Source organism: Phyllostomus discolor, chromosome 5, assembly GCF_004126475.2.
Source record: "Phyllostomus discolor isolate MPI-MPIP mPhyDis1 chromosome 5, mPhyDis1.pri.v3, whole genome shotgun sequence".
NCBI classification, from domain to species: domain Eukaryota; kingdom Metazoa; phylum Chordata; class Mammalia; order Chiroptera; family Phyllostomidae; genus Phyllostomus; species Phyllostomus discolor.
Genome location: NC_040907.2, coordinates 3,273,266 through 4,409,331, shown reverse-complemented (window position 1 = coordinate 4,409,331; position 1,136,066 = coordinate 3,273,266). Strand labels below are relative to the sequence as shown.

Genomic DNA, 1,136,066 nt, shown 5'->3' with positions numbered 1-1,136,066 from the left:
GGAACTAGAAAATATTGAGGAGGGTGACGTGACAGAACCGGCGGCAGTAAAGCCCCACTTGCCCTGTTGCTGAACTCCAATAAAATGGATTCAGGAAGTAATGAAGTATTCAGCTTGTGAGAAAGAAAATGGATTTCAGTGAACGAAATCTTGGGGTTTGGGAGGCCCTACAGAGAAAACGATTCCCGGTGTTGGAATGTCATATATGTAATGTTAACAGTCTTCATTTAAACAAACAGCTCAGAAAAACAAAAAGTAAAGGCCCCCAAGGGGTGCAGTGTGTGACCTTGTATTCAGTGAAGGGTGGTCTTGTCACTGTGTCAGGACTGCCCGGGCATCTGTGGGCTCCACACGTGGCTGGGAGCCCCTTGTTTCAGGCTGGGCTTTGGACCAATTTGTGACGGCCTTGATCTCTGTTTTCAAATTAGTCATTTCCAAATCTGTCTGTTATTTGTTACTGTTATTATTTTTGGTTAAGTAGAAAGCTTTCTGTTGCTTGATTGGTAAGTAGGATTTTGAATGAAGCTGCTTGGACAGATAGCAGCAAGCGTGTAGAGGCCCAGGCTATCCACCCCAGGGGCCCTTGCGTCGCCTCCGTGCTTCCGGGCCCAGCGCAAAGCCACTGCTTCCGGTGCTTCTAGCTGAAAGTAATTTGGAGAGATGCTTTGTAGCACGTGCAGAGAAAGCTTTTCTGGAGGGACTGTGCCTGATCTAAACTCTCGTTTCCTCTAGAAAGGAAGAGTCACTGCTTTGGGGTCAAGAGGCCTGTGAAGGCCACTTGCTTGGCGCAACTCTGTAGCATATAGCCTAGAACCAAAAGTAGGTCAGAGGGCCTCTCCCGTGGTGTAAGCTGCCAGATGGCTTGAGGCCTGGGGAGCAGGTCACCAGGGGGGTGCCCCTGGTCCTTCTCACAGTCCGTGGAGTTTGTTGTTGGTGTGGGAAGTGGAAACTGTTTCTCTGGGCTTGTGCATAATGCCCAGTGCCCTGATGCTGCTGCACACTTGCACCCGTCAGCTGCGCTTCTGACCTTGATTCGCCCGAAGGTTCTGCGGTCTCTGTAATTCTGGACGGTAGAGTAGTTCCAGCGAGAGGGGGTCAGGAATGCACGGGGCTCCTTTGTACTCTTCAGCCGCAACTATGTAGGGTCCAGGTAAGAGGTTAAAATGCTATTGCTCTGAATTCCATAGATAAAAGATAACTCAAAGGTGAGCCTCTGGCTTAGAAAAACATAGATGGCTATTTTCCCTTAGTTCATAGTGGAGTGGCTAAGATCCTAAGTCTCTGGAATCAGACCCCCAGGGCAGTTGCGTGAAGCCTTGTGAGCCTGGCCACATGACTTGACTCCCTGTGCCTCAGTTTTCTCCTTTGTAAAGCAGGGATCATGAAGATCTTTGTTCGGTGCCTGTGAAGACTAAATGTGTCCAGGTCTGGAAGCACACGGTCATAGTGCCTAGCTGTCATCATGGTAGATTTGGCAGCCCAGTAAGACGTGGCTTGTTGGTGTGTGAGGAAGCCGCGGCGCGGGGTTCTGGAGCCCGCCCTCCTGCCGGCCCCAGACGCGCCTTCAGAACAGCTGCTTTCGGGCTCCGGCACGGCTCGAGGGTCGTTTTCCCTGGCCCGTGGGAGGTGAAAAAGTGAGAACAATGTAGTCATTTTTCGTAACCCTGAATATCAAATCAAGGACCTCTTCTTATTTGGAGATTGTCTATCTTTTCTATTTTTTTAGAGCTAAAATGTCATTTCTTTGATGAAGTGTGGGTGAGATCAGGAGGCAGTTACTTTTAATGACCTTACCTGGCAAAATAAAAACTTGGTAATCTCATACCTATTTCTCAAGTTTTATCCTTTAGATTTAATTTCAGTGTTTTTTTTCTCACAAAATACTCATTTTGTCATGTTTAGTGAGTATTCATTATATTCAAGATGTTGTCCTGGAGCCCCTCTGCGCTACTCACAGACGAAGAGTCACAGGCCTGGGGATCCAGCCTGGCTCACTCAGGCCAACACTCTAAGGCAGAGCCTGTGCGTACAGGGGAGAGGCAGGATGGAGAGGCATTGAACGTGACCTCGGGATGGCCTCCAGGGGTTGAGGAGCAGAGTAAAGGAAGGCTCTGCAGAGATGAGGGCCCTGGGGCGACCTGCGTGGTGAGGAGGGCCTGAACTCAGACTCTGAGGCGACAGAGCGTGAGGGGTCCATAAGGCCGCAGCCACTCGCAGAAGGGAAGCGCGGAGGAGCGAACAGCAGACTGGCCGTCTTGTTCGGCGTGAGCCAAAGGCCTTGAGGGGTGGGGAAAGGAGAGATGGTCTGCTGGGTCAGAGAGAGATGCCTGGAAGAGGCTGCGATACAGCTGGGCCTTTGTTCTGTTAGTCTGGAGCCTTCAGTAATTTGGAGAGGCAAGTGACAAGGTCAGAGTTGGGCTTCGGGAAGACTGACCTAGTGTTTGTGGGGGTGGGGACAGGCCAGGACCTCAATTCTGGACATCCAAGTGGAGGTGGGGGACCAAAGATAGGGTCCTGCAGGTGGGTGAGGTCAGCCACTAAGGCAGTGTAGAGTTTAGGAAATCTCATTACAGTTTTGATGGAAAGAAAAACAACACACGAAGTCTGTTTGAGTTCCTTCACAATGTACAAATGTAGTGGTAATGAATGTAAAAAAAAATTGTTGTGTTAACCTGCCCAGCTGGGATTTTTGTTAATGGGGTTGGGGAAGTGCCTGATTCAGGAGCATCTTCACAAGCATCTTCAAGTGGCCTCATCATTACAGGTGAAACCCAGGAGACCTTCACGTACTTCCAGAGCCTTCCCTTCCCTGCCTTGCCTTCATTTTCCCCCAGGAGTGGAGCTGGAGGTGGGCAGGAGGGATTGCCCTCCCCAGAAGCCGGCTGTCCCCCCATCGGGCTCCCTCTTGGGCAGCATGTTATCAGGTGCCTTTACAGCCTCGTGCCTGCAGGAGGCTGTGATTCTGCTGTGTGCCTTCCAGCGGCTCACCATTCCACCAAGTGCACTCTGAGACCACAGAAGCGGTGTTTAACCATCAGCAGCAGAGCCGCTGACAGTGTCGGGGCTCCTTTAGGGATTAGGGGATTCGGTCGGTTAACAAAAGGAGGAGCCCAGGAGACCACTGCTTTAATTACCGCAGTGGCTGCTGGGAGGCAACCAGTTGCCTGGTGGGAAGAGATGTGTAAAAAGGCGGCTGCCCCTGACCGTGGCCGGCGGTTCTGCCCAGTGCCCGGCTTCTCGCCTCAGATGTTCTGAACAGTTGTCAGAACCAGCCCTTGAATCCTCAGGGAGTAAGGGGAAAGAGTGACTTGCATGGGAGTCTGTGCCAGGAAATTTTACTGACTTGCTGCACTACCCTTGAATTAATAGTTCTTACCAAGAAGCAGTGTGGCTGTGATTCCCAGGCGGGGTGGTTGTGGAAATCAGAAGGCCAAGCTTGGCTGCAGGGTCACGTACTCCTGTTGGAGCATCTCTGCCCAGGGGACATGTCTCATTCCCATGCAGGTGTCCCAGGACTGGCTCCCATAGCAGAGTCTGCTTTTGTCAGGGCCCGGGGCGGGGCGGGGGGGGGGGCGGCGGGGGTAAAGTCTGAGAAGCATCTCTGTGCCGTGTTTCCTTCTGCCTCCTGCCCCTGTTGGGTTTGCGCCCTTGTTTCATTGCTTCCTGGAACTTCTCCTTGGGAACAAATACCTTTAAAAAAAATTTTTTTTTATCTCCATTCTATCCAGAAAAAAAGTGATGGTTTTCTTTACCCTCTTTATCTGGACCACCAAGGAGGAGCCAGATGGTAACTGAAGTGCATTCTTCAAAACAAGGCATTGTATGGAGATCATTTAGCTGTGCTTTCTCTACATGTTAATGTTCAAGTATTTATTTGGCATCAAAACAGTTAATATATGTGTCTCAAAGTATTAAGAGAATGTCTTCTAAATGCTCACCTACTAACCCTGCAGTGGGGTGTGTCAGGTGTGTGTGGAGGTGCGTGTACCAGCCCTGCCACATGGGGGGTCCTGTCCCACTGCGTACTTGCAGTCCTTTCCACTGACAACGGCAGGTGGGCCTGAAGGTCCTGAAAAATACCTTCAGATAGATGTGTGTGTATTTATAATGCCATTCATTATCCATGTACAGCTTCCATTCCTCCTCCCATTTCCCATCTCCCATGCTGCCCTCTCTTCTTAGTAGGTGGTTCTAGGCCCAGAGCGGATGCCTTTTGAAAATTTGGCAGCAAAGAAGAAATCAGCTGAAGCTTTCCCTCACCAGCAGCGAGAGGCCTCTATTGGGTACCTCCTGAGCTGCCATCTTGGCACTCCCTCTGTGCAGGGATCTGGGTTAGATTGCTTCCTCCCAGCATCCCCATCCTTATTTGTATGAGGAGGAGGGCACTGGCTTTCCAGGGCCTTCCTTAGCGTAACTGTAAGGCCAGCGGTCATTGTTTTTCCTGCTGGCCACAGAACCATGTTGTGAGAATGGAAGGTGAAGGACTACTGTGTCTGTACACTGACTTGCAAGGGGCGGGGTGTACAGGGTTATTTCTGAAAGACGAGACCTTCCTTGGCTTGTAAAGAGAAGACTTGCTAGTAGATGGTAGGTGTGTAGGCTCCCTGGACTCTGTGCTGGGGCCTCTGGACCTCATCGTCTGCCGCGTACCACCCCCCAACCTTGGGTGTCCAGACTCCTGTGGGTGGTACGGCAATAATGTGTTATAATCACAAAACTTTGGACTCAATCTTGGGTGTACCCTTATGCTTCTAGTAAGGGACCGGAATCCAGAATAACTGACTTCCTTTCCTTGCCTCCACATCTGCTTCCCAGAAGGCCCTTATCTGAGAAGTTAGTGCTGGGCTAAAGCATAACAGCACCTGGGGCAGGGCAGCCTGCTGCAGTGCTCAACACTGCAGACACACAAGCTTGCTGAAAGTGAGCCTCGGGCGCTTGAAATGCCTATAGCACCTGCCCTCCTCAGCACTGTGTTCTGGGATATTAAAGAGCAGTTGTGCTTGTGCCTGCCACAGGCCTGCAGGTAAATGGACCTGCTTGTAGGCAGGAAGGAGGTCCCGTCAGGTTGTCTTCAGCTACAGGGCTGGCAACTCCCACCTCTAGTGCCCAACCTTTGCCACATCTGTTTGCCCACACTTGGGTCCTGGACGTGCCTGCAGTCTCTTGTTTACCTGAGCTAAAGCTGAACTGGGCCCAAGCCATACCAGCAGATCTTACCTGCAATGGGTTTATGCCTGAAAAGCTACCTGTAAGGATTGAGCGGCCCCAGCCCCTTTTGCTTTAGCCAAATCGCCCAGGCAGTGGGACCATAGAGGGAGCGTGCCCCCTCACTTCTGTGCTGACTGAACGTGATGCACTCACCGGCTGACATGGGGAAGCCCAAAGGAGAATGGTGCCTGAGGAAGAGCCATTCCTCCTAATGACTCCAGGAGTGGCCTGTGATTGAACTGTCTGCTGGTGCCTGGAGCCCTTGTCAACCTGAGTTCTCCGGGTCTCATTTCCTTCCTCTCCTCCCAGCCTTCAGGCCCCCCATATAGGGCGTGGAGCTGAGCATCTTATGTCTTCTTCCCGTATTTCTCTGCATGGCACCACCCACCCGTTTTTATTTCGATGGAGGATCTGAGAAACCTAACGGTGCCTAGTTCTCCAACCTCGGCTAAGAGGGTTGCCTGGAGACTGCAGAGGGCGAGTGGGCTGCTACCCAAATCCAGGAGCCAGTTCTTACTGCCAGTGGCTTTGTTCATATGACCTGTCAGTAAAATCCAGAGGACCCACCACCACCACAGAGAAAAGGCAGAGGAGTTGGGGAGAGAGATGGAGCATAGAGGGGGGAGAGGAAGAGAGAACTGGCTAAATATAGTCCAGTGGATTTGAGCACTTGTCTTGGCAAGAGCTGCAGCCCATAGTGCTGGCGAATGGGGATGGCTTTGCCCCCTTTCTTTTTCTTTTTGCCCAGGCACTAAACCGGTTCAGTTGCTCGTGCCGCATGCAGTTATAGTCCCGAGATGTGCGGTGTGTTGACTGTGAGGCCTTGTTGTGAGATGAGGTGAGAGTGCTGGGAACAAAACGGTCATTATAGGCCATTCATGTCGACAACATTTATACCTCTGTGTTTGCTTGCAAGCAAAAGCAGGAGCTAATTTGCAAGGCTGCCTTTGTGGAGCTGCCTTTTGATCAATGGTTGCCTGTGTTAGTGTTTCAGTAAGCTATTGATTTCCGCAGCAGCTTTTGTTCCCTGAATGTATGTGCCGTGGGTCTCTGCAGAGCACACTGTGCATGTCTGATTCAAGTTCAACTGACTTCATTCCTGGTGCAGCTCGAGCTACTTCCCTGCCTGTTTGTAGAACCAAAGCTTTCCCTGACGTGTTCTTTTGTTTGTGCTCCAGACCTAGCCACCCATGCAGTCACCGATATGCTGCCTCTAATCCTCCTGGATTTGCTCCGTTCCACCATTTAATCCCTCCATAGACATAGCAGTGGTTGAGCGGCAGCTCATAAAACCTGGTCTGGACTTTCTTGGTCAACTTTATTGACGTATGATTGGTATGCATATTATAGATATACCATCAAAATGTATCCGCTTTGAGTGCATAGTTGAGTCCGTTTTGACAACTGTATAAATCCATGTAAATGCCACAATTGATTTATAGAATATTCCCATCACCCCAGAAGGTTTCCTGGTGTCCTTTATAAGCAGTTTGCCTACTCCAGACTCCAGGCAACCACTGACTTCCTTTTGGGATCACACATTTGCCTCTTCTAGAATGGAGTCATACAGTGTGTGCCCTTCTGCACCTGGCTGCTCCCATTCAGCGCGGTACTTTTCAGGTTTACCCATGTGGTGGGTCAGCGGTTTGTTCCTTTTCACTGTCGAGTAGTATTCTGGTGAATGGGTGTGCCGCGGTGTTTACCCATTGTCCCGCTCGGGCCACCTGGGGTGTTTCTGTGAGCGTGTGTAAAAGTCCTTTCATGAGAGCACATTTCTGTTTCCATTGGGTAAATGCCCAGAAGCAGAATAATCACTGGGTCACGTGTAAATGTTTGTTTAGTTTTCTAAGAACTGCCAAACAGCTTTACAAAGTGGTTTAACCATTTTACATTTCTAGGATATGGCTTATCCCATCTTTCCTGAATTTTGAAATTTATATTTTTTCATTTTCTCATCAGCTAATTTTAGACTTACAGGGGAGTCTGTGGCTTGGTCGTTTTGATCCGTGGCACACAGGTGATGGAATCTCTTCTGGTCCTGATCTTTTTAAAAAGCCAGCACTTAAATGGTGACAGAAAGTTGATGCATGTTTCAACATTGGGTTTTTTTTTTCTATGTCCTGATTTTCTCACACACTAGAAGAGAACATGGGGGCACTGTGCAGGACTAAAGGTTTAGAGTTGTGAGTCTGGGCTTTTCCTGAGCCTTTTTTCTGTCTAATGTCTGGTGTTGGGCCAGCCTTATAGGTTTGCTGAAGTCTATTTTCCTCTTGTAATCTGCAAGTTAGGCCACCTTTTAAAACCATTTAAATTCCTTTAAAACATTCATATAAGGGAGACACACACACACACAAAGCAGAATTGTCTTCTGAAGGGTGGGCTCTTGTGGTACAGGCGTCTGCCACTGAGTGTTCTAGGAGCCCATTTGGGTCATTGTACCAACTGGCGTTGTGAGAGGCTGCATTTGGCTTCCGCGAATTTTTTTTTAGAAGATTCTTTCAACACATTTGCCCATTTCATAATGGGTGATTTCCTAGTGCACCTGCTCACACCACACTGAGTGTTCAGCAGTTTTTGACCATAAATGGCATGACCCCTGTGCCCCACCCTCCCTGTTCACCAGATCTCAACCCAAGCGACTATTTGCTGTTTCCCTGGATGAAAAAAGCCCTCAAAGGGAAAGGTTTTGCCGGTGTGGAAGAGGTAAAACAAAAGCAGCAGAAGCACTGAAAGGTATCAGAATTAAGTTCAAAAACTGTTTTGAGCAGTGGAAAATATGTCTCAATAGGTGTATTGCATCAAATGGAGAGTACTTTGAAAGTGACTGAAGTTTAAACATGTAAGGATAAATGCATAATTCCTAATAAATAAATTCTAGTTTTCGAGGGGGAGGGGCTCGTGTTCAAGAAGTAGAAATAATCCCTGGTCACTGTGTGAGGTGGTGTTGTGTTACAGACCAGTGCTGTCAGGGTGGCTGCTCTTTAACAGCCCTGAAGTAAGACTGAGGTTTGACAGAGAGAGACCCTTGTGGCGCCCTCCCACCCAGTTTTCTCTCCCACATTTATTTCCTTCCATCTCCTGTTGCTTCACATGTTCCCTTGGATTCCAGGCCTCTGTCGCCACTGGCCCCAAAACAACTTCCACTGCAGGAGGAGGTGAGAGGAATCACTTCGGGTCATCTTGTGCTTCTTTCAGCCTCGGGATTGGGCTCTGGTTTACTGTACCAGTTGCCCTTTTAAACTGAGCACCCTACCCTAACACAGCATTTGAGGGGCCACCATGACCTGCCTTGGCCTCTGTTCTGTATTTTTTCATCAGAAAACCAGAGCCAGATCAGTTTCGTGTCAGCACGTGTTTCTTAATTCCCTACTGGGTTTCTGAGCTTGTTCCCTCTGGCCAGCCAGCAGCAAAAGATCAGTATAGATAAGTGGCATTCCAGGTCAGGAAGGTAAGCAGTAAAGAGGCAGGCACCAGAGGTTCTGCATCATGGCCTTAGGGGTTCAGGAAGGTCTGATCAACCACAGGGACACACTTAGCCTACGTTTGTAGGATGACACAGCAGACAAGTCCGAAATTCAAGGGCAGCCCACATTTTCCCCTTTGTTCAGTTACCATCTCATGGTACCAGAAAGGGGCTGGGGTGGGCGTGCGCACGTGTGGACATTCGTGTGCTTGTCCTTGGTGGCGGGCTCCTGGCCTCGTCGGCCTGGGGTTGGGCTTCATCTGTTAAATGTTTGCAGTCACTAGCATTTAGTTAAGTGGTTTCTGGAAGGAAACACACCTACAGCTCCAGAGAGAGACGTGCTACGTACTCACGCTGACCCTTTAAGGCTCTGATGACAGCCGTGGCTCCCCCCCAGAGAATGCAGACGTAGACCCAGCTCCCGGGTCGTGAGTGCTCGGCGCACACGGTGCCTGCTTTGCAGAAGCCACTTTCCCGCCGAAAGTCTGCTCACTTCTCTACCAACCTGCTAATCACTGTGCTTCAAGCCTCGGGAGTGTTTCTGGTGAAACCTCGTCTGATTGGACACTGTCAGTTGCTCGAGTTTGTTGTGTGGTGTCTGCGCTTCTTTGTCTAGTTCAGGCCTCCCAACACTCAGATTTACAGCTGGGTCTCGGGTCACTGGAGAACAAAATCTTTTCTCTTTCTTGGCTCCTCCATTCACAAGGCAGCGAGCCTTTCGTGGGCTGCAGTACTCCGGCCAAGTAGCTCCCACCCTGGGATGCAGGGTCCCCCAGGGGGGCCTACTGGGGGGCTGTGGCCTGCCAATTGACTTTCCGCAATATTTGTTTAATTAGAGAAGATCAATGTGATCTCAGCTCTCTTGCTGCTCTAAGTGGTTTTTTAAAAGTTAAAGATATTTTATCTTGGGATGTTTGTTTTAAGAAGCCAGTCTTTTGTCAGCCAGGATTAGCCAAATGTTACTTAACCCATTTGTGTGCCCGCTGTCGCTGGAGGGTAAGGTGCTAAAAGTGCTGTATTTTCCTAGACGATTCCTTGCCTCGTGTCCTGCTGGGCGATGAACAGAGGAGGTCCTTTTGCCTTGAAGACTGACCTTGTGCCGTGTGCCTTCCATCTGCACGTCGGCACCACTGTCTGTCCTCTCTCTGCCTTTCTTTGCCAAACCCCAGTCATTGCCTTTTGGACTTGGTGCCAGCTTGTCCCAGGGTGGGCACTCAGATTGGAGCGGAGGCTGTTGAGCAGTTTTCCTGGGTTTGGGGTTTCTGTTCTGTTCTCCGTGACCGCCCGCCCGGCCCTAGTTTCCCACCACCTCAGTGGCATCCCAGGCTGTTTCTGGAGTCGTCCACCTGGCCAGCCCTTTCCTCATCACGTCCATGTGATGTCACCGGAAACCTGCGAAGAACACAGCCCGTGGGCACGGGTGCACATGTGCGCGCGCACAGCTGGAGGGCAGAGTTATCCCTGCACCCCCCGTGCTCAGGGCAGTGGTGGCGTCTGGCAGTAGTAGGCACCCGCGGGTGCTCGTTGAGTGAATGATATTCTTGATAGCTGCACGTTGTGTTCTGCTGGGCTGAGGCGACCAGCCCCATTTGTGCAGCTTTTGGGCAGCTCAGCGGTTGTGTCTTAAGCAGCCTCTCAGGACTCTGAAAGCAAACTGTTCTTTGTCCCGGTCACCAGTATAGCTGTTCCAAGCCCAGCTGCTTCTCCGACAGAGGGGACAGAGAAAGCCGAATCCCTCTGGACAGTCTCCTCACAGCCAGCTCTTCTCTCTTACAGGGGGAACTGATCACCTTCTATTACTACTGGAAGAAGACGCCAGAAGCAGCCAGCTCCCGGGCCCACCGCAGACACCGCAGGCAGGCTGTGTTCAGGAGGATTAAGACCCGCACTGCGTCCACACCCGTCAACACACCTTCCAGACCCCCCTCCAGTGAATTCTGTAAGTGGAGGACTTTTCACACGCACCCACACATGTGTCTCAGCTCTGGGCCTGCACACACAGGCTGGAGCTGGGGGCCTGAGGAACTGTGTGCACATGAGCGTGCAGCACAGCCCGAGTGTCGTGCCGACTAGGCAGTTGGTAGGAGAGCTTTACCAATTATTTGTTCATTCAAATTTTTCTAGAAAACTCAGTATCATTTTAATTTTTTACAAAATGTAAGTCTTGGTCTTGGCCCGAGGTGTCTGGATAACTTCAGAGGAAGCTTTCCACTTAGTTTTCATTGCACTTGTATTGTGGTAGCAGTAAGTTCAGATTAATTTAACATTCTTTATTTTTTGTCCTGCTCTACTGAGATCCTCTTCTTGTTCCCAGTGTGATGAGCTATAGGACGATGAAACCCATACCCACTAGCCCCTAAAGAGCAGGATGCAGCAGCGCTGCCTTCTAGTTCTGTCCTGGCCCGGGGCATGGACCTCCAAGGGTCGCTTACGTTGCACACGCAAATAAGAAGTGATCTAATCATCTAGGGCCGGTGGGGTGGCGCTAGGCGGAGAAGCGGGTCCTGGGGAAACCTGGGTGTGCCAGGAGGGCAATATGGGTGCTCTTCGCCCTGTTCAAATTCATGAGTTGTGGGTATCAGTGCCTGCCACCAGGTATCAGATGTGGCTCCAGCCCCAGCAATGTAGCAGAGCAGACCCCTGGGATCCCCCTGCCCCTCACACACAAGTTCTTTGTTCTGATGGCTGGCCCTGAGGAATTCAGAGTGTCCCACTTCAGCCTACTGGGTCGCTCTAACTGGCGGGTCAGAGCCTGGGGCAGGCCGAGCATGACGGTCTCCTCCACCCTGTTGTGTGCCTGCCGTGCCCAGTGGACTTGAGCTCAGCCAGCGAGGACGACTTCGACAGTGAGGACAGCGAGCAGGAGCTGAAGGGGTACGCCTGCCGCCACTGCTTCAGCACCAGTGAGTGGGGCTTCGACATTGGCTTTATGCTTCGGGGTCCCTGGAGAATTGGGAGATTTCAACTTACTTCACCCCGCTGTCAAGCGGTCATTACAGAGTGCCGATCAGCGCATAGGACAGACTTGCTCCAGGTTGGGCCTGGGGCGCCTGCTCTCAGCTCCTCCTGGGTATCCCAAGATCAGTGGGGAAGAAAGTTCCTGAACCCCGCTCCTCCCCTGGGAGAAAGTCGGGCAGCTGAGCTGTGGGAACGGTGGGGTCTGCTCGGGCCGGAGCGCAGGCTCTTGCGGCACCAGGGGTGGCCAGGCCCCCTGCCCAGGTGTTCCAGAGACACTGGGTTTGAGGCCCTCCCCACCCCCTTGCCCTGCGCAGCCTCCAAAGACTGGCACCACGGGGGCCGGGAGAACATCCTGCTGTGCACAGACTGCCGCATCCACTTCAAGAAATACGGCGAGCTCCCCCCCATCGAGAAGCCCGTGGACCCCCCGCCATTTATGTTCAAACCTGTCAAAGAGGAAGAGGATGGGCTCAGTGGGAAGCATAGCATGAGGACGCGGCGGAGTCGAGGCTCGGTGAGTCCCCAGGGCCAGGCGACCCCAGCTTCAAGGCTCCTGACCGCACCTCCAGGCTCCTGGGGTGCTGGGGGCTGTGCCCAGCGGGGGAGTGGGGGGGATAGGAAGTGTTTCATTTTAGGTAGAGAAGCAGACTTCTGAGGTTGAAATGGTTTGTCCAGCAGTGTCAGCTTTACCCGTGGGGCTGAGAGCAGCCCCTGTTCTCACCCTCCCTCTGCACTGGGGAGTCTCTTGAGTGGGGGGCCCTGGCCTTGGCTGTGCCCCTCCGGACAGGCTCTCCAAGGCCCTCAGACCTGCCTCTGGCCCTGGGCTGCGCATCTCCGTTGTGGCATATCTCTGGGATTTGAAACTTACAGGCTTCTTCTTAAATGTTTCATCCAGTTTTAGAAACTTTTGGGTACATTTTTTTTACTCACCACATAGCCTCCTCCTTCCATAAAGAGACTTTGTGTCTTCCATGGTGAAAAAGTGGCAGGGACCTTTGGGAGCAAGGGTTTCCCAGGTTGGGGACCGAGGGTACCGCCAGGGTCTTCCCTGTAGTGCTGGCCTCCCCAGTGACCCTTTCAGAGAAAGGTGGGTGGTACCATCCACCTTTCCCTGACCCTAGCATGCTGACCGCTCTGCCACTGCTTGCCCAGAGAGGAGCAGGTGGACCAGCGTGAACCAGAGCCCATAGCATTGCAAAACGTGCCGGAGCACTTGGTGGTTGTGGGAGCTGAGCTACGGTATAGGGCAGCTCACGTCTTTGGGTCACTCTCCGTCCCGTCAGATGGAATCAGCAAGCATTTGTTTCGCTTTGGTTGGGCAGCCGCATGGAATAAACACAAGGGGTGAGGCGACTTCAAGCCGACTGTGTGTGTAGCTGTCACTCTGGAGAACATGCCGAGTGGACGGTCCCCACTGGCGTCGGCCCCCCAGAAAGCCCTGCTCGCCCCCGGTGCACGTCAGTCAGGACAGTGCCGCAGAAGAGTGCTCTGGGCGCCGCCAGGGGTTGCTCTTTTCTGTGTGGACCCACTGCTCACCCTCCTCCCTTCACTCCTTATTGGCCCCGTGCATCAGGAGAGCCAGGGAGCCTATCGTTTGCAAGGGGCTGGGATTTGCTTTGAGGTTGACAGTAAGGTCTGCTCTTGATGCCCCTGTGTGTGGTTTGGGCTCAGGTGGCCTATGTGGGGACTGGGGTCCAGTGTCACCGGTGTTGGGTTTGGGTGGGTAGATGTCTACACTGCGCAGTGGTCGAAAGAAGCAGCCAGCCAGCCCTGATGGTCGCACCTCGCCCATCAATGAAGACATCCGCTCCAGTGGCCGGAACTCCCCCAGCGCTGCCAGCACCTCCAGCAACGACAGTAAAGCGGAGACCGTGAAGAAGCTGGCCAAGGTGAGGTGCTGGGGTGGGGAGTGGGGCTCCCTACCCTCCTGTGAAAACCCAGATTGCTGGAGCCGGTGTCCAGCTGCCTCAGACATGGGGCCGCAGGTCATCCGTGGAGCCTCCCAGGGCATCAGCATTGCCCTGGCCTGGCACTGCAGCCGGGGGCCTGGAGAAAAAGGGGTCCAGCTCAGCTTCCAGCACTGACCTTTGTGGGTACCCAAGGCCTCAGAGGCCGTCATCATGCTCTCAGAGGCTGATAGGACATCGTCTCTTGGCCTGATCCTCCTCGTGTGCTTTTTGACTACAGAAGGTGAAGGAAGAAGCCTCATCCCCTCTGAAGAGCACCAAGCGCCAGCGAGACAAGGTGGCCTCTGATACAGAGGAGGCTGACAGGACCAGCTCAAAGAAGACGAAAACCCAGGTGAAGTTTGTGGCTGGGCCTTGCTGGCTACAGCTGGCAGCTGATGCACTCGAGAGGCTCCCAGCTGCTTCTCCCTGGGAGGTGGCCGGGTCAGGGTGGGACCACTGGCCTTGGGGGCCAAGCTTGCTGCTCGCTCTGCACTTGCCAGACTGGCCACACAGGGCAGACTAGAGCTTCCCCCCTCTCCCCTCTCCGGCCTCAGGAAATCAGCCGGCCCAACTCACCGTCCGAAGGTGAGGGAGAGAGTTCCGACAGCCGTAGTGTCAACGATGAGGGCAGCAGTGACCCCAAAGACATCGACCAGGACAATCGCAGCACGTCCCCCAGCATCCCCAGCCCCCAGGACAATGAGAGTGACTCGGACTCCTCTGCCCAGCAGCAGACCCTACAGGCCCAGCCCCCAGCCCTGCAGGCTTCCAGTGGGGCTGCTCCAGCTCCTTCCACGGCCCCACCAGGAGCCCCCCAGCTACCCACACCAGGGCCCACGCCCTCCGCAGTTCCTCCACAGGGCTCCCCCTCGGCCTCCCAGCCCCCTAACCAGGCTCCACCGGGTCCTGCTTCCCATGCCCACATTCAGCAGGCACCTGCCCTGCACCCACAGCGGCTGCCCTCCCCTCATTCACCATTGCAGCCTCTGACCGGGCCAGCTGGCCAGACCTCCGCCCCGCCTCACACCCAGCCCCCACTGCATAGTCAGGGCCCGTCCGGCCCTCACAGCTTGCAGGCTGGGCCCCTGCTGCAGCACCCAGGCCCCCCGCAGCCATTTGGCCTCCCTCCCCCAGCCTCCCAGGCAGCAGCTCACCCTCACACCTCCCTGCAGCCCCCAGCCTCTCAGTCAGCACTGCAGCCCCAGCAGCCCCCACGGGAGCAACCCCTGCCACCGGCACCCCTGGCCATGCCGCACATCAAGCCCCCGCCCACCACGCCCATCCCCCAGCTGCCTGCGCCACAGGCTCACAAGCACCCACCTCATCTCTCAGGGCCCTCCCCCTTCTCCATGAATGCCAACCTCCCACCCCCTCCAGCACTGAAGCCCCTGAGCTCCCTCTCCACACACCATCCCCCTTCTGCCCACCCCCCACCCCTGCAGCTCATGCCTCAGAGCCAGCCCCTGCCCTCCTCCCCTGCCCAGCCCCCTGTGCTGACCCAGAGCCAGAGCCTGCCCCCTGCTGCTGCCTCTCACCCCCCCACAGGCCTCCATCAGGTGCCCCCTCAGCCCCCATTCACTCAGCACCCCTTTGTCCCTGGAGGCCCTCCTCCGATCACCCCTCCGTCCTGCCCCTCTACCTCCGCTCCACTTGCGGGACCTGGCCCCTCGGCCCAGCCAGCCTGCTCTGCTGCCGTTTCTTCAGGAGGCAGCACACCTGGCGGGGCAGCCTGCCCACTGCCCACTGTCCAGATCAAGGAAGAGGCTCTGGATGATGCTGAGGAGCCCGAGAGCCCCCCACCCCCTCCGAGGAGCCCGTCCCCCGAGCCCACTGTGGTGGACACGCCCAGCCATGCCAGCCAGTCAGCCAGGTACCGTGGCAAGAACCTGGGCCACTTGGGGAAGGACTCAGCCTGGGCAGGACCCCCCACAACCGATGTGGCCTTTTTCAGGTTCTATAAACACCTGGACCGGGGTTACAACTCGTGTGCACGGTCAGACCTGTACTTTATGCCTCTGGCGGGATCGAAGCTGGCCAAGAAGAGGGAGGAGGCCATCGAGAAGGCCAAGCGGGAGGCTGAGCAGAAAGCCCGAGAGGAGCGGGAGCGGGAGAAGGAGAAGGAGAAGGAACGCGAGCGGGAGCGGGAACGCGAGCGGGAGGCCGAGCGAGCAGCCGTGAGTGCTCAACTCAGGGCGGGGGGTGTGGCGGGGGCGCGGGCACTGGCCATCTCAGTCAGGGGACCCTGGGGCCACGCTGCTGTAGGTGAGGCTGTCTGGTTTGTTGTCACAGCAGGTGGGGGACTGGGTGTTGTCTGAGGCCCACCCCAGGCCTTTCTGAGGTGCAGCTCATCCCTGAGCCAGTCAGGGACCTCCCCCTGCCCAGAGGCTCACTGCGCGCCCCTCGTGGCCCCTGGCAGGCCCAGACCGATGGGCAGCCGCGTGGCAGGGAGGCCTGTAGACTTGCGTCTCGTGGAATTGGAGGGACCTGAGCAGAAATCAAAGGGGGGGAGTCGGGCAGCGGGCGCATTAACCTGCCACCGTGGCCCCTCTGGCAGCCCTGCCCTCTGGCACTCTCATAAGCCGGGCCACCCAGCACCTGACTTTGTGGTGGGGAACCCCCCTCCCGTGCAGTACCTTGTCTCACAGGTACACAGTCGCACCTGGGACATAAGGGAAGTTACAGGCACAGAGGAGACGATGATAGCCACATCGTCATCTGGATCTGGGTCTGGATCCTGTCCTCATCTCAGGCCATGGCTGGGGCCAGATGGCGCTCGGCGCTGGGGTGGAGGGACCGAGGTGGCTGGTCAGTTCAGGGTAGCCACAGAGCAGGATTCACCTCTGGCAGGTAAACACGAGGCAGCAGGCGCCTGTCCCTCACACCCACCTTTCCTTCAGCAGAAGGCCTCCAGCGCAGCACATGAAGGCCGCCTCAGCGACCCCCAGCTCGGGGGGCCCGGCCACATGCGGCCATCCTTTGAGCCACCGCCAACCACCATTGCTGCTGTGCCCCCGTACATCGGGCCTGACACCCCTGCGCTTCGGACTCTGAGCGAGTATGCTCGGCCCCATGTCATGTCGCCCACCAACCGCAACCACCCCTTCTACATGCCCCTCAACCCCACTGACCCACTGCTGGCCTACCACATGCCCGGCCTCTACAATGTCGACCCCACCATCCGGGAGCGGGAGCTCCGGGAGCGCGAGATCCGGGAGCGGGAGATCCGGGAGCGCGAGCTGCGGGAGAGGATGAAGCCGGGCTTCGAGGTGAAGCCTCCGGAGCTGGACCCCCTGCACCCAGCCACCAACCCCATGGAGCACTTCGCCCGGCACAGCGCCCTCACCATTCCCCCCGCTGCGGGTCCCCACCCCTTTGCCTCTTTCCACCCCGGTCTGAACCCCTTGGAGAGGGAGAGACTGGCCCTGGCGGGCCCCCAGCTGCGGCCCGAGATGAGCTACCCCGACAGACTGGCGGCCGAGCGGATCCACGCCGAGCGGATGGCGTCGCTGACCAGCGACCCTCTGGCCCGACTGCAGATGTTCAACGTGACTCCGCACCATCACCAGCACTCACACATCCACTCGCACCTCCACCTCCACCAGCAGGACCCCCTCCACCAAGGTGGGTGCCCGGGCGGGTTTAGAGAGCGCTGTGGGTCGAGCTGTGGTGTGGGGGAGGTGCGGACCGGAGACAGTCCTGGTTCCAGGCAGACCTTAGACTCTCCAGCTTGCACCAAGGGATCCTGTTGTCGCTGTACTTACAGCAGCCTTTGCCTCTGCTCAGCCCCTCGGCTCTCCAGAGCTGCAAGTCCCCAGAAAGCGGCATCTCCCTTAGACCTTCTGCTCGTTGCCTCCTGGAGAGAGCTTAGATTCTTGGCCCTGTGCCTAGGGTAGGCCAGGGAGCGAGGGAAGCAGCCTTTGCTCCCCGGGGCAGGCTTAAGGCAGGAGGCGGGGCCTTAGGAGCCAGGTGGAGGCGCCTCGGGCACCCAGAATGTCTAGGTTGTCATTGAATGAGACTTTAAAGGCAAAATCTTCCTTCCCGCTTGGGAATGAGGCTTGGGCTTCCGATTCACCTGCTCAGTTCAGGGTACAGATTGGTCTGAGGCAGAGATGGGCACAGCTGGAGCCCTGCGCCCCCTGAAGCTCTGCAGGCCGGGCAGGTGAGGAGGGCTCTGGCTCCTGCCCTGGCCCTGCCCTCAAGTCGACAAGTGTGCCTGCACCCTGGGACCAGGGCCTGCCATGGAGGGCCTGTGGTACAGCCCATGTTCATGACCTTTCCCTGGTCTGACCTATGTGCTTGGGAGCAGGACAGCTGATAGAGCAGGTCCCAGGGTGAGAGGGCAGCACCTGGCTTCTCACCTGTGTCTCCAGCCCTGACTGATGGTCCTAGGGAAGCCAAGTTGTTGTTAAATTTATCCCATGTTCCTGGCACCTGAAAGTCGCATGCCACCAGGTGTGGGCCTTTTCAGCCTCAGTGTAACCAACCAGCAGGCTGCCTTGGTGCCGTAAGAGGACAGGCAGGCCGTTGTTCTTTCATTTACAAGTGTTTGCTGAGCACTTGCGATGTGCATGCATAGTCGGGATTATGGGAGGCGGTCAGTATTCTGGAAGAAAGCTAAGCAGGGTGAGGGGCCAAGGGAGTTGGGGCGATGCTGCCATTATAAAAAGGGCTGTGGAAAAGCCTTTCCAAGAAGGTAAACTTTGAGCCAAGATATGAAGGGGGCAAAGGAGTGAGTCATGGGAAAGAGCAACTCTAGGCAGAGGGAGCGCGAGTGCAAAGGGCCTGAGGCGAGAACGCAGACTCGGGAGTCAGTGGGTGACGTGCAGGAGAGAGCCCGGGCATGCCGGGCCCCATCCCTGCCACAGCAGTCTGCTGGTCTCCTTCGGGTTCTGTGGCTGACGGGCCCTAGGAAGGCAGCCTGGACAGGAATGCGGGCTGGGGCAGGGCTGGCGTGGCCGTGAGCTTCACCCCGTGGATGTAACGGATGCAGGGTGGGCCTGGGCGGTGAGCCCAGTGGGCTGGCTCTGCTGATCCAGGGTCCAGAACATAATGGGATGGGGGACACTGCCTGTAGGGGGTGCTTGGGGTGGGAGGAGGAAATAGCTCTTCACTTGTGTTTCACTCTCTGGAGCTCCACTGCAGGAGTATGGGAAGGGGTTGGAGGAAAGCCACTTTGGGTCAGGTTCTTGGTGGTCCTGGTGACCAGGAGGCAACGTGCTGAGGAGGAAGTCACCAGTAGTTCATCCAGGAAGGGAGACGTTGAGAGAGCCCAGAGCCCTGCACCGCCTGTATCTGGACTTCTGCCCCACGTTTCAGGTTCAGCAGGCCCAGTTCACCCGCTGGTTGACCCCCTGACTGCTGGCCCTCACCTGGCTCGCTTTCCCTATCCCCCTGGCACTCTCCCCAACCCTCTGCTTGGACAGCCCCCCCATGAGCACGAGATGCTTCGTCACCCCGTTTTTGGTAAGAACCCACTTGGGGAAGGAGGGGTTCCATTGTGGGAGCTGGGTTAGCAGTGTGGTCTGACGACCTGTTCATTCACGTGTTCGACACATACCCCTGAGAGCTGGGGCGGGGTGGGAGATGTAGTCAGTGTATAACAAAAACCTAGATGAGAACAGTGGGCAATGAAGGAGTAACAGAGACTCCGAATGTACTTTGAGTGCTTGGAGAGGTCGGTCTCTCTGAAGAAGAAACAGACTGAGGCCTGGAGCCTGAGGAGGAGGGGATCCCTTCCCCCAGGGGAGGCTCTGAGGAGGAGACTTTTGTGTCTGCAGGCACCCCCTACCCCCGAGACCTGCCAGGGGCCATCCCGCCCCCCATGTCAGCTGCCCACCAGCTGCAGGCCATGCATGCCCAGTCGGCTGAGCTGCAGCGGCTGGCCATGGAGCAGCAGTGGCTGCACGCACACCCCCACATGCACGGCAGCCACCTGCCAAGCCAGGAAGATTATTACAGGTGAGGCGGTGGGGCCCGGTGGTGGGCGGGCTGGCTGGCTGGGCTCCCACCTACCCCACCCGTGGGCCACAGAGCCAGCCTGATGACAGCCCCTCCTGGCTGTACCTGCGGCACTCCTCCCCATCAGCAGGCACCAGGCCCCTGTGGTCCTAGAGGGGACCCCTGCAGCATCACCTTGGTGGGAGGGGGCAAGGAGGGCCAGCTGCATGGGAGGCATCTTGGGTCTGCGTGCCCAGGCCTCGTGCTAAGTCCTCTTTCCTTTATTTTTCTTTCCAGTCGACTGAAGAAAGAAGGTGACAAGCAGTTATAAGTTATTTATTTGTTAACGCTGGCTGTGGAAACCCTAGTTCTTGGGGGGATAAACAGGACTTTTTACATACCAATAGGATCTGCAAAAGCAAAAGAGTATCTTCTAAAGATTTCTTTATATATTTAAAAACCCCACAACTAAAAATGTATCAGCATAAGTAGTGTTTGTTTGTAGAGAGGGTTCCCTGAGACTAGTTTGGGTCCCCTGCATGACAGTCCCCAGAAACTTAGCGGGTCCTGGACTGGACTGAGCATTCAGAAAACTTCCCAGCGATCTCGGGGTTCAGCTTCGTCCCCTTCCCTTCTTCGGCTTCTCAGTAGGCGCGAGGGCCAGCCACACCCTTCACTGCGCGTGCCGACGCACTCGGTCACGTGCGTCCCACAGCCCACAAGGCGTGCACATGGGTGGCATATGAGTTTGGAATCCAAGAGCTATAATTTTTAAAGAATCTTTTATTTTGCTACATTGTTGGAAACCATAATTTGAAAAAGTTCTGCAGCACAGCTTTTTACGTCTGTAAATAATTTTAGAGCAGCTTTTTTTTCTTTTCACAAACTACTGTTGATCTATTTTTTCCAGCCATGTCACTAATGATGAATTCCTACCAGCTATTGACAGAATACAGAGTTGATTTTTTAATAAAAAGTTATATATAATTATCCCTTTAATTAAAGGGAGCAGATGGGCGTTACTAATTGCAAACAGGCAAAAGCTTGGGACTTGGTTTGGTCGCAGCAGTGAGCATCCAGGGGTTGGCAGGGACAGTGTTAAGAGACTTTCTGTCTTGCTCTGATTCTTCACTTCTGTCTGTCCCGAGCTGTGCTTCGCCAGCGGTGCAGACACCTGGTGAGGGCGCCTCTCGTCGCTTTGCACCCGGAGTGCAGGAGTTCAGTGTCCACCTGCTGTTCTGTTCTGCAGGATAGAAAACACGTGTTTCTGTGTGTCTGACTGTAGATTTCCTTATAGATTTCTATGCACACATAGTTGATTGTTCTGGATGGACTGTCTTTCTTAATATTCTGACAACTGCGTAAAAGTTGTAGGAAATTCAAGAAAATGATTCCCTACCAATAGCGCATATGCTTGCCAAAGGAGTCCGTCAGGAATTTGCCCTTCTGTGCATGTTGTCCTGGGCATCTGTGGTGAGGCCAGGCTATCCTCCCCATGGCCTGAGGCTGCTTTCTAGTGGGGAGACCCCAGAATGGTCATGGTTGTGGGTGGTGGCTTGTGGGACTACCCCCAGGAGCAAGGTGACCCATGTCAGACTGGGAAGCTATTTGAGTGCCACCCTTCATCCTGAAGCAGGAACAAGGGTGACAGCCACACCTGTGGAGTAGGGCTCGAGCTGTCCTGCAGAGAGCCCCCCTCAACTTCCGAGTTGCTGCAAGGATGGGGAGGTTCTGGGACTGTCTGCACCTATTTCTGCCCGGGTATGACCTTTCCTGTCCCTCCTCTCTCACACTGTTGAGGGCTGTTTCTGCTATTGTATGTGGCGGCCACGTCCAAGAATTGTCAGGTGACAGTAGGTCGTTTCTGTGGGTCAGTGGGTGTGGCGTGCGTCCAGGACCCGAGCCACGTGGGTAGGAGGGGGCTGGTGCTGTGAGCCAGGACCCGGCAGGTGTTGGCTCAGACGCGGGTTCGGGTTCACACCTGCATTGTCCGTTTCTACTAAAACCGTGTTTGGTTTCAGCTGGGACAGATAGAGGATTGTTTTGTTTGTTGGAAATGTTTGTAGTTTTTTTCTTTCATTCCATTTCTGCCTTAAATTTAGCTCCTTATAGAGGAGACAAGCTCAAATGAACCCTTTGTCACCATGCTTGTGGCTGCGTTGGCAGGGGGCATTCGTTTCCTCGGGGGCGGTGACCCGCCGTGGGAGCAGGCTGCTCTCCGCCGGGCCGCACCTCTGCGGTCCGCACCGCCGCCCCGTCCCGCACCGCCGCCCCACCCTCTCCCATTTCTTGTTTTCCTTCTCACGGAACACAGTACCTGCCATTCAGTTAAGACTCTTTATCTCCTCTCTCCGGCATCCATTTTCCAAAGAAGAGAGAGAGGGAAGTACTTTGAAGTCTGTATTGAAAGTTGTCTGAAGGCGTTTTCCTGTTAGGTTTTGGCCCCCCCACATCCCGAGGGGAAGCACTGAGACTCTTCCGTTCGGAAACCCTCACCTGGTCAGCTACGGTTTAGGAGGCCCCAGACCTTGCTTTGGTTTGAAGTTGGGTTTTGCTTTTCTGTGTTTTGTATGTATCTTGTTCGATGTTGTCAAGGTTGAGCTTCACGTTTCACTGCGGCAGCAGCAGCGGAGCAGAATGCACATTCTGACTCGCTACGTTTATATATATCTCGAAGCTAAATGTACATATGAGTAGTTTGCCATGAGACAACACAGTGTAAACAGAGTAGACACCCAGAAATCGTGACTTCTGTGTTCTCTCCATTTGAGTATTTTGTAATTTTTTGGAAATATTTGTGGACATAAATAAAACCAAGCTACACTACAACAGCTGGGTGCTGACCTGTGGCTGACCCGTGGACTGCGTCTCATTCCTGGGAGTGGGCGGGACGTTGGCTGCAGGCCCCGACCTGGGTCCCCAGAGCGGGAGCGGGCGGAGGGAGCATCTGGTGTTCTCCGCGGTTGCTGGCACAGTGCTTACCTTTCCAAGCAGCTTCTGGAGAGATCCGCGTCTGCTCGGTCAGAGAGGAAGGTGAGTACACTTGCTCTCAGGAGCCGCTCCGACCCGCTGACTTGGGGCAGTTGACTGGCAACAGGCTCCCCGCACTGCAGAGCAGGCCCCGGGGCGGGGGGCGCCGTGGGGCCGAGAACACTCTCCTCTGCCCAGACCCCTTTCTCCGCTCAGGAGAGGCCTGCAGAGTGGCCGCTCTTCCTGTCTCGGCCCTTCCGTGCCCGAGGCCTGCCCGTGCTCCCACCCACCCTCAGCCACAGCTGCCCCGCAGGCTGCGGGTGCGTCGGCCCAGCTGTGGGGGCACACGTGACGGTCTGTCTGGGTCACAGACGAGAAGGTGGGGCTGCGGAGGAAACGGTGGGCAGCAGCGACCCAGGTGCCCTCTTTGCTGGTCTCTCACGTGGCATGCTGCTGTTCATGAGACCAGCTTGTAATAGGCATAAATTTATCAAATGCTAAGACGTGTCTGAATGGATACATGGAGGTAGGCTGCAGAAAAGGCCCTCATCAAAACTGCATAGATTTTAAGTTTCTCAGGTGCAGACAATTGGCCATGCTCACTACCCTGCCGTGTACCCACTTTGAGGCAGGGGGTGTGCCCCATTGGACACTAGGATTTGTAAGGAGACAGAGTCTACATACTGCCTGCAGCTGCGCCCCTGCCAGGCCCTTGCCCCCCAGATGAACTGGCACCAGCGTGCCCCTCCACCCCTTGGTTTCTGTGAGTGCAGTGTGGGCGAAGGCGGGGTGCTGCAGGGCTAGTGTGTGGCCCGAAGCCTCGGCAGGATCCACAGTACGTTCAGGTGAATGGGGACAGGCCACTTGCCTGCAGGGTAAGCTGCACCGCAGGGAGATCAGCAGTGACCTCCCATGCACACACGGAGTTGTGAGCCCGTCAGACGCCAGGACCGCAGAGCTGTGCGGCTGTGGGAGCGAACATCCGGTGAGTGGTGGGCAGAGTGATGTGAGCAGGCGCCAGCACAGGTTGGGTGCTATGGAATAGGGTCAGGACCCAGACGCCTGGGGTCAAGCGAACCGTCCCCATGACCAGTGGAGGTCGGTCTGCATTGGAGCCCTGAGCAAGTCCTTCCCATTGGGCTGAGGGGCAAAGAATGAGGCTGCAGTAGGGGTGAGGGTCATCCAGGCTGCAGGGTGAAGCCAGTCCCCTGGATTCCTGGGGCTCCCATCGGGAGGCAGCGCCAGACCGGAGCTGCACTGTCCTCCGTGGTTGGGCCCCACAGCCCCTTCGAGGCCCAGGAGCGGCCTCCTGCTGCAGCACGGGCTTTACCCTGGAGCTCGGCATCCTCCCGGCTTCTCCAGTCTGCGTTTGTGGTCCTCGGAGGCCTCAGGACCCGAGGTCCTTGCTGGGTCCCCAGCCGCCCTACATAGCTCTGGCAGCTCAAGTTCTGGGCCCTGGGCATGGACTTTGCTCCAGCCTTAGGTGGCTTCTCCAGTGGCTGTCTTTGCCAGGAACAACTCTCGAGTCACCCGTACTTGTTCCCTTTTGACATGTCAGGGGCCCAGGCTGCAGAAGGGACCCAGATCTGCCTGCACTGGCACTTCAGCTTCCCCTCCCCAACGCTTCATGACGGGACCAGGTTCTGGTGGGTAGAAGGCCCTTGCTCCGAAAATACCCGCTGAGCAGTCCCTGCAGAAGGCTCCGGTGCGCTCCGAACGTGCGCTTGTGTCGGGAGTGTGGGCAGTCAGATGCTATGGCCCCGCCCACTGCCCTGGCACCTCAGTGACCTTTCTCCCACACGTGTCTGTGTCTCTCCCACGCAGTGCTGATGGAGTTCAAAATCTGAGCACAGGTCACGAGCATTACAGATCACGTGAGCAGTGTGCACGCACCCCTGGTGACGCTGTGCCACTAGGATAATTAGTGTGCACCGTGACGACTGAGGATGGACAGTGTTTCCTCCGCATCTTTCTCCTAACCTTGACCCCCAGACTAGCTGCGCCTGGTCTTGGATCTCAGCCCCGGCGCTGTCCTGGTTACGTGGTTCTTAGAATTCTGGTGGGGTCTGGTGAACTCCTAAGGTGTGGACACCCAGTGAAATGAATTAGATTAGAACTAGAATTTTAAGGCACTTCTTAGAAGACTCGTTCAGAGAGCATGTCACACCCAGGTCCTGACACACAACAGGTTTGAAACTTGGTTCTTGCTGCTGCTCCCAGTCTTGACCACCAGGTGGTAGTATGTACGGCCCAGGCTCCCCCTCTCTCAGACTGCCACCCCCCAAGGTGACACTTCTGGGTTAAGGTTCCTCCTTTGCCACCTCCCCCAGGTGCTCCAGGAGGGAGGTGTGGGTGTGATGAGTATTTTGTAAAAGAACTGATGTTTCCTGGAGGCAGGGAGCTGGCACACAGTGCGGGTGCGGGTGTTTTGGGCAAAGAGCAACTGGAACCGGCCGCAGCGGGGGTGAGAGGTGGCAGGGAAGAGGGCCCGGAGCTGCAGTGGGGTGGGCAGGGCCCAGGCCTGGGTGTCAGGACCACGGAAAGACTCTTTGTCTCAAGGACAGTGGCTTCTCCTTTGTTCCAGTGCTGGGACGTACACGGGGTGTGAGGTGCTCGGTGCATGTCCACGAGTGGAGGAGGACCCATGCGCGCCCTCGGTGGCAGGGGATGTCCGAGCACGATGGCCTCACTTGCCCCTGCAGAAGTCCCCCTGAGCTGCTGCCCTGGGGGCCCTGGGGGCCCCAAATGTGCCCCCAGCTCAGGACATTTCTCCCCCTAGTCTCCCAGGAGGAGGGTGCTCTTGGACAGGACGAGGCCCCAACGTGCACCGTGTGGGCCTGCAGGCAGGGCTCAGCGGGCCCAGCAGTGGTCGGTTCTGGTATATGCCAGGGGAGCTGCCTCCATTCCCTCAAAACCCGCAGCCCTGTGCGAAATTGGTGCCAGGTGCCACCTCCCTTGGTCGCTGTGCCCCACACCGTGGTCCGGGGTTTGTGCTGCAGCCTAGGAAGAGAGAAACCAAAGCCAGTGCCGGCTGTGGCTTCACCATCTGTCCCTCCACCACCACTGTGTCAGCCTAAGTGCCCTGACCACCATGGAGGCAGAAATCACGTCCACTGCCAAGAGCATCAAGGAACAGGAGTTGGTGTGCACATTTGCTGAGAGGGCAGGAGTGGCTTTAACACCTGTGGTACAGTCACAGGTTTGTTTTTGTTTCCGTGGTGGCGGGTGGAATCTCATCCCACACCATAGAGCAGGGCTTCCTCTCCCTTCCCTCGGAGTGGGACGGTGTCCCCTCCGAGCCGAGTCCCTGGGAGCCAGCCCAGAGCAGGACAGCAGTCAGGCCTCGGGAGGAGCTCAGCAGCTGACACTTGGGTCAGGGCTGGAGGCCGGTTCCCCTGGTGCAGACATGTGACCTGGGCCCAGGACTTGGTGTGCTTCTCAAGGTACAAGTGCCAAATGGAGTGGCGGTGCCACCCTCCTCACAGTGGGGAGGTAAATCACGTTGCAGGGCGCGTCAAAGGACTTAAGAGACCACCCGGCAGCAGCCCCTGCCACCACCGTGACCACAGTGCGACGTCTGAGTCGAGCGCGTGATGCTCTGAGATAGCAATGAGGCGCATGTGCATCTCGGTGAGTCCTGCCCCTCACGGTGGCTCCCAGGGCCATCTGGGAACAGACCTGGAGGTCAGGGGCACCTTTCTGGAGCTGGCCTGAGGGCCACCTGATACTCTCTTCAGTCACTGCCCCCAGACAGGAAACAGCACCTGGCTCAGAACAGATCCAAGGGAAGAGGGGCTGGCGACAGCCATTCCCACTTGTGAAGCCCTTTTTGTTTAGAAAGTTCAGGAAGAGGGCCCAGGGTCTGACAAGCCAGGAGCGAGCAGGAAGCCCTTCGTTCCTCATCCGTCTCACAGATTGGACGACTTGCTGGCAGCAACAGTCCGAACCAGGGGGCTGCCGCTCAACACCACAGTTTCTAGAAAACCCAAAGCTGTCTTCCTGAGCAGTGTAAATGCGCGGAGAATGACCTGGGAGTCCCAGAAAAGCATGGGACTCAACAGGCTCAAAGGAGCCGCGTGACTTCGGAAAGTCACTGAGCCTCTGTGTGCTTCACCTACACGTGGAGCGGGACGGGGGGACCTGCCTCACCTAGTCCATAGCCATGAGGGGTAAAACGACGTGACATGTAGGCACAGGGAGAGGACTCACTGATCCCAACCAAGGTGGGCTGCATGGAGGAGTCAGCATTTTAGATGAAAGTGGGTGGATCAGAAATTGACGGGCAGAGAAGAGGTGGGAGGACTGCACCTGAGAAGAGCATGAGCAGGGGCACAGAGCGTGTCAGTGGCTGGGCGGGGTTCTGCCGTCCAGGGGGCTGAGCCTCGCAGAGCCGGGGGGGCTCAGGAAGAAGGTGGGGTTCCTGTTGGGCATGAGGATGGTAGAGCCAGTTCCTTAGGCACTGGAGCCACCGAAGGTGTTAAAGGAAAGGAAGGACGCAGACCTACGGGGTGGAACGTGGGCGAGGAGGGTAGACAGCCGGCGAGGAGACAGGCAGAGGCCCTGGACCAGGGCAAGGGGCACAGAGAGGAAGCCAGGAGTCACCTACGCTCCCGGAGGCCAGCAGGCAGTGGCCCTGAGGGAGCCCAGGCAGGGAGGCCACGATGAGGTGAGAAGGCTGTGACCCAGGTGGGGAGGTGGCCAGGGTGCCCTGTACAAAGTCATGGTTTTTGCATTCAGGTGTCCCTAACTGGCCAGAGTTGAGATGTCAGCACACGCTAGCTACCCATAAACCCCAGAGTCTCCTCAGAAGCCGGAGGTGGGCCCAGGACACTTGCTTTTGGGACTTGTGGTATGTCCAATATGTCCCCGAAGCATAGGGACAATACAGTGAGGGTTCAGGGGCCAGCTCGAGGACAGCCACCAGGTGCACTGGGAGGGGCTTCAGCCCGCTCAGGTGGCATGTGGCGAAGGACCCTGGGGATTCATGCAGGTCTGTAAACAGGCACTGGGGGGTGGTGCGGACGCGGGGGGGCCAGGTCAAGGCAGAGGGCAGGCCGGTCGGTGTTCACCGAGTGCATCTGCTTCTCATCGAGCTTCCCACCTGACGGAGCTCTTACCTCTGAGCCTCTGTGGTGCCCAGGGCTCCTTGAACACACCGAGCACGATCCCACCTGGGGTCTCAGGCATCCTCCTCTCCTCACCAGGGCACTGCTCACGTGGCATCGCTCCAGACTGCCCGCCATTCTCCCTGGGACCGCCCTCTGCCTGGCCCCAGCACCCGTCCTCCCCACCCTCGGGGTAGTGCCTCCTCCTCTCTCGTCAGCGCCACGAGGGCGGGCACTGGTTGCTCACAGCTGGGTGTCCAGCGCTTACCATTCGCTGCCTGCCGTTCCCGGGGTTGGTGGCTCTCCGCAGGGTAGACAGACGGATGAGTGTGTGGGGAGGGGGAGGGAGGGGAGGCCTTCTGGCCCCGAAGCACTGTGTGCGCGCAGTGTGCGAGTGCACCGGGCTGTCTGAGGACCACTGACTTTTGGGGCTGGGGGTCTGTTCGTTGCTGTGGGGGGCTGATCTGTATTGCAGGAGGTTTACCGCATCCCAGAAAAGTAGCAGCCACCCAAACTGTGACAACCAAAAATACCTCCAGACGTCGCCAGATGTCTTCTGGGGTGGGAGCGACAGGCCAGAATCGCCACCAGTTGCTAGCCGCTGAGTTACACCTTACTTTGGATGGATGGATGGCCCTTAGAGCCCCGTCCCCAGGTCCCCAGGGAGAGTGGGCCGACCCCCAGGGGACCTCTCACCCCTCAGGAGACCCACAACGAGAAGCCAGAGGCTTTGCAGCTGCTATTTATTCTATCACGTATTTACAATCCAGCAGGAGACCTGTCCCTCCAAGGCCAAGGCCCTTAGGTTTCTCACTGGCTGCAGACCCCCGGACTGGGGCTCTGGGCGTCAGACGGTCAGCAGGAGGGGCTGGTGCTCCTCGTCGGCGGTGTCCCCAGGAGGGATTTCGTAAACGACACACAGGGAAGAGTACAGGCAGCCCAGGAAGGACACCAGGCTGGAGAAGTACATCACCCCGTTGGCGCTGCCCACGGCTGAGGTCAGGGGCCCCAGCACCAGCGAGACCAGAATCTGGGCCAGGAAGTACTGGCAGCTCAGCAGGGAGATGTCCACACCCATGCCACGCCGCGTGCCGTCTGCGCTGGACCCTGCAAACTGACCCAGAAGAGGAACCGTCAGCCGCAAGGGGCCAGGTGACCAGGCCCATGCACCCCTGCACCACGGACTCATGTTTTCCAGGGCCGATGTGCACAGGGAATGCAGCCGAGAACTTGATAATACTTGTGTTCAGAGAAATGAGGACCACGAAAAGAATCCCTGACTCATGGGGACAGCGGGCTACGTTCTCGAAGCCCGGGTGGGCGGCCCTTTCCCCACTTGGACAGCCTCGTCCTTTCTCCTCCACTCACCTGAAAGCAAACCACCTGCACGGCCAGCTGGTGTCCGCATTCTGGGCCATCCCCTTTCTCGGGCTCTGTCAGCCACATCACACGCTCTGAAATATCCTGTCCCCGAGCTTCCAGCCCAGTCACTCCACCAGCCTCCCTTCCCACCCACCGCAGCACCCTGGGCACGGCGGGGAACCGTGCCTCTGAGCAGGGCTGCAGGCGTGACGGTGGGAGGAGGCGGTGTGTGTCCCCTGATCTGTTCCCCAGCACAGGCCACCCTCACCCAGTAGCCACCTCTGGGATGCTGCCAAAGCCCTCCCCAGGGAAGTCTGTCCTCGCGGCCCCTGCAAGGTGCTTGGTGAATGGGCCCGTGTTGTGTCCTGGGGCCCTGCAGCTCCTAGCGACTGCACTGCCTCAAGGCCTGCGGGAATGCCACTGTGGCGGGAGGCCACGGGTTAGCCCTGAACCAACAGCCCGAGGAAGAGTGAGAGCAGTGTGAGCACCCAGAAGGCTCTACGGGCAAGAGGCCAAGCCTTCCAGTCAGCTCTGACCAAATCCAGTTAAGGTGGCCTGTGGCCCTGGGTGTCCCCCACCCGTGTGGCAGGGCAGCCCTTCCCCAAGAAGCCATATCTGCATAACCCCATGAAGGATCTCAGGGCTGCAGGGAGGTAACAAGGAGGACAGAGACCTGGGCACCACCGGTGAGCAGGGATGACAGCACAAGCCCCCTGGTCCCTCGGGTGCTGCTGGCACAGGCTGTGGCCACCTGGCAGTGCTGGCCAGAGGTGTGGGGAACGTACACGGCTCACTCGTGCAGTCACAAGCCAGCCCCGCCCAGGGGTACACGAACAGCACCCCCCCACAGCCTGAGTGGCTCGGGGTCTGCAGCAGCCAGAGAGCTAGGCTGGGAGAAGGCCACCACCCAGGCTGACCTGACTGCACAGAAAGTCTGTGCTGAACTCTGAACTCACCGAGACCCCAAACCCCTTAACGCAAACCAGAACGCCTCCAGGGCGGGGGCCGGGGGAGAGGACTGAGGCCCAGAACTAAAGGGAGTTCGAGAAGCTGCGTTAAGGAGGTGGCCTCTAGTGCACCCCTTTAAACCCTCGAGGACACTGCAAACCTGCGCCAGAGCGTCACCCAGCCCTGAGGAGAGAGGGCCTCGTGGGTGAGCCTCAGGGCGTCACACTGAGTGACAGCCACCAGACCCAACGGGCCGCACACTGTGTGATTCCTCTTACACGAAATGCCCAGGACAGGTGAATCCATAGTTGTCCGTAGGCTGGAGGGGCCCGAGGGGTGATGGCCACACACTTGTGAGCACAGGGTGGGCAAAAGTAGGTGTACAGTTGTGAGTGAGTGAGAGTTTATTCTTTATAGAATAATTATTATTTTTGCTTATTCATTAGTGTATCATTTCCCATACGGACAACTGTGCACCCACTGTGCCCGCCCAGTGCACTGACCCCCTCTGGGCTGCGCGCTGCAAGTGGGTGAGCTGCTCGGGGAGGCGGTTCTCAGGGAAGCTGTTTGAGGCCAACCCACGCTGAGCAAAGCGCCGGGCTTACACGCCCGGACAGGACCCTCGTCCCGAGGTTCCCTTTGCCGCGGTGCCCCGTGACCAGTCGTTAAAGCTCCGATGTTTTGTTCAGCGTGGGTTTGGGCATTACTTCTTGGTTTTAGAAACTCCGTGTTAACACATTATTGATCTCGATGGCAAGTTTTTTATGCCCAAGGGGAGTTCCCCGCTCGCCCCGCCCCAGGGCCTGTGCCTACATACAGGTGACCCCGAGGCCTGACAGAGGGGGCCCTGCATGTCCCTGGGGCACCAGCCTCAGATTGGGGTTGGGGAGGGCATTTCCCCGGGAGGCTCTCCCAGAAGCTGGGCGGGCGGAGGCCGCAGCCGGGGCTGGGGTGGGGGGGCACCTACCTCCTTGCTGTGGTAGTAGTCACACAACAGCGAGTAGGGCAGCGTGCACAGCGTGGAGAACAGGATCCCGTAGGTCATGCACAGGGACAGAACCACGTAGAGGTTCCTGGACAGGGTGGCGAGCCCGGTCCCCAGGCCGAAGGCCAGGTAGGCAACAAAGTACAGCGTGCGGGTGCTGAGGTGTTCTTCCAGCTTCTCCAGGATGGCTGCAGGCCAGACAGCAGGGCAGGGCTCAGTGTGCCTGGGCCGCCCCCTCCCCGCCCCCGGGGCTGACCCTCAGGGTGGCAGGCAGCGCGACCTGCGACCTGTGTGTGGGCCCAGGAGGGTGGAGCCAGAGGGAGGGCAGGGTGTGGGGTGGCCCCCAGGTGCTGCTGCAGGGGAAGGCGTCTATGGGTTGCCATCCCAGGGGCTGGGGAATGTAAGGTTTCTGGCTGGAGCCCAGGTCCCCATGCAGATCCACCCTCTCTCTCCTAAAATGAGGACACCAGCGGCCACAGCCCAGCTGGCGCCCAGGGACCCTGCAAGGACATGACACTTCAACAGCGGATGACACCACTCCCTAGAGTCAGGTAGCTCAGGCCACTTCCCCACACCCTGGTGTCACCAGCTGTGGGGAACCAGACACCCCATGTGCCACCAGGGGCCGGCAAGCAAGAGCCAAGGAACGTCCTAGCACAGTCCCTGGACCCCATGAAGTCACGCCCTGGCCCTGGGGCTGGAACCCGTGAGGATGGGGGGGGCGGGGAGAAGGCAAAACAGGCCCGCAAACGGTCCCGGCCAGCAGCCGTGCTTGCACCCTGCAGCTGAGACTGCTTTTTGTTTTGTTAACGGTTTTTAGAAGTCAAAATAAGATTCATGTTTTGTGCCACGTGGAAAGGATATGAAATTAAATCTTCCTGAATAGGTGAACTTTGCCCAGAGCTCAGCCACGTGCTCCTTTTGTCTCATCTGTTTGGCCTGCGGAGCCCACGTGGTCTGCTCTCTGCCCACGTGGAAAACACGGGTGGGCCCCTGAGACGTGTGGGTGGCACCCGCACCCACATAAATGCTCATGGTTTTCCTGGTCCCTGGGTCGCCCAGGCGCAGCCCCGGGGTCATCTCAGACTGTGGCCACGGCACCCCTCCACGTCCCTCCAGTGCACCTGCCCCTCCACCCGCTGCACCAGCCGCCACCTGCACGGTGTGGGGAGGGTTCAGGGGGCCGGCGGACAGCACACCTGCCTGGGGGTGCCGCCGGGCCCCACCTTCCCTCAGTGACAGGCCCGACCCTCTGCCCAACAGCGTGCTCGGGTCTGGACATGCACCCAGCTCCAGCCAGCCCCTCCCCGCCCCCCAGTACAGGGCAGGGCACCTCGGCAGGCTGCCGAAGGGGAGAGAGCACGGAGATCGGGGCCTGCGGTTGCGAGGACGCCCCCTGCCTTCGGTCCGTCACACACTCCAGTCACCCGCCCAGGGGCCCTGGAGCCGCCCAGAGGGAGGGGGGGGGGGAGGGGGGGAGGGGGGGAGGGAGGGGAGGGGGAGGGGCGCGGCCCGCGCCCGGCGCGCGCGGCACCTGAGTAGAAGGCGGCGCTGAAGGCGTAGATGCACAGGCCCCAGCAGCCGGCCGTGACGCCGCGGTTGTACTTCCGGTAGGCCTCCGACGCGCGCGGCGCTCGCGCGTCTCCCTGGAACACCGCCTCGCCCATGAAGTCCGTGTAGAAGAGCAGCATCCCCTCGAAGGACAGCCAGCCTGGGGGGGCGGGGGCGGGGGGCTGTGACCGGCGGTGCAGACGGCGGGGCCGGCCCCGCTCGCGCCGCCGGCCGCTTTGGGCCCATCCCCAAAGAGGCACGTGGGTTCGAAACTTAAAGAGCGGACCACCTAGCCTTGCCACCCGGAGACCGCTTGACCGCGCTTAAAATTGTGTAGCTTCCTAGCAGTGTTTTTTTTTTTTTTTTTAAGCAAATGCCTGTTTTCACACACACAGGCTTTGCTGCACGAAGGTTCTGTATTCTTTTCTTTCTCTGAGCGTTATTGCCGGGGAGAATGCTGGGCCCCGTCCTCCTTGTAAGACAAGAAAATGCCTGCGAGGCCCCAGCCACGGGAGGTGGGGGGGCATTAAATCGAGAAGATACACAGGGCTGCACAAGTGTAGCTACAGATCCGATGTGCCTCATTACCGACTGCGTGGTAGTGCCTCGTCCCTCTGAATTCCCTCCCCGTCAGTCTCCTCCAGCAGGGGGAAGGGCGTGGTGTGTATCGGCCCTCCGGAGCCCCAGGGATTTTCATGCCCGACTTCCTACGCCGTTCAACGTTCTGCAGGAACCCCGTGTTTCTAGCAGAATACCCCGCAGCGTGGGCTCACAGAGTCCACTTAGCCCCGCCCCCGTCTCTGGCTGCGGTAAACCACGCGTGATACACGCCTTGCACATACACGCCTGATACAATCTCTGGTGACGTCTTCGCAAAGAATACCGAACAGGACCACCATGGTAAATGTTAACGGACATTTTTAAGATTCTTGCTTGTTGGCAACATGCCTCCTAGAAAGCCATTCCGATTTATATCCCACAGCGTTTGAGAGCCCTGGATTATCTCAAGTTCTCAGTCGTCCATGCACGTCCCATAACCCAACGGCAGAGATACTGAATGGCACGCAGCTCCAGTTGGGGCTCGTCCACAGTAACTCAGGGGCCAGGCCTCGTGAACCCAAGACCAGCACTGGACATGCAGGCACACGTGTCTGTCCTGGCTGTACGTGAGGCCGGAGATGGCTTAGGACACCAGTCCCACCGGTGGGAAGGGGACATCTGTCACTTAACTGGGAGTTGCCCAAGAGGCTTTGGTAATGAGGTTTTGGGCTCTGGAGACCCTGGTGTCTAGCCTCTTGTCTGAACCCCTGCTTTTATCTGGGCCACCTGGTGCAGGCGCCGCCCCCGCCTTCCTAGGGAACGGCCCTCCAGCAGCCCCACGCCCCACCGGCCCTCGGAGGTGTCTGGGAGCTAAGTAAACAGTGGGGGCATCTCGGAAGGCCGCTAGTGGCAAGACTCCTGGTCCAACCACCCTGTCCCCACCCCGCAATGCGACCCCAGCCAGGACAGGGGCGCACAGGGGGGCTGTGCCAAGAGCTCACCCAGGAAGTGGTTGACACACAGGTTGCGCAGCGCCTTGGGCATGTGGCAGATGGTGGAGCAGAGGTGCCTCAGGGACAGGGGCTGCCCCGGGGGCTCGCTGGAGCCCATCAGCTCGCTCTCGTACTTCACGCCATTCAGTAAGATGTTCGCCACCTGTGAAGGGAGCCCCAGAGCCCCGCATCAGAGCCCCGAGCGCTGCTGACCCCGAAGCACAGACAGACGCAGGGCCGTGCAGGCCTGTGCCCCTGGACGGCGCTGGCCAAGCCCCGCACGCCACCCCGACGAGAAATGGCTTCAGGGGCTCGGAGCCGCTGGGAATGGGCTTGCATCTTGGGTGGGGCCGCTTCGGGGCCCCAGGACACAGGGTCTGTCTGCAGGGAGTAAGTTGGTAACTTGCGAAACGTGAAATAAATGGAACATGGGTCAGACTCTGTGTGAAGTCCCTTCTTTTCCATCAGAGGAGGGTATGAAAGACCGATCTCAGGTGACAGGGGAACCTGCCCACACCTCCCGCTGGACAGGCGGGACTCTTGTCCACACAGCAGTCCGGGGCCCAGGGAGCGTGTGCAGGGAGCGGTCTCACTTACCTGGGCCCCCGGCAAGGGCTTACAGGCACCCAGACACCCCACCGCCCACGGAACGGAAACGACCGAGCGGGCTACCCTGCTTTTGGGGCTCACATGCGACATTCTGCCAGCAGAGCGGCTCACAGACTCATGTGCCTCCATCTGTGGCGACTGCCTGGCTGGTGCGCAGACTCCAGCCAGGTGAGCTGACAGCAGGTGTCTCGGGCATAAAGAGGAGACACTGCTCTGGCTCTGGAGGGGCCCTGGGCTGTGTCAGCACCTGGGGACCCCAGGTGGAATGGAAAGAGGAAGGAAACTAGGAAACTGCCCCCAGCCTGGTTCAAGGTCAGCTGCTGTCAGGGAGAAAGGCTGCAACGTCACACCTGAGCCCGGAGGCAATTACAGTTAGCTCAGGGCTTTCACTTTCCTCCGAGAACTGACTCGCCAATCACACTATCGAGAATAAAAAATGCTAAAAGGAGATTGTTACCCATACATAAAAGTGTAGTTCAGACTTTCAAGGAATGACCGGTATGAGGAGCCAGTTTGAATTTGGGGGACCAGGACGGGATGATGACCCAGGGTTGACTGAAAGCCTCAGTGGCTGCTCTCCGGCCAACGAGAAGGAGGGGCCCCGGGCTCAGCACCTGCAGAAATCTCGGCTGTGACAAGAACAGGACTCCCTAACCCTCCAGAGATTTCCGGCTCTTCTGACCCTCCCCAGGTCCGAGCCCACGGGGTGCCCACAGGCAGCCCGGTACTTCCTGCGAGGACAGTCACACGCCCTCCCTGGGTGTGAGCTGACGATCAGGCTTCAGAGGTGGCGAGGATGGCGCTGGGCCGGGCAGGCCGCCGCGCCCCAGGGAGAAGCAACGGCCACGCTTAAGGATTTCACAGCGGGACTTCTGCCGAGATGGAGGCATAAGTAGGCACACGGCGCCTCCCCGCACGACCAAAATAAGGACAACAAATTTAAAAACAAAACCCAACCAGTACTGACAGAAACTTGAACTGTACGGAAGTCCGACAACCAAGGAGTTAAAGTAGACACTCATCCAGGCCGGCAGGAGGGGTGGAGTTGGGCGGCCAGGTGGAGAGGGGTTGCAGCAAAAAAAAAAGCAGTGCCTGGCAGACCCTGGGTACACAGGCGGTGGGTGGACCCCAAGCATGGGGTGGCAGCAGGCGGACCCAGTGAGGCAGTGGATTGTGGACGGCGCAGCTCGCAAGGCGGCTGGCTGACCAGGCAGTCCCACATTCACATGCAGATAAACCAGGTGAAACTGGGGAGCAAGAGAGACTGCGCAACCCAGGGTCCCAGCAGGGAAACAGAGCCTCAAAGCACCGATTGAAAACACCTGTGGGGGTTGAGGTGTCAGGAGAGACTCCCAGCCTCACAGGAGAGTGCGTTGGGGAGACCCATGGGGTCCTAGAACGTACACAAGCCCACCCACATGGGAACTAGCATCAGAAAGGCCCCGTTTGCTTGGGGGAAGCGGCGGAAGGGACTGAAATCCCACGGAGAGAGGAGCAAAAGCCATTGTTCCCTCTCAGACCCCGCCCCCACATACAGCGTCACAACCCTGCGACTGGGGTGCCCCACCCTGGAGAACACCTAAGGCTCCACCCCTTACTACATACAGGTGCATCAAGATGAAAAAAAATGGCCCAAACAAAAGAACAGATCAAAGCTCCAGAAAAAATACAACTAAGCAATGAAGAGATAGCCAACCTATCAGATGCACAGTTCAAAACACTGGTGATCAGGATGCTCACAGAACTGGTTGAATTTGGTTGCAAATTAGATGAAAAAATGAAGGCTATGATTAGAGAAATGAAGGAAAATGCAGAGGGAACCAATAGTGATGAGAAGGAAACTGGGACTCAAATCAATAGAGTGGATCAGAAGGAAGAAACAACCAAACAGAAAAGAATGAAGAAACAAGAATTCAAAAAAATTAGGAGAGGCTTAGGAACCTCCAGGACATCTTTAAACATTCCAACATCTGAATTTTAGGGGTACCAGAAGGAGAAGAGGAAGAGCAACACATGGAAAAGTTATTTGAACAAATAATAAAGGAAAACTTCCCAAATCTGGCAAAGGAAATACACTTCTGGGAAGCCCAGAGAGTCCCAAAGAAATTGGGCCCAAGCAGGAACTCACCAAGACACATCATCATTAAGTTACCCAAGATTACCTGGCTGGCGTAGCTCAGTGGATTGAGCGCAGGCTGGGAACCAAAGTGTCCCAGGTTCAATTCCCAGCCAGGGTACATTCCTGGGTTGCAGGCCAGAACCCCCAGCAGCCGCACATTGATGTCTCTCTCTCTCCCTCCTTCCCTTCCCTCTCTAAAAATAAATAAATAAAATCTTTTAAAAAAATCATTCCTTTCTTAAAAGAAAAAAAAAAAAAGTTACCCAAGATTAGAGATAAGGAAAGAATCTTAAAAGCAGCAAGAGAAGAGGAGACAGTTAACTACAAAGGAGTTCCTATAAGACTATCAGCTGATTTCTCAAAAGAGACCTTGTAGGCAAGAAGGAGCTGGAAAGAAGTATTCCAAGTCATGAAAGACAAGGACCTACATCCCAGATTGCTCTATCCAGCAAAGCTATCATTTAGAATGGAAGGGCAGATAAAGTGCTTCTCAGATAAGGTCAAGTTAAAAGAATTCATCATCATCAAGCCCCTATTTTATGAAATGTTAAAGAGACTTTTCTAAGAAAAAGAAGATAAAAAACATGTATAGTAAAATGACAGCGAACTCACAATTATTAACAACTACACCTAAAACAAAAACAAACTAAGCAAACAACTAGAACAGGAACAGAACCACAGAAATGGAGATCACATGGAGGGTTAGCAACAGGGGAGTGGGAGGAGGAGAGGGGGGGAAAGGTACAGAGAATAAGCAGCATAGATGGTAGGGAGAAAATAGACAGGGGGAGGGTAAGAATAGTACGGGAAATGTAGAAGCCAAAGAACTCGTAAGCATGACACATGGACATGAACAGGGTGGGGGAATGTGGGTGGGAGAGGGTGTGCAGGGTGGAGGGGAGCGAAGGGGGGAAATGGGACAACTGTAATAGCATAATCAATAAAATACATTAAAAAAAAGAATTTCACAACGAAGAGAAGATGAACAGCCCCCTCAGAGCGTCCCCAGTTAACTTCCCAGGAGACCAGGGGTCTTCCCAGGCACAGAGAGGGGACCTTCCCAGCCTGACCGAGGACCCAGCTGTCCAAGGGCCTGGGTGGGGGCGGTTTGGGCTTCATGGGGAGACACAGCCCAGCCGCGGGGTCACCGGCCCTCAGAACCCCTCCCTGGGGCCCATGGCGCTGGAACACAGTCTCAGGGGTTCCTCCTCTGGAGACTCTGAGCTCCCACTGAAATCCCCTCGTCCTGGGACCCGAGGGCAGGCGGGCCACAGAGCTGTGACGTCGACCATCCAGCCGAGGCCGCGGACCCTGCACACGACACAAGCAGGCTCCCGGAGGGTTCTCTGCCTTCCGGAACGTGCCGCACGCTGCCCTGGCCCATCCAGAGCTTGATGGCCCCCGGGACAGTCGGCTAAGGTGAGCCACGAGGGCAGGATGGAGGCGGGGGGCCCCGGGGAGCCGGCCAGGGTTCCCCCCATTCTGTCTCTCAGGACGAGGGTGGCACCGAGACCAACGTAGGCGGTGGACGTTACGGGAAAATGCTGAAACTACCGAAATGCGCAGTGTTGTGACAAACTCTCTCTGGGACCATCCAGCAAATGTAATTTGAAAGCGCCAGCCCCGGCTGGCGTAGCTCAGTGGATTGAGCGCGGACTGCGAACCAAAGTGTCGCAGGTTCGATTCCCAGTCAGGGCACATGCCTGGGTTGCAGGCCATGGCCCCCAGCAACCACACATTGATGTGTCTGTCTGTCTGTCTCTCTCTCTCCCCCTCCCTCTCTAAAAATAAAAATAAAATCTTAAAAAAAAAAAGAAAGAAAAGAAAGCACCCACCACACCCAGCTGCAGCTCTGGGCTCCCGCACCCCCATCCTGCTCTGGACCCCAAGGTCCCTGAGGCCAGTCTCCCGGGATCCGAGGGCCTCTGCCACCCCCCGGGATGGCCGGGAATTTCTTTCCAGATCAACAGTCCCCCTTGGTCATCTAACTGACGAGGGGGCAACACCACGTGGTGCCCTCTGACCCTTGCCCCCCCTCACTTCTTACCTGCTGGCTGAAGGTCACGTTCCTTCTCTTGCTGGTGTCGGGACCACCTGCTCCGGCCGCGTCTGGCAGGGCCAAGGTCTGGGGTCTCTTCAGGATGCCAGCCGATCGCGGCTTGGAAGTGTCCAGGGAGCCCACCCTCAGCACGTCCCCATCACCGCCGGCCATCAGGGCCGCCTCCCGCCGCTCCCCCAGGCCGCAGTCCTGGCGGTAGAAGCCGTCGGGGGCCCGGGGGAAGCTGACGCTGAGGGCCGGCCTCGGGACACCGCCCGGGAGGGCCAGGTAGCTGTCCTGGCCACCTGTGAAGCAGTCGATGAGGACGCTGTCGATGTTGGAGGTGGCGAAGGACGAGGCGAAGGCGCTGAGCCCCGTGGGGGAGCTGTCCCTGCTGAGGAAGCTGCCGTACTTGGGCGTGAGGGGGCTCAGCGGGGAGATGGGGCTGCAGAAGCTGGCGTACAGGCCGCTGTCCGAGGGACAGGGCCCCGCGGCGTCCCCGGCACCCTCCTGGCCCAGGACCGGGGGGGACGGTGGCAGCGGCAGGCTGGGGCTCTTCATGGCCGGCCTCTTCTCGCCCGGAGGCCGCAGGGGCCTCTCGGGGATGCTGACCAGGGTCAGCACGGTGGTGACGCTCAGGATGACCGCGGTGAACATGTAGATGACGCGCAGCTGCCCGCCCAGGGCTCTGCCGAAGCCGGTCCGGTCCCAGTGCACGCCCCCGACCACGTACCCGAAGCCGCCTCCGAGGCCTGGGGAGAGAGGCCGCGAGGGAGGTGGTTCCCGAGGCGCTACACCCCCTGCGAGGCCCCGGGTGTGTCATCGGTCCCAGCGAAACCCCAACAGAGTGAGGACGAGAGTGGGATTCCGAGGGGCCCCTGGGGGACCCCCACCAGGGCCACCTGCCGGAGTGTGAAGACCACCCGCCCACGTTTTACCCCACTCTCTATGTACCCTTTTAGGGACGCCCAGAGCGACCGTCTACACTGGGTCTCATGCCCACACCGCGGGCCACCCCTCCCCTTCAGTCCCCTGGACCCCAGCTTCACAGCCACACGAACACGGGTGATCTCATGTCCCACACACGTGTGCATGCCGGAATTCACGTGGCTGCCCCGCCCTGCTTGCCCAGTGACATCGTCCTCGAGCATGACCACCGTTCACAGAGCCACCCCTAACTGTGACCAAGGGTGGCCGGTGCTCTGGGCAGTCCAGCCTTTGGGCAACAGCAGGGCTGCACGAGTCGGGTCCTCCCTTCTGTCCCCACTCGCTGCCTTCTGCGGCCTCAGGGAACCGGCCAGTGCCAGCTGGCTCCCTGCCCCCCACTCCCCCGAAGCGCTCGCTGCCTCCTGCAGGCAGCCGGCTCTGTGCGGCCCCGGGGTGGGGCGGGGTGGGGCGGGGTGTCTCCACCCACCCAGTGCCCCGGCCTGCACCCTTCACACGTCCCTAAGGTGGGACACGACACCGAGTCAATTTGTTGACCAGTTTTACTGGAGAACTTCCTTCTTTCGTCCCAGCCTGTCCTTCTGGGTCTTTAAATTTCAGGTCCCCCTTTTACTCATTTTAACTTCTCCCATTCACGGTCCTGGTGGGTTCCCCTGCCCCTTCTGAAGACAATTGCTCTCTTGGACTCGAAATCAAGGTCAGGTTTGAGACACACCTTATTACTAAGTGAGTGAAGCAAATGCAGTCTCACTGTTAAGAAACCAAACATCAAGCCCTGGCCAGTGTGGCTTAGTTCATTGGAGTATCATCCCATCCACCAAAAGGTCACAGGTTCGATTCCCAGTCAAGGCACATATCTAGGTTGTAGGTTTGGTCCTTGGTTGGGGCTCATATGAGAGGCAACCAATGGGTGTTTCTCTCTCACATCGATGTTTCTCTCTTTCTCCCTCCCTCTCTCTCTAAAATCAATAAACAAATCCTTGGGTAAGGATTAAAAAATGGCTAAGACAGTAAACTTTTTTGCTATGTGTATGTTAACATACAAAAAAGAAAAGAAGCAGCACAGAAGGGTACACGGTCAAAGCTAAGCCCTTCCTGCCCTCCACCCCCAGCACCAGCCCGGCCGAGACCCCAGCAGCAGCGGGCCCGGAGTTAACAGCCACCCACGTGGGTAAACGCGGGGTGGACGGTGGTGTTTGCTAGAAGACGTGGCTGAGGCTTGGGAGGCCGAGCACGTGGCCAGTGTCCCAGCGTTGACAGGAGGAAGGCCCCACACCCACGCAGAGCCTGTGTCCCCACCGCTGGGCAGCCGGCCTCTTCGCCCAGGTCCACCGCATGACTGGCGACGTCTCGCCCTTGAGTTTTACAGCGGAAGCCCTTTCTCTCGCTGTTTCCCACAGGTTGTTTTCTTTCATTTTATTTTGTACGAAGTCAGGGTTTTTGTGTAGGAATGCTAGGGTTATTGTTTTTATATGACTTTTTTAATTTTTAAAGTTTATTTTATTCTCATTCAAGAGAGAGGGGAAGGGCGAGACAAACGATGCGAGAAACACTGACCAGCTGCCCCCCGTAGGTGCCCCAACGGTGGGTCGAGCCCACAAGCCAGGCACGTGCCCTGCCGGGAATTGAACTGGTGACCTTTTGGTTACGGGACAAGGCTCCAACCAACTAAGCCACACTGGCCAGGACTATAAGACTTTTACATCATCTTTTAAAAAATGTATATATTATTGATTATGCTATTACAGTTGTCCCATCCCCCCCCCTTTATTCCCCTGCGCCCTGCACCCTCCTCCCACCTGCATCCCCCTCCCCACCCATTAGTTCATGTCCACAGGACATCCATACAAGTTCTTTGGCTTCTACATTTCCTATATTATTCTTACCCTCCCCCTGTCTACTTTGTACCTACAAATTATGCTACTTACTCCCTGTGCCTTTTTCCCCATTCTCCCCCCTCCCCTTCCCTGCTGATAACCCTCCATGTGATCTGCATTTTGTGATTCTGTCCCTGTTCTAGTTGTTTGCTTTGTTTTTGTCTTTTTAGGTTTGGTTGTTGATAGTCGTGAGTTTGTTGACATTTTGCTGTTCATAGTTTTTGATCTTACTCTTTTCCTTAGATAAGTCACTTTAACATTTCATAAAATAAGGGCTTGGTGATGATGAACTCCTTTAACTTGACCTTATCTGAGAAGCACTTTACCTGCATATCCTTCCATTTTAAAGGATAGCTTTGCTGGATAGAGTAGTCTTGGGTGTAGATCCTTGCCTTTCATGACTTGGAATACTTCTTTTTAGCACCTTCTTGCCTGCAAGGTCTCTTTTGAAAAATCAGCTGATAGTCTTGTGAGAACTCCTTTGTAGGTAACTGTCTCCTTTTTTCTTGCTGCTTTTAAGATTCTCTCCTTATCTTTAATCTTGGGTAACTTGATGATGATGTGCCTTGGTGTGTTCCTCCTTGGGTCCAACTTCTTTGGGACTCTCTAGGCTTCCTGGACTTCCTGGAAGTCTATTTCCTTCACCAGATTGGAGAAGTTCTCCTTCGTTATGTTTTCAGGTAAGTTTTTAATTTCTTGCTCTTCCTCTTTTCTTTCTGGAACCCTTATGATCCGGATGTTGGAATGTTTAAAGTTCTCCAGGAGGTTCCTAAGCCTCTCCTCATAGTTTTGAATTCTCGTGTCTTCATTCTGTTCCAGTTGAATGTTTATTTCTCCCTTCTGGTCCAAACCATCTGTTTGAGTCCCGGTTTCCTTCCCATCACTGTTGGTTCCCTGTGCATTTTCCTTTAATTCACTTTTCATAGCCTTCACCTCTTTCCTCTACTTTGCAACCATATTTCACCAATTCTGTGAGCACCCTGATCACCAGTGTTTTGAACTGTGATCTAATTGGTTGGCTGTCTCCTCATCACTTAGTTGTATTTTTTCTGGAGTTGTATTTTTGATCCGTTTTTTCATTTGGGTCATTTTTTTTTTTTTTGTCTCGGTGTACCTGTTGTGTAGTAAGGGGTGGAGCCTTAGGTATTCGCCAGGGTGGGGCAATCCACTTGGCTGCGTTGTGTCGCTGTACGCAGGGGAGGGATCCGAGAGGCAATAATGCTGCTCACTGGGCTCTCGGCTGGCTTTCAGTCCCTTCCTTCACTACCCACAAACAAATTGGGCCCTTCTGGTGCTGATTCCTGGGTGGGTGGTTTGGGGTACATTCCAGGACCCTGTGGGTTTGTCCAATGAACTCTCCTATGGGGCTGGGAGTTTCCCCTGCCACCGCAACCCCCACAGATTTTTTCAGTCAGAGGTTTTGAGGCTTTATTTCCCCCGCACTGGAGCCCTGCATTGCGTGGTCTGTCTCGTTCCCCAGTTGTTCCTCCCGGTTTATCCGCACACAAATGTGGGACCACCTGGTCCTCCTTCCACCGCCTTGTCACATGTCCCCTCCTACCAGTCTGGCTGAATGTTTCTTCTTTAACTCCTTGATTGTTGGACTTCCCTACAGTTCGATTTCCTGGCAGTTCTGGTTGTTTTTTGTGTTTTTAAATTTGTTGTTGTCCTTCTCTTGGTTGTGTGAGGAGGCACAGTGTGTCTACCTACGCCTCCACCTTGGCCGGGAGTTTTTATATTGTCTTCATACATGATGTGTATATCGTACTGAATTCTCCCAGTGTTTTGCAGTCAGTTCCCTTGCGGCTCCCTGTGTACAGCAACAGAGGCGAGCGGAGGTAATCCTGACCCTCCACGCCCACGTTCATGGGTCCCGACCTTGACAGGGACGTTTCTCGTGTTTGCCAGTAGGCACAACACAGGCGTGTGGCACACATGTATACACACACACAGTTGATTCTCATTACTCTCGGATTCCGTATTTGTGAACTCACGTACGCACTAAAGCTGACTTGTAACCCAATCAATACACCGACCTCAGTCCGTTCAAGCCCCAGTCACTTGTGAGTGGCAGAGATTTTGAGCTGCCCTGCCCACACGGTCCCCGCTGAGGCTTGGAAGGCGATGCCCTGTGTTTTTGGGTCTGCTCTCCGACTGTAAATAACCATCCTTTCCAAAGCCTCCATTTTTGCATTGCTGTGCTTTTTTGTGGGTGACACCGCTGTTTTAAACAGCCTGAGTACAGCACCGATGGACTGCGTCTAGTCTTCCTAAGTGCGAGCAGTCGTGCTGGGCTCGCAGAGAAAATACGGCGCGAGAGGTGAACCGTGCGGTTGGCCCGGGTTCCATGCCCACGAACCCGCTGATTTCATACGCACGGGACAAGGCGTCTTTCAGCAGAAACATGTAAAACAGGGTTCTGTATTGATCGGTTGATGAAACTGTGACCCCAGGTCTGCAGGAACCTAACCCCGTGTCTGTCCCAGGGACAACGGTCCAGGACTGGCGCATTCAAGGGTCACGGAGACCTTGTTGACCATAGTCACTACAGAAACAAACGCATGAACTGCGGACACCACTGTGTCTGCATGCACATGGATTGTGGTTGGGACCTGAGGTCTGAGACGTGCATGTTCAATCACTTGGGTGTTCATCCACGTATTTGAGTGGCATCAGCTAACGCTGTGAATCAGGAGCTGGGGAAGGGACCAGCGGGGGGGCAGGCGGGGGCGCACGGGGCAATGTGCCGCCTGGGCGGGGACTCACCTGCCAGGAGCGCGTGGATGTTCAGGCCCCGGTCCTGGTCGACGGGGCCGCACACGTCCATCATGTAGGCGTGGCTGGGGTTGTCAGCCGAGTCGGCACTGAAGTCCATCAGCACCACGCCGCACACGGTGAGCACGATGCCCCACTTGTGGTCGGTGGCCGTGTCAGCCAGCGCCGAGCCGATGTCCCTGCCGTTGAGCAAGAGCGAGAGGCCCAGCAACGCCCCTGAGGACAGAGGAACACTGTCACCCCGGGGGAAATGGGGACCAGCAGCCCTCAACGTGCGACGGGAATCCTTAGGGCCCCAAGGTTTCCTTCCGAATCAAATTCCAAGCAGAGCCCATTGGAGGAGCCAGCTGCAGGCTCTCCCAACATGCTCATTTACGGGGACCGGGGCGTTCATGCAGTCAGGTGGAGCAGGAGGGCGTGAACGCAGCTACCTCACTTTTTAAAGACACCCAGGGCGATATAGCCTCAGGGGTAACTCAGGCCGGGGAAGGGGTTCTGCCTGCCACCGTGCCCGCGGAATTATCTGGATCACTGCTGCGGTCAACACTCTCTTAGGTTTTCCTAACAGGAAGCAGTGGGGCCTCTTTCTTTCCCCCACTGTACCTCAACTCCAAAGCAACAGACCTATAGCCAGGACAAGAATGAAAGGGCGTCTTCGTCCAAACCTTGAGGTACATCGGTCACTCCAAGCGCCCAAGAGTGGCTGCAGCAGGAATCCTGGAACAGAGCGGGCCGGCGGTCACTGCTGGGGGCCCCGCGGCACAGGGGACGGACGCACTCCAGAAATACCCGCACTCGGACGTCCCCGGGGCATCACAAATGTCAGGGGACGAGACTCGGGGTCGGCGATAAAACCCTGCGCTGGAGCACAGGGGGCAAACAGACCCCCGGGGGCATCCGGCTTCTCCCTGAATTCCCTACGTAGGCCCTTGGCGGCACTCGGCAGCCATGATCTTGGCATCCAAGAAACCTCAGGACCTCCCGGACCTGGCATCAAGCTTTAGGATCTTCCAGTGTTAGCACACAGGATGGAGGCCGTCTTTGGGGGCTGCTAACCCCCTGTTCTACAATCAGGTGTAGACAGAGTCACTCAAAACACGGGGCATGACCGGCCCTATTCTTGCTCCTCCCTTGTCCCCTGGGGCCCCACCCACGCGCTGCTTCACCTGTGGCTGCAGGGGGGCCCCTGGGGGCGTCCGGAGGCCTCCCCTCACCCCACCCCTACCCCGGGCCCGGCGGGGCTCACCGAGGACGGGGCTGATGAACCACACGAGGCTGTAGAGCTGGGCCGGCAGGCCCATCTGCAGGAGCACCGGGGTCACGTAGGCCGTCTCCATGGCGTAGCTGAACTCGATGCCAAAGAGAATGCAGCCGTTGAACAGCAGCTCCCGGAAGGACCTCTGCGGGTGCAGGTCCCCGAAGTCCACCAGCTCGATTGGACATGGGGTGTTGGGGGGCGGGGGCGGGGACGGGCGAATGCTCTTCCTCCTCTTGGGGTGGCGTTTGAAGTTGTTGGCCCGGTGGCTGATGTGCCGGGTCACAGACGCCCCGTAGCCCGAGGTCGGAGGCCTCCAGAAGTCCCGAGGAGCCAGGCCGGGGAGGAGGGCCTCTCCGGGCGGGGGGCAGCTCTCGGGGGGAATCATCGTGGCGGGGGACGGTGGGAGTTCCTGCAGGGAGAGCCCAGTGGGAGGCCAGCCGTCACGCACCCGACCCGGCCTCCACTTCCAGGTCACTTTCTGGGCGGCCTCCCCTCCCTTCTCCCACCTGGCACCCCCACCTGCCTCTTCCATTCAGGAAGAGTTGAGCCACGCTAGGGAAACTCGGAGCCCCCTGTGCCCCCCGGAGTGGAGCCCGCTGCTTGTGGGTGGCGTCACCCGGCCTCAGTGTCCAGTCAGAGCAGCCCAGAGGCCGAGCTGGGTGGTGGCCCGGGCCCCGCAGGTCCCTGCGCTCGAACTCAAGGGGACTGTTCCCCAAACAGGTGCCTTTGGGGGGGGGTGTCAGGCAAAAACACCCCTGAAGTGGGGGAGTCGCTGAGACCCCTTCAGACCCCACACCACCTCACAATGGGTGACCCATGGCCAGGCCCAGTAAGTAAGGGAATTTTCGGTCACGTCGGAACTGAGGGTCTTTCAGTGTCTGAAACCGCTCCCTTTAAAGAAGGAAGCCGGACTGCCCGAGCCCCGCGGGTCAGACGGCACGCTGGGCAGGGACGGCCAGGGAGGAGTGAGAGAGACCTGTCCCCCTCTGCGCGTTCTCCTTTGGGCGGGGTTCACGATGCCATCGGCCTGCGCGGTGACCGCTCCACTGGGCGAGTCCGCACAGCCTGCCCTCCGCCCTCCGCCCTCCGCCCCCCGCCCCCTGCCCCCCGCCCCGTCCCTGCCCCCGGGCCTGCAGTCGGCACAGAGGCCTGGGCGTCCAGCCGCCCCCTCATTCCTGTGAGATGAATCTAGGTCGCAGGCGTCACTGAGGGAGCGTGTTCTAGTGTGCTGGCCTGTGTGGGGGCCCCTGTCACCTTTGCGAAGCACAGCAGGAGGAAAGCTGCTGAGGTCAGGGGGCAAGGGGCGGGGGACAACAGAGGAGGGGCGGTCCAGTCACATAGAAGCCGTTGCCGAAACCCCTCTGGAGTCCTTCCCAAGACGTAGGCCCCGAACTCAAGACCTCCACCCACTCACCCTTCCTTCCATCCACATACTCGCCTGCCCATTGTCCAGTCTACCCGTCCACCTTTCCAAACATCCGTCTGTCTGTCTACCCATCATCTATCCATTTGTCCTTCTATGCACCCACCCATCCACCTACCCATCCACCCATCCATCCACCCACCCAACTATCCATCCATCCACCCATCTATCCATCCATCCGTCCATCCATCTGTCCATCCACCCATCCATCTGTCCATCCACCCATCCATCTGTCCGTCCATCCACCCACCCATCCATCCATCCATCCATCCACCCATCCATCCACCCATCTATCCATCCATCCGTCCATCCATCTGTCCATCCACCCATCCATCTGTCCGTCCATCCATCCACCCACCCATCCATCCATCCACCCACCCATCCACCCACCCATCCATCCATCTGTCCATCCATGCATCCATCTATCCATCCAGCCAGCCATTTGTCCTTCCATGAATCCATGCATCCCTCCACCCATCCGTCTGTCCATCCATCTATTTATACATCCGTCCCTCCATCCTCCCCTCCCTCATCTACCCACTCATCCTTCCACCCGCCACCCAGCCGTACTCCCACTCAGCCGAGTGCTGGGGACAGAGACACAGTCCGCAGAGAGAAGGCCAAGCGGAGGGAAGGCGCTCTGAGCAGCGGGAGCCGCCCGTGCAAACAAGGTCAAGTGCAACACCGGGGCACAGTGAGAGACGGAGGCACCGGGAAGGGATCAGCTGGTCATGGAAGGCCTTGAGGCTGTGCTGGGGGATGGGAATCACCGGGGTGACAGGGACTGACATGGCCCGAGACTCGGTCTGCTCCCCTCCTCTAAGTGGCTTGTCTCGTGGCCTTAGAAAAACCCCTGCTCTGCTCCGAAACAAGAACAGATGCGCCTGATGACTATGTAGACAAGGAATTAACACTTCATTCCTTCATTATATACTTCATTAGCAATATAATACACATAATACTTCATTAGAAATATAATTCATATGGGAAGATTAAACCGAGCTTTACAAAATTTTAAAGCTAAGCGCCTTATGTCCCCCAGGGTCTAGCTCAGGCCCTTACACCTGGTAAATACTTCCAAAAAAATCCACCCACTGGCTGGTTTGCCATCAAAAACCCAGCGCTGCTAGCATCCCAGGAGTGCCGTTCGTGGGCTCACAGGAGCACGGTGCCTGCGGGAGCCCTGCGTGGGTTCTCTCCTTGAGGTCAAAGGAGGGCTTGAGCACAGGTGCGGGGGTGTGGGGGGGTGGGGTGGGGAGCTTGGCCGGATTCACCGGCGCGTGCGCGCTGCCCCACGTGTGCCTCAGGGCGGATCCCCCGTCTGCCTCTCCCCCGGCCTCTCCTGCCTACGGGCGTTTTACCCCGTAAAGTGGACCGAGCGCACGCGCAGTAGAAACCATCCTTTTCATTTTGGAATGCAGACCCAAGAGCCCGCTTGGGAAGAACTTCAGCTTTAAGCAGCCTGTGCTGGAAACGTGTGTTTGAAAAGGGGAACCTTTTGGACTCCAGACGAGCTGTGTAGACAGCCCGCGTCACTCCCTGGGACGTGACAACGTCATCGTCACCTGTGCGCGCCCAGCTGCCCGCAGTGGGCGCGGCCTCCACCTGGGTTACACCTGAGCTTGGGAAAGTCTTCACTGAGGGTTCACCTTCACATGTGGGGTCGGCATCACCATGTTTTTATTTGCAAAACACATTTTGTTAAAAGCTGTCCATGAAGTTATTCTAAGGAAAATGTTTAAAATTAATTTTTGAACGCTATTAAAAAAATGAGGGTGAAAGTTAAAAGAAGGAAATAGAATTGTAATGCACTGATGTCAGTCTTCACCGGATCATATTAGACGACCATTTTGCTCAGTCCAAAACCAAAAATTTAGGGGAAATGCCTGGACCCCCACGATTATATGCCTCGCCCACTGTGCTTCTAGAATACGGCGGCTGTTTCAAGGAACAAGCCCCCTCCCCCGGATACGTCATGGTAAGACTCAGCAGCCAGTGATTAACACAAATAAACAATGTCTGTGTCATTTAAGTGCTTAAAAGTTTCCTACTATGAGCCAAGTTCATTCCCTCCTTCCTCTCCCTTCTACACGAAGCCAGCCTTCCCACCAGGGGGTCCCTTGGGGCCGAATCTCTTGCCCGCTTTCCCTCCCACCCATCCTCAGAGTTAATGCTTCAAGGAAGTCCCCCAGAGCAGCCAGGGCCCTGAGGGCTGGGGGGCAGGACGGGGACAGCCTGGTCACTGAACCCCTGGCCGCGGCCTGTTCCCAGGAGCCCCGGGCAGGGCGGGCGCACGTGGGACCTGGGCTCCCTCCGCACCTGACTCTACTTCCCTGGAAAGCGGAAACCCGCCCACGTGGAGGTAACCCCGGGATGACCTCAGAGTCATTTATTGTCGAGGACAGTGCCCTCAGTTGCTGTAAGCCTCCCGTTTCAAATCCAGCTCGTTACCCTTTGGCAAAAAGGCAGAATGACTGGGCCCTGGTGGTCAACTTCATCCTGAGAGGCTGAACAAGGTTCTAAACCTCCCTGAGCAACCCAGGGCTCGGCCTCCAGCGGGAAGTGAACCGGAAGCTGACGACACCTGCCCAGGTGACTCGGAACAGGCCTCCGGCACCAATAGGCAGGAGCCGGGGACAAACCCCAGTGTCTGTGCTCCTTCCTCGCGAGGAAGAAATGAATGTCACCCAACTGCTGCTACGGGGCCGGGGGGAGCCGGGGGGGTCCAGACGGGGTCCGCGTCTCCGATTTAATTAAGTAGACCCTGGAGAAGCACAAAGGTCTCCGTGCCAACCTCCAGCCCCTGTCTTGGCACTCGGACCGCCCTGGGGCCTGCGCCGCCTCCCTCCCAGCACCACGCCGGAAGCCGTGCGGAGCGCGCGGGAGGAAACGGGGTACCTGCGGTGCGAGCCAGGAGGCATCCCTTCCCGAGGTCGGGCTCCTGCCTGCCCCGTGCGCAGCTCCGCCCGGCCCGGCCGCCCCCAGCTCGCCGCCGCCGCCGCCGCCGCTGCAGCATCACCCGCGGGGCGGGGCCCTGACGTCACGGCTGCATCCTCGCGCCCGGGCCGGTACCCGCAGAGCATCCTTAAAGCGGCACCGCCGGCGCCGCGGAGACGCCGGACCTCGCGCTCGCCTCCCCGCCCCCTGGCCCCCCGCCCCGCCGGAGGGAAGGCCCAGAAACAGGCCTGCTGTGACTCCCCGTGGCCGGAGGCGCTCGCCCCAGCCACGGCAAGCCCCTCTCTCTATGAAAAAAAGACTAATTTACTTTACCGCCGCGTTGGTCTACAGATGAATTTTTAATACTATGTTAATCCCCGCCCCCCGGGCCTAAGAGGTCTCTTTTTTGTTTGTTTGTTCTGATTTTAAAATAAATGAACTCATTCCACGGGTCCCTGAAAGCACTGCAGGCTCTGAGCGCTGTGCCCGCGACCAGGATGCGCACGGGGGCTCTGCCCACACCTGCTGCACCTCACTCACTCACCCACCCACCCACCCACCCACTCACCCACCCGCCCACTCAACAGGGGTGTCAGACCCCGGTGTAGGGGCTGGGGACGAGGCGATGAAGGCCGTGAGCAACACAGACACAAGTTCCTGCTCGTGGCGTGACACTACAGGGAGGAAGAGACACATTAAAAAGACAAATGACAAATAAGTAAGGTGCCAGAAGGCAGCAACCCCCCAGAGGAGGGGCTCAGGAGTGCGGAGCTGGAGGAGGGGGCACCACGGCAGTTTTAAACCTAGGGCTGATGAGCCCTCACCTCGAAGGGGGCGTCTGAAGACAGACTTGCGGGAGGTACAGGGGGCTGAGCCATGCCGATGTCTGGGGACGGTCATCCCGGCAGCCGGAGGGCAAGTGCGGAGGCCCTGGGGTGGGGGTGAGGCGGGCTGAGCCGACACCACCCTGACTGACCAGCTGCTCCGCAGGGCAAGCACGGGGGGTGCTACCGAGGGGAAGCATGGGCTGAGGACGCTTCCTGTGGGAGTCTGAGCTCGGTGGGAGTGTCCTTCCGTCCTGGAGGACCAGTGAGGGTTGGGAAGGGCACCAGCGCCGGGAGGCAGGGAGGCCAGTTCCAGGTGCAGGGGTCAGCCGCGCTGCATCGGGGGAGGGGGAGGGACCAGTGAGCCCAGAGCTGAAGGGAGCCAGTGGGGCCGGAATGCAGAAGCCCAGGGGGAGTGGGGCTGAGCTTGGGAGGCAGACCGGGCCCAGCCCACAGGCCCCGTGAGCTGCTGCCATTTTGTAAGGACGAGATGAACCTTAGACGTTGGAGAGCAAGTGACAGTCATCACATGCACGTTGTGTGGAGTCACATGGGCGCTCAGGGCAGAACACGGGTCGGAGGGACGGGGAGGGCAGGTGGGTGTGCCGGGTGGGAGCTTGGGGGATGCCCGAGTGGGAGAGGATGGGGGCCACAGTGTGGGGGGCCGGAGGAGGGAAGCTCCCCGGGGATTGAGAAGGTAACACCAGCAGGACTTGGTGGTAGAGGAAGGTGAGGGGCGTGGGCAGGAGGGAGGGTGGTGCCAAGAAGTTTCCAGCTTGAGCACCTGGGCGAACCGGGGGAGGGGGTCGCAGGCTGGCTCTGGGACAGGACCGGTATGTCGGGCCTGTGAGGCATCCCGGCCACTACAGGCCTGGGTCTGGAGATCAGAGGCCTATGGTCTCAAACCGCCTGAAGCCGAACAGGACACGGATGGACGTCGTCAGCAGGACAGGGGTGGCAGAAGTCCCCAGATGAGGCCTTGAGGAACTCGACAGTCACTGGCTGGGTGCTGGAGGACGAGTCACCTGAGAACTGTGTCTATCTTATTTTTCCCCTAAACAAGAGTCATACAGACATTTGAAAAAATATCAACATGTTTTTCTGTTTTGTATTTACACACAAATGACCTGCTCTTTGGCTGATCCACTTCAACGTCTAAGATGCTGAACACAGTGGGTGCTTACTTTCAGCCCATGTGACACCCAAAGGGTGTCGCTGCTGGTAGAGGGACCTCCTTCGGCCCGCTCAGTCCCAGCCAGGCTCGCAAGAGGCCCGCGGTCCCCTCCCATTCCATTGTTGAGGTCTCAGTGACACGCCCCACACACCCAGGGTCCGGGAGGAAGTGGGCTGGTCCTCTGCCTCTTCCGTTTTTACCTGCTTGGGGTGCAGGGAAGGGGGAGGGGGGACAGATGATTTGGAAAGCTATGCAAGCAAAAGTTAACATTCAACATGGGATGTTGCAGAAAGTAAGGACGCTTGAAGTTCAGGCATTGCTGAGAAAGGACTTTAAAAAAGATTCCTCTGACTTTTTTCGAACCCTCCAAAGTGAGAACTTCCAGAGTCAGAACCCTCCTACCTGAACTCTCGGGCCAGCCCAGAGCAGAGGTGCCAGCCCTCCCCCCCCCCACCCCCGTGTGCACTGGCTTTCCTGGTGTCGTCCTTAGGTGGCCCGAGGAGGGGGCGGAAGGAGACCCGCAGGGTGTGGAGCGGACGAAAGGCAGTTGGGGGGGGGGGCAGGCGAAGGTGCGAGGGGGGAGGGGCGCCCAGCGGAAGGTGGCGCTGGGGCGACCCCGTGGACCGAGGCTCAGGCCTCCCTCCGTCCAGAAAGGAGCTTGTTTTGGGATGAGCTGCCCAGGGCTGATGTAGGGGCCGCAGCCCGGCTTGGGGGGCGGAGGGAAGCGTAGGCCTAGGTAGAGGCCATGGGGGTCGGAACTGAAATGGCCCGACGGCCCCTTGGGGAGATGACCCGGGGGGGGGGGGGCGCTACCCTTCGCCGGGGTGTGAAAGGCCAGGCAGGCCAGGAGGCGGGTGGACACCAGCGAAGGATCCCAGCAACAGGGCCTGGCAGGAACCCCCCAAACCGGACATTGGGGGCCCCTGCGGGGCGCACAGTACCAGGCGGCCCCAGGAGCCCGAGCCAGAGAGGATGGGGAGAAGGAAGACCAGGAAGGTCGTCGTTATCCTAAAGAGACCAGGTCAGCCCCAAAGGGACTGTCCGAGGATCCGACTGGACTCACTCAGCTGCACATCCGGCTTGACCTAGTTGGGGCGCCCCCCGCCCCACAGCCTCTGAGCCCGCAGTGGGGACGGCGGATGAGAAGGCGCCGCTGGGCCGCAGACACGGAGCCGAGGCGCGCCGGGCACTGCGGACCCCTGAGCGGGACCCTCTGAGCCAGCCTGCGGAGAGGGGAGCGCCCAGCGGAGAGCGTGGGCGCGGGCCTCCCGGGGCGAGGGCCGGCGGCGACCCACCTGCCTTCTCGGGGTGGCCACGAGGTGGCGGAAGAGCCCCACCTCTCCGGGCCTGAGCCGGGCGGGCTGGGGGCGGACCGGCGAGGACATCCCGAGCTCCTCCAGCACCGAAGGGGCAAGAGGCGACGCTTTTAAAGCCCTTTCTGGCTGGCGAGGACGCGTGGTTCTGAGGCAGAATTTTTATTTTTGCTCTGTGAGCACACTTCTCTTTTCTGCAAAGCACACGACCACGTGATTCTTTTTTTTTTTTTTTTTTTTTTTTTAGTCAATAACGTTATTTTTAGTATCGGATCTCGGGCCTGGCCCTGTGTTAAGGTTTTTATACACTTTCATCGTCCTAAGTGTATGAATGGCGTGTTTTCCCTGCCACGTGCGTTTGACCCAGAAGCCTGAGGGTGAGGCCACAGTCACCGTGGGGATGGGAGCAGGGACTCGAACCCAGGGCTGCGCGCCCCCAGGCTCCTGTCTCTGGCAGGGGGTGAGGGCTCACACACGCTTTCCACTCTACTGTGTGCACACTGATGAGCACACACTTGTGCAAGCTCACACACAGACACGATCTCCAAAGCCCCCTCCGGGCGAGCAGCAGCCGGCCTGAGACTCTGCACGGGCCCCGGGAGCTGGGCCCCTGCAGGGCAAGAGCCACGAGGCGCCAGCCCTTCCGCTGCACCGCGCCGCGGACTCCCGGGCGGGCGGGACAGCCCGGCTCCTGGTGGACAGGGTCCTCCCTTTGACCCGCGCGCAGTGGGGTGGGTTGGGAGGGGTCACGCTGCCCGCCTGCGTGCGCACACAGGTACGCTGCGGGCCCACACAGATGGACGAGGGCTGGCAGGGGACTCCGTCACCCCGGCTCTGCAGGAAGACGAGCTCCGATGTCCAAACGTGGGCCCTCCTCTCGGAGAGCCTGTGGGGCCCGAGCCCGCGCTCGGGACCGTGGGGACTGCCGTGGCCAAGAGGAAGGAGAGCGGGGGCGGGGGCGGAGCCCAGAGGAGCCAGGGCAGTGGGGACCCCACATCCCTTGACACCCCACATCCCGCGGGGCGCACTCATTGATGCTTGTTTAGGCCCTTTTAGCTTTTCTGTAGACACAGACGCGCTGTCAGAGAGTAAGGCCGGTCCCTCCCTTTCTTGTTCATCAATTTCTGCTTTTCTCAGTATCGCTTCCTCCCTTGAACTTTCTGAGTTCAGTTTGCTCGTGGTTCGCTAACTTCCCGGTGTGAACACTTGGGTTGTCGACATTTTGCTCGCCTCTCTCTCATAATATGAGCGTTAGAAGTTGTGTGTTTCTCTCTAAGCACGGCCTTCGATCGGGAATTTTCACCCGGCGTGCCGCAAGCAATTTTAAAACAGGCGACACCTGACTCTTTAGTCGGGCACTGACCTCCTTTCCCTTAGACTGTCAAATAAAGAAAATGACAACAGCCAACACAACAATAGCCGTCTGGTGTGAATGAATCAAAATGATACCTAATGTTTTTGGTCAGGTTGGCCAAAAATACATTTTCGGTGTGCCGCAGAATTTTAGTCATTAGTGTATGTGTGTCACAAGATGAAAGAGGTCGAAAATCACGGCTTTTGATGCATCCCAGATTCTGACACATTGTATTTTCTTTTTTAAAAAAAAAGATTTTATTTATTTTTAGAGAGGGGAAGGTAGGGAGAAAGAGAGAAACATCAATGTGTAGTTGCCTCTTGTGTGCCCCCTACTGGGGACCCGGCCTGAAACCCAGGCATGTGCCCTGACTGGGAATCGAACCTGTAACCCTTTGGTTTACAGCCTGCGCTCAATCCACTGAGCTACACCAGCCCGAGCCACATTGTATTTTCATTATCATTGAGTTAGCCGCTTTGGCGAGACACCCGCGTGAAGAAACATGGCTGAGAGTCGGAGATGAGGACCTGGGGCCTGTTCAAGTTTCGAGGTTTGGGGTTGGGTCTTCAGGGACGGAAAACGAATGAGAAAGCAGCCGTGCCGCAGGTCCCAGAGGAGAGGGCGGGGCCTGGGGGGTCCCAGAGGCACCCCTGCATCCCCTCCGCGGGGCTCTCCCGGCTCTCTGTGCTTTCCTGTGCAACTCACTGCCCGCTGCAGCTGTCCACTGAGATGTGTAACCGGCACTCAGACGCTCCCAGTGCAAAACCATGACCCCCCATTCCCTCCCCCAGCTCTGCTGTTGCTTGATGAGTTACCGAGGAGAACTCGGGCGGCACAAGGAGCCCACAGAGATACAGGGGCGCCCTCAGTGCAGAAGGTGGTCTGTTCTCTGCCGCACAGGTAGGCCGGCGCCCCCTCCCGTGTCTGCTTGCAAAGGCCCAGCGGCCATTTCCCTTCGTGAAGCCTGAACGTCCTGCCTCGTCTTCCGGACCCACGACCCCCTGCTTCCTCCTGTCCACTCCCACTTACTTCTCTCCCCGCCTGGCACAACCGGCTCTCCTAACCCCAGACCCACGCTCGTCCTCCAGGGCGTCCCGCTCGCCCCTCCGGGGCTGCAGGCTTCCCAGGGCCGTGTCCCGGTCCTACTGATTCATGAGGCCAGGCCTTCCCTCTCGTGTCTCCTCCCAGCCACGCGTACCAACGGCTTACTCTGCTCGAAGATGCTTCATCTGTGTGGGTCTTTTGTCCCCAAGCAAGTCTGTCGGTCCCCATGATGCTTAGCACATTCTTGGTGCTCAGTCATTGCTCCCCACCTGTTACCTGATAGGGACAGATTCGCAGCATCGGAAGCAGCTTTCTCTGGCTCCGGAGGCCCGCACCTCCTCCGCCTGGGAGGCCCCGCCCTCACCCTCTCCCTCACTGCTGTGAGGGTGCCACGGGTGGCCAAGGCCGGGAGGCCCCAGGGGCCTCCCTCCCCATCCTTTTGGCCTGAATGGCTCCTTTGCCACAGGGCGGCCGAAATAAGCCCCAGGGCACAAAGACGGCTTCTCTTCCGTTCTCGTAGACAATGGTCCCCCACTTTGGTGGGACTGAGGTCCGACTGGGGGTGCTCCTAGAAATGCTTGTCACTAGTCCCGCCAGAGACTCTGATTATGTCTGGGTGGCAGGGTGACCAAACATCCCGGTGCTTCCGGGCGGATGGCACTGTGGCCACGCCTCGGGGAGCCAGGCTCCTGAGAGAGAAACGGAACACCCCTCGGTTCCCAGAAATCTTTTCACCGGCGGCGCCTCTGTCTTCCCAGCCTCAGATGAAACTGGCGGACTGCTTCCTCCCAGGTTTCCCTCGGAAACCATCGACCGCTTGAGCCGGTCTGAACACTCCCCTCCGGGCCCACGGGCCGCCCCAGGGGCCAGGCCTCGTGGCCCCTTTCGGCAGCTGATGGGGCCCTGAGGTCCCAGCCCAGCGGGGCGCTTGGTTCCCTCGGGGCAGACTCCCAGCAGCTACGGGTTGAAACCGTGTGACCATGTGGTTCGACCTGAGCCCTCGGCAGGGCGCAGGGTCATCTCCCCCGAGAGGAAGGGTCCCGGTTTGGGTCACGGTGCAAAGCAGCGTGTGGTTATGCAGCAGCACTCGAGAGAAAGGAAGGTTTGCCTGTTGGCCTTGATTTTGGACCCAGGAACTCACACCCCTGTGAGGTCCATGTTTCCACAGTGCATCTGCGTGAAGGAAGGGCCCGGAAGGACACGCCTGGACCACGAGGGTGCCTCCCCTGGGCCACGGTGTCAGGGGGGACGCGTGACAGCGACCTTTGACCTCAGCCACTTCAGTACCCTTGTGAGGGTGGCTGCCAGTTTACAACCGTCGGGTGCTACTTTAGCAATAAAAAAAAATGGCTTCGAGAGCAGCCATGTCCACACAGTCTTTGAAAATAAAATATCCAGCACAAGCACCCCCTGTTCTCAGCGGCGAGGCCCAGCACGAACTCTCTCTCTCCCTCCGGTCACTGCTCTCACAGGCCGCTGGGATGTTTCAAAACACGGGGCCCCACGTCTCAGGACCAAGGGAGGGTCTTTGAAGTGATGGCGGGCTCGGAAGGGCCCTCTTAACTAAACGGATCTCGTTGTCCCAGAATGGACTGGCTCTCTAGTTCATACGGCAGTGGGACTGAAGGCTTTCTGGTGACTCTGGGCCCCTGCCTGAATTTTGTGCAACTGAAGCGTTGCCGCCCGGCATCTGATTTTCCCAGCCTCAGTTTGGGGCCTTTTGAACTTGACCGGAACAGAACATGCGGGTCTCTCGCACCCCTCGCTGCAGCCTGAGTCGACGACCAGACTTCGGCTGCAAAGGGCTTTGTGTCGGCTGCCACTGGGCCGACAAGGGGCCTTGGGGCCCCCCCCCCAACCTCCACTCTGCCCTCCCACCGGGCCTTCTCTCTGTCCGTGAGCCCCTCGCTCGCTATTAATTAAACGGCTTTGTTTTCTCCTTCAATGGCCGGCCTCTGCCAGTGCATCCACCCCCCTCACTTCCCGCCTGACAGCAGACGGGCACCTCATTATTGACCGGACTTGAATCGGGGACTGTTTCTCTGTGTCTTGGGAGCCCCCTCCGGAGCCCCACAGTGCACTCTCGGATGAGAAGTCGCTCCTGCCGCGAGGGACTCTGCCGACGGCCCCACGCGGCCTACGATGCTCTCTTCCTTCAAGAGATTTTTTTTTTTTACTCCATTTAACTTGTTTTCCAGCGAGGCTCCGTGGGTCAGACTCACTGGTGCAGCAGGCACCTGGACAGCCGCCTCCCCAAATGTGACTCGACTGCTCACTTGGGGGCCCCGGGGTTCGGAAGCTCAGCCGTGACCTTCAGCTGCACCTTCCCCGGGCTGGGGCGGGAGGGGCTGGAACCCGGGAGCACAGGGAGGCGAGGTCGAGGCCGGCTCTCAGGGCGGGAGGGCCGAGGGGCATCTCCGTTATGGAAGCCGCTGGAACCGCTGTCTCCACGAATTCTAGCGGTGTCACGGCCTGCAGACACCGTCATTTATAGAAGAGTTCTCTCTCGGACAACAGATAGCTACCACTCAGGGTGTCGGGGTGGGGGGGGGGGACTGAGAAAACTCTTTGTGTCCTGAGAGGATGAGGCGGCGGCTCTCCCTGCACCGCAGTGCCCACCTGCGGCTGCGGTGGCTGCACGTGCTGGGCCTTCTCCAGCGGTGCGGGCGGGGAGCCCACCGCGGCCTGTCCCGGGGGGCCCTCCCAGACCAGCGGCTCCTCTGGCAGCCCAGGGACTGCCGGGGAGACCTGGGTCCTCCCCACCGACCCCTGAGGCGCTCCCGTTCCGGAGGTGGCATCGTGGACACCCTGGCCATCTGACACAGCGCAGACTCCCGGGCACAGGGAGAGAGTCCGCGCTGCCGCACGGTCCCTGACAACGTTCCCAGGCCTTTGCGGGGGCCGTCTCCCCTCCCCGGAGTGGGCCGCACTGGGGCTGCGCCCCCGGGGCAGCTCAGCCCCTCCCCACCCCCACCCCCACCCCCACCCCAGCCCGGGTGTTCAGCCCTGCGGAGCTGCGTCCGTCCCCTGGCCCTTGTCCCCTGCCTGTCTGCCCGGGTCAGCGGGGAGCTCCCTGAACTTCGGGAGGGCACCTTGCCCGCCTCTGTGTCCTGAGGCTCAGACTGGAGCCCGGCACCCTGAGAGCGAGTCCGCTGGCTTTGAAGCAGCCCGGCTGCCTTGCTTTTCGTCCCGGTGTCCCTGCTGTGGGTGGCCAGTTCCAGGTTAGGACAGGGGGTCCCGCCACCCTCGCCACGCTCGGCCAGCGTCCTGGCGTCCTTGCTCCATGTCCCTGCTCGTGACCTCGATTCCATCTTACCGGCGTGGCCGGCCTTCCCCACGTCCTGTGATCACCCGGACGTTCCAACGTCAGATCTTTCCGGAAAGGGGCGACGCTGGGGACCGTCCGCTCTGGGAGCAGAGTAACCAAATCCTGACGCAGCTCAAGTCTGCCTGCCCCCTCGCGCCCCGTCCCCCGCCCCCAAGGCCGACTCCTGGCCTTGAACTTCACACCTTCCCCTGGAGGAGGCGCCGTTGCTGGGGAAGAGCACGCCGGGGTGAGATTTTACCTGTCAGTCCCGCCTGAACCCCAACCCCGGCCGAGCCAGCACAGCCCGGCGCTGCCCGTCCTCGTCCGTAAACAAACTTGTAAACGTCCTTCACCCCTCGGAGGGTCACGTTGCCAGCCCGACGCAGACTTTCCGACGCACTTTGAAGCCCCGCCGCTCTGCCAATTTTCCAGTTTCAAGTGAGGGAAACATCATAAAAGGCCTCATTTCCCCTGCCCTGTGGAGGTGGATGGAACAGGGGGCCCGTTGGAGGCCGTGAACAAAACAAGTTTATAAAAGTTCCAAATAAAGCGGCACCTCTGACATTAGCCAGACTCAGAGGCAAGGGTGCCAGCCCCGCGTGGGTTGCTGTGACGGCGCCCCCGGGGCCCGGGCCGGGCCGGCAGGGGACACCGGGGACACGGGCTCTCGGGAGAGGACACCTCGTGGGACAGGGTAACGGAGGCTCCAAAGGCGATGTCAGTCAGGCGGCTGGATGCTGGCAGGGAAGGAGCCCGGACACACCGCCCCCTAGCGCGCTGCGGGGACCTGTCACCTGGAGCTGCAGGCACCTGGAAAACGGCCCGTGTGGGGGGAGGCTTTCTCCGAACCCCCCGCCTGCACGGACACGGGGCCTCCGAGAGCGGCTGGCTTGGGGGCCATTGGCACCCCCCGCAGGAGCTCCATGACCCGGGGCAGGTGGACTCTGGTCACTGGAGAGGAGGCCGGAAGCCGACCCACGCCCAGACCCACGCTGCCACTGACCATCACTCCCCCATCGTCTCCTCTCCTAGGGGCCCGTCCGTCTCCCCGAAAACCGCCCCCTCCCCCTGTGCGTTTATTTCAGACAGTCGCCCCAGTGCCCCTTCCCCTACGTTAGCCCCGCGGGGCTCCCTGCGCCAGTTTTCTGCAAACCACCGTCTGAGTTCATCCCACGGGGTCCGTATCATGCCCAGCGATGCATGGCAGCCTGCACTCGGTCCGCTCTCCAGACATGCTCTACGTGTGCGGGAGGGAGGGCCTAGGCTGCACCGGTCACGGTGCAAACCACGGCCAAGGCGTGCGGGGGGGGGGGGCAGAGAGGGGTCCCTGGGGGCGGGGGAGGCCCCACCTGCCTGAGCCGGGGCTGCCCTCGCCCTCAGGAGCCCATGCGCCCCACAGCCCGCGCGGGGGGGCGCCTGCCGGCGTGACCTCACTTCTCACTTTTCTGGGGGCGGGTGTCCTCGGGCGCGTCCGACTCCTTCCTCGCGTGTGGAGCCTCCTCCCGAGGCCCCCACAGCAGGCACGGAGCGCGGAAGGACCAACCTCTCAGTGTGGCGTTCAGGGTCCAGGCGGCGTCCCAGAGAACAGGCCTCAGACCGGTGGCCGAGGGGGGTGCCCTGTCCGTGCGCGGCGCCCTCCAGGCCCAGGGCAGAGCCGGAGACCCCCAGCCCCACGAGGAGCGGAGCACGGTTGCCAGACTCAAGTGCGCAGGGGCAACCCACGGGTTTCTGAGCTGCAGCCCCAGAGCGGAGAAGGAGCGAAGACGGGGTCTCGCGTGGGAATATTTTAGCCTGTGACCTATCATAAAAAATCTTCAACACCAAAGCAACTAAATTTTACATTATCAGAAGAGAAAAAAAGACAGCCTTCCTACTCTACCTTAAACAGAAATGTTTTTTCTTTTTTAAAAATATTTTATTGATTATGCTATTACAGTTGTCCCATTACCCCCCCTCCATCCGCCTCCACCCTTCACACCCTCCCCCACCCACATTCTCCCCCTCTAGTTCATGTCCATGTGTCCTAAGTTCTTCGGCTTCTACATTTCCCATACTATTCTTACCTTCTCCCTGTCTATTTTCTACCTACCATCTATGCTACTTATTCTCTGTACCTTTTCCCCCTCTCTCCTCCTCCCACTCCCCTGTTGCTAACCCTCCATGTGATCTCCCTTTCTGTGGTTCTGCTCCTGTTCTAGTTGTTTGCTTAGTTTGTTTTTGTTTTTGTTTTAGGTGTGGTTGTTAATAATTGTGAGTTTGCTGTCCTTTTACTATACATGTCTTTTCTTTGTCTTCTTTTCTTAGATAAGTCCCTTTAGCATTTCATAAAATAAGGGCTTGGTGATGATGAACTCCTTTAACTTGACCTCATCTGAGAAGCACTGTATCTGCCCTTCCATTCTAAATGAGAGCTTTGCTGGATAGAGTAATCTGGGATGTAGGTCCTTGCCTTTCATGACTTGGAATACTTCTTTCCAGCCCCTTCTTGCCTGTAAGGTCTCTTTGGAGAAATCAGCTGACAGTCTGATGGGAACTCCTTTGTAGGTTACTGTCCCCTTATTTCTTGCTGCTTCTAGGATTCTCTCCTTCCTTTTTACCTTGGCTAATGTAATTATGATGTGCCTTGGTGTGTTTCTTCTTGGGTCCAACTTCTTTGGGACTCTCTGAGCTCCCTGGACTTCCTGGAAGTCTATTTCCTTTGCCAGAAAGGGGAAGTTCTCCTTTATTGTTTGTTCAAATGACTTTTCCACGAGTTGCTCTTCCTCTTCTACTTCTGGTACCCCTATAATTCGGATGTTGGAACGTTTAAAGATATCCTGGAGGTTCCTAAGCATCTTCTCATTTTTTTAATTCTTATTTCTTCATTCTTTTCTGTGTGGTTGTTTCTTTCTTCCTTCTGGTCCACTCCATTGATGTGAGACCCAGTTTTTTTCCATCACTATTGGTTCCCTGTGTAATTTTCTTCATTTCACTTAGTGTAGCCTTAATTTTTTCATCTAATTTGTGACCAAAATCAACCAATTCTGTGAGCTTCCTGATCACCAGTGTTTTGAACTGTGCATCTGATAGGTTGGCTATCTCTCAGTCACTTAAAAAGATGGGGCTTTCATTTGTTCTTCTGTTTGAGCCATCTCTCTCTTGCTCTCTTTTTTTTAACTGGTCACACCTGTTACGTATTAGGGGTGGAGCCTTAGGTGTTCCCCAGGGCGGGGCACCCCAGTCACTGGGTTGTGACACTGCATGTGGGGGCAGGGTCCGAGAGGGAACAATGGTGTTTGCTCTGCTCTCTGCCAATTTCAGTCCCTTCTGCCCATTCCCCCAAGCAAACTGGGCCTTTCTGGTGCTAATTCCCATGTGAGTGGGCTTGTGCACCCCGTGGGTCTTTGCAAAGACCTCTCCTGTGGGGCTGGGAGTCTCTCCCTGTGCCTCAATCCCCACAGGTGTTTTCAATCAGTGCCCCACGGCTCTATTCCCAGCGCTGGGATCCTGGGTTGCGCCCAGTGCTTGCTTCACAGTCGCTGCCTTGCTGGGTCTGTGGGTTGCCACCCCTCAGCTGGGGTCTGCCAGCCGCTGCTTGTGCGTCCAGGGTCTGCCCGCTGCTGTCTCACACGCCCGGTCCCAACGCTCTTTGTGCTGCGACCCCTCTCTGCCCGGCTGCCCGACTCCACCCCTCCTACCGGTCTGGATGAACGTGTCTATTTTAACTCCTTGGTTGTCCGACTTCCATACAGTTCAGTTTTCTGTCAGTTCTGGTTGTTACTATGTTTCTAAATTGTTGTTGTCCCTATCTTGGTTGTGCGAGGAGGCACAGTGTGTCATCCACCTATGCCCCCATATTGGCTGGAGGTCCAGAAAAAAATTTTTTGAAGTTTTAAAATAAATACATCAATATATCAAATGGACTAAATAATTAATGGTGAGACTTTGAGTAATATGATTATGAAAATCTAATATATATAATGTATTATATACACATATAACACATATATTGAATTTGATTACTGGACACTATACATCCTTTTCAAGTATATTTGGGACATTAGTAAAAGTTGACCAACTATTGGGCTATAAAGAGATCTCTGTAGCCCTGGCTGGTGTGGCTCAGTGGATTGAGCACCGGCCTTCGAACCAAACAGTTGCTGGTTTGATTCCCAGTCAGGGCACATGCCCGGGTTGTAGGCCAGGTCCCCAGTGGGGGGCCCACGAGAGGCAACCACACACTGACGTTTCTCTCCCTCTCTGTCTCCCTCCCTTTCCCTCTCTCTAAAAATAAATAAATAAAATTTTTAAAAAATATATCTGTAAAATATATGCAGTTTATATAACATAGACCATATTCTGTGACCGTAGGGTAAGGGATTTAGAAGGCTTTTGTTTTTAAGATTTTGTTTATGTAGTTTTAGAGAGGGGGGAAGGAAGGGAGGAAGAGAGGGGGAGGGCAATCGACGAGAGGGAGCAGCACCCATCAGCTGCTCTAGCACACGCCCCGACCAGGGATGGGACCTGCAGCCGAGGCGTGTGCCCTGACCGGTACCTGAAACGGGGACATTCTCCTTGTGGGACAACACCAACCAGCTGCGCCATACCAGTCAGGGCAGAAGTGATCTTTAAGATAGTTTAAAAAAAACAAATAAACCTTCTGCAATCCAAACAATATACGAGGAGAAAGGAATCTAGAAATTATTTTTTCTAGAAATTAATGGACTTTTTAAAAAAGACTTTATTTACTTATTTTTAGAGAGGGAAGGGAGAGAGAAAAAGAGAGAAACATCAATGTGTGGTTGCTGGGGGCCGTGGCCTGAAACCCAGGCATGTGCCCTGACTGGGAATTGAACCTGCGATGCCTGGTTCACAGCCCGCACTCAATCCGCTGAGCTATACCAGCCAGGGCCGGTGAGACTCCAGTTTTGGTGGTGGGATGTCTGGCAGAAGAACCTGGAATCCTCTGACATGGAGCTAGAAGCCTGCCTGTCCCACGCACTGCAGAGGCTGGAGAAGGAAACCGACCGCACCCGGCTGGCGCCCCGAGCCTGCAACGGGAGCCAGTGCGTGGATGGCGAGGCGTGTCAGCTGCAGCAGCCCCCGGGGACCCTCTGCGGCCTTCTGAACGGGAAGGAACAAGGACCACTAGTCTGTGTTTCTGCCTTCGGAGTCTGGCCGGGATGTCTCCCGTGACCCACCCTACTCCACGCTGCGCAGGGAAGGACGTTCTGGCAGTAGTTCCGGCGTGGCTGAGTGGGCGGAGTTGGCAGGGTAGACTTCACGTCAAGAATGGCTACAGATACGGAGAAACATTTCCTAATGAAAAAAAAAAAAGGACATTCCATCAGGAAGATTAAAAAATGCCAATTTTTAAAATTTATTTTTATTTATTTTTAAAGATTATTTATTTATTTTTAGAGAGAGGGGAAGGGAGGGAGAAAGAGAGGAAGAGAAACATCAATGCGTGGTTGCCTCTCACATGGCCCACACTGGGGACCTGGCCTGCAACCCAGGCATGTGCCCTGACTGGGAATCGAACCAGTGACCCAAATTTTTATAAAGGCATTAATACTACGGTCTCAAAATGGATGGGGGCAGAAATGGACAGAACTACAAGGAGAAGTAAACAAACCCATGTTTGTAGCGGGAGACTTTAACTTCTCTCAAAAACTAATAGAACAAGAAGATAAAACCAGCGTTAAGGATATAGAAGATTTTACTGATATAAATAACAAATTTGATTTAATTGATTGCAGGTTGACAAAAATTGCCTACGCCTTAAAACAAGTCTTAACACATTGCGAAGGATTCAGTTATACAGAGTATGTTCTCTAAAAATAGTAACATGAAACTAGAAACTAACAGCAAGGAATAAATAGAAAATCCCTCCCAAGTTTGGCAAATAAATAATATGCTTCTAATAACTTTGGTCAAAGAAGAAAACTTACTAGAAGCAAAGCAGAAACTACTTTGAGCTAAATGAAATGGATACACCACACATTAAAACGTACAGGATGCAGTTGCGAGAGAAAGAACTCACGGTCCACATTGCAGTGAAAAAAAATCACTATAAGGTTAAACATCGATGATCTAAATATTCAGCTAAAAAATTAGGAGAAGAATGGAAAATTAAGCCCAAGGAAAGTGAAAGGAGAGAAGTAATCGATAGAAGAGCCAACACGAATGAAGCAGACAACAAAAGTGAAAAAGAATGGGCAAAGCTCAAAGCTGGGGAGAGTTACCGGGGAAAAGGAGAGACCGTCCAAGTAACCAGGGCCCGAGGGGACCGGCAGGCCCCCCTGCACTTCCTGCGGATGTCAGAGGACGATACAACAGCGCTGACCAGTGTGGCCTGGGTGGCTGGGCATCACTCACAAAACCAAAGGTTGTGGGCTTACTCCAGGGCACATGCCTGGGCTGCGGGTCGACACCTGGGCTGCGGGTCTACCCCTGGGCTGCAGGTTCATCCCTGGGCTGCGGGTCCACCCCTGGGGTGGGATGTGAACAAGAGGCAACCCATCCAGGTCTCCCTCACATCAATGCTTCTCACTCTCTCTTTCTACCTCTCTCCCTCTCTCTCGGAAAATAAACAAATAAAATCTTTTTTAAAAAGATAAAATAAGCCCTGGCTGGCGTAGCTCAGTGGACTGAGTGCATGCGGGCTGCGAACCAAAGTGTCACAGGTTCGATTCCCAGTCAGGGCACATGCCTGGGTTGCAGGCCACGACCCCCAGCAAATGCACATTGATGTTTCTCTCTCTCTATCTCCCTCCCTTCCCTCTCTAAAAATAAATAAATAAAATATATTTTAAAATTCTTTAAAAAAGATAAAATATATATATAACTTTATGCTAATGAGCTAGAAAGTTATGATGAACTTCCAGGAAAAAATACAATACCCTAAATATATATTTAGACATATGGCTATTAAAGAAATTGGATTCATCATTTTAATCTTCCCACGAAGAGCTCCAGGCCCAGAGGCCTTCATCCGTGGATTCTCTGGAACTTGTAGAGGGAAAGAAATGCCGATAGAAAACAAAAAGAACAATTCCCAACTCAGTCTTGCAGTTATTTTTCATAAAATCACAAACTGGAACCGGTTTCAGTGATTATATGTAAAAATTAATGTATCACGACCAGGGTGGATTTATTTCAGGAATTTAGGGTTAGTTTGCTGTTCAAACTTACTACCTTCTCAGAATAAGAAAAAGCATGGTTCTCTCAATACATGCAGAAAAATCATTTGACAAAATTTACTAGCCATTCATGATGAACATTTTCAGCAAATTACCAGCAGGAGGGAACATCCTTAATATTATAAAGGGTGTGTGCGAAGACCCTGTAGCAAGTACTGGGGGTCCGAGCCAGTTCAGTGAATCAAGAAAAAAAAACACAAAGACTCAAAAGCAGGGAACTGACTGACTCTCTCTCCTCACAGACTTCATGATTGGTTGGATAGAAAAAAATTTTTTAAAATATACTGATGAACTATTGGAATTAATAAGTGAATTTAGCAAGGTTGCTGAATATAAGGTCCATGTAAAAAAATTCAATGTATTTTGATATTCTGGTAACAATTAGAAAATGAAATTTAAAAACAAGATTCCACTTACAAGGGTTTCAAAGATCCTAAGAAACACAGGAACAAATCTGACAAGAGACGTTCAAGAGCCCTGCATAGAGAACTACGAGACATTACTGAGATTAATTTTGGAACGCTTATTGAGTACTCAGGTTTGTAAAGTTGTCAGTTCCGCCCAAATTGATCTGCGGATTCAATGTAATCCCAAAACAAATACAAATCTCAGCAGGAGTGTGTGTGTGTGTGTGTGTGTGTGTGTATACGCATGCACACACAAGTTTAAAGTCTATAAAACACAAAACTCTGAGAATATCCGAGATAATCCTGGGGGGGAGTTGGAGGCCCGACTCCATCAGAGGTCAGGACCTTGTGCGTCCTCCCTCCGTCTCCGGGGTTTTGCTCTCGCACCTGGCCCCGGGGAGCTGCCGCACACACACCTACCTACATACCTTTTGGGCCTTTTTGTTCTTTGTTGTGGTGGGGGAGGGGGCGCTGGGAGGGGGCAGTGCACAGGAGTGTGCTGGAGCATGTTTTCATAGGGCTGCCAGCCATTGGCTTTTTTAGTTTGTAAATTGTGTGTTCATCTCTCTAGCCCATCCTTCTATGAGGATACTGTCCATTTTATTTTTAGAAGTTCCTTACATATTAGATATTAAGTCGAACCACATGAAATTGCTATCTTATTAGGTTAAAAATGATCAAAACGCCAGCAACTCCAGACGGCTAGGCCTAATGTATTAATCAGTTCTGTCTGCAAACACGTGTTAATGTTTTCCCCACTCTTTTGTTTGTGTTTTTAGTTAGCTGACGGCGCTTTTGGCCACACACATGTTATATTTTTATGCAATATGTGTTTACACAACCAATCCTTTTCCTTATTGCTTCTGGGATTTGAGGCATGCTTAGCAACATTTCCTGGCTATATAACTCCGAAGTCATAAAGGAATTTCCCCATGGATTTTCTTCATTTTGCATCAAAATCTGTGATCCATTTGGAATATATTCTGGTGTGATGTAAGAATGGGCTCCATGATATATTTTTATATGCCTTTCGGGTATCTCAATTTCACGTTACGTTTCTCCACTGATTTGAGGTGTCACCTCCATCAGTATTTAGTTGGTTCTCGTTCCGGCTTTCTAGTCTTCGATTCGACTGTCTGCATAGGCACGGGCTGATGCCACGTTGTTTGAGTCACAAGTGCTTTGCCGCGTGCTTCACTCCCTGAGTGTGCTCGTCAGCCCCCGCCAACACCGCACTTCCTCGGGGGGCGATTCTCCTGGCTATTCTGTGCTTGTTTATCCTTCTAGCTGACCTTTAAAATTAACATGTCCAATTCTAGAAACTAGCATGATGACATTCTCATTGGGATTGTGCTATACATCAGTTTAAGGGTGATTGATGTTTCTATTCTTCTCCAGTGCTTTTTTAAAGATTTTATTTCTTTTTTAGAGAGCGGGGAAGGGAGGGAAGAAGAGAAACATTGATCAGTTGCCCCTTGCACACACACAACCAGGACCTGGCCCACAACCCAGGCATGCGCCCTAGACTGGGAGTCGAACCGGCGATCCCCTGATTTGCAGGCCAGCACTCCACCGTTAAGCCACACCAGCCAGGGCTCATTGCCTGTTCTTTACCCCGAGACTCAGTGTGACCTGCCTAATGCTCCCCAAGAAATGAACAGCCGGGGGTTGTTCCTCCTTAATAAAAGGGCAAAAGCTCCATTTCCCCTTTCACCGTCTCCTCCGGCGCTGGCCGGAGTGTCCGCTCCTCTCCAACTGCCCGGTGCCGTTGTGACCCGCGCACGGTGGTGGGAAGACACTGCCGTGAACACCTCTCGGGGTGCTCGAGTGGGTTCCCAGGAGCGTCTGCTGCCCCGGGACAAGCAGAGAATCATTCTTGGGTTCAACTTGCACAATGCGGGTTCCACCATGTTTTGGAAGATGATGTTTCTGTTCGGAGCCTTTCTGGGAAAACTCCGTGCAGCAAAATACCAAATTTACCAAAATACCAAAATACAAAGAGGCGTAAATTCACAGATGCATGTGGGCTCCAGAATCCATTCAAAAGCAGGTGAGAGGCCTTCTTGTCCCTGGGTCATCTCCCTGTGCAAAGTGACCGAGGGCCCAACTAGGGACATCACTCCAAGGAAAAGTGTCCTTGCTTCTTATTACTAGTGGTAGTATTGTGATAATCTCTTGTCCAGAACGTGGGTCTCTGTGGAGACCGAGTGGGTAAATGAGATGCTCAGACGAGCAAATGAGAGTCCTCGGCCGCACCTGCCATGTGGCCGATGAACTTGGTCAAAACTGGGATGAGAAAAGGCCACGGCGAACCCCTGCCCCCTGTCCTGTCTCCAGTCACCCCGTTAGCTTCACGCTGAGGGTACACAGGAGCACAGCCAACCCCCACATGGCCCTGCAGGCGACTGTCCTGGAGGTGACGGGACGGCAGGGCCTCTTTAAGTCTCCGGGTGGCACTTGCTCGGTCACTCATAAGTGCCATCGTTCGCGTGAAGGAGACTTTCCTGGACTCGCTCAGATAGAGCGAAATTGCCGGGCAAGGAGAAGCAATTTGCATTTCCAGAAAACTACCATGGACCATAAACTCTTTCCCGTGACACTCACCAATCACCGAGGGACCCCAGCTGGCGGCCGCTTCCTTCCCGTGCGCCCCCACTCAGCCCCCCACGCGGCGGGCAGCCAGCCCCCCCCCCCCCCCCACAGAGCCAGCTCCGCTCTCACGGGCTCTGATGTCACACAGACTCTCTTTTTGCCACATCAATGAATGTTGCCTGCCATTCAGAAAAAATGCATGCATTCGTAGAAAAGGTCTAAATTTTTTTTTAGAAATTGAATTTTTAAAAAGATTTTATTTATTTATTTTTAGAGAGGGAAGAGAGAGAGAAAGAGAGAGAGAGAGAGAAACATCAATGTGCGGTTGCTGGGGGTCATGGCCTGCAACCCAGGCAGGTGCCCTGGCTGGGAATCGAACCTGCGACACTTTGGTCCGCAGCCCGAGTGCACTCAATCCATGGAGCTACACCAGCCAGGAAAAGTCTAAATTTTTTTAAAAATCAAAATTGGACTCTGCTGACGCGGACATGCTGGTTGTGGCCAGCACTCTCGCCCGAGCCTCGAACGGCAGAAACAAAGCATTTTATTCTCCTCTTCTACACCTCATCCTGGGAGACACACTGAAGTCACTACGCGGCCGCGCCAATAAAAACACCCTCATTTCTTACCTTGCACGGACTCGGAGAAACCCGACTGTCTGCTTTCTTATAACCGGCACCTGGTGTGCTCTGTGACCCTGACCGGAATCTCCCGGACACCAAGTTTGGGGTCTCTGCCATCCCCTCCCCATGGCACCCTGTTTGGCCCGGGCGACAGGACTCTTTCTAAGGGACGCCCCTCTCTCAAGCACCGGAAATCCCAGCCCCCAGAGCCCTGTGCAGCAGGCCACCAAGCGCCCAGCGCCCTGGACTTCCCCAGCCTCTCCTCCTCCCCTACAAACATGTCAAAGACGTGACCGAGATCAGAAAAAAATCCTGGCTCTAGAAGGAGAGAGAGAAGACGGAAAGTCAACACCAATCATACCGTCAAAAGCAAAATTGTAAAACGCTCTTCAGAACTTTAGTAGCAAAGCTCCACAATATGGGATGGGGACCCTTGAACGTGGCTGCCCTGCTGAAGGGATGGCCCCAGCAGGAAGGGGGCCAGAGCAGGTGACTCCAATGCGCCATGTGTGGCCCCCAGACCCAGCAGCCTTCCAAGCGTGTGTCCCCTTCTCACTTGACAGCAGGGGACCCCAAGGGCGGTTGCTGTCCTCCACCGTGGAGGGGTAGCCCCGGCACGGCCTGGACCACCAGACCCCCCCGGAATTTCACAGACACGTGCACCCTCATGGGACTTTGCTTTCCACCATCAGCCACGTGGGGGTGGGGAGGGGACGTTCTCACCTGTTCCCCATGACACCTGCTACCTCCAACAGTTACTGTCTGGGCCAGGACATTTTTGGTTACCCCTGTTCACTGCCCCCCAAACCATCCAGGAGTCCATATGGACGGTCCTTTGTAGCAGAGGGTACGAGGGCCGTGTTACAAGGCATATTGATGAAAAGAAAGAAACTGGAACCCCAGTGTGAGCAAGAAGAAAAATCACCTTCGTTACTCCACAGTCCCAGATCTGAAATACGCACGCCCTTGCTCGAGGGACTCTGGAGACCCCTTTTGTTCTGTCCCATTGACTCGAGTTAACGAGGGTAATGAACTTGGACACCGAAAAGGGTGACTGCCTGGGCAGCTCCTCCATGTTCCCGACTCCCTTTTCATGGGGCCCGTTTCCTGGTGGCCGTCACACTTGTTGACTCCGAATATGAGAGAAGACACTTTCGTGGCAGGACGTCGCCATGGTGCTCCGCCGGTCCTTGCCCGCGAGGCTCGGACACCCCCTTTCTCGGGGGGGGGGGAGGGCTGGGGAACGCCAGGAAAGCAGCTGACTCCCACAGAAGCAGCCGTCACTGAGAGAAAAGGGAAGGGGACAGATTTATTCCCGTCCCACTTGTCCTCCAGAACTCGGTTTCATCAGAATGCAGAGGGTACTCGCCCCAGAAGCGAAGCTGCTGCTGCGTTGAGTCCTTGGTCTGTGTTTCAAGTTTGGGAACATTAACTCCTATTATGCGATTCTGGCAGCTAATCATTGTTTTTTTTTCCCCCCATTTCTAATGTTTAACCTACGAAGTTATACTTCCTCCTTCTTGAAACAATTAAAGTTTTTGTGAATGATCACACGTTGAAGGTTTTCTAATTTCCACGGTGAGGCCATTCATGCCCTACAAGTCAAATGAGAAGTGTTCTCAGGGGAGCATGGGGGGCGAAAATTAAACACAGGCCCCACATTGAGGCCGTTGCACGAACACCACGCACCCCCAGCCCCGCCCACCCCAGTCCCCAGGGAAAGGTACAGTCACCTGCTGTACCCCCCTCCATCCTCATTTGCCCAGGGCCGGTCCTGACAGTCTGGTTTGGTTTCTGGTTTTACAAAACGTGTGGTGGAGGGGGCTTTACGACACTCATTTTTACGATGAATGTCTTTTTAGAGATTGTCATAAACACCAATAAACCTGTTCAGTTTCCTGCTTAAATCTTTGTTAAAAGGGCTTTTGCCAGAAGGCCCCAGGCTCCTTTAAAAGTCCCAAGGACTCTGGTTTCCAAAGCAGTTTTATATCTGAGGCGATAAATAACGTTTCCAGGGAGCGCACCGGGGCACGGACATAAATCTCACGCAGGGCCGGGCAGCGGGTGACGTTTGTGAGAAGCCAGACGCGCTGCTTCTCATTTGGGGAGAAAGCGGAAAATCCCTTCCTTCAGACTAGAAAAGCCCAACACGGAGACCTTCCCCGTTTTGTGGGGGAGGACATGCTATAACTCTTCCCGTTTTTTGGCTCCTCTCTCCCGTTGGAAAACAGTTCAGGAAGGCCAGAAAGGAAAATGGATGTCTTTTCGCTGATGAGTTGGGGACAACTTGAGAAGAACATTCTTACTGAGGAAGAAAAGCTACTGGCTGGTTAAAGAGGCCGCAGGCAGTGGGGGCTGGGAGCAACCAACCCCCCCAGGCATTCTCAGCAGGGCTAGGGCAGGCCCTCGCTGATGGAGACAACTCCCGGAGATAAAGTGGCAGAGAGTAAAATCTGTTGAAATAGTTTTAAAAATTTTTCTGGGAAAAATTGTGTAATTCTCACCAGAAGATATGTTCATTGATTTTAGAGAGAGAGGAAGGGAGAGGGAGGGAGAGAGAGAGAGACATCACTCGGTTGCCTCCCCCACACACTGCCCCCCCATCAAGGATCGAACCCACAACCTTTTGGTGTGTGGGATGATGCCCCAGCTAACTAACCGAGCCACCCAACCAGGGATGGGAAAAAAATGTTTTCAAGGCTTAAAAAGGTGTATAACAAAAGGTGACACATTTTTTAATGTGCACAAAACACTAATAGGAAGTTTATTTTAGCAGAAGATAAAAGCAACACATAAAACCCTCTCGCGCTATCGGCCACGGTATTTCACGCCCGTCCGGGTGCACTTGCCCTTGAGCCGCGACCCCGGCACGGAGCAGCACAACCGGGACAAACACCGTGGCTGCTCGCCTCGCCGCGCCCGGAGGGGGGCGCTGGCTCGCGTTTTGAATGAGCGTGGAGGGCTGCAGCTTTCGCACAAGTGAAGGGCACTCTGCCGAGAGATTTTTTTTTTTTTTCTTGATTTCTAGAGCACAGGAGTAGGTTTTCCTCCTTCGTTAGCTTGTGAAGTGTCTGCCCCCAACGGAACGGGCTCGCCCCCGGGAGCACCGGCCGCCTCTAGCCTCGGTGAGGCGCGCAGTGTTAATGCCGCGACCACGTCCTCAGTTACAATGACGCTCTCTTCTTCCCCTAACCTGCAGGCATCGGCGTTTTTAAACACAGTTTGTCCACAGTCGCGTCCCGTAGACAGCAGGCGGGATGAAATAAACACGTCTAGATGGTTCTCTACAAAAAGACGACAGAAGTGGGACATCACCCTTAGAGCAGTGAGAAGGACAGGCCGCTCGCCTTTGCACGTGCCGCAGCCCACGGCATGTGCAAACCTCGGGTGGGAAACACCCGAGGTTTGGGGGCGCCCTCCGGGTCGGGGCACACATCTGGGCTGCGTGCGGGTTTGGTCCCCGCTCGGGGAGGGCATGGGAGGCAACCCACTGGTGTTTCCTCTCTCTTTCCCCTCTCCTCTCTCTAAAAACAGTAAAAACAGCCTCTGGTGAGAATTTTTTAAAAAATATGTAAATTCAGCACACTTCCTTTAAGCACGCGTGGCTCTGTGTGTCTACCCCACGCTGTACAGGGAAGTCCGCAGAAGCAACCTCACGGGCTGTGTGTCCACGATTTGAGCACCGCAGGTGGGGCACCCCCACCGAGCACAGGGCGGGAGCTTCTCCCTTCAAACTGCTGGTCCAGGCGGCGCCGGGGCCTGGGGGAAGCCCTCCACCCACGGGGCAGCACAGACCTGGGTGGACAGCGTGTGAGCCTGAATCACGACTTTTCTTTCTTTTTTTTAAGCAGTTTTTTTTAAGATTTTATTTTTTTATTTTTAGAGAGGGAAGGGAGGGAGAAAGAGAGAGAGAGAGAGAAACATCAATGTGCAGTTGCTGGGGGTCATGGTCTGCAACCCAGGCATGTGCCCTGACTGGGAATCGAACCTGCAACACTGTGGTTTGCAGCCCGCACTCAATTGACTGAGCTACGCCAGCCAGGGCCACGACTTTTCTTAGGATGGAGCTGCCAAGGCCCTCGCTCCTCCTCGAAATTCCACGCAGCTGGAGGTTCAGCGGGGACGCCCCGTTTTCGCGGAAGCCGATGGTCTCCAGGGGGCGCAGCCTCAGCCTCAGCCTCAGCCTCACTCACCACCTGGGCTTTCTTGGAAAAGAGGCTGAATACCCTTTTCAAGTTCTGTTCTGCTGTGATTCTTGTTCCTGTAATATCTTCCTCTTCTCTTCCATTGATTTGTGTGTTTTCATTTTATAAGTTCTAGCACTTTATCATTTTTCGTGTTAATGTCGGCTGGAATAGCTGAAACACGTATTTCTTGTAAAGCTGAGAAAAGCATCCAGGTCTTTTTGATGACGTCACTCATGAAGTCACGCATCTGAATGATTTGTTTCCCAGGCTGTTTACCTCCTTCTCTCAGTCCATCAACACGGACGTGCAGGGCTGGCCACGATGTCCAAGGGCGTTTGCAGCGCTTTTGGGTCCAAATAGCCTTCCAGTTTTCGTTATTTCTACCCCTGCTTTTTCCAGATTCTTGGGTTCTCTTCGCTGGTCACTCAGTACATGGCAGAAAACACGCACAGGGAGGCCCTGGGTGGGCGTCCTGACCCCGAGTAACAGAAAACCGCGGCTGTTGAACAAGAACCTCTGCGTGTGTTTTCAAAAGTAGATTGTCTGAGACATCGGATCCGCACGTTCAAGTTCCACTGGGTAGATTCGAAAGAGTAATAAAAGGGGTGTGGCTAAAAAGTCTGCCTTTATAGTACCCTAGAAATTACCTCTCCACCTTCTAAAATCTAAGAGCAGGTATTTTAGGCGTCAGTTTGAAACTGGGAGGGGAACACAGTTTTATAAAACCCCGTTAAGGAACATACAAGCGAACATGCGGGAATCTGCGGCCGCATACTAACCCACACGGGACCTTGCGTGGCTTACCTTTTACCTGTCGGCGGGCTCTTGGGTTCTGTTTTTTTTTTTTTTTAAGATTTTATTTATTTATTTTTAGAGAGGGAAGGGAGAGAGGGAGAGAGAGAGAGAAACATCCATGTGCGGTTGCTGGGGGCCATGGCCTGCAACCCAGGCATGTGCCCTGACTGGGAATGGAACCTGCGATGCTTTGGTTCACAGCCCGCGCTCAATCCACTGAGCTATGCCAGCCAGGGCTGGGTTCTGTCTGGTTTTTCACACTCTTGGACGATGCTGCCAGCAGCATCCGTGGTGTCCACGGGCTTGGGGTGAGTTTCTCCAGGTGTCCCCCACAGAGGAATCGCAGGGTGAAGGGAAGGGGATTTTTAACTTGACTGGCTAGCTTGCCCTGCCCCCCACCCGGTGGTCCTGAGTACAGCCCCCCGCAGCATCCCCACTCTCCCGGCCCCACGTGACCTTGTGGGCACCAGGCCTGGCCATGCCTACATTTCTGCGCAGCTGGGAGCTCTGGGTTGGTGTGTGTGATTGGTGGGGTTTCCCTGGTTACCAGGTGCCGAGGTGCCCCGGGGAGGCCACCGGAGAGGGACACGCCCCTGCTCAGAGCTCACTGCCCAGCAAAGGGATGGCTTACTGGACGCTGGGTTGTGAGGGGGTCACTGCGTCCTCCCCTCGTCCAGCCCAAGACTCCTTCCCCCCGGGTGGGGGCGGAAGTTATGTGGAAGCCACCTTCTCCCTGTGTTCCACGATAGCCTGAGCTCACTGGGGAGGCAGAGCTGGCTGTCCCTTGTCGGGAAGAGTCCCCGAGACTCATAGGAGGACGCATATCAAGCTTCTATGAGGGGAGTGGCCCGGTGAGGGGGCTCAGGCACCGGGGGCCAAGTAGCCAGTGTCCAGGGCTGGCAGGAGCAGAGAGGGCTGGTCCAGGGTATCCCACATTTCCAGGTGTGGCCCTTGGATCGGAGGGGCTCCCTTCGATGCTCCAGTCTGGGGAGGGCGCTGCATTTGGGTGGGATGAAGGTCAGGAGCCTCAGCAACAAAGGGCATTCGCCTGCCACTTGCCTGGCAGGACGCAGGCCTGGAGTCAAACCTGACTGAACAGGGAAAGGAAACGGGTGTTTCCAAGCTGTGCGTGCGGGGAAGGCTCACGTGGCCACCCGGCGGTCTCGATGCGCTGGACCCTGAGCGCCCGGGGGGCCTGGCAGTCAGCTCAGCCCCCAGGTCCGGGGACTGAAGGGGGCGCTCTCTCTGAAGGGCAAGGAGGAACTGGCCGGGCAGACCGTGGAGTTAAGGAAGCTGGGCCCCACCCGGGGAGTCATAGGTGGGGAGCTCTCAAAGCATCGCTTTCGTTCTCTTAAGGATCACGACTCGCGTAGATCTGCTCCTGAACGAGGATCCAGGCTGCAGTGTGGACGACAGATTGGGGCACAGGAGCCCGGATGGGGCCGAGGAGACTTGGCACGGAAGCAGGTGACAAGCGACAGTGGCCCAGGCAGTGGGGCCTGGGTGCTTGTGAGAGGGTTAGGGAGGGAAGCGAGGAGCCTCCTGCTGCCCCGGCTGGGTGGGGGGGCGGGGGGGGGGGGCGGGGGGGGGGGGGGGGGGGGGGGGAGGAGTCGGGAGTCGGGCCAGTGGGAGGAACTCTGGGAAGGGCGGGTGTGGGAGGGCTGAGGAGGGTTCTGTCCTGGCACGCTCACTCCCGCGGCCTGTGACCGCAGGGGCCTCACCGGCAGTGGGGGGCCCTGTCCGAAGCTCGGGGGCAGGACCTGGCCGTGGCTGTGCAGCTTCTGGGGGGCAGCAGGCTATATATTAGGGTAATAAATAAGGCCCTGGCTGTAAAGGCTTTGCCCGAAGAGAGTGAGAAGAAAAGGGGGCCTGGGACAGACGTGGTTGCTCATGTGAGGGGTTTTTTTTAAGTTTTTTTTTATTATTTATGTATTTAGTTTTAGAGAGGGAAGGGAGGGAGAGAGAGAGAGAAACATCAATGTGCGGTTGCTGGGAGCCATGGCCTGCAACCCAGGCATGTGCCCTGACTGGGAATCGAACTTGTGACGCTTTGGTTTGCAGCCCTCGCTCAGTCCACTGAGCTACGCCAGCAGGGTGCTCATGGGAGTTTAAAATAGAAGAGTTTTGTGTTAAACTAGCTGCCTCCACCTCTTTATTGCCACACCAAACACCATACTCACAACCGTTTCCCCAGCTTTATCTGACACTTCGTATAAGAATGGCTACCACCAAGGCCGGGCCCTCGCTGCTATCAGCAACATCCTCACGCGTCTCAGAGCGGCCGAGTTGGGAGCTGGACCGGCCACCGGACCGGCCACTGGCACCACCGCAGTGGAGTTCCGGCTGCACATTGTTCTGATAATGAGGCTCTTAGCTCACGGTCAGCTTGTAAAGTTCCTAATTAAGCGAGAATGGGAAAACACGTGTATCATTCATTTCCAAGCACGCGGCCTTTGATAACGAAGCGAGGCATCCGCGGGGCCTGTGCCGACAGGAGCCTTCCCCGCCTGGGCCGTCAGGGCCGGCTAGAAAGACATGGATCCACTGTTCTCACAGACCTTGCACATTCAAAGGGTGTTTTCCTCTTCAAAGCCGAGGATTAGTCAATGATTATGCCCTTTGAAAAGACATAATTGAAACTGCTTTTTTGGGGGGCCATACGCTCCTATGAGTATCTGCCTCAGGGGTTCATGAATCTCCTCTGAGGAGGAGGGTGGGGAGGGTGAGGAGGGTGGGGAGGGCGGGGGGGCTTGAGTTTTGGAATCAGCCAAGTCACCCGGAGCCAAGTTTGATGAGTAAGAGGGAAGGCTCAGCGCAGTCATATCAGACCAACAAAGCATCCTGCTGTCCCCCGCCCCCCGGACCCCAGCCCGCTCCCCCTAGCACTCACTGGCTCGTGAGAGCGCCTCCGTCCCCCAGCCCAGAGACTGAGTTCATCCGTCATCATTTAAATGCATCGTCTTTCGCCTCCTTTTGCACACCCACCCCTAATCCGCCACCCAGGGGAGGCAGCTTTGTTCTCCAACACACACCCACTCAGAACCTTCCATCGCCTCCCTCTCCCTGCATCCTCCCGGGGCCACAGCCACGCCGGGCGTCCCAAGGAGGTGCCTGTCCCTGTCCCTTCATGCCCTCCAGGCCCGAGGCACCGCCTTCCGCCCACAGGGCAGGTGCCGCCGGTCTCCCGCCCAGTGCCCTCTGCAGCTCTCCTCACCCTGCGGCACCCCAACAGGGTCCCGGGAAGGTCCCCCCGGACCTCGTGCGCTTTCTTGAGGTCCCTTGAACGTGCCCAGGTTTTTGCCACCGTGGAGCCCCTGTCCTGGCTGCTTCTCAGCCCCGCACCCTCTTTGTGTGGCTGGCTCCTACGCCTGTTCCTTCCCTGCTCACAACAACCTCCCGCAAACTGGGCGGCTTGAAACAACAGAAAGGCATTCTCTCGCAGTCTGGAGGCCAGAGTTCAAAGTGAAGGCGTTGGCAGGGCCATGCTCCCTCTTGGGGAGGGTCCTGCCTGCCTCTCCCAGCCTTGGGGTTGCCGGCACTGCTGGGCCTGTGGCTGCATCACTCCGGGCTCTGCCTTCCTCCCCACGCGGCCCTCTCCTCTGTGACCTCTTCTTCTAAGGGCACCTACCAATCCTGCCGGATTTCCGCCTCACCCGAGTCCAGTGTGGCCTCTTCCTAACTAATTACATCTGCGATCATCTGATTTCCCAGTAAGGTCACGTTCACAGGTCCTAGGGGGCAGGTAGGACTGCAGCGTATCTCTAGGGGACGGGGCGGAGGGAGGAACACAACTCAACCTGTAGCAGCGGCCTTTGGCCCTTGGCCCCACAGACATCCCTTGCCCTGGGTGGGCGGAGCTCTCCAGGACGGGCTGCCGCCTTCAGCTCCGGCCCTAGCAGGTGTCCGTGGCCACGCTTCTCTCCTCCGAGATGAGCACGCGTGTTCAGTTGACTGGCCTTCGGGTCTGTCTCTCGCTTGACTGTGAGCTCCTTGAGCCCTGGGCTGCCATGCCCAGCACCTCTCCAGAGGCTGACAGCACAGAGCCCACCTGGGGATGTCCAGCACATGTTTATTAACTGACCTTCAGAACGGCTGGCAGGCTGGAGGAGGCCGCGGCGGCCTGGAGATCGGACGGCACAGAGGAACGAGACTGCAACCGACATCCATCTAACGCTTTCTAATTTGCAGTGCCTTCAAAGCCGTTATTATTCCATGGAATCTGCACAGCAGCCCAGCGAGACAGACCGGGCAAGGCTGAGCGCCCCCCTTTTTCAGAGAAGAGCTCCCCAGTCGAGCTTACAATGAAAGGAGAGGCTGGACCACCGGAGGGTGGAGCTGGGAGGAATCCAGCAGGACACGGGGTCTGATCTGTTCCTTGTACAGACGAGAGAGAGCGGGGCTGGAGGAGAGAAGCGATTCACTTACAGTGTCTCAGCGGCTGACTAGCAGAGCGGGCTTGGGTTCTGAGTCCTTCGGTTTCTAAGGAAACCCCAGACACGTTTGGGGAACAACGGGCTGGTTGCAGCAAATGGGTGTCTTCCCAAACCCATGCCCCGGCAGGAGAAGGCTCCTCCAGAACACACCTGCGATGCTCCAGACCGCCGGGATGGGGGTTCCTGACGCCCCGCCTCCGGGCCTGGTGCGCTTGAGGGATAAACTGATGGGGGGCCCTGAGTGGTCTGACCTTGAGGGATCATCGACCAATGAGGAGGGACCTCACGAACCGATTCATACCAAGGCATCTGTGATTGATGGGGAGCCTATCCCAGCTGAGCCTGTTTTTTAAGAGAGAATGCCCGGAAATCCTGAGCCCCAGGCACACACCCCTGCTGCTGGCGCCTCACGGAACACCCGTCCGCACTCAACGGACAGCACGTGAATGAACGCGGGTGGAACTCAGGCACAGCTGAACTTGAACGTGGTGGAGGCTCTGAGGCAGGAGGGACCCTCCCTGAATCCCGCGGTTTGTTCCTGAGACTTGACACATCACCTGTTCCCCTGCGTGCGGGGTTTGACAGCCCCGCAAACTCGCTCGGGGGTGGACAAGTGCGCGCTAAAGAATCCGGGAAACTTGTGGTTGTGTTACAGAACAAACAAGGGGGGCCTGGGACGATATAAAGAAGCCCCCAGGTCCGTTATGTCTGCCGCCAGAGGAAAGACGTCTCTCAATGCCAGAGATTCGTGAAAAGGAAAGGAAACGTTTATTTAATGCTATACAGACTTAAAGTAGGGACCTAATGTCTTCACCAAAAATCCTAAAGTCCCTTAAAGCACCCACAAACAGACACAGTCCTTCCTTCCTTCTCCCTTTGCCCAGTCCAGAGTACCGTATCTCCTAAAGCTGCGGGGGTCCCTACTCTGGCAAAGGCACGTGATCCTCTCTCCCCGGACCACGGGGGTCCCCACTCTGCCAGAGCCGGGTGGTTCTCTCCCTCAGGGCCGAGAGAGTCTTCACTCTGCTAAGGCTGTGTGGTTCTCCTCCCCAACTGGCTGCTGCGTCTCGGTTTAAATCCCGGCGCCAATCTCCCTCTGCAGCCCCATTTCCGGCTCCTCTCACAATTGGCTACAGCTGCCAGATTCTGGGCAGGTGTGCCCTGTGGTGTGGAGCCAATTATCTCCAGGCTCTTCTGGATCTTATTCCAGATCCCTGTTTGAGGCTCCCCTCTTGGCTGCACCCTGTTGCAGTTGTAATACACAAGGGAAGGACAGCACACCAGGCCCCGTGATACCAGTGTCCGGGGTTAGAGTGGACCCTTCTAATGAGCATGCTGGCTAGGAGACCGCTGTGGCTAAAAGCCCATAAACTATATCAAGAAGGATTTTGGAGCCCTGGCTGGCGTAGCTCAGTGGATGGAGCGCGGGCTGGGAACCCAAGTGTCCCAGGTTCGATTCCCAGCCAGGGTACATTCCTGGGTTGCAGGCCATAACCCCCAGCAACCACACATTGATGTTTCTCTCTCTCTCTCTCTCCCTTCTCTCCCTAAAAATAAAAATAAGTAAAAATTAAAAAAAAATAATAATCTTAAAAAAAAAAGATTTAAAAAAAAAAAGAAGAAGGATTTTGGAAGCAAAGCTGAAAATATATTCTTACTTTTCTATATGATCTAGAATGCCATATGCATTTTTAATGATTATATGTCAAGAAACTGTCTTGGAGCCCTGACTGGTGTGGCTCAGTGGACTGAGCACGGGCTGCGAACCAAAGGGTCATCAGTTCAATTCCCAGTCAGGGCACATGCCTGGATTGCGGGCCAGGTCCCCAGTAGGAAGCAACCACACATTGATGCTTCTCTCCCTCTCTCTCTCCCTCCCTTTTCCTCACTCTAAAAATAAGTAAATAATATCTTTAAAAAAAAAAGAAAGAAAAAGAAAATGTCCTGGACAACAGCCATTAAAACAATCACAAGAATAAGAAGATGACGCTGGAGTTAAAATAAAAAGGTTAGGGTTTTTGTTGTGGTTGTTTCCCTTTGGTTTTCATTTTTATTTTTTAGCCTGGAAAGAGGATGGTTCAGGGGAAAATAGAGACTAATTTTTGCATGGATTTTCCATCCACTAGACAAATATTCACCCTATGCCTCTTTGCTCAGCGAGGGGCAGGGGTCAGAATGCCTACGACAGGCCAACCTGCCCTTGCAGGGTCCTCGGGCGCTAATGCAAATTTACTCACTGAATTTGGGAAAATTGTCTCATGAGGCTCGGAAGGGCTACATTTAGAACACACAGAAAACTCCATGCAAAAAAACAGAAAAGGAAAAAAGAAACCCCCTGCACAGTGCCCAGGACCAGAGAGGCGCCCGAGAGACAGTCGGCGACTTCACAAGCGTCGGTATTCTTAACGCGACATTACAACGTCTACAGGAAAAGCCAGCAAAGGACAGCCAGCAATTCAGAGAGGAGAGCTGCCAATGGCCCACTGAGCTATATGCAAATTAAAATAGATGCAAAATCACATGCACATTAAAACAGAACAATGCAGAGTTGCCAGTAAGCCTTTCGAGTTAGAAGAGACTAGTGCATGGAGACTGAGGTGAGAAATAGATTCCAATAAACCCACGCAACGTGTGACATGCGTGATCGGTGGGAACCAGGATATTGGAGGGAAGGAAAACCAATGCTTGAAAGTGGTTTAGGGTCCGAGGGTCCCTGCCTATCAGCTCACTCAGTGCCCCCTGGGCTCCCCGGTCCGGAGGCCCACAGACCCGACTCCCCGGGACCCCCACGTAGGGGGTGGCAGAGAAATGCCGCACTGAATGCCGGGCATGCAGCCCAGCTGGGCCTTCTTATGTAACAATCGCCTGAGTGCGTTGGTGTGAGAACTTGCGAAATAAACGCGAAGAGCGGCCAAAACAAACATGTGGCCAGATGAAAGCTGACTCGGCCGACGCCGCTCCGTCGTTTGCGTTTCATAAACACAGCAAAGAGCCATAAAATAGAAAGCTGTGTTTTTTTGCCACCAGTCCTGTTTGGGATCATTGTTGGCCCCTGTCACCTTCACTGTCAAAAGCTCCACATTCCACGAAGCCCACGGAGGGCACTGGCGACCGTGAACCCAACCCAGCGGGAGTCAGGGGCCGGGGGCGGGCCGGGCGCTCTGGGTCTCTCCTGGGTGTGGCACCAGCGCTCCCTCTCATTGGCCCTTGTTGGGCCTTTCTAGCAAACACCTCGAACTCTGTCCCGCCTGGGAGTCAGGTGTGTGGGGGTCAGGGGGTGTGTTTGTTCAGCGCCCTGCGCTGTTATTCCCAGCAGAGAGGGAACGGGGACAGAACACTCTGTCAAATGAACAATTGCCCAAGGTCTTGGGCAAGAGAAATTGGGACAGGAAGCAGACAGCGGGCTCCTCGCCCCAGGTAACTGCCCGATAAGGTAAACACGCCGTGTACAATGAGTTCCTGTCCTCCCGTGATAAATATTTATATGCTGAGCCCTGTGTTTGAGAGCACTAAACCATTCCTCAGCCTGAACACTGACCTTTGGATACAAAACACGGGGCTAATGTTGCAGGTGATGTAATTAATTTTTGTGGCTCAGAGCTGTACGAGGAACAAGAGGAATCGTTGTTTTCGTGATTGTTTAAAAAGTGATTCAGCAGGTGTGTGTCGCTTTCAGGTGACCTTGTCAAGTCTACCCTCTGACACTTTCCTTAAGTCACACGTAGAATGTAAGTCACGCCAGCGATGTGGGGAAGACGGTGGCCTGGCCGTTTATCCAAAGCAGGCGCAGGTCCTCCTGACGGTAGCAGAAGCGGTACATTTAGCTGTGGGTTTATGCACCACCTTGCATTGTTTCTCGGAGGGTACCGGGGACCTCATTTCTAGGATACTGGGTTGGCATGGCCCAAAATTCCCGTGATCAGACCTACTGAACTTGAATGTAAATAAAATGTGCAGGCAAACCGAGCTCTTACAGCGAGCTACGTGAACCGCGCCCAAAGCAAAAGTAAAAGGCAAACGACAAACAAGGACAGATAATGTGTCACAAAACAGTACCACCCTCTTCCTAGGTGGTGCCCTGGGTCCTCCCTGTCCCTGCCCCCCTCTCACCCCTGGGGTTCGATGTGTCTAACACCTTATTGTTTCGCCCCTGACACAGCCCAGACCCACACCCTGCCCCCACAGCCCTCTGCCAGCTCTCCACCTTCCTCGGTATGCTCCTGTCCAGGTGCCTCCAGGCACCGGCTCACGGCCCAGCGCCAGGTGTGGCTTCACGGTTGGTGGGGGGCCGGTGGGGGGCCGGCTCCCAGGCTACCACTCTCACAACGCGGCGCCCTCTCACGACCGCGACCTGGACTGCAGCCCGGACCCCTTCCCCCATGACCCGCCTGCCCCTGGTCATAGACGGTCCTTCCCGAACACCTTGGAGCCTTCCGCCCACGTCGCTCCGTGTTCGCCGCTCCCCCCGCCCCCCGAAGTGTGCACTGAGCTGCACACCCAAACGCGGTTAAAATAGTCACCCCATTTCACCACGATTTTAAAACACAACAAATACATTTTTAATTAATTAATTAATTAATGTTTTTGAGAGAGGGAAAGGGAACGAGAGAGAAACGCCGATCAGCTGCCTCGCGGCCTCTCATCAGCGCCCCAACTCGGGGACCGAACCTGCAACCAGTCACACGCCCTGACCAGGAATCAGACCTGCGACCTTTCGCTTTGGGAGATGAGGCTCAGCCAACTGAGCCCTGGGGCAGGGCAAAAAGAACTAATATGTTTTTAAAAGGTATCCGTAGCTCCCACAACCTGTTACTACTGTCCAGGATCCTCCGTTCAGTGGCCTGTCCTCCTCGGAACCCCACAGGATGGGAAGGCGTCTTCCCATTCCCCCCCTCCCCCGGGAGGAACCGAAGGACTAGCTCAGACTGCCGCACTCACTCGGGCTCCGGCCAGCTGAGTCCTGGAGCGCTCCCGGGGCCGGGTCCTCACGGAGGGGCCCTGCTGTGCTCCCACCGCAGCTGCAGGCTGGGGGTGTTGCGGGGAGAACATCCAGTTCGAAAAGCCTAAAGGATTTACCGTCCAGCCCCAACCTGGCTCCAGGCCCTGCCGGGACAGGGTGGGTGCTCCGGAAACGCTTGGTGGTTGATTGAATGCCTGAGGGTCACTCGCTACCCGACCTCTGAGATCTCGTGATGCACCGAGTCATCCACGGGCCTGGATGTGTTAACCCCCCAGAGGGGTGGAGCTGATGACCTTGGACAAGACTTTCCACCTTTCTGAGCTTTGGTTTCCTTTCCTATGAAATCAACATGGAACCAGATGATTCCTGGCCGGGAGAGGGGGGGGGCCTTCCTAATTCTAAAATTCTCCAGCTACGTCAGAATCCCGGCGTCCTAAGGACCCCCATTTCTGTTGCACCCCCTTCCCGCTGGGCAGGGGGTAGAGGAGAATGCATTTGCACAGTGTTCAGAGAAAGGGCCCTTCCATCCTGACAAATACAAAATCCCATTTTCTCATTTTCAAGGGTTCTGCCTTCGGCACGTATGTCTTCATACTATAGCTTTTCATGTTTTGAAATGTAATCTGCAGCCCGGACCTGTTCCGAGAGGCCCCACAGCGCTTCTCGAAGTGGGGCTGTTTGGATGAAAAAAGAGGGGAAAAAAATACAGTAATAGTTAATAGCTTTAGGCTGGCATTGAAATAACTTGGAAACCCTACTCTAGGTGGAATTCTAAAGAGCGACCGTGCAGATTTCTGCCAGCGTTTCCGTCTAGACTCCTCCGCAGTGTCTGAAAGTGTGTGCGTAATCATTAACTTTTATTGTGGACACACCAGGCTCCGTTGCGGAAACCAGGCAATTACCCGCTAGCGCTTCCTCAGCGCCGCCCCAGCCGGCCGCAGGCTCTGCGCGGCGCACGTGCAGATTTGGGGCAGAGACATTCCCCGGCCCTTCCCAGGGGTTCCGCCCCGGGGAAAGGCCGTAAAACCGACATCCGGCACCCCGCGCTCTCACCGCTGTCACCGCTCTCACCGCCCGACTCCAGCGCGCTTGGCTGGGAGACTGCGCTCTCGGGCTCGGACTGGAACCAAACCACAGCAAGTCTCCGTGTCCTGTTTGCTGCCGGTGTTTTCATTTCTTGGCTCTTTTTATCGGTGGCGACGCCAGTCACCGGCATCAGAACTGTACGTGCTCTGCCCTCCGTCGCAGAGGACCGCTCCCGTGGGCTTCGGTGCCCAGGGCTCGCCACGACATCCGAGTCCCCCTCCCCCAGCCACCCCGGGGCACTCTGGGACCCCTTCCCTCCCTCCAGCGCCCAAATCCGTGTAACTGCAGAGGCTGTTGTCTCAGGTGGAGCGGAAGTGAAATGCCAACACAACAATGTTACCAATATAAGCCGCCCCTGATTTTTCTAGAAAGTTAACCGAGCTCTGGAGTTTAACTTTCTGGAGTCTGTGTCAGCTATGCTGCTGGTTGGTGGTCCCCAGAGAGAATGTTCACGGCTTGAATACAAGGTCATTGTATTTTTTTTTCTTTTTGGGGGAAATGGAAACTTTTTACCGTTCACAGCTTTATTGAGATAACGTAACTCACATACCGTAACGTCCAGCCATTTCAGGGGGACAATTGTATGGCGTTTAGTCTGTTCAGAGATGTGCAGCCGTGAGCACCATCGATTCTAGAATATTTTCCCTGGCCCAGAGAGAAACATGCCCCTCTTCACCTCCCTCCCTCCACCCTTCCCCCCTCCCCCAGCCCCCGGGGCAACCATGGGTCTGCTTTCCGTCTCTGTGGACCAGTCTGTCCCGGACACTCCATGTAAATGCAATCACACAATAGGTGGTCCTTGGTGTCTGGCTCCTTTCACTCAGCGTGAAGTTTTCAAGGGACGTTCACGCTGTATCAGAGCTTCATTCCTTCTCCGGCCAAATGACCAAATGATAATCGCTCGTGCGGACAGGCCACAGGCGGCTCGTCCATTCACCGACTGGCAGGCAGTTGAATTTTGGAACTGGAAACTGGAAGGGACATGGCAGATCCCCTAATGCCACCATCAATTTTACAAAGAAGAGAGAAGCCCAGAGAGGGGCAGCGACCTGTCTAAGGAGGCATAGCCAGGCTCGGAGACCTGGCCCCAGAGCTTTGGTTTTTTAAACCACGAAATGTTTGCAGCATAGCGAAAAGTCTAGAAAAAAATCTAATCAACATGCACAAACCCATCGCCCAGCTTGGAAGCCACCTTCTCATACTTGTATGTGATGCCGTTCAAAGAATAAAATATTAAAGATACTTTTGAGGGTCTCTGTGTACTCCCCTCCCTGGTCCCTGGTCCTGGCCCCTCTCCCCAGAGAAAAATACTTTGCCAAATGCATTCTTTCCGTGCACATTTTACTCCTATCATGGCAAACATCCGTGTCTGCATACACGCATGCTATTTTGTGCATGCACCCAAACTTTATATAAACAGCATCAAACGTATGTATGTATCCTTCTGTGATTTGCTTTTTGCAATGCTATGCTCTTGAGATTGAGCCACGGTCTACTCTATTCACTGCTTTATAATACTTTTCTTTTTTTTTAGTCTTCACCTGAGGACATTTTTTCATTGCTTTTAGAGAGAGAGGAAGGAGGGAGAGAGAGAGGGGGACAGAGAACTCGAGAAATATCGATCTTAGAAACATCATTGGTCGCCTTCTTGTACGCACCCCAGCCAGGGATGAAGGTCAAACCCGCAACCTGGGCGTGCGTCCTGACCAGAAATCAGACCTGTGACCTCTCGGTCCCCGTGACAACACTGCAAGCGACCGAGCCACACCGACCAGGGCTTTTGTATCTCTTTTAAAACCATACCAACATTCATTCATCTCTGCGGCCTGATGAGTGCTTAGATGTGGGGTCGACAAACGTGTCCTACAGACAATCAGATGACACGTACACTCTAGGCTCTGCCGGTCAAACACCCCCTGTCACTCAGCGGCCGCGGCTGGACAGCAGCCTCGGACGGTGTGACCACAAACGGGCGTGTCCCCACAACAGGAACAGGCAGGCATGGGCAGCCGACCTGGTTTCCATTCTCTCATTCACTGGTCTTTCGGGTTTCCCCTCGGGAACTCCCCGTCCCCAGCCTTTACCGGTTTCCCTTTCACTCAACAGTGTGTAGGAGCGCTCGGAAAATTCTAAACGCGCTTCGCTGGGTGGCCACGGACGCGGTCACTCGGTTTTCAGTCTGTTGCTCGCATCGGTTCTCGATTTGGGTCATTTGAGGCCCTGGAGTTTCTAGCTTTTATCTACTGTCAATCTGTTCATTTATAGGCTGTACTTTCCGAGCCTTGGCGAAGAAATCTTTTCTTAACATAACTTTCTCCTGACTTTCCAAATGTTTCCAATTTTGCTCCTTACAGTTAACTCGCCTGGAATTTACTCACGTGTTTGGTACGAAGTAAAATGAGTTTATTTTTTTTTTCTATAAGCACCACCAGTCACTCAGCTCTGAATTATGGACCGGTCTGTCCTTGTGTTGCTGATCTATAGAGGGGAGAAAAGACACGTCTTTCTCCGTGTACCCTCCAGGTTCTCCGCTGGGGCCCCGCAATGACAGCGCGACACGCAGAGATGCAGTAGAATGTGGATGCAAGTTTTATGTGACATGGGAGCCTCCCTAAGGACAGGAGGACCCGGAGAAGCAGTCACACCTCAGTGTTTTGCAGGAGGCCGTGGGAAAACACGAAAGACAAAGGGGTATGAGCTCAGGGCGGTAAACTGGGAGAAATAGCAGGGCCCACTCATTCTGACCCCTCTGCCTGTCCCTCCGTCCTCTGTCCCTCTGTCTTTGCAGAGGAGGCTGCTCCTCTCCTCCAGGGACCCGGACACACCTCTCACAGGAGGGTTTTATGACCTGCTACAGGGGCAGGTCTGAGAGTCCTTCCCGTACCAGACATTCTTCAAATGGCTTCAGCTTAAAACATTCCCTGTGCTGGGGTGCCTCACCCTGGGGAAGCACGTCCTGAACACTGTCCCGACGGCGCCACCGCTACCACGTAAATATCATCCTCCATCTGTGGGGTTCTTGTTGGACCCTGGTCCTGAGGTCTGTCTGTTTCTGGGCCGGCTCCAGGGGTTCCGATTCCCGCAAGTTCCTAACCAGTCCTGCTGTTTGGGAGGGCAACGCCCCTCCCCCTACTTTCCAGCTTGCCTTCTTTCTTCAGCATGGTCTTCACTACTTTCGGTTGTTTGCTCCTCTGTCTAAACTGCAGGGTAAGCTTGTCGATTCCTCAAAATTCCTTGTGGGGACTTCCGATTGGTTCTATGCTAAATGTAGGCGTCCGTTCCGGAGTGCACCAGCATCTTTATGAGACACTGACCATTTCCATAAAGATGGCGTATCGCCCTCCTCCTCTTGTTTCAATACACGCCCTTCAAATAACTTTTTAAACTGTGCAACTTGTTATAAATTTTATAAGTTTTATAATTTTCTCTATAAATGTCTTACACATCTTCTGTTGCATTTATTCCTCGGTTATATAAATCCTGTTGCTCTTGTAAGTGGTCATTTTAAAATTATAGCACTTCTGCTGTATAGGAATACACCTGGGTTTTATATATTAATCTGAAATCCAGCGGCCGTGATAAACTCTTAGTTCCAGAAAGTGTACTAGTTCTAAAATTCCCTTGGATTTTTATGTGGAGGTTCCTAATATCTGTGATCTATGAGAGTCCTGTTTTTTCTTTCCACCTGGCACCTTCTGCTAATGTTTTCTGTTCTTTTTTTTTAAAGATTTTATTTATTTATTTTTAGAGAGGGAAGTAAGGGGGAAAGAGAGAGAGAGAGAAACATCAATGTGCGGTTGCTGGGAGTCATGGCCTGCAACCCAAGCATGTACCCAGACTGGGAATCGAACCTGCGACACTTTGGTTCGCAGCCCGCACTCAATCCACTGAGCTATGCCAGCCAGGGCTAAAATTTTTTTATCTATTTCTTTTTTTAGAGAGAGAAGGGAAGGGAAGGAGAAAGAGAAGGAGAGAAACATCAATGTGTGGTTGCCTCTTACGCACCCCCAAATGGGGACCTGGCCTGCAACCCAGGTGTGTGCCCTGACTGGGAATCAAACCCGTGACCCTGTGGTTCACAGGCCGGCACTTAATCCATTGAGCCACACCAGCCAGGGCTATGTTTTCTGTTCTTAATGCACAAGCGAGGACGTGACTCTGTCACCTGCTCGGACAGAAGCGGTGACGGGGGGCACTGCCATTGAAGGAACGTTTCTCATGTAACTTCTCAGTGTAGTATTTGCCAGAGGCTCTCAGCAGATGCCCCTGCCCGCCAACTACCCAAGATCCCGCCTCCTTCCAGGGAGTGGCACGCCTTCACCCTGGTTTCTAACATACCTTTTATTAACGAAAGTTTTATTATAGGAGTAAGACCCACTCAGAGAAGCAGCAATGAATGGCTGAAAAGTAGAATGGCCTTTTCCAGCCCTGGCCCTTCTCCTCCTCAAAGTCACTGATGTCTTGCCTTTCCTCCCAAATGTTTCCAGCCCATGGAACAAGCGCGTATTTTTTTTTAAGATTTTATTTTATTTATTTTTAGAGAGGGAAGGGAGGGAGAAAGAGAGAGAGAAACATCAATGTGCGGTTGCTGGGGGTCATGGCCTGCAACCCAGGCATGTGCCCTGACTGGGAATCGAACCTGCGATGCTTTGGTTCACAGCCCACGCTGAATCCACTGAGCTACGCCAGCCAGGGCACAAGCACATATTTTATGCCCATGTTTTCCCACATAAGAGATCACACTGTACATACTGTCCTGTGGTCTGGTCTTTTCTAGTAAAACCTCTCAGGTGTTAGTCTAGGTCAGCCCACATTGGTCCACTCCATTCTTTTCTGTGGCTGCATAGTATTCCACTGCATGGATGCCCGTGATTGGTCTAGTCAATCCCCTATTAAGAAACATTAAGGCTGTTTCCTTATTTGTCTGTGAATCTTTGTTGGCTGCTGCACAGGGTGCCTCGGTGAACGCCCTCAGACATGTATCTTGGTGCATTTCTGCAGGCACATTGTAGGGTACACGGACAAGCTCCCCGTCTTACACTCCATTGCCGATCCCTCGAGCCCCTTTCCCTGAACACCGTGCCCTTCACTGCAGGAGACCCAGGAAGACCGTCCTTGCTCCAGCCAAGACCCTCTGGGACCCATGGGGACCCTGTGCATCTCCCTCTCTCCCCGGCAAGAAGACAGGCCAGGGCTCGGAGAGCAGACAGCCCGTCTTCGGCTCTTGTCCTGTGGACCCACCGGTTCCTCTCAGCCTGGCTTAGTCTCCGCAGACTTTGGACCTAATTGTACACCTAGACTCACAATATACACTGATCCTTCCTCCCCCGGGGCCTGCCTACTCGGGTGCCTGGTACCTGCGGGCTCCTCCCCACCTTCACCCCGATCTTGGACTTGGCTCTGACATCCACTGGCTCTTCCTCAGGCCAAAGAACTCTCAGCTTCCCACGCTGTGACTCCTGCATCTGTGATATTTATTTTCTTCTTATACTAACTGGCCTCCCCCTGCCCCTCCCTGGACCGGCCTGATCACGGTCCCCAGCCTTTGTAAGGGGCCAGAATATACCGCCCCAGAATGTGCCACACTTCATGCTAAGAATTGTTTTGGGCTGCAGGTAGGTGAGAAAAGGCAGGCCCAGGCTGGGCTCTCTGTCCTCCTTTTATCTGCCCGGAAGCGGGAGTGAACTCTCCGTTGAAGCTGTGCCCACTCCCCCATACTCGGGCGGGCGGCAACCCCATCACCAGAGATGGTACTGAGCTGAGCCTGCAGGACACACTCTCACCCAAACCCTAAGCAGCCCTTCCCTGCCGTTGGTCCCCCATATATTTACCTCCCCACAATTTCCTGCCCCTCGAAGCCCCCTTCCTTTCTCTGCACATTTGCCCACAATATAGTGCTTTTTGTTACAAGTCTGTAGGAGTCCCTGATTTCAAAAGGGGTCTCACGTCTTTTCTGTGAAGCTCCCAGGCACGTAAATAAAAATAAAAGCTCTATGCCTGTTCTCCTGTGAATCTGTCTCCAGTCAGTCTAATTTTAATGTGCATGCCCCAGATACAGAGCCTGACAGGGTGGAGGAAAACTGTTTTCTCCCCTACGCATCCCGCGCTCCCTCCTGCACCGCGGTCCGGGGGCGGGGCTGACCGAGCCCCGCGAAGGCCGCCCCCTCTAGGTTGCGCGCACACGTCACTAATGCTGTTCCCCCCAGCCGGGGCGGCCTTTCACAGTGAAAGTCAGATCACGCCACTTCCTTTTTAAGCCTCCTATGGCTTCTCAGCCCCTTCGAAAATACCCAGCACCACGGAGCACCCTGCCTCCTGTGCCTGCCCGCCAGCCCCCCCCCGCGTGCACCGTGGGGACCTCGCAGTTGTCCTTTCTCAGCTGCGGCTCTTTCTCACTTGATGGCTTTGAACCTTCAAGGCTCGCCTCACCCTCAACCCCTCACCACCCCGTGAGAAGTACGTGTTATTCTTTATCATCGCACCTCAAACCTCCTTCTTCTTCCCTTCGAGGAATTTGCCATGCCTCCCCCAGGAGAACGTAACTGACTTGCCTGGAAGGAGTGACCTGTCCCCATAACAGCATCCACCGATCTGCCCCACCTTCGCGGGGGGGGGGGGGAAGGTGGCGGAAGCTTGGCCAATCACACTGCCATCGGCTCTGGAATCTGACCCTTGGCCCCTTTGGCAAGGCCTTTGCATTTACAGTACAAAGCAGCTGGAGCCGATTTGTGTCCAAGGTGGTGCCTCGAAGAGAGCACAGCCTTTGGACGGCCTGTCCTTCCCTGCCCACCAGCCCGCCTCCCCTCGCTCCTGCCCCACGCCCGCCCTTCACCGGCCCTGCGTGTGCAGCTTGACCTTCTGTTTCGTGAGCTTCCTGTGTCCTTCCCCCCCCCCCCACCCCTTTTTTCATCGACGTAGCTGGCTGGGACTCTGCTCTTTGCACACAAACAGCCCTGGCTGACTCTCTCCACCCTCCCTGGCGGTCCCCCTCCTGTAGCCAGCCCCGCCCCACTCACCTGGCACCCAGCTCCGTGGGCACACACTAGCCCTCTGGACGCAGGGTTCGGCACAAATAACGCCCCTCTTTTATGAGCTGGTGATCTGTGCCACATCTTTGATCACAACATCACAAGCATGCAGTTCTGTAACGGAACAATGTCACGCTCCAGCACCCCATGGGACATCGCAGGTGAAGTGTTCACATTGCTGTCCACCTCGTGTGAGACATTCACGTCCCCCGCCGCCACACTCGACGGTGTTACTTCTGCCCACGGACCCTGTGCATTTGACGGAAGAGTAACAGAGGCTCTTCGTGGGGGGCAAGGGCATGCTGCAAGGACTGGGAGTGAGGCGCTGGGAGCAGGGTGCAAACCAGAGCTGGTAACGGAGTCCTCTGCCTTTGTTTCGTTTCTTCTGCTTCCTTCCACCCGGGCATGCGGCTTCCCCGGGGGGCGCGTCTGGGAGACAGGAGCGTGGCACCTGCACGGTGGATCACACGGGACCGCACGACCCCACCACCCCACCGTCGTGGGTTAGGCCGCTGGTGAGTGGGTGCAGTGCTTGTCTTTCTTCACGAATAGGCAGGGGGTGCTTGACGAGGGAGAGGAGCAGTCAGCATCCACTCAACGTCGGAATAGTTTTCTCAAGGCTGGCCACTCTGGGTCTCACCTCTTGCTGTGACCCGCCCCCCCCCCCCCCCCCCCCCCGTGCTTCCTCTTTTCAACAATGACCTTCTGCTTCCCTCCGGTGGAAACCGGGGTGGGGGAGGTCTTGCAGGGGGTGGGGTCACCGACTTGCCCCTTCTGGGTGGGAAATAGACACACACACATAAACGGGCAGGGAGCCTCCGTGAGGGTGGGCAGCTCCGCCCCGGCCTTCCCCGGCCCCGGCACCCAGCCCTCGGGGGAGCACAGTAAATACCTGCCCGGTGGCTGGGTTCGATGACTTCCATGTTCACAAAAAGGCTAACTTTGAAATAAAGCAAACTCCTTTCTTTTCTTGTCACAGGCATAACATCCTGGGGCTGCACCGTGCCCTCTGTCCAAACGCCCAGCAGCTGGACATCCTGTAGGACCCTGGCCGTCCGCACGGCTCTGGGTTGGGTCCGCTTTTCCTTCCATTAAAGCCGAAGACCACATTGCTGGTGTAGACAAAAGGAACCCACTCTCTCACACTCAGAGTTAGAAGCATCCTACCCTCTTCTCGGGGACAGCCGCCACCAGCACCAGGCCACACCCCAGTCTCATCTTTGATCTCACCCCCACCGACTCTCCTTGTTTCAACGGCCACTCTGGCCCCTCACCGAAGACCCTTCCCCCTATTCTCTTGAAAAGTGGGGGACCCAGGGCTCCACACTTGGAAGGTTTCAGGGAGCAGCTCGACGCTCTTCTCCCCCACCCCCGTCCCGGGTTTGGAGGGCTCAGACTGTGGGCCCGCTGGATGGCAGGGCTGGCTCCCTCCGAGAGGGGAGACTGGGGTCCAGATGTCTCTGCCGCTTCATCCCCACGTCCCTGGCACCTCGCAGGGTCCCTGCCGAGCCCAGGTGCTCCAGACCTTGGCTGAATGAATGAATGAATGATTTCTGGGAACTCTTCATCCTCTTTGAGGAGCCAAAACTGTCCCTGAGCTCGTTGTCTTCTCTCCGGACCCCGGAACCAGCTTGCACTGGCTGCTCCAAGGAGGCGCACGGCCGTTCCCCTTCCTGGGGACCGTCATCTTGGGGTCCCGGGTGGGAGTGGAACCCCGGGGGGAAGATTTGGTCCCCCTTGGCTGTGAGACGCTGAGGGGCCTGCTTTGGAGCTGCGCATGGCTCGCACAGGCAGGGACGATGACAATGGCCACAGTGAGGAGGAGGAGGAGGAGCGAGATGGCAGAGGTGCAGGTGGGGATGAAGGCGAGGAGGAGGACTCTCTCTGGCTACCTCTGAGCTGAAGCACTTCCTCCCCGGGCTCCAGTGCACCCCTACCCCCATCCCGAGGAAGCTCTAAGCCCCTTCCTCCCCCCCCCCACCACCACAGCCGCTCCCCTGAGGATCAGAAGCAAAGGCTGGGCTCCCTCCGCAGCCGCGGGCCCCGCCAGGAGAGCAGCCAGGCAGGGAATCACCTGGCGCTTGGGAAGAAAACCCCCCAAGGAAGGAGAGCATCCACACTCATTTCCTTTGCAGCTTGTAAATCTCTGCCGTCAGCGTCTCTTGTCTGTTTGCTCCCAGACTCAGGAAATGGGCGTTTCTGTGGGGTGCTGGGGAGGACGCAAACATTCCTTTATCATATAATAAAATCGTATAGGCCCGATTAAATCATAAGACTGCTCCTCTTAATCTAGTTAGATAATACTGTAGAAAGGAAAAAACTTTCCTCCTTTCCTCTCTTGAGTTATGCCCCGAGGCCTGTGAATTAGACTAACAAAAGACAGATGAACAGGAGAAAAGGCATATACATTTTATTTTAATTTTAGAAGGCTTTAAGAAAAAAAAATAAAGATCCAGCCCTGGCTGGTGCAGCTCAGTGGATTGAGTGCGGGCTGTGAACCAAAGTGTCACAGGTTCAATTCCCAGTCAGGGTACATGCTGGGGTTGCAGGCCATGGCCCCCAGCAACTGCACATTGATGTTTCTCTCTCTCTCTTTCTCCCTTTCTTCCCCCTCTAAAAATAAATAAATAAAATCTTAAAAAAAAAAGATCCAAAGAGACAGTTAAACTTGGGGGGAAGGGCTTACATGCCCATTTAACAAAGGGCCGTAAGTTTTTGAGAAGTAGCGAGATGAAAGAAAAGAGGTTTGGGCTTCTGGAGGTAGCCAGCTGCGGGAAGGTGAATACACGGAAGAGACCATGGACGACGGGGCTACTTATGAGGTTGGCTCAGGCGGACTCAGCTCCGCTCCAGCTCCGTCTCCCGCGATGCGGACTGACCTCTCTGGGCCTGCAGCGGGGACCCCTTCATCAGCGAATGCACGTCGACCTACTTGCAGGCGAAGGGCTCCAGGCTCTTTCCCTGTGTCTGGGCTTTCTCACCCGCCTTCGGCCCAGAGCCGTCCTTACGTCCACGTGGCATGTTTTGGGGTGACATGCTTTGATCCCCCTTCAATGTTTTAAAAGGCATGTAGTTAGAGCACCCTCAAAAACTGTACAGAGACCCCGAGGAGAGGAGAACAGGACCTTGCCCTCTGGGGACACTGGCTCCTTTATTTGGGGAACGGGGAAGAATCACTGAAATCAACACTGAGTACCTGATGTAGAAATGAGGGCTTCTAAAACCTTGACACACGTTTTACATACATCAGAGGTTTTCCCTTTGATCTTTCTTGCTCCGCAAAACTTCTTTCACAACGGGCCTGTAAATCATTACAGACTTCAAACTGGTGAAGCTGAAATCCATTGTGGTTCATTATTTATTAGCACATTCTTCCTCGTTTCAGAGGAAGAGTATCTTATTTCTAGGTTTCCTAAAAAGCCCAGTGGAAGAACGCCCGTGAATGGGTGGGGGACAGAGCTCCCTGACCTTCCGGTGCCTTCCGCCCATCTCCCCTCTGCTCTGCTCCGCCGGTCAGCTCGCCGGCGGGTCAGCCTCGGAACTCAGCCCCAGGGCCCGGGGCCTGGGCTCTCGCCAGCTCACTTCGGCACCGGTGCACAGGCCGACCGACTTGCCTCTTTTGAATGGTGCCCGACACACAGAAAAGAAAGGAGTGTGGCTCTGGGCAGAATGGGCTGAACTCCCCACCCGCCACCTTCTGCCCCGAGGTCCGCGCCTGCTCAGACCGACACCCCTTCCTGTCTAGGAACGCCACGGGAGAGGCTCACTGGGAAGGGTCCCTTCCCAAAGCCCCGGGGTTTTGCAAAATGACATTTTAAGCATGCCCTTCCCATCTTCCAAAGTACAACACCAAGAAAATGGAATTAGCCCTGGCTGGCGTAGCTCAGTGGATTGAGCACGGGCTGTGAACCAAAGTGTCGCAGGTTCGATTCCCAGTCAGGGTACATACCTGGGTTGCAGGCCATGACCCGCAGCAATCGCACATTAATGTTTCTCTCTCTCTCTCTCTCTCTCCCCCCCTTCCCTCTCTAAAAATAAATAAATAAAATCTTAAAAAAAAGAAAAAGGAAATGGAATTAATTAGGCCTCCGTGACAGAAGACCCTATAAAGTCGAGAGTTATACCTACTGTAATGCTAGAAGTGCTTTTTTGCTCTTAGGAGCTCTGTGATTTCTGTAACTCTTCTATAAATAACTTTAATAAAGCATAGAGGAGTGACATAAAAAGAAAGCATTCTTTTAGATGACCCAGAGCTCAAATCCAGTTCTAGAAGGAGTGTTCGCCTGCTCCCTTTAGGATGGGCGGGATCTTCCACCGAGACCAGGAGCCCACACAGACAGGGGGCTTTCGGTGAGCAGCCGGGGCGCAGATCAAGAAGAGAAGATCATACACGTGATGCTGGAGATCGGCCAGCCCCCTCGGTCTCCGGGCAGGGGCTGCGGAGCCCCAGAAGCATGAGGACATTAAAGGGTCCAGGACGAGGCTGGCCTCTGGCTGTAGCTGGAACTCCCCTGGGCCACACCCCTCCCGGCCACACCCCCCACTCCCGCCCCTCGCCCCAGCCTAGGAGGACCAATTTCAGCAGTAAGTCTTTCTGCCTCAGCTCTCTCTTTTAAGGGTTCTCCTGCCCTTTGCACGCCCATCCAGCAGGGCGCCCCCCAGCCGCTCATCGGAGAGCAGCACCCCCTCCCCCCAGTCACCCGGAGGTGCGGGCTCTCTGCCTCCGACGGCGGGTCTGTCTGCAACGCCTCCGCTCCCACCCACAGACTCATTTGCTGGAAACAGTAAAAGCAAAATCGAGCAAAAGGGCATTACATGCTGATCCTTTTTTTTTTTTTTTAAACACAGCTGCTGGGCAAATGGGGTTTTACGGACTGGAGCCTAATGGGGTGATTTCAGCCAAACCACGCTGTTTCAGAGTAAACGCATAATAAACACGTAATGACTCCAAACAGCCCTGACTCATGAGAGATAATGGACCATCCAGCTGCTCCCAGCGAAAGTGAAAGGTCCGAGGTGGGGTTTACTCCCCATGCACTGAGCTGGAGGCGGGGAGACAGCAGATTACCCTGCAGGGCCCGGCCAGGCCCCAACAAGCCAGTCACTAGGTAAGGGCATGGAGCACTCAAGTCCAAAGGCACGGTTTTGCCAGAAAGTGTCTTCCAGGCCTGGAAGCACACACCCTCCCTGGGCAACCCCTGGGAAATTTCTGTAAGTCACCCTGATTAATACCCGTGAGGGGGCAGCATGGGGCTGCCCAGAAATCCCCTGGGTTTGACACCCCCTCCCCCGTCCCGGCGCCCCCCCGCCCCGCCCCGTCTTTTCCACTTCTCCCAAGTGGCTCCTCCCTTAGCAGCGGGCACAGGCCACCCTGTATCAGGGCGCGGGAGAGGCGGCAGCTCCGCCGGCCCCCCCCACCCCACCCCCACCTTACTCGGGGTAATGGGGCGCCAGGAAGGAAGCTCAGTCGCTGTGAAGTGGGGCTCCAGGGCCCCCGCAAGTGAGCGGGCAGGAGCGGAGACAGGTTTCAGAGGATGTGTGTGTCTGAGCTTCAGGTGAATCTGATTCATCTTCGATGAATCAAAGGCTAAGTCACCTTCCTCAAAAGTGCGACATCGCGGTGACCTCACAGGGGAACCACGTAAGGGTTGGGGGGGAGGATCTGAATTTGCACCTGGGGTTGGGGGAGGGCTTGTGGAAGTGAAAGTGTCTGGCGGGAAGGATGGGTGGCCCACGTGGCTGTCTGCCTTCTCCGGGTGGGGTTTGGGGGGGGGGGCGTGCCTCTGGCCGCTCAGCTCTCTGGACTTGGCTGGTCCCTGGCCTGGGGCTCCCTCGGGCCACAGGCCGCTGGGGTCGCCCCGATGCAGTGCGGGGGCTTGTGACTGAGAGCCGAGACCCGGCCCGCTCCGCCGCTGCTGGGACCAGCCCTTGGCGAAGCTCAGGTTCGGGAGCGCAGCGGAAACAAGCCTGGGCTCCCAGCACGCCGGCGGAATTCTTCCAGGTAGCAGCGCTCACTCGAGAAATCCTACAGGCGGGAAAACCACTCGGATCGCTGTGATCACCGGACCGGCTCCTAGCCGAGGGCGGCCCCCGCGGAGCCCACTTCCTGCGCCCGCAGCCCCGCCACCCCCCAGCGCTGCTGCGCCCCCCCTGCGCCTGACTCACCGCGCGCGCGCGCGCCTTAAAGGGGCGACGCTTCCGGGGGCCACCCGGCGCGGGCCGTTGTCAGCGGGTGAGGGGCCCCAACCCTGTTCCACCTCGAGGCTGATCCCTGGGCTCGGTCCTGCATTTTCACCCCGGTCGGGCCGCCCTCCCTCTTCCTCCTCCCCCTCTGCCGCCTCCCCTCCAGGAGTGGTTTCAGCTTTAAAATAGTCTCCAGCGCCCACTCCTCCCGGTCTTCAGAAAATCCCACCCCTCTGTGCCCACACCCTCTCTTCCCTTCCCGCAAACCCTGGAGCTCGGTGTGCAGGGGCTCACCCACCACTGTCTGGCTTGCATCCTGCACTGGCCTCAAAAGCACCCGTTTTAAACAGGAGTTTGATGTCATCTCCAAGTTAAAGAAGGTGCTGCAAGATGATGACAAGGAAGTCCTCCAGCCCTTTGCCCAGAGTACCCGGCTGTGAACATTGTGCCACATTTGCTTCATCATTGAAATATGTGCATTTATGTATCTGTGTATATTTATTTGTATTTATGTGTGTATGTAATATACATACATATACACATAACACATTTTGTGTACTTTGTGTGTGCATATACATAGATACATTTTATATATGTGTGTGTGTGTGTGTGTACACATGTATTTGTTTCCCAAACCATCTGCAAGTCAGTGTCGGACTTCACATTTCTTTCTCTCTGCGTGTTTGGCCGTGTTTTCACTAACGACAAGGGCATGGACCTTCATGGCACCGTCAACAATAAAACAAAAGGCTCCCTTAAGGACGTCCAGGGGCCTCCGAGCTGCCCAGCGCAATGGTCTGCTTGCCCTTTCTGCCCCTGACCTCCCGTCACTCTGTCTCTCTCTCCCCTTTGACTCTCGGCTCCTCTCCTGCCCCCACTCACAGGCGGGACCCCAGGGCGTTGCCTTCTGTCTCCTGTCCCAGCCCCTCCGGGGAGGCGGCCATGACCGGCTGGGGCAGCCGCTACCACACCCCCGAACACGGACCTTCCATCCTCAGCCTCCTTCCCAGCCCCCTCCATCACCCACGGTGTTCTGGGAATCGCCACGTGAACCCCTTGACGTCCTTCCACTCATTGTTGTAAACCAGACGCCGAAAACCCGAGGTCACCGCCCCTGCACTCTCGCCTTTGAATTCCGCCCCACCCTGACCCTCGCCCACGTATCGGTGCCCCCTACCCCGCCCCCTGCACGCTGTCTCATCCGCCTCCTCTGCGCTGTGACGTCTACCCGGGTCAGGCCACGCCCCCCCCCCCCCCCCCCCGTGTTCCCTTGCCTGTCAGCTGGGCTTCCCAGCGAGAGCCCTTTGCCCGTGCAGGGGTTCAGAACAGGCCCCCCCAGAGTGTGCCGCCGTGGCTGCGAATGATACGTAAGTGGCACTTCCACGAGTGTGGATGGAACCAGATGTGGTTATGTCCCCATTGATCTGCCCCAGGTTTAACGATGGGACATTCTGTCCCCACACTGCTGTGACATGACAGGGTCCCTGTCTTCACTGAAATCACTGCCCCCAAAGACCTCCCCCTGGCTTCCAAGAGCAGACCCTTGGGTGCCTGGAAAAAATGTTCAGATGTTAGGAGAGGAGGGACCGTTTTCTGAGAAAAGGGTGATACTTCTCGTCCAGTTTCGAAAACACTGTGTGACCTCTCCCCCGAAAGAAAGGAAGCAAGGGGCCTGTGTGTTCAAGTTCAAGTTCCTTCAAGGAGCTGAGACCGTGTACTTCTGGCTCAGCCCAGCATTCCCCGGGCAGTTCCCCGAGCCCGCAGCCCGCAGGCCCGGCTCAGCAGTTCCTGGAATTGTCGGTCACAGGACTGACCCGAGGCACTGGGTAAACACTTAGATTCCTTGGCCCAGACCCCGTGGCTCCTGGTTCAGAAGACCTGAGTGGAGGTGCCCGGGGAGGAGTGGCAGGGGCCCTGGGAATCTGTACTCAACACGCGGGAGGTTCCAATGCAGAGATCCTGGGTTAGGGTGGGCCAAGGCCTTCCTCCCTCCAGACGCCTGAGCACACTGTGGCCCCTCTTCCCAGGATCTGAGCCCACCGCGCCATCGATACGTTCCTATGCATCCTCCAGCGTCCGAGTCAAACCTCAGCACCGTGGGGGGAGCCTTCCCCGGTAACAAAGAGCCCCAGACGCAAACGGCTCCCCTGAGAGAGTCCCTTCTCTCCCCCTTCCCTGTGGCAGCCAGTGGGTGGGCTGGCGAGCAGGCCCGCTCCCCTCGCTCACCCTTATTTCTGTCACGATCCAGGTCCCTGCACCCCTCACGGGGGGTAAACTAGGCCTGTGTGTCCAGAGTGGGGTCGTGCCTGCGGCCCTCTGGCCCTACCAGAAGTCACACACCTGACCACCGGACCGGAGCTCCCGCCAGCCAGAACTTGGTCACACGGCTCTGCCAGCTGCAAGGGAGGCTGGGAAATGCCATTTCTAGCAGGGTGGTCCTGGGCCCACTGCCCACAGTCACCTGTCCCAGTAGAAATACTTGCTGTGTGTTCTGTGAGGACACACAGTTACTGGGCACTTACTACATGCCAGGCATCACGGTGGCCATTTTCTGCCATCACCCTTTTAATCTTCTTGACTGTACTTGACTGATGCTGAGACAGCTGGGACAGGGGTCACGCCCCGTGGCTTCCCCAAGGCACGTGAGGTCCTCTTTCCTGGGCCACCAACTTAGGATTCCACACCTGCCTTCCCCACAGTGTATGTGCTTAACAAATGTCACGCTAAGTGGTGAATCCAAGTGGGATTATGCAATCAGACTGGGAGAGTCAGGCAACGTCACCTCACCGGGTCACCTCATTGGCTACGTTTGTCCATCTCCCTTTGCCCTGAGCAATCATTGGCTCTCAATCCCGGCAAGAGGTCTGGCAGAGTCTGGATGCCACGCCCCATCCCCAGGGATGGACGCTGGGATGGATACGATGAACCCCAGAAGCCTCGTGACCCTAAAATGCGGCACCTCTTCTCCCCCTCGGCCACGGTGATTTTCGTCGATGATGACCTTGCGTGTTCCTGCCTCCAGTCACGGCGTCCGTGCTATGTGCTCCCCTGTCTGGGTCCTCCGCACCTGCCGGGCACCTGGTCGCGCCCTCAGAAGGCCCCTGCTCTCGGGAATGAGTGTCCTGGGAGGAAGGGCCGGGTAACCACATCGACGAGAAACCAAACAGCAGCTCCCACAGAGCTGGAAGGAGGAAGAGGGTAAGATAGGACCAGATGAGAACTACGTCTGAGGCCCTAAGGAGCGACAACTAAGTGGGGCCCCGAATGAGAGACGGCAGACGGGTCGGCCGGGCAGAGCGTTCCCGGCGGCAGAGAGAACAGGCTTCCGAGGCCCCCAAGGGACGCCCGGCGGCCGGAGCAGAGCGGGCGAGGAGACAGATGGGAACCAGGACAGGCCGCCGGCACAGAGCGGGGTCGGCACCTGTCCCCACAGTCACACCAGCCACGAGCAGGGCAGCGGTGCGGTTCCGTCTGGATGGTTATCCCAGCTGCTGTGTTGAAGATGGATTTCGGGGGGCGGGGTTGGGGGCCGGAGTGGAAGTGGGGCACACGATGAGAAGCTGCTTGAATGGATCTCCATTTTGATGGCGGCGTGGGCCAGGGGGACAGCAGCGGAGACGGAGAAGCGGCCGGTGGGCGTTTCGCAGGCAGCCTACCGGGGCTGCGGAAAATGCTTCTCTCTGATCGCTCCCGCGTCCTCATCTCCCGTGGAAGGAGCACCCGCTCATTCCTTCCTCAGGCGGAAAGGAGTCACAGCACGGGCACTTTCTGGTGCCAGTGTGCTCCCACCCCCACCCCCACCCCGGGTGCCCCAAGGCTGCGTCTCATCCTCAGCTTCGAAGATTCTACGCCCGGCTGGCTCCTCCTGTGGGCCTCAGTCACTTCTGGGTAGTAGGTGTCCCCGAAGCTCATTGCGGACACTGTCCCCGCCTTCATCGGGCTAGGTCCCGCTGGGAAGACAGGGAAAGAAGAAATAGAGGCACAGATAAACCTGATGCCCGTGAGGGAGGTACAGGAGCGGGGCTCCGACCACACCCCCCAGGAGCAGTCAAGGCTGGCTCTGCGGAGCTCATCGGAAGGAAGAAGGGGCGGGGCAGGGTGCATGAGTGTGCACTGGCAGCACGTGCAAAGGCTCTGGGGCAGAGGGGTCAGGGTTCCTTCCAGGAATTTGTACCGAGCAGATAGCCAGAAAGGCAGGGTGGGGACGAGGATGGGTGTGTTGGTTTGTTTGCAGCCGGAGCCAGAGGCATTCTGTAGTGATCCCTGGGTCATCCGTGAGGACGAGGAAGCAGGTCAGAGGTGTGGAGAGCCCAGAGGGTTTGAAAGAGGCATTTAAAAAAAAATGCCCTGGCTGGAGTAGCTCAGTGGATTGAGCACAGGCTGCGAACCAAAGTGTCACAGGTTCGTTCCCAGTCAGGGCACATGCCTGGGTTGCAGGCCATGACCCCCAGCAACCGCACATTGATGTTTCTCTCCCTCTCTTTCTCCCTCTCTAAAATAAATATATAAATAAATGAAATCTTTAAAAAAAAAAAACCACCAGCATTTCCCAGACTACCCCTGGTGTGAGGAAAAGGGATGTCGTTGAAAATGCACGTTTTCACACAGAGGCGGTAAGTTTTATTTGGAGCCAGCGGTTGATCCGGATGACCCGACTTCTCCTGAAGTCTGTTCTCTGGCCCAGAGAAGAGCAAGTAAAATCAGTCTCGCGTTTGCAAGTCGCCGTGGCTCTGACATTCCTGGATACTCGCCGTGGCTCTGACATTCCTGGATACGATTCTTGGGTCCCACGTGAGCAGAGGGGAACCTCCAAGCCAAAACACGCAGGGGGAGGCTAAGGACAGTGTGGGAGATGGGGAAGCCGAAGAACTTCCCTGGGTGACCCACGGACAGGAACTAAGGGCAGGGAGGGGGTGGAATGCTGCTGGGGGGGAGGGGGGACAGTGCAGGGCGGGGGGGAGTACAGGGGAGGAAAGTGGGACAACTGTGGTGGCGGTCAGGACATTCAGGGGCACCTCCCTCCGTGTGAGTCCCGAACTCTCGCCTCCTCCCCTCTTCCTCACTTCTGCACCCGTTTGTTTCCATTTTAAAGAGTATTTAAAAGCAAAGATTTCTTCCCAAGCGGTCCATTTTTACTGTACAAAAAAACCCCCAAAACCCTAGAAAATGCAGATAATTAAAAAGAAAAATTAGCAGGCACCTCGGTTGGTTACACCACGGTCCCCGTACCAGTCCAGCACCCCCGTCAGGGCATGCGCAGGAAGCAGCCAATGAGTGCGCCCGGAGGTGAGCGGCAGATCGACCTCTCTCTCTCTCTCTCCCGCCCCCCACCGCCTGTCCCTCTCTAAAATCAGTAAGTCTTTAAAAATTAATTTAAAAGAGACAGATTAAAGTCACAAAGCATTTTAACATACATCCTTCCCACTCTGGCCTCCAAGGGCCGCTGCTCACCCGGCCGGGTGGCCTCCCCGTCACACTCAGTGCGGCCTCTTCCCACCAACACCCATCACAATCAAAATTAAATCAACATTTGCATTTGCACTTCTCTGAAAAGCTGAACTGTTTCGTGAATGCATCATATAAATGCATTTTTTGACAACATGAGACCAAATTGTTAGATAATGTTTTTATTTTACAGTTAAAGTTGAAACTTTTTTTTTAAGATTTTATTTATTTATTTGTAGGGAGGAAAGGAAGGGAGAGAGAGAGAGAGAGAGAGAGAGAGAGAGAGAGAAACATCAGTGTGCGGTTGCTGGGGGTTATGGCCTGCAACCCAGGAATGTACCCTGGCTGGGATCGAACCTGGGACACTTTGGTTCCCAGCCCTCGCTCAATCCACTGAGCTACGCCAGCCAGGGCCAGTTGAAACTTTTTAAAAAAAGATTTTATTTATTTTTAGAGAGAGGGGAAGAGAGGGAGAGAAACATTGTGAGAGATACGTCGATTGGTTGCCTCCTGCACGCCCCCAGCTGAGGACCTGGCCTGCCACCCAGGCATGTGCCCTGACTGGGAATCGACCCAGTGACCCTTCGGTTTGCAGGCCGGCACCCAATCCACGAGCCACACCAGCCAGCGCCAATTGGTAGATAAGGTTTCATAGTGTGTTTTCCTGGTGTGTCAGTACGTTGTGAACAATCCTTACACACCCATGTCAGCTGTATGGCCCCTCAGGAAGCCGCCGGGCACTGACCCCAAGGGCACGTCTGGGCCGAAAGGCGTCTCAGTCCTTCAGTGCTGGACACTGATGGTATCCGCAGGGTCTGCCTCAGGTGTCTTCCCACGTCTCCGCCCACTTGTTTGTCGTCTAAAAACGCAATTGCTGGGCCGAAGAACATGCCAGATTTTCAGCTTTGGATGGAGGCTGGAAAACTGTCTTCTGAAAGCCTACCGATTTACATTTCCATCCCTTTGCTCTGTTAAAAATGCGTTGTCCCGGCCTGGCTGGCGTAGCTCAGTGGATTGAGCACGGGCTTCAAACCAAAGCATCGCAGGTTCGATTCCCAGTCAGGGCACATGCCTGGGTTGCAGGCCACAACCCCCAGCAACTACACATTGATGTTTCTCTCTCTCTCTCTCTCTCTCTCTTTCTCCCTCCTTTCCCTCTCTAAAAATAAATAAATAAAAACCTTTTAAAAATTCTCTTAAAAAAAATGCGTTGCCCTGTTACAAAACCAGGGCACATTAATGCCTGACAGACTCGGGTAAGCTGGCAAATGCAGGAAGCATGAGGAGCCCACAGGTCCCCTCGGCAGCTTTGCACCACCTCTTGGGCGCATGCTCCTGCATCTGCCCAGGTGGGCACCTCTCAGTCAGACTTCGGTGTGACCCCCCCCAGTTGTGTGGCTTTAGGCAAGTTCCTTAATGTCTGCAGGAACCTGTGTCCTCACTTACAAACTGATGGTGGCAATAGCAGCATGTCACAGGCTGTCACGTGGTCATGAGGACAAGTGGCAAGCATCAACCCCGTGCCGCACGGGGCTCCTCAGGCTCTGCCCGTACCCACCCCCCACCCTGAGCTCACTGGTACAGGCAGCTTCCCCATCCACCTCGGCCTGCTGGTCCCCACCTCAGTCACTGTCATCTGTCCTCCGAGGCATCCAGGCAAGTAGAATGCCTCCCTCCCTCCCCCTCCCACCGTGAACTGGTTTCCAGTCGTTCTGTTTTCCACCGTACAGTGTGGCTGAAACCCCAGGCCTGCTGCTATACCCTGCATGGCCATGGGCCCTTGCCTCCCTTCTCTGAGCCTCAGTTTCTCCATCTGTAAGATGGGGCTGGGTGTAGCGTAAAGTGAGATGGCTCGCCTAGGCGCTCCATGGCATGCCCAGCACAGTGACCACCACCATCCATCCCGTACACGCCCGCCTTTGCCATGCTTCCAGCCCAGCCCCAGCCCCCTGCACAGCCACACCGGTCCTAACTGGTCCCTGCATCAGTCTCAGGCCAAATTTCAACCTGTGGCCACGGCACGTCTGCAGCTTGACTCTCGATGGCTCACAACCACCTGCAAACTAAAGCGTGCCCCGTCCGAGCATGTCAGCTGGTCACTCCTCCGCCTGCGTCCGGCCCACCGGCTTCCTCTGCCTCTCCCTCCCCACCCCTCTCTGTGCGGCCCCACCACCGACTGACCCTGTGTCTAGTGTCCCAGCCGGCTCCCAGCCCAGCTCCAGCTCCAGCTCCAGCGTCCCACCGAAGCCGGTCCTCCCAAATCCTCCCCAGGTGGTGACCCGAGCCCTGTAATTGGAGTGCGCGGTGCCGCAGGACGGGGTGGGGGGGTGGGGGGGGTGCCCAGCCCCCACCAGGACACCGGCCCTTCCAGACAGCAGACGCTCATTTTGTTCGCCCCTGCACCCCCCGCCCCAGCCCCCAGCTCCCCCCTGCAAACCCTCCACGTTGGTTCGCTAACTGCACTGTTCATAAGTAATGTCCTGCGGGGTGTAGACGTGCAAAAGCCTGCCCCCGGGGCCACAGGCTGGCAAGAAGGTCCGTCCCCCTTTCCCGACTCTGCTCCTGGGACAACGACAGACACTCTCAGGGCCTCGCAGCCCCGGGGCGCCTGCACACGCCTGGGACAGGGGCGGGTCCCTCCGACCGCAGCACCGCTTTTCCAGGGCGCGGAGGGGGCGTAGAAAGGGCAGGACGCGTGTCTCTCTTGTCCCCCGAAAGGCAAGAGGGCACTGCCCGCTGCCTGCCCGGCGCCCTCCCCGGAGAGGGGTGGGGCCCCGGCGCCGCCCGGCCTCTCTCTCTCCCCTCAAGGCACGTAAGTTTCAAATAAATCTGTTGGGTCCTGTTTGGAGAGATGATGCAACGTGAGTGCAGAGGAAGTGGGGAGTGGCCTTGCGACTACACGCTGAGGAATGTCCTGTCGCTGGGGCGCTCTGCACATTCCCAGAAACGTCTTGGCTGACGAGGCGGCGATGACTCAGTGCTCTCCGGGCGGCCCGGAGCGGCTGCGGGACCGAGCCCGGGCGGGCGGGCAGGCCGGCGGAAAGCGTGTCCCCCGCGTCTGGGGGCTGTGGGGGTGCTGGGCGTGGACACCCGTGAAGTGACCACGCTACAGTTTTCCTAAGGCTGGAAGAAGGGGGCCTTCACACGCACTCTGGGCTGTCCAGAGGGGCCCGCCCCGCCCCCGGATGTGGCTGTGGCTGTGGCTTGGGGTGCCCGCTCTGCAGAAGGTGGTGGGCGAGGGGTCCCTGTCCTCGGAGCACCTTCCTGGGGTGAAACTCCTCCCCACTGTTCAGAATCCTGGGAGCTTCAGTCGAACTAGGCTCTTCCTTCCTGGCCCTTATATTCCCGCCCCCACCCCCCACCCTCCACCCCGCTTCTCCAGATTAAGCCTTTTTCTAGTAGAAAAACCTGGAAAATTATGTCAAGGGCAAGAATTCCGCCAGTGGCTCTGAAGACAAAGCACATGGTTTGCGGCGGTTGCCCGGTGTTCCAGAGGGCAGCCACCTGTCTCTCCCCGCCCACCTCCGGGCGCCCGGCCATGGGGCTAATGAGCTGTGGCCAGCCAGAGCCGGACCCCAGCCTGCAGGGCCGCAGGGCTGGGCTTCCTGTCCCCCACAGTCCCCCCCCCTCCGTGTACCCACCCCCGCAGAGGGCCCCCTCCTGCCAGCCTGGCGGCAGTTACTTTTCCAAGACCAATAGCCCAGAGCCACCCTGACCTGTGGACACTCCCCAGCCTGTATTTCCAAACGCACATTCACTCACTTGGTAGAGAGAAAACTCAGACTCCCCAGGGTTGCTAAGAAGAACCTCATATCCGCCGGGGGGCAAGAGAGAGCCACGCCTGCTCAGCCCCCCCCCCCCCCCCCCCCCCCCCCCCCCCCCGCCCACAGCTTCTCCCCGAAAACAGATGGATGGGTTTGCGATGAGGAGCCTGGGGGAGGCAGGGGGGCGCCAGGGCTCCCCGCCCTGCGGCCTGCGTATCTCAACATCTCCTGAGCGCATTCTCACTGAAACTGTGCTCGTGACTCAGTGTTGTTTGGCAAACTGATACAGAGGCGGCTCCCCCCGTACCCCCTGCTGGGCCCCGGAGGGGAGGCAGTGGGGTGGGGGCCGCAGGCAGCTGGCTGTGAGCTCATGTGTTAACCCCTCTGGGCCTCAGCCTGCGCCCCCAAAGACCAGGAGCAACCACAGCGCCTGCCTCTTGGGGTTGGGGTTGGGGTCAGAGCGAAATCCCTCCCTGTGTTTGTGAAGAGCCTGGAGCCACACCCGGTGCATCCCGGCACCCCCCCCACCCCAGCCCCCAGGGCGCAGTCGTTGCCAGGTGGTGCTGTCAGGCAGGGCCTCACCATCACAGGGCCTCCTGGGGCTTCCGGGGGTTAAATCCCAGGGTGCCACCAGCACCGAGTGTCCCACGCCGCCAACAGAGCCCGGCAGAGAGTGGTCCCCGCGTCCAGGTGGGGCTCAGGAGGCACAGGAGGGGAGATCAGAGGACACCGCCTTCGGTGTTCCCAAGGGGAAGGCTCCGACGAACTCAGAAGAGTCTTCAGCCCTTTTCCACATCTCGAGGAAGATGACCCTCTGTGGATGAACTCGGTTTTGAGACACTATAACAGAATTCTTTTATTTTAATCGTCACCTGAGGACACATTTACGGATTTCAGAGAGACAGGAAGAGAAAGAAAGAAACATCGATCAGTTGCCTCCTGGATGACCCAACCAGGGATCGAACCCGCAACTTTTTGGTGCACAGGATGACGCTCCAGGCAACCGAGCCACCCGGCCAGGGCCTGGGAACTCTGTCCGACACCAGCCGGGACGGGGTCCACCCCGAGCCTTCCGGCTGCTGAAAGGTGAGGGTCGTGAGGGGCCAGACCGAAGGCTGTGGCTGAGGAAGGCCTACAGCCAAGTTGCATCCCCGCCTGGCCCGAGCCTCTGTCACCCTGGGGACACCGCAGAGGTGGGGACTGGACGCTTCCCTCCTGCCAGACCCTGGTCTCTTCTGGGCGGGCGACAGTGCAGACGCCCAGGACCCTCGCTGCCCCCAGGGTGTCATTGGAGAGGCTAGCCCGGCCCAGGCCTTCCAGCGCCTGTAGTTGGGGGTTTGGTGTGTGACCGAGCAGGACAAGGGGTGTCCCCACCCCCCATCCAGAGGCCGCGTGGGGTGGTGGGGTGAGCCCCCTGGGCCCCCACAGTCCTGGGGCTGGGCCACCAGAGCCCGCGGCCAGCGTCAGCACTGCCCCTCCAAGCCCGACTGCCCCACTGTGAATAGAGATCACGCCCCACGATTTTCAAGATCCTTTCTCTCTCCAAAAACACGGTTTCCGTGCGCACACGGAAAGGCCTGATCTCCGCTGCCGGAAGCTCAGCACAGCAGTTAACACAGGATCCTGCAATTTCCGGGCAACAGAAACGTCCTGCGGTTCCCTGTGCTGGGGAGTGACAGGCAAGGGCTCTGTGGCTGAGACGCCCCCGGCTCCGTGGCCCAGGCCCACTGTCGGGGGAAGCTCGCGGCACCTCAGATCCCAGGCGGCAAAGGACGAGGCCACTCAACATCTCCCTCCGCTGTTGGCCAGGGCAGAGCCAGAAAGGCGATGGACAGGTCAGGACTAGATAAAATCGCCGAGACCCTCTCCGCGACAACGTGCCTTCGTTTTTGCTCTTTCAGAAATTCCAATATGGGGGAATAGATGGAAAACAGGAGGCTGAATTTAGCTTCAGATCCTAGGACAGCTGGCACCGTGCTGACCCCACGGGGCCCACCGGGGGCTGCAGGAGGCTCGGGCGCCCTGGGAACAAAAGGCCGTGGGGACAGGTGTGGACGAGGTAGAAGAAAGTTCCGGGCTGGTGGCTGAAGCCTCCTCTTCCAGACCGTGACCTCTGTCCAAAGTCACCTGGAAGAGGAAATGCCCACCCTGCTCCACGAGCTGGGTGTCACCGAAATCCCCAGCGAGGACTTCCTCAGGACACCGCGGCCCTGCCGCCCCGGGCAGGTCCCTGCTGGGCTTGCAACAAGCCCCCGGGCCCGTCCAAACCAGGGTGGGGACGGTGACGCACGGCTGAGGACCGAGACCTCCTTCTCTTCCCAAATCTCCGACAGACGATGTCCACCCAGGAGGAGACTCACATTCCAAACCCCCTGACGTTGCTTTTGCTTTTCTCGAAAGTGCAACCCGGAGTCTAAGAAAACAGTGTTGTCCCCGTGTGGAATGTATCACTGAGTTTTGAAATCCAGGACAGAAAGTGGGCAGACGCGTGGGGCCCTGCAAGGCTTGCTCGTGAGACTCCCAGGCAGTGACCAGCCGTTCCTGCGCGTAGGGCTGGTTTTGGTGGTGTTCTCGGGTTCGGGCAGAGTGGGGGCTGCCTGTGTGTCCCTCTGTCCGCTGTCCCTCCAGTTTGCTGAGTTATCCTACATGTTTTAAAAGTTCTCACCCGAGGATATATTTTTTAAAGGTTTTATTTATTTATTTTTAGAGAGGAAAGGGAGGGAGAAAGAGAGAGAGAGAGAGAGAAACATCAGTGTGCGGTTGCTGGGAGCCATGGCCTGCAACCCAGGCATGTGCCCTGACTGGGAATTGAACCTGCGATGCCTGGTTCGCAGCCCGTGCTCAATCCACTAAGCTACGCCAGCCAGGGATTACCTGAGGATATTTTATTATTGATTTTGGAGAGAGAGACAGACAGACAGACAAACAGAGACGTCAATGTGAGAGAGAAACACTGACCAGTTGCCTCCTGTAGGTGCCCGGACCAGGAATCGAACCCGCAACCTCTCGGCGTACAGGACGATCCCCCAACCAGCGGAGCCACCCGGCCAGGGCATGAGTTACTCTGCATTGCCAGAGTGTTACAGTTCTTTGCTTTGTGACATGCCGGAGCCCGGTATTCTGAAAGCAATGCTCTGGGCACCGGGGAGCAAATCCATATTTGGGGCTAGAGCCCGGCTGGAGCTTCAGAAATGCTGTCGTTGCAGACCGCGGCTGGCCAGGAAGGGGGCCAGACAGCTGTGGGGCAAGAACGCAGGCACGGATAAGCATCGGGAAAATGAACAAAAGCCTTTAAAGATTGTGTCACAACGGCAGATGCTGAACGTGGTGCAACGCACACACGCCGTTATGACTTCTGGTCCAAGCCGTTGCCCAAGACCGTGACCTTAGTGCCCGAGGCATTTCCTCCCTCCCTCTCCACGAGGCTTTGGCTGCAGGTCCGAGGGGACTCGAAGCGAAGAGGAAAGACAGAGCCTCCTGTCTCAGCCCTCAGAAAGCGCTCCTTTTCGGCAGCTGCGGCCATTTGGGACCCATGAATTTGATGGGAAGTGAGAAGCAGCTCTCTTCTTTTCAAAGCTGGGACTGGTGAGACCCCAAGGCTTGCCGGGCTGGGGAGGGCCAGCCAGTCCCGGGTCCGAGACGCCCGCCTCCACTGACACATTCGGGAGGAGTGACCGACCCATCCGGGACATCAGTTTTCCTGAGTGCAAAGTCCGAAGAAGCCTTTGAGCCCCTGTTATGGAACCCCCGAGAAGAAAACCCACCCGTGGCGAGGCAGTGCCGGAGGGGGCACTTCACACGCAGCTAACTGTCACGTCACATCGGTGCCTAAGAGGGCCCGGCCCCTGGCTGCCTGCGTGGTGACGAGGGGCAGCCTCTAGGCCACCTCGCCTGATGGGACTCTGTGGCCGTGCTGTGTGTGTTCCTGTCTCTCGGGGGGACTTTGGGAGGTAAGAGCCCAAGGAAACAAGAACGCACCTCGCGCAGCGTGCAGGAGCTTGAACTTGGAAGGCATGGTGCTGAGTGGGGGGGCCAAGCTCCTCCGTCCTGTCCCTTAGCCTGTTACAGAAAATGTCTGTGCTTGATGCCACACACATTTCCCTCCTTCCGTGGTCACAGATCACCACCTTTCGCAGCCAGAAGGCGTCTTAGGGATATCCTAGTTGTTCCTCATTTTACCAACAGCGGGTCCTGGGACCAAGTTTTCTGACTCACAGCACGTCCAAGGGAGTCACCTAGTGCCACCCTGCCGCAGCCCGGGGCAGTGGCCTGACTCCTGCGGGAGAGCATTGTTCGGAGGACGAGGACAGGGTGCACATGCATCTTCTGTGCACGGCGCCCTCCGGGCCAGCAGCCGCAGAGCTGCGCTCTGGTTGGGGCTCTGCCAGTCGGGGAGGGAAGAGGCAGACGTCAGCCTCGTGCAGAGCGGGTGTGCTGGGGCCCGCACCGCAGTCTTCGACCTGCTGCCGTGAACAGCGCCTGTGAGAAGCCTGAGCCCCTGGTCCCGGGGGCAGGTGACCCAGGCTCCAAGCCCAGGTTCCAAGGCTCACCTTCTTGTCACTGCCCCCTCACCCGTGACCGGAGGAGACACGGTGTCCAGGGCAGGTGACCCAGGCGAGGACACAGCCTCAGTGGGGAGGGTCTGGGGTGGATGCCTGAAACTGCAGCTGAGCGCGAAGGAACAGGGCGGGAGGCCGTTCGCAGACCCCGGGGCAGCAGGCGGGCAGAGCGCACCGCATGCCCACGCTGGCGCCGCGGGCCCTGGCGCCCACGCGTCCCTTGCCCGCTGTCCTGAGCACGCCCAGCCCCGCTGCCTCGGCAACGGGTGGTGGTGGGAGTCAGGGACCTGGCAGCCCTGCCGACTTCTAACAGTGCGAGTCACGCTGGGTCAGCGGCCGTGTAGGCTCCTGTTAGCCACGACAGCTGGTCCCGGGTGAGGCGTGGAACCCCGGGGACCCCTCGTGATTGTAGCCACGTCACAGGACACAGTGGCTGCAAACAGAGTGGCCACACTGCCTGGCTTTCACTCACCAGCCCCGTCAGCTCGGATGGTTCGCAGGGGGTGGAGGGGAGGTCTGTGTGCCTCAGTTTCCCCAGCTGTAAAATGAAGGAACCAGGGGCCGTGTGAGCCCACAGCCCAGTGCTCAGAGCTGTGCCCAGCACTCGGCCAGCGCCCCCTAGTGGGCAGCTACCGCTGCTTTCTGCCCGCATCTGTCGCAGCTCCGGGCAGCGCTCCCCCGGAGGGACCTCACCGGGCCGGCCTCCAGGCCGGGGACACGCTGTCTTCTGAGTCAGGCCGTTCCATTTTCGGACGCTCTGACTAAGAAAATTCTCCCCTTGTGTTCAGCCAAGTCCACCTCCCTGCTCCTCCTCCTCGCCGGCCCCTGCTCTGCCAGGAGGCAAATGTCAAAAAAAAAAAAAAAAAAACAGCCTTGAGAGAGAGAAGCCCGGATGTGAACAGTGATGATGGAATCGGGGTCGGGAGTTACAGTCCCCTCACCGTGGCCATCCACAGCCCTCCGCCCACAGCCCCATGCAGACGGGGCCAAAGTCACAGCCCTTGGGGTCAAATCTGAACCCCGCAGAAGTTCTGGGTGCCTCTCTGCCTTCTCCAGAAAGGCATGAGACGGCTTCCTGCTTCCTCCATCCTTCTCAGACCAGAGCATGCTGCCAGGCCACCGTGAGGACGAGGGGAAAGCCACTCGTGCGTGCAAAGGTGACAGTCACAGGGCTGCAGAGCCGTGACGCCCCTCCCTCCCTCCCTCCGTACGTGCTGTCCAGCCCGTAATCACTGCCCGCAGGGAGGGTGCCCGCAGGGAGGGTGTCACAGGGAGGGTGCCCCAGAGGCCCCGGCACCCAGGGGCCTCCTGTGTACAGAGCCTCTCTGGCGTCAGGCACAGAGTCACGGCCCCTGGGTCCCTTCCCTGCCTCCGGGGACAGGAGAGGAACGTGCCCGGCTCCTTGGACCCAGAGGGGACAGCTCAGCACTCCGATGGCTCTCGCGGGAAAGTGTGTGAAACAGGCTCTTGTTTCAGCATCGGGAAGGAGAGCACACGCACGTCCACCCGCCTTCGCTGAAACGTTTACGAACCGGCGATAACAGAGGAGAGAGCCAAGACCCGGCAGTGGCCCGAGATTACCCCTGAGTGGGCAGCAGGCCATTTCTGCGTGCGTGTGACTTTTCGTAACAGAAAGAGAGAAGCGCATAAAGCACGGCCGGCGTCAGAGAGAACGGTTAGGCCCTGTTCAAGGACGAATCTGTTAAAACTCAGGACACGTGTGTGTGGCTCCTCCAGCAGCTTCAGGGTGGGAGTGAGTTCGGGCGGCAGCACTGGGCGCCTTGACCACCCACAGGGGCGGGGCCGGGTGGGGCAGCTCCGGCCACGTCGGGGCACTTCCGTTCCTTGTCCAGAAGCCCGAGCACAGAGCAGGGGCCCCGACTTTGGTCCGAGGCAGCCCAGGCCTCCCGCTCCCCATCTTTGCGGGCTGAGCCTCGCCACAGGCCCTGCGGGTCCCAGCTTGCACGGACTCTGCAAGGACTCGACTCCAGAGAGACCCTCACGCCCCTCTCACTGTCAAGGGCAACCCCCTCCTTCCCAGCAAGGGCCCTCTCTGTGCTCCCGGTCACCCCCCAGAGCCCTGCAGTGCCAGGGGCACACAGAAGCTTTCTGCCAAACTGCCCCTCCCTCCCCAAAGGGACAATCCACGTAATCTCCCTCCACAGCCTGAAAAAAAAAAAAAAAAGGCTTTGTACCTCCTCCCCTCCCTCCTTTTAGAAGCTCGGACCTCTCAAAGTCTGCAAGGGCTTTGGAATGAAATGGTCTGCACTTCCCCATGCCTCCACCAGGGTGGAGCCAAAACAGATAAACGCCCAGGAAGTGACCCCAGCTTTTCCTTAATCCCACCTCCACCCCAGCACCACACACAAGTCACATTGGTTAAGAGTGTCATGCTCAGAAGCCCACGTGATTCTTCCATCTCTGGGTCCCCAGTGACAGCCACGATCACCCGGTGTCAGGCCTGGGGTAGGTGCCCAGGTTAGGGCAGGTGACGGACGGCAGGGGCAGCTTGCCTGTGCAGCTTCACAGCTCGGGGAGAAAAATTTATGTATGAAATCCGATTTGCATTTCCCGTGATTTCAATGCTAACAAGTGCCACACCGCATCCTCCCCTGGCCAGTCCTGCGTCCCTTGAAATCCGGGAACCGAAACCACTGGAGTCGCCAACAGCCCCCTCCGAGCCGGTGCGGCCTTCCCTCCCAGCCCCCACGGCGTGCCTCCAGGACCGTCCTGGGGTGACCCCACCGCCTGGGAGCCCGGCAGCCTCTGGGTCACGGGCTGCTTCTCACCGCCTGCCACTCTCCCTCCTCCCTGCACCAGACCTGTCCAAAGGTCCTGGCCTCGGCCCTCCCTCCTGCCACCTCCCAGGTCAGTCACCACCACTCCTAGTTTACCCAGGGCTCGGACTCCCCCTGAATCAACAGGGGCCCTGACTCAGCGTGTATGAGGCCGTCCTGGGCACCCAGACACTCCGCCCTGGGGCCCTGGCCCCACCCCAGCCCCCAGCCCCCAGAGTGTTCCTGGGAGACACAGGCCTGCCCCCCCACCCCGCCATCATATTCACCTCTCACCTTTTTCCCTAGCAACCCCCCACCCAACGCCTACTACATAAGAGGCCTTTTATTCGGCCCCCAGCGCCCCTCCATTCTCTCAGAACACCCCAAATGGGACAGGGCCACTGCGCCCTGGAGTGGACGCCCAGAGTGGCCCTCCAGTGACCGGTGAGTCGCTGCTCCTCTGTCATCGCTTCTCGCTTCCAGTTTCACTTCACGGGACGGTGTTGCTCACTGCCCCTCCCTCCCGGCAGGCTCTGCCCTCACCTGCCCAGACCCTTTGCTGGGTCTCGGCTCTGCAGTCTCCTGCGGTGTGGCCTCCATCTCGCTGAGCAAGGGGGGAAGGAGGGCAGGGGGGGAGGGGGGAGGGAAGGAAGAGGGGAGGGAAGGAGAGAGGGGAAACCTGGGTCCTTCGAGCACTTTTACCCCGCAGTGCACTCAGCCATTCACCTGGCTTCAACTTTCCGTCTCTAGGGCAGTGACTTTGACCCCTGCTCTCCAGTTCGGTGACTCGGGCCGGTTGGGTGAAGATGCGCGGCACGGCCCACCTCATGGGTGCTGCTCCGTGAACCGTAATTCACGGCCCGAGTTAACCTTCCCCTTCCTCCCGGCCCGGGGCCCGCCCACCGGCCTCCCGAGGCTCCTGCTCTTCCCTCTGCGAGTCGTTGCCCTGTCTTATCCTTCTTCCTTGACTGCTCCTCTTCCTCTCCTTTTCCTAACCTTGCCTGGGGACTAGGACGGTGTCCTCCGGCCAGGGATCCTCATCCCCAATCTGCGTGCACACCTCAATTCGGCCACCCCTGTGGCCTGCCCAATCCTCTCCTAATGCTGCCGTTTCCCACAACGCAGGAAGACGCTCCAACCGGCTCACGGCTTTCTCCTCTCCGCTTTCCCTCCCGAGTATTTGTCTAACTTCAGGCTTTCCCCATGTCCTTGGAAGCAAGCTCGGATCCTGTTTTGAACCTGGAGCGGCCCACTCGGTGCCTGGCTGGGCGCACAGCAGTGACCGTGTAACAGACAGCGAACTGATGGATGGGTTTTTCCTGACGTCTGAGTTAATTCAGTTATACCAGAAGAAATGCTCGTGCCCACCTCACCTACTTGGAGTACAGGTCAAGGGACCAGCAGAGCAGGACCCCAGGGCCTGCCCGGGTCCCCCCCACCCCACCCCGGCGGAGGCCAGCGCTCCGCTGAAGCCCCAGAAGAACAGAAGGGCGGGCCTGGGTGGCCGTGCATTTCCCGTCGCTCACAGAAAGGGAAAGGATTTCAAACATTACGACGCTGCCTTGGGAATGTACATTCATTCCTGCAAATGTTCCAAAGCTTCGCCCTCATCAGAACAGCCCGGTAATCGTTTGCCGCCCCTTAGTTTTCTCTTTCCCAGCCCAGGAAGTGTGTTCTCGATATCACGGCCAAGGGCGACTGATTTTATTTCTAGTCGCTTCAAAAACAACGCGAGTGGCCCAGTCACTGTCCAAACAAGGGCAGGGCTGGGTGAATAAGCCTCCTTATGTCACCCCCTTACGTAATAAGGTCCCCGTAGCCCAACGTCTCCCAAACCCCAGGCCCCGAAACGTAACTCCTTCTTTCTCGATATTTCATCATTTCAGGCCGTAAAAGAGAGAATGAGGTCATGCCGGATACGTGCCAAGGCAGCCTCTGCGAGGAGCGACAGCAAACATGGGCAGGACGCCTGGGATCGGTTTGCTCGGGCAACTGTTCAGAGATCTGTCATCATCCAAGCCTTCATCAGCGACACTCGTTCACAAACAGGGTCCAGAGCGGCTCTGGAGCCCCTGGACGGCAGAGCACTGTGGCTGGAGCCCACGCGAGATGCGTGTGCTGGAGACGCCGTCTCCTGGGGCAACAGGTACCAAAGCACGTGGGACTGCCCGGAACCACAGCAGGTTAGCAGCTGATGCTCGGATGAGTGGAGTAAGGTCTACCGTACAGTGGAATATTGACCATGAACGGGATGAGGCGCTGACACACGCCACAACGCGGATGAATTTTGAAAACATCATGCTGAGTGGAAGCAGCAAAAAGAGACGAAAGGCCACGTGCAATCTGTCCAGAACGGCAAATCCAGGACAGGACACAGCCTAGCAGTGGCCCAGGCTGGGACAGGAGTGGTGGGGGAGAGGCAGGGCAGGAGCTGATGGGTGCCCTGGGTCCTTCGAGTTGATAAAAGCCCTAAAACGGATTGTGATCACAGCCGCACAACTCTGCAAATATACTGAAAACCACTGGATTGTGTACTTTGAGTGGGCGAATTCAATGGCATGTGAATGACATCTCAATAAAGCTGTTAAACATCTATTTATAGGTACTGAGGCTTAGGAAAATCTTTGGAATTTTTTAAATAAATTAAATAAACTTTTAAAAAAGATTTTATTTATTTATTTTTAGAGAGGGAAGGGGGGGAGAGAGAGAGAGAGAGAGAGAGAGAGAGAGAGAAACATCAATGTGCGGTTGCTGGGGGTCATGGCCTGCAACCCAGGCATGTACCCTGACTGGGAATCGAACCTGCAACATTTTGGTTCGCAGCCCACACTCAATCCACTGAGCTACACCAGCCAGGGCAATCTTTGGTATTTTTAATCGAAATGTTAATGGTGGCTGCCTGTCAGTGCGGGACTACCTTACCTCCCCATCTGTACGCCTTCCTGTGTCTTTGGTCTGCAAGCCGGCGCTCCGTCCACCGAGCCACACCAGCCAGGGCCGCCTCCTAGCGTGTTCAGAAGCACGCGAAGACTGGGCTTTTGTGTGTGGTCGGAGAGACAGGACGAGTCTCTTCCGTGTCCCAGGACTACTTTTAAACCCTTAGGTCTGAGGACGTCTATAGGCGGGGCCCCATCCCCGCCATGTCAGACGGATCCCCGAGTTCACTGTATGGTTTTCCATGAAAATACCAGAAACAACTTCGACAGTTTCGCCGTTGATGTGGTCAGTCCACAGAAGACTGATGTGGGGCTGTCTGTGCCCTTCCGGTGACCTTCCCGCAGCCCTGGAAATCTGTGCAGCGTGATGAGGTGTTCGTGAACTACCAACTAGTAGTGTTGATGTGATGTTACATTTCGTAGATACTTAAACATTAATTTTATTTTGGGGGACTTTTGGGGAGAGGGAGAGAAGCATCAATGTGTGGTTGCCTCTCACATGCCCCCTACTGGGGACCCGGCCTGCAACCCAGGCCTGTGCCCTGACTGGGAATCGAACTGGCGACCCCTTGGTTCACAGGCTCACACTCCATCCACTGAGCTATGCTAGCCAGGGCTAAAATGTTCCTAATAATTACTTCTGCACAGAAAATTAATATATCTCCCATTCATCCATTTCTGCACCATTTTTTTCTTGCAATAACAATTATGCACTTTTTTCCTCCAGCCGATTTTCAGGTAAAGAGCACATAGAAATACCTTCGTGGAGCATCAAAAAAAAACATGTGCACTTTGAAAGCGGATGCACCAGTATTAACACAACACCCTCATTACATTCCTGTTTGTAATCCGGACACGACATGAAGCTGGGTAGTTATGGCAGCAGCTTTTGCAATCACACACACAAGGTCAAGGGTGCCAGAAGTGGTGTTGATGCAAACATCTGGCTCCCCCTCCAAAGCCAAAGCCAAAAGCCGACTTTGGCCAAATTTTGGGGCCAAAGCTAAATTCTGGTGCAACTCTACAGTGTGGGGCAAGCGCCAGTTTATAGCTATGAGTCCATGAGTTTATTCTTGCATTATTATTTATTAACCACTGTATTATGTTCCATATGAACTACTGTAAACCTACTTTTGCCCCACTGTGTACACAGTCAAAGGTTACGAACTGTGGGCCCAGGCGGCCTGGGTTCGAATCCCGGTTCTGCCACCTCCCGGCCGTGGGACCTTGGATGCATCGCTCTCGGCACCTCAGTCTCCTCTCGCAGGATGGGGGTCCTGCCTCGCTGGGCTGTGGGGAGGATGCTGAGATCTTTGCCAGGTGATGACAGGCACGCCCCTCCTATAGGAAGTGTAAATGCACGAGTGTTTGCTGATGCAGTTGTTGTCACTAATTATTAATTGGTACCAACGAACCTTCCCTGACTGTTTCAGTGAACTCTATTCTAATGATAAAGAAAAGGAGAGAAATCAGACAACATCAAACAAGTTATTGGAGTACAAAGATCTTCCTATTATTTAGAAAATTTTATAAGAATAGAAATAACAGCCTGGCTGGCATAGCTCATTGGATTGAGCGTGGGCTGCGAACCAAAGTGTCTCAGGTTCGATTCCCAGTCAGGGCACATGCCTGGGTTGCAGGCCACGGCCCCCAGCAACCGCACATTGATGTTTCCCTCTCTCTCTCTCTCTCTCTCTCTCTCTTTCTCCCTCCCTTCCCTCTCTAAAAGTAAATAAATAAAATCTTTAAAAAAAAAGAAAGACTACTTAAAAAAAATAGAAATAACAACCTTAATCAAAATTCTGTATCATTCTTTATCCTGTATAAGGCCTTTTCATGACCTGAGCAAATGTCTGAAGACTCTGAAGTGGGGGAAGTATCAGACACGCACAAGAGGAGAAGACGAGTGTACGGAAGCAGACGTACCCGTCCCAACCGTCCACAGCCAGCAACATCCCGCTTGCTGTTCAGCCCGATTCCCCAAAGCCCCAGCGTCCCCCCGGCCACGTGACAGAGGGGGCAGCAACCAACCAGCTGTTGCACAAACTCGCACCTCTTAAGGCGTGACAACTGTTCATTTATCGGGGATGTTGAAGGAGAGAATAGGAATGAGCCCCCAGTACAAACATGTACGTTAAAGAGTCATTTTCCACATCTTTACTTCGAATTATTTCCCATCTCTTGATGGTAGCACAGGCACAAGGCCCTTCAGCTGCTCTCGGTCGTAGCTGTGCTCACAGGTGTCAAATACTTTCGCTGCCAAGAGGTCAAAGAAAAGCTCACAAACCTCCGATGTCAACAGACCAGGTAAGGGGCACCTGTGGTGGCCTTGTCTTGCTGCACTGGAGCCTTCATCTCCCGACACCCTCAGCCCCAACCCCAGGCCCAGCCCCAGCCCCAGCCCCAGCCCTGCCTTCCAGGGTTCCTCACATCCCAGCCCTCGAGGGAGACACCGCGAAGCAGATGCGGAAGCTCACAGCCAGGTGCCTGGGGCCAGTGGCCTGTCACCCACTGGAAAACCTGCATGTCAGCTGGAGAGCTCTAGGCTGCAACAAGAAAGCAAGACTCCCTGGATCCTTACGACTACCCCATAAAGAAGGTGTCACCATCCTCTGTTCATGGTTGAGGGGACGGAGACACAGAGAGGTGAGGCAGCTTGCCCGAGGGTACACAGCCAGAAAGCCGTCTCTGGAACATGGTCCTGCTCCCCACCAGCCTCTGTGGGAAACCTGTCCCGATGGTCCCACTTCCCACCTTAGCCGAACCATGCCACGCCCGGAAACCTGCAATGTATGGCCCAGTTTTCACATGTATTCTCATGCTTCCTCTGTCCAGTCTGTCCTTGGAGATTCCACACGAGACTCCAAACGGCCGAAGAGCATGAAAAAGACAAGTGCCGAGGACACAGCAGCACACAAATACCCCCGGCCAAGTGACCGATCACACAAAAACGATTTCAATCGAATCCCTGTGGATACACAAAATACTTGACTGATGATGAAAATGAGTAAAAAAGGGCAAGACATGATCTGTGGCAGATTATTACTCTGTTCTATCGGCATCTGATGGGTCCAAAGACCCCAGGGGAGGGACAGCCTCCAAGTCCCTCACTCACACAGGATTGAATGTCTGACTCTTCGCGTATGTTTCTACTCTGACACGCCAGGAACTTCTTCTTCATTCTGGCCCTGGGTCAGATCTGCGTGCTGATCTCCATGAATTCCTGAGAAAGCAATTGTATTACCTAAGCTGCACTCTAGCTGCCCTTAAAAAGTATGCAAACAAAAAGCCTCAGAGAGCTCTGCAGCTCCTTGAAATCCCTGCCAGGCCAGGGGGAACTGACATCAGGACCCACGGCGAAGCGGCTGTTGTTTCTTTTTTGTTATTTTTGCAAAGCCTTTGTCAACCAGGATAGCACACATCTGTCCTTAGGCGGAGATGAATTACTAAATCAGGACACAAGGCGGTTTTAAGAAGTCGTGATCACAAATCACAAAGACACACTTATTTGCAGTATCTACAAAACATTCTTGGCACCATCAAGGTCAGGAAGGAGAAGAGGAGCATGAATATGTGCTGCACACGGGCCATTCCTCGCTCGTGGGGAAAGTCTCAGGGAGGCAGGGGGACTGCGGGGGTTTAAGGGTTATCCGGCGTCCCGCCCCCCCAGCAGAGCCAGACAGGGCGGAGCAAGACCGGCATCAAAGCCCAGGCTCCTCCTCCTCGTCGGCACTCCGCTACCTCTTAATGTTGCCAGAGAAAAGCTCGAGGAATTGAGTGGCGTCATGAGGTTCCCACAGCTTCTGTTCCATCCCTGTACCTAAGCTGAAAAAAAAAACCCCAAAACCACCTTTTCTCAAGACGCAGTGGAGACACACGGAGGGAAAGTCAGAGGGCCAGTGCGCCCGAATCAGACTTGACCACTGGGGGCTCAAACCCCCCAAAGCCCCTCCTTAGGGAGGAAACTTACACATCCCATTCCTCACGATTCCCCCAACAGAAACGGGCTAACTCTATGAGCTAAAAGGCGGAGATGGACACGATGGTGCTGGGAGAAACCCCATGTGCAAACCACGTACGGCAAAAGGACTCGAAACAGTGGACAGCAAAGGGCAGAAAGAGACACATTCTTTGCATTAACCAGAGGAGAACCGGCGTCACTAGGCCAGTGTTGGAAAAAATAGATTCTAAGACAAAAAAAAAAAAAATGGTTACTACTACCTAATAACAAAAACATTTCAACTCAAAGACGCAGGCATTCCAAATACATGTACTCCTAATAAAAAACTCTCACACCGTGTAAATCAAAGGCAGATTAAGAGAAGCACAGGAAAAAAGGCACAAATCCACCAATATTTCTCTCTCAGTTATTGCTAAGTTAAGCAGCAAAAGATAGTCAACAAATATAGGTGGATAAGTTGATTCATAATCTGGACCTCATGGACTTACATACAACGCTGAATGCAATGAGCAGAGAGTATCCATTTTTCTTTAATCCACTAGCGCGTGCATTTTGAGTGGTCATTCACTGTCCAGGCCCTCGACAGGCGCCCTCAAAGGCTTGCTCTCCTGCTCTCCAAGACCGCCCCCCACCCCGCCCCGCCACAGTGCACACCAGCGCCACTCCAGTGGCGGCCCACACCGCAAGCTCGGCATCACCAGGGAATGTGCCCGAAACAGGAGTCCTCGGGCCCCGCCCAGACGCGCTGAGTCGGACTCTCCAGCGGTAGGGGCCACTGTGCATTTTATCGCAGCCCCCTCACGATTCCCATGCACGCCCACCTTTCAGAACCATTGTGTTCTGCGGCCGACCCTCCCTCCCTCGGAAAACAACAGGAGGCGACCCGCTTTCTTCCATTCCCCACGCACGACACACCAAGTTGTTCTCCTCGGATCCTTTTTCCTTCATCGCCAACGGCCAAGCCTCGATAGAGTCCTGTGCGTCCAAATTGCGCCCAAGCTACCCCCACAGTCCGGCTCCAGAACCACACCCAGTCGGAGCCCCCACACATGGGTGCGTCCTTGGGGGTTCCGCAGCCACCACGCCGCTGGCCTCGTGGCTTCCACACCCGCAACTGGGACTCCATTGTCCGCGAGGACTCGGGCTGCTCTCGGAGAGCGTAAATGCAATGCTGCCCGGCCGCGGTGGTGGCTCAGTTGGGCGGAGCGTGGTCCCACCAGGGCCGCGGGTTCCACGCCCGGTCAGGGTGCGAGCCTGGGTTGCGGTGGGGGCGCGTGCCAGAAGCTGCAGATCGATATTTCTCTCTTTCTTCCTCCCCTCCCCTCTCTACCTAACCAATAAACATGTCCTCGGGTGAGGATAAAAAAAGTATAAATCCAGTTCCACCGCTCCACTGCCCAAGCCCGCTCGTGGCTAGCCCACGTTGCTGGAGTGAAGGTTGGACCCCTTACCCAGGTTTCAGCCCCCTCCGTGCCCTGGCTCCGGCCCGCCTCCCCACCCGGCAGCATTCTGTCCCACCCGCTGGCTTTGTGCGGCCCCAGGGCCTTTGCACGAGCGGTTCCCGCTGGCTGGGAGGCTCCTCCTCAACCCTTTGCGCTCCAGCCCTTCTTGCCACTCAGATGGCAGTCTCACCATGGAGATCGTCCGCCCGCCTCGTGTGAAATCACTGGACTTGACCCGAGCTCGCTACTCGCCTTTCCGTCTGCCCCGCCCCCTACTAGGACACCCCAGCGGATCTGGGCAGGGCCCCGCTCACCATCCACTCTGGGTCCAGAGCAGAGCAGGGTGCACGGCAGGTGCTCAATAGCTGCTAACCGTGAGTGACCGCTGGAAGGAGGGGGAGCTTCGGGATTTCCGCTCGCCCTGCGTCTTGCAAAGCCTCTGCCGGCTGCCCGAAGCCCAGCCTTCGAAGGAGCTGACGTGCGTCTCTCCGGACAGCCTTGCAAGCCAGGGTGGCGCTGCTTTTTTGCGCATTGCGGCGCCAGGTGTGCGTGGCACCAACGTCACCTTTGCCTGGAGTCCCGGTAATCTAAGGAGCTGCTGCCCCCCGCCGGCGCCCGAGTGTCCACGAGCCCTTCACATTCGTACGATCGGTGCTTAGGGGTTCATTAGGAGGATTTCGTTTGCATGCTCAGCGGCCCGAGGTTATGTACGTTTCTAAAGCCTTATGTGTCCTTCCTCAGAGATTCCTGCTCTGTTCCCAGCTCCCTTCGCCCTGCGCGGTCTCAGCGAACCCTCAGGCCGCTTCCTGGGCATGCACAGCCCGGTGCGCTCCTTCCGCACCACTGCAGGCCCAGGGAGCCTCTGAACACGGGTCTCATCCAACCCACCCCTTGCTGGAAAGCTCCAGCGACATCTCTCTGCCTGGGGATCCAGCCCCGATGTCCTCCAGTCAGGCCAGCTGCTGTCACTGCCCCACCATGCCAGACGCTACAACTCCAGGGAGCTTCTCTCTGGGCTGGATCACCTCGGCTCTGTTCGCCGGGGCTGTCCATTTCTTGGGTGCAACCTGCAGCCCCATCCCCCACCCCCACCCATCCCACTGCCAAACTGGCCTGTCCTGGCTCGGTGGGGCTCCGGGGCGCGTGGTTAGGGCAGTCTCCCCAGGGGAGGAGCCCAGATCTGGTTCACCTGCATGGCGGGCCCCTGCGGTGCATCCGATGCTGGCCTGGGCCCTTAGCTCGCCCCACAGAGTCTCCCAAGGCGAAAACACCGTCCCAGTTCAGCCGCTGAGACCCCGGAGGCTAATGTCAGTAAGGTGTCCCCCTGCCACCGCTGGAGGGTGGTGGAGAAGGCTTCCGAGCCCCAGCCCCACAGCCCCGACCGTGGTCTCCCGCTGCCAACAGCAGAGCGCGGCCCCAGGGGACACCACGCCAGGCTCCTGCGGGGGCTGCCCAGCAGCCCGGTTCTGGGCCCCCTGGGGTCAGTGTCTTAGGACCACGGTGACCTGGACACCTGCTCGAGTGTACTCGGGATTCGCCGTGTGCGTGGGCCACTGCGTGCACTTCTTCCCGAGGGCGAGGGCGAGGGCAAGGGAAGGGTGGCCCGCGTCCCGGAGCTGCCCCAGGGCTGCCCGCTGCGGAGCCAGAGACAGGGTCAGGGGACAGACGCTGCAATTCAGTCACACCCCCTCCGAGGGGCAGCGCCTCCGCGTGGTTGATGAGGTGGAGTTTGAAGAGGATGAAACTCTGGCCTTTGTCCCTCCTTATTTATTTATTTATTTTAATTAAATTGCCCGGATCACTGACAACCTGCAGAGACGACAAAACACAGCACAGCGTCTTGTTCATGATGCACCATCTGTTTTGTCCGCGCTGTGACCACGTGGTCCTTGCTCCACAGAACATCCTGTCTCCCTGGCCCGAGCCAGCGGGGGGTGACAGGCTCAGGATGGTGCCAGGAAGTCAGCCTTCCTTCCTTCTTCCTTTTCTTTCTCTTTCTTTCTCTTTCCTCTCTCTCCTTCCTGCCTCCCTCCCACCACTCCTCCCCCCCTTTCTCTCACTTTCTTTCTCCTTCTCACTCACTCACTTTAAGATTGGTCATTGACCCCAAACAGTGGCAGAATTCGCTACTGCTTGCAGCACCTAACCACCCCATTCCCATCACACTCCTGAGCGGGAAGACCAGAAATGAGAACAGTTCAAACAGGGGAAAGCCCATAGGAGGTATGTGAGGGCAGGACCACCCTCCCCAGGCTCAGACCCCCCCGGGTAGTAGAGGCTGAAGCCTGAGACCCTCCAACCTCACCACTGGGTGTTGCTTTTATTTTTTAAGGTTTTATTCACTTGTTTTTAGAGAGAGGGGAAGGGAAGGAGAAAGAGAGGGAGACACACATTGATGTTGGAGAGAACATTAATCGGCTGCATCTTGCATGCACCCAGCCGGGACCTGGCCCACAACCCAGGCAGTACCCTGACTGGGAATCGAACCAGTGACCCTGCAGATCACAGGCCGGTGGTACTCAGTCCACTGAGCTACACCAGCCAGATGCTGATTTATTTTCTTTACCCCTAGCTTTCATGGTAATGGACCCAGCTCATGTGATGATTAGATGAAGTCCCTGAAAAGTGTTGCAATCTGGGTATTTTTAAGAGCTTTATATTGTGGTCATTTCCACGAAGACCACGCCCCCCACAAGGAAAAGCAATGGAGGCTTAGAATCTGGCGGAAAATCCCAGCCCTCACGGAACTCCCCTGTCTCAAGAGGCTGCCCTGTGCACACTGTCTGCGCGCAGGTGCGGTGGGGACCAAGGGACGAATGAGACTCCGGTGCTGACTTCCAGGGCCTCGGTATGGGTGATGGCAGATTACTCATCAGACATTCAGGTGCTCAACGCTCCGAAGTGTTGAGTCGCCCACCCTCAGAGAAGCCACGCCCCAGCCACTGTGTGACACTGTGTGACACTGTGTGACGGGGTGACAAGCCACAGCAGTGCAAGGGTTTGCCCTGGGAGTGCACTTGTGAAGGAAGGGACCAGGCGGCTGAGCCCCCGCAGGTAGAGGGTGGGGTGCAAAGAGATAGCCCCGCCCACTGGGATGCTCACGCACCTGGAATCTCAACAAGGCACCTGGCCCTCGGCCTCCTCCTCTCCTGGCAGATTTCACTTTCCGGCTCTCGTTGGTGAGGGCGGGAGGGATCCGCACATCACCCGTCTGATTCACCACTTCCTCGGGGGCCCCCATGACCAGGTTTAAGGTTTGCTGGTGTGCCGTGTGCAAGCGTGCGTGTGCGTGCGTGTGTGTTTACAACAACAGGCGGACTTCTTTGTGCAGAGCATCGCCCGTGTGCAGGTGACTCACCACGAGGCGTTTCGCACCGAGGGCTTAGGAAACACTTCTCCAAGCAGCGAGCAGAGGAGGGCCAATGGCCTGGAACTTTCCTTATCAGCGTCTGATAGGGTTTGCAGCCCATAAAAGCCGCTCGCACACACCCCGCAGAGGAAGGCTCTGCACCTGGGACTCCGGGCCCACAGGTGGTTATTAAGTCACTTCCTGAGCGTGGGGCAGCCATGGTCCCTCCCCTCCCCTCCCCTCCCTTTGTCGCTGAAGAAAATCAGCCCTGCCCCCCCCCCCCCACCCCCCCGGGGGGGGGGGCCCGGCCTGCAGGGGACCCTCTCTGGTGGTTTTCCGGGACAAGCCCTGAGCAAGGCTAATCACAGTTTGTGCTGATTGAAATCCAGCCAACACCTCTGTGCTGAAGCCCGGTTGGGTAGGTTAACTCTCACTGGTGCCAAAAAAACTGCATGTCCTTGTCCCCTAAACAGCGGGGCTCCTGGAGGGTGCGGCCACCAGTGTGAGCTGGGGCCGAAGCGGGCAAGGAAACTGGGGTGCTTTTCAAATGGCCGGTGTCAACTGTGATTTAAAAATAAAAAAATGAAAGGTACAAAGAGGAATGTGGTTCTGGTTACAACTACAATAAAATACATAAAAAGGAGAGTGGGGGGTGGAAAAAAGAATTCCACTTGGGCTTCACCAGGGAGCACTCGCTTTTATGCACAAAACGTGCCGGCTCCAGCCTCCCCCGTGGGGAGAGGCGTCAAGCACCCTGACCCTGGAGGCGTGCCGACGGACCTTTGCTCTGCCTGGGTCACTGTGGCTCCCAGAACCTTCCAGACCTCAGCAGACACATCATTTAGGACCTGGAGGTTGTAGGGCACTGTGGCCTGACCCAGGCCATCCTAACCTTTTTCTTTCCTCTGCCCTCCAAACAAAACATGCCACGGCCATTGTTTGCCAGGCCCTGGGTCAGTGGGTGAAAGGGAACAGTGGGAGAGAGTGCTCGGGGACATCCGGTCTGGGGTCCAGCTGAGGGCCGGTTTGTCCTCCAGGCAATGCGAGGAGCCATCCAGGCCTCCGCATGGAGGAAATGTGACCAGAGAGGCTTAGGAAAGGCCACCCAGGTGGCTGTCGCCACAGGGTGAGAGGGAGGACGAGAGACTGGGCTTGCGCACCAGCAGAGGGAGGGTCAGGGAAGGGCCGGCAGGGGTTGGGGTGGCACAATCAGCAGACCTGGGGGCTGGGTGGCGGGTGGTCAGTGTAAGGGAAGGAGAGGAGGCAAAGGTGCCCGCGGTTTCCGGATCAGGGGTCGATGCATCCTGACGCCTGAATCCTGCTGGATCCTGAGAGCACACCCTGTTCCAGGGTGCATCTGTTCGCACACCAACACCAGTGAGGGGCCCACTGGGTTCTGACAGCACCCAGAGTTGGCGTCAGACCCCACAGGCTCGGGCTGACCCCACACGGCCGCCCTCACTTCAGACACCACCTGTAGTCCGAGCCAGCTGGGCGTGAGTCGGGGGGTCCCAGGCACTCCTCCTCGGGGTTGGTAGCTTGCCAGACAACCTCCCAGAACGAGCACCGGTTTGTCACAGAGGACACGACTCAGGGACAGCCAGGTGGAAGAGACGCCCGGGGAAGTGCGTGTGGGAAGGGGTGGGTTTTTATGGAGGTTTCATGATGTAGGCATGATTGATGAACTCTGTGGCCATTGATTAGTAGCTCAAACTTCCAGCCCCTCTTCCCTCCTCGGAGGTGGGAGGGGGTGGGGGCGCGGAGAATTCCCACCGTGCCCAGGTCCCTCTGGTGACCAGCCCTGTCCCGAAGCTACCTAGGGCCCCCCCCCCCCAGCATCCTATTGGCGCACAAAAGACAATCTTATCACTCCAGAGATTCCGAGGGTTTTAGGGGCCGTGTGCCAGGAACCTGGGACAAAGACCGAGTGTCTGCTTCCCACTCTACCACGCGGGGCCTCCGAGTATTTGTGTCAGCCGGTCAGCACCTCCCCGGCCCCCAGCGAAACCTAACCCGGTCCTTAGGCCGCTGCCTGGTTCATAGGAGAAAAAAAGCACAGGGCTCGTAAAACAGCATCGTGGGGCTGGAACAACAGAGGGAACCTCCCTTCGTCAGAGATAAACCTGACCCCAGATAAGACTCCTCCCCCAGGAGCCCCCAGAGCTTGTTTACAACACAGTCGAAGTGTTTAAAACGAAATAAAGCTACACGGGTGGCGGCGGGCAGAGGCCGGGGCATGAAGGATGGGGGCGGCAGCGAGCCAAGCCAAGACGAAGACCAGGAGGAGCAGCTGCTCCAGCGCCCTTGCAGATGGAGGCCACCTGCCTGGAGGAGGCAAGAGGTGCGGGGAGAGGCCCCGCCCTTGGGGAGCTGGCCCGCACCCCTGCGCGGCCCCAGAGGCCTCCTCCCCGCACCCCTCCTCCTCCTCCAGACCGCATTCCCAGGGAGGCGGGGACTGAAACCAATTGTTCCTGGCAGCCAGGCCTTCCAGGAACCCCAGGGGCCTGGCAGGGAGCAGAACCCATGCAGAACAGAACGCAGAGCGAGCCTCTGGAGCTAATTTCGAGTAAATCTCAAGGCAGAGCCCAGGATGCCTGAAACACACGTCCAACCCCCTGACCCGAGGCAGCGCCCCCGGGGAAGGCCAGGTGGTCTCTTTGAGAAGATGGAATGAGGACCTTGTCAGTGACTTGGAGGTGAATGTCTCCAACCCTGGTCTTCCTAGGACGGCAGTCAGACAGGTGTGGGGGGTTTTCTTTCTTTCTTTTCTTAAAGATTTTATTTATTTATTTTTAGAGAGGGAAGGGAGGGAGATACAGAGGGAGAGAGAGAAACATCAATGTGCAGTTGCTGGGGGTCATGGCCTGCAACCCAGGCATGTGCCCTGACTAGGAATTGAACCTGTGATGCTTTGGTTCGCAGCCCATGCTCAATCCACTGAGCTACGCCAGCCAGGGCTGGGTTTTCTCTTTCTAATAATCAAGGACTATGTCAGTTCATTGCTTTTGCCCTTTCTAGTCTGTTTTCTTTTTATTACTTACTATTATTTCAAATGTATTTCCATTTTCCAATAAATTCGTAATTCTTAAAATTTTCTGACATAGTCCACCTCTTTCCCTTTAAGAAAACATGTCCTTTTCCAAGGTGTAATGCACACACACACACACACACACACACACACAATTCATCCTTCCTCTGTTCAACAGAAATGAGAGATTTTGGAGAGCAAAAGCATAATCACATCCATCTTTTTCTGTTTAGATAAAAATGCAGACCCCAGCTGGTGTGGCTCAGTTGGTCGGGTGTCGTCCTGCAAACCAAAGGGTCGTGGGTTCAATTCCCAGCAGGGAACATGCCTGGGTTGTGGTTTCAGTCCCTGGTGGGGGCGCAAATGAGGTTTCTCTCTCACATTGATGTTTTTCTCTCCTCTTTCTCCCTCCCTTCCCCTCTCTTTAAACTTTCTCTCCCTTCCTCTCTCTCTAAAAACAATGAAAAAAAATCCTTGGGTGAGGATTTTTTTTTTAAATGCAATTTAGATTTTTCACTTCTGACAATGGGAGTTTTAAAAATATTTTTTGCCCTGGCTGGTGTAGCTCAGTGGATTGATCACCGGCTACAAACCAAAGGGTTGCAGGTTCGATTCCCAGTCAGGGCACATGCCTGGGTTGCAGGCCATGGCCCCCAGCAACTGCACATTGATGTTTCTCTCTCTCTTTCTCCCTCCCTTCCCTCTCTAAAAATAAATTTAAAAAATATTTTTCCATTTATTTTTTAGAGGGCGGTGAAAGAGAGGGAGAGAAACGTGGATGGGCTACCCGTGGCCTCTCCCGCCCCCCACCGGGGGCCTGGCCCTAACCCAGGCGTGCGCCCGGCCGGGCAACCCATCCGCCAGGCGGCGCTCCACCCACCGGGTCACACCAGCTGGGGCGGACAGCCGGATTCTTGAATATTTAGCTTGGGTTTAGTTGTCCTAAGATGCTATCTGCATTTCCGTGGGGCACGCTCCCTGGGCCGCAGGTCCTAAAACAGAGCCAGGACTCCGAAACGCCCGGAGAAGGGAGTCCCGGTAATCAGGTGTGGAAACACTGCAGTGGCCTCCGGGAGCAGCCGCTCCTCCGTGACCCCTGAAGCTCGGCCCACGAGGATGCTCAAGAACTCGTCCTTTGTCCCGGGGGGATGAAGAGAAACCAGGCATTTGTTTACTCGAGCGCGGCGGTCAGAAAGGGGTCCCGGCGTCAGAGGCCGCTGCCTTCGCGTGAAAGTGCCCGCAAGTGACTGCTGGAGAAATCACAGCATGACGCTGATTCCTCAGCCCTAAAATTCCCCTTTGCCACCCAGCCCTTAGTTACATAAATGTTTTGAACCAACATCAAACCCAAAGCACCCCCCGAGTGGGGGCTGTGCTCAACCGGGCAAAATAAACACACCCACCGGCACCCTGGCCGGCCACAGAGCGTGAAGCCCCCAGTCCCGGCCCCTGGGTGGCGCTGGTGGCGAGGGCCCTACCCCGCACGCTCCTGACACCCCGCAGGCAGGCCAGAGGAAGTGTAGCAAGATTTTCCTTTGGGGCTGAATCAGAGAAAGCTGCGGTTTGGCTGGGGGTGGGAGTAGGGGGGTGGAGGGTGTGCATCAGAATTTCCTGATCCTTGTAATTAGTGATCTAGGTCCCGGCGCCCGTCTCTCCACTCCGAGGCCTGCGGGCGTTCTGCGAAGTGGGGCTTTCCCCGCAGCTGCTCAGAAACCTGCCCGGCGGAGTCTTCCCCAGACGCGCGGGCCGCTGGAGGAGGGTGCGCGGCGGTGCCGAGGGCAGTCCACAGTCTGCTTAAACCTACCACGCGGCCTCCTCCTCCTCCTCCTCTGGGGACTGTCCCCCCGCCCAGCATCATAATGACTGCCCCAAATTTGGCCTGACCCAGGGCGGTAATCTTATGTTCGAGGAAGGGTCAGGCCTGTCATTTAACTTGAACCTGCTCTGGTTAACTAGCTGTGTGCCGGTGAACGAATCATGCACATTGATCTGGTCCCCTTCGTCTGTAAACGAGGGGGACCCCAGCTCTTCAACGTCCCTTCAGTACTAATATCTATGGCAGCGTAGTGTCTCCGGCTAATGCAAGGAACGGAACTCGAGGATGATAGACTAGAGCTCTAAATCTGTAATAACAAGATCTCTGCTCATGCCTTGGTTTTCACAGCAGCCCTTAAAAAAAATTTTTTTTGAGCCGGTGAGGATGCAAGGTACACGTGGCCGAGTCCTGGCTCAGCGTGGACACTGAGGGACAGATCCATATTCGAACATCTGACCATGGTGGGCGGTCATCGGATGGAGGGTTTCCCTCCCTTCTGCCCTGCGGATCGACCCACCGCCTTTGTTCGCTACAAGGGAACATCAGGCCCGCCCCGAAATGGTAGCAGGCACAATGAAGTCATCACCCTTTATGTTCTCGGTCCCTTGGGAAGGAAAACTGGGGGACGGAATCTCCTCCGACGTGGCCTGTGTCTCCGGACCCACCCATCAGTTTCCTTTCTGTAGACAACGTGCTGCACGTGGTCCACCCCTCCCCGGTCCTGCCCGTCCGAGGACTCAGAGGAAGGGTCCCGGTTCGGCTGAGTGCTGTTCCTTACCCCAAGTTCTCCGGCGTCACTGCACCTGCCATATCATGCTTATTTTTATGGTCTCTGGGTTTACTGAGATACCAATTCTTTTTTTTTTAAGATTTTATTTATTTATTTTTAGAGAGGGAAGGGAGGGAGAAAGAGAGAGAGAGAGAAACATCAATGTGCGGTTGCTGGGGGCTGTGGCCTGCAACCCAGGCATGTGTCCTGACTGAGAATCGAACCTGCGACATTTGGTTCGCAGCCCGCGCTCAGTCCACTGAGCTATCCCAGCCAGGGCTGAGATACCGATTCTTGAAGTGAATTCATTCCTTCATTTGTTTCAGCAGTTTTAGGTTTACAGAAAAAAAAAAAAACTGAACTGAGAGTACAGAAATCCCATACACTCCCTCCCTGTACATGAGGGGGGACCCCCCAAAAAACCCTGGGATTATCTCCTGGAGGGTGGGCCCCTTGCAGTACAGGCTTCCCCCACTCTGCAAACGTTCTAGGACCCATTGGGGTCAGCGCACCAACTGGCGTTGTTGTGAGAGGCTGCATCCAGCTTGGGTGGATTTTGTCTGAAGTATTTGTCTGTTTCCTGACGGGCAACTGACGAGGGCACCTGCCCACATCGCGCTGAGCGTTCAGTAGTTTCTGATAAAACACGGCAGGGTCCCTGTGTCCCACCCTCCATACTCGAGTGCCCCAAGTGACCTTCTGTCTCCTCGATGAAAAAAGTCCTCAAGGGGAAGTGGCCTACCACTGGGGAAGAGGTGAAACAAAAAACCGGCAGAAGCACTAAAAGGCAACAAAATCAACAAGTTCAAAACCTGTTTTGAGCCTTGGGAAAAAAAGGCCTCGATAGAGGTACCAAATGGAGAGAGACTTTGAAGGTGACTGAAGTTTAAGCGTGGAAGAATAAATACACAATTTTTAATAAATAAATTCCGTTTTGGGGGGTCCCCCCTCACGCAGTCCCCTGCTAGGAACGTCTCAGTTAGGGAGGGGCCTTGCCGTGGCTGACGAGCCGGGACGGATACACCACCGTTAACGAAGGTTTGGCGCTCACGGCAGGGCTCGCTGCGTGTTCTGCACTCCGTGGGCCTTGGCAGACATCTAATGGCCTGTGTCCACACTGCCAAACAGTGTCACTGCCCTAAAAAGTCCCCTGAGTTCCACCTCTTCATCCCGCCCTGCCCCGTAACCCTTGGCAACCCCCCTGGTGTTTCTGCCGGGTCCTTCCTTGTGCCTTTTCCAAAACGCCGTACAGTTGCATGATACACACACACTAGGCAGCCTTTCCACACTGGCCTCTTCCCCTTAGAGATGTGTGTTGGAGGCTCCACCTTCTCTTTTTGTGTCCTGACAGCTCACTTCTTTTTATCACAGAATAACGTTCCCCTGTCTCATGTGCCTCGGTGTGTTAGCTCGTTCACTCAGCACATTCACACGGCATCGGGGTTGCTCTTCATTGTGGGCATTTATAAATAAAGCTGCTATTTCTCCTAAGTTTTGTTACTACCATTCTACTGTAAGCGGCCTCACAACCCTTTTGGAAGTAGGAGGAAGTACAAATGAGTAGTGAAAGAAGCTTAAAAGCACAGCACATCAGCTTTTAAAACCCTGTTAATTAGAATCGCGTGGGCCATGCACCTGGCTGAGAAGCTGCAGGTGCGCGGTGGGGCCCACCTAGCTCTGGGAGCCCCCGGGCATCCCGCGGGGGTTGGGTACAGACCCAGCGTTGCGGCAGGAGGCGAAGAACTCAGCAGGGCTCCACCTCACGGGGCTGTGAATGAGAGGCCAGAAGTCTCTTGCATTCCAGCTAGAACCCAGCGCGGATGTCTGTTTCTCAAGAAATAAGCAGGCGAGTGCCCCTTCTGCCTCGAAGGACACGACAAGATTCTTAGCATACAACCAATCAATTCTATTATGAGCAACGCATTCGAATGGTGCGCCTGGAGGGGGCCCCGCCTGGGGATACGCCAGGGGCAGAGAGCGGGCAGACAGTCTCCGTGGGGCAGAGACTGGGTGACGCTTCCCTTGTGCGAGGTCTGAACCAGAACTGGGAACTGACTATGAGCCCAAAGTGGTTTTTCTTTCCTTCTTTTTAATATTTTATTTATTTATTTTTAGAGAGGGAAGGAAAGGAGAAAGAGAGAGAGAGAGAAACATCAGTGTGCGGTTGCTGGGGGCTGTGGCCTGCAACCCAGGCATGTGCTCTGACTGGGAATCGAACCTGCGATGCTTCGGTTCGCAGCCCGAGCTCAATCCACTGAGCTACGCCAGCCAGGGCCCAAAGTGGTTTTTCAGTTTTTATGTTCGTCAAAATGAAATAGGAGTGTCCGGTTCTCCGGGGGAGGGTGGTTGCTCGCTGGCTCAGTCAAGCGGTGTGAGGAGGCTTGTTACAAAGCACAGATTGAACAGGCCATTTCTTGCTCCGCCAAATTTCATCAGATGCTTTCAATGCTGGTGGCCCTTCTGGTGGCCACGTCCATCTTTGTGAGTACGGTCCTGCCCTCGGCCTTAACTGGCCCGCTTCAGACGTCGCACGCCGTCTTCCTGCGAAGGCAGTTGGGGGTCTGCTGCCTTCTCGCCCAGGTGCGGTCACCGCGCTGCTTCGGGTTGGACCAGGGCGCACCGTGCACACGCTTAGGGCCCCGTAGACCTTGTTCACTGCTGCGTCAAGTAATAAACTGTGGTTGTTTATCTCCTCTCCTTGACAACCTTCTGTTTGCCCCAGAGTGAACGGCTGTTCTCTGTTTGCACTGACTTCATTTTACGTGAACCTGTGTGACCTCCTCGCACCCCTGACACCGCCCCCCCCCCCGTCCCACATGGCTAAGCCGCCCGACCAGCGGCCGGTTCCGTTTCTGGGTCCCGGAGACCCCTTCCGGGGCCCTGAGCCCCCTGATCCTGCCCCGACCCTGTCTCCTAGGCACCCGCGCACATCTGTGCTCGGACTTCTCATCGCTGTCTCCCTGGAGAGCCCACGAGCTCCTCGAAGCCCCCTGTCTGGGATTTCCTGCCTCCCTTGTTCTTGGCTATTCTTGGTTACGCCCTCCTCCTGACCGACCGTGCCTCCCCGCAGCTTCCTGCGGAGGTCCCGGGGCCAGCTGAGAGAGGGGTGCTGCAGTCAGGGAGATGGGGATCCAAACACCGGCCCTCCCTCCGCCCAGGCTGTCTGAGAAGGCGGCTCCTTGTCTGCTGGCCAAGGGAGCACCTCCCACTGCACCCTAGAATTAAGTGCGCCCACTCAGCCGTGCTGGGAAGTGGCAGCCGCCCCACGCGGGCGAGCCAGACGGGACATCTGCGGTCTGCAGGCCGGTGGAGCCCGAGGAGCAGAGGGGGCGGGCGCGGGGTGGAGTCCGGGTCCCTGTCCCCAGAGTCCCCAGTCACACACGCCACAGCCCTGGGGAGCACCCATGGGTGGAGGGGTGCGGGCCCACCTGGGCATCAGCATTTATAAAGCCCTGTAGGTGGCTCAGTGCAGCTAGACCAAGGCCCAGTTTCACGTGGGACTGAGTGTGTGTTTCGGTTTCTTGTTCTTTGTTTCCAGAGGAATTTCTGAGAGTTGACGGAGGGGGAAGAGAAAGCAAACTATTGAAAGCAAAACCACACTGAATGGCTACTCTGACTGAGAGTTTTGCTTCAGCTTTTTAGAAATGACCCAGACAGATACGAATGCATTTAGTTCTACGAAAACATTTGTTGTTTTGAAAAGAAGTTACAGATAAAGGTCAGGAGAGCCGGGGACGACAGCCCACACGCGACGAGGGACCCAGACTGGCACGCGCCGGCGCGGGGTCGAGGGGCACCACCAGGCACTCTCCCCTCTGGAGCCGCTTTCGGTTACAGGACGTGGTTCTCTGCATCCCAGCAAGTTCCCCAAATACCGCTTTTACCCAGCGCCTCGCAGCAGCAGCGCCACCATCGTCACCGCGTGAGCGGGCAGTTGCGATCCGGGCTGTCGCCAGCAGCTGCGTGACCTTGGCTGGCACATCGTCTAACCTGCACAAGCCTCCGCTCCACCATCTCCACGGCAGACACACTGTCGTCTGCGTCACTCGCCCCAAAGAGTTAACAGGAGGCACCGGGGTGACCACCCGTGGGAGGTGTCTGTGGCCAGAAGAGGCCTAGCCAGAGCCGCCACACCGCGATGACCTGCCCAGAAACAGGCAGCCTCCGCACGGCTCGCCGGGGGCCCCTCCCCCGGGGACACCCTTCTGCGTGACCAGATGATCGCCGTCTCTTCTCCACTTCCCATACGACCAGGAGAGGAGAGGACGACCCGTAGAGCCAGACACGAAACGCCCTGTACGTTTGCCCCGGTGGCGCAGCAGGGCTCTTGCCAAACACCTCGGGGAGGAAGACGGTGGGGAAGCTCGTGGCAGCTGCAGGAGAGAAATGAGCGGGAGCGAGCCCGCTGTGGTGGGCTGCTCGGGCCGCCTAACGCCACAGACACGACAGGGGTTTCTTTTCGCACGGTTCCGGGAGTCGGAGGTCCAAGACCAAGGTCCAGCAGGGGGGGTTCTGGTGAGCGCTCTCTCTCTCCCCGGCGTGCCCGTGGCCGGCTCCAAGCGCATAGGAAGGAGAGACTGAGCTCCAGCATCGCTTCTCTTTCTTTCGAGGGCACCGAACCCATCAGATTAGGGCCCCGCCTTCCTGACCTCATTTAACTCTCATGACCTCCCAAGAGTCTTGTCTCCAAATACAGCCACGTGGGGGATTCAGCATATGAATTTGGGGGGGGGGGTGTGGGAGAGCACAGCTCAGCCCCTGGTACACACCCTCCTTGCACACCCTCCCCTCACATGTGGGTGGGTTCCACCTCGTCTCCCTGGGCGAGTGGTGACGCAAGAGGGAAAGGTCCCACAGCCGAGACAGGAGGAGCCCAGTCCAGACCAGGAGCAGAAACAAACGATCTGGAATTCACGGGCTTACGGGGGTGGGTGGAGGCCAGGCTTGGGAGGCTGTCTGGACTTGGGGGTCTCCATAGAAACTGCCTCCAACAAGCCCCCACACCTGTTCTCTGCCCATGAACACCCTGGATCTAGTTTGAGCCCCGGGGAACCTTCGACCGCTAGTCTGAGGCATTTTCCTCTGACAACGCATAGGAGAAGGGCTGTGCAAACACGGCGTTTCTGAATCCGAAACCACAAGGCTATTTCAGTCTCCACGTGGTGGCGGTGAGGTCAGAGGACCTGCCACCACAGATTTCAAAGTTCCCTGTGGTTTCGCATAATAGCTACCCATTAAGTCTGCCTTCTGCCTGACCTGCGTGACCGCCACTTAGCAAGGGAGAGCTCTCATCCATCATGTGCCTTTATAAAGAACCTCTTCAAACTCGGGGAACTGTTTCCATAGTTACGGAGCTCCGCTCGGTTCCAGAACGCCGGACAAGACGCACAGGCAGACGAAAATTGCCAGTGTCCGGGATCAGGCCAGAAATTGCTTCCGTGTTTTTTTTTTTTCTTAAAAAGGACATACATCAAAATGAAGTAAGCCCAAATTCAAGATCTACTTACAAAACAAAACAAGCTTCCAAGTACGCTCTGCTATTAGTGGGGCCATTATTCAACACGCCCCTGGCCACACCCCTCCACCGGGATCGCCACACCCCTCCAAAGGGATCTCCACGCCCCCAAGGCCCCAGGAGAAGGCGTGGCACAGCCCTGTACCGCCATTCGCGGTGAGCGTGCCCTGGAATACAAAAAGGTGTATCAAAGCATCATATGATCTGAAGCTGAATAAGAACTGTGGCTCCACACAAACACCTCATGCTTCGTCGTTACAACGTGCATTGTCAAAGCAGGAGGACAGACTGTGCTTTGTTTGGCAGTTTATTCGTGTGCTTGATGATGTGTCAAACACAGACACACCGTGTGGGCCTCCGTTCCCGCTCTCGCCCAGGCCCTGCGAAGGCGAGGGCAGGCCTCTCCCACTGGACACGCCATTCCAGACTCCTCTCGTCTCCCTGCCTCCCCATCCTCAGCCGAGCTTTTGGCTTCATGTCTTTTTACCTCGTGGCCTCGAAATGACTGCTCCAGCTCCGGCCTCCTATCTGCAGTCCAGGCGGGGAAATGGAGACACAGGGGAGGAAGATAAGCTGGTACCGCCTCACAGAAGCAGAGACTTCCCGGGAGTCCCTGGTGGACCTCCCACACGATGCAGAACCATGTGCCCTGGCCACCCCCAGCTGCAAAGGCCTTAGGGAAGGTGGGTATTTTTGCAGGACCCGGGGCTGCCTTGAACAAAATCGGGCTTCTGGTCATTAGGAGGAAGGGGAGAGTCGTTACCAGGCAGGCAAGTGGCAGTGTCTGCCACATGCCAGCGCCAAAAGCAGTGACTTCTGGGAGCGTCTGGTCTCAGGGTCAAGGGGTCACCAAGGAGGTGGAGTGGATAAGGCCTGGCCATCATGCCTGGGGCTGTGTGCGCACCGGACCCTCCTGGAAGGTCAAGGTTCTGATGGCTCTGAACGTGGAGCCTGGGCCAAGGGCAGAGACCCTCAGGGAGTCCGCCCAGCTGGGAGCAGCTGCAGAAGAAACGGGCAAACGGACCAAGGCACGAGACTTCCAAACTGTTCTAGAAGGCCATTTGGCAACTTGAGAAAAGGAGAGCTTCTGCCTCCGAGGAGGCTGCCCACTCGCTGCCGGCCCCCAGTTCCACGAGCTGTTCTGACAGCAAGCTCGTCCCCAAGCCCCGTCGCACGCGCCTCACACACTGCGCCTGTTTCCAGGGTGGGTGTTAGTGGGCCCCGAGTTTCCACGTCACGGGTGGGAGGCAGCTTTGCGGTACAGAGTCAGGCAAAACCATAGCTAATGGAGCTCTGCGGGGTTCGCAGCCCTGGCATTTGCTGAGGATCATGGCTTATTCAGATTGTTTGGGGGGAGGGCGGTGGAAATTCCAGAAAGGGGGGGAGTGGGTGTCCGAAACTAAAGCCCTACCCCCACGCCATCCCTTACTCTTGCAGCTGCTGGATTCCCACGGCAACCCCCCAAACCTCGACTCAGATACAAATATTTATCCCAACCATATCACATGCAAGGTGAGACCTATCTAATTTGCTTTACATTAACCACATCAGGAAAAGTAGGATTTACCAACAAATTTTAAAGCGATATATTTTGTGAGGAATTTTGATTCAAAGTTAAGGATGTGTTATGGCGTCAAAAACCAGTCTGGTTCTAGGAACCGTCTGGAATTTTTGCAGAAATTTAATAATTTTTGCACTGGAGGTGTTTTATATACGGGTCACTTGCCCATTTTGCTTCTACATGACAAGTAAGAGAAGGTTCCAGACTGCAGGCTGTAAGGGCCACTCAGCAGAATCTCACGTGGGTGTGGAGGACCCTTATTCCTAACACATGGCAGCACCGTTGTCATTGCGTGTCAACCTTTACCTATGGGTCACAGTGCATGTCGATCCAATGAAAATGACCGGGAAATCTGGGGACACATGTGTCGGATTTGTACCATTCTGTTCTCCTTTACAGCATTCGCTGTCATCACCAGTGTGGCTCGGGCGTCCCCGGGCGTGACTGCTGAGCTGGAGGTAACGTCACGCTGCGTGCCAGCTGCCCCAGGGGTCAGCTCCCGCTCCAGCTGGAGGGCCCTGGCGTCAGCACGGTGAACCACTCAGAGGCGATCCAACCCGTCCATGCTGAAGATCAAGAGGAGTTTACGATTCGTTCCACTTTTTTTTAAAAAAAAGGAGGAAAGGGAAAGGAAAGAAAAGAAAAAAAAGAAATGCAAGCACTTGTCTGCCTAGAGTGACAGGAACCCTGTGGTCCACGGTGACAAACTTCATTTCCTCCGGGTTCTTCTCTGCTCAGGCCTCAGGTCTCCGGACAAGGGACCGTCCTCTGCAGCTGCCCGACTTTCCCTGGGCCCGGCCCCCGCGGAAGTCCCAGGCAGGGAGCGCCGTCCTTTCTGTGACCAGAGAGAATCGTTCATCCACGCCGACGACCCGGGGCCAAGAGGAGCTGAGCCTGCCGTCCCTGGAGAGCTGGGGCGGTGGGGGGGGGGGGGGGGGGGGGGGTGCAGCAGCTGTGGAGACGAGAGATCCTGGTGCAGAGTGCAGCTGAGCCCCGGCCAAGCCTGGGAGTTCTCCAAGACATTCCGGGCCAGTGACTCCCAAGCCCGCCCTCGGGATGAGGCAGATTGGGGAACTGAACGCAAGAACCCCCATCTGATGGCCTTCCTGCTGGCTTTCAGGGCACCACTGGCGGAGCGAGGTTTTGGAGAATGAACTCCTGCGTGCTCAGGGTTTACATGTACTTTTTGTCCTGGAGGCCTGGAAGCTGTGGGTGTTCTCAGGATCAAGGACGCTCACTGCCTGGGCCTCCCTGTCTCTGCATGAAGGAGACGCGGGTCCGTGTCAGGGGCTGGGGGCCCCCTGACCGTTGTCCCACGCGCGGGGCACCTGGACTGCCTTTTCTGGAATTGCCTCTTCCTCTTCCGGGCCAGTCCTGGCACCTGCCTCCCGCAGAGCAGGTAGAAGACCCCTGAGTGACCAGCTCTCTGGAATTCACTGTTTCCACTTCCAACGCCAGGCCCCCCCCACACCGCACATCTGTTCTGAGGGCCCCTGAGACCCTTCCCGGGAAGCCCCTTTTGCTACAACTGGCCTCTAGCTGATGACCCTTGGGACCCGATGGGAGCTTGCTGGTCTCTGCTTTGCTCCAGCTCCCCAGGGCAGAACCTGGTTGTATCTCAAAGCTCATGTGGGTCTGTGAGACGGAGACCGGAGCTTCCTAAACTGTGTGGAACGAATTAAGTCTTACTATCCCTGCTAACTGTGGGTAATTTATTGTAACACGTGTGAGCTGGTCTCGTCCTTACAAACCACGCTTAAAAAGAAAGAAAAAAAAAGTCTGTGACCTCAGACCTCTAAGATGTGAACAAGTTATCCAGTTTTTAAAAATGACGTTTGGGGGCCCTGCCCAGATGGCTCGGTTGATGGACATGTTCTTCCGTACCCCAAAAGGTTGTGGGTTCGATCCCCGGTCAGGGCACATGCCTGGGCAACCACGATGTTTCTCTCTCTCATCGATGTCCCTCTTTCTCTCCCTCCCCTACCCCGATTTCACTCCCTGTAAAATCAATAGACATATCCTCAGGGGGAGAGGATTAAAACATTGTTTGGGAGACAAGGTCTCAGGCATAAGTATGTACTTATTAAAAGGTACCCCCTAAAATGAACTGTAAACTATGGAATCAAGACATGAACTTGTTTTAGGCGTTGGGTGGTCACGCGTGGAGACGGCGGCGTGGGGCGAGAGCCAACCAAAGCAGAAGGCGGAGGATGGCAAGGGGCCGGCAGTTTCGTTCTTGAACATTCCTTCAAGGCCAAACTTCCTGGAAAGGGATTTATTCATTTCTCTCTCCCCTAGCGCCACGTTCGGGTCATTTCAGGATCTCAGCTGGTGGCCACAGCTTTTGAGGATTTTGAGCCAAAGCTCTTTCGTATAAAAAAAAAAGGGGAACAAAGTTATTAAAAAGTCTGTTGTTGGTTTTTTTTTTAAGTAGGAGGGTGGAAATATTTTATGTTGAAGAAATAAGTTATCAGTGTTTTTAAAATGTGTGAAGTCAGTAAATTCAGACGAAATGTGAACTTGATGGGGAAGCAAGGCCAAGAGGAAGCAGGCTGCATACGGCTGTAACCCAGATAAAAGCTACTTCCAGTGCCCCTGTCTCAGACAGAGAGGGAGAGGGAGGAAGTCGGGGGAGTCGGGGAGTCAGCTAACAGCTGGGCTAACGTGGAGGGGTCCCCAAGGGGAGAGAGAGGGAGGGGCGTGTGGAGAGAGCTTATTCTACACGCAAAATGCCAGCAAGCCCCTCCCCTCTCCAGAGGATGCGGGGGGGGGGGGGCTGGGGGGTGAGAATTCAAGCTTCAAGTCGTGGCTTGGTCTTTCTGGCGACCAGGAGTCCCCCCATTAGAACAAAAGCTGTTCCCATCACCCAGGAAGCTACAAGGGATTTAGGGGTTCTGTGTTGGGAACCAAGGTCAAGGACTAAATATGAGAAGCCAGACGGAGATCTCTGCATGTATAATGATTCCACACAGGGGCCTGGTCGCTGCTGAGCAACTGCTGGCGGAGTGAATGACAGAACAGCGTACAGTGACCCCAAAGAGGTCTTTCCCTGCAGTGTTGGAACAGAAGGTCAAGGGCAAGCGCTACGGCAGCAGGATTCATGTGCCCCTCGGTTCTGAGGGAGCCCTTGGCCCTCCTGCACGGGGCTGCGTGAGGTTTCGCCCTGGGGCCCTGGAGTCTCTCTCTGCAAAGGAGGCTTGGAGAGGCCCGGGGTGAGTCGCTGCCGCAGACCGGCCCGGCCTCACCGTCTGCAGCACTCTGGGCGGTGGAAGCCTAAAAAGGAAGAAACCCAGGGCGGCCAAGGCTCCCGAGCCACCGCGTGGAGAGCCGCAGCCCTGACCCCCGTGTGTCTGGCCTGAAAGGGTCATCGAGCGAGGCAGACACCCTCTCCCTCCCCGAGCCCCAGACCAGTGAGCCACGGGCCTTCAGAAGCAGCCAGAACGATTTCCTTAAAAGACTAAATTCTGAGTAGCCCTTGCAAATATCTGCGGACGGCCCGCAGAGCAAAGCTGGCTGGATGCTCTCTTTGCAAAGGCCGCCCCCGACAGGGCTGTCAGCTTTTGGGTGAGACTCTCGCCCCCGGAAAAGACTCCGTGTGAAAAGGAAAAGCAGCCCGTCCTCCCTCCACAATAGGGGCAGTTGTTCTGAGCCGCCGCATTCCAGCGCGCTGTTTACCTTTTTATTTCACAATCTCACAGGAAGTGAGGGGTCAAGGATTTTTGATCCCCTCTTTCCCTCTGACTAAAGGAGACCTGTTGCTCAAAAAGAAAAAAAAAAAGGTAACAGGTAGACAATTAGCACTCAGTCAAAGACTCCGGGTCACAACGTTGAATTCCCACGAAATTCCCCAGCGTTTGCGTGAGGCCTGGCGAGTGGGCCTGAGCGTTTCAACCGTCTTTCCGTTTGATCTGTGGAATGCGGCCAGTGGCCAGGATGGCGAGCTGGCTGGAGATGAGGCTCCTTACTGACCAAAGGCGGGCGGGGCTGTGGCGCACCTGGGAGGACGTGGGGGGTGGCCCCAGGGCTTCACAGCGCTCTCCTCGTCCCCTCTCAGGTTCAAGGTCGGACTCCTAGCCAGCTCTGGCTGCTCGCAGGCAGTGCTTGCGCACAGAGCCGTGCACAGAACGGTCCGACTGGAAGGGACGTCAGAGACGGGACATCAGAGACGCGGAGCCAGCCCTCCCCTGGGGCCACGTCTCCCAACCCGGGGGTTCAGGTCGCAGAGTCCAGCACCTGGCAGGGCACATCTACCTTTTCCATTGCCTTGGAAAACAGAAAGAGTGACTCCAAAACATTAAAAGTGTATGATGCAGTTTTATTTTTTTTTAAATAAATACTTTTTAGGAAACTTTTCTTATTTATTTATTTATTTTTAGAGAGGGAAGGGAGGGAGAAAGAGAGAGAGAGAGAGAGAAACATCAATGTGCGGTTGCTGGGGGCCGTGGCCTGCAACCCAGGCATGTACCCTGACTGGGAATCGAACTCGTGACACTTTGGTTCCCAGCCCGCGCTCAGTCCACTGAGCTACGCCAGCCAGGACTTTATGATGCAGTTTTCAACCAGACGATTGTCACTAAGTAAAATTGGTGGCTTTCAATCCTTACGCAAATGTCTGCACAAAAAGCTTACGCTCTGAATCTGGGGTGCTTGGGTTCGCATCCTGCCTCTCCCTGAGTAGCTCTGTGCCCGGGGCGGGGCAGGGGGGCGTGGGGAGATGCTTAACCTGTCGGCGCCTCCGTCTCCACGCCTGTAAGACGAGGGTAACAAGAGTACGTGCATGCCCTGTGGGGGTCCGTGAGGGCGAGGGGAGTTGACACAAGCAGAGTCCCGCCAGTGCCTGGCGCATGGTGGGCACTCATCATCACATGCTGGAACATCTTAAGTTCTGTATTCCAGAAAGAGCGTGACTGTGTTTTTTTAAAAAAATGAAAATGGACAAAGTCAGAGAGCAAAAATGTACACTTTCGAATTCCAAACCATTCCTTGTGAACTCTGACGTTCAACCCGCCTTTTCAGATGACGAAGGGGAGTTCGCTATTGCCTCCCTAGTAGTGATGGCGATGGTCTTTTTAAGACTCTTCTCAGCGTGAATGATAAAAACTGAACGCAAACCGGCTCAGGCAAGAAGAAGCCCGGGCGGGTCCAGGCGAGCGCCCTGCAGGAAAGGCAAGGGCAGGGTTTGCATCAGGAGGCAGACAACCCCCGCGGCTCCCTGTGCCCCGGAACGCCCCCTCCCTCCCACCCACCCACTGGGGAGGCACAACAGGCGTGGGACCCCCGAGTTCACGCGCTCAAACACGCCCCCCTCCGCCCGCCATCCCATCTAATTAATTACTCCCGGAGCACAGAGAAAACGGACTTTCTCTCTCTCTTGGATCCAGCTTGAAACATCCTGAGGGAGAAGTGCGGCTGGTGTCCTTCGGGTCACCCAGACCCCACGCCCGGGGTCACCACTGGCCGCGGAAACCGGGCCCAGCTCCGTGGGGCTTTGTGACGTGGAGCATCTGCGAACTCGGGGGGCTTCACGGAGAGACATCAGAGTCTCTGTCCGCGGCGTGTAGGAGGCGGCCACGACGGCCCATCTGGTGACCCTTTGCCAGGAGGCCCACCCCACAGCCAGGCGATGCGTCCGCCCGCCAGGCCCCCGGGCAGACGCCGGGCACAAACCGCCCGAGTCACACCCTCCCGGGAGTGACTTCCAAGAGTCAGGGACACGCCGGGGAGGCAGCCACCAGCCCGGTGCTCGGGCGTGACCCCGTTACCGAGCCGGGAATTAACGAGAACCAACGAGAGGGTCCCCTCGGACCGATGTTTACGGAGTTTCCACCCTCCCTAAATCAGTTGTAAAGCTGGGCTAAATATTTCTTTTTCTCGTGTCGTTTTTACTCTGACTTCCTCACACTTGCAAGTTCATTTCGCATCCCTCAGGCCCGTCTGCGAGTTCTAAGAAAGAGCTTTTTTATACATTTTGCTCGACGTGGTACGGAACGGCTTGTTTTCCCGGGCCCTGCACTGACACGGGCCGGCCTCCAGGCCCCTGGGGGAGCGCGCGAGGCGTTTCCAGAGTTATTCCCAGAATAAACAAGCCTCGCGAGGCTGGCCTGGCTTGACCACTGCCCACAGCTTCACGTCTCCCCGCTCCGGGCGTTGGGGAATGGGGGGGGGCTCCGTGACCTTCTGTAAATGTTGTAGCACAAGCAGTTCTCTAAGGAATTAGAACCTGTATTTTTTTTTTTTAGTCAACTCTGAAACAACCACAGAAAAGACACCCTTTTCCTTGCTGTGTGCACTTGGGTGATGTTGAAAAGTTTCAGCCTGCTATTTTTAGGGCTCTGAACAAGAGAATTTCCCATTCCAAGGCTCTCGGGCAAGGGGGCGCAGAGGAGAAAGCCGAGGAATCGGGCGGTGGGGGCCGCCTTCTCGGGGCCAGAGGAGCGGCAAGAGCTCAGAAACGCGATGCATGGCTGGGGCGTGTTTCTGGCCCCCCCCCCCCCCCCCCCGTGGGGCCGGCTGCCCTGGGAACACCACACACCCTGGAGATGAAACTGAAGGGGACGGAGACTCAAGGATGGAATGCACGCTGGAAGTATTTAAACTACTCGATTTGTCACCGAAACACATACCAGGGAAAGGCTGTCACCTGAGCTCACACAGGGATTCCGAGGCCTTCCTTTGGTCCCCTTTCTATCCACACACCTGGAGGGAGGAGGCCGTAACTTGACTACGGTGGGGAAGGAAAACCCGGCAGTCCATTCTGTGTGTTGCCAGAGGTAGGAATTGAACTCACCTTTGCCTTCCATGGTCCCCCGCTCGTGGGCACATGATGAGCCCCCAGTCACGCAAACAGGAAGGCCATTGGGCCATTGTTGGGAACTGCCCTGCCTGGTATCAGAAGCTGTAACCCCTGCCAAGGCTAAGGCTGAGGGAACAACCTTGGACCATAAGCCACTAAGGGAACAAAGCTTATCTCCCTGGCAGGAGCGCCGCTTCTGCTCCTTTTACTTCATCCATAACTGGCCCCCCATGCTTGGTTGGTTAGCCAATGACGGGCAAGGTTCCCCAAGGGGGGAACGACCTAAGACAGGCACGATCACAGGGAGCCCCCCAACAAAGGACTTTGAGGGCTACAGCAAAAGGGGGTGATGGACCCTCACCCCTTGGCTTTGACAAAGCCTGAGGCCTCACTGTCTGGGAGAAAATCTCCTTATCTCTTGGCTGCTTTACTTCCCTTGCTCCACCTAAGCCTGAAACAATGACAGGGTGGTGCAGCCCTGTGCTGGAAAGGGTGGGTTCCCCAGGTGATCAGGCCTAAGAAAGAATATGTAAAATCCTGTGAAACCTGCTTTGTTCAGAATGCTCTCAATTAACTGATAAGGGTCCAAAGAAGAAGTAAGTTTGTTCCTCAAAGTTTTACAGCTCTTTAGCTATCTGACCCTGACTCAAAATAGGCCCTCAGAGTTCCTTGTTATCTATTGTCTGATCCTCACTTCCTGGCAATGAGTAATGAGCTTTACCTGAATTCCTGTGTAAAGGAACCCAAAAAGAAAGCCTGCTCAGGCGGGAGAACAGGGTGCTCTCCCCTAGGGAGGGTGGCTGAGGTGCACCCCACTAGAAAGAGTGGCCGTTTCGTCCCTATTTCCCCACAGGACCTGGTTATCTCTGTGTATGTTTTTCTCTTGTTTCGACGAGCCATCCGCAGCGTTCCACGGTCACTGCAGGCCAGTGGTCATGTCAGGCCATGGTGTCGGGAAGGCTGTGGGGCATGGGGGGGGGGGGACTCTGGTGAGCTGGAGGGGACGCATGTGTCCCCATGGACAATCCTGCTCACCTCCAGGCCATTGGTGGTACCAGTGCATCATTATTGTGGTCCCTTCCACTTTTTAAAGAGGAACCAGAAATCTCCCAGTTTTTACTACTGAAAGCTAAGTCAAATGAAAACTAATGTAAAAGGCCATGAGCCAACTTTGAAAGGGCATCAAGATAACCACCCAAGTCCTGATCTTGCCGTGATGACTTTTCAGGCCCTCTTCTCTGACATCTCAAATGCGGAGTTTCCTCAGAGGATGCCCCGGTGCCCTGCCAGTGGCCACCTGGTCACCCCACACCGGGCTGGCCGTGGCATCCGCAGGGGCACCAGAAGGATGCCTGTGGTACAATCTGAGACAGGTGTGGTCCCCGTCCCGGTTCCTGGCACACGGGTCCTAGAATCCTTAGAATTCCCTGAGGGGTCAGAGCTGTCACCCACAAGGAGCCCCTGTGGAGCCTGCCTGTGTATGCTAATGAGGGCACTTGGGGTGGGGCCCTCGGCCACCTCTATGGAGCCGGCTGGTCACCAGGATGACCGAAAGGTTCGAGGGTTGGGACTTGCCCTGCTCACCAGCCCCCAGGAAAGTAGTGGGGCTGACGCTTAAACCCTGTGAAGACTCGTGAACAGCAAGACGTGATGAGCTTCTGAGCTGGCGAAGTCCCGGAGGTGCTGGGAGCGTGCTCCGCCCAAGAGGGAGGGCAGGTCCCCGAAAGCTCCAGTCCCTCCGACCTCCGGTCCTCCGGTCCCTTCACATCTGCTCTGGGCCTCCTCCGTGTGCCTGGCCTGCGCTGCATCCCGTCTAGTAAACTGGTAAGCATGAGAAAAGTGCCACGCTGGGTTCTGTGAGCCATTCCAGCAAGTGGCCAAACCTTCAGAGAAGGTCATGGGAACCCCCGATTTATAGCCGGTGCGTCAGAAGTGGGGGTGGCCCCAGACTCACGATGAGCATCTGGTCGGGGGGCCAGCCTTGTGGGACCGGGCTCGACCGCTGTGGGGCCCACACGAACTCGGGGCAGCTGGCATCGGAATTGAACTGAATTGCCAGAAACCCAGCTGGTGCGGGAGCATCAGAACATCGGTGATTAGTGTTAGAAAACTCCCCAGAACCTCCAGATCTCAGGGCCCGGGCCTCGGGCGCCCAGTTCTAAGTGCCGTAGTGTCATCTTCTGTTGGCCCAAAGCTCTCAGCAAAGCTTTATTGGCAGCAATGGTCCGGGCTCTGCTCAGGCTGCGAGGGATTGAAGGAAGGGTCTGGAAGGCCCCGGAGGCCCCTGCGGGCCCTAGCAGGAGAGGTCAGGGGTCACCGCGGGATGGCCGCGGGCTCACACGGCTTTGCAGACCAGTGTCTGAGTGTTTGGCACGTGACCCGGCGTTCGGGGCATGCTGTCCTGTGCCATCACACTCTCTTCAGGGCTGGAACTGCGGCCCTACCTGCGTGACTGCGGGAAGTCCTGTTTGTGACCAAGTGGCCTCAAGGCCACTTGTACCCCTGACAAAACTCCGGGTGCACACACCCCTTCTTCTAGTTTTTCAGAAGAGGCTTTGCAGATGTAACTGAGGCACCAAATTAGTTGGCCTTGAAATCGGAAAAACATCCAGGTGCAGAGAATTCTCTGCCTGGTCTCGGAAAAGGATGTCAGAGGGGGATTTAGCATGTTGCTGTGGGCGTGGAGCGGCCGGCTCCCAGTGCAGAGATCACGGGAAGCTGCCGGGTACTGAGAACAGCCCCAGACGACAGCGAGAAAAGGGGACCCCAGTCTTCCGGCCCCAGGAGCTGAATTTTGTCAACAAGAATGAGCTTAAGAGCAGTTTCCCATCCAGCCGCCGCCATGTAAGACCTCAGGCCAGGCCGAGTCTCGGTTCAGGCTTATGAGGTCCCGAGCTAATAATCTGCTACGTGGCAACAGAAAACAGATACTCCTTGCACCCGAATTGTTTTCCAGGGTATTCATGCCCACAGTGACTGTGCATAATTTCCTTTTATGAAATGAAATGTTATGGCACGTGCTATTTTATCATCAGCACATCCAAGATCCCGTTTGCCAAACTCCACCAAAACCAAGCAGGCACAACTTGTCGCAAGTCTCCCAGGGACAATGCTGAATCTACAGACCAGTTGGCGGAGAACTGACATTGAGGAGGCACAGCAGTGAGTCAGAGAAAGACAAGTGCTGTATGATACAATTTGTATGTAATATAGTATCACTAAAACTTACATGGTAGCCCTGGCTGGCATAGCTCAGTGGATTGAGCACGGGCTGCGAACCAAAGTGTCGCAGGTTCGATTCCCAGCCAGGGTACATGCCTAGTTTGCAGGCCATAACCCCCACCAACCACACATTGATGTCTCTCTCTCTATCTCCCTCCCTTCCCTCTCTAAAAATAAATAAAATCTTAAAAAAAAAAAAACTTACATGCTTTCACTCTCATAAAAACAGAGAGTGGTGGTTACCAGGGGCTGGGGTTGGGGAAAATGGGGACAAAGGTACAAACTTCCAGGTACGGGATGAAAACTTCTGGGAGTCCCACGCACTGCACTGGGACACTGTATAACAATACTGTACCACATACTCGGAAGTTGCTAAGGCAGTAGATCTTAGATGTTCTCACCACAAAAGGGAAGTGGTAAGTATGCGGCGTGATGGAGTGGGTAGCTGTCATTGCGGTGGTAACCAACCATGTTGCAATCTGTAAGTGCATCAGTGACACAACCTTGCACCCCAGTTACCTCACAATGAAGCTGGGGGAGAAAAAGGAAAGGTTCACTTTCAAAAGCATGATTTAACTCTCCATTTATGTAGGTCTTTCATCTATTAGGCAAATTCTATACAGTTCTCTATAAAAAAAAAGTCTTGCTCGTTTTTACTGTGTTTATTCCTCAGTACTATTGCAGAATAATATCGCATTTATTGCCCATGTCTCACTGATGGGTGCGGCAACACTGTATCGGTGTCGTTGATCTTCACGTTTTGATTTTTGCAGCAACTTTCCTAAAAACTCTTTATTAACCTACCTGTGTATTTCTTAGGGTAGTCTAAGAAGCCTGTTAAAGCACATCTCTGAATGGTTTCTGTGGTACTTTTCTCTCTCCAATTCTGGAACTTCCTTTCCTTATTTTGCTGCCCGATGTTGTTGACACCGTCTTTGTCCCCATGTGGATGAGAAAGGTTACAATGGTGGCTTTGGTTGTTCCTACTTTTTAAAACATTTATTGGGTTTTTAAGGACAATGTTTTTAATGTCTCATTAAGTTTAACATTTGGTGTAAATGTGTTTGTTTTTAAAATAAATTTTCTTCATTATGTTAAGGGTATTCTCTTCTAGTTATAGTTTGCTAAGTTTTTTTTATGGAAAAAAATGAATGTTCAATTTTATCATTTTCTTTTCTGTGCTGCCAGAGGCAGTCACATAGTTTTTGATGTTGAATGAATGGATTTTCCCAGGAAAAACATTTATCTTCCTTGTACGTTCCTTGATTCTGTTTCCAGATAGTCCCTTAGGAGTGTTACGGCTACACTCACGAGTGAAATTGGCCAGGAATGTTCCTTTCTGGTACCACTCCTGTCTGGGTTTGGTGCTGTGATTACCCAAATGGACGGGAGTTTCCGTGCATTAGTTAAGGGGGGTTTCTGTCGTCTTCATTACCTGGAAGAGTCTGTGCAATGCTGGAAATCTCTCTTCCACGAAGATCCTCGACTTAAGTCTTATCTGCAGCATCATCCGGGCTGCCTGTCTCCTCCAAGGAGACTTTATCTAGTGTTTTCCTTTCTTGAATGGGTTCAGAAGCGTCAGGTTGATTTCTTCCTGAGTCACGGTTGATAAGTTACATTTTTCTAGGAAGTTATCAATTGATAGTCTCAAAGATGTTTATAACGTCCTCTTATCTTATTAAGCCCTGTTCCATCTGTGCCCTGATTCTCGTCTTGATCAGTTTCCCTGCCCCAGGGTGGGGGTAGGGGGTATAGTGGCCGGGGGGCGGGGGGGGGGGGTGGAGGGGTGGGGGGGGAGGGCGTTGATTTGTCCTGTGGTCTTTTCAAGGAACCAGTTTTTGTCTTTATTCCTCCTTCCTGGCATATCTTTGTTTTCTGTTTCAGTAACCTTGTTCTTACTTTGTGTCTTCCCTCCTTCCTGCTTTCTTTGCATTTTCATTCTTCGGTTCTTAACCTCACTCGTCCCCCTGAATACTTGGTCCAAATATTAACAACATTTCTTCTTTTGTAATGTAAGTATCTAAAACCGAAAGGCTTACTCTTAACTATTGCTTCGGCAACATCCTTCCAGGTCTAATAGGTAGTATTTTTATCACACACTCCCGAGTAATTCCTAATTTCAGTGGAAGGGAAATTACATTTTATTTTAAATTATATACTAATTTTTTTTTACGAACAAGATTGTTTCCTTGTCACCATTAAAAGTCTGAATTTTAAGCCCTGGCTGGCGTAGCTCAGTGGATTGTGCGTGGGCTGCGAACCAGGGCATCGCGGGTTCGATTCCCAGTCAGGGCACATGCCTGGGTTGTAGGCCACGGCCCCCAGCAACCGCACATTGATGTTTCTCTCCCTCTCTCTCTCTCTCTCTCTTTCTCCCTCCCTTCCCTCTCTAGGAGTGGATAGATAAAATCTTAAAAAAAAATTCTGAATGTTAACCAGATCCGTGGCCCGGAAGCCCATTTCCATCGGCTTGCCCGACTCTAGCTTCCGTCTCCCCTGAGCAGCTGTCCCAGAGCTGCCCCCTCCGCCGGGAAGCTCCGAGAGTTCTCCCCGGTCAAACCTGGCCTTCGTCAGCGTCCTGGCTTTTCCAACAGAGACGTCACGGAGCAGAGGAACAGACTGGCAAGTCCCGCTTGCTCCGCATTCCTGGCAACACTTGGTATCTCGCGTTCTTAGACTCTAGCCATTCCGGGGAATGTGTACGGTTCTTGTCGGTCCTTCCCTGATGCCTGATGACGTTCGGCATTTTTTCGTGTGTTTATTGTAACACAAATACCGTCTGCGAGTCTGTGGCTTGTCTCTTCATTTTCTTAAGAGTGTCTGGCCAGCCCTGGCTGGCGTAGCTCAGTGGACTGAGCACGGCCTTCGAAATAAAGTGTCACAGGTTCGATTCCCAGTCAGGGTACATGCCTGGGTTGCAGGCCATGGCCCCCAGCAACTGCACATTGATGTTTCTCTCTCTCTCTCTCTCTCTCCCTCCCTTCCCTCTCTAAACATAAATAAATAAAATCTTTAAAAAAACAAAAGAGTGTCTGGCCAAAAGTAAAAGTTGTAAACTTTAACAAAGTCCAATTTTCAACTTTTTTATGGTCTTTTCAACTTTTTTATGAAACTTTTTTAGGGATCATGGCTGTTTGGTTTTTCTCTTTGTCCGGTTTAAAAATCTTTGCCTATCCCAAGGTTTCAAAGACTTTTCTCCTATGTGTTTATCTACAAGCTTTACATGGCAGGGTATGACCTATTTCGAGTTGATTTTGTGTAGGGTGAGCATCAAGGTCTCTTCTCCACGCAGCTGTCTCGTGCTTCCTGCACCATTTGTGGGGAAGAACTTCTCCCCCTTCTCCCCCAGCTGAGCCGTCCCGCACATACAGGCAGACGGGTCCGTGTCCAGTGCTGTCCATGTTGCCCATGGGCTCCCACGGCCGCCTCCGCGGTCACACCACTCTGTCTTGATTACCGCAGGTGAGCTCGGAGTCCTGACATCAGGTGATGTGAGTGTCCCCACCTCACTCTTCATTTTCAGAATCATTCGGCTTTTGTAGGCTCTTGGCATTCCCATCTAAATTTTAGGGTCACTTCCTCTATTTCCCCCAAAAAACCCGCTGGAATTTTAACTGGGATTGCATCGAATCTGCAAATCAATTTGGAGATAATCGATGTTTTAAAAAGCTATGGAGCCCTTGCTCCCAATGACAGGGCCCATCTACCTACCTTTACATCCCCTTCCTGTGTGGCATTCTTTCTGTGTATATAGTTATTTATATGACGTATAATTATTATTATATAAATACATATTTTGCTATATTGTTACTTAACACAGTTTGTTAATATGTCAAGCATTTTTGCTGCCAGATTAATAAGGGATACTGAGCTATCATTTTCTTTGTCTGTAATGATTTTGAGTGGGTGCACCCGCAGGGGGTGGGAGGCGTCCCGGCCGGGGCTGGAGCCGGTCCTGGGTGCGGAGGAGGAGGAGCCGCGCAGACCCCACCACCCCCGCCTCTGTCACCATAGCTGCCGCCGCCATCGCCCCCAACCCCAAGGCCGAGCGGAGCTGTCGGCACCCCGCTGTCTGCGCTCACCCTCCTCGGAGCAGCCCCGGGCCGCCCACCTGCCCACCCATGTCCAGGTTTTTAAACAATACGATGTCTAATGCTCACGAAGAGCCCGTGGCCAGAGACTGCAGGGACGACATTGCTAGAATGGATTTAGTCGTCCCCCACCCCCTTGGAACACGACCCAGGGTGTCCGACCGGCGGCTCTGGTGGGGTGGGATCTGCAAAACGTACTCGGGGTCCAGTCGCAGGGCACGGCCTGGGCTGTGTACGGCTTTGTGAGCCACGCGCCTGCGCAGCTCGGAGAGAGCAGCGAGCTCGCTGCTCAGCCCGCGGCTGGGGTCTGCTGTTCCGGCGTCTCGTGCTCGTCCGAGGTCAGGGGTCATCCAAATCCCAACTCGTGGGTCAGCGGGCTCCCCGGGAACATGGCCCAGCAGGACTTGGAGGACGTGTCCTCTCGGTTCGGCGGAAGCACTGACTCCCGGGTCCTTGTGGACCAGGCGACAGGTCTGTCCGGAGGGGCTGCGTTCATCCGGTTTGACAAACGCTCGGAAGCAGAAGAGGCCATTCCCAGGGTCGGTGGCCCTAAGCGCCCGGGCTGCTCCCAGCCCACTGCAGTGCAGCTCCCGGCCAGCAGGAACAGGACGGAAACGGGGCCGGGGGCTCCCAGCTGCACCGCGGGCCAGCGAGCGGGTTTGGAGGCTCCCCACCCCCACCCCCAGGGGCGGAGACTCAGGTCCTGCCCTGCGGGTGCAGACCGCGTGAGTGGGCTGTCACGTGTCAGCGTCGCAGGCCACGTGTCTTCGGGCTGGTGTACCTGCGCCCACAGCCCTGGTCAAGGGGCCAACGACGGGGAACCCCCTCGCAGGGGTCTGGCCCCCGTGTCACAGCCACCGACGTCAAAGTGACATGCGACTCCAGCACCAAGGAGTGTGCAGGCTCTGGTTTTGGGGCCGTGACAACCCGTGGAGAAGCTGCAGGGGCCACCTCAACGGGGGACAAACTGTCACAGGTTTCCTTCGAAACCAGCAAGTCCTACGGACAACTCACGCCCACTATTTTTTGCACGGAACAGACGTGCAGAGTGAAGGAGTTGAGACGTCTGTGTTAGGGTACCACTCGTTTCACGCCAGTTTTCACGAGTGTTTGTCTTAGTCTAGATAAGAAGTGGAAAGGTTTCTATTCTCTGAGATGCAACCGACGTGTTCAAAGGTTTGCACCGTGGTAGAACAACTTAAAGTTTCCTAAGTGTTTTCCTTTAAAACACACATCGAACAGCCCCTGCGCTGCCTCCCCGGGCCCCGGGACGAGGTGACACGGAAGTGTGCTTTCACTCCTGAGGCTGTCGCACACCCACTTCACTCGGGGTCTCCACACACTGGGTGGGAAAACATAAAAGAAAGAAACGGCCTTGTCGTTTTCATTTTTAACCTAAAGATATCAGGTGCTGAGTGTGCCTTTTCTCAGCCGCTTCAACGTTTTAAGCGATTGCTGCTTTGGCTCACACACCATTGCTCCCCCGAGAAGGTCCCGTGGCCACCTCCTCCTCACTCAGCCCGGAGCTGTCTGCTGAGTGGTCCTGGCATTGGCCTTGGGCCCATCTGGCGTGGGCTGCCACTGGGGAGGGAGGGCCACACACCAGGCCAGACCCCCCAGAGGACGACACAGTGCTTCCGATGGCCGGGCAGCAGTGGGGACGGGCCACAGGGCTTCGGGGAAACGCCGCGTGCCCCGGAGTCAGATCTGCGCCCCGGCCCGCGGGAAGAGTCCCTGCACGCACGCACCCATGCACAGCGCCCCCACATCGGGTGCTGTGGTTCACGGCCGTTTCTCCAGCCCCCAGGGACGTTCACCGTAGCTCGGGTGCCTGAGACAGCTCTGTTTTTCATGACACACACGTCTGAGCATCACACTCCTCACGTCCCTTCCCGTGGGCCCTAGACTTTGTTTCTCTTTCAGTCGGGTGTTGCTTTGAAACTTTGCTTTCATAGCAACCCTCGGCAGAAAAGTACCTGCTTTTGGCCAATTATCTATTAACAAAAAAACCCACTTTGATTTGTAGTTTTAAAGATTGACCCTCAGCCCTGGCTGGCGTAGTTCAGTGGATTGAGCACAGGCTGCGAACCAAAGCATCGCGGGTTCGATTCCCAGTCAGGGCACATGCCTGCGTTGCAGGCCACGGCCCCCAGCAACCGCACACTGATGTTTCTCTCTCTCTTTCTCCCTCCCTCCCTCTCTAAAAAAATAAAATAAAATAAAATCTTAAAAAAAATTGACCCTCAAAGTTCTCTTCATAATTGCTTTGACATTTTGGGTTGTATTGTTCTGTTAATTTTCTTTTGCTTTTTTGTGTTTTTTTTTTATTTTGTTTTTACTTTTGCATTTAAGACCACTAAATTTGATTTTGTTGTGTTAAAAAAAAATAATAATTTTGACCAATTTAGGTATCAGGGTAATACCTGCCTCATAAAATGAGTTTGAGAGTGTTCTCTCTCCTATTTTCCAAAACATCTGTGTAGGATGGGTATTATTTTGTTCTTAAATATCTTATAGAATTCTCCAATGCAGTTCTCTGAGCCTGGTATCTTCTTTGCCAGAAGTAAAATGACAAATTTAATTACCTTAATAGATATAAGACTATTAAGATTTTCTATTTCTTCCTGAGTCAATTTCAGCAATTTGTAACTTTCATAGAATTTATCCATCTCATTCCAAAGTTGTCAAATTTATTGGCATTAATTGTTCCAAATATTCCCTTGTCATCTTTTCAGTACGGCAATGTCTTTCTTTTATCCCTGATACTGGCCATTTGTGCTTTTCCCCTTTTTTCCCTTGATCACTCTGGAAAAGAGGTTTACCAATTTTATTAGCCTTCTCAAAGAACCAACTATTGGTTCCATTGATTTTTCTCTACTGTTTTACTGTAGTCTATTGTATTAGTGCCCACTCTTATCTTTACTTGTGCGTGCGTGTGGTTTAATTTGTCCCCCCACCACTCTCTTAAGGTGGAAACTTACCTCATTCATTGTAGACACTTTTTTTTCTAGTACATGTATTTGATACTATTCACTTTCCTTTAAGCACTGCTTTAGCTGCGAGCCACAAATCTTGATACATTATGTTTTCTTTCAGTTCAAAATATTTTCTAAGGCTTGGCTGGTGTAGCTCAGTGGATTGAGCATGGGCTGCAAACCAAAGTGTCGCAGGTTCAATTCCCAGTCAGGGCACATGCCTGGGTTGCAGGCCATGGCCCTCAACAACCACACATTGATGTTTCTCTCTCTCTCTCTCTCTCTCCCTCCCTTCCCTCTCTAAAAATAAATAAATAAAATCTTTAAAAAATATATATTTTCTAATTTTCACTGTGATTTCTTCTTTGACTCGTGGATTATTTAGAAATGTGTTCCTTTTACTAAAATGTGGAGGGTTTTTTCCCCGGTTTTCCTGTCCTTTGTTATTATTTATTTGCCTCATTTGGGCTGCGTTCCAGGCGGCCAGGGACCGAGAATGCTTGGTGCTGCCCCCACGCTGAAAGCCCCGCAGACACTGTAACTGTTTCCTTCACTGACAGATTTTCCTTTTGTGTCTGTTGCAAAGGTGAGTTCCAGACACATGTTCTGAATTAGTGAAATCTTCATACTCCCGTTGACATTTAATATGTTATGCTTTAAGCCACAATAGTAATGATTTAAAACTACCATTCATGTTAAGTTAAACCCTTGGGTCCTTGTGCACTTTTTTGAAGTTTTGGCTTTTAAATCATCTTGAGGTCATTTGATTTGAAACGAAAGCAAAATAAAACTGCCGACGAGGGGGAGCAGAGAGGATTTGGGGGCCGCCGCGCTGCTCTGCGTGAGACCCCCGGCGGCTCCGTGTCTTTTCACGGCTGCCCAGACCCACGGAACGTGAACACCAAGAGTGAACCCTGTCGTGAGCTCTGGACTTTGGGTGGTGACAGACAGTGTGTCATGTGGGTTCACTGACTGTGACCCAGGTGCCACTCCGGTGCGGGGGTTGATAGTGGGGAGGCTGGGCCTGTGGCGGGGGTGGGGGGGGTGGGGAGGACAGGGGGGCCTCTCGACACTCAGTGTTGCTGCAGACCTAGAAACATTCTAAAATAAAAATAAAGCCCATTTTTAAAGTAATAATAAGATCTCATGACCTTCCGCATGCTGGATTAATGTTTCATAGCATGTTCACATCTGTCACGGCTACTACATTGCTTCAGTGTCTCCCATCCCGTATGGTTTCAAAGCGTGACTTTTTAAAATCCCCCCTTAAACTTTAATAAGCTGTACCAGGTGACAGTCAAGTTACTCAGATTCGGCCCCCATTATTTTTCAAATGAAGCATTTTGAGGACTCTACCAAGTCCCTGAGATATGAGTCAGCTATTAAATTGGTTCCATCTTAAAGAAAAAAAAAATGCCCCTTCCCTCTTCCCGGCCCCTTCCCGGCCGCCTTCCCCACTGAGAGCGAGAGAGTAGCGTTCCATGTGCAGGACAGCTGCCTCTCCTGGGAGCCCGGCGGAGCCTGGTAAATACTATCAGAACTGAGTCATTTATGGTCGAATGACACAGAGTGAAGAAGGGATGCCTCTCGGGCAGTTCCTGTTGCCTAATATGGAGTGTGAGGGACACGCTCTCCCGTCGTGCCCCACCTGTGACCCAGAGGAGCCCTTCCCTGCAAGCGAGTCCATCGGATTTCCTGATATGGGGGGGGGGGGGGATCCAAAGCCGTGTGAGCCGCCTGCCTGGGGCTGAAGGCAGACCTCCCTCCCCTGCTCACTCAGAGGCCTTGTCAGCCAGCGTAGGTCTGCCCAGCTGCGTCCTTGACCAGTGGAGGCCGATCTGGTTTGTTTTGAAGAGTTCCAGGTCAGGTTGCCCTTTATCCCAGTGAAAGGCCACCCCCCAGCCCCACCCTGCCCCGCGCCCACAGTCCTACACTACAGGTGGCTGGAGTTCACTGCTTCAGGAGGCAGAAACCAGATCACTAGAAACGGAGGGTTCCTCCTGGGAACTTGGAAAATCAGGGCTGGCACTTTGTTTGTTAGGAGAGGGAGAGAGAAACATCACCTCGTTGTTCCTCTTGCTGCTGAGGCATCCACTGGTCGACTTCCTGCACGCGCCCTGGCCAGGGATCCGACACACACATGTGGGGTACCACGAATGTGGGGTACCGGGGTGATGCTCTCGCCCACCGAGCCACCTGGGCAGGACGAGGGCTGGTGCTTTCACAGCGCTTCTTCCAATAGAACTATCGAGTCTACTGTGGTGTGCAAGCCCAGGACAGTGGCACCGCAAACCATTTACCTTGCCAGCCCCTTAGAGTTCTTCCCCGGCAAGAAAGGTGAAATGAGCACATAACCCCCTCTTCCTTCGAGAAGTGGCATTCAACCTTAAAAAGCCACAAGGCAAGGGAACCCTTTCCAAGGAAGTGACAGCAGCTTCATAAACCGAGTGACTCACACACGGCTTTCAAATGGCAGAAGTGATGGTGATGAATCACTGAAGAAAAGCTTCAACGCTCACAAATCCTGAGTTCTCTTTTAGGGTTCGAGGCAGGCAGCCCCCGCTGTTCATTAGCATGCGCTTATTCACCGACCTGAAATAACCTTTCGAGCAACACTAAATCAGTCAGCTTCCCTAACAGACTGCCTCGGCGCTAGGTTTCCTCTGGGTGAATCATGAGTCCGGATGATATAAATAATTGGAAAATGTATGAGATACAGGCATTGGATTTTAAAAAATATATAGAAAGTTCTCGTAGGAATCTGTATTTCGGAACCCTTCTTTGGAAGGTGGTCCCTCGAAAGACGGCTGTTGAACACCAGCCTGGGGAAAGAGGGAGCGGCCTTGGCCGCACGTCTGCCAACGAAGGACGGAGTATCCAAAGGGAAGATCTGCAGGGTCGTTCACTGGTTGAAAACCATTGACCGGAGGTGGCGTTTTCTAGAGACCAGGGCCTCTGTTGGGCTGGTTAAGGATCTGTGGTCTGCTGTCCCAGGACCAGAAACTAATGGACGGCCCAACGAGGTTCCCAAGAAGGGATGGGTAGTGCGCCCCCTCCAGGATTTCAGTCGCTAGCTTCAGAACAAGCGAAGACCTCTGCGCGGCTTCAAGGACAAGGGACGAGGAACGGGAGCTGGGAAGCGTGGGGACGGGGCAGGTAGATAAAATTCACCTCTGAGTGTCGGCAGGCTTGCTTGCTTCCTTCCTTCCTTGCCCCCCCCCCCCCCCCACTTTGCAGAAGGGCAGTTTTACTGCTGGCACTTAGGGAATTGAGCTATAAATAAGCAATAAAAGTGCATCTAGACCATGTAACCATGCTAGCTGGATTGCCGCAGGGCAGCCTCGACGAACGTCACGCCCCAACATGGGAAGGGTGGGGGAGAAGGGGTGCTGACCCTTGTGAAGGGCATTCGACCCCCTTCACTGCAGGTTACAGGTTAATTTTTTTCCCCATAGGCCCAGAGATGGGTCTGCTTTAGGTACATGTTTTCACGGGACTACTTTGCAGAGCGGAAGGACAGGGAGTGTACAACCGAAACACACCTGGGTTGAAATCCCTGCTCTGCCTCGTCCTGGGACCAGGTTGGGGAAGTTATTCAGCCTCTCTGAGCCTCAGTTCCCCCCTCTGTAAAATGGGGGCGATCAAAAGGCCTCACAAGGTGGCCGCGGGATCAGTGCAGGCATATAAAAGCGTGACGTGGGTGCCGCGTGGATGTTGAGCCGCTGTGAGTCTTAGAGCTACCGGGGCTCATTCTTTTATGGTTGAAGCATTTCATGGTTAAAGTGTTTTAAAATTCACAGTGATTCAGAGAAAAAAAAATACTTCCCACATCATTATCAAGGGCACCGGTTTCGAAGGTTACATTTGGGAAGGCTGCATGGCACGTGAGTCAGCAGCTCTCAGCACTCACCTGCGGAGCCTTCCAATCGCCTTAGAAACTGTTACGTGTAAATAAACACGCGTGTTACATGCAAGGGGCAGGAACTGTGTCTCTGAAAACAATCTTCCAGGCGTCGTAAAAAAATCTCGTGGTGACGACTGTTTACAGGGACTTTAAGGGACTTTGATGTTCTCCCTCCCTCTCCACTCTGGCTCACTCCCCCGTGGAAAACGTCACTCGTCCCGACCGCAGGCTGAGCCGTGGGCCCCGCTGACTGACAGCCTTTTCCTGTGAGCGGCTGCACTCAGAGCCAGAGGCAGGAGGTCACGGCCATGTTTGCTTCGCTGCTCCCCTCTGGCCAGGCATCCGAACCAACTGAGATTAAGAAACCCAGATCTCCACGATGCCTTTTGGTCTTTGGTTGAAGTTCAGTGTGTCATGCATACTCCCTACCTGTGGGCCTTTGCCCTTCTCACCTCCAGGGGTGACGTGGAGACCAGCAAGTCTGGGGGCAGGGGGGGCGGGAGCGGGGGGTGGGGGGGATGTGGAAGAGACTCATGTTTGGGATGCCAATGTATCCCCCTCTGAGACGAAATGTGGCATCTACATTTTTGGATTCTTTTCAAAACAAAAAAACAAAACAAAACGCCCAACCCTCACTGAATCTCGGCCAAGATGAAAAAAGCGAAATGGACGAAGTGACTTCATGTTTGAAGGAACGAGGCAGCTTCATTGGGTGGAGCCAATGAGGGCAGAGGTGAGTCACGGCGGAGCCCCGGGGCTGCGAAGGTAATTACAGCTCATTCAGAAGTAAGCACGTAGATACGTGACCTTTACCCCCCCACCGGAGATGCTCGGACATCCGCTTGCGTGCTGACACAGAAACTAACGCCAGCGGCAGGAGCCAGACATCTGATCACGTTCTCAGAGATTAGACGGCTCCGAGCCGTCGGGGCAGAGGAGCTCGAGGCTCGGACGCGCTGCATAGCTCGAGTTCAAGGTGCCCCTCTGGCGGGAGGCTGGGCTGCACCACGCTGGGGGCTGCAGGCGGTAATGATTCGCCAGACTGAGGCTGCAACTTCCCTTTCCCCTGTCGCCACGGCCCGGCTTGCTGCCGATTCAACAACCCTTTAGAGAAATCTTGGCGGCCTCCTCCTTCCCCCTCAATAATCCCTGATAGGTGGATTGCCGCCCACAGTCCAGAGTCCCCAAGCCGGGTTAATTTTTTTCTTTAAAACTCATCCTTGCCTGTCTCTCCTGTTACGTTAGGTCCCCACCGCTCCTCCCTCCTCACCTCTGTGGACTGCTTCCTTCCTCCTTCCCTTCACCCTTCAGCGTACCCTACGCGCCACTGCCAGACTGGTGTCCCCAGAATGCCCTGCGCCACTGTCACCCACCGTCACGGCTCAGCTCGGGGACCTCCCACACCCCTCCACGGCCTGCAAACCCTCAGCCTAACCCTCAGATGGACCGTCTGGCCCAGATCTGCCTCGCCAGGCTTTTCCCCGGGACCTCCCCCATTGGGGCGCACTGATGGCCACTCCCTCCTTACTCCCCGCCGTCCTGTTTCAGGCCCAGCTCTAGGGCCGGGATGTCCTCCTCTTGTCCCATCTGTGCTGTGAAAGTCCCACCTGGCAGGTGTGCCCCCTCTGAGAAGCCTCCACTGACCACCGCTTGGTTTCTTTACCCCCTCAACTTGCACGCACCGCAGGCCCCCACTGGGATATCGGCTCCCATACCATGCACCCCTCCCCCACCCCTCCCAGCCGGGCTTCTCTCCCTTTGCAACCCCTGCAGCACCTTCCTGACCACTCATGACCCATATCATGAACTTGATCTTACAGCTGTGTCCCTGTTAGACTACAAGCTCCTGGGCGACAGGGGTGGTGCCATACTCAGCTTCTCACGCCGCACAGCTCCCAATGCAGCACATGCTCCAAAAAGGGCTGTTGACTATTCATTCGAAGCAGCTAAGGGGCCCCATGAGGGCGACAGGCAACTTGACCCCCATTGAGAGAGGCCGGGAGAGCCCTGCCCTTGGTCAACGTCACAGCAATCCTCCTGAATCTTTAAGGAAGGTCCGTGTGGGTTCGCCTTGTCACTCGTCAAAAGTTGTGCCAGCACATGAGAGATTTCAGGGTTTTGTTTGCTAAATCAAAGTGTAGGAGGAAAACAAGTGTCACGTATCTCAATGTGCCTGCCATTACCCCTTGCATTTGCGTTAGAGGTCAACCTTGCCAGCCTTTCCAACATGCTACTCAGAAATGCAAGATGTTCACCCCCCCGCCGGTGTGGCGCAGTGGGCTGGGTGTCATCCCGCAAACCGAAAGGTCACCAGTTCAATTCCCCGTCAATTCCCGGTCAGGGCCCATGCCTGGGTTGCGCATGCCTGGGTTGTGGGTTTGTCCCCTGTCAGGGGGCATACGGAAGGCAACCAATCAATGTTTTTCTCCCTCTCTTTCTCCCTCCCACTCCCTCCCTCTGAAATAAAATGCTAAAGAGGCAAGAGATTCGAGTTAAATACAACACGTGGATAAGACAAGAGGACGGTGTGCTGAGTGCCGGCCCCTGGGGTCAGGAGGTGACCGGCTCTAGCTCCCTCTCCTTCCCCCGCTCCCGCCACCCCCCACCCCCGCCCTGCTGACACGCCCACCCCGTCTGGGCAGCACTGCCTAATCCCCGCTTGAAAACAGGAACACATCCTGAAATTAAATGTCATCTTCTTGCCACTCATCCCCTTCCAACTTCACACCAGTCCCCTCCCGGCCGCCCACGGCTTTTCCTGTCCGTGAACCTTTTGGGTGCAAAAGTGCCATGTGTTTCTCGTAATGGTGACACTAATTGGTCACCCCCACAGTGGTATGTCATGTCTCTTCCAAAGGCACTCGGAGGACTTTATGACCACTGGATTATTAGCATGTCATTAATTGACATAATAATTCCATCATGTAATGAACGATTATGCTCTCCGTGGAGGAAACTGGAGTTAAAAAAAAAATGAAGTAACAGCTCTGGGACATTACAAGGTCAGCACCAGGCCCGAACTGGAAACAAGGTCTTCTGCTTCAGGGCTGCACTTGGAAGGCCATCTTCCTTATCCTCCCCTGCGTTGTGCCCAGAAAGACACGAGAAACCAGGAGCGTGGCATTAAAAAAAAACACGCAGTCTTCTAAAAGCAACGTCATACATGTAATCCCCAGCTGCTCAGGGACCCGAACCACCACCAGCCACTCGTTGTCTTCGTCTGGGGACCCCCGGCCTGTCTCTGAGGCCCGGGAATGGCCGTTTGTGTCCGCAGAACTCCCGTGCGGCCGTCTCCGGCTCGGCAGGGCCTCCACGCGGTCTCCACTTGGGGCGCCCAGACCCCGGTCAGCTCTATGTCCTTTCTCAGCCCAGACCCCTCTGATGGCTTCCCCACCCTTCAGGGTCAAAGTCGGTCCTCGCTGGGAGGTCTCCCTCTGATGCGGCCCCATTTCCCCCCATTCACTACCTCCCAGCTACAGTCTTGTGTGCTCGGGCACACTCCCGCCTCAGGGCCTCAGCACATGCTCTCCCCTCGGCCTGGAATGTTCTTTCCGTATGTCCATATGACTCACACGCTGTGGAGGTCTTTACTGGGATACTACCTCCTCAGTGACCCCCCCAACCCCCCCCACCCCTGCTCTAGCATTTTCACCGCAACCCTGCCTCCATCCTAGCATGTTCAGGATCCTATTCTGGCCTAATTTCCCCCCCTAGCATTTGACACTCCCCAGCGCAGCTTGGTTACTCTTCCTGTTTATTGTCACGACCCCGGGCGGCAGCTCAGTGAAAACAGTGGGACAGAAACACATCTGTGTGTGTGTGTTTGGGGGGGGGGGGGGGGGGGCCCCCGCGTGCAACTGTGACTCATGAGCTATGCTTGCTTGCCGCTTCTGCGGCTGCTAAGCACTATCACAAAGCCACTTGTGGTTTGAATTACTTTACAACTCAGAATACTACTAATTTCCGGTGAGTGATTCCAAGAAACATGGTGCTTGGGGAAGAATTAAGATGTTTTTGGAGGAGCAGAGAAAGCCGCCTGCTGCGGACCGAGGGGAAGGGGGCCGTCCTGCTGAAGCCGTTGTCCCGTCCCGTAAACCGCAGCAGACGCCCCGGCGGGCGCTCCGGGCCTCGCCACGCTCGGATTCAGTGACAGCGAGATTCCACGTGACGATGGGCTTCTTTAAAGTGTTTTGGGAGAAACTCATTTCCATTCCAGTTCCTTTTCATTTTTTTAAAAAGACATTTGTCATTTTCAAGTTTGGAAGTTACGGAAGTATATCGAAGAGTTTCTTACAAGTTACATGGTAAGATTTTTAAAAGCACGAGAGAGAGATTTAAAGGTAAACGCCGAGTCAACCGGGTGCAGCGCCCATCGAGTGCCCGCCTGGGCACCGCCCTGGACAAGCCCTTCAGCCATGCCCTGCCTGGCTGTGTGCACGAGCTCGAGGCGAAGGGGCCCGTTTCCTGGTTCAGGCACCCAGTGCGAGCCCCCGTCCGTCCCCATGAAATCAGGGAGTGGACGGCAGGCAGCTCTGGAGGGCAGGGTGGCCGGTTGGGCACCCGCCTCTGCCCCACTGGCACTCAGCAGCCGCCTCCAGGTGGCAGCGTTGGCGCCGAGCTGTCCGGAGACGCTTCCTGATGGCACCATCCGCCTGGCAGCTGAGCCTGGCCTGTGTCACCTCCCATCCTGTCCTGACTTCTCCCCTGCCCGTCTCTCCCCGCAGCCCCGCACTGCTTGCCCGGTGCACGGTTTTACTGTCGGAGCCACTGATCTTGCAGATCGCCTTATTTCTCACAAGACTTGCAGGCAGGAAAACCAGAGAGGGAGAGAGGATGATTGAGATGCTTCTCAGAAAATCCTCTCTCTGGTGGCGTCCTCATGGGTCCTGGATGCACGAAAACATCCTCTGACCGGGATTCTGCCTTCTTCCTGCCTGTATTCCCAAACGCCCGATGCAGTGGCTTGTATATAATAAATGTTCAAGACATCATTACTGCCCTGGCCGGTGTGGCTCCGTTGGTTGGAACATCATCCTGTGGACTGAAAGGTCTCAGGTTCAATCCCCAGTCAGGGCACATGCCCAGGTTGCGGGTTTGATCCCAGTCAGGGCATGTACGGGGAGACAAATGATCAACGTTTCTCTCTCACATCGATGCCTCTCTCTCTCTCTCCACACCCCTCTTCCTCTCTCTCTAAAAGCAGTGAGAAGTAAAAAAAGGAATAATTACTGAATTAAGGTTTTTGTGGGGTGGATTTCTCAACATTAAATATTTTAAAAACATTTATCTGTCTGTAAAGAGAGAGTCTAAGCCCTGGCTGGCATAGCTCAGTGGATTGAGCGCGGGCTGCGAACCAAAGTGTCGCAGGTTCGATTCCCAGTCAGGGCACATGCCTGGGTTGCAGGCCATGACCCCCAGCAACCGCACATTGATGCTTCTCTCCCTCTCTCTATCACCCTCCCTTCCCTCTCTAAAAATAAATAAATAAAATCTAAAAAAAATTTTTTTAAAAAGAGAGAGAGTCTAGTCATGTCTTAACACCAAGCTTGTGGAGAGTGTCGTGTGTCGGTGCGCGAGGCAACACACACAAAGCTGAGTTATTTGAAATCGTTTCACATGCATGTAGCACAGCCCTGGTAACACCAGGCGCAAACGATAAAATGAAGGCTAAACTGTACATACACCGGAACCCTTCACTTTTCGTCCCTGCGTTTCAAAAATGAATTACACTGTTCGTGCAATAGAAGGCGCAGGCTAGTGAGTCACACCCCAGCGTGGGTGCGGTTCAGAAACACGCAGCTGTGCTGAGTGAAGGGGGTTTCACCCGCACGGGAAAAACAAGGACGGGGTCCTGTGGGGGGTGGAGCAGGAGGTTGGTTGTTTAAAGGAGCGTGAGGGACTGTCATGGGGTTACGTGACGCTCTGTGTTTTGTGAGGGGCTCGCATCACACAAGGGCATACGCTTGTCCACACCTGCCCCATGGTACGAGTCACGCCTTTTATGGCACGTGAACTTTACCTCGGAAGAAATACACAGGAAAAAAGATACAAAAATTGAACTCTAGTTAATGACAGGCGGGCGGAGGTGTTCAGGAGCAGCGTGCTTTCCGACAGCAGCGACTCACTCTAAAGTGCATCAAAAACAAGGCGGGTCCACACGAGGAAGAAAGGGACATGCGGAAGGGTTCACGGGCCCGCCCAGCTGCGCGGAAGAAACAGGAGCCAGAAACCGGCGAGCTGGGCCCCGGGTGGGGCGTGCACGCGGGGACGGGCAACCCATCTGGGAGGACGCTTCTTCCCGGCTCTGACTTCAGAATCACGGCAGGTTCACATACCGCCCCCGCCACCAAAAACAGGAGATACAAATATGTAAAATCAAGCAAGACACAGAGGACACCTAAAATGAAACTCAGACAGCAACAGACGATCCCGGTCAGTCGCATGAGAAGTGAGAGACGCACCGCACTGGGGACAGCAGAACCGAGCAAGGAGCTTGGGGAAGCAGTCAGTGTTCTGGCTACGTGTGGGCTTTAGTGCCTGGAAACAAACCTTTATACGGCCATTGTATTCTAGCTAACACATTCGTTTCTTACAAGGGCGTGGATTAGCAATTTCCTTAAAGAGTCTCTTTATTTTTTGGGGGGGGGAGGAAGAAGGGGAGGGAGGGACAAACATTGATGTGAGAAGCATCAGTAGGTCGTGCACCCCCAACCAGGGACCTGGCCCGCAACCCAGGCAGGTGCCCTGACTGGGAATCAAACCGGCGACCTTTCCGTTTGCCGGATGACATCCAACCAACACGACATTCAGTGGCTCTAGCCCTGAGCCACTCCAGTCAGGGCTAGACTAGCAATTCTGAAAGGACTGCACGTGTGCACTGGGACTGAACGTGTAAGTAAATGTACTACGGCTAATGGCAGCCGTGTTGTCACTGCTGGAGGCAGAAGTGACTGATGAAGGGTGCCATGCAGCATGGACCTGTGGCGCTGAACTGGACTCCAGGCACCCCTGACTCCACGTAGACATGAACATGCATGTGCACACATGCACTCACACAGAGACGGACAAGTGTGGAAACACAGATGTGTGCACGGAGGTGCACGGGAGTCACGGACATGCATCTGTTGCCCGGCTTCCTCTGCTCAGATGTCTAAAGGCAACGCCACCCCCGCAGCCATGAGCACGCCGAGCGCCCAGATCTTGATGTCTACACACCACTCTCAGAACCAAAACAAAAACAGGGCTCCTTAGAGAACAGAAAATGCAAAATGAGCTCGCAACCGTCCGTGGTGTCAGAAAGTCAAACAGTGCTCAAAGAAGGGTGGGGCTTGTCCAGGGGGCGTGTCCAGAGGGCCTGCGCTGACCCGAGGAAAGTTCCCAGTGGGCCAAGGGAGACAACTGGAGTGACGAGGTAAATGACAGTAACACTGGACGACAACCCAAAGGGTAAAATACGTGTCCCTGGCTGCACCCTGACATGAACAAACAGTCGCATAGGTAAATAAAAGGGGAAAGGGGGGACCTCTGCCTGGCACCTGAATTCCAGCAAATCAATGTATGAAGAATGAGGGACGCAGGAAAGAGCCATCAGAGAGTCAGAAATAATTGTTGCAGACGAAACCCTCTAATGCTAAAACTGCTATTAAAAATTAGGCAAAACTACGAGGTGACAGTTTAAGGAGAAGCAGGATATTTGCCTGGTCTCAAAGTGTCTCCTCTCAAAACAAAGTAAAAAAACAAAACTAAACTAAACTAAACTAAATTTACAGTAGAGCTCCCTGGCCGCCACCTGTTGGCCACCGACAAACGACGGCATCAGTGGCAATTGCACACGATGAACTGAGGAGGCGCCATCTCGGCCCAACCATGAGACAACTTGAGACAAGCCCGCAATGAAGGACATCCAACAACAGCAATGGCCAGAACACTTCAAAGGGGTCAAGGCCATAAAAGACAAAAACCGAGGACCTTTCCTAGACAGGAGGAGACGGAGGAGGCGCAGCAGCTGAACGCAGGGTGGGATCCAGGACTGGGTCCTGCACGGAAGGAAGACTGTAGTGGGAAAATGGGTGAAACTCCCCTAAGATCGGTGGTGGATTCGTTAGTGGTGTTGCCGACACGTGGGTTTGCTGATTTTGCTCATCGTGTCAGTGGAATGAAGGGTTTGCGAGATGCTAACGTTAGGGGAGCAGGGGAAGGGCATTTGGGACTGCTCTGTGTTGTTTTTGTGACTTTCCTGTCAGTCTAAAACTATTTCAAAATGAAAAGTTAAAAAAAATAATATGGGCCGATGGATGGATAGAATGTCATGGCATAAATGCATATATGAAAATGCTCATTATAGATTCTAGGTGATGGGTGTGTCCTATATTGTCACGACCACCGACCGGCAGTGACCGAGGAACGCTGTGGGTGGCTCGTCGACACACGAGAAAAACATACACAGAGACAACCAGGTCCTGTGGGGAAGGAGGAACGGAATGGCCACCCTCCCTAGGGGAGAGCGCCCCTGTTCTCCCACCCGAGCGGGCTGGCTTTTATTGGGTTCGTTTGCATTGGAATTCAGGTAAAGCTCATTACTCATTGCCGGGAAGTAAGGATCAAATAACAAGAAACTCTGAGGGCCTATTTTGAGTCAGGGTCAGATAGCTAAAGAGCTGTAAAAAACTTGAAGGAACAAACTTACTTCTTCCTTGGTCCCTTATCATTCAATTGAGAGCATTCTAAACAAAGCAGCTTTCACAGGATCTTACATATTCTTTCTTAGGCCTGATCACCTGGGGAACCCGCCCTTTCCAGCACAGGGCTGCACCACCCTCTGTCATTGTTTCAGGTGTAGGTGGAGCAAGGGAACTAAGGCAACCAAGAGATTAGGAGATTTTCTCGCAGTGAGGACTCAGGCTATGTCAAAGCCGAGGGGCGAGGGTCCATCACCCCCTTTTGCTGTAGCTCCCAAAGTCCTTCCTTGGGGGCCTCCCATGTGATTGTGTCTGTCTTAGGTCGTTCCCCCCTTGGGGAATCTTACCCATCACTGGTTAACCGACCAAGCATTGGGGTTCAGTTATGAATGAAGCAGCAGAAGCGGTGCTCCTGCCAGGGAGATAAGCTTTTGTCTCCTTGGTGGCTTATGGTCCAAGGTCATTCCCTCAGCCTGAGCCTTGGCGGGGGTTACAGCTTCGGATACCAGGCAGGGCGGTCCCCAACAGACTATATGAGTCTTTCAACTTTTCTGTATAATTAAAACCTTTAAAATAAAATGTTGGAAACATCCCATTAATAAACTCACGTGAACTTTAACTCTGGTGGTGACTTATTCCTAACTGAGCACAAAGAGCCCGTGTCATCAGCAACCCGACACATGCAGTAAGTGGAATAAAACAACTGCGGCTGGTCCGGGGGACACGGGGAGGGAGAGCCACGTTCTAGAACAATCCGCACAACAAAGGATCAAGTAAACAAGAGCAAAAGAAGATGACTCCAAACCTTAAACATGAACAGGCTGAACTAACAAGCAAAACAGAGACAGACTTGCAGATGGAAAGCAGATGACAGCCAGTGGGGGGAGGGGGAGGGGGAGGGGGGGAGCAAAAAGGAAAAAGGACTGCTGGCCACGGACCCAGTGTGGTGATTGCCGGGGGTAGGGGGAGCACAAGGGGACTAAATGGTCATGGAAAATATACAATTAAGATTAAATAAAAAAATAAAAAGGACAATGAAGACACCAATTTGCAGACTTTGAAGGAACCAACAAACCTTCACCGTGAACACGGGATTGTTAGCAGGAGAAGACCGCCGACGTTTTCACGCACACGGAGCCCCCTGGTGCTCCGCTGTCTCTTGGGACAGACCAGCTGTAGCAAGAAGCTCAGGCTACGTCTCCAGGGCCTGTCCCCATGGGCGCAGACCAGCCTTATCAAGCTACTGATTAGAAGAGGGAGGAGGCGGTGTGACTTGGTACAGCTGCCTTATTTAATATTATTTAATTGCTAAATAAACTGATTTAGTGAATCAGCCCTACAGTAAAGTGATGTAACAAGCAATAAATCTGTACTGGTAACCTTTGGTGTTCTGTATGACTGCATGCACTGTAACCCACGCATGTGTCACTGGATGTGGGAAACGGTGGGATTGTAATGAGATACACACATGTCCCCGGGAGACTGGGGACCCGGGGATGATTAAGGGGATGAAAACTTGATCTTCACGCTCTGAAGATTCACAGATCAGGAAGTGCCGCATGAGCTAGGTCAGACGGCTTCTGGTTCTCAGCACAGAACAGGAAGCGCCAAAGGTCCGATTCAGCCCTAGGAGGAGAGACAGGGAGGCGAAAGTCCAAGCGCTGGGCCCTCCTGGGGACTCGGAGAGGAACCAGACCCAGAAGGCGAAGCCTGCGTGGGCTGCTGAGCTTACCTGCTCCCGCAAGCGCGCTGTGAGTGCCTGAAAACTTTGTAACAAGGAGCCGGTGTCAAAGCTGGAGGAGAACTGAAAAGCATTTCCCCGTCAGGAGCTGTCTCCTTTGAATGTGTCTAGTATGAACCCTGGATATTTCAGTCTAGCCCTGACAGACCATGTGTGGACAGAAGGCACTTTTGTCCGTAGTCATGACCCTGGGAGGGGCAAGTTGAATCCTAGGAACTCAATGATTCTAAATAACAATGATTAAAAAAAAAAACAAAAACAATAATAGCTGGCCCTGGCTGGTGTAGCTCAGTGGATTCAGCGTGGGCTGCAAACCAAAGTGTTGCCGGTTCGATTCCCAGTCAGGGCACATGCCTGGGTTGCAGGCCAGGTCCTCACTTGGGGGCACACAAGAGGCAACCACACATTGATGTTACTCTCCTTCCCTTCCTTGCTCTCTAAATATAAATAAAAATAAAATCTTAAAAAAACAATAATAGCTTATATTCATCAAACACTTCAATATGCCTGGCCTTGTGCCCAGCAATTAGATGTATTATGGCAATAATAATCTTTTCTTCCCAGATCCTAACCTCCACAGGACCCAGAGCTGACCGACTATTAAGTGGCAATTCTAAGACATACCATGATGGCTAATCTGAGCCTCCAACAGTTTTTTTCCTTTTCTTTTATTTTCTTCCTTTCTTCCTCCTTCCCTCCCTCTCTTTCTTCCTTTCTCTTTCTTTCTTTTCCTTCCTTCCTTCCCTCTCTCTCTCCCTCTCCCCCTCCCTCAAGTGTGCTTTCTTTCTCTCTTTCTTTTGTACACACTGAAGGTTTGCCAAGCAAGAGGTGGATCGCAAGTTATTCCAGCTGCATTTATTACAAAATTCTAAACTGCCGGGCAGGGCCAAGGCCCCCGGCAAGATCCCTCCATCCATTCCTAACACAACCCGGTGTGTTCAAAGCACACCGCTCCCCTGACCCTCAAAGGATAGGCACCTTACAGAGAAAAGTCATCCGGTGACAAACAGTCCTCGTGCCTGAAAAAGAACGGGATGTGCCACAAATCCGTCAATTCGCCCCGAGACTCTGCAATAAGCATCTGATGCGTTGTTGGAAAGGGTTGAAGTTTCAGCGCATGCTCCAGTCAAACAGGATTCCATAACCACGTTTTTAAAGGAGGGAGAGATGAGCATTAATCCCTTTAGATAACTTTTTAAAAGGTCAATTAACTGCATTTTTTTTTCTGAACTAGGACACTAAATGAACACATTTGACTCGACAAACCTGACACTCAGTTTTCCTCTGGGTCTTTCACGTTCAACTGGAAGACAAGCGCCTATTCTCGAAGACTGGCTGACCGCACCGGACCGCTACGGCCAGACTCAACTGTTAGCGTGGAACGCAAGCCATCGGAGCACAGCTCGGTGATCCAGGTCTCCTAGGTGAGAAGCAAGTCTCGGGCACGTGCATTCTCTTCCTCGCTCTGCGTAACCACCCAGCCAACACTGCTCAGCAAACCACCCCATGAATCCAGGAAAAATAAGATTTTTTTTAATTGCTTTTTGAGAGAGAGAAATGGAGAGAGGGAGGGAGAGAGAGAGGGAGAGAAATATCAGTCTGCCACTCCACCCATCCACGCATTCACTGGCTGATTCCTGCATTGCCCTGACTGGGGATCGAACCCACAACCTTCATGTAATGGGATGAGACTCCACCCAACCAAGCCAACCAGGCAGGGCAAAAGATTTCTTAGTAGAACTCAAGGTATCTGCTTTGACCTTTAGACATTTAAAACTCCCTGACTCCGTTTCCAGATATAAAACTGAGACGGGGACTTTGCAAAGCACAGTGAGGCCCGGGGAACGTGTGTGCCTTACACCAGCGGCCGCCGAGTCCCTGCTGTGCGCCATCCCTGCTTCCTGCTGCTCTCCCCGCCCCTGGAGCCTGGTGCTGCCCTGTGACTGGAGGGGCCACGGTCTCAGCCCAAAACACATTCGAGTCCCTCCTTGGGGGTCAAGGCTGCAAGCTTCAACCTGCCTACTTTCTTCTGGCCGATGCACCTCTGTAGTCACTGGTCCTTTCTTCTCACTCTAGAACTGAGGCAGGACCTGCTGGGTGCTACTTCTTCAAGGTCTCTCTCTCTCCATCGCTCTTTCCCTCGGCCTGCAAAGAAGCTCGAGTGTTCAGCACCGGAAGGAAAAACCTGACCTTCTGCAGGCCCGCCCCATGTCCTGGGCTCTCTCCCCTCCGCCGGCGCTGATGTCGGGGCCTACATGATTCTTACCTAAACCCACCCGCTCTCGTCTTCCGTGCTGCACGTGGTGGAAGCCATCACTGCCTCTCACCTGGGTGCTTCTGCTTTATTTCCTCGTTGATCTTAGACTCACACCTTGTCATCACTTATTAGAAGACTCAGCAGGGACCTGCTCTCTCCGCATTGGCTAGGCTTTGCACCCGCTTTGTCCGTTTGCCTGCCATGCTCTGCTGTCTGCCCCAACCCCAACCTTCTCCCTCCTCGTCACCCTCCAGGTCCGAGCCCCAATGTCACATCCGCAGGGACCCTTTGTGGACCCCAGGTTAGGTCACCTGGCAGGGCCGGGAACCACGTCCCCGCGCCACCCCAGGCACTGCCCCAGTCTGTGATGGAACGCTCACCGGGGGTCACTGCCTGATTGGCGCCTCCCCCTCCCCCAAGGCCTTCCGATTGGACAGCACCCCCACGGGCGCTACGGGGGATGCGCGCGTCCCCGCCCTCCTCGGGAGCTCGGGACTTGGTCGCTCTCGCCCAAGGTCCACGTTCCAGGAACACCCAGCAGGCCTCCCCGTTCCTGCTCCCTGGCCCCCAATCGTCAGCTGTCCCAACGCGCCTCTCCGGCACTCCGCCCTCCCGGAGGTCACCACGGCCTCCTCACGGTCAGTCCCCGGCATCCTTCAGCCCGCCCCGACTTCACGGCAGCGCGTAGCCCAGCTGGCTCCCCATCACCCTGTGCGTGCTCCAGACCTTGGGACGGGTCTCCGCCCACCTTGTCTCTTCGGCCTCTTTCCACGCGTGGACGAAAGGGGCCACGCGCTAAACATGACGAGAGCCTGGAGGCCTGCGCCACCACGGTACAAACCCGGAGACGGAAAGGAACCACGCGGGAGCGTCTGACATTAGAACCTGTCTATACAAAAGCAGGTCATGGCAGGCAGTCACGGCCTGGGCTGGAACCTTCCCCGACAAAAGTCAGTCTTCACCTCACCTGGGCCTGTTGTCTTTTTGCTTCTAGGAGAACGTAGCTTTGGGATGTCAGATTTCCCTTTCTCGGACCCCCCCAAAGCACAGGCAGGGCACCAGAGTGAGACCGCAAGGCCCCTCGTCCTTATTGTTATCCTGGTCATTGTTGCCCATCAGCCATCCTGCACCCACCAATGCAGAAGTGTGTGTGTCTATTCTTTCGCTTCTTATCCAATCCCAGAGCCCGCCCCCGTCACTTTCTCCCACCGCCCTAATCGATCACCCATGAATTTCACGTGACCCCCTCACGTCTTCTCCTGTGACTATAATCCGCAAAATAAGGTGCAAACGGCCACTCTCTGGGGCACTTCCTCCATCCCATGAGGCCTTGCTTCCCAGCCACTGTCGTCAGTCCGGCTCAAATACACTCACGAGAATTCTGGCAGGTTTGAGTGTTCCTTCCACTGACAAATGGCTCCTCTCACTTCCCCCAAGATGCTGGTCTCCCCTTGGGGTTCTGACCTTCCTCCTCCCCCTTTCCCGGTCTGCCTCACTCATTCCTGCACCTTCAGACACCTCCGAGCCTCTGACCGAAGCTGTGACACACTCCACCCAGTGTGCCACGCGGAGACTCACAGAAAATACTGCTCGTGTTATCACTTCTGGTGGGCATGCAGCCTGGGGCCGCGCAGCCTGGGGCCGCAGTCGCCTGAGCCGCGTGGCCCCCAGATAGGGAGCCCACAGCTCTCGCGTCTGCCAGTCTCGTCCCAGATGGCCCACCTGCACGGTCACCGAGGTCATGCCTGCATTTCCCCAGACCTGCTACTGTTCCCTGCTTCCTCTGTCACCAGACCTGCTGGGGATCTTTCTGACTGCAAAGAATTCCTGTGGCTCGTGCATGGCATCTGTGTATCGAGGTGTCTGGGTTCCATCCCAAGGAAAGAGAAGGATTTTCTCCATCCAGCATTCAAACCGTCTTTCCAAATGCACACAAACTCTCTCCCTAAGACAAACCAGCTCCAGGGCAAACTGAACTAACAAAGAAAAGGTACACACTCCACAAGGAGGGACAATGAAATCACAGCAGCAGCCTCGCCCGCCTGCCCTTCACTGCCACCACCACCACCATGGACGTGACAGATGTGCTGAGGGACCTACGAAGGTGACGGTGTCCTTGGCACGAGATGGGAAGGAAAATGCCGAGAACCCAGTCCACATGCCGACCACAGCCCCGGAGCCAGGCCCTCCTGTATCCGACTGCTCTCCAAAAACAACACCTGGGCCGGCCTCCTCCCTGCCTCCTTATCTCGTCAGACTGACACTCGCTCAGCCGGACTCGTCCCACCAACTGGCAGGCGTCCCCGCTCTGTTGTGAGTTTTCAGATTCTTCCTCAAGGCCCAGAACAAATGACTCATGGGCAGGCAGCATGTCCCCCCCCGCTGTCCAGGAGCAGGGCCCAAGTGGCAGCTTTTCAGCAGAGCTTTCCCAACTCGGTCACGTCAGCAGACGCTCGCAGGCCTGTGCTACGTGCAGCGTGCTGTGTCCCGTGTGGCAGGAATGTACTAGAACAGAGAGGATGCACACAGAGGAAAATAATGTGGTCTCTGACTCAACGTGTTTACAGTCCAGTGGAACAGTTTAGGAAAAAAAAGTACTAAGCCTAAGTAAAATGCTGGGCTGAGAGACACGGGCATCAGGGTACAAAGTGAGTACCTTCTCAGAAGCGGCAGCCCTGCTGGTACCCCGCGGCCCTATGATGGCCGAGGGCTCGCCTGCGCCCACAGCTGGGGCGGAAGCTTCCTTGGGCAGGAGCCGTGTCTGCCTGTCTCTAGTGAAGCCACGAGAACGGGCCGCTGAGTGGAGGAGAGGCTTGCAGACGTGGCAGGAGGCCACCCTGCTTAGGGGACACATTCTTCCAAAGGCAGCTCAGCCCCTACTTATCCTGAAATAGCAGCAGATATTAACCAAGCCTCAAATGAACCAAAACCTTTATTTTTCCAGCAATTCGTCATTTATGCACCCAAGTGCGTGCTGCGGAATTGTCCATTGTGTCGGCCTCCTAAAGTCTGACATTCAGAGGAAAGACTGAGTGTGTCCGCCCAGGTGCGGGGGTCAGGAGCAAGCGTCCCGAAACGTGCCACCCTGGCGCGCGGGTTCGAGCTGAAGTCCATTAAAGCCTGACAAACTCAGGAGCAGCCTTTCACTTCTGCTTTTTCTTAAAGAGGTTCGGGAAGGAAGACCTGCATGACCACCGGGAAAGTGTGCACCCCAGGAAGGGTTCGGTCAGGACGACCGGGGTCTGTCCGACCGGAGGGCTCCACGTCCCACCGTCTCTGACCAGTACCACCCTCCCTGCCAGGCGTGGGCCTCTCTTCGCCACCCACCCACCAATCACCCACCCTGCTTTGGAAACCTGATGCCCCTGCCCCTCCTTTCCCCTTCGTCCAAAGCGTCATATATGCCCAATGTTTCAAGCTTATGTGAATTCCCTGAGCACACGTATTAAAATATTCATTTTCTCCTGTCAATCTGCTTCTGTTGTTTGAATTGTTCAAGCAACCAGGAGACTAAAGGGCTGAGGGGAAAAGTTTCCCCAGCCCCAACAAAGGCCTTTTCGCAGCCAGTGAGAAGTGCGGTTTGGGGATAACGAGCGGCAGCACCTGTGTCTAAACCCCACCTGAGGGTCCCACCAAGGTGACAGCAACAGTCAAGGGCAAAGCGTGGAGGTCAAGTTCAGAAGCTGCCGCTGCAGCTGCTGCAGCTGCGGCCGGCCGTGGTCCGCGGCCAGCCCTTACAGTAGGTGGTTTGCTCGGGCCTGTGAGTCACCCACGAGGGAAGCGGCCGTCCTTGACCAGTACTGTAGGCGCTGAGATCCGGTGTTTGCTTGTCGACCGTGGGAGCAGAGGCTCACAAGGAAAAGAGAGCAGAACAGCTGGGAAACCATTTCCCTCCCGGCTGCACTCGAGCGCCCCTGCCAAGCCCTCCTCCGTCCGTCCTCGCTCAGGGGCGGCCCCCCCCCGCCACCGGAGCGTGCGCGCCTTCGCCCCGCCCACCCCACTCAGCACCCCGTGCCCCCGCCTACAGCGGGGCTCCGTTTTGCAGCTCGCGGCATGACGAAAACATGTCATTGCAGCTCCGGACATTTCATGGCGGCGGACGTCTGTCATCCTTCCCAGCGCCACTCGGGCAGCCACGCGGAGGTGCCGCGCGGACTGGGCCGGTGCCAGCTGCTGTCCTGTCCTTGCGCCTCGTCCTGCGACAGTTTCCCAACGTCCTGCAGCCGTCTGCGCGCAGCTCAAACGCAAATCCAGGCCTCGCCAAACACCGCTGGGCGGAGAGAGTTCTAGAAGCCTGAGAGAGAGCAAACTCACACTCGCCCCCTTTCTTGACTTGGCAAGAGCCTGAACAGCTTCGTCGGGAAAACGCCCGTCTTCTTGGGGAACCACCTGAACTCCAGCAAAACCCCTGGAATCGGCTGTCGGAAGAAAGCATGCACTTTAGGAACTATGGTTTATCGTTCAATGCTTAGCATTAAAAGGAATTTGTCGAGCAGGCCATGGTTCTTCACGTTAGCTCCGTGATAAATCCATCTTTCTGAGTACAAACGGCCAGCCCCGTGTCCAACTCGATCGGCGTGAACTGCCGGGGCGCAGCCTCCCCGCGTGCGCCCCTTCCTCCGCGCAGGCCCCTCCTGTGCTACCCAGTTATGGGCAGCTCGCCGTGGGCGTTCCTCCGCACAGCATGCTATCCTTGCAGAGAATGCAAGCGAGATTTATAATCCAGTTGAGGAAAAGTCTACCTAGTGTGGGCGCTAGGAAAGTAGTAACGTTCCTCCCACCTCCCAAGTGCTTCTAGCTGAGCTAATGATCCAATTCACAGAGACGGGCGAACAGGAGAAACTCAGGTTTCAGTACATGCGCACAGGGAAGTCTCACAGGCATGCAAATTCCAGACCGGGAGGCGAGGCTGGGTGTGTAAGACTTTCGGACAAAGGAGAGACTCCGGGAATGAGGTCGTGGATTTCAGAAGGGGGGGGGGGGCGTTCACAGGTGGGTGAGGAAGGCTGGCGCGCACCTGGCGGAGAAACCCCTGCTGGGCGACTCAGAGACAAGGGACACGGAGTGGCAGGGGGCGGCATCTGGCTAACAGGCCCCGCCTGAAGCCCTCTGTCCACCACACCGAATCCAAGTTAGACGATGGTCCTTCTGAAGCAGGTTTTCCTGTCTGAATCTCTTGGGCCAGAAAGGGAGGGAGGGAGGTCAAAGGTTCTTTCTGAGTCTTGTTTCTTAATGCACAGTTTAAAATCAGTATCCCGAAAAGGCTGGTGCAGGGTAGCAAAACGTGGGTCCCTTCACTAGTCATGCATAGAAATGAGTAATGGATATGCTGGGGGGGGGGGGGTTGTTTTTTCTTTTAAAGATTTTATTTATTTATTTTTAGAGAGGGAAGGGAGGGAGATAGAGAGAGAGAGAGAAAAACATCAATGTGCGGTTGCTGGGGGTCATGGCCTGCAACCCAGGCATGTGCCCTGACTGGGAATCGAACCTGCAACACGTTGGTTCACAGCCCGCGCTCAATCCACTGAGCTACGCCAGCCAGGGCTGGATATGCTGTTTTGATTATTTGTGTCCAGTCATGTCTGATCGACTCGGGACTCCTCAGCTTCCCCCCACCCCCAGCCCCGTGGCCTCCTTGGCCTGTATGTGTGCTGGGAAGAAGACCTAGACTTCTTTGTGCAAAGCCGAGACTTGCTGACGGCCACAGAGGGGAAAATGCAGGGATAGGAATGCCTCACTCGGGCAAGAATCACTCACAGGACAAGCTCAGCAAATTGGTTCTCCGCTGGGGAGAAGGGAAAGCCAAAGGATATTTCAAAAGTGACAACGGAAGTGACGAAGTGAAGAATGCACTGGATGTCACTTACGTGGGGGAGCAGACATGAGGAAAACACATGTGTAACTCTCCCCGAGAGGAAAGAAGGCTGCGAATGTGGAACACGCCAGTGCGGAGGCGAGAGACCTCAGGCCCCTGCCTCTGCACCTGCAGAGAAAAGCTCCCAGCACGTAGTAGGCCCTCAGCACGCAGTAGGCCCTCAGCACACATTCCCTGGCGACTGATGGACAAGAGCTGTTCTAAATGACGTCCCAACACCTCCGTGATAAGCTGTGTTCCGTGAACTTTTGCTCGGGTGTGGTGGAAGTAGAGTGTCTTTTTGCAATTTTTTTCCCCCGAAAAGCTCTCCCTAAAGTAAGCTCCTCAGGCAGCGGCACAAACATCGGGCCGGACTGCGGGTCTGTCGGTTCTGAAACGAAGGTCAGGTCATCCGCTGCCCCGAGAGGAACGGAGCCGGGCCAGCTCCAGCGGGCAGTGTCCGGGGAGGCTGCTGCCCGAAGGGCGATGTGAACGGTCACTCCTCGGGCGAGGTGTGGCATTCTTCACGGCGTGTGTAAATCACAGGGAGCTGCCCGCCTACATGCATTCGCTTAGAATTCAAAACCAGGCTGGATAACGAACGGTCACCTTGAGTGTGTGGGTGCTGAGCCCCTCACCTGCGGCCTCCCCACCTCCTCCCTGGCAACCCCTCCTCCTGGTCACCCAGGCCTGACCCTGGGGATCCTGGCTCTCCCCCCGCCCCCCCACCTCTGCACATCCAGTCCACAGCGCACCCTCCGGGCCCTCCCTTCCAGACAGTTCTAGAACATAACTGCTTCCCCACATCCTCGGTGCTCACACTCGGAGTCAGCACCCTCTTCTGCCGGCTCTGCGCCCGCCTCCCTTGCCTCAGTTCCCCACAGGGGGGTCTCCTGGGCCTCCCCCCTCTGCCCGGACCTTCCCCTGCTCCTGTGGATAAACCCCGAACTGCTCACTTCTCCCCCCTCGCTGCCCCCTCCCGCTGCCCCAGCCCACCAGCCTCCCTCCTGGCCCTGCTCAGCCCTGCTGTTCCCTTCGCCTGGAAAGTTCTTCCCCAAATACCCCTCCGGCTCGGCCCCTACGGAGGACTCTCCCCCGTGACCACTGAACACTCGCTCCAGCACAAACTCCCAATGTGGATGTGCTTTCCTGCCTGCCTCTTGCATTTTCTTTCCAAAATGATAACGACACAGCATTCGTGGGAAGAGCTCTAGGCAGGGGTGTCCAACCTTCTGGCGTCTCCGCGCCACGCTGGGAGAAGAAGAGTTGTCTTGGGCCGCACACTGAATGCACAGACACTAATAAAAAGAGGTTTTAAGTGGATTTATGATTTTGGGTTGGGCCACCTTCATAGCCATCCTGGGCTGCGGGTTGGAGACCCCTGCTAGGGCTCAGGAAGTGAGTTTGCACACACCACTCCTTTGGACACTCACAACCGTCCTGGGGAAACAGGCTGCACAGGGGTGACGATTCCCATGTGACAAGGCGTGAAAACGGGGGGCCGAGAGACGAGATGAAATCGTGCGGGTCAGACCCGGCAGCAGGCCGCGCTGGGAACCCCAGGGTGCTGACTTTCGGCCTCTGGCTGGTTCCGGGAAATCACAAATCTGTAGTTGATTCTATATCCCAGGTCTAACGGCCTCACGGCTGCCTCTCTCTCTGCTCCGGGACCACTGCCTTCTCTTGCCCCTCCTTCCCTTCAGGCCCCGGGTTCGGCCTGGGGGAATTCGGGGGGCCGTGCACTGGGGCGAGAACGTGTACAGAATGATAGATACACAGGTTTACACCAGTTCTGCCACCCTAAACGCAAGTCCCGAGTACACAATTTTGGGGTATTGATCTCCAAGCTAGTTATTAAGAAACAAAAGACTCAGAAAGAACCTTTGACCCACCCCTTTCCTTGCCTAAGAGGTCAGAGGGAAAGACCTACCCCTGGAAGGAAATCTTAGGGCGCTCCCCTTAGCAGCCTAATTTAAATTGATTACAGCGGATGGGAGGGGTCCAACAGGGACCTGTTTACTAGGTTACCCCCTGCGTCGCCTCCTTTCTGAGTTACCCAGCAACACGCTTCCCTGCCAGGTGTGTTCACCTCTGCCTCAGTTACCTGCCTGTCACCTGGTCTCACTTCCGGAACCTAAGACCCTCCCCCACCATCCTCCCTCCCTTTTCTCCTTTGTCCGAAATGCCATTTGTACCCAATGGTGCCTCACTGTCTTTGGAATTTTCATGCGCTTGCATTAAAATTGTATCCCCTCCTGCTCATCTGTCTCTGTTCATTTTGATTAGTAGCTTGGCCAGAAGAATGTAGAAGGTGGGAGGAAACGTCATTTTTTTTTTGTAGCCTGACAGTGCTTAGTAGGTAAATTCCTAAAGGAACCAATCAGTTTGATTCCAAAGGAACATTCCCTAGGCTCGCTCACTGCAGGCTAAGTAAGAACTTTCCCGCACAGCCGTGATGGTTCTGAGGGAGATGGGGGCGTGAAGAATGACAGGAATGAACAGGGCATTCACTCCTCTCCATCAGGCCTGGAACAGCGCGTCTGCTCTCCCGGCTTCTAGGAGTACATGCTGTTTTTGTTTAACCAATTAGTCACAGGTTAAATAAAGCAACTCAAGAAAAACACACACACACACACACACACACAAGAAGGAATCCACACACATAAGCTGATCTTCAGAGAAATAAGTGAATCCCAAAAACATGAAAAGTAGGAAAAGGAAATCATCTGAAAAGTACAAATGGCAACTTGAGTATGACTTCCACCGTCTGAACACCCAAACGTTTGTGAACAGATCCTGGCGTTTGTGATTCCCTCCTGGTGTGTGCGTGTGTGTGTGTGTGTGTGTGCGCGTGTGTGTGTGGGGGGGGGTGGCGTGTGGGGTCTCGGGGCTGGGTCTCACAGCCTCAGCTGTGTTCTGGGCTGTGTGATTCCCGAGACCTTAGGAATCCGGACATGCTGTTTTGGGGATTTGTGGGGTACAGTCTGCTCCAGGCACTGCACGGCCCCACCTTACTTTCTGGTGCGGGAAGGTCTGGGATCCATTTTCTAGCACAGCCAGATCTAAAGCACCCTTTCTCCTGAACAAAGGAGCAGCCATTCCTGAGCCCTGCCCAACCTGAAATACCAGATCTCCTAATGAGCACTCAGGCCCAGAGGCTCGCCCCAGCTCCCTCCCACCGTTTTAACCCCTTCCTGCCCTCCCTCCGGTCCCCAGATGCCACCTTCAAACACCATGAAGCATACTTGAATTTGTAAAATATAGATCTCTGGTGAGAATCCTCACATCAAACCACTTTTTAGGCAGGAGCATGCATAACACCCCTCCTTACACCCATGATCATTCCACAGAGCCCCCCGCAGGGAAACCATACGAGGTCACAGCACTGTCACCCATCATTACAGAGTCATACGCCGATCTTTCTAACCCATGCACCATCTCGGATGAAGAGAAACAAAATTAGTACACCTGGCCATTTCTCAAACTCTATCGCCACGAAACTTTGTCCACGAGCAGTAAGTATCGGCTGTCTCTTCAGTCTCCGTAAGTCGGTCACCAGCTGGGCTCCGCATGCAGCCACCCAGGAAATGAAAAGGTGATGCTTCGAGCTGGGTCTCTCCGATGTCACCTGGTGGCTTTTTCAGAGCCAGTCTGGGGATTCTGGAGGCTCGGGATTCTTCCAATTCCTGCTTAACACGGGCGATAGTCATTAAACAGGCTTCTTCTCCTCTTGTGCTGAAGGTATGTCGATTTTTTAAAAAATGCATTAGGTATGAGAAATTTTGGTTATTAAAAATCCTGCAATTAGAAAAACCGTGAAACCGGAGGCATAAGTCTTTTATTAGGAACGAACGAAGAGAACGCCAATGAGAATGAAGGGCTCCCTCCCCTTCCAGAAGGAGGCAATACCTTCTTCGTTTCTCCTCCCCGCTCCTCTCCCTTCTGCCTCTGAAGTCAGGAAAGACTGTTTTCAAGACCAAGGCTCCTCCACGGGCTGCGAACCAAAGCGTCGCAGGTTCGATTCCCAGTCAGGGCACATGCCTGGATTGGATTGCAAGGCCACGGCCCCCAGCAACCGCACATTGATGTTTCCCTCTCTCTCTCTCTCTCTCTCTCTCTTTCTCCTTCCCTTCCCTCTCTAAAAATAAATAAATAAAATCTTAAAAAAAAAAAAAAAGACCAAGGCTCCTCGATGCCCAGCGCTGCTGGTGAAGGTGCGAATGCACACAACCGTTGGGAAGGCAAAGTAGCGATCAATATCGAAGACTCATTGATTATTCACTTCATTCCGACCATCCTGCTTTGACAGGGAGAGCCTAAGGAAGCCATTGACGGCGCACAAAAGTTTGGGGCGCAGGGTGCTCATTTCAGCATCGTTTCTAAGGGTGGAACTTGGGATCAGCCACGAAACTACACCACTGGACAGAGTTCCCGGCGACGAAGGTCACGGAGCCGCCAGCGGAGGATGGGCTCCTCACTCGGGCTCAGCTGTGCACAGTGACCTTGCCCCGGGCACTTGCCTGAGCTCCGGTTCTCCAGGAACCGACGAAACTCGTTCAATGAATCACAGACAATGCCCCGGCAACTAAAATTACTAAAATTCAAGAATCACGTCAAACCCTTCTGCTCAAGAGCACAAAATTCCTTCAAGTTACTCATTTTCCTAAGAACTCTACCAGCAAATAACAATTTTGTTACCATTGATTTTAATTGCTCCAGTCTTTGCCTCACACATGAATGCAGCAATAATAAAAATAAAGTATTTTTAGAGTACTTTTTTTTTCAAATAAAATCAGTGGAATTCACATAACGGCTCCTTCATGGCGTGGACAAGCTGCTCATACACACCAACTCGGGGCAGCCAGGGCTCTGAGAGCCGTAGGCGCACAGGCCGCTGAACCTGCCCCGAAGTGGGCACCGCATGGTCCCCCCGTCACCAACGGGTGAACTGAAGCACAGACAGTTTAAGGAATGGCCCTGTCACCCCGGCTAAGGGTGGCAAGGCCAGACTTGGAATCCAGGCGGCCAGCACACCGAGCCCCAGGTCCCAGCCGCAGGGCCACGCCACTGCTAAAACACGATCATTAGATACAAATGGAATAAGGCAAACGTAAGTGCCCCAGATTAATACTGAAATGCACCAGGATTTTGGCTCAACAGAAGCAGAGGGAGGAGGGGGAGGTTGTTACAGAAGGCACAGGAAGGGGGTGAGGATGCCAAACCTTTACTGAGCCCCAGGGTGGGGAGGCAAGCTGGGGAAGGACATTCTAGGCCCAGTGCGTGACGTGAGCAGAAGGTCAGGGCTGGGAGTCATTGCTTGTCCCCGAGGCTAGGCCGGCGGCGAGGAGGAAGTGAGGGCAGGGAGGGATGCAAAGGAAAGGTCTCTGTGGTTTTTACCTTTTCTCTTCTTCCCATGAGAACTGCAGATGGAAGGATAGTAAGGGGCAAAATGACGTGACCAGGTTATGATTTAAAAAATGTCATCGCTCCGGCATCCAGGTGAAAGGTGGGTGGGAGACGGAGGGTCCCGGGGTCAAAGGGACCGGTTAAAGGGCCAGAGGTGGGCCTATGGGGCAGCTGGGCTGGAGAGCAAGGGGCGGAGGGAGAGCTTCGTTGAGCGGACGGAACTCAGGCTGCGACCACCAGTCGGACGTGAGGGGGCAGTGCAGCAGGGATGCGCGGAGAGCGGACTGAAGGACACCCGCTGACTTCGCACACCTGGGGTTCAGAGACGCCACGCCGGGCCAGCGACTCTTCAGTGGGCCCCTAAGCGTCCAGAGAAGGACACTTACTCTTTTTCCTTCCTCCCCTGGCCCTCCTTGTAACAACGTCCTGAATCATCGTGATCCTGTCTTCTCTTCCAATGACCAGAGCACCTAAGACAAACGCACCCCGAGAGAATGCGTGCCCCCCCCCCCCCGCGCGATCAGACTTCCTCGGACCCTGTTCAGGGCGTGGAGACAGACAACGCCTCCCGACTCCGGGTCTTAACCCCTGGAAGTCGTTTTTTAAAGAATAGACCGGATTCTGATTTAGAAATTCAAACCCCATAAAAAAAAAAAAGAAACATTTTCATTTTTACCTCTTTCAAACTTTCACCCTTGAAGTGGTCATTTTTATTTTGAAAACTGCAGCTGAAGGAATCCAATTTTAAATGTATGTTCTGGAGGACAATTAATGACCACCCTGAGTGTCTCCGTCTATAGTACATGTGCCTTTGTCTCATCCAAACGGCAATTCAGTTCTAACTCAGGATAGCGAGTTGTCAAAATAACTTGCAAAGACATTCTATTATGGACACATAAATACATATGTTTAAAGAATAAAAGCCTTAGAAACTACTAAAAACACTTAAAAAACAATGAGCCCCTGGGCCCCCGAAAGCGGCACCTGAGAACCCCATACCAGCAAGGGCCCGCTGACGGAGCAGAGAGGCGTGGAACCAGCCACCGACCGACCGCTCTCCGAGCCAGGCCCAGACCTCTGCTGCAGCCGCCGGCCCGACCTCCCCGGCGAGGAGGCTGCGTCACAGCCTGATTACACCCAGAGAAGAAGGCTTTGTCTCTTCCTTCTCCCAGGAGACGCCAAGGTACAAGCTGGAATTGTAATCTGCTGGACGGAGTGTAGCTTCTGCCCCATCCCCTGCAGTAAAAGCTAAGTATATATGGGAAAACCTTTAATGGAAATATAAGACATCGAAGCAATTTACAAAGAAAGCAGTTTCAGGGGGAAAAAATGACAGAGTGCATTTAAAGCGTTTTCTATCTCCAGTAGCATTCCCTTTTAGCACCGAATGCCGTGACGGAGCGCTAATGGGAGCGAGAAAAGGGACGCGGGCTTTGGAGTCAGACAGACACCACTGCTGAGCAGCTGTGCGACCTTGGGCAAGTTGCTCAACCTCTCTGATACCTCATCCCCTTCATCTGCAGAACGGTGATAATTATACCTCCTTTTAAGAGACGGAATAAAGATGGAATGAAATAATATGTGTAAAGCACCTACCACAATGTCCGGCACATAACTGGCTCCCATAACTGGTCCTTACAATAGTTCGTCTGCGGGTTCTTTATTGCCTTTGTATTTCTACAAAATGAGTTATTGGCGATTTTTTTCCTTTTTAGCACTAAGTGAGGCAAAATAGAGTCACCCCTTTCTGACTGCCCAACCCTACCTCATCGTATCCTTTTTTTCATAGCGAGAACAAAACAAAAACAAAACCCAAACAAACAAAACCCCCCAAACCGCGACCGCTCACTGTACGAAGTACCCACGCTAAATGTCATGGTAGATGCGAGAGAGGAGGGCCAGGCTCCACCGCTGGCTCTGCGATGCAAGCGAGGAGGGGAGACCCGCAGAGAAACTGCTAGAATAGAGCCAAAGTATATGAGGTCCCACGTGAGCCCTCACAGCACGGCCTGAATCGCCATGGTGAGTCACAAGGGGAAGGCACCCACGTGGGTCAGAGCTGCGACTCTCAAACATCTGTGGTGAAGGGCCACCTTCGTTTCCACCTCCAGCCCGTCGTGAGCCCGCAGGCGGCTGTCACACAGCTCGCGCTCTAACCGAGTCACCGCGTCGGCTCCCCGGCACCAGGCAGCCCTCGCCCTGTCTGCGAGGCCGACGCATGCACCGCGTGCCTGGGGGTTGTGGGGATGCCAACGCCAACTTGCCCAGAAGTCTCTAAACGCTAACTCCCAACATCTCTACTCGTCGCTGATGTAACAAATGGTTTTTGCAATAGTCTTGAGCTACCAATTGGTGGCTCACCTACTCTCCGAGGTGTCCTGGGCTGGACCTGCAGGGGGGAGGCCGTTGTCTGAGGGGACTCAGGAAAAGTGGGGGGCGGACAAGGCGCGGGCCCTAAGGCTGGATGAGCCCTGTGCTCCCTGGGTAATGATTTTATTATGACTGGGAGGCATCAGTAGAATTGGGGGCAGGGTGTGGATGTGCCTACGGGGATCATAAATACGGACCTGCCTACTTCTCACAGTGCAAGCAAGCGAGTCTGTCAGCAGGGAGCTCAAAAGCAGTAAAGAGGAGAGGTCTTCTTGAAGTTTTCCAAAACCACCGCCTCCTCGGCTTCTCAGCCCCCCCCCCCCCAGGGAGGCAGAACCCAGAGGTGCACTCCTCGTAAGAACCACCACATTCCGTGTTTGTGCGAACACCTCGGGGATCCCCCTAGTCACCAACGGGAAGGGGGCGGCCCCGAGTTCAAGGCCCGGGTGGAGCTCCGCCTGTCGTGGACCAGTGAGCGCAGGCTTCGCAGCCACACTGCCGGGGTCCCAGTCCCGGCTCCCCAGTTCACCAGCTTTGCAGCCTCGGGCGAGCGGCTGCACGGCCCTTGGCTTCCGTTTCCTCCGCTGGAGAGCGGGGACAGCACCGGCACCTTCCTCAAGGGGTCGTCGCGAGAACTGAGTGAGGGGACACGTGTAAATCCTTTAGAACAGGCCTGGCACGTGGCCAGCGTTAACTAGGATCATGGGTGTGCCGCCCCTACGGCCGGACTTGGCTCCTGCAGCTGGCCCATCCCCAAGGCCAAGGGCAGAGGCCATTCAGGAGTCTTCCTCCAGTGCCCCTCCCCTCAGGCGATGAACCGCTGAGGTTCGAGCCAGAGCAAAGCGCTTTACGTGAGAGGGCTCCTTCCTCGGCCTGGTCCCCCCTCAGTTGCCACTCGTGTCCTCCAGAGCCCCGTTCCCGCATCACCTCCTCCGTGAGCTGCTGCAGTTAGGGACTGGCCCAACCATAAGTAGTAGAAACCCATCACCCGTGGGTTTCTGCCTATCAGATAGGGGCTCATGGTCACCCCCCGACAAGAAGTCAGGGGACAGAGAATCCAGGCCAGTGGGGTAGGTCCTACAAATCATCCAGGCCCTGCCCAGCAGGTGACTATGCTCATCACAGCCGTCGCTGGGCACCCGAACCCCAGGAAGTGGAAGGGAGAGCCGGGGACGAGGGGCGGGGCCCACACCAGGGAGGCGTGGTCACCCAGCACTCCGTGGCGGCGTGGGCCCTGCCCACCCCTAGCTGTGGGGGGTGGGGACAAAAATGGGGGTTTTAAAGTGGATACTCTGCTGATCCAAACAAAGCCAGGGCTCTGTACACAACAAAAAAGGGGAGAAGGGTTATTGGGGAGGCAACCAGCCAAGAAGCTTCCCTCAACCCCAAGACGAGCGCGGGTCCCCTGTAAGGTGATTTCCTTGCCTCACACGCCCTCCTTTCTGCGTCGCTGACATGCAAACTGTAACTCGAGACTTTCTCTGTCAGTGTTTTTAACATCTATCTCCCAACAGCACGTAAGCTTCAGGAAGGCGGGAACTGTATCTGCCCAGCCCAGCTCACCCTGCATGCCCGGGGCCTGTTCCCATGTCCCGTATACAGTAAGCACACAATAAATAAATGCAACACTGGTAAACAGGCCACATAGGAAAGGCCTATTGACGTGCTCATTCACGGGAAGCAATTCACGTCACTTTCTTCCCCAGGTCAACTCAGACTAGAAACGTTTCTGTGCCTTATACGGTTGACGTTGTGAAGAGCATGTGACAAGAAACACTGGGAAAATATTTGGGGTAAAAACTTGATACGTGTGGTAAGAGGAAAACAGAGCCTCAGTATTCATCAGGGACATGCTCTAAGGTCATGGGAACCAAGAAGTGTCACATGGGAGGGTGCCAGAAATACAACCGAGTCGCTGGCTGACAAACACGGGGCGGTGGGGGCTGTGTGTACATGGGGCTGCTTTTTCCTCTCCTCCTCCTTTCTCTCTCCTCCCAGTAAAAGACAGGCAAGGTTTTATAAATTAAAACCACTCAGAGGAACGCACATAAACTCTTGGGCTGGCCAAAAAGTTCGTGCAGTTTTTTTCCCGTACGACAGCTCCAGCAGCGCTGAGCTGTCTGTAATTTCATTCGAGACAATTTTTTATTAGAGTGCATTGCGACAGCGGTCATATCCGCGTGCCTTTTTAAAACACTTGTCAGATTTGGCGAATTTTTGTGCAGCCATTTAAATATTGAAGATGGAAGAAGATATTGCAACATTTTCGGCATATTCTGCTTTCGTATTTCAAGAAAGGTAAAAACGCAGCTGAAACACACACACACAAAGGATTGGTGCGGTGTGTGGAGAAGGCGCTGTGACTGATCAAACGTGTCAACAGCGGTTTGTGAACTTTCTGGGTCCTACCGACATTTTGGCCAACTAATTCTCTGCTTCGGGGCCACCTGGTGCATGGGAAGGTGCTCAGCAGCAGCCCGGGCCTCCACCCACTAGAAGCCGACGACAGCGGGAGATAGTCGACAGACTCTAAATACCCAAATCAATAAAGTTATTGGTGAAAACGAAACATGTGTCTTTTATTTTACAAAAAAAAAAAAAAAAAAAACCTCAAGGAAAGCCCTGGCTGGCGTAGCTCAGTGGATTGAGCGCGGGCTGTGAACAAAGCATCGCAGGTTCAATTCCCAGTCAGGGCACATGCCTGGGTTGCAGGCCACAGCCCCCAGCATCCGCTCATTGATGTTTCTCTCGCTCTCTCTCTCTCTTTCTCCCTCCCTTCCCTCTCTAAAAACAAATAAATAAAATCTTTTTAAAAAACTCAAGGACTTTTTTGGCCAACCCCACACTTCGTCCCTCACTTAACCAGCACCCTTGGGTGCGTGTACCCACTGGGCCCCAAGAGCACAATGGTTGTCAAGTGCACACGGTCTTGGCCCCATGCATCAGCTGGGGTGCTGGGGCCAGACAATGAAGAAATAAGCGGATTCACTGCTGGTGATAAATGCCGGGAGGTGCTGGGACACAGAGTGGTGAGGCGGAGGTCACATTTCAACTCCCCCTCCCCGCACCCCACCCCAACCCGCCCAGGAAAGAGAAGATGACCACCTGGAGGGCCCCGGAGGGAAGAGCAGGGGCCAGAACGCCACCCAGAGGCGGAGGGGAGAGAGCTAGCTGTGGGCCCACCTCCGCTCCTCACCCTCTCTCACCTGGCCTCCCCGCTGCTGCTCCCCAAGCTGGCCAAACAGGCTCTCTCCTCCTTGGCGTTTGGGGGCGTATTTCCCTCTCACACTCAAGCAAACACTCTTCCCCTACATCTCCTCCTTCCCTCTGGCTCAGGTCGCTGCTCAGCTCTGTGAGAGGGAATTGGATGCGGCCACGGCCATACTCGTTCTTGCGTTAATTCAGCACACATTCACTGAGTGCTGTGCCGGCCCGTTCCACGCCCCGGGAATATGACGGCGAGACACGAGGTGAATGTCCCGCTCTGATCGGCCCTACGTTCCAGCTGGGGACACAGACGGCAAACACATGAAACGCCAGCTGGTGACCCGGGGCAGTGGACGGGAGTTTCTCCTTTAGATAAGGTGGGCAGAAGACGCCCCTTGGAAGAAGTGCGTTTGGAGCAGAGAGCTCAGTGGTCTGTGGGAGCCACGAGAAGGCTGGTGGGGGGTGGGCAGTGGGGAGCGGGGGCGGGGAGCAGGGGGCGGGGGGGCAGGGCAGGGTGGAGGGGGCAAAGGGGTGGGGCAGAGACACAGCAGATACAGGGGACCTCAGGCAAAAACCATCTTTCAAAAAACCACAAGAAGATATCTCAACAAAGGCGTTCAAATTACAGAAACACTTTATAAAATGTGCATAAAATAATGGGAAGATGTCATGTCTCCCAGAAAGATACGCTGAAGTCCCAGCCCCCGGCACCTTAAAATGTGACCTGAGCTGGAAAAGGGTCTTGCAGACATAATCACTTAAGGTGAGGTCCGCCCGGAGACGGGCGGGCCCTTCCCCCAAATCGTAGACGGAGCAGAAACGGAAGCAATGCAGCTGCGAGCCACGGACGACAGGGACTGAGGGCCACCACAGAAGCTGGGAAAGGTGAGGAAGGATCCCACCTGGAGTCTCAGGGAGCAGGCCCGGCCGACACCTTGACTTTGGACTTCTGGCCTCCATAGCTGTGTGACAATAGGTTTCTGTTGCTTCGAGCCACCCAGTCTGTGGCCACATCATCACGGCCACCCCAAGAAACAGATGTGGATGCCTGTGAGACACCCAAGGTCTGGAGTCGAGGACAGAGTTCAGGGCCCAACATGTAAACGTGGAGGAGATACAATCCCAGCGCCGCAAGGGACGGGGCTGGACTTCACTGCCCAGCACACCCAGCGATGGTTTGCTGCCTGCAGATGTCGACGTCTGGAGTAACAGGACCGTCCACCTTCTTGGACGCAGCACACATTCAGGAAGAGCAGAGCGGGTCACCGCGGTGTTGGATTAAGTCAGTGCCACGGCAGGAAGCAACAGGAGATAAAACCACCGAGCAATGGTGGACCATCAAACAACAAACACGGAGCGCTCAAGTCACGGTCCAATCAATACCGTGAAAGTGTCCTAAAGAGAGGAAATGCAGCAAATGGACTTACGTAATGGTTACTAGCCACCTCAGGAGTCACCCAAATGACGTCAGGAAACATCAAAGAATTAGACAAAGACAGTAGCCCGAGACGGTACAATAAGGGAGTCGGACACAGTTACCTGGTATAAAAGTAAAGTGCAGAAGAACTCACTTTGCCTTCAGGTGCACGGGTTTCCCTAATAAAAAGTTATCAAGTTCTAGAACAGAATGTAGTCCTGTCCTCAGGTACAAAGCACATTGAAAACAACAAAAAGGAACAAGAGGACCAGGCACCTGAAGTGATTAAAACTTACAAACTGTAAGACATGGAGGATGGGAGAAGATTCAGAACACGTGAGGCCATCTTCACAGTAATACAGGTCAACGTCATTCCTCGGTTTAGCAAAATCTGTCTTAAATTAAAAGGCATGTCCCTGAGACAGATCGGCCCGGGGCCTTCTCCGCGCGGCACTGGCCTGGCCGCCCCGGAGGCCCAGCGAGTCCCTGCGGGCACCGGGGGGACAGGACTCAGCTCCCCGCAGAGGGGCTGCCTGCCGCTCCTCCTGCAGGGACTGTGCCGAGTTTTCTTTTCCTTTCCTCCCAAGTCTGTGAAGATGCCCCTTCTTAAAGAACTCTCATTGCATCTAATGTGTATTCCAGGAGCCTGATCATCACATTTAAAACTGTGTAGAATCCATTTTTTAACAAGCGAGGATGCCCAGACTCCAGTGAGGTTTTAAGTGGGTGTCTGGTAGCCATGGGGATTTCCTGCCTCCTCTTGTGCGATGAAATCTCTAGTTATGACACTGTTGTGTCACCAAGGCGCACGGCTTGCCAAACCTCATCTCAGACATCTATGTGGGTTTTCCCGAATTCCCTTCAGCAACTTAAATCCTGGATGTCGTTGCCAGCTCCCGGGGAAAGGAAGCAGGGAACATTCAGGAAACACACGGTGACTAACCGTTGCACAAGTCCCTCTCGCGGCATTTTCCATGGCTGGGAAGCCAGCTCCGGAGCGCCGTGGAGACCGTAAACAGGGAGCAGACGTCCCGAGGGCCTGTGTTCAGGCGTGTGGAGAAACCTCTGCCGGTTCCTGGAAGGCCCGGGTGTCTTCCTCGGAAACAGCCCTGCCCGGGGCTAGCTCAGTCCCACCTCGGCGGTCGTGGTAGCACAGGCCCTCTCTAAAAGTATGTTTTTCTTCTGGTGGTTTTATTTTAAAAATAGTATTATGCAGTTCAGAGAGGGGAAGGGAGGGAGAAAGAGAGAGAGAGAAGCGTCGACGTGCGAGAGAAGAAGCATGCACGAGTTGTAGGTTGCACGCCCCCAACGGGGGGCCGGGCCTGCAACCCGGGCGTGCCCCGGGAACCGACCGGTGACCTTTCGGTTTGCAGGGCAACACCCAACCCTCTGAGCCGCACCGGCCAGGGCCCACTTTAAACGTTTTATGGGTATGCAATCACCGTTCTCTGCTAAAAATAATTCATCATCCGAAATCCAGAACTGTCCAAGGGAACTCGGACTTTTCTACTCGAGCCGAGCGGGCCACAGCCATGCGAGACTGCGTGCGTGTCCGTGCTGCAGACGGAACATCGGCACAGGGGCTCCCGGGACGTCAAGCACAGGAGGGGGAACCTGTGCAGACATGACCACGCACGGCCATGGCTGACCAGGGCGGCAGAACTGCTTGGGCGAGGGAGCCCGGGGCGGGGGGGTGCAGTTCTCGGGGGAGGGAGGAGGTTCTCCAGGAAGCGAGGAAGGTGGACAGAACGGCTTCTGCGTCTGCCGTCACGTTCAAGTGCATGGAGACAGAAGAGCCGAAGGCCGGAAGACACCCGTGAGCCTGCCTGACACACACTGAGAAGATGCATTTTACAGCGTGAAAACCAGAATCTCTGGGCCAGGATACTTTGCTTCTGGAATTCCCTCTGTTTCCGGTGTAATAGGAATCAAAATTTTTACTTTTCTAATCGGCTAATTGGATCCCAGACGTTTCTGAGTTCGGTCATTATTTTCAGTAGTTGTGTGTGAAGGAGCCCAACAGAGAGAGTTCAAGAGTTAAATACGGCCCTGGCTGGCGTAGCTCAGTGGATTGAGCGTGGGCTGAGAACCAGGCATCGCAGGTTCAATCCCTAATCAGGGCACATGCTTAAGTTGCAGGCCACGGCCCCCAGCAACTGCACATTGATGTTTCTCTCTCTCTCCCTCTCTAAAAATAAATAAATAAAATCTTTAAAAAAAAGTTAAGTACGTCCTCTCTGTAGATACAATAGATACACTATGTAGAGTAACACCTTTTAAAAGCACCCTCGTCTAAAGTAGATAAAGCTTTGTGCCTTATATTGTAGATCAAGAGAACATTCTCCTGTCTTCCATGGGTCCATGCACGCCTGCAAATTCCCATGTTCTCTGGAAGAGAAGGCATCTGCTATCCACCATCCGTCTTTGTGACGTTCCTTCTTATCTTAAACTACTTAAAGTGTTTGATCACAAAATAAGCGCCCTGAGTGTTCTTTGTCCCCACTCATCCTGTCACTAACAAAAAGAGGGAAAAGCCAGGACAGTCCAGTCCTGCTGTGTGAAATGCCCCGGGTGCCTCTGGCCGGGTCTCACAGACTCACAAACTGCCCGGCTCCGTCCTGGCCGCACCTCCGGAATACGCAGCAGAGCCAGATGGAAATTCCACTGACTAAATTAAAACACACTAATTGGGCATCGGATTTCTCCTGAAAATGTTCCTTCCCAGCATCACAGATGAGGTATCGTGTGGGTGTCGGATGTACGACTAAGAGGAAATTCATTCTTTCTGTACAAATAAATCATTCAGATTCACTTTTACTAAAACTCCCTTATTGGCTCCTGGAAATGATCGAGTGGAGGATGTGGGAATCTTAACTGCTCAAACATTCAAGAGGTTTATTCACGGATGGAAACAAGAACAGCCGACACCGGCCAGCTAAAGCGTTTCTAGATAAGACGGGCTCCTTTGCCAAACAGCCGGAGAAGATCAAAGGTCACATGTGGATACAGACATGTACAGCTGTCCTTCCCTCCAAACACGTGAAAACCGTTTGCCGTTCACAGGACATGTTAAATGTTTTAAAGGCCTGGTCTTAAGACTTTCTGTTCTACCATTCATGCCCAGTCTGCAGCATCACCCAAAACACGCTGGGCGAATTTAACCTTGCAGTTGGGGAATTCCCACCCACGTGGTGCTCAGGCCCGTGAGCTGCAATGAGTACAACAGCTTCCTGGCTACTGTGCAGCTTTCCTGATCTTGAAAGGCAACGCGAACCTCCAAATGTTGCTCAGAACAGCTGGCCCGACCGGAACACCACAGACCATGCCCGTGTAGTCCTTAAAGGGCTCTGCGTTCCTCAGGTCAAGGTCAACATCGACAGTGACGGATCATGTCCATCACAGCACGTGCCCTCCATGTGAGGTGATGAAAATGGCACTTTATCTCCACGGTCTTCCTCCCCAGAACCAATAACATCGTGAGAAAAACGTGAAATAAATTCTGGTGCAGGGGCATGCGACAGAGTACCTGGCCAGGAGCCCTCTGAGCCGTCCAGGTAGCCAGGAACAAGAAAAGGTTGATGGCCACCCATGGGGAAGAGGTGTCCCGTGTGGGCTCCTGGACCGAGGAAGGGTGTCAGGTGAAAACTGAGGACGCCTGAGCAGACGGTGGACCTTAGCGGATGGTGGCGTATCAGTACTGGAAGGTGACGTGTCGGTACTGGTTCCTGAACTATGAGGACAGAGTTTGGCACGGGGACTGGGGCGGGGGGGGGGGGGGGGGGGACCTTTAGTGTTAGTGTCTTCTCAGTTTTTCCGTAAGTCTAAAACTGTCCTAAAAACAGGGTCTAGTTTTTAAACTCTTCACAGTTACTTTTATCAATGCCAAAGCTTCATACCTCCACTTACTTGTAAATGGTTCAAATAAAAATCATACCACTAGATGAAAACAGACGGGAGAGAATAAGACAGATGTAATAAAATGTTAACATTTGAAGACTCCAGATGAAGGCATGTGAGAATTCTTTGTATTAAGGTTGCAACTTTTCTGTAAGTCTGAAACTGTGTCAAAATAAAAAAAAAATAAGGTTAAAAAAAACCCTGGCATAAGCAAAAAGAAAAGATGTGTACTAAAAGGGGAAATATTTGTAACATTTAATAGACAATGAATCAATTCATGAATATGCAAACCATAAGATAAAGACACATGCCAAAACCGAAAAGAGAAACGAACATGTAGGTAACGAAAAAGTACAAGGGCTAATCAACGTGTGTGAATGTGCACATGATATGAATACATATACACCAGCCTCAGTCTCAGGAAGTGAAACACACACTTCCTCAAAGCTGTGGCCAAGTGTTTCCTGATCAATTGACCTTCCGCAGCAAATCAACAAAGAAAAAAAACCTGAATCTGACCCAAAAAACCCGAAGTTGAAGAGCACGTCATCAGACAGACCCTGCACGGCTGGCAGTTATTTCAACCGGCCTGGCGATCTGGCTGCAATTTGGCCATAGAAGAACATCTTTTAAAGACGTTCAGCTCCTTTGATTCAGCACCTCCTTCACGGGACAGGAGGCACCCCGAGGAACGAAGCGGAGAAGTGGAAAGTTACATCCAAGGCAGCTCACCATCACGTTCTGTATAAAACCATCGTGTTGCAGTCTGACACGGGGACCGGTCAGATGTGAATCACCTGGCATCCTCGGGCTGGATTCCTAAGCAGCCACGAGGAAATGAAATCATGAGGGAGGGCGCCCTGACAGGGGGAAAGGCCAACGATGTGAGCACGGCTACCAGCAGTCACCCTCGGGTGGTGTCCCTGTTCGGCAGGCGGGGACTTCCGACAGCAGGAGCAGGGACTGGCCCCGGCCTGAGCTGTCCTTCTCTATCTGATGGAATGCAGTGGCCGCAAGGAGTGGCTGGTCAGACTACAGAAGAGCTAAAGATCCACCTCGGACAAAAGTCATGGGTTTTACCAAAAAAAATGCTGAGTTGTCCCAGCTTTTAAAAAAAAAGCGATATATTCAAATATTTTGCAAATATTTAAGTACCTGCTATTTCCCAAATACCATGCCAGGTGCTCTGTGAAGGGAGAAGTTCTAGAAAGCTGGATAAGGGGGTGTTCCCGGGCCCCAGTGAGCGTGTGGTTTGGTGGGCGTGATCAAAATAGTCTCACAAATAACCAGAGCACTGAGCAGGCAGAGAGCATATGCAATCACGTTGACAGGAAAGGAGACGGGGACCCCGGGACTGAAATACGTAAGGCCGGTGCGGGGAACAGCATGCGACAGGGAGGGGGGGGGGGATAAGCATCTTCCGGAAAGTGTGCGCATGCCAATTTGGCTGAGCACATGGCAGTTATAAGGGGAGCTAAGAATTGGAAAGATGGGCCCTGGCTGGCGTAGCTCAGTGGATTGAGCTCGGGCTGCAAACCAAAGTGTCGCAGGTTCGATTCCCAGTCAGGGCACATGCCTGGGTTGCAGGCCATGACCCCCAGCAACCGCACATTGATGTTTCTCTCTCTCTTTCTCCCTCCCTTCCCTCTCTAAAAATAAATAAATAAAATCTTAAAAAAAAAAAGAATTGGAAAGATAGGGGAAGGACAGAAAATAAAAAGTCTTAAATGCCCACCGGACAGCGTGAACGTAATGTGTTAGGTGAGTGTGGTTCTTCAGGGTCTCTGAGCCGCTTGAGAACATCTGTACGGGTGAGATGAACTTGACTTCTGTTGCCCGTAACGAGGGGAGCTAGGCATCCAGAGAAACCCGCCTGGCGCAGGACAGCTCAGCTGCGTTTAAGACATCTGTGTAACGCATGACAGGGCTGGCCGAATCGCCAGGAAAAGCCTCAGAGCCCCGACGTAGGAAGAAAGCATGACTCCAAATAGGTGAGAAAATGATGAAACTGGCGTCTGCTCTGAGGGCCTTTGCCAATTCCCGCTGGCCGAGAGCGGGGGTCAGCAGGCTCTAGCCCAGGGGCCACGCAGAGCTTGCCACCTGTTTTGTAAATAAAGTTTTATTGGCACACAGCCCCACCCATTCATTGACTCAAGCCCAGGGTTGCTTTCACGAGACAGGGGGCAGAGCTGAGTGGTTGCAACAGAGACCACGCAGCCTGCAAAGCCTAAAACGTTTACTATCTGGCCCTTCACAGAAAAGCGTGCTGAGTCCTGGCCCTGAGTGCAAGTGGAGCAAGTTTGTGGGATTTGAGAGACCAAGCCAAGAACCTGCATAGAGTGAGATGCCGCAGAAAAAACTGCATGAGGTTGGGACCCTAAAAGGTGACACCCTCAGTGGATGAACTAGGCAAGTGTCCTCCTGAAGAGGGAGATGAAGGGCACACAGTCCTGAGCCCCTTGATGACGTTTTGTCAACGACGGACCGACCACGTCTGTGACGGTGAGCCTGTAAGACTACAAAGGAAATGGAAATTTCTGTCGGCTGGCTACGTGGTCGCCATGGCAACTCCCTAACACAGCGCGTCCCTCCAGCCCCCCACCCCAGTCCCGGTCCCTCCCGAGCTGGAGGTGGCGCCTGCGCAACCAAAGCCCCTGCGCTGCCCCTCGTGAAACCACACGGCCCCGACCACGGTGCACAGTACCTGATACTTGACCATGACCGTGAACAACTATGTCACTGGTTTATATACTTACTGTATTTTTACCATTATGGTGTAGTGTACTCTTTCTGCTAATAAAAAAAAATAACAATAAAGCTTTGCTGTAAAACAGTGCGCCTGTTAACGCCGGCAGCAGCGCCGTGTATCTTCTGTTGACCGTCTCTTGAAAATTGTATCATTTTCTCTTGTGCTTGATGTAATCTCGCGTTGTTTGGTGCCAGGACGCGCCGCCGCGGGCTTGCGGCCCGGGAGCGACCGCAGCCTTGCTGCGCCGCAGCCTGAGCCTTCGGGGTTCGCGCGAGCCCACTCCCGCGTGCGTGCGCGCAGCGTCGGAACCGCCTGGCCCGCGTTTCTCAGAGCGCGTCCCCGTTGGCAGGGGGTGCGTGACGGTGCTTGCTTGTTCACACCTTGGCTGCGGTGGAAAGGAAGGAAAATTCCCCCTGACAATTCAGAAGTTCGCCCTCTCACTGGGTGGTGGCCCAGCACTCCTCACCCAAAATTCAGTTTACTCGAGCAAGCCCGGCTCAGTGGCGCTTGGAGGAGTCCGGCAAACAAACACCGGTGTTTGAATCCCACAACAGAGATCCAAAGAGTACAAGTTTCAAATCAAAAACCACACAATGCATGAGGAAACAAGTTACTAACAATAAGACGAGGCAGAAAAAAACTGACAGCAGTAGACCCACGGAGACTGCCGATGTCGGAATTTTTAGACACCGAACATAAAATATTGTGTTTACTCCAACAAAGCAAAGTTCTAGAGAAGGACACAGAGATGACCAAAAACCAAATACGGTATAGAAACATGACAAATATAATCATCAGTATCGTCAAGTCGATTAATGTTAAGTAGCAGACATAGTTAAAAGAGAGGAACAGCAAACTGGAAAATGAATTTGAGGAAACTACGCACAGCCCAGCCCAGAGGCAGACACAGAGCATGCAAAGCAGTCAAGAGACACAAGGGAGGGCGTAAGCAGGTCTGGCGCTCATCCATCGAAGCTTAAAGGAGGAGGCGAGAGAATGGGCAGGAGGCAGAGGAAGTGATGCCCGGCCATTTCCTAGAGCTGGTGAAACACTATAATCCCCGGATAACCCATAAACCAACTGTAAATAAACTGTAATGCGCCGACAAAGAGAAAGCCTTTAGAGCAAAGACAATACCCGTAAGAAAGGACAATTAGACGGCAAGCTAATTTTTCATTCAGGAATGGTATTAGAAGACAGTGGAATAACACTTTCAAAATTCGGAGGAAAAATACTTGTCGACTTAGAGTCATATAAACATGAAGCTATCTTCCAAGGAGGGTGAAAAAAAGACGTTTTCAAGCAAAGACCGATAGAGTTTTCAACCAACAAATCATCCTCAAACAAACGTTCAGAAGAAATACACGGTAGAAAGAAAACGAACCCTAAAATAATCTCTGAGGGAGAAGAAGGAATGATGGACCGAAAAGATAACCTGGTTACATCTAAATAAATATTGACTGTCTGTATACACAATAATGATAATGTCCAGTTAGTGGTGCTAAAGAGAGATTAAAATTCTACCGGGGAACATGCAGATTGGGAGGCAGTTGTGTGAGTTACCCTGATCTTAAAGTGTTCCTTGTGCTTTTTTGGGAGGGCCACACTATTATTAGCTTTAGACTCCGCTGCGTTGAGTACGGATTTCACAGGCCTCCCACAAGCACTAGGAAAGAAAACCGAGCATCAGCCGGGGCCCAGGCTGGGCCCGCAGCGCTGCGCAGCTTTTCCCAGGGCCCGGGCCGGCCTCCTCCGCTCTGGGCGCCCGCGGGCGCGCCGAGCGCACGCTAACTGTGTCCTCCGCCTGGAGGCCTGCTTCCCGAGCAAGGCGGTCTGCGACAAGTACCCGACGGAGAAGCCCTGGTGGAAAATCCGGAACGTGGAGTTAGAGCTCGGAAAGAAGACGGCGCTGTGATCAGGCGTCGGCGCCATTCGCATGGAGGTGACGGTGCATCGGAACGAGTCGGCCGGCTCAGCGACCACAGCCGGCGGCTTCCGAGGGCGTCTCCAGCCCAGCGTCCGCGCCAGGGAAGCGCAGGCGACTGCAGAGGACCGAGGAGGTTTCCGAGCCGTGCCACTAGCAGTGTCAGCGAGGTCAAGGGCAGAAAACTTCAAGGCACTTGTTAACAGGTTTAAATGCTTATCTTACAGATAAAAAATTGTTCTCGTGGATGCTTGATGTCGGCTGAGAACGCCCGGCGCTCCTGCTCCCGGCCTGTTCCCCGGTTCCACCGCAGGAGGCCGTCAGAGGCGCAGGCGCCGCGGGCCGTCTCGATCACACACATAGGACTTTATTAGGAAAAAACTGCCTCCTTTAAAATATCAGTCACTCGTAATCATTATTTTAAGAAAAATGTAATCAGGATTTTTGATTCTGTAGTCTTAGATTGGCCAAGGAAGAGGTCAGAAGAAATTATGTTGGCAAATGTACTGGCCAAATTGAACTCATATTAGCCCACACTCATCTAACTTTTATAATAGATTTTGGTTCATCTCTTACTTTGTAAAAAGAATATTAAACCTAAAGCTCTGCCCTGGCCAGGTAGCTCAGTTGGTGAGTGTGTTGCCCTGATACACCAAGGTTGCAGGTTCGATCCCGGTCAGGACACATACAAGAATCAACCAATGAATGTGTAAAGAGGTGGAACAACAAATCTCTCCCCCCCCCCGCCTTCCTCTCTCTAAAACCAATAAATACATTTAAAAATTTTTAAGCCTAAAGCCCTGAGTTGTAGTGATTTCTCCAGTGGATATTTGTAACTTTGGCAATGTTGTAGACACCAAAGGATTTACTGTACAAGACCATGAGCCTTGACCTCATCCCCCAAACAAGCCGCAGACTCCGTCCCCGTTGCCCTAAGTGGGTGAAGACCAAGGGGCTGACCAAAACCCTGCGTTTGTTTCTCTCGCTTCTCACCTACTTCACAGTCACTCCGAAGACTGGCTCGAGTCTGCACCCCGGAGTTAGAACCCACGCCCCAGTCAGAAATGGTAAGTCAGAGCTAAGAAAATAACTTAGCACCCCAACCCAACGTTGTAACGGTTTTGGTCACACCGTGTCTAACAGCAACGAGAGTGACCTCTCCCTAACACAGAAACTGGAGCAAGTCACTGTCCACGTCACACGTTGTCGGTGGTTCTCCTAAGCTTTGGCACGGAGGGTGGACTTCCCAATACAGCTGATACAGTCGAGTAAAACCTGGCCTCCGTGTAACCTCTCCGGGCTCATCGCTGACCTCCTTGTCAACGAAGCGGACTCGGCCTCCTCATCTCCCCGGCTCATCTCCCCGCTGTGAAGCACCCTTCTGCTCTCAGTGTGGACCTCACGTGGTTTGGAAAGGCTCTCCCGGCCCCGCCTGGGTTGGCGCCTCCCCTCGTACTCCCCGGGCATCACAGGCAGCCTATATCCAACTCCCTGCACGCTCGCCCACGCCCCCCGCAGCGGCAAGTGCCCCGAGGAGTGGGACTGGGTCTCTCCTGCTCGCTGACGGGCACCTAGCGCGGACGGGCCCGTAGTGGGAGTTCAACAGATACGTATCGTCGGGTGGACGAATAAAGTTGTAAATACCAAGAAGGGTTCGCATTCACTCAGCTCTTCTCAACACTCCTGTCTCCAGTCACGGGGCGGGTCTCATTGTCTTAGCTTTCCAGAGAAATGGCAAAGCTGTTCACAGGTAAAAGTTCTGAGGGGACTTTAAGTTTATGCACAAATTAAATTTATTTTTTTTTCAAGGAAACATGCCAATGGATGGTGACGAGTGTGGGCTTCCAGATGAATGCTCCTCGACACAGGGCCCCTTGTCACCTGCCCTTCCCGGAGGCCAGAGATGCCCCCTGCCTGGGGCAGGTCTCCCGGGGCCTGCTGCGGCCTGAAGGTTCGTGACGACAGAGTCATTTCTTTGGCTTAAGATTTTACAGCCTCTTAAGTGGAAATAACGCAGATAAAGCAAGACATTTTATCTTACAAATCATGTGTGCTGCTGGAATTTAATGAAACAACTTCCTTGACCAATCTAATCATACATCCTAATGAGCAATAGGGAATTCTGGAATCTTGCCATGAAAGGTGTCCAAACACTGTCAAAGAATATATAACAGTAACAACGAGAAGACAATATGGATAAAAACAGCGAACAGTTATTAAACCCTGAGGGGTCAGGCTGTGTCCTGAACTCTTTTACACGCACACTCGCGTTCTCCCGCCCGGGGAGCCCTCCGGAGCGAAAACCACTGCTGCCCCACGTTACCGGCGGTGAGGTCACTGGCCTGAGCCACACAGCGGGTGAGCTGGGACGCACACCCAAACCCTCCGACTCCAGGGTTCGGGCTCTGCATCGCAGGCCACTTCTCTGATTCGACTGGTAGCCAGAATGAAAGAAAACACGTTGCCAAAGGACCAGTTGGGTAAAATCGCGCCAAATTATTTCAGGGCTCATTTCCAAGGAGTAAACAGCTTCAAAGCTTCCTTTTTAAAAATATAACAACTTTCTTTTCCATGTGCGTCGGCTCAGCCGAGCTACGTGCTGGGGTCTTCCACAAACATAGCTCATCTGTGTCGGTGGCTACAAAGGGGTGACATATATTTCTGAAACCTCTCAGTGAAGAATTTAGGCTGAATATCATTTATTTATTTATTTATTTGGCGAGGGACTAGAGCACACCCTACCGGCCAGCTGATTGGAAATACAGCAATTGCTTGGGAGAGACTGTTCACATTGGAAGATACAATCAGATGAATGTTTAAAAGAGATTTGAAAAAACTCTCTTGTAAACATCCACACATTCAATTAATGTATCTGTGAGATACTAAAAAAAAAATTCTAATGGTTCTAAGTTCTAGACACAGCATAGAACTAGAAATACAATAACCACCAACAGTTCCAAATGTGTATTTGGAGAGCATTAGGTAAATGAAAAGTGGCTGAATTAAAATTAAACCGCTATATGAACCACCTCTCTAAAATTCCAACTAAGGAAAAGTAGTTTTAAAAAACTGGTTAAACTAACACATAAAACATTAGATGGATCAATTAAACCCTGCCTGCTCGGTCCTCTCACAAGCTGAGTATACTATAGATATATTTTCTTTCTTTCTTTTTTTTTTTTTTTAGGGGAAAGGTCAGGAAGGAGGAGGAGGAGTATCGCCAGTTACATAAGGGAAAAATGGAAACTGTAAAGAACTCTTCTTCTGTGCAACTTTTCAAATGGCTGCTAAAGCTGAAAGCACAGCTCATGGGTGAGTCTCGGCGCTTACCAGCCTGCGTGTCTCCAAGCCATCCACGAAGTTTGCCAGCTGTATAAATGTGTGTGCCTGTGCTCAGACGTGTCCGAAACATAAAGTAGCACACGAAACCAACAGATCGGTAAGAAATACAATTCTTAAGAAATACAATTCTTCATTCCTCCGTCAAGCATATTTTTTTCCTGCACACTTACTTACAAATTAGTTTTTTTAAAGTGCATAGTTACATTTCATTGTAAATGGACAAAAGTAAAGGATAATGATGTCGATAGTGTGTCTCAATTTTAAAGATTTCTTTGTTTAGAAGGAGGAGCACACAAACTTTTATAATCAAGGAGAATAAACACCAAAATGTGTATATCCCTGTGGGATTCAAATAATACCAACAGGCACGTTGGGAGGAGTGGAAAGGCCCCCCGTGAGCCCCCCACAGGGCCGAGGGGCCGCTGGGGGAGGGGAGGGGAGGGAGGAGCAGCCCTTCCCAGAGCAGAGGCTGCGGTTCTAAGGTTTCTGAGCCAGAGCCTCCCTCTTGTTCCCACTCCAAGGACAGCTTCTTCTTACACTGGAAGAAGGGCAAGTCCAAAGTAACGATGTGGGTCAACACGATGTGAGTCTCACATTTTAGATGTTATGTTGAGAAAGTGTTTTCATATTAAAAACGATCAGCCAACATAAATTCCTTGAGAAGTGGCCTCCCAATTAAATGAGAGGTGCAAAAAACCCACTTTCTGACTTTATATTGCTTTCTTACTGCAAGCAATTGAGAGCAAGTTAGGCTCAGTAGGAAGAGTATTTTTTTCCCCTAAACCTCTAGACTAGTGTCCTAATGTTAAAAATCGGTGAGAATGATCATTTGATACGTGCAGTATGCTAATATTATCTCAAGTTGCTTAGCATTTTCCTTTCCAACTCTTCCCCAAATACTCTGTTATTGACATGTCAGTGGTATAACCAAATATCCGAAGTTCTCTATTAGGTCAAAGATTTGTGGGGTGCACGTCAGTATGAGTCTCCTCACATAACTCACTCACAGCTGAGAAAGCCGTACTGTACGAACATAATGGTAAGCAAAATTCAGTAAACTGTCAGCTATACCTGCTTTCCATCCCAACACATCATGGTGTTTATTTTGCAAGTTTAAAATCGAGCAGAAGAAAAATCAGATTAACACATTACTCACGTGAATTTATGATTTCTGATCATTCACCAGAACATTAGCATATCCTACAGCTCACAACCGTATAGTGGGTATCCTGCTGATCCTCTATTTCTAAAGAAGGGGTGTGTCTGATGGTTGCTTCGGTGATTATCACTGTTTTATGAATAGGGGAATGTGAAAGCATGCCAATAAGGCCGGCATGAATTACAACTGTATTGTAGCAACCTGAAATAGCGTATAACTAGGGTTCCTTTCCGAGGAAACTGGAGCTCAGCAAGGTCCCCATTCAGTAAATGCTTCACTGTGAGCTCTGAAAAGCTGTTCTCTGGCAAGTGTTCCCGCTGGTCCTTTTTTTACACTGATAACGGCATAGGGGTGAGCCTCCCACACGGACGGAACCAAAATGGGGAGGGGACCTCATATTCTGTGAGTCAAAAAACCGAATTTGGTAAGAAAACCAACAATCGGTTGTGACTAATTTCCATCGTCCTACAAGAATACTAAAGGAAAGGCAAAAAGTAAGAAGTTAACAAACACACGCACAAAACAAAGGTGGAATTGCTGGGACGGTCGATAAGCGGCAGAGATAGATAGGAAAATAGCCCGAAGCCTCTGTTGTCCGGAAAGGGCTGGTCAGGAAGGAGAGAGGCTACACTGCTAAACGTTCATTTATCTTGCAACTGCAAAAGGGCAAAGGGATTCTTCAGATTTTTTTGGTGTGTGCCTACGTGTGGGTGGGTGCGTGTGCTTAAGGGCCTGCATTCACAATTAAGCCTTTGAATTAAATTTAAAAGAATGTAAGCAAATAACAGGGGAGAAAAGGCAAATCTTGTCTTGGAGGGCAAAGTTAATAGTTAACCTGACAGTGAGGTGGGAATCTCTCGTTCCCTACGTGCAGCCATCCCGGTCAGGCGAGGCTAAAGGTACAACGGCTGTCTGTCCGCGTTATTGCTGAAAGGCAGGCGGGGACTCCAGGGAGCCTTGAGAGGCAGAGGCGGTCTCCAGCCTCTACTCTGTAGAGAGTACCGTTCCGGGGAGTTGCTCTAGTTAAAACTGGAGGGTTTCTGTCTGTTTGCTCTTTTTCTCACTTCAGTTACTCTTGGTTTGTTATCATTTGTATTATTTATTTTACGGTTAAACTATAAGCCTAAAGTTGCATCACCAGCGCCCCAATGAACCTCCTCCCGCGGGCTCGCTGGCGTTTGGTCCTCTGCAGCCAGCGGCTGCCCCAGGGCCAAGGGACAGGGAGGCCCGAGAGAACCTGATAGGTAACCTTGACTCGGGGACCTCAAGGGGACGCCACGTTTGGGGTGGAGGTGCTCCTTCTGGAAGCCTGTGGGTGGCCCTGGCGGGGTCCACTGCTGCCAGGTCACGTGGTCAGGGGGGCAGTGGCTGGGCAGCCCCTCTCTCAACTCTCCCATGGGAGAGGCATCAGCCGTGTGGCCTCGGGGCCCTTAAGGGTCTCATACTGTCCCACACCGCTCATTGTACCCCCCACAGTCTCTCATTGCAGGGGTCCCCTAGGTCCCACGCTGCCCCTCACTGTCCCTTGCTCTCCCACTGCCCCATGCTGCCCTACACTGTCGTACTCTGTCCCTTGTATCCCACACTGTCGCTCGTTGTCCCAGGTGTCCCTTGCTCTCCCACACTGTCTCTTTCTGTCCCACGCTGCCCCACAATGTCCCAGTCTGTCCCTCGTTGACCCTTGCTGCCCCACACTGTCCCACACTGTGCCACACCTGGCCCTCGCTGACCCTCCCACGCTGCGGCCTGCGGGCATCGTGGAGAGTGGGGCGGCGCCCGCGGGCAGGGGAAAGCACGCAAAAACCGTCCCCACGGCTGGAAATGATGGGAAACGGCGCGCGAGGCGCAGCGCCGCCTTGGGGTAAGGCAGGAACCGCAGCAGGAGCCGGCCCGCCCCCACTCTTCTAAGAGTCGGTAGAAGGTGTTCCCGCGCTCGGCGGCGGCCTCTCAGGTCCGCAGAGCTGAGACGCGAGGCCGCGGTCGCCCAGATGCACCTCCCTGGGGAGACAAAGGCGGCTTCCACGCAGGCCGCGCGACGCCGGTGGACCCCTCGCGCGCGCCCGCCGCATTGCCCCTTTAAGGGGCCCGCGACTGGGATTGGCTGCCCGGAGAGAGTGGGCGGGGCCGTGACGTCACGCCCCGCCCGCTAGTTATAAAATCAGGCGGCGGCGGCCGGGCGACGGCGGCCGAGTGCGAGAAGGGAGTGCGAACCGGGAGAGCGGCTGCGATCGGCCAGGCGCCTGCGCGGTGTCCGGGCCCCCGGAGCCCGCGGCGCTGAGCCAGCCGGGACGGACATGCGCGGGAGGGCGCCGTGGGGCTGCCGCGGCTCCGCGGGGTAAGGGGCCTGCGGGCTACGGGTGGGGAGGGCGGCGCTGCGCCCCCGCCGCGGGCTGCGGGCGGCTCCGGACGCTGGGCGGGTCCCGGGGCGCGGAGAGGGTCGCCCGACGCGGAGTCTCCGCGGGACGGACGTGCGGAGGGAGGGCCGGCCGGGGCGGCGCGGCCGGGCCTGGGGGCGCCCCCGCCTCGCCGGCGGCGCACCGGGCCCCGGGACGCGCCTCGGCCCTGAGACTGCTGCGGAGGGCACGGGGCTTCGGAGCGGCTCGCAGGGTCCTGCGCCCGCGGCTGGCGGCGGCCTCGCGCGCTCTGCTTGTCCACAATGGAGCTGCCTTCTCCTGGCGCGCACCGGGTGCCCATCAACCCTGTCCTGACAGCCGCGGTGGGCGATCGCTGTCCGCGCGCCGTCCCCTGCTCAGTCTTGGCGACCATGGTCCTCTCCTGTCGGTGTTCCTTAATTCATCCCGTAGTTCTGTGCTCTGTTCCTCTCCTAAGAACGTGATTCTGCTCTGAGCGTCCTAAATACTGCTTCACAAGGGAAGGAACTGCAGAATTCTCTGTTCTAAACGGGAACGCTCTTGGGTATTTCCCGGTGTACGTGTGTATTTATGTATATATCATAGTCTTAGTGCAAATGAGATGACTCCTTAGCCATGATTGGTGCTGTGTGGTGCTTGCTAAGTCTTTATTAGGGTTTCGTCATTGCTTGAAAGAAACCAGTCTCTTACCTGATAAAAAATATGAATAGATTGTTAGTCATAAACTTAAGTGCAGTCAGAATAGAGACTGTAGCTTTAAAAGAGATGTGTTGGTGACTTTAGGTACACCTGCAACACAGGTAGGGCAGGACTGGTTTCTAGGCAACTGTCAGGGGTGAAGGAAGGTGAGGTTAAAACGTTTTTTTTTTCTTCTGGAGGACGAGTGTTCTGCAAAGTTTTAAGCTTTTGTAGATGTGTAAGAATACAGTGGCCATGTGTTTGTTGAGACTGAAACATCTATGTTCAGCATACCTAGTCTTGCCTTTTTAAAAACGGCCTTTTTTTTTTTTTTTGCATGTCTGTAATTACACGGTTTTAGGTGAAGTTGTATTTAAAGGGATCAAAGACCAGCTAGGTACCCATTTCAGGGAATGACCAGATTTTGCTAAGACCAAAATAAAAGTTGGTTTCTTGTTAACATGCTGACTCTGATTGTTACTAGTATGTTATCGACCAAGCTTTTTTTTTTTCTTTTTTTAAAGAAAATACATACAGGTTTTAGCATGGACTCCAGCACACAGTCCTCCCCCCCCTTCACACAGGTCTGTTTTCAGCTTTGTTCCATCGGGTACTCGCTAATAGGTGAGGGAGGTCTTGAACAAACAATTCATAAACTAACAAGTACTAGATTGTAAACCCCTTAAGGGCAGGAGCTCTGCTTGGGATGGCTCCTGTCACATGCACCCTTGCACAGAGTTAATTATTGATAAGAGATTGCACGAAAGCATATTTTACATTTTAAAGCTCGGCAGGATTGCAGCGGTCACTGATAAGGGTCGCAAAGCAAATCTGCTTTTTAATGACTGTTGGGGGATGTCCGGATCTTCAGACGTTGATAGTAGGCAGAATCACTGTTTGAACGGGTTGTTGATGCTACTTCCAGCTCCCAGGAGATACTGGTCAGTCTTTCTGTGAGGTTTAATGTACCGCAGACTCGAGTTTTTGTGTGGACACCGCTGCTTCTTGGCAGCTGAACCAGATATTTCCTTTCTGCTAATACCGACGGTAGCTTTTAAAAGCAAGTTGCTAAATTACAGGTACAATCGAACGTGCTAGAAACTGACCTGAATGTCTACATGCCATCAGGTTGCTTTAGAAAGGTGAGCAGAGGAGGGAGGAGGTGGTGCCAGGGTTAATTCCAGGAATTTGAATATCATAGGCTCCCTCTACCAGAGAAACCACTCTTCTCGCAATCTAAATACATTTGAATGGCTCCTTCATGGTCGGGGTTCCGGGGCATCCGCTGGCACCCGCGTTTGACCGAGCTCCGCAGAAGCTAATGAAGAAGGCACCAGGCAGACAGAATGCAGTCGCGGCATCTGGGCATTGTCCGCAGAGATAAACACGTGCTTTGTGACGGCAGAGAGGACGGGGTTTCAGGGCTCTGGCTGTGAGGTTAACAGAGAAGTTGGTTCGGAGGTAGGGAGAAGTTAGTGTTGGCCTCAGACTTCAGAAAGGAAACCAAAGGTTCTGTGAGTTAGAGTCGCTGCTGGTCCTTGAATCCAAGTCCTAACACCAGCAGTTTTCAGCTTTTTCATCTCATGGCACACGTTAAACTGAGGACTAAAATTCTGCCGCACACCAAAGATATGTTTTTGCCAACCTGACCAAGAAAATAGGTATAATTTTGATTCATCCACATCAGACCACTAGCGTTGTGTTGGCTATTGTCAAAATTTTTTTTTTATTCGACAACCTAAGGGGGAAGAGGTCAGTGCCGCTGACTAAACAGTCAAGTATTGAATGTTTTAAAAATTCCTGCGGCACACCAGTTGAAAATCTCTGCCTCATACCATAAAATTGGGCAATTACTAGAAGTCCACTGTATACATTTTTTTAAATGTGGGTCCCTGGCTATGTGGATTAGGCCTTTTCATCTCCAAAGTATGCCACAATTCAACAGGACGTGACAGTTTAACAGAGGGAACCATAGGAAGATACGAGTTAGGACGACAGCCCTGGCTGGTGTGGCGCAGTGGGCTGAGCACAGGCCTGCAAAGCAAAGGGTCGCCGGGCCCATTCCCAGTCAGGGCACGTGCGTGGGTTGCAGGCCAGGTCCCTGGTGGGGGCGAGTGAGAGGCAAGCACACACTGATGCTTCTCTCCCTTTCTCCCTCCCTCCCCCTCTCTCTAAAAATAAACACAATCTTTTTAAAAAATTGAAAAAAGAGAAGATAGTGCCCAGTGGCTCATCAGGAAGACCCACAGGCTGGGAGACTCAACGAGGTGGGCTGTGTACTACGCCCTGTGTGTGGGGTGTTCTCCTAACTTGGTGGCTGCCGCCTTTCCGTCCTTTGGGTTTTTATACAAAAAGTCACCTGAGAGATGCCTTCCCTAACCACCTGTTGGAGGTGACTGTGGTCTGAAACTGTGACTTTGACCGCTGCAGCTCTCGCCACTAGACTGAGGCCTCAGCAGGTGGCGGCCGCGTCGCTTGCACGCAGCATCGAATCTAGTCCAGGACGAGCACTTGGTCACTGTTTGTTTAGGAAAGGACTTCATCCTGGCCCTCGAAGAATGTGTGTGCTCGACACTGCAAACTGAGTTTTGTTTCATCTCCAGCTTTTCACGTGGCCGTCCTCCGCGTCGGTTTCCCCGGTTATAAACAAGGGCGTCGGGAGGAGACACGGGGCGGCCGCCTGCGAGGGCAGCGGCCGTGGAGAGGAGAGGAGAGGCCGTGAGCATGTGGCGGGGAAAACGCCGGTTCCGGGGCAGAAGCGCTAACAGGAAGGTGTCACTTCACTTCCTCCTGTCTCTGAAATGGAGATTATAATCCCTGCCTCTTCTCACGGGGATGTTGTGGGGATCAAGTGAGATAATGGGCTAGAAAGTGCTCTGTGATGTGTGGAGTGCTTTGCAAGTACAAGATGCCCTATTATGACATGCCTGCGGAGTTCCACTGTGGACCTGTCCCTGGGACCCGGGCCTCCCTGAGACCCGGGCCGGGAGCTCATACAAGAGCAAAGGAGGCCTGGGGTGGAGGGAGTCACTAACCCCCTCCGCCGGTGACGGCTGACCTGCAAAGTTGTGTCAAACAGGGCACTGCAGTGGATGGGGGTGTAGGGTGGTGGCAGGGGGGGCACTGGTGTATCATTAAGGATTGAGGGCTTCAAAAGAATTGTTTGAGGTAGTTACAGAATAGTAACGTAATGCCTTTTGAGAGGATAGAAAGGGCAAACCTGTAACTAATCACTTTTGTAGGAGAATCTGAGGAGCTGAAGTAGAACGAGAACTTCTGTAGGCCCAGGGTTGCCCAGGAAAGATGACCTCCGAGCCACAAACCCCCAGAAAAGCGCATCTGAGCCGTCCTACGAGTTGAGCGCTGTAGTGGGTCGGAGCTCGTCCTGGCTTCGCTGCCGAGTGGCTTGAAGAGGTGGCGTGGTGGGGAGGCTTGGATACTAGGCTCCCTGGACTAAGTCTTGCCCCACTGCTTGCCATACCCTCCCCAGACTTGACCTTGACCCAGTAAGGTACTGGCCTCTGCCTCCAGTTCCTCACGTGGAAATGAGAGTGGTAATAGTAACCCATCTCCCTAGAGTTGTTGAGAGGATTCCATAAGTTAGTGTATAAATAAAAGCGCTTAGAACAATGCCCATCAGGGAAGCGTCCGGTGGATTCGTTGTTATTTTTACTGGTCCGATGTTCATTATAACAACTCAGAGCCACCCTCTGGGTGACTTAGGTGCTCATTAAGTAAATTTGAAGTTTTGAAGATACGCTTCCCATCATTAGACCACCGAGCTTGTTGTCACTCAAATTAGAGCAGAATCGACACGTCTCTTACAATTAGAGCCCGACTGCACGCGTGTCTAAAAGGAGCGATGTTTCTCCGTCCCCTGCATGCTGCCCCTGAGTAGGGTGCTCCCAGGGAAAGGACACAGGGCCAAGTCCGAGCTGTCGCGCCGACATGGTGTTGGGGACCAACGGAACCAAAAGGCTATTGATAACTGTGGAGGTTGAACGGGTAGGTTTTGTTAGCCTGCCCTTTCGTAATACTCAGCAAGAAGAGATTCTGAACTAGTCAAGAAATCGTGTCGCTTAGCTTTGATTTGGACAGTCTGGAGATAAATCACTGTCCTCGTTGCCGCAGCGTCTCCCCACACAAACGGGGCATCAGGTCCCCGGCGTGCTGAGGACCAGTGTCGTCCACGCAGGGTCCGGCTGTACTTCCCTCTTTACCAAAACCATCCAGCTTAGCTTGGATCCGTTCATGAGTATTTTACTTGTGTTTTAGTGACATAATGTAAACTGCTAAAAAGTCACCTATGTTTTTATTTTTTTTTTCAAAGATTTTATTTATTTTTAGAGAGAGGGGAAGGGAGGGTGTCTCTCACACGCCCCCAGCTGGAGACCTGGCCTGCAACCCAGACATGTGCCCTGGCTGGGAATCGAACCTGCGACCTTTAGGTTCACAGGCCGGCACTCGATCCACTGAGCCGCCCAGCCAGGGCTAAAAGTCACTGTGCTTTTCATGTGAAGGCTGTTTGTACTCTTCCCAGTGGCAGGGTACAGCAAAGGAAATAGCCCTGGCTGGCCCCTCTTTCCGCTTCCCCCAATCACAGCCCACTGGAAACCCTGGGAAGAAGCCCTGGGCCGAGGCCTTTGATTCTGAAGCCTTTCGCTCTCGGTAAACAACAACCATCGGAAACACCTCCAGTGGAGATAAACATCAGATCAGAACACTTTGCCATATTATTAATAAAGGTTGCGATTCTCTGAAAGAGGTCATCTGAACTTTCGGTGTGTCAACCGGCTGGGCTGCCAGAGCTTTAGACACAACTCCTAGTAAAAGTGGTGGGGTTTTGTGTTTTGTCTTGTTTTTTCCCCCAAAGGTGATTATTTGAGAGATTTTCAAAGGAAAGATAAACAGGCAGGTGTTGGTTGATTTGGGGAGGATCTAAAACCATGGGATTCCTCACGTTCCTAAATCAGTTTCTTTTTACACGTTTTGCCTCTCAGTGTAATTACCTTATATGTCCCTGGGTACGGGAATGGTTATGTAGGTAATTGTTAAATGCGGCTGAAAAGACCATTTATCGCCCTGAATAAACAGAAATCAGGTTCTAAAACCAGATTGAAAGAAGGAAATTACATCACACTCTTAAATAAGGAAGCGCTGGGCAGAACTGGATGAGTCGAGGGACAAAAATGTGCCCCTCCTCCTCTTGTGGGTTGCTTCTTAGATTTATTAATGAGATCTGGTGGCCAGGTAAGCAGATCTAGGTTATTGTCTTAAGGTGGCCTGGTTTTTTCGGTTTCAGAGAGACTGTCCTCCAGGTAAAGGCCTGGGAGTTCACCTTAATAAAGGACGTGCGGTGTGCTCCTTGGTGTAGCTTTTTTGTTTTGTTGGGGGTTTTCTAACAGCAGAAACACAGCAGACGCCTGGCAGTCCCGAAGAAACCATGTGTGCGGGGAGGGGAGGGGAGGGGAGGGGAGGGCCGCCCGGTCTTAAGTGAATACACAGCGAGAGGAGCCAGCTCGGAAAGCCACGCTGTTAACCGTTTACGCTCCCAGTTCTTCCCCAGGCTGCGACCTGTCCACGTTAGATGGGTTTGGGAAGTGGGTTTGAGGAACGTCGGCTGCTGCTACACATCCTAAACGCATTCCTCCCAGTCCTTCGCTTTTTCCCTCGGTCCTTCGCTGACTTACATTACCTGTGAGAATCGTCCACGTAGTTACTTTTTCTTAAAAAAAAATAATGAGATGAACCTTTTCGCAATATCCATTCAGTAGCCATCAGACATGAGTGAGGCCAGGCCTTCCGGGGGAAGCCAGGCCCCGTCCCAGAAGGTCCAGAGGGCGGGAGGCTAAGGGCGCCCTGCGCACAGCCGCCGGGGCCGCTGGCCCTGCCCCACGCCCTCGTGGAGGGACGTGAGCTAGGAGCTGGCCCTCGAGGGGAAGCCGAATTCTGACAGATTTGGGGAAAAGAGGAGCAGGTGCTTGACACAGGTGGACGGGGGCTCGCGGTGGAGGCGCTGGGGGTCGGGGTCAGAAGACCCAGTAGCAGGTCTTTTCTCCGGCGGCAGTCAGGACCCCCAGCCTACCAGGACGGTGCGCAGAAGGGAGGGGGACTCTGGGGGCTGCGGCTCAGGTTTAAAGTGGTGCCTCTAGGAAGTGTGACCCTCCCAGACCCTGAACCGGTTGGGGAAGGGGGGATAGGGCTCTGGGGGTGCCAGAGGACCCCACCCCCCCGCCCCGTTAGTGCAAAGACAACCACCAGACAAGGGCAAGCGCTGCGGGGAAGCCTGAGCCAGCGCTGGAGTCGGGGTTGGGGACTGTCGGTGCCGCGGAAGCTGCGGAGCGGGTCGGCACTGCGGCGGGGGCGGGGCCGTGGGAGGGTCTGAGAGGACCACCTGGAGAAGCATGGTTTTAGAGAGTATTTTCCCCCTTGAGTGAAAAAACACTCATGTGATGTTCGACAAGAAAAAAGTAGTTCCCATCTGGGATGGGACTTGAACAGCATTTTTAACACACTTAAAAGACTAAAGGTTAGTTCACGGATTTTAGAAAAGTTACCATGCCTAAGGTTATTTAGATCCTGGTGCGGACCACGCAGCCGCCTGGATTCATTAACATTGGCTTTCACATTTGCATTTCATGACAATCCCATCTTGCACTTTTACAGGTGCTGGTTTTCCTAAGAGGTGTATTTTTGCCATTGCCTTCCTAATTCATTGTGAGGCAGAGCTGGCTGCACGGTGACAAGGAGTCACCGCAGCCTCACGGGGCGCTTGAGCAGCGTTTTCCTTTCAACCCGAGCAAGGCCCACCCCGTGGGTCGAGCCCAAGGCCCCGCCCCCGCACCAGGAGCGGCTGGTGCGCACTCAGACTTCTGCGAGTGGTGCAGACACACTCAGTGGTTTCGCGACCTCAGTTTACCCGCCGTCTGAGGCACGCGAGTGGAAGGCTTGTGTCCAAGCCCACGGCGGGCTGCCCTCTGAGCCCGCAGTCCTGTCTTCTGCGAGAAGAGCCCATACGCTCGGGCCGCCCTCCTCGCGGCGCCCGTGCAGGCGAGTAGGAAGCTCCGACGGGTTTCATAACCGGCCCATTCACAATTCCCCATTGAAACGGGGAGGCAGGTCACCTCCTATGAATGCACAAAGACGCTATTGTGGCCAGAAGTGAGCTGGCTCCGTGAGCACAATTCTTTTCAGACTAAAAAAAAAATTTTTTTCTTAAGAAAGCTAACAAGTAGGTGATGGAAACAATGAATAAAAAATAACTTTTTCTAGAACATGTAAATGATTTTAAGGGACCCCTGGAATGTAAGCTTAGGACCGAGGCAGGCCCGCAGAGGCGACCGCTGGGCGCCGGTCTGTGGGAAGCTCCGGGAGGTGGCACCGGGAGGCCGGCACCTGGGCGCTGCAGCCTGCAGACAGGTGGGGCTGGGGCCCCCGGGGTCCCCGCCGCACCCGCCTGTAACCTGCACGGACAGTCTTCAGACAAGCGCTCCCTCCTTCCTCTCCCGCTGCCCGGCCCTGCCGGAGCTCCGGGGTGCTCAGCACACGCCTCTCCTCCGAGCTCCCCGGCTCGCGGGAGGTGACAGATTTGTTCCTAAAACAAAGAAATAACCTGTGCTCCCCTGCCCTCACCGCCGCCCTCTGCGCACCAGCTCATACACTCGGCGACAATAAGAAAGTGTTACAGTGTCTGTTCTGTTCGCACCTCTGAAAGGTCATTGTTACACACACAGTTGACAAATTATGTCCTAAATGTGTCCTAAGCCTGGCGTAGATGCTAATTAACATTTGCACGGATGCTCTCATGGCGAGGGAAAGTGAGATTAAAAAGAGGCTCTGGGGACGCCGGGCCGCACCTGCTGAAGAGGGAGGGGGCTCCTGAAGCCGAGGGTCAGTAGGTCAAGGAAGGGTGCTTCCCTGTCGCCCGTGCTCGCCGCGGGCTCGGCAGCGGGAGAACGTGGAGAAGGCACCTTTATGTCCGTCTCTGAGGGGAAAGAGGAGGCTGCCCCAGGCCGCCACCAAAGCCAGTCACCTTGCAGAGCCTGGTTTTTACAGGGTAATGGACATCAGTATCTCCGTGTATTCCTTTATTCTTGAGCAAGTAATCACCGGAGAATGGTCTCGGAAACGCAGAATCCAGACAAACGTCGGCCGTGGGCTGACGAGGTGCCAGTTGTACGTACAGCCGGTCGTCGGCTGGAGGCGCCGGTTTCCGTGAATAGGGGCCTGCAGCAGGGGCCACGGGGGCTCCCGGAGGCCGGGGGTGGGTGCTCAGAGGCGGCCAGCGGGGGTGTTGTTGACTGCGGGCCCTGGCACGAGGGGGTCCGCTCTCGCCGGCCACGGGTTATTTCTCCCTTTGCTCCAAACGTTGCAAATCTTGGATCAGGACTTCGGGGGCAAAAATTACTTTTAATGTCTACGTTTCAGTACCTTCACAGGAAGCACGAATGAGCGTAAAAATGTCAGACTTAAGCGGAAGTCTGTAATTAAGTTTTTCCATTCGGCACCCCGGAAATTCTCCAGTAACAGCCGTTGACAGGTGATTCTGAATTGTCCCCTAGGGACCAGAAGCTGCTGGCGGACTGACGCGCCCCGGGGTCCCGGCGTGAGCACGATGTCCACCGCGGGAGTGGCTGCTCAGGAGGTTCGAGTCCCGCTGAAGACCGGGCTGCTGCACGATGGGCAGGCCATGGGCAGCCTGAGCACCTGCTGGGGCAGCCGCCGGGAGTTCGAGAAGTGAGTGCGGGACACGCCGCCTGGCTCTCGCGGGGCATGAGAAGAAAGCGGGAGTGACGGCTGCCCGTTTCTGAACAAGATGTCTTTGTGTCATTTCAGTCACTTTTTAAACATTGACCCGATAACCATGGCCTACAGTCTGAAGTCTACGGCTCAGGCGCACCTGATGTCTCTCGGTACGTGTCCTGTGGCCCCGGGCCCCCTCCCCCCGGGAGAGGGAGGGGCGGCCACCGCTCGCCGGTGCCCCAGCGGTCCCCCAGCGGTCCCCCAGCGCTGCTGTTTGAGAGGAGGACGCAACCCACGCTCCTCCGACAGCAGTCTGACCCCTAGTGGCAACACGCTCCGAAGAGAGCCTGCTCTCCCCAGACTCGTCCCTGACCCGAGTCCCCGAGTCCCCACCAGATCCACCTGTGGAGGCTCAAGGATTAGGCTCTTATCCCAGCCGGGGTACACACGTCACTTTCAGAGTCCCCGGGGGAGACCTCTCATCTTTCTTACCCATATCGAACGCCTGTTTGAAAGGGATCAAGGAGTGAAGATGTTGATAAAGCCTTAGAAAGGCGTGTTAGACACCCACAGCCCTTGTAATGTGGACACTGCATGCCCTAGGTTTCCGCAGGCAAGCCCACTCGCCCCAGTACCGCCCGGGCGCGAACTGCGGGGGCTTCGTCCCGTCTTGCGCAGCCCTGTGCACTGGGTAGGGTCGCAGCTCGTAAACGACCGGGCTGCCGTAGTCTGGCATTCCCGTAAATTACATGCTGTCCACCTCCTGCGAATCTTGCCCACGTCACAGAACCTGCCGGAGGGGGGGTGTGGGTGTGTGCCGTGCACATGTCCGGGGAGATAGAAGAGATAGTGTGTTCTTTGAACCAGATCCTGTGCGCGCTAACAATCTCCCGGCTCTAATTACACCCGTGGCGGTTGCCCGGGCGTCCTCGGGGTGATGGCGGCTGCCATGGGGGCAGCAGCCCTGGGAGCCCAGGCGGCCGGGCGGTCCTCGCGCAGGGGAGGGCCCCGCTGGTCCCTGACTCACCTTCCCGTTCTTTCCAGGGCGCGCGGCGGCCTCTGCTCCGACCAACGGCCACCGCCTCGCAGGGCAGGGCGCCTGTCCAAAGCCCGCCCTGCCCCCTCTTACTCTTCCCACGAGTGAGAACTTGGGACCCCGCGACGAAGACCAAGTCGTAGGTGGTTTTAAGAAACTCTCGGTAAATGGGGGGTGTGCTCCCACGCCCCCGCACACACCCATGAAGACCAGCAGCCCGTCCCCCTTCCCCTACCAGGCGCTCGAGCGGGGCTCCAGGCCCCTGCCCCCGCTGCCCATCTCGGAGGGGCCCTCCCTGGACGACACGGATTGCGAGGTGGAGTTTTTCACCTGCTCCGACACAGACTTGCTTTTGGAAGACTGCGCGCCTCCCGACTTCAAGTACGGCGTCCCCGGCAGGCGGAGCTTCCGCGGGTGTGGCCAGATCAACTACGCCTATTTCGACACGCCGACCGTGTCTGTGGTGGACCTCAGCCAGGCGTCCGACCAAAACGCAGGGGGGCAGCACCCAGACCCCCCTCCGCCCCAGAGCCACCGGCGGTTGAGGAGGTCTCACTCGGGACCAGCCGGATCCTTCAACAAGCCGGCCATAAAGGTGCACGGCTACGTGCACAGAGCTTCCCCGAACTCCGATGAAGACAAACCTGAGGTCCCCCCCAGGGTCCCCATACCTCCGAGGCCCGTGAAGCCAGATTACCGAAGGTGGTCGGCCGAAGTGACTTCCAGCACCTACAGCGACGAAGACAGGCCTCCCAAAGTGCCACCGAGAGAACCTCTGTCCCGGAGCAACTCCCGCACGCCGAGCCCTAAAAGCCTTCCGTCTTACCTCAACGGGGTCATGCCCCCCACCCAGAGCTTTGCCCCCGACCCCAAGTACGTCAGCAGCAAAGCTCTGCAAAGACAGAACAGTGAAGGGTCTGCCGGCAGGGTGCCCTGCATCCTGCCCATAATCGAGAATGGGAAGAAGGTGAGCTCCACACACTATTACCTACTACCTGAGAGACCGCCGTACCTGGACAAATATGAAAAGTTTTTTAGGGAAGCCGAGGAGGCGAACGCGAGCGCCCCGACGCAGCCCTCACCTGCCGACGGCGGCGTGGGCTCGGCCGCGGACAGGCTGGACCCGAAGCCCAGGGCGGAGGGGGGCGGCCACGCGAAGCGGAAGCACTCGCCCTACGTGGTCTCGCCCTAGGCCCCGGCACGTGGCCCGGTCCAGTCCGGCGGGGGCCCGGGGAGCGGGGCTCCTCTGGCCCTTTCCCAGCTTGCCCGAGGTTCGCGGGAGACCGCTCCCGGCTGCGGAGCGAACTGTTGAACTCCGGAGAGGGGCTGAGCGGTGCTGTTGTGCGGAGGGCCCGGCTCGCCTCCGGCGCGGGAGAGGTCTGTCCAGGTGCGGAGACGCACGGGCAGGGCGGGGCGGTGCCTACGCGATCGTCACGGGCCTACGTGTACACGCGTGGCGCAGCCGTAGCCCCGGTAGCAGGTTCGCCGGCTAGCGACTGCCTTAGAGTGATTAATATATATTCAGGCCGTGAGAACTCGCGCTGGAGGAGGACTCCGGGCAGCCCGGAAACTGAGCACATGGAAGAAAACACAGTATTTAGATCAGAATCCTAAAAATTATTTTTGCTTAGTAGTGAGTGCGAAGATTTCTGGCTCTTCGGTCTGTTATATTTTGTTTGGTCTATTTTTGCAAGCAGTCTTCTCCTGGGGCGCGGGGTGTGCGTGCATACAGCCGCTCGCTGTGGCTGTACCCACCTAGCGGAGCAGCCCCACGCGCTCCAGGTTTCACGTGCCGTGCCGCCGAGGGCGGGGCCCGCAGTGTGTCTGGCAGCCGCACTCTCACCTGTGCATGTCTCACGTCTTGGAAAATGAGAAGATAGTGCAGCATTTTCCCGCCATTCCTGCTTCGCCCCACCCACCGGACGGCCCGCGGTCGCAGGCGCCTCCCGGGGCGGCGGGCCGCAGTGGACTCAAAAGGCGGACTGTTGACGCCAGGGCTCGGGACGCCGCTTTTTAAGCAACGATGGAACGCTTAGCTATGCGATGGAGAGTTACTGTGTGGGGGTGTGTGGTGGGGTTTTTTTGTCGTTTTCTTTTTTTTTTTTTTTTTAGACTATTAATAAACAAATGCAGCACAAGCTGGCCTTGTGTTGCAGGTTCCTACCCAGTATTTCCTGAGGATTGTTTGCTTTTTAAGTAAAACACTTCTGACCAAGAGCGCAATCTATGTCTTACTACCAGAGGTCACATCAGCATCCTTCTGCTTTGCAACCTCACGGCTGGCCGCCCCGCCCCGCCCCGCCCCGCCCCGCCCCGCTCGCCGAGACGCACAGCCCCGCTCTCACTGCCACGGCGCCGGCGCGTTGGTCTCGCTTAGGCCCGCGGGAGGTGCTCACTGGCGCAGGCGCACTGGCGCCGGCGCGCCGCTGCGACTGTCTGGCAACAGTTATCGGGGCTGTTTACGGTTTAAGCTGCTGAGTGATTATTTGAGCTATTTAAAGCTGTATTTTAGTCTGAACTAAATGAAGGTTAAAACATGCTTTAGAAAAATGCACTGATTTCTGCATTATGTGTACAGTATTGGACAAAGGATTTTATTCATTTTTGTTGCATTATTTTGAATATTGTCTTTTCATTTTAATAAAGTTATACTACTTATTTATGATACCGTGAGTCATGTTTCTTGCCTAAACTCTCACCAAATCTTCTATCTCCAGAAATGTGACATCACCATTTTTTAAGCACAAGATTTTTAATTTAAGGCACGCTTGAAAATTACTGTCATTCCCTGAAACAAATAATTTGAGCAATTTATATTTAAATATTATACAAGTACATGGTGACAATGAGCTGCTTGTGTTTCCCTTTCGTGAGAAAGTGAACCTGAATTGATGCCACGTTGCTATCAGAACAGGTGTTGTCGGGGAGGGGGGGGCCCTTCCAGGGGCAGGAATGGGAGAAACCAGCCCTGACAGCTTGGTGACTCCTGTCTGAGAGTCAGGACTAGGTCAGGACGACGCATTCCCTGGGAGGCCACCAAGGGTCCCAGTTTGTCCCAGCAGCGCGGAGAGGGTGACCCCCTGGCAGCTGCGGGTGCAGGCACCTCTGCCCTGGCTCTGCCTGCTCCCCACACTCTCTGGGTGAAGCGGGGGAGGCGGGGCCCTCCGGGGCCTTAGCTGAGCACCTGCATGTGCTGCAGGAACCCTCCGGGTCCCAAGTGAGGACTCGAGGACCAAAGGTCTGGGCTGGAAGTCCAAGCCCACCTCTCTCCTGTGCTGAGGCAGACGTAAACACAGAGGTGCCTCAGTTTCCTCATCGGTAAGATGGGGGAGGGGTGATACCTATGACAGCACAGTGTGGGTGACACCTGCGGATGAGCCACAGTAGCTACACGGGACTGTTTGGGGTCGTCTGCCCCTCGCATCACCCTGAAGCTTGGGTGTGGCTTCTGGCCTGGTCCAGATGCGGAGGGGGCCTGGGGGGCTCGCTCGGCGGGCGTCTGTTGAATGCCAACCACGCGCTGGACCCTGGGAGAAGAGGCGCATCCCTGCCCTGATGGCACTGAAAAGTAGCCCACGGTTACCATGCACAGTAAGTGCTACAGAGGGATGAGCAGGGACAGTGACAAAGGGGCCCGTCCCTCTCTGAGGTGTAAGATTGGCAGGGCTAGAGTCTTCGCCGAAGGTGGGGGGTGAATAATGGGGAGAAACGGCAGGGAGACCAGTGAGAGGCCGTTGTTAGGGCAGTGGCGGTGGGGTGGGCCGGGAAAGGGCAGCGGACGCTCCTCAGGTCTTCGGGGGTGGGGGGGTGATGTGATCTGATTTGCTTTTAAAAGGTGACAGGGCTGGCAGGGGGGTGGTCTGGAAAACAGACTGGAGGGAAGCTGAAGGAGACTTCAGGACAAGCTGCCCTAACTCGGCTGAGTGCGGGGCGGTGGGGAAGGGGGAAAGCTGTCTCTGGAACATACCGGGCGGTAGACGCCGGTGGACCTCAGGCGGGACACAGACCACCAGCCTGTGAGGCTTCGGGGCCCGGCTGCGCGGCGCCCAGCTCTCCAAAGGGACGTCTGAGTGCGGCCTTTCCACCACTTGGTCAGCATCCCGCGTTTTTTCACCTTTCGCCCTCCTCTGCTGCTTTTCCTCTGCACTGCGGTGGAAGCTACACAGCGTGTTCTAGTTCCACGGTTGCTTCCCCCTTCCCTCGGGGATTTCCCTTGAGCTTAGGAGGGCGTACGTTTTCCTCGTGCTTCCTGGCCAGGCTAATTTTTGCTCCCAGGCTAACGCCGTGTGATGAGGACCCTGCCCACGGCAGCGCTGGCCAGCTCAGTCCTCAGCCAGCACCCCAAGCACGCTGCACTGTAATGCGCCCTCCTGGCACAGGCATGGCTGTGCCACTGAGGAAGCCGGGGGGGGGGGGGGGGGCGACAGCTCCCTGGGAGCGGCCACTTGGTACACTGCAGAGTCTCGTCCTGGCAGGCGTCACCTAGAAACACAGCGTGGTCCTCACGTCAGGGAACAGGAGGCTCCAGTCTTAACCCTCATGTCCCAGGGGAAGGGCTCCCAGACCCTCCCTGCCCCAGCCACGCGGGACCATGCCGGAGCAGAACGCAAAACCCTGCAAGCCCACGGGCTCCACTGTCAGGAACTTTCACGGCAGAAAGCAGAAGCTGTGGTCAAGGCGACTCCTCTGTAAGTCAACTCCAAATGTGGATGCTATCAACTTGTAGGTCTCCCCAGCCTGCAACAGTCAGTGTGCATCGTCCATCTGGTTCGCACTGCCCTCCACGTGCCGGCGGGGGTGCAACCTCCTTACACAGCGACCAAGGGTCCCGGGGGATGTGTTCCCTAGGCTACGAAAAGAACTGCCTTTAAGAGGATGTTTCTTCACTGCCAGGGGCCCCATTCCAAGAAAGAGGCCCGTAGATTGTTCTAGAGGGTCACATAGCTGGAGAAAAGGGAACTGCATCCATTTGTCTGCTGATTCAATCATCAAAACAGGCATCACGCTATTTTTACTTTAGTTCTTAACTTCACCACGTAATTTACAGTTTTAGGGTATATGGAGCCTTTTTCCTAGAAAATAAGATCCTAGCATGATTATTGCAGGTAGTGCTTTTTTACTTTTTATTTTGAAATGATTATAGGCTCCCAAGGAGTTTCAAAAACAGTACAGAGAGGTCCCCTGTGCCACTGGTGAGACTCCCCCACCGGTGACCTAATTACAGCCCGTTATCAAACCAGGAGACCGACGTCGTCACCACACACGCAGCGTTTCATCTGGACACAGTCACTAGCAAAACGGACTTGGGTGTGACTCTGACATCTCCAAACGAATGCTGGCGATCTGTTAGGCATTGTGTGCAAAGCCAACGAGGCTTTAAGAATACGGTGCCACGTAACTCCACGTCACGGTCACGGCAGCCGAGGAGGTCAAATGATGTTAACTTTGACCTGCCGTGGTTTTTCTGCGAGATTCATTTGCCTCAGCTCTAGAAAGAGAGCACTGCACACTGCGGACTCCCGGGGGGCGTTTCCCGTGAAGGCCTGCGGGTCTGCACGGCCTCCCACACGTGGACTCGTCAGGGAGCGCGAGAATCTCTAATCCAGGACTAGAGCTCATGGTGTTCTCGTCCTTAGGAAAACGTTGGTTGAAATCAGACGCACTCAGACGTGGGGGGTTTTTTTTCCTGTTTTTCGTAGACCAGACCATTGGACCAATGTTCTGGCCCTTTTCCTCTCCACGTGGGAGTCACAACTTTAAGAGCGGCCTTGGGGACTCACTGGGGGGAACTGAGAGAGGAGGGGAGCGCGGGGCAGAAGACGCGAGTGGGCCCTATGTGGGCTAGCCTCGCCGTTCGCTCCTCGCCGCTATGGGAGCGCGTGAGGCATGTCTGATGAAACTGGGGGGTGTGGATTTGCATGCTTTCTTCGCACTTCAATGTATCCAACTTTAAGAAGTACTTTGTGTACTTCTACCGAAGACTCAGAGAACCACTTACAAAGCGTGTTTGAACAAGCTCAGCCCAAGCTTTGTGTTATCAGAGCGCGGGGGCCAGCATGCGGCTTGGCGGGGACGTGTTCCCCGAGGAAACCCCGCCACCTGGAGCTGCCCCTCACACACCGCCTGGCAGGGGGCCGCGGGGGCCGGGGGGTGGCATGGGGACGGGAAGAGGGCCGAGGAAGCCCGGGGAGGACGCTTCCAAGGACCAGTGTCCACCCGCCTGGAAGGGCTGCTCTCTGACCACCGGGCTGTCACCCCCAATCTGTGACGCCAGAAAACTGCCAGGACCCCCGGCAGGTCGGCCTGTAGCCGGTCCGCTGGAACAGCCTCCGTGAGGACACCCATTCCTGCAGCGTCCTCCCTCCCCAAGCAAAAAGGCCGGGGGGAGGGGCCGGTTCTCGGGAGAGAGTGCGTGAGTCCCTGACTCCGTCCTCAGGAACACAGGCACCACCTTCATTCCTTGGAAATAACTTTGGATCCACGTCAAACATCTTAATCACACGCTTGGTGCGGATTTCATCTGCCAGTGGGCGGGGTTAGCCCGGCGCCGCCCCCGGGACTGCACGGCCCGTGGACACTCCCTTCTTGTGCAAGGCTAATGAGTGTCTTTCTGGCTGGGCTGCGCTGCCTCGGGCCCGGCACGCAGGAAGCTGCACTCACAGTGTGCCAAGCCCCGGGCGGTCCCGGTGTGCTTGCGAGAGCCGGTGTCCTCGTGCGTGGCTTTCTGTTTAGTAATCGATGGAAGCAGCTGTGGACAGTTCTCCGGCTCGGCCAGGCCCGGGCCTGGGTCGGGAGCCGCGTGGTGGAGGGAGCTGCGCAGCCACAGCAGCCCGGACGCGTGACGAGACTTGCCTGTGCATCGCCCCGGCCGGGAGCCTCTAATTACACGTCTGGGCCCTGCCGGGGCCCGGGCGGCCGGCTCGCATGCCCCAGAACTGTGAAGCCGGCTGGGGCCCGGTTCTCACTGCCCGGGCGCCCGCCGGGGGAGGCGCCGAGCCCGTGCGTCACGTCCCTGCAAATTATAATAACCGCATTCCAAAGACAACAGGAGTCCATTTGCCCGGGCTGTTCTTTCTGCTCGGAGCATTGCCACAGTTTTATCTTCTCATCGATGTCCCGAGCCCCGCCTCTTTCGCTGTTTCGTGGCCACTTCCCACCTGCTCCGCACCTGAACAGCACGGCAGGGCGCTGCCTGGCACCCCAGCAGAGTCAGGGTGCGGGAAGGGACAGTGCTGGCCGCCCAGGCCACTGCCGTGCAGTCCTCCACACTGCGCGGTGTCTGGGATGATGGGACTGGGGTGGGTTCGCCCTGCTTGCGGGTGTCTCAGCATTAACTGCCACCAGGTAGCAAGAACTCACCCTCTGCCGGGGAGAGAAACACGGCTGGGTGGTGTCGGCAGGATCACCCCGAGAACCAAGGGGTGTCGTTCAAAGGAAAGGGTGCTCGCACGGAGCCCCGGGAGGAAGCCACCGTCGCTGGACCAAACCCGCGAGGGGACGAGCCGGCCAGAGGCTCCCGGAGGAGGGACGCACGTGGGAGCGTGGGGCCCGCAGCTGCCGGCCCTGCCGGCAATCAGCTGTGTGGGAGGCTGCTGAGGGCAGCAGCCAGACTCTGTTTTTGTTTTTGTTTTCGAAGCCGCGCTTTTTTTTTCCCCTTCCAAGCTGAGTGGATGCTGAATCAGTTCGATTGTTCCCTTTGCGAGAATCCACAGACTTTAACAATAATAAATAGATCACCACGGGTCACCTGGTCCTTGATAAGGATCTCAAAAAGAAACTGATTTATCGTACCGACACGCTCATTTAAAATGTTTTCCTATAAAACCTGCCGTGTCAGTCTGTGGGCAACTTGCAGCCACGTAATTTTTTCTGAAACTGTATTCTTATTTACTTATTTTCAGAAAGAGGGGAAGGGAGGGAGAAAGACAGGGGGAGAAACACCCATGTATGAGAGAAACATGGATCAGGTGCCTCTCACATGCCTCCCCCACACTGGGGACCTGGCCCGCAGCCCAGGCATGTGCCCTGGCTGGGAATCGAACCGGCGACCTTTCCGTTCACAGGCTGGTGCTCAATGCACTGCGCCTCACCAGCCAGAGCCGAAACTGTATTCTTAGGGATTCTCCACATTCAGTAATCCCACAGGACAGTCTTCTGGACACAGAGTTGCCTCTGAGCAGCCTTATGGGCCAAAAGAGGTGTCACCATCCTCCCGGCATGCACTGTAATTCTGTCCTTGCTTAATCCGCACCCAGATGCGCATTCCCACCTCTGCACGCTCCTATTATTCTTTCTGAATCACACATGCGTGCCACACCCTGAGTTGCACATAAAACCCCGCCACATTGTTCAGACGCCGGTGTCTGCTGCCACGCGTTGCGGCCGGCCTAGGAGAAGGCCGCTCACGTTTCTCTGGACTCACGTTTCGCTTCTCCTGAACTGGTTTCAGGTGCGAACCTCACCGGCAGGTTTTCCTCTAAAACGTGCTAAGTCGAGGCGATGTTTCCAGCCCCTTTCCTGGTTATCAGCCCTGGCGTCGGCGGGTCCTTGCCCTTCAACTCCTAACCTCCCCCGAGACGAACGACACAACCCGGAGTGGGGCCGGCCCCCGGTTCACGGTCCACGGCCGGCCACGAGGCGGACAGGGAGGGAGCGCCGGCCCACGCACGGGGCCCAGGGCGTGCGGGCCGCCCGCCTCCCTGCTGAGCAGCTCCCGAAATCTGAAACTCAGGGCAAGTCTGTAAGAAAAAGCAGAAATGCCGGCCGGCACCCGGGACCACTGCAGGAACTCGGGGCAGGTGCAGCGCCAACGGGTGGGGCCAGCGGGGAACCCGGGGGGGGGGGGGGGGGCGCGAACGCGATCGATCGCGGGGAGGCCTCCTGTGCAGGCCCCTCCTCCGGGAGTTCCGAGGGAGCGCTGCGTTTGCGGCCACGGGTCAGGGCGGAGCCTGGGGTGGCAGTCACGGCGGCCACGGGGAGAACCGCACTTAGGGCCCCGGCCCCTCCCCCACCCCGGCGCCTGCCCGTGCCGAGCTGCCTCCCTGAGCCTGCACCCACAGGTGAGAGCCCGGGGGCAGAGGGACCCGATGCGGCCCCAGGCTGCCCGAAACCTCTAGGTGGGACGGAGCACCCCCACCCCGGCTCACTCTGTCCCTAAGCCAGGCCCTTCCTCTCCCTGGCTCTTGGGGAGTTTGAAACACAAGTATGAACATGAACTTTATTGTCACAAAACATTTGAGGAAAATTAATATCAAGAAAAGCACAAAGCCCTGGCTGGCGTAACTCAGTGGACTGAGCTCGGGCTGTGTACCAATGTGTCGCAGGTTCAATTCCCAGTCAGGGCACATGCCTGGGTTGCAGGCCATGACCCCCAGCAACCACACATTGATGTTTCTCTCTATCTCCCTCCCTTCCCTCTCTAAAAATAAATAAATAAAATTAAAAAAAAGAAAAACACAAAACAATAAACAGAGGCCAGCACCCATGCAAACACGTCACAAATACACATCCAGGTAACCCTCAGAGATTAGACAGAATATTTCATCCACGAGACAAGTACAGGCTTTTGTGGGAAAAGAAAAGCTACAGGAGAGTAACTGAAGAGAAGGTAAGAGGCATTCAGCGTCGGAGTGGACAGGAGCAGACGGTCAAGGAGACAAGACGCGACGGAAGAGAAGTGTCCCGCTCCGGAGGACACACGGGTCTTCGCAGGGAAAGGACCCTCCGACGCCAAACGACCCACCTGGAAATGGGACCAACCCAGACACAGTGGCCAAAGCTTCGGAACACCGGGGACAAACAGATAGTAAGTAAAACCTTCCGAAGAGAAAGACGAGCAGAAAGTCACCTGTGGATGAGCGAGAATGAGATGAACCCCCCGGCCACAAGGGACACGGAAGAAAGCGGAGCCCTGTTATTGAGGTTCTAAGAAAAAAAGCGAATTTGAACTCGGCCCAATCAAGAGCACCCGCGTGAAAGGTCAGGATGCAGCGCTTCGGCACGCGAGCCTCCGAAAGTCTGCCCCTCCCAGGCCTGCTCTCCGAGAGCCTCTCCAGGCCCGCCACGCGGCAGGACAGAGGCTGGGGAGGAGGAGGAGGAAGAGGAGGAGGCGTCCCCGGGGGCCACGGCCCACGGAGGAGCCACCGGCAACTCCGAGTGACCTTTCCGTGATGGTTCACGCAAAGTGACAAGTTAGTCATGACAGACAGACGAGACCCTGGCCGAGTCGAAGGAAGAGAACAAGGACGGAAGGCAAAGTAGACAAAGGGTTTGGGCTTTCTGGGGGAGGGGACAGAGCTGATTAACTCTGGATGGCCTTGAACGCCACGGAGTGTACATTAGAGATTCAGGGTAAGGTCCACTTCAGGTGACAGCGTGTGGGTGGTTCAGGTGACCCGTCCCGCCCGTGACCACGGCACACGGAGGACAGGGCAGAACCGCGGGAGGGTCCTGGAGAGTGGCCGGGGCCTGCCAAGAAGGCAAATGAGCTGGCGGAGTCCTCGCGTCACCTGCTGTCCCCAAGCACCTGCCTCCCTGTCCCAACACCGGCACGACAGACAGGGCTTAAACAGAACACGGCCATCTCACCGGGCTGGAAAGACAGGGCTGCCAGAGTAGCCGGCAGGGGCAGGCCCTGGAAAGGGGGAGGCCCTGGCGTCTGTGTACAAATAACCCCAAAGTCCTTGGCTGAACCCGCAGCTGTCCACGTACAGGTCTCACCTCCAGGGGGCTCGGCGGAAAGTGACCACCAGGGGCCGAAACACTGAGCAGAGGTTTTAGCAGCTGCTTGGCCACAGACACAGAGTTTGGAAGTCAAGTCCGGCCAAGTTCGAGATGCTTGGTGACCCTTGTGACCTTTCCACTAACCGCACAGAAGGGCCACGTTTTAGCACAGAGGGCCACACCCCAGATGGGTGCAAGAGTAAAATGAGCCTGCCCCCACAGAGCCAAGCACCAAGCCACCGCAGGGCCACGCTATCCACAGGCATCGAACCACCTTCTAGAACAAACATCACCACTTTTCAGAGGACGGTGAGGAAAACCGTTGTTCTGCAGCGTACCACCCGTGACGTTAAGTATCCGATCAAAACGTACGAGGCAGGCCGAACGGGAGAGCGGACCCGTGATCCGGGGAAAAGCATTCAGCAGAAGCAGAGCCGCAGACGGCTCAGTCGCTGGAACCGGCAGCCACTCCGACGTGACTTTAGGTGCGTCAGGGATATCACAGGCTAAAGGTGGCTGTCAGATGAAGGCACAGGGGGTTTTGGGGAGCCATACAGAAACCACAAAAAAGAACCAAGTGGAAATCTTAGACATGAAAAATGCTGCGTCTGAAGAAAAAAAAATTTGTTTTAGGGAATTAAAAGCAGGTTGGATACTGCAAAAGAAAGGATTACAACAGGAACATGAAGACCGAGAAGTAGAAAGCGTTCAAACTGCAAACACAAAAAGGTCCCGGTTGGCACAGCAGAAACTAGATGGAGAACTTCTAAGTCATTTGAAGAAAAAAAAAAGAAACTTTTAACAAATGATAAGTAAAAAGAAGAAACTTAACATTAAAAAAAAAACCCACAAAGTCTGGAAGTCCGTAACTACTGTAGGGCTGGTATTTCAGCAATTCTCTTGACTTTTTCCTCACAGTCACAGGGTGGCTGCCAAGGCTCCAGGTGTTGCATCCGCATGCAAGGCGGGAAGGGGAAAACCCTCATCACGTTGCTTCCTTTTCCAGGAAAAGCAAAAACCTTCCCAGAGCTCTCCCTAGACTTCCGCTTGTGTTTCATTCATCAAAACCGCTGTTTCCTGGCAAGAGGCGGCCCGCCCCAGCCTCCCTAGTGAAAGAATACGAGGGAATTGGGTGAGTGTCCAGTAGCCTGTGAACAGTGTCTCCCACAGGTTCAAAACGAGGGGGTGGGAGAAAACACACCCGCAAAGGCCGATAGAAGGCCGCTCAGTCACAGAGCGGGCAACCGCCGGGCAGTTCTGTCCTGGACACGATCAGCAGGGCTCTCGACACTTGTCCCCAACTGCTGCGTCGGGGTCACATGAGAGGTTCGCTGCCAAGGCTCTTCTGCAGCGAGGCTCTAGCGGTGAGGGCGCTCCTGCCCCCGCACAGACCCGCGTGGGCTCCAGTAAAGGCACCGAGGCAGAGACCGTCTTTCTGCGGACCCCCAAGGGCACGGGGACAAGAGCGGGACGGTGTGGCTGGGCCGGACTCGGCAGTCCAGGGTCTGAGCAGCGGCCGTGTGGGCAGACATGGCTGGGACGGTTCCGGCCGCGGTGGCCTCCCAAACCCAGCTTCCCGACGCCTGAGTCCAGCCTGCGGAGGCGTGGCCTTCGGCTCAGCAGTCCAGGGAGACGGCCTGATTACCGCCCCTCCAGTTCTCCCAGTGACTTTGTAAACTCCCCATTCCCCAGTTTAAACCCCCTTCTGCTTCGGATGCCCTGAGCCGGTTCTATTTCCTGCGCCGGACTCCGAAACCGACACCAAACACACACGTCTTGGAACGACAGGGCCCCCGAGGGACTTTCTGGGGCAAATGCAAACCCTTTCTGGAAGAACCCAAACCTCAAAGAATTCCTACCGAACAAAAAAAAAAGTCAAGGAAAATAAACATGTCCTAAGCAAAACACACGAAACCCCCGAGGAGACAAAGCACGCAAGCAGAAACTGCAGGGACCGCGGAAAGCAGGACAGCGCTGCCCAGACTCCGTGTTCTGGAACGACCAGGCGCGGACACGGAAGCCCCGTGTCCGGCACGTGTCGGTAAGCAAACGTGTATGCAGAACAGACTGGAAAAGGAATAGAACGCTTAACGGTAAAACGTGTACGTGCTAATTAAAACAAATCGGTCAGTGGACGTGCCGACCGCCAGACTGGGCACAGCCGGAGACTCGGGAGCCGGATGACGGGTCTGGACGGGTCTGGACCAGTCTGGACAGGTCCCACGGGACGCAGGACCGAAGGCGCAGGGCGGAGGTCTCACGGGGCAGTGACAGGTGTGGAAGGCAGAATGAGAGGGAGCGGCCGTATCACGGGGAAGGAGAGGGTCAGTGCTGCCCCCACACTGGTGGGGACAGTTAAAACGTCGGCCAGGAGCGAGGGTGCCAGGACACGGGACGGCCACCGTTCTCAGTCCCTGCTCCTGGGCTACGGACAGCTGGGGCCGTCGGAAGGAGGCGCAGCCCCTCCGAGGGCGGGGTTCTCACCCCGGGGTGCGTGGAGGTCACTGAGGGGGCCTGTGAACTCGGGGGGGGAAGGGAACCCATGTCCGCAGGTTCACTCCCCTCCTACGAGACCCGGCTCTGTCTCCTTCGGGGACCCAAACCCAGGCAGGACCAGTGGTGCTGTGACCTCCGTCAAGAGAACACGGATGTTTCGCCTCTCACAGTAAACCTGTTGCCGACGTCCCGGAATGCCACCGATGGTCACCGCACCTTCAAGAGGACGGCAGCTGTTTGACCGATTGCGAAAGATTACCACGTAACTGGAGGACAACATGTTGCTTTACCATAAATTCGGGTTTTTTTAATATTTTGAAAACTACCTTATAACACAACTGGTTTCCCTGGTAATCTATGTATTTTGTTTTATGCATTTTAAAATGCTATTCTAAGAAGGTGCTATTGTCCGAAGGCTCCCCTCGTGTGCCAAAGGGGTGCCCGGAACAACGGTGGTTAAGACCCCCGTCACCACTACCACGGACATGGGTGGGACACGAGCGGGACATCGCCCAGTGTCCAGCCTGGAGAAACTCCTGCACGTGTGCACCTGGAGGGCATGTGTGCAAACACTGGGAATGCGCCAAGTGTGCGCCAGCAGTACGGTGGCCAGACGGCGGGCGATCCCGCAGTGAACCCGTGAGAGGGGTGACTGCGGGGTGGGAGCTGCGGGTCATGACCCGCCAGGGCCCCTGGCCGAGCGCCGGCAAAGCTTCTCCCCTTAACTGGGGTGGCGGACAGACAGGCATTCGTTTAAAATCATACACCCGCATTTTCATCTGACTTCTGTACGTAAGTGATCTCACGATAGAGATTTTAAAATAAAAAGATGGATAATAATCAGAATTCTGGAACACAGGGGGAAGCAGGCAAACTGGAAGGCAACTTGGACGTGATCTGTCAAAGTCAATGTGTGCCTGGTCTTTGAGCCAAAATTCTCTGAAAATATTCACACTGCTACAAAAATGTATGCACAAATGTATTCTCTGAAACATTTAAAAATGTTTAATAACTGTAGCCCTGGCTGGTGTGGCTCAGTGGCTCAGTGCAGGCCTGAAAACCAAAGGGTCGCCAGTTCGATTCCCAGTTGGGGCACAAACCTGGGTTTCGGGCCAGGTCCCCAGTAGGGGGCGCAGGAGAGGCAACTGCACGTTGATGTTTGTCTCCCTCTCTTCCTTTCTCTCTAAAAATAAATAAATAAAATCTTTAAAAATTATTTAATAACTAACAAAATAAAACACATTAATATCAACAAGAAAACTAAACCCAATTTAAAAACAAACAAAGAACTAGACAGACATCTCTCCAGCAAAAACATACGAATGGGCAACAAGCACATGAGAAGATGCTCAACATCACTGATAATTAGGGAAATTCCAATCAAAACCACAACGGGATACCACCTCATAGTTAGGGTGGCTACTATTAAAAACAAAAAAGAACAAGTGGGATGAGGATGCAGAAAACCGGAAACACGTGCACTGCTGGTGGGACGTGATGTGGCTGCGGTGGGACACCCAACAGGCGGCCCTTGAAAAGCTCAGCATCCAGCTACCACGTGACCCGGCAACGGTAACTGGAAGTAGGTACCTTTGGGGTCCACGCCCCCGAGAACTGAACTCAGGCTCTTGAAGAGAAACCTGCAGGCCCTGTGCTCCCAGCAGCATTACTCCCAACAGCTAAACATGGAAGCCACCGAGTGTCCGTCAGCAAAGGAGTAGATCCACAAGGTGCGGTCCGTCTGCATCGTGGAGCACCGTTCAGTCCCGGAAAGGAGGGAGGCTCTAATGAGGGTTACAGCACGGGTGGGCCTGGAGGGCGTCACGCTGCGTGAGTCAGCCACAGGAGCACAAAGGCTGTACGAGCCCACTCCTCTGAGGTCCCCGGAGGGGTCTGACTCAGAGAGATGGAAGGTACACGGTGGCCCAGGGGCGGGGGGAGGGGGGAGGGGCAGGGGGAATGAGTGGGCAGGGGGGAAGGAGCCTCGGTTTTGCACCACAGAAGGGAGGAGCCCTGGGGACAGACAGCGGTGGCGGCTGCACAACAGGCCCCCAAACCACGCACTTAAAAATGAGATGATAAGTTTGATGTTGCTTACTTTACCACGATAAATAAAATGGGGGGAAATGCATGAGCAGGGGAATGGTTAAAAGTGCCGCAGCCCAGCAGGGCTGTGGAAATCCCGTTCAACTGTTACAGAAACAAAGTCAACCTCACGGGGCTCAGGTCTCTGAGACATACCGAGTGTCTGAACACTCAATTTGCAAGAAGACAGTGTGCACAGCGGGATCCTACTTACCCATTTAAAAACACTATCTAAAACGATAGTGTGCGTATCTGTGAGCACGTACAACATAGTACAGCGTGTGTGCATGTGGGTGTGTACGATCGCACGTTTGCAAGTTCACGAGAACAGACCGGAAGAGAGACCCTAAAGTGGGAATGTGGGCAAAGGGCGCAGGCATGAGAGGGAACAGTCCGGTGTTGCTGTACACATTCTTGGACCGCGTGAGTCTTTGTCGATGAGCAGGTAGTGCTGGATCCGTTGTGTAATTGAATTTTAAAAAGCACTGTAAGACACGCGCAGGTGGCATTAACCCTGGTTGGTGTGGCTCAGTGGCTCGTGTATTAAAAGGTCACTGGCTCAATGCCCAGTCAGGGCACATGCCGGGGTTGCAGGCTAGGTCCCCAGTTGGGGGCTGCAAGAGGCAACTGATAGATCTCTCTCAGGGAGGCGGGGGATTAAAAAAAAAGACTCAGGTGCTCGGAGCTTGGTGTCTCTTGGACTAATGACATAGTAGGGGTATCATCCACGATACGGCGTGGATTCGCTCTGCCGGAAGCACGCTGAGTGGCAGCCATTCTTGGAATGTGGATGGAGACACATACCAAGTTTTTTTTAAGTATTTTTTAAATTTATTTTTAGAGAGGGAAGGGAGGGAGAAAGAGAGAGAGAAACATCAATGTACGGTTGCTGGGGGTCATGGCCTGCAACCCGGGCATGTTCCCTGACTGGGAATCGAACCTGCGACACTTTGGTTCACAGCCCGCGTTCAGTCCACTGAGCTACGCCAGCCAGGGCTATAGAAACATACCAAGTTTCAAAGAGAGAGGGTGGCCTCATCCTGCTGGCGAGCTCACGGTTATTCTCGCGTTGGCTCCCTGCTCACAGGGAGAAGCCGACGGACCGCCCAGGGTCAAAGGCTTCACCGCCTGTTCCCCTGTCATCTTTTCCCCTGCCTCTCACCTGGCCACTTGCCCACGACAAGGCTGCCACTGCATCGCCCTCCATCCCCAGGGCTGGTCAGTCAGCACTGAATGGAGAGAGCGCCGCTTTCTGTCTGCCACTGACCATCCACCTCACCTCGGAGGGGCCCGGGGGCCGCAGGCCCCACGACAAGGCCAAGGCTTCACCCTGGGGCCCGGGAGCGAGGCTGTGAGCACAGGCCCTGGGGACGGGACAGCACAGGAATCCGGGGCTGACACTCTGCATTCCATCTGGGTCTAAAAACAAAGCACAACTTTCTCTTTGGTAAACTCGGTGAAATATTAGTCTTCTCCCTTTGAAAAAAGAAACCAGAGCCAAGCACACTCTTCCCGGCATCGTCACCCCCGCTCGGCTTTCGGAAAACCGCTCCGGCAAACCCGTGGGCTCCGCTGGGTCCCGGCTGGCGGCCGCATTCCCAAGGGGTGGAGCCTCAGGCCCCGCCGCCCTGCCGCCCTCCCCGACGCCTGTGTCTGCAGATGGCTCCCGTGGCCCACAACTTTTTTCTTTCTGACTTTTGAAGACAATGAACTTTTCATTCTAATGTAACTTGTAAGCGAAGCAGAAATCTCCAAGAGCAGGATGTGATCACATGCGAACACAAAAAAGCAAAACTCAGCAGCCAAGTGGAGAGGCACAGCGCGAGGCCAGCGGGAGACCGGGTTGGCCCAGGACTCGTTCCGCCGGCCGCGGGAAATGAAGATGAGGATGATGATAAGATGGTGATGGTGATGTGGATGGAAAAAGGGGTTTGTGGAAGGTAGCCTCCCAGGGTGACCTGCTCCTAGGTTCCGAGCTGGGCAGGTCACCGTGAGCAGTCACGCCCCCGGCCTGGGACTCTTTAGCGAAAGGCTGGTTTTCGGGGGAGCCGGCCCTGTCCGTGGTTTCCGCGCGCCCTAGGTGAACACACCTGTGAAACCACCTCGGGAGGGCGGAGGGTCTGGTCAGGGACCCTGGGATCCAACCCCCGCGTGCTTTCTCCCACCTCCGCGGAACCTTCCTTACTTTCCCCCCTTTGTCTCAAAGGCAAAAAGAAGCCGAAATTGTCCTTCTCAGCAGCATCTGGGGGGCCTACTCCCCGGCCCATGTAGTCAGTTTGGCTCAACTAAACTCGAAAAATTCTCTGCAGGTCTGGAGTGTTTAACGACAGCGACAGGGGTGATAACAATACATTCCTCCTCAGTGGGTGGTCCCTTGAGAGCCTGGGGGGGGGGGGGCTGGAGGCTGGAGCTGGGCCCAGGGGAAGGGCTGGTTCAGGAAGGGCCCCAGGCTAGTCACTGGTTGTGAGCAGGGTGTGTCCTGCCCGGAAGCAACAGGACTTCCTGTGGCCACTTCCTGACACCTCCCTGGCTCCCAGCCCCCACGAGGCGCCACGAGGCGGCCAGTGAGGGAGCATGGCCCTGCCCATGGCTGCTGCGAGGGCGTGCCCAGGTCCCTTAATTAGGGCAAAGGCAGGGAATTTTCCAAAGAGGGCTACAAGCCCCCCCAGACTGTGAGAGGATTCTGCAAGAAAACGTTTTCTCCCTTCCTCGGGGAACCAACGCCCTCGTGCTGCCATATTCTGCCTTTTTCATCTCGTCGGTTCCTAGACGGACTGCCTCCCCAGCTCTCCCAGCGGCCCTGGGCACACCAAACGCGGGAGCCCCCAAAACTGTACTGAAGTGAAAGAAGTGATGCCCTGACCGGTGTGGCTCGGGGGGTTGGACGTGGCCCCACAAACTGAAAGTTCACCTGTTCGAGTCCAGGTCAGGGCACATGCCTGGGTTTCGGGCCAGGTCCCCAGTATGGGCGGGTATGAGAAGCAACCACACACTGATGTTTCTCTCCCTCTCTTTCTCCGTCCCTTCCCTCTCTAAAAATAAATGAAGTCTTTTTTATAAAAAGAAAAGAAGCCCTGGCTGGCATAGCTCAGTGGATTGAGCGCGGGCTTCGAACCAAAGTGTCACAGGTTCGATTCCCAGTCAGGGCACATGCCTGGGTTGCAGGCCATGACCCCCAGCAACTGCACATTGATGTTTCTTTCTCTCTTTCTCCCTCCTTTCCCTCTCTAAAAATAAATAAAATAGAATCTTTAAAAAAAAAAATGAAAAGAAAAGAAAGGATGCCCGAAGGCCGTTGACCTCAGCCCCCCAGGCGGAGGAGGAGGCCCAGGGCGGCAGAAGGGGCCTCAGGCCCGAACTCCAGCTCCGGGTCACTTCCCTGTCAACAGCCCCTCCCCCTTCAGGCCCTCAGTCCTTCTCCGTACAACCCCCCACCCCCCAGCCCAGCCCCTTACCGTCTTAGAAGGAAGGGGGCAGGTGTGTTTAGCCTGGAGACAGGCTGAGCGGAAGGGAGGGGCTCTTAAACGTAATCAGTTCACCCAAAGCCAGTGACCCTGGACTCGGTGAGAGAGGGCCCAGGTGGTCCTGGGGCCCACCCCAACCCCCACACCACAGGGGGCCGAGGGGTCTCCGGGAAATGCTCTCCTGTCTTGTCCGGCCGTCCGAGATCACCTTCCGCAGGGCCTGCCTTTCTGGCAGATCTCTCTAGAACTCCAGGGCACTTATTCAGGGGTCGGGGCTGCGGGAGAAACCGCCCGTGACTCCGGAGCGCTGCCCACGCTCACCACGGACGCCCACGTTCCCCTCAGTGCCGGGTGGCTTTCGCAGTAGTGGGTCTCACGTTTTTCCCCTTACGAAGGTGTATCTTAGGGACATCTGGGATCCCTCAACCCGAACCCTAAACCCGCCCCCCATGCGGCTCAGGACGGGGACTCATCCCGTGGCCTGGTGTTGGAGTTGGAAACTCGGCCGCACAGCCCCCTCACACCCACGGGGGGGTGGGCCACACAGCCCCCTCACACCCACGGGGGGGAAGGGGGCGCCATCCTCGCCCGCCGCAGCCTCCCACCCTGGGCCCCCTCCTCTGCAGAGGGGCCCTTGGCGCCCAGCAGGACCGGGGGCCTCCTGCACGAGGGGTTCCCATCCGAGTGCGTTCTGGTCTGGTCTCCAGCTCCCCCACCAGCCCAACTGCACCCACCCCCCAGCCCCAGCCCCCGGGGCTGTTCCCTCGAGACCCAAGCCCCCCTGCCTGGGGGCCTCGCACCCGCCGTCTCTCCGGTCTGCAGAGCTCCCAAGCCCTTGGAGGCCTTCCCTAACCACCCGGGTCCCCCTCCCCTCCCAGGACACAGCTGCCTTTACATTCGTGTCTTCTCTCCCTCTCCTGCAAGCCCCAGGAGGGCGGACGCTGTCCCAGGAGCTTATATCGGCCCCAGAGACGTGCTGGGCACACAGCAGAGGAGAACAGGGAGCTGCCGAGGGAAGGAGACCCAACCCCCACCCACCTCAGGCCTCAGCTCCGAGGCCGGTTCCCAGGCACCTGCCCCTCCACCCCGGCCTGCTTGGGCCTTTGCAGCGCTCATCCACGAGCTGTTCTCCTGTCCCCAGTTACCCCCCGCCAGGCCTCCCAGCCCGGGCCCAGCCGGCTGGAGCCCGGGGGCCCCCCACAGCTGCCTCCCACCTGCCCAGAGCAGCTCTGTTCACCGCCTGCCGCGTCCACGGCTGCCCCGGGGCCAGGAGGACGCAGGGGCTGTGACCCTGACTCTGTGGCCCGTGGGTCTCCGCATCTGCGACCCAGCCTTTCCGGAAAGTTTGTTGCCGTCAGCCCTGTCCGAGGAGGGAAAGGGAATGGGAGAGGCCGTGGAGCAAAGGGCCTCGGAGTGCTCCGTCGTCCTGCGTAGCTGTACTGCTTTTCGGGGTCCTGCCTTTGCCACGGCGTCTGCCGCCGGTGAGTGAGGGGACAGACGGGGGAGCCGGGGAGCTGCGGCTCCTGTCGGCAGGGGCAGCGGTCGCTGGTGCTCGGGCACAGCTGGGTCCCGCCCCGGTACCATGCCGGTACCATGCCAGCACCGCGCCCCGTGCTGACGCTGCGCTCCCGTGCCAGGGCTGCTGTCGGCGGCTCTGGGCTCCCTGCCTGTCCCCTCGCCCACCCAGTGCGGGGAGAGCACATGGCGGTCCAGGCGGAGGCCCGACGCCGAGTCACACCAGCGGACTGCTCTCACCTGCCTGAGCCGCACCGGCAGGGGTCGACGAGGCTCTGCCTGGTGGGGCCTGGGTCACCTGCCCAGCCTGGGGTGCGTGCCCGCCACTGCCGTGGGAGCCGGGTGGCTGCGGTGCGTGAACAGCTAGGAGCTGTCACCCGAGGAGGAAAAGCAGAGCCTGCCCCGGACTCATGGAGCTCAGCTCCACCCGCGGCCCCTCCGAGATTGTGGGGCGGGGGAAGGGTGGGTGCTGGTCTACACCCACAACCATCACAGCCCCTTACTTCTTCTTCACCCTTTTTGTCCAGGATGTGCGCCGTGTGCTGAAAGCGGTCCCGTGTGCGTGTGTGGAGGCTCCCCCACGCCAAGCAACACTCGGACGCCAGCAGGGCGTCTGAGAACTCAACTCGGCTGTGACGCCACCCGGAGAAGCAACCGGGTTCCAGACGGAAAGGGCTCAGGCCCACGGGGCCGCCCTCCACGGCAGCGCCAGGCGCCAGCCCCAGCTGCTCCGGCTGCTGACCCACCAGCTGCAGGCGGGAGGGTCTGCACTCCCCACCTCAGTCCCACCCATTTGCTGGGGCGGCCCAGGGGGCTCAAGAAAACCCGCACACTCAGTAGGTCCCCGACTTCTTACGAGAGGAACTACAGGGTTGATCAGCAGCCGGATGAAGATGCGCACACATGGGGGGGGGGGGGGGCCGAGAAGGAAGGCGCTCCTGTCCCTGTGGGGCTCGGGCCAACCTGGTGACCCGCGGGACATTCTGCTTCCCCGCCTGGAAGCTCTCTGAGGCAGGAACCGACGACCTGTCCTCGGCCCCGCTTCCCCCCGAAAACCCAGGGGTGCCTCTGAAGGTTCCCATCCTCTGACAACGAGCAGTCCCACAGGCCACCAGCCCCCACCCTTGGGTGGGGTCCAAAAGCAGCTCCGTGAACCGAGCGAGGCACAGGACCACGCCCCCACAGAGGAAACCCCAAGCGAGGGTCTGGGAGCTCTGCGCCGGGGGACCAGACACGCGTGTCTCACCGGAGACCCGCCACCCACACCTCACGTGGCCGCCGTGGCCTGCTCTTCAGCAGCTGCGTCAGCGGTGAGGGCTGCACGCGGGGCCGGTCGTGAGTCTGGTCCCACAGAAGAAACAGGAGACGACAGGAGGGACACGGGGTGGTTTGCTAAACGTCCTGTTTATTCTGCAATCAAGGTTCGGAAATGTGGGGACACAGCGGTGGGCGAGGAACCTGTGGAGGGCCCCTTCGCGACCACACTTCACGCGTGAGGGCGGCTTCCCCACCCAGGAGCCGCCGCCTCTGTCTACCTGCACGCGGAGGCGGCCCGCGGGGGAGGCCCGCGACCGGACGCCTCCGCCCTAATCTTTCAGCACGAGCGGAGCCTTCACCTGCTGGGCCACCTCCTTGCCACTCAGCGCCTCCACGATGGCGAGCGCGAACTCGAAGCTGGTGCCCGGCCCCCGGCTCGTGAGGATCAGGCCGTCCTTCTCCACGCGGCTCTCTGAGTAGCTGTAGTGACCTTGGGCGCAAGAACAAAAAGGGTCACGTCCTCCTGGGCCCTGCCGGACGAGCACGAGTATCGCTCAGCAGTGCAACTCCCCGGTGCAGCCCACCGCCGGTCTCCCACGCGTCAACTACAGAGAACACCGACACTCCAGCCAGCGGTTTGAAACCAGCCAGGCGCCCCAGCCTCCGAGGCACAGCAGGGAGACAGGGAGAAGCCGTCCGGCAGGGGCCGGGGCCGGGGCCGCCGGGGACCGAGACGCACAGCTGCACGAGGCCCGCTCGGGGCGAGGGGAGGCAGACGTGGGCCGCCCCATTCCTGCGACACAACCCGTGCTCGACGCCGTGGCCCGCGGGGCAGCAGGTGTGCCCCCCAGGTGTGACTGCAGGAGCCCGGGACACGGCGCCCCCTAGCGCGCTGCGGGGACCTGTCACCTGGAGCTGCAGGCACCTGGAAAACGGCCAGTGTGGGGGGGAGGCTTTCTCCGAACCCCCCTCGCCTGCACCGACACCGGGCCTCCGAGAGCGGCTGGCTCGGGGGCCATCGGCACCCCCCCCCCCCCTCCCAGGAGCTCCATGACCCGGGGCAGGTGGACTCTGGTCACCGGAGAGGCGGCCGGAAGCCGACCCACACCCAGGCCGACGCTGCCACTGACCATCACTCCCCCGCCGTCTCCTCTCCTGAGGGCCCGTCCGTCTCCCCGAAAATCGCCTCCTCCCCGAGAGGCCGCTCCCCCATCCCGTCCGTCACTTACGATGGGGTTTGAGTCCGCACTCTAAGCCGCATCGGGAAGTCACGTTCCCCTGGGTGGCACCCACGTACACGAGTTAGACACGTCAGTACACCTCACCTAGTTCTCCTTTCGTTACTCGGTCTTTTGCCACAAGGCTTTGGGCCAGTGCTCTGCAAGGCAGGGGGTCCGCTGCTTCTCCTCCTCCACAAAACGCTAGAGGGGAGGGGGGGCTGAGGGGGGGGCGTGGGGACAGTGCCAAGGGCCTGTGTGGGCACACTCTCTGTGTCCCACACCAACTGTGGCAGCGGGACACGCTGGTACGGGAGAGACCGTGGAGGGAGACAGACGCCCCTCCTTTCCCAGGGCCACGTCCCTGCTGCAGCCCTCACTGAAGGCGTCCCACGGAGCGGCAGCCGGGACCTGCTTCTCCTCCCTCCGTGCAGGCAAGACTTGGACCACAAAGGTGGGGCTCCTCCACACGGACTTCCAGGTTCCCCCCAGTCAGTCAGTCAGCAGACCCCACTGTGCACAGAACTAGCCTCCTGCGGAGAGCCCCCCGCCCCCGTTCCAGAGCACACCCCGACTTTCCTGCCCCAGGGAGCGCCGCGCTGGCTGCTCCCCGGCCCAGACTGCTCCTCTCACCCCCTCCTCCCTCAGTCCTGGCGTTGACACTGAGAGGTGTCTGTGGCCCCCTCTCTGACCCAGGCCCCTTGGGTCACAGCCCCGCTCCCTGCACCGACCCAGCTACGAGCTGACCGTCAGGCTCCCGGTCACTGTCCACCCTTCAGAAGGCCGGGCCTACAGCACCGATGGCCCCCAGGGGCCTAGAGACCCTCTCGACCTTACCACGAGCTCTGTCAGCAGGGAGCTGACCCCGTCCGCCCCCCCCACCGCCCCATGCTCTGCACTGCCACCAAGGCGGCCTTCCCGACATGCAGAGCCCCTCCGGTTCCCTTCCCGACATGCAGAGCCCCTCCAGTTCCCTTCCCGACATGCAGAGCGCCTCCGGTTCCCTTCCCGACATGCAGAGCCCCTCTGGTTCCCTTCCCGACATGCAGAGCCCCCCTGGTTCCCTCCCCTTGAGGACCCGCGCCAGCTCTCTCCAGCACCAAAGACGACTCCGCGCTCTCTGTCACCTCTGTGTCACGGGGTGAGGCCCTCTGGGGTCTGGCCTGACCCAGAGACCAAACTGGAAGGGACGGAAGGGGGACAGAGAAGGACCTGCCGTGCAGGTGGGGCGGTGGCAAAAGAGAGGGAAGGACGGTCTGCGATGGAGCTCCGAGAGCAAATGCCCGGAACCCAGTGAAGAGGTGGACGGGGAGGGAGTCCAAGGCGACCCCCAGCCACCTGTCCCAGGCACCTGGGGCGGTGGTGGTGGTGCCACGCAGCGACACGGGACACAAAGGACACACAGACTCAGGGCGGGGCCGGTGCTGAGGAGGGTCCTCTAAGGAGCCTCGCCACGTCCTGTCGCTGCCGCTGGAGCAGGCACACAGGCAGCCCCCCACCTCTCCCCCCCACGGGAGGGCCCGCTTCCAGAGTCCGAGGGGGCCCCCGAGGGGCCTGTCCACCGCACACACGCAGGGGCGCCGCCCGAGGACGCTGAGTGCAGCCGAGGCAGCAGAGCCGTCGAGTTGCGGCGGCTCCATCTTTTCTGGGGGGACCAGGGGACCACCTCCGGGAGCCCGCCTTCCCCTCCTCGCTGCGAACCCAGCCGCCCGCTGCAGCAACACAACACGGAACATCGGAGGTCCCCTCCCAGTGACCCCACTGCGGGGCCGAAGAGGACCCGGTCTGAGCGGAGGGGCCCCCACAGTCTAACCGCCCCTGCCCATGGTTCAAGCAGGCCAAGGCCGTTCCGACGCGGGGCTGGAAAACCGGCTGAGCCGGGCCTCCCAGAGCCGTGGGGTGAGCTGCCTGCACGGGGCAGCGTGGGGCCCGACTCTAGAGACGTGGCTCACTGAGCAATCGCTCTGCAGGTGAAATACTACAAACACCGCCTGAATAGTTCAAGATGTTCAAAGCTGCTCCACGGTGCCTCTCAAAATTATAACCAGAAACACCCAATGGTCCTGCTTGTCCACTACCGCCACCTGGTGGCGCCCGGGAGAAAACAGCGCAAGCAGCAGCTGCTGATGTGGTGCTTGAAGTCACACGGCATAGCCATTCTGGTGGCACAGGGCACTCATTTCCCTTAACTCAAGCAAATACCCCAAAGCCAGGAGTCTCTTCAGAGACAGTGCATCTGGGGGGGGGGGCCAGGGGTACAGGGTCCGCCAGGGGTACACAACTCCTGGGCACGTGGTCTGGCTTCTTCGGTTGCTGAAAGCCTGAAGCATTCACTATTGGGCCTTTCAGGGGGAACTGGGACCAACCCCATGCCTGCCAGTTGGTAACTGTCTGACCTCTCTGAGCCTCAGTTTTCTCTCCTGTACAATGGGGACGGCACCCGCCTCAGGGGGCTGTGTGGGGACCCGGTCCAGCCAGCCACCAGTACAGAGTGGCGGCAGGCTGACTGGACAGTGGCCGGGCAGTGTTCCGAGTTAGAGACGCGACCTCGCTGAGCCGCCAGCCACCCAAGGCAGGGGCTACTGTCACCCTCAGACGACACGAGGGGGACCCTGAGGCTCAGGGAGCCCAGCCAGGGGTCGCCTGGCTCCAGAGAGCCCGCGCCTCGCGGCTGGCACCAGGCCGCCGGCAGCCCACTGAGGCAGCAGACCAGTGGGTCTGAAAACAAATTAAAGTCAAGACTTATTTACTTTAAAAAGTAAGACATGGAAAGACTCTGCCCCTCAGATGGGACTGCGTATTTGAGTAAAAACCTCCCACTGATGTGCTGAGCTCACGGCGGTGCCCGCCCGGGGGAGCGCGCCCCGGAGGCAACCCCGGCCCCACGCCCCAGGAGGTCTGAGGGGCAGCAACCTCACGCCTCTCTCTTCTCGCACCAGGGCTCACTGACGCCACACGGCGCCGGGTAACGTGGCTGCGGGTGGGAGCCGCATGAGGAGGAGGCTCGGCCTGAGCCCCGCCTGACTCCGGGCAGGCGTCCCGGCCTCCTTGAGCCCGCTTCCTCCCCGGCGAGGCCGAGAGGGTGGGCCCCGGAGGCCCCGGAGGCCCCACTGGGCACCACCTCTGAACGCCCTGGAGCGTCTACAACCTCACTGGCATTTCTGCTCCCGGCCAACCCCAGCGTCCTCCAGGCGTCACAAGGAAACAGCAGCGACAGACACGACTTCCGGTCACGGAGGAGCGGGCTCCACCCGAGTCTTCCTCCCATTGTGTCCTACCCCCACGGGAAGCCAGGCTCGGCTCTCTCCGGCCCTCAGCACCCCCTCGCTGGCTCAGAGCAAGTTAAATGCCCGCGTTACAAAAGGCCCAGAAGCGAAAGACGTGTTCAATAGCCAGTTTTCAGGAGGGAGGTACATGAGGAGTCAGTGGCAATGAAAAAATACACAAATAAAGGTTAACTTTTTAAAAAATCAGTTCTCACCCAGATAGTTCTGACAGTTTAGTATCCGTCTAGCAACTACAACAAAACTATGGTTTCCCAGAAAATACGGCCTTGGACCAAATTTCAGAACGTGCAGAACGTGCCGCACCGAGAGGGAACCTGATGTCAACTGGGGGCTCTGGGTCATGACCACGCGCCGATGCCGGTCCCCGACAGGACAGACGTCCCGCCCGGCGGGGAAGGAAGCGGGCGTGGAGGGAGGCTGTGCCCGTGGGGGGCTGGGGGGCAATGTGTGGGGCCTCTGTACTGTCTGCTTATTTTGCTGTGAACCTAACACCGCTCTAAAGAAGACAATCTATTAATTTAAAAACACAGCAATATAACGAAAAAGGCCATCGTCTTGCAGCGAAAAGGTAACACGTGTTCGTGGCCGTACGCTGTGCTTTAACTCAGCGCAGGCCCGAGCAGGGTGCGCGCGGGGAGAAGAGGCATCAGCCGCAGCCGCCTGCACGCCAGCCCTGGATACCGCTGGCGGCTGGCCGTGTGCGCCTGCTCAGTGCCTTCCGGCTGCTCGGTGACTGTTGCAGCTCCGCCCCCGCACCAGCCACATGCCGGCTGACCCACATGCGGCTCCTACCTGGGAATTTCTGATTCTCTTGCAATTATTCGGCACAGGTGTGCTTTTCCCTTCTCCTTGCAAGTTCCAGGGTCTCTGCCTCGCTCGGACACCCGCTCAAGGGGCAGAGGACAGAGGGAGACACCACCTGCCTGACAAAGGGCACCTGGCCGGTGCTCGGAATGTCCCGCTGAGCAGCAGTAGCTGTCACTGGGGAAGCATCCGTCATCAGGCAGCCGGACACGCCGGTGCCGGGTCACACTGCTCTGCTGTTAATTAGTCACTGCCTGGCGTTTCAGAACTCGCCGTCTGTGCCCCTGCGAGCAGTTAACCCCTGGAGGGCAGGCTCCGCGTCCTGCTTCTTTTCCAGCCTCCGAATAATAAGCGACACAAGGAAATGGAAGACGTAGTCGACAAATAACAAAAAAAGACGTAAGACGATGTCAGGTGAAACAAGCAAGCTGCAGAGCAATATGCTTAGCAGCTCTTAATTGAATAAAAATACTAAACTACAAAGAACAATGCATATGTGCAGAGAAAATTCTAGAGCTACACAAGAAACTCTGAACAGAAGTTATCTCTGAAAAGGAATATGCATTTACTTTATCCCCTTCTATCCCGTTTGCATTTCTTACCATGAAAAAAAATTTTTATAAACGTAAACTGATAAAAGTTAAATACCTAGCTGGTATTTATAAAAGACACATGTCACTAAAGGACACGGGCCTACCACCCAGGCGTTGTCTGAAGAGGAGGGCAATGTTCGTTTTACTTTGGACTACGGGCAAAGGGCACTTTCTGAAATTGCTGTTGAGGTTTAAAATTTACCCTCAGGCTGCTGGCAAAGCACCTGGTAAAACTACTAGTTAAACTGGCATGTCGTCATCACTCCCACCTGTGACCGTCGGGCGCCGCCCCCACCAGGCCCCGCACACAGGCCCTGTGGCCCGCCGCCAGCGCCCTCTCTCCGGTGACACACTTGCAGGCGACACACTTGCAGACGGGGGGGCCCTGCGCACGGGTGATACCGGGCACACCGGCAGCCGTGCAAAGGCACAGCGCTCTGAGAAGCTCTTTTTGTGCGTTAAACGCAAGCAAACACTTACTTCCAGCCATCATTTTGTCTTTAGCAAGTGGGTGTGTTGTCACTTTGCTTCCAAAACCTATTTCGTGAGCCAACAGAGCCGTAGGACCTAAAAAGAAGATGAATAAAAAGATTTAAGTGTAGACAGAAAAACCCATGTTTTGAAAACTGCAAAAGCAAAAATATTCTTCAAAATCAAGAGGCTCTTACCTAAAATACACTCATGATTCTGAAATTATATACTTTTTAGTATAAGAGGTAAAGTATATTTATGTACTTGTTTACTTTTAAAGATTTTTTTTATTTTTAGGAAGGGGAAGGGAGGGAGAAAGACAGGGAGAGGAACATCCATGTGATGAGCCAGAGAAACACGGACCGGCTGCCTCTCACGTGCCCCCAACCGGGGGCCTGGACCACAACCCAGGCCTGTGCCCCGACGGCAATCGAACAGGGGACCCTTCGGTTCGCAGGCCAGTGCTCAGTCCACTGAGCCGCACCAGCCAGGGCAAAAGTATATTTATAATACACCGTCCACTGAGCACTTCTGGAAAAAGTGTACACATTCAAAATACTTCAAAAAGAGTGATCAGAGAGACGGACCATGCTGTCCAGGAGCACACAGACCAGCGGACTGCGGCCCCACCTCAGGGAACGGGAGGCACAGGTACGGGGGGCACGAGAGTGGGGAGCCCGCCGCGGGCTCATGTCTTGCCTCCCTCTTAGCAAATGAGAATTCAGTTGCACATTAAGGGCAGCGGGAGCTCCCTGAACTTCTGGGCTTGACTGCTGTTTTACAGACCGATTTTATTTCTTTTTATTTGAAAATATTAGCACCCATCCATCCAAACATACCAGGTGGTAAAATTATTTTATTATTTTATTTTTAAAATGATTTTACTTATTTATTTTTAGAGAGAGGGGAAGAAAGGAGAGAAACATCAATGTGTGGTTGCCTGTGAAGCGCCCCCTACTGGCGACCTGGCCCGCAACCCAGACGTGCGCCCTGACTGGGAACTGAACTGGCGATGCTTTGATTTGCAGGCCGGCGCTCAATCCACGGAGCCACACCGCCAGGGCTGGGTGGTGAAATTACTGAAATGAAGAGAACACCGCCCAGCCCTGAAGGAGACACCTGTGAAATGTCTACGAGTCTGAGATACGAAGACACCAGCATTTCTCTATTAAAACTAATTAAGAACCGTGAACAAATGTCAATGTACAGTCCTCCGAGTCTTCCCTCTTAAAATAAAAATGAAAAAAAATATGCATTTGCTAACGAGATTTATCAAAATGTATTCACTGAAATGGTCAACTTCATTGACAACCACAAACATATTTCATGTGTAATGGCCCGCCAGTAGGGACAGACCAGAAAGGTTTCCAGACCTTCGTTACATTATCTTAAAACCTTCTGTTGTTGTTGTTGTTCCACTCACTGATGAACTCATTGACTAATTCTTGTGTGTGCCTTGACCAGGGTTCGAACCCGCAACCTTGGCATATTGGGGCAATGCTCTAACCAACCAGGGCTTCAAAACTGAGTAGTTATTCCACCTTCTTTCTCTAAGCCACACACACACACCTTCCTAAGACCTCACGTCGCACCTAGAAAGACATGCTTCAGAACTGTCTCCTGACCCCTGGGATGACTCGGGCACTGTGGCTAGGCCACTCGGACAGTCCGTACGCTTGAGCTTCAGCAAACCTGAGCGCTGGCCCTTGCTGACCTTTCCTTCTGCAACATGACTCCAAGCGAAGGGCGGTTACATAATAAACCGGCAGGCGCTCGGATCGCGGCCGCTGCACAGGGAGATCGAACCAACAGCGTGCGGTCACATGGCTTCCTGCCCCATCGGGTGTCGTCTCAGGCCCGTCCCGACGTCACTCGAGAATCACAAGCCTCAGACATTTGATGCCTCTCTCTCTCCGCCTTCCTCGTGGCCTCGTATGAGACACTATGTGGGGCAGCAACTTTTAACACTCTATAAAACTGCACACTCAATTCTTACTTGAATGAATTCACGAATTACCCTTCATTCTAATGTTGTGAGACTTTAAGAAACAAGAAATAATCACCTACGCTATATTTCAGAGCAAATCTCGAGAGGGTGACCGTCCAGTGACGGAGGGAGTTTTAGGCGGCTGCTCTCAGGTGACAAAACCGCCGCCTCCAGCAATGTGTCAATACATTTACGTTACAGTTGAACAGAGGAATTTACTCACGCTGTACTCATGGGGTAAGCTCTTCATTACGGCCATCTGGGGCTTATAAATTCTGCTCGGAAAAACGAGGGACGAGGTCTCCAACCAGTACCATCACCTCAAATTCTGCAGGGACCCGGCTCTGAGCCGGGGCGGCGGGACGGTGGGCAGTATCCCCTTGGGCACACTGGGAGGGGACGCCACCAGCGCCACCGTGTGGTGGTTTACAGAAAGAACGCCCCTGCTGGCTGGCACGTCCAGGCTCCCATCCCTCTCCCCGCCCAGAGGGACTTTCATCATTCCATTTTGGTTTTGATTTTCATGGCAGCCTCCCTCCCAGTTCCTGTCTCCCTCCCTCACTTAGTATTCGGGGCTGAGCTACCACCCTTTCAGTGAACACTTCCCCATTTGTAACCGCCACGTTCAAGAGTCAGCTCACGCTTCACCCCACGTCTTCCCCTTCCTGGCAGCACCAGGAGCAGCGCAGGGTCCTGGACGAGGCGCACGCACCGTCGGAGCGCCGTCGCTGTTTAACGCCCGTTTAAGCGACCCTGAGATCAAGGCGTGCCAGCTCGCCTGGGCGCAGCGCGTGAGCCAGAGGGGGCTGACAACCTCAACCCCGGTGGCACCGCAGGGCAAACTGCCGTGTGGTGGCCACGTTTGGCAGAGTCGTGGGGGGACGGCCCGGCCCCCACGCCTTCCTTTCCTCCCCTGGGGGGGCACCCGGGAACCCGGGGGTGGGGGCGACGGGCCAAGTCCTCACACAACTAAGGGGACCTCCGACTCCCCCCCCCCGCCCGAAGAGGGGTGCGGCTGCTCAGGCTGCAGCAGCTGCAGGGTCCTCCTGCAGAGAGGAGACCCTGCACCCCAGGATGGGCCAGGAGGCTGGTGCTGAGCCATGCCCGGAACTTCCCCGGCTGGTCCCAGCCCCTGACACAGCGGCGGTTCTCAAACCCTGAGGTCTCAGGAACCCTTGAGCTTTTATGGGGTCATGCATCTCAACCACTGTCCCGTTAGAGGTTAAAACCAGGAAGCGCTTACAGCACAGGCATTCTCGAGCCGCACGCCACGCCCGAATAGCGAGCGGCATCAGCACACGGCTGTTGCTGCTCCCGCAGGAGCGAGGAGGGGCAAGGAGAACGAGGTCCTCACAGAACCCGCTCCGCCCTTTCCGACCCGCCGAAGGAAAGCCGAGTCCCAGGGTCCCTGGCCACTAACCTCTGTTCACGTCGCCTGTACTGAACAAAGCATCAGTGTGCCCTTTGCCCAGGCCACCCACTTGTTGTTTACCCTGCTCTCTCCTTTCTCATCCTCGCCTGAGCACATTTTTTCATGCTTTTAGAAAGGGAGGAAGGGAGAGAGAGAAACATCGATGAGAGACAAAAACATCGACTGGCTGCCTCCCGTACATGCCCTGAACAAGGATCGAACCTGCAACCTAGGTGTGCAGCCTGACTGGGAACTGAACCCACGACCCTCGGGTTACGGGCCAGCACGCCACCCAACAGAGCCACACGGGCCAGGGCTACTCACTCTCTCGACAAACATTTGACAAACACCTACAACAAGGGAGGCGCTGGTCAAAACTACAGCACGGAAAAAATGCACGGTGCAGAAGATCCCGATATTAGAGCAAGAAGGGACTTAAAAACGGTATCAGAAATCAAAGTATGACCGTTTCAAAAACGTGGGGACAGCTATGAAGCGCCACTGGCCTCCTTCTAAATCGGGGCAGACAGGCATCGAGCACTCAGTGGGGAGGAGGGTCAGGCAGGAAGCGCCCGAGGCCGCGGGGCAGGCACGGGGCAGGACGGCTATGTTCGTGTCTGGCTGTGGTTCGTGCTGATGACTGAGCCGGCAGACGGCCTCCTGGCCCAGAGATCCGCCGAGGCGAGCAGTTCCCTGGATTCCAAGGGCTGCATCTCCCCCAGGGCCGGCCAAACCCAGGGCACACCGGCTGTCACAGGACACAGAGGGGCAGAAAACAGTGGCGCTCGCTTCTGAAATGACCCCAGCGTCACGCCGCCCAAACTGGCAACGCTGCTCCGGACCCCCTCACGGTCCCCGCAGGGGAAGCAGCACTTGGAACCGCGTCTTCCGAGCACCCGTCGCCCCTCGCGCAGGTTTCGGAGAAGCGCAGCGCCACCCCGAGGCCCGGGCGGCGGCACGGTACCTGCACAGATGGCGGCTATGAGGCCCTTCCGGCTCTGCTGCTCCTTCAGGACCTCCTTCACGGCGGCGGACTGGGGGGGCGGGGGAGGGAGAGCACAGCGGGGTCTCGTTAAACCGCGGCATCTGCTGGCAACTCCAGTAGCATCTCATTTCAGCTTAAACCACAAGCTCTTAAATCTAACTAATGGCTCTAAAGGCTTTAATGCAAAAATTATCCAAGTCACAATGTCTCTGCACTCCTAAACCCAATCGAGGCACTTATTATACGGGAAAGGAATCCTTTTCTTAAAATACCTGAGGTCGGGATGAGAAAAGCAACTTCCCCTGGGCACAGGATCACCGCCCCCTCCCCGGGTAGTGTACTGCAAGGAGGAAGAACTGGAAGTAAGGGGTGCGGTGTTTGGGGGTCTTCAGGAGGCGGGGTCAGGGACATCGGCACAGCCTGGTTATGACTCCACCTGCTTCTCGAGCTCCTCTGACCCCCCCCACCCTCCCTCCCCCCACACTCTCACTGCGACCCTGTGACCCCTGGCCTCCCCCATACTGTTTTCCTCGGGGGGGGGGGGGGGGGGCCTGCAGCTCAGCCCCTGGAGCCCAGCCCCACTGCCCAGGTGGGGAGGAGACAGCTAAGCTCCTCTCTCCCTGCGCAGTGCTTCGCAGACACAAGCTTTCCCTTCTGCTACGTGGGGGGGGGGGGGGGGGGGGGGGGTGCGGGGGACACAAGGGAGTCTGACACTCGGACTGCATCCACCACGTGTTCATAAATAACTGTTCACAGATTCAGCTTGCTTCTGCAGTGTATGTCACTGTAAACGGTTTTTTAAATTAAGTTAGACCTGTTCATTTCACCTGTTCCTGTGACACTCACAACCCCTTCCTGAGATGTTTCAGTAACCGCGACATCGGCAGGGCACAGGCAGACGCCGAAGGGCTTTCTGCAGACGGTCCTTACCTCACACAGGTTCTGGGCGCCCACGTTGCCGCCCGGCAGAACCACTACGTCATAGGGTCCCTGTAACAGTTCAAAACATAGAACGAGAGCGTGAAAACACTTCACGTATAATGCGCATTAAAGTGACCGTCAATAAAACTCTCGCATTTTAGTCCTGGCTGGTGCGGCTCGGGAATGAGTGCCCGCCAGAGAACCAAAGGGTCGCCAGTTCGAATCCCAGTCAGGACCCGTGCCTGGGCTGTGGGCCGGGTCCCCAGTGGGGGACCGCGATGTTTCTCTCCTGATCTTTCTCCCTCCTTTCCCTTCTATAATTAAATACAATATTAAAAATAAAAAAAATAAAGCTTCCGTATTTTCAGCGTGGGCCACAGCAGAGCACACGGAGAATCCGAGCGGAGCGCCCGGAGCGACACTGCGCCCCGCGGGGCTGCGGTGTGGGCGACCTCCCTCCCGTGGGAAACACACCTGCGTGTGCGTGTGTGCGTACACACACGTGTGTGGGCAGGCCGCACCCCCGCTCCCGCGAGTGTGGCGCACGGACACGCACAGACGAGGGAGACGCCCCAGTGCCAGAGGGGCGGTGTGGGCGGAGGCGAGGGGGGGGGACCGAGACAGGTGACACTGTGGCTGCACACCCCCCGCACTGTACGCGTTACTGTTCAGCGAGAACGTACGCAGTAATGAAATACAATCAAAAGAAAAACAAATTTTAAGTAAAAGGTAAAGAAAATATTTTTCAGCTTCATGAAAAATGAAACAGGAGAAATACGATGTAGTGTTTTAGTATCCTAAATACCAAAACACCCTAGAAATCTAATGATTTCAAATTTGCTGAAATTACAAAACGGAAACTGGTTTAACAATATCTTCACATGTTTTAAAAAAAAAGTCTAAAAGATTCAGTCATTAAGCAAATTAGAAAATGAAAATTCAGTGTATTCAGAGCAACATCTATTACTTAGAATTACTTTTAGACACTATAAATATCCTATTGTTGTTTTAAAACCAGAGGAAACTGAACACTAAAAAAGAACGTATGTGACGTATGGAATTTGTTACGTACAGAATTTCAGTTCTGAGTCTGAACTGACCCACAAATAGACCCAAGAAGTAACTGTTCTAAAATACAACAGGACGCAAGAGAACAGAGGACAAATGTTTACTTCTACTCTTAGTTTTAGCATGCTATTTAGAGAGTCTTGAGAATTTGCATGTAAACAATATTCTCATGCCCCACACTTTACCACGGAAATATCTGAACTTGCTAGAAAGTAATGAACCTTTCCCCCGCATTTGAGGACTGCCAAGTATGGGGACTCAGTCCCCCAGGTCCCTCGGGCGGACACCGATGGCCGTCACGAGCTGGCTCTGCCTCCTTCCCAAGCGGGCACAGCCCACACGCTGGCCACACCGGCCGGGTAGGCCAGGGCCCCGTGACAGGACATGCACAGGTGCCCGTGTGCATGGGGGCGGACACGACTCTGAGGAGGGAGACCCCATCTCCGGCGGGTGCCCATACCTGTTGGCTGTCCCCAGGAGTAAGGACCCGAATCCTACCGAGACGGAAAAAGCGACACGATTCAAGGGGAACCCCCACTCCTGCCTTAATCCGACCACTGGGCAGGCGGAGCCGCTCCAGGAGAACCGGCCTGCTTCCGCGCCGCGCCGCTCCGAAACACGGGGTCAGAGGCGAAGGGGACACGTGGTGGCTGATCGTCTTCTCTCAAGGAACGGGGTGACGACAGGAGGGACGGCTGCCTGTGTGCCCCGGAGAGCAGCCCCGAGGGCATCCCACCCCTCTGCCCGCCGTCCCAGCCACGCCCTGCGCACACGCGGGGTCAGGGAGCCGCCCGGTCCACGGACACGCAGCGGAGAAAGGCAGAGTCCTGCGTTCCTGGGGCTTCGCGTGGGGAAGACAGTCAAGCAAAGCGACTTTCCTGAAGCAGGTCTGTGCTAACAGCAGCCTTAGGTACACTCCCAGAGGACTTCAAGAAACAGGTAAAGACGCCACAGGGAGCAGTGACTGCACGTACGGAGCACGCACCTCTTTTCTCGCGTCTTCCAAACTGGCGTCAGGGCAAATGACGACATCTCGGCTGCACTGCACCGGCTCTTTCCCAGCCAAACCCGCAACGGTGACCTTAATCTAAGAGAAAGACGTCATCATCATGATATTTAAGAACACTGAAACGCAGAGTAACATTTTCACAGCTACACTGTATCTTAAAATAATCTGACAGGAAATAGTGCAACAAAACCATGCTGACTCTGAGCTAACGAACTGGCAGTACATACTTAACGTCACTAGGTCTGTCCCAGTGTGCCGGGGACAGTGCTGCCGCAGAGGCTGTCCCTGTCTGGTGAGTGTCCGCTCCCCCACGGTGTTCTGGTTTGGAAGATAAATTCTATGATCGTTCTACTAGTAATCCACCCCGCAGAGTTACTGCTGCCAATGAACAACAAAACGCCACGTCATCCGGCAAACATCTACAAAGCTGACAACACCAGGGGCTGGGACCAGGAAAACGGGAGTTTTCTTTCCTCCACTGCTGATGGGCCCGCGTGTTGGTTCTCTGGAGTCCTTTACCGAAAGCTAGGAACACCAGCCGACGGCTATCCTGTGGCCTAGCTAATTCACCTTCCGACACTGAGCCTGGAAAAACGTGCACCGCACGTTTGCACAAGGGAGCCTGTACCGGAATAAGAGTATTGTCATGCCACGAAACAAAGTAACAGAAGAACGAATATCCAAAGACAGACTGCGGCATGTTCACAGAGTGTAACACCGATTGTAAACAGACAACCTGGACCCACATGTATCCACTGCCGGGTTTCACGGGCTCTGGGGCCAAGCTGCGGGGGCCTGAGTTCGAGCTCTCCGCTTCCTGGCCGTGCAGGGTGGGCGCCGGATCCCGTGCCTCCTGCACCAGTTAGTTCCTTCAATTGCGAAATGACGGTGATACCTCGCAGGGTGGTTTGTACGACCAAAACAGGTTTCTAGAAGTGCTCAGAATGACACCTAATGCTCAGTAACTGCTATTTAAGTGTTCACTATGGTTCTGTAGCACACACACTGATATTTAATACAGACACTGGAAGTGAGAACTCGTCTAACGCTACCTTCCCTCTGGGGTCGGAAGGGGAACGGGGTTGGGGAAATTCACAGAGCGCTCTGCAGCGCCTTAGTTCTCTGAGAGCACGTGTTCTTCGAGAAACACTCGGAAGGAAACAGGGCAGAGTGCCAACACGTACTGGATGTGGACAGCACAGAAACAGGTCAGCATCACACAGTCCCTGTTACGTGTGCAAGAGCTCGTCCATTATTTCCTTCCAGATGACTTTTTAAAAGTTAAACGCACTGGGGTGACCCTGCTTAAGGAGGTCACGTGGGTTTCAGGACTACAGTTCTCCCACATCGTCTGTGCATCGCACCCTGTTCACCGCCACAAGTCACGTCTCCCTCCATCACCACTCGTCCCTCCTTTGCTCTTTTCCTTCCCTCCATCCCCCTTGAAATGACTTTTTAAAATCAAAAAAGGCTTTTCAAGGCGGGAGAGCCAGCAAATGCGGAGGGACTTACTCCGGCTCGCCTCATGACGTCCACAGGGATGACCGTCTCCATCTCCTCGGCGCCTTTAGCCAGGATGACCAGCGCTCTCTTGGAAGCCATTGTCGTGGAGTATTTTGTAATGACTTCAAAAAAAAAAAAAGATGTTCAAAAAACTTTCACTGGGACCCTGGAAACAGCCAAGTTATTCAAGTTCAGACATACATTAAAGCCGAGTAACTAAGTGCCTCCCGGGGGGGGAAAGCAAACACAACTGAGTCTGAAAATAGCATTTTAGGTGAGTATAGATAGGTCCACATGAAACTTCAATTGCTGTATTTTTGAAATGAAAGCACATTATGGTTGCTAACCCACGTTCGTATTAACTTCTCTTAATGTGTTTTTAAAAATCCAGTCTCTAATAATATATTGCAGATGAAGTTTTCTAAAACACCAGGACGTGGGTCTTGTGCTTCACACAATGCAGGGAGACGGAAAGTCTTTTTTGAAGTGCCATTTTATAGAGCAGTGACTAAATTTAATTTCATGGGCAAAAACGTACCTACACAGTCTTTAGCAATTAACCTTTAAGATTTTTGGAGGGGATTTTTTTTTTCTTTAGTTCTAATAGTACTAAAAATTCGGAGCGGGGTGGGGGGTTAACAGTGTTCAACATCTGAATACATGTGTTTTTTTTATTATGACGAATAAAGGCGGGAATCCCCCCTTATTACTGAAAGCAACACCATACTTCTCTCATTGTAAACGATAGCTACACCAGGGCCAAAACAGATCTTTTAGCCGATGCTTTTTTGCAGCGTTCGTTGTGCATGCAAAACAGATTTTAATAAAACGATTTCAACACACACAGGGTCAACTGGCTCCCAGCTGGTGGGATGCTATGCACACAATTTTGGAAGCCTTAGAGTTGCTACCACGCCGGCAGTCGAAAGCCTATGTGCTTCCACTAGAAGGACACAGTCAGACCGAGGGACGCCGTCAGCAGGCGGTGTACGGGGAGGGGGTGCTTCGCGCCGAGGCCCCGCCCCGGCGGCCGGAGGCCAGGCGCCCTCTCGCCACCCGCAGCGCCCAGGCCGGCGCGCGCGCCACGCTCCCCAGGCCCAGACCTGAACCTCGCCTCTCCTCCTACAGACGCGGCTGCTCGGCCAATTCGGCGGTACTGCTGCGCCGGGCACAATACGGAACCCAACCCGGACTAACGGGACGCACGCAGGGACGCACGCGTGCGCGCAAGCACGCACGCAGCCCTACAGGAGCCCTCAGCCAGGCACCGCGCAGACGCACGCCACCCGGCTTCTTATTTTCACTTACTGCGCAGACGCACGTTGCTCGCACCGCGTGACGTCACGTCCGGCCGGCCGAACTCACCTCGGAGAACTACAAAGAGTGACTTCTCTGTCTGCGTGGGGTGTGCGCTTAGCTGGATTCCGATTGGAACATCCAGCACCACGGGAATCCCGTGGCGTCACGCATCCTCACGAAGCCCCGCCCCCCGAGTGGCACGATCCCATCTATCCACACCTGCTAGATTTAACCCGCTGTTTTTGCTGCAACCCATAGGTGCAATTGCCGACCGCAGGGCCGTGGCTTCTTAATTTAAGCTTGCATTTTCCAAAAATAGAGTTGTTCTTTCACAATTAGGTCTCTGCGCTGTTCCTCCTGGAGCGCTTTGCCAGGTCGCCGCCGCTCTGGTAGGGCTTTCAATCAAGGTCATCCTGGCTTTATCAACCCCACACTCGGTCACCATTCCCCCCCCCCCCCGCAAAGAAAAGGTCAATCGTTCTAGTTTTAAAAAATTATTATTGAAAAGACTATTTTTAGAGAGAGGGGAAGGGGAGAAGAGGGAAGTAAGTATCAATGTGTGGTTGCTTCTCATGCGCCCCCTACTGGGGACCTAGCCTGCAACCCAGGCATGTGCCCTGAGGGGAATCGAACCAGTGACCTTGTAGTTCACAGGCTGGCACTCAATCCACTGAGCACACACCAGCCTAGGCTCTGTCCCATTCCTGGTGAGTAATTTGCGCACGGTAATTTCACGTGCGTACGTTTTCCAGCGTTGTTTTTAAAGTTCCCAGTGCTGCTTTTGCACCCACAGAATTAGAGCAATACTGAGCACTTGTATCTAACAAGTACTTGATTATATTTATTGCAATTATAACCTCAAACTTTTTAAAAGTTTTTGAATGTTGATACTTTTACCAATGTCAAAAACCAAGAGGATCCTGATTATATTGAACAGACAGGCCCCTACCCGTCTGCATCCAGTTTCATTCCCATCCCCAACAGATTGTTAGGTTCTTGGGCATCTTTCCAGCAGTTATGCAAGCACAAGTAAGTGCAAATATATACTACTATTTTATTTTTCTACTTTCTCATAAAATACTTCCTCTACCCTGCCAATAGTTTTTTTTAACTGGTGCCCTGCTAACACTTAGGTTATTTCCACCGTTTCCTCTACAGACAGCCCTGGGGGGAAACACAGCCCTGCCCTGAATGGCCTTATTCTTACATTCTGTTGTGCAGATGTAACTGGAGGGCAGATTCCCAGAAATGGGAAATACACTGGAGCAACTCCATACAAGTTGAGTCACTTAGCACTCGCACCGGTAATAGGTGAGGTCAAACAGTATTTTAGATGTGTTTGTAAGGTTTCAATTTAGATGTTCAAAACAGGTTTATTTTCAAGAAATAGCTATTTTTCTTGCTTGGTTTACAGAACATTTTTTATATATCTCATGTGAACCTTATCATGGTGGTGAGAGTGGTTTATATTCAATTTCTAAAAATTGTAAATAGGTTCATTTATGCAACACTTTGCACTCGTGCAAACATTTTAAGTGCCTGGAATCGTTGTGCCTTTCCAGAATAAAACATTTTGGGAGGTCTGGAATGACTTCACCTTTGGCTGTTCGCAAAAAAAGCAGGCAAAAGCTACCCTCTTAGCTTGGAAGGAATGTGGGAAATAGGAGAGACAGTTGGGACGAGGAGGCAAGTGGTAGGACCCATGCTTCAAGAACCAAGGAGGGACTTAGGTAGATGGAAAGGAAACTAGAAGAAGACGGGCTGTTTTGCTCCCCGCAGGACACTCTTGGAAGGAGAAAGCGACGCTGGTGCCCTGCTGCAGCATGGCAGCCACGGCAGAATAAAAATGGCAACACGCTTCAGCCGTGCAAGAGAAAGAACCTGAGTTGACACCACTGAGACAACTGCATCACCATCGAGGCCTGCAATGGTCCCAGGGGAGCATTAATTTTAATCAAATGACTGGATTGCACACAGTTTTGAAAACTCAGATATTACTCATGGCAGACTGCATCATATTTCAAAAATACTGGCTCTTTCATCTGCATGAGTGGAAGGGACCGCTCCCCGACTTTGGGTCTGCCCCCGCTTTGGTGGATGGAATGTCAGCAGACACGGCCTGATCAAAGACGTGGAAAGTGCTGACCTGGTGACCAGACTTACTCTCTTGTCTTTTTTTCTTTTTTTAAGTTATTTCCTCTGAACTTTATTTTTTTAAAAGATTTATTTATTTATTTTTAGAGAGGGAAGGGAGGGGGAGAGAGAGAGAGAAACATGAATGTGTGGTTGTTGGGGGCGGTGGCTTGCAACCCAGGCATGTGCCCTGACTGGGAATTGAACTTGCGATGCCTGGTTTGCAGCCCGAGCTCAATCCACTGAGCTATGGCAGCCAGGGCTCTTATCTTTTTATTGCTGCAGGGAGAGCATTTCCCCAGGGAAGGTGCTGCCACGCTCCCAAACCGGGTTTCAGAATGAGCACGTGGAAGAACACAGCCGCTCCCGCCAGTCTGCCTGGTCTGAACCAGATCGCCACAGCCCAGCGACAGACTGGGGTGCTCAGATTTTTTATACGACAGTAGCTCAATGAGCACGAAAAGGCTCATAACGAAGAACAGCAGGCTTCTCACTCAGTCCTTCATGCCCCTCAGCCGCGCTGTTCAGAGGCAAATATTTTCAACTCTTTAAATTATTTCATCTGATCATTATCTCAGTATTTTTAAATAATATACTAATACTGTTACTTCTCACTTATTGGTTTTAGACGTCATATATCGACTTCCTGGCAGGTAGCGACAATCTTCATTTCATGGTTGCAGGGGTTCAGGTCCTGAAGGGTAAGATGACTGTACCAGGTCCTGCAGAGCCTTTGCAGAAAATTCAGATATTCTGCTGCCACATTTCACACTACCCACAGGAGATTCTATCAGTATTACTTAATAAGTCAGCAACACCCATGATACTTAACTTTATAGTTCATACCCATTTTTCATCATTTACAGTACAAAATTAAAAAAATATTAAACCACTTACCAAAAATCATTGCCCTAGGACTGGCAACGAACACACTTCCTAGTTCAATCTCTTATTTCCCGGTAGCACAACCCATCCCATCCACCACGTTTTTTATTCAACAATTCGGCACTTGGCCAGTGTCCACGTGCTGGGGGAAGCACACACTACGGGACTCACCAGTTTCTTGCAGCACTTGCAACACTGAATTAAGACATCCTGTTCTGCACTATGGAGCTCACGATCCAAGGATGGAGAAATGGTGTTGACAGTGTGAGTGAAGGAGCGTAGGGCATGCCACTTCCAAACACACTGCCTTGGCATAGTGATTATTCTGAGTTACAGGCATTTGGGAAACAGTGTGTGCAAACAAGTCACTGTGATTCCATTTTTTTTTTCATTCTGCAAGCAAGAAGGTGAAACTTTCCTGCAAGAACAGCCCTCCCTATTAATACCAGGTGTTAAGAAACATTTTTTACCACCAGGGAGGGAGTTGAGTCTGGCAGAATTTGTTCAAAGAGCTCTTGTTAAAATAACTCTTATCTTCCTTTAAGTCGCTTCATTTTATTTTACTTTTCCACAATCATCTTTGTTCAACCCAGTATATGAGCATTTGTTTTGCCACTTCTTGGGGTCATTTCCTCATGAAGGCTCCCAGGTCACAATAAAACTTGTATTAAATAAGTGTGCATGATTTTCCCGTTAGTCTTGCCAGGTAAATTTAATTCTCAGGCCCAGCGAGAGACCCTAAGAAGGTAAAGTTTTTGCCTCCCCTCCATTATTAGCAAGTTACCCATGGCCTTTCCCAACCCAGATCCAAAAGCAAATCTCCATAACATTAGCCTGATCACAATAAATAGCAAAGAAAAGTGCTGCCGGGTTATTTTTTCCATGGGTCATTTACATCTTGGATTGCATCTTACTAAATAACACAAATATTTCCTATGAATGTATCCTTTTATTTCATGGACAGCACTTCTCTAGCATTTTCTTGTCTTTTGTTTATTTATTTGTCTGTGTCCCCTGCTTGCTCTGAATTCCACGATGGAATCTTCCCGCCTTGGTCACTGCGGAATCCCTAGAATCTGTTGCAGATTGTGGCACAAAGCAGATGCCCCCTAAATGCTTGCTAAGTATCATCCCGATTTCACCCAATAAAATGCTCCTTCCTTTCTTAGCCCAGAGACAGTTTACGATGTGATTTCAATCAATTTCTTATTTCTATGTTCATCTTATTTCCCACTTCAAATTCCTCTTTACCAGACGGTGAATGGGAAGTTCTACGTGCTGCGGGAAGTTAACATTTCCACCAGTTTTCTATTCACTGTAGGGGGCGGGGGTTAAACTGAATTTGCTGGGCGTAAGGATGCCATTTGGGGCATCAAGTAAACGGGTGGTTCGACAGCCACTAAAGGCTGGTCCGGGGCCTCTAGAGAGGTCCGGCAGAAACGGCGAATTTCCCCTCCGGAGCCCCCGAAAGGTTAGGTTAGCGAGACCGAGGAAGAGTGGGCGAGCCCTGACATTTGAGGCAGCGCTGGCGCAAGGGGGAAATTCTGACACCGAAGCCTGTGAGGGGCCGCGGAGGATGGTTTAGCCCCTGCTCCCACCTAGTGTGAAATGCCCCCCAGCGTGGGCCAAGGAGCGCAACCAGCACTACTCCCACTGCCGGCCGGGCGCCGGAAGTGGGCGGGCCAACCCGCAGTGACGTAGGCCCCATTCCGACCACTCGGGCGCGCGGCCCCCGGCGCCCGTGATTGGCCGAGCCCGGCCGCAGAGGGCGGAGCGCGAGGGGGCGGAGCGGGGTGCGTTCCCTGACGCCCAACCTTCTGCAGCGAGCTGAGGTCACGTTCAGGGTTGGGGCCGGCTGCCTGCGCTCGTTTGTGGGCGGTGAGAAGTATGTGAACGACCTGGTCAACCCTGCTGGGGTTTCCGTAGCACCTTGGCGACCCCGCAGACTTCCGGGGAAAGTTGCGGCCCGGGAGTGCGAGGCAGGAAATCCCACCTCCCCATCCCAGCCTAATTCTGGTTTACGATGAATGATGGAGGGAACCACGGCACCGAACCTGCCCCCGGCCCCGGGAGCCTTGGATGTTTTTAAGAATCTACATCCAGCCTCAGTAGCACTCAGTGTATTAACCACCTCCTGGATCGCTTAGGCACCGTTTTTTTCTCAGCTCCTCGGAAAACGCTGCCATGCTCTGCTGTTACTGGCATCTTATTTCTAGAAAAAGAGAAAGATCTGATTAGTGTTTCAATAATGGGTTATGAAAAACTTTAAAAAACGCCGTTCCTTTGTAAAATGTGAAGAGTAACGCCTGCCCATAGCTTGGCGAGGACCTAGTGAGCTCTTACATGAGACTTTTTCGCCAAACCCAAAGGAATTGAAATGAGTCCCTTCTCCTTATTTCCTATTGACGTTTTTTTATTCTTATTCTGCTTCAGTGATGTTTTTGGATCCCAGCAATGTTGGCAACATACAACGATCCAGGAGCCGCCCAATGTCTCTGTCCATGGGCAAAGCAATCCGCATTCCATCCAGCAGGACACATCCGCCTTTAGCAAAACGTTCCTGACGTTTGTCCCTGACGCCCCGCCCTTGCCCTTTGTCCCTTACTTCCCTTCCTGTTCTTGAGGCCCCACTTACTCCGCAGAAGGTTAAACCAGGACAGCTTTCAGGGCGGGAACAAACTATTCTGGCGATTTTCTGCGTGTCGGCGTAGTTTTGTGGGTCTGCTGACTTGACGGTGTGCTCCCCTGTAGGGGTTCAGATCGTGGTGGGTGTGCTGAGGACATTCAAGTCCCGCAGCAATGTGTTCAAACACCCTTTCTTCCTCATCTCCCACCTTCCTCCCACTTCCTCTCCCTCACTCGTCTCCTGTGTTCCCCGCACCTCCGCTGGCCTTGGCCTCCTCCGCGCTCCGCGCAGCAGTTCCCGCTCATCGGAATGACTGCGCTTTCACACCGCCTGTCAACGTCGTATTATCCGTCCTGAAAACCCCAATGATTGTGCCGATCCCCCCAGCACACCTTTTCTATATTCCCGAGGCTCTTGGTCCTTTCTGGAATCTATAAGGCTGTATGGTAGCTGTGTCGTAGTTATTTGTGTAAACGTCATTCTTCTCTAGGCCGTGAAGCCTCACGTGATGGTGCCTCATCCGTACCCGACTCACGAGACAGGAAAAGTCATTCAGGAAACATTTACTAAGTGCCTGTCACATGCCCAGCACTGCTTTGAATGCCATGGGTAGGGCAGGGAAGAAACAATGTCCCCTCTCGTGGGGGTTGTGTTTTTCTGGGGAGAAAATCGTGCTAGGTGTTGGACTGGTGGAGTCAGAAGGTTCAGCAACCTCGGTACTTGAGTTCTGGCTAAGAAAGTCTTCAGAGCCAAGACTCAAGAGAAAGGTTATTTAGAAGATCACAGACGCGGGAGAATTGAGCTGTAGAAGTGGGCTCAGCAAACGAGTTAAAGCAAAACAAGTGCCCTTGGAGCTCGGGAGACAGAGGCAAGGCGAACACACCTGGGGGGAAGGGGCGGGGGAAGAACGCCATGCTGGGCCCCCTCACCCCCCGCCCCCGTCTTGAAGGTGTTTAACTGGAGGTCTCAGGGAGGATCCCCATAGAATATGCATCAGCTTCCCAGGTGTGTCCCTTCTGGGTGTGGTCTCCCCTTATTGGTTGGTGCCAGGGGTCATTAGTCAATACAGCTGGTCCTGATGTCAGCCGTGGTGTTGCTTGTCTGGTTTTGCTGCTTTTCTAGGCCTCATTGAAACACAGCCGAGGCCTGGATGCATTTGGTTCGGGCCAGAACCTCATTGTCCTGGGGGCTTAATGCTCAAGGGCTGTTCTCCAGCCCTCTTGTTTGTCCTCCCTTAAGGCGGTCTCACTCGCAGGATGAGCAACATGCCCAGTGGGGAGAGGTCAGGAGGGAATCCAACCGAATGACCAGCGACATGAAAGGTCAGGCGGTCTAAACCACATGCCCAGCCATATGCTAGAGGAGGAAAAGTTACCCTGAGGGTGAGGTCCTTGTCTCAGTTTTGCCGTTGCTAGGCTCCCAGGGCTTTCCCAGGGCCTTGGTGACCTCCTCTACCTGACTCACCCATCATCCCTGCTCGGCGCCTGTCTTTCTAACTGCCTACCACAACAAGAAACAAGAAGCCAACGCACAAAAACTCTGTATGCCAAGTGGTGGCACATCCCACGGAGGAGAGTAAGAGAGGGAAAAGAGATGGAGGGTGGCAGGGAGAGCTGTTCTGTCGGGGTGGCCAAGGGAGGCCCTTCTCCGAGGAGAAAACCTGAATACGACGAGGGGACGCGTCACGCGGGAAGTGGGAGGAAGAGCCGCTCAGATGAGAGAGCAGCAGAGGAAAGGCCCCTTTGGAACCTTAGAGAACAGCAAGCGAGGGAGCCGGGCTGGAGGGGCCGGCAGGATGCAAAGCGGAAGGGACCGGGTCCGATCATGGATGTGCTTGCATAAGAGCTTCAGTGAATGCGTGTGGAACCGAATTTATTGAATTGATAAGGGGCAGAGAAAAGTGACGGTGACAAGGAAACCCGGGCATCACTTGAGTGGGAGAGACCCAGTAGGCATATACAAAGTATTCGCAACTTACGTGTACGTTGGAACTCTCACGTAGGGTAGCAAGGTTCGACTGAAAACAATCCATGAAAACTAGCGGTGTTGTACGCGCTGAGTTTCCACTGACACGCAGACCCGGAAGAGGAGGCAGGCCCTGGGGGGGAAGACACGGGCTGACACACAGTGGGGGTGTTTGGTAGGGGATGCTGAGGACGGTCCCAGAGTTCAGAAGGAGACAAAACCCATCTCCTGATGTTGTCTTGCTTTTTATTTGGGGGAACATCCTTGGCTGGTAGCGGACAAAAGCCGAGATTATGAAGTAATTGGATAAAACTGTGCATTTGTAACTTGAATGGCACTCCCCACCCCCCAAGGGCTGAGTTGATTCCAGGCACAGGGAGCCGACACCCAGCAGGCAGCGGTCACCTGCAGCCCAGGGAACCCCTTGGTGCCATGTGGCAGCTCTCTCCAGAAGAAGAAACACTACAGAGCACTTGTTGACTTAATAGCTTTTAGTTACATGCCCTTAATTTTTTTTTGTTTGTTTTAGTCTGGCTCCCTCCAAAAGGTGATTCTGCTCTTCATAACATTTCTTGAAGTTTAAATTAAACGTCAGTTCCTTGGCAGTCATGCACGTAGATGAGATCGAATGCGGTTTCGGAGTCAGCTCTCCAACCACACTGAACTGACAGCCGCACTCAGTCGGGGCTGCTGAGTCAACACACCCTTTGATTCATTCACAGGAACGAGTAGGTGCTCTGAGTGGCGCCTGAGTTGGCCGTAGCTCTAGGCAGAAGGTTAAGCTGGGCTTCCAATGAGAAGGCCCCGGGTCCCGTCCCTGGTTTCTCCTTTCCTTAAACGTGCGGAGTGAGTGTGTTCGCTCTGAGTCCAGCCTGTCTGGGTTTAAGGCCGGCCCTGCCCGGTGCTGGCTGCGAGAGCCTGAGCAAATCACCTGCGCTTCATGCCCCCGGGGCCTGTCCAGAACACGGGGGTAACTTCAAAGGGGTGTTGCGAGGATTAGAGGGGTTCCCAGGGACAGAGCGAGAACACCGGCCTCCGGTAAACACTCAGAGGCTGCCACCAACACCTGGCTCAGTTACCTGAACTCTCTCGGCTTAGGCTTCCTTAACATCAGAATAGGAACAACAGCCCTGGCTGGTGTGGCTCGATGGACTGAATGCCAGCCTGGAAACCAAAAGGTTGCCATTCAATTCCTGATAAGGACACGTGCCTGGGTTGCGGACCAGATCCCCAGCTGGGGGCGTGTGAGAGGCAGCCAATCAATGTTCCCCTCACACAACGATGTCTCTCTCCCACTCTTTCTCCCTCCCTTCCCCTCTCTAAATAAATAAATAAATAGGTAATTTTTTAAAAAGGAGGTCAACAACAGGTCTTACCCACAGACTTGAGGAGGCTAAAGAAAATGTTCCATGCGCTGCAGTGCGTACAGCCTCTGCAGGGCAGGAAGCAACCCACGCGGCTCAGCCGGGACCGCGCACGGAAACATTTATCAGCAGGCACAGATTATCCCATAAATTCTGTATTTTAAGAATTAATACAATGCATTATTTCTGCATTTACTCAATTTATTGTGAGCATTACACATCATTTGTGCTTTGTTGACAGTGCTGACCTAAAAGATGAAAACAGCAGTTGTATACTCAAAGTGTACAGAATTTGCGTGTCGGTAATATAAATGTCAGTACGTATAATTTTTAAATTAAAAGTATTTTTCCTATTTGCTTTTAGAAAGTTATTTTTCTTCGAAGTGTCAAAATAATCTATTAAAATTAAAAAAACATAATTGATAAATATCAAATATTTAAAATTGCTTAAGTATATATGAAACCTTTTATGTTTAGCAATGTAATAAAATGTTACTGAGTGTTTTTTTTAAGATTTTATTTATTTATTTTTAGAGAGGGAAGGGAGGGAGGGAGAGAGAGAGACATCAACGTGCGGTTGCTGGGGGTCATGGCCCGCAACCCAGGCATGTGCCCTGATGGGTATCGAACCTGCGACACTTTGGTTCGCGGCCCGAGCTCAATCCACTGAGCTCCGCCAGCCAGGACTAAGTGTTTTTATAGTTAAAAACTGCAATTAATTCTGGGGTTTAGTTGATTCCAGTGAGGAACCCATGTGACAGTTCTTTTTGGGGGGGGATCTTTTACTATTATTTTTTAACACTCTTTTTATTTTAATTGTTGTTCCAAGTACAGTTTTCTGTCTTTTACTCCCACCCCAGCCCACCCCCCCAGTGCTCCCCACCTCCCCCCCATTACCACCCCCTACCCCCCAGTTTCTGTCCATATGTCCTTTGTACTTGTTCCTGTAAGCCCTGCCCCCCATGTGACAGCTCTTACCCTACTTACTACCTATCACGGGCGTGGTGGGTGGAAGCAGGTTACCGTTGTGATACAGATAAATAATACAATCATCAATACACGACGATACAAGAATAAACTGTTTCACTCACCACTGTAAACCTACTTTTGCCTACCCCTGCCTGTGTACTTGAGAATATTAGGAGCTGCTCCATGTCCCAAGGGCTTCCTCCGAGCTCCCGGGCGCCTGCTGTGGACTCCATGCTCATCCACAAGGACTTCCTGACCCACGAAAGGGGACAGAAAGGGACCAAGGAAACGAGCACCCGGGACTGCTGGGAAACCATACTCCCCGAGCGGTATGTCCTTCATCCGGACAGACCGCGCAGGGGTCCGATCCGCCCCAGCCGTCTGAGAAGGCCTTCGCCTGTATTTCCCCCACACCGGGACTTGGGTGGCTCCCTTGGGTGCTCTGGGTGGCTGCACGGCACAGAGATGCCGTCCATCGCCTTGCGTTTCTGAGACACAGAACGAGAACCGTGGGATGTATCTCTGGGGACTGACAGCGCCGTGCCCGCGGGTGAGGGTGACGGAGCCGGCGGCACACTTACGCACCTGCTGTGCCAGCACCAAGCGCCACGTCCCGGTCACAGAGGCACCCGTGTGTGATCGCGGGTGTGTCTGTGACGTGTGGGCCCCGCCCTGGAGAGAGAACGGGTTTTATAACAGTGTTGCTTAGCTGACCTGCAGCATCTACGCTCTGGACGTATGGGATGGGGGCCTCCCTGTGCCCTCCCCCCGGGGCCGCGCGGTGTCGGAGGGAGCCCGACGCTGTGTCTGTGAGCCTCGAACATCCGAGGGGGCAGAAGACAGAGACAGTGTGAGGAGGGAGGAAAGCGGGCGAATCTGATGACTGCTCGCATTGCCCCCCCGTCCTCACAACATGCGCTTCCTTCTCTCCGCTGTTCGGCCTCCTCCTTCCTCCTTTCCCACTCACTGTGTTTTTTCTGGTTCCTTTTGAACTTACTCGCTAACCGCCCCTTGCCCTGCCTCCAACCGGCATCACAGGCATCCTGTCTCCAACAGTGACGACTGCCTGGCCTGGCCAGAGGCTTGGAGTCCAGGTAGGGCCTGGCCAGAGGCTTGGGAGAGTCGATCTCTTGGGAAACAGGTATAAACAGTGGACCTTCCGTGGATGAGGTTGCCTCCGACGTGTGCCCTGGGGCAACAGAAGCGTGTTTCACACAAAGCTTTGCTTGGAGGGGCTGTTTCTCTTCCAGTTTCTAAATCTTGTTTATCTTGTTTAGAGTTGAACCTCCGTGCTGCTCAGCCTCAAAGCGTCCGTGCCTCAGATATTCAGCATTACATGCACCGTCGGTAACAATAAAACAAAACCGACTCCGTGGTTTAGGGTGAGAGGTGTAGACTGCGATGGAACATATTATTGCTAAATGTGCGAACGTGTTGATGTTTGCTTGGGGTCGTCTCCGATTTTGTCTGGGAAGCCTTCACGGACGAGATGGAGTTTTTGTTGCGTTGAAAGACTGGAACTCTGTGACGAAGAAAGCAATGTGAACCAGGTTTTAAAGCAAAGGAAAGGGGTGCAGAGAGGGTGCACCTGTGGCCAGCCCGCACAGCAGGTGTGTCGGGCTGGCCTGGAATTCACCTTGGCTTCCTGTGCCAGGCTTGCCAAACAGGACCGAGTCACGTGACCGTGGGCACCGTTCTTTACACACCTGCAGAAAACTACGCAGGGCCTTCAGTAGGACCGTTCTGAAGTCGGTGGCTTTGTTTAACGGTAGGCCGTTGACACTAATCTTGAGAATCTTTCAGCTCAGTAAAGACGTTTATGTCACTGGCTCAGCTTGAATAAGCGAGCTGGTTGCTGTGCTGGGAAACCACATACGTCATTTTCGGGGGGAGGGGGTAATGCCTCTGCCCACAGGATATCCAAAAGGTAGATTAGTAAGTAGCGTTGACTTACACGAGAGAAGAGCCCAGTTAAATGTCATGCTGCCGGGGGGACACAGAGCACCACATGCAGAGTGAGAGGCCACTTGGTGGGGTCGTGACTTTGAAAGCAGCAGGGGGTGATCAGCCATGCCATTTTTATGGAGTGGTGCAGAATTTGGGAATAAAATCTGGAGATACTCCATACATTTTTTTTTCCCCCTTCTCCTGCTACTTGCTCTGGGCTGTTTTACTGATGGGAGACTAGGCAAGGAAAATTTCAAAACAATAAGTCGCAATAACAAGAACTGTTACCTTGAGAACTGTGGGCGGGGCTTTGAGCCGAGTTCACTGCGTGTTCACTCCACGCTCACCTCCTCACTGGCTCCTCGGTGAGGGGGGCGCACGGCGTCCCTGCCTCTGTAAGGAGCGGCTGGAGAAACGGAGACTTAGGAAGCTCAGCCGGTCTGACTGAAGTCACCTGACCATCCGCGGTCACCGGCCTCGATTTGATCCGAGCCAGTCTGAGGGCAAAGCGTGTGCTATTATTACACTCCCCCGCTGCTCCCGCTAGACGGGGAGGGGCGGTGGAACCGGGGTGAGGGCGCAGGTCGGAGCCACAGTGAGCCAGCCCCTTACATCCGCTAGGATGGCTTTCCTAACTTCTTGACTAACAAAATAACAAGTGGTAGCAAGGAAGGAGAGAAATCGGACCTGGGAGCGTACAACGGTGCGGCTGCAGTGGAAACCAGCCCGGCAGTTTCTCGAAGAGAGAGACACACGTACCGTGCAACACGGCACCGCCACTCCTAGGTGCACGCTCAAGAGAAGTGAACATATATGCACACGAACACTCGTGCACAGATGATCACAGCGGCATTAACAGCTGGCAGAAAGCGGGGCGGCGCCAACGGCCACCGGCTGTGAGCGGATCAACGCAACGCGGCCTGTCCGCACAGCGGGGAGTTATTGGGCAATCAGAAGGCGTGACTCGTGCCGCCGTGAGGACGGGCTCCGAGATCACGCTGGGTGAGTACACCGGACACAGAGCACCAGATGTGGTGACGTCATTCACGTGATGTGTCCAGAGCAGGATAAGCTATAGAAACAGAAAGTAGGTCAGTGGTCACCAGGGATGGGGGGGCGGGGCTGGGAAGTGACTGTTAATGGGTCTAGGGTTTCTTTTTGGACCGAAGAGTGTGTTCTGGAATTACGTCCTGGGAAGGGCTGTACAACCTCGTGAATACACTAAAACCCACCGACATGTACACTCTGAAACGGTGAGATGGATTGAGCGCCGCAGGCTGCGAACCAAAGCATCGCAGGTTCGATTCCCAGTCAGGGCACATGCCTGGGTTGCAGGCCATGACCCCCAGCAACCACACATTGATGTTTCTCTCTTTCTTTCTCTCTCTTTCTCCCTCTCTTCCCTCTCTAAAAATAAATAAATAAAAATCTTTTAAAAATCTTTTTAAAAACGATGAGATTTATGTTATGTGAACTATTACCTTCACTTTCCAAAAGGGTGACTTCGGGCCAGATCCCGGAGGCCCTCGGACATGGGGCAGCGGGGAGCCACGGGGCATCCCTGTGGATGGCGGATGGCGGCACGGGGAGCCACGGGGGCGTGTCAGGGGCTCGCTGGGCACAGAGCAAGCGCTCGGTGGACGCCAGCCCTCCCATCCTCCCCCTCCACCCACCCCCAACTCAAGACCAAGCTCCGTGTCTCCCGTGGGGGGGAAATAGCTGTTTTCTGTTTAGATCCTGACGGAAAACCCGTCTGCTTTAGTCCAACCACTCTTGCTGTCAGTTCCTCCGGTCGTCTCCCCACGGACGCTGGATGCATCTTGGGGTCTCTGAAGCATCCTTCTCCTGCCTGCGCTCCCTCCGCCCCTTCCCCTCCTGCTGCTCCCCTCTTCTCCCCCTTCCCCCCTCCTCCCCTTCTCCCCGCACAGATCTCCCTGTATCCAACAGTGTAATCCGGCCATTAACTCCTGTACTTCCCCTTGTCTCCACCTTCCTGTTCTCCTTCCCTCTCCCCCCCACTCCCCCACGCAGCAAGGAGCACAGTATCAGCAAGCCAGGGGGTCCCGGGTTCTAACCCCAGCTCCCCACCCTGCAGACTATCTGGCCAGACACACAGCCTCAGTGCTCCCACTCACGCTGGTAACGCTGCCCCAGGAACCGTCACCACCCCCCCGGGGCCCCGTGGGAGGACAGCGTTCACGAGGGTCCTCGAGGGACGCCCGGCCCGTCCGCTGCCCTCCATAAATTATAGCCTTGGCGGCACCTGTCATCAGGGCGCAGGGGCAGCCTGTTGCACAAGGGCTGGTCCTTATTCCTCTAATCGCAAATGTTTTAGGAACTACATGAAGTGACAGAATCCTGTCCTCGGGGTCATCCGGGAAATGTCCTGACAGCAGACAGATGCTTCCAAGAAACGTCCCAAAGGCCACTTGTTGAGGGGGATTTTGGGGTCAGCAGATAGTAAGTGTGCTGCCCCTGCCGAGCTAAGGCAAGGGGTGGGGATTCCCCAGGGGCCCCGGGGCCCGCCCACCGCCGGGGCTGAGTCACTCAGGGGGCGAGGTCTCTCCCCGCAGCAGCCGTTTCAAACTGCAGAGCCTGGCTGCTCCGCGCACACACCGGAGGAGTGGAAACTTCTTCGCCAGCCCGGGGATCTTAAGGTTTGTCCATCGGGGGGCAGGCAGGGGGAAGCTAGCTGGGCGAGGGCAGAGGCTTTGTTTCCTGGGGACATTTCTAGGCTTGCCTCCTCCTAACTGCTGCTAGCATCTCTTCCATAGCCCGTTCAATTAAAGGTCAGATAAAGATCTCTCGAGAGATTTTCCTTCTGCTCCTTGGTTCCGTTACTGCATGCGCTTCGCATCTCAGAACGGGCAAACAGGTCTATTGAGAAAACATGTGCAGCAGGGGGAGCGGAGTCGACGGTGCTGGGGTGACTCTGTGTGGCAGAGTCACGGGTGGGTGCCAGGCTTGGGGGGGGGGGATCACCCTGTGAGTTCTCTGAATGCCTGGCCCCTCCGCCGTCCTCCTGAAACGAACAGGATACTGGATGCCAGCTGTAACTGACATGTAACAGAAGCACTTTATTGTGATGAGGAGCTAAGCAGACAGGTGTTTCCACTTTCTGGCAAGTAGCTGTTGAAGTCTGCGCCTGCCACTCAGACAGCTGGTCACGGAGACAGCATCTCCTTCAGCTGAATCGCTGGGTGTCCCCGACAGAGCCTCTTTGTAAGGGTTATAGGTCAGGGTCAGCAGGCAAGTGGCGTGGCTGAGGTCCAGATGCTCATGCCAAGTGCCCATGAAAGTCCCCAAAAGTTTTTGCCAGTGTTACTTCTCTGTGTTTTGGCAAACCTGGTTGGTAGCTGCGCCCTCGCACTGAGGCGAGCGTGCACGGAGCCCTGTGCTTAGTCATGGGCATCCTGTCATAGACGTGTCTGAGAGTCCGTGGCCTTCCCTTCGCGGATCGTTCCTGAAAAACCCGGCGCTGCGGTCCCGTGGACGCGGGAGCTCACGGCCGGGGTAAGTCAGCCTGAAAGGAGAAGCCGCCTCACTCTCGTAACCCTCGACCTTCTGCAGAGTGCTGCTTGTGAAACAGCCACTTTGATTCAAGCTCTTTCGGGGGCTGCTTGTACTAGCACCACATCCGTCCCTGCAAGACTGCGCCATGGGGAGTGGCTACTACAGCCTCGTGGCCACTGCCCTGCTGGTCATGAACTTGGAGAGGACGCGGTCCGTGCGGGATGCCTGCAGCAACTGTCCAGCTGGTGAGAGCCGAATGAGTGTGTGTGTGCTTGAGCTCTATTTTCACGGCCGTTTATTCACCCCTTCACAAACATTTCCTGGGTGCTCCATCTTAGCTGTGGGGACGGGGCCATGCCCCTTAATTCCTGCGCCCCCAGCTTTGTCACCTAGGGACAGTAGGAGAACCCGTTCCACGTGATGGGCTCACAACACGGCGTGGTGCGTGAGCCCCTGTGCTCCGGCGGGGCCCCAAGGGGGGCAGTGAGCGGGAGGCAGGGGTGGGGGGCCAGGCGGGGGGAGGCAGACACGGGTGCCCATGAATCCCGTCCCGTCTATCCGGCTCAATCCAGAGAAATCACTGTGTTTCCTTCCATACACACCTTCCTCCTGCTGGCTTATTTGTTGCAACATATTTGCTCACAAAGACTCTGTACTTTGTGAGTCTTATTTCTGAGGTTACGCTGAGGGCAATCTGGCGGATGGTTACTTTTGAAAAGCCCACCAGCAACATAAAGTCTATCGCGGAGGCACCTAGGAAAGCAGTCATTGTTTCATGTCCTAGTTTCCTTGTGAAGGTCACATGCTGCGGGTGGCAGCAACCCCCCATCAGGCGTGTGCAGCTGTGACCTACCTTCCTCAGGTACCTTCTGCGGGAAAGACAAGGGTCAGATGTGTGTTCCCTGTCCTCCAAATAGCTTCTCCAGCACCGGCGGACAAAGGGCTTGTGACATCTGCAGGCTGTGCAAAGGTATGCGTTCTGAGACCTCTTTTTTTTTTTAAGATTTGATCAATTTATTTTTAGAGAGAGGAGAAAGGAAGTAGGAGAGAGAGAGAGAAACATCAACGTGTGGTTGCTTCTCACATGCCCCCCTACTGGGAGCCTGGCCCGCAACCCAGGAGTGTGCCCTGACTGGGAATTGAACTGGTGACCCTTTGGTTCACAGGCTGGCACTCAGTCCACTGAGCCACCCCAGCCAGGGCTCAAGACATTTTCTTCATTCGTGTGTGTGTTGGGAAGCCCAGATTTCACCCCCTTGTGTACTGGCCTCTGCTGACAGCCAGGGGTCAGGCGCTGGTTGCCTGCCCACAGGCAGGTCCAGTAAAATAATGTACAACAACAGCAATTATTTGTGGGTTGAGCTTTTTAAATATTAGAGGAAACATGCATTTTATAAGAGAGAAAATGTTCATTGGAAAATGTAAAAAGGTCTTTCACTGGGATTCAGAAGGAAACGTTATACTCTGAGGTCAGTGGGAGTTTTTAAGTAGAGCAAGCGTGGTTTTTATTGCAGGATGTAAGTTCACTCCCCGGGTTTGGAGGTCGACTCTCCTGTAACCCCGGGGGGCTTTGCAGGTGTTTTCAGGACCAAGAAGGTGTGCTCCCCCACCAGCAACACAGAGTGCGAGTGCATCTCGGGGTTCCACTGCCTCGGGGCCGGATGTACCATGTGTGAACAGGACTGCAAAAAAGGCCAAGAACTAACCGAAGACGGTAGGTGGTGGGCGTGAGCCTGTTATCTGGACGGATGCTATTAGCCTGGGTCTCGGTCTTTATGACCATCTTTTGTCTTTTAACATTTTACTTAGCACAGATTCACTGTGGCAACCTCACAAGCTCATAGCATACAGCACAATACCCCTTAGTAAGCCACAGAAAGACATAACGTGCTCCCAGTAAAAGGCAGGCGAATCACACTGTTGTTCCAGGCAAGGGAGGGGAAGGGATACAGTCCAAAGTGAGCATGAGGCGTACCCGTTTATGCCTGAGGGCGCTCGGGGGCACCGGGGTCCTGCTGCCAGCACGCTCGCTCTCCGTCTCTGAACACGGAATCAGGCACGGACTTGTGGAACCTGACGGTAACCAGCAGCGAGCCCTGAGTCGAGTACAATACACGACACGTACAAACAGTTTTTCCACCAATGGCAGCCATTGGAAATCACATGCGCCATTCCCCAGGACCAGCCGTTTGCACCCGCTCTGCACAGACGGACACAGCGCTGCGTCCGACTGGAATGAACACCTCGGTGGTCTCGGGGCTTGCTTTCAAGAACCAGCGGCCAGTCGGTGGGGACGGGATGGCGTCGGCGGCTGTATGGCGTGATTGCGTTCATCACGGGGAGAGTGAGGAGAGGGTGAAAATCTGCCCCTTTTGATTGTGGCTTTTATTTGTGTGCAAGGCTGTAAGGACTGTGGCTTCGGAACGTTCAATGACGGGAGATTCGGCGCCTGCCAGCCCTGGACGGAGTACGTATGACTTCCTTTTGCTTTACAAAATGCAGAATTTGGGTTAACTCTTTAAAGACTGAGAATGTTATCGTTGAAGCTTTCACAAACCTGTCAAGTGTGGACGCAGGATGACAGGCCACCGGGCAGTGCAGGGGCAGTGCCGGGCGAGAGGAACGTCACCCCCCCCCCCCCCCGTGGGCGTCCTCCCCAGAAGGGACGCCCGAGCACCCGGGTCGGAGCTGCGGGCGGGACCCTGTTCCCGGCGGCCCCCCCCCCCCCCCCCCGGCACTGAGTGTGAGATGGGGGTATGTGACTGTGACCGTCCTCCCGAGTGTCACGTGTCCTCGGGCAGACAAGACCGTTGCAGGGGGTAGAGACAGCCAGCTGTGCCCGAGGGAAGGTTCCCGTTGCCTTGTGTGACCGGGGCTACTCCCAGTGTGGCCTGCGCACAGGCGGGGGCCCCAGAGTGTCCCGCGTCCACTCACGGCGGGAGCGCACGGGCCTCAGGAGCGAGCAGGCGGACGCTCTCCGCCCTCCGGGCGCGTCGGCGGCCACGCGCACCCGCCGGCTCCACTGAACGGAGCGCAGGCCTCGCATTTCGTGTGCCTTTGCTCTCATTTCCCTTGGTTTTCTTACTAGAAAATCCTCTTCGTGACCATTTTACATTTACATTTTTATTATGTTTTACAAAAGGACTGGTTCGTAACAGGTTGGAAAGTTGGTTTTTTTAAAGCCTTTCCTCACAGCGTCCAGAACTGTCCAACGAGTCTGCGCGGAAAGTGGAAGCGAACTGGGCTTTGGGCGGGTGGGGGTTCGGCGAAGGGGCGCAGGAAAGACGCGAGGGTGGTGATGGGTAAGGGTGATGATGGTGATGATGATGATGATGGTGGCAGCCACCATTTATTGGGAGTGAGTCAGGCACGTGGTTCACTCGTTTGCTCTTCCGCACGGCCCTGGGAGCACGCGAGCCTTACCCTGAAGATGAGAAAAGGGGGTTCGGGGAGAGGTCCTCACGTGCCCCAGGCTGCTCCGCACGGGGACGGCCCCAGGGCTCCAGCACGTCCTGGGGTCCGGACCTTCCGGCCTCATCCCAGTGGTCTGTCCCTCACGCGCCCGAGCAGCCGGGGTCGGGGGAGAGACTGGGACCGGGCCCCAGTCCGCGCTGCCCCGGGACGACGCTCTGCTCCGCGGCCGCGGAGGGAAGAGTGGCGTCGGGCGGGGCGAAGCACGGAGAACCGCGAAAGCCGAGTGAAGCGGCTGGAGGAAGCCGGACGGTCAAGGTCAAGCGCGCGCTTTTCGAGATGTCCGGACGGACCCAGACCCGCGCACCTGTGTGCCTAGGCTGCTTCGGGGTGGGGAATGCCGGCGTTCTAACGAGCGCGATCTGCGGCGGGATTAATCACCGGGGCTCCTCTCCTTGGACTGCCCAGCTGCTCTCCGGATGGGAAGGCCGTGCTCGTCAACGGGACCAGGGAGAGAGACGTGGTGTGCGCGCCTGCCGGGCCCGACTTCTCCCCAGGTACGTCCGCGGCCCCGCACTCACACCCGGGACAGGGCCAGGCAGCTGGGCTGTCGCTGTCGAATCGACGGGACCACGGGAGCCGGACACGCCTCAGCACCCCGGGGTCCCCCGTCCCCCACAGGCGCCTCCAGCGCACCTCCCTCTCTGGTCCTGGCATCGAGGCGCTTGTCGGTCTGTCAGGGGCTCGCCCTCGAGTCTGAGACACGCGCTAGGACGCAGAGCCGGGTGAGACTCGGCCCGACAGCACTGCAGCCTCCCTCAGGCCCAGTGCAGGGGACGACAGGGTCCTGCGTCTTCTGCGTGGAATCTAGAAAGGCGCAGGATAGAAAAGTCAGAGCAGCTGATTTCTACAGGCCTCTAGGAAAATTATTAAGGTTTAAAGGAAAGCTTTCTTCACACACAGGCAAGTTTACCAAGTCAGCTGACGGGAGATGCCCAAGGGACCACTCCCCCTCGCGATTAGGGTCTGCAAACCGAAGTGGGAGCGCAAAGTGACAGGCACCTCTCCTTTCGCTCTTTCCCCAAGGCCGCCCCCACCAGAGCAGCCCCTCCTTCCTTGTGACCGTGGCGACGGCTGCGCTGTTGGTGCTGTTCCTGCTGTTCCTGCTGCTGTTCCTCACGTTCCGCCTCCCTGCAGCGCAACGGGGCCGGAGGAAACTCCTGTACATCCTCAAGCAGCGTAAGACTAACCTAACCGTGTCGGGCAGGAGCTCTTCCGGGGCGAGGCCTTTCACGGGAGAAAGGAAAAGGTGGCGGTCTGTGGGGGCTCTAGACGCTGGGTGAGGATGGCACTGTGGTCACCGAAGCACCGGCAGTGTTGCCCCCAGGGGGACATGTGGCAACATCTGGAGCCAGTTGTGGCTGTCACTACCTGGGGGGTGGGGAGGATGGTGGGAGGGAGGCTTCTGGCATCCGGTGAGTGGTCCGCGATGCTGCTCAACACCCCGTGACAAACAGGCTCCACCCCCCAGCAAAGCGTTATCTGGCCCCAGTGTCCACAGTGCGGAGGCCAAGAGAGCTGGCCGTTAGCAGAGCGTAATCCGGGGGTTCCAGAAAACTGGTAGCTGAAGTATGTGCAGGCTGGGATAACTCCGTGTGAGTGCACGGGCGTGCGGCCAGTCAGCTGCGCACACGGGACACGGGCAGGGAGGAATCAGAAAACCATGTCCATCCCACTGAGCCGGCTCCTCGGCCCGGCTGATGGCCTTAACCCGAGCCAGACCTGCAAGGGGAGGGGGCGCAGAGACCTCGGCGGGGGCAGGGTGTCTGAAGAAGGTTTAACAGAACGGATTACGGTCTGGATGAAATGAGAGACTTTAATAATGGGTTTCCTTCATTGAACTAAGATACTGTTTTCTTATGGCATTTGGCACATGCCTGCCAAGAATGAGCGCTCCCTAAATGAAACCTTTCATATTTTTTTTTTTCAAAAAAAAGTTCACAGACGGGGCAGCCTGGTTTTTGTCTTTGTGGAGGACAGAACCAGAGATACAGGCCAGGCTTGATGAGAGGGGTTCGTCTGCAGGTGGCGTGCCCCGAGAGCGCTGTGCTGGAACCCGAAATGTTAAAAGTATAGCAGGGACGGGGAAAAGTCAAGCCTCATCTAAAGATGCGCTACGCTAACTTGTGTAAAGGTCTTTGGAAAGACCCTTTGAAATGAAATCTCATTACGTGGTACAATGTAACACACAGGGGAAAAAAGCAGCCACGGTAAAGTGTAGCAAACTGTTGTGGAAGGAGCACCTGCACCGCCCCACCGCCGTCAGGAAATAGAAGGGCCTCTGCCCCCCAAAGCCCCCCTCCCCCCCGCCACACACCCTCCCTTCCATCTGAAAACGGTCCCTCCCCACCAGCGCTGGCCACACCCACAGTTCTCACTTCCTTGCTCTTACAGTTTTGCTACCTCACCACACAATTTAACTTAGTGACTTGTGAACTTCTACAAGTGAAATCACACCGTTCCTATTCTGTTTTCTCTGTTTAGTCTGTATTTTCTGTAGCTACTCTATATCTGCCTTCTTTCTTGCAACACTGTATCGTTATGATTCACACCTGTAAGTTGCATTTACCTGTGTTGATTTCCATTGTGGAATACTTTGTGTTGCATGACTGTATGTATCAGTGTTGATTCTCTTCTAATGTTGATGGACACTGTGATTATTTCCAGTGTGAGGCTGTTACAGACAATGGTGCTCCGATATTTTTGTCTCCTTGGCTCAGCACACCTATCGTGCATGTCTCTGTGTTTTTTTTTTTTTAAGATTTTATTTATTTATTTTTAGAGAGGGAAGGGAGGGAGATAGAGAGAGAGAGAAACTTCAATGTGCGGTTGCTGGGGGTTATGGCCTGCAACCCAGGCATGTACCCTGGCTGGGAATCGAACCTGGGACACTTGTTGTTTTTTTAACTTAAGAAATAAAATCGCTGGGTCCTTAGCAGGCCTACCAAGCTGTTTTCCGGAGTGGTGGGACCCTGTCTGTGCTGGCCCGGCTGCACAGGGGCGCCCTCTGCACCAATCCTGGCTCACGCTGGTGCCGCCAGACTTCTTCCTTGTTATCTATCTGGTGGGTAGACAGTAGATCTCGCTGCGGTTTTCACTTGCATTTCCTTGATTTCTAGAGAGACGGGACTTTTTTTTTTTCATGTGACATTGACCATTTGGATCGCCTCTTTTGCGAAGTGCCTGATCAAGTCTTCCGAGCATTTTTCTGTTGGGCCGTCTGTCCTGTCCTTACTCCTGAACAGGAGCCCTCTGGTCCGCTTCCCTGCACTGCAGCTCTTACTCCGCCCTGTGGCTTGCTCACCGATTCTCTTTCTGAGGTCTGAACGTTTGATTTCAACTTCCAGGCTCCCACCGAAACCTCTCATCTAGAGAACTAACCACCTCCTCTTCACTTAAACTGCAGCAGAGTTCTTCACAAAATGATTTTCACAAGTATTTATGAGTAATCTGTGAGTTGCAGTGGAACTGTATTCCATTTAAAAAAAAATTCAGGTCATTTTTAGAAGCTTTCTATTTTCAAGTGGTTGTAGATTCACAGGAAGTTATAAAGACCACACAGACAAGTCTCACGGGCCGTTCCCTGGGCCACATTTCATGCAACTGCAGTCAGTATCAAGGCCAGGCAAGTGATGCTGGTGCACTGTGTGTGTGTGCTTGTACACCACTGCTGCGTGTGTACACTGGTGCAACCATGGTACGACCCAAGCACCATGTCCCACGACCATAAAGATCTCTCTCCTGCTCGTGCTTCAGTCACATCCACGTTCTCTCCCGCTTAGGGACCGTCCTGATGACCGTCGCTGTCTTTACAATTTTAGCATTTCAAGAAGGCTGTATGTCAGCAGAATCACACAATAGATAGATGGACCAGGAATAATGAACCTTCTGAGACCGGCTTTTTTTTTCATGCAACTTAATGCCGCCGAGACGCGGCCGAGTCACTGCGTTGCCACAGTTCACTCTCTTCCCCGCGGGTCGGGACCCCGCGGCGTGGGTGCGCCGGTCTGCGTCCCCGTCGCCTCCCGAGAGACGCCGTGCTTGTTGGCGGTCTTCGACCATTGCATTTAAAGCTGCAACGGCTGGTTTTGCCCAGGTTTTGTGTGGACATAAGTTTTCGCATCTCTAAGGTAAACGCCAGGGAGGGCAATGACTAGTCACACGGTGAGAGAACATTTAGTGTATTTAAGAGGCCACCAGACCGCGTCCCAGAGAGCTGCACTGGCCCACGCTCCACCCGCGGCGCAGCCGTAACCGGGTCCCTCCTCGCCCCACCACCAGCACCTCCGTCCCTGCGGTCTCTTGCTCTGCCTTCCAAAGGGCGGCAGCTCCGCGCGGGCTCCGTCCGCCTTTCCCCCCACCGTGGAGCCGGACACCTTCCCCCGCGCTGGTGTCCTGCCTGCACGTGTGCTTCGGCGCGGTGTCACCCACGGTTTCCGCCTGTCTCCCCGCGGCAGTGTCTGCTGGTTCTCCCACAGACACGTGAGAGTTCTGTCTCCGAGATGCGAGTCCTGTGTCCGATACGGGGTTCCTCAGTGTTTCCTCCCAGTCTGCAGCTTGCCTTTTCCTCCTCCTCGCGCGGTCTTTTGGAGAAAAAAAAATATTTTAATTTTGATAAAGTCCAGTTTTGCTCCCCCCCGCCCCCCCATTTATGGAGTCACGGCTAGGAAGGCTCCACCAGGTCCAAGGTCGCGAAGACTTAGATGTTCTCCTACGCTGTCTCCTGCGTGTTCCACACTGAGCTCTGCGGCCAGTCTTTAGCCAGGTTTCGTATAAGGCACGGGAGGGTCGGACCCGGACTTCCGTGGCTGCTGTGGCCTGCGGGGGCCCGGCGGCTCCGGCTCCCTTCGTGGAGAACGTTGCACATCCTCCGTGGAATCGCTTCTGCGCCTCCGTCAAAACCCGGCCGGCTGTGCCTGTGCGGGGGCCATTTCTGGCTCCACTCCTCTGTCCCACGGATCCACACGCGTGTTCCTCCGCCAGCCCCCACGGTCTGGGTCACTGCAGCCGCAGCACCCCTTAAACTCTGGTGGAGGTTAGATTCCTCCCGCTTTCTTCTCCTTCGAAATTGTCTTAGCTCTTCTATCTAGTTCCTTTGCATTTCTGTACCTACTTTCGGATACTCTCACATGTACCTGCAAAACGTCAGCTAGGACTCTGATCGCAGCCGTGTTAAACCTGGGCAGCAATCTGGGGAGGATGGCCACCTTCGCTGCCTTAAGTATTCTGGTCCTTGAATACACAGCGTGTGTCTCCGTTTATCTGTAGTTCCTTCAGCATTGTTGTGCAGTTCTCGGCATACAAGTCCTGTACTCGTTTTGCTAAATTTAGGTCTTAGCATTTAATTTTTTAAAACACCTCTAGGTGGTATTTATCCTCAAGTTTGGCGTCCGTGTGTTCATTGCTATAGGAACATAATTGATGCTTGTAGATTGATTCTGTATCCTGTGATTTTGCTGAACTCATTTGTTACTTCTCGGAGTCACTTGTAGATTTCTTGGAATTCTCTGTATAGGTCATAATGTCATCTGCAAATAGGGAAGTTTTGTTTTCTCTTTCTCTGTACACATGCTTTTTATTTCCTTCTCTTGGCCGACTGTGCTGGTTAAAACTTCCAGAACTATGCCGGGTAGGAGTGGTGAGTGACATCCTTGTCCTGTTTCTCATTTTAGGGGGAAACGTGTAGTTGTCCCCAGTGAGTACGATGTGTGCGGTAGATGTTCAGATCTTTATCAGGCTGAGGAAGTTCCTCCTCTGTCTCCAGTTTTCTGAGAAGTTCTTTAAGAATCACAGACGAGTGCTGAATCTTGTCACGTGGCTTCTCTGAATCAACCGATACAACCACATGATTTTCTTCTTTATCCTGCTAAGATGATGGATTACACAGATTCATTCTTTTTTAATCCTCACCCACGGACATGCTTACTGGTTTTAGAGAAGGGGGGAGGAAGGAGGGCGAGAGGGAGAGAAACATCAGCTGGCTGCCTCTCACATGCGCCTCGACCGGGACCAAACCTTCAGTGCAGGCATGTGCCCTGACTGGGAACCGAACCTACGACCTTTCAGCCCAAGGGGGGGGGGGGTGATGCTCCACCACCTGAGCTGCACCAGCCGGGGTCACAGGTCCAGTTTTCAATACTGAACCAGCTTTGCATCCCCAGACTGAACTCTGCTTGCTTGTAGTATGTCATTCTTTTTCTAAGTGGCTAAATGGTATTTGCTAATATTTTGTTAAGAATTTCTGTAGCTGCCTTCCTGAGAGAGATTGGTCTGCCGTGTGCCTTCCTAGCATCTGTTGTCTCTGTCTGGTCTGGGTATTACAGTAACACTGGCACCAAAAAGTAAGTAGAGACAGGACATCCCACTGGTATTTCTGAGTAAGTCTTGCCTGTTGTTCATAAATTCTTGGAGGTAACGCAGTGTTGGGGTGCAGTTATTTTTCGTAGTTAGCGTGTGGAATTGGGGCGGGGCCTGTGGCTCTGTCAGGCTCTGGAAACATCTGCGAGGGTGAAGTGTGTCTGGCAGCGATGGGAACGAGAACCCGGACGCCGGGGCGCAGGAGTCGGTCTGCACCCACGGGCTGTGGGCGCAGGGGCACGTCCGTGGCATCGCGGTGCCCCAGCACCTGCTCCGGGGGAGACTGTCTGATGCACAACCCAAGGAGCCGTCCTCGAGGCTCCAGTTACACCTGGGACCTGATGCGTTTTGTGCCTTAGCGGTTCACGCTCGAGAGTACATTTTTAGCCATTATATAAAATAAAGAATATAGTTTTCCAGAACCAGTAAAAATGTTTGGTAAAAAGGAAAAAAAAATCTTAAATAACCCTGAGAGAAAAGTCCACACGTGCCATTACCTCTGTGACTGATGAGCTGGTCGGCACTCCAGTGGAGAATGTTTGTACATTAGAGGTGCGTCCCACGACTACCTCTCGGGGTCGAATGTTACACGGTTCAGACAGACAGCCACAGAGAAGTATCTCTGAAATTGCGTTTCAGCTTTTAGGAAGCCGGTGCCGACTGCCCAGGAGGAAGATGCCTGCAGCTGCGGGTTTCCGGAGGAGGAGGAGGGGGAAGAGGGCAAACTGTGAGCGGAAACCCTGGGACCGCCCGGGCTCATGTGAGAGGAACCGGAGGAGAAGCAGGAGGGAGCCCACCGGCGGCGCTTTCCGAGTTGAAAAACACCATCCTGGACAACACCCAGGATCGCCCACGTTTCTTCTACAATGTTTATTCTATTTTATTTTTATTTTATTTTATTATTTGTCTCAATTCACTGAGTTTAGAGAGCGAGAGGGAGGGAAAGAGGAAGATCAGTCCGCTGTCCCACTTCCTTAGGCATTCAATGGTTGAGTTTCGTATGTACCCTGACCGGGGATTGAACCCGTAACCTTGGCTCACTGGGAAAATGCTCTAACCAGCTGAGCTACCCCGCCAGGGCCAAGTTTCTTCTAAATGCTCGTGAGTCAGCCTTTAAAAATGTATCACTTTTGACAGGACAAGGGTGGGACGGAGCTGGTGGTCAAGGGGCATTTTCTAGATATTACTTGACAGATTTGGGCCAGTTTTTGTGAATTTCAAACATAATTATACTTTAAGTTTAATCATGAGGACACATGGCCCAGCTGATGTTATTCAGGGTGAGTGTGTGGGTGCGTGTCCACAGGACACGTGACAACAGGCTATCAGGTGCAGGGAACAGCCCCAGCCGGATGTCCCTTTGGCTCTGTCACCCAGCACGATGGCCTCCTCCACGGCCGCGGGCAGGGGCGGCAGTGCCGGAGTCTGGAGCGCTTCCGGTAAGCGTTCCGGTGTCCCAGCGTGCCCGGGCGTCCCCTCCACCTTCACGCTGTCTGCCTCGCCTCTGTCCCCCTCTGAGCCAGCGCTTACATTTTTCTCATTCTCAAACACTTGAGAAATAACACTTTCCGCCCATGCACTGACCCACGAGACAGAAACGAAACACGCTCATGGAATGAAGGCCTGTGAGCCCAGCCGGAGAGCTGGGGCGGGGGCGAACTCCCCGGGGCCGCGAGTCTCTGCGGGGCTCAGGAGCCAGGAGTAGTTTCTCCGTGTGTTTTACAATCAGAAGAAGGGCAGTGTCTCATGACATGTCAAAGATGACCCGAGACTCCAATTTCAGAGTCTGCGAATGAAGTTTTACGGGAACACACAGCCACACCCCTCACTCACTCACGTCCACGGCAGCCTTTGCGATGCTACAGCTGGACGGCTGTGACGAGGGACTCTGTGGCCTACCGAGCCTGAAATAGTTCCGATCTGACCTTTTCTAGGGTCAAAGTCAAGGTCAGAGCATCCGTCTGTGTGCTGCTGCTTCTCTCCCTCATTTCCTGCCTCCCTTCCCACCCCAACCCCATGCGACCTCCCCTGGGAAGGCTGGGTCTATCACCCTGGCTTCTTTTTTTTTTTAAAGATTTTATTTATTTATTTTTAGAGAGGGAAGGGAGGGAGATAGAGAGAGAGAGAAACATCAATGTGCGGTTGCTGGGGGTCATGGCCTGCAACCCAGGAATGTGCCCTGACTGAGAATCGAACCTGGGACACTTTGGTTCCCAGCCCGTGCTCAATCCACTGAGCTATACCAACTTGGCTTTTTTTTTTTTTTTTTTTTAAAACCCACTTATTATTATTAGTAGTATTATACACTCTAAACTATTTTATCTAGTTGTGTTTGTTTTTGAGATTCCTGAAAATGATACTGTGCTGTGTGAGGACCTCAGTGACTTTGCTTTAATGACTCAAAATTATATTTATAAGATACACTCATGTGGTGGTGTGTAGCTGCAAGGCATTTGTTTTGATTGCTGTATAGCTTTGCAAATTATGAATTACCCATCCCCTTCCTACCACAGGGCAGGTGGACTGTTCCCCGGGTTCCGCAGCTGTGAATCATGTTGCCACGAGTGTTCTTGTACTCGGTTTAATGTTCTTGTATGCGGTTCCTACGTAAGGTGGCCTCCAGGGAAACCTCCTTGGGGTTAAATTTCTGGTTAAACTTACAATTTATTTCTTATATGATTAATATTTTTTTTGTTTCCTGTTTAAAGAAACCCTTCCCTGCCCCAATGTCATGAAGATATTTCTTCGTATTTTATGCTCAGAGACTTAAGTTTTGTCTTTTGTAGTTAAGTCCGACCCATCGGGAATGCTTACTGTGTATGTTGCAAGGTCATGACCTGATGTTGAGTGTTGCAGATGGGCAGCCGCGGCCCATTCCCATTCGTGCATTTATTCCCTGGTCCGTCTTCCCCGCAGGGGTCTGCTGTGCCGTCTGTCAGTCATGCAGGCGCCAGGGACCCAAGGCGGGGCTTCCGTCCCATTGGCCCATTTGTGCTGTCTTTGTTACAGTAGCTTTAGAATAGCTCTTGACACCTGGTAGGGTAGGTCTCTAATTTAATGCCCTTCAATAAAGTGTTACAAAGTTTCTCTAGAATTTGTGCCTGTGTGTTTTTTTTGGTTAGGCTTCTTCCCATAGTGCATTGTTGCTTTTTACATGGTTTGGTTTGTTGCTGGAGTGTAGAGGTGTTATGATTTGCTTATGTTACCTTATAGAAGTCTCTTAACTAAACCTTTCTATGATTTCTTATATGTAGATTTTTTGTTTTCTAGAACATCGTGTTAGGTGCAATAATAAATTTTCATCCTTTTCTAGTCCCTGGTGTTTTATTTCTTTTGCTTGATGCACTGCTCAACTTGTTGCTAAGATCTCCAGAACAAGTTTTATTTTTTAATTTTTTATTTATGGGGGACACTTTCGGGGTTTTTTTTGTTTGGTTGTTTTTGGAAATATATGATCAGCTTAAGGAAGTTCCCTTCTACTCCTGGTTTGTGAAGAAGATTCGTTTTTATTTTATTTTAAAATCATGAGGGGACTTCCGGTCAAGGTGGCAGCATAAGCAGACATGGCTCGCCTCTTTGCACAACCCCATCAACATTACAACTAAAATATAAAACAACCACCACTCAGAACCATGAGAGATGAAGTTGAATGGAAGTCTGACAACTACAGAATTAAAGAAACCACCTCCATCCAGTCTGGTAGGAGGGGCACAGACGTGGAACAGGCTGGTCCCTCACCCTCAGGTGGTGGATAAAAATTTGGGAGGGACATCTTGGGAGCAAGGAGTCCCAACCCCACACCAGGCCCCCAACTTAGGGTTCCATGACAGGAAGATAAGTTCCCACAAATTTTGGCTGCAAAAACCAGCAGGGATTGAGTCAGTGGAAGGAACTTCTGAAACCCCAAGCAGTTCCTCTGAAAGAACCCACACACAGACTCACCTCCTCAGACTCCCTCCCTCTGAGCTCCAGCACCGGGTGGCAGCTTGAAAGGCACCAGAGGCGTGTACAGGGAGAAACTGAAGTGTCTGGCATCAAGGTGAGCAGAGGCCATTGCCCCTTTTCTGGACCCTCCCCACAAACAGCCAGCAAGCTGGTGCCATATCTGAGACTCCATCAGCCTGGCTAACACTGTTTGATCCGCCTTGCAGATCCCCAGAGACTCCGTCCCACCCAAGCTGCTTTTCCGTATGAATGGCTGGTCTTGGCTCATGCGTCACAGCTTCCTAAATCCTATCAAACAAGCAGCAGCTGGCCTCACTGAGCCCCAGGCCCGGCACTAGCAGCAGCCAGCCCACAGTCACAGCTCGGCTTCACCTGGGAATCTCTGAGCCCGGCACAAGCAGCAGCCGTCTCAGACTGCTTTATAGCTCAGGCAGGGTGGCCCCAAGTGAAACACAGGTAGGGGCTGACCTTGGTCTGTACCACCTGGGAAACCACAGGGCCAGCGCACCCAGGGGACAGCCACAGACCACACTGGAGGACCAGCACACTGCCCCTGGACAGCTGATCCTCCACGGAGGGCGGAAGTTGGTGGAAAGTGGTCACAGCCAGTTCTTAGAAGTGACTGGCCCGGGTAAATCCCTCCCATTGATCTGCCGACAGCGACCAAGAGGAGGGTGTACTCAGCCCACACAAAGGGCGCACTTCAAGTGCCCAGCTTAGGTAACAGGGGAGGCTGTGCCACCAGACCCTACAGGACACCTGCTGCATTAGGCCACACTATGAGGACACGGCGTCAGAGCAGCTCTACCTAAGACACAGAAACAAACACAGGGGGGCTGCCAGATTAAGAGACAAAGAAAGATGGCCCAAGTGGAAAACAAAACAAAACAAAACAAAACAGAACAAAACTCAAGAAAAAGAACTAAATGAAATGGAGATAAGCAACCTCTCAGATGCAGAATTCAAAACACTGGTGATCAGGATGCTCAAAGAACTCACTGGGTCTGGCAACAGCATAAAAAAGACTCAGGCAGAAGTGAAGGTTGCATTAAGTGAAACAAAGGAAAAGCTACAGGGAACCAACAGTGGGGAGGATGAAGCCAAGAATCAAATCAACAACTTGGAACATAAGGAAGAAAAGAAGCATCCAATCAGAACAGCAAGAAGAAAAAAGAATTTTAAAAAACAAGGACAGAGTAAGGTGCCTCTGGGGCACCTCCAGTGTATCAATATGCAAATCACAGGGGCGCCAGAAGGAGAAGAGGAAGAGCAAGACATTGAAACCCTATTGGAAAAAATAATGAAAGGAAACTTCTCTAATTTGGTGAAGGAAATAGACATACAAGTCCAGGAAGCACAGAGAGCCCCAAACAAGTTAGACCCACAGAGGACCACACCAAGACACATCACAGTTAAAATGCCAAAGATTAAAGATAAGGAGAGAATCTTAAAAGCAGCAAGAGAAAAGCAGATGGTTACCTAAAAAGCAGTTCCCATAAGACTATAAGCTGATTTCTCAAACATACTTTGCAGGCTAGAAGGGACTGGCAAGTATTCAAAATGATGAAAAGCAAAGACCTACAGCCTAGATTACTCTAGCCAGCAAAGCTATCATTTCGAATTGAAGGGCAGATACAGTGCTTCCCAGACAAGGGAAAACTAAAGGAGTTCGTTATCATCCCCAAGCCATTATTATACGCAGTGTCAAAGGGACTTACTTAAGAAAAAGAAGATCAGGTACTTCCAGCAAGATGGAGGAATAGGTGGACGCACCGTACCTCCTCGTACAACCAAGATTAGAAAACCAATAATTTACAACAATAATTTACTATCAGAATAACACCCAGATCCGGCAGAGGATTTATCTGAATGGAAGTCGGGCAGCCAAGAAGCTGAAGTAGACCCATTCATCCGGACTGGTAGGAGAAGACGAGCCGGGCGGGCGCGGGGCTGGCTCGGGTCGGCGGCGCGCGGAGGTCGGGGGAAGGTTTGGCGCGAAATCGGCGCAAAAGCCATCCGGGCGCGCAAGAAGGCAGCGGGGGTCCCTGAGTACGCGAGCTGCGGCTGGCAGACCCAGAGGGGCAGCGATTGTGGACCAGGGCAGAGCTCGCGGCCCGGAAGCCCAGACAAGGGTCTGAGTCCAGGGGAACGGAACTACCGCCATTGTTTTCTCCCGTCCGCTCCCGCGCCCGCCCCCACATATAACATCACAATCTAGCGACTGGTGAGCACCTAAGGCTCCGCCCCCCACCGTAACAAGAGCAACCAGACCGGAAAAAAAAAAAGGAGAGACGGGGGAAAAAATATGTTTTCAATAGAGCAGATCAGTCCCCCAGGACTCATCCTTTTGAGCGACCAAGAACTAGCCAATCTATCAGATGCGCAGTTCAAAACACTGGTGATCAGAAAGCTCACGGAGCTGGTTGATTTTGGACGAAATTTAGATGAAAGAATGCAGATTACCATAAAACAGATGCAGGAAGACACGCGGAGGAGAGCCAATAGTGAAAGGAAGGAATCTGAGTCTCAAAACAATACAGTGGACCAGAAGGAAGATAGAATCAACCAAGCAGGAAAGCATGATGAAATAAGAATTCAAAAAATTGAGGAAAAGATTACGAGCATCCAAGACACCTTTAAACGTTCCAATATCCGAATTATAGGGGTACCAGAATCGGAAGGGGAAAAGCAACAGATTGAGCACATATTTGAACAAATAATAAAGGAGAACTTCCCCAATCTGGCAAAAGAAATAGACATCCAGGAAATCCAAGAAGCTCAGAGAGCCCCAAAGAAGTTGGACCCAAGAAGAAACACACCAAGGCACATCATAATTACATTAGCCAAGGTAAAAACAAAGGAGAGAATCCTAGAAGCAGCAAGAGGTAAGGGGACAGTCACCTACAAAGGAGTTCCCATCAGACTGTCAGCTGATTTCTCAAAAGAGACCTTACAGGCAAGAAGGGGCTGGAAAGAAATATTCCAAGTCATGAAAGACAAGGACCTACATCCCAGATTGCTCTATCCAGCAAAGCTCTCATTTAGAATGGAAGAACAGATAAAGTGCTTCTCAGATAAGGTCAAGTTAAAGGAGTTCATCATCACCAAGCCCTTATTTTATGAAATGCTAAAGGGACTTATCTAAGAAAAGAAGATAAAGAAAGACATGTATAGTAAAAGGACAGCAAACTCACAAATATTAACAACCACACCTAAAGCAAAACCAAAAGAAACTAAGTAAACAATTAGAACAGGAACAGAACCACAGAAATGGAGGGCACATGGAGGGTTAGCAGCAGGGGGGTGGGAGGAGGAGAGAGGGGGAAAAGGTATAGAGAATAAGTAGCATAGAATGTAGGTTGAAAATAGATAGGGGGAGGGCAAGAATAGTACGGGAAATGTAGAAACTAAAGAACTCATAAGTATGACACATGGACATGAACTAAAGGGGGAAATGTGGGTGGGAGGGGGGTACAGGGTGGAGGGGAGAGAAGGGGGGAAATGGGACAACTGTAATAGCATAATCAATAAAATATATTAAAAAAATAAAAATATATAAAAAAATTAAAAAAAAAGAAAAAGAAGATCAAAACTATGAACATTACAATGGCAACAAATTCACAACTACTAACAACTGAATCTAAAAAACAAACTGAGCAGACAAGCCGGACAGGAACAAACCCATAAATATGGGGGTCATTTGGGGGGTTATCAGCTGGGAAGGGGAAGGGGGAGACTGGGGTAAAAGGTGAAGAGAATAAGAAGCATAACTGGCAGGTACAAAACAGACAGGGGGATGTTAAGAACAGTACAGGAAATGGAGAAGCCGAAGAACTTACATGCATGACCCATGGCCATGAACTAAGGGGGGGACTGCTTGAGGGAACAGGGGTACCAGGTGGAGGCGGGCAATGGGGGAAAGCTTGGGACAACAGTATCATCAATCAAATACATTTTTAAAAAAGCATTCAATTGCAGAGGACTCCGCTGGTGATTCTATCATGCGTGATTTAGGTTTCAACTTCAGCAAGAAAATGACTGCCTGAGAGAAATTCAATGGAATAATAGGTATTCCTCCCCCTTCTTTAAAGAGTGTAGTTTTCTTATGCTTGGTGTATGATATAATTGTATGTGTTCAGACCATTTTTGTTTTATTCATTTACTGATGAGAGAGAGAGAGAGAGAGAGAAACATCAATTTGTTGTTTCGCTGAGTCACGCACTCACTGGTCGCCTCTCGCACGTGCCCTGACCAGGGACCAAACCCACCCCCTTGGCATATCAGGACGGCATGCCGGGCAACGAGCTACCCAGCCGGGGCAAACATTTGTTGTTTTAATGGAAATGAAGTACCTTCACCTGGATTTAACCCTGTGCACCTGGCATTCGGGCACAACTACCGTCACTAGAAGTCTGATCTTTTTAAAAGGGGGGGCAGAGCAGAGCTCGGGGAGCGTGCACAGCCGCCTCAGACACGGGGCCCAGTGTGTGACCCTTCTTCCCCTGCCACACCGCGGCGCTGTGAATCCTTCCGGCTTCGGACACCCGGTGTTTCACTCCCCATTGTCCCTTGTCCACACACTCGAGGGGAACAGTCCTGCCCCGGAGATGTGGGTCACGCGAGACAACTCACCTCAACTCCCGTGTCCCAGGGCGTGGACACAGAAAATCCAATTTCTTCTGCTTCTCTGACAGAACCTTTCATCACCTAGACCGCACGGGCCGTGCGACGGTTTTATCTCGTGGAGTTTGGTATGATGTGTAAAAGTCATAAATGAAAAAACACGGGAATTTGGAGTATGAGTCACCTTTTCCCCCAAATGGCAGTTAACGACGAAGCAAGGGCAGCAAAACAGAATAAAACGATCCTTTCTGGGGGTGTCTCTAGGAAATCCAATTACGGAGCTTAATAAAAATAAATGTAAATTTCTGTGATCAAAATAAATGAACATATTTAGGGATATACATGTTGGAAATAGTTTTCTAAATACTTACAAAACAAGCCTGGGTTACTTCTGAGATAAACCCTGATTTTCTTCTGCGGTGGAAGATATCACTCGGATGGAAACTTCTGATATGAGGGGCGTCTGGTGGCAGGAGTGGGTGTTCCCCCCCACCGCCGTGCAGAGCGGGTCTTTCCACTGTGGGTGGGCGGCACCGCTGGACCACAGCTCGGGTGGGCTGCATGCGGTGGGGCCGAGAGAGGGATCGTTATCTGTGTATTTAAAAAGGACTCTTGAATAAAGCACAAAGCTACCGTTTTCACCAAAAAAAAAACCCCTAAGAAAAATAGTTCATTTTAAAGAACTTCATAACATTCTTGCGGTGTCAAATCATGGGGGCCGATAATGAAATAACGTGCACCTCCACTCTTCGCTCTCCGTGAGCCCCGGAAGCAGGCTTCCGTGCCGAGGCCTGCGCACGGCGCAGGGTCTGGGTTCCTTCTGCCCCCGGCAACCGGCGTGCTGGTCACGCTGGTCACACGCACACGAATCCTGTTTTCACATCAGTGCTGACCTCGACAGCTGTTTCGAGTTGCTCGTCATTGAAGCCTTGCACACACGTCTCGCACAAATTCACCAAAAAGGCAGATTCTGACAAACCCACTGAGGGGCTGACTCTGAGACACCAAGACCCCTCCTTGAGCTGGGTGCCCTGAACCAGACACCAGGCAGGCAAAGACACAAAGGCGAAGGACCCGCCTGCCGCCGGAGGGACAGTCCAGCACAACCCGAGAAGAGACACAGTGGTACCCGGACCACCGTGCACCGGGAATGGCTGTGCGGCCCCCCCGGAGCGCTGGGGCTGGTGGAGGGAGCTGCACGTGCACCTGTGCCGGCTGGCTGGGGGGCCCGCTCTGGGCGGGGCGGGGGCTTCCTGGGGGCGAGCAGGAGGTATCAGGCTGGGTGCCTCCCAGGAGCAAAGGGCCAGGAAAAGGGAGGGCGGGCCCGTGGCTGGGAGGGAGGGGACATGAAGGATGCTGTGGGGTCAGCCCGGCCTAGGTGTCCGGACTTCATGAGCTACGTTAAGAAGCTAGAATGACAAACTGTGGACACTGCATGAGGAGCCAGGGAAGGGCTTTGGCCAGATTTGCATGTTAGGATGATTTCTCTGACTACGGTGAGGAAAAGGGGTTAAACAGACTGGGGCTCCTCCAGGTGAGGGACTTGTGGGCACGGGGCCCTGGCTCCTGGCTGGGGGCATCTGGGGGGCGGTGGCACCCCCCCTGCCCGGAGCCAAGACCCTGGAGGGGGAAGGTGTGCCCCAGTGTCAGCGTGGGACGCTGCGGGATGCCCCAGTGGGGGGGTCACAGTGTGGGGCAGAGGATGGACGGGCAGGGGTGGGGAGCCTCCGAAATCCAGCAGATGAGAGTCGGGGCCATCGGAGGCCACCAAGAGGCTGGAGATGTGACAACAAAATGCACACGGGTCACAGCCAATCCTTGCAGCTGTCTGGCCTGGGTAAACCCCTCCCACTGACCTCTGACAGCAGTGGGCTCACCTGCAGGAGAAGGGAGCACTCAGCTCCCACGAAGGCTGCATCTCGAGTGCCCAGCCTGGGTGCTGTGGGGGGCCGTGCCACTGGACCCTACAGGACACCTATTACAACTGACCATGCTACCAAGACACAGAGTCAAAGCAGCTCTACCTAATACACAGAAACAAACACAGGGAGGCTGCCAAAACGAGACAAAGAAACATGGTCCAGATGAAAGAACGGAACAAACTCCGGAAAAGGGATTAAACAAAATGGAGACAAGCAATCTATCAGATGCAGAGTTCGAAACGATGGTTGTAAGGATGCTCAAGGAACTTAGGGAGGACCTCAGCAGGATAAAAAAGATGCAGTCAGGATTTAGCCAGAAACGAAGGATACACTAACTGAAATAAAGAATGATTTACAGGGAAACAACAGCGCCGTGGATAAAGCTGAAAATCAAATTAATGATTTGGAACATAAGGAAGCAAAAAAAATAACCAATCAAAACAACGAGAAGAAAAAAGAATCCCAAAAAACCCGAGGATGGTGTAAGCAGCCTGTGGGACAACTTCAAGCATTCCAACGTTTGCATCATAGGGGTGCCAGAAGGAGAAAAGGAAGAGCAAGAAATGGAAACTTTAGTTGAAAAAAATAATGTAAGAAAACTTCCCTAATTTGATGAAGGAAATAGACATGCCAGTCCAGGAAGCACAGAGAGTCCCAACTATAATGGATGCAAAGAGGCCCACTCCAAGACGCATCATAATTAAAATGCCAACAGTTAAAGATAAAGAGAGACTCTTAAAAGCAGCAAGGGAAAAGAAGTTAGTTACCCACAGGGGAGTTCCCATAAGACTGTCAGCTGATTTCTAAAAAAAAACTCTGCAGACTAGAAGGGACTGGCAAGAAATATTCAAAGTCATGAAAAGCAGGGGCCTACAGCCAAGATTGCTCTGTCACTTAGAAAGGCTGTCACTTAGAATGGAAGGGCAGATAAAGGGCTTCCCAGGCAAGAAAACAGTACAGGATTTCATCATCGCCAAGCCATGATTATATGGAATGTCAAAGGGACTTACTTAAGAAAAAGAAGATCGAAACTAGGAACAATAAAATGGCAAAAAATACATACCTATCAACAATTGAATCTGAAAAACAAAGAAAGCAAAGAAGAAGAACAACAGAGACAGAGTCCTGGATACACAGAGGGCTGTGATGGTCGCCAGACGGGAGGGGCTGTGGGGGATGGGTGAGGAGGGGAGGGGGTTAAGAGGTACAAACAGGTTGTGGCGGATCGGCCGTGGGGTGTACAGTGCAGTGTGGGAAACGGAGCAGCCAGAGAACTTACACGCATGACCTGTGGACACGAACAACGGTGGGGGCACCGCCTGAGGGAGTGGGGGTGCTGGCTGGAGGGGGCAAAGGGGGAAAAACTGGGACAACTGTACCAGCATAACCAATAAAAAAATGCACACTGGTTTGGCAGCAAGGCAGCCCACCTCCGTGGGAGCCCCTTCCCGGGAGTGCTGACCTCATGGCAAGTGACCCCCAGCGAGTGTCCCTTCAGGAGACACGCAGAGAACGAAGGCAGAGGGTGGGAACGGGCGGCCACAGGGGGTCTGGCGGGGCGGCAGGTCAAACACGGACGGACGCCCGGTGACATTTGACCTGCAGGCTGCCAACGAGTAACTTCTCGGTATAAACAGGTCCCATGCGTTACTCAGGACCTGCTTTTACTCAAAACTACGTTTTTTTAATATCAGATAAATTCAAATTTACCTGAGCATTTCCTCTTTTTTAATTTGCTAAATTTGGCAAACCTAGTTAAAGGGCGGGCTTTGGTTCTCTTCCATCGGACAGGGTTGAGCAAGGGGAGAGGCAGGCTGTAGAGAGAGTCTGGAATGGGGCGCAGGGGTGGGGGTGCTGGGCGGAGAGAAGGGTTGGGGGGGCCTGGGAGCTGCAGGGGAGGCTGGATGGTGGGGGGTCAGGAGCTCATTTCACTGGAGGCCCGGGGAGCCCTTCACCCCACAGGGGCGGGGCCACACCTGCCGTGGGGCTCAGGTTCCGGCCAGGGCGCGGGAGGCCCAGGGACTGTCCCCAGGGAGGGGTTTCCCAGAAGCGGGCGCCAGGAGGTCAGCAGGACAAGGAAGTTGAAGATGCGGACGAGAGAATGAAGAAAAGGATTCCGAGTTCAGAGCTCCACGGCGATTCTGTGCTTATTACAAAGGCTATTGGATACACTCTCGGTCTCTCGGAGGGGGTTTCCAAACACCTGTGCACGCCCGGGCGGCGCCGGGACCCCGCCCCGCTGTGTGGCCCCCAAGGGAGAATGGGAGTTTCAACGGGAAATGGAGTCACAGGGGGAAGCTGTCGGCTGAAACGTGTCCCCTCCCCCCTCCCCCACCCCATCTCGACGGGACAGAAGAGGCACAGGGCCTTCTCACCAGAAAGCGGCCTTGACAGTGACTAAGCTAAGCGCCACAGACGGCTGGCTGGTTGTGCGCCCGCAGCGTGTCCTGGAGAGAGCTCCCCGCAGGCACCGGCTGACGCTGCACTGCCGTGGGACTGTCCGCTGCGTCCTGGGAACCGCCCGTGGCCCCCGGCTGGGCGAGGGAGGGAGGGAGTGAGGGCACCGGGATGAGGGCTCCAGGGCCCTGCGGCAGCCCTGACTCCACAGACAGACGCAGAGGGGGGAGGTCAAGGCCTGGGGGGGCGGGGGGCGTGACGGGGACAGCTTCCCTTGACGAGACTTCCGCGGATGGACGGCGGTGCTGGCCGCACAGCGGCGCGAGGGCAGGCGATGCCCCCGAACTGAACTGTGCGCTTAGGAGTGGTGACAACGACAAACTGTATGTTTCATGTAGTTTACCACGGTTTTGAAAAATAAATGATTTGTTTTTCATGTTAAGGGCAGAGACCGTGGGTCGTTCTGTGCACCGCCGTCTCCCCGGCACCCAGCAGAGCGCCCAGCACACAGCAGGTGCCCAACAGCAAGCAGCACAGTGAACCAGTGAGTGGTTTAATGCCTGAAGGGCTAGAGAGTAAAAGGGGCGAGCTGGCCGTGCGGGCACTTTCCCTGCTGGTCCACTTTGTCGGTGCTCGGGAGGGACTCCTCAGAAGTACCCACCTGGACAGAGCGCTCGTTTTCCGGACCCGTGACACGGAGCTGAACGCTCAGGGGACACCCGTGCTGGCCAAGGACCGCCCTGCCCTGATCTTGATGGGAGCCCACCCTTCCTCCTGCTCTCCCGCCCCCCCCCCCCCCGGCCCCGCCAACCATTTTCCCACTGTTCTGCAGCTGCACCCCCCACCCCTGGCTCCAGCTCAGCCCTGTGCCCCGCCGGGTGGGCTCGGGGCCACGTTTCCCGGGGTTTGCATCCACACCAGTTCCCAGGATCGCGGGGGCACGCCACGGTGCTTTGTGCTTAGAGGCGCCACACTCTAAGGCCATAGCTTCACGTTTATGCTTTATTTTTTGATTAGACAAACAGCTTTTGAAGACCATCAGGAAATACTTCTACATTTAAGAAAACAATAAAGCCCACCGTTCGTCCCCGTGGCTCCGGGGCAGCTCCCTGTCGGCGGTCCTGGCAGAAGGAAAAAGTAGCTCTCCTGGTCTCTCTCTCTCTTTTTCCCCCCTCCCCCCCCCAGGACAATCTATCTACTTAGATTTGAACTGAAATTTTCCAGTCCCTATCAAAGGGAGAAAATAAACATTCCCCCTGCCCGCCCCAAGCAGGTTGCACTCAGAGCAGCCTCCCTCTCCCTCCCTTCCCGCCCCTCCCTTCCCGCCTTCCTCTTGCTGTCACCGAGCCTGACACTCAGTCACTACCCAAGTGTTCACTGCTTGCTTCTTGTACGCGCCCCGACTTACGTGCCCCGACTGGGGATCGAACCACAACCCTGGTGCATCGACAGCCTTGGGGCACCAGGGACGGCACTCTAACCAACCGAGCTACCCGGCAAGTGCGGGTGTTTGCGCTTTAACACCGGATCTTCCCGATTTCAGGAGGAACGTCTGAGTCAGACAATAAAGTGGAAAGAGTAAACACCTGCCACCACGAGAGGGCAGCAGGTACCCCCCAGTGTGGACGTCTGGTCGGGGATCGGGGAGAAAGCCCTGGGCTGCAAAGGAAGCGCAGATCCTCCCACCGCTGCCTCTCCTTCTGTGGGTGGGAAGGGGCACACGTCTGAGCTCACGGAGCTGGTCACTGAGTCGGAGTGTCCCTGAGGTGCCGCAGTGTGTCCCCTGAGGTTAATGCGTCCCCAAATTAAAGAGAACAAAAGAGGAGCTACCCTGTTAGGGGCAGCCCCCGCCCCCCCGCCAACAACCCAGCCACCTAAAGGTGGAGTAGCGGGGGTGCCCACGGACAGGAACGAAGAACCAGGGAGCCACACCGACGGCCAGGACTCAGTGCTCAGGGCAGTGGTTTCCAAGGGCTTGGCCATGAGGTAAAACTGTCCCGACGGACGCGCCTTCCCCCAAGCCCCAGGAAACGGTCCCTTCCCTGGCAGGACCAGCGAACGGTCCCCTCCACTGTCCCTCAGTCCCAGAGACAGTGTCCAGACACAGCCGTCATCCGGACACAGCGTGGGTGGCCAACAGGGCGCCCAAACCTCACGCCTGCCGCGCGGCCTGAGGGGGCGGGCACGCAGCGCTTCCCCTCCCTGGCCTCGGGCAGCAGGCGCTGGGAGAGATGGCCGGAGGCCCTTCCGCAGCCAGATCCCGCGGCGTCACCGGCTCCTGCGGGCACCGGAGCTGGGAACAGCCGGGGGGGGGGGGGGGGGGGTGGACACGGACAGGAGGGCTGTTCGGGAAGTGCCGCTGTGACCTTGCTGTCGAGTGAACCCTGGGGGAGAAGGGGAGCGTGACTCACGGATGACGGATGACGCGCCTTAGGTGGCGGCTGGGGCCGGCGGGTCGGGGAGGGGTCAGGGGCACCGAGGCAGAGCCCACCCGGGGGACTGGACCGAGAAAGCTGAAGCTGCCAAGTGCTGTTTTGGAAATGAATTACGAGGCTGGAAACACAGTGTCGGTGAGAGGAGAGGTTTGAGAGAGACAGATGAGGACCCTTAAATGCAGCCCCCCAAGGAAAGGAGAGAATCCGGGTTTGGGGGTCGTTTTGGTCTCTTCACTGGCTGGAGAGAAGTATTCACATTTTAATTTCGTCAGCATGCCTACTCTTCACCTGACATTGTGATTTACAATAAGAAACACATGCTGGCCTCTGTTCCCAGTTCCTGACGCGAAGCTCCCGAAACCCGTGTCACTTCCTGGGTGACGGGCGCACCTCTCGTTCTAATGAGCCGACGCTGGGTGGGGTCCCTGATTGCCGCTGGTCACTGGACAGACCAAGTCACGATCGGAACAGTGGGATTCTCAGCCGCGCCTCCCACCACCCCACAGAGGGGAGAAGGGCTAGAAATGGGGTTCATAACTGACCCCAAGGAAGCCTCCCAAACAAAACCCCAACAGCACAGGGTTCGGAGAACGGCCGGGCTGGAGGGCACGTGCACACAGGGAAGGCGACACGCCCCGCCTCCACGGGACAGGAGCCCCCATGCTGGGGACCCTCCCAGACCGCGCCCCATGTCTCTCCATCCGGCTGTTCTTCTGCATCCTTCATCACATCCTTTAATAAACTGGTAACGTGAGTTTCCCTGGGTTCTAGCAAACCAATCAGACCCCAGGAGGTGGTCGTGGGGACCTCAGATTTATAGCCAATCAGGCAGAAGCACAGGCGACAAGCTGGACTCGGGACTGGCCCCTGAAGTGGGGCGGAGGCAGCGGCAGCCTCCTGGGACGGAGGGCCGTGGGATCTGGCGCCCTCTCCAGGCAGACGGTGGCAGCACCGCGCGAAGCTGCGGGGCACCCAGCTGCTGCTGCAGAGTTCCTGGTGGGGAAGAACCCCGCATGCGGTGGGTGCCTGCCGAGGGAGCGTGGCGGGTGTGGGAGCCGAGGAGACGCACCGCACCGGAGGGAGAGACGCAGCAGGGAGGCAGGCACTGGGCTTTCCTAGCCGAGCCGGCAGGATCCCCTCCAGTCTCAGCCCCGTGGGGGGCAGCCAGGGCACGAACTGAGCGTCTTCCACACACGCCCCTGAGGCTTCGGAAAGCGACCCCCTCGCTCCTGGGGTGGGTGGCTTCTGCCTCTCCACCGAACTGAAAATCGGCCCTATAAAATATCCTTCCAAGTGACTTTCTTTTTTTTTAAAATGGTCACTCACGAGTATCCCAAGTTCATTGTTTTACATTGAAGCTGTTTTAAAAAAATAATAATGCATTTATCGCGACAGAGAAAGATGGAAACTGACGCAATGCGTGATCACGTGCATTGTTGGAAGAATTTCGTCCTTTTACTTCCTCAGTCTCCTGCGGCTACACACGTGCCCGGGTCCAAACGCGACGCAGGCCTTCCTCCTCTGCTCACGAGCAGCCCGCTGTGGGACCCCGTGCCTGCCCAGGGGCCACTGTGGGGTGCCCCAATGGGAAAGGGCCCCAGAAGCTTAATTCCAGAGTACTGAAGAACTAGAAAAAACCCAGAGTGATGACTTTGGGGACATGCCAGGGTCACACGGACAAAGCCCTGCCACATGCTACTTGGCAGTAAGAACGGGGACGACGCAGGGAGAAAGAAGGACAGGGCATCGGCGCATGAGAATGGCCGAATGGGAACTTGCTTTCGCAGCTGTTTTCCGACAACCAGAAGACACGGCCGTCGGGGAGCCGCTGCGGCACAACGGCCATCCAGGGGACAGGGACGAGCAGAGGGCAACGGCAGCAGCGAAGGGCACAGCCAACCCGCCCCAGGGCCAATGCCAAGGTCTCGAAGACTGGACTCATCGGGCAACTGCCGGCAGCTCCTCTGCCATCAGCCCCTCCCCCACCCGGCAGGACCTGCTCTCTCTCCTCAGAGCTTCTGTGAGCCCCGCCTTCTAATGAAAACACGTGTAAGCCCGGGAAAGGATGCACCCACTAGGAAGGGCTCCCGGTGGCCACCTGGACTCCAGTGAACAAGGAAAAAACAAAGCAGAGCCCAGCAGCCGTTTCTACCCCGGAGCCTGCCACACACACGGCACTTCGGGGAGAAGTGTGCCCCAAACCACTTGCCTTCGCGCTCAGCTGCCCGCCTGCGCTGTGGTTTTGCATCCGAGCCAGCTCTTAGAAAGGAGTTCCTGGGGTCCCCTGTCAACCAACAGGACGGGGGCTTACCCCAGCCGGTCAGGGATGCACAGGGACTTCCGGCCAAGGATGGAGGCGTAGGTGAGATGTACTTTGCCTCCTCGCACAGCCAAAAGAAGGACAATAACCAATTTAAAACAAAAAAACAACAGGAAATACCAGAAAAATCAAACTGTATGGAGGTCTGACAACCAAGGAGTTAAAGGAGAAACATTCATCCAGACCGGTAGGAGGGGCAGAGACGGACAGCTGGGTGGAGGACTCGCAGCGAGGTGGCAGCTGATAGAACAGGCGGTCCCACATTCGTGAGCAGATAAACCGGGAGGAACAACTGGGGAGCAAGACAGACCGCACAACCCAGGGTTCCAGAGAGGGGAAATAGAGCCTCAAACCTCTGACTTAGAAAACCTGTGGAGGTTGTGGTGGCAGGAGGAACTCCCAGCCTCAAAGTAGAGTTTGTTGGAGGGACCCACAGGGTCCTCGGATGTACACAAACCCACCCACCTGGGAATCAGCACCAGAAGGGCCCAATTTGCTTGTGGGTAGCAGGGGAAGTGACTGAAAGCCAGCCGAGAGCTGAGCAAGCAGCATTATTCCCTCTTGGACCCCTTCCCAACATGCAGTGCCACAACGCAGTAATGTGAGTTGCCCCGCCCTGGCAAATACCTAAGGCTCCACCCCTTACTACATGCCGAGAAAAAAAAAATATGGCCCAAAAGAAAGACCAGATGAAAGCTCCAAAAACAGAACTAAGTGATGAAGAGACAGCCAACCTATCAGATGCAGGGTTCAAAACATTGGTAATCAGGATGCTCACAAAGATGGTTGAGTGTGGTTACAAAATAGAGGGAGAAGTAAAGGCTATACAAAGTGAAATAAAGGAAAATGTACAGGGAACCAACAGTGACGAGAAGGAAATTAGGACTCAAATCAATGGTTTGGAGCAAAAGGAAGAAACATTCAACCAGAACAGAATAAAGAAATAAGAATTCAAGAAAATGAAGAGAAGCTTAGGAACCTCCAGGACATCTTTAAATGTTCCAACATCCGAATCACAGGGGTGCCAGAAGAAGAGGCAGAACAAGAAATTGAAAACTTATTTGAAAAAATAATGAAGGAAAACTTACCCAATCTGGTGAAGGAAATAGACTTCTGGGAAGTCCAGGAAGCTCAGAGAGTCCCAAAGAAGTTGGACCCAAGGCAGCACACACCAAGGTACATCATAATCACATTACCTAAGATTAAAGATAAGGAGAGAATCTTAAAAGCAGCAAGAGAAAAGGAGACAGTTACCTACAAAGGAGTTCCCATAAGACCATCCGCTGATTTCTCAAAAGAAACCTTGCAGGCAAGAAGGGGCTGTAAAGAAGTATTCAAAGTCATGAAAGGCAAGGACCTACATCCAAGACTACTGTATCCAGCAAAGCTCTCCTGTAGAATGGAAGGGCAGATAAAGTGCTTCCCAGATAAGGTCAAGTTAAAGGAGTTCATCATCACCAAGCTTTTATTATATGAAATGTTAAAGGGACTTACCTAAGAAAAAGAAGACAATAAAAAATATGAACAGTAAGATGACAACAAAGTCACAATTATCAACAACTGAACCTAAAATAAAGCAAGAAAAACTAAGCAAATAACTAAAACAGGAGCAAAATTACAAAAATGCAGATCACCTAGAGGGTTAACAGCAGGGTGGTGGGGAGAATGCGGGAAAAGGTACAGGGAATAAGAAGCATAAATGGCAGGTACAAAATAGACAGGGGGAGGTTAACAATAGCATGGGGAGTGGAGAAGCCAAAGAACTTACATGTACAACCCATGGACATGAACAAAGGTGGGAGAATGCTAGGGGGAGGGGGAGTACAGGACTGAGGGGAATAAAGGGGAGGAAAAAAATGGGACAACTGTAATAGCATAATTAATAAAATATATTTTTTAAAAAGAAAGAGCACAGCAATGTCCCCACCCATCAATATCTTTACCAACCAATCAGAACAGCTCCATTCCAACCAATCAGGAAAGTTTCTTTTGGACCAATCAGATTTTGAGGATTTGAAGTCCTCATTTACATGAGGATGGGCCAATCAGGGGCCACGGTGGGGACTTGTGTCTATATAAGGCAGCTCCCCTGTGGCTTTCAGGGTGCCCTTTCCCTTTCTGTAGGAATCTGAAGACTGCTTCTCCAGCTAGACTGGCTGCAGCTGGAACACAAAGTCGTCTCCTTGGGCAGAGCAGAACCATCAGTTGCTGCAATAACTCCACCAGCGCTACTGATTCCTCGCATCTTTAAGAAAACAACTACGACTGCTTTTCTTTCTTGGAAGGTAGAATGTCAACAGCGCTTCAGACTGTGTTCATGGTAGACCCAGCCCACTGCAGCTACAAATTGGTTTCCTAGGGCTCTCACCTATGAGATAGTTACATATGGGCTTTGGGGCTCCTGGAGGAGGTATATTGGTTTGTTTGTTCGTTTTTAAAAGAGGAGGAACTGGAGAGAAAGGAAAATTATCCTGGTTAAAAACTTTTTAACTGCTTCTAAATTTAATAAAACTCAAGTCCTTCAGGAATATTTATTCTGAGCCTGTTATATGCAGAATACCCATTTAGATTTTATGAAATTTCTTTTTATGGATTGTAGATGCTCGAGCCGTCATTATTTTAGATATAACTGCTCCCCCAGAAACACACAAGGGGACAGGCGCCCAGGGAGCCGACAGACAGCCGGAGCCGTGGGAAGAGCATCCTCCGGGCCAGTCACTGAGGCTGAGACCGCATGGACCAAAAACGGCGCTGTGTTCTGGGGACGGACACTGGGCTTCACGAACATGTGCTCACGAGCCTTTGTCCTGGCGGCTCCCGCAGCCGGGCCGAGTCTGATTCCCCCGCTGGGCCAGCACGTGGACAGCAGTGCTATCACCGGGCAGTGATGGCCACCACATCAAGGGGACAGCCCTGAGAGCTGGCCCGCCTGGCGCTCACTCCACGCCACGCACAACGTTCAGCTGTTTCCCTGCAATCTCCTGGGACCGTCCGGATGACAGGAACGAATGCAGTTCCTCTCTCACAGGTGAGCAAACCATCGCACTGAGGGATTAGGACACCCTCCGTGTCACCCGGGTGGTGAGTGAGTCACCAGACCTCAGATCGTGAGCTTCCCCCATGATTCCATAAGGAATTCTGCTCTCGACCTAAACTAGTTCCATCCGTCACAGTTCTTAGAGAGAAGTGATGTTTACAGAAATAGTGTCTCAGGTTATAAGTTACCTATATGGGCTTATATATTATATATATTTATAAATTGTAAATTGTACATTTATAATCAGATTATAAGTTATATATATGGGCTTATATATAATATATATGTATATTCATATATGGTGTGTGTGTGTATATATATATATATATGCTATTCTCACCCAAGGACATTTTTTTCATTAATTTTAGAGAGAGAGAGAAGGGAGAGAGAAACATCGACATGAGAGAGAAACATCGAACAGTTGCCTCCTGTGTGTGCTTCGACAGGGATCAAACCTGCAACCTAGGTGTGCGCCCTGATCAGGAGATGAACCCGCAACCCTTCAGCCACAGGACAACGCTCCAACCAACTCAGTCACACTGGCCCCGGGCATAAATTATATTTTTTAAATGTGTGTCATACTATTAAATGGTAAGGAAGAGGAAGAAAGAGACCGAAGGACGATCGAGTCATTTTTCATAACAGGTCCAAGGTAGGCATGAAAACTCGGACCGAGATGACCCGGGGACAGTCTTTGCTGGAACTGTAAGCCCTGCGCACACTCCGAAGCTCACAGGCTCAGCGACACCGTCCAGTCCCTCAGCTACACCTGACTCTTCTCAGTTCAAACCAACGTGTCTGTTTTTCCCTCTAAAAACCGTGGGCTTCGCCAACAGCACGGCCGGGCTGCACTCGAGGAGAGCGGCAGCCCCGACACTCACACGCAAACCAGGACCGCAGACCAGGAGCTGTGTTTGACAAAGGAGTGAGACCTGCTGCTGCAATGTAATGATACGCTAGTGAGGCAAAACACTACTCACCAAAGCGCAGCTCCATCCCTAAGCTGTTCTGCCCCCTGTACTTAGGCCAACAGAATGAGGAGGTACAGGATGCAGAATAAACTCAAGGCCGACCTTGCAAAGGTGAAAAGAACAGACGCGTTCTCCAGGCTTAATTTTTTTCACTGTTCGCGCAAGGAAAGTGTTTTCTTAAGAACCCCCCTTCAGGGGACCTGGCGCACACATCAGGCCAAGGAGGTCAGTGTGTGCGGTGTGCTCCTTTGTGCTCCGAGCACAAATGTTACCGCTTGAGGGTTTGCACAAAACGTGACAGCGAGACGCCTGTGAAGGCAAATGGAGGAAACGGTCAGTTTTGAACCTAACGGGGTCGTTATTTGGGTAGAGGGACTGCTCAGGCTTCTCAGCATCCTTAACGGAAGAAAGCAGAGGACAAAGGGCAGCTGCCTGAGGACTCTGGACAGTAAGCCCCGGGGGGGGGCTGGGAGGGAGGCGAACTCTAAGAGGCACCTTGTGTACAGGTGGTGGCGGGGATGGGGGGAGCAGTGAATTTTTCTGTCTTTTTTTCTTTTCTCTCCCCTGGCTTTGACGTGAGGCAGCCCCAGCCGGAACCATGCAGCTGTGTGGTTTGGGTCACAGGTCCAAGAAACAGGGCTCTCTTGCACCGGACTGCATGAGAGAGCTTTTTCCCCCTCCAGGCCCTGCCCTGAGAGCACAGGTCTGTGAGGTGGGTGGCAGGGAGAGCAGCTGTCACTCAGAGGGAAAGTCTGGATATCTAGCCATAGGACTTGGGAAGAGGGACCCTGGGAGCCAGAGAGTGTCCAGGGAGTCACCGAGAGGAGAGACCGGAAAGGGGGAGGGGCGCATCTCCTAATTCTGTGCATAACTGGGCACACATCCACAGTTCGCCCTTGAACTCTGCACATGCAGGGCAGGCCCAGGGCAACACAGCAAGGGCTCTGAGAACCGAACCGCTGATAAAACCAGCTGCCTGCATCCCAGCCAAGCTCTGAGCGGCCCGTGCATGAGACAGACCCCGGGGCACAAGGCAAGGATTTTAAAAACTTAAGTGACGCTGGAACCACCCCTTATGGAAGGCAAAACAGAACCTGTGGTGGGAGCCGAACCAGGTGCCTGCCTGCTGAACAGTAACGTCTGCAAACCAGCATCCTCCCGGGGATTTTATCAGGACACAGGGTCTCCCAACAAAATCGTCAAAATGTCAAAAACTGTTCAGCCTTACAAAGAACCAAGAAAATGTGAACAATTCTCAAGGGAAATAAAAATCGATAGATACCAACGCTGAGCTGGCCCAGATGCTGGAATTAACAGAGGTTTTACTGCTGCTGTTACAGCCACGCTCTGTGGGGAAAAGGTAGACCCACATCCTATAAATGGAAAGAGGGACATTCTCAGCAGAAAATGGAAACTATAAAAAAAGAAGCGGAAGCTGTAGAACTGAACAATACGGTGTCTGAAACAAAGGAGCCGAGGGGGGCTGACAGAGGAAAGAGTTAGTGAGTGTGACGATAAATCACAGGAAATTATTCAATTTGAGGGACGCAGAGAAAGATGATTGAAAACAACGGATCAGAGCTCCGGGGACCTCTGGGGCCACATGAGAATGGCTAACACGTGTGCCGTGGGAGTCCCAGAAAGTGGGGGGAGAGAGAGAGGTCGGAGCAGGAAAATAGCAGAAGGAACAATGTCCCCAAACTCTCAGACTTGGTGGGAGAGGCAGAGCTCAGATTCAAGATGCTCAAGGACGCACCGAACAGGAGAAAGTCCAACACTCTCGGACTCAGACACATCGTGAAAAGCGGTGGAAACAAGAGACAAGGGAAAGCTTTTGAAGGCAGCCAGGTAAAGTGACACGTGACTTCGAAGGCGACGACCGGAACGGCCCTGGACTGCGCATGGGGAAGTGCGGAGGACGGAGGACAGCGGGACAACACTCTGGTCGATGCACGTGTTCTTCGGGAATGACAGCAAAGCGAAGGCAGGCTCAGCTGAAGGGGAACGAAGGGAATTCTCTGCCAGCAGATGGACGGGCTGAGGAAGAAATGCCCCTGAAGGTGTGCGGGCTGGCGGGAGGTGAGGGCAACTTGGTGCTTCGGGGCCGAAGGAACGGCAGAAAGGGCACCCGTGTGACTGACTATGACGGACTGTTTCCTTAAGGTTCTTCCACACGTGCCCCCTGCTGCAAGGAAAACGGCAGCGTCGTCTGGTGGGGCTTTCAGTGCGTAGAGGTTTCATACTGTACACAGGACAACTGCAGTAGGAGGAGGAGAGTGAAGGGTTTGTACGTCTGTAAGACTTGCACACTCTGTGTGAACTGGTAAAACATTACACCTAAGTGTTCCTGTGAACTGTTAGATGCGTGTGTTACAATCCCTAGGGCGGCCACTACACAGTGATGATGAGAGATCTGGAGCAAAACACCAACAGAGAAATGAAAGGAAGGACTGAAAAATCAAATAAAAATGTGGGAATGGAGGGACAGAGACCAGTGGCAGTGAACAGAAAACCAACGTAACACGGGGGCCCGAGACCGACTCTCTGTAACGACATGGGCGGCGAGTGACGCAGGCACAGCAGTGGGGAGACAGGGTCGGCCCCCTTCGATTAAACACAGACGATGCGAACACACGTTACATTTAAAGAAGCCCACCGTAAATATAATGACCGAGACAGGCTAAAACCAGAAGGATGCCATAAGATATTCTACAGAAGTACTAGCCAAAAGCAACTGGAGTAACAGCTACATTCATATGGACAAAACAGACTTCAAAACAGGAAATGCAACCAGGGACGAAAAACACATTACCTAATGATAAAAGGATCCATTCACCACGAACACTTACCATCCCCAAATGTGCACGCCTAACAAAAGAGCTTCAAAATAGCAAGGAAGCAACACATGAATGAGTGTCGCAGGTTGGATTCCCAGTCAGGGCACATGCCTGGGTTGCAGGCCATAACCCCCAGCAACCGCACATAGATGTTTCTCTCTCTCTCTCTATCTCCCTCCCTTCCCTCTCCAAACATAAATAAATAAAATCTTTAAAAAAAAGACATGAATGAACTGTTTAGCAAAAAGTATACGTTTCACTGCATGATCATTTAAAATTTGATAATTGAAAAACATTTTAAAAGAAACCCACACTCCTCATCTGAGTCCAACCTGGGCCACCAGTCCGGTGCAAAGCATGGTGGGATTACAAAGCAGAGTTCCAAATCAACGAGAGGAAATTTGCTTTTGTTCCTGTTGTTTTACTTTGATAAAACAGAATAAAGAAGGGACGTAAACGTGCTATGCCATGCTATTAAGGAACACAGCGACAACTGTCAACAGACTTTTAAAAGTAGGAGGATATTTACCTTCTAAATAAAAATACTGATGAGCTCCACAAGGTGACACCCGGCTTCCCTGTATTGCGTACACAAGCAATTTCTTCCTCTGGAATGCTCCCATCTTTGGATTTTTTTCACTATTTTCCTTTTATTCCAAGAGGGCTACGAAAATCCTTATATCGCTCACCTGTGCTTGAAACAAAAATATAAAGAGTGAAATGCAGGTGGTCACAAACAGAAATGGCTTCCACGGTGCCAGAAACCTGGCCACAGCGGGCGGCAACAACCACATCGACGGTATTTTAGCGTCTTTCTCTGCCACACAACCGTTCGAACAGCGCTCTGGCTTAGGCCCCGTGGATTAGACATGCGCTTGGTAAGGGGAGTGCTAGGCATTCGAGGCTTCCCAACAGGGAGGACCCTTCGTGGGCCTCCAGCTGCGGTCAGTTCTGTCCACAAACGGGACAGGTCCCTCCGACGGAACAGAACATTAAGCAAAAATATGTCTCAGTGCCTTGTAGAAGGGAATGTTCTGTGTAAGTACTAAAAGTTTTTAAATTACTTTTTAAAAAATGCCTTTACCAAAAAGCAAAAATATACCATTTTCCTTAGCAGTTTCTCAAAAAGAAATTTTATTCCCATGGAATAAATTTTAAAAAATGTAGTAAGGCAAAAAAAATACAACTCAATGTCAAGTATAAAAAAATACTAATAGTGTAATAATGTGTGCTGCCAGCTGGGTACTGGAAGTATCCAGGGATCACTCTGTAAAGGATACGATTGTCTAACCACTACACCATACCCCTGAAACTAGTACGGAATAATATTGAGTGCAAGCTGTAAATGGAAAATAAAATTTAAATTGAAAAGATCTAGGCAATAACTAGGTATTATCTCTGTGTTTCTACCATTCATCAGAGTGCTTGGCACACAATTTCTTAATTAGCTACATTTCTTACGTGATCATGGAAAATGGGTTAATTAATTAATTGATTTAAATATACTGTCGTTTTAAAAAATCTTTAAAAAACAATCTCTGCTCAGACATTCTTTAATAAGATAAAAATACACCCCCCTGTAATTCCAAATGTGGAATCATTCTGTTTTTATTCACCTTGGACTGTTAGAGCCGAGTACCAGTGTGACAACAATGTAGCGTCTATCATAAAATCCAGAAACCGGCCTCAATGGGCTCGAAAGCCTCCGAAGTCCCAGAGGCTGCGCGGGCGGGAAGCACTGTCTCAGACCCTCCCCCACGCCAGTGTCCGGTGCGGGGAGGGGGGGGCGCAGGTCGGACGGAGACTTGGACGGAGGCTCACACCTGGATACCTGGGATACCTACTACTTCGGGACAGGCGCTGTGCAGGGGACGCCCGAAGGGCACAAGGGACGGGATCCCTTGTTTCTAGAGATGGAGCAGGAAACAGGGACCCCGTCCGGGCCTCCCCAGGCAGGGACTCTGACCCCCAGCACGCAGCCCCGGCTCCGACTCTCCCCACACACCTTCCAAGGCTCCGGCCAGAAAAGTACCCGCTGCGTCTCCTGGCCAAGCCCCGCCCTGGCTTCCCCACCTTGCCCCTTCGGGCTCCGCCATAACTGAAGCAGGAACTCTCGCCGGGTCTCAGCCAAACACCGACTAGCCCCGCCTCCAGCCCCCCGGCCACCAGGCCGCGCCCTCGCCACGCTCACCTGCCTCCCAGCCTTGGCCCCGCCCTTTCCCACCTGCGCCCCGCCCTCGCCCACCGCTCTACCCCTGTCCGACCCCGCCCATCCTCTGCGCAGGCGCTGTCCCGACCGCCCCGCGCCAACGCTCCGGACTCAGCCAAGATTCGGCCAAGCGTCGCCAGGGGTCGCCACGCCCACCCTCGCCACGCCCACCCCAGGCTCCGCCCCACCCTGGCCCAGGAGAGTAGGCGGCGGGACACTTGGAGACAGAGGGTGCAGAAGTTGGAGCCCCTGTGTGGATGCCCACGCGCGCCGCCTCGCCCCGGCCCGGGCGGTCTCCTGCACCTCCAGGGCGGCAGGACCTCGTACTTTCGAGGCCCGAGGCAAGCGCAGGCTCGGGCTGGGATCTGTCATCTGGAACCGCCAGCCCAGCCCAGGAGTTAGTTAACGAAACACCTGCCAAAGTGGCGCTAGGGACACACAGTGACTGTCAAGGACTTGGACATATGGACAAGGAAGAAACGAGAAAGGAAAACTTACCTTTAGGAAACTTTCCAAAGATGTTCATTTCCCGAGTGAGATTAAAGTACAGACTAGTAAAAGCTGTGGGTGGATGGATGGTGGATGGATGGTGAGTGGATGATGGCTGGGTGGACGGATGGGTGAGTGGACAGATGGATGGATGAATGAGGATGAGAGGATAATGGGTGGGACCATGGAGCTACTCTTAACTATCAGGAGAGTAACTGTGGGGGCAGGACTTTGGAACATTCTACTAGAAAAAAAGCCCATGTGTGACTGGCCAGGCATGTATGTATCATACAGATGAGCCCTTTAATTAATGGTCAGCATTGTCAACAATTATTGAGTGCCAGCTGTGTGCCAGGCGATGCGGCTACCGCAGTGAGCAGAACGGACAGCCCTGACTTTGCGGAGCTTACCAACACCAAACCAGCCACCAGCAAATGAGCCCAGCGCATGTCAGAGGGCTGGGGCAGGGGGGAGCCCGAGCCGGCTGAGGGGGCCAGGCAGGGGCAGGGAGGGTCCGGAGGCTGCATTTGATGAAATGAGTCCCTGTTTGTGAGTCCTCGAGTGTCCGTCAGAGATACAGCATAGCACACTGCCTGTCGGGGAAGCAAGCAGGTGGGTGAATAGTAAGAGGGGAGAGCCCCCTGACAGCAGGGCTGGCCTGGTGCTCACGGCGGGGCCCTGGGGTTCTCCCGTGGGACGTGATGACTTCACAGGACACCATCAAGACAAAAGCACCCCGTGTGCAGGCCGCACCAACACAAAAACGAGAGCACTCCACAGTCAGGTCTGCCCAGGCAGTCGGACCACAGACGGGGTCCACTGTCCCCTGTCCTGGCTGACGTGAGGGCCGGCTGCCTGTCCGGGTGCGGGGCTGGCCACACACGGCCCTCCGCCCTCCGGCTGAGAATCACTAAGGTAGCCGAGCACAAACCCTCCACGTCCAGCCCAGAGCAAAACTCTGCTTCCCAGGGTCCAGCGCCCACCCCTGCCCACCCAACACAAACCCTCGAAGTCTTTTCAGCCCCTCCCGACTGAGACACCTGGTGGTTCCCCTGGTGGATGCACGCGTCGATGACGGGAGGGAAGCAGCCCGTGTCCCCTGGGGGCAGGTGTGTTGTGGGTGGGTTTTGGTGAAGACATTGACACCACAGAGGTGACACACATTATCTGTTCCCAGACAGGAATTCAATATTCGGTATTTTTTGAAACTAGGGGAAAGATTCTCTTCCCCCATCTTTACAGGGGGCGGGGCGGGGGGGACTTGGGTGGAGTAAGTTCCGGTCTTAGAAGAGGGCTGCAGGACTCATACTAAGAACTTTGGAAACCTCCAAGCTTGGTTCCTCTTCCGGGGACCAGCGGGCTTTCTCACCCGCGAACCGGGGACCAGCAGCGCCGCACAGCAGCTGTTTGCAGGGAAGGGTGCAGCCCCACCTCCCATCGCATACGGCGTAAGGACGGGAAACGGGAGACATTGTCACGAAACCAAACCACCCAGCTGGCTCGGCTGGGCACCGGTCTCCTCGCAGCGCCATGGCCTGGCACCGGCACACTGAAGCTTTTCATTTCCATTCAACTTTGCATCCAGCTCCCAGCCAGGATTAATGTTCTTTAGAAGTCTCTTCCACCATCAGAACTACGGCCAAAATGCTGGCGCAGGTCCTGCAGGCCTCATTCAGGGGACATGTGAGTCATTCCCTTGACCCTCCCCCACCCCCCAACAAGCCTCCTGAGAAACTGGATGAATCAAATCAATAAATGGGGCTGATATTTATTAGCCATCACCCTTCCGCCTCTGCCGTCACTCTCGGGGCCTGACGCATCCCCGGGTGGATGATGTTAGACCTGGAGTGTCATCCTTTCTTGCAAAGTGGCCTTCCAAGTCACAGGGACGGAGAGGGACATTGCTGCTAGAAAAATGCCACCTGGAGGAGAAGTGTCAGCCCTCACCTCCCCAAGGCCTGCAGAAAGGAGACCTTTTTAAGCTCAGTGTATGGACTCGTGTGCAAAGTACTTTATAAAGACCTCAACCCATTGCACAGGGCTCCTACCACTAGGAATGTACCCATTTTCTCATGAAGTCACCCTGTTTCAGGGATGGGGGGGGTGAGCACCCTGGGCTGCCGTCGAAAGGGGTCAGTCACACGCCTCCCACCCTCCCGCAATGTCAGGGTCATCGAGGGGTGTCAGTGTGGCAGGACACACAGCCCGGCCAGACCTGGGTGCCCACGGCAGACCCAGTGCTGACCAGCTGCCAAGGGGCCCCCTGCCCTTGCGCTGCCCTGAGATGCCACCTGCAGGCTCCGGGGTCAGCCAGTCGGGGGTGAGAGACCACGTGGACAGGGAGGCCCGCTGCCAGCCAGCACCCTTGTCCAGACAGGTAGCGGTCCGCTTAGAAAGTGGGGCCACCCGAGTGACCCCTCCACCCACCACGCACCTGTCCAAGCTGCTGACACCCCGAACCAATACAGCGGTGGGTGTCTTCAGCCACTAAGTTTTGGGGGTGGTTCCTCGCACAGCAATGGGTGACTGAGGCAGTAAGCTTTGGCTGGAAAGAATACACAGAGGACCCGGGCACCAGGCTAAAGGGGTGTCCAAAAACTCATGCATTCGGCAAACAGTGTTTGAGCACCTACCACGTGCCGGCCCCGGTGCCGGTCACCCAGGGCACCCCCGTGAGCACAGTGGAGATGCCCGCGGCTCCAGAACAACCCCCACGGGCACAGTAAGCAGATACAATGGGAAACGTGTGAAATGGGCTGGGAACGGGGTGGGAAATGCACAGGCAGCAGAGGGCGGGCTGTGGCTTTAACCAGAGGTTGTCCGGGTAGCCCCGTGAGCAGAGGCTTAACGGAAGAGAAGGGTTAGCCGTGCAGCTAGCTGTCCGGGGCACAGCACTCCAGGCCGCAGGGACAGTCGGTGTGCAGGGCCCCGGGTGGGGCTGTGTGTGGAGGGCAAAGGTCTGGGCAGGGAACCAGGGGGGTGAGGTGGGCCCTGGCAGCCCATTGTAAGGACTTCTCTCAGAACGAAGAGATCTTCAGTTACAAACCAGTAATCCAGTAATAGGCATCCAGGGGATCCCGAAGTCCCAAGCCTGGTTCCCACAGCCAAGAAGAAGTGTGAACAATGACTCCGTGCTACTGCCACGTGTTCCTCACACTCAGGGACCTGCCGGGAGTGGTGCACAACCATGCCGAGGGCACACGTGCTTCTGCCTACAGACCAGGGATCAGCCCCTGCAGTAGCCTGCCCAGGCTGGGCGGAGGGCGGGGAGGGGGGGCAGGCACCGGGCGCTGGTCTCGGCCGCACAGGTCACCCAGAAGGTGCCCCAAGCAAAGGGCAGATCTGGCTGTGCACCCCGCCCTCTGCGACCCCACCCTCCTCACCCGCCTCTCCGGACCCCCGCATCCTCACGCAGCTGCCGCCCCCACCTGCTCCCCTCTCGGAGAGGCTCCTCAGAGAGTCGTGCGACCCTCGCCCCCACTTCCTCGTTTCCGTTCCTTCTCGAACCCGCTCCCATCAGCCTTGCCACCTTCTTTCTAGATGCCCCCACACTGCTCTCGTTAGTGTCACTGGGACCCTAGGCTGCCCGGGGGAACCCACCGGTCCTTTCTCATCTGCCAGCCTCATCACAGGGATCCCTCCTTCTAGAAACACTGCGTTCATCCTCCCTCTTCCCCGGGTTTCCTCGCCGTCTCGGGGCCGGCCAGATGGGGGCTGTGCTGGCTTCGGGGGTTCTGAACTTGGACCCAGGTCTGCCTGCACGGCGGCACAGGCACTGCAGTAACCAGGGGCATGGACACAGTCCTGAGAGGTCGTCCCAAATAACGAGACTGTCTGTCACTAAGGAAGTTCTTAACAGGCGTCGAGAACTCGCCAAATTCATGTTCTGTCAGTTCCGCCTCGTGGAGCCTCGCGCCTGAGGACAGTCAGTGTAACTAGTGTATTCGAATTCATGTCCCCGTGAAGAGAGGGTAGGGACGGCTGTGGAGCCCCGGCCGGTGGCTCAGTGGGTTGGAGTGTGGTCCTGCACACCAACAGGCTGAGGGTTCGATCCCCAGTCAGGGAGCATACAAGAGGTAATCGATGTTTCTCTGTCTCTCTCCTCTCTCTGTCTCTCCCCCCACATCTTCCTCTCTCTGACATCAGTAAACATATCTTTGGCTAAGAATTTTAAAAACACGATGGCAGTAGAGTGGGTGAACTTAGACCAATTTCAAAGCAAGACCAAGAAGAGGTGGTGCCCTTTGTACTTAGGCAATGCATGCTGGCGCTTGGTGGGTGCGAGTCGCCCACAAACGTCCTGTCAGCTCTTTGCTCCTTCATGACACCAACATATACCTCTAGGTTTAAGGAGGTCATTTGCAACTGATTAAAAGGATCCCCTCACCAGTCAATGTGCTCTGACAGCAACACAAAGCCGGTTCTCTCACACGGGGCCCAGGAACCCAGGGACCCGTAGGGTAGGATGACGCCCTCAGGACATTTCTGGGACAAGGTGACACTGTCATTGATGGGCTGTCGCAGGGAAGAAGCTAATTTTCTTAGAAGCTTCCACGTTCAGTAGTAATGGAATTAGGCCACGCTGTAAGATCATCACTAATAACTGTCAGAGCGCCCCTGAGTCACCAGGGAGTGACAAAGCTGGGCAGGCAGCCTCGGGCACAGACCGAAGTCTGGTGTCCCCGCCTCGCTCTGGACCGTCCCCGCAGGGCGCCAGCGGCGGTTCTCCGCCCAGCCCCGCCCCCACCCCCGGCAGCGGACTTTCCTTCAGGAGCAGTTCACACACAGACACACACACACACACACACACACACACAGAAACACACACAGCACAAACATGCAGTCACAGGGAGACACACACAGAGACACACGTGCACACACAGGGAGACACACAGAGACACACGTGTACACGTATAAATAGAATTTTAAGAAAAAATTCCTCTACCTTAACACGGTTATTTTGAATTTCTAACACTACATACCAGTTCTTGTCCAAACAGCCACCTTGTTTATGCCGTGCCAGCTACCTGCAGTGTTATTCTGGGTTCCAAGTTTCCTGCCACCTTTAGCCGCCACTCTCACGGTGACTACAGTTACAGGAGCTCCGTAAGCTACTAACTTATACACTGATGGGGGCCCTGTAGGCCAACAGTTGGGTGCCCATCGGTCGAATCATGGCTTGTGGACGCGTCTTGTCTGAAATACACAGAACTTGGTTGTAGCTATTTTTTTTAAGGTTTTATTTATTTATTTTTAGAGAAGGAAGGGAGGGAGAGAGAGAGAGGGAGAAAGAGAGAGAGAGAGAAACATCCATGTGCGGTTACTGGGGGCCATGGCCTGCAACCCAGGCATGTGCCCTGACTGAGAATCGAACCTTCGATGCTTTGGTTCGCAGCCTGTGCTCAATCCACTGAGCTATGCCAGCCAGGGCTGTAGCTGTTGTTTTTACTTTGAATTAGTTGCCAACAGAATTTGTGCATGACCCTTAAAATTCAGAATTCTCATGCTCCAGCCGGGCAGTCAGAGTCAGGGTCACCATGGTCTGCCTGCCATTGTCATTTGCCACACCCACCTTCCTCATTCACATCCTCACCTCTAGATTCCTGCAGGCACCTGGGTCGGCAGCCTGCCTTGCCACTACGGATAAGGCTGCAGGTGGTGTCCTCCGGTAATTCTTTGCTTCTATTGTGCTGTTTCTTTAGGGGATGTTTTGAAGGCAGGCTCGCTGGGTATATTGTGGCTCCTGCTGGATTATACTCCATTTGGGGTGTCTGTTGGGGCCACGGCCCTCTCTTTTTGCAGAGAGCTGCCCTTTTGCACAGGAGTCAGCAAAAGCCTCGCTGAGCTGGGCCACGGAGACCCTCTCTCCTCAGAGTTTGCAAATTGGATTTAAGGCGAAAGTGATGTGTCTGAGCTGATCGCTTACATTTTGGCAGTGGGCATGTGTTTGGCCAAGTAGATGTGGGGGGAGGAAAGAAACCCAGGTCTTGCCAAGAGAAAAAGCATGAGACATATATGGCCAGAAAGGCGGTGAGGCATGACACCTCGGAGAGAGAGACAGGCAGGCAGAGATGGAGGAGAGGAGGGAGGGGAGGCAGAGGCAGGCCAAGTGGGGAGGCAGGTCACGTAAGGCGGAGGTCAGCAGGGTTCCTCGGGCTCTGGAAGCTGTCTGGTGTCTTTCTGACATGCTTTATTTTCTTTCTTTCTTTCTTTCTTTCTTTCTTTCTTTCTTTCTTTCTTTCTTTCTTTCTTTCTTTCTTTCTTTCTTTCTTTCTCTTCCTTTCCTTTCCTTTCCTTTCCTTTCCTTTCCTTTCCTTTCCTTTCCCTTCCTTTCCTTTTCTTTCTTGATTTTATTTATCTATTTCCAGAGAGGGAAGGGAGGGAGAAAGAGAGAGAGAAACAAACATCAGTGTGCGGTTGCTCGGGGCCGTGGCCTGCAACCCAGGCATGTGCCCTGACTGGGAATCGAACCTGCGACACTTCGGTTCGCAGCCCGCGCTCAATCCACTGAGCTACGCCAGCCAGGGCTGACATGCTTTATTTTCGTAAGCTGGTTTCGGTCGGCCGCCGTCTGCCCTCGGGCTCTGGAGGGCCACTTTCTGTCCTCACAGTCCACAGCTTGTGCCCCACCGGGCTGCTGGCACACTAGAAGCTGGGGTGTGTGCTGAGTGGAGGGGTCTGAAGACGACCCCCTGCCATCCCCGCAGACACGTGTGTGTGTGAAACTGCCCACGTGGCCCTGTCGGGACCACCCCTCCATGCTGCTACCCCAGCATCCGTGCTGGGCAGTTCCCAGCCTGCGGGCCACGGGGGCTCCGGCCCGACAGCTCGGACGCCTCCATTGGCGCTCCTCCAGCTCCCCTGGCCATTCCGCCTGGATTTTCTCTGCGGGGTCCTCAGAACATACGCCCCCCACTTCGTCTGGTCTCTGCTCGAAGGCTCCCTTCCCGGAGGCCTCCCACCCGCCCCGTCCGAAGCAACGCCTTCCCTGGCCAGCTGCCCTGTGGCGCGGTGTGCAGAAAGCTGTTCCGACTAGCTGGGGGGCGGGGGGGGGGGTGGCTGTAAGGTGAGCAGTGTTGGGAGAAGCAAAGCCTGAAATCAGGAGTCAGTGGAGATGAAAACACAGTCAACTTTATCCAGGTACCACGTACACACAGCAACGTGCATCGTGTTCGGTGTAGAGTGTGACGGGTTTTCGTCAAGACAGAGGACGTTGTCATTACCCCAGAAAGTTCCCTTGTCTCCCTACTGTCAACCCTCCACCCCCTGCTGACCCTTCCTGACGCTCTGCATCCGTCTCGCCTGTCCCGGAGTTTCATGGAAACGGAAGCAGGCCCTACACCCTCTTCTGGGACCAGCTTACTTTGCCTAGCGGGTAGTTCTGTGCTTATCCGTGGTCCCTTTGCGTGGCCAGGCACAACTCCACGGAGCGGTTCAGCGCCGCTCCGCTATTCGCCTGCTGATGGGTGTTAGGGTTGCTTCCGGTTCACACGATTGTGAGTGAAGCTGTTATGAAGATCTGTGTACAAGTGTGTGTGGGACACCCGTGTGCATTTCACTTGGTGTGTACGTGAAGAGGGATTTCTGGGCTCCACGGGTTAGTGTGTTTATCTTTATACAGAAGCGTCCAGCCCTTTTCCAGAGCAGGATGTGTGCCACGTAAGGTCCCGCCCTCTGTGTGAGAGGCCCATGCGCCACACCTCTGCCAACACTTATTGTTGTCAGGTTTGCAGTGCAGCCGTGTGATGGGTGTGCACTAGCACCTGACTGTGCCCTCGATTTGCATTTCTCTGATGAAATGATGTATTTTTTTAACATCCTCATTCACTACTTGTATACCTTCTCTTGGGAATCAATTGTTCAAACCTTTTGCTCATTCTTTTAATTGGGTTGTTGGCTTATTGAGTTTTTGTTTTTGTTTTTTTTAAATATCTTGGAGAGGACTTTTTGTTAGGCATGTGTTTTATGAATAGTTCTTACAGTAGTGACTGGTCTCATTTTCTTGACAGTGTCTTTCAAAGAACAGGTGTTTTTAATTCTGATAAAATCCAATGTATCTGTGTGTATGCGTGTGTGTGTGTTTCCTGACATGGTTGGTCTCCTAAAAAGTGTTTGCGTACCCAAACATTGTATGTGTGTTCATGTTTTGTTTTTTTTTTTGCTGGTAATTCTGTAGTTTTACCTTTTCTGTTCAGGTCAGTACGGGTTTTGAGCAGAGAACTGATATGGTCTGACTTCTGTGCTAGGAGCGTCTGTGTGCGGCGCTGAGTGGAGGCTGCTGCGGCAGATGGCAGCCTGGAGGGCTTCCAGGAGGAGGCTGCTGCCCCGATCTGGGCTTCTATCGGGCTGGGCACTGGCCCAGAGCAGTGAAAAATTCTACAAGAACTTCCAGCAAGGCTTTCAGGCTTGCTCTTCGTCCTGGCTGAAGAGTCCTGCCCGGCTTCAAGGGAGGTCCCAGCCCTGCTCTGAAGACCCAGGTGCTGGTGGTTGTACCTGAGGCCATGAGCACGCATGAACCCTGAGTGTTTGCTGTGCGTCTCACCATAGCGTCGCTGTTTTAAATAACGGGTGTCAGTTTTAATCCACACACTGTCGCTCTGTGGGCACGGCAGCCCCGAGCCCAGCATGGCGGTTCACTCTGCATGCACGAGAGAGAAGAAAGGGCAGCCCAGCACGACCTGTGACACACACTCGTGTCACTTGGGCTGGGACTCGCACAGCCGCGTCCGTCTTGGCCCCTTCAATTAGGCCTGAATCTTCCCTTTCACTCGTGACTCATTGCCCTAGGTCACCCCTCTCGCCAGATTTATAAATGTAACTGTCCTCTCTTTGTAATATCTCCTTCATACACTGGGCCACAGGACAGTGGATTTATGGTCTATGAGTCGCTACCTTGAAAAATTACATCAATGCAAAGTGATTGCCTTTTGGCCTCCGCAGCCAATAAATCGATCTGATTTTTTTTTGGGAGGGGATGGTGTGAGGTCACAGGAGAGTATATACGGTCGCTGATCCCAGCCCGAGAGGAGCCGCTTGGACGTTCTGGGCAACAGGAGCCAGGCGGGAAGGCTCTGGGCTGTCGGTCATGTACAGGCTAGCCTCCTGCTACCTGCTCCTCATGGGGTGCCTGCGCTCCCTCTCCGCCCTCCCGGTTCCTGACTCCAGGGACGAGCCCCTGCCGTTCCCGGGTAAGACGGATCGATTGTCTTCCGTTAGTCGTGAAAGAGACTGGGGTCTTCAATGCTGTGTTCGAGGGAGGAATGGGAATTCTTGCTTAAATGGCATCTTGTGACTAGTCCCAGCTATGAAAAGTTGAGGGCGGGGGGCTCACGGCGCATTTCAGATTCGGGGATGGAGACAGTTTTTTTTCTCTCTAATATGTAAGAGGAGGAGGGTGGTAGAGCTGCTTATCTCACATCACTTCTAGGATTCCAACTTTTGGTTTTGGTCCGTTTTTCGATGTTACAATCCGAACTAAATGAAAAGCATTATTTTAGTTTTTACCTTAAATGAACTGTGTGAATGTAGGAGTTGGTATTTCCCATGGTGGGTTTAAAATATCTTACTTTTATCCTCTGTTACTTCAAGTTAAAAAGTAATCACCCGACATGCGTTGTATGGAACAGAGCCGCACAGCACAAAGTTCCCCAGCGGCCGGCTGGGGCTGGGGCTGGGACTCCCGGGCGTCCGAGCTCACACCTGGAGCAGGGACGTCCCAGGTGTCCGAGCTTGCTGCTCTATTCCTCCTGGTGCGTGTTGTGTTCCGCTCAAGCCTGAGGTGGATTTTTTTTAAATAATTTTTTTTTCTTTTTTAGATTTTATTTATTTATTTTCAGAGAGGGAAGGGAGGGAGAAAGAGAGAGAGAGAGAAACATCAATGTGCGGTTGTTGGGGGCCATGGCCTGCAACCCAGGCATGTGCCCTGGCTGGGAATCGAACCTGCGATGCTTTGGTTCCCAGCCCACGCTCAATCCACTGAGCTATGCCAGCCAGGGCATCTGAGTTGGATTTTTAAAGAATGCATCAGCCAAGCACACACGTATTTTGCTATGGCCTCTTAATTCGGTTTAAGAAACGAAAAAGTTGATGCTTAGGTATTAGGCTCCATAGGCATTTTTAACTGGGTTTGATGTTTAACTTTGGGTACTTTTGGACATGTTTCTTTAAGCAAAGAGGACAAAAGCTCTTCTAAGCCATTGATTTGTCACTGCTAGCCTCCAGGCTGCCTGCCCAGCAGCTGTCTGATCGCTGGCAGCACTGCCGGCCCTCGCTGCTCTGCCGTCCTCTCCCGGAGTCCCCGAGCTCAGACACGCAGTCACGGTGGGGGCCGGACCAAGTGTGCGTGAACTTGACCGGCCCTCTCCTGTTTAAAACAGACCAGGGGAAAACATAAGATGAAATCGAGGATAAATATTCAGCTATTACTGTCCTCTTCGAAAATCTGCATGTCATTATTATGATGATTTTAACAGAAAGAGATGACATAATTCCTTTTAAAAAATAAAAATGAATAGATAAAAACCTAGATGAAATGAGTATAGCATCTCACTCAAATTCTATGCAGGTGGCATCTTACCTTAGAGTTTTGGCCTGAATTTTTTTCTCATGTATCTGTTTCTCCATAAGCGATCCTTCGTGGCGTAAACACTTACATGTGGCTATGTTTCTTAGACGCTCACTAACACTCTTCGGGAACGCCGTGCGTGTGCTCAGGCGCCTTTGTAACAACAGTTCGTGCACTGCCCTCCGACGCAGGCTGCGGCCGAGGGCCCCCGGCCGTGAGCGTGCGGGGGTCGTAAGAGCCCCGGCACCTCCGGTCTCAGCTAGTAGCACGGCCACGGGAGACGCCCGGGCCCAGTCTGTGCCCTTACATGCGCTTCCCGTGTGCCGTGCATGCACCTTCCCGGGGCCTCACCGGCATCTCCCACGCGTTCTCTACGTACCAAACATCGCACATGCCTCCCATTGACCAAATTTCACATCGGAAACGCTACTATCGAGCTCTTTAAAGAGCTCGTTCAAGCTGACTCGCGTCTGGTAACCACCGCGCCTCGCTCTGGAAGGCCGGAGAGAGGCGATGCCTTCTCACCTGCGTCGCAGGAAGAGCGTGGTCTTTCAGAAAACGAGTCCTTTCCTTTCCTCTCCCCTTTTGCCCCCCGAGCCTCCAAAGGCAAGAGGCAGCAGCAGGTGAACAGGCCGAGGAACGGTCCCTTTTAAAAACTGGAGACGTTTTAAGCCGATCCTGTGGCTCAGCGCGACCCTCTGGGTCAGGCAGCGGGCGGGTCAGCAGGTCACGCAGGAGGCAGGGTCTGACGAGGGCCATTCCTCTAGGTCCACTGTCTTCTCCTGTGACCGTACCACTAACGGCAAACCACCAATGGAGCATCCGAAGTTTTTCTAGTACGATCTCCTTGTCCTCGGTCTCCCTGCCCCCCCCCCCCCCAATAAGACAATAGGGAACAGAAGGAACTAATCCAAGAATGAACCGTGTCACTAACACGCGCCACTACCCTGCGCAGCCCCTGATGGAGGCGTGAGGCCGGCTCTGGACAAGGCGGACGGAGCGTCCCTTCTGCGGGGGCTGCTGGAGGCGTTAGGGGCAGAGACGGGGGACGGCCTCGGGAGAGCAGGTAAGGGGTTCTGGTGGGTGGAGGTCGTCTGATCTTACGGCTCCTGGACTCACTCTCTGCTCTCACCTCTCAGGCGAGGGCCAGCCCCACTCTGGCACATAAAGATGAGCTAATAAAATAAGTGAATTACCCAGCACTCTCTCCTCCGGGCACAGGGCCTCCTCCTGCCATCTTCTTTCTTCTTTTCTCGGCCACTGCTTGCCAGCATTCTGCTGTACTTGGCGCCTTAGGGACTTCTTTTTCTGTGTGGACTTTCATTTTGGCGGGGGAGGGAGGAGGGTATTATGCCAGTTTCTAATGAGCACAGTTTTAAATGCTGGTTTCCCATGCACTAAAGTCTTAAACACAGGAGTTTATCTTTCTGTACCTCAGTGTCTTCATCGGTAAATAAGAACGATAAAGGTACCGACCTCATAGGGTTATGGGGACAAGTCGATGAGAAAAGGGAAGTAAAAAGTCCAGCACGGCCACGCACAAAGTAATGGACCAGGTGTCCGCTTTTGCTCCGGGCAAACCTCAGGGACACCATGTTTTCAGGTCCAGACGCTGCAATGAAGCAGACATTGCAATAAAGCAGGTCATGCAATAAAATGAAATTTTTGCTTTTCCAGTGCATATAAAAGTTATGTTTAGCCCTGGCTGGTGTGGCTCAGTGGACCGAGTGCCAGTCTGTGAACCAAAGGGTGGCAGGTTCAAATCCAAGTCCATACATGCCTGGGTCCCCGGGAGGGGGCGTGTGAGAGGCAACCACACATTAATGTTTCTCTCCCTCTCTTTCTTCCTTCCTTCCCCTCTCTAAAAATGAATAAATAACATTTTTTAAAAAGTTATGTTTACACAATACTGTATTCTGTTAAGTGTGCAAACAATGTACATAGTTTACTTAAAAAAGATTTCATTACTAAAAGTGCCGACCCCCATCTGAGCCTTTGGCGAGTCAAACTTCTTTGCTGGTGGAGAGTCTCGCCTAGACATTGGCAGCTGCCGACTGACCAGGGTGGTGGCTGTTGGAGGCTGACGTGGCAATTTCCTTTAAAAAAGACGATGAAATTTGCTGTATCAGGTGACTCTCCCTTTCATGGACAATTTCTCTGTAGCACGTGATACAGTTCGATAACATTTTATCCACAGCAGAATGTCTCTGAAAATTGGGGTCAGCCGCTCCAAAACCTACTGCTGCTTTATCAACTAAGTTTATGTCACATTCTAAACCCTTTGTTGTCATTTCAACCATCTTCACGGCATCCTCACCAAGAATCAAGTCCATCTCAAGAAACCAGTTTCTTTGCTCATCCACAAGAAGCAACTTTTCACCCATTCAAGTTTTACATAAGATCACAGCCATTCAGCCACATTTTCCAACTCCCGTTCTAACTCTGTTCTCTTGCTATTCCCCCCACATCGGCAGTTCCTTCCTCCCAAGAAGTCTTGAGCCCCTCAAAGTCACCTGTGAGGGTTGGAACCCACTTCTTTCAAACTCCTGTTCACGCTGATATTCTTCTGACCTCTTTCCATGAAACACACATGTTCTTAATGGCATCTAGAATGGGGGATCCTTTCCAGGTTTTCAAGTGACTGCCCTGAGCCATCAGAGGAATCCCTGTCTACAGCAGCTGGCACCTTACAAAATGTATTTCTCAAATAATGAGACCTGAGAGTCGAAATGACTCTTGGATCCATGGGCTGCAGCACGGGTGTTGAGTCAGCAGTCAGGAAAAAGACACAAATCTCTGTCTGTCTCCGTCAGAGCTCCCAGGTGACCAGGAGCCCTGTCGGTGAGCAGGCATATTCTGGGAGGAATCTTTTTCTGAGCAGTCGGCCTCCGTCGTGGGCTTCAGCTATTCCGTGAACCAAGAAGCGAACAGACGTGCAGCCATCCAGCCTTTGTCTTCCCTTTACAGAGCACAGGCAGAGGAGACGGGCCTCACTCCTAACGGCCCTGGGATTTTCGGACGGTAAATGAGCACGGGCTTTAACTTCAGGTGAATTAGCCCTAACAAGTGAGTCAGCCTATCCTCTGGAGTCAGGCATTGCCTTTCCTCTCTGACTGTGAGAGTCTTAGATGGCGTCTTCTCCAATACAAGGCTGTTTCTTCTGCGTCGAACACCTGTGGTTCCGTGTAGCCACCACCTTCATGAACCGTCTTAGCTAGAATTCTGGATGACTCGTTGCTGCTTCACCTTGCACTTGGATGTTATGGAGAAGGCGTCTCTCCTTACACCTCACGAACCAGCCTCAGCCAGCTTCAGGCTTTTCTTCAGCAGCTTCCTCACCTCCGACAGCCACCACGGAATCCAGGAGAGTCAGGAGCTTGCTCTGGATGAGGCTGGGACTTCAGGGAATGCTGCGGCTGGCATGATCTTCTATCTAGACTACTAAAACCCTCCAAATTGGCAATACAGCTGCTTTGCTTTCTTATCATTCATGTGTTAACTGGGGTTATCACTACTAAGTTCCTTCAAGAACCTTCCCTTTGCATTCACAATTTGGCTAACTTTGGTGCAAGAGGTCTATCTTTTAGCCTCTCTCAGCTTTTAACATGCCTGCCTCACTAAGCTTCATCATTTCTAGCTTTTGGTTTAAAGTAGGAGACTCATGACTTCCTTTTAGCTGAATTCTCAGAGGCCACTATGGAGCTGTTAACGGGCCTAATTCAATACTGCTGTGTCTCCGGGAATGAGGAGGTTCAAGAAGGGGGGGGTGGTCGGAAACGAGGGCCGGTTGGTGGAGCCGTCAGGACACAGACAACATTTAAGTCACCAACACATGTATGTGGGTGGGGCTTCTCAATTACAATAGTGACATCAGAGACCACTGATCAATACAACGATAATAGAAGACTTTGGAATATTGGGAGAATGACCGAAATGGGACCCAAAGACATGAAGTGAGCCAATGCTGTGGGAAAAATAATGCCAATCGCTAGACTTGCTTAACGCAGGGTGGCCACAAACCTTTGACTTGTAAAAAAAAATGCAAGGTCGGTCAAGTGCAACAAAGCACAGCCCGATAAAACAAGGTCTGCCTGCATTCCCCTCCCCCACCCCTGTCCCCCGGGGCTGTACTCCTCTAAGCAGGGATGCAAATACCTGGGAGATTCTGGGGGAAAAAAACAGAGGCTTTCAATAGACAGTCGAAGAGAGAGGAGTTCAGTTTGTTATAAAATATTTTGTTGAGGAAAATGCAGCGACCTTTGTGAGCGCTGTCAGTAAGAACAATGGTGCCGCTTACCAGCCTTCAGGCAAGCGCCACCGCAGTGCGACAGGAGGAAGACGGGAAACCAGACACAATGTAGTGACATAGTAGTTGGTGTGTTTTGAATAAACCAAGCATGAAGTGGAAACGATAGATCTGATGACGTAATGGTCTCAAAATACTGTTTTCCAGATCCCGGCACCGACACTTCTAACCCGAGAGGGATTACGGGCAAGGTGAGTGGCCGTGAGTCGCGTTAAAGAGGGGAGCATGCTGCACCTCCACTTCCGAGACCCTGTTCACCAATTAGACCAGAGATCCTGGTAGAAACCACGCCTCAAAATGACTGGCCCGCCGTGGTTATTTCAAAGCATTCATTTTTCCAAGTTCTGACTGCCCTACAATGTGAAGATGAGAGAAAATGACCCAGTGCTTGCTTTGGATAAAGTATTATAAAAGACAAAGTCCCTGCCCTTAAGTTTGTCACCGCTTGCCGTCCTCACTCGCCGCCTCCCCACGTGGTCATGGACCCGCTGCTCTGGGGAGAGGCTGAGCCTCAGACCCACCCCCAGGAACCCCAACCGGCAGCTTACCAGGGGGCCCGGGGCCGTTTCAAACCGCGGGTTGAGAAGCCCGGCGGTAACAGCCAAGGTCAAGGGCGGGCTGAGAACCAGGAGGCGGAGCATGCGCAGGAGCGGGCAGAGCAGGAAGTTATTTTGGGAGAAGCGAGAGGATTGCCGCGGGGCATGATGGGTGCTATCGAATGGCTGGAAATGAGGCACGACTAGTGGGGGACTCCGAATGCTAAAACAAAAACCTGTACTTGATCATCCCCCCCACCCCACCCCAAACTCCAACTTGGGGTTTTCTGGGTACACCAGTCCCATGAGCCGGGCCGCGGCCGAGCGCCGTTCCAGCCTCTCCTGTCCTGGCCATTCCCCCAGCCCACGAGCGCGTGGAAGCCCGGGAAATCATGACATTAGCTTATTGAACTTCAAACCCAACATTTCCCAAACGTTTTGATGAGAAGCATCTTTTTTGGCGTAGTACCCATATACCCTTGTAAAAATGCACTCCGGAAGCACCGTGTGCTGCGGCTGGAGCACGTGACCCGAGGTCCGGGGGTGGGGGGGAGGGGGGAAATCACCCAGTCGGGGTGGCTTGGCTTCTGCATGTGACTCATCAGCAGTTGCCATTCAGACGTCTGTCGTCTTCTCAATAGAGGGATTGTGGTTAAAGACGCTAAAACCATACGGGTGATTAACAAGATTTGCTCATAAAATGCTAGGATTTTTAAAAAAAAACAAAACACCCAAAACCAAGGTCCCAGGAGGTTAACCTCAAGACAAATAAAAGACCTGTTTTATGCAGAAGATAACAAATGTCTAGAACTTGTCACCGGCAGGTTATTTAAATAGAAGTAGGTTGGTGAGGATCTAGGAAAATTCAGGACGATCCCAGGGCTGAACAGAAGGGACGGACCACCCAGTGGGTACCCCGAGAGTCCACACCCGGGGCTCCTGGCGTGATCAGACCCCAGAGAACCGGAGGGAAGGAGTGATGTTCCTTTTCCCTGTAGGACTCTGCCTCCGCCGAGAATCCATCTGTTGTCTGTCTGGCTTTGGTTTCAGGCGCTCTCCGGACAGGGGCCCAGCGTGCTCCTGAACCACCTTCCGGCCAGAAGCAGGAAGCACAGCCAACGCGGGCCCCCCTCTGAATGCTTCTGGAAATACTGCGTCTGAAGTAAAGCGAACATGCACGAGTCGGCTCAGAACCCACCGTCTTAGAAAACTAAAGACGGAAAAGCTTGCACACGGTCTAGAAGAAACTTTGCTTGGCGAACTGCACCCGGCTCGTTATTATTTGGAAAATAAATCCTCTATGTTTTGCAAATATCATTAGTGGTTGCTTTTACTTATAAACACATCCTAGAACATGTCCTTCTTCCTCGCATCAATTTATTTTTAAAGAATTCTCTGAAAACTTAAAAGTAAATAACTGAAGCAAATGCTAAGGAAAAGTCATGAGTAAAATTTAGCTAAAAGAGTTAAACAGTAAATCATTTATTTATTTACTTTTAAATACTGATTTAAAAAGATTTTATTTTTAGAGAGGGTAAGGGAGGGAGAAAGAGAGGGAGACAAACATCAATGTGTGGCTGCCCCTCACAGGTCCCCTTCTGGGGAGCTGACCTGGCCTGCAACCCAGGTGTGTGCCCTGACTGAGAATCAAACCAGCGACCCTTTGGTTCGCTGGCTGGCCCTCAATCCACTGGGCCACACCAGACAGGGCCAAATCATTTAAATAAGCGACATCATCTTAACCCCTAAAAATGACAATGTAAGTTATTACCCTAAAAAAAAAAATCAGTAACTTGGAAAAACTACTCCGGCGAAGGATGCCTGAGGGCGGGGGACAGTTCTGACTGCCCCTCAGTGTCTGACGAGGGTGCTTCCCGGGCTCCGACCCCCTCCCTGGGCTAACCCAAGTGCTGAACAGTGTGGAAACTTGAGTCACCTGACACCGGACCTTGTTCGACCTCGGCCCCTGTGGGCTCACGGGTCAGTTCACGTCTACCAGGGAAGTACGTTCACCACCTGTTCCTTGCAGACAGCAGGCGGCTGAAGCGGGACTGAAGAACGGGCAATGGAAGAACGGCCTGGTGTGTATATGCACTCCTGCACATCCTACTCATCCATCTCTGCGAGTGCAGCTCATATACAGGCTGGGCAAAGGCAGGTGTGCAGTGTTGAGTGCACGGAACACAGTTTATTCTTGTATTATCAATTGCTGTACTGACTTATGTCATACCCTTACTGGTGGCTGGTCTTTCTCCACACGAACACTGTGAACCCACTTCTGCCCTCCCCTGTATGTGCGGAACGCACAGCACGAGCAGGGAGATTCCGGCACGGAACCAGACTGAAATGCAAGCCTCCCCACCGCATGTCACACTCCCAGCATCACCACTCTGGAGGGGTCCCTTGTCGGGTCTGCACCAAACTGCCACGCAAATTGGCACTGACCTTGTCGACAAACATCAGAAGTCTCTGACAGAGCACAGGTTTGATAAATCTTCGCTGTCCTTCTTGGAGATATCGAGAACCAACCTGCAGAAAGGGATACTGGAAACTCAGAGGATGGACGTGGCACCCCGGGGACACGCTCCCGTTACGTGGCGTCTCTCACTGGTGAGGCGGGGCCTTGGAGCCGCAGGACCACTTCGCATTCGTGACGCCGGAGAGAGCTGAGGGTGGTGTTGCGTGTTCCGTGCACACAACCCTGAAACTGCTCCCTTGTTCTACGGACTCGGGGCTACTTTTCCGAGGGACGGGGCTCTGGAGCCCGATGGCTTGGTCCCAATTCCTGCTCCCAGTGCACTCAGCCGGAGAGTCCCGGACCAGGTTCTCCGACTCCGTCTGCCGGGCGTCCCCCTCCGTAACATGGGGGTCAGGGCCCAGCTTCCCGCGGGGCCGCGAGCATTGCACGAGACAGTGCCCGGGAAACACCAGAACAGCTCCTGCGAGGGGTGCACACGCCATGGACCCTGGCTGTCCTTTTCTTCTTGGCACTGTCGTTGTTTTGTTACAGAAAGGCACAGATGATTTGAAAGGGGTTTTTACTTAATTTTACTTAAAAATTCCTGTTGGTCTTGGGATCTTGTTCCGTATTTTGAGGTTTTGTTGCTACCAGTGACACATTGTGTGACACAGGTTCGCCACGGAATCTTGAAGAATAATTTTGATAACCGATCTTCCTAAATTCAGGATTAATATTAGTATTAAAAATATGCACGTATATTCAGGACCCATCAAACTCTTCAGCGCTGAGGGGAGGATTCTGGAAACGCCGCGTGGCCCACGCAGGCGCTCACACACCGGTGACGCCCATGCGGAGTGCTGCGGAGCACGCGGTGTCAGCCCGAGCGCCGCCCGGCCCCTCGCCGGCTGGACTCCCGAGTGACACCAGACACACGGCCTTGGCAAAGGTTCGTCGACACAGTGCAAGAGAATTTCTCGAGTTTCACATGTACATGGTTTATTTATTGTTTTTACTTAAAAAGATACGTAATTAAAATATTAACAACCATTAAAAACAAGTGGATTCACACAGCTAATTGTATGTTCAGTTGAAACAAAAACTCATTTGATTAAGTTTACCTGGTGAATCGTAATGAAATTTCACCCAATCGCAGAAATGATTCCATTCGCACAGTGTTCTGTTTTTCATAAATCCTGACCTCTTATCGGTCCCCTTTCGGGCAACACTTACGTAAACATCGAAGCCTACGGTACACGTTGCTATTACCAATCTCCACGGTCGCGAACACAGAAGTAAATGAACCCGAATAACAGAGGGGACAGTGGGGCGCAGCCCCCGTGGGGGGCGGTGCTGGGCCCCCTCCCCGCCGTCAGCAGGCAGGGGGACGCAGGGGGACGTCGAGGGCCAGCCTCTACACACAGGGCTCTCCACCTGCCCCAGTCCGAGGACGACACTGGTCTGAGGACTCTGCCTACAGCGAGCACCGGCTTCAGACGGAGCCTGGGGTGGCGCACACGCCACAGAACGTGTGCTAAGGCCAAAAGTGCGCACATGTAGATCACACACACACCCGGAAGGAACGGAAGAGAACATACACTGTGACGGGACATACGTTTCTCTCTCTCTCTCACACACACACACACACACACACACACACACAAATGCAGAGTGACCCCTGGCAGCTACGTGTCCTTTTTGACTTGTGCAAATCCAGAATTTTACCACTACGGAAGGTCACCGTGGTTCTATCGACGGACAACATCCAGGATGATTTTTTAAAAATTTGATTCTTTTCCCCCATGAGAAAAAACAAGAAAATAGCACACAAAACAACACGAGGAGGGCTTCAGAAATCATTGAACGATCAAGGTGGAGCAGAATGCGAGAGTTCTCTATTTGTAAAATAGGAATATTTGTTTAATAGTAAAAAAACTCCAAGAAGAGTCACAGGTAGCACCTGAAAAAGGCGCTGACACCTCCAGACAGGACCGCCCCCCAGGAAACGACTATTCCACACGCGAGTCTACGCTACACTGGGAAGCAGCCCCGGAGGTCACCGTGGACAGAAAGGTCGCTTCTCCGAGTCACTCTCAGGGCGCGTTTTTATAAAAAGCTATAAATCTTGAGAGGAGGAAGAAGTGTTTTCCTAAAACACAACAACAAAACAGGAAAATGAGTTAGTTGGTAAAGACAGGAGTTTACCGTGACCTCCATTTTCTTCCATTTCCCCTCTCTGAGCCACGTGGGCGCAGCCCGCACACGCCACCCCGAGCCCGAGCAGGACGCGCCAGCCTCTCGGGAGCGCAGGGCCTAACGGGCCGGGGAACGGCCGGCCACTCCTCACCCGTCACAAGGACGGCCGTGCAGAGAGCTCGGGTTTGGGGGGGGTCCCGCGCCCACCCCGGCCGGCCCTGGATGGCCGAGCCCCCGCGGACCCCGTCTCACTGTGCAGCCCCGCCGGACACTTACTGGCCTAAGGGCAAACCAAGGCGGTGCCAGTCAGGCCGCGGGCAGGGGTGGGGACCTTCTTGGTGTACGTTGGTTGGAAAGAAAGAGTTAACTATTAATTTTGGTTTAAACGCATTTAAACACAGACACATAAAAAACCAGTATTAATTTTTTACCAAAGTTTTTATAGTCATTTTAAAAACACACACATTAAAAAGGGAGACGTCGCTGGTTAAATCAGAAGCTCTTTTGCTTTAAGATGACACGTGCAAAAGCTAACTCCGACTCCCCAGGAGGTAAGCTCGTTGTCAGTGGACCGATTTCTAGGACGAGACTCCAGGTTCCCGCGGAAGGTGGGGAACGAGGGGAAAGGCCTCGCCCTGCGAGACGGAGGCCGCGCTGCCCCCTCGGAGCGGGGCCCCGGCACCAGCGGGCAGCACGCTCTAACGCGGGTGACGCCGAGGGGCGTGTGTGCCGTGAGAAAACCGGGGTGCCTGGGGCCGACTGCGGAGGGGCGGGCGGCCTGTGCAGACACCGCACAGACTCACGGGACCGAGAGGGGCAGCGCGTGGCCCGCGGGCGGGCGCCCTCCCCGTCTCCGACAGGGAGACAGCCATGTGACGGCAGAGCGCGATCAGGGAGGCCGAGGGTCGGCTGGGGCTCTTCTCGGCTCTTTTTCTCACGAGAGTGTGTTTTGGGTGACACGTGAAATAAAGTTTCGCTGTACACATACCTTCTTCAAGTCCATCCAATCTCTTTAGAAGACAGCTAAACTAGGAAAAAAGCCTACTGACAGTTTTAATACATCAGGAACAGGGAAAAAAAAAGACTATATACAAAGTCTGCTTCGGAAAAACGACGTCTATGAAAAAGTCAGGAAGGAAAGACCTTAACATTCGACGGTAAGGTCCCGGCCGTTTGCGAGCCGGGGGCGGACGGGGAGGCTCGGAGAGGCTCGGAGAGGCCCCGCGCGCTGCAGGTCCCGCGGGGGCAGTGCCGTCGGCCCCCCCACGGCCACTCAACTGCTGTCTTCTGCTGGGTCCTCCCCACGGGGTCCTACAGCACCAGCGACCAAATCTTTGCTTCTGCAGGTGACACAGCCCTCCGAGAAAGAACAAAAGCAGGCAGGTTACTCAAGGTGACGTCACCCACAAAGGTTCAGAGTCAGTAAAATGCTGGCCAAACCAACCGCGTCTCAGTCCCCCACCTACTCCCTCCGGTCTGAGAATCTCCGTCACGGCTCGTCCCGTATTAAAGGCAAAGGACAGCACCTTCTTAAAAGCTCTTGCTTTACATTGTTTGGGGTTCCTTCTTCCTGTACCCCTCTACTCAAACACCAGAAAGACAGTGTTTAAAACAGAGACGCGGAGCGACCAGCCCAGCTCCTGTGCTCTGGAGAAACCGTCCATCCAGACGGTCATCCTCAAGCGACAGGCACGCGTGCATTCCCGTGCCTTGTTCAGCCTACAGGTCTCACACGCCTTTTTTGGATGCCTGCCTCTCTGTTTGCTTGTTTTAACTTTTAACTTCACTCGTCCCCTCCCATCACTGTCACAGCCATCACTGCAGACCGACCCGGGCCCGCCAGCAAAGGGGCCCTCCCTGGACGGGCTGCTTGCACCTGGGCTCCCTGTGGAAACCTCTCAAGGGCGGAAGGACCACCTTGCCCCTCGGGAACCCCCGCTACGTGCAGACGCTACCCTGGTGTGAGGCGTACGTCTCGAGTTTGAACTCTCTTCAGTCACGCATGCAGAGACCTGAGATGCAAACCTCCTGCCCCTCCCGCCCCGGCCCGTCACGTCGCAGAGCAGGTGTCTTTGCTCCTTGCGGCCCCGGAATATTCCCGGTGGTGGGACCGAAACACGCCTGCAGTCAGAAAGACCGGCACCGAAAGCCGGCGACCTGTGCAACCTCAGGCAAAGTCTCTAGCATCTCCGCTCCTCGCTTCGTGTTCACCGGGGAAGCCGGGGAGGCAGCACCCGGCACGGCAGCGGCTGTGCGGACTGAACTTTTCAGTGGGGCCACGCCGTGCACGTTTGGGGCCCTGCCCGGCCCCAGGGGCCCGACCGGTGCCAGCTACCGCAGCATGCTTACCTGGGTGTCCATCTCCTGAGGGAGGGTCTGGCTCTGGATCCAGGAGTGCACCCGGGCCAGCTCCTCCCTCTGTCCGGGGGAGAACTGCGGCTGCCGCTGCCTCATGCCCTCCAGCTTCTCCAGGTCTTCTCTCAGCACGACCTCTGCGACCCTGAAACCAGGCGGACACACAGTCCCGAACAAGGCCCACCTACAGATGGCCGCTCTTCTCGGTCTGGAACGCGCTCTGCACCCCGTCACCACACACGAGGCACACGTCGGAAGCAGCCGCATGGTCTCCCCGTGCCGCTGGTGCAGCTGGAGCTGCCTGCGGAGAGCACCGCCCGGAGCTCGGAGGGGGCGGAGGGCCCCCCTCACCAGTGGGAACCAGACCCAGAGCCCAGGAGGAGGAGCCCCGCCCTGAGGGGCCGCCTAGGAAAGCGCCGTCCTCCTCCGAGTCCTCGAGCCTCCTGATGGCAACGTGTTTGCGGGGCCTGCACCCGCGCACGTGCGGCGCCCCCACCCTGGCCACTGCTCTGAGAAGTCACTCGTTACTGGACTTCAAATGAGTGAATCCGAAAACGCATTTCCCCAAGAGCGTGTATGAGAACGTTAAAAAATCACGTTGTATTAAGAGAAACCACCGGAAGCCCCCGCGGACGTGGGTCTCTGAAGGCCCCCTACCTCTCGGGCAGCTGGTACGTCATGAGGACGCCCTCGGGGGTCCCCTTGATCATCCTCCAGAGGGACTCGTCCCCCGAGCAGGGGAACGCCGCGTCTGCCTGCACGTCCCGGGACCGCGGCCCCTTCTGGGTGACGTCGGAGGAACGGTCACTGCTCGCGAAGCACGCGCTGCTCTCGCTGGCCCCTGTCAAGAACCACGATGAACGACGAATCAGGAAAGGCCCGTCAGGGACCGGCGTGCCCAGCTGGGCCCCGTTCCTCAGGGACCACGGCCGCGACCTGACTCGCGTCACCTCTCAGCGCGGCCGTCAGCCTCCGCCTGCGGTTCCTGGATCGGCCCCGGCTGCTTCCTCGCCCCCTGAACTCCGCCCTCTCACAGCGCCCCCAGAACGGCTCCATCTCGGCCCCCCACCCCCTAAATCGCCAGTGCCTCAGCTCCCCTTTCCCACTGGCCCGTCCACGTGTCCACCTGCAGACCCGGGTGGAGCCCTCGCCATCCGGCTCTGGGCCACCCGCACCCACAAAGCCACCGTCAGGAGGACGGCACACGGGACCCATTCCGCAGGGAATCCACCGTCCCCAGAGGGGGCACCAGAAAGCCTGGAAATCCTGCCACAGGTCTCCGTCCTTCACGATCGCATCAGATACGTGACGCCCTCAGGGGCGACCTCAGTAGAACGTGTGTGTGGGGGGCCTGGACCCAGGAAACCGCAAGCGCTGCCGACGAAAACGAAAGACCCACGTAAATCAGAAACGCGTCGCCAGGAGGATCAGACGCCACACCCGCGGGCGGCAATCCCCCGAAACCGGCCGGCAGACTCAGCGCGAGACTCATCAAGTCCGGCAGGGGGTCTTTTTTGTTTGTTCTGTAGAAACCAAGAACCTGATTCTACAATTTATATGGTCAAAAGACCTAAAATATTCAAAATTTCATTAACATAAAAAACACTTTGATCTTCAAAACGAGGCTAAACAAGAAGAATAAAGCTGGAGGACCCGAGCCACCGGCGCTGGAGACTTGTCTGAAAGCTGCATGGGAGGAATGGGGGTACCCTGCCGCTGGCCGTGAGTAGGATGAACGGAGCAGGGCCGGCAGCGGGCCCTGGCACAGCCGGCCGGGCCGTCTTCAACAGCGGCGCCGTGGTGACCCGGTGGGGGCAGGAGCAACCTTTTCAGCTCATTGGGCAGGAGCAACCGGCTGGTTGTCCCCCACCTCGCACCGTCTGCAGAAGTCCCCGAGCGCGGGCCCCAGCCCGACAGCCAGCACTGTGACCCATCCCAGGCGAGGCCGCCTCAGGGGCGCCCGGGAAGACGGGGGGTTCTCAGAGGGGCACACAGGAAAAAACTGACCCACTAGGTTTCATGGACATCAAAAAACACTTTGATCTTCAAAATGAGGCTAAAAGTGAAAGATAATGAAATGAAAAGGCAAGCCACACACAGGCAGGAAATTTTTGCAAAAAACAAATGTCTGACGGAGAACTCACATCCAGGAGACGTCCAGAGCTCTTACCACCTGGCAGGAAGCTAACTCCCCCAAACGGGCGAGAGACCAGAACGCCCACGACGGCAAGAAGGACGCCGTGAGACACTCAACGCCGCTGGTCAGCAGGGAGACGCAAGGGGAAGCCGTGAGGCGTCACCACGCGCCCCGCGGGAGAGGCTGAGCTCAGACGACGGGTGTCCCCGGTCCCCTGCGTCAGGGGCAGGACGTGCCCCAGCAGGACCGCTCCCTCGCTGCTCACAGGCATGCGGAACCGGAACGGTCTGGCGGCGTTGGGAAACGGCGGGCAGCGTCTGGTCAAGTTAGCCGTACACACGACCCAGCCACGTCCTCCCGGGCATTCACCCCAGAGAAAGGAAAACCCGCGTCCACAGAACGACTCAGACTGACATGTTCATCGCAGCACTGAGAGGCCACACCGGAGACCCAGTGTCCACCACGCGGTGGATGGCCAGCCACACGGTGTCCCTATGCTCGGTGGGAGAAGGAGCAGGCCCCGACGGGCAGTCAGGGCGGGGCCAGCGGCACTGTGGGCCTGCGAGTCCCGACACAGAAGGCCGCGCTGGGGGACTGCATGACGTGCTGCGGAAAACCGGCACCCCCGTCCCGTCCGGGCGGACGGCCAGGGAGGGGCCGACCCCACGGCCCCAGGAGAGCGCCCCGGGGAGGGAGGCGCCCCACCCGTCCCACTGTGGTGGTGGGGGCCCTAGCACATTCATTTCTCAGAGATCTTGTTTTATACGCCTGAGTGTGGTGCCTCTCGCTGTGATAAACAAACAAACCCCATAAAGCCCATGAGGAAACAAGGAGGAAAAGGGAAATCATCGGCGTGGAGACGAGGCAGCCCGTCCTCACGGCGATCCCGGGCAGCAGGGCCTGAGGGCGGTGTCGTTCGGACCCTACCTGACGCCGCAGAGCCGGGTCCGGACTCCCGGGGAAGGGGCAGGGCGCCCGCGGTAGAAGGGTGGCTCCCCCTGCCACCGTGGTCTGTGACGCTCTGCCAGAAAGAGAGAACACGAGGAAAAGATAGTGCCACGTTACAGAGTAGCAGGCAGAGCTCCCACCTCACACCCAGGATAAAATGCCTGTAAGACTGAGGAGCTCGACGGTGTCCGCCTGTCCCCAGGAACGCGGCCCGAGCTCCTCCGCACGCGGAGGTCAGGACCCTGTTCTGACGGGCGCTCAGTGCGTGCCGCAGGCCCCCAGCAGTGCGCACCGGTGCCCGGGCGTTCGGAACCGATGCACCGAATGATCTGTTTGTTCCAAACAGTGTCCCACCCCCTAGGAACACCACCGCAAACCACACGGAGGTCCTGTGTCCCGGGACTCACGCTGCCAGGGGGTGGGGGATGCCCTCCGCAAATTCTAGTGCATTTAATCCTCAGAACAAGCTGTGAAGTGTTAGTCTTTCCATTTTTCAAACAGGGAAACAGAGGCCAAGACAGGCTCCACAACCTGCCTAGGCCGACCCGTCAGCTGCCAAGTGGCAGGGCTGGGGTCTGAACCCACGTCTCCTCCGCGGCCCAGGGTCTGCTCCCTGGGACACGCCGCCCGGCCTCCGGTTTCTGGCAAGCGCACTGACGGCAGGCTTTCAGAATTACGCACATCTTCTTCACTTGGATGTGTTTAAAAAAAAAAGGGGCAATTATTCCCCGAAGGGAAGACTGAGAGTAACTTTGTGTGAGTGTTTACACTCGTCTCGGATCCTGTTCCAAAATGTAACCTGGGAATCGGAGAATAATGCCTTTTTAGGTAACGGGATGAAACGTTAGAAAAAACTGACCGGGGGGTAGAAATGGGGGGGAGGTGGGGAGGACTGGGGCAGGGGTGTGGGCTGGGATGGAAGTAAAAGGCAGAAAACTATAATTGAGCAATTAAAAAACAAAAACAAAAACTGACCAAAACAATTCCCCGTTTTTGGAAACGACACGTACAAACGTGGAACTACGACCTGCCTCCTCCACCGACGAGCACTGACAAACCGGCCGCCTCCCGCCCCCCCCGCACAACCGCTGTCCCGCAGCCGGGCCCCAGAAAGGGAGACGGCTGGGTTCCTGTCTTGTTGCTGTGGCTCACTCCTGCCTCACCAGGCCACCCCCTCAGTCTCAGGTAAGGAAACGCATTTACAGACAATGAATGTGGTAAGCGTGAGGCGTGGATGTCAAACTTGAGGGGAAGATGAAACTTAGACCACACAGAGAATGGGGGAGCGCCCTGGGAGAACCCCACGCAGCATCTGAGAAACCGACACGGCAGCTCTCTCCTCCTGGACCTTGAACCGGAGCAGGGCGGGCTCGGGGCCATTCCCATGGAGCCACAGCGGCCGGCGTGGGGACTGTCCTGCTCACAGGCCGGCGCAGAGCCCAGCGTGAGAACCACCTCGATTTCCATGGTTTCCGCAGTCACGTGCCGACAGCACGCCCGCGCCCCCCCTCTGGGTGCCACACCCCCTCACCTGCTCCGCAGACGCGCAGGACCCGGGCAGGTCCTCCTGCAGCAGGTCCAGCTGCAGCGGCGAGCTGCCCCTCGAGCTGGGAAATGGGGGCTCGTCGCTCTGGCTGTCCCAGGGCTCCCCGGCCCTCTGGTCAGCGACCGGAGGTGGTGCAGCCGCGTGCGGGGCCGCTGCCGCCGACACCGAGGGCGGGGGTTCAGAAGGGCCCGCCGCTCCCGGGAGTGGACACGGAGAGAAGGCTGGTGCCAGCAGATGACAGGCCACGGGGTCAGGCAGGAAAAGGGTCACGTAAGGCAACGGGACAGCTGGGAAAGGCAGCCTGGGCAGACAGTCCAGCGCCGTCACGGAGGCTGCGTGCTCTCTTCCCAGTGAGGTCACGGCGGGCAGGGGGAACGCTGGGATGAGGTACGGGGCCTGGCTGGGGGCTGCCACCGCAGCCGGGAGCGACAGGCCAGGCGTGTGGAGAGCAGAGGCGGGGGCCGAGCACCAGGGCAGCGGGTTCTGGGCGTCCGTGCTGACGGGGGCACAGAAGGTGTCCTTAGTGCACTGGCCGTCCAGCGGCTCTCGCAGCTTCTTACGCCTGTGCTTGCCCTTCTTGCAGCCGGCCGGCCGGGTCTGCCTGGAGGCTGGGTCTCCTGCGGGACGGAGCGGAGGCACACGGTGGAGACCTAACCACCACAGAGGAGGGAGGCTGCCTCGCGAGGGCAGGGCGGGGGTGACAGGGAGACGACACCACCAACTGTGTCTGCTCAGGGACTGCGAGCAGCTCCGAGGAGACGAACAAACTCCCGGGCGCGAGTAAGGCTAAAAATAAACCGACGCCCTGGCCGGTGTGGCTCAGTGGGTTGAGTGCTGGCCCGCAGACCACAGGGTCGCCAGTTCAATTCCCTGTCAGGGCACATGCCTGGGTTTCGGGCCAGGTCCCCAGCAGGGGGCGTGTGAGAGGCAACCACATATGGACACTGCTGTCCCCTTCTTTCTCCTTCCCTCCCCCCCGCCTAAAAATAAATAAATAAAATAAAATAATAAACTGATGCCGGCATCTCTCCGTCCGTTCCTCATCAGTTGCACAGCCCCCACCTCCTGGTACCGACAGGTGACTTAGAAACCTGACGGCCACAGGAGGAATGGAACGCAGTTCAGAGACGTAATTACCCTGAACGTAGGACTCTTTAGCCTTGCCTCTGCCTTCCTGCTGGAGGTAGGAGCTGTAGGGGGACGACAGGATCTTCTCCCGGAACCTGTCCACGTAGTTCTGCTCCTCCTTCTGCGTGTGGGCCGACAGGACGGCCTTCGTGAGCCCCACGCGCCTGACGTCCTCCGCGGTCAGCGGGGGCGCTGGTGCGGGGGGCGCCCCGGGCTCACAGGCGGCGCCGGCGTCCTCGGCTGGGGTCGATTCTGCTGGGGCGGAAGAAGAAAGATTGAACTGCAATTGCTAACGACCGTTTGCATTTCTTTACTTTTACCAACTCAGCAACCTTGCAGTAAGCTTTATGAAGGTTACTACAGCAGCCGGAATACAAAACACTTCCTCAACCAGCCCACACGCTCTCCTTTCCCACCTGTCTTCACACTCTTCCTACACCTGTACACTCATTTTACAGGACCGTAGTTCCTGAATGTATGTATCTACTTAAGTCTTGCTTTTATTGTAAATGTTTTTCTATCTCCCTAAACTCTTCAAAATGTTCCTCTTTATCTCTGAATTTATTTCTTCATCTGTAATATATTCATGTGGTTCAAACCCACAAGCTCCCTCTGGCTCATCAGCAACACCATCCGATCTCACAGCGCTTGTCCCTGGCCTCTGCCCACCGGCCCACGGCCCGTCAGCGCTACACTCCCCCTCAAGGGGGCGCCGTGCGGGCCACAGAAGGGCAGCTTCTGCGAGGACCACGGACAGGGAGTGGCACAGGGTGACAGCCTGGCACGTGCTGACGGACGTACCATGGAACGCAAAGGTGAATCAGAGCTAATCTGAGAACCTGATGTAACACACCTGTCCCTTTTTTTTCTTCACCCACCAAATTGTGATGAGTAATAAGTCAAAAGAATAGGAGGCAGTAAAAAGGAATAAAAAGGAAGTAACAGAGTTATTTACTATGTCATTATACTGTTAAATGAACAGAGCGGTCAAACACAAAAATTTGTGTGTGTGTGTGTGTGTGTGTGTGTGTCTACAGAAACACACAGACACACACGGCACATCTGGGCCCAACCACCAAGTGTGAAGCGGACGCCTTCTCTCAGGGTCAGCCGTCCGGCGGCCTGCCCGCATCGGCTGCGGCGACACTGGCCGAGGGCTCGCCGCTACGGGCAGGGTTCCAAGAGCTTCCCATGTGTCGGCTGATCTGACTGACAAGTGACATAACTAAGAAAGAGTCTACAACACATGTGTATATGTAACCAATGTAACAACACGCCTCCCAAAATACTCGAACTGAATTAAAGAGGAAGTATTTGTAACGCAGAAGTTAGTGCTCAGCCAACGGTCTCAAGACCTTCATCTCCTCACAGCGGCGCGCCTGGCGTGCAGTCCGCGTGAAGTCCAAGGGCAGCGCGGTACCTGGCTCCGGCGGGGGCACGTGCACCATGGTGCTGCTGTAACTGCACTGGCTGATGCCGGAGCCCAGGCTCAGCGCCGCGGTGGGCAGGCTCCGGGGGGCGCCCCCCTCGGCGTCGGCGGGCCGTCCGTGAGCGGGCACTTCCGACGGGGCTGTGGCCGGGAGCTGGGCAACGGCTGGGGACAGAGAACCACACACAGTGAAGAGAGTAACTCCCTTGTTAAAATGCGTCTGGAAGATGCAGGCAGTGGCAACTGACAACTGACAACCTGCGGACCAGAAAGGGGGCTCGGATCTGGGGTCGGCTGAACTACAGTGAAAGAATTAACGCCACGGAATTAGAGGGAAACCGAGAGAAAGGGGTGGCTCTGTACTAACTCTCCTCCTCCCGCGACGAGAGGCGCTACCTTGCAAAGCCTGGGCGTCGCCTGCCCCGTGCTGCTGCCTGTCTTCCTCCGAGGACGATGTCGTGTTCGTGCAGGATATGCACTTCCTCTTCAGGGCCGGGATGTTGTAGCTCTTCAGGTACCTGCGACAAGGCATTGCGGTCAGGCAGTCTCACCTGGCCCTGACTTTGTCATCAACCTCTCTGTTTTTTTAACGCCACTTCTGTTTGGGATAGACTGTGCTTCCTCTTAAAAAAAAAAAAAAAAAAAGGAGCCCTGGCTGGCGTAGCTCAGTGGATTGAGTGCTGGCTGTGAACCAAAGTGTCGCAGGTTTGATTCCCAGTCAGGGTACATGCCTGGGTTGCAGGCCATGACCCCCAGCAACCGCACATTGATGATTCTCTCTCTCTTTCTCCTCTTTTCCCTCTCTAAAAAATAAACAAACTATTAAAAAAAAAAGGCATACCTGTGACATGTAACACTGTGTCGGTTTAAGGTGTGCAGCACGCTGACACACGGACACACTGTAACACGACTGCAGATGCAGAGACGGATCCCCTCACACAATGCAGCGTGTCACCGTGTGTATTCGTTCTACCGTGCGTCACACCTCTGCGGCTTCTTCGCCACGCATTCTACGTTCATTCCCTTAAAACCATCACACTTACCCCCGTGCCCAACCCCTGGTGACCCTCATTTTACTGTTTTTTTTAAACAGGTTTAACTTTTTTAGAGTCTGCATATGTGCTACCCTAAGAACGAGACTCTCTGTTTGACTCCTCTGGCTCATTAGCACACCGTGCTGAAGGTCCGCCACACTGTGCCCAGTGGGAGGTGTCTTCCCTTCTCACGGCTGAGTAATACTCCACTGCGTGCAGACCGCACTTCTTTAAATCCACCTGTTCTTGCGCGTTTGGGTGTTCCCACGGCCTGGCTATCACGAATACTGCTGTGCTAAACACGGGAGCACGTGTGTCTCGTCAAAACCCTGCTTCCGTTTCCTCTGGGTTCAACCCCAAGGTCGGACTTCTGAAGTGTACGGTAGATTTTTTTTTAATCCTGGATGAGCCTCCACAATGATTTCCATAGTGGATGGACTAATTTACATTCCCACCCACAACGTGTGAGGGTTCCCTTCTCATGTCCCCACCAGCACCTGATGTCTCGTCTTCTTGCTGATATATCCACTCTGAAAAGGTGTGAGGTGATAGCTCCTTATTGTGGTTTTGGTCAGCATTTCCATGATGATTAGAGATGTCGAGCACCATTTCATGTGTTGATTGGCCATTCTGATGTCTTCTTTGGAAAAAATGTCTATTTAGTTCTACCCATGTAAAAATCACATTTTTGTTGCTGTTGTTGACTGATTCCTCTGTATTTTTTGGATATTAACCCCCTACCTGCTATAGGGTTCGCAAAAATCCCCATTCTGTAGGTTGTTTTTAAATCCTGTTCTTTTGCTGTGCAAGACGCTTTTGAGTCGGGTGCAGGCCCACTTGGGGACTGCTGCTGTTGTCTGTGCTGCTGGCACATCAGAAATCCAAGAGCAGCCTCAGCCAGCTTCTTCCCCATGCTTTCTTCCAGGAGTTTTATGGTACCAGGCCTTATGTTTTAGTTTTTGATCTGCTTTGAGTTCATTTTTCTGAGTGGCATTGGATGGGGTCAAATTTCATGGTTTGCATGCGTTTCTCCAGTTTTCTCAGCATGGCATGTTAAAGAAACTGCCCTTTTCCTACTGGGTGTTCTTGGCTCCCCCGTCAAATACTAGTTGAACACATTACAGGCGTGTCTGTATCGGCATCTGACATGGCATCGATGTGTGGATCTGTGTGCACACTGTTTTTACTGCTGCAACTCTGTAGTGTCACTTGAAATCTGGAAGTGTGACACCCCAGGGCTTGTCTTTTCTTTCCTCAGGATAGCTTCAGAGTCCTTTGTGACTCCACACAAATTTTAGGGCTGTTTCTCCCATTTCTGGGAAGAATGCCTTTGGTATTTTGATGGGGGCCGCACTGCACCTGTAGGTAGCTCTGGGCCATGCTTGGCCATTTTAACATTAGTTCTTCCTACGCATGAACGTGGGATGTCTACATTTGCTGGTGTTTTCTTCAGTTTCTTTCAGCAAGTCTTGTAGTTCCCACTGCACGATCTTTCACCTCCTTGGTTCAGCCTATTCGTGTGTGTGTTGTGGTTCGATGCTGCTGCTGCGACTGAGGTGACGGTCGTCATTTCCTCCCAGGGGCTTCGCCCTCGGTGCACGGAGACGCGGCCGGCTGCTCGGCTGCCTCCGCACCTGCCGCTGCACCGACACCGCCGAGGAACGCCGTCCTCTGACGGGCTCCTTGGGGTCTCCCGTGTGCAAGATCAGACCGTAGCAAACAGCAAAAGTTTTACTTCTGCCTTTCCAGTGTGGATGCCTTTTATTTTTGGACTTTCAGTGTTATACCGAAAGGAGTGGTGGGAGTGGGCACCCTCGTTCCTGATCCTGGAGAAAACACTTCTCCTCCACTGAGTGCAACGCTAGCTGCGGGTCTGCTGTCTGTGGCCTCTACTGCGTCAAGACGTGCTCCTTCTATGTGCAATCTGTAAAGGTTTTATTTGTTCACACCATAAAAGGATGTTGTATTTTACCAAATGCTTTTCCTACTTTCTGGGGATGAATTCTTGCATTCCAGGGATAAATTCCACTTGCTCATGGGGCATAACCCTTTCAATGTGCTGTTTAATTTGCTAAGGTTTTGCCGACAGCTTCTGTACCCGCATCCCTCAGGACTGTGGACCTGGTGCTCTTCCTGTGGTGCCCTCACCTGGTCTGGCACCAACGCAGCGCCGCACGCTCTCTTTCTGGAGCACCCGTTACCCTCACGTTGGCTTTTTGAATGGTATCTGATTGTTCTTGCAGGGTTCATTCACTTTCCAAAAATGTTGGTTTTCTCTCTTCTTCAACTGTAATCATTTCTACATTTCTATCTTCCACCATGTTAATTGTTCCATCTGACCTGTTGGTCAGATGTTGTATTTCAACTGCATTCTTTTTGTTTCAAGGTTTTACTTATTTATTTCCAGAGAGAGGGGAAGGACTGGAGAAAGAGTGGGAGAGAAACATCAATGTGGGAGAGACACATGGATTGGCTGCTTCTCGCACGCCCCCAACCGGGGACCTGGCCCACAACCCAGGCATGTGTCCTGAGAGGGAATCGAACCCACGACCCCTTGATCCACAGGCCAGCACTCAATCCACTGAGCCACACCAGTCAGGGCTCTGATGCATGGTTTATCTCATGTATTGAGTTCTTCAGTTCCAGAATTTGGTCTTTTTAGAATTTTAATCTTTTTGGGAAAGTACTCTTCTATTCATTGGCTTCATTCCCGAGATCGTTGTGTCACCCTTCGGAGTTTCCTTGCAGCTTGCTGCACTCCTTCCCACAGCCAGTGTGCACTTTGACCAGTGAGGCAGCCATATGCCACGTCTTTGCAAACGGTTGTTGGAAAACTGCTATTTTCTGTGACCCTCCGTGCCGTGCCGTTGCACGGTGTTTGAGGTAAAGTGCCTCTCTCGCGGCCCTGGAAGCAGCAAGCCCCTTTCTTCTTTGGGTGAGGGCTTGTCCACTTTGTTCCTACCCGCGGAACAGGCTGGTAATGACGAGCCCTCCTTCTCTTTTTCCCAGGAAGTGGTGCTACGGTAAGAAGCCTGGGGTTGGTCTCCCCACTGCTAAGGCTGGGGGCGCACACCCTGAGAACAGCTGCCAGAGGAAAAACCACGTGCAGAGCAGAACGGGAGACCGGTGTGCTCGGCGCTGGGGTGTTAGGTGGGCCTCGGCCTGAGAGAGGGGTCCTCAGGCTGGGGGTGGGCATCCCCAGAGGTGCACGGACCACCCTCTGCCGGAATCCCGGGCGGACACCTTCCTTCTGCTGTCTCCGCCTGCCTGTGTCCCCTTCCTTTCCCTCGCTGTGGCCTCTCCTCAGAGGGCAATGGGTCCCTCCAACTGCAGGACCCCCGGCTGGGCCAACCCCAGCCCACCGCGCCCACTCTCCATCTGCTCTGCCAGGAAGGCCGTGCGGGGCCCCTGCTGGCCCTGCTGCCGCTGCTGCGGGCCCGCCCGCCCAGGTGCAGGTGCACAGGGGCCGGGCCTCCCGGGTGGCCTGCTGTGCCGTGCAGAGGCACTGTCTCACAGTCAAGGATGCCCAGGAAGTTGAACATTGAAGGAGAGAGGAAAACGGGTGCTGCTGACCGTGCACCTCCTCCCCGACGGCATCCTCCCCGACACCCCCGCCTGCACCGCTGGGTGGCTGCCTCTCTCCTACTGTGGGCGTGAACTGACCTCGAAGCATTAGAATTTGAAAAGCGCGGGTCTTGTCTTCTCAACTATCCAGTAGCTCCCTCAGAAAAGGAATGTGTCTTCTCGTTTTTTGCATCCCCCAAAATGCTGAGTATATTATAAACTACATGCAGTAAGTAGGCAGTCCATGAATATCTATTGATTCATAGCGAAAAACCAAGACAAGAGCTATAAAAAGATATACGAAGGCTTCACAGACACAACGTTACGCTTCTGGAAAAGCTAACATGTTACCGACACGCGTGCTTCCTACCTGATGACACTGTCGATGCAGTTGATCTGCTGGTAGGACGGGCTGTGCTGCCCCCTTCCCAAGCCCTCACAGGGCTCCGTGTTCGTGCTGTTGTTCTTCAGCGTCTGGGGGGCGGGAGAGGCCTTCTGCGCGCCTGGGACAGAAGGAAAGTGTGTGCAATTGAACATAATCGCTCTTTTTTAAAGAAGACTTTATTCTTACTTATTTCTAGAGAGAGGGGAAGGAGGGAAGGAAGGGAGGGAGAGAAGCATCAGTGTGCGAGAGACACACTGATCGGCTGCCTCTCGCAGCCCCAAGCAGGGGCCTGGCTGGCAACCCAGGCACGTGCCCTGACAGGGATCAAGCCGGCGACCTTTCGATCTGCAGGCTGGCGTTCAATCCACAGAGCCACACCAGCCAGGGCTGGAAACACATTATTCTCAAGAACACGTACTTATTCAGCAAAGGGAAGTCATGGTGCTTCAGAATAAACACATTCATTCCACAGAGTACCACGCAGCTATTAAAAATGAGCTCAGTTCTGAATGCACTGATACAAAAAGATATCCATGATTTTTTTTTAAAAAGGAGTGAAACAAATACTTGAGGCGAAGATTATCCAGGAATAAAGCTACTGCACGGCGGGGCCGTCCTGGCCCCACGAGGGGCACCGGGCATGGTGCACGTCCTGGGTGCCGCCACGGAAAGTGCCCAGTGCAGCCCGAGTCGGCCTGGTGCCCGACGGCACTTTCTGGGACGCCCCAGGGCAGATGGTAAGAGCCTGAATAAACCGGGAGGGGACAACGGATCTCTACTCTGAGGACACACACAGAGGTCAGGACGTACCACTGTGACCCTGACTCGGGGCCCTGGGCCGAGGCAGAGCACACGGCATTGACTGGACCAGGCGATGAAGAAAACACTTTGAAAACTTCGATTTTAAATCCACCCAAAGAACTTTCTCATCCCAAGGCCTGGGATACCGATACACAGCAAGAGAGACATTTAACATGCACTCTTGCGGAGGGAGGGAACCCGATACTTTCAAGGGACAGAAAAGCTGTTAGTTCTGCCCGGCGCCCTCACGTCACGGAAGGAACACAGAACGCTAGGCCCCCGCCGAGGAGAGGGGGGCACAGCGCAGTGCTGTGCGGCCGACGCAGAGAAACTTCCCCGCTACCACGTGGACGGACAACAGGAGAGACCACGCATCACGCTCAGGTGCCCGAACCTGTAACGACCCCCAAATTCCCCCTCACACTCAGGGAGGAAAATGAAGGGGAGGTCGGCTAAATCGCAAGTTAACAAAGTGGGATGTCTCCCTTACTGATCTCCCCTCTGCCACGTCACGCAGGCAGGTTAGATTTTCAAAAGGACGTAATTTACCACGACTGACCCAATTCCTATGCAGTGCTGCTGAAGTCGTATTTGAAAAAAGAATACATACATAAAGAAAAATGCCAAGTTTTTCATTCAACTTAGGTCGTAAGTGTTCTCCATTTGTTTGAAATGAGAGGAAGGGGTTAGTATTTTACTGTACTTTACCACCTGAAATGGACTTTCAAATGAACGTTTGGTTTACAGGTAGTTTATGAGGGGGAGCCTATGAATATGCTGGCATCAGAAATGTCAATTCTTGAGTAGAAGTATATTGCAATTATGTTTTTTCTAGTTTTTGTTTAATTTTTAGAGGGGCGAAGGGAAGGAGAAAGAGAGGGACAGAAATATCAGAGTGCGAGGAAAACATCAATTGGTTGTCCCCAACCAGGGACCCGGCCCACAACCCAGGCATGTGCCCCGGCTGGGAATCGAACCGGCAGCACTTTGATTCACATGCCAGTGCTCGACTTGCTGAGCCACCGCAGCCAAGAGAAGCACCCATGCTAGTGCCCGTGAGTCGTGAGCACAGCCCTTGCTGCTGCCGTCCTTACCATCACTGTTACTACTCCGGCAGGTGACCCTGCAAGGGCAGCTCGGCCTCATGGCCTCACACTCACTCGCTCACACCCCACATCTGTGCAGAAGGGTGCAGGGCGCTCGAGGGGCCCCGGGGCCCTGCCGACTCACCGCCGGGCTGTCCTGGGCGCGTCCGCAGTGCTTGCTTGTTGGGTGGTTTGGTCCTTGACTCGATGTACAGCTGCTGACCCAGATTTTTAATTTTGTTTACACTGGCGTAGACCTGCTGCAAAGTCAACTTAGGAGAAAGAACAAAACGTGTTTCAAATATTGTAAAAATGAACACTAAAAGGTATGTAGCAAAATACATTCAACTTCTGGCTCTCTGAACACCTGACGGCGAAAAGCAGGCAACGACCTGCGCTCGGCGCCCTCCCGCCCTGCACGCTGCACGGTGCGGGCACAGCCGAGGGAGGGCATCTGCTCCCGGACCGACAGCCGTCGGGGCGGGGACGCAGGGCTGGGGGGCGGGGAAGGGAGCAAGCTGCAAACAGACAAACAAACAAACAAACACCACAGACCCTCACAGACACAGATAACAGCATGGAGAGTACCAGAGGGAAAGGGCGAGGGGGAGGCAGACGAGGGTCAAAGGGGGTGCAAATGATGACAGAAGGAGACTTGGGGTGATGAAAACAGAATACAATGCACAGATGATGTGTTACGGAATTGGGTACCTGAAGCCTGTATAATTTTATTAGCCAATATGAACCCAATAAATTCAATAAAAAATAAATAAATCTCCTTACAACGTGCTAATATTTAGAAAGCACACTATCAACCCAAATACCACTTTCTTTCCAAAGACGGTATTTTCTTTTCGGTCTCCCAAACCAGACAGGTGAGGACCTCGGCCACCAGGGAGAGTCTTCAGGTTGGGGCTGCAGAGCCGGCACGGAGCGCCAGATAATGAGACGGGGCGGGGGCGGGGGGAGGGCGAGCGCCGGCCCACTCACCGGCTCCTTCGGGGCGTCCTCCCCGCAGGGCCCGCTGGACTCGCTGGAGGAGGCCACGCTGACGTGCTGCTCCTGGGACCCGCTGCTCCCCAGGCTGCCGTAGCCGCTGGACGCGCTGGCGTGCACTGGCTGCGAGGACAGAGGCCGACCGGGGTGGGGGTTACTGGCCACGTGCAGGCCAGGGTTAAGCACTGGCCCCTCAGAGCTCATCTACGTCAGGACAAAGTGAAGACTGACGTCTCTGAAATCCCAGATTAGGGGCTGAAGAAGGCTGATGCTCTTCACCCCAACGCGGACATGAGCGACGTTCCCTCTCGTTTCTAATTCTCAAGGGCAAAATCTAGTTTTCTAGTCTACGAAGGTATCTCTGGAACAAAAAAAGTTTTAAAAGCCACAATGTAGTTTACCAAAATAAGGCAAAACAGGCAAGTAGCCTGTCCTCTGGGCTGCGTGTGGGACAGACAGAACAGATGAGACGCACGGCACGGCACGGCACGGCTCTCCCGGGAGCCCCCTCCACGGGCGCCGGGTGGGCCCCGGGGGTCTCACGAGGCCCTGTGACGCCCTCGGCACCTGCTGCCCAAGTGCGCCGCTTGAAGCTCTAATAGAAGTCGTTTCTGGTATCCGTTTTCAACAAGCAGTATTTCCTACTTCTGCCTTATAACAGCCAGACACTGAGACTGGCCAGCCCCCTCCCCCACCTTGAAAACTGGAGTTATTCTAAAAAATACTCGAGCCAAAACCCAGAGGCTGAGCACACTGGTTGTTCTTGGATTACAAGAAGGATTCTCTCACTCAGAGCAACTTCTCCGGCTCACTGCTCACTGTGACTCAGTTTAGTTGTCTGAAAGCAAGTTATTACAAAACATTCTGTGTATTTAATACAGAAAAAGAAAAAAAATAAAATTTAATTTAAAAAACATTAGAGAAGAAGACAAAACTCTCTGGAATGCAGAGGCTAGGGACTTCTCTTCGCAGTTTATGTCTGTGAAGCAACTTTACTAAGACAGAATACTGACATAAAACACTATCATGAGAATTTTGTGTTGTTTTTAAAAATCATTCGCTCTCTGACCAGTGTGGCTCGGTTGGTTGGGAGTCATCTGGTGAAACAAAAGGTCACCGGTTCCATCCCTGGTCAGGAGGCAGGGTTGTGGGCCATGCCGGGGGATGCCCGAGAGGCACCTGATCGAGGTTTGTCTTGTACTGACGTTCCTGTTCTCTCTTCTTCCCACCCTCCCCAATATCCAAAAATAAACAAACAAAACCCTTTAAAGACCTCTCGTTTTACCTGTAACAGAAGTTTGTGAATTTGTTCTTGTAATTCTGTTATGTCCTTGTCATCGCTGTTCGTCTTTTTCGTTCTGGCAGCAAACACGTCCTCATTCAACGGACTCCTACAAAACACCAAGTGCAGGCTGAGCCACGCAACGTAAAGGTCACTGCCGGTGAAGTCCAACGTGATTTTCAATAATCAAATAGCAAACCTCTGCTTCTACAAAGCAACTCTTTGACGCTGAATACAGAACATACGAAGCGAAAATTCTACTCACAGAGGCAGAGGAAATACTGATAAACACATTAACAGGTTCTTTAGTTTCTCTGTAATCGTGGTCTTTCTACAATTGTTTCAGTGCCATTTGTTTACGTATAAAAATCTACAATCAGTGGCAAGGAACCTCCTTAGCTACCAAAACATCTCCAGCAACTACTGGTCTCAAAATTTAGCAGGAACTGAGTAACCCACTGTAGGAAATCTAGGACCTTAGGGTTGCCAGGCAACACTGAATGGTTGAAGCACCTAAGACTTCAAGCCAGGCAATCAATAGGTAACAGTGTGGCTGTCAGAATCCCTCCGACTCTTCTCTCTGTCCGAACCCTAGCACATTCTGCATCTCCTGCCTGCACGCAGTGAGGAGCAGACGTGCCCACGGAAGAACACGGAAGAGGCCCGGCGCCTCCCTGGCCCTCCGTGTGCAGGCAGCGGGCCAGCTCTACCGTACGCCGTGGGAATGGCCGGCGCTTCCTAAACCCTGAGACGAGCCAGGCGCCAAGTGCTCTACCAGGTACTGTGTGCTTCACCGGAGGTGGGCGCTTGTGCCAGGCCACCTGGCCGGCGCAGGCTAAGCAGGGAGTCAGGAAGGGACCAGACGGGGCCCCCACACTGACCGCCTCTCACGACCTCGGTAAAGCAAGCACTGCGAAGGAGGTGTACGGAGTCAGATCCGGCGCGGCCGAGTCCTCGCAAGCCCCAGACGCAGGAGTGGCTCTGGGGTCCGAGTTCACATAACTGAGCGGCAGTGCGGGACTCAGGAGCCAGTGCGGGGCTCCCCCGCGGTGCCGTCCTGCGGCTTCTGCAGCGGAACCGCACAGCTCCATGCCCTATGGACCGCAAGGCTGCCCCAGACAGAAGTCACCACCACCAGGCCACCGAGTGTCAGCAGTGTCAGAACAGTCGTCAGGAGGAGCCCCGCCTCCGGACAGTACGCCCTTCGTGTCCGTCGGCACAGCACAGTGCGTGTGGTGCGTAAGTGAGGAGCTGCACCGGCATGCACAGCTGGACACACGGCGGCCTCTGCGTAACCGTCGGGTCTGCGGTCCGTCTCTCCCTGTGGGGTCAGGCCGTCCGGTGCGCTGTGCTCTCCCCTCCTGCGCCCACAGCAGGGCCTGGCACGGGACAATGACTGTCAGGGGAGGGTCCGTCTGGGAACTGAGCACTTGGGACTCCTGATCTACACACACCCACACGAGGGGCCTGGATGTCCCCCCGGGGGGTCTGCATTTTATTTTCCAAGTAAAATTCAGTAACGGAAACAGAACAGACGGATTTGTAGTACGAGATTTAGATGCTCCTACTTGTGAAACTTTGTACAAAACAAAGTTGACGCTTTAATCAGTAATTGTATGATGCAAGGTGACTGCCACTTAGGTGAGCGTGCACAGCTGTCACTGACCAGGGCCGGTGCAGGACCGTGACTGGCAGTGGGAAAAGACTGGCACCTGGTCCCGCTCTGCGACTCTTCCGTGGGCCCAGGGCAGCGACTCCAGTTCCCCCGCTATAGTTCTTCCGTGAAAGGGGTGCCACCCGCACCTAACCTGCCCGTGCACAGGGCTGCTGGGGGGACCCAGAGATGGGGACGGTCCCTGCTGACCTCTTTCAGAGCCCCCTTCCCCTCTCAACTGCCACAGTGTCCTAACCCTGCTGACCTTCTGTCTCTACTGCCTCTCCACTGTGCTGCGGGCTTTGTGACAGTCCCGAGAGCATCTGTCATCTCACTCCCAGGGTCTAGTACAGTCCCTGTAGCAGTATGGGGTCTGTAAATGCTGATTTAAGGAATAAATGCATTAAAATAACTTATACATGTAATGGAAAATGTACAAGAGAGTAATACTGGACTCTCGAGTTCTTTCCCTTACTTAATTCTAAATCTTGAGATGTAAATACTGTTGTAATTTTTTAAAAACGCAGTTCTCAATTTACATAAAACTTTTAATTAACTTATTTTTTAGAGAGAGGGGAGGGGAGGGAGAAAGAGAGGGAGAGAAGCACGGATTGGTTGGTTCTCACATGCGCCCTGACTGGGGACCCAACCCAAAACCCAGGCATGTGCCCTAACCAGGAATCGAACTGGCGACCTTTGGCTTTGTGGGATGACACCCAACCACCTGAACCACCCAGATCAGGGAACTTTTGTAATTTTTAAAAATTGTGACAGCACTGTGAGTCCTTAGACGTCACATACACTCAATCAAAGGACTGCGAGGACGACCTGAGGAACCCAGGCCGCGTCTCCAGCACGGACTGCGCCGAGACCAGCCAGCAGACGCCCCTATTCACCAGTCCAAACGCACACTGAGCGAGCATCTGACCTGATGCTCGTTTCCCAGTAAGTCTCCCTGCCGAGGAAAAAACTCCTTTGTGACCCACACGCACAGCACCTACTTGGCAGTCGTATTTCTTACTGTAATTGCGGGGTTAGCTTTTTGGCACTTGTCAGTCTCAGGAGCTAGGGGGGCACGGAGCCTGCGTGGTCCATCAGGCCTCCAGCCCTGCCCTGCTGCGGGCCGAGCCCCGGAGGACCAAGAGGCAGGTGCGCTGTGCAGCCCGTCCCTCGGCACGGCTGGCACACGCGCCCAGCCCGAGACCTGGTCACACGGGCCGTGCGGCAGACCGACTGCTCCCGGGCTATGCTTGTGCGCACGCAGCCGCGTATCGAAATTCAAGAGATGCCTCGTCTCGGCACCACGATAAAGAGTTAAGCTCAACTTCCATTCTTACAAACAAAGACGTCAACGGGAAACCCACGGCCCAGTCGAGGAACCTACAGGTCCATTTTAAATGGACCAAAAAGTGAAGGGACGAGGAGCACCCCAGGCCCCGAGGGTGGCGGCCAGGCCGCTCCCACCCAGTTCCCAGGTCGTGCCAAACGAACGGGAAGGGCAATCAATAGGCCTGAAGCAGCCAAGTGGGCAGGAAAACACATTTTAAGGAATCTTTATAAACTTTTTTAAAAGTTTGAAGATAAAAGGCAAAAAAAAGTACAACCATAATGCTACTATCCCACACAAAAACAACTTATATTTTATTTCCTTCTAATCTTTTCCATATTTCAGTATTTGCATTTTAGACAATTACAATCATATGGTATAAACAATTTTGTACGCTGCTTTTTACATCTAATACATCACTTGCCCATGTTGTACAATCTACGTAAGAATTTTTTAAATCGTATTTTACTGATTAGCTATTACAGTTGTCCCAATTTTTCCCCCTTTGCTGCCCTCCACCCAGCACCCCCCACTCCCTCAGGCAATGCCCCTGCCGTTGTTCGTGTCCACGGGTTGTGCGCATAAGTTCTTTGGTTTCTCCATTTCTTCTACTGCACTTTACACCCTCAAGGCGATTCCATAACGACCTACTGGATTTCTTAATCCCTTCACCTCTTCGCCCGTTCTCCCCCTCCCCCTCCCATCTGGCAGCCATCAAAATGCAATCCGTGTCCATGGTTCTGTCCCTGGTCCTCTTATTGCTTAGTTTGTTTTTTAGATTCATTTGTTGATATGTATTTGTTGCCATTTTATTGTTCATAGTTTTTATCTTCTTTTTCTTAAGTTCCTTTGACATTTCATATAATGGCTTGGCGATGATGAACTCCTTTAGTTTTTTTTTTCTTGCCTGGGAAGCCCTTTATCCGCCCTTCCATTCTAAATGCTAGTTTTGCTCGGTAGAGCAATCTTGGCTGTAGGCCCCTGCTTTCATGACTTGGAATATTTCTTGCCAATCCCTTCTAGCCTGCAACGTCCTTGTTGAGAAATCAGCTGACAGTCTTATGGAAACTCCCCTATAGGTAACTAACTGTTTTTTTCTTGCTGCTTCTAAAATTCTCTCTTTATCTTTAACCTTTGAGCACTTTAGTTATGATGTGTCTGTGAGTGGACCTCTTTGCATCCATCTGGTGTGGGGCTCTCCATGCTTCCTGGACTTGCATGTCTATTTCCTTCACCAAATTAGGGAAGTTTTCTATCATTATGTTTTCAAAGTAGATTTCCAATTTCTTGCTGTTTTCCTTCTGGCACCCCTATGATGCAAACGTTGGACCTCTTGAAATTGTCCTAGAGGCTGCTTACATTATCCTTTCTTTTTTTTTTTTTAATTCTTTTTTTCTTCTTGTTCTGAGCGGTTGTTTTTTGCTTCCTTATATTCCAAATCATTGATTTGATTCTTGGCTTCATTCATTATACTGTTGTTTCTCTGCAAATTGTTCTTTATTTCAATTAGGGTATCCTTTGTTTCTGACTGATCTTTACGTTGCTGAGGTCCTCATGAAGTTCCTTGACCATCCTATGACCAGTGTTTTGAACTCTGCATCTGATAGATGGCTTATCTCCATTTTTTTTAGTTCTTCTTCTGGAGTTTTTTTTCTGTTCTTTCATTTGGGCCATGTTTCTCTTCCTCATTTTGGCAGCCTCCCTGAGTTTGTTTCTATGTATTAGGCAGAGCTGCTATGACTCTTGCTACTCTATCTTGGTCGTGTGGCCTAATGTAGTAGGTGCCCTGTAGGGTCCAGTGGCACAGCCTCCCCGTCACCCAGCTGGGTGCTCAAGGTATAACCTTTGTGTGGGCTAAGCACATCTTCATCTTGTAGTTGAGCCTTGGTTACTATTGGCAGATCAATGGGAGGGATTTATCAAGGCCACACAGCTGCAAGGATTGGCTGTGACCACTGACCACCAACCTCTGTCCTCCATGGAGGACCAGCTGTTTAGCAGTGGGGTGCTGGTGCTTCAACACAGTCCGTCACTGTCCACTGGGTGCGCTGTCTCTGGGGTTTCCTGGGTGATGCAGGCCAAGGTCAGACCCCACCTGTGTTTTGCCCAGGGCTACCCTGTATGAGCTATAAAGCAGTCTGAGATGGCTACTACTTGTGCTGGGCTTGGAGATTCCCAGGTGAAGCCAAGCTGTGACTCTAGGCTGGCTGCTGCTAGTACCTGCTCAGGGGCCACTTAGCAAGAGGTACAGGGACTGAGGGGCTCACTGAGGTCAGCTGTTGCTTATTTGAAAAATTTAGGAAGTTGTGAAGCATGAGCCAAGACCAATTATTCATATGGAAAAGCCACTGTTAAAAGTTGTGAATTGAGTGGGATGCAGCCTCAGGGACCTCCAGGGCAGGACAGTGTTAGCCTTGTGGATGGGGTCTCAGATATGACACCTGCCTGCCGCCTCTGTTGGGGGAGGGTTGAGGAAAGGCACAATGGCTTCCGCTCACCTTTCTGTCTGGGAGAAAGCTGTCCCCCGCTCTCGCCTTGATGCCAGATACTTCAGTCCCTGCCCCATCCCATATACCACTAGTGCCTTTGGAGCTGCTACCCCAGTGCTGGAGCTCAGAGGAAGTGGGTCTGAGTTAAGTCCATGTGTACGTTTTTTAAGAGGAACTGCTTGGGACTCTAGAAGTTTCTTCCACTGACTCAATCCCGGCTGGTTTTTGCAGCCAGAAGTTATGGGCACTTATCTTCCTGGCACTGGAACCCTGGGCTGGAGAAATCTTTCAAGGCCCTTGACACATACTGCTAAACTGTCCTCCAAAAGCGTGCGCGCACACGCACACACACACATACACACACACAACCTTTTGGTTTTCCCCATTTAGTTCATGTGTTAACTGACTCAAGGTGGAGTGAGCGCACAAAGGAATGTTACTTGATAGAACAAGATTCTCTCAGAAAACGTAAACACAATGGCGGCCTTACGTTCGGACTTTGTGCCGGCCCATGATGAACGAGACCTTCCGGCTCCACGGGTTCACAAAGCTGGACCAGCTGGAGTCCAGGATGACGTAGTCGCCGTTCTGGGCACAGAATCTGACGGGCGCGTGTTCAAAGGGAGGGTGGCCCGCGTACTTCAGCACTGCACGAAATAAGAATTGAACACAAACATTACAAATACCGTTTTTTGGCATTTATTTATAAAATTTAAAAAAATTTTAATCATTGTTCAAGTACAGTTTTCTCCCTTTTACTCCCATTCCAGCCCGCCCACCCAATCCTCCCCACGTCCCTCCCATTACCACCCTCCCCCTAGTTCTTGTCCATGTGTCCTTCAGATTTGTTCCTGTAAACCCTACCCATTCTCCCCTATTTGTACATTTTTAAGAACGTCAGAGTAGGAAAATAAGTTGTCTTAGCAGTTTTAACACATCGCTGACCGGATTAAAGGTTAAGCTCTGATGAAGAATGAAACGAAAAGTCAGACCGATGACTAACAGAGTCACCTCCTCCCACGAAGACGTCCGCCCTCACCTTTCTGGTGGACGGCGACCATCAGGGCACGGTCCTCCGGGTGCAGGTGCGTGAGGATGGACGTCCCGACCAGGTCCTGAGGCAGGTATCCCAGCAGAGGCACGGCTCTGGGCACAGACCCAGCACAGGCAACAGGTTACACGCAGTACTTTTTACACGCTGCCTACTTTGACAAAATAACTCGTTCACTTAGTTTTAAATATGAAAAACAGGTGCGCCAATACTGGGGGAAAGTAGTCACGTGATCTAAGAAACGCGGGTCACCTGACTCACTGCGTCAGAGCCATCTGGGGAGCCTGCCTGCACGCGGACTCAGGGGCGCGCCGCAGGCTCTCGGGGCGGTGCTTCCGGGGGAGACCTGGAGTCCACGTGTCCCCCAAGTCCCTCCGAGCTCCTATGTCCCCCACTCAGCTGCCATTTACAGAGCACACAAAGATCACATCCATCACAGACAAATGCTTCTGACGTCACATGAACGAAGCACACTCCACGTCTGTGTCATACGATGACAATGACACAAACAACGTCCCTCGAAGGCGACCCTAGACGGACAGGCGGCTGGCACGAGGCCACCCGCAGGACGACAACAACAGGTGTGCAGGGGGAGGTTGTGGCGAGGCCCTCGGGACAGCTCGGGAAGAAGAACCACCCCACAGACGGTTTCTGTTACAAATTGAAAATACTGTCCAACGTGGTAACGTTGAAGCTACTTTCAGAATACTCTTGGTTAAATTATCTTACTTTCTATAGATTATAGGACACAAAGTATCTCACCAACTACTATTTCAGGGTATCCACTGTGAAATAAACCCACTTTCATATGTTAAGATTTTTAAAAAATCAAAATTAACATATCATAATTATGCCTAGTTTTTAGCATTTTTACTCTATGCTTACGTGTGATAATTGAGATTGCACAAGAAAAAATTTTAAATAAATTGGGGGAAAATGGAGGGGTACTGATCAGGAGATAACATTTTATTTTCCCAAATAAAGACATTAAAAAATAACATCACTACTCTTTAAATAAAAACTATTATTTTAACACTTAAAAAAATAGGAAGGAGCTGAGTCAAAATAAATAACAATTCTTTAAGCAAATTTAGTTACACACACACACACACACACACACACAATCTGTCTTTTTTCCCCTCCCTTCAGACTAAAAAAAAGTCACAAACCGGTTCGGGAAGCACCTGTCTGGTGGAAATAAGCCCAGACCAGGTGCCGGGGCCCAGGGCTTGGGGTCACCCTGCCTCAGGGCACACTGACTACAGAGCACATCCGTTCTTGGCAAACGAGAGGATGTTCACTGTCCTCTTGCGTAGAGAGAACAGTAACTCCCGACCTACCTAAAACGCAGACTGCTGTGAAACCAAACACAGCTTGCACATCTCAGAAGTGCTTTATGCTTCTATGTCTTACCCGAGAAGCGCCGCCCCTCGAGCCTGCGGCGAGCCCGAGTCCGCGTGCGGGCAGGTCCCCCAGGTGACTCTGACGCAGCGAGTCAGGTGACCCACGTTTCTTAGATCACGTGACTATTTTCCCACAGTATGTGTGCACCTTTTTTTATATTTAAAAGATATGTATATTAAAAATTGAGACAACACAAACGATTTCAAACTAACAAAAATCTAAAGATAATGGGCAGATAACAGATATGTAACGTATAAGAAGTGTTAAGCACGGGTAAGCCTTTTCATATATTTGTATTTATTTCCAGAAACAAATTTCTTTTAAGCTTGAAGAAGTACTTACCGTTCATCTATCTCAAGAAAAACACACCCCGGAGTGTGTGTTGTGGTAAAAATTCTCTTATCCACTGGGATTCGAGGCGCTAAGGAAAACAGATATTCGTTTAAAGGCGGACACCTAATCAATCATCCACTCAACCACCCACTTAGCACATCTGCTGCGTGAAATGGGAAAATCTCACTCTGAGCAAAGCTACAGTTAGATGATGGTAATTTTCATCACTACCTACCTTTTAATTAGGTCAAAATGGCACGGCCACTAAAGCTAACTTCAGACAGAGAAAGCCGTGGACACTGAAGAGCTCGCCCACCACAAATAATCTAACAGGCAAAGCTGGAGCCCCGTGCAGCTCACGGTCAGTCTACTCATCGTTAGTGGGTGCGCGGAACTAGACACAGAGGATTTAAAATGTCCGCACGACATGAGCCCTTTTTGGTTTGTGTGATAAAATTGGTGCGATCAGTTCCGCCACAGCTCGCCTTGAAAATGGGATTAATGCATTGGAGAACCATTTGAGCATAATACAAAGTCTGCATTTGCATATACACGATTTCAGGGGCAAGCAATGAGAGGTGAATGCAGAAAACACCTAACCGAATGGGGTCACGCAGGAATACACAGAAACGTGCTCACCCCCAGACACCCCCCGCCCCCCCCCCCACTTCCTCCGCACGCCCTGCGTTGCGGGACATGCCTGTGTATCTGACATCAGAACTGCCGGCCTTGTTTCAGAAAAACTCCCTCACGCCCCTCACCATCATTCCAACAGCCACGCCCACAAGCACACTGTGGGGCTTTTCTATGGTGAGGAGCCCTATTTACTAGATTGTTTGTGCATTTCTTTTTTCACTTAAAAATTGTATTTTTCATTTACAGTTGACATTCACTACTATTTTATATTAGATTCAGGTATACAGCACAGTGACCAGACAATCACATAAGTTAGGAAGTGAATGCCTGCCCCCTCAGACAGCTCTGGTACTCACCTGACACCACACAGTTATCCCAGCGTTTCAGACAGTCCTCTCGAGCTGGTCTGCACATCCCTCACGGCTGCCGGTCTGTGCTTCTCCATCCCCTCACCTTTCTCAGGCATCCCCCCCCACCCCTGCGCCTGGTCACCGTCAGTCTGTCCTCTGTATCTCTGAGTCTGCTTCTGCTTCTGTTTCGGTCACTTGTAACCCCCTTCAGATCCCACGTGCAAATGATGAAGTCACGTGGTACGTCTTTTTCTGTCTGTGCCTCACGTAACGCAACAGCCTCCAGGTCTTTTTATGTTGTTGCACATGGTAAGATTTCATTCTCCTTTATGGCTCATTAACATTCCACCATCTACACAAGTCCCACCTCCTCTCTACCCAGCTGTCTGTTGACGGGCAGCCGGGTCATCTCCACGTCCTGGCTGCTGCGAACTGCGCTGCAGTGGACACGGGGCGCACTTCTTTCTGGGTGACTGTCTTGGATGTCTTCTGACACATACTTGGAAGGGGAGTTGGTGGGTCACACGGTAATTCTATGCGTAATTTTTTGAGAAACTTTCATACTGTTTTCCATAGTGGCTGCACCAATTTCATTACCTAACCATGGAATGTTTCAAACTGTCACTGTTTTTAATAGAGGCTTGTCTTACTTTTAACATGTGGTTGAGTTTTTGAGCATTGTGCCCCTAACTTCTTTTTCCCCATGAGCCCTGTGGTCTTTCGTCTGTGTGCTTGCTTTTGCAGAGGCCGACTGTTTTTAGAAAGCGTGCGCCACGTCACAGCAGAGGCAACTGGAATCTCAAGTAATAAATGGAAGCTGCTCCTGCACGGGTGGGCGTGCAAACTTTAAGATGTCGTTCTGCCACCAGCCTAAGAAGCTTCAATTTACACACGACAAAAACCAGGGGGCTTCACAACACTTTGAAAACATAAACTCCTCCTTGTGACCTCGCTGCACGACGACTTCAATGCGCACATCTCCCACGAGACGGAAGCAAAAGGCCAGCGGACTGTCACCGGCAGAGAGGGCATTCGAGAACCAAGCGCGTGTGTGGCAAGCCCCCGCAGCCAGGCTGTCCGTCCGTGAAGGGAGGACCGCACAGGCATTGTGGTCAGCAAACAAGGCCGCCTGGCCCCCGGCTACGCGGGCCCCGGGTCCAGCTGCAAGCCGCTGTCCCACGGGCCCTCCCTGACCCGCGGATGCAGACGCGCCCCACTGACCTTCGTAACCAGAGTGAATCTTCTCTGCCAGCGTGAGGCAGCAGGGCTCCGGCTCCGGCTGCGCGGGGCTGTGCACGTGGATCAAGTAGGGAATGATCCGGAAGGGGTGGTACCGCCTCTCCTGCTCGCTGCTCTCGCCTCCGCTGCAAGGGACAGAAACGGTTCGGGGCCGCCCGATGCATTCAGTTGGCCCAAAAGATTTTCACGTGGCTGGGAAAATGTCTTATTGGTGATTTCTAAAAGAGACATAGCCCGATCTAAATTACTTGAACGTATTTATTTTAAAGAGAGGGGAAATGTTAGCCCGAATTTTCAAGACCCAGACAACTGTAGCCCGTCATCACGCAAGGAAGGAGAGGGCTGGTGGAGCAGTGGCTGATCCTGCTGGGCGTGTCGAGACAAGACGGAACGAGGTGCCCCACAACTCCTCTCCCGCCCCCGCCCCCGCCCCCGGGGCCGGCTTCTCTGCTTCGCCCTGGAGCCCTGGGCGCAGTGCCCTCCACGTGCTGGAGGCCTGACCTCTGCCTCTGGCCTGGACGTCCCCCTGAACGCCACACCCACACACCAGCGCCCGATCGGCACCGCGACACCCTACTGTGCAGGGAGCGTGGGCACGAGGGTGACACTGGTGCACACAGCAGCAGACTCGGTAGGAAAGGTCACTAAGAAATCCTATGGGACGTTAACTACTATTATAATTTTGGCCTATTTTCCTCTAGTTCCGGTATCTCTGGACCTTTTGAATCTTTGTCATAAGTACACGATCTTGCTTTTTTCAAGGTATTCACAATTTCAAAAGTTAATTTTGAATGTGACCAAGCAGCAGAGAGCACACGAGCGAACGGCCCCGAGACGGCCACGTGAAAGGGCCCCAGGTCACGAGTGGTCCCTCTGTGCTGCTTCCTAGCGTACTGTCTGCTTTTCGCACGAGGACCTTCCCTCCCCTCAAACTCCCAGCTCCGTGTGGCGAGAACCAAGCCCTGTCCTGTGCACCCCCAGCAGGCCCGGGGTTGCGGGTGCAGCAGGGGGAAGGAAGCGCTGAACGGAGTCAGAGCCCAGGCTGGCGTGCGGCCTCCGCGCGCCCCTGCACTCACCGGATCCGGCAGAAGAAGGACTTCACCGGAGCACAGTCATACTGCGACGCTGCGGGGACAAAGGGAAACTGTCACTCACCCCCCGAGACACCCCGAGCAGCACTTCCTCAGACAAACAATGGCACACTGTCACCGCACCGACCAGGCGGAAGTTTTTAAGGGAGAGACACTCTGATTAAAATGGGACCCCGCCCCACACCCCCCGCCACTACGAGATCTGGCAGCCTCCAGGCGCGATGACAGGAGCTCCGGACACAGTCGCCCTGGTCCTGCTCCCGGCAGACCCTCTGCCACGGCCCGGACCCACTCCCGCAGACGTCCACGGAAGAATCCCCTGGCACAGCTGTCTCGGTGGTAACGTTCTGTTCCACCGTGACAGCGTGGACGAGTCTCAAAAACTGAGAATGTGACTCCTCACAACTTCTAGGTGTATGACGCACAAATCTCCTTCACGACTTTCTTTCCTGGGACAAACCCCCTAAGTCGTGCCCCTCGGCGACAGGACAGGGCCGTGTCAGGCTCTCCCCACGTGCGTGTGGGAGACCGACGCCTGGAAGACGGTCACCTACTGAGAGTGTCATTAACCACGCCGCTCGGTAGTTTGATTGACTCGTGGGGCGGTGCTTCCGAGACACTCACCCTGCCTGTCCCGGGGGACTGCAGGCTGCGCCCGTCCCAAGGGTTTGCCGGCCGTATCTCCTGGGCTTGGAGTTCCCTGAATACACCGTCTGGGTGAACTCCTTGTTCACCAGGGCAAAAAGTCCTCCGTTACGGGAACCAAGGGAATGTTTAAAACCAAGGAGACGTTAAAAATATACACTGAATAAGTATAAACAACCAGAATTCTAAAGAACCCAAACATGGAATCTGGTCCAGGCCTTTGCACTTCTAAGGAATTTTGTCACAGGAAGAATCAGAAATGGGCTTTTGAAGGATCAAGGACAATGGACATGAGTAAACCCCCCCCCCAAACCCCCCTCCAGTTTAAAAGCGAAGGGACCAGTGACCCAACTATCAGAACTCAGGGAACGATGCAGCAGGAGGCCCAGGATTCTGAAAGCGGAGACAGCCCCTACAGTGCGCCTGCGGGGAGCGAAGGAAAGAACGGCTCGGCCCGCTGAGCTTACGGAACTAATTACACACAGACACGCTCACGGGCACGCTCCGGTCCGACCACAGAGCCGGAGGAACTGATGCAGGATGAGGACGTTTCACAAACAGCCGTCGTTTTCTGAGACGGTTTTTATGGACAGGAACCCACCTCGGTGCCACTTCCGCCAAACGCCTTGTTAGGCGCGGTCCCTGCTGGAGAGTGACCGTCACAGGCAGTCCTGCTGCCGGAGGGCGGGGGCAATGGCTAAGAGCGGGGGCTCCTCGTCCCCCCACCCCCGGTGAAATCAGGCTCTGCGGTGTGGCCCTGGGTGAGTCCCCCGGCTCTGTGCCTCAGGACTGTGGTGGCTGAGACGGGGCAGGGCTCCAGGCTTCAAGGGGCATCGCTTCCCACAGGCTGCCCTGACCACCGCCTGGGCACAAGGGGGCCCTGCGGCAGGCCACTCCCCGGGGACCCAGGGCTCCGCCCACGCACACACTCCGCTGTGGCCCCACTGCTCTCTGAGCTGCGCTGCAGGCCAAGGCTGCCCCTCCCTCGGGGGTTGGGCCTGAACTGGGGGCGGGGCTCCTTTCCCTAAATCCTGGGCTTGGCCAACCCCACCGAACAGTTGCTTCTTCACTGACTTCCACTAACAGTTACTAACAGTTACCGTCTCTGTTGACTGGGGATGACGGAAGCACCCACACCTCACGAGGTTTCTGGGCAGATAAAACCCACCACCCCATCGAGAAGAGTCCCCATGCAACAGGGAGCGGCAGTCAGGACGCGCCTTATGCTGCAGGACGCTCCCAGTCTCCAAAGAGCTTTCCGGCCACTTGCCTTCTTGCCTCTCACAGCAGCTGTGTGTTAGCAGGCTGGTCAGAAATGATCACTTTTTACTGAGGAGCCGAATGGCCTCCCAGGTTCATGAAGGGACAGAACTCGATTTAAAACTCTGATTTTCAGCCCTGGCCGAGCAGCTCAGCTGGCTGGAGCACTGTCCCCCGTAAACCGAAAGGCTGTGGGTTTGACCCCCATCAGGCACATGCCTGGGTTGAGGGCTTGATACCCAGACGGGGAGCCTACAAGAGGCAGCCGATCGATGTCTCTCTTTCTCCCTTCGTCTCTCTCTAAAAGCAATGAAAACATGTCCTTGGGTGAGGATAAAAAACATTAAAACTCAGACCTTCAGATTCCTAGCTTAATATTCCTCTCATGTAGAAAACAGTGCAACTCTACGTAGGCCAACTTCCTTACACTGTTTGTACCTTCCAGCAGACACCAGACTCAGCTGCCTGCATCTGGAGCCTCATAACACAGGGAGCTGACCACGTGCCCTCAAACACAGACATGGGCCCTTCTCACATCCACACCTCAGTGGCAACACGTGACTTCTCGTTTTTAAGTGCGTTCTAAAGAAACGGTAGTCAGCTCCTTCTGAGCCGTCTGGACCACAACTGAAGCTGAAACATGCTCTAATGCAGGGCCAAAAGCCGACAACCGCTGAGGTTACAGCTTCCTATGCCCTCGTCATGTTCTCTGAGCTCAAAGGACGGGAGGGGGGACAGGGGCCCAGCCCCAGAAAGCTGTGGAGCTCGGCGGCCGCGCCCAGGAAGAGCGGGTTCCTGAGGATGAGCAGGCGGAGTGCAGGCGAGGAACGACATGCGCATCAGGTCTCAATGAAGCAAGTAAATGTTTAGGTTTAAAAGACAACAATTTCGGGTCAAAGTATGCTTCGCGAGGAGAGGAAGCAGATCGGAATGAGCAACTAGCGAAGAGAAAAAGGCTGGGAGGGTGAGACAGTGACCCCACAGGGAGGTGGGAGGAGGACGCCAGGTAAGGTGTGTGAGCCTGCAAACTGTCACGTCCGCTCCGCTCCCACTGTGTCCTGGCACCTAGAACAGCTCCTGGCCCACGGGGATTGCGGGGCGAATGTTTATGGAATGACTAAATGGTTGATAAATGCAGAGAAACAAACACGGTCGGTGAAAGGTTGAACGCAGGTGCCTAGGGAAGAGGAAGAGGAACGGAACCGATGTTTCTGCGTGATGCTGGCAACAGGAGAGGGGGAGCCGGGGGGAGCCAGGGTGACGGGCCTGTGTTCTGAAGCACAAAAGACGGGGCAACGACCTACAACTCAGAAAAGAAGCAAGCCTGTACTCTTCCCTGGACCAAGCGCTGGATTACAAAATCAGAATGGATACAGAACTTCAGACTTGCAAGATGAGAATGTTCTGGAGATCTGTTTCACAGCAACGTGAATGTGTTTAGCACCACTGAGCTGGACACTTAAAAATGGTTAACAATTTTGTTAATGAGTTTTTTTACAACAGTAAAAACTTACCACATTTTGCCATGTGTAACATGCACCTTTCGTCCAAATTTTTGAGAGGAAAACAAGGACGTGCATTACACGTGGGTGTGATGATTACACACCATGGGTATAATAATAATCCCATGTACAATGTGCACAAAAACATGCACACGCATTATACACAGCAAAATACAGTAATTAACTTTTTTTTAATTAGAGAAAAGGACTTGGAATCAAAGAGAAGGATGATCTATATACTAAGTTCTTAAGAGATATCTTACGAAGAACGTGAACTAATAAAGGGCGACGTAAAAAAGAAACAATGACTCGTTTAAAGATCATGCGGGACTGAGTGTCACAAGGCAAAGGGGACCAACATACCCAGGTCAGGAAAAGACGCATTTCAGAAGGAAAAGTAATGAGAGCCATAAACTTTTAGGGACAAGAGAAAGTGGAAAAGGCAGCTGACCATCAGGCGTTTATCTGCAAAGCCAAGCTAAGACATAACGAAGCCAATATAAGAGAAAAAACATCTAATTTATTAATTTAAAAGAAACAGTCTTCACAGCAACTCACCTGCTACACAGCATGCCGACACTCAAACCGCATTTACCATATGTGATCTATGACACTAACTCAACTACATAAAAGCAAACTTACTGAATCTTTATGTTTCTAGAAGCATTTAAAATGTTGTCACCAATTCTACCTTTTGAAAGGAGAGAAACCCCAGCCGGCCCATTCTACCAGACGCACCCATCTCTATGCTATCAGCGGGAGAGTAGGGCTGGTCCTCACGAGGCACGGCGGGCCGCCGGGCGCCGGTGCATTACCTGTTTGGGTCCAGTCGTTCCAGAAGGGAAGCTGCGTGTGCGCGGTGTGGGTGTAGAACACCCGCACGTCTGCGGGAGCAAGCAGTTCGACAAAGTGAGAGGACTCCAGGGACTCTTTCTTACAGTTCAGGATCGAAGTTGCTTGCTCGGAAATGTGCACTAGCCTTCCAGACAGAAACGAAAAAACCGCCACAAAGGTATCCTATGGAAAACATTCAAAATAAACGCAAATACTGAGATCCCAGCAATATCCCCTGAAAGGTACAAATGTCTTCTGGGTTTCTACCGTGATCGATAGCTTAGAACACACACACACACACACACACACACACACACACACACCTGCAAAGGCAACACTGTGAAACCTGCATGGCGCCTTTCGAAGGTTCGATTTCTAGGTCAAAAAACCACAGCAGTTCTTTCCACACTGACTAATAAGCACGTAGACCGTATAGATACACAGACTCCTTCTTTTTCTTTTCCTTTTTTTTTCAGGAGAGGCAGAGAAACATCAACATGTGGTCGCCTCTCACACACCCCCTACTGGGGACCTGGCCTGCAACCCAGGCATGTGCCCCGACCAGGAATGGAACCGGCGACCCTTCGGTTGGCAGGCCAGCACTCAGTCCGCTGAGCTACACTGGCCAGGGCTAATACACAGACTCCTGAATCCTTGTCCCTTGCAAACTGTGCTTTACACCTGGAGGAACCAAAGCATATTCTAGGCTTGAAGACAAAACTCAAGAGTCACCTTGAAGGTGTTGTCTTTAACCAACATCATTACATAAGAATTCTTTCTCAGTCCCTGGCCACTGTGGCTCAGTTGGGTTGGACCATTGTCCCATAACCAAAAGGTTGTGGGTTCAATGCCTGGCCCAGGCATGTATGATCCCTGGCCTGGGCACCTATAGAGGGCAACGGATCGATGCTTCTCTCTCACCAGTTTCCCTCTCTCCCTTTCTCTTTCTAAAAGTAATGAAAAAATGTTCTTTGGTGAGGATGAAAAAAAGAATGATTTCTTCAATTTGTTTCATCAGACATAAGTATAATTTATTTATTATAACCAACCGCTGTGTCTACCTGAGAGCATCGGCCTATGTTTTCCTCTCCTGTTTTCTTCTCCAGCTACACTCCCAGACCACCACGGGGATATGTTTTCTTACACTTTTTGGCCCTCAAATCTCAACAGCACCCACCACCCTACTATGAACACACTGGTTAGCAATGAGAAATTGTCGTAATATGAGGGATAGCTCACATTCCAATATTATAGAACCTTCAAGTTACAATTATGTCAAGCGAGATCTAAACATAAAGTTATCTCTATCATATCAATAAAACCTGAGGTGAAATCATTGTCAACCTGAAGAGATTCAAAAAAGATACACTAAATCTCTCTTCTGAAGTTTTGAAAAAATGACAGCATCTCAACTCACCTGTTCTACCAAATCCAGTTGTTACAAGCTGAAGCAGTAGGTATGGGAACTAAGAATGGTATACACAGAAACGAACAGCTGGGAGATCAGAGTGAGACGCAGGGACCCCTCTGCAGGGCCGCCTCTGTCTTTGGTCTGAGACAGTGCGGGGTGGGGGGGCTCGGGAGGCAGCGGCGCCTCGGAGCCGGGGCGGAGCAAACGGTCACGGCCGCCCTGCTCCCTTGCCGCCTGCAGCCCGCCCCCCGGCCAGGGCAGGGGCCGCCACGCCTTGCCGGGGGTTTTCCTCCCTTGTCTACCTCACGCTGCGGCTACCGACTCTCTCCCTTACCGTCTTTGAACACCTGCCGACGGACAGGCTGTTACCAGACGAGGCTGTCAGGGAAAACCACCCGGGCTCACATGGCAAAATGCGCGAGTCCTTACTGTGTTCTTAGAAGTGTGCTCTGAGGCAATGGTGGCCAGCTCCTCGAGACTGCACATGGTCACCTCTGCTTGGGGCGCTCCGCTCGGGCTGAGGACCTGGAAGAACTCACTGCTGGCTGAGAAACACAGGGAAACAAACAGGGGGTCCAGTGAAAACAGTGCCTTCAGGGGATCGTTCGTACGACTCGTGAGCTGGCTGCTCCTTCAGGTGAGGACACACCTCGGCGTTTCCTCGGAACCAGACCGTTCTCTTCCTTCGCCTCAAGTGCTGGCAGCTGTGCAGCCTGAAGACCTCGAACTTTCTGACTTTCTGACTCCCGCAGCGTCCCGCCCGCACCTGGGGACTGTGTGTGCCTGACACCCGAGGCCACAGAGTCTGCGCTCCAGACCGCGCACCTCACCAAATCCCCCGAGACGGAAAGTCAGGAGTAAAAAGGAGAAAGTGTTTACACTTGTTCGTTTTTTAACTGGCTAAGTTCCTGACACATCACAAGCGCATTTAAAAGCATGTGTATGGCAGGGAAAGGTGAAATGGTTTTGGTCAAATGTATTCCCCCCACCCAGTATCCAGGGAAGACAATGCTCCTTTTAAACGTGTGTCTTCAAAAAGTGCTCGTACCGAACGCTACTCTCCGGCCTCAGCTCGGCAGCACACTGCACAGCCACCAAGCTCCACCCGGGCCAGGTCCTCCTGGCGCCCCTAGGGCGAGAAACCGAGCCCCTCGTGGGGTCAGCTCCAGACCCCATGTTCATCTTACCTAAAACAGCACAAAAATCCCTGAACATTTCTGGGACGAAAGCCCCACGGACACCGCATCTGGCCTGGTGGGTGCTTCTGAGCAGCGAGCGGTGGCCTCGCGGGGCTGCGCCCTCCCCCCCCCCACCGCCCGTTTACCTTGGACGCTCTGCACACAGCGGAGGGCGTAGTTGAGGGCATCGAGGGTGCTGGGTTTGCTGTGTCTCTCCGACGGGAAGTATTTTTTCATTTCCTGGACAACCGTGATCAGCTCTTCAGAAACTCTGTTTCGATCTCGCGGTTCACTGTGAGATAAAAATGAATTCACACTTTCAATGACTGTAACGGCCACACCAACTTGTATCGAACGGGGTACTACATGCCAAGCAACTCTCTAAGTTCTCAATGTGTATCAGCTCTTTTAATTCACAGGTTTATCTCGTTGCTACAGGCCAGGGAATCCCAGCCAAAGACACTGATCACCATCAAACATTTTCCACTCTCCTTCCCACTTCAGCCTCCTCCACTCAGCTCCTTAACTACTTTTTATTTACTCTTTGGGAGTTTCCTTCCGTTTCCCAGAGTGCGTTTCATTCGAGGTTTCCTGCGTTTCCCCCTAAACTTCCTCCTAGTCTGACTTAAAAACAAACAAAACAAAGCCTTAAACCCTCCTTTCCCTTTTCGGCTCCGGCCAAGAAGAACAAACAGAGCCGGCTATACAGTATCACCTGTTGCTGCTCTCCAGGTATTTGCTCTTCAGTTGGTATTTCTGGCTCCACAGCCCATCAGCTTCTTGCCCCAGGGCCCCGGGGCCGCTGGCCTGTGGTCCTTCAAGTTCATCAGGTTCAGCCCCCGGGGAGTCCGATTTACCGCTGGGCATTTTTAGATCCTCGCAAGCGTCCATGTTTTGCTTGGCAGTCCTGATCTGCTGCCTGCTTCTTTTCTTACTTTGCAACCAGCGACACAAATGTACTCCTCACTCTGACCCGTGCCATTGCATGCGAGGTAACAATCAGTCCTCAGAAACCGGCGATTACTGATCTCTGCTCATCTGCAGGCACTTTCCTCTCTAGCGTTTCCATACAATTTTGGAGATCTTCACTCACGGGAGGTCCGGCCTTGGGGGGTGGGGGGAGGCGAAGGTAACAAATGTCAAGTGAAACCGACAAACTGACTTGGATGCGAGAAACTGGGCTGGGTCTCGCTAGCCGGGCAGTCCCGGGAAGGACCCTCAGCCCCGGGGGTCACGAAACCTCGCTCGGGCTCCCCCACTTGCCCACCCGCAGCTCTGCAAAGTCGGCGTGCACCCAGAAATGGGTCCCGGCGCCGGGGGCAACTTTAAGCACAAAGTTCCGAGGACCCCAGGTTCCCGACCCGGCGCTGCCGGACCGCGGTCCCAGAGCGCACGGCGGGCTCCGGTTAACCAGCGGCCGGCGAGCTCCGAGGCCTCCCCGCCGGACCCCAGCACTCACCCGCCGTCGCCGTCGTCGCCGCCGCCTCCGCTGCCTCCGTCGCCGCCCTTCGGCCCCTCACACAGTCGCTCGCCCAGCCCCGCGGGGCCCCGGAGTCTCGAGGCCCGCCGCGTGCGGGCGGCCACGGGCGCCGCGCCCCCCGCGTGCCACGTGACTGGGCTCCGCCCCCTAACCGCACGATTGGCCAGCGCCTCCGGCACTGAGGGCCCCCATTGGTCCGTGGGCGGGGCCCGGGAAGGGGCGCCCGGGTTACATAATCGAAGGCGAGTGGGCGGGGGCGAAGGTCCCTCGGCTAGTTACATAACGCGCGCAGGGCGGAAGGCTGGCCAATCCCGACAGGCTGGCTTGTAAGCAGGGGGCGGAGGGGCCCTGGAAGAGGCTGGAGCCCCGGCCGCGCCAGTCGAATGCCCGGCCCTCTTCACGGCGTCGGGGGCGGGAGGGAGCGGTTGGGCCGCGGGGGGGCGGGGGGGGGGGGCCTCTGCAACCAGCGCGTCCGTGATAGGGCGCTCCCGCGGTCAGTCACGGGGTGGGGGGCGGGACCGTAGTAGTGCGGGTAGGCGGGGCCGCCGGGGTCTTCCTGTGAGCGGCGGCGGGGCGGGCCGTGACGCGCAGGGGTCCCCGAGGAGGGGAAGGGTGTGCCGAGGAGGCGGGGCAGGTGGGTGTCGTGCCCCCTGGGGCGGTGTGAGGGGGGCGCTGGACTTCCCAGCGCTTTCTCCGCGTCTTCTCCGTTTCCCGGAGTTTCAGCCTTTCTTGCCGTCGCTCTCCGTCCCGCCAGCGGTGGGCGAGGCGCTGGGAGGGGCGGGGCGGCAGAGCAGCCCCGGAGAAAAATCAAACCCTGTTTTTAAAAACGGAACTCGGACGGTGGAACGGAAGCATGTCCCTGGGCTAACAACCGGAGGAAGACAGGTGTGTGCAAAAGGGACTGTTTCGGGAAAGGAAGGAGCGGAGAAGCGGCCCTTTCGAAGACACCGGTGTGGCCGTCGGAGGCTCCGTGCAGACTGTGCGCCGGCCCCTCCGGCGCCCGCACGGCAGACATCCTCACTACTTGTTGGCCGAATGGAAGGACTTGCGTGCGGAGTGGGGGCGGCGTCTGTGGCTCTCCGTAGGGGGTGCACCCCCTTCTCTTCCCGCTGGGTGGCCGGCCTCACTCTCCTCCGAGGCGCGTTTGCCAGGCTGCGTTCATTCCACGCGTGTTTAGAGAGCATATCTGGGGAGGGCTGGTGGTGGTCCCTGCGGAGAGAGGGGACAAAAGTCCCTGCCACTCAGGGAGTCCCCATGTTGCTGGCATACGACGTATGAACAACTCCATGAAGTGGGTTGGGAAGGCTTCTCCGAGAAGGTGCAAGGGAAACCCGAGTGTGAGAAGGGGGTGGGGCCGGGGGCAGAGGTTTGTGCTCGAGCGGCAGTTAGTGTACTTTGCCTGGAAAGTGGTGTGAGAGGGGGTCGGGAAGTCAGGAACAGCCCGATTGGGGGGGGGCTTTTATCACTATGGAAACTGGAGTTTGTTTCTAATGGTGGTGGAAAGAGGAGGGTTTTTTAAGCAAGCTAGGGATTTGTAGAGGCCAGACTGCTGTACGGGAAAGAGTTACAAGTTAGGAGGCTGTTGATTACAAGGACACGTCCCGGGGCTCAGACCTGACAGCGGGCTGAATGTGCCCTGTGGGAGGACAATCACGGGCGACGCCCTGGCCTGGCTGAGGCCGAGCTGCAGGTGATGGAACGCACTGAGATGGGCAGGTCTGGGGTGGTCTGATTTGATGGCGGACCAGGAGTTTTGTTTTCAAGTCATGTTTGAGATGGGCACTGCACTCCCCTCCCGCGGGGTCTGGAGGGCCGCTGGTCTCCCGGCCGTTCTCGGGGCCACACGCCATCACCGCCGGGAGGAGGAGCAGAGGCAGGGGGATGCTCAGCTCTGTCTGGGGCGTGGTGGGCTCCAGAGGCCGATGTCTGGCAAGCCAGTCGACTATGCATGGAGGTACGTGGGAACGACTGGAGAGTAAGGAGAAGGGAAGGACAAGCTGGCTGAGGACCCAGGCCCAAGGACCCCCGGTGTCTAAGGGAGGGGTGAAGTGGTGAAGATTGTATGTGGTCGATTTCCCTTCCAAATCCTGAAAATGACACCGAAAGCTCCCCCCGACGTCACTGGAGAAAGGCCCCGAACCAAAGGCAGCTCTTCCCCAGAATGCAGCAGTGTGCCAGACGAGGCAGGCAGCGGCCGCTTGTCCAGGGCAACGGGGAAAGTCCACCTCTTCTCTCCCGACAGGGTTTGACAGGAACTGACACTGTATCGTGAACAGCAGCAGAAGTCCGCTTCCACCCACACTGTACCGTTCCCCAGGGCTGCGGGGTGAGGGCAGTGTTTTCGAGGGGAAGACACGCGGAATCACGAGAGCCACGTGTCTGGAGATGTGCCTCACCCACCGGTTAAAGTCCCCACGTCCCACACATGGTCCCGTTGGACCGTGTATGAGGCCAGCTCTGCGCATTGCTTTGGAAAGGCCATGTGTTTGAGAAATTCAAAAGCCAGATGCCAAAGACTTCGGTGTTCCTAGGGAAGCCAGTTCCCCACTCCTCCACACTGGAAGCACTTCTCACAGCAGTGGTCTGCTTTGCTTCTGCTGACCAGCTCTGGGGACAGGCTGGGGGACAGGGAGGTAGAGTACTCAGGGAGGGGTTTGGTGAGAAAGGGTCAGAGTGGAGTTTAGGGTTTCTAAGGGAGAGGTGGCGGAACAGCAAAAATGCCATGTTTTAGGACTGGGACCAGGCACAGCTACTCGTCTACAGGCAACACAGGTACCAGGGTGAGGTTTATAAACGCTTTATTCAGTTCATTACAGTGGGCAAGTTCCCAGCTAGGTGCACAGATACAAGCGAGGTATTCCTGGGTTAATGCGGGAGCTGTGGGTTACCTGGGACTGAGCATCAAGGCCAAGGAGAGAGCACCAGAGTTCCAGCGTCACACCCCGCCAGAGACCCCAAGCCAAGGTGGGGCTGCCGCCCCGACACTGACAGCTGCTTTCCCCTCCCAGGGGGGCGTGTTTTCACCATTACGTCGTTTCAGTGCTGACAGGGGAACAGATACCAAAGAATCGGAACCCGTGTCCTGGTGTGCCTCAACCACTGTTGCTTCGTAAGTCACACACTAGCACGTGAAAAACAACTTTAGACTGTTCCAGTACAATGGGCCACGGAGTGGTGAACCTCTGCGTTCCCCCCCCCCCCCCAGTGCCCCCTTGCCCGTGTCGTTCTCACTAATTCCTGCCCTTAGGCCACACAGCCTGACGTCGGAAGTCTCCACAGGAGTCTCTCAGATGGAAACAGCTATTTGCAAAGCAGCGTCTTGTGCAACAGCCCAGTGCGTCGGAGAAGGTCTCCGGTCAGCTGTTTCTGTGGAAAGTCAGCCGCCCCGACCAATGCTAATTGAAAGCATAATTTAGAAGACAGATTTAGGAAGTGGAATACGAATGAAAATAGAAACAAACTCCAAAAAGCTATAGTCCATGAGGACTGGGCCAAGTAATGACCAGTACACAGCTGCCTTGCTCGAAGACTACAAAGTTGTTGCTCACGTAATTCTTAGGAACATGCTGGAGGCCACAGCTGGCGTTTGTCCCGCAATCTGTCTCGAGGCATGAGCCGGGCAGTCTAGCCTGAGCCTTCTCTAAACCCGGGCAAATGCTGCCCAGGGAGAGGAGCTGCACTGCATACGGTGTTTCACAGGCAAGAGAGGCCTGTCAGGATGCAGAAGCTCCACAAATAATGTTGCAACGTTAATTCTCAAGGGCACCTTGAGTTCCACCCGTCGCTTTTCAGATTTAGCTGTCAGGTCAGGAACAGACTTAAGGGCATTTTACTGGGATTTAACTTTTTGGCAAAATAGAAACTTTGGTCATAGCCATAGTCCTATAAAAATGTTTAAAGAGGTTATTTCTGATTAAAATATTTTTAGCAAATGATACAAAACAGTAACAAGGAAGTAAACATCTTTGTATCTAATGTAAGAGCAAAAATTCTTTACCAGCATCTTATTTTAAATACAGCAAAAGAGTCAGTAGTGCTCATATACAGCAGGGGGCGCTCACGGGGAAGCGGGACGGGAGCGGAGTAAGGCACAGCCTGTCACAGTCACAGACTCGAGTCGGACAGTAGTGTTTTCTCTGGAAGGCACAAACTGAAGATCTGATTACCCAAAGGGCTCAAATGTGGTTCTGAGATAAAGTCGTATGACGAGGGCAGCTCACTTAGCAAAAATTCCCCTGGCCGGAATTAATGGCAATTAATCAGACAATGTTACTTCTAGGTTCTAACACTCGGGGGTTTACGGAGTCCTTGTCGTCAGCCCACATGCAAATCTGTAAAGGCACTGTGCAAAACGTGGGCTGGACTCAGTGCACTTCTAGGTGGGAGTTATTTTTTTTTAAAGGCACGTTTTCTAAAAATCAAACTTTACATTAACAGAAAATAAACATTTTAGATATTACAGTACATAAGCCTGATGATAAAGCAGGTTCTAAGTCAAAAGTCCTGAAGAGGTTTCTGGAACAGAAGGCTGGAGCTTCACTGGTTCTTCACGGAGAAACACTCAACACTAATAAGCAGGGAAATGCAAAAAAATCAAGGAAAACAGCAGTTTAGTCTTCAGAGCAAATCCAGAACGAACACTGAATGCTAGTCTAGATGGGAACAGACATGCCACCTGGCCTGTCTCCTCCTGGGGGCTTGTCTCAACTCTGGGGAGCTGGAGGGGATGACCCAGAGACAGGGTCGAAGCGACGCTGCCTGGGCTGAGAGGGCGGTGGGCTGTCCGGTGCTGTGTGCGGCCCCATGGCACTGACCGATGACGGGCGTGTAGTTAGTTATTTATGTAACTATGATCATCATCACGTGCCAGGCACCATCCTAAGCACTTTTTATGTATTCATCAGCTTTGTCCTCATTCCAAACACACGAAGTAGGTCCTCTCATTACCCCGTTGTACAAATGAGGAAACTCGCGTGCAGAGACACAAACGTGCTTCCCAGAGCCACACGGCCGGACGGCAGTGGGGGCAGGGTGGGGCCCAGGCAGTGGGGCCAGGGTGGGGCCCAGGGTGCGCCCCAGGGTGGGGCGCCATGCGTCCAGTCACTAGACTACTCGGGCTCTCCCAGAGGGCAGAGCTGATGAAAATATAATCAGAGAGAAAACTGACAGGTCTATGAAGTGAGTTTTCTCCAATTTCAAAGCATTAATGTTTACATCAAAAACCTCAGGCTTTAATCATACGACAATCATTATTTAAAATATCAACTAAAGGAAAAGAAAATCTTTGTAAACCCATGTAAGTGTCAACAGGTTTCGAGCAGGAGCACTCACCGATGATGATGATGATGATGATGACCACGATGCTAATGCCGATGGCCCACATCTGTAACGAAACACACACATCCACGTCACGTTTCAGAAAGAGATTAACGTGCTCACTCAAGTGTAGCAGCCAGTATCATTCCAGTCAATGAAGGAGAACTTCAGGGGCGCTCTAGTCAGAAATAACCCACAGTTTTTAATGCCCAGCTACAATGTTGTCCACCAGGACCTGAAGGTTCCCTGCGTGCTTTTCACAAGCCGCTCAGACGGGCTGCGGGCCCCAAGCAGGCATGTCTGTGTTCACAAGGTCCCCACACTGGGAGGGATACCAGACACACCCGTGTCGTGTTGGGAGGTGTCACTGCTAAACCAGGATGGGGCAGGACACACGGGGAACCGAGGGCAGAGAGTTTCTCTGCTAGCCGTGTAATGTCTGCTTTGGTCCGGCTCCCGTGGGGCCGTGTCCTGCCCTTCTGGAGAGATCTGGGGCTCTGGAGCGGCTCCTCCCTCGGCTGCTGGAGCCGCGGGCACGACCGCACGCAGACCCACCGCCGATTCCACCCTCTCCCGTTGGTCTGTGTTCAGGGTTCCCCTGGGGTGGACGGCTGGAAGGGGCGTTTGTCTGAGGTTGACTTTGGACCCTCCTGCGTGCTTCGTCAGGTCGGCCACAGCACGTGGAGACCCCACCCCCCCGCCCCCGGTTGTGGGGCGAGCGCAAGGGCGCACGGTCAGTGGTCTGGGTTCAGCGTCAGTCCCGATTTCTACGTGCCGGAAGGCCGACTCGCCTGCAGGGCTCACGCGAGTCCGACCCTGGAGGGCCCCGCCACCCTTGGGGGTGCGCAGGGTGACTCCCTGTGAAGACGGGCTGCGGGCTGGGCGGGCTGGGAGAATTACCTTGCAGTTCTTCCACCAGTATTTCCTCTTCAACTTGGCGGCGCTCGTCTCGAACTGGGAAGCTCCCGCCTGCAGCGCGTCTGCGCGGTCGTCCAGCTCCGAGAGCTTCTGGTCTCTCTCCAGCACCTTGTCCACGTTGACCCTCATGATGTCCACCACCTGAGCGAAGACGGCCACATCAGGTTTCACGCAGAGAAAGGGAGCAACCGAAGGTCGGCACTTCATTATTTAAAGTCCAACTTCCATTAAAAGGGGGGCCGGGCCTCACCATTTTGTGAAATAAACTCAGTAAACGAGGACTAGAAGGGAGCCTCCGTAACACGATAAAGGGCGTTTATTAAAACCCCCCACAACTGACATCCCTCTCCGTGGTCAAAGACAGGAAGCCGAGATCAGGGAACAAGACACGGATGCCCACCGTCATGCTGCTGTTCCACAGTGCGCTGGGCGTCCTGGCCAGAGCAGCTGGGCAGGGAAAAGAAAGAAAAGGTATCCAAAGTAGAGAAAGTAAAATGATCCGTATTTGCAGACACTCCGTGTGTACAAACCCCGAAGAATCCACAATACAAACTTAATAGGGTTAATAAACAAACTCAGTCAAGTTTCAGGGCACAAGATCAGCATCCATACCTACAGTGTTTCCATTTACTGAAATCAAACTGAAATTAATAAGACAATTCCATATACACTAGGGTCCCAGGAACAAATTGAACCGAGGAGGCAAAAGCTTGGACATGGAAAACTATAAAGCACCGCTGACGATGGAACAGAGACGAGAGTCCAGACATCAACCCAAACACCTACGGCCGACTGATTTTCGACGGGGCGCCAAGACCAGCCAATGGGAAAGAAGTTTCTGCAACAAACAGTGCTGGGACAGCGGGGCAGCCGCACGCAGGAGAATGAGCAGGATCAGCACCTCACCCCATATACGAAAATGAACCTCAGTGTAAGAGCTAAAACGATAAACTTCTAAGAGAGGAGTAAATCTTTATAACCTTGGATTTGGCCATGGATTTGAAACCAAAAGTAAAAGCAACAAAAATGTAGACAAATGGGACTTTATAAAAATTAAAACCTTTGCGCATCAAAGGGCATTATCAAGGGTGTGAAAAGACAATTTACAGAACGGAGTATCTGCAAATCATAGATCTGAAAAGGAGTTAATATCCATGATATTTAAAGAACTCCTTTTTATGACACTTTTTTCCTGTGTGAAGACCTTTGTGGAAGGCAAGAGGAACCTCGGCTTCCGGCAGGGGCTTGCTGGACGCTCACAGAAGTGACCCTGCTCACCTGAAGAATTTACACACTCACATTTAACTGGGAAGGCTGCAGGCAATGGAGGGAGGAGCGGGCAGAGAAATGTTGGACGGGGGCGGGGACTGACCGAGGAGAAGATGGCCGCATGCCATCGGCAGTACTGGGTGGCTGAACCAGGGGCCACGGGCCACGGGGTGTCCCTGCAAAGTCTAAATTATCTGCTGTCAGTAGGCAGTCTTCATTTTCACACTGACTGACTCTGGAATCACATTCAAGAACTGAGCCGAATCCAGTGAACTGATACCATGTCAACACCCCCTGCTGGCTTTAGTCCCAGAATCTTCTGGTCCTCCGGCAAACAGACTGGCTTGGTTCAATGGGTGTCTTCTTCGCCTGCTCCAGAATGATCACAAGTGGGTAGCCAGTACCATAAAGTATTTGTGGTCATAAAAAATAAAGAACTCAGTACTAACTCTCAGAATGTGACTATTCTAATATCTCAATAAAGTTTGATTAAAAACCTGCATATGATTATACCAACCAACTTTGTTTTTATTAACATTTTATCATGTGTGCATATTTTATAGGTTATTCTTCGCTAAAATCTGGAGTGATTATATAAAGAACTCTTACTATTCAACAACAAGAGAGAAAGCGCCCCGTTAACAAAGGCACGGTGGCCCTGGCCGGGCCGTCGGGTTGGCTGCAGCACCGTCCCAGCGCGCGAGAAAAGGCTGTAGGCCCGACTCCCGCTCAGGGTGCGCACAGGAGGCAACCAATCAATGTTTCTCTCTCTTTCCCTCTCCCTAAACATCAACGAACATATCCTCAGGTAAGGATTTTTTAAAAAAGGGAAATAGACGTGAATAGCCATTTCTACAAAGAGTGTATACAAATGGCCAACAAGCACAGGAAAAGATATTCAACAGCATCGGTCATTAAGGAAATGCAAATCAAAACAACGAGATGCTATTTTATACTTACTAGGATAGCTATAACCAAAAAATAAAACTAAAAAAGGAAGATGACGAGTGTTGGCGAGGATGTGGAGAAACAGGAACCCGTGGGCGTGGGCACGCCAGTGTGAATGTCAAATGCTGCAGCCGCTGTGGGAACGCCGGCCAGTTCCTCAAAAAGTCAGACAAGTTCTACTCCGAGCTACATGCCCGGCAGAACATGTATGAAAACGTGTGTACACACAGAAACCTGGGTGCAAGTGTTACAGCAGCAGCATTACTGGTAAAGCTAAAAGGTGAAAACAACCGAAAAATCGCCTCATGGACAAACAAGGGGTGCACAGACTTTGGAAGATCACTCGGCCCTAGAAAGAAACGAGCACTGCTATTTGTTACAACCTGGACGGACACTGAAAATATTTTACCAAGTGAAAGCAGGCGGACACGGAAGGCCACATAGTGCACAATCCCTTTTCTATGGCACATCTAGCGAAAGAAAATCCACAGAGACGGAGAGCCAATGAGAAGTCAGCAGGGACTGGGAGGCGGAGGGAACAGGAGTGAGGACTAGACCGCACTGCGTGCTCCGCGGTGCGGAGAGAACTGGGAAACCAGACGGGCCGACGGCTGCATGGCCCTGTGAACACGCCCACGTGCCCCTGGGCGGCACACCTGAACATGGCTCGTCATGTTATGTGAATTTCACCTCGATTAAAACACACACACACACACACACACACACAAAACACAACTCCTTAAAATTGCCTTTGGTGAAGAAAAAAGACTCAATTTGATTTTGTAAGGAAACAAAAATCTCATGCAGGGTGGAATTAGAATGGGCTTTTTAGCATGAAAATATAAAACTTTCAGACATTCATAAATAGCCATCATACCAAAATAGTACCATATGTTTAACCATCCACTGCTAAACATAGCTTAACATCAGCTTTATTTTTGTTTTTTAACTAAATGTACCGGGGCGACCTGGTTAGTAAGATCACACAAGCTGCGGGAGCACATCCCCCTGACGGACGACCTGCATACTGCACCGTGTGCCCGCCGTCCAAAGCCAAATCATTTCCTGGCACCATACGTTGGGCTGGCCAAAAAGTTCACTCAGTTTTCCTGTGCAGTGGCTCCAGGGGTGCTTAGCTGTCTTTAACTTCATTCGAAACTATGTGGTTAGAATGCACTGTGACAGCTGTCACAGCAGCATGCGTTAAAAAAAAAATCAAAATTGGTGAATTTTTGTGCAGCCATTTGAATACAGAAGATGGAAAAATATGCCACATTTTTGGCATATTATTATGCTTTATTATTTCAAGAAAGGTAAAAACACAACTGAAACGCAAGAAAAGATTTGTGCGGTGAGTGGAGAAGGTGCTGTGACTGATCAAATGTGTCAACAGTGGTTTGCCAAGTTTCTTGGTACTATTGATGTTTTGGCCAAATAATTCTCTGCTGTGGAGCTGTCTTAGCATTGGAAGATGTTTAGCGGCAGCCCTGGTCTCTACCACTAGAAGTCAGTAGCAGAAGACAGCCGACATCCTTGAAATCCCCAAATCAATAAAGTTATTGGTGGAAATGAAAAATACGCCTTTTTATGGAAAAAATGGACTTTTTGGCCAACCCAATATTTGGCCCCCAGTTTAACCTAAGTTTAACACTGCTTTTTAAGGCAGCTCCAGGCAGAAATACCAAGACAGCCTTGCTGGCAGTGATGGCTTTCAGGAGCGTGGAAATACTGGTTTGAATTTCTCGCCCACTGTGAGTCTGCACATGTAGGGCAGAGCAAAGACGCCATGAGTGTCCTCGAACTCCCGAACTCCACAGATACAGATCCGCTGGGTTACAGCAATTTGCCAGCATCTGCCCTCCGCACGTCAGCGGGCAGCAGCGGGAGTGCACTCTGCAGAGGCTCGCTCAGGCTGGGCGGCTGGGAAGGCCAGGCCGCCGGCAGGGCACGTGGTGAGGAGTTGGGTCAGAGGACTGGGCTGGGCTTGAACAGTTGATGGACCTAATCCTGAAAACTCTGTTACCCTGTTTTACAAAGTGGCTCTCTTTTTTTCCAATTTTTTTTTTTTTTTTTACTGTGGCAAAATGTACAGGATGAAGTAGTTCTTGAAAGAACGTTCGCGGGGAGGGGTATCTGTGTTTCAGGGGTGCGATGTGGTCACAGAGAGGACAGGACACATGAAATCAGGAGAGTCTGTCTTCTGCTTAGGTGAGGGCTTCCGGGAGAGTGGGGGACAAAATTTTGCTACTTTCTGCTACAGTCAAAATTTACTTCACGTTCACACGTTTATGACACCCTTTTCTAAGCAACTATTTCCACAGTGTTCCCCTGCTGATTTAAAATTCATCTTTTCAACATTCCAGAGCAATACCTCATCCACTTGATTCTGGGTCTGCTGGAGTCTTCGGTTACTGCCAGAGGCGGCGCTCGAGCCGCCGGGCGCGCCTGCCGACCTGAAAGGCACGATCGTTAGTGAATCAGCATCGCAACGACATTTTGGTAAATAAGAAAACGTTGGGTGCTTCAGGACTAAAGCCGGAAAAGAAACCCTTCCTGCAGCAACGAACAGTGGGTCTTGATCACGTTTCTTCTAATTCCTCTGTGATTTCCAACATTCACCCACGTGTTACAAGTGACCGGGGTCTACAGTAAAGATGCAGTAGGGTCTACCCTGTATCACCGATGGACCTGATTCTAAGATAGGCAGACTCTACTTGCCAATTTTGTGTCATGTTAAAAAAGCCACACTCAGAACTCTTCTGATCTTTTCACCGCCCGCGGCAAGAGCTGTTTTCCTAGTTATGCACAGTTACACAATGCCCTTTTCCAGTGTGGGGGAATGCAGTCATTCACAGGGGCAAGGAGCAACGCTCCCTCTCTTAAAAGGTTACTCATCTTTTTTAAAATTTATTTATTTTTAGAGAGAAGGGACGGGAGGGAGGGAGAGAAACATCAGTGTGTGGTTGTCTCTTGCATGTCCCCACACTGGGGACCTGGCCTGCAACCCAGTCATGTGCCCTGACTGGGAACCGAACCCGTGACCCTTTGGTTAGCAGGCTGGCACTCAGTCCACTGAGCTACCAGCCAGAGCAACATTACTCATCTTTAAAAACCTCATCAAATGCTTTATTTCTCCCCAGGCAGATCTTCCTCGACTGCTCCGGGTTTGAAATCCTTATTGTTTCCACTACTTCCTTGGCAATGCTTTGGCTACTTAAATGCATGTGTGTACGCATGCTCCTGCCTTCCCTAATAGATCACAGGCTGCCGTGTCCCAGAGGTCTGCCCCACACCGAGCCAGCGCCTAGCACGTGTCTTGCACACAACGGCCCCTGATGCACTGACTCAACAGGCAGTATTCTACCATCTCGGCGCCAAAGTCTGACAGATTTCGTGTACTGGGGGGCCTTTTCTCATTCAGTCCTCGAAACTGTCGGAGGGGCACACTGCTATTACGCCCATCTGATAGATGACTATAGATGAGTAAGGTGAGGCGAGGAAGCCACCGCCGCCGCGGGCTGCTGGGTTCAGACCCGCCGCTGTGTAACTCCCCGGACCTGGATCTTACCACTGGGGCCCACTGGCCCAGCGGCCTCCGTGCTAGCGCCCCGGAGTGGTGTTTCTCAGGAAACCCCCGGGGAAAGAACGCATGCTTTTCTCCTCTGTAGGCGCGCCGCGAACAGGCCGGAGAGGGGACAGAGTTCTTGCGACTCTTGACAGCATTTTCTGAGCATTACCGCAGGAAGTCCCCGTTTGCAAGGGCGTCTCTGTCCCATAGCCCACTCCACTCTGACCGTGGGTGCCTCGAGACAGGGCCGAGATTCTTCCCCGTGCAACTTCCGGAGCCCAGCCCAGCCTAGCCAGCACCAGGAAGAGCGCCCCAAGAGCGCCCCAACTCTCAGGGACCCTGGGGGTGGGGACGGGGAGGAGTGACGGCGAAGGGGCGGGCACGGAGACGGGACGGTGGCGGGGCGGGGCCGCTCCTTAATCGGAAAGCCCCGGCCGCCCAGCCTCGGCTCCTTCCGGGTCCGCCCGCGGCCGCGGGCCCTCCGGGGCAGTCGGCAGGGCGGCGGGGAGGCTCCGCCCGCCTGCAGCCCGCACTTCCCGGGGCCGCCGCCCGCCCGCAGGCCCGGGAGCCCCGCGCAGGCCCGCGCGGCCTCGGCCCGCGTCAGAGCGGCGGCCAGCGGAAACCGGGCCCGGCGGGGCTCCCGGCAGCGTACCGCCCGCCCCCCGGGCCCGAGGGCGCCCAGCTCCGCCTCGCGTCACTCACATTTTGGCGACCTCGGCGGTGGGCGAGTGTCGGCGAAGCGGCGGAACGAATCCGGAGGCCGGGGATCTGGGTGGGGCAGCGGCGGCGGCGGCGGCGCGGGGCGGATGACGCCACGGGGCGGGGCCTGTGGGCGGGGCCTGGAGGGGGGCGTGAGGAGGTGGGCGGGGCCGTGTGCGTGCGCTGGGGCGGCTGATCTACGGGGCGGGCGGGAGGGGGGCTGCGTCTGCGCCGCGGGCGGGGCGGTGGCGTGCGCTCCGTCTCTCCGCAGCAGCGGGTGCTGAGGCTGGGCCGGCGGCGCTCGCGCGCTGCAAAGGGGCTGTGCAGGTAAACGGGGATGGGCCGCATCTCTGGCGGCGACAACACTGGAGACAGCCTGTGTGTTCCTGCGCAATTCCGCACAGCAACCTAGTGGCCCCGCAGACACCCCGTTTTCGCAAGCAGCCTGTTGAAATAGGAAGTCCATTGGGTGTACTCGTCACACATATTGATTGGATTAGCTTCGCTCTCTTCGTAGTCGTGACAAATATTTGTCATTGCACAGGCCATGTTATAATCTACGCGAGCCTTGCCAGCAGGCACTAGTTTCTCCACTGCCGTATTCCTGGGCCCTGGCACAGAGCAGGTCCTCCACTTTCGCTCTCATGGAGGCGGAGGCACGTATCTGAATGCAGAAGGTTACTTTGCACTGTCTTCCAGTTGTAACCGAAAGTATTCCTGCCAACAGACAACTCCTGTGTTTTAAAAAAAACCGAGCAGGGTGGAAGATGGAAATGAAAAAAAACAAACAAAAAAAACCCCTGAGCACTAATGGGTCGATTGGCAAATTAGACAAGAAAAGGAAATAAACACGAACTTCTCTTTCCCAACTCTTCATGGAGTAATTTGGAAAGGGAACTGTTAGTGCACATGAGAGTGAACCGCAAGACAGGGTCACGGAGGAGATGGGATTTGAGTAGGTAAGCAACCAAAAGGAGAATGTTCCAGGTGGGGGGCTGAACAAACGTCATGAGCAAAGATACCAGCGGAAACGCGTGTGGTTTGCACAAACCAGCCCGAGGGCACAGGTGAAGCTGGAATAGAGGGTGAGGACAAACGTAAGAGGAAAATGTCATTTACATGCGGCGGGCTGAAGAAGCCACGCGGCCCCGTGGAGGTGGGGGATCATGCGGACTGTGTCTGGCAGTGTCCTTGCGACAGGGTGGGCGGAGGAGGGACCCCAGGGCGCCAGGCTCTGCCGTAAGAGGGATGAAACGATGACGCGTGCTCAGAAAAGGAGACTGACAGTAGTCAGCGGGCAGGTGCCTTTTAACGACCTTCGGAGGGTTTTCACTGGAGAGGTGACTTGAGACTGGTGTCTGGCTTTTCAGGTAACTGCGCGGAGACGAATGATTGACAGGCGGAGCGGTGCCGAGAGGAGCGCTGAAAAGCGAGTGTCCCAGGAGCAGTGGCCCCACTAAGGATTTTTCTCCTTCACGGGACATGCCCCAAACCACGAAACATTCAATGTCAAAACACCGGCTCTGATGTAAGGAAATATTTGATATGATTTCATATGGTTTGAAACGTGCCCATCACCTTGGAGTGTAGTTAGTTATCAGGTCGAGTTAAAGCACACCACACATAATATGGGGAAATTTTCTTCATTTTTAATTACAGCAGAAAGAATATAAAGCATTCAGAAAACATTTTCCATATTTTAAGGGCAATTCAAAACATTTTGCATGGTTTCCAGCAGCTGAGTTCTTCAACAGATCCATTGAGTCAACGATGCTTTACATGCACAATTACAAAAATAAAACTTACAAAAAAAGAAGACATCTAGACTATTTTACATGCAAGTCTCAGGGACCCCCCGTTGGGCGCCAACTGCTGTGTGGGACTGCCAGAAGCGACCGTGCAGCCAGAGGGGTTCGCGTTGGTGTCTTTGTTTCGTTCACACAGTACAGCTGATTTCAAATGGGTAACAAGAACAGCAATTAAATCTTCAGGAGACAGAATAAGATTAGCTATTAATTTTTATAATGAAATCCTACTCCTGGCACTTGGGAATTCAGATTATCCAAGAAAGCTGCGCTTATCTATCATCTTATATTCAAAATTAAGATTCACAACCGAGAAAAAGCGGTCAGAAATGCTTCGTTTCAGTGGAAGTGTTTGTACCTCACTTAGGATTCACAGTCGTACTGCGACTTCCTATCCCCTCCACGAGAACCCTCCTAAGTCTATGTGAGTCTTTATCTTCTGGAATTTTCTAACTTACTCGGCTAACGATGTAGCATGTGAAACGTTTAAAAAAAATAAAATAAATGCGAGGGTTAACGCAAAACCCACTGAGGTCATTACTCTTGTCGAAAGATCAGTTAGTTGCTTGTACCGTAATAAATGGAATGAACATCTCTCACTTCAGTGCTAACACAGGATATTCTGAGAGAGCTGGCTTTCACGTTCTATTCCGCTGACGAATGCAACTGTGTCGGAAAGTTACTCAGTGTCCTCCTATAGGTCAAATTGTGGAAAACATAGGTGTCCGGGGGACTGCGACAGCTGTAAACACAACCCGCACATTGAAATGACAAAGCTGAGACAGCTCGGTTTACGAATGTACAGATGGCTCCTCGCTGTGGGGCTGTCACTGTTGTCCGAAGCTGATCCCCAAGCAGTGAGACGTATACTGTACAGTAATTTGAGGTTGGCAGTGAAAGGAAGGAATTAAAAAACAAGTACAATTATAGAAAAGGCACCAAGAGCACTGACCCCAGTTTTTACCACGATCTCTTTGTAGCTACCTTCCTTCTCGAGACACCAGTTTAAAAGCTTATTTGTGAATATTTTCAGGCTTCACAACAAGCCTGGAGTTTAAACTTACAGTTGGCAGCCAGAACCAAGAAAAAAAAAAACTATAACTTCAGCTTTACACCAACTGGTCCTGAAACTTAACCTGGGGGCTTTAAACTGGCATCAGCAAACGCGAGCGTGATTCTCTCAATTGAACGTTAGTAGTTTGATTTTTAACAGCATCGGATTCTTTGGCTCCTCATTGTGTGAAATAGTAATACACCATGGCATCCTACAAGACCAGTTTGCATCTTCTTCGCTTTTAGCTATTTTTGTGCAATTTTAATTACATTTTCTGATTTCCAACAGGAGATATGAAATGTGAGACATTCTATGCCTTTCATACTATTTCCTTTTGTCAGGTTTTGATCATTCTAAGTGTTCTTTGTTGGAGCGAGTGGATGGTGTTAAGCCGGTATACTGATTTATCTTATGATTATCTGTTTAGCAAAAGTAACTTAATTTTCTTAAGCCATATTAGCATTCACATTACTTGGCACCATTGGCAAAAAAAATTTTAAATAAAATAAAATAAACTCCTGGTAGCCAAAATTAAATGTAAACATATCCTTTTTTTAAGTAATTGTCTACTCTGCCTTTTTTCCTAAGTCTAAATACAGTAGCTCTTTTTTTTAAATTTTTTTTGCAGTTTAGTCATGCTTTAGCAAAATGTTCTTCTAAAGAACATTTAAAATAAAGTACTCTTATAGTGAAATAAAGTTTTTTGTTTTCATTTTACAGACCATAGCCACTAATGCTTTGCTTTTGTTCGTTTCTTTTTTCTTGATTTCATGCACATATCTCTTTTGGTTTTACTATATACAATATATACAACAATACATCCACATTTTTCTTGCTCATTCAGACAAAACTATACAAATAATTTTATCTTGCCATGTTATTGACTTTTGTGAATAAAATATTTAGCAATTAATATAATCCCTTTCAATATTTCTCACTTTCCATTCTACCTTCTATATATACACACTGCTCCGTTTAGATGAGATATAGCCAAAATATGGAATTTACTGGCCAGAACGCAGCACCACACTGGTCTTTTAGGTGGCAAATGTCCAGGCAAGGTTTATGATTTCCTTAGAATGACTAGAGTTTCCAAGGTTGCTTAAAAAGCTACGTGCTTTACCGATTCTCTAAATAATTCTCATTGCACATGAAAGTAAGGCAAAAAAATTAAAGTGCTGAACATGAGAAAAGGGACACGATGGTTACTTGCAGGTTCCGGGGAGCAGCGGGGGCGAGGAGACGCACTGGCACTCTGGGAGCCGTCGCCCGTCCTCCCCCACGCGGCGGCTCCCCCCGCCCGCCACTCACCCGCCCCTCCGCGACTTTCCACGAGACGGGAAAACCTGCAGATTTTTAAAAGTTGCATTAAGTGTGCTGTAGAGGTTTAAACGAACAAAATAAATTAAACACAGTGAAGGAACTGAGAACACACGGACCCAGTCAAGATCCGGTACGACCGAAGCCCTCCACTGACAACGAGTCCCCGACATGCAGCTTCTCGGACGTGACTGGCAGGTGCGGGAACAGCGTTCCTCTGGTTGCGAGTGCATCCCCACCTTTCCTTGGCTATATTTTTGGTATAAATATTTGTACAGTTCCACACGATGTTTGGTACAGCCCTATGTGAGAAGGAAAACAGCTTTCTTCCCAGGAAAGGAAGCCCTCTCCGGACTCCTCGTGGCGTCTTGTTTTCCCCGTGATCCAACAGAAGATTGAGTTCCAAGGTGTCTTGCTGATCAAATTAAAAGTTGTCCATGAAAGTGCAAATGCAATGACCAAAACATTCCCGTTAAAATCCTGCAGCGGATCTCCCCGAACTGCAGAGGGATGGGTGTGTGTGTGTTGTGTTGTGTGTGTGTTGGCATGTCTCTGCTAAAAACAGAAATGAAAACAGTCTGAGAATCAATGTCACATTGCTAAGGGGTTGCTGCTGTATGTCTTCAAGTTCCTTGGCCTTTTTCAATTCTTTCACTCTGGAAGAGAAACAAAACAAAAGCACCAGGTGATGACTACGTAGGAAACTGGGGACCAATCCAGGACAGGGCATTGCCACTCCCTCCAAAGTAAAAAAAAAAAAAAAAAAAGAAAGAAGGAAGAAGGAAAGAAAGAAAGAAAGAGACAAAGACCACTTGAGGATTGGGGGCGAGAGAAATCCCGCTCGGCTGGTGGGGGGACTCCTCCGAGGAGGAAAAGTGGCGGCCCTTCCTGAAACCCGCACTCCGCCGTCACTTGCTCTGAACACGAAGCCGGACCGAATGCCCTACATCGGGAGTGACAGCCACAGGCTCGTCTCAGACAATGGGAACCGGTTCAATAGCTGTCTTTGTAGCCTGCTGGCTCACCCTCAGCGCCCCTACAATCCACGTGATGCGAGTGAGGGGAACTGCGCACGCGTTTCCTTAGTTTCTGGTTCACCTAGGAAACGACCCTGCTGCTGTGCTCCCAGACTGGCGACTGTCCCACGTCCTGACCCTGACCTTAATGCCTGCGAACCTCTGCGGCTCCACTCCCGTGATTTTCCTGTTGCCGGCTTTCGTCCTGTTCCGCGTTGCCGTGTTAAACCTCCCTCAGCGCTGCCAGAGGGGCAGCCGCAGGGCTCGATGCCTATGAGGGGCTTACAGTCATCCAAACCCGGTGCAGCAGCCAAAATTTAGATGAAACCGTTTAAATGGTCATAGAAAGTCCATAGCAGCAAATTATTCAGCGATCACTTCCGGGCCTTTATTTTCTAATATAAAAAACTGCCTTGGCGTTTTAATATGGCCCTCCTGATGGAGATGGGGTACAAGGAGGAGGCCTGTAGCTATCAAAAGGGTTCCCTTTCCTGACCAATAACTCAGACCTGGCCTTAACCTCAGAACGATCAAGTGCAAGCGTGGCTCTGGGGTCCGGCTTCTGAAGTCCGAGTGCGCGGCGCACAGCACGCATCACGGACAGTGTGCAGCACCGCCTGCCACGTGGCGACACTGCTCTCCCAGACGTGGGTGCGGAGGGCGGCTGCAGCCAAAGAGAAGTGGCCGTTTCTCGGGACACGTGGCTTCTACTTGAGCTAGCTGACAAGGAGTCGGACTTGTTTTCTAACACAAAAGGCAGAGAGGTAGCCATCCTAGGACAGAGGCTACCCCGGAGACAACAGGGCCAGCCCTCCACGAGCGAGGCCTATCCGTCCCCCTGCAGCGACGCGGGCACATCGAAACTGTATCCAAAACGCGCTGGTTTACTCTCTTGATCAAGTCAAGCGGAAGAACCATTCGGAGGAGCCGGGAGTGCGTCACCGCGACGTCGCACGGGCCGGGGTTCACGGGAGGGCGGGGGCGCTGCAGCGGCGGCTCACGAAGCCCGGAAGTTGCAGTGGACACGCCGACGCGGGACCGCCCCTCAGCGTGCGGCCGAGCTGGCCGGTCCTCTTCCAAGGGCAGGTGCCTCCTCACCCGGGGGAAAAGCTCCATCGTCGTATAATCAGTAACGTCACAGAGAATTCTGATGTTTGAAAGTTTGCTTGGTCTGTCTGATTTACTTTCTAAATCGGGCAAGCCCAGAATGATCCGACTGCCTTCAGAACGGCTGCATCCTCCTTTTGTAACAGGCACGTTAGCACACACTGCTGCCTCCATACCTGGATCCAGGTATCACCAGTTGAAATTTCATAATTAAATATACCGTTGATTATTAAATTTTTTGGCTAATTTGGATATTACCATACAGAGCTGTGCACCATTATAGGTCCCCGGATTTTGGACGTGCAGGACTTGACAAATAATGGCTTTTTAAAAACTGAATTTGAGAGAGAGAGAGAGAAGGGGGAGAGAGGGGAAAAAGAGAGGGGGAGAGAGGGAGAGAGACATCGATTTGTTTGTTTCACTTATTTTACCGCATTCATCGGTTTGATCCTTGTATGTGCCGTGACCGGGATTGAACCCGCACCTTGGCGTATCAACGACGCTCTAACCAGCTGAGCTACCCGGCCAGGGCTAAATGGCGTTTTAAAAATTGAAACATGCTGTATTCTGTGTTCAATTTTTAAACATGCAATATCTAAACTAGCACTCCTGGCTGGAGAAATGCAAAGGCATGCAGTGATGCCACGTGTCCTCGGGCATGCAATGTGTCTGCGCCGCGCAGACCCGGCTGCGGACTCAGGGCAGATGTGCATGCTGCTGCCAAGACTCCGTCTCAGCTCGCTCCACTACCCGCTCAGCCACAAGTGGGCGGCAGCGACTCCGTCACCGCCGAGACTTTCGGCATCGGAACTCTTAACCCGGAATCTGATCGCGCACACGCAAAGAGCGGTTCGAGGTTTTTCTACGGTGAAACAGGAATGCTTTAGAAGTGTTAAGTTCATCCCTGAGGTGAAACAGAAGGGAGGAAAGGATAACCGGAAATGTTTTATACCGTTTCACACTCAAGAATCTGCCATCAGCTGGTTGTGATGGGTGTAACTGAAACATTTTTTCTTCGGGTTAAAACGGTCACGCTTGTTTTTGTGGTTTCCTTCTGAGCTAATTAAAAAGTCCCCCAAGTTTCCCCAGGGTCTGCGAGTCACCAAGTAAACACTCCGCGACAGAACGGGGCAGCGCACACACGGAGTTCGGGGAAGGTGCGCATCCGCGCACGCGGGGCAACTGTCCACGTGGCGCCGCACTTTCAGCTACGTCTTCAGGTCTAGATTTAACTCCTGAGCCAAAGGGGGACTTGACCCTGGCATTATGGCTGAGCTCGAAATGACTGAAACGGCCCACTTTTTTACCAGAGAGTCACTAAAGGGGGGCTGGGGAGGGAAGAGACCCCTTCCATTCCAACAGCCTACAGGTCCTTAGCGTTTGCTCCCTCCTGTCCTCACGACACCCCCGTGAGGCCTGATGCGATGCCCGAGGTGCGCGCGTGCAGAGCCTGGCACGGTAGGCGGGGCAGCCTGCCCCGGGTCACGTGGCCAGCAAGCGGCAGCGCTCGGACTTGAAGCCCCCGCTGCCTCTGATATCTCACGGTAACAAAATTTTTTTCAAGTTCTTATATTTTTTTCCCCAAAAGATTAGATGGAAACCATGCATTTGGAAAATGTCCGTGGCCTGAGGGAAGTTTGCTGTGAAATGGACAATTATACTGTCACCATTGATAACCCTGTTTTTATGACAATGTTTTAGAGAAAAAATGCCTGCCCATGAAATGTACTTCCCTATTTTCAACACGGATTTGAGATGTGAAAACGGTGGGTCTGAGAATCGAGGAAATGAAAGCTCTTAAACCTCATTCTCCAGTTTGCAACTCGTAGACCACGGCGGCGAGGACTTGCCCCGGAGAGTTCGGAGGAAACCAGAGCCTTTCACAGGCGGGGGACCGGGGCCACAGGTGGAGTTAACGGGCCGCCAGGGCAGGGGATTAGGGCAAGGCAGGGCGTCTGGTGTTTCGTTTCATTTGGTTTTAAATCAAATGTCCATCCAATAAAAAAACATGGTTGAATGTTACATGGCCTCCCAAAAACCAGAAAACAGTAATTTCTATTACTGAAGTGTTTAAAACAACATCTGAACCTAGAATTTTCACTAACAAATTCTAAGAAGCAGGTTTTTCAGATCAGAGTGTTCCTGGTGGTTAGAGAACTTGGTTGTTGCTTTGTCTTGGTCAAGACACGAACGGTCACGAAAGCGCACACGTTAACTGCAAGCGTGTCCACCGAGACAAGGACACGCAGCAGCAGGTGAGCCGTCACCGCCCCTGGGGACCCTCCTCACTTGTCCGTGTTTCCAGGGTGCACTGTCATGAGTACGAGCTCCATCCGTAATGGTCGTCTGTGCTCGTCATTCTTGGAGAAAACAAGTTTATGAGATGTTTTCTAGCGACCTGTTACCACTACTATGTCTAACAAATGCTGTATTCACATGACATAAAAAAAAAGTTGAAAAAGTCAGCGGAGGAAGAAAAACTGTTTCATAAACCAAAGTCAACCAATTGGACTGGTTTCACTAATATTATCTGTGTCGTCAGCACATGTTTTCAGTATGGGAAGCCGGTAAATACAGACCCGAGTTTTGAAAACTGGAATTATTCTTGAAAATCCAGTACGTATGGCCACTATTTCTACACACCTTCAAACACAGATGTTCAATAAACTTTCATTGGTTAGGCAGCACAAACTCAGCTTAGGGTTACTGAGGTTTGGTCGTCAAGGAGTTAGAACAGTTAAACTCACTGGGCGCCAAGAAGGAACGGAACCTGACAATGTCCGGGTGACCCGAAACCATGTCCTGTAAGAACTGCACTCGCTCCTGGACCTCACCGCATGGCAGGCAGCCGAGCGCTCTTCCTGCGACTGTGAGGACAGTCAGCACAGGACGGAATCCGGGGCCGCTGGAGGCACCCGGCCGTGAGGGCGGAGCACGGCTGCCACCAAGGACCCCATTTCCGAACCTCTTATCGGGGACCTGGGAAACAGCACTCCCACGAGCATCTTGGAATTCAGGGAGTTAGGACAGTGGGACTTCGACCTCTGACCATTCAACTATTAAAATTAAAGACAATCCCAGGATTTCCCCAAGCGTTTGAGGCTGAAGATACCTTTTGGGATACTGTTACAAGTCTCAACCAAAAAAGAAAAGAGAAAGAAAAGGGAAAAGAAAAGTTGCATCATAATGTACTGAAGTGATGTAGAAGCAACAGCACTGAAAGCCAGCAGAAGCCCACGGGGTTACTTCCGTCAGGCGTCCGGTGATAACTCGTGAATCAATGAACCAGGCCTGCTTCGGACACTTGTAGCGAGCAATGGCTCATGGGTAAAGCGTAGGCGAAGCTGCTTCATTGCATCTACTCAGTAACGCTCAGCCAGAGAAATGTGTCATGGGGCAGTGGATGCCAGCAGGTAGATTCTCGCAATGCTGGACGTCAGAAAGATACAGGGCAGCCCGATGCGGCTTTCGGGTGAGTTACCTGTTGCTCTGAGAGTTGCAATAGCTTGTGGGGGACTTAGGAAAAGAGAGGTCTTGCCATTTTCCAGAAATCTCATTTGGATTGCAAAACAAAAAAGACAGAGAGGCCCAATAAGAATGACACAGAGCATGTTGTCTGCAATTGAACACACACCACTGTGTTCCAAAAATGTTCATTTCCTAAAAGAGGCAAGTGAGACAAAATTACTGGAGGTTTCAGTTACATCCGCGTCGACACATCCCACATCCCATCTCTCACTCCTCCCTGAACACATCGGGGCACTCGGAAACTGTCCCTCTGGTCAGTGGGACTCAAGACCTGAGGCATCACAGCTGCCGACCTAGAGCGCTGCTTACTGCTCACGTTAAACAGGATGCCCTCAGGGCGTTGCTGGGGAACTGTCCTGCGGGCGAAAGCACCAGTGACAATGCAGACGGAGAGCCGAGCCTGGTGACAGCCCACCGGAGACAGCTCCTGGGGCCGCGTGCGGTGCTGCGCCCTGAAACCACTACTTACCGAGACAAGTGGCGGCAGCTGGCAAGGCTACATGTTTGGAAACCAGAGGTCAGATAGAGAGAAAATCTTTGGTTTCAAAATTTGTGCCCCGGAAGTGTTACCTTTTCTTCCTCCAATTCCAGCTCCCTTACTCCACTAGGATCGCCTCACCCACCCTGATTGAACTGGGTAACCAAGCCAGCAGAGTACAAGAAAGGGGGGGGGGTCAAGAGCCAGAACCCCCCACCGTCTGCAGTGATGCCTGCCGCGGCGCCTCGGCCACAGAGCGTCCCCACGGAAGTGCTGCCCCGTGTGGGGAAAGAGGACTGTGCACACGGGTTGCTTTCCAGCGAGGGGTCTCCCCGAAGTGCGGGGACGCTTTCTAACCCCTGCCCCACACAGACAAGAACGTCCTCAGGAGAGGAGGGGAGGCCACTTCCGACTAGAGAGAGAGGCACTGTCCTTCCTCGTGTCTGTGCCTGGAGGGCAGACCGCTGTGTGACCCCGTGAGTCACGGTGTCCGTGCACGGGCGGTGTCTGGTGGTCTGCTACAAAGCGGGACAACCCCGTCCCACCCCCCGTCACGCGCACTGACAACCCAGCTGCGAGGGAGCGTTTCAGCAGGCACGCGTGGGAAGCGTCTTCACCCTTAGAAGCCCTTCAGTCGTTGGCCTGAAGTAGGATAACACCTGGATTAACCACGAAGGCAGTTAACGCGGTTGACTCCAATCTCTGTGTGTAGCAGGTTTTCCCTCACACGGACAGCCAGTGCGTCCAGGGCACGCACCCACCCCCCGCCCCGGGGCGGTGTCAAGGACGGAAGATCGGGTCAGGTGCTGGGGACTCGGGGCCGAGCTGCCAGAAAAAGCGGCGGGACTCAGCGAAGAGTGTTTGGTGCTTTTTCCTGAAAAAGTGGGAAGTATTTTGACTGCAACACAGCCAGAACCTGCCAACTGTGCCCTACTCCCCACGCCCTCCCAGGCGGCCTCCCCGTTTCACGGCCACGGGGGCTGGGGCCGGAGAGGGTTTCACAGCCTCTGCATCATAAGATTTAATTCTTCAAGTTTTCAAATATTTCTTTTGATGTGTAAACCTTACACGTCTCAAATGGTTTACCAATGAACGAAATAAGCACATCATCTTCCCTGACATAAACTCCAGGAATGTAAATCCTCCTCAGAGATGCTGCGCCTCCAAGAGCAGTTTCAGCCGGGAGGGGGGGCCCCTGCAGGGGGGGCCCGGTGACAAGGAGGGACAGGGAGCCCACCAGCGGGCGGACAGAGCCAAAGGCGGCTCTTCCTCCGTTCACAGCCAGACACACGTGGCCACGCGGGGAGGGCCCGCAGCATCTCGGCTCCTCGCTCCCGTGCCCCTGGAAACTGAGAGGCACACGCATGTCGTGAAATTCTGACCGTCCGGTGGGGAGGGCGCAGGTTGTCTAGGGGGCTGAGGACAGGATGCAACAGGCATTTTAAAAAATGGAGGTCAGGGCGCGGCTGGCGTCCAAGTCACCTTCTGAAAATTTGGCCTCAAAATGATCATCAACGCACTGGAAACGAACAAGCCTGCCAAGTGCACGAGCGACCGCTTTACGCTGCAATGTCGGTTCCCTGGCGGCAGGCTCGTGTGAACCGACACAACGTGCAAGGTCGGTGTGACCTCCAGTTCAGGGAACACTGGGGCAGGCACCTGTTTTCCGGGAGTTTCCTGACTGGACAGAGATGTCATCTGTGTACGCAGAGGGCGAGAGGGAAGGGAGAGAGGAACGGGGGGTGGGTGTCTGTCCCCCATTCCTCCCGTATTTCGAACACGGCCACTCCGCTGAGCCTTGCTCCCGCAGGAGACGCGAGCCCGTCCCGGCGCCTCGTTCCAGAGGGGACCCCTCGCCCGCTGTCCGGTCCCGAGCGAGCGCGGCTTGCTCCGCTGCCTTAACTCGAGTCTCCTTCGGCGACTGGCCAGCGCTTTCAATAGGCGAGACTTTAAGTCTTTTATAGAAACAAGGTCTTGGTTCAGGAAGAACTTGAGACACTCAGTTCTCCTCTCACCGTCGTGGGCAAACAGGGGCCCGTGGGCCGAGCCCAGCCCCGTGCGTGTCCGCACAGTCCAGCCGTGGGGGCGCGGCCACGCCGCCTGGTTAGCAGCGGTCTGTGGCTGCTCGGGGCCGCACGGGCAGAGCGGAGGAGCTGCCACACAGGCCACGGCCTCTGAGAAAAAGCCTGCCGACCTTGGCTTAGTGTGGAGTGAGAGCGTGAGCATCAACATACATGTAGTTGGGGGGAAACTACTGTCCCGGAAACATGTTTTGAAGCGTGCCGTCTTCCGGGGAACCTTACGGACGGCTGCGCAAAGTATCGGCGTGAGGCCGGGAAGGGGGCGTGGGACTGCAGCGAGCTGACAGAGGGAGCTCAGGACGAGTCAAGCTGACCAGCTCACCTAGGTCAAGTCTGCACTTGGTGACTTCTGTTCCCGGCGTTCAAGCCAGTTTTCTGGCGCTAAATCCTCTGTCGTCACTTAGGACGTGCTCCAGCCCCCCGGGCAGACACCCTCGCGCCCCGTGCACACAGACGGATCAGTCTCGTGTTTCTAAAGTCCACTGAGCCCCTACCTACCCACTGTCCTTTCCTGAAAACACCAGTTACTGGCCTGTCCACTCCTAATGGCAATGTAGGACATACAGGTTTAAGACTCCACACACACTGTCTTTATTCAGCTTAGCCTTCGGACGCTGAAGTCACGCTCAGTCACAGGGTTACCACGGACGTCCCGGGCAGACTCTGAACGGGCAGCTGCGTGCTGACTTACCTCAGAGCACCAGGCAGGGGGAGGGTTAGGAATTAAACTAATCAGGACAGGGCAATGGAGGAATGGTAGTTCTAATCAAGAAACGTATTAGTTTAAAAAAGAAAGAAAGAAAGAAAAAGCCAGTATCACCTAGCGAGCATTCTTGGCTTGGAAATTTGGGACTCAGCAGATGAGAACATTTCGAGTGGCCACTGCCTCCTGTTTCCCTACGGTGCGGCCCTGCGGAGGCTCCCGGCCCCGCGTCCCGGCCCCCCCGCACCGGGGGCTGCCCCGCCAAGCCCTCAGCATGCCCGGCGGCCTGGGCGGGAGGCCCTCCCTTCGCTCACTCATGCACTCGTCTGCCTGCTGTTTGTGCCTGGTGTCCGGGTGCGTACAGCGGCAGTGTTAGTAGTTAGGGTTAGTTTTACTTGTGTCTCGTTTCATTCACAATGGGTGTGAACTCACTGGCAAACCTGGGCTGCAGCCCCATGCAAGCAAGCAAAAAGCAAAGTACTGAAATGGAAGAGAGAAACTGGCTAGCAGGCCAGCTTACACTCACCCTTTTGTACAGCCTATGGTCCACCAGGGGGCTTCAGACAGTAAAAACAACACCAAAGAGCTATTAGCATGTGAGGGTCACAACAGAGATCTTATCAACAGCTTCATTTCAACACGAGGGGGTTTAAAGCGGTCCTTCCGTGGAGGGAGCGGCGAGCGGGGCCGGGTGCGTGGCACGAGCTCGCGGGAAACGCACCAGCGTGTCTTTGCGTCTGAGCAGGTGGGGTCGTGTGCGTGGCAGCAAATCCTTGGGATGGGACACCCCTTACCAGTCCCCGAAGCCGCGGCCTGCCCACCTTTCTAAGAGGGGGCCGTGGGGGTTCCCCATTTTAAGGCGTCTAAGGGACAAGCCGCAAAGCAGCTTCTCTCACAACAAACGCCACTCAGTAACCCCGAACGGACACGCCTCCGAGGGAGACCCTGAGCTCAGCCTCCCAGGACAGGTCTCCCGGGTCCCTTCGAGAGCCGCCTCCACTGGACACGCAGGAGTGGGGAGTGGCCGCTGATCAAGGGCAGCCGGGGCACAAAGGCACAGAAATCTGCCCGCACACTTTCCTGGAACCTGAGCTAGAAAAGGGCAAGTCCCGGAAGGAGCGGACAGGGTCTCTTGACCCCAAACAGTGAACAGAGAGTCCGCGACCACATCTGACCTTCGCTCCACAACAAACTCTCTCGTTGGCCGCGGGGGCTGTTCCGGCTGAAGTGTGGGTGCACAGAAGGTGAGAGCCTCCCAAGCCCCTCCTCCCCCAGTCTCCTCGGAGACAGGTCTGAACACCTGAGGGGGGCGGCCCTTTGCGACTCACCCAATGGAGACCCAGGGCAGGCTTTGGCCAAAAAGGAAAAAAAAAAAGGAAATGCTCATAACCACCAAGGTTGCATTTCCCATCCATGTTTTCAAAGCCTGAGGATGAGACTAGAAGAAAAGAGGAAAATTGAACGTGTGAACCCCCTGGTTTGTTCCAAAAGGCCTAAAGAAGAGAAAGGGAAAGGCACTTTCTAGAAAACGAAGTCTGTGGGGAAGGTGGCGCGCAGCTTCAGCGCACTGGGAGGGCCCCATCAGGCTTTCCAATCACCCGGGGGGGGGGGGGGGGGGGGGGGGGGGGGGGGGGGGGGGGGGGGGGGGGGGGGGGGGGTGGGGGCTCCTGCTCCACGCGGAGGCGGTACTCTGATGCTGGGTCAGAGGCAGAGGCGCGCCTGCCCAGCAGAGGCTGGGGCTGGCGCCGGCGAGGCGGGGACCTCACCCTCATCGGGACGTCAGGACGCAGCCACGGCCCACCCTGGGATCAGCCTTTCCCTACAGGCCTCGCCGCTGCAGGGCACCCATACTGGCGCCGCACCGGGGAGCGAATCTCATGGAGACCCAACGGGCTGCAGGGGCAACAGCTGGGCGACGCCACCTTCTTCCGCGGCCTGCTGGCGCACAGCACCGACTCTGCCTAGAGGTGCCCTTTCTGAAGCTTCGTTGTTGCTAACGGTGGCTCTGGCATGGTCCCCTCGGCCCCTCATGGAGACAAATTCCTTCTTTAATTCAAGTGACAGGACGAGGGGCCAGCCAGCCCCGGGACGTGATTTAGCAAGCGGATCGTCTCCGCGGTAAGAACAACCGAAGTAAAGTGATGCCTCGGAGGGTCAAAGTGGACCCGAACGCTGGGGCTCTGGCGACAGCTGGCCAGGACGGGACAAGAAAAGGTTAAAGGGGCCTGCGTAGAAGCTGGCCTCTGTGGACGGCACAGCCCCCGACGCACAGAACACCGGACCGCGGGGACAGTCGTCTAGACGCGGCCCTGCCGCCCTGCTCCTGACGCCAGGCTGCACTCCCCACAGCGACACCCCGCAGCCTCCCCATCTAAGGGAAGGGCCTGGCCTGCCGGAGAAACCCCGATTCCAGGAAACAGAGCGCCGCCCCTGCTCCGCTGCACGGGAGGTGCCGCGTCCCTGCGGAGTGCGGCACCTGGGAGCCCGCCTGCTTCTCACCGAAAAGCTGCCTCCGCCCTCCCTGCCCTGCGGGCCCTCGCAGAGCTCCTCCTCAGCCTCCCCGCGGCCTCGCTGCCGTCGCCAACTCCAGCGCCTGCGAGCGGCGACACGCCCAGCAGAGGGCAGCAGCTGCTCGGACCGGGCACAGCAGGCCGCGGGGAAGGAATGAGAGTCTCTGGCCCGTCCCGAGAAGAGGAAAGGTTCTTTGCTGCGTGGACCACACAGCAGCTTGGGGCGGGGGGCGGGGGGGGGGCTTTGGAGTGAAGAGCAGACTGCAACGGGGCTTGGAAGCAACAGGGTCAAGAGAATCGTGGAACGAACGACACGCTTGTCCGACTGCGCTGCCCTCACACCCGAGGTCAGACGGAAAGACACCGGCAAAGGTCTCCACTGTGAAGGGCTGTGAACGGCCACCAGAGTGCCAGCGGCAGCAACCTTACCCCTAGTTGAGGAGTGCTAACGTCCCGGTGTCCCTTGGGAGGTGTACCCTGGTCCTTCGCGGGATGTGGGGGCTGGGGGGTTACATGGAGAGTTAATGCGCTGTTCGGAACACGGGTTGTTTGCCTTAGCTGTGGACGCACGGCGTTACGCCGTATGCAGATGAGGGTCGACGTATCCTGTGACGACAGCGTCGTAGAAACCTCATTATTTTTCGAGCAGCCTGATCCTGCTTTTTGGTTAGCAAACTGCTCCTGAAAAAAAGCCAGAAGACTAATTATTGGCACAAGAAGGGTGCCGTAAAGCTTAATATGCAGAAGTTGGCTGAGTCGCGGGGATACGGGACTTTCCTTTGACCAGCACGTGCAGTGCGGCCAACAGCAGGGGCGTCTGCTGCTTCCGGGGCTGAGTCGGGCGGGCGGGGGGGGGGGGGGGGGGGGGCACCGGGGAGAAGGCGGGGTGGAGGCGCACCGCCCCTGCTCGAAGGGAGACCGTGCAGGCCCCGAAAGTCGGATGTGACGGAACTGCTCTTCCCCCACTTGTGGCGTGCCCGCTCTGCGGAGAAAGGCGTTCTGGCCTCACGCTGGCTTTCTTGGTTTGCAGGTCGCCCCGCCTGACTTTGATCCTCTGCGGGCTACTGTTTTCTCTGCTTCTTTTCTCAATGTGTTTTATCGCGCTAAACATTTTTTTTTTTGGTGCACTCCCTCCCTCAAATGGGACGGCTGAACTGCGCTCGCCCGGGGCCTTCCGCGGAGCACCGCTGCAGTTAGGAGGGTGCAGGGACCTGGGTCCTGCCAGATTCTGACACGGGCTGAGCTTGGGCAGGGACCTCAGAACAACTGGGTGGAAGTTAAGCAAGAAGGAGCTAAATGGTGAAAGCGGATGAGCCACTCCGGCGTAGCCACAGGAACCCACAGCACCCGCAGGGGTCCGGAAGGAAGGCCCTGATGTCAGCGCCGGGCGGCCTTCCCGGCCAGCCCGGGCGCTCTCCCGCGCAGGACGCCGCCTCGCCCACCTGAGCTTCTGCTGGACGATGACCGCCGTCCGGCGAGCCTGCCGCCCGCTTGCCGCACTTCCTGTAACTGCGGTAGTACTTCTGGATGAGCACGGCGGCGCGCCGGCTCTGCTGGAACTTCTATGCTCGTAGTAGCTCCGGAACTTGCTCTGGATGAGGATGGCGGCCCTGGGTCATCTTTTTATAAAGTGCATACTGCAGGGGAGACAAGAGGAGGCACGAGAGTAACACAGGAGCCGCCGGGGCAGGGCCTGGGAGAAGGGGCCTCCCCTTTACTCCGCGGCCTCGGCTTAGGGTTCCTCACCAAACAGGCCAGCTAGAATCTTTTCACCTACCTTTCCAAATGCAAAATATTACTTTACGGGTCACCGTTAGACTATGTGTTGCTTTTCACGTGTTTCCCCTCCCCCTCGAAACATCAACATATATTGTCCTTCTTGAAAAAAATTATTTTAAAAAGATTTATTTATTAATTTTTAGAGAGAAGAGGAGGAAGAGAGGGAGAGAAACATCGATGTGAGAGAGAGATACATGGAATGGTTGCTGCTCAGGCACCCCCGACTGGGGACCTGGCCTGCAACTGTGGCATGTGCCCTGACTGGGAATCGAACTGGTGACCTTTCAGTTTGCAGGTCAGCACTGATCCACTGAGCCATACCAAACCAAGGGAGAAAAAAAGTTTTCAATATTAATCCACGAAGACACGTAGGAATCTTAAAAACATTTAGAGAAAATAAAATTTTAAATGTTAATATTTGCTCTCCAGTTTTGAAACCTTTTCCATCAACCTGTTATGCCTCCCAGTTCCCACCACGCACGTCTACACAGCAGTCAGCACCTGATTCCTATCGTCCCATGAACAGACTTCTGAGTTACAAAGTCCCAACTACAAGGCTTATCATGAAACGCTGACACCTTTAAGCCATTTTAATTTAACCTGCAAAAGGTTGACACTCCTAGGACCCACACAGCGGGGCGGGCGGGAGGCAGAGAACCAGGACGCTGCCGCAGGCCCAGGCAGCTCGGGGGCCAGGACCGCGGCCCTCCGCCCACCTGCGCGGGCTCTCGAGTGAGGGATGAAGGCACGGGGGGATGAGTCTCTTCCACTTCAGTCTCCAGGGACTGAAAACACAGCTCTCTCCATGTTTAAAAAAGCTCCGAGTCGCCCAGGAAACAGAATTTGACTCAGGGGACAAGGAGGCCCTCTGCTTCCAAGAGGGCAACTTACCAGCGGGGGAGACACACTGCTGAGACACCCTGTGCCTACGCCTGTCTCTGCATGTATGAGGTGGAATGAGGGGCGGGAGTGACGTCTCCGAGCGTGCAGGCCCCGGGACCCTTTGGCCAGAGCCCCTTGGTCTTATCTGACCTGCTTTACACTAATGTTCATCTGTCCCGGAGTCTTTTAAAAAAGACAAGGACGCTGTACCCTGCAGAGCTGCTGTGATTTGCGACAATGCGCATTCGGAGCCCGCTGGGCCGCAGGGAAGCACGCTGGGCAAAAGGCACGTTTAGGGAGTGGCTCCCTGGGCTCAGGGGGCGTGGTCTGGGCGGAGTCTTTTTAGATGACATTGGCCGAGAAAGCGTCCAATTATTGTTTGTGTCAAAATGCACTCCAACTGAATGACCACGTGGGTCCCCAGGGGGACAGATCCCTGCGCTCGGGCGGCCTGGCCAGGGGGTGTGCCTGCCGCCCCGAGGGCTGCCTCGGAGCTGGGGATGGTGCAGAGTTTGTGACTCGGGCGAGATGAGCTGTGGGAGGGCTGGGAGTGGCATTACCTTCAAGGCTATCCATGTCAGCTGGGGAGAAACAGAGAATACAAGGTTAAGGTTAGATTGCTCGGTAGATAGTAACGCACTTAGAAAACCAGAACTGACAAAACTCCCACCACCACAAGAAAAAAAAGGCAACCTGGCTGTGGAATGCATTCCACCTCCAAAGCATTTGTCTTATATCGGTATTTCAAAAAAAAAAGGAAAGTGCCTTCCATCTTATTGGCTGTAGACAACACTTCTTGGTGGGAGGTTAAAGGAAACCAAACTGGTATTTTGGGATAGATACTGTTGTGATCATGGCCTTGAAACTCCGGTTCTGGGTCTCACCGGTGCTACCGTGAAGCCCGCCCACCGAAGGGAAGCCGGCGTGCGGAGCTGCGCCCCGCCTCGGGGCTGCAGGAGCCGTGGTGTCAGCGTTTACACAATAAACCTTCGTTTTCTGGGATCATGGACTCGCACTGGCTGAGAGCCGAAGGCGTCCCCCGACCCCCAGCCCACCCAAGAAGAGGGCGTAATCCCCGAGAGGATGGCAACCCTACCAGAAACCCAAGCCCCTAGATCGTAACAAGAGGACACAGCCCCCACATTCCACGTGGCTTTTATACGTCTTGGTGTTCAGCAACCCTCAAACACAATGTGAAACCTAAAGCACAGCCTAGCAAAAGGTTCCGAGCCTACTGACGGGACTGAGCTTATCTCATGAGCCATTCAAAACTCAATTAGATGTATTTTTTTATATTTTCTAAACCACCTAGGTCTTTAGAAAGATCTACTGTTTTCTTACTTCTCTGAGCCTTAGCTTCTCTGTCGGAAAAACGGAAATAAAACTTCACTTTCAGTAACGGTCAGGAGTGAGTGAGAGGCCGGGCCTGGGAGACTGGTGCCAGGAGGTGCCCAGGAGGTGCTCCGTGGGCCGCGGCCCCTCTCCCTCTGATGGTGGCCCGGGGACCCCCACAGGCCGTTCTGGAGACAGTCACGGCAGGAAGGGCACCTGGACATTCTTCCGAGCCCCCTAACCGCGCAAACACGGAAGCGCTCTAAGAGTCTCAGAGACTTTTGTCATTCTGCACCCTCACGGGGGTAAGGGGCCTGAGATGGAGAGTGTCTACAGGCGAGACAGCTGCCGCGACGAAGGCCTGAGACGGCGGCCGGCTCTGCCTCCCCAGTCGCCGCGGGGACCCCTGCGGCTCCTCCATCACCGCGGGGTTTGCAGGTCGAACTGGGGGACGTGGACCCTCAACAGACCAGCATCAGGGGCCACAAACGGGAACAAAACCCGTTTTGTGGCATCGGTTTGGCGGCAGACGGCTTTTTTCCTGCCCCTGTCCGCAGCCCCGGAACAGTCTGCTCTTGTTCTGACGAGGCCACCGGAAGGCCGCCCCTGGAAGGGCGCTGGACAGGCTGCTCCGGGCCAGCCGCGCACTGCCACCCTCCGGGGCCTGTGCGGTTGGCGCGGGCTCATCCCGCCGCGACCCCGACCTTGGCTCACCTGCTTGTATTTCCTGTAACAACGCTGGATGACGGCGGCGGCCACTTCCTGCTGTTCTCTCAAGGGTCGGCCCTGAAGGGTCAAGTCGGGAGAAAAAACCCCACGATTTAGTGTATGAAATGTCACCTTTCCTATGACTTAAAGACAACTATCATCCATTTAATTGGCTTCCTCAGTGCTGGGACCCCAGGTTTACCAAAACACAGTGCCGACTACAAGTGTAAGTTTAAAAAAAGGAACGTACAGAACAAATCCCCAACTGTTCTTGCTTCCAACCAGAACCACCGTGTCCGGACGTTCGGCGACCTCACAAAGGAAACCCACTCCCAAGGCGTTTGACCGAGCCGGTGTGGCACGGCTGGCCGGACCCTGCCGGGCCTGCTCTGCGCGCTGAGACACGGCCGTCCTCTGCACTTGCACCCGCGAGCGGTTGCCTCTCACGTGGTCTCGGGGTGGCGGGTCCCGGGCAGTCAGCCGGAGGCTGTGGACCCTCTCCTGCTAAGTACGCACGTACAGGTGCTTTGCCCTACACTGTCAGGGGGTCCGGGGCTGCCTGAGGTCAGGTCCCAGGCCTGTAGTCACAACCCCCCCGCTTTAGGCCACAGATGCCTAGAGGCAGAGGCAGCGACGGGCTGTATAGTAACGTGATGATAGGTGTCCATTTTCATGACCCACAATAAGTGAGATGACAATGGCCATCACACTCTAGTCGGCTTCAGTTTACTAAAGCTTCTCGAAATTATCAATAACTTCAGGTGGCATGATTAATAATTCAAACGAGAATCCGCAAACTCAGAGGAATGAAGGAAATGGCCCACGTGTTGGCGGGAATGTTTCCGACTTCCACCGACCTCCGCGGCCCCCAGGGTGTCGCGGCGCCAGGCCCGGACCCAGCTCACCTTGTACTTCCGGAAGGCTGTCTGCACCAGCCGGGCGGCCTCATAGAGTTCCCGCTGCTCGTGGTCGGACAGGGTCAGCTGAGCGAACTCGTTCTCCACCTTCTCGCTGGTGGACGCGCTCAGGAACTCCGACCAGTCCGCTGCGGAGGGAAGGCTGGGCCTCTCGAAAGCTATTTCGCTGCCTGGGGAGCCCCCGGGGCTCAGGCTGGTGTTGGAAGAGGGTGTCAGAGGCTCGCTGTACGCACTTCTGCAACAGGGGGAGACGCAGGGGAGACACTGGTGATGGACGGCGTGGCGCAGCCCACGCTGGCTCGAGAAGAGGACGTGCCCCGAGCCTCAACGGGCCACTGGGAACTCGCCTTCACTCGGCTGCTACACGCACCCCGACTCGAACTGTCCCCCGATCAGAAGTTCACCACCAGACACCCGGTGCGAGTCCGGCACCGTACAACACATTAAACCACCAAGCAGCTGCTGCGCCCCTGGGGAGCCTCTGGGGAGGCGGGAGAAAGCAGGATGGTGTCAGCCGCCCGCGCTCTGCTGTGGGAGGTGCGGGCGTGAGGGGGGCCTTGAAACAGAACGCGTCCCAGAGCTTCCCCCCGGCCCCAGTGGGCTCTCCGCTACACGGCATCCCCACCCCCTCTCTGTCCGCCAGGGAAGCCGGGGCCTTCTCCTGGGGGGCGCCTCACCTGAGCTGCGCGGCACCTGGCAGGTGGTCGACATCGCCAGGTAACTGGCCAGCCAGCTCATCGTGCTGCTGATGGTGGTGGTCTCCGTCCTTTCCAGAGCCGAGGGCTCCATGGGCACAAAGTTCTCCTGCTTGATCCGGTCAGGGGTGGCCTCGATGATGTGTTCTGCCAGGGTTCATCATGTTCACCTGGGGCCCGGGGCACACAGAACACGCAGGTGAGAACGGGGCCTGGGGCGTTCTCCAGGCAGGCCACCCACCCCGCCCGCACGGAGAGGATCAGGGGCGGGGGCTGCACCGCAGGCCGATCCACTCCAGTGTCACTGTGAGGCTCACGTCACTTGCCTGAGCGGACCGAGACCCGGTCATATCTCCGAGTCACACTCCGGACCAAACCTTTAATCAAGTCTCAGAGCTGTGCTGGCTGGTGCCCACCCTCCTCCTCTCTGCGAGGGTCAACCACTCAGTGACAACACGACTCAGGGTGACTGGGCAGGTCTCCAGCAAGTTGTCACATGCTCAGGGTGACAGCAGCAGTTACCTAACCAACATCCACCCCCACTTTGCCTGGAGAACCCCAGTTCTGCAGAGAGCAGCGACGACAAACCCCGGGGGACAGCCCGGAAACGACGAGCCAGTAAGGCTGACGCCCTTCTCAACGTCCCCCCTCCCGTGCACCTGGGGAGGGGACGGGACCCACTCTGGGCAACGAGACTCTACAGGAAAACAAATGACTTTTAAAACTGAACCACTGTAGTTAGGTTGCTGATACTTGCACCCAAAATACATCCCTAACGGAGACCTGAGGCACCCCAAGACCGCTCTGGAGAGAGACATCCGCTGTCAGAGCCAGACGCGGCCGGCTTTAGGAACGTCCTTGCGTGTGCCTTGAGAACGGGAAGTGAAACAGCAAGCCGCAGTGTCTACGTGAATTGAAATGTTTGAGAGGAACTGTACGAAGGTGACAGACAATGTGCTCATCTTACGACATGACAGGCACCTCAGGAGACATCTCTGCTAAGTGAAAAACACCAGACTCATAAGACTTCATACTTTATGATTCCATTTATACATTTCTAGAAAACGGGAAACTCTGGGGAGAGAAACCAGACCAGGGGGTTGCCTGGGGCAGAAACGGAGCGGAGACTGGAGGCGGGGGGCACCGGGGACTCTGGGGGCGACGGAAAGCGTTCTCAGCAGGGCTCTGGTGGCGGCGCATGGCTGCACCCGCTGCCAGACACGTCACACGGAACACGGAGAGTGGATGGGGGTTACGGTAACTTGTTATCTCCACGGAGCTGTTAAAACACTTGTCTTGGTAATTTTCTAATTTCAACACAGAGCCAGAATTACTTCTGTAATGGGAATACAAATGAGACATTTGGGGAAAACTTTCGCGGCTTCTCTTTCCCTTTGATGTGGGCTCTCTTGATTTGAAACTCAGACAGGAAGAAGCAGGCCCTGCCTTGACGTTTATCCCCAGGGAGGCGCCCAGATATTTTACGAAAAGCCAGGCGGACTTCCCGGAGACCGAGGCGCCTGGAGACTCTCTCTGGCCACACCGAGACCCCCCCACTTTGTGCGCTCGTTCCAGCATGAGCACACCTCGTGGCCATAGGCGCCATACTCCCTGCCAAGCAGCTGACTTTTCATCGTGGGGCAGCCAAGGGGCAGCGAAACATAAATGACTGCCAACCGAGTCTGAACAGTCGGGTCTGGAAAAAGGTCGTGCCGTCCGCTTCCCTTTCTCGGACTGGGGTCAGAGGAGACAGAGAGAGCCTTCCGCCGGGCAGCCTGGGGTTTTCATTTGAGCTCTCTCTCTGCCTTCGTGCGCGAGCAGCACTCACACATGTGTCTTGAATGTCTAGAAGGGCCGTTACGTAGATATTTGCTATGGGTATTGACGACCTGTACCTGCATAACTGGACGTCACCTATTAAGTCTATATTACGCACATACAGTGAGTCAAGTCTTCTAGTCGGGCTGTTCGATGCTCCATGCCACGGTCGTGCCCACGCCATCAGACACACGCTGAGACGGCTGCGTGTCAGCCTCACGCCGTGATGACGGGGAAGGCCCCACATTCTTCGTGCTCGCTTGTTTTTGCTTTAATGTTCAGAAGCTGTGTTGTGCACCACTGTCCTCTCTTCTTGGTAAATCACGCACACACACACACACTTTTCTCTTGAATTGTGCTTCTTGTCTTTTCACACATATTTGTCTGTTGTATCTTCTCTCATCACTCCGTTTCCTCGTGTCATTTTGTTTCAGCAGTGTCTTTTCACCCTGCCTGAGAATCTTGTAATAGAATTACCAGTTACCATGGTGTTTAAAAATATCCCTACAATCACGTGATTTCTGTTTATTATTTCCATTGTTGCTGTTCGCTTTCCCATTCCTGGGATGTTCCCAAGTGCAGCAAATGTGTTCCCTCCGTCAGCGACACCGCAGGTGTGTAGCCGGTGTCCACGCCACCTGTGACCCTGACGTTTCTGATGAGCCCGTCTCAGCCCCCACCGCTGTCGCAAGGGCCGCAGAAATCCGCCAGCTCCTGACTGCAAGGGCTGCTTTAATGCATTTTTACCGTCTTCACTTCCCTCACCTCCTAGTTTTGTGAAAACAAATGAGAATTTTAGCTCTAGGTTATTTTGAGACCTGATTCCCCTTCTAGGCAAAGAGCCCCTCTTAACGACCGCCTCACGCGCAACCACACTGTTGATCGTCACGCAGACGGTCGGTTTTGCTGGTTGGACTGCTCGCTCCTTCGTGAGCTCTGGCTTGCCGTGTCCGGAACTGTTCCATTATTTCTAATTCTTACTTTTCCACTGGCTAATGTGCTTCTCTAGAGACTGCCGCTTTATCCATGGACAAAGGACTTAATTCAGCAAAATACTAGTAGTCTCTCAAGGCTCAGGTAAAATCCAAAGTGGATTTTTAAAGGTTATTTTCCCTTCCCCGCATCCACTCTGTTTCAGGGAACGCCAGCAGCTATGAAATAAACTTAGAAATTCAGTTCCTGGGTCACCCCCACTGCATTTCAAGTGCGTGGCAGCCTCCCTGTTGGGCAGTGAGATAAATAAAACATTTCCATCACTGCGGAAAGTTCTAGAGGCTCAACTCAACTCCCTTCTTCGGAGCTACTGATTTTTTCTTTTTTATTTTATTTTATTATTTTAATCATTGCTCAAATAGTTTTCTCCTTTTTACTCCCAGTCCAGCCCCCCCCCACCCCTCCCCACTTCCCTCCCATTACCACCCTCCCCCTAGTTTTTGACCATGTGTCCTTTAAGTTTGTTCCTGTGAACCCTTCCCACCGTCCCCTGAAATTCCCTCTATTCTCTCCCCTGTGGTCACTGTCAGCCTGTCCCCTATTTCAGTGTCTTTGGTTATATTTTGCTTGTTTCTTTGTTTTGTTGTTTAGGTTCCTGTTAAAGGTGAGATCATGTGGTATTTGTCTTTCACTGCCTGGCTTGTTTCACTTAGCATAATGCTCTCCAGCTCCATCCACGCTGTTGGGAAGGGTAGGAGCTCCTGCTTTCTCTCTGCTGCATAGAATTCCACTGTGTCAATGTACCATAGTTTTGGGGTCCATTCACTCACTGATGGGCATCTAGGTTGCTTCCAGCACTTGGCTATTGTAAATTGTGCTGCTATGAACATCGGGGTGCAAAGGTTCTTTTGGATTGGTGTTTCAGGGTTCTTAGGGTATAGTCCCAGCAGTGGAATCACAGGGTCAAAAGGCAGATCCATTTTTAGTTCCCTGAGGAAGTTCCATACTGTTTTCCATAGTGGCTGCACCAGTCTGCAGTCCCACCAGCAGTGCACTAGGGTCCCCTTTTCTCCACAACCTCTCCAACTCTTGTTTGTTACTTTGTTTATGATGGCCACTCTGACTGGTGTGAAGTGGTATCTCACTGTGGTTTTAATTTGCATCTCTCTGATAGCTAGCGATATTGAACATCGTTTCATGTGTCTTTGGATCTTCTGTATGTCCTCCTTGGGAGCTACTGATTTTCATAGTCTGACGATTTACTATTACATATTTAGAAACATTATTCTAGATGGCTTAATAGTGGTAAATGGTATGAGCTCCACCAGGAACTGGCAAATCCTGGCACCAATCCACCTACTGCTACCTGTTTGTATAAATAAAGTTTTATTGGCACACAGCAGTACTCATTGGTTTAACATGGCGGAAGGCTGCTTTTGTGCTGTGAAGGCAGACTGAATAGTCATGCAGTCTGTATGGCCCACAAAGCTTAAAATATTTACTCTTTGGGCCTTCACACATGAAAATCGCCAACCCTTATCTAAAACAGGGTTTCAATTCCCTGGTGGGCCTCCCCACAGCAGCAGGGGTAGGCAGATCCAAGGTGGAGCCCCACCCACCCACAAGGAACGAGAGGGCGCTGGCCAGGCGCAGGTGCTCGCCAGGCGGCCGGCGGGATACCATGCTCACGCAGGGGCTGCTCGGCAACAGCCCTCTGCCGATGGGCGCGGGCCGGGCGTGAGACCAAAGGGCCCCCTCTCACCATGCCATTTATAGGTGTGGGAGCCTTTTCCTCTCACGTCTGTTTGGGTTACATCAATGGGAAGGTGGAAAGGGAGAAAGTCACACATGTGACCTTGGGTTGCTCATTCGGTTCCCTCCTGTCAGTGTATTTTCATGAATGGACTGTGTTTGCTGAAGAGCCGAACCTCAAGTGCACTTCGGTATGTATTTTCTTAACCTAGAACAAGTTCAATGCCCTAAAGGATTCTGGATCTTCCATATCTATTATGAGGTCACCCGATTACCGGCTGCAGGGACATTTCACTGCGTGTCCTAAGGGCCTCACACTACACATGCCCTTTATGCGAGACAGTGGCCGTGCCGATCGCACCACTGAGACCGCTGAAATGTCCCCCATGGGCCTCCTGTTCCAGCTATGACCGGGCCATGCCTCTGCTGTAACTAATACACGAAACAGTGAAACCTGCCACCCTGGGGGGTAGGGAGAAGGGCCACAGGGGAGCTCTGAGGGGCTGCTGCAAGCTGGTAGGCTCCCCTGAGACCTGGGCACCGGGGTCCAGGCCCTGTCCATGGTGCTGCCTCACGCAGTGAGCACGTGACCCAAGTGAGGAGGTGACTCTCACACTGTCCATCAAATCGGCCTGCCAACCCTTCGCTGGTGAGGACACCACGTGACCTCTGGGAACGGACCACGGCGATGGCAGCAGCGATGCCCCGCGGCAGCCTCGGCCGGCTTACCTGGCGCGCGCTCACCTGTATGTCATCCATGGGCTGGGAGCAGTCCTCGCTCTCCACACTGTCCCGGTAGGGCCCCAGCTCTGCGGTCACCTCCCTGTGAGCCATCATCAGGACACTCACGGGCTCCCGTGGACGCACCTGTGCAGGTGCTGCCTCCTTTCCTACACTGGTCCCCTTCGGGTCTCCCGTCACCTGTGCTGTAGACACACCAACGTAAAGACCTTGGGGGCGCCACTTGACCACGGGCTGAGGTCCGGAGGCTCGGAGTCCGGCAGCGCCCGGAGCGGGAGGGGACCGTTCCCGGCTGCCGCCCCTCACTCCTTCACTGGGGCTGATTGGCTCGGGGGCAGACTGCTTAGAACTAGGGCTCTGCTTCCTGCTATGGGGCTGCTCCAGGCTCAGTGCAGTGGACAGCAGCTTCTCCTGCCTCGCCTGGAAGTACTCGGGGTTCAATTTATGCTTTTTGGGAGCTGGATAATCTTTGTGGCTCTCACTGCTGTAGTAATTAGAGGGTTCAGACCGAGGTCTTCTCAGCTCTGAAAAGCACAGTAGAAAGGATAGTCAGGACAGGTGGCAAAGGTAGGGACCCTACAGAATTAACACGTTCTCTAAGCCTGGGAGACACAAAGGGCGAAGCCGGGACTCAAGACGTGTCCCTGGCATTTAAATATTCCCCAGAGGCATAGACTGTATTCAGATAATCCTCCTCCGTAATTTGTATTTCTTTCTTGCATGGATGCAGATTTTTTTTTTTTTGCTACTTTCTGCATCTGGGGGCGCGGGTGGCAGGGGCGGCAGGGGAGTAGCACTAGGCCCTCTTCCCAGTAAAAGGAAGATCAGAAGCATAAAAACCCCCAAGCCCATAACACGTGAGTATCCCACAGATTTTTCTGAGGGTTGGTGCGTGGCAGCAGCTGGGGAACCTGTCAAGTGTGAAACGTAATAACTCTGAATTCTTACCTGGATTGGTGCTCGCAATGACGGTGACTCCTTTGGGTATTTCCGGAGAGGCGATGGCTTCGCTGTGCCACTGGGTCATCCAGCTGTCCGTGCTGGGCTCTTCGCTTGGAGGACAGTGGACTCGGGGGGTCTGTCCCAGCTGAGCCTGCTCGTCCCTCTGCAGGTGCTCCAGACACTCTGCCAACTTCACGTGACCCCTCGACCGGGCGATTCCCAAAGGCAGCCTCCCGAGGGAGTCGGGGATGGAGATGGCGCGGCGGTCCCACTTGTACAGCACGACCGCGGCTTCCAGGTGCCCCAGGGCGCACGCCCACATCTAAAGCACAAGCAGACAGAGTGCCGCTTTCTCACTGCGAGTTCGAGACATATTTTCCTTTGTCAGAGCTGCCAGCAGAAGACAGAAGAGTCCTTGCTGGCGACCTCAAGGGGGCCACGGAACATCGATGTTACGAGGGGCCGTGACGCAGGTGCCGTGGCAGCGAGGCCTGACCAGGACAGACGGCGGGCATCGCGCTGACAGCCTGGGGAAATGGTCCTGGGACCAGCGAGCACACTGCTTACCAGAGGGGTGCAGGAGAAGTGGTCCACGTTCAAGGGGTCGACTTCCAGCTCCAGATCGATGCTGTCTGCGTGCTTCGTGCTGCAAGGGAGAGCGCCAGCGGTCACTGCCCGGGCCCCCGCGTGAACGGGAGACACCAGACGGGCTACGTAACCCCGCAGAGGTGAGACCGCACCGAGCATCTAGCAGCCCCGTTGGGAAGGAACAGATTCCAAATCTCACGGGATGGTGTGGACTCTCCGTGGTGCCAGGAGCCCGGGGAAACACACTGAGGTAGCATCTCGCCCAGTGTTTCCTGGGCAGTTCACAAGACGCCCTCGGAAACCGTCCGCAGAGAAAGCCCTGCGCTCCCAGGCTGGAGCGTGCCGAGTGGCCGGACTTCCGCCCACTAATGAAACGCCCACGGGAAGCCCATGAGCATTACGAGGAAGCTCACTCGCATTGATGAGTGAGCACGCCCATCAGCCCGCTGCCCGCCCGCCTGGTGTGCCCCAGCCTTACCGCCACTTGATGAGGGTCTGGATGAGGGTGGCGTAGCCCTGGGCCGCCGCCAGGTGCAGCAGGGTCATGCCGCGGAAAGTCTTCGAGTGGATCAGGTGCTTGGACTTGGCCCAGCAGGCCCGGCTCATCATCTTCTCGCACACGACCACCACCCGGCTCTCGAAGCAGCTCCCCAGCGCCCCGGGGCCCGACGCGCACTGGAACGGAAAAGCGCAGGTGGGGTCAGGGGTCAGGGCCCTCGCCTGGTCAGAGTTCTGATGTAGGGAGGACAAAGGCTTTGCGGTCAGCGGCTCGGGAGACACAACACTGGAAACGAAGGGACACTGTGAAGCAGGGGAGAATGTGCTAGTGCGGCTCTGCGGCAGGTGTCGGCAGTCGTGGGGCAAGGAATCTTCCACAGCTCCGAGAACACTCGGGTCTCTCTTTTACCGCCGACGCCCGGTAATGAACTTCACGCCGACCCTTCTTGGGGCAAGAGTGCACGGGGGAGAATGACCGTGGCTGGCTGTGACAGAGCCCGGCCGAGCCACCTCCCTAGCGCTTCCCCCTGCGACACCTGGGCCCCTGCCTCCCCCGCTCCTTCTGCAGGACACTCGCGTCACTGAGATGGGGACGCGTCCCCTTAAGAGACACGGAAGATATCCAGTGAGACATGTGGGGCAACACGGATGCACCCTGAGGGCATCCTGCTACGTGAGATGAGGAACAGAAAGGCAAATACTGTGATGTCACTTCGATGAGAAGTCTAAAGAACAGAAACCAAAAACGAACAAACAAAACCCCCCCGGGGCTCATCATCGACACAGAGAAGAGACTGGAGGTTGGCGGAGGCGGGGTTCCGGGGTGGGCAAAGTGGGTGAGGGGTCAAGGGCGCAAACTCCCAGGTACACACTAAAAGCGCCCAGGGGACGCGCTGCGAGGTGGGGCGGCGCAGCTGACACCACAGCGCACGTCTGAGCGTGGCCGAGGGCAGATCTTCGAGGCCCTCACGGGACGGAGACACCTGCGAGCGTGTGTGAGGCCGGGCTGACTAGGCCTGTGGCGGCCGCTTCCGACTGCCCCCAGATCCGGAGGCACTGCGCTGCACCCCTGACCTGACCCTGCCGTGTTAGGCGTCTATTACCTCTCACCTACGTTTTAAAACCTAGTACCAGTTCAGTCCGTGACACAACGTGAAAAGGGTACTAGGGAAAGCATTCAATAAGATCTTAAAATGTAAGGGTTTTTTTTTTATTAGTAACAGGGGAACACAGGAAAGACAAATTCACTAATTCTAACCACGTGGCTTTCTTCCCTTGGCTCAGTTTTAAGGGAAGAAAAATAAAGTCAGAGTCAGTAACCCCGGCAGCTTCTCTGAGTCTCTGTGGTAGCAGTTTTACGTGTAACTCGCCTCCCAAGTGAATGGCATTTCTAACAGTATTTTTCCAGTAAACCCCATAAAGTTCAACTGCTAGAGAAATACTGTTGCTCCTCATTGTTTATTTTTTTAATTTATTTTTAGAGAGGGAAGGGAGGGAGATAGGTAGAGAGAGAGAGAGAGAGAGAGAGAGAGAGAGAGAGAGAGACATCAATGTGCAGTTGCTGGGGGGCCATGGCCTGCAACCCAGGCATGTGCCCTGGCTGGGAATCGAACCTGGGACACTTTGGTTTGCAGCCTGCGCTCAATCCACTGAGCTACGCCAGCCAGGGCTGTTTCTTATTTTTAAACCTGGGAAAAAATGTCTGAAAAATAAAACGGCAGATGATGAACATACTGCCATCCCCCTCCCCCCCGAACTGCTGCCGGGACACCTGTACAAGCACAGCTGGGCGGCCCCCCTGCCCCCTGCAGCGGGAGGACTGGGCCCCAGGGCCAGGGCTCAGCCGCTCCATGCACACTGGACGTGCACTCGAGTGCATGGGAGCCCAGGGGGTGAACGAAGAAGGGCTTGTTTTGTTTGGGTTGTGTGAACCAGCGGCAGCCACACCCCTGTCTCGTGGGGGGGGGGGGGACACAGAGACCCACTGATGCCAACTGAAATGGACGGAAGCGTGTTCCACGGCAGCTCGCACGGGACCAGGCTACAGCCGGCCAGCCGAGGGACGGGTGAGCTGTGGAATGACGTTATATCCCATCCCCTTCAGGCCACCTTTGTCCGTTACAGGAGAATGATTTCCTGGGGGTCTCGAGTTTTAGCCACGAGCGACATGTAACAACGATCACTTCTTTCACAGCACCCAGTAGTCTCGGGTGAAGGGGGCCTGTCTGGGCCTCAGTCACACGACACCGCGTGCCTGGTCTCTCCCTCTGCACTGGTTTCCGCAGGCAGGTGAGAGACAGGACGACAGAAAAAGGGGGTCAGTCTCTTAGGTGTGGTGTAGTATGCTCTGTTTCCATCTGTTACTACAACTATTACTGACACCTGATGTTCACGAGGGTCATGACGCTCCAAGTGTTCAGTGGAAAGCGGAGCTGTCCGAGGAAAACCATCATCCACCTTAGAGACAGGGGGAGCTATGTGCGGTTTGGGCAACAGCTCAGCGGCAGAGGGAAGGAACTACATCGGTCCCTGCGCGTTTATTCCCGGGGCCCCTTCTAGTTTCTTCCTAGAAGACGTTCCAAAAATGAAGCTTCGAAATGAAATTTATGGAAAGCCTTCGAGACTAACGGGACTCTAATAAAACAACACTTGGTAATTTCTCTGTAAGCAGCAACAGGATACATTTTTCCTGGAATTTACGAAAAGGCACATGTGAAAGACGAAAGAAGGTATAATGTTGTTTTGCACTGAAAAACCACAGAAATGGTTTTTCTGGGCCCTTTTCGTCCCAATCTTCCTGAGTTTATGAAAGGTCTATGAATGGCTGAATTCAATCATGTTTTACATTTGTAGTTGAGATGGAGACAGAACAGAAAATACAGAGGAGATTCTAAGTGAAGTCTGCACCCTGTGTCCAGAAGCTCTGAGTCACCACCATCCAGCCTCGTCCCCACTGCCAAGTGACAGCAGTGACTTCTGGGACCAGGGACAAGGACCCGTGGCCTAGGGAGGTAAACCACGCAGACGCCCCCTAGTCCGAGGCTTCTTCCGTGGCACAGGGACTTTCACACTGGGAAGTGCGGGTCCTGGGAAGCCCTCCCCCGGGCCTCTGCCTCCTCCAGGAACGGCCCAGCACCAGAGCAGGGCCGTGCACCCAGCGCCTCACCCACTGGTGACACACCACACGAAACCCAGGGTGAGTGTCGCGCAGACGGGTACCTGGGCTTGGCTCGCTCCGTTCCCGCTGCCGGCGCCCCCTCCGCTGCCGCCGCCGCCGCCCCCGCTGCCCTGTGTGTGCTGCTGGGACCCCGTCATCTCCGCCATCCTCCGCTCCATCTGCTCCAGGCGCTCCAGGATGGACATCCTGAACTGGTTGTCTGGGGAGAGAGGGAGAGGGAGGTTTGTCCCCGAAGAGGAGCCGGCAGCACTGGGCCTGTTCCGGCCTGCGGGCCCCAGAGGCCACAGTTCCCGGCGTGGCGGCGAGGCGGTCACCTCCCACGAGACCGCGGCCTCCACCGTGGCCCCCGCGTGCTCAGCTGCCCGAACACAGACGGCCCTTTTTGTCAAAGGCCTATTTTCAGGTTCCTGGCACCCCATTTCTGCCAAATGCCCCGGCGAACCCTTCCGGGGGACTGGGCGGGACCGGGCGGAGAGGCGCAGGGAGCGACCACACGGAACGGCCGCGGCGGAAGCGCCCGTCGTGGGGAAGGCGGCGCAGACGCGCGTTTCCGCGGCAGGACGGGTTTCTCCCAACCGTCGGGGGACTTGGCTTCACTTCCTGACCCCGCCCCCGGCTTTCACAACGTATCTTAGGAACTAAGTCGCTCGGTGCCGGAGACCCTTACGTGTGAGTGTGACTCGGTCTCGTCGCGGAGGAACACCGCCGGGCGCACCCCACGCGCAGGAGGAGCGCCACGGCGCTGCCGCGGGGGCCGGACCGCAGCTCGGGGCCGCCTGCGAGTCCGCACGCCGCTGGGGTCGGAGCGCCTCTCTCCGCGTGAGCGTGCTCACGCACGCGTGTGGACATGCGTATAATAAAGGTGGGTGGGGTGTGTATGCGAGAAAGCAATCATTCGCACCTACGTTCACCGGACAGGTTTTCAGGAGTGCTGCGCCAGGCACCAAACAGAGACCCGGTCGGCGGAGGCTGCTGACCTGGGGGGGGTGGGGTGGGGGGTGGGACTGGGCTTGGCCAGAATGAGAGTGGCCAGACCTGCCAAGGGCTGGGGAGAGGGGACTGCAAACGCCAAGGCCCGGGCCAGACCCCGGAGGAGTAGGAGCCGCGGGCCGGACTGCAGCGGGCAGGAGACGGGCGATGAAGGCGGCCGCGGGGGCACACCCTGGGGTCACGCAGCTGAGGACGCTGGCTCTGCCACGTGATCGCCGCGTGACCTCGACTAAAACCTGGCGCCTCAGTTTCCTCGGCTCTCAGACGTGGACGGTCTCCCAGGGGTGGTTGGGAGGGAGAGACGAATTGGTCCACGGCTGTGCCGAGAACACGGTAAGTCCCAGGGGAGGGTGGTGGCTGTCGTCTCTGGGCGGAGGAAGGAAACGTCCTTGGGAACTGACAGGACAGCTGTGACAACGTGTTTCTCCCCCGAACTGCTAATGGCAACACTACTGTCAAAACACAGCCATCTGGATCGTGGAGAGGAATGACCCGGAAAAGAAATACTTTATCAGGGCTCCCTGCCACCCTGAGCCTAGCCCGTAAGGCTTCCTGATTCCACAGGCGATAAAGCGAGAGACAGACCGAACACTCGGGGACGCTTCCCCCGTGCCAGGCACCGCTGCGGCCCCTTTGCAAACGCTACCTCGGTCACTCGTCCCCACGACCCAGTCGAGGTCAGTGCTGTTATCGTCCTCGGCTCACGGGGGGCGGGGGACTGAGGCCGAGGACCTGCAGCCACACTGCTGTGCGTACGGCCACACCAGCCAGGACAGTGGTAGGAAGGGAAGAGGCACAGGAATTAGACCGTCTTAGCCCAAGGAAGAGAGCATTTCTCCTGACAGCAAAAGGGCAGTGTGTGCACCTGTCTGCCATGAAAACCTCTGATACTGAAAGTTGAAGTGATTGCGCTTTGCTCGACCACAGCAGCTGGGGGGGGGGGGGGGGGGAGACGGCCTTCCAAGCGCCGTGGCGTGCTCTCGCAGACCATTTCCAGGAACGAGGCCGGAGGGAGGACTCTCCCTCTGGGACGGTGGGAGGTATAAGGCCTGCGTTCCAGTTCCGCACCTGCGGACAGACGTGACGGACGCTGGAGACCCTGCTGCTCCGAGTCTCCGTGGCACGGTCGCCGCGGGACGCGACCCTGGGCGACACGCAGGGGAGGGACTGCCCGCAGCCGGAGTCTCGCTGTCACTAACGGCCAACACAGAGTGACCTCAGAGGCGGTACCGGAACCCCTGCTCCATGTCCGTTCCAGCAAAGAACAGAAAACTGGCAGGACGCAGGACGCAGGATGCCCGAGTTTAGAGCAAGATGAAGACGGAGAATTCTACCTTCCGCTTGGAGTTAGACTCCAAGCAGCGTGGCAGTCACCCTCCGAGGCACTTTTCATGACTGTCCCCGCCCCCCCCCCCGGCCTTATTCACCTGCTCGTGCCAGCCTGGCAGCCACCCCTGTCTGACCCTGCGCCCAGACACTCCCGCATCCCAGGGGCTGACAGGGGCTGAGCCCCGGCCGCCGTCTGGGTATTTCCTCTGCAAGCCTACCACGCTTGCGTCCCTTGTGTGAGTGTCCAGGATCCCTGTCACCTGGTTCAGGGCACGGTGTGCCGTTGCGGGAGCCGGAGGAGGCCAGTATTAACCTTCCCTGTCACTCGGAGGGGGCAGAAGGGCGCAGAGAGGGCCACCCGCTGTCAGCCCCGAGGGTGCTCTGCAGGCGTGCTGCCCGGCCACCGCGCCCTGTCCGAGGGCGGTGGCTTTGTTCGGGCTGGCAGTGCTGCAGTGCGCTGGGAGTCACCCCGCCCATCCCCCTGCAGAGACAGGCAGGCTCCCTGGCCTCATGGGGCCAGGCCCTGCCTGTGGCATCTCCACCCACGGCACCCGACAGTCACCGCGACTCCGTGTCGCCACAGACTGCTACTGGCTTTTGTTCCTGGGCTGTGTGCTCGGCGCCAGTGCCCGCCCCACCCCCCTCGCCCCAGCTACCTACGCCCTGAGCTCTTGGACGTTATTAAGCTGCCCTGAGAAGTACTTCGTGAAGACACTAAAAGCAGTTATTTGCCTCTTAACAAAATTCTATCACGCATTACGGCATCTCGGAGCCTCTCGGGTCCCGAGGGGGCAGGGAGGGATAAGTGACATGAGAAACACTCTCCCGTGGAAACGGAGGAGCTGGCACCGCAGATGCAGGTCTGCCGGACAGGACCACGCTGACCGGGAGCCGGAGGCTCTGGCTGAGCCCTGCCGCCTCTGCTCTGGCGGGCACAGCTAGCCCCCCCCCCCCCCCCCCCCCCGTCTCGAAGGCTTGCTCAGGAAAGTGACGGTTGTCACGTCTCCGTCACTGCCAAGTCAAGCGCAACAGCCTCGTGCCTGTTTGAGCCCGACAGCTTTGTTGTCACCGCTAAAACAATATTGTAGAATCTTGGCACAGTCAGAGCTATCGCCTGAGCCGTATATTGTGTGTGTGTGTGTGTGTGTGTGTGTGTGAATAATGGGATGAAGGGAACATCATTTCTTAGGAGGCAATTTCTTCTGATTGTGTTACAGTAAAGAGAGTACATTTAAAGATTCATTTATTCATGCTCAGATTTCTGTGAGCGCCTGCTGCCCACTGGGCACGGGCGTGGGGGCTGCCTCGGGCAGGAGCCAGGCCTCCCTGCCCTTGTTTTCCAGACAGCAGATACCTCCTGGGACCCGAAGGGGCCGGGATGGTTAAGGTAACATGCTGGGGGAGGGAGAGAAAGCAAACAGTGATCCAGGGGGCAGAAGTGTTTGGCCCACTTCTCACCCAGGACGACTCAAACAAAGCCCACGGTGACTCAGCCTTGAGGGGCCCCGAGCGCTGCGTCCCAGCCCAGGACCAGCCATGAGTGAAGCCACCGGGCCCCCCGGAGTGGGGACAGACGGCCGGGGCTGCACGTTTCCGAGAGCACGTGGGGGCACCCAGGGCTCTAAGTGTGTGCGCGCATGCAGCGGCCTCCTCTGGCTGCAGCGGCTGCGGCAGCTCCTGGCTCTCGGACCTCGCCCCGAAGCGGCGGCTGTACCCACCCCTCTGAAAGCACACGTCGCCGTTTGTACGGAGAGGCCTCTCCCACTGCCACCCCCGGGGAAGTCACGCTGGAAGCCCGGCTCCACAGGCGGGCGAGACAGGCTCAGGGCGCAGCCTCACTTCGGGGTCCCCGCTCTGGGGGTGCCCCTGTACGCCCCTCTGCAGCGGAGCGCCTGCGTGCTCAGTCCCTGGCTCCCCCGGCTGCAGGCTATGCCGCCCGCTTGGTCGGGGCCGCCCCTCCCCGTGGTTCCCTGACTCGGGCGGGCAGGCAGAGTCCCCCGAGGGCTCTCTCACAGACTGGGGGCCGTCCCCGAAGGTTTTCATTTGTCGTAGGTCCCGGCAAGGCCCGGAAGTTGCATTTCTATCAAGTTCTCGGGTGACGCTGAGGCTTCTGGTCTGGGACTGCATTTCAAGAGCCTCGGCCCTGAGACCCCGGGCTCCTTGCACAAGGGTGAAGCCTCTGCCTGCCCAGGTGCTTGTTAAAGGGCCGGAGAGCTGCCCGTTGGGGCAGCAGCACAGGCGCACCCACACGGACCCTGGAGACATCCCCTCGTGAAATCGCGCCCGGCCCCTGCACACCGGCTCGGCTGGCCCACAGCCACTGGGCTGGCATGCTCTCCTCGCCTGTGCTGGGGCGGCTCTGGTCCGGCAGCACCCAAAAGCGTCTGCAGCCTCCCACCTGCGCGGCTCCCAGCGCCGCCTCCCCCATCCTTCCGCCGGATCCCACCTCTTCGGAGCCTCCTGGCTCCACGGACTACATGGAGGTCTTGCCGGTGTCTGTCTCCGCCTCTGGCTCTTCTCTAAAGCAGACTTTTCAAGTACACGGTGTCAGGGGATGAGGACTTGCCACGGTCACCCAGCGGCTCCTCCCCAGTGCCTTCCGGGCGCCCGCGCCCCAAGCACCCTGCCCCAGACGGGAGGTCAGCGCTGCTGACGACCCTGCAGCAGGGGTGTGGCCCGGGAGCCGCCCAGAGCCTCCTGCCGCCCGTCCAGCCTGCACCCCTTCCAGCGGGAGCAGCGTTTGTGGACCCGGCAGTGTCGTGGGAGTGGGGAGGGCACCGGAGGGGAGCTGAGAGCCCTGGGTTCAAGCCCGACGCCGTGCCACGTGACTTCGGAAAAGTAACAGTCACTTGGCGCCTCAGTCTGCCCATCTGTACCGTGGGGTCAGTGCTGCCTCTAACTGTAGTTCGTGAGGGTGAACTAAACTAATGTGGGAAATCTTGCCAGCGGGAAGTCTCGCTTACGTATGAGCTATCACATACTTATGGGGGCATTTAAAAAAAATAAGTTTAAAAGCTTTTGAGTAGTTTTAGATTTACAGATGAGTTGCAGAAGGTAGAGCTCCCATACACCCTTCACCCAGTTTCCCCTCACATTAACATCTTACGCAACCAGGGTGCATTTGTCAAAACCCCGAAACCAGCCTTGACGTATCACTACTGTTAACTACATCGCAGACCGAACTGGAATTAGAATCCACGTGCGTGTTCTGCCCCGGGATCCAACCCGGGGCACCACGTTGTGTTTAACTGTTACGTTGCCGTCCGCTCTGGGACGGTTCTCACCAGTCCCTTCTCCTCCGTGACTTTGTCCCGGCTGAAGGACGCTGGTCGGCCGTTCTGTGGCCGCCCCTGCACTTCAGTGGGCCCGATGCTTCCTAGTGACTGGACCAGAGCCCTGGGTTTTAGGAGGAATAGTGTGGAGGTGGAGTGCGTGGCTCCTCCCATCCCACCAGGGGTTCTGGGACGACGCGCTGCTGCTGACCTTGAGCTTGCAGGGAAGGCGGTGTCTGCCGGACCACGCCGGACAGTCGCTGCTTTCCTCGTGCCTTACTGCCGTCTCCAGAAGCAGGTCGCTGAGTCCAGCCTGTACTCAGGGGCAGGGAACTGAGCTCCCCTTCACGGGGTGGGGGGGGGGTGCGGCACCCACACAGGCTACCGGGAGTTCTCCTACACGGAAGATGTGTCCTGCATGTACTTACTTAGTCATTTACTTGTATCAGCGTGAACTCACGTACATTTACTTTACGTCTTGGGTCAAAATCCAGTACCAAGTCATCTTCTTGCTCCAAGTCTTCCAGCGTTGGTTACTGGGAGCTCTTCCAGGCCGGCTCCTTCTCCGTCGAGCCCTTCCTTACTGTCTGACACTGTAAGATGCTCCAGGTTCATCCCGGCCCTACGACCAGCGCTTTCCCTAAGGAGCCCTGGTTTCTCTTAGAAACCTAGCAACCTTCTCCCACCTGCGCAGCTCCCAGTGCAGGTGGGAGTCCGCAAGGTTCCTTTTGGCATTTAGAAACCAAGATCCGGGTGCTGGATGTGGTCACCGCTGCCGGGGTGTCACTGCTTCTGGGCTCCCGCAGCGGACGGAGCGAGGAGGAGTATGTAAGCACAGCAGCCTGTGCACACACACACACACACACACGTGCCTGCAATTACCTCCGTGTCTGGCTGTGCACACGTTCAAACACACACGAGTCTGACAGCACTGCAGCGCCCAGCCCAGCCTTCTAGGGGGCAGGTACCCAAACCCCAGAACAGCTCTGAGCGTTACAAAGAGCAAGATGAAAAAAGCATTTCCGGCCACTCACTGGCCCAGAAAGCAATGAATGGTTAGTGGGGGCTTCACGCCCCCTTTTCTTTGGCTGCAGTCATGGGTCAGCTTTTCATTTCAAAGTGACTCCTTTTAAACATCCTAAATTAATAGTCACCTAAAAATTTAAAATCCCCAAGTAACCCCAGAGTTTGAGAGAGAAGGTTTCATGAAGTCAGACACCCACAGAATGTTCTAAGTTTGGAAAGTTTGGGGTTTGCTGCTGGGAGAGTGGAGAATCCCGAGTACTTGGGCATCTGACGCAAGAAAACGTCTCCGTCAGGGAACCCAGCGCTGGCCCGACTGCTCAGGCTCTCGGCGCTCGGCCGCACCCACCGCTCCTCTGGGTCACAAACAGCTCACTTCAAATCCCAAAACCCAATTCGTTTTCGGGGCTGTACTGAGCAATGCAACAGGAGGCAGTTTCTGACGTGCTGTCAGATGATCTAGCTTAAAAAACCGTAAATCCCTCCCGTCTGACCCACAAAATAAAATTGAAACTCTTTCGTGTGGCACAGGATGCTCTTTCCAATGGTCTCTAGCTCCTTTTTGGGGGGTTTTCTGATCACTCGCTGTCCCCCGGGATCGCCTGGAACCGACAAACCTCTGGGCCTTTGGTGACGCTGACCTTCCCCTGCGCCCACCTGGCGGGTCTCTCGTTCTTCCGAGTGTGGCTCAGGCTCGTCTCCGCCTGATGACTTACAGCTGCTGCTGAGCACCCGCAGCGGGAATACCTGCAGCAGGCCCGGCATTCCGCACGTGTTACCTCTAACCCTCAAAATGAATCCGAAAGAGTTTCCTCTTCCTTTCACAGGTAAGGAAACTGAGGCTCAGGATGGGTGTGACCTGCCCAAGGTCGCGCCGCTCGTGAGGATCAGGGCAGGGATCTGAACGCGCGTGGACCCCAGAGGCGCGCCCTCTCCAGGCAAAGGCGCGTGCGCTCCCCTTCCCTACACGCGCCGTCTCCCCGGAGCACGCTTCCCAAGAGCAGGGCCTCCGTCCCGCGGCCCTGGCGCCAGCTCTGGAGTGGGTGCTCGGTGAGTGGGAAGAAATACTCTTTTCTGCGTGGAGCTTCTCCTGGAAGCCCACCCACCGACGAGGCCACCCGAACTCTGGGCAACCACAGCTCTCTGCACAGCAGCCTCCGGGAGGAGGCTTTATTGCTTGCCCCGGTGGACAGCGAGTGGCCAAAACAACCAAAACCCACTGGAGGGGACTGGGAAGCATGTGAGAAGCTGTATCAGTTTACCTGGCTGGCGGCCACTTCCCCGGGGCTCAGGTGAGGGAATTCTGTAACCGCCGTGTGCGGGGCGAGGCTGGAAGCACGGCCCAGGCACGCCGGGCTCCCTCGCAGACACCGCCCTGCCCTGCCCGAGGAGCTGCACGGCTCTCCCACGGACGGGCCCCTGCCTCTCGATGCCCCTGCTCCTCCCCGAAGTGAGCCAGCATTCGGGATGAAGACGGCTGGCAGCACACCTTAATGAGTGCCTATAATTAGCTGCGAGAGTGCTCAACAAGTCAGGTTAGGCCGACGCGGAGACGTGGCATTTGCATTGTGTGATACAAAAGACACGCTTTCTGGAGCGGTCCCAGGAGGTGTGCGTGCACCGGAAGGCCTGAACGCGGGTGAATGAAGGCAAGTGTCCACGCGAGGACCGGTGCGTGATGACGCTCGCTCGAGCCGAGCCGCCGCGGGCCTTGCGGCCGGGGCAGAAGAACAAGTTTTGCCTTGGCAGGTAAATGAATGAAGGAGCAACCACCAGATACCATCGGCTATTTTAGAACGCGTTATTTGTGGCTCAAGTGCACATGTGCCCTCCTGTTGCTATTTGGCCCGGGAGCGAGAGGCCGGCTCCCGTTCCATTTACAGCCCTTGGCCGCGCCGGCAGGAAGGGCTGCTGAGACGCGAGGAGGCGTGACTCGAACTATTTCTGTAGAGGCCTGTAACTGCCGCTGAGGAAGTCTCCTAAATTTTTTAGGAAGCTCGGGAAGATGGGGAAAATGAAGTCACTTAATTCCTTCCCAGAATAAACGGGGCCGCCGGAGCGCATTAAGCCGCTCCCGCCCGGCCAGCCATTTAAGATGGCCAAGTGCAGCGGCGAGGGTAAGGGCCGGCCGGAGATAAGGCACAAGCTGTACCACTCTGATTTTCCAAAGCAGCGGCTAAATTTAGCTTCGGGAAAGACGGCCACACGCCACTTCTTCAACACTCCCGGCTCCGTGCACCCGAACGCTAGAAACGGGAGCCAGCCGTGCTTCCCAGACGACCTTCAGCTGCAGCGCCTCTGGGCTCCTGCTTCTGCTCCCTGGGCCGCATTCCGCTCTCCTCGCAAATGCTGAGCCTTAGACACGTCGGGGGAAGTCAGGGTGCCGCCGGGGCGCCTCGTGAGGTCAGGAGAGCAAAGGTCACGGTGCCGCAGATCGACAGCCCCTCTGAGGCCTCTCAGTCCTGAGCTTCGACGGCCGCGGGGGCAGCGACCACAGACCTGTTCTGCAAGGACACGGGGGCTGACGCAAGGAGCTCCGCAGCAGCAGAGCACGGCACCGGGCACAGGCGAGCCCCCCGAGGGACACCGAGGCCGAGGGCACAGTCAGTGAGGCAGCCCACCCGACCGGCACGCACGGCAGGGAACCTGCAGCCGGGGAGTGTGCGGGTGCAGGACGACGGGGCCCTGACGTCGTCTGTCCGCCAAGGAGCAGCCTGTCCAAACGCAGCCAGTTGGGAGGGCCCTGCCGTCACCGCTTCCACACGCGGTGACGACGAGAAGCAGTATCGGCACGGATGGAGACGTTCTGGAGGAGGGACAGCGACACGGACGAGACTCGGGAAAGCAAGGGAGCACGTGCACGGAGGGGGGGCTTCACCGGTGCAGGAATGAGGCCCGGGGTGAAGGGCCAGGCGACCTGGACATGCAGATGTGACAGCGGAGTGACACTCAAGTGCACGGAGAAAAATGGAAAAACACAGTCACGAGCCACCAGCAGGTTGGCCTGTGGGGCCGAACGGTGACCAAAAGCCAAGCCACTTGACATCCGTCAGGAAGGACCACGGGGAACCTGGGCCAGACAGACTCGCTCTGCACTTGTCTCCCGAGCACCCCTGCTTGGGCACCCCCCCCCCCACCCCGCGCCGCGCTCGGCACGGAGGCCACGGCCCCGGGGTGTCACTGTGACCAAGACAGCTCAAGGTGTGATTGCCACCAAATTCGATATGAGCCTCTATTTCAAGCACCTCCATCTAATACAAAGGTCAAGGGACGCCCAGAGTTCCTTCTGTCCCCACGACATTCCCAAGGCCTAGCACAACGCCTGGCACATAGTAGGCCCTCAGTAAATGTTTACTGAAAAGTGACTTCCCTGCATCTGCTCAAAACAGGAAGTGTGACTTTCAAGAAGGGCGAGGGAAAGGACGTTGGGCGGAACACACGGTTTTGCTTCCTCTGTCACTCCCGTGAGGTGCCCTTCTGGGCTGAGCTGCGAGAGCACAGCCCTCGCTCTCCCACGGCCACGCCTCCCCCGATCCTGGGGAAGGTGCCCGGGCCGGGCACCTGAGGTCAGAGGAAACACCTCTCCGAGGCTGGTGTGTGACTCCTTCACTTGGCGGTTTTCACCCTGGAAGTGTTCTATGTCAAGGTTAGGGCAGAGACGACGGCAAAGCTCAAAAAAAAAGAAAACTGCTGGGAAGATGTGGTATGTGGTACCTGGGGAAAGGTGTAAACAGAGAGAGAGAGAACACCGGCCACTTCGAGCTCACCCTGCTCAGTCATACGAGATGTGATCTGCCCCAAGTCCCTGGTGGTTTTCCACACCTGACCGCAGAACCCACACGCGCTCAGGACTCGAGCTGCATCCCCCTCACGCTCCACCCGTCGCCCGGGGGCCTCGAGCGGCAGTGCTGTGCGGTCAGAGCGGGTGGCGGCGACGCCACCTGCACAGGCTCCCCGGCTCTCTTGTGGACTCGAGAGAGAGTGAAAGTCCAAGGTGTTTCAAAAATGCGTATTTAAAAAAAAATGCTGGATTCTACAGAGAGAGCCTTCAGTTCCAGAACTCAACATTTATTAACTACAATAATATCTGTTCACGGTGCTCTAAGGTTTTGTAAAACTCTGGAATAAATAAAGGTGCCCTGGCTGGCATAGCTCAGTGGACTGAGCGCGGGCTGCGAACCAAAGTGTCGCAGGTTCGATTCCCAGTCAGGGCACATGCCTGGGTTGCAGGCCACGGCCCCCAGCAACCACACATTGATGTTTCTCTCTCTCTTTCTCCCTCCCTTCCCTCTCTAAAAATTAATAAATAAATCTTTAAAAAATTTTTAAAAATAAAGGTGAAGTTCTTTCCAAATGCATGGGCTGAAATGCAGTATTTTAAAAGAAATAGGCATATTACTTTAAAATATTGGCCACTTTATATAAAGTAGGCCTTAATACAGAAAATGATTTAAGAATACTATTTTACAATTGAGCACAGGCCTCTCTGACGAGTGATGGAGAATAAACTTCTCTTTAAAAAATCCAAATTATACCACTTGAAATATTTTGTTCAGGAATAAAATATTTCTCCAAAGGAACCATGAGAGACTTGTTAGAAAGTTTTCAGCCATGTGACTCCTCCTTGGTAGGGTCCCGGCGCCTGCCTGTAGGGACCCTTCTGTGTCCTGGCTCCCCAGGCCGCCCGGAACACGAGGCTGCTCTGTGCCTGCAGCCCCCCCCCCCCCACCCTCGGCGTCAGGGAGGTGGGCTCGCACTCACACCCGCACTAGCACTCCACGCCCAGACCAGAGCAGTCAGTCTTCACGCTTTTGCGAGTTTGAGGCCTGAATGCATGTATTCTTGAGGCCAGTGTTCCAACGTCCCCTGGATTGGGGGCAAAGCAAAAACACGCAACGGGGTTTTCCACTAAACAGGGACACCCCCTGCCTTCATCCTGTCGTGGGGTTGTCCTGTCCCGCTGGCCCCATGGAAGTCCCCAGATTGGGCGTCTTTAATTGCCCCGCTCAGAGTGTGCTTGGCCTAAAGGTTCCGGCAGCAGATCGGAACACAAGATCAATAACCAACTCGAAGGACAGTGGGCGCTCTCCCTGGGAGTTGTGTGTCGCCTATCCCTAACGCATCCCAGGGGCCCCTCCCGCCCTCCTCCCCACCACCCTGATCTCCCTGCCCTGCCCTGACCCATTCCCTCGCCGCCTGTTTCTCCCTCCCCGCCTTCACCTAATTGGAACGACCCTGGATCTGGGTCTGTCTGTTCCTGTTCCGGGTTGGCTGATGAAAGAGACGTCTGGTTAACAACAGATTAGGCAGGAGCAAGATTTTGCGAGAAGACTACAATAAAGCTCAGCAAAGCTGTCATTCCGAAACCGTGTGCGAAACCTTCCAGCACGGTTAACCGGAAGTCCCAGATCTGGCTAGATGTCGCAGACAAAGCCAAGGGGAAGCGATCAGTTTCAAGATCAAGGTCAGTTGCTTTGGAGAGCGTGGATTTTCTTGGTCCTAAGATCTGAAATTCCTCCTACAAATCCTAATAAGAGAGACACCCTCACCCTGACTGGGGTGGGCCCGTGGGTTGGGTGTCGTCCTGCAAACCAAAAGGCCGCTGGTTCCTGTCCTAGTTGAGGCACGTGCCTGGGACGGAGGCCAGGCCGCCAGTCTGGGGGCACGCAGGAGGCAACCGATTGATGTTTCTCTCTCTCCCCCTTCCACTCCGGCTAAAAAGAAATAAATAAAATCTTCTAAAGAAGAAAGACGTCGTGACGTCAGTGTCTTTGCAACGAAGGCAATCCTGGGTTTCGAATAACTACGTCTGGCACCGTTTGTGAGCATTAAAGGCAGCGCCCAAGGACAGTAACACAGTAATGCAACAGAGGCCGGGTGTGGCCCGCCCTCACCACTCCGCCACGGTTTGGTGTGAGCTAAGGGCAAACGGAAGCATTGAGGCATAAATACTGTTATCTACTGCTTACTCTTTCTCCACCAATATTTTATGATCCTGATTTTTAAATCTAAAAACTGGTTAGTCGAATGTTCCACATTTCTGGAAGGAAAGCCCTTCTATTCTTTAGTGGGGTCTCACTTTATCATTAAGTGACCCCCACTGCAAGTCAGCGGCCCCTAACTTTCCAAAAGTCCCCTTACTGCAGGGAACTAACACGTTTTCTTCTGTCTCCGCTTGTGAACAGATGCATCTGGGAGCTCAGCAACAAGCGGTGTCCTGCATAGGTCATTTCTTGCCACGATTTCCCACGGAAAGGGCGTGGCTGCTGATGTTTTGGTCCGTCTGCCAGCAAACACGACAGTCCAGCGACAAGCCGACCCTGTGTATGCCCTGGTCCCGCCAGTGTCTCTGAGCGACCCCGGGCGGCTGCCTGCTGAGAGCTGTCCCCACGCCAACACAGAACAGACACGCGGGAGAAACTTCAGAGACTCGGCGTGGACTTCCCCGGTGAGGAGAGGACCCCTAACAGTGACGCTTACCCTTCCTGCTGCGGATCCTTCCCCACACAGCATGCGCATACACACACACACACACACACACACACACACACACACAGGAGTCCCATTCAGTGTCCGGGGACTCCCAGACCCCGGGGAGACCCGTGGGCTCCAGGCTCGGGACCGGCTTGCGGCGATGGCCCGTGGAGCGCTCCCAAGCTGCAGGCGGGGCCCGTTCCCCAAGAGACATCTGCTGTTCAGCAGGCCGCGCAAACCATCAAATGTGGGGTCCGGGATGCTTCGAAAATAACAGGCTAAACAAAACTAAACACGTTTACATCTTCGACGTGCGGCTTTTCTGAACCTTGATACGCACGCCCGGGTTTCCTAAACCTACTGAAGGTTCTGAATGTGGGGGGGGGGTTCCTACACGCATTTCCTGGGACCAGTGCTGCTACAGAGGAGTTTCGGAGCTAAAACCAGTCCTGAAGAACCACACCCCGGTGCAGACCGGCTCCGAAGTCCGGGAATTCCCGGCCCACGCTCCTCCTCGTGGTGGACTCAGCACTGCTCCAGCTTACCAGGGTCCCCCCAAAAGGGATGTGGGCTAACGGCGAGTGTCCCCCAGGGACCTGTACAGGAGACTGCCTGACCCTCCATCTCGTCTCTTCCTTCCCAGTCTCTGCCCCGCGCCCCGCCCACGGTTCAGGCCCTTCTGCTTCAGACCGCCGCGCACACACGAGCCCCCCTGGAACCCATGTTCTCCTTCCCTTCCAACTGCTCTAACGCTCCGGAAGGACGTTTCTCACTCTCTTAACTTTGTGCCATTTGAGAATAGAAATAAGGTTGTCATTATCGTGGATAATAAGGATGCTAGGGTTCTCCAGAAACTCACACGACTCTCTCGGGGTTTCGCCTCATAAAAAGGCAGAGAGTTAGGCTTTGAAAGTTCAGAGAACCATCCAGAGTTCTAGCTATGAAATAAGAATCTTCCCCAAGAAGTTTCCATTTACTGGTTGTTTTGCACATACGCTTATTTTTATTCAAGCAACATCCTTTAATATGCAAATGTGACGCTCCTTATTTCCTTTGTTTTGTAACAGAACTGTTGGTTATATATTTATAAACCATGTAGGTTATGTGTTGTACACAATGTTTTATGGTATACAGGTGATGTGTGTATGTATACATTATTTTAATTATTTTCCTCCTGCAAGCACGGATTCCCCGCTAGGGCTTTGGAAAGGGTCCTGTTCTCCGGGAGCCTGGGGTCCTACCTACCATTTGCTGGGCTGTGTATCTGGGAGCAACTGACTTACGAGCTTTTAGAATTTCATCAGTTCTAGGCTGAGCACTTCCTGCTTTTCGCATTAGAGAAAACATTCTTCATAGACACACAAGAATGCCAGGGGCATCGATTCTGGCTGGAGCGGAATGAATGGTTTCTCGTGCTAGGAGAGACAAATGGCTATTTGAATACCTTCTCCGCTGATTAATCCAAACCACAGAGAGTCACGTGAGGGGCGTGGACCACAGTTCTGGAGACCGGGCCCAGGAGCTGCTGGCCCCACGGAGGGGCTCGCCGAAAGGGGATGGTCCCGGGGTCCCCGCGCTGAGGCGGGACCACGGGGATGAGACTGTGGAGTCCCCGCAGCGTGTGCACCTGCGGTTTGAGAGGGAACGGCGGCTCCTTCGGGGATGTGACCATCGCGGTGAAGGGTACGACATGCTGGTCCCCGTACAGTCTGCCTGCCTAGCATCCCCCACCCCCTTCCCGAGCTCTGGTGTCTCCCAGCAGGGCCAGCCCCACCGTGGGCCCAGTTCAGGTGGTGCTGACCTCCGTCTCTGGCGCCAGGCCTCACTAATGACAGCAGCGCCTCCTCTTATTCAAGAGACTGGACGCAGGAGTCCCGCCAGGCTGGTGAGGACACCACAGTTCCTGGAACTACTGGGAAACAAGAGCCGTTTTCCCAGAGATATCTGCTAAAAATGGCAAAACGCAGGCCTGGCACCTTGACTGGGCCATCCTGCTGGCATTCTGGGAAATCCTGCCCGAGCATAAAATCAACAGAGAGGAGAGGAGAGCCAAGGGAGGGGATGAGAGGTTCCTGTTAACATCCTTTAAGCAGCTGGAACCAGCCATACCTGAAGACAACTCCACAGCTAGACCCCACTAGGGGCAGTAAATCCCCTGTTCACAGAGGTCAGTTCCTACACAGGTGCAGTTCTAACACAGCTAAATGAGGGTCCAAGGTAAACCTATCGACTGAAATGTGGATCCTTTAGCTAAATAAATACTGGGAAAGTCCTCCTTCCACTTACAAACTAAAAAATATCCAGCATCATTAACCATACCTTAGCAGTAGTACACACATACCATGTGATTTCTCTATACAACGTGGGGTAAGTCATGGCAGAAGTAAACTCGCATGCTTATCTATACCATTTCCATTACCCACAGAAACCAGAAACACAGGAAAAGGGGTACTGGGCTCCCGCCGGGCGGGAGACCACCCGTTGTTGAGTCGCACAAGCAGGGAAGTGCCCTAACTCATCCAGCCTTAGGTCGCTGCCATGGCGACTCGCACCGCAACAGACAGGTCTGCCGTGGGGACTCAGGACAGAGCAGGGGGACAGAGAGTGGACTCAGGGACTCTCCGGCCCATGGGCCATCAGCTGCCTCCGACCGGGTCCCCAGAAAGCAGTAGAGCCTTGCACACACTCACGAGTGTTGGAGACAGAAACTTCCCAGACGGACACCCTTACCTGCGCAATGAACTTTGACTTTAAAAACTGCAGACAGGGGCCACTGACCCGATTTCCTCAACCACTGCCGATCGGTCCAGAAGACAGAGCAGGTGCTGCGATTCAGAGGCGCCAGGCGATTTACCTGGGACGTCTCATTCGGTTAGTGGTCGAGCTGACACACACACACACACACACACACACACACACAGGGCTCATCCTGCTGTACTGTATCAAAGCAGACAGCTGTTCTTTATCCACATTCCCAGACAGCAAGCTTCCGCCGGCCCCGAGATGGCCGGAAAGATGGTTCGGGTGACGGGCCGGCTATCTGCTTCGCACTGGCACGGGCCCAGACGTCCAGGGCCACTTCCGGACAGCCTCGGCGCACACCCACGTCCACCGGGGACCTTGAACTGACCCGGACGGGACAGCCTGCGGAGTCTGTGCCCCAGTCCCCGACAAACAACACCGAACTGAGTGCACGGAGGAGGCTCAGAGGCAGGTTAGTGTTAGGCTTGAAGAAACCCGTCATGTTCTTCTCACTCTGTGCAAGGAGTAACACCACCACACAGATAATCTTTCTGTCAACTGAGAGCATTGAGGAAGCCCCACCCCCAGGTTTCACCACGCTGGGGCAGTAGGGGTGCCCCGCAGAGCCGCAGATCTAATGCGGGTGGGGGCGGTGAGGGAAAGGGCTCCACTGATGGGCTGAGATCTGAGCCTGGCTCAGCGGTTAAGGAGGGGGAACGCAGGAGGGGGTGTGCGGCAGGGGTGCGCCGACTCGCCGGAGCGCACCGGAGGCGCCTGCTGAGTGCTTGCTGGCAGGCGGGGAGGCTGGCAGAGAGAGCAGGGTCAGATTTGGAGGGTGGTGCGAGTCAGGTGAACGTGAAAAAAAAAAATAAAAACAGAGAGACTACCTGGTTAACTGGAATATTTGCTAAATGCTAATTTAATATATTTGGAGAAACACATTTCCATTACTGGCCATCTCTTTGCACATTACACGAATGTTATGTAAGTTTAGCATCGGCGGCTTAACTGCTATAAACATTTACCCTGGTTAAATTCCTTCCATGTTTTACCTTCCTCAAATTAGTATTTAATCATTAATTACAATTTGCTTAACAGCTGGCATACAGGAGGTGCTTAGCCTACGCTGACCTCTCTATGCACCCTACGTCTGAAGTTACGATGCACTTTCAAGCTTCCAGGACAGCACAATACGGAATCACCCGACTTGCAGGTGCCGTGGTGTGCTTTCCAAACTAGAGGTTTCGGTGAGGACTCGAGAGGCACTTTACTCAAATGAAGCATCGAGCAAGGCTATCCTGGCATTGCGTATCCCCTGGCCGCCCCCGCCTCCCTCAAAGTATCATCCTGTGGTCGCAGTGGGCCACGCTGCTACAGGCTGAGGGCTGGAGAGCACGTGTCTCCCGATGGGAGGTACAGGCCTCTCCTCGTCTGCCCGCCGTGTGTGTGCCCGAACCCAGGCACCTCGGAGAGGAGCAGAGAACTCTGGGTCATCTGACTTCAGGGCGACCCACTGGGGAAGGGGAGGAGCCCAGCACTGTGGGTGTTCACGGTCGTGAACCCGCATATCCTCGTGATGAGGTGACGACACCCGTTCGCGTCACCCTGCAGGCTCCTAGGCACTGTCTGAACGTTCAATGTGCCTAACTGTTAACACGCAGCTTTTAATGGGATTCAGTGCATCTCATCTCCACTGCTCCCATCACCACTTAAAATTAATTGCTGGCTGTCAGAATGTACCTGGAAGACAGAAAAACTCACTGTATGCACGGTGTCAGGAAGACCAAATTAACCCTGCATCACTGCGTTTACAGTCGCAAGGAAGGCTGGGATGCAGTCTGGGGCCCGCCGCTAGGAAGCCTGGAAGGTTTCGTGGAAGGAATGTTGTTTAGTGAGTTAACTAGTCCCCCCACTTCACTTTTCCTGGACCCTCACTCTCCTCTTGCCCAGTCCTTGACTTCATCTCTCTTGATCTTGCCTCATTATGCGTATGCATTTCTGTGAGCTCCCTTCGATCCCTTTCTGAAAGAAAGTTGAGGTGCACACGAATCCACTTGCATCATGCGTGGGCACCCAAAGCTTCCTGGCGAAGGGACGCGTAAGTGAAATGAGCTCCCAGATGCTGGGCTCCCGGACTGCGGCGGGCACTACGGCCGCTGTTTACCGGCGAGGGCTCGGCATCGCTCAGAGCCTCCTTCTGAGAAGATCAATGGAATACAAATATTGAGTCACTCTAAGCGATTCAAGAGGGAGCCAAGCCCTTTCAAGGTGAGAAGACGCAGCAGGCGCCCGGGGAAGGGGTGGGACAGAGCACAGAGGGGAAATAAAGAACTTCCAGCAGCCACTGCAGACACTAAAGAACTGTGCCACCTTTAAGAGAAATGGTGTGTTTTCTTAAGCCTTTCTGAGAGGTACCTGAAGTTGCATCTTAAATATGTCAACGTATGAACACTTTTTCCTTAAACATTTAAAACACGGCAGCCTACAAGCACAGCTCTGCCACTTCAGGAGTTCCGGACAGCGGTGATTGAAACAGCAGAAAAACTCTGAGCATCCCCAAAGGAGACTGCACCCCCCACAAATGTGCACAGCGGGCCCTGCCCGAGGACCGGGACCTTGGGCTGAGCACTTGACTCCTAGCAGTCAACAAGGGCTCCCCATCTTTCACTCGGGAAACTTTCCACCCCGACCAGTTCTTTAACTTCCCCCTCTTTCTCATGTGAGGAAGACATTCCCGGCTCCACCGGTTAGCCGCGTCCCCCAGAATGGCTGTCGTCGTGGAAGTACTGCAGCGGGGACCGCCGCCGCCACGGACGGGGAGGCCCCAAGGGGTCCTGGACAGAAAGCCTGAAGAAAACAATACAAGCCTATGTGTGTGCTGACCACACAAACGGAAGAACTGATGGAAGTCCTTAAAGGATACAATGCTGTTACTGACTGCGGCCTTAAACTCTGCATTTCCACTTGGATTTCGGGGACGGGAACGAGGCAGGACGGCCACGCCGAGGCCCCTGGAAATACGCAGCCGTCCTCTCGCTTGTGCTCACTACCGGCCTACAGTTGTTTGGGAAATGCGTATCCCATAAGGAAATGCTACGTTCTAGAACATTAAATATTACTGCCCCCTAAATCAAATGTATGGAGAAACACAAGCTTATCTGCTATCGTCTAATCCTGGTCTTAAAATAATAAATATCTGACTATAAACAAACACACACACCATGCAAAGTGCTCCTGCTTCTCGGATCTTGATCAGGCTCCCAGGCAACGGTTTCTCCCTGTGACACAGACTCTTGAAGTCGCAAGAGAAAAAGAACAGCCAGACGTTTACCACACAGGACGCAATGTGTTGGGAGCACACATTTAAAGTTTGGGGTTTGGGCCCCCCTGGTGAGAAAACTGGACCTCGCTGAGCCAACTACGAGGGGCATTTCTGTGGGTGTCTGTGAGCCCTCTCCCGTCACCGAGTGTGCGCTTTCCTCATCAGAGGCCCCAGGCCGACAGACATCCACCAAGCATTCAGTGCACAAAATATAACACAGTTTAAAAATATTGTCGTCATTCCCTGGTGAAGCAGCTGCTTAAGACGATAATTTGCAAGAGTGCTATAGTTCCAGAAATTTATTTCCCTGCCTACTTTGTAGAGAAATTTGTTTTGAGCCTGCAGAAATCCGTGGAGACTGAAAAACACCCAGGCAGCGCTGACGGCCTCTAACGTTTGCAAGACCCAGGGAAGCAGATCACGAGGTCCTATAAACGCAGGAGGGCCCGCCTGCGCTCGGCCGGGGGCAGCCGGGGTCACGGCGCCTCTCCTGCCCCAGGTGTGCCGATAAGCAAAGCTCTCAGAAGTTCTTCCAAACCTTCCGTCTCTGAAGTCAACCAACTTTCCCCGCTGAGTGCGACGCACGGATTAATAAAGCGTTCATTCACTCCATTGGCCTGCGAGGAAACGCAGCCTCCAACCGCCGCGTCCTGCAGAGGCGCCCCGGCCCAGCGGCTCTCTTCCCGCGGAGGGGGCACGGTCCCGGCCCTGCTCGCTCTCCCCGCACCCCACCAATCCGGCACCTGTTCCGGCCCGTTGCGCCGCGCCCCGCGGAGGCCGAGGGGGCACCTCTCGCCCCTCTCTCCCCCCGTCCTGACGAAGGGGCACCTGTCCCCATCCCTCCGGCACCTCTCCCTGTCCCCGCCCGCCCATCCTCCGGCGCCCGCAGCGGGAGGGCGTGCTCCATCCGAAAAGCCCGCCGAGCTGCGCCTCGCAGACAAAACCCAGCCGGCCGCCCACTGCCCCCAGCGGCCGCCGCGACGCGGCCACTCCCCGCACGCGCGCCCACCGCAGCCACTCACCCCAACATCCCCACTGCCCCGCGCACACACTCGTGTTCTCACACCCACTCCCGCCCTCGGAGAAACACGCGCGCGCTTAGCCTCGCTCCCTAAACCCGCGTGACCTCACACCCACTCCGCGCACAACTGCAGACACACGCCCCGTCAACACACGCCCGCCCGCCCACAGTCCCTCGCGCCTCAAACGCACTCAGTCCCTCGCTCTCCACCAGTACGCGCGCTTAGGCTCCCGCTGCTTCGCGAACACGCGTGGCCGCACACTCGCTCCTCAAACTCGCGCGCCATCCGCACGCGCCCCGCACACTCATCCCAACGCCCCCCCGTCACTCGCACCCTGTCAACACATGCCGTCCCCCACGCGCACTCACGCATCAAAACACACTCCTCCCCCGCGTAAACAGGCGCGCCCCTCACCTTCCGCACCCCCTCCTCCGCACACGCGCCTGTCCTCGCACCCACTTCTCACACCCGCTGCTCAACGTAAACACGCGCGCCCCCCCGCCGCGAGCACGCGTGCTCCCCACTCCCCGGCCAGGGCGCGCGCGCCCCCGGCCCCGCCCCCGCTCGCCCCGGCTGCCCCGCGCGCCCCCGCCGGCCGCCGCCCTCGACCGCACGCCCAGGGCCGACTCTCCCCTCCGCCACACGCACACTCACTGGAACTCGAGGAGCACGGCCACCGCTCCGTCGCGCTGGCGCCGAGCCGCCCAGGTCTTCCTCCTCCCGCGCGGCCCCGCCCTGCCCGGCCTCCACAGCCCAGCCCGGCGCGACCCGCCGAGCTCCACACACCGCAGCTGGAACGACTCGGGCTCCGGGTACCGCTGTCTCCCCGCCACAGCCCGAGTGCGCCGCCCGGGCCAATGGCGGGGCGCGGCGGTGAGCTCACCGGCCTCGGCCCCGCCCGTGGGCCAATCCGAGGGCGCGACGTCACCTGGAGCTGGGCAGAGGCAGGTGTGGGGCGCGGAGCCACTCGGCGCGGGGACTGCGCCGGAACTGCGCCCGAGCCGCGCGGCGCCGCGCTGGACGGCGGCGGGCCGGGCCCTGAAGGTGCGGGCGGAGCGCGGCGGCGCGGCCACCGGCGAGGACCTAGCGGGCCACAGCCCCTCCCAGCGGCACCGCCGCGGTCCCCGCGCAGATTTCGGGAGGCGCCCGGCGGGGTGGAGGGGCGGGGAGCGGCTGTGCTCCGCTCGAGGGCAGGGGCGGTTCGGAACTCGACGGCAGCACCTGGGCCGAGGGCCCCATGAAGCCTCCTTGGGGCCCCGCGCCCTGTGGCGGGGGTGCACGGTCTGCGTGTTCCCGGACCGCGGAGCCGCCCCGCGCCCGGCCCGGGGACTCCTGGCCCCGTGGCGCCGTCGGGTCTGCGTGAGACACTCGAGCCCCGGGGCCCCTGCGTACCGGGGCTTTGGCTTCCGGCGCGGCCCCGGCGCACCCTGCGGCGGCGGCGGCGTCTGCAATGCAGCCGCGGGAGGAGCGGCGCTGCGCTGAGCTGAGCTGCGCTGCGCTGAGCCGCGAGCGGGGGAGCGAGGAGGGCTGGGCGGGAAGGGCGGGCTCAGGGCGCGGCGAGCCGGCCGGACGGCGGAGGAGCCCGGCAGCGCCCAGAAGAACGCGAGAGCACAGGGCGGGTCCCGGCTCCCGAAGGCGAGGGGGCCCTGGGGCGTCGGCCAGGGTGGGGCCCAGGATGGTTGGGCAGTGACGGAGAATAGCGGCTCCCCTGGGAGTTCAAGAGCGCCCTAGGCTCGGGTTCCCGAGCTCCTTAGCTGGAGTTCCAGGGCCTCCGCCCACTCCTCGGGGGTTTAACCCTGGTGTCCAAAAGTTCTGGCTTCGGCTTTCTCACTTGGGTAGTTGTGCGTAATAGCCTCCCGCGTCGCATCTGCCGCCTCCGGCTTCCCGCCCCAAGCCCTAGTCGCACCTTTCCTTTAAGGCTCACGATCTCCCAGCAGCCTTCGCAGGCATCCCGAGTGGACACCACCACCACCTCTTGTGTTTTCCGGATAAAATTTATAGCCCTGATATTATTCAGTTCCCTCCACTCCCCACCCTGGCCGTGCACAAAGAGAGGGCTTGACCCACACAGACTTGTGATGAAGCCATCTTTTTCCCTTCCTGTTGTCAGTTACCTTTGAAATCGATTGTCTCCTTTCTGCCTTCTGGGTTCAAAGAGTCTCGCATCAAAAGACGGGGCGGAGTCTCTTTTTTCTTTTGACCCTAGCCAAGCACCCGCGAAAACAACCACAGAATTTTGCACAGCCCTTCAGCCTGTGCAACCAAAAATGAATGTTAGAGAGGCCAAGCCGAGGACACCCCAGGCGAGGCTGGGTCCTGTCCTGTGCCACACCTCTGAGCCAGGAACGAGGGCGGGTCGTGGGAGGTCCCACTGTTGGGGACTGACCACCGATCTTAAACCTCAGAAAGTCCCTCACCAGCCCTGGCAAAGTCAGAACATCCGAAGAGACACGCAGCCCTGCCCCAACAAGTCCTCCTGTTGCTGCCCCCATCTGCCTCTGCCCACTCTCAGGGCACAGGACCCCTGCAGCCCCGCCTCTGCGCATACACCCGCTCTCCCCTTTCTCGGCCAGACGCACTCCTTTCCGTTCATTAGGGCCCGGCTCCAAAGCACCGTGCCCCACCCCTCGGCCTTCCCGGACGCTCCTAGCAGAACTGCCCCGGGAGGGTTGTGTCAAAAGTGCATTCCCATTACAGCACACAGTAAGTAGCTTCTGTTTGTCTCGGGGGCAGCAGCGGGATCGCTGTGGCCAACGACAAGGGCTCCGGACACAAGCCACCTAGATTCAAAGTTACATTCTCCCGTTCGCCAGCCGAGCCCCATTCACCGTGCCTTCCCGTCTGTGGGTGAGAATTAAATGAGTCAACACCTAGGCGCAAGGTGCCTGGCACCTAAGTTAGCTCTCGTTGCTGTTAGAAGCCAGGGCATTTTGGGGAGGTGGGTGGTGACTGGAAAGGGTCTGACCGTGTTCTGGTTTTGCCCTGGGCACTGGTTTCAGTCTGTGACCCGCCAGTGTGGTTTGCGATCTGACGGTCACATACTTATGAGTGGGGCAATCGTCCATGAGTACATGGACACAGATGTTAATAAAAGGTGTTTTTAAAAATTAGTTCTTACTACCTAAAACCGAAACAGCGCCAACCTCCTCGAGAGCAGGAATGAAGTCACCTTCTCCTGGCACCTGCACAGTGCCGGGCGTGCCGCGTGGACTCGGCTAGTGGTTCACCGACCACCGAGTAACCATAGAGTTACTCTGCACGGACTGTGAGCGACAGAGACCAGCTGGGGAGGCGGGGTGATGAGGAGCGCCTGGACCCCAGGGGACGCGGCGGAGGCCCTGCAGACTGCTGTATCTGTCACGTGGGAGGGTGTTGTTCTCGGGTTTGTGAAAACAGCAGGGGCTCTGCCCCGGCTTCAGACCTGGGCACCCCAGCGGCCTGAGAAGGGGCTTCAGGGAACCCCGACCCTTCTTCACCTTTCCTCCAGCAGCCCCTTGCCCACTCGGCATATGAAAAAGGCAGAGCCGTGGATGCTGCAGCCCACTGGCTGTGCCCACGTGACAGAGGCGGGCTCAGCAGCCCGGCCGTCCCCTTGCAGGCAGCCTGAGTGGCGGTTCTGCGGGAGAAAGTCCCCTCACTGTTGCTGGGGTGGAGGACAGGGCCGTCCTCCTGCTGGGAGCCCTGACACTCTGATTCCCCACCGCACCTCTGTCTCAGGTGGAGGCCACCAGAGCGAGTGCCCTCCTCGGGCCCGGGCACAGGGAGTCGGGCAGAGCTGTGTGGGGTGAGCCAGACGGTCCTGGAGCCGGCTCAGAGCTCTGACGGCACGCTGGGACCGAGCACCCACAGGCTGTGTTTCCTCGTGGGTGTTCACAGTCCTTGTTTCAGGTTATGAAACGATAGGGTAAGGCACGTGTGTGCTTCCAGCAAATCATTACACTGGATTTCGTGGGGCTTTGAGTATACCTGGGTCATTTCCAAAAAACGGAGAAGAGGAAAAGCTTTGCCCAGTCATGAGTCCACTTGGGAGCACCCAGACCACGTGCCAGTGTCGCCCCTTAAAGCGGACACGGCGAGTCCTTACCGCAGCCCTGACCTCTGCAGATGGCCTCGTGATGAACCGAGGGGGTGGATGGAAGGTGCTGTTGTGGGTGAGGAAGAAGGGAGCCACAGCATCCGCCTGCGGTCACACTACACACCCACCTACACCGCTGTGGTTTCTCCTGTGAGCTGGATATTGCATAGGGGAAGAAAGGAAGAATTTCAGGTTGCAAGCCTGTGCTCATTCTGCCCTACCAGGATGGCTCTCCGGGCTCCCAAAACCCTTGGATCATTTAGGTGCCCTTTGTTGACGGAGGCAGTCTGGGAATTTCCAGGAGCCAGTGACCTGCCCACCATATCTTTCCCCCCAGCCCCAGCAACCATGAAAGCCCATTTACGTACAGATGTAGCCACTGTCAGGCCAGGTCCCAGAGTGACTGGGATAAGCAGAGCCGTTCTGACCAGCTGGCACTGAACTTGGAGCATGAATGAGAAGTCAACCACTGAGACTGAGCTGCGCCATACCCTTGCTGCTCCTCTCATAGGAAACCAAATATGTTTCTGCGTATGCCAACTTCTAATAAAGAATCAAATAGGATGACTCTCAAATGAAATAACAATTTAAAAATAAGGGCAGGGTGCTATTTCGTGTATCTTTAAGGCACGAAGAATTTTTTTTAAAGATTGTATTTATTTATTTTTAGAGAGAGGGGAAGGCAGAGAGAAAGAGAGGGACAGAAACATCAATGTCTGGTTGCCTCTCGCTTGCGCCCCCTACTGGGGACCTGGCCTGCAACCCAGGCATGTGCCCTGACTGGGAATCGAACCAGCGACCCTTTGGTTCATAGGCCGGTGCTCAATCTACTGAACCACACCAGCCAGGGCAGAAATTTTTTTTAATGTTTTTAAAAACTATAGGTACGGGTGACAAAGCAATTCAATGGAGAGAGAAGAGTGTTTCCAACAAATAGTGCCAGGACAACTGGCTGTCCCCGAGCGAAAGAATGGAGTCGGAAGTCCTACCTCACACCATATATAAAAATCAACTCAAGACAGATCAGCAACATGAATGCAAGAGCCAAACTGAAAACCTCTTGGAAAGCATAAAGGTAGGTCTTCCTATCCTTGAATCCAGCCTCTGTTTCTTAACGAAGACATCAAAAGCATAAGCAACCAAGGAAAAAAATAGATAAACTGGACTTCATCAAAATTAAACACCTCTGTGCTCAAAAGGCACCACAAAAAAAGTGAAAAATTCAGCTCGACGAAGGGGAGAACGCATCTGCAAATCATCCCTCTGATAAGGGTCTGGTGTCTAGGGCATAAAAAGAGTGTTACAGCTCAAAAGTGAGAAGACAAATGACATGGTTCAAGGGAATGGACGAAGGGTCTGAACGGACACTCCCCCGAGCAAGATGTACAAACAAACACTCGACGAGCACAGGGAAGACGCCCCACGTCACAGCCAATGGGGCGGGGCAGGCCCGGCCCAGACCGCACAGAGACGCCACCTGCAGCCCTCGGGGATGGCGGGAGCCCTCATGCCCTGCTGGGGGGCACGTCGGATGGGGCAGCCACTCTGGATGGCGGTCCGGCAGTTCCCCAAAAGGCTAGTTAATCACGGAGTTGCTGCATGAGACCTCACAACCCCGCTCCTAGGTACGTGCCTGAGAGACATGAAAAGGCGTGTCCACACACACGGACGTGTATTGGGCAGTAACAGGGAAAGCACTGGTAAGGCCTACAGCGTGGATGGACCTTGCAAATGTTACGCTGAGCGGAAGAAGCCAGAGAGAAGAGACCAAATGTTCTGTGACTCCATTTACATGCACTGTCCAGGGCAGGCAAATGCACAGGGATTGGAAGTAGATTGGTACTGGGGTTGGGGGGAGGCCTGGGGGAGTAGGGCTGGACTGTTGATAAGGATGTTTTTTGGGTGGGGATAAAATGTTTTAAAACTAGATTGTGGCGATGAGTGGGCAACCCTGTGAATATACCAAAAACTCTAAACAGTACACTCATATAGGTGAATTGTGCGGCCTGTTCATCATACTCAATAGGGTTCAAGTCCGAGTATCTCAGCACACACAAGAAGAAGAAGAAGAGGAGGAAAAGAATGCAGTATAACCAGAATCAGTAGGTCAGCTTTAGAAAGAGCACTGGGCAGGAGGGGAAAGAGGGCCACGGTCAGGAGGCCCGGTGACCCCTGTTCACTCACGGTGCCCGTGTCCATCCTGCGTGGGAGGCAATGGCACGTGAAGGATCTGGGCAGACAGGCCCTGCTCAGTGGGAGGCAAGACAGGCCCAGGGGAGGCACTGAGCTGGGTGATGGTGACCCCCACCCAGGGCAGGGCAGAAGAGGGGTCGTTTCTAACCGTGAGTCTGAAAGGTTGTGGAAAGCCAGGGGTGGTCCTCCTTGGCAGATAAGGCCCTGAACCTGGGGTTCCCCGGGGAGGACTCCCTGACATGTTGGTGTTCCCCCTCCAAACGGTAGGTTCATTAGGGGTGAAGGTGAGCTTTGCAGAGGGCGTGAGACACTTCCAGCGGAGCTGCAGACATCCCTGCCCTTGAGCCGAGCTCCGAGCCTCCCTTCCACCTGAGGGAGGAGCCGAGGGGAAGGGGGAGGGGCCGGGCCTGGGGTCAGCAGCCTGCGCTCCTGGCCCGGCTCCACCAGTAACTCCCTGCGTGGCCAGCTCCCTTCTCTCCCTGTGCCTCAGCCTCCTCCCCTGCAGGTGAGGCCTCAGGCTGTGCCGACGTGGTCCTGGGGCACGCCTAGCCTGACCTGACACAGCAAGCGCCCCCGTGCTCGGCCGCAGGGACCCTGGATTGGACAGGCCCAGTCCCCCAAATGTGGCTGCACGTGTGAACGCCGGTAAGGGCAGCAGACAACAGCCCGGCCAACGCACGGCACCGGAGAACGAGCACGCGCCTGTGGTTCTGAGCCGCTGAGCCCTGGGGGTGGTCTGTTCTGTAGGGGGCGGCGGCGGGGGACGGCGGGGGACGGCGGGAAGCAGGGGTGCTTGCTGCTGGCGTTACCCTGGGAGAAGGCTTTCGGCTCTCGTCTGCAGGGAGGAAGCCATGCGCCTGCCGCCAGCTGAGGACCTGGGGGTCTCCCCGAGGGGCGTACTGCCGGAGGACGATGCGAAGGGGTTGGGTGAAAACACGCAACTCCTCCTCCCCGGCGGCTCCCACAGGCCCACCACTCCCGCCCTGGCCCCGTACCGGACGCAGGCAAGATGATAAGACGCGTGACCGTCCCTGGGCTGGAGAGGGGTGCTCGCAGAGACGCCCTGCTTGAAGGGGCCGCAGCGTCAAAGGGCAGGCGGCCCAAAACGTGCCCAGGAAGGGGTGACGCACCGACAGCCCTGAGCTCCAGTCCCTAGCTGTGTGGCACAGGACAAGGCCCCGACCCTCCAGACCAGGGGTGTCAAACTCACTGTCACCGGGGGCCACATCAGCCTCGCGCTTGCCTTCAAAGGGCCGAATGTAATTTAGGACTGTGTACACGTAACTGCTCCTTAACTGGGGGCCAGGAGCTCGGTGCTGCCCCTGGGGAGAAACAAGGTGCAGGGCCGGGTTTGGCCCTCGGGCCTGTGTCTGCCACCTGAGCTCTAGATTCAGGTGGCTAATCGGTAAAACGGGGATGGGAACATCCTGTGGAGACGCGGAGAGGATAAAAGTGGGGCCTCAGTGGCCGCGCCACAGGGTCGTGGGCAGGGCTCAGGGGGCTGTCTGTGCACCCCAGGGCCTGGCGCCCACAGGTATTGGCCCCTCACCTCAGCTAGACAGTGGGGCAGGGGGGCTTCATCCGCGCCCCGGCCCACGTGGTCAGCAAACCTCCAGCGGCAGCCCCTGGTCTGGGGGTCTGCATCACGGGCCCCCCACGGAGTCTCAGAGGGCGGGTCTAGGGCCTTGGAAAAGCCCGCACATCGGTGACCAAGCCCCTTCGGGCAGGACTTCCCACGTTCTGGAGAAAAGCCCTGGGACTGGCTGAACCGTGTCCTTCCAAAACCCCTTCGTGGGAGCCCGGGCCCCCAGCGCCGCGGCACGTGCCTGGGGGCTGGGCTTTGTAACGAGGCGACGGGCTGGTGAGGGGGACCCTAGTCCAATCTGACTGGGGTCCTTACAGAAGAGGAGACCCGGACACACACACAGACACACCGGGGTGTGCACACGCACCCGGAAACCGCGTGAGGACGGCAAGAACGCCGGCTGTCTGAGAGCCGAGGGGGGCCCTCAGGAGGAACCCGACCTGCCGACGCCTTGATCTGGAACTTCCAGCCTCCACACCTGTCCCGGCCGCCTGGTCTGTGGCATTTCGTCAGGGTCCCTCGAGCTGACTGAGACAAAGGCCTTCTTCTAAGCGTGGCTCCCCCACTTGCATGCACCCCCGCCTGCCTAGGGGCTCGCAGACCTGCACGCGCAGAACTCAAGAGCCCACATGGCCCCAGTTCACGGCTGCTCCTGCCAGGTCAGGGCCCAACGCCCGCACCCTGGTCCTCCCCAGGAAGCCCCAGCACTCGGGTCTGAGGCAGCATCGGGGCTGCTGTTGGCCTCTGCCCGAGGCGGGAACCCGACGAGCCCTCGGAGACGCTGCCGAGTGCACTGCAGCCAGATGGAGTCATGCCTGGGGGGTGGGCGTGTGGGCCGAAAAGTAGCCTCCAAAGGCCTTGACTGAGACGGCCGAGCTTGGCTGCCCTATGAGGTCGACACTATTTTTTTAAAATGTAGGACCCAGCCCTGGCTGGTGTAGCTCAGTGGATTGAGCACGGGCTGCGAACCAAAGTGTCGCAGGTTCAATTCCCAGTCAGGGCACATTGCCTGGGTTGCAGGCCATGATCCCCAGCAACCACACATTGATGTTTCTCTTTCTCTCTCTCTCTCTTTCTCCCTCCCTTCCCTCTCTAAAAATAAATAAATAAAGTATTTTTTTTAAAATGTGGGAACCTGCTTAAAGGTAATGAGTAGATGTCTCGTAGGTGATGATAGTCGAATAACCCAATATTTACGCCGAAAACCGCTCTGAAGTCGCTGAACTGGCGGCTGCTGCCACCAGAGGCAGGAGCGCGTGCACCAGGGACCAGAGCTGGTAGGTAAGTGCCCCTTTCAGGGAAGCCACTACCTGGGACCAAAGACTAACAAAGACTGGGGTCACAGGGGAGGGGCTCTGGTGTCACGGCAAAGGGTGTCCCAAGCTCCCGGGAAGAAAGGAGCAATCGGAAGGGAAGGCATGATTGGAGGCACGGGCAGGCTACACTGCAACCATCCCGGGCACCTGGGGGGGCCGAGCTGCCACACGCAGTTCAGACACCTGAGTCTGAGACACCTGGGCGCTAAATGCCATCGAGCGGCACAAGGAGTGGCCTGTGAGCAGCACGGCTGTGCTGCGTGCACACGGGTATGCCGCCCCAGCGGGTGTCTCCTTGACACCCTGGTCACGTTCCACTGTGCGCCCTCACGGTGCAGCCGGGACCCCACGCAGGATGGTAGCTCCCTGGCTTTGGGACCAACGGAGCCGAGGGACCCGAGAAACACCTCCCACTTCAAAGAGCAGCCCCCCGGGATGCCGTCACAAGAAACATGGCCCCACCCCACGATCCTCCTGGCTTTAACTCACTTTCAGGTACCTGAGAATAATGCCGCGGCTTTCCACCAACTACCCAGCGGGCACCCACCCCCTTTCTTCCTGGGAGACAGCCCGAGGGGAGGGATGGGGGATGCAGGCCACCCGGGGACCCGCGGGCTCCAACTTCCTGCTGCTCCGCAGCTCCCTGCTCACAGCTCCCGCCGCCCTGCACTTTTCGGAGACAGGAGGACAGGCCCGTCCTGAACGCACCAGCCACGTCCGGTGTGTGGGCTTCCAGTGCGTGAGGCCCACCTTCCGGCTCCGCGGCCTCTGGGCTCACGCCGCAGCACCTCCGTGCGGGCTCCGCTGGGCGCCGCACCCTGGACCTTCCTCCCGACAGCTTCGGCTGTTCCCAGGGGCCCGGGCCAGGCCTTCCGACGTCGGACAAACTTCATCGGGCTTAGAGAGGAGCGCGTGGGTGCATGTCTGTGCCCCAAGAGTCACGCTGAGTTACGTGCCAGCACCGCAGAAGAGGGCCCAGTGCGGCGTCCACGCCTCTTCCCTTTCTCTTGAGGGTGAACTACTGGGCAGACACGCTCTTTGCCCAGGTCCCCGCCCCGGCTCTCAGATCCCCGTGTGCACCCGGCTGGTCACCATTTGCAAGGTCGGCTCCATTCCCACGGGTGTCGGGGGGACGGAGAGGGGGGCGCTGGTTCTGGGGCTTCCTCTCCCCCGACCCCCAACACTGGAGGCGGGGTGGGGCAGGGGGCAGAGGGAGCAGAAGCCGGAGGGAGCAGGGGTGCCAGCTGCAGGGAGGAGGCAGGCGGCAGGCTCGCCGCGCTCTGGGGCGCGCAGGTGAGCGCTTGAACGAGGCGATGGAAGTCGTGTGTTAGAACAATAACCGTGGCCGTCAAAGGCGCCTAGAATTCTCATTAACGTCACATGTAAATGGACCAATCCGTAATCCAGTTAATTTCACATCTCTGCGCACAAAAGCTCGAACTTTGCACGATACTCTCAGCGGAAGACAAAGTGTTCACCCAGACCGTCTTCCATCATGAAGCGCGTTTTCTGGACTGAAAGCACTGAGGACCACAGGAGACCCGTGCAGGGCGACGCAACAACCAGACACGACTCCTCGTGGCGCAAGCACAGCAAAACCAGTTGCCCTGCTGGGCTGAGGGGGGCGGAGGGAGGTGGGGCCAGGGGGCGGGGCACCCTTCTGAGCAGTAAAGCTTTTAACCTTGACCCGGAGAGGGCTGGCCCTTGTCCTTGCCTTCTGCAGGGTGACCCCTAAGCCCCTGCAATGTCATGCCTCGTGAGAGTGACTTTTTTTTGCCTGGGGGCCTTGGGTCACTGGACAGTCTAACCGTGTGGTTTAAGGGAGGGGCTAGCCACCTGGGATCGTTGTAGGGGGCGTGGCCACGCTGGAAGGACCAACTATGTGCCTGTGGAGTCCTGTAAAGACTCTGCACACGGAGGCCCCGGGGCACTTCCGGGTGGGCGGCACCCCAGAAGCATCACCACACAGAGGCTGGGACGCACGTGCCACGCAGTGACTTGCTGAGCACCGGCTGGCACCTGCCAGTCCCCCTCTTGTCTGAGGTCAGGGGGTGGGCAGGTCTGAGCAGCTTGGGGAGGAGGTTTGCTTTCCCTTCCTGCTCCGCCTCCGGCGAGCTGAAGGCAGAACCCTCTGTTCGCGGCAGCGGGCCCCGTCACGGCGGTGAGGACAGCCCGCCCCGGGCACGTGCAGTAAAGGTGTCGGGGCCCGGCTCCTGCGTTCTCGTCTCGGACCACCTGCCTGCAGCAGGGGCTGGCTGCCTTGGGACGGCCTCCCAGCCTGGTTCTGACGTTGGGAACGCTACGGCCTCTTAAAGCTGCGGTCAGTTGGCAGCGAGAACAGCGGTCACAAAGTCCATCCGTCCATCCCCCGTCCACCCGTCCATCCCTGGAAGGAACACCTACTGAGCACTGGCTGGGGCCCGGACTCCTGGGACCCGATGATAATTAAGACTAGAGTCCTTGGCCTCAGGACTCAGCACATCCTCCCCTTTGTCAGTTTCACTAGTACCCCTTGACCCCGTCATCCAATGCCACCTCCGTGTACACATGTCACATGCTTCTCCCTCCTGCCCATGTGTGTCTCTGCGCTCGGGACGCACTTGCCATTGACTTTGTGCGTGGGTGTCCCACAGGTCCATCGAACCCCGCCCACCTTGTGCCTGGTCCTGCCCGGGATGAGCGACCGGAGCCCCCACATCTGACCCACCTACAAGCCCACTGACACCACCTCCTGAATGCCTCTCAACTGCCCCCTTCTCTTCAGAACCTCCACGTTCAACACCATCTCCAGCCCGGAGGACTGAACGGTCTACCCGCACCTGCCCCGGCACGCCTTCCGCCTGCCCTCCACGGCACTTCTCCAGCTGCAAACCCGGCCGTGTCGCCGCCTCTCAGAGCCCCCCGTGCCTGCCCCCTCCTTGGGGATAAAGCCTGGCCCACTCGAGTGCCCCCCGCCAGGCCAGTCCCCCACCCGCCATGGCCTTCCTGGGCTCCTTCCCACCACAGGCTTGCTGTGCACGCTGCCCCCCACGTCTGGAAGACGCCAGCCACCCCTCTTCAGGGAGTTAACCCGGCTCCTCCTGCGGTTCTGGTTCTCGGCTGAGGGGTCACTTCCTCAAGACGCTCTCCCTGACATCCCTGAGGAGCGCCCCCCCCGCCCCGAGTCGGTACAAGCTCCCCGGATGCTTCTCTGCACAGAGGCTTGGGGGTCAGGCCCGGTTCCCCCCACTGGATGAGCACAAGACCCTCGCCTGATTTTATTCATTGGTTTTGACTCCACCACGGAGCCCAGCGCCCGGCGCCTGGTGGGGCCTCCACTAACACTCAGTGAGCACACGACCGCGAAGAGCAGGTTGCTGACGCGGGAGTTTACAAAGCGGGTACTGGAGCCAAGTCAAAACAAGGCAGCCTGCCCCTGGGGGAGGGGGCGAGGGGGGGACGTCAGCTCCACGGCGGCGGGGGCGGGGCTCGGGGCAGGACTTTTCAGCAGGGCGGTTCTTCGACCCTTCCCAGGGAGGAGAAGACCTGGGGCCAGGGGAAGCAGCATGTGCTCAGAGGCGAGAAACGACTCAGTTCACTGGGGGAGGCCCAAGCACTGGAGTGGGGTGGAGGGCAGGGCGTCACGCAGGGGGCAGCGAGGGCCGACCACGAGCGGGGACAGGCACGGCCGGCTTGTAGAGAGAGGGCTTGTGTCCCCTGCCGGGGAGCTAGGGTTTACCCTGACCTTCCCAAGGAGCGGGTGGCCACGCCCCTCCCAGCAGCCCTGGGTGACCCTCTCCAACAGACCTCACCACCCCGGGCTCCAGGTGCTGGTGCCCCTGCCTGTGTCCCCCAGTGGGCAGCACCGGGCACGGCGCCTGGCACGGGGTCAGCCCTTTCTGCGTGCTTCACGACGTGTAGCGTGGGTAGAAGCGCAAGCACTGGGAGGCCCCAGCCCAGGGACGCGATGACAAAGGCCTGAGACAGGAAAGTGGCAGAGGGACCCGGGAGGAGGAAGCGCTGTGGGTTTTGCAGGTCCAGACTGCAAACTGGGGAGAGGGCCCCGGGGAAGGGGGGAGCGGGGGCAGGGGACCCCTCCAGCTCTGGGACCAGATGCAGCACGGCTGTAGCAGGGGCAGAGGCTTGGAGGGAGACTGTCATTACGTGGAGGTCCAGAGCAGGCGGATGGGGCCGGGCCACCTGGGGGTGACACTCTGTGTGCTGGCCGCTGTGTCGAGTGTCCTCGTCTGCAGAGCGGGGACCTCGCAGTTCGCTGAGTCCATGCACATGCTCCTCCACGTGTCTCAGACAAGTGGGCACAGCTTGGTGCCGCTCAAGAGACACACGGTGTCACCAGCTCTGCTGAACGTGGGCTCTGCCGACCAGGCAGCGCTCCCCGCCCCCAGCCCAGCCCAGCCCAGCTCTGCGCGGGCGGCAGGAAGGACACTCCTTCCGCGTCTGTCTGCCGACGTCAGCGCTGGGCCCTCTGCCCCAGGGGCCTGGAGCGCGGGGCGGAGCCAGGTGTGAATAGCTGTCCGGTGGGTCAGGACAAGTCCTGGCTCCCGGGGCGTCGCTGGTTCTCGGCGAGCTGGGGATGGGCAGGGGGACAGGAGGGAGGCGAGCAGGCCCAGCTGGGCGTGGGGAGGTGCTTCCGCCTGTCCAGCTCTTCCCGGCGCGCAGACCCGCTCCAGGAGGATGAGGAGGCCGGAGGCTGGGACCGTGGAGCTCCCCTCCAGTCTCCAGGACCCTAAGTTTGCTTCTGGCACGTCGGGTATTTCCACGCTGCCACTGACTTTTCACAGTGTCTCCTGTGGTTCTTACAAAACACGGCACGTGGCACACACCTGCCTGTCCCTTTGTTTCCCAGACAAAGGACTCTGAGCACACACAGGGAAAGCCTCAGCCGCTTCCTGCCGCCGATCCCCCGCCCGTCCGACTATTTGGTGGAGCACCCTGCCCGCACAGAAGTGGGGCTGCAAGGTCGCCGGGCTGCTTGGGCGGGATGAGAGACGAGTGTATTTTTAGGAGCTTTTAGGAGGAGAGGCCTTGCTCTTGGCCCCAGCCAGGGGCTGCTTTGCCTTCTCAGTCCTGCCAGGAGCTGGACTGGGGGGCAGCAGCGGCGGCGGGGAGAGGGCTCCAGGCCCCTGCTTCTCCTGGAGGCCGCACCAGCCCCTGCCCTGCCCCAGACTCTCTTCCTTGCTGCCGCTGGGCCGGACCCCCCAGTCTCCGACTGTCGCTCCCCATCGCTGCACACACTGGTCGGCATCTCTCCTTCTTCCCAGGACGGTAGACCCTGGGGCCACATCCCGGGAAAGACTAGGCCGGCCAAACGCTGGCCTGGCTGGGTGGCATCCCTGCCCCACCCGCTGCTGGTCCCTCTAGGGCCTCAGGTTTGCTGGGAGGCTCTTGTCTCCCGGATCACAGCTCCTCCGCGTCCAGGTGACGTGGTTGGATGACGGCAGCCCGACACCGCTGACCTCGGAGCGTGTGTCATCGCTCCGGCAGGGTTGGCAGGCCATGTCCCGGCCGCATGTGGGGCTCCTGCCTTCCATGGAACCAGGCGGGAGGCCGAGTGCTGTCTCCGGGGAGTCTCACATCCACACCCCATCTGGGGGTGAGTCACAGTTTGTCCCCACTTCGGGGCTTGTCTCTGGTCCCTGCGCTCCGATGGGGACAATGGGGCGTTTTGTCCCTGGCACTCAGAACAGGGGCGGGGCATCGCCAGGCTGGGGCCCAGGGAGGTGTCTTCCTGGGGCCCGCAGGCCTACCGGAGGGCGAGCTGGGCTGGCACCGGCACCGGAGGCCAGGCAGGAACAGCGGGGCCCAGGTCCGTCCCTCTTGCTCACGAGGCGGGGAGAGGTGGTGGGGACGCGGGATCTCCTGGGCCCCTTGAGTGTGCGAGGCTCCTGGCCCTCCCCGGAGGCCCAGCTGGGGGCCGGCCACAGCTCTGAGCTCCCAGACAGGCCAGGCGCCCTCTCATCTGGCGTTTCCAGCCACCTCTCTGGGGTCTGCAAACCCACGTTGCTCCCTCCGGCTGTGACCCTCCTGGTGCGCTGTTTCCTTTCCTGGGAGTGCCGTGCCCACCTCTCCCGCCCTGGACGGGGCCACCAGGACCTCCGTCCTGAAAGGCCCTCTCCCAGTCTCACCGGGATCAGGTCCTCTCCCCCTTCTCCTGGGCTCTCGGCTGCTTCTCCTCAGCCTCCCTGCCAGCCCCTGTTCTGCTGACTCCCAGGAAGTCCCGGGGGGCCGTGGCTGACCTGCACCCTCCCACAGTGCCGTCGCGTCCAGGCCTGTGACTGTGAAGTCCCCATCCAGGCTGTGCACTCCCAGGTGTCACTGCCACCCCGGACCCCCCACCCCGGGGCCTGCAGGCCTCCGACCCCCACTGCACCCCTGGCGACTCTGACAGGGCTGCCGACCCAGACAGGACCAGGACCAGCCTGCTGCTTCTCACTCCCCACCCTCGGGCGACGGACCCCGGACCCCAGCTGTCCACGCCCCACATCCAAACGTGGCCCATCCTCCATCCTCATCCTCTGTTTCAGTCGCCAGCCGGACCCTGGGCTGCACCCCCAAACGTCCCCACACCGTCTCTGCGACGCATCGTTACTGCACCCCCCCCCCCCCGGGGGCCGCCATCAGCTCTGCCTGTGTGACTCAGGAGTGTCCCACGGTCTTGCAGCCAGTGGGGACACAAGGTACTCCCCACACAGCAGCGGGGGCGTGACGACGGACACCTGAGTGTGTCGGCCCCCCGCCCAGTGCCCTGCCGTGACCCCTGTCCTCTGGACAAATCCCCAGCTCCGGGCCTTGGCCGATGGGCCCTCGGGGCCCCTCCTCCCTCGCTGAGCCTTCTCCCATCGACCCCACCGCCACGGCCTCCTCAGCCCTCTGAACCCACGGACTCCTCCTCTCCCTGGGGCCGCGTTCTCGTCCCCCCTCTGCCCGCAGTGTTCCGCCCACGACCTCAGCCTGGCCGGCTCCTGCCTGCCACGCCATCTTCCCACCGAGGCCTCCTCTGGACCCCCGACCCAAGGCAGCACCCTGGCACCCTTTGTGGTTGGTTTGCTGCCATGGCAAGGCAGGCCCTGGGGCCGAGTGGGGCGTCTGGCCCAGCGGACGACGGAAGGACGCACGGCCCGGTGGATGGACGGAGCCTGGTTAGGGGTGCGAACGGCCCTGAGGCCGAATGAATGAAGGGGGCAGCGAGGGGACAGAGAGAAGTGGGGGAAGGAGGGCGATGGGGTGGGTTGGGGGGAGCGGCAGGAGGTCTCGGGGGTGACGCTGGCCAGGCGGGACTGTCCCCCGGGGCAGGGAGCGTGGCAGGAGACGCGGGGCTGGGGTGGGGAACGGTCCCGCCTGGGACAGGTGGGCCTGCCCAAGAGGACTCCGAGCAGAGACGGCCTGGGGAGGTTAGACGGGTGGCCCCGCCTTTGCACATGGCAAGGAGAGCCCGGGGGGGACAAGCCCTCCGGGAGGGCGGACACAAGGAGCAGAGCGGCCCAGGGGAGGCTCCCCGGGGCCTGCCCGGTCCTCGGTTGGCGTGGGGACTGTTGGCACCTCCGCCCCAGCCCGCCGCCCCCTTCCCCTGGCCAGCCCTCTGATTCTGCCCTCTCCTGTGTTCCTCCGGCTCCCAGGACTGCTCCTTCTCGGTCCCCATCACTGACACCTCCTTCTAGAATGTTCTGTTAAAGTCCATGTAGACAGCTCTCTCCTGGGTCCCTCCCTTCGCCCCTTGCTCCCCAGGATGTGATCTTTGGAAACAGGGTCTTTGTCATTAATTCATCACAGATGTAGCTAGTTCAGGGGGTCCCGGCTGGACTGGGTGTCCCCCACCCAGGGACCGGGGTCCCTACCCCGGAGAAAATGGAGACACAGAAGCACACACGGAGGGAGGATGTTGCATGGCCATAGACGCAGGGATGGGAGTTACGCCGCCACGAGCCAGGGCAGGTCGAGGGCCGCCAGCAGCCGCCAGGAGCTGCGAGAGGCGAGAAGGACTGGCCCCCAGGGGCCTCAGAGGCAGGGCGGCCCTGCTGGCACCTTGACTTTGGACTCCTGGCCTCCAGACTGCGAGAGACCAGGTCCTCGCGTTTGTAGTCGTTTGCTACAGCAGCCCCGGGGAACAACGCAAAGGTCAAGGGCAAGTCGGTGGACGCTGGCCGCCTGAAAGTCTCGGCCTCCCGCCTCACCCTTCTAGGTGGGCTGCCCGAGCCCGGGTGGCCGGGGTCCATGCTGCAGGAGCGGCTGTCTCTGCCCGGCTCCGGGGCTCCCCCCACGGTGCCTCCTTGGCTTCCCGTCCCCGCAGGCGGGGCGAGGCCGCTGCAGACGCTGAACCGCTCCTCGGGGCCATCCCGCTGCAGGGTGCTGCTGGTCACCGCTGCAAGGAGGCGCGAGGCAGCCCCAAGGTGACCCACTCCCCGCTGCCCAGAGCAGCTGCAGACGGACCCCGGCCTGGCGTGGCCCCAGCTGCAGGCGGCGCAAGGCAGCGTCCCCGGGGCCCTCGGCCCCCAGCTCAGGCGCACTGAGGACAGACACCCCCCAGTGTGCGACAGGGACGGCAGGCCACACAGGGGCTGCTCATGGGGAGCCCGGGCCCAGCTGGCCGGGCTGCAGCTCCAAGAGGAGGCGTGTCCTGCCATTTGGCTTCCAGTCCTAAGGATAAGACTGGGTCACGTCTGCTTCTTCCCCTGCTGCCGCCGTGTCTCTTAGGCCCCTGCTGAGCCCAGCGGCACCCAGAGGCCCACGGGCTAACGGGCCCTGGTGTGGTGCCCGTGGCAGGGGAATGCCAGAAGGCAGGCTCTGGGCAGGGCCCCCTTCTCGCTGAGGGAAGTCCCCGTGTCGCTGCTTCTCCCACGTGGAGCTTCTCCCAAGTGCTCCGAGGCAGGAGAGGGTGGCCCCTAGGCCTCGACCGAGGGTGTAACCCGGGCAGCTCTGCCGCCCAGACGGGGCGCTGCGGCTGTGGTCTTCTCTGAACGCCCCCTATGAACTCTGTGCTCCCCCCCAACGCAGACCGGACCATGCTTGTTTTCCCGGAACTGACGTTTGACACTACCTGCAACCAAACTACTTGGGTCTTTCCTCTACATCATCTGGTCAAAGCGATGCTCTCGGAATTCGTTCCCGGGTCCTGCGCTCTCTCCCGTGGGGACAGGTGCGGACAGGGTGGGCCCAGGGAGGGTGACCGGGCGAAGGGCCGGCAGGTCTGTCGGAGAGAGGGAGCAGGCCGGGGGAGCGGGCACAGGTGGGGAAGCCCTGGGGTGTCTGGCAGCTGGAAGGCCCTCTGCCCCTGCCCCCGGGGCTGCCCCAGGGGTCCCCAGGTCAGCGTGGGGTCCCCACTCTGGGTGCTCGCAGGCTGCAGGCGTGAGGCCGGCGGGCCCGCGGCCACGTGCCAGGGGCAGGCAGCTGGGAGGAGGAGGAGGGAGGCGGAGCTGGGGGCCGGCCCAGCTATGTGTCTTCTGTCTGTTACCAGAGGGTTGGGTCAGACCGAAAGGCCAAGTGGGGAGGCTGAACCGAGTGCGGTCCCCTCTCTGCCCCTCCGCAGATGGGGGCCGAGCTCAGGCTTGTCTGACATCTAACCCGGACGGAGCCAGGCTGCCCCGGCGGTCAGCTTACTGGACAGCCCCCTCCGCCCGGGAGCCGGAGGGGCGGGCTGCCCTGGGGTGTCCGCCTTGAGGCTCCACAGAAAGCAGGCCCCTGGGTGATGAGGGGTGAGACCCCGGCCCTGTCGTTCCCTCTGCCTGAGATGACGAGGTCCCTCTCAGACCCCGAGGGTCGGCAGGCCTGCCCGGGGGACCAGCTGGCTGACCCCAAGAAAGCCACACCCACTCCTCACTCCAGTCCTCTCCCCCAGGCGGGAGGCTCGGCTGGCTGAGAGGCAATCCGTAAAGACAGTTAAGTGTAAGCGGATTAGTGGGGTCCTGCTCGGTGGGGGAAGGTGGGGGAGAGGTCGGGGGGCAGGGCCAGAGGACCCCGGGGTCTTCTGATCCAGGCCCTGGAGTGAGCGTGATGGCTGCACGAGGAAGAACGGGGCACGCAGAAGTCCCCCTCACCTTCCCTTCCAGGGACGGGTCACTTAAAGCCCCCTCGGCCCCGGGCCGGCCCCGCCCCCTCGGCTCCAGGGCTGCAGTGCCACTGCCTGGGTCCCTGCTCTCTGCAGACGCAGGCGAGGCTGTCGGAGCCGACAGCACGTGGCTGCGCCCAGCACAGCCCTGGCTGTTCGCGTCCTCGCATCCTCGGGGCCCACCGCAGGCGGAAGTGACACTCCCAGAGTCCCTCCCCACCGGCCCCAGGCTGAACCCTGCCGCCTGACTGCCTCTCCCCTGGAAGAAAGGGCTCCTCGCTGCACCCCCAAGTGCACGCTGGCCTGCCCCAGACCACCTGGGGTGCTGGCGCACGTGGCCTGGGAAGGTCTGTTCTAGGTCTGGACCGCGGGGGCCGGAGGTGGTGGAAAGGGCAGCTCCCCGAAGGTGTGGGGTCTTGCTGCCCCCCTCTCCTGGGCGCTCCTTCCCGTCCCCTTGGGCCTGGCTGATGCCCGCTCAGCGCTGAGGTCTCAGCAAAGGGCCCCTTACTCCGGGAAGCCTTCCTGACCACCGGGCCAAACTAAGATCCTTTTGTGGGTCCCTGGGCATGTGTCCATTCATTCACACGTGCGTTCATGACGTAAGTACCACGGCCCAGGACTCTGGAAGGCTGGGGCTGTGCCCCTCAGAGCTCCCACGGGAGGTGGGAGAAGGGACAAGTCCTGGGGGGCTGGGGGGGCTGGGGGGAGACGCTGTAGCTCGGGGGGACCCAGAGAAACCGCCTGGGTGGCTGCAGAGCTGTGGCAGCACCCCCACTTCCCTTCCCCCCATCTCTGGGCTTTGTCTCCGCCTGGATGGCTGCACCCAGCTGAGATTTGGGGGAGGTGGCACCCCTGCACTTAAGCCCTTCCTCGGGGAAGGTCTCCCCCGCAAGGGGCGGGCTGTCAGACAAAGCTTACTGGCCTGCTGCCGCTGCGCCCCGCCCCCGCCCCACCCCCACCCCCACCCCCAGCCTTGAGTCTGGCAAACAAAGCCATTTTAAAACATCAAATGAAGACAGAAATTCTCTTCTCCAAACATTCCCCCACCCTGGGATGGGAGTGGGGGCGGGGACGGCGAAGAATGCTGCTAGGATCGAGAGCCCGGCGACTGGCGGAGGGAAACAACCGCGCAGCAGAGCCGGTGTCGGCTGTCAGTGCGAAAGCGCGCGGCGGCGCCGTCACCGCCGCTCCCCGGGGCAGGGAAGGCCAGCCCTCCCCCGCGTGGAGCCGCGCCGCAGTCCTGGCGGGCGCGGGCTCTGCTGCCAGCCGGTCTGCGAAGGCCCTGCATTGCAGCTGCGCGGGGCGGGCGAGCATGCGAACGAGTGTATGTGTGTGTGCATGTGTGTGCATGTGTGTGAGAGCGCGCGCCCGCGCGCGCGCGCACACTCCCTCCCAGCCGCTGCGTCCCGGTGTGCTCCGCGCTGCAGTCCCTCGCCCCCGCCCCTTTCCAGCCTCCCACCCCCGCTCCCTGCTCAACGCGCGTCTCCACCTTTCAGTGGCTCCCACGCAGAATTTGCCCAGCAACCCGGGAAGAAAGGGCTGAGGACGGGCGCTGCAGAGACCAGAGCGGGGACGGGAAGGGGAAAGGAAGGTTTCGGATAGGCCCGTTGCATCATCTTCCCCAACACCAAGTTCACTGCCAGGCCGCAGGGTTGGCCAGAAGGCCGCGGATCCCCCCCTCGGGGCTGCCCCAGCTGTCCCCGTTGCTCATCGCTGCGCTTCTGCCCGGCCCTCCCCGCTGTTATTTATCAGGCTGGTGAAAGGTTCAAAAGCGATCCCTGGGTGGATCAGTCACTTGTATCTTTTGTTCAGAGTCCCCTCCCCTCCCCAAAGTCCCCTCCCCAACTCCTGCCATCCCATCTCTCCTGCGCATTCTGCTGGGGCTGGGGGTGCTTATTTCACCGGAGGCCCACTGGAGGGTGGGCAGAGCTCCAAGTCCCCCTGAGGGGGCTCCTGGAGAGCAGGTGGGCGTGCTGCCAGGAAGCAGTCACGGTGGCGGCGTACCCTCCCCGGGGCCGCCCGGTGCAGCGTCCCTCCCCTGCCCGCAGCCGCCTGGTACAGCCGGCACCCTGGGCTGCTGGGGGGGGCGGGGGGGGGGCTGGCTGACGCTTCCCGGGCTCCGAGGCACCGCCTGGGTGACGCCTGGCTCTCCGAAGGGCTCCGTCTCCCAGACAGGCCCTACACTGGTGCCAGCGCCCCGCAGGTCACGCTGGTAAGGTGACCTGGTCCCTCAGGGAGCGCCAGGGCTCTGCAGAGCTCCCAGCTCCGTCCCCCGTTTGTTCCGCAAAACGGAAACCGGATTTCCTGAACGGGAGCCCCCGGTCACCCTGCCCTTCTCCGTTACACCCTGCAGGCCATCCTCGCAGCTCCCGCTGGCTCCAGCCGAAGCCAGCGTCGCTGCCAAGGCCGGCCCAGCGCTCCCGGGCAGCCGCGGCCAGGGTGCAGATGCCTGCTGACCCGGCGCCACCTCTCAGAACGGCTGAGCAGCTTCGGCGGCCCAGGCGGCTGCCAGGAACCCTGTCGCTGCTGGGGCCCGCACTGGGACGGGCTGGGGTTGGCACACTGGGTGGCTGGGTGGCAGGGGGTCGGGGGGGGGGGCGGGGGCTGGCCAGGGCACGTGCCCAAGCCCGGAAGTCAGTCCCCCAGCAGCCAGCAGCAAGGGGAGTCTGAGGTCAGAGTGCAAAGGACGCCGTGGGCAGGCGAGGGGGGCTTAGAAAGTGACCTCTGCAGAGGCCCGCGGTCAGCTTGGCCAGGCCCCCGTGCCCTGGGCTGGTGCGGTCCGCAGCGGAGCACCGGGCACCCCTTCGGGCTTCCCTGACGGCGAGGTCGTGCGCGTCCAGGCAGGCCCGAAGGGCAGCCTCTGACCTTCGCGTCCCCCAGCCGCCTCGGGCGGCTTTCCTGTGCAGAGTCCCTCGCGGCCGGGGGCCCTGTCCTCGGCCAGCAGGCCCGGCCCCCTCCCTTGGAGCCTACTGGGGCTCCCCGGCCCTCCCGCCTCCGCCGTGGCCGCAGCCCCGGGCCCACGGCAGATGCTCTCCAGGCGGAGACTGCAGGGAGCCCCTGGGAGACAGCAGGCGACGGCTGTCTGAGGCCTTCCCCAGGGAGGCCCAGCTCGTTCTCGACGACGAGGGGCAGAGGCACTGCACACACAGCCCCTTGGTCCGGCCTTGAGACAGGAGCGAGGCCTGGCCATGTCCTCGCCCAAGGGGCTCGGGGCTCAGGGGTGGCCCCCAGGGGCGCCCCAGAAACAGCCCTGGCGGCTGGCGAGCAGAGGGTGCTTGGACCCTGCTTGTCGAGAGAAGAGTCTCTCAGCAACCTGGGGGCTTATCTGGCCACTCAGGACCCCCGCCAGGGGTGCCGGCCACAGGCCCACGTGCACATGCTTCACGGTCTCCCAGGGAGACTCCCAGGTGGGTGCGGGCACCGTCCCACCGTGCCCTCCTGTGGCGGACGCTCGCACCCCTCTCCACCCGCTCTGGCCAGACACATGGAGACCTGGCTGCTGCCTCCTCCTCCTCCTCCTCCTCCTCCACGCCCTGTCCTCCACTACCCGGCCCCCACGGAGTCCGGCGAGGCGACCCGAGCGAGCGCTGCTCTTACCGTCCAGGGACAGCCAGTCATGCTGGGAGGAGGGGAGCGTGGGCAGGGCCCGAGCTTTGTACTCAAACACCACCGAGTTGGAGATGATCTGGTTGTTGAAGGCAACTTGTAGGGTCACGAGACCAGTGTCATGGGCTGCAAGCAAAACACAGAGAGGTCAGGCTGGGGCGGGCACCCTGCAGCCTGTGCGCCCTCCCTACGGCCCTCCCCGGGCACTCTCAGCCAGGGCCCGCTCATCCCTCGAGGCCCAGAAAGCCTTGCCTGTCCTTCCGGGGACCATCTCCGGACCCCCGGCCCCGCCAGGCACCCCGGTCACTCCACGCCCCGGACTGCAGTGTGGCTTTGCCCCGCTGCTCCCCGGTGAGGGCAGGGGCTGGGAGCTCGGTGCAGACTGGCTGAATGAATGAATGAGGAATGAATGAGGGGGGAATGAGTGAATACCCCTGTCCCTGCCCCTTCTCCTCCGGTCTGGCCTGGGCAGGCCGGGCTCAGAAGCCTTTGAGCTTATTCCCGTTTCCCCTTTTCCTACGGGCTGGTCCCGGCTCACGGGGCACGCACGGCCTCCCCTGGGTTTTCAGCAGTTCTCCCTTCTCCCCGGGGCGACAGCGGGAGCCTCGGCTGTGCCTCTGGGCCCGGGGTGCTGGACTGGGGGTGCTGGCACCAAGCGTGTGCTGCGTCCAGCGCCCCAACAGTGAGTGCCGGGAAGGCGGCCCGTGCGGGTCTCATGAGCTGCTCCGGCCCCCACGGGGGCTCAGTGGACGAGGTTGTTTGAATGAATGAACGACTGAGTGAGTGAATGAGTGAGTGAGTGGACGTCCTCCCTGTCAGCAAGAGGACAGCCCCGCCCTGGCAGAGAGCCGTTTCATTCTGGGGCTGAGGCTGCTGCTGCGGCGGCGGGCTCCTGTTGAAGTCTCGGGGGCTGTGGCTGCGGCGATGGCCTGGAGGCCCGTGCTGGGCGTGCAGGGGGGCCGCCCTGTCCCCCAGGCCTTGACCCTGGGTCGGCACCGGGGCCGCGTGCTCTCTGTGCTGCTTTTCTGGAACACCAGATACCAGCGCCCGGGGCCTCCCGGGACAGATTTCCAGGGAGGCCCCACAGGGGGATCGGGTTACTGTTTAGACTCTGGCTTTTCCGAAGCTCAGGGACTGGAGGAAGCCCAAGTCAGCTGCTCCCCGGGGCAGAGCGAAGCCCCACGTCCCCCTGAGGACGGCTCACGGACACCTCACTTCCTGTGGGGACGCCAGCTCGTGGGCCCGAGGCCTGTGTCCATCCCCGGTGCACGCATTACGCCACCATCCCTGGAGCAGGTCTCCAGGAAGTCACTGCGCAAGGACGACCAGTGGAGTTTTTCCTCCTGTGCTTTCCGCTCTGGCGTGGCCCCTCGGCCCCAGGCCACGTGCTGGGTTATCCGGCTCCACGGCGGGTGCGGGCCCCATGGGACCTCCTATGAAGCCTCTCTGGGCAGGGATGTCCAGCCACGTCCAGGACCTCCGGAGCCCGGACAGCACATCCAGGCGGACTTCCAAGCTTGTGGTTACCTGCCTGCCCTGGACAGCAGCCTGGTTTGCCGACAGGAAGGAAGCGTGGTCAGCACACACGCGGTCTGAGCCCGCTCAGCTCTGCTCCTCGACGTAGCAAGCCGGCTGCCCCTCGGCCGGCCCCGGGGAGCTCGAGGCTCCCCTGTACCAGACGTCCCGGCCGGAGGGTCCTCCTCGGCGGCTGCTCTTCTTCCCCCACCTCCTGGCGCTGGCGCAACCTGCAGCGCTGCTGGGACGGGGGCAGATCCCAAGGCGTGCCTTTGTTCCCCAGAGAGACGGAGGGAGAGGACCTCCCGTGGGCCCCTGGGTGCCAGCCCAGCAGCCTGGCTCACACAGGCCCACCCCTCAGGATGCTGCCTTCCCTTGATGCCCCTGTCCCTCCCCCTGACTCGGCCCATCAGCAAGTCCCAGGTCCATTGGCTTCCCTCCGTCGGCACCGCCACCACACGGGTCCAGGCGGCCCTTGTTTCTGGCTCAGGCTCCTGGGGTGGCCTCTGCTGAGGACAATGTCCGCACCCCTGAGGCCCATCCCTGCTGGCGCGGTGTCCGGGGGCCACAGCCCCACACTCCCACGTCAAGCCCGTGGGAGGGCACTGCCCACAGGAGCCGGAGCCCGGCCCCACAAGCCAGGAGAGGTGCCCCTCCGCCGCCTCCTGCGGTGTCCTGCTCCTGCCCCTGCGATCCGCTCCCCCGCACGCTCAGACTCCGCTTCCACAGACGGGATTTACGCCAGGGGTGTCCGGCCCTCTGGCGTCTCCGCACCACACGGGAAGAAGAGTCGTCTTGGGCCACACGTTAAAGACACTGTGACACGTAATCACAAGAAAACCTCATGATAGTTTAAGTTTGTGATTTTGTGTTGGACCGCACGGACAGCCATCCCAGGCCGCGTGGGGCCGTGGGCCATGGGCTGGACACGCGGGATTCACATCCAGCCACTCCCCACTCACGACCAATGGCTTCCCGTGGCAAGTGAGACCACACCCGGTTCTTCGGTGTGACTCAGAAGGAGGGACGCGACTGGGTCCTTCCTGTCTTCCCCACCTCGCCGCGGTTGGCTTTCCCGCCTCGGTGTTCCCCCCACTTGCTAAGAAGCCTTTTCCCGCCCCGGGGCCTTTGCACGCCCTTCGCCTGCCGCCTGGGCGCCTCCCCTGCCCTTCCCGCACCGGCTCCGCCCCATCATTCCCGTCTCAGCCTGGGAGAGCCCCCTGTTTGTAGTGTCCAGACGGCGGCGTTTTCTCAGCCATCTCGGCCACTTCTGTTTCCTCTTGTGCTGCCTCCTGCAGGAGAGTGTAAGTTCCGGGAGAGTGGGCGCTGGGTGCGCCCTGATCTCTTTACGCCCGGGGCCCGTGTCCGTCGTGTCCGTGCCTGGCGTGCTGTGGCCGCTCCATGACCGGTGAATGAACCGCTACAAAGCACCCCTCATGTTGAAGTTCGTCTTGTGCCTTCTGGTGACTGGCCGGGCATCCAGGGTGGGGCTGTCCAGGAGCCCCAAAGCGAAGTCTTCTTGTCCGTGACTCCCCTCTCCTCTTCTGAGCCCGGTGACCTTCCCTGAGCCCCAAGTCCTCCTTGCCCGCCGCCGCCGCCTCCCCCTTCGCTCAGGACCGGACTCGCCCGTTTCCCTCCTGGCCTTGGAGCGCTGCTGGAGTCTCCGGGGAGACGGCGCCCACGGCCGTGTGTCTTCCGCGGCTCCGGAGAGCAGCGTCGTCGGTCAGGGCTGGACGTCCCCCGCCCCTCCCCGCGCTGGACTTGGGCGGGTGTGCCCGGCTGGTGGGCAGCGGTCATCCGTGCTCCCGTGCCCCTGCCCCACTCCCTGCAGGTGCCCCTCCCCCCTCCCTGCAGGTGCCCCTCCCCCCTCCCTGCAGGCGCCCCGCCCCCACTCCCTGCTGGTACCCTTCCCCCACTCCCTGCAGGTGCCCCTCCCCCCAGGCCACTCCCAGCCCCTCAGCTGGCCTGCTGCGTGTGTGCACAAGGGCCTCTGAACTCTTCTTCTCAGGGAGGCTGGCTGGGGGCCTCCAGTGTCCTCTGGCGTCCCCAAACCCCTGGGAGACCCGGGGCGATCCCTCAGGCAGCCAGCACTGTCCGCTAGGGTCAGGGTTAGGGGTAACCCCGGGCCTCAAGCTTTGTTTCCTTCCAGGCACCGAGCCGGTACCTGGAGAACTATCTGATGAATGAAGGAATGAATGAATAAATGAATGAGTGAGTGAACCCAGGGCCGCCCCACAGAGGGTCCCGTTCCCCTTGGGGCTCAAAGCGAGAAGTCCCAGGGGGACCCCGTGTCTGCGGTGAGCCGGGGGGCAGAACAGGGCCCAGCAGCGGGGGGGCCCAGGTCTCTGTCTGCCTTTGAGGTGGTGCCTTCTCGCCACCCCTCAGTGTTCGCTGGTCCGAGCTGCAGTCTGTTGGAAGAGCCCACAGGGCAGTGGCCAGGGCAGTCCCCCCCCCTCTCCCCCGCCCCGGGGGCAGCTTGGGGGACTCAGACTCGCGGACTGGAGCAGCCCGGCCCCCTCCCGCTCCCCCCGGGCGAACCGGAGCGAGGGCCTCACTGGGGAGCGCCCACGGGGACTGAGCCAGTGCGCCGGGCGCTCTGGGGCCTGTCCCCCATCATCCTGCACTCTCTCCGCCGCCTGGCAGGGTTTTCGAGATGTAGACACTGAGGCCCAGAGGTGTCCGCCGCTGAGCTTGTCGCACGGACGGCAGCGGGCGGGCGGACCCGGGCTGTGCTGACCTGTGCGGCTGGCCCGGCCCCCAGGGTTGGCCGGGTCCTGGCCTGGGGCGTCGTCCAGAGGGCGCGCAGAGGCCAGTTGTTTCTTTTTTTTTTTTTTTTTTTGGAGGGTCAGATAGCTCAGGACGGGCAAGGTCTGGGTGCTCGGCCAGGCCGGGACCAGGTATAGGAAGTGGCGTCTATTTATAGGCCTGGCGAGTCCCGTCCAGCAGCAGGTGATAAGTGGACAGTTTAGCAACTCACTGCCCTCTCCCCCTCCCCCTCCCCTGCCGGCAGGGCCAGGGGGGCCCCTGTTAGCTGCACCCAGCCCCCAGCGCAGTGGGCGGACCCAGCCCGTTGGCATGCGGGAGGGCTGTGCTCCAGGCCGGGCAGGGCTGCCAGGGGCCGTGAGGGCTGAGCAGGCCCAGCGGAGCTCCCTGCCAGGCGGCTGGTGGGGGCAGGGCCAGCAGGGACACTGGCCGAGGCTCCCCGGGGTGTTTGCGGTGAAAGAAGTGCTGGGTTCAAGTGGAGGCTGAGCGCGTGAGCCCAGCTCGGGCAGCATTGGGGTGGGGGGAGATGGGGAGAGAGGAGGAAGCGCCTTCCCTGTGAGCAAGCTCCGGAGCCCAAGCTGGGGGGAGGCAGGTGGCGGGGGCGGCCCGAGGCTCAGGCTGGAGCACCCAGGGGTGGGGGGAACTGGCCCCTGGCACTGGCTGGGGCTGCTGCTGCCCCAGGGACCCCCACCCGCTCTCTTCCCTGCCCACGACTCTCCACACAGACTGTTCTCTTTCTCCTGTGCAGGGCTCCTGGCTCCAGGGGCCGTGGGGCGGTGGCCTCTGCCCTGGCCACCCCACCTCCCGGTCCCAATCTCCGGTTGTGGCCCCGGCACGCCGGACAGGCCACCTGTGGGGCCAGTGGGGCGGGGGAGGGGCCAGCCAAGGGGAGCCCCCAGCACGGCCCGGGGGAAGGAAAGCGTGAGCTCCAGCAGGCAACTGCTGCCCAAACACCGCTCTCCTCTGGCGTGCCGGGCCCTTTTTGAGCCTTGGACTCCACCCGCACGGAGCTGACGAGTCCCTGGGGAGGTGGTAGCGGCAGAGGTCAAGGGCGAGTGGTTCGCACAGGGACACCCACCCAGCAGATGGAGAAGCCCTGAGAGAGCCCCTGAGCCCGGCAGCAAAGTCTCTGTCCACGCCTGGGCGCGGGGCGGGCGGCTCGTCACACCTCAGCGGAGTCCCTGCGACTGTTCCCAGTTTGACGCCCCTCCCCTGCCACCCACCAGGCCTTCCCCATCCCTCTCTGACCTGCCCTGGGCCCCAGCAGGCCTGGCCCTGCGGACCCCACCTGTGGGCTCTCCTGTTCTCACGGCTCTTGCTTGGCCCGGGCCATGGGCGCATGGGCATGGTCTGCCCTGCGGCCCCGGGTGGCCTCGGACCCCGGCGCAGCGCCTGCTGGGCCCCTCCACCAGCTCCAGCAACCCATCCGGGTCAGGGGCGGCTGGAGCTCCCTGGGGTGGCTGGTCTGGGGGTGCTGGCTCTCGACCTTACCACGCAGAACCCCGCCAACTGCGCCCGTGCCCCGTCTGACACGGGTCCACGGGCCAGAACGGATGACGTGATAGTGGCCGATTCGGGACGCACTTCTTCACAGCCGAGGAGAGTGAGGCCCGGAGTGATGACACCCTCGCCTCTGGGGGCCCCCCCCAGGTCCCGGGGGAGGGGCGGCACCTCACCTGGGCAGTAGCAGCGCAGCACGCCGGGCTGAATCAGGGACGCAGGCACTGAGATCTGGTCGAACAGGCAGCTGTAGTTGTTGCTGGCTTCCTGCCAGGGGCCCGTGATGAGAACCTTCACACCTCCCTGGAGGGGACAGACAGCGGGGACGTGTGTCAGTCACCCGGGGGGGAGGGGGGAGGGGCAGGGGACACAGGCCGCTGAGGGTGAGCCCTGACTGTTTCTGACTGCAGCAGGAAGAGGGGGACCCCAGGCCTCCTCGCCTGGCCCCTTGGGGGTCCCAGTGCCCCAAGCCTTCCTCGCCGGCATCCAGCACAGGCACTGGCAGCTCTGACCTCTGACCCTCTCCGGCTCAGCCTTCAGCGCTGCACACGGGGAGCACAGCGTTTCTCGCCTGGTTTCCGCCCCTGAAGCCCCCCTGGAAGGAGGTGGAGCAGAGGCTGCTGGTGGGCAGGTGGAGGGAGCACCTGAGTGTCATGACCCCCAAGACTGGGGTCCTGGCGGGGCAGCGGGAAGAGACCCAGGATCCTCGGGGCCTGGTGGGGCGAGCCAAGGAGGAGGCAGGGAAGGGGGGATGGGCGAAGGCGATCAGAAAGACAGCAGAGCTAGGAAAAGGGGGGTGCCTTGGGCCGGGGAGGGGCTGAGAGCTGGGGGCTGGGTGGGTGTGAGCCCCTCTGTCTGTTAGCTGAGCCGCACTGAGTGGGGGGGGCGCCTGTCTGGGGCTGCAGCTGTTCCCTCAGGGTGGGGGTGGGGGGCTGGGCTGGAAGAGGGAAGTGGGGGAGGGGGCCTGGGATGACCTTGCTCCCGTCAGGGGCCCAGAGGCGCCCAGGAGCAGGAGAGCGCAGGGCAGGCGGGTGCTCCCTGCCCTCCTGCGGGGACCTGCCGGGCCAGGCCTGGTCAGTCCTGCTCACTACGGTGCTGTCCCCGCTCTGTGACTCACAGCGCCTTCCTGCCTTGTGTCGTGTCCTGTGTGGACAGTGAGGGTGGGCGCTCCACCGGGACTCAGACTGTCACCAGAGGAGGAGGGACAGAGGGCAGGGATGCTGGCCTCTCTGGCTGTCCTTGGGTGGGCCCACCACCAGCTCCGTCTCCCCTTCCCCATGAAGGGCACCGAGAGCTGCCCAGGGCAGGGCCGAAAGTGCCGTCCAGTGTCTGGGCCGGGGAAGACCCAGAGGCACGCCTACGGGGTCCAGGGGGTGGAGGGGAGCGTGGACTGTGGGACCCTGGTCCCCCTCCCCCCGCCTCTCCAGCCTGCAAAGGCCAGAGCCCAGCTCTCCCACCGCTGCCCGCAGGCCGGTGACACCCACTCTTCCGCTCGGCCACTGTTCTCGGGCGACCTCTCCTCGGCGCCGGCCCACCCCTGCGCCGGACCCCAAGCCTCAGTGCGGGGCTTGTTCCTGAGGCTCCCACAATGCTCCTGGAACCAAGACTGGGACCTGGCCGGGGGCTGGCCTTGGGCATCGGAAGCAGGAGGGGGTGCTGCGAGGGATGGGACGGAGGAGGCTCCCAGAGCCCGTGCAAGTGGCGGGGGAGGGCTCCGTGCTCCCCTCTGGAAGGGGCGGCCCCGGGGCCCCTGCGTGGGGCTTCCTCTGGGCAGGGCTGGCTCTGGGGACATTGTCGTTCAGCTAGAGAACCGAGGTTTGGAGGGCAGCGGAGGGAGCGCCAGACCAGCGGCCAGAAGCAGGAGGCCTGTCCCTGTCCCTGTCCCTCAGTGGCCACGTGTTCTCTGTGGGTAGCACGGATCTCCAGGGGACCCTCTGGCCTTGCATTCCTTGACTCCCATCCGTCAGAGTGGCGGGGCAGAGGGCGGGTGCCGGGCCCGCGACCCAGGCAGAACCTGACTTCGGGATGTCTGGGGGCGGCCAGAGGCCCGTTCAGGGCGCCGCCCTCCCCGGTTCCTGGGACGTGGGAGAGCAGTGGCTTGAGAAAGCCACGGACAGCTACCACGCGAGGAAAAAAAGGAAAATAACGCCAGCCGCCAGCCGCTGGCACGGAGCCGGGGCTGCTGGGGGAACAAAGGAGCAGAAATGACTGGGGACAGCAGGCCCTTCTCCATGGAAACCGCCACAGGATGGGTTCGGCATCCTCCAGTTCTGGGGGGTGTTTCCATGGCAACGCTGGCCTCGCTGCCCTGGACTGGCGTGACGCAGGCACCTGAAGGCTCGTCACTGTAGCCTCCTCTGCGGGGTGCTGCGGGAGTGGTGGGGGAGGGAGATGACACAGGATGCTTGGGGCGGGGGGAGGGAGCAGTCAGTGCCATCTGAGGTCACCGCGTCCCGGGACTCCTGAGACAAAGGACCCAGATTTCCCAGGCGCCTAGGGCCCAGGGGTCCTTGGGCACCTGTGCGTGCTGGTGACTGGTGCTGCTGGGGGTGCAGAGCTGGGCGGAACACAGAGGCAGAAGCTGCCTGTGGGGGTGGGGGCCCCTCTGGGAAGAGACGGCAAGACGGCCCCAGCCTCGGCATTCCCGAAAAGTGGGTGCCTGGCACCATCGGACTGCAGTGTGGGGTGGGCGACGGCTCAGGGTGCCCCTGTGTTTACAGACAAGCAGGAGACCCAGGCCTGTGTGTCTCCGCACAGAGCCCCTGCCCCCCCTGCCCTGGGCAGAGCCGGGCTAGAGCTGCTGGGACACAGCCAGCAAGCAGGCCTCTGGCCTGCGGAGGAGGGGGCAGCAAGATGCGGGGGCGGGGAGTGCGAGGGGTGGGCGGGGAGGGTCGGGTCAAGAGAGCAGGTGCTGTTTAGATGGGGAGAGTGGGGGTGGGGGGTGGGGGGTTGGGGGTGGGTAGGGCCCCTGGGACCTCTGCAGAGAGAGGTCTCACCATTCGGCCCTGTCGGCCCCAAAGGGCCCAGCTGGGTGGCGCCTGCGCATTTTCCAAATCAAACTGAATTCGAGCTGCTTTTGTTTGGGGGCAGCCAGAGTCAGGGAGAGGCCGCGCGGGGACTGGCATCCCTTTCCTGTTCCCATGGCGCCCTCTCGTGGCCAGCGGCTGAACTGACTCTCTCCAGGCCCGGCTTAGGGATGTGGCGGCCGGTACTCCCCAGGGAGCCTCCAAGTGGCCTGAGCACGCCGTCTCCCAGGTCCTGGGACTTGGAGGGCCCGGAGGACCCCCCCACACAGGCTGTTTACAGAGGAGTAAAGGGACCGGAGGGCCAGGTCGCCGCATCACTAAGACGGCCCTCCCACTCCTGGCCAGGTCCCCCTGCCTTTCCCTTGGACTTGCTCTCTCAAGCCCCGAGGGGGAGGGGCGGACGCACTGCTCGGCTGAGCGAACCTTCCACCCCGGGGCGACGTGGGAGCTGCTAGGGGAGTGACCCTGACACCAGTGGCGCCGAGGGAGCCACACCGAGCCACCTCTGGGGGAAACCAGCTGGAAGCTCCCGGAGCCTTGGAGGGCAGTGGCGGGGGGGGGGGGGGGGCGGGGGGCAGGTGCCGCCGGAGCCCCTCACTCAGCCCTCAAGCGCCCCAGCGAGGCAGGGAGCACGGGGTCAGGCTTGGGACCCAGACCCCTCCCCGCACGGGGCCGCTGCCTCTGGACACTGGAGGGCGCTATAAACGCCCTGTCCACACAGGTGGGCCCCGGGCCGGGCCGGTGTGGTGTCTCCGAGCTGCGGGTGCTGGTGCGTGCGTCCCTGCTCCACCATAGAGGTGGGGGCGGGGCAGGTGTGCGCCTCCTGGTCCAGGCTGTGACACTGAGGCCCACAGTCTAGGTGACCTCTCCAAGGCCAAACATGGCCAACCCATGGGCACCCTCTTCCCGTGGCCACGTGGGAGGCCACGGACAGGAGCACGGGGCGCTGCGGGCCCAAGGCTTTGCCGAGCACTCCCGGCAGCGCCCCCGGGGCAGGTACTGTTACCGCCCCATGTCCTGGGTGAGGAAACTGGGCCACAGAGGGGCGAAGTCACGGAGAGCCGGAATCCACGCCCAGGAGGGCCCCGGGGACGTGCCCTGTGCCCCGTGCCCCTCACCAGAGCCCAGGGGGCGCTCCGGAGCAGGGACTGGCTCTGAGAGGCGCTCTACCACCCAGGGCGCCCCACCACCCAGGGCACCCCACCACCCAGTCCTGAGCTGGGCGTCATCTCAGGTCCCCGGCCAGCGCCTGGGTCTGGAAGGAGCCAGACTTTGGGCAGCACCCCGGCACTGCCGGCGCCTGACACCCTCCGGCTGGGTCCCCATGGGTGCCTCGGCTAAGCGAGCCCATGAGGTTCAGGGTCATCCCTCCCTTGTCCGGGGCAGCACCCCTTGCCCTGACCTCTAGGGGACGTGGCAATAGCACCAAGGGCGCCCTGAGCAGCCGCCGAATGGGGACACAGAACCGGTCTGGGCCCCGGGCACCAGGCAGGTGGGCTGGGAGGAGCCGAGCAGGAAACGCTCAGGCCACCCCTCTGTCCTGTGCCGCTCTAGTGGGAGAAAGAGCGCAGGTGCCTTCCTTAAACACCGCGCCGCTGTGGCCCGGCCAGTCTCCCTGGGGTCCTGGGCTCCGGGGCGGTACTTCCCCGAGTGTCAGACCTGAGACAGTGGGCGGGGGCTGGGGTATCAGACCTGAGACAGTGGGTGGGGGGGGCTGGGGTGTGGGGGCCTGGTGGGAGGTGCTGGGTCATAACATGCTTTTGATTTTGTGGAGGTCAGAGTTACCCAAAAAAGTCCTACGGGTGACGATTCGGAAGCCGCACCCTCCCTCTTACTGCCTTGGGAGTTTGTTTGCGTTTCCTTTCGGTTTAGGGAAGCAGATGGAGAGCAATGGCTTTGGGGAGGTCCACGGCGGTGACTTCTGAATGTTTTTTCCGCAGACCCAGTATCCCGATCCCCACCCCCTGTCCCCAAAGCAAAGCAAAACATAGGTGGCATCTTAAGACATGAGCCAGGGGACAGCGGACAGCTCTGGCTGGAGCCCACAGGCCACTCGGCCTCCAAGGAGACCCGGACTCTACAGCTGCTCTCTGTGACCGAGAACCGCTGCTGAGGCCAGCGGGGGCATTTCCAGGGGCCCGGGGACAGACGGAGGGGCCGGTGTGGTCTGAAGCATCACATGCAAATGGGGACCCTCGGCTTCCTGCCCAGGGTGAGGTGAGGCAGGTCACGGGGTGGGGGGGGGGGGTGACGCGGCCGCTTACCTCCGGGTAGGACCACTCTGGGGAGTAGTCGGTCACCATGAACACCCGTCCGCTCTGCTGCAGCAGCCCCAGCGCGCCGGGGGCCGAGGAGGCGGAGACCACCTCAGCGACGTGCATGTAGGCCATGGTGCCGGCGCCCCCCTCGGCGGCGCTGCTGAGCTGCAGGGCCCCCTGCTGGGGGCTGCAGCAGGGGATGCACATCTCCGCCTGCGCGAAGGGGGCGGCGCGGGCCCCGTCCTCCGACTGCGAGAGCGCCGTGCCGTCCCCCGACACCAGCTGGTGCCCGTAGATGGTGCCGCTGCCGCCCTCCACAGAGATGAAGTCGTTGATCAGGTCGGAGAACTGGTTGCTGAAGGAGAGGTCGAAGTGGTCCAGGCTGAGCTCCATGTTGGAGGGGTTGCCCAGGCCCGGCTGGGCCACGGGGTACAGTCCCTGCACCACGTTTCCGGGGAGGATGGGGACGCCGCCCGTGCTGCGGATCACCCCGGGGGTCTCGGGCTGCAGGTAGTGCTCGGAGCTGCAGGCCTGCAGCTCCCCGGACTTGATCAGGCCCTCGCCCCCCTCGGCCACCTGCGAGGTCTCCATGGTGACCTCCCCCTCCGCCGCCATGGCCTGGAAGTTGGCCTGGAACTGCATGAGGTGCAGGGAGGAGGTGGACTCTATCCGCGTCTCCACGTGGCCGCTGCAGGAGCTGGTCTGCGACGAGGCCTCCGTTTTCACCGTGGGCATCACGAAGCTGCCCGCGGAGTCGCTCAGGCCGCTGTGGGCATTCTGCTCGACGGGCAAGGGCTTGCCGGCGTCCTGCAGGAAGAAGCTCGGGGAGGGGGTCTGGTGCACGTGCGGGCTGTGGCCCGCCTGGCTGAAGCTGGACGCGTAGTCCTTGTTGGAGTCGATCGCGCTGAAGTCCATCTGCTCCAGGGTGGTGCTGGGGCTCAGGCCGCCGCCCGAGGGCAGCAGGCCGGAGCCCGCGCTCAGCGTGAGGGAGCTGGAGGCCGCGGCCGCCGCGGAGGAGGAGTACGCGTCTTTGGCCATCTGCTGCTCGAAGGAGGTGTCCTCGGTCTTGATCTCCTTGGCGAGGACGGCGCTGAAGCCGAAGCCCCTCTCCGCGGGCGGCGAGTGCCGGACGTTGGTGCCCACCATCTCGGCTTTCAGGCCTCCGCCCCCGTAGGTCTGGCCCTGCTTTGGGTTGTTGAGGAAACAGTCGGGGTCAAAGTTCATGGTGGTCTCTGGAATCTTCCGGCCACCGTCCAGGGTGGTGGAGAGGACCAGCTCTTCGGAGACGTTGCCGGGCAGCATGGACAGGCTGTCCGAGCTGCCCGAGGCGGGGAAGGCGAACTTGTGGCCGTCGGAGCTCATGGCCAGGACGAGGCCCTGAGAGGCGTCGGGCGAGAGGAGGTGGTGGTTGGGGCCAGCGGTGGGGGACATGGTGTACACGGACTCGCTGGTGACCTCGGACATGAACACCGTGGCGCTCTGGGACAGGCTCCCCATCACCGAGGCCACCGCCATGCCGGACACGCCGGTGACCACGGGGCTGTCCACCATGTCGGGGTCGCTGTTGAGCCCGCTGCTGATGGACACGGGGGAGCTCTGGGTGGTGTCGGGGACGTCCACCTGGTTGGTGGACGAGACCTCGGCGCTGCTCTGGTGCAGCAGCGCCGGCTTGGCCACCTTGCCGTTCCTCTTCTCGCGGCCGGCGCCCTTGCCGTGGCCGTGCTCGTGCTTGCCCTCCGACACGTCGTTGTGCTGCACCTCCGCGTGGCCGCCGCCGCCCCCGGCCCGCGGCTCCGCCTTCGGCGAGATGATGCGGTGCTTGGCGCTGTTGCACTTGTGGTGCGCGCTGCTGCCCGCTCCTGCGGAGACCGGAGGCACCACGCACGCATGCACACGCACACACACGCACACACACACGAGCAGAGAGTCAGAGCCGGGCCGTGGCGGGGCCCTGTCTCTGAGCAGCTGGGACCCGCGAAGCCGCACCCAGGGGACTGGGCCGGCCGCTGAGCCCCAGGGGGGACGGCGAGTGGCCGTCACTCGGGGTCTGGGGCCCGCTGACCCTGAGCCTTGGGGCCCTCATGCGCCCCCTGTCACCACCCTCCAGACCAGGCACCTTTGTCCTTGACTCGCTTTTCAAATAGTGACAGTAGTGTCCTAGTATGTGGCAAGCAGGGAAGGAGAGGCTGTGGAGAGTGTCACCCTCCAGAGAAACCCCTGGGCGGGCAGGCTCGTGTTGGCCGGGGGCCCCCTGGGGGCGGTGGCCTGGCCCCTCTCCGCCCCCTGAAAGCTTCCACCCCTGCTGGGGCCAAGAGAGCAGCCCTGCAGGGCGCCTCTCGCCTCTCGGTGGGACCCTCCCGGGACAGGGAGCCGGGGGTGGAGCAGGGCCTGGAGAGCCAGGCGCTCTCCCTGGATTAGCCCTCAGGCCCCAGGACCACAGGGCGGCCCAGACTTCGCTCGGGAGGCTGAGAGGTACTGGGGGCCACCGTCTCTGTTCAGCTACCCGGACCTGTCCTCAGCTCTCTGCGGGACAGAAATCGTTCTAAAACACAGCGAGGGCAGAACCTTAAGCCCCCAGTTCGGGGTCAGGGAAGGAAAAGCCTCCCCCATGCGGAGTGTTTCCGAGCTCCACAGGTGAGGGCGCCCCCGCCACGCTGCCCCGACGGCTTCTCTCTCCCCTTCCTCTCCCGCTCCATCCTGGCTTTCTTCCCATTTGGTGAGGGCCACTTGGCCTTTTTTTTTTTTTAATTTTTTAAGGTTTTATTTATTTACTTATTTTTAGAGAGGGAAGGGAGGGAGAAAAAGAGAGACAGAAAGAGAAACATCAATGTGGGGTTGCTGGGGGCCTTGGCCTGCAACCCAGGCATGTGCCCTGACTGGGAATCGAACCTGCGATGCTTTGGTTCGCAGCCTACGCTCAATCCACTGAGCTACGCCAGCCAGGGCTTAGAGCCACTTTGCTTTTTTGATCAAAGGGTGAATCCTCCCCTGATGCCACGACAGCCTCGCCACTGGGATTCCTCAGTGAGTGAAGGTGTCGCAGGGAAGCGAGGTGCCCCCTCTAATGGGAACCCTAATAAGGCAGCCCGGGGGGCAGGGAACGCCCATTTGAGAGAGCGAATGCCACTGTCAAAGAGAGGGGGATGCGGATGGAGAGGGTAGACGTTTCACGTCAAAGTACGGATGGGATTTAGCCCGAGTGGTCCCCAAGACTCAGGACCGAGCTTCCCCAAAAGCCTGGCCGGGCCAGTGTCCAGGGCCGTGGAGGCCCGGAGGGCACTGTGGTGGGTGGACAGGGGCCCGGAGCTCCACCCCCGGATGCACACCCCTCCCCCCGACTCTGCTGCCTCCGCTTCTAGGGAGCTGCTCTTTCCCGCCCAAAGCTGGGGCGGGACGAGGGTGAGGCTGTCCCGGGTGCCACGCCGTTGCCTGGCTCCTCGCCGACCCCTCCCCTCACTGGAGGTCGAGACGACCCCTGAGTGGGAGAGCCGTGCCCGCTGCCTGGCAGAGCGACCTCAGCCCCACCACGCCCCCGCCCGCAGGGGACCCTGCTCACCCAGGCTGCCGGTGCACAGGCAGTTGTGGGTCCGAGGCGGCGGCTTGGTCTGGTGGCTGTCGAGGATCTGCTGTACCAGCTGCTCCACCGAGAAGCCCGAGCTGCTGTTGCCATTGCTGCAGGTCCACTTGATGCCGTGGACTGGTGGGGACAGAGGCAGGGCGGTCAGAGGCCACGGGGGTGGGGAAGGGGGGTGGGGAGAGTGGGCCCCAGCACTCCCAGACCCCAGCAGCCTGTCTCTGCTGGGAGCCTGGCTCTAGGGACAGGGGAGGAGGGAGGAGGGAGCACCAGGCTGCCCCACTGGACCCCCTGGGGAGCTCCGTGCTCTTCCTCAGCGGACTCTGCCTCCTCCCCTCCTTCCCCCACCATGCAGCCCCGGGCAGGGGGCAGTAGGGGGACTGACTGGGGACTTGCTTTGGTTTCCCTAAGTCCCAGTGCACCGGGGTAGCTCTTGGAGGGGCTGGCATGGAAGAGAAAGGGACCTCCCAGAGCTGCGTGTCATGGAGACCTGGAGAGGAGATGGGGGCCCGGGCCCCCCAAGGGGGCGCGTCAGCTCCCTGCTCTCGCCGGGCCTCTCAGCCTCAGGGGGCTGCAGGGACGGGACAGAAGGGCCCACGTGGCCTGGGCAGTGGGGGCCCACTAGGGACTGGCCGCCTGGATGGCCGCCCTCGGGGTTTCGGCTCAACCCTCCGGACCCTGGACCTCTGCTGCCCCTGGCATTGCAGCGGGGTCCCCCGGTAGCTGACGGCCGTCTCCCCACCTGCCTGGGAGGGTGGGGCTGGAACCCTAAAATAAACCAACTCGCTCCTCGGAATGTGGGGACTGAGTTTCTTTCTTTTTTTTAATTATCTTTTTTTATTTTTTATTTTTTTTTATTTTAATCATTGTTCAAATACAGTTTTCTCCCTTTTACTCCCAGTCCAGCCCACCCACCCAACCCTCCCCACTTCCCTCCCATTACCACCCTCCCCCTAGTTTTGTCCATGTGTCCTTTAAGTTTGTTCCCGTGAACCCTTCCCACTGTCCCCTGAAATTCCCTCTTCTCTCCCGTCTGGTCACTGTCAGTCTGTCCCCTATTTCAGTGTCTTTGGTTACATTTTGCTTGTTTCTTTGTTTTGTTGTTTAGGTTCCTGTTAAAGGTGAGATCATATGGTATTTGTCTCTCACTGCCTGGCTTGTTTCACTTAGCATAATGCTCTCCAGCTCCATCCATGCTGTTGCAAAGGGTAGGAGCTCCTTCTTTCTTTCTGCTGCATAGAATTCCATTGCGTAAATGTACCACGGTTTTTTGATCCATTCATTTACTGATGGGCATCTAGGTTGTTTCCAGCACCTAGCTATTGTAAATTGTGCTGCTATGAACACTGGGGTGCATAGGTTCTTTTGAATTGGTGTTTCAGGGTTCTTAGGATAGAGTCCCAGTAGTGGAATTGCTGAGTCAAAAGGCAGATCCATCTTTAGTTCCCTGAGGAAGTTCCATGCTGCTTTCCATAGTGGTTGTACCAGTCTGCAGTCCCACCAGCAGTGCACTAGGGTCCCCTTTTCTCCACAACCTCTCCAGCACTTGTTGTTTGTTGCTTTGTTTATGATGGCCATTCTGACTGGTGTGAAGTGGTATCTCATTGTGGTTTTAATTTGCATCTCTCTGATAGCTAGCGATATTGAACATTGTTTCATGTGTCTTTGGATCTTCTGTATGTCCTCCTTGGAGAAGTGCCTGTTCAAGTCCTTTGCCCATTTTTTAATTGGGTTGCTTGTCTTCTTAGAGTGGAGTCATGTAAGTTCTTTGTATATTTTGGAGATTAAACCCTTGTCTGAGGTATCATTGGCAAATATGTTTTCCCATACAGTTGGTTCTCTTTTAATTTTGATACTGTTTTCTTTAGCTGTGCAGAAGCTTTTAATTTTGATGAGGTCCCATTTGTTTATTCTTTCCTTTATGTCCCTTGCTCTAGGGGACAAGTCAGTAAAAAAGACTGAGTTTCATGCGCATTCTCCCCACTCCTTCTCGGCCGGGGCAGACCTGGCCGAGCCCTGGGGGGTGTGTTGGGTGCGGCGCAGCCCGCAGGCTCCAGGAGGGACCCGGGCGGCCGGGAGGGAGGAGGGGCGGGCACAGCATCTCGCCAGGGAGGTCAGGGGCTCCACTGACGCGAAACCAATTCCCCTGTCCTTTGGCTGAGCTCCTCTCTCAGGGCCCCAGCGTAAGGAGCTGTCCTAAGTCACCCGCCCGTGTCTGGGAGGGACTCCGGCACACAGTGGCACAAGGAGACGGTCTCCACAGCAGGCAGAAGCTGGGTCACATTCGCACCTGCACTGAAGTCCAGATTTTGGCCTTCACTTGCTGTGTACATTTCAGCAAGTTGCTAAAGCCCCCTGAGCCACGGTTTCCTGGTCTCTGTAATGGGAAGACAATGGTGCCCGCCTGACATGGTGGCGGCTAAGAGGCAACCTGACCCATCTCCCTGGCACTCTGTACCCAGCAAAGAGGTGCCGGGGTCACAGCCGTTCACGTGATGGTGGCGACGACAGTGACACGACACGCGAGCTGCGGGCCTTGCCCTGCGGCAGCAGACGCCACGGGAAAGGGCGTCCTTGCTGGGACATCCACAGGCGGCTCGGCCTTGGAGCGCGGGGTGGGGGCGGAGCTCCGAGGTGCCCACCTCATGCCTCTGTTCCTCGTCAGCGCCTTCACGGGGAACTCTGGTGGTTGCACGGAGAAAACCCCACATGGGAGGGTTGCGAACTCTCGGGGGCCCCTCGTGGGCGCTGCTGCCCTCCTGTGCGCACCTGCCCTAGGTGTTTGCTCACGGTTCTCGCCCTCCGCTCTTGCCGCAGGCCCCTGGGCCGCTGCCGCCAGCGCTGTCGCCAGCTCCGGGGCCTGTGGTCCTGGTCCCCGTGGGTCTTGGATGCTGGCGTGGCGTCCAGGGAACCGGGGCAGTGCTGGTGGCTTCCGGTCCAAGCTGGCTCAGCTGTCCCGATGCATTCTGGGTCTGAAGTCTCGCGTGCCTGTTCGGGGCACCAGCGGTGGGCACACGCAGGGGTGGTGGTGGGTCTGCAGCCTACCTTTGCTCAGGGGTGCAGCCTCCGCTTTGGGGTCCCTCGGGGAAGTCACCGCCAGCCCCAGGGGGCCCGGGCTCCTGCTGGCCCAGGCCACCTTGTCCTTGGCACCCAGAGGTGAAGGCCCCGGCCAGGGGTTTGCAAATGTAACCATGGCTATGCAATCTGCATCTCAAGTGAGCCTGTACCCCGAAAGCTAGCATGGAAGACAGCTAACAGTAGAGGGGCCTGGCTGAGGCAGGAGTGAGGGCCAGGCCCCCCCCCCCGCCCCCGTCCCCATGTCCTGGACCCCTTGGTGGAGGACCTTTTCTAGGGTCCTCATTTTACGGAGGGAAAACAGCGCGGGGTGGGGGACAGAGCACAGGACTCAGGGAACCCCCTTCCTTACACTCCTGCCCAGGCGGATGGCCGGCCCCAGTGTCCGGCCCCAGCCCGGAGAGTCCGATGTCCTTGGTCTGGGGTGATGCCCGGGTTTTCACACAATCCCTGGGGTGACACTAGCTCACAGGGCCACATGGGTTTGGGGTGCCCGTGTCTGTGACACACGATCTGCGTGTTGCACGGTGTGCCCACCACCCAGAGTCAGGTCGCCTTCCGTCCCCACAGGTGAGGACCCTCTGTCTCCCACCTGCCTCCAAGCCCTTCCCTCCGGCAACCGCCAGGTTGCCGTCCGTGTCCACGGGTGTCAGCGTTACATCCCACACGTGAGTGAGGTCACACGGCTCTTCGCCGTTTCTGGCCGACTGATTTCACTCGGCACAATAGTGCCGAGTCCCCCAAGTCCCCCCACTCGTCGTGAATAGCAGCATGTCGTCACATCTGATGGCCGAGCAGCGCTCCGTAGTGCGCATGCACGGCGCCGTCCTTGTCCGGTCCTCTGCCGAAGGACACTGGGTGGGCCCACGTCACAGCCACCGTGAGCAGCGCCGCAGCGAACACAGGGGCGAGTACGTCATTGTGAATGCACATTTCCCAGCGTTTCGGGGGCTCGGGCTTTCCGGAAAGGCTCTCCGGGGGCTGCCCGCCGCAGTCAGGGCGGTGCACGGGCAGCGGGGCCCCGAGCCTGCACTCTTCGGGGCTGTGGGGCTGCGGGGCTGCGGGGCTGCGAGCGGAACCGCCTCCCGGCGGGGCCCATCACCAGGGTGTCTACCGGGGGCGACTTGGGCTCATGGCAGAACCAGGCCGCATGTTCTCAGGAAACCCCCCCCACCCCAAGTCTGACCTTGGCCATGGTCTGTCTGACCTTGGCTGCCTGGAGAGAGACGAGTCCAACCTCTGGTTTCGGCTGCATGGCCACACCTCACCCACAGGTCCTGGTGGCAGGGGGGCTTGCTGATCCCCAAGTGGGAGACACCTCTGTCACCCCTGCCCAGGGCCCCTGTCATCCCTGACACTAGGCTCACACCAGGCTTCCCCCCACCCCGGCCCCCCCCCCAGCCCCCGGGGGGTGCGGCGACCGAATTCTCTCCGCTCTTCCTCTCCGCCTTCTGTTGTGAAGGTGACGCGATGAAAGCCCGGTGAAGGGTGACGGATTGCCAGCAGAGGGTTTCTGGATGCTTCATGCAAATCGCCTCCTGTCCCGCAACACCCAGCGCGCGGCTCTGCCTCCCGCCCTCTCCGGTGGGAAGGGCCCCTCCTTGGAGGAGGCGAGTGGTTAGTGCTGAATATCAAGTACGATCAAGACGGCTTTTAAGATGTCATGCTCTGCTTCCTACCAAGTAATGAATCAGCGGGAAAGGAGATTTCCTCAGGGAAAAGAGCGCTTTGTGAAAGGAAGGTTAATACGTGCGCCCCGGCCGGCCCCTCCCTAGCCCTCCCCCCCTTCCTAAAGGCAGCAGGGGGGGCTCTGCATTAGAAGTACACCCGATTAGAGGCGAGGTCATGAGCTGGGGTTGGGGCTCAGAGGCAAGGGAGTGCCCAGGAAATAAGCTCCCGCTGGCTCCGGGTCACGTGGCTTCTCTGCTCAGTGGATCTCGGCGAAGGGCACCAGGGCCCTCGTCCCCAAGCCACGGCCAGCCACCACGCCCAGGGATGCCTGGCGTGTTCTGGCCCACCTGGCGGGGTGTCTGGGCTGCTCAGATGGGGGTGGGGACCCACCCGTGCGCCAGGGAGTGCGTGCGTGGGTCCGGCTGGCTCCTCCGTGGGCTTGCACAGGAGAGGGCTTGACCAGTGCTGGCCGCTGGAAGTGGGGTGCTGCGGGGTGCTCCTGAGGCTTCCCCCCCCGAGTCCCACTTCCGCTGCCCCAGGGCACCTGCGCCTGGGGTCCCGCCCGGGCTGCAGCCAGGCCTGCGGGTGCCCTGTGGGGGACTGGTGCTCGGAGGCGAGGCTGGATGGCTGTTGCAGGGACCCACCAGCCCACGCCAGCGCTGACCTGGCCCTACCCGACACTTACCCTAATTACCACCCACGGCTAGACGGCGCTGCCCCCACTAATACGAATAATCAAAGGGAAATCAACGGCGACAGCATGCGGCCCTGCTCAGGAGAGCATCTTCTGATGAACAATTTGCCCGAGAGGCGGCCGACTGCTGAGAGGGAGTGATTGAGATCTGGGGGAGGGGCGGGTGCATGCGTGTGTGTGCGTGTGTGTGCGTGTGTGTGTGTGTGTGGCATGACCCCACGTGGGGCTGGCGGCCGGCCAAGGGCCTCCTGGGCACGGCTGCTCGGCCGCTCCCCCCCCCCCCCCCCCCGGGGAGAGGCGGAAAGCCTCTGCTAGGCAGACGTGGCCTGAGCCCAGGTCCAGCTCCACGGTCGCCCCCGCGTGGACAGAACTGTGGCCCCCACAAAATCCTTAGGTGGAAGCCCCAGCCACAAGGTGGCTGTGTTTGGAAACAGGGCCTTTTGGGAGCTTCGTGAGGTTAAGTGAGGTCCCAAGGGTGGGTCCTCATCCAGCGGGACCCCTGCGTGCCCCTGTCAGGAGAGGAAGGGATGCTAGGAGTGTGCACGCACGGGGGGTGGCACGGGAAGTGGCAGGGAGAGGGCAGCTCTCTGGGAGCTCGGAAGAGAGGCCTTCCTGGGAACCAGGCATGCTGACACCTTGACCTCGGACTTCCAGCCTCCAGGCTGTGAGAAAATTAATTTCTGTAAGAGAATTAATTCATTTAAGCCGCCCAGTCTGTGTTATTCTGACCCCCGGGGACAGCGAGATTGCATCTCTCATCTCTCAACAATCCTTTGAAGAATTTTTGTCCCGGGTATTAATTTGAGAACCAAGACTCGGAAGTCGAGCAGCTTGCCCCCGGCGGAGGGATGGGGGTGGGGGCAGGGGGAGGCTGCAGAGCCAGGCTCCATGTGCCTCCCTGGGTCTCCTGTCCCGCACCCTCCGGGGGCCCAGGGACGCCTGGGTGGGTGAGGGGTGCCGCCCCACCGGGCCAAGATTGCTTCCGCTCACAGCCAGACTCACCTTGCTTCCTGGAGAGAGGGAGTCTGTTTTATGGGGCTGGGGGTGGGGGTGGGGGCTGTGTAGGAAACCCAGAAGTCTGAGGCTGGGCCAGGCACCCTTCCCCGAGCCCAGTACCCACCCTGCTGCCTCCTGCCCTCTCAGACTACGGAGGGTGCCCGTGTCTCAGAAGTAGGCAGGGGGCGGGCGGGGAGGGGCAACAGCCCTAATGCCCCTGGCTCCTCCCTTGTGACCTTCCCCCCCGGGGCCAGGACATAGGGCAGCTGTGCAGAGTTTGGCCACTGAGCCATGGTGGCCACGTGGCCCAGGGCAGAGGAAACCGGCCGGGCCCCCGGGGCCGGGCGGGAGGTGGGAGGGAGGCCTGAGCCGGGAGCCAGGCCGAGTGGCTGGACCTGGGCCGCTGGGGTCCTCGGAGGCCTGGCCACGCTCATCCCAGAGACGGGGGCATTTAGGGGGAACCCAAAGCAAGACTCCTCCCAGGGAAGGTGGGATTTGGGGGGCGGGCAGCCCTTGACTCTGAGATGGGGGCTCCTTGTCCGGATTTCCAGTCACTGGGGATGGGATGGGACCCAGTCAGAGACAGGGACCCAGGGGGACCCTAAGGGGACCCCAGGGGGAGCTTCCTCTTGGTTGCCAGTGGAAGCCACGGACGTTCATTCCCGGCGTGGCCGCCTCCAGCAGTGGTGGGACCCTACTGAGGAGCAGGGCGAACCCCCGGGCTCATGCCGGAGCTGGCTGCGTGGGGAGACGGGGCTGCCGGCCGGACCGTGGCGGCCTTACGTGAGTAAGATGTAAGGAACATCTTTGGCTCCTCCTGGCCTCAGTTTCCTCGCCTGCAAAATGGGTGCCTCTTCCTGGTTCACCTAACTACATGTCACAGTTCCCTAAGGGACTTTAATGACAGACAAGTGTGTCCAACACCCAGGATTCTTTCTCGGTGGCGTCCGTGGGGGACCTGAGGCAGGGCAGGGTGCGGGGCCCTGAGGAGAGACCCGTTCTGCTCTGAGACGCCGACCCTGCAGCGCTGGGGAGAGGAACTGGGCGAGGAGCCAGGAAGGAGAGCTCTGCAGGGCCCTCACCCCACGGGGGCCCAGGGCCCAGGGGGAGCCGGCTGCCTGTCCCCTTTGCTCCGTAGGGCAGTGACTCCTAGAAGGGTGACAGGGCATGTCAGCGGGAGCTTGGGTCGCTACGGTAACAGCACAGGTGGTGCCTGCTGGAATCGATATTTGTCCCCCCCCTCCACAGGGAGGGGTGTCTTGGTGCCGCGTGGGCAAGTGACACTAGCGTGCCGGTGGCAAAGATTAATCCCACCCAACAGGAGCCTGCGGGTGCCCCTCCCTCCTGCCCCATCAGCTTCCCTGCAATGTACTCAACACTCAGGGGAAACCCACAGAAAGGGTGGCCATTTAACTGGCTGCCCAGACAGGTCACCTTGGAGACAGACAGGGCCGCTGCGATCATGCGGCTGGACGAGGGTACAAACTGGGACACTCCCAGACAACCCCGGGCATGTGATCACCCTACTTCGGGACCACGTGACGGAGACGGGAGGGGGTGCCCCGTGCCTCTCAATGCATGAATGAACCCCATTGGATTCCTCCGCGTTGTTGACATTGGGAGGCTGTCTCCATAGCAACAAGGTCAGTGGGAAATGGCAGCGGTGTTGGTTTAATTTTCACTGTATTCTTGTTGACAGGAATAAAGGCCCTGCTTCCGATTTCTTGGTTCAACTGGATAACATTTTCATTAGATTTAACGTCTCATACCCAGACACCCACATGCTATTCAATTTCCCGTCTCGCCCTCCACACGGCTTCTCCCCCTAGCCCTGAGGACGTTTTCGGGAATCTCATTTCCAGCCCGGAGGCTGACCGGGGACATCCTGGCACGTGTGCCGGGGTGAACGAGCTTGCCGTTCCTGGGTCTGGGCGGCCGGGGACACGGGGCAGCAGGGCCCCCCTCTTCCTGTCTTCCGGTCCGGTGGGGGCACGGGCTCGCTCCAGGGGTCGCCGAGCCCCGGCGAGGGCGCGGGCTGGTGAAGCTTAACACAGCTACTGCCCTCCTGCGATGGGACAGGCCTCGGACCGTGGGGGGAGCGCAGGAGGAGGGGATCCCCGGTCAGGAGCCATCACTGCTCTGACGTCAGGGCACTCGGGCCCTGTGGGCACGGCGTTCCCCGCGCTTCCGCGCCCGGCTGCACAGACGGTCTCCTGGGGGCGCCGCGAGGCCACAAGGTGGCAAACCGTCTCGGTGCTGCGTGCCGGGCCCGCTGCCCGGGCGAGACGCGGTATGTGGCACGGGGGGGGGGGGGGGGCCCTTCCGAGGCTCTCAGACTCTCCCGATGTGCCAAGTGTCGTCGTGACTGAGGCCGGGAATTCTTCACGCCGTCGGAAGAGGGGGAACGTGCTTGAAGGTCTCTGATTGTCTAGTGATGTGGGGGGTGCAATTCCGCACCGAGAGGAGGAGCTTGGGCGGTTATGCCGCATCCAGGAGCCACGTGGGCCCCGGAACTCTCCTCTCGTTGGGACTAATGTGGCCCCCCCTCCCAGGCCCCGGCCAGGGCCGGAGACGGCGGGAGCAGCCCCTCCAGGCTCCTAGCAGTGGGGGATGGGGGACCGAGTGGGACTCAGATGGTGTCCATCCTGCTTCTTGTGAGACCTTGGACTCAGGTGCCTCCTCCGTGTGCCTGGAGGTGTCACCCCCTGGGAGGCAGGTGCCCCTGAACGACGTGGCCCAGGACATTCGATTTTCAAAGAGAAGCCGAGAATCTGGAAGTTTCAATGTTGGCAACGTGTTCTGAGTTTAACACAACCACCCCCAGGGTGAGCAGGGCTGTGTCGGCTCCGGGGACAGTCGGACATAGGACGTGGGGGGGGGGGGCCCTGCCGTGTCCCCAGCACCAGCGCAGAGGCCCCCACGCTGGGCATTCTTCAGCCGTAGGGCCTCGCGGGCCCCCAGGCTGCCCTGAGTGGCAGGTAGCCAGGGAGCGACAGGAAATCAAAGGAGCGTTTCTCTTCTGGTTCTCCTACTTGGGGGCCAATTCCACTAAACACGATTTAGCCAGAGGGAGAAAGGCTCATTTGCAAAACAAGCCTCGCAGCCCAGCAGGAAGCAGGAGCAAGCCCCAAACTGAGCCCAGCCTGCCTCTGCTGCCTGCTGCCTGCTCCCCTGCCCTCCCGGCCAGGCCGCGGGGAGGTGCCTGGGAGGCACTGTGGCTGGGGTGGGGGCTTAAGGGGCGCACCTGGCCTTCTCCCTGAGCCGGCAGCTCCTAGCCGAAGGGACATCCGACACGGGCTCCTAGGGGCCGGGCTGCCGTCCGGTGGCTGGGCCCACCATGGGGACACAAATGGGCTTCCCTTCACGGCATGCCAGGGTCTGCGTCTCATGATGTCAAGTCGGCGAGTGTCTGGCAGGACCCCAGGGGGTGTGCCCAGCCCTACCACCTGGCTTTCAACCTGAGGACACTTCAGGGTAGCGTGTCTTATCCCCAGGCCGACGGAAAGGCCCATGGCGCCCTGGAACACCCAGAGAGAAGCGCCCCGAGCTTTGCACGGGTTCGAGGCCAGCACTGCCCTGGTGTCTGCCTCCCTTTTCAGGCTCCGAGGGCCCATGGCGACCCCTGCAGTCAGAGTGTCTCGGGGGGCAGCAGCCCGTCTTTTCATCAGCCTGCCCGGGGGTTTGTGACATGGAACACCGCTCCCAGCCCTGAGCCACTGCCTCTGCCCAGGCTGGGGGGGCCTGGGGGAGGGGGGGCGGAGCTCAGCTGCTTCAGCTGCCCTGAGTCCCAGGGGTGGGCGGCCTGGGCCCGCCCCAGCTCATTCCTGTCCCCTGGCCCCTCACTCCTGACCCGAGTCTCACTCCAGAGGTGAGGACACTGGACAATGCGTCCAAGCGAACACATCGGGCCAGAGAGAAACCCTCCCACCATCTCTAACAGCTGTCTCCCCTTCCCCAGGCCGACCTCCTTCCCAGCGACCTTCACCTCCTAGCGCATGCGCCCCTGCCTGCAGCTCCGCGGGGGACGCACCTCTGGGACTCGCTTTGTTACCCGCCCCTCTGTTGCCCGCAGACTCTGGCCAGGCCTGGGGAGCAACCCTCCCTGTCCGGGGCAGATGCCGGCCCCCCACCTGGCACCAGCCAGGTGAAGTCTGAGGCAGAGAGGAGGGGTGTACGCGCCTCTCCCCAGGGCGCCCCTCTGCTCCTTCCAGCCCCGCCCCGAGCCCACTGCCTCAGAACCACAGGCATCAGGTCACCGGGCCGGGGCGGGGGAGGGCCCCATGTCTGCAGGCTCCGTAGCCAGGCTGGGGAGTCCCCCTCTCCCAGGGCCTTAGCATCTCCGGACCACTCGGCTGCCGCAGGCCACCAGGTGGCGCTGATCGACCAGGAACCGGGTTTGGTGCAGGGTCAGGAAAGGCAAGCCTTTGTTGATTTTACTTCTTGATATTTCTATAATCACCAGGATTACAATCTAAGCAAAAAAGCAAAACAAATAAACACTTCCCCTCTTACTGGATCTTTGGTCTTTGTCTGGAAAATTATGAGAAAACAACAGACGCACCAACTAGACAGCCCCGGGCACTGCAACAGTGAGGCCCCCGGGGCCAGCGGAGGAGGAGGAGGGGGGGTTGGGACCAGGACAGGGAGGCCCTGCTGGCCCCACGTGTGGGCGGGGAGCTGCTGGGAGAGGCGGGTGCCTGCTGCCCGGCCTGCCTCCTCCCACTTCTGCCACATCGGCCCCTTCTCCGCAACGTCCAGGTCTCTGTCTCCGGCCGCGGGCCCCTGGTGGCCTGTGGCCCAGAGGCCGGGATGTGCTCGTCCCGAGAGCCCACGGGGGGGGGGGGGCTGACACGGGCTCCTGGAAACCCCAGTGGGCCAGCGCCAGAGGGTGGAGGGCGACAGGGGAGCCGAGGGGGGCTGGGAGCCAGGAGGGCACACCCGAACTCACACTCAACATGGGCTCCACGTGCTTGCACGTGACCTCTGCCCACCCACACTCAGCAGGGCCTCCGTGCTCACACTCAGCAGGGCCTCCGTGCTCACACTCAGCAGGGCCTCCATCCTCACACTCAGTGCAGCCTCCATCCTCACACTCAGTGCGGCCTCCGTGCTCACACTCAGCAGGGCCTCCATGCTCACACTCAGTGCGGCCTCCGTGCTCACACTCAGCAGGGCCTCCATGCTCACACTCAGCAAGCCTCCGTCCTCACACTCAGTGCGGCTCCCAGCCGTGCCATCAACACGACCTTTATCAATTACACTTAACACAGCTCCCCCTCACACTCCGCATAGCCTTCACCGCCTCGCTCTCAAGCTGGCCTCCGACCCCTCCCGTTCAAGGTGCGCTCCACCCCCTCGCACTCAGCTGGGCGCCCTCAGCATGGCCTCTGCACCCTCACACTCGGCCTGACACCTGCCTCCTCGCCTTCGAGTGACCTTCACCTCTCACCCTCGACCTCCATCACTGCATGTCGCCTGCCCTTGAGGCCTCAGACGTGACACGCTCCGTCTCCTCGGTGCCCCGCCACATGCCTGCTTTTGCCTCTGTCCCCTCCCTCACGCTGTCGCACATGGGCTTGCCCGGGAGCACCCACCCCTCGGCCCCCAGCCCGTCCCTGAGTGCCGCGTGCACATGTGTCCGGGCCAGGGTGCAGCCTGCCTCCCAGGACGCCCGGCTGACTGTTCCCGCGCTCAGGTTCCCCGGTTTCTGGGTCCCTGAGGACGGAACTACCTACTTTGCCCTCCATGTCCTTCCCCCCAGAACCATCCACAGATGTGGCCTCTCCAGTTTGTCTCTCTGGGGGCGGGGCCTGGGCTTTCTCCCTGCTGGCACCATCTCCGGGGCCAACGCAAGGCTGAGCTCAGTGCCGCTGCTCTAGGACCTTGTTCGGGCCCAGTGTTGTGGGGGCAGGAGGCCCCCCAAGGACTGTCCAGGGGCTTTGGGGTGCCCATCCTCGGCCTGGAGCTCGGGATGGCTCAACCGCAAGAAAGAGGGCCGGCTTTCCGCCTCTGGAGGACTCCCTGACCCCTGACCACGTGCAGCTGGGCGGCTGCAGCCCCAACACCTGCGTGCTTTGTCATTTGACAGCCACTGGGCCACGGGGTCGGGCCACCTTCCCTGAAGGAGGACGACGAGGGTCAGGGTGGTCGGGTGGCTTGGGCAGGGCTGCCCCACGGCAGCCACACTCCAGCCCCGCAAGGCCTTCTGCACATCCTCCCCTGGTCCTCACCGCTGCTCCGTCCCATTCGCTCCCTCTCCGGGGGGCAGGCCGGGCACTCGCTCCAGGCCAGATGGCACCTGCCTCTCCACCCGAGCCCCCGGGCCTTTGCTCCCGGGCGCCGAGGTGAGGCGGCTGTGTGGGTGCGGGGGTGGGTGCCTGTATCAGCATGCAGCTGTGCACGTGCATACATGGGGAAACGTGTGTGGGTGCAGACCCTGGGGCTGCACAGGCTCCCCAGCCAGCCCTTCTGCTCGGCCCGTGCAGGGCTGCTGGGGACACCACCAAGGAGATCTGGGGACCTCGGGGAAAGGGCTGCAGGGCCCCCAGGGAGGCCACTGTAGTGGAGCCCAGCCCAGAGGAGACTGGGGGGGGGGCCGCCTGAGGATCTCTGGGGCCACGAAAGCTGCGGGAAGACCCAGGCTTTGCCCGGCAGTGCGGGGCCATCAGGCCAGCCAGGGTGGAGACAGTGGGGGCAAGACCACCCCTAGGGGCAGGGTTGTGCACACAGCCTAAACCTCAAGCCCCATCCCGTACTCTGGATGGCACCAGCTCACCGGCGGCTGGCCGGGAAGTGGCTGGCACGGCTGCGCCCTCCCGTGCTGCCGGGGGATGGGGCAGGGGGAAAGCCGTGGGCACCCAGAGGAGCGGGTCCACCCCGAGGGGAGGGGTCCCACCTGGCTGCCTGCTGGCTTAAACAGACCTGAGGGCGGCAGGTCCCGGCACAGCGGCCCAGAACCGCTGTGGTTCCGCGCAGCCAGAGGCCGACAAGCAAGTCCCCCGCAGGGCCGGCAGCACGCAGGCACGGAGACCGTCTCACACCTGGTCCCACTCCGAGTTCACCTGGGGGGGGGGGACCCCACCTGCCCAGCTCCTCTCCCCCGCCCTGGCAGTCTGCTGGGCCCAAAGCTGGTGCTTGCTCGGCGCAGCTGCGGTGGAACAGGCCCCAGAGCTTCCAGGATGAGACACGCGGAGCTTGGGATCACACTCACTGGAGTTCTGCAAACTCCGACCCTTGGACGGGAGCCGAGTCCGTCGTCCTCGGGCCTGGAGCTGAGATGAGCAGCTCTCAGCCGAGGTCCCACGGGGCACCCCGCTTGAGCTCGGCTCCCCTCAGCCCCGAATGGCTCACACACAGAACCCTGTTCCCCAGAGTATGTTAAGATGGTAGTGCTTAGCAAAGGCTACACTTCCCAGACTCCCTTGCAACCAGGGTGACTATATGATCAAATTCTGGCCAATGACATAGGAAGAGAAGTGTGTGCCCCATCGGGGCCCTGTCCTTAAAGGGAAAACAGTTGCCCTCCACTTTCTCTTCCCAGCTGCCACGGGCTGGAATGCAGTTGTGATGGCAGGCGCTGGAGTAGCCATCTTGGGCCATGTCCGAGAGGGCAACATCCTAGGAAAGTCCGAGCAACCAGCTAGAAGGAGCCCGGAGGGCTGGTCTCTGACACTACAGCTGCCGTGTCAACCCCGAACCGCTATGTGAAACAGACATAACCTTCTATTTTATGTAAGCCACCAGTCCTTTGGTCCTTGACACAGCAGCAGGACCCCTATTCTGACTACTACGGAAGGGGTTGCAAAAGACAGGAAGCCTGTTGGAAACACCTGGGGAATTCCTATCAGACACCACAGTTAAGAAACAAATCTGGTGGAAAGGCATCCCTCAGACTGCGGGTTGAAGGCAGGCCCCGCCGGGAGCAGAGGCCCCGGCTGCGAGAATCAAGGCGGGGTTCCCGGGCTCAGCCTGGCTGCCTCGGCAATGCCCGTGAGGCCCCCTCACCCCGCAGCAGGCGAGGCAGAGGCCGCAGACCGGAGCTTCCCTTCCGCGCCGAGGAGCGCGGCATTCTGATCAGACCACTGACAACGCTGCCGTGGGGCGGAGAAACCGGGAGACATCAGGAAATCAAACTGTGAAGTCTTTGAAGGAACGTGATTCCTGTGAAAACGTGAGGAAGCGGATGTGTTTGGCTCCAGCGCTGGGCGGCACGCCTGGTTCTGGGACCAAATCCGATGCCTTCTTGGCCCCCCCGCACCTCTGCTGTCCCCCGCACACCATCCGCTGTGCCCCGCTGGCATCCCAAGCCCGGCTGGCGGCACCGAACGCTATCATGGGGGCCGAGCTTCCCGGGCCGTTTCCAGGCGGCGCGTCTGTGACCAGAGGCACGCTCACGCAGCACCCCGTGTGCGGGCTCCGCTCCTGCCCCACAGCCCGGAGAGCGCAGGGTCACGAGGGTTACTTTGTTGCAGTTTTCTGGGTGCACTGCAGACTTGCGGGCAGGCCTCCGGGTCCCTCCGGGGAAGCACCTCCGGGGACCCAGTTTCCTTCCCCCGGAGTTCACGGAGCTCCATCCCCTTGCCCGCCGGGAGGTGACACAGCCTGAGCTCACAAGGCCCTGGGGCCGCCCGGTTCTAGGTTCCTGGTGGCGGCAGCTGTAGGCAGCAGCAGGAGCGAGCTGGCCGGAGCCTCTCGTGGTCGCTTGGCACAGGAGGGTGGCGGGAGAAGGAACTCCAGCTTGGGGCCCAGCCCCCAGGCCAGTCGGGCCATAGACCTCCCTCCCCTGCAGACTCCTCTGTCCCTGCTAATTCTCACCCCCAACCCTGGGACTAGGGGAGGGCCCCCCGGCCTGAGCACCAAGGGGCGGAGAGATCAGCTGGCTGCTGCAGCTGCTGCCCAGCCTCAGCGTGGACACGCAGGCCTTCCAGGGAGGGACGTCCCCTGCGGCTCCCTGTGTAGGACGTCCAGTGGCTTCTCCCCTGCAGCCCCCTTTCCGAGGGTGGGTGGGTTCTGAGGGTCTTCGTCCTGAGCCTGAGGTCGGTGTTCCAGGCCCCCCGGCCCTGTGTCCAGCACGGGACGGCCCCCGCACTCCTCTCGGACCTGGCAGATCCCTGCCTGTTCTTCCTGAGCACATGTGTCCCGGGGGCAGGCGAGGCCCCTGGAGACCCCCGAGTGGCCACGGGGAGCCCTGGCCCACGGAAACGGGGCACCGGCCGCTGAGGCCCAGCGTTCTGGGCTCACTCAGTGCTGCCTGCAGTGATCGGTCCCCGACAGACGCCGCGGGAAGCCTCGCTTTGCCGACCAGGTGAGGTCCAGCGCGAGGATCACCATCCACGTGCCACGCAGGCCGGGCGCCGGGGCCGCGTGTTCAGGCGCAGACGGGCCGAGTGCAGGGGACGGCCAGATCCGGCCAGCAGCCCCTCCCGCGTCCCCCAGGGGCCTTTCCCTCCCTGGACGGGCACTGTCCTCCTTCCCGTCTGCTACCCAGGAGACAGCAGCCCCCGCCCTCCTGGCTCTGCTCCTCCTCACGTTGCCGTGTGTCCCTGGACCTCGCTTCTCCACCGGGTGATGCGGCCTGCTGCCCTGTGCCCGCCCGTCATGCAGGGAGCTCGGGAGGATCAGGCGCAAGTGTGGGGGGGAGCGACCCCCCTCCAAGCTAGCTCCCCGTGTCACTGTCATCTGAGTGGAAGGGGGCTCTCCCGCACCGGGCCCCTCCCTCCCTGCCCCCCCCCGGCCCCCCGTGCCGGGCGCCGGGCCAGGCGGCCGTGCCTACTCACACATGGGCTTCAGCTGCCCCACGAGCTCCTCCTTCGTCCACTTGGCCCACTCCTTCTTGTCGGTGTTGATGGAGCAGAGGATGGGGCCGCAGGGCTTGCCGCAGTCCTCGATGGCCGGGACGTTGAGATAGTGCACCAGGACGATGTCGGGGTTCTGGGGGCGGAGCACAGAGACCGGCAGCGTGAGGTGGCGCGGAGGCCCACCAGGGTACCCCCCCCCCCCCCACCGCTCCGGCAGGCACAGGCAGGCTGGACGGCCCCTCCCCGGGTTCTCTTGGCCCCAGCGCCGCCGGCACGTGGAGCCAGCATGTGTTCCGTGGCGGGGCCGTCCTGCGCTCAGCGGCGTCCCTGGTGTCCCCCCGCGGAGGCCATTAACCCCAGTGTGCAGTGGTGACAACGAAGTGTCTCCAGACGCCGCCCAGCGTCCCCAGTTGAGAGCCACTGCTCTGCACACGGTCTGCTCTGTGTGCGACGCAGGACCACACGTGGCATCAACACATGATGTCTCCAGCCCCGTGTCCTGGACCTCACGCCCCGGCTACCAGGAGCGCCGGGCCCGCCCGGGGCCCCACCCACAGGTCCCGTCACAGCCCGCGGACGCGCAGACCCAGGAACCAGCACCGCTCTTCCCAGGGGCAGCAGCGTGCCCGGTGTGTGAGGCACCCCATTTCTAGGCATGGACACCCCTCTGCCCGGGCACGCAGCCCCGCCAGCACGTCCCCTCCAACGTCCCCCAGACGGCAGCTGTCACTCACGGCCTCTGGGCACTCCTCCCCCAAAACCCCCCCTTCCGGAAACTCTCCGCAGGGAGACTTGGGAGGCACAGTTTGTCCTCCAACGGTCCTACTGACACAGGTCACCCTGCTCCCACCAGACCCCACTCAAAACGTCCCCTGTCCCCTGCTGTCCACCACCAGCTCTCACAGGGACATGCCCAGGGGTGTCTGTGGGGGTGGCAGCTCCAATGCCAAGAGCACAGTGCCCTCTCGGGCTTTCCATGGCCCCCAGAAGGCAAGGCCAGTCTCGGTCACGTCAGGCCCGACACGTTGGCCAGACAGCAGTCCGGCCACGGTGTGACGCCTGGGGAAACCTCCCACCCACCCACCCGACCAGGAGGCATGCCAAGAACGGCAGGGGGCCGAAGACCACACATGGGGGGGGGGGGGCTGCGGGGAGCTGCCGAAAGAGCCAGGCAGAAGGTCCCTTCCTGTGCTCTTGCCCCAGATGGGTGGCCTCTGCTTCTCCCATGTGACACCTGGCCACGGGGGCTGGGCGGGCACGAGGGCCCCAGGCGTGGAGGAGGCTGGGTCCGCAATCACCTTTCTGCACGTGGTCAGAGCAAGCGTAATGAATGGACACGGGAATCAATCAATGCGTTAATAAATAGGCTGGCGATGACACATGGCCAGTGCAAGAAAGTCGCCTGGTGCAATTGAAAAAGATTTTCAATAAGGTTGAAACACAGGGTTTTTTTTTCTTGCCAACGCTCAGTTAACCAGGAAATTAAATCAACACAACCAGGAGCCTTCTCCTTAATGGAGGCGGTAATCACGCTCCTTAATAATGACGATGATCCCCCACCCCCACGTGGTGCCTGCGCTGGCCGTGGAGCATGCCGGGCTGGGCCAGACTGGGTGCCTTCCACCTACGACGGGGGGAGACGGAGCCCAGAGAAGCTGTGACCTGTCCAGAGCTGTGTCCGGCGAGGGGCAGAGCCTGGGCCGGAAGCCAGGGTTCCGACTCCAAGTTCAGGTCCTCCCAAGACACCTGGTGGCCTCTCCTTGTCTGGGCTCAGTGTGTGCCCACCTCCAGTTCGCTGCACCCTTGCCACAGGCCCGAGAGGGAGGTGGCCCAGGGGACCTGAGGAGACACACCTGAGTCCCCGCCCTGAGGTTTCCCTGCAGACCAGCACGGGCCTTGCTGGGGCTGCGTCTCGGCCGGGGCTCCTGAGGGGGCCTGTGCCCGGACAGGACCAGCACTGGCTGCTGAGCCAGACCCAGGAAGGATCAAAAGTGCCTCAGGGTCCGCAGGCCACCCAAGGCTTCCTCTGATCCCAGCCCCTGGAGCAGGAGCTGGGCCCTGCTGGAGCGCGCTGGGTATTAGCTCCCCAGCCCCACAGAGTACCCCGCAAAGGCTGTGGAGCCCAAGGCAGCAGGGCACCGGACAGGGGTTTGGGGAGCCGAGGGCTGCCTTCGCCATGCATGGAAACCCCAAACCAGGAATCCCTGCACAGAGCAGCCCGGACTCTCCTATTTTGGAAAGCTCTCTCCCTTCCTTCACTGCCCAGCTCCATTTCTGCATAACCAGCCTCCACCTATGCTTTGAGGACAAGCACAAGGCTTGCCTCCTCCTCCTCCAGGAAGCACTCCTTGATACCGCACCCTCTGTATCTCTACCACAGCAGGATGGAGATCGGGTCTGTGTCTTAACAGTCCGTACACCTCCTCTATCCCCTCACACACGGGGGCGATGCCCTGGAGCCACCAGTGTCTGGCAATGACCACTGCTCAGTTCCCAGCGGTAGGACGGAACCAGACTGGCCCGCACCTCCCGTCCTTACCCTTCCCAGACTTGTGTGCAACTGACATGTGGCCTCGGTTTTCTGGGTCTGCGAGGGCAGGTAGCCTCCTGAACACGGCGCTCCTAGGGGGCTAAGAGGCAAGGCTGGTTCTCAACTGTTTCCGGGACTATGGCCTCTAGGAAGCTACTGATCCTCCATTCCCAGCCCCCCAAAATGCCCCAAGGCTCAGCCACACCACCTGTTGGGAGTTCGCAGGCCCACTGGTTCTGGATCCTCTACCGATGCTTTGGCATCGGGGCCCGGGCCCCTCCCTGGAGCCCTGACTCCGGACCTTGTGCTTCCTGGTGGCCTTGACAGGACTGGGAGGAAGGTCCTGTCCCCGCAGGGGGCTCTGTCGGGGGGGGGGGGGGGTCAGGAAACGCAGAAGCAGGCAGCCTCAGGGTTTCTATCTGAACCACGGATTCCATCCCGGGGCCTGGGGTTCCCGCAGCCGAAAGTCCCCAGGCGCGTTTTAAGTGCTGACTACCTGACTGGGGGCTGCTTTCAAGGCACGGGGTGACTGAGGTGTTTCTGGAAATTTGGGGCGCACGCTGCTTCTTGGCAACACAGTCTCATTCGTTAGTTGCACACTTTGTTGGGCACCTGTGGCAGGGAGATGTGTCAGCCGTAGGGCCCAGGGTGTCAGTTTCCCAGAGCGCTCGTGTGTCGGGTCCCACAGAGCACTGCCCTGCTGGTGGGCAGGGCGGGCTGGGGGAAGGCTCGGGGGGCGCCCGGCTCCGGGGACACGGCCGGCAAGCCCTCCAGGGCTCCTGGAGTCTCGGTTCTGGGTGGCTGTGGAGCCAGCTCGCCTCATCTTCCCTGGGCCACTCAAAGGCTCCCCTGGGGTGTGCCACCCAGCACAGGTCTGTGGGTGCAGGTCGGACGAGGGAGCTGGTCCACAGGCTCCTCCCCACGCTACGGAATTTGTACGAAGATGCCAGAGGTCATCCCACCCGAAGAGAGCGTGACCTTTGAGGATGACCCCTCAGAAGTCCCAGAGGCCCGGGGGGAAGGAGCCCAAGTTGGGTGGTCTGGGGCTCTGGAAAGGAAAGCTGAGAGTAAATAAAAGGCTCAGAGAAGTTCCAGAACCTTCTGCTGGAAAGAGCTATGGACACGGAGGCCCCGTCCCTTGTTTCGCGCTTCAAGCTCCTCATCTGTGAAGCCCCGCCCTTCTCAGGGGCTGCTCCGGGCAGCCGCGCCAGGGCCTCTGGGAGGCAGGCGTTCCGTGCGGACCGCCAGCAGTCCCGCCGGTCCAGCTACCGGCCAGCGCCAGGCCCCAGAGCGAGCCAAACACCAACTTGTTCCCTGAATGGCCGCATGTCAGCTTCTGGCCAGCAGTTCATCCAGTTAAAACACACTCCTTCTCTGCGGGCAGCCCCGCCAGGCCTGGCTTCCCCCTAACTGCGTGCAGACCCTCCCTCTATGAACACGCTGAGGACCCTCACGTCCTCACGGCTGGACCTCTGTCCCCCCCGCCCCGAGCTGGCTGCCCACAGGCGGGGCCACCGACCTCACCCATTGCAACGGGCGTTCAGTAACCTGTTCCTAGTCCGAGACGGCGGTGGGCGGTGTTCTGGTTTGCAGGGGGAGCCTGGGTCCTGCATGTCTTCGAGCTAAGCCCCCTCCCCCGCCCCCCACAGTCTGTCTGCATAACAGGCTCCGGGCCTGGGGGAAGGTGCCGCCATGTGCTTTTCGCCAGAAACCCGAGTGACCCAGAGCAGGAGTCTGGGGGACTCCCGTCCTCCTCACGGCCACTGCCAGGGGTGGGTTCTGGGCAGCGGGGGCTGGGGGTCCCACGGCCCGGTCCCCGCCTCTGCCGGGGAGGATGCGGCCCCGAGGCGGCACCCCTTTCTGTGGAGTGAGCAGGAGGGAATGGCAAGAAGTAGTTAAAAATGCAAAAAGCTGTTGGTTCTGATAAAGAAAAATGCAGCTGCAACATCTGTTTGACTCTTGTTTGCAGCTTCATCAGCGCTAAGTGGTCGATAAATCAGAGTGGCGTGGTGTTCCGTTGCTGCCGGGGCCCCGTCATTAATCTCGTGCCGGTTCTCATGAAAAATGAAGGAGAGGCTGCGCGATCGTGAAAATGTATACATTACCCGGAAAGTCATAATAGCATGTAATAGTGCCACACACCTCCCCAGTCGCCGCCGGGCCCCGGGCAGGCGGCACGCCGCCGGCCGGGGGGGAGGGGGGCTCGGGAGCGTCAATCAGCGCCGCTCACGCCGGAAGCCCGTCTACCACCGCGATCTGTCCCGTTAGCACCGGGCCCCACTGGCCCGATCGTCGGAGGCGGGGCCCTCCCCGTCCCCGGGTGCTTCACAGCCGGGGGAGGTGCCCGTAACATGCGAGTGAAGAGCTGGCAGGAAGGAGGGCGGGCTGCGTTACGGAAGGAGGGAGGGGGGTGCGCAGCGTTGCGGGTGTCACCGCGCTGCGAGGCGCGGAAGCACCCCCGGCCGGGGCTCCAGGGCCCCTGGGCAGCCGGGCACCTCTCCTCTGCTCTGGGTAAAGGCAGGAGGTGGTTGGTGTCCGGTCCCCCGTACCCCCACCCCAGCAGAGAGGCCTGTCACACAGCCCTGGCAGGCTCATTTCCAACCCCCCCCCCCCCCCCCCCCCCCGCTGATGGCTGCCAGCAGGCGGGGGGGATGGTTAAGCAGGCCCAGGGAAATGGAAATGCTAGGACTGTCCCCTCCCCACCCGAGGGCCAGGGTGGGTGGCCTGGCTGCTCCGTTCTGTGAGGATCTGCCGCCTCCCTCCCATTCCCTTCCCTGGCACAGATGTGAAGGGGAGCCTTGCAGGCTCCTAAGCTCGGAATGCCGTGCGGCATGGCCATCTCCGGGGGTGTTCCTGGGGACAGGACGGTGACCGCACCCCCAGCTCGCACCTCTGAGGGGGTGCCTCTGTGTGCAAAGACGACTTTCTGGGTGTTGGCTGTTGGCCTGGCCACCCCCGCCCTGAAGTCCCACCTACGCCTCCCAGTTCAACCCCTCGCAGACCCAGCGTGCAGGTGCTCTCGTTCCGTGTTCCGGGGACACAGAGTCTCCCCACTCAGGGCTCCAGGGTCCAACCCCGCCCGGGGCCCGTAGCTGCCTGCCTCTCCAGCCTCCTCCCCGCAGGGACCCCGGGGCCCCGGGGCACCTCGCTGGATGGTGGATGAGTGCCATATGCCCTGGGCAGCCGCAGCCCAGCGCGAGTCTGTGCTGGAGCAAAAATGGGTCCAGGGAGCTCGGCGGGACTGGAGGGAGCAGGGAGCTGGTGGGGGCGGGGATGGGCCGGAATCCTGCCCCCGCCTGGTCTGTGAGCTCCTGGAGGCATGGCCCAGGCAGCAGAGCCCCGTCTCCACAGCAAGGGGCTGCAGGGCGCCCTCTGTGGTCAGGGAGGGGTGTGGGACAGCCAGGGGCTGAGCGCCTGGTGGTGGGGGCGAACCCAGGTCCCAAAAGTTGAGGACGGTTAGAGAAGCAAAAAGAGAAAGAAAAAAAAAAGAGTAGAAACCAAAAGGGGAGACCTGGCGCCCCAGCGGTAGGCAAAGCCAGCTGTCAGCCGTGTGCCCCCTGGGAGCTGGGGACTCGGGCAACCTCCCCATCGCCTTGCCAGCACCCAGCAGGGCGGGGGGCTCCGGAGGACACCGTGAGCAGCGTGGCAGGCCCACCTGGGGCCTCTTCTCCTGTGGAATGGGGGGCAGGGGTGGCCGCTGGGGAAGCCCTGAGGCCCCTCGAGCCACCGCCCCCATGTAGCCCGCGGGCACCGGAGGGAGCCTGGGCCGCGGCCCTTCCCTGCCTTGGGGGGAGGCTGGGAGACGTAATTAGCTGATGCGGGTAAAGTGGTCTGCAGATGAGAAGCCCTGGGTAATTGCCGAGTGTTGCTGCCGCCGCCGCTGTTATTACACAATTACCAGAATTTTCCAGTCATGGGAATGCAGTTAAACAGTTTCCACCTGGTGCGGGGGTCTGGGAGCCACGAGGGCTTCAGGGCTGCCCGGCTCTGCCCTCTTCTGCCCACGGCGAGGTAGGAAGAGCACACCGACTGTGGGAGAGCCTGCCTGACGCAGCTGTGGCTGCGGCCACGGCCGGGCACATGGGGAGCGTGGCCGCGGGGGCGGATGCCGGCCTTTCTGAGCCGTGAGGATGCTGCGCCCGAGGGCGGCCGTCTGCTCAGACTTTCCGGACACCTCTGAGACCACATGATGCCGGGGACCTGGCTGTCCCCCTGCACCCGTGGGGCAGGGACTCTCTCGGGCACGCTCTGGATGGACACATGGAGGCCACGAGGTTCCCACAGGCTCGGGGCCAGGCCCTGACTTACTGACAATCATTGTAAACGATCTGGGAAGAAATGCTCAAGGAAGTTCCCATGTTTGCAAGTGACACTAAACTTTTACGGGCAATAAAACGTCAGATGGTTTGTTGTGATCGGTCACGAGAGGGGCTGGTGAGGTCGGAGGAGTGGGTGGAGAGGGACAGTGGACTCCCCCGTGGGTGAAGTGCAAGGTGGTGTGCAGACTGTCCCCAGAGGTGGGTGGGTCTGAGGGCCGGCCAGCAAGCCCAGGACGACCCCTGTCCAAAGCCACCAGTGGGACTAGAAGCGACCTACTCTGGAGAGCTGGGCGCACCTGAGCGATGAAGGCTCCTTATTATGAGCTGATCTCTGGCACCGGGCGTGCAGGGCCCGGGGCGGGCGGGCCCGGGAGAGGTGGGTGGCCACGGGAAAATGGGGAAAAGAGGATTTTTGGCCAGAAAGACGTGGCCGAGAGGAAATGCGACTCAAGCCTTTCAGGTCAGAAAGGGGGGGGAGAAGGCGAAGGTGCTTTTGCTCCGGATCCCTGGATGCCAACCACGAGGGTCCCCCTTGGAGGGCAGGGAGGCACGCTCAGCACAGACAGACCCTGCACGGATGAGACGCCCTCTCCAAAAGGAGACTCGGGCTGAAAAGTAGAAATAGATTTAAAAAAAAAGGGGGGGGGCGCCAGTTCCTGGATGGCTGGTCCCTAAGGAGTTGCGGAAAGAGATCAGGATCTTCCCAGGTCTGCATCCCTCTCCGGACCCCAGCTCCCCCGCGAGCAAAGCCCACATCAGAGGGAAATCCACCCCCCAGTAGGCGGCCCACCAGCATTGGCCGGCGGACCCCGTCTGCCCCTGGGGCAGCGGTGGGTGGGGCCCGCAGCCTGGCCGACCTCAGGGGGCTGTGCCGTTGGCGGAGAGCAAGCCAGTCAGCCGCGGGTGGCTCCCGGACTCGCCGCCCAGCCAGCACCCTCCCCCTTCATCTCCCGTCATCGCCAGGCCCTTTCTGGGAATGTCTGCATCTGAGCCGGTGTGACTCTTCCTTTTAACCCGATGTCGCCTCTGGTTTCACCCGTGGGAACAGGGGCCTATCGGAGTAACTTGTCCTAAGCTCTCACACACAACCCCCGCTCCCCACCCGGGTCCTTGGGATCTCACAGGGAACCACGGTGCCTTTCCCGCTAAGCTCAGAGGGGGTCCCAGAAACCTCAAAGCACAGTGCTGGGGCGCCACTGCCGATCACTAAAACATGGCTGTCTATCCGTGTGCTCATGTGTGCTCATATGCACACAATGCACATGGGTACTTGCACAAATATGTGGGCATACATGTATACATACATGCACGTGCACATGCCCCCACATATATGCACGTGCACACACACACGTGTGCACACCTCCCCCAGTCGCAGGCCCACAGTTCCCTCTCCTGTTTGCTTGTACGCACGCACGTGCACACGCACACCCACACACATATGCATGTGCACACACACGTGTGCACACCTCCCCCAGTCGCAGGCCCACAGCGCCCTCTCCTGTCTGCTGCAGGTCTCGCTAAGGCCGCCCCGAAGCGAAGGACACAGGCACCTGGCCCAGGGCCTTGGCGCCAGCCCAGGGGGGACCGGGACGCCCATGTTCGCAAGGAAAGCATTTGCGAAGTGTGAAGAAGTCAGAACCGCGCCGGTCAGAAACTGTGTTTAAATTTTGTTCAAAGTATTCTGTCTTGTGTCGGGCACAGAGTCCCTTTAGGAAACCAGCACTGATGCCACGGGGCCGTCCAGAGAAGGCTGCGCCAGGGGACGGCCATTCGCTCTGGCGGCTGCAGGTTGGGGGGGGCTGCTGGGACGGGAGGAAGGTCACGGGCACACGCGTACGGAGCACCGCCTCTGGCTGCTGCGGGGTCAGACCCGCTGGGGCAGGGCGCCTCCCTCGCTGCCTGGGAGAAAGGGTGCCAGCGTGCGGGGCCCAAGCAGACAAGCCTTTGTCACCCGTGACCTTGAGCAAAGGGGTCCCGGCTCACCCACTCCCCTAGCAGGTGTCCTTGGGCAGGATTCTCAGCCTTTCGGAGGAAGTTTGCCTCTGCACAGGGTGGAAATAGATACAGTTCTCGCTTCATAGGGTATTAACTCATTCATTCATTCATTCACTCATTCATTCGTTCATTCATTCATTCAACAGATCCACGATGGGCCAGATCTGTCAAGAGCCATGATATGCCAGGGCTGGTCTGCATTCAGAGTCCATGTGACTTGCTCTCAAAAAAGCACGGAAAGCAAAACTAGAGGTACCTGAAGAGAGAAGGTGACTTTGGGCAGTGCTAGGTGCTAAGAGCATGAAAGGACTGGGTGCCGGGGGCTGGGGGCTGGGGGCTGGCGGGGTCAGGAGTTCAGCCAGCGAGCTCAGGGATGGCCTCGGGGACGGTGGCCCGGCCTTGGCCTGAGCCTGCCAATGGCAACGACAGGGATCCGGCCGTGAGCAGACCTGGGGAGCCGGGGGTCCAGGGGCGTGTGCAGAAAGGGCCTAGGGCAGCCTCCGGCCCCCAGGGAACGTTCGGGAAAAGGCTGTGAAAAGAGGAAACAGTTCCGGCCTGAGCGCACCGCACTGTGGCTGCCGAGGGCGCCTCTGCTTCTGCCTGCCCGCCCGGTGTCCAGCCTGGCCCGGGCTGGCCCGGGGCTGGGCTCGCTCAGTCTTTATCAGATGAGGAACACTGTCCAGGAGCACAGTAAAGTTGCACTTTGGAGTGGAAGAAACACCTCCACACTTTGCGATGTGGGCAAGGCAGGGCATGGGGGAAAGCACAGTTTTGCCTGTTAGTGAGGAAGTCACCGGAGTTTAACTTGCTTAAAGCTTTTTGGGGAAGAAACAAACGTTTTGCTGGCTATTGTTAAACGAAGGCACAAAAGGTGAGTTACGATTACGTCAGCTGTTTTTAGTAACTTAGGAATTAGAATGAGACAGAAAGAGCGGACCCGTCTGCCACCTTGCCTGCGGCCAGAGGACGGAGCAAGCGTGGACTTGGACTCGGACCTTGGCTCAGGCCCCACCTGGGCCGCTTTAAAGGCTGTGTGATCTTGGGCAACTCACCTAACCTCTCTCAGCCTCATACCCCTCAGCTGTAAAACGGGGAGCTTCTCGCTTACCCAACCGGGTCAGCGTGAGGGTCAGGTGAGACGGTGACAGAGCACCCCCCGCACAGTCCCCACAGAGCAGTGCCCCTCAGTCACTGGTGAACGAGTCCACAAACCGACCACCGAGGTCCCCTGCGGTGGTCCCCAATATGGTGGTCCCCATGGTGGTGACCCTGTATCTCTAGGGTCATGAGCCAAAATAGCGAGGTCTATTTCCTGCGCCTTTGGGGGGGGACGCCCCATCTGACGGTTGTTTCTTTAAAACCGGAGGTGTGAAGGGACCCCATGCCGCAGGAAGCCACCCCAGGGAAGACACCTTGCTTTGTCCTTCGTGTGTTCTCCCTGGAGGCGCAGCGCTGAGGTGGTGCCTGGAACCTTACAACCGACCACGACCACGTGCACATCAAAGGGACCTCAGACGCCAGCGATGGCCGTGCTGCTGGGCACCCTGCCCTGCTCTCCCAGGAAACTTCCAGAAGGCCGGTGCAGCACTCGGCACCCCACCCCGCTCTCCCAGGAAACTTCTAGAAGGCCAGTGCAGCACTTGGCACCCCGCCCCGCCCCCCTTGTTATTTAAGCACACTCCCCGAGCTGCTGTCACTGCAGGGCGGAGGCGCCTGACGGGAGATTCATCTTTTAGTCTCTCGTTAACTTCGAGGGCAGTGTTTCTCCTGAGCAGCGTGCCGTGGACCGGGGGGCTCCCGGCGCTGCCCGTGTCAGGGACGGGCACCTGAGCCTGGCGCACGGCCTCCCCGGCCGCCTTCTCCGGCTGGCCCCTGGCTGTGCAAATGTCTCAGGAGCGGACGGAAAACTGGCCACGGAGACTGCAGCTGCCGGGGAAAGCCCTGCTGACACCCACGGGGGACAGTGACAAGATACTTCAACTGCGGTGTCTCGCTGTGAAATGGAAGGGCTGGGCTCTCTGGTCCCGGCCCTTGCGGTCCTCCCTGAGTCCTCGGCGCTCTCTCCGGGGGGCCTGTGGCTGCCCCCCTCTGCCCAGTCCCCTCCTTTCCCTTGGCAGCCCCTGCCCAGCTCCCTCCCTTCCCCTCCAAGGCCCTGCTGCCTCTGGCGGCGGCGTCTGCCTCTCCCCCCTCCCGGCACCGCTCTCCCTCTCCCCATCCGGCTGGTTCCGTTTCAGACCAGTGACCTTCCCGCAGTGCGTGCTCTCTCCTCGCTTCACCTTCCCCGGCCCCGTTCACCTCGCACCTGTCCTCCGGCCTTCTCCTCTGACCCCCCCCCCCCATCTCTCTCCCAGCACCTCCTCTCGGGTGACCCTTTGGCTCGGTCTGAATGGTCAGGTTCAATTTCTCAAGCAAAGCCTTGAATCTCTCTGACCCCCTCTTGCGTGGTCTTTGTTCCCTCGCTAAGAATCGGCTGATCTCAGGCCCACCTGAGGTCTGCCTCCTTGGCCTTGGCCTCCAACTCGTACCTTCTCTGCTCAGCCCCAGCCCTCGCCTCCCACCCCCTCTGCCCTGCCCCTCTCCTGCCTCCCTCCACCCACGTTCGTGGAGCACCTGCTGCATGAGGGCGGGCCTGGGTGCAGGGCTGGGCAAACAGCGCTCTGCCCTCCACGGGTGCAGTTTCCTAGGGAGACACTCGTGTGGAACAGGGAAGGGCAAAGTGTGTTATTACTATTATTGCTATTATTTTCCCAGCAACAAAAGACATTTCTGTGGGAGGAGGGGAAGGAGGGACGAGGACTGGTTCTGTGTCCGCCAGCTCCTGTCTCCTCTAGTCAGGAGGCCGCCCTCTTCCCTCCTCTCCCAGGGAGCAAGGCACCATGGGAATATCCCGGGTGCAGGCCAGGCTGAAACTCAGCCTCTCAGCCTCACAACTGTAGACATTGGGGGCTGCATAATTCTTCTTCTTTTTTTTAAAAAGAAAGCCCAATAATTAATCTCTTTATTGCTCTACATTCAAAAGAATCGACGCTTCCCAAATAGCTGAGGAAGGCCTAACCCCTCTCAAATGCAGACAGTCACGTGAGTCATGCGTGAGGACCGGGTTTTGGTCCCCAGTAGCACTTACAACACAGCCACCACCGCTTGTGACCATTGCCGTTCACCATAATTTGTTCCTTGCCTACTGCCTCCTGAGGCTGTCTTTAGTGATCGCATCTCAGCCAATATTTGGGAGATTTCATCTTCCCTGAAACCCTTAGAACTCAGGTAAAGCTCAGGTTTTACTAGTCATCACGTGATCTGATAGGCTGTCAAAAAAACAGGCCCTGCGCCGCCCCACAGAGAGGAGAAACCATGACGCACGCCCACTCGCATCCCCGTTTCAGACGGGGGTCTTTCCCGCTTTGGGGACCTCCCGACCACGGGTCCACGCTTTCCCCGCAAGTTAAGATACACTAATTAATACGGACGAGTAACTCTGAAGAGAAAAAACTGTGGGTCCTTCCACTATTAAAAACCACACCACGGTTTTAAAACTTGAGTCATTTTGGCTCAACGTTGAGTGTTTGTTTATTGCAACAGAGTTGAAACTGCTTTGCGGAGTGTGGGGGTCCATGGACTCCATGGTAACCGCGAGGAAGCCCCGTTTCCTTCAACCTGGTCTTTCCTTGTGTTTCCCCCTTTGCCTCAGACCGGCCGCACCCAGCGCGCTGGCTCACCCACCTCCCTCTCCCCTGCACGCCCACTCCCTTACTCGGTGCGCCCTCAGGACGACAACGAGGCTCTGGCCAGCATCAAACAACCTTAGGAGCAAGGCCTCAGGTCAAGTGCCCGCGGAGGAAGGTCACACCCAGGCCCCGGCTGGGTTTCAGCCCCGGCCAGGAACGCTGCACATCCCACGGACGAGATCCTGGTGGAGCCGGGCAGAACAATGCCACGGTGACCCCAGAGGCAGATGCAACGGTCGACGACCCTCCCCCAGCACCAGACAGTCCACGGAGATAACACCCCCTAGCCCCCGCAGTCACCGTGACGAATGGCTTTCCCTCTGCAACCCCTCCCCTCAAAGCCACCGGGCAGCCGGGGTTGAGGGCAAGAGCTCCCCTGTGCCCCCGGGCGGGGTGCACTTCCTCACATATAAACCCTTTCTTCGCTGCCAGCTCCTGTTTGCGTCTCACTGGGCTCGGAGGCCTGCGAGCTAGTGGGCCCCTTTGGTTGGTGACACTGCCAGTCGGTCCAATGTCCCCTGCCTTGCCCTCCACCCCACGCTTTAAGCTTCCGGGGAGAGGAAGCTGGGGGTCTGTTTGTGTGGGCTGGACTCCGGCTCTACCCACCAATCACCGGCCACCGACAAACCCCATGGCTGGGGGTGTGGACCGTTACCCTCCAAACTTGGAGGGTAAAGATCCCATCTGCACCCGGAGGACAGCAAATGCCACTGAAAGCTGCAAACCATCTTCCAGGCTTCGCAGCCCTGAGCGGCCGCTGGCGCCTCACCACGGGGAGGGGAAGCGATCACACGCACCGAGGCTAGTTCTCTGCCCCGGACGGAGCTGCGCGTATTGTGGAGTATTTAGAGGCATCCCTGGTTTCGAATACTGAAATGCTAGTAGCTTCTCAGAATGGTGACAACCGAAAGTATCTCCAGACATGGCCAAGGTGTCCCCTAGGGAGCAAAAGCAGCCCTGCTTGAGACCCGCCGGGCTCCACAGGGACCCCGGGTCCCACGCTGTTCACCCTTCAACGCCGCCAAAGGGATGAGGGAGGAGTCGGACTGTCCTTGGGGGAGACTTACAAGTGCTGGGTGTAGCTCTGGTCTGACCTGGGGTACACTTCATTGTGGCTTCTCGTTCCTTACTCCTATATTCCTCTGTGTTCGGGCTTTGATAAGAGTGTTTCATGGTTTCAGAACGGATGCTGCCGGGCCACGCACACCCCCTTTCTTCCCCATCCGAAACCCTTCCTCCCCCCCACAGAGCCATGAGCCTGGGGACCCGGGGGACTACGAGTGTGCACAGGGGGCGGACCCAGCGGGCCGGGCTCTCCCACGCCCTCCCTCAGCGGGGGTTACTCAGGAGTGGGTGGGTGGGTGACCCGGTGCTGGCTGAGGCGGCGGGAGGTGTGTGGGGGCCTCCTGGGGGGCGTTTGTCACTGGCGGGCACAGGGGACCGCTCGCCACTCCGTCCCCGCGGCACAGCTGCGCGCAGACCGAGCCTGGGCTTTGTGCTGCCGCTGTGCTCCCAGCAGGCGCTGGTGCCACCGTGAACGAGGGCTGAGCGAAGACTTGGTCGGCACCCAGGTCCTTGGTGACAAGCCGAGGCCCTGAGCAGGCTCGCCCCCAGTCTGCCATCCCGGGGACCTTCCTCTTTGCGATATCACAGATCCAGCCGCCCCTGGGCGGCTACCGCCTCCTTAACCCCCGCAGCCGCCGCTCCCTGCCTTGATTTGAGGTGTACATTTCCTAACCAGATTAGAATAAATGTCTTACTTCCCTTCCTGAGGTCTAATCCAGGATCGGGGAAGAGAGAAAGGATAAAAACCCTCCTGGAAGAAATGGGTGGCTCTGTGGAAACCCAAGTTACACAACGGCTTTCCAAGTGGCATTTGCACCTGGGCTGAGCGACCTGATTCGGTGCCGAGGGAAAGTGAACGGTCTCGTCACGTCACAGGAGAAGAGGCCGGTGCTGCGGGAGGCAGACACCCCGAGCCACGCGGCTTCCCTGTAAATCGCAGCGCTCGACTCGAGCTGACAAGGAGAGGGGACGCGTCCTCCCGTTTCCTGATGGCGTCCCCCGACGTGCGGCCTTTTACTGCGGCCGTAAAAGGGCAGTAAATTAGGAAGGCGCCGTAAAACATCATCGGAACCCACCGGGACCCACCGCGGGAAGCCGCACTCCCAGCCGAAGCCTGGAAAAGGAGGGAGGCATAAACTGTACGTGTCCGTCCTCCGGGCTGGGAAAGCGGGGTGCAGTGTGGGGCCGCGCACAAAGCAAGGTGACGGGGCCACAGCCCTGGGAGGGGAGGGCCGCCCCCTCCCAGAAAACGGTCCTCCCTGGTAGGGGTCTGCTCGGGCTGGGTTCTGGCTCCAGGGGCGATGTGGGCCCAGGGGCCCGAGTTCCATCAGTGACACGTTCTTGAGTTACTGCGTGCTGCTGAGTGACGGCTCCCCGGCGTGGGGAGGTGGGGCACGCCCTGCCCGCAAGGCCCACGCGGGGCAGACAGAAGAGGCGCTCACTGCCCGGTCGGAGGAGCTCCAGGCCTGGGGAGCCGACAGGGTGGGGAGATCGTGACGATGGCCGGGCATCCGAGCCGAGTCCACCTGCTCAGTTGAGGACTGCCGCCCTGTGCGTGGGGCACGGCTGGGCTCTTGCTCCGTCGGTGCGGACAAGAGCTTATCTGGGCCAGGCCCCGGGCTTCGGGCTTGTAGTGCCTTCCTGCGTGGAGTCTTCCTAGGAAGCCGGTCGGTCACTACGGTCACAATCGGCCCTGCTTTGCAGCAGAGGGAACGGGCTCCGAGACGCCAGAGCAGCTGCCTCTGGTCCCTGTCTCACGCCGCAGGTGCCAGCACTGGAGGCCGGGCGACCTCGATGTGCTCCAACTGCCTGGCTCCCCGACGTGGGCCTCGGGCACGGCTGAGACTCCTGGTTCTGCCGCTGTTGGACCTGGACCCGAGAGCAAATTTCTCTGAGGGACGTGGGTCCTGGTCCTCTGGAAACAGTGCCTCACACCTGCAGTGTGTGAGTGTGTGTGTGTGCATGTGTGTGTGTGCGCACGCCGACCAGGGTCTTCAGTGCGAACCTGACCGGTGGGACAGCCGCCCGCTCCCTGGCCCTTCCTGGGAGCTGGAGTGTGTGGTTAGCAGGGGGAGGCGTCACTCCAAGACAGGAACGCTGGTCAGCCTCACACAGCTTTATGTGCTCTGCTGATATGTTGTTGGCTCAAGAATGGGGGAGGGAAGACTCAGGTGCTTCTGGAAATTTCCCCAAGCTCCTGCGGTCTTCCCGTCCTTCTCTTAGTGCCAGGGAGGGCCGTCTTGAGCCGCTTCAGTCAGAGTGATGCCTGCGCTTTCCAAAGCCAGCAGAGGGAATGGCACGCCCCCCAGAGTTTTCTCCCGCCTCCCCCATTCTCTGCCGCTGCCCTTTTGAGCCCTGTGGCTTCTCCCTCCACTGGAAGGGGGCGGGGCCTGGCAGACGCACCCTCCCGAGGGCGACAGACAGATTGAGAGACTCCTCCACCAAGGCCAGGCCTCTCATGACCCACGTACCCCAGCCTCCTGGATTCCAGGTCACAGCACAGCGCCCCCTGCCCCTTGGCTGGCCACAGAGGTCAAGGCCATGAAAGCAGCCCAGAGGCCAGCTCGGGAAGGCCGTCTCAGGCCTGGCTCCCCACCTTGGCTCCTGGAAGCCACCCCCCCCGCCGGGGGAGGGGCTATTTGTAAAAGAGAAAGAGCAGCTGTGGGCACGCTCCACCCTGGCCGCTCAACCCACCGCGTCCGAGAAGGGCACCCTCACTGCAGGTGACACCCGCACGGCGGCGAGGCTTCTGCCGCAGACAGCTTTGTGACAAACAGCCTCCTTTATAGAGCCCCGGCATTTGCACAAAAATGAGCCCTTCGCATAACTTGCCCCATTTATCTCCCTGCTGTCACCAGGTATATCTCTCTGTTTTATTACTTTATTTTCCAGTTCCTCCGGCGTCTGCTCTCACCTCTCTCTTCCCATTTCCACTGCAGCTGTCACTCCCCAGCCCGGCTCCTCCTCCCCTCATGCTTCTCCGCCTGAGAGTGCCCCACCCCCACCAGCTCGGGGTCCGGGCCTCCCCAGCGCCCCTGCCTTCCTCCGGGATCCTGGGGAGCATCAGGAATGATGTGTCACCGGAGAACTTGGACCTCTCTCCCAAAAGCTCCCGCCTCACAGCTGGGGCCTGCCTTGCCTTTTCAGCACTCTGGACAGCGACCCCAGCAGCGGCCACTCTCCCAGACTCGAGACTTGCCGTCCTGTGTCGCCTGCGGTGAAGGTGTTCTTCTAAAGCCCTGGCTGGCGTGGCTCAGTGCATTGAGCGCGGGCTTCAAACCAAAGTGTCGCAGGTTCGATTCCCAGTCAGGCCACATACCTGGGTTGCAGGCCATGGCCCCCAGCAACCATACATTGATGTTTCTCTCTCTCTCTCTTTCCCTCTCTAAAAAATAAATAAATAAACTATTAAAAAAATGCGGTGGGTTGAACGCCCAGAGTGGAGGGTGCCCACAGCTGCTTTCGCTGTTTTATAAACAGCCCCTCGCCCAGGGAGGGTGGCTGCGGCCTGGGTGACCGCCTCTGGAGCCTCCATAGAGCCTCCCTGCCTGCTCCCTCTCCACTTGACACCGTCAAGTAAACCCCCAGTGACGCCTGACTTCCCGCCACCTCCAGGCAGGCTCAGCAACAGAGAGGTGCAAGGGGGGGAGGAGCCGTCTTAATTTCAGACTTCTGCCGGCTTCGGGGGGGCCCCTGCGGCCGACGGGAACAGAGGGCCCTGCTTGGAACGTCACTGCCAGTTCTGCCCGGGCAGCCGTGCCACCGCCGTGCCGCTGTTTTGGGGGGTCTCTCAGCGACGGGAGCCTTTGTGTTTCAATAACATTCAGGCACACGGAAGCTGGAAAATCACAGCAGAGACGCCCGGGCTCGGTTCTTCATCATCCCAGTTACATTTGGCTGAATCGAGGGACAACATTCTCTTAAAGGGGTGGCGAACGGGAATGATGACGTTACACACGCTGGGGACACCGGGGGTGTTCACAGCCCTCTCACCTGAGCCGTCTCGTCAGGCTTTCACAGCGAGCCTGCCCAGACAGGCTCCGCAGACGGCCACCGCCGGTGCCCGGCAGCAGTGGCGAACCCGAGGCAGCCAGCCTGGTGAGCTGGGCGGGGAAACCGAGGCACAGGGCGTGTGACTGGCTCCAGGTCAGGCTGCGGTGGTGGCCGAAGCGGGCAGGGCTGGGCGGGCTGGAAAGCCGCAACACTGCCCCCTTGGAGTGGGCCACCTCCCACCCTTGGCCTCCACATTCCCAGAGTGACCTTTCACCTCTTCCCCCCTCAAACACAGTTTCTCCAAACTGAGGTGCCCTGTGAACCCCTCACAGGGACTTCTGCCTTTTTAAAAAAGATTATATATATTTATCTTTAGAGAGGGAAGAGAGGGAGAAAGAGAGAGAAACAACCGGTGTGGTTGCTGGGGGCTGTGGCCTGCAACCCAGGCATGTGCCCTGACTGGGAATCGAACCTGTGACATGTAGGTTCACAGCCTGCACTCAATCCACTGAGCTACGCCAGCCAGGGCTGACTTCTGCCTTTTTAGGAGAATTACAACCCAGAGCAAAGGGGGCAAGTCTCTGAGATTAGCCAACAGTCTCCACCAACCGAGCATTTACTTCATGCCAAGAAATGTGCTGTATCCCAACATGCATTGCTTCCCCTGGCTTTCTTAACCACCCGGAGAATGTTTTCCGTCCCACCTTACAGCTCGGAAAGCGACGCTGGGGGGATTGCAGCTGGTCATGTTCAGCTGCACCCCGAGTCCCCTGATGCCACGCCATCCCTCCCGTCGCCTCTGAGGGCCCTTGTCAGCATTCGCTGCGGGGAGGACCTCGGGAGCGGGAGGCCTGTTTGGCCCTCCCTGGGGTCCGAGAGGTGCTCTGCCTCCCGAGGCTGCTCCAAGAGCAGGAGCCGGAGCACATCAGGCTCTGGCCTCGGGGTCCTGGCTGCCCCCCTGCCTGGCACTGTTCCCCCATCCCCATGGGAGGCCCCTGGGCCACGTCCGGTGTGTGGCTCCGTCATCCACGCAGCATTGCAATAGCTTTGGCAAGCCTGCATGGATGGATGCCGCATGGATGGATGCCGCGTGGATGCATGGGTGAGTGCGTGACTGAGCGAATGAATGAATGAGTAAGTGGGGAGGAGGGTCTGACACTGCAGGTGTGCAGAGTGGGCTCTGCAGCAGGGAGACGGTGTCAGTCAGGAAATGCGACCCCCGCCCTGGCTCCGAGCCCTGGTCCCGAAGGGAAGGCCCCCCCCCCAACTCCCGGCACCGTGGTGGCTCCTAATGGCCAAGGCAGAGCGGATGCAGCTGGGCCCGGGGCTTCCAGCGTTCAAGGGGAGCTCGGGGGATGAGGGACGCAGGGGTGGCACCGCGGCCCGTCGGGTCAACCTGAGCAGGTGTTCGTGGTCTGGCTGGGGCCAGGCAGGCCGATGGCGGGTCGTTTCAGACACTGCCTGGGGGTGGTGTCATTTACGGGTTCTTGAAATCTGTCACTGTGGATAACAGTGACGGGCCATAACCATCTCCAAGGGAGGGGTGTTAACAACACGAGAGGTACGCCAGCGCCCACGGGGCAGCTCCTGTGGCTGTCACCTGTCTGGGGAGTTACCCCGGGAAGGTCAAGCAGCGCCTCAATTGTCATTACACACAAAATATTTCGATTTTCCAGAACAGAGTCGGTTCTGGCGTCAGCGAATCTCCGTTTTTTATCCTTTTTATGTCTCCCTGTCTCTGGGGTCCGGTGTGAGCCGGGGGAGATGGCGGACACAGATGGCTCAGGCGGCCACGGGGCGCGCCACGTCAGGGCTGTGAATGGGGAAGGCGCCAGAGGACACGGGCTGAGACCCCTGGGCCGTCTGGAGGGGCCCCGGGGCCGGAGAGGAGCCTCTCACACAGGAGTGACCCCAACTCGTCCACTCCAGTCAAACTGTTCCCGGAGGTGGCCTGAACCGGCCTTGGCTTTGGCTTGCACAGTCACTGCCCCTGCTGGTGTCGCCTCTCCGCCCACCCGTCCCCAGCGTCCCGCCGGCCCCACCACCCATGCATGCCTCCGGCCGGGAGCCCGAGAGGCGGGCGGGATTCATCCGGCCCTCGATCACACGCTCTCCACACGGAGCTCCCGTCACCTGCCTGGCGACGGAGCTTCAATCTCGTTCTATTTAACTTGTCCCCAATTTGTCACCGCCTCCTTGAGGGCGAAGGACCATATCATGTGAGTTTCTGCAGGTCTGGAACAGCTGTGGCTTCTGGCCACACCTCGGCTCTGGCTTTGCGGCCCCCGGGGACCACCCCTGGGCCGGGCCTGCCTGTGGACCCTGGGCCTGGTCGCTAATCTGCAGGCCATGGGTCTGGTCGGGCACCTGCTGACGCCAGGGGTGGGGGGTGGACGTGAAGGTGTCTACATTGGTCCCTGTCCTCAGGACACACACACTGGACTGGCAGCAGGAGGCCGGACTAGCGCGTGCAGACAGATTAACAAAGAACACAGGCCCTGGCTGTGGAGACGGGCAGCCCCAGAGTGGGGGTCCCAAGAGTGGGTAGCCCCCAGAGGAAGGGGTGCCGGACTGTGGTGCTTTGCTTCTGCAGGCCCCAGAATCACTTCCGCTGCCTTCCACGTCCCCCAACCTTTTGTCTGAGATGCCTTCTCAACCTGCAAAGGGCAGGCGTGCCCGCAGGGCCCTGGCGGCAGCTCCAGCCCTCCCTGGGGTGGCTTTCCTGAGTCCAAACCCTCCCGAAATGTCAGCGTGGCTGTGCAAGGCAGGCGGCCCTCCGCTGGCCCGCAGAGAGCTCCGGGTGGGAGGGGCCGGCACCGCCGCAGGCCCAGGCAGGGCCTGGCAGGGCACGGGGCAGTGAGACCCTCAGAGCGGCCCTGACACGGCAGGCTGAGGGGGGGCCGGGGGCGGCAGCCGCCCTCCCTCCACCCGGGCTCAGGAGTGCAGCAGGCAAAAGGCACCCGGCAGGCCGGGGCCAGGAACGGGCCTTCAGCTCCTTGCAGTATATTGCACTCTCCTTAGTGACTTGGGCCCCATTGAAGTCTGGCTGCCCCGGGCCACCTGTCACGTTCCAGTGTCGGGCAGGAGGGCAGCGGGCGCAGCCGGCCTCCTGCTCTCCCGCAGGCACCCAGGTCGGGCTCAGGCCTCCACTGGGCTGGGGAACCTTCCCCTCCCCTGGGGACCTGGGTGGGCACTGCAACCGGGGTTACATTTGTGGTGTCCTGTACACCGGTCATCTAGGGGGAAAATGAAAACTGCAGGCTTCCCCACCGGGGCTGTGCCCTGCTCCAGGGGCGAGGCAGAGGCTGGGCGTGGTCTGCATGGGGCCCGCGGTCCCAGGTGCCTCCCCTCTGTGGGGTCAGGGCTGTGTGTAAGACCCCTGCCCCCCTGCAGGCTCTCTGGGTGGGGGGCGCACCCCATCCCTTCAAACAGCAGAAAACAGATCATCTGAGGTGTCGGGGTCTCCTGTCTGGTCTCCTGCTGGGCTCTGCAGGGGAGACGAAGGCTGAGGCGGAGCTCGGGGCTGCTTGTACCAAATCCGTCTCATTCACCGTGTGTCCCCAGGAGTCAGGGCACGTCCGCAAATCCCTTCCATCTGATCTGTATTTGCTGAGTATCAACTCTGTGCCCAGCACCGTGTACACGTGCCTGGGGCCTGCGGGAGCGATCACGGAAGACCCCGGCCCTGGGGGAGGGACAGGCACAGGACAGGCCGGGGAGAGGGACCTGGAGAAGCCACGTTCTCTCTGGGGCACCGACTCCAAGGTCTCTTTGTGCTGCCAGAGCCGTGTGGCCGTCTGAGATGTCCTCGTGTTTGCCTGCTGCTGTGTGAGTGTGAGTGTGCGTGTGCGTGCGAGGTGCCTCTGTGTGAGTGTGCACGCACAATCCCTTGCTGGGTTGTGCTTTTGTTCAGGAACCTTCCCCAGAACCCGCTGGTCAGGCCTCGGCCGCGCAGCTCCCTCCGGAAGCTCACTCCCAGGAGGCACGGGCGGAGAGCTGCGCCTCACTGTGGGGAGCAGGGGGCCCGGGGCCACCCGGCACGGCCCTCTCACTCCACAGGTGAGACGGGAAGGCCGGGAGAGGTGAGGCAACAGGAGCAAACGAGCCAGGAACCGTGCCCCCGGGAGCTCACCTGTGCCCCAGCCGGCTTCCCAGACAGGAAAGGGAAGCTGGGAAAAGCCAGGTGACCTGCTCAAGGTCACACCGCCTGCTGGTGGTAGAGACCCAGCTCGGTCTCGGGACTTGAGCTCTGGCCTTCTCAGCAAGGTCACCGGGTCACAGTGACAGCGGCTGGATGCCATGCCCCTTCCCAGCACCGGGCTGTCCTCCCTGTTTGCGCCATGGCCTGACTGGTGGCTGGCTCCCTCCCGCAGGGCTGGGCTGGGGCTGGGGGCTGGGAGCCCCGAGGGGGGCCTGGGTCCCGAGCATCCCTGAGGGGCCGGGAGGCCAGGGCGCCCTTCCTGCCGCCTCGCTGTAGCTCGGGTGCCAAGGTGCTTTGATTTGCTGTTAACACCCCAAGTGGAGCGGAGCCTCATGAATCATTCATGAAGGTGCTCCGACGAGATCATTATTTTGAGTGTTGAGTGTCAGGGAAACCGTGTCTGACGGGTAAACACGGTGTCTGATGACAGGACAGCCGGCGGGGTGACCCGGCAGCAGGGCGCCTGCCACGCTGCTGGGAATTTTTAAACATTAAAAAAAATTCAATCTCGGCTGGGAAAGAACCACAGACTCATGACTAACCCTCTTCAGTGGGCTCCGGGGGGTGGGCAGGGCTGGGGGGCGGGCAAGGACGGCAGGGTGACTCAGCTCCACGGACCCCCCTGCCCCATGCGTCTGCAACACAAAAGCCAGTTTCTCGGTCAAACCGCTCCTGCCCTCGCCTTCCCTTGGAATCCCCCAACAGGCCGTCCTTCTGGCAGAGCCCCCGAGGCCTCCAGCCCCGCTCCGTCCACCTTGGACCCGGCCAAGGGCCTGGGCTCTTCTTGGAGACCCCCTGCTCACCGGGCGGGCCCCGGGGCTGCTGAGGGCTCGGGGTGCCTCCCAGGTGGCTGGCTGCATCGAGGCCACTTTCGAGCAACCGACAGGTTGTCAATAGCCTCGCCACCTGCATTATTTAAGCGGAACAAGGTGAACCTTGGCCGCGCCCTTGAGCTCCGATCAAATTGATGGCTGGAGTGGAAGCCACAAGCAATCAGATTTTCTAGAGAGAGAGAGGTGTGGAGGGGACCACACAGGCCGACCATGGTCCTGCTGGGGGGGGCGGGGCTCCTTCCCTGCCTCCTGGGGACAGGCCCTCCCACCGTCCTGCCCAGGGCCCCAGCTTCCATCTCAGGCCTTCTCCTGACCCCTTGGGGCCCTGGATCTGACGAGGGGAGGGGCTGCCAGAGACACACCCCTGCCCCAGGAAGACAGCCTGGCTCTGAGAAGGCCCCAGGCCCTGGCGGGCAGCTCTGCCCGGCCGTCTAGCCCATCCCTGCGGGGCTTTTCCGGCAGCCCCTTCTCACCTCCCCCTGCCTCCCACACCCCTCGCCTCTGCCCCGGCTGGGACTGGCCGGCTGCCGAGTGCTTCTGCTCTCTGCCCACCGCCTTCAGGCGGGCGTGCTGAGGGGACAGACACCAGGTGCAGCGTCTGAGGCGCTGCTGGCGCGAGGGGAGAGGAGAGGGACAGATGCACCAGGGCCACAGCCAGGACAGAGTGCCCCCCCACCCCTCGGGGGGCAGTGGCAGCAAAGGCCGAGTGCAGGGCCCCTGCAGTGGGTGGAGGACACGGCGCCAGAGGATCACGTGGCTCAGAGCTGCCGAGGGCCTCTGAGGTCATCCGGTCCCGCCTCCCGCCAGCGCAGGGACACCTTGCACTACAGCCGCCAGGTTCCTGTGCTCGAACACTTCCAGGGACAGGGGGCTCACTCCCTTGCACACCATCGACTCCACTAAAGGCAATTTCAGTCTCCACAAAGTTCTCTGTTAACCTGAGGCCGAATCTGCTGCCCTAGAAATCTGTCACGATTTTTGTCTGCTGGGCCCGCAGAGAACAGGACTCTACTCTTCAGGAGGTGTTCGTCCTTTAAATATCGGAAGATAGATTTAGGTCACCCGTCCATCCGTCCATCGATCCGTCCATCGATCCATCCACTTACCCATCCATCCATCCATCCACTTATCCACCCACCTGCCCACGCGTCCACCCATCCTTCTTTCCGCCGGGCACGTATGGACGGCCTGTTCAATGCTGATGCCGCCGCGCATCCTGGAGGATACACCTCTGCCTCCTGGCGCTCCCCCCCCCCGACCCCCGCCCCGTGCTGCGGCGGACGTAAGCAGAACCGTACTGCAGCCTGAGCGCTAGACCAGAGGAATGAACGTGATATCTAAGGGTCCTGCAGCCAAACACTCCCGATTCTCCCCCAGTCACCCTGAAAACGCCCTCCTCACCCGATCGGCCCGCCCTGGACGGCTCCCAGGCTGGACGCTGCCCCTCGGGGGCTCAGTGCCTAGGGCCGCGCGGCGCACCGTCTGGCTGGGCCGGGGTCCCCTCCCACTGGTGTGCGCAGGCTGGGGCCGAGGCCGGGGGGGGGGGGGGGGGGGCGGGGCGGGTCTTTAGCTCAGCAAGGCTGGCAGGTCAGCCTCCCCGGGGTGTGAGGCGAGGGGCGGGAGCCCTCTGCCCACATTCCCACCCCGCACACCTGGTAGAGGAGAGAATTAGCGTGAAACGCTCTTTTCGAACTCCTCCGTAGACCACGTCTGTTTGTTTCTCAACGCACGGAAGAATATTCAAAGCAGTCCCAGGCGGGCTCTGTCGGGAAGTTCTTTTGGCTACTTAAGACCTCAGCCTCGGAGTGTGAGGCATCCTGGCGGTAACTGTTCAAGAGAATCAAGTGGAAGCGGATACAGCCAGTTTCTGGGTATTTATCGGCCGCAGATGCGGGCCGCTCTCCATCACGCTGAGCTTCGGGAAGGCACAGGGGACCTGAGTCCCCACCGTGGGGGAGCGGTGCGCTGCTAGCGTCCGGGTTCCGTCCCAAAGGAGCCGTTTCCTGGCCAGTGTCACGGCCTGGGTGGCGGCTGCTGGGTCTCGGGCCCTTCCCCACACTCCTCTGTGGAGGCAGGGGTGGTCTTTGACCTCTGGTATCAGTTTGGCTGCTTCCTGCCAGGGATCCACAGGGGCCCCTGCTGGCCGGCCAGGCCCGGCAGGGTGGGGTCTTGCTCCAGGACCGGGGCTGGGGGCCTGTCCTGTGCCCCACTGACACCCGGCCACTCCCTTCCCTGACCGACAGCGCGCCCTCCTCATGCTCTGCCCAGGGCCTGGCCTGCGTCCCGTGACTTGGAGGGCAGTGGGCTCTGATGTGGGGTCTGTCCTTGGCCCCAGCCCTCCCACAGGCCACCCGCAGGTCAGGGTGAGAGAGAGGGAAGCCCCGGCAGTGTCGGGCCACGTGCCCAAGGGACCACAGTGCCAGCAGAGGACGGCCAAGGACACCTGGCTCCTCTTCCCCGGGTGGTTGATTTAATGTGTCAGGTCGGCTAAGCCGCAGCACCCAGATATTCGGTGAGACACCAGCCTCCACGTCATGGGGAAGGGATGTTTGAGATGAGATTCATATTTACATCCGTGGACCTGGGGTAGGTGTGGGTGAGCCGCACCCAGTTAGTGGGGAGGCCGTACAGGACGAGGCTGAGGCGCCCCAAGGAAGAGCACAGGAAGGACTGACTCAGGGGGAGATTCTGCCTCCAGACCCGAGACGCCAACGTGAAGACCCGCCTGTGTCCGCAGCCCGCCTGTTCGCTCGCAGAACGTGGGCTCCCAGGCCCATGAACGTGTGAGCCGGCTCCTTGCCCAATCAGGGGCCGCTCTCTGGGGACACAGGTCCAGCTGCAGCTGCAGTACGGATGCGGATCTGGGTACGGGTATGCGGATCTGGGTCCGTCCAGACGGACACACACATCCTGTGGGTTCTGTTTCTCTACAGAAGCCTGACTCCTATCGTCCCCACCCAGGTGACCCACGCTCTGCTCCACGGACCCCGGCAGACCCTCAGAGGCTGCCCAGCCCAGGCCCCGCCAGCAACCAACCAGTCAGGAAAAAGAGAAAGTCGAGGTGCTTCCTGCCGCACGCCGAGCGCTCATACTGCGCCAGACTCCATGCTGGGCCATCTCCCGCGCCGGTGCGTCCCCCACGCCCGCCCCAGGGGGCGGGTACCGCCATCGCTCCCATCAGAAGCGGAGGGCAGGGGAGCTCAGAGGGTCAGCACCTTGCTCAAGGTCAAGTGCAGCTGGTAGCTGGTGGAGCCAAATTTGAATCCAGCTTCACTGGAGGCCCTTGCCCCTGCGCTGGGTTTGGGTACTGTGTTCTTCCCAGAAAGCCTGGGGGTCAGGAGCAAGCAGGCCAGTATCTCGGGGGCAACAAAGAGGGAGAAGATGCCAGCAAAGATGGACGCCCAGCACTGAGAGGGGATGCAAGGTGGAGAGACCTGTACATACGTACGGGGACCTGGCCCCGCCTCCCTGTCCTCAGGGCCGGGAGTCCTGCTCAGGCTGGGAGTCTCAGAGGAGTGGAGCGCGGCTACCTCGCGGCCCTGTCATGCAGATAGAGACGTGGCGGGGGCGGGCAGGGGGGAAATGAAATCTAAGGAGCCGTGTCAACTTGAATGATTCTCCAGCCGCCGGCTGCCCCTCGCTGCTGCGGGAAAGGCAATAAAGCCAGGAGAACCCATAAAACCGAGTGGCGTGGGGCTTGATGGATCTGGCTGTCCTCGGCAGCTGACGGCTGATTCGGCCACGGAGGAAAGTGAAAGCAGGAGTCCGCTGTCCCGGGACAGGGTGACCCTGAGGACCCCGACCCCTACGGCTTGTTTGAGGAGGGGGCTCTTGGTGGCCCCTGTGCCGCAGGCTGCACATGGCCCCAGGGGGAGGGTGGGCCACCGCACGGAGCCATAAGTGGACAAGGGTCCTGGAGTCCTGTGGGTGGGGGGGGCTGGGAGTGGGAGACACGTGGGAGGGCGCAGGTGCGGGGACCGGAGGAGGTGCCGGGTGACCTCCGGGTCGTGGGCCCCAGAGCCCCGCCAGGGCTTGCTCCGCGTCGAACTGCGTTTCCCGAGAGAGGACCCCTGCTTCCCAGGGTCGGGCCAGCACCGGCTGGGAAGTGCCCTCTGCAAACCTTCGCCATTTCCGCCCGGGCTCCGGCCGCACAGCCCTGACACGGGGCGGGCCGGCCCCTCTGCGCCGCCCCGGGCCCCAGCTCTGACTGCAGCGGGTGGACTGATGGATGGGCTGCCGGGCTCCACCAGGGCAGCCCCCACTACTGCCTGTCTCCCGCCCAGGGGACCCCCCGGGGCCGTCGGCCCTGACCTGCGTCAGCTGCTCGGCTCTGCTCCGCCACCCCCATCTGCAGGCCCCCGGGCCTCGTCCCTTACTGTGGTGGCCCCTCTTGGACTCCAGCCCCTTCCTAAGGGTAGAGGAAGGAGACAGGGCCTGACTAGCTTGCTGTTGTTGGGGTGCAGACCGCGGAAAGCCAGTGGGGGGAGGCCAGCACAAGGGGGTGGCCAGGCCTTTGCACCAACTTCCTGTCTTTTCCCTTGAAAAGGACACCTTTCGGGGCAGACACCTTGCCTCCCTGGGTGGCTGCCTGGAGGCTGGGCCAGGGCCAGGGCCAGGGAGGGGGGTCTGCTGGGAAAAGGCTCGGCATGGGGGGGTCAGGGCCTGGAGTCTGAGGGGTTCTGGGCTGGGACCTTCCCCTCTCGGGGCCTCTACCTGCTCAGCTGAGCGGGGCCTGTCATTGCCCTGACACCCCCCCGCCGCCCCGATGCTTCGGATCTGAAACCACACTTCACTGAGTGTCAGAATCACTCTGGGGGCACCCCAAGAATCTGTTCTGGTGACCCCAAGCTAGCCGGGGGAAGCTACATGCTTTCACAGGCACAGGGGTGCTGGGGGCGGGGGGGGGGGCAGGACCCCTCTGAGAACCCCTGCGGCAGCACCCCTGTGGTGGACCGCAACCTGCCTCCCCCCCCACCCTGACCCCGAAGCAGGGAGGTGCCCGGCACCTGGGATGCCTGGGCTAGGGGGGGGCTCCCGGTGGGATTACGAGTGTGGTCTTTCAGACACAAGAGATCGGGCTCCCTTCGGTCCCCCTGGGCTCTGTCACTTGGACAAGTGTCCTTCGTTTCCCCTCTGTGCAATGAGGCTGAGCCTACTTATCTTCCTGTTAATCTGGGCCCCAGCCCCCCCCCCCCCTAAAATGGGGGCACTGTACCCCGGTCTCCCCGCTGGGGCTGCCATGAAGATGAAATGACTGAGCCGCGTCCCGTGCGCGAGCCGTGCCCGCCCGTGCAGGGCGTCCCCGGAAACTCCCGGGCCCCGGGGCGCAGAGCGGGAACGGCGGCCCCCGCTCCCGGCAGGGCCTCCGGGGGAAGCGGCTTCCCACCTCCTTTGTTGAAAGCGGAGCCAAGTTACGGCGCTAAGTTTATACACCGATTCAGCTGCCGACGGGAGCATTTAAATAGCTTTCCGAAAGGTATTTTTAAAAACTGCCTGTCAGGGCTCTATTAAAAGGCTCTCTGCCTCGCCGGGGCGTCTCCGCAGCCACCGAAAACACTGTGGAAATTAATGCTGAAGTGCAGCCTACGTCGGCTCGACACGGGTTTGCCAACTTGCCTCAAAGGATCTGAAAACTGCTCCGTCTGAACCGAAACACGGGTGCTCATTTCGCTCAGCGCCCGGAGCCTCACGGACACGCGTGCCCGCTCAGAAGCCGGCCCTGGGCCCCGGGCCCCCTTCCTGGACGGGTGGGTCCCCCCTCTTGGTGTACGGGCCCCACACCAGCCCGTTCTCTCTTGCCCCTCCTCTCACGCCGTCTGTTCGTCTGCTCGCTGGGTGTCTCTGGGCTCAGTCTTTGGTCCCCGTCTCTCCTCCCTGGTGACCCCTGGCGGCCTGAGTCTTTGCTCTCCAGTCCCCGGCGCAGTCCTGACTCCCCCACCCCGCTGCCCCACGGCACCCCCCCCCTCCCTCCGCAGACCGACAGAGCCCCTGAAGCTCATGTGTTGATGCCCTGGCTCCCCACGTGAGGGGACTTGGAGGACAGGCGTTCGGGTGGGGGTCAGGGTTAGAGGAGGCCATCGGGGTGGGGACCCGGGACGGGGCTAGTGGCCTTAGGAGCCGGGGAGGACAGCCCAGAGCCCCCTGGCCACCACACCATGCTGGGACAGCGGGAGGGCGGCTGTCTGGGAGCCAGGAGGCAGGAGCTGCAGCTGCTGGCTCCCTGCACTCGGGCCTGCAGCCTCCGGGGCTGTGACAGACACACGCGTGTGGTGTCAGTGCCCCGTCTGTGGAACGGTGACAGCAGCCTGTGTGACCAAGATGACACGCCCACCGGGACGCCACAGGCACCTTGGTCGCAGCGTGGCCAGGGCAGCACTCGGAGTCCAGCCCTGAACCCATCGGCGCCCGGGTTCCTGTCTCCGCCTGGACCTCACGGGCAAACCGTCGGCGAACGGCGCCCGGCTCGGCTCAGAACGACCCCAGACCGCATCGCCCTCTCCCTCCCACGGCGTCTGCCCCACGTGGCCCGTCCTGTCTCCTGGACCCCCAGGGCCTCCGGCGCATCTGTCCGCCTCCACGCGCCTCCTCACGAACGCCCATTCTGCCCTTGCCAGCCAGAGGGGACTTTGAAATAAAGCACGTCAACCAGATCCTGTCACAGCCCTGCAAAAACCGTCCCCAAACTGTCAATCAGATCCTGTCGCCACCCTGCTAAAACCGTCCCGAAGGTGCGCCCACACTCCAGGTGAAACCCACACCCTCTGTCCTTCCTCCGGGACCCAGGAGGTCACCCCTGGTGGCTGGCCGCCCCGCCTCCTGCCCTGTGCCCCCACTTGCTTTTCCTGCCCCCCCCCCCCGAGTCTGGGTGCCCTGCACTGGCAGGTCCCTCTGCCTGGAGCATTCTGTGTCCTTCTGTCGCCTCCTCAGAGAATCATTTCCTGACCCCGGATCAGGGAGACCACGGACCCGACACACTTCTCACGTGTTCCCGTTCACCTGCTTGTCTTCTCCGCTTCTCCCCACCAGGGCCCCGCGTGTGAGAGCAGGACCCAGGCCTCCAGCCCCTGGAGCTGGGGCGGTGCCCGGCTTCCATGTGCATCGATAAACACAGCTGGGTGAACGAACGAACGAGGGCACGGGCACATTGTCCCCTGCACGTCACCCGTGTGCTGGACGCCCCCCTGCTTCTCACCGAGTGGCAGGACCCAGGCCTTTGCTGAGGGCCTCTGAGGCACTGGGCCCAGCGGCATGACGGGGTGGCACTCAGGAGCGGTACAGTGGCACGAGTCGGGGACAGCGGTGGGCACAGCGGACCCCGGAGTGCGGGTGTGGACACGAGCCCTGCCCCCGCCGCTCAGGTGCTTGGACAAACGTCTCCACCTCTGAGCGTCGCTCTTCTCCCGGGCATGGCAGCCGCGGCCTGACGGCCTCACTGAGGCTCAAAGGTGATGCATTTTGTGAGGTTCACGGTGCTCGGTCCCGCCCAAATGCTGCCCAGGCGACTGCAGCTACCGTTCTTACTGCTCGTACGGACGGGACTCGGAGGCATCTGGGGCCAGGGAGAACTCCCGGAGAACCCTCTCTGTCCAGGGAGAAGGCCCGGGGACCCAGCTGGCCGCAGGGAGGGCACCCGGGGCCCCTGTGAAGGGCACAGACAGGCGTGCTTCTGGCCTGACCCAAAGACCCGGGGCAGCCCCCTGGCGGGCAGCTTGTAGGACAGCCGGGACACTCCACGGCCATGTTCCCCGGGGGCGCTGGCCACTCCAGTGGGGCACCAACCATGACTCGGGCCTCAGAGCTGTCACCATCTGAATGTCCTCATGCTCCACCAGGAGAGCCCTGGGATGTGCTAGGGCCGGGGGCAGGGGGTGCGGCACGGGTCTGAGGGCAAGGGAGAGGTAAGCCACAGGCGGAGACACAGGAGAGGTGACCAAGGGGCAGGGAGTCGCTGTGCTCAGGGCAGGTGTCCCGGGAGGGACCCCAGCAGCAGCCTCTGCCCCCCGGGGGGGGGGGGCCAGCAGGGCCTCTCCCACCTTCACCAGGAGCCCTTTCTTGCCATCTGACTCGCCCAAACAGGGAAGAACTGATTAGCAATTTTCATCGTTTCTGGAAACTCCGAGGCCTTGGAGTGGTGTGAGAGGCCATCTTCCATGTTTTAAAATAACGGTCTTTTTTTTTAAGATTTTACTTATTTATTTTTAGAGAGGGAAGGGAGGAAGAAAGAGAGAGAGAGAAACATCAATGTGTGGTTGCTGGGGGTCATGGTCCGCAACCCAGGCACGTGCCCTGACTGGGAATCGAACCTGCGACACTTTGGTTCGCAGCCCGAGCTCAATCCACTGAGCTACGCCAGCCAGGGCTCAGTAATGGTCTTTAACGCACCCCAGGCCCGACGGTCCAGGCACTTGTTCGGGCTCCCTCTGTGCAGGCCCCCCAAGGACGGTGCCCTCGGGGCTGTTGCCTCACCAATACATTACGGTGGATACATTACAGTGGTCTGAGGTCATTAGCTGCCACGTGAACTGTTTCAACTGATCCGAACTCCCTTCCAACCCGAGGACTCCGTTTCTGCCCGAGCGCCCTTTCAGAAGGTCCACTGTGACGGGACATCCGTGGCCTCCTGCCACCCTCGGGCCGGTCCTGCTGCTCGGAGGCCACGGAGGGGAGAGTCAATGGGTGGGGGCGGGGCGGGGCCCCCAGTCCTGGCTGCTCTCCGTTGTGGGGGAGAGGCGGCCCACAGCACCCACCGTGCTCACGTGCCTTATGATGACTACCTGGCCCTCCGTGTGTGGGCTCCCTCGTCTCCCACAGGCACAGCGTGTGCGGTGATGACAAGGGCACGTGCAAAGTGCAAACACATGAAGAGCCCGGAGGGTCTGCGTCCAGACCTGTAAACACGGGGGGCCCTTCCTGGCCTCCTTCCTGCCGCTGCCGGAGCCGACACCCCACACCCGGTCGCTCCAGGGGAGCACACAGGTGCCGGGTGCTTTGAAAACAGGACCTAAGTGACCGGGGCCGTGCTTCGGGCCTCCTCTGGGTCCTTCAGAATTAGCCCTGACCGGTTGGCAGGGAGGAAAAGGGGAGGCTGGGGTGGCTGTCAGCCGCCACCTGCCCCAAGCGTGGCTGTGGGAGGAGGGCGCCTGCGGCCCTCGAGAGCCACCTCCAAGTCGTGAGCGTCAAGGCCAGCCTGTCCCGAAGCACAGTCCTGTGCACAGAGACCCCAGCTCAGGGGGCCGCTGCAGGGTCCCTGGACCGCTCTGCCCTTAGTTCTCTAGAACCAGACTGGCCTGGTTGTGCCGGGGGGGTTGGGGGGTCCCAGCGTCCATGCGAGCTGCCTCAGCCTGCGCCCCAGGCCCTGCCAACCTACTGCTTTTCTGCCTGGAATATTTCTTCCTCTTAACCCGTTGTTCCCACGTAAGAAGCTCAAAATGTACCCGCCGGGCACCCTCAGGGAGCAGCAGGCTCGATGGCTCGACGGCTCCTACTGTGGGCGAGCCCTCCGGGGCAAAGGCTGAGGTCTCTGTTCCAGAGACCCCCTGCTCCCACGCCAGGATGCAGCGGGAGGGAGCCCCGGGACGGTCCACACCAGCCAACTGGGACCCCAGGGTTCAGGGTGGGGACCCCCAGGAGGTCCCCCTGGATTTGCCGTTTCCAGAGCCTGCTCTGTGCAGAGCCCGAGCCAGGTGCTCCCGGTGCAGTGAGCCCCGCCCACCCGCACACAGCCTGCCAAGCACACGCGAGGGGCCAGGCTGCAGCCACACGCCAGGAGGGCGGGCGGCTGGGTGTCACTGTCACAGCAGTCCCTCTTGCCGCCTTGATGGAGGCTATGGGAGGGGGCTGTTAAGTCTACAAGAACCACTTCCATCTCAGCAAACGCCCCCCTAATTATCCGTGGAATAGAAGGAGAAGCAAGGGGTAGGGGGTCTGTCCGAGGCCTTGCCTGCCTCCCACCGTCAACGCCACAAGAACAGAGGGACTCGGGGAGCCCTGCCCGGTGGGGTGGAGGGGGCTGAGCCCTGTTGGGGCACCCTCTCCCTGCGACACCCCAGGGCGTGGCCAGGCCTCCACCTCCACAGGCACAAGGCAGAAATAAGGCGCGGGGACAGCTTCCCAGGGGGGAGGAGGGAGGGCCCAACGCCCTTCACCCTGTGGCCCTCAGGACAGAGGCACAAGGAAGGCCCCTCCTCGGCCCCTCCAAGGAGGCGGGAGCAAGACGTCTTCCCAGCAACGCCCCTCCCTCGGCCAACCCCAATCTCGGAGAGGAAACAAATGTTAATGGAAAACACTTAAAATGGAAAGGGAGTCTATTTCTCCTTAACTGTCTCTGGCGGCACAAAATTCTGAGAAGCGATTGAAGGTAAATTGCTTGGTTTTCAATTTTGGGCTGCACTTACCCGGGCGCGATCCGTCTTCCCTGATAGCGGCGGAAAACGATAAGCACCTCGCTCGGAGCTGCCCCGGTGCCCGGGAACAGGGGGCGGATCGGATCCCATTTCATTACGGGGAGACAGAGTGCGCCTTAAGCAAGTGCACTGGTGTGATAAATTGTCCCCTCTCCTCCCGTCGGGTGACCCTCCGGCCTGGAGGCCGTCGGCCCTGCCCCGGGGCGGCACCCAGCGGCCAGGCTCAGATCCCCCCGGGCTGGCTGCCGGGGGGGTTCAAAGTCCACATCCCGGGACTCTGCCAGGCCTGGGTTCAAACCCCACCCCCAGCCCTTGCTCCGCCATGTGACCTCGGGCAGGCCAGCCTCAAGCGGTCCTCCACTGGGCAACGCAGGTGGTGGAGGCGGCGGAGAGGGTGACGTGAGACCACCACGCAGAACCCGGAGCAGAGCGTAACAACACCTGCATCACGGGAGTCAAGGGTCAAGACCTCACCCTGCCTTGGGCCCTGGGCCACACCTCAGCCCGAGGCTCTGAGCCGAGGGCCCCCGCCCCCGGGTCCAGCAGAGCCTGGGCCCCCGGCAGGACCGTGCTGCTGCAGGCAGCCCAACTGGGGGCGGGGGTACCAGGCCAGCCCCTCCTGCTTGGCCTCCTGACCCTACCTAAGCTGCGCCGGGGCCTGCCCCAGGCCTGGCCTTCCTGCTGGGCGAGAGGACCGGCCGGCTCAGCGCTTCCCCAGCACAGCCGCCATGACTGTAAATGTGCGCACGCACGCGTGCACGCATGAATGAATGTGTGAACGAGTGGACGCCGGAGACAGGCGTGAATGGGGGCCGAGGGTGTGCCTCCCCAGGAGCTGCAGCTCCCTGGGCCCAGGGCGGAGGCCTGCGAATGTGCAGGGGCCTTTATGTTCCCTGGTAGTGCCTTCCTTCCAGGAAAGAAAAAACATTTAAAACCCGAACCTGACTCCCTCTGGGGGCTCCCGTGTCCCCTGGGGCAGGGGTGCTTCCGGGCCGCCGCTGGCCTGGGAACGTGACAGTGCCGGCGGCGCAGGTGACGGGAGAGGCTCCCGCCGCAGCGCGCGGGCGTCGGGAGCCCAGGGGCCGGGGAGCCGCCTGCCACGCTCATCTCCAGGCACTTAATGTGCAGATAAATGGAGGCAAAAGGAGCTTTTCCCCCTCAACCATGTAAACACGGGGCGGCAGCTGAGGGAGTAACATTAGGTCTGACACGGGGAAGCTGTGAGGTATTACTCACCCTGATAAGTTTAATGAATAATTTAGAAACATATCATCAAAATGGGAAAAAAGGGAAGAACCTCTTAAATAACTCTGAAAGATATTCAGCTCTGAAATCGCGGGCGGCGAGAGGCGAGGGTGTGGAGCGCACTCCCGGCAGGCAGACGCGCGCCCGCGCTCGGGAGTAATTGGATTTAGATGGATCCCCGGGTGGACTGCTCTAGGGAGGGGAGGGCGACCCTTCCTGCAGGGGGCGCTGGGGCCCCCTCCTGACCAGGGCCTGCTTGGGCCCCTGCTGGACAGCAGGGGCGCCTGCAGGAGCCAGGAGGATGCGGACAGGTTCAGCCTTGCACCTGCAGGCCCTATGCCCCCTGAGACGGGGGTGGGTGGGCTGCGGACCCGGGGAGGCTCCCCTGCCCTGCTCCTGCCCGGGTGCCTCTTCCCCTCACCCGGACCTGGCGGTAGCTGGGGGCCATGGGCAGGCCGAGCGTCCTGGGAACAGGAACGGTTCCCGCCATGTGTGTGCTGCTCTGCTCCCGGGAGCTGGTGTTGGGTGTGTGGGGGTCTTCAGGGAGCTAGTGTGTGCAGGTGGTATAGAAAATGGGCTATGAAGGGGAGACTTCAGGGACACCCCAGGCCCCAGCCCTGAAATATCTGGGCCATCGGGGTTAACAAGAGCCTCTCGGGTGATGCGACCCCCTCCCCAACAACAGGAGGGGGAGCCCGTCCAGGTCGCTGTTGTATTTATCCGCCCACCAGGCAGCCAGGTTCCAGAACTCCAGTCCCTGGCTCCGCCCCTCTGAACCCGAGTGCCCTCCAGGGGGTCTCCCCGGGGACAGACCACTGAGTGGCTGCTGCCTGGGGCACACGGCCCGCAGCTGCAGGGCTGGGACCGCCCACACCCGGCCTGACTCCTACGACACCCCTGCTCCTGACAGTATGAGGATGGGGTGGGGACCCCCGCTCAGCAGCCGGTGCTGGGGGGGAGCAGCTTCTCTCCTTTTCAGGAGCCTCTGTCTGAGGAGCCCGGGCAGGGTGCTGAGCAGGGAGGGAGACTTCGGGGCCAACGGGGGCGGGGCCGGCTGGGCCAGGCACAGGGGCTCGAAGTCCCTGCAGCTGCAGACCTGCCAGGGGCTTCATGAACCTAACCCCTGACCCCAGGTCCGGGACTGGCTCTGGTGCTGCTAGTGTCTGGACGCTCCTGGGTGGTTTTCATGAGGCTCCCGGGGGCAGAAGTCCAGTCTGGGGGCAGTGCAGGGCCCTGGGGCACATGAGATGGACTGGGCTTCGGCTCAGGCTCCTTCTCCGAAAAGGGGAGGACTCAGGTGTTTGCACCAGGGGCATGCCCCTAACTCCTGGAGTTCTGTCTTCAGAGCGAGTCTGCAGCCACCACCTGCTTGGCTTTGACAAGCGGCTGACGCCGCAGCCCGGCCCTGAGAGGCAGCCACAGGAAGGGGCTGCCCGTGTGTGGGGAACCAGGTGTCTGAGGGGCGGACACAGAAGACGGCCGGGGAGGAGAGGGCCCTGCCGGAAACGGGGTCCTCTTTTCTCCTGCAGACACCTCTGTCTTCATTCCACCCCTTCTCCCCAGTCCCGGCGGCCTCCCTGGACCCGCTCTGGCCACCCTGTCTCTGCACACGTCTTGAGGCTTGCTGGTGTAAACGCCACGCCAGCACCTCTGAGGAGCCGGCCTGGGCTGCAGGAGACCCGGAGACCCGAGGCTCAGCCCTGCCACCAAGCAGCCAGAGCCCAGCGGGGGAGCTAGACACGCTGTCATCAGCACGCCCGGGTGCAGGCACACACCGGGGTGGGGAGCGGCCGAGCGGAGAGGCGGCAGGCGGGTTTGGGGGGCGGCCTGCAGGCAGGCAGCTGGCGGTGGGTCAGGGATCTACGTGTGGTGTCTGCCTGCTTGTCTGCGGGTCAGGAGAGGGATCTGCTACCCTTCCCTGCCCAGTGTGAGCCCCGCCCCCGGGTGCATGAACTGGGGCCCCTGGTTCCGGCAGTCCCCGCTTTGTCCCTTGAGGCCATCTACTCCCACCCCCTGCAGCCCATTCTCCGCCCTACAGTGGGCAAGGTCCCACGTTCTCGCCCTCCCTTGGCTTCCTCCTCGAGTACACAAAACCCACGTCCTTGCAAGGGCTCCAGGCCGGGCCCCCGGCCCCTCATCACCTCTGCAGACTCGTCATCACCCGCTTGTCTCTTCCTTGGCTGCCCAGCAGAGGAGCCCTGGCCTGCTGGCTGTTCCTCAGACACCCCAAGCTCACTGCCCCCCCTCCCCCGCCCCCAGGGCCTTTGCACGTGCTCTCCTCTCTGCTGGGATCGCTTTCCCCGGATGTACCGCGACCCATCTCCCCCTCCGCTACGGCCTCCGCTCAGATGTCACCTCCGCGGAGGCCCCTTCCCAGCCACTCAGCCTAAAGCCCTGTGTGGCCGCTTCCCGGCTCCCCCTTGCTTTCCTCACAGCATGTCTCGCTCCCTGAAACTGGGGCGCCGGCCCGTGGTCCAGCTCCAAAATCCACGAGGCTCTGCGAACCAGCACCGCAGTCGTAACTCACGGGGCGGGAAAACGGGATCGGAGCTGACGTGGGGCTATTTATAGCCTGGGTCCGTCCCTCTTGGTGTGAATATTCATACATTTTGCTGCAGAAATATTAATGCGTTTGATTATGGAGTGTCGCTCCATGCCCCGCTGGGGACGTTACGTAATATATGGTCTCGGTACCGGATCACGTTTCTCCAGTGCAAAGCCCGAACGCCCAAAGCAGGTTCCCAAACCTGGGCATGGCTGGCATCGCGGGCTCGGTAATTCTGTGCGGCAGGGGACTGTCCTGCGTGCCGTGGGACGTTCGGCAGCATCCCCGGCCTCTCAGAAGCTTCCCCCAGTTGTGACAACCGAGAATGCCTCCGCGTGTTGCCAAATCGCCCCCGGCTGAGGACCACGGGCTGCTGCGCATCTGGCCGAGGAGTTTCAAAGGAAGGGGGGTTTGTGGGCTGCTCCCTGTTGATTTGTGTGCTTACACGGGACCCACTGGGGACAGAACTGTGTCTGTTCTGTTCTCTGCTGTATCCCCAGCGCAGAGTTGGCCCTCGATAAATAACCGTTGTGAAAGGGAATGAAGCACTCTGTGGTTCCTCCAGCGGGCACCTGGGGTCCTCACCCCATGTGCTCCCCAGAATGCCCTTCAGATGCCTCCCGACAGCCTGCAGTGACACCTCACTATCCGTCCTGGCTCCCCCCGCTCCCCGGTGAGGAGACAGGACCCCCACTGGGCAGAAGCAGCTGCCCAGCTCCTTCATCGCCCCCACTGCCACTAGGCAGTCTGGACATGGCTGACCTCAGACCGTTGGTCCCTAGAGTGGGGACAATGACTCTTGCCCGCTTCTTGAGAGACAGGGCTTTATAAAAGGCTCGATACTCACTTCTCACACAGAGCTGAACTCCCCTGATTCTTCTTGCCAACCTGGGACAGGCCCCGGCGCAGAAGGCCCTTTCAGCCCAGGGCTCACTTGGGAAGGGCGACCCTCAGAGGGAGGGAGGGAGGGTCAGGGATGAGGGTCCTTGGCGAGCAGACTACACAAGGTAGGAGAGGTTACTGGGTCACAGTCACATCTCTGTCTAGTGGTAGTTCAAGCTCTGCTTGCTTACCCCCCAGTTATGGGGGTCTCACCCCCTCCAGGGGCAGCGTAGTACACCAGAGAATAGCTCTCACAGCTAAGACCTTCCTTTCACTGAGCTGAAATGCGGCAGCGCGACCTGCTGGCCCACCCTGTTTTCCAGGGCTCCGAGCACTAGATGGACACCCCCGCACACGGCGACGCTTCTCGCATTCTGGGGCTCCTGTGTCACATCCACACGGGCACCCCAGCGAAGTCCCGGTTTCAGTCTCTGCATTTTACTCACTCTCCTAGGAAGGCCCCCTTTCATCCTAGCTTCTGCCCCTTCCCACATTTTCCTCTGTGACGTGGAGCCGAGCCCCTGCTCCCCTGGCTGTGGGCAGGTTGGGAAGGAGACCCACTAAAGAGACAAGACTTCCTGCCGAAGACTGAGCCCAGCCCCTCCCTGCCAAGGGCACGCCCTGTCTTTGGCCTCCCCTTCATGTTCCCTCTTAGCCAGCCTCCACTGGAAGGTTCTGGAGAGTGTGTGCTCAAGGCCTGGGTGGGAGTCTTTTCCACCCTGCAGCTGGGGGCCGGCAAGACGATGCTGAGCACACAGGGGTGGGCGTGGGTGGCTCTGCCCGGGACATCACCCTGGGCCCCGTGGCAGAAGCTGCAGTTGTCCCCAGCATCCATTTCCTTCTTCTTCCTCAGTGCCCAAACTCCAAACATAGCCACCTGCCCTAAAATGACATTTCCCAGCTTCCTTTGCAGATAGGTTTGACCCTGTGACTAAACTCTGGCTAATGGGATATAAAGGAGAAGTGAGCAAGTTCCAGGAAGTGCGTTTAAAAGGAGGGTCTGTGCCTCTCCTTCCTGGTGGTTGGGATGCAGACGTGATGGCAGGAGTCAGAGCAGCCACATTGGACCAGAAGCTGCCAAAATGGGTGGCAGAGCAACAAGAGAGAAGGAGCCCGGGTCCCTTGGAGACTGGAGCTATTGCACCAGCTTCTTAGAGCCTCCATTAGTGTGGGTTTTCGGCTACTGGCTGCTGGCCCAACCTGATGCATCCAGAGACCATGTGCATGGGCTTTCTCCTGCAGAGACTCACAGAAGGCTCCACTGAGGCCACGCCCTAGGGTGCGGGGCAGGGGGCTGGCGCAGTTAGGGTGGTGAGGCCCTCAGGAGTTGGGGTGGGGAGGGGCACTGAGAAATCAGGAGGCCACTGCATCATCAGAAGGACAGAAAGCTCCACACAAGCCAACAGGACACAGCTCCTTCTTCCGGCCCCTCCTGCTGGGTGGCCCGTGAGGGCTCCCGACTGCGGGAGTGGCCAGTGCCTGGGGGAAGTCTCTGCTTCCCTGGACACAGGCTCCCAGAGCCGGCATCCCAGCCGTGGGGGCGGCAGAGCCAGCTGCACCCCCTGCTGCGAGTTTCAGGAGCCGCAAACGCTGCCTCCGTCCACCAGGAAAGGGCGTGCCCCCCCCCCCCCCCCGCCCCCGAGATCGCAGCCGGAGCTAAGGGGACTCGTTGTGCCTGTCTGCCGCCGCCGCCGCCGCTGCGGGAGAGGGAGAGGGAGCTTCCCTGCTGCACCGGCCAGCACCCCCGTCCAGCTGTGACGCCCGGGGCACTGAGGCTCAGGCTGACGGAGCCGCTCAAGGCTATCGGGACAGACTTGGAAACTAAGGCTAAGCGGTTTGAGCTCCAGAAACAGTGCTCCTTTCATTCCAGAAAATTCTCAGAGCCAAGAGGGAAGTGGAGGCCCGAGGAGGGTGGGGGGTGTTTCCAGGGCGCAGGGCAGGTGGGACGCTTGTCGCTAAAGGCCTGCCACAGTGCTCAGCCCGCCTGTCCCTGAGGTGCTGGCCCCAGGCACTGGCCCGGGGGAGGGGGGCTCGCCTCTGTTTCCTGGTGTCAGCCCGGCCATTGTTCCTGTACTCTCTCCAAATTAAAAACCCGTCGCTGCCCCTTCCTAGGTAAAAAGAGTTAATTTTCAATTCGAGTGTGTGGGAGGGTGTCCCCGGGGAACAGAGTAATGAAGCCGCGAGTGCTAGTTGCAAAACAAATAGATAAATCAATGTTTCAATTTTCTCCATGTGAGAGAACGGCTGCGTTGCTTAGCAATTCAAAGAACATTACCGCGGCGCTCGGAGGCGGCCATAAACGCAAGGAGAGTCGCTGGGGTTTGAGCCATGTTCGAACGACAGCCGAACACACGCTCCCAGGGCCGCAGCCAGCTGGAGCCCGGGAGGGGGGCTGTTTCCAAGAGGAATCCCTCCGAACCCATCCTCTCTGTCACGGGGCTCAGCCGGGTGGGGGTGGCAGCCCCCCAACCCCAGAGCCGGCAGGAGGGGCAGGGCCGAGCCCTGCTCCCACCTGTGGCACCAGCGACACCCAGGGCGGGCCCTCTGACCTTTCTGAGCTGCCGGGGCGCCTCCACCCTCCGTCCCGCACCTGCAAACGCACTGCGAGCCTCCACGGGGCCCCAAGAGGCTGCAAGGGGCGGGCACAGATTAGCATCTCGTTTTCTCAACAACCATTCAAGGTGGCTTCTACCACTGTCCCCACTATACAGGTGAGGAGCCTGTGGCTCAGCAAGGCTAGGTGGCTTTCCCACGGCCATGTGCTCAGGGCTGGCATTTCCCACTGTATGTCCCCACTAGGTACGAGGCTTGCGATGGGCGCAGGGTCGGGGGCAATCTTGGTTGGGGGAGGGATACCCAGACCGACACTCCCCAGGGAAAAATCAAATCCCGAATGTGTCTTCAACCAGTAGCTGGATGCAGGGAGGCAAAGCACCTGGGGGGTCAGGCCTCAGGCCAGGTGCTAGGGACCTTGGACCTGCAGGCCACGGCAGCCATTGGTGTTACTGAGAATGAGTGATATTATCACACCCTGATGCCACAGTCCTAAATCCCGTGTGAACCTGTGTCCTGCCAGCCCAGGCCTCCCATCAGTGCACCTGCCCCGCCCAGTCCTCCCGTCACTGCACCTGCCCCTCCCAGGCCCAGCATCACTGCACCTGCCCCTCCCAGGCCTCCCGTCACTGCACCTGCCCCTCCCAGGCCTCCCGTCACTGCACCTGCCCCTCCCAGGCCTCCCGTCACTGCACCTGCCCCGCCCAGTCCTCACGTCACTGCACCCGCCCCTCCCAGGCCTCCCGTCACTGCACCTGCCCCGCCCAGGCCTCCCGTCACTGCACCCGCCCCTCCCAGGCCTCCCGTCACTGCACCTGCCCCGCCCAGTCCTCACGTCACTGCACCTGCCCCTCCCAGGCCTCCCGTCACTGCACCTGCCCCGCCCAGTCCTCACGTCACTGCACCTGCCCCTCCCAGGCCCAGCATCACTGCACCTGCCCCTCCCAGGCCCAGCAGCATCAGTGCACCTGCCCTCCCAGGCCTCCCGTCACTGCACCTGCCCCTCCCAGGCCCAGCAGCATCAGTGCACCCACCCCTCCCAGGCCTGGCATCAGTGCACCGTGCTGAAGGCCCTTTGGAGGCTGTGGGTCTGTGATGAGACATCAGAGACAAAGCCCAGCTCCCTCCGCCTGGCATCCCTTTCTCTATCTCTTCCCTTCCTGCCCCTCCCCCTGGATCCCTGCTCTCCTCACCCCCATCTCTGGTCACACTGTCCCCCGCCCACATACACCCACCTGGGGCCTCCTGAGGACCAGCAGGAGCTCACACGATTCCCCAGGCTGGCCAGCCTCTGTCACCCACGTGGGCGGGTCCACACTTATCAGTAGCGGCTCCGTGTGGGCTGTCCCATCTGCCACCGGCCCCCAGGAAAAGGGCCCCACGTCTCTGTGGTCTCCTGCACTGAGACAGGGCATGCTGCCCGTGTGACCCCATCATGACCCCTCACGCCTGGTACTCAGCCCCCATCCACCCCTTGCTGTCCCTGTCTCCCCTGGCTCCCCTACACTCACAGGGCTCCCCTGGGGGGAGGTCCCTCCCTTTCTTCCACTTGCCCCACTTGAAAGCTCCCCAGGTCCCGTCCAGGGGTCACCTCCGGCGGAACCTTCCCCATCCAGTGGGCACAGACAGACTTCTCTGGGAACTCCGGCTGCCTCGGCTCCCGTGTGTCTCCTCTCTTACACTGCGAGTCCCGGGGGCCCAGGAAGCCTCAGCTCCCGGCCTCTCGCCCGGCCTGGACGTGGCCCGAGAGCTGACCGGGCGTGGGTCGGGACGGAGAGCCACCGCCTCCCGCGGGAAACGCTGTGCCTTGGCTGTTGTGTCCCAGACCCCAAGAACCGCACCGAAGCCAGGGACAGAGGAAGCCCTACTTTCCTAGATTTCTGTCCAGAAATTTGAGGAAACAGGTTTTGGAGCAACACCGACCAGAACCGAGTGCTGAGAGCTTGGGGAATTCCTGACGCCCTGACCCCCGCTGCCCCGTGTGCAGCGGCGGGGGGTAAGACTGCGCCTCCGCAGGGCCGTCGGGGGTGAGGCCGGTGGGGGGGGCGCTCGCCGTGATGTCGGGGCCCCAGCGGGGCCACCACGAGTGGTGCTGCGGGGGCCCGGGTCTGCGTTCTTTCTGCAAGGTGTTCCGGCTGCTCCGGGGCGGAGGGGGGGGGGGGTGGGGCAGGCTGAGGGTGGGCAGGGCTGCCGGGACACTCACTGGGGGGAGAGGCAGCTGAGGAAACGGCCCTCCCTCTCGGGAGAAATGACCCTGCTGGCCCCGGAGTTAAACATAGAGGGATATTGATCGGGGCCGCACCTGGCGCAAGTTATCAGCGTTTCGTTGGCAAAGGGACTGGCGAAGGGTCAGAACCTCGGGTCATTTACTTTTCGGCTCAGTGGGCCGGGGACTGTCCCCTGTGTTCCCTGGCTGTGCAGGTGAGACCTGCGTGCCCCTGACACCACTCACCAGGCCCCCGGACCCGGGGAGGAGGGCCTGCCCTTCCTCTCCGGTTCTGTTCCAACACTGTGACTGTCCCCCGGTGACTGACGTCACCTGGGAGCGTCTGCTTTGACGGCCTAGTGCACGTGTTTAGGGGCCAGCCCACAGCCCCGGCCCGAGGCTCAGAGCTCTGCACACGGCATTGCACCCCCTTCCGTCAATGCCTGGGTGGGCCCGTTCCTGTCTCCTGGGCGGGCGCCGGCATGGCCCTGGTGGTGGTCAGACCTGGCCTCCGGCCCGGTGGGCTCTCAGGCCTCCTGGACAGGTACCCAGGTGGTGGGGGTCAGGGTGGAGACACAGCAGTGGCTCATGCCGTGAGGATGCTGGGACCTGCGTGGTGCCCGTCCTGAGGGCCGCACCTGCCCTGTGGGTGTGAGTGCCCTCCCCAGCTGATTCCTTCGGCTTTCCTCTCCCTGAGGGCTCCCCCGCAACGGGAATGCAGACTCTGTCATCTAGCTGGTCCCCCAGGTGAAGTGGGGCCCCCGCAAAGTTCATGCCTACCCGGAGCCTCAGGACATGACGTTACTTGGACGCAGGGTCTCTGCAGGGGGAGCTGGGTGAGGAGAGGCCACACCGGGCTAGGTGGGCCCCAGACCCAGTGACCGGCATCCCTGCAAGAGGAGGGGAGGAGGCCCGGGGAGGGGGTTGTGTGGGGACGGGTGCAGCAAGAAGAGGGATGCCGCTCCACGCCAGGGAAACCGCGGTGGCCGGGACCCCCCAGCAGCCGCGAGGGCCTGTGTGGAGCCTCTCCCACAGCTTCCAGAAAGAGCCGGCCCTGGCGACACCTCGATTTTGGACTTCTGGCGTCCTGAACTGAGAAACACTGTTTCTGCTTTAGGCTCCGGGAGTGTGGTCACCACTGTGCTACGGCCACCAGGGTCAAAGACCCCTTCCTGGAAACCCCACAGAGCCCAGGGCACAGGGCCTAGGGGCGGGGTAGCTGTTGTAACCAGCCCCCCTTCCCCTTCCCCCGGCAAAGGCCGCCCCCCAGGCCACAGCTGCTGAGACGGGTCACTTTCTAAAGCTGCAGTTTCCTGGACCCTCAAATGGGAAGACAAGCACCATGATCACACTCAGTGAAGGCAACGGTGACACGGGAGGGCGGGGCCCGGCACTCGGAGGGTTAAGTGGGGTGCCCTGCAGAGAGATCTTTCCTGTTCAGTTTCCACCCGCCTGCAGGGTGCTAGCCTGTCCCTAGTTCCTGCGGGCGGCTCCATGGGGCTTGCCCACTGCCAGGGTTTCAGGCCTGGTCCAGGGAGACCCCTCAGAACGAGACACAGGAACACGGCGGAACATGAAGCATCGCCTCCTAGCAGAACACGGGGCAGGGGTGGGGCGCGAAGAGTCAGGCACCAGCTGCCCCGTCTGCCAGGAGGGAGGGGGAGGGAGGCGTCTGTACCAATAGCTGGAGCTCAGACTTGGTTTCTCATCAGACCAAGCCCCGGGCCACACCATGGTCTTTTATTTTCGCCTTTCCTTTCCCTTCCGTCTTTATCAAACGCCCTTGCCTTCCGAGATGGTAGAGTGGGGTGGGGGAGGGAGGGGGTGGCTGCCGAGCACTCACGGGCCTGGATCTGCAAGGGAGTCCTTAATTAAAACCCACCATCAGAACAGTTTCCAGGGCCCTGGCTGAGGCCACCTGCAGCCAAGACTCCCGCTGCTGCTGGTGACTGGTGGCACTCGGGCCAGCCCGCAGCACATGTGCAGACTGGTTAGAGTCCGCCCCTGGCTTCCTCTTCTCTGTCCTTCCTCTCCCCACCCTCCTGGTCCCTAAGCACCAAGTTTTCCCAACCCTCTTCCAGCGGGCCCTAATTCATACTACAGTGTAAATGACTTCTGTGAACTACGGGAGCCCTGTCAAGGAGGGTTACATCTTATCAGGGATCAAAACTGGAAGCTGGGAAAAGACGCTCTCAGGGATGAATTTTAGGCCTGGGTCAGAGAAAGGAGACAGAGGTGTCTGGTCCTGGAGGAGCCTCAGCATCCACACAGGCCCACTAGGGAGGCCCTGTTCTCTCTCCCGACTAGACAAGGGGGCTTGGAGCCTGTAAAATCCCTAGTTATCAAAGCCACAGTCACTTTTAATTGATATCTTGCATTTTATAAGAGAAATGCATACATGATTTTAAAAACTTTCCTATTATTAGTTAAAAGGGCTAGGCAGGACAGTTGGCTGATGGTGATGATGGTGATGATGATGGTAATGGTGAGGAGGGTGATGATCAACATTTATTGGTCACCTTATCATCTGTCAGCAATGTAAGAACTTTTTGAATATTAACTCACGTAACCCTGGTAGCGCCTGGATCCCCTCCTCACCGCCAGGCGGGTGGCCGGTGAGCGCACAGCGTGGCCATGGGAATCCCGTGAGAACACAGACTCCAGGGCCCCTGCCAGTGTCTCGGCGGTGGACGCCTGGGGACATGCATTTTCACAGGCTCTTTCGGCGCCCCCAAGGCAGCCACCCAGGACCCCAGTGGGGAACCGCAGTGCCAGCAGCCCTGAGCCCCTGTCGCCATCGTTGAGGGAGCTGCTGGCAGCGAGGGATACAGGAAAAGCTCTATCCTTTTTAAAAAAACTGGTTTCAAGGGCAAAACAGACAAGGTGGAACCACCCCCAGAGACGGGCCCTCCGGGGCGGCGCCTCGCGCCGGTGCAGTCGCCGAGCCCCCGCCCCCGGCCTCGCGATGCGGTAGCGCCCGGTCTGGAGCCAGGCTGCGGGAGGCAGGGTGTCCCCGGCTGTCACCAGCCAGTCCCTGGAGCTCTCTGGGCCTCAGTTTCCCTGATGGGCATAAGAGGTGCAGACACAGGGCACTGCGGTTCCCCGCACAACTGAGTATCACAGCTGTCCCTCCGCTCGGACGACACGGCCATGGGCAGCACACTGGACAGCAGGCTGCGGGAGGGCACGAGCGGCTGCCCAGTCTCAGGACGGCAGTGTGAACCACACCCAAACACCGGCTCTGACACCCCGACCCTCTTTGGCGAAGGCGAGACTTGCTGCAGCCACGGCACTGGCCCCTCTGCACACGGGACCGGCCACGGCCCGGGCAGCAGGCTCTAGGCTGGCCCCACCCGGCCTTGCTCACCCCCAGCCCTCCCACCGGACCATCACCCCCAGCAGGCCTCTGCCGGTGCAGCCTGGCCCCCATCTCCCCATGACAGACCCTCCCTCGGACTCAATATCCCCCTGGGTCTGGCTGGGCTGAGGACCGGCAGGAGCTCTGGCCACTGGCTCACCGGCCCACCGGTGAGGACAGCCGGGAGGGAAGGTGCAGGGGTGATGCGGGCATGGGTGCGGCCCTGGCGCCTGGGGAGGTGACGGGGCTTCTGCCTCTGGGCTGAGGTCACACTCAGGGGTGTGTGGGTGGGGGCAGGGGCGGGCAATATCCAAAGGCCACAGCAGGAGAGGGCTGTGGAGAGCTCTCTCTGGAAGGTGCGGAGGGCCGCCCAGACCAAAGGGGCCCGAGGGCCAGGACTCGAGGCCCAGAGGGGTGCGTGAGCCTGAGCTCTGGCTAAACCCAGACCGGGAAGCCCGGAGACCCTGGGAGGTGGGTGTGTACAGCAGCCGGGTGGGCGGGCGGGCTTGGATGAAAGGCTGCCGCACTGGGCCGTCCCGGGGAACAGAAAGCAAGCAGGTGGGGACTGGTCGGCGCGGTGGGGATGCCCGGCTGACATGGCTGACCCCAGACCTTCCCGAGGGTGCGAGCAGCCTGGGTGCCCCGCCTGAGCAACATTGTGCGACATCTCGGGTGTCGTTGCAGATGGCAGCAGGCGAGCACCTCCCAAAAAGAGGAGGTGACGTTCTGGGGGGTGCAGGCAGCGTGACGGCAGAGCTGGGACGGCCTGCGGGGCCCAGGTGGCCGTGACGGCGGGCGGGGGTGGCTCAGAGCAGAGGGCTCGGGCGCCACGGCGGCTCCGCCAGCTGGGGGAAAGGCGGAGAGGCGGGCAGGAGTCGCAGCGTGGGCGGCAAACAGAGCTTAAATTACCCAAACTGCCGCGGCCTTTCCAGGCTGCTGCCACGGGCCGCGGGTATCAAACTGAGCTATGCCTCTCGGCGCTGCCGCAGAGCACGCTGCATTAAACAGCTCGGAGACTCTGCGTGTGCGAACCAAGGCGCAACCATGGAATATGCTGAGTAACGGCTGTCCAAGGGCCCCGGGGGCTGGCGGGGGCGGGTGTGTGGTGGCTAGGGGGGCCTGGGCGCCTTTTCCTGGGGCACGAGCTTCTTCTGAGCAGCCCCTTCGCCGAGGCATCGTCTCGGCCGTGACCTACGACAGGGGACAGCTAAGTGGCACTGCCCTGGTGCTCCTTCCTGAGACGCCGGGCTGGCTCTTTGGAGCAGGACCGGGCCCTGGGCAGGCCGGGGCAGTGCTGGAGGCCGGGCAGCGGGTGACGAGTGCTTGTGGATGCTGCACTGACCACGGTGCCTCCGCCAGGCCAGGACGCAGTGGGGGCTGACGGTCTCTGCTCCGTGAGCCCCAAGCCCTGCTTCAGCCCTGGGGGGTCGCTAGGAGTCATTCTGGGGCTGTGTCCTGGGGCCTACAGAGGGGGTGGTGGTTTCCATGTATCCCAGAGGCCCAGCTACTGACTACGGAGCCAGCTCTGCCTCCTGGCCCTGCTGTGTCCCCTCCCCCATGAACGGCCCCCTCCTGGCCCGCTGGAGCCATCAGCTCGTCCTACAGAACGAAGCCTGGGCCCCGCAGGTGGTTCCAAGTGACTCCGAGGAGGAGCCGGCCGCCCGTCCCACCCGCTGCCCGCTGGCCCCGCTGCCTGCCCCTCTGCCCCCCCTCACCCCAGCGGGCCTCCGGAGGCTCCAGTGAGAGTGCGGGCCTCAGGCTCGATGGCTGCACAGAGGGCAGAGGGGCCTGCGGGGACCAGTAATCAGATGCTGCTGGTGAGACGGGGCCGGGCGCCCCCTGCCTTGGCTGGGGCCCCCAGACAGAGGCTCTTCACCCTCCCGCCAGGGCGTGGCGATAACTGGGCCGAGGGGGAGAGCTACCCTCTGCCGCCCAAGGTCAAACCCCACTTAGATCCACGGGGGGGGAGGGGGGTCGGGGTGTGCACTTGCGTGATGGAGAATTCCAAATGACAACACAGTCCCGTTTTCCCGTGAAGAGCAGAGAACCAAGAACCTGCACATGTCCCAAACTCGCTGGGAGTCTGACTTGTGCCTCCTTCCAGAGCGCTCTTCAGCCAGGACCCAGGGTCCCGTCGGTGCCTTCACCTCCCAGAGGAGGGACGGGCTAGCTTAGCCCCAGGGCGGGGTGTTCACGCCGCTCCGCTGCGGACCCCCTGGGGCTGTGTGGCGGGGGGCAGGCTCTGTGCACACCTGGCGTCTCGGGGGGCCTCCGGCGTAGCCCCCCGCCGCCCCAAACTGGCCGGAGGCCTCCCTCTCTGCACTGGCTCAGGCTTTGCTCGGCGTGAAGATACGCCTGCCGGCTGCCAGGCCCCCTGCTTGCCTCTGCTCCCTGATCCTTTAATCTGAGACGATTAAAACTTCATTCCGCGCCTATTGGCAAACCATCCGTCACCGTCAGCGAGCAGCCCCTGGCTTCCAGAGCCCAGTGGGGGAGGGCGGCCGGGAGGGGGGCGGCCACAGCCTTTGAGGGCACGAGGCGGGAAGGACGCCCTGCCAGCCCCCTCCCCTGGGCGGAGCCCTGGGCCTGGGGACACTGGTGTGACCTTGAGAAGGACGAGGCTGGGGCCGGCCGGCAGAGACGGCGGTGGCCCTGGAGAGCGGCTGCTCAGGGCCCCCCAGTGCGCTGCTGGCAGGGCCCCCGTCCCGAGGGTGCCGACAGCGCCGCCAGCAGCAGCTGCACCCCCTCCCGGGCCGCAGACAGTGGGGGGACCTTGGCCGTTCTCTCCGAGCAGCCCCTCGGCTTCCTTCCTGGCTTAGACCCGGAGCCCCTCGCCCTCTCGCCAGAGTGACCGTGGCCTCAGGCAGGAGGGACGGGCTTCCGGGGTCCAGCCCTTAAAGAGTAACTTATGAGGAGGCAGCACCAGGCCATGCTTGCAGGATTATGGGTCCTTTTCTTAATTAAAAAAATCCAATTAAATTAAGATATCAGAACTAAATAACGCGCCAGTCATTAGCGTGACTTTTATCGTAATGACTGCAGCTGCTGAAATCTTCTTTAATTCCGGCGTCCCCCTCCCCGCCACAGTGCCGGGGAGGGGCTTTCACTGGAGATGGTGGCAGCCAGCAGACGGGGGGCGTGCGGGTGGAGGGTGGGGGCAGGGGCTCAGTTCACCGGAGCCCCTGCTTGCCCTCCGCACCTGACCAGGGGGTGCAGCCCCGCAGGCGGGAGGGGCTGGGGCTGGGGGCTCCCTTTTCCCACCGAGTTCATTGCTGTGCCTTGACCCCACCCCCTTCCTGCCCTGCAGAGCCAGCAGGCCAGCTGGGGAAGGGGGCCAGCACTCACAGGCCCCCGGTGGCCCCGCAGGCCTCCTGGGGCATGCTCTGGGAAGCCGGAGACAAGAAGCTGCCTGAGAGTGGTGGCCTGGCCGGGGGAAGCAGGGAGCCGAGCACGCAGACTCCCGGGTGTCCCTGGACCTCAGCAGTCCCAGACGGACACAGGCAGAGAGAGAGTCTGGGAGCCGGAGGCCCCCCAGACACCTGGCTTCTCAGGGAGAAACGCTCCTGGGGCCCAATAAGGCGCATGCGCCCGCCCCGCCCCTCGCTGCAGCCCTCGCCGGCTCCCCCACCAATTCTTTCTCCTCCTTCCAGACGCTCATGCAAAGCCCAGACCCTGGAGAAACTCTCGCTCACTCTCCCCACCATGACACCAGCAGGATCTGGGGCTGCACGCACCCCGGGGGCAGCGGTGCGGTCCCTGCCATTCTCCCCACGCCCCAGTCTGTGCCTGGGCCTGAGCCCGGCACACAGTAGGCACTCAGGAAACGTGTGGGCGACTGACTGACGGATGGCAAGGAGCCACGGTGAGAAATGGAGCAAATCTCCCCCTGCGACTCTACCGTCTTGCTGGGAGTGGGTATCCGCCGGAAGGACTCGCCGATACTTTTAAGGCAGATGACAATGGCATCTTCCATTTGCTTTTCTACTACGAGATAAAGACCTATAAAGGAAGAGGCTGTAGAACATTCTGGATCTTAGAATGTCACCGCTGGGCAACAGCTGGGGAGTCTCTGGTCCCGCCCTCACTGCCCTGCCGAGGAAGGCGGGGCTCAGGAAACAGGGGGAGCCGGGCCTGCTGGTGGGCAGGGCTCCCCGTCTGGGCCTCTCCCCTGCTCCGACAGGGTGCCCTGGTTCTGGGCAGGGTGGGATCAGACAGGCCCCGGGACACATCGAGGAGACAGACAGGAGGAAGAGAAGATCCCCCTGGACTGGCTTGAGTTGGGTCCCCCCAAAATCCACGTGCGCCCAGAATCTCAGAACGTGACCTTATCTGGAAACTGGGTCTTCGCACATCTGACCGGTCACATTGGGATGAGGTGATACTGGACAACGGCGGGCCCTAAATCCAACGTGGCTGTGGTCTGCTAAGAAGGACACGTGGACACACACACACTCAGACACACGGGCCGTGCGGCGATGGGGGCAGAGACTGGTGTGATGCATCTGTGACCAGGGAGTGCCAGGGCCCCCGGAGGCTGGGAGAAGCAAGAAAGCACCCTTCCCTGGGGCCCTCGGGGACCCCTGGACGTTTAGCCTCTAGACTGAGGGAATCACTCCCTGCAGGCCTAAGCCCGGCGGTCTGCGGTCCTTGCCCCGAGGCGTGAGGACGCTAATGCCCCCCCCGCCCCCCCAGCATTGGGCGGGGAGAGAGTCCCTGCCCGAGGACCCCTGCAAGCCTGCCAACGCCGGTTCTTTGCCCCAAACAGAACACGGAGCCCAGGAGGGGGGTGGAGGGCGCGGGCGCTGTCTCCCTGGGGGCTGGGCCTGGGGGTCCCCACAAGAGAAGGCCCCCAGGGGCGAGCGCAGCGAGGGCGCACACAGTGGGAGGTTAGGAACTTGGGAGCAACACCAGCCTGGCGTGGAAACCGGGCTCTGTCCCTTTTGGACTGTGCGACCCGGAGGCCACGGAGCCTCCCGAGTGCCCACCTGCCCATCAGACTGCAGCAGGAACGCCTCTCTCCTGGGGCCACCGGAGGCTAGGAGACCCGCCCGCCAACGTCTCCTTCCAGTTGCTGCTGTGAGCTGCACCCACGACGGCGTGGGGCTGCCCTGCTGGGGCAGGTTCCCGTGGACACACGCCCCTGGACCCAGAGCGCCACCGGCTGAGGCCCACTCTGAGACAGGAGCCTGGCTCCGGGAGCACTTGCCGCGGGGGCTGCAAGGGCGGGCAGGGGTGGCCCAGGCAGCTGCGTGGGGCCCTGGAGAACCTGCAGGAGCCCGGCTGTCAGGGGACGGGGAGCGGGTGCACGGCTCAGGTGAGGCTGGAGAGCTGGGAGGGCCGCAGGGGTCTTCGACCTTCCCATGGGCGTGAGGCCTGTGTGCATGCGTGCGTGTGCTTATGAAATGATCAGATCCGTGTTTTTTCTACTGCTGGGGGTTGTGCCAAGAAGAGTCTGGAAGGCCCAGGGCCTGGCGAGGGTCTGGTGCAACCTTGGCGAGGGCCGGGGAAGGTGTATCCATCCTGCCGTCTCGCCCTGGGTTTCTGAAGCTTTGACATCTGGGGCCTCCCTCACTCTGGGGAGACCACCCCTCCCAGGGCTGGTCACTTCCTAGAGACAGTAAGCAACTAGCCAGTGGTCACACCTTTCACGTGCAAACCCGACAATGCAGAGCACCCGCTGCCCCCCTCCATGGGGCTGTCACACTCAGAGCCACCAGACACCTGCCCCATCACCAGCGCAGAACCAGACGAGCGGAGGAGCCCCCGTGCCCCGGAGCCAGCAGACCCTGTCCGCACTGGCCTGTCCTCAGCCTGCTCACCCTGTCTTCCCCCGAGACCACAGTGCAGCGTCTCCTGCCCAGGTTCCCCCGGCGGTTTCCCTCTGCCTTCTGACCAGCCCCGGTGCCCCCCTGTGGGGCCTGGAGTGGCCTGGCCTGCTCTCCAGCCCCAGGGGGTGGGGCAGCGAGCAGCAAACTGTTCAGCGGGGCAAGCACCTCCTGACCTGCTGGCCTCCCCATCCCCACCCATCCCTAAGAGGGACATTTTAAAGAGACGGCTCGGGCGGGGCTGGCGGTGGGCTGGAGGATGCCGCTGCACTTGAGTCGTTAGGAGACAAGACCACAGCAGACCTGGTGAGGGAAAGTGGAAGAGGGTGGGGTAGGGAACTTTGGGGGTTCAGGCCTGGTTTGGGGGGCCTCAGCTGGGTGTCTACCCATGCATGCCCTGGGGCCCTGGATCATCCGCCCCGGAAAGGAGGAGACGGCGGGCCTCCAGGAGGGTGCAGTCCGGGGTCGGCAAGGAAGGAGAAGAAGGCAGGGGAGTGTGGGGGCCACAGGCAGGCTGGCCCCGCAGGAGGAGGGGGGAGTGAGGGGCTGCTTGCTGGGGGAAGTTCGGGTCCCAGCCGCCTCCCGAGGTCCTGCCCACGTGCACCCCCCAGAAAAGTGTCACCACTTTAAAAATGGAAACAAATGCTCCCTTGCTCTTTGTGGTGCTTCCTGTCAGTCGAAGCTGTCAGCTTCCTCTGCTTCTAAATCAGGGAGCGCTCTGCGGGTCCCATAAATAGATTCCAAGGCTGCGCGCCGACCCAGCCCCGGGAGCAGGCCCCGCCCCGCGCGCGGTCTCCCAGGGCGGGAGGGCCGCCAGGCGGCCGGTGCCTGGGGCCACGGGGAGGCTCGCAGCTCACTGCCCGGTGCCGGCTTTCCCATGCCGTTGCCCGGTGCTGACGGAGGTGGCCTGTATGTACCTCTGTGAGCCTCTTTCTCGTCTCCGTGATCAGATTTCTTGAAAAAAATAAAATCTGAAAACTTCCACTCGCAGACGCGGGCCCCACCAGCTGGCTTGGGAAGTCAGCTGGGTTCTGGGTTGTCCTAAAGGAGGTTTGTCTCCTGTTCCTGGGCGATGGAGCAAGCCAAGGGAAGAGGTCCCGGGGCTGGGGTGACTGGGGAAGGCCAGGAAGCTTACGTCCTCCCTCGGGGAGGGGGAAGGCCCCAACTGTGGTCCAAGGAGGCCGCCAAGGGGAGGCTGGGAGGGACATACTGGGCATGTGTGTGAGGCTGAAAATGGAAGAGAAAGGGCCAGGCACAAGCAGGCAGGGGACACAGGGACAGGAGGGGGCAGGAGCAGGGGGAGCCAGTTGCTTCCCTCTTTGCCACTGGTACCTGCTGACAGTCACGGGGCCAGGCTGAGGAGGGTTCTGAGACTGCGTGTAGTTTGGGCAAGAATGGGTGCTGTGATCCGTTACTAATGTCTTCCCCAAGCACGGGAGGGGGAGGTGGCAATGGGTGGACTTGTCACCCCTGAGTTTAGGCAGGTGGTTCAGAACTAAACTGGGGACCAGCCACGTCACCTTCCAGAGCGTCCCTTGTATGGGGCACCTGGGCTGTGGGGCTGCAGCGACAGAGGTCACCCGAGGGGGCCTGTCGGGCTCTGTGTCTCCTTCACAACACCCTCTCCTCGCGCAACTCCCTGACGGACCAGAGCTCCCTGAGGCCAGGTCGTGTGTGTCCTGCTCACAGCTGTATTAACCCCTGGAACATCACCTGGCACACAGTAGGTCTCTACCAGTGTCTGCTGAGTGATTGGCGGGACGAGCGAGGGACGCAGGGTGGACCGGGAGGCGGGGCCGGGCCCTGGGCCAGCAAGGGCTGTGCCGGCCTGGCAGGGGCGGGGTTCTCCCGCGTGAAGAAAGGAAGTGGGGTGACTCCGTGGCCTTCTTTGCAGCCCGGAAGGCGTGGGCTGCTGGGACCCAGCAGGTCCCCAATATTACGTTCCTCCCTCTCTCCTCCCAGACCCCTCCTGCGGTGAGCACTGGGATAGAGCACAGAACCTGGACCTCGCACCAGGCTGGGAGGCTGGAGGACACACTCCCGGGGACGGGGCACACGGGCGGCCACGCTGGTCTCGGGGTGCAGCTCGGGCCCACGGTCACATCTCCTTGCCCTGTCTCCATGGCGCTAGCCCAGCCCGGGCTCTCACACACGCCTGTGACAGCCCTTCAGGGACTGCCCCTTCCTCCCGACTCCCCTGCCAAGCGCCGGACGGCAGGCCCGCCTCTCTCTCTGTGTTTCCGATATTCTGTGGGCCATGCCGCGGGCCCCGAGCAAGCGAGAGGGACCCTGCGTGGCCAGGGGCTGGCAGACCCACCGTTCTGAGTGGACAAGACTGGAAATGGCTCTTGGGAAGGTGGGAAATGGAACCATCCTTCTCCTGGCCCTTTGCCCAGGGTTTTGCAGCAGGCGGGGTGAGGTCAGGGGTCATGTCAGGAGACATCCTTCTCCAGGCTTCAGAGCTTGGCCGGGGGCACAGGGGTGGGTGGGGTGGGGTAGGGCAGGGGTGGGCCATGGCACCTTGCCAAGGCTACTGGCTGAGAGTTGGGTCAGTCCCTTTGGCCTGCACCCTGCTCTGCCACAGGAGGCTGGAGTGCACTGGGTCAGGGTTCGAACCCCAGCTCCCCCTTCTCCCGGCTGATCGACTTCTGGCAAGTCCTGGACCCCCTGACCCTCTTCCTTCACACACAGGGGAGGGATGCACATGCCAGCTCTAGGGTCTGGGGGAGCATTAAAGGTCGGGGTGCCAGGAGCCGCTCCTCTGCATCCTGTCTCAGCCCAGGGTCCCCGGGGAAGGCTCACGGTTCACCCTTGGCGTCAGGCCTCTCCTTGCCACTCTCTGGACGGGTGGGTTCGAAGGTTCCTGACCCCAAGGTCACCGTCAGCTCAGTTGCTGCCCCCAGCCCCAGGCGCCCTCAGCCTGACCTCAGCCCCTTCTGGAAACTCAGCCTCTGACCCTCCTAGTCTCCTCCCGCCTCCCACCCCCTTCCCGCCTTCAGATTCCCCAGGAAGAAGCAGCGCCTCCTCCGAGCCACGCCGGCTGTCTCCTCCCTGACGAGGAGCCTCGCCCTGGGACGGGCTGTGCTTTCGGTCAACCAGCGGGGGCCTGGCCCGGGGGCCTGGCATGCAGGAGATGCTCCAAGGTCATGAGCAATGAAACTCGCCCACCCCCGGCTCGTTCTTACCCTGAGCCGCTCTCCACCCCCCTCCACAGCACATGGCACTCCCCGACATGCTAGGATTACTTGTTTTTTGTTTTCTGTCTGTCTGTCCCAGCCAGAAGGGGTCTTGGTTTTAGTCACTCTGAATGTTGTCTATCTAATGGATAGCATATTCTCAACGAATACTTGTAGGATGAACGAATTCAAGACGAAGCTGGGCAAGCCCACACCGCATTGTCGCCAAAGCACTTGGCTGGAGTGAACGTCCCGGAAGCCCCAGGGCATCAGAGAGGAAGTGGGTCGGCCCATGTCCGTCTGCAGGGCTCGGGTTCTGGGGACCCCGACAGGGGGAGTCAGGATGGAGACGGGCAGGGGGCTCTCTGGTGGCAGGAGGTGGTCTGATACTCTTAGCTTCCTGCTGCCCTCCAGGGACAGCCCAGAAGGAAGTAAAAAGGGGCCCGGGAGTCCTGGCCAGAAGCCATGACAGAGCCCCACGCACGGTCACCTTCACTCTCAACAAGCCTGTGTGTCCGCACCAGGGAGCAGCGAGCGGCAAGTGTGACTCAGTGAGGAAGGTCGGGGATGCCAAGAGCAGACCGGGGACACAGCTTCCCCAGTACCCCCGGGGCACGGGATGCTAGGTGCCCTGGGCGACACATGGTGTCCCAGTGCAGATCCATTTTTATTAGTTGTAATTATGAACTATCACTTTTCTTTCAAAAATACACGGTTGCCTGATCAATGCGGATGTTCCCGTTGATGATCCTAAGTCAGAAGTGGCTCATGCAGGGCCAGCTGTGGCTCGCGTCCTGTGCCTTTGTGCACGGCAGACATGGGGCCCCCTCTTTCCCCTGAGCCTGGAGCTCTTCCTGTGAGACGAAGACTCCTTCTTATAGGAGCATTAAGGGCGTACTTGTGGGTGAGGGGGGGGGGGCTCCGTGTGGCAGAGGAGCTGGTGGCAGAGCAGAGAGGTTGGTTACCCACAGGGAGACTGGTCAAATGGCTCGGCCCATTTAGGGATAACTGCAGGCAGGCTTCTCACTCCTGGAGAAGACAGGTACAAACAGGGAAAAGGAGGAAGCAAGAATGAGTTCTTGGTGGTGCACTGGAATCGGCTGTATCAGGGTGAACTAATGGTTTTCAATAGATCGACCTTTCTACATAGACATATAGATGTAGGTGCGTGCATGAGTGTGTGCACACAACACACACACACAAATCAATATAATTCATAGGTTCTGCAGGTCTACCCGCTGAGAAGGCTTGGGAGCAGTCACATCCCAACGACAGTGAGCACACACATGCCCAGATCTTGGCTTCTAAATACCACCTTCCACTCGAGAGAACCAGGCTTCCTGGAGAGACGGCTGACTGCAGGAAAGCATAACACGGGCCTGGGGCCTCCTGTCCAGAAAGCAAGGGTGCGCCCGAAGAGTGACAGCCCCACAGGAAACGACGCCGAGGCCAGCCTGAGTGGGCACCCACCACCCAGAGATGATTCGTGCAGCAAAATAAAGGATTAAGCCGTGGATTATAACCCATGGAACAATACCATTATGAGTTCATAAAGTTATAAATGAATGCATGAACAAACTAAGTTTGATGGGGAACGGCATATTTATAATGTCTTCACATACCTCCTCACAACACACTTATTATCTTCAAAGGGAAAAGATCAACTGTATAGTGGAGAAGCCTTCAGACACCACCTTAACCAAGCGACCCAAGTGAGCTAGTGGGCAAAACGGGAACCCCACGCCCCCCCATACCTCAGTACCCCTTCCGTGAGATTCTTGTCCGAGACGCCCGGTTTCAATCTAATCACAAAGCGACTGCAGACAAACCCAAACTGTGGGACATCCCGCAAAACGGCCGGCTGCGCTCTTCCAAAGTGGCACGATCGCGAGAGTCACGGACAGAACGGAGAGCTGCTCCAGACTGAAGGACAGGACCTCTAAGTGTGACCTGTGATGCTGGCACTTTGGGACAGCTGGCGACCCTTACCGCAGGTGAGGTGATGCTCATTTCCTGCCTTTGAGGGCTCTGCCACGGTTCCGTGGGGCAGTGGTTTTCAACTGGTGCGCCGCAAGAGTTTTTGCAACTTGCAGCACCTGACCATTTCATCAGGGACACTGACCCCTGTCCCCTGACTGTCACAGAGAAACATGACAACAGCCAGCACAACAAGAGCCGTCCAGTGTGAATGAATCAACATGATACCTGTATTTTTTTTTGCTAGGTCAGGAAAAATGTATTTTTTGGGGTGCCAGAGGATTTCAGTGACCACTTCACGTGTGCATGAGATGGGAGAGGCCGAGCACCGCGGCTGCTGGGGGGCGTCCTTGTCGGTAGGACACACACGTGAGGGTGTCCCCGGGTGACCGCACACGAGGCCACGCCTTCCAACGGTTCAGAAGAAAGTTTCTTTCATCAGTGCTTCCAATTGTTAGTTTCAAAAAAAATTTTAAAGACAGTAATTCTGAAAAACACAAACCTGATACTAGATAAGCAGCTTGAGGTTCAACTAAAAAGCAAGAGAAATGAGACACGAAGGATCGCAGTAACACACACGTTCTGGTGCGAAGGCTCCACAGTGCTTGCTGTGTGTGTGGCCGGCCGTTCTCTCACTCGGCGCAGCGGGGTCCACGAGATCACCCGCCCAGCTCGGTTTTCACGGGAACTCGAGGCCCCTGTGGGTTCCAGACGGCCCCGACCCCACGCCAGCGGGCGAGCGCCCCATAACCAGGCTTCGGACCCAGTGAAAATGGGGGTGCCTTGTTAAAAAATGAGGAATTTCCTGAATGGGACAGCGGACGGTAAACCGAGCAAGGGGCCCCGTGTGACCTCAAAGGCCACACACCCACGCCGGCTCCTCTGGCGATGTGCACCATGGGCTGTGGCCGTAAGCACGGCCGTTTTGCAGTACTCGGGCACGGGGCGAGAGTTTTATGAACACGGCGGATCATCAGAGCGGCATTCACCTTGCTGAACCCCGGGAGGGTCCTCACTGTCCAAAGCGAGGGGACCACAGTATATCCATAAGATGGAGTACTATGCAACCATCAAAAACCAAGTTTTGAGGAAAACAGAATGACAGGAATAAATGATACAGTGGCAAGTGAAACACGGAACTGCACGTATATCATATTACCAATTTTGTAATTAAAAAAATCATGTCTGTGAGACCAGCATGCAGGAACATGCCAACACGTAAGCAGGGATTACCACTGGGTGATGGGATTATAGGTGAATTTTACTGCCTTTTTAATAGCGTTCTGCATCTTATAAATGTTCTACTATGTGCCTATCTAATTTTTATAATGAGAAAAATATTTTTAAATATTTAAAAATAATGTATTCATTTGTTATAATGAGCCTGTTGGCTTTTGTAATTAAAAAAAATTTTAATAAAGATAAAAGTGAAAAAAAAAAAGCCCTTTGTTCCCATGCAGCCAGTATTAATGGAGCCCCCCCCCCCACCCCACCCAGGCACGACGCTTGGTTCTGGGGGGGCCCCCAGGAACCTTGAGAAAGACAGACAGTGTCCGCCTCGCCAAGGTCACCCTCTTGTGGGTGAGGCAGATGAGGGAAGGGAGGAGCCTTCCAGGACCTGCCGTGGACCCGTGCCTGGGGTCCGGGGGGGACCCTCAGTGGGCAGGGCTTCCGGTGTGCGGCCACCAGTGCTTGCCAGCTGAGCCTGGGGGGCAGTCCCATGACACCGGTGGGGGCAACATACCATGTAACTCCTGTGTCTTCCAACAGGGCGCGTCGGGGAGATTTGGTTAACGTATCACCCTTTCATAGGCTATAACTTAAAAAAGCAATGGCAGGTTCTAAGTAATCAATACCACACGGCAATAATTTCAAGCAAACAGAGATTTATATTCCATGCACCTTGGATGGCAATTACTTTATTCTTCTAATGTACTTGCAAACACTGCTTTATTTTCACTTAGAGCAATTTGCTTTATTGACCAAACTGAGTCCGGTGCCTATAATCATATCAACCTTTCTCCCGTCCTCGAACTCGGTGAGTCCAGCTGACATCGATAATTATGACGAGTGTCCCAGCCCAGGTGCACTGATGAACTCTGTCTAAGGGGACCTTTCCCTGTGCCCCTGCTCCACCGAGCTCCGGGGAAAGAGCAGGGGGTCTCCCACACAGCGGCCAGCCGTCGCCCCGTGCGGACCCAGAAGGAAGGGGTGGGGAGTGCGAGCAAGAACAGAGGGCAGCGGGGAGAAGGGAGAAGGGCGGGAACTCCCGGCCACACACAGCTGGGGCAGCAGGGAGGCCACCTTGTCCTGCTCAGCACGGCCCCCGCGTCCTTTCCTGGTGGGGGCCAGTTTGCGGGGGACCCTGCACCCACCCATCTCCCGGGGCGCCGCTCCGGGGCCACTGGAAGCAACTCGCTGGTCACGCCATTAGCTGAAGACCAATGACCTACTCCCTCCGTGTGGAGGTCGAGCAACTTTATGCAACTAATCAACGAATTCATTACACCTCAGAGAGCTAGGTCGAAGCCTGTGTGACTCAGTCAATTAATCAGGGACCAGAGTTTCACCTGGTATTTGGATCGCAGCAATAGTTCTCTTCACCTTTTTTTTTTTTTGGACTGTATAAGTATCCCTCAGAAGCCTTCGACTTTCCACATTTTTCATCCTCAACTGCACACAAGGAAGGGCTGGCAACAAGAGCAATGTGGGGAGGTGGCGGGGCCACAAAGCAGCCTGGGACCCAGGGTTCAGACCCCGCTACCAGGGCCTGGAAGCAGGGCAGGGCCTTGGTGCATTTTGGGGAGGTTCAAAACCCTGGAGGCCTGGGGACCACCCCCCCACCCTTGGCAGAGCAGGGAGTCGGGCCCCTGCATGCACAGGCCCACACTGCCCGGGCTGAGCACGGCCTGGCGGGTGCTGCGGCCCACGGCCAGGGGTCTCCCACACAACTTCCTTAAGAAGCCTCACCCCTACATGCCACCCAGGGGCAGCCTTGGCTTGTTGGGGCCTGAGGTTTATGCAATCTGGGGACCCTTTGTGAAGAAAAAGAACACATAGTTTAGCATGCCATTCAGGGGCTGGGTTCATTTGTATGAGAGCCACTCATACTTATTCCTTCCCAACCCCGCTTTCATGCTGGTGGCCTGACATTGGCCATGGTGCAAGCATTTACAGCTGGCCAGTGAGACAACTCGGGCTCCCCAGCCCACGAGCTGAGTGCCACCCATTCACCAGCAGACCACTGCGCACGCCGGACCCAGCTTCCCTCGCTGCGCTGTGACTCTGACCCTGATGGGAATCCAGGGCCGGGCAGGGTCCACTGGCGGACAGAGGGGAAAGCCAGAGCAGTGAAACCAAAAAAGGAGGGAAGGTTTTTTTTCTGAAATAGAAGAAAATAAGAAAAGATCTTTCTTGGAGGCAGAGGTTTTCCCTTCTCAGTTGGAGCTGGGGGAAAAAAAAACGAGAGACAAAAAAGTCTTTCTTCGGTTCCCAAGGGCCTCACCGAACCTGGAGTCTCCCTTTGAAAAGCGCATGGTTTGGGGGCATTCGCTGAAAGAAATCATCCCAAATTAAAGTCTCGTTTCTTTCAAGGGGCAGGAGAGAATGTGTCTATTTGTCTGGGACTAAAGGATTAAAAGTCTCTCAGCGGGAAGAGAGTCACAAGCAGGGACGGGCTGGGAAGCTTCCGTGTCCTCCTGCTGCAAGTGGCAGAGAGAGGTCCCCCCCGGGAACCAGAGCTGGAGGCTGGCGCCCCCGGAGTGGCCCTGACCCGGCTCCCAGGAGACGGCCTCATGGGCCCGGCCCCACCCCCCCCACCCCAGGCTCAGCCGGGCTGCTCCAGCGGGCAGCAACCTTGGCACACAGAGACACTGTTAGGAAAAGGCCGCCGGGTCTCTGCAGCCGTGGCCCTGCCGTGCACCTCCAGGCATGGCCCTCTGACCATCTCCTGCCCCCGGGAGGCCGGAGGGTCCAGGGCCCGCAGGCCACTCTCCATGGCGGCTGACGCTGTGGGCGGGGGAGGCCAGAGGGGGTTAGGGCTCAAGGCATCCCTCACTGGGCAGGGTGGGGCGGGTACATTTGGCTGACGGCTGGAGTAGGGGCTCTGCTGGCTTGGACCAAGGGGTGTGGGAAGGGTGTCCTCTTCCCAGAAGGCCCTGCTCCCCCATCTGCTCAATCACGCTTCGCCTCGTAGATCGAGGGGCGGTGTGTCCCTCCCGGCCAGGCCACATGGCTCCCGCTTTCCAAATGCTGTGCTCGCCAGCTGTGGGGAGAGGCCACCGCTGCAGCTGCTGCTCGGTGTCACCCCTACCCATCCCTCCCGCCCCTGGGCATCCACCTGGCAACACCCCCCCCCCCCCCCGGGGGGCGGGCAGCCCCCTCCCGAGGGCAGAGGGCCCAGCCCCACCCGGCCACGGCCGATGAGGAGAGGTGGTCCTGGGAAGCCCCCTAGAGGGGTCGGTATCTGCGATGGGCCCAAGGGACTCAGCAGGCGGGGGGGAGGGGTGAGCAGAGTACTGGGGACCTGGGCCTGGGCTGAAGGGGGCCCTGGGGGGGTGGGGTCACAGGGACCAGCTCAGGGACCCCCGGGCGATGAGGGTTTCACACTGCACGCCTGGGGTGGGGGTCGAAGGCCTTGGCAGGACCTGTCGTTTTAGAAAGAGCTTCCGGGCTGCTCGGAAGTGTGCCCGGTGTGAGCACCTGGCCCGAGATACGCCCCCACATCTGCCCTGGGGTCCCACAGAGACCGCCCTTCACAGACTTGGCTGGAGGCACCAGTGGCCTGGGTCCCGGCCCTGCCCCGGCAGCCCTGGGCTCCAGGAACGGCGGCCAGAGCCCCTCCCGAGTCCTGCCGGCCTCAGTGAGACCTACGGCTGATGCGGGCCCCCGCCTGCCGTTCCCAGGACGCCCGCCAGGGCCCGGCGGGGGAAGCAGGACCGAGCAGAGGCCAGCAGCCAGCGGATCCCGGACAACTCGGCCTGAAGCCCCTCTCCAGGGCCCACCCTTTTCGAGGAAAATGCAGTGCGACTTATTTGCTTGGGAATCCCCCACTCTCTGCCCCCCCGGGAGTCTGCGTGGGGCGGGCAGGGCGCCCGGAGTCCCGCGGCAGACTTCATGGGAGCCGGAGCTCGGTGGAAAGGGGAGGAGCTCAGCCGGCTGCTGCCGTCCTCAGCGGTCAGCTCAGTGCCAGGCGGAGGTTACGACGGGCCACGTCTGTAACTAAAGGATTTACAGTCAAGGTTATGGGCATCAGGTGAGACCTAAACTTGGTAACCTCGCATGGCTCGAGCGGAAATCATCCTATGCTGCGCTTTCTCGTTCCGATTTCGAAAACACCCACTAAAGCACAGGGGAGCTGCCCACGGAGACGTGGCGTCCCCACCCCCGTTCCCGTGGGGTCGGCGCCTCTGAGAATGGTGCCCGTGGGTCTCAGAGAACCAGTGGCGGTCTGGGCGTCACCTCCTGGGACCCCAAGCTGTGGCCACGGGTGGCTGCGAGGTCGGCTCCCCTAGGCACGCACTGTCTTCAGCCAAGCCCGCAGAGGCGGGGGGGGGGGGTGCATCCGTGGCCCAGCCCCAGGGTTTCTCCTGGCGGATGGCACCGTGGTTCCCAGGCGCGCGCTGAGAAAGCACTGGGACAAAACGGCGTTGACGCCTCTCACGGGTGCCCGACCATCCCTGAGTTCCTTGTCCTGGGACAGTGTCTCCGAGGCCCTGTGCCCGCACACTGCGATGGAAGAGCCAGCCAGCCCTGGAACACCAGCGCACTCCTGCACACAGCTGACGGGGCTGAGGGAGCCGGGGATGCACTCTGGGGGTCGGTGCTCCCTGCTAGGGCTGCCTGACCTTGGAAGTCACGTGCCAGCCTATCAGAGTCCAGTGTCGCCAGAGTCACTTGTCCATCTGCTCACTCACTGAAATCCACGGAGCCCCTCCTTCGGCCCCAGCCTTCACCCCTGGTGTGACTGGCAGTACCTTGGGGTCTCAAAGGCCTGAGTGGGGGTCTGGCCTGTGGTCTGGCCACCCCTGGCACATGACTCCTCCTCCTTGGGCAGAATTGCCTCTCCTCGGCACCCTCTGTCCTCCATTCCCTCTCCGTCTCCCCCCCACGCTTTCCCCCTCTCGCTTCCTTCACTTCCGCTGAAACCAGTCCGTCCTGAGCAAAGGCAGGCCTGCTCCCTGTGGCCTGGAGGCGGCCTCCAGGTCCAGGCCCAAACGACACTTTCTGCTGACCTCGCTCTAGAGCTGAGGGCTGCTGGAGCCCCAGACGGGGGCCCCCCACCCTGAGTTCCCAGCTCGGCTGTTGGTGGCACTTTTGGGTCTCAGGAGGGGCCCCCGCTGGAGATTCAGCTCCTCTCTGCTGTGACCGTCCAGTGACCGCAAAGGGCGCGGGGCGCTGTGGTGCCCTCCAGGAGGTGGGGGCGCAGAGGGTGGGGGGCAGGCAGCAGCACCCCACAGGGCGGGGCCTCAGGCCAGCCCGGCTGCTTAGGAGGCCGGGGACTCTGCAGCTTGTTTGAGGGGAAATGGATTTTGCACGGAAGGTGACGCACATTTATCCGGACAATTAATACAGCATTTGAGGCCGCTTCCCCTCCTTGGCAGCCCCCTACCCCGCCCGGTCTGCAGCGAGCGGGCTCTCCTGACACGGGCAGAGGAGGCCCCGGGGTGCCAGGGAAGATGTAATTCTCCTCTCCGGAAAACGAGTGCTCGGAGCGGGATGCTGGCGCGAACTAAAAATAGCCCCGCGGCCCCCAGCCTCGGCCTCCAGCCAGCCCGGGCTGCGCGCGGGGTATTGTGATGGTTCTCACGTAACGGGAAGACTAATGGATTTCTTCCTTGAGGCAATTAAAAAGTGATTTGTCACACACCGAGATGTATGGCTCCGGCGCTGGCAGATAGGAGGCCGCGGCGGGAGGGGCAGGGCGGGGAGTGGTGGCGGCTGGGGAGGGGCCCGGGGCCTCTGCGTGGCTGAGGGGTCCCTGGGCTTGAGGGGCTCCCAGCTACGCCATAGGGGGCAGGGATGGGGTGGGGGGGCGGGGGCACACAAGGCCACAGGCCCGCCTCCTTCCGGTCCCTCCGGCCTCCGGACACGCGCCTCCCCTGGCTTCAGCTGAGCCGATCGGCTCCTCACAGCTCCTCCAGCTGGAAAGGCCCGGGAGCCCGGCAGCTCCCCATCTGTCCACCCGCCCCCATCGCTGGCCGCCCCAGGCGGTTCCTGCCGGTCTGTGCGCCTTTGGGGGGCCCTTGCTCCCCGCCGGATGCTTCCCTCCTTGGAGAGGAACCCGCACAGGATGAGAGTGAGGCTGGGGCCCCCTCCAGGTCCCCCTCGCTCGTGCCCCAGAGGGAGTCCCCAGGCACAGGTGTTTGGGAGCCGTGCAGGTGCATGCAGGCCACCCCACCTCCGCGGTCGGCAGTGGGCACGGCTGGCCCGCTCTCGCCCTGCTCAGAGGCCCCCAGAGGGAGGCCTGGGACATCCGGGGACAGGCCAGGGAAGTGCCGGCTGACCCTGGGGGCCTGGGTCCAAAGCCTACTGCTGCCCCACACCTGGGTACGCCCCACTCCTGCCCCACACCTGGGCCTGTCCCATTATTGCCACACACCTGGGTACGCCCCACTCCTGCCCCACACCTGGGCCTGTCCCATTATTGCCCCACACCTGGGTATGCCCCACTCCTGCCCCACACCTGGGTATGCCCCATTATTGCCACACACCTGGGCACGACAGCTCTGCCAGGAATAAGCTATGTGCAATAAGCTCTCTAAGTTCATCTCTATGCCTTACACTTCTGTTTCTCTCGACAGGTTCAGAACTCAGCAGGAGACTAAGGTGTTCATTGTCCTCAACAGCCCACCCGAGCCTCCACTCCTGAGTTCCGGACGCAACCCCCCCTTTCCTGATGTGCTGCCCGTCCTGGCCCTGAGGACTCCTGGGGTCAGGGGGTCAGCTTCTCCCGGCCCCTCTGCAGCGCCACCCTGCCCGGACTGCCCCTCTCACCATTCCGCCTTGTCTCCGGCGTGTCTCACGAGCCCGTGTGTCCCTCTTTCACTCTCTAGTTAGTGACGGGTCCGTGCCGGGCCAGCGGGGAGAGAGCACTGCCTCCCAGCGCCCCGCCGAGAAGACGGGGGACGTGGAGCCCCGGGCTTGTTCGCAGCTGTAGGCGCCCGACGGGCAAACCTTGCCGACTGGGCAGCAGCCTGAGACAGGGGCTCAGCGGATGGGCTGGAGCGGAGGTCTCTCGGCCCATCCTGTCTGGGGCGGTGGCACTAGTGGGCAGGAGGCCCCTCCGGCGAGGTTCCGAAGCCCCGTGGGAAGGAGAGCGCTGGCCTCGCCGCCCAGAGTGTGGGCTCCCCGCGGCCGGCCGCCCCAGCACCTCAGTGACAGCCATACAGCCTCTACTTCGGCGGCACCTGACCCCCTGTCCTGCACACATGTCACCCCCCCCCCCCGCACCAGTGCCTTCATTTCTTTCGTGGCACCAAACATCTGAAACACCAGCATCATTTGCAGCTACTAGGACGCTGGCAGCCTGGGGCCTGTCGTAGGTGGATTTAAAGAATCACTGTCATCCACTCTGAAGCCGACGTCCAGCCCACAGTTTCCGTGGCCGCTCTGGATGGACACAGCCCCCTGGCTCATAGGGTGACCCACCCCATCAGGGTCCCCAAAGTCACATTTAATGAGTCCACGGTGTGCCTGGCATCCAGCCCACAGTGGCAGAGATGCGACACAGACACACCTGGGTCTGAGTCCGGTTTTGCCGCTGATGAGCTGCGTGGCCCGGACGACTCCCTGGGCTTCTCGAACCCTCAGCATCGTATGTAACAGGCTGCAGGGGGGGCCCACTGATGTGGGACGGTGACATTGGTGAGGCCACAGGGCTCTGTGGGGCGGGCCTGCCCTTCATAAATCATGGTGGGGAAAAATGTGCATCCCTGGCTGCCAGGGACCGACCCGGGCACCACTCTGAATTGAATCAATAGGCTTAATATTTAATAATAATCCGCTGAGAGGCACTTCGGTCAGCTCAACGCATCACTGCCACACTAATGACAAATTACTTCTTAAATTATTAGCCTTGGTTCCTTTCATGGAGCTCTGGGTAAGTCTGTAACAAAGAGGGAGGAGGATGGGCTGGGGCCGGCTGCGGCCGGAGGGACGGAGGTGGCTGTGCCTGGCCGAGCAGTGCACGCCTGGACCCTTCCGCGGCGGCAGGCGTGGGTCAGGGTGGCCTGGGCAGAGCCGCAGAGCCCACCTGGCCCGGGAGCACCCACCTGTCCTGAGTCGAAAGAGGCCCAATCTGGCAGATGGCCACGCCCTCTTCTGGACACGGGGCTGGCACGTGGCCCCCCGGGACAGCCTCCCCTCTGGTCTGACCACCGTGCACGCCACCCTCTCCCAGGGCGGGAGTCAGGAGAATGGGCCCCAAGTAGGCCTTTCCGAGCCAGGACAGGCCCCTGCTGGGACAAGGACAACAGTCCTGGCCGTTGTGAGGGGAGTGGGGCCGCTCCTGGGAGGGAAACTCAGGGATGGGCTTCTCTCAGGCCGTGGTCAGAAAGGCAGGTGCTCCTGGGAGCCTGCCTGCATTTCCCCTCTCAGCCTTGACCTACGTAAATGCAACACTGAGCCATGGAGCCAGCACCCCCCACTCTCTGCCAGACCCTCTGCTGTCCCGTCTGCTCCAGCCCCTGCCCCCCGCCCCACCCCAGGATCTGTCCCCAGTCAGCCTGGCTCCCTGTTGCCATCGACTCCCTGACCCCTGGCCACCAGGTCTGCACCTGGGCGAACCCCTTCCTATCAGTGGGCCCTTGCACCTGTGACTAGAGGACAGCCTTGCTGTTACCGGGGCCCTGTCTGTACACCACTGCTTTGTCCCACCTTTGTCCTTAACCCCCTGTCCCTGACTCCTCCACTCTCCAGATGCTTTGGGGGCTCCATTCGGAGCCTCCACAGGACCACCTAATGGCCGAGATCGGAGTACGGCGTCCACAGCCTCAGCCTCCTCCGCTGTAGGGCCCTGGAAGCAGCCCGTGTCCAGCCCGTCCCCACACCTGCCCGCCGGGGAGGGAGGCGGGCGCAGGGCTGGGGGCTAGGCAAGGAAGGTGTGGCACACACAGGTCTGCTGGCACAGCGCTGCAGGAGGGGTGCAGGCCCCGGAGACCCCAAGACACGGAGTCTGATTGCACAGGGCAGAGGCGGCAGGACCAGGGCCCCTCCTGCTCGGGCGGGAAGCCCCTCCCCTGCATCCCCTCCGCCCCGCCTGCCTTCCTCCAGTGCGGAGGAGCGACAGCGGCTCTGCTCTGGCCGCCTTCCCACAGGCTCCCTTACAATTTCGATACTTTGTTCATCATGATTGTTTTTACATTGACTTCGATGGTTAAAAAAATACTGTGTTAAAGTATTAGCTGGCTGCACTATGGAGTTTTTGGTGCCCCTTACAGTTAGTTTGTGCCCCAGGCGAGTGCCTTATTAGTCTCCCTGGCTCCCACAGGCGCTGGGCTGGTGGGGTCACAGGAGGGGCCCCTTCCTCTAGACTGTGGGCAGCCACCCCTGCTCCGCCCACGTGGCCTGGGCAGCCCCTGGCCCGCAGTGAGCAGGTGCTCTCCGTAAGTGCTGGTGGAGGTGGGGCCTGGCTCGGGGCTGCCTGCTGGCCCGGCTCATCCGACCTTGGCCTTGGTCTGAGCAGGAGGAGGGGCAGTGCAGGGAGCCGGCGGTGGGGGCTGGTTTCTCAGAACTCATCCAGAACTCAACAGCCAGGTACCTCTGGGCACCTGCTACCGTCTTCCCAGCCGGCCCTGTTCCAGGGGAAATGGGCCTCCCTGTGCTCCCAGGTACCCACGCCATGATGCTCAGAGCCGTTTACGCTGAAAACCATCAACTCAGCGGCTCCATCCACTCCAGCCAGACTCTGCCTGAGGCTGCACTGACACTGATATTATGATGATTATTATTATTGAGGAGATTTGCATATAGAGAAATTGGGCCCTTGATTGGGTGGGGGGGGGAAGCAAGAACATCAAGAGTATGTCATCCGGTGGCCATGGGTGTAAGGTGGCTTGTGGCTCTGAAGAGGGTTCCGGGGTCAGGGCTGGGCTGGGGGGGTGTGGGGAGGCTGGGGGCTCTGCTACGTGGGGGCCAGCAGGCTGCCTCTCCTGGGCTGCGGGGCAGCCAGGACGGGGCGGGCTCCGGGGGCTGTTTGGGACACACCCTTCCTGGAAAAGGAAACAGGTAAAGCTGTCCCGGAGCCACAGCCCGGCAGTCCCGAGGGGAAGGGGCCAGCCAGGGAGCCTCCCGTAGTGGGACGGATGGGGCTGCGGCGGAGGGGCCGACGGAGTTTGCACACTGGACTGAGTTTCTCTGGGGCGGGGTGTGCCTGCCTGCCCTCCTGTACTCCAGGCCTTGAGGGCTCAGAGCTTACTAATGAGTGAGGTTTGTCGGAGCGCCTTCTCCTGCCTGGCTGGGAGCCTGGTACGGAGGAGGGGCCTGGGCAGAGGAGAGCAGAACCGCTGGGACAGGAGACACGAGTCAACAACCGGAGCCGGGAGTCCTGGGCCCTTTCCCTGCTGCCGCGGCCCCCGGGGATGGAACGAGAGCCTGGCCGAGTCCCAGAGCACCAGGGCTTACAGACAGTGAGGTTTAATCAACGGGGGAAGTGAAGAGCAGAAATGATCTCCACCTGATAAAGAGCACCCACAAAAAGCCAGCAGCTGGGGTGGGCAAAGGCAGGTCTGCGGTTGTGAGTCTACTCTCAGACACTATCATGCGAGAGCACTGTGGGCCTGACTCAGCCCCCGCTGCATTCAGCGGTGGACGCCACGGTCTCCCTGGATCCCGACTCTGGCGCCGCACAGCACACGGAGGCGTCACTGGCGGCGCAGCAAGGAAAGGGAACAGGGGACACAGAGATCGGCCGGGAGGGAGTGACACGGTCCCTATTTGCAGATGACATTCTTCCTGCATAGCAAGTCCCAAGGCATCTACAAGATCTACACAATACGTTTCCTAAAACCGTACGCGAGCGCATTAAAATTACAGGGTACACGACGAACACGGAAAAAGCGGCCGCAATTCTGTACACTAATAACCAACACGTGGAAACCGAAACTAAAAACACTACAACCGTGCACAGCGGCGCCAAAGAAAATGAGATTCTTTCCCGTACGCTTCCCAAAACGCGTCCGTGACCGACATGCTGCAAACCACAACACGCCGATCGGCGAGACCAAGGCCGCGCTCGTGACGGAGAGGGGGACCGCCTCGCTCCCACATCGGAGACCCGGCGCAGCGAGGCCGCCGCTCCCCCCGAGCGCATCCAAGGTTCAGTGCGGCTCCTGTCAGAGTCACAGCGACCGTCCGCACCGTCACAGATGAATGTGTTCCCTGACTTCTACGGAAAGGCGCGGGCCCTAGAGCAGCTGGAACTTGACGGAGGAGAACAGAGCGGGAGGAGCTCCTTCGCCCCACGCCGAGTGCAGCCCCACGCAAACACAGCTGCATGTGCGCACGCACAGCAGTCAGGACGGCGTGGCGCCGGAGGAGGAGCGGACACGGAACCCAGAACCCAGGACCCACGGACCGGCACGGAACCCAGAAGGAGCTCCACGCCAACGTGCTGGACTGGCTTCTGGCAAAGGCACAACAACGACGGGAGGAAGGATAGTTTTTCCAATGTGTGGTGCTGCACCCCTGGACGGCCATCGGCAAATAAAATAATATAACCCTCTACCTAACCCACACGTCGGATACAAAACCCAGCCAAGAACGAACCGTAGATTTAGACGCAGAAAGTAAAACTACAGAGCTTTTAGAAAAAAAAAAACACACACACACAGGAGAAGATAGTTGAGGCAGAGGGCGAGGCAGAGAGTCCCTGGACTGGATACTAGAGGCATGATTCATGGGAAAAATTGATAAACTGGACCCCATCACCATGAAACACTTGTATTCTGTAAGCGCCTGCTCCAGGAGGTGAAAGGTCAGCCGCAGATGGAAAAACGTCCACTCAGCACACGGCCCCAGGGCCCCACTGCCCGGAGTACGGGAGACCTCGCCGTTCAGCGGGCAGAGCCATCGACCCATCCAGTTGGAAAGCGGGCCAGAGGCAGGCAGAGGCAGTCCACCGAAGTTCACATGCAGACGGCAAGTGAGCGCATTGGAAAAAACTGCCGTTCACCGTCATGAGCTGTAACGACATGCAAATTAAAGCACAACGAGACATCACCACACACCTGTCAGGGTGGCTCAAAGGAAAGGTGGTGACAACACCAGACTCAGGTGAGGAGGTGGGTACGGGGCCCCGCACCCCAGCAGGTGGGACCTCGAAGTGCCCGGCCCCTCGGGAAGCTAAACGCCCAGCTACCGCGTGACCAGCAGCGGCGCCCGTGGGCAAGGGCCCCATGGCGGGGACATGGAGACTTGGGTTCGCATAAAATCCAGCACACGCTCTGCACGGCCACTGTATTCGCAGCCCCCACACTGGAGACGCCCAGCGGTCCTTCAGAGGGGCGTGGCCTCAACACCGAGGGACACTACTCAGCCACGGAAAGGGGTGGCGAGCCCACGACACACGGGACGTGGGTGCGTCTCCGGCTGCTGTCCCGACTGTGGCGGTGGACACACCAGGGCACACACGTGTGAGGAAACTCCGCAGGACTAACCGCAGCCGCTCGCACCCACAAATAAGAATGCGTGAAAATGGGGGAAACGGAGAAAGACTGGGAGATTGCATCAATGTCAGTGTTCTGACATTGTAATATTGTAATATTGTAATACTGTAGTAGCATTTTGTGAAGTTACTAGGTAAATGGTAGTTGGCATCTCTCCGTATTGCATTTTTACAACTGTACATGGATCCATAATGATCCCGGTAAAAATGTTCCATTAAAGATATGGGGGATGCTGCCTTTTAATTTTGCCAAATACGTCGTTCAAAACAATCCCCGTGATGACTGCCACCATCAGAGAAAGGGTGTTTTAAGTGTAAAAAAAAAAGCAGGGAGGTGACAGTCTCAGAATAAAAGACTGTCCCTTTAAAATGAATACTGAGCTCATGAAGCGCTCGCCCGAGTATTCGCATTTCTCTGGCTTCTCCGTGCGGGGCGAGACCCTCATCACAAGCCAGCGAGGACCGAAGGCACGGCTCTGGGCACCGCGGGGGCTCAGTGCTGGCAGGCGGACACTACGTGTGTGTGTGTGTGTGAGTGCGTGTGCACGGGCACACCTGTCTGTCGGGAGAGATTCTGCGCTCGGGGAGGCTGGTCTGCAGATAGGCCCTGGTGCTCCGAGGGCCCATGGGTGCCTGGATAGCCAGGGGTGGGAAAGGGCCCAGGACCCTCCCCAGGCTGCAGAGGTCAACACGGACGCCCTCCTTCCACGTTCTGCGACAAGACGCAGGCTCTCTGGGTCTTAAGCACGGGCGCCTGGGACAACCGGGGTGGGGCCGCCCTCAGCTGCGGTGCACCCCGACATGGGGCCCCGAGTTCTGCCCCTGCTGCCCTCTTGGGCAGCGGCCCCAGCGAGGCTGGGGAGCCGATGACTTGTCTCTCCCGCTGCAGGAAAAGGGTCCCCCCCCCCACCATCAATTGGGTCCACCCCCGCCCTGTGACACTCGTGACTGATAGCTCAGGGAGACTGCACCCCGACATGCCAGGCCCTGTTCACCCACCTTCCTGCCAAGAAACTCACACTCAGCACTTCTGAGAGGCAAGTGAGCCGCCCCCGGGTGCCTGCCGCTAACTGAGTAACTCGCAGCTCCAAGGCATTGCATGTGGCCAGGAATTAGATTTCTCCCGGCCTGCTCCAGGCACCGTGACAGCAGAACTTTCTCGGCGGGGAGAGTTCCCGGAGGAGGCCATCGCCAGCCCGCGTCTGCTCCGGAGCGGGGGGCCGGCGGGCACCAGCCCCCACACCAGCAGCCTCCCTTGGAGCATGCCTTTGCCAGGACTGTCCTGGGGTGGGCTGCTGTGTGGCCGAGGGGCGAGGCCGGGCCCTGAAACGGCAGGAGGGGCTCAGCATCTCACTGTCCTTGGGCGGAGTGATGGGCGGAAGGCAGGAGGCCAGCCGTGGGGACCGAGGTACCCTCAGCTGACGTGGGGCCTGCTTCCACGTGCCACCTAAAACAGCCATCGTGGGGGGGAGCAGTGACGCTCTGGCCCCCAGCCCCGGGCCCGAGGCCGGAGCTGAGTATGTTGACTAAACACGAGCGTGCGTTCCTGCATCCAGGCAAGCGGCCTGCCCATCCACGCATCCCCGCGTCATCCATCCATCATCTGTTACATCCCAAGCACTGGGAGGGGGTCCATCAAATGTTTGAGCTCAGATTTGGGACGAGACTGCCTGGGTTCAAACCCCAGCTCCACCACCTGCGAGCTGTGAATTCAGGCAAGCCCCTAAACAGCTCAGTGCCTCGATTGCCCTGCCTGTCGAGTAGAGAGAACAAGGGTTTTACATTCTTGGGCCGTTTCGAAAGCTGCAAGTAACCCTTGAACAACACAGAATCGGACCACACGGGCTCATTTATATGTAGGTTTTTTCAATAAATACTGTAGATATATTTTCGCTTCCTTACGGTTTTCTTAATAACGTTTTCTTTTCTCTGGCTTATGTATATATTGTGCATATAATATTACAAAAACATACAAAATATGTTAATCAACTGTTTATATACGAGTAAGGCTTCTGGTCAACAGGAGGCTATTAGTAGTTTAGTTCTCAGGGGGTTAAAAGCTAAACACAACCCTGGCTGGCGTGGCTCAGTGGATTGAGCGCTGGCCTGCGAACCAAAGGGTCACCCGTTTGATTCCCAGTCGGGGCACAGGCCTGGGCTGCAGGCCAGGTCCCCAGCAGGGGGTGTGGGAGAGGCAACCACACACTGATGTTTCTCTCCCTCTCTTCCTCCCTCCCTTCCCCTCTCTCTAAAAATAAATAAATAAAATCTTTTAAAATAAATACATTATTAAACAGTTAAACACGGATTTCTGGCTTCACGAGGTGTTGGCGCCTGTAGCCCCCGCGTGGCTGAAGGGTCACCTGCCCGTGGGTTCCAGGGTTTAGTGCCATGTTCGAGAGACCAACCCCGCGACGAAGGTAGAAAACAAGGACATGTCTGCATTGGATGCTAGGACACACAGAAGACAGAATGCCAGTCTGGCCCTAAATAGACTCACAGCCCGTTAATGCCCAGCGACAACACTGGATGGCATTGCTGAACTTCAGTGCGGGGCGGGTCTACGAGGCGGTTCTGGGCCCCAGCGGCAGAAGTTCGGACCCCACAGGTCTGCCTGGGCCCAGGACTCTGCATTGTAACGGTCTCTGAAGTGCTTCTGACGCAGCGGTCTGCTGACCCCGTGGGAGCCTGGCAGCCGGGGGTGGGGGATGGGTCTGGTGCCTGCCCAGAATTGGCTGTCTTTGACTTTGAGATGTTTCTTGATAAAAGGAGAAAGAAGAGGAGGAGGAGGAAGAGGACGTGGGTGACCCAGGTGGGGGTGGGGGGCCGCTGGCGGTGGGGGGCCGCTGGTGGTGCGGGGGGAGTCCGCAGAGGGTGGGCCGCTCAGTGTGGCAGCTGCCTCTACTCGTACAGGACAAGGGCCTTTGTAGACTTCCGGGTGGGGGGTGAGAAGAAGGGACGTGCTTTGGAAAGATCACCGAGGACGACAGCCAAGGGGGAGGAGGGCGTGGCCATGTGGATGGAGAGGTGGAGACACCCTGGGGAGCACTTAGGGTGGAACTGACAGGGTGAGCTGTCCAGAGTGGGGGTGAGACAGGAAGGGGGGGTGCAGGGGGGAGGAGAGGGCGGCTGACGGTGGGCCTGGGGTCGTTCTAACGAGTGGGGGGTCTGGAGCCTCCCGAGGGGGGTCCCACAGGTGGCCGGTGGTGCAGTGTGCAGCCCAGACGCGAGTCAGGGCTGGGGGCAGAGACGAGGCCGTCGGTAGCCCAGGTAGTGGTACAGGTGGTTCAGGTCAGTGCACGGTGAGGTGGAGACCGGGAGGGTCCCCGGCTGAGGACCACCCAAGGGAGTCCCAGGGCCAGGGAGAAGCAGCCTTCAGCCCCAAGGATCTCGACCAGGCTTCCCGGCTGCCCCTGCTCACGCGGGCTGCAGGTGTGCGCAGCTCCTTCTGCCACAAGGGTCCCCTTCCTCCTCCTCCTCTTCCCTTTCCCCTGCCTCCCCCTTTTACTCCTCCTCTCCCTGCCCCTCCTCCTCGCCTCCTCCTCCTTTTCCGAGTCAGCACAGAACTGCCGTGGGCAGGAGCCACCCTTCCCGAGGCCTGGCTGAAGACCTTGGCCGCCCCCGCCCGCCGCTCCCAGCCCCTGCCCATCTGCTGAGGCCACGAGGCCATGAGGAGACAGGTCAGGGTCCTCCCCAAACTCCTTATCAGCACAGAGCTCCGCACAGGCACCAGCACACCTCCGGCATCTCACCCTGTAAATGAGCTTTTGATGATTTGAGAAGACTTCTAATTAGAGCATCTGTTTACTATCACAACTTCAATTGCATATTAACACTTTTCCTCCCTTCTCCCTTTTCATCTGGTGGCAGGTGGGGGGGGAAGGACGGCGGGAGATTTCCCTGGGGACCACACTCCTCTCACCAGTCCCAGGCCCTGCCCCCTGGCGCCGGGCATCCCCGTGCTTGCTGCTGGCGGGCATCTCGGGTCGTCCTCCTGGAGCCCCAGATGGGGGCGCTGTGGAGCCCGACCTCAGAAGGAGATTAGCATGCACCAGGCTCCCCCGAGCCCGGGATGCGTGGGCCTCATGCATTTTTGTTAGGGCATCTGGCTTCCAGACAGATGGCGGCTCCGAGCGATGGGCACTTTTCTTCCCAGGAATTGTCAGCTCGACAAAGCTGTGAGCCCCGCCGTCCTCCCCCAGCAGGGCCAGCCCGGCCCCTCCCCCAGAACCGGCTCCGGGGAGCAGAGGCCCACCTCTCCGAGGGCAGGGGAGAGGGCCCAGGCTCCCCGCCCACCGGGCTGCCCCACCCCATGCTCCGGTCACTCGGCTGACTCTCGTGGCTCGGGCTCCACCTGCAGGGACCCCTCCTCTCCACCCTGGTCACCCAGCACTGGGGCCGCCACATGGACCCCCGGTGAGGATCAGGCCCAGCATGAAGAGGCCCGTGGAGAGGAGCGGTTCGGCCTCTGGGAGGTGCAGCCCCACCTCTGCAGGGGTCTCGGGGTGCTGTCTGCTTCGTGTGACGAGACATTTTTTCAAACTACGTAAGGAAGAGTCAACAACCAGCCCCGAGGAGGGCTGACAGGGTCCCCGGTCCCTGACATGTTCTTCCTCAATACAGCCTGACTCCGCGGCTGCCGGACGCCTTGACGTGCCCCCCCCCCCCCCCCCCCACCGAGAAGCTTCTCCGTGCCCTGGGCCCCCTTCTCCAGGCCATGCACCGAGGGTCGCCTGAGCTTCCCAAGCACAGGGCTCGAAGCCGCTCCCGGGTCAGACTGGCGGGCGTCACCGGCACTCAGAGCTGGGTGCGGGAGGGGTCCCCCAGGCCGCCGTGGGGGCCTGCCCCCTCCCACGGTGGGGCTCCTTTTCACAGCATCCTGGCTCAAACCTCTGCTTGCCCCCCTCGGTCTGTCTAGGGATGGGCTTGTCATCCGAAAGTCTGTCCCAGGGCTACATGGAGACCGTGTTTCTTTCTTGTGTTGGGCTGGGGGCGCGGGGGTTGGTGGCCAGACACGCATGTGGGAGTGTGTCTGCTCATCCTGGGAGACTCTGAGCCTGAAGGGTTAAGGACGAACCCCAGATACCCACCTTTTGCCCAGCAGCCTGGCCGGAGTCGCCCACCCGGGAGCTGAGCCAAGCCCTCCTTGGGCCTGCGCGTCCCTTTCACTTCCTCCTCCCTTCGGAGTCACGGGAGTGGAAGAGATCATGTGCACTGAGGCGCTTTGAAAACGGAGGCGGCACACGCTGACCAAGGAGAGGGGACGGCTGTGACGGCAGCGCCCACGAAGGGCCAGGCTCCGGGCCGGGCCCTGCTGTCCCCTGTGCGACTCAGGGAACAGCTTCGCAGCAATGAAAACTCTTGGCTGAGTCACACTTGACCATGACGAGGAAGCAGCCCCCAGGGACCCGACAACCCCGCCTCCAGGGGCTCCTTCCGAGGGCACAGCCAGACCAACGTGAAGAGCATGATCGGGGGGGGGGGGCCCGACTATCGACTAGCAGATGCAACGGATAACCTCGTGGCCGACCACCTGAGGCCGGTGAAGCGAATCCCAGCGCATCGGTGCCGCGGAACCGTGATGCGGCCACCGACATGGGCCGCGCAGATTTCTGTCCGTTAGCCTGGAAAGATGCTGGCGAGATGGACTGAGAGAAGAGAAAACCGGGCTGCGAGAAGCTGCTATGTAATATGAATATATTGTAGTGAAAGTCCACACATAGTCATATGCCTAAAAATAGCTTAGAAGTTCACACGCTAAAAACATGAAGAGTTAATGTATCTGGATGGTAGAATTTCACGAGATTTTGAATAGCTTTTTAGATGTCCCGTGCTGTTGGCTTTTAAACGTGGGCACGGATGATTTTCACAGTCAGAGCCTGATGACAGAGTGGTGTCCTTTCTGCAAAGCAGGGCCCACCCTGAGTCCCCCCGCCCGGGGAGCCCTCTGCCGGCAGACAGGGCTCCCCTCGGCTGTCTAAGAGCGGGCGCTCTCTCCTTCGGGGGCCCCTTTCCGTGGACCGTGGGGAATGGGGACAGCTCTGTGACGGTCAGGTCGTCCTCTGCTGCCCGGGGGTGGGACAGCCTTAGCCCCTTCCCCTTTCCACATGGGGTTCCCGGGACGGTGCCCGGGAGCTCCTCCCATCTCGGGGTGAGCAAACAAAGAACACGGGTTCCTCAAGCATCCGAGCAGGAAGGGGCCTCGGGGAGCCATCTGGTCTACCTTTCCCCCACTCCAGCTGCGCCCACCATCAACCCGGGCGTCCGAAGCGCCTGTCTCTGAAGAGGCTGCTCTGAGGCCTGGAGGAAGCTCCGCCCAGGCCAGAGGAGGGGCCAGTGGGCTCTGGACCCTGGCCAGCAAGCTGCCCGGCCGCCCGCCACCGGCTGCCCCCGCGTCCCTACCGCCTCCCAGCCCTGCATGCCACAGCGTGACTTCCATGGGAAGCAGTGGGACAGCACAGATTTAATTCCTGTTACAGTATAACAATTAATAACATTAAAATGTCATGATCATCCCACACTAATTAAGCATCTAATGAATAATTAGCTGTGGACACATCTGACATTTTTGGTCATTAATTTGAGCAAGTGTTTTAAGTTCCAAACAAAACCCCTCGGTGGCGGAGCCTGCATTGTGTGTTAGTGACAAAGGCTTGCAGAGGCAACCCGGTCCACGACGAGACGGGCGGGGAGGGGGGAGGCTGGCACACAGCGGGTGCTTTCGAACCCGAGAAGCTCCCCTGCGGGGGACGTGACGCAGGACAGGGGCCCACGTGACGACTCGGGGGCCATCGGCATGCTGGGCCGCGGCTCCAAGCCGTCAGGCTCTGTAACCCCTCCGCACGGGCTGCTCCCTGCTCAGAGGCCAGCAGCGGGCAGACCCGGACAGTCTCACTGGGGACCCGTGCTCCCTGGCTGTCGCCCTCAGGGCCTGTCACATCTCACGGAGAGACCAGAGTCACCGAGCAGTCCCACTATCCCCGGCAAACGGAAGCCGGGCCTGGCGGAGACTCACACGAGGTCTGCTGAGCAGGGCCGAGAGAAGAGTTACTGATGCTTGGGAGACGGGTGGAGACCCGGCGGCCCTCCGCCCTCTCCTGCTCTCATGTCGAGAGGAGCTGGTGGGGGGGTGGGTGGAGCCGGGCATTCGGGAGAAGTGTTGCTAAGACACAGCCTGACGTCCCAGTAAGAACCTTGGACACGGTTTAAGCCCAGGCGTCCGAACCAGGCTGAGTGCACCCTGACTGAGCCCTTGAGGTGGGCACCGAGCTCCGCTCAGTGCTCACGAGGGTCTCCCCTGGGGACCCCGGGGCACAGAGAGGTTCTGTGACTCACCCCGGGCCACACAGCTAGACAGCAGCAGCGCCTGGATGAGAATCAGATGGTCTGTGTCTGAGATACTGCTTCTAAGGGCCACTTTCTAGCATCCTCAGAAAGCCTCCAAGGTCCCAAGAGCAAGGAGCCGCCAGAGCCAGGTGAGCGGTGCTGACGAGGGGAAGGATCTCAGGCGGAGGCGCCTGCCAGGACCCTTCCGGGCTCTCAACGCAGAGAACCACGGCCGCCCCACTCAGCTGGTGCGCTCGGCCGTGGAAATAGCCTTTGACACCTCGGACCCATGGCTGTAGGGTCTGCGCCTGGGGCGCCCCCGTGGGAGGACGGGGCGCCTCCTCCTCCTGCCCCCCCACAGCCCCTGTCTCATCGCTGGTGACAGCTCCCACGGCCTGTGCCCTGCACCCCGGGCAGGGGCTCTGCCTGGCTGTGCCCCCCAAACCTGTTTCTCAGCGAAGGGTCTGTTCTTCCTCTGAGGACAGATCTCCCCTGTCCCTCAGAGTCTCCTCAGGAGGCTGTCCCCCAGTTCTGATGCACCCCTAGCTCTCCAGGGTGCACAGCGCATAGTGGGTGCTCAGTGCTGAACGGACCGGGGGGAGGACAGCAGCCTTTGTCCGCTCGCAACGTCCCCTCTGGGGCTGCTCAGCTCCCGAGACGCTGGCGCCCGGGGCTGCCCGGGGTCCTTCCGGGGGTGCGGACCAGGAAGGCTACCAGCCCCCCAGTCTCAGCCGCCCAGGAGGCCCAGTGACAGGAAAGGTCTGGGGAGAGAGAAGGTCCCGGAAACATTTCTGGCCTTTTGGGGTCTGACTCCAGGGCTGGGCCCTTCCCTGACACCAGCCCGGGAGGTCACCTGGGGCTTGTGGGACAAAATGGCCCAGGCCAATCCAATCCATCCTGGTGGGGGGTGGGGACACTTGTCTCCCAGGCCTCTGGGCCTGGTCCTCACTGCTCCACCCCCTGGGTGGGTGGCGGTAACCAGCACGTCAGTGCCAATGGGGATGTCAGTTTGAGTCCCGCTGACCCAGCGTGGGCACCGGTCTGAGTGGTGTGTGCCCGTCCCCAGGCAGGGCGCTTGCCCGGAGGGCACCCACGTGACCTGGAGGAGGAGGCCTATTTCTAAGCAGCAATGACCTAACAGTGATGGTCAGAGACTGTGGGCCCAGCAGGCTCCCTGGTGGGCAGGATAGCTTTTTCTGCCACTGGTGGCCGCCTGCCAAAAGGCACCCTGGCCTCTCCACCTGGCGACGAGCCTTTATGGGTGGCGTGTGGCGCACGCAGTGGGCCAAGGGAAGGGCCCCGGGTTCACACCCCCCCATGCCGAGATGCGCGGCCCTCGTACCCCGGCCCTTTGTTCTCGGCCGCGCCTGCTGACGGCCCCTCGGGAGACCGGGAAGGACCCAGGCAGCCGTGTCTGCACCGTCCAGGCCTCAGGCCTTGGAGCATTTTTATGACCAAGTTATAAACCTCTGAGAAATGGGGTTTGTAATGGAAACTCTGACACCTCCTAAAATATATCAGCACTGCTGGGTGCTCCCAGAATGCAGCCTAATTTATAACCACTCAGGGGTCCTGGGCCATTTTGAAACTTATGGACAATAATCCAGAAATAGAGTAACCAGGAGGAGAAAAAATGGTACAAGTGTCTGTGGACTATTAAGTCTGCTGCGGCGGACGGTGCAGAAATCAAGCCGGTGCCACAGGGTTCGGTCTCTGCCCTGAATCCTGGTCTCCCCGCCCCAGGCGACACCAGCCCTGGTGCGGGCATGCGGCCGTGTCTTCTGGCCGGGCGCCACTCTGTTCACCTTCCAGCTGTATTTTTAGCAGGAGGATTGGATGGGGGGGGGGGGGGAACACGGTCCTCCGTGTTGTCGGATGGGACGCGTGTGCCTGTCGGAAGGCCCCGCCGTGCTGTGATTTAACTGGAAAGCAGTGGAGGAAGCCGGCGGTTCCTCCCCAGAGACACAAGTTTGTCACCAAACGGTGGTGGAAGCGAGGACACGCACTGGACGTGTGCCTTCGGCTCGGGGACACGGCTCATTCACAGGGGACGTGCCTCTGCCCTCCTGCTGGGGCGGGCCTGCAGGGGACTGGAGGCAGGGAGGCCCGGCCAGCCTCCCTCGGAGCCTCGGGCCAGGAGGGGACCCTTCCACAGGCCCAGGATGGATGACCAGGCTCGGGGCTGCCCACCGCATCCAGTCCTGGTCTCGGCACGCTGCTGGCCCCTGGAGGGCCTGGCCTTCCTGCTCACCAGCTGCGTGTGCTACAGGAATCAGGGTGGGGACACGCGCCCAGGGGTCCCCCGAGTGTAGCAACGTCCTCCCCTTCCTCAGGGCCTAGTGCTGGGTGCCCCCTGATAGTCCCACTCGCTCTCCTGCGCTGGGACTCCTCCCAGCCCTGCCGCCTCCCTCCCCGCCCTTCTTCATTGGCTCATTCCCCGCGGCACGCACGCACCTGGGGGGCGGGTGCCACGACACACAGGGCTCAGAGCCTGCTCCACAGGGAGTCCAGCTTGTGAATGAACGGAGGCACGAGCGTGGCTTCCCCACCCACTGCAGCCCACGCCCCCTGTGATCCTCTCCTTTAACGTGGAATCTCAAACTAACCCCGCACTGACGATGAGCCAAAGTCACGGGCATTTGGGGAGGTGGTTTCAAACCACGGCAGCCCCACAGCCCAGTTTCCAAAGGCCTCATAGACGCCTCTTCTGGTGGAGATGTGGCGCCTCTCCCCAGCACCATGGCCAGGACCGGGGTCCTGGGAAAAGGGGTCTGCAGGGGGTTCTGGGGGGGCGACTGGCCTGGCACAGTGAGGGCCACCGGGAGGGCCCTGCCCTACCTCGGAGCTGAGCCCGAGGCCTGGGTCAGGGCCCAGCTCCCCTTACTCTGAGCGGGGGGCTTCTCTCCTCCGCACCAGCAGTGTGGCAGCAGTACTGATCCCCACCTCCTGAAAGTGTCGGGCCGATCTTGCGAGCTAAGCGACGTGCTTAGCTCCCTGTGCAGAAAAGAGAGAGCACTGCACAACCTCACTGGTGTTGTCACGATTCGCTGCAGGGACACGTGAGAGGGAGCCAACCGAGCAAAGGCCCTGAGGCACGAACCAGCACTGAGTCAGCCACGGGTACCCAACGTCTGCCGTGCGCCAGGCAGAGCTGCCGCTGTGTGAGCAGCCGGGGAGACAACACAGGCCCTTCCTGGTGAAACTCGTTAGGGGGCTGGGGGCTGGGGCTGGGGCTGGGGAGGGGGTGCACCTGCCCCCTGGGAGCTTGGACGCTCTTTGTGGGTGTGCAGCCCCAGGCACACCTCCGGGGACACCTCTGCTTGTGGGCCCCCGGGCGTCGCCACGGTGGCTGCTCGGTGCGGCAGCTGCAGCCGCTCCCTCCACCCCCGCTCCCCTCCCGCGCTCCCACTCACGGCTCCTAGGAAAATGCAATTTGAGTCAAGCCACTTTCAATTACTGCGATGCAGTGTTCTGAGCCCATGAGGTAATAAAGGGCCTGCGCTCCCTCCTGGGAATGTTTGGGGTTTTCCAGGCGCCGGAGGAGACAGAAAAAGGAAGTGGAGCTAAGTGCTGCCTGGGGGAGCAAACAGCTCCGACGGACCCGGGGCCGGGCCTGCGCCCTCTCCCCCCGCCTGCAGGCTGTGCTGGAGCGCTTGTCGGCGAGGGTGTGAGCACGTGGAGTGTGTGTGTGCAAGGGTAGAAGATGGGCGATGAGTGTGTGAGTGTGCAAGTGAGCATGTGAACTCGAGAGGGAGGCTGGATGGGCGTGCTTGAGAGAACAGGAGTGTGCGAGGGCGTGCCCCCAGGGAGGGTGAGCGTGTGTAGGTGAGGGTGTGCTGGGAGGCCTGGGCCTCTACCCTCGGGGGCAAGGGCCTGGCAGGGTGCCCCCAGGGCGGGCTGCTCTCCCGCCCTCCTCAGGGTCACTGGCTCAGGACCCTCATTCTCCCCAGAGCACTTGCAATATTTCCTCCAGTTTTGGGGGTGCTTGTTCCATTGCTACCCCAAATCCTGACACTGAGGCCCCTGGTCCCCCAGGAGGCCATGGGGCACACGGGAGGGCCAGGCTCAAGGGAGGGACTCGAATGGGAGGTGTCATTGGGATGCTCAGAGGAGAGCGAGTCTCTTGGGAGGGCGAACTGCAGACCATGGGCGGCCCTGCTTCCTGGCGGCTGCGGACCTGAGCGACAGTGAGCCCAGCTGCCCTGTCGGAAAGGGAAGCGGCTGCAAAGGAGGGACTAGGGCAGTTTCTTGGAGCCCCAAGGGGAAGCCTTCAGACGGCCTACAGCTTGGGGTCCACTCCCCCCAGCTCAGCTCGGACACAACCACCGGCAGGGAGCAGGAAGGGCAACTGTGAAGGCTTCTGGGTGCTGGGCAGTGAGAAATGCCTGGAGATAGTAACTGAAACTTCACTGCACCCTGCCCAGTGAATTCCGCAGTAAATTCCTTCCTATTCCGTGACCGGCTTCAGCTCTGCATATGCACCAGATCCCCACGAATGAGTGCCTGCTGTCCGCACCTCCTTACGATTTCCTGAGCCCCCTAGAGTCCTGGGGCTCAGCTCCTCCTCTGAGAGGCCCCCCTGCTCCCCAGACCAGAGAAGCACACTGGCCCCTCCTCAGGGAAGCAGGGGCCGGAGCCAGTGCTTGCTCCCCCAACCCCCCGAGCCCCCCCACACCCACACACTGAAGAGGCCATTTGCAGCCTGTCGCCTGGCTCCCGCCCAGGCCAGGGACCAAACAAACACTTGGAATTCGTAAGGAGCTTCTGCTGAGCTGCCGGAGCCCATCAAATTTTTATTGAATGCATTTCCTCTGGAGAACCTCTGTACTAAATCCTGCCTAGGCTGTATTAGAGGAATAAAAATTCTGTGCACACACTTGACTGCAAATGTTCCTTCCCGGAGCAGGGGACACACTTTCTCAAAGGCCTCTGCTTTGCACAGAGGCTGGGCCCGGGCTTGTCCTGGGCCAGGGACTGAGGGAAGCCGAGGGTGCGGGCCCCAGGGAGCTGGCCCTTCCCTTCCATCCCCACGTGAGCCGTCGCCTCACATGGCGGGGAGGTGCTGCCCCCCAGCCCCAGGCCTTCTCGGGGACAGAGCAGTGCCCGTGACCAGTGTCAGGGACGACGGAACGGGAAAGAGCCAGGCAGGGGCTCCAGCTTCGCAGGGTGGGATGTGGGTGGCCTGACGGACCCTTCAGGGGCCATTGAGCGGGTGGCCTCGGGGGACATAGCAGACACTCCTCGTCCTGCATGTCTGGGTGGTGGGTTTGATGTTCAGTGAGACACAGGGACAGTGACCTGGATGGGCTGGGCTCTGTGTCCCCTGGGAGTGGCCTCTGGGCCTCTCTCCCCAGGCTTTGCCCAGGAAGGGAGCAGGCCCCCTGGATGGAAGCTCCTGGGCCACACCTAGCCCACGAGTGAGGATGACCAGTGGCCCTGGGGCATGGGGCTAAGACGGGGGTGGGGTGGGGGACCTCTGTCCTCAGCTGTGCTCAGGCCCGGCCTGCATGTAGGGAGGTCAGAAGGCAGCCTTCTGGGAAGCAGCATGGACAGGGGGACCAATTAAGCACCTTCCTCTAAAGGGGACAACAGGATGGAGGAGGGGACACGACAATCCTTCTGCCTTTATTTTCTGAAACCCTCACTTCTTAATTACAGCCGACACCAGGCGAGAAGGGCCTGGCTGACATGCTGGCGATCTGTTCCCAGGGAGACGCTGCAGTGGCCTTGACGCTTCAGCCGGGTGGCAGTCACCAGGGGGCTGAGCCCGTGCCGCACCAGTGAGCTCCCGTTTGCCCTGTCTGCTGCACAGGGACATGGACACATATGTGCACACATGTGTAGCCAAACGCACCAGCCCATGCAGGCTGTGACGGGCTCATGGTCATACCAGCTCACACTATACCTCCCCCGCAACCCCCCACTCTTTGGGGTGGACACAGCCATAGCCACGTGCTTTCTGTGGACTCGGAGGGCCTGCCTGCCTGCCTGCCGGCCCCACCATACCCAGGAGGCTGTGCGCATGCGCCACCCCAAAGGGAGCCCGACACCGGCTCTCAGTGCCCCCTTCTCTCCCTCCCGTGCACCTCCCCACCCGCGGGCTGCTTTTCAGAGAGCCAGCCTATGCAGGCAGCTCCACTACTCAGGCTGGCCTCAGACAAAGAGGGGGACAGCCATGGGGCTCAGAGCAGTCCTCCAGGTGCAGCCGGCCAGCTCTGCTCAGGTTGCTGCGTGCTGGCCTCCGGGGGAGTTCGGAGAGCTAGTCCTGCCCCGGGAGAGACGTGGGAAGTGAGTTGCCGGTGCCGAGGGCCAGGCAGGGAGCTTTCATCTACCTGGGATAAAATGACAGCCGGGAGGCACTCTGAACAAGACCAAAATAGATAACCGGAAATGCACAGCCCTACTGTAAATTCCTGGGATTTGCTGCCTCTCCTGGACCGCTCCATCCTTGAGAGGCTCCGGGAGAAATGCTGTTTGGACGAGACCCATGGGCCCCACGTGAAAGGGTACGGGCCCGTGGTTAACAGAATCCTTGTCAGCAAACCTCCCCAACAGCCACACGCGTCTTCACGCTGCACCCGGCCGGGGGCTCCTGGAAACACCAGCTCGGAGGCAGGCACAGTGTACAAGACGTGGCTCCCGGCCCTGGGGTGCTAGCGGGCCCCACCAGCCCTGCGGTGCCAGGCCAGATGTCAAGGGCTCAGCTTGAACTTGGACCCTGCCATGTTCCATGTTCCAGCATGGCGAACACTGGCAGGTGGTTGGTGAATGGAACATTGAGGCCCAGAGATTGCAGAAGGGGCTCTGAGGTCAAAAGTTCATGGTTCCTTCTCCCCACTGCTCCCCACTGCTCCCCACTGACCTTCTGAACTTGGCCCTCCCCCTAAAGAACCCAGAATGCAATGCAGGAAGCAAAAGAGCCCTAAGAATAATGACCTAGGAATGACGAGGCCCAATGAGAGAATGTGCTCTACAACAGCTTGTAAGCACACGCCTGGTCCCGCCTCTCACTGGGATGCAGGGCGCCTTCAGGTACCACCTACGACCGGAGTCTTAGTGATTTGTGAGCTTACACCTCCCACTGGTCTGCAGCCCCCAAGGAAGAATCTGGTAACTTTGAAAAGACGGGGGCTGTCCTTTGGGGGTGACCGCATGGGGCTCAGCAGAAGCTGGGCTTCCTCCTGTCTTGCCAAGAAGCAGGAGTGGGGTTGGCCCACGTCACCCCCCATCCTTAGCCCTGACCCCGCTCCAAGGACATACACGCAGGGCAGGGTCAACGTGCTCTGCTCCAGGACAAAGTGAGCTTTGAGCTGGCCAAGGTCACCAGGCTCCGGGGCCCTTGCTGTTCTCCTTCCGGCTGATCCCTTGCTTCCTGTCTGGGACCCAGGGCCCTTGACCCCTGGCCTACACCTCCCTCCGCCCCCAGCAGCCTCACTCAACTCCCCCCCCCCACCCCCCCACGCCTTCTGCACCAGGGAAAGCGTCTGAGCCCTAGTGACGGGGCCTTTCTGGCGGATGCCCGCAGCGCAGGAGATTGAATTCATTCATATTTCCAGGTGCTATACATTCAGATGAAGTTCTCTGGGTCTCCTGCCCAGAAAAGGATAAATATTTCTGATCTATAGCAAATGTGTTTTCCCTTAGCTAACATCTTGGCAGGCAAGTACACTAATCTCCCAGGAAAATCTAGGGCCTGAATAGCAAGCAGAATTTTTTTTTTCCCTGAGCAAATAGAAATTCTGAGTTGCTTTTTTAATGCTGCCTTTTTTTTTTTTAAGCTGCAGATCTGGAGAAAAATCACAGTCCATTAAATCTGCATCTCTTGAAAGAAAAACCCAGAAGGCCACCTCCCCATCAAAGGCAAAAGGCACAGAGTTTGAAAGCGTGTTTAAAATGCATCAGGGGACCCGCAGCCATCCTGCGTTACCTCGCCGGCCAGGACAGCGGGGGCTTCCGGCAGCCCCCACGAGACGGGACAGGAGTCGCCAGCAGGTCCTGCTCAGCCTGGGAAGCTGACGTGAGGAGCAAGGCCACGTGTCCCCACTGCCCCATCTGTCACTGCCAGGGCCTCTGCTGCCCCCTGCCCCCTCCAGGTGCCATGTGACCCCACAGCTTAGCAAAGAGCACACTCAGCAAGACCGCGGGCTCCCTGGAGCACTCTGCTCTCAAGCAATAAACCAAAGGTCGCAGGAGGACTTACGATGCGTGGGCCCACTGAAGTGTGCTAGGCACCGGGCCCCGCCGAGGGGCGGGCGCTGCCGTCTCTGTGTTTACTGCCGTGGAAAGGTCTCTCTGATCCACTCTGCTGTCCCTCGAGCCGCCCTGGGCTCCGTGAGTGGGAGCCAGGCGGGTGGGGAACCCCCACCCTGCCCGAAACCTGCTCGTGTGCAGGTCTGAGCTGAGGGTCCCGGGCCTGCAAAAGGCAGAACCAGCTCTCCCAGCCTCCACAGGCGTTACCCATGCCAGCCCTGCCCAGCCCAAACCAAACCAGGGCAGAGCAGAACCTTCTGGAACAGCACCTTCCCTCCATCACACCCGCTCACTGGGAGGTTGGTTTCTCCGGCCCTTTCGCTCTGAGGGGAGTCAGTTGCTCCAGCTCTGCTCACTCGGGCCACGGGGAACCACCCCGTCCCACCCAGAGCGTGCCTGCTCGGCACGTGTCCGCCCGGGCTGGCCAGCGTGCTTGGCGAGGAGGCGAGTGTCCCACCGAGACAGAGCCCTCTGCTCAACCCCCGGGGCCAGCTGGTTGACCTGAGCCTGTAGGTCAGAAGCTCAGACCCCCGCCCGGGGGGAAGTCCGGCGCGAACAACGTGCCCTGAAGTCTCCGAGACGCAGACTGAACCGGAGCGCCGCGGCCTCTGCTCCGTGGGCCGCCCAGGGCTCCACGGAAGGGGGCCGTCCACCCCGAGCTCGGCGGCACCCGGGGACAGGTAAACAGCCCAGGGGAGGGGCTGCCCGTCCGTCACCGGGCTGGCTTCCCGACAGGAAGTGGTGTGAGTGACTCCGTTTTTAAACATTATTATCCTCTTGAAAGCAAAAGATAAAGGACGCCTCAGAGCAGCCAAATTGCTTTGGCTCGAAAATCATTTTAAATACCATTTCCTTTAACAAGACTATTGCCTGGGCAACGGATCAACGCTATTCATTTTAACCTCAGTCAGTAGGAAAAAAAAATCACTGAAGTGCTTGTAATTGTGTAGCCCCCTCCCCGCCCCCCACGCAGGGATGTTAACTGAGGACCAAGACGAGTCTACCCTAATCCTATTCTAAATGGCCCAACGGTCACCCGGCCCGCTGACTCGATGGGGGGCCGCTCCCCTCGCTGTCCGCTCTGAACCCAACACGGGGGTGCAGGGCTCTTTCTGGCTGTTCCCGGAAAGTGCTGGAAGCAGCCCTCCCCTCCGTGGCTTGTGTTCCTGAATGTGCGGGGTCGGCGCTGAGGGTGAGCAGGCCCAGAAGTCTCCGCCTTGAGGTCTGCATGAGGAGGGAGGGTGGTGGGTGGGGCCGGCCTGCCTCCGTCCGGGGCAGGGCAGGTGTGGGGTCCCCACTCAGGCAGAGGCAGGGGGTGTGTGGACAGGGTAATCTTGGGGTGCAAAGTGGAAGTGCTAAAAAAAAAGCTTGAGATAGACAGGTGAAATGTGCTACAGAGTCCTTGTTGTTTGGGAAAGGAAAAAGGAGTTTTCATCGGGGTACGTGCAAACCCACCCACCAACCAACCAACCAACCAACCAAAAGGCCCGTGTGCAGCGTAGACGGCACACAGGAAGGAAGCTGGGCTGGAAGGGGAGCCGCGTGGACGGGCTCGCCCTCGGCCACAGAGACACGAGCCCGGAGCACAGAGCAGGGCTTGGCTGCTGAGCCGGGCGGCCTGCACCGCTCCAGTGCCAGACCCTGGGCCCGGAAGACTCAAGGTCTCCCCGGGAAGGCTCCGTCCCCCGGGAGAAGGTAGCCCCTCTGGCCCAGGGAGGCTGCCCCCACGTTCTCGGGCCTGCCTGAGGCCACCAGTCCTCCTTCCTCACAAGTGCAGAACCTCCCAGCCCCGACCCCGGCACAGACGGGACACAGGCGTGCTCGGGTGCCAGCGCTTCTGGCCCGCCAGCCCCCTCCGCTGCCCCACCCCCCCAAGGCAGAGAGGCGGCGTTTAAAGCCCCTGCAGGTGTTCACAGTTTCGCTTCCAGGAGGGCTAACTTGTGCTTCCTGGGTCAGTGCGGGGACCAGCGGCCGCCCAGTTTTACCCGTGTCTATTGCAGGAACAAGCTCTTAAACTGCCCAGCGGGGAAGCTTGACGTCGGGTTCACGGGGAGAACAGGCTGATTCCGGGTCTGGAAAAGAGCCATTTACATGGACCGCACTCGGGGACGTGGACCAGAGCGCTGGGCCTCTCTTACAGGAGAGAGCAGCCACCCGGGGCTCGTCAGCTGCAGCCGCACAGCCGCACAGCGGGGCTGGCCACGGGGCCGGCATCCCAACGTGAGACCTCTCCACTGGGGCCTTTGGGGACTGCTGAGAGCCACCCCTGTGGCTGCTGAGCAGCCAGAAGCCAGCTGACGACGCTGGCACCCGTCACCCCTCCTGCTCAGGGGACCGGGCATGGAGAAGTACACAGGGACACGCCCCCTCCTCATCTGGGTCACAGAGTGTGGGATCTCGGTGAGGAAGCCGCCCTGTCTAGCAGGGGCCCCGGCCCTGCGGGGTGTGGAGCAATGGACAGGAGGGCCGGGGGGCCGCCCTCTGCCACAGCAGCCCCGGGAGGGTGTGTCTCACTGCAGAGAGCCCTGACACGTGAGAGGACACACAGTGGTCCCCATTCTGTGTTCCGGGACCCCCGGGGGCATGCCTGAGACCACGGAGAGAGCTGCACCCCACAGATGCTGTGCTTTCTCCTCTCCAGACGTACCTGCGATGGAGTTTACGGCTTCTCTTGGGTACACCTGAACCCCTACTCTCGTGCTCTGGGGCTGACAGTAAGCAAAATAAAGGTGACCCGGATGCAAGCCCTGAGATACAGTGACGGCCGATCTGATAACCGAGACAGCCACCACGCAACTAACGGGCGGGCACAGAGGGTGGGGACCCTGGACGAGGGAGGATGACTCACGTCCCCGGCAGGACAGCGAAGGGTTTCATCGTTTACAAGTCAGGCACGATAAGGGATGGACAACAAGAACCAATGATGACATAGGACGATTGTAACAATATTCTGTCGTAAAAGTGATGCAGATGCAGCCTCCCCTCCTCCCTCAAAGCATCTCACCGTGCTGTTCGCGCCGCATGGAGACGCTGGGCGGAGGGGTGACTCACGTCCCCCCTTGGGGTGCAGCCAGGCGGCGCGAGATTTCATCATGCTGCTCAGGACAGCACACAGTTTAAAATTCATTCCTGGGATGTTCAGTTTCACATTTTTGGGCCGCAGTGGACCGTGGGGAGCTGAAACCACGGAGAGCAAGCCTGTGGGTGGGGCAGAGGGCACGGAATCTGCTGGACAGCGAACCACAGGACTGCCCCGGGCCCTGGGGACGTGTACGCCCGCCCCGCCCCTGACCAGCTCCCTGAGGTCAGGGACAGCGTCTGCCTTGTGCGTCCCTGTGTCCTCGGCACCCAGCCTGGGGCCCAGCTGCTCATGACACACACCGGTGCCTGCAGTGTGTGACCCGATCTCCAGGGCCGAGCATTCCTGCGGTCCCTTCAGTTACCTGGACACGATCCTTAGGGAGTCTGCACAAACCGTGCCGGGTGAATTTTAGGAAGGGGACAGCAGTCCCGCAAGGCCACCAGGAAGGCCCCCACCCTAGCGTCTGGGCCAGAAGCACCTCTTCTGGACCACGCCCTCTCTCTGGCCCCAAGTCTTCTGGCCTTCGGGCCATGAGTGTGGCTGTTGAGAGCTGCCACGCTCTGGGACCTGGCCTTGACACGCTCCAGGTGGCTCTTGGGCTTGTGGACTATGGAACCCACATTCAGTGGGCTTGGGGGGAGGGTGGCAGGAGAAAGCAAAGGCCGTTCAGGAAAACAAGAGCGACCTGGGCCAAGGCCAAGGCCGAGGCCGGGCCCCACCGGGAGTCTGAGCGGTTCTGTTCTTTCCTCCTCCTTCCGGAGGGGGCAGGGGACCCCACAGGACGTGTGAGCGCTCACAGGGCTGGGCACGGGCCGCGGTGCAGTGGGGACGGGCGCCAGCCAGGGGTGGGCACTTCGGTTCCAGGCTTCACCTGGCCGTGGGGAGATGCCATGTGCCGCTGGGGGTCCGGCCTCTTCGGGCCCCTGTTCCCATCTTCCAGACGGGGGCTCCCACGCTCTGAGGGGCAGGAAGGAGGGAGGGGGCGTCGCCGCCTCCTCTCATCTCCCGGCTCATCTCTGCAGGCTTTGCCACTCTGCCCGCCCTCCCCAAGCCCTCTCCTGCACCAGGAGGGACCCCGTGTGGAGTGCAGGTTGGTGAGCTCCCTCCTCTCCAAAGCCCAGAAAGAGCGAGAGGTGCGCAGTCAGGTTTCGTCTGCATTAACGTCCATCATCCCCCGGGCAGCAGGTGGCGGGCTGTCAGGTTGGACAAAGAAACCAGGGTGTGACGGGCCACCGGCAGACAACGGGCCAGGTGCCGTCCACACTGAGAACGCGCCGGGCTTTCCTGGGAACCACTCACCGCCCCCCCCCCCCCGCCCCCCTTCAGAGCCTGCTACCTTCCACTCGCACAGCCTTCCAAGCCGGTTTCCGAGAAAAGTGTAGCCTAAGTGTTGATGAATAATGTATAAAGGCGTCGGAGAGAAAGCCTTGCTCTGTGGACTGTTTTCAGTCTCTGAGGCAGGACTTCCCTGGGTGCCCACACCCCCCCTTTAGCAGAAAGGGGGCTCCGTGCCCCCTGCCCTGCAGGCTGGACCTTCTGCGGGGTGCGGGGTGGCGAGGGCGTGTCTGTGAGTCTCTGTGTTATCTGTGTGTCTGTGTCTCGTGTTGGTCTCTGTGTGCATCTGTGTGCATCTGCATGTATGTCTGCATACACACGTCTGTGTGCATCTTTGTGGAGCGATGGGCAGAAAGGCTGGGTGGATGAGCTGTGGTCCCTGACTCCACCCTCTCCCCGGTCCCTTTGGTCCTAGACGCCCAAGGAACGGAACTGGGGGCTGGTATGGGCTCTTTGGGGGGGGGGGGGGGGGCCGGAGACTAGGGTCTGGACCCACCGCGGGCTGCTCCAGGCCTCCGCCCCATCCTGCCAGGAGCACGCGTGGGCCCAGCCTCCAGATGCTGCTGGCAGAACACCCCTGGTCCCCTGAGCAGCCCAGGGCGGGGGGCTGACAGGCACCTGGTGAGTCACACGGTGGCTACCAGACGAGAAGGGAGAGCTCGTTCCCACAGGCGGCGTGGTTTATCCCCCGGGGGACGCGCGAACGGTGCTGAAAGTGGCCGCAGGCTGGGGAACGGCGCAGAGGCCCTCGGCCGGGTCTGGGGCAGGACGCCGCCACGTGGGTGGCCGAGACGGCTCAGCTGGCGCAGAGCGAAGGACTCGGACAGGAGGAGGCTGGGAGGCAGGGGCAGTTAACGGGGCCAAGGACGGGCTGGGCCCGAGTGCCCTCCCCGGGGGGCTCACGAGAAACGCTCCCGATGGTGCGGCCTTCAGGGTGTCCGTCCACGTCCTTCGTGCCCTTACCCCCATCAGGGGTCCTGCGTGAGACTTGTCACCGCAGAGAAGGCGCTGTGTCTGTTCACCCTGCAGGCCCCTGCAGGTCGGGCTCGGAACGTGTTTTATTTCTCGTGCGCTCTCCGGGATCGTTAGGAACACCCGCGTGTGCAGACTGGTTCTCGGGGGCGCCCCAGGCAGGGCTGGGACCAGGCGCGGCCGGGGGCGGGGGACTTGCCACAGGCAGACATGTGAGGGGGTGTCCAAATGCTCAGCAGTGACAACAAATGCTATTTCAATGCAGCCTTTAAACAAGTCAAAATTAATGCGAAAACCCACGATGAACCACGTGTCAGCGTTTTAAACACAGATGGGCCGGCAGCACCGAAGTCTCCTTGGGCTGCAGAGGGGGAGAGCGGGCTCACTCACAGTGGACCCTGGGCCATCGAGGTGGAAGCTGGGGCAGCGCCGCTGCGGGCTGACGGAAGGGCCACACGAGCCGTCCCGGGCGTGGAGGAGAGGGGACGAGGGGGGCGGGGCGGGCTGCAGCGGGGCTGGCCCTGCGCGTGCAGGTCTGGGGGAGCTGGGCCCGCGAGCTGCTGCGGGACAGGTAGGTGGCAGCCACAAGGGGGACAGACGGAGACCGCCCTGGAAGCCAGGTTTCGGATGCCCCAAGTGGGCACTGCTCAGCCTCCAAAATCTCCACGGGGGCAGCCTGCTTGTCCCGGGGGGAGACTCCAGTGGGAGGCCCTGTTTTTGTTCCCCGGGGCCTGAGGTCCGTCCTGGGCGAGGAGTAGAGAGGCCCCGAGAGGGAGGTCCCGGGCCTACACCTCAGTCCCCGTGTCTGGGCTACTCGGAGACAGGAGGCGGCGCGGAGCTGAGCTGGCCTGCGCTGGCTTGTGCGAGCCGCTGGTCCTGCTCTCAAGAATGCCGCGAGCCGAGGGACACGGAGTGGGACTCCTGGCTACGGCGGGAATATTTGCACCACGGAAACTGGCAGGTGCTGCCGACTGGGCGTGTGCTTTCCCTGGCCAGCCGGATGTCAAACATTCACCCACACGCCCTGCATCTCGGGACAAGTCCTGACCCCCAGGGGTCCCCGGCCACCTCTCTGTCGGCCGATGGACGGGACGGCGTGTGTCTCTTCCCCAGAGGCCTCGTCACCCGGGGCCGGTTCTGCGCCAACGTCTCGTCGGGGGCTGAAAGCACAGTCTGTTCCTGGCGCAGGGTGGCCCGGCGTCGGGCTGCAGTTGGCACCCTCCGAGCGGGCACCACCGGTGGGCGGCCGAGCTGTGTGCTGGGGCGGCTGGGGTGCTGGCTGAGGATGTTAGGGTGCTGCGGCTGCCCTCAGTCCTCAGGGAAAGGGGTGCCCGGAAAGGGACCTGGCCTTCAGGAAGCAGGGTTCAAGCCCACTTCTTCCTGAAGTTCTGGGCTAAGTCCCCCAACCTCCCTGGGTGACAGCCTCCCAAATGGGGCTGAGCCCGCTAGCTTCTGGGGTCCTTTGGGCTCTGCCTCCAAGGGAGCCGAAACCTCCCAAGTCCAGCAGGGCCTGGCCTGGTGCGGGGGACTCAGCCTGACTTGGTGGGAGGGGCTCTCTGGGACCCCCTCCACTCAGAGCCTCCCGGGACCCTGGCAACCCACAAGCCCGCTGGTGCTGCCGACCAGGGACGGCAGGGTGTGAGTGCTGAGCCCCCAGCCTCCGGGGGCTCGGACCCCCTTCTCCGCTGCAGCTGTCTGCCCAGCACTGCCCCAGCTGCTTCGCTCGTCGGGACCAGGGCTTGGCTGAAGCAGCGCCCTGCCACTCCGGGGCCCGGCTCCGACCTGTCTCACAGCCCGGCTGCTGCCCAAGGCACCTGTCCCCAGGAAACAGAGAGCCCGGGGTGTCGGGGAGCATCGTGGTGGCTGTCAGCACTGTGACGCCTGTCGGGAGGGCTGGCAGAGCCGGGCCTCCTGCCCCCTCCCCCTGGGGCAGGGGAGCTGATGGCTCCCACACACCTGGGGGGGGTGTGATGGAGTGTCGGGTGACACACGGCAGGCTGCAGCCGCAGATGCTTGAACACGGGGCTCATAGTTTCAGCGCCAGAGGTCAGCGAAGGCGGGGAGGGCACTGGCCAGGGGGGCGTGGGGCTGAGCTTCAGGGTCAGGCGGGACTTGATCTTGGGTCAGGATTTCTGACCCCTTGCTTCTGGGAGACAGCAGAAGGAGCTGGCCCAGGCCTAGGCAGCTCAGGAGACATCGCCGGGATTAGCTGGGCCAGGCCTGCCCCGTGGTGAGTGTGGCCCCGGGCTCAGCTGAGGCCTTCGGCGGTGAGCGCCAGCAGTGGGGTCAGCCGAGGCAGAGGTGCTGGCCGGGCAGGGCGGGCGGAGCCTGCTGGGCACGGTGGCCCTGCCTGGGTTGGCCGGGGTTTGTGACAGCACAACAGGGATGGTGACAACTGCCGAGTGCTTGCCCGTGTGAGATGCAAAACACTTTAGAATCTCTCGGAATCTTCACAACATCACGGCGCCATTTCATGGGTACAGAAACGGACCCCCGTTTGGGTTCATCAGCCCTAAGTGATGCGGCCCCCTGTGCCGGTGGAAACAGGACCAGAACCCAGGTGGGCCGGGCCCCAGCCTCTGCAGCCGCGCTAAAGCCGGTCAGCTGGCAGAGAGGCCTTTTCCTGGCCTCCTGGGGGCAGAGGCTCAGCACCTGGGAGAGCGGGGCGGCTTGAGGGAGCCTGGGGACCCCTCCCCAAGGGCGGGGCCTCACCTGGCTGTTGTGGGGGCTCCAGCTCCTGCCCACTCGGGCCACCAGCAGGGGCTGGTGGCCACGGTCTCCCCCAGGATGACGCCGGGTGACACCCGCACAGTCACAGGCAGACCACCCCCCGTGGCAGAGGGACATGAGCTCCCGCAGCGCCCGTGTGCTGGCCCTGCCCCCTGACGGTAGCCCACACCAGGGACTTGAGCTGGAGGCTCCCCTCCTCCCGGCCACAGAGAAGCGAGGAGATGGCAGAAGGGCTCCATAGGAGCTCACTTCCTTGGAACTGACAGTGTTTCTCTGAGAACTTCGCCTCTAAACGAAGAAAGCTTCCAGCGACTCAGGGCCAACACACCTACCCGCGCCGGATTCCCTCCTCAGTCCTCTCAGCTACCCCCGTGAAGGCGCTCGGGCCGCGTGTCCCCCCCCCCCCCCCGGTTGCCCTGCTGGGGCGCAGTGGAGACTCTGAAGCCTTCCCCGCAAACTGAGCCGGTTTCGGCTGCGTCTCTGCAGGGTGAGCTCGTCCCCTTGTTGGGGGGGAGGAGGAAAGAAGGGGCGTCGTGCTTCCGGAAGAGCCCGTCCATGCTGACTTCGGCACCGAGCTCTGACACTCTGAGCCAGGGTGGGCATTGGCTGGGGCCTGGGCCCTGTGGTGGGAGAGTCCGGGAGCACCCAGGGGTGCCCCGGCCCGGCCCTCAGGAGGCCTGCCTCGGGCGCGGGGATGGATGACCACCACTCCCCCCCCCCCCCCCCAGCGAACAGGGATCCGCGTGGTCCCAGGCATTCGAGACACGGCAGCGAACACAACACAGCGTCCCTGCTCTTACGGAGCTTCCTTCTGCAGGATGGGGGTGGGGCCAGCGGACAGACAGTAAATAAATAATGCGGTGGACGCGGCAGCACTGTGACTGAGTCTCGAGAGATGCGCCCGAGGGCCTGGGGCCTCACCCAGGGGTGCACGCTGTCGGGGTCCATTTACGTGCGGTGCTAGAACGGGAAGAGCTAACCCCTGGGGGAACTGGACCTCTTGGGGGTGGAGGCCAGGACTGCCCAGGGAGAGACGGCAGGAAGCTTTCTGGGGTGACGGTGGTATCTGACATCTTGACGTGGGCTGGGGCCACGTGGGCATGGGCACCGAGGAAAGCTCACCCACGGGCACGTTCGCGTGTGTGCACTCGGCGGTGCTCATTGTGTATGCAGTTTGCCTCGAGGCAAAAATAAAATAAAAAAGAACCGTGCAGAAATACTGAACTCTGGTTAACGACATACACGCTGCAGTACCTGGGGTGAGGTGCCCCGCTGTCTGCAACTTCGCTGGAAACGCATGAGAAATAAGTAAGAGGGATCGCCGGAGAGACGGACGCACGGGCGATGAGACAACGCTGTGGGATGTTCCCGGCGGAGCTGGGCGGCGGGGGTAAGGGTGCTCGTCTCTGCTCTCTGCACACGCAAACACTCTCGCTGACGTGCTCAGGGGCACGGCGGGGTGGGCGAGGCAGCGGGGCCTTCAGTGGGGTGCCAGGCGGACCTCCCTGAGGAGCTGACGGTTGAGCCGAGACCTCCAAGGCCCAGGTGGGCCCCCGGGCAGCAGGGGGAGCAGGTGCATTGGCCCTGAGGCTGGAGCGCTGGGCCCACCCGAGGAGCAGGAAGAAGCCAGCGAGGCTGCAGGGTGCCGAGTACGGGAGGAGCAAGGTGTGCGGGCCCTGGTACAGGTTTGCTGCTATTGCACGTGTCGGGGAGACGTACTGAGCTCACTGACTGACAGTGGCGTGATGTGACGTGACCTGGGAGGCAAGGGGCCCGCCCCGGCTGCCTTGTGTGTGCAGAATGGGCCACAGGCAAAGGAGAGGCTGCAGCTGGTGTGGGGAGAGCCGTGGTTTCAGCCTGGTGGAGCAGAGAGTGGGAGGAGGCCACACCTTCAGAACACATTCAGGGCAGGAGGAGGGGGAGGGAGGGAAGGAAAGGAGGGGAGTCGGGAAGGGCTGGCCAGAGCCCCTCGGCGGCTGGCAGTGCGAGTGCTCCAACAGGGGGATCGGAAGGGGGCGGATCGAGAGGCAGCCGAGAGGGCTGCTCCGGCGGCCGGCGAGAGAAGCTGGGAGGCTGACTCGGCATTCGGAAGGGGAACGCCGAGGGCACGGCTGAGCCCGGCACTCCACGGGGAGGCCGGGGACCCACCCAGAGGGACCCACCCAGAGGACAAGGCGGAGTCGCCGGCATAAACGGAGCTGGAGAGGGGCCCCGAGTGCAGGAGACGGTGCAGGCGGAGAAGGCCCAGGACGCCCAGGGGCGCTCCCCGGGCAGGGGGTGCAGAAAGCAGTGGGGTGGGGCGGGGGAGCTGCAGAGAACAGGCAGTGCAGGAGACGCCAGGCCCGTGGCGGCAGGAGGAGGGGAGAACATTCCAGAAGAAGGGAATGGCCAACCTTGGTCAGCGCTGCTGGGAGGCCAGGGAAGATGAGGGCAGCAACCGACCTTTGGATTTTGCAGCTCGGAGGCTGTTGGTGAGCTCATGACAGCCTCCTGGTGGCCGGGAGGACAAGGAAAGCTGGACAGCGCCGGGCGAGGGCTGGACGGGCAGGTGGGCGGGACAGGAGGTGTGCGGGGGCTGACAAGCAGACACACACCTGAGAACTCTTGCCCTGAAGGAGGGTTCTGTGTGTGCCGGCTGACGGCGAAGATCTGGCAGGACAGACAGACACCAGGGCGAGGAGAGAGGGCGGAGCGGCAGGAGGAGCCAAGAAGGATGCAGGCAGGACTGCAGGGGACAGCTTGAGACTTCGGCGAGGGCTGATCTGCTGGCTGGAGGGGCCCCGAGCCTCAGGGCACCTCTCCCTACGTGCACGGGCCCGTCAGGGCCTGGGGAGGGTAAACGTCAGCGCACGGCTGCCTTCTCCCAGGAGCGAGGTGGCCGGAAGCAGTAGACCCCTGCTACTACACGCCCCCACCAAGGGGGGCCTGGTGTGTTGGGCAGGAGAGGGGAGAGCCCCCAGGAAGTCTTATCTGTTCCTGGAGCAGCAGCGGGGATGGCGAGAAGTTTCCTTGGGGCCTCCCCGTGCCCTTCACTGGGCGGGGACGGGACAACCAAGTGGGGGGGGCAGGAAGAGCAGGGATGCCCGCGCACGGCCGGGCTCACCTGCGCACACCTGTCTACCTGAAACCTCTGGCTGTACGTCTGGAGTGCGTGGTGCATGCCGCATGGGACTTCCTGCAGCCGGAGGGCCGCCGGGAAGGCAAGGGTGGTCAAAGCCCCTGTGACGCCGTGTCAGGGCCCAGAGCCTGTCACACGCCCGAGCTGACTGACATCAGCTGCCGTGCTGCTTGGGGGCCGGAGCCAGCCAGCGGCTGACGCCCACACGTGGGGCTTTGAACCAAAGACAGGCACGTGCCGTTTTACACTCTCGGATTACATCTGGGTTTCTTTCAGAGGCAAAAGGGAAAGCGTTTCCTTGAGGCAAACTTGTGTCTTTTGTTTGGAAATCACTCCCGCTCTGCTCCGAAGAGGCTTCGGATGTTAAGGAGAGGACCTCCGCAGAAGATTACACGGAAAGGATAATTAAACAAAAGCCCCACATTAGAAGCCATCTAGAAGGGAAATGATGCAGCTTTTGCCTTTTCCCGTCTCTGAAGGAGGCTCCGTCAAAGGGGAGCCGGGACTGTCGGGCTTGATAAATAAAGATAGTAACCACACGTGTGGCCCATTGTTCTGAGTCCACGGTAAAAGCAACCGCTCAGCCAAGCTGCCAGCACGCCCCGCGGGCGCGCAGACCCCTCTGCAGATGGAGGGATTAAGGGACAGACAAGTGCAGGATAAAAAGACTAATTAATGATTCCCATCTCGAAGGGGCCGCAGCTCCGGCTGCTACGCTCCGCCTCTCTCTCCCGGCCTGGCCTCAGCAGCCCGGTCCTCTCGGGGCTGAAGGGCAGAGGGGGGTTTGCAGGCGGCCGTGGAGAGAGACGGGGGGGGGGGGGGCGGGCGCTGGGGCGATGACGAGGACGCGGAGGTTCCGTGTCCCTGACCACGTGTCCGGTTCCTGCCCGAGACCGCGGAGTACGTCAGCCAGCGGGGCTTGTCCTCCCACGGTCGCGGGGGCAGGCCTGGTGCTCTGCCATTTGAAAGGTGGTCTGGACAGGACCCTCTCAGCGGTTCTCCCTCCCCGACTGTGCCCACCCAGCCGGTCCCCTGGGGCAGACGGCGGCCGCAGACGCCGATGCCGGGGCTGCCGTGCGCCGAGCACGACACCAAGACCTCGGTGGGCTTTAGCTCGCTGCATCCTCCCGGTGACCCCAGCAGCAGGGCGTTTGGTGCCCATTTCACACACAGACGGAAGGGGTCATAGAGGCTAACCCCTTTGGCCAGGGCCACGCGGCCAGGAAAAGGTGGCGCTGAACAGACCGCCGGCCCAGGTGGCCCTGGAAGGTAGCCAGAAGAAGCCTTTCCACTCGCCTCACGGTCTCCCCCACACTCAGTGCCCCCCGCACCCACGTGGCGGGGGCAGACAGCCCCCCAGGGCTCCAGCTGCGCAGGCAGCTGCGATCTGCAAGGCGAAGGGCAAGCGGCTGCGACCTGCTCGCCGCAGACCCTCCGGGCTGGCAGTCCGCTGGGAAGGCCAACCGCAGCCCCTCCCTGGACGGCCCCGTCCTCTGGGGAAGGGATCAGGGCGCAGGAGTCTTCTGGAAAACGCCCAGTGACGTTCCTTAGAGAGAATGATGGTGCTTTTAGGGAAGGGCCCTGTGTTTCTGGAGGGTTTAGGTGGGTGCCCACAGAGGCCGGCACCGTAAATCGCAATCAGGCGAAGATGTCTAGGAAGGAACTAACATTGGCTGCGCATGCAGCCTTGGCGAAGATCCCGAAATCTTAATGGAATTGAGCAATTTTTTGCATAGCGCAGTAAATTCCCAGTGTCTACCTTGTCACATTATTCAAGGCACATTAAATGGGGAAAGAAGTGGAAGCTGCTACTTGGGATAAAACCGAGCGAGAAGGCAGCTCGGGAACGGCCCGCCTGGCAGCCCCGCTCCCTCACCGGCTCGCTCTCGGACCCCCCGGTGTCCGCCTGCCCGGGCAGAAGTTGTCCAGGGGCTGCCGGTGCCGCATTGGGGGAGGGACCTGTCCTGCAGCCTCCTCCCGTCACCGCCTCTCCCCCACCCTGCCGGCCTGGGGGCCTCCTTCCACCTGGCATGCCACTGGGCGCCCTCCCGTCCCTTCTCCTTCGGTGCCAACACTGCCCTTCAGCCCCTGTCCTGGGGCCCCACAGCCCCTCACCCCTTCTTTCCTGACCTCGACCTTCTCCATAATTAGCTAACCACACAGTGTTTCCTGGAAGTTGGTCTTTCCTGCTCCACGGTCAGTGCCCTGAGACCAGAGGTGGTGCCCGAGCAGGCAAACCCCGCCCCCCCCTCCGCCAAGGCCCGCAGACGGGCTGAGCGGTGGCCCGTTGCCCAGCACGCCAGCCCTGCTCGCACACGCTGCCGATCACAACAAGGAACTGGCCCCAGTACCTGGGGCGTGGAAGCCGCTGTGGACAATGGCCACAGACACTAGGGTGGATAATGAGAATGGTGGTGACAGGCCGCTGCCAGCACCCTCAGCCCAGAGACGCTGTCACAGAGGCACTGAATGTGCAGCCTTGGCTGTCGGGCCCCCTGCCTCTACTGCCCTCGCCTCCTTGGCCCAAGGAAACACTGGGGGTGCGGTGGGTGGCATGGGCCTCCCCGCACTCCCTGCCAGTCCTTGCCTGGCGCCGGGCCCAGGACCCCCATCCAAAGAGGCCTTCTCCTCCAGCAGCTCTGGCCCGGGGACCTGGAGCCCATGGAGCTGGGACCCCACCACACTCATTAGTGTCACCTGTTGCTGTGCACCTGGCCCATGTCGCCTCCCTGCTCTCCCCCCCAACCCAGCGCTCACCCCTTCTCCTCCAGGAAGACCCCTCCGACTGCCCAGCCCACACTATGCCCCCTTCTCTGGACCCACGGCATTGACTGGCCTCAGCTGCCACCTACTAGGCACACGAGTTCAGGGTCAGAAATGGCCTTGATGCCACTGGGTGCCTCACCTGCCACTCCTCATAGCCAGCCTCCCCAAATGCTCGGGGCCCAGCCACTCCCTCCCCAGTGCCACCCAGACCCTGGTCGACTGCAGGGCACCTGTGCTCGGCTGGGGGGTGGCAGCCGGGAGCGAGGAATGAAGGCCCAGCACCAGGCCCTCCTGTCCTCCTTGTCCTCAGGACCCAGTCCCCATGAGGCCACATCCAGGACCCGGGAGCTATTTCCCTTCTCAGCCCTGCTCACCCCCACGCCCGCGTCCCTTGGGCCTGGCCACCGAGGCGTAGGCTCTGGAGGACGGGACTGTGTCTGTAGGAAGAGCCTTGGCTCGGCCCTGCCCTCCCTGCCCTTTGGGGTTCCCTCACCCTCCCAGACCCTGTTCTTCTTCTGTGAGCATCGGGGTGAATTCACTCAGTCCCGACTCCCTCCCCGGGTGGCTGTGAGAACAACAGACGCTGGACTTAGGGTTCCAGCAAGTGCTGTGGGCTGCCCGGTGCTGCCTCGCTGTCAGGAAGAACCCTGCCCCAGCCCGGCCCGGCCCAGCCCATACACGCATGTGCCACGTCCTCCGTGTTTTGTGGCTGAGGGTATGACGCCGGGGCGGGGCTCCCGACTATCATGGCGCCAGGTCGGCGGGTTTGCAGAGGTCTGGCTGCCCTCAGGCGCCTTCCCTCCACGCTGACCGGGACGGGGGCCCCCGACACCAACTGGCTTCCCTTCCTCGAAACACATGGGTCAAATGTCCCCTTTGGGGTGACAGTCGGCTTCACGAAATGCGCCCTGTCCCTCGTCTGTCCGAGCCCCATCAAAGCCTCATCTGGGGGCCAGCCCTGCAGAGCCTCAGGGTCCCAGGACACATGGTACCGCCCACACGCAGAGCTGGCTCCTCGGTGCTTCCCCTCCCGGCCGCTTCCGCCTCACCCTGATGATGCACGGGGACCAGGCACTGAGCGAGGAGCTGGGAGTGCTGTTTGTGAAGCTATATAATGTCCTCCATTAAAAAATATGAGAGAAAAGGAATAAAGGAAAAGAAAGAAAGAAGGAGGCAGGCAGGAAGACAGGAAGGAAGGAAGGAAGGAAGGAAGGGGGAAGGAAGAAAGGAAGGGAGAAGGAAGGAGGGAGGGAGGAAGGAAGGAAGGAGGGAAGAAGGAAGGAAGGAGAGAGAAAGGAAGGAGGGAGGGAGGAAGGAAGGAAGAAGAAAGAAGGAAGGAGAGAGAAAGGGAGGAAGGAAGAGAGGAAGGGAGAAGGAAGGAGGGAAAAGGAAGGAAGAGAGGGAGGGGGAGGGAAGGAAGGAGGGAGGAAGGAGGGAAGGAGGGAAGGAAGAAAGGAAGAGAGGGTGGGGGAAGGAAGGAGGGAGGGAAGGTGAAATGAGGCCTGAGGCGAAGGCCCAGTGTGCGGCCTGGCCGGGAGTCAGTGCCCAGGGTGGCTCGCTGTGGTCACAGCTGCTGAGGCTCACGGTCGTCGGGGCTATATCCCAGCTCCTCATAACCCACATGTCCTAACACTCGGAGCCCACACACTGCCCTTCTCCAGCGATCCGGGAGCCCCGAGTCCCGGGGTCCCTGGGTGTGCACAGCAGTGTTCATGGGCCCACAGGCATCTGGGCGCGCGGCCACGGTGGGCAGGGGAGGAGCCCCCGCTGCTTGCACCCAGAGAGCTGGTCCTGGATTCCAACAGGCCCTGAAGGGCAGGGGCAGACACAGAGACGCAGGCGCTCTTCATGGAGCACAGACAACGACAGGCGTGCATTTTGGAGAACGCGGCAAAGAGAAGAATACTCATCAGCAGCTGAGACTTTCCCCATGAGCCACCCGGAGTCGCCGGGCAGTCTGCGGGGGCCCGCCCCCCTCCGGAGCGGCCGGGGACGTGCCCAGAGGGAGAAGCCGACCTGGGAGGAGTTCGGGAGGCCCTGAGCCAAATCCCTCGAAAATCCCAAACAACAGGGGCTGCAGAGGGAGGGACAGAGGCCACTGGCCCTTGCCGCCCGGCTCAGCCCGGAGCGGCCCAGCGGGCAGGAGGGGCGGCACTCCCTCCAGCCCCCAACAAAGTTCGGGGCCTGACAGCTACAGAAATGGCTCCATTCAGGCCACCACACACGGTGAGAAGGCCTGGGGAGGCCTGAGCCCAGCCCGGAGCCACCACCAACCAGCTGGGGGCCCTGGGCCTGGCCCTTCCCTCTCCAGGCCATGTGGCGGCTGAGCTGGGTGCTGCTGGCCTGCCGAGAGGAGGCGTGTGCGCCAGCCCTGAGTGGAGGCTCCTCGGGTCGCAAGGCACGTCTGCCAAAGGCCCCGCTCCGGCTGGGGCAGTGGCCCACGCGCAGGTCGTGTGGACTCAGAGTGGCCTGGGGCCTCGAGATGCCACTCTGGGCAGGTGGCTTCGTGGGGTGCCCACCAGTTACTTACAGCAATGACCTTACGCACCTAAGGGCTAATCGAGTGGCCTCAGTCCCTTCAGTCCGGGGGAGGCCCTGCTCACATCCTAATAAAATATTTATTATCGAGAGAGAGAGAGCGAGTGAGCTCGCACACGTGCGTGTTGTCCCCTGAGAGCACGGTCACGGGGAAGCTCGGAGTGCCACCTCAGCCCCTGTGCACCTGCCCGACCCCTTCTCGGACAGGCGTGGTTGACCCCCGGGCCGGTCGGGTCTGGTGTGCCCACCCAGCACCTCGGGCCGACAGGCTGGCTGCAGCAGCACCACGGCCCTGCCCTGTCCGGCTGAGGCCCTGCGCCAGGTGCCTGGGGGGCGGGGGGCCGCCGGTGCCCCCGTGGTGAGCTCGCAGTCTGGCCCGGCTGGGCTCACAGTCTGGGCACGAGTCCCACCGGGCCGAGTGGCCTTGGGAGAGGCTGTGTCAGTGTGAGGTGACAGAGGCCCGCCGGCCGGCCCAGGCCACTATGAGCTGAGCCGGCACAGCAGCGGGGAGAGGGGCACTGCTCCTTGAGGAAACCCTCCTTTGCTAGAAGCCCACCCTCCCTGCTTCCTTCCTCCTCCAAGCCCCCTTCCTTCCTAGAAGGCCCTCTGCCCCAGCCAGCCAGCTGGCCCCGGGCAGTGGGGTGTCAGTGTGTGGCGGGGGGCCGCCGCCCCCGTCCCCGGCAGTGCGCCCCGTGCAGGGCCCCGGCTGGCTCCTTCAGCGCCCGGCTGCCCTGAGCGGCCCCCCCCCTTTCTCAGCTCTCTCACCGCCGCTACGCCGCCCCCTCCGCTCCCACCCGGGCCCTTCCTGTGGTGGTCGGTGTCGGAGACACACTGGGGCCAGCGTCTCAGAGCTTCTTTCCTGTTTCCTACCGCACACGGGAGCTGGCCCCGCCGTTACCGCCCTGGCGCCACAATTAGCACCGGGACACACCGCCCCGAGCGGCCGGCTGCCACGGGCACTCGGCTCCGCGAGGGATGCCAGCCACGCTAATGGCTTTGGCCTTCAGTCCTCAGCCTCCTGCTGCCCAGGCCGACCACGGAGAGGAGCCCCACACCTGCGCGCCTTCCCGCCTGTCACCTGCTCGCAGAATCAAGAGTGACACTCCAAAACGCAGCGGAGAGGGGGCGGACTGACAGGTCCCCGGGGACTGGGGAGAAGATAAAGAGGCCCAGACTAGCCCTGAAGAAACTGGACCCGGCGATGCTGGCCCGTGGGGAGACCTGCACACCTCCACCTGCCGGGAGGCAATGAACCCCGACCCACAGAACCGCCCCAGGTGTCTCTCCCGCCAGGACTGCAGCCCCAGGGACGGGGGCTGGGACGGATGAGCAGGACCCCTCCCGCCTCCCGCCTAGCCCCAGAAACGGGGCAGGAGCAATAAAGTCTAAGAGGAGCCTGGCTCCAGGCGCCCGACAGGCCGGGATCCGGGGCGGGGAGTGATGAGCTCGGGCCCCATGGCTGCCTCACGGTGTCTGAGTCCAGGAGAGTAAACCCGGTGGAATTAAAAAGCTGCAGGAGCGTGATGGTGTGAGAGGCAGGAGGCAGAGGCGTGGGTGCGGGAGAGCAGGCCCCGGCGAGCAGACTGCTGGGGCTGCTGGGAGGCGAGCTGGCGGGGACGCTGCTCCGCCACTCGGGGGTGCCACTCGGCCGGAGGGGAGGCGCAGCGGGCAGGGACGGAGGGCGCCGGGGGGGGGGTGTCCTCACGGGGGCATGGAAACCACGGAGGGGAAAAGCCCACGCAGGGGCCCCACCAGCAGTTGGGAGGCCCGGGCAGGAGTCCATGAGGGACAGAGGACGCTCAGGGTGTGCGGCCACAGTGTGGCCCCGGGTCCGCGGGGCAGGTCTAACCCCACCAGAGCCCTGCTGCCCCCACACCCACCCCTGCAGCCAAGCACAGGAACAAGCAATTCGCCAAGTTGCGGAATGCCTCGAGTCTGTCCCTATGAGCCAGGCAGGCCGAGTGTCATCCTGTGAGTGCCCCAAGGCCCCTCCCCCAAGCACGCAAGGCGGAGCAATGACAAACCCAGGTGCGGCCGGGCCAGCCGCCGGGGGGGAGGGGGGGGTGGCAGGCCCTGGGAAGCTGCCGACGGGGCGGGCTGCCAGGGAAGCCGAGTCTCTGCGGATCAGCACATCCTCAGACGGTCTCAGGGCTTGTCTGCCCGTGAACTTGTCTGAACCTCGGACGGTGATTTCGGGGAACTTAAGAAGAATGGAAGGAGTCTGGAGGTGGGGAAGCCTCGGCATTCGCACCGAGATGGCTCGGGGCCCTTCCCCGGGACTGGAGGCCTCCCCGTGCTCCACAGCGTGTGTGGCTGTCACCTCCCTAAACACGCGTCACCCGCCGGGGGCAGGAGACCCCCGGAGCCCTGGGGGTCCGGGGGGCTGGTGAGCCTGAACAGCAAGGATGCAGACGGCGGCGCCCGCAGCAGGAAAGGCTAGCAGCGGCAGTTCCTGGGCGGAGGCAGGAGCAAGAATTCCGACGACGGGTTCCGAGAGCAGCTGCAACCAGAGGCTCGCTCTGCCTTCAGAAGGACCCAGACCCGGCCAGCCTGGACAACTCCCTCGCCGGGCAAGAGGACCACCAGTGACCGTCCATCGGAAGGAGGCTGGTGGTCTCTGAGCGGGCCGGGCCTGGCTCAGCGGGGCTGCGCCCAACACCACGGACGGAGGTCTGGGAGCCCCGGCCTCCCTCTGCAGCAAAGACACCCGGCGGTGTCCCCACCCTCTCTCCACCCTCTGCACGGCAGACATCAACAATGGATCACAGAGCTCTCTCCTGCGGAGGCAGGAGCTCCTCCTCTCCCGACAACCATCCCAATCAATCCGAATCAATCCGACGGCGACTGGCGCGCCTCCAGAACCGATTTTCCCACCTGCTAACGCCTGACCCACGAGAGATCAAGAAGGTGCAGCTTCCAGCCGACAGGCACTTGGCTGTCAGGGTGCCCCACCTTCCTTCTGTGCTCACCCAGAGGACCCACAGGCATCCCGCACGCACCTGCCGGGGCTTTACGCCCACGGGGCCGGTGAGGACTACTCCCCACCAGGCTTTCTCCACTCCCCAGCACCCATCAATGTGCCGGGCCAGCCGCACAGCTGGCCTCGGCACCACACGCCCACGTCCCTGCTAGGAGAGCCCGCCAGGACCAGGGCCACGCACGGTGTCTCCACCCAGGTCGCCTCCGCCACGCGCAGGAGCCCCGCCCCGCTCAGCGCCCTGCCCTCCGCGGCCCCTGCCCCACACCAGAGGCGGAGGAAGAGTGCAGCGCCAGCCACCTACCTGAAGGAGCCAGTAGCACCTCCGGTGGAAGGTGGGGATGATGGAGGAATGGACATAGCAGCCGTACAAGCACTAGGGAGAGAGGAAAAACGAGAGTTCAGTTGGAGAGAGGAAAGGAAGGGAGGCAGGAAGACGGCGCGACAGAGGAGGAGCAAGAGAGGAGCACAGACTCCGCCAGCCCCCGAAGCAGACCGGGCAGGCGCCTCTGCGTCCGGCCCCGGGACCGAGGACCGGGCCTAGGGCTGAGAAGCACAGCTGGCAAACATGAGGGACAGCTGGGGGGCTTACCCTCTGGGGGACCATGGAGGTGTGTGAGAATCCAGAAAAGCCAGGGACCACGGGAGTGCACATTTGCCTGTAAATGGAGGGGCGTGGAGTCACTGAGCTCGCTCCCAGGACCTAGGTTAGGACCCCTCGGTGGGAGGGGCGGGGCCGAAGGTCACAAGCCTGGCTCAAATACACGCACGCTCCAGACCTTTCTGACCAAGGACTGGCACGCCAGACAGGGCGGCCCCGCGGCGGGAGCCTCTAGGTGGGTGGGGCTGGAGGGCAGCAGCCCCAGGTGCCCCCCCAGAGCCCGAGTGGCCCTGATGCGCACCCCCACTCCCTGGTTCGGACGTGTGGTTTGTTCATTCCTGTGTGTGTGTTTGTCCTCAGTATAAACCTGCACCTCGTGCAGATGGACTTGGTCTTGGAAAACACCCAGCGCCAGGGGGTGGATAAAAGGTGCATACGAACAAGGTGGGCGGGAATTCAAGTTCGGGATCCCTGTGTGTGGGGGGGGGAGGGTGTGAGGAGGGGCGCAGACCCAGGGGGTGCATCTGACTGGTGGGATGGTGGGCTGGGCCCTGCACTGTGGCGACACCGTGGTGGGGACCTGCCCTCGGGCAGGGCTGCAGAAAGGGTGGGGAGGAGTTGCTGCCATCAAACTCTGAGTGTCTCGGGGCAGGTGAGGGGATTGGGCCTTCTCCTCTCGCCTCCAGGTGTGAACTGGAATGTTCTCCTGGTATCTCCACTGGAGCCCACCTTCCCAAAACACCTGGGCCGGCAGGGCGGGGCAGAAAGAGAAGGCGGGGCTGGCAAGGCCTTGGGGAAGGACCCGCAAGGTCCACCTTCCCCTGCAGCTGCCCCTTCTCCTCACTCTCGCCCCTCCACCCAACACGGGCCCAGCACAGCTTTTCGGAGACACCCTTCCCACGCGCCACCCCCACCCCCCTGCCCCCAAAGCACCCAGTGTGTGAACTGCCCCTCCAACTGGGAGCCCAGCCTGCTGGAGCCCTGCCTGTCTGATTAGCAGAGCTGAAAGAGAAATCATTCCAGACTGTGGGGTTCTGGCTGCAAGAAAATCAGATTTCCAATATGTTAGAACTTTTACAGATCACTGTCAGCTGGGACTTAAGCCCCGTGCAAACCAAACAAAGCGGAAATTAATTTAAACGATTCCTTTGCAATTCTTGCCCACGGAATGTATTTATTATTAAGAAGGCAATATAGTGTTGCCTGACTTTTCCATACACTTTTTCTTTGTTTTTATTTTTAAAAAACTTTCAGTGACTCACTCCTGTCTGCCCGAAGGAGATTCACATTTGGATATTTCTGCCCTGTAATCATTTGGCTGCAGCGAATGAGCAGCCAGCCTACCAGCCCCTCTGATTGGCCCCTTGTCTTTGGAGTTTGCATGCTGGAGGCGGGGGCAGTTTGGGGGCCTTTCCAAGCACATCATCCATTGCTGTGAGAGGTGTCTCCTGTCCCTTTGAGATCAAAAGCTTCACACCCGCTCCTCCCCACTGTGCCCTTCTCTCGCGAGTTCACAGCGCCTTCCCCTCTTCCCCCATCTCTCTCCTTCCACGGCTGTTTCTTGAACTTGAAAAGAACACGGTTGATTTGCACACCATTTCCCCCTTGACTTGCCCCAAAGCACCCTTGAACTGCTTGTGAAGGGACCCTTGAGGATTTGCGGAGCCCCTGCTGTGTCCCCCTGTGCAGCACACGCTAACAGCCCCTGAGCGCGCCCTACCCCCAGCCCCCCCACTCTGGCACCCTCCCTTGCCGGGAACTGCCCAGAGCCACCCAATAAGCAGGATGATGTTAAAGAGAAAAATCACCGATTCTACATCAAGGCTCATGCATTTTAATCAGAACCCTTAGGGTTTCACTCAGAGCCCAGTTACTCTATTTTTAGATGTTACTCCAGCCGCCCCGGTGCTCCAAGGTCCCTGGTCCCCACAGAGGAGAGGCACAGTATTAGGAGGGCGGGAGAGAGGACGGGAGGCTGGCAGCGGCCCCTGACGAGTGAGTGACAGCTACGATGTCATAGGCCCCTAGGGAGGGAGGAGGGCCAGCTCCCCAGGGAGCCCCGAGGACTGGTACTGCCCCTGTGGGGGACATGTCTGTGGTGGGCCGGTGGCCGTCAGCAAGGAGAGACGGATCTGACCTGGAGGTTGGGGGGGACCCTGCTCAGGACCTCGGCTCACCAGCTGGGGGTCCTTGTCATTCCGGGCTGTAAAATGGGCGCCACCCTCCTCCTGTCCCCTGGGTGGCTAGGAGGGTTGGGAGCTGATGCCCGGGGATGGGATGCCCAGGATGGTCCCAGTGCGAGGGGGGTCAGAGGAGGCTGGGGGGGCATTAAGATGGGCACGGCTGGCCAAGGGAAGTGGCAGGAAAAGCAGGAGGGGGCGGGAGGTAAGACAGAGCACACCGGGCTTGAGGAGCACCCCCCTCCCAACCCCGTGAGGACTGAGGCCTCCGAGGCCCAAGGACCGGGGCCCCAGCGTGGCTTTACTGATCGGGAATCAGGCACAGCCAGTGCTTCCTGTCCAGTTTGCAATGGAGTCACGTGACTCAGTGGACTCTCCCCTCTCTCTGCCCCGCCCCCACCGGGTCCAAGCTCAGTCCTCCTGTGCCCTCCACTCCGGGCTTTGGCTCTGAGAACAGCCGACTCCCGGGCCCCTGCGGTCCTTGCGCTTCCCACCTCACGCTCTTCCTCGCCCGGTCCTGGCCCCTCGGGCCCTCCCTCCTCCGGGAAGCCCCTCCCGACCAGCCGGTGGGCAGGGTCCCTCGACATGTCCCACTGGGGTCAGGGGGCACGTGAGTCCTGCCCCGGGTTCGCACACGCCGGTCGTCGCTGTCATTCGCCCTTCCGTGCCCACCGTCCGGCCTCACCTGCCCAGGCACTGGGTGGGTGTTGGGAAAGGGCCCGAGTCGATGCTTCTGTGAGTCACGTGGTCTCTGCTGTGACAGCTCAGCTCGGCCTCTGAGGGGCACCAGCAGCCGCGGAGGACCAGGTAGCGAGAGGGTTTGGCTGGGTCCCAATGAAACCTCACTCATGGACACGGTCATTTGCATTTTGCATAATTTTCACTTGTCGTGAATACTGTTCTCCTTACGACGTTTTCCCCAACCATTAAAAAGTATAACAAGCATTCCGGCTCACGGGCTGCACGAAGGGAGGCGGCCGAGGTCTGGTCCCCGGGCCGTCGCTCACCGACCCCTGGCCGTCAGAGTGGAAAGAGTGATACGCTCATGGTCCTGTGTGGCCCCCCCGCCAACAGCAATTCCACAGAGCACGTGCTCAGTAAACCTCACTGTTGCCGCAGGAGGCGAACACCTATACGGGACAAGTGAGGGGCAGGCAAAACTGAGCACACAGGAGATACAGACTGCACACTTAGTAAACACACACACACGTGTGAACACTGGACAAATCAGGTCCCCCCGCAGTGGCCCCTCGCCCCAATGGCTCATGTGAAATCAGCCGGTACCCGGGCCCGGGGCTCGGACCAGGGACGCCCCGGCAGAAACCACGCCGGCAGAGCACGGCCTCCACTCCCCTCCTGGGTGAGCACCTTCACGCTGGGAACCCAGCAGGACCCAGCGAGAGCCGGGGCCTGCCGCCGGCGGCAGCCCTGGGCCGGTAGGTGCTTTGGCCCTTCCCTCTGAGGAGCAGGACGGCCCCACGGCCGGGGCCTCCTGTGGAATTTCCTCCCTGAGAGGTTCTCACCGTGTGTGGGGGGCCACCCCGCACAGGAGGCAGACACCTGCCACAGTCAAGGCCTGCCGTTGACCTCTGTGCCTGGGGAAGTGTGCGCCTGGCGTCTCACCCCGAGGATTTGGGAACCAACGTCCCCAGCGTTGTCTGGTGGGCCTCTTCACAGCGGTGACCTCCGGCGCGGGAGCCATGAGCCACGCGTGACTGCTCAAATTCAAACCCGGCAGAATGAAACAGAAGAAGAGAAACTTGCGCTCCTCCACTGCACCAGCCTCATTCGTTCCAAGTGCTCAGCCGGCACAGCGGTGGGTGGCTCCCGCCCTGCAGGGCACGGAACGTCCCGTCATCACAGAACGTCCCACTGGACCCCGGGGGCTCTGGGCAACAAGGGCCGGGGCGGGGTTCCGTTCAGAGGTGTCTGGCTGAGACCCTCGGAGCCTGGAAGCCCAGAGGTGGGGGTTTAGGGGAGCTAGGGCTGGGGGCACATGACTTGGGGGGGCTGGGACTTTAGGAGGGGCTGCGCTTTGGGGAGTCGGGGTGTTCAAAGGCTGGGCCAGGGTGAATCAGTGGGTGTCTCCCTGAGCCCCCCACGCCCCTGACTAAAAAGCTCCGTCCCCCAAGCTGCCTCTCATTGGGGGATAATACCTGCTGCGTCCTCAGACTCGGGGGTCTCCATCAAATCTCCATCCATAATCCTCTCTATGAGGGTCCCGCTGCCAACAGCCCTGCGCAGGCCCAGCCCCAGGCTGCAGCCGGGGCTCAGAGCTCTGTTAGGCTGCTGGGGGCGGTCCCCACGGTCCCCCCCACAGTCCCCCCCACGGCCTCACCTCTCTCCCACTAGGGAGGCGACTGCACCAAGGCAATCAGTGTGAAAACAGAGTTCTAGGCGCCTGGCTTGCCTCGCACGCTAGATTTGATGTGCACATGAGAAAGATGGATAGTTTTTAAAAACGTGTTCCGGTATAAAGGTGACAGGAGAAAACAAGATAATGGAAGGGAAAGAAAAATCCACAGAGGAGATAATGATTTCAGCCTGCTCTGAAGTGATGTAGGTGCGACGGCCATTTAGTCAGTGTGGCCCAGGCAGGGTCAGACGCAGAGGCAGCCACGCCCCCGGGAGAGGCCCCCGTGGCCTGGGCTGGGCTGGCTCCGGTGCAGGGGGTGGCGGTGACAGCAGGTTTCCCGTAAACGAGCTGTTCCGCAGTCTGCTGTGTGCAGGCCTGAAGGTCTGTACCCCCACCCCCAGGCTCCCAGCGGGAGGGAGAGAGGCCAGCACACTGATGCTAAGCTCAGAGGGCCTCAGAAGGGGGTGTGATGGAGCCCCAAGAGGGGAGAGCCCCTTTTTTCATGCTGAAGGTCAGCCACGTCACCTAGGAGGAAGTGACGTTTGTGGTGAGGCCAACAGGGTGAGGAGCGGGCCAGGTGGAGGAGGTCAGGCCGGCCGGACACGAAGGGCGTCTGTGGGGGTGGGGGCGGTCTCCTGGGCACGGCTGCCTGCGGCTTCCCGGCCTTCCCATCCGAACCCTCCACGCGGGACGACACGGTGTCCAAGTCCATGAACCCATAGCTTGTCCTGCAAACCCCCCCAAGGGACCTGGGATGAGTGGCTGGAGGATGGCCTTGCACTTGAGGCGAAGGCCCTGTGATGTTCATGACTCTGCCCCGCTCCACTGGTCCAGGCTCTGCGTGTTGAGGCTGATTTCCTGCGAGGACCTTGGGAAGCCCAGGGAGTTCAAGGGACAAGGGCAGGCGCAGGGCTGGAACTTTGGCTGACTCGCAGCTCCCCCTGCCCCTCCTCCTGTCATTGTGTGTGTGTCTCTCCCATCCCAGCGGGGCGGGGTCCCATAGTTCACGTGTCACTCGGGAGGCGAGAATGTCTCTCTTCCACATCTGAGATGAAAGTGCCAGGGCGGGCCTCTCCCCCGCCCGGGACTCGCCGTGGGGCGGGAAGGCACCGAGAGGGCAGAGCCGCAGGGCTCCCGGGTGGAGGTCAAACATGGTCCTCGGGTGCCAACGTTCTGACAGCCCCAGGAGGAGCAGGCGACCCCCAAAGAGCAGGTGGAAGTGAGAACCATCCAGCACCTTCCAGATCCCCCCAAACTAGCAGCAGAGGTAGATTCCAGCAACCCTGCCGCTCCCTGAGGGCACCCTGAAACGGATCCGGGAAGGCCTGGGAGGGTCTCCTGTGGGGACAGTGTGGGGACGACATGGCCTTTGTCTCGCCCCCGTCTCATCTCCACACCCGTCCTGCACAGAGGCGGCGTCCCCAGGGAAGGCCCGCACAGCCCGGCAGTCTGCCCAAGGCCACGTGTCTCGGAAGAGGCAGAGGAGGACCCCAACCTGCCCCTGTCTGGGCCGACACCCCGGCTCCTCCTGCCCCCGCATGCCTTCCCTGGCAGCCTCGCCCGCGCGTCCCCACGGCGGCCGGGGCTGGGCCGTCCGCAGGGCCTGCCTCTGTCACAGACAGGAACGGCGTCCTGGGCTGCTCCTGGGACTGCCCTTGCCGAAGGATCTGGTTCATATTAATCTAAGATTAGACCAAATGATTCGATTCACACGCCGCCCGCGAAGGCACTGGGCCTCAGAACTTGTTAAACAGTGAATTGCTTTAAAATTAGTTTGCGCTAAATGGATTGGAGTCGGATTCGGCCTCCGGGGCTGGGTGGCGGGGGAGACCGGGAATATTAGATCGCTGACCAGGCGCGCACGCGTGCAGCCTCTCTCCTCTGACAGTCCGTGACGGCGTCTCCCAGGGCAGCGCCGCCCTGCCCCATCCGGGCACGCCGGCCAGGCGGGGGCTGTGGGGGTGGATGCCAGCCCTGGCCAGGCGCGGGCTGTCCCAGTGGGGCCAGACCGCCTGCCCCCCGGAAACAGCCCCTGAGCACTGCACTTCCGGGGGCAGATCCCTGGGCAGGGGTGGGCGGGCTCCCAAAGGCTCCTTCTCCAGGGCCTTGGGACCTCCTCCATCTCCCCGGGAGATGGCCACCCCTGGCCAGACAGCCTGGCGGCCTGATCTGCTGTCACATCAAATCAGTTTCTTGGCCGAGGGGTCGAGGGTCCCCTGTGCTCGATGCCCTGGGTGACCCAGGGAGCCCGGGCCTCTCTATAGCCCTGGAAGAGGGGTGGTATGAGCCCCTCCCTGCAGACGCAGGAGTTGGGGCTCCGAGAGGTCAAAGCCTTGCCCAAGGTCAGCTCTGTCGGAGCTGGAATCTGACAGCACGAGTTCATCCGCATCTCGAGGGGCAGAGGCCTGGGGGCGTACAACGGAGGGGCAGCCAGGACCAGGGCCCCGCCAGGCTGGGGAGGTTGGGTGCTCTGAGCTGGAGGGCTCAAGGGGCAGAGAGACACTGGCAAAGGGCCAACCCCTCCCAGGCAGGCCGTGTGCCAGGGACAGTGCCAGGAGGCGGGGCAGCGCTGGGCAGCCCGGGACACGGGTGCACCCACCCCAGGGCCCTGCAGAAAGTGCTGGTGGGCCCCAGCCCTGGGGCAGGGGAGCCCTGGACACCTCCCTGGGCAGGAACTTGGGTGGAGCACACACGGGGTGGGGGGGGTGGTTCCCTGGGCAAGCAGAAGGGCACCGCCCCCCCCCCCCAAGGCCCCCGGGGCTGGGTGAGGAGCAGGAGAAACCCAGAGGAAGGCTGTGGGGTGGGGTGCACCGTGCAAAGAGACCCTCATTTCTCACCCCGGAGGCTTCCCCATGTCCACAGAAAGTTCTAGGCCGTTTCCGCGAGACAGGAAATGAGGAGCAGAGGAAAGGGGACAGACAGAGTGAGCTCTGAACTGAGAGGGATCAGGGAGGTGGCAGTCCTGCTCCGGGGCCACCGCAGGGCGTTGCACCCACCGGGGTCACCCGGGCCACCCTCCCCGAGGGCCAGGCCAGGCCAGGCCTGCAGGAGCCTGTCCACAGCAAGTGGCTGCAGGCCTGCCATGGCGGTGCGAGGAGGCAATAAAAATCAAATGAATTTTTAGATAAAAAGGCATAAAAATCATGCTTAAAGATATAAATAAAATCCCTGGAGCCCAGCTTTATTGTTTTTGGGGGATCCAGGATTCATAAATTAGCGGGCATAAAATGGAATGGAGGCTAAAAATTGATAATGAGGTAAATTTAGATTTAGGGAGGAAGCCGATCCAGGCCATGAATCCGCGGCCTCCGAAGACCGGCAGGGGGGAGGGGCAGCGGGCTCGCTCTCGGAGGGCTCTGGGGCTGTTGCCACGGCGACCGAGGGGCAGAGCTTCGGCTAGGGGTCCAGCCCCCGTGCTTTTCTGCCCCTGGGCCCCTCAGCCTGGTCTACCTGGGCTCCTCCCCATCTCCCTTCCGCAGCGCGCACCGGACTGCTTCGGGGACCGGGCCACCGGCAGCCGCGCCCTCTCAGAACTCTCCCCTGCACCTGGTCCTCCAGGGGCCGTGACGGGGGGCGTGCGCCAGGCAGCCCCGCACCTCTCCTCCCGCCGCCTAGTGCGTGTGTGCACCCTTCCCATCCGGTCACCTCCCCCGCCTCAGCTCCTGGTTCCTCCAGCCTGTTCAATCTGTCTGGGCTGTGTCTACCTCAAAAACGTCCTAAAAATACTGGGCATAAATAATAAATACCGTAAATAACAGGAAACTTCCTTTTGCTTGAAGTCCAAGTGTATTTGCTGAGACCTATTTCCTGGAGCCCTGCCAAGTGGCTGGAACTGATCTTGAAGTGGTTTTATGCTGGTCACGGACTCCCGCCCCCCTCCCCACACATACACACTGGCAGCTCCTGACCCCCCCCCCCCCCCCCCCCCGCCCCAGGTGTCCCGGGCAGCCAGCACTGAGGACTCCAGGAGGGAGATGCGGTCCCACGTCACTCTTGGCCCGGAGTCCCCATGCCCCAGCACATCTTAACAGGGCTTGGCACCCTGGAGCCGAAGAGATGAATGATGGGGAGACGCTGAGTCTCGGGGGGGGGGGGGCGGGGCAGGGGCTGTGTCCTCTGGGGCTGGGGGTTTGGGGTGCGTATTCCATGTAGCTGCTCCTTACCCTCATTCACCCTCTGTGTCTTGGTCCCCTGTTCCCAGAAGGAAAAGGGACTTAGGAGATTCAGCCGACACCAGGCGCCAGCCCCAGAGCCCCCAGAGGCTAGAGGCAAATTCTGCCCCCGAACCCAGCCCCCCCTGCTGTGCACCGGAGGCCTGGAGTGCCGGCATTTCTGGCTGTAGTTACTGCTTTGCTCCTGAGCCGCTACAACCCAGCTCCCGGCACCACCCCGTCCAGGCCCCGGTGACTCTGTCCGGGTACCCTGAGCACCCGTCTCGGTGGACACGCACGTGGCTGCTGCGGCAGGGGAGTCCAGGGAAGGGATTGTTGCTCAAAACAGGAGACGGGGTTTTGTTTATTAAGAAGGCGGAGGGAAAGCCAGGCCCCAGTCTGTGGCTGTGTTAATGCGAAGCCGGGCTCCCTGCCAAGACATTAAGCGGAATCGAATTTCTGAAACCAGCTTTAATCAGCAGATTTTTAAGGTTAGAATTACTCTCTCCTCTCGAAGCCTTGCCAAGGTTAATTCGGGCCCGAGCATGCAGAATTAATGGGCTGGACAGAGGCAGCCGGCCTTTTTCGGGGTTTTTCTCAAGTTCACAGAAACATCCCCGCGAAAGAGACAGGGCGGCGGGGCAGAGCCTGCCTGGGAAGGAAGCGCCCGGGATCAGGCGACCTCAAGGCCAAGGGCTGGCTCTGGCCGAAGACAGATGCCAGGATGGGCGGCCAGTCTGGGCGCCTTAGGGGCCTTGGGGACACACCCGGTGGGGGCTGCCTGGCCACACCCTCCCTCTAGCAATGAGCAAATGTGCCGAAAACACCTGCGGGCGCCCCCTCTGAGCTCCCACGGCCCCAGTGGCACTGAGAGGGGTGTGAGCCTTGGCCAAGTCGCTCAGCCTCCCTGAGCCTCTGCTTCCCCATCTGCAGAATGGAACTGGTAGTCATGCCGACGATGACGGCAGTGAGGGCGAGGCGTAGATGACAGCCACTTCACAGGGGGGTGTCCTGACCGGGCTGTCGGGGGGCAAGTGCAGTGAGGGGAGGAAGCCCGGGGGCAAAGAGCAGGCAGCAGCTCCTGGTGACAGGGAGGCCCCTACCCCCCTCTCTCCGGAGACAGAAGGGAAGGCCAGTAGGGCCAGTGTGCTGACCTGGCCACACCTTGCTCATCCGGGGTCCCCAGGGTACCACCCATCAAACACCGGCTCTCCGGGGCACGGCTCTGAAATGCAGCCCACCAAACCCTCTTCTCACCTCACTCCCCGCCAAAGCCTGCGAGCCCCCTCCTGCGTGTCTCTCACTCCACCTGCCCCACCAGGACCCCCACCCACCCAAGCCCTCTCCACCTCGCCCCCCAAGGAATGCCAGCAAGGACTGCGGTTTGAAGGCGAGAATCCGCTCCCGCCCCTTCCATTGTTGGTCCTGTCCGGGGCCGTTCCCTGCCTCCCAGGAGGAAGTAAGTGCAAACCGCCCCCCCACCCCCACCCCACTACTGAGTGGTCCGGCTCCCGCTCGCTCTCCCCTTGTCCTCCAACGACACGACCCCCACCCCACGTCCAGTCCGGCGAGTGGGGCTCGCCCTCTCTGCACTCGGAGCCCAGCAGCGCTGGCAGCGGGAAGGCAGGTCAGGAATCACCTGTGGACCTCACACAGCGACTGCAGCCTCTCCTTCAAAACGCTGAACACAGCATTACCGCGTGACCTAGCAATTCCCAAAGAGTTGCGAGCGGGCACGCCACCCTGGTGGGGGCGCAGTGGAGTAGAGGTCCGTCCTGGTGCGACAAGGTCACGGGGGCCATCCCCAGTCGGAGCGCACACGGGCGTCAGCCAATGAGTGAGCGGCACGGACGAGCGGAACAGCAGATCGGCACTCCCCTCTCTCCCTTTTCCCCTCCCTCCCCTCCCTCTGTCCCTTCCTTTCTCTCTCTCTAAAAAAGAAATCAAAAATGTAAACGCAGGCACTCCAGCGAGCACGTGCACGCTCCTGTTCCCAGCGGCCCTCTGCACAAAAGGTGGGCACGGCCCACGTGTGCGTCGCCGTGGGGCGGGCGCGGTGCGGCCCAGATGCACCATGGAACACCGCTCTGCCGTTGGAAGGACGGAAGTGCTCGCTGACGCTGCAGCTCGGATGGACCTTGAACACAGTGTGTTCCATGAAGAGCCAGACCCAAAGGTCACGTGCTGCAGGATCCCTCTCCCGGGAAACGCCCGGAGCAGCGCACCCACAGAGTCAGACGGAAGGGTCCTGGGCGCAGGTGGAGAGCCCAGAGGGCAGTGACCCCGGTGGTCCCGGGCCTCCTTGGTGGGATGCAATGGTTTGGAGGCGGAGGGGAAGGTTGCACAGCCTGGTGAATGTGCTGGCTACCTCTGAGTTGTTCTCCGTAAAATGGTTCACTTTATGTTACATGAACCTCACCTCCACTGATAAAAGGAGACAAAACCAGGGCCCAAGCACAGACGAGGGACAAGGGCCCCCTGCACATCTGGGGTCCCTGGAGAAGCTGCCTCGGCGTCAGGAGCCTGTGGGACGCAGGAGAGCGGCCATGTGCGAATCCCGCTGCCCAGCGGACATACGTTGGCTGGCTGAGTGCTATGTGCTGAGCCCTTGAGGTCGCCAGGGGTTTGCTGGGGACCGAGGAAGCCAGCTCCACCCCCTGGAGCTCGCTTCTGGGGCAGGGGGTGGCCTGCCCCCCCCGCCCGGTTTCCCGTCTAGCGAGCCCACCGTCCAATCCTGAGCCCTGAGGCAGGAGCTGCGCTGCCTCTCAGCACCCCCTCTCCATCCAGGGTCTAGTGGTCTCGTCTTCACAGTGAGACTGGCCGCGCCTCATGGGTGCGGGCTTGACCTTGACCTGGCCCTCAGCTGACCCACCTCCCGACCCCCGCCAGCTGGGCGGGAAGCCAGATGGCCGACCTGGACTTCCCCTGGAGTCTGCAGGGGGACGGGGGAAGGCACGCCAGCCTCCCTCCCCACGGAGAGCTTCTCCGGGAGGCTTGGCTTCCTGTTCCCCGACGTCTCCCCGGTCTTGCCACTGAATGTTCTGGAGAGGCTCACTGGGCCAAGGGCCAAAGGAGGGAGGAAACGTCACTCAGGAGAGTCGGAGCTCCCGGGTCCTGGCAGCCCCGGGGCAGAGCAGAGCGCTTCTCTGTCAGAGCCGGTGGTGGGCGCAGCCAGCTGGGCTGCTCCGTTAGACCTGGAAGTGCGCTCCCCACCCCCACCCCCGGGGGTCCCCAGAGGCGGGGAAGCAGGGTGAGCAGGGAAGGCACGGGGCGGTTCCCTGGAAGGGGGCGGGTCGGACAGTGGGGACTGGCTGCACACACAGCAGCAGGGACAGGCGGGACCCGGAGCCTACGCGCTGTGTGTGTGTGTGTGTGTGTGTGTGTGTTGGGGGCGGGCTCTCAGGGCTCAGCAGCCTGTGCTGAAGGGCAGCAGCTGGTCCTGCACCATGAAAGCTGGGCCTGCCCGGGCCGCTGCAACCACACCTGTTCCTCCCTGGCCGGCACGCACCTTCGACAGCCTCCCCGGGGAAATAAATAACAGATTGTCCTGCAGCCTCCGGGAGTGGGGGAGGGGAGGGGAGACAGCGGGCTGCCTCCTTAATGGGGAGATCAGGCACCCCAATGTAGCTGCTTTGTCGGGGCCCCAGAGAGGGGCTCTCGCTCTCGGCCCCGCGTTTTCTCTGCCTCGTGACGGATCGGCAGGTCCTGGGAGGAGAGCCCGCAGTATTCTAATGTGTGTAATGACATGCAGGCCGCACGCGGCGCACACTTCCTGGGTGTATGAAACGGGGAAGAAACAGGTTTTCTGTCGCCTGCAACTGTTTGGCAGCGTTAAAATATGACTCGTTGGAATCCAATATGCTGCTAACCTGCGCGGGGCGGTGCGGGATGTTGCAGGCAGCGCGAAGCGGCGGGGCGGGCAGCCCGGGGCACGCGGATAATTCAATCCCACCTGTCTCCAGGTCGGCGTCTGCGCTGCTTACAAGGTGGCACCCGTGGGGTCTCTCCCTCCCCACCGCTTCCTCCCTACCCTCCCAGGTGGGCTGAGGTCCTGGGCCCTGCTTCCCTCTCACCGCTGCTAAAAGAAATCTCACGTGACGCCACGCTTGCCAAGTTCATGTCCCCAGAGATCAGGTTCTGTCCCAGCACACGGCCCTTCCTCCAGGACACGGAGGTTCGAGAACATTCCAGATTCACCCACGCGCCACATTTCACGCCTTCCGGCCTGTCGACCCAGAGAGGCAGAGGGAGCCCACCAGTCCGGCGGCCTTCTCCGCACCCCTGGATTTGCCCCGAAAGGAGGGGGGGGCAGTGGGGGAGGCCTGGCTGTGGAGCCCAAACCCCGGGCTCTGCGAACCCCAGGGCTGGTTCCAGGGGGCGGCGGTGGGGAGAGGTGGAGGCCTGCTCACCTGCTGGGGGGCTCAGAGACACGGGTGACTGGGGTGGACTTGACTGAGAGCATGGGCTCTGGGGTCAGAGCAAGCCTGGATTCTGGCACCCGTGACCTTGGGCAACCTGCACAGCTCCTCCGGGCCGCAGTGTCTGCACCGAGAAGGAGGCGAAAGTGCCTCGCCCTCCTGTGGCCCTGAGCGCTGGCCCGGGACCCTGACGGCCATCCCTCAGGCTCCACGCCACCTGCTCCCAGGAGGCAGGAGATCACGGGGACCCTGCCCTCTGAGCGCTGCATTTGGGCTGGGAGACACCCTCTCCCCGCCACAAAGCTCCCCAAGAAGGTCAGCCCCAAGCCTCCCGGGAGGCCCGGGGACTCGGGGCTCGGCAACACGTGCTTAAGTCGAGCGGCCGCCCCTACAACCCGTACAGCCAAGAACACGGACGCTCGCTGTGTGGCCTGGGTGTCACTGCATCCTCTGAGTCTCAGTCACCGGTCCACGGGCCTGCAGCCACCCAGGCCCCTCACCACGGCGCGGCCCCCTCCGTGAGCGGGGTTCCCGGAGCCCCGGGGAGCCGAGCCCCAGACAGGTCCCCACCCTTTCTGAGCCTCTGCGCAGCCTCTGTGATCAAATATTGTTATATGTACCTAAGGATCTGTTAGGAAGCAATTTTTGAGATGATGAATATTTAATGCAATATTTAAATATTTAATAGGAACTTTTCCCCAAACCTGACTTAATAATCCATGTCACGGGGAGAGGAAAATGGGGATTGTGTTTTAACATTCTCACTTCCTCTGGTTCCCTCAATGTTTGCTGGCCTCTTTTTTTTTTTTTTTTTTTCCTGTGGCAGAGTTTTAATTATACTCAGTATTCTAAGAGATGTTTTTCTCATTAAAACTTAACTGTTGCCGACAGCGGGGTGATCAGGGCTGGAAGGGGCATCGGGGAGGAGGAGGTTTGGAGTGGGAAGGGCCCCAGCCTGACTGTCCCACCTTCCAGATGAGGGAAAGGGGGGCCCTGTGGCCGCAGCCAGGCCTGGGGGCGGGGCCGGCCTCTGTGGACACGCCCAGGCTCTGGGCCCTCAGGCGCCCAGAGCTCCGTTCCCGACACCCTCTTGACTCCTGAGCATTTGCACAAATCCAGGCCCAGCCTCCGTCCCTCCAGCCATTTGTAGCAGCAGCAAATTGAGACTTTCATCACTTAGGAGGTGACCTCAGACCCTCTTGGAAGACTTGAGAAATTCAGACCCGGTGCAGGACTCTTCTGACGGGAGGGCAGGGGTGGGGGTGACGGGAGGCCGGGCCCCTGCTGACGGCCAAGTCCTCGCCCCGTCCTGAGTGCTCCGCCTTCTCCCGGCTTCTCCCGACTCGGGCAGCCTTGTGCCCCGCCCCTGTCCGGGGCTCAGATACGTCCTCCCACCCTGTGCGGGGCTCGGACAGCCCTGCCCCCTACTGGTGGGGCCTCTTCCCCGACCAACGTCACTTGGAGCAGCTCTGCTCCGGTCAGGCGCTCAGCCCTGCAGGACGCGCCCCGTGGGGCCTGGGCCTCACTCTACAGACCACCCTGCAGACTCGGCTGCGACCACAACGCCCACGGGCTTACCCTTCGTCACCGACTCCACCACCACCTGTGGGACCTTCCCACGGTGTGCAGCACACGGTGGGCCCTCAGAAGCTGCTTGTGTCCCTCTCAAGTGCCGAGGCAAAGGCTATCCTTGGGCAGGGCGCCTGGACGCAGCCCCAGGCCACGCTGCACAGGAAGGGCATGACGGGCGAAGAGCAGGTCTGTCTAGGGTGCCAGCTTGTCTAATAAGGGGCCTGTGATTGTTCAGCAGAGCAGTGGGCGAGACCAACTCAACGAGGAGAGAAAGCTTTACTGCCACTGACCACTGGTGGGTGTCCTCCACGGGAGGGAATCGGCTTCTCCCTGCCCTCTGCCACCCCCAGACTCCCGCGGTCTCTTCCCAGGGGCCCAGAAGACAAGGCTGCTGACTGCTCAGAGCGTGTGAGCCCAGCCAGATGGGGAACGGTATTTCCAGTTCTCGCACCCAGGCAGAGAGTGGGCTGCAGGTGAGGCCTCCTCCGGGCCTGGGTAGCCAGGGCCCCGGCAGCAGCTCTGCTCCCCAGAGACCCTGAACAGGAGGCCAGGAGGTCAGAACAGGGGGAAGAGGGCACAGGGACCTGAGGGGCAGGGCCGGTGTGTGTGTGCCCACCCCCTGCCTCAAACCCTCTCCCCGGCCACCGCATCTCCTGCAAACCCAGCACTGGCATCGCCCAGCCAGAAAGCAGTGCGCCTGCCCTGGGGTTCCTCCACCGCCAGGACCCTCGGTGCCTGCCACTGCCTGTGTCCTTCCCTGTCTCCCGTCTTACTCCAGGCGGCTGGAAGGCAGGGCTGCGCTCCCAGGGCCTTCGCAGGACGCACGCCAAGCAGGAGCTCGGCAAATGCCTGGACCTGAGGTGGTCCAGGTGCCGATACCAAGAAGATGCGGACCCGGAGGCCCGGGGCTGGGTGGTCCTGCCCCGCCTGCTCTCCCTGGCACACCCGCAGTCTCTGTGAGGCTCCAGGAGCCACCTTGACTCAGCATCCAAGAACTTGGCCCGTGTTGCCCAGGCCGGCCACGTGCCAGGCCCCACGCTGGTCTGAGGATGCACGGGACTGGAGTGGCCCTGGGCCCTGCCTCCAGTGGCCTGCAGCCCACGGGGGTGGGGAGCAGGTGTCCAGCAGACCAGCATGCACGTGGGGGAGTTGCACCTGTGACTGGGTCACACGAGAGGCCGCAGCACTCCGTGGGGCTGCCCGGGCCTTGGACCTGGGTGGTGAAGCAGCACCCGTGGGCATCCGGGAGCCAGGGGGAGTGCCACTGGGGGGGTGGGGGGTGGGGCAGGAGCTCTGGTGGGAAGAGGTGTGCGAAGACCAGGGACTGAAAGGACAGTAGGGGTCTGGGGCCAGAAGGTCAACAGAGGACGTGGCACCTGGCAAGGCTGGGGAGGGGCAGGCCCTCTGCGCCTGGGGGGTGAGGCCCCTTCCGCTCCCCAGGGGCTGGCAGTGAAAGCCCCTCAGGGAGTGCTGACTTGGGAACCCTAGACCCTCAGCTTGGCCAGAAGCCCCGAGGGACCGGGCTGTGGTGCCCACCTCCCGACCCCTCCCCGCTCGCAGTGTCCAGCCACCCTGGCCTCCTGCTCCGTCCCGGGTCAGCACCCCCATGCTTTCTGCCCCTTTCGCTCCTTCTGGAATGGTCTGTTGCCCTTCTCTCCACCCGCTGCTCATGCAGTCGGCCCTGGCTTCCCTGAGAGCTCCTTCCTCAGGAAAGTCTCCTGGTCCCCGCGGGGCCAGGCTCCGCAGTGAACACCCCTCCCCCACGCCTGAGTTCCTCATGGCCCCCACCTCTGTGGCGAGAGGTGGAGGGGGCCCACGTCTGACGTCAGCTCTGCACAAGCGCAGCGGCCCCATGAAGGGCAGGGACTGCACATCTGCCATCACCGGGCCGGCACGGACCTCATCTAACCTGAGCGGCGCCTGACCGGGTGCCTGACCAGCATGGGAGTGGCAGCTCGGGAGGCTGAGAACTCGGTCACCGAGAACGAGCCCCGAGAGGAGGCAGGACCGGCACCCAGGGGCGGGCTGACTCCCAGGATCGAGTGACGCCCGGTCCCTTCACATCTCTTCCCTCCGGACGCTGCTGCCTGTCCCCCGGGCACAGCCCCGCACCGGAATGCACGCCTGCACCCTCCCTCCCGGCGGCCTGCTCCTCCGTGCCGTGTCCTCACTACCCGGGGGACACTCGAGCCGCGGTCCCGTTGGTCCTTAGGGAAGCTCGGTCCCCAGGCCGCCTCCCCCACCAAAGCCCCCGGGAGGCGGGCGCCTGCTTGTGATGCAGGCCGTGGCTGCGGTCTGTCAACACGCTTGCCTCCTCTATCTGCCGCCTCTTATTTATAATCCCGCTCGGATTAATGAGTGACAGTAGTTCTCATCACAGGAAATTTGATTAATCAATTTAAGTGCTTAATCACCACAGCCTTGTTGAGCACGGAACATAAGGGATCTCGCTTTGATGGGGACGGATTCCAGGAAGGAGTAGGAGAGCAGAAACCGGGGAGTCAGCGCTTGTCCGTGGAAATGCAAGGGTGGGGGTGGTGCTGGGGGAGTCCGGGGGGGGGCCCACAAGCTGCTGCCGGGGCCCTTGAGAGGGGACTGCCGGCTGGCATGGGCATGGAGCAGCCCTCTGAAACTTCCAGAATTGGGGTGCCCCCAGGTCCACCCTTTGGCCGGATGATGGAGTGGGTGGCCCAGCGGACAGCGCCCACTGTCTAGGAGAAGGGAGAAGCATGCGTGACCGGGCTGCCATGCTACGCCCCGGGACCCCGCCCCCCCAGCCACACGGGAGCACCCCAGGGACTTACTGCCCCGCTGCTGGGCAAGGCCAGAGCGCGGAGCTGCTTCCGCCGGCTGCCTGCAGCCCAACCTCGCCCAGTCCCACCCCGGGGCCTCACTTCAGGCGCCAGCGCCGCCCAGGAAGCTGCCCCTTCCCCGCAGTCAGCTCCGCTTTGGCCGACTCTGGGGGTGCGGGTCGGGGCCCCGCCTTGCAGGGAGCCCACTCGCACGATGTCCTTCCCTTGACCAAGCCTGCAGCCCGCCCTGCACGCCGGTACTGCAGCACACGCAGCCTGAGTTCTTTGTCTCTTAGCTCTTTTCTGCACCATCTCTGTGAGGGCTGTCACCCTCAGGGTGGCCCAGCCTGGGGCAGGGCACCCAGCCGGCGCCTCACGTGGCGCTGGCCGCTTTTCCCTCCCGAACCCAGGTGACCCAGGCGCCCACCCGTGCTCTTCGAGGAGGAGTCCAGGGCGCGTGCCCCCCGGGGGAGCAGATCGGGGCTCGAATGTGGGGAGTGGCTTTACTTTGGAAATGCAGAAAGGACCTACTCTTTCGAATTACCAAGGACAGAAACAAAAAAAAAAAACAACAGGCGGTCTTGGTTGGTCGGGAAACTGAGGCGCTCGCAGAAGACGGGCACCTATGGGGGGGGCGCTGGGCCCACTGGGCAGGTCCCCTTTGTTCATGGGAAGGGGATGCGAGGTAAAAACGAGGACGGAGAGCCTGGCACCCACGGGGTGAGCGAAACCGGCCGGAATCAGCTTTCCAAGTGCCCTGAGCGGGGCGGGGGCAGGGGAAGGGGGTGAAGCTGCCGCTCGCTGGACACCCACGGAGCCACGGCTGCATGTGCACTCCCATCCGTTGTCTGCTGTGACCCCCAGTAGCTCCGTTACATGACTACACCCGTTTCCCGTGCGCACAGGAGGGAAGCGAGGTGCAGAGGGGTGGTGTCGTCAGTCCCCGGTCCACGGGAAGGGGGCAAGAGGAGGCCCCGGCCAGGCAGGCTTGGAGCCCCCGGGGGGCAGCCCCGACACTGCCCTCCAGGGTGCTGGGCCTGGGACCAGCACCTGCCCTGCCGCCCTCTCGAAGGAAAACAGACACCCACCACCGACGAGCGAAAGGAGTGCGCCTGATGCTGGTGTGGTTGCTGCTGTACGGAGAAGCGCTAATTTTAGAAACAGATTATTAAAAAAATATGGGCACTCTGAGTGGTGCCATCCGTCAGGCACGCAGGATGCAGATTCGGAGTGCTCCAGTTCTTCCCGGCACGGCCTGGCTCCCTCCCAGGCGGGAGTTCGGCCCTGGCCAGGCCTCCTTCCTGCCAGGGCACCGCGGCTCTGCCCCCGGGGGTCTATGCCCCGGCCCCTCCAGGCCGCAGCCAGGGTGGAGAGGAGGCCGGGGCTCCCGCGTGTGTTCTGGTCTGCAGCGTGGGGAGTCGGGACTGCAGCCACATGGGCGCCCTGCCCCAGACCCCCGACAACCTGGGGGGTGCAGCTCCTGGGCCTTGAACTGAAAACCTCCCTCCCTGGGGGGTGGGTGCAGGGAGCCCGGAGGCCGGCCCTGAACCCTGTCCTGGCCTGTGCGAGGTGAGTGCTGATGATGAACCGGGTGCGTGTGGCACGTGCGGAGGTGCGGGCACGGGTGTGGGCGTGGTCTCCGCCACCTGCTTTCCTGGGAGCTGCCCCCCCCCCCCCCCCCCCCGGCCTCGGAGACCAGCCTGCAGGGACTCCACGGAGCCTCCCAGGACTCCAGAGATGATTCCGCAGAAGGATCTCAGAGTCCCTCACTTCCTGCTCCCCAAGGCCGAGATTCCTGCCCACGTGCATCAAGCAGCGTGTATGGGTCAGGCCCCCAGTCTGTGCTCCTCCGAGCTGGACGCTTGGCTCTCTCCCACTTCCTGGGTCTCACGCACACCAGGGACCCACGGCCCCTGCACCCTGGAGGTCTCCCACTCGTGCTCCTGCCCACAATCATCACAGGCCAAAGCCAGGCCAGGAGTGGGCGTCTGAACTCGGCAGGCTCTGCAGGATGGCTGGCCCATCTCCACAAACCCCAGAGCTGTGCCCTTCTCCCCAGAACCACAGCAGATGACCCAGTGGGCCGCAGAGGGGGCGTCTCCGACTCCTGCTACGTGCAGCTGGTATTGAGAATTCCCCCAGTGACCCCTGGGGGTCCTACACACCGTGCCCCTGGAAACTAGCCTTCTAGCCAGCGCTTCTCTGGTCCTGCAGACGGGGGAGCCGCAGCGCTACCTGGGGCCTTCCCCACTTCCCACGGCCTCCCCGCCTGTGGCATCTGCTCCCCTGCCTGGCCCCCTCTCACCAGCTTGGAGAGCTCCTGGACCTGGGGGACGATGGGGGGGGGGGAGGGATTTCCTCAATTGGTATTCATACCAGGCTGCAGCCTGAGCCGCCGCGGAGCTGAGAATCTGCTGGATAAATAATGGGCTGAGAAGCCTAGGGCCTCCCTCTCCTGCTTGCAAATGGGGTTGTCTGCTGCGGGTGCAGGTGATGCGGTGCTTCCCACCTCCCCCCTCTCCTCCTGCGATTCCTCCGCTGGGTGGGAAAGAGCCTCCTCCAGGGCCCAGCGCAGCCCGGGGGCCTGGCCGAATGCTGGGGGCTCAGTGCCTTCTGGGTCCCACCTGAGGCCAAGGTTGCAGGGGGAGGGTAGAGGAGAGGACGCTTCCAGGGGCTCCGATGCCAGGGAAGGCTGATGGACTTAGCCCTCAAAGGAGGGCCCTGGGCAGTCGGAGGGGCAGGGGTGCCCTCCGTAAGGGTGCAGGGCACAACTCTCCCAGAAGGTCCCGATGGGCAGACGGGCTGGGACCAGCTCGAGAGGCGCCGTGGCAGGGGCAGCAGAGGCCCCAGATGGCCCAACTGCCCGGCATCCACCCCACAGCAGTGTCTGCCCCGGGGGGGCTGCTGCTTGCCTGCCCACCCGCCCCCACATCCGCCCTGGGGGGCCGCCCGGGCCACTGCAGGGACAGGTCGGGAGCTGCGCCCAGGTGGGGACTGGAAACCCGGAAGCTTGGGCCCTCGGGGGCAGGCTGCGACGTCCCCCTGGAGGCAGCCGGGCTCAGCCAGAGGCCATGACCCCGGGCGCCCCACCTGCCCCTCCAGAGCAAGCTTCCGGAGCAGGCTCCCCGGGGGGATGCGGCCGCTGGTCAGGCCTGAAGGAGGCAGCCCTGGGTCCTCAGAGGCAAGGGGACACGGCATCGCGGGAGTGGTTTGCCCTCGCAAGGCCGAGAGGGCCCCTCTGAGTCGGCAGAAAGCTGCTCCCCCTGAACCCCCATAGAGTGCCCTGCGCCCCCACGCACGTGCTGACCCGCAGGCCGTCTCAGGCCTGAAGATCTCCCAGCTGTCACCGCAGGGCTGGAGGGGCTGTGAGCTAGAACACCGTGCAGCCTATTAGAGTCGGGCTGAAATACTGCCACAGTACAGAGAAATATGTTATATTTATTCTCTTCTAGAAATTGTTATAAAGGGAATATAATGAGAATGTTGCAAACGAGCAGAATATTTTCTTCTAACCCGACAATGAAAATATGTCTCAGGGATGTGTGAGACTCGAACAGGAACCAGCCGATGGGCCCTGGAAGTGCAGGGGTATAGCGAAGGTTTGGCTTGCTACCTCTGCCGGCCCAGAAGGCAGAAACAGAGGCTTCTAGAACAGCCTTTCCTGAGGGCAAAGGCACAGGGGGTGTGAGGGGGAGGGGCGGGGTGGTCTGCGGGCCCGATCAGGCCTGGCCCTGGTCAGGTGTCGGAAAGGTGTGCAAAGTTCTGAAGGCGTGGGTCCCCCCCGCACCCATCATCCCCATCACCATCGCCACCATCCTCCTCCTGATCTCCATCCCCACGGGCCAACAGTTGTTGAACACTTGTGTGCCGTGCACCCTGCAAAGGGCTTGCATAGATGACCACGTTTCCACCTCACAATAACCACGTGAACAACTCAGGTTTATCAAAGGTCGAAAGCAATGTCAAACTTGGCTTAGAACTGACTAAAGGGCACGCGCCCTGGAGGGGAGAGAGTGCACGCTGGGACCCGTTCTGGCTCTCAGGTCCTGAGAACGCTAGTTTCAAATGGAAGGAGAGCCTGCCGTGGGACCTGGGAGCACCCTGGCCGGCCAGAGGGTGGTGGGGAATCTCCCCCAGAAGCCTTTGCGCTGGGTGTGCCTAACGTGTGCCTTATGCCTTCACGGCCGGCAGACCCAAGGACAGCCCGCTCGACAAACGCCCACCGAGGCCACGCAGTGTGCCCGGCCCTGGGGCTCATGAGGGAGCCGGACGTGCAGGGACAGCCAGCGCGGGACCAGATGTGCGATGGCTGTGTGGCATGAGACGCGTGGGGTGGGGTGGTCCTGGTTTGGCACACAGTGTGCGGTGGGGAGGGCTTCCGGGAAGAGGGAGCCCTTGAGCGTGGCCCTGAAGGGCCAGTGGGAGCTGGCCGGGTGGGATGGGAGAGGAGCAGTCCTGCCCACGGAGAGGGCGCAGGGAGAACTTGGAGAAGGAGCCCGGGGCTCCGAGTGCCTTCGGAACGGGATGCCCAGGAGGCGGCTGGGGGAGGCCCTGGAGGGAAAGGAAGCCGGGCCCCCCCTGCTGTGGAGGAGGTTTGGGCCGGACGCCATGTGTGCCCTTGAGAGCGCCCCAGGGCAGCTGAGCAGGGCAGGGGACAGGCAGGGCCTGGGGACAGCACACACCCTCCTCCTGTCTTCTCCCCCCTTCTGCGTCCCCGCACGGAGGTTCTTTCATACGACAAATGCTGCGTGCCTACTCCGCGCTGGGTGCCGCTCAGCGGAAGGGTGCTGGGAGGTGAGGGAGCCAGACAGGGCCCTGCCCTCGGGGGCTCCACCTCCCAGCACGGAGACAACGTCCCCAGGCCAGGCCGCCCTGACCCCCTGACAGGGCCCTGTTCGTCTGTCCTCGGCGGCAGCAAAGTCCCCACGGCTGCCCAGGGTCTGATGGGTGCCAGTGGCCGCCCTGCCCCCACCCTCCCCTCAACGGCACATCTACGAGCTGGCCAGGGCCTTCCAGAGACACGGTATTTCCTGCAGACGCCCACCCTGATGTTGGCTGTCCCGGGTCCACAGTGCGGGGAAGGGGAGCCTGTGTGGGGGAGCGGGGGGTGGGCAGCGGCAACGCCCCCCCTCTGCTCCGCTGTGGGCCCTTTCTCTGGGTCCTGGCTCATCTCCTTAATGCCAGAGGAGGACAGATGCAAGAGGAAGGATGAGCCTCAAGGGGCCTGGAGAACGTTCTGGAACCCTGAGCTGATCGTACCGCAGGGCTGATCCTGGAGAACACCCACTGTCCACGGGGCCGACCAGCCGGCAGCTGCCGGCCCTCCCCCGGGGGCTCTGCAGGGATTATAACTCTTCCCCGGGCTCAGGACTGTGTGCGCAGGGCAGGCGGGGCCGTCCTGGGGGAAGGCTTTCTCAAATTGACATTCAATTTCCCATTACTAAAAATATATCAGAAGCCAAGCCACTCAGGATTATAAAAGAGACGCGGGATTGAACATCAAATACGCGTGTACTCAAACGCTGGGAAGGATGTGACCTTCAAAACTTCGTCTCGATGAATTCCCAAATAAAATACTATTTATACAGCTTAAGGCAAATGATTGTGTAGCCCAGTACTCAATCTTCACATTCCAATTTAGACTCGGCTCCGTGGGCTGGCCCGGCCCGGCAGTGGAGGGGGGCGGTGGGGGGGGTGGGGGTGGGGGGTGGGGGTGGGGGGTGGGGGTGGGGGGAGGGTGGGTGAGCAGGTCCCTCTGAACCCACCGCTGCAGAAATGCCGAGTTCGGGTCGTTCTCAATCAGCTTATAAATGCTGCACACGTGCCCCGCGACCCTGACGGGCCGTGCATTAATCTACGAAGACCGGCGACTCCGTGTGCGGGAATCCGAGATGCACGCCGTGGCACGGAGCTGCCCTGACATTCGCGGGCCGCTCAGAAAGCGGCCAAGAGGGCGCCGCCGTCCCGGGATGAATTTTTTATCAAAGGCGGCCAAGCTCATTTTCAGGATTTTTAAAAAACAGCCCTTCTCACCTTGGCCACCCCCGCCCCCGCCTGCTGGCGCCCTGGCTGTCCCTGGGAATGCGGACGGAGGCCACCTCCTCTAATCAGTGCTCTGCCTCCGGAAGGTCCACGTGGGACAGCCTGGTGGGGGGGGGGGGGACACCTAAGAACGGAGAGTAAGGAAATGTGACTCTAACGCAGCGGCTGAGCAAACAGCCCTCGGCGGTGTCCTGGTGAGGATGAGTTACTAAGAACCCGGGCCGGATTTCAGGGCCAAGTTTGACCCCAACCTGCTCCCCCAGGAGGACAACCGTGTGGGTGTTCCCACCCCTGAGTCTGCAGCTTCCCAACAGGCCTCGTTTGTACGTCACGTGCAAGTGAGCCTACAGAGCCTAAGCACAGAAATGACCCGATTCTGAGCTCCCATGTGCCCAGGTCCCAGATCCCGCCCCCTCAAATGGGGCGAGTGGGGGAGCCGGCTCTTCCCTCTGCTGCTTTTTTGCGGCGTCACCACGGCCCCCCGTCACAGAAGCTCTGCTGTGCCGATTAATTATGGATTTGCCAAACCTGGAAGCGCTCGCTGAAGTTAATCTCTGAGATGCTCCCTGGGCAGCTTGGGCCTTGCCTGGCCCATGCAGGGCCCCTGCTCTGTCCAACGACGGCTACCTGTCGAGTGGACGGCCGTGCGCAGCAGGGAGTGGGCTGCGAGCCGGAGACCCCAGGTCGGCAACTCCTGCTGGTCTTTGTCAGCACCGGGACCGGGGTCAGCCGTCAAAGACGCTGCCCCCGCCGTCCTGGCCCTCCTCCCTGGCCACAGGCACCCACTGGGTGGAACTGAGTGGACAGAGAAATGTCCATTTTAGGATGGCCCCGAGCACTTGGACAGGGCAAGGCCTACAGGAGGTGCTGTCACCTTGGGCAACTTTGCAATGACACAGGTCAAGAAGAGAACCCGCCGTGAGCGCTCAGGGAGGACCGAGTGTTCGCCTGGCAAGGAAAAGTGAAGACATGCAGAGCGCCTTCCCTTCCCTCCCCCGACCCCACCCCCGTCCTCCCGTTCCTACTCCAGTTCACTTCTCGCAGCACCTTCTCCACCTGACGTGTCACAGGTGCATTTACCCAATGAAAGAATGAACGAACTAACGAAAGAAAGAAAAAAGGAGCCTGCACGGAATCCTGGTGTCTAAAACACCCGGCTGTGGAAGCCCCAACCCCAGTCGTCACAATGGACTCCGACGACAGCCCGTGGGCCAGGCGAGGAAGGCGGCGGCCCGCGCTACGGATTAGGAAACCGAGGCAGTGAGGGGGGCGAGCCTGGCCACGGTGGGACTCAGGTTGAGCGGCAAAAGCTGGGTGCAAAAGTGACTGCGCAGTCCCATCCCCCCGAGAACAGCAGGGGCAGAGGGAGGGGAATGCCCCCCACCCCGTGTTAACGGCTGGACTGCCCCAGGGGGCGCGCGGGACCGGTCTCCGTTTTCTCAGCTGCACTTGCGGGTGGTTTCCGACGGAGCACACCTGGGGGAGCGGGTGGGGGGCACTCAGCCCCTCTTCCTGGCACTGGCTCTCGATCCACAGGCCCACCCCCCGGGGCTCTTTCCCCTGAGACTCTGCCTAACGCACGCTGTGTTTTCATTAGCCTTGTTGGTAGTAATCGGCTTCCGATCAAGATTAATAGAGAAAATATTTTCCAAACACTTAAACAGGCACTTCCATTAATCTCTGTTCTGAAAATTAATCTTGGAGGGCAACCTGTGAAAAGTGTTAATTGCAGTTTCAGACACAAATCCACGAGAAACCTGAAGAGGGCCACGCACAGCCGCCGGCTGGCCGGCCCCCGGGAGCCAGCAGGAATGTCTGTCCGCGGCTGGGCTCCCTTGGACCCAGGGCCCCGGGTCAACGTGCCGGACGAGGGGCTGCAGGCAGCACAGCAGCTGGCGCCACGGGCTGTGAGCTGCCTGGCCTGGGCCCTACCCTCTCCAGCACCCACTCTCCTTGCCTGTAAGAGAGGGATATTAAAACACTTATTTTTAAATGTCTAATATTTTTAGTCCATCACCTAAGAGATGTGTCTTCATCACAGCATCCTATGACCTGCAGGCTGCAGGTGAGCGGCGGAGCCACAGGCAGAGGTCAGCGGGCCGCGGAGGTCAGCAGGCCATGCCGGCAGGACCCTCCTGGCCCACGGCGCTCCCACAGGTAGAGGGTCCCACCTGTCCTCAGAGGCTGTTAGGGACTGAACATGTGTGTCTCTCCAAAATCTCTAGCTGAAGCTCCAGCCCTCAAGGTAGTGTTAGGAGGTGTGGCCTTTGTAGGTGCTCGGGATGAGATGAGGTCATCAGGGTGGAGCCCCACGATGGGATTAGTGCCCTTCTAAGAGGAGACACCAGCTAATTCCCTCTTTCCCCATCTCTCTCTGCCTCCCTCTGCCACGTGAAGACCAGTGAGAAGGCGGCCCTCTGCAAGCTAGGAAGAGGGCTCTCACCTGCCAGCACTGTGAGCTCAGGCTTCTAGCCTCCAGGACCATAAACTTCAACTAGAGTAAATAAATGTCTCTACCGTAAGCCACCCTGCCTGTGGTATTTGTTACCGTAGCCCAAGCTGCCTAGAGACCCAGGGCAGCTGTCTCCTCCGGGGCAGCTGTCCTGAATGTCCTCGCCTGCCAAGAGTAGGGACCCGGCCCTCCTTGGACCCCAATGCCCCTCGGGCCCTCCTCTCCCCACAGGCGGTGTGGCTCCTGGTCTCCCTGGAGCCCCTATGAGTGCACGCACGCCTGCAGCCGCCTGCAGAAGCTGGCACGGGGAGGGGCCATCAACGCCTGTGAGCCCCCACGCAGCTCCACTCGCCCACCGTCAGCACCTGGCTTTCGGCGTGTGTCCGTTCTCTCCCCGCTGACTGCAAACGCCCCCCGAGAAGGGTGCAGGAGTGCTCGGGAGAGTCCCAGTGCGAGGACGGGGACTCCACTCTGCACGCCCCCGACCAGCTCCCCTTGGTCCCGAGGAACAGGACGAGGCCGCCCCCCCAGAGTACCAGGCTTCCTGCGGTGAGAGCGCGATGCTACACGCCCTACTGCGGCCCAGAAAGACACCAAGACGCACACTCATCACGCCTTCCACGTGTGCTGGGAACCCCCCACTCCTGGAGGGCCCACGGGAACGCCCCTCCGCGAGGTCGTGGCGCGCCAGCCGGCATCTCGGAGCCGAGCTCCGCCGGGGCCTGGGTCTCACGCGGCACCTGAGCTCTGAGCCCGTGACTCCGCAATCTCAGCCCGGCCACGTGGGTGGCGGGGCCGTCCAAAGTGGCCCACGCTCCAGCACGCTCAGGTCCAGGCCGAGGTCAGCGCACGCATATTTGCCAGGGCCGCCTCTTCCTCTTTTACAGGTGTCAGGTCTCTGAAGACACGGCTGAATCGGGGAGTGCGGTCTACCCTGTTCTAACGCGAGGCCACCTGGCAGCCTGCCCCTCTGGACCCCGCACGGGCTCGCGGCTGTTGGGAGGCTTGAGCCGGGGGGGCGTGGTGGCCGAGAGACTCGCTGGGCGGCTGTCAGAGGCCATGGCATCAGGGCTTTCCCAGGGGCCATGTCTGGGGTCTCTGGCTCTTTCTCCTCGCTGCTGTCCCCACGTGTCCTGGGTCCAGGCTGCACCGGAAAGAAAGGAATCCCACCCCGTCCTTGTCCAGCTGCGCCTCACAAAAGACATTTGCCCACTTCCTGCTCACGGGAAAATCGATGGTAATGTATCCTTTCTGTGTCCCTTCAAGGAGGGCAGAGCCACGAGAGAAAAGACTCACGTTGCCCTCTGCCCTCTGCGGAAACACAAAGCCCCTGGCCACGCCCCCTCCAGAGCCCCGTGGCCCTCGGCAGCGACGGAGTGCCCACCGTCACAGGGCAGCGGGTCCTTCCTGCTTGGTGACCCAGTCCCATTTGTGACCAGGGCCAGGCCTTGACTCCCAGGCCACCAGGGAAGGCTCCCTGGGCCCAGAACCCCGTGCAACGATTGGGCTGGCACCGAAACAGCTGGGGTGCCCCCTCCCCAAAGGCACCCTGGAGAGAAACCTGGGCTGGGGGTCTGGGGGTTTCCCCTCTGAGAGGAAAAACAGCTTATTTTTCATCAGAAAGCTAAATGAGACGCCCCGGTCTCCTGTCCGGGACAACACACCTCACTTCTGACTCCGGGCCCTACCTACCACCTGACCTCGGGCAGGTGAGCCAGCCCCCCCCGCCCCCAGCCTGATCTTCCCTCGGAGATGGCATCACAGCATCCCCAACGGGGCCGCCTGGAGGGGTCAGCGCTGTCATGCACGAGCACCGAGCGCAGCGCCCAGCACGGGGACGATCCCCCCACGTCAGCCTTCGGCACTGCGGTGGCCCGGAGGCCCCTGGACCTGCCAGGGAGGACCGGGGCGGGTGGGGTCCCACGCTCAGCCTTTCCCTCCAGGGCAGCCAGGCCAGGCCTCTGTCAGCCCGTGGGGCCGAGGGACCAGGGGCTGGGGGGCTGCAGGGACAGGGCTGGAGGCCTTTCCTCGGGAAGGACAAGGGAGGGGCCGACAGTGGACCCTCAGCCCTGCGGGCGGAACCCTTCAGATGAGCAGCGGCCCCCCGATTCTCAGACGGGGAGGGGGCTGGCCCCGCCTTCCCTCTCTAGGTGGCGGATCCGCTCGCTCCCCACGGCTCCCTGCTGGGAGGGCAGGGCCACCGGCTCGGAGGGCAGCTCCCCTCCCGGGCGGCCACCATCATGCCTCCCAAGGAGGCCGCGGGCAGGCACTGGAAGGAGCGTCTAATGACTGTCTGCGGAGAGCCGGGGGCGGCACAAGAGAGCTGCGTGCGCCCAGGGCGGGCCTGGCTTCCGCCGCCTCAGCGGGTTCAAGAGGAGCTGGGCAGGGAGGAGGGGAGGGCTGGGCAGCCAGGCACGGAGGCACGGGCCCACGGCAGGGGCTCGTGTGTGGGAGTGGGGGTCACGAAGAGCCCTCCAGGCTCTGATGCCGGACGGGGAGGGTACGCGACGGAGGATGGGGGCCAGGGAGGCTGCCTGCGGCCCAGGACGCACAGCAGACCTGGTGCCCTGAAGCCTGGGGCGGTGCACACACACCTGAGCCGGTCACTGAAGGTCAGAGCCGGCCGTGGGGCCCTGTCTCCAGCGGGAGACGCCAGCGGCCAGAGGAGCTGCCCGGAACGGCTGCCCGGAGCGGCTGCCCCTGCCCCTCCCCGCCGTGGCACGGATCACAGAGGCCGTGATGCGAGCACAAGCCAGGGCCGGAGAGAGCGGGGGCAGAATGAGCCCGCTCTGAGTTCCTGCTAAGCCACCTGGTTCAAATGGGACCCAGATGGCCAAGCAGCACTGCCAGCCATGTCCCTCGGCTGGCCCCCTGGACGGGGCAGAGGGACAGAGGGGGCCTTGGCGTGTCACCAGGGGCAGCAGCCCAGCAGCGCGGGTGCCGGCCTGCTCTGACCTCCCCCGAGGGCCAGAACCTGTGGCCCACTCCTCGCTCTCGTTACGGGTCGTCCAGGACGAATGCCCGGCTCCTCTGTGGATGAGGACAAGTCCCTCACCGGGGGGGGGAGGGGGGGTGGCACCATCTGTCCCGAGTGCAGGGCTAGCCCAAGGCAAACACGAGTCTCAGAACAAGACAGCCTTGTCTCCTGCCTTCCCGGGGTGCCAATCCGGGACCCCCAAAGCCCTGTAACAGCTCCGGTGGCCGTGGTCCACACCTGGGCTGGGCCCGGGCCCAGCTCCGAGGGCATCTGTTCCCCCTCCCCCCTCTCCCGAGGCAGCGCCCTCGCAGCCGGAAGCCCCCCCGCGTCACCTCCTCCAGCGGCCCCGAGCTGACGGGCTCCGTAAGGGGCGCGGGCCGCGGCACAGTGTTGGAAACCTACGCACGGGGTCGTGCAGCGACGCCACCCAAACCCACTTCGGGAGGGTCTGCTCCGCCAATCTGTCCTCAGTGCATCGAACGGCGCTGGGCCACCCCGTGGCAGCCGTCTCACTGCGCGCCCTGGCACGCCCAGCGGCGCCGGGGGCACCTGGTTTGAAGCACACCCCACGAGCAGCCCAGGTGGGGACCCAGAGTCGAGGGCCTCCCTCCCATGCAGTCCTGCCATAACTGCCCCCCCCTCGGCTGCGCGCACCTGCCTGAGGGGTAATTTCTGCACAAATCACTCGGAAATAAAACGGACAGAAATTTAAGTGAGGTTTCCGGAAAGCCCGAAGACCTACGTATCCGTTGTGAGGGCAGCAGCGGGCCGTCGGGGGGTGGGGCCTGGGAACACGTCCCTTCTGGACAGAGTGGCCACACCGGCGCTCAGGAGCATCGGAGGTGGACCCCTTGCACATGTGCGAGTGTGTGCACATGCACACACTTAAGAGCCCTAAGAGGGAGAGAGAAGGCAAAGCCGAGGGCACGGTGGCAACTCAGGGACAGCCTCAGAGCACCCGCTCACAGGAGCCTTTGCAAACTCCTCCCCTGTCCTGGCCGCACGCTTAGGATGTGGAGCATCGCCCGGCACAATAGCACCTGGCCTCGCACGCCACCTGCTAGGGAGGCTCGGTGCTGCCCTGCTGCGGTGCAGGCTGCGCTCCCGAATGGCCCCTTCCTTCTCCGCCGGACGCGCCAGGGCTCGGGGCACCCCAGTGCCTGGATGCCGAGAATGCTGGCCCACGTTCCCTGAGACCACGTCGCTCTGCTCCCCCCATGCCCAAGGGCTTTTCAGAGACCCCTCCTTGGGGTTCCCTTCCTACCCTCCAGGTCCCAGGGACTCTGGACGCTGGACTAGATTTCCTTCTCGAGGGAGGGGTGGGCACCACCACACCCTGCAGCCGCGGGAGCCCCACCCACACGCAGATGGAAGCCCCCATCCTCACAGCTGACCCTCTGTCCCGGCTGCTCCCCACACTCCTGTGGCAGCGCTGCAGCCTGGGCCAGGGGTGCGAGGGCTCGTTCACTATCAGCAGCACGGTGCTTCCGACAGCGAGGTGGCTGCGTGCAGAATGACGCTCACTCCCACCCCCCCAGGGCTGGGCGCTGCGGTCCAGCCAGCACCGTTTCTCACGCCACACTGGGTCACACTGGGTCACACCAGTCGCACCCGTGGCCCAGGCGCTGGAGCAGCATTGTCCTACTGTTTGTGCGGGCCTTGCACGCGCTGAGTGTGGTGTCATCCCCACTGACAGATGAGGAAACTGAGGCCTGATGCACAGAGCTCACGTGTCTGCACGTGAGCCACCGGGCTCTAACCCCCGTCCTGCGGAGCCCGAGCCTGGCCCTCTTTCGGGGACACCGGACCCCACTGTGAAGCCAGGAGGGTGTGCGCATCGGCGTGGGAGCTCCGTGGGGGTGCACCATGCTGCCCCGCAGGAGGCGGGGGGGGGGGGCCCGGACACTCCTCCTCCCCGGGGGCGGCCTCTGGCGGCAGCTCTGCCTCTCACCTGGTGGGAACCAGGTGCGATGGGTGTCAGGATTAATGCGGCCCCATCTTCAGGATGTCTTCACGTCAGCGCAGCCGTGAAGTTAACAGATGACTTATCAGTGCACTAAAAGGACCTTTATTTTATGCTGATCATTAACTAGGCAGGCTTCACACTCCCGTTTGCTCACGGAAAGACCTGAAATTGCTTACATCAATTGCCTCGTTCTGCGGGGACTGACTTCTTCCGAAAGTGCTTGAAGCTGCTTCCCCGTCACAGGGAGGGAGGCCTGCTCTCCCCCACGGGAAGGGGCTGGCGCCCGAGGGTGGCCCTGGATGTCTCAGGGCCTGAACCCTTGCAAGAGTCCTGGGGGACCCCGTGGGGAGTCTGCGGGGGCCTGCAGCTCAAGCTAAGGGTAGGGCCCCCGAAAATCCTGTGGCACCAAGGTGCCCACCAGCCAGGGGGTGCAGCCCCTTCCGCCCGAGAGCTCCCACTGCCCCGCAGCTGTGTCTGCCACAGGCCGGCTGCACAGGTGAGCAGCACCAAAGGGCAGTCTGTGCCTCCAGGGGGCGCTCGCTGCCTGTGTGGGGACACCACAAGGTCGTGAGCACCAGGGGGTGTGACGAGCTTTACAACTATGCCAAGTTGCTCAAAGGGAAGTGGGAGGCCTTGCAGGCGGTTTTGAAGAGGCTCCAGGCGAAGGGTCAGAGCCCGTAGGGAAAGCAGGAGCGGGCAGAGAGGGGGTGCTGAAGGGAATTTCTGGGGAGCAACAGCCCTGGGAGGGGCTCCGAAACGAGACCAGGGCGTGCCCACGGGCTGTGAGGCCACAGGCCGGCTGAGAGCCAAGGGGGTGCCGGGAGACGTAAATGTCAAACTGGGGGTCAAAACCGTGACGTCAGGAGAGGTAGACCTCAGGCCAACAAGCGAAAAATGAGGCCAGGAGACACATAGTTACATCAGCGGGTGCAGTTCCCAGGGAAGACGCGACCAGCAGGGGCAGGTAACGCACTGCAGCCTCTAGGAAGCAGACGGTAAAGAAGAGGAGTGGAAAGGGGGACGCGTGCTAATGGTGGGAGGCTCCGATTCCCTTCGTCAGTCCGAGAGAGACAAAGGAGACAAAGTTATGGGAGGATGCGGAAGATCCCAGCGAGATAAGCCGTGATTACGGAGGAGCGGGGGAGTCACCCTCCGACCAGCAAGCCCGTTTCTGGGGCTCACCCTGCAGACAGACTCGTGCAGGCACCGAGCGGCCCGCACGGAGTTACTCCCCACAGCGTCTGTCGCGGCGCAGTGCTGGCGACGGCTGCACAGGGCGGTGCATCCGCGCAACGGAGCGTGATGCGTGCGGCACTAGACAAAGTAAAGGGGAAAAGAACACGCCAGCTCCCCGTGCACAAGGGAAAACGTTTTCTGGGACACGCTAAATGGCAAGAACAACAGTGCGTAATTGTGAATAAATGGGCAAAAAGTGCGAGAAAAGGAAACTGTGGATATATACGCGCATTTGTACAAAGAAACAATGGAATGATTAATGCAAACTGCTCAATGTAACAACATCACCCTGCGCGCTTTGAGTCGTGTGACTATATTAACGTGCAGAGCGATGGCCACCCCGGGGTGTCTGCGCCCTGATCGCCGGGGCCGGTGACGACGGCGGCCTTCCTGGCAAAGGGGACTTCACAGATGTGATCGGGTTAAGGACCCCGAGAGGGGAGATTATCCCGGGTCTCCCAGGCGCCCGAGTCATCGCATGCGCGTTGAAATGTGGTCATGCGGTCGGGGAGATAGGACTACGGAAGAGCTCAGAGCGATGCGGGACTGCTGACCCCACAGACGGAGAGAGGAGCCCGGCGCCCAGCCAGGGAAGTGGCCTCCAGCAGCCAGCAAAGGCGGGGGATGGATTCTCCCCGGCCCCGCAGACGGAGCCGACTCTGCCCCCTGCCTGGCCCACAGAACTACGGTGACAAGTGTGCGGCTTGAAGCTGCTGCATGTTTGGTCATTGGTTACAGGAGCAGGAAGAAACAAAACCCATAGTTACTTATTTTTAAGAGTGATATTGACGACATCAGGAGGGCACCTTTGGGCTCGTCCCGCTGGTCAGAGAGGGACGTTGCTGACGGTCAGAGACCCCTCAGGCAAAGCTGAGCAGGCGGGTGCACAGCTTGCTGGTACGCCCTCGCCTCCCCATCCAGAGATCACAGCCCCGGCCCACCCCAGGACGGGGCACAGGTGGAAAGCAAGGGGCCCTCCCTACGTACCCCGGAGACGTCTGTCACTAGACTTCTCCACACTGTTCCTTTTATCTTTGTGTCTGCCTCCATCACCAGGCCACGGGCTTCTTGATGGTTAACACCGTTCCCATTCATCTTAGCATCCCAGACACCTTGCGCGGTGCCTGGCACCTAGCATTTGGTCATGCATTCATTCATTCATTCACCGAATGTTCTTTAGGCACTTACTCTGTGCCGGGCCGATTTTGTGAATGAAGGAGTGATGAAGGAAGCCCACCTGCCGGCCTGCTCCACGCCCCTCACACCCCCCGCACGGACAGGGTGTGGGCAAGGGTACTACTGTCTGAGGAGGGACCCCCCCCCCGAGGCTGCCGGGATGTATCCTGGGCTTGGCTTCTCCAGTCTCAACAGTAACGTAGGGTGTGGCTCCCCGCCTCCCTCCAGCTTCTGCTCCCCCCTCTCCCTGCTGCAGTCCCTGCTGGTGCTCACCCCCACCCCCCCAGAAGCGCCTCCCAGACCGACTGCAACCCGTGACAAACAAGAGGAAGAGCTGGAGACCCCGAGAGGCACGGCACCACCCGGTGCAGGTGGGCCCCTCCCGTGACGGGGCAGCTGACGGGCCGTGACAGCCGCAGGCAGGGGTTCGATGGCCTCCTGGTGCCGCAGTCTGGGGGGTGGGACCGATGGCCAGCCCGTGAGGACGGTGTGCCGTGGTCGCTGCCTTGGGGAGACTGCTGGGGATGAGGGTGTGCCATGGCGTGGAAGGAGGTCAGGAGGGCAGGCTCACCTGGGTCCTCAGAAGAGAAAGGGGAGGGGGGAGGTGCTCGTGGGTGGGCTGGACGGGAACAAGGGAAGCCCCCCGGGCCTGCAGACCGCCGTGACGCATCCCTCCCGCATCCGCCTTCCCCAGGACACAGAGGACAACAGCTGGATTAGAGAAGAAGCGAAACGACTGGGTCTCAGCCACGTCACGCTATTCGTGCCAGAGCGCCGAGGGCCGAGGTGCCCAAGTCCTTTACCTTTAGGTTCCAGGGGGCGACGGAGAGCAGGCGTCTCAGTGCTCCTGCGGGGGAGGCTGGTGGTGCAGGCGCTGGGGCTGACACTCACCCAGCAACCCAGCCCCCAGCCCCTGCTCCTGGTGCCAAGGGGACAGTCTGGGGGCGGGAGCTAGGGGTTGGATGCGGAGCCAAAAAGACCGGAACTTGGATCCATACACAACGACCAGAAATCAATCACACTTCTGTACAACAGCAATGCACAATTGGAGCAGGGATGAGAAAAATAGGACAGAATCATTTATGACAATAAGAAACAATATGAAAAAAGAATAAATCTAAGGAAACGTGTGCAAAATATGTGTGTAAAAACTACAAAACACCGGAGGAAGAAATAAAAGGCGGCCTGAAAAATGGAGACACATTCCCTGTTGATGAACAGCAAGACCCAAAAGTGCTAGGATGTTAATTCTCCTCCAACTGATCGACAGATCCATGTAATTCCAATCAAAACCCCAGCAGGATTTTTTTGTTTTGGGTAGAAATCAACAAACGAATTCTAAAATTTGCAGGGAAAGGCAAAGAAAGTAGAACTGTCCAAACAATTATGAAAAAGAAGGATGGGGGAAGACTCGCACTACCTGATGTCAAGTTTTACTGTAAAGCTCCAGCGATCACGGCAGCATGGGATTGGCAGAGGGGCAGATATCAATAAAACAGAGCGCAGAAATAGACTCAATTGATATTCAACGAAAGTGCAGCGGTAATTCAATGGGGGAAAGGATAGTCATTTCAATAAATGGTGCCAGAAAAATTGGATATCCATGTGTAAAAAAAGAACTTCGATCCACACCTCATTCCATACGCAAATATTAATGCCAAATAGATCACAGACATAAATGTAAAACCGAAAACTAGAAGAAGCATTGAAAATCTTTATGATCTCGAGTTAGGCAAAGACTGCTCAGACACCACATCAAAAGCATGATTCGTAAGAGAACAAATTGATGAATTTGACTTCATCAAAAATTGAAACATCTGTTCTTTGAAAACCACGGTTAGGAGAATAAATGATAAGCCACAGGCTGGGAGAAAATATTTGCAAATCACATGTATGATAAAGAGCTTGTTGCCAGAATACGAGGTCTGTCTGGTCAAAGTCCAGGCACTATTAATAGAACAAGGGTGGTTTGCATGACATCGAAGTAACCCGGCAGCCAAGGAGAGTGGACTGGAACATGCATGCGTGAACAATGACGACCTCACTGTACTGGTCAGAGGGGGAGGGAGACGCCGTGCGTACTGTGAGGCCGTCGCATTCAAAATGACTGAGCGAGAAGAGCAACGAATCTGCATCAGATTTCGCATTCAGCTTGGACATTTCTCTGTGGAAATTACTCAGATGACTCAGAAGGCCACAGCTACGGGCAACTGGCAATGGGCAGCTTCATCGCGCCCACTCATGCATCACGTCTCATGTAGAGTTTTTTGGTGAAACGTCAGTTCACCCAGGTGACGCAGCCCCCATACAGCTCAGATTGGGTGCCTTGTGATGTCTGGCTTTTCCCAAAACTAAAATCACCTTTGAAAGAGAAGAGATTTCAGACTATCAGTGAGATTCAGGAAAATACGATGGGGCAGCTGATGGCACTGGGAGAACTGTGTGAGGTCCCAAGGTGCCTACTTGGAAGGGGCCTGAGGCGTCACTGTCCTGTGTACAGTGTTTCTTGCACCTTGTAACTTCTTCAGTAAATATCTCTATTTTTCATATTGCACATCTGGATACCTTCTGGACAGACCTTGTATATACAGAACTGTCAAAACTCAATGGTAAGAAATAAGAATACAATAACCCAATGAAAAATAGTCAATAAAAATTTGAATAGACATCCCACCAAAACAGATATACAGATGGCACGTGAGCATATGAAAAGATGCTCAACATCATTAGTCATTAGGAAAATGCAACCTTAAACTGCAACGAAATAGTACTAAACACCCATCAGAACAACTTAAACACGGCAATACCAAATGCCGGCAACTACGTGGAGCAACCGGATGCCTACACATGGCTGAAGGGGGAACGTGGCTCAGTCTCTTTGGAAAACAGTTGGTCATTTCTTATAAAGTTAGATAAGTTTACCATGTGACCCAGCGATTTCACTCCCAGAGATATGGGCAAGAGACATGAGAACTTCCACTTACATAACACCCTGCATGGGAATGTCGGTGGCCCCCCGCCCGTGACAGCCCAAACTGGGAACAGCATATCCGGATGACAGACATGTTCGCCAGGACAGGGGCCTGGCCTACTGATACACGCCGCGGGGTGCTTGAACCCCACAGTCGTTCTGCCCACAAGGCCACACACAGTAGGACTCCATTAATACGACGTTCCGGAAAAGGCGGAGTTCCAGGGGCTGCAGACAGACCGAGGCCGCCCGAGGTCGGGGTGCGAGTGGGCTTGACTGTGCAGGGGCGCAAAGAAATCCTCTGAGCTAATGGCAAGGTTCTGCACCTTTTTTTAAAGTCTAGTCAACACCCGTCACTAGTCACAGTTACAAAAAAATCACTTTTTCTTGGGATGAAGACGTTGAAAGTGTGCTCCCGTGGCCCCCTTCAAACATGCAAGGCACACTGCTAACTGTAGCCACCCTGCTGTGTGCCACGTCCCGGGACATGCTCACTTTGCAGCTGGAAGGCTGCACGTGTGACTCCCAAACGTCCTGGGTTTGACGGTGGTGGTGATCACATGATTACACACAGTTGCCCAAGTTCTCGGAACTGGGCTCGGAGGGGGGAGCTCACTGTATGTTGATGGTCCCTCATGACATGTCAGAGACCACGCCCTTCCGGTCTCGGGACCTGGGGCAGGTGGCTCCGGTCTCTCTGAGCAGCAGTGGCCTCCTACTCTCTACAAAGCGGGTAATTAGAGATGTACAGACGGCCAAGGGGCAGCTGAAGGTGGGCCTGGGTGCTCTGGGTGAAGGGTCATGTGAAACACGCAGAGGGAGGGACCCGGGACACTGCACCCAGCAACAGGGAACCAGTCGGACGCGGCACCCAGCCCCTGTGATGGAAGGGAGGGAGAGCAGAAGTGACTGTCTTGAGAGAAGCAGCCACGCCGGCCTGGCACACCGGACGGTGTGGGTACCCGGCCTGGGCTCAGGCAGGGTGTGAGTCCCTGGTCTGCAGACTCACCGTTTCTATGGGAACACGCAGGGTGGGGGCGGGGCCTTTTTCTTTAGGGATGAGGGGGTTCCCTGGCGTCCCTCGATCTGTCTTTGGTGCTAAGTGCTTCCCGTAGGGTGGTGCCCCTGCCACAAGCTTGTGATAGACCAGGCATCTGTGTTCAACACATTTCCTATTTTCTGTATTCTTGATGCCCAGGTGTCTGGGGCCCGGCCGAGCCGAGCTGGGAGGCACTGCGGGCCCCAGGGCTGGCTAGCTGCTTTGCCAGACCGTCTGAGGGGAGCCCCGGCCTCCCTCCCTCCCTTTCACGGAGGAGCAGCTGCCCCGTGCTGGGAGGCCCCGAGCACGGCGCTGGGACGCAGCCACAGACACGGGCCCTGCCCTGGCTGCGCCTGTCCAGCAGGGACAGGAAGAGCAGTGCGTGCCCCACAGCCCCAGCCCTGCCTGACACCTGGGCAGGAGCCCCTGCTCCGCCGGAGGGCGGCGGCTGCGCAGGCCGAGGCCCCCCTGCCAGGCACCCTTGTCTGCGCTGGCCAAGGGACGGGCCTCTCCGGAAAGGAAATGGGAGCTGCCGACGGAGGGGACAAGCAGCTCCTCTGGAGTCCCAGTCGCCACCGGGGAGGTGTCCCCAGGAGGCACGTCTGCAGGGGGAGCCAGAGGGGCCCTCCCCGAGGCCGGCAGCTGAAGCAGGTCCAGCCCCCAGACTCAAAAGTCTCTCCTGGCACAGTCACCGGGGACCCTGGGACAGTGCCTCCCCCCACGGCTGTGCTTCGAGGCTGGGCCACCTGCCCTTGCAGCTTCCTGACACCAACTGCCCCGGGCCACCCCTTCCAGGACATCAGTGCCCGTCCCACCTGATGGCACCAACCTTGGAAATCCCTGAGGACCGCCCGCTGGACCTGTGTGCGCCCCCATCCAGGCCAGCCTGGCCCACTGAGTGTTGGCAGTCGGGAGGCCACTTGGACAGACGCCCCTTCAGTCCGGCTCCCCAAGGACAGGGAGGCCCTCGGCCTCCTGTCCCTGCTGCCCAGCAGTGACGGGGCTGGGTAAGCCCAGGGCAGCCGCTGAGACCATGAACCCCAGGGGCACCCGTGTTTTCCGCTCAGTGGCTCCCATTCAAGGTCACAGTGACAAGCCAGAAACGGCAACAGCTACTGAAGCTAACGTGTCCCACCTGCTTCCACTCAATTCTCACAACAACCCAGCGAGAAAGGGACTTACAGCCCTGTTTCCCAGATTTAAAACAAACAAACAAACAAAAACCAACCCTGATCCTCAGGATGGCAATTTGCCCACGGCTGCAGCCGGGGATGGGAGCTGAACCTGAGCCCCTCCGAGGTCAGCGAGTCACGGACATGGACAGGGACCGCCCAGGGGGCAGGGGACAGGGCGGCAGCCCTGGGCGTGCACTCTGAGAACCCCCCTGGCAAACGGCCCCAACGACAAAAAAAACAGCTTTCTGTGCATCAGCTGCAAAAAAAGCCGAGTGAGGGGAAGGGAGGAGAAAGGCAATAAAAGCAAAGATCAATTGTGTTGAGGACGACGTGGCAGGAAGACAGATCTCCCTGGAAATTCCTTCTGACTGGACCCTGCCGGGATCGGCACATTTTTCATTCCAAGATTAAGCAAAAATCCTTTTCCATCATAACCTCCTACCCATCTGTGTCCAATCTCCCACTATCATTTTTATACTGTGCGCATTTTAAAGTCTAGTTTGCAGCTCTCCGTGTGCATGTGTTGAAGGATGCCACTTCCAGCTTTGAGCTGAGCCCAGAGGCACGGGAGGTCTGGGGGGGCAGGGGAGGGGCAGCCCCCGCCGGAGCCTGGACGGGACGGTGACAGGGGGCCTGGGGGAGCTGGGACCCTGCCCCGCTGGCAGGGGCGGCTGCAGGCCTGGAGCTCAGTGACCTCATGGCCCGGCTTGGACAGAAACAGAGAGCAGATGGCGGAGGGGACTGAAAGTTTTTAATGAGGTAGAGAACTCGAGATGCGGGAGCCAGGGAGAAGTTCGGGGTAACTCTGTGGACGGTGACGTTGCTGTGAACAGGGGAGGGAGGAGCCAGTGGTTTCGTGGCCTTGGTGGGGCGTGGGGGCTGGTGGGCGTGCTCAGTGAGAGACAGGGGAAGCGTGGGAAAGAAGCCTGGGGTGGGGGCAGGGCCTGCAGTCGTCAGAACGGGTGGAACACCCACCCTGCCCCGCCCCCCACCGACGCCAACACGCACACATCCCTGGGGCAAGTACAGAGATGCTGGGAAGGAAGACAGCCAGGGCAGGGTTCTGGGAACTTGGACGATCAGGAGAAGGCAGCAGAGGAGGCTGGGGAACAAAAAATTAGCAACATAAGTGGGACCTGAGAAGTAGCATCGTGGAAGCCATGGCAACGAGCCTGCAGGCACAAGTGTGCAGACCACCACCGATCGTCAGGGGAAGGACACGCCCCGTGAGGGCTGAGGCCACCGGCCGTGGCAGAGGGAACTAGTCAGAGTGTTTCGTGGCCCGCGTGGCTGCTGGAGGGGAGCGGGAGCCACGCTGGTGGGCGCAGCGTCTCTCACACAAACACAGGGACGCACTGCTGTCGTCGCTGAGCCCGTGGCGGAGGCCGGGAAAGGGACGGGAGTGCGGGGGGGGGGCAGGGAAGGGGACTGTCTGGAGCAGAGCTAACGACCTCCGCTGGCTGCAAACCAGGCGTTGCGATGGGGCGCTCGGCAGGGCCGGCGTCTCCGCTGCCCCGGCCTCGTCACCAGGGTGACTTAGAGGCTGAGGCTCCCTGGGGGGGGGGGCACCGTATCCCTCTCCGTGCTGGCTGGAGGCCAAGGGCATCGGCCCGACGCCCACTCCGGCCGGCTCACGGAGCTCTGCAGCTGCAGCCTGTGGAGCTGAATCAAACCCGAGCCGCTGGCACAAATGTGGGCAGTTCAGTGCAGACTTGTTCCAGGTGGGAAGACGGCTCGAAATGTAGCTTTTCTGACAACAGAGCCTCTCCCCCCGCCCATCACAGGGCGGGCATCAGGGTCTCTGCTTGACAGCGGTGGCAGTGCGACCGGGTTTCCCCACGGGGTCTGTCCCTGCCTCCCTCGGGCACTCAGGAACGGGCGAGGACAGGCTTCCCAGATGCCCTGCAGGGCGACCTGTCAGGGCGGCACAGCACCAAGCGGGGGGCCCAGAGACCTGCAAGGCCCAGGCTGGAGAGAGGGAGCCCCGGGGGCGGGGACAGCAGCTCAGAGCCGCGTGGGGCTGCGTGGGACCGCCAGCTGAGCCCCGGGTGCCGGTCTGACAGTCAGGAGCTCCTGGCGGGGGGAGGCAGGGGGATGTGGATGGGAGTGGCTGGCAGGTGGGGCCAAACCTGGCAGGTGGGGAGAGGAGAGGGGGTAGAAAGGGCACCCCAGGGTTTCCTTGGAAGTTAGGGAGCTTCGCACCCAAAGGAGGGTGGCTGAGCTGTCAGCCCCGAGGGTGTCCACCTCACTGCCCGGGGCCAAGCACCCCTGGGTGAATGCCCAAGAGCCCGGCTGGCCTGGTGCTCGGTGCTTCCCCTTCTCAGTGGCTCCCCCGCAGAGACGCCATTCAAGCAGCAAGGCCAAGTGCACACCCTCCGATAGAAATGTAAAATGCCTGGAGCGGCTGTCCGCAGTCGCTTTACTTGTTCTAGAAATGCTGCTTGCAGCTCTCTGGCTAAAATCCAGTGTCCTGTTACAGTAAACAGTCCAGACGGATGGGGGGACAGTAGGGAGGGGACGGGGGGCCCCACGCTCGGGGAGGCGTCCTTGCTGACGCCAGGAGGCCAGAGGCCCACCGGGCAGAGCGCTGCCTGCGGCGCCCCAGCTGCTGCGTCCTGAGCTCAGGGCTGGGAGCCCAGGCCAATGCCCGCTGGACCTGGGTGCATCGGCCCTGCAGGGATGCTGGGTCATGTGTGTGTGTGTATGGCGGGTGGTGGTGGGGGTGTGGTCTCCCTCTATGGCTTGAAAACGGATCAGATGTGCCCCCAGACTCTTTCTGCCCCTTGTCACTCGTGTTTTGCCAAAAGAGATCCCAGCTCCACCCTGCTCTGTTCAGCCCCTCGGGGTGAAACATCCAGAGCGAGCGGACGGGTGCAGGAGCCGGACGAGGGCGTAGCGGCAGTGGGGGCTGGCAGCCGGCCCTTCCGTGGCTCGTGTCCCAGCGCTGCCACGCTTGCCCGGGGGTGGGACCCAGCCCCGGTCGCTTCTCCTGGGACCAAGTGGCCACCGCAGATGAAGGAGCCAGGCTGGCAGGCGTCCAAGGGGCTGCCCCGTGCCGGCACAGAGTGGCCTCGGCCAGCCGGCCCCGCGCTCAGCACCCAGAGCGGGGAGGGGGTGGAGGCGGGGGGTGGAGGCAGACCCTGAGTTGGAAACGGAGTCAGCAGCCTCCAAGGGAGGAGAGACAGATGCAGGCCCTGGAGAGGAAGACCCCCAGTGGGGAGGAAGCCCACCCCCCAACACAGAGGCTGCGTGGCCCCAGCTCTCCTCAAGCCGCCAGAGTGGCTTTGAGAAGGGGGTGCGTCCACAGGACAGAAGGGCGCACCACACCTCCTGGGGGCGGGGGGCAGAGAGAGAAGAGGCCGCTCTGTGGATGGACGGAAGGCTGGGCTGGGGGGGAGGCGGGCAAGCTGGGGTGGCTGGGAATGGGAGGACAGGCTCAGGGGTCCTGCCAGCCGCTCCCAAAGCCACAGCCCTGACCCTGCCGATGAACAACCACGCCACACGCTGGCCACGCACTGGGGTGATGTATAGTTTATGGCCTGTGACTTAGCACCCCTCGACTTGACTGTCTCTGCCCTAATTAAATGAACACAAAATTGAGAGTGACACAGTGGCAAAGATTTCTGATTTATCTAACATGTGCGTTTGCTGCTTAGATGGGCACTAACTCCTCCTAACTTTGAACGAAGGAAAGGAAAATACCAGGCATTCAAGCTACTTCTTGGCCACAAAGTTGGCCACCACAGACCCAGAGAAGGCGCTCAAGGCCCACACACCTGCCTGGGGGGGGTCGCTGCACACAGCGCTGGCCCCCGGGGGCCTGACCGGCAGTGCGAGGGACCGGCCCCGGGCTCCGGGTTAGACCAGGCGGGGGGCCCGGCCCCGCAGCACCCTGGCCGCTGTCCAGCTCCACGACAGGCAGTGAGCACGGAGCACACTGCACGTGATGCTGCGAGAGGGGTGAGTGGGGTCCCCCTGGCCTTTCATCATCATCATCATCATCATCATCATCACCATCAGCAGCAGCTCCCTCCTCCTCTTCCACTATGTCATCATCATTGTCATCATCATATCAATGTCCTCACCCTCCTGGGCCAGCATCATCATCATCATCGTCATCATCAATATCCTCACCCTCTTGGGCCAGCATCATCATCATCGTCATCATCATCATCATCATCAGTGTCCTCACCCTCCTGGGGCATCATCATCATCATCGTCATCATCATCAATGGCCTCACCCTCCTGGGCCATCATCATCATCATCAATGTCCTCACCCTCCCGGGCCAGCATCATCATCATCATCACCGTCATCATCATCAATGTCCTCACCCTCCTGGGCCATCATCGTCATTGTCACGGATGGCCTCACCCTCCCGGGCCAGCATCATCATCACTGTCACTGTCATCATCATCATCATCACGGATGGCCTCACCCTCCCGGGCCAGCGCGGACACGGGCTCACCTGCCTGTGTGTTGCTCTTCTAGGGGCTGTGATCGCAGTAACTCCCTGCGATGCTCTCGACAGCCCCGCGTGTACCACCACTTACCCCCACTTTACAGACGGGAAGACTGAGGCACACGGGAGCAGCTCGACCCGCCCAAGTGTAGTTGCGGGGCTACTGAGAGAGGAGCAGGACTTCGCCTGGTCCCACGGTCTGTCCCCAGAGCCCACGGTCTCGGTCGCCGGACCCCACACCGCACCGGCAGGCCGAGGGAGAGGAAGGAGCGCACAGGCACCCTCCGAGCACTCGGACGCATGCTCAGTGGCGTCCGGCAGCCTTGGGGGACCAAGGCCGGTTTCTCCACTGCTTCCGCTTGGCAGCGCCCTCCATCCTGGCCCTCCTTCTCCCTCTGCTACGACAAAGGTCTCTGTCGGTGATGTGGGCTGTCATGCGGCCTCTGCCGTGCTGCGTACACGTGTGCCCTCGTCTGTGAGGACGCGCTGACCTTGCTTCTTCCCCCCACGGAACACGCCGCGCCCCATGCAAGCACAGGGGTGGCCTGTCGGTTCTCCGCCGCCTTCCCGTGCCTGGCCCCGGGCCTGGCCCACAGCGGGTGCGGTGCTTGGTAAACAGGCACGAGTCGTGAACGAACAGCGGAAAGGAAGGCATTCTGCCCGAATTTCTTGGGTTCAACCTCTGGAAGCCATAGAAATATTTATACTCCTGTTTCCACGTGTCCATGTATATATAAACGTGTGTTTGGGCTAATAAGTCACTGCAACACAGCGGCACGTACTTAGTATCCAATGCTTTTCCCCTTCTGTTCTTCCTACGAGCAGGGAGGGGCGTGAGCGTGTGGAGAGATGAACAGAACACTGGGCTTGTTGGGGCAAGAAGGGCCAGGCACACAGAATTATTAGGGAGCTCAAACGTGGCCGGGGATGTGGACATGCTGTGTCAACTACGAAGTGTAGAGTAACTTACTTGCTTTGCCGGTCCCCACCCCCAGTAGCAGCGGAGCCTGCCTCAGACCGAGGAATGAGGGGTGTGCCTGTCCTGGGAACCCCGAGAACGGGCCCCGGCGCCCCCGCCCTCGCCAACCCTGGCTCTGCCCAGCGCACCACAGAGTGCCCGGCTCGGGCAGTCCTCGCAACCGCGCTACCGCGCATCCGCCCGGGCCCACGGGGAAAGACGTGGTGCTCAGAAAGCAGGTCCTGACCAACCCGAGGCCAACAGCTTGCTGGGTCTCTGTGGCAGAGACAGCTGCCTACTCCCCTCCCCCACCCCCTCCCCTTCCTTGGGTTCTGGAAACCCTGAACTGAGCTGGGCATGTGGCAGGCCGCCCAGAGTGAAGATTCCATTTCCCAGCCTCTTCCAGAGTCGAGCGTGGCTGTAACTGATTTGTGACCAATGGAATATAGGCAACAATTCTCTCTCTCTTCTCGCTGCGGGAATGCAGGCACTACGGCTGGAGCTCCAGCAGCCACCTTGCGTTCATGAAGCGGGGGCATGCATCGAGGATGGAGATGCTGCAATACGGGGAGCTGGGGCTCTGATCAGCCGCCGGCTACCCCGGGAAATCAAAGTATCGCACTTAAGCTACTGCTGTGGTGGGGCTTCACAGCTGAACTTCTAACTCATAGGGGCTGCCTGACCCGGAGCACGTGTTCTCAAACACTTCCTTTAGAAAGGAGCTTATGTCCACCGTCCTTCTAAGAGCTGAGGATGTTACGATGAAGCCCCTGGCACAGGGTGTCCGGCCCAGAGTGAATGCTGATGACCGCTAACCAGCCACTCACCGCCCTCGTTGTTCTGTGGCTGCTGCCGCTTCCCTTTGCAGACACGTGCCACTGGGACCTGCTCGAGCAGGCAGGCGGGCCGGCCCAAAGGGCCTGCCCCTGCCTGGCACCAGGAGGGAAGACTGTTATTTCATCTCCAGAAAGAGTCCTCCAACTATCTGTACCCATCAGGAATCTCTGCCAGAGCCTTCATGGGGCGGTAGAGAGGGAGAATTCTCAGCAGCCCCGACGGAAGGGTGGCCAGGAGTGGTGACACTGGGCCCAGCCGCGCCACCTTTTGAAGGATGATGCCCAAGGAGAGGGCCAAGCCAGGCAGATGGATGGTCGCCCGCTGTGCCCACGGGAAAAGGAGCCCAGCGGTCTCCAAGGACCTCCCTTCCAGGGAGCCCGATTTGCATATAAACAACAGACATGTCACAGCACGGGGGGTCCGGATCCTGGTGTGCATCCTAAGGCTTGAATGCACACTTGAACAATTTCCTTCCGTTCTGGAGAAGCTGTGCAGGCTCTGTCCTCAGCAGTGGCCCTGGGCAATCAATGACACGACCAGTACATTTCCAGAGGCGGTGACCGCTGGCTGGGAACGGCGCTGCCCACCCCGCTCACCTGGGTGGTTTGATCCCAGCCCGGCCCCGCCTCCTCAGGTCCCCACAGGCAGAAGCAGGAAGAGGGGCTCCCCCGTGGTGGGTGGGGCGGGTTTGGAAACCAAAAGCACCAAGAAACATTTTCTCAGGAGGCAGCGGCGGCGGGGAGAGGCAATCAGGAGGAGGGAGAGACCAAAGTGAGGAGGCGAAACCCCAGATGGTCAAGTTCAATGCCCTTTCCACCCCACCTGCCAGTTCAGCCCGCGACTGCCCTTGCCTTCTAGGGGCTTCTGCTGGCTGGGGGGCTCGGCAGCTCCCCAGGGTGCCCGATGGAGGCCCGACAGGACGGAAAACTGCAGACAGAGAGAGCGTTTTGTCTGACTGTGTCCTGGACACCGAGCACCGGCAACCCTTCCTGCCACCGGCTGAAAATACGAGACGCCGGCATTTGTTCCCGGATCCCTGAATTTCAATTACATCACCAGGGAAGGAACTTCCCGAAGGAAGCGCATCTGCAGATAACGACCCCTCGCAATGGATTGCACATTGTAATAAAAAGATAACTCGGATGTTAAAGGTGAACTTCAATTAAGGATCCCATCACATAGCTTGCTCCAGACCACAATAAAAAAAATGAAAAAAAAAACCCAACTTAGTTTACTGCCAACAGCAAGTCTCCTGCGACATCTCTTTGAAAACCACTGTTTTTGAAAGCCAAGTCAGAAAAACACACGCGCTCAAGGGTGTACAGAGAGCGGCACCGTGGATAAAATGTAATACTGAGAGGCAGATCTTGGTGTACTGACATTATAAAAACCGGGGAGTGATGGGAAATAATATCTTCACGGAGGTGGCAAGCAGAAATGCCAACCCCGCCGGCAGATGCATAGACCCTGTCGCGCACTGTGGCATTTCACCACCAGGGTGCTAAAGAGGGCAGGGTGGGGAGGGTGCCCGCGGGCCCCCACCCAAGGCACGTGGACCACCCTGTCAGAGCGCCTCTGTGGTGGGGGGCAGGGGCTGCAGGCCACGAGGGGCGCTGGCAGGGGGGGCTGTGCGTGACCCGAGCCCCCACCCGGGGCTCCTCTGTCAGTCTACGGAGACCGCAAGCTTTCCCACACAGTTGAGTGCTGGTGCGGGCTCTTGATCTTTTTTTCTTTTAATTGAGCTCAAATTCACACAGCATAGAATCTGCCATTTGAAAGAGTACAATCCTGTGCGACCCAGCACACTGGCAGTGTTGCGGAACCATGACCACTGTCTAGTTCCAGAACATTCCCATCACCCCGGGGAAGAAACCCGTACCCATCTACTCAGTAGCTGCCCCCTGTGCCCCCCACTCCCACCCCAGGCAACCGCCATTCCACACTCCATCTCTGCGGATCTGCCTATTCTGGGTGCTTCACAAAAACGGAGTCCCCTAAATGTGTGACCTTTCGTGTCTGGCTGCATTCACTCAGTGCCGCAGGTTCAAGGCCCACGCCTGCTGTAGCCAGTGTCGGGGCCTCATGCCCCGCTGTGAGTGAGTAGCACTCCACTGTAAGGACAGACCACGTGTGTCTGTGCGTCCTTCCGTGGAGGGACGCTGCTCCCTTCCACCTTCTGGCTACTCTGCGTAATGTGGCTTTCTTTTTTTTAAGATATTATTTATTTATTTTTAGAGAGGGAAGGGAGGGAGAAAGAGAGAGAGAGAGAAACATCAATGTGCGGCCGCTGGGGGCTGTGGCCTGCAACCCAGGCATGTGCCCTGACTGGGAATCGAACCTGCGATGCTTTGGTTCTCAGCCCGCGCCCAATCCACTGAGCTACGCCAGCCAGGGTCTAATGTGGCTTTCTCCTTCCTCTGCACAAGGCTCTCTCCAGGAGAGCCCGGGGGTGGGCTCACTGAGTCGCCAGGCTCCACTGGCTGAGTGACGCATGAGCAGGAGGAGCTGAGTCGGGCAGCGCTGCCCCTTCCCACACCCCGCCATGCACCACTCGCGCAAGTCGGGGGTCTTCCCTCCGACGCCCTCCCCCAGGACACACTCAGACATCAGGGGCCAGGTGGCGGCCAACTTCCTCCAGGAGGTCGCACGGCGCATGTCTCGGGCTTTGCAGGCAACACGGTCTCTGTTTACCTCGTTGGGCCTGCAGTCTCACGCCATGTGTAAACACGTGCGTTTCCATCAAACCGTGTTTACAGAAACAGACACAGGCTGGACCGGGTCCACGGGCCAACCCTCCATGTTTAGAGGGATTTGAGTGGCATCCCCCCAGGCAGGCTGACGGGATCCCGGCGGTCCGAGGACCCACCGCAGCGCAGCCCAGGACTGTTTGTTCAGTGGTGGGGAAGAGAGAGTTCTCTCCTCTTTCGGATGTGCGGTGTGTGCGCGCGAGAGGTGCCTGCAGGGGGCGGAGAAGGAGGAAGCCCCGAGGGGGAGGGGCGGGGAGAGGAGGGAGGCCCGGAGAGAGCAGGGGACCAGCCCTGCACCTGCAGCCCCCCTGCTGCCTGCAACTCCACGCTCCTTCCCTCCCTGCCCCCCAAGAACTTGCCTCACGGCCACACCCCCCACCCTGTACCCGGTGCTTTCTCAGCCCTTGGCAAAAATGGGCCGAGTGAAGGAACTCTAGGTGGTTTTCAGATCTCTTCTCTGGTGCGGGACTGCAGGGGGGAGGAGCTGGGTGGGAGGCCTGTGAGCCCCACCAGGCTGGTGCTCCCCTCGAGCTGCAGTCGGGACCCCCCTCTCAGAATGGACCTGCAGCAGGCCCGGCACCCCCAGACGGATCCAAAGCTGTAGTCCACTCTGCGCTCTGCTCCTCAAGAGTCTCTGGACGTGGGCTCAGGACACGGCGGCTCCCATCGGAGCCGAGGCTTTTTCCTGTGGGCGGGGGGACAAACGGTAACCGATACCGGGCAGGCAGTGCACTGGGTCCATCCCCAGGGCAAACACGGCCCGGAGTCCAGGCAGCAGAGGGCGTGTGCAGTCCAACAGACCTGGGGTCAAACCCTCGCCACCCCCACCCCACGCTGCCGGGTCCGGGGCTAGGGGCTACAAGGTTTTCCTCTCAGCCTGTGGCATGGGTGGCTCCGCCAATGCCCGCCGCTCAGGAGGGCAGGGTTATGGAGGGCGGGGAGGGAAGGGGAGAGCAGCCCCTACCATCCCCTCCGGCCCCAGGAGCTCAAGGCACAGAGGGGCCAGGTCCCCTGGACACGCTGCCTGCCTCCCCGTAGGCACGGCGTCCACCCCGTCTCCGTAAACTAGTTCCAGGTGTTGGGCTGGGGTCTCCGAGGTGCAGCACACCCCTCATGCTCACACTCACGGCGGCGGCGGCCCCCTCTCCTCCTGGCCCCTCCTTCTGGCCGTGGAGGTCTGGCTGCAATGCAGCCTCCCGCTCAGGCGTGCCCCAGGCAGGCGGGCCTCTGCCAGTGCCGCGGGCACCGGCGGGGCCGACCAGAGCACGGCCGCCCGCCAGCCCCTCACGCCCAGGCCCAGCTGGGTGATGGGGGCAGCAAAAATAAATAAATTCAGGCTCAGATAAATAAATAAATACATACATACATACATAAGGAGCTGCGTTCCACTCCTCATGCAGCTGCAAGTGGACACATTTCTAGGCTGAGGCGGCCGAGACGCTGCAGCTAAACGAGCCCCAGGGGACCCCCGGGTGACCCTCCATATCCAGTTCCCGGAGAACTGGCCTCTCCGGGAGCATTAGAAAAGCAGAGGACACATGAGCAGCTGGGAGGCCCCTGGCCAGGGCTGCTCCCGGGGGAGGGGCCACAGGGGGCGGTCCCTGCCCTCAGCCCACTCCGTTCTGTCCTTCCAGGTACCCCTCTCCCTGTGGCCCTTCCCTCGAGGCCATCGTGGCCCCCAGCGTGCGGCTCAGAGGGAGCTGACCCCTCACAGCTCTCCTGTTGGCGGGAGGCAGCGGGGGGCTGCTGCGGCGGGTTACGTGATTCACAGAGTCGCGAATCTGAGTCTCCCATCTCTTGCCTGGAATCAAGGCCCCAGTACTCGCTGCTGCCCTCTGGCAAGGGCGACCACGGGGACAGGTTCCCCCGGTCTGAGGCGGCAGACCCGCTGTGGGAGGGGGGGGGAAGGCCCCACCCCCTAGGCCCGTCCCATCGGGGGGCCAGGCCCGAGGTGGGTGCCCTTCCTCTACTTGCCAACACACTTACGGGGTTTGTCTCAGGCCCCCAGTGGCAGCCAGGGGACCCCTAAGGCCAGGCTGTCATAGCAACCGTCACTGTTCGAGACAGGAATCTGCTTCTGCCTTGGGGGGGTGACCTACAGGCCCCGTGAGAGTCAGCGGAGTGTGGCCGGGGGCAGGCAGAGGGCTGTGGGGCCCGCGCAGGACGGGACCAAGTGGCCCTGAGCTGGCTGGCTAGAGACCGAGGACAACAGGGGCCCTGCTTGCTCCTCTAAACGTGCCCCAAATGCCCTTCGTCAAAAAAGGTCCTCGTGGCCCCCTCCCCGCCCCCGGAGGAAATGACCCAGGCCGTAAGCTCATCAGCCCTCTGCTTCCAGGACTTCCGAGAGCCCCCTGGAAGGCGCGCCCCTGGAACCACACTCTGGAAAACAGAACAGCGTTTGCCCCCGGCCCCCGCGGCTGGACTGGCGGCGACGCGCCGGCTGCTTCAGCGCGAACAGAGGCCTCGATGCTGGGCCTGGAGACCTGGCCCCCAAGAACCCCGGCTGTCCCGGCGCCTGATGAACGTGTGCACCCACGTCAGTGTGTGTGTGTGAGGGGCCCTCCAACACATGCAGAGCCTCAGGGGCCGGCGCTCTGACCCAGGAAATGTCCAAGACTGCTGGACCCTCCCCCCGTCCACCCAAGTGTGGCCGAGACGGAGCAAACTGCCTCTATGTTCGGGAGCGGCAGCCAGTCGGGGTCTCGTCCGCGGCCCCTCCTTCTCCTTCCAGACCCACGTGCGCCCTCAGCACAGAGCCCCCCCCGAGGCCCTGAGACTGCCCCAGCCCCCTTTCCTGCTGCCTGTGAGAGTCCCGTGTGCAGTCCGCAGCTCCTCCTCCGACCTGCCCCCTGGCAGCGGCCTGTGCATTTCCCGATGGGAGAACACAGCCCACGGGTACACGTGCACGGACACGCGTCCACACACGTCCACACGTCACCCTCCCCGTGCTGGGTACGGACGAAGACTCCGGTGGAACCCCACCCCCAGGAGGAAGGGGCAGCGTGGGCAGAGCGCGCCCTTGCCATCTGCGCTGAGACGGGCGGTCTTCCGCCAGGGGCCCCGCTGCTTCCTGCGCGGTTCGTCAGGGGTGTGCGCTCCCTCCGGGCTCCCCCCGGAGACCGAGTTTGCCGTGTGCAGCGGGAGGCGGGCTCCGGGGCTCTCCCTCGGCGGGGACCGCCGGTCAAGACCCCGGCTACTCTTCCTGACGTTGGTGGGCTTGGAGCAGCCGGCGGCCCCTGCTCGCGCCACCCGTGGGCGCGCTGTTCATCACCTAAGGAGAGTGAGGGTGTCCAACGGCGAGGGGGGAATAAATCATTGTTCCCGGCTAAATGGAGTAGGGCAGATCTGCTGAGGATGCCGCCTTTTGTCAACAGTGCACGTAATGAAGATCCCATGCGCTGAGAACAATGAAATGAGCCACTGCACTATTGATGGGGTATTTGCACAACTCTGGGAGTTATGTTTCCAAACCAGGCCCTATTAAAGATGCAGAACCCTCTTCAGGAGCTAAAAGACGAATCCTGCTCTCCAAATAATTGATAGGTTTCCTCACAAGGCACAAAGGCAAAGTCGCCTGAAAGCAGGGAGTCACGGTTTGGGGTTTCCTGCTGTCCCCGGGGTCCTCTGCTCCAGGGGCTCTGACGGGTCCGTGTGTGACACTCCCCAGCCCACAGTGTGGGGGGGGGGCAGCCTGGGGAGGGGTGGGGGCCGGGTCAGCATTCCCACCTGCTGCCCGCGTGGGGGGGCCAGGCCTAGGCCGCACTTCACCCAGCGGTGGCCAGCTCAGGGGGGCCGGGGGCGAGGAGAACCGAAATCCGCAGAAAGTCAAGCCTGGCCCCTGAGCAAAGGTCTCCCTTACACCAAAGCTTCGTCTTTAGCTCCAGAGACCCTGCTTCCCGGGGACATCGGGCGAAGCTGGGAGATGTTCTCGGCTGCCATGCCTCAGGGGCATCGGGGGGTTGCTGCCGGGTGGACGCAGGCCGAGGGCGGAGGCCGAGGACGCTGCTGGCCGTCCTGCACCGTGCGGGACGCCCCACGGCAAAACCAGCAAGGTCCGGACATCGCCGGGGCCGACGGGGACAGTCCAGACCGGAGAGGCCTTGCTTCACCATCTCCTGCCAGCTGAGTGTGTGGCACAGGGAGCCGGCAAGCGCCTGCTGCGTCCAGCAGGGACGCAGGGCTGGCGACAAAGCTCTGGAGCCAGAGGGCACTGCAGAAGGGCCACCACTGACCCAGGACTGTGCCGACGGGGCTGATAGGCAGGGCTGAGGGTGCGGCCACCGAAAACCAGACCGGCTCTAAGGGCGTCTAGGGGCTAATGATGCAGGAACGTTGGGAGGGATTTAAGCCAGGGGAGTGGCCACCACCAAACCCTGGGCCCGGACAGACACGAGGCTCTTCTCCATGCTTCTGGGCCAAACCACAGCAGCAGCAGGGACTTGGGGGACAGGCCAGAGCAGGGGCCCCAGCACGGAAGAGAGGTTTGCCATCACCCCCCGGGGACTTCCGCAGGAGGGCAGCTCAGGTCTGGGGGAGATGGGGAAAACACCTGGGCGGACGCAGGAAGGGCCCTGCCCCGTCTCCACCACGGGCACACGCCCTTCCTGGATCTCAAATGCCACTAGATGTCAGGAGCGCCACCCCCGTCCCAGGCTCGAGAATTAAAAAATAAAAGTCTCCAGGTGTGTCAAATATCCCGGGGCACAAACCTCCCTGCCCACCCCGGCCCGGTAGAGACCCGCTGAGCTAGGAGAAGTCGGGAATGCCAGCGGCCCTCACGTGCTGGGGTCACGGGAAAAGGGTCGTGCCCCCGAGGGCTCTGAGGACATGCGCAGCTTCCTGCAGGGAACCGCGCCACGGCCAACGGAGGAGGCAGGCGCGGCCCCGAGAGCTCAGGCCGCCGTCGCCGCAGACCCGACGGGGCGGACCGGACGAGGGGGGCAGCGAGAAACACGGAGGGGTGCGGCGTGCAGGACCCCAGTTCTCGGGGCCGAGAAGAGCGGGCGGACCGGCGAGGGCAGTGTGGGTGCCGGGGACGCTTGGGACGGTCGGAATACATTTTTGGTGGAACGTAGGAACGAAAACCGACATCGTGTTTCAATCAATATACTATTGACTCACGTCGCGTGTGATTTGAAAGGCGTAGGAGTAAGCGCATCAACAGACACCAAGGAGGCAAGGACCGGAGTGTGGAAGCCCCTCCCCCGGGCTTCTCTCGCCACCCTGGCAGCACGGTAACGCAGAAAACCACGGGTCCGCCAAGAACGGTCCGCGGGGCGCGGGGGGTTGAACACGTGTTGCCAGTAAAGTGTGTCTTCCCGCAAACCCGCCGTAACGGGGCGTTTCGCTCCGTCTCCGCGTGTGCGTGTGTCTCACGTGTGTTTTAGAGCCCGCGGGTTCCGATGCACCTTATTACATTTTTAAAGTCTCCGGATGGCGGCAGGAAAGTGTTCTGCGCAATAAAACACGGAGTGCGCTTGACGTTTGATGGGCTTGCTTCCATTCGCGACCCCACAAAACGCTTTCTAAATGCCATTAAAATTTAGCATGCACCGTAATAACCCAGCTGCATTGGTTCCACGTTTGAGTCAATTGGCTTCTGAGTTTTATTTCTTTCGTATACATCAAATCGAGGAAGTTGTTGCCGCAGCCAGCGGTGAGGAGTGCGGGGCCACGCTCGTGGGGGCCGGCCCCGTGGCCGTGCGGGGCTCGGGGACGCCGCTGCCCACGGCGGACAGGAAGGGGGGGCTCTAGCTTCTCCGGGCCCCGAACAGGGTGGGGCTGTGAGGTTAGAGAAAGGAGATCTTGCGGTTGGTGTCAGAACGGACTGTGGTCTTGTGGGGGCCCCCGACTGCCACGTGTGGAAACTGGGGTGTGGTGGAAGGCACCGACCAGGAGTCCCAAGTTCAAGTTTCAACACGTGAAACTTGTTGCCCTGGTCAGCCAGGGAACCTTGTGATAGGACCTGGGGAGCTGCATCTGACACCATCCTGGCTTCCAACCAAGACCGGCGTAACAGATGGGGGTACCCCCTCTGCTCCTGAGCCCTTGGTTGGGGGCCCAGTCCAGACACGTCTCACCTCGGACATGACCCTCCCCCTGCCAGGTCCCTGGGATGGGGGTCAAGGAGGGGCAGGAGGCGAGTCACCCAACCCAGGACCCGGCCGAGACCCCTTGCCTCTACACTCGCTCCCCTCTAGTCTTGGGAAACATGTCCACTTTGAACCCCCAAAACCAGAGGCAGAGGGGGAGGAGGCAGAGGGATGACATACAGAAATGTGGTGTGACGGTGCGGTGTGATGGGGGGTCAAGAAAAGGCAGCGATTGTGGCATGGGCTTTGCAGAAAGGACAGCCTGGTACCCAATCCGGGCTCTGGGAGGGGGACCAGCAGGGCCCCGGGAGGAATTTGTTGCATGGCCTGTCACCCAGTCATTCATCAGAAGTGCATGTGTGCCTGCCATGGGCCAGGAAGGGCGCTGAGCACCAAAGAGGGAGAGGCTGTGAGGTTAGAGAAAGGAGATCTGGCCGTTGGAGTCAGAACGGAGTGTGGTCTGGCAAGGACAGCACTTGTGACAGGGGCCACCCCAGGGGTAGACGGCCTGAGAGCACACGGCAGGAGCCCGTGGGGGCCAGGGGTCTGGAAGGGCCCCAACACCTGTGCCCTCGCTTTACCGGCCCCTAAAACGGGCAAATAGGGCCACTTCCTGGGCGGGATGTCTGTGCCCACTGGGACAACGCACTCGAGGTCGGTGACCAGGGTCTATCACAGTATTAGCGTCCCCGGCCCTTGACTCGGTCCCCTGCTCTGCTGCAAGGGCCCGGACCTGGGCAAATAGCAGGAGGGTGCGGAGAGCAACGGACCTCGGGCATTTCTCCCAAGGGGCCACCTCTGCCTGGGGCCGGGCTGGGGGGAGCCCCAGGAGCTGGTCGCTGTAGGGCACTCAGCTGGCCCAGCTGGCCGGGCCCCGCCCCCAGAGGACTGGGCAGCTACCCGATGCCCCGGGACAGGAAGGAGGCACACACACACACCATGAACCCGGCGGCACGGTCATTATGATGCAGAGCCGGCAGCGGGGCCGGGCCCGGGGCCGTCGGGTCCCCTTTGTGTCGGGCCGGCCTCCAGCCGGCCCTGCCGCTCTGCCCGCGGCTCCACTCTCTGCGGCAAACTGGACCTTGCGCTCCGAGAGAAATAATTACTCTCTGAGGAGGAGAGGGCTGGCCGTGAATGCTGATACGACACACAATGTCACCTTGCCAGTCAGGAGAGCTCCAGCTCCGCGGCTTGAGTCCCGTCCAAGTCCCCGCTTCTCCCTCATGATGGAGGTCACCTCTCTGCAGAATTTGTTGACGGTCTCCAAAATGACAAGTCAGAAAGCTCCCGTCAGCAGGATTTTTTTTTTTTAAAGAGGAAAGAATCGCACAGAGATGCAGGAAGCAGGCAGCGTGGGGCGAGAAGGGGAGGGACCCAGAGATGAGGTCAGAGGTCAGACCTTGCAGAAGCAGAAGCCAGAGGAGGGTGAGGTTCCATCCAAACCAAAATGAGCTTCTGGGGCCAGTGACCCAGACGGACGGGCCGGGTCGGGAGTGGGGTTCTGTCCTGTGTCTGGTTCAGGGAGGGAAGACACCCACAGAGCTCTGGGGCGTGCGGGAGCTGCCCATCCTCGGCCCGGGCTCCCGGGGCCTGGCCCAAAGACGGGGGTCTGAGACGGGGCCCAGAAGTGTCCATGGCTGCACCGTGGGGGACGCGCCGTGGTGGGGGAAGAGCTGAACGTCACCATCAGCTCCAGCAGGGAGAGAGAACCTACTGCACCCGCCCCAAGTCACCTGCTGAGCATGGAAACCTCGGCCTCGGTGGCTGTAAATAAACCCACTTGTCGAGAGTCCAGAAAAGAATTCTAGCCACATGTGCACCCGACCAGTGCCTCTGGGGGTGCCCAGAGCGACCTGAGCTTTTGCCAAGGCAAAGAGTGGCCTCTGCGGGGCAACCCCAGGAGAGGAAGGGCTGACTCCCCCAGGCTGCCTGCCCGGGCGGTGCGTCCCGGCGGGAGGGTTTAGATCCGTGGAGTGAGGCTATGAAGGAAGGCGGGCGGCTGGATCGGCCGAGTGGGATGTGCGTGGTCCGGGGGACCCAGACGGGCTGACACCTGAGCTCTACGTTAGGGAACCCTCGGCGCACTTTGGGGAGGAGAATCCTTCCCCGAACCCGCTCTGCGGTCTGGGTGCTGGCGTCCGTGCGGCCGCGCCTCCGACGAGCCCTTCCTGAGTGCCGCCTGCCTGCAGCTGTGACCAGGGGAACGGCCAACAGGCAGAGGCTGCAGGAGGCAGGACCAGAGAGGGAGCGTGTGACGGTGCAAGGGAGCCCTGCGGGGACGACCCCGGGTGGGGAGGTCAGACTCGGGAGGCCCGGAGGTTCTGTGGGGGCTGGGAGCCACTGCTAAGGCAGAGAAGGCGTCTCCTGGGCGCCCCACCCCGGGCGCCATCGGTCAGGGGAACGCCCACTCCTGGAACGCGCGGTCAGCCTTCCCAGAACCGTCTTGCTGGAAGCCACCCCAGAGCTGGCTCCAACCGCAAGGACGGGTGCCCTTTGGCCCCAAAGAGCAGAGAGTCTCATGTCTAATCTTCGCACGTGCTTAGAATCGTAATGAAGCAACCAAACCAGAGGGAGAGAAGGGGAGCACCCTCACCCAGAGGGGGGCGGGGGGGACCCAGCACCCCAGGCCCAGCAGGGCTGCCGCGTCTACCAGCCACATGGGCAAGGCCACACCCAGGCACCAGGCCCTGGCACAGAAGCTGCACGCGTGTTTAGACTTTCAGAGGCACATAAAAATAGGTCTGAGGTTATATTTTAAAAATATGAACAGGAGGTTTTAATCAGAACAGGGGAGAGGAATTCCTCTCCAGTAATAGCCTAGCAACAGCACTTCCTAAAGTAATGAGATTTCAGTATTCTACAATAAAATGTGATCTATTCGGGATTTGAGGAAATAAAACTCTAGAGATAATTTTTAGGGTGATTTTAAGATGCCTGAATTGGTGTTACGGGTTCAGGCCATTAAGCCCACCTGGGGGAGGGGCCGCCGAGGGCGCGATGCTACCAGGTCTCACAGAGGCTGGCAGGCGAGTCCACTGTCGGCCTCATCCTCCGGGGGCCATGGCCCTTAGGACCCCCCAGGCTTGGGCTCCTGGAGAAAGGCACCCTCTGGGATGACTGGCACCCCAAGGTCTTCCCCTAGAGAACCCGCCACCCCCTGACCCAACTGACCCGAGAAGCCGGGGTCAGACACATGGGCTCGCCGCTCGCTCGTTCATTCCACAAACGGGGACTGGCCCTCTGCTTTGTGCCGGGACTCTGACAGGTGCCGCAAGGGCCGCACGGGATGCCTCCAGCGGGCTCATCCAAGCGCTGCAGATGGGGCACGTCGCTGGGGCCCACCGCACACAACACGGTGGGACACCTCTCCCGTGGCCCCAAGGACACCCTACGCGTCTTTGTGCCTCGCCTTCAGCGCCCTGTCCTCGGGAAGGCCGCCCTGTGGCTCGCCCGCCCAGCACCCGCGTGGGAGCAGCCTTCCCCCACCCCGCCCCACCCCGAGCGCGTCTGGGAGGACGACTGCGTGCTCCCTGGTGGAACGGGCGCCTTCGGGAGGGCAGGGACCCCGTCTGCCCCACTGTCTGCCGTGTCCCTTCAGCACTCGATAAAAACCAAGTGGCTCCAGAGCCACCGCATCTCGGGCAGCGCCGGACGTGGCATGAGAGTTCCAGATGCAAGTGGAAATCAGGCAGACCCCAGGTGACCCGGGGACGGGCCCTCGGCTCCTTCAAACCCCAGGTCTTCTCTGCAGGTGGACGGGGCTGAGCCAGATCGACGTTCCGGGGCTTTTCTGGGGCTGTGCCTTTGGCGGGGGCTGGAGGGGCGCAAAGCCTGTAGCAGAGGGCCTGTCTGCAAGAGCTCACTGGAGAGATGCCTGCACCTGGCTGCCGGCCATGGGGCTCCCGCAGTCCCCATGCAGAGAGCCCCCAGCGGGCCCCATCTCTGCCTTGAGGACACAGGCCCCTCCCTCCCACACTGCGTGGTCCCCAAGCAGAACGGCGATGACAGGGCCCCAATCCTCCCGCAGCCACAGTGTCACCCGTCCCATGGCAGTATCCGTGCCGGTGCAAACCGGACCCCCGACCCACAAACCGCCACGCCCCGACAGCCAGCAGACAGCACGAACAGAAGGACGCGGCGGAGTCAGCTGGCGGGCGAAGCACTGCAAGGGGCCACGCCTCCATTCGCCGCCGATTCACCGCCTCCGAGACGTGGGCGCGGCATCCAGTGTCCGGCATCGGGAGCACGGCGAAGTGCTGTTTTATAGCTGGAGGCCTCTTACACGTGTTAACCAAAAGCTTACACAGTGATTTCAACGTGTTACCAGATAATTTATTAAGAATTCGCTGCAGCTGAGTGTGTAAAAAGATATTCATCGCCGAGTGAAATGGACGTAAGGAACACAGCCCAGCCCCCGTCCATGAGGAACAGGGGCAAGCGCCACACCTGGGCTGGCCGAGTGCTGGGTCAGATGGGGCGCGTCTCCAGCTCGGCGCGTGTCTGCACTCAGAGCTTCCCTCGAGCCCCTGCGGCCCGCGGACAGCCGCTCTCTGCTGGGACGGTTGGCAAAGCCCCTCACATTCCACCGACCTCCTTTGCCCCAAGCACTCCACACCCACCCACTCCACCAGGCGCAGAAGCACAGGACCAGGCTAGTAAGACAGAGTGTGTGCAGGTCGTAGAAGCATGTGACTAGAACGTGAAGTAGGTAGGGGACACGTGTTATGGCCCTGTAAGGACACCTGGTCATTTGGGAACAGGTGTGACTCCTTGTAGACAGGCAAGCTGGCCTTGCCCGGACACAGAGAACAGCTTTGTGGTTGGTTCTCCATGACAGGCGGACTGCGGCCCACACACCCGCTCAGTGTAGCAGCGGTGAGCTCCTCGGGGTGGGGGTGGGGGTGGGGGTCTCAGGGACTCCTCCTCACGGAGGAGCTGAGGTGGAGGGTGGCCCCGGGATGCTGGGCATGCAGGAAGCACAGAGCATCAGAGGTGGCTCCTGTCCGTGGGCGCTGCCCGGAAGGAAGGGGGCGCACTCCCCCCACGGGAGTCCTCGCCCGGCTTCCCAACCAGGAGCACACCCTCTCTTGCATAAGAAGTCAATTGTGGTGTATAAAAGTTTAATGGGCCCCAACCTTGCAGGTTAATATTTATTGCATGAAATGAGATTCACCTTGACTTTTTAAAAAGTCAAGCTGTCGAAAGGACACTGAAGCAACTGGATACATCCGACCTGTAAATTCCAGTTCTTCCTACGCGCTGAGCTAGGAGGCTCCTGGAGGTCCCTGAAGGAAGAGGACGCGGTTCCTTAGGGGTCCCCGGTTCCGCTTCTCTCAGCCCTGCCAGCTCCAGCTGGCCCACCGAGGCCTCCCTTTCCCAGGGAGGTGACCGTCACCCCTCCCCCTGAAGTTTCTCTGCTCGACTCAAAGTCCCGTGAGGCCGGCTGGGGACCAGGTCTGTCCTGGTCACCTGTGTATCTCCGCTACTAGGGACGGACCTGGCCCCCGCCAGCAGCTCAGGGGACGTCTGTTGAACAAATGAGCGAGTGTGTGTTCAGAGAGAACCGTGGGACCCACCCTGTGTGTTCAGCCCACGGGTAGCGGCAGTCCCAGCGAGGGGTCACACATTCCAAACGAGGTGCCCGTCCCCTTTTCTGCGGAAGGCAGCCCCTCGGCCAGGATGGCAAAGGAGCCAAACCCAGCGTCTGTCACTGAACTTCCCGTTCCCCGAGAGGAACACCCGGAGCGATGCTCCAACACCCACAGCCCTGTTCCCCAGGGCAAATCCCAGCACCGCTGGCCGGGGCCCAGGCGCCCGGGAATCTCCGCCAAGCACAGACGGACTCATGTGCTGCAGAGAACGACCCCATTAAGTTCAGCAGCAAACTACCTTCCGCCGAGCCGTGGTGCCCCCTGCCTGCCAGGAGGCTGCACATGACCGGTGGAAAGGGGGGGGCGGGCCTGGCCTTTGGGGGGTGGCGTCTTGCCTTCACTCCCACGTTCTCCCCTTGCCGTGGATCCTTGCACCTGCCTTGGCCGACAGTGACTGGCAATACCCCCGGGCCAGGTGAGGGGGAGGCCAAAGGGGGTGGCACAGAAACGGCCTCGAGGATCACACAGTTCTGGGGTGAGACACATGCAATCTGTGAGCACCTGCCATGCTCCCTCCCGGCACGGAGTGGGGACATGGGGGCCTTCTGTCTGTCCTCTCCCTGGCCCCCAGGGAAATCAGCCCTCCAACGCGGGTGGTCATCCTGCTGCACGGACGGGAAACTGTGTTTTGTGGAGGTCACTGGCAGAGGTCACATGCTGGTCGGTGGCAGACCTGAGGTCTGAACTGTGGTTCGCCAAGCCCACCGCATCCCCACAGGGGTCCCGGGGGAGGGTGCCCTCAGTGGGACCCAGCTCCTGAGCCCGCCCTGGGGGTGCAGTCCAGCTTCCGTGGCAACAGGTGGCATCGCCCGTTCCAGGCTGTTACACTGACATATCAAACCGTGTTCCCTGTCCCCCAGAATTTATATGCGAAAGTCCTAACCCGCAGCATCTCAGAGTGTGACCTTATTTGCACATGGGGTCTTCTGCAGAGGTAATCAAGGTACAGGAAGGTCGTTAGGATGGACCCTAATCCAAAGGACCAGTGTCCCTATAGAAGGGGGACATCCGGGCCCAGGCACACGGGGAAAACACCGCATGATGACGAAGGCAGAGAGAGAGAGAGATGCTCCAACGGAGCCCAGGGACGCCGAGCATGCCACCAAGTGACCAGAGGCCAGGAGACAGGCACGGAACAGACTCTCCCTCAGGGACCTCAGGAGGAACCAAGGCTGCCAGCACCTTGGCCTTGGACTTCCAGCCTCTGGAACTGTGAGCCGATGAGGTTCTGTTGTTCGGGCTGCCCACCGGAGGGTTTTGGCTACAGCAGCCCTCACAGACCACCGCGCTAGCTCTGAAAATCTCCCCCCCACCCCCGGGCCCTGGCTCGGAAGGCAGCAGGGGTTCCCTCTTCTCTGCTTTTTGCACCCTGCTCCCCTTCAGAGCTTTATTCTAGGAACACCGGGAGGACCCCAGACCCCACCCCCACACGCCCCAGCGCTAAAGAAGCCAGCCCTTCTGAGCACGGCCCACTGCAGACAGCCATGTGTCTCTGCCAATGACAATGGTCCAGGATGGTTCTTGCCACAAAAGAGATAAGTCACGACTGCAAAAGGGGAGCAGGGGGAGAGGGGACCTCGAAGCCCAGGCTGAGCACAGGGGCTGCCTGGGTCCCTGCAAGGAGTCCTGAGGGGCCAGCAGAGAAGCGAGGCCCTTGTGCTGGGAGAAGCCACGCAGCCGCCCAGCTCCTCCATACGGCCGGGGCCCACCGGAGCGCACGGTGGCCCCCACTGTGGTGTGTCCTGCTCAGACCCTCCATGGCCTCCGCACAGGGACAGGATGAGGGCAGGCTGGCCGTCCCCAGGGTCTCACTGGGAAGGGGTCACCTGGCCCCCACACCTGGGCTCAGGGCTATACAGAGAGAAGGGGTGCACACAAGCCCTCAGGGACAAACCCCCCCCCCCCCCCCCCGTGCATACAGGTGAGCCTGTTCCTCCCCAGGCTCTGTGGGCAGGGCAAGCCTCCCCGAACTTCCTAGAAGGGAGGCGGGTCCCCACTTCCCTGAGTGCCCCCGGGGCTGCCGAAGGGTGAGATCTGACAGCCGAGGCGGCCGGGCCGCGGACGGAGGGACGGGCAGTCTCTCCATCTTCCCGAACAGTTAGTGCCGATCAGAGACGCGTGGTCCCGCTGCAGGGCTGCGGAGACGGAGCCGGGGCACCCCGGCTGTCCATAAACAACGCGATTCGTGGCCGGGAGCCCCGGTAACAAGACCCCGAGGCCTCGTTTGGCCTGGAAGCAGCCGTCCTCCCCCTGACCGAGCGCCCGCCACGGCACGGGAGGGCAGCTGGCCCCAACACGGAGGAGGCTGCAAATCACCGCCTCCCCAAGGAGCGGGAAGGAAGCAGGTCCGTGGTCAGCACCTACGGCTTCTTTCTGCACGCTCAGAGGCAGCTGTGTCCGAAGAGGCGTGTGTGAGTGTGGTGGAGACACAGCAGCAAAAGCAAACGGAGGGGGGGTGGCGCTGGGGCCCAGAGGGACTGCAGGGGTCTCCTGGTGAGCAGAGGGACTGCGGGGGTCTCCCGGGGAGCGAAGGGACCTCGGGGGTCTCCCGGTGAGCAGAGGGACTGCGGGGGTTTTCTTGGGGCACAGAGGGACCGGGGCTCCTAGAGAAAGATGGAAACTCGGCACCACAAGCAGCTCCCTCACCGCCTGACGGCGCAGCTACCTGAGCGTGACTGCCTCAATGAAAAACACAAACAGTGTGTAAACTCATCAAGCAGAGAGAGCTCATGACTAATTACGAGAAGCTTGACATGCTCTGACTCCTCGTAAAACAAATGGAGTCCATTTTTAATATCTGCTTCCGTGGCTTCCGGATAATGGGCAAGTCTACCTCAAGGTCACATCTCATGTATCAAGTCCAGGTTTCAGCTACAGATTCGGAAGAGCAACCAGAGATGGAGACCCCACTCCCCTCCGCCCCATCCCCCACCGCCAGAGAACGAAATGCCTGGACCGGCTGTCCGGTGTGGGCCACAGCCCTCCTTCCCGTTGCCCTTTATGGCAAAGGCAGGACACCCAGGAGCCAGGAAAAGGGGGCATTTCCTGTGTCCAGGAGCCTTCCAACTGCCTGGGCTTGGGCTCTTACTCGGAAAACGAGCCCATAATCCCCCAACAGCCTCACACAGCCCTGTTTGGAGTCACCCAGAGTCACTGGAGGTGAGGGTGGCCTCTGGGGAAGACAACAGTCTCCCCCCTCACTCTGGGGTGACGGGGGTGGACGTGGGGGCCAGGGCACGCTGGCACCCTGCTCAGACACCGAATGGGAGCCTGCCCGGGGCTCTTCCCCGATCGGAATGAGCGCGGGGCATAGAGGAGCCCAGAAGCATCGCTCACAAGACCCTAGGAGGCAGCACATGCATTCCGAGTGGGAGGTGCCTTTGCGGGACTAGAGCAGGGAGGGGCCGCGGGCCGGCCCCTCTGCGTGAATCAGCCGGTGGCTGTGTCCCTTGGTGGTGGCATGGGGCACAGTCTGCCATCATCCACGATGAAGTGCGAGTCTCACTCGGTTTGGCCACCAAGAGCAGCCACAAGCGGAGGTGGTACTCAGGACCTCCATGCAGCTTCTCGTAGGTACCACATTCACGTTTGTTGAGCAAGTACTAACGGCCAGATGTTTCACGTCGAATCCTCACGCCGAGTCTAGCAGGCGAGGATTCTCGCCGTTCCCACTGTCACGTGTGGAAACTGAGGGGCGGGGGTAACGAGTAACTGAACTAACGGGGTGCAGGGTTGTAACTCAGACCTGCGCCTGCTGGCTGTAACCCGGACTTAACCCCCGGGCTACTTGAAGGAGGGAGCGAGAGGTGGCGAGAGGGAGAGAGGGCAGGACAAGAGGAGGAAGGAGGAGAGGGAGCAAGAAGGGGGGAAAGAACGACTGGAGAAAGAGGGGGGACCCGCACCGGAGAGGCACACAGTAAACGGAGGTCAGCAGCACGGGCCGGCGCCCCGGCCGAGGCCCCTGCCGGAGGCTGGAGCGGCAGGGGGAGGGGCTGCAGTGACGGAGATGCCCCCCGGTCTGCCGCGGGGCTGCGTCCCCGGAAACCTAGAGCGACCTGAGGCTACACACGTCCACAGCGCACCTAGCGCACCTGCGCGGCGGAACACCACGCTTAGCCCAGCCCACCCGAAACGCGCTCAGAACACTGGTGTTCGCCTCCCACTGGGCAGCGTCACCCAACACAGTGGGTGCACGGCAGAGCGTGGGCTGCGGACCCGGGATCGTGCGGCTGGCAGCGGCTGCGGCTCACAGCCACCGTTCGGCCCCGGGAGAGGGCGGTGTGCCACATACCTCTTGCCGGGAGAAAAAGCAAAATTCGAACCCTGAATCACAGTTTCTACTGAACGTGTATTGCTTTTGCGTCACTGTAAATGTCAAACAATCAAGTCAAATCATCACCGCACGTCAGGGACTGTCTGCAATAGAAACGGGAGAAAACTGATGTCCCTAAACTAAAAACTTTTGTAAAAGTTCAGAAACAATGAGCTAAGAAACAAGAAAATAAAATTCAAACTCCTTTCCTTGAATCCAAAATGCTCCAAGGTTGATTACACGACACTGATCAGCGTGAACTCACTGTTTCCAAACTCAGTGAGTGAGGGCGCGGCTGCTGGGCCCGTGTCCACTCCCCGGTGGGCACACAAATGGCGCAGCGCCCCGCCTCTGACCCGACCCCGATGTCTCATTGCGTGTCACGTGGACCTTGGTCAAGGGGCACGGGGGGCCCAAGGACACGCCACTAAAGGTTAAGCCCATTTCTTTGAAGCAAAATCTCCTAATCTGGTGCTGACAGCTCTGAGTGCAGAGCACGGCCGCCCGCCCAACGCCACTCGTCATGGTCACGTGGCGATCGGAGCCAGCGTCGCCGGTGCCTGCTGAAGGCCGGGCACGGGCGGAACACTCAGCGTGCATCTCACTCGTCACCTGGGGGGCGGAGGGATCTTCTGAAAACACAAACTGGCGAGGACAGTTGCTGGTTTGAGAATAACGAAAACAATCGCGCAAACTGAACCCCTCGCTGCGACTGTCCCGAGCCCTTTGGAGAATCAGCTTACACCTGTGCCTCTGAGCCTTGCCGCCGCCCTCTAACACTGTGAATCAAGGAATGGCTGAGCACCCCTGAGCTGTGGGTGAATCGCTGTCTCCACTTCCCCAAAGGGAAACTGAAGCCCAGAGAGGGAAGTGACATGCCCAGGGTCGCCCAGCTGGAGGGGTAATGTCTGGACTCGAGACCTTGGTGTCCAGTCAGCTTGGCTCCGCCCCCTGGCTGCCCCCCTGCACAAGGTCACGCCATCCTTCTCACCAGGGGCCCTGGACGCCCCCTTGTGAACCACAGGGACAGGCGTGGGCAGGGCGGTGGCACTTTGGGCCCTGGTCTTGCTGCAGCATTCAGGGGGGAGGAGAGGGAGGGGGAGCACCCACAGACGCATCCTCCACACCCTGGCTGGATGCTGCATAATGCCCGACGACCTCTCGGCACCCCCCCACCCCCGCTTTACCCCGAGCCCCCTGCGAGCCCAGACGCCCCCACGGCACGGACGGGGTCTGCGTGTGCACAGCCACATCTTTCCCCCGGGCCCGCAAGACGCCAGGACGGATGGACCCCGGGGAGCCTCTGCCTCGACTGTGAGCTGGCTGGGGGGCTAGCTTGCGGGAGATGTGAGCGTGAGGACAGGCACAGAGATGGCGACGTGCTGAGGGTGACGGTCACAACGGCAGCTAACGCGACCCGGGGGCTTTGCCGACGGCGTCTCAGCGGGTCCTTACCCCCGCCCTGGTAGGTGGGCACCACCTGGGTACCTGCAAGGCTGGAGGGACCCTGTGGACAGGCAGGCTGCTGGCAGCCCACGGGTTGGAGGGCCCCCCTCACCCGGGTTTGGGGGTCCGAGGAGAGGATGGTGGGGTCGCTCGCGCACACTCACCGATTCCCTGGCACCATCTGCAGACTTCACGTGCACCTCGAGGGGGGAGAGGCTCGGGGGCGCTGGGGAAGCGGGTCCCCACGGCAGGTCTCTGTCAAGGTCACTGGCGCAGCTGAACTTGGGTGGAGCCCAACAGCATCGGCAAAAGCCTGGGAAACTCCACGGCGAGTGCCCAGGTGCCACCCTGGCCCGTCCCCGCGGGCACGAGGACGGTGCGCTGACCTCTAAGTGGGCCTGCCCATCAGTCGTGCAGGGGAGCCCTCCCGAAGGAAGAAGGCTGAGGGGGCGGGCTCGCCTCGAACCTCTACGTCTACCTACCCCCCCCCCGAAAGCTGGCCCACCATCCCGCCACGGCAGCCCTGACACGGAGTTTCCAGGGGTTCCACGGCCTCCCCCCCCCCACACACTCTCTCCGGCCTTCTGGATGGTGGGTGAACCCTTCTGTCCCTGGGCCATGGGGAGTGAGGCCACCCTAGATCTTCCCGGAGCGTGGAGGGGACACTCGTGCTGGACGGGTAGAGCCAGTGGTGCAAGATCTGGGGTAAGGCCGTTCCAGGCAGAGGGCAGAGGTCAGGCCCGGCAACCCTGAGCGCCCGCGAGGCTGGAGCCAAGGGAGCCTGGTGTGCCAGGGGGCCGGAGTGCGGGCCGGCCGGGGAGGGGGGAGGGGCTACCACCAGGAGTCCGGCTTTGTCCCCGGCACGACACTGCCGGAGCACTTGGAAGAGGAAGGAAGCACGGTCTGACGCGTGTGTGGGCTGCGGAGGGAGCATGAGCTGCGGGAGACGCGGCAGGGGGCTTCCACGGGCAGGGGGCCTCCACGGGCGGGGGGGGGGAGGCGAGGGCGGGCTTGGCCACGCTGGGGGGAGAGCTGCCGGGGCCGGCGGAGTGGCTGGACGCATGGCGCCTCCTTGGCGTTAGAGGAGATCCATGGGCTGATGGACGGCGAAGACTCAGAAGGAACGAGTTTGGTTCATTCTGCGTATATCCAGTCTGGGGGGCCCGCCAGACCCACGGGGGAAGATGCAGAGCAGGCTCTGGGTACAGGAGTGTGGGGGCCCAAGGGTCAGAGGTGAAGAAGGAAGCTGGGGCGCCAGCAGCCCAGAGGCAGCTTCCAGCACAGACGTGGGGGTGTCGTGGGTCGGGCGTGGCGCCGGCGACAGTGACGGTGCAGCTGGGCCTTCGAGAGCTCAGGTGACTCCGTCGGGGCCACACCGCGGTCCAGGCTGACCACGTGGTCAAGGCCGGCGACTGGGAGTGCCTCACACACCACCTGGAGCCTGCAGGTGCTCCCCAAACACTTGAGGCCATCTCGACAGGCTCCATCGACCCCCGAGACGGAGAGGGGTCCCCCGGCCTCCCTCCCCGTCGCTGAGCCTTGCTCAGAGAACGAGGTCGGGGCCTTGTCCACGGTCCCCAGGCCGGCCGGGGAGTGGGTGTGGCTGCTCCAGGGTCCACAGGTGAGACACTTGGACGGGTGTCCCCCAGCCCCAACTTGGACGCCAGTGCAAGCCCACGTCGAGACCCCACACCGCCTCCCTCCGGGACCAGCAGGTTCACCCCTACTCACGGGGCCTGCCGGGGGCGGACGGGGGGGCAACTAGGCCGAGAGGCCCAGGAAACACGTGGCCCGTTGTGGCCGACTGCAAAAACTCTCTCCCCGGGACGGGGGCCGCTGCTGACGGCCGGGCAGTCTCCCTGGGGAGGAAGTAATCAGCGAGGGAGCCTTCTGAAACTATCACCTTGGCCACTCCGTCCTGCCGGTGACCCAACAAGACGGCCCCACCTGGGTGACTTCTGTGCAGACGGCAGGACAAGCGCACTTGGTGACGCCGCAGCGCATCTGTCTGTCTATGGAGTCAGTTCACAGCCCGAAGAACCCCCTGGGTGGCCCTTCTCAGGAGGAGTCCAGGCGCACACGTGGTCAAGCCTCGTGGATGACAAAAGCGACATTCCCGTCCCCGGAAGCCGCTGATGAGCCCAGGCCGGCGGCGCTGGGGAAACACCCGTGCTGACGCGGGGACGCACGACAGCCTCCTCCCTCCTGCCGCTTCCGCTTGGGGTCTTCTCCGCCCTTCTCTCCCACTCCCCGCCTCTCCCCCCTCCCCCCAGGCCTCCTCTGCCCTGTCCTTCCTCCTCTCTTGCCCCACCCCGGAACCCGGCAACCCCTCAGAGGGGAGCCAGTCCGCTGGCTGCAGCAGCGCCGGCCTCTGTCCTGGCTGCCCCGGGCCCGGAGGACACCGTCCCGACGGCTGCGGTGCCCCCTCCTCCGCCGCCTGGTTTTGGGGGGGGGGGTGCGGCAGAGCGGGGGCGCATTGCTTTGTTCACTGCTGCACAGAAGCTGCCCCCCACTCGTGTGCGCTCTTAGCACGCCGCCTCCCTCTCGGTCGGAGGCTCATGATGCGGAGGTAATAGCGCTCTGTTTATTCTTGCCATAAATGCCAAGTGCAAATGATGGACGGCGATCGTGTCTCCCCCGCAGCCCGGGATTTATGAACAGCTCCAGAGGCGGCGTTAAGAGGCTTCCCAGATAATGATCGGTCCCTCCGCCCCACCCGCCCCGACCGGACGGACAGGTGGGCGGGAGGGGACGAGGCCCTGCACGGAGGGTGGAGTGGTTCCCCCTCTCAGGTGCTGAGTTCACCCCCGCCCCCCTCACGCCCCGGTGGGCCTGCCTCCCCCAGAAGCTGGGCCCAGGGCACAGCCATGAGGGCAGACCTCTGACCCGCAGACCAGGCAAGGCTGCGGCGATTCCCCTGCCGAAGGAAGACTTCCCCACGTGGTGGGACTCGCTCCCTTTCCAGGGGGGCCTCTGAGCTTCGGGAGGGGCTACGGCCCCTTCTGACAGCAGCCCCGCCGGGCGCTCTGGGTCGGGTCAGCTGGGCCGGGAGCCCGGAGGCATCTCCAGGCCTCATCCCACTGGACGGTCCCCCCTGGCCGTTCCCTGCCCCCCGCCTGCTGGCACTGCACTCAGATCAGAAGGCAGGACATGGATGAATCTGGAGCGTTTCCCCAAGGAAAGGAATTCTGCAGGCACGAGGGTGGCGCCTGGGAAAAGTGACCCCCCCCACCCCCGTCAAAGTCCTGCAGGTCGCGCTGCCTGGCCCCCACCGCTCCTGGGTGTCCTAGCACCGTGGGGTCTGCCACCACTCAAGTGCTCAGAGGGGCTGCACAGTGAGTGTCACAGCAGGAGCGGGTCCCTCCCCGTGACAGCCCTGGTGGGCCCAGCGTGCTCATCACCCCAGGGGAGACACACAGGGCCCCTCCAGAACCTGGTGGAAACCGAGACCCAGTTCTAAGAAGGGCTCCACCTTGCACAACATGTGTGTGCTCGGGGCATGAACACACCTGCCCCACGCTCACACATGTGGGCCACCCACCCTTCCGGCGCCTCTGCAGAGAGCCCACGCTGCACTGTGCCAGCGGCTCCGTGAGAAGGTAAAAGTCCTGGGAGACAGATGTTGGCTCAGAACAAAGAAAATAAATGAAACCCCCTGGACACAGGGGGTTTGCAGCTCCCAAAGCGGCTGTAGGTGCGGACTCAGGAACAACCCATCACCGGTGGTTTTCAGACTAAGGCCAGGGGCTGGCTTCTCGTGGGTGATATCACAAAGCCGATCGGACCACATGGCGCCCACCTCCAACCCTCCCTGAACAGGGGGACGAAGTGAGAGAATGTTAGTGGTCCAGTCTCCCCAGGTCACCATGCGAGGCTGTCTTTGCGGGGCTCCCATGACCGGCGGGACTGGGGACCCTGGGAGGGTCGGGAGGACGAAGTGTGAGACAGCATCACCATCAGTTGACCCCTGGCCCCTCCCCGACCCCAGGATGCAGAGCCAAGCATAGCACCCCCAGCTCCTGAGTCCGAGTGTGGGGCGGCGGGTGGGGGAGGGCAGGGCTAGGATGGGGGGCACACAGGGCAGGGGCACCCTCCCAGGAGGCTGGAGTCTGGTCCTGGGTCCACCCAGGGAGGGGTGGTGCTTCTGAAAGATCCACGGGTGAGCCGTTGGAAAAGTGTCCCCCTGCCCCCACTGAGGCCGCAGCACAAACCCACGGTGAGACCCCATACCAGTCCCCTCCGGCCAGAGTCCACCCACACCCACAGGCCCTGCCAGGGGTGGGCCTGCCGGACTGAGGCCCAGGGGCCCGGGCGGCTCTGTGGCAGGTTACAGCTGGCTTTAGGAATGAGGTCGCTGCATCTGCCTTTGGTGTTCTTAGGGGCTAACTCGTGTCCCTCCCAAAAGAGGCGGAGGTCCTAAGCCCTGTATCTGCGAATGGGACCTGATTTGAAAATAGGGTCTTTGCAGATGACTGAGTTAACACGAGGTCATTAGGGTGGGCCTTAACCTAGTATCACCGGTGTCTTCATGAACTGGGGACCTTTGGACACAGAGGAGGACACACATGGAGAGCAGATGATACGGAGACACCTGGAAGACACTGTCTACGGGCCAAGGAATGCTCGAGGCAACCAGAAGCTGGGAAAGAGGCCTGGAAGAGATTCTCTCTCCAGGTCCTCGGAAGGAGCGGACCCACCCACATCCTGATTCGAGACTCCGGCTCCCAAAACAGTGAGACAATAACTTCCAGTTGTTTAAGCCGCCCGGTCTGTGGTGCCTGGTTAAGATGACCCCAGGAAACTGAAATACGGACGCTCGTGCGTCCGTGATGAATCACGTGGGCTCTGCAATGGAAAAGACCTTGACAAGACCTTGCTGAGTGACCTTGAGCAAATCACCTGACCTCTCCGGCTTCAAGCTCCCCCGCCCAACCGCATGGGGACGATCGGAGCACACCGGCTTCGGGACCGCGGTGCACACGCTGAAGGACGCGCGTAGGAAGGCGTCGGACAGGGCCTGGCCCACGCCGGTTGGCTAGTTTGTCGGATTAAAAAGGGGCGAATCTATGCTAGCGCCCAGCCAGAGCCTGGCACAAAGTGGGGACCACGGACGTCCTCCGAACCTGCAGTGAGGCAGCCACTGCTGTGCCCCTGAGGTTTGGAGAAGCTGCCTCCAGTTTTCTCCACCCGAAAGGCGAGGGCCTGTGTGATGTACCGTCCGAGCCGGAACACCTCGGGGGTGAAAGGGGTGTGACCGACCACCAGGCAGGCCAACAGACACAGCCGGGAGGTTTGGGGTCCCTGGAGCCCCACAGCGCCAGGGAGCACAGTGCCTACTCTGAAAATGTGCGTCCCAGTCCCGGTGCGTCTGGGATTTGGCTGTGTGCTATGGGCTGAACGGCACCCCCAAATTCACACGTTGAGACCCTCATCCCTGTGCCACGTGGCGTGACTGCACGGGGAGACAGGGTCTTTAAGGAGGCGATTAAGGTACAATGAGGTCACCAGGGTGGACCCCAGTCTCATCCGACTGGTGTCCTTACGAGAGGAGGAAAGAGGCCCACGCCACACGAGGTCACGACGGGAAGAGGGCCATCTGCCGGCCAAGGAGAGAGGGCTCCGAAGATGCCACCGGGGCTGCCCGCCCCCAGGACCGCGAGACCATGCATGTTTCCGCTCCGCAAGCCGCCCCAGCTGCGGAGTGTTGCCGCAGGAGCCTGAGCTGACTGACGTGGACCCCTCGGTGGCTGACGTGAGCTCACACTCACGTCAGATGGGCCCTCGTTTGGGGAGGGGCCGGAGGGCAGGCAGGAGGGCGCGCGGCCTCCCGGGTCCCCGGAAGAGGCTGGGGGCGAACACTGGCGTGGCGGGCGCGCGGGCAGCAGCCAGCAGCCGCAGGATGGCACTCTCCGAGGGTGCCTGGGGAGGGGGCAGGAGCCTCCGTTTCGCTGACTCTGGAGAAAAGCGTGGCGATAAATAAATGTAAAGCACGCTGCTGATGGTGTGAAATGATGCTTCATCTAATTATCGCTATTCCGCGGTGTCATTAACATCTACTTGAGGGGAATGATAATGACTTTCGCGTCTCCATCTCCAAACAGGCTGGCCGGCGTGCGCCCGCGGCGCAGGGACGTGGTTTTCCCCAGGACGGGGCAGGGCCGCTCACAGGAAACGGGGGTGTCTCGGGAGCAGGTGAGAGGAAGCGGCTCGCTGTGGCCGAGCCGCAAACGGTGTGGTGGTAACCCAGGTGTCCAGGAACCCCGGACAGGACCCAGAAAGTCAGGAAATGGGGAGCAGGCGACTCTGGTGCACCCCACGGGGGTTGCTGGGAAGTCTGTCCTCTTCGCAGACGTGCCCCCCCCATCAAGGGCCCCCACACGGTGAACAGGCCCCCACCTTCCCTTCACGCCTAAAGGGCCGGAGCGCCCTTGAAAGTCGCCGCTCTGAAGCTAAGGGGAGAGGGAGGCTCAGACACGTGCTAGTTCGCTCCCCTGTGGTGTTTCTGCCTGGGCTCCTGCTGTGCAGTTCTCTCTCCTCTCCCAGCGGAACGACCTGGCAATGCTCCGGTTCACCGGCCGTGTGAGCGTCCCAGACTCCACTCCACTACGTGGCTGCCGTGCTCACGCCCCTCGGTGGCGGCCACGCCCGGGACCACAGCTCCGTCCTGGTGTTGGGCCAAGAGTGGACTCACAGCCCCCGGACGGACGACCGGTCCACAGGGGGCCTGGGAGCTGGCACCGGCGCTCAGGTGAGAGGGCGGACACCGCCGGGAGGGTTCCCTCCCGAGGAACCAGGCCAGAGGCGGCCCAGGGAGGGAGCGGGGGGGCTGAGAAACTGGAGCGGAAACGCTGCACAGAGGGAGGCCGGAGTGCTGGCCTGGGACCCGGAGTGGCGAAGACAAGGCGTGAGGAAGCGGCAGCAGCAACCGCGGGACAGAGGAAAGAGATGCCAGAGAGAACCGAGATGCCGGTGGCAGCCTGACCCATGGAGGCGGGGCCCCATGAGACGGCAAGCAGCCCACGGAGCAGGCTGGGCGAGCGCGGCCCCCACCAGAGCCCCCACCGGGGCTGCCCTGCCCCATGGCCTTGTCACAGGGTCGAGCCTCCGTCCCAGTTCATCAAACCACGGTCCTCCTCCGGAGGTGCTGCCGGTGGGGAAAGAGACATCCACATCCTGCCCCTTGGAGCCTGTGAATGGGACCCTGTCTGGAAACACGGTCTTTGCAAAGGGGATCAGGAATCGAGAGGACATCATCATACTGGATTAGAGGGGTCCCTAAGGATAACGAAGGTACCTTGTAAGGGACGGAAGAGGACACAGAGACAGAGACGTCCAGCGAAGAGGGCGACAGACCGGAACGATGTGTCTGCCCAGGGATGCCCAAACCTGCTGGCGGCCGCCGGGAGCCAGGAGGGAGGCGAGGAGCAGCGCTCCTGGAAGGGACCTCACTGTGATTACAGACTCTGGGCCGGAGAATACGCTCCTGCGTGTTTAAACCGCCCGGCGTGGGGGGCTGTGCCGTGGATGGTAGTGCTGACGGTGCCCAGGTCTTGGCTCCTTGCAACCACACAGGGAACACTTTTTCAGAAACATAACCGAAGGCCACGACCCAAGGGCTTGGTGTAGCAGCAAAGGCCTGAGGTGGCCAGGCCCCAGACCCTCCTGGGCACCACCCTCTCTGCAACCTGAGTGAGCCTGTCCCCCCGGGAGAGCTCGGCCCCCATTTTAGAAAGGAGGGGCGGGCCCTGGAGCCCCCTCCTGACGGACGCACCCAGGCCCGGCTGCAGATTTCTAAGGTAAACAGCTGGGACGGCAACAGGCCGGTGACGGAGGGGAAGTCCCGGACCACGTCTCAGGCCTGTCTGCCCTGTCCCCTCCGAGGACCGGCGCTCACACACAGCCCGGGGACGAGGGGGCCGGCCGGTTCCCGCCGTAAACGGCCAGCACCTCCCGTCTCACTCACGGAGCTGGGGCGGTGCGGTGGAGCCTTCCAGGGCTGCCCCCAAACAGCCAAGCTGCACGGGACAGACCCCCCCCCCCCCCCCGAGGAGCTGGGGACGACACGCTGACAGGTCTGTCCAAACCGCGCTGTGCTCCCGGCCCTGACGGTCCACAGCTGCGGTTGGGAACCCGGCTCCTGCCTGCCCGGCGCAGCCCCACCGGGAACCCCGGGCAACCCTCGGGCGGCAGCCTGGCCTCCTAAGGGGAGTGGGCCTGGGCACTTCCAGGGCGGCCACCTGCCTTCAGACACACGAACACCCCCCACCCCCCCAGACCCCACCCCAGCACCTCCCCCGCCAGGCCCCTTGGGCGTCACGAGTCCCCGCTGAGCTTCCCACTTCCTTCCTCACGGACTCCATTGAGGACATGCTGCAGGGTGGGGGAAATGGGGAGGTGCGGCCAGCAGCACAGACTGCCAGGGGTAAGGCGGGCGCACCGGGGACCCGATGCCCGGCGCTGGGCTGGGCTGGGCCGCTGCGGAAGCTTGCTGAGGGAGGCGGCCCCCAGTGCTCCCCGCACCGCACGCTGGAGACCGCATGAGGAGGCGGCTGTGCTGGCTGGACGGCGGCGATCATTTCACGAAATATTCTGAATACACGCGTCCAATCCCCACGTTGCACAGCTTAAGCATATACAATCTTTACTTGTATATTATACCCCAATAAAACTGGACGAACGCAACATAGGAAACAAAAACATATACTTTGGATTTTCGAAACAGTGCCGGACTGCTGTTGTGATCAAGAGCGGGGGCGGTCTCGTGGCCGAGCCCCGTCCACGCCTGTGCCCTCACGGGAGCCCGTCCCCACGAGCCCTGCGGTCTGGCACCACGCGGCGCCTGCGCTCGCCTGACGTCTGCCTGGTTGGGGGCCGGCTCTCGCGGGCTCCCGTTTCCGGCTGCACCTCCGGCTTCTCTCGCTTTGGGTCCTTGGCCTCAGAATGAGGCAGGTCGGTGTCAGCAAGCGCCTGCCTCCCCAGCGGATCCTGGGGCTGTGGTCAGGAGGAGGCCGGCCCCGACTGTCCCCTCCATTCCGCATAGAACCCAGGAATCAGAGAGGGACAGTGACCGGCCTGAGGTCCCACAGCAAGGCAGAGGCAGAACTGGGACCAGCATCCAGGACTCTGGTGCCCTTTTCTCAGTCTCCGGCTTCCGAAGACACAGGTTCCGACCCTTGGGTCAGAAACAGGCTTAACTCACTTTCAAAGCACAGTGTGCTAAAAGCCAGCCTCACACGACCGCTACGACCAGACCTTCTTCAGCTGAACTCCCGGATACGATGCCAGCAGGGCCGGTCCTCAGGTTTCTCTGGCATTTAGGGGTGCCCCATGGCTGAGGCCGAGGTGGGGTTCCCACACAGAACGTCCTCACTCACCCGAAACACCTCTGCCGGCCGATGCTTACAGAGTCCGCCCAGAGCGGACAGCTCCCGGCATTGAGCACCTCCCTCGCACTGGGCCCCGGACACAGCGACCTCTATCCGATCTCCACAGTGGGGTGGGGAGACCAGCAGCTCACACACACTGGTGCGGGTCTGAGGTCCGGCAGTCAAGGGGTGGGGCTCTCTCTGGGTTCACCCACCCAACGAACAAGAGAGACACAGAAGGCGAGCCACGTGGTTTCAAAGGAGCCTCCCCACAGACCGAGCTGGTCCCTCACGCGTCACCCTTAAAGGCTCTGGATACAACGCCACGGCCGCTGGGAAGTGCCCGCGGGCAGGGACGCACCAGAACCCGCGGCAGGCCGTAGGGAGGGAAGCCGAAGGGCACAGAGCAAAAATGGGATCCACTCCACACAGACTCGGGATTCAAAGGTCAAGGTCAAAACCTTAAGAAAAGTGGTGGCAAACAGCCTTCTGACTTTGAGATAGCAAAGGATTTCTTTCTTAAATAAGACTGAAAGTGTTAACTGTAAACTAAAATATTGGTAAATTTGCCTGTACTGAAAGTAAGAATTTCTGTTCATCCAAAGACGACATTGGAACTCCCTTCCCGTTCAGGAAAGTGCGGCTTGCTGCCGCTACTGAACACGGAGTGACACTCCCAGAGTGGTGCCAGCCGTTGCAAAGACCGTTGGCACAGCGGGGTGATGCGAAGTAGCACAGGGAGGTGTTTCTCGGTGAGATAAGGGCCGTAATCCCCAGTTACCTTTGGGTGAACGCTGCGGCCGCCAGCGCGGCTGACACATGTTCTCGGGGCAGACGGGAGCCTGGGTGAAAGAAACTGGAATGCTACAAACTGAAAAAAATAAAAGATACGTGGAACACACAAAAGAGACAAAGGACCGATAGCAAGAGAACACGAAGAATTCTTACAATAAGAGACACCTGAAGGAAAGAGTGGGCAGGAGGCTCGGACAGGAAAGGGGGAAACCACGTGGGTGACAGCCCTGTGAGCCGGCGCCCCGCCTCACCCAGGGCCAGGGAGGTGCCGAGAAGGCCGTGGCCAGACCCCGTGTCACACCGAGTGACACCAGTCACAGGTCCGACGTCGCGTGCAGAAGGCAGGCACCTCGGGAGCCAGCGCCGCTGGGGGCTGCCGAGACGCCGTCGCTCCGGGAAACAGCGTGGGCTGACGTGTAGAGACGGGCGTTCTCGTCTCTCAGGGGACCCCGCAGAGACAGTGCTTCCGGGCTGCCGGGCCAGGTGGAGGCGAGGGAAACACGGCTCGTCTCCCTCCTCGCACAACCGCAGCAGAATTACAGCTACACCACGGAACAGATATCGTTCAGGACCATCAGGAAATCGAGCTGCGTGCAAGGGTCACAATTAAGGAATTGCAGAAACCACATTCATCCGGACGGGCAGGAGGACGGAGGGGCGGATACGCCGCGGAACCGGCTGGTCCCTAACCCACATGCAGTGGAGATGAAACAGAGGGGTGTCCTGGGAGCGAGGAGTCCCAGCCCCACAGCGGACCATCCAGCCCCGGGTTCCAGGGCCAGGAAGGTAAATCCCCAAGATTTCTGGCTGTAAAAACCAGTGGGGATTGTGTTGGTGGGAGACACTGTGGGATTCTGAGCCTTCGTTCTTAAAGAGCCTCGCACCGCACACAGACTAACTCAGCCCCACTCCCTCGGGGCTCTGGCACCAGGGCGGCACCTCGAGTGGCACCTGTGGCGCACAGGGAGGAACTGGAGCGTCTGGCACCAGGGCAACAGCTGGGGGACAGCGTCCTCGCAGACAGAACGGCACCGTGGCCACCTCACGGCACCCTGAGCCCCCCTCCTTGCATGGAGCCACGGTGCGGCGGCATCGCACCTGAATCTACATCAACCCAGCTCACATGGCAGGCCCCCACTGATGACCGTCCAAGGGTCTGCCCCGTCCAAGGCCAGGCTGGGAACAGCGGCATTTCCACAGGAAGGGCTGGGCTGGGTGCAGGTTTGGGGACCTTCCTCAGACCTCCCCAAATCTGCTCCGACAGACAGCAGAGGGGCCCAGACCGGCACCTCTCGCTGAGTGGCCCCGGGCCTGACACTAGCAGCGGCCACCTGCAGATCACCGCACAGCCTACGCCAAGGCCCCCAGACAGACCACAGACAGGGGCTGACCTCGGCCTGCACCGCCCCAGGAACCTCAGAGCCCGCACACCCTGAGGACAGTTCCCGACCACACTGGAGCGCTGCCCAACCACCTCCATGAGCCATGGGAGTGGCTGCAGGTGAGGGGTCACAGCCGGTCCTGCCAGCTGTCTGGACTGGGTAACCCCCTCCCGTTGCCCTGCTGACAGCAGTCGAGACTCACCTGCAGGAGGAGGGAGCACTCAGCTCCCACGAAGGCTGCACCTCGAGTGCCCAGCCTGGGTGCTGGGGGGGCCGTGCCACTGGACCCTACAGGACACCTACTACATTAGGCCACGCTACCAGGACACAGAGTCAAAGCAGCTCTACCTAACGCATAAAAACAACCACAGGGAGGCTGCCAAAATAAGGAAACAAAGAAACATGGCCCAAATGAAAGAACAGAATAAAACCCCAGAAAGAGAATGATACAGAATGGAGATAAGCAGCCTATCTGATGCAGAGCACAAAACACTGGTTGTAAGGATGCTCAAGGAACTCAGTGGGCACTTCAACAGCATAGAAAAGACCCAGGCAGAAATGACGGATACACTAACTGAAATAAAGAACAATTCATGGGGAATCAACAGCGGAGTGGATAAAGCCAAGAACCAAAGCAATGATTTAGAACATAAGGAAGCAAAAAAAACAACCAATCAAAACAACAAGAAGGAAAAAGAATAAAAAAAAACGAGGGTAGTATAAGCAGCCTCTGAGACAATTTCAAGAGGTCCAACACTCATACCGTAGGAGCAGAGGAAGAGCAAGAGATTGGAAATCTATTTGAAAAAATAACGAAAGAAAACTTCCCTCATTTGGTGAGGGAAAAAGACACACAAGTCCAGGAAGCACAGAGAGTCCCAAACAAAATGGGTGCAAAGAGGCCCACTCCAAGACGCATTATAATTAAAATGCCAACGGTTAAAGATGAAGAGAGAATCTTAAAAACAGCAGGAGGAAAGAAGTTAGTTACCTGCAGAGGAGTTCCCATAAGACTCTGAGCTGATTTCTCAAAAGAAACTGCAGGCTAGAAGGGACTGGCGAGCAGTACTCAAAGTGATGAAAAGCAAGGACCCACAGCCAAGACGACTCTCTCCAGCAAAGATATCATTTAGAATCGAAGGGCAGATAAAGAGCTTCCCAGACAAGGTATAGCGAAAGGAATTTATCATCACCAAACCATGAATATATGAAATGTTGAAGGGACATATTTAAGAAAAAGATCAAAACTCTGCACATTGAAATGGCAATAAATACATAACTATCAACAACGGAATCTAAAAATAAACTAAGCAAATGAGCCGAACAGAAACGGAATCACAGATGTGGCGAACACTGGGACGGCAGGCGGCAGGGAGAGGCGCTGGGGGAGCAGGGGGAAGGTGAAGGGATTAAGAAGAACAAATAGGTGGTTACAGAACAGGCAGGGGTGTGCTAAGAGCAAGTGCAGGAAATGGAGAAGCCCAAGAACGTACATGCATGACCCATGGCCATGAACTAAAGGGGGGGGACTGCCAGAGGGAGTGGGGGTTCTGGGTGGAGGGGGGCACAGGGGGAAAAATCAAGACAACTGAAATGGCATAATCAATAAAAAAATAACATAATAACATAAAGGAAAGAAAGTGAATGCTTCTGCTCCTCCTCCCCGACAGATGACACCCAGGGCCCCGGCCTCAGATCCAGGCAGGTCCTAGTGACAGTCACTCACAGAACGTGGTGGGATGGACGATCGGGGGTCCCAGGGCTGGCCAGGAGGAGCCTCGCAGTTCCAAAGGGCGTGCGGGCACACTCGCTCTGGGAGCCCTGAGCCGCCGTAGGAACCCTCCCACGTGGGGAAGTCCTTGGCTCTGCGAGGGGAGAGGGGCCAGGCCAGCCCCAGTGCTCTGGCCCCCACCCCCGCAGGCCGCGCTCTGAGCCCTGGGAACAGCACGTACCACGTGGTGGTGTGGGGCGGTTTTGTGTCACCGCAGTGGGTGACCAGGCCCCCGGGAGAGACTCCTAAGTACACTGGCAGACACGCACACACACGCCGTGACTCCACAGCGCTGTTCACAGCAGCAAAATCTAGCAACGACAGAAGGCCACACGCAAGGGGAGGGTTCAGTGAACCGTGGCAGAGACCCCCTGTGCGACGTTGCACAGCCACAAAAGTGAAGGAGCCGCAGCTACACACCCCAGTGGGAGTCGGGCTCGGTGACGTAATGCTGAGTGACGAAAGCTAATCCCAGAACACCACAGAGAGTGCAACACTGTTCATCATGAAGGTCAGAGGCGGACAAGACTGAACACGGTACGATTTAGGGAGCCACCGATTAGCGATGGGACTGAAACCACAGATAATTCGACGAAGCACGCGTTCAGGGTCAGGACCGCATCCGGGGGACAGAGGTGGGGAGGAAGGGGGCACCCCCACAGGCACAAAGGGAGGTGCCCCAGGTGTCATAATGGGTACAGAAACCCTCTCAAAGCAACAGTGAGCTCAAGAGTCATGAGTGTCACTCTAGTGAATGACATAAGCTAAAGATTATTCTAATTTTCTTCTTTTTTTTGTAAATAGTTGTTATACTATACTGTTTAGAGAATTTTTAAAAAGATTTTATGTATTTATTTTTAGAGAGGGAAGGGAGGGAGAAAGGGAGGGAGAAAGGGAGGGAGAGAGAGAGAGAGAAAAAAACATCAATGTGCGGTTGCTGGGGGTCATGGCCTGCAACCCAGGCATGTGCCCTGACTGGGAATCGAACCTGAGACACTAGATTATTCTAATTTTCTGTTTGAAAGCCAACTGCCGGCGAGACAGACCTCCAATGTGGCAGCTTGCAGGTCTGGGTAAGGAGCAGGACGCCACTGGCCACCCCGGGGTGCCACGCACCCAACAGTCCGGGAGGACTGGCAGCGAGGAACTCCCCCCCACGCGGGCGGCCTTTGCATGCACACCGCGAGCTGCCCGGGTCCCGGAGCCCCGTGTTTTATTTCCCAGCCGCGTGCCTACCACTTACAGCGGAGAGGCGCTCCTTGTGAAAGACGGTTCCTGAAAGGCAAGTCCAGGGTTTTATTACGCCTCTGGGCTATCCTGGGCGATCTTTGAAGAAATGAGGTTGTGCCCTTTTCATTTCCTAGCCACAGGACAACATTTCAGCAGCGTGCGGGGTCAGGGGGAAGGAGCCGAGGGCCGGGCGGCGTCATGCCAGGGGCAGAGGTGCCCGGTCTCAGGCCTTCATGAGAGCAGCAAGTCTGATGGATGCTCCCAGGGACCACGGGAAATGCCTCTCGAAGGACAGGTGTGGGCCTGCAGACACCATGGGGGGGTGGACAGTCTGCCCACCGGCCAACCAGGGCCGGGAGTGCGCGGGGACTGGCCCTGAGCCGGCACCACCGTCAGCCACCTGAGTTTCTGGCCACGGCTGTCCAGCTCCCTTCCCTTCCTCCTCCCTGACCTCCTGTTTCCAATATAGGGGTCAAATTATTTATTTTCTGAAATGGCTCCAGCCTTATATTCTGGGAGCTAAGTGCTGCAGGAGGTTAAGAAACAAGGAATGTTCTCCCAGAGCCCGTGCCGGGCCCGGCCGTGCGCACGGCGGGCCGTTCCTTCCCCTCTCCACCTCCCAGCCTCCCCGCCCGCCCTTCCCCACGGCCCAGGCCCTCCCGGCGCACGCTGAGCTCGCTGCACGCTGGCTTCCCTGCAGGGGACGGTTCGGCAGGGCACGACCTCAAAATCCCGCTGCCCTGTCCCCGGATGGCTCGCCAGGGCGCCCCCGAGGCTGCAGGGGGAGCAGCGCACTCGGTTGGTGCTGGGAGGCTGCGGGGGGCCTGCCCCCACCCTGGGAAGCCCAGAGGACCCCCTTGGCTCTGCATATGGACAGGCCGTGGAGCCTGGAGGTCACTGAAGGTCACCTTGCTGCAGCACACCCCTCCACTCTAGGCCGTTGAAGACCTGCCGCGACCACCAGAGAGGGCCCCCAGAGGTGGCTTCGATGGCACCCTGGGGGCAGGCCTAAGAGATCCCGGGCTCATTTTCCTGAAGGAACGCTGTGTGCCTCAGTTTCCTCATTTCCTCGTGGGATGGAGTTGGGTGAGTGTGGGGACGCCACGAGGGAGGCACGGGAACAGCCCCAGGACACGGCAAGTGGTGAGGTGCACCCTGCAACACCGAGGACCACGGCTTGTGCCGACCTGCTCCCCACCCGAGGGCCGCCGGTGGCTGGAGGGGGCCGAGACACACAGGCTGGCCTGTGCCCGCCCGCTGGCCCTCACTGCTGCCCGGGAGGCCAGCCTGGAGCTCCTTCCAGAACGTAATCCTCTTCCCACCCAGGGTGCGGGCACCCCCCGTCTTTTATCCCCTGAAAACAGACAGTCACAACGCGGCGCTCGGTGAGGAGCCTGCTGGACCCTGGCCAGCCCGCCGAGCCCAGCCCGCCTGCGCCAGCGCACACACAGATGATGTTTATGGCAGCGCAGCCGCGCAGACGCCAGGCTGGTGGCAGCCGCGGGAACCCCGGGCTGGCAAATGCCAGTGGGGATGCTTCCGTCAGCACTGGCAGGGGAGCCCGCGCGAGCCGGGGACAGCTCAATTCAGGGGAGAAGCGGACGCCCCTAATGAGAGCGCTCCGCCTGTCCTTTGTTACCCAAACCCGCCCTGGCCTGCTTTGTCCGCTCTCCAAGAACAAAGAGAAAGGAGGCATTTTCACTTCGCTGGCGGGGAGCAGCTGTTCCCCACCACCTGGGGGGGGAGGGGGGTTCCAGTGTGCTCGCCATGCTGGGGGGCCGGCCACCTGTTTCCGGGGCTGGGGGAGGGGTGACTTCCCCCACCCGCCCCGTCACCGGCCACTCAGTGCAGCCTCTGCGTCTTGGGAACCGGCCCCCGCTGCCACGCCGAAGCACAGGCAGCTGGCAGCCCGCGCGGCTGCACGGAGGCCCTCCGCCCAGGCCCCGCAGCCGGAGCTCAGGGTGCGGGCGGGCCTGGAGCCCTCCAGGAGCGTTCTACCTCAGAGGCCCCTTGGGGTCACGGCGGAGCTGGCGTCCTGACAAGGACAGACCCTGCACCCGCCATGAGTTAATAAGCCACCGGCCTGCAGTGGGGGGCAGGACCGCGTGCCTGCTCTCCAGGAGGCGGGGCCACAAACTAGCCCGCACTGAGCCCGTACCCCGAGGGAGAGAACGCCGAGAAAAAGGCACGGCAGGCTGTGGCCTCGGCCGCTGGCCAGGTGCGGGTCGCCGGTTGCCCTGGCAGCCTTTGCAGAGGAAGACGGCCATGTGGTGGCTGGGTGGGCGGCCACCCGGAAGGGGCTGCAGAGGGGACACAAACCCTCGGTGGCTGTCCTGGTCACGCAGCCAAAGGCACAGGTCAGCCAGCTCCAGGCCAGGCCCCCGGAACTGCGGTTGTCTGAGTCAGTGAGCCAGTGGTTACCTTTTAATTAGCCTGACACGTAATTATGCCTTGGAGACGCCCGATCTGCCTTACGGGCTCTCTTCCACACCGCCGATAGATTAATCTTGTTTAACCAGACTGCGCTTGCTACGCAGACCTGTGTGTGCCCGCACTGTCAAGGTCGAGGAGGTTTTGTTTTCGGCGTCGTCTAGAAACACGTTTGTGCCCCCCCCCCAACTGGCACATCCCGGCACGTGAGCCACGGGCAGGCTCACGGGAGGACGGGCCTGTGGGCGCCGCCTGCCCATCCTCTCGGCCCCAAGTCCCGGCCTGGTTCCGCCTCCACGGGAGAGTCTCCTGGGCCTTGGTTCCCCCCCCCCCCCACCACCCAGCAAGGCGTGTGTGACCCTCAGGAGCAGGGTCGTCTTCTTATCCAGAGCCCGCTCCGGGGTGTCGGGCTGGGAGCCGGAGGTGGCCGGGCTGAGCGCGCTCAGCTGCCCTGACAGGCGTCGTCGGGGGGACCGTCGGAGGGAACGGACAGGCGGCTGCCGGCGAACTGCAGCCTCGCCTCTGTGTTTACTTGGGCAGACTCGCCGGCAGGAACCTGCTGCCACCCACGGGCCTCAGTCCCCGGGGAGAGAAAGAGCTTCCGTCCCCAACACTGTCCATTCTGGGCATTGTGTTCCAGCTCGTCCCCAGCCCCGCGGGCCAAGCCAGGACGGCTCTCAGGGCCTGGGCTCTCGCTCTCGTCAAACTTACGGGAACCTTCACGGAAAACTAAAAACCAAGCCAGGGCAGGTGGCGCGGGGGCCTGACTCGCCCAGGCCGCCGTGTTGGTCTCTGGTATGTGCGGTGGGCGCCCAGCGGCCCTGCCGCTCCTCCGTGTCCGGGCACCGTCCCATCAGGACAGGCGTGGCGCCGGGCCCGGACGCAGTTTAAGAAGTGGTCCGTCCCGAAGGGAGCTGCGGGAGCTGTGGGAGCTGCGGGAGCTGCGGCGGGCCCGGTCGCCCGTCTATAATGCTTGCAGGGTGCAGCCAGAGCTGCCCCTAAGTCCCACCACGACACACTTTAGTTAGGGAGCCTGCGTCCCGCACTGCGGATGCCAGGTGACAAGAACCACTGATGCATCGCTTTCCAAGCAGCTGGTTTTATGGCTCCGCGCCGGCGGTGTGGTGGGGTGGGCTCCCGGAGTCCGAGAGGGGGGGCGTCATCCGCATTCCGGAGGACGGTGCAGCCAAAGGCCACGGGGGCCCAGGTGCGTTAGCCTCTCCTCTCTGCAGCCAGTTACGGGTCACTTTAAACTAGCATCTGGTGGCCGTGTTTCCGAACCCCATCTGTAGCTTTAATTAGGGATCTCCCAGGAATGTCAGGGGAGGAGAGAGAGAGACATCCCCAGGGGAAGATGAAAGCATCGGCAGTGCCACCGATGCAGAGCCCCGGAAGCGGCCTCGGCCCGAGTCTATTGCGCTGCACGGTCCGCTGTGAGGAAGGAGCCCTTTGCACGGAGAACCTTCCCGTTAGCAGCGTGCTGGGACAAGCAGAAGCTCTGGTCCCGCACCCCAGGGAGCCGATTGCCCCCAGGAGGTGGCTGCTGTGCACCAAGATCAAAGCGGGGCTTCCCTCACACGGCCACAGAAAGCAGATCCGGCCCTCAAGCGCCTCCAGGGAGGTGCGGTCCCCTTAGGACTCCCTTGCCAAGAGCACTTGTGGCGAGGAACCAGGCCACCGGCTGCTCTGTCCTTCCAGGAATGTCGTCCCCCCCTCCCCACCACCCCTTTCCTGAGTGTGAGGACGATTCCTGAACGGCGCTCCACTAAATAAAACATCGCCCTTTCCACGAAGGCCAATGAGGTTGAATATTCTCTTTACACACGTTCCTTTCTCTCAGCAACATGTGAGATCTCAAGCGCTGGTTTAAGATTCAGGAAATAAAACCGGCCTTTCCCTGCGCTTCCTGCTGGCCGGGCCAAACCGCCCCCCCCACCCCAGCCCCCACGGAGGGGCAAGCCGGGGCTCTGAAGACAGGCGGCGGAGCACGAGGCTGCTCCCGCCCCCACCGCCTCTCCTGATAGATGTAAGTAATAAAAAAGGATCCTGCGTGTCTCTGGGATGCCCATTAAAATGTAAACACGGGGAGAGGATGTCGAGTAGGCTACAAAAATGCTTTATTCACGAGGCTGCAGAGGCAGAGCAAGCCTGGAGTTGATTTTCAAGCCCGGCGTGCGTGCAGGACGAGGAGGGGAGGCCGCGCTCTCTGTTCCCCCCGGGCGGGCGGTGCGGAGGCTGCGGTTCACGGGGAAATCTGCACCACGGTGTCGGGGGGCTGCCAGGAGCTCCCTCAAAGGGGGGCTCGGCCTTCTCCCTCTGCAGGCCCTCCGCCTGAGCCAGACAAAGGTCCGCTTCCAAGTCTGCCCGCGGTGGGAGCTCCACCACCGTTCTCAGCGACACAATGCGGGACCTTTCCCGGGAGCCTCCCAACGAAAAGGGGATTTCAGGGGAGAAAGAAGGGCGTGCTCGGTCTGTGCCCACCCTGGACACCCTTCCCCCGTGTGACCCAGGAGGCAGGCGCGCCTGAGTCGGAGGGGAGTTCGGTGTGGGGTCAGAGGGCGGTCCCAGCCAGGGTCTTTTCCTCACCGACAGGGTGACAAGTAGATTCCGCTGGCACCAGCGTCTCAGGCGCGGCCAGGACTGCCGGGAGCCCGGGCTCATTGTCACCGGTAGGGGGGTCTCCCGTCACATGTTTGCCACCCGTCTGAACCTCCAAAGGGGGCCACCCTCAGGTCCCCTGTGGATTCAGCTCCTGAAGGCAAAGTAGCTGTTGGGCGCCCGGCTGCAAGGACTTGGGGGCATGCGGTTGCTAGTGCCAGTGTGAATGGGCGCGGGAAGCGGTGGCTGAGAAACCAGGGGGAGTGGAGGGTCAGGGTCCCCAGGCTCGCCCTTCCCCCCGCCCCCCTCCTGTGGAAGTCCTGTTCCCTCCAGCGCTTCCTAAGCCACCCACGGCCCTGGAAAGGGCTGGCCACAGAATCCCCTGGACACACGCAGCAGCCTTCCCCGCCCATCACGGAAAAGGAAGTCCGTGTTTCGTGCAGCCAAGGGGGCTGCAGGCCTCCTCACAGGCACCGTGCGCGCGGCTCTGCGGATGCGTGCATATTTATGCAATCTGTGAGCAGGCTCTTTATTCTTACTGCCTGCGTGGCTCAGACCGCAGACAGCACCACAGCCGTCCGCAGTCTCCTGGATCGTCCATCGTGCCGCCGATGGCGCCATGTCACTCATTAGCCACATCATCTCGCAGCTCCGCGCAGCCATAAATTAAGTAGCACCATAGCTGCGGGAAAACTAGGTGAATAATTCTCGCATTATGCTGAAAAGTTCGGGATGCCTTTGGTTTCTCCCAGGCTGCTCCTGAGACAGGGCCGCCGCACCACGAACAGGCGACACACGTGACTCTCAATTCCAAGGGTACAATTCTTCAGAGCAAGTTAGGTGTGGTTTCCATTAAAAATAGAACAGGCTCCAGCAAACAGACTTGTGTTTATATAGAATGTTGCGACAACTGTCATTTTACATTAGTCAGAGAAATCCCACAGGACCAGTGTAAGTATTAAATGTGGCAATTTTTTTTGTTTACCGACACAACATAATAAAAAGAACACAGCCTCCTGGATGATTTTTTTCCCCCTTTCCCCGAAGTCATTCATAAAATAAACATGTGTTCCCAGTCCGTGCAGGACTTCTTTATGAGGGTCTCCTGACAGCGAGGGGGGCGTGACGGGCTGAGCAGCCCCCCGGGTCCAGCCCCGCGGCTCCCAGGACGACCTGGCCGGCCCCTCGCTGCATCACGGTCAGCGGCCCGGACGGAGGGCACAGAGCCCGTCCCCAGGTCCCCCTGCACGTGCAGCAGGGACAGAGTTCCGGGGTTCCGGCGGGGACACTCGCAATGTAGGAAGGGTCGGACTGTCTGCCCACATGAGGGGGGGGGGCGTCCGAGTCACGGTTCCCGAATGGCTTCCTGCAGCCAGAGTACGGAGACCTCCCAAGAGCTCCCCGGAACCCCGGGGACAAGAACAGGAAGGAAGGTCAGGGACAGGTGAGCGGCTCTGAGGAGGCCGGCCGCCCTTGACAGCCAACCTCCCCCTTGTCCCAGTCCGTTCCGGTGAGAGGGCCCAGGGGACCAAGAGAGGCTGCTGACGGCAGCACGGGGCCGGTCACCTTGGGTCTCCTGGAACGTGGTTCTGACCAGAGCCCCTCTGGCCAGCCCCCCAGGGCTGTGACTGGGCACCATCACCTCCTGCGATGACTAAGACGTGACTGGCCTCGGGTGGGCGGCAGCGTGTTCCAGAGGGGGCGTGATGTGATGATGCGGCTGCTCCGACAGCTCCCGGGGTGTGCGAGGCCTGGGAGTCCCTGTGGGTTAAGACTCTCCAGTGTGGACCCGGGGCAGCCAACAGGGGCAGGGGCAGCCCGCACATCCTCCGGCTCTCCGGGCCCCACTGCGGGGCAGCTGCGGCCTTCGGGGCAGCGGCCCAGCAGACCAGAGCCCTGGCCTCACGCCGCCCCAAACCTCGGGCATGAGGACCTCCCTGCGTTTTAACTCTGACTCCGTGAGCCACCCCCGTGGCAAGGCCTCAGCCTGCCTCCGGTGGGGCCTGTTGGCGGGACAGAGATGCTGCCCGCGCCGTGTCCCCTGGCATACGGCCCGGGCTGTAGAGCCAGTCTCTACACTAAGGAGATAAACGTGGGGAAGCCTTTGGCCCTTCATACCTTTAGAGCCTCACAGCCAGTTGGTACAAATAAATGGGACTGGATGGTGGCTGTGTATTTTCTGCCAAACAGTCACCGGTCACGGGCCCTGGGGAATGTCTTCACCGGGAATTCAGGCGTTGTCTTAAATTTGCACAGAAAGATGTCAGTCAGTGAGGCAAAATGCCCAGGCCCTGTTGGGGGGGGGGGTCGCCGTGGTTCCTGCAGGCACCCTGGTTCCAGCTCTGCTCTCAGCGCACGTCTGGGTCCACAAGGAGCCTCAGGGGAGAACTCGCTCTCCGTCTCCCAGCCGAGGTGGAGGCCGCCGAGGGACCCGGGAAGCGTGGGGCTGGAAGGGGACCTGCCTCTTCCCAGCGTCCCTGTGGCCGAGACCAGAGAGCGCCCGGTCAGTCCCACCCCCACCGGCCGCGCGGCTGTGGGCTGGACGTCTGCGAACAGAGCCGCCCGGCGAGCCGCTCCGAGGACCTCATCGTGGGCAGGGCCCCGGCTCTGCGCCGGCAAACCGCCCGTCCTCTGCCTCCTGCTCCCTGGCAGCAGGGGCCGGCAGCGGAGCCTCACGACTGGGTCCTCGTGCCCCCTGCCCACCGGGGAGCCAGGAGGGAGTGGACAGGGAGGGATCGCAGAGGGCTGCCTCTGCGGTGGCCACTGTCGCCTCTGAGCGAGGGCGTGGCGGAGGCGGCACAGAGACCCTTCTGCTTGCACGCCCTTCCGTGCCGGACGCATCTGTACCAGGTGGGGTGTGCTTCCCTCATAATGAGAAAGGACACTCTTCATGTCAGGATTTCGTCACTAAATGGGACCTCACATGGGCACAACAGTGTGGTTATGGCCACAGGGGGGGGCAGGACAGGGCAGGGCAGGGGCTGGCTGGAGGTGAGCAGAGGGGGAAACATGGGGACATTTGTAATAGTGTCAACACTACGAATAAAGGTGAAAAAACTCTTTAAAAAGGGACTTCATTCCATTGTCTTACAAAGGGGCATTTTTGCAAGCGTTGGCATCACAGGGCCTCGGCAGTGACGAGTCTGGGGTCGCACCCAGAGGACAGGGCGCGTCGCTCCTGTCCCCGGAGGGGCCCTGCCACCGGCCCCACAGCCCCGCACGCACGGGTGTCTGTCGGGAGCACGTTCCCTGCGTGCCTGGCTGTCAGTGTTCGGGGGGGATGTTCCCCTGAGCCCCTCTGGCCCTCAGGCCCACAGTTCGAGGCAGACTCCCCGATGGTGGGGACCTGAAAGGAGCTCCCTACTCGGAAACTAAACCCTGAGCGCCAGCCATCACCGGTTAAGGGCGGGCGGTTTGGCGCCATAATGAGGCAACCTTTTCAGAAAGCAATCTGAGAATCTCCTGGTGCTAAGTCCGGGTTAAAATCTGAGGATCTCCTTTCTCACAGGAAAAAGGTCTCCGAGCAAGGGAAAAAAAGATGATTAATTATGAATGCAATTGCAATGCCCTAATTATTAAAAAAAAACACATTACATTTAATTATTTAGAAAACATTTAGCCACGATGTATGTTTATCTAGGAAAGGAAATTAAAAAAACCCCAACATAATGAGAAGTCACATGGAGTTATTAATTTGGACTTCGGGGCTTTTCTCCCCCAAGATGTTACCTTCCCTTGTCTGACACAGCGCTTGCACCGCCCGGCGTGCGAGGGAGTGTGCTGCGTGCCTCGGGCTCGAAAGGCACGCGCGTCAGGGAGGATGGAGAGGCGTGGGGTGGCGTTGGGGTGGCTCGGTTTCACCTCTGGTGCAGCTTGGGGAGCACGAAGTCACCAGGAAGAAAGCACCAGCACAGGAGGAAACCATCCTCCCTCAGCAAGACCGGCGCGGACCAGAGAGCCAGCCGTCGGGGCTGCAAAGACTCTGATGTTGCAACGGTCAGAAAGACACAGCAAAACTAGTTCATTCATTCCGTTTAAAGGAAGAAGAGGAGAAATGAAAGTATGGCGAAGAGACAAGAAAATCTCAAAAAATGACAATGCAGATTTAGGGGAAAGAAGGAAAATAAAACTTCTTGAAATGAAAACATAGGCAGACCTCTGAGATCCCAGTGAGGGTCTGATTCCGGACCACAGCAGCGAAACGAGCTGCACGGTTTTTTCGTGTGTCTCCCAGGGCATACACAACTGTGTTCACACTGTACCGTCACTTATTAGGTGCATGATGTCATTACACCTAAAGGAAAACAATGCATGTACCTTAACTAAAAATGCTTTACTGCTGCCCTGACAAGTGTCGCTCAGTTGGTTGGGCGTTGTCCAGCAAAACACAGGCCTGGTCACCGAATCCATTCCCGGTGGAGGGCATGTACCCGGGTTGCAGGCCAGGTCCCTGGTGGGGCCCGTGCAAGAGGCAGCTAACTGATGTGTTCTCTCCCACGCTGATGTTTCTCCCCCTTGCTTCCTTCCTCCCTTCCCCTCTCTCTAAAAATAAATAGATAAAGTCCTTTACAAAATGCCTTATTGCTGAAAAATGCTAACCATAAGCTTCAGTGAGTCATATCTTTCTGCTGGTGGAGGGTCTTTCTTCAAAACACATTATCGGTGAAGTGCCATGCAGTGAGGCATGAGAAAATGAGGCATGCCTGTGCAATAATTAAGAATAAAAAAATCAATGTAAAGAAAATATTGGTCAAAATTAGAACTGTGAACTGAATATAATTCAAAAGATGAATTAGTAACAACTAAGTAACAACTAAGCCCGGCTAGTGTGGCTCAGTGGATTGAGTGCTGGCCTGCAAACCAAGGGGTCGCTGGTTCCATTCCCAGTCAGGACACATGCCTGGGTTACGGGCCAGGTCCCCAGTAGGGGGCGCATGAGAGGCAACCACACACTGATGTTTCCCTCTCTTTCTCTTACCCTTCCCTCCTGTCTAAAAATAAATAAATAAAATCCTAAAAGTAAAAGATGTTACTAAGAAGGCCAACACAGAGGGAAGTACTAGAACAGAGGAAACAGAGGCAAAGATGTGGGGAGTATAATACTCCTGGTCTGAATCCACGAGGAACAGGCCAGCAGCAGTAACTGGGTTTCTCTGAGAAGTTTCTAGAACGCGAGCCATCCACAGATTCTAGTAGTCCGTTGAATCCCAGTTGGGAAAAGCAGGAACGAACCCTCAGCCGGCACATGGTGGTGAAGACGCAGAACACGAAGATGAAGGGGCGGTCTCAAAGACAGTCACAAAAAGGAAGTGGCAAGTAGACCAGTGGCGGATTTCTCTGCTGCAACAGTGAGTCCCGGGAGACCCTGGACTCGACTTTCAAGTAAGAGAAATAACGGTCCACCTACAACCGTACCTCCAGCAAAACAGTATTTCAAGAAGGAGGACAAAATGCATGTATTTTCAGCAACAAAACCTGAGCGTGCGTCACCACCAAGACCCAGTTAGGGATGCGCCTCAAGGATGCACTTCCGGACCACGGGAAACGCCCGGGAAGGAGGCCTGAGGCGTGGGAACTGCCGAGGACAAAGGACGTGGTGAACCGGGGGTGAGTGTAAGTAGTTCTCCCGCTCCTTCTCGCCGATCTGGGACGTTTCTCTGTCAGCTCCCCCCTCTGTCTCCTGCGTTACCCGTATGCCCATCCCCACCACACCGTTCCCGTTTGTATGTAAACATGCTGCTGTGTCTTCCGCCTTAAAAAGAAACCTTGTCCCACGAGTCTGACAGCCGTCTCCTCCTCCCTCTCCTTCCTCTGCACTCACCCCTAGTAAGAGCCATCTCTACTTTCTGTCCCCCATGTCTCTCCCCCTCGTGTCCCCCAAACCGACCCCAGACGACGTTCACCCCCACCAGCACACCGAAGCCACCTTTGCCGACGGCCTCCTCGCCGCCGAATCCCGCCGGCCACTCTCGGTCCTCCTGGGGCACGACCTGGAGGCGGCACTTCGTCCCCAACCCCTGGCCCTGCTGTGTGCAGGAGGCAGTGACAACAGCGCCCTCCCCGGGGTTCCTTCTGCTGCGTGCGAGGCCGCGTCCTCCCCACCTGCCTGCCCGGACCTCGCCTCTCCCCGCCGAGCTTCTCAGGGCGGCCCCGCTGCTGCTCTGGGGTACCCGTGCGCCCTCCCTTGTTGCACCAGCCTCCCAGGCTGGCCTTGACAAAGAGGCACAGACGTGGGTGCCTCTGAACAACCGGTTGTCCCGTCCTGTTCTGGAGCCGACGAGCCTGAAATCCAAGTGTCGGCGGGGCCGTGCCCTCCCTGATGGCTGAGGCAGGAACCCTTCCCGCTCCTTCCCAGCCTCTGGTGCTTTCTGGAAATCCTTGGCGTGCCTTGGATTGAAGTTGCCTCCCTCCGGTCTCCGCCTCCGTCATTGCATGCCCTTCTCCGCTGCGTGTCTGTGTTCGAGTTTTCTTCTGCTCATGCGGACACCACACGGGCCGGGCTCTCGGGGCCCACCCGAGTCCGGAGAAGGACCTCACCCAAATGCTATCGCGTCTGCAAAGGCCTATTCCCAAACCAGGTCGCGCTCACGGGAGTTGGAGGCTGGGTCTCGACCACACACGGCCTCGAGTCAGGAAACACCACCTCTGTGCTGACAACATGCGTGCTTACGCTTCCCGTGCGAACTTGCCCCCGGAGACAGCTTTCTTGCTGAGCTAGTAGAGCTAATGTGTTTCTGGGTCTCTCTTGCATCTGCTTTTTATGCAATTCCGCATTTTCTTTTCTTTAACAGGCCCTCGAGATTGTATAAGCTTCCAGCCCCAAACACTTGAATCTGCCTTTGAACCCCCATACTTGGGTACCCAACTGCCTGCCAGAATTCTGAGACGTCTCGAATTCGGCAGGTCTGAAATGGAACTCCCTTCCCCTCCCCACCCCGGAGCTGCACCTCCGACAGCTTCCCCATCCTGGCTGACGGCACTCCAGCCCTCCAGCTGCTCAGCACAAACCCCCTTGGAATCACGCTCGACTCCCCACCTGACCCAGCAGGAAGTCTATGTGTGCTCCCTTCAGACTGTACCTGGTGTCAGACCCTTCTCAGCCTCTACCTGGCACACCCTGGCCCGAGTCAGTGGCACCTCTCTCCCGGATTGCTACATTAACCTCCTGACTGGCCCCTGTGCAAGGGACTGAATACTGGTGTCCCCCTCCCGAATTCGTATGTTGGAATTCTACCCCCGTGGGGTGGCACTGGGAGAGGGGCCTCCAGGAGGTGATGAGGTCATGAGGGCAGAGCCTCGTGAGTGGGATTAGTGTCCTTGGGACAGCGATCCCGGAGGGCCCCCTCGTTCTATTTCCCCCAACGGCACGACAAGAAGCCGGCAATCGGCACCCTGGACGAGGACCCTCCCGAGATGACACCCTGATAGCGGTCTCCGGCCTCCAGGACCGTGAGGAATCCCTGTTGTCTACAAGCTGCCCACCTGGGGTCCTGTTCCGGCAGCCCCAGCTGACTGAGACACCCACCATCGATGCTCCCCCCCCCCCAGTTTGTTCTCCGCACGGCAGGCAGTGCGAGGGAACCTCTGAACTCCTACGGCAGCTCCCCCCACCGTGGCCAAAGGCCCCGCACACAGCCTCCTCGGGCCCTGGGGCCGGGGCCTCTTCCCCGCCTCTGCTCTCCGTGCCCCGCTCCCTCTGCCCCAGCCACACTGCGCCCTCCCCGTCTCTGAGCATGCCAAGCGTGCTCCCACCGTAACACTCTGCAGGGCTGCCTTGCCACCCCCCGGCCCTCCTCCAGGCGCACAGGGCTCCTCCCCAGCTCCCTGCACGCTCCACTCGGCTCTGGCCCTCCCTGGGGTCAGCCCTGACCACCCACGGCCCCTAACTTGCTCGACCATTTCATCATACTGTTATCTCTTTCTGGCATCTGATATAATTTACATGTTTATTGCTTAGAATCTGTCACCCCTCCAGCCAGAATGGAGACTCCACAGAGGGGGGACCTCTGTCTGCTCCACTCATTGCGTACCCCAGGGGCCTAGAACAGTGCCTGACACAGAGTATTCAGTGCGTGCCTGCTGAAGGAAAGCATGGAAATGTTAACTGTGTAGGTGACGATGATAATAGCATCTATTTTGTGGGACATAAAAAATCAAAATACAATCAAGATGCAGCACGCCCACACTGGCTGGACGGGGAAGGGCTGGGCTGGCCACGGTCAAGTGCCGTGTGCCGTCTCCTCTGTCGCCGGTTTGCACTGTTAACTGAGGTGTCTGTGTCCATCTTCCTGAGGTAGTCATTAAAAAATGGCAGTACAGCATGCAGCTTCGAAAGCACGGAAATCTTAAAAATGGAAAAGGGAAAACACAAATCGCAGTCCATTGAAAACATGGAAAGAAAAGAGAAAAAAAAAAGAATCACACACACAAAAAAACCCCAGAACACATGGAAAGTACTAGGTGGTAAAACGGAGCTCAGCAGATCAATAATTATAGCCAATATAAATAGACTCAATTATTGGTGGAAAAGAAGCGATTGCCAGCCTGAATTAGGAATAAAACCTTGCTATGTGCTATTTGAACCTGGCATACCTAAAAATAAGGGAGTTAAAGGTTGAAAGGAAAAAGATGGAATACTAATCAATAAAATAGATAAAATAGACTTTAAGGCCAAAGTATTACCAGAGGTAAAGGGGATCGCTGCATAATGATAAAACACTCAATTCAAGAGGAAGATACAATTCCCGGGACCAGTGAACTTGAAAGTCTTGAAAGATAAGATTTAGTGTGGCATCAAAAATATTAGCTCCCTAAGGATAAACCCAACAGCAGATGCACAGAACGTGACACTGCGTGTGAAGCTCACCGAGAGCAGGGGCCTCGCTGTACTCACTGCTGGACCGTGCCTGGACAAAAGGGCTGCTCCCTAACTACTTCCTGAATGGACGCATGTGTGTGTCTATTGTATGTCTTTACCGGCTAACGCTCACGCTTCCTTCAGACCTTCACGTGAACGTCCGGTCCTCCGACAAACCTCCCCTCACCCCTGCGCCACGTTTGGGTAGGTCCCCACGTTCTCGTAACTTCCTTTCGAGGTGCCCACCACAACCGCACTCACATAATGAACTGTGCAGCTATTTCATGTCCATTTCCCCCAAAGAATGTAGCTTCCATGAGGAGAGGACACGGGCTTGGCATGAGGAGGTGTCCCCAAAATATCCTTTGACCGACTGATGCATCGACGTTGCCTACGATTCGGTAAGGTCTTCGAGGCCCCCCCAGCCACCCATCCCATCCAACCAGCGCACGGGAGCTCGGGCTGCCTTCATCCGCCCCTAGCTTTCCCCGCCCGCCCGGCGCATCTTCCCCGGTCACCGCCATTCGCTCACTCAGCAGGTAGGTTCTGAGACGCGAGCGCGTGCCGGGCGCCGGGCTGGGACCCAGGGCACAGCGGTAAGCAGCGCTGCACCCGAGGGTGCTGGGCGGGGCCACCACACAGCCACGGGACAGACCTTCTTGTCCGGCTGCAGAAGAGACGAGTTCTCCCTTCTCACAACGTTGTGTGTAACCCCCCCCCGCCCACCCCCCCCACGGAGCGGAGGAAGAACACCCCTCTCCGAGTGCAAGCATCCAATAACCCTGTCCTGCGGAATTCAGTGGTTCTCGCGGCCGAGCAGCCATCGAAGGAAACCCATTAATACAGTCCGAGCTTGTACCAGCAGTGATCCATTTCACACCAAAACAGAGGGGGAGATCAATGATACTTAGCTCTGGTCACAATCCATTTTTCTTTAACTAAGGTAAGTGCGTCTCATAAATATCCCCCCAAACGGGTGGGAGCTCACTGACCGCCCCTCCCCCAGTCGGGTTCCACTCGGAACACGCCGGCGCCCACCCGGCAGAGGCTCCCAGCCGCCTGGTCACTACCCAGTCCCCAGGCCCTGGTGACGCTCGAGCAGGAAAGCCACATGTGCTGGCTGGTGTGGCGCTGTGCCCCCTGTGTCCGTGCGCAGTGTGAGCCTGCCTCGCCTGCCCTTTAAGCACCCTGAGCCGGGGCAGGGGTCCTCCTGGGAGGAGACCCGCCCAGGAGCCTGGGCTCTGACACCAGCTCGCCCCCCCACCCCGGGCTCCCTCCCGCCCTTCAGCAGGCACGGGGGCATCCGCCAGCAGGGCCTGGTGGCAGGTCGGGTCTCCGTGAACAAAGCGTCTGCCTCTCCTTGGAGCTTTGACACGATCAAGAAGAGCGCCCCAGGCGGGCAGAGACAACCAAAAATCAATGATTCTCAGCTCTCGTCACATTAAGTTCCTCAACCAACGTTGGAGGGCCTCTCACAAATATCCCCAAAGAGGTGTGCACCTCGCTGCCCCCTGCCTCCCTGTTAGGCGGCCCAACGCTGTGCCCCAGTGAGGATGCACCAGCCAACCTCCCTGGAGGGGCTCCCAGCGGACCAGCTACTGGCCAAGAGCGTGGGCTCAGGATCATCTTAGGCTGACCTGCATGACCTCAAGGAAGTCAGGTGCCCACTCCGTAGCAACCGGCCCTCACTCGAAAAGTAGAAATGACAGCGGCATTCCCCACGGCAGCGCCTGGCCCCTGGGAGAGCCCGTCTGTTCATACTGCCGTCTAATGGGTGGCCGTGTCCGAGGAGGGTTAAATGGGTGACACCGTCGTCTCTCCCCCTTTGCGGATGAGGGCAGGCTGCTACAGCGAGGTTACGCGCTGCCTCAAGGCCACACAGGTGGATCTAAGAGCATCTCGCCTTTCAACAGCCGTAGCTAGCAGCCACGCTAAGCGGCCCTGAGCTTCTCGGGCCCGGGCTAGGCGGCGGGGGAGCAAACGGAACGGCTGCTCCGAGGTCAGCTCTCGGGGGCCACACTCCTCTCCGGAGCCCCGCGGCCCCTCCCCACTCTCACACACCGGGCGTTGCCCCCTTCCCCGGGCTGCTGGCGAAGGAGCCCCTTCCCTTCTCCCCAGAGGGGTCCCTGGGGGACACAGGCCCCCAGGCTCCCCCTGGGGGTGCAGTTCAGTTCCAGGGAGAGGGTGCACGCCTCAGCCCTTCGTTTCTCTCCCACCTCTCTCACCCCCCGAGACAGGGCAGGCTTGCCCCCCGTTAGGCCCTCGGACAGCAGACGAATGAACAAACGAAGTTCTTTCGCCGAACCCTGACTTAGACCCCGGCCCCCGGAACTGTGAGGGGACACACTGCTGCTCTAACCCCCTCCCCCACTTGTTCTGATTCGTTACGGTGGCCCCGGGAAATGAGCGCAGCCTCCTAGGAAGGAGGAGGCCCACGCCCGGCAGGTGAGGAACTGAAGGCTCAGGAAAGCCCAGAGATTTGTCCGCATTCACCCAGCCACTAAGCAGCAAACCAAGGGCAGAGCCAGCCTGGCAGCTCCCAGCCCTGCTCCGAGCTGCGACGCCAGCCCACGCTGGGGGCAGCGGCGGTGGGGAGTCTACCACCCCCTCCCGCAGCTCTACGTCTCACGCCGTCTCCGTGAAAAGGAAAGAAGGAGCCACACTCTGTGTCCTCCACGCACGGGCCCAGGCCAAGCCCCAGGCCCCACACTCAGGCTGTGTCCACGGCAGGCGACAGAGAAGAGGAGCCTGCGGCCCCCGCCCACCTGAGTGCCCCTCTCCCGGGCAGCTCGGAGGCCCACGGCGGGGGAGCGGATCCGACGTGATTCCCAGCCCCAGGGCTGCTCTGAAAGTCAACAGCTGCCAATTGCTTTCCAGGAGAAGGAACAATGGAACTGAACCTTCTGGCTTGTTCTCATTCACTCTTCGTAATTGCTGACACTCGTCCCCGACCTGCAGATCCAAAAGCCCCTTCCACGTGCTCACCCCTGGCTTCTCTTTCTCTGAATCTAATCGCTCCTCTTATGGGTGTCTCCGGGTCACGTCTGCCCTTCATCCAGGGAGTCTAGGGATGATTAAAAGTTGGATATTCTCTCTGAGACTTGGGAGGAGGGCTAGGGTCCCTGGGGGTCGAGGCTGTTGCTATCAGATCTCAGACTCACAGTCAAGTGCTTCGGGTTTTCTGGGGCTACAAGCCTCATAAATACAGAAGTGAGGGCGGCGGAGTTCTCCCCCAAAGGGGAAATCCGTAACTGTCAGAAATGTGGAAGATTTGTCAATAGCACATGGAACCAGCTACCTCAGTGGTGAGACCGAAGTCACAGTTTCATCTGTTACACGATTTAAACACAGTTTAAATCTCTTTCTGTGTCACTGTTACCTTGGTCCTTCCCATCACAGCCTATTTGCTCATTTGGCCGAGAACCATCGGGAGCCAACCCTCAGAAGACACCTGGGTCCCGTGATTCAAAGAAGCAACAATATCTTATGCGTAAGGACCGCGGACAGCAGCGCGAGGCTGTGCTTGAGGGCCACGACAGCCCTGTGAACACACTTCCCTTGTGCATGAACCGGTCCCTGGGCCCCCTTCCCTCACTGGCACTGGGGGGGTGACGCCTTTGGGACAGACGGGGGTGTGTCCACGCGGCACCGGGACCGCTGTCCGCCCCAGAGCTGCTGCTGAGAAAGGTGCTGAGGGAGGGCTCCGCCTTCTGGCGCCAGAACAGCCGCCACGTGTGCAGAGAGGACTGGGTTTGCGGGGACCCCGACTACACAGCAGCACCAGGGACACATGTACCTGGGAGAACTCGCTGGTCACCAAATCAGCGAGCCCTGGAAGTGGACCCTTCCTGAGGGAACAAGGCCCCCGCCCCTACAAATAACCACCCCCCGACAACACTGGAGTTGGGCACCCAGACTGCTGGGAGTGAGTATTCAGACACCCGACACAAAGATGCCTTTCGAAAATAGAATCCTTCAATTAAATGGCTGCTTGGTGCCTCCACAGCTCTCTGCGCCCACACGTGACCCTCTGGCCTGCTGCCCGACCGCCTGCCCGAGGATGATGATGGCTACAGCTAACAGCTCACCCTCCCGGCCCAACCTCCTGCCTTCTCCCACTTGCTGTCTTCCCACAGAGCCCTCCCCTCGTACCTTGGGTTACATTTCTAAAGGAAGATGTAAGGACACCTGAGATTTCTGAGGGCAACCTGATGACGTGCATCACAAACTTGAAATGAGGCTGCCCGAACTCTGGCCGCCACCCGCTGGGGTAAACACGGTGCCACCCATTCTCTTCTGGGAAAACGTTTCCAGACACTAAGGAGAACAAGTGAGAAATGGGGTCTGACTGGATATCTAGAAAATACCCCCACCTTTTCTAACTTTGTCTGAGGGAGGGCGGCCCGACACAGCACGGGTCCGGCAGGGCTGTGGGAAGACCCCCACGGAGCGTGGCTGCAACCGCAGAGTGGGCACAGCCCATGGAGCAGAGCTCTTCGCAGCGAGAGCACGTGCCCTGGGGCCCAAAACCAGCACCCCTGTTCTGGGAACAAGGAACCCAGGGCCTGCACACTGGCGGCAGAGAGCAGCCGGGACTCACAGACCCGTCCGGGGAGGGAGACTTGGGAGCGGGTCCCAGAAGAGAGTAGACAGTGCAGCTGCACCCCTGGGGTTGCTGACTTCTGCTGGCCGGGGAGAAGTGACGGCTCACGGGCATAGCCACAACTCGGTGTGATAAGGGGCCTTGCCTGGGATTCCGGAAGAATCCTTGCTAGACGCAAACAGTGCCCTGGACCATCTGCGTTTGTTATTGAAATAATTCCTTTAAATAACAAATCCAGGGGGTGTGGGTGGGAACCCACTTCACTGAAAGACTAGAAATGACAGGAAATAAACCGAAATCAAAAGAGTATAAAAATACAGGGAAAAAAATAGTAGGGACAAAATAGAAATAAGAAATATAGAACATTCACAAGAAAAAAATGTCATGGAGCCACCAAACATGGTTTAGAACATGTTATCACAAACTCAAAAATATTAAGAAACAAATAGCTCTCCAAAACAAAAAGTCAGAGCAGAGGTACAACAGCTTGGGGAAGGGACGGCACAGCATCCGTGGGGAACAGAACATGAGTTGGCAGAGCTCTGGAAAGAAGCAGGAAAACAAAGTAAAACCCTGCTGGGAGCAGCAGCCCCAGGGGCAGTAAGTCGGCTGCAAAGGCAGCGAGGGTCAGAGAGGAGAGCGTTGGGAAAACGAGCGGAAGTCCATGGAAATGCACTCTGATCCGCAAGGGACACATTCCAAGACCCCCCTCCTCACCCACAATGGGTGCCTGAAGCCACGGATAGTACCAACCCTCTATATACCTTGTTTTTTCTATATATGCACACCTATGATAAAGTTTAACGTCTAAATTAGGCACAGTGAGATATTAACAACAATAGCTAATAATAAAACACAGCAATTATAACAATACAGCCACACCTCGGTACTCATCAGCTTCAGACTCATCAAACCCTGAACTCACTGCATGCTGATGAGACACAAACAGTCCGTCACTGGGCACTTGCTCGGGACCCATCACACTGGCTAGAATGTGCGTGAGGCACGACACTGCCCCGCGAGAGAGAGTGCTCCGCTGCTTGGTGCTGGTCGCTGTTGGCCTTCACCACGGGTTCCAGAACGAATGAATGACAAGTGCCGAGGTACCACCGCGTACTGTAACAAAAGTTACATGGATGTGGGCTCTGTCCAAATGCCTTCTTGTTCTGTCCCCACCTTTATGACTTTTCATGGGCACATCCGAACTGCTAGCTTCACTCTGCTTGTACTTTGGGGCCACGATCAAGTACAATAAGTGTTAGTTGAATACAAGCACCGTGACACTACGACAGTCGATTTGATAACCGAGACGGCTACTGTGTGACTAGTGGCCGGGGAGCACCGTACGGTGGAATGTGCTGGAAAAAGGGATGATGCGTGTCCCAGGTGGAACAGAGCAGGGTGACATGAGATTTCATCATGCTGCTCAAAATGGTACACATTGAACCAAGGAACCATTTATTTCCAGAGTTTTCCATTTAATAATTTTGGACCACACTGGACTGCAGGTAACTGAAAACCACAAAAAGCAAAACCACAGGTAAGGAGGGGCTGCTGTCGTTCTGGCTCTATAATTATTAAATAAATTGAATCAATAGTTTACAACCTGAAAAGGAATTCTCTAGGCTCAGAAGTTTTCACTGACAAAACTTACCAATCATTTAAAGAAGAAGTAATACTGATTCTACACAATCTCTTTCAGAAAACACAAGTGGACAGAACACTCCATCATGAGACCAGCACTACCTTAATGCTAAAACCGGACAAAGATAGTACAACAAAACAAAACTACAGCTCAATACCCTTCAGTAACACAGAGGCAAAAATCCTCAATAAAAGAGTAACAAATGAAATTTAGCAATATGTAAAATAAAAATAACATACCATGACAAAATGGGTTGTATCCTAGAAATGTAACACTATCCATAAGTCAATGGAAACCACCATATAAACAGTTTACAGGAGAAAAATCACATGATTCTATCAGTTGATGCGGAAAAAGCATTTGACAAAATTCAACATCCATTTATGGAAAAAAAGCACCAGCAAAACAAGAACGGAAAGGAACTTCCTCCCTTTGATGAAGGGTACTCATTAAAAAAGTCTACAACTGGCACCACACTTAATGGTGAAAGACTGAAAACTTTCTCCCTGAGGCTGGGAACAGGGAAAGGAGTCTCACGACTCCTAGTCAGCATTATATGGAAGTTCCAGCCAAAGGAATAAGGCAAGAAAAAGAAACAAAAGTCATATAAATTAAAAGGAAGAAGTAAAACTACCACTATTTTCAACAACATGATTGTCTACATAGAAAATCTCCCCCCAAAAAATCTATCTAAAAATTAACACAGCTAGACCCAAGTAAACTTAGCAAGGTCACAATGACAAGGTCACACACAAAAATCAGCTCTATTCCTAGACACAAGCAACAAATAATTGGAAACAAAAACTGTTGAAATACCATTTACAACAGCTTCAAAATTTTTGAAATACTTCAGTGTAAATCTACCAAAATTATTATAGAATCTGCATACTGAAAACTACAAAATGCTGGTGAAAGAAATCAAAACAGACCTAAATAAATGGAGATACCTATACAGTCATGGATTAGAAGACTCAACATAGTATAAGTTTCAACTCTCCCCAAAGTAACATGTACATTTAATGCAATATCAATCAAAATCCAGCAGGATTTTCTGTAGCTATTGACAAGCTGATTCACAAATTCATGCCAAAGCAAATAGAATACTCAAAACAATTTTGAAAGAAATCTAGAGAAATTTCATTATATGGTTTAAAGAGTTATTATTAACCTAAAACAATCAAGATAGTGTAGTATTGGTAAAGTGACAGATATATGGATCAATGGACAGAACATAAATCCAGCAATAGACCCTAATTGGTTTTTGACAAAGGTGCAAGGTCACTCAATACAGAAAGTTGTTGTTTTTTCCAACAAGTGGTGTCATAACAATTAGTCATCCAAAACAAAACGATAAAACCAAAACAAACCAGCAACCTTGACTTAAACCTTTATATAAAAATTAACTAAAAACAGTCCATATGCCTAAATTCAGTACACAGAGTCATACAATTTTTAGAAAGAAACAAAGGGGATAGTAATGGTGACCTAAGACGAGGCAGAGATTTCCCTGAAATGACACCGAAAGAAAGATCCATTTTTGAAGCTGATAAATGGGATCTCATCAAAATTTAAAACTTGTGTTCTGCGAAAGGCTCTCTTAGGACAATGAAAAGTCAAGCTGCAGACAGGGAAAAAATATTGGCAAATGACATTCATGACTCAGCAGTAAGAACAAACCCACAATTAAAAATGGGCAAAACTTTGAATAGTCACTTCATTAAAAAGAATACAGAAATGAAAATAAGCACACAAAAAGTTGTACAACATTATTAGCCATTGGAGGAACGCAAATTAAAACCACAATTAAATACCAGTATACATGTACTAAAAGAGCCGAACACACACACATACACACAACCCAAACAATGAGCACGGTTTATCAGTTTCTTACGAAGTTAATCGAACCATTAGTTACCACGTGACACAACAATCACAGGCCTGGGCATGCACCCTGGAGACAGAGAAACTCACGTTCCCACGGGACACGTGCACAAATGCTCGTTGTGGCTCTGTCTGTAACCACCGAGAAGTTTATTCAGTGAAAGAACAAACCACAGTGGTACGCGCACGCAGTGGCGCGTGCACGCCCTGGGGCGGGACGGAGCACAGCGACCCGGGTGACCGCACAGGCTGTCCCCAAGGGTCCGCGCTGGATAAGCCCACGTGTCGGACATTGTGCAAAAGACAAACTGTGACGATGGACAGCAAGCAGATCAGTGGTCCCCAGGGTTTCAGGGTGGGGTAAGGGTGTGACTACAGTAAAAATAACCACCAGGGTCTGCTTTTACATCTGGGTGCTTATTCTAACATTCGCTAGAAAAGTAAACCAGCAATGCAGCCTTCTGAAACAGAAGAATCAGGAAAGGAGGGCTAGCTCCCTGAGGGTGGAAACGTGTTCCATAACCACCGTCGGTGAGAGGGCACGGCAGGGAGGTGGGGAGGTGGGGGAAGCAGATGAGTCACCGGAACACTGCAAACAGCCCAAAAGTAGATCCGAACGCAACCGGGACAGGGAACGCACGTGCCGTCAACAGATAAAAAGGTGGAGTATCTGAAGAGCTCAGGGATATCGGAGCGGCTATCTAGAAAAGCACTGTGTACTAACTGTAGCCCTTCTACCTTAATAAGTTCCAAATCAATCAAAGATGTAAATTAAGAACAAAATGAAACCTTTGGAGCATTAGAATAAGTGTGTTGTGTGTAACTGTGGAGTGAGGGAAGGCTTTTTCACCATGCCACACACTTAGGGAGCCAGAAAAGAAACACAAAACTGATACATGGGACTACTTAAAATTCTTTTGAATAGGTAGAAAATAATTTTTAATAAAAAACTTAGAAGTTATTTATAATACGTATCACAGAAAAAGGGCTAATTTCTGTAATATAGCGAGAGCTTCTCCTAATCAGTAAGACCAATACAAAGTAAGCCTAATACAAAATTTGACAAACATGTGAATACACAGGTCACAGAAAAAGAAAATATGCTCAACTGTCTTGATAATAAGATAAAGGCAAAGTCAAACTACAAGACAGCCCTGGCTGGGGTGGCTCAGTGGACTGAGCATGGGCCTGTGAACCGAAGAGTCGCCGGTTCGGTTCCCAGTCAGGGCACGTGCCTGGGTGGGAGGCCGGGTCCCCTGTGGGGGGTGCGCGAGTGGCAACCGCACACTGATGTTTCTCTCCCTCTCTTTCTTCCTCCCTCCCTTTCTCTGTCTCTAAAAATAAATAAATTCAATATTTAAAAAAACCCATAAGACAACCAACCACCTTGTATCTGCCAGAGCCACACAAGCACAGCAGTATGACGATGTCTGGGCACGGATGGGAGGGAACAGACACTTCTGTAAAGTGCTGGTTAGAGTGCAATTTAATTCAGCACGTACCCATCAACAGAGGGATGATTAAATTAAAGACGGCGCACTCGTCGGGTCGAATACCAACCAGCTCCCAGCTCGAGGCATTGCCCGCGCTGCCACACCCGGGGAGCTCCTCCCAGGGGCTCCCACGCTGCTCTCATGTCACCTTCTCAGTGGGGTCTTCTCTGACCCCCGTTCACAGGTACCCGCTCCCTGTGCCTTTCAGCCGCTTTATTATTCTTAACCGCCCCCAGCACCCTCTGACACACTACGACGGCATGCACGCGTCTGTGTCACGCACTACCCGCCCCCTCTCCGGAACGTGCGCCCACCAGGGCCTCTGCCTCTGCGGACAGCACCGAGGACAGTGCCAGACCCGGGGCCGCTCAGGGACACCTCTTACCGAGAACGAGGCGTCCTCTACGCACTCACAGAAACTGGGCCTGTGAGTTCCAGTGTCACGCGGAAAAAGCCAGGTGTGGCACGTGTGCGACCGTGCGTGAAAGCAAAGACAAGGGGCGTGTCGGTCTCTGGGAGGCCCGGTGCGGGGGAGGGGCCCGCGGCGGCCTGGGGGAGAGGGTGATGGCAGAGTGAGGGTGGGCGAGAGACTTCCCCTGCCTTTGGAATTATGCCTTATTCCTTCAAAGTGAGCACGGTACACGGTTTAAAATGCTGAATTTAAAAAAGTACAGAAGTCCTTAAACACCCTTTACAGAAACTTATTCTATGAAAATAACAGGACAAGTACACAAAAACATGTTAAAAAGACCTGGAAACGGCACAACCGAGGGCCACGCTCCTAACAAGGACGGAAGGGCTCGCGCCACGAGCTCAGCCGCAAATCCTGGTCATCAGACAGCAGGACATCAAGTCGTAAAAAGGGCGGCTGTAACAGTGAACATTTACTGCATGCTTAATTTGCACCAAGCACTGCTTTAAATAAACGCTTTCCCACGCAGGATCTCATGTGATGTCCCCATGAGCGCCGAGGGGAAGACAGGGGTATGCCCAGTCACCGAGGAGGAAACTGAGGCACAGCCTTTTCTCAAAATCACCCTGGGCCTCCCATAGCACCTGCATGCCCTTGCCCCGGGCCGCATCGCCCCGCGCTGTCACTGCTTGGCAACCTTCCGTCTCCCCGAACAGATGTTCCCAGACGAACCCAGCTGTGGGGCGGCAGCCTCGCACCGCTCTGAAATTCGGCGGGCGCCCCCGCACCTGGTTATGCATCATATAGGCAGCGAACAAAGGGAGGGCGCCGAGGAGGGAAGCCCGGCCCTGGAGGGGGGCTCCCTGCCAGGGCTCCCCTCATGGAAGACCCCCAGGGGTGGTGCTCGGTGGGCTCTAACCAGGAAGGAGACGGAGCCCCCGGGCCCTCCCCTCTCGGAGCACGCGCCAGCGGAGCCACGCCCCTCATCACTGCCGATGTCACAGGTGCGTCTTCCGTGGCTCTCAGCACTGCGTGTTTATAACTGAGCGGTGCGTAAAAATTCATAAAGGCACAACGAGGGGTCGGTTCATGACAGCTGCTGTGGCGGCGCACATCCAGTGCATTTTTCATGTCCCGCAGGGATCTGGCCCGGCACGGAACGCCACGTGCATGAAGTGGGTGACGAGAAGGGGCGGGGAGACGGGTCGGGGACTTGGAGACAAGACACTCCTAGTCTCGCGAGGGCTGTGCCCTCGACCATCGGTGACAGGTGAGGGCGGGTGTGGGGGCGGTCCAGGAGCATCTCTCGACAGGCGAGATGCAGGGAGCTCTCGGCCAGACAGGCTCCAAAGGGAAAAGCTTTCTGGTGGGGAGTAATTCAGGCAAGAGACCCCCCGAGAGGAAGCAGCCCAAGCGACTGCTGTGTTGACAAAGGCATAATTTTGTCCTGGAAATAGGGATCCCCTGCCTTTCCAGCAGTGACTCCCAGGACAACCGCCTTTCCAGGACCGGCGTCCTAACTGGGTTTCTCTTCATCCGTGGCCGCAGGTGAGCCAGGGCCGGCCCTGGAAGTCTAGCCCCAAAGCCACAGGTCTGGTCTCCCGGCTCATCGACCCCACGTGCTGGACACCACGGGGCGACGGGGCGGCCCTGCAGCCAGGCGAGGCCTGGGCCCCTCGGGGGGCCCAGAGCAGCCTGGCTCCAGGTGGGGCCCGGGAAGGCGGGGGCCTTGGTGCCGCAGGAGACAAGCACTGGCCAGACAGCCACGGTGACCGACCGGCTGCCCTTGCGCGGTGGGCTGAGGGAGAGGTGGCCCTGCAGCTCGCCTCCCAGGAGCAGCCCTCCCACTGTCCCGCGTGGCCCCCCGTCCCTGCCCTGCTCTCCAAAGACAGAGAGAGTTTGGGCTTTTCCTGTGCTGTCCGTACTGTGGGGAAGGGGTGGGGGGGGCTTCCAGGTAGCAGCCACAGAAGCAGTCCACTGACAGTCTCCTTGGAGGCCACCTGAGGGTCAGGCAGAGCCCCGAGGGCCACCTGTTGAAGCTCAGAGGGACTGTCCCCAGCCTCCTCTGGTGGGCCCCCTACGGGTGCCAACCAGGCTGAGAAACCCACCCTGAGTGCCCCCGTCCCCCCCGGCACAGAGCCTAGAAATGTGTGAGCGGTTCGTCACCTCTTCTTACTCAGTGCAACAATTACAGTAGACCCATATTTCCAAACCGTCACCCGGAACAAGTCAAAGCCGCCGCACAGATCAAAAAAGAATAATTAAGACCCACACTTCTCACAATCCCACAGAGCAAGGCGATTATGAGGCACTTCTAACGAGCAATTTATGCGATTTAAAAAGTCAGCATCGTGACGTGCCAAGGACACCTCGGGTGAGTTGCGGCCAGTGACTCATTGGACTCTGACCCCTGGGTCCAGCCCCCCGCATGCCATGACTCCTCCATCGCCCTTGCCTTGTATTTCTGGGCTCCTGGACTCCGGGGACTCTGGAAGAGTCCCCGCACGGGCTCGGGCTGCGACTCACGCTCAGAGCGTGCCTCCCGCGCAGACTCGCGCAGGCAGCAGCTGCTGGCCTCCACCGCGGGTGCCGAGGCTCATCTGTGATGTGCAGTTTAGAGGCTGTATTCTAGCAAGAGGGCTTTATGGCTTGCTGTCATGATAAATAAAAGTTTATGGCATAATGGAATTAATATTTACTTTGAGTGCAACATGGACTATTCAAATAACGTCGCTCTGGAACGACTCGAAACCAGGAGAGGTGGAAAATGTCACCCACCGATAACAGGACTCGAATTCGCTTCCCCTTATGGCCCGCCAATTACTTTCAATCTTTCGATTTTCTGGTTCAGTCAATTCCTACGCAATTTTCTAAACAGTCACTGTAGTTAAAGCCAGGGGCGTCAGATGTGCGGTGCTGAGTGTGGGCAGCCCCTGCGAGGGGTCAGGAGGAGGAGGGCAGAGAGCGAGGGTGGGGACCCGGTGCCAGGGCTGGGCAGAGGCACGGGGGCCCTGGGAGAGCGAGAGAATGGGTTCTAAACACACCCCCAAAAGCAGCTGCTGTCGCAGGGGCATCGGTGACTCCTTGGACATTCACCCTGCTGCTTTAATGTGAAGGGAAATTTCAAAAAATAACATTATCTCACATCTGAACTCCACAGTGCCTGCTTGATTCTAAAAAAGACCTACAGCAAGCACAGTGCCTTGTGAATTATACCTCGCGCAGGTGCTGGGGCAGTCAGTCCGGACCCTAAGCGAGGCAGAACCACGGTCAGGCAGGTTTATTGCGAAGCCGACGGCACTTGGGCCTCAGGACCCCTCGTGTGGCACAGACCCCTTCTGAGACGCTTAGCCTGATCTTGTGTTCATTATCCTTTTGCTTATTCTTATACAGGGCCCCCAAATCTTACTGACTTTGGGCCCCATACAATTGGATCTGCCCCAGATCAGAAACAAACTTACATTTCAAAGCAAAACCAAACAATCCCGTGGCAGGGGCTGGCTGCTGTGTCCCAGGTCAGGGCAGGGACCGCTGGGGGTCCCGGCACAGAGCGCTCTCCATCAAGACTGTGTCTCTGTGTGTGGGGTGGCAGTGGCCGGGGCTGGGGGCACAGTTTGCTGCCTCAAGGTGACCAGGGAAGAGATGGAGACAGAGGGCCTTATCGGGCGCTTCCAGGAGACCAGACAATGGCCAGCCTCGGGCTCAGGGGAGCTGCTGGCTTTGGGTGAGGCTGGAAGCTCGCCGAGTCTGAGTCACGCCGCCGAGGCAGGAGGCAGATGGCCCGGACTCCGAACAAGCGGGAGAACTCCCGAGCAAGTGCGGTTTGGCGGGGCGGGCCGGCCCCCCGCCTCCCTCCCCTGCCGTGGTGGTCCCTAGAGGACTGCCACGAGGGAAGGACTGCCACTGATGCTGTCACAAGGCCAACACCAGAGCTCCCGCTCAAAGGGCGAGACGATCTTAATAATATTTCCAGATGTCCAGAGTGCCTTTAACATGACAAAATCTAGCCGTTACTTCACATACCGCTTCACGGCGAAGAAGCACTTGGCTGCTGGCCCCCCTGAGGACAGACAACAGTCCAGGAGCACGAGGAGGGTGCTGGGCGGGTAGCCAGGGTCTCTGTACCTCCAGTCCGTATTTTGAATCGGAACGTTCAGACATTCTGAAGATGAGACGTCAGGCCCAGAGAGGGGAAGATACTTGTTTCAGGTCGCACGGCAAGTCAGTGGCGGGGGGAGACGCAGACCCGACACGTGACTCGATGACGGCTGCCCCTTCGTTGGAGCACGTGACCGCCTCCGCTCTCCGCTGCGGAAGGAAGGAGCCAGCCGCGCACCTGGGGCCTGCAGCCTGGCTGGTGACGGAGGACAGGGGCGGGGCCAAAACGCTGACCGCCCACCCGGGAGGGCTCGTCTTGAAGGTCTGGTGACCCCCATCTCAGCATCGGACCCAATTCTCCGAGGCAGCTCCTGGGTGCGTTCCTAAGGCCCCGGATCAGGGGTCGGGGGCTCCAGGACCTGGCGCAGTGCCCGGGACAGGCATCTTCAGCGCTTAATAAAAGTTGGCCTGATGAAGAACTTAGTAAGTGTCTATTATAGAATGCACTGACGAATGCAGAAATGACCCCCCGACAGAAGTGACGTCGTATATGACAGACTTTGGTAATCCAGGGCCGCGTGGGCACCGGGCTCTAGAATGTCCCCCTGACAAGTGACAAAGTTCCTGAGCCTGTAGGCAGGGGGATGGGGGTGCCTGAATGCCCAGCCCCCCCAGAGAGAGGAGGGGGCTGGCGGCCCTTTCTAATCCACAGACAGAGAAAAGGCAGTCACGATGGGGGTGGCAGAAAATACATTCCCGGGGACACCAGGGATGGGGACAGAACCTGTCAGTGACTCTTCTAGAGCAGGAGAGGGTCTCTGGTTCCAAGGAGAGGGGAGCTGTCCTGCACATGGGCACCGGGGGCCCGAGCCCCTGGGGAAGGCCGCCGCAGCATCCGGCCCCTGCCGCTGCTGCCCCCGGGGCCTCCCTGCGCTCCCTGGCCCTCCCTGCCCCGCCCTGTGCTCGGCCTGTGCGCAGCACTCCCTGTGTGTAGGGAGGTCCCGCCGAGTCTCCCCGCTGAGAACCCTTCCCCAGAGGCCCTGCAGGGCCGGTGCCCAAGTGCAGCCTCGGGGCCTTTGCAGGGGCTTTGCTCGTTTCCAGTTACAAATCGTCTGACTTGGTGTTATTCCAGCCAAAGGGACTGCCCCGTATCCCACTGCAAACACACACAGACCGTCACCTGGCGCAGGAAATAAGCAGACGTGGTCAATGCCAACTCAGAGCCACTTGGCTTCCAGCTGCGGTGACGTGACTGGTTCTGGGCCTGCCCTACTTCTGGCAACAAGCACAAAGCCAGACCCAAGTATCTGAGGCCCCTATTCTCTTGCCTGGGACAACGGGCCAGCGACGGTGCGAGAACCGCAAGGACTTGCCGGTCTGAGGTCTGGTCGGAAGGGACCTGGGCCAGAGGAAGGCCCGGAGCATGCCTGGGGGAGGCCGGAGCTGCCCGCACACAGGGTGAGGCGGGGCGGCGGCCGCAGCACTGAGAGCCAAACGGGGACCCTGGAGGTCGTGCAGGGCTGAGGAGCACGGCGCTCCGGCCCAGCTGAGTGGGAGACGCTGCACCAAGGGCTGCAGCCTTCCCTCGAGACTCCAGGAAGCCCAGGTCGGAAGAGCAAGGCCCGTGCCCCCGAGCAAGGCCGGAGCTACAACTAAGGACAAAACCCAACCAGACCAACCCAACGAAGATTACGGCCAAGTCTGACCCAACCCAGAGGACCCGCTGGCAACTTAACCACCTCCCCGAACAAACTCAATACCGTTCATGGAAAACCACACGATCCGCACCCCCTGCACCATATCTTCCATGGTATCCAGGAGATACCATGTTTACGGACCGAAACTAGTCTACAGATTCAGCTTCCTAATCAAAAAGAGATTTTCTAATGGGAGGAGAAACTGTTTTTGCAAAACCACAGGGGTTTGCAGCCTTCCTTTCGCACTTGACCCCCAGCCCCTCCCATCACGTCTCGCCAGGTGTCTGGTGGTCAACCACCACCTCCCTCCTCTTCCCTCGGCTCCCAGGTCTCCTCGCTTGCCTGGTTTCCCTTCTGCCTCGTGGTCCCCGCGTCTCCCTTTCCTTGGCTGGCTCCCCGCTTCTCCGGAAAGTGCCCTGGGGCCTCGGTCCCCGGTCACCTTCTCTCTTTTGCATTCTTCCTGTAGGTGGCCGTCCGCAGCCACCACCTACAAGGCCTGAGTCTCTGGGCTGACCGCTCTGAGCTCGGGGCTTGGATAGTCAACAGCCACTCGGCACCCACCTCGGACGCTGAATTTCAGGTGGCCAACCTGTGACTCTTGATGTTCTCCCCTAAACCCCCACCTCTCCTGTAGTTCCCTGTGTCAGGTACTGGCACTGCCCTTCACCCAGTTTCTTAGGCCTCAAGTATGGAATCACCTTCAATGTCTGTCTTTCCCCTTACCTGCCCCCCGTCCAAGTAACCAAGGAGTTCTGACATCATTATCCTCAAAACGCACCCCGAGTCGGCTGCCTTCTCTCCGCCTGCGCTGCTGCTACCACCCTGGGCCCTTCCTTCGTCTGGCGGGCAGGTTCACCGCGTCGGGGGAGCGCAGGTGCAGAGGCGAGCAGGGTGGAGTCAGAACCCAGCCCTGCCCCTTGCCAGCCACACAGCCATGGGAAAAGCACTCAGTCTCTCTGTGGCTCGTCTTCCGTCATAAAGCGGGGCTCCCAAGAGCCCCACCTCCCTCAGGAGCCTGGTGCAAGAGACCGGGGGGCGAGAGGCTGAGCATCACGCTCCCTGGGGCCCCGCTCACCCGCTCGCCCGGGCGCAGCAGGAGGCTGTGCTGCGCGTGTGCTCTCCGGGGACCACAGGCGGGAGGGGCGGCACCCGACACACAGCCGGTGAAGCACTGAAGCCCCGTCCGTCCACCAGCTCGTGAGACGCTGGATCCTCCCAACCACGGGGTGGGGGGGCCTAGGGGAAGGCCTGGGCCCAGCCGGATGTGGGGACAACCACGGCCCCGGCCATCACCTCACCTGCAACCTCGAGAGGGGCCCCGAGCTACCGGGCCCCGCCAGGCCGTGCCCAGACCCCGAGCCCGCATGAAGGGCTAGGTGGCTTTGTAAGCCACTAAAGTCAGGGGTCATTGTGACACAGAAACAGGTAACCGACGGGCCCTGCCTTCTGGACGGCACTCATCACCTCCTGGACGGGGTTTGTCCCTTGCCTGTCCCCCCGCTGCCAAGGCAGTGATGGGGCCTGGGTACGATCTGCCTCCCTCACATCCGGACCCCCAGGAACTAGAACCGTGCCACGGCAAACACTTGGAAGTGTGTGTTGGACAGAGGAAGAAGTGTCACACGGCTGGCCTTTCCCGTGCGGCTGTGTGACGCGGAAGCAATGATCCCCGGAGGTAACGCGGACTGGCCTCCTCCCTCCACGCTCCCAGGCCCGCAGTGCCCTCCCCGCCATTCGGCCGGCCAGCACGTGTCCTCCGGACCCTCACCACGGGCCGAGCGCGCTGCCGGGCACTGCTGAGCACACCGAGGAGCAACTGAAAAGAGACCCACCGAGCCCTCCCCCCGAGCCGCGGCCTGCTGGAAAGGAGGTCTGCTCCCAGGCCGGGGGCGCGAGGGCAAGGCCACACGGGGAGGTGCCGTGCGAGAGACAGGACCGGAATGGGGCCCTTGACGAGGCTGAGCACGTATCCGCGAGCCCCCCACACAATCCCACCACCAGCCCTGGTGGGTAGGCGCCACCGAGGCCCCCACTTTACAGACAGGAAGCCAACGCCGAAAGGAGTGCGGCCACTGCCCGTGGTCACAGGGCCGGTTCCCGGGCACCTGCCGTCGGCCGTGAGCCTGGGCCGCTGAGCGTGCCGCGGGACAGCCCGCAGCAAGGAGGGGTGCTCCTCCCTGGGCTGGGCAGGGGTGCAGGGAGGACACCGGCACCAGGGTGACCTTGGAGACCAGGTCGTGTGCAGGGGGGAGCTGCGAGGCACACCTTGGGGGCCATCTCGGGAAGGACCCCGCAAGGGTCCCCAGCCATTGACTGCCCCAGGCAGGGTGGGTCCTCGCCTGCAGGCTCCCAGTGTGACCACAGAGTCTGAGTGACCGCCGTCCCTTTAGCAGAGAGAACACGAGAACACCCACTTATTTGTGGCCCACGAGAGCTCACAGGGAGATGTGGGCGGTTCCTACGTGTACGGGGTCTCACCACAGAACGGGTACAAGCAGGCCACTGCCCAGACTGCCGCTCGGACCCTCGCCTTCGCCCATCCCTCAGGTGCCGTCCAGTCCTGGGGCCTCAGGGCCACTGTCACAATGAATGCCAAGAGCGGTTCGGGTTCCGTCCTCCCACCTTGGGAGAAGCTCAGTGTGGCCCCCAACACTGACCCTGGCGAGTGGCCAACTGTGTGTACAGGGATCAGACCTGGGGGGACAGAGCCGCCCCACCCGCAGACGGGCAAGGGCACTGCCCACCTACCGCCTGGAGGGTCTCACCCCCACCGACCTCCCCCACCCTGCACCTCTGGGGTAGCTTGTTCCGGGGTGACCTTCCCCAGGCACCGTGGACTGGCTGGTGTCCTCTGCACGGGACCGAGGAGCACGCGGCTCACTCTGGGCGTGGGGCTCCCCTGTTCTTCCCCGACCAACACCAGCCGGCGCTCTCGTGCTCTCGCATGAGCTCTGACTCCCGGGAGGGCAGCAGGAGGCTGCTGGCAGGGCGCAGGAAAGGGACGGCAAACACCGGGTGCCCGTGACTACGGACAGAATTGCCCCAAAAGGCTCCAGAGACCCCAACGGGCATTGCTGAGTTTTTGGAGAAAGGCGGGGGGGGGGGGGGCAGGCAGGGCAGAGCAGAGCTTGGGGTCTGGCTACAACATGAACATGTGGCTTGCCCTCATCCCCAGGGGAACCCCAATACACGGAGGCACTGAGCTGGGGTAACTCGTGTCTGGACCCCCCATCGAGGGCCCTACATGGGGTGCGACCCATTTCCAGCACCCACTCCAACCGTGGTAATGTTTCTGGAGCGTCTTGTTGCAGCAGAAGGAAAGGGACCGCAGCGCTCATGAAAGCCACGGTGCGCGCCCACCTCCCAGCAGACGGTGAGCAAGCACAGGGCCAACCACAGTGGGCAGGCGCGCCCAGGGACCACGGAAGCGCCCGGCCTCCACCCCGCCACGCTCTGTGCGCTCTGCAGATCAGCTCTGCGTGACCCTTCCGTCTCGGCTCACAAACCACCGGCTGGGCCCGCCCACCCGGCACCGGAGCAGCCCAGCGCACAGTGCCCTCCAGGTGCGGAGGGGTGACTCTCGCAGCCGACTCCCTGCCTGCACGATCATCCCGGCACCACGGGCCTCGCGGCACCTTCTGGGAACGGGGGTCTCTGGTCGCTGGGACCGGCTGTGCTGGTGGCTCCACCCTTCGTCTTGCCCCTGTTCTCCTGCCCCGCCCTCCCATCCCCCAGAAGCAGCAGCAGAGCCCCCGTGGCAATGAGCTGGGCACCAGGCCCCCACAGCCCAGGGTGGGCCGGACCCTGCGGCGGGTGCTGGGTGCCAGGACAATGGGGCCAGCACTGGCTTTCCAAGAGCTCACCCCGATGCCTCTCTGCTGGGAAAGGGGCGGCGGACTCGGGGGCCAGGGCTCTGCAGGAGGCGCTGTGCCTACTTCCTGACTCGGCGAGCAGAGCCACAGAAAGCACCCGATTAGGAATCAGGAGCCAGCCCTCTGGACGGGAGCCGGGCACGGGGCCGCAGCAACCCCCGTGGGCGTGGGCCAAGGGGCCGAGCTTTCCCGGTTGCCCGTGGGCGCAGCAGGGCACTCAAACACAGCCCTCGGTGGCTTCCGAAGGGCTGGGGAGAGGTCTCTCCAGGAGGAATTCACTGGGGAGTCCATTCGGAAACTTAAGCCAGCGATGAGTTCGAGCATCCCTCTCCCCCCCGCGTGCTCGGGGGCTGGGGGTTCCGCGTCTGGGCTGACAGGCCCAAGGCGGAAGCAGTGGCGGCGCGGGCCAGCCCTCGGAGACGCGAAGTCTCAGCGTGAGCAGCGGGGCCGGTGGCCGAGCTCCGGGGATCTGGTTCTGCCCCCAGCCTCTCCGGAGTGTTCCGGCAATCCCCGTGAGGATCCCCAAGAGACTCGCGCCTGTGCCAGAGCCGGCGTGCAGGGTGCCTTCCAGAAAACACGGGGTGTCGGCTCTGCCTGCTGAACGCGTTCTTTCGAAAAACTTTTTTTCCCCCTTTTTCCAAACTGCCCGCACGCGGCAGCAGTTCCGCGCTGGTCCACAGGGCAGGGGTGGGGGGCCCCGTGGCCAGTGGGCCTTCCCCCTCGCTCCCGTGCCAGGAAACCTCAGAACGGGCCACCGCTGCGGCCACTCAATCTCCGTATATTTTGTTTTTAAAATATTTCCTTTCTGGCCACCCACCCTTAGATCTCCGATTTGATTTGGTTTCTATAAATGGATTTTTCACGGTGTAGGTGGAAAGTCTGTTTAATTTCAAATTCCTGCAGACCGAAACAGTCCGCCGCGTCAACGCCAGGGCGTGTTTTTGCCGCGCGGCGTCCCCGTGACGCCCGGCCTCGGCTCGGCTCGGCTCGGGGGCGGGAGCCCTTGGGTGGCGCTCTCAGATGTACCCGCGCCCGGGCCCGGGCACAACAGCGGGGGAGGCGGCCATCTGGTTTTCCTCCCCGCACCACTCTCTGTTTCCAGACAGTTGCTGGAAAGAGGAACGCGCCTCTCGTGTTCCAACTAAAGAGCCACATTTGGGCGGCCACCAAACGCGTCTGACGGCAATGCGGCCGGTGGAACGGAACCAGGCTGGTCGCCCGGTCCCCACTGCCGCCCGCTCCCGTTCCCGGGCTGAGTTCTCCACCCTCTGCCTCCGCCAGCCCAGGAGGGGAGCACAGAGCCCTGTCCAGTGGGCGTCCCTCACTGGGAAACAACTCGGGCCCGGGAGACAAGCGGACCGCGCTTGCTCGGTGTGACGAGGAGGGCGCACTCAGAGGAGCCGTTGGCTGGCCTGCTGGGGACAGACCTCAGCGCACACCTCCTCCCCACAGCTCCTGGGAGTGACCGTTAGTGACTCCCCTCCAGGTGAGGGCGTGAGGGCCAGAGGGGCCCGCCGCCGCTGCTTGGTGACACCGTGGCAGAGCTGGGTTGGGCTGGCTCCACAGCACAGGTCCTCCCTGCCAGCGAGCCGGCGCTCTCGCTGCTGCGCACGGCTCTGCAGAGGTCCCCCACGGGGGTGGCCCTGTCACGGTGCAGCTGCCTGGGCATCTCTGCCTGTCACTGTCCCCACCTCTCCCGGGGGTGGGCCCCGTGTCGGCTCCCAGAGTGAAGGCCCACCGGGCCCTGAGCGGGTGCACCGTGAGTGGACCAGACCACACGTTCCCCGGCCCAGCACGGGGTTAGGTCCTGGCAGACACGGAGGACAAGGGACTTGGGAGCCTGCATTGTGCGCTCGGCACCCGAGAGCCAGGGGCGAGTCCCTGTCCTGCCACCACACTCCGAGCAGTCCCGGGTGTCTGTTCACCTGTGGGCCTGCCTCCCCACCTCCCGCATCCCGGGGAATGCCGCAGCAGCCAAGTCTACGGGAACCTCCCGGGACACGCTGGTGAAGGCACAACTGAAAACTCCCAGAGGCTGTCCAGTGACTGGAGCTTCGTGCTGCCACTGTCCCAGCCCCCGCACTGACGTGATGATGGAGATGACAATGACAAAGATGATCACATGGCTGTGAAGGATCTAGTGGATGCCGGCCAAGCTGAAGACAGCAGTCTGCTTAAAAGTGGAGAAAACATTTGAAATTTATCTCAGTGCGGGCTGGAAGAGCGGGGCACCCGGCGCCCTGGTGACGCCGTTTCCACACACCTGTCTGGAGATCAGCACAGCCTCACGGAGCGGCACCGGCACGGTGCTCCCCGCAAACGTCCCGGCCCCCAGGTCCCCTCACGGACAGACAGCAGGCGGCAGAATGCACCCCACCTGCAGCCCCATTTCCCAACCCGCAGCTGCTCCTGCTGAGTATGCAGGCACCCTGGAGGGAAGGAACCACGGCTTATGGTCGCCTCGGCCCACAGGGAGCGTGTCTGACGTGGGAGGAGGCCCCCACGCCACAGGGAGCCCGTTCAGAGGTGGGGCTCTGAGTCCCTCACCTCCGCCCTACTTCTGCCAGGCCACGTCCGGGCCACGCTGGCTGACTCCCCCTTTTGTGATGACTTTGATGGGAATGCCACACTTCTCATGGCAATTATGCACTCCCTGCCACTTTCAAACACACCTCGTGTGTCCCCCGTATCAGCTTCCTGGGGCTCTGGTACAAGTACTGCCAACTGGGGACCAGAAGCCCCAGGTCAAGGTGGGGTGGGCTGCTCACCCTCTGGGGGCCCACGGGCAGGACGCCTCCTACGCCCTCACTTCCGCCGGCGGCCGCAGCCTCGGTGCCCGCAGCTCACAAACGGACCGCTCCGGCCCCGCCTCTGCCTCCACACAGTGCTCCCCCCGCGGGCCCGTGTCCGAATTCTCTCTGCTTCTAGGGATGCCCGTCGTCGGACTAGGTTCACCCTCACCTAGAAGGACCTCATCTTGACTCGATTAATTATGCCTGCCAAGTCCCCATTTCCAAATAAGGCCACGTTCTGAGGTTCTGCGTGGACGTGATTTTGGAGGGATACTATTTAAACCGAAACGCCCCTGGTAACCACGGACGCTGCAGGTACAGAAGGACCCTCACTTTGCAGATGGGGCGGCGGGGCCGTGTTCCTCCTTGTCACCTGTCTCACAGGGAAGGGTGTTCCTCCCCCCCCAGGGTCAACCCTTCGCCTGTGATCTGAACCTCACGCCTTTGTCTGTCCACCGAGTCCCCACTCTCGCCCCTTCCACTCACTCCCCTCCCCCAGATGCACACAGGAGACCCCCGACCTCAGCCCGACTTTGGCCCCACTGCCCCATCTCTCCTGCACCCACCAGCCGCTCCACAAGAGCAGCCTGCACCCACCGCCTCTACCCCTTTCCACTCTCGCCGCAGCCCCCAGCGTGCTGGCTCCGCCCGTCACCTGTGAGCTCTCCGAGGGCACCGGTCACCTCCTGGTGACTGTCCTCTCCCAGTCTTCCCGGTCCTGCCGCATGTAACTCAGTGACCCACTTCCTCCCTCGCCACCCAGACCCACCCTTGGTTCTCCTGCACCCAGCACGTGGCCCTTCCTCTGGGTCTGCACCCGCATTCTCCTTTTCTTGCCTCTTCCCCTCCAGGCCCGTGACCCCAGGCTCTCTTTGACTTAATGACCTGCGTCACAGCTGCTCCACTCAGCTGCTGTGCACGGAGCACGAGGCTAAGCACAACGCACAGATGCATACCTGGCGCTGCTTCGGAAACTGACGGTCTAATAGAGAAGACAAATCAAACAACCAACCGTAGTGCAAAACAGAGGTCAAGTGTTCTGGGGTCAAGGACGTGAGTGCGAATTTGGGAATCACACGTTCCTGATCTTGGATCCTGGCGCCACCACCCATCAGAGGAAGGCGGGTGACCTCCTTGGGCTTTAGGCTCCTCGTAGATGAACAGAGGTAACAATGGCAACAAGGCCACGAGGTTCTCTAGAAACCTCACGGAGATAATATTCCCCGGGTGGAGGCCGGCCAGATGTTTGTCAACGCCATTTCTTCTGTCCCGGGCAGACGAAGACTACTTTCCTAGCCTCTCTGGCTCTTAGGTTGGTCCTGTGACTGCGTTCTGGCCAATGAAACAAGCACAGAGTGACGGACACCACTTCCGGGCCTGGCTCTTAAAACGCCTTCTCTGTCTCCTCTGTCCTGGGGGCTCCCAAGACTCTATGACGGTGGAACCGTGCAACGGGAGGCGCTGGGACCCCTGAGTCACTGGCTGGAGGGGAGCCCCTCTGGAGAGGTGTCTGAGTCACCCTGGGCTGTGCCATGAGCGGGAGGCAAACTCAGATCAGATGAAGCCACTGGTAGTAGAGGGTGTATTTGTCATCGGGGTATGGACCAGTGTATCCCGACCCATACCATATGCATAAATATTCGTTATGAAGGTGACGAAGGAGAAGGGAGAAGGCGAGAAGGGTGGACGGCCTTGGTCATAACAGCGCAGCTCGGCCTTGAGAGCCGTTTGGTACATGGGAGTTAGAAATCTCGTGTGACCAGGCATCCCCTGAGGTCTCTGTCCTCAGATGACTGCGGCGCCTCAAACCTGCAGCATCACGACGAGACGAGACCCAGTTTGAACCCCGAACACATTCCCAGTGAGGATCGCGCTCAGCCTCGCTCACACTAACCCGCGTTCCGCAGCCAGGCGAGTGCCCTTGGGGGGGGCGGGGAGCCTCCCACACCAGCACCCTCTCCCTCTCCCTCTCCCCCGCGGGGTTGCTCACGTTGCTCACGGAGCTGCGCCTGTGTGCCGATCCCCCTCCGCGGCATCTGCCGCCTCCCTCCACCCCCAGAGCCTATTCTCGCTGCCAAGTGTCTCAGGATAAAAATAGCTCAGCTTTCCCTCCTTCCCCGAACTCCCCCCGAAGTCCCGGAGTTTCGGGGCAGGGCGATCTCTAGATAGAGTCAGATGAAGTCAATTTATGCCGGCGGAGGCAGTCCCAGGGTGGAAGTCGCCGCCTTGGACGCTCGGAGTAGAAGCAGCGGGGGCAGCAGTAGTGGCTCCAGCGCCTACGTGCCGAGGGCCAGGCTGAGGGAAGGCAGGCGGCTGCGCGCCGCACGTGCAGCCTGGAGTCCTTAGAGCTCCGCTGGCCCGCTTCCAGAGGAGGAAGCTGAGGCTCGGGAGGGGTAATGAACTCGCCTGGGGTCTCACTGCTCATGGATGGGGAGCTGGAATTCTCACTCGGGCCGGGGTCGGCCTGCGCACCACGGGACTCCCCACGCCTGTGTCCGAGGAGCCACCACGAAACGGATCGTGGCCTTGGCTGCACAAGGGCTCCAGCCTTGTGCCTCTGGGATGTAGCCACCTGCCACAGTTCTGTCTGTCCGCTCTCAAGTGAAAAGAAACCAAAGAGGAGGAAATTGGCTCTTGCTGGTCCTCATGACCTCCTTCCTCATCAGCAGCCCGTGTGCCAATGGGTGACGAGGTCACTCGGCCACCGCTGGGGGCACACACCCGGCTCTGGCCGGCTCGGGGGGGCCGTGCGAGGCGCTGGGTTTCCAGGAGGGCTGCCGGATGAGTCTCCCCCACAGGCGGGGCAGGCGGGCTGAGAACCCCCCTCCACCTCGCCCTCCCCCCCCCGGGCAAGCTCTCTGCACCCACTGGGAGGGAGCCCCCAACACCAGGGCTACGGGGCCTGGCCGGGGAGGCCGGGAGGGAGCGGCGGAGCTGAGACCTGAGAACATGTTAATCTGGGAAGGGGGGGGATGTGTCCCAGGCAGGACACGTGAGGGGCACGTGGCGAGCCAGGAACTGCAGGCGCTGTGCGGAGCGCAGGACGGAGCCACGCACGGCCCAGCGTGAGGGTCCAGGAACCACAGCAACTGGCGCCTTCCGCCGGGCGTGCTCTGCGGGTGTGGGCTCCGAGTGTGCTCCCACGTGCACTCACGAGTCTCTCACCACAGTGCCTGTTCCACGGGCAGCAGCAGCAAATGAATAATAACAAGAGCAAATGCCGAAGAGCCTTTCTAGGTGTCAGGGCTGCCCGGGAACAGGGTCTGTGACCGACCCACCGGATCCTCGTGGAAGACGAGATAACTAGAATGCAGGGGAATGGACATAAGACGCACGAGGCCTCCGGGTGGAAAAGGGGGCGTGGGGACCCAACCCGGGCGGTGTGGCTCTGGAGCCCCCGTGTCCGAGCAGATGGCTCTAAATGTCCTCCTGAGAAGGGGGCACTGGTGGGTCTCGCCCCGTGCCAGGACCCTCAGAGGCAGGGTGGAGAAAGGACTGCAGTGCGAGCTGACCCAGGTGGCCACGGGGAAGGATCATGTTAAGTCCAGGGAGTAGCCTGGGCTAGCGTGACGGCCAAGGGGTTGGGGGGAAGGGGGTGGAGCTGTGAGCCTCAGGAGGACTGGGCTTTTTCGGACAGGGACTGACGGAGGAGAGGGTGTGAGGCCCACTCCCAGGCTCGGTTTGCGCAACCGGATGGACAGCGCCGTCTTTCACTGAAACGGAGACGCGTGAAGATGAAGGTCATGAGTCTAGGTGGGCTCTGCTGAACCTCATGGGAGAGGCCAAGTGCACAGCGGGCTGTCCTGCCTGCCACTCAGAGAGGAGGTCTGGGGGCGGGGGCACCAAGCAGTGCCAGTGGCCGGTGGGCAGGAGCTCATGCAGCCGCAGGGCTGCCTAAGACAGCCCCGGGCCAGGGCAGATCCACACCTGTGAGCTCCACGGCCCGGAGCGACACACGGCCCCTGGAAGCCGGGACTGCGGGGAACAGCCAGGGGTGCGGGAGCCCTCGCCCCGTGCAACGTCACGTGCGGAGTCAGCATCAAGGCCGACGGGGCGTGTCTGGTAGGCCGGACGGTGGCATATACGCCGTACTCCCTAGCGGCTGGGGGAGGAAAACGTCCAAACCCTAAGAAGGGGTGATATCGAGGGACAGGGTTAGAGGTGACTTATTTTCTTTGTTTCTCTTTATGCTTTTCTATGTAACCCTTTGTTCAGCAAATATCTGCGGAGGACCATGGTTTATTTAAGTAGTTCCTCACTGTGGAGAGTTTGGAGATTCCAAGCCCCACCATTGTCAGCGCCGCCGTCAGGAGCACGGCCGCACACAAAGTCTGTGGACTTGGTCCTGCTTCCCCCTGTTCCCTACGGCCCAAGGCAACAACCCCCAGCCACCACCACCACCCCCACCCCACCGCAGCGACATCGCAATGCAGCTCATCTTCCTCTCCTGCGAGCCCTTGGCCTTCAAGTAACGCCACTCTCCAGCCTCAGCCCACACCCCAGATGGCGAAGGAGGGGCGCGAGAGAGGTCTCGAGGCCCAGGCCGCTAGGTGGAGGAGCCCAAGGAGAAGGAGTTTCGAGGAGGGTGAGACTCCCGTGCTCCCAGGAGCTCCGCTGGGGCGAGAGGTGAACACCTGCCAGCCGGACAAACCGGGGGTCGCCGGTCACTGCTCTTCCAGGTGGGGAGAGGGGCGGCCGTCAGACCGGCGAGAGCCACGGCGAGCAGAGCGAGACAGAAGGAGGTTTATGGGGGAGAGAAGGCCAGACTCAGGCCCGAGGCCCAGCGCCTATGGGCTGTGTGGCGCGGGCCAGCCCCGGAGCTGCGGCAGAGCCAGGAAAACGCTGTCCCGGGAGACAGGGGCCGAGGGGTGGCAGGCTCTGTGGGAGAGTGTGCGGACAGCGGCCATCCCGAGCTCTGGCACTCGGGTGCTTCTGTTGCGCTCTCTGAGTCGGAGAATCCACGAGACAGAGCCCCCTGCAACCCCTCTCCTGGACCAGGGGGGCGGTCGTCGCCCGCCTCGACTGCACGGTGAAGGGCCAGCCCGGATGAGGCCCGCTCCGCTCCTGGACGCTCCGCAGCGGCCGCACCCCTAGGTCGGCCAAGCGTTTGTCAGGGTGACACAGCGCCCCGGCGGCGCGTGTGCCACACGTGGGGAAACGCTGACTCCTGGCGCAGCCGGCAGGAATGAGGAACTGGCTCTTACTAGTTCTACAAAGTCAGAAATTTGGATTTAGACTCCTTAAACACACACATATTTCTTTCTAATTCCTTCCATAAACAGAAAAATACACACACACACACACACACACACACACAAAAACCCCACGTGAATCTGGAAGATTTTGCCATGACAATTTAAAAACCACTTACTACCCCATGAAATAAACACAGGCTGGTAAATTGAATGGACAGTGATATTAAAATATTTCATTAGATGCTTTTTATGCCAAATTAAGCTGCTGCAATTATATTGACATTCATGGTCGGCATTAATCTAAAACTATTTTAATACTTTTTCTAATTTAGCATGATTAATTCTTTCACTTAAGAACACACTCATTTTCAAGTTTTTGATTGTTTTCCTCTCCTGCTGCTTTGATTCCTCTTCGCGGGAATATTTCATTCGCCAGGGGCTCGTAGGCGCAGGGACAGGGTCTAATTGCTCAGGACGTTTACCTGCCTGAACCGGAGTGACGATTTCACTCTTGTTCCTACAACAATCGCTTCCTCCGCGCGGCAGACCGGGCCTTTGACACGTTAGCTGTAAAGGACTTCAATTTATCCTACATGTGCCTGCGACCCTGGCGCCCTGAGGCCGTTTTTAAAGAGATTCCTGAATTGGTTGGCTAGATTAATATTCTGCCTAGTTATACATTTAAAAAGTTATGGCTCTGTTTTAAAAACTAAACTAACGTCTTTAGCGTCATTTCCGCTGCCAGCAGGGGCCCAGAGGCCGAGGGGCCCCGAGGTCAGGTGCAGACACGTGGGGACTGCGTGCTGGTGCCGAGCCAATCGTTTTTCTGTGGGAAAGTCATCAACAGAATCGTTCATTCCGTGTTTGCAAGGAATTTGGCTCCTGGAGTCAAAACAGATGTGTCATATTTTGGATTCTTCCTTACGAAATATTTGTTTTCACTTTTCAGCAGTTCTCTCCTCATTCGGTTTTAATAATAATAATAATAATAAAGAGCACACGAATCACAGCGCGAATCTCTTTGTCCAAGATGCGCCACACTGCTGTAGCAGCAATTACTCAGGCTACTCCAGCCCGTCCAGACACTAATGTCATTAGTCCGCAGGGAACTTCTCCAGCCAACTCACACAGAAACTGCGTGTGCACGCTAAGTGAGAAATGTGCAGCTCCAGTCAATGGGATTTGAATTACAATCCCACCACATGCAGGTTGGCTTTATTCGTCCTGTTTATTAAACGGGAAGAAGGCGATGCAGTCAATTATGAAGCACTTACCTGAACGGTGACTGCAAGCCCGGGCCGCACGGCAATTAGGGCGCCGCCTCCCCAGGAAGAGCGCGCCCTTGACGGCTCTTCTGGGGGGCCGCGGGGCGCCGAGAGCGCGCCCGAGCCGCGAGCACCGCCGCCCCGAGCCCACAGAGAGGCCGCCCCTGCGGCAGCCCCCTCGAGAGGCGCAGGCTTCTGCATCCTGGCACGGGAAGGTCTTGCCGCGGCAGCAGGGGCTGGGGGGCTGTCGCAGCGCCCACCTTGAGCCAGGAGAAGCTCTCCGGGTGCCCCCTCCGTGGTGGTTTTCCCAGCGGGCACCCCACAGACGTCCGGAGGGCACATGGTGGCTGGCCAGCAGAGGGGCAGGAAACCAGTTCACGGCGGGGACCAGCAAGCAGGAGGCCTGCCCGTGCATCAGGCTGGGGAGAGCTCAGCACGGGCTTTTGTGCTCTGTTGGCATTGTTTGAGGCCAGGCATTTCTGACATGGACAGGAAGAAAGGTGGTCCGTGAGGGCCCAGTAGCCTTTATAGATGCTGCAAGGTTTCCACAGCAACCAAGGGCTCCTACAATGCCATGTGCCTCCTCTGGCCTGCCTGGCACAGCTTGGGGGGCGGCACCCCCGTTCTCCCTTCCAACCTGGGGGGTCTGACAGCTAAGGATCACGCTCAGGGAGTCCCTCCTGTCTGTCCCAGGGACCCCTTGGCTCAGCCTTCCTCTCATTCCCCGGGGCGGAGGCAGAGAGAACGGCTCTCAGTGGCCCGCTCCTGCCTCGGCTGGCGGTTTAGCATTCAGGCTGGCGCCCCTGAGCCCCGCGCAGGGGGCTTGGGAGGCACCGAAAACAGATGCTGGAGGAGACGGCTGGGCCCGTGGCGCGGCGAGGCGTGGGGCGGAGGCCAGGAGGCTATCTCCACGGACCCCTGACCGCTCTGTTCGCGGTGCTCCGACAAGGCTCAGAGCTGCCCAGAGCAGATGCTCCCGGCGCCGGGCTGCTTGGCATTCCGCCGGGGAGGGAGCCACGGCTCTGCAAGGATGACTTGTGTGACATATGACAGCTTTCGGGGCTGCCGGTCCCCCGGCTTCGCCGCTCCAAGACCCCGGCCATCTGGAGCCTCCGCTCTGAGTCTGGGGCCCAGAATGCAAAATGGAAGCGGGAGAGGAAACTAACCAGAAAAGAAACTGAAGAAATTTTAAAAAGAGAGAAAGAGAGAGAGTGAGAGGAGCCAGACCACCTGTTTCGAACAAGGAAAAGAGAGGCCCCTCCGCTTCGAACCTGCACTCCACCCTCAGCCCAGCCCCTGAGCGGCAGCCTGCTCCAGGTTTCCGGAACAGTGCCACGATGCCACATCCGCTCGAGCCCTCCCCGTGGCCCCTCTGCTCCTCCAACGGCCTTAACGCCTCCCAGGAGGCCCACGAGACTCAGTCCCACCCTCCTCCACAGCCTCCCTCCTCATCGCCCCTTTGCCATGCTCTCAGCACACCAACTGGCTGTCCTTCCTTCCTTTCTCGTGCCCCAGGGCCTTTGCACAGGCGTCTCCTGCTGGGCCGCCTTCCCCCTTCCCCTCCCTGCCTGCCCTGCCCCCTCACTCACTGGCACTCTCGTGAGACGTCACTTGTTCGGGGCGGCCCTCTCGGATCCTCACATCGGACCGGACTCTCCTCTTCCGAGGTCCTCGAGCTCCTACTTTTCCTTTACGGTTCCAACCACAGCTGTTTTCGCACCATCAGGAGACGATATCACATCTCCTCTACTAGCCTGGAGGCTCCCAGCCCTGGGGAGGGGCTCAGAAATAGGTCGAGGGTGCGTGAACCCCAGAGCCAGGGCTGTCAGGAAGAGAAAGACCTGCTTCAAGTTGAAACTCTATGGCTGGAGGTAGGGAATGCGTCTGAACCTGGGGGTAGGGTGGCCTGTGCCCCAGTCACAGTGCTACTACACACCAGCTGAGCCACCGGCTGTGGTTCAAGCCCCCCCGAGTCTCAGGGCCCCTGCCCAAAACATCACGGAGTTGTCGTGACGTGAAGGTCACGCGTGAAGAGCACTTAGCATAATCAACGGTAGCTACCACCAGGATTTTTACTGGGGTGGTTACTGTTATTAAAGGCTGAATAGCACATGGAAAACTTCCTACTACAAAACCTCAAGCGCGGGCGGCTCTTCCATCCCATCTGAGCTAGGAGACGGCATTAGGCCACGCACAACCCTTGCTCAACCGCAGATCTCACCCATAACTAAGCTGATCACACGACCACCAGCCATGTGCCCCGTCCGTGCCCCTCCCTGCGGGGTGGGGTCCATTCGTTGAAGCAGTGGGACCCCACGAACATTGTAGATGAACCCGACCTTTCCCAAGGACGAGCTACCGTAGGGATCGAAGCGGCGGAGCACACGCCCCTGACCCAGCACCCCTACTCTGTTTCTAGGGACGAGCCCGGGGCGACAGCTGGACGAGGCTGAAGAGCCTGGCGCCCAGCAGGCCCTGGAACAGTCGGTGAGGGGTCACCGAACAAACACGAGCACGTTACGGTGCGGCTCCTTAAGGCAAACGGGAGCAGCGTCGTTGACGTCTGACGGCGGTGAAGGGGCTGAATATATGGGCCCGCACCAAGTGGTGTCAGTCACCCAACGCGGAACCCGGTGCAAACGGCACGTGCAAAACCGTGTGCATGACATAACCTCCCATGTGAATGAAGTGTGGGCATGTGAAAAACACACAGAGGGGCGTGCAGCATAGTTTCAGTAACGGGACTTTGGGTGAACTCCCTCTCTCCCCACCTTTCTAAATTACCTGGTTGTAGGTGTTCACTTTGAAGCCACAGAAAAGGGAAAGGTGTTTGCATTTCGAGGAAATGGAGACCCAAGTGATGACACACAGTCTCTGCTGGGAGGGGCTTCTCAGGAAACTAAGAAGTCTGTCTGTCTGTCTGTCCCTGAGGCAATTCAAGAATGAGTCGGTCCTGTTCCTGTTTTATTTTCTCCACAGTATGATGCTTTGATGCCTTTTTATAAAACACTTTGGCAAGGCACAGCTGATAGGCGAAGAGCTGTGCATGTTTAATGTTCACAAGCCAATGCGTGTGCAGATAAACACACACCTGTGTGACTCCACCACCACCACCGAGGCCACAGGCACACCCATCACCTCCCCAAGCTGCTTCCCGCCATTGTCATCATCATTGTCATTTTATTATTTTGTGTGTGTAGCAGGAGTGTTTGACATACCATGCAGTATTGCTAGCCACGGGCCCTGTGCCGTAGAGCAGAGTTCCAGAACGCCCTCATCTTGCAAAACTGAAACCGAAACACCTGTCTCCCAGGGGGAGCAGGTCCCGGGGAGTTAGCCAACTCCCGGAGACTGGAGAGGGCTCAGCCTGGAGCGGGGCTTTGGTATGCAGACCAGCACTGCTCCCCCACCCCTGCCCCCATCCCGGGCAGCCAGCTGCCCCGGTCCCTTACATCCCGGGACACCATGTTCTTCTGCCTTCATAGCTCCTGAGCCAGGCGGCAGGCCACAAGGGACCGCCCTAGGGCGCCCACCGAAATGATTCAGGCTGCCTAGTCTTAAACTGCCCACCCTAGCCTGCCTTGCCCTTCCCGTGGAAACCCCAGGAGAGAACACGGTCTAGCCCCCCCCCCCCCCCCCCACTGCACCTTCTGCCCCTGCTGGGCTGCTGTCCTTCCCACGGGCCCAGCACGGCCCCCCCCCCCCAGTTCCCAGGGCCTCCGAGTACAACACAAACTGTCTTCTTGAGCCTCTCTGTGTCACGTCTAGCGGTCGAACCTCACTGACCATGAGGACCCACAACTGCCCACCACCCCCACATGGAGACTTGGAATCCGCGTGTCTGAGACATCGACCCAGTGAGCCCCATACCACACTGCCCTGCTCACCGTAGCTTTAGGCAAGTATGGGCATCAAACAGTCTAACCCTTTCAGCTTTACAAGCTCCTTGAGCTCTGTCTTACAGACATCTCTGCCCCAGCCTGTCGATCCCCACCCCAAGGCCGGCCCAGCGGCATCGGGACCGGGACCGCTCAGAGGCCGCAGAGCCCCTCGGAGAAAACCGCCGTCCGGGCCGCCCCAAGCCCTCCGGTCCTTGCGCACGGCGCATCCCGCCACTGACTCCCGTCTTCTTCAACTCCTCCCAGCAACGTTTTACAGTGTTTCAGGGGACACACGGTTTGCTCGTTTTTCCTAAAATAGTTCAAGTTTGTATGCCGTTCTAAACCTTACATTCCTCTAACTTCTTTTCCAGTCGTTCATTTCTAGCGTGGGGGAAAACGTGTTTTTTCACACGCTGAGCTGGTCCCCCATGGCCTGCTCAGCCCCACCCACTCGTCCCAGTAGGGTTCCCGCACACCCCTCGGGTCCCCCGTGCGTCGGTGCGTGTTGTCTGGTGACGGGGCGGGACTCCTCTCTCTCCCGTCTGTGTGTGTGTGTGTCTCTTCCCCGCGCTGCTGCGCTCTGCAGGGCCCCCGGTGCGACACTCGGTGGGAGTGGTAGGGGTGGGTGGACAGGCCCTTTCCCAGTCACCAGTCAGACGATCCTGTCAACTGTTTGTAACAACCAGCTTCCGGTTCCACCGACTTTACGTGCTGTTCTTCTGTTTCCCGTACGTTGATCTTGACGGTTTCCTTCCTTTGGCGCACATTGGCTTAGTTTGCTCGTCCTTTTCCTTGTTCCCTGAGGCGCGAGCCCTGGCTGTGGCTCGAGCTCTTCCTTCCTTCTTTGATGCAGGCATTAGGAGCTATAACTTTGTAAGTTTTGTAAGTAAATTATTTTTAAAGAAGCATTTAAAAACATGAGGGAGGACAGTGTATATTTACCCACATTTTTACCACTTGGCTTCTCCTCCCTTGGTGTATGCTGGAGTTTTCATCCACTGACATTTTCCTTTGCCCAAGGAACTTCCTTTCATGTGCTTATAGGATAGATCTGTTAGCAGTACATTCTCTTGGCTTTTTTGTCTAAAAATGTCCTCATTTCACCTTCATGTTTGAAGAATATGTTCAGTTAATGTAGAATTTTAGGTTAAGTTTTTTTCTTTCCACAATTTGACATGTTCCATTGTCTTCGGACCTGCAGTATTTATGATTAGATTATCAGTTGTAGTTTCTAGCTTTGTAATGTGTCTTGTTCTCTTTTCCTGCCAAACTAAAAGTTTCTTTTTTGTTGCTGGCTTTCAGTAATTTGATTATTATATTCCTTGGTGTTCTTTTATTTGTATTTTTCCTGCTTTATGTTCAGGTTCATTGAGCTTGGATCTGTGATTTTCTAGTTTTCATGACATTGAGAAAAGTCTCTGCCACTATTTCTTCAAATAGTTCTCTGATGCCCTCACCTCCACGCCACACCCCCGCCCCCAGGCCCTGGGTCTCCACTCAACATTATTTCACAGTTCACTGAGTCGCTGTTAGTTTTATCCCACTCTTTCTTGTCTGGATGCTTCAGTCTGAAAGGTTTCTACTGCTGTATCTTCAAGTTCACTCATCTTTCTTTCTAGTGTTTCATCTGCTAGTAAGCCCATTGTGATCCTTAGACTCCGAGATGGCCCGACGGTCTCAGCCTCCTGCCATTCATGCCCCTGTGTAATCTCCACCTCTTCCTGGTGAGCGTATCGGTGATCTGCTTCCACAGGATACATCACAGGTGATGGAATATTACTCCTGTGACTAGTTTGCAAGAGACTATAACTTCTGTTTTGCTAGTGAACTCTCTCTATTGTATCTCTGGCTTAGATATTTGATAAAACAAGCTGCCACTTTGGAGAGATCTCTGTGGCAAGGAAATGAAGATGACCTGTGGCTAAGAGCCAGCTAGGAACTGATGCCCTTGGTCCAACATCCAACAAGAAGCCAAATTCTTACAACCAAGAAAGCTTAGCAGCAGGTCCTCCCCAGCGGAGCTCTCAGATGAGACCTTGGCCCTGACTGACTTGTTGATCCCAGCCTTGGGAAAGACTCTGGAACAGAGGAGTCGGCTGAACCGCTCCCACATTTCTGGTCCTCAGGAACTGAGAGATGATAGATGGGTATTGTTTTACGCTGCTAAGTGTGTGGTAGTGTTTTACACATCAGTCAATAACTAACACCCTCATCTGGTGAAATTTTCACTTTAGATATTGTATTTTCCAATGATAAAAGTTGTATTTGGTTCCCTTTCTATCTTAGGCTCTCTCCTCACACTGTTCATCCTTTCCTTTAACTCACGGGAGATATTTATAACAGCTGTTTAAAAATCCTTTCCATCTAATTCCATATCTATGTTATGTGAGGTTCCATTTCTACTGTCTGATTTTTATCTTGGATATGGGCCATGTTTTCCAATTTCTTTATAGGTTTAACAATATTTTATTGAACGTGGAGCATTGTGAATGATATACCGTTGAGCGTAAATTTGGCTGTCTTCTCTGAAGAGTGTTGAATTTTGTTTGTTGGGCACTTGCAGGTCAGCTTGCTCATTTCCAGGTTTGCTTGTATGCTTTGCTGGGGGTGCGGAGGGGGAATCTGAAGTATTCTTCACTCCAGGGAGAGTTTGGCGCTGTTATTAAAGTGCGACCCTCTGGGGCTTCTACTGGATGCTTCAGGTGTTTGATAACACTTCTTCACCCAGTCTAGTCCAGACCTGAACATCTCCCAGTTCTGTGTCAGTTCTGAGAATGTTTAGCTTATAACTGCCAGTGGTTGTCTTATCAACTGACCTTGTGGAGTTTCGTTTCATACATACTCTGCTTAGTATTTAGCCAGAGACTCAAGGGGACCCACTATGCAGATTTCTGGACCTCTTTCTCTGCTTCTCTCCCTCCTCTCCAGTACTCTGCTCCGTAAGTTCCAATTGCCTTGGCCTCCCCACACTCTGGTCCCCACCTTAACTCAGCTAGGCTACTGGGCTCTGCTTGTCTGCCCCCATCTTCACGCCACTGGAAGAAGCCTCCAGCCAGAAAGCCAGAGATCACCGTGTTCATCTACCCCCCTTAGATATCACAGTCCTGTGTGTCTGATGTCCCATGTCCAACGAGTTGTTTTACATATTTTGTCCAGGGATCTAGTTGGTTCTGGTGGACCAGTAAGTCTGCTACCAGTTACTCTGCCGTTGCCATTAGAGGCCTCTGGGCATTTTTAGAGATGCACGAGAGAGTGGGATTGGCACTCAGCTCCATCCTTGGAGCTCCCTGCAGATACCCCGCCAGTGTACTCATGTCGGAGGTATCGGGGGCGGGAGGAAGGAGCATCAGAAATGCTCTTCACGGGCTGTGTCATATCCTCAAAGCATTCATGGCAACCAACCCCTTTGCCTTCTCAGCAAATAACTTGTCCCTGTGAGACAGACACCCACCCAAAGCCCCTCGGTCTACCACGGGTTTGTTTATTCTGTGGGTTGTACCTAACTCCCTTTGTGGAAGGTGATGTGATCACAATTCATGAACTAAGACCCTTGTTCTGATGGCAGGTCTGGAAATTTGAACTTGGAGGGGTCCCAGGAGACCCCACGAGTCTCAGATATCTGGCATACTGCTAAACAAAGAACCTCTGGCCACAGGGACCCTCTCTGTCCCCTTACAGAGGTACAACCTCCAGGGCACCTCCCATCTGGCTGATACTCAGAATCAATCACCTGGGAGGATTTTTTAGAAATTACGAATGCCCAGGTACCCAGCCTATGCATCAGAGCCCCGGCAGCCCACGGTGATTCCGCTGTGTGTACAGGGGTCGCTCTGCGATCCCGTATTTTACAAAGCCAAGGAGCTCACGAACATGAAATCTGAAGACTCACGGAAAGGCCAGTGCCCTGTAAGCCACCCGGCATCAGTCCTAGAGGGATGTGAACGTCACTGGCTCCAAGAAGGGGAAAGACTGAGCTCTCTGTCAGCATTTGTAACAAAAAGAAACTTGCAGAACCTTCCGGCCAACCTGCCTTCCCCTCCTTCAGCCGTTCCACTTCATAGATTGAGAAAACGACTCCAGAGGGGATTACGTGACATGCCCAGTATCGCTGGGTCCACAGACACGTCACCCATCCAGAGTTTCCCCTACTGCCTCCTAGACTCCTCCTAAATTCCCATGGGCAGCTTCTTCGGACCTTTAGAGCAGGATCTGAAACCCTTCCCACACCCGAGCCCCACGTGACCTGGCTCCAGGCCCTTCCTGCACACTCGCCTCTCTGTCCTGTCCCTGCTCTCCTGGCACACCGGTCCCTTTCTGTCACCCAGGCCCTCCAGCCTGGGAGAGCCGTGCTGTCCTTTCTGCTCAGAATGTCCTCCAGCTCCTCACAGCAGTGCCACTTTGTTCTCTGAGTCGCGGGCAGAATGTCCCTGCCTCAGGGAGGCCGTCCCAAACCCCTGAAGCCGAGCCCCCAGCCATCACTCTCCACCTAGACGGGCCTGGTTGCCACCTGCAGCGCTTGCCTGGGAGGCCCTGAGCTGCTCACTGCTCGCCTCTGTCCTGCCCTACCCAGCGCCCAGCCCAGGGCCCAGAGGGCCCATTATAATGTTTCTTGGATGAACAGATGGATGGAAGAATTACATAATTCCTCAACAACCAACCAGTGACCAAAGTCACTTTATCTCTAACACCCCAAGTGCTGTGAGAGTGAAGGGCTTCACCCAATGGAACCCCACAGAACTGGTCCCATTGAAGGTCACCGTGACCTGGAGGACAGACCCTGCGACCCTCAGCGGTGCCCCCTGGGGCTCCAGGGTCCAGGCTACACCCATGGTAACCCCCAATGGCCCCGCAGCCAGAAGCTCCACTGGCAATGCCAGCGATGGGTTCCATTCTGAGCACACTGCTGTTGCAAGTGCAGACGCCCTGGCACTCGGCAGGGCCCGGGTCTCCCACACGCGAAGCTGTGAGCGGCATCCCCCTGCCAGCAAGTGCACCCGGCTCCACAGCCCCATTCTCCTGCCATTCCGGTGGCTCTGCATAGGCGACGGAGGAGAACTTCAGACTCACCAGTGTCTGTTCTGAAATACCCTGGGAGTTGGGGTCCTCCCTCCACAGGCAGCAATTTTAAGCAGAAGCACCAACCAAGCACCTTCAAGGGACCAGAGCCCGATTCTCTTCTGTCACATTGTTCTCCGTGGGCCCTTCGCATCCCTAGCCGCAGCATCCGACAAGCCCTGCTTCCCGCAGCGCCGTATCCCAGCTTTCGACGGGGAGGCCGCCGGGTGCGGGGCCAGCAGAAGAACTGGAACCAGCATCTAACTAGTGGGCATGCTTGAAGGTAACCCAGGCCTCCAGCCTCGAGGTCAGCATGGCGTAGCCCCAGCCCTGTCCAGTAGAGTGCCAGCCCCATTTTAAATTTCCCAGTAGTCACGGTCAAAAGGTAAAAAGAAACTGGTGAAACTAATTTTAACATATTTAGCCGACATATTTAAAAATATCGTTTTAACATGTAATCAGTAAAAGCATCAACGGGTTCTTTAACACGGCTACTTTTAAGTCTCAGACAAGCAGTGTGTACGCTACACCTCTGGCAGGTCGAGTTTCGGGTGCTCCACAGTGACGTGGGTTTCGGGCAGCGCGGGGGTCCAGCTACTCAGAGGTGGCTCGTGGGCAGCACACCCCAGCCGCCCGAGGACTTCTAAGGCAGAGGAGGCGGAAAGGGGGCTTGGAAACCCTTCCCCCTGGTCCCTGCAGGCTGGCCCCGCTCGGCCGGCCCCGGGGCTGGCGGAGGAGCGGGCAAAGCTGGCAGAGGAAGCTGGGACCACCGCTCAGGTGCTCTCTGGAGACTCGCAGTCACGCACTTGTACTTATCCGGCTTTTTACAAACAACAGCCGTACAACGCATTCCATTCGGCGTGAGCAAAAGGCACTAATCCCAAGGGAGTCTGGGCACGGACCCTCTCTCTGGAAGTAAATAAAAGGGGGGCTGCGCAAGGAAAGGGAAGGACGCTGAGCCAAAATCTGGGATTTCGTTTTTCCCTTTTAGATCCATAAGCCAAAATATTGCTAAAGCTTTTTATAAACAAAGATAATGAGTTGTATAATTTATGTAAATTAACTAATGCTGTTGCATTTTCTGGAAGTAACATAAACTGCATTATTTATTTGACGTGCCTTTTGGAATAAAAATAATTATAATTGGATATTATGCCTAACAGGTTTCTCCCATTGTTTTCTTATTTGTGTTTGTGCTTTTAAGTATAAAGCAGGGACTCCCTGGATGCTCTACAAGTGTGGCTTTCCTTTTGCTCACGTGAAAATGACAGTGACCTCCGGCCGGACCAGGGCCCTTGACCATCACTCTGTGCCAGAAGGAAGCACGTGGGCCATGGGCCAGGCTCAGTCAGCAGGTAGTGGTGACCGCCAACTAGCACGGGCTGCTAGTCAATCAGCAGCCCACGGGGTACGTACACCCAATGTCATTTCTACTCCCTAATGTCGTCCCGTCCTCACCACTCACAGGATGGTCTGTGGCCAGCAGCACCGGCACGCTCCTCACTCAGGCACCAGCCAGCCAGCCGAGCCCAGCGGACGCACACACACCCCTTCCAGCTAGAGAAATGCTTCCGTACGTCATCTGCAGAGACCAGCCCCTCCCCGGCCCCTCCCGCAGGGACAGAGCCACGCATAGGAAGGCCCGGGGCCGGGTCCCCCTGAGTCTCTCTGTTCCCAGTTCCCGGCATCAGCCCACGTTTCCCTTCTCATCCAGCACGTATTCAAATGAGCAATACATAATCACACATTGTAATTCCTAATGCTATAATATTAAGAGTATTAAAAATGCAAGAAAGAATAATTAAGCAAACTAAATTAAACAAGGATCTTGAAATACACAGCCTTGGAACCACTCCTGCTACCTAGATGCTTGCTAACGTGTCCACCACGGTCACGCTCGCTACCCTCTCCTGACCAGGCCTGACCCTTTGCTGTCTTTTTCTGATAGTCAAAACGCAAACTACGGTTAGCCAACACATGTGAATAGCTCTGATTCCTCGCGACCTGGTTTGCGCAGAGAAAGACAGGCGCGAGGTGGTGGGGGGAGCTCCGTGGAAAACCCACTGGTCTCTGGGAGGACCAACCGCTTGTGAGTGGGGGTGGGGGGCCTGCTGCCGCCGCCGCCGGGGAATGAGGTCCCTGCGTTCAATAGCAGGGTGAGGAAAAACACCGCACAAGTACCTCAGACCAAAAGGAACGGAGGGTAATTAACTGAATTTATTTCGTCTCATCTCCCTTAATCATGTAAAAACAAAACTCAGAAATGCTCCACATTCTGGTTGGTGTCCAACACAATGTGCAAACTAATTGAGTGTAAAAAGCGTTGCTTTGCATTATATCAGTTAAAGTAAGTGTAACAATTGCTCTTCCTACCCCCAAGCTCGGTTTCATTTCTGGTTTTGTTATAATTCAGTCCATTCACAATATGTCATTGCAAACACTATTTGCAAAAGAAAGGATAAAAAAACAGATTCTTTATTTCTTAGCGCATTTATTTTCATTTCCCCTCCTCAAGCTCTCCACATTTATACGGCGCTTCCATCTGGAGGGCTTAGAAAAGTTATAGACGGAGTTACTAGACATAATGAGGCACGCTCATCTGGTATTTAGCCTGAGAATTTTATTGCCAGGTGTTGTGAAAGAAAAAAAAAAAAAAAAACGACAGCCAAAAAATACTGTGCAGCGTCTCATTTCCAAACATTCTGTATCCTGGCTGAAAGGATTCATCCATTTGGAAGGGAAGCAACTTCATGGGGTTGCTTCCCTTCGCCCAGGACAAGGCAACCGCCCGGCCACGAGCCAGTGCCCCTCGAAGCACCTGGTGGTACAGCCCCCACGCCTGCTCAGGGAGGCCACCGTCCCCAGCAGACCCTGGGGAGGCTGCGGGCCTGCCGCCCAGGGCTCATCCAGTCGTGCGGGAAACGTGGGCTGAGGCCCTACTGCGCTCGCTCGGTGCCGCTGAGACGGAAGCTGAGGACGCCCCCTCGGGCGGGCACAGAGAACCTGGGCACGGAGAACCGTCCCAGCTGCCGCCCCCCCTCCAGGAGCCGGGAAAGCCCGGTGAGAACAACGCCCACCTGAGGCCGGCTGGAGAGACAGAGTGGGAGTCGGGGCTGTCCTTCAGCCTGTACCCGGGCTCTCACGGCCATTAAAGAATTCAAGGTCAGCAGCAAACACACGTCCTCCCGGGCCGATGAGTCCCGCGCAGCGCCGGGCACGTTCTGCGGGCGAGGGAGAGCCGCTGCGCCGTTCATTCGGGGTGCGGTCTCCGGGGAGACCGGGCTCCGTGCGGCCCACGCTGACAGTGAGGTCTGGTTCCACGCCCAGCGGCACACAAGAAATGAGGGGTTTGAGGGACATGTCACTTCAGTCTGCCCACCACGGAGAGGGGTGAGGCGCGAGTTTCAGTGGCGCTGCACTCAGGCTGGGGAGGGATCTTGGGGGGAACGAGGCATCGCGGGGTTCCCCGAGTTGTTCCCCACAGCCTCGTACAGAAAAGGTCACGGCACTTAGCCATTTGTCCGCTGTGTTGGAAAGATGAGGAAGTCATACAGGATTTCAAACTCAGCCACCAGACGACACCGACACCCTCGAAATGTCCCCAGCAGGCGTTCACTCACACTTGTCATCCTCGCTAACCGTCACCTGGCAGGTCCCCGGCACCGCCTGTCCTCGGGTGGCGGGCTGGACAGCCACACCTGCCGAGTCCCCCTGGCCCCGCGTCCTCTGAGAGCGAGCACAGCCCCACGGCACTCCCACCCGGGTCCTCGGCACCAGCGGGAGCCCCCAGGTAGCCCTGGCTGCCGGCTAGCTTCTGCGCGACTGAGTTCAGGGCCGGAGCCGGCCCCCGCGTGAGCTGTCGCTGCCTGACACGCCCGGTGGCGTGTTCAGCTCTGAGGCTCACCTGCGGTCTCCCTGAGACTCCACACGAATCTGTTCAGAAATTTCCAGGCAGAGGGACACTGCCGTGGCCTCCGCCAGCCGAAACACGGAGATCCCAGCAGAGACCGCGGCACGGGAAACCGGGAACGAGAAAACGAAGGCCTGGGGATTAAAGGACCGTGAGCACCGGACACTGGCCGAGGGCCGGAAGCGGGTCACCCAGGAGAACTGGGTGGGAGGAGCCCAGGGGCGGGGAGGGCCACGGCCACTCGCTCGGAACTGACGTCTCCGTGAGGGGCACCCCGGGATGCGCGCCTGGAGAAGAAATCATCGACTCCTGCGCTCCCTTACGGAAGGCTTCCCGAGGGGCCCATTCCGGACCCAGTAACAATCCGTGTCCCTCCCCAGGAGCAGCGAACCCGGCCTTTGATTTCCTCGTCGCCACAGATACATGAATCATTCAGCTGCAGACCCGCAGAGGTTCAGTGTATCATACGCCACCTAGAATATTTAATAAAACGAATTCCAAATAATCGATTTGTGAGGAGTCAACATCTCTCACACATTCGTAATGAATGTCTCCCCCCTGCATCCATCACAAAGCTGCGGGCAAACTGCGGCGGCCGGGATGAGAGAGCACGGCCCGGGTTTTCTTGGGGTGCCGCGCAAACACGTGAGTGCGGACAAGCGGCATCCGCGCCCCTCCTGCGGCCTGCGTGCCTGCTGGGGGGGCATCGTCACTAAACACGTCCAGGCTGCTTCCAAAGCCACTGCCAGCCTCGAGACACAGGTGGCTCAGCTTCCCTCTCTTCCACGACACCCTGGCCCTTCAGCCCACCTTTGGCTCAGCTGTCCCGAAACACGGGAGCTCGGGGCGCCCCTTGGGGACTCACCCTGCCCTCCCCTCGGAGCCGCGGAGCAGAGCCCTGGGCACACGGGAGAAACGGGACACTGCCCAACCCCACTTCCAAGGTGCCCTTGGCAAAGGACGCTGCCCCTTTCTTCAGGCAGAGGACACGGAAGCCTGTGCCCCCGGACACGCTGCTACTGGAAGCAGGGAGACAGAAGACAGCCCGACTCCCCAAGGACGGCACGGCTCACAGCACTGCCCGACGTGGCAGCTGGCATGTCGTGAACAAACATGTTAATCCATTGCAGAATTATAAACTGAGTGTGAACTCCCTCAGGCTGCGAACACCAGTTCTAGGACATACCACTGTTCAGGTTTAAGTCCCTAAAAGGTCTGTGGCATGTCCTTAGTCATCCCCCACCAGTCTCTCACCACCTTCCATAGTACCATGCTCCTTCTAGAACCTGCTGCCATCATCCAGAACCGGGGTCAGCATGCACCATCAATGGTCTAAACTGGGCCCTCAGATTGTCTTTGCAAATAAAGTTTTATTGGAACACAGTCACGCTCATTTCTTCACTAGCACCTATGACAGCTACTGTGGCAGCTGGGGCAGAGAGTGTCTGGCCAGTAAAACGGAAACTATGTACTGTCCAGCCCTTTACAGAAGAAGTTCATCGTTTCATCCGTCCATTCAGGAAACACCGTTTCCTGGGCCCCAGATGTACTCCAGAGACCAGGCAGAGCCCGGGCTGCAGCCGCGGCCAGCAAGGGCCCTGCTGCGTGGAGCTGCACGGCGCGGGAGGGGCTGCTTCCCGCGGAGATGACCGGGTGAGGGGACCTCTCAGTCACGGCCAGCGGGGGTGCTCGGCCGCCACAGCCCTGCTCGCCTCTCCTTCACGGCCAAGGGCAGGAGGAGCAGTGAGGGCTGGATATTTTCTTTTAAGTGCTGGGAGTGACATCACAAATACCAGACCAACCTGTGAAATTTTCCTTTGGACTTTTCCTAAGATTAAATAAAAACAAACCGCTCCTGCCTGGGGCTGAGCCGCCGAGGGAGGACCCTGGATGGTGTGCCAACCCTTTGCAGGGGGCCAGGCCTGTGCATCCTGAGGCCCCTCCCTGAGAGGAGGCCGAGCCCCAGCAGACCCAGGCGCAGCCCGGGGGCCCACGCCTCCAACGGGCTCGCAGGCGAGGCCGACGCTCTGACCGATGGACTGCGCCGTGGGGAGCGAGCAGCCCCAGGGCACAGGTTCCGCGTGGGTTCTGAGTGTTCTGCAACGGGAAATCACGGGATGCCCTGAAGGGCACACAGCATTACAAGGTGCCGGGATTAAGCAATGCAGAGAGAAATGAAGGCCATTTCATCTGTCTCGGAGAGAACCTCAGGGGCCAGCGAGGTGCTCTTTCGTGAAATCCCCCGCCTTCCACCTACAGCCCCGGCCTCGCATCCAGGCGGGGTGAGCGGGGAGCCACTCAGCAGCCAGCACCACCCACCTCCCCCCCCCCCCCCCCCCGCAAGTGAGAGCCCTGCCAAAGCAGCCCCCCGCTCTCCAGCCGGTGGCTGTGTGCATAGCTGCACCCTTCTTTCATCTGCGAGGCAGCGCGGTGAGGCCTCTCTGCCCACTCCTGCGGGGAGCACAAAAGCCCTTCGCTGCGCCTCTATTTTCCCGTCTTTGTTGGCTGGCCTGTGGGCAGCAGACAGAGCACCGTGGGCCCGATCAGCCCGCAAAGCACACCCCTCCCCTGTGTCGGCGACTGATGCCGGCTGAAGAGGGTTTGGGGTGGGGAGGGTGACTCTTCTAGACAAGCCTGGAGATCCGAGCCCCCTGCACACGGACCGCCCCTCCCAGAGACAGCCGTGGCGCCCATGACAGGAGCAAATCTCGCCGGCAGTACTAGGAAACTGAAAGATGCGGAGAAGATCAATAAGTTACTATTCAACCCAGTGAAGGCCAGAGACACTCTTTACCCAACGCAGATAGCCATAGCTGGTCATTGACCGTGGGGGTGGGACATCGGTCACGTCCTGAAAGGCGTCCCCAGCTGCCGACGCGGCCGCCCGTTGCGCTCACGGAGTCAAGGCCGCCGCGTCCCGGGGAGCATCGGACTTGGCATCTGCTGCGTGCAGGGGGGCGGGGGGGGGCCCAGCGGAGGAAGGCCCTCGGGCGAATTCTCCCGGGGCTGGTCCCGGGTTCCCGCTGAGAGCAGACATGCTCAAACCCCCACTCGCGTCCTTGTGGGCTCACCAGCAGTGACGCTAAGGGGTCTTTACGGTGATAATTAAATACAAGTTCGGCATACCAAGCTGACAGCCCACTGCTCTACCTCTGACAAGGAGTTTCTAGCCCACTAAAGCTCAAGTTGAGTTTTTAAAAGGGAAACTGGAAAATAGTTCCCATATCGTGATCTGCCAGGAATAGAAGGAAGGCACGAACTACAAACGCATTTCCTTCGCGATCTTCCCAGCAAACCTTTCACTCACACGCGGCTCCTCCTTTCTCGGGGTCACAGCCCCCGAAGGGGCAGCACGCAGGCTCCCCGCGGTCCTGCCACTTCGGGACTTAAGAGGCGAGAGGGGTGCCAGGCCTGGCAGTGCCGGGGTTCCCTCGCACACTGTCTGGAGAGAAACGAACTCGCTTCCTCGAGTCTCCAATGAGGACAATGCCGGAGCAGCCAACTGCCCGCAAGACTCAGAGGCAACTGCTCTGACAGCCGCAGGGCTGCCAGAGGAAAGTGCGGGATGCCACTGATTGTGGGTCTCAGACGCACAACAGGCACTGCTTTACTGTGAGTATGTCCAGGGCACTGCGTGCAACACACTGTGCTGAAGAAGTAATTTACTGTTCATCTGAAATGCAAATGTAACTGGCATCCTGTCTCCCACGTGCGTGCACGCCTGTGTGGGGCGAGTGAGCTCAGCGCCCTCGCGCCCAGGGGGAGCGGACCCCGAAAGCCGGAAGCTGCAGCTTCCGGACGGTTCACAGCAGGAGGAGAGGAACACAGCTCGTTACCTTGAGTGCAGGTCGACATGGGAATACCGAGAGCTCCCAAAAGGCGTGGATGAAATCAGAGCTAAGGGGGCCCAGTCCCACGGACAGGTCCCACAGGGAGCTGGATGACAAACTCGAAGCCACTGACAGCGTGGTGAGGGGCCTCCCTACCTCTTCCCTGCAGCCCCGGGTGGCTGTGGGAGCAGCAGTTCCCGGGCTGGGGAAGCTGTGTGGCAAGGGCTCTCCCCCTCTGACTGGCTGGAGTTACAAGAAGAGGTGGCCTTGGTGACGGGAAGGGGGCCCATCGCTCCCACTAAAGACCTTCCTTTTCTCCGGCCTCACTTGAGACCTGGATTACGGTGCACAGTGCTGTACGTGAACCCTTCACTCCCCGAACTCCACGCTCTAAGGACACATCTTCTGGGATCGGGTGTTTGGAAGCCACCGTGGTACGGTGATGAGGAAGCTGGAAATCTGGAATCAGACAGGCCTGGGTGGGATCTTGGCTCTGTCACTAACCAGCTAGGTACTGCTGCACACACTTCTTGCCCTCCTGGAAATTCATCGTGTCTGCAAAAACGAGGACGCTGACAGTCCCTCCCTTGTAAGGACGTTGCCAGTTGCTGGGTGAGATGATGCATGTAAAGCGATGGACACGGGGCCAGGTGTCCAGGGGGTGCTCAGTGAGTGACACTGTCATTGTTGCCGCTGCCGGCTGGCCGCGGTCAGGGAGGAGGGGGCCTTGGGGAGGAGCAGCAAACCACCATGCCGGCCAGGCCTCCTGGAGCCCAGCAGCACTGCACAGGGAGGGCTGCGGCCGCCACTGAAAAATGCAGCTAGCTTAATGCTACTTATTAGTTAAAATTTTAATTTTAAGAGTTGGGTAGGGACTTGTCACCAGGGATGCCGGGTGATTAGAAATGAAGGAAAGACTACGGATTTGAGCTCCTGAATCGATTCCACCCAAACACACCCGGGTAACAGGAAATTAAGTTTTAACGCATTAGCGTACCAGCAGGACGCCGCACAGAACTCTGGATGGTTCCAAGTCGGAGTGAGCCCTGGGAGCTCCTCCCAGGTGCCCCTGCACGGACGGCCCTTTCCCCTGGAGCTGCTCATGAGGCCGGGGCTCCACTGTCACCTGCGCTCGGCACCAGGCGGGAGAGGCAGCAGGACTGGGAGTCGGAGACCCGGGTTCGAGTCCCAGACGTGCGGCCATGGCTGCATCGCAGGGTGGGGGAGCCCCCGATGAGGGGCGCCGATGCGGACCTGGTCAGTCTCGTCTCACCGCTGGGAGCGATTCCTGTAGTGACCTGCCCCGAACCGTGCTCAGGGGAGCGTGTCTATTTGAACCCCAGAACCTGTGCGTAGCTGCCGCCACAGCCTGTTGGAATGACCAGCTTCACGTTTCTGTAACGTTTTCCAGACTGACTCTGGCTCACTTGCCTCTCGATTCTGTGCTTAACAGATCACTAGGGTCTAGGAACTAGGTTTTCCAGCAGCTGGAAAATAGTGGATAATGTGTGCGCATGGACCTGGGCAGAGCTGACATGGGAATCCCAACTCTGGCTGCAGACGACCCAGGAGGGGCCCCCGGGCGGCGCCGGGGTTGCGAGGCGGGCCCGGGCGCAGGCAGACGCAGCAGAGACCAGACTCTGAGCGGGGACGGCCGACGCGCAAACTGACCGACAGGCGCGTGGCGACGCTGAAGGGGAACGGCGAGAAATGATGTGTCCACGGACCCAAACCACACAGCGGTGGGTTCCAAAACCAGGACTAGGTGTTCTGCTTAAAACCCGCCACGGCAGCACACAGACTCCCTGGAGTGGGGGGGGGGGGGGGGGGGTTCCGCTGCGGAGCTGGTCCATCCGCCAGCTTCCTCCTTGTCTTTCCACCGCTCTCCCCCACACCGGGCTTGGGCGCCCCACGGGTCGCGGCCGGCTATTTTAAATATTTTCCCATCAGCCGAAAGCGAGATACCTATTTGTCTTACGGCTGCAAGCAGAGCTGAGCCGGTCTGGCATTGCCACGAGGCAGACAGTTGTTCCATGCCCTGGTAATTCCTAACGCGGGAACTGCAATATCATCCCCACTTTTAAGAGAGGTGCCTTTTTTCCCTTTTTAATATGTGGCCTCAGTGTCCAGATAAAGAACACCAGTCCTAATGAGGCCGAGTCCAAAAACATGACCTCGTTACCGCCGCCGCCGCGCTCACAGTGGGCTCGGGGCTCGCGGGCGCCTCCATGTCAGCAAAACTAAACGCTCTTCACCGCCGAGAAGTCCGATTGGAGGTGACGGCCGGCGTTTCTGCCGGGCAGATGGTCCGGGCCGGGGGTTCCCGTCCACCACAGAGCAGGCTCGGCAGGGAAGCATGTCTTTGTGCAAGCGCAATTGAGCCAGCGGCCTCTGCGGTGCCTGCCCACGGCTTCACAGGCAGGAGCCCGGCAAAGCCCGCCCCGCGAGCAGGGCGGAGGAAGCCCGTCCCCGAGACGTGGGCATCTGGTCCGACGGGGCTGGAAGACACCGACGCCACACGCTCCCGGCCCCCGCTGCCTTAAATCACACGCCTGTTTCACGGCGGCCTCTGACACTGCCCTCCGTCACTGCCCTCGGCGACTCCCCATCCGCACCCTGGTTCTGCCTGCCTCCAAACACCGCCGGGCCCCCTGCGTCTACGCCATCTCCTGAGGCCGGGGCAGCCCAGGTCCCCCCCACCCCATGTGCCTGCTCCATCCCAGCCCTCAACGCCCTGTGTTACAGTCGCATGCTTGACCTTTTGCCGGCCTCCCCCAAAATCACGGGAGTTCCTGCCACCCCAGCACCCTCAGCACTTGTCCCAGCCCAGGGGGACAGCTGGCTGGTGGATGGAGGGGACGTGCTGACTGGACCCAAATAATGACAAATCCCGCCCGAGAGCCTGGGAGCGACTGGTGTCAGGGAGGAGGTGACGCCGCGTGTGCCAGGCACGCCGGGCTCGGCCCCAGCTCCGCGCTAGCGTGTGGCGGGGATGGGGCAAGAAACACCCTCTCTGAGGCTCAGCCTCTCATCTGTGAAATGGGCACACCCCCGGGGCTTTGTGTGGATGTTTTGGTGGGGGCTGGAGGAGACGGCGTGCCTGGTACCCAGGGGAACCGTCGGCCTGCAGCCGCCGCTGTGCTTAGCACACGGCCCCTGTCCGCAGCGGGAGCCCAGCAGTGACGCAGCCGGGAGGCAGGCGGCCGGCAGCTGGCCTGGGCCCTGAGCCCTCACACCACCCTGGGAGAGGTGCGAGGACAGCCCGCACGCGTCCGGGGCCAGAGAAGACCCCGTGAGCTTGAGAAGGACCTTTCCATCTGGGACCCGGGGACGACACCCCCTCCAGCCGGCTTCAGGCAGACCACCAGACCCCTGAAACGGCAATCCAGGAGGCAAGGGGACACTTTGGGGGTGCCCTCTACCCTCAAGGAACCCCCCCACCAGTCCCCCTGATAAGCAGGCTCAGTCTGGGCAGGGCCGATGCCAGGCCTGCTGAGGTCTCATCTCATGAGACGCTGACATCGCAGTCCCCACCCCCCAGCTCCTCCCCGCCGACCTCTGTCATCCCCAAATCCTTATCGGGCCGGCGTCGCCTGGGCTCGCCGACAGGACAACTCATCACGGACTGGCGGCTCGTCGTGGGCTCCAAATGCACTGCCCCGTCCTGCATCTACCTGAGGAAGTCAATGTGCCTTCGGGTGGCCTGCGTGCCGAGGGCCCGGCCTCCGAGAACAAAGGGGCCAGACTGCTGAGTGGCTCCCAGGGCGGGGCTGGGGGTTCTGCTGCTCACGGCGAGGGGTATGTTAAGTGGTGCATCCAAATGTCTCTATCGCGTCCTTGAACTGAGGAAGCCAGCTTGAGTGGCAGGAAACCACAACTCCGGGGCCCCACGCAGGGTGGTCTGCCTCCCCCAGTGGTGGGGAGGGGGTTGGCTGGCATGGCGCCTGGCGCGACGTGGGTGCCACGTCACTGGGAACTGCCCGAATGAACCCACAGGAGAAAGCAGGAGCCGAACTGGGCAGCCCCTCCTCCTGCAAGGTGCAATCCCCCCTGCGTATATCCACAGTGCAGTTTCCTGGGTGGAAGGGACCACCCGCCTGCTGTCCCTGCACGACCTCAGGGCCGCCCGGCCAGCAGTCCAGGCCGGGGCACCTGCAGGGGCAGCATCAGGGGCACGCACAGTCGCTCCCGCCGGCACAGTCTTTCTCTGGGGCTGCTCGCACACCACGCCCACGGCGGACCACCCACGGCGAGGGACTTCCCTCAACACAAGAACGTTCTCATCTGGAAATGACAGAAGAAAGCCCAAATTCGAACTGAGTGGGCTCCCAGCTCTCACCCACCAGTGTGTGACAGGGGGAGGGACAAGCGGCCCTTCCGAGGGCGGGTGGGCAGGTAATTGGCGCAGCCACCCTGGAGCAACTGAGCCGCGCCTAGGAAGACTCGAGCCGCTCGGCCCTCACACCCGGCCGTCCCGGGCCCGGTCACACACGCGCACACACAAACACGAAGCACTGTCGTGCGGAAGACCGGGACAGAACCCGCAAGTGCGCCCCCTCGACAGTGGCTCAGTGCTGCCACGGGGGAACACGTCAGAGAGGTCAAAAGGGACGCGGAGACCTGAGCGTCAACGCTGGCACGGCTCCGCCACGATGCTGGGGGGAAGCGAGCCAGGGAACGCTCTGTAAGTCACACCCCCCCACCCAGTTTCGGGGGCTTGGCTGGCAGCCCCCCACCTGGGAAGCCTCTCTGGCCACCGTGGCCGCTCTGACCCCCCAGCACTCTCACCCCGACAGTGCGGGCTCTGCACCGCTCAGCACCGTCTGTGACTCTGAGGCACAGACGAGGCCGTCCCCTCGGTTTAACTCTGGCTCCCGTTTCCCTGCAGCCCCCGCGGGGCCCTGTGCTGCACGGGGCCCCGTCAGCGCTTGCCGGAGGGCAGGGTAGGACAGCGTCCTGAGCCCCATGGGCGGGGCCGCCACACCATGCCCTCACCCGGGGGCCCCTCTGTCCCAGGACCTGAGAGCACACCCCCGTGTTGCCGGCCAAGGCGTGTCCGCGCCCACCTGCTCTTCCTACCGCTGCGGACACTCGCGCCCGGGGAGTCACGGGAACCCCTCGCGGTCCTGCGCATCCCTCCCCTCCTCCGTGTTCGGAGGGTCCAGATGGCCCCCACCCGTGTGCCCACATGTTAGACCTCAAGCGTGGGACCCACAGTAACCCCGAACACAAACCTGGCCTAACGATAACCTTGAATCGCTCTGAGCGCGCCCAGGGACCTTCCGCACTCACAGCACCGGGGAGGCAAGGGACGCAGACCTCCGTCCCCCGCGTCTGCGTGGGTGCCCGGGAAGAGTGTCACCTCGCTGGCACTTACAGCCCAGTTCCTGCCTCACGTGCCGCTGGAGCGGGACCTTCCCGGAGACCCGTGGGCCCAGGGGCTGCGTGAGTTCCCACGGACCCCGCCCCTCTGGAGAGCACCCTGGTTCTCGGCCCCCCACCCTCCCCCTGTACTTTCTCCTCCACTGCGACCAGGACGGACCCGCACAGCCCTCAGGCCCAGGTAACAGAGGCGGGGCTGTGTGACAGTCACGGCACACCCCAGAGCGGGTCCAGACCAGCACGTTCGGGGCAGCCTGCACTTTGACGTCTCTCACGGTCGACTCCGCCGCGCCACGCAAACATTGGGCGCAGGGGAACACAGGGAACTGGGATTCTGCGTGTCAGGACTTTCCTTTGTTCGTCATCACAAAGCACTGTCATTGGGTGTTTTAAAAAAAAACACAGAAAACATAAACCAAAGCTCTCTCTCTCTCTGTGGGGTAGTAGGATAGAAGCCATTGGATGCTATTTTTAGCACGCGGAGAAGTGCACGGTTAACCTAGGAAAGGTCATGACGACGAGTTCGTCGCGAAGAACGTCAGCATGGAGGGGGAGCGGCCGAGCCCGCGAGGGCTGACGGCCCTGGTGAGCCACCCCGGCGCTAGTGGGCCCCGGAGCCCTTCCTGTGACCGCTTTGAATGACCAGGCGGGTCCCAAGCCCGCTCCTTGGCTCCTGGCTGAGACAGCCCCTGCCCCTCCCAGGAGGACCCTTCAGGAGGACCCGCAGGACGCAGAGAAGCCGGTGCTCACTGCTGAGGAGGCTGCGAACGCATCACGGCCCTGTCCTTTCCTCTGGCACTGTGGCACGTGGCTCGGGCCCTGGAGCCCTGGGAAGAGGAACCAGGGGACGTGCCCACGGCTGCCCGTGAGAGCATCTGTGCCATCGGAGCGGCAGGGAAACTGGGCTGTACCCCATCTTCCCTGGGACCCAGACTGAAGTTTGCACGAGATACCAGGATGTGTTCTGCAGTCTCACCGCCACCCCAGCCTGGCAACGACAACCCCAGCCCATCGGGTCACCCATGACACCTGCCAGCTCCCTGAGACCGAACCACACCGAGGGGCACAGGAGGGTTTGTTGGTAGAGGGGGGTGAGGCCACACTCCACTTGGGGGTTACCAGCTCCCTGGAGGCCACCCAGGCCACCTTGGGAGGAGACCCGGAGGCGGCTCCCCCGCCCCGGCACCTGCAACTCTCCGTGCATGAGGAGGCCCCTCTGGGATCAACACAGCGCACGATGCTGTGGGAACCCTGCCGATCCTGGCCCCGAGGGGGAGGGGCGTCTCAGGGAGATCGGTGTCACGGAGAACCCGACGGGAGGGCTGGGGGCTGCAGGGTGAGAAGGGAGAAGAAGAGAAGACCAGCAGGGCCTTGGCAAACGAGAGCGCGCTTGACAGGGCCGACGGGCCCCCAAGCCCTGGGACGGGTCAGTCCCGTCCTCCGTGCGGCCCGGGGGGGAGGGCAGCGGTGGGGCCGGCCCCCATCTTTACCTCCACTCCCTGGACCTTCAGCTTCATGTGGTCCTCGCGGGTGGTCTTCCCGTCTTTCCGCTTCTTCCAGCAGTACCCGTCCTTCCTGTACTTCACCTTCTTCCTGTTGTAGAGGATCATGGAGCCATTCTGCGGCCTGGGGACGACAAAGGGTTAAGTTACCGAGAGAGCCGAGCAGGAGACAAATTTATGGGGAGAGAGAGGCCCCGTAGACCAGGAAAACTCTCTGCAGGAGAGCAATATTCCACAGTCGCCGGAACGTCATTTTTCACCTTTTACTGCAGCTCCCTGGATTAACCATGCTTTATGGCCGGCCAAAATTTGCTTGTGGATTTGGTGCCTAATGAATTAAATGTGTCAATGATAGGCTGAAAAACATCCCCTTAGTAATCGTCGCCATCTAATCGGGATATACGATGCCGGGGCCTGGGCTCCGCGTCGAAAAGGAGGAAAGACAGAGCAAGCGAGGAGAGCCAGGCTGTCGCGGCAGCCCGCAATATCTTATCTCTCCCGGAAAGATTTTCCGCCTATCTTTTAATCCATCACCCAGCATTAGGAAATAAATAAGTTTACACGGACGCAGGATGACTATGCGAGGGACAGGCCGATGGAAGACGCGTCGCGAGCCCGAGGGCTCCTGATTCACCGCCTGCGTCGGGTCAGGGCCGCGACGGGGCAGCCAGCGCACCCTCCCCCGGAGCTAAGCCCCCGGTTCCTTCCCATCTGGGCTCCAGCTGTCGGAGGACCCAGGGACCACCAGGTAAATTTGTCTGCTCGGCCCACCACCGCCGTGTCTTACGAAAATAGTTGCTCTCTTGCTAAATGCTAGGAGTGGGGTGGCTGTTCCGGCACCATTTAGAAAGCACACATGAGAAGCACCTTAAATTTCCCTCCAAGAAGCCACGCATGCGCCACGGGGAGCAGAGGGGGCTCACCTACCCCCCCCCCCCACAGTCGCAGCTGCCACGGATTCTGGTTTGGAAGCACCAAGGGGACGCAGAGCCCCACTCCCGTGGCCATGGTGGGCGAGCGCTGCGGGCAACCACTTCCGGAGCAGAGCTGTGGCGGGTGTGGGGGGGTCCGACCTTCGGGGAAGACTCCCCTGGAAACGGACAGCGCACCCCTCGTCCTCCGTCCCTGCCCGCAGCCGCTCCGTGCCGCGCTGCACCCGGATGCTCAGCACAGAGGAAGGAACGGCACGTGGCCGCGCACGCACGAGACCCGCTCGGGTGGGCATTCCACGTCACTCCCTGCTGGTGCAGAGCAAGGGGCTTCCTCTCAGGCAGGTGGCTCCGCCGCTCCGCCACAGCACAGGCCGGGGGTGGGGGTGACAGCCGCCTCCCCGGGCCCCGGGTCAGGGGCCTCCGCCCCGCCCTTCTGCGCCCCTGTGAACAGCAGAGCCATGTCACAGGCAGGCACAGGACACCGGCTCCTGGTGCCTTACTACTCTACCGTGTGGGGGGAAAGAAAACCACGCCAGGGCTGCCATGCCACGACACCGCGCCGGGGTGTCAGCGGCTAACTGCAGCCCCTCCCCAGCAGGGCTGCGCCCGTCAGCCATGGGGGGGGCGACCGAACACCAGCCCCACGGGAACTTCAGACTCTCGGCACCTCGTGGTTTGCCGCTCGCAGTGCAACCGGTATGTGCCTGTTGGTTTCCGCCCTAAGTCGGCACAGAGGACAGCCATGGGGAAACAGCCCCCTGTGCCTGTCACAAGGCTGTCACCGGACGGTCCCTGCGTCGCCCTGACAACCGGACAGCCCTCTTCCATTTCTCTGCAGCAGCAGGCAGGCTGGAACGCAGGGCTGGCTGGGCCCTGCCCCGGGCATGGGCACCTGGCCTTCAGGGCGCGGCAAGCCCCGCCCCCTGGAAGACCCAGGAGGCAGGCCCCCAAGTCCCACTGCTGTGCTCAGGGCCGCTGCCCCAGGAGTAAGCGAAGGGCCGTGTCTGATCCACCAGACGGCTCTGCACTTGTCTCCGGCCCTCTGAGCCTGCTGAGAGTGCGGCAGGTGGGGGGAGCCCCAGGCCCCCCAAACCCCATCTGCTGCTGGAGACACGGCCTCAGTGCAATCCCACAGCCTGCGGGCTTAGACGGGGCCCTGCCCCCTTGCCCCCCGAAACCTGGTCAAGAACCTCGGCAGTGTCTTCAGGCCACCTGTCCCCAGACTGTAACTGGTGAGACTCCCCAAAACACTGCCACAGCCACAGTCAGAGTCACAACTGCACCTACGCAAGGAGACCCATCTCCTTCTGGTGACCTGACCTTTATTTTTATTTTTATTTTTTTTGAGATTTTATTTATTTATTTTTAGAGAGGGAAGGGAGGGAGAAAGAGAGAGAGCGAGCAAAACATCAATGTGCGGTTGCTGGGGGTCATGGCCTGCAACCCAGACATGTGCCCTGACTGGGAATCGAACCTGTGACACTTTGGTTCGCAGCCCGTGCTCAGTCCACTGAGCTACGCCAGCCATGGCTTGTGACCTGACCTTTATATTTGAGGGGGCAGCAGACTATGTAACCCCAAAAGATGCCATTTGGACATGCAGATTATTTTCAGCTGAAGGCAATCGAGGCCTAACAGACTCAAGGAGAGTCTTTTTTTTTTTTTTTACCTCTCTTCCAACTAACGGGAAAAGCTCTGCGGGGAGCCTGCACCAGGAAGGAGGCTGTAAGGCTTCTTCCTCTGTGGGGCTGAGCAAGCATCTGCCTACCCGACATGGGCTCTCCCCGTCCTCCTGAGAGCTGCCTTCCCACCCTGTGGTCCACACCCCTGCCTCCCCGCCCCCCCAGCTCAGGACAGCCTAGAAGCCTCAGTTCTCAGACCCTCCGGGAGCCTCACCTTTGGAGGGCTCTCTGGTGTGCACAAAATTAAACTTGGATTTTTCCTGCTGTCATTCTGTCTTACGTCAATCTAACTATTGCGCCAGGCGAAGAACCCAGAAAGGAGAAGGGAGAAGGTTTCGCCCCTTCAGTTCCGGCACCTAACGTGGGGCTGGACACCGCTCCCTCCGGGGCCACTGCAGCTGAACGGCCCCAGGACCCAGGACAAGTGCCAGCAGGAGACGAGACTCTCCCCCCCTCGGGCCCCCGGATCTCTGCCAGCGGGTCCCCTGGAGGTGAGAGTGGGGCAGGGCCTTGTCCTTTGTAACCTCAGATCAGCGGGGGAGTGTACCTGGGGAGCGGTTCCCGGGGTGCGGAGGCTGTTTTTCTGCCACTGTGCCATGCGTCTGGCGGAGGAGAGCCGCACGGCAGCACGCAGGCACTGGGTCCGGCACGCCCGCTGTCGGAGCCGGACTCACAGTCCGGGGAGTCCACAGCCCCCCCCCCCAGACCAGCATTAGTTTGGGCAAACGCTGCTGTGCGCCCCCTGAGGGAACGAACACCGGGCGAGGTTACGTCCGGAGAGCTGGGCTTGGTGACCAGGGAGAACACTCTCTCTGGCCCCCACCAGCCCGCAGGGCCAGCGGGTGTATGCACCCCCACGCACTGGGCGGCCCGCCACACAGACGGGGTCCTGAGACAGGAAGGTCACAAGGAGCATTCTCTTTGGCTGTGCCAGCTCTCGGGGAGTTTGTCAGAAGGGGGCCCGGTCCACAGGGGGCCTTGATTGTCTTGCCAGTGTCAGACAAGCCCCATTCCAGGGGCGCCTGCCTGGTGTGTCCGACCAGCTGGTCTGGACTGGAGGTGCCTCGCGTCCTTGTGGGCCACCGCACCACCTGCAGTACCCCGCTCTTACCGCTCGGGACAATGACAAGGAAGGTCGTTTTCTTTCCGAAGGCAAATGAGAATGAACTTTCCAGATCTTGCCAAAGGACTGCGTCCTGGCACCCTCTTTTTGGATGCCCCTGGGGCCCACAGGTAAGCCGTAAAAAGGCTTACTGGTTTGAGGATTTAACCTAAGATCCTACTCATCTATGATCAGATAACGGGTCCTTTGAACTGACTGTGTTTAAAATAAAAATTCTCTTCAGAGAGAACTCTCATCCCAAACAATTGTCTCACTGGCACCTATGGCAAGACCAAGCTGCAAAGTGAATACAAAGGAACAGGGCCTTAATAAGATGGAAAATAGAAATAGACTTAAAACCCAAACTAGCCCTGGCTGGCGTAGCTCAGTAGATTGAGCGCAGGCTGCGAACCACAGCATCACAGGTTCGATTCCCAGTCAGGGCACATGCCTGGGTTGCAGACCATGACCCCCAGCAACCGCACATTGATGTTTCTCTCTGTCTCTCTTTCTCCCTCCCTTCCCTCTCTAAAAAATAAATAAATAAAATCTAAAAAAAAATCTTATTAAAAAAAGAAACTAAAGTCACATCCAACATATAGTCCCCTCCTTCAAACCTGGCTCCGCCTCCTCAGCAAATCGTAGCCCCCCCACACCTGCACCTGCACCTCCCACGCCTGCCCTGGGTTCCCCCTCCCCGTAAAACCAGAGAGCTCTCCAGCCCGGCCCCTGGGCCCGAGCACCCAGGCTGCTCGTGTAAATTCGGGGAGTGGGAGCGTGGAAGCGGATTCCCAGAAACCCCAGGGGTGGGGGCGGGGGGCAGACAGAGGGGCTCACTTTCCCAGCTTGTCACGGGCTTCGCCACCTGCACAGGCAGGCAGGCAGGCAGGCAGCCGCATCTGAGACACCCCCCGAAGAATCCTGTGTCCCCCGCACGGCCGCAGGCCTTTTACACTATAAAGCCCTCTCACGTTCCCGTTCGGAAGACCCAACCACATTCAAAGAGGGATTTTAAACCGTGAATGGCCATTTCACAGCCCCATTCGCAGGGACCTTCTGGGGGAGGGGGGCATTCCCACCCGTGGCTGACAAGCTGGAAGACCCCAGAGGAACCCCCCCAGGGAGGAGACAGGCACCCCCCAGACCCTCCTGGGAAAGGCCAGGAAGCGGCTTAGCCGGAGGCCGGTGCTCAGGACGAAGAGCAACCCTGGTGGGGGCCGCTCGCCTGGGTAAACTGGTCTTGGGTTAACCTGAGCCCCTAGAAGGAAGAACCTGAGACCTTCCCTGAACGCTTTACAAAGGCTTTTCAAAGGCGCATCGCACTGAACCCTGAGGTCCCGGGACGCAGGCATCTTCCAGTGTCCACCTCAGCGGAAAACTCCCTCCCTGGTACGAAAAGGCAGATTCAGAATCGCGTGGTTGGGCAGGCTAGTCACCCCCGAAGCACTGTCGTGGAAAAGGCTCCCCAGTTCTTTGAGGGTCGCACGAGGAACAGAGATGAGAAGGGGGTGAGAATCCCGGTCCTTGGTTTCCAGCTTCGGTGCTCAGGGAAGGACGAGCGGAACTCCGAGAGCGACGGCGCAGACACTGGGACCTCGGGACGCCGGAACGACCCCAGACTTCTGCTAACAGACAAACGTACCCCCAGACTCCGGGGAGAAAACTTGCACCCTTTCCGTAAATCTTACCACATCTGTGAAACACACACACCCCAGGCGGTAACCAAAACGATGACTTAAGACGGAAGAAAAAGGGTGGGGCGGGCGGGGTGGGAGGGGGCAGGTCTTAAAATACAAACTGCTACAAATCTGTCTGGCCCCAAATCTAACTCAAAGCCTCCTTAAGATTACTTGTGAAGAACAAATACAAGTCTTCAAAGTATTCTCCACCAATATTAGTGCAGAGCTAAACCAAGAGCTTTATTTAGTCACCGGAGCAGATAACCTTACCTGGCCGTGTCTGCCGATGTGCATTCGCTGTCACTTGTAAACCAGTGAGTTTGATGTTGTTGCACTTGATTCATGGCTAAAGGTTTCAGATGGAAGCTATGTGAGGTCTCTGTGTGTGTCTGTGTGTTCACGCATGTCCATGGGTGTATGTTACATATGTGTAATACTTTCCTGTCTCCGGAGGGTATTGCCAAAGCTGATTTGTAAAAGAGCACTATTTAATTATCTTTAAATTCAGCACTTAAGAATGAAATATTCCTAAAACTCAAATATGAAAACAAACCCAGCCCTGGCTGGCATAGCTCAGTGGATTGAGTGCAGGCTGCGAACCAAAGCATCGCAGGTTCGATTCCCAGTCAGGTGCAGGCCATGGCCCCCAGCAACGGCACATTGATGTTTCTCTCTCTCTCTCTTTCTCCCTCCCTTCTCTCTCTAAAAATAAATAAATAAAATCTTTAAAAAAATAAATAAAAACAAACCCAACCTGTTTTTCAAGTTTACATGTTCTAACACGGTTTTCAGCAAATAAAAGCCAGCTTGTTGGCTGGTTTCATTACCACAGGCACATCTTTACAGTGACTCGCATTGAGCGTGATACTTGCATCCTACCTAGATTTACTTCGGTCACGTGACCTCAAGTTATCTCTACTACAAAATCTGTCGGCACGGAAAGTAATTTAAGATGATGGCTAACTGCTTTAGTGTCTCATGAAATTTTCATGAGTAATCATCTATTAAGAACAGGAGAATTAGATAGATGCAAGTGGAATAAGAGTTCGTACGTGAACTTTTCAACAATAATTATGTTTTATAGTCAGTCTATTTAAATAGTTTCCCAGATCTTTTTAGTAACTTGAAATCTCAGAGCTTTACTAAATTAAATTAAATGATGGGGATTTAGGAACTATCTAGACCACTTCCAAATAAGATAAAACACAGAAACATCGATTAATAGACATAAGTTGATCCACTTTTGGCTTCTTATTGCAGAGACACCGAACGTATTTTGATGTGCAGTAACATGTCTTGTGCCGCATTTTAAAAAGGTACAGTAAGAAAGCAGAGGCTTTTAGAGACTACAAAATAAATATATTCATAAACTTGCCAATCTAAAAAAATGCTGGTATAACAGGCAGGTCACAACTGCTTAGTTTTCACTAGAAATTAAGGTTTCTAAGGGTTAAGACGTCTAGTTACTAGATGCAATTAAAACTTGCTGAGATAGTAAGGGAAGTGTCTCCACGTGCCAGGGAAGCAGAAAATGTGTTTTCAGAAGAAGGTATGAGGCATGCAGATGAATTTTTGTTGAGGGAAAAGAAATAATTTTGTCCTGATTTTAAATGAGTTATATCAGAATGGGAAAAAGGAAAAACACAGGACAAAATCTCAATAAAAGAAATACAGGAGCCTTGTGAGAACAGAAATCTTGGGAAAGGAATTTTATGTGTGGTTAAACTGGCTAAGGCTGGCATGGATACAATTGTTTTTAAACATGAAAAAATGAATTTTCATATCACAAGCACACTGGTGCAAAATTAGAATTTGGTTCTCTCTCTGTTAAAAGGACAACATTTTCTTGGGTTATTGATCTCCTCTGAATAAGAGATGGTGAAAGGCTGGGTTTTGGTTTTGGTTTTTAACCTTCTGGGTAATCTGCCTTTCTAGAAAGCAAAGATTTTGTGTTTTATCAGAATAATTTCCTGTGCTTTGTGTTAACTTTATCACCAAGTCTTGTATTACATAAGTAAACCTAGTCTTTTCAATATTAAGAGCTGAGTTCTGCTCAGAACTATGTAGCCTCTGTATTTGCCTTCGAGATCTTTTGTTATCACTTCGGTTAAATGGATAACTAAGTAGGGCTTCATCATAATCTTCGATCCTGTTTAATCCAGTGTCCAAAACTTTGATATTTTTGATGCCTTCCCTCCGAACTGAATTCTAAATAAAGTCCTTTTGTCCTTGAAATAATTTGGGTTTTTTTTGGGGGGGGGGAGGGTCTCTGGAACATCTTAAAAGATTTGTTCTCTCTCCTTATAAAAAGGAAGATGTTAAACTAATAAAAAATATTTGATATGTTAAATTACTTAGGAGGCTTCTTCAGATGAGGAGTAATGCTAAGCCTTCTTCTTTACATTACATTTACACAGGCATATGAGTGTTCCAGCAATTGTATGAAAGCCTTAGAAATCAGACGTCCTGGTATAATGTTGGCACTTGTAATTCTAGTTATCATCTTAAAATGTTGTGTTGCAGAAACCAAGTTTCCTGTCATTGCATTGTAAGGAACTCTCATCAGATTTCTGACCATGACCATTTTAAAGATTTCTGTCATTTTCAGAAAGTTATTATTTTACTCTGATGCTTTTGCAAAAAGCATTCCTGCAAAGTGTTTCATCTTCAAAGAAAAACGTGGGAGGAACTCTGGCAAGTACCCTCAGATGCAGTGTCTGTGGGCTTCCAGGTCACACCACTGAACTGGGTACAGAAATCTAATGAAAAAAAACTTGATGGCTTCATAAGATTGCTAACAAGAAAGTCAACAAGAATTAATTACATGGGACTGAATGAACTAATGAGGATGATTATAATTTTTATTGCTTTGCGTTTAAAATATTGCTGCTCCTTTAATCTTTAGTTTTCCAGTTATAAGGAAACCTTTCCTCTTAAGCTATGACTAACAGCAATTGAGTAACATATATTTTTCTGAACAAGGATGAAACATTGATCGTTTTCTCTCTACCAGATCCGCCCAGAACCGGGAAACTCTTGGTGAGTATTCTTATTTTCACAGTGCAGGAGAAGTGAGAGATGCAACATGGTTCCAGCAGCAAAGGAGTCTGGGAAATGTTGGGCTCTCGGTATAACTGTTTGTGACTCCTGAACTCTCTGCAGCCTCAGGCTTGGCTGACCACCCAGAAAACCCAGAATGCCGCCCAAAGATAAACGTCAGGTCCCAAGGAAGAAGGTGAATGCAAGCACAGAGTGTGGGTAACCGCCTGATGCTGTCTGTTAACTTAGAAACGCGCCGTACCTCCTGGCGGTCTACGTGACTGCCCGCCACGTGGTTTTACTGATAACCCCCTATGAACGGGATCCTGTCCGGGAGGCAGTGGATCCTTCTGGGCCGGCCACCACGGGGCGCAGCTGCCTTGCCCACGTGTGGAAGTTTCTCCTGTTAAAGCTCCCATGACTTCGAACAAGGCTACGTGCCAGTTCCTCAGAACTGGCCCTGAATTCAGACTCTGGGGGCTTTCTCCCACACATGGTGATATAGCACAGTAAGAATCTGCCCTCCTTCCAACCGGACACAACTGTACACACTGGTTACACGACTGAGGCTTTGCCTGGAATGCCCTATTTGACGGGGGTATACACGGACTCCGCCACGACCAGACAGCTTTGAGGAATTCAGGGTGACTTTATGGGGCCCAGAAAGCCCCTGAGAAAACTCGGCTGGTACCTGGCTTACGGGGTTCCCGGCAGCCTAGCCAGGTGAGCAAGAGAGGTTGCTTCCTGGATACTTGAGGGACCTTGAGAAGAGAAGGATGCACCCAGACCTACAGGTCTGGGTATGGTGGCGCGTGGTAAGTCCTTGGTGTGGCTTCCCAGCCCGGGGAGGATCTGAAGCGTTCAGTCTGAGCTTCTTGATCAAAAGTCTCAGCAATGCAAACTTGGAGTCTATGGGGTTAATCACTATTTTTCCTGCACCTATGGAAACAAGCAGGCCAAGTTTATTAAAACTGGGCTTAATTTGCAAACAAATTAGTCCTCATGTGGCTATTTCTGATAGCAAAGGGGGCGACTGTAGAAAGAAAAATAGTGTTTCAGTAACACTTTTGTGGACATCAAACTCTAGTGCTGCTCCCTGTCTTTGCGGCTTGTTTCCCGCCTGTACGTGAACCGCACTGGGCCCTGCCTTCTTCTGGTTCCCTCCCGTGCTCAGCTGCACGCTCCACGCTGACGCTTCCGATTTTGCCCCCACCCCCTGACCTGGGTCCGGGAGAACTAAACCTGCCCAGTTGGCAGCCCTGCGAGCTGAAGGAGGACAACAGGACGTGAACTTCCGAGAAGACCCTCAGGACGTGCTGCCGCACGGCCACTCGGAAGGCTCGGCAGAGACACGCAGACCGCGCACCAGGAACGCCTGGCGGCTGGCCGCTGGCCGCCCCCGCTCCCTCCGAAGACGCTCCAGCCGGTGCAGCAGTCCGAGCTGGCCGCCCTCAGAACTCCTGCTGGCCTGACGGTCAGGCGCTCCAGGCGCGAACCAGTGTTCTTCCTGTCTCCACAGACACGTCTCTTACCAAGTGTCTGATTGCGTGCTTGAAGTGCGTTTCACGGAGCTGACCCAGACTCAGGACTGAGCTTGCAGAGATGCACCGACTCAACCAGCCTCTGCCCTGGAAACTCCTGGTCCAGTTTCAAAGGCAGGACTGAGGGGGAACAGAGTACATGACCCCCAGATACACCACTTTGGCACATGGGTTATTTGGAGCTGAAGACTCGGGAACGGTCTTTTTCAGCCTCTCCCTGGACTGCTTCGAAGACTGGAGATCGGGGCCCGGGCCAGGAGGAGAGCTGCTCCACAGACAACCCTTCGCAGCAGGAAGACCTCTGCACGGCGGGGCCGACGCCTGCTCACCGAGCACGTGCGCTTCCCACTGCCCTGTGGTCCCGGGACCCCGGCCCTCCCGTCTGTCTGCTCGGGACGGCACAGAGCCTCGGTGTCCGCACCGTGTGCGGGCCACCACCTCTGGGGCTCCGGTGCACACAAAACTAAATTTGTTTCTTCTCCTCCTGTTAACCTGCTCTGCATCCCCTTGCTCAGCTACAGCAGCTGGAGAACCCGGAAGGGAGAAGGGAAAGGCAGTTCCCTAGGCATTTTGAGAACGTGAGAGTGGCCCTGTCTTCCTTCTTCGGCAGAATGTGACCCCCCAGGGAACCAACGTGTCCACTGTAAATGGCCTTAATAAAGGGAATCATCATTTTAACTTGTGATGAGGAGCCACCTGATCACATCTAATCCACTGCTCTTAGGCCTGAGGGGCAGCTCCCCCCCCCCCCCCACGGCTTACAGGTCCTTGGCACACGGTAGAGGGAAAACCAGACCCGCTGCAGAGGGAACCGGGGCTCCCCAGTGCAAGGAAAATGAGGCCATACTGCCATCTCAGGACGCAGTGAAGGACAAGTGGAAGCTGGTGGGAGGGGCCCTGAGGGGGGGCAGCCAGGTGCTGCTCTGGGAAGAGAGAGAGGTGGGCAAGAACCACAAAAGGGGGCTGCTCGGGGAAGCCTTTAGGTAGCAGCCACCTGAGAAGAGCGGGGAGAAAGACACGGAGTCGAGGACAGAGGGTGACAGCAGCTGCAAGGAGGCACGGACGTCTTGTCACTTAATAAGGCCACCAGCTCCGAGTAAGTGCCTGGTGCTGGGCGGAGCACGCCATGTGCACGTCTACGTCTCTACATCTGTGTCTACACGGGTGTTTGCATGTGTGCATCGATGTCTACATCGGTGTCTACGTCTGCATCTCCGTGTATGTGTGCGTCTGTGTGTGTATCTGTACCTACACGTACACCTACGTGCACACCTGCACCTGCACCTACGTGCACACCTGCACCTGCACCTACGTGCACACCTGCACCTACACCTACGTGCACACCTACACCTGCACCTACGTGCACACCTACACCTACACCTACGTGCACACCTACACCTGCACCTACGTGCACACCTACACCTACACCTACGTGCACACCTACACCTACACCTACGTGCACACCTACACCTGCACCTACATGCACACCTACACCTACACCTACGTGCACACCTACACCTGCACCTACATGCACACCTACACCTACACCTACGTGCACACCTACACCTGCACCTACACCTACACCTACACCTGCACCTACGTGCACACCTACACCTGCACCTACGTGCACACCTACACCTACACCTACATGCACACCTACACCTACACCTACGTGCACACCTACACCTACACCTACGTGCACACCTACACCTACACCTGCACCTACGTGCACACCTACACCTGCACCTACACCTACACCTACACCTGCACCTACGTGCACACCTACACCTACACCTACGTGCACACCTACACCTACACCTACGTGCACACCTACACCTACGTGCACACCTACACCTACACCTACGTGCACACCTACACCTACGTGCACACCTACACCTACACCTACGTGCACACCTACACCTACACCTACGTGCACACCTACACCTACACCTACACCTACACCTGCACCTACGTGCACACCTACACCTACACCTACGTGCACACCTACACCTACGTGCACACCTACACCTACACCTACGTGCACACCTACACCTACGTGCACACCTACACCTACGTGCACACCTACACCTACACCTACGTGCACACCTACACCTACGTGCACACCTACACCTACACCTACGTGCACACCTGCACCTACACCTACACCTACACCTGCACCTACGTGCACACCTACACCTACACCTACGTGCACACCTACACCTACGTGCACACCTACACCTACACCTACGTGCACACCTACACCTACACCTACGTGCACGCCTACACCTACGTGCACACCTACACCTACACCTACACCTATGTGCACACCTACACCTACGTGCACACCTACACCTACGTGCACACCTACACCTACGTGCACACCTACACCTACACCTACGTGCACACCTACACCTACACCTGCACCTACGTCTATGAGTCCATCTCCTCCTACGTTTCTGCATCCTCACAACCCTGTGAGGGGGGTGTTACCATCCTTCCCAACACACAGATCAAGAGGAAATCGAGCCTTTCTAGCCAGAAAGAGTCATTTTGACTCCGGATCCGCCCCTAAGGGAACTGGTTTGTCAACAGTCTGCAGGGCCAGTCCAGGTTCGACTCCCAGTTCCACTCTGCCACCCATGTGACCATGAACGTCCCCAAGGCATCCCTCACCCAGAGGATGGGGATTTGGTGGGTGAACTGCTGGTTCTCTTGCCCTGTGCGAGGGACAACTCTGAGGCGACCCCAGCCTCCCACCCTGCGGTTAGAACAGCTCTGGCTGCTCCACACAGCGTCCCAGGGCCTGAGCTCCAGCTGCCCACCGAGGTGACTCGCTGGAAGAAAGGGACCTTTATTAGTGCCCCTCCCTTTCCTTCCCCACCTCACACTCCCCTGCTGGTGTTTTCTGGGGCCCCCTCCCTCGTGTCAGGGTCTCCTTCCGGGAGGAGTGACCTGAGGTTGACAGGGTAAGAGCCTCAGGGACGCAGTGCAGGAGCGCCACTGCAGGGGCCGGAGGCGCGTCAGGGAAGAAAAGTGACCCGCAGGGAGCTTTGTTCTCACCGGGGGCGCTTCCAGCCAAGTAGTACCTTTTCATCTCAGACGCTGACAGCTAGCAGCACCAGTAACACTCCGTGTAACATGGTAAAAAGATCATGGGATCAATGGGAAAACTACTGCAAACTTTAGAAGTAAAGAAGCAGGTATAAGACTAAGATACGTAATCAACAGTTTATACATATAATAGCTTATATAAATGGGTGGGTCAATGCTCACCACACAAACAGAACAGATATAAGGAATGATGGAAGTTTCCACTTACTACATAGAAAAAGAAGATTAAACACCTAGGCACAAATGTAATTAAGAAACTCCCGCCCTGGCTGGCGTAGCTCAGTGGATTGAGCACGGGCTGCAAACCAAAGTGTCGCAGGTTCGATTCCCAGTGAGGGCACATGCCTGGGTTACAGGCCACGGCCCCCAGCAACCGCACATGGATGCTTCTCTCCCTCTCTCTCTCCCTCCCTTCCCTCTCTAAAAATAAATAAATTAAAAATCTTTAAAAAAAAGAAGCTCCCCAAACTATAAAAATCTAAAAGACACATGAGTAATTTCCAATAAATGCAAAGACATAACATGTTCTTTGTTGGAAAAAGTGTAGATTATAAAAAGTTAATTTAAAAAATATATTTAATTTATAAATATAATGTAATGACGATGAGAACCTGATGAGGATTTTTTTCCTGGATATAGAGAAATTTATCATAAAATTTCTTAGGAAGGGAAAAAAAAACACCAAGAACAGCCAAAAACCTCCAATAAAGAATACCAAGGTGTGGGACTAGCCCTACCAGCTATTAATACCTTCTATAAAGCCTCTATATTTTAAAAAATATGAAATCACTGACATACAAATAGATAGAACAATAGAACAGAGTGGAAAATCCAGAAATATCCCCACTTACATACACAAATCCAGTGTACACTAAAGGAGGCACCTCAGTTCAGTTTGGGGGAGGGGACTGACTCTTTCATACACGATATGGAATAACGACAGGCATATGGAGGAGGATAAAATTGGACCCACCCCTCCTATCACACGAAAGCATAAATTCCAATGGAACAAAGATTTAAGTGTGAGAAATAAAATCATATATCCTCTAAAAGTAAGGAGCTACATTTCTGTACAACCGGAAACTTTCCTAACCGTGACTAAGAATCACGCAGCAATATTTGAAAGACAGGTACATCATTAAGTAAAAATAAACCTGCCAGGCTGGTGTGCAACGTGGCGGCACCATTCTGCACTGCGGTGGGAAGTGCATCGGGGTCCCACCGCGTCCGCATCCCCCTGGCAGCTGGCACTGTCTGTCCCTTGGATGACGGCCATCCCTGTGGGCGTGTGGCAGGGTTTCGCTTGCATCTCCCTAATGACTGATGAGGATGAACATCTTTTCGTGTGCTTGTTAGCCATTCATGTAATTCCTTGGGTGAAATGTCGACTTGAATCCTTTGCCCATTTTTAATGAATTGTTTGTCTTCTCTTTGAGTTGTAAGAGTTATTTATGTAAAATCTGGACACGAGCCCTTTATCAGACACGTGATTTACAAGAAATTTTCCCCAGTGCATGGCTTTTCTTACTCTTAATAGCTTCTTTTATTTTTTTAATTTTTAATGTTTTTCCATCACTATTTATCCCCCCACACCCTCTTCCACCTCTCCCACTCCCCTCCCCCTGTAACTACTACCCTTAAAGAGCAGAAATTTTTCATTTTGGTGAAGTCAAATTTATCATTTTTTCTTTTATGAAACATGTTTTTAATGTTATAGTCAAGAAATTTTTCGTCTAACCCGTGGTCACTGAAATCTTCTGTTGTGTTTTTTCCTAAGAGTTCCACAGTTTTAGCTCCTACATTCACATCTGTGATGCGTTCTGAGCTCATTGTTGTGTGAAGAGTGAGATTTGGGTCAGAGGTGGTTTTTGGCCCATGGATACCTAATCGCCCCAGCGTCTCGTATTTTTGTTTTGTTTTTTAAAAAGGCTATTCTTTCCATCATGGAACTGCTCTTGCACCTTTGTTGAAAAGAAATTGACTATAAACATAAAGCTTTATTTCTGGACTCCATCATCTGTTCCATTTTCCAGCCTATGATAATACTGTGCTGTCTTGGTTGTTGTGGCTTTGAAATCAGGGGGTATAAGTCCTCCAACTTTGCTCTTATTTTTCAAAATTATTCTGGGCATGCCAGGTCCTTTGTGTGCATATTTCTGTATACGTAAATTTTAAGATTAGTTTGACATTTCTGCAACAAAAACAAAAAAAAACCTGCTAAAATTTTGACAGGGGTTATATTGGAAATAACTGCCATTTAACTATATTATTGATTCTTCAAATTGCTTCCAATCACAGAACACGGAATGTCCCCCCCATTTATGTAAATCTTTAATTTCTCTCATTTAGACTTTGTAATCCAGGTTTTACACTTTGTAAATCAAATTTATCTAAGTACTTTGCATGCTATTATAAATTAAATTGTTTTCCTAATTTCAGTTTTGGATTGTTCACTTCCACTACAATCAAAATACAATTAAGTTTTGTCTATTGATATTATAAGGTGTGACCTGTTAAACCCATTTATTAGCTCTAATGATTTTTTTGCAAATGATTTAGAATCTTCTACATATATAATCAAGTCACCTGTAAATAAGCAGTTTCACTTTTTCATGTCCATTCTAAATGTCTTTAATATATTTATTTTCTTGCTTTATTGCACTAGCTAGAAGCTCTGGTGCAATGTTGAAAGAAGTGGTGAGAATAAACACCCTTGTCTCGCCCCCCATCCCAAGGGGAAAACATTCAGTTGCACCATTAAGTATGATGTGGAAAGGGTTTTGGGACCTACACGAAGAGGCTCCCATTGACCAAAGATGGGACAATTTGAGCACCAATAAAACAGTAAATACTGTGAATGAAAACACATTAAATATGTTTAAATCCGTAAGTTCATATGATCCTGCAGTACCCAAACAAAAAAATACTTGGTCCCTGTGTGTAGGATGCTAGTGACCTAACATATTGTTTTGAAAACTAAAAAAATAAATAAAAGAATAAAGACGAATAAAGAATTAGGCATTTATCTACTTCCTAGTCAGACTGTTCCTTTCGGATAGCAAATAGAGAGAGAGAGGACTCGCCTGTAAAAGTCCCCCAGCCGGTACAGGACGAAGGGAGAGAGAGTTTCACAATCACCTGGTCAACTACAGTGGAGACTCTCCATCCTCCTCACCTCGTGGCGCACACAAACTAACCACTAAAACTCTGAGACACACAAAAAATACATTTTTTGCCCATCTGACCAAAAAAGGTATAACTGTGATTCATTCACACCAGATGACAACCACCAACACAACAATAGCCACCTTTTTATTGGACAATCTAAGGGGAAAGAGGCCGGTGCCCCTGATTAAATAGTCAGGTGTCACGTGTTTTAAAAATGCTTGCCACACACTGGCTAAAAATCACTGAGTTAATGGATCATCAACAGTGACTGACATTTTGCCGTAGAAAAAAAAAAGGAGCTTGAAATGACTCAGACCTCTTGACCTAACTACCACTTCGTAAGAGCCACGGAGGGCAAAGAAGGACACAGTGAAGGACACTGCAGGGTATGGCCAGCAGCACCCAGACTGCGGGACACTGTTGGGGACAGATGTCGTGGATTCTTCAACAAACCCAGTGAGAACGTGAGTAGGAGCTTTCTGAACTGGGAATATACAGGTTAAAAGAGAGAAAGAAAAAGGTACATAAACCAGTTGCAACGTGTAGACCTTACTTGAATACTGAGGGGGAAAAAACAAAACCTTAAAAAAAATAAGGCATTTGTGAAACAACTGGAATTTTAAACAGCGACCGGATATTTAATGTGATTTAGAATCATTATTAATTTTAAAGAGCAATAATTGTGGTGCAGGAGTATTTTTTTATATTTCTCTAAAATATAAGGTCTAATAAAATCATGGAGTGTCTAAGATACGCCTCAAAATAGCGCGTGTGGCGGTGGAAGGGGTGATGAAACACAGCCAGCCACGTGCTGGCCACAGCAGGGAGCGGATGATGAGCACATGGAAGCTCATTGTACCAGGTTACCTGCAGATGCACATAGTTGAAATTGCCCATAAGAAGTCTTTAGAAAGGAGACGGTCATGAGATTTGGAGGGCACTCAAATCTTGGTCCTAAGAGCTCCAGGACCTGGACCAAGTTACTCGACCTCTTCATTGTAGTAGACGTGATGCACACACGGTGCACAGCACGCCGCCTGCCATATGATGCGTGTTCTTTGCGACGGATGACGACAAACGCGGCGCCTTTTGTGGGGCCCCCTCCCGGGAACGATGGCGGAAGGGCTTGGGAAGGGATGGAACGGCGCGGTGTCGGACACGGCTGGGAGGTGCACCCGCCGCACAGGCCGCCCGCCCCTGAGCACCTGAGGCGCACACACTTGCCCGTCACCTCAGGGTGTGGCGCACCCTCCAAACTGGGTGGCTGGAAGGCAGCTGCTGACTGAGTTCGAGGGGTCGTGTGTTCCGGAGAGTTCTGTGTGTGGGTATTCAACGGGAATTCATGGAACGGCAGGGGGTTGCACCCAAGACTACGTTATATTAATCCAACGGTCTGCATTCTCTTTCCGGTGCCTGAGCTAAGTCTGGAGACCAGGTACCCACCACCGCTCAGGTTCACGGCTCCTGCCCCGAGAGCCCCTGCTCTCCCTGTCACTAACCAGTCAGTGACAAGACCTTCACAACCACCGAAAATCCCACGCAGACAACCGCAGCCCGGCTCGCTTCTCCGATGACTGCAGACCCCTCAGGGCTAGCCTCGCAGCGGCCCGCCACCCCGGCCCGGGCCGGAGGCCACGGACCTTGAGCAGTGCACTCGGATTCGGCGGAGGAGCTACTGCGCTGCTGAATTTATACGGCCTGCCCTTGCCGCCTCCCTCTGAAACCAGACGGTGCCCTTGTTCCTGTGAGTGATAGCTGGGTGGCTTCTAAACAGAGAGCATCTGCAAAGCATCTCCCTTTCTTCCGGCCGGCATGCAAACCCTGGGCGGGGCCCTTCCCTTTCTTCTCCCCGGCCTCGGCCCCAGCCCTCCCACCACAAGGCACGTGGGGAGGCCCGGCCAGCGGGAAGGGGAGCCCCTGCGGTTCCAGCCGCCTCCAAGCCCTGACCCCAGAAGTAAAGAGGCCCCCGTGGCGGGCGTGAACTGCCGTGCCCGAGGGCACTGGGTGCCCTCCTAGGCCGGCACCAAAGCTCTGCTGCAGGGGGCGGGCAGGAGCCGGGCAACGCCGTCCCTGGCTGCGGCTTACGGGTTTTACGTGCCCACGCTTTTCCCTCTGAGCTTCCAGCACGGAACCACCTGATTTAAATGCATTGTCAGAAGCACGGAGCCTGGTCCAAAATGTCAACAATAAGCGTGACAACAATTACTATGACAACAAGGGCAGCCATCTAGCTGGCACACGGTGTGTCGGACACAGGGCAAAGCCCTTTACACCTGTCTCTGATTCTTGTCCCGTGACAACGGTCACCCTTGTTTCACAGGTGAGACGGGGCACGGAGACGGAAACAACTTCCCCAAGGTCACGGAGCTGCTGAGGACAGACCCGGCGGACTAGCCCGCTGCACGGCTCCCTGGCATCCTGCTGTGAATCCCTGGCACGGCCAAGGTGCCCTGTCCCCTCCTGTCACGGCAGCGACCCAGGGCACTTGCAGGGCCTGTGAGAGCCGCTCACGGTGGACGGCTTCTTACAAAGGAAGGATCACTTGGGCCCGGTTTAAATTGTTCCTATAGCTCTTCCTTTTGTTGCCAGGGAGGAAAGGCATCTGCAAAAGGAATGTCTCCTCTGCTTATCTCCCTCGCACACAGACCCAGCGACAGCGGTAATTGATGGCCACGGCGCAGCTAGGTTGATAGAGCGCCAACCGGGAACCTGAGGAGCCGCTGCGGCAGCCCGGATCTCACCGGGAGGGGCTGGTTTATGAACTTTCAACCTGGCGTCTTCTTCCGACTTGTTTATAGGGTCTCCGTGACTTGGGGGACAAGGGACGAGGGAGCTGGTGGGGACCGCTGCATCCTCATCCCCCACCCCACCCCCGCCCCAACGGGCCGCTCCGAGCTATTTATGGAGTGACAAGGGAGAAAGGGCTGTCAGGCCCAGCCCGGACTGCAATCTGCCAGATATGAAAACCAATTGGTTTTCATAATAAATTCCAGCTGGAGCCATAGAAATAATAAGGACGAGGAGAAGGTAACACCAATTTGCTTGATTTGATTAGCTCCTTCTTGGGCAGCGCAACCCTGGCTCCTTTTCATTAAAATAAGGGCAAATTGAAAATTGTGAGAGAGGCTTTCTTATCAGGGAGCAAACGACGGGGCACGCTGCACGCCTGAAGCCCCCGGCAGCCACGGGGTGCCGGCGCGGTGCCTGGCCGCGCTGTGTCGCAGGACGGTGCCCAGAGCCTGCGCTCCCAGGAGGAGGCGGCCCCTTCCAGGACCTGCCCCGGGCGCCTGTGGAGCGAAGGCGGCCCCCGCCCTGGCGCCATCCCCACCTACAGTGCTGAGTTAGAGCAGTCTCGCCCGGGCCCCGCTGAGACCCCCGGGGAGAGGCCCGCCCCTGCCCCCCGCCAGCCACACGGGGCACCCCAGGAGGAGTGTGCGCCTGACTTCCTGTGCACCTACACCCTCATCACAGTGGCTGGGACACGTTAGTGGGGGACTGAGAGCGGAATGAGGGGCCGCTCAAGCTTCCAGAACTTGGAGACAAAAGCCGGTTTGTATTTCCCGAGGATCGTTAAATGCGGGCTGCTGACCACAGTTCTGGTCCCTTCCACTGCCGCTGGAGGTCGCTGGAAGGAAAAGGCTGCCCACGCGGGGGTGCAGGAATGGCTCCGGGAAAGTCTGCGGGGACCCTGCTCTCCCGGAGCTCCCGGGGTGCTCAGCGGGAAGTTCCAGTGGGACACACTCAGAGAGGCAGTCGGCTAGTATTTACTGAGCAGATACGGTGGGCCGGACCTCTGTGTAAGGTGCTCTGGGTGCCGCTGGGGACAGAGGGCCCAAGCCCTGATTTTAGGAAGCTTGGGTCCAGTTGAGGGGGACGGAGCCCGCCGTGTGCCGGCCTGGAGCTGGAGGGGAGAGAGGACGCACACCAGGACCTTTGGCAGACAAGCGGGCGTGTCCGGTAACAGCCGGTGGCCAGGTGCTGACGGGCAGCCGGGGAGGCGTCCTCCAGGACAGAGCCCCTGGGCAGAAGCCTGGACGGAGGTGAGGGCACACCCACAGGCTCCGCGGTGGAGCTTTCCCGCAGGGACAGCCGCGAGGTCAGCGGCGTGAGAAATGTGCCTGGGGCGTGGCTGGAGGGCAGAGAAGTAGCGTGTGGGGGGAGGCGAAGACGAGGCCAGAGAGCAGGGCAGGCCTGGGTCGGGGGCCTTGAATGAGAGCGGACTTCGTTCCGAACGTGCTGGAAGACACCATCGGCCCGGCAACGCGGGTGTGCTATCTGCCACGGAGGGGGCGTGAGGGGTCTGGGTTTGGACGTCACGGTGGGTGCCACGAAGAGAAAGCACGGGCAGCACGAGAGGCTGCGTCTAGTTTGGGGCGGGAGGGTCGCCCCCTGCCCCCACCCCCTCTGAGATCCCGAACTTCACCTTCACAGGGACGGGAGGCGACAGGGTTTTAAGCAGAGAAACGGGGTGACCGTTTAGACTCGGCGTGTCTGACTCCCCCAGACTGGGGCCTGTTCTAGCGCCTCCTCCACTCGCGTCCTAACAGCCTGTAAACAGTAAACACTCCATAAATGCTCATCAAGGGAGTGAGTTTGTCGAGCAACTCGGTGGCTGGAACAAAGGAAACCCCTTCTCTTTTCCCGAACGCAAACAGAAAACACCTCTTGCACGTCAAGTGTCTGAGCTGTGACGAAGAACAGGAAAGAAAGGGGGTGAGCAAACGCCGGCCCTCCCCGGGCTCAGGACCACCGGGAAGGGGGGACGTCCACTCCTCGGCCCAGTGCGGCCCGGGGGTCGGGGGCCGAGGCCGGCGGGGCAGCGCACAGACACCCGCTGCGCGACCCCGCTGACGTCTCACTTGGCCGGCACCGTGGCCCTCGACAGAGCCTGGCACTTGCACAGGCCCTCACCTGTCACATTCCAACACCGATATTTTATGAATAATCCCATGTAAATCTGAGGGAAAATTAATGTGTCACCGCCTAGCAGGAAGGACTAAACATCTCAATGTGACGGTCTGTTAGAGTTGTCATTTATCATTAGCATGCGACTCCAGAATGTGGGGAGCTCTCGGGACCATGAATCTCTGGGAATTAGCTTCGGGTCCAATTATTCCTGCCCCCCCCACCTACCTGAGAGATAAATCCTGTCTCGGTGGGAGGGAGAAAAGAAGGAAAAGGGGAGGAGGGCGTTCACGGCGCTCCTGCCTGGCTGCATCCATTTTTCTCGAGGAGACAAGGCAATATTCATTTTGTGCGAAGGGAATAGGGCGACACGCCAAAGGCCAATAAATGGAGCCGTTCTGATGAAAACTTCCTCAAATCAAATGTAGGGGAACCTCTTAATGGGCTTTGTTCTTCCTCTCCATAATCCATAACTATTAAGAGAAAGACGGGCGGGGAGGGGGCGCCTGCCGCCAAGGGGGGGGGGCTGTGTAAACATTGGGCAGGGCCGCCTTCCAGGGAGACCCGAGGAGGCCGCAGCCACCCCGGTCTCCGTGCCCCGACACGTGCTTCCCGTGGCCACTCCCTGCCAGGCACTGCCACAGGCTCGGGGCACAGCACAACCAACAGGCACACGGGGTGGGGCCGCAGGGAGCTTCTCCTCCAGGTGAGGAAATCTTCCAGTAAACAGATAAAGTAACAACAGGTAAGTGCCTCAGAGGAGATAACCCTAGATAAGAATTCTGTGCATTGAGATAGAACTGTTCTGTCCAGTAACTTTTGTTTTTAATATTTAGTGCCAAACACCAGAAGGCGCTGTGGAGCGCATCAGACTCCTGGTTGCAAAGCCGACAGGACGGCGGGGACGAAGACGTGGGTTGTCCAGGCCAGGGGCGGGGGGGGGGGGGCGGCCGTGAGGGCCCAGCGAGCCCCGGGGAGCCCTGCCCCAGCTGACCGCACCGTCCAGGCGCTGCAGACGGAACCCAGGGTGCAAGGGCCATCCTCCACTCGCCCACGTGGGGCAGGAGGGCTGGGGCCAGGGACGGAGGGCTGAGACTAGGAGGCCCCCAACAGGCCCGCTCCCTCCGCTGGGTCCATCAGCCCTGGGAGGTGTCTCCCCTCGATCAGACCCCGCCGTGCCTTCCGCTGGCACGTGTGTGTGCGACGCCCTCAGGACACTGGCAGGCGGAGCCACCCCTGCCCCCGCCGCCTCCTGAGAGCAGGCTGTTTTGTGCAGCTAAAAGGATTACATCCTTTAACCGGCACAATCCCATCAGGCAGCTGCTAGTGGCTTAGGAAACCACCCGTCAGAGGTGACAAATGTCTCAAGGTCACAAAGCAGCCAAGCGCAGGCTGAGTGCAGCCCCGGCCTGTCACGGCCCCCTCCCCCCACACCCGGTCTCGTGACTGTGGAGTCACACGTCCGTCGGCTCTCTGGACACCTCACACCACACGCACCTTAGCCGAGCGCCTGACGAGCCCTGGGGCCTCGCGGGGCCTGCCTCCCCCATCCTCCCCTCCCTCCTGCCCGCCCCTCCCCTCCAGACCCGGCCCAAGTGACGTTTGGCAGCTTCCCAACTTGAAACCCACCGTCACTGGGGGGGCGGGGGCATGGACTGGCACCTCCCCCCGGAGAGCGCTAAGCCGAGGCTGCTTGCCCCCGTCCGGAGCCTGCACACCCGACGTGCAGGCTCAGGTGCACCCTGAGAAGGGGGCCCCTGCTGTGCGACCGTATCTGCCTCGTCACTGTGCATGCGAGTGCCTGGGGGCACGGTTCCACCGGCTACGTCCCCGACACTGGAGGCTCCCACCGGCGGATCGGAGCCAAGGAGAGGAACTTCGAGAGGAAAGGCGCTCTCTGCCCACAGGAGGACGGGCCTGGGTGGCCACAGCCCCCAGCTCCCAGTTAGATGCGTGTCTCTCCCCACCCGGACGGCGCCCAGGGGCTATGCAGTGCACCCGGCACCATCCCAGCTGCTCTCCTGGCCGAGAAGGGGCAAGTCTGTGCCCGGCCTCCCGGACTCGGCTCCCGGGCAGAGAGCTGGAGTGACGCCTCTGCCCCAGGCCAGGGCCTGCCACCGTCACCCCGTCTGACCAGGACGACGATCTCCTCCCAGCGCAGGACGCACACCCCGGCCGGCCGAGGCTGCGGGAGGAGCAACAGAAGCGGGAGGTGACCTCCGGTGCAGATGGAGGGCTGATGCGGCAGAGACTCAGGGACGTTCCAGATGGCGGGAGACGGGCGGGGAGGGAGCCCTTCCAGCAGGAAGGACCGGCCTGGGGAGGCAGCGGGGAGGCAGGGTCGGCCTAGGGGGCAGGGCAAGGACGCCAGGATGGGGGGGGGACACAGAGCAGCTGCAGCAGCCTGGGGCTGCCAGCTTCCCGCAGAGACTCCTTCTTCTCCCCCGTCGTCATCACTCCCCCCTGGCCCCAGCCCTCACTCCTGCTGCCCGGAGGCCCCGGAACAGCAAAGGCGCACTCAGTCTCCCAGGAGGGCGCTGGGGCCCCAGCCCGGAAAGTGCAGCGGTGGGTCCCAAAGCCGCTGCCTCAAACCCCTCAGGGGGCCCCCCCATGCAGGGAGGAGGCTGGAGCCCTCCTCTGGGCACTGGCATCAGCCCCGGAATCTTCCACGGGCTCGTGAGCCCCAGCCCCTCCGCCTGGATGCACAGATGGGGCCAGCAAGGTCCCCAGCGGTCGGACAATGTGCCCAGGTCCCCGTGGCTGACAGGGGACACCGGGGTTCAGCGCAGACGGGCGGGGTTCCAGGCACCCTTCCTGACCACTGTCCTGCGTCCGCTCGCTCAGAGGATGTCACACCAGGCAGACTCAGCGTGCCGGCCAGGCCGCCAGCGTGCCCTGCGGGGTGGGAGTCTCCTGAGCTGGAACGCCCCCGACGCAGCACGCAGGCCCCCCAGACGGAACGCCCCCCACCCCCAAGGCGGACTTTCCCAGGAGCCCCCGGCCCACCCGCGAGCCGCAGGGCAGCGTCGCCCGACGGCGCCGTCTCCGACGTTCGTTGCCGAGACGCGAGAGGCGCTGAAGGTGTCCTGATCAATAGAGACCTCTCGCTGCGTCTCCCCGGGGCTCGTAAATCAGAGCCCTCCGGTCTAACGGCCATCATGTCCCCTAATCATGTTCCTGCAATATTAATAAGGCTGCTTAATGCAACCGGTTCCTTCTAAATTGTCACATAAAATTTTGGTAAATGTCAGACACATCATTTAATAGAAAACGATGTTTTACTGCCAGGGGACTGGATGGCAGAGAGTGGGGGGAGGGTGTGAAAAGCCCCACGATGACCTTAAGGCACAAGGCGCTCTGGCTTGGGGCTCTAGCCTTGGGTCCTTCTTCCCTGCAGCCAGAGGCCACCTCCAAGGCCACTGTGTGCAGGACACTGTGTGCAGGACACTGGGCGCAGGACACTGGGCGCAGGACACTGGGCAGGGACTCCTGGGGCAGGGGCGGGGCAGGGGCTGGCTGACCAAGAAAGGGAGGTTCCGAGGACACAAATCACAAGACTGTGTCCCCTGGGCAGCACACAGTCCTGCAGCAAAGAGCCACTGCTCCCAGGGCCCCCGGTCACAGGGCTGGCACCCTCCCCCTGGGAGGCAGAGAAAGCCTCCAGGGCCACCAGCCCGCAGACAAGCAAACGCACACGGACGGGGGGCTCACGGCAGACGATCAGTGTCATGCCAACGGCCTGCGCAAGGATGGGTGGGTCCTGCCGACTGGGGCGGTTGGCGGCACAGAGACAAGCGAGCACAGAGCGGTGCCTGTCGAGGCCTCGCTGGTGACAGGGACTCTCGAGGGGGGGGGGGGCACCGGCACACCGCTTCCGGGAGCTGCCCCAGCCAATAAGCCACGAGGCGCTGATCTGATGGGGGAGCACACAGCCACTGGGGAAAAACGGTGGCTGTCCATCTTTATTGACATGAAAAGAGGTCCATGACTAAAAAGAAAAAAAGCAAATGCCAGTGAGCGTGTACAGCAGGGCCTCATTCACGCAGGATCACGGGCGTGCCCGGCCCCACTGTGTCTGCACGGGCACGGCGGGGGGGGCGGGTGCTGGCGGGGTGCGGGTCTCTAAAATGTGGACCTTGGCTGTCCAACAGGGTTTGAGGGGATCCGTGGGGTTTTGTTATGTCTTCCGTGGGGCAGGGAATGCTCTCCCAGGAGCAGGGAGAGGAGACCGTGGATCTAAACAGCGGTAAACGAGCGGGATCACTGCATTGGCGCAGCCAGCACTCAGGGGGCAGCGCCCGCTCTGTGCCCTGGACGAGGGACGCGGGCGTGCACACACACAGTCCGGCCCGGGAGGACGTTCGGGCCGGTGGGAATCACAAAGCAGAGCAGGGACTGTGACCCCACGCGGGGCAGGCGATGACAGAGGGCAGGTGTGTGGGACTCGGGGCGGGGGCATCAACCCTGTGCTACCCCCCCGCCCCTTGGCATGAATACCCACCACCTGCCCACCCACGAGAGAGGGTTCTTAGGGGGCCAGTGCTGGCCGGGAGGAAGGTTTTCAATGGGCGGAGTAAGAAGCCCACTGGCCCTCGTGGGATGTGGGTACCAACTTGAAGCCGGAGAAGAAAGGAGCAAACGAGCACTGACAGCGGCCGTGGACCGGGCGACGGGCCGCACAGGGCACGCTCCTTCCGTCCACGCACCGTGTGATCAGCCCCAGGACGGACCCATGGTGGGTGTGGGGGTCCCGACCTTGGGGGTGAGGAAGCAGCGCCCCAGAAAAGTCTGGAGCTGGCCAGGCCAGGCCAGGGCAGTGGGCGAGCCCGAGCAGCAGGGCCGCACTCAGAAAGGGGGGGGAGCCGGTTCCGGTGCTCGCCGCCACCCAGGGAGGTCCCCTCGGGGGGCAGGGGGTCGGGGGACAGCAGACTCCGGCGCTGGACAGGACTCAGCCAGAGCCTCAGAAATGTCTGTGCGGTTGTGACCGTGACCTCCTCCAGGGAGGAGACCGAGGCAGAGACGCGAACCCCGAGTCGGAGCTGACAGTCCCGGCACTCTTGGCATTTCTCCGGGTTGTCGTCAACCCCCGGCACATGGCGCTGGGGGCCAACCTCGCTACTCCTTGGGGGGGACTTGACTTCCCGGGGTCCTTGTCCCCTTGGGAATGAGAATGTCTAAGCTCCAGAAACCCAGTGCCTTGGAAAACTAACTCCCGCTGCGGTCAGAGACACCCCCAGGACGTTGCTGGGGGGGAGGGAGGAGGGGGCAGGGAGAAGAGGAGGGTTCTGTGGCAGAGTAACAGATTTCATCACTAGTGAGAATGTGCACCAGCCTGAGGCACCCCCTGTCTAGCCAGTGCCCTGTAGCTCCTCCTTGACCCCCCTAGACTCTCCTCCAGCCCCCTGAGGTGCAGGGAGGGCCGAGGCCCACTCTGCCCATCGCTCCGTCACTCCGCTGGCTGCAGGCCTGCGGACTTGCCCCTCGAGGGAGGCAAGGCTCGTCACAGCAGCAGCCTGTGTGGAGGCGGCAAGTGAGGCTGCAGTGCGGTGGGCCGGGTGGCACGGGTCCACCCGCACGGCCTGGAGCAGCCACAATGCGGGGCGGCTGGGCTGGCAGGACGGCGCCTCCACCAACGCCCACGCCCACGCCCTGCCCTCCGCGCCTCCAGCCTGCCTCTGGGCAGCGGCAGGACCCCGCCAGCATGGCAGAGAGCAGTGGGCAGAAAAGCTTCAGGGTTTTACAAGGATGGTGTTTAAAGATGAAACCAGTACACAGCAGATTTCCTTTAAAAAATAATTTTAGCACGCGGGAAACGGTTTTAGGAAACTGTCGTGTCGTGAACCTCCTTGGGAGCGTGAACGCAGTCGCTGGGGCTCGGCTGCTCCCGGCCCCCCCGCCCCCTGCCTGCTGGGGAGGCAGACCCCCCCCCCCACACACACACACACAGCGTCCCTGCCAACGGGGCCAGCAGGCGGCCGCCAATTTCCTCCATTCAGCAGAAAGCTCACCAAGTGTCCCAGTCCCTGGCTTCCTGCCTGCCCTTGACTAGCCTGACCTTGAGCCGCCTGACCTTGAGCAGCTGTTATGTTCCCAACTAAAGCACAGTCTCTCCTGCTCTAAAGGGAGGCCAGCAAGACCTAAGGCCCCGCCTCGCAGGGGGGTGGCCTGCCTCCCGCCAGGGGCGCACGAGAATGGTCTGAGTTCTCTGGCTTCACGTAAAGGCACTGCAGACGGCAGGGGGCCCTAAATGTGACTGCACATCCCGATGGTTTACGGTGCTCGTGGTAATTACGACTGTTCTGTGGTTGTAAGAAGCCCAGCTAAAATCTGGTCTTCGGGGCTGATCCGGGTACCCGGGCATCGTCCACCCGGCTGGCTGCCTGTCTACCTCCCACCAACTGCCCTGAAGGTCGGACAATGCCCGCACTACACTTCTCACAGACCCAAACAAAAAACTGGGATCTAATAAAATCAAATTCGAGATTAAAAGGAAGCTTGCTGGCATATGCATGAGCCAAGTGAAAACTCCGATGAGCTCTTCTAAGCCCCTTATTTATAGGGAGCCAGGGAGTCAACGTTTGCTGGGAGATATCTTAGCAAGTACAAGCCAGCAAAGGCGCATCCATCCACAAACTTACTGAACAAGCATTTGCTAGCCATCCCTTTGCAATACTGCTTACTTTGTATCTCCGTCTCCCTTTGCAAGCCCGGCACCTCATACAGATAGTAGGCATTCCGTTCATTGCCTGCTGGTGATGCTGGTTTTCTAAAACCCTGAAAACACACCTCTGTCCTCAGGTTGCTTATGTATTATGGTCAAGGCAGCGGGAGTCACTTCCTCCATGAAGCCTTCCTGACCCACTGGACTAGGATTGGCGATCTTGCTATTCACGTCCCAAGCAGTCCTTACTCTCCTCCCCCCGGCCTAGCACTTGCCTCCAACACACACGCACATACACACGCACACACATGCACACACACACACGACCCTGTTTCATATCTTTATTCCTCTGTTGGACTGGAAACTTAGTGAGGGCACAGGCGGAATCTGCTTTACTTCTGGCAGCCTGATATACACATGAAGGAAACATCCAATACGTCACAAGATAAATAAAGCCAGAAAATGAGTGGGGGGATACACAGAGGGGTGGATAGGTGGGTGGGTGGGTGGGTGGGTGAGTGGATGGTGGATGGATGGGTGGGTGGATGGGTGGATGGGTGGATGGGTGGGTGGGTGGATGGGTGGATGGGTGGGTGGGTGGATGGGTGGATGGGTGGGTAGATGGGTAGATGGATGGATGGGTGGATGGGTGGATGGGTGGGTGGATGGGTAGATGGATGGATGGACGGGTGGGTGGGTGGATGGGTGGGTGGGTGGGTGGATTGATGGGTAGATGGATGGATGGATGGGTGAGTGGATGGTGGATGGATGGATGGATGGATGGGTGGGTGGACTGATGGGTGGATGGGTGGGTGGATGGGTGGGTGGATGGGTGGGTGGATGGATGGATGGATGGGTGGATGGATGGGTGGGTGGACTGATGGGTGGATGGGTGGGTGGGTGGACTGATGGGTGAATGGGTGGGTGGATGGGTGGATGGATGGGTGGGTGGGTGGACTGATGGCTGGATGGGTGGAGGAACAGGTAAGAAAAGGCAAGATAAGCACCCAAGCTGTGGCCCATGACAAAATACGCTCAGGGGGTGGCCAGAAAAGGCAGAGAGGAATGAGAGTGTTAGCCAGCAAGGGAAACAGGTCTAGAAGGAAATGGCTCAAGAACTTAAGGAAAGGGAAGGATTTGCCGGAGAAGCAAGTCGATCTCTCCGAGCCCTTCTTCAGTGTGAGGCAGTCAGTGCCCTGGGCACCCCGGGAGCACCGCACGGTGCCCCCACGCCCTGTCTGAGGCTGGTCCTTCGCCCACGCAAAAGACAAAACTGGGTCCTGCGGGATGAGCCTGCCCAGCCGCAGGGCCGGCCTGCGGCCGACCAGGACGGGCTCATGGGGTCGGCCTGACACGAGCCCCCTCCACGGTGGCCGGAGGACCCACAGGTGTTCCCTGGCCCAGCCTGGCACGGGGCCAGGAAGAAAGAGGTATCCGTAAGGCACCCCTGCAGAGGGCACAGAGGTGAAGCTGCCGGCGTGGCAGCCACGCCCCTCGAAACAAAGAGCAAGGGGCGGGGGCCCTCAGGGAAGGGGCCAGGATACAGGACTCCCTCCAGCCACAGAAACACAAGCTCCCGCAGCCCCCACACACACACAGACACTGTTTCACGGGGGAGGGGGTGGGCTAGGGGGGCAAAGTGACTTTCCCAAGTGACAGTCTGCAGGGGCCAGAGCCAGGCGACAGGAAGGGAGAAAGGGAACAGAAAGGGGAGGAAGAGAACGAAGTGCAGACAGGGCCAAGTGTTCCGTCCAGATCAGATCTCTGTTCCGGCCTCAAGTTCATTAACACGAGGCCCAGGCCCCCACAGCCAGAGGCGCCCAGGAGCTGGCCCAGCGGCAGGCCACCCGCCCAGACAAGGACAGACGGGGACGGTCTCTCGGGGCCCCGCCATCTGTGCGACCTGACGTTCGAGGGATTTTCCCCAAAGCACCCTCTATGTCGCTGACGGCCCCACAATGTTTCATTTAGCTGGAAATCACGGTTGGTCCGCTTCCCAGATCTAAGTGGCATGATAAGGACTCCGCACAACGTGTCTGGCAGCAAAACAGCTCAACAGCCCATCAAGAGGGGGTCAGCGTCCTGCCCCCCCATCTGGGGACCCAACAGTGTACACCGCTTCTGAAAGACACAGTCACGGCTGCCTCCCAGGCGGGGGTTCTGGGAAGCCTGTGTTGTGTGTGTGTGTGTGTGTGTGCATGCACCTGTGTGCGTGCATGTGCACATGCACATACACGTGTGTGTGCACGCATGTATGCACATGCTCTGAGAGGGGGCAGAGGCTGCCTCCTGGCACAAAGCAGTCACTGTCCTTCCTGACCGTGGGGCAAAACTTCCAGTTCTTTACCTCACACCCACGCCCACCAGCATGGGAGTTGTTACCCAGACACGACCCACGAGAAAACCAAAGCCCCGCGAGGCTCGCGTGGCCCCAGTCCCTCAGCCGCAAGCACTGGAGCTGGGACTTGAACCCAAATGTGTCCCCATGCAAGCCCGCGCTCTCAGCTGCGACTCGGGGGCCCCTGGGCAGCCCCGGGTGGCGCTGTGCAGCGAGGTTGTGGCTCCGCCCGTCACAGTGTGAAGGAGAGTAGAGTCCACAGCCAGGGAGATTTACAGCCTTTTCAGTTTAACAAAGTTGGACAGGCCCGCTGTCTGGACGGACTTCCTCCTTCAAAGGCTAACACACACTGTGAACTTCCCGAAGTCACGGGGGCTGCGCTGCCCCTCAGAGCTCCCTGGAGGCGTGAGCGCTGAGCCTCGCTTTGATCCGCAGCGCCCGGCAGTTTGGGGTGCAAAGCAGGAGAATGCAATATTCATTGAGTGCGTGAGTGGGTGAACGAGGGAGCAAGCAGGTAACTGCCACGAACGGCGGTTCTGTCCACAGATTTAAGAAATAAATAAGGCTCTGGGAGAAGAGCCCGCAGAGCCGTCCATCACAGAGCACCTCCCGCCCCCACAGCTTCTCGAACACTGTTTAACCTCCCTCCCAGGGGCTGCCTCAGCCTGTCCTCGGGGGGCAGCTGGAGGAAGCTGTACCGTTCGCTTGTGCTGGTGCCCCAAGGGCTTGTGGGCCCCGGCACCTCCCCTGGGAAGGAGGGTCAGTAAACGGAGCTTTCCTGCTCGCTCTGCCTCGCTCTGCCACTCCCCTGGAGCCCAAGGACAGACCCCTTTACCAGCCTCCCCTCCCCTTCAAGGGGGCTGGGATTTTCTGCTACACTACCTCACAGGTACTTTGTTTTCGGAACAAAAACACTCAATTTGTTCCTCCCATAAGCACCCCCACACTCCTGCAATGTGTCAGGCACCGAGCTGCCGCCCTGAGCCGCGCAGAGCCGAATCTGCCCCCGCCTGGGCCCCGTGTGAAGCTACAAACACGGCTGGATGTGAGTGGTCCGCTCTTGACAAAGGCCCACATGGAGGCGCATCACAGCCTGGACCGCACCGGCCTCTGGCAACGGCGGCAACCCTCGCTCCGGGGCGCCGCACGGGCAGTGAGCGTCTCACAGAGCCTGGCCCCCAAAGTGCAGAGGTCAAGCACTCACTCCCCCGTATTCACCCACAGCACCCATGTATGGCTGGACAGATGACGAGGGTGACCACGCTTACAGGGGAGACGCTTGACTTCCCTAGGGGAACCCGTCTTTCCAAGCATGCCTTCAAAATTCACGAGTGTGTGTTAACACGCAAATACTTCCATCATCATACTTGAAATCGAGGTGACTGCACAATCTCTTAAACTGCCACCCAGGCACCTTCCCAGGAGCCAAGATAACGATGGCCACAGAAATCCGAGTGTCCCAACACGCGCTCCAAAAGCGACGAGGGTCGACAAGAAGGACTGATAAAACCACCCGCAACTTCAGCACTATTAGGGGAGAGAGACGGTATAAACATAAAATAAACACCAACTTCCAGTGACGCTCTTTCTTGAGTTCCACCCGGAACCTGTGCCAAGAGCAAGGAGGGCAGTAAGGGCCCCAACACTAAGTGAGGGGGGCGTAGGAGGGAGAAAAATAACCCGAAGAAAGAGAAAGCTCACCCCCAGTGACATATCACTGAAGGATGCAGAGGCCAGAAGGCACGCGGGCAGCGGGGAGGGGGCGGAGAGGTGGACCCAGCCTCCGGGGCGCAGGGGGAGGGGAGGGGAGACCGCCCCGGGAGGGGCGGGCGCGCTGGGAAGCATGCTGGGAACGGAGAGGAAGGAGGAGGGTGACGTTCAGGAACCCACCCAACAACAGTATTAAGGTGAGCTCAAGGACACGCACTTCCCCTCACCCCTGCTCGCCCCCTGCCGCAAAGCCAACCGTTCAAGAAGCTGCACTACGCTACACTGACAGAAGGGGGGGCTCTTGAACTAAAAATCACAGAAACCACGCGCTCCAAGAGCCGGCCCGGCCTGTGCCGGGGTGTGAGCGCGGAGGTGTGAGCAGCTCCGTCTGTGCAAAGGCTGCCCACGGGAGGAAAACAAGCACGCGACTCCCCGTATTCAGCGGACGGAGAGCGCTCCAAAAATACAACCGCAGAGCAGACGGAGAAAACGCTGAACCTTAACGGTGCGAACGGAGTTAAACATCTCAAAGACACATTTGAGAAAAGACCTCCCGGCCCGCACACCGAAAGATCAAATAACTCACGAGGGCAAGAGTTCCGGCTGTCGCCAGACTTCCCCGGAGCGGCTGGCGGGGCCCGGCGGTGGCGGGGCGGCATCTCGCGAGACGCAGCAAGGTGTGCATCGAAGCGTTTGCAGCCAGCAGAGCAGACCCTCGCCAACCAAAGCTACAGAAAATGAGTTTTAAGCATGGAAGAATTGAAGGAGTAATGTACCCAGGAGCCTCTCTCAAGGAATCTGCTAGAGAATTAACGTCCTCCCACCAGGAGATGGCTCTTTGGCAAATGGACTTAAGGGGAGCAGTTAATATAGTTAAATTATGTATCTCAATTAAATATGGAAATAAGGGTAAAATAATGGATATGTTTTCTTAAAATAAAAGCACACAACTACAAAATGGTAGACAACAAAAGAAAAGAAAACAAAAGTAGAATAAACTCAATGATGGTTGTATACCAAACTGTACATAACGTATATAAGGAAGGTTGATCAGAAACTATATACAATGTATCGGTTATATAGAATGATGACTGAGTAGGAAACTATAGAGTGTACAGGCTGTATAGGATGGTGGTTGGGTAGGGAGTCAAGGGATCCCGTCAACAACTGACAAACCAGATAGTAAAAGTTTACAGGAGATTAAGGTAATTTCTCAAAGGTAGTAAATACAAATGTAGCCATCAGAACACAAATAAAACATATTAAAAGAAATTAAATAATAAGTGAGCAAAGAAAATACATCATGTGGAGAAAAGTACAACAAACAGAACGTAATACATAGTTTCTATTACAAAGTATTAAGGAAGTGCTGACACCAAGAACATCAATCGTATAAACACTGCACATAAAAATAATTGGGAACAAGTTTAATTTACCTATGAAAACAGATTTTTGATTTGGCTTACAGAGCGAGGTCCAACTAAATGTTGTGTACAAAACGTGCACTTTTAAAAGGGGATTCAAAAAGTCTAAAACTAAAGAGATGGACAGAGACATATCGGGCAAATGGAAATAAAAACAAAACAATGTTGGTATGAGACATAGTAGAATAAATGTTAAAAAACCACATTTTACAGTGAAAATGGAACAGTAATGAACACTGAGGCACCAAGCGGACTACAGCCACGTTCGTGAGTGGCAACTGCGGGAGACTGAAGCAAGTCCCCCGGACGGAAACGCACCAGGGAGGGCGCGTGGCACATGGACACGTGCTGTTCGAGGGCGTGCCTTCTTCAGGGAACACAGCCCATCCACAGAGACTGTCACGTGTTAGGTGACAGATAATAGTGTCATATTATATAGGAGAAATATTACAAAGAATATTTTCTGATCATGGCACAATAGAACTGGAAGTTAATTTTTTAAATAAAAAACTAAAAATAGAAATTCCAAAAACGTACATATGATAATTAAAATACTACACATCAGAGTTTACGGGATGTATTTAAAGCAACAATCAGATGAAAATGCGTAGCCCAAAGCACACATTTCAATAAAAATGAAAGGATCGCATTTTTATTTTATTTATTTATTTTTAAAGATTTTATTGATTTTTAGGCAGAGGGGAAGGGAGGGAGAAAGAGAGGGACAGACACATCAATGTGTAGTTGCCTCTCATGCACCCCCTACTGGGGACCTGGCTGGCAACCCAGGCATGTGCCCTGACTGGGAATCGAACCGCCAACCCTTTGGTCTGTAGGCTGGCACTCAATCCATTGAGCCACACCAGCCAGGGCGAAAAGATCACATTTTTAAATGCCAAATGCAAAAACCTGAAAGGGGAAGAGCAATAAGAAAAGCACAGGGAGGGAAAATAAAGGTAGGTGCAGCAATAATGAGGCAGCTCAAATCACAAATCAAAATTCTGGCTGTCTCTCAACCGAACAGGATAACCACGAGCTGACGTGAACCGAAGGAGGAGGAGCTGGAGCAGAGCACGGAGGGGACACAAGGGGGCCGCCGGCCGCACTGGCCGAGAAGAAGGCTCGCTCGGCCACGGCGACAGTGGTAGCAAGGGAGACACACGGACACCAGTGGGACCGAGCGGGCCGTGGCTGCGGGGGGCGGAAGAGAGTTGGGAGCGGGAAGGCAGTGGGTGAGACTGGGAACGGCACAGCCCGCATCCCGGCGGTGCCGGAGGTGTCCTGTGTCCTGGCTGTACCGGCGTCACTGCCCTAGTCGTGAGATGCCACCCTCCGGGGGGCTGTTCACAGGGTACGAGGGCGTGGGTTTCTCTGTGTTGTTTCTTGCAATTGTATGTAAACAGTTACCTCAAAATAAAAAGTTTAATGTTTTTTTTTAAAGATTTTATTTATTTTTAGAGAGAGGGGAAGGGAAGGAGAAACGGACATACGTGCAACAACACCAGCGTGGGAAAACGTTCATCACGGAATCTAGGTCATAGGAGTACGGGTGATCGCTGAAAAAAAATCTGTTAACTTTCTGTATCGTGTAATAAATATTTTTATCACAAAAATTTTTTATAATAAAATGTTGTGAAAAATATTGTAGGGGGTTATCAAAAGGACACAGCAGCCAAATTGAAAGAGTTCTCACTGGCCAAATCAGTGGAATAATTTAACCATCAAAACAACCAGTTTCTAAACCACTGAGTACTCGTACACAACCCAGCGAAAGTAGCTGAATCAGTGTAATCCAGTCAACAGAACCCATCGACTGAAGTAGGAATCTATGACTCCGTATGGGTATAAAAAATAAATGGGTAAATTAAAAATGTAGGAAAGAAAAAGCTCTTCAAAACAGGAGAAAGTATTAAAGAATATATACATGCAGAGGAAAAAACACCATCTGGCAAACATTATAGTAATGGATTCAGACAAGAATTATCAATGGCTGCTGAAGCAGGTTTAATGAAACAAGGTATTTACATAAGCCTAAACTACCTCCCCGCACAGCCCTAATGAATGACACAGGGAAAACAGGAACTTGACGTTGGAGCAGCCCCAGCAGACGCCGCCCACCCGTCTACCCGACGATCAGAGTGACAGCTCCAGCAACGGGGGAGCTGCCTCCCCAAGACTCGCACTGCGAGCCCCGAAGAGGACCCAGCCCTCCGGGCGCACGTCCCCAGTCCAGCCGTGAGGGGACTGCAGACGGGCCCGGCTTCAAGAACCGTCTTCAAAACAACCGGCTGGTGTTCTTCAAAACACGAAAGGCAAAGACAGTCCCAAATGAATGGGGACAGAAGAGCCACGGACACCACACGCAACGGGAGATCTTAGAAGGGATCCGAGACCAGGCGAAGACAGTGGTGGCAATCCCGTTTCGCTATGAAGACCGCTGGTGGGACACAATTGGGTAGAGAGCTAACATCTGTAGACCGGATAACAACGCGTCAACGCTGTTTTCCCGATTGTGATCACTGCACCAAACTGCGCACGGGAGCGGCCTGGGCCTCGGGAAGAGACGTGGAGCCCTCAGGAGCGGGGGGGGGGGGGGGGGGGGGGGCAGTGCGTCAGAGACGCATCTCCAAGCGGCTCAGCACAAAACGCACCCACCCACAGAACGATTAAAGCAAAGATGATAAAATGTTAACAACTGGGGAATCCGGATGAAAAGGATATGGAATTTCTTTGTACTATTCCTACGACTTGGACATGTTAAAATTATTTCAAAATTAAACGCTTTTTTAAAATATAAAATAAAAATGAAATGCTATAAACTGTAGATTATTCTCTAGTTGCAACTAGTCCCTCCTGGTGGGAAAGGGCAGGATGCCGCAGACTCGGGACCCTCTGGAGACCGAGAGCTACTGTGGCCACCGGACGCCCACTGTGGAGACACGACCTCCAAGGTGCGGCCTGGGAGCTGTGCGCAGGGGTGCCCTGTGGCGGCCCAGACAGGCAGCGCCCCCGGGTGGAAGAGCGAGGCTGTTTCAGACCGTACCCTGGCCAGTCCGACAGACTGCTGCTGACAGAGAGCCCCGAGTCCACGCCAAGACAGTGCCAAGACACGGGCCTGGCAGCCGCCTCCCCCGCCCAGTCCTGGCACCAGCGCCCACGTCGCAATTAACATCCCAGGGCAGGACCCCCCTCTCTCCCGCAGCCTCGGACACAGATCAGCCCCGACGCGGTCATGGATCAACGGTTCTCTCTCGTATCGAATGCGATTTGCATTTAAGATGACATCTGCAATATTTTGAAAGCCAGAGCCTAAAACAACACACTTGGCAGTTTTTCCGAGTAGCAATTAACACGGTGGCTAATCCTACCGAGGAGGCAGTAATTGGCATGGGGGTGCCCCCCTCACACCAACGGCGGGCTGAGGCCCTGGATCCTAACCTCTTTGAACAGCACGGACTCGGGGCGCCTCCGCTCGTCAAGGAAACGAAGGCGGTCACCGAGCACGGGGGGAGTCACGCTACCTCTGCAACACAAAGCGCTCTGACAGCAGCGCCGCAGGGGAAGGTAGGGGCTCGACTCGGGGTCAGAGGCCCCGTCTGTGTCATGGCCACAGCAGGTCGAGGCGAGGGCACCGCCGTGGTCCTACCGCAGCGCCGTGCCAGCCAGCACTGGCCTGTCCAGAACCTGGCTTCTTCCACAACGCCCCCGAGTGCTGATCTAGGCAGGCAGGGGGTTCCAGGGATGGGACAGATGACAGCTGACAGATTCCAGCCATTGGCCTCTCCGACGTCTCTGAAACCCCTCATGCTGCCCCCCGAGCCCACTTAGGCAAGGGATCCCCCCAAGCATCAACATGATGCGCCCCTCCAGAACCTGTCTAATGTCCCCCACCCCTCAGGGCTCCTCAGCTCAAGGTCTGGGAAGCAGCCCTAAACCGCTCCGGCCCTCAGTGAGCACCGAGCAGTTCGAGCCCTTCTCGTCCGAAGCGTGACAACACAACACAGGTGCGCGTGTCAGCCCCCCGCTCCGTGGGGGCGGGCCCGATCGCAGCCCCGGCAGAACAACGTGGTCCTCAAGAGTCCGGGCCCTTCTTCGCCTGGGCCAGACAGGTGCGGCTGTGGCGGCAACTCCACAAGCCCTGAGGTGCTCTGAGACACCCCGTGCCCCGCGGGCTGAAGGGGGAGAGGCTCCCCACAGGTGTGCGCGCTCTGTTCGGTGAAGCAGTGACACGTGTTTCACAGACGAACACGTAAAGGAGCAAGTGAACGAGTGAAGGAACGCGCCAGCTAGCGTGAGCCTGGGCCAGCTGGCTGGGTAGGCTAGCCAGTGGACCTAGTGAGGTCGAGGCTACAGACGAGGTGTCCAGAAGAGCCAGCTGGCTTCTCCCCAGAGAACCGCTTGGCATGGACAGTGCACACCCGCAGGCCACCAGCTGTCTCGCCAGGGTGCCGCTGGCCACAGAGGTCCAGGCGACAGAGAGAGAGGCTTCTGACTCTAAAGAGGTGTCGCCCTTCCGTAAAGTGAATGCGGTGACACTTTTCTGAGCGGGGAAACGTCTTACCCAGGTGCTGTAACCAGACCTGAGTCACACGCGCAGCAGCCGGAGGAGACTGCTCGCTGAGGAAACGCCCGGGCCTGGCGTGTGTGCCGCTGCGCCTTGCGGACAGAGCCCAGGAGCGTCCGCGGGGCCCCAGACCCGGGAGGAAGGGAAGGCTGTGCTCGGAGACGCGGGAGAGACGGCGGTGGGCAAGGAGCCAGCCCTGGCAGTGCCAGGAGCTCAGCGACCGGCTCCTGAGCATCAAGGGTGACGCACCCGGTACCGGGTCACACCCGGACCAGCCACCAGGTCTCCTGGCACAGGCCCCTGAAGTTCACTCGCTCAGGAACAAGGCTGGTCCCAGACGCATCCACTAGGGGCACAGGTGAGCTCAAAGGTGAAGCGGAAGCTGTCGGTGACTGCACAGGTTGGAGAGAGAGGGGTATCTCAGAGGACATATACATTTTTACAGGGTACAGTCAGCCCATTTAAAACAAGGAGAGAAATTCAGGGGCCGTTGTTCCTCCTGAGTGTGTAACATAACCATTCATTTCATGTAGCCCCTTCTGTGTGCATCGGCAGCCTGGCACTTAGCATCCGCACAGAGAGTCGCTGGTGCTGTTCGCTGTGGGTGCCTTCTCTCCCAGCTGGGCCGTAAGCTCTCCGGGGGCGGGGACAGGGCCTCATTCATCACGCGCATCACCCCGCACAGGGCCTAGGAGAGTGCCAGCACAACTGTTACTCGGTAAACGCTACTTGTTGGTAAGTATATAAGTTATAACTGCAAATAATTCAACAAAAAAACTGCCACGTGGGGCCCTGAGCATCCCTCATCTGGTGAAGGGTGTGTTTAACATTCGTAGGGGCGCCCTTCCCTCTCGGGCACCGGTGGAAGCGGGCCAGGAGCTCCCCGTTCCCGTCAGCGGCCCGACGTCGCTGAGTGGGGGGGACAAGACGCAGGGGGGTGCGCAATCCAGAGTCCGGCCTTGTGGGAGCGGGCTAGCTGGTTAGTGCGGCGAAGCCACGAGACCACGAGGGGTCCCACTCGAAGACGGGAGTGAGGCTGGTATCGTGACTTTGGAAAACTACCTGGCGATTTGGACGAACAGGAAGCGATCTAAATGTCCATTCACGTATGAATAAATACTGTGGCATATTCACACAATGGAATAGTATTTAGCAGTGAAAATAAATAAACTAGAGCTATCCACATAAATGGATCTCATGAACATATGCTGGGAAAAACACATTTATAGCTAAATGGAAAAAAAAAAGGAATCAGTAAAGTAGCAGAATATAGAACTGACATTCGAAAATCAATACCAGAGAGAGAATACCGCTTACAATAGCAGTAAAAGATAAAATATGTAGAAATAAACTCACAACACATGTACAAAACCACGATAAGAAAACTTTTCTAAGCTAACACAAAATGCAAAAATATTCTAAAGTAAATGAGAAGACATCAATTGCTCTTGGATGAGACAATTCAACATCATAAGGACATCGGCTCTCCGTAAGGTAATTGATTTATGAGTTTAATGCCATTTTATGGAGACAGACAAATTGATACTAGAATTTACATGGAAAAAAATAAACCTTCGTGAATAGCTGGGAAAATATTGAGAAAGAAGAGCTTCGACACCATGGGCAGATCTTGAGAATATCGTGCTAAGTAAAATAAGTCAGATGGAAAAGCAAAGAACCATAGGGTTTCCCTTACACATAGGACATAAAACGGAAAGCAATACATGGACCAACCAGAGAAACAAACAAAAACTCTACAGACACAGAGAAGAGTACGTTGTCACCGGAAGGGGAAGGGGAGGGGGGGACAGGAAAGGGTAAAGCGGGTCAAACCCATGGTGACAACGGGAGACGTCACTCTGGGCGGTGGACACCCAAAGCAGTACCACAGGTGATGCGTCGTAGAACGGTCACCTGGAACTTATATAATCCTATTGACCAATGTCACCCCAACGAACTTAACTCAAAGACTTAAAAAATGAAAATTAAACTATAAAAAGAAAATTTCAATGGGGGAGTGAGCCCTACCAGACACTGAAAGTACTACAAAGCCCCCAGCGTTAAAACAGCATGGCGCTGGTGTTCGAAGGGGCGGAGAAGCGGAGCCCACGAGCAAGACCAGCTCTGGGCACGGCTAATCCGGAACTTCCGTACACGGTAAAGGGGCCTCTCAAACCACTGAGGGGAAGAAGGGTTTCTGAATGAATGTTGCTGGGACAACAGGCTAACAATTTGGAAAAAGAGAAAATAATATCCAACAGTTCATGCCAGACCCAAGAATAAGTTCTAAATGGATCAAAGACACAAATGTAAAACAATAAAACCATACAAGAACTAGGAGAAAATGTGGGTGAATTCCTTCTCAGTGTGAGTGTAAATAAGATTTTATGACTATGATTCAAAAGTAAAGATGCAGTAAAAAAAAGTCATAAATATGACTACATAAAATAAAAACATTTGGCAGATGAAACACACTTTAGGCTCAAAGATACAAATATTGAAGAGACTGGGAATAAAAGGATGGACACATACATCATGCAAACAGCAACCGCCAGGAGGTCAGAGTGGCCATACTAACATCAGACAAAATAAGCCTTAAACAAAGAATGTTACCAAGGGTAAAGAGGAACATTTAACAGTGATAAAAGGGTCAATGCATCAGGAAATATAACGATTATAAACACATATGCACCTAGTAACAGACCACCAAAATGCATGAAAAAAAACAGACAAAAATGAAGGTAGAGATACATAATGGTACAATAGGACTCAGGCATGTCAGTACCCTACTGTCAGCAGCGGTGGGACAACTGGGTAGATTATCGACAAGAACAGAGAAGACCTGGACAACGCTGTAAACCAGCTGACCAGGCAGACAGCCTCAGAGCACCTCGCCCAGCGACGGAATGTACGCTCTCATCAAGGCTCACGGTCCACTCTCCAGGACAGACCATACGCCGAGCCATAAACTAAGGCTCAGTAAATATAAATAGTTAGAAGTGATAAAATGTGTGTTCTCCAACCACATGAAATGAAATTAGAAATCAATAGCAAACAAAAGTTTAATGCAATTTTATGGAGCTAGACGAATGGATACTAAAACTTATATGGAAAAATAAACCTTCATGAATAGCTGGGGGAAACTCAGAAATATGTGTAACTTATATGAGACACCTAAATATTGAACCAATGGGAAGTCAGAGAATACACTGAAATGAATAAAAACAAAAATGCAAGGCACAAAGCCTTGTGGGAAACTACAGAAAGCAGTCCTTATGCGGAAACACATAGAGGAACACATAAAAACAGAGGCATCTCTGATCAACAACCTAATCTTCCTCCTTAAAACTGGAAAAAGAGCAAAGAAACCCTGAAGGAAAACAAAGAAAGGAAATAATGAACATTACAGTAGAAAATTAATGAAATAGAGAACAGAAGAACAAAGAGAAAATCAGCAAAACGAGAAGCTGGTTCTCTGAGAAGATCAACAAAATTGATAAATCTTTAGCTACACTGGCCTGTAGATCTATTTTGTGTATACATGTGTGTGCATATAGTGTGTGCATATATGTGCATATATTGTGTGTGTGTGCGCTGTGTGTATGTATGTGTGTGTACTCTGTGTGTATACATGGTGCATGGGTATACATATGTGTGTGTGTGTATAAGAGAAAGAATGATTAAGCATATATAGTAAATGTTAACAACCGTGGAATCTGGTGAATGATATATAAGTGCTATCTTCATCATTTTTAATATTTTAAAATTGGAATAAAAAATTTAATTAAAAACATGTTCACAGTGCGTGCAGTAGCTTACACAGGAAGTCTGAAACCGCGTGGCAGAAAACTGCCCCTGTTTCAAGGCACGTGTGTCTGCAGCAGACAGCGGCACAGAGGCACCCTGCGCACGGCGAGCTCGGGGCGGATGCACAGCCGGGGTACACGGTGCTGTGTGCATCTCTCAAGCCAGTTCTCCGGGGCTGTGCATGTTACTGTTATGCGTATTTTTGTGTATCTACAATACTGAACAACAGTTTTTCATAAAAAAAAACCACTCCCCTTCCTTCATGCACCTACTCCCTTGCCATCCACGATCCTCCCTTCCTCTGAAGATGCAGGTTTTATAGAGCGGCCGTTCCCCCTTGCCCTCAGCTGTGTCTTAACAGTGATGAGAAATTCTCTCTGCACACGGGGGACAGAGTCCCTGGAGGAAGGGCCAGGGAGAGAGAGCACCACGCACAGAGTGTCTGCCTCGGCGGGAAGGAAGATGTCACACCAGACAGCGGCTGGATGCTCTCGCAAAGGACCGGGGAAGGGAAGGCTCTACACCAGGGCTGGGTGTCTGGGGCCCCAGGGAGGAGCCCAGGATGAGGGATGCCTGGGGCCGGAGGCAGGATAGGGCTCCCACGGCTGCCTTTAGAAGCGGGAGTTCCCAGCGATACTGAGCCAGGACGGTGTGCTCCTTAAGCCGTGCTCCCAGCACCACCGTGCTCGGACTGTGAGTGACAAAGTGGCTTCTGCCTGAAACACAGCTGGCCCTCGGGGTCTGGACTGCCCCGCAGTGGCTTCCTGGCCGTCAGGCCGAAGGAGGAAGCCCGACCTGGGTGGAGGAGGGAGGGCTGGCTGTACCCAAGCTCCACGGCGGGGCTGGGACAGGCCCCCAGCTGCCCTCTGAGCAACACTGAGTGTGGAGCCAGCAAACAGGGGAAGGTCTGTCCTTCGACAAAGATGGACAGGGCGCCCACTGCAGGCCAGGCCGTCCTCCGGGCTCTTGAGAGAGGAGTGGAAACCCCCGACAGGAGCCTCTGTCCTCCTGCAAGGACCTCTGAGCAAAGACAAGAGAAGGCCAAGTGTGCGGGGAAGGAAGAAGATGGTTCCAGGCTGTGGCGACAGTGAGTGGACGGACCCCAGGAGGAAGCCGCCTCCCACCTCCCAGTGGATCAGGGAACAACCAGCGTGGCCAGTGGGCTGAGTGATGCTGAGACCACCGAGGTGCTGGGGGTCCTGACGGGCCATGAGTTTTGCTCAGGGTAGTGTGGGGAGTGCTGAAAGTTTCAGAGCAAAGGAGTGATGGAGAGTGACAAGTTCCAGTGTCGCAGGTTCGGTTCCCAGTCAGGGTACATGCCTGGGTTGCAGGCCATGGCCCCCAGCAACCGCACATTGATATTTCTGTCTCTCTCTCTCTCTCTCTACTCCCTCCCTTCCCTCTCTAAAAATAAATAAATAAAATCTTTAAAAAAAAAAGAAAGTGACAAGTTCCTAGGGACTTCCGGCCAAGATGGAGGCGTAGGTAGACACACTGTGCCTCCTCGCACAACCAAAAGAAGGACAACAACACATTTAAAAACAAAAAACAACCAGAACTCACAGAAAACTGAAGTGTATGGAAGTCCGACAACCAAGGAGTTAAAGAAGAAACATTCACCCAGACCGGTAGGCGGGGCGGAGGCGGGCAGCCGGGCGGAGAGGACTCGCAGCGAGGCAGAGGCTGGGAGACCGGGACGGGCAAGGCGGTGCCTGGCAGAGTGGGCGGTCCCACATCTGCGTGCGGATGGACCGGGAGGAACAACTGGGGAGCGAGTCAGATCGCACAACACCGGGTTCCAGCAGGGAAATAAAGCCTCAAAGCGTTTGACTAAAAACACCTATGAGGGTTGAGGCAGCGGGAGAAACTCCCAGACTCACAGGAGAGTTCACCGGAGAGACCCACAGGGTCCTGGAACATACACAGCCCACTCCCCAGGAATCAGCCCCAGAAGGGCCCAGTTCGCCTGTGGGTAGCAGGGCAGCGACTGAAAACCAGCAGAGAGAGGAGCAAATGGCACTGTTCCCTCTCAGACCCCTCCCCCACAGACAGCGCCACAACGCAGTGACGTGAGTTGCCCTGCCCTGGTGAACACCCTTTAAGGCTCCACACCTAACTATGTAACAGGCATGCCGAGACAACAACAACAACAACAACAACAACAACAACAAAAAATGGCCCAAATGAAAGAACAGATCAAAGCTCCAGAAAAAAATACAACTAAGTGACAAAGACATAGCCAACCTATGAGATGCAGAGTTCAGAACACTGTTTATCAGGATGCTCCAGGAACTCACTGGGTACTTCAACAGCATAAAAAAGACTCAGGCAGCAATGAAGGTTGCATTGTGTGAAAATAAAGAAAAATGTACAGGGAACCAACAGTGACAGGAAGGAAACCAGGATTCAAATCAAGGGTTTGGAGCGGAAGGAAGAAAGAAACATTCAACCAGAACAGAATAAAGAAACAAGAATTCAAGAAAATGAGGAGAGGCTTAGGAACCTCCAGGACATCTTTAAACATTCCAACATCCAAATCATAGGGGTGCCAGAAGTAGAAGGGGAAGAGCAAGAAATTGAAAACGTATTTAAAAAAATAATGATGGACAACTTATCCAATCTGGCAAAGGAAATAAACTTTCAAAGAGTCCAAGAACCTCAGAGAGTCCCAAAGAAGTTGGACCCTAGGAGGAACACACCAAGGCACATCATAATTACATTTCCCAAGATTAAAGATAAGGAGAGAATCTTAAAAGCAGCAAGAGACAAGGAGACAGTTACCTACAAAGGAGTTCCCATCAGACTGTCAGCTGATTTCTCAAAAGAAACCTTACAGACAAGAAGGAGCTGGAAAGAAGTATTTGAAGTCATGAAAGGCAAGGACCTACATCCAAGATGACCCTATCCAGCAAAGCTTTCATTTAGAATGGAAGGGCAGATACATTGCTTCCCAGATAAGGTCAAGTTAAAGGAGTTCATCATCACCAAGCCCTGACTATATGAAATGTTAAAGGGACTTATCTAAGAAAAAGATCAAAACTATGAACAGTAAAATGACAACAAACTCACAGTTATTAACAACCACACCTTAAAAAAAAAAAAACCTAAGCAAACAACTGGAACAGGAACAGAACCACAGAAATGGCGATCACATGGAGGGTTATCAGCAGGGGAGTAGGAGGAGGACGGAGGGGGACAAGGTACAGAGAGTAAGTAGCATAGACGGTAGGTAGAAAATAGAAAAGAAGAGGTTTAGAATAGTATAGGAAATGTAGAAGCTGAAGAAGTTATATGTATGACCCATGGCCATGAACTAAAGGGGTGAATGCAGGTGGGAGGGGGTGTGCAGGGCGGAGAGGAATAAGGGGGGGAAATGGGACAACTACAATAGTATAATCAATAAAGTATATTAAAAATAATAAAAAACACACAAAAGAAAAAAGTAGTCCATAGTATAGAGATACCAATTTGCTTACCCATTTCACTTCCAGGTCCTAGCAATTATGAATAAATCTGCTATAAACATTCAAAATAAATAAATAAAAGAAAGTCACAAGTTCCTGAAGCCTTCCCAAATGTCCACAGTCACCGCCATCCCAGGAGGACACTGGGGTGCAGGTTGGGCCAGTGCCTCGCTTTGCAAAGGGGCTCCTCACTTAGGTCTTGCCACGTTGCTTCCCCTGAGGGTCAGGGTCAAGATGAAGGGCGGGATGCCTGGGGCACAAACAGACTCAGCACCTGGGAGTCGCCCCCAGCAGAGTGCCGGGAAGGGGCATCCAGGCGAGGCCCGCACAGGTCAGCAGTTGTACCTCTCGTGCAAAAGAGGGCCACGTGCAGACACTGGGTTCCTCTGCAGGGGGTGAGGGGGTGGGGGGCATCCCAACATCCTGGAGCTCACTGAGAGGACAGGCCTTGGCCTGCGGGTCTTCAAAATGCTTCCAGTGCCCTGAGAAAGGGTGTGGCCAGGCCTGGAAGGCCCCCCTGCAGTCCTCTGGCGGGGTGCCCGGGGGCAAGGATTCCCTGAGCCCCCATTCTCACAGCGGAGGAAGAGGCACCCGGCTGTGGGGAGGGCTGGATGAGGTACAAACAGCGCACACAGGACCCACAGAGGGGCGACAGTGCAAGGGTCCTCTGTCCCCCCTTCCCTACCGTGTCCCCACGTCTCCCAAGAACATCCCACAGTCCAGTTACCACGAAGCCGCTGATCCCGCCGGCCCCTGGGTTCCTCATGAAACGAGTTTAGGCCCTGGCTACGAGAATGCCCGCATCTGGCGGGGTCGGACACCCCTAGAACCCCGCGTGGGCCGCCGGGAGGACCTCGCTTTGTCTTGGGGAACCACTAAAACTCCTTCCTGCAGGCAGTGCCGGCCACAGCGATCCCCGGCCCCGCAGGGCAGACCCTGTCCAAGCCCCAGCCAGACCGGCCAGTGCTTGCGGGGACACCACGCCCCACCTCCCCCGACGCCCTGCCAGCACCTGCCGGCCCAGGTGACCCTTCTGTCCACCCGTTCGGGCAGGTGCTCACGGGCCGCATCAGGGGGTCGGGGGGGTTCGCGGCTTCGTCTTCCCGTGAAACTCGCTCTTCCGGAGGTCCAGAACCGTGCACGCGCTCCACCTCTCCCGCCTCCCAGGCTCAGGGCACGGAGCCAGCCTTCCAGTACGTGTGTAATGGGTACGTGTGGGCCTCAAGGTAACAAAATACATATTCATTTAAAATTTTTAATTAGAAAAAAATGACTAAAGTTAGATGATAAAAGTTCTCCCTTGTGTACCAGATTTGAACTCTTTCTGGAAACACTTTGTTTATGGACTTTGCAGGGAACCAAGCAATTAATGCCTTTTCATTACAGCTGAAGACGGGAACTGGAGTACTAGGATTGCCGCTCATCGGAATGTGCCGGGGATGCTGACGTCTCCCGGTGAATAATTCCCAGTGATAATGATATGCTGTGGGCTTAAATCTTTCTCCTAGACACACCAAAAAAAAAGACAGTTAAATCAACTTTGTCCATTTAAATATCATTTTAAGATATCTAGAACCCATCTCTTTATTGCTCAACAACCCTTAGCAATTTCTTTTGCCCTCATTTATTTCCAGTTCCCAAGGGAATCCTGCCTGATTTATTGGAAATTAGTTCTTACAGCTAGTAAATGCTTTAAACTGTTTTCATATAAATCACTCCAAAATCTGCTGGTGCACCGAAGCCTGGTCAGACTGATTTCCCCCGGCAACGCCGAGCGCCGCCGCCCCGGGCCCGGCTGCGCGGGGCTTCCGGGCACCGCACAGGCGGGGAGCTCTGCGGAGCGGGCTGACAGGGCTCCGAGGAGACTGATGTTCTCTTCACACACACATGCACACGCACGACACCTGTGAGCACACGCCGCACATATACGCACACACAGAGATAGGCCCCACACGCCACATTCACAAATGCACACACCTCACACGCCACGCACGCAGCCATCCGCACGGCACTCGTGCACAAACACACTACACACACTCCCTCAATCGGACCGTCCTTTGCCTTCTAGTTTCAGCCAAGGACCGGCTATGTGTCAGCACGTTGGCAGGCAGGCAGGCCGGCCTCCGCGCGCGCAGTGGCCGCGGGCGGTGGGTGAGCACACTGTGTGCGGAGAAAACACCCCCGACCGGCACCGCGTGCTGCAGCAGACCGGGGCCACCCGGGGGAGGTTGGAGCCTCTGCAGGGGCGGCAGCAGCGGAGGCTGGCTTCCCGCTCACGACACAGCCAGTCTAGCCCAGCCGGGGGCTGTGCTGCGCGCTGGCCTCCCTCGGGGAGCTCGTCTCCACGGGGGCTTCCACGGTCACGGCCACGAACAAACAAGTGTGGTGAGTGACCCTGGGCCTCTTCAGATGTGTGCCTCCGGGTGACGATGTCGTGTCCACTCACTCTTCACTGGCCAGAGCAAGCCACACGCTCGCCCCAAACATCCAAAGCCCCAAGGAGGGGGAGGCTCACCGCACGTGCCCGGAAGGCGACCGCACACCGCTCACGTGACCCCACTACCCAGCCCTGCTCTGCGGGCCGGACGGGGCGGCCCCCCGGCCGTTTCTGGGTCCGGTCCGTCGGTCTGTTTCCAACAGGCGCCTTTCTCCTCCGAGAAGTCTGGCGCTTTGGCACACTCCAGCCCTTGAGCTGCCTCATATACTCTTTATAGGAATCAATCTTAAAAACAAATGGTTGTTATCTGGATAACTACTAGGAAGAGGAAGAGGGCTCTTCAAAGTGACACAGGAGAGGGAGGGGAGGAAGGGAGGCCTCGGAGGCACGAGCGGAGAACAAACACCACCACAGTCTCGGGCTCTCTGGGGAAGACCAGGGCCCGTCTCCGCCGCAGCCCGGAGCCCGTCTCCCCCACAGCCCGGAGCCCAGCACGGGGGCTCAGGGGAGCTGGGGGTCGGCCCGGGGTGCCGGGCAGGCCTCCGGCCCCCTCGCAGGGCACCAGGAACACGAAACACAGCAGGCTCTCTTCCCTGCCCTCTCCCCTTTCGGTTTTCCACAAATAAAAAGCTATTTTCGGAAGAAATCCTCCAAGCGCTGCTGTAAAACAGCGGGGTGGAACGAGCACCGCAATAACAAATGCGTGTGAGCCTCCGTCTGCAGAAATCATTTTCGAGTTCGGGGATCCTTCAAAGGCAAGAGTGATGTATACGCGGAAAGACAGTGCACGCGGCGTGTCATTCGGAGAAATGGCAGGGCCTTACTCAATGATTTAAAGGACAGCACCGCAAAAAACGAATTCCCCATATACATATTTAAATATAGTTTATTATATTCAGTACCTGGCCGAATGCATCCTCCACGGAGAGCTCTCTCAGCTGCAGTCAAAGCTGCGGGGGGCGGGGGGCGGGGGTCTGCGAGCACCAGAAGGCACCGAACAGCACTGAAGGGGAGCCCTCGCCATGCTTTTGGATGACAGGCTGTCTCTAAAAACCAACTTACCAAAACATGTTGTCTTTTGACCAGATATTGAGGACAGAAGGCAAGAGGGAAAGAACTCAGTAAAAGAGTTTTTTATTTGTTTTCAACTTCTAAAGACCACATTCCGTGAGCTAAACCTGCCTCATATCCTTAGGTACAATTCTGAACTTGAAATGCACGCTTTCAGCTTAGGCCGCACATGGCACGCATGCGTGTGCCTCCCGCCACCTGCCGTGTGCGTCTGCCCACACGTGGGGGACCTGGGGTGCGAAGGGCAGCAACGGCTGAATGAAACGCGGGTTTCCGTGCATACTCCTGCCATGTTCCAGGGCCCTGTCGTGTCAGCATAGAGATTGTGGCCATCGTGAACGGAAGTCTGACAGCCGGCGACAACTTCAGGGCGTGAGCCTCTTTCCGCAAAGCCTGCCGGAGCACCCAAAGGGGCGCCCGGGGAAAACCACCCGTGGACCTCCTCTCCTCGCCCGCTGCCGCCATGGAGCCCCGAGTCTGAAATGTTTGCCCTGCACTGAGCTCAGGACAGCTGCCGCCCGGCCCTGCACGGGGCCCCGGCTCCTAGCCGCCTCTCCCTCCGGTGTGATCCTGTGTCTGCAGGACAGTGTCCCTCACTCCCCGCCGATGTCCCTTCTACAAAACCAGCCCCACCGTCAGCGAGGCAGTTCACTGGGACTCACCCACAGTTACCAGAAGCGGTCACAGCTTCTGAGAAGCAGACGCAGCTGGGTTGCAGTAACCTACTTAAGGACCATACACTCCAGAAGGAGCCTGGCTTGCACAGGAGATGTGGACTTGAAAAACCACATGCTCTCAGGACGGCAGACGATTGTCCTGAAAGGACCAGCAGGAGACGCGGGGCTCCACCAAGTTCTGGCACCCGTGAGGGTCTGCTGCTCAGTACAGAGCCCCTCCCCAGGACCACCTGGACCTGAGGGCTCCCAATGAGGATGTCGTGAGTGACTCGGCAGGGAGCCCTCACCCCGGGACTCGGGACCTCGGTCTAATGTCTGTCCAACAGAGACCCCCTCATGTTCTCAGCTCCTGCTCCCTCTGGGGATTCTGCACTCACCACCCAGCCCGGGGGCGGATCCTAACCCTGCCATTGACTCATGGTCCTGGTGTGGCTTTTAGCAAGTCACAGAACCCTCCATGCCTCATGTCTGCACCTGCAGAACGGGAGTCGTGTGCCTTACCTGGAAGGGCTGTCCGAAGGCCGCACCACCAGAGAGCCCGGCACCAGACCGTGGAGCGGGGGGGCACTCAGGACCTGGCCTTCCCCACGGCCGTCGCTGCTCTGGCATGGGGTGCTGGTCTCCGTGCTCAGCCACGGAGCTGCCTTTGGCCTCGGCTCCAGCCCCCACTCAGGAATCCCCAGATATGAGGATCCCCAGGGGATCCTCCCTGCAGCGACTAGACTGCCACTGCCAGCCTCGCCGGCCTCTGCCCCTTCTCACGCTGGGGTCTGCCCACAATGCACTGCCGTGTTCCTGGATGAAAAAATACGCAAGCTCCTGGAGGTTGCGGCCACTAGTGGCGAAGCAAGTGGTGCCGTCCCAGCTGAAGGCCAAGGGCCCAGGCCCTCGGCCAGGTGAGACACCCGCACCCGGCACTGAGCGAGCTTCCGGGGCTTGTCAAGCCTCAGCCTCAAACCGGAGGAAGACGCGGACAAAGGGCCTGGCTGTGCACCCTGGCCCCACGCCCGTGTCAGTGTCTGACCGACCTCATCCCGCAACCCGCCCCCCAGAGCGGAGGGGTCAGGAGGCTGGCGACAAAGACGTCCAGCGCTCCCGAGCGCCAAGCCACACGCCCCGGACCTGTCCGGCAGTTCCCAGCAAAAGGTGGCGCCGCTCCCTGCCAGGCCCTGAGGCGCGCTGAAGGAACGGGATCACGGCAACGGCCCATCTCACAGATGGGGATGTCAAGGCGCAGACAAAGAGGACCATGCGCTCAGGGTGACACGGCGAGTCCCCAGGGTTCTCAGGAAGTGAGCCCGGCTGCTCCACAGCGCCCCGCCCACCACGGTGAGAGAACGAACGTTCTCAGAGCAATAAGGGGGCCCCCTGCTTCACCAGAAGCCGGTCCCCGGGGGCTGCAGACCGGCGGTGCAGAAACCGGCGGTGACAGAGCGTTTCCTCGCCGCCCTCCGCATTCGTTACTGCCACTCTGTCCTCGTCCCTCGCGCCTCGCAGCTGCACCAGATGTGGAGAAAATTGCGTGTTCCCTGAAACTTAATGACCAAATTTAAAGCAATTTCGAGCTAATCAGGGTTCTGTTAAGCTGGCTTTATTAATTTAACAGTTTTAAGAGTTGAACAAAATGATGCACTTGGCAATCTTTGTTGTGGAAGCTGCTCATTTAGGTGCAGGAGGCATGGTGCCACCCAAGAAATTCTCCTTCAAAGAAAAGGACGATTTAGAAAGTAATGAAATAGTGCTTCTCAAAAACGCTCAATTGTTAATAACACGGTGCGTGGTGGGGTACCGTGCCCACCTCTTAGGCTACCGGGAGCAATTTACACATGGTGCCTAGGCAGAGGTAAATTAGTAAGAGGCTTCTACCCAGACCTGGAGACTTCCACAGTAACTTTAAAATAATCTGTCAGGTCTCCATCCACGTCTGTGGCTCAGAAGAAAGCTATGCGGTTTCCCGCCTAGTGAGTATTTTATTTAAAATAGAAACACAGGCCCTTTCAGTTCTGATGCACGCAGCTGGCAGGCTCCTGGCACCCCTCCCGCGGCCCGGGGTCTGGTACACAGACGTGCGTTCAAATGAAGTCAAACAAGAACAGAAACAAACGAACAAACAAAAACAGACCCTAATTGTCCTTGACTCTTGCAAACACAGTCTGCAGCATCTCATTATTTTTAAAGACAAATTAGAAATTAAAGTCCCTATTTTAAAAAGTCACCTGTGCACCCTGTCACAAGTGACAAGAAGAAAGTGATCTCGTCATGAAAGGACTAGACACGCACCACTCACCGGCTGAGGGACTTCCGGTGAGGGACGGCACCTCCCCTCCCTCCCGTGCGGACTGCGGGGGCGAGGGAGTTAGCTCGCGATAGGGCCTCGTGGTGGTGGTGGCGGCGGCAAGCATCCGAGTGACATTGGCAGCCAGGAGCATGTGCGTCTCAGCTGTGCTGGTGCCGTGATGGAAGGTGTGTGCTTTGTGACTGGCACATCGGAATTGCTGAATGGGGTTTTTTCTTTAATATTTTATTTTTTCTATTTTTTTTATCCTCACCTAAGGACATTGTTTTCTTTGCTGGTAGAGAGGAAGGGAAGGAGGGAAGGGGAAGGAGGGGGGGAAGAGAGAGAGAAACATCGGTTGATTGCCTCTCATATATGTCCTGACTGGGGATTGAACCTGCAACCTTTTGGTGTATGGGACAACATTCCAACCAACCAAGCCACATTGGTGAGGGCTGTCTATACATTTTAAATTACAGAACTAATACATTCTTACAAAAAAACCCACTCAAATGATTGGAAACAAAGTAAAAATTAAAATGTCCTCCCCCACGAACCTCCGTCTCTTTCTCAGAAATAATGCTAATAGTTAAGGCGGCAAATGTGACATTGTCTATACTTTATCCCAGCTTTTAAAAGGTACAACAGTTTATTTTAGGTTCGGTCCGACGTCCCTGCATCAAAACAGCCGTGCCAAAGCAGCAGCTCACGAAGACCCCTGCAGAGAACTGCCGTTCCCTGGAGCGGGGCCTGGCCCCGCCTCCCCCCGTGCCGTGCAAACGGGCTGGAGGAGGGATGAGCTGGTCAAGACATCACCACCAACAACGAAAATAACAGTACCAGCAGGTATGAGAGTCTTTTCTGCCATCCAGAGGGCAGGTGAAACAGTGTTCCTCTTAGGTTCCTCTATCATTTTTGTACGATTAAAATAACTTATAACAACAATAGTAAATGCATTCTTGAAAACCAGAAATCGCTAGGAAACCCTGCTCCGGGAAAGCAAGACCGCCTAGGTTCCCAGATGTTTCCGTTTTATGATCCAGTTTTTAAAAATGCAACAGAGAGACAAATGCAGGATTGAAAACTTTTAATTTTGTTAAGTAAGGACATTTGTAAAAAATTGCCCATCTGCTTTCAAAATTGTTTGCACACAAAGGTTTTTTCACGTTTAAAAATACGAGCTTGGACGGAATGGGTTGTCCTGCCTGAGAAGGAGGGTGGGCGACCCTCCCTGACATGGGTTCTCTGACCCCGCACCACCCCGCACTCCCGCATTTCGCCGCAGACCGACCGGTGCGGACTTCCACAGAGGCTCCGCTGGCCAGGGTCCCTGCCTTTGGGGCACTCCGGGAGCCCACACCCTCACTTGCAGCCCAGGGCCCTTTCCAATCTCAGCTCAAGAGCCCCAGGAGCGCTTCCTGCCCCAGCCCCTCCTGCCCTGCAATCCTACCGCCCTCTGGGGCTCATGACCAGGCTGCTGCTCCTCCCCCGCCCACCACTGTGCCCCAGCCCCTCTCCCAGCTGCCACAGCCAGAGGTCCGGCCCAGGCCCACCCACACTCCTTCCCCTCCAACGGGTGGGGGGAGGCACCTCCTTCTCTCCTCCCAGACTCACGGACATTGATTCCCTAGCGAGGCTCTGAATACAGCCACCCAGGAGACCCCTGAAATGCACCCTCTGGGAAACATGGACAAGTCGAGTGTGTCCCTGCACTGGATCATTTGCACAGTCCCTTGAACTGCAGTGTCCGGTCCCTCAGGTGCTGGCTCGAGCAAGAATCAGTGCCTGCTGCCTCGCGCCCATCAGTGATGTCTGCTCAGTGAGCGAACTAGACAACGGACGGCTGAGCCTCACTCCAGTGTGCTTCTGTCAGAAGGCTCGCCTCCCAAAACGGATGGCTTGATGGGGGCTACCCACCTGCAGGCACGTAGTGGGGGGGGGGGTCAGAGCTGAGCCATAAATGAGGCTCTTCCATCACCTCCCAGCAACCACCACTGTCCGGCAGAGCCGCCTCTGCGCAGCGCAGCCGTGCTGCCAGGCAGGGCTGACGCTGCCGGGGACCTCGGTGTCGGACGCCCGGCACTCAGCCCGTCCGTCAGTGTGTTATCTCACTCAGTCCCCCACGCTCCTGGGAGCACCCTACTGACGCCTTTTTACATGGACTGAAACACTTTGCAAAAGTAGTGTATTCTTGCAGGTGCCTCACCCAAAGTCACCAAAGGTTGACAGGTGACTCACATGCTTGTGCTCACGTGCTCTCTCTCTCTCTCACACACACACACACGCACACACAGATACACCCACGTGTGCATGTTATTTTGAACTGTGTGAGAGAAAGACGAAGCCACGATGCCCTTCACCTCAAATACCTAGTTCTTCCTAAAACTCAGAACACTGACTCTGACATAAAACTGGTCTCTGATCAGCAGACCTTGAAGTGTCACTGACTGTCCTAGAATGTCCTTGGGAGCAAAAGCAAAGCACAGAGACCTGTCTGGGGCAGGACCCAACCCAGCAGCACTACCACCACGTGTTTATGTCTCCTGGCCCCTCCACGGCCTCACCGTGCCTCACGGAGGACCGGCCAGGCACCTTGCGGAGGTCCCTCAGTGGGGGTGAGCCTGACACTTCCTCATCACTACGTGCATTTCTGGCAGGAAGACCAGGAAATGATGCCGTCCCCTCTCGGTGCACTGGATCTAGAGGCGCGGATGGCTATCGTCCCATGATGAGCGACATTAACTGTGGCCCCTTGGTTAGGGTAGGGTCTGCCGTACACCTCCACTGGAAGTCACCATTTCCCCGCTGACATGAACGAGAAACTGTGGGCAGACGCGTTGGGACTTTGTAAGTTCCTTCCCCATCGGCCACCTGCTGCAAGGCAACACTTCCTCATCTTCTCCACTTATGACCTACACTCATTTGGTGCTCAGTGACCGGGATCTGACCCCTGCGGGCCTCTGGGTCCTTTGGCCACGTCCCCACCGTCCCTTGAGCACTCCCTGACGTCCTGGCCCAGCCCGTCCCCACTGCAGAGCCACTGCTCTCAGGCTCCCTCAGCCACCAGAGCCACCCGGTCCCCTCGTCCATATTCCCACATCCGTGTGTGTGTGTGTGCGTTCCTGCTGCTCCCCCGAATTCCCGTGCAACTCCAGCCTCCCCTCCTCCTACACCAGTAACCTTTCTCCGCCGATTTGGAGAAAACTGCCTCCCATCACTCACACACATGTCCGCATTTCCTCAGCCCCGACTACAAACAAAGCGGATTCCGAGTTGCTAGTCCACAGCACTTGACGAAACAAGCCTGCCAAACGGGGCAGCAGCGCACCTGCTCACAGCTGCGTCTGGTCGTCGGGCGGGGCGGCACGGCCCCGGCACCGTGTCCAAACGCCACCTGGGCGTTGTCCTCCCCTCTGGACTGGTTACTGTCCATCTGAAACACAGCTGGGTCCCCTGTAAATCTGCCTCCGCTCCCTACTGGGCTTTCTCTCTTGTCCTTGATGCCTTTTTTTTTGAGTTGTGAGATATTGACATGATCATAAATGTCAGAAATACACAAAAAGGTGTCCCAGAGAAATTTCACTCCTCATGCCTTCCTTCATCCTCACGACCCTAGCCCCGACCCCCCCCCCAGGTGATCAGTCTCACTAGATTCTAGTTCCCCCTTCCTACGCGCCTGCTTTGCTAAAATACACAGATATATGTATGGACATTATTTTTACTTTATTATACAGCAGTAGCATACCAAATATTTTTTGTTTAGCTATACTTTTATGTGATAAAATTATAAAAATGCAGTCTGATAAATTTTAATAGACGTACACAGTGTGTCACCCTCCCCCCCACCCCCAAAGTGCCCTCACGTTCATCGTCACTCACCCCGCCCCCCCCCCATCCCCTCCCCGGGAGCGATGCCTCCTGCACCCCGCTGTGTCACTGCCCAGCACACCCTGGAGCCTCCCCGGCCGGCGCACGGTGAGCTTCCTCCGTGTTCTTCACGGCCGCCTAGCGCGCCACCGTGCGGACGTACCGCCGGTGTTCACCCACGCCCCCCGGTCTGGACATGAGGTAGCTTCCAATATTTTGCAATTACAAATAATTCTGGAATGAGTAATCTTGTGCATGAATTTCTTCAACCTTTTTAAGTATGTCTTCAGGACTCTTGGCAACAGGATCTCTGTGTCAAATGCACACGCACACAGGTGGTCGTGATAAATGTCGCCAAGCCCCCCTGCACCGGGCTGGCTGCATGCACCCCAGCTCCCCCGCCAGCCACGCAGGTGAGCACGCGTGTCCCCACAACCTGGCCAGCGGACGCGCTGTCCATCTTTTCAACGTTTGCCAGCCTGACAGGTGAAAGTGATTTCCCGGAGTCATTTCAATTTGCATTCCTCTAATTGTGAGTTTAGTTGAATGTATTTTCAATGTTTAAAGGCCATTTGTATACCTTTTATGCAAATTATCTTATGTTTCCTGTCCATTTTTCTATCAGCTTCCCTCTCTTCCAATTTCACCAGCTCTTTATACATTAAGAATATTAAGCCTTTACAACATCTGATGCATGTCGCCAGTGTTTTCTCTCACTTTGTCATTTGCATTTTGGCTGCACTTATGGTGGGGCTTTGGGGTTGTTTTGCTGGTTTACGAGCTCAAATTTGTCAGCCTTCTACCACCTCAGGATTTTGCAGCATATTTACAAAACCTTTCCCTGCGCCCATGTTATAGGAAAATTCACTCAGGTTGTCCTATGGGAATTTAATGGTATCATTTTTTTCATATGTAGGTCTCAGATCCATTTGGAGTTTATTCTTGCATACAGTGTGATATATATCAGTACATCTAACCTCACCTTTTCCAGAGGGCCACCCAGTTTTCACAGCACAATGCACTGGAAAGTTCATCTCCGCTCCTGCGATCTGAGACGCCACCCTCACCGTATCTGAAACTCTCGTGCACAGTTAGGTGTACGTCTGGACTTTGTATTCGATTCCACCACTTTGTCTGTTCCTGCCCCAGTGCCACACTATTATAATTTTAGAGGCTTTACGATTCATGTTAATGTCTGGGAGAGCTATTCCCCCAAGCAGCTTTTATTTCTTCAGGATTTTCGTGGTGGTTATTACATGTTTGCTTTTTCATGTCAGCTGAAGTATTAATTGTCTGGCTCCATATAAGAGCTTATTGGTATTTTCACTGGGATTGTGTTAAAATCATAAATTAACTGGAAAAAAACACGGTGTTTTTAATGTTAACCATCCCATCCAAGACCAGGAATATCTTTTTGCTTGTTCAAGACTGCTCTTGTGCCTTTCAGAAGTGATCTGAAGTTCTGTCTTTCAGGCTTTGCCTGTTTCTTGCTAAGTTTATTCCTAAGTATTTTCTCTTCTTTGTTGCTGCTGTGTCCTCTAACTGGTTCTTATTTATGTACAAAAGAGCTATTAATTCTATATGTTAATTTTTTGTCCTACTACCTTAATGATTTCTTTTATTGTTTGATTGACTTTTAACGTTGAGCTTCTAGGGTTTTCCCAGTACATTATCATACCTGCAAATTGAGACAGTTTGACTCTTCTTTTCCACTTGGTTTCTTTTATCTAGTTGCTAGTAGCTCCAGGACAACTATAGGACCAGAGTGGAGACAATGGTCATCTTTGCCTTGGTCCCGGTCCTCCTGAAAATGCCTCTGGTGTTTTTCCATCAGACAGGATGGAACCCTGGCCTCAGAGCTCAGACATATAAAATATTTTATCACGTCCCAGCCATTCCCGTGTTCTTAACTGACGTATCAGGCATAAGTGTCAAATGCTATGAAAGGCTTCTCAGCATCTATGGAGGTCATTTCGTGATTTTTTCCCCGTAGGCGTGCTATTACATCAACAGATTTCCTCATGTTGAACTAACCTTGCATTCCTGGAAATGATATTATTTGGTCATAGTACATTGACTTCCTAATGTTGTATTAGGTTTGGTGTACAAATAATTTGTTTAGTACTTTTGTTTCCATATTTAGTCGTGATATTGCTCTGTATAATTTTTCTACTTGTTTTCTCAGATTTAGGTATCGGTGTTATACCTCCTTTCAAAAAAGAATGAAAACCTATTTCTTTTCAATACTCTGAGACAACACATAAAAATGGGGGCTGCCTGCTCTTTGAACGCTTGCTAGGATTCACCTGCGAACCGTTCAGCTCCGGTCCGCTTTTGTGGCTTCGCTCCTCAACGATTTTTGTGGAAATTGCTTTAAGCTTCCTCTATCCGATGGAGCTAATTTTGGTATTACATTTTATCTAGGCTTTCATATTTATTTTTATAGATGTCTGCAGAATGGTCTCATAATGTATCCGATCGCCTCTATTTCAATGGTTATGTCCCCCTTGTCATTTCTTCTTTTATTTATTGTGTTTTCTCTACATTTTTATTGTTAGCAAGTATTTTGTCCATTTTGTTAATGTTTTTAAAATTTGATTTTTGGGTTATTAGTTTGATCTACTGCTCCTCTATTCTCTACTCTGTTATTTTCTGCTTTGTCCCATTAGTTTTTCTTGGGCTTTCTTTAGTTTACTTTAGAGTTCTTTTCCTAGCTTTTTAAACTGGAAATTTAGTTCATTTCTTTTCTTTTCTTTTTTGTTTTTATTGATAAAAGTATTTAAAGCTGTGGATTTCCCTTTGATCAAGACTTTAAATGTATTCCATAAATTCTGATAAGTAGTATTTTCATTATTTCTTTTTTCACTTTTAATTTGTTCATTTTCCCCTTTCACCCATGTGTTGCTTAATGGAGAGTTTTTTAAATTTCCAGATTAAATTTCTTTTTTGTTTTTGTTAACAAATGTCCAGTTAATTGCATTGTGATCAGAATACTGTTTGTAATATTTCTACTTTATAGAATTTACCAAATTTTGTGACCTAATATATGGTAAATGTTTGTAAATGTTCCAGATGTACTTGAGAAACAGTTACATTCTATGTCATTGTGTCATAAATTCATACTTATGAGGTCTGTCCCGAAAAGGTCCAACCGCTGTTACTGTAACGAGAACAGTTTGTGTAACATCAATGTCACCTGGCAGCCAAGGCGAGTGGGCTGGAACGCACATGCGTGAACAATGATGACTTCCCTGTACTAGTCAGTGAGGGTGGAGGATGCCACCGAGTGAGCATGTGCACTGTGTGGCCCTCACACTCAAAATGACTGAGTTGAGCAATGAATCTGCATCAAATTTTGCGTTTAGCTTGAACGTTCCTCTGCGGAAACTATTCAGATGATTCAGAAGGTCACAGCTATGGGCAACTGGTGACTGGCAGCTTCATCACGACAATATGCCCACTCACGCATCATGTCTCATGCAAAGATTTTTGGTGATTTGTCACCCAGGTGACTCAGTCCCCCGACAGCCCAGATTTGGTGCCCTGGGACTTCTGGCTTTTCCCACAACTAAAATCACCTTTGAAAGGGAAGAGATTTCTGACTGTCGATGAGATTCAGGAAAATATGACGGGGCAGCTGATGGCACTGGGAGAACTGTGTGAGGTCCCAAGGTGCCTACTTGGAAGGGAACTGAGGCGTCATTGTCCTATGTACAGTGTTTCTTGTATCGTGTATCTTTTTCAATAAATGCTTCTAAATTTCATAATATGTGGCTGGATACTTTCTAGACAGACCTCACATGTATATATATCCATATATATCCATAATATCTATCTTGTCTAATTGTGTTGTTACATGTTTGCCCACTCAAACTGCTTTGTGCTGAGTACAGATTGTCAAAATCCCCCATTATCAGTGTGTCTCTACCCAAATCTCCGTGCTCTTCGTAGTTTCTGCTTTAGAAAGATGGTTCCCGTGTGATTCAGAGCAGTGACCTCAGTGGGACACAGAGAGGCCCTGCCTTGGTCATGAAGACACTCTAGGGCCCCAGTACGAATGCCCCTGCCTTTAGAGCACTGATTGTTCTAGAAGGAACCCACGACTCACTCCCGGGCTAGTCCCACCCGCCCACTCAGCCAGCACCCGGAGAGCACCTCCAGGGCCAAGCCGCGCACCCGCCTGCAGCGGACACAGGCGGCTCCGGTCCAACCGCGTTTTCAGGTCACCAGAACACAAACCAAGGAAAACCCGGAGTTACGAATTCTTGACACGACACCACGTTCTGTTTGGCTGAATCGCGGAAGCCGTCCTGTGGGGAGACCGAGGGCGGCTTCGCTCCGCTTGCTCCGAAGAGCGGCTGGCAGCTCCATACGCCCTCCGGCCCCTGTCTGCCGCACCCCTTCCCGGCCCGCCTAGGAAGCCAGCGCCCTCCACAGAGGTGGCGAGCAGAGGGGCACCCTTTCTGAGCACAGACAGCATCTTGGAACCAAGCTGGTGGCCCGCGGCTGAGTCAGACCAGGATGTAACTGCAGAGCGCCAGCGGGATCCCGTGGTCAGGGAAGCACCAGCCGGGCCTCATGTGAACGTGGGGTAACCGCAGGCAGGGAGGGGTGCGGCTTAGTCCAACCCACACACCTAGGCTCCCTCTCTGCCCTTCCACGCAGTCAAAAATGCCACGCAGAACTCACCAACCTAATTAGAAGTGCCACGCTTTCACTGGTGGGCAATTAACAGTCACTGGAAATATAAAGCAGGCAGAGACACAGACAGGATAGGCATTCGCAAGCCTTTTAAAAGTGCTTTTGAAAAACATCGGCAGAGATACATGGTGGCCTGGGGCAGGGATGCAGAGGGGCACCTCTTGTACCAATCAAACACTGCACCAGCTCTGCAGCCCCGAGCACAGGGAGAGAGAAGCAACGGCTATGGGAATCCCCGTGCTTTTGAAGTGCTCCAGCTTTTTCCCCACACAGGGCTTTGCAGGAAAAGAGGCCTATCCCGCTGTGAGAGGAACCTCGGTGTGTGGGAGGAGCCCCGGTGTGTGGGAGGAACCCCCGTGTGTGGGAGGAGCCCCAGTGTGTGGGAGGAGCCCCAGTGTGTGGGAGGAGCCCCGGTGTATGGGAGGAACCTTGGTGTGTGGGAGGAGCCCCAGTGTGTGGGAGGAGCCTCAGTGTGGGGGAGGAGCCTAGCCTATTGGCTGGTCTGTCCCAGACACGCCCTTGTGCAGGCAGGTGCTCAGCAAAGTGTTTTTCTCCTCTCCTTCCTGGGCACACTACCAGATCGCACCGCCCAGCCTGTTGTCCTCTAGGGTCCTGGGACTGACTGCTGGCCAACAGGATGTGGCATGAATGGTGTATGCCACTTCCAGGCCTGGTCCATCACAATTTCTCCCACGGGGTGGTCCCTCTTTAATTCCCTTCTGCAGTGGGGCAGAGCCCAGCTGTTAACACAGCGGCACCAAAAGCTGGAAGGCGCCTGGGCCCCTGAATGACCGTGCAGAGAACCACCCCCTCCCCTCCCGCAACGACTGCACTGGACTAGGACGGAGGGCAACGCACCGTGGCCCATGGTTTTTGTAAGTAACATTTCACGGGAACACGGAGACACCCATTCAGTGAGGCCTGTCCATGACGGCCCTCACACCACAAAGGCAGAGGACTTTCGGACACAAAGGCCAACGTATTTACTGTCTGGCCCTTCACAGAAACATTGGAGAACCTCTGGACTCAAGAGCAAACAATGCATCTTTATAAAGCTCCTGAGGTCTGGGGGTGGCCACCACCCGTTAATGTCAGTTTCCTTTGTAAAAAGCCTTGAAGAGAGGGCAGCCCCTGGAACGGGCGGCCCATGTGCTGGCGCACCCAGGGGGGGCTGTGCGGGGGCGGGGGGGGAACGCTGACTCGGGGCCCCAGACCCGGGTTTCTAACATCTTTCCCGATGAAAGGGACCAGGGCTCCCCGGGGGAATGACTGATCGTAGGGCCGGCGCAGGGAGTGTACAAGAGAAGCTGGAACCTGCCGGAAACAAGGAGGTTCTGAAACAATCCACAGTGACGTAGACAGGTCAACACGGAGACAGGAGATGAATGCAAGAGGCCCAAGTGGCAAGCTGAGCAATCATACGTCCAAAGCTCAAGTCCGTATCGACACAAATAAATGATTACATACATACGGAGGGGAGAGGAGACAGAGCTCCCATGCAAAAAGTCCCAAGTGATTTATGCAGATACTCTGCCCTGACGGGGGTGGGGCCTACAGTCCTCCAAAAACGGGTGCCAGGATGCTGAGTGGGGGCTGCACGGAGACCCCCTCCCCAGAGGGCAGTGTGGGAGTGGGGGGCGGGTGAGGAAGAGACACTTCACACTGGAGACCCCTGAAAAACGCCACCTGAGCCGGGGGGTCAAGGGCACGAGCGACAGTGATGAGTCACGCTGACAGCAGGCCCCCTTGGTAAGCGGGGGCGAGAAGGGCTCTTTGCCGCTGTGGTCTCCTTCCAAAGACCCACAAGCCCGGTCTAACCACGAGAAAAACAGCAGACAGATCCCAGCCGAGGGATATTTAAAAAAAAAACACCTGACCAGGACTCCCCAGAACGGTCAAGATCCTCAAAAACAAGGACAATCTGAGAACCCATCACAGGTGAGAAGACCCGAAGGAGACAAGGTGAGTAAACGTGAGGTGATGCCCTGGGTGGAATCTTGGACAGAAAGAGGACATTCTCCCAGTTTCACTGAATAAAGTGGAGACCTGGGTTAGTGGTCACGTGTGAGCACCGGCTCATTAGCTGTAACAAACGCACCCTCCGATGTAAGCTGTTGGCAGCCGGGGAGGTGGAGTCGGGCATGTGGGAACTCGGTGTGATCTTTACGGCTTTTCTGCAGATTCCAAGCTGGTCTGAAAAATACAGCTTATTAAAAATGTGTTTCGCTGAGTGCTCCACAGCCACCAGGCTCAGGCTAAGTACCTGCCACACGTCTCGGCCCCTCACCAGCCCCACGAGGTGGGCGTTTTTGCGGCGCAAGTTAGGAAGGGGCCCCTCTGTTCCTGTCCTTTGCCCGAGACCGCGGGAAACTGCTAGGTCAGTAATGCCCTCCCGAACTGTTCGGTGGAGTTCACCAGCAAACCCCGCCGCGCCTGCCTCTCTGCTCTGGAAGGTTCTTATTTATTCGACTTCTTCAACACCTGCAGGTCCCTTCAGAGCACCCTCTCCCACTGTGTGAGTTTGGGCAGCTTGCGTCTTCCCAGGGACGGGTGCACCGCATCTGGGTGACCACATTTTTGGGCCCAGTGTTGTTCATATGCTCCTTCATTATTCTTTGAGTGTCCACAAGATTAGTAACCATGGTCCCTCTCTCTTTTCTGACAATCGGTTATTTGAGCCTTCTTTTTTTCCCTTGCCTAGCCAGAGGTATATCAATGTTATTGATCTTTTTTAAAAAAAGGTTTTGATTTCCTTGTTTCCACTGACTTCCTATGGTTAATTTCAGGTTACGGGTATTTTTATCACCCTCCCCTGAAAGGTGAGGAGACTTAACCCGAGAGACTCCGGGCAGCCTGAGCTCTGCTGCCGCCGTTCACACCCGGTCACTATGCTCTGCTGCCTCCCGGTTCGTCTCTCCAACCCTTCTCAGCCCAACGTCCCATGCCAGGATCCAGTCTAGAATCTCAACCACTCCCCTGCCCCAGAGCGGACACCCAGACAGGGGGTCCTGGATGGTCCCCCGGGGGACCCGTGTGTCCCCATCCCCGACCCAGGCCAGCGAAGGCAGTGAGCAGGCAGGTCAGAAGCGGCGGGAGCGCTGTCCGGAGGGGCTGCGTCCAGAGGGCACGTGGACACCAGCGCACGTGCGCCCTGCCCTGCGGCCTGAGGACAGCCACTGCGCAACTGCGCCATGTCTCCCGAGGGACCTGGGGACATCTCGTCTCCGGAAGCCACCTCGGCGCTCCCAGAGCACAAGGGCCCGCTCCCTCGGAAGAGGGCCCTCTCGCAGGCTCCGAGCAGGCAGCGGGAGTAGCAGGCCCCTCCCGGCCCCCAGTGTCCCCCTTGGTGGCCCCGGGAGCACCTGCTCTTGGTGACCGCAGAGCCCCCTCCATGCATGTGGGACCTTCCTTCCTCCCTTCGCTTTGCCCCCACACCTGCCCCCCCCACCCCAGCCGAGCAGACTCCCCGCCGAAGCGCCTGCTTTCCCAGAATCCCTGCAGCAACATCTGCATCTCACAAAATGCGGCAGCGGCAGCGGCTAACCGCGTTACAAACGGATTCCGTAAATCGAATCGGAGTCGAGCTGCCCCCACCCCGCCCTGGTGTCCGGAGACAAGGGATCTGGGTCAGAACGGGCGAAGGAGGGAGTGTGCCCAAGGCAGCTGGCGGCAGGAGCCGGGGCCCAACAGGCAGCGTGGCGGTCCCCTCGGGCCACGGGCAGCACCCTCTCCCCGGAAGCGCCCGTTCTGACGTCCCGGGGTTTTGCCCACGGGGCATCACTTCCATAGGTTTCTGGAAGTGCGAGAGCAGAGAAACTGGAGATCAGTGACAACGAAAACAACGCGTGTGTGAAGTCACAGAGTTTGTGGGTCAGAAAGAGCTTTCCCTGATGCCCCTTTTCAGAAACCAGGAGAGCATTTGCGGAGAGCCCGCCAGCCCAGGCCCTGCAGATAGCTGGAGAGGCTGAGCCCCTCCCAGCTGGCGACAGCAGGGAGACTGGGGCGAAGGACCCCGGCCTGGGCCAGGGCTGGGCCAGGCGCCACGTTCCACTGACCCCAGGACACACCCTGCTTTCAGCCGCACAGCACAAGGCGGCTGCAGGGGCACTGCCGAGGGTCTCAGATGTCCTCAGAACAAATGCCACCTCACCTGGACACAACAGGAGCTCTCTGGGTAGCACAGGGGTGGGTCCAGGGCCACCCACCCTACCCCTCCCTCGCTCAGGCTCAGCCCCACAGCACTGGGGTGTTGCCACGGAGCCCCACGGCTCCTTGGACCCCAAGAAGAGCCCCTGCTCTGGTGCGGAAGGACCTCTGACCAGGGAAGGCGGGTCTAGGCCCAGCCTCTCCCCCGGGGGCTCCAGACGCTGACGTCACCTCGGCAGGCCTCAGTCTTCACCTTGAAAGTGGGCCTGCCCCCCACACGGTGCCTCGTACGTACGTGCCCCTCAGCATGCATTTATTAAGCACCTACTACGTGATGAGCCCCTGACGTATTGAGATGAATACAACTCAGGGAAGCAAATGTCACTCCATGTATGAGGAGAGGCCAGTGAGCAAAGGCCACTTGAACACCAGAAGAAAGTCAGGGGACGCCAAGAACCAAGGAGCAGCAGGGACCAGTGAGGCGGGATTCAGGCCGAAGGAGCGCATTCTGGGGCACACGCATACACTCATGAGCAACTGCACACGGGGATGCACACACACACACACACACACACACACACACAGGGGCACACTCGGCCCAGAGTCGGATCCCAGCCCCCACCTGCAGCAGACTGGGGGCAGGAGGGGGCCTCCTCAGACATTTGTGCTGAGGATATGGAGAAACTGCAGCCGAGAGGGGGTGTCTTCCGGGTGGGGGTCCCGCAGCCCGGCCACAGGGCTCTGACACAGCAGTGGGGGCCCCAAGAGAAGAGCGGGCAGCCCCCAGGGCACCCCCTTCACATCCAGACAGAACTCGGGCACCCACGCGGGCGAGCCCAGCAGCCCCGCCCCAGCCCCCCGAGGCCCTGCGTGCCGCCCCTCCCCAGCCGCTGCCTCCGCGCGTCCCCTCACTCAGCCTTGTGAAGAGAAGCCCATTTTGGAAAGGTTGGGATTCCGCATTTTAATTCTGATTATGGCTTAATGCAACACACAGGCCATTTGGCACCGTGCCTCCGCACTGAATGTATGAACACTCTAATGGAATTGGGTTACGGAGCGCATGTGTGGCCAACTGTTCAAACAAGACGCTCTGTCTGCTTTCTTGAAGCACGAGGCAGGTGGCGGGCGCACGGAGCATGGGGGGGGCAGTCGTTCTGGCGCGGGGCACGGACACAGTGAGCGACACAACCCCCACCATTCCGCTGACAGGCACGGCGTGTGCCGGTGCACCTGCCAGGGCATCAGAGCTGCCACCAGCACCACAGCCAGAGGCCGGTGACCCGTCCACTGTCCTTCCCAGCGTCCCTGGGGACGGAAGGCAGCACCTGGACATCTGAAAGGTGCCAACGTCTAGGCGTGTGTCTCGTCACCAGGCCAGTGTCCGTCTCTCTCTCACCCCTCCCTGACACACAGACACCGGTTCTCCTGGATTTCTAACTGCCTCAAGTATTTCTAAAAAAGAGCAACATGGTGATCCAGGGAGAGGTGAACCGGTGCCCGAAGCCTGCGGACAGGAGGCCCACGGGCTGACGCGGCCGGAGCGCCTGAGAGGACCTGTGGTCTGGCCCGATGGTCCCCACACGCCGCCCCCCACCGCCGTGGGCTGACACGCTCAGCTGACACGCGGAGCCATGGAGACAGGGCCCCTCCCGCTCGTCCCAGGCCTGGCTCTGGGCCCGGCCCCACTGATGTCCCCACTGGTGTCCCCGCCCAGCAGCCACTCGAGCCCCCGGCTCCACAGCGGGAGCAGGCTCCTGGGTGGGCAGGCCGTGCCCCTCTGGCTCCAGGTCTGTGCTCACAGCCCCAGCGCCCAGCTCCTCCCCTTCTGGAACCTTCCAGTCACACGAGGGCCGTTCGGGTTGCCTCTTCCCACGTCCACGGCCCTTGTAAACACTGACTTTTTGAAAAAGGGCCTCTGTGTTTTCATGTACCCAAGATTTATGGAAATAATTAAGAAATTTGATTACAATTCCATTGTGGCTGTTTACTCGGAGAACAAACCTTTCTCTCGAACACTTCCTCACACTGACTAATGCGCTTGAGTTTCTTTTTATTTTGGCGGCATAAATTTTCCTTGTTGATATTGACTTTGTATAGCGGCTGCAGCTGGAGCTGTTTTTACTAAGTTTGTAACCTAATAAGTCCTGCAGAAGAGTAATACCCGAGTTTGCACCGCCTGACAGGGCCGCCCTTCAGGGACCCGGGCCTGGAGAGCGCCCTCCCACCCCCTGTGACGGGCCGTCTGTCCTCAGGAGGGGGGGGGGGCGTGGAGTGGCTCCCCTGTCGACTGGCTGGAGGGTGTGACAATCACGGTAACAAGGAAAGGGACCCAGGGACCAGGCGGAGCTCTCAAAGACACCTCAGAGCGCGGGGATGGAGGAACCTCAGGGACCGAGGTGACCCACGGTGGAGGCCGGGTGCCCCAGGGCTCCCCTGGGCCCCACTGGGTTCCGCTGGGTTCCACTGGGTTCCGCTGGGGTCCGTCGGGGTCCGTCGGGTTTTATGGAAGAAAAGTCTCCTGCTGCCTCCCTCCCGAGGCCCCCGCCCTGCAGAGGGTTGCACAAGGGGGCCTGGAGACAAACACGTTTCTGAACAACGACTCTGTTCCTCTGCCCTGCACGGCGATTTCAAAGGGGGGCCAACATCTGCGGAGCACCTGCCAGCAGGCGCTCTGCCGGGGGGGCCCCCCTCCCCCCGCACCCTGCCTCCGCCACTCCCTGACGCAGGGGCACAGCTCCGGGTCCGGGCGCCGGTGCCCAAGCTCAGGCCCGGGAAGCGGCAGGACTGAGACTCGGGCGCAGACAGGTCGGCCCCCCGGGGGCCGGGGGCAGGGCAACGCTGTCTCCGTGGCCTCTGAGGACAGCGGGCGCTGAGGGGACCTCAGAGAACAGGGCCCAGCCGCTGGTGGCCCGGAGGCCGGGCTGGGCCTCTCCTGTGCAGGCTGTCGCTGGCCACTCCTCGGCCCAGGGTGGGTGGACAGCGCTGGCCCAACCCCCAGGCCCTGGGGACAGAGTCTAACTTTAGCTGCGGAGCCCGGAACTGCCCGTGCGGAGGGAGGTCATTCAACACTCGGCAGCGCCCAACCCGGGGGGCGGGGGGCCGCAGACAGAGTCTGTGAGACCCCACGACGCAAGGCACCGCCGGTGGGCCGTGTCCCTGCCCCTCCCTCCCCATGGCCCGGGGCCCCGGGATGCTGGCTGTCCCAGGAGCCCAGTGTCCTTCCTGCTGCCAACCACAAGCGTCCTCCCGCCTCCTCGGGGGGAGGCTGGGGAGCACGAAGTGGGGGGCAGGGGCCGCTGGAGACGCAGCAGCCCGCTGAGATGCTGTCTGAAGGTCCCCTCACCAGAAACTCGGGCCTTCTCGCACTCACTAATCCGTCAGTGCCCTCTCCTCCTCTGCTGACACCCCAGCAATTCAAGGTCCGGTAGCTCCCGCCTTCCCCAGGCCCCTCGCGCTGCCCCTGATGCTCCCACGCCTTCCTCCCCTCCCGAGCTCTCTGGGGCCGGGAAGTAGCGGGGGGAAGATTTCCGTGTCCACAGCTTCACCTTGCCCTCCCCCCCGAGCCAGCAGAGGACAGTGCTGGGGGCGGGGGGCAGAGTGAGGGGGAAGGGAAGTCGGGGTGGGACACGAGCCCCACGTCCATCGGCCGGTGCTGGGGAAGGCGGTCTGGCACCCAGTGGGGCAGCACGCGGCGTGGAAAGGAGGGAAGCGCCGACCCGTGCGTGATCACGAGACTGGAAAGCGTCCCGCTCGGGGGAGAAGCCGAGGTCGCCTGCTGTACGGCTCCGCTGATACGAAGTCTCCAGAGTGGGTCGGTCCACACGGACGGGAGGCTCACGCGTGTCTTCTGGGGCCGGGGAAGGGCAGGTGGGGAGTGACTGTCTCCTAGGCTCGGGGTTTGCCCCCGGAGTGACGGAAGCGGTGGGTGCACAGCGTTGTAGCTGCACTCAGTGCCGCTTAGTGAAGCACTCTGCAATAGTTTCTTTTATGTCGTGTGAATTTCACCTTGATAAACACGCGAAAAAACTCTAAGGGATGGGTTTGATTTGGGGGGAGGTAATTCACAGGAAGGAGCTCCTGAGGCAGAAACCCTCTCAGTCCAATCAGCCCGGGGCCGGGGGGCAGGCGGGGAGCAGCAGGTGGGGGGAAGACGATCACAGGCGACCAGGGTAGGGAAAAGGGGCGCTGGTGGGCCCTGGGCGGAGGGACCATGCGAGCAAAGACACGGAGCCATGGACACACCGAACTGCCCCCCACAGCTCACTGCTGTGGGCGGCGACAGACGGGATGCCGGCCTCCGGTGCACCGGCCACCGGACACATGAACGAGGAGCGAGCTGTGTTTTCCTCCAGTTCTGGGAGAACGGGTAAAAAACAAATTTATCGAGAAGTAAAGTGGTCGATAAAGGAAAGCTCTGACAGGAAGACAGGGAGACCCTGAGGAACCCACCGTTGCAAACGGGAGGGGGGGTAGCACAACTTCCCCAGTAATTTGTAGACCAAATGAGCATGTCGGCAGCGATGAACACGCTTTAAATGACACGATAAACCAGCCTGACCCGAGGGCCGTGGCTAGAACAGGGCGCCCTCCCCGAACCGAGGACACACATTCCATGGGACCACCCCGGGGCCCAGAAAGCTCCAGCGGACTAGCGTGATATGTCGTGTTCTCCAAAGGACAATTAACTCAACTATAAATCAAAAATTAAATTTAAAACCAGTGCTGAGATTTCTAGAGAAATCTCTTTGTGTGGAATAAAATATGATGGAAGTTATCAAATATTCAGAACCAAAAGATAGACAGGATACGTACTAGATGTGTAGGATACGGTTAAAACATAGAGAGAGAGAACTTTAAAAATGTCAATACTTCTATATAAAAGCTAGAGAGTTAACAATTGATGAGCCAAGTTTCCAACCTCGTATATTAGAAAAGGGAAAGCAGAATAAACTCAAAGAGTGTAGAAATAAATGTAAAAGAAAAACTAATGAAATAGAAAACAAATGGGAGATGGGCATGAAGAGCAAAGCCCAAAGCTGGTTCTTTGAAAGAACCATACGGTTCCCCAAATTCCGATGCTAAAAGGCAGCGAGACTGGGGGTGAGGACAGCGTCGCCAGAGAAGCTGCCGAGACTGCAAAGTTATCGAGAGGCCAGAGGACAACGTCATGACAATAAATTGGAAACTTACATGAAGTAGACAAATTCCAAGAAAACAATTCTTAAAACTGCCTCAACAAGATATAGAGACCTGATATTCTTGCAAACACACACAAAATGGAAGCAGTCCGTAATTTAAATAGTTCTGTGAAATGTTCAAGTAACAATTTTAATCTTACACAAACTGTTCCGTAGCTTCACACTGACATGACGAGGAAGACACCAACTCGGACAGAAACGTCGGAAGCAGAGACATGTGGAGGTCGGTGTCACTCCCCAACACGCGTGCAAAACTCAACAAAGTCGCAGAAAGCCTAATCCAGCAACGCATAAAAAACCTAATCCAGCAATGCATAAAAAAAATGACACCACAGATTTATTCTCAGATTACAGAGTCAGCTTCGTAGTATAAAATAAATGAATGCACTTCACTCTATCAACAGATTTTGGGAGAAAAATTATGTGATTCTTAATAGCTGTATTAAAAGCATTCAATAATATTCAACATCTATTTGTGATTAAAACTCTTGGAAAACTAGGAACAGGAGAAAAATTTCTTGAACGTTTTCGAAAAGCATTTACATCATACCAACGACAAAACCCTCCAGCGAACATCACTATTAACCACAAACACCAGAAGGGTGTCCTTGAACACCAGACACGGAACAGGAGCCCCCACTGCGGCCACAGCGGCCCCGCACTGCGAGGGCAGCCCCACCCTTCCCAGCGGGGCGAGGACGGGGAACAGAACCTACACGTTCGGGGAAGTAGGAAGTACCACTCCCAGCATTCACAGATGGTGTGGTCGTCCACATTGAATCCGAAAGAATCTACAGACAGGTATTAAATTAATAAAAAAGTTTATCAAAGTGGCTGGGTATAAGAGTAATATAAAAATCGATTACATTTCTATACAATAGTAACCAAAAAATATAATTAAAAGATACCATTTATAATTGCAATGAAAAGTGTGAAGTTCCTAAGGATAAGTTTACTTATAACCCTAAAAGTCATGGAAACATGTGACGGGAGGCCTCGGTCTGTGCAGAGGTACACCGTGTTCACTCACAGAAGACGCGACGTCGTGAAAAAGTCAATCTCAACAAACTGATAGACTGGATGTAACTCCCATCAAAATTTCCACAGGAATGTGATGATCTTGACGAGACGACCTTCCGGAATGTTGGTAAAACAGCGAAGGCCGAGAACAGTCAGGACGCACCGGAGGAGCACCGACCACGGGAGAGACGGGCGGGGAGGGGGGGACCTGGCACACGCGAACCGACAGGGGTCGGAGCCACAGGCACCTCAGCCACCGGCACGGTGGGCACGGGGGCGGGGTGAACAGGCTGGCCGCTCGCACAAAACACAGCGCCCCGAAGCAGACCTGCCCACGCAGGCCCACCACACACACAGCGGGTGTCATGTATGGAAACACCATGCGTAGCCCTGTGATCCACGGTACGGGGACAACTGGTTTTCAACATGGAAGAAAAGTAAGAATTTTCCTACGCAAAATGAATTCTGGATGGATAAGCCTAAAATGTGAGCCCTGGCTGGTGCGGCTCAGTGGATTGAGTGTCAGCCTGCGAACCGAAAGGTCGCCGCTGCCAGTTCGATTCCCAGTCGGGGCACACGCCTGGGTTGTGGGCCAGGTCCCTGGTTGGGCACACTCGAGAGGCAATCAATTGCTGTATCTCTCGCACGTCGATGTTTCCCTCCCTCTCTTTCTCCCTCCCTTGCCCTCTCTCTAAAATTAAATAAAAATAAAATCTTTAAAACTTAAATGTGAAAGTCAAAATTGTAACTCCTTTAGAAGACAGCATTCACGGTTTGGGATAGGAGAAGACTTATTAAACAAGAACAAACAGCACTAACCATAAAAAATAAGACTGACAAAATTAAACTATGTCAAAATGAAGAACTCCTATCCATCAAAAGACAACAGGAAGAACACTTTTTTTTAAAGTCCTAAATGGAGAAGACATTTGTAATACATATAGCTTAGGATCAGTATGTAGAAAATACAGAGCATCCCTATAAGTTAATCAATAACTAAATAAAAGACAAACAGTTCAATAGAAAAAAAATGGGCAAAGGAAATGAGTGAGCGATTCACGGGAGAAGCCACCAAGCTGGCCCGTAATACACGTGCAGAGGCTCCGCCTCGCTGGCAGCAGGGGAAACAGCCACCGGGACCCACTGACGTGGCTCACGCCTCCCCGTTGGCGACTATTTGAGGTACGAAGTGGGACGCAGGGGACGGGCACTGGCACACCCCGGGAGGCAGGAGCCCAATAAGCACGACGACCGTGGCGAGATGCTGACCTCATATGGTGAGGCTGAAGGTGTGCGCACCCTGCCGCCAGGCCCCCCCCCCCCCCGTTTAGGAACGTGGGCACACCTAAACCCACGTGCACACGGCCCGCCCCCAGAAACATGGGCGTGTCCATGTCGGCGCAGGGGCATCCTCCCAGCAGTCGCGGCCAGTGAGCTCGAATCCCACGTGCACCGGTAAGGATCGGACTCCCAGACAATGCTGCGAGAGGACACCAGACGGTCTTGTCCATCTGAGGTCTTACAGCATGCACAGCGGTGCTCGCGCTGTGGATGAATTCGTGAACGTGTGACAAAAGTATAAACACACGTTAGGGTGAAAGCCAGCACGAGAATGAAGACCACCGTCCCTGGGGCAGGGGAGGGAGCAGGGGAGGGAACGGGGTCACGACGTGCATGCTGTTTTCGTTCTTTCCAAAAATATCCAACGAACTGGGCAACGTGTAGGAGTGATAAAGCCGGGTGGTATCTAGACAGGTTTAATTACATTATTCTCCACATTTGTCCACAGTTATCATAGTGTGAGGTGGTTAATAGCCCATTTTAAATGAAGCCCTCCGGCCACTAGTTGACGGTATTTACACCTGGTGTCCATCCTAGGGTGACCTGGTCATCTTCACCCATGGGAAGCGCTGGGACCCACTCTGATTTAGTTTTCTAGTTTAAAAATAGATCGTTTTTTAAGCCAGCGATGTCAGCTTTATTATTGTCATACTTTCAACGCTGTCAATGATATGGTATTGACGCTGGTTTCCAAACACTTTTTCACAAAGTGACAGTGTTTGGAAACCAGCCAAACGGGATGGATGGTGGTCCCAAAGTCCCAAAAAGGGACCAAGGGACCACCATCCGAAGGCAGGGTGCGTCCGACAGACCCCAGACAGGGAGGCAGGAGCCACCGTCTGACCCACTTCTCTGGGCGTTCCCGGGCCCCCTGCCCTACATACGCTCTCCCCCAATCTCTCCTCTCGGCTCCATCCGTCATCCGTTACAGAGGCAGGAAAACCCCACTCCCGCTGAAGCCCTGCAAAACCAAGGAACAATTTTCATCTTCCCTGACTTCCCAAGGAGCAAATGCGAATTCAGCTCTTCCTGTGGGGTCTGCCCTCAGGCCTAGCCCAGCCCACGACAGCAGGGGCCGGTCCTGGACACGGGACCCGGGACTGGCTGCGTGGCGTTGCGGGCTCCCCGGCTTCGGGTTACTAAAGCGCCGGCAGAGCGAGGGCTGCCAGCGCGGACAGGCCACGCTGGCAGCCGGCCGCCGGCCAGTCAGACCCCCAGCACTTCTAGCATCCTCAGGTTAAACAGATATTTGGCACAGTGCTGCTGGCGAAAATGATAACAAATTCAACTCAGTTCCCACCACAAACTGGAAAACTCCTTCCACAACCCGATTCAATCTGTCTGCCTCGACTTCCAAATCGCCGGCCGTGGGGCCAGCTGGGGCCGGTGGGATGCCCGTGGTTCTAAGTCAATACCTGATGCCTTGTACCTGCCAACGAGCGCTGTGATAGAGTGCAGGGCCGAGGGGACTCCACACCAGAATCGGAAAGGGGGGGAACTCGGGAGTGGGGAAAGGGGGACCCCGGCACATCGCGGTACTCGCACTGGGACCCCGTTGTGAGACGCGTCTCCACCAACCCCCCCTTCCCTCACTCGACAAATGTCACGGAGCACCTGCCATGTGTAAGCCCTGTGCTGGCAGTGGGGACACAGTGGGGGTGGGGAAGACGTGCTCCCTGTAAAACTGAAATCACAGGCTACAGGGGGGACCATTGTATCAGCATCACCCTGGATGCCGCCCGCTGTGCCCCGAGGACCCTGTCCCCCTGTGCCTTCCCAGCTGCTCCGCCTTCTGCTGCCCCAAGTATCCCAGAGCCCAGACCGGAAGCTGGTGCCCTCCTTGCTCCCTGTTACCAGCTCCTAGCCATGTTCCCTGCTTCCCCCTCCAACACCCCAGTTCCTTTAGAGCTGGTACCACTGCATGTGACCGCCAGAGCACCCCTTTCTGTCTCAGCCACAATTGACCTCCTGGCCACCTGCCTGCTCTGGTCTGTGACACCTGGGTCGCTGTTCCTCTCGAAGCCCATGTCTGCCACCATCCTGAGTGACCTCAACACCCACCCACCCAGCTGCAGACACCCACAGGCACCCTCTGGAGTCGCCCCTGCAAACCTCCTTCCTCTGACCAGCAGCTCCGTCCCCTTCGGCTCTCCTGTGCCGGACGGACACCAGACATTCTCGGGCTAAGGGAGACCTCTGCCCACCCACCTCCTCACCCTCCAACGTGCCCCTTGCAGCCTCACCTCTCTGCTCACCTGGGTGTTAGGGGCCGGTGTTATGCTCCCTCCCGGACGTGCCCACCCCCGTGTCCCTCCCCCTACACTGGGCTGGAAGGCAAAAGGGGGGGAAGGGAGCGGGGAGAGAGGGAGGAAGGAACAGACTCCCGGGTGTCACCCTCCCCTGTGTCCGGACCGCAGACCATTGCTGGGAAGGGCCCGCGCCCCCCTGGGGACCAGGCTCAGGGAGAACGATCACACACCCCCTCCTTCCCTTCCCTGTGGGGGTGCTCAGCCCTCACACACCCCACTCCACCCTGGCCCCCACTGCCCAGGCCATGACTCAATGTTACATTTTGCTCGGGAAACAGGGGTACTCAGCAGGACTGAACCCCTCTGCACTCCCACCCAGCCCCCACAACCTCTGGCCAGGCCACAGCACCACCTGCCTCCCCATCTTCCTTCCCACCCCAGGAGGAAAACCACCTGCTCCCCCAGGGGCCACCACGCCCTGGGCTCTGGGTCCAGCCCCTCTCACGCCCTCAAGGGCTCTTCTCCCCCAGCTACCCCCCTCCTCTGAGTGATCAGGTGCTCCCTCTAAGGGGTCGCCTCCTTAGCGTTAAACACGCTCTGGTGCCCCCACGTTACAGAAACCTTCCGTGACTCCGTGTCTCCCCCCTCGTACCAGCCCCCCCGCCATCCACCTCGGCAGGAAGGCTGCCTGGAGAAGCCCCCTGCTACCACTCACCCACCCCCTTTCTTCCCTCCACTCTCATCCCAACGGGCTCTCCACACCACGGAACTGATGTGCACATGGCCACGCAGAACGGTCGCATCTCAGCCGTGAAACAACACAACTTTCAGCGGCCCGGGACACTGTTTCCAGAACACCTGCGCTCTCCTAGACTCCTCCCCCTTCACTGGGGGTCCCGTCCCCGCCCCTCTAGGGGCAATTCTTCTCCACCTGACCCTGGGGTTCAGAGTTCCCCGCAGCTCAGCCTCAGACCCTCTTTTCCGCCCGCGCCCCCTCCGCAGGGGAGCTGCCCCAGCTGCAGGTGCGCCCGTGCTGACGGTCCCGGTGGGCTCCTCCAGGCCTCACGGGCCCACCCACGTGCCGACTGCCTTCCTCCCACCTCTCCTTCCGCCCCGGTGCTCCCTGCCCCACTCAGGGCCGCAGACACCCCCTTCACTCCGGGGTCCCAAGTCGCCCTGACTCTCCTCTCTCCCCCGTGACACCCAGGACCCTCCGCCAGCTCTGCCTCCGGGGCGTCTCCCCAGTCACCCACTTCCCTCTGTCTTCAAGGCGGAGCCCCTTTCGAACACCACCTCTTCTCCCCAGCACTGCCGCTCCCTGGGGCCCTGCCCAGCCTTCTGACCCACGAACCCACCCCCACCCCACCCCGGGCTGAGAAACTAGGGAATCCCGCACGGTCACCACGAGCGTGCCTTCAAGCCCCACCCAGAAAGCAGAACCAAAGACACAACTGTCCTGATCTTTGTGTTTATAATGCCCTTAATTTTTAAAAATCTAGTCTCACCAGATATGCGTGAATCCACAAAAGCTTCGTTTAGTTTCCCTCCAGCAATTTATTATGAACACTGTCGCACACACAGAGGAGCCGAAAAACCGCAGAGAGAAAACCCCGTTCCCAGCGCCCGGTCCTAGACCTAACAGTTGGCTGCGTTGGTGCCGCCTCCTGACCCCATCCTTCCGGGCGGACCTCAGCCCTTTTCGTTCCTGATGCATGTCGGCGTCCCCTGCAGACGTCCCCACGCTTCCGGAGCACGCCATGAACTGGAGCTCAGTATCCGTTCGCAGGTGTCGGGCAACATTTACGGAGACGGATGTAAATGTACAGATCTCAAATGCATCACAAGACGGATTCCCGCAAATGCCCCGTCTGTGTACCCCGGACACTGTCACGGCACGGGACATGGCTGTGGCCCAGGGAAGTTCCCTCGGGCCCCGCAGGCAAGAGCAGACTCCATCACCACCCACAGCAGAGGCAGCCGCCGCCCTGATGTCTTCACCACAGGTCGGTTTCGCCTGACCCAGAGGTTTCCGTGGACGGTGCGTGACATTTGCACTCTCGTGTCTGGCCTCTCTCCCTGCGCCGCTGTTCTGAGACCCACCCTCGCAGCGGCACGGGTCAGACCCCCGCCCTTTCCACCACCGAGCAGCAGCCCGCCCGCCGTACGAACTCCCCTCGGTTTATCCGTGCATCCCCCTGCGGGCACACACTGGGGCTCCTTCCCGTTTCACTCTGAATGAAACTACCGAGAACAGGGTTATTTTTAATATACATGGAGGAGCAGAAGCAGGTTTACAGTTAGGAGTACATGGAACACAGTTTATCCTTGTATGGTTTATTAATTACTGTATTATTTTCCATATGAACAACGGTCAACCTGCTCCTGTCCCGCCTCGCAGAGGTCACTGCTCCCGGTAAACGCCCGAGAGAGGAACTGCTGAGTCACGGGGTGGCTGCGTGCTGACGTTTGTCCATGAGAACCGTCCCGAAGTGGACATACCGCTTTCTGTTCCCGTCAGCACGGGGCGACGCTTCCGTTCGGCCGTGAGCTTGCCAGCCTCGGTGCCCTTGGTCCCCGTCCACTCGCACCGGTCGGTCGGGTGTGCTGTGTGTCCCGCTGCGGTCTGGGTTTCACGCTGCCCGTGCTATGGGTATCAGAGGGCTGCGCTCGCCTTTCATCACAGTAAGGAAGGGCTCTTCCGTGGCTACATCACTCAGTTTTATCATTAACTGTGTGGATTTTCACCAAATACCTTTTTCTGCATATGAGTTCCTTCTGGCTCATGATTTCTCAGGGACAAGGGAGGTGACTAAGAATTTCTGTTTCAAAGTGGCTCCCTCAGAGTCCCCACTGTCTCTTGCCCTCACCCCGGGTGACAGTGAGGGAGCCGTGTAAGTGGTGACAGTGGTCTTCCTGTGCAGGAGAACGGCACAAGCCATCGAGCAAGAGTGTCCGCAAAGTGACGAAAGTGTCACGGGGTCCCGACACCTGAAATGACGAACCACGGGCCTGCGCAGGCTGGCCCCAGGGCCCAGAGTGAGGCCGGCGCCAGCGCGTCTGCGGCCGTCTCCGTCCTGGACAGGGACAGCCGGCCGGGCCCGGCCGGGCTGCAGGCAGCTGGAGGAAACGCCCGGCAGGACGGCCGAGTCCGTGGGGGGCCGAGGGCGTCCCCCTGCGAGCATGGCAGTCCCTACGGTGCCCGTGGCACGACTGACCGGTCCGTGTCGGTCGAGGGAGCCCATTCAGCCCCGAGGTCACCGCCCGGCCGGGGAGCCCCCCGTGGCCCACACGGGCCAGCCGGCCGCCTCCGTCTCTGTCTCTGCTCCCACGTGTGCGTTTCCATCAGGCCCCCCAATATCACAGCAGCCCCACAGGCCACGGCCTCCCCTGGGCGGGGGCCCCTGAAGACAGAGACGACCTCCCGGTGCCTGTGTGTCTCCTGTTCGGCACAGAGCGCGACCTGGAAGAGGTGCCCAGCACACAAAGGACCGAATGAATGAAGAGATGAGAGGGACACGACGCCGTGGTCACTCCCTCCCAGGCACACGTGGGGAGACAGGACCTGGGAGACGTAAGGTCTGGAGTTGGGGGGGTACGCCAGGTGGTGGAACCCCAACACCTATAAACAAGAGTCCGGAATGAGGGTCACTACCCAGGTTCGGTCCACTTGCCTTCTGACTCCAGGAAAGGGCCCCCCTGACCTGCACAAGGGGGTGAACCCCACATCTCCCTGCAGCTTCCCCAGCTCTCTCCTGCAAGGACCTCCCAGAGCACCTCCCACAATTCTGTGCAGAGGTGCCGGGGTGGCGGGGGGGAACAAGGGCTCCCCCATGGGCAGCCTTCTAGCCCAGCACCCCCGGGTACACCTGGGACACCCAGGCAGGGTCTGCTATTCCCAGGACCATACAGAAGGCCAGTGGTGGGATCAGGACAGGAGCCCAGGACTGGTGGCCCCTGGTCCCATGTCACACCACCTTACCTTCTTCAGGGCTATGTCTCAACTCCAGCCTTCCAATGGCATGTGCACTGGCCACTCACCTCTCCCACCCTGCCCAAGACCTTCCCCCTCCCCCACTTCACTGCTTTCCCTGGTTTGTGTCATTTCCTCGGGGACAGCCTCACTCGCGGACGCAAGAGAGCTGGTGTCGGGTGGGGCCAGCCTTCCCCGCTCCCTCCCACTGAAACCCGGCCCGTGCACTGGAAGCCCCGGCTGGACAGCGGTGTACGCCCGCCACGCTTCCGCCCCGATCTCTGACCTTCTCCTACCGGGTGACAAAGACCCCCGGCTCCTTGGGTCGACGTTCAAGTTTACACTGCACCCCACTTCCCTGAGTGGCAGGGACTTTGTCTTTTTCATGAATACAGGACATTTCCATCAAAGGGGTGTGTGTGTGTGTGTGTGTGTGTGTGTGTGAGTGTGTGTGTGTGTGAGTGTGCGCGTTTTTCACTCCAGACGCCGCGAGGGACAGACGCAAGTTCGGGCACTCGTGACGCAGCCTCCCCCGGGCCTCCGAGGCCCCGTCTGAGGAACCGGCACGATCCGGTACCTACCGCCGCATCCCGCCTGGCCTGCTGGGGTGTCTAGGGAGCAACCTCGGGGTCCTGCTGCCCAGGCAGGACGCAGGTTCTACCAACGCGATTCGGGGTCACGGCTGGTTTTCGGAGCAGCTTAGAGTCAGGGATGCAGAACACGGAACACGGCGAATGGGCTCTTATCCAAATGTCAGCATCGATCTTGCCAGAAAACCTGGGCCTGGAACATCTGGGAAAGGTCAGGGGAGCGCGCTGCCCCTCGGGCTCGCGCAGACGCCCAGTCAGTCGGGGCAAATGAAACGTGATGCAGCCCAACGCCAGGCGCCCTGCTCCCCTGAGCACGCCCGCCCCCTCCCAAGAAGGAGCCAGCCCCGGCTTTCCTTGGTCACCACCAGGGAGGCAGAGCAGCCAGGGGGCCCTGAGCAGGGAAGGGAGGCCCAGGCCTGCGGCGCCCGCCCCTAGAAGGTCCTGGGACCTTCATCATCAGAGCAGGGACCACACGTCACCACGCTTGTCGGCGTCCCCTTTCCCTGCACGACCTGGAAACGGCCTCAACCCAGGGGGAGGGGAGACGTGAGAATACAGATCAAACAAACTAACAAACAAGTGCCCGGACGGAAGCGTCTGGACGGGTCTCCCGGCGGCTCGCATCGCTTGTCCAAAATCTCCCCAGGGCGGGGGGGAACCCAGGTCTGGGGGCTTCCAAGTGTCTGCCTGCCGACGGGCAGACAGCCCACCTGCCCTGCGTGGTTCCTGAGCGCACAGCCTGGACGGGAGATTCTCCAGGAAGGAAGAACTTCAGCCACTGTCAGGAGAAAGGGGGAAATCAAGGTGCTGGAAAGAGGCACGGGTTTTTTCTTTTGTCGCCGAGACAAAGGGCTCCAAGGCCTTTCCAGAAGATTCTTGAAAAGGCGGGCGCTTTGATTGCCGAGCTGGCATTGGCTCCTGCGCGGGGTGGGCCTGCGCTGAGGTCAGAGCTAATTACCGGGCCTCGTTTTTGTCACTTCAGACGGAATCATAACACTATTAAGATCTGATACATTAATGGCTGGGATTTTCAACCGGGCAGCATTAAAACTTGTGAAAGTGACTTTGCAAATTACCAAACAGTCACCAGGCTAATGAAGCAGGACTTTTAAAGTGACTGAGAAATAATTCCTATATTATAAAGACAGCAATCTGTGCAGGGAGATTTGGTTTTAAAAAAACACATTATAACTTATAATGGAAAATGCTAATCTGCGGCGAGTCCAATCAGAGGCGGCTGGGGAGAAAACAGGAGGGCGAGACTCAGACGAAGCGCACACTGGAGCCCATGAGGAGAACCTTCCGGAAAGGAGGCTCCCTCTAGGGGCTCCCAGGGGCCCCCGGGCGCCGCGCCTGCAGCCTGTGTGTGACCTTCCCGCCAGGAGGCCTCCCCGCTGGGGGAGGGCGGGGGGGGGGGGGGGGGGGAGACTCGGCCAGGAAAGCACCAGGGTCGCCGCGGGCCTTGGCCCCTGGGTAAAGGCCTGGGTGCGGCCAGGAATGGACCCCGCCTCCGTGGCGCGCGCTGTTCCACGGCTCAGGCGCTCTGGCAGGAAAGGGGCACTCACGTCACACGGGGCAGTACTGGCCACAGGCCTGGCTCCGATCAACAGGTGGCAGGGACAGGGCCTGAGCCACACAGGCAATCACCAGGGGGACCCCCCCCCGCCACACCCAAGGTCCCGGCAGGTGTGCTAGGCACTCAGGGCCGCCCAGGGCCCCCCCACAGAAGGAGGAGCCGGGCCTGCATCGGCGCTGACGATGAATAAGGAGGCTGGGCGCGCCCTTTCAGGAGCAGCTCCCCCAACACTGAGAACGCTTTAGAAGGCACCACGTCAAAGCCCAGGACGGAAGAGAGCCCAGGAGGTGGGTGCGCACACCAGCGCGGGCCAGAAGGGAGAGGAGGCCCGCGCTCCTCGTTAGCGTTTGACAGCCGGCGCCGTGCGTTCCTGGTGCACCAAACCCTCCTTTATGCAAAGGTGCTTTCCCTTTCCTGGCCCAGCAGCTTCGGTGCCTGCTCCCCCCAGCAGACCTCAAATCCTGTTATACCGTAAACATCTGCGGCATTCATTTTCACCCTGTAAACAAATGGAGGCAGCTGGGCAGAGCGTCTGACGAGTCAATCAATGCAGGAACAGCACACAGCGCCTGCTCTCTTTGCTCGGGCGAAACCAAACGGGGCTTCCTCGGCCTGCCGGCTGCACCGGCCCGCGGGGAAAACCCTGGGAGGGAAGCGGACTCCCCCTTTCATGTCCGACCAGAGCCCGGGGCCTTCACCCCACAGCATCCGGAAGAAGGACCGCTGCCCCTGGGTCCTGCCCTTTGGCACGTGATGGCATTCCGTCCCCAACACGCTCAGAAGCTGCATCGCGACGCTGGGCGGAGCAGCGGCTCTGCCCCCTGGGAGGACTAGGCACCCAGGGGCTCGTCTCCCGTTCTCAGGGTGCACCGGGGGCCGGCTGGGAAACCAAGCCGGGTGTCCGGACTGATACTCCTTCGTGGAGGCTGACTCGCTCGGTCCTCGCACAGCCCCCGGACGCGGTGTCACTCCCCCAGGCTGACGGGGGAAGCAACTGACCCCCGACCACCCGGCAGTGCATGACTTGCATGGGGGGGGGGAGGGTTAAAGCTGCAAACCCTGAAGCTGCATTTCTACAGCGAAGAAGCCACAGAGGGGAACGCATTTCTCCCGCTACATCGGGTCACAGTGGAGAGGCAGGAAGTGAGGGGCTCCCTTGGGTGGGGGCCTGGGGACTTGACTCCCCCCTGCCCAGGCTGCCCGGGGTGGTTTTCAGAGTCGCGCCCCCCCACCCTGGGTCCCACTAGCTGGTCCCTGTTGGCCCTGCAAGGGGCAACTTCTGCTGCCCAGAAGCAGAGGTCCATGTGCTCGGACACAAACACTCCCGTCCTCTAGGGCACAGTGCTCCTTCCTCTCTGAGCCCAGCAGAAGGCACCTGGGACCCCAGCTGCCTGCAGGGAAAGCTGCCATCCCCACCACGCTGAGGCCTGGCCAGGGAATGGCAAGGAGGGACTTCACCTCACCCTGCTCCTCACGAGTCGCCCGAGCGGCCCTGGCCCCACCTCTGCCACATCCTTGCCTCTGGGCAGCTGGCAGGGAGGGCGTCTCGAGAGTGACCGGCCACCGGGTGGCGTGCCTGAGAACACAGGTCCTTCCCTCCATCCCCTGCCTCAGAGGAGTGCGCGCCCGCGCCCTACAGCACCTGCCAACAGGGCGGCAGGCATGGCCGTGCCCTCCTCCGCTCACACCTGAGCCGAAGCGGGGCCAGGAGCCCTCGGCAAGGCTGGGCAGAGAGGCCGGAACCAGACGTCCTGACGGTGAGTGGGCGAGATCAGAAGCTGCCCACACTGGCCAGTCAGTGCTGGGCAGGGGCCATTTCTCAGTGCCCTGGAAGGTGGTGGCCACGGTCAGGGCCCCAGGGACCCCCAGATAGAAAAGCGGGGAGGAGCTAGAACCTGGTGGACCTCTGGGTGTTCCATACTGAAGGGGCAGGCTGGCTGCACCCCAGACGGGAACGGGGTTGCACACCCAGAAAGCGGCGAAGCTGGGATCGGCCCCCTCCACCCTCCAGCAGGTAGAGACGTCTGGTGGTGAGTGCAGACGCCAGCCCTCTGGGCGGGGGTGGGGGGTGGCTGAGGAGACCAGGAGAACTCCGCCCCAGAGAGAATGCACAGGTGACAGGTGAGTGCGGAAGATGCTCACGTCGGGCGTCTTCAGGGAAACGCAAACTCAAACAGCGAGACGCCGCTGCACGCCTGTTAGAACAGCCGAAACCCGGAACCCTGACAGCCCCAAGTGCGGGCGAGGGCACGGAGCGGCAGGAGTCGCACTCGCTGCCGGGGGGAATGAACGCCACGCGGGGCAGCCGCTTTGGGCGACGGTTTCGCAGTTCCGTACAAAACTGAACACACCCCCACCGTGCGACCCAGCAATCACACTTCCTGATGTTCACCCAAAGGCGCTGAAAGCTCACGTCCACACAAAGTCCCGCACACGGACGTTTATAGCGGCTTTTTTCACAACCGCCACAACCTGGAGGCGACCGAGCGTCCTTCGGCGGGGGAGCGGAGGTGCAGACTGTGGTCCATCCAGACAGCGGGACCCATTATTCGGCACCGGAAGAAGCACGCCGTGAAGCCTGGACAAGAGACGGAGAACCCCGAGTGCATGTTGCTGAGCGAAAGGGGCCAGTCTGCAAAGGCTGCGTGGCGTGATTCCCACTACCTGACCTTCCGGAACAGGCAGACGCGTGGGGGCGGTGAGAAGGCCAGTGGCTGCTGGGGCGGGGGTGGGGGGCGGGGGGGGCGGGACAGCGGGCAGGGCACTGAGGCCGTTTAGGGCCGTGCAGTCCTCTGCGGGACACCCTACTGACGGCCACCTGTCAGCAGACGTTTGTCCAAGACCGCAGAACGGAGTGTCCGACCCCAGAGTGACCCCCGGCTGCAGGTTCACCAGCGGCAACACGGGCACCATCTGGACGGGGTGTGGAGAGGGGAGGGGCTGAACGCATTCCGAACTGTGGGGATGGGGGGGTGTCTCTGTACCTTTCCTTCCCTTTTGCTCTAAACCTGAAACTACTCTAGAAAGCTAAGTCTTGATTCTTTTTTAAAAGGGCAGGGAAAGAAGCAGGACTAAGATTTGGAGAGGAAGTCCTCTAGGTCCTCGATCAGAAGGCAGCAAAAGGGGGAGAGGAAGTGTGGGTATGCACGCGTGTGCAGGCATGTGCAGGCGTGCACCGAGACCCACTGGTTCACACCCCCTTCCCCTCCCCGAGCTGACACCCCAGGCCGCCCCTTTCCCAGCCGTCACGGTGAGAACCCAGCTGCGGGCCCCAGGGCAGATTTTGGGGCCCCAGGGGTAGGTGTCGGGGGCCCTGCTCCTCCGGAGCCCCCAGAGGACGCTTCTGGGTGCGGTGGGCTTCCTGCGTGGAGGGCAAGGCGGACCGAGACCGTGGGCATCCTGCGTGGAGGTGTCCACACACCGCCGGATGCCACGGGCTTCTGTCCCAGTACACCAGTGAGATGGCCAGTCCCAGCGAGACCCCTGACGGAAGCAGGGCTCCCCTTCTTAACGGAAAGACGCCCTCGGACAGGTTCCTCTCCCCACCCCCCCCCCCCCCACCCCCCGTCTCACACCTGCCTTCCCCCTGCGCTCTGTGTGAAAAGTGATGCCTGAGACTCCAGGCCAGGTCACTGCATGGCCAAGGGTGCCACGTGCTCAGGAGCAGCCCAGGGCAGAGGGGCTCGCCGTGCACCTTTTGCTCGGGGCACCTGGGGCAGGGCCGTGGGCCCGGGGCTGCTGCTGCTGGAAGAACCGGCGGCCTCGCTCTCAGGGCAGGAAGAAGGAACTGGCCTTGTTACTGAGCGCCTGCCAGGGTGAGGCACCGGGGTTTGTACAGGCCTTGAGGATGCCGGGTCTCTAGGAACTGCTTCGCGCTGAAGGAAGAGGATTCGGTTCGAGCACCGGGCGTGGCGCCACGCACGCAGTAAGTGCTCAGTGAACGGACGCGGTGATTCACGTTCACCCCGGCCGAGAGCGCAGGCCCCACCGCTGCTGTGGTGCCGACCGGGAGGCTGCAGCTCAGGCAGATTGGGAAACCGGCCCAGGGTCACACAGCTCATCAACAGCAGAAGCGGATTTGAACCCGGGACACGCTTTTCCAAATCCCTCTCCTCTTCACTACAAAAACCCCGCTCGGGCTCCCTTGAAGGCGACCTGTCACCATTCTCAGCCTGAGACTTCACAGACCCTCCGAGAAGCCCTTGTTCAACTGCTGGCTGTGTGCATGCCCGAGTGACTGCCCAGCCCCACCGACGGGCTCCCAAACCCATGGATTCGCACTGCTCCGTCCCATCATGCAGGCTTCTGCCACCAGCCCAGGGCCACCAGACCCTGGCTGCCAGTTCCCTGCGCCACTACCTTCCCAGGGGCCGCTGTGGGCCCAGGGGGCCGCTGCTGGGCTCGGCTCCCCCGCGTCCCCGAGCCTCGCTCCTTCCCAGCCCAGCGGCCTCGCCGGTACTTCCCAGTCTCTGTTTCCACTGTTTCTTCACGTTACAGAGCAGCCATGCTCCTCCTGCAGTAACAGCTCAATTTCCCTACACTATTGAACAAATTTCTTCAAAGACAGAATCTCACATTGAATTAAACCCTTTTTTTGAAGTCTTCAGTGGTTCCCATAAATACCAAAGATGGATAGGCTGACAGCTCCCTAAAGTCCTCATTTAAGGGGAGAGGAAGAGGGACCTGAGCCCCACGGGAGCCACGGCGGAGGAGCAGCAGGAGGAGGCGTCATCCCTGCCCCGGGGTCGGATGGCCCCAGGCGAGGGGGCGCATCTCCACACTGTCAGGTTAACATGCCTTTCGGGGGGCTGCAGGGAGACGGGCCCTGGACAAAGGACTCTCTTGGCCGAAGGATCTCGGCCAGTCACCGAATCTCTCTCTTTCCTCCCACTACCACCCCCTCCCCGTGCAGCCACGCAGCAGATGGGACGCCACTCTGGGAGAAAGGATCCACCCACCAGGTTCCCGTCTAGCCGCGCGCCTCTGGGCTGGGCCCCGGACCTCCCCTTCTCTGGTTCCGCATTTGTGAAGTGGGACGAAGAAGCAAGGTCGCCTCACGGTTTGGTGTGAGAGACAACGGTAACCTACCGTTGCCCGAATTACAGGGAAGACCCTCGACGGCTCTCGTTCGATAAAGCACCACTCAACGACAGCAGGCCAGCTGGCTGACCGCACCGCGGCCAATGCCGGTGTGGGAGGCTCACGGAGGTCCCCAGACAGAACTGGGAGTCACAGCAGTCCGAGTCGTCACCTTGAGTGGTATCACGTCACCACTGCGAGTTCTGACGTCCACAGAGATGAGCCTTATAACAAGCTCCTGAAACAAGGGCTAAGTTCTTACAGCATGGAAATCACAAGCACATGCCTACCGGGCACATTCTAAGATCCTGCCAGTGGCGTGTGTTTTGGGGCCGGTGGCGAGGTGCCGGGGACTCAAGTGTGTGCCCCGCAAAACTCCTATCTTCTGGCCCCGACCCGCACTTTGACTGCATTTGAGGAGGTAATTAAGGTTAAATAAGGCCACAAGGATGCGGTCCTCATCCCGTAGGCCCATGGCCTTGCACGGAGAGAGGTAAAGGTTGCTGAGGTCACCGCAGGAAGTGGCCGTCCGGTCTGTGAGCCAGGAAGGCAGTCCCGTCAGAGCCCGACCCTGCCAGCACCTGGACCACGCGAAGGTGTCTCAGGAAGGATTTTGCGTCTCCGGGAGACTAGTACCTCAGGGCACTACTGGTACTCAAGATACGTGACAACTGACCAGCAGCAACGCTGACACCTGTGCACCGTGTCTGGCCTGCAGCCCGAAGTCTAGGGCCTTGCTCTTCCCAACGCTCCCCCAGCCCCAAGCTTGTCTGCGTCTTGGGGCTCACCTCACCTCGCTGCCGACACGCCTCCTTCCTCCAGGGAGCCGTGGCCCCCGTCCGAGCCAGCACCCCATGAACCCGCCTGCTCCCAGACGCATCTACAGTACAAGCGGCCTGGCTGCGGACAATGCATCACCTGCCCCTGATTCGTACGTGTGCGGTCTGTCCCCCAGACCGACCAACCAGGAGCCCCCGGAGGGCAGGGGAAGCTGGAGTCCCCCGAGCCCCCAGAGCGCTCCAGGCCGAGCTCCGAGCAGAACCCTTGGACCAGATTCCCTCCCGCACCCAACCCCACAGCACAAACCTCCCACAGACGCCGGGTACCGACCGAGGGGCTGCGGGTCCCGGAGCTTTCGGAGCCCACCACGACCCCACCCAGTGCAGGCAGGCGCGGCGTGTCCCGGAGTGTGGTGTGGGCGCTGCTGGGTGCCCCGCAGGGCCTGGGGAAGGCGGAGAGGCTGCCGCACACCCAAGGTTCTTTAACCCCCGAGGAGGCCCTCCTTGGCCGGCCACTCTGCCCCCAGCCTGGGAAGGGCAGCAGCTGGCAGGGCTCTCCAGGCCGCGGCAGGTCCCTGGGCGGTGGTCCCGGCAAAGTAACGGGGGCTGCGAGCAACAGCCAAATCCGAGCAGTTTAGCCTCCGCCCTCCCGGCGCACACAAGCCAGGCCACGGTGAAGGCGCCAGCTCCACCGCGGCTCACTCTGTGTGCCGGGAGTCCCTTCCCCGCCAGGGGCCCCCGTTTTCTGGTCTGAAAATATGGGGGCACTAAACGAGACGACCCCTCGGGCCCCATCCTTGCCTGAATGCCGCCAGGCTTTCCCGGCCCTGTAAGGAACTGCTTGTCTCCTTGCCTTCTGCCTGTCGGCAGGTTCCAGGAGGATCCTAAAGAGGACCCACCAGGATCTGATTATAATTAGAACAATAAAATATTCATAACCTCGGTAATAGCCAATATTTACTCAGTGCTTGCTGGGTGCCGGGCTCCATCACAGGCGCCTCACAAGACTGATCTCCCTTGGAAAGTAACAAACACTGGGTGTGTTTGCAGCGGCTAATTAGCTCAGCCAAGTGTGGGGGGGGGGGGGGGTTCCGCCACCCACTCTGCCCTTCCGTGTCCTTCTCTCTCCGCAAAGGCCGTTTCCTGGCCACCGGTCCCACTGTCCGTGTGGTCTTGAAGGATCTGGGGTTAATGACTGGTGAATAACCACCTGTCTGGCGTGGTCTGTATTGTAACAGAGAATGGGACATCAACTCACAGGGATAATGTTCCCGGGGCGGGGGTGGGGCGGGGATCAGTCATTAGAAAGTGAGTAAGAAAAGCCTTGAGGGCGAACGTGAGGGGGGGGTCCTCCCAGAGACGCTGACCCGTCACTCTGGGGGCAGACCCCTCCCGAAGGCCGTGCACACCTTGGCCAGGTCGGGAAGGGCGGGGCAGGCATCGGCCCCCGCCTCTGCGGAGACCTGTGACTCTCGCTATCCCCGGCACCGGCTGCGAGAGGGCGGGAGCTCCGACCCACCGGAGGCGTCACAGCCTGGACACCACCAGGCGTGTGCGGGCTGCCCTGTGGCCTGGAGAAGAGCCACAAAAACGAACATTTAACTGAACAGCGCTTTCCTCCACGAACACCTCCACGGATGCCTAGCACAGCCGCGACCTCCTCTGCCGACGGTGGGTTTTAAGGAAGAGGCGAAGGGGCGGCAGAGTGGGGACGGCCCACCTTTAAGGTGCATTTTTAATTAAAAGAAAGAGATCAGAGCCGTGATGCGGCGTCGTAAAGCTGATAATTTTACAGCTGGATGGGCTCCCTCTGATGTAGCTGAAAACCATTTTCAAGCGACATAAAGTTTAACATACCGGTACATCTGCCTACCCGCTAGGTGCTACATGGAATTTAAAATTTAATTATATTAAAGCTTTGTTACAGTGCGCGCGGCGAGCCTGCTAACCAAGTGGAACTTGGACAGAAATCTCCGCAGATAGCTTTCTGTTTGTTTGTTTGTTTGTTTGTTTCTTTTAAACTCGGTTTTGTAGAAGCCGGGGTTTGACGAACAGTTGATGATTCTGTCCAGAGGGTTTACTGCTTACATAACAAACCACTCGGGACCTGCGTGTTTATTCTCCTGGGTGTAACTCGGGAGAACATCTTCCTTTTGCTAAAGCGAAAAACAGCAGTCGGAAATCAGCTAGTCAGGGAGCGGGGTGGACCCTTTTGAAGCCACATAAGGGATATCTGGGGGGGTTCTTCCTTTTCGGGGGGCTGGGGGGAGACGGAGCTAGAAAGAGAATTAGTAACTTTGGAGCTGGAGAGAACGTTTTCACTACTCATTTTATGTGTAAATTAAAGAACTGTTTTACTTAGGGGGGGAAAGTTGCCATATTAATCTATTAATCACAAGGTGGGTACTTTCTACAGTGAAAAATGCAGCCAGTCCCAACAGGAAGGAACAAGGCCAAGCACGCCCGGTTCCCATCAGGAAGGGCGAGGTCGGGCTGGAGAAGCCGGGCTCCGGGTTAGAATCCTGGCTCTGTCACTACCAGCTGTGCACTCTTGAGCAAGTCACTTCACCTCTCCCTGTCTCCTTCACAAGGTGAAAACGATCACAGTGTCTGATTTACACACAGTGTTGGAGAATTAAGGGAGACGATGCATAGAAAGCATTTGGGCGCGGTGCCCACTTAAACAGTAAGGGGTAACCGTAGTTTTTATTGCTGTTACATTGTTCTTGCTATTATTTGGACTGAAGTAAGGAAGCCCAAGCCCCACCCAGCACACCTGCAAGGTCTGAGTTATAAAGCGCTCTCAGGGTTGCTCGGGGGGGGCGGAAACGAGAGACGCTGGTCTCCCCGCTTCCCACTCAGCCATCCACCCAGCCAGCACCTGCCGAGCCCACACCTGCGGAAGTCACTGAACTACAGAGGTGCCCGATGCCTGGCCCCGGGGGACGGTGCAAGCCAACGGATCAGAAAAGAACGGAGCAACGCTACAGGCAGCAAGGAGGCAGCAGAGAGTAGCAGGGACAGTGCCGGAACGGGAATGTCACCCTCAAGAACCCAGCCTTTCCGGGGAGGCGCTCTGTTTGACACAGGAGTGGGGCTCAGCCCTGGGGGAGGGGGCAGGGTTAAACAACCCCCGGGGGTCCGTCACAGAAGATCTCGAGGTGCCAGCACGGAAAAACGTCTCTGGCACGGACTCGGAAGGGAGAAAAGTGGCCTGTGTGTGACAGACCAAGAAGCGATGTCAAAGGCGTGTGCGGGTTACCCGTCTGCAGAAACGCTGCACACGGACTGCCAACAGGGGGGAACAACTGTGGGGGGTGTGACGGGGAGACAGCGGGATGGGAGAGAATGCACCGGGGCCGCCTTGCACTTTTTCTCGCGCATTTCTGTACAGGTCGAGCCGTTCAGAATTAGCATACATTTTTTATAATAGTTATTAATGATAAAAATGCACGTTCAGATTTTAAGTAATGTATTTCTTTTCAGCCATTACATTTAATTTCTGAAATTTAGATTAATATTAAAGAAGGGGATTTTTATGTGTATTAATCAAGGACAAGGGTTAAGATGAACCCGTTCTAAGAAGCCCGCTGCGTCCCCACAGCAAACCCCACACTCCAGGAGGCACTGGGGGCATGGTGGCGCTCAAAGGAGTCGGGAGGGTACTCTCCGTGTCCCCCCCGAGGGACGCAGAGAGTGACAAGCACAGAGCCAGGTGACAGGCGAGGGAGGAGAAAGAGAGGAGGGACAGGGGCCGTCTTCTGGGGGGAGGTCAAGGAGAGCCTCCTGGAGACGGTGACACTCGAGGAGACATGTGAAGGGGTCAGGGAGGGGGCCGCGAGGACGCCTGGGTGCACGGCGCCCCACGCGGAGGCTCGGCGGCAGACGCGCAACAGCCCGAGTCAGCGGGACGCTGGCGGACCTCAGTGAGCGGCCGAGGGGGACACGGCCGAGGGGGATGCGGTCACGAAGGGGGCGAGCGGCAGACCCAGCAGGACTGCGTAGCCCTTGGATCAGACGAGTGCCACTGGGGCTCTTGAGCAACGGGTCGACTCGGCTGAACGTGAGGTTAAAGGAAGTCCTGACGGAGCACTCTGAGGACCACGCAGGAGAAAGATGGGGGGGGCGGTGGGGGGACCCCAGCAGTGAGGTTTGGGAGGCGCCAGCGGCTCATGGCTCCATTCAGCAGGTAGAGACGACAGGGTCTGCTGATGGGGTGGGCGAGGGAAGGGGCGGAGGAAAAAGCAAGGAGTCCGGGGTGACTGGCAGCACCAGGGAGAGTTGGGGTCAACGCCACCCGAGACGGAGAAGCTGCGGGCGCGAGCATTTTAGGAGGGAGCAAACCGACTCCTGTCTTAGACGTGTGACGTGTGAGGCGCCCACGTGACCTCCAAGCGGACAGAGGAGTCTGAAGGTCACGGGAAGGTCGGGGCTGGCGTCCTCAGCACATCATGGTGGGCGTGTGAACCCAAGGGCCCGGCCTGGAAGAGGGGTCCAGGGAGCGTCTGGGCAGGCAACAGAGACGGCGGCGGCGGCTGCTGAGCCCGGGCGCCCTGCAGCGGGGAGAGGCAGGGGGGGTGAGGGGCCGCTGGCTTGAGGGAGACAGGAGACGGGCAGCAGGAGCGCCCGGGAGAGGGGCTCACGGGGAAGAGGCGACCGGTTACGTCGAACGCTAGTCGGACACTGAGGTGAGGACAGGGACCCGACCGCTGGACCTCGTGTCCTGCACAGGAGCTCGTCCTGCAGAGGGACACAGACAGACGCCCCCGACTGGGTCCGAGGGGAAACTGGGGGAGCGGGCCGGGGAAGAACGAACAAGACAGCGCCCGAGTTCTCTGCTGCAGAGGGAAGCCGAGAGACGGGCTGAGCTGCAGGGGGCGCTTCAGTTAGGAGAGAGGAGGCCTGGCTGGCACAGCTTGGTGGATGGAGCGCGGGCTGTGAACCAAAGTGTCGCAGGTTCGATTCCCAGTCAGGGCACATGCCTGGGTTGCAGGCCACGGCCCCCAGCAACCGCACATTGATGTTTCTCTCTCTCTCTCTTTCTCCCTCCCTTCCCTCTCTAAAAATAAATAAAATTTAAAAAAAAAAAAAAAGAAGAGAGGAGACACTACAGACCGGATTACGGCAGCAGGGATGATCCGACAGAGGGGGACACTGGGGGGGGCGGGGAAGAGAGAGAAAACCGCTGCAGGAAGGGCGGCCCTGTGCAGGGGAGAGGCGACGGGGTCTGGCCCGCAGGTAGAAGCATCACAACGGTGAGGAGCGCACACAGGCTGCCCCAGGAGCAGGAGGGAAGGCCGCCTGTGTGGACGCAGGCACAGGAGAACAGGTACAGGGGCTGACGGGCACCTGCAGGAAGTCCCTCCTGATTCATTCCGTTCTCCCGCGGAGATGGGGAGCGGAGTCCGGAGCTGAGACGGAGGAGCCGGAAGGGGTGCGGCCGAGAGCGGAGGAGACGCGGTCCGGCAGGGGTCTAAACGGGGCAGTGGGCGGGGTCTCTGGGCAGCCCTGGGGCCGGTGGGGGCGGGGGGGGGGGGGGGGGGGGGGGCCTTGTGCATCTGAAGCGGAACCAGTTAGCGGTGGTCTGTCATCTTCCCCGGTCTCGCTGGGCCGCCTGGACTCGAGCCTTCGGGGCGCTGAGAGGGGTCTGCCCGGCGAGAGCCAGGACGGCATGCGGGGCGTGGCGAAGACGTAATCTCTGACTGAAGGAAGCAACTGAGACTCCGAGGTTGGTCTGTACCTCCAAAGAGTGTCACTTACTGTGACGTACTCCTGGGGTTTAGAAGGATCACCGAGAGCTATGGCAGGTGTGGTCTTGGGAAGAGACAGCGATTGGTGCTAAAATAGTCCCGGGGGGAGAGGCAGGGAACCCGGGACTCTGCATTACCTGCGAGGAGAAAGGATACCGGGCACAGGGCCTGGGCGGCATGGGCCTCGAGGGAGTGGGGGGCTCAGGGGAGATGAGATGACGGCGGCTGGGGCGGGAGCGAGGCGATGCCCAGAGGGTGAAGGCAGAGACCACGTCCACGTAACCTCCATCACGGAGGCTGCTGTAATTGTTCTATTTTACTGTTGGTCACATTTTACTGCCCATCTCTTTCTCGCCTGATTCATAAATTAAACTGCATCCCAGGCATGCACATACAGGAAAAACACAGTGTCTGCAGGGTCTGGTCCTGTCCATGGCTTTAGGCGTCTACCGGGGGGGCCTTGGAACGCGTCACCCCCTGTGGAAAAGGGGGGACTGGTGCGGTTCCGTTAAACGCTCGATCCTTGGGCCTTGTGAGCATCCTGGGAGGAGGTCCCCAGACGGGAGCAAAGAAAATGAGACGAACAGGCAGCCCGGGCGGTGAGACACCGCGGTCTAGCCTCGAAGAGATGGGCGAAGCTAAGGTCAAGGAGCAGGCACAAATGCACACGACGGCTGAAGACCAGTGTCTGACCCCAAGGGGGCAGTTTCGAGCTCCACGGAAACAAAAAGCAAAGCCACCCCGAAGTCCCTCTGGTCTTCCCGTCACACCACAGCCAGAGGCCCCCAGGGGAAGCCGAACAGTCAGAGAATTCCCCTGGGGTTCCCCGCAGCTATGGGGTCCCCCACATCTACTGGCCTCCACACACAGAAAGCCACCTGTCCTCAAGACCCCACTCTGGCCAGCGCCCCCCAAAGAATGGCGGCCCCACGGGGGGGGGGGGACAGAAGACGAGCAGGTGTGGGGATTTCAAATGTCTCTGCAACGCGAGTGCTGATTGGGTCTCCAGCGAGCAAGAGAAACAAATTTCTAAAGGCATACCGAGTTCTACGGACTACTCAGTTATTTTAATATAGCCAGATGCTGCATGATCAATATGCATCCTTGTATTTTTAATGTGGATCATTATTCAAAATATGCCACTGCCCAATCAATACAAAAGTTAAAACTCACCAATATTTAAATCTTCCCAATTGACAACTTATCATTCTGTCCAGGACAAAGCCCGGCAGATCACAAAATCCATTATTTAATCTTCCCAGTTTGCAGAGTTCAGGATTAAACGCTGCTCCGTGGCATGAGCCGCCTGAGCAGAGGGCAGCGGTCAATCGGATCGGGGAGGGGGAGGGAGGGGGGCAGGCGGGGAAGCCCCCACCAGGGCCCTCAGGCGGAGGTGGCCCCCGAGGACAGGAAGGCCCTCGCCCAGTGCCCACAGGTGGCCGGGCCTCCGGAGGGAGGTGAAGGAAAGACCGCCCGGAGCCTCTGCCATGGGACCCAGCTGTGGGTCCAGCTGGAACGCATCTTGGGCGACATGTGAGGCCCAACCTCCAGCCCCCCGATAGCCCCATGCTCTGGTCCTACTGAACCCCACACTCCCCCCAGTCACTGCAGGCTCATTCTCTTGCCTCTAGACCCGTCCATCGGCCCACCCCCCCGAATGCCCTTTGTCCTCCTCTCCTTCCCACGGTCACGGGAACTGGTCCTCACCACTCCTGGATCCTCGTTGCCTGGTATGGCACCTGGGACCCAGGAGGCGCTCAGTCCGCATCAGATGGATGGACGGACGGCACCTGACACCCGGCAGGGCCCCTCGTGTCCCTGAGGTTGACTTGGAGGAGAGCGGCCAGGGGAAGGGACGGCCCTCTCCCCCCGCAAGCAGGCGGAGGTGGACTCCTGCACCTGGCTCAGCCTTCTCCATCGGTGAACGCACGCTCCATCCTAACGCGGCGTGGAAGCGGAGACACTGTGCCCTGGGGACCCTGCTCGGGGGGCAGGGGATGCCTGGGGCAGAGGACGGCAGACAGCGGGGGCGTCACACTCTGAACCCGAGCGTTAGATCCGCTGGGGGAGCGAGACTGGGCACTCCCCGCAGGCCTGTGGACGAGAGCGCCCAGTGCGGACGGCACTCAGGATAGAATTTGCAGGCCAGGAAAAGTCCCCCACGCGCTCCCTTCCCCTCGCCCGCCCTGGCCCCGCTGCTCCAGGGTGACAGCGGTGAAGGGTCGTGTCTTCGGAGCCCGGGGTGGGACAGTCTTTGCTCTCTAAGGGCTCCCCACTGAACCGCACCGAACCGGGGAGGGCAGATGTTAAATCTTCTCGGATGGCCACTTCATTCACTCCATACGCACCCTCCAAGTCCTACCAGCTGCCTGCACCACGCTTCACCCCGGGGACTCACGAAGGAGACCCACAGTGGGCTTCAGGCAACCTGCTCAACATTTACCAACAAGACGAGGCCCAAACAATCAGTCAACAAAGCTACTGGGTGTCCCCCCATTTGCAACATCAAGTATAAATCTCCCATCATCCCCGACTCCAACGAGCTCACGGCCCAGGGAGGGGCAGGCGGGGGGTGAACGTGCACCGAGCGGCTGCGGCTGCCGGGGGTCATGGGCAGGCCACGGCGAGTTTCCTCCCGCGGAAGAGCGGCTGCACCTGCACGGGGTGGCAGGCGTGGGAAAGGGCAGCGAGGGGCGGGGCCACGGGTCCAGACGCAGAAGGAGGAAGAGTGTTCCAGGCCAGCACCTGGCTCCGGCGGCAAGAGGGAGTGTCAGTCAGTCGGCATCATCCGGCGTCATCCGTTGTCCCTGGGGCTGGAGAGGACAATGCGGCGGAGAACAGGTGGCTGGGGGGGGGGGGGGTGCAGGGGAGGGGCTCGTCCCAGGGGGAGGACGGCAGCACCGGAAGGAGGTCAAGACCCCGGACCAAAGCATCTGTTGCCCGGTGTGGCCTCTGGACACAGCACCCCGAGCTCTCCTGCTCGGTGGAGTCACCCGCTGGTGACGAAATGCACAGAATGACAAGGTGTCCGGCAGGCTGACCAGAGGCAAGGCAACAGATATGAAATGGTGGGGCTGTGACCCCAAACCTGCCCCCATCTCTGACCAGCACTCCCCGACAGAGGAGAAGCAGGAGCGACTGGGGCGGGCATGTCCTCAGGGCTCATGGCCAAGTCCACGCTCTCAGGCTGGCCCCTGGGACACCGTCCCAGCCAAGCCCACAGCCCCCACCCTGGCTGGCCTTGCATGCAGCCTCCCGGGCCTCGCCCACAGGCAGGTGGGGGTTCCCACTGTTCCACCAAGGGGTTCAGCTCTGAAGGGGCTACCGTGTCCCCCAAAAGAGGCTAACAGCCTAACTCCTACGCTTGGGAATGTGACCTTATTTGGAAATCGGATCTTCGCAGATGATCAGGTTAAGACGAAGTCACTAAGGTGGGTCCGATCCTTAAAGTCCCTAAGTCCCAAAGTCCCTAAGGTGGCTCCTTAGGGAGCAGGCTGGGGCCCTCCTCCAGGGCTTGCTGGCGCCCTGGGCTCTGGAGCTCCATCCTGGGAAAAGCTAAAGAGATACAGTCAGCATCACCTTGCTGCGGCGGGGACAGTGGCTGCGGCAGGCCCACTGCAGTGTCCGGCTGGGACCCGGGCAGGGGCCGGCACAGCAGAGGGTGACAGCGAGAGGACTCGGGGACGGCACCAAGCGCCAGCCTGAGCCACAGAGGAGGAGGGGGGCCCGAGGATGAGGACGGGGAGACCCGGGCAGTCTCACCGTCGGCATCAGGCTCCAAGCCGTTCTCACACCCGACAGCCCCTGAGGAGGGGAACCCCCTCACTGCAGAAACTTCCCTGTGAGCTCGCCTGGATCGAAAGTGGGTGGGATTCCCCGCACCCCCACGGGGAGGGGCGTGGGGTCTCCGTGAGGAGTGCTGGGTGCAGAGGAAGGAAGGAAGCGCTTCTGTCCCCCGCTGCGCCCCAACACATGCCCCCCTTGGCTGCAGGGGACGACACCCCCCCTTGTCTATCCTGCCCCACAAGCCCTCTGTCTATTCCTCCACGGACCCGGAGCTCCTTGGGGACAGGGGGGCCGTGTCTGCCTGGGTGACACCGCTGCCCCCTCTAAGCTGGCGCCTCCCAATTGCGGGGAGGCGGGGTGACGGGGAGGGCAGGCAGAGCTCCGGTGCCGTCAGAAGCGAGGAAACCCCGAGGGCTTCAGCTCCTGCCGGGGAAGGGGGCAGGGCAGATGCACGAGCAGCACCCGCCCCCCCTCGGCCGCTCTGGGGCCCGGATCACCCTCCGAGGCGTTCCCAGGAGCTTCCTGCTCCGCTGGCAGGCGCTCCCACGGGCGGGCACACGTGCTCCCACGGGCCCCGCCCCGAAGCAATCCCGAGGAGTCGGGCGAGCGCCTGACCAGCCCGGGGACCAGCCCCCGGGGGAAGGCGACAGCACTGCCTTCCCTAAGGGGGGCCCCTCACCCCGTTGACCCCGACAAGACCCAGGGGCACAGAGTGAGTCCCGAAGAGTGACCACGCGCCCACCGCATGGCCTTCTTGCCCCCCCGCCAGGGGTCATATCCCAAGCCTGAGCAACGACCCGGAACCGGGAACACGCCCCAAAGGGCCTTGGGACCTGACGCGCCGGCCTCCCGTCGCGGCCGGGTGACCCCCGCTCCAGGGAGCACTGTGGAAGGGCGGAGTCGTGTCCTCTGTCCAGCAGCACCTCGGGCCGGAGGGGACTCGGCGTTCCGGTGACAACACTGCACGTTCACACACTCAGGAGTGTGCCCGGCGGGAAGGACACGCCGGCAGTGCGCAGGAGCCATCGGGGAGAAGTGAGTTCGTGGCCACTCGTCACAGCTCTCATGGACACTGTCACTCGTGCGCGACACCCGGGACCCTAGGGTGTTCTGACTCTGTCACCACTGGCCATTTCCACAGGTGCAGATGGCTGCTCCCTAGCAACCGGAACATTCCACCAACAGGATCCCCTAACTACCAAACTAGAGCGTCACCTAGTCCACCTGATTCGCCTACCGCACACTGAAAATCGCGGCTAATTTTCTGGCCCCTCCACGGTATCCGTCAGGATGTCCCGGTGGGTCCCCACGGGGTCCCGGGCGCACACAGCTCAGTCCTGCTCTGTCCCGCTACACCCGGCCGTGGGCCAGCCCGGGAACAGGGCCGGCGCGACTCAGGGCCGCGGAAATGCACAGAGGCCCTGGCGTCCCACTGCACTCGATTCTCCCGCCGCCGTGCCCGACTCGACTTCTCTCGGAGATGGTCCCCCCCGATGGTGGCACCGGGCCCCCGGGAGGCCATCTGGATGCCCGCTCACCGCCGCTGGCAGAGTCGCAGGCTCCTTCGGCTGCCAAAAGGGAGAGAGCTTCTGGAAAACAGCCTGTGCCCTTGACATCTCTCCTGGAAGCAGATCCGCTTTCTTTGAAAGATAATTTTATGAAACGTGTAATATTGCATCTCATACATTAATCAAAAGTGTGGCTCGGAGATTTTAATTCTGTCCCTGATACCATCAGAGCTGCAGAAAACAATGGGATCCGTATCACCTAAAAGCAGACAGTCTAATTAAACTTCCCAGCCAGCGTGACACGTCTCCCAACTATCACCATGCCGGGTCCCTCCCCCCCACCGCTCCACAGCGGGGCTGGCAGGGCCTGGGTTGTGGTGGACAGACGGAAAGGTGCCTCAGTCACCCCGCCTCCCGGCAGTCACAGCTGGCAGGATCCCCTCCCCTGGGGCGTGTGGGGAAGGGGCGCATTGCCGCTGACCGGGACAGGACAGCAAGGGCGATGGGGCATCACTCTGGGATTGACTTGCACACCAGTGTAACCTCTGTCTTGCTGGAAGACTCTCCATTGCCTCCTTGACATGCACGCTTTGAGGAAACAAGCGGCCGCATTCGAGGGGCCCCCGTGTCAAGGAACGAGGGGCCTTGGATCCCGAAACGAGCACGTGAGCTTGGGAGCCGACCTCGCCCCAGCTGAGCCTTCGTACGGCCAACTCCGGGCTGCAGCCTCTCGAGAAACCTTGAAGCTGAGGACCCAGCGGAGGTGAGCCTGGATTCCCGCCCCGCAGAAACCGAAAGATGTATCCTTCTGAGCTCCTCGGTCTGCGGCTTACATTTCCTCCGTAGCATCAGACAGCACAGAGTCAGACTGGTCTGTGTGTCTGCCCTCCTTCCGCCCCCCGGCTGTGATCTCAAGCGAGTTACTTGGTATCTTTAAAGCCTCAGTTTCCCCACCTGTAAACTGGCGATAGTAACCATCCCCATCTCCAGGAGTGAGTGGCTGGCTGTAAGGATTCCAGGAGACAAAGCATGAAAGGGTTTAGCTTCTCTGAGCCAACGGTTAGCCGCTAGGGTGCCCTGAGGGAGCAAGCCCTACCGCCTGCGGCTTCTGCAGGGGTAAGAAATGAGCCCCTGCCCCGTGTGTCGGGACGGCGCTAGCTGCGCACCGGCCTTGAAGGGACTGGGGAGAAGCCACACACGCACACGGTTCCGGGTGGCTCAGTTCCCACGGCACGGCAGGAGAGAGGCACCGCACGCACTCAACAGGGGCTCCGTCTCCCGTCGCTGCGGGGTGTCACTACACAAATGACATCACTCCCCAGAGGCGGAATTTCAGGAGCGTGTGCTCCGGCCCCCAGGGATCTCTCCCTGGCTCCCTTCTTCCTGCTACAGAAACAGGCACCCACTCTACCCCCCAATTAGCCCGGAAGACCCCTGGCCGACAGGTCTCAGGGCAACTGAAGGACGGTAGCATTTCTTGCCAATAGTAAGCATCTCCCCCTAGGTTGTGGGAAGGGGGGCCCCACCATCACCCTCTAGAACTCAGACTCAGCAGGACGGAGCTAAAGGCGATGCTGCCGCCTCTGTTGGCTGCAGGCTCTCCGAGGACCACGCCGGTCTGGGGAGGAGTCCGAGCATGGGGAGGTCACGGGCGCGGGGAGGTCACGGGCCCCGGGGGTTTGCGTTCCTCGTGTGGAATGCTTTGGGCTCATGCGTGCTCGCCACCGAGAGGCTGCCCCAGCACCCGACTGGCTTCCGTCTGGGCCCCGGCCCAGGCGACAGCTGGACCTCAAGGCAGGGCCCGGGCAGTGCCGAGATGGCCCCTGATCGGTTTTGCAGGGACATTGCACCAAAGGAGTCATTTTAATGAAACAGATCCAGGGCTAGCTGGTCTTCAGAGAAAACAGAGAGCATTTAATCCTCTAATTTCTGAACATTGAACTGACATCGGGGGTCCTTGAAGAGCTCTGTGAAGTGAGGCGGTTTCCCGTGCGCCAGACCCCAGGCCGTGCGCACGCTGCACGGGAATCGGGGAAGCACGGGAGTTACGGGCTTGGTGAATCATTTCTCATGCCACACACAGGTAAACGCTGTGCGTGCCACGTGCCACACTCTGCTCTCCGGCAATAACAATCAGCCTCTGAGGTCGGCTCGTCTTCCAACAAACACGGCTTTTCACAGAAGCGGGTCTGTGTTCAGTGCATCTGGAGAGTGAGCTCACCATCGTGTGAGTCCCCCGGTCAAGGTCCCGCGCCCCGGCCCGACACGCAGGCGGTTCCAGGGCCGCCCGGCCGCACCCCCGCTTCTGATGTTCGGTGCGCGTCTGCAGAGCGGGCGCAGGGCCTTTTATCCGATGCGCCAGGGTGTGCGTCTCTCTCACAATGAAAGATTTCAAACAATGTGTGAAAACACAGTCACAAACATTTCTGACTCCAAAAGCACCTTTTGATTGGAATCAAAAGCATCAAAGCCCGGACCAGGCAGACTGCCAGGAATCCGAAGTCCTTAACGCTGACCCCCACTCCTCCCAAACGGGGAGACCCTGCTTCAGTCGGAGCCCCCGGGGGGACGGGAAGAGTGGCTCGGGGATCCCAAGCAGCTCCCAACCCTCAGAGACGGTCACCCCCGTCAGCAGAGACAACCATGGGCACGGGAGGATCTGAGCAGCGCCCCGGGACCTGAACCGTGTAGTGCGTCAGCCTGTCACCCGGGCAGGGTGCAGAAGCACATGAAGGCTCTTTAAGCTAACGCCTTGGCTAAAAATGCTGATTAAATGAGTCGGGCAACCGCCTGGTAGGACCCTCAGGGGCTGGGACACAGAACAGAGAAATTCTGTGGGAAGAGTGAAAAGCCAGACAACCTTGAAGCGCCATCTGAGGAGGGCAGGCCCAGCGGGGACCCCTGACGGTGGAAAACGGAGCGAAGGGCCCGAAGGGTGTGACAAGGGAGGGCTGGAGGGGAAGAAGCGGGTGGTGCCGGGAAGGAGCAATCCGGGAGGCAGAGCTGGACGCCGCCAAGTGAGGACAATGCGGGCTAAGACGTGCGGATTTCCGGTTCGGCGAGAGCTCTCTTCACTGGTCGGTCCTTCATCCAGGAGCCAGGTAACCGCCCCTCTCTGCTCCCCCGGGGAAACCCAACCCCTGGGCTGCTGCCTGCCCGAGACTGCAGGAGCAGGGACGGACGGGCAGCGAGTGTTGGGGTCCACGCTCACCCCTCAGGACAGCCGGCTGTCGCTTGTTCGGGAGGGGTCCGAGCTGGCTGGGGTGTGACCTTTGGAAACTTGAGATCTGCACGGTGGTGTTTGCACCACGGAAACCGGCGAACGAACGCTCCGGACCAGCACCCTCCCCCGTGCGGAGCCTCCCCCGGCACCGCGACGGCAGGGGGTGACTGCACCCCAGCACCCCTGCATTTACTGGTCCATGAGTTGAGTTGGCACGCGTATCAAACGTCAGTGGTGGGCCCCGGCTGGGTGGCTCGGCTGGTGAGAGCGTCATCCCAATACGCCCAGGTCGTGGGTTCGGTCCTCAGGCGGGACACGTGCAAGAGCCAACCACTGCGTGCATAAACAAGCAGGACGACGAGTCGGGGTCTCTCTCTCCCTCCCTTCTCTCTCTCTCTCTCTCTCTGTCAACCCCTTCCTCGCTCTAAAGTTAGCTTTTTTTTAAAAAAGTCAGTTGTGTGTATTTCCGAAATTGTTTGTGTTGGCTGTACTTTTTATTGAAATTAGGTAAATGAATAATACACAGAACAGGGAAATACGACAACGGGAAAGGTGGCTGTTTCTGTGAGGCTGCGTCAGGAAGGCCGCCCAGGCAGGGAGGACGGGTGCACCCGCAGCATGCTGATGGGAGGGCGTGGGGGGGGGGGGCACAAAGGGCCAGACGGGCTCTGTTCCCCAGACCGCTTCGAGACTGTCCTGTTTCTCCTCCTCTCTGAAGAAATTGTAAGCATTCCGAGGTCACCTATGCAAAATGATGGACCTTACCCACAAAGAGCAGACCTGCGCGGGGAAAACCAAATCACCCTTGGCCCCTAAAAGACTGGTAAGTCGGCACCTACCTGGAATGATTTGTTAAAAATTAACTAATGCAGGCCCTGGCTGACGTAGCTCAGTGGATTGAGCATGGGCTGCGAACCAAAGTTTTGCAGGTTCGATTCCCAGTCAGGGCACATGCCTGGGTTGCAGGCCATGACCCCCAGCAACCGCACACTGATGTTTCTCTTTCTCTCTATCTCCCTCCCTTCCCTCTCTAAAAATAAATAAATAAAGTCTTTAAAAAAAATTAACCAATGCCTCAGTGCAGCTGGGTCAGTGGTCAAGCGTGAAAGTATCGCCTACAGACGGGGGGGGGGGGGGGCACAGGAGTTGGAGGCAAAGGACAGAAGACGGAGGGAAGTGGAACTCTGAAGGTGGGATGCCCCCCCCAACTGCTCCTCACCCCCTCCGCTGTGCTTCCCTCCGCCCTCCCACCGCCTTCATCTCAGCCCTGCCCCGCCCCCTGGCACTGCGGTCTGGGTGCACCGGCCCCCCGCAGACCTGAGCTCTGAGGGTGCGTAAGAGCCTGTTCCACAGCCTTGGCACACGTTAGGTGCTCCTCAGGTCAATGAGAGAGAATTGTGGCAATGGGTCCATCTCGCCTGTGGGGTCGAAAACTGCAGAAGGTCAAGGGGAGTGAGGACGGAGGAAAGGTCCCTTCACTGGCAGGTCGGCTGCTTACGGCCACCGTGGGAGGGGCTCTGAGGGGCGAGGACGAGCAGTAAACAATCAGAAACAGCGGCGCCTGGACCGATCACAACAAATGCCCTCCCGGCCACAAGGCCAAGGGCTCCTGGGGCTATTCTCCTAATGCAACCCCACCTCAGCCCGAAAGCGCTGAGAGGCGGGAACTCCCACGTCAGCGTGACTTCACTCTTGCCAGGTGTTTAGAGACAGGAAGCACTGACTTCTGTCTGTTACATTTGCGAAGCGTGAAGTATATTGCTAAAGCCAGAGAATATTATTAAAGGTTAATTATGAGAAACCGAAAGGTTATTTTTGCATATCTCACCTCTTGGACAAAAGCCACTTCCTCGTTATCATGTCGGAATATGAATTAATCTGAAAATCATTTAAAATGCCACAAACTCTTTAACTGTATTATGATGTTAAATACCATGAACAAGTCTGTGCCGCCCGGTCTGCCCCTGGTGGGAGGCGTCGCCGGAGACCCTCCTTCCCCTCTCCGCACTCCCAGGTGCTCTGACCCGACCACACTCTGGCCCCCAGTCCGGCTCCGAACAAGGGAGGGGGTCAGGGCCCTCCTCCCTGCGGGGGCTGCGCCTCACCCCTCTCTCTCCCGGCAGCCCAGCCTGCCTGCAGGGGCCACGGAGGCTCATCTGAGCGCAGGCCGAGGGCACAGAGGGGAGGCAGCGGGAGCCCCCACGCCGGGGCTCGGCCATGGCCGGCCGTGGTCCTCGGGCCCTCGAAGCCACCGGGTCCCAAGGCCTCCCGCTGAACCTGCCCTGGCTGTGGTTTCCGACAGAAAAGGAAGATTTTGGCCTTAATAAAGTTGGACTGAGTGGCACTGAATAATTTATCTGCACACATTGCATTTCAGAAAGTTGCTGCTTCTCTTGCTGATGCTACACTTTCCTGGATGAACCAGGAGTCCAGGGGAAGAACCAGACGAGAGGGGGCCAGGGTACCCAAAGGGGGGCACGAGGGGGGCTCCCTAGGGAAGCCCCCACTGATGGCACGAAGGGAGAAGGACAAGGACTGTGAACCGACACCTTCCGCAGGTGGCCTCAGAAAACCGAGAGCCCCAAACCCAGCGCACCCTCCCCCCCTACTCCACCCCCCGTGCAAAGGAGCGAGTCCTGGAAAGCAGAGGAAACAGACAAGGGACCACCACCCTGCCCTGCACATGGCGGGGACGAGCGCAAACAGGAGGCTGGCAGCCCCGGAATGGGCTGCCGCAGGGAGACAGAAACCAGAGGGGAAGGGAGGGAGGGAGGGCCCCAAAGCGTATCAAGAGCGACCACTGACTGCCGGACACCCGTCCGAGGGGAGGACGAGCGAGGAGCCACAGGAAAGGCCCTCGACTGGGCCAGAGACCCCTAGGCTTACCGGCCACAGAGCCTGGGGCAGGCCGTCACGTCGTCCCCTTCTGTCCGTCAAACGGTGATGACCGTCTCTACCTCCACCAGCTACAGTGAGGAAAACGTGAGCTGGCACAGAATCCCAGCTCTTGGAGGACAGGAGACAATGCAAATATGGAGATTGAGATTACCCACAGGGATCTTGAGAGGGACAAAGAAAAAGGTCCGTCCGTGCTTCTAACAGACACGTGGCCCCATGTCACAAAAGCAAGAGAACGGGTTCGAATGACGCCAGACTTGAGAGATGACCCAAGAGAAGGGCAGCCGCAGCCCTGTGCCACGGCCCCGCAGCCAGTGCACCAGCTCCCAGGTCCTTCGGATGCCCCCACGCAGCCCCTGCATCCTCCCCTACGTAGGGGTCAGGTAGGTCATTAGTGAGACACAGCCCCCACCTTCCAACACAGCGATGCCCACACACGCAGGCCGGAGACAGATACGTGACGATCACAGCATCTGTTACCACGGGTTGCTTTTCTACATGTAATCTCACTTAACCTCGGCCAAGGTGTGGAAGGCAGGTAGTCACAACCCCGATGTGCAGGGAAAATACCGGGGCTCAGAGCGATAGAGCAGCGAGCCCGCTGGCCGTCTGCTGCCGTGCAGAAGTGAGGGGGGCCCCAGTGTGTCCGTCCCCAAAGCCAACACCTAACATCATGCCAGACTGCCTGCTCTCGAGGCTTCAGAGGTTTTCTCCTCGGTGGAAATTTCCATACAACCAGGCACAATGGAGCCAGGGCACAGAGGAAGATAACGTTCCCCAAAGACGTCCACGTCCCACTGGCTGGAAGCTATAAATGTGTTTGGTCACCTGGCAAGGGGGAATCAAGGTTGCTTGTGAGCTGACCCAGACATGGGCCAGTTGCCCTGGTTTCTCCAGGTAGACCCAATGCAATCGTGAGGATCTTCAACAGCAGAAGAGGGAGGCAGGAGAGGCGATCGGAGACAGAGAGGGGGGCCGGGGGGGACGTACTGCTGGCTCCTCTGGAGGAGGAGGAGGTGGCCGAGAGCCGAGGAGCACGGGTGCCTCTAGCAGCAGGAGGAGGCCAAGAAACGGATCCTCACCCAGCGCCTCCCGAAGGGCCCGGCCCTGCTGACGCCACGGTCGCAGCCCAGCGAGGCCTGCGCCACGCGTCCCACAGGCAGAACCATAGGGTAAGAAATGTGTGCTCTCGCATGCCACCACACTGTGTGGTGATTGGTTATGGAGGCAACAAGACGGGGGCAAGTGGGGGGGGGACCAGTCACACCAGAGTCCCTAAGCTGGGAGGGACCTGGGGTCCCCATCTGTGGCCACAGGGAGAGGACCCGCCGAAAGGGAGCCTGGATAAGCCTGAGGATCCATGCTGTCCCTCTGGGACCAGAGGCCACGCCAGCCCCCTTGAAAAGGCGGAGTTTGGCCCTTCCCCGAAGAACACCGTCCATCCGCCCTGGGTCAGCAGCAGCTGTCTGTAACAGCGGCGTGGGCCTCCCGGGCTGCTGATTAGATGTTACAACAAGGGGACCCACTCGCCTCGGCGGAGGGGCCTGAATAATTCATAGCGGGCTGATCTGAACGGAGCAGCAGAAGGCAGGGAGCTGCGCTGGGTCGGGCTGGCCGGCCTGCACGAGCGATTCGGCTACTAGGTCATTTTAAAACTAAAGGGATGAGCTGTTGAAAGGATTAATTACTGGCTTCTCAGCTCTCCTGAAGCACAGTGGCTAAAAATCATTGTAAATCGATGCCTATTAAACTGCCTCTGAACATCCCGGCCCTTCAGGAAAGGAAACTTCAAGGGGGGTGGGGGTGGAGGGGGAACTGAGAAGTCTAATGGGTCGGATAAAGGGTTGCACGGCCCAGACAATGTGCTCCCTCCCCACCCCGCCCGCTGACAGGACACCCCAGCAGCCACCGGAAGCACGGAACCGGTGCCATCGAGACCTCAGAAGCGAGCGAATGGGGCCCAGGCCTGCAGCCCCGGAGCACGTTCCGGGAAGGAGCAGAACGAATAGCTCGGCAGTCAGACGCACCGAACGCAGGAATGCCTCAGGCCGCTGCAGCTCACTCCCGAAATGGCCTGCGCTCCCTTTGCAGGCTGCCGTGAGCAGGCGCATCCCTGGGGTCAAATCCACCACCGGGAGGAACCGGAACCAAAGCTCAGGGGAAGGCCAGGTCAAGCCGAGCCCAGTCTGGGCTTCGGGCCCCACGGGCTGCTGGCCAACAGGACAGTCCATCTTCCTTTCCTGTAGCATCTCGCTAGGCTGCCTGAGGTGCCACGACCACGGGCTGTCCCTTTACAGACGGCTCAGGGGTGGCAGGTGGATGTGGGCACCAGCAGTGGCGGCCATCAGAACCCAGCGCCGGGTGTTGGCGGGGTTTCCAGGCTGCGTCCAGCCCGCGGGGGAACCACGTCGGGATTAGCACCGCCGCCCTGGGCAGGGGTGGACCACGCACGTCTTCCCCCCCTGAATGCAGTGCAGCTGCTGTTTTAAGGGGGAGGAAACTGAGTCTCAGGGAGGCAGCAGCACTCAGCCCACAGTCACAGAGAAAGCGAGCATCAAGGCTGTGGTCAGCCACGCCCAGCCTCCATTCCAGCCTCCACGCGGTACACGCCAGCGGCTGGGGAGCCCCCAGGGATCTCCGCTCTGGGGCCCGTGCCGCTGTGCGATCCCCTCACCCTGGTGTAGGCTGGATGACGTGGCTCGCTTCTAAGACACAGGTTTCAGCAAGGTGACAGGACGTCACTTAGAGATCGGATTCCGAAGAGACTCGGGCTCGGCCTTGCTCAGCCCCCCCTCCTCGCTGGCCCACCCGCTCTGATGAAGGGGGCTGCCATGGGGACCCCCAGCCGACGGGGAGGAGGAGCTCAGCCCTGCAACGGCTCCACGAGGAAACCTGGCATGGACCCCGCCTCACCGCGGTCTCCGGAGGAGGCTGCAGCCCCGCTGACCCCGGGCGCAGTGCGGGAGGGTCCTGGAGGTGGAGGCATCCGAGTCAGCTGTCCCGTGTCGGGACCTGAAGAGTTCCTGGGTGCCACGTATTGGTGCAATAACAGGTATTTGTTCCTTTTTGCTGCTGAGTTTTGAGGTAATTTGTTGCACGGCGATAGATAACTAGCATAGTGATCAATAAGTGATTTTTGCATGGGTAAATGAGCGCGTTCATTTATTCACAGAGGCCCTGAGCGTGGCCTCCTGCGCAACTTCTGACTCTCTTGACAGTCCCCTCGCAATTAGTGCTCCCCTCTGCTGGCTGTCCTGACACGGCCTCCCTTCCTCCTCTCTGCCCTCTCCTCTCCGCAACCGGCTGACCCCAGGGATCGCTGACTCGTTTCCGGTGGCGGAGGATGGCACGAGGCCACCATTCTGCACGGCCACAGAAACAGGAGCAGAACACAGCTGAGCCGGGCGGCCGAGGCCCGGGCCATCGGGGGCTGCTGCTCCGAACGGATTCCTGGGAGACAGTCCCAGGACACTCACCGCTAGCACTGGGTCCTAAGTGCTCGGTGTGAGTCACTCCTGTGCTCCCCCAACAGCGGGTGCCATTACAAGTCCCATTACACAGACGAGGGAACGGAGGCACAGAGGGTAGGTGGCCGGCTGCTAATAAGTGGCAGGACTGGGAGTGCAATGTCCAGTCTGCCCCACGACCACGCTGCTCCGCCGAGTGGACTATCCTCCTCGGCAGCAGGGCTTCCCGGCCCCGGCAGGCTGACGTCAGGGGTCAGGGGTCAGTGACTCTCTGAGGTGAAGGGCCGTCCAGGGCATGGCAGGATGCTCGCCAGCATCAATGGCCACTAGAGGGCAGAAGCACGTCCCCTCCCACTGTGACGGCCAAAAGGCGTCTCCAGACACGCCAAATGTCCTCGAGGTGTTGGGGGGCACCTGCAGAGCGAAGTCAGGACAACCCAGTGGCCCATCAGGATGACCTTGCAAACAGCTCCCCCCGAGGCCCTCCGAGCTATGCGAGTGCAGAGGGACAGACAGAGGCTTTCCAGCCAGAAAGCCGGGGTCCGGAGCCCAGCGTGGGGAGGCCCTCGAGCCCCTGCTGGCCATCCAGGCTGGTCCTGCCTCGGGAGCAGCTCTCCAGCCCCGCGAGCAGCGACGCCTCCGCACTCGGCCTCGGCAAGGCCCCGAAGACCGGACACACGTGAGGACCTCCAGCCCACCCCTCCTCCCAATGTGGCTTCCACGCCGTCCTTGTGCAGCCCGTGGCCTCCGATGCCCCGGGGCGTCTATGCCAAGGCCACCGGTTAGTCTGCTCCCCCTGTGGTTTCAGGATGAGAAAAGCGCAAACGCCGCCCCTCCTGCCCCTCACCGGGGACCCCCGCCCTCCCTCTGAAGGTCACGGTCTTCTAACGGCAGCGCACCCTCACCGGTGTTGCCGTGCTGCTTCTCCCAATGAAGCCCATTGATCGTGGCTCTCGTTTGCATTCCCCCTACAGCCTCTGTGTGTGAGGACTCGCGTGTGTGCACACACACACAACCCCCCAGGCTCTCCTGCGTGCTGCCTGGGGATCACTCCCAGGCTATCTCGGATATGCGAGACTCGTCCCTCCAATTGGATTAGGGGCCATGTTTTCTACCGCCCTTGGAACCGCATGGTGCCTGGTACAGACCCCTGCACGCAGCGGGCACTCCATAAAGGCCGGTTGACAATGACTGGACATTCCGGAATTGCATTTCCACGCTACCTCCCCTGGCCCCACCTGCCACCGGGCATCCCCGATGAGACAGGCTGCCCCTGGGGGTTTCCACACCACCTGCCCCGAGGTGACACCCCAGTCTTCGCACCAGTGACAGGGTCCCACTCTCCAAGTGGACACGACCACGGTCCACACGGGAGAGAGCCCTGGTGCCTCCCCCGGTCACAGCCAGAGTCGAGGCATTAAGCCATCTGCCCCTTGGAAGCCATTTCCCGTGCCAGTTGGGGATCATTTTCGGAAAGCAGGTCCATGAGCCGCAGCATCAGATGCCCCCCTTGGAGAGGAAGGCTCACCGGAGGATCAACCTCTTCGGAGCACAAGCGTCGCCAGGAAAGTATAATGAAGACTTGGTGATGCAGAGAAAACTGTTCCACTGGGTTATAAATACTCCCGAGGGCCCCACTACTCAGGGTGGTTAAAAAATTATTTTAAAGCACTAAGATACTGAAGTTGAAAAAAGCACTCAAATGGAGTCAGAAAGAGCTGGGCTCTAGTCCCAGCTTCTGAGGCTAATCACCCTGAGTGAACTTAGGGCGGGGGACATACTCTCCAAGACTCGGTTTCCCCAACTGTCAGCTGAGGGAAGTGGCTGGACGGGAGAGAAAGGGGGCTGCTTGATGTGGGGCTCTCTCTCCCCTCCTCCTGCTGCTGCTGCTGCTCCTCCTGCTGCTCCTCCTGCTGCTGCTGCTCCTCTTCTCCCTCCTCCTGCTGCTCCTCAACCTCCTCCTCCTCAAGCTGCTCATCCTCTTGTTCCTCCTGCTCCTCCTGCTGCTGCTCCTCCTCCTGCTCCTCATCCTCTTCCTCCTCCTGCTCCTCATCCTCCTCCTCTTGCTCCTCCTGCTGCTGCTCCTCCTCCTGATCCTGCTGCTCCTCCTGCTCCCCCTCGCTCTTTTTCTGCCTCAGTACCTGATACCTTGCCCACTGCACAGGGCTCATATGAGGATAGAGCCCCCAGACTCTAATGAGCTTTGCAGTCATCACCAGCCTGTGAGGTGCTGGGAAACCTCAGTACTAGTCTGTGGATCACTGCTCTAAGCAGTTTTACAAACTAATATAAACCAGACCTAAAAGAAATCAGATAGCTAGGGAAAAACGCAAATAAAAATGGATTCTACTGTTAACCCTTGGCCGATGGCATTGATAGACAGGAAAACACAGCACGGGTCTCCTGAAACTCCCCGGGAAAGCCTAAAGTTGCTTTAAAGTTGACGCTGAGGCACATGTATTCACTATCCTCTTACCAGGACGCATATCTTCATCACGTTTGGTTGGGGCTAATGCTAAATTCTGCTGCAGTTCCTGAGGAAACAACAAAGAGCTCACAGCCCCGGCCAGAAGCTCGCTGCAAACGGCCCTGATCGGCCTCCTGCAGGCCAGCCGCACCGCGCTCACCTGGGTGCCCGCGGGGACCTGGGGACGGTGTGCAGAAGCCCTCAGCGGACTCATGGAATTTTCCCGAGCTCATGGCAACGGTACTTCCGTGAGCTCAGACACCTAGCCAGATGATGCAGCCCTAACTTTCTGGCAGGGGGGGTAAACTCACAAAGCAATGACCTTAACCTAGTAAATTAATTCCAAAGCACAATTGTTTTCCATCTTCATTTAAAACCGGCCTTCGTTAATCTAGATTTAATGACATAGCAAATGGAAATTCCCTTAATAAAATAAGTTATGAATATTTATCACCCCATTTTACCTGAAAATTGAATAATTCATCAATTAGCTTTACTATTAATTACTTAATGCAAAATTAATAAACTGCACAACTCTTACGTATCCTTGCAGGCCCGCTGGCACCGGGCAAGGAAATGAAGCGCCAGAGAAACGGCACGACTATGGATAATCCCAGACGTGCGCTGATGGGAAGGAAGCAGGGGTGGAAGTTCCCTACAAGAAGAACAAAGCACTTTCTCAGAACGCGAAGGGGGAGTTTTTTCCCACCTTCTGCACCACAGCCAAAAAAGAACTCGGAGTTTGGCGATTACTTTGGGAGAAGATCCCCCCCCCCCCGTCACCCTCTCTGCCGTCCATCACCATCCGCGTCGTCGTCCGTGTTTTTCTCACGCAGACACGGGCCCACGATGCGAAGCCCTCCCACAGCCTGCACGGCCCCTCCCTCCAGAGACCACGCCGTCCCGTCCCGCGGGGCCTCGGCCGGGACCCCGTCTGACGAGCAGGGACTGAGCAGCAGCAGACGCGAGAGAGCAGGACGAGCACAGGATGCAAGGAGACAGAGGGACAGCTAGGGAGTGACGCCGGCCAAGTGCCATGCAAGTGACGTTCCAGGAGGACCAGAGCTGTGAGCGGCGGAGGCCCAGTCCCCGCAGGGCCGCCAGGCGCACTGAGCATCCTCCGACCCTGCACGCGGGGCGGGCCAGCTCTGCTCGCGGGAGAGCAGCTCGCAGGGCACGGGCGCCCTCGCACAGCGCCTCAGGCCTCCCACCGCCGACACGGGCATCTGCAGCGGCACGTCAGCGTGCCCTCCTGGTTGCTCTGGGCCTCCATGCTCGCCCATCCCGTCCAGAGCAACCGAGACCAGCCTGTCCACCCCATCCGCTCGCTCAGCTGCCCTGCTCAAAACCCTGCACCGGGAGTCCCCCTGCGGCCGGCACTCCCCCTGAATCCTAAGCCTGTTCCACCCAGCCCCTGCTCCCCTCGCCCCCCCCACTGGCTTCTCCCGGCTTCTCCAACCCCACCGTTCAGGCTCCCCCCCAGCCTCCCCTTCTGCAGCTGCGGGCCTGCTGTCTAGTCTCACGCTGCCCTAGCGCCGCCCACCTCGGGCCCGCAGGCTACCACGGCACAGCGGGGCGTCAGGTGCTTCCCTTCAGGGCATACCCATTCATCCCACCCACACACTCACACACACACGCTACACTCACACACACCCATGCTCATATGGTCTCACACACTCAGGAATTCATGCACATGCACACACTCACATGCATGCACTCATGCGCACGCACACTCACATACACACACACACTTCTGTGCACATGCGCACGCATTTTTGCACTCACATACAGGCACATTAACACGCACATTCGTGCACTCACCTACGCTCGTACACACTCATGCACACATTCACACACTCGCACGTGCACACTCAAACACATGTGCACACACATTCAACCTTCGGGTCTCTGCCCGAAGCTCGGCGTCTAGGGAAGAGAGCCTGCCTGTCGTGGCCCCTCCTGCCCACCCCCACCTCTGAGCAGCCTCTGACGGCACCTGTCCCCGGGGCTGTCCTCAACGTCGCCGTTATTATAACGTGCCTGTCTCAGCCTCTACTGCACCCCCAGAGTCTCACTCGGCACCTTGCACACCCTGAGCAATTAAAAAGTGTTCACTAAATAAGCAGGCGACTGGAAGCAGACCGGCAACAACATGGGTGACCATCTGGTATCATCTGTCTGGAAGTAAAGGGCTCACAAATAATCCCTGGTGAAGACCACACCCCTCCCCAAACAGAGCGCATCCACCCAGGTCAGAGGGACAGCGGGTCCCCGAGGTGGCGGGCTGAGCTGGTTCTCCAGAGCGCAGGACGCTGGCGGCCGCAGGTCTGTGCCTGCGGAAACACACGGATCTCACGGCGCATCTCACGGCGCGGGCCGTGCTCCCGGGGCCGTGCCTGGCCTGCTTTCGCTCCCCCATCGCTGCGCCTGAGGTTTGTTCTCTCCCGGATTTCATTCCTTTCCCCTGACCCTGGCAGCTGTGTGATCTCCCAGCACCTCAGCCCGGGCACCAGCTGCCCCTGTACACGGAAACCCGTTTCTGCTGCAGTCAGAAGGTCCCGGGCCTCGGGAGTTGCCAACAAGAATAAACAACCTTGTCCTGAACTCCTGCCCACTTCATCGGGGCAGCACTGGGCTCGCACAGCGGCCAGCCCGGAGGGGCTTGGCAAACCCCCCGCCCTCGGCATCGCCAGGACCCGCCCCTCCCGCCGCTGCCCAGCCTGGACCGGGGCTCCCTCCACCCTCAGGGTCACCTCTACCTAAACAGTTCAGTCGGCAGTGAGCTCCCTGCCCGGTGAGGTCAGGGCAGCCAGCGCTGATTTCCCCTGTCAGGAGAAATTCTCCGCTACCCGGAATGTTTCAATGTTCCATCTTATTAAGTCACTGAATAAAAAGAAGGAAACTGTTCCCAGAAATGGTTTCCTTACAGAAGAAGGCCACAACTGAAGACGATGTGTCACGTGTGCACATGTATATTTGCATGCGTTGTCTGCACGTGTGCACGCGTACTGTGTGTTCTGTATTGTGCGTGTGTGGCACATGCCTTGTGAGTGTGTGTGTGCTGCACACCTGTACATGTGTTTGTATGCATGTCTCTGCGTGTGTCTGAGGCTATGGGGGTGCTGTGTGTGTGCGTGTATATGCACTTGTGTCTTGCATTGCCTATGTACATGTGTGTGTGAGTGTGTGCATGTGTGTTGCATATGTGCATATACACTTGCACCTGCATGTGCCTATGCATACGTGTGTGTCTATGTGTCTATATGTGTGTGCTCTGTATTTGCACATGTGTTTTGAATTTTTTTTAACCCCCTAGTGAAGGGTTGCGGAGAACCTAAGAACAGCACAGACAGCCATGCCCCCTGGCCAGGCTGGAGCAGCCCGGAGTGCCCAGTGGCCTTGGCAATGACTCGCTGCACAGAAAATTATGAGCCGTACAAAGGGTCTGCCTCGGGAACATGGCTCCCCACCCTCCGTGCTGCTGGGCACTCGGGCAGCTGCCCTCCCCGCAGCCAGTAACAATTAATTAGATCAGCACTGATTCAGAGGAAATGCCACAGATGCCAGTCCAGCCCATTACAGAAATAACAGTCCTAATTTCCCAAGCCCAGGACAGGGGAGCGAGGATGCTACGAATAAATTCCCGGGCAACAGAAACAAAACAAGCCAGCAGCCCGTGAATGCTGACGGGCAGGCTAGGCAAATGCCTATCGATCTGCGGGAGCGCAGTGCCAGCAAGCCATTTCATCTTCAGTGACCGTCACCCCGCCAGGCTGTGCTCGGAGACACCGGCAGACGTCACCCTAAGGGAACGGCCTCTGATCGGGGTACCCCAGCACCCCCCTTGCATCACAGGTGCCCTGATTAGAAGCACGCAGCCCCGTGGGACTTCTGTACCACCCAGCGGAGGCCCCTTCGCACCACTGACATACAGAGCACGGAGGAGCCACCGTCGGGTGGCACGCACGGCACACCGGGTGGCCCTGGCGACCCCCAGGGCCCTGAAACTCTGCCCAGGGAGAGGCCGGGCTGCTGGGCCAACGTCGCGAGAGGCTCCGAACCAAGGGCAGCGCTTGCAGCAGGTGGGGAAGCAGATGCGTGGGCTGCGCCGTCAGCTGGGCTGCAGGCCTCTGGGGCCATACCCTCGCGGGCGGGGAGCATGCGCGCCTCAGCAGCAAGGTTTCCTGGGCCCTGAGCAGCCGTGCAGTTAGAAACCTCAAAACTGCATTGTGAGGCATTTCTCCCACAAACAGAGACGGAAAGAGAAAAGAGCAAGCGAGAAAAACGGAAGTCGGCTGAGAATGAGGGGGGGGGGGGGGGCGGATGAGCACGTGAGAGCCGGTACAGCAGCAGGGCCAGGCGGCACGGAGGGCCGAGCGCCGCTCCTCTGGCCCACTGACAGCACAGGGATGCAAGCAGGTGTAGGCCCACAGGGACAGAGCAAGAGGGAACAGAGGTGAGCGTGGGCCAAGGGTGCGCACACATCCCGGAGAGCTGGGAAGCAGGCGTAGCCAAGTGGGAGAAGCTCAAACCCACGTGCCCAGAGGGGACGCCGGGAAAAAGCCAACCCACCTGCAGAGCCCCGGAAACACTCGGATGCCGGAGAAGGCAGAGGTGAGGGGGGGGGGGCGGGAAGAGGCTGCACCCTGTGTGGGGAACACCAGACACTCCCTGCCCTACACGGACCTGGGCAACCAGACCACCGCCTGGCCTCTGTCCCCACCGGAGACACGTGTATCCGCTGGGAGAAAGCCCCAAAGGCCCTGGGCCTGCAGACCACAGACGAGTGGCAAGACACGCTCATGCGTGCCAGGACAGTGAAGTAATTTCTGGGGAAACTCTAAGCCTCCCGCTTACTGGTTCCCCAACCCCTGGCCGCTAAGCCAGCCCGAACCACCAGGCGGCATGGTGACGGACCCCCTCTGGAGAACCCAAGTGGCGTCCCAGAGGTCAGCGTCTAGAGATGCCGAAGGTCAGAATGGCCCGACGCTGGCTGCCCCGCTAACAAGCATTTCCGTCGTGAGGACAGTGAAGCAGAGGGCAGTGCAGGGCTAAGCCTCCCTGAGCATGGGAGGGAGTCACACGATAACATCTAACATGGACAAATCAAGCAACAGCAGAATAAACACACTGAGAAATCTGGGGGCAAACATCAGAACTGAAAGAACTGAGAGTGGCCACTCCTGGGAAACAGGGTTGAGCTGCAGGGCAGAGGGATGCTGTTCTTTCTTATGAGCCTTTAGGACCATTTAACTTATTACACTATGCGCATGGCTATTTTAAGTAGAATTTAAAGTAACAAAAGAAAGTAGAGGCAGGAGCTGGCGGCTGGCAGCCGTCCCACCCAGGGAGACACAAGATGCAAACACGCCCTCCCCCCATCAGCCTCCTCCCACAAGGACACCCAGGGCCCGATGGAGGCTGGCGCGGCTGGCAGAGCCATTTCCACCAGCGGCTGAGACAGCTGAGGACACACGAACCCAGGCGTGTGTGACAAGGTCCCCCTGCCCACCCAAGTACCGGCTGCACCGCCCCCGCCTCGGCCCCTCCCGTGCACGGTGGGGACTTGGGGAGGTGGCCTCTGCCAGCGCCGGCTGCTCTGCCGCCTCTGCAGTCTGCAATTCCGGATAATGACCTAGAATCTGGGACAGACCCACTTCTGCGAGGAGGCTAGGGATTTCCCCACCACCGTGGAGGCACCAGGCGCTCTCAGGATCCAGGTCACAGCTATTCCCACCGCGTCCAGAAACCGCGGGACCCCTGCGGCACAAGCCCTGGGGCAGGGAGGGTCCCGGGCAGGCTGGGGCTCCTCCGGGGTCCTGAGTCAGCAGACCCGCCCGTGAACTCCCCTCACACTACGCTGGCTCTTGGGTGAACGATGATCGTTGGGACTTCGTCAAGGATTTGCTCAATGCATTAGGCAAATGCTGAACTGGATGTAACATGACACATCATTATGTTAATTTGAGAGCAGTTCCCCAATTCAGCATAATGCAAAGGTCACCACAGCGAGATGATTGCTGACCTAGTTTATTTTTCTTTCGAGATCCGCAGAGCAGAGGCCCTGAAACGATCCGGGTGTAGAGCTGCCCTTCCAAACTCTGTCCTCGGCAGCACCCCCTCGCCCGCCCCCACACGCACGTGGGACCAATTCCCAGTCCCCACCTCTGCCCGCCTGTGCCAACGGGGCACAGGAAGACCTACAAAAGCAGCTCTGGGAATCTTCTTTCTAAGTGTCGTAAAATATACATAAGATAAAATTTTCCATCTCAACCATGTTTAAGTGTTCAGTTCGGGGGCACGAGGCGCGTTCACACCACAGCGCAGCCAGCCCCGCCGTCACCCCCAGACCGGCTCGTCTTCCCAAACCGAGGCTCCGCCCCATTAAACACTCACTCCCACGTTCCCCCGCCACCCCTGGCGCCCTGCATTCTGCTTTGTCGCCAAGAACTCGGCGTCTCCCGGGCCCTCCCATCTGTGCCATCGGGCAGTCCTGGCCTCCTGCTGCCGGCTTACGGCACACGGCACCGTGTCCTCGGAGTCCACCCATGTGTGGCACGTGGCAGGGTCCCAGCCCCTTCCAGTCTGGGAGAGGTTTTAACCACCCAAATGGGACCTCCATGAGACTCGTGCAATTCCACTCTGAGCCTCCCCGGGACTGAGGGCTTCCTTAGAAAGGTGCTGTAACTTTCCCAGGGAGCAGATGCCCCCAGGGTGGCCAGCAGGTCGCCCCCGCATGCCACTCACAGAGGGGCTAGCCGAACGCCGCCACTGCGTAGGAATCGGCCCGGAGCCGGATCAGGTTGGCGTCTAGGGGAGCCCCCTGCCCACATGTGGGCGCCACTGCCCCGATCCCCTCGACTGGTCTGTGCCCCCGCCACCTGCCACGTGGCCGGGAGTCTGCACGGCGCCCCACCCCCCACTCCCCGCCCATCGAAGCTCCCGTCCCTCTGTGCACAGCCATTCTGAAGCAAAAAAGACAGCAGGACCCAAGGCAGGGGAGCTGGCCGTCTCTCTGGGGAGGCAGGACTCACACACCAGCACAGCCATGCTGGCAGACGACGGGAGACGAGGTGAGTGTGAAGGGCCCCTTAGGAGTGGGCGTGTCCGTGCAGGGCGCCCAGGGAGAGGGACACCCGAGGGACGGGCAGGCTGGGCTGGACAGACGCACTCGAGGGGAGGTCAGCGGCCAAGTGAAGGCAAAGGCAGGGACACGGAAGGAGTGTTTGGAGGGCAGGGAGCAGCCCCCGAGCTGGAGCAGGCACTTGGGGGGGGTCACAGAAAAGCACTGAGAAAGGCAGGCGCAGGCAGAATGATGACCCTGACGTCGACACCAGAGTGCGGGTTTGACCTCAGGGACATCTGCAAGACTTGCAAGAGGAACAACGCTGGGCTGAGGGCGTCCGGCCGGGAGAGAGACGCACAGTGGGGCTGCTTTGACGCTCGGCCTGCGGTGAAGGGCGGGGCCGAGCCTGGGGGACCCGGGAGCGAGCATGTGAATTCACCCGGACCCTGGCAGCGCTGGGGACTGAGTCCATTCGGGGCACAGACGGGACAGAGGCCAAGGAGGAGTAGAGGCGTGAGTCGGGAGTCGTTAACTCTCCCAAGCAGCGGGGGACTCAGCAGTGGCCCCGGGTGGGAGGGAGGGCTCCCCTTCCCTCCTTCTCAGGAAGAGGGCAGATGGCACATTCGAGATAACACGACACGCAGGTGCCCAGGAGAGGGGGACTCGGACTTGGGGAACGGTCCACAGAGAGTGAGCCGTCACACCCCGGCGTCCCTGGAGCTCTGCGAAGCGGCCGCAGTGAGACAGAGCAGAGGAAATACCGCGCAGCAGAGCGAGAGAAGGAGCGCCTACCCTCACATCGGCACGGATGGAGCTGGAGAGCGCTGTGCTCAGTGAGACACGCCGGCCAGAGGAAGGCAAGCACTGTATGGCTTCACTCACATGTGGGATGTAACGAACAAAATAAACTAACGAACAAAATAGAAAGAGACTCACAGATGCACACAACAGACAGACAGCTGTCAAGGTGGGGCGGAGGGGGGTGGGGACTGGGTGAAAAGGGTGGAGGGATTAAGCAAAAAAAAAAAAAAACACCCTCGCAGACACAGACGACAGGGAAAGGGCATGAGGAGGTAGAAGAAGGTGAAGATGGGATAAACGGTGATAGAAAGGGACTTGACCTGGGGTGGTGGGCACACAACACATTATACAGACGATGTTACAGAATTCTACACCTGAAATCTATACATTAACCAATGCCACCCCAATAAATTTCCTAAAACTTTTTAATTTTCTTTTAGAATCTGGTAATAAAGAATATTTTGAGCAGGCAGAAAAAAAAAAAAGCACAGCGCCAGCCCACAGAGTGCTCGCCCCAGAGCCCGGCGCTGGTCCATCAGCCGGTCCTGGGGCAGACGCTCAGGACAGAGATAAAACCGAGCAAAGCAGGTCTGTTCCTCCCCAACACCCAGGGCCTTGCTTCCCGCCTCCCTCTCCCTCCCGTCACACAGGCAGGGCGGCGCAGCGTGTGTCCTGAGCCCCCACCACGTGTCCGGCCTGCGGTGGGCGTGGGGGACACCCCCCCACAGACAAGCAGACCCAAACCCCTCTCCTCGTGGCACCTCTGCTCTGGGGAAGAGGAGGGCGGCGATGAGCAAAGGGATTAAGCAGGCGAACAGGTGAAATGCGTGGTGTCGGCTGGCGATCAGCACTCAGGAGAAACATAAAACAAGGGGAAGTGGGGTTTGGCGGGGGGGGGGGGGGGTGCAATTGTAAAGTGTGCGTTCAGGGAAAGCCTCACAGAGAATGCGCCCCCCCCCCCCGAATCACGCCAGAAGGAGGAGCTGAGAGATCGGTCTAGACAGAGGGAGACGCTCTGGATCCCAAGACTGGAAACCCACCTCATGGGGCGGGCAGCACGGAGCCCCCCAGGGTCCCCAAACGGCATTATTACAGTGCTGAGCGCACAGCAAGGGCCCCACATGAAGACGTCCTGAAGGGTGATTTTTCAAACCGCCATTTCCAGAAGGGCCCAGTTGCCGATGCTACAACACGGGCTGTGTGAGCATTCGGCACTCACTCGGCCCTGCCTCGGCGCCACGGCCGCCCCGCAGCCCCCGACCCCGGGAGCCCCCGCGGGGCACGCTTCGTTATTGAACAGGTGAGCGGGGCTCCCGGGGCCTTCTCTGTAATTAGGGCGGAACTGGAGCAAGGGCTCTATTTATAACCCCCGGCCGGCACCCAGCCACGGGGACAAGGGCTGGGTGCCCGTGCCGCTCCTGTGCCAACATCTATATGTGGGCTGATTACAACAATTAATTTAATAGGGATTCCTCCACACAAACAATGTATCATTTTATTAGGAAACTCTATAAATGTCAGTGGTGCAATTCATTTTTATTAATTTTCTAAAATGAAATTAGCAGTGGCGGCGGCAAACAGAAGTTGCATTGCCTTCGCGTTCAGCAGAGTATTGGTGCCATTAATTCCTTAATACCAGGAGGCCGGTTTGTATGAACTCAGCAGTTAACTGCACCAATTAATTTCCATCGCAGAGATGGGCGGAGGGACCCAAACTCGACTCAACAACTAATTTAGGAAGGTCCTTGAACAACCGCAGCAACTTTTCCTCCTCCCCCGGGACGAGCAGCCTCGAGCGTGAGCGGGGAGGGGATGTAGTGACAGCGGAGGAAATGCCCCCGTCCTCGGCCCCTGCATTCGGGAGGAAGCTGCCCTTCCCACGCCTGGAGAGACTCCGGCCGGGCGCACCGGGAGGCCAAGGCCCCCAGCTGGCCCGGAACCGCCCTCCACTGACCAGAGAATCTGCGGCGTCCCCCCCCCCCGCCCCCACAGCAACACAGACCCTGCCAGCACGCAAAGCAAGGTCACCAATATCGTATCGTTCAATCCTCATAAGGGCCCAGTGAGGACAGGGTCAGTATCGGCCCCACTCCACACACGAAAAAGAAAGAGTAGGGCTTTTAAAGGGGCCAGAGTGACTTCTTAACGCCACAGAGCTGCTCAGGGACAGCCAGGTTCAAAGCCAGACGTGCTGACCTCTGATCTCCGCATGCCTTCTCTTTGCCGCGCGTCCCCCTCGTGCCTCCGGGTGGGAAGTCTCTTGGCTCTAACTAGACTCCTGAAAGTCACGTGACTCAGGCACGCCCGTGAGCGGCATTCCCTGCTCATCTGGAGCCCAAATTCTGAAGGCTGAAACTCGAGGCAGGACCCTCCCGCCCCCCCGACACGTTCGACTGGCCATCACACGGTGGCGGCTGCGGCAGAGCTCCTGTCTGCACGTCTGAACCAGCTGGCAGGCGGGACTCGGCCAGAGAGCTCCCCTTCTGGCCAAACCGAAGCTCCTCCCTTCCCCTTGGACTCAAGGGGCATTAGCCGAGGAGAGGAGGGCACACAGGGGGGCGGAGGCTGCTCGAGATGAGAGCTGCAGCCGGGGGACGGGGACGGTGGGGAGGCAGGAACCAGACGGGCCTCCTTCTCCTCCCCCCCACCCCGAGAAGCTGGGGCAGCAGTCCTCGAAGTAAGGTCCCAGGCGGACCCCATCCCCCCATCACCTGGGACCCTGTCAGAACCATCAGATGCCCAGGCCCCAGCCATACCTACTGAGTGAAAGGCCAAGGCTGAGCCCCACGTGCTGCCCACTCGAGTCCGGGCACGGCCGTCGTGGGAGGAAACGCCCCCAGAAGAGAGGCGAGATGAATGGGCCGGGCTCGCCACAGTCTGGGGTGCGGCTGCGCTCACCGAGCAGTAACCTGTGTCACCCCTCACTCTCTGCCCGGCCCCCACCCCACCGCACCGCACAGCCTCGGCAGGAATGCCCCTCCTGGCCCCATTCTTACTGGGCTTGGCCAGTGGGCTTGCGAGCAGATGCGACACGGACGCCACAAGCAGCAGGGCTTCCCACTGCGCCTGCACGGGCTGCCCAGGGCTTCTAAGCCTCTGCCGTCCTCCCGGAGGACCGGGCGTCCCAGACGGTGAACAAAAAGATGCATCTGGTGCTCCTGAACCCACCCCAAAGCCACAACCAGCCCAGACACCTGTGAGAAGGACACAAAGACCTGTTGTTACAAGCCACAAAGTTTGGAGATGTTTCTTACATGGCGTTATCACAGCAAAAGCTGACTGTTACAAACCGCCTGATTTTACAGCAAGGGAAAGCACGGCCCAGCAAGCTGAGAAGAGGAGGGCACGCTGTGGCATTCAAGGAAAGCTGCTCAGAGCCAACCTCTACCCTCACCCCTGCGCCACCAGGAGATGCGGACCCTGAGAAACAATCCCCTTTCCTCAGCAGCCTCCGACCCCTCTGCAGACATGGCTGTCCCAGCTGAAGGACGCCAACCACGAAAAGCCTAAGGCTGACGGAGTCACCTTTTAAAGTGCCTGCTCGAGTGAGTTAACATTCCAGGGGACAAGCCCCTCGTCCCTCCGTGTCTCGGAAAGGACGAATGGGTCAAGCTGATGGCCACGGGGACAGAGGACGCACGCCACTCCTTTCTCTGGTACCGGGCAACAAACTTGGAAAATCTGGTGCTTCTGCCCAAAGTGGGTCAGGCTGGGCGTTCCACCTCTTCAATTCAATGCGCAGCCCAGCGCTCCTGTGAGCCTCGCTCCGGAAACTAATAAACACCCGGCCCTGTCACCACTGACAGAGAAGCTACGGCAATCGGGAGAGAGGAGCCGCATATTTCCGAAGCGCTGCGATGCAGCATACCAGCTCATAAAAGCTGAGGGCTGGAGAGGAGAGGAGAAACTGCCTCGAAAATGAACCCCAAATCTCAATTTCACCATTCTGCACAAAACAACATCACCAGCACGGGCAGGACACAAGGCGAGGCGTCTTCACGGACTCCCTCCCCACCCAGCTGGGGAGAGAGGCTCAGCGCTGTGGCCGTCGGCAGGTTCAAGGACACTGGCTGCGCAGTGAACTGGGGACTTAGCCAGCGCTTCTGACTGGGGAGCTCTTCTCCCCACCGTCAAGAATAGCGTGACTTTCAGCCTGTAAAACACACTGAGATGAAAGTTCCCCTTTTACAAAGTAAGTTTCTAGACAATCCTGGTGGCAGGTGGGCACGTTCCCAAAAATAAATGCTTCCCGCCATTCCCGCCTGCCAGGGCTGCCAGAGCGCCCGGCAGAGGGCATGAGCATGAAGCCGCCAAGTTCAAAGTCCCGACCCGGGGGCCAGCAGCCGTGTGGTTTTGAATCCACCACGTGCAGTGGCTCCCACGGTCTCCAGTCACTCGGGGAGGCCTCGGAGTCACAAGCTGTCCACCAAAATGTGGCACTCTCAGCTCGCCCATGGATTGACAGGTCCAGCCAGGTAACCGGTGAAAATCAACCGGCTCGCTGCACATGCACGAAAAACCACAAGAGCCGGGGCGTTTTACCTTGTCTTAGGGGAGGTGGTGAGCCATTCTTCGTGTTTCTCAAATGTTATCAAATAAGCTGCAATTTCCTGAAACAGAAGAATAAAGAGATAATAACAACAATTAGCTCACGCTGGATCCAGAGAGGCAGGAAAACGGTGTGCCCCCCCCCACCCCAGCTGCTCTCTCCCGCCGCGAGGCTGGAACCCACCTCTGCCGGCAAACACTTGGCCCGACCGCGCTTCTGTGGTTTTGGTTTCTGTGAGCCCCGTCCATTCCACCTGCCTCGCGACGGTGATCAAAGCTCGGGGTTTCAAAAGACGTGGCAGTGGCAAGGACAAAGATATTTATTTCCCCGTGGGCGGAAAACATCAGACGCCATTTCAGGTTCTAAATGTCATTCATTTAAGGAGGGAAAAACCTGTGCCAACAATAGGTGTGCACTCGTGCAAGGTCGTAATTGGAAAGTTCGGTCTGCCTTCCTCTGAAGCTGGACTAATCTTTTGTCATTGTCCCAGGAGACAGTGCATTCTCTCAGCCGGATTCCCAGCCCCCTGAGCCAAATCACACACAGATTAAAATGAACCAATAAAGCCATATTCCAGAGAGGGGGGCAGAGAGAGAGAGAAAGTTAACCTTTTGCACTGCTGATAACTTAATCTACTGAGCTGAGCTCCAGAAAGAAGAGCAATGTCAGCAGAGTTTAAGGCAAAGATGGAGAAAATGTGGGCACCTGAAGGTAAATTAAATATTTATAAACACAACATCGCGGCAGATAGAATTACTGATTTATTAATAATTTCCATGGAAAGCTGGTGGGCGACATCAACATGAGTCACCGCTCCAGCTCAGAGGCATGACACGGCCCATTACCCGCAGCCCCACACAGGCCCGCGCACGAGAAACTGGCAGGACCGTAAGTTAAATTAAGGTCTCAGCAGTGCGCACTTCCCTTGATCTTGGTGACGCCACAGCAGCACGGAGCTGCTGCCCTTCACCATCAGGAGCGCGCGGAGGAGAGGCGCCGGCCTGCAGGCTCGCTGCAGCCAGGGGGCCTGGGAGCAGCCCTCCGCCCAGAGGCCCGTGGCCTTCCTCCATGCCAGCCCCCCGGGGCTTGGGCACGGTGCAGTTGCCACCCGTGACCTGAGAAGCTAAACTCGGCTTTGAAGAAGCAGCAGGGGTTGCCACCTAAAACCAGGTACGCGAAGCAGGTTCGAGTGGAACGTGCCGGCCCCGCCACCCCGTGTGAAGGCCATACAGGCCCCAGTGGAGATCGGCATGTGATGTGACCATGGAAACCAGCTGCTCCCTCGGGGTAGCCGGTGACCAGCAACGCAGAGCCCAGGCCACCCCCGTCTGGACGCGGGACCTGTGGCGAACGCGGGCTTGCCTCATCGAAGGAGCTTCTACCCTTCGTCACAGCTGAAGGGGCTCATGGACCAGCACACTGTTCCCTCGCGTCCCCGGCCTTTCGTGCTCTCTCTCCTCTCCTCAAAAACTCTCTCCCTAAGGTCCCACGAGAGAGCGGCATCGGATGGGCTGCCTGCCCATCCCGCGTGCCCCCACGGCGCCTGGCGCCCTCCACCAGTGGGTCACCGTGTGTCCTAACTGCTTGTTTACTTGGGCGGCACCCCCCGCCGGCCCACGAGCTCCTCGAGGGCAAAGAACACGTCACCACTGATGTATCCCCGGACCCAACAGTGTCCTGATACGTGTCCGTCCGGCAGACGGATGGCTGGTGGGCAGATGGATGGGGGGGGGGGGGAAGAGCAGGCATTCTGGGGATATATGTGCATGTGTAAGTGTGTGTCTGTGCACACATGTGTTCTGCATGTGTTGTATGTCTGGATAAGTTTATCACGGCAGACAGATGAAGCAAGCACTTAAATGCAGCAAAACTACTTTCCCCGGGTGTACGCTGGCCAGGGACTTCCCCGAGTGGCTGTGGGGAGGTGACGTGCCACCGCAGCGAAGCACCCGTGCTCCAGCAGCACACAGAGCGGCACGGCTGCCGGCTCTGCCACCTTCCAGCTGCCAGATGTCCAGCTCATGACTCAGCCGGTTTAGACCTCCGTTTGCTACGACGCTGAGCTACGGAACACCTGGGCAGTTACAAGGAGTGACGGTTCTCAATACACGCACTACATCTAGCAATGCCCACAGCCATATCTGCCATTATCGTCATGACAGGGTCTGCACAGGGTGAGCCGCCCGTCCAGGGGTCTGTGATGAGGTAGCAGGTGCCAGTGGTCCATCAGAAGTTGCCAGCGCAGCTGGACTGACTTACTGTCACGGGTGCCCACCCTCCACCCTCTCCCCCCGTGCCCACAATGAATGGTCACGCCGCAGCGGCTGGTCCAACTGAGCTGCAGCGACCCTCCCATCTGTCCGCGGTGCCCACTGGGCTTCACAGAGCACAGAGGGCAGACAGCGGCTGGAGCCGGGAGTGGCTAACCCTAGCCCATGTGCGTATCAGCCCACCTATCTGAACTTTAGGGGGTTTGGTGTCCGAGAAACTGTGCCAACTAGAACCCCCTGGGTCCATGCCCTTGCCCAGGAGTATGCTGAGAGCTGAGGGAGCCCCCGACGCAGAGGATGGGGACACGGTGCATCCGAGCCACCTCCAGATGGATCACAGTGCCCCGAGGACCCAGACGCCCGAAGGCCTTCAGGAACACCCCTCGGCCAACCCTCACCCCAGCCCAGCAGAAGCCTCCCGCTCCGACTGCCCTGCGCAGAGAAAAGCTTCCTGGGCCACTCACTGCGCTCCGGGTTCACTCTGCAAATGCACACCGAGCACCTGCTGCTGTACGCCGGTCAGGGAACAGGACCACCGCGAAGGCTGCCCTGAAAGGGCTCGCGGTCAAGCAGCGGGGAGACGAGCCACCGTAGCTGCCCAAGGTTAGCCCACTGGCAGGGCCAGCCACACGGTCAGCTCTGGAACCAGAGCCAGAGGGTCATCGCGGTCCACCGGGCCGCTGTGCGAGCAAGCAGAGGCCACAGGAAGTCACACTGACTTAGGGACTGCCTTTGAGCACTCGCTCCCACCCCCAGACTGCAGGGACACCCCCACAGAGAGCCCCCTTGGTAGGGCCCGCCCCACTTCCGAGCAGCCTTTCTGAGCTAAGGAGACAGAACCCCTTGAGCCAGGCTCCGCGCTGCTCGAGTTGGCCAGGCCCTGGTGCTGACCTCGGCCACCGGGGAACGCCACCACGCCCCTGCCCGGCCCCCAGCTGACCCGGGCACGTCTCAGTTGCCCGTCTACTCCCAGACCCACGCCTCCCGGTCCTCCCAGCCCATTTCCTTCGCCCGCACCTCGGGTTGCCTCGTCATCAGGTGGGCGGACCACAGGCTGAACCCTGCCTTCCCGAAGGTTAGGAACAGGCTGGGGAGAGAGGTGTGCGCATGCCCAAGAGCCACACAGAATACTTAGATGCTGGACAGTGTGGAGCCAGGTGAGAACCATCAAAATCCAGAGCAGGAAGGTGAGAAGAGTGCTCTGGGCTGGGAAGGGGTGACCGGGAGATGAAGGACATCACCGCCCGTGGCATCACCACCACCACCGCCCCAACGGCTGACACTGGTGGAGGGACGCCTTAGGCCGACAGTTGTTGCTCTGGGAGCCTGCGGAGGATGACGTCATGGAATCCTCAGCAAAAACTATGAAGCAGGAACCACACCCATTGTACAGGTGGGGAAACTGAGGCCCAAGGTCACAGGGCTGGTCTCTGTAGAACACGAACCAAACGCATACGGAGTGGTCCCAGGGCCCACAGTCCCCACCGCTGCTCTGAATTTCCTGAAGGGCGGCCACGGCGTGTCCGCTCGGAGGCAGGAAGAACTGCAGGCGGGGGCCGTGCTCTCCCCAAGTGGCCGGCAGCCTCCCGCTCCCCGCGGACCTAGGGTCACGTCACCGCCCACCGCCCTTCGGGAGGCCAGGAGGGGCCAGACAGAGCGGCCACGAGCAGAAGCCTCTCCCTCGAGCAGGATCAAGCCTTTTTCTACCCCCCAACTCTTGTCTGATTCATCTCCTCCGGGGAGAGGGAATTCCTTCCACCCGTGAGGCCTTTGCCTAAGGCAGACAAAACAACAGACCAGAAGGGAGGGCTGTGCGAGAGGAAAAGAGGTTCGGAAGAGAAGGGTCGCAGCCCCCTCCTGGCTGTCCCCCCCTCTCCCCAAGCACCCGCAGCCTAGGGCTCCAGAGAAGGCGGTGGGAACACACGTCCGGTCCCTCTCCTTCTCGCCGTGCAGGGCACCGGGGCAGAGAGCAGAGGGCACCGGCCCGAGGCCAGCGTGGCGGTGGCCGACCCCAGGGCCCTCGGTACCCGGCACGTGCGTGATTTTCCCACTTGCTGCCTCTCGGAGTCTGGCCCAGGGAACCCACCGGACACTCCAACAAGGTGAGAGCGTGCCCCAAGGAGTGGAAACAGAGGCTCAAACAGAAATGTGCACACGGAGCCCTGGCTGGCGTAGCTCAGTGCACTGAGTGCAGGCTGTGAGCCAAGCGTCGCAGGTTCGATTCCCAGTCAGGGCACATGCCTGGGTTGCAGGCCATGACCCCCAGTGATCCCACATTGATGTTTCTCTCTCTCTCTCTCTATCTCCCTCCCTTCCCTCTCTAAAAATAGATAAATAAAATCTTTTAAAAATGTGCACAGGAATGTTCTGGAGCTCTCGCCACAACAGCCAATCGTGCACAAAGCCCGAGCGTCCGCCAGCAGGTGGGCGGATAAACAGAATATGGTGGGTTCTTACAACGGAATGCTGTTCATCCAGAAAAGGAATAAAGTCACCATACACGCCCCATGGGTCCACCTTGAAAACAGGATGCTGAGTGAAAGAAGCCAGACGCAGAGACCACACACCGTGCGACTGCATTGCCGTGGCACGTCCAGAACGGGCGACTCCGAAGGGATAAAGGAGATGAGTGGCTGCCGGAGACCGGAGGGACAGGCGTGGGGGTGACGGCTCACAGGGGTGTGGTCTCCTCTGGGGCGATGCAGTGTCAGGAGCTAGACAGAGGTGCAGGTTGCACGACATTGTGAATGTTCTAAATGCCACTGGTGGCAACTCTCGTGTGTGTCTAATTGCAACACGCAGGAAGGAGGGGGTGTGCACAGCCTGCGAGGTGGGGCTCCGAGGCGAAGAGCGTGCCAGCCCTCCCTGCCCCCTGCCTGCAGAGAGGGACCCTGGGCCTGCGGGCTTTGCCCGGCTCCCGGCCCCCTGGGCGCCCCTCCCTTCCCGGATCCCAGGCCCTGCGTCAGTGCTGAGGAGAATAACTGGACTATCAGGATGAAGGAACTCGCCGCAGGTTCCAAAGCAAAGACTGCCCAGCTTGCAGATTTTAAACGTTTAGTTTGTCCTTTGGGTGCCCAACTGGAAATCCACGCCAAGCCCTGATGTCTGTGTGCGGTGGGGACACACTGGAGGAGGCTCCCGGGCCCCCTCAATCTGCTCGGCCCCAGGGGAGCCAGGGGGCCCCTCCCCGAGGCACGGACAAGCCCCAGCTCGCAGGGCAGGACCCCAGGGGCAGGGCGGCTCTGCCCCTGGCACTCGTGCCTCGTCACACGCCGTATCGTCGCTCGTGGCTACCGCCCACAGGCACGCCGACCGCCCACCACCTGGGGCTGGGCCTGTCCGCCCTGGGCTGATGCATTCAGATGGAGGAATGCAAAGCCCCCCAGGGTGAGCCCACTGTGGGCAGGCAAGGCTCGGGGACCCACGTGGAGGCTGCCCCGGGGACCAGCACGTGGGAATGCAACGTTGTGCCACCCTGGCTCTTCGTGGCCTCCTCCACCTCAGCCCCCGCACACTGATTCCACCGACACAGCCTGCTCGATCCTGTTCACGGACCACCTCCTCCAGGAAGTCTTCTCTGACGCCTCACTCCACGGTGACCTCCAGCAGCTTCTGGGCCCTTTGTGCCGCTAGCATCTGTGTGCATGGTGGGTGCTGTCCTCTGTTCTCGGTGTCCAGGGGGGATCCGGGTCTCAGCTCCCGCACCCTGGGGAGCCCCCGTGAGATCCAGTGTGCGGAGATGACTGCGGGCACGGATGGGGGCTGCATGAGGGAGCACAGCGTTCTCGTCCCACGGACGCGGACACTCAGAGCCTGTTTCTGAGGCAACTCTGCTGCCGTGAAGGCCGGAGCCCACCCACATGAAGAGGTGGGCACCCCCATTCAGAAGGCGGCCCCCAGCCAGGCCTGCAGCACCAGCGCAGCGCTGGCCCCTGGGAACGTGACGTGAGCCACAGACGCCAGCCGCAGGAGTGGTTTTAACACCGCCGGAAGCTACGTTAAAAAACAGTTAAGTAGCCCTGGCTGGCGTAGCTCAGTGGATTGAGCGCGGGCTGCGAACCAAAGCATCGCAGGTTTGATTCCCAGTCAGGGCACATGCCTGGGTTGCAGGCCATGGCCCCCAGCAACTGCACATTGATGTTTCTCTTTCTCTCTCTCTCTCTCTCTCTCTCTCTCTCTCTCTTTCTCCCTCCCTTCCCTCTCTAAAAATAAATAAAACCTTTTTTAAAAATTAACTAAAAAGAAGCAAGAGAAATTAATATTTAAAATATATTTTATTTATTAATATATTTTCTACTTTAAACTCATGTATCCAAAATATGATTTCACTCATTAAAAAAGGGGTCACAAGCCATTTTGCATTTCCCCTCACGCCACCTTCCAAACCCTGCCACGTGCTGTCCATGCACGACCCGTCTCAGTCCAGAGCAGCCGTGTTGCGGGTGCTTGACAGACACGTGCGGCAGCCGTGGCGGGCAGGGCGGCCCCGGATGGGAATGACGGCGGAACCTACAGAGCCGCTGTGCCCCGTGCACGCCCGCGGCTGGCGCGGGGTCCCGGTATGAGGGCAGGTGTGCAGCCGCGAAGGCTGCCAGGGATGCAGAGCTGCTGTCCCACGGGTCCGAGTCAGAGCGTGGAGCGGCGTCCTGTCCCCAGTGTGGAGGAGCCCGTGTTTCTCCGGGAGGGGACGTGGGCTTCTCAGAGGGACACAATGCCCCTCCGTCTCTCAGCGCAAGCTGCCGTCACGTCCACTCCCTCTCCGGAAGAAGAGACCCCCCCCCCCGGCGGACACCCCACAGAAACACCCTCCCAGCCCTGGAGCCAGCGGCTCCCTGGCACAGTTTCCCCTGCAGCCGCCCTCAGAGGACAGGAGCCCCCTTCCTGCCATCGGCCTCCATCGGCGCTCCTGGGGCAGCCCGCCCTCGCCCTGTCTTTGGGGCACGGGCCCAACCTCAGGGAGAGGAGGGCCGGTCCCCAGGGGCCCGGAGTCCTTATCAGGACAAATCAAACACACAGAACCACCACAAGCTATGTTTTGTTTCTTATTCTCCTGAGTCCAAGCAGTACAAACGTTTGTGGGCTACATAATCTCAGGTATTTTGCCCCCCAAAATTGGATCTCTCAACCAAGGGATCATTGTGTAAAGTTTGCTTTTTATGAGAGTTCCGTGCAAGGGTTTTATCTGGAAGGGACGAAAGCTGAGCGGGAAAAAAGCCAGGAGCCCCCCAGCAGCCGGCCCGCATCTGCCAGAGCCCCAGGATGCAATTACTTCACTCTCAGACGAGGAGCAAAAATATCTCGTTTCCAACACTCTCAGTTTTCAGGCTCATACTTAATGTCCTCTGGGTATTTCTGGGGTGCCAGATCTCTGGTTATGTACGGTATTAGGGACGTGTGAATGTCATATTAATGACTCCTAACCAACATGTTTACCGTGGGAGCAAGTTTTCCCAGAACTCACCACTCACGGCCCTTGACAAAAATAATTGGCCTTGATCTGAGTGAGTGAGTGGCCATGCGGCACCCCGCTGCCAGCAGCCCCTCTCGCCTGCTTTCTCCCCGCCCCGTGCGTTTAGCTGGTGGGTCTTCTCCTCCGAGGTACATATTCCAACCCTGGGTCCAGCGGTGCAACGCCCCCTCTCCACGTCCCTGTTCCCACCCTTGGACACACTTCTGAGCACCTAGCAGACCAGGACAACACCCTGTCTCTGCAAGATGCTCTGGGTCCCCACCCACAGGTCCAAGCCAATGCCCAAGCCATGCCTTCCAAACGACCAGTTGTTCATCTAAACGAGCGGCGCACAAAACAACGGTCTGTGCGTTGTTGCTGGGGGTAGCAGGGCTGTACTCGGACCCACGTGCCTGGAGCACTTCCCACAGAACACTAAGAAGCAGTTCAGGGTAAACTCCTACCGGCCTGGACGCGTGACACAAGCCCGGCCCAGCTGGCTGGCTGTTCTTCAGACGCAGTAAAGCACTCGCACGACCAACAGACCGCCAATCAGGGCAGACACAAGGAGCCATCAGAAAAACGGAGTTTGGAGTGAGATTCAGGCAAGAGGCAACCCAGTTAGTCTTTCATTCATTTCATCACTCACTCATTCGTTCAATCTTCCAGTGAATTACGGAGCATCCACTATGCGCCAAGCACTGCATGAGGCCCTAACAATACAAAGAGGAGTGAGTGACGGTCCTGGGAAACACAGCTGAGAGGGCCGACAGGATCCAGGGCTAGCGTGTCAACTGCAGAACGGACGACGGGCACTAAATTAGCAGCACGAGGGATGCGCTCGTGCCGAGAAGACCAGCAGAGGCTGCGGCAAGGAGCTGACACTTCCACTGGGTCTTGAGCACTGAGTAGGAGGCTGCCAGGCTGACGCACAGGGCATCGGGGAAGGAAACGGCGCCGCAAAAGCAGGAACGTGGGAGAAGCAAACGTGTTTGGGGAGCTCTGAGTCGCGTGAAGCGGCTGGAGTCTGCTGGGCGGGGGAGCGACAGGATGCGGAGCCGGAAAGGGCAGGGATTAAAGTGCGAGGGGAGGGGGCCCGCACCACAGGAGCCGGGGGTCCTGTAAAGCTCTGAAGCACAGGGGAGACACACAAGCACTGTGCTGGGGGCCCCTGGTGGAGGGGAGACCACGATGGGACACTAGGGTTACAGCCCAGGAGAGAGACGATGACACCTGGACTAGAACAATGAAAACGAATTGAAAGTGGAATTTTTTTCACAAGTGAAACAAACGGGCTTGCAAAGCGACGGGCTGCATAAACCGCAGGGCAGCGAGGAAGTGAGAGCACCTCCAAGGCGAAGGAAGCCCAGGGCAATCCGCCCAGAGCGGCGCCGGCTGGGTGCGCACGGTGCCCGCCCCCATTCGGGTTGCCTGTCAATATGTGAAGACTGGGAGGGGGAAATTCCGAGCTTCTCCTGAAAAGCGAGGTCTGGCACCTCGGGGCCCACACCCCTGCAGGGCACGCACTGGCTGGAACTGTGGAGCAGCCGCCCCTTTGGGTGGCACACGCCCCCAGGCGGCCGCCTTCCCCACCGGGCTGGCTGGCTTCCCTCGCCTCACCTGCCCGGACGGCGCAGGCGCGTGACCCTGGGGCTCCCACTCCGGCGTCTCCGGATTGGAGACTGAGTGCACTGCAGGACCCCAGCGATCCAGGCTGTCCAGAAACACCCACGTTTGGAGCAACAGGCTGCAGCAGAGCGACATGTGACCAGGGAGGGCCCTCGCTGCCCCTGCATAAAACGCCATTTGCTGATGGAGCTGTTCTCAGGACTGCCCAACTCCTATTCCAGAGGTGTGCCCGTTGCCAATTTACCATCTTTTCGTGCTAACCTCACCCTTCTGTGTCCTGCTTTGTGGCCCGGAGGCCGGGCCCTGGAAACATTTCTCTGGAACCGCTCAGCAGACTGGGAAGCCTCATCAACAGAGCAACGAAGGGACCCCGCAAGGCGACAGCGGCAAGAGGACACCTCCCTCCTGGTCTCCATCCTCTGTCATCTCTATCGTCACCACTGTTATTTACAGCGGGTGCCCAGGGGCCGTGGAGATGGGCTCCAGGATCCTCAGGGTGCACTCCCTTGGGCCCACGCTCAAGCAACACCGAGCCCCTGCCTCAGATGCCCTGCTCCTGGGCCCCGTGGCGGCCAGCGCCCTGCAGCGGTCTGAATGCCAGCCTGCGGGGCGCGGGTACTATTCTGGTCCCTAGGTTATTGGTTGTCCACTCTCCCACAACCTAGAAGAGCGGTGTTCTTAGAAATTCCTTTCACTCCTATTAGTGGCCAACCGCCGTTTACCAGTTAACAACTCCTCGTGTTAAGTGTTCTCTGTTCAAACATCCAGAGGGGTCTCTGTGACCTGTCTGGGCCCTGACTGATACAAGGGTCGGCCACAGCCCTGAGGATACTTGACATCCTAGAAAACACGCTAAGAAGTACAGGGAGGGGACGGAAAGACCAGGGGAAGAACAAGGGAAATATCCAAACGACGCCAGGGAGGAGCCCCGGCAAGTCTCCTCGACGCCAGCCACGCAGCGGTGTGACGGGTGTTGGAACGGTGTGCGTCCTACGCTTTAATCTGTGAGAAGAAATAACCTGCCTACTTGGGGAGATAAAAAGCATTTCTTGTCGAGTGGGAAAAAAAAAGGGTTACTCCATCTCTCTTCAGCTGCACGACACGGGGTAAGGCATTGCCCTCTCCTCCCCCTGGAACAGGGGGTGACACACATGTCGCACGAGGTGACGTGTGCAGACTCCTGGCCCACAGAGGTCACTGGGTTAAAACTTTTTTTTTAAACTGAATTGCTTGCATATTTTTCTTTTAAAGATTTTATTTATTTATTTTTAGAGAGAGAAGGGAGGAAGAGAGAGAGAGAGAAAGAGAGAAACATCAATGTGCCGTTGCTGGGGGTCATGACCTGCAACCCAGGCATGTACCCTGACTGGGAATCGAACCTGCGACACTTTGGTTCACAGCCTCCAATCAATAAACTGAGCTATGCCAGCCAGGGCTGGATAAAACTTTTTTTTAATCAGCTCCACTGAGGGACAATTTGCATACAGTGAAATACAACTCACTTCGAAAGCACGGCTTGATGTAGGTAAACACACCAACCCACCGTGTCTCTACTGCCACACCCAGACGGGGGCGTCCCCAGTAGCACGAGGAGGGCCTTCGTGCCCCTGAGCTGCCCGGCAGCCTCCAGCCACCGCGGATCTGCCTCTGTCACGGAGGGCTCGTTTAGCCTGTTCTAGAGTGTCACACGAAGGAAATCTTACGGTAGGTACTCTCTTGGGGTCTGCTTCATTCAAAGTCAAGTTTCTAGCCCTGGCTGGTGTAGCTCAGGGGACTGAGCTCGGGCTGCGAACCAAAGCATCGCAGGTTCGACTCCCAGTCAGGGCACATGCCTGGGTTGCAAGCCACGGCCCCCAGCAACCACACATTGATGTTTCTCTCTCTCTCTCTTGCTCCCTCCCTTCCCTCTCTAAAAAAAACATGAGTAAATAACATCTTAAAAAAAAAGTCAAGTTTCTGAGATGGACCCGTGCTGCCGTGTGAATCACTAGTAGCCCATTCCTCCCCACTGAAGAGAATCATTCCACTGATGGGCACGTCGTAACTGGTTTACCCGTTTGAATGTTGAGTAGCATCTGTGTCGTTTCCAGTTGGGGGGCTGTTACAAATGAACTGCGATTAACACTCATTCACACGTCTTTCTGTGGACCTACGTTTTCACTTTTCTCTGGTGAAAATTCAGGCATGGGACTTCCTGGTCATGTGCTAAGCGTGTGCTTGACTTTGCGTGAAACTGCCGAAGTGTTCTCCCGGGTGTCCGTGCTGCTTTACAGTTCCACCCGGAATGTGCGTGAATTCAAGTGGCTCCACCTCGCCAACGCTCCGCGTCGGTCTTTGCCAACACTTGGCACTGCTGGTCTTTTCCGTTTTAGCCATTTTAGCGGGTGTGCCGTTAACTCACTGAAGTTTTCATTGGCTTCCCTTTAATGACTGAAAATATGTAACAGTTTTCATGTGTTTATTGACCATGAGATATCCTCTTCTGTGACATCTGTCTTAATCGTTGCCTAATTTTTAACTGGGCTCCCTGTACTGTTCTTGTTAAATTATAGTCGTTCTCTTCATATTCTGGATGTGAGTCCTTCATCAGGCTTGTGCACCATTTTCTTCCAGTCTCTGGCTGGCTGGATCATTTTCTTCAAGTCAAATTTCAAAGAGCGGAAGTTTTCCATTTTGCTTACGTCCAGTTTATCATTTTCTCTCTTCCTCCCCAGTTTCAGAAATCTCTGTCTACTCCAAGTTCTGTGCTTTGTACTCAGGATGTTTAGACTGTTTGCATTTAGTGCAATTACTGATGGGGTCAAGTCTGGACTGACCATCACGCCATTTGTGCCATTTGTTCTTCGTCCCCTTTTCCTCTTTTTTTTTTTTTGCCTTCAGCTGGAATAAATGATTTATTTTTAGCGTTCCATTTTAACTCCACTGTTGGCTCAGTACGTTTGCCTCTGTTTATTTGTGACTGCTCTAGGATTTACACTAGGCTCCTTTAACCTAAAAGGATGTACCTTCTAATAATATCATACCACTTCACACATATCGTTGGGGCGGAAAGGGTACTTTCGCGTTGCCCCCTCCATCATTCCTACTACTGCTCGTTGTCATGCATTTTACTTCTAGATATGGTATAGACCCCGATGCAGTGATGTAAGCGATTGATTGCCTCTGAAACAAATTAACAACGAAGGCGATATGTTTGCCTGCAGATTTACCATTCTCAGCACCCCCTTGCAGTTTGGTGCAGTTCGGTACAGCTCCAGGGTCCCCCTGGTGCCACTCTTCTTCACGTGAAACTTCCTTTAACACTCCCTACAGCGCGGGTCCCCGAGCAGCGAAGCCTCTGACGTGTGCATGTGTTGATGTGTGTGCCTGTCTGGTTAATGAAAACATCTTTCTCCACTTTAACTTTTTAAGGCAATTTCACCGCATATCGAATTCAAAGCTGACTGGTTTTTCTCTTCTCTGCACTTAAAAGTTTCATTCCATCGTCTTCTGGCTTGCATCACTTTCACCAGAAATCTGCAAAACTTCTTACCATTGTTATCTTCGATGAGTCCCTTTCCCCCTCTGCTTGATTTTAAGGTTTTCTCTTAATCGCTGATTTGATGTAACTTGATTACGGCATGCCTTGCTGTGGTTTTCTTCGTATTTATCTTGCTTGGGGTGTGTTGAGCTTCGGGAATCACTGGGTTTACATTTCTCGTCACATTTGCAACACTGTCGGCCATTATATCTCTAACTACGGAGTGTCAGGCTTTGCTCAGGCAGGCATCTGTGCCACGCGTGGATTAACCTGATCCTCTCAAGACATTTCTAATCTCTATGAAGGTGGGTCAAAGCCCCACTGCTACCCCTTCTCCATCTGTACTGAGTGTCCCATGTGTTTGAGGGGGACTCTGCAGTCTGGCTGGTCAGAGTCTGAAGACCTCTCGGTCCTGTGTGAGCTCTGGGAATTCTTCCCCTGACAGCCCTTAGATGCTTTTAGCCCAGCCCTGTGGAGGGTCACCTTACACTTCAGCAGCTTAGGAGCCAACAGAACTCTCCAGGAGGCCTGGGCAGATTTCTGGAGCACTTTCTCTACAAGGCCCTGCCTTCTCTGATCCTCTGCCTTCTGAATCCTGGCCATCTCAACCTCCCCAGACTCTGATGTCTGTGTCCTGAATCAGCAAGATGACTGTACCCTGCATGGGGTGCGCCCCCCTGACACCACAGTTCTGAAATGCCAGCAAGCCAAAATACAGAAGAGCGACTTCAGGACCCACAGTCTCCTCCTCGGAACCGCAGTCCTACCCTGACTGCTGCGTAACATCTGAAAATGTTTATTTCGCATATTTTGTCCGGTTTTATAACCGCTGATGGCAAGAGGACAAATCTGGTTCCAGTTAATCTATCGGAACAGTGGCAAAAGTCTTGCCATGAATTTTGAGATTCCTACTTTATTCTTTGAGAGGTCTGCAATCTTTGATAAGCTAGCCTGAGGCAACAGGATTAAAACTTTGCGGGTGCCCCTGTGGCCTCAGAGAGAGGCTACCACGAAGCCCATGGGGATCCGGGCTTTCTCAAGAGAGGGTGGGCAGGGAGAGACTGTCCGGGGACAACTGGACACCGATTCTGCTCTAATGCCACCTGCCCTTCACCTCCACCCCGGCCGGATAAAGACGTACACGTGCTGATCCGACACATCCAGTGCAAGAGTCAGAAGAGCCTCAGCAAGCCCAGGTTGCTGTTTAAGCCCTTCCAGGTTGTTATAAACCTGAATATAAAACAGACGCAGCGTTGCAAGCACTTGGCTTCCTTTTCAAGCTTGGCAGGATTTTATCTGCACAGAAAGTGTCACTGACAGCTATACACTGCCAACTCCCATTAAGAACCGGGGACAAGGGACAAGCTATATAAAAATATCCTGCACCCACTTGGTCTTTGTGTAGCCACCACCCTTTGAGGTAAAATCTGAATTCCTGGCTAAACAAATCGGAAACTTATATGAGAGCGTGTGTGTGTTTGTTCTCTTCCCAGCAATAAATAACCCCTCCCACAATGCTAAAAATCGCCACCTCTGCTCTAATGCATCACTGAGTAGAGCCCTTCACAAGTGGGCCTTAATCACTGTAAAAGGTCAGAACAGGCTCTGGACGGAGCCAACAGGGCCCTGGAGCCTCCAGAGACCGCGTACAGGTGGGCAGTATGCCTTGCCCCAGGCCCCTCCTGCCTCCAACTAAAGTAGAGGCACCTGGCTCTGAATAGCTAGATTTCCTTGCAGAACAAACCCAAACACTGGTCCTGGCCCCTCCCCCTCCCCCACACATAACAAAACTAATAAAAACAGAAGCAAGCAATCTTAAAATTAGCACATCCAAGATGCAAGCAGAAACCATTGATCAAAACCTCCTATCTTCCTTCACAGCCGACAGTCCTGGAACAACCCTAACACCCCATCGTGGGATCCCATTATCTGCAGAGGAAACTCGTGACAGAGGAGAGCCACGAACAGAGGGGCGCAGGAGGCCGGCAAAGGGGGGGCTCCTCAGCTCCCACAGAGGGGCTTCAGCCCTCCAGCGGAGGGGGCACGAGAAATGCAGCTGGGGGCGGTGCCTCCCACCGGTCACAGCACTGTGGGCAGGATTGAGGGCGGGTGCAGCGGGGAAGGGAGGCTCCAGAGCCGCTTGGCTCCATCTGTGCCAAAGCAGAACAGAAGCTGATCTCACGTCGGAAGAAAACAGAGTCGACAGATACCTTTCCTGCAGTTCCAGAACTGCCTGAATTCGGAAAACACGGGGGTTGCCGCTAAAGTAGGCAGCAAGTAAGATTAATTAGCAAATGCCTCGAATCCTTAATTCGCACTTCAAACAAACAAGTTAATTGTGGAGCTAACAGAGTGTGACTTGATTATAGGCCACTGGTGGCCATTAGTAGATGAAAGGTGTTTGGGTTTCATAACCCGCCTTCACAGGAGAAGTTCAGCTTAGTCACCATCTTCATCTGCCAGCACCTGTGATCATGAGTCCCACGTGGCAAGCAAGCACCCCAGCTTTGAGCTTTTGCAATCCAAGAGTAAACACAAGGAGAACTCATGAATTTTCTAGAGGTAATCGTTCCACCTCTGCTTTGAAGAGCAGTTGCGTCTGCTCTCGGGAGACCTCAGCACATGTGGGAGCACAGCCTTCCCGGCTGACGCGCCACGCAGAGGCCCACTGCCACGCTGCTCCGCGGGAAGCCCCTGGGGAAAGCAGAACGGGGCTGGGCGGGCTGCCGCTCCACCACGCACAGGCCCTGTTCTCAAGGACACGAGCCCGGGTGCAGCCGAGGTCTTAATAAAAGGACGAATAGGAGATGCTTCCAAAAATGGCTGCGGAGGAGCCCATCTATGCCGGTCTTCCCTTTGACCCCGTGGGCCCCATCCTCAGATGGGTCTCAGATGGCTTTAAACGCAAAAAGGAGCTCTGCCTCTTTTCTTCCTTCTCGGGAATGTCAGGCAGGAAGGTGAGCACAAGGAGCCACAAGCATCACCTCGTGTCACCTGAGGAGCAGCATGGGCTGCAGAGCACAGACGCGGTCTGCTGAATACACCCTCCCGAGAGCCTTGTGATGTGCTGGTGCACGCAACGCCCCAGTGTTCATGGGAGGGAGCCTGCTTTCAAAGCGCCCTCGCAGGCAACAGCAACAGGACTGAACTGGTCTTTTCTCCCGTGGGGGAAAGAAAGAGACTCCGATAAAGGGGGCCCTCCCTATCCAACGTGGAGACGGTCCACAGAGTCAGTCCCGGGGACCCACAGCCAGCCGCAGCCCCAAGGGAGCAGCCGCAAGCAGCGTGTTGGTCCTCACCTGTGGAGCTCCCTCCCGTTCCTGGCAGATCTGGGTCAAGCATCAGGGGAACAAAAGCCATGGACAAGACCTGGGCCTTCTTCTCTGGAAGACCAGGCGCCCAAGCTGCACACTGACATGAGACTCGGACGCCACCGACATCCCACAGAAGCTGCAGGAGTCAGGATGACAAGGAAGCCAACATGTGACAGTGGGGGATGAACGGCAGGAGCGGGACCGCTGTCCTTGGTCCTGAACTCGCTTCGTGCTCCAGAGTGGCTATTTCTTTTTGTTTTTTATTGATTATGCTATTACAGTTGTCCCATTTTCCCCCCTTCACTCTCCTCCACCCTGTACACCATCTCCCACCCACATTCCCCCATTAGTTCATGTCCATGTGTCATACTTATAAATAAGTTCTTTAGCTTCTACATTTCCCATACTATTCTTACCCTCCCCCCTGTCTATTTTCTACCTACCATCTATGCTACTTATTCTCTGTACCTTTCCCCCTCTCTCCTCCTCCCACTCCCCTGTTGCTAACCCTCCATGTAATCTCCATTTCTGTGGTTCCTTTCCTGTTCTAGTTGTTCGCTTATTTTCTTTTGGTTTTGCTTTAGGTGTGGTTGTTCATGATTATGAGTTTGCTGTCCGTCTACTATACATGCTTTTTTTTTATCTTCTTTCCAGAGTGGCTATTTCTTACTGCACGTTACCAGTGAGTCCTGAAACCGGTCTAGGGTGGAGATTGTTGTTGCTTATTTTTTAATGAAATTGAAGAGAATGGAGTGAAGTGGCAAGTGATGCAGTGCGCGGCAGGTAGTGATGTTTCTTGAAACTTCCGTTCAGATATTTCACCGTAAGTACGTGTATCACACATACGTGCAAGGGCTCCCTCACCCTTCGGTCCTCACGCTCAATGAAGAGCTTTAACCCGGTGCTGAAGGGGTTAACTGTACACTAGGAATAATGGCTGTTCCTATGTCAGAGTCAGTAATGAGGATTAAATGAATTAATTTATGTAAAGTACTTAAAACAGAGGCTGGCTGAACTAACGAGGAAAATGGGGACAGACTCACACATGCAGAGCAGGGTGACGGCTAGTGGGGGTGGGGAGGTGAGGGGGTGCAGGGACGGAGCAAAGAGGAAAAAGGGCTCGTGGACACGGACAGCAGTGTGGTGATTGCCGGGGGCAGGCAGTATAAGGGACTGAAAGGTAATGTAAAAAAATACAACGAAGTTTTTTAAATAAAATAAAATAAAACAAACAGAGCCTGGAACTCAGTAAATGCTATCCAAGGGCTAACTACTATTAATATTTTACTCTGATGCAAGTTTAGATGACAAAGATTCCGTGTTACACAGCCATTTAGAAAACTGTAAGAACTGAATGCTTATCCTACAACACTGAGGAGGAAAACCAAGAAACAAAGCAACAGTGTATAATCTAGAATAGGTTTCAAATATGTAAACAGCATCACAGCCTCAACTACGTAATTAAAGAGTTCCCAAAATCCTGGCAGAAATTTTACTAAAATGTCAACAGCACTTGGATTGGGGTGTGAAGCCTCAGATAAAGTTCTCTTTCATACATTTTCTTCAACTTCCCGTTTCCCCTACAATTACTGTGTTTCTATCACCAGAAGAGAAAAACCTATACTTCAAAGACCCAAACTCCAAGTCGGAGTGGCTTTCATCTTGAGATGAGCCGTCCTGCGGAGCAGGCGATAAAGCCCATCGTGGGGACGCAGGGACTCGGGGACGCGGGGACGGGGGAAACAGGATATTCCGTTCGCACGGTCACCCAGACGAGCCGCGCACGGCGCTGGAACACGGCGTTTCTGACCTTCTGATCCTTCTGTGACCCTTCATGACCACGGAAATGGGAATCTTACCAAAACTTTTGACTTACTTCTGACCGCAGGGGGGCAGAGTAACAGGGATGACCTTCCACAACCCAGGGCCCGGACTCCCCAGCTCAGGGCCTCCTGCCCACACCTCGACCACGGAGGGCCAGTTACAGTGCCGGCAAATGCCGAGTCCCCGTTTCCAATGACATCTCCGGGAGTCGTCCCAATAAACTCCGTGACGTAAGTGGAGTCATCGTCCTATTTGATAAGATCAGAAAACTGAAAATGTTTAAGTTAAATGATCTTATCATTCCACGTTTAGGCTCCGCTTCAGAGTAAACCTCCTTTAAAGAGTGCCTAGGCTCGGACCCTGGCTGGCAATGCTCAGTGGATTGAGCACGGGCTGCAAACCAAAGTATTGCAAGTTCGATTCCCAGTCAGGGCACATGCCTGGGTTGCAGGCCACGGACCCCAGGAACCACACATTGATGTTTATCTCTCTCTCTTTCTCCCTCCCTTCCTTCTCTAAAAATAAATAAATATTTTTTTAAAAAAATAAAAGAGTGCCTAGGCTCGCTTCCTCCAACTTCTCTCGCCCTTCATTAAGCCCATTCCCATCAGGTCTTCCCCGCCCCCCCGCACTGTTCACTCCATCAAGACAACTCTTTTGCTGAGGTCACCAACGCTTCCCCATTGCCAAAGCCAATGATAAGACCCAGTCCTGACCTCACTCACCCCATCAGCATTGTCTAGTAACCCTCCCTCCTTGCTGAGACACTCTCTTCACTCAGCCACCACAATGGCCCCCTCCCCCCGTGCCACTGGCTGTTCCGCCACTCACCCACTCCCCCTCGCCCCCCGAGTGCTGCCCCCTCTGCAGCGGTCTGTGCCGAGCCCGGCCGGACCCCTTCTCTGTGTCCACCTGCTCCCGACGACGTCTCACCGGGAACCACGGCTCTGAACACCGTCTCCACACCAACTGCCCCCAAACTGGCACCCCCACGTTGACCTCTCCCCTGAACCCCAGGCCCACATATCCGCCTGGATACTAATAACTCGCCCAGGTACCTGCCAGGCCCTGTGAACTGCACCTCTCACAGGTGAACACGCGCTCAGACACCACCCCCATCTCAGCAGATGACGGCCTCCCCCACCCACCCCCAGGGGCTCCGGCCCGACACCTGAGAGTCCCTGCTGTGGTCTCCCCTACTTCTCGTGCATCTCATGTTCTATTCTCGAGCAAATCCTGTCACTGCACCTGCAAACTGTGTCCAAAATCCAACCCTGCTCCTCCTTCCTCGCTGTCCCCTTGCTCAAGCCACCAGCCCCTCCCACCTGGAGGACCCCATGGTCTTATCTACCTGCTCACAACCTTGCTCCCCCCTCACCGGCAAGGGCGAGCCTTCCAGAAGGCTCCCACCTCACTCAAACCAGAGTGCGGCCATCCGACCCTGCGTGTCCCACTGCACTGCAGCCCTGACCCATTGTCCCCTGCCCCTGCCGTGCTGCACCCCAAGCAGCCCCGCCTGCTGCTGTCCGGACCTTCCCACCTGCATTCCCCATGCCCGGAAGACGCGCTTCTCCCAGAATTCCCCTGAGTTCACTTTCTCACTTCCTCTGGGCCCGGCCCAAGTGTCCCCGATCAGCGAGGCGTTTCCCGGATCACTGTACAAAAGGGGCAGAAAAGTCCCTTTCACCCCCTGCCCTCCACACCCACGGTGTGTTTCTCCACGGTGTGCGCTCCCACAGGACACTCGGCAGCCCACCTGACAGACTGGCGTGCCGCGTCTGGTGGGCCCTCTCTGGTCCTTACCACCGCCACCCCCCACCCCCCACCCCCGGGAAACAGGGGTTTTCTCCATCCCCATCACTGCTGTATCCCCAGCCCCTAGCGCTTCACCGAGATTCAATAAATACTTATCGAACGAGCAAAAATAGAAACAAAGAAACCCATTCAAGGCCATCTGGCTGATACATTCTGGTGGCACATTTCAGGCCCAGACCTTGTGTCTCAGAGCCCACACCCCTCCCGCCGACATTCTCGGCTTCTGCTTGTCAAGACTTGTCTCCCGACGACCTTGCAGAGTCAGAAACATCCAACCGGCTCGCAGCAGGGTGGAAGCTGCTGCAAACCCCCGCGCAGCTAACGGGACCCAACATTTTAAAACGAGAGGTTTGCGCCGGGAAACGGAAGGCATCTGGGCAGGACGCTGATACCGCGTATCCTTTTTAGCACAGCTTGGACGAGTTCAGGGTGGAGGGAAGGGGGGCAGGTTGCTGAGCTCCGTTTTGAAAGACTGCACCCAAAGCCCCTGCGAGCACGCGATCAGGATTTGCCCTTGGCCTTGAGAAGGTTCGGGAGACACAACACCGGAGGGCCGGCATGGACGGGCCCGTCTTCACCACTGGGGAGCCGGCTCCGAACCCCAACTCCGCCGACAGAGCTCCCGGCCTCGGCCACCTCCCGCACACACGCCGGGGACAGCCGCCTCCGTCCTCTCCACTCTCCGCGGCCAGGAGGCCCTGGGCAGCAGGGAGCGGACACCTTCACACGTCCAGGCCCACGTCCACTGCTTTCATCGGCCTCAGGCATTTTCTGCTTTCAGAGCCTCCCTCACTTAGTGGGTTTAAAAAGTCGTCTCCACTTGATCCAATGGGAGCCCAGAGAATAGATAAGATAGTAAGACTAATCTATAGCATTTGTGTTTAATGGTTAGATATTAATTGGCTTTTTAAGTGTGTAAACCGGTTCATTTTCGGTCTCTGTAATCTGTTCATTCTCATTAATGAAGGAGCAATACTCATCAACAGCTCTGCCCTACGCATCACCTTGTAAAACTATAGTCCATTTATTTAAAAAAATAAAATAGATTTATCACAATTTGAAATACAGAAAGTCATTAAAATAATAATTAAAAACACAACTACAAGCACAATAAAAGTTCCATGATAATAAACTACGTTTTAATGTATATTAATTTCCCTAATGATTTACTCCATACATCTTCCAGGGTCAAATCAATGTCTGCACCAAAAAAAAAAAAAAAAATTTTTTTTTCAATTAAATTCTATTCACTGTATCTTTCAAGTGAGTCTATTGTTTGCTCTTGTTTCCTATCAGGCCATTTGTCAGTTGTCCTGGCCCGAGATTACAAATAGAGGGGACGCGGCCCCATCAAGGTCAGGAGCAACGTGCATCCAAACCCTGCCCAATCCCACTGCCCCCTCTCTGGTTCATTTGTCACCGGTGACCTTGTTGGAGGGGGGGACCAGCCGGGAGGCACTATCCGCTCAGCCTCCCGAGCCAGCAGGGGTGGGGGGCCTGCGGGCCCTCACGGACACGCTGGCCGGCACATGCGCACCCCTGCAGAGCCGGCAGGGGCCCACTGGGGGGGCAAGTCCATCAAGAGCAGGTCAAGCTGCTTCTGCCGGAGGGGCAGACTGGCGCTCAGACGGCCCCTCTTTGAACTTGCCCTTGCTCAGAAACAGTCCTCCGCTTCTGCAGGGCCCGGCGGGGGTGCTCCCAGCCCTGCGCACCAAAGCAAGTTACTTCTCAAGTCTTTACCTGGACTCGGCGATCTTTGTGGAAATCAAACACACGGAGACGTTTTCTCTCCTGGGAAAAAACTGGCTGCTACTGACAACTTGATGAGCTGGAGGGGTGGCTGGTGGAAGCAACTGGGGCGGACCCTCCCCCCTGTCCCCTCCCTGCCACCCACAGAGCACAGCACTGCCCAGCGAGGCACCTTGAGCCAGCGTGAAGACCTTCCTGGTCCAGGCCAGGGTCTGAGCTGACCACCCCCCCGCTGTCACCACTAGGGGTCGCTATGCACACCTTCAGCTCAGGGGTAAGGCCAGGCTCTCACAGGCACTTGTCTCCCAAAGCCCGGGGGTGAGGGGATTCAGAATCCGGAAAGGGAACAGGTAACCCCAGAGTGCCACTCTGTAGCAAAGGACGGCTGACAGTGACCACCGGCGACACCAGCAGCATCACACCCACTGCTTAAGTGATGAAAAACAAGTTGCTGGGTGAAAAATTATCTCCTTCAGGACCCGGCATGAATTCACGATGAAACTCGGATAAAGGGGAAGTGACTGGTGACTGTTAGGACCCAAGCTCTCGCCCGGAAGTCTAGAAAATCTGGGACCACACATGCACCCCCTTTCTGGCCCCTTCCAGGCTGTGACATGAGGGCCCGTGGGGCCTCCTGGGCCACCCCTCTGCCCTGAGCTGGTCCCCCTGCCCTGAACTGGTCCCCCTCTGCCCTGAGCTGCCCGCCCCTGCCCTGAGCTGGGCCCCCTCTGCCCTGAGCTGGTCCCCCTGCCCTGAGCTGCCCTGGCCGGTTTCCCTGTCTGACGATGGAGGGAGGGAGGACTACTGGCAGCCCCTGAGGCTTTTACACCCGGGAGCTGGCGGCCTCCGACCCTTCCAGACCCAGCGTCTTCCCTCCCCCAGCGAACAAAGGGCGCTTCCTTCCGAGCCTCCTTCCGAGCCCCCTCTCCGGGGCCCCAGGCTGGGGGTGGGGGGGAGGGGTGGCTGGGGAGAGGGGAAGGAGCAAAGCAGCAGAGCTTCTATTAACCAACAGCCTCCTGCTGGGGCCGGCTCTACAAGTCTTGGCTGCACAATGCTTTTTTAAAAATATGGGTGCAATTTCGGCCTGTGGTTAATGCTGTTTAATTCTACTCTGTGCTGTGTCATACTTTCCCAAGCTGGGCCAAGGGAGAGTGAGCCCGAGGTCTCAGCTCCAGAGCCGGCTGGCCCAGCACATCCGCCTGGGTGGGCCCGCGCCCAGGGCCACAGCCACAGCGCAGCGCTGCCACCCCAGCGCCCCCGCCCACCCTGCAAAGGGGCCCAGAACAGCCCCCGGCACAGAGATCCAGCCTGTCGGCTGCCGCGTGATCCAACTCGTTCATTGATTCCTCCAACGGCCACTGAACCGCCTCCCCGCTCTGTGCCAGGCAGCCTGAATCCAGCTCTTGGTTTGAAAAGTGCCATCGCTGTGGTCCTGGAGGGAGGCGGTGCGGCTCTAGAAAGGAAACTGCAGGTTCTAGTCCTGATGCCCCTGCTTGTCAACTGTGCAGCCCTGGGCGAGTCACTCAGCAGCTCCGAGTGCGCTGCTCAGCGCGTGAGGCCAGAGAGCCCTGCACACGGGGCGCGGCCGCAGCGGGTGGCCACTGGGCACGTGGCTGCTGGTTCCCAGCCAGTGGGAGTCTCCCCCCGTTGCTCTGCGTCACAGGGACCACCGTGAAATACAGATGTTACATGAAAGGGGGCACCAGGGGCCTAGTGAGGGCCAGAGTGAGGCCCTGAGAGCGGCGAACATCCAGACCCAGCTGCCACTCCACGCCTCCCACTGTCCCCGTGACACAGGAGGGTCCCCAACAGGGGAGGGTCCCCAACAGAGGAGGGTCCCGTGACAAAGGAGGGTCCCCGTGACGGAAGAGGGTCCCCAACAGAGGAGGGTCCCTGTGACAGAGGAGGGTCCCCGTGATGGGGGAGGGTCTGTGACGGACAGGGGTGCAGGCAGCTCATCAGGAGCTGTGGGCCTAGATTGGGCCGGTATCCTGTGGCCATGAATTTTTCTGAATGCCAATGAAGTCCCTTTTATTTTATTACTCCAGATTATTTATAAACGGGTTTTCCGATAAAAATGGCTCAGGACACATGATGAATGTTCCCTGGCACCTCGTGCGGCGGGGCCCGTTCCTCCGGCCGCCGGCACCTGGCCCCGCAGCGCGTGCCTCGCCCAGCCCACCCTCCCCTTGGGCCGCCGACTGGCCTCGGACACTTTCTCAGAAGCCCGCGGAGAGCCACCAGATTTAAACTCCTGTTCCAAAAACTCAGACTCAGCCCACTGAGCACGTACTGATACCCTGCCGCACGCGGGCCGTCGGGCTGGCCGGGAGCTGGGCCGGGAACAGGGACGGAACAGAAGCACCGGTCTCCCCGGGCGCCCGGCAGCTCAGGAGGGAACACACCTGTGCACGACACGGGGCGCCACGCAAGGAAGCTCACGCGGGGCTAAAGCGAGGGCAGGTGTTGGCAGGATGGGCAGAGAAAGCGTCTGTCGACAGAGATCATTCTGGCTGCAAAACCACAGAGAATCCGACCCAAACCTCAGACAAGAAGGGAAATGTATGGCCTCATGTGCCCGGGGCCTGGAGGCGGGGCAGGCGGCAGCCACACCGTCCGGGACCTGGGTGCGCCCCTCCAGCTGGGCCGGCCTCTGGCCTGGGCTGCGCTGCAAGGCTGCAGGGGAGCAGTGCACCCCGATGCAAGGCTGCAGGGGAGCACTGCACCCCGCCAGCCCGTCACCGCAGCTCCCCACTCCCGCAGACGGCACTCCCACACCCCTCTGCAAAAGCTGGGCAACACCCCCAGGAGCTCCCACGCAGCTCACTGGCGGTCACTGAGTCACGAGCGCCCCTAAACCAGCCGTGGACCCAGACTCCCTCCCCAGGGCTGGAGAGGGCCCGGCCTCTCCCGAAGAATCTGCCCGCCAACAACCGCTTAGCAAGAAGGAAAGGGGGTTATGGCTGGGCAAACTACCCGAAGGTACTCCTGCGGAGAAGCTGACACCCCCCAAAGATGCTCTGCACGACACTAGCAACACACACACCCAGTGGAAGCAGGGGACTGTCCTCCGTGCTCTTTGCCGGGGGCTCTGGAAGCAGCACAGTGCCCGGCCTACAGGGCACAAGGAAAAGCGAACGGAAAGGACGGACAGACGAGTGCAGGGAGGGAGCTGGGAGACCGCCCGGGAGCAGGACAGAGAACACGCAGCCTGCCCCCACCCCCGGGCCTCGGAACCAGGGCGGCAAACGCAGCCACATGTGTTCCTCCGAGCCCTGCGCCCCTGGGACTTCCCGGGTGACCCTTTAAGTGTGGCAAGGAAGCAAAACGTTCTCTCTCTTAATTTCACCCCTCACTCAGGTCGGCGGCCCCCCAAGCCCACTCACAAACATCTGGGAAGCTGCTGTCACGCGTCCCTGATGCGGTGGGCACCACAGAGTCTGAGAGGGGGTGACGGCTTACTCACGTGGACAGGCGGGCCGGTGCCTGTGGTCTGACGCCAGTCCTACCTAGCCCGGCCAGACGGCGGGAACCAGGTAAGTCATCCCGCCTGCAGAGGCCGCTGGTGCTGTCAGCACAGGCATGTACGTTCGCCTTGAAAGCGGCACAGTTGGGTCCATCAGTAACTAAGCCAAGGTGGTGCTCGGAGGCCTGAAAAGCCAGTCTCTACTTTTCTCAATGACACATCCTGTCCATCATCAACACGGGGGCACACACGGGCAGATGTGCCTTTCATGCTCCACGTGCCCGGGGGGACGGCCCAGCGAAGATGAGACACAGGGGACAGCAGGGCCCCGAGCACCAGGCAGGGCAACCAGCTGAAGCCGCCGGAGCAGAGAATGGGGGGGGTGAGGCTGTCCCCGCCCCAGCCCCCACCGCCCCAGAGGAAGGAATGATCTGTGGAGCAGGAAGAGGCGAGAGAGGGAAGATCCTGGCAAGGGTGGGGCCCAGAAAACGGGAGGGGGCAGGGGGTCAGGGCAGGACAGGAATTAAGCAGTCAGACCAGGAACAAGTGTGAAGTCAAGGTCAGGGAGGCTGCAATGCGGGGCTCAGCGCTCCCCACGTGAGCCAGTCTGTCCTGTGGTCAGCACCGGAGGTCCCGTTGCTCCCGTCCAGATGTGCGATGCGGGCGCCCCAGCCAGTGGGGGCTGCCCAGGCAGGGACAAACGCCCTGTCCTTCGCCACGTCTCACTCCATCCGCACACTGCTGGCTTCCGGGTGCAGCAGGGGGTGGACACTGACTAACGGGCGTGAGCCCGCCTGCTCTTTGGGGGGAGGACGACCCTTCACCAGGTGGGAGGGGGAAAAGCACCGCCCACCTCCCTTCCCCGGATTTCTCAGTCCGATGACACAGGGCCCGCCCCCAAGTGTGCCCCACCCTCGATGCCCCGCCTGCGCCACAAGGGGACACCCTTCCCAGCCAAGTCAACCCCTCCAGCGTGGCTCCGTCTCCCACCCCCTCCAGCTTCCCCAAGGACCTCGAGCCCCCCCTCTATCGGCTCGTTTCACCTCTCTGGACCGTCTTTACCATGGAACTTCATGGCCGCCTTTCACTGCTAGGCCACCAACTACAGGGACACCTCCGGGGCATCTCAGCTTCTCAGCGGCCATCCACAGAGCAGACGACCCCCCTCCCTCCCCTGCCCTCCCCTGCCCTCCCCTGCCCTCCCCTCCCGGCTTCCGTGAACCCACAGGGCCCTGCTGTCTCCTGGGGCGCCCGCGGCACCGCTGCTGCGCCCTCCCCTCTCCCGAGCTCCGAATGTCCCAGCGCGGCAGCCCCCCGCCTGGCCCTCTGCTCGCCCTCGCTCCGCCCCGGTCCCGCGTGGTCCTCACGGCCTTCAACACGGCCCTTTGCTGAGCGGACCCTGATCTCACGCCACCTGCTCAGCCTCCCCACGTCGACATTCAATACAAACCTCACACTTGTCCGAAATCAACTTTTTCTTGCCTCCGTAAACCTGTTTCTCCTCAGGCTTCACCCTCCCGATACCCTGCCCTGCGGACCGCCTGCCTACTCAGGGTGGAGCCCCACGAACTCTCGGGCTCTGGCTCTACGGGACATCCCGAAGCCGCCCACCCGCCTCACCTCCGCTGCCAGGCCCTGTCCTCTGTCACCCGGGCAACCCCCGACCACACTCCCACCACCGTCACCGACAGAAACCGGAACCCACTCGCACCCCCTGTGCGGCCTCCTGAGGCCCCACCGCCTCCCGGCCTGCGTGTGACCTGGGCTCTGGCCCTGGCACCCTGCGCCCTCCTCCCCTGAACTGCTCCTTTCACTCCTGTCCCCCCTTCCCCGCTGCCCGCGCCTCCACTCCTTGGGGACCTGCCCAGCCCGAAGTGAGCCCTGCCCCCTCTTCCCTGGCTCCCCTCGCCAACCACAGCCTTGGTGATTAAGTCGCCGACTGCTGCGGACGGAACTGTGTCCCCCTCGCCCCCCACACTCACGTGCTGAAGCCCCGACTCCAGGCCTGACGGCGCTGGGCTAGGTGAGGTCATTGGGTGAGTCCCCTGGGATGGGGCCAGTGGCTTTCTCAGACCAGCGAGACAGAGACAGGGCACGGTGAGAAGGCGGCCGTCTGCAGGTCGGGGAGAGAGCCCCCGCCCAGAACCGAACTGTCCGGCGCCTCGGTCTCAGACCTGCGGGACCGTGAGAAGTGCCTGGGTGCAGCCGCCGGCCCGAGGGGCCGTGTGTCACACGGCAGACCGAGCGGACCGCGCCACGGATGCATCCTCCCCCCTCCCACCGCAGGACACCCCCCGGGAGAGGCAGGAAGGGTCTCCGCCGCATTCGCCACTGTGTCCCATGCTTTCGGGACGCCCGACGGGTGGCAGGTGCCCCAAAGTGAGAGTGTTCCACCTGCTGTCTTGTACCAGAAGAAAACATCCAACACCCTAAACCCACATACAACTGCGAATCGGCACCAGGGAAGGTGTTTCAGATCCAGAGCGCTCTCGAACCAAAAGAGGACAGGGGACCGTGAGGCAATGTCTCTGGAGAGGAAATCTTCCGTCTCAAGAGTTGGAAGGTCGAGCCCGTCCCCGCCTCCAGTAGCTGACCGGCACTTCCTGCGGCGGGGGCCCCAGATGTCCTCTCCGCGGTGCTCCCCAAACCACGGGCGGGAGACGGACAGGCGCCCGCAGTCCGACAAGGGGGTGAAGAGCCCCGAATGCCGCCGCCCCTGGGGAGGCTGCGCCTGAGCACAGACAGGGGCGTGTCGGAGACGAGCCGCAGCGCGGACGCCCATTCAGAGTTCCCCACCGGACCTTGCGGACCAGGCGGGGCCCGCTCGGACGGCTTCAGCTGTGTTCCCAAACAGTTATGTTGAAGTCCCCAATGCGGTACTGCGACCGCATCTGGAAATAGGGTCTTTGCGGATGTAATCAAGTTGGGATGAGGTCTTACTGGGGTGGAGTGGGCCCTGCTATATGTGCCTGGTGTCCTCACGTGTGTGGCCTTGCAAAGACAGATGCCCAGCGAGGAGGCCACTGAGGCAGGATGCAGCGGTGAGCTAGGGACACCGGGAACCGGCAGCGGCCACCAGAAGCTAATCGCGGAGCCTCCCCCGGCCGTGCCAGCGGTCTGACTTAGGACTTCCCACCTCCGGGACGGCGAGAGAACGTGTTTCTGGTGCCTTGGGCAGCCCTGGGGGTGGCACTGTCACAGCGGCCAGGGAAACAGGCACACGGGGACCTCGGGACAACAGTGCCGGCCTCCCACAGCCTCCGCCTCACCCCCGGGCCCCCACACTGCCCACCAACCCCCGCTGGGCACCATCCCCCCATGGCCGGTGCAGCCTCCCCTTGTGTCACCTCCCCAGCGCCCCCTTCCACCCCTCAGCGATCACGGGGTCCGTGCACAGGACACTGGACACTCACGGCCACATCTGACAGATGGTCACATGTTGCACACCCTGTGCTCACCTTGCCTCATCTCTCCCTATTGCTCACCTTTTGCACCCAAAAAGAAAGTGTTTGTCTGACCAAATATCTGACCGTTATATGTTTCTTTATAATTTACTTTAAATGTATAAAGTACTGCACAGGTATTTATTCAGCATCAGCTATGGGCTGGGTACGCTGAGTCCTTTATGGAAGGAGTCAGGATGCAAATACATAAACATACACATTTAAAAATGTCACAGGGTCATGACACAGTCAAAGGACACCCTTTCCTCTCTCCTCTTCACGGCCCACAGTGCAGCGGCGCGGCAGGCAGCCCCTGCGCTGTCCGAACCCTGCTCTCCTTTGAGCCTGCCACGTCCCCTGCTCCATCACCGCCGGACCACGTCCCCCGCGCCATCGGCTGCCTCAGCGCCTTTGCACAGCCAAGGTCCTCCGGCTCCTCCCCGGTCCGGCTGCCGAACTCCTACTCCAAATCTGACCTGGCCTTGACCTCCTCCTAAAGGCCTTTCCCGACACTCGACACACCCAAGCCCTCCCACCCACGTGCCCTCCACAGGGGTGACACTCAACCTATTTAACAGCGGGCCTGGCACGGGCACGCCATCGGAGTGGCCCCGGGCCCACGTGGTGCGCACTCGGGGGGGAGCTCACAGGCCCAAGCAGGGTGCACTCGGGGAGCTCAGTAGCACCTCGTTATCGCCAGTTACAAAACGACTCCGGCGGGTCAGCGGCGGCCTGCGGGCACAGGTGGCGGGCAGCCCGACCTGACACACACACACACACACACACACACACACATGTTCCGCGGCCAGCTGGGGCCGGCCCGAGAGGCAGTGTGCGTGCGCGCCTGCCTGCTGCCTGCCTGGCTCAGGACAGGACGGCGCGGGCTCACCCCGTTTCACAGCCTTGACACCCAACACTGTAACACCGTCCCTGGCACAAAAGAGCTACTCCATCAGTGTTTGCTGAACCGAACCAAACCCTCCCAGGCGAACACAAGGCGGAAAGGCCGGGGTTCCCAGACTGCCGCAGCGCCTCACTGAGCCGAATACAGCCCGCTCCCGGACGGCCTGTGTGCTCAGATGGCGAGCCTGTCAGATTTCACAGCTTTGGCGACCTCGGGAAGCTCTGGCCTGAAACCACATTGAGGGGAAATCAGAAAAGGAGAAGGGAGAACAAGAGAAAACGATCTGCTCCTTCCCAGGCGTCCTCTTGGCAAGCGCACTCCAGCCCGTCCCAAGAAACAAAGGGAGATCTTCGCTGTGTCAGGAAAACCCACATAGATCTCCGGCCACTCTGCTTTCCTGGCAACGCTCAGGTGCCCCCGGGAGGCGGAGCCCCCTTCTCGAGCCATTCCAGTGCAGAAGGCCTGTCTTACGTTAGGCAGGAGGCCACAACACTTTCCCCAGGACGAAGGGAACAGGCCCTGCCCTGGACAGAGCGCAGAAGGAAGGGTTGAGGGAACGTGTGGCCGTGACCACAAGCTCTGGGCTCACTGGCTGCCCCGGGGGCCCGAAGACCCACATGCAGGTGGCAACGGGGTCGCCCCGAGGAGGCTCCTCCAATGTGAAGCAGAAGTCCCTCTCATGGGCTGGGCTGTATCCCCCCCGGAGTCACACGGTGAAGCCCCAACCCCAGGTGGCTCAGGATGGGATTGTGGGGACAGGACATATGTGGGGACGGGGCCTTCAAAGGGGCATTAGGTTAAACTGAGGCTGTGCGCTGGTGTCCTGCTGAGAAGACGAGAGACAGAGAGACACGAAGGGACAACACAGGGAGCGAGTGCACGGGGGGAGACCACGTGAGGACACAGCAGACAGGCAGCCTCCTGCAAGCCAGGGAGGGAGGCCTCGGGAGAACCAAACCTGCCGACACCTTGATCCTGGACTTCCAGCCTCCGGGACGGTAAGACAACAAATCTCCGTGGCTTAACCCGGCCGCCTGCGGTGCTCTGTTACAGCCCACGGGCAGACTCCTACAGCCCCTTAGAAGGGAACTTACCAATCTGAAGGTCCCCCAACTCATGAACTATCCACTTGAGATGCACGGGCACCGTGGGTTTGCACGTAAAAGGGACGCCAGCCGCCCCTGCGGTCCTGTGGCGTGGCCGCTGCACAGGGCAGGCACAACCTGCGGTTCTTCAGCTTGCCCGGTGGTTGCCTGGGCCCCAGGCCGCCCCCGTCGAACAGGGGAGACCCGCATCTGTCCCTCAATGTCCCCGCATGCCTTCAAGGCGCTGAGGGGAGCGCCCCGCACAGCAGTAGGCTCAATGACCTCACTCAGAATACCCTGTTTTCCCTTCCTCAGCACCCAGGGTCCCCCTGGCTGCTCCAGGTGTAAGGGCCAGCACGTTCCCTTGAACACGTGTGAACACGGAGGGCTGGGATGTGAAACATCCCAGGATGTTTCAACTTCTCCACCTCCCCGGACTTTCAGTGTCACCCCTTTGCCCCGCCCTCCACGGACACCTGACAATACTCCTTGACTGAACCGGATGTGAGTCTCTGGGGCCAGGAATGCAGCGAGGAGCTCAGTGGGGTCCTCCTCCCAAGTCTCCCTACAAAGAGACATATGGGGGGGCGGGGAGGCAGTCTGAGATGGAGAGAAAGGGAAGGGGACATCGTGGGGAGCCCCAGGGAGTGGATGAGGAGGGGAACCCAGGCACCAAGCAGCGACGCTATCTATACCCTCCAGCAGCCCAGGGAGGGGGAGGCCCCAAATGTGAAGAAACCCTAGCCCAAGCGCTCACAAAAAGAACTCAGCCCACAGAGCCACAGACATGGCCTGGGACACACAGCAGGAAGGACAGAGGCAGGGCACACGTGTGTGCACGAGTGTGCATGCTGTTCTCTACACCAGGGGTCCCCAAGCCCCGGGGACACCCCTCAAAGGAACCAGGCCCCGAGGGAGGCTCACCTGAGCTCCGCCTCCTGTCTGCGCCCCCCCACCCCATCTTCCACGGAGCCGCTGCCTGGCGCCAGAAAGGCGGGGGACCGCCGCTCTGCCCTCGCTTCAGCCACTGGAAACTGTCTGACTCACCAGAAACGGTTCTCCTCCTTCCTCGGGACCGGGGTAGCATCTAGAATACGCTCGTTGAAGGACTAGAGGAATTTTAATAAGCTCTGGCCTCTGGGCTCAGGCCCTGAACTTGGGAGGTGCTATCAGTCCAGGCGCCACCTGTGGCGGAGGTGACCCAGCTGCCACCGATGCCGCCACGCTCAGGACTCCGCTGTCCCCCGAGGCACCTCACCTTCCCACTCAGCCTTCGCTTGTTCGCTCACCCCACCGACACCCCCCGGGCCTCGCTCTGCACAGAGAGACTACGCTAACGCCCACCCTCGCTCTCCCAGCAGTGGCACTATCTCCATGGCAATGGACCACATCTGGTGTCCCTCCACCCAGACACAAGGGCTCTAGGCGTCCGTGAACACAGTACCTGGACGTCTTTCTCCACTCTTTCCCCCAAAGGGAAACGAGAACACCTGAGCCACCCCGGCCAAGGAAGGCACGCTGAGAACGAAATAAGCCAGCGAGGCCAGAAAGTGCCTCCCGCCCCAGAGGAAAGAGGTGAGGAGCCCCGGACACGGGGTGCAGGGAGACCAGCCCTGGGCGTTACGGGGGTGTCGCACACAGGGACTCTGGACCGAGAGCCCCAGGCAGGCAAAGCCGGGAGCCTGCAGGGTTGCTTCGGTCTACTGTGAGGAGAGATGGGGGACCCTCCCCCCACACCCTGGCCGGGGGCGCCTGCTGGGGACAGCAGCCAAGGTCATGCATGCAGTCACTCCCGGACAACGCCAACCGCCGCCGTGCAGGCCGCCTGTGGGAAAGCCTCATCTTGCCGGCAGTGTCCCCTCCCTGCCTCCGGAGTGCAAAGTGGTCCTCATTCTCCCGGTTCTGCCGCCGCCGAATGGTCCGGCCCAGCCAGGCCTCTGGGACCCGGGGACCAGTGAAGGGACGCCCTCAGACAGGCCCTCTTCTCCCTAGGCCCGGCTCTGAGATGCCGGTGTCCGTTCTGCTGAGTGGGGAAGGCTTTACGGCCAGGGCAAAGGCCTCGCCGAAGGGCCAACGACAGCTCGGGAGCCGGGGGACCCGCGGCGGCCAGACCTCACCTGTGCTCCAGTCGGGACGTTGTCAGGACCCCCTGCCTAAATGGTGTCCAGAAAGGCCTCCCACCGTGCACCCAGAACCGCAGCTCTGCATGTGACCTGGGAGGGATCTCACCCTCAGGTCGGGCTAGTGCGGGCAGCGAGGCACCTTCCCGGGCACCTAAGGGGGCTCCTGAAGTTCGGGACCCTTGCCCGGAGGGCAGGGGCCGGTGGGCAGGGAGACGTAACCCAGGCAGAGCAGGACGGGAGTGCAGCGAGAGCCATGCCGCCAGAAACCAAGGCTTTGCCAACCCTGCTGCATGGACGTATCGCAAAATCCACTTTAAACCTATGTGCGAATACCTGTAAAGTTGGCCTTCCTAAACACTTGTGTTCTGGCGGGGTTAGAAAAGCTCCTTCCCGGATCGATCCCAGGACTGCTCCCGTTCAACAGCCAGTGCGGGGGAGGGTTCATGCACACGGGGCTCGGGGAGCAGGGCAGGGAGCCTGAGCACAACCCCCCCACACTGCTGAGCTCAGGAACCCAAGGCAAAGAGGGAGGTGGCTGCCTTTGTCCTCCCACCAGGCAAGCTTCCAGGAGGACCTGGGACAGCAGAGACAGGAGGAAGGCCCCCGGACCCCCTCTGAGGCCGGAGTGGGAGAGGAGTCCAGAGTTGGGGGCTCAGCCTGTGTCCACTTCCGTTCCATGCCGGGCTGTCCACCCGCCCCAGGCCCAGCCCTGGTCTGTAAGGGGGAGCAGGAGAAGCAGGGGAGGCCCAGGGACCACGTGAGCCTGGGCGGTGGTGCCCAGGCGGTAACAGGCTCTCCCAGTGGGTCTCCCTGTGGGCCTGGTGGTCACCGCCCCCCACCCGTGTCTCTCCCCTGAATGCCGCAGGCCCTGGGCCTCCTCAGACTTCTCGTAGCAGGGAAGGCCCACTTCCCAGCCACCCTCCCATGCGCACCTCACTGTCGACACCTGCCAGGAGTTCCCCAGCCATCTCCGATCTGTCCCCAGGCCGTGAGCACCCCTCCCTCAGCGGGGGTGGGGGGGGGGGGACCGTCCCTGCCTGCCTCTGCGTCCCAGCTCCAAAGACAGGGCCGGGGCTCAAACGCTGTTCCACCAACACCGGCTACTTCACCAGTTCAGCTGTGATCCCTGCAGTGGGTACTCTGCGTCTTCGTATCTCTGTTCTAAGAGTTCCTTATTTGCCTTTAGAGAAGAGCTGAAGCAGAAATGACTCCAAAACACCTTCCAGACCAGCAGCTTCGGCAGAGAGTTCTGACCGCAGCCCCCGCCCACCTGGCAGCCCCCCCCGGGCGGCAGCATGTCCCAGTGACTTTGAACACTTGCTGGAAAACAGCTCTTGGTTCAATGATTTGAGTGGTTAAAAATAAATTATTAAAGCCACACATTTAAATATTCAACAGTACCACGGTGATAACAAAAAGGACATCAAACTCCGCGTGTCTGTGAAATGCCATCATCCCCGGGCTGACCCAGGTGGGGGGGGGGGGGGGGGGCGGACTTAAAGGTGTGGGGCCCGCAGCCCGTGGCTCCCGCTGCAGGCCGGCCTCCAGGCCCCGGGCACCGGCCCCGCACCCCCGTGTGCTCGTACGCACCCCCTCCCCTTGCTGACGCCTTGTCTGAGTCCCAGGACCCGCGTGGGACCAGCCGAGAGAGTGGCGGGAAGCACGGAAACCACGGGCAGGAAGAAAAGAGGGTCCTCCTGGCGCAGAGTGAGCACCAAGGGCCAGGGGTGCTCTGGACCGAATCACACGGCACCTCCGGTCCCGCCTCGGGGACACTGCCCCTGCCGTCCCCTCCCGAATGAACGTCCCTTCCCCGATGCTCACGTGACTGGCCCCCTCCTGTCCCGAGGCTTTACCCCACCATCGACTGGGGTGGGCTCCTGGCTGCCTGGCTGCCCCTTTAAAACGCTGCCCCCTTGCTCTTTGTCCCCTGCCCCTTCCTTCCTTCATCTTGGGGCACAGGTCACCCCAAGACTTCCTAAAGTGATTCACCCGCGCATCCCGTTGACTGTCTGAGCCCCTCCTCCCGCCAGGCCAAACACTCCCTGGAGGCAGAAGCCGAAGACCCTCCGACCGCTGGGTCCCAGCTCCCGGGCAGGGCCTGGTCTGCACTAAGTGCTCGGTAAATGTGCAGGACGGCTAACCGCTTTGAAGAGCATCTCATCTTACTGGCTGTCGGTGCTTCTTCGAAAACCGACACAAAGTGAGGATGGACTGCATCAATACACGGAGCAGGATCATCAGAGAACCTGGCATCCGCGTGAAGGTGGGGAGCAGGTGGGGAGCAGGTGGGTGGGCGGCTGTCGGCCCTGCCTCCTCCCAGGCCTTCCGAACCGATGCCCCCGTCTTCGGGCCGGCGCGCGCCGCCCACCCCGGCCAGGCAGTCTCCCCCTCTGCTGTGCACAATGACCCCCCGGGTCTCCGGCTTCAGCCGAGACCTCAGAACCCGCCGTGGGCGAGGGTGCAGCCCCCGCCCCTGAGGTGCGCTGAGCCCGCGGTCCAGAGAGGGGCTGACGCTCCGCGCCACGGTCACCAGCGGACATCCTGTGACACTGCCTTCAGGGTCAGTGTCAGGACAGGACGCTCCTCGTTAAAGTGAAGCTCCGCGCTGGGCCTTCCGGAGGCAGCCTGGGCCTAGGGAGGTTTGGCTCGTCTGTGACTTTAATCCTAAACGAATTCCTAAGGCTGGAGGGGCTGTGCCACGCCAGTTCTCGGGTCACCTTGAAGTCTCCAAAGTCCTACAAACGACTCCGCTGCTTTTGGGGAAGGCCTGGTCCCAGAGCTCGGCTTTCCGTGGCCATCCCCCCCTCGGAAGACGCGCGGACCCTCTGAGCGCCGGGGTCCGCACATCTGCAGCTGCGCAGGCGCGGGTGTGAGGCCAGCTCCCTCCGGCTGGGAGCAGCGGAGAGGACCGGGAGAGGAGAGCAGGGCCTGGCCGGTGACCGGCAGCAGCGGCGGGAGCGCCGGGAACCGGTGGCGGGAGTGCTCAGGACACTTCCCAGGGGGGACGCTGGGTTTCCGACGGAGCTCGGAGGGGACAGCCACCCACAGGTGGCGGGGACAGAGCTTCCCCAGACCAAGGCTGCCGAGGGCAGGCCCGCCACGCTGCCAGGCCCCCGGCGCTGCAGCGCAAACAGCACGCGCCCTTCTCCAAGGAGACCCAGTCCTGCGACTCTGCACTTGCTGACTCCATCAAGGAGCCGCCTCTTCACCGTATTCTGTCTTCCGAGGGACTCCCCCTGTGACTGTCCAGTTCGTCTTCACCTCACTTTAGTCATCACCTGGACCTCCCAACGGCAGGGGCCGGCTTTACCTCGGAGCCACTCTCTCCCTTCCCCTCTCCACAATCAAAACCTTCTCCTTGTCACAAAGATGAACAGGTTCTGCCCCTGCAGCGGCGGCATTCAGCTGGCCTGAGCAGAGCAGAGCTCCGACCGCCGCTCCGCAGCAGTCCTCTCCCCTTGCAGACAGACTCCTCCCCACCCCACCCCCACCCCCACCCCCACCATCAGAAAAACTCTCTGCGTCCCAGGCCCCCAGTGGGCTGCGCAGTTGGGACCGTGGCCTTCCCTGCCCTCAGGACGGCTTAGCCCGGAGCTCACCGACGGGTGAAACAGGGAACTAACTGGCTGCAAGGCAGGGGCGAGCGGCATCCTGCACTCGCTGCTCCGTCGGCAGGAGCCAGAGGCAGTCACCTGGCCGGAGAAGCCCGGGGCGCACATGGGGCCTCACTGAGCCAGGGGGCCTCTGCTCCCGGGGGTGCCCTGGACGTGGGCAGACCCCCCTCAGACATGCCTCACGCATGGCCGACACCTGACTTGAGATTGGAGCCTCGTCTTTCTCGCCGAAAGGAGAAAACGCACCCTCTCCAGAGCTGAGCCGGGACACGTGAGGTTGCAGTGCAGCAACCACCACCCCTAACAGCTCAGTGCCTGACAAGCAAAGACGGCTGCTCCTTGCTCACACCACGGGTTGGTGCCCGTGGGGAGGGCACCCTGGAGATCACGGCAGGGATCCAGGCTGACGGAGGCGCAGAGCTCGGGGAAGGGCCCGGAGCAAACCGCACGCTGGCTCCTAAAGCTTCTGCGCAGAAGAGACCCACGTCACTTCTGGGCGCGGACAGCTGTACGCCCACCTGTGACTTCCCTTTCCAAGAGGAGAGGGGACCGCAGTCCCACCAGGGGTCTCGGGAGCAGATGCAGAAACCCCGACAGGCAGCCCTGGGGCCCCTCCCACATGGACCAGGGGCCCACAGCCCTGATGGGCAGCCCCACCCCCGCCGCCAACAGCCTGAGCGAATGGACTCTGATGAGCTGTCGTTACAACAAGCCTGGAGGGAGAGCATTGCTGTGCATGTCCTGCAGGGGAAGAAACCGGGGCTCAGAGAAGATGGGTGTGTCCACTGAGGCCAGATGTCCGGTAAGTGGAAGGAGCAGTGTTCCAAACTGTCCCGTGGGAGCCCCACACCCACACCCCTTCCCAGGTGGAATTACACACTCTCTCGTCTCTCCCACTGTCTCTCCCGCTGGACCGTGAGGCCAAGGGGAAAACAGGGCCTTCTTCTCCGTCTGGCAAGCAAAGTGCCAGGCACCCAAGAACGCCCACAGAGTGAGCACGTCAGGTCCACCCCAGGCGGGAGGAAGCCTGTGCCCCCAGGGGGCCCGCTGAGCACCCCACCAGCAGCACCGTGCAAAGCTCCTGCCTGGCCCGCGCTGGCCTGGCAGGCTGCTGCCTGGGGCACCGCTGTCAGGGGACCGGGGCAGTCCCGCCGCCCTGCCTTCCCGCTGCTCCGGCTCGTGCTCAGACCCCAGTACGCCACCAGAAAAATCCGGGAGGTCACTGGCTTATTAAATAAAGTAAATTAGGTCTCAATTATCTGCTTGCATACCAAGCAGGGAAAATGAAATTTTCAATATAGAAGTAATATCGCTCTTAATGTGCGGAAGCAGGTCTGCGGCTGGACTTCCCCAGCTCTCCTGCCGGAGGGGCCAGAGTGGGGGGGTTCTCTCGGAGGGGCCTCTTCTCCCCCCAGCAGGGCACCCGTGGGAGAAACCCCGGGCCACTCCAGAGGAGCTGGGCTCTGGGCACCTGGAAAGGCAGCGTGGGAACCAAGGGCAGCACTGAAACCACTCCGTTAGTCTTCCATCTTATCCAGGTTTAAGCACCACGTCAGCGCCACACGCCGTGAGGAACACTGCCGTTCGGCATCAAAAAACCTCAGCCAGGCCAATCCAAGGCCTCTGAACTCCCGCTCTTGACCGGAAAGGGGGAGCCAGCACCGGGCGAGGACATGTGTGCTGACGTCAAGCCCTCGCCCGTCACACGGCCCACGGGCAGACAGACGGTGGCAGGCTTCTTCCGAGGGCGGCCTGGAAACCCGCTCCGCCACCGCTGCTTTCGGGGCGTCAGCACAGCACGCCCCGCAGGCCCGTTCCCCGTCTCGAACTGGAAGACCAGGATTCAGCCATGTCGGTCCCCCTTGGTCCCCGCTCCCTGAAACCCTTTTTCCTCAAGGGCATCTGCAAGAAGCATGTAGTGGTTCTGATGGCATAAAAATAACCTCTCAAATGTGGACATATTTAAACGTTTAAAGAGTTCCAGGTGGGCCTGGGGCAACCTGCCGACTAGTCAGACTACAGGAAGGGGGGGTCCTGGCAGGCGGGGGGCCGGCTGGGGTCTGTTTCAGCTGAGGGTCGAATGAGCCAGGGCGGGTCTCCCGACTGCAGCGGGATGGACTGGGACAGGCAGGGGGGTCCGTGACTGGCGGGCCCTCCCAGGAGAGGCTGACCGCGTGCCTGCAGGCAACGGATCACACAGCACAGAGAGCGCAGGCCCCCGGGTGCGGCCACCTGTCGGCTGGGTGACCTCAGGCGAGTCATCTCGTAAATGCTCTGAATTTCGCTGTTGCACCAAAAAATGGGGATGGCGTTAGCACTGCTGTCTTGGGGTCCCTAGGAGGCCCGAAGGGGGAGCATGCAAAACATCGGCTCGGTATCCGCACGGTGAAAAACAGGCGGACTCGCGGCCTGTGCAGAGCTCGGGTGCAGGCTACCCCCTCGAGGCCTCTTCTTGCCGCCGCGCTCACCAGCGGACGGGAGCCGCTGTTGGGCTTACACGGGGGGCTGCCTCCAGGGAACCCCAGAACCCGGACAGGAAACCCTCACACAGTGGGTTTGGGGTTTAGGGTCTAAGTCAGGACAATGGGATGACGTGGGGAGAGGAGAGGAGAGGAGCCCTGGCTGGCGGGCGGCAGAGAACAGGAAGTCGCAGGAGGGGAGGAAGGGAGAGCGGGGAGGGGGGGAGGGAGGGAGGGAGGGAGGGGGGCGGGGGGAGGCCTGGAGGAGAGGCAGCGGCGGGAGGCAGGGGGACCGCACGCAGGGATAAGCGCCCTCTCCAGCGCAGGTGAAGAGCTGCGGCTCCGGGTTGCCTGGAGAGGGAGAACTAAGAACTTCCTGCCTCCTGCTCATCCAGCTCTAAATGCCACGTCGTCAAGGTCGGAGCACACGAGCCCTCCCAGCACCCGCTGTGGCACCTCCGTGCTGGAGGCCCATCGCCACCTGCCACCGGGCCCGCACCCTTTCGGCCTCAGGGCCTTCCGGACCTGCCAGCACCCCTGAAGCCCACGCCGTCCACGGCCCCAGAGGGCACAGCACGACCACCACGGGCCCCAGCAGCCCTGCTCTGCCTCCCTGGGTCTCCCCACCGACCCCGACAATCAGTCAGAGCGGCCTGCGGCCAGTCTGGACTTGGGGCCACAGCCCCGGCAGCTACAGCACCTGCTCTGCGTCCCTAGTGGTTGTGTGTGTGTGTGTGTGTGTGTGAGTGTCACCTCTGCAGAGACGTCAGGGAAATTGCCACTGAAGGCGATGGCAGCAGCGTGTCCTGCAGATCACCGCTCCCGACCCCCTCCACGGGCAGCCCCAACGGCCCCCCCGAGGGCCCAGGTGCGGCATCCGCCTTCCCGAGACCCATATACCCTCCAAACGTTCCTGGTGGGCAACGAGAGCACCTGCCTGCAAGCGAAGCCGGCCTCTCCCACGCCACCCAGCCCTCGCGGAGATCCGCACGCACCTGCGACTCCACTGTGCGCAGGCCGCTCGGGCTCTCCAGACGGCAAGGGAGACCGGCGCGTGGCGGACCACAGGAGGGCTCCAGCCCGACGCTCCGAGTGTTCACCGAGTGCAGACCCCCAGCCTCCCCTCGCAGCCCTGCGGCTCCCCTGCCAGCCGCCCGCCGAAGATGACAACGCCGCCCTGGGGTGAGCCTGCCTCAGGAACCGCTGTCCGGTTCTGAAAAGACAGGCTTTTCCTCCTCCTCCCGACGGTGTCGACGTATAAAGGTGACCAAAGGTGGCAGGGAGGGGAGCGTGTTGGCTCCCCAAGAAAGAGTCCAGGACACTTTGGGGGTGTTAATGTTTCCGCTGACCCTCCCCCTAATAAGAATATTGTTGTGGCCAACACTGACCGAGCACTGGCTGTGAGCCATGCACTCAGCGCTCAAGCCCTACGCCGTGCCTCCTTTCTTTGTAACACCGAACCCCTCTAGGGGACAGTACTATCACTGGCCCCCTCACACACATGCACACACATGTGCACACATGTTCACACATGTTCCTAAGAGAGCTTGACCCCGAGACTGTTGCAACAAATGGGTTTTGAGGATGGAGCTCAGGTGTGTGCCGGGTGAGGCAGGGAGGAGGCCCTCCTGCTGAGCCAGGGGCCTGCGCCAGGGGCCCGGGGAGGCAAGTGTTCCCTGGGGGCCACCCGCCCCGGCCCCGCCCAGCGCTGCAGCCGGGCAGCCCTGCCCCAGCTCGGACGGTGCTCGGGCTGCACGCCCACACCCCAGAGCACACTGCAGCCCTCCAAGGCCCGTTAGAAAATGTGGGGGGTTCTCTTTGGTTTCTTTTTATTTATTTTATTTTATTGTTTTGAGCCAACTACCAACTTAAGCCTCTCCCCGAAGCACCTGCTTTCTACCTTATTACAGTGACCTCTGGTGGTCAAGAGCCAGACATTACAGGCCCAAATTAGAATGAAATTGCTTAATTTCAAGCAAGTCTAAGAAACAAAGGCCTCGAGGCCCTTGAAGAGCTTCCAAGAAGAGCAAAAGAAGAGGAAGCGGAGACCGGAGCCGCCGCTGCCCCATTTAAGGCGTGAGGTGACTGTCACCTGACCGTGAGTCCAACCCAGCAGGGGCCTCTCCCAAGGCGCTCCCTGCGCAGGTGTGAGGGGCCTCTGGGCTCCGGCCTGGGGTGACACCTCAGCCTCTGCTCCCCCGCCCCCACCCCGGCTGGTGACGTCTCAGTGCCAGGCCCAGAGGGCAGAGGCCCAAGGAGGATTTGTGGGAAAGCTTCCGTGCACCGGGGACCTTCTAGGAGCACGGCGGGGGACAGGGGAGGGGGAGAGGGGTGGGGGAGGGTTTCTGGAAGGCTGGCATCTCTCTCAGAGCTGCAGCCAGCCTGGCCCAGCTGCCTGGGACCTCTGGCCGGCAGCCGCCCTGAGGACTGAGCCCAGGAGACAAGGAAATGCTACCTCCTTCCTCCTCCTCCAGCATCACAGCCCCCGGCCACAAGAAGCAGGTCCGCCAGGAACCAGGGGGCCACGCAGCCCGGCTGAGGGGCGGCATGAGGCACTTGCTGTTGGGGCCATTTTGGAGACTGGGGGGGCTGGCTTCAGGGTGGGAGGGAGGAAGGACAACATCCAGGGGGTATAACAAGTATCCATTTAGCCCCAAGCCAGGTGAGTGGGCATCTGGGGGGGGGGGTCTCCCGTGGGAAACAAAGCCAAGCAGGGTCTCCTGGGGGGTATGTGGGCTACGACCCACCCGCAGCTTAAAACGATGAGGCTCAGCCCCAGATACGGGTCTCCAGCACCGTATCCCCAAGACTACCACCAAACCACCCCAGACGGATGCTTTCCCATCCCAGGAACTCTTCAGAGAAAAAGGATCCAGCCACCTCAGTGTGACCCAACCCAGTAGCTTCTAGAAGCTTCCAGTTCAGAGCGTCCAGAAGTTAATCTTTCCACTTGTCATTTCAACTTCTTGGCCCATGCACGGTGTGTAGGGGTCAGCCTGGCCCCCAGCACAGACGGCACAGCCTGCCTGCCAGGGTGCCTGCAGGCACCCGCTGGGCCAGGCCGGGCCTCAGGGTGCGGACTGGGTCGCCAGCCCGGGGCTCTCTGAAACTCAAAATGGATGTAGAATATCAATATCGTCTCAATTTTCCTTTATCTGCGAGGAGACGTCAGCAAGCCTTTCTGCCAAGGGTTGTACAAGGATCATTAAAAGAAAAATGTCCGTGGTAATTGTGCCTCTATGCATATTTCTTCACTGCAATATTCTATAACATAATAATGTTTCACATTTCTACAGAACTGTCTTTTCAGCATGTTTTCACATTATGCTTAATTCCGTAAGAGTTTCTCAGCCCCGCATAACGACACAGTTCAATGCAAAATCAGATATAAATCCAGCTTAAGAGACTCTCAACAGGAATTTCATTTAAAACTGTAAATGTTAAAAGATTCCGGCTCTGATTTATGTTATGTTGTGTGTGTGTTTTCAGAGAGGAAGCTTAACTGGCCTCTTGAACAATGGATGGACGCGCACGTGCGGCTGTCACGGGTCTAGCCTGCCCCTCCCCGCCCCTCCGGAAGGGGAGCGGGGAGGAGGGCAGGCAGAGGCTTGGGGGCGCAGAGCCCGCGCCCAGGCCGGCAGGGCCGCCAGCAGAAACTCGCGGCCTGTCCGACCCCACTGCTCATGAGGGCCCGGGGGCCACCTCTAAGGAATCATTTTCCAGCCTCTTTTCCTCTCCCCGCCCCTCCTGGCACAGGGCAACACGTGAGGGCCCTCCAGGTCCCTGCGCCCGCATGTCCCCGCCTTCGTAAAACACCGGGGAGGGGCAGCGGGTCCCGGGTCCGGGTTTTAATCTGCACTTTCCCCAGGCCCTCATGGTAATGCTGGCGACCTGCACTCTTACAGGTGAACCTACAAACCCCAACACCTGCTCTCATACCCGTGCTGGAGAGGGGCGGGGGGACAGCCGGTGCCAGTGCCGGTGCCGGTGCCAGTGCCGGTGTGAGAGGCCGCAGGCAGGCGCCTGCAGGAGCTGTGCACCGTCATTCCTGATGCAGAGGACGACTCCAGAAGGGGCCTTCCCACCCACGGTCTGAGCACACCCGAGACAAATTTAAAATGTGGATTATTTACACACTAGGCTCTGAAGCAACCATGGAAGCCCGTCGTGTGCCGCCACATCGAGGCCCTCTTGCTGCAGCCCATCACACGCACACGTGTGTGGACAACTTACAACACACACGTCACCTACACTGTGACAACGTCTCTGCGGCCCTGGCACTAGGCTATCAGCCAGGGACAACGCGGCGGCGGTGCCTTGCAGTGACCCATGCTGCCTGCGCATGAAACTTCGAACTTGATTCCAAAATGCCAAAAGCCAAAGAATTCCGTCAGCATTCTGAAACCCGCCGTGTCTGAAATGTCACTGGGAAGATGGGGTGAGCTGCGCCCCCCGAGAGAGCAGGCCGCCCCTCTGCAGCGGCAGAGCCCGCGCGCTGAAGGACGGCCGAGGGAGCCGCACCCTCTCCGCGCACCGGACGCGCTGACCAGCGTGCCCCACGCAAGGCTCCGCGGGTCCCTGAGTGCCTCCATGAAAAAAAAGAACGTCCTCCCACTTCTGCCGGACCCCACCCAGCGCCAGTCAGGGTGTGCAGGATCCACGCCCCCAGAAGAAAGCGGCTGAAACGACTTGACTATACGTCTTTCCAGAAAAGTAAATTATATATAGGTCTGAGCTCACTCCCCCGCTCCCTTCCAGGTTACCCATCTTCCCCTCCCACACTGAACAGCCCACGGGAACGAGGGGAAAATGATCGAGTGCGTTTGAGCGCTTGGATACCTCATTACGGCAAATCTAAGAGCCTCGTCTTTCTGCCTTTTAGAACTCTGGTTTGAGGCTTTGAATCAAGTCCCATTAGCCAAGTTGACACCTGCCAATTAGCTTCATGCATCTCAGAGAATAAAACGCCCTTGAGATAAATCACCCCACGTACCTACACACCTTCCACTCGGCATCTCCGTCTGTGCCTCAGGGTTTCGGGAGAATCGGGCACTGACACGGCGGTGCAGGTGTGGACAGGCGTGCTGTGAGCTGTCCCTCAGAGTCCTCGCACGAAGCCGTCAGAAAGGACCCCAGACCCCGGGACACAACAGGTGCCCCGGGAGAGCGCTCCGTGCTCCCTTCGGCCGCGTGCACGCAGGGGTTGCGTGAGCACTGTGTGCCTTCGGAACGGAGGTGAAGCTTTCTGAAACTGTCTGAGGAGGAGGAGGAGGGAGGAGCAGGAGGAAAAGCCACAGCGCCATGTCCCACTACTAGATTAAGTGGCATAACTCAACCTCGATATACTTATAAATCGGAAGGACATCGCCCAGTCACCCTGCTCCTAATGGGTCACCACCCACCACCCGAAGTGCTTTGCTGTGACCTGCACAGACCTGCGTGCATAAATGTCTCTTTTTTTTTACAGAAGTGGTTTCATACGCTTTCCGTATGGTCATAAAAACTAATTTTTCAAAAGAACTCTAAGCAAATAATAAACTTTAATTAGTGATACGCATGCATGCTGAAATATTCGGTGGAGAGTACTGATGCTTGCAACGTTCTCCAAAAGGAAATCAAAACCCTAAGATGAATAGACGGGGGATGGGGGGTGGACAGGTGATAAACAGGCAGAACAAAATGCTAATTGTGGAGGCTACTTGGTGGGCACGCGGGCTTCACTGCAAAATTCTTTCAGGTTTACTGTATGTTTAAAATTTTCCATCTGAAATGGCATAAAAACTCATTTTTCCTTTAATAGCGAAGCACTGATCTCTCCCCACGGCAGCACATACAAACCCTGTATCTTTCTCCGAGCTGCACAGACCGCGTTTCACGGGGGCGCCTCCACCCAGGGAGCTGGGCCCGCCTTGGAGGACGCGGAGGAGACTCCACGATGGCCGAGCCACAGTGAGGGTCCGTGCAGGCGTGTCTCTGGGTGTCTGCGGCTCCTTTTCTACAGGACAGACCCCTCAGCGTGCAAATGCCGACTCAACGGAATGCGTGGCTTCATTCTGACGGAACGACACAGCTAACACGGGCTGCAAGTCCACGCCGTGCACCCGTTTCACGTATTGCCATTCCCCCTCCCCCAACAACCCAGTCACACGGGAACCGATGCCCCCCGTGGCAGAGTCGGAGGAGGGGAGGCACGGAGAGGTCAGCGGACTTGCCCGAGGCCCTCCAGCCAGACAGTGGCGGTCTGACTCCGGAGTGGGCCCTTTTAACCATCATCATGCTTGCAAATTACGGTAAAAAAAAAAAATCAAACCAATGTATATTCCCACCGACAGCGTTTGAGAGCCCCTCTTTCCCTAGGCCGTGTTGTTTTTAAATTTATCTAAAACTTAGGAAAAGCACGGTCCGTACTTCCAGATACCGAGAAGACAGAGGCAGGAACCAACGCACAGAGAAGGAAAGCAGCGGAGCGTGCGCCGGGCCAGGAACCGGCGCCGCGTTCGCCGGAGCAAGGACTCGACGCAGGCTCCTCTCGGAGCTCACCTCACTGCTTCGCTGCTGAGCGCGCCCTCTCCGGGTTCCGCAGTAGTGCTGGCGGGTCCACATACCTGCGGAACCCTCAAGCTTCTATTTTTAAACCCCATAAGCCCCCCCGCCACCCCCCCAGGGGTACTGAGGTCATCCCCAGTGTGCTGCCCCCGTTTTTTTTATCCGACAGCTGCAAGAAGGAAGGACTGCAGGAGAACATGCATCATCTCTCTTCCCATCAGCCACTCAATTAATCCAAATACATCTGTAGACAGTGCTTGATGTGTCAGTGGGATGTTATCGTCAACAACCTCCAAAGGTTCTTTTGTTGTATTACCTAAAATATTATTAATGATCCCATCACAGGCTGATAAAGAAGTCTGCCTTATTGCAGGCTACGGGACCAGCCCTAAACTCCGCCCTACGCGGCCCCAACCCCGGCCTTGCCAAAACGCGGCCGCGACGCTGCTGGCTTCCGAAACGAGAGCGCTGCGGCCGCCGGGAAGAGCCCTCTGCAACCCGGGGGCCTCAGCCAAGCTGAGTCTCACTGCTCGGCAAAGCGGCGGTAGTAACACCTGATAACACCACCGCACGGTCGCCGGGGCAACACGCACGCTGTAACGGACACGGCTGGCTCACGGAGTAGAAACATAACAAACTACAAAAAAAAAAAAGGGTTTGGAGCAAGAGTTAGGAGAGAAATAGAAACAGAATCACTTCAGATGAAAAGTCAATCATCTCAGACACTAGCGGGCTGGAAAAGGCCCAGACCCTGAATCCGAAAGACCTGGGTTCCGCCTGTGACTTCAGAACAAACTAACCGCCTGGCCTTGGGCGAGGTGAGCGTTGCGGAATGCAGGGAGACCAGGCTGCAGGGGACAAGAATCCCCACTTCACGGGGGACCACGGAGCTCAGTGTGGAGCTTGCGAAGCCCCTGGCGGACTGCCGTCTCCCCGTAAGTGGGAGCGTTGGCGCTGTGGCACCACGGTGAGCTCACCGACCAGAACTCGCCGGGACTCCTCACAGAGCGGTGGTGACCCATTACGTGCTGAACCATCTTCCCTTTCTGTAGGTTTCCTGATGAGAATGAGGATTATGAAGGGTTTCGAGCTCCCCCAAAACTGTAACCATAAAAACCTACCTGCCAACCAACACGACGTTCAGATCTAACAATTCTGCTACATTCTCTCAGATTTATTGTTTAAAAATAAAAAAGTAGGAGTCACAGCCCTGACTGGTGTGGCTCAGTCGGTTGGGCGCCGTCCTGCCAGGCCAAGGGTCACCAGCTCAATTCCCAGTCAGGGCACGTGCCTCGGACGCGGGCCCAGCCCCAGGTCGGAACGTGTGGGAGGGGTCACTGACCGATGTTCCTCTCCCTCTCTTTCTCCCTCCCTCCCCTCACACTAAAAATAAATAAATACATATTTTTTTAAAAGTAGGATGACACATATTGCTCGAGCTCCTGTTAACTAGCCGTCTCGCTCTCCTCCCTCCCTCTAGAGGTAGCCGCTAGTTTTCACTCAGTGTGTGTTTGCTACATACGTAGGTCTCCATAAACAACATGTTTTTTACACTGTAAGCGTATACCAGTGGTACCATACACTGCATCTCTCTCTGCAACTTGTCTTCCCCCCCCAGCTCTTTTGATCTTGAGACATACAGATACACACAGCTCCAGCTTATCCCTTTTAACTACTACCGACGACGCATTGTGTAAATATCCTACAACTTATCCACTCTACTGCCGATGACCATTAATTGTTCACGCCTGTGACCGTGCGAGCAATGCCACCAGGACGCCCGCGCACGTGTCTCTGTGCACACCTAGAGGTGCCTGCAGGACAGCGGGGCTCCGAGCCTGGTCTGGGGGCCGTGGCACCTCCCCAGGACTCCCAAGGGACCGTGAATCCAAAACTGGTTTTGTAAACGACTAAGTAGTTATTTCCCTTTTTCGCCGCGTTGACATTTGCCCCGACGCAGCAAATGTACCGGTGGGTGAGACGGCTGGGGCCTTGGCACAGAGGAGGGTGGCGGCAACCAACCATGCTGACCACCGTGTATTCCGCATCGCCGTGCAGTTACGGGAACACACACCGGTTTCGCTTAAGAATTCCTTAACGAAGCAGTAAAAGTTATTAATTTTAGTAGGTCTCACTCTTGGATTGCATGTCTTTCCAATGTTCTGTGTGACAAGAATAAAGCACTCTGCCGCAAACCGAAGTCTGATGACTGTCTGGAAGCAATCGCTTGTGTAACTGTTTCAGCTGCCGGCTACACCAGCCACCTTTTCCATGGAACACCGCTTGTACTTAACAACTGACCAACTATGGTTACCCAGTCTTGGCTATTTGGCATAACTACTTCTTCTGGCCAAGGTGGAGCGACAGGGGCTGGGACGTGGCCGCCTGTTTAGGACAACTAAAAAGCTGGACAGTGTATGGAAAACGTCCACTTTCTAGACATCGGACACCAGGAGATGGAGGACAGGGGTTCCCCGAGAGGCGAAAAGCAGGTAAGATGAGACCTGTGATTACCCCAGCTGCTCTGTAAAGAAAGTGTCAGGCCCTGGGGCAGGAAGCGAACCCAGGCAGAGCCCAGCCACCCCCATGAGCTGAGGAGGAGGACCCAAGACTCCCAGAGACCAAGGCAGCTGAAGGTACGGTGCCAGAGAGAGTGGCGAAGGGAACTCCAGAGCTCTCCAGAGACTCCCCCCTGAGTATTCCAATAAGTACGGACGGGTGCCCGTGTGTGAGAAAGCCTCCTAGCGCACATAGTGTGAACCGCTCAAAAGAACAAGAAAAATCACCTCCATCCACACTGGGGCCCGGACTAGCGCACCTGCCCCCGCCGACAGCAGGGGAAACGAGCCCCAGACTCAGTGCTGCGGTGGGCCCGCCCGCCAAGGTGCAAAATCAAGACCTGAGCGGGTCACACTGATTCCAAGGAATACAACCACATTCTAGGATGAAACTCAAGGATGCTCAGAGGCCCTGGCTGGGCAGCTCAGTCGGTTAGAGTGTCCTCCCGATACACCACGGCTGTGGGTTTGAGCTCTGGCCAGGGCACAGACGAGAATCAGCCAATGAGTGCATAGATAAGTGGAACAACAAATCAATGTTTCTCTCTCTCTTTTGCGTGCTCTCTCTCTCTCTCAAATCAATAAACTTTTTAAAAGAATATTTATAGAAATAAAAAGATACACTGTACCCAAAAGGTGGAATTCATAATGTCTCAGATCAAACAGAAACTTTCCAAGCATGCAAACAAGCAAGGAAATATGACTCACCAAGAGAAAAAAATCAATACAACCAAACCAAAAATTACGCCATGATAAAATTCTAGATAAGAAAATGAATCATGTTAAGAAGAGGCACAGAAATTTAAAACAGACCCAAGCAAACCTTGTTAAAAAGAAAACTGTGATGAAAACCTAAGATGCAGCCTAAGATGAAAAACACACTGGTAAGTTAGAATTAACAAGAAATTAGATAGCTCAAAAGAAAGTATTAGTGAACTTACAAATGTAGCAATAGAAAATTTCCAAAATGAAACACAGGGAGAAAAAAGAAAAGAAAAAAGAACAAACATTAGTGATCATATATGCATCAAGTCCCCAAAAGAGAAGTGACAAAAATTTTTTAAATAGCCAAAAGTGCCAAAAATTGATTTAAAAAAAACCCCTACAAATCCACAGGTCCAAGAAGCTCAATGAGCCACAAGCACAAGAAACATAAGACAATCATAGCAAGGCACATCATAATCACCTTGCTTAAAACCAGCGATAAAGAGAAAATCTTAAAAGCAGCCATAGAAAAATACAGAGAAATAAAGATTAGAGAACCACAGATTTCTCATCAGAAACAATGCAAGCAGGCTGGAAGACATGAAACACCTTCTTTTAAAGTTCTGAGAGGAAAAACTGTCAACCTAGAATTCTTTACCCACTGAAAATATCTTTTCAATGTAAAGACTTTTGCCCTGGCTGGTGTGGCTCAGTGGGTTGAGTGCCAGCCTGCAAACCAAAGGGTCACCAGTTGAATGACCAGTCAGGGCACGTGCCTGGCTTGTGGGGCACTTGAGAGGCAACCGCACAGTGACGTTTCTCTCCCTTTCTCTCCCCTTCCCCCTCTCTATAAAAAAATAAGTGAATAAAGTTTAATAATAATAATAATAAAGACTTGTTCCAGCGATATAAAAGCCGAAAGGGTTGATGACCCACAGACATGAGTGACGTGCAGTGTTAAGGGGAGTCACTCCGGCCGGAGGAGAACGGCACCAGGCGGGAACCTGACCCTGCAGGGGGACGAGTGGAGCGCCAGAAGGGCGAATGTGTGGGCGAAGACAAAGACGCTTTTCTTACCTGTCTCTTTAAAAGATAAGCAACTATCTAAAGCAAAAACAATAAAAACATGAGGTTCACAAATACCTAGAAGTAAAACACAAGAGTGGAGCAGGCAAAGGAAGGACGGACGGAACTTGCACACTGCCGGGGAGTGCCCACACTGCGGGCGAAGCGCCGTGACACCGCCTGACGCACACTGTGACGCGTTCAAGCGGAATGCTGCCAACTCTTCAACAACCCCTAGGACAACACGGTTACAGCTAACACGCCCACAAAGCAGATAGAACGGAATCATGAACTCTGTCCGTTAACCCCAAAAAGGGTAGAAAGGGGGGCAGACGGATAAAATAAAAGTCAAATGGAAACATAACCACACTGATAATCACATTAGATGTAAACGGCCTAAAAACTTCAAATGAAGGACAGAGGTTTAAGGTCACCTTAAGAAGCAAGATTCAAGCCCTGGCTGGCGTAGCTCAGTGGATTGAGCGCGGGCTGCGAACCAAAGTGTCGCAGGTTCGATTCCAGTCAGGGCACATGCCTGGGTTGCAGGCCACAACCCCCAACAACCGCACATTGATGTTTCTCTCTCTCTCTCTCTCTCTCTCTCTCTCTCTCTCTCTCTCTCTCTATCTATCTATCTCTTTCCCTTCCCTCTCTAAAAATAAATATAATCTTTAAAAAAAAAAAAAAAGCAAGATTCAACTCCACACTGTCTGCCAGAAGCCCACTGTAAATACAGAGACAAAAAACGGGCTGAGAGTAAAGGGATGGGAGGAACTATACCGCGCCCAAACAAATCAGAGGATCACCCAAGAGGATTCCGGAACAAAAACTACTACCACTGATGAAAAGGGTCGTTTATAATGATAAAGTCAATTAATCAAGAGGACTTAACAATCACAAATGCATTTCTATGCCAAACAAGAGTGCTTCCACATATATGAAGCAAAACTGACATAAACATAAATACACAAATCCATAATTATAGGCAGAGACTTCTAAAACTCTCCTTAATAACTGACAAAACAAACAGACATAAAAGGTGAGAAGGAGAAGACTTGAACGGTACTATCAACCAACTTGACTTAGTTGCTACTTGAGAACTGTCCAACTGACAACAGCAGAAGACACGTTCTTTTCAAGTGCACAGAGGGTATTTACCAAGAGAGATAATGTTCTGAGCCATAAAATAAGTTTTGATGAATTTTTAAAAAGTCAGTTCATACAAAGCATGCTCCCTGACCACCATGGAATAAAATCAGAAATTAATGCCAGGCAGGTACTGGGCAGGTGTTTTTCACAGTGAACGTAGTAAGACTATCACTTCGACTGACTATATTTAGTGCCAACGACAAAATTTAAGTGTTTAAGCAACAATCAGAATTTGGGAAAACCTGTATTCGCCACTGGGAACTCAACAGCTTACGCAACTTAACGACTTTTCTGACGACATCCATTGGAAATGATATTAAAAAGGTAATTTTGTGGTACTGTACAGGGAAATATGCCAACATTGCTAAGATGTGCACACCTCAGCAAACCAGTATTTTCAAAACAACCGATGTGATTTTACAGAACCATGACTGGGTAGAAGATCTTTGCAAATATCCATGTTACAAGATAGTTCCCTGCCCCGGCCAGGTGGCTCATTTGGGTAGGGTGTCATCCCCTACACTAAAAGGTGGCTGGTTCAATTCCCAGTCAGGGCACATATCTAGGTTGTGGATTTGACCCCAGTTGGTGTGCGTGTGGGCAGACAACTGGCTGATGTTTCTCTCTTGCCCTGATCACTCTCTCCCTCCCTCTCCCCCACTTCCTCTCTCTCTCTCTCAAATTAATAAACATTTCTTGTGTGAGGATTTTAAAAAATGTAATAATGAAAATAAAAGATAGCACCCCCCCCCCAAAAAAAAAGGAATAGGCGAACAAACTTTAACAGGGTACAAAAAATTGTTAATATAGTTTCAGATTCCACATTGCAACTAACCTCTGAGACAGGACAACCTGTTAAGTTTTGGTGTAGTATCAAAGAAGAATACGCACAATCTCTGAAAAGGAAATTAAAATTCTGTACTTCTTCCTTTTCCAATTATGGATCTGTGTTAGGCTAGAGTTCTTCATTTATTTCACATATTGCAACAGATTAAAGGCAGAGGCAGATATGAGAATTCAATTACCTTTCATTAAGCTAGACTTTAAGGAGAATTCCAAAACTGTAAAACAATGTTACTCTTTCTCACTGAATTTTGTTTTGTTTTGGAAAATACAGTTCTTTTCCATTAAACAACAGGCTATTTATATGCACATGAAATGAATGGATTGCTGTTATGTTTTAATGAGTTAATACAGATTGTAACCATCTCTCAGTTTTCCTTTCTAATGCAGTAACTATCGTCGGTCTCTGCCATAAACAAAATGTCTCTGGAGTCCTCAGTAACCGTCCGAGTGAGGAGAGGCCCTGAGACCGACAGTGCAGGAACCACTGCTCTGGACAAGCTGAACTGCCCGGCACAGGCTTTGCAAAACAAAGGAAGGTATTTCTTGGTATTTGCAAAATCCCTGGCAACAGAGCGTGGGGTGGGGATGACTAAACGGAGCCCTTTGTCTCCCAGTAACCATACTGATGATGGTCGTAACAGCAGCCGAGGCTCCCACATAGCAAAGCCTCATTGTGTGCCGGTCACACTGGAACTGAAGTCCTTGCTGTCCCCAGCAGGCACCCTGGGAAATGAACACTGCTCACACACTATAAAGCAACCGAGGTGCGGCAAGCGTAAGTCAGTTGCCTCAGAGGAGGAGGGAGGCAGGATCTGAACCCAGACCTGACTCCAACCAGCGACACCTCCCACTTCGGAAGGTCTCTCCAGCTGTGCCGTGAGATTCTGCCTTTTTCCTCGGCCGCAGCCTTCCTTCTCAGCACCCGCCTGACAGCATGCCTGCCACACAGCACCTGAGGAGCGCCTCTCTCTGCCCCGTCGGAATGAGCTCAGCGGAGATTCCTGCCTGTCCCCCTGCATCCCAAGACCCATCGCAGTAGCTGGGCCATCAGAGCAGACGGCTCACTGTTTGCTGAGTGAGTGAATGAACGAGTCACCGTGGTCACAGACGATTCTGCAACCTGTGGTGCTCAGAGCCCCGATCGCTCTGACATTTCTTTTGGTCCTCATCACTGTTTTACATTTAATAAGTTCTGTGGGGCTTCATCTATGCGAACCACGTATTCATACAATGGATGAGAGCAGGGAGGAAACACCCCACTTTGTGGAAGGAGGAATCCAAGTCCAAGGCTGGTTGGCCCCGGGTCCCGCAGGCTTCGGGCTAGACTTGAGTCCCCGGACCTCAGGACAGAGCTCAGGGGGCGGAGGTGGATGCGCCCGCACTCTCAGCTGGATCCAGGAGGTAAGGCGAGGAGGGACTGGGAGCTCAGCGCTCGGTCTTCAAAGTGATTAAAAACCCTCACATCAGGATGCTCGGAGGGCCTGCCTGGTCAGAGAGAACAAGAGCATGCCCTCGTTCACCTCGGACGGGCCAGACACCCACAGGGCATGTGCACGTTCCATGTGACGCCCTGGGTGGGAAAACCGGCCGGAGGACAGACCTCAGAGCCACGCGGCGGGGACACCGGATGATGAACGATAGTACTGAAATGCCATGGGGACGCCGCTGGACAAGCGCCGCAGGGAGTCCGGTGCCAAGCACAGCGGCCAAGGGCTAGCGTGACCAGAGAAACGCCGGGAGAAAGGACAGCCCTGAAGGCAGGACTGAGGGTCACAGGCGGGAGCAAGGGGGAGATGCAGGGACGACACTGTTGTCGCAGAGAGACATCGGGGACCCCACTCGCTGCTGGCTGGTCCACGTTACACACTTTTTCCCTTCAGCTCTGTTTCTGCCATAAACCGGGACCCAGGAACATGTCAGGGAGAAAACTGCTAACGGCTGTTTCTGGGTGACAGTAAGTGCATGCCCAGGCCTTCCTATCCAAGGGAACAAATAAAAAGTCAAAGTCAAAGCCACCACAACCACCAGGAGCACCGAGAGGACTGAGTACACGGGAAACGCAGGCCCGCGTGAGGCCCAAGATTAAAGCACAGATAAGGCAATGTCAGCTAGCATAAACTGACCTCTACGTCAGTGAAACACATAACCAAGTCTCCATGCGCCCCCTCCCTCCGGGTCCAGGGAGCCTCCCGGGGCCCTGCTGTCCGGTTTTGACCTTAAATCCCGATGTTTCAATGCAGCACAGTGTCCTGCCATTGAGCCTCAGGGCAGCCTTTTCGTGCTGACATTCAGGATGTTAGCAGGAATCGCAGCACCAAGCAAGTGGTGTGAGTGTGAGAGGGTGTGTGTCCAAACACAAACAGGGAATGAGGGTGGGAGGGTGGAAACCTCTGGAAGCACGAACTCCAACCATGGCTTACAGAATCCCAACCGGGAATGCACCCCAGCCCTCCTCTGCAAACGCAAGGAAAGCCACCAGCACAAGGACAAGACCTATCGGCGTGTGTGGCCAGGAGAACTTCACGCCAGAGACGGTGGACAGTTACCGCTGCCCCCAGCACTAATATCTCAGTCTGTTTAGAGAAATGCCACCCCCACCTCTGTTTTCCTGAACGGGAAACTACTCATGAAGGTCTCTCAGACATTTTGAAACTGATTTCATGGTCTCAGCTTATGTCCAGATCTGACAGGAGTCACAGTGCAGCAGCAGACCGAGAACTGCTATCCCAAATCCTTCCTCCTCTCCCTCCGGCCTCTCTCCTCCGGGGTACACTGCCTGGGCCACACACTGGCCGGGCCACGCGCGCCCACCTACGTATAAGCAGAAGGGTAGCACGCTTGCAGCCCCTGGCTGTGACGGCACGCCTCTGTCCCAGGCCTCTGCCCAAGCGGTCCCCTGTCGCCTGCCCCAGGTCCAGTCTCCTTCGAGTCAGCCCGGACACACCTTCCCCAGGAAGCCTGCCCAGACCCAGACCCAGACCCAGACCCGCCCCCCGACCCTCCACCACTAGAGTGGGTAAGCGGTGCTCATCCTGTGTCAGCCAGATTCTCCACCGCTTCACCAGGTGGTTCCGCTGAAACCACCTCTTTGGGGCTCTCCCTCCCCACACCTCTGGGAGCACCCTGACGGCAGAGGCAAGGTCTCGGCTCCCGAGGTGTCCACCCAGCAGACAGCCCAGCGCCTGGCCTGGCAGAGAGATGCCCCCAGGTTCCTGGCGAGTGCAGCTACACCCACCCTCCTCGACAACCCCACCCCGCTGAGGCCAGGGCAGCTGACGAGACGTACCCAGAACCGGGCGGATACACTGCCAACCCTGTCCCCCCCACAGCTCCTCGTGCACCTGGAGGTGTGCCCACCCCCCTCTGCACAGCCCAGCTGCGCAGCTCGGGCCCCAAGCCTGCAGAGCCAGCTCGTGGGGCTGCTGGCCCGGGCTCCCGCAGGGGAGAGTCATTGCATTCAGATCAGCTGCCTCGGCAATAGGTCAGGCTCCCAGAAGCCTCCCCCAAACTCTGATTAATGGGCAGGAGCAGCCCCTGCGCATCTCATTACGCACATAGCTGCAATGAAGCCATCTTTGCTTTACGGTTCTGTGCAGGACATAAAAGTGGGAAATATCCCAGCCCTCAGAGGGAACAGGCTATGAATACCGAAGCAGCCCGGGTTATTAATCCAGCACCATTAGTCTTGGGGAGTCACCCCAGCACTGACCCCCTGGAAGGAAATTTCTCTTGCTGTCCATTTCTCATTTCAAATTATCCACAGAGCCCCGGTACCTACCACCTGTGAATTATTTGATATTTTGGAGAGGAAAGTAAACAATATAAAAAATCAGCAGAACTTAGGGGATCTATAAATTCTTGGTAAGTTATTTTCGGAGCGAGGGAAGCTGATTCATATGGCACTTTACTTCCAAAGATTAATTTGGGTTGCTTTTTTTCTCTTATTAATAGGAGGTAAGCACCCTGGAAAGATCACATTTTCATTCTCGGCGGCACCTGTCAAGGGGATCCCAGGCCCACAGCCCGTATTGGAAAGTTTATCCCCAAAAGGTCCTCGCGGAGCCGACGCTGCGCCAGCGCCCCGGCGGGTGGACAATGCCCCGCACGGTGCCGCCGGGAACACGCACGCGGCTGCTCCTGTCCGTGCAGGCGGCGGCGGCACACTGCTGGCGTGGGGCTGACAGCGGACCGGACTGGAGTGGTACATCTTCCCCCCTCCCCCCACCGTTCACTTTCGCAGAAGGACGTGTGAAAATGCAGAAGGCAGCGCCTACCCTGCATCCTCCATCCTCCCTGTTTCACATCTGTCCAAACTGACGAGGTCTGACTGACTGACTAGGTTGCTTTCACGGTCGTTTCTGAAGCCAGCTCCTTCCCCCGGTGTCCGTGAGCCCCGCCCTGCCATTTCCATGTGTGGGCTTTGCTCTGTTTATCCCGTGGGGGCTCTGGTGCATTCGCGACAGGCGGGCACACGTCCTCTTTGTGCCCTCAGCCGTGGTTCTCCGTAGCGTGCCGCCTGGTCCACAGCGGCCCAGCCCCGTTACATGTGTGTTGGGCCTTCTTCCCCGCGTGTTCCGGCCCGACCTCCTTGAGCGGCAGCCCCTGCCGAGCCCCTCGGGACCGCCCGATGGTTCATAAACTCCTTCTCAGCAGCGCGTCTGTTCGTTTACCCCACGTGTTAGGGGTTGGTTTGGGGGACTTCTCTTTAACTTTCAATGCTATGTATTTTTATTTTCAGAATAACGAATTGATCCGCTTTTTTAAACGGCCCCATTATCTCCCGGTCAGGTCTTACGGATTTTATTTCTCATTTCATCTCTTTAAACCGTTCCCGTGTTGGGCCTCGTCATCTCCCGACTGCTCTGTGACATACAGTTCCTGACTCGGGAGCCCTCCTGCCACGGCCTCCGTCTGTCATCTCCCGTGACGATGGGTCTCACTGTCTGGCTTGTCCTTTTGGTCTGAGAGCTGACCTACACTGAGAGTCCCATGCATGCCCTACATTGAGGAAGCTGCCCGTGGGCGTGAGCTCACACGTGCGGCTGACAAAGCCTGGAGGCCCCCACAGGTCTGGACCAGAGCCCACGCTAGGTCCCCAGCCCAGTCTCAGCCCTGCACACACAGGGCATGATGTGGTCTTGTACCGACCCGTGTTACAGGCCTGGTTTCCCATCTGAGAGACAACCTGGAGACCCCAAAACTCGGAAACCACGGTCTGACCAAATCTGACTTTTTCTAGGAGCAGCTGCTTTGTAGCACCCCAGACTGCTCAGGGAGGCGGAGCCGACGTAAAAATCTTGCTCCTCAAGTTCCTTCCCTGTTGCACAGGGACAACACTGTCCCCACCCCTTGTCCAGCTCACAACCCTCCCTGGCCCTTCCCGTGGGTCTCTCTTGCCGGCCACCCAAAGCTGTGGAGAAGGGACAGTAAGAGAGATGGCACGCTGCAGGGAACGGGGCCACAGGACAGAGGCCAAGCAGCGATGCCCAAGAGCGGGAGAAGCAGAGACCACCTTCTTCACACTCCAGCCCAATCTCAAGGGCAGGTGATGGCGAGTTCCAACCCACTCCGCCGACTGTTCCGAGCGACACTTCCGTCCCACAGGTGACTGGCTGTGCAGGAAAGGACATGCCCCGGAGCCCGGGGCGGTGCAGAGCCCTGATCCTGACCAGCCGTGCGGCCTCACACGGGCCACTCCCCTCCCCTCTCCGGGTGCCTCGGGACAAGCACAACAGCCATTTCCCAGGTTTGTCGTGCAGACCCAACTGCTCCCCAGAGAGTGGTAGTTGATGTCGATGTTGATAATGACCTTGGAGCACCCAAACCCCAGGAATAACCCGCCCCGGCCCGAGGCTCAGCCCCCCTGCTGTACCGGGAAGCAGAGGACGGGCTCCTGTTCGAGCCGAGCGTTCAGAAACATTTCCTCGCCGCCCTCCCGCTGCTAATGGGTGAGGCTTTCTCACAGGCGCTCCGTCGAAGTAGAGCCGAGACCAGATAAACGGGGTGTGTTTAATGTGCGCGGCTGACAGGTCCCGACGCACGTCTACCCCTGGGAGCGTCACCAAACCAAGACCGTGAACAAACCTGCCCTCCTCGAACTCCCCCCAATGCCCCTTGTCACCCTCCCTCCTGCCCTGCTCACTCTGTCCAGTGCGCAGGGTTGCGTCATCATCGCAAATCGAATGAAAAAGGAAGGAAGAGAAGGTGGAAAGGGAGAGAGAGAGAGAGACAAAGGAAAAGCGGGGAAGCAGGAAAACACGCGTGTGATGCCACGTTCCGGCCCAGAGAGGCGGGGAGAGGGCGCCGGCTGACCCACGCGCCGGGAGAGCCGAGAGAGAGGCCGGGGCAGGCACATCTGTCCGCGTCCCCTCTGGGGGCTGGAGGGGGCACCCACTGGCTCCTCCAGTGGCTCGAGACGCCTGCTCAGGTGTGGGGCTCCGGCTCGGCGGGGGCCCACACCGCTGGGCTCCGTTGCACGGCCCCATTTCTCACTGTCAAGGCCCTGCTAGAGCACAATCCATCACGGCCACGCTCGGAAACCAGCCGGTTACATGCAGAGTGGTCCCACCTGGTGAGGGCCTGCGTGCCCAGAGGGGTTCCCGGAGCACCTCTGACACCGGTGTCTGCTCGGCCTCAGCCGTGATGGCCGCCGGCCCCCGGGCGGGTCCACAGGCTTCCTCCTCGGCCTGCGCGTGGGGAAGGGTTCAGGGCGGAGAGTGCCCCTGAGTCCCATGCTTCTGCAGGACGCAACCACCACGGCCTGAGCCTGGAACCCAAGAGGCCGGTCCAGGGCAGGTGGGGCCCAGAGCGCGAGACCCACCCAGCTTTGGGCAATGGCCTGTGAGAGCCAGCGCCGAGCTGCGGTCCCTACGGAGGAGGCGCCAGCTGCCTCCCGGGGGCTGGGGTCAGCCCTGCCCCTTCCCTGCCCTGTGGCTGGCCCCGATCACCATGCCATCCCATGACACAGCTCCAGGCTCAACTGACACTCCTGACTCCAGGACGAACTACTCCAGGACTCAGACCAGAATTGCCTGTTCCACGCACACGCCCTCACGGCTCCTGTGGACGAGCAGACGGCGGCCGCGCCTGCGTCCCTGGATAACAAACCATCACGCCGGCCAAGCTGGTGTTTGAGCCTCAGCTGTTCCTGGAACCACGAGCCACCGACTTGGGACAGAGGAGAGAGGGGAGCGCTGCTTTTCAAGGCTGCCCAGGAGCTGGAGTTCAGGAGCGCCCGGGGGGGACGGGGGACACGGTGCCAGGACCCCGCGCGATTGGGTTTCCCGGGAAGCAGTCCGGGTCAGGGACGCAGGGCTCGCAGTGTTCTGCATCCTTGTTTCCCGTCCTGGTGACAGTTGGTCCGTGTTCACTCGGCACCAAACCAGACAGACCCGGCCCGCGGTGCTACCGTGTGTGCCGCTGCTCTCTGGTCCCCCGGTGCCCTGCAGCGTCAGTGACGGCCAGGCGCTGTCCCCGCTGGGGGGCTGAGGGGGGAGCTGGAGCCCGTCCCCCCACGATCTGGGGCTCGGTCGCTGGCGCCCCGCACCGGGAGCCGCCCTCGCCCCTGCGTCTCCTCCCACACAGGGTGTCGTGCTGAGTTTACACACGCGGCCTTAACCCCGGCCCGGGCCCGGCCTTCCTCCCCCGGGAGGGCTGCCGCCGACCAGCACGTCGCTGTTCAGCGGGGGCCGCTCCAAGCGTCCCCAACTCACCTTCACGGAAAAACAAAGACCTGACCACCGAATCCCCCCCCCCGGGTAGCTTCCCAGGCCCAGCCCCGTCTTGAGGGGGTCCAACCCCTCCCTCCACGTGCCGGCCAGGGGACCCAACTGAGGCCGAACACTCCGGGGAGCACTGGACTGCGGCCCCGACGGTGGGCTCACGCCCACCGAGACCTCGGCCTGCACTCGGTGCACGGGCCAGGCGCACCCCGCCGCTGGAGCACCGGGGTACGCGGGTGCCCCTCTGCCCGCCCCAGCCCTCCGGCCAGGGCAGCAGCCCACCGAGTCGGGGGCGGACCAGACACCCCGCAGCAGGGCGGCGCGGTCTTGCCCTGTACCCAGCGCCCTCTCTTCGGGGTCCCCGGGCCGCTCCCCGGGTGCGGAGCACAGACAGCGGAGCCGGGGCAGCAGGTCAAGCTGGCTTCTCTCCGGGCACAGCGACGCCGGAAGAGGCGAGCAGCTTTAATGGCTAGGAAGGGAAAGGATCGGCATTAAAGCTGAGAAATGATTCCAAAAATGGCTTTGACCCCAAGGACGGGAAACAAATCTCGCCTCACATATGCACGCCCTGTGATTACCATGGCTACGTGGCTGGAGGGGGCAGAGGCTACTGTTTGGTGCCGCGACCATACTGTCCGCGCTGAAAAGGCGTCTATAAAAGCAGCCTTCTCTCGGAGCTTGTTTTGCTGGTCTGCATAATTGGTGGAATAAATCTGGGGGGGGGCGGGGGGGGGGGCAGGGTTTGGAAGGAGACAGAGTATGTCTAAACTGACCACGGAGTTCCCGGATAGGGGAGAAGAGAGCCCTGCCTGAATCTCATCCCCTCCTGTTCTTTCTGGGGGGAAGCTGATAATGAAACGTCGCCCCTCCGGGGGGCAAGCACAGGGGCACAGACATCGCCCGCCGGGCCCGCGCCACCGGCACCAGCGCAGGCCCGCCCGGCACTCCCCCGCCGCCTCCAGCCGGGTCTCACTCACTGCCCCCGGGACCCCTTGCTTGTTAACCCATCTGAGAGCGTAAAAAAGTGCTCCCCACGGAACCGCTCTCTGACCTGGGAGTCGACAGAGGATCCGACCCCCCAGCTCCACCCACCACCCGTGTGATCCGGACGTGACCCCTGACCCCGAGCAGCCCAACAGGACCAGCCCGTGTCCGTGCAGAGTCTATGGGGACCACGGCGGGGGGGCACGGGAGTCCTTCACGAGGGTGCTCCCGAGACCCTCCCTGACATCGAGGCCGGGGGGCGCCCACGCCTGCACCCGGGGGCCGCACCAGGCCCTGCGGGGAGAAGCCCCGCCGGCGCCCGCCCGCACTCCGCTCTTGTGCGGGAGGCAGAGCGAGTGACACAGAGGGCGCAGCAGGGGTCTCTGGGCCACTCGGACAGTCCCTCCTCGGGAGGCTCACCTGCAGGACGCCAGCCTGGACCCGGGGGCCCCAGGGAAGGAGGCAGAGGGAAAGGGAACGACCCACAAAAATTAGACGGGGCCACGTCTACTCCTCCCTGCCCTCCCTCCATTTGAAAAAAAAAAAAAAGAAAGAAAGAAAGACGTCCAATAGTGTTCCCAGATCCCATGAACACAAACTCTCAGGCTCCAGCTGACACAGAGTGGGTGCCTCACAAACACGCGTGGAGCGGGCGCGGGTGCTAATGAGCAGGGAGCTCACCCGCACTGTTCGGACTATAACACCCTCCTAGGTTTCAGAGGAGAAAAACAGGAAAAGAATTTGAAGCAAAAAACATGGCAAAATATTTAATAGCATAAATAATATAATATTTCACCAATGTAAAGGTAAACAGAACCCAGCAGCAGCATTAACAACCGTCATTCCTCCCAAACTGGGGGGCAGGGGGTGCGTCTTACAGTCCGAAACACGCGGCCCGTCTCACACGGAGGGCGAGCCACCGCCGGGCGGCGCCCTCCCCGCACGTGGGTGAGCGTGTGCATTAGGTCTTACAGCTCGTCTCGGGGTTTGAAAACACCGTACAACTCACCTGTTCCGGCCTCCTCGTTCAACAACCGGGGGCAGAATCAGGTCAAGAAAATAAAGATCAGAGAGGGAGAGCAACCCAAGCAAGGCCACGCAGCTGGGACTGCAGAGCCAGGCCACAACCAGGCTGAGCCTCCCTCCCCGGAGGTTCAGAGTAGTGGGGCCACCGGAGGGGCCTGTCGGGACCTCCTGGGAACGCGGCCTTGTCCTGGACACAGGCTGCTGAGGACTACTGGGGGGGGGGGGGGGCAGGAGAACAGGAAGGGTGAGCACGGGCCCTGCGACGGCGCCTGAGGGAGAGGTGCTCGTGAACAGAGAGCCGGGCAGGTGGGCAAGCGGGTGGAGCGAAACCCCCGCTGTCAGGGGGCCTCGATTCCCTTCTCCAGTCTCCCTGCCCACAGAATGCAGAGGGGCGGTAATTGCTTTCAACTCGGGAAATTGACCGCTATGTTTATCAGAGGATTTTCCACGACAGAAAAATACTCAAGTTTGCGAAATTGATTTCGCCTCCGCGTCACTCGCTGCGGCTCGCTCATCCGTCCGCCTGACAGCCGGGCGCCCGCTGTTTGCACGGCACTTGGAAGGTTACGAGCACGAGTCGGCAGCCCTGCCCTCTCGCTCGGGCGACACGGGCCCGCGGAAAGGGGGTGAAATTCGCCGGGAGGAGGTGCAAATAACGTGCGAAGGCGGCGGACCCGGCGGCCGAGAGGAACCCGCCCTGACACACACACACACACACACACACACACACACACGCTGGGATGCGCCTCTGAGGCCCTGGGCGAACGGAGGAGCTGGCTGTAACACGGCGCTCCCGAGGGGACCGGCCTGGGGGGTGGGGAGCTGCTGGGCGACTGTGGGGGGTTCGGCCGGGACTGGGGGGACACACAGGGGCAGCACCAGGGAGTCTGGGGTGATGGAGCGGCTCTCCACCCTGATCGTGGTAGAGGTTCCATGTATTAAGGTTCATAGAACTGCACACACCCCCCAAAAAGCCGGTTTGACAGTATGGTAATTTAAAAAACAAAGTTCTTTAGAGCTGAAAAAACATAATATTATGTGGGTTCGGAGGGACGGCACAGCAGCAGCAGCCCCATGGACGCCACCTGATCAGACCCTGCGGGCCGCCGAGATCAGGACCCGGGGCAGCGGACACTTCGGGCAGAGGGGGCGAGCCGGGTGCCTCGGGGGGGCGGGGGGGGGACGCACTGCAGACCCCTGGACTCAGTGGACTGGGAGATGAGGGACACAGTGGGGGCCGGGGGCCGGGGGGCACTCAGGACACACGGCAGGAACCCAGCAGTTACCAGATCGCCTTGAACGGTCTCCACCCGCCCCGCTGCCGGGTGGCAGGGACCACGCAGCGCGGGGCACAGGAGCCGGGGCCCCTGGAGGTCAGAGATCGCAAACACGCCGAGGCGCCTGTTGGTCTAGCGAAACCCACGGTGGCACTAGGAAGGGAAACTCCCAGATCTGTCCTGAGAGCGAATTCAGCGCTCAGACTGTCTTGACCTGGGGCCAGAGGGTCTGGGACCATCGGCGCTGGACGGAAACTTGCAGACCATCTGGCTGGTGGTGCTGAGAGAGGGGACCTTCGAGAAATTGGAGAAGAAAAGCTCCGTAGTTTCTCAGGAAAAGACCCACGGACACCCAGTTCTGCAGACGGTTTCCAGGTGTTCCCAAACTCCTGACGCTCACCCCGGATGCACTGGGGCCCTCACCGTCCACACGGCCCCGAAGGTCACGGACCTCCCCTAGAACGTGTAACCACTGACACGCCGAACCAGGCCAGTCCCCCCCTCCCCAGGGGCCTGGTGATGGCTCCGAAGGGAAGGGGGCTCCTTTGGGAAGTGACCCGAGTGCCGAGCTCCTGGGAATAACTCAGGGCAGGGAGGCAGGGAGCCGGGGGTGGCGCTCAAGGCCCCCTGCAGCAGCACAGCAGCGTCGGCAGGTCGTCCTGCAGTCTGGCCGAGCTCGGCTGCAGAGCGCTGGTCCCCGCGGGCGGCCCTGTCACTGCAGCGTGTGACCGCGCGCTGGCGCGGGGAGCCGAGACAGCTCACATCTCTGGAGGGCGTTGGGATCCCTGGGAAGGAGCCTGTCTCCAGCTTGTTCACAGTTGACTGAGTCTCCAGCCCCCTCAGGCCTCCTGGCTATTTATAGCTTCACACCCCAAACACAAACTGTTGTTTGCAGCTTTTCCAAGGCCTCGCTCAAGGCTGGCTTCGATTCAGATTTCCATATGTGCAGACGTTGAGCAGACAAGGGGTGTCAGGACCAGAGGCTGGAGGGGCCACCCCAGAACCTGAGTGCCTGGGAGCACAGCCCGGGCCTCCCCTTCCCGGAGGCAGGGAACCGGCGCCTCCCCAGGACACACCCGCCCAGCTTGCGAGTCCCCCCCCCCCCCCCCCCCGCCGTAGACCCTGTGCCCTCCCCTCGGTACGGCCGCCCCTCAGAGCCTGCACGGTGGGCACGCTCCCCTCCCGTGCAGGCTGGTCTATTTTAAGAGCTGTATTTTTAGAACGAGCGCATGTGCCAGGTTTCTGTATTCCAAGATCACAGCCTCGCCTCTGGTGGCAGCGGCACGACCCGGCCCCTCGTCCTCGGCTTTGGAGGATGCTTTCAGGCCCGCTGGTGGTTTGGGCTTTAGGAAACGGGAGTCTGGAGGGCCCGGGAGAGGAGACGCAGGACACGAAGGACAACCCTGCCAGCTGCTGGAAGCCGAGCGAGGAAAAGGCACCCTCACCCTCACGCCCAAGAACAGACACACGAAGAACCAGCGCACTGTAAAGGGCCAGATCCCCGCCTGGGAAGCAGCGAGCTGGGTGTCCCCGAGTCCAGCCCCCGGTTCCAGCCTGACCTCCTGCCACCTGCAGCCGGGATCAGACCACGCCTGTGAGGTCCCTGGAATAACAGACAAACTCATGGAGACATAAAGCAGAGTCGCAGCTGCCAGGGGCTAGGGCAGAGGGGAAGGGGGTGTCACCATTTGGCGGGAACACGGTTTCGGTTTGGGATGATGAAGAAGTTCCGGACATGGCCCCGTCCAGGTAGCTCGGTTGGAGCATCAGCCAAACACACCAAGGATGCAGGTTCGATCCCCAGTCAGGGCACGTGCATCCAGGGATCAACCAGTGAGTGCACAGATAAATGGAAAAACAAACGGGTGCTTCTCTCTCTCTCTCTCTCTCTTTTTCTCAATTTTAAAAAGTTCTGGAGACGGATGGTGGTTGATGGCTCCCAACCATGTGAATGCACTTAATACCACTGCAGTGTACACATAAAAATGTTTAAAACGGTAGACGTTCTGTTACGTGCATTATAGCAGCATTTTTTAAAAGCCCACTTCGTTTCCAGTCCTACTTCAAAGCCGGGCTCTCTGGAGCCGTCAGAAGGTCCACCGCGGCCCTGAAACACTCGGGGCAGCATCTCATTTCTGCTCAGGCGCGCCCTCTGCTGGGGGGGGGAGGGGAGAGGCTTCCCCTCCGTCAGTTCAACGAGCCCGTTCAAATACTTAGCGAGCAATACTTATGCGTAAGCCGGTGACCTGGGTGCTGGGGACCGAGGGACAGACAAAGGGACGAGACCCCCTGGGCGCACGGGACTGGGACTTCCGCTCTAACGAGGGAAAGAATCACTGGTATCGTCCTCTGCTGCCGTTTGTCAGGCAGGGATGGTGCTGCGGGGAGAAAGGAAACGAAACACGGGGGAGGTGGGGAGCACCTGAGGGGAGGGGCGCCCCTGTCACCGGGACCAGGAAACGCCCTGGGAACACGGTGTGGGGGGAGGGGGGGCGAGCAGCGGCGGGCTCTCGGCAGAGCAGGCCACGCGGGCGCGGGCACTCTCTCCGTGCTCACCGGAGACAGCGGAGGGAAGCGGCAGGAGCCGGAGGGGGCGAGGTCAGAGGGAATGTGTTCTGATGGCTGACTTTCATTCTCCTCTTTACGACTCCCTGAACTTTCCAAATTTCTGCATGTCCCTTTGTAAACTTGCTTTACGGTGGTGCGATGCATACACGACGGACCCCCTAACCACCGTAGGCGCCCAGCGCAGGGGCACCGAGCACGGTCGCCCTGTCCAGCGCCCGCCGCCGCCGCCGCCGTCCCCAGAACGCCTGTCACCGCCCGCACGCTGGAACTCGGTCCTCGCTGAACACGCCCCGCCCTCCCCGCCCCGCCCCGCCCCCGGCACCACCCTCCGCCCCCACGTCCCTCCGGTAAGCGGCGTCTCACGGCGTTCCTCCTTCCGGGGCCGGCGGCTTCACTGAGCACGTGTTCCCGGGGCTCGTCCGCGCAGCCCGCGCCCGCACGTCGTCCTGTTCGGGGCCGCACCGCATCCCGCCGCATGGCTCCGCCACGCTCCGCCCGCCCCTCTGTGGGCGCCAGTGTCGTGTCCGCCGTGGGCTACGGTGAGCAACGCGGCTAAGAACACGGGAGCACGAATGATCCTCAGTACCCCGCTTTCAGTCCTCTGGGGTGGGTTCCCGGAGGTGGGATTGCTGGCTCACGTGGGAGCTCTAGTTCTGGTTTTTCAAGGAACAGACGTCCTGACCTGGCTGGCGTGGCTCCGTGGATTGGGCGCGGGCTGCGAACCAAAGCGTCGCAGGTTCGATTCCCAGTCAGGGCACATGCCTGGGTTGCAGGCCGGCCATGACCCCCAGCAACCACACATGGATGTTTCTCTGTCTCTCTCTTTCTCCCTCCCTTCCCTCTCTAAAAATAAATAAATAAAATCTAAAAAAAAAGAGTTAAAAAAAACATTTCATCTGTTAAAAAAAAAAAAGGAACAGACACCCTGATTTCCACAGCGGCTGCACCATTTTACATCCCCACCAACGGTACATTAGGGATCCCAACTCCCCACGTCAAAGGGGGCGTTTTTAAGATGGGACAAACTGCGGCACGCTCGCGTGCTGACGGGACGATGCAGGAGGAAGAGGAAAACAGATGACCGGGAAGGCGGGAGACCAGGGTCAAGAGCAGCAGAGAGGACAGAGCCAGCCACCGGGTCGGCCACTCGCTCCCCGGCCCCACGCGGCCGCACGGGTGCGGGGCGGTGCTGGGCAAGCCCCGGCTTATCCAGGATCATGATTTTTACCGAGCCAGCACTGTGAAGTGAGAAGGGGGCCAGAGTCGGAAGGAACGCAATTCACAGCCCTTAATCAAAGAGGGCAGGAAGCGAGAAGTGGGGTTGGAGGGAGGCGGGGGGTAGGAAGAGGCCCTCGAGGCACCGAAGGCCGGGAGTCCCGGGGGCACCGGGGAACTCAGGAGGTGCAGCTGCTGGTGAGGACAAGGTCACACACGACATAGACTCACGGGTGTCTCCGCCTGCCAGCCCCTGAGTGACAGGGCGCGTGCAGTTCCCACCTCCCGGAGCTTACGCTCCAACGGGGGAAACGGGCCGAAAAGGAAAGGAACGGAAGCGCAGGGGCGCGGGGCTCAGCGCACACGGCCCAGCCCGGGGCCCCGGGTGAAACGCAGACCCAGACCCGCAGCCCCATCGGTCGGAGGCAGCTCCGAAGCGGCGCACACACCGCCTCAATGCTCGGCTGCGGTGGCACTGAGCGCGTGCCGCGACCGAGCTCAGTCCCCTGTCACGCCTGGCCACCCCCACCGCGTCCCTCCTTCCTTCCTGGCCCTCGCTCACTCTGCACCGCTTCTCCTTCAGCCCTTGGCAACGCTGTGCCACAGCAAACCGGACGCGACCCATGACCCGGGACCCGGCTCCCTCGCCAAGGGTCATGGGTGAACAGCACCCACTGACCCAGGTGAGGGGCGGACAGGTGTGGAGCCTCCCGAGGGCTCCCAACCCAGGGGGGGGTCATCTGAAGCAGCTGTTCATTCCCCTCAGCTCCTTCCCCAGTCCTAAACGGTAACGTGTATCCTTAGGTCACTTAACACATACAAAGCAGGTTAATTATTTCATCCACCAAATAGCTCCGACAGCCTCGGATGCCGGCATAGGTAAGCAAAAAGGAGACTCTCTGCACTTAATCATATGAAACAGCCACTGCCCAGGAACTTCCACCGCTTGCGCTGGTTAGGGACCAGGTCCTTTCAGAGCCGTTTGCGAGGGGCCCCAAGGCCTCGCGAGAGCTAAATGATCAAGACAAAACCGTCCACTCGCAGGGTCTCACCCACCGACTCAGCACAGGCGCGGGGCTAGGGCGTGCCCACCCGCTCACCGGCCCAGGGTCTCTGGGGAGGCTGCCTGGGCCCGGCCCCCTCGGCTCACCCACCGGGCCAGACCCGGCTCCTCCCTCCTCCAGGGACCTCCTGCTGAGACAGCCGGGTCTCCCCCGCCGCACAGGGCCAGCCTCGCCCCTGGCCCGTCCACACCCTCCCACCTCGTCTCCTGCTCAAGTTCATTACAACCAGAAACCAATGGGCCACAAAACTTCCCGTCGGCACGTGCCCTGTGCAAGGCCTCCGCCCCGGGACACGGCGGTCACCACCACGGCCCGGCCCTCGGACACCGTCGCAGGCAGCCCCGGCTCCCAGCTCTCGCGGCCCCCTCTCGTTTCTGCACGTGCTGCTCCCCGGCGCTGCCCCACTCCCACCCTGCACCCCGTGTGGGGTCCGACAGAGCCTCGCTGGTGTGAGTCCAAGGCCCCGGGTAGGAATGAAAGGTTACCTAAATGTCTGGCCGCTGTGCTGTGTATCTGAAACTAATACCATAGTGTGTGTCGACTGCACTGAGACACATTTTTTTAAATTTTAATACAAATAAAAATATAGTGCCCGGCACCCATTTAAAGAAATACTGTGCTAACACTCGTTTTTGCACAAAGGCTCCTTTCCCACATCCTTCCACCGCCCAGGCTCCGGGACAGCACTGATGGCAAGGTGGGGCCTCCAGGCCCCGGCGTTCGGAACCCAGCTGCTGAGAGACCACGGCCCTGCGTCCCCACGTCCCCCTCTCGGCTCTTCCCCGCCCGGGAAGGGCGCCTGCCCGGGCCCCCCTCTGCCCGCTCTCAGGGCCCGTCCACATTCCGGCCTTCGTGCCCCAGCGGTGTGGGGCACTGTGTCCCAGGCCTTGCAAACCCGAGGGGTTTCCTAGATGCACTCCAGGACTAACCGTTGAGTATCGACAGTGTGTGAGGGTGCTGGGGTGGGGAGGGCAGGGGGTTAGAGCTAAAGGCAGGGCAGCAAACTGAGTCCCGGCCGGGAGCACCCTGAGAGGCGTCCTAAGGCCTTGAACTGGTCCCTGGGGGAGATGGGACTACCGTGGGGTCTCCAGGCAAGGAGGGCCCTAGGGCGGTGTTTCGTGTCCCCAGCCGGCCCAGGAACTCCTCCCTCGGGGCTGGCTCCCTCGGCTGCAGCACGAGCCTACTCGCCCCGGACAGACACTGTGAACCCCGGCGTCCCAGCACAGGCCCCACGCGGGGACCCTGCACTTCCTGCGTTCTCCTCCAGGAGGCCTCGGCTCCCGTTAGCAGACAGCTCTAGGAAGCCCTCCGCACCCAAAGCCACTGCTGACGGCAGGGTCGGGGTTCTCCCTCCTGAGGTCGGGGTCCCTCGCACGTGACGCTGTGTGACAAGAGCTCCGTGAAGGGTTGGGAGCAGAGGGACCCTCTTCTCAGAGAGGGCCTGGTTCCTTCCAAACCGCTACCCGTGCCCCGACCACCAGGCCTGTGCAGCTGAAGGTAAGGCCAGTTACGACAATGTTGCAAATACTGGTTTGTACATGTACTTCTCTCTGGCAGCCTCACTGAGAAAGCGAGGGTCGTTACAAGCCATCACAGGTGCTTGATAGAAGCAAACGGGATAGAAACCAAAGTAAACACCCAAGTCCTCTGGAAAGGAAAACAAATCTGAAAACGGGACAACGATGCCAGTCTTCGATTTCTCGGCGGCTGAAGGAGAAACGGCAGCGTGTAAGCGCGGGCCAGGAAGGAGAGAGGGACACGGTGGCGGTGGCCGTCCATGACAGGGGACCGAGCCCCGTCACGGCGAGCGCCCTGTGCCACCGCAGCCGAGCACCAAGTCCCCCCTCCTGCTCAGCGCCCTCAGCCCACTCCCAGCTGCCCTCGGGTCGGGGGGCGGGGTGGGGGTGTCTCCTCCTACCTCATCTCATTCTAACCCCTGCGCGGGTCTTCTGGGCCTGGGCCTCACGGTCATTCCGACAGGAGGCACGGGCTGTTTGTTTTGCTCCGTCTTGTCGTCAAATAAACAATAAAAGGCATCAAGCCAGCTCTCTTCGGTTCAATAGGATTTCTTCAGCTAATGCCGCAATCCTGTACAAAAGCCCCGTTTATTTTTTCCTTCCTCCCTCTCTTCTGCACTTTCTGAATTTCCTATGAAAAGCATGTGTATTAGTAACAGGAAAAAGTAAACTCTAGTCTTACAAACCTCTGTGCTCATGGAGCTTACTATCCAGGGTTTCGGGGACAGAGCTGGGAGACTCAGGAGACATCCCATCGCCCAAAGCAAGACCGGACTGAAATCTGAGTAGCTTCCAACCCGAAGCCTGTGGACAGACCTAAGAAGCAATTCACAGTCTCACCCCAAGGCTAGCTAAGCCGCTGTTGACAGCGTTTGTGGAGGGCGAGACGAAAGGAGAAAAAGGAGAGAGAAGGAAGGGGGAAGGGGGAGGGAGGAGGCAATGAATGAATTCACTGGTGGGCTAACTGGTTGTTTTCCCCACAGCTGACTCAGGGCCCCTTGGAAGAATGCCCCCCTCATCTTTCCAGGAGCCTTCAGATGGGCACCTGGCACCGGGCAGGCCCAGCAAATGGAGCGCCCATCTGGCACGCTGGCCTCAGTGTCACCAGATGACCCACAAGCCTGGTGAGGCGGGCACCGGAGAACCTCTCAGGTGAGGAAAAGTAGGTGTGGCAAAGTGGCTACGGGGGCAGGTGCTCATCACACGCCCCTGCAACTTCTTTGAAGGTTTAAAAGTTTTCAAAAAAAAAAAGAAAGAAAAACTAACTTACAGTGTGAGACGTCAAGACTAAGTAACCGTGTTTGGGAAGGCGGGGACTGGTTGCGTCTGGACCTTTCCGCCAAGATCAGGTGCGGGGGGGAGGGAGGGACGAGCAGAGCGGGGGCTTCTGGGGGGCTGGCCTTTCAGATTCTGAAACTCGATGGTCTCCACACTCCCACTGACTGGCCCAGTTTTGCTAGGGACACTCCTTCGCCTTTATGCTTGACATCATGAAAATGCCTTACAATGTTTTTCAATGCAAACAAAATACGCATATTCCTAAAGGTTCCGTGGGGCCGTGAGAACATGCAGCCACAGGATGGGACCGCCAGAGCCCTGCCCCGCTGACTGGACACGCCCCCCGGGGGGGCCCTCCGGACGCCAGCCCAGGGCAGGGGCCCGCCCTCCCGGCAGGTCCGGGTTCCCTGACGCAGCTTCCGCAGCTGAGGTCCCCGCGGCCGCATTCACAATTCGGAGCGCAACTGACGCCCAACTCCCCATCTTGAAGGAAAAAAAAAAAAAACAGACACGGCCTCTCTGCTCCTCGGCAATCACTCTCTCTTCAAACAGACAGTTTTTCAGCATTAACTGGACGACAGGACTTTAGTGCGTAAGGTGATCCATCCAGAAAATAATGCGGTGTCCACCAGAACCCCATTTCCTAAGCATGCCGGGCTATTTTTTATTTCCGAGAAAATGAGGGAAATCGTTTGCTGGAACTGGACGCTTTCTTGTGCTCGGACCATGTCAGAACGGCTCACATTTTCAAGTGGAATAGAGTCATTGCCTTCGAGAGACAGTGCAGCCCAGCCCCTTCGGGGAGTTAATTTTCAAAATAAAAATAATAGTGGCGAATAATCTCGTGTCTGATGAGCAATGGGAGGCTCTGACTCACCTCTCACCACTTCCATGACTTCCGAGGGCACAAATCAGACACTCTGGGAAACCGGAGATTTCCCATTATTCTCTCCTCAACCCGTGATAGCACGGGCCCATTCCTGGTGGTGTATGGAAATCATTACTCTCTCTAATGGAAACAATCGCTCCTGGACAAAGTACCTGTGTGTCCTCCCCTGACCACCAGCCTACCCGAGTGAGAGGTTACTGAAGACCAAAGAAACGGCGAAATCCCCCTTCATGTGGTCCTGCTGCCCCTGACAGCAATAAAAGTCCCCAAGACGCCTTTGCTATAAGCACGCACTGGTGAGACCTGGGATTCCGTCAACCTCCCCTCCGGGAGTCAAGTCTAATGGCCACTGTTCTCATGGGGACCACCCACTTTACCCGTGACCTGCACCCCGGAATTAATCCCAATCCCCCACCCCGCCCCTACTCCCAGTCACCAGACATGCCTCTGGATCCCAGTGTGGACAGGGCAAAGTCAAAGCAATCCAGCTCGTTTTGATGCTACCCTTTGCAGAGCCACGAGCCTGTGTTACCCTGAAGCCAAGTTCAGAAAAACACGGTGGTGGTCTCAGGCAACCCTCTCCCTAGGAGACCAATGGTTCCCAGGCAGAGCCGCTTTCCCCGCAAGGGGCCCTTGCCGATGTCTGGAGATATTTTTTTAAAGATTTTATTTATTTTTAGAGAGGGAAGGGAGGGAGGGAGGGAGGGGGAGAGAGAGAGAGAGGGAAACATCAATGTGTGGTTGCTGGGGGTTATGGCCTGCAACCCAGGAATGTACCCTGGCTGGGAATCGAACCTGGGACACTTTGGTTCCCAGCCCGCGCTCAATCCACTGAGCTACGCCAGCCAGGGCTGGAGATATTTTTTTATTGTCATGGCTGGAGACAAGTGCTATCGGCATCTAGTCGACAGAGGCCGGGAACGCCACTAAACTTCCTACGAGGCACGGGACAGCCCCCGCCTCACTAGCCCCCAACCCTCACAGCGAAGAATGACCCATGTCAAAACGCCCACGGCGGCCAGGCTGAAGAGCCCTGAGCCGAACAGAGCACCAGCGACTTCCCACAGACTGTACCCCAGGCCTTCGCGGAGTTGCTGTGGCCTGCGTGCCTTGTCCTGTGGGCGCAACGCTGAGGACTACGGGTTTGGGGAGCACTTAGAAGCCGTGGCCCCCAGAGCCAACACAGCAGCCGCAGAGCGAGCCGTGTTTGGCAGGACTCGCGTTCCGTGCGTCCCAGTGCCCCTGCATTTCGGCCAGGCCGCCGGCAGGGTCCCGCAGGCCACCCTTGCGCAGCAGCAGAGCCCTTACTGGCTGGATGGTAGCGGAGTCGGGGAGAGTCACTGCTGGGTGCGCAACTGACCTTGCAAATACGAAACACCAGACCCGGCCGCCCCAGAGGGAGGCCTCCAACAGCGTGCCATGCACGGGCTTGGCCCTCAGCCCCATCCTGCAGGGTGTTTCTGCCAACGGCTTGAATAAGGCCACAGAAAGGACTCTCATGAAATCCCACGAGTAACAGGTACTCTGGTGGGCTGAGACGCGATTCACACAGACCTCGGTGGGTCTAGGACAGAAACCAGCTCCACTGCGATCAGAGGCGGCCTTTCCAGCTCTCAGAGCCCTTTCACACGAGGCTATTTCAGGTGATCGCCACCCCCAGGCCCCCGTGTGGGCGGGGCTTCTGCCCCCCAGCCCAGCATCCTCTCTGTTCCCCACCTGGCTCAGTGGTCAGGAGCCTGCACCTCGGCTCAAAGCCTCTCCTGGCTGGAGCCCAGGACCAGGGAAAGAACCCACTGGAAAGGGGTTTCAGTTGAGCGCAGATTCAAAAGGTGTTAACTTGGTGGCATTAACGCGAGGGCAAGGTCGAGAGAAGGGGCCCGGCAAAGCCGCAGCCAGAGCTCTGCTCTGACTGGCAGCCACGCCGGTGCTGGGGTGTGGGTCTGGCTGCCACATTCCAAAGCAGTGTTGGACACACAGGAGGATGAGTAAGATGGAGAAGAATGCCAACGTCAAGTTCTACGAAGCAGATGAAAGAAAGGGGACATGCGCTTGTCCAAGACCCCCCGGGAGCCCACGGTGGCCGTCTTCAGCGGCAGAGCTGCTGTCACAGGCAAGATGGGCTCAAGGCGTCCTCTGAGGTAACAGAGGACTAATTCAAGGGGAAGAATCTAGGCTCAACAGACAGGAGAACTTGCTGACCATCTGCAGCACTCAGCAATGACAGGCAGGTCGCCGTGCCAAGCGGTGAGCTCTCCAGCCTTGAAAATATTCAAGATCAGGACGGAGCGAAGAAAAGGGATTCGGACAGCGGCAGGGGCACTAACTGTCATTGGCTCATTCGGCGAATATGGATTGAGCGCTTTGTCCTGGGTGCTGGGAGCCACGGCAGTATGCAAATGGCACAGTCCGGTTCTGGGTTCCGGTTCGGGGTTCCATTTCCGGATTTGGGGTTCTGGGTTCTGGGGAGATTGGAGGGTCAGGGAAGATGAGGTCGTGGGAAGTGCTGCAAAGACATGAGTTGTTCTTGATAATTAAGAACTCCCAATGAAAATTTCCCCTGATGCTAGGGCTCCAATATTCAGGCCCTTAAAATGTAAAAGAAATTGTAGTGCAACAACAAATGAGCTGTAAACATTTAAATGTGCAGCCAAAATAAATTGTGGGGGGTTCCCAACAGCTTGGGATCTGTATTCCGTAGATGAGCAATTAGTGAGTGACTATAAAATAAGCTGAGATCAACCAGACCTGTCACCTCCAAAGTCCCCCTTCCTGTCAAAGGCGCTGGAATGCTATAAAAACACGTCTGTGGCTTCCCACAAAGTCTCTTTGTAAACCCAGCCTGGCCGTTTTATGCCACCAGCTGCGAACTGGGGCGTCGGCAGCCCATTAGGCACAGGGAGAGGCAGGAACTGGGAGAGGTTAGTGAGGTGGGGTGGGGAAGCGGAGAAGCGGAGTTTGGAAGGAAACACGTGCCCTGGACGATTAAACACTCGAGGTCAGAGCCGGGTCCCCGAGGAGGAGCTCTGCAGGACCTGCCGGAGCAGGACTGCGGCCCTGAGGCCTAGCCCGCTCCATGGGACTCGGGGAGACTTCCAGACTGTTCCACTGCTTGCTTTCCAGGCACTTCCCAGTGGGACAGGCTCCTGAGTCACCAGTGTCCCCACTCTGCAACTTCTCCCCAGTCAAGGACACTGGGAGCCAGCCCCAGGCACCGGTGACCTTCAGAACAAAGACCTTCAAAGACAGAGGAAGGTCACAGGAGGTGTGCTGACGCGGGTGCCGGCTCTCCTCGCAGAGGCTGCGAGAAGTACTAGACTAGACTAGGAGGTGCGAGAGGGGCCATCCCCACGACGATCAGGGCTGCAGGGGAGTGTCCCGTGTCCCGAGGCCCTCCTGCGTCTTGCCCCGGAGAGTCGCCTGCCATCCTCTCTCTAGGGCGAGGCCAGAGAAAGAGCAGAAGCGCCAGCCCCCCCCTCACGCGGCGCCAGCTGCGGTGGCAAGGCCCAGCAAAGACGGGGAGTTTACATCACGGGCAACAAGCCGCAGGTGGCCCCTGAGTGCACCACCCATGAGCCAGGACACTGCAGCGAAGGCCTGCAGCTCTCAGAACAGAACGTACCCGGGCCAGGAGGGCCGGGGTGTCAGCAGGGACCCCCTGAAACCGGGCAATGAGCAAGCCCAGGCGTTCCTATCACCCAAGTTCTCCACCCTGAGGGACCCCCTGACCCCTCCATTCTCCAAAACTCACGGTGAAAAGCCCAAGTGCAGGCCTGGGCATCACCCCTCCCCCTGACTCCAGGGAAATACAATAAATAAGGCCTCTAGGACAGCAGCCACCCTACAAGCAAGACAGGAGACACCGTGTATGTGCCCACAGAGCAGAAATAGTAGATAAGGCACAAGAATTCAAACTAAGCAAATACACATCCTCGAAGAAATCAGAGAAGACACCGGGAATGTAAAGCAGGCCCAGGCGGCTGTACGGCAGAACCAAGTGCAAACACGGGGCGAGAAACACACGAAAGCGTTCCCTGACGGTCAGAGCATTTGGTTTGGGGACGTGAAAACCGTGCCAGGGGTGGGGAGGTGGGGGGGGGGGGGGATGGCTGCGCATGGTGTGCATGTACTCAGTGCCAGTGAACTGTCCGCTGACAAATGGTTAAAATGGCCAACGTGGCATTATGCATAGTCCACCATAACCCAAAAAGGCTACATGAATGAATAAATCAGTATTTAAATAATACCACGAGTGAAGAGACCCTTGCATGTTTTCCAGCACACAGATATCCAATAAAAGGGAACTCTTAAAAAATAACAGGTAAAATGACAAGTTTGGCCTAACCGTTCACTAATTTGGCAAGTCTTGACCGAGCACCCACTACAAACCAGAGAACGGGACGCAGCACGTGCCGCCACCCTGGCCCCCCCTCCCGCCCTGGCAGGAGACGCAGAGAACCGCTGAGACGAAGACCCCGAGTGTCGTGAGCGCTGCGTGGGCACAGGGGCCCTGGGGGAGGCTCGGAGAGTGGGAGCGGATTCCCCGGGGGAGGAGAGAGGACAGGCCTCCCTGGGGGTGGTGGGGGGGAGGGGTCCTGGGAGCCGGGGCTCCTCTTGGTGACTGACGGGCAGGGGCAGACAGTGGTGGTGAAGGGACGAGCGATGCATGGGGAGGGCTGGGGGCACGTGCCCGGCACACACGGTGCTCCGGGCCTCCCTCCGGACTCGGGTGAGGGGGTGAAGGCTGCCAGGGGCGCAGATTTATCATATTTTATTCCTAAAATAAAGCGCTCAATAAACAGCCAAAGAATAATTTAGGAGCTGAAAGATCACATCAGGAAACTTTCCCGGAAAGCGTCAAAAGAGAATGAAGAGATGGAAACTGTTCTTAAAGGAAGGGAACTACAAAGGACAGAAGTAGCAGACCTGCCCACACCCACTTTCTGTAGGGCAGGGACACACACAGAGCGGGGACAAGGAGGAGCCGGCCACTGAGAACCTCCCAGAATTGAAGGAAGGTGTACAACCCTCGATGGAAAGGAGGCTCTGAGCGCCGAAGGCTGGATGAGCGAGACGGAGGAACATCGGACGCGCCCGAAAGGGACAATTACTCAAGAAGACAGCGTGGTCGTGAAGGGCATGCGCCTAAAACTCTGCCCCCCAAAAACAACGCCGAGTAACAACTAACAGAGCTACACAGATAAATCAAAAAATTTTGTTGGAGACTTTAACATACTTTTCTTGGAAATTAACGGCTCAGGCGGAGAAAAAGCAAATAACAAAGATAAAGAGATTTACGAAGGCTGAGCTAAGAAATACCTGGAGAATTCACCCAACGGAGAACACACATCTTTTTTGAGCACTCACGGATCAGTCGCAAAAATTAAACATGCACTGAGCATAAAGGAAGATTCAGTAAACACAAGAGAATCAATATCAAAGAAACCATGTTTGAAAACATAACATAATAAAATTTAAAAATATTAACAAAAGGGTCACTCACAAATCCAAATATTTGAGAACTAAAAAGCACTCTATTGATCCTCGTTAAAGGGAAAATTGGAAGGGAAATTTTCATATACTTAGAACACCTCGTAAAATCACTATCTGTCAAAATTACAAAATACACGGGCAGGAATATGTGACCCACACTCAAGAGAAAAGGCAATCAGTGGAGGCTGATTCCGAGATGACACAGGTGTTTGCATTCGGCAAGTCTTTTTACTCGGATGCTCTGACACCCTGTGGCCTCGCCCGCACCTGGAAGAGACCGCCCCTCCCATGATGAGCTAATTCTAGAGACAGCAAGCAGCTCGGCCGGGAGTGCCCCTCCCACGTACAAGCCAACAACCCGAAGCCCACACCCCACCACTTCCCGTACTGGGAACTCACGGAGCTCACACACTCACGCCACCGTCCTCCTGCCCTGACGGCCTCAGAGCCAGGCGCCAGACAGGCAAGGGCAGACCCTGCAGCCCGAAGCCTGCTGGAATCATTCACACCGGTCCACCCTACCCCTGCCTACCCTGCCTTGCCTTCCCCTTCCCACAGAAACCACAACGAAGGCTCCTGACCACATCCACCCTCGCCCTCCGTCTGCTGACCAGCCCTGGAGCTGCCCCGTGCGGCCCAACATGGCAGGCACACTGCGCCCCTTCCTCTGGCAACTGTGAGCAACAAATTGTATTTTCAAGGGCAGTTATCTTCTGATTTGTTGGTTGCACCGTACTTGAATAATAATGACCTATATTTTTTTAATATTTTATTGTACTGTACTCACCTGTCCACTTTTTAAAAGATTTTATTTTTTATTTATTTATTTTTAGAGAGGGAAGGGAGGGAGAAAGAGAGAGAGAGAAACATCAATGTGCGGTTGCTGGGGGTCATGGCCTGCAACCCAGGCACGTACCCTGACTAGGAATCGAACCCGCGACCCTATGGTTCGCAGCCCGCGCTCAATCCACTGAGCTACGCCAGCCAGGCCAATAATGACCTATATTTTAAAGTAATCTGAAATTAGAAGACAAATATTTTAAAGCAGTTATTACAACTATGTGCAAATAACAAAGGAAAATGTGTTTCTAATGAACAAACAGATAGGTCATCTCAGCAGAGAGGTGGAAACTACAAAACAAAAGAGGCAAATTAAAATTCTATAACCAGAAAAATAAAATATCTGAAACACAGTCATTGGATCGAAGATAACGGAAAAAAGAGTTAGTGAACTTGAAGACTTTTGTTCACTATAGTTTCTGTTGATTTATCTCAGTGATTCCTAACTAGAGTTGCTTTTATGCCCCCAGGGACATTTGGAAACGTCTGGAGACATTTTTGGTGGCCGCACTTGGGGGCTAGGCCACTGGCATCTAGTGATAGAAGCCAGGGAGGCTGCCAAACATGACACAATGCACGGGAAATGCGTCCCACAGACAAAAAATAACCATCTGACCCAAAATGTCAACTGTGCTGAGACTGATAAATTTTTGTGATCTGAAAAACAAAATTATTTTTAAAAAGTGAACAAACCTCAGTGATTTGTGAAAAAAATAATTCAAGATCAAATATATGTACAATTGGATCCCCACCAGAAAAGAATGAAAATAAGGCAGAAATATATTTGAAGGTATAATGGACAAAATTTTACCAAATGTGTTGAAAAATGGAGATTTTCAGATTTAAGAAGACAAAATAAACAAAACAAAGCAAAAATCCCTAGGCACATCATGGGTGGAGTAAATAACACCAAAGATAACAAGAAAATCTGGAAAGCAACCAGAGACAAACAGCACATTTCATAAAGGAAATAAGTCACTTCTCGTCAAAAATAAGAAGGCAGAGCCCTGGCTGGCGTAGCTCAGTGAACTGAACGCGGGCTAGGAACCAAAGTGTCCCAGGTTCGATTCCCAGCCAGGGTACATTCCTGGGTTGCAGACCATAACCCCCAGCAACCGCACATTGATGTTTCTCTCTCTCTCTCTATCTCCCTCCCTTCCCTCTCTAAAAATAAGTAAATAAAATATTTTTAAAAAAATAAGAAGGCAGAAGAGAGAATATCATCTTTAATGTGCCACAAGAAAAAAATTGTCAACCAAAAATACCCAGTAAGGAACTTCTATACCCAATAAGAAGTTCCACCAATAATAAGGACAAATGGAAACATATTCAGAAAAATAAAATATAAAAAATCACCGCCGAAAAAAGTAAAATGCATTACAAGGCTTGTAGCATATACAGATGCAGTACGTGTAACAAGTGTAGCACAAGAAGTGAATACACACTAAACTACACAGCTGCAAGGTTCTCACAGTTCGCATGAAGTGGTGCAGGTGCTAATTCTACGCAGACTGTAACAAGTTGAGAATATGTTTATTACCTTACCTGCTGCCACCACCCAAAAAATGCAAAACATGCAAAGAGCACAGCAAAAAAGTCAACACAGCAATTAAAGTAAAATTCTTTGTGAATGCTCAACCAAAAAAGCAATAAAAAAGATGAGACAAACTGAAAACAAATACCAACATGACAGACAACAGAATTCCAACCACAGCGATAATTACATTAAATGTAAACAGACTAAACAATCCAATTAAAAAGCAGGGATTGTCAGATGGCTGAACGCAGTCTACAAGAAACATACTTTCAATCTGAAGACAATGGAAGTGACGGATGAAAAAGATACCCCATGCAAACCACAAGCAGAGAGAGGCTGGGGTGGCTACGGAAAGTGTCTTCAAGGTACAGGGCGTTACCAGAAATAGAGACATTCAAAATTATGAGTGAGGGAATTAATCAGAGAGACGTTAGAATTATAAATGTAATGTGCTCAATAATAGAGCTTAAAATAGAAGACGTAAAAATTGACAAAAATAGAGAAATGGACAAATCCATTATCTTAATTGGAGATTTTAAAAATAGTGTCCAAAACGCATAAAACACCTACGAATAAATTTGACAAATGATATGTAAAACCTTTCCACTAAATACTGTAAAACAGGGAAATTAAAGAAGACTTAAATAAATGGAGATATATATCATGTTTTTGGCCTGGAAGACTCAGTATTTTAAAGATGGCAGTTGTTTCCAAATTGGTCTATATCTTTAGCACCATCCCATTAAAAACACCTGCAGGATTGTTTTCTGTAGAAACTTTAACACATTGATTCTAAAATGTATACGAAAATGCAAAGAAAGTAGACTAGCCAAAGCTACCTGGAAAAAGAACAAGGTTGGAAGACTAAGTTTAAGACACGTTCAATACTACAAAGCCACAGCAGTCGAGATTATGAGGCAGTGACATCAGGAGAGACAAACGGGTTAGTAGAGGAGAATCCAGAACAAATCCGCTCTGAATGGTCAGTTTAGACAAAGGGGCCGAAGCAGTCCAACGTGGAAAGAAAAGTCTCCAACAAATGGTGCTGACATAACTGGACGTCAGTGTGGAAAGTAACAAACGTCTCCTACTTACATCACACACAAAAAGTAACTGAAGATGAATAATACACATACGTGTAAGAGCTAAAACTAGAAAGCTTCCAGAAGAAAACACAGGAGAGTATCTTCATAATGAGATGGTAAGCAAAGATTTCTTAGGGAGGATACAGAAAGCAATAACTATGAAAGGAAAAAAACAAATTAAATTTCAATAAACTTTCAAACTTCTGTCCCTGAAAAGACACCATTATAAAAAATGAATAAGCAGGTCATATTCCCTTGGGGAAAATATTTACAAAACACATAGTTGACAAAGGACTTGTATCCATACTGGCCATAAAGTACTTCTACAGGCCAATAATAAAAAGAAAATCCAAAATCTTTATTAGGTAAAATATTAGACACTTCATTAAGGAAGACGTGTAAACGAATATGAACGAGCACGTGAAAACTATGGTTAGTAATCAGGGAACTGTAATGCTACCGTGAGGTCCGCTATTCGCCCACCAGGGCGGCTAAAATTAAAGACGACAGCACTAAGTGGTGACAAGTATGCGGAGCAACTGGAATGATCAGATGTTGTTGCTGAAAATGTGAAACAGCGTGATCGCTTCATAAAAAAAAAAGTCTTCCGGTTCCTTTTAAAAGAAAAAATAGCATCCAACAATTCCCTCCCAGACATTTACTCCAGAGATATAAAAAGCGCAACTCCCAAAGAGCCATGCAGGAAACAGTCACAGCGGTTTTATTCATACAAGCCCCAGAACTGGAAACACCAGACGCCCACTACTGACGGATACACAGACTCGGGGACAGTCACACAACAGAACGCTGCTCGTCAATAAAAAGGGAAAAACCACCGATACTTGCAACAACACACGTAAGTCTCAAAGACATGCTGAGTGAAGGAAACTTGACCCGAAAGAGCACATATTACATGAACTCATTTATAGGAAGTTCCAGAACTGGCAAAAATAATTTATGGTTAAAACAAAATCAGAACACTGGTTGCCAGGCGGGGGGGAGGGGAGTGCTGACTAGGAGGAATGAAGAGAAAACCTTCAGGGGTCACGGACATGTCTGTGCCTTTACAGGAGCCTGGATTACACAGGTGTGCCTATTTGTCAGCAGTCACCGGTGGGCGCACTGAAGGCTGTACCCTTCATTATACACAACCCCCCCGAAAAAGCGAATAGTTCAGGAGTGACACGTACTGCCAGTGTCTGAGGCATCCCCACGAAGTGCCTCAGGACCTGAGACGGACCAGCGAAGACACACGAACGGGGACATGACCGCGCAAACACAGTGAAACGCTGACATGGTGGACGTAAGAATGTTAGCTACAGTTCTTTCGACCTGGGGGCAAAAAAAAAAAAAAAAAAACCACCAACCATGAGACACATGGGACATGGCTTCAGGAGAATTTACCGGGAATTTTATACTTTGAATGCATCTAACAGAACACAAAAACAAAAAGAGTACAGGTGCACTAAGCGTTGGTACTCAGACTGGGGTGGCCGGCCAATACCCAGTCTGCCCTTCTTCCAAAACCACACAGGCTGACGGGCAGGACGGGCAGGACGGCGAGGAGAAGGTGACCTGCCCCACCCCCTCTGCAGACAGAGCTGGCCAATGAGATGTCAGCAGAAGTGGTGGGGCGGAACCTCCAGGAAAGCTCCTTTTTTAAAAATTTTATTTATTTATTTTTAGAGAGAGAAGGGAAGGAGAAAGAGAGAAAGAGAGAGAGAAACATCAATGTGCAGTTGCTGGGGGCCGTGGCCTGCAACCCAGGCATGTACCCTGACTGGGAATCGAACCCGCGATGCCTGGTTCGAAGCCGGCGCTCAATCCACTGAGCTACGCCAGCCAGGGCTCCAGGAAAGCTCTCTGAGAGGCCAGCGAGAGCAGGACGGGCCTCCATCCATCCCAGTCCCGCCTGGGGGCCAGAAGTCACACGGCCCCTCTCCTCTTGCCTTCCCCTGTGCTCCGATCCGGCGGCTGCGTCCCCACATCCCTCAAGGCCTGGGCCAGCCCACCAAGCTCCGGTGGCCGTACATGACAACAAAATAAATTTCTCAAAAAGTGTTTTAAATATCCAGGCAGTAGAACTGTTTAAATCTCTTTTAGTCGTTAGCACTCGAATGGTGTCACCTTCAGAGTCCCAAGCAGGCGGCTCCCCTCCGAAGACTCCGTGTGACACCAGTGTCCCACGCAGGCCCTGGTCGGTGAGGGGCCCTTTAAGGCCTGAGCGCCCCGCCCCGACGAAGAGGCTCACCGCCTCACTTAGGAGCAGTAACGGAGCAGCTACCTGAGCCACACGGGCTCTCATAAATCTTGTTTGGGGGGAAAAAAAACCTTCCAATTCCCTGCGGAAATATGCAAAACAGCCTCTACAGTGTAAATCTTCCTTTTCAGTTCTAAGGAGATAAGTTGGACCTATTAACCTTCCGTGTTATTTCCAACTTCATTATTTGAGCTGACACGGCAGGGGAGCGGTGACGGCTCTTTCTGGCAGAGTGCATGTAAATCGCTTTCTCAAAGGAAATTACTTCTCCAGCCTGAGCGTTGTTAATCTAAATTCTCCGTTAGTCAAATTGTGGCCCATAATAAATATGGAACAGCTTGTGATACTTATCGAGTGTGGCAGTCTCGGTGGAGACCACAGCCACTCCGGACCCCCTTCCCAGGGCCGGCCCCCGGGAAGAGGGCGGTCCCCAGCGGCTCCCTGTGCCTCGGGCCCTGAGGCCCGAAGTGGGTGACGGCTGAGGGGTGGTCCTCGGCTCTGCCCTGGTCTGCCTAAGGCCCCTGCCACCTCGTCGGAGAGGAAACCCGTTCCTGGCCTAGCGGAACCCTTCTGACGGCCTCCCCCACTGCAGCATCTTTCCAGGAAAGCGACCAGGGGGAGGCTGGAGGCACCCCCATCGCAGGCTCAGCAGAGACTCTGCCAGCCCAGTGCTCAGAGCCCAGGCGTCCCTGACCCCGCGGGCAGCCAGCCCCATCACTCACTGGTGACACCATGGCTGTGGGTCAAACGCCTCACAATACCACGTTAAGCCACATGTTGCTCAGCACCGCAGTCTCTGCAAATTCCCCTCCTTTCTGAGTCTGGGGGTGGGGGATGGAGGTGGCTAACGTGCGTGTGGCCCCGCCCCACCAGTTGGCCAGGCCCCAAAGACCTCTTCCTGCGAAGATCCTCATTTCCGACAACGCAAGCGTAAGGACGGAGAACACTGGCTGTCGTGAAGCAGGGGTGGGGGAATACAAAAAAGCTTTTTTCGGTTTCTATTAGGGGTTTTTTCCAGGATAATTACAATCTAGGATCCATTCGGGGACTTGTAGTTCATTAAATGAATTTCCATCTGTGTACCCACCACCTAAGAAGTGTCACTTGGTACAATACTTGGGTTTTTATTGTGTATAAGTCAGATTGTTAATTTGCAGCATGCAGAACTGAAAGGATCATTTCAATAGCGCCTGATTATGCAAAATGAAGCTGGGTTTCCGTTAGGCTCGGCTCCCGTGTGCCTTAACCCTTGATGGGGCGCCAGGATGCGGGGCGGCGCCCTAGGCAGCATCTCGGCCCATCCCCCCGGTGGGGCCATCCCCCACAGCCACCCACAGGGGTCACTCCGCCAGCACAGCACAGCCCAGCACCCACCGCTGGGAGAAATCTGCCCAGAAAACATAACTTGGGAAAGACTGGAGCTTCCAGATTCCAAGCATGTCCCGGGTCTATTGATTTCAGTTCGGGGATCCTGTTCCCAGGGAGGAGGCGTGGGACCCCGAGCAGCCCCTGCTAATGGAGCGGCGCTGGAGTCGACCGCAGCCGGCGGAGCCCCGCAGTTGCAGGGGGAGGCCGAAGCCGGCAGAAGCCAGCTCCCGCTGCAGAGGAGGCTTGCCCAGGGACCACGGGCTGGGGTGGGCGCGCACGGCACGGTCTGGGAGGATGGAGCAAAAGGAGGAGGGGCAGGGAGGAAGGGGAACCTGGATCCCTGGGACCAAGGGCAAGGTGCCCTTTTCCGTGACGACCTACAGCACCGGGGCCCGAGTATCCCACGTCGCATCTGAGAGCGATGAACAGCTCCAGGTTGTCAAAGGGGGGGGAGGGGCTCATAAAGGCATCTCCATCTGCCCGCCTGTGTGTTCCGGGCAGACCCACTTCATCTGGCTGATTCACCCAAAGGCCCGGGCACCTGCCTGCCTGAATGGTCTCGGGGGTCCTCAGCTGTGGTTGGGCACTGGGATCCTTTGCGGCGCCTGAGCCCAACCGCAAACCATTTAAAATAAACTCCCTGAGGGTCCCCGGCCCCTGGCACCAGCAGTTTTACAGCTCCCTCGGGTGATGCTAATGCACAGACCGGGCTGAGAACACCTGGATCAGATCAGCTACGACAAGTTGGCCTTAAGTCAGAGACATAATGGAGCATTGGAATGAACTGATTGACCCCAGGCAGGGGGTCTCACGTGCCATCGGGAGCCCAATCACACTGCCAAATCTGCCCGAGAGTCAGTTTATGAAATAACGACCCCTGAGTCCCCAAGGGTGACGTCGCGTCCCGAAACCAAGCCGCAGAGCGACTCCAGCAGAGACGCTGGGCTGGAGCAGCTGCCCTGCAGCCCGGGGGGAGGCGGGGCCCACTCTGCACTAACTCCCTCCTCGGCATTCTCCTAGCGTGGTGCCGGGTGCAGGCGACACACCAGGAGCCACCTTCCTGGAGCCCCCATGCCTGCAGACTCTTCCAGGAAGCCTCCCCTGATTCACGGGGCAGCAACCATCGATGTCGTCCCCCGAGTGGCCCAGCGCTCTCTCTCTCTCACGCTGCAGGCGTCCGCGCTGCCTTTGCAGCATCCGTGCAATTGCTGACAACTGTTGGTATTAAACGACCGAAGAACACTGTTGCTTCCCTCACATTCTGGGGGGTTTTTTATTTTAATTGTTGTTCAAGTGCGGTTTTCTGTCTTTTACCCCCAGCCCAGCCCACCCCCGTCTCTCTCTCCAGAGTACAAGTCCCTCCGGAGCAGGCAGCGCGGCGTCGAAGTCCTCTGAGCAATAGCCACCCTCCCCCAGGACGAGACTGCGCTGTCACACTCAGTCCACCTGACCAGCGTCCACTTCCCACTCTCAGGGGGGCCCTCTGCCCCGTAAGCCCTCCCAGAACTCCCTCAGTCACAGCTTGGGCTGTGTCCCCTGCCTAGGCCGGAGACAAAAGGCCGCTACTCCTCTTGTGAAGAGGAGGGCTGGACTCTGCATCAAAGGACCCTCCACCGAGGCTGAGAGGATGCCATACGCCGCCTGTGACTCAGCCCCTGAGCAGGGGTCTCAGGGAGTCTTGGGGAGTCTTGGGGAGTCTCGGGGAGGGGGACACCCCGCAGGGCAATGTGCACGGCAGCCACCTGGCCCGGCCTGGTCCCCTCGGACCCGGACCCGACATCCTCTTCTAAGCACCTGCAGGTACCAGCCGGGAGATGCAGAGCAAGCCCCAGGAGCGACCCCTCAAAAGTATGCGTGCTAAGCCTGTGATTCCAGAACGTTCTCCCGCCCCTGAAGGAAAACAGGGCCGCCCGGGAAGAGTTAATCCTCCAGCAGGCAGAGGCTGGAGGAGGGGGCGGCCCTGCCCAGACGCAGAGGGGCAGGGAGCACCCAGGCAGGATCGATCTGGGAGCGCGAGGGGGGGCCTCTCTCCTCATTTGCTCGCCGGCGACGCGTGAAAATGTTAATGAAGGGAGTTACCGCCGGAGAGAAGCCCCCCATCGGCATGGCGCTCACGTCTGGGGCTGCTGCCTCCACGCAGGCCCCTGCGCGTCCCTCCTCCCCGCGCCCCGCCGGTGACACACGTCATCGCCTCGCTCTGCCCAGCCACCTTCGCCCTGGCAGGGCCAAGACTTGCTACCACTGTTACTGTAGAAATTATTTTCGTGCTATTAACTTGGAGTTTTATTATATGTGCTCTTAAAGGAAAATGAAGGCAGAGAGACTGTGAGCGTGTATCGGGCCCCCGATGAAAGTATTTTTAAAAATACAACGTAATGACAAGCAGCGCCGAAGGAGGGTGATATAATGGCTCCTTCCCTTATTGAAACCTAAATTAGATTCTGCATTGTAAACGTGCATAAGGAGGTTTCTCTCTTTCCACGGAGAAAACTCTACTCTGGAACGGCAGCCCACGGCCCGTTGCAGACCGGATTAAGGCGGAAGAGCAAGGCGCCTCCGAAAGGCCAGGCCCGGGCTCCTTCCGGTGTCTCCATGGGTGTCTGACACACCGGGCAGTGGAGGGGGGGGGGGGTGGGAGGGGGGACGCCTCACCTGGGCAAACCCAGACGTCCTCTCCCCAAAACCAGGCCGGGCCCGCCGGCTGACCTCAGCTCTGCAGGCAGCCCGCCGCCCCGTGCTCCCAGCTCCGGACGGGCAGCCCTCCCCGGCTCGCAGGCGGGGAGAGCCTCGCTGTGAGCGCAGGCCAGGCCTCGCCGGCCTCGGGCCGACAGTCGTCCAGTGGGTCACACGCACGGCAGCCGGCTGCAAATAAGACCCGCTGGGTGGCCGGCGGAAAGCCCACGCGGGAGACACAACGGCCCTTTTCTCTGGGAAGCAGCCCCTCGACACGTCACGGCAGTGTGCCCTCCCAGTCCCAATGCGGGGCCCTGGTCCCCCCGCAGCAGATGGCTGCACGCTCTTCCCTGGGAATCTGGGGTTGGATTCCAGGGCCTGCCAGTCACCTCGTCCCACGGCTGACCTGATGCGGGCAGCCCCGGCGCTGAGGGCATCGCCGGCCGGCCCTGAGGACCTGAGCGGCCGGTCTGCCCAGAGGAGACAGTGCAAGGTGCGGGCAGGCGGAAAGGGAGAGTCCAGTGGCCTTCCGGCCCCTGGCCCACTTCCGACCTGAGCACGCTGCTCCCCGGGACGCCCTCACGGTACGTTCCCTCTTTCCTCGAGCTGGCTGGAGCATGTCTGCAACTTAGGAGGAGAGTCGGAGTACAGTTGGCTAAGTGGGATGGGCCTAGTGATCCTTTGGAATGCGTAGCTTAATTTTCATGGGATGGCCCAGAAACACTTGGTGTTGCCATTTATCCATGCACCCATCCATCCACCCATCCATCCACACCCATCCACCCTCCTGCCCAGCCCTGCATCTACCCAACCATTCACCCACCCAACTACCCATCCGCCCAGCCCGCCCTCTGCTCATCCGCATACTCACGCATTCATTCATCCAGCCATCCTCTAACCCGTCCCTCCATCCCTCATCCATCCCTCCCACCACCCACCCCTCCAACAGGTCTATTTTCTTTCTGAGTACCTACCACGTGCCAGGCACTGAGCTAGAGCAGTAAAATTATTCGTGAAATGTGCTTTCATGAAGTACTACAGGGAAGAAAAATATAAAATATGCCCTGTCTGGCGTAACTCAGTGGATTGAGCATGGGCTGCGAACCAAAGCATCTCAGGTTCGATTCCCAGTCAGGGCACATGCCTGGGTTGCAGGCCACGGCCCCCAGCAACCGCACATTGATGTTTCTCTCTCTCTCTCTTTCTTTCTCCCTTCCCTCTCTAAAAATAAATAAATAAAATCTTTAAAAAAAGAAAGAAAAATGTAACAGAATAAATAAATAAAATATATAAAGGCAGGTTGTGGTAAACATTATGAGGAAGAACACAGAGTGTGATGATAGGTTACCCCAGGGGTGTCTGGCAGGTCTGGGACTTCAGAAGAGCTGGCAGACGAGGCGGGGGAGGGAGGGGAGAGCGGGCCCCACAAGCCTGGGCCTGGAACAGAGTCGCTGCCTTGGGAACTGAAAGGCGGCCGGTACCGCTGGCATGTCGTGGGGCACAGGGTGGGATAAGGCTGCGGGGGGTTACACCGGGCTTAACATATTTTCTAAAAACTAGCAAGACAGGAAGTGTGTGCAGAAGCGCAGGCTTCCCAGTGCACACTCGGATTCGCATCTGGACACGCAGTCTCGCGGGAGAGAAACACAGGAAAAGACGGCCAACAGGACCCACGCCAGGCACACCCTGGAAGCCCTGCTGACAGTCCCCACGCCCCAGGCGGAGCTGTGCAGGATGAGCCATCTAGAAAAGTGTGAACAGGGCAGCTCAGAGGTTTCCCTACTCAGAAAGGCCTTCTAGGCCGGCCATGTCATCTGGAACCCACACCCCCCCCCAGACTGGGGCAGGACCCCCCAGCCTCCAGCAGCCTGCTTGGCATCACGCCCTGGCCACACGGGCGGGCTGCACGGTGGGCAGAGGCCTCCCGGGGCAGCGTGCTCACCCAGGACCACTGTGGCCGGAGAGCCGGGGGCGGCTCCCCGCAGGTACAGGGGGAGGTGGCAGGGGGTTCTCTCGAGGACCAGAGGCCTCGAGCCCCTCTCCGCCACCTCCCTGAGGACAGGGAGACGGCGCCAGGGTGACGCTGGCTATGACCTGGAGGAAGGACGCTGGATCACGGGAAAAGTGCTTGGGACGTGAAGGGAGTGACGAAGGCCCTCCAGGGCGTGAACTGCAGGCAGGACACTCAAGCTGCAGGGCTGATGCTCCTTCCCACGGGGGGAGCCCGGTGAAGACCCCACTCTGTCCCACTTCTGCCCTCCGCATGTGCACACAGACACAGAGCCACCTGTGCAGGACCCGCCCCCCTTTTCCAAGCCCGTGGGACTCCCCGTTGCCTGTGGGGGAGAGACGCATTCTGGAAGCAGCCCCCTGAGCTCTGCCCCGGAAGACTGCTCACCCTTCTCAGCTCCCAGAGGCCCCGGCTGGCCGCTCCCAGGGGACCCCCAGAGGCCGGACAGCAGTCTTGAGGGTGCTCTGCGGGTGGCCTGCTCACCAGGGAGAAGGAGCCTGGGCTGCAGGGAGAACAGCTCCAGCTCCCCGCAGACACTGCATGACCCTCAAAAAGGCTTAAGTGTTTATTATGTACAATTAAGTAAAAAAAAAAAAAGAATACAAAATTGTACAGAGTAGGAACCCAGCTATGTAAAAATACATGGACAAAAGTCTAGAAATTGGTAAAATGGGGGGCAATGGCCGTCACTGTCCAGACGCACTTTTTTTGAGCCTTTCCCCTTCCTCGGGGAGCACGTGCCACTACTGGACACAGCCACGTCCTTCCCTGGAGATTCTGGAATCCAAAAAGCTCAGGAAACCCCATTTGCTTCTTCAGCTCGGTGCCAGGTGGCGGCGAGACAGTCTGCCCGGACACGACGTCCAGCCCTCGGTTACCCCACGCACGCAGTGTGAACATGCTCGTGTTTCACTGGGGAAACAGCGGCGTGCCTGCTCACAGGGTGACGCTCCAAAAGCCACTGGAGCCGTGTCCACAGCCGCACTGCATGACTCTTCCAGAATCCAAGGGACTCTGAGTTCTGCAAACAACCAACCCGAAGCGCTGCAGGCGGGAACAGACACGGAGGACGCACACCCAGCACCAGACAGGAAGCCCGGGGGGCCGGGCTGCCTCTCGCGCCCAGGACGGGAGTCACGTGGGTCTGGGGCCTGTTCCCCGATTTGCACCATGAAGAAGGAAGATCTGAAGTCCGTCCCGGGTCTGCCTCTCTGCACGCCTGGGACTCCCGGCGACACCAGGCGTGATGCGATGCGAAGAGGCCTCAGAGTGGACCCGTCTCTTCGGCGGACCTCACGCCTCCTCCAGCCCTGGCGGCTGCGCCCCAGCCCCGTGGAGGACGGGAAGGCCTCCGCCCGTCTGCTGTGCACAGAACGGCACCTGCCATCAGGGAAGCCAGGGCCTGCCCCGGCCCCGCTGCAAACCGCAGGCTCTGAGGGGCAAGCCCGGTGTGGGCAGCCTGCGAGCCCACGGACCCCTGCTCCTCCGGCTGTGCTGCTGGCACACCCCAGCAGGGGGTGGTGGGAGGGTGGGCGGGCTGCCTCTCCGAGGGGCTCCTCTCTGGGGGAAAAGCCCAAGGGAGCCAAGTCCCAGTGGTGGGATTCTAAGGACTTGCATGACAGAGGATGGGGGGGGGGGTATTCCTTTAAGTCCCCCAGGTCAGAGCCCCGCCACGCCCTCCTTTCCACGCACTCAGGGAGCCCTGCCCGCAGCGGTGGTGCTCGAGGAGCACTCTGGGGACGTGCGTGACGGGGACAGGGCGCCAGTGTCCCGTGCCCCACGGTCCCCTCCCCCAGATGACACCGCCACCACCACAGCTTTCTGATTTTTAATTTTCTTCTAATTTTAGGATTGTGGCAGCGTTCTAAGAACCCCTCTAAGTGTTTTAGGGAGATGGTAATGGTCCCACACTAAAATAATTCAACCAACACTATAATTTTAGTGCCACCATCAAAATGAAATAATGGCTGTTTACTATGTTACACCTTTCAAATGACCTTCATTTGAATACAAATTGTGGCTTGAAATGTGAAAAGCTGCTCTGTTCCAGAAGGCTGCGGAGGGCGGGCGCTCGCTGCCGGCTCCTCTTCCGGAGCCTCCTCCCCAAGATGAGGTTTAAAGGCGTCTCTGACTCTGGAGCCGCTGGAGACCCTGGGCAGGCGCCTGCTTGCAGGACGGACCGGCTCTGGCTGCACCGGACGGGGCAGGTGGCGGAGAGGGCGGGGTCGTCCGGGAAGCCCCACCGTGCTGGGCACGGAGGGCAAGGAGGGTTCGGGAAACCTCCTCAAGGGAGACAGACCGATGCCGCTGTGCTGTGGCCGGTCCACACCTCACACCTCTCCCCTGCTTAGTCCCACGGCCACGCTCCCGCACCCACCTCCACCCACACCAGCCTCCGCACACGGCGCTCCCTCCCGTCTTTGGTCAGACGCCCAGTCCACCAGGTGGGAGAGGGACCGCGTCTGGTCAACGGGCGTCCCCCGCAAGGCACAGAGGTGGAGAGAGCCGGGCAGGCGATGTGTGTCCTTGAGTGTCCCTGCTCTGCAGGACAGGGTCGGGGTGTGTCCTGCTCAGCGCCACATCTCAAGCGCTCAGTCCTCAGCTGGCGCAGGCTCGAACTGAAATCTCATCTCCAGACGCTTCCCAGGCTCAGCAGCAGAGAAAGCCTAGCCAACCTCAAACATGCTGCAACCCTCACCGCCTTGCGTTCCCACAAAATGAAAGCTTCTTGAGAACCCAGCGATCTTCAGACATGGGACTTATAGGGAAGGCATTTCATTTCTCTAAATCTCAGTGTCCACGTCTGTAGAGCAGTGGCAATAACACCACCTGCCCTGCAGGTTGCCGTGAAGAGCAGCCGGCGCCGGACGCACAGAGCGCGCTGTTACCCGTGGTCGGGCGTCTCCCCGCCTGCCCGGCCTGGGCTCCCAGTTCTCTGCAGGCGGCGGGCTCCAGGCCAGGGCCCGACCCACGCCCCTCTCCCACCCCCTGCCCCCGCCCTCTGCCCGGCTTGGGTCTGAAATATGTCCTCCCCCTGCTCCCCATCCAGGCGCACTTCATCCGGCCTCCAGGGAGAGGCTGCCTGCCGCCTCCCAGAGAGCTGTCCTGGCCTGTCCTGGCCTGTGCCCCCCTTCTCGGAGCACCTGGCGTGGATCCCCGATGTGGCCCCTGTCCCGGGGGCCTGTCCCTCGGGTGGATCTGCTCTCTCCCCGAGGCAATTCCTTGGGAAGGGAGGCCTGTCTCCCGGGTCCTCCCTCCCTCCCTCCGGAGCCCTGCAGCTGACCAAACACTGTCCCTGCTGTCACTCCAAAAGGCAAGGTGCCAAAAGGCAAGGTGCAAACATAGACTCCTCTTTCCCACCGATCACCACCCATGTCTTGCCTCAGGCCGAAACGCCACGCCTGCCTCCTGGGCCCCGTCTACGTGCTGCAGAAGGTCCCGCTGATGCGTCCTCCTCACTGTGCTGCCCGTGCCAGTTTCTCCCTCGGTTCCCTTGTTCTGGGCCTCGTCCCTCCCTGCCGAGACACCCAGGGCAGACCCCACCCTCGTCTCTGCCCCCAGACGCGCCCTGCTTCCCTCGATCCAGCTGCCCGCTGTGCTCGCCAGAGCTCCGGTGTGACGAAGCCAAGGTCCTCTCCCACGGTTCTGGCCCAGGCGCCAGGCACCTGACCTCTGTCGCATCCCCGGTGCCCGGTCCACACCCACGCTGTGGGTCAGCACTCAGCAACGGAACAGAAGAAGCCCAGACACACGGCCAACATGGACGAGCCTTAAAACGTCGCACTGCGTGAAAGCAGCCAGGCACAAAAGGTCCCATGGTGCAGGAGTCCACTTATGGGACGTGCCCAAAGCAGACAAACCCACAGAGGCGGAGCAGACAAGAGGTTGCCAGGGGCCGGGGGGATGACGGGTAGGCAGGCGTGCAGGGCTTCTCCTCGGGGTGACGAAAACATTCTGAAACTGGCTGTCGCGATGGGTGTGCAGCTCTGGGAGTGAACCCCAAACCACCAAATCGCGCGTCTTAAGTGGGTGAACTGTACCTCGATAAAGCTTCCCTCCGGCTCTGCCTCCCTTTTCCCCGCCTGCCTAACCTGGTGTTTGCCTCTCCCCTGAAGAATACCCACTCTCCAAGGCCTGCTCCTCACGTTCCTAAGGCACGCACTCGCTCGCTCGCTTGCTCGCTCGTGCACGCAGGCGTCAAACAGTAACGTCTGCACGCCTCTCGGGAGTTCGAGAGAGGACGAGACGCACGCTCTGCTCCCAAGACGCCCACAGTGAGATGAGAAGTATGAACAAACAGCAAAGCAAGGGGAAGGGCCGGCACAGTGTGGGGGCGCTGCTCGGAACACCCCCTTGGCCCTTAGCTTGTTTACTCAGCTCACTGGGTCTCTTGTCCCTCCTGAGAAGGTGCACGCCCCTGAACCCCTGAACCCCTGAACGGCAGGGACAGTGCCCTGTGCTCCTCCCCCCGCCCCCCCAAAGCTCGCACTGCCAGCAGTGGGCAAAGCGGGAACTGGCTTCAGAAGGACCGGGGTCGGCTCCCAGCCCCACGGACGGCGTGGCTCCGGGCGGCCGCCTCACCCCTGCCCAGCGGTGTCCCCCAGAGAACAGTGGCAGCCCCGCCTTCCCAAGAAGAGCCAGCCGTGTGTGTGCCAGGGTGATTTATTGAGAATTTAATCTGGCAGGATAATCTGTTGAAAAATTAACTTGTATCTTGTAGACTTGTCAGAAATGAAAAAAAAAAAAAGGTTTTTTCCATCTTTCCCAGGGAAATGGCAAGTACCTGATACTAGCTGGATGAATGGACACATTTTGTTGTTATTATTTACTTCCTGGAGAAGGAAATCGCTCCCCCGGGCGTCAGGGCTGGGCAGAGGTGCTGAGCGCCGGCCGGAAGGTCCCTGGGCAGAGGCCTTCCCGCTTCGACCTCCTGACTGCGGAGGCCGGTCCTGCGATGGCGGGGTGCCTGGTCCTGGGGCGCTGGCTCCCCCTCGGTCTGCAGAGGACTCGGGGGAGGGCCTCGGGTGCAGGCTCCGAGCTTCCTCAGACACAGCAGTGCCCGGCAGCGGGACCTCAAACGGGGGCGGGGCCGGCGACCCTGCCTGGCCGGGAGTGGAGCCGCCAGAGGGCTGCCCAGCCCGACGGCCCCCAGGCCCCCACGCTGCTCTGCCGGACTCAGCGGAGCTGGGGCAGCCGCGGCAGCCGTCCTCGGGGCGGGGGGTGCTTCTGGGCTCCCGCACAACCCTGGATGGGCCCAGAGAACTCCAGACTTGGGGCCCACCTCTCCTTGGGGCGGAGGGGGCCCTGCATCGGATCTCCTTTGACTTAAATAAAAAAAAAATGTAACCTTCCCTGCACTCCAGCATCTGGAACAGCCCCGTCCTGACACCGAGGGGGATTCCACGAGATGACTGACTCACAGCCACCTCGTCAGCCGAGCGCCATCCCTGGGCTGGGGGACAACGGACAGTGTGTTCTCTGAGATGACAACCAGAGAACTGGGGCAGCCAGAAGGGTTGTCTCTCCAAAGTCCCCACTGTTTGGGGCATCCCGGGGAAGAAATTTAAAAAAAAAAAAAAGCTTAGGCCCTGGCTGGCGTAGCTCAGTGGATTGAGCATAGGCTGCGAACCAAAGTGTTGCAGGTTCGATTCCCAGTCAGGGCACATGCCTGGGTTGCAGGCCATGACCCCCAGCAACCGCACATTGATGTTTCTCTCTCTCTCTTTCTCCCTCCCTTCCATCTCTAAAAAATAAATTTAAAAAAAATTAAAAAAAAAAAAAAAAAAGCTTAAAAGGATGGATTCTGGAGAAGGTTTCAAAACCCCGGGACAGACAGACAAGGAGCAGAGAAGAGAATGTGCGAGGAGACAGGCTGGGGGCAGGAGCGGGTAGACACCCTGTTACACAAACGAGTGAAAAAGAGCCCTGTGACCCCCACGGTGCCTTCGTCTGAGTAACGGGTGAACAGCCCGATGATGGCGTGCTGATTAATGACACCCAAATCGCAGAAGACTGGGACCCTCTTGTGGCCGGGGCCGTCCAGAGGGGTGGCCGGGGCTGAGGCAGGGGGCCGGGAAGCTCCGCGGGAGAGCCTTCTCGGAAACAAACAGGTTCGGGACGGCCAGCGGTAGGGCTCCCAGCCCACGAGAGGCGGACCGGGAAAACTTCCACCGGGATGTGGCTCTAAGACCGCCCGGCCCCGCTTCAAACAAACCTGCAACACACAGCGTTTCCTTGCCAAGCTGAAGCCTGCCGGGCCCAGCCTCAGGGCACCAGGAAGCCGCGGTCTGGACGCCCAGGCCATGCTCCGGGACGTCCAGCTGCGGGAGTGGGGTCCAGCTGCCTCAAAGCCCCTCGCTCGGAAGCCCCCCTGCCCTGAGGGGCCGAGGCAGGACAAAGTGGACGGGAGGACACCGGACGAGCTTCCCATTGCCAGCTGCCCGGCTGCCACCCAGCATCTCAGCGCGAGCAAGCCCGTCCCTCTGGGACAGAACCGAACACAGCAGTCGCTGCCATCGCTCCTCCGCTTGTTTCGGAAGCACGGCTTGCCCACCGCTGCAGGGCGTCACGCTGCGCGCCCCCTCCTTCAGAGTTTGTTTTGCATTAAGTCCCTAAGCCAGAGATCCTCCAGTCGGTCTGCATAAAGCAGAGTTATTGGCCCTGGCGCTTTTAAAAATAGATGCAACTCCAGACCCCGAGAAACTGAAGGGATATTATGGGAATACACAGCTGTATTGTTTCGTTACTGTATGAAAAATCGGGTTCTCGGCTCCTGTGTCTCCCCGCCCCCGCTCCCTTGTTCCTCCCTCTCCTGGTCCCACACCTGGGCACTGCGGCTCCCAGCGCCAAAGCGGTATTTACTGTGTTACAAGCGAGCTCCCCATCGGAGCAGCCCACCCCACGCTACCGGGCCCCGAGCGGCTGCGTGCGCTGCTCTGGGGGCCCGGGAAGCGCCAGCTTCTGTCTTTCTTCGTGCCAGAATGCCATTCCAGGCCAAACGCTCAACAACGGGGACCCTGAAGACTGGGGGAGGAGGCAGGGGATTGGTGGGGCAGGGAAAAGGGAGGGAAAGTGGAGGGCATCTGTAATAGTGCCAATAAAAAAAATTTAAATGTGAACCCCACAAAAAATCAGCCACAGCATCAAACTTCAAACTAGATTTGGGGACCACGTTTCCCCATGGGCCTCCCGAGCGACCTGGTCCCGACGGGGCAGGTTCATTCGGCTCCGAGACGTGGGGATGGGAAGGTCACTCTCCGGACAGACAGACGTCCTCGGTGTGGCAGGCCGTTTCTCCAGCTTGAGTCGCCCACCGCCAGCCAAAGAGGTGAGAGGACAGGGACCTTCCATTCACTCTCACGGCCACGGGGACAGCGGACACTCATGAGCAGTCGCTGGGGTCTAGGCACTGGCTGACCGCTGGAGGTCGCGACAACCCTACAAGCTGGGTTTGGCCTGGCAGATAGGGAGACCAAAACGTGCCCAAAGTCAAGAACAAATTAGGTTCAGGCTAGGTGTGAATTCAGAGAAAAAACTCTACCCCAACCCCGACTTCCCTTTGCTTTCAGCCCCCGCTGCAGACTGAGCGTCTGCGTCCTCAAAGCTCACACGCGGCGATCTTAGGCTCCAGTGTGCTGGTACGGAGGTGGGGCTTCGGGGAGCGACTAGGCCAGGAGGGTGGGGCCCTCACAAATGGAATCAGCGTCCTTATAAAAGGGACCCCAGAGACTGAATGCTGTTCGTAAGCCACGTGGGTGGTCTATGGTACTGCCTTACGGTGGCCGGGATGGGCTAGGACAGCCTCCTTACTCCCAGATTTCCTGGCCAATCGCCGCCCCTGACACCAGCACAGGACGTCCCCCTTCCCCTCCACAGCACTCTCCTTAGAACACAAGCTTAAGGAGGGCAGGGACCCGCTTGCCCGGTGAGGCGCCCCAGTGCCTGGGAAGGCTGGCCTGGCACCCGGCGGGCACTCCACGGAATCAGACGGAATGAGTCAAGGCTCATGGCAGACACTGGCATGGAAAGTGCTCATAAACACAGATCCTTGCTCCGAACGCAGAAAAAGTAAAAATTCAAAACTTGTCAAGCATCAGACCAATATTAATTTACTCAAATACATGAGCAAGCATCTTTAACGGTGCTGTTTTGTCTTTATCACGGACAAGGACCAGGTGTGTGGCCGGCAGCACGCACAGCCCTCTAGGATGCGTATTGCCCTTCCCTGCAGTTCACACACAGACGCTCACGGTCTGCACACACGCTGGCAACCAAGGTCCCTCCTCCTCCACACAGGACCGTCTCAGCCGCCGCGCACATGCTCCGCGTCGGGGAGTAGAGAGGACGCAAGGGGGACACCAACCAAGTGTCCCTTCTGGAGCCTCCTGCTCTTCTCCCTTTGAACCACGCCACACGCAAAGCAGGGTCCGGGCTGCCTCTGCAGAGCCCTGCCCTACGCACACAACGTCAAGATGACCCACCTCTTGCTCACAGCTTCCCTGGACACACGAGGTCTGCCATCGAAAGGGCAGTCGCCAGCTCCACCACCAGCTCCCCCGGGGGGCAGAGGGCCCTGAGCCACACCCCGGTGGTAGTGACGACGTCGGCGTCGCCGCAGGCGGGCTCGTCTGCTTCTCCAGCACAGCCTCGTCCTCCTCCCTCCCTCTCTTCTTCCGAGAGCAGGAGTCCCTGCCCGCCTCCTACCCGACGGCGATGGGGAATGGCCACGGGTGTTTTTACTCCACCACAGACACCACCGTCCTGCACCAAGGAGGCTCTAATGCAATAAGATTTCAAAGCTGTTAAGCGCCTTTTAATAAAAGGCCTGCCTGTGGGCCTGTTCTCCCGTGAGAAACCCACCCGAAGGTGCTTCAGCCACTGGGCACTCAAGACACCACGGCAGCGTCTGTAGTCGGGGAGGTGGGGACAGCGCCCCCGCTCACCTGCTCACCTGCTCGCAGACCCTTCGGGACGTTACCATTTCAGATTCCCCACTTTCTACTTATTTGTACCCCTGATTAACGCTGCAGAAGAACGACGTGACTACAATTGCACATTCTGCTATTTGATTACCTTTTCACAAGCGTGGTGCCACAGGGAAGAAATTTTGACATCCCAGCAAAAGAGACGCTGCTATAAATACTCCCACAGCCGACACCCACGCGTGAGTACTCACAAAGCCTGAGGAGGGTGAGGGGGGGGGGGCGAGGCCCCATTGTGCGCTCTTCTTCCAGAACTTCTGCTCTCACGCTAGTCACCGCTTTCAAGGTTTTCTCCGGCCTGCTTTATGCCGGGTGACAGTCCCCAGTCCCGGGGTGACAGAGCGCCAGCAGCTGGGTGACGGAGAGCCAGACAAAGGGGCTGCCGGGCCCTCAGGAGGATGGCAGGGGTGGCTGAAGGGGGCCCATCGCCTCTTCTGTGAGGCCTGGCCTGCCCAGTCTCTCCTGCCACCCCCTGACCCCTGCCACCCCGCGATGCCCGCCACCCAGCAGTCCCTGCCCCAAATGCTACTAGCGCCTCACAGCTCTGCTCCAACTAGCAGGTGCAAAGAACACGGCTGGTGTGTCAGGCGGAAAGGCGGGTTATACAATCCTGTGCACACACACGTGCGGGCTGTAAAAACAGAAACTCCGTGCATACGCATGAAAGAAGGCATAGGAGATGCTCACCAACCCGACAACAGTGGCGCTTTGAGTGCGGCAAATAAGGGAAATATTTTTCATGTTACTGAATTTTGGGGAGCACATTATGTTATTATAATAAAAATAAGTTTACAATTTAAAATAATCTTGCAGAGGCAGAGAACCAACCGGTGGCTGACTGGGGTCTGAGGCCGCTGGAGGGAGGGAGGGAGGGTGGGCCACCGGCGAAGGGCGGTGGGAGGCCTCTGTGGTGGCGGGCCAGGTCTGGGTCTGAGTGAGCGGGCAGTTACGCAAACCCGCACACACACGGGACATGAGTGAGGTAGACACGCACACGCACACCGTGTCAGCGTCAGGTTCCTGGCGGGACATGGCTCTACGGGCACGCGAGACGCTGTCACTGCAGAGTCTGGTGAATGGACGCATCTGCCTGTCTGGACCATCCTGGCAACCTCCTACAATGTTACGGTTTCCAAGTAAAAGTGAAACAGATCCACGGCCCACATCCGAAGCAGAGGGAAGCGGGCGCCGAAACAATGGACGCAAGTTGGCTTCCAAGTCCAATAAGCACCGCCCCAACCTTTATCTCGCAAACAGAGGCGGGCTCAGAGCACCCACCTTCCCACTGTGGTCACCCTCAAATAAACCCCCCAAAAAATGCGCCCAGCGCTCCTTCCCCCATGGCCTGGGCCATGACCTGGGATCCGGCATGTGACCCCACCCTACAGCGACCAGGCGCCATGTGACCCTGGCCCCGATCCGGGATCCCTGGCGGGGTTTCTGGGAGCCTGAGGCGGACGTGGGTGGTGGCTCGAGGAGAGGAGCCACTACCGTGGGGGCGACAGGGTAGAAAGTATCCTCCGGCACGAGAAGGCCACGTCCTCGGCAGTTCACCTGAGGCTCGGCTGCTGGAAGGGCGTGGAAAGCAAGCCCAGGAAGACCTAGCAGCCTGTCGGACCGCGCACAGCGACACCTGCGGGAGTGTTCAGAGCACCGCCCCTGGGTCGGTGGCCCGGACGGCGACACAGCGAAGGGCAGCGGAGACGGCCTACGCGCCGGGCTGCACGCTGTCGCCTGGAGGACTGACTCTCACCTGTCGCGCCGCGGGAATTTTCAAAACACGCAACACCTGACAATTCAGTCAGAGGCACTGACCTCCTTTCCCTCTGACTGTCACATAAAAAATGACGACAACAACAATCAAACTCACACCTATTTTTTTTAATTGGCAACGGCATCTTTCGGTGTGCCGAAGAACTTCAGAAACTGGTTTATGAGCACTGCGACACGGAGGAGGTTGGAAACCACTGGTCTAGAGGGTCTCTTGGAACATTTCGGCCTGGATCGCATTCAATTTGATTTCAGCATAAACTGTAGCTCTAGTCCATGCAGGAAAAGGGAAATAAAAGCAAAGAAAGGACCCCACAGTGGGTGCCCGCGTGAGGAGGGAGGAGGGAGGCAGGAAGCAGGGCTGGCACCAGCCCGGCTCGCCCCCAGGCCCAGACCCAGGCCCAGGCCCAGGCAGCCCGCCCCCCGCCGCCAGCCCCCCTGGGCAGGGTCGGACATGCACACACGTGCGTGGCCAGACTCTGGCCACAGGACCCGCCCCGAAGGAACCGCCCTGAGCACAAACCACCGAGATGGAGAGGAACAGAAAGGCTGAGGGGCCACCTGTACAGGTCTCGGGGCCACCCAGGGCTGGCAGGAGTGCGGCTGGGGGCTCTGGCCCTGCCACTCCAAAGCAGTGTCACCCGCCACAGCCCAAGTCTCCCGGTGAGGAGCCACCGCAGCAACGGCAGTCGGCAGCGGGCACACAGCAGGCTCTACGTGGCTTCCCACAACTCCCCACGGCTCCTCGCAACTACCGGGCAAGTCCAGCCGGTACAGAGGTATCTTGTACGTGGCCCAGTTTCCTGCGGCAAACCAGACGGCCTGGTGACAGAGGACTGGAGAGCCACGGGCGCTCTCCGGGGACCCTCCAGGGTAGGAGGGCTGGGTGAGCACCACGTGCACGCCCCAGTCCACCACCACGCAGGGGGCGGGGCTCCATCCAGGGGCTCTGGGCTGCCTGCCGGGTTGCTGCGGGGAACATCGGAGGACGCATCACCCAAGTCCATTTCTGCCCAAACAGTGGGAGCAAGCAGGACCAGCTGGGCAGTGCCGCAGCGCTTGGCCTCCGCTCCCGGAGCTGCTGGTCCAGTTCCACAGGCCAGGGCCCGGACGTCTAAGGCGCCCGCTGCCCGGGTCCTGGGCCGCCAGAAGCACCTGGCGCACACAGTCTGCACAGAGCCGCGTCTGCTTCAGGCCTCTCCTCCGAGACCGGAGGGGACAAGCATCTTTCCCGCCAAAACAGCATGAAACTAGAAGTAATTACTGGAAGAAGGCTGGAAATAGACACACATATGTGGAGACAAAACAACGTGCTACCCAACAACCAGTGGATCAACGAGGAAATCCAACAAGAAATCAAAAACTATCTTGAGACAAATGAAAACAAAAACACAACTTTACAAACTTGATGGAATGCAACAAAAGCAGTTGTGAGAGGGAGATTTCACAGCTGTACAGGCCTACCTCATGCAACAAAACTCAGCACCGTTTTGTGATAAAAACTCCCAACAAAGTGCACATAGAAGGAACATATCTCAACATGATAAAGGCCATATGTGACGAACCACAGCTAACATCATACTCAGTGGGGAAGAGCTAAAAACCTTTCGTCTAAGATCAGAAACAAGGATACCACTGTCACCAGCTCTACTCAACATCGTATTGGAAGACCTAGCCACAGCAATCGGACAAGACAAAAATAAAGTAAAAGGCATCCAAATAGGAAAGGAATAAGTAAACCTATCCTTTTTAGATGACATGATACTACATGTAGAAAACCCAAAAGACTCCACCAAAAACCTGTTAGAACTAATAAGTAGCATGCCTTCAGTGAAGTGACAGCATACAGAATCAATATACACAAAAAATGTTGCTTTTTTGTACATCAATAATGAAAAAAAAATAAGAAAACAATCCCTTTACAAGTGCATCAAAAAGTTTAAAATAACCTAGGAATAAAGTGAACCAAAGAGGTGAAATAACTGTACTCTGCAAACTATGAGACGGTGAAGAAAGAAATTGAAGAGGATACAAAGAAATGGAAGGATATATCTTACTTACGGATTGGAAGGATTAATATAAAAAGTCCTTATTACCTAAAGCAATATACAGATTCGATACAATCCCTATTAAAATACAATGGCATCTTCTCAGAATTAGAAAACTAATCCTAAAGTTTATTCGTGACCACAAAGACCCCAAATAGCTGAAGAAATCTTGAGGAAAGAACAAAGTGAGAGGTGTCACACCCCCTGATACTAAACCACAAAGCTACAATAGTCGAGAGAGTATGATGCTGACATAAAAAACAGGCAAATAGATCAACGGAGCAGACGAGAGAACCCAGAAGTAAATCCTCACGTACGTATACAATGGGGTAAAGACAGTCTCTTCAATAAATGATGCTGGCAGAACTGGGCAGATACATACAAGGTAGAATAAAATTGAGGCATTTTCTTATACCATATACCAAGAAAAAAAAAACCCTCCAGATAGATTAAAGACTTTAGTTCTGAAACCATAAAACTCCTAGAAGAAAATATAGGCTGTAAAGTCTTTGGCGTCACTCTTAGCAATATCTTTTTTGGATATATCTCCACAGCAAGGGAAACAAAAGAAAAATAAATAGGACTATATCAAACTAAAAAGTTTTTGCACAGCCAAAGAAACCATCAAAACGAAAGACGACCTACTGAATGGGAGAATATATTTCCAAACGATGCATCCCATAAAGGGTTAATAGCCAAACTGGATAAAAAACTCATACAACGTAACACTGAAAAAAAAGATCCAATTTAAAATGAACGGAAGACCTGAGGAGACATTTCTCCCAAGAGGACACACAGATGGCCAACAGACATGGAAAAATGGTCAACATCACTAATTATCAGGAAAATGCACATCAAAAACACAATGAGATAGCACCTCACACCTGTCAGAATGGCTGTCATCAATAAATCAACAAATAACAAGTGCGGGTGAGGACGCAGAGAAAAGGGAACCCTAGTGCACTCTTGGTGGGATCGTAAATTGGTGCAGTCACTACGAAAAACAGTATGGATGTTTCTCAAAAAATTTAAACTAGAGTTGCCATCTAACCCATCGATTCCACTTCTGGGTGGTATTTACGCAAAGAAAACAAGAACACTAATATGAAAAGACATACGCACCCCTATGCTCGCTGAAGCACTGCATACAACAGCCCAAACATGGCAGCAAACTAGGAGCCCGCTGGCAGAGGAATGGATAGAGAAGGGCTGGTACATGTGAGTGTGTACAATAGAATGTTATTCAGCCATAAAAAATGATATCTTGGCATTTGCAACAGCATGAATGGATAAAGAGGGTGTTCTACTGAGTGAAATAAGTCAGACATATGATATCACTTATAAGTAGAATCTAAAAAAAGAAAATAAATGAATAAACAAAACAGAAACAGACCCATAAATCCAGGGAACAAGTGGATGGCTGCCAAAGGGAAGGGGGTGGAAGGATGAGAATTAAAAAAAAAAAGAAAGAAAAGAGCTCACCTCGTTCCAAGAGGAGCCCTCGTCGAAAAGGAACCATCCCAGGGCCCGCGAAAGATACTTTCCTTGTAAAAAATGTAGGGAACAGGAAAAGCAAAAGGCTCATAAAAGCACTCAATAGAAGAAAGTCACAATGAAATATTACCCAAAACCTCAACGAAATAAACACTGTGATAAAATAAGAGAACAAAGGGGCAATAGAGGAGATAATAAAAGATTAAAACATTAGCTTTGAGAGCTCAGAAAACCGGCAGGGATTTAAAAAAAAAAAAAAAAGAAAAAGGCCAGAGTGGGAACGAAGGCCAAACTGCAAGCAGCACACAGAGGAGACGACATTGCCGAGTGCACAAAAGCGGACACGCAGGTGAGGGCGGGGAGAGCGGGGAACGGCGATCGTAAAGCGTCAGAAGACGGTCGGAGGAAAACACAGGCGGGAGATGAAGTAGATCCAACACAAGCGTAATTGGAAAAGAGAGGATGTGTTCCACGTACATAAATATTTTATATGTATTCGTAGGTGTGTTTTATACACATAAAACGTACATAAATATTTTATATATCGTGTATTTTATATACACATCGCACACACACACACGCCGCACGGGCCCTAGGAAAAGTGCAGGAACCTGTCCGGTTGAAGTTACTACAGTGTGGCACCAGGAACTGGGCACACGGCTTGCCTCCAAGCACAGGAACTGGGTGGCTGGGGAACGGCCTTGAGCACGCATTTAAAAAAAAAAACCAGCTCATCCCCTGTGGGTACCACTTATATTTAGCGCTCTGCTCAGCCTCAGCACAGCCCTGGAGCAGGTGTGATCAGGCTGTTTCCCGGCGAGGAGGCTGACCAGGTGCAGGAGCAAGTGGCTGCACAGCTCTGGCGGTGTCCGGGACCCAGTGGTACTTCCCATGCTACCCCCCCGACCTTGCCTCTGTAATGTCCCCACCCCAGACTGGCTCCCCTCGGGTCACATGCATCCCGCTGCCCCCCTCCACAGACCACAAACGCCCCCTCCTTCCTGCCCAGACTCCCAGCTCAGGCCCGTAACCCACATCCCGTTCAGAAGCTGCCTAATGGAGCGCAGCTCGGGCTGCAGCGCACTGGCCGGGGATGGGGAGGACGGAGCAGCCCATGCCGCAGCACACCTGCGCCCTGCCTCCTCTGTCTGCTCTCTCAAAGCCTCTGCAGGTTCTGCTCCCTCTGCCCGGCCTGCTCTTCCCCGTACCACATTCCCGCCTCCATCAGCCCGCCCGCACCCTTTGCCAGGGTGTCTCCAATTCATCCTCCGGCCTCCACTTACACCGCACTCCCTCCAGGACACAGCCCCCACCCCCCAGGACTGGACTATCTGCCCTAAACAGATGCCCCGCAGCCCCGCTCCGCTCCCCGAGGCGCGGCGACCCCGTGCATCAGCACCGCCCTGCTGCTCATCCGTCTCCGCCAGCAGCCCGCCACCTCCCAGGGGGCAAGGACTGTGCGCACTGCCCAGCACAGCACCTGGCACACGACGGTATGCGGTGGGTGTGCCGTAGTATTTGCTACATTAATGAACTTCAGATGCAGAAGCCGACATGACTTCCCAAGGCCACGTTCACCGTGGGGCAGCTGGGACAGGAACTCAGGCAGTGTCCACCCTGACCTCTGTGACCTTTCCGACTTATCCAAGGACGAGGAGTTGGGCAAGGGTCCTCCCTCCAGCCTTTACTTCTGATCTTGTCCCAGCACAGAGAGAGGCAGAAGGCAAGTGCACTCAGGACACAGCCCACCTCCCCAGGAGAGCCCTGGACCCTGCAGCACACGCTCGAGGCCGCAGCAAGAGCAGTCCCCCGGGCACACACAGGGGGCAGCCAGCCCCCTGCGAGGGCCGTCTGGGGCAGCACGGGCAGAGGGAACTCTTGGGTTCCATGATTCAGGAGCGGGGGTCAGTCTAGGCAGCAAAGCGAACAAGCTGCCGAATGCTTCAGGCTGTTTGGCAATTTATCGATGTTCTTTAGGTGACGGCATTAGCACTAGTTTGCACGTGTGTGATGTCCCCTCCAGTTATTAATGATGACAGAATGCCAACCGAAAAGGCCAAGAGACCGCAGAAATATTTACACGGCAGCATAATGAAAACGAAGAGCTGAGTCACCGGGGATCCTCCTGGTTTTCTGGGGGAGAAAGCAGAGGGCGTTCCGGCTGCACACCCTGCCCGAATGCGCCCCCCAACTCTGGGCCAGAGAGATGCCCACAGTGCCTCCCGTGGCTGCCCCCCCCCCACGTCAGCAGAACACCAACAACCGTGGAGGAGACACGTAACTGCGGGCCTCCCCAGCCTTGGAAGGGGGGACTGCCCCATGCCACTGGGGCTCGTGGGCAGGAGGGGGCCAAGGAAGGGGCACGGAGACCCAGTCCAAGCTGCTCCAGAGCCCCGGCCACACTGGCGTCCCCCGGGAAGCTGCGGACGCACGGCCTGGGGGTCCCCTTCAGTACAGAAATCTCTCTGGTGACCAGCAGCGAAGCCCGCCACCCCCACATCACCTGGTGCCAGAGGCGGCCGGGCCCCCGCTGAGCCCCTCAGCCAGGCCAGATGGCGAAGAATCCCGAAGAATCTCGAAGCATCGACTCTGTCTCTTCCCAAGGAAATGGCATCCCTCCACCCTCCTCCCATCCCCTGCTCCCCCCTCCCCCAAGAAACTCGGGTTTGCTCACGTGGGCTCGGCCATGACTTTTTCACGAGTAGCTTCTAAAAGAAAAAAGGAAATACATTTAAAAAGCGGGAGAACCCCACTCGTGAAAACACAAACAACAGGCAGCCCACCCACACAGCGGGGTCCAGTCTGGCCGCAGGGGGGACTCGGCACTTGCTGCATGCGCGCCCCAGGGTGGGGCGGCCTTCAACGCACCCACTGAGAGACAGCAGCCACCCGCAGGCCGCACACTGTTCAAGTCCACAGGCGCGAAGTGTCCAGAACAGGCAAACCCACAGGGACGGGGTAGGGGGGGTGGTTGCCATTAGGGCAGAAAGGGGCGAGAGGTTTGGGGGTGACAGCGAAGGGAGAAAGGGTTCCCCCTGGGGGTGACGAAAATCTGCCATTGACTGGAGAGAATTCTCTCTGTTCAACACACGATCGACTCACACACTGTAAATGGGTGGACGGGATGGTGTGTGAATGATATCTCAATGTTTTTAAAAAAAACTGTGGGAAGAACTTCCTGCTTCTCCTGATAGGGGGCCTGACCCTTGGACCGGAAGTCACCCCCGCGACAGCCTTCTGCAGGTGGCTAGGCAAAGTGCAACCCCGCAAAGCCTTCCCCTCCCCCCTCGGGAAGCACCCCCCTCCCCCCACAGCCTCAGCCCCACCCCCAAAAGCGCTGGCTTGCTCTCGACACAGGACGCAGCTGCCAGGACTCCCAGAAGGATCCCCAGACTGAAAACCTGCATTCCGCAGGGCACACGGGCAGGGACTAATGCCGAGCACGCGGTGGCCCCCGGCCGGCCGTAAGTGTCATCCTGCTGGGCTCCCGAAAGGGTCTCTGATGTGCAGTCGGCGCTGCCGCCAGCCGCCGTCCAGCCCCCGTCAGCGGCGATATGCAAATGCGGCTTTTGTCACAACCCGCGCTAACTCTAATAACTCCCCAAATGAGAATGTTCCCATAAAAACCACCATAAAAAGTCCCTGATTTTATTGCCAGCTAAGTTTTCTTTACTTGTTGTCAGGACTTTCTCCTCAGCGTTGATTAGCTAACGGGAGGCACGTCATTCTTTCCCTTCAGAGAACTCGGGGCGGGGGAGGCACACAGCGCCGACCTGTCCCCCCATCCATCTGCAGCGGCCTGGCTTGGGCCGCCACCGCTGCCCAGCCCACGGAGCCGCCGGGGGGACTTATAAACCACAGTCACCTTCCCCCGCAGGCAGGCGGCCGAAACGCGTTACCTCTGGTCTCTGCTGCATCCCTGGGCGGCGGGGAGCACAGAAACCAGCCTGACTTGCACAGCACTGCCTCTGCTGCCCAGGAGAGCCCGGGCTCTGTGCTGGACACGCTGGTGCACATACACACTCCTGTGAGAGCGCCCAAATACACGTGTACGCACACACATGCGCACACAGGCACTGGGACGCACACGCGACTGTGCACTTGCACACACAGGAGGACACACTCACACACACCACGCTGCTCTTCCAAAGCGGCACACATATCACACGCACCCCGTAATAAAGGGCCTGGCCAGGCCCCCCCAGCTGGGCCTTGGTGCGGAAAGCTGCTTCTCCCCACCCCAGCACCGCGCACCCAGGTAGGACAGGAGTGCGCCGGTCGCAAGCCAAAACCCGGACTCTGTGTGTGAGACGACAGCCAACTCTCCAAGGTCCTGAGACCCTTGGAGGAGGGCCTCAAACCCCTCCGACACGTGACAGCTGTTCCCCAGCAGCCCCTGCCTGCGCTCCCAAGCCCTTACAGAGGGTGGCGGGCAGAAAACCAGCCCACAGCCTCACAGCGGACTCGTCTCTGCAAGGCGCCTCCTGGTCCTCCTTCCAGAGACTTCCTGGTGGCATTCTACTAGCAGGACATGCTAACTGCTTCCCCCAAGAGGCCCCTTGGCAAGGAGAACCCGGCCACTAAGCAAAACAATGTTGCAAAGTTTCCTTTAAAAATGTAGAAGGGAAGGAGCAGTCACCCTGCTATTCGTGACCCTTTGCCAGGGTCGGGGGGGGCGGGGGAGGGGCAGGAGAGATCAAATGTAGCCTCCTCGGTGCAGAGCACCTGTATGGGCTCCCCAGGGGCCGCCGCCCAGGGCACACGCGCGGCAACACCCAACATCACAGGGAAGCAGCCGTGACCACCCACATTCCCTGCCCCAGCAACCACGACCTGAGGTCTCCAATGAAAGGCGGCACCGAGGTACAGGAGTCTCCCAGGTGGACGCCGAAGGGACACTCAGAGTGCACCCCAACCCGCAGCTCCCAGGAAGCTGCTGCCCCCCACTCAGGCAGCCCCAGGCTCAGAGCGGGTGCCCTCAGGGATGAAGCAGGTCCCCCCCACACCGCCATCAGGGCCTGGACTGGGGTGAGGGATGCTTCCCCTTGCTCCCACCGGAGCAGGGTCAGGGTACAGTCCCTACTTCCCACCACCCACCTCCCACCCGGGCCTGGGCCTCGGGCCTGGTGAGGATGCCCCCAGTGCCTCTGGCCCCTGCACCCCAGGGGAGCACAGCCCCGCTAGCTAGCATGCAGCCGGGCTTGAGCGGGTGCCGCCGACCCAGCAGGCGTGTGGAACACAGTCTAGGCTCCTCCTTGCCCCACTCTTCCCGGGGCGGCGCTGACTCCCGCACTCGGGGTTTTAAAGGTCACGCTCTCAGTCACGGGAACGTTCTGCACGACGCGCTGGAGGCAAAGGCTCCTTCAGAGGCGCTCAGTCCCAGGACAGGCACCTCTGAGGATCAGGGTTTATAGGTCACAGCTCAGAAGGCCTGTAAATCACAGGGGCTGCTGCCCCCGCACGGTGGGCGCAGTGCGGGGGGGGGGGGGGGCAGGCGAGGCAGGAGGGTGGGGTTGAGGGGTGGGAGGCATTAGGAAGCCTGGCCGAGGAGGGGCTGGAGGGGGAAAGGCCCGACAGGAAGGAGAAGGGCAGGACCACAGGGAGGCACCAGGGCCCCCCTGCACCCCCTCCTTGGCCCCCTGGGATCTAGGGCATTCCCTCCCAGGCCCACCTTCCAGCAAGGGCAGGCTGACCTTGACGGCTGAAGCGAGGCGGGCTCAAAGGAGGGGCCCGAGCAGGAGCGACACAGCAGCCGGGCACTGGGGGGGAGCCGGCACACACGTGTCTCTGGGCGGGGGCCCTGCCCACCTCGGCCCCGCTGCGCTCCATGCCCAGCACAGAGCAGTGCGCCCGGCTCGCCTGTGTGATGAGCAGGAACAGGTGCCTCGGAGCGGCCTGCGGCCGTCAGACCAGCAGGCACTGGCACTCCGGGACCGGGACCCGGACCAGCCCTGGACCCTGTGCCCCAGGCACAGTCAGGGACCCGGGCAGGGCCAGCGGCTGCACGTTCGTGGGACAGCGGGGAGGCCCACCTGGGGCCAAGGGCTCGGATTTGACAGGACAAGGCGAGATGACCCCCACCCCAGGCTGCCTGCCGTTTCCTCCGGCCCCGCCCGGAGCCGGGGCGGCACAGCAACGTCCACTCTGTCCGCCTGTCTGTCCTGGGACACCAGCCGGACCCCACCTGCCCGTGTTTTAGGGGCTGGCGCGTCCCAGCCGGAGACACAAGGTGTAACCAACCCTCCTTTGCACCCCCGTCCCCACACCTCGGAGCTGGGCTGGCACAGAGCAGTCGGGTCCTCCGGAGGCCGAGAATGAACAGGCCTGGATCGATGTGATCAATCCCTCAAAATGCTAAAAACCTGGGAAAGGTCACTGCCACTGCCTCTTCCTCCCAGCAAGGCTCCCCGCCCCCGCCCCCGACGAGTCCAGAACGAGTCCTCCCAGAAATTCGGCCGTGAGCCTGGCGTCCGCAGGCCCCTCAGCCCCGGGACCACAGGGGGCGCTGCGGAGGGTGGCCACGGGCCCACTGAAAGCCCCTGAAGGACAGGAACTCACAGCGGCAGACCCCTTCTTGCCCACCCGGCACCCCTCCCTCCCTCGTCACAGCCAGAACAGCACCCCAATTTTGTCCGGTTCTTCCCCTCAGTCATGTCGGTGATGGGCCACCAGGCCGAGGAAGCTGAACGGGGGCCGGGGCGACTCGAAGACCGGAGGGGCTGCCACCAGGGTCACCGGGCCCTGGGGCAGCCCCCGCTCCCAGGGGGCCCGTTCCACAGGTCCCGTCCCCACGGCAGAGCCGCTTCCGCCGGGCCTGGCCAGAGCCGGTCTCTGCGGCCACAGCAAAGGAGTCTGAGCCGCCTGGAAGCCCAGACGCCCTCTCCAAACCTTCCCAAATTTAGACGAGTGCTTTAAAGAGAGAAATAAGCATGAACTCGAGAGTCCCCTAGCAAGCATCACACTGCTCACGGCTGGAACGGGCTTATCTGAACGGATGTGTCTGTCTCCCCGCCCGCGCCGCCCCACCCGGGACCTCGGGGGAGGGGGGGGTTCGGTCCCGGCGCTGCCACGCGCCAGGGGAACCACGGAACCAATCCCACGGCTCAGCCTACGGCACAGTTACGTGGAGGGCTGAGCTCCTCCACGTCGGGGGCTAAGCGCTCTGGAAGGGTCCACGGAATGAAACCAAAGTCAGCCCCCTAGCCGGGCAGGCGAGCTCACTCCCTCGCCATCACTTATGGAGCACCCACTGCATGTACCATGGAACTGCCCCAGGCGCAAGGACACGGAGGCTGCGTGCCAGGGGACCTGCCCCCAGACGCCCCCGTCAGCTGGCGCGAGAGCCCCATAAACACATACATCGGAGTGTGGCGCGATAAGGCTGCTCTGGAGGCACCCACGGAGCCGTGGGAGCAGGCGAGGGGGGTGATTCATTTGTTGCGGGGGCTGGAGGAGCCTGTGCAGGCAGAGGAGGTGACATTTGAGCCGGACTTTGAAAGACGACCTCGCCACAGAACTAAATCTGGACCCGGTGCCAGGAGAGTCGGCCTCGAAAATCAATCCAGCCGCCCCGGGGGAGGGGCGCTCCGCCACAGGCCGGCTTCCCACAGGCTCCTGCCCGGAGGACAGACCAGGCCTCGGCTCCTGCTGCTCCTGCCGGCCCCGGGAGCCCAGGCTGTCCCCGGAGGCCACACCCGGCCTCTGCGCACCACCTGCCGTCGGCGCCCCACCCCCACCGTCCAGCTGCCCGCTCACCTCCAGATAGGAGCTCCCCTGGTCTCCACCCCCAACCCCAAAGTAACGTGCATTTGCTTTCTCCAAGAATAAAAATAACCATGATTGCTTTTAGATTACATCCTTCCTTTGCAGAACGCTTTACAGATTTCAAGAAAAGGATGCAGAGCATTGGTCAAGGGCAGAGCTTCATTAATCTCAGCTCTGCCGCCAGCTACGTGGCAACCTTGGGCTGGCTCTGCAGTTTCTCACACCTCAGCTTCCGCATCTGCGAAGTGGGGTAACAGGGCAGCTGCGGGGGGAGATGACTCCCAGACGGGGGTCTTCAGGGCATGACCAGCCCAACAGTGGGCACCTGACAGCGGGTTCCGGGGGCTCCGACCTGCTTCCCCCCCGTCCTGAGGTCTCCGCTCTGGCCATGCGCCCAGCTACTCTGTGACCCCAAGCAGGGGTCTGAAAGAGGACAGACCTGGACCTGAATCCTGGCTCGGCTACTGCTGTGCTGACTCTGTGACTTCGTGCCCCTGCCTGACCCTCCTCAAAGCAGAGGGACAGCGGGGCCACCCCACAGACCGTGGAGAGGCCAGGCACGCAAGATGCACTCAGCAAACACGAGCCGCTGCTATTAACAACGCCTACTTTCCCGGCACCTGACTTTCCCGTGCCTGGTGTCCCCACCAAGGCTGTGACCTTCTGGAAGTCTGGGGCGCATCTCACCGGTCCTGGCGTGGCTGACGGTCTGATTCTCAGCTGCCCTGCGCCTGCTCTCAGCAGGTGCTCCCCACCGGCCAGGGCCGCAGGGGCGAGCTTCCAACAGACCCCACCACGGCATGTGCCCCGCCCCGCCCCGTCGGCCTCCCCCCCCCCCCCCAGGCACGCCATCTCCCGCCAGCGGCATTGGGGCCGCGGTTGGGAGAGGGCTGGCTCTGGCCACGCTGCCCCACCGGAGCACACGGTACACAGATCTGTGATCTCCCCTGGATAGCCATCTGATTTTTTCAACGGACGGGGCCGAGGAGGAACACGTTTCCAGGACTCTCTGCAGAATTGCTGATGTTATTTTCCAATTGTTGGCAGCAAGGACTCCGCCAAAACACTCAAGGTCAAGAGACCAGCATGGTTCTAGGCAATCTGTACCTCTTAAAACAGTGACAAATATGTTATTTAATTTTAATGAGCTTTTTTGCATCTCAAATCTAATTACAGCATTATCAAGTACTGCTCTGAACTGCAGGTGGCTTCTCATTACGTGTGCGGAGCCTGCCACGAGCATTTTTCGTGAATACTAATAACTGCTTAATTTTACTATCCGCTAAAAAAATAAAATAAAATAAAAACTTTCAGCAACTTTATAAGGCCGGGCTGTATAAAGCATCTGTGGAGGGTGAGTGCACGGCCTCGCGCAGCTTAATTAAAAAAAATAAATACTGCGCGAGGCCACCCCGGAGGCCGACGGCGCGGGGAGCTGCAGAGGCGCGAGGCGGCCGAGGGCCGGGAGAAGCCGCGGTCCGTGCACCACGTCTCGGCGGCGGCGGCGGCTCTGTTTTATTGCAGGCTTATTGCATCACATTCAAATTTCCCAATTTGCTTGCAGTTCAGAGAGAACGGTTCCGTCAACAGATTTTCTGGGTGAAGGACTTCGGTAATAAGCCTGGAGCTGGAGGTCCCCGAGGACGCGCTCCAGAAATCTGTTGTGCGGACAGGTCCGCGGAGATGCCTGCAAATCATCTCGAAAGCTGTCCGAGAGGCCAGGATGGGACCGGAGGGGGAGGGGGCGGCGCGTCGGGCCGAGGCTGTGGGAGAAGAGATTTGCGGTCCCGGAACTGCGGAAGCTCCACAGGGCCACGCCGGGGCTCCTGCCACTGGGTGTGCGCAGCATCTGGGATCCGTGTCGTGGTCACTCAGTTTGAAAGTTGTTACCGCTGAGCTGAACCTTTTAGGGCCGGCTTCCGCACGCGTGCCTTCCCCGCGGAGGTGGTCCAGGAGGGCATGCCCCACAGACACTTCCATCCTGGAAGGACCGGCACCGTCTTTGATGCCGGGGACCACGTCCGCTCCTGGGCTTTGGGTGCACACCCCACGCCCCTCTCTGAGAGGAGTTCCTGGGGCCCGTCGGCTGCCCCCTGGACAGACACGCCGCTCGGGTGGCCCAGCCACACTTCCTTCTCACTCTGACTTCCTGTAAGACCGTCATCTCCGCAATCCGTCCTCAGGTCCAAGCTCCGCCTGCGCCCAGCTCCAAGGTTACGAGGGTCCGCCTGGCGGAAGGCCCTGCACTCCACCCGCCTCTGCTGGGGGGAATAACACCCCCCTAAAGATGTCCTGCCATACGGGTATTGCATTCTGGGGCGGACGGGGGTCAAGGCTGCGCTGTGCAGTCACACGGATCCTTAAGCAAGGATGCAGGAGAGAGAGTCAGGGAGAGAGGACACGAACAGGGCTCCACCCGCCATTGCCGGCCTGGGGGATGGGGGGAGGGCCCACGAGCCAAGGAGTGCCCACGCCTCTGGAAGCCGCTCCGCCCGCACCTTAACTTGAGCCCCGTGGGGTACCTGTAGGACTCCCGAGTCAGGGCTGGGAGACACTGAAACCCGTGGTACTCTGTGCTGGCGGCCACAGGGGGTGGCCGTGCTGCCGCGGGCTGGGCGCACACGGGCGGCAGGGCCACTGCACCGGGTGGCCAACCTCTGCCAGAGCGGGTGAGGCACGGACACTTCTACCCGCCGCGCAGTCTTCACCCTTCTGGGTGCACCGGGAGCGAGCCTCCACCACCCCCCGCCCGCCGGGAACCGCGTGGCCTTCGGCTCCCGCGCCCTCATCCACGGTGCCTGCAGCCGCAGGGCCTGGTTGTGGGCGTGTCCTGGTGAGCTCAGGAGCGGCGGGCCTCGCTAGCCCATCCGGGGGGACTGCAGGTGCGCCCCCCTGGGCCCAGACTCCAGCCGCCGGGGCCTCCGTGGCCTCCGCGTGGGGCTGACAAGGCCACGCCTGCAGGCAGGAGAGAGTCCCAGATGTCAGCCTGTCGCGTGGACGAGCCGCCACCACGGCCCCGACGGACAGAGGCAGTTAATGGGCCAGCACTGAGCCCCTTGTCTTTCTAGGAGACCAAGTGGCTCGTGACAAAGAAGCAAGCCCCTCCCCAACAGGGCCATCCTCGGAGCCCCCTCTCAAGCCCATTAAGCCCAGTTATCGCTCGCACGGCTGCCGCACAGGTACCATTGCCACCGACAAGTTCATTTCACAGAATTTATAGCCTAATTGTGCAGCTGTTGCCTTCTGAGTCGGTTTTAAGAGATTGTTACACAAGCAGTGTCATAATTTAGTCATGTTTTCATCTCACGACCGTACTGTAATTACTGTTGTTAACAGCGGATGGTAAACAAGAGGGTGAAGGGGACCAGACAAAGGGAGCGCTAACAAACCACGGGGCAGAGGGAGGGATGACGCCCGGGACCCTGGGAGCACCCCGCAGGCCCCCAAGACCCTCAGGTTGACCGTGAACTTCAAGCACAGGGCATGCCCCTGAGGAAGCACCTGGCGGAGGTGAGGGGCAGAGCATCCCTGCCTCCCAAATCCCTGCTAGGGCCCAAGGCACTGAGGGGGCTCCAGGGCCGGAACTCAGCGGAACCCCAGGATGGTTCTGGGCTCAAGGACGGGGGAGCCCCGGGCAGCGCGCCTGGAGGAGAGGAGACGCCCAGGTCACGTCTGCTCGGGGGACGAGGTGAGTGCTGGCTGCCCGGCGAGGGCCTGCTACAGCGCCTTCTCGCACAGAAAATGCTGGAACTACTGCTGCAGGGGGGCACTCCCTGGGACCTGAGCACCTCCCGCAGCTGCGCCTGGAGGCTGACAGAGGAAATCCTTCTGAGGGATCTGAGCTTTCTCTCCGGGCTTCTCTGGCAGGGCCCAGGACAGATCCCACAGTCCCGGCAGCCAAGCCCCACCCAATCCAAACCACCTCTCCCCCGGGCAGCAAAACCAATGAGGAGCGAGGGGCGGGAACGCAGGTGTGGTCCCGGCCGGGCCCTTGGGAGAAGCCAGGTCTCACTCCCCAGCCCCAGGACGATGATTAAACCCCAGTGCCGCCACGCTCGCTCGGCCAGGTCAGCCCCAGGTGCTTTTACCTCCCCAGCGCAGTAAGCTCCCCGTCCGGGGCCCCAAGGCCAGGCCTCCGCCCAGGTGCACCTGACCCAGGGCCCCGGCTCCATCCAGAGGCCACCTGTGCACCCGGCCTCTGGGCTGTACACAAGGAGGGGTCCCCTCCCCGACCCCAGGTCTGACTCTGAACCTCTAACACGTGAAGGGACAGGCACCTCCGACCCCAAGGCAGAGGGGGTGATGGGAGAGGTGGTGAGGCGGCAGCAGACTGTCGTCCTCTGTCTCCTGGGGGTTCTTGCGGACCCCCTGGGCACGCCCCCTGGCACGCCCCTCCCCCCCACCTGAAGCCCTGGCCCTGGTTAGTTGGGTGGAGCAGGAGGAGGGCTAACGTTCCCAGACCCCTGGGGCTGCAGAGAAAACTGAAGGTTGGAGACGGCAATCAATGCCCACGAAGCCCTTCTGACGGAGGAGGAAGGACGCAGTGACCTGGGGAGGGGGCATGCGCACCCCGAGAGAAGTCAGGGCCCAGCTCTCCACCAACCCCCCAGTCCAGGAGCCCCTGCCACAGGCCAGGAGGGGAGGACATGTCCAAGGAGGTGGCAGAGTCTCGGCCAGCCCGGTCATGCTCCCAGACAAGTGTCCCTGTTCCTGGCCCAGCTGCTCAGGCCTGGCTGGGCTTCTACAGCTGCTCCTCTCCTACGGGGCCCACCCCAGGCCTAGGTCCCGTGTGTGGCCCTGGGCAAGCGACTTACGCTCTCTGGTTCTCTGATGGTCGGTCTCACTGGCAGAGTCCCCACCAGCGGGCCGCCCCGTCCCGGATGTGAGCCTGGACAAAGTGACCACACCACAGGCAGGAACTCCTACTCCTATTCTGCAAGGCAAAACTCAGACCTCGAGATATGAACGGCTGTGTGCTATCTGAGGGTTTGAGAGGTCGTCCGAGAGATCCTCTGGACAATGAAATACTGGAACTCGTGGGACAAGAGGGACCATGCTTTGGTTTGGGGGCACGGAAGAGGTATGATTCGGAGGAGAAATAGACCAGAGCCCCCACCCGTGCCCCGCCCCCTGGGCTGGAGCAGCAGGAGAGTTCTAACCGGCACTGGGTGCCTCATGAGGGTAAATGCCACGACTTGGGGCCAGCTTCCCCAGGCTGGCTGACAAAAACAAGGCAAATTTCCCAGGAAATGGTGAGCACGTGGCCAAAGACAAAGCAGCACGTGCAGCTGACGCTGGAGGTCAAGGTCAGAGGTGTGGCGGCCTCACTGCCCAGGAAGGGGTTGAGCCTCCCGCCCCAGGGCCCCAGCCACCAAGCCCCGCCCTCGGGGTCAGCGAGGGCACCTGCTCTGGAATCCACACCCTCCTAGGACGAGAGGCCTGCGACGTCACCCCTGCCCCCCACCCCCAGCCCCAGAAGCTGGCCCATAACTCCGCAGACCTCCACATGGATGTGGGGTTTCTACGCCAGCGTAATGTGCAGCCATTTTATGTGGGGTTATGGGCTGTGTGTACCACAAAGCTCATAAAAAAAAGGAAAAAAAATGAACATTGTTTTTAAAAGGCCCTTAAAAGGCTATAAAGTGCAGTGACTTTCATACCCTTGGGTTTTTTCCATCTTGTATTGGAGAGTTCCTCAATCAAAGCAGACTAGGCACAGGGAGGTGACAAGGAGGTGGAGTCCAAGGTCAGGGACGTGGGAAATTCCGGGGCCGGCTGGCTCCCCGAGGGCCAGGGCTGAGGGCCCAAGCCAGCCAGCCGCGAGCCCGGAAGGACTGGTCGCTGGGTTGGATCCGGTGCTCCGGGCACGTGGCTCTGGGAAGCCACAGCCTCAGAGCGCCGGCCCCACCGGGGCCGAGAGGGGCTGCAAGCAGGGAGGGGACCGAGAGAACAGAGTCACACAGCACAGGCCACTGCGGTCTTGGCCGCGGTCCCTAGGTTGGACCTTGGCCCCTCCACGTTCTTCCAGGTCTGCGTAGTCGGAGATGTGCGTGATGAGGGGAAAATGGTCTCTAAAGTTTCTGGAATCTTCTTCTCTCTCAGACTGGCTAGATGCCACAGAGGGACTATACACCAAAGTCCCTGAAGCCGCAACAGCGATGCAGAGAGAAAGGGATGGGACGGCCACAAGACGGCCATCAGGCAACCACGAAAGACCATGTCTGCAACAGAGATTTAATGACGGGGAAACGCCCACGACGTGTTGTTGTTAAATGAGAAAGGACACTGTCACATCTGTGATCCCAATTTTATTAAATGAAACGGGACAGACACGTGCTGGCATTGGCAGCACAGGACCAGGAGGAAACAGCCTATGACCTGTGACCTCTGGGCAGTGAGGTCTGGGGTGACCCCCGTTTTTCTCTCAGCTCTTGTCTGTATCCTCCAAAGCCCCTGCAATGAACCCTTATTTCCACAATTGGGATCGATCGTGGCAAAACAAATATTTAAGTATTATTTCTTCCCAAAGAAAACGCTTCACCATTTCCCCCCCTTTCAAGCCAGAAACATCCGAACGGTCCAGTATTCTGTTCTTTTCCGCACGACTGTGGCCCTGGACAGAAGGCCCTGGGGCATACGGACAGCAGGCGGACAAGCTGGGACTTGGGGGACAGAGGCTGGGGCGGGGGATCCCAGGGGTTGGGCTCAAGGGAGCAGCAAGGTGCCGTGGGGGCAGGGAAGCCGGGCCAGACACAGGTAATGAAAGCCACACCTAGCGCCACCGGCCCCTCACGGATTGTGTGGCATGCTGCCCATGTGCCCAGCGCCCCGGAGTTCACCAGGCACTCTCCCCAATGAACTACTGCACCCCACAGTGGGCAGGGCACACCCCCCAGTCATTAGTTCCCAGCTGTAGAGACAAGAAGGCCACAGCTCAGGGAGGGTAAGTGACTTACCCAAATGCACACAGTAAGATGCAAAGCTAGCATTCAGTAACAGATAGATGGATGGATGGACGAGTGGATGGACAGATAGGTGGATAGATGGACAGACAGATGGGTGAATGGGTAGATGGTTGGTTGGATGGATGAAAGAATGGATGAGTGGGTGGATGGATGGTGGGTGGATGGATGGTGGGTGGATGGATAAATGGGTGGATGAATGGATGGGTGGATGGGTGGATGGACAGATGGGCAGATAGGTGGATAGATGGACAGACAGATGGGTGAATGGGTGGATGGTTGGTTGGATGGATGAAAGAATGGATGAGTGGGTGGATGGATGGTGGGTGGATGGATGGATGGATAAATGGGTGGATGAATGGATGGGTGGATGGACAGATGGGTAGATAGGTGGATAGATGGACAGACAGATGGGTGAATGGGTGGATGGTTGGTTAGATGGATGAAGAAATGGATGAGTGGGTGGGTGGGTGCATGGATGGGTGGATGGGTGGATGGATGGATGGTTGGGTGGATGAGTGGGTGGGTGGGTGGGTGGATGGACGGATGGATGGATAGATAGATGGATGTATAAATGGGTAGATGGATGGATGGGTGGATGGATGGATGGATGGGTAGATGGATGGATGGATGGATGGATGGATGGGTGGATGGACAGATGGACAGATAGGTGGATAGATGGACAGACAGATGGGTGAGTGGGTGGATGGTTGGATGGATGAAAAAATGGATGAGTGGGTGGGTGGGTGGGTGGATGGGTGGATGGATGGGTGGGTGGATGGGTGGATGGATGGATGGGTAAATGGATGGATGTATGGATGGGTGGATGGGTAGATGGATGGATGGGTGGATGGGTGGGTGGATGGATGGGTGGATGGGTGGGTGGATGGGTGGGTGGATAGACAGATAGGTAGATGGATGGACAGACGGATGGGTGGGTGGGTGGTTGGATGCACGGAGTCCATCTGATCCAGACCCCAGCCCTGTAGCCTCCCTGGCAGGCAGTGTCACAGCCGGGTCTTCACCCTCTCTCACAAGCCCCCCCACTGCTTGACCCCACAGAGAAACACGCTTCCCTCCTCCGGCACCTCGTCCTTGGGCCCTTTAGGTGTTCCCAACACTAAATCAGCTAAGAAAGGTTGTCTGCAACTCCCAGCCTAAAACCACAAGGAAAAACTAGAAGGAGCGGACTCCGCAGCCTCCTCCTTCTGAGCAAGAACCCCGTTTACAGCCCCTCCGTCAGCAGAGACCCTGCAGGCCCTGCAGGAGGCCATCTGCTAGACACCTGTCCCTGCTGGGCAGCCCCATGACAAGGAACCCCTCTCCCACGTGGCATAGCCCTGCTGCAAGTTTCCTCACTGCGATTGGTGGGTCGGTCACCTAGGGCCCACCTCCCCCTTTGCAGCATGTGGCAGGACTGCCCCTCCCCCACCCTCAGTGGGACCACCAGGTGCGAAGTGGTGCACCACCTCCGCTGGAACGTGTAATCGCCAGGGGAAGACCCCCAGGGCTCCCGCAGCCCCTCCTGCACACGGACCACAGTGCTTAAGATGGAGCTGCCCATCGGCCACGTCCTGAGCAGCCACGCTCAGCCCCGCCCGCCCGCCCGCAGTGGGCCTGCGGCAGGCGTGAGAATAACCACCCTCCGCCGTGTCAGTCGCTGAGGCCTGGGGCCTCTGTCCCCCCGTCTATCCTGACTTGCCTCTTGGAGGCCGCCTGGCGCAGAGGGCACACGGGCTCCTTTCCACCATTCAGAGGCCCCAGGCTCTCAGGCCTGGACGCCGGGGGAACACCCCCGTCTGAAACGTAAACGTGTCACAGGTAACGCCTGGTCAGGGTGGGAGCTGACGGCCTCTGGGGGTCCCAGGCGCCTCTCAGCAACGAGGCTTTTGCGCAAAGAAGAGTGTGTGGGGGGCGTCCTCACTGCCTCCTTCCGGGGCTAATCCAGACAACAATGCCCCCCCACCCCCCGGACCGTGAGGCCCCGCCCGGCGTCCACACGGCAACGGCTGGAGGCTCAGCCGAGAGCAGCCAGCGGAGAGCAGGGTCCTTCCTCGGGCGTCAGGGGCCCGCCCCAGGCCTGTGGTCGGTCAGCACGCACAGACCCTGGCCGGCCTCCGCCATGGTTCTGCTGGGTGGTCCTGGCAGAGCGACGCCCCCATGTGAGTCCCTGGGTCCTTTCCTGTCGAACAGTGTAAGGCTGGTTGTGGGGATGGGATGGGACGATGGACACAAGGAAGTGTCCGGCCAACCATAGCCACCGACCCACGTCTCCACGCCGCCCGCCTGCCACTCACTCATTCCGTAGCTTTGGGTGGGTTCCCAACTCCAGTGCCTTCTTTCGAAAAATGAACTTGGACTGGGCTCTACGATGAGAGAATGGAGGTGCGGAGATGCTAAACCCCGGCTGCAGGTCCTGCGGAGAGCGGGCCACCAGGGGACTGCCTCCGGCGCCCAGGCTCCACCTCCTCCGACCTCTCCGCACACAGGGAGGGCCGGCTGGTGGGCTGGGGGGCGGGGGGCTTCCTCCGGCAGCCTGCCTGCAGCACCTCTCAGCCTGGGCAACTCTGCCCCAGCCTTTGGTCCTCCTGGAGCAGAACACTGGCTCTCAGGACAGAGCAGGGAGGGCAAGCCACAAGGAAGCCAGCACCGCCCTCCCGGAATTCCCGTCCTGAGCGCCATCCACGAGGCCTGTGAAAAGGCCATCGCCCTGCACCCGTCCATCCCCATAACATGTGGCACTGCCCTGGGCCTCCCAGGGGAACCGCCCGTGGTGTCAGCGGAAGAAGCTGCTGCGTCCACATGGGCTCATCCGGCCCCGGCCCTGAGAATCGAGACCGGCGGTGTAGACCCTCACAGCCGCCGGGCACCGGCGCACTGGTGCTGCTCCCCTCGCCTATGCCCCCGGGGGGACGAACACCCAGGTTGGGCGGTGAACTGGGGACGATCTGACCCATTTCATCAACGGCCAGCTCTGAAGAGCAAGCCGGGGGGCGCACTGGTCCCAGGCACTGGGCTGGTCAGGCTGCTCGCCGGAAAGGCAGGGGTCTGCGTGAACAGGGCTCTGCTCCTCCCCGGCCCGTTACTCAGCCCCTCTCGCCAGCGGCTACACCGACGAGGGGAGTGACGCGGCGAGAGGACAGGTCCCGGGGAGTGACCGGACCTGGCAAGGCTTGCCTGCTGGGGATCGATCTTTTTCCATTTTCGTTTCCCTTCAATGAAACCCCTTAATCACCTCCAGCCTCGAGGCACAGGGACAGCAGGAGCGGGGGAGGCCAGAGCCAGGGTTTGCCAGTGGTGAGCTGCGTGCACAGACGTGCTCCTTGGTGTCCTGGAGGTCACGGCCATCGGCCAAGCAGAGAGCAGACACCAGCTTTCTGAGCGGCAGCAAAGGGACAGTGGTGCCGAGTGAGGATTAAGGAGAAGGTTGTAGGTGAAGTGTCCGGCGGGTAGGAGGTGTTCCATCCACACGACCGTCCACCCCATCTCTCTCCTGCCAACGCCTCCCCGAGGCCACGCCTCAGCCTCTGGGAGCACCAGTCCCCGGTCAGTAAAACCAGGACGGCAAGGCTGACCCTCCGTGTATGTCCCGGGGCCAGAGGAGGGAATGAGACACCAAAGAGGAGGACGTGCCCCAGCAGCATGTGCGGGGGTCACGGCTGCACGTGCCGACGCGTGTGCGTGTGGGGGCCGCCCGGCCGCACTGAGGGGCGCCTAGTGCTGCCGGCGAGGCTCCCGGAACTTGCCGTCAAACCCTCTGAGCGTCCTCAGCCGGCTGGCCGGGCCTCTGCCAAGCTCCCACGCTGCGGAGAGAGGGCCCGGCTCCGGGAGGAGGCGCTCTGGCCAGAGAGCGAGCGGAAGGCGGCAGTCCCGGGCCGCCCACAGCCCGGCCCCCGGCCGGCCGTGTGTCCTCGGACAACCGACCCAACTTCTCTGAGCTCCGGGGTGCCTACCTGTCAAATGGGAATACAAATTGGGATTTGTTTACTGGAATAATGTAAGGATTAATTAAATCGTTTATTCCTTCTATTCACCATTGTACTTGAGGTTCTAGCTAGGACAACTAGGAAGAAAAATAATATAATGTAATATAATATAATATAATACAATACAATATATATAATATAACAAAGTAGTGTAAAATAAAATAAATAAAACAAAATAAAAGGTACCCAGATTGGAAAAGAAGAAGTAGAACTATCCTCATTCGCAGATGAGATGATCTTATCTCATGAGAAAACCCTAAGGAATCGATGCACTCACACACAGGAAACTACTGGAACTACAAGCTCGACAAGGTTGCAGAATACGAGAGCAGGGTATAAAAATCAGCTGCATTCCCATACACTTGTAACGAACAAGTCCAAAAATGTAATTAGAAAAATGATCCCACTTATAATGGCATCAAAAAAGATAGACTATTTACAAATAAACTGAACAAAAATAGTTAGCCCTGACTGGTGTGGCTCAGTGGGTTAGGCATCATCCTGCAAAGCAAAACGTCACCAGTTCGATCCCCAGCCAGGGCGCATGCCTGGGTTGTGAGTTCAGTCCCCTGTCAGGGCACTTACAAGAGACAACCAATCGATGTTTCTCTCTCACATTCATGTTTTTCTGCCTCTCTTTCTCCCCCCACCCTATTCCTCCCTAAAAATAAATAAATAAAATCTTTTAAAGCAAACAATAAATAAAATAGTGAAAAACTTATCCTTTGGAAACTACAAAACATTGTTCCAAGAAATTAAAGAAAATCTAAATTAGCCGGAAAACATCCTATGTTCATAGTTCAGAAGAATCAATACTGTTAAGATGACATTATTTCGCCCTGGCTGGTGTGGCTCAGTGGATCGAGAGCTGGCCTACGAACCAAAGGGTTGCAGGTTTGATTCCCGGTCAGGGCACACGCCTGGGTTGCGGGCCAGGTCCCCAGCAGGGGGCACATGAGAGGCAACCACACACTGATGTTTCTCTCCCTCTCTTTCTCTCTCCCTTCCCCTCTCTAAAAATAAATAAAATATTTAAAAAAAAAAATGACATTACTCCCCCAAATTGGTCTGCAAGTCCAGCACGATCTCTACCGAACCCCCACCCGACCGCCTTGCAGAAACCGACGGGCTGACTCGGACACGCGTGGGGAAGCATGGGGGCTCACACGGGACGAAGCTGGGCCCCACACCTCCCAATTTCCAAGTTGACCTCGGAGTTACAGCAATCAAGACAGCGTGCTGCTGGCATAAAGACAGATCCCCAGATCAATCAGTCAGGGTGGAGAGTTCAGAAACAAACCCCCACATTCAGGGCAGAACATTTAATGGGGGAGAACAGTCTTTGCAGCGAACAGCACCGGGACGAGCGGAGAGCCAGAAGAGAAGGAAGTGAGCCCCTACCCCACACCACGTGCAAAAATACCTCAAAATGGACCACAGACCTAAGTGTAAGAGGTAAAACTGTAAAACTCTTAGAAGAAAACATATAGATAAATCTTTGTGAATTTCTATTTGGCAACGGTTTGTGATATATAACATCATAAGCACAAAGAATCAAAAAATAAATAAATAAATTGGACTTCATCGAAATGTAAAACATTCATGCTTTAAAAAAACACCCTCAAGCCTGGGCTGGGGTGGCTCAGGGGGCACTTCCCCGCCCTCTGGGGTCGCTGCACGGGAGGGCCCGGAGCCGCTCCTTCCTTCACCTCCGGGTCAGCGGCGTCTCCGACCGTGACGGCCCCCGGGGGAGCGGTGGGAGCCCCGGGGCCAGGTGGGCTGCTCCAGGAAGGAGGGGGGAGGGATCCGCTGTGTCAAATGATGCTCGTGGGTCAAGTGACCTGAGGACGGATCAGCCACTGTGACCTTGACAATGAATAATGCTGGTAGAGTGGTCAGCCCTTTGCCTGGCACATTGGAGACCCCCAACAGAAATCAGTGGAAGCTGGGAAGGCTGGGTCCTCTTTTGTTAATGCGGCCATTCTACCTGGAGGCACCACCTCACACCCTGCTCACGCAGAGCGGGCTCCCAGGTGCGCACTGGTGGCGTCCCTGGCAGGGTCCAGCCGGCTGACACCACTCAAAGTCAGGGGTGTGTCCAAGGAGGTCCCACCTGCCAGCACACTCAGACCCTGCCCAGGGCGGCCTTGGGAGGGCCGGCCATGCTGGCATTGCTGGGGAGAAGGGCCGCCCCGGGCTGCTGGGCCTCAGGGCACAGGACCAGCCTGACCCGCAGGTGGTACCCCCACCCCCGCAGTGTGCACCCCTCCTCTGCTGGCTGCACAGAGACCCCAGGGCTCTCACTGCAGGGTCTATCCACCACCCAAATGGAGAGGGATAGTTTATAAGATTGTCATGCTGCACGGAATTGCTAAGTACATATATAAGGCTAATATCATTGTAATATTAAAATACTAAATTCATACATATACTTTTTATTTAAATTGTTGGGGCAACGTGCCGCAGCTGATTAAAAATTCTGAACAGGGTGTGTTGAATGGGCCAATTAAGAAACAGGGAGCAAGCGCTGTGAACGGCACTTGTGACGCACAGGAAACCATTTGTAAAATGAGATTTTAAGAAAGGTGGGAAGAGAATCAGGGCTTAAGGCAGGCTTGCAGGTAGCGCATGAGGTGATTGGGGGCACGGGACCCTGGGCACCAAGCCCCTGCGCCCGAGAGAGAGAGGGCAACTCAGCCCAGCTCAGCCCAGCTCAGCCCTCGGCCCCGGGGCCGCGCTGCTCCAGCCAGGCCAGCGGCCTCTGCCCCCTGTCACAGACAGAGCCCTCTCAGTCCTCGGTGGCTGGGTTTAGGGCCCAGGCACCCCCAGGGCCCCCCGCCTCTCCTTCTGGAGTCCTGGGAAGAAGCCCTGGTCGTGCCTGAGCGGCCACACCTGGCGTCTGGCCTACCCGGGCACTGGCTGGCCGGACCAGGTTGCAGAGCAGCTGGCATGCCTGCATTGCCCCTACCCCGGGCCAGGGGCCACCGGCAGGTGTGTCTGAGCACCTGACCACTGCTCTCAGGCACAGTCGTTCCACAGGACTGCTCAGAACTGCTGGGCCACCAACGCCCAGAAGTGACCCTCAGCCCGTGAGGGACAGGAGCTGGTGGATCAACGCCTCGGCTCCACCCCTCAGCCCATCCCCAGAGGGACCACTCCATGCTGTGCTGCCGCCGTGTCTGAGCCCACAGGGCTAACTGCTCACAGACCCCCGCTGCGTCAGCCCCCAAACGAACCACCTGCACCCAGATCCATGCCAGGGGGAGCAGTTTCTGGGGGAGCCAAGGAAGGCGCCATGTCCCCGTACTTTTTGGGTCATGAATGGACACACTGGCGTCCACCCGAGGCACTCGGGTCAGGGACAAGCTGCTGCAGAGCCGGGACCCTGTGCGACCTAGGACCTGGGGGTTGCTAGGCATCCATCTCTCGACGACACCACGGTCTCCCCATGGCGCCCTTGACTTCAAGATCATCAGCAGTGCCCAGTGGCCGTGGGCAACTGAAGCTGATTAGGAGTCGCTGCTGGGAGCCCCTGCAGTTGTGGGGGCCCTGGGGTGGGGGGCTGTGCCCAGGGAGGCAGTAGGGGGCGGGGGAACGGCAGGCTGGGGCACTGGCCCTGCCCCGCTCATCCTGACTGTGCGGGCCCCTTCTCCAGAAAACGAGACCAGCACGGCGCCCAAGGGTCAGGATGCCCCACACACAGCTGGGGCAGGGCCGGCCCTGGCACGGGAAGAAGTGGGGGACGAAAGAGACAAAAGCGATGGTGACACCTGCAAAGTAGACACCTGCCGTGGGCTTCTCTGCCTTCCCCACCAGGACCCACGTCACACCAGCACGCCCGGCCCTGCAGCCTCTCAAGTCCCGGGACTGCAGCTCGTTTCAGACCGTCGGCTCCCCCAAGGCCCGTCTCTTCGTTACACGGAACGGCCCGCAGCCCCTGACCCAGCCCGGGCCCCCAGCAGGGCTCCGTCCCAGCTCTCGGGTGGGACAGTTCACGGCACTGGGAGGCACGGCCCTGGCCACGCGGCCAAGGAGGGGCTGCCCCCTGCCCTCAAGGAGCTCACAGTCTAGGGGAGGAGACGGTCATTCGTTCATTCGCTCATTCATTCGTAAATGTTTGCAGCATGCCTACTGTGTGCTGTGCGCCAGTCTGGTTGCTAGAGACTCCGAGACAAGCAGATGAGGTCCCTGACCTCGTGGAGCTACAGGAAGGGAGGAGGCGAATGCTCAGCTGAGCCCTCAGAGAGCGAAGAAGTGCCGTGACCGAGGCTGACCCCAGTGTGGGCGGGCCAGGAGGGCTTGCTTCCCTGCGGGCACACCGGAGCAGGGAGAAGGCTGAGTGCCGGTCTGGTCCCAGCAGCAGAGAGCCCGGAGGGCGGGGCTTCCCACAAGGAAGGGTCAGAGCCCCGAGGCCAGCCCCTGCCGCTTTCCCGTGCCCGGGGTGGCTCCGGTCCTGAGCCCCGACTGTGGGCGGTGCGGGGGCTCTGACGCCCATCCACGCCCCGCCATGGTGACCCCCTTCTCCTGGAAAGCAAGCCTGTTTATTTGTTCTTCTCCTTTCTGGACGGAGGCCACGTGGTCATCACAAAACGCGCAGCCCACAATGTGTCTAAACTGCCTGTGCGTGCTCTGCGGCTTTGGGATAATACACAGAATGCTTAATAAAAATTAATGTGGGAAGGAGAGCCATCAGCCTCCCTCGGAAACGAAATTGGTATTAATCTCTCGCCCGTAGTCGCCCCGATGAGCTAGTCACGGCGTGTCCCGTCTTTTCGACCTTGGACTCGATCCCCGTGGGAACGCTGCTCCTCCTGCTGCAGCCTCGAGTCCCGACAGCCCCACGGCCCGGCAGCAACGCGTGGGGACGTGGGGACAGTCCTGCGAGCCGCCACGGTCCGTGAGCTTCCCCAAGCCTGGTGCACAGCAGACACCTGACAAATACCTGCTGGAAGCTGTTCTCAGGGAGACGCGGATGGGTCAGGCCCAGGGGCCGTGGGGGGCCGGTGTGAGCCCCAACAACCCACTGTCAGGGGGAAGCGGCAGGCAGCCCGGGAGAACGCACGTCCCCTGTGCTCTGCGGCCCTGTCACGTGTCCAGGCCGCTCAGCCGTGAAGTCACAACCTCGGTCAGCCAGCACTGCAGTCCCGCCTCGAACCCAGAGCCCCCATGGGCCACAGGTGACAGAGAGGGGGTCACAAAAAGCCAGAAACACAAAGGTCAGGCCTCCTGGAGGCCGTGTGGCCAGGCCGGAGTGGGATCAGAGCGTGTGACACCCGCAGGGCAAACACCTGGCAGGGGCAGGGTGGCACCGCACTGCCCGGTGGGGGGGAAGGCAGGGACCGCTCGGGGGACCCGGAGGGACAGCATGGGGGTGTCTGTGCGCTCGGCCCGCCAGCTGAGCTTCCGGGAGACCCGTCCCTGCCCCTCCCGGCAGTGAGGGCTGCACCTCCCCTGGGCTCCCCGCTAGCGGCTGCGGCTCTCCCAGGTTCCTGGGGCCCGGACCGCACAGCACCCAGCCGTGTCCCCTCACAGCTGTGCACCCCCCCCAGCCAGCCTTCTCATGTGGGCCCCAGTTCCGGAGCTGAGGGGCAGCAGCAGCCCCAAGGGAGCCCCCGGAATCCCCACGCGTGAGCCCTCACACTCAACACTGTCGACGTCCTCCAGCCCCTCCCTGAAAAGAGCGAACTTGACCTTCCCTCCCCTCCCTCATCCTGTACCACTGACTGAACAATGGATCTAAAGCTCCTACATGGAGGGGGCGGTCTCGAGAGCGGGCTCCGGGACCTGGAGCCAGGTCCTGCCTCTCCTCCCCACCTCAACCCACCCCTGCCCGCAGATGAGAAAACCGACCTTCGTTTTCCCACCTGCAAAACACACAGAATGGCATCTGCCTCCTGGGTATGAGGAGATGATGACGAGTTTACAAGGACTCGGTCTGGGCCGTGACAAGTGGCAACAGAGATGACAACGGTGGTCAGGGTGATGACGATGGCAATGATGGGGGTGGGGTGACGGGGACAGTGGTGATGACGACAACAAGGTGACAGTGATGATGCTGATGGGGGGGCGAGGCTGGAGTCACCCTAGCTCACAGGCAGAACCAGATCGATGCGCGGACAGCTCGGTGGCTCAGCGCCCTGCTCGCAGCCCAAACCCATAAGCCAGAGCTCAGCTTCCTCCCCGGCCTCCGGTCTGCAGGCTCAGCAGATGCAATCTCGCATCCTCACTCATCAAAGAGAAGGTCAGGGGAAATGAGCCCCCGCCCCCGCCCGTGCCAGCTCACATTCACGGAAACCTCATCCCCTGCCGCCCCCTCCGCGGGCACCCGCCTGCCCGGGCCACCCGCCCCAGCGGCACCCGCAGGGACTCTCAGCGTCACCACCCCCTGTATCTCGGCCGCTGAGCCCATTATTCTGTTTTACTTTCGGTGGAAATTCCGTCGCTCTGTGCTAAATCCCACCGCACACAAAACATTGAGTGGCTCCTCCTGATAAGAGATGCGGCGGGGAAATTGCACAGGAGATACTGCCGCCTGTGATCCGGCCACTTTTCTCGAGAACGGCGTCCCCTCGGGTGCGGGCTAACGGCTCGGCCTCCCACAGCCCAGCCCCAGTCCTCCTGCCGTGAAACCTGACTCCCCACCCACGCCGGGCGCCCTGCCCAGGCTTCCTTTTCCAGAAGGTTCCAGCAGAAGGCAAACAAGAGGACAGTTCTGTGGGGTCAGGCGCATTGCCCCAGCCCTCGGTCCTCTCACAGCCACAAGTCCCAAGGACACGGGGGCTCCATCCTACAGCCCTCCCCTCCTCGCCCCCAAGCCTGCCCTCTAATCCCTGTGGGGGCCCCATTGGTGAAGGAGAGGGTCCCACCAGGGCCCCCGGAGGGTCCTCCCCTCTGGGATGCGACCCACAGTGACCCCAGGCTTCGGACAGGAACGGGGACATCCCCTGGCAGCCGACCCTTCACAGCACGGGAGGCAAAGCCATTCATTTCGGCTCAGAAAGGCCACGGACAAGTTTGCTTCTTGCACATGTTTTCTTTGCAGAAGCCAGATCCCCGGGCCGACGCGGTGCGGGGCGGACCCGACGATTAAAGTGGGCGCACGGAATACAGATCTGAGTTTGCTCGGCTGGATCCGGACCTTCCGGCCCCTTCCTCCCGCCAGTCAATTTGCTCGGAGAGAGCAGCCTTCGCTCCAGATAAGCGCGCTGACTTGAGAGCACAGCGCGTGCCGACAGCTGCAGCCCTGTGACGGAGCTGCCGGAGACGTGGCGGGGCATGATAATTAAATGTGTTCTCATCGCCCGTCATTTCTGTGCCGCAGGTGCCAGGGCAAAAAAACCTGGACTCGCCGCCTCTGTCAGCTGGCAGTGAGCACGTGTGCACGTGAAGTCTCCTGGGGGGGACCGAGAGGCACTCGGCCTTGAGAAGGGGACCGGGCTTTACTCCCACACTGCCGAGCGGGGCGCGCGCAGCGGACGGGCCTCGTAAGACTTTATCGTGTGGCGGCGTATGCGCCTCGGGCTGTATTTCAGAACGCCGCACCTACGGGACAGCCGGGGCTCCGGGAGACCCGTCATCCAATCCCAGCATGACAACTGATTTGGGGAGATTTTCACCTCTATTTCCTTTCATGAATCCCAAATTTAATGTACTATTGACTAGGTATATTCCAGTATTTTACAAATTCCCTCCATTCTTTAAATTCCCTCTGTTGCCTTCGCTGCCTGTCATCTGAGTTAAGTGCTTTCGATTGGCCTAAGGAGTTTGCGTGACTTTTTGTTTTGACAGTTTAGCGGCTCCCTCTCCCCAGGGGCGGCCCGCTGACATGCACGGCAGCACCTCCGCGGAGCCCCAGCCCCGGAGAGCAGGGCTGGGGGAGTGGGGGAGGGGAGCGAGGACGCCTGCCGTGAGGGTTCAGACAGCTCCTGCCGGCCACCGGCCACCGGCCACCGGCCACCCCTGGGCAGATGGGAGGGACTCCACAGCTCACCCTATGGCCAGGGACACCCAGAGACACGTGGCCAGCCCAGACAGGGCCACACTACCAAGCCTTCTCTTTTGTCCTCAAAGGAACATTCTAGAAAGAAAAGCCCTGCCTGGTGCCCATTCAGAGGGTCGACCTGAGGCCCCACCCAGGGTGGGTATGCATTCACACCTGTGCCACCTAAAGCGCTAGGCCGGAGGCAGGCGACACGGGCAGGTTAAAGGCGCTGCCAGGTGCACCTTCCCGGAGGAAAGTGGTTTCTTGGGCGAGCCTTGACGCAGGCCCAGGAGCAACGGGAACTTCCGCAGGCAGGTTAGAATGTGAGTCTGCTCTGCTCAGCAGAGACCCCAGCTCAGCCAGCAATGCCCCACCCTGACCCCCTAAGCCAGGTCAATGCACAGAGCGTCCCCAGGGGCTCTGTAAACACTAACACTCTCTCTTTTCGTGGAGGGCAGGTGCTGTCCCACCCGGACGCCCGTCTGACCACTAGGTGACAACTCCGGAAGACAGGCATCTGCCGTGGGGCTCGGTCCCCCTCGACATCCCATCAGGCTCTGCTTCAGAAACAGGAGCCGGCTCTGAAATCCTTACGGCAAAGCAAAGGACCCGAGCAGCCGCAGCCACCGGCAGAAGAACAAAGCCGCAGACTTGACGCTACCGCGGCCCAGAGGATTTCGGGACCGTTGTAAAGCTGCTCCAGTCGGGACAGACAAGCAGCTCGCTGGACCAGAACGGAGCCCAGAAACGGACCCCCATCTGCGGAGATGAGCGGCTTTTTGCAAAACTGAATGAGATAATTCAGTGGGGAAAGGAGCCGGCTGTCCGCAAACGCTGCTGGGCTGCAGCAGAAGACTGAGCCTCACCCCACATGCAAAAGGAACTCGGAACGGGCTATAGAGCTGGGTTTAACAGCTGTCAGACGTAGGAGAGAATACTCACGACCTTGGGTTAGGCAAAGGTTGCTTAGACGTGACACCAAAGTCAAGTTCCATAAAAACAAACAAAAAACAACAACAACAAAAAAAAACGGGTACATTGGACTCCACCAGAATGACCTTCGGCTCGTCCAAAGGTGCTCTCGCGAGGCTGGAAAGAGAAGCTGCAGGCCGGAAGGAAATCTCTGCAGAGCAGGTACCTGCTAAGAGCGAGCTCTCGAAGCTCAGGGAGAAACAAGCCAATCTTCTGAAACGGACAAAAGAGCTGAACAGACATTTCACAAGGCAGACAGAGAGAGGGCAAATAAGTGCAGGGACGTCATCAGTTACTCGGAAATGCGAATTAAAACCTGACCAGAGACCATGACACGCCTAGTAGAATGGCCACAGTTGAAACAGGTGACCCTGGGGCGGGCCGGAGAGGGCGCGGAGGGGCGGGACCCTGCCCTACGGGTGGGGATGGAAGACGGGGTGGCCACTGGGGAAAAAACAGCGGCAGCAGTTCCCACACAGTCCAGCCGTTCCACTCCTCGGTGCTCACACGGGAGTAGGAGAGAAAGCACGTGCCCTACACAGACTCGCACACACGAGTGTGCACCTGCGACAGGCACACACCAGAAGCAACCCGAACATCCGCCGGCGGGTAAGTGGACACGCCACCCCACAGCCACACAACGGAGCCCGACTCCGCGATAAAGCGGGATGAGCTGGTCCATGCAGCACGGGTGAGGCACTCAGTAACTGTGTGGAGCGGACACAGGCAGACCAAAGAGAGTACGGACTGTGAGATTCCACTGATGCAAAGCGCTAGGAAATGCAAACTGAGTGCAGCTGCAGCGAACAGCACAGCGGTGGCCTGGAGAGGGAGGCAGGGCAGCCCAGAGCAGGGGTTACAGGGGCTCCGGACACTCCCAGCAGGGGGTTGTTCGTTCTCTTGCTCCGGTGACGCCCAGACCCCTCCCGCTGTACGTTTAAACACGTGCAGTTTATCGTGTCAATTAGGCCTCAGTAAAGCTGTTCTCAGAAAAAGGCTAGAATGTGAATGGTGTGTGAGAGGCTCAGGGATGTGCAGGTGCCACGGACCGGGAAGGCAGGGAAGGAACAGCAACCTGCTCGCTGGTGGTGGGAAAGCGTGAATTAGAGTTCTGGCCTTTCTCATTCATTGATTTGTTCGTCCGTCCGTTTGTTCATTCATTCGTTCATTCATTCATGCACTCATTCGGCGTTCAAGCCCTGAGGACAGAGAGATATGGTTACCCTCCTGAAGCGTCAGGACAACCACCCTGACTGGTGGGCACACTCATCGCTGTGCCTTGGCCACAAATGTGCGCACAGGCACACACATGCACGCACCCACCCTATGCAGGTGTGAGCACGCTGACGGACCTCAGGTGAATGACACGGACACTTTGTGCCTGGTTTCCTCGCCTGTGTAATGAGAGCACAGTTGTGCCTGCTCGTGTTATGGTTTAATACATTAGCGTCTGCAGGATTCTCAGGACGGCCCAGCAGAGCGTGAGCACGCAGTGAGCGCGAGCCGCCCCGCGCTACCACGACGGCTGGCACACCACCAAGCCCTCCGTAGAGACCAAGACGTGAAGAGGGCCCAGGCGCCGAGACGAGTGGCCGAGCCCAGCCACGTTTCCGTATGTCCTCCCTCTTCCCCGCTGACTGTGCGCTTCCTCTGCACCGGAAGTCTTAGGGAAGTGAAAGGTGAAAAGTGCAGAGGTGAACACAAGGGGGCACTGGCCACAGCCCGGGCACGGTCAGAGCAGGCTCCCCGTGGTGCGCAGCCCGCACCTCCCCCCTTCCCCAGACCCCCCAGACCCCCTACACGTCTCCTCACAACAGCCCAAACCAGCGCCCTCTTCCTGCAGCAAGTTCACTCGTGGGCATGTGAATAGGTCCTCTCGCCCTCTGTCCTGCAGCCTTTCATTCTAGCCTGACCGGGCGTCTGTGTCCCGGGCAGGGGCTGGAACGTGGAGCAGAGGACAGGAGGTGTGGGTCCGCCTCCTCCCACCCTCAGGGTGGCAGGAATTCGAGAGCCCCCGAGAGGCCTGTGCGCCCCAGGGGGGCCCGTGGCGTTCGCCCTGCACCCAGAGTGGCTGCTGGGGTGGGGTGGCCGCAGGGTGCCTCACCCCACAAGAGGGGTGCAGAAGCAGCTGCGGAGGGCCAGGCCCGCTTAGGCCTTGCATGGGGACGAGGGAACACGGTCACGGCCCATGTGCACTACAGCCAGGGACCCCAGGGAACGGCAGTCACTGAGGGCCAGAGGCCTCACCTCCCCCAGCAGTGGAGTGGGGGAGGCTTTAAATTCACGTAGAAAGCCCAGAATTAAATGTGATTATGTTTCTGTGCCTGGTGGACTGAAGGGCTGAAACAGAAACTAAATTCAGTGATCGGAAGAGAGGGAACACTCCACACCCCGTGTCCCTGAGCTGTGGCCTGAGGCCGGTCCTGCCACGTCCTCAGGGGTGGCCAGCGGCAGGGGGTTAGGCATGCAAGCACCCGGCGAGGGCCGTGGCGTGCCGTGGCAGTGGGGGGGGGGGGGGGGCGGTGTCTGTGGTCCTGTCCAGGGAAACTCAGCCTCCGCCCAGGAGACCCACATGCAGACAAAGGGGAAAATGTCGCAAGTCGCCGAGGAGCCAGGGGAGGCGAGCTGGGTCCTGCAAAGCGCCCGCCGAGCCAGGGCATCCGGGCAGGTCCGGAAGCATCGGGGCCCCCCGGGCCTCAAAGCAGAGGCGGCAGCGTGTGCAGAGGTCGCTTGGGTGCAAACCACGGTCCCTGACCAGGAGCCCCTGGCTCAGTGAAGGGGACATGACAGCGGGGGACGGAGGCTCACTGGTGGACACGTGTCATCCCATCCCCCAGGAGACGAGGCGGGGACAGCGCAGCACACACGTTTTCAAGGAAGCTGAATTTATTCCATTCACAGGCCTGTCCTTTATTCTGAGATGCGTCCTCCCGACGTTCTTTCCTGAAGCGCTCATGATCTAAGGCCGCTGGAATTTTTCTAAGTCTTACTTGGCAAAATTAAGAGTTGGTGACCCTATGAATTCCTTGTATTCAAAAAAAAAAAAAAAAAAGGCCACGGCCCTGTGAGAGCACTTCCTCATCGGGACACGTTTACTGGGCCCGAGGAGGGCCAGGTGCCCGGCAAACACCACTGAACCGCGGAGGAGCCGCGGTTTCTGCCTCGGCGAGGCTCAAGCTCAAAGGGCTGCGAGGAGTCCAGGAGGGGCCGGGGCGTTCTCTGGGCACAGCGCTGGGGGCAGCCTCTTTACGCAGCAGCCTGTGAAGGGGACCTGGAAAAGGCGCCGTCCCGCCACGGGAGCGGCTGCGGCAGGGCTGCAGGCAGGAGGGGGTGGCAGTGCAAAGGGCCTGCGGTGAGCGTGAGCTGAGGTCTTGGCCCTGGCAGAGGGCCGCGCCGCGGAGGGGGACCAGGGCCGCGGCGGGAAGCCCAGCAAGGGCCTGTCTGGGAACAGGGCAGCCAGAGGTCGCTTCCCGGGGGGGCGGGGGGGGGGGGGATGGTGCAGAGAATGCCTCCCTGGGGGAGGAGGGGAGGGGAGGCAGGTGGGGGTACCCCAGGAAAGAGGAGGGGCAGTGCTGGAACCAGGGCAGCAGAAGCAAGGGCCCCGGGGTGAAGCACCCACATAACAAGGCACAGCCCTGCCTGCCTGATTGCAGTCGGCCTGTACCTGCGGCACAGGAACACGCGGAACACCTGGCCCCTCTCTTACGTAGCGGGCGCAGCACGTTAAAGCCCTTCCCGCGCTCCCTGTCTGACCAGCGGAATGGAGTAGGGAGCTCCCGGCCCGCGAGCAACAGCGTCCAGCCCTTCTGGTCGAGAACCACCCAGCAGGACCACAAAGGGAACCTCAACCCTGGACGGTGAGAGTGATTTCTGTGGGTGTCAGCGGCACGGCCCCGGACTGGAAAGCATGCTGACCGGGGGAGGGCTGTCCGAGTCGGTGCCCCAGAGACCTCGGATCAGGGGAAGGGTCTTCCCACCCTGGACGCTGGGACCACAAGACCATGCCCCAGGCAGAATGAGATGCAGACGGAGGGGGGGCGCAGAGCTCACCCCTTCCTGTCCTGAGAGACTGGGGGAGGGGAAGGGAGGAGGCGAGGAAGAAGGTGGGACACAAGATCCTTGTCACCAGTGCAGCACCACCCTCCCCCTCCCCCCCGCCCAAGGAGGCACGGAGGAGTCTGAGGCCTGAGCTCCCACGAGCTGCCGCTTCCCGGGTTGCCAGAGGGGAGCCGAAAGGGTTTAGGGGCAGGGTCCCCAAACTGCGCACCAAGGCACCCGGGGAGCCCCAGCACTCGTGAGACCTGCAGAGCATTTGACTTAGAGAGACGAGCAAGCGTTGCCGTCTGACCCCGCTGGAGCCACGAGCTACGGGCAGTTTACGGTGCCGCCACCAGACCGCGGCAGCCCTTCTGGGGGGTCCCGTGCTGGGGGTGCTGGGTTTGCTGCGGTCAGAGATTGGAAGCAAGTACCTCTCAAAAATCAGTGTGGGTTCCCAGTTTGGTTCCGGATTTGAAGAGCTGCCCAGTGCTCGACGGGCACACGTATCCCATTAGTAAGTAATTTGGTTATTTAAGAATGAAATAAAAAATTATGTGTACTATATTTTCAAGTGGCTATTAAGTTGTTAGGACTCAGATATTTATTAAGGTGTTTGGATCTAACTACTTAATACATGAAACTATTAGGTATTTCTTTGGGGCTCTGGAACGTCATGGAAAAAAAAAATCACCGAGGCACTCGGGAAACCAAGAAAGTTTGGGAACTTCTCTGGGGGGATCTCGGCCCGAGGCCCCTTCCAAGACGGAGCAGGGAGATCGGCGAGAATGAGAGTAATCATCATCATCACCAGCAACCCTCCGCCTTCAAATGAAATCAGCGCGCACGTGGGGACACAGACATGTAAGTGATCAGTAACTGATGACTGTCACTGCTGTTACCACTTTCTCATCCACGTGATACCCACGGGAGTGGGGTGGGGTCTCCCAAGGCAGTCAGCGGGTGAGGGGAGGAGCCTCACTCTGACCCCACACGCTGCCCACGGCTGCCCACCCCCCGTGGATACACCAGGTGAGGGCAGATTGTATTAGAGCTTTAAGGCTGAGGCCCCAGCACCTCTGCAGGGAGCCGGGAAGGCTGAGACCACCGACGGTCAGGACGAAAGGCCTCTTGGAAGCGCCCTTGGAAGGGCCGGAGAAGATCAAAGTGGGTCGGGCTCCGTCTTTTCACAAGCCCCCCACGAGGTCTAGATGGGCCCATTGACTCCTGGGGTTCAACAGCCTCTGCAACAGGCACCAGGAGGGTCCCAAGGAGACACCAAGCGCAGGGACCCTCTCCCTCAGCTACCACCAGGTCACAAGGACACTCCCTCTGTACCCCAAGGTGCAGGGGGGCAGGGCAGGGGTGCTCAGGAAGCCTGAACGTGGATCCCAAACAGCCAGGCGGCGACAGCTCCCCTCCTTGGGCCCACTGGGTTACGCCCGCCGGCCTGGGCCTGACACCCGGGACCCAGCTCTCACCTCTTCAAAGCGGGGTCAGGCCCAGGCCGGAGAGAGAAGCTACACTCTGCACGTGGGGTGCGAGTGAGCGCACGTGACCCCGCGCCACACAAGGCCAGGCCCCAGGGACGGGTGCATGCAGGAAAGTGAGCCGTGGCCGAGCCCGAGGGCCCGCCTCTGAGCAGCCCTGCGGCCCAGTCCGCTGAGGAACAGAGGTTCCCAAGGAGCCCCCCACCTCCGCAGGCTTCGGGCCCACCTTCCCTGGCCCCTGCAGCAGCCACGGGCCCCGTGTGGCCGGCCGTGACATGTGCAGCAGGAGGGCAGCCCCCCACCGTGCCCGAGAAAGCTAGACCATGTCGCACAAGGACGACACCCAGAGTTCACCCGGGTCCCCATCTGCCAGGCCCCCCTCTGCCCTCCGTGACCGGCCTCCCCTCCGCAGCGCCAGGCCCCGAGTAGTAACGGAGGGGGGTTTACAGGCGCTCGGCTGCCAATAAGATGTAAAAACTTAGCTCGCGTTTTTCTAAGGTTTATAAATAGCCTCGGAAAAGGAGCTGGAACATGCTTCTTAGTAAATACAGCTGACCCATTTTCCTCATTCTTCACCAGGAATAAAGCAACTGTTACCACGGAAAGTACAGAGGAGTCTAAATATATACCTCCTCCTCCTCCTCCCAGGCAGCGGGATCAGAAACGCGGCCAGCCCCAGGGGCCGAAGGAGAAGCCAGGCCAGGGTCCCTCCCACACTTCAGAGGTGACCCCGGTGGAGCCCCGAGTCCCAGCTCGGGGAGGGGGCAGGCCCCTTCTCTCGGGTCGCCCAGCCCAGCCAGGCTCTGCTGCCCTGCTGCCCACCCCCCCCCCCCCCCGGCAGCTGGCTTTTCCCACCGTCTTCTTGCTTTCTGCCGCCGTCTCCCCAGCTAAAAGGAAAGTGGGGAAGAGCAGGTGTTTCTCAGGTTCACTGTTTACGCCCGGCCCCGGGAATGGCGGCTGGCACGTGACGAACCAACCCTTACCCCGGGAATGGCTCAGTGCCCACGTGCCCAGGCCTGGCTGAGCTGTTCCTGGTTTCATTCCAGACCCTTCTTTTGTGGGGGCTGCAGACCACCCCCTGACAGCTTTGGAGGGGTCCTTGCTCCTGGCAGGCTCCATGCCTGGGGGCGCTGTCCTCCCCCTGCCTTTGGGCAAGAGCTGTGGTGTAAACAGTGTGTCACCCACACCCAGCAGGCCTTGGTGATCCAGAGAGAAAGGATGTGACCTCTGGGCAGGCCCACGGCAAGGCGAGAGTCCGTCTGTCCACTACTCCGTCCCGAACACCTGCCACATGACAGGTGCTTCCTGGGGGCCCTGGGATGTGGCCCCATCATGCACCGGGTCTGGCACAGGCACGCCTGTCTGGAAGACCAGTGCTCAGGGGCGGGGGGCGGGTGCCAAAGCCTCCCCCGCTCTGTCTCCCTAGGAACCGCAGGAGCACGGGGAAGGGGCGGCCCACACGGCAGGGCCAGCTCGGGAGGACGCCCAGGGGGCGGGGCTTGTCCCTCTGAGGAAACTGGAAGGTCCCCCTCAGACATTTCAACGCATTACAGCCTCTGGCCACCCAAGGAGAGGGACTCGCAGAGCCAGGACAGTCAGTGGCGGCGGCGGTGGCACAGGGACCTCAAGGCGGCTTTCCATGGAAGCCGGGAGGTGAGGCCAGCAGAGAGAATCAGCAGGCGGCTGGGGGGCCGGGGTCACCGTGGAGGCGGGATGCTGGGCCAGACCCAAGCAGAGGGCACCCGGTTTTCAGCAGCTGGGACACCAGGGGGCAGGCAGGTACCCCCACCCTTCTTCCTGCCCCGGTGGCCAGCACGTCACCACCAAGCAACACCGTGGGGCTGCCCACTCCTCACCCACGAGGCCCTTCCCAGGCTGCCTGACACCCACTCCCCGCCCCATCCACCGGCCTCCACTGCGCACATTGGACCTCGGAGAGGCCGGGCCTGGGCACAGAGACCAGGGAGGGCTGCCCGATAGTCCTCCCCACCCCCCACCAGGTCCTTGAGTCCCCTCAACAGGGGGACGCCCGGAGCACCTGTCCCCGAGAGCCGAAAGCCGGCCAGCCCCCTAGCCCACGTCAAGCAAGGGAGTTAACCAGGGCCGGTCCTCACCCTTCCTGCACCCTGGTCCCGGCAGGGACACAGGGACACCCCCAACCTATCATGGACATTCAGAAGTGCAAGTCTGCACCCCCTCACCTCCCCACACCGCTGGACCACTCAGCACTATCCCAGGGCCTTGCATACAGCAGGCGCTCAACCAGGGCCGAAGGCTGGCTGCCTTCCCATGAAGCGCGAGCCAGTGCTGGGAGCTCGGTGAGTTCACGCTGCGTTCCTGAAGTCTCTGTTCTTTTATTGGTTTTTCCCTCTAGATTGACTTTAATTCATCATGTCGGCTATGATCATAAAAGAGCTTAATTGATACTTATTTGATGGCATCTACCTTGCCCGTGAAATTTATTACTTCACAGAGGAGCAAGCAGGGACCGTCTCTGGAGAGCCACCTCCTTTACCGTCCACCCGACTCTCCGGGCGCACGCGGTGGGGGGAGGGGGACCCCAGCCCCCGGGTGAACACCTGGCTCTCCAGGGGGCCCGGGAGCCGGCGGCTGGTGGGGGCGGGGGGCGGCTGAAACGCATCTGCAGGCCCTGGGAGCGCCTTCCCGTCGGGAGGGGGCCTGGCTCCTCTCTCTGTGGACGACCCCCAGAAGTCACCCTGTGAGCCCACGGGAGGCCCACGGTGCCACGGGTCCTCTCAGGACAGGCACTGGGCCGCACGGGACGTCTGCTGCCCCGAGAGCCCCGGGGACCACGGAGGGAGAGGCTGAGGAGCCCTGCTGTGCTGCCCAGACACCGCGGGAGCAGCCCCCCGGCGGCCCACCATCGCCGGGAGCCCGAGCCCAGGCAGCCCAGGGCCAGCAGAGGTGCTGATGGACGGCTGCGCCACGTCTGGGGTGAAGCGTTAGGGAGCCAGACACAACTGGGACGGGACGCGACTCAAGTCTCACTGCCAACGGGGTCCCGGGCAGGTCCCTTCCCTCCTTGTGTTCGGCTGGGTGATGGCACTGGGGCCTAGGGACAGGCTGTCACCAGCCTTTTAAGAAATGAGAAAGAAGGAGAGAACGGATACAACAAAAAACCCTTCATCAGCTGAACTTATTCCACGTGAAGCAGTATCCCTGATCTTCTCATCACGTCCCTCACGCTGCTGTTAAAACGGCCTTCCGTTTGTGAAATGACAACACAGTGGTGGACCATTGGCTTTCAATGGAATATTTTTTGCACTGACCAGTCTGTGATGTCCACAGTCAGGGGGCAGCCTGGTCAGTTGGCCCCGTACCACTTCTACGTCCAAAGGCTGCAGTTTGGGAACTTCCCTGCAGAATCGGGGGAGCAGCCTCTCCTCCCCCCGAACGTGCTTGCAAAGCTGCACCCCAATCCCTAGCGGCCCCTGCAGACTTAGGGCCTCCTCTCCCAGCTCCTGGGGTGCCTGCTTCTGGGGCCCAGTCCTCCCGCTGAGCAGGTGGAGAGCTGGAGGCTCCAAGGAAACAAAACCCTCCCAACCCCAACAAAACACGTCCTGCCTCCTAAGCCTCGGCTCCGCCAGCAGCACCTGGCTGGGCCGAGGCATGGCGCTGGCCACAGCCAGACACGCACGCCCCTCCAGAAAAAGGCGTCAGCAGATCCGCACTTTCCAAAAACAGTGTTTTCAGGTCACGGAACAGGAAGACGCCGGCCAAAAAGCGCTGTGGCCTTCGTTTCCAGAACAGTGACACGGCCTCACAGTGCTCCACTCCGGCGTCTGGCTTCTGGCTTGCTGGGCCTCACCTGGCCTCCGCGGCCCGCGGTCGGCACGCAGCCCACGCACCTGCAGCTGAGGCTGCTGTAGCTGCCGGCACGGCGGGGCCAGGGTCACACCCTTTCCTGCTCCGGGCCACGGAGAGGAAGGGCACAGACCCCTCCAGGCACGGGATGGCAGACGGCCTGGGTGGCACGACGGATGGCTGGATCTGGGGCGTTTTCTCACTCCCAGGACACCATCTGCCTCTGTGCACCTGCCCCCTGCTGCGTGGGCCGCACCCCTGGGCCTGGGGCAGGACAGGACGTAAGAGGAGGGGCGTCCTTGGGGCCGCGGGTGGGCTGGTGCGCGTGGCTTCCAGGTGCCGGATAAATACCATTCCGAAGCCACGGCACTTCCAGAGCACCAACAGCACAGTCAAGCCGAGACATTTATATGCAATTGGGAGGCATTTATCCTGTGACAACATTCTATTCCAATGACTTTTCTATTACCGCCCATGATTAATGATGTAAATTCTGTCACTTGCGATGATGGATGCAGGGCAGCCGAGGGGCCTTTGCATAGATTACCCAGACCCCGGCTTCCCTCCCATTGGCTCTCGGGACAAATGTGGTCCTTGCTTCAGTCAAGCATAAAGGTGAAGTTTTTGCAGATTAGGAAAACATTATTCTTCTTCAGGACTCAGGAGCGGCAGGCTGGGGCCCGGGTGAGAGGGTGCTCCTGCTGGAACTCGGCGTGTCTTCGGGCGCAGGGCTTCCCACCGGCACCCCACGTAAGGACGGCAGGTGACGCTTCGCCGATGGGGGCTGGAAAGGCCTTCACCGCAGGTGCCCCAGCAGGCAAGTCGGGCAGGCGAGCAGGGCCCAGGCCTAGGGCGCCGGGGCCCTCCAGGGGCTGAGCCTGCTGCAGCCCCATCCAGCCCAGACCCCAGGCAGCCCCGGCTCCTGCCTCTCACCCTGGTCACGCTGGTGCAGGGACCCGAATGTCTCCCCCCAGCGCCTCCACCACCACCCATGAGGGCGTGCCAGTGCCCCTTTGACACAGACCTTCCTGATACTGCTCGGGGGGGTTCTGCCTCTGTCCCCCTTAAATGCTGGGGCTTTGTGGGCTCCCTGCATGCTCCCCTACACACACACACACACGGTGCCTTTCCCCGGGCGGTTTCTATCTGCTCCCAAACCTGCACTTCCCGGGGCTCCTGCATGCCATGTGGGCTCACAGGCCCCACTGCACAGGGTGTCCCGGAGCCTCCACAGCAGTCCCTGTGCTCCCTGGGTACGTGCATCTCAGGGAATGTCACCTCCTCCAGCTGCTGCCCCCCGCAGAGAGCCAGGAGTTGCCCTGGACATCCTATCCCACTGACGGCCAAGTCCCAGGGACTCCTTTTCTTACTCTCTGGGACCTGTCGCTTCTGTCCAGCCCCACTGCAACACTCGGGTCCAGCTGTCGCCTAGACTAGCAACTGCAAGTTCGTGGTCTGTAAACAGCTCTTGCTGTCTTGCCGCCCTGGCCTTCTCTTCTGAGCGACAGAAACCTCATCGGCCGCCCCTTCCCTCTGTGCCTTCCTGGGTGCATCGTGCAAACTCGCCACCACAGCCCTGGCCGGGTGGCTCCACTGGCTGGAGCGTCGTCCCGTACAGCAAAGGCTTGCGGTTTGGTCCTCGGTTGGGGCACTCGGGAGGCAGCCAATCGATATTTCTCTCTCCCTCTCTCTCTTTCTTTCTCTTTCTCTCTCAAATCAATAAACATAACCTCAGGTGTGGATTTAAATATATATGTGTTTAAATTCTCCACCACAGCCGACTGGACCCGCCATCCCCTGGCACCTGCGGCCAACTCCAACCCCACCCCAGGCCAACCTCACCCCTGCCCCCCAGGCCGCACACCTTCTGGACTGCCTGCGGTTCCTTGGGCACGCCACGCTCTCCCTGGACACCGCATCCCCACAGGGCAGCCCCCCCCACCAACCCCCGCTACAACAATCTTCCTCTCCCCAGTCCCCTTCACCGGGCTAACTCCCGCTCGTCCTCCCGGTCTCAGCGTACAGACCACTTGCTCAGAGACACGTTCCCTGACGCACCCGCCCACACCACACGGCTTTGCCGTGGGCCCCAGCAGTGGCCTGTGATTGTGCCCCCCCACCTCCCGCCACACCCCTGCCCTCGCACCGGGCGAGCACAGGGGCCGCGCTGGTCTCGGTCAGCGGCAGCCCAGCACCTTGCGCAGCGCCGGCACAGACCACGTGTCTGCTACCCGGTGCTCAGTGGCACCCAGCACAGGGAACCTCTGTGTACAGCGGGCTTCCTTCCACTCCCCCACCCCAGGAGCAAACTCCCGGGAGCCCAGGACCACGGGGAGCGCACCCCCGGACCCCTGGGGAGCCTGCTGCAGACCTCCAACAGAGCCGGTGTTCAGAACATGTTTATGGGGAAACTGGGAAGGAAGGAAGAGTAAGACCTCATAAAGGCGCAGGGCACCTAAATATTCAGTGGCCTCATCCATGAGGCAAAGGCTTAAAAGTTTAAAGAAGGAGAGAGAATTGATGTGGGGAGCGCAGCGAGCACGCGGACCGTAAATCAAGCTGTTGTAAATGCCACGGAGAGCGTGCCCGCCTCCCTGCAGAGGCGCGGGGAGCAGCTGTAACTCAGGGCGGGCCTTACAGGAACTCGGCACGCCTGCTCGAGGCCTGGGTTCCTGGCACTCCTAACTCAATTTGGCCATCGCTCTCAGCATCCTTTCTTGGAAAACAGATGAGCTTTCTGCTCGGCGGTGCCTGGGAAAGGCCCGGCTCTGTGCTGACAGGCGGAGAAGCCCGCTCCGGTCCAGCCAGGGGAGAACCGGATTCAACCGGAGAACAAGGTGCTCGTCGTCCTGGGGATTCCCACCAGGGAGCGGAGAAGGCCGAGGGGAAGCCACGAAGACCTGGCGTCCGAGCTCCCTGCGCCACCCCTGCCCGGGCAGCGTGGCCGCCTCCCAGGGCACACCCTGGGGACTCCGGGGCTTCACGGCCCTCGCCCAGGGTGACAGACCCGCCAAAGAGCACCCGGCACACCCAGAGGCTCCGGATGGACACACAGCCCAGGGCGGGGGCATGCTGAGCCGGAGCCTGGGAGAAGCCAGATGGGGGTGGAGGGTGAAGGCCCAGGAGAGCTCACCGGGGACAGCCCACCTCCAGGCCCTGCCTGAGAGACAGGCCTGGTCAGCAGCAGGGCTGCCCGCTCGCTTTCTCAGTGACCCTGACCACCACCGACCCCTCGCCCTCCCCAGACTGACACTCCCCTGGGCCGAGGGGCCAAGGCCGCAGCAGGTCAGAGGCCAGCTGCTGCTTCCTCCACAGCCGCCACGTCGGCCTCCTGCCCCGGACTGTGACACCTGCCCCGGGCACCTGCCCCCGACATGCCCCTTCTTTGAAGCCACATCTCAGAGCCCCCAGGACCGCCCCCAATTTCTTCCCACCTGATGGCTCTTCTTCTCCTCCCTGTGAAACCTCTGAAACTACAGTTTGCACTAACCCCTCCCCGCCCCCCCGAGGAGGCCACACAGGGGGGCACAGCCCGAGTCCCCAGGAGCACAGGGCAGAGGAAGGGCGAAGGGGGAAACTCGGGGCCCTTATGAAGTGGCGGAGTGAGCACACCCCCCCACCACCACCGAGGCTGCGTCCCAGTCCGGCTTCTAGGTCCTTGGAGTAACAGGAGTAAAAAGTCTAATTTTTGAAACCTTCCCAAGTATACCCATTTAAAAAAAATAAAACTAAATGAATCCACTTTTGCCTGACGAAGTGGAGGAATCCAAAGCTCCTGGATTTTAAAAGCTTCCATTAAAGCAGCTTTTCTTGTTTCGAAAAAGAACTGAAAAACAAGTCGGAAGGCGTCACAAAGCCCACGGACAGCGGAGGCCGAGCAGGGCCCGGTGGCCTGTCTTCCCTGCCCCCGGGCAGCTCCACCTCCGCGCTCCGCCCCCGCCCCCGCCTCGCGCAGGATCCGAATTCCGCTGGTTCCGCAGGAGGCGCAGTGCGTCTTCATCGGCTCCGCGGCAGGCTCGTAAATTAAGATAAGAAGCTGGCAAGATGGAGACAAGAATGGGTTCCCGGGGAGGGGGAGAAAGCAGCAGAATGGCACCCCAAGTTCGTGGCTCCCGACACCCCCTCCCTAACAAGGCCCCCCCATTCCCTCGGACCGACTGAACCGAAAGCCCAGCTTCTCCAAACCAGGCCTCGCCCGGCTGCGAGCCTCACAGCCTGCGGAGGGTCTGTGGCCCCGCTGTGCGCGTGCGTCACCCCGCCCCCAGCTCTGCCCGGACCCGCCCCGATGAGGGGACACAGCGCCCGGGCCGCTACGCCAGAGGCGGAGGTCCAAGTGAGTGATGCGGGCGGCCACCAGCCAGGGTGCCCTTGTGGCTCTGTGCGTGAAGCCGCTTCACCCGATTCAAGTGCCCACTCCTTCACTCCACAGGGTGTGGGGCCCCTGTGGAACGTACCAGGCGCTGCCCCAACACCAGACACAGCAGCGAACGGCCAGCGGTGGGCCTTGCCTCTCTGCGCCCTCCGGTCAGCGGGGGAGAAGGGCGTCGCACGGACCCCACAGGAACCGCCAGGAGAAATGATGAGGCTCGGCCCCAAAGCCCTATGGGGCCGTGTCGGTGGGGAGGCCCCTCTGGCCCTCTCAGGACGCCCCGGGCCACGTGGACTGCTCATTCCCCTCCGCTCCGCCCTCGCCTGCTCCCGCCCCGCCCCTACCTCCAGACACCCTGCTGAGCCCAGCCCCACGGCCACCACCACGCCGGCCGGCCGCAGTGAGCCTGCCCTGGTCTTCCCCTGCCTCCCCGCCGTCACCGCGTCCCCCAGCTGGGCCTCTGCCGGGAGCCCAGAGCCTGGCACAGCACAGTGGAGGGCACCACACAGCACGCGTATCCGAAAGGCAACTTGAAACTAGGTGCGAGGAAGGAGTGGACTTCGGGGCAGGAAAACAGTTTGCAGGCGGAAGCTCCCGGGAAGAGGCTGGTCAGAGTCGCTCCCCGAGGAAGCTCAGGGGGTGGGAAGGGAGGGAGAAGCAGGGCCAGGGCCTGGCCACGGGCTTCCGGGGGTCACCCAGCGCGCTGGCCACCAGGGGCAGAATGCCTCCCTTCCCACGAGGGCGCTCTGCTGGGGAGGGCACCCCCGCGAGGCTGCAGGCACAGGGAGCCGAGGGGCAAGCGGCTCTGGGAGGCCCCTGCTGTGAGGTCCCTCAGCAGGGCACCGCGCAACCCGGTGAGACAGGTGTCCTGACGCATGGGACTCACGGGAGCGTGGGCGTGGGTGGCCCACTCGGCCGGCCCCAGCATCCAGGCCAGGGATGTGAGGGACGCAGTGGCAGCCGGGGCAAAGAGGAGGGCACACGTCTAAAGCCCGGGGGAGGGGGCGGGTGGAGGGCACTGGTCCCTGACATCCGGCCCTCTCCATTGCAGACTTTGTCCCCAGGAGTGTCCACTGGTGTGAGGACAAAGGACGGCCCTCAGGCCCTTTTTCAGAGAGGGACAGAAGCAGCGGGGAGGCGGCTGACTCTGGGTCACACACAGAGGACAGTGACAACACCGGGGGACGGGACAGGACGGGCAGTGCTGGGAAGGCAGCCCGGCCGGAGCCTGACTTTGTGGTGTGTGGCCTGGATTCAGAGGCTGCCTCCGAGACCAACCGGCGTGTGCCACGGAGCGGGCCTCACGGCCGCCACACCCAAGCTCCCTCCCCACGAAGCGGGGGCAGAAATGCCTCGCCCGGCCAGGTGGGTAGGAGGACCCAGCAACTGTGCATGGTGACGGGCAGAGGCCTGGCAAAGTCCAGAGCGGCTGTGACAGCACATCCTACGACCTGGGCTCACGTCTGCTGCTGAGAGGGGGGCAGAGGTGGGCCCGAGCGACCTGGGAGAAGGCGGCGGCCTGGAGGCCAGGGGGACGGAAGGGGCGACCAAAGGTCCCTCCCCAGGCGGCACACCCCTGCTGAGAGCGCGCACCTCACCCAGCCAGACCGACACCGCCGTAAACCATCGACTCCTGCGCGGCAGCGGCGGAGGCTGCAAGGTCACTCAGGACAGCGCGGGGAAATGTGAGTTCCCTGGGGCTCGCCGAGGGAGGGCGGACCACAGCGAGGAGGAGAGTGGGCCCCGGGAGGCTCGCGGGAAGAGACATGCACTTGAATATTTCATCAGTGTCCCGTTAGCCACACAACACACATCTTCACACGTGCTGGCTTCTTGGGGTACTGTCTCATTCGGAAACGAGCGGGAACCCCGCCACTGGCCGGCGAAGCATCCTGAAGCGGCCAGCTGGAAAGGACTTGACCTTCAGGGTTACAGCCACCCAAGCCACTGAGCTCGAGCGCTCCTCCAGCCTGCTCGTCTGGGACCCAGAGCCAGGCAACCGAGCCAAAACACCGCCTTCCGCGCGCCTCAAGCCAGGCGCGGCCCGCTCGCCCCTCTGGCCCGTCACAGCGGAGCCGCCCACCAATCAGGGGACCCTCACTCACCCTTCAGCTACTGAGCAGGACAGGGGAGGGGAGGAGGCAGGGACTCAGAAAGGTGAGGGGCAGGGTGTCCTCGGCCATCACCGTGCAAATCACTGTCACCTTCATGTGCTCGACAAACACGTCCCAGGCACCCAGTGTGCGCCGGGTGCTGGGCCCCGGGCAGGAGCACCCGGACAGCGGGGGCGGCAGAGAGGATGTGGGTTTCACAGCAGACCCACGAGGCGGTCTGGGTGCCTCGTTTTCAGATGATGAACCGCTCGGGGAAGTTGGCTGCCCTCAGCAGCTCCAGCCACCGACTCAGAGGCCCCTCCTTGATGCGGGGGCGGGGGCAGGAATAGGGAGGGTTGGAGGGACGGGGTTCCAGACCTGCTCTCTTCCCAGGCCTGGCCACCCCTGTCGGGGATGAGCATGCACACGGGAAGGCTCTGTGCACAGGGGCCGTTTCCTGGCATTCGGACTTGTCACTGCCTCCCTCTGGGTGGACAGCTGCCAACCGCGAGAGCACGGCAAGCCAAATGAAGTGACAACGGCCAGTGCCCTCTGGGCTCAGGAGGGTCGCCTCGTGCACGTGGTCCCCCGGTTCCCTGCACTCCCTCCGAGGACCACCTCACAGAGCCCGCCCACCGCTCCCGGCCCCGAGCAGACGCTGACATCCACAGCCGAGGAGCAGAGGGCATCTGGCCTCCAGGGACACCTCCCGGTTCCCTCTGACTGGGTCTAATTCAAAGCACAGGATGCTGGCCGGGAGTGGCAGGCGCGGGGGATGTCGGAGAGGATGTAATTAATGCAGCTGCTCCAAGCGGAAGGTCACGCCTTGCGTCCTCATTAGCAGATGCACCGCGCTCTAGGGTGACATCCTGGAGGACGGCGCTGGGGACGCGTCCACACTTCTGGGCCCACACCTCGCCCGCCGCTTCAGCACACTCACTGCCGAGCCACCTCGAACGGAGCGCTCCGGCAGGAGGAGGTTCTGGGTCCGGAAAGGCCGGTGGCCCAAGAGCCAGGCCCAAAGCACCCTGGATCCAGCGGCCACGGGCTCCCACAGAGGCCAGTTGGTGACAGGAGAACACACCCCTCTTTTAAATGTTCCCCAGTAAACATTCCACGTGGGTCCCTGCCCCGTCCTCTGTGCTCCGTAAACACGGGTGGCCCGGACGACCTCCCCGAGTCGCGCCGCGCCGGGGCCACCGACCAAGGGGGCAGAGAGCGGCTCCCCAACGGCACAAGCGCACGCCCAGTCACATCAGCACTTCCCCTTCAAAGCACGAGACCAGCAGCTCCCTGAAAAGACGACTTGAGCTGGCTTCCCCTTCAGCCTCAGAGGCGGCAGGAGCACCCCCGGGGAGAAGGCAGCCCCGCGCAGTCAGACTCCGGCCCGGCTCGAAAGACACGCGTGGGTCTTATCTCCCCCGTGGCCCTCCCCGCGCAGAAGCCGGCGGGAAACGGGGCGAGAAAGGGAAACCGGGTGCCGTGTGGGTGTCTGGAGAGCACTGCTCTCCTCTGCCACTCACTGGTCACCCAGGGACAGCCGACAGCAGCTCTGGAGCCATCTGGATTGTGACCTTCAGCTATGACACAGCAGGAGGAAGACAAAGTGCCCTCCGACGGCTGGGCAGCCACCCGGGCCGTCCAACAGGGAACACTGACCCGGGGCATGCAGCAAGCAGTTCTGCCTGGACCCCGAGACCTACTTGTTATCCACCAGGATAGAGCCAAAAGCCAAGAGCGGCCCTGCCGACCCCGTGATGGCGCATGGCAAGGACGATCCGTGGACGCAAGGACTGGGGACAGGACAGGGCCGGCTACGCAGAGTCCGCCCTGGGCTGGGCCGCCCTCAGGACGGGCAGCTGAAGCAGAAGCAGGAACCCTTTCTTAGCTCTAGGCGAAGGCCAGAGGGGACAGATGCCCAAGGGTGGCCGTCGTGTCTCGGAGTTGAGCCTGAGAAATGACACCTGGCGAGTCCACTTGTGCGCACAGGTTCACACTGCCTGGGTCATATTCGAGAGGACAGGTCAGCCCTGGGCAGTGGGGGACCTGTTCTGGGGCCGCCCCCTGGGGCCGCCCCATTCAGGTCCACATCGCACACTGACAATCTCCCAGCCTCCCAGCCCCTTGGGACGACTGCAGCCTTCCACGCCCCTCCCACACGTATCCGGACCTCCGCCGGGCATAGCCTACCCCTCCGCTGCCTCCAGTAGCCCCCGGGTCTGCACTAGGCCCCCCCGCGGTGGGGGGGACCCATTCACCTGAGACCTGCGTCTCCCATGGGAGAGGTCCCGAGGCCCAGCAGCGCGGGCCTGGGCCTTTTCTGGCTCTGAACTTCCGGGGGACGCCTGCTCCCCACGCACCGCCGGGGCCGCAGCCTCTCTCTACGCGCCGCTACAGGGAGTCCTGAGAGCACACGGCGGTTCCGCCGGGGAAGCGCACCTGTAGGCCTCCTCCCAGGTGCGGCCGGTGCCGGGAGGCGACACGGACGCCTCACATACATCTTGAGTTTGCAAAAACTCTGTCCACACGCAGACGACAGGGGGACTCAGCTTCGTGTGCCCTTTCTCGGGTGTCGCTGAAAGCCCCGAGGATCCTGCGGCGGGCACCCAGCGGCCCGGACGCCCAGCAGTCCAGACGCCCAGCGCAGACAAACCAGATGCGCTTTCCCTTCCGGCACGGGAACCCCTGTTGCCCTCAAGAGCAGGAGAGGGCGGGGCGAGCCAGCCCGCCGGGTCCCGCCTGCCCCGCCGAAAACACGGAGAGGGGGTTAGGATGCCCAGCGACCGGGATGCTTGTGGTCAGCATTGCACTCGACTGTGTTCTTCTTTGAGTCAAAGCCTTTTAATTAAATTTAAGTTGATCGAGCAGTTTCAGCAACGATGCCTCAACCCTCGTGTGCACTTCTGCAGGTGCTGGCATTGGGCTGGATGCACGCCGCACACTTACCGGCCTGCACAGCCCTGGCGAGAAGCCGCACGCCGAGGCGGCGGGCACAGCCCGTGCCACTGGGCAGTGCTGGGGGGTGAAGTGAGGGGCGCCTAGACCGACCCCCAGGGAGCTGTACAGTGGGGTACCACCCACCACACCACACTCCCAGAGCCCCACGAGTAGGGTGCTATCACAGTTAAAGCTCGTTTTAAGAGTTTTCTGTCTACCTCCCAACGCTTCGCCCCAAGAAAGTAAAGTGAACCATGGCTCCGACCATCGGCTCTGACTGCCGAACCTGGGAGGGTGACAGAGCCACAGTCCTGAGAGGCTCGGCCCCAGGGGGGTGACATCAGGAGGTGAGCAAGTTCCCAACTCCCTGACACGGAAACCTTCCACGGGGAAAGCACACTGAACTCTTATTTCCAAGGTCTGTCTCAAATATCCCAAGGCAGCATCTGCAGCAGGAAGGCAGCAGGGTGCCCTGTGGCGGGAAACCAAGCCACGGGCGGGAGAGATGGTGAGAGTGAGACCAAAGGCCTGGCCACCAGCCCGCCCACCACGGGGAGTGGCTGGACCCCACGGAACTCTGGGCACCCCCCGCACCAGGCCCAGGCCCAGGCCAGCGGCCACACCGGTGGTCGGAGAGGAAAAGCCCCCTCCTCCCGGGGCTTAGCCTCCAGGGACACAGATGACACACAGAAATGGAGACGACACGGTGTCGGGCAGCTGAAACCCTGCAAGAGAGCTGCCATGCAGCGGGGCGGGGAGGAAGCCGAGAGAGGGGGGCGTCTGAGCAGAGCTGGGGGCCAGGACGCGGTAACTGGGCTCCAGGCAGGAGCAGCCGCGGGTGCGCGGGTGTGGAGAACTGGGGGACCGAGGCCTGACCACCTGGGGCCTGGCCGTCACGGAGGACTGCAAACTCGAATGGAGGTGCGGTGGGGTCAGAGCCCCGTGTGCGGACGACAGGGCCGGCTCCTGGGCGGGGCGGGGCAGATGGCAGGGTGGCGGGCCGCTCACCAGGGCCCTCTCTCTGAGAAGTCAGGCCCACAAGGTGTGCCGGGGTGGCTCTGGCCCTAGGGATGGCTGCCCACACTCCCGTCGGGCTGGCCCGGTTCCTGCTGTCAACTCCACCTTCCGTGTGTCACCAGGAAGGGACTGTCACCCCAGGGAATGGTGCAAGCTCGCTGTCTGGCAGGAGGCACACGAGCCTCAAGAAGTGCCCTGGCTCCTGAAGGTCACGGAGCGGTGGTTTGGACAAAGCCCAGGACTCCTCCGCTGCCACCACTGGAAGCTCACCCTGAGTGCACGTTGCTCGCAAGTGCCCTGAATTAAACTGCAGCGACCCGCTCTCGTCCTTTAAAATCTCTGCACCCCGTCCAGAAAATACGGGAACGGGGAGGCGGGAGGGGGGGCCGCAGGGAGGGCACAGCTGAGGCTGCAAGTTACTTTGTCAGGTCTCCTTCCAGCACGAGCACCTAGAGGTCAGGGACTGTGTCCCTTTGCCCGCCCCAGAGCCCAGATGTCTGGCGACTCAGCAAACAGCGAGTGTTGACGGTGCTGCTCGGGCTGGAGGACGCCCGCAACTCCCGTGCCGCCAGCTCAAGGGCACGGTGGCAGCCACACGCCAGGTTTTCAGAAAGCAAACGAACTGGAAAGCAGTTCGAGTAGACAGATCACAAACACTTAAATACTGAGACCTAGCCATGCTGTCTATTGTGGGGACAGGCCCGCATGTCCTCTTTAGGCCCGAGGACCTCGCTGGACGGCGGCGAGGCTGGGCACGGGCTGCCCCGGCTCCCTGGCCCACCACGGCTCGGGCAGGACGGCTTAGAGCTTCGCCGGAGCACGTATTCCGATTCAGCAAAGACACCTGTTCCGGCCCCAAGCAAATCATCCCCGCATGACAATACCCACTCAGCGCCTTCCCCCATCACTCCCTTTAGGGGGGAGAGACTGCCTGCCACACTCAAAAACGAGGGGGAGGGAAGATTAAGCAAAAAATGTATTTAGGTAGCAGCCACAGAGCAGGGGTGGGAGGCACAGATTTCCGAGCCAACTTCCAAATCCATGCCGCTCCGATCCGCCTTTGAAACAATCTCACTCGGCCTTCTGTTGCTCAAACAGTAATTATTAAAGGCATCAATTAAAAACGCCCCGCGCGGCTGTTCCCACGGCCGAGGGCCCTGGCACGGCTCCGGCCCCGCCCACAGCCCCCGAGTCCCACCGCCCTCGCGGGGCCGGGGCGGGCAGGCCGGTCCAGACGCAAGCCTCTCCCCTGGTTCGGGGGCCACTGTATTTTAGGCCGGGAGTGGGGGGTGGGGGAGCAGCCGACAGCGTGAGGGTCTCCTCCCATCTCTGATCAGCAGCTGTGGCCCAGACAGCAGGCGTGGACCGGGCGCGGGCACTCCCTCCTCAGTGAGAGGCCTCCCCCGCCTTCTCCCACCCCACCGCCCCCCCCAAGAGAACCACCCTGGAGAACCAGATCACCAGGGCCAGTTCAGTGGGCCACAAAGGAAGAAATCCCTCTTCCTGGCATCAACTCTGGGAAGCTTCCAGAACGGAGTGGTCCTTCCTGACTTGTCAGGAGGAGGATGGCCACTTGGAGGGCCAGAGCAGGAACTTTCCAACATCACGGCCAGAAAATGCACCAGCTCCTCACCCGGCAGGGTGTCCGGAGGGGCAGGGCCAGAGCCCGTCAGGGAGGGTGTGGCTGGGGCCCCCCCAGGCTGCGCTGGCAGCCACCCTGCAGCTCAGTGGCCCTTGATCGAGTGCCTTCTGTGTCCGAGGCCCCGTGTCCGCCCCCCGCCCCAGCACACGAGTGGGAAGTGCAGGCCCCATCCCCAACGTGCAACAGACACAGTACAAATTACTAACATGGAAACACGCCAAGCACCAAGACCGTGACGACGGTCCACTGTGCCAGGGGAGGAGAGGATAATACCGCGGGGGGCAACGCAACCGAAACCCGAAGGTGTTCCCGAAGCCCCTGGACAGGCAGGCGGGACAGGCTAAGGGCTCCCCTGTCACTCTAAGGAGCTGAGGCTTCCTCCTGCAGAGCGGGGTCCCTGAGGGCAGGAGTGGGTTGTAGAGACAGGAAGAACAAGGTGGGGAGACCCAGGAATGGTTTGGGGGTTCACAAGGGCCCACACTGGGGCAGTGGAGGGGACAGGGAGAAAACAGGAGGGAATGCAAGTTGACGGGCAGAACCGATGGATCGTCCTTCACTGTCCAGGAAGCACCAAAGGGCACAAGGAGGACCCTGGACTGTGTCCTCAGGGACACAGGGGTTGTGTGTTGCTGTTCGAGTGTTCAGTGTGCAACGGGCCAAGAGGCAGGGCCTGCAGATCCAGAGGTGGGTGTCGTCAGGGTGTACGTGGAAGTTTAAGCATCAGACAGGGCGACAGGCGGGCACTCTGCTACGGGAGAGAGGGGCCAGACACACCATCGGAAGCACTGCGGCCTCCAAGACGAGGCAGGGTCTGCATCGGGAGGCAGGAGGAAAGAGGCGTCAGAGCCAGCGGAGAGAAGGACAGACACCAGGACACGAGCAGTGGAACAGCCAGGGACAGGACGGGGGGCCGGGGTCTGAGTGTTCCAGGGGAGCCCCAGTGGGGGGCTTTCTACTGAATGGGGTGAGGAGGCAGACGCCCGGCTCCTGGGGTCAAGGAGAGGATAGGAAGGGAAATGGAGAGAAAAACTAGTAGCCTGAAAGAGCTGAGAGAAAAGTTACATAAAACGAGAGTAACAGCACATCGGTGAGCAGAGGGGAGAGAGAGCAATGTACAGCGGATATCCAGATACACAGTTTCAGCTCAGAAGAAAAGGTGAACTGCGAACAACATGGAACGGCAGGCCCACCGGTGCGGGGTGGAGCCGCGCACGCACGGGCAGCCCCGGCGCGGGGAGTGCAGAGAGAAACAGACGCCGAAGAAGCAAGAAGCAAGAGCCCTGGCGCTTGAAGGGCGCTGGAGCAAGAGCTGCTTTTCCCATCCCCGACCCACCGACACCCCCGCCCCCGCCCGGCTCAGTCCACGCGGCTGGAGGTCAGCCACATCAGCTTCTAGAAGAGGTTGCCCCTTAGGATTGAGGCGAAGTCTTCAAGCCCTTTGCAACAATGACGTTCTATAAATGGTGAACTGGTGAAAACAAAGGCAGGTCCTGGAGGACCCAGTCAAAAGCACGGGTTACTTACCTGTCCCTTTGATATTGTGAAGCTCTACACAGTGTCACTTGATCCTCTTGCCCCGGCAGGACACTGGGCAACGTCACCCAGATGCACACACAGAGACACGGGCTGTGCCCAAGGCGCAGGATGACAACCAGCGACGCACGGCTGGGAAGAAGCCAGGACTCGAGTCTCAAGGACACTTTTATTGAGGTGTTAACTGACACACGGCACAAGGTACAGACCATCGGCGAGTCTGAACAGTTATGAACACCCGGATTTTCACAGCGCCAGGTGGGAACCAGAACCTTCCGGCACCCAGAAACTCCCTTGCTCTCTTCCCCTGCCTGCCCTCAGGAAACCACCCCTGGCCTTCACGGGTCAGTTTCGTAAACATACACAGCTGACCCTGGACAACACGGGCTTGAACTGCGCGTGTCCACTTAAACCGTGTGTGGGTTTTTCTCCATAATGCCCGTGCTCTCTGTGCTCTGCAGCTGCAGAGGGCCGGCTGTGTACGGAGGGAGCCACGTGCCATTTAGTACGGCGTCTCGGGCCTTCTCGTGGTCTGGTGTCCACGGGGTCCCAGCACCTAACCCCACGGGCACCGACGGGCAGCTCAGTTTTGTGGGCACCGAGTGCTGTGTGTGCATTTCTGACCGTGAGGGGGCGGGGGGCTGGCGCCCCAACCCCTGTGTTTCAAGGCCAACTATACTTCTGGTTTTCAAGATCCGTCCGCTGGGTTTTGTCAGAAGTTCATTCTTCTCATTGCTCAGCAGCACCCCATCGGCACAGGGTCTTTGTCCACTCTGCAGAGGACGGACCCTGAGACAGTCCCAGGCTGGGGCTTTACACAAACGGTCTCGCTCGTACGAGTCCTTCCGTGAACACACGTTTCCGTCTCTCTGTGGCAGATACCGAAGAGTGGGCTTGCTGGGTGGCAACCACAGACGCCCAGCGTCATCAAGGTGGCCCGACGGGTCTCCGGAGACGCTACACCGCTCAGCGCACCCGCCGGCCGCACCACCACCGCACCAGTACTGGGTGCCGGCGGCTTCCTGCTTCAGCCGTCCTAACAGACGGTGTCTCCTGGTGGCGTGTAACTTGCACCTCCCTGCGGGGTGAAGACGGTGCGCGTCTTTCCACGTTTAATGCCTGTTCACACACCTTCTCAGGTGAAGTACCTGCTCGAAGTGTGTGCACATGCTCACGGACATACACAGCTGTGCGACATGGTAATGAAACCACAGGAAACCTCCGCCATCCCACAGAGGGCCCTTGTGCCCTGCTGTCGTCAACACCTCCGCCCCCGTCCCCAGCAACCACGGATCTCTTTCCACACCGTCCCCCGTTCCCGGCATGTCACGTGAACGGAATCGGGCGGTACGTGGCCTTCTGGTTCTCTGGAGGATTCTCCTCACGAAGCGTAGCGCGTGGGGAGGCTCATGCCCGTCGTCCGGTTTGCTTCTTCCTACTGCCGAGCAGCATTCCAGCGCCGCGGCTGAGGCCCTCACCGGCTGGCGGCTCTGGGCCGGCAGCTTTGGGGGACCACGAATCAGCCACTGGCATCGCGCGCACACAGGGTTCTGTACGAACACAATTCCTCCTTCGCTTCAGCACCGGCAAGTGGGACTGCTGGGCCGTGCTGTGGTCCAGAGTCAAGGCTGCCTCAAGTGTACGTCTGTAAGCAACGGCTGCGCTGCTCTGCGGTCCCACCGCGCAGGGGCCTGGCGGTGCCAGGGCTGCTGTTCTGACCGCGCCCCGGTGGGCATGTGCTCACCAGTCGTCTCGCTGCAGGCTTCAGTCTCCGCCCCCTGGCAACGAGAGTCAGGCCGAACACCTTTCGTGTGCTCAGCTGCCGTCTGTGTACCTTCAAGTGTCCATTCAAGCCTCTTGCCCATGTTTAAAGTGGGCCGTCTTCACGTTGCTGAGCTCTAAGAGTCCTCCCCACATCCCGGAGACAAGGCCTTTACTAGAGGTGCGCTTTGCACAGCCCCCTCCCACCCCGTGGCTTGTCTTTTCACTGTCTTAACGGTATCCTTGGGAGAACAGAATTTTCAAATTTTAATGAAGTCTGAAATTCATTTTTTTCTCCTATGGATTGGGCTTTTGCTATCTAGGAAATCTGTTTACCCCATGCTCACAGATACCTCTCCTGTGTTTTCTCCCAGAAGTTTTTCAGTTTTTAATCTAAGCTTACGCATATAATCCATTTTGAGTTACTGTTTGTACACAGTGGGGGCACGGGCTGATGTTCCTGGGGTTCTGCGTGTGACATTCAACTGTCCCATGGTGACGTGTCAGAACGACCACCCTTTCTCCACGCAATGGCCTTCGCACCTTTGTCAAACCAACTGGCCATCTCTGCGTGGGCCTCTTGCTGGACCCTCTACTCCATCCTGCTGATCCACGTGTCTGTTTTTTTTGCAATACCACACGGTCTTGATTATTCTAACTTTATAGGAAGTCTTCAAAACCAGACAATACAATCATCTAGCTTTGTCCTTTTTCAAAATTGATGTGGCTTTTCTAGGGCCTCCGTATTTCCATATAAAGTTCACAATCAGCTTGTCTACGGTTTCATGAGGGTGGCGCCGAATCCTTAAATCAATCTAGGAAGACAGGCATCTTAACGACACTGACTCTCTCAACCCACAGCACACCTTCGTGGGCCTGGATTTTCTCCCATTTTCCCAGCAATAAATAGGTTGTCGTTTTCAGGGTAGAATATTACCCAGATTTACTTAGTCTAAAATACCCAATAATTCTGACATTATTGCAAATGGTACTGATGTTTTCACTTCATCTCTTATTATTAATACGAAGAAATACAACTGACCTTGTATCTTGTAGCCTTGTTGAATTCACTCATTCTTTCAGGTGGCACGCATATTTATTTATACACACACAGACACACATATATTCCAAAATATTTTTCGCAATCATGTTGTGTACAAGTAACGGTTAGTTAGAGTCTGGAGTTAATTTGCCTGAAACTCCGAAAGCTAGGTTCTTTTCAATGACCGGGAAGTGTCTACAATTTCAGGGGGCAAAGACCTTGGAGAACATTCCATGTAACTGCACAGGCTGGGACGCTAACACCTTTGCCTCAGAGCGGTGTCCCTTTCCTGGTCAGACTGACACCCTCCTACCGGGGACGATGGGTGGCCGTCCTCATCAGGGAACGCCGGTGGCCGCGGCAACGCCGACCCAGCCCTGCAGTGAGTGGCCCCCCGCACACCCCAGCTCCCGCTCCTCAGCAGGGCTGGAGGACGCCAGCGCGCCAGGGAACGGGGCCGGCGGTTCGGGGTACCTCCGGCCTCCAGAATCAGGGTATTTCTCATCAGCTTCTTTCTGGTAGCAGGGTCTCTGCAGGCCTGGCAAACAAACTTTAGACCTCACGTGCACTTTCCAAATAGCTCTCGACTTCATCTTTTGAAGAGCCCCAGGGGGTGGGGCTGTGAAGAACGTTTCTCCGCCAGCACAAGAGGCACGTGAAGGAGTCCGGTTACAGGCGCCCTGCAAGCCAACAGGGACACACAGCCGCGCGTTCCCGCCCGGATCGGGAAGCAGCCCACGCGCCCGGCGGCAGGCAGCCGGGCAAAGAAGCTGTGGACACTTGCGCAATGGAATACTACTCATCTGTAAAAAAGGAAGAAATCTGCCCCCTTTGTGACGGCACGGACGGACTTGGAGAGCACCGTGCCGAGTGAAACGAGCCAGGCAGAGGAAGGCAAATGTCCCAGGGGTTCACTCACATGTGGAATCTAGTGAACACACTGAACTAACAGGCAAAACAGAAGCAGATTCATCCACAGAGGACAGAGGGACAGCTGTCAGGGGAGGGCGCTGGCAGCTGTGTAGAAAAGGTGAATGGATTAAGGGAAAAAATCACCTCGGACTCAGATTAGCAGAGGGACAGGGCGGGGGGAGGCGGGGTGAACAGTGACGGAAGGAGGCTCGACCTGGGGCATGACCGCACCACACAGCACACAGATGACGTGCCGCAGACCTGCACACGTGAAACCTGTGTTACTTTATTAACCAACGTCACCCGGATAGATTCAACTTAAAAAAATAATAATACAAAGCAAAAAACCTCCTTGGCCACAAAAAGAAGAAAGGAATGTGAAAACCCGAGACCCTGCTCAACAGGGCACCGGCGCCAGGCTCCGGCTCGGTCACTGGAGGACAGAACCAGGGGGCAGGCGGACCAGCGAGGGTCTGGGCAGGGGCTGGGGCTTCGAGTGCATTCCAGCCGCCGCCTGACTTCTGCCCGCCCCTCGACGTTACGTCGCTTGACCAAGGTGCTCCGTCACATCCGCGGTATCACTCCAGATCTGTCTGATGTCAATTACTGCCTCCATCACAAAAGCCACGTGATTCTTCATCATGCCAGTGTTTCTGCCCCGTGGTGGCAACATGATTTCTTTATTAGGGGACAGTGAAACTACACGTGTGTGTGTGTGTGTGTGTGTGTGTGTGTGCGCGCGCCTGTGTGTGGTGTTATCCGTATAATTTTTTAACGGAGAAATAACTCCAGAGCACTCCGCTGCCATTCCATCAAATGCAAGGCAAGTGACTGCTGAGTTTCCAATTATGTTCAACCTTAAATCACACTGTTGGGTCTGGCTGTACATCCAGCCCTACAGGGAGTTGTGCAAAGGCATATATTTGGCAAGCTTTCAAACCACGGCTTACAAAACATGTGCTGAAGAAAATGATTCAAAATATTAAGAAAGCAGTCATTTATTTCAGAAAGCCTGTTCACGTGAGACAATAAGCTGCTTCCCAGAACAGGCTCCATCCATCAGGAAAGCACGACGAGCCAGCACACGCTGGCCGGGGCCTGCCTCGCAGCCGCCACGCCACAGTGATGGTGACTCATCCCCCACCACGCACCCCGACGGTGAGCCGCAGCCTAGGCACATTCGTGGGATGGCGCAGGCCCTCCCCCGCGCGGACAAGCACCCAGGCTGTCCCTGGCTCTCCCCACAGACACACAAGAGAGCACACGTGGAGCTCGGGCACACGGAGGGAGGGAAGGCAGGAGCACCCTGGTGCTGCATCTGTGGCACCTACTTTTCCATGAAAAAAAAAAAAAGCAACTGTCCAAACAAAACCAACCAGGGGCTCTGGGCCCACCAGGCCCCTCTCTGGAGGCTCAGCGCGGAAGGCCCACCCAGGAAGCACACGAGATGGGCTCACTGGAGCAGAGGGGGGTCCCGAGTGTTTCCTGAACTCTCCCCTGGAACCCGTCTACACCGCCCCGAGGGCTGACGCACAAGCCACGGCCGCCCAGGACTGCTCCCCGTCCCTGGCCTGTGCTCGCCTGTCCCAGCGCCTCCCCTTCCCGCCAGAAACACAATCTGCACCACCGCCTTCCGCCGCCACGACCTGAGGAAGGCATGCTGGGCGGATCTTGTAGCGTACTCTCAAAATCAGGACACACGAAAATTTAAGTTTCTCAATTAACTTTAGGAAACATTTATGGGCCAGGCACAGAACCAAGGCAAGCCGTTGAAACTGCAGGCCAGCCCCCGAGGCAGCGGAGCCCCGGCCTCCCCAGGCCACGCCGTGGGTGCACAGGGTCTCTGGGCACCAACGGAGGTGTCCAGGGGGGCGGAGCCAGAAATGCCTGCAATTACCCCAGGCAAGAGAGGGCGGACTCGACAAAGAAAGCCCAGCGGCTGCAGGCAGGAAATCATCTCGGCTCTGTAAGGCTGTGAAAAGCCGTGGACAGGAGTGAACGTGTGCTCTCCCTGGGCTATCACTCCACACCAGTGAAACACCACAACCCGCACACCCATCCCAAAGGGCCGCCCTCACTCCCCCAGGCCAGATCAGACGGCCCGGTCTGTTTCCTTCTGGAACAACCAATCCCCTGGGTGACAGCCACCACGTACACCAACTGCGCGCCAGTCGGGGCAAGCCCCCGCCACACCGATTCTAATGGTCCCTGAGGGAAGGCCCTTTGAAGACTCACTCAGGCCACTGACCGCCAGCAGCTGGGCATGAGCGGGAACGCGTTAAGAGTGTCCAGTTCACTGAGCCGGCGCGTCACCTTCAAAAGCAGCCAGCCACAGGGCGGCATCAGGAAAGTGATACAACGTAGGGGAATGCAGTAGGTGGCATCTCTCAGTGTTTCTTGTGCGGGAAAAATGGCTTCCAGTGACTAGAAAACCGCACGCAGCACGTGCTCCCTGCCACCCGCTGACCCTAAACACACACCACCAGCTCGCCAGCGTGGGACAATTACCCACTTCCCACGTGCAAGGCCCTTCGGAAGCCGGCTGAAACCCCGCGTCCAGCCCCATCCACCAGCCTTCGTGTCCACTGCTGCACAGGCCAGGGGCAGGCCTCCCTCTGGCCAGGCACTGGGGCCACACAGTCAAGGCACCCTGGCCTGGTGACGTCAGGCACCAGCCCCACCAGCTCGAGGGCTTTGTGCAGGGCCTCAGCCCCAAACAGGTCCACTGCACGGAGAGCTCCCCAGCAGCCACTGTGTTACTCCTGCGGCCCAGCCACAGCAGCCGTGTCCAGCACCATGGACAGCTCCCAGGGCCTTGCCAGCGCCCGGGCCTCTCCCCAGCTCAGCCCCAGCCGGCACGTGTGAGACAGAAGGAAGCCGCTGCAGATTCAAGGAGCTGCAGATGGAGCCCTTCCTTCCCAGGGGATGCTCCCCTCCCGGGAGGCACACCCTGAACTACTTAAGCTGAGCGCCCTCACCAGCGTTCCCGGTAGCAGTAACCTTGCCACGCTTCCTCCAAGAATCTGACGTGTCACCAGGAAGAGAACCAAGGAAGCTAAAAGCTGCCCACGGAAGCTCAGACTTCTGCAAACACCGACATCCTGGCAGACCTGTTCCCTAGCCCAGAATGAACACTGCGCTTAGAAAGTGGCCCCCTCGTGTTCAAACCGAAACACAGAAGAGGGGTCCGGGGGTCCTGAAAGGCGTGAGTGGGTTCACACGGGAGTGCTGGTCCCCTGCCCAGCCAGGGGGCAGACCACCTCTTAGGAGCTGAGACGGCTGGGAACACTGTTTCATGTGACTGGGGGCGGGGGTGGGGGGAGGGTGGGGGCTGTTAGAACCACGCTGACGTCCTTCCTGGGTGAACATTCAGGCTGATTCCGTGTAAGTACAGCCATCCTGCGAATCCCCAAACTTCAACTTCCAATGCCAAAAGGCACGGTTTAGAGCAACGTTTCCTAAACGGTTTCAAAAACCGTCGGGACGACCAGGCCTTGAGGACCGCCCCTGCAGGTCTGATACACGCACGGGTCAGCACTCGCCTTGGACAAGCGTGGTCTCCAGGGTTCCTCTCCAGCACCCGCCTCCCCAGCGATGCCCTGGGCACTTCCGGGCCCTTCCAACTGACGGGAGTACACCGGAGAGGCCTCAGGCAGGTCCTGCTGCCCTGAAAGGGCTTACGTGGGGTGGGGGTGGTGACAAGGAAAAGGAAGAGAAAATTGTCTATGTGCAGACAATAAATGCTATTAAAAAAATAAAACCTGCCACGGTAGAGTGATAGGGGACTACGCCAGGCTGGGATGTCCAGGGAGGGCCTCTCTGAGGAGGCAGCCTCTGAGGGGAGACCCCAGTGGCACAAAGCAGCCAGCACGCAAAGACTGGGGGGCCAGGGGGAGGGCAATGAGCACAGAGGAAACGGCTAATGCAGACCAGAAGCGTGTGCAGTGTGCTCTGGGGATGGCCACGGTCAAGGTGCCCGAAGGATGGGTGGGTGGCGGGAGCTGAGGGCTGGAGCAGGGACCAGGATATGCAGGCCAGTGGCTCCAAGCAGCTGGAGAGTCGCCGCGGGGTCTGGGCAGGCTGGTGGTGGCCTCACCCTGGCTACAGACAGGGCGCAGGCCTGGAGGCGAGGCGTCTACACGGGAAAGGGGGAGGGCTGTCCCGGCAAAGGCTTGGGGGCAGCCCGGCGACAGGAGCACGCGCACTGCAGGTGGGCTGCGTGTTCGGGGTGCAGAGAGCAGAGCCCGGGCTCTGCTCGGCCCCCGGCTGGAGGTGCTGCGGAGTCTGCACGTCAGCCCCCGTCTTCGTTTCTGCAAACACCCACCCACACGCTCCTCCCCAGCACCGAACCTCAACCTCCACCTCTTACAACAGGGAGCACCGCACCCTCCCTCCCTAACACGGAAAGGCAGGTTTAGGGATTCGAACCCACAACCGCGCTTCAGCATGCAAGGCTGATGAGCTCTGGCTCCGGGACGGCTCCCGAGGGCCCCTCCAGAGCGGCCTGAGCTCACACCCTCCCGGCAGAACCGACCCGGGCCCCCGGCCTCCGCACAAAGCAGCCGCTCCCAGCACCTTCGGCTTCCCGTCACCAGGCTTCTTCAGACACATATTTCCTCCGCCCGGAGTTTGTCACCACTTAAAATGTTGTGCTAGTTAGCAGTAATTATGGAAATGCAGCAGCCATTTCTATTTTTAAAAGGGAACCCCATTTAGCATTCTTACATCCTGAAATGTTTAAAATAGCTAGTCCAGTGCTGTTTTCACTTTTATTCAAACTGTTTGCGTGGATTTAAATACAGGTTCGGCAGAAACCAAAGCAAGTCAAACATTTACTTTCTATTAAACATCTAAACCGGAAGATTAAAAAGCCGTTTCACGTTTACAGAAAGCAGCCGTCAAATCAGCAGAGCGGCAGCCTCACCGCCCTTCCTCAGAGCAGGGCCGCTGTTGAAGAGGTAATCAATTTGGGGAGACAGGGATGGATTTCTTTAAACTCTTCAAAAAAGGAAGAATACTTTTGAGCAAATCTTTTAATTATAGCATCTTCCAAAGAACCTACAAAGCCTTTATTCTTTCCAAACCTAAGGCTTTTTAAAGGCAGCTCTTGCCCCGTAATTCCACATGAAATATTCAGTACAGCATAATTAAATTTTATTCCGTGCTATTTTTATTGGATTTTATTGGGTTCACAGAATTAGAGGGGGCATCGTCTTTAAAGCAAACTTCCCAGCAACTCTGCATTCAGAATGAATGGGGGGTTCTCAAAACTGAACTTAAAATGCAAACCCCGCTTCACACGCCTATTTTAGTCCAGGACAGACGGCGACGGGGAAGGCGGCGGGCCGTCCCCAGGCCACGCCCACCGTCACGTGCTCACCAGCCCCGAGCCCGTGCTCTCCCCGGTGCAGGCCCCATGGCGCCTCTGCGCACAGACCCCTCTGGGCTCAGACCCCTCTGGGCACACACCGTTCTTTCCAGCACGTGACTGTGGAGCCGGGTTCGTTTCCCAGTGTGGAACCACCTTGGGGGTAATGCAAAGAGAAAGGGAAGAAACGGGGACAAAGCCCACCCGTAAGCTGAGCAAACATTCGAGCGAGGGGATCCTCTGTGGGGCGTGGGCCCGGGGTGTGTGGTCCCCACTGTAAATCACACGACCGGAGTCTTCCTTCGCTTTCTAAACAGTCGGTGCCAGGGAGCTGCCAATGAACACGGAGCAGCCCCCTCTCACATGGGCGACCCCGGCCACAGGACACCCCACGCTCAGGGACGGGCAGGAGTGACCACCTCTCCAATGACCCACAGCCACGTCCACGGGCCGATGGCAGCTGAGGGACCCATCGAGTCTAACTTCTTGGGCTCAGCCCCAGGGGCGTCCCAATGGGACGGAAGCCGATTCTGACACGCATTCCCCCACCATGTGCACGTGAAACTGACGCCTTATTTTGAGTTCTGCAAACATGTCAACAGGGACCCTCTCCGATCAATGGTTACCCGGCTTCTCGGCCCAGCCACACAGCCCGACTGCTTTGTAACTTCCTAAAAGCATCAAACCTGAAGAGGGCAACCAGAACAATGCCAACAAAGCTTTTTCCTACGGGATGTCTGAAACTGCCGTAGGGGGCAGCGCGCCCACCAAAGTGGAGGTGCTGAGAAAGCCCCCAGGCTGTTACCGGGAGGCCGCCCCAGAATTCCGAGGGGCCGGGCCAGAACCGGGCAAACACGAGGATGCTCCGTCAGCTTAAAAAATAGAAGAGAGAAGATGGATCTTGAATGAGACCGTTAGAACTTCAAAAGATTAAAACGCACCTTAATTCTTACACTTGACGTTGGCTTTGTAGATTTGTCTGTGTTATTGATTGAAAAAGAAAAAACACCCACCAGACTCAGCCAACGCGGTGAGACGGAGCAGCCTGAGACAGCTGCCACTCACGGCTTCGGGAAGGATCAATGAGACGCAGTCGGACACGAGACCAACAGGACAGCAGGGCTCAGCGTTTAAACCACAGGGACGGTTCTCAGAGTTCACGGAAGAGCACCTACCCCCACCGTGCTTGCGAAAATATTTTCTTGTGACACTCGCTTCCGTTCCTGACCAGATCCTAGTGTTTAATTAAATGAGACACCCACTGATCTTTCAAGAACCTGGCCCACTTATCCCCTCTCAGCCTCTGTCATCTTCTCAGTCAAGTGTCTCAGTGGCTCTTGGAAGAAAGATGCCACACGAGCCTCTCCCGTTAAGGTTTCTCTGCAGCATGACATGCAGCCCAGAGCTCACAGACGGCACGCGCCTCCAAAGAGGCTGCAGCCACCCCCAGCCCCGGTGCGGTTCTGTTAAATCAAGTCTAGCGATGCCCATCTCCTGATATGCAGTGAGGATCTGGCTGAAACAAAATATGTAAACTGGCCATTAGGTACCAAAGAATTGTCATGCATTTTAAAAGCACAAACGGGACCACTGGGTAGAATCTGGCCAGTTTAAAGGGGGGAAGAGACATTTTCGAAGCCACGTTTATGGCAGGAAAGCCGGAGGGGGCCTGGACTGGGGGCGCAGCCTGCATCTAGGGAAGGGCTCTGGTGGACCTGGGCTCCGATTCTTGCTACATGGCTCCAGCCAGGTCCCTGCTTGGCCTCCCCCACTTCGTCTAGTGCGTGCAGGGAGCGGGGGCCGTGGGAAGCACAAGTGCTTCTACCGAGACCTGAACTGGGAGGCGTGAGAAGCAGCCCCGAGACCTCGAGCACGCCCCACCCACCTCCCGAAACACTGCCAAGACCGGCCTGCCCTGCCGTCCTCCTGCCCCGCCGTCCTCCGCTGGCTGGCTGGCGAGACTCCCTGTCTGCATAAACAGGAAACGACCTAGGTGTTAGGATCCCGGGAAACCAAAGGTTACTCTTGTACCCAGCGGGCATGGACAGGGACCAAGGAAAAAGCAGAAGGATGGTCGGACGCAAAGACCACAGCCGCGGCAGAACTACTCAAGGTGGCCGCTCCGGCCTGAGCGAACTGCTAAGCACCAACCCAGCACTTCGAGCTGCCTGTGACCGAAGTCCCCAGGGATGTTACGTAAAAAATGTGATCAGGAAAACTCAACGGCATCCAGGTGAGGTTGGCAGAGATCAGGTGAGGAGAGGTATATGGAAACTCTGCCATCTTTGCCACTTGTTGTACATGTGAAGTTATTCTAAAGTAAAGGTTTTCTACACGACCTTTTAAATTTAAAACGGGGGAGCAGCTTCTGAGGGGAGGAGGAAATTAACGTGTATTCAATAGCACTGTGAGCCATTCGGTTTGTTAAGACTTCTTCGCCTACCAGCCCACTCCAACCCACACCCGTCGTGTCTTCGCGGAGGCCGGACTCAGCAGCTGAAGGAACTCACGCAAGGCCGAGGGGCAGCTGTCCCCGGGCCCCACCCTCTCAGAGACGCAGATGGGACCGCGTTCCGGGGTGGACCCCAAAGCGTAACTGAGTCTGTCTAAGTGACCCAAGTGGAAGAGGCTGGGCTGCCCACCGAGTGTCTGTCCACGGGGTGGGCTGGTCTCAAGCTGCACCCAAGGGCCATCACAGTCCAGGAAGCGACAGGGTTCCCAACCCTTGAAAACGTAACGGAAGAGATGCACCCAAACGTGGGTGTCCTGGTCCCCCGTGGAACACCTGAGCACGTGGGCGTACCTTCCTCCAGCAAGCTCGCCTGAGCACTCTCGCCCAGGGGTTTGCCCACAGCCTGCGCGGCAAGAGCAGGCTCGCTGCAGCTCCTGGAAGGCCGGCGGACGCCAGGGCCGGGCCGCAGGGAGCGGGACACGGACCAGCCCCAGACAACCAGACGTGAAGACACAGCACTCCAGATGGGCATAAACCAGCCCCCACCCGGACGGAAAGAACCTCTGGGACAGAGCCGGGGACGAGGGGCCCGTGTCCAGAACAGCTGTCTGAAGGCTCCCGGGTCAACCCCCCTCCGCCCGATGCCCTCTGCGTGCCAGCAGAGGGCACTAACTCATGCAGCGCCCGCTCCTGGAACTCTTACGTCACACGTGTGAGCTGCAGGAACGTGGAGTGCAAACCAGATTCCAAATCAATGAAGTGCCAAGTGTGCGATTTTGACAGCAGCTTTAAGCGCTGGTTGGTCGTAACTTTCCACCGAACTCTGCACACCTTAGAAGCACACACAGGCAGCGCTGGAGGTGTGCTCAACAGGGCACGCTAATCGGATTTCCGCGCTATGGACAGGAAACCAGGGGGTGCACACTTGCTCCCACATCTTTCTGCCACTAAGGCTGTCACCTAGACTAACTGTTGTGGCATCTTTTACATGACCGCCAAGAGGAGCACCAGGAAAACATTTCGGCTTCTTCGGCGCTTTAAAAAGCCACCCTTGATTGCATTACACGTGGACATTCAGCATAACAAAATTAGAGCGCACAGTTTATTACGTGCCATTAAGCCGTGATCTAATCTTCCCCACTCCGACCCTTGTAAGAATAAATACGAACATTCGCCAGGGTTCACGACGCCCAGTGTTGCTATTCTGAGCACATCACATGTAACACTCACAATGTCCCTCCGAGAGGCTGCAAAATGCTATTTTGGTAAAAAGTTCAGCCTTGCATTTCTGGAATGCAATCAAGAATTTTTCTTTACAGTTGTATCTTCCCCTGATGATTTATTTGTCCACAAAACTACAGATGCAGATTTGTGAGTTCTGCCTCATTAACCACCTCCTGCAATTATTTCTTCACCCCAGAATTCACACTTCTGATACTTTCATGGCTGGGTAAGATCACATGATCAAAACAGTTCAGCAATAAGTTTAATGAAAAATGCATTATGCCCTGGAAGGTTTTTTGCTTTTGTTTTGCTTCGTGGTGCATAAAAATCTGATCTTTGCTTTTCACACTTTCTTTACAAGAAACTGAAACATATTACTGAGCTCATTACAAATGTTGATCAGAAATATCTCTCCTCTATGTGAAATACAATTCAAGAGCAATGAGCCTTTGTTTTTTTCTGGTTTTAGTTGATTCTTTCAGTGTGCAATGAACAACCCAAGTTGAAACTAAAATGAAAAAAATCTGACAATATATGCCATACCTGAAAAAGGTGTGTTCTTTAAACAATTCATCACAAGCTAGTGCCACAAATAACCTCACCTTGAGATAATGGCCTACACCACAGGATACTGTCTCCTTGGTTTTGTTTTTGCTTTGCATTTACAAAAAAAAAAAAACCTCCACAAAAGTTTTCAAGAACAGTATCAGTACCCGGCCTATCCCAATGCACGCACTAAAGATGCAGTGACACAAGGGAAATCTGGAACAAAAGCACGTAAGCTAGTGTTACCCGAATAACCTCCTCCAGGCCATACCTCTGTGAGTGCCCCTTTGATCTAGAAAATATTTGGGGGGTTTTAATTGATGCCAAGATTTGTTACTTTAAATTATTAAATATCAAGGATCATTTTAAATGTCTGCCTCTTTCGCTTCTATTTCCCGATGCCCCTCTCCAGACTCCCACTGGTGGCCTCGGTTAGAGCGGTCCCGAGGCGCAACTCGTGCTTCTCCTGCCGGCCAGCCGGCCCTCCCCTTCCTCGGCAGGAGGCACGGACGCTGGCACACAGCATGGGTGGGCCCCTCCACGCGCTCACTCCACAGCACCGGCGTGGACTCTGCGCCGCGCCAGCGCCGTCCTGCGTGCTGTGGAAACGAGGGTGGCGAGGCAGAGGCCCTGCTTTAGTGGAGCTCCCACTCTTACAGGTGACGGACGCCACAGCACCTAAGTGCCGAACCAGGGGCTGCGGCGAGTGCTCTCGAGAGAAGAGGAGCCTGTCGAGGGGCTGGGAGTGGCCTCGGGGCGTGAGGGTGGTCACGGAGGCCTGGAGACCAGGTGGCGTGCAGACCGAGACCTGCTCTTCCAGGGCCAGGTCGGGCCCTGGGGTGCCCTTCACAGTAACCCTGGGTGAAGCAAGAGGGGGTCAACTTCAAACTACTTCGTTTTTAGTAACATTTGGTTCAAACCAACTTCGGGTGTTGAGCACAATTATTCCACTAAGAGAACTGTCTTGAAGCCAGATCCGGAGCCGGCGGGGCGGCCACGCTCTCCCCGAGAGTCCCGCCAACTGTAGCTCCAGCGCGTCAGCCCTCCCGGCTCCGGCTCCGGCTCCGTGGGGCCTCTTCTCGCCGCGCCCGTGAACCAGTGAGTGGTGCGTGCCTGAAATAAACAAGTGTAAAATGGGTCGAGACCATCACTTCTATTTCTGTGTTTAACTGAAGAAAATCTGCCCCATTTCCAGAGGCAGAGACCGGGGGAACCGGATGAAGACAGTCTGAAGTACATACACATTAAACACACACACGCACATGTACACAGGCATCCCGACACACCACACACACATATGCCCACGTGTCTGGCTAGCTTCCCTCCAGTTACTCAAACCTGGATCTTTTATCGTCTTTTTCTGCAATCATTACAAAGCTATGACAGCCTAACTTTTATTGGGCTGTCGACTGTATCTTCACAAGGCCACAAAACTTTTTAAAGGATCGAATTAAACTGAACCAAATTAAATTGAACCAAACTGCAGGTTCAAAGACGGTCCTGGCTCAGGCCCGGTGAACACTGACTTTAGAGAAATCTTTACTGACGCAGCACACGCGGCAACCCACTCCGTCCTCGTCCCGCTGTCCTGCCGCAGCGTCCCCGGGAGCCGCCGTGCGCGGCCAGCTCTCCGCGCCAGAGGGGCGTGACAGCACACAACGCTCCAAGGGGGCCCCCCGCTCAGACTTTCAGCTGCAGCCCAGGACCGAGGGCTGGACCTCGTAGCCGTGATCCCTAGCGCTGCCTGCTGGTGCTCCCTGGGCGAGAAAACGACAGCGTTTCAGAGGGACCCCGAGCGAGGAGCAGGACCAGCACTTCTGACCACGCGTGATCGCGAGGAGCGGCAGGGGGCCCACCGAGCGCAGCCCCGCTGACCGCCACGATGCACGCCCACAGAGGACCTCCCGAGACCCGTTCTCTCCGAGCTGCCTCCCGCTCACCTCCCCTCACGCGAGTGCCCCCGGAGGGAAAAGCCGCAACGTGAGCCGCGTGGGGGAAAACACCCAACACCGAGCTGCTAACGAGTCTTACGGGGCGAGTTGGGAGCGTGCTGGGAGGGATGCTGCCTAATTGGTTTTCCCAGTTTGGGACCTGACTCCAAACCTCAAAATGACGATGTGAGTGTCACCACCGAATTCCGGCGGGTGGAGCTCGGCAAACAGGAGCCGCCACACGGGCGCGCGTGGCCGGGGCTCGGAGGCCAGTCGCCCTCACAGCCCGGAGGTGGTGCTAACAAGGACGCGCCGTGGAAAGGGCTGCGCACTTCTTGCGGGGAAAGTCCCCGTGACAGTTATGATCTATTTCCCTAGGAGTTATTCAACTAATTAAGTAGTTAATTAAGGCACCAGAACAACAAATTGAAGGTTTCAAGGCAATCACATGTAAATTGCATTTTTTTTATATGAAACGCGATCGTCTCTGTGGAGGCGGCAGCTCCTGATTCGTCTTCCAGCACTCTGTGCGCGTGTGCTCTCTACCACCAAAACTTTACGGCCTACGTGAACAAGAACAGGGTTCACTCTGCTGCCCCAGGACGGTTGTTAAGTTTACCTCTTTGGCCTGAAGGCACATGCCCCTTCCCGCGTTCGGGCCGCGTCCCCCACTCATCCCCCACAGCCACGCACAGGCGCCGCCGGCCGGGCTCTGGGGAGACAGAGACAGGTGAGGCCCGGCGCCCGCCCCTGCGGCACCCCGCTGAGCACATTCAGGGAACCGGCCACAGGGTACATCACACGACAACACGGCAAGGGCCCTCACGGGGACACGGACAGCGGTGCCCGGGAGGAGGGCGGAGCGAGAGGACAGGAGAGGCTGCACAGGCGGGGTGCCTGCCGGGGCGACAGAATGGTGGGGGGAGGGTGGGCTGGAGGAGGAAGGAGCCTGTGTGAAAGGCCAGGACTGTGGAGGGCCTGCTTCCTAGGACGGGAGGGGACGGGAGGGGCAGGGGAGGCCAGCTGCTGGGGAATCAAGGCTGGTTTGACCAGGAAGGCCCTGGGGGTTGGCATCTCTCTACCCTGTCCTGCGTGTACACCCAGAAATGGAGTTCCGGGTTAGTGAGCACTAACTCGTGAACACTCAGCAAAGGCAACCCCAGATGACAGCCCCCGGCACCACGCAGAGAGCTGGGTGTCTGTGACTTCCAGCCCCGAGCACGAGGCCGGGCGAGGGCCTGCCTGTCTCGGAGAAGCCATGCTGGCCAGGCGGGCTTGAGTTTAACTTGCAGCGGTGCGTTTCTGAAGGAATAAATGACAAGCTTAGATGTTACAGTTTGTAATGTTTGAGGCAAAAACTGCAACAAAGGCATGCTAGCGGCCCAGGTCTACATGAGCACAAGAGCACAGGTCAAACGCACGCTGCCCTCCACTCGCGAACGAACTGGAGCCGTGCGTGCGCCAAACCAAGTTGTCACGTCGGCCCTGCTTTCCGAAGCTAATACTTCGGCTCTCTTACGTAACACGTTGTAATTTAACAGTGGCAACACGAAGCAGCTCTCCTTTTGCTGGGATACGTTATGATGTCACAAAGATTTATGTGGAAGGAGTGACTTTATAAGCACAACACCCTTCAGTGGAGAGAAAAACCTCAAAACAAACAGCAGTAAGGCCATTAATGTTCCTCTAATTTCTTGCTTAATTTCCAGTTCTTAGTATTCATACTCTTCTCCATCAGATGAAAATACTTTAATTAGAATAAAGAGAGCTTAAGAAAATGGATGTAATGAGAGCGAGCTCCCATTATTACTAAATTGTGTTCTCGGGGTTTTCTGTCACATGCACAGAGTGGTGCGGGAAGGACACCCCGGTTAACAGTGGCAGCAGTGACCAGACGGGCTCCCCGTGAGCTCTCGCAGGCGGCTCCAGGCTGGACGCCGCCGGGACACAAACTACCCGGGTCTCGCAGTCTCGCGACACTGGCTCGTGCGAAGCGCACAAGGGCGACCGGAAGGACCGCTGTGCTTGCGGCCGGGCCCGTGGCCAGCGCCGGGTCCAGCTCTCACTGACCTTCAGCAGCACCTGACACCCCCTCCGCACCTCTCCTCCTCTGGCTGTCCCCTCCCTTTCCCCTTCCTTCCTTCTCCTCCTGCCCCTCCCCACTGGGCCCCCCGACCTTCTCTGCCCACGCACAGCCCCTGCAGGAAACCACCATGCTGAGAGCTCGGAGAACACTCCACGTGCTGAAAACGCCGAGCAGCCCAGACCAGGCCCCTCCCTCCTCGCAAGCACAGACCTGCGCCATGTGACTGCCCACCCGGCACCCGCACTTGGCATCTTGGAGCTGGCGCACCCACAACACACCTCCGGCTCTGTCTGCACCCGTCCTCCGAGGGCTGCGGCTCCCTGGTCTTCCCAGTCTCAGAGAAGGTGGCTCGCGCTCCTCCAGCAGCCCAGCGCCAGACCGCGGCAGGGCCCCAACCTCACACCTCCCGGGGCGGCCAGCTCTCCTCCTGAAGCACCCCCATCCCGGCAGCTGCCCGCTCCCTCCCACCTGCTCCCAGCACCGTCGGCCCTTGCAATGGCGCTGGTCTCCTCGTGGTCTCCTGCTTCCGCCCCATCCCCCTGCGCCAGGGCCAGCAAACGTCTCCTAAGGGGCCAGAGAGGGGGGACTTCAGGCTCTGGGGGCCAGGTGGTCTGTCATGGCTACTCGGCTGCTGCGGCTCAAAAGCAGCCCCAGACAACACGTGAATGAGTGAGCGTGGCTCCGTTCCGATAAAACTAGAGCTGAAGTGGACAGTGACTTTTGAAGTTCGTATCATTTTCATGTGTCACAAAATATTATTATTCATCCTATTCTTTTTCAACCACTGGAAAATGTAAAGAGCTTTTCAGTTTGCTGGCCGCCCAGAAGCAGGCGACAGGCTGAACTTGGCCCTCGGGCCATGCCGTGGCAACCCCTGCCGTGGACTACTGTCTGCACGCCACTCAAAGCGGCCCTTTTAATCACGCCCTGTCCCTGCTCCACAATTCTCAAAAGGCTCCCCTCCTCATTCGGGAGAATCAAAGACCTGCCCACGAGCGACGGGCCCGCTGGGCTAGCACTCCCGGCTACCTCGGCCCTCCTCCCCACCACGCACACTCAGAGCAACCACGCTGGACCCCGCTCTGCTCCCCACTTCTCTCTGCTGGTGCCAAACCCACCTCCACCTCGGGGCCTCAGCCCTGCGGTCCCCTCCTCGGGGAACACGCTCACTGCAGACACCCACAGGGTGTCACTTCCTCAAATCACCCTAGGGGCGACCCGTGCACAAGTCACACCAGCTAAACGGTGCCCGCCCTCGGCAAACAGTTTAAACAGTTAGGACCCTCTAGGTGGTTTTCCTGGTTTCACTGGTCTTTGTCATGCTCACTCGCTCCTGACACTTATTTCTGTGTTTCTTCAGACATACACAGACCAGGCCGTCTGGGACAGGAATGAGACGGCATGGTGTTTAGGGGCATGTAACCTGGAGGCGGTGACCTGGGCTGGCGTGCCGCCAGCACCACGCACTGGCTGCATGACGCTGCTGCACGAGGTGTGCCTGCCCCTCTGTGCCCAGCACCCCATCTGTGGGGCGAGGAGACAGCCCCTGCCTCCTCCGAGTGAGGGAGGGAGGGAGGGAGGGAGGGCGTGACCGCTCCCTTAGTGTCGCTTGTTTTCTGCTTACGGCCCTCCCCGCCCCGCCCAGAACACAAGCTCTGGGAGAGGACTGGTCTCATCTTGTTTACTGCTGTGTCCCAGGCACCTAGGACAGGGCCCGTGCAGGCATCCGGTAACACTCACGGAGCAAAATGAGCAGACGTCTGAGTGCAGTCGCTCCGTGGGCGAGGGGAGCACTCCCTCGTCACACAAGGATCAAGGAAGCCAGCGCCCTCTCCGAACCCACTGCAGAACGAGAACACAGACCCCTCCTAGCCCGGGTGGTCTGTCCGCTGGTGCTTCCCTACTCGCAGCCCAAAGGGAGGCACAACGGTGACCACGTCCCCTCGAGAGAGACCTCCCACACCTGCGACTGTGCTGTGCACTCAGAGGTCACGTGTTCGGTCCCTAACCAAAGTGAGGACGGGGACTCCATAGCCAGGCGGGTTCAAGCTCCGCACGGAAAGTGCCATGAGCCCCTTGCGGCCCGGCGCGGTGTCGATCTAACAGTGTTTCCCGGACACAGCGCAGCGGGCGGTTCACCCGAGCAGCTGACATCTGACTGACGTCTGAAAACAAGCGTCTCGTGAAACCACGGACGCCCTCCCCAAGCAGGAGGCGGTGAGGACACTCCTGTCGACCTGCCCTCCCCTAGTCTCCCTTGGTAAGCCGGGATCTCAGGGACTCGGCACTTCTGCGGGGACTGCAGGGACGGAGCACTGACTCACAACGACACTGAGAGTTGTGACAGTGCTTCCAGGTCCTGCCGTTTCTGTGACAAGGTCCTTAGAGTGAAAATACTTATTCCCGTCCCTGTGTGACATGGGCCCTTTTTGATACAACAGCCTCTCTCCTTTCAAAGACATGGGGAAGAGAAGGTCACCCGGAGTTAAGCAGAGTAAAAGCTACCTCCTCACCCTGCACACCGAGATGTTTCCCACTACCTCCTCACCCTGCACACCGAGATGTTTCCCAGTGACGGAGGAAATGACCCTCCTCAGCAGTGGTTCCGCCCGGGAGAGAGCGACCCAGCCAGGCGTGGGTGGTGAAAGGGCATACTACTGACCAGCATGCACTTCGGTTGCGTAACTGCCTACCTGCCCTGAATACTAGCAAATCGTGGGCACGGCTAAGCACAGGACCATGAAGGGCAGGAAACTGGGACTTAAGGAGTCCCAGGCGGTCACGGGGAACAGGTATGGACCCCACCAAGAGGTGCCACTGCCGGCCGGCCGACCCCGCCGTGAGGCGCCAGAGCAGACGGCTGTGGCTCACAGGGGCAAGGGTCTGGGAAGTAACACGTTTTTTTTTCTCTCATCTCCCGTGGTGGTTGTTTTTTAAAGCCTGTGCTTGGTGGGTCCTTCAGGTTGCAGCAACACGGACAGCACAGAGGACCTGCGTGAGCTGGGCGGGCACACGTCCCCTCTCAACGCGGCGCTGCCATGAGGTGGCAAGACCTGAAAACCCAGGCCGGCGTGCTCACTGAAGTCCGCATTTAGCTGCTGATCCCAAATAACACTTTGTCAGCTTTTGTGATCTAGCAAAACCACATGCCTTGTGATACACCAGCTGGCCTGCGGTGATGCCCTTGACTTGAGGCTTAAAAGCTTTGGTTGGGACATAACTTTGATGTATTGTATTTCCATTTCAGACTGCAATGATCGTCCCTGTATTCGGCATCACACGAAATGCTCCCCAAATTAGATTACGGCTCGTTAATGGAGTGCCCCTCCCCTGGGGAGCACCCCTCCCCCCGGGAGCACCTCCACAAGCGCTGCTTGCTCTCTACTTTGCTGGTTTGCAAGATGGGAAAGCGGTGGCGGTCTGGTTTACAGGAAGTGGGGGTAAGAGCCATCTGCCTGGTCTGGTGTCTCTTTAATTAAAACTTTAATTACAGACACATCTCTGCGCAGATACGTGCGGTCTATCGGCCCCTGTTCTTAATTACCTGTGCTAACAAGCATGGGAGGCGGAGGAGAGTTCGCTGAGGGTCTGCTCCGTGCGAGCACCAGCACAGGTGAAGGAAAGCGGGGCAAGAGCGCCGACCTCCCCGGCAGCCCTCCCGTGTGGACGGTGACCACAGAAGAAGGGAGGGCCCCCAGCTTCTCTCCAGGAAACTGAAGGACTAAGGGGGTACAATGGTCAGAGGGACCAGCGCAGGGGAGCGAGAAAGGGCTGGATGATCAAAGCCAGAACGTCACAATGCGTGTGGGGCAGGCACGTGTGCCGCTGGGCTGCCGTGCAGTCTGTTTCTCAACCTGCCTGCAGACAGTGTGGGCCCTGGCCGGCAGGGCTCGGTTGGTTGGAGCGTCATCCCGTGACCAAAGTGTTGAGGGTTCAATTCCTGGTCAGGGCACATACCTAGGCTGTGGGTTCAATCCTCAATCCCCCAGTCTGGGTGTGTATCAAAGGAAACCCACGGAGGCTTCTCTCTTGCATCACTGTTTCTCTCCCTTCCCCTCTCACTAAAAGCAATGAAAAATGCCCTCAGGTGAGGATTAGAAAAAAAAGAAAAGGCAGGGGTGGAAGCCTGAGGCATGTGGCTGCCATCTCCTTCCTCTTTCTGGCCAGGGCGGGTTTTCACTGAGGAAGGACCGAAACACCCCTGCATCCTCCTCCCATGCAATCGACCTCGTCTCCTCACTGCACCCAGAGGGGCTGAGGGCCCTCAGAACCGACTAGCCCTTGGCGCTGAGCCTACCTGCGGGGTGGGGACCACACAGCTGGCAGCTGCCTGGGGGCCACATCTGCCCTCCCTTGGAAACTTGCTCCTTGGGGGGGGGGGGGGGGGCGGGTGACTCTGACCACTACTCCCTCCCTCTGCAGGCACCCAGGGTACCAAGGCCCGCGCTCCGCCCCCCCACAGCATGTGACGGACCGAGCAGTCCCAAGGAAGGGCTGCCCCTCAGGAGCAGGTCCGTCACCCCCAAGCCAGGGCTCCAGCCCAGGACCCAGACCTCCCAGCTCTGCGGACTCTGCCGCGGGGGCTCTGGAAGCCCGAGACATGGGCCTCCAGAACAGTCCAGACTGGCCTATTGCCGCCCCCCGCCCTGTCGGGGACTGCCGCCTGGCATTCCTGGAACTCTCCAACTGCTCGGGCTGAAAGCCCTCAATCTCCATGACACACCACTGCGTCAGGACAGCCAGCCACAAACACATCTGACCATTTTTAGGCTAATGAGGGGCAGCACCTACTCCTTTGAAAGGTCCGTTCTAAGACAAATCAAGAACCGTCCATCTGAACACCTACTGTACGCCAGGGCCCTAGAAGGAGCAGCTTCCCTGTCTCGTGACAGATAGGCACCCCCCAGCATCTGCGGGACAGAAAACGAGGAAGGCGAGGAGGAGATGCTGGGAGGAAGAGGAGGAGAGGAAGGAATGGAAAAGTAACCTCACTCTGAGGGGGAGAGAAAGGAAGGCGAAAGCGTGACGGAGGGAGAAGCGTGGTCCTCGATTTCACGTGGCCCTGGGCTCGTCTCCAGCCTGGTTTTCGTGGGGGTCCGGCACCCGACTACAGGAGACTGTGTTCTACAGGGAGGGTGGCCGGGACCCTCCCCACAGACAGGGTGCTGGCTGAGGGCGGCTGAAGTGCTGACCTGGCCCAAAAGGCCCACTTTAGGTCACAGCGCAATAGAAGGAACACACCGGCCCAGGTTCTGCAGGCTCAGGTCTACACGTGCACAAATCATTCCCTTTTTCTCCTGTTTGTAATGTGCACTTCCTGGGTCTCTGTACCGATCGGCCAGCGCTTCCCTGCTCAGCAGCTGCACAAGAGTCTGGGATGGGGCCGGCGCGCCGCATTTCACAGCTGTACAGGCGACCCGGACGTGCAGCCACGGTGGAGCAAGTCCCTACAAGTACCGCGGGAATGGCAGGGCCTTCCTGGAGGGCGTGGTGGTGGCAGCGGGTGGCTGGAGGCCTCAGGAAGTCAGAGCGCTGGCAGTGAGGGTGGGAGGGAGCACAGCTGAGGGAGGTCCCTGTAACCAGATGGCAGAACCACTGCTTGTCAGGGGTGCAACGGCGTTTGCCAGGGAGTACAGGCGGCAGGTGCCAAGGGCAAGGGCAGCGCCGGGTCTGGGGCCCAGGTCTGCGCGGGACGAGGGGTGTGGCCTGCGGGAGCTGACTGGGTGGACCCGATCATCAGTGTTCCTGGGTGCAGACGGGGGTAACACACCACCTCCCTCCCAGGCTCAGGGAACCAAAACGTGCGGAAGCCCTGGAAGGACACGGGACAGCAGACGTCCTTCCCTCTCATTTAGTAGGGCGAGCGCTGAGGCCTCCAGGTAAAAACCTTTAATCAGTTCAACGCATTCTGACTCCGTGAAAGCCAGTTAGCTTAGAGAGGCCAAAAGGGACAGAGTAAGTGCTGATTCTGGGTCTCCCACGGGCCTCTTTTCTTGTGTCTCTACAGCCAAAAACAGCCAAAACAGAAGCACCTAGCAGCAAGGGTTAAGCAGCGCTTAATCACCTAAACTTTTCTTCCCAAAAGGTGAGGAGCCCAGATTTACCTCCAGGCAGCAGCCCGGCAGCAGCTCCTCACTCCAGAAGCGCACACGAGTCTCCAGGGCCGTGGCACAACACTACCAGGGGCGTCTTTCAAGTTTAACTCTGTGTGGGGTGCGTGTGCCCCCCCCACCCCCACCCCCCGGGCCTCCAGTTCACTGAACACCCTCCCGCCGGGGCTTCTGCTGGTGAGCGGGGCCTGGCCGGGGCCCCACAGCCACGGCCACGCTGCACGCCCCCCTGCCCTGAGAACGTAGCCCACATCATGGCCCTGGAAGTAAGACTATTATGGTCACCGCCACTTTTAACGAGGAGGAAACTGAGACACGGAGGTCAGGGAATCTGTCAGAGTCAGACCGCTGCGAGGGGCCGAGGTGGGGTTTGACCCATAGCAGCCCGGCCCGGAGCCCATGCCCCCAGCCCTTCCCCACAGGGTTTAGGCCCTGCCCCTCAGCATGACGACTGCGCCTGTCATCGACCCGGCCACAGGATGTAGTTTAAGTTCAAATGCACCTCTTCTAAGCTCCCGTGTCTCCGTTGTCAGTGTCTCATGTGCCTGGCCAGCCACCCTAGACAGCAAGTCGGAGACACACAAGATCCGCGCTTCACACGGGTGCGAGCAAAGCAGAACCAGCGGAATGGTTCGCACCCCCTGTGGAGGGGCCAACCAACCAACTCGCTGTTTCAAATGCCAGCATGGAAGTCTTTCCATCTGGGTTTTGCAGTTTGATGTGGCTAACTTAGAAGACACCAGTGGCTACCCAGAAACCCTGCCGGTCATAAGCAGGTTCCTTGGTTTGCACACTAAGGTCTTCTCATTGAATCCTGGTTACAAAAACTACATCCATGTGGCCAAAACCTACCAGAATTCCTACATACTAACCACACAACCAATGATCACTGATTGTAAGTAATGTGTCCATACACAAGCTGTCTTAGAAAAACTAGATTACCTTAAAATGTATTAAGCAGAAAAACGTTAAAGAAAACCTAAATGACCTAAATGCAAAATAAAGTATCAAAATTAAAAACAAAATTTTCTCTTCTGCACCTGTGGTCTCTTCCACTCTTACTGGACTTCTGAGTAAAGTCCCAGACTCTCCCTGATGCCAGGGGAGCCCCGGGGACATGCGTGAGGCCCTCTTCTGCCACCAGGGAGCGGTGACCCTCTGGGGACCGCCAGACGGCTCGCCCCCAGGCTCGGGCGGGGTCAGGGCTGCCTGAGCACGAGGAGTGGCGCCGCCCACTCAGTCCGTGAGTCTCAGAACCGGAACCCCCGGCCGGAGCTCCGCGGCACCTGGGAGCACCTGGGAGCACCTGGGAGCGGGGCGGGAGGGGAAGGACATGCTGGCAGAGGCACGGGTAAAAGGTGGGATGGGGGAACATCCCTGCGCGGTGCTAAGAGCATGTGCATTAAAAATCACCTTCAGACGCAAGGTTGGATAATCAGTTGCTCCCGACTACTGGGACATTCGCTCCTTGCACTCTCTGGCTTTATGACCATAAGATGTTTCACCTATTTGCATTTCGCAGCTGATGCTTCGCGGTTCTGTGAAAAGACACCCAACAGGCCAAAGGCAGTTTTCCAGCTACGTAAGCAGCGCAGACGAACACGAGCCGGTAAGCCTGGGGAAGCGTTCGTCAGCACTCCCATCACCAATGAACAGCTCGCTGCAACTAATTTTAATCTGTGATTCTAATGAATGACATAAACTTTTATAGGTACCCACAAAGCTCAGAAAGGACTTACATCCATTTCAGTGCTCATTTAGCAGCTTCAGCTGTGTGCAATTAAAGCATCAGCATTAAATGTTAGACAATAAAATAATGAGACACTTAAAAAATAATCTGTGCTTCGGTAGGCCATGCTAAGAGATCTCACACGATTTTTTTTTTAAGAACACGATTTCTTGGAGATATCTTTCCAGTTCAAAAAATAAAATCAAGCTTGACTTTTGTTTTTAGATTTGGGTTGTCTGCTTTGGAATAAGAATTTTCTGAAAAGAAGACTACAATAAAAAAAATGCATCATCTGAAAAACAGTCCTAAAACAGCATATGGCACCACGCAATCTGGTACACGGACCATCACAGCTGACCAGACTCTGGCAGGGTTACAAAAGGACATTTTTGATCATGTTAGTAAAATGTTGCTTATTCTTAACTTATGCCTCAAATAAAGAAATAAAATATTAAAGGAGAAAGGCGAATTTTGGAAACGAGACAACTTTCTCATCTTCTAGCCCATCCCATACATGGAATTAAAGGGCTAAACCTTTTCTCCCAACAATACTCGAGAATACAAAATGTCATCGAAGGCTGTAGAATGTGGCAGCTGAGAGTAATAAATTCAAGTTGCCACGATTTCTAGAAGAAACAGGAGTTAATCTGCAAAAAGGTGGAGGGTGTGGCGATGACGAGGGTGTGCGTGTGTGGGAGGGAAGGGGTTGTGGTGCCGTGTGTGTGTGTGTGTGTGTGTGTGTAGGGGGGGATGAGGGGGAGGAGAGAGAGAAAAGGAAGGAAGGAGGGGGTGAGGGAGAGATCTCTGTGAACCACAAGTTAATTTAGCGATTGCAAAATATGACTAGAAACAGAGATATACTGTATGGGGAAATGTACTCATTAAACTAAAATTTCAAAAGGATGAAAACACAGATTACATTTTATTTTAAAAACTGAAATGAATTTTAATACAGAAAATGAAGACAGCATTTTGCAAATTTATCACTCAAAGGGATATCTCTATTTGAGGAAATCAGCACATTACACTTTGAGAGATGAAATGTTACAGCTTGCACACCAAAATTAAAAAATGAAATTAAATTAAAAAATGAAATGGTTACCAAGGTAATGCAGGTCAGGGGATCAAAGGTGAAGGGTCACACATTATTAAAAAGAAATCCAAAAGGGCGGCTGCATCATGATCTCTGCAAAACAAAGGAGCTCCAGTAAGTAAAACTGACATCTCTGAGAAATTAAAACGCAGTTCTTGAAAAGAAGGCTCCCTGGTCATTGAACACAGTCATTCCTGACTTCATGTAGAGCCATTTTATTTAGGTACAAAACCAAATTTTAATTACCTGTTACCAACAAAATTTTTGCACAAAATTAACCATTCAATCATATTAAAACCCAAAATAACCCCAATTATAAATTGAGAAGCACTGACACTCCCACCAGACCCCACACCCCGATTTCTGGGAATGACAGTGTTTGACAAGTTGCCAACATATCAGGAATCTAATTTGGTCACAGCGTGGTGAGTTTTTTTTCCCTCTCCTCAAGGAATGAGTTCCAAAATTGAGTTTTGCAAATTTGTTTCATTTGAAGTAGCTGCATAAAATTTCCATTATTGGAACATTTAGTATAACAATGTTCTAGAAGACAGCAATAAAGTGATACATGATAAAATAAACTGTGTAACTATATCTATTAAGATCTGTTCTCACATCAACTCACACAGCACAGGGGCAAAAAGACATTTGAAGCAAAATCACTTGCTAGTTCTACTGGAATTACACGGGACTAACAGGAACTTGACGCCAGGGCTAGCTTCCAAGGGAGAAAAAGCATCTGACCGGTCAGGCTTCAATCTCTTCAACAAATGCTTGTCTTCCCCATTCGCAAACCAAGAGAGATTATGTTTTAAGAAGAATACAGAGAGCTAAGATTTTGCTTTGCAACATACAGCGACCACCTACGTCATGTCACGCCAAACACAACTATGCGGCAACAGCAAGCATAACAATTAATAGTTACATTCATTTCCGTGTCCACTTCGCTGGCGAATAGGATGGATGCCACCGTGATGACATCATCTTTCCTCGCCTACCTTCCCTGATTCCAGCACCCTAATCCCTAGCAGGCAGTGTCAACAAGGGCTCCCCGTTTTGAGAGAAAAGGGGAGCACAACTAGCGGAAACACACTTTAAGTTCCACCTCTCCTTCCAGCCTCCTGGTGCAGTTTGTCCCACAATACCTATCACATTCCAAAAATACTTGGAGATTTCAGTACTGACAACTGCCCAGAACGATTTTATTAAAAGGAACAGTAAGTATATCCTTTCTGGTGGCTTAGAGCAATCGATAAATCCAGGCAAACCTCGTTTCACTGCGCTTCTCTTTATTTGCATTTCAGATGTTGCTTTTTTTTTTTTTTTTTTCAAAGACCCTCCGCCAGCAAAAAGATCACATTACCACTCACTCCGCTGAGACATCAGACCCCAACCCGCAGTATCTCCAAGATCTTGCCTGTCAACAGACTCCACGAACGAACGTCAGGTTTCCGTTCCCCTGCTTAGGTTCTGTTAAAACTCACCCACAGCGGGGCCTCCTACACTAGACACACGTGTGCGGGTGCCCTGAGGCCTTGTTTCTCAAACCACGATTTTTTTAAGTCCCATAGCTCCTGAAAAGTAAACCAGCATTTCATTTCTCGGGAATGCTCATCTCCCATAAAGCCTGTCACACATGTATTTGTTGCTGGGAGGCACGCAGGCAATTCTGCACGCTGTAGCGGAATCAATACCCCGTCCACACGACGCACACGCTGTTTCAGTAGCATTGTTATTCAGACCACTTCAGCATCTTTGTAAGAAAAGGCGAGAAGCCAGCGGTGTAACATTACTCAAGTTTTGTTTTACTAAAAAATTTCCTATTAAGAATGAGAAAAAGTCTATGTATTCAGATCAAGTATCTGTACGTACCCCTTTATTACCAAGACACGTGAATTTATTAAGTACTTTCTTCTTGAAAACAAGGGTCTGGAGTACTCACAGAAGCTTTTCAAACATCTTCTAAATCATTCTAAACTTCACCAACTCACAAAAGCATGTTAGCCCAAATTTTAGGTGATTTAAAAACATCTGGGAAGGATTTTAGTCGAGTTTCCCAGATGAGCTTACTCTAGGGTGGGGGACAGTTAAGGCGTCCGGGATCGGCTGTGTCCCCAACAGCAAGGGTCCCGGACACGCAGTCCATCGAGAGACGCCCGGAGGCCTGAGCGCCCTGGACGCAGCTGACGGCTGCCGTCGGGAACCACAGCCGGAGCCTCCCCGCTGAGGCAGGTGTCCGGGGTGCGCGCACATTCCCCACAGACACGACGTGACAACTGTCCGCTTCACCCCAAATCTGTTCCAGGGACATTTCTGCTCCAAACTCCAGAAGCTGTGGGGCCTAAGGAGCTTTGCATTTTTTTCCAAAGGACTTGGACACAACACATTCCCCTGGGCCCCAGCCAGCATGCCCCAAGGACCACAGCAGCCCGTCTTCCTCTCTCCAGAGCCCCCTGTCCTTCGCTGGGGCCGGGTGTGGACTGCAGATGGCCTGGCCTGATGAACACTGTGCATGCAAAGACCGCTGGGATTTCTTTAGCCTGAACCAAGTCCCTAGCTGGTAGCACCGACATTTTCGCATCAAGGGAAAGAGAAGGTTAGTCTACTGCAAGAGAGTCCCCTTCCGGAATGATGGCCAGAAACCGAATTAAACAGCAAACGCTCAAAACCCTCCTAAGCCCTCAACACTTCCCGTGCACAGCCAGCCCACGAGCTTGCCGCGGTCTGACCGGGAAACCGCACTGCGTCCCTGAAGCCAGGAGCACACCGAGCGCCACCTGCACAAGGCCCTCGAGTCACTGGAGCTCAGCCAAGAGTCGAAAAATGCTTTTCCAGGGAAATTCTCGCCCATACGAAGCTCTCAATGTCTGGGCAACTTTTTACATAAATGTGTTTTCCAACACACTCCACTTGCACTCCGTGGTAAGTTATTTTTGGTGCCAAGGACCAACCAGCACTTACAAGCACAGAGAATTAATTGGTTCCCTTCCCAACTAAACAGACACAGAACAAAGAATGCCATTTGCAACAGGGTCAAATCATGACAGAAGTGCTGCCACTTTCACCACAAGCACATTCGGTTCAAAACAGAGCTGGTGGAAGAGCCAGAAAGAAATGGACACGAAGAGCCAAGAAGACTCGGAGAGCCAGAGAAGCCAGAGACGGCTGACGGAGCCCACGCCCACCACCCCATGCGTTTCACCAGTTCTTTACAGCAGGGCTACTACCTCAACAACACAGTGCTTCCTGCAGCAGAAACTAGCATCAGCAGATGTGTTCAGAGATCAGAGAGAGAAATGTCCAGCCAAAAACTTACTATAGGCTTTGACGGAAAAAGGGGCCGCACACCAAACCAGACAAGCTCAGGGGCAGCCTGCACCGTGGCCTCACAAACTCAGAGCCCGAAGGAACCACACAGATGGTCTGAAACTAAAACTCCCTAATTCGAAACCACGGCAGCCTGGGTCAGGGCACGTATAAGAAGCAACCAAGGAATGCATAAATAAGTGGAACAACAAATCGATGTTTCTCTCTCCCCCCTATCCCTCTTTCCTCTCTCTCGCTCTAAAAATCAATAAATCAATCTTTAAAAATTCCTAATTAAAATCAAGTCATGGCAGGTAGTCATGTCCTAGGCCAGTAGATTCATTGACAAAGGTCAATCTTTACCCTAACAACCCTGTCTGCTGTCTTTCTGCATCCATGGTAACACGCCTTCAGAAGGTCAAGGTAACTCCTCTGCCTTCGTGAGCCGGGCCCACGAAACACCTGGCTGTGCTCACGTAACTGTTAGCCATCCTGGACCCACCGATGGAAAATACGGTGCATGCCCATTCGTTTTACTTTTCATCCAGCCCCAGAGACATCCCCCCTGTGCTCTCTCCCGCCTCCCTAACTGATCACCGGTGGGTTTCGCATACCCCCCTGCGTCCTCTCCTGTGGTTCTAACGCAGGGTCCCCAGCCCCTGGGCACCGGACTGGTGCTGGTCCACGGCCCGTTAGGAAGCAGGACGCACAGCCGGAGGTGAGCAGCAGGCGAGCGAGCAGATGGGTCCCTGGTGCCAGAGGGGCTGGGGACGCTGTTCTCACGCACAAGATAAGGTGCAAACTGCCGCCCCTGGGAGCACCTCCTCAGCCCCATGGGGCCTTGCTTCCCAGCCACTGTCATCGGTTGGGCTCAAATAAACTAAAAAATCCTCTACACAGGGATGGAACAAAAAAATTAATCTATAAATGATAAATAGCAATCAATAAGTAAGTTGTCACCATGGCATCGAATAGAACAGACAACTCCCTAGGATAAAACGCACTTGAGCGAAGTCTGTCCCTGAGTTAGGTGAGGATTATAGATCCACCTGCCTTCCGGGTTAGAACTGATGTTAGTTTTCCGCATGCTGGAAACACCACACACTGAACAACCAGGACGAAAGCATTTGGTCTTTTCACGTCCGTGACCCCTACAGCTGGTGCACCCCCCCCTTCCTGTGCCACTGCCCCGTCAGGGCCACCCTCTCTGCCAGCCTCTCCACCGGAGTCTGCCCTGCTTGTTTCCCGCACGCTCTGAGTGACTCAGCGACACGTACCTACAATCATCACATTGTTTCCGCCACAGCCCTCAGAAAGAAAACCAAAGCTGGCACTACAAATGAAGTAACTTGCCACCTAGTACTTTATCCTCAACAATGCAATTTTTTCCTGATAGCATCAGAGATGCCACGGAGTGATGAAGGAGGGGGGCACGGGGCACCGGGGGGCTTTCAGAGTGATGAGAACGCCCGCTGGGGCGGAAGGTGCTGGCTGCGGGGTGTGCGTGTGCACGCTCGTCAGCCACTCCCTGTAAGTGTGTGCCATGTACTAGACGCCAGCCGTACTTCACAACAGCAGTCTCAGAGCGGGCAGGCAGGCCGGCACGAGACGGACCCGGCCTCCCCTGTGGCCCCACGCAGAGGACGCTCAGCCCTGGGAGAGATGCCTTCCCAGGCCAGCAACCCCACTCCAGCACCCGTCGTCTGCAGCTGGTCTCCTTGGTGGGCGACGTGCAAGCACCCTCCTCGTTTGAAATGAATAAATACGTAAATACCATATCATTAAATCATTTATTAATCACTAACTTTCACATTAGCCACCAACCTGAAATGACCCTATTTTCTAAATGGAAACTTGGGGCAATCGGACATAGCTTCTCTAGGAAGAGAGTGTTCAGAATCAACCTCTAACATGGTCCTAGCTCTGCCAATGACACTCAGGTTCATCAAATATTCTTAAACTTTTTCTCAGACTTGTATGTATTATGTCAGCTGTGTCCCAGCCAACGCCCCAGTCCTTTCTGGCACTGTCCCACCAGGGAAAAGACCAACAGAGCGTACACCAAAGCCCCCCAAACACCAGTCTGTAAGGAACAGGGCGCAAGGAAACACCCAACCCTGGTGCTGACCCTCCTGCCCTGGTGGCCTCTGGCCCGTGCTCGCGTCCCGCCCTCACGCGGGATCACCGCCGTCCCCCCACTTCCCCTCGCCTCTGTTCGCTGACTCCCAGACCTCAGACTGACCGGGAGTCCCCTGTGGAAGCCGAGCCCCACCCCTACCCCTACCCCACGAGAGTACGGTTTAGTGCATCAGCAGAGGGGCTGAGCCATCTGCATTTTCAGCCAACTCCCAGACGAGCCCACAGTTCTCGTTTCAAGAAAACTGCACAGGTGGGTCCCACCCACCCCCGCGCCCTGCCTCCTCCCGTACCCGTCACAGCTGGCAAAGCTGCCAAGGTGGAAAGCAAGAAACAAGCTCCAGCTGGTGACAGCTGTGTGCGGTCCTCCCTCCCAAGACTTCCAAGAACATTGTTAAATGCCAACACGTGCCTAAGAAGTCTTTAACGCCCGACAGAGTAGCGCTGCACTGACAGGCCGCGTGGCTACACAGGGAACCCGGGGTCCGCTGCAGGCACTCCGGGCAGAGGTGCCGGCTCTAGCGCTTCCTGCTCCCACAGCCTTGAACGGATTACTTCATTGTTAAACCAGACTCACTGTCTTCACTTACAGCAGGAAGATAGCAACGTCCCCACCTCTCAGGGGCGCCGAGACAACCAACGAGGCAAGTGGCAGACACTGCCTAGCCTGCTGCTCGGGACCTGAAAACCAGCGCCCACCAGCTCTGGTCACCGCGGCTGCGACACCGATCGGCTCGCACTTTTCTCGTCTGCATCCTCCCAAGCTCTACCAGCAGGGTCCCGCTGCCCCCGTTTCCGCAGGTGGACAAAGGCTGAGTTCGAGACATATGGAGCACACCTTACAGAGAGCAGGGCTGGAATTCAAGCGACAACTGCCCAGGTCTGCCCAGACCTGCCCACTGCACGCCCCCAGCCCTGGCGGTCAGGAAGGAGCTCACACTCCGCTGGCCCGCAGCCTCCTGGCCCGCACCCGCACGCCGCACGGGGAGCTCCAGCCCGCAGCGGGAGGACGAGCGGCGAATGAACAGGGAGGCCCTCCAGGGTGAGACGCACTTTCCAGACCCACTGCTGCGCCTACCGCAGCACCGTACACGACACGTGTCAAAGGACACGCGTGGGGTTTAAATCAGTGGAGCAAGAGAAAGGAAGACAAGGGTTTACTCGCATGCTTGTATGCAAAGAAGGAAGAGTGACTGCTTCTCATTCTGCAGTTCCACCACTTTAATGGAGAGGCACATTCAGACGTCCGGCCACAACAGGGGGTAGGTAGGTATGCTTCACTTCCTCTCACAACCAAAAGAAGGACAACCACCAATTTGAAAACGAACCACCAGAACTGCCAGAAAACTGAAATCCAACAACCACGGAGTTAAAGCAGAAACATTCATCCAGACTGCTAGGAGGGGCAGAGATGGGCAGCCAGGACAAAGAGGATATGCAGAAAGGTGGCACCTGGCAGCCAGGGCGGTCCCACATTCACGTGCAGATAATCTGGGAGGAACAGCTGGGGAGCGAGACAGACTGCGCAATCCAGGGGTCCAGCGTGGAGAAATAAAGCCTCAAGACCCCTGGCTGCAAAAACCTGTGGGGGTTGTGGTGGTGGGAGAAACTCCCGGTTTCATAGGAGAGCCCGCTGGAGAAACTCACAGGGTCCTGGCATGTACACAAACCCACCCACCTGGAATCAGCACCAGAAGGGAGCAGTTCACTCGTGGGAAGCAGGGGAGGTGACTGAAAGTGGGGCAAGAGCACAGCAAGTGGCGTTGTTCCCTCTCTGACCCCTCTCCCACAGACAGTGACACAATGCAGCCAAGTGGGCCATCCTGCCCTAGTGAATACCTAAGGCTCCACCCCTTAACAATGTAACAGGTGCACTGAGACAAAGAACTATGGCCCAAAGGAAGGAACAGATCAAAACTCCACAGAAACAACTAAGTGAGGAAGAGAAAGCCAACCTATCAGATGCAGAGTTCAAAACACTGGTAATTAGATGCTCACAGAAATGACTGAGTGCAGCCGCAAAATAAAGGAAGAAGTCAAGGCTATGCAAAGTAAAATAGAGGAAGATGTACAGGGAACCAACAGTGACGGGAAGGAAACTGTGACTCAAATCAACAATTTGGAAAAGGAAGAAATATCATTTAACCAGAACAGAATGAAGAAACAAGAATTCAAAAAAAATGAGGAGAGGCTTAGGAACATCTGGGACAACTTTAAACGTTCCTACATCAAAATCACAGGGTGCCAGAAGGAGAAGAGCAACAGCAAGAAACTGAAAACTTATTTGAATAAATAATAAAGGAAAACTTCCCCAATCTGGCAAAGGAAATAGACTTCCAGGAAGTCCAGGAAGCTCAGAGAGTCCCAAAGAAGGTGGACCTAAGGAGGAACACACCGAGGCACATTATAATTAAGTTACCCAAGAATAAAGGAGAGAGAATCTTAAAAGCAGCAAGAGGAAAGGAGAGAGTTACCTACAAAGGAGTTCTCATAAGACCATCAGCTGATTTCTCAAAAGAGACCTTACAGTCAAGAAGGGGCTGGAAAGAAGTATTCCAAGTCATGAGAGGCAAGGACCTACATCCAAGACTACTCTATCCAGCAAAGCTGTCATTTAGAATGGAAGGGCAGATACAGTGCTTCCCAGATAAGGTCAAGTTAAAGGAGCTCATCATCACCAAGCCCTTATTATATCTAACATTAAAGGGACTTATCTAAGAAAAAGATCAAAACTATGAACAGTAAAATGACAACAAACTCACAACTATCAACAAATGAATCTAAAAGAAAACACAAACAATGCAAACAAAAACTAAGGAACCGGACCAGGAATAGAACCAGAGAGATGGAGATCCCATGGAGGGAGTTCAGTGGGGAGGGGGAAGGGCAGGACAGAGGGGCAAGGTGCAGGGAATAAGAGGCATGACTGGCAGGCATAAAATAGACAGGAGACGCCAAAAATGGCACAGTAAACAGAGGGCTCAAAGGACTTTTATGTGCAACCCATGGACATGAACTAAGGGGGGGAATGCTGGAGCGTTGTGGGGTGCAGAGCCGAGGGGGGATAAAGCGGGAGAAATTGGGAAAAGTGTAACAGCAGAATCAATAAAATATACTTAAAAAGAACAAACCATTCACCCACAAACACTTACTGAGCACCGACTCTGGACAGACTGTGACCAGGCTCTGCCCTGGGCGCCAAGCCGCCCCATGAGAGCAGCGGGGTCTCGGCCTCGTCTGTCTGGGCCCGGGAGGGGAGGGTTCGGACAGGGCAGGCCGTGCAGGCCCTGGGAACAGTGGAGGAGGCGCACGCGATGCCATGGAAACACACAGCAAGGGGGCCTCACTGGCACTGCTGGGGACTGAGACATTTTCTCAGGAAAGACCAAGCCAGCTGAGACCTGAGGGGTGGCAAGGTGGAGGGTGACCATCTTCCAAGCAGAGGAAATGGCGTGTCAGAGGCAGCGGGGCAGCGAGGGCCTGAGGTGCAGAGGGACTGAGGGAAGGAACAAGGGGGCTGCACCGGGGACCAGGGGGAGGGCTCGGCAGGGGGCCGGGGGGGCGGCAGACAGGAGTGCACAGGCCCTGCACGCCACGACGAGAAGCCGACACGGCATCGAGCACAACAGGAAATCTTTCAGAGGTCAGGAAAGGGGGCACCAAAATCCAACTGGCACCTCCGAAAGACCACTCTGGCATCCGAGCAGAGACTGGGCTCGGAGGGGCCAGAACAAGGGCGGAGCAGGGACAGCAGTGGGGAGACGCCAGGAGACGCCCAAAGCCGCCCGGCTCGGACCGGAGTGCTGGCTGTAAGGAGTGATTTGGACGGGATGGAAATTTGGGAACGCAGCCTACAGGTTTGGGTTCAACATGGAGTAAAAGAAGGGGGTATCGAAAATGGCCTCTCAGAGAAAAGAGCCAGCCCTTCAAAGGGGGGAACCCGACCAACACCAGCCAGCCGGGGCGCGGGGCCAGCGTCGTCGTCGGTGACGAGCAGCGCAGATGGGTGTGATGGGAAGGGCGCTGCAGCCCTGCGGTCCTCCTCCCAGGACCCACGGCTCCGGCCTGACCTGGAGAACGGCAGCAGACAGACCCAGAGCGAAGGACGGCACACAAAACAGCTGATCTGTCAAGGTCAACGCCAACCAAGCGAGTCTGAGAAAGTGTCACAGTCCAGAAAAGCCTAAGGAGACGCGATGACTAGATGTAATGTGACATCCTGGATGGGGTCCTGGACCAGAAGAGGACACCGGGGGGAACCGAGGAAACCCAGACAGCCTGAGTTCCGTTGATGGTAACACACCAGCGCCGGCCGGCCGGCTGGGACACAAGCCCCACAGCAGTGTTCGCGGGGAGGCTGGGCGTGGGGGACACACGAACCCTGTAACCTTCTAGCAGTTTTCCCAGGACTCCAAAGCTATTCTACGTGTAAACACTGATCTGACACTAACCGCCAGGTCTGGCCTGGGCCCCGGGAGCGAGCGCCCTTTATGGAGACAGAGAGACGGCGAGGAAGCCAGCAGGTCCCACTGCAGGCCCCTGCGAGGGGCAGCGGCCGGACCTCCCAGACTCCAGGCAGGCAGGCGGCACTGCTGTGGAGCTCGGCAGAGTGCTGGGCTCGAAACGCAACTTCGGGAGCGAAGGGCCTTGGTCCGGCCCCTGAGAAACACCCACACAGCAGAGCAGCAGGTCTGGCTTCAGGCCCTGACAAAGCTCTGCTTCTGGATGCCAAGCGGAGATCAGGAGGGAACACCCAGCACGAGGGAGCAAAAGCAGGGGCCAGGGAGGCAGGCGGGGCAACTGGCTTAGGTAACCCTGCAACAGCAGATAAAGGGAGCCCTGAAAAACACTCCCCGTATTCACCAGCTCTGAGGCCGCTGGTGAGCTAAGGAGGAGGTTTCCGCAGAACAGTGGAAGCCGAGTTCAGACTGGAGCGTCTGACTACGAGGTGAGAAAAAGGAGGGAAAACAACCCTCACAAGGAGACCGGCTCTCGGATTCGTACAACCGGGTCCACGGCGACTTCAGCCACGAGACCCAGCGGCGGCAGCACCCCAGGTGTCATCAATGGATGAGAGGACAAAGACTAGCACATACCTGATGAAGTATCCCTCGGCCCTGAAAAAGGCAGGCAATCCCGGCACAGGCCACACCGTGGGTGAGCCCTGAGGACATTGTGCTGCGTGAAACAAGCCCGTCCCAAGCAGACACGGAGCAGTCCACGCGGAGCAGTAAGACTCACGCAGACAGCAGACTGAGGGCCGCCAGGGACCGGGGCAGCAGGGAATGGGGCGGGGTGTCTAATGGGGACAGAGTTCCCCTCGGGCAGGACGAAGAGAGTACGGGAGAGGGATGGTGGCGATAACTGTGCAACAGTGAATTTATTTAATCCAAAGAACTGCACGCTTAAAATAGTTAAAATGGGAAGTTTTACGTTACATGTATTTTACCACAATTATAAAATTTAAAAGAAAAAGAACTCTACCGCCCAAAAGGTGAACTCCAGACCAAGCTAACTGTTCCCCTACAGAGGGGAACAGTTAAAGCCTGAACTCGGCTTCTAAAGCCTGGGTGCTCCAACCAGACTGGCACTTCCCAAACGTGTCCCCCACGATGTGCATGCGACACCACGCACATGCATTCCCCACGTCCAGCCCTCGTGCTCTGCAAAGGGGCGGGGCCGCCCAGAGTGCAGACGCCGGTCTCTGCCCTGAAGGGCACTCACCCACGAACCCCGTGCGCCCTCTCAGCAGTGGTGTGTCTGCTGTGTGTGTTCTTGGGCGTGAGGAAAGCTGGGAAACGGTGCTACAGAAACGAAGGCTGCAGATTATGACAATTCAATTTTCAGTTGCAAGAAAAGTTGCTTTAATTAGTTTTCTTCATCAACCCACAACTTGTGCTGCCAAAGGAAAAAAAAAGCTGTGGTCTCAACTGATAAAAACAAGTAACAGACCGTTTAGAGAAACAAGCGAATCTCTACTAGGATACCGCACTCCGTCTCCCACAGACGCTTCTCAGGGAAGGCGCAGCGGTCCCTCCCCGCTACGCTGGGCGGACGGACACCAAGCCAGCGCGGACGGAGAGAGAGGGAGGCCGGCGCGGCGCCCACGCAGGCGCCGAACAAACGGATCGATGAGCGAGAACATCCAGATGAAGCACGAGGTGAAGACCACACTTCAGATCAGTAGAAGGGTAACTCATTCAGTAAGGAGCATCTAACGGAGGAGGGCGGAGGGGCTGGAAACCAGAGCTCCATCTCACCTTGCATGCATGTACACACACACACACATACATATACACACACATATGCTTGTTATATATGTTATATGATTATATGTGCATGTTTATACAAACACACACACAGTTATACATATAAATGTTTATCTGTATCAAACACCTAAGGATAAAAATTCGAAACAGAAAAGAAAATCTAGGGAGAAAGCTTAATAACTGGTGGGAAAGGCTTTCCTGGGTATGCTATCAAGCCCAGAAAAATTCAACGTCTGATGGCATAACTCAGAGGTCTGCCAGAAGCACATAATGGTTTAAAAATTAAGATTAAAATATAGGTGGACTATGCATACATTTTTTTTTCACTTAGCGATTTTAGAGAGAGAGGCAGGGAGAAAGGGAGTGGTGGGGGTGGGGGGAGAGAGAAACATCAATTTGTCGTTCCACTCATTGACACACTCACTGGTTGCTTCTCACGTGCGCCCTGACCTGGGATGGAACACACAACTTCGGCATACAGGATGACACCCTAACACCTGAGCACTGGCCTGCAAACCAAAGGGTTACCGGTTCAATTCCCAGTCAGGGCACATGCCTGGCTTGCGGGCCAGACCCCAGTTGGGGGCACGCAACCACACATTGATGTTTCTTTCCCTCTCTTTCTCCCTCCCTTCCCCTCCAAAAATAAAATAAATAAAATCTTTTCTTTCTTTTTTTAAGGAAGAAACAAGCCCTGAGCAACCCGGCTCAGCTGGCTGCAGCACCGTCCTGCACACCGAACGGCTGCAGGCTCCATTCCCAGTGGGGGCGCGTCCAGGGCGGGACCACTGGGTGTTTTTCTTCCCCCTTCCTTTCCCTCTAAAATCAATACACTTTAAAAAATTCTTAAATAAAAATCAGAAAGAAAAAGGATGAAGAACTTATTAGGAAAAAGGGCAAAAGAATGAAATGATAATTCAAAAGAGTAATGCAAGTGGCCCAAACATGCTACATCTCAGGAATATACAAAGAAATGCAAATTAAGAGGAGACACAAATTTTTAACCTAGTAAACTGGGAAAGCTGTTTACAACGTGGTAGAACCTAGTGTCAGCTAGGGTCTGGGGCGATGGACGTCTCCCATGTGGCTCACAGGAGCACAGGCTGGTACGACCTCCTAGAAGACCAAGTGCAAATGTTCGCACTCTAACGAGCAGCCCTGCGGGCAGGCCTGGCCTCTGCGGCAGTAACTGGACGAGCACGCAAAAATACCTGAACAAGGGTGGCACGTGCCTCGCTGATCGTAAGAGCAAAATACTGGGCAACCAATAAGGACTGATTTAAATTTTTTCACAGAACATCCACGCTCTAAAATTACGTGCATCCACACCCACGTATGTGCACAGGCATGGGAAGTGACCCCAGCAGCCCTGGCCGGAGCCCTCAGTGGCATGGAGTGTCGTCCTGCAAACCCTGGGTTGCAGGCCAGGTCGCGGGTTGGGGGAGTGCGAGAGGCAACCAATTGATAGTTCTCTTGTACAATAATGTTGCTCTCCCTCTTTCTCCCTCCCTTCTCCTCTCTAACAAACAAACAAACAAGTGTATTTTTTCCGTGGCCACAGGAGACTATGGTACAGGAGAAAAACAGTGTGTTGGGGCAGCGCGCTCACACACATCTATGAGTATGTGTACACATACGTGCATACACATGTGCAATTTACATGTGTGGGGGTTTTTTACATGGGCATTTTTTTAAAGTCCAGGGAAGGATACAAATCAAATAGTCATTGACTATGGTTATACCATAGGGTGTACAATTTTAAGAAAAAGCTTTAAATTTTAATCTCTACACTTCTATGTTACTAGCATTTTCCAATGACCATTTATTATTTTTATAATTAAATGTTTATATACCTTTCTACAGAAAATATACTAAAGCAATGTCCATGGGGTAGACCACCTGTGACCAAAGGATGTAGGTGATTTTGTATGGTCCCTTTCCCTCGTTAAGAGGCGAAGTCCTTCCACCACAGGCCACTCCCACCTGCGAGTGTGCGGTCTTACAACACCTGAGACTCAAGTTCTCCCCAACAAGGAAGGCCCTGTACTTAGCAGTCAGGAGACCTTAGCTCCTGAGCTATGACAACGTTTCATGTGGCACCAGAATCCACAAATAAAATGCAAGACTCGGCTAAATGAGAAGAAGGAGTTACACGAATTCAAGCAAACAAGATCTTTGTGAGGCTAAACTTAGCAAAAGCCACATGACACACTACAGGGTCAGCCCAATTAACAGACCAGAAGAGGAAGTGCCAGAAGCAGGACTTTAGACCCAATACACACACTGTGGTTGCACTCCGGCCGCGCTGCTTGCGCGGCGGCAAAACCTCCGGCGCCACCCCCTTCGGGCGATACAGTGTTTAGAGCAAGACAGGTGGTAAAAGAACTTCAATATGTAAATCAATATGTAATTCCAATTTGATTTTAAAATTACTAAAAACAGTCACCTCTCAATGCTCCAGAGGATAAGTAGATCTGTAAATTATATTAATACAACTGAGAAATATACAGTGAACAAAACCAATACCATGAAACTAAGCTGCCTCAAAGAATTCAAAATATAATTGAATAGTTAAATCCTTTAAGAGCAAATATAATTAAAGTTTGCAATGGGGACATCGGTATCAATCCCCCCCCAACAGGCAGACCGCCCACAGCGTGTCTTCATCCACAGCTGACACTGCTCTGCACCCTGTGTGTGTGTAAGAAAACACGCAGTCCGCCAGAAGTGGGCTGCTCGGGGGTGGTCAGTGGGGCAACAACACGGGAGTAATGATTTATACTTCTAATCTGAACATTTCGCCTACAGTGTCATATGGTGTGCCTGAGTGTGATACTGTTATGTTACAGAATGCATGTTTATGATTTTGTAATAAAAGACTTTGTCATAAAGGAGGAACGTTACTTGTGCTGGACCCTGTATGACGGGTCTCCAGCCCTGGTTGCTGCCACAGGGCCCCTAAAACCCTCTGTGACTTCCCCAATAATGAGCGCGTCTTCTGCTCCAGTGGCCGGTCTCTGGACCCGGTCTCTGACTCGGGGCTCTGAAAACCCTTGTGGGCTCCTAAGCGACAAGGGCACTGGGCACATCTCTCGTTCTAATGCGCTGCCTCTGGGTGGGGTCCCTGATGGCCGCTGGTCACTGGACAGACCAGGTCACGATCGAAACAGTGGAATTTGCAGCCCCGCCTCCCACCCCCCAGAGAGGGGAGAAGGGCTAGAAATGGGGTTAGTAACTGACCCCAAGGAAGCCTCCACAAAACCCCAAGAGCACAGGGTTCGGAGAACGGCTGGGCTGGAGGGCATGTGCACACGGGGAAGGCGACACGCCCTGCCTCCATGGGACAGGAGACAACACGTCCCCGAGCTGGGGACCCTCCCAGACCGTGCCCCTTGTCTCTCCATCCGGCCGTTCGTCTGCATCCCCCTCTCTTGTCGCAGCCCCTCTCCTTCCTTCCCAGCCCTCTGTGTGATTTCTTAGTGCCCACCTGTTTCTGATTGTCTGCTTAATGGCTGTTTGTCTTGGAAGGTAAACTGAGTCTTGAGAGCCACTCCATAGGTCTTCAGGGACTGGAACAGTAAGTGAAAGGAGGAATTCGGCAGACCCACCGAACGGCAGGCCGTCCTTCTAGACCATAAACTCTGCAAAGGCAGGTTCAACATCTATTCTGTCTACGCTTGTGTATCTGGTGACATACTGTCTGGCATAGAGTGTTCGACAACATTTATCAAATAAATGCTGAATTAATACAAAGAAAGAGGGACACCATGATCTATTTCCCAGGGAGAAAAATATATTGTCCCCACGGTGGCACCTTGATAACACAAGTGCACTCCAGCCTGCCAGGTGCCTTTACTCAAACGTGCTGCTACTCCCCAGCGGCTCCCCCAGCAGCCGGCTCCCCCGGGGGTGCGCTCTCACCAGCGCCCAGGTCCTGCAGGGCCTGCGGCTTCTCGGGCCTCCAGGGACCGCAGAGCAGCCCGAGGCCGGCAGCCCCCAGTGGCGAGCAGCTTCCCGAGCACCCCCCGCCTCAGGTGGCTTGGGAGCGTCTCTAAGACACACTATGGTGACTCAGGGCAGGTTCCGGAGGGCAGACTTCTGTCGGGCGCCCTCGACACAGGCCTGGGGGAGCGGGACTCGATCTCAGCCCCGCAGGGGGCCGCTGCTCTGTGCGTCTGCTGTCCTTACATGCTCCGGCGTGCTCTGCTTCGCCTTCCACTGGCCAGCGCCCCACTACTTCAGCTCCCTATTACAGTTCCAAGTTCTTCGTGTGAAACTCTTTCTTTCATCTACCGCTTGAGTTTTCTTTCTTGATTGGATCCAGACCGATACAGACGTGCAACCATTTGTGTATGCGGTGTGGGCAGGGGTCACGTTCCCTCTCTTTCCACGTGAATGCCCAGCCAGACACCGCGTGACGAGACGACCGCTCCTTCCTTCCCCGCTGCCGTCGGCGCCGCCCGTGAACTACACGGAGAGTCCAGGTGTGAGCGGGTCTGCGTCCGGCCCGCTCTGCTGGATCGGTTCACGGGCCTCGTCTTTCACTAAGACATCTTTTCCGTTCAAGGAACTTTAAAGTAAGTCTTGTTATCCAGCAGAATAAATCAGCTCCGTTTGTTGTTCTTCAAAATTCTGGCTATTCCTTGCTGTGTACATTTCCAAGTCCAAGGTGATATCAGTCTATCAAGTTCCACACACACACACACACACACACACACACACACAAATCCGCTGGCAGTTCGATCGGTATACTGAAGTACAGGTGAACTTTTTACAATATTGAGTCTTCACGTCCATGAACATGGTATACCCCTCTGTTTCGATCTCTAAGTTATCTCAGTAACGTCTATTGTTTTCTGTACAGATTCCTTGTACTTTTAGATTTGAAAAATCTGATTGCCGGTAACTGCAAATATTTTATTACCTTTTCTATTTGTTGTTGTCTGTAAAACTGCACTTGTGTCCAGCATTACCTTGAATCTTGCAACCTTATTTATTAATTATAGTAAGTTGTAAGGGGGCTTTTTCGGATTGTCCACATACACAACCACATCATCTACAAAGTCGGTTTTAACCTTCCGGTGCTGATCCTTGTACCTTTATTTTTCTGATCTTTCTGAACTGGGTAGAACCTTAGTAAAATAATGAGTAAGCACAGAGAATAACTTCTGTCTTCCTCAGTCTCAGGAGGAAAACGTTCAGCCTCTCACCATTAAACGCGACATTTGCTATAGGATTTTTCTAAGTAACCTCTACCAAGTTAAAGAACGTACCTTTTACTTGTAATGTGTTCAGAGATTTAATTTTGAATGGATGTTCAATTTTATCAAAAGCATTTTTTGCATCTATTGACATAGCATGTTATTTTTCTGCTTTACCCTATTTAGTGATTTATACTGACTGATTTTTCATAGAGTAAGCGTATCTTTGTAAATCTGACGGTCTCCTTTCAACCTTTTCAGATTTGTCAAGACTCCCCTGCAGATCCACAGCCGTGATAAATGTTCCCTGTTGACAGGAAAAGGGTGTATCACCTACAGTTATTGGGTGCAGTGCCCTACTTCTTCCCTACTTCACTGTTATACAGATATTTCGTTTTTAATATTTATCATTTTCACCTTACTACTTCTCTCTCCTGCGTCTAGCCAACTACTAAACCCGCTGAGAACAATCAGGTCAATTTTATTAAATGTTTTATTGATGTCTTTTATATCCTTGCTGACTCTTCGTTCACTGTTAGTTAATAAAGTGTATTAAAATTTACCACTATGACTGTGGATTTATCTATTCTTTGTTAGCTTTGTCGATTTTTGCCTTGTGTATTTTGAGGCCACGCTTTCAGGCACATACAGATGCACAATTGCTGAACTGCGTATTTTAACTTTATAAAGTTCTCTCTATCCCCAGGAATGCTTTTCAGCCCTCAATCCCACTCTTTAACACAGGGATACCGGTTACCTTCTGGTTAGCGTTGTGAGTGATGTACCCTTCTCTACCGTTCTGCTTCCCGCTCTTCTGCGTGCTTGAAGCAGTACAGGGTTGCGACCTGCCTTGTTCTTTAGCTAATCTCTCAGCCTTTCTCTCTGAACTGAAAATTTAACTTTTATTTAATACTGATTACTGACAGCCTGGACTTAAATCCGTCATCTCATACCTTACTCCCTGTTTTCCCCACGTGCTCTATGCTCTCCCGTCTGTCTTCCTGACTTCCTCCTGACCGCCACCGTCCCCGCCGCCACCGCGGCCCTACCACCGCTCCTCTTTCGGTGTGGTTCCTATGTGCCCTGTACTGTCCTTTCAGTGAGTGTCCCAGAGAAGACAAAATGCACCCCTGGTCTACCAACGTCTTGAGTAGACTAGCATTTTAACCAACTCCCGGACAACGCGATGACTGCGGGACAGTAACTCGGCCTACATCCCCACAACTCACATGCTGTCGTTATGTACTTTTAATTAAACCACACAAGACATTATTGTTGTTGTTTTATATTATCAATTTTAATTTGCATTTACCCTCGCTTTGCTCTTCACTTTTTCTTGCGTTTTAGAGCCGCCACCTAGGATCATTTCCCTTCTGCCAAAGAAGAATCTTCATCACTCCCTTCAGTACAGGTCCGGTGTGGCTACTTCTTCCCATTCTTGTTGCTGTAAAAAGGTGACATTTCGCTTTCATTTTTGAAGGGATCTTTGCCAAATGTAGATTCTAGTCTGGCAATTTCCCTTCTTGTTTACATTGTGAAAATATCGTTCCTTTGTCTTTTGACTACTTCTGTTGAGAAGTTAGCTGTCATTCTTATTGCTCTTTTGAACGTAATACGTAATTTTTCTGTTTTTTTCTTATTATCTTGGCTTTTCCACAATCTTGTGTTTCAGGGAGGTTTTACTGCATCTCTCCGTCCACTCTGGAGTCTTCATCTCTGGAGTCTGTGATCTGATGCTCTGTAACCGACAATCCTGAGCCACTTCCTCTTCAAACGCTGCCTCTGCGCCGCTCCTCCGGCCCTTCCCCCTGAGGTTCCGATCACAGGTTTGTTCCAGATCATCACTGAGCACCACGTCTATGACATTCTTTTACGTGTTTCCTGCGCATTCTTTCCATGTTTCATCATTTCAAGTATTTATTTTCAATTACTACTAATCTATTGTTAAACCCAATCAACTGAGATCTTAATATTGATTCATTTTCAGTCCTTCAATTCTAGAATTTTACATTTGATTCCCTTTTTTTAGTTCCAGTTTCCTGACTCTTAATCTTGTCTTCTATTTATTAGAACACATTATATACTGTAGTCCCCCATTATCTGTGGTTTCAGGCTCCCTGGCTTCAGCTACCTGTGGTCAGTCATAGCTCAAAATGTGAAATACAAGTTTCAGAGGCGAACAATCTGTACCTGTTACGGTGCGTGCCATGCTAAGCGGGGCAGGGCGCTCTCACAGCACCCTGCCCCGTCCCGTGTCTCCGCCCTCGGTGCCCGCCCAGGAGTCGGAGCCAGTCACAGCATCTCAGGGCTGGCATGCACGCAACCCTCATTTTACTTAATAATGACCCCAAAGCTCCAGATAGGGATGCTGGCAATTCAGTGTGCCCAAGGGAAGCCATTAAGTGCTTCCTTTAAGTGAAAAGGTGAAGGTTCTTGACTTAATAAGGAAAGAAAAAGAAATCACACACTGAGGTTGCTGGGCTATGGCAAGAACAAATCCACTATCCACAAACGTGCCTCACTTACAAACTTTATCATACATAGGTATGCACGTCCGGGGAAGAAAGGGTAGCGGATGCAGGGCTCGGTACTCTCCGCTTTTCAGGCCCCCACGGGGGTCTCGGCAGACACCCGTGGACGAGGGGAGAGGCCACACAGCACCCCTTTCTAACAACATCGTTAGTCCAGATCCCTGTGCATGCACTTCCACCGTCTGTTGCTCCTCTTGGTTTTCAGACCAACCGTCTTAAATTTTCATCTGCCCAGTGAACATGAGACGTTGTAAATAAATGCAGAGATCGTCTGAGTCTTAGTAAGGAAAGAAAATGTTATTTTTTCCAGAAAGTATTTGCATTTGCTTCTGTCCAGGTCACCCTGATCGAACCAAGGCCTGAGAAAACCCGCAGCTGGGCTCCAGGGCCTGTGAGAGGCCAGTCTCTCAGGACACGGGCCCCGGGGAGCTCCGCTCAGGGCCCAGGAAGGCTTCCAGGGCCCTCCCCTCTCAGCCTGAACCGCACTCCGACTTCTGCCCTTCCCCCACCAGTCCCTGGAGCCCACCGAAATCTCCGCTTGGCTTCCCGGCCTCTCATCCGCCCGCCCCTGCCTGAAGCAGCAGATCTGCCACACTGGTCTCGTGTCTGCGAGCCCCTGCAGCCCCAGATCCCGGTCTCGCAGTGCTGCCCTGTTCTGCTAAGCTCTCAATCAATTACCTTCACCCAAATTTTGTTTGTAAATTTGGTCCAGCTTTTCTCCTTTCAGGAAAGAGGGCCCAACTGCTTAGTCCGCCATTAGCAACAGTTCCCCATTCTCCTATCCAATATCTCCAGTATCTCCTATCTTTGTAGGTTTAGAGCTTTTGATTCCTTTTGTAACTTCACAGAGTTTCGGAAGTGGAGATAAATATATCTTCAATGAGTAGCTGCTCACTCAATTACTCAGCACTGCTTAGCCAGAACTCGCCACTCATTTTTACTGATAAACCTCTATATTTTAAGGATATTAAACCTTAGTTTGTCAAACATGTAGCAAATACTTCTCCCAGTATGCCATTTACATTTTAATTTTATGCTATTTTACCACAAGGAAATGGTGAATTTATATATAGTCCATTTATCAGTCTTTTCCTTTCTGATTTTGATGTCATGATAAAAACATTGAATGCTATGCAAATATGGGCCCTATTTTCTTCTAGTATTGTATTCCTACTTTTTATATAATGTTTAGATATACTTTGGTATAAAGTATGGGTTAGAGACCTAAGCCTTTTTATTTTGAAGACTTTATTTATTTATTTTTAGAGAGAAGAAAAGGGAGGGAGAAAAACACCCGTGCGTGAGAGGCAATGTGTGGTTGCCTCTCACGCACCCCCTGCTGGCGACCTGGCCTGCAACCCAGGCATGTGCCCTGACTGGGAATCCAACTGGCGACCCTGTGGTTCACAGGCCCGTGCTCAGTCCACTGAGCCACACCGGCCAGAGCTAAGCTTATTTTTTTAACTGGTAAGCCAACTGTCCCAAACCCATTTAAATAAATAGCCCTCCATTTCCTCCTAGTACCTTAATCACGTATGAGTCAAAAATATTTTCTTAATATTTATAGAACTGTTCTTGCAATGCAGCACTGCCGGTTCCTGGGGTTCCTCTCCTTGCACCCGTCGCCCTTGGCTTCTGTACCCTCAGCCCATTTCTCCCCAGCTCCTTGCTCCTCGGAGTCGCCTGCACACGCTCGCTTCCCTTCTGTTCTCCTCGCCCTCTCCCATCTGCCAGACGGGCGCGGAGCAGCAGTTCCTTTCTAGAAACTCTCGTGTCTGGTCCCCCTACGCCCCCGGGGAGTCCCACCCGCACTGCCGGCCTCTTCAACCCCTCTCTGCAGTCGCCAGAGCCTCACCCAATTACCTTCTGGAACCTCCACCCGGACATTCCCCTGCGCTCCAAGCTCGGCTGCACAGAGAGAAGTGCGATGTCTCCTGGAACTGCTCTCCTCTCCACGCGGCATTATCTCCAGCACCGCCACCACTCGAGCCAGAACCCCGGCGCTTTCTCAGCTCCCACCCGGCACAGCTCGGAGGCCGCACACACCCTACTGATATTGGCTCTCTGGGTCCTTCTCCCCTCTACCACCACTGCCAAGGAAACAGGCCTTAAGGATTCCTGGTGTGACTTCCAGCTTCCCTCCAGACCGTTCTCAGAACCGCCCACAGAGTGACGGTGTAAAATGCACATCTGATCTCTTCAGTTCTCTGATTAAAATCTCCCAGTGGATCCGGAGGACTCGGGAGGCAAACATGTGAAAACGTCGGCCCAGCCTGGCACACAGGGCGCTGTGCGCCCCGGCTACTGCCCGTCCCTGTGCCTGAGCCCGGAGCCGGCCACGCCGAACCCTAACCCTAACCCTAACCACACAGGCAGGCCCAGCTGCTGCCTTCCGCCCTTGGCACGCGCAGCTCCTGCAGCCCGGGGTCTCCGTGCCAACTCTCTCTGCCTCGCGAGCTGCCGGTCGCCTTCCGAGCGCGGTTCTCGTGTCACTTTTTATAAAACATCCGCCACTTACACGCGCCAAATGTCCGTTGTCCACACGCACTTGTTAACTCCATCACACCCCTTGTGGCACCACACTGCAGCTCCTCTCCATGTCTGTCTTCCCTGCATGACCGTGACCCCCTTCTACTTACTTCCATGGCCAGGCTGACCTCACGGCTCGGGGCGCACAGTCGGCGCTCAAGATGGTAACTGACCAAACAGATTAACGCGTACAATGCTTAGTGAGTGGGTTTACAAAATGTATCAAAAATGTATTTCTTAGCCCTGGCTGGCGTAGCTCAGCGGATTGAGCACGGACTGTGAACCAAAGCATCGCAGGTTCAATTCCCAGTCAGGGCACATGCCTGGGTTGCAGGCCATGACCCCCAGCAACTGCACATTGATGTTTCTCTCTCTCTCTCTCTTTCTCCCTCCTTTCCCTCTCTAAAAATAAATAAAATCTTTTAAAAAAATCAAAAATAAAAATAAAAAATTTTAAAAAATGTATTTCTTAATGGAAAGAAATACAAAAACTATAGTGACATTTCACTCAAATCATAAAACACTCAGAACCTCATTATGTAACAAATATATCTCTGAACTTTATAGTTCAGAGGAACTATAAGTGATAAAACATGGCTTTATGTTATAAGTTTAACCCATGTGGATGGAAATAAGGGTTTGGGGGCTCCTGTCAGTTAAATTAAATCATCTCATTCTGACAGGCGTGAAGTGGCATCTCGTGGTGGTTTTAATTGCATCTCTCCGATGGCCAGTGATGCCGAACATTCCTGCATACGCCTGTGGGCCCTCTGTATGTCCTCCTCGGAGAAGTGTCTGTCTGTTCAGGTCCTTTGCCCACTTTTTAATTGGGCTGTCTGTCTTCTTGGTGTTGAGTTGGATGAGCTCTTTATACATTTTGGAGATTAAACCCTTGTCTGATGTGTCATTGGCAAATAAGTTCTCCCACACAGTTGGTTGCCTTTCCATTTTGATGATGGTTTCCGTACCCATGCAGAAAGTATGAATTTGATGCAAACCCACTGGTTTGTTTTTTCCTTTATTTCCCTCGCCCTAGGAGATGTATCAGCAGAAAGCCGCTACATGGGATGTCTGAAATTTTACTGCCTATGTTTTCCACTAGGCCTTTGATAGTGTCACGACTTACATTCAAGTCCTTTATCCATTTTGAGTTTATTCTGGTATATGATGTTAAGTTGGTGGTCTAGTTTCATTTTTTTGCATGTACCAGTCCAGTTCTCCCAACCTGATTTATTGGAGAAACTGTTTTTACTCCACTGTATGTTCATGCCCCCTTTGTCAAATATTAATTGACCATAGAGACATGGGTTCTTTTCTGGGCTCTCTATTATCATTAATAAATCAACAAACAACAAGTGCTGGCGAGGCTGTGGAGAAAAGGGAACCCCAGTGCACTGTTGGTGGGAATGCGGACCGGTGCAGCCACTATGGAACAGTATGGATTTTCTTCAAAAAACTAAAGATGGAACTGCCTTTTTACCTGGCAATTCCACTGCTGGGATTATACCCTAAGAAGCCTGAAACACCAATTCAAAAGAACCTATGCACCCCAATGTTCACAGTAGTGTTATTTACATCAGCCAAGTGCTGGAAACAGCCCAAGTGCCCATCGGCAGATGAGTGGATTCAAAAAGTGTGGTACTTTTACACAATGGAATACTATGCAGCAGAAAGACAGAAGGAAGTCCTACCTTTCAACACAGCATGGATGGAAATGGAAACTATTATGCTAAGTGAAATAAACCAGTCAGCGAAAGACAAATACCCTATGACCTCACTTATAAGTATAATCTAATGAACAAAATTAACGAGAAAAATAGGCCCAGAGACATGGAAACATGGAGCGGACTGACAGCTGGAGGAGGGGAGGAGGGAGGGGGGATGGTGGGAGGTGGAAGAAGGACTAGTCAAAGAGCACGTATGAATGAGTCACGGACGTGGACAACGGAAAGGGGGCTGACTGTGGGTGAGAGGGGTGGGCTAGACAGAGGGGGCAAAAGGGAAAAAATTGGGACAGCTGTAACAGAATAAACAATAAAAAATAAAAATAAAAATAAAATGAACAATCAAAAAATTGTCTCAAAAACATTTATGTTCCATACCAAAAGGAGCTAAAACTGTACATAACTACAGTAAAAATACTTCCAGTCTTTGCAAATGATTCAAAATACTCTCATTTTCAACTTACATAAAAACGTTCACATCCTTTTCCTAACTGTGGTACGACCACAGCCCCAGCAGGAAAGCTGCACACCTTTATCTGGACAATGGCGTCCTATTTACAAAAAGAATTGAAAAAGCCGTAACAAATGTTCAAACGAAAAGTGGTTCCACGTAAGTGGAGAGCAAACACAGGCATCTTCCTACGTTCTAGATGATGAGGATGTTTTAATTTCTCAGATTATCAAAACAGATTTGTTTTAATGAATCTGTAAATTCTATTTAAAATACAAAGAAATCTTTTTAGTTCACATTTTGAAGTCAAATATATACAGTAAAAAATGATAGAAATATCCCATTAACCAATTTTTAAAACTTCCTTCCACACCCGTCAGGAGCCTTGGAGACCTCGTTAGCACACAGACCACAGCCGCTACCCACTAGCAGGCCTAGTAACGGATGAATGACACGCACACAAACTGGGGAAGCAATTGCCACCCCTCTCCTGGACCTCAAGGAAGAGCACTTAAAGCACCCATGCGAACATCTTCTGACCACCACAGAGCCCGCCAGAAGACAGCAGCGCACCATGCCCCGTGACTGGGGGAACTGCCCTGGGTTCACGCCTGCCTGCCTCGCTGGACTGGGGCGCACGGCTGTTCCGTGCTCCACGGCGTGCACCTACAGAAGCCCGTGTGACAGAGGGGACCCTTGTGGAAGCCCCAGCCTAACAAGGACAAAAAGTGTTCTCACACCCAAACTCCTTTTCACAACTCCTCCTCGCTCCCACAGGTAACCGACGTCCTGACCTTTGCACTGTTGCCTTGCTTTTCTTTCGCGGTTTCAACTTGTGGCAGTTTTTGTTTAAGTGACAGCTTTACGGAGATATCATTCACATACCACAGAGCACTTTCAGGATATTCCGAGTTGTACAGCCATCACTGTGGCAGTTTCTACGCCTATGGGTTTGGTTAAGCGGGAATTTCCCAGGGTCCCCTTCTCTGAGTCTGCCCAGAATTTAAAAGGCAGAAGTGGACCAGCCTCCACCGAAGGCCTGCGCCATCCGAGGTGGCGACAGAAAGAAACCAAAGTGTCAGAGGGTTCCAGCTTGTCCACAGGTCTCCTCGCCTGAGATTAGCTTCGTTCCCCACCTGCTGCCCCTGCTGAGCACGAGAAGAACGCCCAGTCTCCCCACGTCCCGGCACCCACGCGCCACGAGGTACTGGGGGGCAGACCGCAGAAAGCAGCGGCAGCCTCCCAGGGGCGGCAGACAGTGCACCCCAGGTTCTCTGTGCTCTCCGCCGACAGAAGGTGATGCTGGCTTCCGGGACCCTGGAGACCTCGCGCAGGCTGCCCGGGCCACCCATGCCAGTGCTTCGGGGCGGTTCGCGCCTCTCCTCTGCCCCCTAATTCCTTCCCCGGGCTCTATTTTCTTCCACTTCTTCCACAGTTGTATACGGTCGGATTCCTGTAACAAACACACCCCTTGCTCCATAACACTCCCAGTGGCTCCGCTCCCCTAACCAAATCCTGACAGACACACACGCGCTCCTTCTGTTTCCCCGAAGGGCAGCTTAGCGCTCACTCTCTTCAAGCTCCACAGAAACAGAACCGAACACTGGGTCCCGGGAGCCTGCTCCACGCCACTGCGCGCGGCCATGCGCTGTTCGCCTCTCACCGCTCTTCCATCATCCACTGCGCACTGCACGTGGCTTTTATGGCAACACCACACACAGACGGGAAAGAGAGCAAGTCCTAAGTGCACCTGCGTGTCTGTAATGTGCACCACGCTCACGACCAACCGAGAGGACGTTCCCAGCCCCCGAGAAGCCTCGCTCGTACATCCATCCACCCTGCTCTCCAAAGGTGCACTCTGGGCTTCCCACCCGTTAATGCTCTTTTCCTATTTCCGAACCGTTTTGAACTTATGTCCTGAATCATACATTATTTAAACCCAAGCGCCTGGTCTCCTTCACTCCACACGATGCGTGAGAGTCATGCACGTCTTGAAGGAGGCCACCAGTTCACTGCTCCCCACGGCTGGAGTTGGGCACCACGGGGACAAACCGCAGTCAGTTTCTCTGTTCTGCTGCTGGTGAGCGTGTGGGCGGTTCCTGGTTTGCAGGATGTGGACACTCGCCCCTGCGAATGTCTGTGTACCTGTCTCTAGTGTGCACGCGCAACAGTGCCCACGGGAACCCCCACGAGCAGTGGGACTGCCGAGGCCACGGTGTCCACTCCTCCACCCGCCACGTGGACGCCCCAGGGCAGAGCAGGGAAGCTCCTGCTGCTCTCTGTTCCCCATGACACGTGACGCTGCCGTTTTTAATTCAGTGACCTGGGCGCGTCGCGGTGCCCTGCTGTGGTGTTGCCTGACAGTCCCCGCCGACTCATGAGGTTCAGCCGCGACCTCCTGTGAAGAAGTGCCTGTTCAAGTCTCTTGCCCATTTTTCTACTGGGCTTGTCTTTTTCTGACTTTTAGGATATCTCAAAATACCCCGATTATAGGCCTCTGTTGGCCAGTCTCACTCTGTGACGTGACTTTTCATTCTCGTACTGGTGTCTTTTGAAAAACAGAAGTTCTCTTAATGTAATCCAATGTATTGACCTTGCACTTTATATAGTTAGTACTTTCTGTGTCTTAGTTAATACATATTTACTAAGCAAAGGGGCAAGTGAACTGTTTTGCAATGTATGATGTCACGTGTTATACCTATTAACTCAGTGAATCCTCCAAACCGTCTTTAAAAAGCACAGCCACCCCGGAGACACAGGGTGCTGGAGGCGCGCTGGACGGGAGGGCAGCGAGCCAGGTCCCGCGGAGAGACTCTCAGGATGTCAGTGCTGCACACCCAAGTGTGTTCACTAGTGTGAGTACACAACTCCCACCAAGAGTGCTCCTACAACCACACCCAATCCTCACCCACATTACACGTGTGCATATGCGTACATGCACGTAACATATATCCACATGCATAGAACACACACGACACATAAGTGCATACAGCATTTCCAGCCCACAATTAAAAATTAAAGAAGTCGACCTGACTAAAGAGCAAACTGCGTCTCCAGGGCAACGTCCTAAAGAAGGAAAAGGCAGAGGGCTCCACCGTGAAGACCGCATCAGCCCACAGAAACTCACAGGTGGGTTGCAACGGGACAGATGAACAACGCAAAAGAAGTCCAACGGCAGGAAAACTGAAAGTCAGTAAGCGGGCTTGGAAAAAACAACTATTTTGGTAAAAGACAGAAGGCAAAGTGGAATTAATCTCCACTACATCTGTGAAATATTTGAAAACCACACTAAGTGTGCTGACATTGTGAGACTATGTCAGTGTCAGACAGGACCAGGACAGTGAGAAAAATTGAGCAATGTACAATGAGGATGGTTATAATTACTCTGCCACTGACAAAGACAATCCTCACTGAAAAACTCACGAGAGACCATCAGCAGCCAAACACCTACTCTGAGAACCCCCTACGTGAAGTCCGAGCTAACCTCCTGATCGTGTCCCCAGACCTTTCCCTGACTTTGCCAACAGTCTACGTTTCCTAGTATCGGAAGCTTCTCAGAAACGGATCATCTTGCAAAACACCGTCTTTCCAGACTGGATGACCATGCTGTCAGGAATGCCCACTGCCCCAGTGTCCTGGGGTCGGGGGGGCGGGGGGGGGCCCACACACCAGAGAGCCTTGCAGTACGCACAGAGGAGAGCAGCTAACTGATGGAGGTGAGCCACGGGGAAGAGGAAAAGGTAATTCATCACGAACAGGCGCTTCGCCCATTGGGCAGAAACACCCGGAAAGGGAAGAAGAACGAAGAAGGCTGCAGGGAAAACGGAAATGGATGACCTCTGCCCTAACAGGCCCCAGACTGACCGACTGTCACCGTGGCTTACAGAGATGTAACCCAAATGCAGAAGCGTCGCTGGTCCCGGAGGATCTGGGTTCTAATGCCGCAACTGCACATTGAACAAAGCCCGCTTGTCCGTTACAAATGTTCCCTCCAGACTGCCTTCGGCTTACCCTTAACCACAGTGTGTTTATTAACTGCACCTCAAACTTCTTCTGAGAGCAGTCGACGGTGGACTGAAGGTGGTGACTCCTCATCCTGGCTGCACGCCGGAATCTCCTAGGGAGCTTGGTACAATCCCCGACCCGTGCCCCCCGACCCCGAGACCCCATTGTGGTCCGTCAGGGGCGGGGCCCGGGACAGGCATGTTCAGAAAGCTGACTCTGCTACGGGGCCGGGGCGAGAGCCACCACCACCAAGAGCCCTGGACTGGCCGGAGGCTGGTCCTCGAGAGCCCTCGGGGAGGGCACTTTTGCCGTTTTGCACAGAATGCCCTCCCCACACGCTCACTCACTACGGCACCCAAAAGTGCTCCCGCCTTTGCCTGGAGCCCCGTTCCAGGCTCGTCGCAGCACCGCTGGAGAGCCCCGTTCCAGAGAACGGAGGGTTCGGTCCGCACTGGCCCATGCTGACATGTAACCCCAAGCTGCCCTGTTCACCCCGTGCCTAACCCCAGCACCTGGCACACGGTAGGGATTTTGTAAGTAACTGGAGAATAAACGAAAGAAAGAAAAGGGGGAATAAGAAGAAATCTGAGAAAGCCGTTTCCTCCTCTTCTCCCAACCTCCACCTGGGAAACTGCTCGTCGCTGTCTGGAGACCTCACCTTTTCAGGAGGCAGACTCGGCTCCTGCAGGTCCAGGGCACTCTCCCATGAGCCTTCGCTCTGGAGGGACGCACGGGGATTCTATTCCTTCTCTCAAGGACACTTGAGAGTACAGACAGGTGCTGTGGCGGGTGGAGTGGGACTAGGGTTCCAGTGTGAACCCCTCCAGAACGCGGACAGGACTTGGGAGTTGACTCCAGACCATCGGAACTCCGCCAAGGGATGGGGCACCAGTGGTTCCAAGTGATCATACCCCAAGACCGGAGCATCCTTCTTGCTGGGACGCCCTCTCCCGTGCTGGCTTTGCGCCAACAAGCCCTGTCGGGGAGGCACAGGTAACGAGGAGCTAACGGCCATCTTCGGCTGATGGCCAGTGGGAGACCGAGGCTGCAACCTAACAGCAGCTCGCCCGGAGCACTGCCGACAGCCGACAACCACGCACAGGGTCCTTCCGCAGTCGAGCCCTCCGCTGGGACCCCAGCCCTGCCTCACTCACCCCCTGGCTGTAGCTGGGGGAGCCCTAAAGAAAACAGCCCAGCTCAGCCCTGCTGGACACCAGACCCGTAAAACCGTGAGAAGAAAAACACACGCAAGTGCAGGATGTTTAACGCCACTGAGGCTGCAGCAGTGGGCCCGCAGCAGCAGTTACAGCGTGGGACGGGTGGGAACCGCTCGTGCCAGGGTCCCGTGGTGGGGAGAACCAAGCACAACGGAAGAAGTGTGGGGAACGCAGGGCTGGGCTCGGGGACACGGGGACGAGGAGCTGGGACAGGGCCAGACTGAGCAGGGATTTGACAGCCATCTCGACGTGTGTAAACGTAAGCCCAGAAAACAGTGGAAAGCAGCTAAAGGGCGTAAAGTTGGGGGAAACCTGATTTGATTCACACGGTACCATTTTTAAAAGGTGCCTGGCTGGGCCCTGGTCGGTGTGCTCGGTTGGCTGGGCATCGTCCTGCAAACACAGGATTGGGCGTCTGATCCCCAGGCAGGGCGCATGCCTGGGTGGCAGGTCTGGCCCACTGTCGAGGCGCAGGTGTGTGCGGCCTCTGGTCTGGACACACGCCAGCCCCGGCCCAGGAGCCGGTCCCGGCCCAGGGGCGCACAGGAGGCTACCGGTCGATGCTCCTCTCTCACCTGGATGTTTCTGCATCTCCCTCCCGCCATCCCCCGCCCCGAAGACGGAAAGAATGTCTTCGGGTGAGGGTTAAGGAATACAGGAGAAGGAGAGATGGCTGCTGTGGGGACAGAGGAGATCCAGGGTGCAGGCGAGGCGGTCGCGCAGGAGGCCCCGGGGGTGTCCGGGTGAGGGGCAGTGACGGTGACGACGGGGAAGTGGATGGAGCGCAGTGAAGACAGCACAGGGCCCACGAACCCGGGTGAAACATCCTTATTTCATTAACCTCCAACTGAAATGGAGCGTTTTTTTTTTAAATTGTGGGCACAGGCAACAGCCCTCAGCAAACAGGCATTACCTGTGACTCTGTCACCTCAGATTCTTCTATCCTCATTACCGCTGTGGTGACAGAGGCACCAGCGGCGGGCGTACCAGCCCTCCTCTCCGTGGCCGTCACAGACCACCCCCAGGTCCGCACTGGGTACTCTGTCCCGGAACCAGTCCGTGCCGTATCCCCGTCTGGGCAGGACGTGTCTCGACACGCCTGGCCTCCTCTGCACCCCACGAACACGGTGTGCCGTAACGCATGCGTCTGGGGTGGCATCCACGGGCATCTTCGCTCCCCTGTAAAAGGACCCAAGCAACCCGTGACAGAGCCGGGCAGAGGGAGCCTTGGTGGGGGGACACAGAGGAAAATGAGGGCGACTATGGGCCGCAGGCATGGGACAAAGCCAGGGGTCCAGAGCGCCTGCACGGCGTCCGCGTCTAAGGAAGCAGGCTGGACCTGAGACGCAGACACGGCGTCCGAGCGGCGCGGCAGACGCGCGCACTCAGACGGGGTGTGCTGTGCGAGGAGACACAGCGGGGCGGAGGCCCCGAGCGGCTTCCCCCTTGAAAGGCTGGACCGAGAAGGCAGGCCTGACCGGGGGAGAAGGCGGGGAAGGACCACCCAGAAGATGGCGTCATCACCGAGGGGGGCATCTGGAGGGAGAAAGAGGCTCCAGAGTGTCCGCTGGGTTTGACGATTTGGGTGACACTGGCCAAGATGGACAGGGAGCACCGGAGAGTGACGGGGACACGTGACAGGAGAGGAAGCGTGTGGACTGCTTTCTTGAGAAGTTCCGCTGTGGAAGCTTAAACAGTGGGGCTACCGATGGAGAGGGAGGCTGGCTGTTCCGGCGCGGGGAGGACACGCCAGAGGGCCTCTGCACGGTAACCTGATGGCCCCAGGGAATGACCGGTCGAGGTGCAGGAGGGTGCGCGACAGCCCCCGGACTGAAGTCCTGCGGAGAGTGGGCTGGGCTCCAGAGCTCCCGGGAACAGGCTGGCCTCGGACAGAGGGAGGGAAGACCCTGCACAGTCCCGTGGCGGTGACGACCAAGGGTGTCGGTGAGAAGGAGGCAGAAAGGATCGGTGGCCCTGAGTCGGTGGAGGACGCTATGGAGCTGTGGGCAGTGTTAGCAGCCCACTTGGGGCTGGTGAGGAAGAGTTTCAGGTACAGGCCTGACTCATTATCCTGTTTTTCTCCAGCAGCACTGAGCTGCGTGGGAGTGGGCAGAGGAGCCCAGAGACGGGCTTCATTCAGGACCGGGGCTGTCCGGCGGCACGACGGGAACAGAGTGGGCAGGGAGGGCGGGGAAGTCAGGTATCGGGAAGGCGGTGATCCCACACTGTGGACTCCCGTAGCTCCAGACAGCGCACGAGGAGTCATTAGGTAATTAGCCGGAGAAGCGAGGGGGAACTGTGGGGAAGGAGCGGGATCCCTGCCAACAGCCGAAACGCTGGTGTGCTCCCGCAGGTGGCCACGATAACGAGGCAGACAGAGGGCCCACGACCTGGCCGGAGGACCCGGGAGCCCCGGCAGCGAGTGGAGCGAGTCCACGCGATGCCTTGCCTCCGGAGGCCACCGCTTGGATGCCCTGCTAGTTCTGAGGCGGGTCCCCTGGAACACAAGTGCCCCAGGCCAGGGTTCTGTTTGGATCGCCCTGTTTCGCCTGGAGCCCAGTGTGCAATAAAGACCACTGAGCACGAACGCTGTTAACCCGTAACGAAGTAAAGACAGAAACCCGGAACCCGAGGCGGGAGAGGATGGCAGCTCTGCACTGCACACAGGGTGCTGCTCTCCACGGCGGCACTGAGTCGTGGCCAGACCACAGCTGGTCCACAAGGAATGAAAGGCTGAAGCTCTGCGCTGACCTCAGAGGTTCGGCCAACCACCCGTGGGGTGCTGGCGGCATCCGACAGGGTGGGGGGGAGTCCTGCAGTGGCCGCTGACAGTGGTCTGGCCACGGACCAGAGGCAACCAGAAACACCATCAGTGCGTTCTGCTTATTTCAACATCACCGGCCTCTCTCTTTCTTCAGCTAGCCCCCCCCCCCATAAACCACGCCTTGGTTTCGCTCTGGGTTCTTCACACAGGCGATCTGTTCCAACACACTCACGTCCCTTCCCTGAGGGTCTTCGCTGACCCTTGGGCTACACCGGGGCTCCCGCCTCACTCTCTCAGAGCCGGGCTCGGCATTTTCCCTCTGTCAGTCATGCCTCTTTTACTCCGGTGCTTGCAGCCCCCACATCCCCACCACATTGCTTCTTCAGCCCACTCCACGGGGCCTCTGCACCGGACACTCCGCTCCCGGGTGCCTAACCCCAGCGCCGACTTCCCCATCCTCACGGCACCAGCTCCCCAGGGGCCTCTGTGGCAGGAAGAACAATGCCTCCACAAAGGCACCCACCTCCGCACACGGATGTCACACGTGCTTCCATCGTCCCTCACCGAGACTGCCGATCTCTACAAACAGCCTCCTAACTAGCCTCTCTGCTCTCTCCATCAGCCACGGAGCAGCCAGAGAAAGGCTTTGGAAACTGAAACATCCATATTCCGCCACTCAGAATCCACACTCCTTCTGTCCGATGACAGCTCAGCGTCCAGCGACTTCAGATTACCCTTCAAGTAAAATCCCAAGTCCTCCTGCCTGCAAGGAACTGCAGGATCCAGCCCCTCCTACCTTGCCTGGCTCACCTACCACACGTTCACTCTGCTCCAGCCACCATGGCTCATTACTGTTCCTCACACCAAACACACCCTGCCTCGGGGCCTCTGCACTTGCTGTCTCCTCCAAACGTCCTCCCTCAACCCTCCGCTAGCCCTCTTCTAGCATTTGGACCTCGGCTCAAATGCCCCTTCCTAAGAAAGGCCTTCCACAACCAACCCACCTGAAGCGCTCCCACCTCAGGATCCTGTTCTATTTTCTTCTTGGCACTCTCTGAAATTCTTACCTACTAGTTGACTTACGTACTGTCTTCCCATCTAAACTGTAAGACCCATCAGAACCAGAACCTATCCATCTGGTACCCTCGTCATGCGTAACCAGTGCCTGGCGCGTACTCGGCCCTCAACAATACGGCTAAACGCGTCAGTGATAGCGTGAAATCCAGGGGACTACGTGTGCTCTGCGGGCAACGTCCATGACGCCACGCGTTGCTGTCAAAAAGGCCTAAGAGGCACACTAGACGCCAGGAGAAGAGCCAGGTTACAAAACCACACGCACAGTAAACCTACTCTGTGTTCAATAAAATACGGGCCTTGTCAGCACAGAAAACCCCCTGAGGACACATCCACCCCCGAGCCAGCTGTTTCTCTCTGTCGAAGGGGGCTCCCGGGAGGTCTGGCCATCGTTCCACCTGTACTGTACAGTGTGACCTGGGGCGGGGCGGGGCGGGGAGCTCCTCCCTCTCCCGGGCTGCTGGCTTCCACAGGGCAAGGGCTTCTCCCCAGAGGCCACCCTGGTTCCCTGCCTGCCCCTCACCCCCACCCCGGACAGGAGTGACTTATCTGGCTGCTGAGTTTGGGGATGTACTAAGCGTGCTCGCTTCAGCCCTCCCTTCCACAGTTTCGGGAAGCTGTGCGAGTGCCAAGAGCACACACTCTGCTCCTCTCCTCCACACCACGAGTTTTTGGGGGGAAGCTCCCACAGATCTGCTTGGAGCTACCAATGACAGCTACTCAGCAGGGCTGTCTTCGCTCAGGGACAAAGTAGCAGCAGCACACTGAAGTGGCAGACCTAAACAGTGACTGTCGCTCAAGTCCTCGAGCATTCATTCAATGGCAGTCACTGAGCGCCCACTGCGTGCCAGGCACTCTCCTGAGCTCCCCAGATACATCGGTAAACAGCGCAGGTGAAGACTTCAGTCCGCGCAGGCCTCACTGTCTGGCAGGGGCAACCAGACAATGCACGGCAAGAAGTGAACTGCGCAGTGTATTAGACGATGATAAATGCTAATTCCCAGACACTTATGTCTCACTACCCTCATTTATGAAATAAAAAATACATAATCATCACACAGCAGGTGCTCTGAATTGCTTGAGAAATGGATTGTTAAAAGTCACTGGAAAATGCTTAAATATAAAAATTTTAATTAATAATAATTAAAGCATTTAACAAAAATGATTCTTAAATAAACCAATTAGAGTTGGGAAGTCTAAATTCTGTTCAACAGTACAAATACAAAATAACACTTTAACAGGCACATTAACAATAGTCTCTGATGCCAGGAAACAGATACTGTTGCTGCAGCAAAGGTGTGTCATGAAAAATGGGAAATGGCTACACTCTGACCTCAATTTTAAAGATCCAGCTTAATTTCAAGCTATTTCATGTATCTTTTCTCAGAACTGGGAAGCAAATGGCATCTTCCCTTTCCTCCAACTCTCTCCTTATTGTTAAGAAGGTAAGTGTAGCTGAGTGTTCTTCCCCTTCTCCTTCTGAAAATGGCCCTCTCTAAATTAGAGCCTCGGCTTCCAAAGGAACAGCTTGCGAAAGCTCCCGGCCCCCGCAAGAACACCCAGCCCTCGGCCCCCCGGGGTGGGACTTTCCCCTGCCCTGCCCTGCCTGCCGCCCACTCGGACCTCCTTAAGAGGGACTACTTCAGTCGTGAACCACACACAGAACAATGGCTCGGCCCTCTGAAAAGCTCCTGGAACTAATCAACGATTCTGCACGGCCCATATATACCAAAGTCTAAAACACTATTAGAAACAGTAAACAAACACAGTGAAGTTGCAGGATACGAAATCAATATACAAAAATCCACTGCTTTCCTATATACTGACAATGAAACTTCAGAAAAAGAAATGAAAAAAAAATTCTTCTGCACTTGCAACTGAAAAAAACCAAATACCTAGGAATAAATAAAGGATGTGAAGGACCTATATACTAAAACCTATAAAACATTATTAAGAGAGACTGAAAAAGATACAATGAAATGGAAAGATATCCTGTGTTCATAAACTGGAAGCATCAACATAGTTAAAACAGCCATGTTACCCAAAGCAATACACAGATTTAATGAAACCCCCATCAAAATCCCAACGTGATTTTTTTAAGCCCTCACCCAAGGACATCCCCACTGATCTGGTGGTGGGGTGGAGAGGAAGGTCAACGTGGGAGAGAAACGTCAGTCAGTCAGCTCCCTTCCGTGCCTGAACAAGGGATCGAACCCTGAACCCAGACATGAGCCCTGACTGGAGATCAAACCCACACCCTTTCGATATACAGGGTAATGCTCCAATCAACGGAGCTGCCCGGACAGGGCCCAATGTCGTTTTTTAAAGAACCAGAACAAAAAAATCACCAGATTTGTATGGAACCACAAGGAGACCCCAAGCAGCCAGAGCAAATCCTGAGAAAAAAAGGATGAAGCAGGAGGTATCACACTACCTGACTTCAGATTACACCACAGAGCTCTGACAACCAAAACAGCATGGTACTGGGAGAAGAACAGACACTGACCAACGGAACAGAACTGAAAGCCCAGAAATAAAACCACAGGAATATGGGCAAACAATTTTTGACAAAGAAGCCAAAAACACATAATGGAGAAAAGAAAGCCTCTTCAATAGACGGTGCTGGGAGAACCGGAAAGCCACATGCAAAGAATGAAACTAGATTACAGCTTGTCCCCTTGTATAAGAATTGATTCAAAATGGATCAAAGACCTAAATATAAGATACGGAACTGTAACAAAGTATATAGAAGAAAACAAAGGCACCAAACTTATGCATCTTGGTCACAGAGAACATTTTATGAATTTGATCCCAAAGGCAAGAGAAGTAAAGGCAAAAATGACTGGGGTTACATCAAACAAAAAGCTTTTGCTCAGCAAAAGAAATCAACAACAAAACAAAAAGGCAACCAACTGAATGCGAGGTGTTATTTGCAAATAACAGCTCAGACAAGGGGCTAGTATCCAAAATTTATTAAGAACTTACACAACTCAACACCAAACAATCCAATTAAAAAATGGGCAAAGGCCCTGCCTGGTGTAGCTCAGTGGATTCAGTGCCCGCCTGCAAACAAAGGGTCGCCAGTTTGATTCCCAGTCAGGGCACACAGCTGGGTTGCAGGCCAGGTCCCCAGTAGGGGGTGCATGAGAGGCAACCACACATTGATGTTTCTCTCCCTCTCTTTCTCCTTCCCTCCCCCTCTCTCTAAAAATAAATAAAATCTTAAAAAAAAAAATTGGGCAAAGAACCTGAACAGACACTTTTCCCAAGACAATACACAAACGGCCATCAGATATATGAAAAGATGTTCAACTTCACCAGCTATTAGGGAAATGCAAATCGAAACCACAATGAGATACTACCTCGCACCTGCTGGAACGGCTGTTACCAACAAGACGGGTGGCAACACCCGTCGGGGAGGTTACGGAGAAAAGGCGCCCTCACTCGCTGCTGCCGGGAATGCAGACCGGTGCAGCCACCGTGGAAAACAGGCTGGCAGTCCCTCCAACGTTAAAACCAGAGCGGCCAAAAGAGCCGGCAGTCCCTCTCCTGGGTACCTACCCGAACACTCAAAACCATTTATCTGCAAAGATGTACAAACCGCGATGTTAGCTGCAGCATTGTCCGCAACGGCCGAAACAAGGAGCCCCCACAGCGCCCTTCCGCAGAGGACTGGACGGCGACGCCGCGGGCATGTCCGCCCTGGGGCGCTCCTCGGCCATCCACCAGGAAAGAGGAAACGCTGCCATTTGAGACAGCATGCGTGCACCTTGAGAGTACCGCTGGAAGTGAAGTAAGTCAGCCAGAAACAGCCAAGGGTCCTATGACTCACTCACATGTGGGTCATAACACTGACACTCAGGCAGACACCAGTATGCTGGCGACCAGAGAGAAGGGGGTAGGGGGTCGCAGAAGACAAGGGGGGCCCAACAAGGGGGGCAGCAGAACACGATCTGCCTGTGGGTGGGGGTACACAATGCAGCACACAGACCGTGCGTCACAGTGGCGCACATCCGAAACCTGCATGACTCTGTTAACCAATGTCGCCCCCATGCATTTAATGTAAAAGTCTACTGTTTTCCTATGTATCAGTAACGAACAAGTGGAATTTGAACTTTAAAACACAATTACTATTTACATTAGTACTGCCCCCAAAATAAACGTAACAAAACATGTATACAAGCCATATGAGGAAAACTGTAAAACCCTGATGAATTAAATCAAAGGACTAGATAAGTGGAGGGATAGTCCATGTTCCTGGACAGGAAGACTCAACACTGTCACAATGTCGGTCCTCCCCAACTTGACCTCCAGATTCAACACGACCCCACTCGAAACCCCAGCAAGGAATGTGGTGGACACCAACCGACTGATTCCAAGTTCACCGGAAGAACAAAAGACCAGCACAGCCAGCTCCACCCTGAACAGGAAGGAGCGACGTCAGGGCACCAACACTCCCTGACTCCCAGACCCACCGCGAAGCCACCCACTCAGGACAGTGTGGAGCCATCCGAAGAGCAGACACACATGTCAGTGGGACAGAACAGAGAGCCCAGAAACGGACCCACGGAGACACAGTCGACTGATCTTTGGACAACAAGCAAAGGCAACGCAATGGAGCAGAGTCCTTTCAACAAACGGTGCTGAACAGCTGGACAGCCACGTGCAAAAGAAGGACTACACACAGACCTTACATGCTGCACGAGAATCAACTCAGAGCAAATCACAGACCTCACCGGAAAACCAAAACTACAAAACTCCCAGAAGACAACACAGGAGAACTAGATGACCCTGGGTATAATGTGACAACACCAATGACACGATCCGTGAAAGAAATAAGGAGTAGCTGGACTTCATTAAAACTAAACCTTTCTGCCTGCGAGGCAGTAGCAAGAGAAGGAGACAACAAGCTACAGACTGGGAGGAAATACCTGCAGAAGACGCAGCTGCTAGAGGGCTATTAGCCGAGACAGACAACGAGCTCCTACAACTGACAGTCAGAAAACAACAGCCCGCCACACGCTTTTCTCACGTCTCAGTCACCCCAGCTCATCAGCCAGGCCTTCTCAACCACCTACAAACGATTTCCCTTCGTGCTTTTTCCTTTCCGTTGTTTTCAAAGCATTAAAACTGGGAAACTTAGATTATTTTTTAGGAACTCCTTTTTAACTGTCAACAGAACTTCTAAGCACCGAGCTGACAGAATCCATCATTGGAAACACTTGGGAGGTGGTGTTGAAGGGGCTGGGAGGAGGGCAGACAGACAGGTAGGCAGGTAGGCAGGTAGAGTTTGGCTATTTTCGGCTATTCGGGCCAAATGGAGGTGGAAAAGAAAGGTGGGTAGAGTGTATCTTTCATGTTACTGCTTTAAAAAAAAATCACAAAAACTGGAACATGCGTCCACACACTTCCACCACTGCCACCATGCCTAAAAGGGGCTCCCCAGATAACAAGACTTTAATCAGTACTTTAGATAAATACCAAACATTAATGCTGCATTCCCTTACGTCTAGGTGCCTGGGGCATGAGAAAAAGACTCTGGAGACCCCCCGACCCCACACAGCCAAAGCACAGCAACGCCTTCCTCGGCCGCACGGGGTGGCAGGGCTGAGACGCAGGCCAAGAGAAGCCCGAGCGCCCTTCCCCAGGCTACTCCTCGCCGAGGCGGCTTCCGCAGGGATCTCGGGAGAAATGCACATCCGCAGGCCCCACCCCGGGCCTAGTGGGCACAAACTCGGGGGTGGAGCCCAGCGACCTGGGTCTTAACTGTCCCTCCTAGATGACTCCAACGCCAGCTCAGCGTGACCACCACCAAACTCAAGGCGGCCAACCTTCCCACGCACGGCCCCCATCGGCCTCAGCGGAGCTTCCGGGACACACCTCTCCTTAGGGGAGTCGCCGCCACCAAGGTCTCCAGCCAGCACTGAAGAGCGCGGGACGCCCGGTCCCGTGCAGCGCACCTGCTGAGTCTGCGCAGGACGCAGTCCCGAGGGCGGAGCTCCCCTCGAGCCCTCCGCCGCCAACGGAGAACAGCGGGGCCCTAGCTGGATCCTCACTCGCCCTCCACCTTCCCAACATGCGAACGATCTCAGGAAACAGCACTGTGTTGAGACCTTGACAACAGAACATCCTGTTCGAATTTCAACTCTAGCACTAGACGGGTCAAAGAAACTTGGGGCAGAGGCCTAGAGAGAGAGCCTGGAGCCCCTGAGGGCACCGACCCGACCGCGGCAGGGGACGGCAGCCCCGGCACTGCCGGGGCAGAAAACGCTGCGGAATCGGAGGACGGCTGTGACGGCTGCACAACTTTGTGTACGCTGGATGGTACACTTGAAAAATCAAAATAAATTAAAGGCTAACTAACAGTAAAATAAATAGATAAACTCCGAAATTAGACCAAAGCCTATCTGTGCTCCCAAACAACTCCAAAGCCAAAACCGCAGAGCTGGGCCGAAGGCAAGCCTTTAAAGGCCTCGAAGCACAGTCCCCAAAGGCTCGCAGAGGGCAGGCCGGCGGGCGTCTCACCCAGCAACACCCAGCTGGCCGCCGCAGAGCCCGACTAGCCGGTTTCTGGCTGCCAGCTCTGTATCTCTTCAAGACATCAGCGACCCTGGAGTTCACCAGGAAAGTCCGAATTTCATGTCCTATCGCCCGAAGAAGGAACACCTGCAACAAACAGACTCGAACACACAAAGTCACTGCTCAGGCCGCCCGGTGAGCACAATCGCCCGAGTCCCCAGCGGGCTCACTGAAGTTGTTCTTGGACTAACGACAAGAACCAGAAGTGAACTTGAGACGAAGTGATACATCTGTGCCAAGGCCTCACGGCAGACTACAGAACGCTTGCTCCACAGAAAGGGTTTCTGCACAGCTCAGTGGGGGAGGGGCGGCATAGCCACGGGGCACAGGGCACGCCGCGTGCCAAGTTCAAAGGAACCTGCTTGAGAATCACTGGGTGTTATATTCACGCTGCAAGACACAATTTAATTTTGAAGCAGCATCACCCACGGTATTTAATTAATGTCGATATAAATTTTATTAGCTTTGTGATTTCTTTTCATGTACCGTACATATCTGAGTTTTATATTTATAGAAGAACTCCAAGAACACAGATACTGAGTTTTTGTGTTTTTACGTATTTCATCCATCCTGCAAATATTTCCTGAACACCAGCTATGGGCCCAGGAGTCCTCTGAGTGCTTCATTCTGAAGTGATACTATAATAAAACAAGTTACACCCAAATGGAGGTGGGTCCACAGGAATCCTCCTCCCTTACAGAACAAGCTCTGTAGCACCTTCTTCCAATTTCATGAGTATCACTCTACTCTCTGCAGGTGACATGTTCTCTCCCTACTGCTCCTCAGAGGCAAACCTGCCTGCACGGACCCCTCCTCACCTGTCAGCCCAACTGCTACAGAATGATGTTTAATGTGAAATCTGCTACCATACATGAAAATCAAAAATCAAATGGTGTCACTCTTAAAACTTGGCTCTCAGTGTTCACATCTGCATTTTCCTCCTCACAGTTGGGCTAACCGTAATTCCTCTGTTGAACTTAGTATGAAGTCGGATGGTGGATCCCAAAATCTCCTCTGGCACTTCAGCCAGAAAAGGGCCGCCTGGCCTCAGAGAATAATCCGGGACCATCCAACAGTCAGCGCCGCCAGAATCTAAAACAAAACAAAGCGCTACCTCAGAGCTAACCACTTTCCGAGTCATCAAGGCTGAAACAGCTTTGCGTGCTTTTTAGTTTAGCTCACATTTTGGAAGTCTGAAAGTCCTCAATGATCCCCCAAAATGTGGGCCTAACTTCCAAAAGATAACATATAAATATACTAGCAAACCCAATCATTAAAAAAATTACATGCCTGCTCTGGCCAGAGTGGCTCAGTTGTGTGGGCATTGTCCAGCAAAGCGAAAGGTCGCTGGTTCGATTCCCAGTCAGGGACACATGCCCAGGGTTGCAGGTTCGGTCTCCTGTCAGGGAGCATATTGACGTTTCTCTCGAACATCAATGTTTCTCTCCCTCTCTTTCTCCCTCCCTTCTCCTCTCTCTAAAAAAAAACTTTAAATTACATCCCTAAACCTATGACTTAAAATCTGTGCTTTTATCCGTTATAGAAAAAGAAAAATTTAAAAATACAAAATGCCCAAAAATATGTCCACTATACAAAAGAAGTGATTAATGGAATTTTTTTAAATGAGGTGGCTTCTTGTTAAAATAGCTTAAATGAAATATAATGTAATAATTCTCATGATCTCAGAGTTCATTTTTTCTTACCTAAATATAACAAGTTGGTAGAAATGTATCAGAATTTAAAAGGGTAATGTTCTCCCTATAAAAGGCATTACAGTACGGGGAGTTTTCCTCTTTGGGCTCCACGGTACGGCTTCAGAGTATTCGGTGTGTATCTGCACTGCTCTCTACACAGGCATTTGTACCAGTGAAAACTGCATTTAATATGAAAATTTCTGAAGCCACCACCAACTAAAGACCTTTGATGAAACTTTAAGATCAGTACAAACTAGAGTTCTATTTTGTTTGCTTGTTCTAGAGAAACGTGGTATTAGAGGAAAAACAAGCAAAAGTAAGAGCATTAACAGTTCAAAACCGCAGCACACAGGAAAAGATCTGAGCAGACTTCAGGGGCATTTGCATCACAAAGGGTCCGCGGGCTGGGCGGCTCGCTGCCCCCGGAGGGGCGCGGGCCTGGCGACTGCGGCGCTATTTTAAGTCAAACAGCGAATTAATGACTAAACAAAAGAAATTTCAGTCCCGACAACACACATGGAGTACTAATATGGGTAATTATGAAGTAGTCATTTGTGCAATCAGAAAGTTACATTAGCATAATTATTTCTGGCTCTGGGCCTTAAAAATATTAACTTAAAATGCAGAAACCTTGTAATAGTTCACCTAATGAAGATGTGAATACCAAACTGATTATAAAGTAAGAACTGGTTCTTTGACAAATGTGCTGTGTTTAATACACTCTTTCTCTCCTGCCCTGAATATAAAAATCAAGCCTAGCCCTCCAGTTACCCAGAGGTACAAAACTTCTACTTCTAATATATTTTCTTCATTATCCAGAGCCCATGTATTAATATTCATTATTAAGAATCAAAAGTGTTTCCCTAAAAGTGTTCACTACTTTTAAAAAAATCATCATGCAGAATACCTTAGGTTTTATGTGTAATACTTAAAAACGCAAATAAAGCAGCCAAATACTTCCAAAAACAAAGATCACCACAGAGCAGAGCCCACCCCACAGGACTAATCCCAGCCCAGGACCCCCCAGTGCCCCGCCCACAGCAGCCGCTCTGCAAGTGTTTGCAGCCAAGGCCACTGTTGCCAGCGCCCTCCTGTCCTTTATCACCTTCAGAGCCTGAGGGAAGGGTGTGTGTGGTGGAGAAAGTGTTATCTCAAGTTGATTTGCTTTTGGATGCGTTTACTTAACCTGCATTCAAGAAGGGAAGGAGATTTCACCTGTGCCGGTGAGCAAGAAAGGTGACAGCAGCTTTCCTCGGCCCTAGGACCGCTCCGATCTTACGACGGTCTCCCTTTTCAGTGACTGGCAGCTTCACCGAACACTGGCATGTGAACCCACAGTACGAATTCGGTACTAACTCTCTTTAGTCCAAAACTGAATCACAGAGTGGTTTTGCCAAGTACGCCAATGTGGTTAAGAGTTCCAGGTCTTTGGTTAAAAGCCTAGATAATACATAATAGAACGACTATTCCTGAGAATTAAAGCAACACACAAATTAAGGTCAGACCAAGACAGGCTCTATCAAGTGTGCTATCTTGACCCAATTATTTAACCACTTTTTCTTCTTTCACTGATTCTAGAGAGAGGGGAAGGGAGGGGGAAAGAGAGGAAGAGAAACTCCAATGTGAGCGAGAAACATCGATCTGCTGCCTCTCGCACGTGCCCCGACTAGGGACCGAACCCACAACCCAGGCATGTGCCCTGACCAGGAATCCAACACAAGACCTTTCAGCTTGCAGGAGACGCCAACCCACTGAGCCACAACAGCCGGAGCTTATTTAACTACTCTTCACCAACACTCCCTCATCTGTCAAAATACTACAAATCCTATAATATTGCTATAAGGCTGAGAAATCATTATGTCCAGTGCTCTGCCACGAGACTAGCGAAGGGCAGGCGCTCCCTAAAGGCGGCACTAACGGGCACGATCTCCCTCTGCCCGCTCAGCAGACACACCACGAAGCTCGGCCTCATCACAAGCACCGCCACACAGGTGTGAGCCGGGGGTGTCTCCGCAGGCCTCTGCAGCGACACTGCCTGGTCGCCGTGAGCGGACCCACAGAAACGCGGTTGGGTACCACACAGCTCCGGAACACAAGCCAACCAGTGCGCGTGGAGGCCACCCCAACACAGCCATCTACGCCAACTCCAGGGACAGAGCCCCCGGCAGTGGCAGTATGGCCACACTTCCCTCCAGGAGCCGACCTCCTGGGCGATTCTGGCGACCGGGACTCCGCCTTCCGTGGGACCACCAGGCCCCAGCGGGACGCCCGCCGGGGGCGCGGGAGTTCGTCTCCTTCGGGTGCTGGCGGCAGGCCGAAGGGTGGGGGGAACCGACGACGCCCAGCCCGCTGGACGGAGTGCGTGCTCCGCGCACAGCAGTGCCGGTCTGCTCCCCTGGTACCCACGCCGGCCAAACAATGAATGGGAGGGGCTTGGGGGGCAGGTGAAAAAGGACGGGGTCAAAAGGCACAAACCGGCAGCTACAGAGGCGTCACGGGAACGAGAAGCGCAGCCTAGAGAACACAGCAGCAGCACTGTGATGACTACGTACGGTGACAGGTGGGTGCCAGACTTACAGGGGGTCACTTCCGAAGGTACGTAAACGTCTAATCACTGTGTGATACACCTGAAACTAACATAATACTGAATGTCAACTGTAACTGAAAAAATTTTTAATACAGTAAGTTTTTAGAATTGTTTTATTTTTTGTTTTTTTTACCAGTACCACGTGACACTCTACAGAATGAATGACTCCTGATCTGAGACTTGTGCTGTCACTCTAAGATTCTCCTATTTTCCCTAAAGCCCAAAACAAACAACAAAAAGCCAAGGTCCTCCGCACAGAAACACGGGCCAGCCTTCCAGCTCATGCTCCCATGCAGTGTGGTTCCGGGTGCTGAGCACACCGGGCCCACGGGGCAGGGTGCTCGCCGAGGCCGCTGCCAGCAGGGCGCCCTCGGCCCCGCCCTCCTCCCTGCACCAGCCGTGGTGAGGCTTGTGCACCACAACCCACATCTCTCAGACCTCAGCTTCACACTTGGCCCATCACAGACAGGGATGCGGGTCCTCTCTCTGGACTTGGACTTGAGTAATGTGTGACCTAAACCAGCAGTTTCCAGGAAGCTATATGCACGAGGGTCCTGGAACAAAATACATAACTTACTTTCCCTTTAATCTCATCCTCTATGAATATTCTTTACTGGGTATTTTATAATGCATCTAAAATATTAAAGTAAAACATGTAAATAATTTAGAGGTAAGTAAACATGTGAGCTCAGTTGAAGGGCTGTGCTCCAAAATTCCAAAGAAGTTTTGAAATCAATAATCTAAATAATCTACCAACTAAATTTCTAACACTGTTACCTCCAGCATTATAAAATTCTTAAGGCCACTGATTTTAATTAAGCAATAGCTGGTTTCAAATATAACTTCAAATTGTAATTAAAATAAATTGCCAACTTCATATAAAATTGAAAAAATACATACCTATTATGTGTTTTAATACATGTCACTAAACTGGAGATGATCTATAATAATACGGTTTCAAATCCATGTTTCAGGGAATACAAAGAAATACACTAAATTTTTAAATAATTCACGACCCAGTTGTGACCTAGTGAATGGCCCCCGAATTATACTATTTTGCTGACAGAGTAACAATCTATTATTAATACTAATTTCCAACATATCCACTTTGTTTTCATATCTTAAATGTTTAAAATAGTTAATAAACGACCGACTAAAACAACAGGCCTCTAAACTAGCTGATGCTTCTCAAAGTGAGTTGAGGGTTCTGCCTGAAGGGGAAATATCATTTATGCAAATAATCAAAACACACATACCTTAAAAGCTATTTACAATCAGCTGAGATGAAGTAACAAAGGTATGAGGTCCTAGTGTTTCAATTGGTAAACCGGGATAAGTAAAGAAACTTTCATCCATATAACCTCTTACAACTCAAACAAAAGCATTCCAAATCAAGAAGTTGGAGCAAAATAATCTTTAAAAAATAAGAGTGAACAGGCACCACTGTCTCCCTGCCGTGTCTTTTAACAAACTGTGTACTCAATACAGGGCGGGGTATTACATGTAACTGAACCTGGAAGTCAGTGTTGAGCCAGCAACACACATCGGTTGTAACAGACTCTGCAAAACCAGTAACCCCAGCCATGGGAATCAAAGGAAGAGAATTCTCCGAGAGACGGACACATACCCAATTCTCACCACCACACTGAGTGAGTATCACCCTAAATTCAAGTATTTAGAGTCCAAACCAAGAAAGATGACAAAGCGCTCTACCCGTAGTAGTAAGACTGCCAGATTAAAATTCACCAAAAAAAGGAAACATCATTCAAGAAGAAAGACTTTTATTCGTTCTAGTTCATCACACTTCTTTCTAGTTGGATGCCAAAAGCAGGGTTTGGCAAAAGTCAGTTTACAGTTGTGAGTACATGAAGCACAGAATTTATTCTTGTGCTATTATTAATTATTGTATTATTTTCCATACGAACAACTGTAAAGCTGCCTTTACAAAGCTGCCTTTGCCCCACCTCACACACCGTCCACTACACAGCCTTCATCCTGAATGAACCGTTAACCTCCACGCCACCTGGCTGCATCCGAGAGCCTGCCCCTCCCAACTCTACCGGGACTTCCCGTCGCCAAGACCCCGCACGTTCCGTGGGCACCGGGCGAACCTCGCCTGCTCGTGGCAACAGAGCACTGAGGCTCCGTGGAGATGCGGGCAGAGTTCACCACCAACGGCAAGGCGCCAAAGCGCAGGGCAACACAGACAGAGGAACTCAGGCTCCCTCGGCAGGTCCCTCAGCGTGCACGTGTCACGGTGCTCGACACACGTGGTTCAGAGACAGTTCAGGGACCACGCTGGTTTCTGTCCAACCCAGATTAAGTATTCTTCTCGTTTACAACTTCCTAGTTCCGTTATTTTGAATTAAAAGCTAATATAAAGTAGTACTGTGCAAAATAACCTAAGAAGTTTGCCCTTCAAGAAAGTATACCCCTAAAAATAGAAATTCATCTACCTCATTAGTGTTCCAACGGTGCCTCTCTTTGGGTAAACTTGAACATTTCGGCAGACATTCAAGCAGCTTTTTCGGTAAAAAGATTTTTACATGACTACTATTGCTGTTCCCATGATCATCTATAAAGAAGAAAACAATAAATTCAGAGAAAATAATAGAGAAAATCTCCTTTTAAGCACACTGGCGAGACCAGAGACAGCGCCCAGGTCAGTCACCGAGAGCCCGGGGCCCCGTCGGGTCTCAGTTAACACGCCCGTCACCCGCTACCAGACGGGCGGGGCGGGGTCTGGTCCGCAGCCCCAAACGAGAGCGAGCTTTCGCTCCCGGCCGAGCTGGCGAGCAGGGGCTGCCCCCAGCAGCTGCCCGTGACCCGAACCTGACATTTAAAGGTTCTTGCACCAGGGTTCCGTGAAGACCATCAAAATTGCAAAATGATTTAACCTCACAAAACCCAGAAATCGTCTATTAACCAGTTGAAAAGTTTTAAACGTTGTTTTCAGGGAAGAAGAATTCTAATAAAATAGGACTATTTTATTCATGAGCTAATACTACTTCATCCCCTAGAATACAAATGAGACTTACCCTTTCAAAAACAAATTACCAATCGTATAGATATAAGGAATTCAAAACCACAGTCAGCTAGGTGATACAAAAGCTGGCCTTTCTAGCCTAAATGAAAAATATACCACTTCAATTAACCCGATTTACATAGACATATCTATATCATTAATGCATTTCATCAAAACGTAACTGCTAAATTAGTGGAAGAAAAATCCATTACTTTCAGACTGGACAGATGTCACACTACCTGATCATCAGCCTCCCTGACACCTTCTAGGAGTGATCATTCCCTTTATCAGGTCATTCGTTTATTTATTTACACATCATTTCCTATTTCATTCCTGTAACAAAGTCCCTTTGCCTGGCTCAGAATTTCTTGACAGTTTTGGCACATTTAGTTCCAACTTTCAAATTACCCACGCCCATTTTTAATTGCTAAACGGAAGCCCCAATGTCCAAAGGGCACGGTGCATAACCAGATACTAAGGAGCAATGCATTAAATGCTAAACACTGAATGTGCCCCAGAAAGTCACGGTTGAAATAGCTTATTCTGATATTAACAAGATAGAACAGAAATACTGAACTCCGAGTCAAGAGTCCAGGATTCAGGCCCAGTTCTGCTACTTACTTACTAATTGTGTGACCTTGGGTAAGTTACTTAATTTCTTCAGTTTTCCTGAATCAAGGAGAATTAGATCATCTCCAATTCCCCTCCAGGCATAAATCCCTGCAGAACTGACTGTCATCCAATGACTACCTATGTACCAATTAAACAGCCTTATGTGGCATCAGGTATTAACAGCGTTAAAAGTGAAATACAAGAACACATTTTTCCAGTCATTTACTATAATGTGGCTTAGCACAGTCTCTTTTTGGAACACGTGAAAAGCATAAAAGAATAAAGAATATTTTCTACCATCACAGTAAAATCCTCTCCAAACATTTTTCACCTGATTTACACATTTCTTCTCAAGGAAAAGATCTTAACAGGAAAATATTGGGCACAGAAATAAAGTCTAAAAAAATTTACTGCATCATATGGAAATATTTTACAGGGAGGAACCTAGCACTGAGTTTTGGCGTAGTAAATCTTGCTTGGTCCATGAACTACACAACCAGCTGAATTATAATGCCCGTCCTCTATTCCTACAAGCAGTATAAAACTCGGAAAACTTCAGAACTGACTGCTTTTAAGAGTCCAAAATTTTAATTTAATAGTAAAATCAAATTCAACTTTCTAAAAAATCTTGCTATGGAACAAAAAAAGAGTGCTCAACTAAGAGAAGTTCCTAGAAAGTTCTGTATTAATTACAGCCGATAAAGCCTGGGTAACTGCATGTGCTCACGCACGCTCCCTGCGAGCCACCCCCTGAGGGAGGGACCGCGGCCCATAAAGTACAGACCACCAGATCACCTGGGCCTCTGCCTCCCCGCCCTTCCCTCTGCCCCTGCCGTGCTCTTGTTCTTATCTGTAAAGTCTCCCAGGATGTGCACAATTCTGAAAGTAGAGGAGAAATTCTAACACACCCATACTCAGTTCAAATGCTCACCAGTTACAGGGTGCCTTTTACCGTAGCAGTGCCCTGCTGGGCACTCACTCAATGGCACATCCGGGACTGTACCCATCTAGTCCTATCACTGAGAGAAAGTACTTAAAACATAATTTCGAATGATAGCAAGAGAATACTAAACCTCAGCTTCGCAGGTTCTAGTCACAACCTGACGTCAATCATCTGCCCTTTGAGCCTCTTCGAGGAACCTGCTGTCTCTGTAACATGTAAAGTGTCCCTATCTGTGTACAGGCATGTCTACTTGTGTGTATGTGTGTGTGCGCACGCATGTGGAAAGGGACAGAGAACTCTTCTCAATCGCACGGGTCCCTGCTGCAGGAGAGCCTTCCGCCTGCCGCTCTGACGTGGGACCAGGCCACGAGACCTGGCCCGAAGGCTCCGGAAGAGCAGGAGGAGGAGGAGGAGGGCTGTGTAAGCACCGCCTCAATCAAGGTTCTAAGTATAGCGCCTTCCGGCAGGCTCGGCCCTGGGTTCAAAAGGAACAGGGGTGTGACAGGCCAATGAGTTCCCCTTAATCAGTTTTTAAACTGTGCTATTCCCAGAATTTTAGGTTCGTGCTGAATATAAATTGGATGTTTTGAAGAAACATAACAACGGGTAATTTTCCCACTGTGCCTTATGAAGATGGCAATTTTAACACTGGGAAAAAGAATATTAGGAACTCAAATAGGCAAAATGTTAAAAGTCTTATTCTCAAACTTCAGCTTTCCCAGTTAAACGTGTGATAAAAAGGAATTCTGCTTTTCCGCTGGAAAAGCCCGGCTCACGCGGCCATGCTGCGCGAAGCTGTGCTGTGTAGTGCAGAGCCGCTTTCTCCTGTCGGGGCTAACCACACGTGAGGGAGCGGTGAGAGGGACGCTCGTGCCGTCTCCAGACCCTCGCCCCGGCACCGGGGGCCGGGACAGCGCCGCGAGAGCGGCGGAGGGCAGTGCGCAGGGCAGGGCGCAGGGCAGGGCGGAGGGCAGGGCGCAGGGCAGGGCAGAGGGCAGTGTGCAGGGCAGGGCGCAGGGCAGGGAGGAGGTCAGTGCACGCTGCGCTGCGCTGCCGTCCGCCGCGCCCCGGGACCGAGCGCAGACAGCGAGGCTCCTCCGCACTGCGAAACGGAAGCGCCAGCCGAGCACCGTGAAACGCTTCATTATCATCATCATCCAGCAGAATATTCATGTGTGGTACACGACTTGAGAAAATTATTTTCTAACCTCCTTCACAATAAAAATAACTTCGTGAGGCTCCTGAAGTTGACAGATGATTGGCCTGGCTGACAGCTATAATTCTAGAGAATGAACCATCCTTCTCAGTCAACCCTCAAATATTTTCCAAATAATCATCTCAGACACATAGTATAATTTAACTAAAACTTTCTAAAACATACAAAAATGCTCATTCACTTAATCAGGCAAAAAAGTAGAATTCTTGTTTTCCTGTTTCACTTCTAAAAACTGAGATTCACATTGCCAAATCCTTCCTTTAAATCCAGAGAAATACCTTTGACCTTTTCCCTGCAACACACTGTTGACTTCTGCAAAGTGGATTGTAACAGTATTAACTCTAACCTGGAAATGATGCACCGTTTTAAGTCATAATTAATAAAAAATAAATAATTTTGGTTCTGTGAATAATTACAAACACTGGCACTCAGTCAAGTTGATTATGATAAATGTCTCAACCAAACTGCTCAAAAGAAGTCAGTATAACAGTGTATCCAATTGCTGGATCTTATTGGGAATGTATTTGATCAACAACTTGGAGTGGTAAAATTAAAAGGAAGCTCTACAATTTTCTGTTTAGCTCTAATTATTATGTGCTTCGATTTAATTAGTAGGATAGGAACTGATTCAGGAAAACATAACCACACACTGTTCCCCTCAAGTCGGCACAGCGCTCGCAGCAGCCAACACTGCACCGCTAATGTGAGACCTTCAATCACCACTCGTCCGAGACAAATATCAATTAAGCACCAGCGATGTGCCAGCGCTGGTATGATTTCTCCTTATCCTTTTCCAAAGAGATTCTCCAAAATGAGTTAAACTCAGCTGTAATTATCCAAAAGATATTTAACATTAAAAAAAAAAAAAAACAAAAAAAATCAGTTTTTCACAGAAAAACATAACTAGTTTTGCCATTTAACAACCCCTTTCCTCTTGAGAGTGTGTGATCATCAAATCTTGCCCTTTCTATTTTTTAGGTGGCCCAGATTTACCCTTTTTTCCTGTCAATTGTATTATCAAATCTCTGGCCCAGGTTTATTTTAGGTCAACTCATAACCCAGGTTCAGTAAACTTCTGTTTATCTGCATTTACATTTCCGGTCTGAAAACGGGTGGGTGGGGGGCAGAGCTCCCCAGGGGGCAGCACGGGAGCCTTGTGGTCAGGCACTTCCACCTGGATTCGGGGGCCCCTCCTGCTTCGTTCCCTTCAGTGCCCACCAGAGCTACCTGTGATCAGGTACATGTACCTTCTACAGCCTCTGGGGGCGCAAGCGTCTGTGGGGCTCTGTGTCCGGCACTCAGGAGGGAGTTCACAGGGCGCTCTCTCACTCAATCCTCACAAGATCCCGTCAGGGCATAACCACCCCCATCTTACGGATGAAGAGCCAGAGGCCAGATTAACTTGCCGGGAATATACAGCTACCAAGTGGCTCAAATGGGATTCACACACGCCCCGCGGCTTCTCCCACGTGGCTCCTACTCTAAGTCCTCTGGAATTTGACACCAGAATTATAGAATCTTTGTTTTGGAATCTAACATTTGCAGAGCGCTTTGAATCCCCCATGTGGGTAAACCTTGGCCGTTTTAATCCTCGCGGAAAGGTTATGAGGGGAGTATTACTGTGCTACCCCCAGAAGGATTAAGTAACTCATCTAAGATCACACAGCAAGTTAAAGGCAGAACCCGGGTCTTCTGAATCCTGCTCACAGGCCACCCCCTGCACTGCAGTCACGGCAACACTCTTGCTGCCAAGCCCACCCCTTCCTGTAAGTCAAAAGCTTTTCGAATCCTACCTTCTAGAGGTGGCACGGTGTTGAGAACACAGTAGGTGCTAGTTCCGCAGAATACACTTTGGGAAACGCTCTAAGGAAACAGAAAATAAAATGTAAAACTAATCTTTGAAAAAGATACACACTGGCTCTTCTGTGGTCTTCCTGCCAAAGATGCACAGCCTGGATCAAACCCCAAGGGAGAACAGTCCACGAGGTGGCTGGCCTGCACTCTTGCAGAGAACCAAGGTCACCGGGTCAGGGACTGAGGGGATGCTGTGCACCGGCAGAGACGGGGGTGACGACCGGGTGCGCCCAGGGCCCCAGCTGGAACGCGCTCTGCGGATGGCACCTCCGGGCCCACCGCGCGCCAGCGGGAGCAGCATCTGGGGGAGAGACGGTGGGGCTGTCTCAGGGTGAGCTTCCCGGTTTTGACAACTGCTCTGTGGTTATGGAGAAGAATGTTCTGGTTTGTAGGAAATACAAAAATTCGGGGGGGGGGGGGGGGGGGACGTGTTGAAACACATTGGCAACTTATTCTCACATATTCAAGGAGGGAAAAGTTCTTTGCACCACAGTTTTCTGTAGGTTTGAGTGCTGCAAAATTTAAAATCTATGTGTGTGAATAAAGATATATGCTGGGAACATGTATTGTGTGTAAAAAAGATTAACAGGGACAGATGTGCGTGACACAGTACATTTTCATTAAGAAGAACCAACGCCATGGTCATTCTGTAGCTCGGCCCACGTCCAGCCACATTGTTAACCACTTCCCCACGGCAACCCCGACACCCGCCTGGCTCCGAAGGACCTACTGAGTGCCAGCCGGCAGCATGGCAGGGGCCGGAGGGCAGGAAGCGGGTGAAGAACAGGTGTCTGCTCTGGGGCTGCTTCGTGCAGACAAAATTAAAGTTTTCACACTAAAAACCTGCACAATGGTAACTTTAAAAAAAGGAAAAGTTTTCTGTGAGTCTTGCCAGCCAATTATTTTAGGTCCTAAGAATATCCTTTTCTTTTGGTTGCAGTAGTAAATTTTTAGATTACTCATCCTGCATTACAAACCACATATTTATATACTAGAAATCCAAGGATTGTTTAGAAAGTTTGACAACCACCTCAACATTTTACATTTACAATATAAACAGCTCACTTCTTTCATTTACTAGCTGTCCTTGGGGAAAGAATGTAACCTCTATACTCCCTCATCTTGTAACTAACTCCTAGGGCTGCTGGGGGAACCGGATGGGATAAAGCAGACAATAGCGCTTTAAATCCCAGGTACCGCATCAATATAAAACGTTACCGTGGTCAGTAAGGATAATCTCCAACAACGTTAACATTTTCTAAGAACAAACTAAGGATGGCCTAAAATTTTTTGTGCCAAAAAGAGAGCTGAAATCTGACTAACACTAGCTTCCCTGAATTTTTAACTTTCCTCCTCATATCCATGATCAAATGCTTCACCATAAATAAGTCTCTCTCCACAATGTGACTCCTAGCTACCAGGATAAGTATCAGCTTCCTAATTACTTATTTTCTGTTTCTGGAAAGTTCTTGTTCCAAGACTTTTACTGGCCCTCCATTTAACTTAGTCAATAATGGTAACTACTGACGGGCAACCTGTGGCAGCATCTGCAGCAACAACCTAAGAACTACGGACGGACCTCAGAACCGCTGTACCCCTTGGGAAGCTCGACACGTTTCTGCCCGTGACGAAGAGCACGCACCGATGGGAGCACACCACGAACACTGGTCCCTGGGAAGTCAGCAGCACTGACGTCACGTAACGCGTGCAAGGGCCGCCGGCCACAGCGCTCTGACCACACGGACGCAACGTCTCATCTCAGTGTGGCTTCTGAATTGGAACTTGAAATTTTATGATGGTAAAAAGAATGTCTTACATTGAAGGCTTAACACTTTCTGGTTTCCTATTACCAAAAAAAAAAGTGGCGTAAGTTTACCACTTATCAAGACATCTTAATGGCATTAAGGCATCAAAGTTTTACAAATCACTAATGTGCAGCAGTACACACCAATTAACGGCTTTGGGGTGGGGAGGACTATTACACCTGACTTCAAAGTCTGATGATAGGTAAATCAATGGTAAAATACACCAAATAACAAATCAAAAGGATTAAACACCCAAAATAACATGTAACAGAAACATCACAACCAACCAACCATGATCTCTCCGCAGCACTGGCATAACAAACAATCTTAATGGCTCAGTTTAATGAGGATGGAAACTCAGACAAGTTGAGAGTGAAATCAAATGTCATTCTATCCTCAGAAAAAACAGGCTCAAAACAGATAAGCCAAGAAACCACAAGGCAACTCACAGGAGAAATGGCTACCTTGAGTCACATGCCCGACGCTGACGGAGGCCCTTCCTCTGGGCCTCCGGAGACCCGTTTCCCAGGCAGAGAGGGGGCCACCCCCAGGCCAAGGGTCTGGAGAGCCGGGGTCCCGCACCCCAGCTCCAGCGGCCCAGCGGAGGAGTCTGGGCAAACGGCTGACCCCTCTGCCCACGGAACCGTGCAGAGGGGAAAAGCACAAGATCAATGTTGGGGAGGGCCGGTTCAAGCCTTCCCAGGCCTCCCTGGCTGCCTCTGACCTCAACTCCAACCTCTGGCCCCTTGGGCGCCTTCCTCCCACTGTCCACAGCCAGTGCCATCTGAGTGGCCGCTCCTAAGACACATGCCTCTTCATTATAACCCCTTCCGCCTGTTCTTCAAACAGCAACAAGTACCTGGCTCTGAGGCCAGACACTGTCCTCGGAGCTGGGTCCCAGCAGCCAGCAAGACAGACAAAAGTCCTTCCTACCTTAGTGGGGTGCACGCCGGGGGGAGGGGGAGTAGGGAGATGAAGGCTGTGGAGGAAAGAAAATGGGGCGGTGTGCACAGGTGAAACACCAGGTAGGGGCAGCCCTGTGTCTGAATGAACATGTGTCAGGGGAGGGGCTGTATGCCTGGAGCACCCAGACCTGAGGCAGCGTGGCTCCACCTCCAGCATGCATGCGCATCACCTGAGGCTCTGGCTAAGAGGCAGGCTCTGACTCACGGGTCTCGGCGGGGCCCGCACTGTGCCCCACACACGATGTGGGGTCCGGCCTTGAGTGTCAGGAACTACATGGTCTGCAAGATCAGGAATCTGACCTAAAAAAGACCCTTTGGGGCCCTTCTTCTGCCTCTGTAACTTTCTAAGTAAACTTTCTCTTATAAAATAAATACACAAAAAGATGCTCTCAGCCCTATCATTCCTTGACTGCACCACTCCATGAATTCCTAAATAGATGAAGTACTTCTGGCTGTTAACACACACTGTAATATCAAACTGGACCAGAATACCCAAACGAGATAATTAAAAGAAACTCTAGGGATGGTTAATTAGTCTAGTGTCCAGCGGCTCTGGAAGTGGTCAAGAGGGGAAAACAGACGCTCTGTAAAACAGACCCCTGCCTTCAGAAAGTACACTATCGAGGCAGAGGTATCACGAAAGCAAGGGGGTGGAGAGGTCACGTGCGACTTATCACAGGCAACGGGAGGGCGGGCGGGCGGGCGGCGGCAGCAGGGCTCCGGAAGCTGCCGGTGCACCAAGCACGAAGCCCCTGGAGACACGGACCGTTTCGTTCACGCTCGTCTCCCCTCGGGATGTCGCACGCGGCCACGTTCCGTATGTACGTACGCCATCGTTGGGTGTCGGAATAAATGAAACAAAATGCTATGTAATAAGAAGTGATTACAGGCTTTTGAACACAGAAGTAGCATGATGAAAACTGTATTTACAGTGCTTTGAAATAAGGACTGAGAACATTTAAGTCTCCACAGAGTCCTTTTAAAGCTAACTGAGGACGCACGGGGCCTATTAAATCAAAGACGGAGCGAGGCCACACTGAACGCAGTAAACCACTTGTATTAATTAGAAGTGATGCACCGAAAACAACTTCCTCTCGAACTTTGCCGTGACATGCGCTGACTCCGCAGTCCACGGGTCAGCACAGACGCCACGACACAGACACAGCCAAGCTCGGGCAGCGTCCGGGGCCCTGAGCCCCTCCGCTGCCCTCGCCAGTCTCGTGGGGCATCCCGGGGGTCACCCCTGGGTCAGGGAGGGGGGCTGACGCACCACAACCTCAGGGCTCCAACACCACCAGTATTCACTCCTTGCTCGTGCAAAGTCCCGAGCTGGCGTGCCCGTCCGTCAGCAAGCCCTCCTCCTCCAGGCAGCAGCACGGGCGCGGGCACGCCCTCCGTCCCGTGGCAGGAACCCTCCGGGGTCACCGGACCCTGCGTCGGCCAGCAGGGGGGAGGGGAAGGGCACGGACAACTGCGCCCGGAGGAGGGTTTTACGGGCCGGGCCGGAAGTGGCCCACTTCTCGGCTCCCGGCTCCCGGGCTCGAAGGTGGCCCCGGAGCCACACCTGACTGCAAGGGAGGCTGGGAAACGCAGTCTGGCTCCGTGCCCAGGGAGAGAAGATGGAGTTCACGATCGGCTGGCGGTCGCTGCCACAGTGCCATTTGTCATTGTTTTTTTTTTTAATTACAGAAAAGTCACTCCTTTCAGAAATGTCTTCTGTTAACCTACAACTCTACCTTTAATTCCTAAAGCCATTCAACACCCAAAACCAATCTAATAGTTTTTCTTCTCCGGTGAAGTACTTTTCCAACATAGTCGAAAGACGACTGTAACAAGGGCATCCTTAAAGAGATGTCTGGCTTTCTGTTCTGGTATCTCAGGTACTTAATGGCTGGCTAATAATAGAAGCGCAAGTATTTTTTTAAATTCACGACGTTCCCAGAAGTGCGCGGAAAGAGAAAGGACTGGCCCCGTTGCTTGCCTTGGTGACGACGGCGAAACCTGCTGAAGGCCATCGGCTGTCTGAAGGGCCCCTCCCCCTCACTGAAGGCCACCCGAGCTGCCTGGCACCCACCCTCTGGTCCCTAAACAACTAAACAGTAAGACAAAAGCTACCTTAGACCCACTGAAAACTGAGTGCTCCCAGAGACCAACAAAACACAGACTCATCTTTGTGGCAAGAATACAGGCAGGCCAAACCAGAAGGGGCCCGGGCTCCGCCCCAGGCCACGCCCTGCAGCCCCTCCACAGAACAGGGCTCACGACCTCTGAGCCGCGAAGACCAGCATGCACTCCTAAACAGAAGTAACTGCATCGTTTTTTCTGAACCACAAAAGTTGGCGGGCAGGGGGAAGAATATGTGATACAGTACTAAAATATTTTCTGCTCACATATTACTTCTTTTCAAAAAGTTTAAAATATACCGTAAGTGCTACTATAAAAACCCTTGCAACATTCCTACGGGATAAAGACAAAATTGAAGCGCACGCCCAAGTTAAAAGGGACAAGTCCGGTAGGGGGCTGACTTCACACTATGAAGGCCAGCTGGTAAAAAAGAAAAGGAGTAACCTCCAAGGTATTCAGGGCACAAACCATTTTAGGCTCTCAAATTGAGTTCAACACCTAGAATTGAGTTCAAAAGCAAACAAGTAGCTAAAACAGACCACAAAACTGCTGAAGTTCCAAGAGGCTTACAGAGGAATGAATGCTACAGTATCTCAAGCCTGATTTATGGCCTGAGAAATCACATTAATTGATTCACTATTACCAGATTCATGTAGAGCATACTTAAAGTGATTTCAGAATGAAAAAAACTATTCTTTCTAGATATGAATCACAGTATCATCAGAACTTTCATAAATTTAATTTGGCTACGAAACCAGAATACTCAATATCCTGAAAATAATCAAAGAGCACTTATTAAATGTCCACATTTGTACAAATACATTCCAGTAGGGCATATTCAGAAAAAAGCCACGCAGAATTTAAAGTGTCATTGTTTTAGGAGCACTTTTCATTGCTAGTACTAATGATAATAATATTTTTAACTCAAGGACAGAGCACGTGAAACACCAACGAAGCCAACCCAACACAGAGGCACTCCACCTGAAGTTAGGTATTGCAACAAGCGTTTGCCCACAGAAACTCTTGCTGTGGTCCCACGGGTAGCAGTGCTGACTTCATGCTCACATGAACCCTAGAAAAGGAGACATCAAAGCACGTGGGGACAGACTCCTGCCTAGGGCACGGCCAGGAAGGAGCAGAGCGAGAGCCAGGAGCAGGCCCCCCAAGCCCCTGCTGCTCCCACAGGAACACAGGCCCTCCTCTCCGGGCGCCAATGCTTCCTGGAGGCAACCACGCAGACGTGTGGGCAGGAAAAGCACCCCAGCCGCTCTGCCAGGGAAGCCCAGCGCCGAGAAGACACCCGGGAGCCTCAAAGGCTATCCAGGGATTTGAGCTGGACTCCCATCCCGAAGGCAGGCGAGCACGGCCCTCCTGCACACGCCCAGGTGTCGAGCGGGGGAAAAATGCCCCTTGCTTGTCTAACACTTTTTGGTCCACGAGCCACAGACTGACCACCCATCACGTACCACTACTTGCTGCTGCCCCAAAAACTAAAAGCTCGTCCAAGCTCAAGGAGAGCATGGCACTGATTCTCACAACAGGGCACCGAGGCAGGCGCCGAGAGAACGGCAGCCGCACTCCCCGAGCGGAACTGGGCTCCACAGGAACCTCACCTAATCCCCGCACAACCAGAACCAGCAAGGAAGCCAAGATGCGCTCTGAGGCCAAGGAGGTCTTTACGAAGTCCACCCGCAAAAGCTCACACACTTCGCTACGAGAGGGCTCCCGGCCCGAGTTCCTGGCCTGATTACTGCTAAACAACTCACAGTTCTAACCAGCTTAATTATCTATCAGGTGGCCAGGCCCAGAGAAGATCAGAAGCAACCAATCAGAGGGAAAAGAACAGCCAGAAAGTGACAGAGAGGGAAAAGCAAAGGAGTGACAAGGAATAGCAAGGACCGATTTAAAAAAGGAAAAAGGAAACAAACAATAACAACCGGATAAAAGTACTTGAAAGGTACAGCAGTTTGGGGTCATCTATCATGAAAGCCAACACTCTACTCAAAGGGCCCTGAAAATACCACAGCATTAGATAAAGGCCAGCTCAATGACTCAGTACAACACAGCGGACCCACGTCAACAAGGGGCACAGACACCAATGTCCACACGTCCTACTGAACGTGAGCAAAGGAGCACAGCCAACGCCACTTGCCTGCGTATCGCTTTTCGTCCTGCAAGATGCTTCACGTGAACTGCCTTCCTTGACCCTCGACAGTCTCCAAAGACGTGCCGTACGGACACCTCCACTAGCCAGGAATGTGCTGGTAAATCACTCGGCTTCAGCGAGGCAGAGAGCTGTTAACTCGCCTCGCAGGAGAGGCGCCTGTCCGCCTCGCTGGGGTGGAGCCGGCAGGGAAGGCTTCCTACAAAGGTCGCCGACACCAACAGAGCTGTATCTGAACCTCCCCTGCAACTCCACCCCCAACTTCCCCCTCTCAAAGCTCCCACTGTGCCATCTGCAGCCCCTGGGGCCTCTGTCAGAAGAACTGCCCTGGTGTCTTCCAGTGCCAGCATCCCTCCTTACTTGTGCGCAAGCTTCACGGTGGGCCACCTGGGGTCACGGGCTCCAAGTCAGCACGCAGCTCTGCGTGACACCCCCCTTGAGAGCACACCAGAGCTAGTGACTTGCCCCTAACAACAGAATGTGGCACAGGCGAGGAGACCTCACTTCCGTGCTCAGGCGACACTGATGATCCTTCTGTCCTACCGGCAGACTTCCTTGCGGGCTCTGATGAGGCGAGCTGCCACGACGGAGAAGCCCACGTGGCAAGGAAGTGAGGGTGGCCAACAGCCCACGAGACGGAACCCTTGGTTCTGTGGGAGCTTGGCCCAGGATCCTTCCCAGTTGAGCCTCCAGATGAAACCGAGCCCAACCAACCCCTGCAGGCGTGTGAGGCCCTGAAGTCCTGGCAAAGCCCTGTCCGAAGTCCTGACCCACAGGATCAGATGACAAATGTGTCCTCTTCTAAATCACTAAGTTTGTGGTGATGTGTCACCGCGGCGACAGGTACCCAACACACCCACAGTCCATCGGGTCCCAGGGATTTCTCTTCTCAACTTGGACATGATCGGTCGTTTCACTATCATTTTTACTAGCACTCCGTACTTACCGCAAAATCCTTGAAAGCACTATCTGCCCTCTTGCTACCTCTCATTCTCCCCACTCACCATCAAATAGACCAACTCGTTACCTTTCGCGTAGCCTTCGTTTTATTCAAGCTCTGCAGCACTGCAGCTAGCACACTCCTCCGGACAACCCTCCGCACTCAGCGATGCCGACTTTATGTTCTCGTTCTGTCACTTCGCTGGCCACCCCTCCTCGGTCCCCACCGTGGCTCACCCCTCTGGCGGCATTTAAATGGAAGCGAGGCCTGAAGCTGCGAGAAAGCACGGCGCCCCGGCACAGTCACGAGTCTGAAAGAACCTGAAAGAACCGAGCAGGGCTGCCGGGCAGGGAGGGAGCGGGAGAGGTGAGCACGTGGCCCTCACTAGCCAGCCCCTCACGGAGAGCGGACCTTTCCCCACCCAGTGCCGCCCGCCTACCTACACACGTGCGCCCGGAACTCCAGCTGCGCCCTGTGCCTGCCCGGCCCTACGCCTCTGCCCTGCTTTCCCCTGTGGGAGGGATTTCTTCAGCAACCTGTGGATGACGCCGGCTCAGATCCCATCTCCTTCAAGAAGGCTTCCCTGTTCCTCCTGCACATCATCACGGCGTGCACGTGAGCAGCCCGGAACCTGCCACGTCCGCCCCTACGCCGCCGCACGGGAGGCTCCTAGAGGATGTAGGACTGCGTGCATCTTAACCTCAAAGAGTGGGGAGAACGCTCAGGAAAACACTCAGTTTACCAGAATTGCACTTCCAAGAAACAAGCCATGGAAAATCACACAAAAAATTATTTTTAAATTATACTAATGTAATCTAATACAATCGATCAAAAGCCTAGATTTGTGTATGTCTTCATATATATATATATATATTTTATTTATCTCTAAATAAAAACAGGCACACAATGCCTTTAATAAGATTAAAAAACAGTAAGTAAATAAGCTCAGAAAGGTTGAGTTACTTGCTGGAAGTCACGGGCATTGAAGGGGCAGAATGAAGACCAGAGTCAAACCTTGAGCTCCTCTTTCTCAAAAAGAACAAACAGCCAGAATAGAACCAGAGTATCCCCATGCATCTCACTAAGCAGCTCATCCAATTAACTGGAATTCCTTTCCCTCATTTTCCCCACAATTAATTCCCATGTTCCTTCATAGCTTAATTCAAGAATCTCCTCCACCAGCCTCTCAGATCAGTCAAACCCCTTTATGATAGATGCACTGTTCTTCCCTTCATCGTACCTATGTCTTCCCAGCACCGTGTAAGTTGTGACTGCTCCTGGCACCGTGATTAACGTCAGTTTCCCCGTCAGCTCCGCGAGGACAGGGACCAGGTCCTGCTTTGCACCTGGCACTTCATGATTATTTGTTGAGTAAATGAACTGACTGCGGAGCACGACAGTAACTGATCCTCACCCGGCCCCCACAGGCCTACGGGATCCTAAAATACCCAACACCTCCAACAATAGTAACAATAACAGTGACACCAATTTTAATGTCAGCTTTGTTGTAACACATTCTAAGTCTCTGATAATTCAGTGTTCATACAAAATATCTGTTAATTCTCTATTAATCAGAACAAGTGTTCACCAGAATACCACACTTTTTATAAACATTCAAGACATCAGCAAACATTCACATCAAGAGAGCACGTTACCAAAAGGAGCAACCTACAGGCTGTATGAATTAGCTATTTGCTCTCCTGCAACATGAAAAGTCCAATTCCAGCCCATCGGTGAATTACAGTGTCTCACCAGAGCAGCCTACAGTAGTAATACATTAAAACAATCATTTTTTTTAAGGCAAGAAGCTTGGGGGCTTCAGTTAGCCAGTAGTTCCCAAGCAAATTGTAGATCCATAAAGAGGCTTTAGACTCCCGAAAACATAATCCACAAAACATAATCCCTATCAATATCAAAACTGTCTGTTTTGTAGAAACTGACAAGCTGATCCTAATATTCATGTGGAAATTCAAGAGACTTAAAACAGTCAAAAAGGTCTTAAAAAAAAAAAAGAACAGAGTTGGAGGACAGGCACCTCCCGGTGTCAAAACTCACTACAAAACTACAATGATCGAGACAGTGTGGTACTGGCCTAAGGACAGCTGTACAGATCAAAGTATCTGCGCGAGGGTGCCAGATACTCAACAGGCAAAGAACGGTCTTTTCTCCAAATGATGCCGGGACCAGATAGCCGCATGCAAAAAAGAATGATGTTGAAAGCCTACCTACCTCAAAAGATATACAAAAATTAGCTCAAAATGAATCAGAGACCTAGACGCAAAAGCTAAAACTATAAAAATTGTTTTTGAAAAAACGTGACTATAAATCCTCATGGCCTTCAACTAGACAACAGTTTCTTCCGAGGTCAGCCAAGACGGGGATGGTTGAGTGCGGTGTGGCCACAGACAGCCGTTCCTTAATGGTGACACCAAAAACCTAAGCAACAGAAGAAAACACAAGTAAACTGAACTTGGCTGAAACTGAAAACTTCTGTGCTTCGAAAGACATTATCAAGAAAGTGAAAAGGCGGCCCACAGAACGGGAGAGAATGTTCGCAAATCACGTCTGACGAGGCACGGATAACCAGGATGTACCAGGAACACCTGCGATGAGCAGCCACTTGGAAAACCGTTCAGCGGTTCCTCCACGAAACACTGAGTCACCGTGTGACCCGGCAATTCCCACGCCAGGTGTGCACCCGGGGGAACGGGATGCGTGTTCACACACAAACAGGGGTGCGGTGCTCACAGCGGCATTACTCATGACGGCCGGAGAGTGACAACGATTCAAGTGTCCATCAACTGATGAAGGGAGAAATCTGCATCTATACAGTACTGTTTCGCTTTAAAAAGAATGAAGTTCTGACAGATGCTACCACGTGGATGAACCGTGAAAACGTCATGCTGAAGGAAAGAAGCCGGTCACAAAAGGCCCCACATTGTCAGGGTCCATTCGTATAAGATGTCCAGGCCAGGCAAACCCATGGAGGTGGAAGAGAGCACGGACTGCCCAGAGCCCGGAGGAAGGGAGAATGCTCCTGGCAGGCAGAGGTCCCCTTCTGGGCTGAGGATGCCCTGGGATTAGGCAGTGGGCAGAGTTGTGCCACTGTGCAAATACATTAAATGCCACTGAGTTTTATATTTTAAAAGAATGAGTTTTATGGTATATGAATTATATCTCAATAAAGTTGTTATTAAAAAAGGAATCAAATCCCTTAAGTGCTAAAAACTTCTTTGACGGTTATTTTTTTTTTTTATTTTTTATCCTCACCCAAGGATGTTTTTCCATTGCTTTTAAAAAGGGGCAGAGGGAGGGGGGGAAGCCAGAACACCGACTGGTTGCCTCTCCTGGGGTGCCTGACCACGGGAACCAACCAGCCCGCAACCCCTTCGGTGGACGGGAAGGCGCCCCAGCCGACGGGGCCACGCCGGCCAGGGCAGACAGCTGTGGCGGTGGTGGTGGTTCCTTAGCATGACATGCTCCCCTCTGCTGGTAAGCAGGACACACTAAGGGATGCTTTCCTGAATACATCCAAGGTCATCACCATGAGACACCGGTGACTAAGCAGCTGTGCGTTCAGGAGATTCAGTGGCGCACAAGTTACTGGCCTTACTCAGTGCCTCCACGCTGCGGCTCTTCCGGCCCCCACCTGTCCACTGCAGCTCCGCTTCCCCCTCTGCGTGGGAAACCAAGGGAAGACGGGGTGAGAGCCAGGAAGGGGGGCCGAGGAGAAGGCAGGCCAGTGCGCGCGCCAGCGGCCCCATGGGCACCAACAGAGGCGGTTTCCTGTGTTCTTGCCCATACTCCCTTTTCCAAGGCAACGCCTCTCTTTCCTACTCTGGATGCCCGTCCCCAGCCTCTCGGGTTTGGTGGGCTACAACAAGGGAACAGCGAGGGGGCCCACCCAAGTACCCAAACTGTGGGAAACCTCAGGTGGCACTGGCATCCCCCAGAGGGCCGGAGAACCCGCCCAGGACAGGGCGGCACCGACCAGCATGCCCCCGTCCCAGCGTGCCCTGCCCGCTTCACCACCGCTCAGAGCGGACGCCTGGGGACGGCGGCGTGCTGGCGAGGACACCTGGCCTCACGCGCGTGGCTGCAGCGGACGGGTTCTCTGCAGCAAGTTCACCCGCTCCCACAACTGCACAGAGGACGTGCGGCTGGGCGCTAACAGCCTTCCTTTCACACGCTTGGTGGGAACGGTCTAAGGGCCCAGGACCCCCTGCTACAGCCTCTTTGTCACCCGCCTTTCACCCTAGGCCCCTCGAAACGATCGGCAGGCAAACGGGTCCGCCAGCTCTCCTTAGCGTTGACCAGAACAGGGTGAACGCCAGCCTACGGGAACAGAGCAAAGCAACTGGCCGAAGGTCCACCGTGAGTCTTTCAAACGCGAGCCCTGGAGACCAGCGTCCAGTGGCGGCGAGCACGGGAACGGAGTGGGACGCGCAGGAGCCACCGCTGGGCCGTGGCAGGCGCAGCGACGTGTGGCTGCGGGGGAGCAAGGAGGCTCCCCGTGCGCGGAGAAGTCCTGTCTGTGCAGAGAAATGAGGAACGGCCGAGACGGGGGCCGTGGTGCCCCCGAGGAGACCCCAGCCCAGTCTGGGGCTCCCGCGGAAGACCCGCCCCCAGACTCTGCAGGCCCGGCTCCGGACCAGTCCCGGCTCCGGACCAGTCCCTCCAGTTCTGGTGCTGGGAGGCCAAGCCCGCTCCTGCCCTTCTGATCCAGAGCCCGCCCCCACTGAACCCAACCTGCCGGCCTGTGTTCCCTCCACCCAAACTGCCCACCCACAGCACGGCCTGCGGACCGTCCCTGTGTCCGCTGCCTGTATAATGAACCTCAGGGCCTGCTCCCGGCCGTGCGTGAGACAGACGGAGGGGAAGGGGAGGGGCCCAAGAGACAGGTGGCGGTGGGGAGGGGGATTCTGACACTTTAAGGCACAACCCCCCCTTGGGGGAATGAAAACATTGCCATGCATTTACTGTCAGGGCCTCACTGCTATTTTTCTCATTCGATTTTGGATGCACTTGGAGTCTGTTTTTTAACTGTGGTAAAGCGTTCGTCACGTAAACTTACCATTTCCACCCTTCTGAAGTACTCAGTTTCGTGGCATCGAGCACATTCACGTTGTTGTGCGCCACCACCACTAACCACTGTTTATTTTTAAAAGCACTCTGAAAACCATGACTCTCACTCTCATTAAACAAACGACTGGTGTGTCTGCTCTTGCACCCGGGGACAAGGACGAAGGGCCCCGCCGGAGAGAGCGGGGCTGTGACGAAGGCGGCTGGGCTGCGGAGAAGGAGCGGAGGGCGGCCCCAACACCCTGGAGTGGCACCAGCGCAGCCCAACTCCCCCCAGTCCCTCCGGACGGACGCGGCTCCGGAGGCTGCAGACGACAAATGCCTGGAGAGGGCCGATAACAGCTGTCATGGCTATCCAGCCCAGTCAGAAAGGTGGCCCCTGTCACCAGATTTGCATCGGAAGACACCCATGCGGGCAGCCTGGGTCGGGTGCAGAACAATCAGACGCAGCCGAGAATCACTGACGTGCCCCGCCTCCCAGGGCGTCGGGGGTAAATCTCCGGGCCTTGAATTTGGCCAGGTAACCTGTGATCAATTTCCGGGGGACCCCCAGGGAGAAGGACAAGTGCTTCAAAATGCTGAGCACCCACTCGCCACCTCCTGCCTGGCATCCTCTCCTGTTAAGCTCAACGGCCTCTATCAACAAAATTAAGCCAAGAGACCTGCATCAGAAGCACTGTCAGAGCAAATAATTCAGCCGGCACCTTTCATAAAGCAGAGACAGAAAGGATCAGGCGGAGAACCTTGGCAAGAACACTGGGAACATTAACTTGCCCCTCAGTAGCTTTAAATATGAACAAAACTTTCAAAAAAATAAATTACATTCAAAGCCTCTCCAAATGCCAGGCTTGCAGCAGCCCAGGGAGTACGCCCAAGTGAAGACCCTGCGTGATCGATCACTGCGGACCCACCCACCCAAACTCCCCGTGTTTCTTAGAAGGAAATCAGTTACTGAATTACTAGCAATCGATACATTTTAATAACAGTTATATTCATCAACTCCAGGGGAAAAAAACTCAATACACATAAATAATACAACCTTAAACACAAAAAGTCTGGGGTTAGCAGACACTTTTCCATCTGTAATTGCATGTTATTTAAGTGTATTTTTCCAAAACTATGAATGCTCATCCATACCAGAGTAAAGGGCTTAAATGTGTCATAGGGAATAGCTAAGCAGAATGAACATTCTGTGCTGTTCGTCTTTTCAACAACTTTAACGAATTTTTACATTTTTTAGGTAAATACCCATGACGCATCAGCCCTAAAAATCCAGGCCCTCTCAGGGCCACCAGAAGGAGGCCCTGCGGTGACCACAACGCAAACCCTCCTCCACGGCTCGAGCCCACATGGCCACGCTTGACCACGCTTGACCCGAGGCAGGTGCCACCGCACAAGAAAAGACAGACTTGCGTGGACACCAGCGAAGCCGGCCGGGAAGTGCATTCCAGACGGCCAGCCTCGCGTCTCATAATCCTGGACCGGGATGGACAGGGTTTGGGAGGCCATCGCTAGCGCAGCCCTTTACCAACCGATGAATCCCCAAGCCTTATTACCTCCCTTCGCGGGCACCCGGGTCCAGGGACAGCAGGGGAGAGGCGGCAGTGCCAGAAGCAAGCGCGGGGAAGTGGTATCTGGTAAGCAGCAAGGCAGGGCTCCGGCACCTGGCCTCCACGGTGGCACAGGAACAGCAGAAAATCACACCTAGCTGAGGTCCGAGGTCCCAGGTCCGCGGTCCCAGGTCCCAGTCCCGAGCGCTCCCGGAGGCTGAAGGAGAGCGCCCAGGCTGCGGGTCGCAGGGGGCTTGGTCAAGAGGCCGCACGGGCAAGCTAAGCCGTCTCAGCCCGGGGACCCGTCCTGCGTCGTGTGGTTCGGAGCAGGACAAAACGAGGTGCTGACACCACAGCTGGTGATCCCAGTCCTCGGAAACCTGACGTCAAAACCCCAAACTTGTCATAAACCCTAGGGATACGTGGCTTTACAGTTAGGGAGCGTTTATGGACATCCTCCACCATTAAATATTCCTTCCCTCATTACTTACAATCAAAATCTGTCCTAGAAATTGCATTTAAATAATTTTAAAACGATTCGGGTCTTGGAGAAAGTAATAAATGCCGTTTACGTCATCTCCAAACGCTTCTTCATGTCCCCGAGCTCCGGTACGTCTTTCTCGCCGCGCCCAGCAAGAGGAGGGCGCCAGGTAGCGCCGCACAGGTCCGCCCCCGCCAGACAGAGCGGCTGACCCTGAAGGAGCACGGAGCTCTCAATTCATTAAGGCTGGGAGGAGCCGTATCCGAGTCGTCGTGAGCTCAGAAGTCATTCCAGGACTAACGCTGGGTGCCAGTCAAAACGGATGCAGTTTGAATCATCGACCCTCTCACCATAAATTGTAACTGAGCTACCATGATTTCTAAATAGAACACATTCTAAATAGAAACATCTAGATGCTTCTTGACAATTAAATGTACAGAAAGTCAACAAACCCCCGAGAAAGCAGAGAAAATGAACTTCTGTCCAGCTCACCCTTCGTCAACTACAGGAGGCTCAGTAGAGGCCCCGCGCGCCAGAGGCCCAGCCGCGCACACGGCCCTGCAGGAGAACTCCAGATACCACCGCTTCCGGCACTGCTTTCCTGCAGCTCCGAGCTCCACGCAGCGCCGTGCCGTGCCGTCCCTGGAGGAGAAACTGGAGTTGACAGCTCCACGCACGAGCACACAGCCTAGGGGAGATGAAAGCCAACCCAACACAAGGCCCGCTTGCCCCTTCCAGAATAACCACCATGACACACGGAAAGCATCGGTATCGAGCAAAGCCATTTAAAATATTTCAAGAGCAACACAGACTGCCCCCGCAAAAGTCCAAATGCATTCCAAAAGTAATCTGAGTAGAGGCTAATTTAATCTGCAAGCCCAAGCTCTCTGAAACAAAGCAGAACGCTCCGATTTAGTCAAATCACCACAGAAAGGCTCCTTCCTGACAAGCTACAGCCCAGCCCTCTGAACTCCATGGGAGCACAAAAACGTGGTATCGGCATGTTCACAACACGGCTCAACCCACAAAACCATGGGATAATTAAGCGGACTGTTTCTAGGTTTCACTCTGTTTCACCAGAAACCTTGTCCAAACTGCACTGATGCCATCGACATGAGCAACTGCAGCTCCACCGAAACAACCCCAGCATCTTATCTGTTGTTTTACCTTTTATCTCTGATTTACGGGCTGACTGATGGTAAACTGATTTGTGCAATGTGCCAGAAGGCAGCTCAGGAATACAAAACAAGAAAAGAGACTCAGAAAAATCAAACCCGTGAACGGGCACGTGGGCGTCACAGTTCAGCTCCCGGCAGAGCTCAGGGCAGTGCATGAAGACACCGCGTCTTTGGGGATGCTAAGTCCCCAGCCCTGTATTTACTAAAGGAGATAAAAAAAAAAAAAAAAAAAGCCCTTGCTCAGACCAAGGGAATGGGGGGGAAAAAGAGAAAGAGGTAAAAACGGTATCAACAGTCTTTTCCCTAAACCCAAAATGAAAAATACACTAAGTATATGCCACAAACAAGCATAACTTCTAAACCATGGAGCTATTTCACAGTATTGTTAAAAACTGTATCTTGAAAGACAGGGTTAGCTGCCACTGAATCGGTAGAAAACAGTCCCACCCCCACCTTAAACCCTTCGCCCACCACGCGCCCCCCTTTCAGAAACCAGCGCACAGCACACCAGGTTCCGTTCTCCACTCGAAACTGCCCGGCCTGACACTCGAGCCCTGACTTTAAGCAATTCTGAATATAACAGGACGGGGCTCACGACCTCCAGCAAGCTACTGGGATCTTTCTGTGAGAGGGAAAAAAATGCTTTTATCTAATGATGTAGTATAAACTAATAAAAAAGATTACAAAAATCTGATTTACTTACAACTATTAAACGCGGCTAGTGGTGTGGGTTATTCACATTTTTCATCCCTTGGCAGACCTGAAATACAGCCAGTCATACAAACTTCTGTAAAGTCTAGACACCAGTCACTAAAGTCCCTTTATTCGGGACACTTAACTAACTGACTTCTAGATCCCGAATGTTTCCCAGGAAATGTAAGATCATCCCTCTCTTAGAAAACAAGTGACCCTCGGATCCTTGGTGATGTCTCCAAGGCACACAACCACAAGGACATTCTCTCTTCCTTACTATTCAGATGGCTTAAAATAGCCATTCTCCCAAAATAAATTTTTTAGAAGTTTAAGCAACAAAAAATTTTGCCAGTTTTGCCAAAGACTTGAAAAAGAAGATCTTATTAAGTTAAAATGCAAAGAGACCAGTTTAATCTCTAAATCTAAAACGTTCGAGGAGATCAGCTCGCATTTCCACCACAAACATCTTCGATAGAACATCACTACCCCCTTGTGGATTCGCAATAAAAAATCCTTATCTTCCATCTCCACGTCGTCGTAAATGCTTCCTTCTGCTCAACTTCCATTAGAGTTTACATTTTCTTCACGAAGAAGGGTTATTTTATTTCAATTACTTTTTAAAAAGAGAAAAAACACTTAACATTTTAAAATAACCAATCCCATCAACTTCTTTATCTTCTAAGCACCCCCATTTCGGGGAGAGTTCTTTGGACGACAGGCGTATCCACCGATTTCAACAGGGCGCGCACATTGCCGCTCCGTTTTCCCTTAGAATCTCTGAGCTGACACTTCCAATCATCGCTTGGAGATCATTTTTAACGATAAATGGGTGATTCCTTCGCTACTGCATCTTTCTTCCCCTATTTGATCATTTCACACTCTGTACCAATTTCCTTTTATCTCTTCCAAATGGTCTGATACCCAAATGCCCCGGAAAACCAACGGCGCACACACACCCTCAGAAACAACTTTTCAGACAAGGACTAAAAGCCAAATCTAGGTTTTAAAAAGATGAATTCTTGATTGTACTACTATACCTTCAAAAAATGCCTCGTGGCATTTTAAATCAACCTGATGAAGGAAAAAAATACCTATTTTTCAAAACTAGAACAAAAGGATTTGTTTTTTTCTTTTTCTTTTTCACTGCAGGAGTACTTCTGCTTGCATGTATGTATCACTCTAACATAACACACAGACACGTCTCGTCAGATGTGCGGTGTAAAAACAGATGAAATACGCGTAACTACCTGGGGCCTCCTCACTTGTTGCAGCTGCCGCGTGGAGCGGAAAGCACACGTTGTCCCCACGGCCGTGCGCGGGCTACAGAGAGGCAGACGCCCGAGTTCCGACTGTCAGCCTGCACCTCTGGGGGTGAGGTCCCACTTCCTCCCAGGTGTTGAACACGGAAGAGAGACACAGTTATCTACTATTGTTAGGAGAAGCCAAATTCCAGTATTCATTCCAACGGTTAGGTGGCAACAAAGGAGGAAAAACGATCTACTTTGCAAGTGTTTTCAGAGACTAAATACGTAATCTCACCTGTGGTAACTGACAAGGAAAAATGGGGGAGACAACGCCTGGTCTAGTCAACGCTGGAGCGCTCTGTGTTCCAAAAGGCTTTCACGTGCCAGCCACCGAGGACTGCGGGCACGGCAAGGACCACCTCAGCGGCACGGCCACAGCCGGTGGCTGCGCCGCAGAGCGCTCCGAGCTGGCCTTCCAGTGCGCTCTGCTGGGGTTTGGGTAGGGATGCTGTTTTCGAATGGGTTTCTCTGTCCGAGAGAGCAGGGAGCAATTTTAGATGACGTCGGGAAGGGGGACGAGTGGTGAGAGGAATGCCCCTTACTGTCCAGCTGCTAACAGGTTTAAAACTAAAGGAACCCGGCCCCAAACATGTCTTCCAAGGAAGGCCACTGTGGGCCCCTGTGACCACACACCCGCCCTGCCGGGGGCAGAGGGGGCAGAGAGGGCAGAGGGGGCAGAGGGCACCGCCACCCGAACCCGCACAGCTCCCCCGCCGCCGCCCTCCACTGGGAGTCTCGGGAAGGCAGGCGGTGCGCGGCCGAAAGGCCCGGCCAAGTCTGGGAAAATAAAGCAGGAGGAAGCTGCACGGCTGCCCATGAGCAGAGGCCATGCGTGTAAGAGAGCGTGCAACCCTACCGGGGGAAAACAGGAGTAAGCGCAGGAGAACCGGCCTCATCTCACGGTGTGTCAATCAGCTGGGAGTAAATGAACGCTCCTCTGGAAAAAAGCGTGAAGGGGGAGCAGTGTGGCTGACACTTGGCCTCTGTTTGCAGTGGGGTGCATAATGTTTCTTTTCTAGTCCAGGGTAATGAGCTAAAAAATGCTCAGGAAGCATTACCAATCTTTACACAAGGAGGCCCATGACCTTCTACAAGCAATGGCGTTCGGAGCAGAAAGATGCAACACAACCTTAGGAGCACACAGCCAGCATACTGATGGGAAACGAGAAAAAAGAAAACCATGTTCTACCTTGCCCCACAGTGCAGAGAATTGGGACTGCTGTCCAATGTGAGTATGTACAGAAGAACATTCTCCTTGCAAGTACATGACAAGTGTCACTGCGTGGAAGACCATCGACGCGTACACCGGGCAGCCCCCCCTCCTCTGACGGACGGTAATACATCCCAACACAGGGCCGACGGGTACACACCCTCTGCTGGCACAGAATGCAGGGCATCTGATCACAAAACCCGATAGCATCTGGTCAGTCTACATCCTGTCGCCAGTCAGGTAGGCATTCCAACGCAAGAAGGAAGGCTAGACTACACACTGCAACCTGAAACAGAGTGAAAGACTGTGCCCTCTCATTCACGTTATCTGGACACAGAAGCGGAGAGCAAGAACACTCCTTACACAAACACACAGAGACCGGCGACAGGACTGTAACAGGCAAAGTCACGCTGGAAGACCCCCCACATCCTTGTGAATGAAGGCCCCGAATGAGTACGTACTTGTTGGCTGTGCCCAAAGAAATTTACCATTACCGAGCCAAAGAGACAGAAGGAAGACTAAACACAGCAAAAACAAATTTCCAGAATCCTACGACGGGGAAGCCCAGCTGCCTGAAGGACACAGGGTTCCACCAGGGACACTATCCAGTTACAAATGCTCCTCCCACCCCTTGCCGCGTGGCTCGGCCCCCATCCCATCCCCGAGCCTCCAGGAACCAAGAAGTAACACTACTGCCCACCACAGGACAAAAGGAACGGGGGCCCCTCTTCCCTGGATGATACAAAGGCTGCGGATACAGCAGAGCCACAAATACTGTTTTATAATAATGATGGCAATAAAAAAGGCTCTTTATGTCGGAGGCCGAAGTAGGACTGAAGTCACCTGGAAATCAGAAAGAGGGCACTGTAAGTGATTCCAGAAGACACAGAACATTTTAGGAAATGATCTGTCTTAGGGGCAATGCAAAAGAAACACACACATTGCCTGTCACCACAAGAAACAGTCGGTCGCATGCCCACACGAGTCAAGGAGCACCGAACCACACACGACAGCACCCCCAGCACGAGTTCTCCTCACAAGGGACACTAGCAGGAGTGGTCTCCACAGACGTAGAAGGAAACCCGACTTAACACAGAAGCGAAGGAAAAAGTGCATTTCGGGTCAATTCTTTCCTATTATTACCATCAATATATATACCCTACCTGCATCTAAAAATAAGCTGAGGCTGTTACAAAAAAAAAACAAAAAAAGGCAAGACACAAATACCAGTACCATTTACAAGTACAGAGAATTAAGAGTCACATAACAAACAAAAGCAAAGATGATTACATCAGACCCCTGGCCGGCGTGGCTCAGTGGGCTGAGCGCCAGCCCGCAAACCAAAATGTCTCCAGTTCGGGTCCCAGTCAGGGCCAGGAGCAGCCGATGGATCTTCCCCTCTCACATCGATGTTAATTAAGCTCATGCAGTGCCTACCCTGCGATACTCCGAGACGTACCAGGTAACGGGAAGAGAACACTACCTCCCTACCACCTCCTCTGTAGAGGATGCCCCTGACTGTGGGTCCCACACAATACCCCGTATGCTGCTGCTGTTCAAACGTCAAACGGGCATTCCAGCCGACCACGTACCTCCATGACCTCACAGTTATGCCTACACACTTAAAAAGAAGGTTGACTTTACTTTTCTACACACACACACACACACACACATGCACACACACACACGCTCGAACGGTCTGAGGGAGAGCTGCCAGGTGCCTCTCCCGGTGCGCGCTCCACCCTCCCCATGTCCCCCATCCTGCAGGGCTCGGGGAAGTTCGGTGGAACAGTGCACTATTAGTGTATATTTCTGTAAGATGATAATCCAAAAGATTAAATTCAGAAAAAAATCCCCTACAAAACCATAGAGAAAGACAAGCAGGAGATACACTGACGTGCTCTTCCCACTCAAAGACTACCGAGACCCCGACAGTCTCACGCCCAGCCACGGAACCCCCCGGATGCCCGCACGTCACTGCAGCAGCAGCCCTGGACTGATGTGCGCGCAGTGACGGATGGCGGATCAAAAACACCTTCCCTCCAAGGTAACAGGTCCAAGGGCCCCACAAAGGAGGCAACAGGCACGATGCAGGGAAAGGGAGAGAACACGAGAATCACCTTCCATTGCTTTTTCCAGAAGGAAACCGGACAGAGGTACCACTGCACACGAAGGGGTCCTTCCCCCAGACCTCAGGAAACGGGAGACGAAGGGTGGCCCCAAGGAGTGGAGAAGGCGCGGGGAACAGCGTGGGGCCGCCACACGGGCCCCTCGCAGCCGGAAAGCTGCAGTCCCGCGAGCACAGGGGCCACACCCCGCATAAACAGAGAACTGAAACAATGCCAGTTGACCCCAAAGAACAGGCTATTTTAGGGGGAAAGCTAAAGAAACGGAAAACTAAAGAAATGGAAAAACGCGGATAAGCAGGATATATAAATACGTCTGGAAGAGCAAGCAAAAGCAGCCCTCGCCTTCTGAAAAGGAGAACCTGGCCCCATCAGAGCCCAGGGAGAGGCTGCCGGGACCGCGTGAGCACTCTGAGCCCACGGAAGGCCAAGACGGAGAAGCCCGGCCCTTCCCAGAGGCAGGGGGTCAGGACTTCAGGAAGACAAGGGAAGTCCCGGGGCCACCCAACCTTGTCCAAAAAGCCGGAGGCTTCGGGGTCAAGGGGACGAGACAGGGATGGAGGCCAGGAACACCGACGCAGCAGCCTGACCGGCTACAGGAGAACACATCACACTGGGGGAGCAGGAGGAAGGGGATCTCCGGCGCTCTGCGGGGACAGGCGGCGCGGGGGCACAACAGCGTCGCACGCAGGGGAGAGCGCCTAACTTCACACACTAACCTCAGGTGTGTTCTTCTGACCTTTACCACTGCCCACCACTGCCCACTGGCTCGAGCACCCGCTTAGCAGGGGACACTCCCAAGGCATCGCCGGGACGGCGCCGGGCTGGCAAAGGTGCCCGGCAGGAGGGGCCTCTGCCGGGAAAGCACCGACATCTACGGCAGGGTGTCGTCTCTTGTTCTCCAAGGGCGAGTGATACTACAACCTAAAACACACAACTCCGTCAAGCTGAGAAGAGACACAGAATAAAAAATATGCAAACTTTTTAAAAACCTGCAGAAAAGAACATTGAGGTCAAAAGTGCTACTTTGAGGCGGTGGATATTACACTCACTAGATAACCCAGGATTAAATGAAGGGCAAAGCCTGCGGGTCGGCCTAAGCTGACCAGTCCTCCAGATGACCCTGTCTCCTTCCTCGGCAACCCAGGTGGGGAGTCTCCTCGGTAGAAAAGCGCTTAAAGGTCCAAATGCACCCCGGCTGGTGTGGCTCAGTGGATTGAGCACTGGCCTGCAAACCCAAAGGTCACCAGTTCGATTCCCAGTCAGGGCACATGCCTGGGTTGCAGACCGGATCCCCAGGTGGGGGTCTGAGAGAGGAAGCCGATCGATGTTTGTCTTGCTTCCCTTGAACAACGATGTTGCTCTCCCTCTCCTTCTCCCTCCCCTTCTCTCTAAAAATAAGTAAATAAAATCTAAAATCTAAAAAAAAAGGTCCAAATCCTTCCGAGTCCGACAGAGCTTGCTGGGGAGGACGAAGCTCCAAACCCAGCCCGTCAGAAAGTCAGTGACAGCAGCTAACACCCATTCCCAGCTCTGGGAGGGAAGGAAGTGAGGGGACCAGAGGAGGTTCCCATCACTGCCCCTGCCCCAGAGCCAAGGGCAGTCAGCCAAACACACAGAACGTGCCGCTCAGGAAAAACCTGGAGAACGACTCCTCCCGCCCCGTCACCAAGTGTCACGGGCCCTCCCAGAGGTACCTCTTCCTGATGCGCACAACCTCTCTCGACTATTTAAATAGCCAAAATAAAACGGCGACATATTTATGGCCGTTCACTTCCAGTTCTGTCACAGAAACACATCTTCTTCTCACCCACTCCTCGTTTGCCCCAAATACATGAAAATCTCTTCCCCCTGCACGGCAGGGAGGAAGCGAAGATGAGCACGTTTAACCCTGTGAGGAACCCAGCTGAGAACACCGGCCCCCGGCTCGGAATGCCTGAGTCCGGGGGAGCCTGGGCAAGCCGTCCACGCTGCGTGTGAGCGTTCAGGACGTCATCCGCTTACTCGGTGCCGTGCGAATGACAAATGAAAGAGTGGTGAGAACTGGCCATTTATCAATGAGCCTTCTGACTCTCCTAAGCCTGAAGAGTCACCAATGACAGTGAGATATATACACACGTGTGTGTGTGTGTGTGTGCACCTATCTCAAAGAGCCCACATACGCCCAAAATGTAGAGACAGTCATCTAACCCTCGCAGATCTCTGCACATATGTAATGGATGTGATTTCATCGATGAATACAATCCTACATGCGTGTATATATAAACATATGCATAGCATCATGATCATCTTTTTTGCCAAAAGAGAATCAGAGCAGCCAAAAATAGTGAGCGCCCAAATTTCCCCTTCACCTGGAAGTTACAAGATGGAAAGAAATGTTAGGGTCCCACGAGGGACAGCACCGGGGCCAAGGGACGTTCTAGTACAAGGAGCACACTAGCAGCCCCTTCCCGAAAGGCACGTGGGCGACATGGGTGTCTACACTCCCTTTTCTGGATGGAAAGGCATATGGCTTCTTCTTACCCAGCCAACACGAATACAATTTAAGAAAATTAGAAAAAGTCAAGGTAACAGGCTCACTAAATATGGCTGACGGGGAAACAGAAGCCAGAAGGAGGATATGAGTTCTCCTAAAAAAGATATGGGAAGTTTATTTCCGGGGAGGGTTCAAAGGCTCTTGAATGTAGCGTGTACGGAGTCTGGTTCTCACTGCAAGCAAGGCAGTAATTGGAACACCAAAAAACGAGGGCCCGAGCCCCGTCTTCCTGCTGGGGTAGTGTCAACTGGTGAACACTGCCACCACCTAAGAGGGAAAAGTAAGCTGGAAGCTAAACGATAACCTGGTTTTCCTCAGACACCGGAGTGACTACGGTGGTCCCTCCTCACTCCAGGAGGAGGCACAATGGGAGCCCTGCCCTACATCTGACGGGGCGCCCACCCTCGTCCAGACCACAAGTGCGAGGAGCGAGAACATGTTCAGGGAGACAGACCAGCGGGGAAGGGAGCCCGGGCATGTTCAATCTCTCCCGAATGAAAAGGAGGGCAAGTCGAAGGGTAGTCAGGAAATGAGCTCACCCTGACCCGGGAAAGTGTGCAGGGAGTGTGCACAATCTGTACCAAGTATCCGCTTTCCCATCTAGGGTGACTTCAGCGCTGCACAGACCCCCACTAACCACTGGGTGAGGGGACGTGGGTAGCCCGAGTCCCCTGGCTGAAGGGTCAATAGATGGTGTGCGGAGGCCCCAAAAGAGTCCACGGAAGATGAGAGGACGAGACAGACCCCGGTGCCAAAGAAGGATCAGGGTCACAGAAGGTAAAGGGCAAGCGAGTATGGAGATCCTCACTTGCCATAGAAACGGAGACCCCACCCTCCTAGCGGCAAGGGGTGCAAGGGCAAGAGTAGGATGGGAAAGACTGCCAGGGGTGGGGATGCTGCGCAGGCCCCCTCCCAGGAAGGGGAGGGGGAGGGGTCACACGAGGCCCGTCGGCCCGGGGACGCTCAGCGGGACGGGGTCCCCCTGGTGGGGAGAAGCGCGGGGACCCCGCCGGCTCTGGGAGGCGCCCACGGGGCCGGAGGGTGATGCTGGACAGAGTCCGCCTGGCCCTGCCGCTCGAGAGCCAGCGGCGGCGAGGGTGAGAGCGCCGGCCGTGCCCCGACGGGGACTGGCCCGGGGCAGTGGGGCGCGGGGCCGGAGGGGGCCCGAGGCGGATAAACTTTCCGCCCCGCGGCCCCCACCAGGCCGGCGCGGGGGGCGGGAGGCGGGGGCCGCGCCGCGGGCCCGGGAGCGGCGGGGATGCCCGGTCCGGGTGGGGGAGGCGCCGGCCCTCCCTCCGCCGGCTCCTCCTCCTCACTGGGCCCGGCCCCCGCCCGCCGGCCCCCCGCCCCTCCGGCCCCAGCCCGCCCCCGGGTGGGGGTGTGCGGCGCCGCGCTCCACCGCCCCGCGAGTCACCTCAGGACCGGCCGCGCTCCGCCCCCCACCCGCCACCCCCCTTCCCGACTGGGGCGCCCGCCGCCCGCCGCCGCCGCGCCCCCGCGCTCCCTCCCGGCGCCGCCGATGCCCGGGATGTCCGGCGGGGCCGGGTCCCGCCGCCCGCCGCGCCGCCCCCGGCCCTCATGCTCCGGCTCTTACCTTCCGGCTTGTTTTCGGCAGCCATTTCCCCTCCGCGCGCCACATCCTCCTCCTCCTCGCGACCGGGACCCCGAGCGCGCGCCTCGTACCGCCGCCGCCGCCGGCCCAGCCACCCCGCCGCCGCCGCGCACCCGCCCTGGCCCCGCCCCGCGGCCCACGCACTGCGCCTGTTGGGCTGTTCAGCTGCCACTCATCGCTCCCACCACCAATCGCCCCTCACCAGGGGTCTCACTACTCTCCGGGAGGAGCGTCCTATTCATCTGGCCCATTGGCTAGTCACCACCCAACGGAATGAAAGGATTGGTCAAGGGTCAACGCCCCCTCCCCACCCACTCTGAGGAAAGCCCGCCTTCCAGACCTAAACAAAGCTTCCCAGTAGCCAGAGCCCGAAGGGACTGCCCAATCAGGAAGGGTTCCACACGGAATATTTCCTCGAGGCCGAGACGTGGCGTTTTGATTGGGCGCTACTACAGTGTTTCCCAGGCCGTCCAGACCAATCAAAGGGGGTTCCCGGAACTTGGGAGCGGCGAAGAGAAGCCCCGCCCCCGAGCGTGACCGTCACGAGGAAGGCGCTTGTTCATTGGTGCGCCGGGGCTTTTCCCGCGTGCTCCCGGGGCTGAAGGACGTTCCCGGGGAAGCCGCTGCTAGCGCGTGGGGTCCCGACGGCCCTGGAGAACGCGGCAGGGTCTCCGGGTTCTCGCAGTCTGTCACAGCCAGGGGACAGCAGGGGAACCAAGGGGCTTCGGGGCAGAGGTCAGGCAGGCGCCCCTCTCCCGAGCCGATCAGCCGGGAGTCCTGGCGTCGCTACCAGCCGTGGGGGGAGGGGCGCGCCTCCCACCAGGACCCGCCCCTTCCCCTCCTCCCAGTTAACCGGCGCCCCGCCCCCTCGGCCGGTGACGCCGCAGCCCCACTCGCCGGTACCCGACCCAACCGGTGCCCGCCGGTGCCCGCCTTCTGCTCCCCACCCCTGGTGTGCTCCGTTGTCCCCTTTTCTAGCTGCTTAAAATACTGAAACTTTATTTTGGTCACGTTGGCCATGTGACCCACAGAGCCGATGACTCACAAATGCTTGTCCCAGGGTGAGGCCGCCGAACAAAATCTTAGGAAAAAGATCAACCTCGGCGCGCCTGCTCGGAGGGCTCAGCGAGCCAAGTTTCCTTCAATCCTAGGCTTATATTCGTGGCTTTTCCAAACAAATATTACAGCGTCCACTTCACTAGCGCTCCGTGAGAGGTGGGGAGACGAGCTAGGTGACAGCCGAGAAGAAAGAGCCCAGAAACATTAGGTAGGATCCATCCTATGGGGGACAGACACGGCTGCAGCTTTTCTGGAAATCCGTCCACACCTGGGGGACCGGCACACACTGTACAGAGAAGCCTAAGCCGGATGCGGTGGCAAAGATGAAATGCTCCCTCCTAGAGAAATTCAGAAATTGTGCACGTGGGCAGGTAATAACGGAAACAAAGGAGAGGGCTGAAATCTCAGAGTTTAAAGAAAAGGAAGGAAAGTTGAGTGAAAAGCAGAGCTCCAGCCTTTCTGTGGCTCCCGTATGGTTTGCACTGAGAACGTTTCATTCCTTTACATTTTTTTTTTCCTTTGCGACCGTTGATGACAACTAGAATCAGCAAAAGGTCCTCCCCGAAGTGTTTTGGCATCAAGATTGGCTGTCAGAGTGAATTTTGTGCCAATCTCAACATGTGTTCTTTTTTTCTAGTGTTCACAAGCAAAAATTGAAGTTTTCCAGAAATGAAGATGTTTCGAAAGAATGTCTTGTACTACACACTCATTCTTCAAGAAACTTTAGTTTTATGAGCCTCAAAATATACAAAATTTTAACAACTAGGGTACAATATTTTATCGATTAGCATTCTTAATAGCACCTATGTCGACAATTTGTGTGGTGAAACATATTCTTAAAAGTGCTGGTGGCAATGAAAATTAGTATAACCTTTTGAAAAGCAATTTTACAGTATGTATTAAAAGCCATAAAAAATGTCTGCATCCTTTGACCCAGTAATCTTACTTCTGGGAATCTATTTTAAGGAAATAACACTAAATGCCAAAAAAGCTGTATGTGTGAAGGTATTCTGCACAGGACCACTGTATTTATTACAACAACAGAACTGAAAGCATCCCAAACGTGCTAATGTTGGATATTGAGTAGGTAAATTGTGTGATATGGCCACAGTGAAACATTATGCTCGTTGCAGACATCAAAACAGAAAGAAAAGCATGCCCATTGCTGGGTGGGGAGAAAAAGGTGTTCAAACTCATGGTGTTCATTTATTTTCTATGGTATGACTCTAGGTCTTAAAAAACAGAATGTTGTTAAAAAAACTGATATAAAATAGTACACCCTCTGGGTGATTATGAGTGGGTTTTTTTTAATTGTCCCTATTTTTTGTAATCCAGTCATAATATAACAATAGCTGTTAAAATTAAAATGTGTATCTAACTTTAAAAATACTTGTATCTGGTGCCTGCTGCAGACTAGACACTGTTGAACCCTGAAGCTGTGAAGGGGAATGACATTGTCTCCCTCCGAGGGGCTCGTACCCCAGCAGAGGTTAACACATGCACAAACAATAGCAGGTCAAGGTGCAGTGGGGACACGGGAGGTAATGAGTGTCTCGGGGGCCTCCAGCAAGCGTCCCCATCATTGTTGAAATCACCTTTGAAGAGCACCTTCGACTCAGGCAGTCTAAGGCAGTTCTCACTTTCTGTGAATCCACAAGGTCAAGACTGCTTCCCTAATAATACTACGGCAACCTCTCATGCGTGCATGGTGACGTTTTTCAGAGGCTACACAATACACGACATCAAAACAGACTGAAAACAGGAGACAGAAGAATCCGGCCCTCTTCCACTGAGTAAGATATTAAAAAGATGAGCAGCTCTATAAATGATGCCACGCTTATCACGAATTGTGTTGTGAGATTTTTCGTTATTAAAAAAATAACGTACATTAACATGTAATGGCTGTATTATTTTTTAATGAACTCACATGTTTTTAAATTTCTATACAGTACATAAACTATAGATAAATCACATAAACAAAAGCTCTCTGGGCGTCCTCCCTGATTTTTAAGAGTTTGAAGGGATCCTGAGATCAATGAGTCTGGGAACCACTGGGCAGAGGATGAGATGGCTGCTGTAACAAAGCACCCTCTGCTGGGTGACCACGGCAACAGAGATTTCTTTCCCACAGTTCTGGAGCCTGGGAGTCGGAGACCAGGGTGTACCCTCACATGTCCAGGAGCAGAGAGGGGCGCCAAGTTCTCTCTCGACTTACAAGGGCACTAATCCCCGCCTGGGGCCCCATCCACTTGACCTCAACTACTGATAATCACCCCCAAATGCCCCGCCTCCCACTACCACCCTTATGTGATGGGTAGGGTTTCACCTGTGAATGAGAGAAAGCCCCGAAGGCTTCGTCCATAGTAGCTGTTGTTTGTCTTTGCATGGGCGGGCAGATAAGAGGGGGGCCTTTCAAGGGGCCCCCACTCTGGACAGCCCCCACTCTGAGTCCTTGCCCACCTGGGGGCAAGGCCGCTGTCGAGGAACAGATGAGAATAGGTGAATACTTGGAATACTAAATGGTTAGCTTTTAACCTCAAACATATTTTTAAAAGGGCATTCTTTCCTGATAAGCTTTCTGAGGTAATGACAGTGACTGTTTATTATTACCGGTGATGATGATAAGAAAAGTGGTTGGACTGGCTTCCACAGATGGAGAGTTAGTGAAGTCCCACATTGCTGGATTGAGAAGAGAAATCTTTGGACTGAACCCACTGCAGAGGCTTAAAGACTCCGTAAAGGGCCCTGACCAGTATAGCTTAGGCGTCATCCAGCAAAGCGAAAGGTCACTGTTTCGATTCCCAGTCAGGACACATGCTTGGGTTATAGGTTCAGTCCCAGGTCAGGGCACTTACAGAAGGCAACTAATCAATGTTTCTCTTCCTTTCTTTCTCCCTCCCTCCCCCTCTCTCTAGAAATTTTTTTTAATCTTTTTTTAAGACTCCTTAAAGTAAAACTGATAATACCAGGCTCACTTCCACTCAACATGGGACAGGGAAGCAACGAATCATTCTCTCTCTGCCTTTGGCTGCCTTCCTCAGCTTTGAAAGTCTGCATTGTTAAACATAATGATATCCCGAAGTCCTGCTTCCAAAAAGTTTCTCCCCTTGCCTTTTCTGTAATTAAATTTTTATTTGGAGGTCATTGTAGATTCACATACAGTTGTAAGAAACAACACAGAGAAATCCTGTATCCCCTTGCCTTTTCAAGATAAAACGTACTGAACACGGGAGCTTTGTTAGAACGAGCTCTTCACGACCCTGTAAACCTTCTTCTTTCCTCCTGTCTGCACACGCCCACGTCTGTCCACGCCCGTAATATCTCGGGGTGTCCACTCTGAGTGTGCCGGGGGAAGCTTTGCCAGACACTCCTAATGTAACGAGATCTGTGGGCCTCATAGGGCTGAATTCCAACTCCAGTGAAAGAGCATTTGAACATAGAAGACCTGATTTGGGGACCAGGAATAGGCTGAAATTTAGAAATGAATAAATCGTTCCATGTATTCAATGTGTACTGAAGGGTAGCCGAGCCAGAATGGACAGTCGAAGGCCCAGCGACCCACCACACCACTTCTGGCGATTTTGTTTTCCTTGTGGCATGGAAACCCAGAACACAACATTGTTCTTCCTGATGGGGGTCTTAAGGGACGTTACTTAAACAATAGTTACAATCATAAGACCTTTCGCACATGGTTCAACTATTGCATAAAAAAACCCTGAGTGAGCCCTGGCTGGCGTAGCTCAGTGGATTGAGTGCAGGCTGCGAACCAAAGCATCGCAGGTTCGATTCCCAGTCAGGGTACATGCCTGGGTTGCAGGCCATAACCCCCAGCAACTGCACATTGATGTTTCTCTCTCTCTCCCTCCCTTCCCTCTCTAAAAATAAATAAATAATCTTTAAACAAAAAAAAACCCTGAGTGAACCCGAACTCCAAGCAGCCTTGGAGGTAGGACTAAATGCTTCAGTGGGGTGTCTCTCACCTGTACCCCCCACTAAAGTAGTCAGTTGCGCTGTTTTCTGGACTTGCCCTTCAAAACTGGAGTCTCTCCCCTCTCTCTCAAGCCTTCTGGTATTATAGCCGCATAGGTTTTTCTGTTGAATTTGAACTCAGGACCAAAGAAATGGCTTATTTTTCTAAAAAGGGGGAAAGGTTAAAGAGATGCGGTCTTCCCGGTAGGCAGAGAACTTCTTGGTTTCAGAATTTGACAGACACAGGAGACCCGGATGCCACCTCCGCTTCCTGAGACCTGGAGACATCTCGGTGCGGTGGCTCCAGGAGGCCCTCGGGGGTGATGCGTTGGCTCGGGTCAGCCCCTGGCCAGCACCGAGAGCTGGTGAGACCATCTGGAGAGCTCATCAGCTTCGCTCCATCTTCTTACTTACTTGCCTTTGTGTTTCGCGGCACATTTTATTTTGACGCTCAGTCTCCCAGGGAAACTTTGTTTAGTGGTTGAAAGTAAAAGGACCTGCTAAAACACCCGAAGGAAAAGCCGCTGGTGTGCGGCGCTACCGTCCGTGACGGCCGTGAGGAGCCCAGAGAGAAAGCCCGCCACCGTCTCCCGGCGTAAATAAAAAGTGCGTGGTCTTGGAGGCATGTCATTGTCATCAGCTGTTCTGTACGGCAAACGAAGTGAGCGGTTTCTTCTTCTCTGAGCATTAGGCTGTGGGTTGTTATGCAGCCGTTAAAAAGGGGGCGAGTGAGTGTGTGCTGCCGTGGAAGGTTCTCCAGCCTGGTGTTCACCTGAAAAAAGGGGGGCGCAGGCATGATGTGCTGTTCTCGTGTGTGTGGGGATGACATGTTTACTGCACATATAGATTCCTTGTGCACACGGAACATGTTTCTGCAAGAATAACAAGAAATTTAACTAGTACCTACAGAGACCTCGGAGGGTGGAACAGAATAGAAATAAGACTTATTCTTTTTTTTTAAATATATACATTTTTAGTGCCAAGGGAAGATTTTTTTAAAGATTTTATTTATCTATATTTATTTTTAGAGAGGGAAGGGAGGGAGATAGAGAGAGAGAGAGAGAGAGAAACATCAATGTGCGGTTGCTGGGGGTCATGGCCTGCAACCCAGGAATGTACCCTGGCTGGGAATCGAACCTGGGACACTTTGATTCCCAGCCCGTGCTCAATCCACTGAGCTACGCCAGCCAGGGCTCAAGGCTTATTCTTCATGGGATACGGTTTGACTTTTTCACCTCGTGCATTCATCCCACAGATATTTACTGGGCGCCTGCCGTGGACCGGATACTGGTTCCCGGTGCTGAGGATCCAGCAGGAGACAAAACAGACGGAGAGCCCCGCCCTTACGAAGCTGATGTGGAGCTGGGAAACGCAGATGGTAAACAAATACAGGATCGAAGGTTAGAGAACATTTGGAGAAAAATGAAGTGGCAGGAGAGGGTGGAGTGAGGAGGGCGCTGTGCCACGCAGGATGGGGTCCCGGAGGCTGAAGGACGTGTGAGCAAGCCACGCAGTCATGGGGGAGGGGGGTGAGAAGGAGCCAGGGAGAACATCGTAGGCCGAGGAAACAGCACACGCAGAAGCTGCGAGGCAAATGCACAGCTGGGCTGTTGTGGGTTCTGCAGTAAGGCCAGAGACACGAATGCAGAGAGAAATCTAAGGACGGATCGCCAGGACTTGAATTGCACGCTGAAATCTTTGGATGCCATGCCGAGGCTCCTAACGAGCCAGTGGAGGGCACTAAGCCGGGAGTGTGGTCCCGCTGGGGTTTGAGAGGGTCCCTCGGCCGTGGTGCAGAGACTAGAGGGCAAGGGGGCCAGAGAGGAAGCAAGGGACTCGCTAGGAGATTACTGCAGTGAGGCCCTGGCGGTGGTTTACACCATGTGTGTTTGTTTCCTGTGGCTGCTGTCACAAATTACCTTAGTAGCTTAAAACAAAAGAAATGTATTCTCTCACAGTCCTGGAGGCCAGATCCAGAACCAGTGTCACTGGGCCAAAGTCAAGGTGTTGTCAGGACTGTGCTGTCTCCCCAGAGGCCCCAGGGAAAATCCATTTCTCTCCTCGTCCAGCTTCTGGTAGCTGCCACCGGCATTCCTTGGCTTGTGGCCACACCGGCCTTCCAGGCCAGCCCCTCCGCGCTGCTCTCTGCCCCACCTTCCCATCACCCTCTCGAATGTGTGTGTGTATGCCAAATCTCCCTCTCCTCTCCTCTCGGAAGGACTTCGTGGTGGCATTTAGAGACCACCCAGATAAGCCAGGATACTCTCCCCACCTCAAGATCCCTTCCTTAATCCCACTGGCAAAGACTTATTTTCCCAGTAAGGTAACATTCACAGGTTCCAGGGGTGACAACCTGGTATCTGGGCAGGAGCGAGGGGATGATTCAGTCTACCACACCAGGAACTGGCTCCGGGAAAGGGCTAGAGAGTAAATATGTAAGCTTTGCAGACTCTGTGGTCCCTGTCACAACTATGCAACTGTCACAAGTGCCACTGCAGTGGAAAGGCAACCAGGGATGAAACGGAAGCAAATGAGCATAACTGTATTCCCCTCTCCCCCCGCAAAAAACAAAAACAAAAACAAAAACAAAAAAAACACCTTTCTTTATAAAACAGGCAGCAGATCTTAGACCAAAGTGGAGGCTCAAAGAGGTAGGTGGACTTGGAACATGTTTGGCACGTGGAGCTATTGCTCAGGTTTAAATGAATCATCCAGTGTGAAGAATAAAGAAATGCTCTGGACCAGGTTTGATGACAAAGATTTTGCCCTGAGCAGTTGAGTTCATGGTGTCGCCACTTAAAAGTTGGGGAGCCAGGGGAGCAAGGTCAGGACAGGCACCCAGAGTCCCATTTAGGACACACTAATTCTGACGTGTAGGAGACACCAAGGGGAGACATCAAGGAGACACCTGGACAGACGGACGCCTCTGTGGCCCGGAGAGGTCGAGACTGGAGGGACAGATGGGGGGGGGGGTGTCATCGGCATCCACCGGCATGTGAAACCATGGGGCTAGACAAGGTCTCCAGGGGAGGGAATGCAGTTCATTTTTTCACTCCATCATGATTTTCAAAGAGTTTCTTTAAAAATCACGACACTGCCCTGGCCAGATGACTGAGATGGTTGGAGTGTCATTCCTATCCCAAAAGTTCGAGGATTCCATCCTGGTTCAGGGCATGTAACTAGGTTGTGGGTTCAATCCCCAGTCAGGGCGTGTACCAGGGGCAACTGATCAATATCTCTCTCTCTCTCTCTCTCCCCCCCTCTCCCATCAGTAAACATATCCTCAGGTAAGGATTTTTTAAAAAATCATGACACACCTACAAATATAAAGCAAGTACGTGTCAAGAATTTTCTTTAGCTCTCATATTAGTGAGGGAACCAGTAAGATGTTAAAACTGCTTCAGAGGAGAAGTCGAGAAACAGAGGTATACCTCCAGGCAAGCGAGAAAGCTTGAGGAGAGGCAACCTTGGTTCCTAGCTACAGGGTAATAAAACGTCCCATTTAAGGTCGTCTCTCCTACAGGACAAAATGCAGCAGCACCTGCGGGCATGTGTCATTCGCCTGGCTCTGGAGCCCGCCTCTCCCAAGTCCACAGAAAGGCGGTCAGAGGTGCTCCCTCCTGTGCAATCAGACCCCCAGAGGGTCCCCCAGGCAACACCGAGAGCTTGGCCACAAGGACAGCCTTGCTTGTTTCCGAGCCTTGGACCATTTCCCCAACACCGTCGTTCAACATTTATTGAACAACTGCTAGATGATCACAACACTCTCTGCAATAGAAGGATGTGGCTGCCCAAAGCACGGAGCCCTGGGCGCTGGCCCTCCAATGGGGCCGGAAAGAGAACAAAGAAATTTTATTTTATTTTTAAAAAATTGTTTAAGATTTTATTTATTTATTTTTAGAGAGGGAAGGGAGGGAGATAGAGAGAGAGAGAAACATCAATGTGCGGTTGCTGGGGGTCATGGCCTGCAACCCAGGCATGTGCCCTGACTGGGAATCGAACCTGCGAAGTTTTGGTTCGCAGCCCGCGCTCAATCCAGAAGAAATTTTAAAGAACACAAAAAAGCAGGCCACGGAGGGATAGAAAAAAATTAGAAGTGGCCTAGGTTAAAGGGGAATTAGGAATGCTGCTGTCTGAAAGACGCATTTCATTTCATTTCATTTCATTTCATTTCATTTCATTTCATTTTTTTAATTAAATTTTTTTTTTACAAACCTTTGTGTGAAGGCTGACTTTCTGTAGATCTCAGCGATGGCGTTGCTCAGCCACCTGCAAAGCCCGGCCCCAGACGCAGGTGACCTGGGAACGGTGCAGCGCCAGGTTCCCGGGAACCTGGGAACGCTGGTTGTCTGGCTGGCTAGGGGGCGCTCCTGCTCCCACTGGGCGGAGCCGCGGCCCTGAGTCTCCATCCAGGCCAACCCTGTCCCTACGCAGGGCGCAGGGCGCTGTCCCGTGGCCCCGCCTGGGCGGGGTTCGTGCGTCCCAGCCCCACTGGTGGTCGCTTCGCCCCAGTGGCCAAGCCCAGGCACCAACAAGCGTCCGCACCTGCGGTGGGAAGACGCAGACCGGCAGGAAACGGACACTCGGGCCAAGACGGCAAGGGATGGTTTAAAATGTAAAAAGAATGTTCTAAAAGGAGGTGAATTTTGCATTTAATTAGTGAAGGGGAAAAAAATGAAAGCAGTAAAATTTGAACCCTAGATGTAGTCAAAACCGTCCGTTTTCCTGCTGTGACGTGTTTCCTTCCAGGTCTGAGCAGGCGGTGATGCTGGGGGCCCAAGATGAACGTGACCTTGGAAGAGGAGCTGCAACCCACCCGCTCTTCGCCCCTCCCGGAAGGAGCGTGGGCTCTCCTTTCCTTCCGCAGTGGGAGACGGCTCCATCCGCCCGGCCCTCCCACCCACGAAGAATTCAACTGCGTGTGTGTGACCATACTTACAGGCAGGGATAAACTTTAGTAGCCAGCGGCACTTCAAAAGGAGGTTTCGTGCAGGAGTGTGTGGTAGCTGATGACAGTGCTGCTCTGGCGTCTACTTGGCACTCCGGATCCGACGTCTGAAACCCCGCCACCGCGCTGCAGGAGATGGAGGCGAATGGGTCTCTCCCCTGCTCCTGATGGGGGGGGGGGGGGGGGATGGGAGGCTGGGATGTTCATTTTAATTCGCACCGTGTAAAGCAGAGCCCAAAGACGCGTGCCACGATTCCCCAAAGCACGGTTTTCCTCGGCGACAAAAGGTTTCTTGCTTTTTCATCCTGTCGAACACAATCACTCACAGATAAAGTCGATTTGCTCTTTCTGCCACTGTGTTGGGCCCTTTCCTTTGGCCAGCTGACGAACGTTCTTCGAGGGCAGGTTGGAATGCATCGTTCAGCACCCCGACATTTTTCAGGCCCTCGGCTCACCCCCACGACAGAACCCCTCGTGCCAGGCAAGGAGTGGACCAGCAACTTCAGGAGAGCAGCCGGGGACGTTCACCAAACAGTCCGACTCGATTCTCCAGATCCGGAGAAACATGCTGATTTGTGTCCCTAGCCAGAAGGCACTTGAGCCCTGGCTGGTGTAGCTCAGCAGAGTGAGCGTGGGCTGCGAATCAGGCATCGCAGGTTCGATTCCCAGTCAGGGCACATGCCTGGGTTGCAGGCCACGGCCCCCAGCAACCACACATCTCTCTCTCTCTCTCTCTCTCTCTCTTTCTCTCTCTCTCCTTCCCTTCCTCCTCTAAAAATAAATAAATAAAATCTTAAAAAAAAAAAAAAGGAAGCCACTTGTGCTCATTATTCTAGAACTGGGGGCCCTTTTCCTCTTTCCCAAGAAGTGTCACTGTCAGGTATGTGCACACGTCATCATTGTTACCCCTGAATCCCCTTGGGCCTCCCTGGGCCTCCACTGAGCAACCCCAAGCCCCTCTTGCATGTTCTGCTCTACGGCCCTAGTGTTGACGCTCCACTGAGCATCATCAGGTCACTTGAAACGCCACTTCCCACCAGAGTGGTGTCTCCATGGGCCCCTCTGGCAGACCCGACCTCAGTCTGTCTGTGCTCAAAAAAAAAAAAAAAAAAAAAGCCACTTGCCCTTCTCACATCTGGAGCTTCGAGACCAAAAGGCAGAACGTGGTGCCCGGCACACGCAGGAGCAGCAGGCTGGGACCAGCCAGGCACTCTCAGGCCGGCCGGCTGGCCGGCCAGGGTACGAGAACAAATGTCAAGGGATATTTGCTGCAAAGAAGCTCCAGAAATAATGTAAAATTGCTCTGTCCTTTTAAAAATGGAAAATGCCTTGGCAGGATGATATATTATTTGCCTGGCTGCATTTTCTCTCTGTCTCCGTCAAGGCTTGAAAAGTACTGGCACTTCTGCCTTTTCAAGCGGAGCTCGGTGTAACTGGACCACATCTAATGCCTGTACAATGCAAATGAAGATGGAAGCTGTTGTTTCCTTTGATGTGTGTGACTAAATGCTCAAAGGTGATATTTTCTTTCCAACCCTCCTGTGGAAAGAGCCTCTTTAAAAGTACCTGTTGGCTCCCTCTTCCCATTGGCAATTGAAGTAATTCCGGCGCTGGAGACGAAGGTTGGTCGGGGTGCAGTGGTGATGAATGACTTTCTCCGGAAAGAATCCCCTGCCTGCATTTGCCATGATTGTTAAACTTCTGGAGGGAATTAAGGAGCATGAAAGGCACGTTAATGATGGGTATCTGCAATGAGCCGCTCAGGCTTGCCTGGAAAAGCCTGGGGAACGCATTTCGATAGCAAAGCTGGGGAGGCGGACCCGTCATGGCGGGGATTCGCCGGGGCTCTGGCTCTCCCTGGAACCGGCTGCACAAGGGGCCTGGGAAGCGGGTGGGGCCGCTGGACGGGAGAGAAGGAAGCCCACGTGTTGGCCATTTGGTCTAACCCTTCTACGCTCTTCCGTGCCAAGACAAGAGCCGATTCCAAACGGCACTGGTAGAAACCAAGCCCTTCTCCGAGCCTGGGCTGTCTCTGGCAGCAGACACACGCGAGGAAATCAATAGCTCTGAGCACTGTCAGGGCCGCCAGCCTCCAAATTGCCTGGGCCAGGCTCTCCAACCCGCCTTCGCAACGAGGAGCAGAATTATAATCCAGCCCGGCTACTTTGTCTCACAGGTGCCTGTTCGGCAAAGCAATCTGTAAAAGAAGCTTCTATGGGAAAGCAAAACAAAGAAACAATGAAACACTCAAACACACATTTGGAACCATCTATAAATCGCGATTTGGGTCATTTCACTTTTGACGTCTCTTCGTTCCCCTTTTGCCCTGGTAAAGGTCTGCAGGGTGTCACTCGGGGTCGCTTCGGGTGGGGTATCAGATGGTGGTCCCAGGACAATGGGACTTCGTCACCTTTACTGCTGTGTGCCCGGCACCTAGAGTAGACCAGACACAAGACAGTGTGCAATCAATGCTGAATGAATGAATGAATGAATGAACAAATGAATGAGTGCTCAGCAGGAAATCACGTGGAGGAGAATTGAAAGCAGCCCTCGGAAGGAGACTGCAGCACTCCGTTCGGGCCGCCAGGACAAAGCACCAGGGGCAGGGCGGTGTAAACAACAGACACGTGACTTCCTCCAGGGCTGGAGGCTGCAAGTCCGAGCTGAAGGCGTCTGCAGGGCTGGTTTCTCCCGAGGCCCCTTTCCTCAGCTTTCAGACAGCCGTCTTTCCTCTGTGTCCTCCTCACATGGGCTTTCCTCTGGACACAAGCATTCCCGGCATCTCTCTCTGTGTCCAAATCTCCCCTTCTTAGAAGGCCACCGGTCACATTGGGTTAAGGCCCGCCCTAGTGGCGTCATGTTAACACAATCGCCTCTTGCAAGGCCCCATCTCCAAATACAGTCCCGTTCTAAGGCGCCCAGGGTTAAGGCGTCACCACACGCCTGTGGGGGAGCACAAGTCAGGTCACAACTCACAGGAATGAAACTCAGTCCTCTGGTTCTTCTGGAAACAAAAGCAGGGGGCCCTGGCCAGGCAGGTCAGTGGTGAGAGTGTCATCCTGATTAGCCCCAGGGCAGGTTCAATCCCAGGGCAGGGCACATACAAGAGTCAACCGATGAATGCATAAAGTAAGTGGAACAGCAAATCGATGTCTCTCTCTTGATCCCTCTCTCCCTTCCTCTTTCTCTAAAGTCAATAATTTTTTAAAGATTTTATTTATTTGCCTTTAGAGAGGGAAGGGAGGGAGAAAGAGAGAGAGAGAGAAAAACATCAATGTGCGGTTGCTGGGGGCCATGGCCTGCAACCCAGGCATGTACCCTGACTGGGAATCGAACCTGTGACACGTTGGTTTGCAGCCCGCACTCAATCCACTGAGCTACGCCAGCCAGGGCTAACATCAATAATTAAAAAAAAACCCTCCGGGCCCCCTTTCCTACCACATAACCGAGGCTGCATTTCGCAGCCTTTCACCCCACTCTCAGCAACACATGATGTACAAGGTGTCCCGACAAGGTACAGCCTGCTGCACTTGGCTTTCAAAGACCCCCGTTTTCGATCTTGATCTGTATCCCAAGAGGCAGCGTGACATGTCACACACGCTAGTGCCCTCCTAGCTGTGCGCACCCCGGGGCCGAGCCACCTGGGGCAAGTCCCTGGTCATCGCTGAGCACAAGTCCCCTCGTTCTCAAGAAGGGCTTCGTAATTCCTGCCCTGCCCGCCCCACCGCATCGCCGCGACGGCCCCGCAGCGGCAGGTGTCTGGGCTAGACCGGGGCGCTGTGCCTGCAGGGGCGCACACGGCCCCGCGTGAACAAAGCCCACCTGTCTGTGGCATCTGCTCTGAAACCCGACCTTGCTATCCTCGCGAGCAGATGCACCAGGAAGCAGGGTGGGAAAATGGTGTGAAGTGCAAACACACCTGACGACGTCACCTGAAAACACACCTGGCTGCAGCCCGCGTGTTTCTGCGTCCCAGGTAGAAGGTCGGCTAGGGGAGCGCAGACAATGCCACCCACGCCCAGTGCTGGAGGTGCAGGAGGCCGCTCTCTGTGTGCAGATGCGGAGCAGTTGCTGAGACGTATTACGAAGTGAAAAGATCCAGCCGCAACACAAGGCGTTGCCGTTTGTTTTTTAACAGGGGGGAGGCGTTTATAAATGCTCTCGGGGTGACACACGGGAAACCCGTAACAGGGGGGTTACCCCTCCGATAAAGACCCAGGGGGCTGGGAGAGAGGGGTGAGGAGGAGCCTTCCGCCGACCCTTCCATCCCACCTGATTTTTTAACAGGTATTTTTTCATAGATTTTATTTATTTATTTTTAGAGAGGGAAGGGAGGAAGAAAGAGAGAGAGAGAAACATCAATGTGGTGCGGTTGCTGGGGGCCGTGGCCTGCAACCCAGGCATGTGCCCTGACTGGGAATTGAACCTGCGATGCTTTGGTTCGCAGCCCGAGCTCAATCCTCTGAGCTACGCCAGCCAAGGCTCTTTTGTATTTTTCCATTACCGTTTATCCCCCTTGTGCCTCTTCCACCTCCCTCCATCCCCGTTGCCCCCCAACCCCACACTGCGGTCCACAACCATCCATGAGTCCTTCCTCTTTTTGGCTCAACCCCTCCATCCCCAACCACCCCTCTCCCGGAGCCGTCAGCATGCTCTCTCCCCTCTGTGAGTCTGTCTCTATTTTGCTGGTGGTCCAGTTTGTTCACTAGATCCCGCACATGAGTGAACTCCTAGGGCATTCATCTTTCTCTGACCGGCTTATTTCACTTAGCATGATGCTCTCCTGGTCCATCCATGCTGTCGCCAATGGTAACATTTTCTTCTTTTTTTACAGCCAGATAGTATTCCACTGTGTAAATGTACCATAAAATGCATTGTTTTTGAAAGCAGGGGTCCTGATTTTAAAATGTATTCATTATCCTTATTCATATGATAGTGATCTTCTAAAGAAAGACACAAAAGACTGGACAATAATTATTAAATATGAGTTCCTTAATAGTGAAATTAAACGTTTAACTTCCCTCTCTTATTGACATCAACAAGTTATGTCTCTACCCAACCTGCCTTGTCCAGAAAAAAATAAAGGCACCCAACCTCACACCCTGTGAGATTCCCCCTACAATCACATTTAATCATAAAATTTTAATTGGAAGTCAACAAAAGTAGAACGACATTCATTTCTTTAGCAGAAGCCTGTGCGTGCATGTGTAGCAGGGACGTCGGCACCGGGTGGTCACGAATAAATTCGGCCCAAGGTGCGGGCTGCCCACGCCCAAGTTCATCTATTAAGCCGGTGCTAATTGGGCCTGTACTCTGACGCCAGGCACACAGTTGGGCCTGCGAGTACAAAACCAGATAAAAATGTCAAATGAAAAATGTGTCCCTGTCCTCAGACATTCCAGTCCAGAGAGAGAGAGAGAGAGAGAGAGAGAGGAGAGGAAAAGAAAGAGAGACAAAACACATCCTTGCAACTCCAGGTGAGAAGTGCTTAACCTAAGGCGTCTGAACGGCAGGTCCTGGCCCTCCGAGGGCGTAGCGAGGGCGTGGGCTTTGAAGTACAGTGATCTTGAGCAAGTTCCTTGTCTAAGCCTCAGTGTCCCCGGTGGTGACGTGGGCTGGGTAAGAGGACTGGTGAGAGTGTCAAATGACTAAAATCAAAGTGCCTGCAAACCACTCAACCTAGTGCCTGGCGTAAGCATACAATTTTTCAAATGTTTTTTAACTTCTGTTTTTAGTAGACAGTGGAAGGCACAAATCCAGGACTCGGGATAATGGTCTGGACTGGGGATATGCATTTGAGAATCCACACCATTCGAGCAGGAGGTGGGGTCAGGGTATCAGTGAGGTTATAGCAGGGTATGTGAGTATGTGGGGTATCCGAGTATACGGGGTATAGGGTACCCGAGTATTCCAGCATAGAGAACATGTGGGCACGCAGAGTACTTGAGTGTGTGAGCACATGAGCGTCAAGAGTGCAGGAGTACACAGAGTACAAGAGTGTGTGGAGTACACAAGCCCATAAAGTACACGAGCCTGTGGAGTACACAACTATACGGAGTGCATGAGTATGTGGGGTACCTGGGTGTGTACAGAGTACCTGAGCCTGTGAGTGAGAGACCTTGGATGCAGCCCTGGGCATTGCTAGCATCGATGAGGTGGTGGGACACGGAGGAGAAAAAGATCAGAAAAGTAAAGGAGAGAGAGGGAGAGAGAGAGGGCAAGGGGAGAATGTGGAATGTCAAGGAAAGGGGATTTGAAAAGGAAGTGTCCACAGAGTCAGATGCCACAAGAAAGTTACGTCAGAACCACTTCACACCCCCTGGAGTAAAAAGGGAAAAGAAAACCTAGAAAAACAAGTGTTGGCGAGTACGTGGGAGAACGGGACCCTTGCGCATCGCTAATGGGAATGTGAACCCGTGCTGTGACGATCCCTCCAAGTTCAACATGAGTTCACCGTTTGCTCCAGCAGTGCTATCCCAGGCGTGCACTCGAAAGGCCTAACAGCAGGGGCCCGAACGGACGTCTGTGCCCTGTGTTCACAGCAGCACTGTTCACAACGGCCGCAAGGTACGAGGACCCACGTGCCCGTCGCTGGAGGAATGAACGGCGCAGTGCGGTCTGCCCGGGCGAGGGAATGCTGTTCGTCTGTGCCGACGAGTGGGCTCCTGACAGCGCCCGGCGAGGTCTGCACCCGTGAAGGCGTTGTGCTGAGTTCCACACCAGCCAGTCGCAACAGGACAGGCGCTGTGTGAGTCCACTCGGGAGCCCCGAGGACTCAGGCTCACAGAGGCAGGAAGTAGGACGGTGGATGCCGGGGTTGGGGGGAGCCACGGGGGGTCAGTGTCCCACAGGGACAGAGTCTCAGTCTGGGAGACGGCCGACAGGGGTGGCTGCACAACAGTGTGAATGTCCTGAATGACACCTGCCCGTACACCTGAAAATGGTTAACATGGCCAATGTTGTGTTGTGTATATTTTACCACCACTTTTTTAAAAGATTTTATTTATTTTTAGAGAGAGGGGAAGGGAAGGAGAAAGAGAGAGAGACTATGTGTGATAGCTTCTCTTGCGCCCCCTACTGGGGATCTGGCCCCCAACCCAGGCATCTGCCCTGACTGGGAATCGAACCTGCGATGCTTTGGTTTGCAGCCCAAGCTCAATCCACTGAGCTACGCCAGCCAGGGCTCCCCCTCTTTTTTTAGTCAAATTAGAAGATGTCTGTGAATCCAACCAGAAATTACTAGGAATCGGATGACCACAGTTTCTGTGAAGGAGAAAGGACAGGAGGCAGACTCCAGGCGGGTCAGGAATGACGGAAGGAAGGGGAGATGGTAAGAAGGGGTGACTCTGACACACGTGGCTACAGGAGGTAGGAGAAAGGTGGGGTGGCAGCTGACAGGCGGGCAGCCCGTTTTCAGCCATCCCTCAGTCAGGCCTGGGCCCCAGGATCAGGGCCACTGCCCAGGCACGAAGGGGAGGCACCCCAGGCCACTCGCATGGGGGGCCCTCTTGCTCCTTCCAAGCCTCCCTGCTCCCCCCCTCTCCTCCGTTGTGAACATCCTTCCGTTCCCTGCGGCCCTAGGCTTTCCAACACAAGACCCAGGAGGGACTCGCAGCTGCCCCCACCGCCTGCCAGCCCCAGGGCCGGTTGGGACAAAGACAAGCAGAGCCAGCACCTCCCGGGAGGAGGGGAGGGAAAGGGGGAAAGCATGAGCATCACCTACTGTGCGCGCGCCTTGCGTTTGGAGCCCGGGACACTTCATGGCGGGCCCCTTTGCCGCCGAGCCCAACAAGTCCAGGGTGCTTTCCATCTGCCCTGAAGCGCAGACCTGACCTCCCATCCTTTCCACCACCACCCCCCGCCCCAGGTTGTGGCTCTCCCAAGGCTCTCACTCCTTGGCCTCCCTACCCTTGCACTTGACACTGGAATTCACTCAACAAACTTTTATCAGCACCTACCAGGTGGCAGGCCCTGCAAGCACGAGAGATGGCAATTCCTGTCCTTGTGGATTTTCACATGCGCAAAGTAGTGGGAGACAGATAATAAAGTTTAAAAGTTAAATCCATCTGTCACAGAGCAGTGAGTGCTGTAGGGGAACAATAAGGCAGGAAATGGGGGTGAAGGGAGCAAGAGTGAGGGGTGGCATTGCTGTCTCCAACAGGGCAGTCGGGGGAGGCAGGGGAGCACCGTTTGATAAAGGCTGGAGCAGGGACAGGGTTTCTGGGGGAAGAGCAGAGGAGAGGGCAGTGCAAAGGCCCTGAGGCAAGCACTCCCTCGCGGACTGGAGGAACAGCGACGAGGCTGAAGGGCTGCCGCTGAGCGAGCACAGGAGCGCACGGCGGGCATTGTGCTGAGTGCAAGGGGGGAGCCAGCAGGTCTGGGGAGGACTTCGGCTCTCATTCCAGGTGCACTGGGAAGCCGGCAGACGGGACAGGACCAGAATCATCCGTCTGACCGCAATGTGGAGAGTAGACAGTACAGGGGGCTGGCAAGGGGACAAGTGGGGACACCAGTTACAAAGCCATTGCACCCTCATGGCAAGAGGTGCGGGTTGGTGGGTCGTACCAGAGTGAGAGCAGTGGGGGTGCGTGGCGAGGAGTCAGGCTGTGGATCGACTTTGAACAAGGCAGAGCAGTCAGGACCTGCTGGTGGGTTGCACGTGGAGAGCAGGAAAAAAGGAGAGTGAAGAATGACCCCAAGGAGGAAAGCGTACTGGGGGGGCGGGGGGAGGATGAAGCTCGCCCCGGAGGCCACACTGTCCCCTGGGCCAGTCCTCCCCCTGGGCACGCTGACTCCTCCCCAGCCCCAGGCGCCCAGCCCCACTCGGGAGGGAGAGGTGAGCTTGGGGTTTCTCCGCCATGTCACAGAGCTCGGAACTAAGAACTTACCTTCCTGGTGTCCCGCCATCGGTGCACGGAGAACAAACCTGGTGAGTGTTGATAGCCTTGTAGCTGGTCCCTTTTAGCACAGAACCAGACGCAGCCATGACACGGCTCTGTCGTCTCCTGATTACCAAAGTCAGTGTCACTGTGGTCTAGGTGCCAGGAAAGGGCGGAGGCTGGACCTCAGCTTTTCTCCGTTAAACGTGGGCAGTTCTGTAAACACCTGTCTACGCCCGGAATATTGAGGAGTCAGATATGCCGCAGCGGGGGGGTGGGGGGGGGAATCCCCCGAGCGGGGGGTATGCACGCTCGGCTCAGGCGGGATACGCCCCCAGGGCAGTGGTTCTCACACTGGGGTCCCTGACTCGGCTGCGTGAACGTTTCCAGGAAACTGTTACCACTGCGGGTCCTGGGGTCCCACCCCAGACCCACCAAATCAGTGACTCCTGGAGGCGAGGCCAGCGGAGCGGTCTGGGCTTGAACGAATCCTCCGGGTGGTTCTCACACACACGTCTGTCTGGCTGCTCCAGGCCCGCGGCACCCGCACCCGCCGGGAGGGACAAACCCCCGGAGGGCTGGGTGCAAGGGGAGCTTTCAGGCGCCTTTACCTTCCAGGCTCCCTGTCCGGAGATTTCTTAATTTATAGATTGGCTCTGCTCTTTTTTTTTAACCCTCACCCCAGGATGTGTTTATTAATTTTTAGAGAGGAAGGAGGAGAGAAAGAGATAGAGAGAGAGAGAGAGAAACATTGATAGGAAAGAAACATCGACAGATTGCCTCCCGCACACACCCCAACTGGGGATCAAACCTGCAACCTAGGTATGCGCCCTGACGGGGGATCGAACCCACAACCTTTTAGTGTATGGGCTTGATGCTCCAACCCACGGAGCCACCCGGCCAGGGCGCCTCTGCTTGTTTGATATGCACACATGTGAGCTTCAGGGACCACATCCAAGCCTCCCGTCGTGGGCTCTCAACCAGTTCCAGGCAGGCACGGCCAATGGCCTGGCAGGCACAGCACACCCGGATGACTCACAACTTCTAATATAAGGATGGCGATGTCGAAACCCCTTCCCTCTGTGCCCGTTACAGAGCTCCTCAGCAAACCTTGGTAAAAACTCCGCGTGTGGTTTGGCAAACACTCGTCCGACCCAAGGCTCCCTTTCTCCGTGTCCGTGGGTCCCGATGAAACCCACTGCTCTTCTGGCGTGG

The 1,136,066-nt window shown here is 57.2% G+C and overlaps 8 protein-coding genes and 1 long non-coding RNA gene across 19 annotated transcripts in view; 3 read left to right on the top strand and 6 right to left on the bottom strand.

Moving 5' to 3' along the window:
• RERE (arginine-glutamic acid dipeptide repeats) overlaps positions 1-22,369 on the top strand; it is a 398,807-nt gene extending 376,438 nt beyond the window's left edge. For 9 of the 10 annotated variants that reach the window (XM_036025254.1, XM_036025256.1, XM_036025257.1 and 6 more), the window contains 11 exons: positions 10,448-10,610; positions 11,482-11,574; positions 11,944-12,143; positions 13,357-13,518; positions 13,817-13,930; positions 14,133-15,448; positions 15,530-15,752; positions 16,479-17,199; positions 18,895-19,041; positions 19,356-19,536; positions 19,813-22,369. In XM_036025254.1, the coding sequence (XP_035881147.1) occupies positions 10,448-10,610; positions 11,482-11,574; positions 11,944-12,143; positions 13,357-13,518; positions 13,817-13,930; positions 14,133-15,448; positions 15,530-15,752; positions 16,479-17,199; positions 18,895-19,041; positions 19,356-19,536; positions 19,813-19,846 (3,354 nt within the window). In that variant the 3' untranslated portion in view covers positions 19,847-22,369. The remainder of the gene's footprint in view (positions 1-10,447; positions 10,611-11,481; positions 11,575-11,943; positions 12,144-13,356; positions 13,519-13,816; positions 13,931-14,132; positions 15,449-15,529; positions 15,753-16,478; positions 17,200-18,894; positions 19,042-19,355; positions 19,537-19,812) is intronic. The other variant, XM_036025261.1, reaches the window with a different exon arrangement.
• Positions 22,370-28,312: 5,943 nt separating this feature from the next.
• On the bottom strand, positions 28,313-50,036 carry SLC45A1 (solute carrier family 45 member 1). 2 transcript variants are annotated; one of them, XM_028512357.2, is made up of 9 exons: positions 49,911-50,036; positions 45,578-45,998; positions 44,956-45,048; positions 44,323-44,547; positions 38,744-39,486; positions 33,978-34,131; positions 32,420-32,596; positions 30,868-31,073; positions 28,313-28,704 (listed from the first exon to the last, which is right to left on the bottom strand). In XM_028512357.2, the coding sequence occupies exons 2-9, from the start codon at positions 45,972-45,974 to the stop codon at positions 28,438-28,440; spliced, it is 2,262 nt and encodes a 753-aa protein (XP_028368158.1). In that variant the 5' UTR covers positions 45,975-45,998; positions 49,911-50,036; the 3' UTR covers positions 28,313-28,437. The 2 variants fall into 2 exon arrangements, with proteins under 2 accessions (XP_028368158.1, XP_035881146.1); XM_036025253.1 differs by lacking the exons at positions 45,578-45,998; positions 49,911-50,036 and having other exon boundaries at positions 44,997-45,045.
• Positions 50,037-206,527: 156,491 nt separating this feature from the next.
• ERRFI1 (ERBB receptor feedback inhibitor 1) lies at positions 206,528-219,395 on the top strand. Its single transcript, XM_028512937.2, has 4 exons — positions 206,528-206,683; positions 215,960-216,134; positions 216,234-216,310; positions 217,185-219,395. The coding sequence occupies exons 2-4, from the start codon at positions 216,013-216,015 to the stop codon at positions 218,366-218,368; spliced, it is 1,383 nt and encodes a 460-aa protein (XP_028368738.1). The 5' UTR covers positions 206,528-206,683; positions 215,960-216,012; the 3' UTR covers positions 218,369-219,395.
• Positions 219,396-238,845: 19,450 nt separating this feature from the next.
• Positions 238,846-255,225, bottom strand: PARK7 (Parkinsonism associated deglycase). Its single transcript, XM_028513272.2, has 7 exons — positions 255,075-255,225; positions 253,981-254,093; positions 252,445-252,546; positions 250,401-250,460; positions 249,450-249,519; positions 245,097-245,183; positions 238,846-239,205 (listed from the first exon to the last, which is right to left on the bottom strand). The coding sequence occupies exons 2-7, from the start codon at positions 254,068-254,070 to the stop codon at positions 239,045-239,047; spliced, it is 570 nt and encodes a 189-aa protein (XP_028369073.1). The 5' UTR covers positions 254,071-254,093; positions 255,075-255,225; the 3' UTR covers positions 238,846-239,044.
• Positions 255,226-270,732: 15,507 nt separating this feature from the next.
• Positions 270,733-281,232, top strand: TNFRSF9 (TNF receptor superfamily member 9). The gene is made up of 7 exons (XM_036025108.1): positions 270,733-270,917; positions 271,535-271,642; positions 272,249-272,386; positions 273,073-273,139; positions 274,552-274,814; positions 275,170-275,322; positions 281,140-281,232. Exons 1-7 carry the CDS (start codon positions 270,818-270,820, stop codon positions 281,229-281,231), a joined length of 921 nt encoding a protein of 306 aa, XP_035881001.1. The 5' UTR covers positions 270,733-270,817; the 3' UTR covers position 281,232.
• Positions 281,233-305,634: 24,402 nt separating this feature from the next.
• Positions 305,635-307,107, bottom strand: LOC118500425. The gene is made up of 2 exons (XR_004902983.1): positions 306,993-307,107; positions 305,635-305,676 (listed from the first exon to the last, which is right to left on the bottom strand). It is a non-coding gene; the product is annotated as an uncharacterized LOC118500425 (long non-coding RNA).
• Positions 307,108-328,669: 21,562 nt separating this feature from the next.
• Positions 328,670-366,593, bottom strand: PER3 (period circadian regulator 3). Its single transcript, XM_036025252.1, has 22 exons — positions 366,299-366,593; positions 365,555-365,944; positions 364,986-365,131; positions 364,091-364,206; positions 362,232-362,433; positions 357,995-358,043; positions 356,901-357,043; positions 354,703-354,781; positions 352,945-353,051; positions 352,396-352,552; positions 346,439-346,544; positions 345,148-345,276; positions 344,303-344,429; positions 342,257-342,389; positions 337,685-337,806; positions 337,280-337,453; positions 335,869-336,114; positions 334,717-335,348; positions 333,165-333,261; positions 330,758-330,941; positions 330,095-330,245; positions 328,670-329,102 (listed from the first exon to the last, which is right to left on the bottom strand). Exons 2-22 carry the CDS (start codon positions 365,728-365,730, stop codon positions 329,019-329,021), a joined length of 3,360 nt encoding a protein of 1,119 aa, XP_035881145.1. The 5' UTR covers positions 365,731-365,944; positions 366,299-366,593; the 3' UTR covers positions 328,670-329,018.
• A 2,507-nt stretch (positions 366,594-369,100) lies between these two features.
• VAMP3 (vesicle associated membrane protein 3) lies at positions 369,101-379,149 on the bottom strand. The gene is made up of 5 exons (XM_028512865.2): positions 379,041-379,149; positions 377,142-377,223; positions 372,536-372,694; positions 371,651-371,702; positions 369,101-370,886 (listed from the first exon to the last, which is right to left on the bottom strand). Coding segments are annotated over exons 1-5 (315 nt in total). The 5' UTR covers positions 379,043-379,149; the 3' UTR covers positions 369,101-370,866.
• Positions 379,150-380,666: 1,517 nt separating this feature from the next.
• Positions 380,667-1,116,120, bottom strand: CAMTA1 (calmodulin binding transcription activator 1). The gene is given in 27 exon segments (XM_036025251.1): positions 380,667-383,872; positions 395,246-395,320; positions 396,082-396,125; positions 396,127-396,203; positions 396,206-396,248; positions 396,250-396,276; positions 397,861-397,881; positions 399,347-399,418; positions 400,246-400,492; positions 400,935-400,971; positions 400,974-401,109; positions 401,111-401,122; positions 406,200-406,720; positions 407,145-407,460; positions 407,706-407,784; positions 408,205-408,401; positions 411,444-411,601; positions 454,385-454,519; positions 460,348-460,474; positions 465,462-467,314; positions 469,012-469,152; positions 485,242-485,395; positions 591,155-591,226; positions 737,388-737,523; positions 859,011-859,078; positions 1,085,033-1,085,151; positions 1,115,979-1,116,120. Coding segments are annotated over 27 exon segments (5,076 nt in total). The 5' UTR covers positions 1,116,004-1,116,120; the 3' UTR covers positions 380,667-383,688.
• Between the last annotated feature and the right edge of the window lie 19,946 nt (positions 1,116,121-1,136,066).

Coding starts and splice junctions, on each gene's coding strand:
- PER3 (XM_036025252.1), bottom strand. CDS start 365,730: ATGGACGCTTGCGAGGATCTAAAAATGCCCAGCGGTAAATCGGACTCC. Junction 357,044..357,994: donor TCCTTCTTCTGCCGGATCCG/GTGAGTGCAGGG, acceptor TGTCCCTTGCAG/CGGAGGCGAGAGCAGCGAGC. Junction 337,454..337,684: donor CGACGCCCAGGCTTTGCAAG/GTAGCGCCTCTC, acceptor CTCTGTCCCCAG/CCGTTGCCCAGCTCCCGGCC.
- TNFRSF9 (XM_036025108.1), top strand. CDS start 270,818: ATGGGGAGTGGCTACTACAGCCTCGTGGCCACTGCCCTGCTGGTCATG. Junction 271,643..272,248: donor CATCTGCAGGCTGTGCAAAG/GTATGCGTTCTG, acceptor GGGGCTTTGCAG/GTGTTTTCAGGACCAAGAAG. Junction 272,387..273,072: donor CCAAGAACTAACCGAAGACG/GTAGGTGGTGGG, acceptor TTTGTGTGCAAG/GCTGTAAGGACTGTGGCTTC.
- PARK7 (XM_028513272.2), bottom strand. CDS start 254,070: ATGGCTTCCAAGAGAGCGCTGGTCATCCTGGCTAAAGGCGCCGAGGAG. Junction 250,461..252,444: donor TGGAAGACGCGAGAAAAGAG/GTGCGTGCTCCG, acceptor GAACTGTTACAG/GGACCCTATGACGTAGTGGT. Junction 245,184..249,449: donor CATAGCCGCCATCTGTGCAG/GTACCGTGCCGC, acceptor TCTTCTTTTTAG/GTCCTACGGCTCTGTTGGCT.
- SLC45A1 (XM_028512357.2), bottom strand. CDS start 45,974: ATGATTCCCCCCGAGAGCTGCCCCCCGCCCGGAGAGGCCCTCCTCCCC. Junction 45,049..45,577: donor GTTCATCAGCCCCGTCCTCG/GTGAGCCCCGCC, acceptor GCTCTGTTCCAG/GATTCCTGCTGCAGCCACTC. Junction 31,074..32,419: donor CAGCGCCGCCTTCTACTCAG/GTGCCGCGCGCG, acceptor TCTGGCCTGCAG/CCATCCTGGAGAAGCTGGAA.
- VAMP3 (XM_028512865.2), bottom strand. Junction 372,695..377,141: donor CCCAGAATCAAGTGGATGAG/GTATTGCTCTGG, acceptor GTCTTCGCTCAG/GTGGTGGACATCATGAGGGT. Junction 370,887..371,650: donor CATCATCATCATCATCATCG/GTGAGTGCTCCT, acceptor CCTGCTTATTAG/TGTTGAGTGTTTCTCCGTGA.
- ERRFI1 (XM_028512937.2), top strand. CDS start 216,013: ATGTCCACCGCGGGAGTGGCTGCTCAGGAGGTTCGAGTCCCGCTGAAG. Junction 216,135..216,233: donor AGCCGCCGGGAGTTCGAGAA/GTGAGTGCGGGA, acceptor GTGTCATTTCAG/TCACTTTTTAAACATTGACC. Junction 216,311..217,184: donor GGCGCACCTGATGTCTCTCG/GTACGTGTCCTG, acceptor CGTTCTTTCCAG/GGCGCGCGGCGGCCTCTGCT.